General features: G+C 36.4%; 88 protein-coding genes and 6 long non-coding RNA genes across 154 annotated transcripts; 55 read left to right on the forward strand and 39 right to left on the reverse strand.

Annotated features, from left to right (window-relative positions):
• Positions 1 to 1,225: 1,225 nt before the first annotated feature.
• On the forward strand, positions 1,226 to 23,029 carry LOC106155241 (uncharacterized). Of its 7 annotated transcripts, XM_013529977.2 has the most exons (13): positions 2,185 to 2,313; positions 7,038 to 7,637; positions 8,193 to 9,605; positions 12,615 to 12,906; positions 16,894 to 16,935; positions 17,040 to 17,117; positions 17,439 to 17,528; positions 17,932 to 18,006; positions 18,405 to 18,490; positions 18,859 to 18,874; positions 19,386 to 19,415; positions 20,156 to 20,201; positions 20,451 to 20,621. In XM_013529977.2, the coding sequence occupies exons 2-12, from the start codon at positions 7,078 to 7,080 to the stop codon at positions 20,174 to 20,176; spliced, it is 2,703 nt and encodes a 900-aa protein (XP_013385431.2). In that variant the 5' UTR covers positions 2,185 to 2,313; positions 7,038 to 7,077; the 3' UTR covers positions 20,177 to 20,201; positions 20,451 to 20,621. The 7 variants fall into 7 exon arrangements, with proteins under 7 accessions (XP_013385428.2, XP_013385431.2, XP_013385432.2 ...); XM_013529978.2 differs by lacking the exon at positions 19,386 to 19,415; XM_013529974.3 differs by lacking the exons at positions 2,185 to 2,313; positions 18,859 to 18,874; positions 19,386 to 19,415 and adding an exon at positions 1,226 to 1,484 and having other exon boundaries at positions 20,451 to 23,029.
• A 1,643-nt stretch (positions 23,030 to 24,672) lies between these two features.
• Positions 24,673 to 30,910, forward strand: LOC106155220 (uncharacterized). 4 transcript variants are annotated; one of them, XM_013529946.2, is made up of 9 exons: positions 24,676 to 24,919; positions 25,847 to 26,035; positions 26,485 to 26,652; positions 27,019 to 27,207; positions 27,456 to 27,890; positions 28,290 to 28,430; positions 28,813 to 28,872; positions 29,188 to 29,361; positions 30,121 to 30,910. In XM_013529946.2, the coding sequence occupies exons 1-9, from the start codon at positions 24,875 to 24,877 to the stop codon at positions 30,280 to 30,282; spliced, it is 1,563 nt and encodes a 520-aa protein (XP_013385400.2). In that variant the 5' UTR covers positions 24,676 to 24,874; the 3' UTR covers positions 30,283 to 30,910. The 4 variants fall into 4 exon arrangements, with proteins under 4 accessions (XP_086861142.1, XP_086861141.1, XP_013385400.2 ...); XM_087005016.1 differs by lacking the exon at positions 27,019 to 27,207 and having other exon boundaries at positions 24,673 to 24,919; XM_087005015.1 differs by lacking the exon at positions 25,847 to 26,035 and having other exon boundaries at positions 24,675 to 24,919.
• A 1,972-nt stretch (positions 30,911 to 32,882) lies between these two features.
• Positions 32,883 to 50,757, reverse strand: LOC106155210 (hypoxia-inducible factor 1-alpha inhibitor-like). 2 transcript variants are annotated; one of them, XM_087005018.1, is made up of 8 exons: positions 50,558 to 50,757; positions 41,840 to 42,084; positions 39,859 to 40,007; positions 39,081 to 39,226; positions 38,648 to 38,754; positions 37,596 to 37,659; positions 35,450 to 35,557; positions 32,883 to 35,213 (listed from the first exon to the last, which is right to left on the reverse strand). In XM_087005018.1, the coding sequence occupies exons 1-8, from the start codon at positions 50,720 to 50,722 to the stop codon at positions 35,169 to 35,171; spliced, it is 1,029 nt and encodes a 342-aa protein (XP_086861144.1). In that variant the 5' UTR covers positions 50,723 to 50,757; the 3' UTR covers positions 32,883 to 35,168. The 2 variants fall into 2 exon arrangements, with proteins under 2 accessions (XP_086861144.1, XP_086861145.1); XM_087005019.1 differs by lacking the exon at positions 50,558 to 50,757 and adding an exon at positions 42,519 to 43,596.
• A 999-nt stretch (positions 50,758 to 51,756) lies between these two features.
• Positions 51,757 to 62,621, forward strand: LOC106165935 (opsin-5-like). The gene is made up of 6 exons (XM_087006654.1): positions 51,757 to 52,025; positions 58,827 to 59,009; positions 59,410 to 59,520; positions 59,797 to 60,110; positions 60,369 to 60,602; positions 60,742 to 62,621. The coding sequence occupies exons 1-6, from the start codon at positions 51,902 to 51,904 to the stop codon at positions 60,988 to 60,990; spliced, it is 1,215 nt and encodes a 404-aa protein (XP_086862780.1). The 5' UTR covers positions 51,757 to 51,901; the 3' UTR covers positions 60,991 to 62,621.
• A 782-nt stretch (positions 62,622 to 63,403) lies between these two features.
• Positions 63,404 to 69,253, forward strand: LOC147763729 (uncharacterized). Its single transcript, XM_087004954.1, has 10 exons — positions 63,404 to 63,473; positions 64,023 to 64,058; positions 64,297 to 64,348; positions 64,817 to 65,007; positions 65,533 to 65,681; positions 66,692 to 66,831; positions 67,252 to 67,336; positions 67,632 to 67,794; positions 68,441 to 68,657; positions 68,949 to 69,253. The coding sequence occupies exons 2-10, from the start codon at positions 64,035 to 64,037 to the stop codon at positions 69,161 to 69,163; spliced, it is 1,236 nt and encodes a 411-aa protein (XP_086861080.1). The 5' UTR covers positions 63,404 to 63,473; positions 64,023 to 64,034; the 3' UTR covers positions 69,164 to 69,253.
• Positions 69,254 to 79,970: 10,717 nt separating this feature from the next.
• On the forward strand, positions 79,971 to 86,006 carry LOC106168702 (uncharacterized). The gene is made up of 10 exons (XM_087004953.1): positions 79,971 to 80,087; positions 80,507 to 80,542; positions 80,780 to 80,831; positions 81,280 to 81,470; positions 82,300 to 82,448; positions 83,465 to 83,604; positions 84,034 to 84,118; positions 84,412 to 84,574; positions 85,197 to 85,416; positions 85,702 to 86,006. The coding sequence occupies exons 2-10, from the start codon at positions 80,519 to 80,521 to the stop codon at positions 85,914 to 85,916; spliced, it is 1,239 nt and encodes a 412-aa protein (XP_086861079.1). The 5' UTR covers positions 79,971 to 80,087; positions 80,507 to 80,518; the 3' UTR covers positions 85,917 to 86,006.
• A 2,410-nt stretch (positions 86,007 to 88,416) lies between these two features.
• LOC106165968 (uncharacterized) lies at positions 88,417 to 94,394 on the forward strand. Its single transcript, XM_087004956.1, has 10 exons — positions 88,417 to 88,569; positions 88,996 to 89,031; positions 89,269 to 89,320; positions 89,754 to 89,944; positions 90,766 to 90,914; positions 91,926 to 92,065; positions 92,495 to 92,579; positions 92,874 to 93,036; positions 93,374 to 93,566; positions 93,865 to 94,394. Exons 2-10 carry the CDS (start codon positions 89,008 to 89,010, stop codon positions 94,077 to 94,079), a joined length of 1,212 nt encoding a protein of 403 aa, XP_086861082.1. The 5' UTR covers positions 88,417 to 88,569; positions 88,996 to 89,007; the 3' UTR covers positions 94,080 to 94,394.
• Positions 94,395 to 95,923: 1,529 nt separating this feature from the next.
• Positions 95,924 to 109,936, forward strand: LOC106165944 (uncharacterized). 2 transcript variants are annotated; one of them, XM_013544312.3, is made up of 15 exons: positions 95,924 to 96,081; positions 96,922 to 96,968; positions 97,349 to 97,391; positions 97,678 to 97,851; positions 98,180 to 98,386; positions 100,784 to 100,966; positions 101,625 to 101,642; positions 102,042 to 102,235; positions 102,561 to 102,709; positions 103,583 to 103,630; positions 103,945 to 104,084; positions 104,394 to 104,484; positions 104,711 to 104,879; positions 108,813 to 108,945; positions 109,151 to 109,936. In XM_013544312.3, exons 2-15 carry the CDS (start codon positions 96,945 to 96,947, stop codon positions 109,336 to 109,338), a joined length of 1,761 nt encoding a protein of 586 aa, XP_013399766.2. In that variant the 5' UTR covers positions 95,924 to 96,081; positions 96,922 to 96,944; the 3' UTR covers positions 109,339 to 109,936. The 2 variants fall into 2 exon arrangements, with proteins under 2 accessions (XP_013399766.2, XP_013399767.2); XM_013544313.3 differs by lacking the exon at positions 103,583 to 103,630 and having other exon boundaries at positions 95,925 to 96,081.
• A 4,055-nt stretch (positions 109,937 to 113,991) lies between these two features.
• Positions 113,992 to 126,184, forward strand: LOC106165946 (uncharacterized). 2 transcript variants are annotated; one of them, XM_087004947.1, is made up of 15 exons: positions 113,992 to 114,138; positions 115,813 to 115,944; positions 116,150 to 116,200; positions 116,568 to 116,619; positions 116,825 to 116,998; positions 117,451 to 117,633; positions 118,284 to 118,301; positions 118,703 to 118,896; positions 119,244 to 119,392; positions 120,300 to 120,347; positions 120,664 to 120,803; positions 121,117 to 121,207; positions 124,554 to 124,722; positions 125,163 to 125,313; positions 125,510 to 126,184. In XM_087004947.1, the coding sequence occupies exons 2-15, from the start codon at positions 115,942 to 115,944 to the stop codon at positions 125,695 to 125,697; spliced, it is 1,611 nt and encodes a 536-aa protein (XP_086861073.1). In that variant the 5' UTR covers positions 113,992 to 114,138; positions 115,813 to 115,941; the 3' UTR covers positions 125,698 to 126,184. The 2 variants fall into 2 exon arrangements, with proteins under 2 accessions (XP_086861073.1, XP_086861074.1); XM_087004948.1 differs by lacking the exon at positions 118,284 to 118,301.
• Positions 126,185 to 129,222: 3,038 nt separating this feature from the next.
• Positions 129,223 to 140,523, forward strand: LOC106168630 (uncharacterized). Of its 2 annotated transcripts, XM_013547773.2 has the most exons (15): positions 129,223 to 129,386; positions 129,890 to 130,028; positions 130,233 to 130,279; positions 134,052 to 134,103; positions 134,305 to 134,478; positions 134,848 to 135,030; positions 135,688 to 135,705; positions 136,096 to 136,289; positions 136,615 to 136,763; positions 137,667 to 137,714; positions 138,028 to 138,167; positions 138,473 to 138,563; positions 138,820 to 138,988; positions 139,429 to 139,579; positions 139,772 to 140,523. In XM_013547773.2, the coding sequence occupies exons 3-15, from the start codon at positions 130,256 to 130,258 to the stop codon at positions 139,957 to 139,959; spliced, it is 1,581 nt and encodes a 526-aa protein (XP_013403227.1). In that variant the 5' UTR covers positions 129,223 to 129,386; positions 129,890 to 130,028; positions 130,233 to 130,255; the 3' UTR covers positions 139,960 to 140,523. The 2 variants fall into 2 exon arrangements, with proteins under 2 accessions (XP_013403227.1, XP_086861075.1); XM_087004949.1 differs by lacking the exon at positions 129,890 to 130,028 and having other exon boundaries at positions 129,265 to 129,386.
• Positions 140,451 to 147,221, reverse strand: LOC106165947 (ubiquitin-like modifier-activating enzyme 5). The gene is made up of 12 exons (XM_087004955.1): positions 146,963 to 147,221; positions 146,573 to 146,618; positions 145,756 to 145,845; positions 145,335 to 145,444; positions 144,789 to 144,875; positions 144,480 to 144,564; positions 144,135 to 144,239; positions 143,614 to 143,741; positions 142,889 to 143,024; positions 142,566 to 142,644; positions 142,208 to 142,323; positions 140,451 to 141,632 (listed from the first exon to the last, which is right to left on the reverse strand). Exons 1-12 carry the CDS (start codon positions 147,136 to 147,138, stop codon positions 141,561 to 141,563), a joined length of 1,230 nt encoding a protein of 409 aa, XP_086861081.1. The 5' UTR covers positions 147,139 to 147,221; the 3' UTR covers positions 140,451 to 141,560.
• Positions 147,222 to 147,383: 162 nt separating this feature from the next.
• Positions 147,384 to 152,060, reverse strand: LOC106165948 (caspase-3). The gene is made up of 6 exons (XM_013544320.2): positions 151,889 to 152,060; positions 151,554 to 151,584; positions 150,826 to 151,076; positions 150,470 to 150,645; positions 150,049 to 150,184; positions 147,384 to 149,741 (listed from the first exon to the last, which is right to left on the reverse strand). Exons 1-6 carry the CDS (start codon positions 151,911 to 151,913, stop codon positions 149,494 to 149,496), a joined length of 867 nt encoding a protein of 288 aa, XP_013399774.1. The 5' UTR covers positions 151,914 to 152,060; the 3' UTR covers positions 147,384 to 149,493.
• A 79-nt stretch (positions 152,061 to 152,139) lies between these two features.
• On the forward strand, positions 152,140 to 168,940 carry LOC106165942 (uncharacterized). Of its 2 annotated transcripts, none has more exons than XM_013544306.2 (12): positions 152,140 to 152,302; positions 153,424 to 155,097; positions 157,611 to 157,804; positions 158,554 to 158,612; positions 159,089 to 159,222; positions 159,557 to 159,644; positions 160,056 to 160,137; positions 160,392 to 160,620; positions 160,959 to 161,103; positions 161,502 to 161,645; positions 162,142 to 162,353; positions 165,398 to 168,940. In XM_013544306.2, exons 2-12 carry the CDS (start codon positions 153,560 to 153,562, stop codon positions 165,492 to 165,494), a joined length of 2,922 nt encoding a protein of 973 aa, XP_013399760.2. In that variant the 5' UTR covers positions 152,140 to 152,302; positions 153,424 to 153,559; the 3' UTR covers positions 165,495 to 168,940. The 2 variants fall into 2 exon arrangements, with proteins under 2 accessions (XP_013399760.2, XP_013399763.2); XM_013544309.3 differs by having other exon boundaries at positions 167,439 to 168,940.
• A 452-nt stretch (positions 168,941 to 169,392) lies between these two features.
• On the reverse strand, positions 169,393 to 180,704 carry LOC106165943 (dipeptidyl peptidase 9). 2 transcript variants are annotated; one of them, XM_087004943.1, is made up of 20 exons: positions 180,648 to 180,704; positions 179,627 to 180,118; positions 178,298 to 178,466; positions 177,885 to 177,992; positions 177,366 to 177,482; positions 176,965 to 177,026; positions 176,641 to 176,744; positions 175,972 to 176,140; positions 175,479 to 175,647; positions 174,967 to 175,037; positions 174,162 to 174,232; positions 173,695 to 173,776; positions 173,259 to 173,391; positions 172,938 to 173,115; positions 172,411 to 172,522; positions 171,868 to 171,970; positions 171,537 to 171,586; positions 171,044 to 171,186; positions 170,615 to 170,726; positions 169,393 to 170,387 (listed from the first exon to the last, which is right to left on the reverse strand). In XM_087004943.1, exons 2-20 carry the CDS (start codon positions 180,110 to 180,112, stop codon positions 170,295 to 170,297), a joined length of 2,532 nt encoding a protein of 843 aa, XP_086861069.1. In that variant the 5' UTR covers positions 180,113 to 180,118; positions 180,648 to 180,704; the 3' UTR covers positions 169,393 to 170,294. The 2 variants fall into 2 exon arrangements, with proteins under 2 accessions (XP_086861069.1, XP_086861068.1); XM_087004942.1 differs by lacking the exon at positions 180,648 to 180,704 and adding an exon at positions 180,514 to 180,640.
• Positions 180,705 to 180,878: 174 nt separating this feature from the next.
• Positions 180,879 to 186,424, forward strand: LOC106165934 (uncharacterized). 3 transcript variants are annotated; one of them, XM_013544295.2, is made up of 10 exons: positions 180,879 to 181,186; positions 181,533 to 181,598; positions 181,874 to 182,098; positions 182,448 to 182,553; positions 182,899 to 183,765; positions 184,253 to 184,370; positions 184,750 to 184,841; positions 185,117 to 185,221; positions 185,452 to 185,543; positions 185,916 to 186,424. In XM_013544295.2, exons 1-10 carry the CDS (start codon positions 180,989 to 180,991, stop codon positions 186,069 to 186,071), a joined length of 2,025 nt encoding a protein of 674 aa, XP_013399749.2. In that variant the 5' UTR covers positions 180,879 to 180,988; the 3' UTR covers positions 186,072 to 186,424. The 3 variants fall into 3 exon arrangements, with proteins under 3 accessions (XP_013399749.2, XP_086861071.1, XP_086861072.1); XM_087004945.1 differs by having other exon boundaries at positions 184,256 to 184,370; XM_087004946.1 differs by lacking the exon at positions 181,533 to 181,598.
• Positions 186,425 to 186,486: 62 nt separating this feature from the next.
• On the reverse strand, positions 186,487 to 189,400 carry LOC106165933 (sarcoplasmic calcium-binding protein-like). Its single transcript, XM_087004957.1, has 2 exons — positions 188,153 to 189,400; positions 186,487 to 187,652 (listed from the first exon to the last, which is right to left on the reverse strand). The coding sequence occupies exons 1-2, from the start codon at positions 188,300 to 188,302 to the stop codon at positions 187,104 to 187,106; spliced, it is 699 nt and encodes a 232-aa protein (XP_086861083.1). The 5' UTR covers positions 188,303 to 189,400; the 3' UTR covers positions 186,487 to 187,103.
• A 1,382-nt stretch (positions 189,401 to 190,782) lies between these two features.
• On the reverse strand, positions 190,783 to 224,942 carry LOC106165965 (synaptotagmin-15). 4 transcript variants are annotated; one of them, XM_087004950.1, is made up of 10 exons: positions 224,344 to 224,942; positions 215,909 to 216,122; positions 211,925 to 212,082; positions 210,720 to 210,782; positions 200,590 to 200,800; positions 200,144 to 200,237; positions 199,568 to 199,738; positions 193,068 to 193,188; positions 192,324 to 192,506; positions 190,783 to 191,887 (listed from the first exon to the last, which is right to left on the reverse strand). In XM_087004950.1, exons 1-10 carry the CDS (start codon positions 224,348 to 224,350, stop codon positions 191,763 to 191,765), a joined length of 1,347 nt encoding a protein of 448 aa, XP_086861076.1. In that variant the 5' UTR covers positions 224,351 to 224,942; the 3' UTR covers positions 190,783 to 191,762. The 4 variants fall into 4 exon arrangements, with proteins under 4 accessions (XP_086861076.1, XP_013399809.2, XP_013399810.2 ...); XM_013544355.3 differs by lacking the exon at positions 210,720 to 210,782 and adding an exon at positions 202,458 to 202,517 and having other exon boundaries at positions 224,344 to 224,941; XM_013544356.3 differs by lacking the exon at positions 210,720 to 210,782 and having other exon boundaries at positions 224,344 to 224,933.
• On the forward strand, positions 195,748 to 198,936 carry LOC147763730 (uncharacterized). Its single transcript, XR_015332911.1, has 2 exons — positions 195,748 to 196,149; positions 198,149 to 198,936. It is a non-coding gene; the product is annotated as an uncharacterized LOC147763730 (long non-coding RNA).
• An 8,431-nt stretch (positions 224,943 to 233,373) lies between the features above and the next one.
• Positions 233,374 to 237,408, forward strand: LOC106158790 (glutathione S-transferase 1). Of its 2 annotated transcripts, XM_013534888.2 has the most exons (6): positions 233,381 to 233,476; positions 233,938 to 234,114; positions 235,672 to 235,764; positions 236,247 to 236,362; positions 236,757 to 236,852; positions 237,047 to 237,408. In XM_013534888.2, exons 2-6 carry the CDS (start codon positions 233,979 to 233,981, stop codon positions 237,212 to 237,214), a joined length of 609 nt encoding a protein of 202 aa, XP_013390342.2. In that variant the 5' UTR covers positions 233,381 to 233,476; positions 233,938 to 233,978; the 3' UTR covers positions 237,215 to 237,408. The 2 variants fall into 2 exon arrangements, with proteins under 2 accessions (XP_086861477.1, XP_013390342.2); XM_087005351.1 differs by lacking the exon at positions 235,672 to 235,764 and having other exon boundaries at positions 233,374 to 233,476.
• Positions 237,409 to 237,860: 452 nt separating this feature from the next.
• On the forward strand, positions 237,861 to 243,040 carry LOC147763731 (hematopoietic prostaglandin D synthase-like). The gene is made up of 5 exons (XM_087005352.1): positions 237,861 to 239,704; positions 240,343 to 240,435; positions 241,379 to 241,494; positions 241,781 to 241,876; positions 242,071 to 243,040. Exons 1-5 carry the CDS (start codon positions 239,575 to 239,577, stop codon positions 242,236 to 242,238), a joined length of 603 nt encoding a protein of 200 aa, XP_086861478.1. The 5' UTR covers positions 237,861 to 239,574; the 3' UTR covers positions 242,239 to 243,040.
• Positions 243,041 to 244,135: 1,095 nt separating this feature from the next.
• On the reverse strand, positions 244,136 to 251,554 carry LOC106158794 (ovochymase-1-like). Its single transcript, XM_013534893.2, has 12 exons — positions 251,037 to 251,554; positions 249,791 to 249,982; positions 249,316 to 249,425; positions 248,738 to 248,853; positions 248,210 to 248,374; positions 247,935 to 248,052; positions 247,186 to 247,466; positions 246,614 to 246,797; positions 246,114 to 246,370; positions 245,376 to 245,521; positions 244,569 to 244,653; positions 244,136 to 244,363 (listed from the first exon to the last, which is right to left on the reverse strand). Exons 1-12 carry the CDS (start codon positions 251,322 to 251,324, stop codon positions 244,281 to 244,283), a joined length of 2,025 nt encoding a protein of 674 aa, XP_013390347.2. The 5' UTR covers positions 251,325 to 251,554; the 3' UTR covers positions 244,136 to 244,280.
• A 3,858-nt stretch (positions 251,555 to 255,412) lies between these two features.
• On the reverse strand, positions 255,413 to 266,517 carry LOC106158793 (ovochymase). Its single transcript, XM_013534892.2, has 17 exons — positions 266,337 to 266,517; positions 263,715 to 263,904; positions 263,192 to 263,388; positions 262,840 to 262,979; positions 262,296 to 262,410; positions 261,916 to 262,041; positions 261,495 to 261,679; positions 260,827 to 260,941; positions 260,470 to 260,601; positions 259,852 to 260,026; positions 259,073 to 259,353; positions 258,619 to 258,726; positions 258,167 to 258,359; positions 257,586 to 257,842; positions 256,498 to 256,637; positions 255,916 to 256,000; positions 255,413 to 255,640 (listed from the first exon to the last, which is right to left on the reverse strand). Exons 1-17 carry the CDS (start codon positions 266,377 to 266,379, stop codon positions 255,558 to 255,560), a joined length of 2,565 nt encoding a protein of 854 aa, XP_013390346.2. The 5' UTR covers positions 266,380 to 266,517; the 3' UTR covers positions 255,413 to 255,557.
• Positions 266,518 to 270,277: 3,760 nt separating this feature from the next.
• Positions 270,278 to 275,924, forward strand: LOC106177610 (calcyphosin-like protein). Its single transcript, XM_013560443.2, has 2 exons — positions 270,278 to 271,279; positions 275,077 to 275,924. The coding sequence occupies exons 1-2, from the start codon at positions 270,919 to 270,921 to the stop codon at positions 275,331 to 275,333; spliced, it is 618 nt and encodes a 205-aa protein (XP_013415897.2). The 5' UTR covers positions 270,278 to 270,918; the 3' UTR covers positions 275,334 to 275,924.
• Positions 275,925 to 276,134: 210 nt separating this feature from the next.
• On the reverse strand, positions 276,135 to 288,186 carry LOC106158791 (MAM and LDL-receptor class A domain-containing protein 2). The gene is made up of 18 exons (XM_087005278.1): positions 288,025 to 288,186; positions 286,524 to 286,619; positions 285,661 to 285,745; positions 285,366 to 285,483; positions 284,596 to 284,771; positions 283,923 to 284,150; positions 283,495 to 283,671; positions 282,569 to 282,730; positions 282,031 to 282,139; positions 281,480 to 281,633; positions 281,173 to 281,332; positions 280,733 to 280,888; positions 280,273 to 280,349; positions 279,758 to 279,937; positions 279,107 to 279,206; positions 278,721 to 278,876; positions 278,111 to 278,367; positions 276,135 to 277,055 (listed from the first exon to the last, which is right to left on the reverse strand). Exons 1-18 carry the CDS (start codon positions 288,091 to 288,093, stop codon positions 276,957 to 276,959), a joined length of 2,559 nt encoding a protein of 852 aa, XP_086861404.1. The 5' UTR covers positions 288,094 to 288,186; the 3' UTR covers positions 276,135 to 276,956.
• Positions 288,187 to 290,605: 2,419 nt separating this feature from the next.
• On the forward strand, positions 290,606 to 298,419 carry LOC106177609 (uncharacterized). The gene is made up of 7 exons (XM_013560442.3): positions 290,606 to 290,806; positions 293,695 to 293,842; positions 295,060 to 295,148; positions 295,482 to 295,583; positions 296,048 to 296,170; positions 297,369 to 297,451; positions 297,788 to 298,419. Exons 1-7 carry the CDS (start codon positions 290,726 to 290,728, stop codon positions 297,828 to 297,830), a joined length of 669 nt encoding a protein of 222 aa, XP_013415896.2. The 5' UTR covers positions 290,606 to 290,725; the 3' UTR covers positions 297,831 to 298,419.
• Positions 298,420 to 305,925: 7,506 nt separating this feature from the next.
• Positions 305,926 to 318,410, reverse strand: LOC106177608 (uncharacterized). Its single transcript, XM_013560441.3, has 3 exons — positions 317,321 to 318,410; positions 309,069 to 309,191; positions 305,926 to 307,071 (listed from the first exon to the last, which is right to left on the reverse strand). The coding sequence occupies exons 1-3, from the start codon at positions 317,628 to 317,630 to the stop codon at positions 306,944 to 306,946; spliced, it is 561 nt and encodes a 186-aa protein (XP_013415895.2). The 5' UTR covers positions 317,631 to 318,410; the 3' UTR covers positions 305,926 to 306,943.
• A 2,484-nt stretch (positions 318,411 to 320,894) lies between these two features.
• On the reverse strand, positions 320,895 to 324,869 carry LOC106177623 (Golgi apparatus membrane protein TVP23 homolog B). Of its 2 annotated transcripts, none has more exons than XM_087004681.1 (7): positions 324,745 to 324,869; positions 324,410 to 324,486; positions 323,784 to 323,938; positions 323,308 to 323,387; positions 322,800 to 322,925; positions 322,201 to 322,329; positions 320,895 to 321,702 (listed from the first exon to the last, which is right to left on the reverse strand). In XM_087004681.1, the coding sequence occupies exons 1-7, from the start codon at positions 324,850 to 324,852 to the stop codon at positions 321,661 to 321,663; spliced, it is 717 nt and encodes a 238-aa protein (XP_086860807.1). In that variant the 5' UTR covers positions 324,853 to 324,869; the 3' UTR covers positions 320,895 to 321,660. The 2 variants fall into 2 exon arrangements, with proteins under 2 accessions (XP_086860807.1, XP_013415914.1); XM_013560460.3 differs by lacking the exon at positions 324,745 to 324,869 and adding an exon at positions 324,581 to 324,623.
• Positions 324,870 to 325,112: 243 nt separating this feature from the next.
• Positions 325,113 to 326,599, forward strand: LOC106177620 (uncharacterized). The gene is made up of 2 exons (XM_013560458.3): positions 325,113 to 325,885; positions 326,330 to 326,599. The coding sequence occupies exons 1-2, from the start codon at positions 325,435 to 325,437 to the stop codon at positions 326,593 to 326,595; spliced, it is 717 nt and encodes a 238-aa protein (XP_013415912.2). The 5' UTR covers positions 325,113 to 325,434; the 3' UTR covers positions 326,596 to 326,599.
• A 532-nt stretch (positions 326,600 to 327,131) lies between these two features.
• Positions 327,132 to 329,597, forward strand: LOC106177619 (uncharacterized). The gene is made up of 5 exons (XM_013560457.3): positions 327,132 to 327,455; positions 327,867 to 327,954; positions 328,204 to 328,341; positions 328,489 to 328,664; positions 328,962 to 329,597. Exons 1-5 carry the CDS (start codon positions 327,132 to 327,134, stop codon positions 329,010 to 329,012), a joined length of 777 nt encoding a protein of 258 aa, XP_013415911.2. The 3' UTR covers positions 329,013 to 329,597.
• A 1,170-nt stretch (positions 329,598 to 330,767) lies between these two features.
• LOC106177618 (winged helix repair factor 1) lies at positions 330,768 to 335,597 on the reverse strand. Its single transcript, XM_013560456.2, has 8 exons — positions 335,501 to 335,597; positions 334,229 to 334,373; positions 333,553 to 333,704; positions 332,979 to 333,120; positions 332,530 to 332,626; positions 332,029 to 332,185; positions 331,505 to 331,593; positions 330,768 to 331,086 (listed from the first exon to the last, which is right to left on the reverse strand). The coding sequence occupies exons 2-8, from the start codon at positions 334,353 to 334,355 to the stop codon at positions 331,041 to 331,043; spliced, it is 810 nt and encodes a 269-aa protein (XP_013415910.1). The 5' UTR covers positions 334,356 to 334,373; positions 335,501 to 335,597; the 3' UTR covers positions 330,768 to 331,040.
• Positions 335,598 to 335,686: 89 nt separating this feature from the next.
• Positions 335,687 to 340,462, forward strand: LOC106177617 (decapping and exoribonuclease protein-like). Its single transcript, XM_013560455.2, has 7 exons — positions 335,687 to 336,098; positions 336,629 to 336,852; positions 337,410 to 337,505; positions 337,634 to 337,739; positions 337,930 to 338,065; positions 338,361 to 338,455; positions 338,940 to 340,462. The coding sequence occupies exons 1-7, from the start codon at positions 335,698 to 335,700 to the stop codon at positions 339,091 to 339,093; spliced, it is 1,212 nt and encodes a 403-aa protein (XP_013415909.2). The 5' UTR covers positions 335,687 to 335,697; the 3' UTR covers positions 339,094 to 340,462.
• A 14,391-nt stretch (positions 340,463 to 354,853) lies between these two features.
• LOC106177621 (galactokinase) lies at positions 354,854 to 365,828 on the reverse strand. Its single transcript, XM_013560459.2, has 7 exons — positions 365,518 to 365,828; positions 359,198 to 359,387; positions 358,343 to 358,601; positions 357,849 to 358,030; positions 357,040 to 357,190; positions 356,539 to 356,701; positions 354,854 to 356,089 (listed from the first exon to the last, which is right to left on the reverse strand). The coding sequence occupies exons 1-7, from the start codon at positions 365,689 to 365,691 to the stop codon at positions 356,018 to 356,020; spliced, it is 1,191 nt and encodes a 396-aa protein (XP_013415913.2). The 5' UTR covers positions 365,692 to 365,828; the 3' UTR covers positions 354,854 to 356,017.
• A 146-nt stretch (positions 365,829 to 365,974) lies between these two features.
• Positions 365,975 to 378,711, forward strand: LOC106177605 (uncharacterized). The gene is made up of 20 exons (XM_087004657.1): positions 365,975 to 366,173; positions 367,330 to 367,434; positions 367,842 to 367,920; positions 368,342 to 368,393; positions 368,785 to 368,892; positions 370,545 to 370,593; positions 370,842 to 370,900; positions 371,112 to 371,147; positions 371,461 to 371,513; positions 371,989 to 372,049; positions 372,591 to 372,662; positions 372,886 to 372,942; positions 373,515 to 373,714; positions 374,124 to 374,169; positions 374,534 to 374,599; positions 375,685 to 375,744; positions 376,805 to 376,887; positions 377,357 to 377,423; positions 377,704 to 377,728; positions 378,001 to 378,711. The coding sequence occupies exons 1-20, from the start codon at positions 366,137 to 366,139 to the stop codon at positions 378,033 to 378,035; spliced, it is 1,350 nt and encodes a 449-aa protein (XP_086860783.1). The 5' UTR covers positions 365,975 to 366,136; the 3' UTR covers positions 378,036 to 378,711.
• A 6,747-nt stretch (positions 378,712 to 385,458) lies between these two features.
• Positions 385,459 to 392,570, forward strand: LOC106177614 (uncharacterized). The gene is made up of 11 exons (XM_013560448.2): positions 385,459 to 386,236; positions 386,482 to 386,687; positions 386,985 to 387,092; positions 387,661 to 387,754; positions 388,057 to 388,188; positions 388,558 to 388,643; positions 389,365 to 389,559; positions 389,830 to 389,925; positions 390,387 to 390,650; positions 391,219 to 391,304; positions 391,649 to 392,570. Exons 1-11 carry the CDS (start codon positions 385,681 to 385,683, stop codon positions 391,941 to 391,943), a joined length of 2,118 nt encoding a protein of 705 aa, XP_013415902.2. The 5' UTR covers positions 385,459 to 385,680; the 3' UTR covers positions 391,944 to 392,570.
• Positions 392,571 to 393,413: 843 nt separating this feature from the next.
• Positions 393,414 to 397,669, forward strand: LOC106177604 (uncharacterized). Its single transcript, XM_087007006.1, has 6 exons — positions 393,414 to 393,933; positions 394,431 to 394,515; positions 395,030 to 395,186; positions 395,644 to 395,808; positions 396,537 to 396,583; positions 397,182 to 397,669. Exons 1-6 carry the CDS (start codon positions 393,884 to 393,886, stop codon positions 397,212 to 397,214), a joined length of 537 nt encoding a protein of 178 aa, XP_086863132.1. The 5' UTR covers positions 393,414 to 393,883; the 3' UTR covers positions 397,215 to 397,669.
• A 1,075-nt stretch (positions 397,670 to 398,744) lies between these two features.
• On the forward strand, positions 398,745 to 403,321 carry LOC106177616 (uncharacterized). Its single transcript, XM_087007256.1, has 6 exons — positions 398,745 to 398,905; positions 399,273 to 399,338; positions 401,279 to 401,442; positions 401,802 to 401,966; positions 402,230 to 402,276; positions 402,750 to 403,321. Exons 2-6 carry the CDS (start codon positions 399,289 to 399,291, stop codon positions 402,777 to 402,779), a joined length of 456 nt encoding a protein of 151 aa, XP_086863382.1. The 5' UTR covers positions 398,745 to 398,905; positions 399,273 to 399,288; the 3' UTR covers positions 402,780 to 403,321.
• An 847-nt stretch (positions 403,322 to 404,168) lies between these two features.
• Positions 404,169 to 420,804, reverse strand: LOC106177602 (kinesin-like protein KIF23). Of its 2 annotated transcripts, XM_087005081.1 has the most exons (23): positions 420,670 to 420,804; positions 419,805 to 419,865; positions 419,114 to 419,206; positions 417,655 to 417,690; positions 416,154 to 416,259; positions 415,771 to 415,907; positions 415,206 to 415,504; positions 414,626 to 414,738; positions 414,145 to 414,266; positions 413,736 to 413,838; positions 412,917 to 412,996; positions 412,432 to 412,551; positions 410,985 to 411,129; positions 409,647 to 409,702; positions 409,049 to 409,151; positions 408,490 to 408,698; positions 408,099 to 408,209; positions 407,562 to 407,882; positions 407,055 to 407,148; positions 406,707 to 406,846; positions 406,294 to 406,379; positions 405,760 to 405,858; positions 404,169 to 405,273 (listed from the first exon to the last, which is right to left on the reverse strand). In XM_087005081.1, exons 1-23 carry the CDS (start codon positions 420,678 to 420,680, stop codon positions 405,249 to 405,251), a joined length of 2,670 nt encoding a protein of 889 aa, XP_086861207.1. In that variant the 5' UTR covers positions 420,681 to 420,804; the 3' UTR covers positions 404,169 to 405,248. The 2 variants fall into 2 exon arrangements, with proteins under 2 accessions (XP_086861207.1, XP_086861208.1); XM_087005082.1 differs by lacking the exon at positions 417,655 to 417,690.
• On the forward strand, positions 417,454 to 421,246 carry LOC147763732 (uncharacterized). The gene is made up of 2 exons (XR_015332944.1): positions 417,454 to 417,801; positions 420,334 to 421,246. It is a non-coding gene; the product is annotated as an uncharacterized LOC147763732 (long non-coding RNA).
• Positions 421,247 to 422,003: 757 nt separating this feature from the next.
• Positions 422,004 to 425,671, forward strand: LOC106177615 (uncharacterized). Its single transcript, XR_015333253.1, has 2 exons — positions 422,004 to 423,627; positions 424,567 to 425,671. It is a non-coding gene; the product is annotated as an uncharacterized LOC106177615 (long non-coding RNA).
• Positions 425,672 to 431,323: 5,652 nt separating this feature from the next.
• LOC106177611 (disintegrin and metalloproteinase domain-containing protein 10-like) lies at positions 431,324 to 433,947 on the reverse strand. The gene is made up of 4 exons (XM_087004104.1): positions 433,846 to 433,947; positions 433,009 to 433,135; positions 432,384 to 432,500; positions 431,324 to 431,821 (listed from the first exon to the last, which is right to left on the reverse strand). Exons 2-4 carry the CDS (start codon positions 433,106 to 433,108, stop codon positions 431,733 to 431,735), a joined length of 306 nt encoding a protein of 101 aa, XP_086860230.1. The 5' UTR covers positions 433,109 to 433,135; positions 433,846 to 433,947; the 3' UTR covers positions 431,324 to 431,732.
• A 213-nt stretch (positions 433,948 to 434,160) lies between these two features.
• On the reverse strand, positions 434,161 to 444,415 carry LOC106177601 (disintegrin and metalloproteinase domain-containing protein 10 homolog). The gene is made up of 12 exons (XM_087004387.1): positions 444,337 to 444,415; positions 443,505 to 443,649; positions 442,123 to 442,244; positions 440,365 to 440,551; positions 439,409 to 439,511; positions 438,540 to 438,740; positions 437,972 to 438,118; positions 437,303 to 437,486; positions 436,751 to 436,944; positions 436,059 to 436,248; positions 434,766 to 434,931; positions 434,161 to 434,278 (listed from the first exon to the last, which is right to left on the reverse strand). Exons 1-12 carry the CDS (start codon positions 444,398 to 444,400, stop codon positions 434,161 to 434,163), a joined length of 1,821 nt encoding a protein of 606 aa, XP_086860513.1. The 5' UTR covers positions 444,401 to 444,415.
• A 1,534-nt stretch (positions 444,416 to 445,949) lies between these two features.
• On the forward strand, positions 445,950 to 467,298 carry LOC106168401 (disintegrin and metalloproteinase domain-containing protein 10 homolog). The gene is given in 13 exon segments (XM_087004388.1): positions 445,950 to 446,142; positions 453,998 to 454,139; positions 456,829 to 456,950; positions 459,918 to 460,104; positions 460,976 to 461,078; positions 461,723 to 461,923; positions 462,352 to 462,498; positions 462,999 to 463,185; positions 463,639 to 463,829; positions 464,472 to 464,515; positions 464,517 to 464,656; positions 466,541 to 466,678; positions 467,150 to 467,298. Coding segments are annotated over 13 exon segments (1,821 nt in total). The 5' UTR covers positions 445,950 to 446,072.
• On the forward strand, positions 466,543 to 476,175 carry LOC106177612 (disintegrin and metalloproteinase domain-containing protein 10 homolog). The gene is made up of 8 exons (XM_087004106.1): positions 466,543 to 466,706; positions 467,150 to 467,257; positions 469,824 to 469,908; positions 470,579 to 470,705; positions 471,139 to 471,255; positions 471,797 to 471,936; positions 472,293 to 472,475; positions 472,737 to 476,175. Exons 5-8 carry the CDS (start codon positions 471,210 to 471,212, stop codon positions 472,869 to 472,871), a joined length of 504 nt encoding a protein of 167 aa, XP_086860232.1. The 5' UTR covers positions 466,543 to 466,706; positions 467,150 to 467,257; positions 469,824 to 469,908; positions 470,579 to 470,705; positions 471,139 to 471,209; the 3' UTR covers positions 472,872 to 476,175.
• A 3,447-nt stretch (positions 476,176 to 479,622) lies between these two features.
• On the forward strand, positions 479,623 to 484,701 carry LOC106177598 (extracellular matrix organizing protein FRAS1). Its single transcript, XM_013560431.2, has 2 exons — positions 479,623 to 480,942; positions 483,497 to 484,701. Exons 1-2 carry the CDS (start codon positions 480,108 to 480,110, stop codon positions 483,763 to 483,765), a joined length of 1,104 nt encoding a protein of 367 aa, XP_013415885.2. The 5' UTR covers positions 479,623 to 480,107; the 3' UTR covers positions 483,766 to 484,701.
• Positions 484,702 to 486,219: 1,518 nt separating this feature from the next.
• On the forward strand, positions 486,220 to 490,741 carry LOC106172295 (basic phospholipase A2 caudoxin-like). 2 transcript variants are annotated; one of them, XM_087003014.1, is made up of 7 exons: positions 486,220 to 486,360; positions 486,753 to 486,894; positions 487,479 to 487,603; positions 487,870 to 488,760; positions 489,141 to 489,300; positions 489,769 to 489,905; positions 490,461 to 490,741. In XM_087003014.1, exons 4-7 carry the CDS (start codon positions 488,667 to 488,669, stop codon positions 490,589 to 490,591), a joined length of 522 nt encoding a protein of 173 aa, XP_086859140.1. In that variant the 5' UTR covers positions 486,220 to 486,360; positions 486,753 to 486,894; positions 487,479 to 487,603; positions 487,870 to 488,666; the 3' UTR covers positions 490,592 to 490,741. The 2 variants fall into 2 exon arrangements, with proteins under 2 accessions (XP_086859140.1, XP_086859141.1); XM_087003015.1 differs by having other exon boundaries at positions 489,144 to 489,300.
• Positions 490,742 to 498,369: 7,628 nt separating this feature from the next.
• LOC106163417 (high-affinity choline transporter 1) lies at positions 498,370 to 520,809 on the forward strand. Of its 4 annotated transcripts, none has more exons than XM_087005624.1 (10): positions 498,370 to 499,032; positions 502,000 to 502,205; positions 511,051 to 511,277; positions 515,061 to 515,168; positions 516,447 to 516,602; positions 517,394 to 517,542; positions 517,872 to 518,021; positions 518,355 to 518,484; positions 518,927 to 519,144; positions 519,507 to 520,809. In XM_087005624.1, the coding sequence occupies exons 3-10, from the start codon at positions 511,106 to 511,108 to the stop codon at positions 520,188 to 520,190; spliced, it is 1,767 nt and encodes a 588-aa protein (XP_086861750.1). In that variant the 5' UTR covers positions 498,370 to 499,032; positions 502,000 to 502,205; positions 511,051 to 511,105; the 3' UTR covers positions 520,191 to 520,809. The 4 variants fall into 4 exon arrangements, with proteins under 4 accessions (XP_086861750.1, XP_013396452.1, XP_013396454.1 ...); XM_013540998.2 differs by lacking the exon at positions 498,370 to 499,032 and adding an exon at positions 499,998 to 500,146; XM_013541000.2 differs by lacking the exons at positions 498,370 to 499,032; positions 502,000 to 502,205 and adding an exon at positions 508,767 to 509,021.
• Positions 520,810 to 524,914: 4,105 nt separating this feature from the next.
• Positions 524,915 to 535,331, reverse strand: LOC106168790 (vacuolar fusion protein CCZ1 homolog). The gene is made up of 12 exons (XM_087005625.1): positions 535,133 to 535,331; positions 534,775 to 534,872; positions 534,181 to 534,271; positions 533,587 to 533,709; positions 533,077 to 533,160; positions 532,527 to 532,702; positions 531,992 to 532,144; positions 531,478 to 531,623; positions 530,990 to 531,101; positions 530,649 to 530,807; positions 526,933 to 527,066; positions 524,915 to 525,696 (listed from the first exon to the last, which is right to left on the reverse strand). Exons 1-12 carry the CDS (start codon positions 535,217 to 535,219, stop codon positions 525,641 to 525,643), a joined length of 1,419 nt encoding a protein of 472 aa, XP_086861751.1. The 5' UTR covers positions 535,220 to 535,331; the 3' UTR covers positions 524,915 to 525,640.
• A 16-nt stretch (positions 535,332 to 535,347) lies between these two features.
• Positions 535,348 to 549,237, forward strand: LOC106163414 (MIF4G domain-containing protein-like). The gene is made up of 6 exons (XM_013540992.2): positions 535,348 to 535,368; positions 536,990 to 537,258; positions 538,131 to 538,280; positions 545,415 to 545,533; positions 546,113 to 546,379; positions 547,962 to 549,237. Exons 2-6 carry the CDS (start codon positions 537,018 to 537,020, stop codon positions 548,184 to 548,186), a joined length of 1,002 nt encoding a protein of 333 aa, XP_013396446.2. The 5' UTR covers positions 535,348 to 535,368; positions 536,990 to 537,017; the 3' UTR covers positions 548,187 to 549,237.
• LOC106163416 (tumor necrosis factor-inducible gene 6 protein) lies at positions 539,293 to 540,607 on the reverse strand. The gene is made up of 3 exons (XM_013540996.2): positions 540,382 to 540,607; positions 540,019 to 540,187; positions 539,293 to 539,657 (listed from the first exon to the last, which is right to left on the reverse strand). The coding sequence occupies exons 1-3, from the start codon at positions 540,463 to 540,465 to the stop codon at positions 539,362 to 539,364; spliced, it is 549 nt and encodes a 182-aa protein (XP_013396450.2). The 5' UTR covers positions 540,466 to 540,607; the 3' UTR covers positions 539,293 to 539,361.
• LOC106163415 (hyaluronan and proteoglycan link protein 3) lies at positions 543,170 to 544,859 on the reverse strand. Its single transcript, XM_013540995.2, has 3 exons — positions 544,494 to 544,859; positions 544,030 to 544,198; positions 543,170 to 543,520 (listed from the first exon to the last, which is right to left on the reverse strand). Exons 1-3 carry the CDS (start codon positions 544,575 to 544,577, stop codon positions 543,225 to 543,227), a joined length of 549 nt encoding a protein of 182 aa, XP_013396449.2. The 5' UTR covers positions 544,578 to 544,859; the 3' UTR covers positions 543,170 to 543,224.
• A 213-nt stretch (positions 549,238 to 549,450) lies between the features above and the next one.
• On the reverse strand, positions 549,451 to 564,341 carry LOC106172299 (uncharacterized). Its single transcript, XM_087005622.1, has 10 exons — positions 564,045 to 564,341; positions 563,419 to 563,588; positions 560,634 to 560,766; positions 559,794 to 559,981; positions 559,483 to 559,517; positions 551,955 to 559,136; positions 551,602 to 551,740; positions 551,157 to 551,346; positions 550,794 to 550,891; positions 549,451 to 550,594 (listed from the first exon to the last, which is right to left on the reverse strand). The coding sequence occupies exons 1-10, from the start codon at positions 564,114 to 564,116 to the stop codon at positions 550,438 to 550,440; spliced, it is 8,364 nt and encodes a 2,787-aa protein (XP_086861748.1). The 5' UTR covers positions 564,117 to 564,341; the 3' UTR covers positions 549,451 to 550,437.
• Positions 564,342 to 572,596: 8,255 nt separating this feature from the next.
• On the forward strand, positions 572,597 to 576,259 carry LOC147763733 (uncharacterized). The gene is made up of 5 exons (XM_087004389.1): positions 572,597 to 572,602; positions 572,805 to 572,977; positions 573,260 to 573,294; positions 574,102 to 575,811; positions 575,987 to 576,259. Exons 1-5 carry the CDS (start codon positions 572,597 to 572,599, stop codon positions 576,124 to 576,126), a joined length of 2,064 nt encoding a protein of 687 aa, XP_086860515.1. The 3' UTR covers positions 576,127 to 576,259.
• Positions 576,260 to 577,230: 971 nt separating this feature from the next.
• On the forward strand, positions 577,231 to 583,505 carry LOC106172300 (uncharacterized). Its single transcript, XM_087004390.1, has 6 exons — positions 577,231 to 577,614; positions 578,993 to 579,125; positions 579,883 to 580,070; positions 580,347 to 580,381; positions 580,710 to 582,869; positions 583,129 to 583,505. The coding sequence occupies exons 1-6, from the start codon at positions 577,430 to 577,432 to the stop codon at positions 583,266 to 583,268; spliced, it is 2,841 nt and encodes a 946-aa protein (XP_086860516.1). The 5' UTR covers positions 577,231 to 577,429; the 3' UTR covers positions 583,269 to 583,505.
• Positions 583,506 to 588,047: 4,542 nt separating this feature from the next.
• On the forward strand, positions 588,048 to 599,441 carry LOC106172328 (uncharacterized). The gene is made up of 12 exons (XM_087004391.1): positions 588,048 to 590,088; positions 592,274 to 592,454; positions 592,749 to 592,878; positions 593,244 to 593,413; positions 593,713 to 593,747; positions 594,010 to 594,687; positions 595,131 to 595,267; positions 596,817 to 596,986; positions 597,383 to 597,512; positions 597,831 to 598,000; positions 598,304 to 598,338; positions 598,500 to 599,441. Exons 1-12 carry the CDS (start codon positions 588,048 to 588,050, stop codon positions 599,093 to 599,095), a joined length of 4,473 nt encoding a protein of 1,490 aa, XP_086860517.1. The 3' UTR covers positions 599,096 to 599,441.
• A 1,022-nt stretch (positions 599,442 to 600,463) lies between these two features.
• LOC106172302 (uncharacterized) lies at positions 600,464 to 611,058 on the reverse strand. The gene is made up of 10 exons (XM_087005623.1): positions 610,688 to 611,058; positions 609,822 to 609,991; positions 608,944 to 609,073; positions 608,498 to 608,670; positions 608,190 to 608,224; positions 603,626 to 607,867; positions 603,251 to 603,401; positions 602,759 to 602,966; positions 602,508 to 602,605; positions 600,464 to 602,040 (listed from the first exon to the last, which is right to left on the reverse strand). Exons 1-10 carry the CDS (start codon positions 610,727 to 610,729, stop codon positions 601,887 to 601,889), a joined length of 5,403 nt encoding a protein of 1,800 aa, XP_086861749.1. The 5' UTR covers positions 610,730 to 611,058; the 3' UTR covers positions 600,464 to 601,886.
• Positions 611,059 to 617,154: 6,096 nt separating this feature from the next.
• LOC106172314 (pre-mRNA-splicing factor RBM22) lies at positions 617,155 to 626,905 on the forward strand. The gene is made up of 9 exons (XM_087005626.1): positions 617,155 to 617,237; positions 618,298 to 618,351; positions 618,630 to 618,792; positions 619,199 to 619,299; positions 619,798 to 619,970; positions 620,330 to 620,530; positions 620,864 to 621,111; positions 624,681 to 624,845; positions 625,976 to 626,905. Exons 1-9 carry the CDS (start codon positions 617,184 to 617,186, stop codon positions 626,194 to 626,196), a joined length of 1,380 nt encoding a protein of 459 aa, XP_086861752.1. The 5' UTR covers positions 617,155 to 617,183; the 3' UTR covers positions 626,197 to 626,905.
• A 435-nt stretch (positions 626,906 to 627,340) lies between these two features.
• Positions 627,341 to 638,250, reverse strand: LOC106172315 (MOB kinase activator 1B). Of its 2 annotated transcripts, none has more exons than XM_013552962.2 (4): positions 638,057 to 638,250; positions 631,653 to 631,819; positions 630,386 to 630,613; positions 627,341 to 629,845 (listed from the first exon to the last, which is right to left on the reverse strand). In XM_013552962.2, exons 1-4 carry the CDS (start codon positions 638,068 to 638,070, stop codon positions 629,601 to 629,603), a joined length of 654 nt encoding a protein of 217 aa, XP_013408416.1. In that variant the 5' UTR covers positions 638,071 to 638,250; the 3' UTR covers positions 627,341 to 629,600. The 2 variants fall into 2 exon arrangements, with proteins under 2 accessions (XP_013408416.1, XP_013408415.1); XM_013552961.2 differs by lacking the exon at positions 638,057 to 638,250 and adding an exon at positions 634,997 to 635,133.
• An 87-nt stretch (positions 638,251 to 638,337) lies between these two features.
• LOC106172322 (heterogeneous nuclear ribonucleoprotein F) lies at positions 638,338 to 645,041 on the forward strand. The gene is made up of 10 exons (XM_013552969.2): positions 638,338 to 638,481; positions 638,773 to 638,907; positions 639,158 to 639,313; positions 639,896 to 640,036; positions 640,542 to 640,680; positions 642,085 to 642,338; positions 642,669 to 642,955; positions 643,507 to 643,642; positions 643,939 to 644,079; positions 644,366 to 645,041. The coding sequence occupies exons 2-10, from the start codon at positions 638,805 to 638,807 to the stop codon at positions 644,479 to 644,481; spliced, it is 1,473 nt and encodes a 490-aa protein (XP_013408423.2). The 5' UTR covers positions 638,338 to 638,481; positions 638,773 to 638,804; the 3' UTR covers positions 644,482 to 645,041.
• Positions 645,042 to 646,092: 1,051 nt separating this feature from the next.
• LOC106172326 (uridylate-specific endoribonuclease C-like) lies at positions 646,093 to 650,102 on the forward strand. The gene is made up of 7 exons (XM_087003240.1): positions 646,093 to 646,256; positions 646,631 to 646,744; positions 647,170 to 647,329; positions 647,489 to 647,691; positions 647,938 to 648,167; positions 648,751 to 648,900; positions 649,479 to 650,102. Exons 1-7 carry the CDS (start codon positions 646,187 to 646,189, stop codon positions 649,557 to 649,559), a joined length of 1,008 nt encoding a protein of 335 aa, XP_086859366.1. The 5' UTR covers positions 646,093 to 646,186; the 3' UTR covers positions 649,560 to 650,102.
• Positions 650,103 to 651,707: 1,605 nt separating this feature from the next.
• On the forward strand, positions 651,708 to 658,130 carry LOC106172306 (uridylate-specific endoribonuclease C-like). Its single transcript, XM_087004392.1, has 8 exons — positions 651,708 to 651,777; positions 652,169 to 652,282; positions 655,243 to 655,356; positions 655,862 to 655,982; positions 656,173 to 656,375; positions 656,630 to 656,847; positions 657,283 to 657,432; positions 657,709 to 658,130. The coding sequence occupies exons 1-8, from the start codon at positions 651,708 to 651,710 to the stop codon at positions 657,787 to 657,789; spliced, it is 1,071 nt and encodes a 356-aa protein (XP_086860518.1). The 3' UTR covers positions 657,790 to 658,130.
• A 6,937-nt stretch (positions 658,131 to 665,067) lies between these two features.
• LOC106172304 (uridylate-specific endoribonuclease C-like) lies at positions 665,068 to 669,072 on the forward strand. The gene is made up of 6 exons (XM_087003371.1): positions 665,068 to 665,348; positions 665,664 to 665,799; positions 665,993 to 666,195; positions 666,798 to 667,027; positions 667,322 to 667,471; positions 668,098 to 669,072. Exons 1-6 carry the CDS (start codon positions 665,345 to 665,347, stop codon positions 668,176 to 668,178), a joined length of 804 nt encoding a protein of 267 aa, XP_086859497.1. The 5' UTR covers positions 665,068 to 665,344; the 3' UTR covers positions 668,179 to 669,072.
• Positions 669,073 to 670,936: 1,864 nt separating this feature from the next.
• On the forward strand, positions 670,937 to 677,099 carry LOC106172303 (uridylate-specific endoribonuclease C-like). The gene is made up of 8 exons (XM_087004393.1): positions 670,937 to 671,006; positions 671,398 to 671,511; positions 674,479 to 674,592; positions 675,099 to 675,219; positions 675,410 to 675,612; positions 675,868 to 676,097; positions 676,519 to 676,668; positions 676,924 to 677,099. The coding sequence occupies exons 1-8, from the start codon at positions 670,937 to 670,939 to the stop codon at positions 677,002 to 677,004; spliced, it is 1,083 nt and encodes a 360-aa protein (XP_086860519.1). The 3' UTR covers positions 677,005 to 677,099.
• A 71-nt stretch (positions 677,100 to 677,170) lies between these two features.
• Positions 677,171 to 686,615, reverse strand: LOC106172327 (pentatricopeptide repeat-containing protein 1, mitochondrial). The gene is made up of 11 exons (XM_087005576.1): positions 685,670 to 686,615; positions 685,057 to 685,437; positions 684,537 to 684,624; positions 683,960 to 684,083; positions 683,537 to 683,677; positions 682,871 to 683,108; positions 682,011 to 682,096; positions 681,032 to 681,772; positions 680,572 to 680,688; positions 679,920 to 680,102; positions 677,171 to 677,849 (listed from the first exon to the last, which is right to left on the reverse strand). Exons 1-11 carry the CDS (start codon positions 686,163 to 686,165, stop codon positions 677,592 to 677,594), a joined length of 2,853 nt encoding a protein of 950 aa, XP_086861702.1. The 5' UTR covers positions 686,166 to 686,615; the 3' UTR covers positions 677,171 to 677,591.
• A 774-nt stretch (positions 686,616 to 687,389) lies between these two features.
• LOC106172296 (uncharacterized) lies at positions 687,390 to 690,198 on the reverse strand. Its single transcript, XM_013552942.2, has 2 exons — positions 690,014 to 690,198; positions 687,390 to 689,682 (listed from the first exon to the last, which is right to left on the reverse strand). The coding sequence occupies exons 1-2, from the start codon at positions 690,064 to 690,066 to the stop codon at positions 689,202 to 689,204; spliced, it is 534 nt and encodes a 177-aa protein (XP_013408396.2). The 5' UTR covers positions 690,067 to 690,198; the 3' UTR covers positions 687,390 to 689,201.
• A 1,478-nt stretch (positions 690,199 to 691,676) lies between these two features.
• Positions 691,677 to 694,908, forward strand: LOC106172307 (uncharacterized). Its single transcript, XM_013552954.2, has 3 exons — positions 691,677 to 691,915; positions 692,706 to 692,806; positions 693,085 to 694,908. Exons 2-3 carry the CDS (start codon positions 692,757 to 692,759, stop codon positions 694,616 to 694,618), a joined length of 1,584 nt encoding a protein of 527 aa, XP_013408408.2. The 5' UTR covers positions 691,677 to 691,915; positions 692,706 to 692,756; the 3' UTR covers positions 694,619 to 694,908.
• On the reverse strand, positions 694,902 to 700,243 carry LOC106172320 (uncharacterized). The gene is made up of 9 exons (XM_013552967.2): positions 700,075 to 700,243; positions 699,294 to 699,475; positions 698,544 to 698,609; positions 697,742 to 697,847; positions 697,094 to 697,209; positions 696,358 to 696,461; positions 696,023 to 696,108; positions 695,709 to 695,745; positions 694,902 to 695,318 (listed from the first exon to the last, which is right to left on the reverse strand). Exons 1-9 carry the CDS (start codon positions 700,111 to 700,113, stop codon positions 695,224 to 695,226), a joined length of 831 nt encoding a protein of 276 aa, XP_013408421.2. The 5' UTR covers positions 700,114 to 700,243; the 3' UTR covers positions 694,902 to 695,223.
• Positions 700,212 to 715,888, forward strand: LOC106172317 (AP-4 complex accessory subunit tepsin). 2 transcript variants are annotated; one of them, XM_013552964.2, is made up of 13 exons: positions 700,212 to 700,387; positions 700,760 to 700,832; positions 710,303 to 710,394; positions 710,737 to 710,830; positions 711,177 to 711,244; positions 711,574 to 711,649; positions 711,870 to 711,935; positions 712,691 to 712,894; positions 713,529 to 713,685; positions 713,958 to 714,077; positions 714,422 to 714,500; positions 715,085 to 715,219; positions 715,478 to 715,888. In XM_013552964.2, the coding sequence occupies exons 1-13, from the start codon at positions 700,328 to 700,330 to the stop codon at positions 715,817 to 715,819; spliced, it is 1,566 nt and encodes a 521-aa protein (XP_013408418.2). In that variant the 5' UTR covers positions 700,212 to 700,327; the 3' UTR covers positions 715,820 to 715,888. The 2 variants fall into 2 exon arrangements, 1 of the variants encoding a protein (XP_013408418.2); XR_015332658.1 differs by lacking the exon at positions 714,422 to 714,500 and having other exon boundaries at positions 715,478 to 715,649.
• On the reverse strand, positions 701,521 to 702,732 carry LOC106172319 (lactadherin). Its single transcript, XM_013552966.2, has 2 exons — positions 702,124 to 702,732; positions 701,521 to 701,956 (listed from the first exon to the last, which is right to left on the reverse strand). Exons 1-2 carry the CDS (start codon positions 702,730 to 702,732, stop codon positions 701,819 to 701,821), a joined length of 747 nt encoding a protein of 248 aa, XP_013408420.2. The 3' UTR covers positions 701,521 to 701,818.
• LOC147763734 (lactadherin-like) lies at positions 708,246 to 709,946 on the reverse strand. Its single transcript, XM_087002987.1, has 2 exons — positions 708,787 to 709,946; positions 708,246 to 708,626 (listed from the first exon to the last, which is right to left on the reverse strand). Exons 1-2 carry the CDS (start codon positions 709,540 to 709,542, stop codon positions 708,489 to 708,491), a joined length of 894 nt encoding a protein of 297 aa, XP_086859113.1. The 5' UTR covers positions 709,543 to 709,946; the 3' UTR covers positions 708,246 to 708,488.
• A 239-nt stretch (positions 715,889 to 716,127) lies between the features above and the next one.
• On the reverse strand, positions 716,128 to 747,652 carry LOC106172321 (L-xylulose reductase). The gene is made up of 8 exons (XM_013552968.2): positions 747,570 to 747,652; positions 747,288 to 747,475; positions 743,014 to 743,111; positions 742,471 to 742,625; positions 742,075 to 742,117; positions 741,754 to 741,918; positions 719,578 to 719,698; positions 716,128 to 717,207 (listed from the first exon to the last, which is right to left on the reverse strand). Exons 2-8 carry the CDS (start codon positions 747,343 to 747,345, stop codon positions 717,107 to 717,109), a joined length of 741 nt encoding a protein of 246 aa, XP_013408422.2. The 5' UTR covers positions 747,346 to 747,475; positions 747,570 to 747,652; the 3' UTR covers positions 716,128 to 717,106.
• Positions 722,617 to 735,163, forward strand: LOC106172318 (uncharacterized). Its single transcript, XM_013552965.2, has 3 exons — positions 722,617 to 723,594; positions 729,724 to 730,500; positions 733,492 to 735,163. Exons 1-3 carry the CDS (start codon positions 723,456 to 723,458, stop codon positions 733,779 to 733,781), a joined length of 1,206 nt encoding a protein of 401 aa, XP_013408419.2. The 5' UTR covers positions 722,617 to 723,455; the 3' UTR covers positions 733,782 to 735,163.
• On the reverse strand, positions 743,777 to 745,720 carry LOC147763735 (uncharacterized). The gene is made up of 2 exons (XR_015332659.1): positions 745,248 to 745,720; positions 743,777 to 744,206 (listed from the first exon to the last, which is right to left on the reverse strand). It is a non-coding gene; the product is annotated as an uncharacterized LOC147763735 (long non-coding RNA).
• Positions 747,653 to 747,685: 33 nt separating the features above from the next.
• On the forward strand, positions 747,686 to 761,706 carry LOC106172316 (uncharacterized). 2 transcript variants are annotated; one of them, XM_013552963.2, is made up of 5 exons: positions 747,686 to 747,840; positions 752,806 to 754,614; positions 755,144 to 755,285; positions 756,084 to 756,258; positions 760,232 to 761,706. In XM_013552963.2, the coding sequence occupies exons 2-5, from the start codon at positions 753,485 to 753,487 to the stop codon at positions 760,363 to 760,365; spliced, it is 1,581 nt and encodes a 526-aa protein (XP_013408417.2). In that variant the 5' UTR covers positions 747,686 to 747,840; positions 752,806 to 753,484; the 3' UTR covers positions 760,366 to 761,706. The 2 variants fall into 2 exon arrangements, with proteins under 2 accessions (XP_013408417.2, XP_086859112.1); XM_087002986.1 differs by lacking the exon at positions 747,686 to 747,840 and adding an exon at positions 747,879 to 747,900.
• A 2,513-nt stretch (positions 761,707 to 764,219) lies between these two features.
• LOC106172311 (uncharacterized) lies at positions 764,220 to 769,489 on the forward strand. Of its 3 annotated transcripts, none has more exons than XM_087006776.1 (4): positions 764,220 to 764,365; positions 766,201 to 766,354; positions 767,337 to 767,456; positions 768,384 to 769,489. In XM_087006776.1, the coding sequence occupies exons 2-4, from the start codon at positions 766,208 to 766,210 to the stop codon at positions 768,492 to 768,494; spliced, it is 378 nt and encodes a 125-aa protein (XP_086862902.1). In that variant the 5' UTR covers positions 764,220 to 764,365; positions 766,201 to 766,207; the 3' UTR covers positions 768,495 to 769,489. The 3 variants fall into 3 exon arrangements, with proteins under 3 accessions (XP_086862902.1, XP_086862901.1, XP_013408412.1); XM_087006775.1 differs by lacking the exon at positions 764,220 to 764,365 and adding an exon at positions 764,925 to 765,596; XM_013552958.2 differs by lacking the exon at positions 764,220 to 764,365 and adding an exon at positions 765,747 to 766,096.
• Positions 769,490 to 774,807: 5,318 nt separating this feature from the next.
• LOC106173724 (uncharacterized) lies at positions 774,808 to 806,608 on the forward strand. The gene is made up of 24 exons (XM_087005247.1): positions 774,808 to 774,992; positions 775,819 to 775,934; positions 781,400 to 781,447; positions 786,212 to 786,346; positions 788,108 to 788,152; positions 789,260 to 789,385; positions 791,282 to 791,326; positions 791,770 to 791,832; positions 794,075 to 794,128; positions 798,007 to 798,024; positions 798,368 to 798,469; positions 798,574 to 798,709; positions 799,094 to 799,143; positions 799,255 to 799,432; positions 799,869 to 800,135; positions 800,328 to 800,492; positions 800,761 to 800,961; positions 801,210 to 801,362; positions 801,824 to 802,408; positions 802,619 to 803,419; positions 803,737 to 803,928; positions 804,116 to 804,262; positions 804,555 to 804,841; positions 805,056 to 806,608. Exons 1-24 carry the CDS (start codon positions 774,929 to 774,931, stop codon positions 805,383 to 805,385), a joined length of 4,308 nt encoding a protein of 1,435 aa, XP_086861373.1. The 5' UTR covers positions 774,808 to 774,928; the 3' UTR covers positions 805,386 to 806,608.
• Positions 806,609 to 808,834: 2,226 nt separating this feature from the next.
• Positions 808,835 to 837,057, reverse strand: LOC106173741 (carbamoyl-phosphate synthase [ammonia], mitochondrial-like). The gene is made up of 37 exons (XM_087003722.1): positions 836,840 to 837,057; positions 836,476 to 836,550; positions 835,462 to 835,590; positions 832,401 to 832,510; positions 831,813 to 831,957; positions 831,259 to 831,405; positions 830,941 to 831,033; positions 830,521 to 830,610; positions 829,938 to 830,066; positions 829,492 to 829,595; positions 829,005 to 829,146; positions 828,277 to 828,354; positions 827,869 to 827,964; positions 822,018 to 822,113; positions 821,524 to 821,713; positions 820,689 to 820,846; positions 820,302 to 820,430; positions 819,747 to 819,891; positions 819,295 to 819,371; positions 818,796 to 818,929; positions 818,298 to 818,496; positions 817,902 to 818,078; positions 817,409 to 817,527; positions 816,751 to 816,895; positions 816,439 to 816,504; positions 816,077 to 816,211; positions 815,549 to 815,659; positions 815,022 to 815,216; positions 814,671 to 814,892; positions 814,132 to 814,239; positions 813,633 to 813,722; positions 812,971 to 813,141; positions 812,479 to 812,553; positions 811,804 to 811,968; positions 811,380 to 811,492; positions 810,744 to 810,873; positions 808,835 to 810,514 (listed from the first exon to the last, which is right to left on the reverse strand). The coding sequence occupies exons 3-37, from the start codon at positions 835,573 to 835,575 to the stop codon at positions 810,410 to 810,412; spliced, it is 4,503 nt and encodes a 1,500-aa protein (XP_086859848.1). The 5' UTR covers positions 835,576 to 835,590; positions 836,476 to 836,550; positions 836,840 to 837,057; the 3' UTR covers positions 808,835 to 810,409.
• Positions 837,058 to 837,100: 43 nt separating this feature from the next.
• Positions 837,101 to 862,522, forward strand: LOC106173742 (DNA polymerase delta subunit 2). Its single transcript, XM_013554972.2, has 10 exons — positions 837,101 to 837,452; positions 838,086 to 838,207; positions 838,668 to 838,791; positions 839,038 to 839,158; positions 839,626 to 839,821; positions 840,415 to 840,495; positions 840,830 to 840,987; positions 841,747 to 841,874; positions 853,004 to 853,105; positions 860,557 to 862,522. Exons 1-10 carry the CDS (start codon positions 837,230 to 837,232, stop codon positions 860,712 to 860,714), a joined length of 1,413 nt encoding a protein of 470 aa, XP_013410426.2. The 5' UTR covers positions 837,101 to 837,229; the 3' UTR covers positions 860,715 to 862,522.
• A 12,502-nt stretch (positions 862,523 to 875,024) lies between these two features.
• Positions 875,025 to 894,525, reverse strand: LOC106173739 (uncharacterized). Of its 3 annotated transcripts, none has more exons than XM_013554969.2 (2): positions 894,335 to 894,525; positions 875,025 to 879,118 (listed from the first exon to the last, which is right to left on the reverse strand). In XM_013554969.2, exons 1-2 carry the CDS (start codon positions 894,500 to 894,502, stop codon positions 878,456 to 878,458), a joined length of 831 nt encoding a protein of 276 aa, XP_013410423.1. In that variant the 5' UTR covers positions 894,503 to 894,525; the 3' UTR covers positions 875,025 to 878,455. The 3 variants fall into 3 exon arrangements, with proteins under 3 accessions (XP_013410423.1, XP_086860264.1, XP_086860263.1); XM_087004138.1 differs by lacking the exon at positions 894,335 to 894,525 and adding an exon at positions 890,370 to 890,405; XM_087004137.1 differs by lacking the exon at positions 894,335 to 894,525 and adding an exon at positions 885,842 to 885,981.
• An 8,185-nt stretch (positions 894,526 to 902,710) lies between these two features.
• On the forward strand, positions 902,711 to 907,231 carry LOC106164071 (uncharacterized). Of its 2 annotated transcripts, XM_087006724.1 has the most exons (3): positions 902,711 to 903,265; positions 904,794 to 904,941; positions 905,103 to 907,231. In XM_087006724.1, the coding sequence occupies exon 3, from the start codon at positions 905,160 to 905,162 to the stop codon at positions 906,618 to 906,620; it is 1,461 nt and encodes a 486-aa protein (XP_086862850.1). In that variant the 5' UTR covers positions 902,711 to 903,265; positions 904,794 to 904,941; positions 905,103 to 905,159; the 3' UTR covers positions 906,621 to 907,231. The 2 variants fall into 2 exon arrangements, with proteins under 2 accessions (XP_086862850.1, XP_013397316.2); XM_013541862.2 differs by lacking the exon at positions 904,794 to 904,941 and having other exon boundaries at positions 902,713 to 903,265.
• Positions 907,232 to 918,492: 11,261 nt separating this feature from the next.
• On the forward strand, positions 918,493 to 921,409 carry LOC106164072 (actin, adductor muscle-like). The gene is made up of 2 exons (XM_013541863.2): positions 918,493 to 918,741; positions 919,934 to 921,409. The coding sequence occupies exons 1-2, from the start codon at positions 918,616 to 918,618 to the stop codon at positions 920,936 to 920,938; spliced, it is 1,131 nt and encodes a 376-aa protein (XP_013397317.1). The 5' UTR covers positions 918,493 to 918,615; the 3' UTR covers positions 920,939 to 921,409.
• A 2,625-nt stretch (positions 921,410 to 924,034) lies between these two features.
• On the forward strand, positions 924,035 to 937,215 carry LOC106173726 (uncharacterized). The gene is made up of 8 exons (XM_087004394.1): positions 924,035 to 925,000; positions 928,002 to 928,190; positions 928,659 to 928,742; positions 929,116 to 929,314; positions 930,994 to 931,532; positions 935,088 to 935,325; positions 935,885 to 936,043; positions 936,305 to 937,215. The coding sequence occupies exons 1-8, from the start codon at positions 924,556 to 924,558 to the stop codon at positions 936,462 to 936,464; spliced, it is 2,013 nt and encodes a 670-aa protein (XP_086860520.1). The 5' UTR covers positions 924,035 to 924,555; the 3' UTR covers positions 936,465 to 937,215.
• Positions 937,216 to 937,482: 267 nt separating this feature from the next.
• LOC106164074 (DNA sliding clamp PCNA) lies at positions 937,483 to 940,672 on the reverse strand. Its single transcript, XM_013541866.2, has 6 exons — positions 940,272 to 940,672; positions 939,449 to 939,546; positions 939,133 to 939,200; positions 938,790 to 938,934; positions 938,250 to 938,423; positions 937,483 to 937,911 (listed from the first exon to the last, which is right to left on the reverse strand). The coding sequence occupies exons 1-6, from the start codon at positions 940,490 to 940,492 to the stop codon at positions 937,832 to 937,834; spliced, it is 786 nt and encodes a 261-aa protein (XP_013397320.1). The 5' UTR covers positions 940,493 to 940,672; the 3' UTR covers positions 937,483 to 937,831.
• Positions 940,673 to 940,741: 69 nt separating this feature from the next.
• On the forward strand, positions 940,742 to 950,021 carry LOC106173734 (calcium uptake protein 1, mitochondrial). 2 transcript variants are annotated; one of them, XM_013554960.2, is made up of 13 exons: positions 940,742 to 940,877; positions 941,514 to 941,834; positions 942,066 to 942,222; positions 942,523 to 942,676; positions 943,000 to 943,037; positions 943,291 to 943,311; positions 944,302 to 944,410; positions 944,803 to 944,885; positions 945,093 to 945,281; positions 945,769 to 945,912; positions 946,246 to 946,354; positions 947,016 to 947,105; positions 947,706 to 950,021. In XM_013554960.2, exons 2-13 carry the CDS (start codon positions 941,527 to 941,529, stop codon positions 947,855 to 947,857), a joined length of 1,554 nt encoding a protein of 517 aa, XP_013410414.2. In that variant the 5' UTR covers positions 940,742 to 940,877; positions 941,514 to 941,526; the 3' UTR covers positions 947,858 to 950,021. The 2 variants fall into 2 exon arrangements, with proteins under 2 accessions (XP_013410414.2, XP_013410415.2); XM_013554961.2 differs by lacking the exon at positions 943,291 to 943,311.
• On the reverse strand, positions 948,805 to 954,244 carry LOC106173735 (beta-1,3-galactosyl-O-glycosyl-glycoprotein beta-1,6-N-acetylglucosaminyltransferase 4). The gene is made up of 4 exons (XM_013554962.2): positions 954,133 to 954,244; positions 952,008 to 953,019; positions 951,262 to 951,521; positions 948,805 to 950,737 (listed from the first exon to the last, which is right to left on the reverse strand). Exons 2-4 carry the CDS (start codon positions 952,898 to 952,900, stop codon positions 950,424 to 950,426), a joined length of 1,467 nt encoding a protein of 488 aa, XP_013410416.1. The 5' UTR covers positions 952,901 to 953,019; positions 954,133 to 954,244; the 3' UTR covers positions 948,805 to 950,423.
• An 883-nt stretch (positions 954,245 to 955,127) lies between these two features.
• On the reverse strand, positions 955,128 to 961,533 carry LOC106173738 (uncharacterized). Its single transcript, XM_013554968.3, has 4 exons — positions 961,351 to 961,533; positions 959,652 to 959,839; positions 958,970 to 959,047; positions 955,128 to 958,661 (listed from the first exon to the last, which is right to left on the reverse strand). Exons 1-4 carry the CDS (start codon positions 961,415 to 961,417, stop codon positions 958,416 to 958,418), a joined length of 579 nt encoding a protein of 192 aa, XP_013410422.2. The 5' UTR covers positions 961,418 to 961,533; the 3' UTR covers positions 955,128 to 958,415.
• Positions 961,534 to 963,088: 1,555 nt separating this feature from the next.
• LOC106173737 (uncharacterized) lies at positions 963,089 to 970,772 on the reverse strand. 3 transcript variants are annotated; one of them, XM_013554966.2, is made up of 4 exons: positions 970,604 to 970,772; positions 966,054 to 966,241; positions 965,320 to 965,397; positions 963,089 to 964,625 (listed from the first exon to the last, which is right to left on the reverse strand). In XM_013554966.2, exons 1-4 carry the CDS (start codon positions 970,656 to 970,658, stop codon positions 964,374 to 964,376), a joined length of 573 nt encoding a protein of 190 aa, XP_013410420.2. In that variant the 5' UTR covers positions 970,659 to 970,772; the 3' UTR covers positions 963,089 to 964,373. The 3 variants fall into 3 exon arrangements, with proteins under 3 accessions (XP_013410420.2, XP_013410418.2, XP_013410421.2); XM_013554964.2 differs by lacking the exon at positions 970,604 to 970,772 and adding an exon at positions 969,631 to 969,948; XM_013554967.3 differs by lacking the exon at positions 970,604 to 970,772 and adding an exon at positions 967,446 to 967,896.
• A 3,840-nt stretch (positions 970,773 to 974,612) lies between these two features.
• Positions 974,613 to 987,899, reverse strand: LOC106173733 (nuclear distribution protein nudE homolog 1). Of its 5 annotated transcripts, none has more exons than XM_013554954.2 (11): positions 987,443 to 987,899; positions 985,907 to 986,060; positions 982,562 to 982,710; positions 981,687 to 981,732; positions 981,229 to 981,319; positions 979,765 to 979,932; positions 979,546 to 979,643; positions 979,071 to 979,177; positions 978,314 to 978,343; positions 977,622 to 977,689; positions 974,613 to 976,481 (listed from the first exon to the last, which is right to left on the reverse strand). In XM_013554954.2, the coding sequence occupies exons 1-11, from the start codon at positions 987,523 to 987,525 to the stop codon at positions 976,432 to 976,434; spliced, it is 1,044 nt and encodes a 347-aa protein (XP_013410408.1). In that variant the 5' UTR covers positions 987,526 to 987,899; the 3' UTR covers positions 974,613 to 976,431. The 5 variants fall into 5 exon arrangements, with proteins under 5 accessions (XP_013410408.1, XP_013410411.1, XP_013410412.1 ...); XM_013554957.2 differs by having other exon boundaries at positions 977,569 to 977,689; XM_013554958.2 differs by lacking the exon at positions 978,314 to 978,343.
• A 180-nt stretch (positions 987,900 to 988,079) lies between these two features.
• LOC106173732 (meiosis regulator and mRNA stability factor 1) lies at positions 988,080 to 1,003,898 on the forward strand. 3 transcript variants are annotated; one of them, XM_013554951.2, is made up of 25 exons: positions 988,080 to 988,243; positions 989,052 to 989,188; positions 989,505 to 989,707; positions 989,820 to 989,937; positions 990,268 to 990,434; positions 990,675 to 990,758; positions 990,883 to 991,052; positions 991,915 to 992,024; positions 993,076 to 993,719; positions 993,974 to 994,149; positions 994,351 to 994,431; positions 994,746 to 994,890; positions 995,637 to 995,806; positions 996,225 to 996,388; positions 996,602 to 996,822; positions 997,178 to 997,316; positions 997,427 to 997,518; positions 997,693 to 997,738; positions 997,945 to 998,147; positions 998,492 to 998,722; positions 999,214 to 999,417; positions 999,864 to 1,000,131; positions 1,000,624 to 1,000,740; positions 1,001,068 to 1,001,268; positions 1,001,557 to 1,003,898. In XM_013554951.2, exons 2-25 carry the CDS (start codon positions 989,167 to 989,169, stop codon positions 1,002,168 to 1,002,170), a joined length of 4,590 nt encoding a protein of 1,529 aa, XP_013410405.2. In that variant the 5' UTR covers positions 988,080 to 988,243; positions 989,052 to 989,166; the 3' UTR covers positions 1,002,171 to 1,003,898. The 3 variants fall into 3 exon arrangements, with proteins under 3 accessions (XP_013410405.2, XP_013410406.2, XP_013410407.2); XM_013554952.2 differs by having other exon boundaries at positions 988,094 to 988,238; XM_013554953.2 differs by lacking the exons at positions 988,080 to 988,243; positions 989,052 to 989,188; positions 989,505 to 989,707; ... (2 more) ...; positions 990,675 to 990,758; positions 990,883 to 991,052 and adding an exon at positions 991,641 to 991,802.
• A 1,153-nt stretch (positions 1,003,899 to 1,005,051) lies between these two features.
• On the forward strand, positions 1,005,052 to 1,061,922 carry LOC106173727 (spectrin beta chain-like). Of its 14 annotated transcripts, XM_087007161.1 has the most exons (52): positions 1,005,052 to 1,005,231; positions 1,009,822 to 1,009,977; positions 1,018,614 to 1,018,765; positions 1,019,243 to 1,019,416; positions 1,028,016 to 1,028,188; positions 1,028,580 to 1,028,695; positions 1,028,864 to 1,028,976; positions 1,029,342 to 1,029,529; positions 1,029,720 to 1,029,902; positions 1,030,176 to 1,030,433; positions 1,030,607 to 1,030,745; positions 1,031,095 to 1,031,260; positions 1,031,610 to 1,031,854; positions 1,032,243 to 1,032,443; positions 1,032,883 to 1,032,999; positions 1,033,806 to 1,033,841; positions 1,035,484 to 1,035,561; positions 1,036,188 to 1,036,352; positions 1,036,620 to 1,036,825; positions 1,037,338 to 1,037,434; positions 1,037,795 to 1,037,923; positions 1,038,373 to 1,038,489; positions 1,038,694 to 1,038,972; positions 1,039,254 to 1,039,343; positions 1,039,620 to 1,039,697; positions 1,040,223 to 1,040,249; positions 1,041,804 to 1,041,979; positions 1,042,251 to 1,042,341; positions 1,042,608 to 1,042,754; positions 1,042,978 to 1,043,241; positions 1,043,577 to 1,043,894; positions 1,044,107 to 1,044,307; positions 1,044,723 to 1,044,931; positions 1,045,227 to 1,045,431; positions 1,045,664 to 1,045,927; positions 1,046,280 to 1,046,635; positions 1,046,829 to 1,046,967; positions 1,047,936 to 1,048,020; positions 1,048,189 to 1,048,280; positions 1,048,548 to 1,048,652; positions 1,048,900 to 1,049,064; positions 1,049,991 to 1,050,122; positions 1,051,150 to 1,051,274; positions 1,051,635 to 1,051,738; positions 1,052,877 to 1,052,930; positions 1,055,359 to 1,055,436; positions 1,057,133 to 1,057,210; positions 1,058,254 to 1,058,350; positions 1,058,746 to 1,058,821; positions 1,059,084 to 1,059,230; positions 1,059,509 to 1,059,666; positions 1,060,908 to 1,061,922. In XM_087007161.1, exons 2-52 carry the CDS (start codon positions 1,009,848 to 1,009,850, stop codon positions 1,060,912 to 1,060,914), a joined length of 7,530 nt encoding a protein of 2,509 aa, XP_086863287.1. In that variant the 5' UTR covers positions 1,005,052 to 1,005,231; positions 1,009,822 to 1,009,847; the 3' UTR covers positions 1,060,915 to 1,061,922. The 14 variants fall into 14 exon arrangements, with proteins under 14 accessions (XP_086863287.1, XP_086863293.1, XP_086863291.1 ...); XM_087007167.1 differs by lacking the exon at positions 1,057,133 to 1,057,210; XM_087007165.1 differs by lacking the exon at positions 1,052,877 to 1,052,930.
• A 1,340-nt stretch (positions 1,061,923 to 1,063,262) lies between these two features.
• Positions 1,063,263 to 1,065,486, forward strand: LOC147763736 (uncharacterized). Its single transcript, XR_015333283.1, has 2 exons — positions 1,063,263 to 1,063,781; positions 1,064,407 to 1,065,486. It is a non-coding gene; the product is annotated as an uncharacterized LOC147763736 (long non-coding RNA).
• Positions 1,065,487 to 1,066,332: 846 nt separating this feature from the next.
• LOC106173730 (uncharacterized) lies at positions 1,066,333 to 1,067,928 on the reverse strand. The gene is made up of 3 exons (XR_001239536.3): positions 1,067,808 to 1,067,928; positions 1,067,090 to 1,067,152; positions 1,066,333 to 1,066,790 (listed from the first exon to the last, which is right to left on the reverse strand). It is a non-coding gene; the product is annotated as an uncharacterized LOC106173730 (long non-coding RNA).
• A 4,111-nt stretch (positions 1,067,929 to 1,072,039) lies between these two features.
• Positions 1,072,040 to 1,073,711, reverse strand: LOC147763737 (anaphase-promoting complex subunit CDC26-like). Its single transcript, XM_087005176.1, has 2 exons — positions 1,073,542 to 1,073,711; positions 1,072,040 to 1,073,159 (listed from the first exon to the last, which is right to left on the reverse strand). Exon 2 carries the CDS (start codon positions 1,073,146 to 1,073,148, stop codon positions 1,072,906 to 1,072,908), a length of 243 nt encoding a protein of 80 aa, XP_086861302.1. The 5' UTR covers positions 1,073,149 to 1,073,159; positions 1,073,542 to 1,073,711; the 3' UTR covers positions 1,072,040 to 1,072,905.
• LOC106173728 (large ribosomal subunit protein mL49) lies at positions 1,073,706 to 1,076,064 on the forward strand. The gene is made up of 4 exons (XM_087005175.1): positions 1,073,706 to 1,073,872; positions 1,074,245 to 1,074,443; positions 1,074,795 to 1,074,922; positions 1,075,369 to 1,076,064. Exons 1-4 carry the CDS (start codon positions 1,073,801 to 1,073,803, stop codon positions 1,075,516 to 1,075,518), a joined length of 549 nt encoding a protein of 182 aa, XP_086861301.1. The 5' UTR covers positions 1,073,706 to 1,073,800; the 3' UTR covers positions 1,075,519 to 1,076,064.
• Positions 1,076,065 to 1,076,223: 159 nt separating this feature from the next.
• On the reverse strand, positions 1,076,224 to 1,088,431 carry LOC106162024 (uncharacterized). 4 transcript variants are annotated; one of them, XM_087005172.1, is made up of 17 exons: positions 1,088,027 to 1,088,431; positions 1,086,327 to 1,086,434; positions 1,085,639 to 1,085,897; positions 1,085,078 to 1,085,299; positions 1,084,776 to 1,084,850; positions 1,084,342 to 1,084,540; positions 1,083,932 to 1,084,065; positions 1,081,899 to 1,082,059; positions 1,080,594 to 1,081,485; positions 1,080,226 to 1,080,293; positions 1,079,959 to 1,080,045; positions 1,079,399 to 1,079,796; positions 1,079,036 to 1,079,086; positions 1,077,951 to 1,078,108; positions 1,077,337 to 1,077,588; positions 1,076,965 to 1,077,009; positions 1,076,224 to 1,076,747 (listed from the first exon to the last, which is right to left on the reverse strand). In XM_087005172.1, the coding sequence occupies exons 2-17, from the start codon at positions 1,086,429 to 1,086,431 to the stop codon at positions 1,076,569 to 1,076,571; spliced, it is 3,285 nt and encodes a 1,094-aa protein (XP_086861298.1). In that variant the 5' UTR covers positions 1,086,432 to 1,086,434; positions 1,088,027 to 1,088,431; the 3' UTR covers positions 1,076,224 to 1,076,568. The 4 variants fall into 4 exon arrangements, with proteins under 4 accessions (XP_086861298.1, XP_086861297.1, XP_086861299.1 ...); XM_087005171.1 differs by lacking the exon at positions 1,088,027 to 1,088,431 and adding an exon at positions 1,087,729 to 1,088,007; XM_087005173.1 differs by lacking the exon at positions 1,088,027 to 1,088,431 and adding an exon at positions 1,086,708 to 1,086,780.
• Between the last annotated feature and the right edge of the window lie 1,047 nt (positions 1,088,432 to 1,089,478).

Consider the following 1,089,478-nt stretch of genomic DNA (forward strand, 5'->3'; position numbering starts at 1 on the left):
TCAAATAAAATTTTTAAGGCTGAACCTTATACTAGTATAATAATATTATTATTTCAGTAGTTAAACGTAACCTCGTGCGACTGCTATTCTGTCTCAAGAAGAAACCCGACCAAACAAAAGTGACATAACACTAAAGTCAAAGACGGGTAAAGATAAGACGATCGAATGTGCCAGTATGCCAAATCAGTAGGCCCTATACCGATTGTAAACTGTCATTCCGGTCAATTTGTATGAAACCTGATGAAACTAGCATGACATCGGCGCTATCTTTTAATATCAATTCGTGCTACACCATACAGCGATTGTGACAACCGAGATAACATAAGATCAAGTTCTTTGCGTGAAATTTTAGATACGTTTATTTGATATTTTTATCATTTGTCTAAAGTGTTCTTAGAATAGAATCGATATCTAACTATAATTACCTTTGTAAACAAATAATTAGTTTTTTTACGGGGTAATTTTCTGCATATGATATAAAAACATAGTATACACGATTTACCCTTTACTCGTACTGGTTGCACAAGAACTGACGGAGAACTGGAACAAATGTAGAGAAATTTGAGGAAAAAAAATACACGTAAAATATGTGCTGAACGGGCGTTCCAGTTTTCTATTCTGAACTGGCTCGACTGGATCTTAGTCGTCGCCCAAGGACTCGACAACCGACTCTCGTTTGAGGAAAACGGATAGATCAGATATAAAGAGAAGGAAAAGAAATAAGGGCATAATTTAAAATAAAGCAAGACATTGATAAACAACTGTGAAACTCCTTGAAAAGCCCCATGCAACCCATGTTATAAATACTCCGAATACTGACCGAATGTCCCATCCTTTACACCCACTTATTTGCATTACCATTTTTAGTGAGTATCATTAAAAATTATTTCCTTTTTGCATGGAAAATAAGGAACTTTAAAATTTCGTATCATGTTAGCCAAAGTAGTTGCACTCATGATCAGCGATTTGGTTTTATTTCTTTTTATGCGGGTTACGCCGAATGTATGGTGAATGGGCGTTTTTATTTCTCTCGTGATTACCGCCAAATTGCTGAAAATTAGGAATTAGGACCAGTTATTAAAAGTGGATGTCAGGCTCACTGGTGGTTGTATAATAATATATCACATGATGTTGACTGTCCAAATAATCTTCAAGAGATACAGTGATGTGCAGGACACAATATGCCAGTAGTACTTGATATAGGTCACAGCTAGATAAGATGTTTTGATATAATGATGGACGCTTGAGGAAAAAAAAAAAAACCTGTGATGGATTACATTATAAAAAGCGCACAGATTGATGATGCTTTGTTTGTTCGTGGAACATGAAACTCCTCATCTGATTTCTGAAATTAACACTGCGTTTCCTCAGCCGTTTCCTGTGGCAACAAGCACGAGGGACTTTCAATTCACACTGAATTCAGTCAATTAGATGCTCAATTTAGGACATTTAGGCCTACAATGTAGGCCTTGTCATGCTAGCTGGTAAGAATAAGTTATGATTAGTCTGGTTAGTTAGAAGAAAGTGCTGAGGGTGGACTAACTGGAACAATTGGATTCCTAATAATTAGTTTGTTTTTGTTTTAATCGTTTTAACACGTTCAGCTGGTAACAGAGGTACGTGATACTGTATCATCAGACAGCTTTGGGCTTTACATGTAGTTGATGCACCATAGGCTACCTTGCGGACCTTGTTGTTTTGAAGCACAACCTTCACTACCATGATTAATTGTCTGAATATAATCGGATAGTAGGCGTGATTTTGACGCATCATGACGCACGCCTTCGTCTAGTTTTGATAATTATTTGTAGAAATTAGCAATTTCCATAGTAGGTTTAACAGTTTTGGTCATGGCCCTTCGTTAGTTGATGGCAAATGAAATTATGTGCAATTTTTTCACTTTGGGGTTTTCATAATTATTCTCCTTAATTCAGTTAATTCCACTCAGACCTGACAGCCAGACTTGATTAATTCCGTCTTTTCTTATCAATCCCTCCCTTCAAACCTTGCGTTTCATTTTTCATTTCCTCTTTCTTAATTATATGTTTTTCCTACTTGTTTTGATAATTCGGACAATTTTTGTCGTCATTTGAAGTCTGTTAAGTAACGGGCGTTATTTAGAGTTCTGATACCCGTTAATTCTCAACTTGGTGATAACCTTGAATAAATCTTATCTTGGTTGGCCCTCTAGCGGATGACGTCATATTTACATGGTGGAATGGTAAAAACAGCAGAAACCTGTTCACGGCAATATTTTTACTGATCATACCAATTAATAGAAGTAGAAGCCATGTCTTTAAGACAGTGACCATGGTAAGTTGCTCGCTGTTCTTCAGATCACTGAATTTGAACAGTTTTTCAGTGGGAACTTGGCAGCCACTCGAGGGCAAAATTTGACAGCTGCGAATATTGGCAGTGGCAGCCAGCCGAGTGTTTGCAGCAATGCTGGCACTTGGTGTGACTCACGGGTCGGCTCACAGATCACATATATATTGTGGACGTGGCTGTTGATTTGTATAATCGTGTCACTACTTAATTATTCAAACACGAATGACCTTATCCAGCTTGTATTTTGTTTCCTATTTCTGAAAGTGCAGTGAAGAAGCTGGGGTACATTTTGTGGCCAGTTGCAATTCTCGTTATGTAAGCGTGGTAAAAAAGAAAAAAAAATTCCTATTAGACTACCACCTAAGCTCTGTGGCTGATTATTCCTGTGTTTCTTAGTTATTGGTGAATGCATTCATACATATAAATCCAAGCTAGCTATCAAACAGTACAACCATACATCTTTACTCTTTATCAGATCACAGAACATACTGTACAGAGACCATGTTGACATAATTGGGAAGGTTGTGTCAATTGATAAACAAGAAATCTGTGAAAAAGTCCATTGTTTCATGTTTGTTTATGCCAGTGTACAACTGCTGAATAATGCATTGTTAAGCATGTACCTAACTCACTGATGTGTAACTACAATGTACATGTAGTTGATTTATGTGCCCAGTCCCAAGTAATTTAAATGCATAGAATATGCAGGTATGGACTGGAAGGACCAGCAGCACAAGGAGAACCTATTTCACATTGTTTAAGTTTACATCAAGGCAAACATAGTGAGTCATAATATGCAGCCACTATCATTTGTCTCAGCACATAAATATTAAGTATAGAGAATGTGTTGCTGTACTTCTTCGGAGTCCAGGTAAGTGGTATTATAATGGTCCATATTTAGTTAAATTGAAGTGCAGAATGATGAAGCCAGTTAAAAGTAAACTGCGGTGAACACTATTAGCTGAAAGTAATAAATAAGGAAAGCTCATGAACTTTCACAATCAAGTTGTTACCTTCTTCCCTATTATTAATTTTCCATAATTATTATTATAAATGCCATTAATGTCTCCCATTAACAGGTTACAGTTTACATGTTACCCAAAAGGCGTACATTATGAGTTTATAGGTCAATAGATACTTTGTATGATAAAATATCATTTTAGATATTTTGTACATATTTTCACTATCTTTAGGACTGGCAATACTGATAATACTTCTTTCTGATATTTCTTCACCAAAATGTTTACTGGTTAGTACTGGCATGAGGAAATGTAATAATGAAAGCAACCAATCTGGCTTTTGCCCCTGTCTTTTACCATTACAAGGTATGTGTGTAATAGAAATAAGCAAATGTGGACAAGTGTTTTTTTTCACCCTTTAAGTGCTATATGTGGTAACCCAGATTGTTACCAGCACGGTCTATTAGAACAATATTAAAGGGTTCCTAACCAAGAAAAGGTTATTGGGGATCAATAAAAAGGTCACATTTTGCTGATAAGCTGAATAATATGCTACTATTGATTTTGAGTGGCAGACATAGCATTAAGTCTACTTATCATAAGTGCTGTAGTTGTGAAATGCAATAAGTGTGCAGAATGTATGGATTTCTTTTTGTTTTGTTATTGGCATTCAGTTACAGGCAGATTTATAGCACTTATGCAGCCATTAATTTCTGTATTACAAGCTGCATTATTATGTCACATTGATATTTATATTGTACATTGAACCCATAATGTTTGAAATTTTATTTTGAGAACACAGTCATCATCCCATTTTTTCATCCAAATTACAGCATCAAATATGTTAATTTGCCATTTACACTATGATTTTCAGTACGAGTCCTTGTTTTTGATTATGTTTGAAGATATTTTGTCAGATCTTGGATATCAACATCCTGAGTTTCAATGTCTATAAGAAATGGCAGCAGCGTGCAGATATTAGAACTTTGATACTGGTAAACTTTGAAATCCAGGGTAAAAGTTTAAGCGGTTTTTTTAATTGATTCATTATGGGCTGATACTGTATAAAGATCTTGGTTGATATACATGTAGATTAAATTTGTTTTTTTCTTGGACATTGGTGACAAAAGTGGACCCTTAGCAAAATGAAAAGTTTGCACCTTCGAGTTTGCAAGAAAAGTTTTACTGCTGCTAATTTGCAGCCATATTGCAGAAAATTTGCTCAAATTTGCAAGAGGAAATTGCAGTTTGCAGCAATATTGCAGCAAATTTGCTGTAAATTTGCTGCGAATATGCAGCAGGCCTGATATTTTGCTAAGGGGAAACTTACTTTGTGTATAAATATGAGTGTGTATTATAAACAAGAGGTGTTATCTTGAGATCAGAATCAGACTCGGGGGCCATTCCTGGTACCTGATTCACATTAGAACTTTAGATAGAAAAAGCTGATGTTAACTTTCATATCAACTTTTTGGTGTTCTTTAATTCATAATAAATCTGTAGTATTGTAGTGAAATGAGTGAATATTGATTTAAAACATAAGCCGTTTCTTTCTTCTTAAAAAAAAAAAGAAAAAAAAGTGCAATGTTTCATTTAATGAACTGCTAATTTAATATTTATCATTGGTCAGATTTGACCAAACCTTTGGTCTCAAAGTTTGGACCAAATATCGATCAGTCTATTATAAAATAGTAAGATGCTATGGTATTCTGATGAGGCTGCTTTTTTTGTCAAAATTGACAATTTCCTTTGGTTTATTTCAAAATTTTTTAAGAACTATCATTCAAGAATTTTACCCCAGAGTGAGTGGTTTAAAAGACTATAAAGTTTTAAAGGGAAACTTGGTAATTTTTAAGATAACAAAATAACATGAACTTACATTAATCAGAAGTTTAACTTGTAACATAGTTGGATCTAAGCAGCTACTTAAAGTATGCTGTCCATCTCCCTTTTAAAACTGAAAGCAGACAGGAATTTGATTCAGAATGCTGTCTTACTAGTAATTTGATTCTTGACCCTCCCTTACTAGCATTTGAAATAAATCTGCTGTAACATATACTTTTCAATATTGACTTTTTTTGAAAATGTTCACAAAGACAGTCTTTTCTTTCTTTTTCAATTTTTTTTTTCTTTTTTGAATAAATGTGCACAGCAATATGTCATCTCATATACAGCTGTGCCATCATTATTCAACATCTGTTCAATGCCAAGTTAGTATGGGCGGCCGTCCAAGGTAGCTATATACTGTATTGCATGTAAGGTGTGCATCACTGGATGGCAATGACAGGTTGTGCTACAATTATTTCTTTAAAAAGGTTAAGGCCACACTTTTTTATTTTTATGGATGACATCCTGCGCGCGCACCGATTTTCGTCCGTTCTCCAAAAAAAAAAAAAAATCCCCCCCCCCAAACCCCCCCTACCCCCCCCCCCCCCCCCCCCCACACACACACACACACACACACACAAGGAAGGCGGTTGTCGCAAACATCGTTATTGAATTTGCCGGAAAATGCAATCGGCAATTCTCGGCTAATTCCGCAAGCTCCATACTGTCATTGACGACTGCGGAGACATCCGAGTAGTTCCGAGTGCGGAAAATGAGCTTTCTGCGCATGCGTATTATCACCACGTGGAAATATGGCCGTTTTGCCGTCAATTTCATATCTAGCATTAATTTCAAAATACACGACAATTAAAGTCATAAAGAGAACGGGGGCCGTCGTTTTGGATTGGTTTGCCATTGATATTGGACATGAAGATATCACCCTTTTACAATTATACGAAAGGCTGGCCGCGGCCAGCGATCATCGCCCGGAAAATTTCAGTGACATTCTGTCCAAAGCAGCACATACAAGGTTTTTTTTGTAGCGAAAAAAGGGTCGACAAGAGCGTCGTGGTATTTGGTGGACTGAAGGTCGGACAGGCCACCCGATAGTTGGCTGCTGCGTGTGAGTCGAAGTAGACAAAATGGCATCGACCGAAATTACCTTAGTAGTAGGAAGCATAGGCCTATCTTTGCTTCATTTTTTTTAACAATTCTGTGAAGTGTTTACAATGCTTTAATTTTCTGAGAGTACAAATAAAGACACGCTGTTTATTTGATATTTGTTTTATTGATTGCTATACCAACAGAATGCATGAAATAACCTTAAATAGATTTGGTAATATGCAGCATATATATTCATGACTATTAAGTAGGCCCTATTCACAATGCTTTAATATTTTGGTAGCATGGATAAAGACATGTTGTTAGTTTGATACGTGTTTCTGTGGCTAATTAGTGTTTCCAGCTGTGTACTGAAAACATAACTTTTCTTAAGCAGTTTTTTTTTTTTTTTTTGGACTGTTTTTTTTTTTTCGCCCGCTCGCACCGACTTTGGGGTCCCCAGAGGATGTCATCCATAAAAATAAAACAGTGTGGCCTAATCTATCCATGTGCCTAACTCATGCTTGCCAAGATATTCACAACATCAAAGAGCAGTTGACATTTTGGAGCTCACAGTCAGTCTTTGGTAAAAAAAGTTTGTAGTCATTTTTATGCTGTGAGATAGTAATGGGAGTCTGCAGCTGCATGTTGAAATCATTTTGCTTGCAATACAGGATGATGATATGATATTGTAAGTGTTCTTTTTGGAATAATCATGGCGGAAGAAATTGGATGTAGTTTTAAAATTTGTCACTGTTATGCACTTCCAAGTTCAAAGATTAACTTTGTTTTATCTGAAGAATTTTGTTCTTTTTATTTCAGGATCAGCCTACCAAGACCCCAGCCACTGTAACCCGTCCTAATGGGTGGTTGCTACTCCAGTAAGGGGGACCCCCATCCCGCAGAGTTCAACATGTCTAGTCATCAGCACAACGGCTCCAAGCTGCGTTATAAGTCCTACTACGCCAATGGCCCAGGGGGAGGTGGCGGGGGGTTCGGGTTCAGACCACCCCCTTCTATGGTGCACAAGCCCCAGGGAGTGGTCAATGGAGGAGAGGTAGTAGGAAAGAAACTTGCCATTGGGAATGGAGATTTAAGCTCGGAGTCTCCATACAGAGTCATTGCATCAGGACATCAACAACTGGGAAAACAAGCTGGCGATGAGAGTGATGTCATTACCCAGCGTTCTCAGAGTCCGAACAGCAGTTTAACCAGATCAAAGCCAGGCAGTGGGGCTGGCAGGGGAAGATTTGGCTTTGGATTCAAACCACCCCAAGGGAAGTTAAATGATTCCAGTAAGAGTGCTTCCTCTTCCACCCATAGTTTGAACAGCAAGGAGGGGGAGAACAGTGGAGGCTCCCAGGGAAGTTTGTCAGCACTGAAAAACTCTGTACAGCATGACAGAAGTGACAACAGACTAAGGTGAATCTAATTTTTTGAAAAAGGATTATTAATGTGATAAACACACCTTGTAGAGCAGAATTTTACTCCAACAATGGTACTGCTGTAGGATTTTTAAATTTGTAATTGCTACATTGGACCCAACTTAGGACCCCTGGCTATATGGGTCTTGCTCCCAGTGTTTTTTGCAAATTTCCTTTTATCTTTTAAGCTGCACTACAAGCATATGCTTTTCAAGGGTCGTAGTACTAGTATGATTATTTTTATTTATTTATTTATTTATTTATTTATTTATTTATTTATTTATTTATTAATTAATTAATTAATTAATTAATTTATTTATTTATTTATTTATTTTGGCATACTGACATGCCTTGCTCAGTATGTCAGGCAAAAAAAAAACTACCCCTGTGCCCCATATCTTATTGTAATTAAATGTATAAAATAAACATTGAAAACCTCCTATGAAAATATCAACATCTTAAAATGTTTTTATTAACAATAGTGTTTTGTGACATACCACTGTAAGAATATTGGGACAATAATGTCTTAATGTTTTGTTTGTCTCTGTTACAGATATAACAGCAAACTGCAGAAAAAGCATCAGCCTCATCAGACACAGTCGGTGTTAGAGAAATCTAGAACTCCAAATGGCAAACCTTCAAATATGTCTCCTACAAAACAGCGTGGTAATGGCAGCCCAGGAAAGCATGGTAGATATAATGCACAGCTCCATGTTCCCCAGACCATGAAGAAGAGTACTGAAAATGTATCTGAACTGTCTAGACCTTCAGGGATCGCCCAGTTTAAAATACCCACAATCACAGCACAGCATCCTGATAATAGGAGTAAGGCTACCAGTAACTCAGATACAGATTTACGCAAAATGAACACAAGGACCTTTGCATATCGACCACAACAGCAACAGACCAAGAAAGAAAAATCTGGAAAAAATGAATTCCTGATGGGAAGGAAAATGCAGTATCAGCCTTTATCATATCATAAAAGGGAAAACGTAGCAGGAGTGAACCCCTGTAAGGATAACAAGATTGAGGAATTGTTGGATAATAATAACAAAGAGAAAGTCAAGTTGCAAAGTCAAGAGGGACCTGTGTGTGAAAGTGAAGCAAAGATTGAGAGAGAAAATACTGAGAAGGATTCAGATGGGATGCTTTTGCCTCCAGAAGAGAGACATAAAGAAGATGACATAAATAAGGATGAAAATGATGAACCAAAATCTCTACAACATACAGATTGTTCTTACACATCACAGATTTTGAATGACACTTTTACAAAAGATGTTGTTGAAGATGAACCTGATGGAAATATTTTGAATGAAACTTTTACTAAAGTTGATGTTAAAACTGAGGAAGCTGTTGCTTGTAAGACAAATGCACCAAATGAGGATATTTGTCTCTTGATGCCAGAAAACACTGAACAACAGACTTTTGCAGAAGAATCTAAGACATATTCAAAACCAATCAGAAAAGATACATATGACATGGACAGTGATAAAGCAGACAGACACCATAATAGGCTGAGAACTAATTCTGCATCTAGGACTCGTAAAGATTCTGACCATTCTGCTCAGAATAGTCCTAGACCTAAGCATCAGGTGAAGTCTGCGCAGAACAGTCCTAGACCCAAGCAGAGTTCGGCAACATCTGCCCCGTTTAGAGCCCCCTTGGCCAGGTTTGACTCCGAGGAAACCAATCTGAACAGCATGTCATGTATCTCGTGCTCAAGTCTTGCCTCTGATGACTTAATGATAGATACCGACCTTCACTTGGACAGTGTGAGTCTGTCTCAGTCTGAAGGCAGGCTGTCACCTGATCGTACTCAGGGGCTACAGGAGTGTGTCCATGGGGCACAGCAAGGGCAAAGTGCAATAATTGTCGGTGAAAGTTCTGGAAAGCATAATTGCAGGGACAGATTGGACAGTGAGTCTCAAATCTTGGATGATGTGTTTGATGATGATGAAACTGAAAGGTAAATATTCAATTTGTAGTATAAGAAATATGCATAATAACTCTGATACTGGAACTTGCGTTAGCAACTGACCTGCCAGTATGTTGAAGTCTCGTTAGGTAAAAGTTGGATGGTCTGGTCATCTGATATATTGACATCCTAATATCCAGTATCAGAGTTATACATATTTCTCATTCCATTTCTACTGGATGATGGAAAACATTCATTCATTCTATCTGTATATAAGGTATTTGAAAAAAAAAAACAACAGATATTTGAGGATAAATTCTGATGAAAAAAAGGATAAGGGCAAGAAGTTGTACTCAAAAAGTTGACAATCATCTCAACCCATGCATCATTTTACTTTGTCTTTGCATTTTGTCAGTTTTATTCATAAACTGTGGCCACAAAAACCCTATTAGATGTCTATATATGAAAACCACACATTCACCCTAATGACAATTTACTTTGAAAATGTATTCTGATGCTTCTGTGGTTTGCTTTCTATTCTATTAATATTTTCCATGTTGCCAAAAGTTAAAGTTCACTTCTTAGGAAAAAGGCACATTATCTTTTGTTGTCATAAAATTGTTCTAAAATTTCCAGAAAAAAAAGAAATAATAAGAGGGACCAGCTTTGCATAGAATTACTCATTGAAAAATATTTATCAGCTCCAAATCTGTAACATGTTGTTATGCCCTTAGAAATCCTTATTTGCACTGTCATGACTCTCCCATATAATGCTTCCATTTACCTGTTGGCATCTTTTCTACTTTGGCATTTTGTTCTACACTTCCCTGTAATTATGTGGCACAGATATGGCAGCAGACGATAAAAAGGTATTTTGTCTTCATTTTATTGCATGCTTTTAGCTGATTGGTCAGACATGCTGCCAGTCTTGCGCACTTTGTAGATAGAATTTATCAGTTAGTTCCCCCAGTTGTGATCTTTGAGTGCTTTTAAACATACTGATAAAATACTTGATCAGCATTAAGTGGGAGTGATAAGAAAAGTTATGTGTTGATCTTTTTAGATTATTTTTTCTCCATGCATATTTTTGATGATTGGTTCACGTTGTTTTCATGTGTTATACATTGTTATGATAAGAACTTCCAAATTTCAAACATTTCCAATATTTTATTGTATCCAATTTATCATTTAAGTGGATAGTCATAAAAAAGAAGGAAAGAAAGAAAGAAAGAAAGAAAAAAACTATTAAGGACCCAACTTGCTGTTAGGGTTTTTATATTCTGCTTGATTTTCAAACAATTTTCAAAAAAGTGAATTAATTTTATTTGAATTTTGTGAGCAGTTACAGAAATAACATTAAAAAGAACATGGATGACTATCATAACACAAGCACCTGTCCCCCCCCCCCCCCCCCCCCCAACTACTTCCAGTTTCACTCCTCTGATCACCTGGTTGATTAGGTTAATAACATCTCCAAATACACCCACTGAGCTATGTCAAAGCCGTCATTAACCCAGCTAATGCATAGTGAACACCCCTGGACCAAATGATGATCAAGAGGAATGACCATATGACTCTATTGGCATGCCCAGTATGTGGCCTTTTAAATAGCCTGCGAGAGTCCCGTGTCTTGTCAGTATCACAAGGTACAGCAATAGGGAGGGTCGGCAATTGCCCCATATTCAGCGCTGATTGAATACAAAAGAACCGAGGAAGTGTACTGTATTGGACTCAGGCATCCTTTAGTGTGATGTACATGAATAAATCATGATTCATTCCAGTGTACTCCGTGGATGGAATACCACAGAGGTCTCTGGTGGATAGGATATGTGCTAATTTCCTTAATATTCCAGTATACACAGGAATATTTTCTAGTGTCATTCAGCCTATTAGTGACCATAGTCATAGGGATGTTATACATTGTTCTCTCCAGAAATATTTTGGATTGTTAGATGAGAAACTTGGACCCGAACACAATTATTAGGAGTTTGATGTTAGGGTCAGGCAGGTATGGTAAAATGTACATTAGATTCAATGTATAGCTCATCCAGGAAGAGTAGTCATAGAGATTGAATTAGAATTCACCTTAAACAGATACCAGATGTTTAAAAAAGAATAAACTAAATGAAGTTTGATTTTTAATGAAAAGTGAAATTTAAATTTGATGTACATAGTAAGATTACAATAAGTATGCCTACATGTATCAGAGGGTGATAGGAGTTAAATGAATGGTTATCTTTGTATCTGCAATTCTTATCTCATTGTGGTTATAGTTGGGGATATAACAGATAAAAACAGGATTATGTTCTTTATGGTCTGATGAGTGCCAGTTACATACACGTATGTTTTCCGTGCATGGCATGGTGCCCTGTCATTATTCAAGCTAGCAGAAGTAATATGGAATAACTACATGGGATTTGGTACATGGTGGTTAGATGGAATTCTTTATGAGGTTAAAAAATTTAAATACCATTTTGTGGAAAACCTATTATGGTCACTTAAGTAACTTCAGAGGCAAATTTTTTTTTCTGTTTGTATTTGATGTACTTTAAATTTCATTTTCATTTTCACTTTCAAAGGATGGTCCAAGTTTTCAGGGAGGGAGGGTGTTGATTTTGAAACATCCATGACACATGGGGAGTTGATTTTACTTGTAAAAATAGTTTATTTTATAGAAGCTCAGTAATGTACGTTCAACTGAACTTTCCACACCCCCTCTGAATCAGCTCCTGTACGAAACGCAATGAGGAGTTAAATGTGATTTGTGGTCTTGTCTCCTATTAACATGTGCCTTGTCTGATTTTGATGATCTATTTGTCTGACAGGAAATATCACAAGTTATTTGCATTTTAACAGGTGTAGACATGTTATGTTATCTTAAGATATGCATTGTAATGTGTGCTCGTTATATTTTTGTTTGATTCAGTATGCTATTTTTTGTTTTATTTATCTGCAGTTGATCATCCTGTTATTGTGTTCAGAACTGTGAAACATAGTATTTTGGATATTACCTTTAGCAAATTTTATAATAATTTAAATTTTTACTTTCTTTCCACTCAGCTCAAGAATTGCCCGGTTTGGTGGCAATGCAGGAAGAATTCCTGCACCAAAACAGATCAGGCCCAAATCACCACGCACTAGTAAAAATATCAATGAAAGTGGCAACGTGGGAATCTGTCTTACAAATGGCACAGAGACTTCAATTCCAACTAGAAGACGTTCCACCACTTTGCCATCCCAGTACAACCTGGAAGATGATGTAGTGTTGGATCATTCCACATATACCAACATGTTACAGGAGATGACGATGATGAAGACCATGCTTCTTCAGTTGAAGAGGGCACTACAAGATGTGAGTAGCCTTGGTCACCCAGAGGATTGACTTTTGTTGTTATTTATTTATATATATATTTATTTGACTTTATTGATTGGTTGATTGATTGATTAATTCTGCCATGAAAATAGATTCAGCTAGAAACTTGCAAATCAATTTTTTAACTAAGGCACTGGTGAATTAAGAAAAAATGTTTAAAATCTTGATGCTGTTTGTACTTGGTGAAAATGTTGCTAGCGTGAGCCTAGGGCAGTTTAAAAAAGAAAGGCAGGTTTCGTGAATTTTTGTAAGGCCATCATGAATTTCTGTAAAGACCATACAATGTAAGAGGACATGAAAAACAATTCTTTAGTTGCATTCTGCAAGAGACACATAAGTAACCTCAAAAATGCATGACGTGCCAGTTTTTAGAAGAATGAAAAAAGATTGCACTTTCAGTTCACCTCTGGAGTGCTTATACATGTACTAAAGTCCTGCGTGGGTTGATCTTATCAACTATCTAGTAACATCCTTATGAAACCTTTTGAATTGTGTTTCCCACACTGTGTAGCTGGGACACATTGCATGTGCTCTGTTAGATAATGGTAGTATGGAGTATGTCAGTAGTATCACCTGTATCTTGTCCAGTAGTCAGTGCTCATCTTTTTATTCTATTGAACCATTAAGAAGACCTAAAATGAAATGTTACACACACACAGAGAGAGAGAGAGAGAGAGTAGCATTAGTAGTGAGATCCACTTCTCTAAAATGCTGGTACCCCATCCAAGCTAAATTAGATGAGATTGGTGGTTTTTTTAACATCAAAAACCAATTTATCTAAATATTGCCATTATGCTATATGGCAAGGACCTGATCATGGTAATCTATCTATATATAACCATGTATGTAGGTGAACTCTTTCACTCTATTACAAAAAATTTAACCAGATGGTATTGATTGATTGTAAATATTCTTTGGTTTTGTGTGCTGTTAGTGAACTGACACATGTAGTGGCAGATTTGTAACTGAACCCCCTACTGCTTCACTTAAAATTATAGTCTATATGATAAATATAATTAATGTATCAACAATACAAAGAGTTATTATCAGTAAACTGAGTTCTCTTATGCCAGTGGAAAAGGGTTTAATATGAAATCCTCAGCTATTTAAGCCAAGTGTTTTTTTTTTTTTTTCTGATGAATAAGAAGCATTTTGGGTTATATAGATGAATTTATTGTATTTTTGTCGTGAATAACTTACATGCAAAGAATAATGATGAAAATTGCCTTTGACTGACTATTTAAACCAGCAGATGGGGCCATCTGTCAATTTAGAAAATAATTTATTTCCATGGTAATACTTCTTGTAATACTTCAATGCAGTAGCTCCATGAATTACTAGTACAGGTTTTATGGTGAAGTTTTGTAGAGGATGAAAATTTGTGGAATCATTTGTATGCATGTGTGCAGTGCACCTCCATGTTTCAGTACACATATTATCAGACAGTGTACTGAGTATGTGTACTATCTGTATGTAGGATACCGCATGCCTGACATTTCACAGATATATCTGTAACTTGCATTAATGTCCATTTTTATCAATATAGTCATCTTGACCATATTGTGACTTCAGTGGGTCAGTGGTTTATGTCTGACTGACTGACAGAAAACTGATAAAACATGTGAAAGAAGGAAGCAAATCTGTTTTTTATTATGTACAGACACAGATGTGTCTGTACATATTGCCATCACCTGCGTCTGTCGTCGCCGAAGCCGTCGCCGCCGTGCACTTTCCTTGTAAACATGATAAGTGGAAGGCAGTTTTACTTTTTGGCTTTATATTTACAGAGCTGATGAATATTCATAAAATGCAGGTCAAGTTCGAAAATCAGCATGACCAGGCCATTATTGTAGAAGTTATGCTGTTTTTTCACTTTTCAGCATATATGCAACACTGTAAACACATTTCAACCAAAACCGATAGGCCTGTTGTCATGCAACTCACAGGAAAAATTGATCTTACTAAAACGCAGGTCAAGTTCGAAAATCGGCATGATCGGGCCACTATTTTAGTAGTTATGCTTTTTTTCACTTTTCAGCATATATGCAACACTGTAAACACAATATAAGAAAAACAGATAGGCCAATTGTCATTAAATTCACAGGAGTGGTCAATCCTGCTAAAACGCAGGTTAAGTTCAAAAATCAGCATAATCGGGCCATTATTTTAGAAGTTATGCTGTTTTTTACATTTCCTTAGATTCAATTCTTAGGCATGTTAACAGTTTCATTATTTAATTAATAAGATATGTAAAAGTGTTTTTTTGACATTTCCTGCATCTTTACAACATTGTTAGTTGATTTTGTAAAAATGATGTTAAACTTGTTATTGTGTATTGTGTAATAAAGTTTCAAAAATGGAAATAAACTCATATCATTGCAGTTTGTCAGATTGAATCATTCACTATGTTCAGAATCTCAGAATGGAAGAAATTGGACATTTAACACTGCTCTATTGATATTTTTCCCATTTCATCAATTTTCTTAGTTGATCATATAAAAATGGCAGTAAACTGTTAATTTTCTTTTATGTTAAAAATTGTTAAAAATGGAAATAAACCCATTTCAGAACAGTGCTGTCTTGTTTACATTTTGGCATTTTCAAGTAGTGAGTTTGAAGTTCCATGGGCCTGAAGACCTTTGCTAGTCACATTTTCTGAATATCCATGATACTAATATTTTATTATTAAAAATTGATGGGCATTATGCTGTTAAAAATTATGTAATATTGCATCAAAATTTGAAAAAAAACTAATTTGGGCACTGCTCCCATGATGACCATTTAAGAAAAACCATTTCAATTACTGTTCTCAAACAGTACAGTAAATATATATAAATGTGTCTGTACATATTGCCATCACCTGCATCTGTCGTCGCCGTCATTGCCGTCGCCGGCGCCTTGCACTTTCATTGTAAACACGATAAGTGGAAGGCAGTTTTACTTTTGGGCTTTATATTTATAGAGCTGATGAATATTCATAAAACGCAGCTCAAGTTCGAAAAATCAGGATGATCGGGCCATTATTGTAGAAGTTATGCTCTTTTTTCACTTTTCAACATATATGCAACACTGTAAACACATTTCAAGGAAAACTGATAGGCCTGTTGTCGTGAAACTCTCAGGAGTAATCGATCTTACTAAAACGCAGGTCAAGTTCGAAAATCGGCATGCAGCCTGAGTTGGAAAAGCAGTCTAATTGGCTTCTTTTTCTGGAAGTTATACATTTTCAAAGTGTGAACTTGAACTCTCATGGGCCTGAAGCCTTATGCTTGTTACACATTTTACTTACATTGGTATTACCTGTTGAGCATAATTAAAATTTGATGTTGAATTTGCAGTTTAACATAATGTACTTTTGCATCAGAATTGACAGTAGCCTTTTTTGTGCATAGTTATTTCCTGCTTTTTGTCTGTACATTTGACAGCTTTGCTGCCTTGTTTATTTATTTATTTATTTATTTATTTATTTATTTATTTTTTGTTGTTGATGTTGTTGTTTTAGTTTTCTGATGTTCACTATAGTTGTAATAATTTGGTTCAAATTTTGGTTTTGGAGCTTTCATGAAAATTTCACAGTCAAACATAAAATACCACTAGAATATTAATATTTCCAAACAGTGATTGCATGTGCAGAAAAAAATGATGTGAGATTATCTGTATCTGATCTGTATACATGTGGCCAAAAAAATGTATCATCTTCAACCATCTATGTTCACAAAGGCACTTAGATGAAATTTCTCAGCTGAGTAAGTTTTCCAGTTCACTGACCTAGCTATAATAGTGACAGGAATGCAGGTGAAGAGAAACTTAATACGTAGAGTTTCATATTTGAAGTACTGTGTTAGATAGATATTCAACTGTTAACCAAAGAAAAACGTATTTAGCCAAATAAGTCCCAAAAATGTAAGGAAATGAATCATTTATATGGTAATTGATACTCATTCTTAATTTGTATTCAATTTTCAGACGGGTGAAGGAGGTCAGAATGAAATTAATCAGAATCTTAAGGTGAGTAGATAACCTCCCTCCCTCTCTCTCTCTCTCTCTCTCTCATTTACATTATGTAAAAAATATGATATCTTATAAGTACATTTATGTTTATATCCCAACAGAATGGCCTACGGCAGAGTATGGGCAGCATGCCTCATGATGATGGAATGTCAGCATCTCAGTTAGATACACTCAAACAGGTACGGGCAGGCACTGTGCGTGCATGTGTGTGTGCGTGTCCTATTTTTGAGATGGAGGAGTAAGGTTTGACACCATGTCTGGGGTCAGATTTTACTTTTTATCCAAGTAATTGTTTTTATTTATCAGATCAATAACAATGTAGGGAAAAAAACGTCTGAAATTCAAACGTACATGCAAGACTTAGATTATAATCTTAATTTGGATAAATTGTATTGCAAATATACATATGAAATGTTTTAAACCAATTAAAATTTTTAAAATTTAACAAGATTTTGTATATCTTATTATATTTCTGGTAATAATTTCAGTTATTTTTTCAGGAAAATGAGGATTTAAAAAGACAACTTCAACATTATAAACAGAAAGATGCTGAGAAAGACAAAACTATTAAGCAGTTACAGCAGAAAATAGTGAGAGTAGTTTAAATATATAATTTTAAAACTTTCAAACCCTATTACATTGACATAATTTTAACCTTTTGAGTCCATCTCTCCATTTATGTATAGATTAAGAATGTTTTGGTGTTTTCACTTTACATCTTTTTATTATGATTCTATTAGATTTATCTTGATTAAACTAAGTCCTTATTATACTCGTACTCGATCAAATGTTTGAAAAAAAATTAAAATCAAGTGTTTAAGAAAGAAACTTTAAGATTTAATTGGAGCGATAAAAAAAGTTCTTGTTTTGAAGAAATTATTTTAGAAACTTAAAAGACTTAATCAGACTTTATCAATCTTTTGTAGAAAAGTAAACCTTATGAAATTTTAAACTTCAGGAGTGATCATCTTAACATGTCTTGTCACATTTCAGAGTTCTAGTTTAGAGAGTGGCCATTCCAAAACTCCAGTTGCTAGTGTCAGTCATTCTTCAACACAGACAGACAGGGTAGGCTGGACTCAGTGTAGTTTAGAACAGGCCTTGTAAACGACAAGTGCTTTTTTGCTATCACAAGCCACAGATTTGTGATAAGGAACATCCAAATTAATGACTCGAACCACCATATTATGGCATGAACTTAAGATTAGGGCATTGCTGCTCACAAGGCAGGGTCGAGTTCTCAAACAACCAATTGGTTTATAAGGCCTTCTTTTATATCTTCTTTTGTCTTTTATCTTCTCCTGAAAAGCTTTGTGAAAAACTGCCTACGGTCCAATTATGCAGAATGTACAACAATGGGTAATATTTAAAGCTAGTATTTACAGTTAATCCTAGTCAAACTGTGGTGGAATAATATCTGAAATATGACTTTTATTTTATTTTATTTTACTTTATTTATCTTACAGCTGAGAATGTCTGTTGAGAAGAAAGTCAGAAAAACTTCCTCAGAAACATCAGAAACTGGTGCAGAGAAGGGGAAAAAAGTGATCAGGTAGATTTGATTCTATTTCAATTTTACATTGTCATTTCTTTTGTAAGAAGATCATCTTTCTTGCTTTTCTTTTGATACCTTAAACTGGAAATAAATTGATGTAGTATTTAAAAAAGGCTTCAGTCAGTATGAAATCAATTATAAAAAAATATTTTGTTGCTTATTTATTTATATAACTCGTCGCTCTGGTAACATTCTGTGTTTGGTGAAAAAGGGAAAGAAGTAAAGAAACGTAATATATTAACCTGTGCTTAGTTTAATTGACAATTTGGCATTCTTTTTCACCAACTTTGTCAAAGGTTTTCTAAAATCAAACTCAGTTGTTTGTTTTCTTACTATGACCTACTTTTATTTCCATGCTTACAAAGTTTCACAGTGGGCAAGGTAACTTGTTAAATGTTCTGCAACTGTTTGCTTGCCATGCCTCTATGTTATATATTGTACCAAAGCACTTGTTGTCCTGTGGCACTGCTGTTCATTATCTTCAGATTAACACTTACCAGTTTCTCTTTCTGCACTTGTTCACAAATAATGTTATAACTGGAGAAAATCAATTTTGATCAACTGTGGATGTAATCTTTCAGATTTCTTCAGGCTTGATTTCTGTACATATGATGATGTTCAGTGCAGTGATTTTTGACACCAGTGTGAGTGTATTGTAAATGCGTGCGGAGTACAACTGTGCAAGCATGTGTACACACACACATGTGCACGCACACACACACTGTTGTTTGCAGCTGTTGAATAGTTCACTTACACCAGTACAACCTGATTAGAGAACTTGGTGATGCACATTTGTAATTCAAAAACAATAACAAATTCATTTTTATTAATTATGTCCATTTAGTGTTTAGTTTAAAGTTCATAATTGTTACATTTTCTGCAAACTTCCAAGGTATGGGAAAGTAGGAGTATACACTTTCAGGTAGACAGACATCTTGTGTTCAGCATGGTTTATATTTGATGTGTTGATGCTTTGGATTTCCCTGGTTTCCTGAAAGCATACTTTTTAAGAAGATATCTATGCCAAGCTATTCAGGTCTCTTGAATATAAGAATAATGACACCCTTACTGAGAATGTTTTTTCCCAAATGTACATATTTATAGCATGTTGAATTAACAGCAAAAAGTATATCATCATAGTTTGAACTTTAGCATGAAAATATATGCAAGTTAGCTTGAAGTTTTGTACCAATACACGACCTGGTGCTGATGATTGAACACTGGAATGTTTTACCAACTTGGATTTACTTTCTGATATTTTTTAAACATGCATGGTGAATTTTGTTTCTGTTGATGGTACTTCTAGGCCAAGCAAAATAGATGTGGTATTATTTTGATTTCCTGAATTTATTCAACATTTTTTCACCCATTGGCTTGTACATTGTACTGGTGGTGGTATTTGTCACATCCCGCTCTTAATTGAGTTGTGATTGATATTGCGTTTGTGTCACATCTACTGCAATGGTATGCTTAAGTTTTTATTGTTTTAGAGACATTCTGTTTTTATTTGAATTATTTATTTATTTATTTATTTATTTTTTTATTATTATTTTATTTTTTTTGTTGTTGCCTTGGTTTAAAGTTAGTCTACCTGATTTATAGAGAAAAAGATGTGGTATATTTGCATATAGATTTAGTTTTATCTTTAAATTTGTGTTTCAGCTCTGTGACGGAGGCTCTTGATGTTCTGATGAAAAAATCAACTGAGGTAAATTATTAGAACCAAAGTGGAAATCTTGATCAATATCATAGTTTAAGAAACTATTTTTAAGTTGCAAACTCTTGTATTAAAATCAGAAAGAGAAACCTATGCAAGGTGTTATATCAGTTTTGTGGCAGATTTTAAGTTTTGTTAAAGTACTGTTTGTGCATTTTGTGCTCTTAAATTTTGTTCCCTTCAAAAAGGTATTTTCCCTTGTTTAAGATTAAAATGTATGGTACTTCTGCTTCATTACAGGAAGGAACAAGTTTAAGAAAGCGAATGTCTCAAGTGGAACACTCCCTCAGTCAAGTTAACAAAGACTTAAAATCAACCTCTTTGTACAGAGTGAAGTCTTCTTCAGACATTCAAGGAGGGAATTCTACAAGAAATAAGTCTAGAAAATCATCTTCGGGTTTATCCCATTCTTTTTCCATGGATAATGTTACAGCAGGTCTGGACTTCAGTTTACAAAATAGCCCAACTGCTAAAGAATCAGTGGTTTGATGTTTGCTGATTTATTTAGTAATATAAAAAGAATAATTGATTTGTGATATTCCAGTGGATTATTCTTGCATTTATCTTGTCATTGTAGCAAAAAATAGTTTTAAAAGCTATCATAAATTAAACTACATTCATCTATAGAAGAATTTCATGTGGAAGTGTTCAAGTAAAATCATTTTCAGTGAAGCTTTTTTTTTTTGCTACTTTTAAAACTAGAACAGTGGAATTCTGGGTAATTTCAAATTACCATGTAAACAGTGTGGTGTAACTTAAGTTTAAATGATCAGACAATATTGATATTGTCACTATGAAAGAGGATATCACGAAAAAAAGTAAGGCAGTTGGCAAATTCACATGGCATTTGATCTTATAACCCTAATACAAATAAATTGACAAACAGTATGGTGACCCCTAGTAATAAACAGTCTGAATTCTGAGAGTAACATTTGCAAGTGGACTTCTTCAAAAGTCCTACACAAGTACACAATATGTAAAATAATCAGCAATATGGTATTGGTGTTTAACTATAGGAGTTTTAAGTTCCTACATGAAATACAGTGCTGTTCAAGGATTAAAGAATTACAAAATATGTGAATTAGTCCATAATCTTACCTTCAAAATATGGCATTATGTACTAGTTGCTATTTCAACACAGTGTTGTTGGTATCTTTAAAGTTTGTAGCACGACTTTTCATCACATGGGGTCAGTGTAAAACAAAGGCCAGGTAGTACCTCAGAAATTGCATTTGCAACTTCAATGTATCAGATCTAAAAATTCCCTTATAACTTTTGGCACTGTAGTTGTTAACAAAAACACCTACAAAAAGATGCCGTTTTAACAGTGGTTATTAACATACGGATGTTAAATAGATCAGATGTAATAAAATGACCATATCTTCAGAATACATGTAAATGTTGCTGTGACCAATGAGCCTTATATAGCCCAAGGTCAGTATGTGTACTTATGACATTCACTTCGTACTCTTCATTTCCTAATATAATTAATTCACAAATGCTGAAGAATTGGTATTTCTTAATAACCAGAATGCTTCCAGGTGTCAGTTATCTACTTGCCCATAAAATATTTCAAATAAGCGCTAATTAAATACTGGAATAATTTAATTTGAACTCTTGACTACACATATACAAATTTGCACTTCTGTTGATGCTAATTTATAAGACTCAAACCATATTGGTGTACTCCTTGTAGGTGAAGTGAAAGTAGAAATGGTGTTTTTGAATTATTCAGAATTTGATTTTGATTAGATTGTGAAATATCTGATGTCAATTTATAAATGCAAATTCAAGAAGGAAGATAATTTACGCTTAATATTACATCTTGCAGTGCATGAAAGCTGCAGAGGGTGTTTTTTTTTTATTTTTTTTTTTTTTATTATTATTTTTTTTTTTTGTAGATCCTGTGTGAAAAGCTTTGATTCCCATTCTAATTCCAAAAATATGGTCGTGCATATAACTTGCCAAGACATCAAATTATATCCCCACAGCTTACAGTTGCATTCATTTGGTGCTAAAAGCAAATTGGGTTATAATTGAAGAAATTAAGTTGTTTGGTTTGAGGTTGTGCCACGTGCTGAAATAAACTTACACTGACAGGTAGAAAACATATATAAGAATTTTTTCAACAGCTTAAGACAGTAATGTAGGAAGGCAGTTTGCCAGTTACCATGAAATGGCCACGTGCAACATGCACGTCAATTAGTGTGTATTACATGTGGCAGACCGCCATTGTCCCCAAAGTGTGGCAGATATATGGATTTTGAGATTTGCTGGGATAAAATGAAGCTTGTTAAGACGGGATTATTATTATTATGATCGCCTTTGGTCTACAATGTCCAGAATTTTGTGGCTAGGGGAGCGTGTTTTTCTTGTGTGTGCTGCAAAATAAATTATCTTAATCCAGGAAAGTCATTTGTAAGGTGTTATACATAGCGTCTGTTTACGTGCTGCCTGAGATATGTTTCAAGGAGTGACAGGTTCGAAAAAGTATAAACTTTTACGCTTCTTTATAGTAGCTTATTTCAACAACTAATTCGCAGTTTTCCTTACAAGAATGCTAAGGGATTCACTATTGTTGTTAGTGTTGCACACACACAAACACACACTCTTGTCAAAAGTGAAACAATAGCTTTTGTATAGTTCTTAATTACTCTAACGAAGTCTGGTTGTCCATGTGCTTAGAATTTCGTTTAGTTAAAAAAAGGAAATTTACATTGTATTTGTGCCATTTTGTGTAAGATAGATATTAATTTATTGTTTCTAACAAATGGATGATGTTCTTCAAACAGCATATGTAATAAAATAAGAAGAAAATGTTTTTTGAGTTGTTTTTTCGTTTTAGATTTTGTTTTTCAAAATTTTCTTCTCAAACTGATGTATATAAGCTTTTGCTCTGGAACAATTTGTTATATGAAGTACAGCAAGATGAGGAAATGGGTGCAAAAACAGTGCTCCAAGGCACAGTTGAAGGTGTGAAGTGTAGAGGTGAACTAATTTAAATATAGAGTGGTACGACGTAATGCCCAAACTTGGGCATTGGCACATTGCCAAAAGGAAAGGAAAAGCGTGGTGCAAGGAGTGTCATCATAGCCCCTCCATGACCCATTATCACTGACTAAAAATATTCATAGACGGAAAAAACAGAGAGAAATGCACGTAATGCGTTTCACCTAAACGCTACTTTGTTCTGGACCACTTGTGCAATACACGACTTTCTTATCGAGATGTTTTACATATATGGCACTCTCAATACCGTTTATTGATGTTGTAAGTGAAAACTGTGCATAAAAGAAAATATCTTTAAGACAAATTCCTCAGGTCAAGGGATACTTTGAAAAAGTTAAAGGGATAACAACTCTTCGTATGAGAGATATATTTCACAATAAATACACTATAGTATACAACTCATAGATATACAACATATTCTATTTTACTACAAAAGCGGTCGCAATTAATCTAAAATCTGTGTTCGTTATCGGAGCTGTGCTCTTTAGAGATTATTACAAAAAAAAAAACTTAAGAAAAATAAACAGGGACTAACTTTGAATGTAGAAATGGATTCATTAACCATTGATTAGTATGGTAATATTGCCGTTTGCCCCTTTTTTGGCCAAAATGAACAGTTATTATCCTTTTAACATAAAAAGACCATCATCAAACCCAAGTGCAAAACACAGCTAATTGGTCAACATAGGTGTTTTTTGACACTTTTATATTCATCAAATTTAATTATATGTTTTAATCGTCATATTTTAATTTGTGTTAAAACAACAAGAGGAGGTTTTCGCATTCTTTTGGCCAGGTTCAATGTCCCTCCGTTTTATTTGAGCATTTTTAAAAAGAGATTTTACTTAAACGGCTTCTAAATATACTAGTAACTTAATTCTTGGGGGACCAGATTCACTTCTTATAGATGGGTCTGGGGGGATAACATTACAGATATAAAGGCAGGCATGCAAAATGAATTAATGCAAAAAGGTTTTCATCTCCTGTACGCCCCCTCCTATCCCCATCACAATAACTGGATTTAATATGGTAAGTTAACCTTTTAATTATTGTTGCCGGATGACATGCTACTAAAGTTGAAACAACTACAAATAATTTATGTTAAGTGGTTGTATAGGTCAACTTTGAAGAAAAGTTTCTCTTTCAATATGTGGAATACGCAACTTAAACTGTAAACGTTTTCCTGATCATGAAGAATGCGGTCAAAATCACTCCGCTGAACCTGTCGGTGACCCCAAACGTTTACAGACCCTCTACTGGACATCATAAAAGCCTCAAATTCCAACTTTTGATTTTCACCCAGATTAAAAAAGAAACGCAATTCCCTTGCCTGCCAAAAGCACCAAAATTTGTAAGTTTTCTGAAATGCGGTTAAAATCAACTTCACTGTGTACTATTTGTATTCTATGCAGAAACTGGTCCATTTGTGGTATATGTGGTAATTATGACGCATATCTTCCCAACAGATACGGGTTACATGTACCTTAGCGTGAAATAGGTTATTTACTTCTTATAAGCAACTTAAAGTGAAGGCGAAAGCGGATGCAAGCATCTTTCGGTAGTCCTCACGTGCCCGAGGTGATGTAGGAACTGACTAAACCAAGGCATAGAGAAATAGAGTATAAGCTTAGAGTTACATTGTACAAGTTTTGAAGATGATCCGAAAAGGACAACGTCTATTTCGGTTAGCCACCCAAGAGGTAAGTGACATGCATACATATATATTTTATAGTCTCTGTCGTGTCTGGGTACACTGTATCTTTTCCGTTCACTGCCTGTGATACTGACGATAGCGAATATAGAAACTAGTTTGCAGTGCTGGGGTTTCACGTCCTCTCACTGAGTTTTAGAAATAACTGGAAACTACATGTATGCTCTATTATCAGTATACCAACAGCATGCCTTATAATAGACACTCGGGTTGACAAAGGCTGGATCGTTGTACATGTCATTATAATTGTATTATGGGCTCGAAATGGCTGCCTTTAAAGATACCATTGAACTTATTGCTTTTTGTTTCTTATGTCGTTTATGCAGGTAACCATTCTTGTACGTAAAGATCAAAATTGCTAAAATTCTGACGGGGTTATGGCAGGGTCCTAGTTGTTATTATTGTATTAATTTAGTTGCTTAAAAGTGAAAACCACTGGTCTCTCGTGCAATCTAAATTGCATTATAACTGCTGAGAAAAAGGTGAAAAAAGTAGAAACACTGTCCCATAAAGATGCATTATATTCACTTATTATATATTGTCCCGAAGTCATGATCATTTATAAACACGCAAAAAAAAAAAAAAAAAAAAAAAAAAAAAAAAAAAATCAAAACTTGTCAACTTTTATGGGACATAGAAATCACTCTAGCGTCACGACATGAATACGGTTGTGTGTATTACCTTTGAATGTAAATAGATGTGTCCTCAAATTACACACTGCCTTTACAAAACGAGATGTAAGTGAAAGGAGATACGTATGTATATATGAAATCTTCAGCTGTCAAAATGAAAAACATCAAGGCGTTAATAAAACATAGTGCATGGTTCTTAGGAACGAAATCCTTTAAAAATTACTGTTAGTTTTGGACTGGAATTTTTTCGGAATGAATTACTACTGAATCATTTTTTTGTTCAGATTGCCGCTGTAGACAAGAAGTGTTTTGTCACTGGCCAAGGGGTTGTCATTCCGTATATCGTGCCTATGCGTCTTGGCGTCACCTACGATTTCTACAGGGATATCGTGTGCCCGTTGTGTATCTATGACGACGCTGACCTCAGTCGAGCTGACGTCATTCCTGGCGACGGACTCAAAACTAATTTTAAGGTCAAATTGTGTTTCTGAGGAGATACAACATGCTTTTTCAATTCCATACTGCCCTAATAGGCAATTACATTAATTTTTGCCTTTAAAACACAACAGAAATTGATACCGAGAACAAACCCTTTGCGTATACTTTTGTCAAATCTGAAGTATCCAGTGAAAGAGAAAAAAAAACACGAATCATAAAAGTGAGCCCCGTACAGATATTAACGGATGAGGAGGTATCGTGAATATTCTCGTGGAAAAAGCTTTGGTCTTGTTTCGATACTTTCTCGTTAAGAATTTCGGTCTGTGTCCCTCAGTGCTACATAATCATGTTTTATGATGTCTTTTTAACAATTATTCCCGTTTTAATGTTTTATATGAGACTTAACAAAATAAGTTAGATTAAAAATTAGCTTTTTTGGACCAAAAAAAAAAAAATGTTTTTGTTTAAAATGGTTTCATTACAGATTGTTGAAAAGAATGAAGACGTTTGCAGTTTTCTCAATATATCTCCCGCTATAAGTTTGAGGGCAAAGTTGGGGCTGGTCAAAATGGACGTGTCTGCAAACTTGCTTCAAGAGGTCAAAAAGGAGAGACATGCTGTGGTGGTCTTAGGAAGTATTGAATTTTCTACGGTCAGTAAACGCCCCCCCCCCCCCTCTCTCTCTCCCTCTCTCTCTCTCTCTCTCTCATTACAACTAAATAAAGTGAAATACGAAGTTTGCAGTAATGACAACATTAGTAACAATAATAATGATAATAGTTATATTTTAGCATTGATCATTTAAACAGATATTACTAAGGTGATTTTTAAAAATATTTTCATTTTATGTTATTAATATTACTAGGGTGATTTTTTTAAACATTTTCATTTTATGTTATTATTATCAACCTAAGTTTCAGTTTATAGAATGTTCAATAGACTTATCATGAACAAAATAATTTCAAGATGTGAGTTATGAAATTATCGAACGTATTACATGTAATACTCAACTGTACAGCTGACTGAAACCCTGCCAGTGAACGCTGTACCTCGCTCTAACTGGCAAAATAACCATGACTGTGGTCTGGGGACCCACTTCGTGGACAGTATCACCCATGGCGGACGCGTCGTCTTCTCCATGTGTCACACGCTCAAGTCAACTGCGTGTAAGCAAAGCATATCTACAAAATTAGGTGTGGATTTACCGGTAAGAACGATGACAGATTTTATTATCTTTTTTTTTCAACGAGAAATAAATGTAGGAATCTTTTCGTTACATGTATTCTTGGGAACGAAACTGAAAACATGGTTTGCCAAAGCTGTACGCCGTTAATTATATGTATTTTATTGTCATTTTGATGCTAGTTCTAAAAATAATTTTTTTTTCAGTTTGCTTTTTTTTTTTTTTTTTTTTTTTTTGCGTGCCAAAGAAATAAAAACTCGAATTGCTTTCAGAAACTGATGTCGTCATTCTTGGACGAGACAAACTCAAGCATTAAAACAATTTGGAAAGAAGAAATCGAAGATTCAATAGAAAAGACAGATATTAACTACTGGTCAAGTCCGGGCATTTCAGTTAAGTTACAAAAAATTGAGGATATAAGCCACGCCTTGCAGATTCTTAGGGAAGACATCAACGTGACACATTCTGGAAAAGGCGTGCCCATTAGCGCAAGAATCACGCCCCTTGGAATGATTGATGAATCTTTTCCTATCCCAGCTGCCCCTGCTGAGAGAACTCTTCAAAAGTTAGACGAAAGTTATGGTGAATTAAAAAATGTTCAGAAGCAAATAAAAAAATTCTACCGTCGAATTCCAGGACTTCATGTAGACCAAAGGACAAAAGACAGTGTGATCGAATTTGCGGCTAAAATTGAAGGCATCCTTGAGGTGAATGGGATTACTCGCTACATTTTCCACGCCTTTGAGTATTCTGAAATTTAGATCTTATGCAGCTCTCGAAAAACGCGTATGTAAAACCCAAAATTGACGTCAAATGGATTGGATCTTTTTTAAACAAGTAGTATCAAAGTGAATTGTATCCTGATTTGTGTTGGTTTTTTAATAGCCTACACCTTTTGTACTGATGTATAATAAAAAATTATTATAAACGATTAACAAAAACCTGCTCACCTGCAATATAATACGTACACGTGCATTTTACCTTACCCAACCTCTTCCTTTCTCGTAACTAATGCATACCACCCTGTACTAGCCCATTATGTTCAAGTAAATTTAGATAAATAGCCTTCTAACCTTATTATATGTGTCATATATGTTTTGCTGCAGGTATTCGACGATGTAATATTCAACTTGGACCTGCGCAACCTGCCCCTGTCGGCACAGTGTAAACCCGCCTTCCAGGCATACGGCGTGTACCTGCCAGACAAATATCTGACGGAATTCAATGAAATTCGAGACCGTGTCTTGGTACGTTTATTGATCACCCAAGAGGAAAACTCGAGAGATTATGCTTTCTCTGAGACCTAGTACTTTTGAGAGCAAAAAGTTGCACATACATTTCGGGACATTTTCAAATGTTTGTGAGAATCTGAAATTTTTTGGCCACGGATAATACTGGAAAAAAATGAAAGGAAAGAGCTTTTTAGGGTTGGGGAGGAGGCAAAAATAATATTTGATGTTTACATTAAATGAAAGAAAACTTTGGTAATTTTTTCTGATACCCGCTCTTTTACGTTATGTTAATCAAGTATTATATTCAATACGAAATAAACTTTTAAATTATTTTTTTATTATTTTTTAAAATTTGCTTTGTTTACTCAAAGTAATTAAATTATCTTTACAATTCCAGCTATTTTCGTCCTCGCAAGCAGGGAAAATACAGCTTTCTGTGAAGTTTGATGGACAAAAATTAAGATATACAAGATGGCATACGGGGACTGTGTGCGGATTCATACAGTCACACTTGGCATTCAAAGCTTAAATTTACATTAATTTACGTTTCATCTTCGGGGACAGAAAGGAATGTTTTGAAATGCAACTTAATGATGCTGGTGTCATAAGGCATAGTGTTTACAGATCCACGTACATGTAGATGTACCTTATCAAATTGCGTGTTCCTTACACAGATCAATATAAATGTAGTGGAGGTTGTTTTGTGTGTGAAATAAAAAGTCTGATTGTTTTCATAATCCATATAAATATTCTTTTAACCTTTATATTGCAGATAACAGGAAATATCTTGCGCGCGGTTGACCTCCCGGACGCGGACATTGAGGGTCATCTCAGTAAACCGGATCCTTACGTCCGGGTGCGACTCCTGCCGGATGGTGTGTTTGAGGAGAGCGCCAAACAAAGCAACACCTCACACCCAGTTTTTCACCAGTGCTTTGAGTTTGAGGTAGATCTCGTTTAATTTTAATAGATATGGGGGGTCTTTTTTGTGACATTGAGTCCAAGTTCAGGGATGAGTGGATTATTCGTTAGTAGGAGAAAAATTAATTTTCAAGCAATTTCTTTTTTCTTGAGAACAAAATTGATTTGGCGGGGAAATCCAGTATAGGATACCTTAAGTTAAAGCAACATTAATATAGCCACAAAAATTAATAATCCTCAGGAAATCTTGGTTGCAGCTCATGTGACCTTGAGTGGATATTAAGTGTTATAGCAATCAACAATATTCTTTCATTATACGTTCCAACAGAAAGATGCGTTAGATCGCCGTTTCCGTTTTGAAGCAGAATCTTAATAACCCCATTTCCAAAGTTTCATTTTCACATCTTAAGGCATCATATGGATAAACTTTCAATATGGTACTCTGCAGCATATCAGTTGGTCCTCTCCTGGTGCTCGTTTCTCTGCCTGAGATCAGTTGTTCAAGTTCTCTGTCACTGATTTTTGCTTTTTGTCTTTACCAATAGATACCAAGAAATGTTTTAATTAAATGATGCAAAACCCATAAATTTGATATTTCAGAGGCCCGAAGTTGACATTTATCTAAGTGGATTTACGCGTGCAGTCGGTTCACTTCATTTTTCCAAGAGAACTCTGTCAGATCACTAGTTAGTCTCTATCTTAACGTATTTATATAGTTCACTGAGTTTACCAAATAATTGTCGACTATAATGATGGCAATCCCCATATTTAATTTATATTTCAGTGCGAGGAGAAAGAATTGGATCAGAAGTCGTTACTTGTCCAGGTCTATGACATGGACCCTTTCTATAACGACCTGATAGGAGAGGTGCGGCTGAAAATGGCCACCCTGAAAAGTGGGGATGTACTCGAGGACTGGTACCATCTGGAACCAAGACTGGAATGACCAGGGAACAGGGAAGATGGGGGGTCATTCCCAATGAAGCTGTTGTAGTGGCGGATTTTCGTCCTGATCCCTACCTTTGGTTTCTTAAAACAAAATCACACCAATATTTCCCTCTTGAAATTAGAATTTTTGATTAGCCGAATCATAGTTCTAAACCGTATCAACTGACACCATTTGCCCATTACCACCAACGCCAAAAAATTTCGGCGCCCTTGAGCAGGCCAAGAACCCTACACCAAGCAGGCGAGAGACGGCTTTGCATCAGAGGTCTGTCATTCCTAAAACAACCGGACCCCCCTTCAAATAATTTTGGTACCGCCCCTTTATCGGTCTACGTAGATCATACCAACTACCCGGGAGCTCTCGCTGAATGCAACCAGTTCAACAGATTACTGGCGATAAATAAATTAAAGAAAAAACTGGTGATTACATGAGTAAGGCGGTTACATGTAATAAACGTGAATAAATGGTATTAAATATTGATATCTTCAACGCTAGCTTGTATTTTCTGTATCGCTAATCATGTTAGTTATGGTACCTGCAATGAAAATCACAATGTATAACAATCTTCTCCTGTGATGTGATCATTTCTAAATAAAAGCACATGATACTGAACGTGGGACAACCATTTTGACCAATGTTGTATATATATAAAGCATGGTTAGTAAGAATCTCTCATGCAGCCAAGAAGAGTACCTTATTTCAGTACCTTATTTATTGGAAATGAGCAACAGTTGCGTCTATACAGTCTGTACTTTTGTAAATGCTTTCGATGATATAATATGCCGCCAATTTCGTTCGGAACTTATTCTACACCCTCCTTACATCCCTGATCAAACTTCGTCTGTTTTTTTTTCCATAGCCGAAACACTTTAAGGGGAATTCGATTTCACTCCTTAGAACCAGGCTCTGACATGGTATGAAATATAATCCCCAGAATTCTACAAAGGGATTCTTCTGTTGTAATATCGCTTGAAGAAAAACATTGTACATTGTATTAAAGTATACACGAAGGGTATGAATAAAAAGAATTGTCTTCATTATCACGAATGAAGATATTTTCAATTTGCCGTCGAACTCCTTGACTTACCATAAATATCGTGTAATAATCTGTATAATGAGAACCAAAAAATAACTAATTGATGAGAAGCGAATAACGAAGGGGCTAATCAACAATTCTGTATTCTGCTTAGTACTGCTCATAATGAAGGTAATTTTAAGTGTGCTCATTAAAAGTGAGAAATCCTGCAAAATTAATTAACACTTGTTAAAACCTTGACGGGAAGACGTGTGCTATTTATAAACAGCCATCGCGTTCACTTACTTTCAAATAATCATTTTTTGCGGCTTTGTCATTTTTTTCTATACGAGGGTAATTTCAGGTCAGTATCCTTTCGTCTCTTTTACTTATTTCTTCAGGAATTTTTTAATGGAATTCAGATGAGACTTTATGTTGAGAATTTCCCCTTTAAAATGAAATACAGGCCCTTCGTATTTGAACAATAATAATCCTTCAGAAAGTATCACCAATTTTAAAGAAAAGGGTTGAAACACTTAGAAGACTGCTGGTAAAAAGCGTGGATTTTTGTTAATCGTTGGGAAGAAGCTACCCTTTGCCAGGACCACAGGTTGATTTTTCACTAGATATCCACAGGTTTGTCACTGGTTTATTCAAGATACTTTTCTGCACTTAGAGAAAAGTGTACATAATTTATCTGCGTCCTTGGCAGATGGTATGAAAAGGCTGTCTGTCACCAGTGGTGTTTTAATTAATGGACAAATATCGCTAATAGTACTGCGCTTCATAATAGGCTTCGTTAAGAATTGAGGGATTTTTGTATTATCAGCTACAGTACATTTTTATATTACATGTAGAATGAAAATTCGAAGGCCTGGATATATTTTATAACATTTAAGCCATACGTTTTCTGTAGCCAAGAGAAGAAAACGACCAAGTTTCTGAAGTCCGAACATACATTACAAAATTCATTGCAGAATGGAAAAACTAGTAACAATAAAGCCGTTTTTGAAAACCATACTTATTGATGATAAATAAAAATTAACCTTTGATGAAACGAGACTTTTCAGATACCTTAACAAATATAATATCAAACAAATGGGTCTTTACTTTCTACAAAGCTTTGCTTCTACACTGCTTGAATGCGACGCACTTACACACATAAAACCTAAGCACATTGGAACTTGATGTCAATAATTCTTTCTGTAAAATCCGCAATTTTCCCATTATCAAAGTAAACCCTTTCCAAAAACAGCTATGAAAATTACGATCTGTTCGCCCATTTTTTTCATTTTTTTACCATTTCACTGAAGTCTCAGCATACACCACGTATGCACTTTAATGAAAGCGACTCAAAAATTAGAAACTTGGAACTCAGCAACCAGTTTATTAATCCTAACTTTGGTTTAGATATGGCATACATGTGCCTTGTTGACTATTATAAGAAGTAGTGTTGAAACTTCTTAGTCTAACTCTCATTGTATGAATCTTAACATTTATATAAATGCACCTCTCATATATTAGATCTAACTTTCATAATTCGGAACTTTATTATTAACTGTTGTGGTAAAACATATCAGAATAACACTTGGGATGTTTATTTTATCATCGATGAATGTACAAATTACAAGATGTACACAACTATTGGTGTACTCTATTTAAAGGACTACATGGTACAAAAGTGCACTGGTACACGTATGTATGTATAAGCAAAGAATAAATTAACACATGAATTAAGAACATTTTCAACATACCATCATTAAAAGCGAATAAAGGCAATTGGTATTAAACATGTACTTTCAATCCGAAAATCTTAATTCTCGTTTGTTCCTTTCACATAAATTAAGAGATACAACTGCAATGTTTTTCATTTGTCATTTGTTCTCACTTCCTAAACTCCTAAACACTTGCTACCTCTTAATTCAAAAGCACAGTGATCAAACAGACAGCCTGAAAGACAGGCCAGACGGGCAGACAGAAAGACAGACAGGCAGACAGACAGGCAATACCCTGTAACAACAAGAAATATACATAATAACAGCAGCACCTTTAAGTATAAAAAGTCAAACTTAACTGAACTGCAATCTAGAGGAATTTATCAAATTAACCTTTTGTTTAGTGTCCCACATTTAAAAGGGGCAATTTAAATGAAGTGCTACACCTTCACAACTGTACGAATAATACTGATGTAAAAATTTACTTGACAGTTCACATTTTACAAAGATACTGAAACTTTGCATCACTTAAATGATCTCCTTTTGCTACTGTAATCACTAAATTTATAGCATCTCTCTATATCCTGTTACATCTAAGTACTTACGTCCAAAGTGTCATTTTCTAAAACCCAATCCACAAATGATCATGTTTGCATATCTTATACATGCACTAGTCTTCTGTCTAGGAAATATTCTTAGAAGTTTGCATAACCATACTGTCATCAGATGACGGACAAGTTTTGAATTACAGACTGCTCGTGACATAACAAGTCTTTTTAAATAACATGTTGTAAAGCTAAGCTAGGCTCCAACATAACTGCTTAATTTTAACTGTTTCTTGTTTGCTGGACACTGACAGCTTGCCCCTGGTGTACTAACTTTCATAATTTGGAACCTGCCTTTGCTTACTCCGTCTTCTGTATTTCTTGGAATTTTTCAACTAACACATTGAGGTCTTGAACATAGAAAATACTCCATGTCGCAAAGTTGGTCTTAGCATTGAAATGGCAAAGAAAACTTATGCAAAAGTATCATTTATTACATGTATATGTTATGGCTGAAGCCTTGTAGGCCTTATTTTTGTGTGTGACAACTTGCTTTTCACCATAACATTTCAGTGACAATCCTAATTTGCAATAAACACATTTTCAAAAAACCTCTTCCTGCTATGCAGCTTCATTTTTAATGATTCTCTGCAATTTTTAACATCAATAAATTTTTTACAAATTATTTCAAGTAAACAAACCTAAGAACCAATATGGCAAATGGACATAAAAAACTGTGAGAATATGTGCGCTAACCACAAATGGATTATTGTTGCAGGCTTCCCCACAGTGGCCTGACCACACTCTGTCTAACCTATTAAAACAGATTACAACAAGACAACAGGGGAATGTTAAGGTACATGTACTATGACTCAAAGGCGATATACATGTACTTCTTTCCAAACCCCATTATATTGGAACCTAGAGCTAAGGCATGATGACCTGTGGAAGGAATAAATATTAAAGCAGCATGTGTACTAAGCTTCATTATTGTTACAGTATTGCAGACTAAAATAGAATGAAGCCAATATCAAGCAGATGATGGATAGCCTTAATAAATGGATTCAAACAAACAAAGAGCTGCCTTAATAAATTGATTCAAACAAACAAGCAGCCAACAGTCTACAACATGACCTTTTTATTTTCATTGATGGATGACTGCTTTCAAAACAACCTCTGAATCTTGCTCCTTTTCCCCTTTCTCGTGAGCTTGATTCCATACATGAGCTCAAGCTAAACTGAGCGCAATGGGTTATTCTGAACACACAGAGCAGCACTCTTACTGTGTACACACTTCCGTAATACGAAAGTAATTATGTCATCTACGCACAGCATGTTTCCATCACCAGCTTCCAAAACAGCATGTATCAAAGATTAATGCTTTTAAAGCATAATTATGGGGATGTCTTCATTCTGTCGCCTAAATCCTCAAACACGATACAAAAGCATTATGGCACCTGTGATTCCATGACCATGACTCCATATCCAGTGTCCAATACTTTTTTTACCCAAAGAAAAAAGTTACTCTCAGAACAACAAGGCTGTCATCCAATGTGAAACTCACAAGGCAAATTCAGCACTGTTCAACAGAGTTATTGCAGTGGGCTGCTATGTGTACCTTCCTAATACCATGTTTTGCAAGAAAGGAGGAACCTGCAAAAAAAATGAATAAATAAATAATCAAAACATCTATCTAAAGTCAGGCCAACATCACACTATACATATTTATTTTTCAAAAATTATTTTTAGAAGTCATTTTTAAATAAGAGAATCATATAGAGGTATCAAAAAAAAAAAAAATAAATAAAAATTCAGGCAAATTCAGAAAGGTAGCACATGTGATGTCACTCTGTTGCTGCATATTTATTTTAAAAGCAAAAAACTCCAACCTCTTCTGAACTGTTCAAAGCTTCTGTTATCATTTTTTCAATATTCCGCATCATAGCCATCTTCTGCTGTGGTTTAAGTGGATATTCAATCTTGCCTGTAGGCCCTGACTGAAACAATACATTTATATTTCAGCTGATAAACCCTTCTTAGGGTGCATTCCCATAGATTTTAGATCGATCTATCCCCGTGGGGAGTCTCACTAGATTACTGTCAGATAATCCGGCTTAAATGCCCGTCCCGCCTACTACAATCTGTAAGGGGTAATTAACTTTCGTGCCCGCTCGGCTGACAGCTATTTAGCGTGAACCCCCAGGGAGTTAGGTCGATCTAGTTGGATCGATCTAATCTCTGGGAATGGGGTCTTAGTGAAGCCCTTTCTGATAAGCCTCCTTCCCCATGGGCAGCAAATTTAATACTTCAGAATCTGCTCTCCAATAACAGGTGGTCATAGGCTTAGTGTGATTATACATTTTTTTATTATTCATGGAATCATTATCATTACTCATATGGAGAGACAATCTGATGGCCTGGATCCAGTCTGTTTAACAAAGACCCCATTCTCATAAACGGATCGATCTAGCAGGATTGACCCATCTCCAAGGGTTTTCTTGCTAAATTGCTTTCAGCTAAAGTAACTCTGATGTCTGGCACACCTACTTAAGCTGTTAGGGGGTAATTACCTATCACTTAGCAGTTTCTACAGGTGTGCCAATATCTAAGCCAGTTTATCTGAATGCAATTTAGTGTCACAGGGGCAGATCCAGAGATTTTCTAACAGTCTTCCAAATTATCTTTGTTGATCCCTCTTCCATTTTTGACCGTCTTAATCTGAATGCAATTTAGTGTCACAGGGGTGGATACAGAGATAATTTTTAACAGTCTTCCAAATTATCTAATTTTTACTGTCGGAAGATGGGCAAAAATGGAAGAGGGATCAACAGAGATAATTTGACCGTCCGAGACCGAGAAAATCTGAACGTCTTCCGGAAGACCCAGAAGACGGCCTCAATCTGCCCCCAAGAGAGAATCCCAACAGCCATGGGTCAATCGTGCTAGATCGATCTAGGTATGGGAATGGGGTCTAAGATCCAAATTTTAGTCTACTTTGACCAAAGATAAATCAACAGAGTTCAGCAATTGTTTGCATGATCCAAGGTTGGCAACCCAGATTTCCTCGATTTTAGGGCACTGGCAAACGCGTCCAGTGAACCCACTTCAGTCAAAGCTAGAGATAGCCCTTTGTTAGCCAGAAATGATGAACTTTTTTGCCATAAGTTTAGTAGACATTTGCTAAATGCAGATTATAGTCAAACCAATGAAAAAGAAACAGTTATTAATCAAATATCACCAGACGTACATGTTCAGGTAGGAAAAATAAATGTGGATGCTGAATAGCATATCAGAACTGAAGGAAATGAAGATGAAGGGGTTCAAGCAATATGAACATTAATATATTTTCAATTTGATACCCAGTGTGTTAGTTAAGGATGTTACACTAACCAATATTTCACTGGGAGTGAAGACATCAGCTTCAATTAATGCTTTACTAAATTAATTTTCACTTATTATCACCATCAATATGTGTTTAACAAACATACCCCACTTCCTGTACAAACCCACTCTATTCAAAAAGTGTAAATTGATACCCTTTTCATAGAATCAGTGGCAGGATGGATAAGATTTACACAGTGTAATTAATATAGAGATGACGTACTTGCTACCACACCAGATCATGGATTCCTGTCAACTTTGGGCATTGCCAGAGAGGGAGGTTCTTTGTGTGGTGTGCCCCCCCCCCCCTCCCAAACCAAACCCAATAAAAATGCTTTGATTTATTTCAAGTAGTACCCAGGACTATGCCGTGTTGTCTTTTGTTAATACTGGGTTGCTATGATAACAATACATACAGATAATCTATTGTTCAACACGTTACTAACTTAATAATAATAATAATTGATGACAGGGACTCCAATCCTGTAATATTAGTGACCTACAGTAGCTTGCCTCCTATGGAAGAATTGAAACTTGGGTTCAATATCAAAACAATGTTAATGTGTGTGCTTGCATGTGCACTTTTTTAGTGAATGATGTACTTGTAAGAAACCACTGACAAAACTAGAGATATGGGTAAGTGAAGAGACCTACCTTGTACCAAAAGGTTATGGAAGTTGTGATACCACTTCCTACTATAGACTCTACATGATGGAACCTGTGGAATACAGATAATATACTTCACATATATAAAACGGCATACAAAAGATTCCACACAGCACATCACCTTGTAATTTGATAACCTTTTATCTTTGCTTGAACATGTCTTATGGAACAAATTTTTTCGTTGGCATTAGCAGAAACTTTTTGCTCATTTTCTATCTTCATTCTTCACCTAAAATGTAACTTAACAAGTTTTCTGGTCCCAAAGTATTGCAGTTACACAGCATCTACTGAATAACAAAATCATTTTCACGAATTTAAAATAACAATTTCACAGCACTCTTGCGTTCTGTCCAATTTTTATTTGAAGATCTTGTGAGCCATCTTTCCTTGAGACTTTTTTATTTGCTTATTTACTTATCCAAAACACCATTAAACATATACTTAATATTTGGAGGCACTTTTTACATTCTTTTAAACAACTGTAAGACTGCTCAAAGATTTCATTTTATATACATATATAGCACATAGATATGTGAACAGTAAGAAAAAGGGGTCAGGCTACATCATTTATATAGAATTTTGAATTTGAAACTAGCCAGAATGAAGATAGCCCAAACATGGTAATATTCTACTTTTTATCACCTAAAACCTCTAGGAATTCTTTTCAGCATGTCTTCAGACCATTGGGTTAGAATTTATTTCCAAAGTAATCTATCAAAATCTGCCTCATGCTAAACTATTCATAATTACATAGGCAGGGAGTAACTTATAACAGAATACGAATCACTCTTCTTCTTCCTTGGACACTCTGAACTCACTGTTGCATAGAAAATTTTACTAAAATGCCAAACTATTCCAATTTTGCTACATAAAATGTACAGTATTTACTTTTTATCTATTAATAAATGAAAAATTTTAAAAAAAGACATTTAACATATCCTTCATTTTTTTTTTTTTTTTTGCTACAGTAATCATAAACTTTGGGTTATAGACTTAAATTTAATGCTGAAATGAGCATTACAGACACTGCATCTTTTTACCAATACATGGGTATGTACAATACATCTCCAGGTTTGACTATCACTTCATATCCTTTCAGTCTCTTCAGCTTGGGAAAACGATCAAAATCTGGAGCCCTAAGGTCCACCTTTACAAAAAAAAGCGAAATAAGTGAAATAATATAAGTAGCCAACATTATTGACATAATGAACATTGGGATTTATCACTGATCTAAGACTAAGATTTAAGCCGCATAATTGCAGGCTCTAGAAGTATTACTGGTATATGATTTACAGGATCAGACCTCAATGCAACACGAAAAACTATATCCAGAGTGGAACTGAAAACAAGCTTTCTCTTTAAATCTATAACACACTTACTTTACAGCAAAGAACACAATCTTACCACAACATGTGACAACATATAATAAGAGAATTCAATACATTTGTGTAAACAGCCAGCCAAATGTTGTACCTGACATTGTCTGTCACATGGATGGTATACAGGGTATGGGTAAAGACACTCAAACTGGCTGGGTGGGAAAAGAAAGATACGTTTACAGCCCTGCACTTGTGCAAACAAGTTGTGTTGCTCATCATAATGGACTGGTGTGTAGTTTCCTGAAAATGACAAAACTAAAATCTTGAGCAAAAATATGTATTTTAGAATTATGAACAAATCAAACTGATGAACTTATTTCCAGTTGCAACGAATGCCAAAACCAAAAAAGACGGTAATAAACAATGCAAGTATATTTTATCATAAAATACCACAAAACCAACAACAATGTCTAACAGTTCATGTTGTGGTACAGGTAGTATTAACATTTTTTTGAAGACTGTTTTTTTCCAACTTGGTGTTTAAATTGTATTTGAATGCAGAAAGTAAGTTATGACAAGGTTTATATTATCAGTGAAGTACTGGTGGTTCTTTTTTTGCTTGCTGTTGGATGTTACAAAAATCCAGACAAAGCGGAAGGCCACACAGTATTGTGACCAGCCACAAAGTGTAAAATACTTATCCTTCAAAGAAAAAAGAATGATATTTTAAAAGAACTTTTAGGCACCGTTCACATGAAAAATCCAATCGAGATTTAAATACTGCTTTGGAAGTAACTCGCTCACTCTGCTAGTTAATTACGCTGCGGGGTATTCAGGGCACAGACTGTGATCACTAGATACTGCCAATGGATTTTTGGAATTTGGATTTTTCATGTGAACGGTGCCTTATTCACATATGGATGATCTCCAACCTTCTTGTCCAATAAGTAACAAGTTAGCTGTCAAAGGCCCCCAGTTGTTACCATTTTGCTGCTTGTTAATCCAGTCCCAGTTAAACCCCAAAAAATCTATCACAATCCTCTTGCCTACTGCATCATTCAGTGTCTGTTGCAGATAATTTCTGTAAGGAATCGTAATTGAGACATAAAGCAACCACACACAGGGCATACAATGTAATGCTTGTCGTCAACTCTAAAAAAATTATTACGCATCTCATCCAACTATAAATATTTTAGAATAGAGGCCGATAGATTTTAGCCCCTTTTATGTGAATGGTTACATAGTCATTAACCATTTCCACTTCTTGTAAAAAAAATAATAATTAAAACATGTATCAAATTTATTTTCATTTTAAAAAAATCTAACAATCAATTGGTTTCTGAGAAAAGGCTTTGGTAAATATCAATATAACTACAAAGGTTTCAGCAAACAAAAATCCTTCACATGCCCATCCAACCTATTTGTTAATAAAATCCTCTTAACAAAAAAAAAAAAAAAAAATAAATAAATAAATAAAAAAAAAAAGAGAAACTAAAAACTGCAAATGATTTCAAATATTAAACTTTCATGCTTTGAAAACAAATTTACATTTGTATATCAGAACAACATAATCATGGAACACTTTCATAATTTCTTAAAATAATTTAATGCCAAGTATTTCCCAACATCAATCTTTTACTAAGCAGTTGCCACAAAACCCAAAACTTCACCAGAAGTTAAAGCTATGGATTCCGCTATTAAGGCTTTAGATCTAATTAACTCCATTATTGTTCTTAAGCCAATGCTGCTTTCACTAACAAACACTTGTAATGATGGAACCAGGGCCAGTATTCTATTTGTCTTGACTACAGATTATAGATCATAAATCCAAGTAATACTTAAAAACGGCATGTGAAGGTCACCCCTGTATATATTATAGTATTGTGAATGCTTCCTGTACATGCAGCATTAGTTTCATATTTCATTTTGTTTGATTTGTGTCTGCTCCTTTTTTAATTTCCTTTTTCTAAATTAAGCCATCCCCAACATATAGTAAAGTCACTCTCTTCCAATAAGAAGACCTAATATAGACTGACATCTCCATCTTTAACATCAGCTCAGGCTCATGACTATAACAGAAATACAAGCATATGGGGTACTGGGGTATGTGGAGGAAAAATCTCTGGATGTGGGAATCAAGTCCATGTCCCTTCTCTCCTTTCTGGTGGTTATCCCTCCCCCTGCCCAAACACATGCAAGTACTCGCACACACATGCACTTGTGTACACGCTCCCATTCATGCATACAAACCAGGCCCGTAGCCAGGGGGGTTCGGGGGGTTCGAAAGAACGGCCCCTTTTGCTGGGAAAAGGTCCACTCTGGGTAAAATTTGACCTAGGTACATGAAGTTTTTTTGGAAAAAGGTCCACTTTTTCAGAAAAAGAACCCCCCTTTTGAAATTGCTGGCTACGGGCCTGCAAACATAGAGGGCATTCACAACAGATGATCCTTGGACCTACAGATCCGCAGATCAAATGTGGCAGACTCTACATGAAAGAAGAGCCCACTACTCCGCTGATGGTCTCCCCCACATGTGCCTCCACACACGCCATTCTTGCAGGGACCTAGCAATTAAACCTCGGAGCCATGATTTAAACCGTTTAATGTCGTATGCGGAGGTGGGGAGACCACCAGCAGATTAGTTGGCTCTTCTTTCATGTAGGGTCCTCCATATTTGATCCGTGGATCAGTAGATCCAAGGATCATCTGTTGTGAATGCTCTCCTAGACACACACACATTTCTCTGACCAATGGCTGTCTCTATGAACACCAAAACTAAAGCCATGTCTTCAAAACTCAGTTACTAGCAGACTATGCATAGGGCCACTGTATAGTGTATGTGAGCATAGGAAATAAAGGTACATGTAACAGAGGATTTCTTCTTGGGGGAAATGATTGGAAATTTTCACTTGCTTTTCGCTTCCCTTCTTCCAGCTTTTTATCTTGCTCACGAATTCTGGGAACTTCATTTCCCTCCTTTTTGTTGGTGGTTTGAAATTGGTCACAGCTTCCATTTTCTTCTCATCATGATACAGAAACTTATCATTGTCACTAGTATATACAGTAAAGTCTCCCTCCCCTAAATGTTGCTCCAGATAGTTAAGATCCCAATGCAGTGCTGTCTTTACCAGGTCTGTATTTGTCATTAATACTGGTCTCTGAAAAAATATAATAAATAATAAATAATATTTTATCTGCTTTAAATAATAAAAATGGCAATAAATGTATGATTTCATGGGCAAATCCAGACACCTTTTTTGTCAGTCTTCCAAAGTGAGTCACAGATATGCATATGTGAAAATTAAATAAATAAATAAATAAATAAATAAATAAATAAATAAATAAATAAACTGAAATTCAAATGCAGGCTTTTACCCCAAAAAGGGTTATAATAATATTATTATTATCTTCTACAATAATCAAATTTATACAAACTCACTTCATATGAACCTTAAACTACTAAAATATAAAACGGAAGATGAACAAGGCAGCAAAGCTGTCAAATGTACAGACAAAGAACAGAAAATAAAGATGCAAATAAGTGAAAAATTAAATTTTCACAAAAAACTGTTAAATTGCCAGAAAAATTTACCAAACAGACTGCATTGCCTACTGAAGCTGTATTTTAGTCCCATGTTTCTATCCTGTAAGTTTGAGAACAGTAAGTGACATGATTTTCCTTAAATGGTCATCATGGAAGCAGTGCCCAAAATGGGGGTTTCTTCAAATTTTGATGCAATATTACATAAGTTTAACAGCTTAATGACCATCAATTTTTAATTATAAAATATTTGTATCACAGATATTCAGAAAATGTGACTAGCAAAGGTCTTCAGGCCCATGGAACTTCAAAGTCAAGCCTTGATAATGCCAAAATGTAAACAAGACAGCACTGTTCTGAAATGGGTTTATTTCCATTTTTAACACTTTTTTAACATAAAACAAAATAAACATTTTACTGCCATTTTTATATGACCAACTAAGAAAATTGATGAGATGGGAAAAGTATCAATAGAACAGTGTTAAATGTCCAATTTCCTCCATTCTGAGATTCTGAACATAGTGGATGATTGAATCTGACAAACTGCAATGATATGAGTTTATTTCCATTTTTGACACTTTATTACACAATACATGATAACAAGTTTACCATGTTTTTTACATAATCAACTAACAATGTTGTAAAGATGCAGGAAATATCAAACAAACACTTTTAGGCATCTTATTAGTTAAATAATGAGACTGTTAACATGCCTAATAATTGAATCTGAGGAAATGTGAAAAAACAGTATAACTTCTTAAGTAATGGCCCGATTATGCTTATTTTCGAACTCAACCTGCGTTTTAGTAAGATTGACCACTCCTGTGAGTATAATTACAATTGGCCAATCCGTTTTTCTTATATTGTGTTATCAGTGTTGCATTTATATTGAAAATAGTGAAAAAAACAGCATAAATTACCTAAAAGTGACCCGATCATGCTGATTTTCGAACTTGACCTGTGTCTTATGAATATTCATCAGTTCTGTAAGTTTCAAGTCAAAAGGTAAAATGGTTTTCCACTTATCGTGTTATCGGTGCTGCATATATGCTGAAAAAAGTGAAAAAACAGCATAAATTCCCTAAAAGTGACCCGATCATGCTGATTTTCGAACTTGACCTGCGTATTATGAATATTCATTAGTTCTGTAAGTTTCAAGTCAAAAGGTAAAATGGTTTTCCACTTATCGTGTTATCAGTGCTGCATATATGCTGAAAAAAGTGAAAAAACAGCATAAATTCCCTAAAAGTGACCCGATCATGCTGATTTTCGAACTTGACCTGCGTATTATGAATATTCATCAGTTCTGTAAGTTTCAAGTCAAAAGGTAAAATTGTTTTCCACTTATCGTGTTATCGGTGCTGCATACATGCTGAAAAAGTGAAAAAACAGCATAAATTCCCTAAAAGTGACCCGATCATGCTGATTTTCGAACTTAACCTGCGTATTATGAATATTCATCAGTTCTGTAAGTTTCAAGTCAAAAGGTAAAATGGTTTTCCACTTATCGTGTTATCGGTGCTGCATATATGCTGAAAAAAGTGAAAAAACAGCATAAATTCCCTAAAAGTGACCCAATCATGCTGATTTTCAAACTTGACCTGCGTATTATGAATATTCATCAGTTCTGCAAGTTTCAAGTCAAAAGGTAAAATGGTTTTCCACTTATCGTGTTATCGGTAAAAGTGCACGACGACGGCGACGGCGACGACGGCGACGGCGACGACAGACGCAGATGATGGCTATATATACAGACACATCTGTGTCTGTACATAAAAACTAATAATAACAAGGCAGCAAAGCTGTCAAATGTACAGACAAAAAAACAGAAAATAAAGATGCAAAAAAAGGTCATTTTGTCAATTTTGATACAATAATAAATAATGCTTATAATAGCACTGTCAGTCAACACTGAATTTTAATCATGCACAACAGGTAACATGGTCAATAACAGGAGCGGACCCTGAGATATTTTCTGACAGTATTCCAAAGTATCTATGTTAATCCATCCTCCATTTTGATGGTCTTCCAACAGAAAAAAATAGATACCAGTCAATATAAACTTAATAACCTGTCTTCAAGAAGACCCAGAAGATGGTCTCAATCCATCCCTTCAATAAGATTACAGTTTCAGGACCATGAGAGACTATAGTCACATGATGAAAGTCTCAATATTTGAAAAATGATGACAGTGCATAAAATAATTTTATATAATGTTTAAAGACATAAAAAACAATACAATTGCTTATGTGGAAATACAGAAAATGTGCAGAGCCTCGAGCGGATGAGAGTTAAAAGTCACAAATGCAAGTGTTTGAGAAAAAATTGTAAAGGAAAACATAACAAAACTAGAAAACCACCGAGAGTGCAGACCTCTGCCAAGGCAGCAATTGTTGATTATTGTTGATTATTGATTGATTATTGAGCCAGACCACCACTAAAAACTAATCATTGTCCTCTTTGGCCCAATTCTGACAGTTCCTGAAAATTTCAGCAAAATCGGTCCATAACTTTTAGAGTTATGTTGATGACAGACAAACAGGGGTGAAAATATAACCTCCTAGGCAGAGCCTGAGGTAAATATAATTTCAATGAAGCTGCTATTCAAACTTTTAATCTTTGATTATATATATATATATATATATATATATATATATATATATATATATATATATAATAACCTGCATAATTATCACTGCTTCCTTATTATTAATCTAGCAGAGAGCTCAACTTTTGGGAGTTTACAAGGAAATATCAACAAGTGTGCTTTATGTAATCTCCTTTAATGGCCTATCAATTAGGCAAATGACTTTATAACTCAGAAATTAGCTAAGTGATACCCAAGGGATATTAACAGACTGACCCTCTCAAAGGTCTTTCAGGCCCATAAGTCACATCTTAAGAAAAGCACAAAACAATAATGCACAAAATAGGAGACTACCAATTCTGATGCAATAATACATTATGTTTTACTGCACAGTCAACATCAAATTTTAATTATGCACAACAGGTAACAACGACGAAAGTAAAAGCATAAGGCTTCAGGCCCATCAGAGTTCAAGTTTATACTTAGAAAGTGCCAGAATGAGAAAAATGAAAATTTCACACAAAATTGCATAAATTTAATAATAAATGATAACCCAATTGACCTGGCTTTCTAATTTGAACTGCATGCCAATCCTAAAAATCATACTTGTAAGTTAAAAATAATAATAAGTAACACAGTTTTCTTTTCATAATGTTTGCAGTAGCAATGCAAAAATATTGTTGTCAATTTTGATGTAACATTACATAATAAATTATAGAATAATTATCACCAATCTTTGATTATTGATAATAAATAGCATGGATATGTAGAAAATTGATTACCATTTGGCTTCATGTCCATGGGAGCTCCGAGTCCCACAATGAATATGCCAAAAAGATAATGAATATTTCACTCAAATGTATAACTTCCAGAAAAAGAAGCCAATTAGACTGCTTTTCCAACTCATTCTGCATTTTAGTCCTGTGTTTCTTTTTTAAAGGTTTGACAGTCATAACACGGTTTTCCCATAATGCTCATCATAGCAGCACCACCAAAAATTGTGTTTTCTTCTATTTTGATGCAATATTACATAATGCTTAACAGCATAATGACCATCAATTTTTAATAATAGAATATTAGTAACATGGACATTCAGAAAACGTGACAAGCAAAGGTCTTCAGGATCATGGAACTTCAAAGTCACACCTTGAAAATGCCAATAAGTGAAAAATTAAATTTTCACAAAAAACTGTTAAACTGCCAGAAAAAATTACCAAACAGACTGCATTGCCAACTGAAGCTGTATTTTAGACCCATGTTTCTTTCCTGTAAGTTTGAGAACGGTAATTGACATGATTTTTGTTAAATGGTCATTATGAGAGCAGTGCCCAAAATAGGGTTTCTTCAAATTTTGATGCAATATTACATAATGTTTAACAGCATAATGACCATCAATTTTTAATAATGGAATATTAGTCACATGAACATTCAGAAAACGTGACTAGCAAAGGTCTGCAGGCTCATGGAACTTCAAAGTCACACCTTGAAAATGCCAATATGTGAAAAATTAAATTTTCACAAAAAACTGTTTAACTGCCAGAAAAAATTACCAAACAGACTGCATTGCCTACTGAAGCTGTATTTTAGACCCATGTTTCTTTCCTGTAAGTTTGAAAACAGTAAGTGACATGGTTTTTCTTAAATGGTCATCATGGGAGCAGTGCCCAAAATAGGGGTTTCTTCAAATTTTGATGCAATATTACATAATGTTTAACAGCATAATGACCATCAATTTTTAATAATAGAATATTAGTAACATGAACATTCAGAAAACGTGACAAGCAAAGGTCTGCAGGCTCATGGAACTTCAAAGTCACACCTTGAAAATGCCAATATGTGAAAAATTAAATTTTCACAAAAAACTGTTAAACTGCCAGAAAAAATTACCAAACAGACTGCATTGCCTACTGAAGCTGTATTTTAGCCCTATGTTTCTTTCCTGTAAGTTTGAAAACAGTAAGTGACATGGTTTTTCTTAAATGGTCATCATGGGAGCAGTGCCCAAAATGGGGGTTTCTTCAAATTTTGATGCAATATTACATAATGTTTAACAGCATAATGACCATCACTTTTTAATCATAAAATATTAGTATCATGGATATTCAGAAAAAGTGATTAGCAAAGGTCTGCAGGCTCATGAAACTTCAAAGTCACATCTTAAAAATGCCAAAATGTAAACAAGACAGCACTGTTCTGAAATGGGTTTATTTCCATTTTTAACATTTTTTTAACATAAAACAAAATAAACAGTTTGTTGCCATTTTTATATGACCAACTAAGAAAATTGATGAGATGGGAAAAATATCAATAGAACAGTGTTTAATGTCCAATTTCCTCCATTCTGAGATTCTGAACATAGTGGATGATTGAATCTGACAAACTGCAATGATGAGTTTATTACCATTTTTGACACTTTATTACATAATACACGATAACAAGTTTACCATCATTTTTACATAATCAACTAACAATGTTGTAAAGATGCAGGAAATATCAAACAAACACTTTTATGTATCTTATTAGTTAAATAATGAGACTGTTAACATGCCTAATAATTGAATCTGAGGAAATGTGAAAAAACAGCATAACTTCTAAAATAAAGGCCCGATCATGCTGATTTTCGAACTTGACCTGCGGATTATGAATATTCATCAGTTTTGTAAGTTTCAAGCCAAAAAGTAAAATGGTTTTCCACTTATCGTGTTATCGGTGCTGCATATATGCTGAAAAAAGTGAAAAAACAGCATAACTTCCCTAAAAATGGCCCGATCATGCTGATTTTCGAACTTGACCTGCGTATTAGGAATATTCACCAGTTCTGTAAGTTTCAAGCCAAAAGCAAAAACGGTGTTCCACTTATCGTGTTATCGGTAAAAGTGCACGACGGCGACGACGGCGCCGACAGACGCAGATGATGGCTATATAAAAAAACATTAAAAAGGTGAGCACGTACTTTCACTTTGGGTTCTACTATAGAATCTAATAAATATAAAATATAGGTCATTCCACAGTTTTAGGGTTTAAGATTAAGAGTTATGTCTCCATTTTTCTAGCATTTTGGTAAAAGGAATCCCATCTAAGATTTCCTAGCAAATATAAATTTCCTTGGAAAGAATTTATTTTCTCCTTCCCATTGATCATTGCCCACAAAACAGTTACATTAAACATTACAGAAATATTTTTCTCATTACAAAATATAACTAAAAACATTACAAATGATGTTGGCTCATCAATGTAAGTTTTCTGTGCAGACAAAGAATAACGAAGCTGTAACTACATCAGGGGTTTCTCCTGGGTACATGGAGTCCAAAATGTTAATCTGTAATTTGGTTATCAATTTACAGGGAGTCAAACTTAAGCAAGCCCAAAAAAAAACTAACCCCAAAAAATTCTTTTGAGATATAGACCTTCTTTTGAGGCTAATGAATGTTGTCTATAGACAGGTGAACAGTATTGCATAACAAGCTAACTGTACCTCTCAGATGTCTGGCACCTGGCCAAGGTTTAACTGACAATTCAACTGCATTTATTAACAGCAAGCTGGAAACCTATCAAGCTATAATTTAAGACAACCAAGTTATAAGCCTGTCACCATGTTTAGGTTGTTTATTGTCTAACAACCAAGGTGATTACACAACATAAGCAGTTTGAAAGATGGTCAAATAATGTCATTAGTTTCACTGACATGCCTGTATTGACCCATTTGTCCACAACATATATGGCTGACAGTAGATAGTAAGATGACTAATCTATAATTTGAAACAGAACTCAAACTCAGAATAAAAGTCTGTTAGGGCATATGTACTGTGGGTATATTGAAAAAATTCTGATGGATGATGGAAGACAGGGTGGATTCCACACCTGTGTATGATAAACCTACTGTTGGTATAGGCTCAAAGTGTTGGAAGTATAATACATGTAAACCACAGGCAAATATTGCTAAGATAAGATTAAGATTGTTATAGTAGTATTTAGTGCAAAAGCTAAAATATATTGTTATGTGATATATAGTCATTGTAAAAAGGTATTTCAACTGGAAAAAATGTATAATATATTTAACTGGAATTGACAACCCAAACTAGTAGTGTAGTGCTCATGTACTTCCTGTACTGCACTGATTCTGGATGGATGACAAAATACTGAACCATGTCCAGTTAAGTTTGACCAGTTAAAACATTCTTATTCATCAAGAGTTGGATACAACTTGGCAACTCGACAGATATCTTGTGAAAAATCAATCTGTCGCCCTGGTAGAGAGTATTAATTTGCCAACTTGCGACGCGACTTAATTAACTTCGATGGACTCCAACTGAATGCAATCAGCTTAACGGAATAACACATCTCCTCTTGTTTTCAAAATACTCATATTATTACCTGCTTTTGTATATTCTACTCAACACCAGGAGCAGGCATGTTAATCTTTTAATCTGACTGCACTGTATTACTTGTAGGGACCATTCCCACATATATTTGGATCGATCTATCTCCCTGGGGAGTCTCATTAAATTGCTGTCAACTTGACCGGCTTACTATACAGTAAGTGTCTGTCACGCCTAGTAAAGCTGTTAGGGGGTAATTATTTTTACCCCTAGCTGATTCAGTAGGCGAGACAATACAGAAAATCGTTACTATATATACCCCTAGTAACTTGCTGCATATATACTTCACCATTTCGACCAGATCACATAGGCCCATATAATATACATTTAAGCTCGTTAGTTGACAGCAATCTAGTGGGACTCCCCAGGGAGTTAGATGGATCCAGATGGATCGATCTAGGCACGGGAACCCAGTCATAGTAACAGTTGCCACAGTTAAAGGACTAATGTCTAAGAGACCAGATTACACCCATACTTATTTATTTATATACATATTGTATATATTTATTTATCAGAATCATGTTTAAAGCATTTTTGTCCCCCCCCCCCCCCCCCCCCCCCCAATTTCCATGCACTGAAAGCCTTAGGTGCTAGTGCAGATGTGTCGTGCACTTTAATTGCCAAATCTTGGTAACAATGGAAAAGACTTAATTAGTGGACAAAAACTACAGTATAAATGTTTAGTCCACCATTATTTTCATAAGAACACATACTACCGTGGATTCTAGGAACATTTTTCTCAATATTACACTGTTAATTCTCATTTTGATATTTATTACAAGAGAGGGGAGGGGGTTGTCTGGGGGTTGGGTGTCCAAGGGGGGATGTAGGGTGGGGATTATCCCGTGTGGGGGAGGGGTTGTCCTGATACCACTACCGTGTATGTAGGAAGCTAATGAATTAATAATAATGTATAACTGTTAACAGTATTGTTTTTTACACGCGTTATATTCTAATTCACAACAGCATATTTTTAATCTTATCAAAATGGGGTGAGAGTCTTGAGGTGGGAAAAGTAAGAGGAAGGAAGAAAAATTTTTCTAGACTAAATTAAGCATAGTTGTTGCCCAATTCTACAGACGACAGAATTTGGAGGACCCCGTTTTCAATGTCCTTTGACTTACTTCTGATGCTATAAACTGGTCGACCTTGGAAGATTGAGTGCTTGCATTTAAGCATGGAATATCTTCCGTGTCAAAAAAATAATCAAACATTTGAGAAGTGTAATATCCACTTTCTTTCTTTTCGTGTGGTTTCCTTCCATCGCTAGGAACTTCAGCAGTGGCCATGTTATCATTATTGACGACCTTTACCTTGTACACCTATCCTCGCTAAAGCCTCGTTCGAGATCCTTTAAGGTAAAAAGATCTGCACGAGAGCATGTGCCAACGGAGGGTGTAGTGTTGGAGTAGTGTTGCCACTGATTTGGTGCCGCAAATTTAACTACCTGTTGCGATTCATTGTCATCTAATAAGAACGATCAAGTCTTCACGGCCTATTGCGCGATTAAAGGAATACTTGCCGAGCATTTGATTAAAATAAATATAATCCTTTTGCCACATACGGTCTCATACAGCCCTAGCGTTGTAAAACGTACGGCAGTAGTCTCAGACCGCCGTGCGGAAGCCCAAAGTAGCCGCGAAAAAAACCATCTCCAGATAATCGTTTATCTCATTTATTATTTTTTTTGAGCATTTGAATGTCACCTTTATTACTTTATTAATATCACATAAGCCTGCCAGTCATAAAGGTGACAATCAAATGCTTTTATGAAAAATATTTTAAAAGACAGCAACCGTCAAACTCAGCTATACATCGTCTGCTAATCGTCGTCATCCAAGTAAATGATATTTTGTACATGTATAAGTCTTATTATTTGAGCGAAAATGTTTTTTTTTAAATTACCAAAGAAGATATTTTCACGGCGGTTGCATGAACGACGCTCTGAAAATACAGAAAATCGCTACTACAGGGTAGGCCTATATATGCCCCTACCCGTAACTTGCTTCATATATACTTCACCATTTCGACCAGATCACATAGGCCCCTATAATATACAGGTACGTGTCGTCTTAAGAAACTTAGAGCTACGCAATATTCGACTAGGTCATTGTTGAACGTGGACACCAAGGGGAGTATTAATAGACTGTTGACGTGGTATCCATGCCTACACATTTTCTCCAATACCAGCGTTTTTCGCTTATGTGATAGGCCAACGATATTGGCTGAGAATTCAGTTGCTGTTGTTATTGCTACACATCAGTCTTCTTTAGTAAGAATAATCGCATTCATACTCACTTTGCTTTACTAACTGATACATAAAGCATGGCAGACAGCATAGATCAGATAGATCGAATTGTTCTGCAAAAGATTGATAGTGTTTCTATTGAAGAGACAACTGCCAGATATGAAGATCCCTATTTTATTTTATTTCACTTTATTCTAATTTTTACATTTTAAATCACGTAATGGCAGTGACAAACACATCACTTAACCTGTCTCAAGGGAATTCCTACTTAGAGGATGAGGACTTCGACTCAAAGCTTTCCCCGGAGGTGGATCTGATCATTGGTGTGATACTCGTTGTGATCGGTAAGTTGGCGGTTTGATGGCTGGGTTTGATCTACAATCCTCGGACGGGTTTGTATACGTTTCAAACTGGGCACAAAAGTAAGCACTTGTCTAGAATTGAAAATTATTTTATGATTTATGATTCAGTTGAGCGAATCGGAAGTCACCTGATTGAACGTGATTGCAGTACTACTATATCGGCCAACTACCTACATGTTTATATATCGCTTTTTATGGTATGGGTCTTTATGGGTCTTCACGGATGTATAGATAATTGGTTTGTGGACAGAGAGCAGGGGTAGATCCAGGATTTTTCTAGATGTGGGTTTGTTTTTATTGACCCCGCCCCCCCCTTAAAAAAAGAAAGAATGAAAAAAATCATTTTTGAAAATTAAATACGTGAGCGGAATGAATCAATTAAGCATACATTTATGTATTTAGAAATAATAAAGTCGTTAAATTAACGATGCAAAACAGAAATATTTTTGTAATGTAAGATTTTTGCTCCTTTACTTTGTCGCATAGGCCTACTCGATTGACTGGCCACATCACACGCCATAATCTGGTAGGGTGGTGTCGATAAAGGAACTTTTACAAGACAGTCAAAATGAAAGATGATAGTAAGTCGATGGCATTTAACGTCACAGGGCCCATTCTGGACACTTTTTCTAGAGACCATTCTCACAGATATTTAAATCGATCTATCCCCTTGGGGAGTCTCACTAAATTGCTGTGAATTTGGCCGGCTTAAATGTCTGTCATGCCTAGTAAAGCTGTTAGGGGGTAATTTTCTTCACCCCTAGCTGATTTTGGTAGGCGAGACAGACATGTTGAGCTGATAGCAATTTAGCGTGAACCCCCAGATGGATCGATCTAAATGTATGGGAATGCAGTCTTAGCATGGTTAACAGAGAATTGGTGATTAAACGTGAAATTTAGTTTACTACAAAATAGCATGTTATGTTTAAGTTGGTGTACTTGAAACCATATCGCTCTATCCGTCTTGGAAACGTTTATTTCAATCGTTATTTTCTCAATGCTCTGACAGCCCAATAAGAGAGATATCTCTGTTGGCCTTAGTACTGGTATACATGTATGTACCTAAGTGGTTAGGTAGATATTATGTTTAAAGTTAAAAGTAGTATACAGATTTTTAACAGAATAAGAAGTAGCTAAGGCATAAAAGGTTTACAAATGTGTCAAGCAGAGTTATAAATAATTACCATGAATAAAATAGCGTTAAGCTACAATTGACTTTAAAGTCATTTCAACAGCTTCACTAAACAGAAAAAAAACTAGGGGAGAGACAGGGTTGGGTTTGAGTAAAGTTTTCAAAAAATCACTTTCAAAAATTTCTATTTCTGAACACTATACTTCTGAATGGATCGAATTTTTCTGAACAACTGAGAAAGAACACTCTTTGCTTTCAGTGAAGCTGTACTCATATGCTTCTGATTGGCTGAGCATAATGAGGCCAAGTAGTATTGTCCAATCAGGTTGCAATAATATCTCTTTATCTTTTCTGCCACTTGGTGTTAATTAATACAAAGAGGAGGCATCCTGTCTATAATAAAGGAAAAAAATCTAGAGCTTATCTTTATATGATCCCAGCTCTGTCTCCGTCTCTTACAGCCCACTGACACTCTTTTCTCACGCAAATTCTTTTATTGTGGTCAATAAATTACATTTATGTGTGCATTAATTGAGAGGAGTCTCTTAGACTATCTGGAACTAGTTTATTATCAACATTCGGTTTTATAGCACAACAGAATCATCTACTTGTAGGTTGAAAATGTATTTTTATTGACATTCGTACTTTGATTATTACTCTAAGTACGAATTAAAAATAATGACAGTTAAATATACATCTGTTAATAATAATAATAATAATATTAATTATTTACATATGTATATTAATAATAATAATAATAATAATAATAATAATAATATTTATTGAGTACTGAAAGTGTACATGGCTTAACATTTGCTGGTTCACTAATCTACGAAGAGTAGTATACCTACGTATGTATACAATAAGGATAATAATGAATAATATAACATGACATACCGTATCGATACCAATCAGCATGTCTTCCCAGTATACAATTGTTACGTTACTTAACACAATTAAGTAATACACTTGTGACATTGTAATACACTTCCAAGGCTGCTGTGACTTGTACAAGGCTCATTTTCTACTTTGGCATAGTTGTATAAATGAACTTTGCAGCAGCCAGCGCGCTTGCAACACATTGTGGATTTAGGATATTAGATATTTTGATTTCATTGGTGTCTGATACCACCATGATAGACCTTGCAATCCACGCCAAGAATGAAACATTCATTTACGATCATTTTTATGTTTCTTATAGTAGGAGATAATGTTTCTCATCCCCAATAATTGATTTGCAATGGGGCAATATCTTTCTTCCATTGATATTTTGGGAGCGATATGTCTTCCCCTTTCAATTTGTAGATTATGGTCACTAAAGCCCCCTTTGCAATGATTATTATCGATAGACTACACAGATGTATTTTCATCAGATAATATCAAATGATATATGAAATGTTTAATTTTGAAATTTTTATGCATAATAAAAATGTTCATCAGTACTTCTTTTTGGCCCTTGATGAAATTATATTCTATGTATAGGCCTATACATTGCATTCTTCGCGTGAAAATTTACCACAAGTGATTTCTATCAAAGATACAGAGTGACTCAGTCTTTTATAAGCTTAGTTATGTGCTATTATGACTAGAATTCAAAACATGCTGCCATGTGTAATTACATTAAAGACACCATAAAATGACGAATTATGCATACGCAAATACGGGATTTACTCATCCCAAATAATAGCCTCGAAACATAGCGGTGATATCGCTACTAGCGCTTGGTCGCAAATTGCGATGCTTTCGAGTTAGGCAATAGCGACGAGAAGTCTTTTTAAGAGTGTATCGTTGTATTCTTCCTTTTTGTTTTTGATTAGTTTTTTTTTATACAGGGTTACCACTTAATATGGAATATTATTTTTTATCGAGAAAATGTTCTACAAAATATTTAATTTCTTTCCAACTATTTTAAATCCAAAACTGAGGTGTCACTTTATGTGTAGCCAGGTGTGTTACCTAATTACCATGCAACTTTCGAAACAATTAATGTAAGCAGTTGCATGTTCTGTGGTCAGAAATGTGAGGGGTGGTCTTTTCGGCAATTTCTGCCCTTGTATAAAAGCGCATGGGTTTGGTCAATCTTTGGAGTGTATTTAGAGAAGCAACAAAGTGATCGCTCTGAAACTTGTCAGTTACCTTAGAGAAGATATGGTTCGACAGCTAAGCAACGCAGCTTACTATGGGATTCTTGCTCTCAGAGAAAATGGCTAGAAACGGACAGCCATTGCCAGACAATTCAACATTTTTCAGGAACCGTTAATAAAGTCCTCCAAACAAATGCTACAACAGGGACACCTACCCCAATATTTCCATCAGGGTGTCCGCGTACCACACCAAGAAGACAGGATCGCCTTCTCCTTAGAGTGCGCCGTGCTGGTCGTACAAAGACAACCAGTGTCCTCAAGAAAGAGTGGCAGAATGCCTTTCAAACGCCCGTTTCAAGGTCCCTTGTGAACAAAAGATTACAGCAAACTGGTTACTTTGCACGAAGACCAGTACGTAAACCACTGTTAACAGCAGGCCATATACAGCTACGTCTGCAATGGGCTGGGGACCACGTGCTTTTGCAGCCAAAACACTGGAATCACGTCGTTTTCAGTGACGAGGTCAGATATGGAATTTTGGGGGTTTACTGTCGAATCCGTGTCCGCCGACGTGTACAAGAGGCATAAAACGATGATTGTGTACTACTTAGGGTGCAAGCAGGTGGTGGTAACGTCTCTGTTTGGGGAGCATTCCATGCCGGTGCCCAGAACCAGTTGGTTTTTCTGGTAGGCAACCTCAACCAGGGTTCCTACAGAGACATTCTACAGCAAACAATGCTTCGATTTGTAAGAGTCATCTTTAGGAACAGCTTTGTGTACCAAGACGACTCTGCAACCCCACATCGAGCTCGCAGAATCACTGTTTTTCTTCAAAAGCAGTGGGTTCAGCAACTGCCCTGGCCTGCAAACTCCCCAGTAATGAACCCAATTGAAAATCTGTGGGTGGAAGTAACTTAGAGAATTAATAGCTATGGTCATCGGCCGGTATATAGTGATGAAATGCGACAGGTAAATATCACTGCGTGGAATGATATCCGCATCCAAACTCTAAAAAACTTGTCACAGGGTATGGCATGTAGGATGAGGGCGCTGCAAGCGGCTGCTGGAGGTCATACCCGCTATTGATGACTTTTCATGATTTACTGTAATGATTTCTTTGACTGTGTAACATATCACTGTCCGGAGGCTATCATTTTCTTTAATATCTTAGCTTAAAGTTAATACTGACATCAAACTGTTGATATGGTTTTCTGGGGGTGTTCTTTTCTTTTGAATGACATCTTATGTCAGATTTGATATTATTGACCAAAATATCTCACAATGGAAGACTGGATATTTTTCTCACTCAATGATATACTTTTTTGATGAATCAAGCCAAAAAATATTTAATCAGCATTCAAAAATAACAATGATAAAAAATATTCCATATTAAGTAGCAACCCTGTATATCTTTATGGCTATATGGTTAGTATGTGAAATAAAGTTTTTTTGCGGGTAACTTTTGTAATAGTTTTCCCAGGTGTTTTATATTGCGTCCGATTTCTGTACAGGTCCAGTTAAACCATAGCCGTTTCTTTGCTCTAGCAAGGAGCTGTTATAACTCCTTGGTTCTAGTTGACTTTGTTTTTTCATCTCCTTGAGTCGCTTATATGGTACTAGTGGGGCGTTCGCAGCATTTTCAAGGATGTCTGATATTGCCTTACACGCATAATTTACTTCTTCTTTGGTAGTTGGAAAATTAGTGTGCAACAGTCTACTAATGACTGAAATGCTTTCATCTTTTTCAAGTGCTGCAAGAAATTTTTCAGTGGAGTCTTTTTCCAAAATATAGCCTACTGATCACTTAATTTGTGAATGTGCGTAGCAGTTTTCTCTTTCGTGATTCCTGCACCTTGGATTGTAAGGTGTATCAGACCAGGGTATTATATCGTTAACTCTACGATATAATTCCCTGATCAGACAATTATCAGAAATGTAATCTATTGGATGAACTGTGCAATATTTGACTTTGTTGAGGAGATTATCACTAACCATATATCACGTAGTCTACATCGATGTCTATTGTAGCAGGTAAAATAACCAAGTGAGTTGCCAAGTGACCTCCTTTTAACTATGTTTAGGCTGCTACCGACACACAGTTCAACGAGATTTCTTCCTTGCATAAACCACAGTGTCAAGATTATTTCTCTTTCTTGGTGTAAGGTAAGATTCACAGTCATCAGGTGATCATATATGGTAATTCATTTCCGAGTTTAAGGATGTAATTAAGGTTTCAGCAAAGATGGAGGGAAAATTTTGAAAAAAAATCATTTTTTTAAAATCTGGTAATCTGAAGTGACCGTTGACTCTGAAAAAATTATAAGTTTCAAATAGCGTTCCGAGACAGGCGAAATTGATGTCGAAAGACAAGTGCGCGACTTTAAACATTTTCAAGTGGCCTCAGTGCATGTGGTCCACTGATTATTTTGGGGCTGTAAGAGCGTCAGAAATAAACCGTTTTGCCGCTGCATACTGTGGTATACCTGTGAAAGTGGGAAAACAACTTGATCGATAGCTACGAGAGACAATAGCAAAAGATGTGCTTCTGTGACCAGTGAGATGATTAAATTATAAACTACGCAGGTTTATAACATGGTCTGCCTTTGCGTCACGGGCTGCCTTTGTACGTAAGTTCCATTATTGAAATGAATGTAGGTCAGGGCATGGCATAACAATCATGCAGTCACTGTTTATAAACTGACATTTTAGCCGAAAACATTTTTATGTCGAAGTAAGCCTAATGAAGGGGAATAGGAAAAAGACAAAGGTAAAGCCCCCTGTTACGTTGGGCTTGGAGAACGTTTTTTTTTTTTTTTTTTTTTTTTTTGCCTACTTGGAGTTTGACAATATTTGATGGTCGAAATCAAATTTATTTTATAAGTGTTATCGACCCTTAAAAATTGCAGCGTTTTCTTTAGTTAAATATTTCAATCGATTTTTGTGAAAGCGGGACGAATTTGCTCCCCAAATGGACGCAAGTTCGGTGTGTCAGTGGTTTTAAATCGTTCCATTATTGAGCAGCTTCTTAGAGACCAGATAATTGAAAAACCGACTCACCCCCTTTATAGGTTATAAAACTATACCTGCACTTCACCTTGGAGTTACGTACTTCCGATCAGCTGAAGGAGTGCATTAAAAAGCTAGAAAACTAGTTCACACGCTTTTAAAGTATACTATCCGTGTTAAAAATGCACTGTTTCTATATCTACATTTCCTGCAAAGATAATAATTTTTTTCACTACATACTTTTTTTAAGCTTAAAAAACGATAACAATTCTCTAATAAAATACTTAATGTCGATGTTTCCTTCTGAAAAATTCAGGAAGACATGGCGGTCAGTCATTTAGACCCTTTACCAGGATGACAGAGTGATTTTTCACAATTTATTTTTATTTACATTGAGTCCAAATGCAAGGACGGGTCGAGCAATGGTATGTAAAATCGCTTTAAAAAAAAAGAAAATTCGATTCGACGGGAAAGTCAGGGATTGGACATCTTTAAAGAGGCATTTACCTGAAAAAGTATATATACTGTATATAACCATCAAACACATTGCTTTTGTTTCAGAGATTCTGGCTGTTGCTTTGAATTTGTTGGTTATTGTGGTAGGAGTATGGAAGAGGAATTACTTGATCTCTCATGATTACATGATCATCGCCTTGTCCTCAATCGACTTGTCCGGTCCCATCCTTGGCTACCCGTTAGCCATATATTCCAGCTTCACACATCGTTGGCAGTTTGAAACCTCAGGTAAGTGAAATGGACAGAAAGAGTTTAACGAACTTATGATCTAAGACCTAAGACCTAAGACCTAATTTTGATTCGAAATTTTATCCAGGTTTTAATGTCAAAATATCCGCCAAAATTTGAAATACAATCTTATAGTATCAGATTTTCAGAATGTCTGCAAATGTATACAAAATTAGCATTAGAATGTGCGCTTTGCAATAATCTCCTCCTGCAGGCGGCGCTACATGCTTACAACAAGGATAGCAAGTCTTGTATTGTGGGATATCAAAACGGCTGTAAATGTTATGCAACGATACTTTAACAGAAATAAATGTTTTTGGAGGTGTGCCAGCCAACTTGATCAAAAGTATATATGATTTATTCTGATCATAATATCTGCACGTATATTTCTACATTTCAGGTTGTGTATATTATGCCTTTATCGTGTTCTTTTGTGGCTTGAGCAGCATCGGACTTCTGGTCTCTCTCAGCGTATTTCGATACATCAAAGTGTGCCTTGTCACTTCACCAGGTAAATTCCCAGGGTACAGGTCCGAAAAGCCTTAGTCCTTAAGTGAAACCAGCCCCGTTCGCAAAAGAACTTGAAGGACTGAGAACTCTTCCTATTAGATTCAAAATTCCACAAAATACATTGTAAGTTGTAACCAACACATTAAATTTAATAAATTGCATTTTTCCAACAAAACGGCATTTAATTGTAATATCCAGATATGGTGAGATAATGGACCGTCATTGATTTGACAAATATAAATTTGACATTTTGAAATAATTATAATATAATTTCTAGGTTTCAAGTTTAGTACCGGCCAAGTATTCTTTGCGATTGGATTCACCTTTCTCTACTCTATACTGTGGAGCGCGTTGCCACTTGTTGGGTTTGGAAAATATGGCCCGGAACTCCACGGGACATCATGCTCAGTGGACTGGTTGAGTCGCTCCAATCATATGGTGTCTTACACCATATGCCTAGCCATCTTCACCTTTGGACTGCCAGTAGCCTTAATTTTTTACTGTTACATCAATATCGTTCTCACCACGATGAAAACAAGGCGCAATGCAGATAATCCATTGCCCACACTTGCGGACTCGCACTTGACTAAGGTAAAGAAACACTCACGCCTCTCTCTCTCTCACTCGATGAAATACAATTTTTCCTTAATATTTGCAAAACCTCTACGCTTATTTATTTCAGTTAATCGATAATCAAATTTATAATTTATTACAAAATGTTAGCAATCAAACACCCTCACTCCCTTACGAAAGTTTTCGAGTTACTCACCTATTAAGGAGTTGTTAGTAAAATAAACATCGATCTTTCCTCAGAACTTCTCAGAAAAAAAAATAGAGATATATTTCCAGGTTGTCGTGTTAATGTGTACAGGATTTCTGATTGCCTGGACGCCTTATGCAGTGGTTAGCTTCTGGGCAGTGTTTGGGGACGCCTTGTCCATTCCGTACATTGTCAGTGCCCTGCCTGCTCTGCTGGCCAAGTCCAGCCATGCGTACAACCCCATCATTTACTGCGCCATGAACAGGAAGTTTCAACGAATGCTGTTTGAAAACTGGAACGCTAGAAGAGCATCCAGGCAGCAGGTAGGTACCCTGAATCTCAGAGCTCAGAGCAACTGTATGTCTCTTTCACGGAGGGTTTTCCGAAACAGCGTACTTTGCTAGCGCACATTGGTCTCAGTGATTCCAGTTCTACATAACACTCTCCCGTCATGTATTTCAGACCTTCGCTAATCAGACCCAAGGACCAAGAATCGTCCCCCTTTGTGCAGAGACTTCAACGGTCATGCACGCCATATCACAACAGGGAGAAACCTCAGCTTGGGATGGAGAACTACGCACACTCAGGCCCGTCAGTAGTCCCATCAGATTGCCAGGTGGACCTAACAACGCCATCGAGCTGCAACAATATGCATGGGAAAAACCGGTGCAGCCAAAGATGATCCCTCGTTCTGCAACTGTTTCATTGTAAGATGATTAATGCGCTAAAGATATATCACGATTTTTTTTTACATATTATTGAAAAACAGCTAACTTAGATTCCTTCGTGTTAAGAGAAAGAAAGAGAGAGAGAAAGATGAAAGTTGAATGACTGGGCGTACGTTGTTCAAATCGGAAACTAAATAATCATTTTAGATAAATAAATTTGCATCATAAAAGGTGAACGTACGATCAGCAGATTTTGCTGTGCTGACAGTCTGTCTGTTAACTTGCAAATAAATAAATATATTATAAATGTGTGTAAGTGTGGTCCGTGATGTTATAAAGTAGGGGTTTAGATTGTGGTAGTTATAGCCTGGGTTCGGGTTGGATGGTGTTTGTGCCCGTATGACACATGCAATGAATATGAGACCACGTAAATGTAGTGCTTCGGGTAATTTAGTATTTTATTTTTGCCAAAAAGGCCACGAGGAGGTTGAGATAGAGTAAGCTGATTGTGATTTGATTGGTTAGGTTTGGTGGACCTGGATTGTAAATGATTAAGCCACTGACTGTCCACGAAGTTGCCTTTACTGCAGCTAGAGAAATGTAGTGCCTAGTGGAGAAATTATTGGGGTGGGGTTGATGTCTTTGGCTATGGTACTCTTTTTAAGAGCTTGATCTTTTAATTGTTTAAAGGCAAACACGTTGTAAATACATGAGTATTGAGGGATGGTCGATGTAAATCTCTTTGTATATTATATACATGTAGTATGATATCTTGTTTTGTTGAAGGTATGACATCTCATTCATGGTTAAAAGGCGGGTAATGGAAGCAGATATTTTTCCAGTATTTTATATGGACGTGAACCTTGGATAAAAACTCGTAAATTTTTAGAAGTCACTTCCAGGTCATTAGTTATGTCTCTGCTTGGTGTAAGAGTGACAACGCCTAACAATTAATGTTTAGGCGAGCTTGGTTTATGAAGTGCAAAAGCCCGCGTGAAAATCGCTCGGCATAAATTCATGGTAAAGGCTCTTGAACAACGAGAGGAAGTAGTAGTACATGATAACCCATACCTGGACTACCTGCAAGCAGGCTAATACAAACGCATTCAAATACCTAAATGGTATTTTGCAGCACAATATATAAGGGGAAAATTGACTTATTGAACTGTAAAGAAAGGGTGCGTGTGTCTCAAAATTGTAAGGTTGTATTGTATAGAGAGATTAATCCGGATCAAACCGTCTCAGGCATTTCTGCTGACATGGACATCAAGGAGTTTGAAAGAATTATTGGAACTCGGTACAGGTTGTCATCACGCGACCTGACAGTGAAGAAGGGCCGCTGGTCCTGCGTCCCTTTAGAGGATCGGAAATGAATCCTTGGTACCGGTGAAATCTAGACAGTAGAACATGTTTTGTGTTTTTGTTCTGTCGCAATCTGTATACGAAAGGAAAATCCTGCGTGAGATTTTTTAGCTCAGTAGAAGGGGCTATGCACGACGTGTGTCGTTTGATATATTCTGTAAACTTCTTTTCCTAACATAATGCTAACATTGTGTTACCGTTTTATTGTATTAATTTGTACTTTCTGCTCACGTTGGAGTAAATTATCTCTCTATGCACCGTCACATTCAGTGTGCCCCACAACATTGTTCTCGTTATCTTGTGAAATAAACTATTTAAATACGTTTATGTGCATTTTTTGTACGCCACAATTGCTTTTAGATTGCTGGGATGGTGCATGGTTTTTCAATTATGAATTTAGTGGAAGGATTAAAGGTTGCTGTCATTGATCGCTGAATTCGAAATTTGTGCATAGGCCTAAAGCGTGCCTATTTTTACAATTATTCTCACCACTCTAAATGATTTTGGTTAAATTGATCAACACGGACTACTGTAACACTTCTGTACATCTTTAAAATCAAACAGCAAGTTAAAGGTAAACAATGCTCATTAGACTTTAATTGAGGAAAAATCTTGCTGAAAATTTAACTTCTTTTTCGCCACGCCCATAGCCGTCGTCAAATTTTAGATCTGATATTTCACTTTGAGTTCTCTGTTATTAATATTTGGGAATTAACCTCGTAACAGAGAAGGATGAATTGCACTCGTAAGGGTTAAAATAAGAATTTTAAGCTAAAAAACTGGTGTATATCAATGATTCTCTCAACGGTTTTGGATAGGGTAAGGAAATTATTTAAATTTCTAGGAAAATTATTATTCTATATATAATTCTAACGCGAGATGCATACCTTTATAATTAATAGGCATAAAACAGATGGATTGTTAGTCGCCATTAATTCTGATCTGACTTAATTTTACACAAACTGTGTTCATACATTTTGTATGGCATGACTAAACCGTCACCTGTAACGCCACGAAATGAACGCGGCTTCGATTGGCCAGTTTGTTGAATAGCTGTCACAAGTTGCTGCGTATAAATTCGTGCATCACATGACCACATGCTTGCACAGAGGAGGCGTCAGGACGCAGGGAGAAGGTGTATCCCTAGTAGGGCCTACTTCAACGGTTAGTAGATTTAAACTCTATTTGGAATATTTTATAAAAGCAGACTATGCACAGCATGATCAGATTTGCATGAATATTGCATTTTAGATTCATATGTCATCATATTCAATAAACCTGTAAGATGTAATAGCGGTGTGAGGCTTTACTCTGATAACTGTTAGAATAGTCGCTAGCGTTTCAAATGTATTTCTTGTATGAGGTTCATCCATCAAAGATTTTCATGGACACAAAAAATAAGTGTATGCCAGGGACCAATCACAATTAAATGGTGTTTACGTGGCACGCTTGAAATATTGAACATCAATTTTTATCAAAATAAAACTTCGAAACCACGAACAGAGGCAAAGAAAGGCCAAAACAGTCATTCATTACTATGTGGTCAGCAAAATAAAAAAGTTATATCTCCGATAAAAATATCTCCAAGTGCCTGTAAAAACAAAGTTTGAAAAGAAACATATGGTTGTAAATTTCTAAATGAAATTAAAAAACGCCCGATAGCAAATTAAACGCAGTTCCTTCCTAATAACATGAAATCGCGTTTCATTTCAGTTTCCAAGTACAATGAAGGTTTCTGCAGCTCTTTGGGTAATATGAATATTTTGTCTTTTTTTTTGCTCGTTATAAATATGCACAACACTTTGGTCAGCATCTGAAAAACAGACGTGGTTTATGGCAGCTATTATTAATTAAATGTAGGATCTATACGCTGTGTTAATTAACTTGCAAATATATTAAGATTATTGTTTAATGTTTAGTATGGCTATCAAATGTTGGCATCAGGTCATTTTTTAAACTTTGGATAACTGCTATTTTATTATTTTAGTGTCTCCACGTTTATTTGGCTGTCTTTATTCTTGACACGACCAACTCATCTGGTAAGTGTCTCTCTCTCCTCCCCTCTCCCCCCCCCCCCCCTCTCTCTCTTTCTCATACATCTATCCTAAAACTCAAAAATCATGCATGGAATTTTCATAACGCACTGACAGTCAGTGACTCATTCGGGAAATTAAGAATCTGTTCAAGTTATGATTCCCCTTAGGTTCTCCTCTCCACTCCATACACTTCTCTAGATGCGCAAATGAAGACTGTGCAGTGTTACGTTTTACCGATTTAAATAGGACGTCCTATTCCTTCTTTATCTTCATATCAAATTCTCACTGACAATAATATCTTTTTGGGAACCAATTTTCTCGACATGTGTGAGACGTGAAGAAAGTTTGATACAAATGAAGCATTCATTAAGTCTGAATTTCGGAGCATCTCATCTCTAGCTCTCCTTCATAGTGGACAGAAAATGCTTAAATCAATAGAAAAAAAAAAAATTTCTATTAAATCTACTTCAGCCACCTATCGCTGCGGAGTGAGCCCAAATGAAGTGATAATAGTCGTAGTAAACGACGCTAATTACGCGAACACGTACATCGCGGATTATAAAGATGACCACAACTGTCGACCAGCGTTTACTGGCTCACAACAAAACTGGACTCTTGCGACATTCACACTGGCAGAAAACTCCTGTGGAATGACATCATCGGTAAAGTGTTTCTCTTCTAGCATAGTCTTAGGCTGCATTCAAAACAGAAGTTGATCTGCGGACTAACAGATCTGCGGATCAAATATGGCCGATCCACTTGAAACCTTCCCGCCCAATCCCCGCCAAAAATCCATCACTGTCTATTAGGGAATAAAGCGGCAAGCTCTCACGTGGGTCGGCCATATTTTATCGGTGATTTGTAGAAGTAATTGCTGTAACTTTATGTAGCAATGTTACTCCAAACTTTCGACGGTATTTATCGCAAATCATATTACTGTGAAAAGGTTACGTTGACATAAGAGCAGGTTTTAGCCTACACAAAGAACGGGTGCTGTACAAGTCGTGGAGAATTTTTGAGTTACCGGTGGCTCTGTGTTGCCTGTAAAAGTGCGTGTTACAACTTGTTTCATTTACAAATGAAGTAGAGGTTATATCTTTTCTATCATTGTTGCTATGAGTACAAAACTACATATTTCCTTTTTGATAAAATAAAAAGGCTGATATATAATGCAAAATTCATTTCAGGGCGGACGCGACCTATGGACCGTTTTAGCGACAGAGAATTCCCGCATAGAACAACACACTGATGTTGAATTCACCACGACTCCGGGCTGCGACTTCACTGGAGACGAGACAGTTATTGTGGAAATAACCTCTGTTCGCGTGGAGAACATGTACGTAGATATTTTCTTTTTTGAAAATTAATGTTGTAATTGTGAATGCAAAATATTACGATTCATTTTCTTTTCAACATTCAAATTTTTATTAGGCAAATGCAAATATTTAGTTACAAACCCCAAAAGATGAATTTGAAATATAAGAAAAAGGGCGAATTATACTACAATTATGGTGGATGCAATGCTTTTAAATGATCCTTTTTCTCATGTGGTTTGAGAAATGCCTTCATAATAAGTGTGAATATCTAGCGACCGCTCAGATAACCGTTAGCAATGAACTGACCATGATGTATTAGTAAATGGTTTTGGGATTTGGGCTTGGCCGAGATCTTCAAATTTTTAGGGCTTAAAAAGCAACATACTGGTACTAAACACCTCCAAAGTCAGCTATTGCATAACATTATGACAGAAGTTTTAGTCCAACAGAACACGCATTTCTAAATAAAATGTTATTAGCTAAAAGCTTGGATTTGCCAAGATGGTCTGATAGTTTGGCAGATTGATACCGACGAGCATTCTGTATAATTTAAGTAAGATGTAATTTTAACATCTTATGAACTCGTCTCCATGAGGCTAAAATACAGTTAAACCATATTTACCATGATTACATGCTTGAGCAGCGGCTGATATATCGCATATTACTTCGTATTTAGATTTGTTTGTTTTTAATTGTGAAAGTTATAAAATCTTAGCTGTTTATCTTAAGTGCTTATCTGCAATGACCATGAATGCATATGTTTGGACATAGATAAATGTGGGGCACCATTATAATTCATCAGAATTATTTGCAAGCCAAGAAGATGCGGTATAACTCTTCATTAGGCCTACATCAATATGCAATTGCGTGCTTTGCAAAGGCAAATATTGAAAAATTGTTGCATAGTCGTGATGTTTATTTATGGGAAATAGTATGTCCTTTACAATAGCATTATTTGAGATTTTATTGTATTTTGTTGTTGTTTTTTATCGCATGAATTTGAAAACATTTTCTATCTTTTATTTGCCAGAACGCTTTCGCAAAGTGCTGCAAACCTTGCCGCTGAAACCGTTACCATGGTGATGAATCGAAATAGCGATGGCGCTGAGATCCCAAGCTGTTACTTAGGCGAACCCGTTTCCCTCTCGATGACTCTAGGAGAATCAAAAAGTAATTAATTGGCTCATTCGCAATGAAATAGTTTTTATTGGGGATCACGATCTCCGTTTTTAAAGAAAAATAAGTCAAAAGTAGCCCTCCACTTTAAAGCCTAAAATTTGTGTGGTAGACATTGGATTAAAATTAACTTGGGTCTGTAATCATAATAGAAGTGCTGGTCGACAGTTGACTTATTTAAATTGATCACTACAAAATTCTAGTGTGAAAGTGGTAATCATATTTCGGTCTTAAAGTAAATACCAAATTTGGTGCATATGTATGAGAAAAAAAGATGCTTCATTCTCTCTAATTGGAGATTTTTTGAGAATAGTTGAAAGAAAGATATTTCAAAATGTATTCTTATTTCTGAACATACAGATTGATTCATGAAGTGTTAGTTCTTATAAAAGTATCTCGTCTTTCTTTAATTAGCTGCAAAGGGTATAAAAGTGTTTGGATGTTATGCAAAACCTACGAAAAGTTCAAATGAAACGTTTGCTCTTCTGGGTGATAACGGGTAAGTACATTTCTTTGAAGTTTGATATAAAACAAAGCAATCCTAATGTTTTTCTGAGCTACTGTTACATCAATTAAAAGGTTTTTTAAATTAAGTTACTCGACTTGCCTGCACATAACATTTAATGCTGTTTTTTGTAAGTCATTACTATTCAAGTTTTTTTTTTCATTCTGGGAAGGGGTCACGTGGGTATTGAGTTTGTTGTCTCCGAACCCACAGTACACATTAATGTATGATTGGATCACTTACAGATACTTATAGGACTGATATCGATAACATTTTTTTTTCACATCAGGTGCCCCGAAGACAATCAATTCATTTCTGATCCATTCTCTGGCCAGGGGAATTATATTACATCTGGTGCATTCAATTGTTTCAAATTCCCAGAGTCGACCACCTTGTATTTCACCTGTGAGATAGGGTTTTGCACCACAAATGATGATTTAAGGTGTATATCGGTAAATATTTTATATACCTTTACGTGTATGTGTAGAAACCTTCGTTTATTCGAGAACTAGTAGCCATTCAAGAACTTCAACTACTGGGTTTAAAGCTATAGTTGTCCCATAAAGTTTTGCTTTGGTCAAATAAATTTCTTAATTTGTCAATCCCTACACGAATAACCCTCAGCTTGAGAGACTCGTGCAGACTCGATTTTATTCCTTTCGACTGCCTTGTTCATTTTGATACATGATTTTGTACACCGTTCGAGGTAGACGATAAAATATCGGCTGCAATGATCGTCTGCGAAAATTTGAAGCTCGGGGTGAGAGAAATTGGAGATAAACGACAAACCTAAGAAAACATTATGCTGGGCTATTAAAAGCTGTTGCCTATAAATGATCAAGAGAATGATATTTATAGTTCAAAATACATCGTGATCCATCTTCACGGTTAGTCGCTTAGATGAATGCGTATACCTGTAGGTCTTTATGGGCTACTGTAAATAAACTTTCTATTGGATAATAAAGACTTTATTCATGTATTTGGACCTGATGATTCGCACTTCCTTTAATGGTTATTGTCTTTCGCGTTATTGAGAGATACAGATGACTATTATTGATTGTTTAAGACTGTTTTAACAACATTTGATCTATTTCACAGGGTCCTACCTGTGCTTTTGCCGCACAAGCTGTTGCCGTAAAATCTGTTGTCGACAGAAATAAAAGACGGGTGACTGGTGAAGAGCAAAAATCACCAAAGACGCCTCGCGTTGACGTCAACTCCCCGTACCAGCCGGAGACAGAGGAGCACTACCCGATAAGTTTAGAAGTTTCAGTCATCACATTACCGGAGGAAAACCCGTTTAGCAATAACAAAGGTATCTATAATATGAATAAAAGACACTGGCGTTCAAATTTCGAAAAAAAAAAATCAAATTGATTTTTTGAAAAAAAAAAAAAACTACCGTCTTAAAAAGTTAATCTAAAACTTTTTGAGAAATATTGGAAGGTAGAACTTCGCTTCATTCGTAGTAATAACCTTATTCAAGATATCTAGTAAAATAAAGATATATATTTAATTTTAATGGTAAAATAATTTAAAATAAGCGGCGTATTTTTGTCCACGACAAATATAACTTTGTCATTTTATATATGCACTTTCGTTTCAGAAAAAATGGAGATGCCAAAAGCCACGAAATCAATAATTTTCACAGTGACGACTATTGCCCTGGCGTGTCTGTTTCTGGCTGCGGTCGCAGCTGTTATCATCGTACCTCTCCGAATGTTAAAATTGCGCCGTCAACTGAGAAACTCCACTCAGCTGCATCATGACGCCAGTTTCAACACTCCTGTTCACATTCCAGTCACTATTCTCAGACCTTAATAAGATTATATCGCAATTTGTAATGTAATCCAAATGTTTGAGTCACAAAAAAAGATATGTCTATATAAAATAAAGGAATGGCAGGTAAAATATTAAAACGTGTTCTTGTTAACATTGACTTTCATAGGATTAGATCGGGACCAAGGCGATTTTGAGTCGTGCTGCACACAACTATCTATTGAAGTGCTGGCGACATTCTCTCAAGTCGACTAAATGTTAATATTTCTGTGACTGTGACAAGTCACGGTCTGTATAGTGTTGAGTGCACTGCGGCACAACCCCCTCCCCACAAAATAAATAAATAAACTAAAAGGTCTAGACAGCGAATTTCTAAAACTACGCACTGCACGTATTTCAAACTAATTTACACCGGTTGTTTGGACCTGAGTGAAAATATTAAACAAGGCAGCAAAGCTGTCAAATGTACAGACAAAAAACAGAAAATAAAGATGCAAAATAGGTCATTTTGTCAATTTTGATGCAATAATAAATAATGCTTATAATAGCACTGTCAGTCAACACTGAATTTTAATCATGCACAACAGGTAAAATGGTCAATAACATGAGCGGACCCAGAGATATTTTCTGACAGTATTCCAAACTATCTATTTTGATCCATCCTCCATTTTGATGGTCTTCCAACAGAAGAAAAAATAGATACCAGGCAATATAAACTTAATAACCTGACTGTCTTCCGGAAGACCCAGAAGATGGTCTCAATCTACCCTTTCAATAAGATTACAGTTTCAGGACCATGAGTTTAAATTCACATGATGAAAGTCTCAATATTTGAAAAATGATGACAGTGCATAAAATAATATTACATAAGTAACATAATGTTTAAAAGACATAAAAAAAAACAATACAACTGCTTATGTGAAAATACAGAAATGTCAGAGCCTCAGGCGGATGAGAGTTAAAAGTCACAAATGCAAGTGTTTGAGAAAAAATTATAAAGGAAAACATAACAAAACTAGAAAAGCGCTCCGAGAGTGCAGACCTCTGCCAAGGTAGCAACTGTTGATTATTATTGATTATTGTCCTCTTTGGCCCACTTCTGACAGTTCCTGAAAATTTCAGCAAAATCGGTCCATAACTTTTTGAGTTATGTTGATGACAAACAAGGGTGAAAATATAACCTCCTTGGCAGAGGTAAATATAATTCCAATGAAGCTGCTATTCAAACTTTTAATCTTTGAGTTTGATATATATATATATATATATATATATATATTAAAAACTTATTTGCAATATTAAACAAAATTCACCTGCATAATTATCACTGCTTCCTTATTATTAATCTAGCAGAGAGCTTAACCTATGGGAGTTTACAGGGAAATATCAACAAGTGTGCTTTATGTAATCTCATTTAATGGCCGATTAATTAGGCAAATTACTTTATAACACTGAAATTAGCTAAGTGATACCCAAGGGAAATTTACAGACTGACCCTCTCAAAGGTCTTTCAGGCCCATAAGTCACAACTTAAGAAAAGCACAAAACAATAATGCACAAAATAGGAGACTACCAATTCTGATGCAATAATACATTATGTTTAACTGCACAGTCAACATCAAATTTTAATTTTGCACAACAGGTAACACCAACGAAAGTAAAAGCATAAGGCTTCAGGCCCATCAGAGTTCAAGTTTATACTTAGAAAGTGCCAGAATGAGAAAAATGAAATTTCACACAAAATAGCATAAAATTCAATAATAAATGATAACCCAATTGACCTGGCTTTCTAATTTGAACTGCATGCCAATCCTAAAAATCATACTCATAAATTAAATATAATAATAAATATCACAGTTTTCTTTTCATAATGTTTGCAGTAGCAGTGCAAAAAGATTATTCTCAATTTTGATGTAACATTACATAATACATTATAGAATAATTATCACCAATTTTTGATTATTGACTATAAATAGCATGAACATGTAGAAAATTTGATTACCATCCGGCTTCATGTCCATGGGAGCTCCGAGTCCCACAATGAATATGCCAAAAAGATAATGAATATTTCACTAAAATGTATAACTTCCAGAAAAAGAAGCCAATTAGACTGCTTTTCCAACTCGGGCTGCATTTTAGTCCTGTGTTTCTTTTTTGAAAGTTTGACAATCATAAGTAATACGGTTTTCCCATAATGGTCATCATGGCAGAAGCACCAAAAATTGTGTTTTCTTCTATTTTGATGCAACATTACATAATGCTTAACAGCATAATACATCAATTTTTAATAATAAAATATATGTGTCATGGATTTTCAGAAAATGTGACTAGCATGGGTCTTCAAGCCCGTGGAGGTTCTATGTCGCACCTTGAAAATGCCAAGAAGTGAAAAATTAAATTTTCACAAAAAACTGTTAAATTGCCAGAAAAATTTACCAAACAGGCTGCATTGCCTATTGAAGCTGTATGTTAGACCCATGTTTCTTTCCTGTACGTTTGAGAACAGTAAGTGACATGATTTCCCTTAAATGGTCATCATAGGAGCAGTGCCCAAAATAGTTTTTTTTTTCAAATTTTGATGCAACATTACATAATGTTTAACAGCATAATGACCATCAAATGTTATTAATAAAATATTAGTAACATGGACATTCAGAAAACATGACAAGCAAAGGTCTTCACGATCATGGAACTTCAAAGTCACACCTTAAAAATGCCAACATGTGAAAAATTAAATTTTCACAAAAAACTGTTTAACTGCCAGAAAAAGTTACCAAACAGACTGCATTGCCTACTGAAGCTGTATTTTAGTCCCATGTTTCTTTCCTGTAAGTTTGAGAACAGTAAGTGACATGATTTTCCTTAAATGGTCATCATGGGAGCAGTGCTCAAAATAGGGGTTTCTTCAAATTTTGATGCAATATTACATAATGTTTAACAGCATAATGACCATTAAATTTTAATTATAAAATATTAGTATCACAGATATTCAGAAAATGTGACTAGCAAAGGTCTTCAGGCCCATGGAACTTCAAAGTCACATCTTGAAAATGCCAAAATGTAAAGAAGACAGCACTGTTCTGAAATGGGTTTATTTCCGTTTTTAACACTTTTTCAACATAAAACAAAATAAACATTTTACTGCCATTTTTTATGACCAACCAAGAAAATTGATGAGATGAGAATTGTATCAATAGAACAGTGTTAAATGTCCAATTTCCTCCATTCTAAGATTCTGAACATAGTGGATGATTGAATCTGACAAACTGCAATGATATGAGTTTATTTCCGTTTTTGACACTTGATTACACAATACATGATAACAAGTTTACCATCATTTTTACATAATCAATAACAATGTTGTAAAGATGCAGGAAATGTCAAACAAACACTTTTACGTATCTTATTACTTAAATAATAAGGCTATTAACATGCCTAAGAATTAAATCTGAGGAAATCTGAGGAAATGTGAAAAAACAGCATAACTTCTAAAATAATGCCCCGATTATGCTGATTTTCGAACTCAACCTGCGTTTTAGTAAGACTGACCATTCCTGTGAGTTTAATGACAATTAGGCTTTCTGTTTTTCTTATATTGTGTTTACAAGGTTGCATATATGCTGAAAAGTGAAAAAAAAACAGCATAACTTCTACAATAATGGCCCGATCATGCTGATTTTCGAACTTGACCTGCGTTTTATGAATATTCATCAGCTCTGTAAATATAAAGCCAAAAAGTGAAACTACCTTCCACTTATCGTGTTTACAAGGAAAGTGCACGGCGCCGGCGACGGCATCGGCATCGGCATCGGCGACGGCGACGACAGACGCAGGTGATGGCAATATGTACAGACACATCTGTGTCTGTACATAAAAAACACGGTCTTTTTGGTACACGTGCCCACTAACGATGACAGAATAAAGTAAGACCGAAAGTTGGTACAAACTTGTTTATAGCACAAAAAAATTAGTCTATTTTAAAGCAAACATAAGTAGCCCCTGTTCAGCCATTAATGTGAAATGACCTGCCTTTGTTTTGAAAAGGGAAAAAACAGATTCTGTTTAGGTTATATTTGTAGACTGTCACAGAATTACAAAGAATTATCCTAAAGTAAAACTAAAATTGGCCTCGGTGTTGCACCTTTTGATATGTGTTTCTCAATGAAACCGATCTCCTAACTGCACTTCAGATAACCCTTCATAGTTATTGCCCAAGACGGTTTTCAAATAGCAAATGGTATTCATGTATGATGCTGTCCTAAAAGAAGATTAAAATGACACAAGTAACAGAGGACGCATAATAAACTAACAAGGCAGCAAAGCTGTCAAATGTACAGACAAAGAACAGAAAATAAAGATGCAAATAAGTGAAAAATTAAATTTTCACAAAAAACTGTTAAATTGCCAGAAAAATTGAAGCTGTATGTTAGACCCATGTTTCTTTCCTGTAAGTTTGAGAACAGTAAGTGACATGATTTACCTTAAATGGTCATCATAGGAGCAGTGCCCAAAATAGGGGTTTCTTCAAATTTTGATGCAACATTACATAATGTTTAACAGCATAATGACAATCAAATGTTATTAATAAAATATTAGTAACATGGACATTCAGAAAATGTGACAAGCAAAAGTCCTCAAGATCATGGAACTTTAAAGTCACACCTTGAAAATGCCAAAATGTGAAAAATTAAATTTTCACAAAAAACTGTTTAACTGCCAAAAAAAAAAAAAAAAAAAAAAAAAAAAAAAAAAAAAAAAAACAGACTGCATTGCCTACTGAAGCTGTATTTTAGTCCCATGTTTCTATCCTGTAAGTTTGAAAACAGTAAGTGACATGATTTTCCTTAAATGGTCATCATGGAAGCAGTGCCCAAAATGGGGGTTTCTTCAAATTTTGATGCAATATTACATAATGTTTAACAGCTTAATGACCATCAATTTTAAATTATAAAATATTTGTATCACAGATATTCAGAAAATGTGACTAGCAAAGGTCTTCAGGCCCATGGAACTTCAAAGTCACGCCTTGATAATGCCAAAATGTAAACAAGACAGCACTGTTCTGAAATGGGTTTATTTCCATTTTTAACACTTTTTTAACATAAAACAAAATAAACATTTTACTGCCATTTTTATATGTCCAACTAAGAAAATTGATGTGATGGGAAAAGTATCAATAGAACAGTGTTAAATGTCCAATTTCCTCCATTCTGAGATTCTGAACATAGTGGATGATTGAATCTGACAAACTGCAATGATATGAGTTTATTTCCATTTTTGACACTTGATTACACAATACATGATAACAAGTTTACCATGTTTTTTACATAATTAACTAACAATGTTGTAAAGATGCAGGAAATATCAAACAAACACTTTTAGGCATCTTATTAGTTAAATAATGAAACTGTTAACATGCCTAATAATTGAATCTGAGGAAATGTGAAAAAAAAACAGTATAACTTCTTAAGTAATGGCCCGATTATGCTTATTTTCGAACTCAACCTGCGTTTTAGTAAGATTGACCACTCCTGTGAGTATAATTACAATTGGCCAATCCGTTTTTCTTATATTGTGTTATCAGTGTTGCATTTATATTGAAAATAGTGAAAAAACAGCATAAATTACCTAAAAGTGACCCGATCATGCTGATTTTCGAACTTAACCTGCGTATTATGAATATTCATCAGTTCTGTAAGTTTCAAGTCAAAAGGTAAAATGGTTTTCCACTTATCGTGTTATCGGTGCTGCATATATGCTGAAAAAAGTGAAAAAACAGCATAAATTCCCTAAAAGTGACCCGATCATGCTGATTTTCGAACTTGACCTGCGTATTATGAATATTCATCAGTTCTGTAAGTTTCAAGTCAAAAGGTAAAATGATTTTCCACTAATCGTGTTATCGGTGCTGCATACATGCTGAAAATAGTGAAAAAACAGCATAAATTCCCTAAAAGTAACCCGATCATGCTGATTTTCGAACTTGACCTAAGTATTATGAATATTCATCAGTTCTGTAAGTTTCAAGTCAAAAGGTAAAATGATTTTCCACTAATCGTGTTATCGGTGCTGCATACATGCTGAAAATAGTGAAAAAACAGCATAAATTCCCTAAAAGTGACCCGATCATGCTGATTTTCGAACTTGACCTGCGTATTATGAATATTCATCAGTTCTGCAAGTTTCAAGTCAAAAGGTAAAATGGTTTTCCACTTATTGTGTTATCGGTAAAAGTGCACGGCGACGGCGACGGCGACGACAGCGACGACGGCGACGACGGCGACGACAGACGCAGATGATGGCTATATGTACAGACACATCTGTGTCTGTACATAAAAAGTGCAGATTTCAATGGGAATATAGCATTTACCCATAGGTACAGCTGCACATTTTTCAGCAGTAAAAAAAAAAAAAAATTAAACTGGCATTTCCAAAAAATTATTCTTGCTGGTGATCAAATATTGTACGGGGAGGGAGGGGGGGGGGGGGGCGGGGGCACGCCCCTTACATACTTTTGTAGTAACTCCTCCCTTCAAAAATAATGGCAAGCAAAAAAGAGACTAAAAAGCGTGATTGTAAAATCCCTGTTACATTGTTAAAGTAATCCTTACCTCTTTTTACTATGATTGTAGGGACAGAAATATAAGCTTTTAAACCTACATGATGTATTCAGCTTAATTTGACGTACTGTACTGTACTGTACTGTACTGTACTGAGAATGTACTCTAAGCGCAATCGGCAATCCTCGGCTCATTCCGCAAGCTCCATACTGACCTCGGATGTGATAGGCGGAGAAATATGCATCAAATCCATGCATTTTGTCCGCCGGAAATGCCTTCTCACTCAATCAATTATTCTGCTCATAAAGATGTCTGTCAACACCCCTGATTTTTATGATGCTTTACAGTTTGCCAAACAATGCACTTAGTTTGACTTTGATTTAAAAGATAAATAGATACAGGCGTTGAAAGAATTAGGTTTAAATTAGCGCGAGGTTGAAAGTAGTTCCTTCCCAACAATCAACAATCAAAATGGCTGCCTCCGTATTACGGCCGAGGTCATTGTCGAGTGCGGAGACATCCGAGTAGTTTCGAGTGCTCTAAGCGAAGAAGTGTTTTGCCCAAGCCGGTGTGACGAAACTGAGGGTCCGTGTAACAGAGAATCCATTCTCCCTTTCTTTATGGAAGTTGGTGTTAGCCTGACTTAAAAATATAAAATTCAAAATCTAAAGCTTTGTGCACGATTATTGATAAAAAATAAAAGCACCGATTCCAAGTCAACTATCTTCAAAATTCTGCCATAATCTACTTACATTATTTATCACCATAACGTACGATTAAGAATTTAGAAAAAAAATATAAGAATTTTAAGTATTTAAACGAGAAAAACACTCAAAGAAAACAGATCTCTATAGCAAGGCAGCTCAGTTCTCTCTTTTTTCTATTATTATTAGTAGTAGTAGTAATCATTTACTAATTACTTGATAAATCAAAAAATCAACTCAATTTTCAATATTGTTATTAATTTATTTATCCACTAATTGATAAGTTAAATTCTGAAAATTATTAATTTAATAAACAATTAAAATTAATAAACTAATCTAATGATTATTACATCCAGCCCATTTCTCTCTCATATTCCCTCCACAGCTTTTTGCATAATGTTGCTAACAGACAAAGATATTTAATTAATTAACTATAACTGTCAATCTACTCGTTTGTTACTTGATTTGCTCTCGATAGTTTGTGAAAAAAATTAGGAAAATCCTTCCTACCCACTTGAATACTTCCCCAAGGGAAATCTATTCATTGTCTATTAGCGGATTAGACGGTAAGCTTTGAAGAGGGTCGCCATATTTGATCCTCGGACTAGTTAGATCGCATTCACAACGATTTGAGCCAGGCTTTACAAATCCTGAGACTAAATATGGCGAACGGAGCCGAGATTTAATGACTGTACCCCGCAGGGACGACGTGTGGGGGGAGGCGTGTGAGAAGCGGAGAGACTATTAAAAGATTAGGCGGTTTTCCTTTCATGTACGTCCGCCATATTTAGTCTCAGGATTTGTAAAGCCTGGCTCAAATCGTTGTGAATGCGGTCGGAGTCCTATTCTGAATGGGGCCAATGACATACACGGTACTCGGGCAGTCTGCTATCCGAGCCAATTTTCACAAAACAACTTCAGTCTACGGTTGCATTTAGATGGGATTTTCACGGCAAAAGGCAAATATCCCGCACACACGAATTACTGTTTGACCCTCCTTACACTTGGGTTTGATGTTTTGTACATTTAAGTACAGTGAATCATTCATATTTCGCTATCTGCCTTGGGTTTGATCTTTTGTATAACTAATTTCCTTGAATCATTCCTATCCACTTGCCTTTCGATATCTCTTAAGGAAATATTGCCACCAGACACTTTTATTTTAGAGTTTTTTTTATTTGCTTCTTATATCTGAATCTGAAGTATAAAATATCAAAAACTCCGCCAGTATATTATGAAATATGCTTCTGCGTTTCGGACTTCGCAGCTGGAACTATATATATATGACAAAGGCCCGGACCAAATCTAGTCCTATGCATAAAAACCCTTGTTTATTACGCCCTGGCTGGGCCCATTCTTTATGGTGTCTTTGCATTGTTAACAGCATAATGGACTAGTTAATTGACCAAGTTAATTGGCCAAGCTGCCGGTTTGTTTGTATGGCATGTGCAGAGGATGTCTTAGATCAAGGCATATATTATGATACTTACAGGTGTGGCAAATGAGATATACTTGTATTTCATTACCTGTGATTTGTAAAATACATCTGAGGATGATACTTTTAAAGATGTTTAATGTTAAAAGGAAAGACATGTAGATTGATTTTGTAACATTTACTAAAGAAATGTTAAATTAAAGGTGGGGTTCATTTGTTAGTGTGTGAAAAAGGTCTTTGTATTATCTGCATTTTCTAAAGGATAAATTACAAAGACCTTTTTCAAACTTTTTTTTTTATGTTTAAAATAATAAGGATAAAGGATTAAATATAGGATAAGGAATAAATTGGTATCATGCTTATGTAACATACATTAGTTTTTATTAGTTTTAACAAATGTATCCTAATGAATCGACTTTATCAGTGTTCTAAACTGGCATAGATTATGATGTAAATAAAAATATATTATAACTTTAGGGAGTTTTTTATTGCTGTGCCTGCAAATAGAACAAAGTTTTTCTATTTATTCACACCTTTCTCTGTAATTTATCCTTAAGAAAATGCAGAGATTTTCCCAAAAGGTCAACAAAACAAAGGGCAGACTTTTTCCTATAATCTGTATAAAATCTAGATAACTAAAATCAGGCCTTCCCAACTACCAGACTCGGCACCTACGGGTCCAGAATAAACCGGTATATCTGACCACACGACCCGTTTTCAAGGTGTGTGTCAGATCGCATAAAAGAGTATCATACCCTATCACAAATTCTGTAAGCCTACCTGTCATCCGGGTATCGCGCCTCGTTTTCGTCAAGTAGGAGTCGCATGAATACAACAGACGACTCCCTCAATCAGGGGGTGGAAACGCGCTACTTATATGATTAAGACGAACCTAGCCGTCAGTACCGGTTATTGTTTTGTGACCTTGAGGAGCAATTAGGTTTGGTCGTTGCGGCACGCATCAACAGTAGTTGAACTACCACACCTGGGTCTTTTGTTTTTGACAACTGTTCACTCGTCATCGAGGCGCTTGTTCAAGACTACAGGCTGATATCTACTAGTAGTACTACCAGTGGCTTCATTAGTAACGTTCCCACAATACTTAAGTTTTCTGTCCGTGCGTACAAACCCTGAAAAAGGACAGCCTCGCTGACTAGAACAATGGAGGTTTCTCACCCCTCTCTAGGATTACCCCTGCCCTCAATCTCGTCCATCCCGGTAGTCACGAAAATATTTAACCCCCGACAGAATATGCTTCTGCTATCAAAATTAGGTCTACTTTTCTAAATTAATATAGAAGTTTGCAAGTTCTTATTTACAAAACATCATTGGCTATGTCCGAACCTAAATTTTATGTTAAAAATTGCGGTACTGTCAGATTTTAGCATAAACAGAAAATTGCAGCAGCGCATGAATCTAGATGAGATGCACTACTTTCCAACCCCGCTTAGGATCATTGCTATCACATTGCGCACCAGGCAAAATCGGTGTGGTGGCTGATACTCTTTTATGCGATCTGACACACACCTTGAAAACGGGTAGTGGGGTCTGATAAACCGGTTTATACTGGACCCGTAGGTGCCGAGTCTGGTAGTTGGGAAGGCCTGAAAATAACACACTAACAAATGGAGTCCACCTTTAATTTAACATTTCTTTGTATTGGTAAATGTTACAAAATCAATCTACATGTCTTTCCTTTGAACATTAAACATCTTTAAAAGTATCATCCTCAGATGTATTTTACAAATCACAGGTAATGAAATACAAGTATATCTCATTTGCCACACCTGTAAGTATCATAATATGTGCCTTGATCTAAGACATCCTCTGCACATGCCATACAAACAAACCGGCAGCTTGGCCAATTAACTTGGTCAATTAACTCGCCCATTATGCTGTTAACAATGCAAAGACACCATAAAGAATGGGCCCAGCCAGGGCGTAATAAACAAGGGGTCTGGGCTTTTCATGCATAGGACTAGATTTGGTCCGGGCCTTTGACATATATATAGCCATGCTAGATCTTCACTGACCCGGGGCAACATGTAAAACGGTTTCTTGGAAAACTGTAGATCTAAACTACCGTCTTCGGTGGCGTCGCTGTGATTGGTCAGTTTGTTGAGAAGCTATCACTCAGTGCTGTGTATAAATTCACACGCAGCTTCCTTTGCCGTGTTGGGCAAGGAAAGGAGTGGCTTTAATCTCTTTTTTTTTTTCGTATTTTGAGGATATTCGCAGATAATTCGAGTGTCAAACGGACCGGTAAAGAGGTAGGTTAAACTTGGGTTTGAGGACTACTGTTTCCAGGAGGCTTCCTGCTCAAATATATTTCTTATAAGGTGTATCCATCAAAGATTTTCATGGACACAAATAATAAGTGTATGCCAGGGACCACTCCCAATTAAATGGTTTTTATGTGACACGCTTGAAATATTGATTATTAATTTTTATAAAAATTAAACTTCGAAACCACGAACAAATGCAAAAACAGTCATTCATTACCATGTGGTCAGCAAAATAAAAAAAGTTATTTGGAGGAATCTCCGATAAAAATATGTCTAAGTGCCTGTAAAAACAAAGTTTGAAAAGAGACATATGGTTGTAAATTTCTAAATGAAATTTAAAAAAACGACCGTTAGCAAATTAAACGCAGTTCCTTCTTATAACATGAAATCGCGTTTCATTTCAGTTTCCAAGTACAATGAAGGTTGCTGCAGCTCTTTGGGTAATATGAATATTTTGTCTTTTTTTGCTCGTCATAAATCTGCACAACACTTTGGTCAGCATCTGGGAAACAGACGTGGTTTATGGCAGCTATTATTAATTAAATGTAGGATCTATACGCTGTGTTAATTAACTTGCAAATATATTAAAATAATTGCTTAATATTTAGTATGGCCATCACACGTTGGCATCAGGTCATTTTTTAAATATTGGTTAAACTATTATTTTATTATTTTAGTGTCTCCAAGTTTATTTGGCTGTCTTTATTCTTGACACGACCAACTCATCTGGTAAGTCTCTCTCTCTCTCTCTCTCTCTCTCTCTCATACGTCTATCCTAAAACTAAAAAATCATGCTTGGAATTTTCATAACGCACTGACAGTCAGTGGCTCATTCGGGAAATTAAGAATCTGTTCAAGTTATATGATCCCCCTTAGGTTCTCCTCTCCACTCCATACACTTCTCTAGATGCGCAAATGAAGACTGTGCAGTGCTACGTTTTACCGATTTAAATAGGACGTCCTATTCCTTCTTGATCTTCATATCAAATTCTCACTGACAATAATCTTTTTGGGAACCAATTTTCTCGACATGAGTGAGACGTGAAGAAAGTTTGACATAAATGAAGCATTCGGTCTAAATTTCAGAGCATCTCATCTCTAGCTCTTCTTCAGAGTGGACAGAAAATGTTTAAATCAATAGAAAAAAAAGCAATTATTTCTATTAAATCTACTTCAGCCACCTATCGCTGCGGAGTGAGCCCAAATGAAGTGATAATAGTCGTAGTAAACGACGCTAATTACGCGAACACGTACATCGCGGATTATAAAGATGACTCCAACTGTCAACCAAAGTTTATTGGCTCACAATCAAACTGGACTCATGCGACATTCACACTGGCAGAAAACTCCTGTGGAATGACATCATCGGTAAAGTGTTTCTCTTCTAGCAAAATCTAAGGGTGGATTCAGAATATAATATCCGAGTATCAACAGGTCCAAGGCTAAAATATGGCCTACCTTACTTGAAAGGAAGACCACTTAATCCTGCAATGGTTTTTCCGACTCTCACACGCCTCCCCACGCATTTGGTCGATTGGAACCGAGATTTAATTATTGTGCCCCTGCAGGGACGACGCGTGGGAAGGCGTGTGAGAGGTGGAATGACCATTAGAGGATTAAGTGCTCTTCCTTTCATGTAATGTCTGCCATATTTGAGTCTTGGAACAGTTGATACTCGGATCTTCTATTCTAAATGACCCCTTAGCCCGCATTCAAAACAGAAGTTGATCTGCGGACTAAAATATCTGTGGATCCAATATGGCCGAATGAAATAAAGCGGCAAGCTTTCAAGTGGGTCGGCCATATTATATTGGTGATGTGTTAGTCCGCGGGTCAACTTATCATGAATGCCCCCTTACTTTAGCTGCTGCTTGTAGAAGTAATTGTTGTAACTTTATGTAGCAATGTTACTCCAAACTTTCGACGGTATTTATCGCAAATCATATTGCTGTGACAAGGTTACGTTGACATAAGAGCAGGTTATACACAAAGAACGGGTGCTGTACAAGTCGTGGAGAATTTTTGAGTTAGCGGTGGCTCTGTGTTGCCTGTAAAAGTGCGTGTTACAACTTGTTTCATTTACAAATGAAGTAGAGGTTATATCGTTTCTATAATTGTAGCTATGAGTACAATACTACATTTTTTCCTTTTTGTTAAAGTAAAAAAAGACTGGTACATAATGCAAAATTCATTTCAGGGCGGACGCGACCTATGGACCGTTTTAGCGACAGAGAATTCCCGCATAGAACAACACACTGATGTTGAATTCGCCACGACTCCGGGCTGCGACTTCACTGGAGACGAGACAGTTTTTGTGGAAATAACTTCTGTTCGCGTGCAGAACATGTACGTACATATTGTTTTTTTCTTTTTGAAGATTAATGTTATAATTGTGAATGCAAAATATTACGATTCATTTTCTTTTCAACATTCAAATTTTTATTAGGCAACTGCAAATATTTAGTTACAAACCCCAAAAGATGAATTTGAAATATAGAAAAAAGGGGCCAATTATACTACAATTATGGTGGACGCAATGCTTTTAAATGATCCTTTTTCTCATGTGGTTTGAGAAATGCCTTCATAATAAGTGTGAATATCTAGCGACCGATCAGATAACCGTTAGCAATGAACTGACCATGATGTATTAGTAAATGGTTTTGGGATTTGGGCTTTGCCGAGATCTTCAAGTTTTTAGGGCTTAAAAGGCAACATACTGGTATTAAACACCTCCAAAGTCAACTATTGCATAACATTATGACAGAAGTTTTAGTCCAACAGAACACGCATTTCTAAATAAATTGTTATTAGCTAAAAGCTTGGATTTGCCAAGATGGTCTGATAGTTTGGCAGATTGATACCGACGAGAATTCTGTATAATTTAAGTAAGATGTAATTTTAACATCTTATGAACTCGTCTCCATGAGGCTAAAATACAGTTAAACCATATTTACCATGATTCCATGCTTGAGCAGCGGCTGATATATCGCATATTACTTCGTATTTAGATTTGTTTGTTTTTAATTGTGAAAGTTATAAAATCTTAGCTGTTTATCTTAAGTGCTTATCTGCAATGACCATGAATGCATATGTTTGGACATAGATAAATGTGGGTCACCAGTATAATTCATCAGAATTATTTGCAAGCCAAGAATATGCGGTATAACTCTTCATTAGGCCTACATCAATATGCAATTGCGTGCCTTGCTAAGGCAAATATTGAAAAATTGTTGCATAGTCATGATGTTTATTTATGGGGAATATTATGTCCTTTACAATAGCTATATTTGAGAATTTATTGTATTTTGTTTTTGTTTTTTATCGCATCAATTTGAAAACATTTTTTCTCTTTTATTTGCCAGAACGTTTTCACAAAGTGCTGCAAACCTTGCCGCGGAAACCGTTACCATGGTGATGAATCGAAATAGCGATGGCGCTGAGATCACAAGCTGTTACTTAGGCGAAAATGTTACGCTCTCGATGACTCTAGGAAAATCGAAAAGTAATTAATTGGTTCATTCACAATGAAATAGTTTTTATTGGGGATCACGATCTCCGTTTTTACAGAAAAATAAGTCAAAAGTAGCCCTCCACTTTAAAGCCTAAAATTTGTGTGGTAGACATTGGATTAAAATAAGAAATTGGGTCTGTAATCACCATAGAAGTGCTGGTCGACAGTTGACTTATTTAAATTGATCACTACAAAATTCTAGTGTGGAAGTGGTAAATATATTTCGGTCTTAAAGTAAATACGAAATTTGGTGCATATGTATGAGAAAAAAAGATGTTTCATTCTCTTTAATTGGAGATTTTTTGAGAATAGTAGACCGTTGAAAGAAAGATATTTCAAAATGCATTCTTATTTCTGAATATACAGATTGATTCATGAAGTGTTAGTTCTTATAAAAGTATCTCGTCTTTCTTTAATTAGCTGCAAAGGGTATAAAAGTGTTTGGATGTTATGCAAAACCTACGAAAAGTTCAAATGAAACGTTTGCTCTTCTGGGTGATAACGGGTAAGTACATTTCTTTGAAGTTTAATATGAAACAAAGCAATCCTAATGTTTTTCTGAGCTACTGTTACATCAATTAAAAGGTTTTTTAATTAAGTTACTCGACTTGCCTGCACATAACATTTAATGCTGTTTTTTGTAAGTCATTACTATTCAAGTTTTTTTTTCATTCTGGGAAGGGGTCACGTGGGTATTGAGTTTGTTGTCTCCGAACCCACAGTACACATTAATGTATGATTGGATCACTTACAGATACTTATAGGACTGATATCGATAACATTTTTTTTTCACATCAGGTGCCCCGAAGACAATCAATTCATTTCTGATCCATTCTCTGGCCAGGGGAATTATATTACATCTGGTGCATTCAATTGTTTCAAATTCCCAGAGTCGACCACCTTGTATTTCACCTGTGAGATAGGGTTTTGCACCACGAATGATGATTTAAGGTGTATATCGGTAAATATTTTATATACCTTTACGTGTATGTGTAGAAACCTTCGTTTATTCGAGAACTACTGGGTTTAAAGCTATAGTTGTCCCATAAAGTTTTGCTTTGGTCAAATAAATTTCTTAATTTGTCAATCCCTACACGAATAACCCTCAGCTTGAGAGACTCGTGCAGACTCGATTTTATTCCTTTCGACTGCCTTGTTCATTTTGATACATGATTTGGTACACCGTTCGAAGTAGACGATAAAATATCGGCTGCAATGATCGTCTGCGAAAATTTGAAGCTCGGGGTGAGAGAAATTGGAGATAAACGACAAACCTAAGAAAACATTATGCTGGGCTGTTAAAAGCTGTTGCCTATAAATGATCAAGAGAATGATATTTATAGTTCAAAATACATCGTGATCCATCTTCACGGTTAGTCGCTTAGATGAATGCGTATACCTGTAGGTCTTTATGGGCTACTGTAAATAAACTTTCTATTGGATAATAAAGACTTTATTCATGTATTTGGACCTGATGATTCACACTTCCTTTAATGGTTATTGTCTTTCGCGTTATTGAGAGATACAGATGACTTTTATTGATTGTTTAAGACTGTTTTAACAACATTTGATTTATTTCACAGGGTCCTACCTGTGCTTTTGCCGCACAAGCTGTTGCCGTAAAATCTGTTGTCGACAGAAATAAAAGACGGGTGACTGGTGAAGAGCAAAAATCACCAAAGACGCCTCGCGTTGACGTCATCAACTCCCCGTACCAGCCGGAGACAGAGGAGCACTACCCGATAAGTTTAGAAGTTTCAGTCATCACATTACCGGAGGAAAACCCGTTTAGCAATAACAAAGGTAACTATTATATGAATAAAAGACACTGGCGTTCAAATTTCGAAAAAAAAAATCAAATTGATTTTTTGAAAAAAAAACTACCGTCTTAAAAAGTTAATCTAAAACTTTTTTAGAAATATTGGAAGGTAGAACTTCGCTTCATTCGTAGTAATAACCTTATTCAAGATATCTAGTAAAATAAAGATATATATTTAATTTAAATGGTAAAATAATTTAAAATAAGCGGCGTATTTTTGTCCACGACAAATATAACTTTGTCATTTTATATATGCACTTTCGTTTCAGAAAAAATGGAGATGCCAAAAGCCACGAAATCAATAATTTTCACAGTGACGACTATTGCCCTGGCGTGTCTGTTTCTGGCTGCGGTCGCAGCTGTTATCATCGTACCTCTCCGAATGTTAAAATTGCGCCGTCAACTGAGAAACTCCACTCAGCTGCATCATGACGCCAGTTTCAACACTCCTGTTCACATTCCAGTCACTATTCTCAGACCTTAATAAGATTATATCGCAATTTGTAATGTAATCCAAATGTTTGAGTCACAAAAAAAGATATGTCTATATAAAATAAAGGAATGGCAGGTAAAATATTAAAACGTGTTCTTGTTAACATTGACTTTCACAGGATTAGATCGGGACCAAGGCGATTTTGAGTCGTGATGCACACAACTATCTATTTAAGTGCTGGCGACATTCTCTCAAGTCGACTGAATGTTAATATTTCTGTGACTGTGACAAGTCACGGTCTGTATAGTGTTGAGTGCACTGCGGCACAACCCCCTCCCCACAAAATAAATAAATAAACTAAAAGGTCTAGATAGCGAATTTCTAAAACTGCGCACTGCACGTATTTCAAACTAATTTACACGCCCCTTACATACTTTTGTAGTAACTCCTCCTCCCTCCAAAAATAATGACAAGCAAAAAAGAGACTAAAAAGAGTGATTGTAAAATCCCTGTTACAGTGTTAAAGTAAACCTTACCTCTTTTACTATGATTGTAGGGACAGAAATATAAGCTTTTAAACCTACACGATGTATTCAGCTTAATTTGACGTACTGTACTGTACTGAGAATGTACTCTAAGCGAAGAAGTGTTTTGCCCAAGCCGGTGTGACGAAACTGAGGGTCCGTGTAACAGAAAATCCATTCTCCCTTTCTTTATGGAAGTTGGGGTTAGCCTGACTTAAAAATATAAAATTCAAAATCTAAAGCTTTGTGCACGATTATTAATAAAAAATAAAAGCACAGATTCAAAGTCAACTATCTTCAAATTTCTGCCAAATCTACTTACATTATTTATCACCATAACGTACGATTAAGAATTTAGAAAAAATATAAGAATTTTAAGCATTTAAACGAGAAAAACACTCAAAGAAAACAGATCTCTATAGCAAGGCAGCTCAGTTCTCTCTTTTTTCTATTATTATTATTAGTAGTAGTAGTAATCATTTACTAATTACTTGATAAATCAATAAACTCAATTTTCAATATTGTTAATAATTTATTTATCCACTAATTGATAAGTTAAATTCTGAAAATTATTAATTTAATAAACAATTCAAATTAATAAACTAATCTAATGATTATTACATCTAGCAAATTTCTCTCTCAGGTTCCCTCCACAGCTTTTTGCATAATCTTGCTAACAGACAAAGAGATTTGATTAATTAACTTTAACTGCAAATCTACTCGTTTGTTACTTGATTTTCTCTCGATAGTTTGTGAAAAAAATTAGGAAAATCCTTCCTACCCACCTGAATACTTCCCCAAGGGAAATCTATTCATCGTCTATTAGCGGATTAGATGGTAAGCTTTGAAGTGGGTCGCCATATTTGATCCTCGGACTAGTTAGATCGCATTCACAACGATTTGAGCCAGGCTTTACAAATCCTGAGACTAAATATGGCGAACGGAGCCGAGATTTAATGACTGTACCCCGCAGGGACGACGTGTGGGGGGAGGCGTGTGAGAAGCGGAGAGACTATTAAAAGATTAGGCGGTTTTCCTTTCATGTACGTCCGCCATATTTAGTCTCAGGATTTGTAAAGCCTGGCTCAAATCGTTGTGAATGCGGTCGGAGTCCTATTCTGAATGGGGCCAATGACATACACGGTACTCGGGCAGTCTGCTATCCGAGCCAATTTTCACAAACTTCAGTCTACGGTTGCATTTAGATGGGATTTTCACGGCAAAAGGCAAATATCCCGCACACACGAATTACTGTTTGACCCTCCTTACACTTGGGTTTGATGTTTTGTACATTTAAGTACAGTGAATCATTCATATTTCGCTATCTGCCTTGGGTTTGATATTTTGTATAACTAATTTCCTTGAATCATTCCTATCCACTTGCCTTTCTTAAGGAAATATTGCCACCAGACACTTTTATTTTAGAGTTTTTTATTTGCTTCTTATATCTGAATCTGAAGTATAAAATATCAAAAACTCCGCCAGTATATTATGAAATATGCTTCTGCGTTTCGGACTACGCAGCTGGAACTAACAAATGGAGTCCACCTTTAATTTAACATTTCTTTGGTAAATGTTACTAAATCAATCTATATGTCATTTCTTTAAACATTAGACATCTTTAAAAGTATCATCCTCAGATGTATTTTACAAATCACAGGTAATGAAATACAAGTATATCACATTTGCCACACCTGTAAGTATCATAATATGTGCCTTGATCTAAGACATCCTCTGCACATGCCATACAAACAAACCGGCAGCTTAGCCAATTAACTTGGTCAATTAACTCGCCCATGATGCTGTTAACAATGCAAAGACACCATAAAGAATGGGCCCAGCCAGGGTGTAATAAACATGGGGTCTGGGCTTTTTATGCATAGGACTAGATTTGGTCCGGGCCTTTGACATACTGTATATATAGCCATGCTGGAGCTTCACTGACCCGGGGCAACATGTAAAACGGTTTCTTGGAAAACTGTAGATCTAAACTACCGTCTTCGGTGGCGTCGCTGTGATTGGTCAGTTTGTTGAGAAGCTATCACTCAGTGCTGTGTATAAATTCACACGCAGCTTCCTGTGCCGTGTTGGGCAAGGAAAGGAGTGGCTTTAATCTCTTTTTTTTTTGTATTTTGAGGATATTCGCAGATAATTCGAGTGTCAGACGGACCGGTAAAGAGGTAGGTTAAACTTGGTTTGAGGACTACTGTTGCCAGGAGGCTTCCTGCTCAAATATATTTCTTATAAGATGTATCCATCAAAGATTTTCATGGACACAAATAATAAGTGTATGCCAGGAACCACTCCCAATTAAATGGTTTTATGTGACACGCTTGAAATAGTGATTATTATTTTTTATAAAAATTAAACTTCGAAACCACGAACAAAGGCAAAAACAGTCATTCATTACCATGTGACCAGCAAAATAAAAAAGTTATTTGGAGGAATCTCCGATAAAAATATGTCTAAGTGCCTGTAAAAACAAAGTTTGAAAAGAGACATATGGTTGTAAATTTCTAAATGAAATTAAAAAAAAAAAAAAAAACGCCCGTTAGCAAATTAAACGCAGTTCCTTCCTAATAACATGAAATCGCGTTTCATTTCAGTTTCCAAGTACAATGAAGGTTGCTGCAGCTCTTTGGGTAATATGAATATTTTGTCTTTTTTTGCTCGTCATAAATCTGCACAACACTTTGGTCAGCATCTGGGAAACAGACGTGGTTTATGGCAGCTATTATTAATTAAATGTAGGATCTATACGCTGTGTTAATTAACTTACAAATATATTAAAATAATTGCTTAATATTTAGTATGGCTATCACACGTTGGCATCAGGTCATTTTTTAAACATTGGGTAAACTATTATTTTATTATTTTAGTGTCTCCAAGTTTATTTGGCTGTCTTTATTCTTGACACGACCAACTCATCTGGTAAGTCTCTCTCTCTCTCTCATACGTCTATCCTAAAACTAAAAAATCATGCTTGGAATTTTCATAACGCACTGACAGTCAGTGACTCATTCGGGAAATTAAGAATCTGTTCAAGTTATATGATCCCCCTTAGGTTCTCCTCTCCACTCCATACACTTCTCTAGATGCGCAAATGAAGACTGTGCAGTGCTACGTTTTACCGATTTAAATAGGACGTCCTATTCCTTCTTGATCTTCATATCAAATTCTCACTGACAATAATCTTTTTGGGAACCAATTTTCTCGACATGAGTGAGACGTGAAGAAAGTTTGACATAAATGAAGCATTCGGTCTAAATTTCAGAGCATCTCATCTCTAGCTCTTCTTCAGAGTGGACAGAAAATGTTTAAATCAATAGAAAAAAAGCAATTATTTCTATTAAATCTACTTCAGCCACCTATCGCTGCGGAGTGAGCCCAAATGAAGTGATAATAGTCGTAGTAAACGACGCTAATTACGCGAACACGTACATCGCGGATTATAAAGATGACCCCAACTGTCAACCAAAGTTTATTGGCTCACAATCAAACTGGACTCATGCGACATTCACACTGGCAGAAAACTCCTGTGGAATGACATCATCGGTAAAGTGTTTCTCTTCTAGCAAAATCTAAGGGTGGATTCAGAATATAATATCCGAGTATCAACAGGTCCAAGGCTAAAATATGGCCTACCTTACTTGAAAGGAAGACCACTGCAATGGTTTTTCCGACTCTCACACGCCTCCCCACGCATTTGGTCGATTGGAACCGAGATTTAATTATTGTGCCCCTGCAGGGACGACGCGTGGGAAGGCGTGTGAGAGGTGGAATGACCATAAGAGGATTAAGTGCTCTTCCTTTCATGTAATGTCTGCCATATTTGAGTCTTGGAACAGTTGATACTCGGATCTTCTATTCTAAATGACCCCTTAGCCCGCATTCAAAACAGAAGTTGATCTGCGGACTAAAATATCTGTGGATCCAATATGGCCGAATGAAATAAAGCGGCAAGCTTTCAAGTGGGTCGGCCATATTATATTGGTGATGTGTTAGTCCGCGGGTCAACTTATCATGAATGCCCCCTTACTTTAGCTGCTGCTTGTAGAAGTAATTGTTGTAACTTTATGTAGCAATGTTACTCCAAACTTTCGACGGTATTTATCGCAAATCATATTGCTGTGACAAGGTTACGTTGACATAAGAGCAGGTTATACACAAAGAACGGGTGCTGTACAAGTCTTGGAGAATTTTTGAGTTAGCGGTGGCTCTGTGTTGCCTGTAAAAGTGCGTGTTACAACTTGTTTCATTTACAAATGAAGTAGAGGTTATATCGTTTCTATAATTGTAGCTATGAGTACAATACTACATTTTTCCTTTTTGTTAAAGTAAAAAAAGACTGGTACATAATGCAAAATTCATTTCAGGGCGGACGCGACCTATGGACCGTTTTAGCGACAGAGAATTCCCGCATAGAACAACACACTGATGTTGAATTCGCCACGACTCCGGGCTGCGACTTCACTGGAGACGAGACAGTTTTTGTGGAAATAACTTCTGTTCGCGTGCAGAACATGTACGTACATATTGTTTTTTTCTTTTTGAAGATTAATGTTAAAATTGTGAATGCAAAATATTACGATTCATTTTCTTTTCAACATTCAAATTTTTATTAGGCAACTGCAAATATTTAGTTACAAACCCCAAAAGATGAATTTGAAATATAAAAAAAAGGGGCCAATTATACTACAATTATGGTGGACGCAATGCTTTTAAATGATCCTTTTTCTCATGTGGTTTGAGAAATGCCTTTATAATAAGTGTGAATATCTAGCGACCGATGATAACCGTTAGCAATGAACTGACCATGATGTATTAGTAAATGGTTTTGGGATTTGGGCTTTGCCGAGATCTTCAAGTTTTTAGGGCTTAAAAAGCAACATACTGGTATTAAACACCTCCAAAGTCAACTATTGCATAACATTATGACAGAAGTTTTAGTCCAACAGAACACGCATTTCTAAATAAATTATTAGCTAAAAGCTTGGATTTGCCAAGATGGTCTGATAGTTTGGCAGATTGATACCGACGAGAATTCTGTATAATTTAAGTAAGATGTAATTTTAACATCTTATGAACTCGTCTCCATGAGGCTAAAATACAGTTAAACCATATTTACCATGATTCCATGCTTGAGCAGCGGCTGATATATCGCATATTACTTCGTATTTAGATTTGTTTGTTTTTAATTGTGAAAGTTATAAAATCTTAGCTGTTTATCTTAAGTGCTTATCTGCAATGACCATGAATGCATATGTTTGGACATAGATAAATGTGGGTCACCAGTATAATTCATCAGAATTATTTGCAAGCCAAGAATATGCGGTATAACTCTTCATTAGGCCTACATCAATATGCAATTGCGTGCCTTGCTAAAGCAAATATTGAAAAATTGTTGCATAGTCATGATGTTTATTTATGGGAAATATTATGTCCTTTACAATAGCTATATTTGAGATTTTATTGTATTTTGTTTTTGTTTTTTATCGCATCAATTTGAAAACATTTTTTCTCTTTTATTTGCCAGAACGTTTTCACAAAGTGCTGCAAACCTTGTCGCGGAAACCGTTACCATGGTGATGAATCGAAATAGCGATGGCGCTGAGATCACAAGCTGTTACTTAGGCGAAAATGTTACGCTCTCGATGACTCTAGGAAAATCGAAAAGTAATTAATTGGTTCATTCGCAATGAAATAGTTTTTATTGGGGATCACGATCTCCGTTTTTACAGAAAAATAAGTCAAAAGTAGCCCTCCACTTTAAAGCCTAAAATCTGTGTGGTAGACATTGGATTAAAATAAGAAATTGGGTCTGTAATCACCATAGAAGTGCTGGTCGACAGTTGACTTATTTAAATTGATCACTACAAAATTCTAGTGTGGAAGTGGTAAATATATTTCGGTCTTAAAGTAAATACGAAATTTGGTGCATATGTATGAGAAAAAAAGATGTTTCATTCTCTTTAATTGGAGATTTTTTGAGAATAGTAGACCGTTGAAAGAAAGATATTTCAAAATGTATTCTTATTTCTGAATATACAGATTGATTCATGAAGTGTTAGTTCTTATAAAAGTATCTCGTCTTTCTTTAATTAGCTGCAAAGGGTATAAAAGTGTTTGGATGTTATGCAAAACCTACGAAAAGTTCAAATGAAACGTTTGCTCTTCTGGGTGATAACGGGTAAGTACATTTCTTTGAAGTTTAATATGAAACAAAGCAATCCTAATGTTTTTCTGAGCTACTGTTACATCAATTAAAAGGTTTTTTAATTAAGTTACTCGACTTGCCTGCACATAACATTTAATGCTGTTTTTTGTAAGTCATTACTATTCAAGTTTTTTTTTCATTCTGGGAAGGGGTCACGTGGGTATTGAGTTTGTTGTCTCCGAACCCACAGTACACATTAATGTATGATTGGATCACTTACAGATACTTATAGGACTGATATCGATAACATTTTTTTTTTCACACCAGGTGCCCCGAAGACAATCGGTTCATTTCTGATCCATTCCATGCCTATAGGGGTTATTTTACATCTGGTGGATTCCGTTGTTTCAAATTCCCAGAGTCGACCACCTTGTATTTCACCTGTGCGATAGGGTTTTGCAGCACGGATGATGATTCAAGGTGTATATCGGTAAATATTTTATATACCTTTACGTGTGTGTGTAGAAACCTTCACGTCTATTCAAAAACTAGTAGGTATTCAAGAACTCTAACTATTGGGTTTAATGCTATAGTTTCCCAAAATTTTTGCTATGGTCAAATAAATTTCTTAATTTGTCAATCCCTACACGAATAACCCTCACCTTGAGAGACTCGTGCAGACTCGATTTTATTCCTTTCGACTGCCTATTTGGACTTGATGATTAGCACTTTCTTTAATGGTTATTGTCTTTCGTGTTATTGAAAGATACAGATGACTATTATTGACTGTTTAAGACTGTTTTAACAACATTTGATCAATTTCACAGGGTCCTAGCAGGTGTTCTATTGACGGCAGAAATAAAAGATGGGTGACTGGCGAAGGGCAAAAATCGCCAAAGACGCCTCGCGTTGACGTCATCAACTCCCCGTACCAGCCGGAGACAGAGAACCACTACCCGATAAATTTAGAAGTTTCAGTCATCACATTACCGGAGGAAAACCCTTTTAGTAATAACAAAGGTAACTATTACACGAGTAAAATTTGAGTGGCGTTCAAATTACGAAAAAGAAAATCAAATTGATTTTTTGAAAAAAGAAAATACCGTTTTAAAAAGTTATTAAAAACTTTCCGAGAAATATCGGAAGGTCGAACTTCGCTTCATTCGTAGTAATAACCTTATTTAAGATATCTAGTTTAATAATGATATATATTTAGTTTTAGTTTTAATATCATTTAAAATAAGTGGCGTATTTTTGTCAAAAAGGCTCCTCACGACAAATGTAACTTAATCATTTTATATATGCACTTTCGTTTCAGAAAAAATGGAGGTGCCAAAAGCCATGAAATCAACAATTTTTACAGTGACGACTATTGCCCTGGCGTGTCTGTTTCTGGCTGCGGTCGCAACTGTTATCATCGTACCTCTCCGAATGTTAAAATTGCGCCGTCAACTGAGAAACTCCACTCAGCTGCATCCTGACGCCAGTTTCAACACTCCTGTTCACATTCCAGTCACTATTCTCAGACCTTAATAAGATTATACTGCAATTTGTAATGTAATCCATATATTTGAGTCACAAAAAAGATATATCTAAATAAATAAAGGAATGGCAGGTAAAATATTGAAACACGTTCTTGTTAACATTGACTTTCACGGGATTAGATCGGGACCAAGGTGATTTTGAGTCGTGATGCACACGAACTATCTATTAAAGTGCTGGCGACATTCTCTCAGTTCGACTGAATGTTAATATTTCTGTGACTGTGACAAGTCACGGTCTGTATAGTGTTGAGTGCACTGCGGCACAACCCCCTCCCCACAAAATAAATAAATAAATGAATAAAAAGGTGTAGATAGCAAATTTCTAAAACTGCGCACTGCACGTATTTCAAACTAATTTACACCGGTTGTTTGGACCTGAATGAAAATATTAAAAAAACGTGGTCTTTTTGGTACACGTGCCCACTAACGATGACAGAATAAAGTAAGACCGAAAGTTGGTACACACTTGTTTATAGCACAAAAAATTATTCTATTTTAAAGCAAACATAAGTAGCCCCTATTGAGCCATTGATGTGAAATGATCCGCCTTTGTTTTGAAAATGTACTTTAAGCGAAGAAGTGTTTTGCCCAAGCCGGTGTGACGAAACTGAGCAGGGTCCGTGTAACAGAGAATCCATTCTCCCTTTCTTTATGGAAGTTGGGGTTAGCCTGACTGAAAAATATAAAAATTTAAATCTAAAGCTTTGCACGATTATTAATAAAAAAAAAAAAATGATAATAAAAGCACCGATTCCAAGTCAACTATTCTTCGAATTTCTGCCATAATCTACTTACATTATACATCACCATATCTTACGATTAGGAATTTAAAAGAAAAATTAAAGAATTTAAAGTATTTAAACCAGAAAAACACTCAAAGAAAACAAATCTCTAGCAAGGCAGCTCAGTTCTTCTTTTTCTTCTTCTTCTTAGTAGTAGTAATCCTGGACTAATTAGTTGATAAATCAACTCAATTTTCAATATCATTAATAATTAATTTATCCACTAATTGATAAGTTAAACACTGATAATTATCAATCAAATAACTAATTAAAATTAATAAACTAATCTAATGATTAAAACATCTAGCCCATTTCTCTCCAGAAATTTTATCAAATTCCCTCCACAGCTTTTTGCATAATGTTGCTAACAGACAAAGAGATTTAATTAATTACCTAAAACTGCAAATCTACTCGTTTGTTACTTGATTTGCTCTCGATAGTGTGTGAAAAAAACTAGGAAAATCCTTCCACAACTTTTTTCTAAAATGTTGTTAAGAGACAAACGCAGGTAATGAAAGATTACTTAAAACTACAATCCAATTTTCTCACCGATCCAATTACGACGACGATCTGAGCTCATGACAATGGCCCCATTCAGAATAGGTGACTAAGGCTGTATTCCCAGAGCTTTTAGATCGATCTATCCCCGCGGGGAGTCTTACTAGATTACTGTCAGATAATCCGGCTTAAATGTCCGTCCCGCCTACTACAAGCTGTAAGGGGGTAGGCCTATATAACTTTCGTGTCCGCCCGGCTGACAGCTATATGGCGTGAACCCCCAGGGAGTTAGGTCGATCTAAAGTAGATCGATGTAATCTCTGGTAATGGGGTCTAACTAGTTCGAGGGCCAAATATGGCCGACCTACTTGAATACTTCCCCAAGAGAAATCGATTCATTGTCTGGCCCTATGATTCTTTTCAGGAAAGAGCTTTTCTAAACGCCTTTACCCTAGAGCCATGCTGGAGTTTCACTGACCCAGGGCAACATGTAAAACGGTTTCTTGGAAAACTGTAGATCTAAACTACCGTCTTCGGTGGCGTCGCTGTGATTGGTCAGTTTGTTGAGAAGCTATCACTCAGCGCTGTGTATAAATTCACACGCAGCTTCCTTTGCCGTGTTGGACAAGGAAGGGAGTGGCTTTAATCGCTTTTTTTCGTATTTTGAGGATATTCGCAGATAATTCGAGTGTCAAACGGATCGGTAAAGAGGTAGGTTAAATGTGGTTTGAGGATTACTGTTGCCAGGAGGCTTCCTGCTCCAAACAGCCTCGTACAATATTTGATCACCAAGTGCAGGTCAAACTTAGTGCCGTTCAGTGTTGTGCAAGTTTTTGAACGTCGGGGGGAGGGGGGAGCTCTTTTTGGGTCAATTTTGGACCATACTTGAAATAAGGACGCCGTTTTCATCTTATAAGGATGTGGTCGGCTCTTGGCCACAGGGACGGCACAGGGTCGGCAACATGGCTGCGGCTAATTTTGGTAAAATTCTGGAAGTAACGTCCGATGCCAGAATGGACCAGAAGAACAAACTCTGTGTACGGTTTGATTGTCATTGATATCTCAGTCTCTGCTATTCTAAACTAATTTATTTTAAATTTCATTCAGAGCTCAGAGGGACAATAGTTCCTTTGCAGCTAGATGACTAGACGCTGACTTCTTTTTGAAAAGCTTGCTTTCCAGATTTCTTTTGTTTACTGGAGAACAGGGTAGTCACCTGGCTTCAATAGGCCTACTGACAAAAAAGTTGTTAAAACGGATGATGGAATTAGAGGAAAAGGCAAAACTTAATAGAAAGATACACAAATTCAGAAAGCACTCAGATTATCTATCTGAACATGTGAGTGGTTTGCATCATTTCAACAAAATGAATGAGAGACTAAATACCAATTAGAAAGGCACTCAGAGAACACAAACCATTGCCCAGGGCACTCAATTCTCATTTCTTTTAACTATTTATCAATAAGTTAATCAATTAAGTTATTAATATCTAACTTTTCGTCATAATTGCTAATTTATTATTAGTTATTAGAATTTCACATTTTATTCCAGTTTCAAGTACTAAGTGGTCTTCAATGAAACCTTTGAAAGTTATTTTGGTAATGTGAATTTGTTTATTATTACCATCTTAATTAAATTTTTGATACCTACCTTCACAAATGAAGTTTACCATCTCCATCTCCATTATAAAATAAAAAATTCAGATCTCAGAAACTACTTTCTAGAAAATAATTTTATGAGCAGTTTTGGCAATGAAGTACCTTGGTGATTATGGGTAAATTATTCACAAAAAATTAATTTTATCTGTATAAAGGTAAAGGACTCATAGCATGATTTTAAAAAACATATAGATGTTGCTTCATACGTATATTCTAGAACAAAACTGTTCAACTTGATGTCGGTATAACAATTTGGAGTGTGTTGAAGTGCATAACTGTGTTTGTCATATATTGATTGTAAAGATTTTTCATTATTTTAGTCTCTTCTTTATTTTGCTGTTTTAATCCATGACGCAACGTGTGGTAAGTTTTGGTCTCTCTCTTTCTCTCTCTCTGTCCATTATGATAATTTAAACTATTATATTTATTTATCTATTTCCAAGGTAGCTAAATCTTAACATACAATGTATGGGAACATTTCGAGCATTTGTATATTGAAACGTTAATTTAAAACAACAACAACGCTAAATCAAAGTAAAAACGTAAAAGTTCAAGCTAGTAGCAGGTGAAGAGAGATCTAATTTAGCACTGCTTTGGTTCCTCTTATGACAAAACTGATGCTGTTGAATTTTTGTTTTATATCTTGCAGCTCGAGCTTGCATAGAGCCCACCTTAGAACATGGCCGAATCACTAACCCTGCAAACTATTATTTAAATGGATCAACAATACACATAGTGCCTAATGTTGGATACTTCTTGGATGGGGATTCTATTGCAACTTGCGATGTAGATCATGGTTGGATTAATCTTCCAACAATTAAAGGTACACACATATGCTTCAGTGCTTCTTGTGCATTGTTAACTGACATTATGATATTAATTTTATTATGCAAGACGATGTTACCCATGGAAGCACATGTTTTTATAAAAAGCATACTGTATGTATCAGAAAATTTGTCATAGTCATATTTTATCATACAAATCCTATATTTGTATATTGAAACATTAATTTAAAACAACAACAATGCTAAATCAAAGTAAAAAAAGTAAAGTCCAAGCTAGTAGCAGGTGAAGAAAGATCTAATTTAGCACTGCTATGGTTCCTCTTATTTATAACTGATGCTGTTGAATTTTTGTTTTATATCTTGCAGCTGCAGTTTGCCCAGAGCCCATCTTAGAAAATGGTCAAATCACTAACCCTGCAGATGAGTACATTAATGGCTATACAATACACATAGTTGCTAATGATGGATACTTCTTGGATGGGGAGGCTGTATCCTTCTTGGATGGGGAGTCTAGAGCAGACAGCACATGTGATGCAGTACATAATCAATGGATTAATCTACCAACAATTAAAGGTACACACATATGCTTCAGTGCTTCTTGTACATTGTTAACTGACATTATGACATTAATTTTATTATGCAAGATGATGTTACAGGTACCCATGGAAGCACATGTTTTTATAAAAAGTCTACTGTATATATCTGCAAATTTGGCATAGTTATATTTTTCATACAAATCCTATAAAGCTACTAATCTCTCTCAATTCAGACCTTGAAAACTATAAACCCCTCAGATAAAAGTACTTGGCATTGGTAGTTCCTTCTGGAATGTACACTAAGACATGACATTCTAAATGCCTGACAAGTCATTTAGAACTTTATCTTTAGTTAAAATTAAAATGGATTAAACAATAAAGGGAACCGGAGAAGATCAGCATTGGTCAGAATTGTGCCGGAAGTGACGTGCAGTGGTGTTAGAAACGAAGCTGAGTGATCATTTAACATAGAGGTGAACGGCAGTGAAGACGGGTTGTCGGAGGAAAAAGAAGTTTTCTAAACAACATGGTAAGATAACACTTTTTCTTTACGCATTTTGGGCAGAGAAAACTTGTAGATATAATAAATGCATGATATGAAAACGTGACACGGAACTTGAAGGTGCAAAATCGTGCTTAATTGGCGGTCAACTTGTTTAGAAATAAATGCTGCGTCGACCGCCAGCGCGACAAAAAGCGTAAAGGGGAAATAATTCCCGGGAGTCTATAAATCATTGTCATGTGGAAATTTGGCATTAATATAATCCGATATGTCCATATCTAAGTATTTTTGGGTGTTTTATGGTATGGGCTGCAATTACAACGATGTTTTAGAGGTCTTGAAGGACCTTGTGAAAACCAGGAAGTAGTTCGTAACTAACAAGCGGAATGTACCGATCTCCGACTGCTGTGCATAGCTGTATCTTTTTTTCAATATATTGACGAATTTTAGATCTTTATATGTCCATCTGGCATGAAATTCCACACACATGATCACACTGATATACCTTTTACACTGGGGAAGGCGCTAATCAGTGACAAATGCCAAGACAAAGGTGACATTCTGACAGCCTCTTATCTGAGTTATAGCTTAAAACAATTTCCTCTATTACCACTGACAAAAGAGACTGGCAATCAATTTCCTCAGGCTGGCAATCATTAGCCTATAGAAATTGGTCATGTTACATCTTATCTACCTGTGAGAATCGTTTTACCAACTGAGTATTGCATAATAATGTAAATTATTAGTACTTTGAGCTAGTCTTAATTACCTGTCAGCTCACCTGAATTCTCTTTTTGTCTTTTTGGGAAGATCTTGTCAGTGAAATGTTTTATTTGTCCTGTGACAAAAATTCGTCAATATATTGAAAAAAAGATACAGCTGTGCACAGCAGTCGGAGATCGGTACATTTCACTTGTTAGTTACGAACTACTTCCTTGTATTCACAAGGTCCTTCAAGACCTCTAAAACATCGTTGTAATTGCAGCCCATACCATAAAACACCCCAAAAATACTTAGATATGGACATATCGGATTATATTAATGCCAAATTTCCACATGGCAACGATTTACAGCCTCCCGGGAATTATTTCCCCTTTACGCTTTTTGTCGCGCTGGCGGTCGACGCAGCATTCATTTTAAAACAAGTTGACCGCCAATTAAGCACGATTTTGCACCTTCAAGTTCCGTGTCACGTTTTCATATCATGCATTTATTATTTCTACAAGTTTTCTCTGCCCAAAATGCGTAAAGAAAAAGTGTTATCTTACCATGTTGTTTAGAAAACTTCTTTTTCCTCCGACAACCCGTCTTCACTGCCGTTCACCTCTATGTTAAAATGACCACTCAGCTTTGTTTCTAACACCACTGCACGTCACTTCCGGCACAATTCTGAACAATGCTGATCTTCTCCGGTTCCCATTATTGAATTTAACAACATATGAAATTGTGTAAAGAAATGATTGGTGAGAAGGAGAAAATTGTTTTTTCCTTGAAGTAAAATTAATTTTAGTGGGCAAATCCAACATATCTGTTGAGTACCTTTAACTTTAAAAATGTTTAGAATAATTTGGTAAACAACCTAACACAGATACCAAAATCTCAGTTTAAATGATGATGATGAGTTAATTCGTTGTAGTTATAGGCCTCTGGCCTAAAATACATAACAATCTGTCCAAATACAAAAGACATATACAATCAATGTTTTACATGTACATACAGAAATGAATTATATGACTACACCATACATGTACAAGTATTTCATTTACCTATCCAGACAGTTAACGTTGTTATCTACAATATCACTTCTTAATGCAAAGGCGTACAATAATAATCTAGTCAGTGAGAAAAAGCTCTTTTCGTTCTTGTCAGACATTATACTTGTAAAGAAATGTTTATTTAAATGATGTTATATAATGATTATGTACTTTTCAGTACTACCATGTGACGAACCCCTGTCATTTGCTAATGGTGAGATAGTAACCCAAGAACCCTATGTTCGTAATCAAACTGTTCTGGCCCAGTGTGCACCTGGCTATGTGGCTGAGAATGGTCTGCAGAATGTTAATGTCACATGTTATATTAATGGAACCTGGGATCCCATGCCTATCTGTTCAGGTACTGTTGCTGAAAGTGCAAATCTTTGATTTTTATAATTTTGGAAGATGAAGTTTGGAAGTCCTTAAGAATGCTGTTGTTTATATTATAAAGATAGGTGTACCAACTTATAATGAACCCCTATCCCTCACGAACCAACCATCCTATTGCTCTGCTCCATTTTTGACTGCGATATGCAGGTATACACCCGATAACAGGCCTTTGACAGAAGCTACACCATCCTACATGGTACAAATGGAACATTCATACTTGTTTCAAAGCCATTACCTGCATGCGTCAATTGTTACCATAACAATGTATACACCTTCCTTTATAAAACTGTGCCATTCACATTAAAATGAATGTCCACAGTTATTATGGTACTAATTTAAAAACTGGTGGTGCTCTTAATATAACATAAATATAAAACATGTTGTGCACTATTTTTATTTATTTATTTATTGGTTGTTGCTCATTTAAGACTGCTTTTATGTTACTACATCTATACCAGTTTAAACACATTTTATATGTCTGTCCTAATGACAGTTTTGCTGCCTGGTTTCTGTTAAGAAATTTTGACACTGAGGCTTAGTGCTCCCTTCATTTTTTTTTTCAATTTAGGGTATTTCATACAAAAACCTCACTGTTATTTGACATCCCTATGTGTTTCTCTTTGTAGCACTACAAGATCTTTCCGGTAGGTATGCAATTCTCAGGTAAAGAGTCTATATTTTAAGGAGTATGTGTGACATCCTTGTGCCTGTCTGGCTGTCTGTCAGTGCCTGTTTGTCTTTCTGTACTAGCAAAACTATTAAGTTTCACTCATGTTGATATCTTTCATGACTGTAAGGATTAACACCCAGATGGTGCCAGAATTCTATGTTAAAGGAAAGACCTGGGTCGGAACAGTGTCAGTGATTTATACTTTGGTAATTCAGCAAGGTTCAACAATTAAAACCATGAATAAAGGTGTGTTTAATAAAGATGAGATATGTACAGGATTTAAAAGAAAGAGTACATATAATTTTTTCATCATAAATGATGTACTTCTTAGGATAGAAAAATAAATAATAAATAGAATGTTTGTCTACTTCAGCCACATATCGCTGTGGAGTGAACCCTAACGAAGTAATAATGATAGTAAAAAATAACAATAACTACCAGGATGCTTACATACCTGGCTATAAAGATGATGGGAGTTGTCAACCAGATTTTAGTATGATGCCAGGAGGCTGGACACATGTGGCATTTCGACTGGCAGAAGGAACATGTGGAATGGTGACAACACCAGTAAGTGATGCCTATTTTTCCATACAGGTTTTTTGTCCTCAAAATTTTGGGGGTCCCACTAGCTTTGATGACATGAATCCATCAGTGAATACATTCTTTCACCATATCCCTACTTAAATATCTCAATTTATTTCTGGTGTTCTTTATCAAGCTCAAAAATCATACATTAGAAAATCTACCTAAAACATAAGGAAAATTAGCAGTTTATATAACTGAAGTGTGAATATCAATTAAACCATAATTTCTCTGTTTAAATATGTGTAAAAAAACTACTGGTTTTTAAGGCTATGGCAGATGGAAACTACAAAGGATAATACATTTTCAGAATGGTTTAAAAACATGGAATGTTTTAGCCACATACAGCCTTGTCATAGAACAACACACTGATGTTGAATTCACCACAGATCCAGGGTGCAATTTCACTGCAGAAGAGACAGAATTTGTAGAACTAACATCAGTTCGTGTGCAGAACATGTATGTACAATTAAATATTCATGTTATAGATAAATTTTGTTTTAAGTGATACTCTTGATTATAAATGAATGTACAGATGTTTGTATATGGGCCAATATGCCACAGTTGAAATTCAAATTCCAGCAGATTTGTAGTCAGCCTAGGAAAGTAACATATATTTAATATTTTACGTCTGCCTATAGTAATATGTGTCACATTTGATAATTTTTCGTATGGTTATATACATTTGGTAGCTTTTGCTACACAGCGCTTACATGTTTTCTTGGCATTGGTTTTGAAGGGACTGTGGTTTTCAGTATATTTATTCTTTCCATTTGTCATTGCTCCTTGAAAAAATCAGAGGTTTAAAAGTGTAATTTCATTTTTATTTAGGATTTTTGCATGGACAAACTACACATCTCTTAATAAATTATTAAAGTTACTCTAATCAAGCTTCCTCCAACAAGAAACATACACTTTGAATTCTTCATGAATAAACCCAAAACATCCATAAGTATCTTACCCATTAATTTCATCTACTTTCACATTAATTACAACTGAGACCCCCAGATAGACACATTGTACTAGTTAGGTCAGTTCAGCTGTTTGGGAATTCTTGCTAAGTGCAATCATTGGAATCAGCTTAATTGTCTGACATGCTTCCTTGAGCAATTTGGGGGTAATTAAGCCGAGTACACATGGAAGAACTAGTAATTACCCCTGAGCTGCTCAAGGAGGCGTGTCATTAAGTAAAGCAGAATGCACTTATTGAGAGCACCCCCCCCCCCCAGGGCTGGACCACCCCAACTAGTACCCTATGTCTATCTGAATGCTCCCTGAGACAAGCTGTGGTTTTTGTTTTCAAATACCTTCCTGTATCTTAAATTATATCAGCTCTCGTGGTGGAGATACAATTATACAAGGAACGGGACCATCTCTTAGGTAATGATGTTTATTAGTGGTGATTTGCCTCTTCTAATGTTAATGGACACTGTTCTTGAGGTATTGTTGAAATTGTTTTATGAGAGTTTGAAAAATGAATAAGTGCATGTGTGTAAAATGTGTGTACCAGAGAATCACATCAGGAGTGTATGATGAGATAAAACCAAAACAGCAGGGAAAAATGACAATAAAATAGTATTCTCTAGTACGTATTCTGTAATTGGAAATGGCATATGCCCCTGGCATTCTATTTACCTGGTATTTTATCAGTTTTTTTCCATAACTTTGAAAAATTATTAAATTTTTTATAACAGCACCTTCCAACAAGGAGTTGCTAATATAGGAAGAGAAACTGTAACTATGGTAATGAAAAAAGCAAGTGGTGGGAGTGACACCAAAAGTTGCTACCTTGGCGAAGAAGTTCTGCTTGCCATGACCCTGACAGAATCAGACAGTAATCAAGCCCTTTCATAAAGACATTTTAAAAATAAAGCAATACATACATGTTTTATTTTATCCATTTCTGAATTTTTGTATTGTTTGATCTCAATGAAATCCATCCATAAGGCTATTATGAGCTTTGCTTGGTGACCTCAAATACTGAGTTTTTATTTGGAATAAATGCAGTTAAAATATTTAAACTTTTGCATGTTTAAGTTATAATATGCTAATAAATCACAAAAATACTGCTCTGCCATAAAGTGAAAGTGTCAAATGATATTATATGAAAATATTGCCTGAAATCTTTTTTTCTTTTTTGCAGCTGCCTGGGGGATCAAAGTTTATCGGTGTATTGTAAAACCAACAAGAGATTCACCAAATAATGAAACATTTGTTCTTTTGAATGATAAGGGGTAAGTTTATTTTACTGAATTTAAATAAATAAAATGAAGGGCAACTTTATAAAACAAGTAAAAGGGTTTTATTCTTTAAGCTTTTAAATATTCAACTTAGTGCAGTTCCATAAAATGTTTTTTAAAAAGTAATTTCTAATTGTTTAACAGGTATAGTTTCCCATTATTCACATTTCTATAAAAGTTTGTGTCTGAAATATAAACATTGTCTTATAATTTTCTGCAGGTGTCCTGATGACCGGCAATTCATAAATGCCCCATTTCATGGCCAACTGAGACAAGCACAAACTGTAAAAAGTGGTTCATTCAGGTGTTTCAAATTTCCAGAAAAAGAAACACTATATTTCAACTGTGAGATTGGGTTTTGCACCTCACAACATAAAAGGTGTTTTCAGGTAAATTCTCACTCTGATGCATTTATTACATTAAGCATTATTATTATTATTTATTAATCAATTTGGCAATCCATGAAGAATTGGATAAATGTTTCTAATGTTTAGAGGCTGCAATGGCACAGGTACACCTGTTTTATGATTTTCTTTGTTTACATTGACACAAGTATAATGGAAGAGGAAATAAGGCAAAATACAGCACAGCACAGAGCACTTGTGCCTTGAAAAAAAAAGAGCATGAGACCTTTGTAATTTAGGACAAGGCAGCAAAGCTGTCAAATGTACAGACAAAAAGCAGGAAATAACTATGCACAAAATAGGCTACTGTCAATTCTGATGCAAAAGTACATTATGTTAAACTGCAAATTCAACATCAAATTTTAATTATGCTCAACAGGTAATACCAATGTAAGTAAAACGTGTAACAAGCATAAGGCTTCAGGCCCATGGGAGTTCAAGTTCACACTTTGAAAATGTATAACTTCCAGAAAAAGAAGCCAATTAGACTACTTTTCCAACCCAGGCTGCATTTTAGTCCTGCATTTCTTTTTTGAACATTTGGCAATCATAAGCAACATGGTTTTCCCATAATGGTCATCATGGCAGCAGCACCCATAATTGTTTTCTTCTATTCTGATGCAATATTACATATTGGTTAACAGCATAATGACCGTCAATTTTTAATAATAAAATATACGTATCATGGATTTTCAGAAAATGTGACTAGCATGGGTCTTCAAGCATGTAGAACTTCAAAGTCACACCTTGAAAATGCCAATATGTGAAATATGCTGAAAAGTGAAAAAACAGCATAACTTCTACAATAATGGCCCCATCATGCTGATTTTCGAACTTGACCTGCGTTTTATGAATATTCATCGGCTCTGTAAATATAAAGCCCAAAAGTAAAACTGCCTTCCACTTATCGTGTTTACAATGAAAGTGCAAGGCGCCGCTGACGGCGGTGACAGCAAAGACAGACGCAGGTGATGGCAATATGTACAGACACATTTTTGACACATCTGTACATATTTACTGTACTGTTTGAGAACAGTAAGTGACATGGTTTTTCTTAAATGGTCATCATGGGAGCAGTGCCCAAAGTAGGTTTTTTTCAAATTTTGATGCAATATTACATAAATTGTAACAGCATAATGACCATCAATTTTTAATAATAAAATATTAGTATCATGGATATTCAGAAAATGTGACTAGCAAAGGTCTTCAGGCCCATGGAACTTCAAAGTCACAACTTGAAAATGCCAAAATGTAAACAAGACAGCACTGTTCTGAAATGTTTTTTTTTTTTTTCATTTTTAACAATTTTTAACATAAAACAAAATTAACAGCTTACTGCCATTTTTATATGATCAACTAAGAAAATTGATGAGATGGGAAAAATATCAATAGAGCAGTGTTAAATGTCCAATTTCTTCCATTCTGAGATTCTGAACATAGTGAATGATTGAATCTGACAAACTGCAATGATATGAGTTTATTTCCACTTTTGAAACTTTATTACACAATACACGATAACAAATTAACCATCATTTGTACAAAATCAACTAACAATGTTATAAAGATGCAGGAAATGTCAAACAAACACTTTTAATATCTCATTAATTAAATAATGAAACTGTTAACATGCCTAAGAATTGAATCTGAGGAAATGTGTAAAAACAACATAACTTCTAAAATAATGGCCTGATTATGCTAATTTTTTAACTCAACCTGCGTTTTAGCAGGATTGACCACTCCTGTGAGTTTAATGACAATTGGCCTATCTGTTTTTCGTATATTGTGTTTACAGTGTTGCATATATGCTGAAAAGTGAAAAAAAGCATAACTACTAAAATAGTGGCCTGATCATGCCGATTTTCGAACTTGACCTGCGTTTTAGTAAGATAGATTACTCCTGTGAGTTTCATGACAACAGGCCTATCGCTTTTCCTTGGAATGTGTTTACAGTGTTGCATATATGCTGAAGAGTGAAAAAAAACATAACTTCTACAATAATGGCCCGATCATGCTGATTTTTGAACTTGACCTGCATTTTATGAATATTCATCAGCTCTGTAAATATAAAGCCAAAAAGTAAAACTGCCTTCCACTTATCGTGTTTACAATGAAAGTGCACGGCGCCGGCGATGACGGCGACGACAGATGCAGGTGATGGCAATATGTACAGACACATCTATATATATATATTTACTGTACTGTTTGAGAACAGTAAGTGACATGGTTTTTCTTAAATGATCATCATGGGAGCAGTGCCCAAAATAGTTTTTTTTCAAATTTTGATGCAATATTACATAATGTTAAACAGCATAATGACCATCAATTTTTAATAATTAAATATTAGTATCATGGATATTCAGAAAATGTGACTAGCAAAGGTCTTCAGGCCCATGGAACTTCAAAGTCACAACTTGAAAATGCCAAAATGTAAACAAGACAGCACTGTTCTGAAATGTTTTTTTTCCCATTTTTAACAATTTTTAACATAAAACAAAATTAACAGTTTACTACCATTTTTATATGATCAACTAAGAAAATTGATGAGATGGGAAAAATATCAATAAAGCAGTGCTAAATGTCCAATTTCTTCCATTCTGAGATTCTGAACATAGTGAATGATTGAATCTGACAAACTGCAATGATATGAGTTTATTTCCATTTTTGAAACTTTATTACACAATACACGATAAAAAGTTTACCATCATTTTTACAAAATCAACTAACAATGTTGTAAAGATACAGGAAATGTCAAACAAAAACTTTTACGTATCTTATTAGTTTAATAATGAGACTGTTAACATGCCTAAGAATTGAATCTGAGGAAATGTGAAAAATATGCTGAAAAGTGAAAAACAGCATAACTTCTACAATAATGGCCTGATCATGCTGATTTTCGAACTTGACCTGCGTTTTATGAATATTCACCAGCTCTGTAAATATAAAGCCAAAAAGTAAAACTGCCCTCCACTTATCGTGTTTACAAAGAAAGTGCACGGCATCGGCATTGCCATCGGCATCGGCATCGGCGATGACAGACGCAGGTGATGGCAATATGTACAGACACATCTGTGTCTGTACATAATAATTATACAAAATTTCAACTACTCTCTATATGCTGCCTTCTAAAAGTTCTAAATAACAAATCTGTCATCGATATTCTTTTCATTCACGTAATCTATGGGGTCTCCTTGATTGGTGGAACCTTGACAGTTTCTGCTGCCCTCTGGCAGCCACCATGTGCATGCACGTTTCAAAACAAAGTACCTAATCAACTTTTGATTTCATTTATTTTGCATGTGTATGATAGAACTCCCAGTAAAGGTTTGCTGATCCACTTGCTAGAATAACCATGGATTCACCAAAGCAATAACAACCAAGAACTAGAAAAGCACTCTGAGAGCGCAGACCTCCGCCAAGGCAGTAAAGTCTCCATCCAATGCCGTTTCAACCCTATATTTTCATTCTATAATGATTTATTTTTTTGATTATTGATTGATTATTGATCTGGATCACCACAAAACTAATCATCTATTCCTTGGCCCACTTCTGACGGTTCCTAAAAATTTCATTAAAACCGGTCCATAATTTTTTGAGTTATGTTGATGACAGACAGACAGACAGACAGACAGGGCTGAAAACATAACCACCTTGGCGGAGGTAACTAACAATAAAATGGCATATACAACTGACAGGAGTATAATTATCAATCATTAGCTAACAAGAGCTTCCTGACATGGACTCAAAGCTTTTAGTTGCTTGTACTGTAGCCAAGGCAATTGCAAAAATTTAGACCCAGAAAATTTAATTTGTGAAAGTGACATTCGCATTGTTTTTCATAAGATATTAGAATGCTATGTCCTTAAATCATTATCAAATGTACGATAAGTGTATAAATAATACAGCAACCTTTTCTTTCAGGGTCCAGTTGACATCTGTCAAAGAGATGAGAGGACAAAGAGATGGGTGACCAAGGAAGACATGCATTTTGCTATAGGTTTACAAGTTTCTGTTACCCAAAATCCTGGCGGAAATGTTCTCAGTAACAATGAAGGTAAGAAGAGACTTATGAACACTAATAGGTGCCTTGGTTGTAACCTAATTTTGCCCAATTCTCAAGTATAAAAATTCAACAAGTTAAATGTGTCTTGTTTATAAATATTTAATAAATAAAATGTTACAAATTTTTCAGGGACCATATTTTAAAAGACAGATGGTATTCTGTGAAAATAACTAAAACAAGTATTTTTTTATTTCAGAAAAAATGACAGTTGGACCAAAATCCAGAATGTCAACAATTTTCACAGTGTCAACTATTGCCGTGGTGTGTCTCATTCTAACAGCAGGAATCATTATCATCATCGTCATACCTCTACGAAAGTGTAGAATTTTGCCAGCCATTAAAAACAGATGTTCCAATACAGCAATCTCAGGGTCATTGCTATAGCAAAACTGTTCACATTTAAGTCCTAGAACTCTCACAAAATATAATGTAAATTAATGGTCTTTGGAGAGAAAAATATTATTATTATTATTATTATTATTATTATTATTATTATTATCAAAATTATTATTTATCATCATTATTATCCACCATGGGCTCATTTAAAACGGGATGTTCCTTTTGTGCTAATCAAAATGCTGTACAAAGCACTTGCAGCATCAAGGACTACAAATGTATGCAGCACCAGTCCTGGGAGAAATTTTACAGTTCAAGTCAAAACTTTTCTGGTCTTCGTTTCTATAGCATACCTGACACATAATTGTGGGTTAAATGCTCAACTTGCATACACCAATGTATCAATTGTGACAACGTGACACAGCAGGAATATCGTTACAAACACAAAGTGACTGTACACTCCATCCATGTGCACCACCCTTGTTGACCCAGCGGTTTTATGAAGGAATGACCACCTATTGTTTACTTTTTTTCTTTTTAAACTGTTTGAAAAATGAGAACAAACACAAGAGTTAGTATGTAGCACCATCTATGATGTATTGCATTTTGTGGGATGTGTGAAAATAAAGAATTGCTCATGAAAGAACGTGGTCATATTCATTTCATTCTTGGGAAATGACAAGAAGGGGTAAAACTAAGGATATGATGACAAAAAATACAGCTTGTACTTCTGTAATTTTTTTCTATGCTATTTTGTACAAAATAACTTCTAGTAAGTTTATGATATTAAAGATTTAAAATTTTAAATCAAAGATTGACTGAATTAAATGTTTGTTCGGGGATATATCGTGTACTATTCCATCAAGCTGACAAGTTTTATAATTGGCAGCCATTAAGTATATACCAATTATACATATCCTGGCCAAATTTTTGCCACTTATGGGAGAGATTTGCAAACAAGGTACTATCAGACACATAATGCTACAAGTTCATAAGTATTATGAAATAAAGACGCATTTGTTTCTTTGATTGGCGGTGTGTATGCCACTGTGACGCCTGACACCGAGCTTGGCTTTTCTGTCTCTCATTCAATTCTCCGACACCAGCTCTATCCCAACCGAGTTTTAGAATATAGTAGTGGCATTTGTTTTTTCCATTCCATTCTATCCCTCTCTCATGTCTGTTCTTAAACTCAACTATCATGAATTATTGCATTTAAATCAAAGCACTGACAGTCTGTCAGTCATTCAAAGAATCTATTCACGCTGTCTGATTCCACTCAGGTTCTTCTCTCCACTCCCTAGCCGTACACTTTTCCATATGCCCAAATGAAGTCTGTGAAGTGCTGCAATTTACCGATTTAAGTAAGACGTATTATTCCTGCTTTGATCTCCATATTAAAATTTTACAGCCAAGAACTTTTTAGAAACTAATTTTCCCGACATGAATGGCGGTCAGAGCACCTCATCTCTAGTTTCCTATAGAGTGGACAGAAAATGTTTAAATTAATTACAAAACATCAATTATTTCTGCCACCTATCGCTGCGGAGTAAATATTCGTAGTAAACGACGCTAGTAATTACGCAGACACTTAGACCCCATTCCCATAAACACACGTACCTTTGGTCTACGTGGATTGACCCAACTCTGCGGGGTTTCCTGCTAAGTGCAATCAGTTTAATTGAATGCCACACATCTTGTTTTTACCTTGTTCTTATAATCACCAGCTTTTCTGTATTCTTCTTAACGCCAGCAGAGGGAGGGGATAATTTGTTAAGATGGTGAGACTTAGCGAGAGTTCCCGCAGAGTTGAACCGATCCACGTAGGCCGAAATGTCTATGGGAAAGGTCTCTTACATCCTGGATTATAAAAACTACTCCAACTGTCCACCAGCGTTTACTAGCTCACCATCAAACTGGACTTTAGCAACAGTCACGTTGGCAGAAAACTCCTGTGGAACTAACAGTTTCGCGGGTCATATATTGCCAACCCACTTGAAACCTTACCGTCTAATCCCCGCGAGGAATCCATAATTGTCTTTTAGGGAATTATGCAGCAAGCTTTCAAGTGGTTCGGTCATATTTTATCCGTGATCTGTTAGTCCGCGGATCAACTTGTTATGAATGCACCTTTACTTTAGCTGCTGCTTGTGGAAGTGATTGTTGAAACTTTATGTAGTAGGGGAGACCGGGGCTAGTTGGACCCCGGGGTAAGTTGGCCCCCCGTCATTTTCTGAAAAAGTAACTACGAGGTAAAAAAATTGGCCACATACTCTTATAAAGTGACCGTAGCCTACAATGCTACGGAAGTGTCGGCCGTTAAAAAGTTTTAATTAAGCGGTGAGTCCAAATAAACTATTTTTGCACCTAAAAGTAATTTTGTTTAAGAGATTTAAAAATCTATTTTCATAGGCTTTTGATCGAATATAAGATATGTTTAGGGCATCAAACTGAAGCTCATTGTTTCAAGTTTCAGAGAGATGTATCATCGTTGCTCATTCTAGCACTATAAATGGCTGCCATCCCTTAAAATAAATAATGTGCAACCGGGGCTAGTTGGCCCCCTTGACTCGGGGCAAGTTGGACCCTCATATTACCCACAATCCTTTGCGCAACGCTGTTTGAAATAAACGAGAAGTTGTAACTTCTAGCACAAGCTTCAAACAACTGCGCATGTGCGAAAAGTGCGCTGTTTGAATAAACAAGTTGGTGAAATTGACAAAGCTTGCCGGTGTTTACCGTCTGATTGATTTTTTTTTAATTTGCTCTCTGGTGTCTTTTCGAAAATTTATATTAGAAATGTTCTGTTGATTGTATGTGACGTACGGAAACCTCAATAAATCTGCCTCATTTGAACTATTTATTCATCAAAGACTCACAAAAATCAATTTAATAAATTAAAAATGTATAAAAATGTATTCTAAGGCGTTAACATGGGATATATACTTCATTTTCGTATAGGGGGGCCAACTTGCCCCGACCCTGGGGCCAACTTGCCCCGTGGCGGGGCAAGTTGGCCCCCTGACGTCAACTGCGTTTTTTGTCAAATTGTGAGCCGTCTGGCATTATATTTGAAAAATAATGGCGTTGCATACGTAGCTTAGGTCATGGGGCTTACTTTGAAACCGGTTTTGTGACTCTAACCCATTCCTAGTTGGCTCTACAAGGCCAAGAGTGTCTAACTGGGCCAACTAGCCCCGGTCTCCCCTAATGTTATTTTAAAATTTCGACGGCGTTCATCGTACATCATGTTGCTGTGGAAAGAATACGTTGACAAAAGAGCAGAGTATACACAAAGAACAGGGGCGCGTTTGCTTAGTTTACAAATGAAGTAGGTAAATCTTTTTTATCATTGAAGCTATATGAGCACAATACTACACAATACTCGGGGGCGGATCCAGGATTTGAAGAGGGACGCGAATGCAACCCCCCTTCCCCCCCTCCCCCCCCCCCTCCCCCGTTCGGCGTGTGGTTCAGGGGCCCGCTGAAGACCCCGAAAAATTTTGGAACTTTGATTCAGCTGGTCAATATTCTAATTTCAGGAGGAGACCATTGGTGTGATTTATTTTTCAGAAATCGAAAGGGGGGGGGGGGGTGGGGGGTGGTCAGGACCCCCCTAACCCCCTAAATCCGCCGTTGATACTACATATTTCCATTTTTATCAGGCAACTACAAATACTTATAGATATAACCTCAAAAGATGAATTTCAAATATAGAAAAAGGGGGCTTATTATACCACAGTCATTCACTAATAAGTTGATTAATCAATTTATTAACTCAATTCTCAAGATTATTAATCATTTATTTATCCACTTATTGCTAAATTTTGATAATTGTTAATTACATAGCCCAAAGCAATCAAAATTAAGTAACAAATCGATAGACTAAAACATCTAGCCCATTTCTATCCTGAAATTTCACTAAATTCCCTCCATAGCTTTTTGCGTAGTGTTGCTTACAGACGAAAAGATTAAATTAATGCAAATCTACTCGTTTGTTACTTGGTCTCCTCCGATCGAAAAAATTAGGAAATCAATCCACAACTTTTTCCATTTAGTGTTGCCAAGAGACGAACGGAACCAAACACATGACCTTTTGGGTGAAGGTAATAAAAGATAACTTAAAACTACAATCCAATTTTCTCACAATAATCCGATACACGGACCCTCATTTTTTTGTTACAATCGTACTCAGGCAGTCTGTTTTTCACAAAACAAATTCAGTTTTGTACAATTTCTAATAAGGAGAAGGAAGGGAATATCGCCATCAGAATCTTTTATTTCGAAGGTTTTATTTGATTTTTATGGAGTATGAAAAAAATCCTGCATCCGTCACTGCATGTTATGTTAAATATTTCTCTTCCTTTCGGACACTGCCGCTGAAACTTTTGCCATGCTGGTGCCCTCCCTGCGAAAATTTCTAATTTTAATGCTCACTTACGGATGTCAACCTGTTCTAGACCATAATGTTTTTCTCTCTTAATGAAAAATGTTCTAAATCTGTTCTATGACATTATGAAGGACTTCTCAAAAAACAGTTCTCGAACGTTAACATTCATCACAGAACGACATTAGAACTGTAAAAAAATGTTCAAGAATAGATTGAGAACCGTAAGTGAACGTTAAATGAGATACACGGTTTCTTGGAAAATTGTAAACGCCGTTGTCGCTGTGATTGGTCAGTTTCTTGAGAAGCTATCACTCAGCGCTGTGTATAAATTCACACGCAGCTTCCTTTGTCGTGTTGGGCAAGGAAAGGAGTGGCTTTAATCAATTTTTGTTGTATTTTGAGGATATATAGGATACTCGCAAACAATTCCCATATCAAAAAGACCAGTAAGGAGCTAGGTAGGTTGAACGTGACTTGAGGATTACTGTTACCAAGAGGCCTCCTTCACCAAAGCCTCGTACACTATTTGATCACTAAGGGCCCCTTTACACTGGACGGCGTCCTTTCTGCGTCCCTTCTGCGTTCAAAAATGTGGTCAGGACGCTCAACGGTCGCCAAAGCAATTAAATCGTGTCTCAGTGTAAAGGCGTCTGCGTCCCTTGTGCGTCCTTTGAACGACCGAATCTTGATTTTACCTGTAAAACTGCGAGCAACCTGCCTGCCTCCACTGTACGTCCCCTGTGCAACCCAAGGCATCCATTGCGATGTTTGAGCATTCTTGCTGCGTTCTCTGTACCTTCATCGGCGATCAGTGGCGTCTATTCTACGATCATTCTGCATCCTGCTTGACCGATGAGCGTTGTTTGGGCGTCCTTCTCTATATTCTAACTCATATTTTTTCATCGGTTCTAACCAGGTTATCCAATAAAGAACATTTCCAGCACACAAAACAAATAAATGGGAATAAACGCTTTAAACTATAGTGATGCAAGGTCTGCATGGACTGATAATCAGCCAGATGCTCATTGTTTTCCTTATAAGAAGGATGGACAGGCGCCGAAAACGAGAAAGTATGACTGACACAACATAGAATGTTTGAATCCGTTTTCAAATGAAGCATTCAGCAAAAAGTTCTGACAATTAATGCATCTTGTAAAAAAGGAAAAAAATATTCGTTTTATAATAACCTCAAAAAAAAAAAAAAAAAAAATGGATCGTTTCATGAATTTTAGGGGAAAAAACAATCGGAGGGTGATATGAGACCACTGTTGCCCTTAGAATTCCTGTCTGGTGAAAAATACCTCAGCACGGCCCCGTTTGAGAGTGAAAAAAAATAACGTTCTACGTGTCGAACACTGGACGATCTTTGAGTTTTCATTCTGCAACCAAAGCGATGCTTGTGCCTCCTTTCTACGACCGCGGCGATGCTTGTGCGTCCTCTCTGCGACCGCGGCGGTGCTTGTGCGTTCTCTCTGCGACCACGGCGATGCTTGTGCGTCCTTTCTGCGTCCATTGAGCGACCATCCTCCATCGCGTTCTCTCTGCGATTGTTTTGAACATGCTCAAAACTTCGCGGCGTCCATGGCGTCCTCGGCGATGCTTGAACGTTCTTTGTGCGACCTTGGCGATCACTGTGCGTTCTTTGAGCGTCCGACGGCGTCCTGGCCAGTTTCATGGTCGCACAAAGGACGCAGAAAGGACGCCGTCCAGTGTAAAGGGGGTTTAAGTACAGGTCAGATTTCTTGCCGTTCATAGTTGTCTTGTGTCAGTTTTTAAGGTTAGGAGGGCTCTTTTGGGTCAATTTTGAATCACCCTTGAAATTAGGAAGCCGTTTACATCTCATAAGGATGTAGTCGGCTCTTGGCCACGGGGAAATCCTGTCGGCAACGGACCTGCCGCTATTTTTGGTAAAATGTGATTGTCGGAAGTGAAGTCCGATGCCAGAATGGACTAGACGAACTAACTCTTTCATTGCAATTGATATCTCAGTCTGTGCCATTCGAAGCTGACGTTTTTGTAAAATTTCATTCAGAGCTCAGATGGACAATAGGGCTTTTGCAGCTAGATGACTAGATGCTGACTTCTTTGTTTACTGTAGAGCTTGCTTTCCAGAATTCTTTTTTTTTTTTTAGCTATTCACCTGGTTTCAATAGATCTACTGACAAAAATGTTGTTGAAGGGGATGATGGAATCGGAGGAAAAGGCAAAACTTAATTGAAAGATATTCAGGAAGCACTCAGATAATCTATCTGAACAAATACATGGTATGTCTCATTTTATTTCAACAAAATGAATGAGAGAATAAGTACCAATTAGAAAGGCACTCAGAGAGCACAGACCTGCCCAGGCCACTCAATTCTCATTTCTATTAACTGTTTATTAATTAGTTAATCAATTAAGTTAATATTTTACTTTTCATCATAATTAATAAGTTATTATTATTAATTAAATTTTCACATTTCATTCCAGCTTCAAGTACCAATTAAGTGGTCATCAATGAAGCCTTTGGAAATTATTTGGGTAATGTGAATTTGTCTATATATTAGCCATTTTCTTTAATTTTTGATTTTTTCCTTCACAAATGAAGTTCACCAATTTCCATCTCCATATTAAAATAAGAAACTCGGATCACATAAACTGGTTTATGAGCAGTTTTGGCAATGAAGTACCTTGGTGATAAATTGTTGACATTTTCCCCCCAATAAATTTCATCTATATAGAGGTAAAAGACTCATAGCATGGTTTTTAAAGCCTATAAATGTTGCTTCATGTATCTATTCTAGAACAAAGCTGTTCAACTTGATGTAAGTATAACAATTTGGAATGTGTCATGAGTGTGTAACTGTGTTTGTCATATATTGATTGCAAAGATTTTTTATTATTTCAGTGTCTACTATATAATTTCTATTTTGCTGTTTTAATCCATGACCCAGCATGTGGTAAGTAACAGTCTCTCTCTCTCCCTCTCCATTATTATTGTTTAACCTATTGTATTTGTTTATCTATTTCCAAGACAACATCAATGCTAAATCAATGTAAAAAAGTAAACCTTAAGGTAGTAAAAGTGAAGAAATGGGTAATTTAATGAGTACTCCCATGGTTCCTGGTATGAAAAAACTGAATATTTTCTTTTATATCTTGCAGCTGGAAATTGCCCAGAGCCCCATATAGAACATGGCCAAATCACGAACCCCAAGGAAGTTTACACTCGTGAGACAAGTATATACATAATAGCAAATGAAGGATACCGCTTGGTTGGAAACCCTGTTGTAGTCTGCGATAATTTTGATCTTTGGACTAGGCTACCAACCTTTACAGGTACCAAATATGCTACAATGCTTTTTATGCATTGTTTACAGACATAAATTTTCTATGCAAGATGACACTACCCATGGAAGCACACATTTTTATAAAAAGTATACTGTACGTATCTGAAAATGTCATAGTCATATTTTTCATACAAATCCTGCAAAGCTACTATCCTTTTGGAATTCAGACCTAGAAAACTACAAAACCCATCCTTCATTTAAATTTTAAATGACTGACAAGTCCTGTAGAACTTAATCTTTAGTTAAAATTAAAAATGGAATAAACCACTGAGTTTAAATACATACATGTATTCAATCGCATAGAGCAATGATTTATGAGAAGGAGAAAATTGCTTTTTTCCTGAAGTAAAATTCATTTTAGTTGGTAAATCCTGTAGATCTATTGAGTACCTTTAACTTAAAAATTATTTAAATGTTATATTATGATTATGTACTTTTCAGTACTGCCATGTGTCAAACCCCAGCCATTTGCTAATGGTGAGATAGTAACCCCAGAACCCTACGTTCGTAATCAAACTGTACTGGCTCAGTGTGCACCTGGCTATGTGGCTGAGAATGGTCTGCAGAATGTTTATGTCACATGTTATATTAATGGAACTTGGGATCCCATGCCTATCTGTTCAGGTACTTTGTGCTGTTGTTGAAAGTGCAAAACTTTGATTTTTATAATTTTGGAAATTGAAATTTGGAAGTCCTTAAGAATACTGTTTTTTTATTATAAAGGTAGGTGTACCAACTTATAATAAACCCCTATTCCTCAAGAACCAACCATCCTATTGCTCTGCTCCATTTTTGACTGCGATATGCAGGTATAGACCAGATAACAGGCCTTTGACAGAAGCTACACCATTCTACATGGTACAAATGGAACATTCATGCTTGTTTCAAAGCCATTACCTGCATGCGTCAATTGTTACCATAACTACGTATACACCTTCCTTTATAAAACTGTGCCATTCACATTAAAATGAATGTCCACAGTTATTATGGTTTTAATTGAAAAAGTGGTGGTGCTCTTAATAAAACAAATATAAAAAATTTTGTGCATTACTTTTATTTCTTAATTGATTGTTCCCCTTTTAAGACTGCTTTTATGTTATGTACTTTACTTTATGCCAGTTTAAACACATTTTGTATGTCTGTCCTAATGACAGTTTTGCTGCTGGTTTCTATTAAGAAATTTTGACACTCAGGCTTAGTGCTCCCTTCAATTTTTTTTTCAAATTGGGGTATTTCATACAAAAACCACACTGTTATTTGACTTCTCTTTGTAGCACCACCAGATCTTTCCGGTAGGTACTAGTATGCAATTCTCAGGTAAAGAGTCTATATTATAAGGAGTGGGTGACATCCATGAGCCTATCTGGCTGTCTGTCAGTGCCTGTTTGTCTGTCTGTTAACAAATTTGTTAAAAGTTTCACACGTTTATATCTTTCATGACTCTAAGGAGTATTGCACCCAGATGGAACCAGAAATTTGTGTTAAGGAAAGATTGAGCTGGGTCGTTGATTTACATTTTTGATACATGCAGTTCAGCAAGGGTCAACAATCAAAACCATGAATAAAAGTGTGTTTAATAAAGATGAGATATGTTCAGGATTTAAAAGAAAGAGTCATATAATTTTTTCATCATAAATGATGTACTTCTTAGGATAGAAAAATAAATAATAAATAGAATGTTTGTCTATTTCAGCCACATATCGCTGTGGAGTGAAGCCTAACGAAGTAATAATGCTAGTAAAAAATAACAATAACTACCAGGATGCTTACATACCTGGTTATAAAGATGATAACAGTTGTCAACCAGATATTAGTAGGACACCAGGAGGCTGGACGCATGTGACATTTAGACTGGCAGAAGGAACTTGTGGAATGGTGACAAAACCAGTAAGTGATGCCTATTTTTCCATACAGGTTATTTTTGAAAAAAACTACAGGCAGTTTGTCCTCAAACTTTTGGGGGTCCCACTAGCTTTGATGGCATAAATCCATCGGTGAATACATTCTTTCACCATATCCCTACTTTATCTCAATTTATTTCTGGTGTTCTTTATCAAGCTCAAAAATCATACATTAAAAAATCTAGCACCTAAAACTAAGGAAAATTAACAGTTTATATAACTGAAGTGTGAATATCAATTAAACCATACTTTCTCTGTTTAAATATGTGTAAAAAAACTGCTGGTTTTTAAGGCTATGACAGATGGAAACTACAAAGGGTAATACATTTTCAGAATGGTTTAAAAACATGGAGTGTTTTAGCCACATACAGCCTTCTTATAGAGCAACACACTGATGTTGAATTCACCACAAATCCAGGGTGTAATTTCACTGCAGAAGAGACAGAATTTGTAGAACTAACATCAGTTCGTGTGCAGAACATGTATGTACAATTAAATTTTCTTGTTATAGAAAATTTTGTTTTAATTAAGTGATACTCTTGATTATAAAAGAATGTACAGATGTTTGTATATGGGCCAATATGCCACAGTTGAAATTCAAATTCCAGCAGATTTGTAGTCAGCCTAGGAAAGTAACATATATTTAATATTTTACGTCTGCCTATAGTAATATTTGTTGCTTTATCACATTTGATAATTTTCTCATGGTTATGTACGTCGTACATTTAGTAGCTTTGCTGTAGTAAATTTTTTTGCTATACAGAGCTTACATCTTTTCTTGGCATTGGTTTCTTGGTACTGAAGGGACTCTGGTTTTCTGTATATTTATTCTTTCCATTTGTCATTGCTCCTTGAAAAGTTTAAAAGTGCGATTTCATTTTTATTTAGGATTCTTGCATGGACAAACTACACATCTCTTAATAAATAATTAAAGTAACTCAAATTAAGCTTCCTTCAACAAGAAACATACACTTTGAATTCTTCATGAATAAACCCAAAACATCCATAAGTATCTTACCCATTCATTTCATCTACTTTCACATTAATTACAACTGAGACCCTCAGATAGACACATTGTACTAGTTAGGTCAGTTCAACTGTTTGGGAATTCTTGCTAAGTGCATTCATTGGAATCAGCCTAATTGTCTGACATGCCTCTTTCAGCAATTTGGGGGTAATTAAGCCAGGAACACATGAAAGTAATTACCCCTGATCAAGCTGCTCAAGGAGGCGTGTCATTAAGTAAAGCAGAATGCACTTATTGAGAGCACCCCCCCCCCCCCCCGAGTTGGACCGCCCCAACTTGTACCCTGTGTCTATCTGAATGCTCCCTGAGACAAGCTGTGGTTTTTGTTTTCAAGTACTTTCCTGTATCTTAAATTATATCAGCTCTCGTGGTGGAGATAGATTTATACTGGAAACGGGACCATCTCTTAGGTAATTATGTTTACTAGTGGTAATTTAGTTGTCTCGTCTAGTATTAATGGACACTGTTCTTGAGGTATTGTTGAAAGTGTTTTATAAGAGTTTGAAAAATGAATAAGTGCATGTGTGTAAAATGTGTGTACAAGAGTGACATCAAGAGTGCATGATAAGATAAAAGCAAAACAGCAGGGAAAAATAACAATGAAATAGTATTCTCTAGTACATGTTCTATAATTGGAAATGGCATGATATCCCTGCCATTTGATTTACCTGGCATTTTATCAGTTTTTTCCATAACTTTGAAAAATTATTAAATTTTTTATAACAGCACCTTCCAACAAGGAGTTGCTAATATAGCAGGAGAAACTGTAACTATGGTAATGAAAAAAGCAAGCGATGGGAATGACACCAAAAGTTGCTACCTTGGCGAAGAGGTTCTGCTTGCCATGACCCTGACAGAATCAGACAGTAATCAAGCCCATTCATAAGGCCATTTAAAAAATAATGCAATACATACATTTTTTATTTAATATCCTTTTACAAATTTCTGTATTGTTTGATCTCAATGAAATCCATCCATAAGGCTATTATGAGCTTTCCTTGGATACCTCAAATACCGAGTTTTTATTTTGAATAAATGCAGTTTAAATATTTAAACCTTTGCATGTTTTATTCTTAATATGCAAATAAATCACAAAAATTACTGCTCTGCTGTAAAGTGAAAGTTCCATTACAAATGATATTATGTAAAAATATTGCCTGATATCTTTTTTTTTTGCAGCTGCCTGGGGGATCAAAGTTTATCAGTGTATTGTAAAAGCAACAGGAGATTCACCAAATAATGAAACATTTGTTCTTTTGAATGATGAAGGGTAAGTTTATTGTACCACCAGCGTTAGCGCTGGCGATACACATGGTTTTAGTCCCGTCCGGTCCGTTCCGCCGGCTCCTGCGGCTCCGCCGCCATGTCATCGTTACCGCTTCTCCTCCTAGACGGTAAGGCCCCCTATACCCATCTCTTGGATTTAGGTCACCTATAATCTCAACTCGTTCCACGTAAAATTTGGGCTTTGTCGGTATTGGGGTCTAGGTGTGGCATTCATTGCAATGCACCCTTGTCCAAAAATGGCAAAATTAAATGCTAATTATCTACCCTACGGAAGGAATTATGGGAAAAATTTCTACAGACGGCTTTCCAAAAGTCATATGTGTAGATTTCAAATATGCCCTTGGATTTGACCTTTGACCTTAATTTCAAGGTCAAACAGGCCAAATTTTTCAAAAAAATGAATTTTTTTACGAAAAAAAAATTATTTGCGCTGTTATTCAGACACCACACAGACTTAACCATTAATATTATTGGAAAATGATACCCTTCAGGTTATCTTTCATCTCCGTGAATTTGGGGTCAATCAGTGCATTTTAACGGGAGTAGTGGCCATAAGATACCGAAACTGAAAACTGTCTCTAATTCGGGAACCGTTAATGCTAGAGACCCATTCTTTTTTGCATTTTGTAGAGCATGTAAAGCCCAACACTGGAGGTGGTCTCCGTTTTTTTGTATTCCATACAGTTTTCGAGCTACGCTGTATCAAAAAGTACATATTGGTGGTGAAAGCAAAATGTGCAGTACGGTAATGGATAATAAATTTTGAACTCTGGAAAAATAAAACATAAGGCTTGGCAAAGCAGACAACTTGTGGTCAAAAATGACATTATTTCATCAAATTTGAACTTCTGGAACTTCAGAGCACCTGCCATTTCAATAATTTCGACCAAAATGACCTTTTCTTTATTTTAATTAATTTTTTCTGTAGGAAATTTATGGCACATTAAGGTAACTCCAAAATTATAACATTTAGTCCCTTATATCTCCAAAACTGGCAGAGATAGGTCCATAGTTACTATTGAACTTGAATAGGAAGTCATATACTGCCAATCTAAATGTGACCTTGAAATTGACCTTTGACCTACTTTTCACCATGAACTGAACTTTGCAAATTTTGCTTCCCTTTTATCTCCAAAACTGGCAGAGATAGGTCCATAGTTTCTATTAAACTTGAATATGAAGTCATATACTGGCAATCTAAATGTGACCTTGAAATTGACCTTTGACCTACTTTTCACCATGAACTGAACTTTGCAAATTTTGCTTCCCTTTTATCTCCAAAACTGGCAGAGATAGGTCCATAGTTACTATTGAAGTTGAATAGGAAGTCATATACTGGCAATCTAAATGTGACCTTGAAATTGACCTTTGACCTACTTTTCACCATGAACTGAACTCTGCTAATTTCTTTCTCTTTTAACTCCAAACCTGGCAGAGATAGGTCCATAGTTACTATTGAACTTGAATAGGAAGTCATATACTGGCAATCTAAATGTGACCTTGAAATTGACCTTTGACCTACTTTTCACCATGAATTAAACTTTGCAAATTTTGCTTCCCTTTTATCTCCAAAACTGGCAGAGATAGGTCCATAGTTTCTATTGAACTTGAATATGAAGTCATATACTGGCAATCTAAATGTGACCTTGAAATTGACCTTTGACCTACTTTTCACCATGAACTGAACTTTGCCAATTTTGCTTCCCTTTTATCTCCAAAACTGGCAGAGATAGGTCCATAGTTACTATTGAAGTTGAATAGGAAGTCATATACTGGCAATCTAAATGTGACCTTGAAATTGACCTTTGACCTACTTTTCACCATGAACTGAACTCTGCTAATTTCTTTCTCTTTTAACTCCAAACCTGGCAGAGATAGGTCCATAGTTACTATTGAAGTTGAATAGGAAGTCATATACTGGCAATCTAAATGTGACCTTGAAATTTACCTTTGACCTACTTTTTATCATGAATTGAACTTTGCAAATTTTGGTTCCCTTTTATCTCCAAAACTGGCAGAGATAGGTCCATAATTACTATTGAACTTGAATAGGAAGTCATATACTGGCAATCTATTACTGTGACCTTGAAATTGACCTTTGACCTACTTTTCACCATGAACTGAACTTTGCAAATTTTGCTTCCCTTTTATCTCCAAAACTGGATAGGACCATAGTTTTTATTGAACTTGAATAGGAAGTCATATACTGGCACATATTGGTGGTGAAAGCAAAATGTGCAGTACTGTAATGGATAATAAATTTTGAACTCCAGAAAAATAAAACATAAGGCTTGGCAAAGCAGACAACTTGTGGTCAAAAATGACATTATTTCATCAAATTTGAACATCCGGAACTTCAGAACACCTCTTATTTCAAGAATTTTGACCAAAATGACCTTTTCTTTATTTTAATTAATTTTTTAGGTAGGAAATTTATGGCACATTATGGTAACTCCAAAATTAAAACATTTAGTCCCTTATATCTCCAAAACTGGCAGAGATAGGTCCATAGTTACTATTGAAGTTGAATAGGAAGTCATATACTGGCAATTTTACTGTGACCTTGAAATTGACCTTTGACCTACTTTTCACCATGAACTGAACTTTGCATATTTTTCTTCCCTTTTATCTACAAAACTGGCAGAGATAGGTCCATAGTTACTATTGAACTTGCATGGAAAGTCATATACTGGCAATCTAAGTGTGACCTTGAAATTGACCTTTGACCTACTTTTCACTATGAACTGAATTTTGCAAATTTCTTTCTCTTTTATCTCCAAACCTGGCAGAGATAGGTCCATAGTTACCATTAAAGTTGAATAGGAAGTCATATACTGGCAATTTACTGTGACCTTGAAATTGACCTTTGACCTACCTTACGATGAACTTAACTTTGATTGTACCATTTTAAGTTATATATATTTTTTGCATATTTTGAAAATTCTTGTTGATTGCATTTTTACAGCTTGTCAAGCATAAGACTGGTGGCTGTGTCCCTTCTTTTGTGTATGTGGGGGTCTATACGAATGCGCTTGCTCCAGCTGGTGGTACAATATTCGGAGGCGGTATCGCCTCTCTGATCCTCTAGTTGAATTAAATTAACGGCAACTTTATGAAACTCTACAAGTAAAAATTGTAAAATGGTTTTATTCTTTAAGTTATTTTAATATTGAGAAATATTCAAAATTCTTTAAGTTATTAAATATTCAAATGTTTTCTTGGAAGTAATTTCAAGTTGTTTAGCAACAAGTAAACAAAGATTCCCATTTTTCATATTTCTGTAAAAGTTTGTGGCTGAAATATCAATGTTATGTCTAATATTTTTACAGCTGTCCTGATGATGGGCAATTCATAGATGCCCCATTTCACGGCCAGCTGGGCCAAGGAAAAACTATTGAAAGTGGTTCATTCAAGTGTTTCAAATTTCCAGAAAAAGAAACACTATATTTCAACTGTGAGATTGGATTTTGCACCTCACAACATCAAAGGTGTTATCTGGTAAATTCTTACTTGAATGCATTTGTAACATTAAGCGTTATTATCACCAAATAATTTGGCAACCCATGGAGAATTGTATATATTAAATACACATGTAAAGACATATTGGCATAGTCAGATAAAATTACTGAATGATGAAAATAAGATAAATTCTGACTTTATGACATTATACCAGTTGTCAAGAGTATAACCATTAATCATTAGCTTTCTGAAATGGACAGTTGTAGCCAATGGACAGTTGTAGCCTTGGCTACGAGTTATAGCCAAGGCAATTGGAAAAATTATCACAGAATAATTCACCCAGTTTTGCTCTAGTTTAAAGACTCAGAAATTTAATTTGTGAAAATGACATTTGCATTGTTTTACATAAGATATTTGAATGTCTGTCCTTAAATCATTATCAAATGCACGATATTGAGTTTATATGTAACTTTTTTCAGGGTCCTGACAGCTGTCCATTCCATGAGAAAAGGATTTCTTTAGCTGACAGGAAAAAGAGATGGGTGACCAAGGAAAACGTGCATTTTGCTATTAGCTTACAAGTTTCTGTCACCAAAAATCCTAGCATAAATGTTTTCAGTAACAATGAAGGTAATAAGAGACTTATGAACACTATCAGGTGCCTTGTAACCTAATTTTTCCCAATTCTCAAGTATAAAAATTAAGTTAAATGCGTCTTCTTTGTAACTATTTAATAAATGAAATGTTACAAATCTTTCAGGGACCATATTTTAAAAGACAGATGGTCTTCTGTGAAAATAACTAAAACGAGTATTTTTTATTACAGAAAAAATGACGGTTAGACCAAAATCCAGAATGTCAACAATTTTCACAGTCTCAACTATTGCCGTGGTGTGTCTCATTCTAACAGCAGGAATCATTATTGTCATCGCCATACCTCTACGAAAGTGTAGAATTTTGCCAGCCATTAGAAACAGATGTTCCAATACAGCAATCTCAGGGTCATTGCTATAGCAAAACTGTTCGCATTAAAGTCCTAGAACTCTCACAATAAATAATGTGAATTAATGGTCTTTGGAGAGAAAATAGTTTTATTATTATTATTATTATTATTATTATTATCAAGATATCCACCATGGGCTCATTTGAAATGGGATGTTCCCTTTGTGCTAATCCAAATTCTTGCAGGATCAAGGTCTTCATGTCTATAGCCTACCTGATACATAATTTTGGGTTAAATATTTGACTTGCATACACCAATGTTACATCATAAAGCACAAAGTGACTTTAAACTCCATCCATATGCTCCACCCTTGTTAACCCAACAGTTTTATACAGGGACGACCAACAATTGTTGACTTTTCTTTTCAGATCTTTAAATTACTTGAAAAATGAGAACAAACACAAGAGTCAGTATGTAGCACGGTCAGTATGTGCCACCTTCTATGATGTATTGCATTTTTGTGGGATGTGTGAAAATAAATAATTGCTTATGAAAGAACATGGTCATATTCATTTCATTCTTGGGAAATGTCAAGAAGAGGTAAAACTAAGGATATGATGACAAAAAATACAGCTTATACTTCTGTAATTTTTTCTATGCTATTTTGTACAAAATAACTTCTAGTAAGTTTATGATATTAAAGATGGAAATTTTAAATCAAAGATTGATTGAATTAAATGTTTGTTTGGGGATATATCTTGTACTATTCCATCAAGCTGACAAGTTTTATAATTGGCAGCCATTAAGTATATACCAATTATACATATCCTGGCCAAATTTTTGCCACTTATGGGAGAGATTTGCAAACAATTGAGGTACTATCAGACACATAATGCTACCAGTTCATAAGTATTATGAAATAAAGACGCATTTGTTTCTTTGATTGGCGGTGTGTATGCCACTGTGACGCCTGACACCGAGCTTGGCTTTTCTCTCTCTCATTCAATTCTCCGACACCAGCTCTATCCCTACCGAGTTTTAGAATATAGTAGTGGCATTAGTTTTTTCCATTCCATTCCATCCCTCTCTCATGCCTGTTCTTAAACTCAACTACCATGAATTATTGTATTTGAATTAAAGCACTGACAGTCTGTGAGTCATGCAAAGAATCTGTTCGCGCTATCTGATTCCACTCAGGTTCTTCTCTCCACTCCCTAGCCGTACACTTTTCCATATGCCCAAACGAAGTCTGTGAAATGCTGCAATTTACCGAATTAAGTAAGACGTATTATTCCTGCTTTGATCTCCATATTAAAATTTTACAGCCAAGAACTTTTTAGAAACTAATTTTCTCGACATGAATGGCGGTCAGAGCACCTCATCTCTAGTTTCCTATAGAGTGGACAGAAAATGTTTAAATTAATTACATCAATTATTTCTGCCACCTATCGCTGCGGAGTAAATATTCGTAGTAAACGACGCTAATAATTACGCAGACACTTAGACCCCATTCCCATAAACACACCTTTGGTCTACGTGGATTGACCCAACTCTGCGGGGTTTCCTGCTAAGTGCAATCAGTTTAATTGAATGCCACACCTCTTGCTTTTACCTTGTTCTTATAATCACCAGCTTTTCTGTATTCTTCTTAACGTCAGCAGAGGGAGAGGATAATTTGTTAAGATGATGAGACTTAGCGAGAGTTCCCGCAGAGTTGAACCGATCCACGTAGGCCGAATTGTCTATGGGAAAGGTCTCTTACATCCTGGATTATAAAAACGACTCCAACTGTCCACCAGCGTTTACTAGCTCACCATCAAACTGGACTTAAGCAACAGTCACGTTGGCAGAAAACTCCTGTGAACTAACAGATTCGCGGGTCATATATTGCCAACCCACTTGAAACCTTACCGTCTAATCCCCGCGAGGAATCCATAATTGTCTATTAGGGAATTATGCAGCAAGCTTTCAAGTGGTTCGGTCATATTTTATCCGTGATCTGTTAGTCCGCGGATCAACTTGTTATGAATGCACCTTTACTTTAGCTGCTGCTTGTGGAAGTGATTGTTGAAACTTTATGTAGCAATGTTATTTTAAAATTTCGACGGCGTTTATCGTACATCATATTGCTGTGGAAAGATTACGTTGACAAAAGAGCAGAGTATACACAAAGAACAGGGGCGCGTTTGCTTGGTTTACAAATGAAGTAGGTAAATCTTTTTTATTATTGTAGCTATATGAGCTATATGAGCACAATTTGAAGGGGGATTTGAAGGGGGGCGCGAATGCAAACCCGCTGAACGCGGGCGAACGGTGCTAACGAACGAGGGCGAACGGTGCTATTTAATTGGCACGGTTTAGAACTATGATTCAGCTAGACAAAATTCTAATTTCAGGAGGAGACCGTTGGTGTGGTTTTTTTTAGAAATCGGAGGGGAGGGGGTCAGGACCCCCCTAATCCCCTAAATCCGCCGTTGATACTACATATTTCCATTTTTTATCAGGCAACTACAAATATTTAGATATAATCTCACAAGATGAATTTGAAAAGGGGGCTTTATACCACAGTCATTCACTAATAAGTTGATTAATCAATTTATTAAATCAATTCTCAAAATTATTAATCATTTATTTATCCACTAATTGCTAAATTTTTGATAATTGTTAATTACATAACCCATTACAATCAAAATTAAGAAATAAATCGATAGACTTAAACATCTGGCCCATTTCTATCCCGAAATTTCACTAAATTCCCTCCTTAGCTCTTTGCGTAGTGTTGATTACAGTCGAAGAGATTTAATTACTGCAAATCTACTCGTTTGTTACTTGGTCTCCTCTGGATAGTTTCCGAAAAAATTAGGAAATCAATCCACAACTTTTCCAAAGTGTTGCCAAGAGACGAACGGAACCAAACACATGACCTTTTGGGTGAAGGTAATAAAAGATAACTTAAAACTAGGCTACAATCCAATTTTCTCACAGTGATCGAATACACGGACCCTCAGTTTTTGTTACAACCGTACTCGTGCAGTCTGTTTTTCACAAAACAAATTCAGTTTTTTACAATTTCTAAATAAGTAGGGTCTACCTTGAATCATTCACATCGTTTAATATTTGAGAAGGAAATATCGCCATCAGACTCTTTTATTTCAGAGGTCTTATTTGATTTTTATGGAGTATGAAATATCAAAAACCAAAATCCTGCATCCGCCACTACATTTTAATATTTCTCTTCCTTTCGGACACTGCCGATGCAACTTTTGCCATGCTGGGCGCCGGGGCTTCTCGCCTGCGAAAATGTTACATTTAACGCTCACTTACGGTTGTCAACCTGTCCTAGAACATAATGTTTTTCTCTCTTAATAAAAAATGTTCTAAATCTGTTATGGGACATTATGAAGGACTTCTCAAAAAACAGTTCTCGAACTGTAACATTCATCACAGAACAACATAGGAACTGTAAAAAAAAAAAAAAAAAAAAAAAAAAAAATACACCAAATGTTCTAGAATAGATTGAGAACCGTAAGTGAACGTTAAATGAGATAAACGGTTTCTTGGAAAATTGTAAACGCCGTTGTCGCTCTGATTGGTCAGTTTCTTGAGAAGCTATCACTCAGCGCTGTGTATAAATTCACACGCAGCTGCCTTTGCCGCGTTGGGCAAGGAAAGGAGTGGCTTTAATCAATTTTTGTTGTATTTTGAGGACATAAGATACTCGCAAACAATTCCCATATCAAAAAGGCCAGTAAGGAGCTAGGTAGGTTGAATGTGACTTGAGGATTACTGTTAGTGTTACCAAGAGGCCTCCTTCACCAAAGCCTCGTACAGTATTTGATCACTAAGTGCAGGTCAGATTTCTTGCCGTTCAAAGTTGTCTTTTGTCAGTTTTTACGTTAGGAGGGCTCTTTTGGGTCAATTTTGAATCAACCTTGAAATTAGGAAGCCGTTTACATCCCATAAGGATGTAGTTGGCTGTTGGCCACGGGGAAATCCTGTCGGCAACGGACCTGCCGCTATTTTTGGTAAAATGTGATTGTCGGAAGTGAAGTCTGATGCCGGAATGGACTAGACGAACTAACTCTATGTGCGGTTTCATTGCAATTGATATCTCAGTCTGTGGCATTCGAAGCTGACGTTTTTTAAAAATTTCATTCAGAGCTCAGATGGACAATAGGGCTTTTGCAGCTAGATGACTAGATGCTGACTTCTTTGTTTACTGTAGAGCTTGCTTTCCAGTATTCTTTTTTTTTTTTTTTTTAGCTATTCACCTGGTTTCAATAGATCTACTGACAAAAAAGTTGTTGAAGCGGATGATGGAATCGGAGGAAAAGGCAAAACTTAATTGAAAGATATTCAGGAAGCACTCAGATAATCTATCTGAACAAATTTTAAACACATGGTATGTCTCATTTTATTTCAACAAAATGAATGAGAGAATAAGTACCAATTAGAAAGGCACTCAGAGAGCACAGACCTGCCCTGGCCACTCAATATTCATTTATATTAACTGTTTATTAACTAGTTAATCAATAAAGTTAATATCTAACTTTTCATTATAATTATTATTTATCATTAGTTATTAAAATTACACATTTCATTCCAGCTTCAAGTACCAAGTGGTCATCAATGAAGCCTTTGGAAATTATTTGGGTAATGTGAATTTGTCTGTATAGTAGCCATTTTCTTTAATTTTTGATTTTTTCCTTCACAAATGAAGTTCACCAATTTCCATCTCCATATTAAAATGAGAAACTCGGATCACATAAACTGGTTTATTGATAATATTTTGAGCAGCTTTGGCTATGAAGTACCTTGGTGATTATGGGTAAATTGTTGACATTTCCCCCCAAAAAAATTCATCTATACAGAGGTAAAAGACTCCTAGTAGTCCAGGAATTTGGTGAAAAATTGTGCATTTTTTACCTACAAGCATGAAATATGGCACACTTATGGACAATGAAATTCTAACCATATTTGAATATATGGGCATGTCTGAAAATTCCAAAATGGCCGTCAAATCCAAGATGGCCGCCAAAATACCTTTTTAAAATTAAAACTTTAAGTACATAGTCTTCTAATAACTTAAAATATCATATAAAGGTTAAAATCCTTCAGGTGTAAATCCTTCATGGTATAAATCCTTCAGGTGTATAAAATCCAAAATGGCCGCCAAAAGTAAAAAAGCAGGCCATTTATTCAAGATACCCATTAGAATGGTGAATTAATCATGCACTTAAAACTACAAGCAAAACGTTTGGCACATTTGTGGAAAATGAAATTCTGAGCAAGTTTGGATGTATGGACATGTTCGAAAATTTAAAAATGGCCGCCAAATCCAAGATGGCCTACAAAAATACAGCTTCTACTTAAATCTTCAAGTATATAGTCTTTAAATGGCTTAAATATCATATAAAGGTTAAAAACACCACAGTATGAATTCAGCATCCATATCTGCTTCTTTAGGTGCATTAAATCCAAAATGGCCGCCAATAGTAAAAAGCACTCTACTAATCCAAGATATCCAGCATAGTGGTGAATTCATCAAAAACTACAAGCATGGCATTTGGCACAGTTGTAAAACGGGATTCCAAGCACTTTTGGATATATGGGCATGACTAAAAATTCCAATATATGGCCCCCAAATCCAATATGGCCGCCACACATACCCGTTTAAATTAAAACTTCAAGTATATAATCCTATAATAGCTTAAGATAACATTTTATGGTTAAACAAAACTATGGTATGCATGAAGCATCAATATTTGCTTCTTTAGGTGTATAGAAATCCAAAATGGCCCCCAAAAATTAGAAAACAGACAACTCACAGCAGCAGTATGGTGAATTCATCATGCATTTAAAACTACAAGCATGAAAATTGGCACAATTGTAGAGAACAGGATGTTAAGCAATTTTTTTATATAGGGACATGTCTGAAAATTCTAATATGGCCACTAAAACCCTTTGAAAGTATAAATTCTATGTCATAATCTGACTTATAACAATTTTTAATCTTTTTTCGTTTGAAAACAGAGCTCAGTTTAGATGAATTATCAAAAACCGCTCCTTTAGTTATATTAAGATCCAAATGACCATAAAAAGTGGAACAGGACTCCTTTTGGTCCAGTTGTGACACCACATGCAGCAATTATGTAAATGCCAAGGATATGAAAATGTCAAGGTATTTTCACAAATAAGTTTTCAAGTGGGTGTTGCACATTTTATGGGCGATCAACCTATTACTTTAGTAAATGGACAATATCTCAACAGAGGATAACAGCTAGCTACACCGAAATTTCTACTTATTTGGTTAAATAATTTTCATTCATTAATGTGTGCCTAGCTTTAGTTGTGTTTCCCTCTGCTTTCCTAGAATTTGCCTAAAGCTATAGCTTCTACATGTAATCCACTTTCCCCAACAAAATACCAAGAGGCATTGGTCATTTTTAACACCAGAAAGCATCAGTTTACATGCATGAGGGGCAATAGGAATATGAAAGTGTGGTAGGGCATATAAGTACATGTAGGCTACTAGTGTGAACCCATATAGGACCAGTCTTCCAGTGCTTCTGACTCCCCTCACCACAGTTAGCAATTGCACACATAATTACAAACAAATGTGGTAGGAGCTACCTGCAAAAGGTAAGTTTTGTTATCTGGGTAAGTGAATACTCCACATGGCTTCATTCTGGATTGTCCCACAGAGTCAATGATGCCGGAAATCTTGATGAATTTTTACCTTTCAAAGTCCATATTGCAGTAATTTCTTTATATGTATTAACTTTCTGAAACATTTTAATTCTTTTGTTATCATGTTCAGTTATTTGAAAGTATAAGTTTGTAACTAAACAAGTCGCCAAATGATCAAATGAAAACCAAAGTTTGGCGCCTACCAGTACTTCTTTTTAGTGCACGAAGTTTGAAGCCTGCAATGCAACTCTTGGATACAGCACGTATCAACACCTGCCCTCTGTTTGGGGTATTTCTTTGCTCATAAATTTTCACTAAATTCTCGGTAGCCATTACTGCAAATGTACTAAATCCATTTCTTGAAATTAGAAGCTTTTCTAATTTACTTTTGAAGCACAAGATAACATCATAAGATTACCAAGTGCAAATGTGCTCCTGCTTTTAGTACTTTACCAATGCACTACACCAAATTGTTGAGACCTGTATGTTTGATTAGCTGTCATTTTTGTTATATTTGTGAGCATTTGATGAAGCGCCATGCACTGAGCTAGCTGAAGAATCATAACCAACAGATAAAATTGGTACACATGTATACCCCAAGCTTTTTTTTTATATTTGCCTCTTTGAGGCTAAGTTATTTTTGTGTTTCTTTCACATTTTATGGATTTTGCACGATACTTTTTTTTCTTAGAAAGGGGGAGTTGCCCATGAATGCCATATAAGTAGATCACTAACTGGGAATTGATCTAAATGAGAATCTAAAGCAAAAAGCCAAACTACTTATTTTGGTTTAGCAAAAAAAGGACTGTTTTCAGTACATAATAAATGTATCATGCTTGATGCTTTTTTACAAACTCTGTAGAATAGCTCCTGCACAAGTAGGAATATGCTGATTATACAGGTAGTTGCAAAGCCCACGTGCCTTTTCACGATTGATTACAATTCAATACTTGTGGCCCACTGACTTTTGGAGGCCATTTTGGAATTTTAAAACCTAAAATGGCAGATACTGATGCTACATACATACTGTGGTATTTTCTAACCATTAGATGATATTTTCATCAAAGACTATACAAATAACTTTCACCTTGAAAGGGTATTTTGGGGGCCATATTGAAATTGACTGCCATATTGGAATTTTCAGACATGCCCCTATATCCAATGTTGCTTAGAATCATGTTCTCCAGAACTGTGCCAATTTTTATGCTTGTAATTGTAAGTGCTTGATGATTTCACAAAACTACTGCATACTTTGAGTAAGTAGACTGCTTATTTTACTTTTGGAGGCCATTTTGGAATTCTATACACCTGTAGAAGCAGATATTGATAATTCATTCATAGCATGATATTTTCCAGCTATAAAATAATATTTTAAACCATTATAGGACTATATATTAGAGGTTTTCATTGAAAAGAGTATTTGTGGTGGCCATATTGGATTTGGCGGCCATATTGGAATTTCCAGACATGCCCATATATCCAAAATTGCTTAGATTTCATTCTCTACCACTGTGCCAAATTTCATGCTTGTAGGTAAAAAATGCACAATTCAGCCTTTTTTCTGCACCAAATTCTTGGACTATAGCATGATTTTTAAAGCATATAAATGTTGCTTCATGCGTCTAATCTAGAACAAAACTGTTCAACTTGATGTCAGTATAACAATTTGGAGTGTGTCATGAGTGCATAACTGTGTTTGTCATATATTGATTGCAAAGATTTTTCATTATTTCAGTGTCTACTATATAATTTTTATTTTGCTGTTTTAATCCATGACACAGCATGTGGTAAGTAACAGTCTGTCTCTCTCTCCCTCTCCATTATTATTGTTTAACCTATTGTATTTGTTTATCTATTTCCAAGACAACAACAATGCTAAATCAAAGTAAAAAAGTAAACTTTAAAGTAGCAAGTGAAGAAATGTGTAATTTAGCACTACCATGGTTCCTGTTATGAAAAAACTGAATATATTCTTTTATAACTTGCAGCTGGAATTTGCCCAGAGCCCCGTTTAGAAAATGGCTACATCACTAACCCCCAATCCGTTTACCCTCATGGGACATATATAAACATAAGACCAAATCAAGGATACTGGTTGGCGGTTGGGAGACTTGCTTCATACTGCAATAATAATGTTTGGACTAGGCTACCAACCTTTACAGGTACCATATATATATGCTATTTGTCATATAGTCATATTTTTCATACAAATTCTGCAAAGCTACTAACCTTTTCCAATTCAGACCTACAAAACTATAAAACCCCTCCTTCATTTAAATTTTAAATGACTGACAAGTATTGTAGAACTTAGTCTGAATTTAAGTACAATAACATATTTAATTGTGGAGAGCAATGATTTGTGAGAAGGACAAAATTGCTTTTTTCCTGAAGTAAAATTCATTTTAGCAGGTAAATATATATTTGTTGAGTACCTTTATATTAAAAATTGTTGAGAATAAATTCGGTAAACAACCTAACACAGATACAAAATTCTTAGTTTAAATGTTATATAATGATTATGTACTTTTCAGTACTGCCATGTGTCACACCCCAGCCATTTGCTAATGGTGGCATAGTAACCCGAGGACCCTACGTTCGTAATCAAACTGTACTGGCTCGGTGTGCACCTGGCTATGTGGCTGAGAATGGTCTGCAGAATGTTAATGTCACATGTTATATTAATGGAACCTGGGATCCCATGCCTCTCTGTTCAGGTACTGTTGTTGAAAGTGCAAAACTTTGATTTTTATAATTTTGGAAATTGAAATTTGGAAGTCGTTAAGAATACTGTTTTTATATTATAAAGGTAGGTGTACCAGCTTATAATAAACCCCTATCCCTCAGGAATTACCAACCATCCTGTTGCTCTGCTCCATGTTTGACTGCAATATGCAGGTATGGACCCGATAACAGGCCTTTGACAGAAGCTACACCATCCTACACGGTACAAATGGAACATTCATGCCTGTTTCAAAGCCATTACCTGCATGTGTCAATTGTTACCATAACTACATATACCCCTTCCTTTATAAAACTCACATTAAAATGAATGTCCACAGTTATTATGGTACTAATTTAAAAACTGGTGGTGCTCTTAATATAACATAAATATAAAACATGTTGTGCACTATTTTTTATTTTTTTATTTATTGGTTGTTGCTCATTTAAGACTGCTTTTATGTTACTACATCTATACCAGTTTAAACACATTTTATATGTCTGTCCTAATGACAGTTTTGCTGCCTGGTTTCTATTAATTAAGAAATTCTGAAACTGAGGCTTAGTGCTCCCTTCAATTTTTTTTTCAAGTTAGGGTATTTCATACAAAAACCTCACTGTTATTTGACATCCCTATGTGTTTCTCTTTGTAGCACTACAAGATCTTTCCGGTAGGTACGCAATTCTCAGGTAAAGAGTCTATATTTTAAGGAGTATGTGTGACATCCATGTGCCTGTCTGTCAGTGCATATTTGTCTGTCTGTACTAGCAAAACTATTAAGTTTTACTCATGTTGATATCTTTCATGACTGTAAGGATTAACACCCAGATGGTGCCAGAATTCTATGTTAAAGGAAAGACCTGGGTCAGAACAGTGTCAGTGATTTATACTTCGGTAATTCAGCAAGGGTCAACAATCAAAACCATGAATAAAGGTGTGTTTAATAAAGATGAGATATGTTCAGGATTTAAAAGAAAGAGTCATATAATTTTTTCATCATAAATGATGTACTTCTTAGGATAGAAAAATAAATAATAAATAGAATGTTTGTCTATTTCAGCCACATATCGCTGTGGAGTGAACCCTAACGAAGTAATAATGATAGTAAAAAATAACAATAACTACCAGGATGCTTACATACCTGGCTATAAAGATGATGGGAGTTGCCAACCAGATTTTAGTATGACGCCAGGAGGCTGGACACATGTTGCATTTCGACTAGCAGAAGGAACATGTGGAATGGTGACAAAACCAGTAAGTGATGCCTATTTTTCCATACAGGTTTTTTGTCCTCAAAATTTTGGGGGTCCCACTAGCTTTGATGGCATGAATCCATCAGTGAATACATTCTTTCACCATATCCCTACTTTATCTCAATTTATTTCTGGTGTTCTTTATCAAGCTCAAAAATCATACATTAAAAAAATCTAGCACCTAAAACTAAGGAAAATTAACAGTTTATATAACTGAAGTGTGAATATCAGTTAAACCATACTTTCTCTGTTTAAATATGTGTAAAAAAATTGCTGGTTTTTAAGGCTATGACAGATGGAAACTACAAAGGGTAATACATTTTCAGAATGGTTTAAAAACATGGAGTGTTTTAGCCACATACAGCCTTGTCATAGAGCAACACACTGATGTTGAATTCACCACAGATCCAGGGTGCAATTTCACTGCAGAAGAGACAGAATTTGTAGAACTAACATCAGTTCGTGTGCAGAACATGTATGTACAATTAAATTTTATTGTTATAGATAAATTTTGTTTTAATTAAGTGATACTCTTGATTATAAAAGAATGTACAGATGTTTGTATATGGGCCAATATGCCAGTTGAAATTCAAATTCCAGCAGATTTGTAGTCAGCCTAGGAAAGTAACATATATTTAATATTTTACGTCTGCCTATAGTAATATATGTGTTGCTTTATCACATTTGATAATTTTCTCATGGTTATGTACGTCGTACATTTAGTAGCTTTGCTGTAGTTAATTTTTTTGCTAAACAGAGCTTACATGTTTTCTTGGCATTGGTTTCTTGGTACTGAAGGGACTCTGGTTTTCTGTATATTTATTCTTTCCATTTGTCATTGCTCCTTGAAAAGTTTAAAAGTGCGATTTCATTTTTATTTAGGATTCTTGCATGGACAAACTACACATCTCTTAATAAATAATTAAAGTAACTCAAATTAAGCTTCCTTCAACAAGAAACATACACTTTGAATTCTTCATGAATAAACCCAAAACATCCATAAGTATCTTACCCATTCATTTCATCTACTTTCACATTAATTACAACTGAGACCCTCAGATAGACACATTGTACTAGTTAGGTCAGTTCAACTGTTTGGGAATTCTTGCTAAGTGCATTCATTGGAATCAGCCTAATTGTCTGACATGCCTCTTTCAGCAATTTGGGGGTAATTAAGCCAGGAACACATGAAAGTAATTACCCCTGATCAAGCTGCTCAAGGAGGCGTGTCATTAAGTAAAGCAGAATGCACTTATTGAGAGTCCCCCCCCCCAGGGTTGGACCGCCCCAACTAGTACCCTATGTCTATCTGAATGCTCCCTGAGACAAGCTGTGGTTTTTGTTTTCAAGTACTTTCCTGTATCTTAAATTATATCAGCTCTCGTGGTGGAGATAGATTTATACTGGAAACGGGACCATCTCTTAGGTAATGATGTTTACTAGTGGTAATTTAGTTGTCTCGTCTAGTATTAATGGACACTGTTCTTGAGGTATTGTTGAAAGTGTTTTATAAGAGTTTGAAAAATGAATAAGTGCATGTGTGTAAAATGTGTGTACAAGAGTGACATCAAGAGTGCATGATAAGATAAAAGCAAAACAGCAGGGAAAAATAACAATGAAATAGTATTCTCTAGTACATGTTCTATAATTGGAAATGGCATGTCCCTGCCATTTGATTTACCTGGCATTTTATCAGTTTTTTCCATAACTTTGAAAAATTATTAATTTTTTTATAACAGCACCTTCCAACAAGGAGTTGCTAATATAGCAGGAGAAACTGTAACTATGGTAATGAAAAAAGCAAGCGATGGGAATGACACCAAAAGTTGCTACCTTGGCGAAGAGGTTCTGCTTGCCATGACCCTGACAGAATCAGACAGTAATCAAGCCCATTCATAAGGCCATTTAAAAAATAAAGCAATACATACATTTTTTATTTAACATCCTTTTACAAATTTCTGTATTGTTTGATCTCAATGAAATCCATCCATAAGGCTATTATGAGCTTTCCTTGGATACCTCAAATACTGAGTTTTTATTTTGAATAAATGCAGTTTAAATATTTAAACCTTTGCATGTTTTATTCTTAATATGCAAATAAATCACAAGAATTACCTGCTCTGCTGTAAAGTGAGAGTGCCATTACAAGTGAAAATGAAATTTTGCCTGATGTTTTTTTTGCAGCTGCCTGGGGGATCAAAGTTTATCAGTGTATTGTAAAACCAACAAGAGATTCACCAAATAATGAAACATTTGTTCTTTTGAATGATGAAGGGCAAGTTTATTGAATTAAATGAGCGGCAACTTTATGAAACTCTACAAGTAAAAATTGTAAAATGGTTTTATTCTTTAAGTTATTTTAATATTGAAAAATATTCAAAATTCTTTAAGTTATTACCGGTAAATATTCAAATGTTTTCTTGGAAGTAATTTCAAGTTGTTTAGCAACAGGTAAACAAATATTCCCATTTTTCATATTTCTGTAAAAGTTTGTGGCTGAAATATCAATGTTATGTCTAATATTTTTACAGCTGTCCTGATGATGGGCAATTCATAGATGCCCCATTTCACGGCCAGCTGGGCCAAGGAAAAACTATTGAAAGTGGTTCATTCAAGTGTTTCAAATTTCCAGAAAAAGAAACACTATATTTCAACTGTGAGATTGGATTTTGCACCTCACAACATCAAAGGTGTTATCTGGTAAATTCTTACTTGAATGCATTTATAACATTAAGCGTTATTATCATCAAATAATTTGGCAATCTGTGGAGAATTGGATATATTAAATACATATGTAAAGACATATTGGCATAGTCAGATAAAATTACTGAATGATGAAAATAAGATAAATTCTGACTATATGACATTATACCAGTTGTCAAGAGTATAACCATTAATCATTAGCTTTCTGAAATGGACAGTTGTAGCCAATGGACAGTTGTAGCCTTGGCTACGAGTTATAGCCAAGGCAAATGGAAAAATTATCACAGAATAATTCACCCAGTTTTGCTCTAGTTTAAAGACTCAGAAATTTAATTTGTGAAAATGACATTTGCATTGTTTTACATAAGATATTTGAATGTCTGTCCTTAAATCATTATCAAATGCACAATATTGAGTTTATATGTAACTTTTTTCAGGGTCCTGACAGCTGTCCATTCCATGAGAAAAGGATTTCTTTAGCTGACAGGAAAAAGAGATGGGTGACCAAGGAAAACGTGCATTTTGCTATTAGCTTACAAGTTTCTGTCACCAAAAATCCTAGCATAAATGTTTTCAGTAACAATGAAGGTAATAAGAGACTTATGCACACTATCAGGTGCCTTGTAATCTAATTTTTCCCAATTCTCAAGTATAAAAATTAAGTTAAATGCGTCTTCTTTGTAACTTTTTAATAAATGAAATGTTACAAATCTTTCAGGGACCATATTTTAAAAGACAGATGGTCTTCTGTGAAAATAACTAAAGTATTTTTTATTACAGAAAAAATGACGGTTAGACCAAAATCCAGAATGTCAACAATTTTCACAGTGTCAACTATTGCCGTGGTGTGTCTCATTCTAACAGCAGGAATCATTATCATCATCGTCATACCTCTACGAAAGTGTAGAATTTTGCCAGCCATTAAAAACAGATGTTCCAATACAGCAATCTCAGGGTCATTGCTATAGCAAAACTGTTCAAATTCAAGTCCTAGAACTCTCCCAATATATAATGTGAATTAATGGTCTTTCTAGAGAAAAATATTATTATTATGATTAAAGTTATTATTTATCATCATTATTATCAAGATATCCACCATGGGCTCATTTAAAATGGGACGTTCCCTTTGTGCTAATCAAAATGCTGTAGCATCCTTGAGGACTACGAATGTATTGTATGCAGCACCAGTCCTGGGAGAAATTTTCCAGTTCATGTCAAAACTTCTCTGGTCTTCATGTCTATAGTGTATCTGATACCGCACATAATTGTGAATTAAATGATTGACTTGCATACACCATTGTATAAATTGTGACACAGAAGCACAGACATGTTACAGAGCACAGAATGCACCCCCCCCCCCCCCCCTTGTTAACCTGGCAGTTTTATAAAGGGATGACCAACAATTGTTAATTTTTTTCCTATCTTTAAATTGCTTGAAAAATGAGAACAAACACAAAAGTTAGTATGTAGCACCATCTATGATGTATTGCATTTATGTGAGATGTTTGAAAATAAATAATCGCTTATGTTAAGTCTTGGCAAATGACAAGAACAAGTAAAACTGAGGATATGATGACATAAAATACAGCTTCCACTTAATAATAACATGTACTTTTTTATGTGCTATTTTCTAGAAAATAATTCCTAGTGAAATTATGATATTACTGATGAACTCTTTTGAAATAATATTATTTTACAACTTGCAAAATGACTGCCATAAACAAATGTGAACAATTTTATAGCATACATCACTGTCCAGCTGTGTGAAAAATGCCAAAGCAACTTGCTGATAACATGGTCACATAATTTCTATAAGAACAAGTACAAAACCATATGATTGAGCAAGAAAATGGCTTTGACTATAAGCCATAAACCTCAGACTGACTGAATTAAATATCTGTTCAGGGATGTATGTCAAACTTTTCCATCAAAATGGCAAGTTTTAGAATTGACAGCCAGTATGTACCAATTATACTTATCCCGAGCAGTTTTTGCCAGCTGTTAAAGGAAACATTTGCAAACAAGGTACTAATCAGACAAAGGCTGCTACAAGTTAATTATGTGATTAAGACACATTTGACTTCAAAATCACTCAATGTTAGACTTTTATGTAGCTAAAATGTACCCTCTCCTGGAAATTTCAGCACTTTAATCACCAATATATAGCCATATTCAGAACTACTGACAAAACATAAGCTTGTTATGGTGTTCCAATCTTCTAGATTTTGAGGCACTCTTGCTATGAAGATGGAGACTGGTAAATTTCACCCATTACAGCAAAAAGTAAGAATTAAAAAAAAAATCAAAAATGTATTCAAAGATTCTAATTTTCCAGGTATAGGATAGATTATATTTTGAAAATAAGGGAAAGCACCTTTTTTTTCTTTTGCTACATCAAGGCCTGACATGCATTGTCTTTGTTTTTTGGGGCACAAGTTGTATGGCATTTGGTTTAATAGTAGCTTAGCCATCCATTCAATTATTTAACATGGAACCTGTCACATGGGCTGAACTGATATACATTGGAATGAATGTATGTGACCTCCAACACTTAATCTTTGTTCTTCTGTCAGAGACTCTTCATCTGGGCCATGAGATCTTCTAGACTCTGCTCTGATGTTTCAACTGAAGCAGAATCATCCTAGAAAAATAATTCAATATCACGTTACGTATGAAAAAACAAATCATATCTTCTCCCTTATGCGTGTACACCATCTCTACTTGTTTCTTATACAACTCAAATAGAGTCGACATGCCAAAAGATAAACCACATCAATTACTTGGTCAGACAAAAAAAAAAAAAAAAAAGCTGTAAAACCCCATTTTTTTTCAAATTTCTGGTTGAGGCAGTCACGTAAGATGCATAACTATTCATATGAGTGGTGGAAACAACCAAGGGTTATATATAGCACAGAAGGAAACGGAAAATATCTGTTCATATACCGCTTTTTTGGGAAGTATGAGACAATGCCCTTTGGTATTTCTTTAAGTTTTGCTATTTGACACTATGGTTTACGGACAAAGATTTGACTTCATATGTAACATTAAAAATAATTTAAATCACAGTAAACTAATATCATGCTGATGATACTTCCAATCAGATAATGTAAACTCCACTAATTAAAGTGACGTGTTTATTTATATTAAAAAAATATTTAATTTTTTTTTTAATCCACTTCATGGTGTAATGAGGACTGAAAGGGGTTAAAACATTACCTTTGTTTCTTTGACTGGCTTTGTGTATGCCACTGTGACTCCTGATACCAAGCTTGGCTTTTCTCCCTCAGCAGCATTCAATTCCTCCTCTGTTGTCTCTGACACTAGCTCTATTCCTACAGAATTTTAGACAGCAGTGGCTAAAGATTTTTCCATTCCATACACAAAGCAAATAAATAAATAACAATAATCAATAATCAATAAATAATACACATGTGAAAAGTAATAAAAAGAAAAAAGTTTAAAATATTTAGTTTTTGCTGGAATCTGCTATTTACTTTGTTAAAATATTATTTGTAAAAATTAATATTTTTTATTACTTTATAAACTAAAATGTTTCAAAAAAAAAAAAAATTACCCCAATCATTTTCTTGATGCACTATTTTCTCCTCCTCTTGCTCTTTCACTTCAGGTTTCGGCTTTGCAGCTTCGCGTTTCTGAAAGAAGAGAAGCTGCACATTAATTACACTTCAACTTAGTACATCAGTTTATGAGAATGTGTGGGATGCCTAATTTATCAGAAAATTCATGAAAACAAAAAGGATGATCCTGCATAAATGCTACTAAAGTGGTCCTTAAATGGCCATACCCTGTCTTAATAGTGTCGTCAACAAAAAGGATTATGTTTTCATATAGAGTCTGTATAGGAAAAATATAATTGGCACTATCTGTACACCTCACCTGGTATTCTACTTGTTGCTTCCTGCAGTGGTTGTCATCACAGTTAGGGTTTGGCATCATGGACATGGTGGGAAAGAAGTCTTGGAGGGCATTATAGCCAAGGTAATGAGTTACATTGCCAAAACCCAGGAGATATCTGAAACATTTGATGTGTCAAGTAATTATAACATGTTACGGGTCTTGTGCTGAGCTGAAAAAGTGGGATGTATTAAACTTGAAACAATGATTTAATAAGTTTTTATGTTTCATAATTGTGGTATACCAACAAACGCAGAGGTTTGTTCTTTGCAAAATTTCATCATAATCAGGCAATACAATCTGTGTGAGAAATATTTTTTTTCTTCACAAGAGAAGGTACAAGGATGCAGAGGTTGGTTCTTTTTAAAAGTGGGAAAAATAACTTATTCAAGGGAAGGTCTACCACAAAAAGCACAAAGAATAAGTATCAATTCCCAGTGTGCTCTGCAAGGCTGGGTCACTAAGACATGATAAGAAACAGCTACTCAATCCTACAAGTTATATACTCCTATTATAATTTGCTCTGACTGTAAAAAAATCACTGCTACATGTACAATGGTGTATCTGGAAACAATAAAATATTACAGAACAAAAGCCTTGGTCTCTAAATCTTTACCAGCTATAATCCCTAGTAAAAAAATCTTGGCGTATTTAAATATAAAGTTTGAAGCTTGGCCACATGATAAGCATTACATTTTACTACTTACTTTAGAGTGTTTTGAACAAGGAATCCAGCTACAATGCCCATTGTTGTAGGCAGGCTTGCAGCACACACACCCTCACGCTTTAATGTTTTCTCGTCTTGGTTTGTAGCAACTATAAGGGGTGGGGCACACTGAAGACAAAACAAAAATTCTAAAATTAATTGTAAAATTGGCATGTGGTAACTATGTGGATTAACCTTATGTTGAATTATTTTAAAAGCTTGTGGCTCACAACAAGCAGTTAGATAGAAGGGCTTGCAGGTATCTAAAACTTTTTTACTTTTATAACAGTGTCTTAGTCAGCAAGTGCTTTAGCATTTCTTCCTACTTTACAACCAACAACATTCATACTCTTTCAATAACTTCAAACAAACCATGAAAATAAAATGTACATGGTAAATCATACACTGCAATAAACTTTATGCTTAATCATTAACAGATATCCTGTATGTGTTTTCAGTAAAGCCCATTCAATATGAAGCCTGAATTTCACTCATTCTATGTATTCAGTATTTCAGACTTACTGCAAAGCAGGCAGTGGCTCCTGGCTGTATAAACTGTATGTGCCCTGACACTGCATTCTCACTTACTCCTGACTCAAACCAATGCTGGCCAAGTTCATTACAAGCCTAAAAATACATAACCCCACACTGTATCTACTTATGTATTTGACCAGACAAATAACATAAAAAAATGAAATATCATCATAAAAGTTCTTTATTTACTTGCTATGTTACAACACAAGGCTTACATAATAAATTAATGAATGCAAGAATAAATGAGTAAATGAATGAACAAACCAAAAATAAAATAAAAAATTAATAAATAATCCGGTTAGGCAAGAATTCACAGTGTAAAAGAGTCCTTACTGTATTGATAGTCATCCTGGCTTCAAAATTGTCCACACAGCTAAGAACCAAGTCCACTGGCATTTTGTCCTTTAGCCCACCATACCTAATAACAGAGAGATTCATTCCAATTATTGATTAAATCTAACACTGTAAAATAATTATTGTAATATTCTTGTGGTAATCCTTTCGATGAACATTTTCAATTTGTTCAAATTTTGAATACCTTTTGAAACTCATTCTACTTGTTTACATGTATTTAATTACATTCAGACTTGGATCCATTTCACATAATTTGCAGAAGGTTTTACAAATATCTCAAATGCTTACTTGACTCTGTCCATGAAGTGTTGGAAATTTTCAACTGTTGTGATGTTATAATTATAAGTTTCAAATTCTACATCTGGATTTATGTCCCTGTAATATGAGAATGTATTTTTTCATCATTTCTTATGATAGAACTTAAAATATAACATTCATGGATAAAAATATCTAAAATTAAGAAAATGTAATAAGAATCAAGAGAAAAAAGTAAGAGCAGCAATGAAATATTATGCAAAAAGGAAAAGATTACATAAGCAAAAATCTTTACACTGGCAGATCTGATCCAAAGCAAATTTACACCTTTTCCCACTTTTAGTCAAATTTTTAAGTTTTAACTTATCATTTAAAAATGACAGAACAAAGCACATTACCTGTAACAGCATCATGCCAGATGATGAATTAATCATTCATCTGATCCAATGTTTACTTTTATTTCAATCTATCATTTAATCATGGATATTTAGGTGCTGGTATATCTGTTAGTTTTTTTTATCTACAAACTCTTGCTGTATGCTACATTTTAATCAAAACAAATCATTTAAGACTGATTACCTCAGAGTTTTCTCTGCAGCTTCCACTTTGCTCATTCCTGCCTGGTGAGGCTGGAAAAACAGTCTGTTCATGTTGGCCAGCTCAACTTTGTCATAATCAAACAGCAGCAACTATGAAAGAAATTGAAACTTTGCAAATGAAAATGTAAATATTAACTACAGAAAATTTTCACATTCAAATTACGACCTCAATAATACATAATATATGCATTTTGTCCAATACTGTGCCTCCAAAAAAACCTTAAAATAATAATAGTTCTAATAAAAAACAGAATTTTAAGTTTTGGACTTTGATGGTTAACAGATTTCAAAGTCAGTACAAACAAATTCTGCAAAATAATAATAAAAAGTATACTCTGAAATGTACATAATACTGAAAAAAAAAAAAAAAAAAAAAAAAACATTTTACATGTACAACTTACCTTTCCTATTCCACATCTTGTCAACATCTCAGCCGTGACACTCCCTACTCCACCAATACCAACTACAGCTACAGTGAACTCTCTTATGCGCTAAAACAAATTTAGATTAATATATATATATATATATATATATATATATATATATATATATATATATATATATATATATATATATATATATTCCTCAGTGTCATCTCTCCTGCTGCAAAGTGCAATGTTTACCAAAATTGTTACTTTAAAAAATGATCCTTAGCTTCAAGGACCAGTTTTAAATCAGAACTAAAATTAAAAATTGGATTTACCATTTTAATTTTTTACAAAACCAAATGTAAAAAGTTTACTCCTACTCAAGATACAGGAGTAATGGTCCATTCAAAGAAAATATTCCACCTGTGTGATGAGAAGTACAAAACTACTAATTTTTTAGAACAATATGCACTATAGTATTGGACTACATGTACTGGTACTGCAGATTTAGCCTGGACTGAGGGTAACTGAACATTTGATTCTTCTTTAGTTATATAAATTCTTTAGTTATATATATATGACTTGACTTTTGTGTAACTGTTACTGTGCTGAGACTTTTATGAAAATCCTTGGTGAATTAATGCTGTTGCCTAGTGCAAGACAAGGGCTCTGAATGGGTTTCACGGCAAATTTATCTAAATTAGTGCATTTTACTTCACAAACTGAAACGTGTGAATATCTAACAATGTTTTACATGGACCTAATTGTATCTTATTCTAATGTACTAGTAAGTAAAAAACGGTTTATTTATGATAAAGATTTTTTCATGATTGTCCACATGAGTACATACCTCATAATTGTCCACTATTCCCATTCTCTTCAATGCCATCAATCGACTAAGAGTATAAAAAGTGGTATTACTACACATACAGTATACTTGCCTCAGTTTTCAGCCTTACGTGCCATGTACTAAACACTTGCAGTTAGTACCTAGCAGTTATCTTTAAGGCCAAAAACTTGGGCAAAATATTTAAATATTTAAGCAAAAACAAACTTCATAAATTATTATAATAATAAAATTAATAATCATAAGTACCCCTCCCTTTGAAAGAATAAAGCATCTTTCACTTTTTCTAAAACTGAGACAAAATTACTTATAAGCACCTGCTAAAGATGCACTACATTGCAAATATAAAAGACTATGTTCGCCCAAAAAATTTTGCACACAAGTTCAGTTTACCTGTAGGGATTGGAGTCAACGACTTCGGAACTCATTTGCTGTATTTTACCTCTAGCACCAACTTTTCCTTTCACCTGTGCTAGTTCATGTTCAAGTTCCGCTATACGAGCCTTCAGCTCATCTGCACTGGCCATACTGTAAACTTTAGACTGCTTTCCGTGCAAATGTTGTGTCATAAAACAGTAAAATAAGTCTACAGCTGGTACTTTCTGTTGATGAAATGTTTGACCGGAAGCTGAACGTGTACGTGGGAAGCAACTGGCATCTGTTACCTTCTGCACGTACAATTCAAGACACGACCGTGCAAACCTTCAAATTTGATTATAATCAAACTTGTTAACGTTAAATATGTTTAACTTTCAATTACTCCGTTCACACAATTTAGCATATATCAAAACCTCTTGAATAACAAACTAAAATATGAAATCAATACATTTATTTAGCATTGAAATACATGGCCACTTTCAAGTAAAATTTTTAGATAAAAAACATAATTTGAAACATTCCTTTCTGATTTAAAACGCATTATGAGCAATGACACAGGCATGAACACATACTACAACCATTTCCTTGGTAATAATAACATTAGTCTTTAAATCAAAATGCACCTAGAAATGCAGCACTGTCATTTGTGATATGTCTGTAGATATACACGTATTTCAGTATTAGTTTCATTTTTCAAATGGCACAGGTAAGTTTAATGTTGTCCTAAAAGCTCCTAGCACCACTCGAAGCTAAATGCACTGAAATGAGACTGTCAAATTATTATTTTTTTTTAAATCAACCATGTGAATGAACAAAGGAAAATGCATCAAACACTGACCATTTTTAGGAAAACCTGCACAAGATAATAATTTAAAGCAATTTGGTCAAATAAATACTTCAGTATGCAAAGGCATTCCAATTATAATTCAACATAAAAACAGCTATGTTAACCATATCTTAAGTGACATCAGTGTCTGCACAAATTTGTGAATGGAAATCACTGATTGAATAATTTGATTAGGAAGATGACAGTAATCTTGCATGCACACATATTACCTTATCTATGTACATCAATTAAAAGATTTGAGATCGCACTCCATTATCAAGTTTCTAAGAAACAAAAGTAGGACATATGGGAGTACCTTTCAAACTACATTAAGCGTATGGGGAAACCATCAAGACTTAAAAGAATTCTCCAAGAATTTATATCCTAATATTTTTCAATTCAGACCTTAAAGACATTAAAACCCTTTGAATAAAACCGTATTTGATGCATACCGTGTGCTGTTATTTCATTCCATGTCTTTTCAGATAGTCATTAAAGCTCGCAACTTCGTATTATACACAGGGCAGCAAAAACTAAACAATGCCCATTTCGTGTTGTGAAGTGATAACCATGGCCATGCTCAATGAATGTCAGTGAAAGACAGACGTCATTCTAAATCAAATGACTGGCCAGTCATTTAAAGAATCTAATAAATTATATTTCAATTCAAAGTGCAGAGATAGGTCTAGCAATGATTTGTGAGTAGGAGAAAATGCCTTTTACCCCAGGAAAAACCATTTTGGCAAGTAAATTCTATGGAGAGCGCCTTCAACATGTCAACACTGCTTTCGTGCAGGTAAGGGTGGAAGAAGTAGTTCTGGCAAAATGCCCTTAATAAAACCTGCAACTTGCTACTTTATTTTTTTAGCTAGGAATTAACTATTTCAACATATCTCAGATAAAATATCTATTCACAAGTGACAATGTCAAGATATCTCAGATAAATATCCATTCACCCAGTGGCAATGAAATAAAAAGGATAACAAAACTGCTGGCAATATACACACAATCACTTCAATATACATGATCAATTACTGTCGACTAGGATAGAAATATAACCAATTGTACACTACAAAATCCCCAGCAAGTTAAACATATAAAGCATTCAAGCTGACATCACTCAAGTTACATGTACAAATACATACTCCTATTTCATTTCAACAAACTTTGAAAATATGATGTTGAAAAATATATCTGACAGTAGATTATCATTCAGAAATTAAACAAAATTGGAGATTACAGTATCATATGAACAATGTTATCAAAAACAATAAATCCTATTGATAGATTATAATCAGCAGGGCAGTTGAATGTCCTAGTTCCAAACATAGGAAAATAAGACAGATATTCATAAAATAAAAACAAAATAAATATGGTTATAAAGCAAAATTTTAAAAATATTGATAAAGAGTTGTACATTATCTAAGCTTCAATGGTTCTCAATGCCTTATCAAAGAAAAAGGGAAACTAACACAACATAGCTAGGATAACTATCACTTTTAGATATAAACAATTCACCAGGGTATCAGTAAAATCAGTGTATCTATTTATATTGTATATCATAATTTAAGTAAATATTGTGATCTTCAGTTAAAAAGGGAATCATTCATTAACAAAAATGGAAACTGCAAATGGTAAGAGAACAAGTTGAATTATAACTATGTGTGACCTTTTATAAAAAAGACCTAAGCACAGACTCCACCTATAAGTATTGTGTTATTCAGTGTCTACCGGGTAATTTAGGACGAAAATACAAGTCCTTAGTGAGCATGGAGGTGATACAAGGGATTTGCTTCTTTTTACTCATATATTCCTTGTTTGCATTGGACTCGTAGTCAAATGCTACCATCCTGTTCACTCGGGTCATCATGGTCATGATGTCCAGCGTATGACCAAACTTCTCTAAGACTTTACACAGAGACTGGATAAACCAGGAACCATTAGTGGAATTCCTCCATGAGAAATAGCCTGTGAGAAATATAGTGATATTTAGTTATTTCTTCCTTCATTATCAATCCCTCTCTATTTTTTATATATCTCTCTCCCTCTCTCACACCAAGGCAAAAACAAAGTACCTATTACACAAAACATGTAGTAAATGCACACCGATATGTATATGCTCTTTAAGCCCCCCCCCCCCAAAAAAAAAATCAAATTAGATAAAAACACACATAAAGAGAGATCAATGCACATTTCATATATGTCATCAAGTGATTAGTTGGAAGTAAAAGTCAGTTACTTTCACACTGATGTCTTAATAGCTGCTGACATTTACCTGGTACAACTGAGTAAGCCATGAGGAAGTCGGCTTCAGAAGGGACCCTGAACACCGTGGCAGCATCTGGTTCATCCTTGACAACTTCTGCATCACATACCTCTACACCATGGTCTAATTTATTACCACGACAGGCCTGAAGAATAATATATTGGCGGGATAACAAATAATCAAGCTTCAAATTAAAATTTCACCCAAATGGTCTGACATTTGAAAAAATTTTGAACTTCAAACTTATATTTCTAAAAGATATCAACTTTAATTCACTTGATACTGCTACATAGTATCAAATGTGTCTCTGTTAAGTTTAGACTGGGTTGTAATTAGAACTTTTGTGTGGCATTCAATATTTTACAATATGTTAACAGACTACTATTAATCAATTTATCCTCAGATTGCCCGGGAAATATCAAAACCCCACCTGGACAAAGAAAATCTTTGGTTTTCCAACTAGAGTTAAACATTTATCTCCCTTAAATGGTGCCACCAGCTTTTCCAGTTCGATCCATCCATCAACACCATAGACCACACCCTCTTCCCCATGAGTGAGGATAGCTACCACAACACAGTCATTATCTGAATGGTTACGCTTGGCAACTGAAATGATTGAAAGATTAAACACCACACCCTCTTTTCACTTTATTAAGATGGCTACTAATGATGGGCAGTAATTGTCAGAACGGTTATGCTCAGCTACAGAAATGACTGAGACTTTAATATGAGTTTCCTGGTACAATAACCTTTTTGCCACAGCATTTAAAATTTAAAAAGTTGTACCTTCTTCAAGTTTGCTCCGCATCTCTTCTCTTCTCAAATTATTGACCAATTCCACTTTAAAGTCAAGAGCAGATAGTCTTTGGTACAGAGCTGCAGCATCCAGGTCCGTTCCATTTCTCTCTGGCATTTCAGTGTGATGTTCAAATTTTCTGTTATTGATGATGATGGCATACCCTCTGTTGGGGTGGTTGAAGTTGTACTCATTTTCAACAATCTCTTCTGGAAGTCTTGCTCTTTGAGATCCTGGGTAACTGGAGGGAAAAGAATTAAGCAATTTATGAAAGTAACGATCTTTAACATGCAATTGTAGATGAGAGGGGTTGATTATTATTATTATTATTTATTGTGTGTGTGTGTGTGTGTGTGTGTGTGTGTGTGTGTGTGTGAGAGAGTAAAAAAGCAATTTTTACTATAATGTGGATCAACACAAGGACTTATAAATATCATGGTGTGAGATAGCAATAAATTTGGCAAAACAAACACAAGAAAAAATATTCTGATACATTGTGCTGAATGAATGGAATAGCTAAAATTGAGAAAAGTCACCTAAAATGATTGAAAAGTGATTCAAAATCAACATTTTACCCAAGAATTTGCTCTACATGTTTAAAGCTTGAAGAATAATAAAATGAGCTACATGTATGAGACCTACATTTAATGCTGAAGCTGCACAAATTGATAAAACTCAAATCTTGGAAATATTACTGTTTCAGTGATACTGAACTCACCCTCCTGCTGCATGAGCTAGGTTTGCATCCACTGTAAGTGATAAAAGTTAAAAGATAACCCTAAATTATAAAGCTAATATAATGGAAAAGTTTCTCATACTTTTTTGTTGTTATTAATTTACCTGTAAAGGCAATTTATCTACATGTTCATGAAAAACATCTTAGCACATTTGCAACACTCCCCAAACTGCTTTATCGCTTTCTCTCTCCCCCCCTCCAAAAAAAAAAAAAAAAATTAAAAAACAAATCTAAACCTTACATGTATGCCGTTATAATAAATCTGGGAAATATTACATAACGGTTTTGAATTACTCTTCATATTATCACTACTTTACCTAGGTCTGGCTCTGAATCATCCATACTTCTTCTAGGCGTAGCTTTGAACGATACACACAGAGCAGACAGACAGCGGCAGTCCAAATTTTGGAACTTAGACGAAACACTTGTCCTAACAATGTATTGCCGAGGCGTTTGACTGTTAGTGCATCAAGATTTTATGAATATCAGAACGTATTCTTGTCTTCCTTACACGCAAATAGACAAACATTCAATCGAAGAGAAGAAATAATATATCCCAACAAACGCTAGAGTGTATCTCTATTTACCATCAGTGCCTCTACTTCTCGAAAAATCTCGAGTGGTGCTCGAGATTTCGTTCTTTGACAATTTACATTCATCACCTGCGGAAGAAAACCTAAATATGTCAATGATGTGTTCTCTGATCAGCCGTGGAGCTGGTCCCTGCTGAGGTGAGTACTTGTAAATTCAACACAACGTTTTGAAATGATTAAAAGGGTATCAAAAACTGAATTATATGCCATTTTTATATTCATTCATTGTCGGCCTTCGTTGAGATTTGAGTGGCACGATTATCATGCACCTGCCATCTGCTGCTGTGTTTGTGTATTTTCAAACCGCTGCCTGCTTACAAAAGTCTGCTGTGTGCATCTGAGGTAGACGATGGTGTCTACGTGTTTTACAGCTTTCGAAAATCAAAACGGATGTTTTGGTTCAACTGTTCAAGACATCTTGTATTCATGTTTTAGACAAGCATTGAAACCAACGAACAAAAAATGCAGCGTAAACATGCATATATCTCATGGACTTGAAATGCGGTCAATGATGAATATGGTAGGAATTTTATTCATGTCACTCATCTCAACTGATGCAGTAGTAGTATGTCTGAATTATTTTTGTATGTCGTGGTCATGTGTATATTTCATATAATATTTGGATTCACAGCTCCAAAATTGATACTGTACTAACATGTATATGACTTTCTTTTGTGATGCAGAGAGTCGTTTAGATGTGAGTGGTTGAAGTATTGATTGGGCCATTTATGGAGAAGTATGCAGAGGTTTAACCACATAAATGTTGCTTATCAGTAGTTAGACATCTCCAAGTCAATGTAATGAGCACTGAAAGTGGCCACATAGTGGTTCATTATTCAGTGTTAATCACCTGTTTCCTTATTAATTCAGACTTTTTCCTTTTATTTATTTATTTTTGGGGTGATTTTATTTTATTTTTGCCAGTCCTTACATAATAACATTGAGTTATAGCATTTTAATGACTATAGTTTTTTTCTCAGGGCATTTCAGGTTGTTTTTCAATTACATGGCTTAAGTTCTCTTAGATTTAAGCCAAAAGGGCAAAAGTTGAGAATGTGTCAAAATAACAATTCATTCTCCTTGCTTTTATTGAGCAAATATCTTGTAGACACTTTTCATGCTCTGGTAAACATTGATTATTAATAATTGTAAGTGCACAATGATAAGAAAGACAATTTGTTTAATTCTTTTTCAAGAAGAAGGACAAAGGCATTTGTGTTTGATTTGTCATATATTTATTGCTTTCGCTATTCTTTCAGATTCTTCTTAATAAAGGTTTCTGGGCAAAGTTTAAGCAGTGAACAAACAAAAACAAAACACTTTAACAAGAAAGGCTGAAGGAAATGGAATGAAAGTGCTGTAATAAATTATGCTGCTTGCTTAAAGGCTGACAACATGTCTGCAAGTTCTCTGGATAAGAACGGCCATCTACATGGGTCCAATGGTTACTCTAACCCTAATCCCAGTGGACGCAATGAAGAACCTGTGCCTGTGAAACAACAGCGGTTTGAGACATTCGTCATGACTGGAGATATGATAATCCGCACGTCATCGAATGAAAAAGCGTCAAAACTGCCTGTGAGACAGACTCAGAAGAGAGAAGACTCGGCAGTTACAATACAGCGCTCCACAGTGACCAGATCCTCCGGTCAAGGGAGAAGGGTAGCAAAACAAAAGAGTGAAAAGATAGCACAGAACGACCTCCCTGCACCACTGCCAGCACCATCTGTCGTTAATTCGACAGATCAGAGTAGTTCTGATACTGGGTCTGTTGACACACTGCCCAGCCCAGCCCACCGCCACACAGACCACCTCACAGCATTAGAACCAGAACTGGGACAGTCGAAGATTCCAAGCCCTGCTCATGTACATATTGACAATCCAAAGACTATGGACCTTAAAATGACTGGTGAAGAACCAGTGGTGCAGCCTTTAGATTTGAGGACTAAGCCCTCTGGAATTCCTGTGTTTTCGGCCAGGAGTCCAGGTGATCAGAAGAGAACCCAGAGGTCACCGTCTGGTATCCCTGTCAAGAACACTGAGACTATTTCTCCTACAAAGCAGGTGAAGACTTCTCCATGTAAAGAGGCAGAGCCAGTAACGAAAGTGGACTCTGAAATCACTGATGCAGTCAAAGAGAGTCAGTCTAGTCCCAGCAGTGACAAAGGGTACTATAGTCCTAATGGTGCAAGAACTATCCCTGTGGTGCGGTCTACTCGCAGTCAGGAAAACTGTTTTGATAGTTCTGATTTGAGGCTAGTTGCTGTAGATATAGACGATAAAGCATCTTCTGTGGATGTCTTGAACTATGATGATAGGTCTGACAGTGTGCACCTTGCTAGCCCCACGTCTAGGAGTGTGGAGAGCTCTCCTGAACACAAACTCTATAGTCCACAAGCTAAACAGGATCATGATCGTGATCTTCCAGCATTCATCCCCTTGGGAGGAGGAGAACATGATAGGGACCAGGATGAGGAATCTAGTAGCCGGTCAACAGGGAGCAATGATGGGGACATGGACGGTGCAGGTGCTCTCATCTTGACTGAGCAAGATGACAATATGGACAATAATGTGGAGCAAGTGTTGGAACTTCAGAGGGAACTTACAGTGATAGAGCCGAAGAACGGAGATTACAATGAGATAGAGACTTCACGTGATGCTGTAGATGGGTGCGTACAAAGTACCCATGATAGTTCTCCCTCAAGGAGTCAAACTGGCCCTCCCACCGGTGCTAAAGGCAGTGACTTCCCAACAGACCGCCCCCTTAGTCCAGGGTCGGACTCTGTGGTATCCTCAGGCAGTGAGGACTCAGATAATGTGTACTTTCAACCAACAAAGAATGCAGATTACCCATCTGCGTACAGATTAGCCAAGAGACTCTATGATCTAGAGGGCTTCAAAAAGGCAGATGTGGCAAAACATTTAGGAAAGAAGTGAGTACTAGTAGCTGTCCATCTTGCTTTTTATACCTTCCATTTTCTTTCTATATCAAATAAACATCTTCAATTGTCTCTACTGCTGTAAACCACAATATACTCAATACCACAATAATGATTTTGCAAACTTGATTTTAAGATGTACTCCTCATTTGCATCCAAATAGAGTGGATATGGAATTAGAAAGAATTACATGGATTTAAGAAAGATTACGCATCTGTATTGATCATGTGCCCTTTGGTCCAGTAACTCCAGTCACATTATTTGATATTATATTTATCTATATAGAGATGATAAAGGTGCCCCCAGTAAGGGCATCTTATCACACATAAACTCAATGAACCATTTAAACCGCAAACCAATATTTTTGTTTACTCTTGTTGCATTGGAATGTCAGGTTTACATACATTCATTGTTTGAGCAAGAGCTCTAGTCTCACTCATCCAAGTTGAAGTGTAACTCACCATGGAAGATTGCATAAGCACAGTATAGCTTATTTGATTAAGGGCATGGGATTTATTGACTTCAAAATGGCCTGAGCTTGGTTATATAGATGGCATGAATAAACTGCAGGAAGTACTTAACAATAAACAAAACCAAAAAAATTCTGTTTAACAAAATTGAAACAAGGTCCCCTACCAAAGAAAACTTGTTTTGCTTTAAAGAGAAATGTGCATAAACCCCCTGCGAGATAATAGAGGTTTTACTAATTTACAGGACTGTAATTTAACATAGATCTGAACTTTTTTACAAGCACTGTGGAAGAAATAGTTGCTTCAAGTGACTTGAGCTTTGTAGAAAAAATATTAAGATTGTAATTGAAAACAATTTATTCATTGACTTAGTTCATATTCTTGATTCCGGATCAATGGAAGCAATCAGTATAATACTGTCACAGCATTTCATTGCCCCTGTATTTACAGTGTATACTGCTAACTAAAAGTCCATGACAGCCCACTTGAGAAGCCAGGCTCTAACTGGTGCATGATAACAAAAGGATAATATGGAGTGTCAGTGTAATGACACATAGAATTCACTTGTTCTGCTCTGTCACTTGACCATTATATGCTGGGAGGGGACCAGAACAATATCAGACAAATAAAACAATTATATGTCTGTTAGTAAATCGGGTTAAAAGTTGTATATTTTACAATTTTTGCATTTAAACTGTGCAGTGGGATTAATCTACCCTTTACTGTGACATTGCAGCAGCATTCCACCTATAGACTCTACACTGTCACGGTTTGATGGAAGCTATTATAGCTATACCATGTTGTACATGCACAGACAATTACATTAATAGAATAATATATAGGCTTTTTTGATGCTGTGGCAGAAATTATAGATCCTATAACAGGCCCGTAGCTTGGGGGGGGGGGGGGTGGGGGGGGTCAGAAAAAGGTCCATTCTGGGTACAATTTGATCTAGGTACACAAAGATTTCATTATAAAAGGTCCACTTTTTCAGAAAAAGAACCTCCCCCTTTTCAATTTGCTGGCTACGGGCCTGCCATAATGTTAAGTGTCTGAAGCAGATTAGAATATAACATGTAGGCCACCTTCTGGGTGTTATAAAAGATGTGTTAGTGGTATTTTTGAACCTATTGTAAAACAAGCCCAATTCTCATTTAAGTGGACTGATAACAACTTATTTTTGGACCAATACACTAAAATTTTGGTTTTAAATGTATCACCAACATATGACTTATTTAATTTTGTGCAACCTCTCACAAGATTACTGAAGAGATTACATGGTTGGTTGTTGCTTCTAAAACCAGTAATTCCTGAAGTTGGGACTACTAAAACATTAACCTACATGTAAATCTGAACCACGTCTAATATTTAGGCCATTATGAAATGGATATGTCTATAGCAGGTAAGGAGAACCATATGATATTCATAAAATTAATGTGCTACTTGTGGAGATTAAGTAGTATACAGTAAGTAGCCCAAGCAGAATCTTACAGTCGGAACTGCAGCTTTGATAAGCAGGAAGGAAAACAGGCAAGAAAAAAGATTAAACATAATGCAGCCTGCATAGTCTTAACAAAGTCAACACATTTGTATTGCCTAGCTTTTTTTAACGGTGTGAAACTCTGCAGTGTATTTGCAGTGTACCTGAATGACTAATGTCACCAGTACGTGACTCACCCTCCACTGTCAATATATTGGCCAGGTAGTAGTTGGTAAAGTGCTTCAGGGGGGTGCGATTAGAATGCCATGGTAAAGTGGATCGCAATAGCTAAAATATTAACATTATTTAAATGCCTTAAAGTAAGAATAATTTTGAATTTGGGGTAACAGCAAAAAGGTGGTTGATCTTATTAAATGTTAGCCCCCTTTCTCCCCTTCTGTTTGTTTTCATCAAGTTAAGCTTAGTGAACTTTAGATCCATGACTTGAAGAAAACAATTTTTCCTCAAATTGTTTAAATTTCGCACTTGAATTCATTAATTCCACTCTGGAAAAAAAGGACCCTGAAATATCTACAACTACATTTTTTCCATTACAGAAATGACTTTAGCCAGTTAGTTGCAGAGGAATATCTGAAATTCTTTGACTTTGTTGGCATCCCGTTAGATGTAGCCCTTCGCCAGTTCCTCCAGCAGTTTAGTCTGACTGGGGAGACCCAGGAGAGGGAGAGGGTCCTGGCCCACTTCACTAGGAGGTACATGGAGTGCAACCCAGACAGCTTTAACTCTGAAGGTGGGTACATGGAGTGTAACCCAGATAATCTGAATACAAAGGACAAAAGAGCGGATCATGCTTGCTGGCTTAATTTCAATACCTATTTAGCATTACTGCCACCAAAGCATTTATTATCCTAAATAATAGTCAGTTGATTAGAAAATTTTTTAAATATTTTATTTTGATAAAATGAGCTGATTTCAGTCAAGTTTTCTTGGGACCACGGAAGGTAATGGATATCAGTTATAAAACTCAACTGGTTCCACTGCCATATTGATTGTTCCCTAGTTGAGAGATGGGTTGATTTTATCTTCATTGTTGAATAATAACATCTCCACTGAATGTCTGGTCTAATGTCAAGAGGAGAAACTCAAATTAATGAAATGTGCATGAAGTTAGGGTTCAAACGTTCAGTGACATGTCCTGTGGCACTGTGGGGATCTTCACATACTTTTTCAGTAGGTTTCCACTTTGTATGTTGTAAAAGACATGATTGATTTAGTGCAGCTAAGTATTGTATTGGGAATTTTGCATTGTTTACAAAGGGAAATTTAAATGCATCTCTTATTGAAAAAATAAGCATGATTAAATATTAGTGATCAAAAAATTCAATCACCTTTCAGAATCGTTTACTACAAATTCTTCATGAATTTGAATTAAGCTTAAAATTATTTCTGAACTGATCTAATCTGATCTGATCTGATCAGGGGGATATGCATGCTACCAAATGGAATATTATCTTTAATAGCATGTTTTCTATTTTCCAGATGCCTGCCACACTCTTACCTGTGCAATAATGCTTTTAAATACTGATTTACATGGACAGGTAAGAAACATCTTCCTAACATCAGATGCAGAACAACAAAATTCAATAATGATATATCCGAGTTTTCTTACTCTCTTAATGATATCATACATGCGTAATTAGTGGGTTCAGGTTCCAGCCATTACTGGAGTGAGAACAGCTTAATTAGCAATTAATGAGCTTGTTTTGCATTTTATTAAGATGCATCTTTTTTGTTGGAAAGATGTGGTGTGAGTGTGAAATATCAATTTACATAATTAAAAAAGAAACTTTAGGTGGTACATTACACACAATGCAAGTACAAAACAAAACTGAATGCTTTCCCAATTAATCTACACACCCATTGCCTATAATGTGTGTGATCCATCATACCGAGGGGATCAATCATTAGCTTGTGTGAGACAAACGTCAATAAAGCTCCAAATACAAACTACTCACTTTCATCACAGGGATATTATGTGTGCCATTGTAATGGATCTCATTTCTCATGTTCACAGAATATCGGTAGACGGATGACTTGCGGTGAATTTATCGACAATCTGGCTGAGCTGAATGATGGAGAGAACTTCCCCAGAGACGTACTGAAGACGTTGTATCTGTCCATCAAGAGTCGACCCTTAGAATGGGCCCTGTAAGAGAAACTTCCAGTGTGATTAATTAGAACATTCAATGGTTAAAGATTATCTTTCAGTCTTACTTTTCAGTTTATCATTACAATTTTTCAACTTAAGTTGTCTGATTTTCCATTAAAAAATTTTTTGTGGCAAATAAAGATTTTGATGTAAAAATCACATAGCATGTGTACCTAAGGTGTATAAGACCTTACTGTAGACTATTATTTCTGGTCCTAGTTGTCTACTTAAAGTACTTAACAGCACAAAAAAATTAATAAATGAAATAATTTTCACTTTACTGAGAGACATGGAACACCATGTTAAGATAACTAAATTAAATTTTACTTTCAGTGACGAGGAAGGAGAAGCAACTTCAGAAACTGATCTGCTGCTGGAAGAGTCGAGGAGAGTGAATCTAGGACATAATCCCTTTTTAGATGTAAGTGAACCAACCTGATTACTGTGGTGAGAAATTCTTTATTTGTCATCATCATGATTGTTTTTCTTGGTCTGTGGGCTTTATTGGTTTATATGAATTGATTTAACAAGTAGGATATGGCCTCTATTAACCAAACCATTTCATCATTTCAAAATTTGTTGCAACCAAAAGCTAATTATTATAACCTCATTATATAAAGATTTGTGACAAAGCATACCTTAGCATGAAACTTGCAAGCACAGTAATTAATGACTTTGGTCACTCAGACTTGTGGATCTCAATTTTCTGTTAGTTCTTATTACATTAAATTCAATCTATAGATTATCGAGAAATTAACATAAGATAACTGCTGAAATTAAAAAGTGTTCTTTTGGTCTTGTATTTAATTATCAAATCTGTTTTGAAATCTAGGTTCCAGATCCCAGTCAGGCCACAGAGTACAAGCGTGGCTATGTGATGAGGAAGTGCTGCACAGAACCTGATGGGAAGAAAAGTAAGTTGTGTGTGTGTGTCTAAGAGTAATACATAAATATATCATATGATCATTTGGAATGTAGTGATGTTCACTTCACAAGCATGCAGTTTTGGTCAGTACATGTTAATGTTTTGAGATTATTTTGCAAATAATACTCAAATATTATTGTGATGAGAATTGTTTTTTTTTTTACCTTTGTTAAATACTCCCTATGATAACAGAATAATAACAAAGATTTAAAAAATGATCTTCTTACAATCTGTATGTTTTAGCTCCACTGGGCAAGCGTGGCTGGAAGATGTATTATGCTACCCTGAGAGACATGGTGCTCTACTTTCACAAAGATGAACATGGCTTCAAGAAGAACTCCCTGTACGAGAACCTGAACCATGCGGTGAGGATTCACCATTCTCTGGCCACTAAGGCAGTGGATTACACCAAGAAACAACATGTGCTCAGGCTGAGGACAGCAGAGTGGGCTGTCTATCTACTACAATCTAGGTACTCATCTTATTATCATGGCAATCTTCTATTTGAATTCTGATATTACATCTATTAAACCCCGAAGATGACCTTCTCTTTAGTTTTACAAATTGACAAATTTACTGTTATAAGAAGTATGCATGTATATGTTTTATTGTATAACTTAGCCTTTTAAGACCCACTGAAAAGGAAACGATTAAGAACAGATAAAAGATAAATATATTTTATTTATAAATATATAAATCTGTTTTTTATCATTAATTTTAACTAATGATGAAACCTCTACACTTTAATTACAACCTAAAGATATATTCACAAATATATGGTGATGATATTCTATGTGTTTCTCTCTACAGTGATCCCACAGAACTTCAGGGATGGATAGACACTATCAACTTTGTAGCTGCCAGTCTTTCCGCCCCTCCACTACCGGGAGGAGTAGGCTCACAAAAAAAGTTCCAAAGGCCACTTTTACCTTCATCATATACTAGACTTAACTTGGTATGATTTATGATGTGCTTTGTATTTGGTATAATGTGAAATATTTGGTATGACATTGTTTGCCTCTACATTTAGTTCCTGTTGTTAATGCTGGAAAATGGAGGGTATGTTTAGATTTGTGTATTTGATGTTTTTATAATATAAGAAAATTAAGAGCACTTTTAGGCAATCCATGAACTAGGCTCAAACTTTCGTCCAAATAGCTGGTTAAATTAATTTTTATTTTAATTTGAAAATTGAGCTAATAAGTCGGTGATAATTTCTGCATAAAATTGAAATATTTTCCTTTGTGTCAACATTTTTTGGCTTAAATAAACTATGCCCCCTTTAGCCCAGGAGAAAGTAACTAATTTCAGGAATGAAAGAATATAATTTCACTCTGTGCTCTATGTTTCCAGACCCAGCAGCTTCAGCATCATGAGTCTAAGGTGGTTGAACTGCAGGAGAGTCTGGAGGAACATAAGAGATACCCACCCAGCAAGGGGGCCAAGGAGAGAATCATCAGGGAGTATGAAGAAAAAGAACAATATTTACATTTTGAGGTAATGCCATTATGGTAGAAAAACGGCAAAGTTGAAAAAGAAGCTTTTACTGTAGACAGATATGCATTTTTTGTTGTATTTAGTGCATTTGTAGTTTAAGCTCAAGTTACTGCACCCTTAGTGTTGTCCAGGTGTTATAAAATTATGGGATATTTGTTAAAGAAATCCTAGTGGAGTACCAATAATTAAGAATTTTGTGCTGGGGATATTTTATGTGTTTATACAAATACACTCTTAATAAAGGATTAGTGACTGACTTTGTGTTTTGTGCCTGACTTGATATTAAATGTCTGTGTTGTTGGATTGCTAGATAAAAAAAAGCTTCCCAGTGGCTGAATATGTAGATTTTCTTTGTGAATTCCAGTCATTGGAGAAGTATGCTTATTATGCATTTTCTCTCTCTCAAAATACCTAAAGAACCAGATATTCACTAGTAAGACGGAAATGTTAAACATGTGATTCTAACCACATCTCTCTCTATCTCTCTTCATTCCAGCTGGAAAGGTTTCAAACCTATGCTCACCTCCTCAAGTCCAAGATGGCGTCATTCCCCGAGCTGGAGTCCTCCCTGGTTGACATGGCAATAGGGGAGATGGAGGAACCCACCCAGTCCCCCAGCCACAGTCTGTCGCCTCTGAAACTGGTGGCTTTGTCTGGCTCTCCCCTACACCCCACAGGGCATCCTGTACAGAGGAGTCTCTCTGATAGGTACAGTTATCGTGCTGCTATATATAGCAACGAAGTGGAGTTCTGAGGAATGCTTTTGGGGGAATTAGACACACACTAACTGACTGCCTGCCTGGGATAGGCCAGTAATTTCACATAATATTGATAATCATCATCATTATAATAATAATAATGATAACAGTTATAACAATAATTCAAAACTCATTCTATGTGATTATTTTTGTTAAGGCAATACATATAATCCATTGAAGCTTGGTCTGATAATAAGGGACGTCTTAAAATGGTGACTTATGTTACTCAAGATGGGGTGATTGTTGTCTAATTTATTATTAACTGCTTTGCTTATGGCATCAGTAATGGTAATTGCCTAAGCTTCCACTACTGCTGGCCCAGAACCCATTACTAAGTTCTGTTTCACTGTGGTTCACATTATCTACACAGATTTTTAATTTCATTTATTGTTGATCATGTCATCTGTAATTTTAGGTTCTGAATCTCTAGTTCTTATTAGCACCATCTGATTCAACTTCAATTATTTGCACATGTAATTCATCCTATGTTTTAGCCAACTGCTTTAAGATGATAATTGCACTGGGCTCCGTATCTCGAAAGGTTAGCTATGTTGCGCACGTGCGCAAGCGTCTCGATTCCATGGCCCCGTATCTGGAAAGAATCGCTTATAGAATCGAGACACTTCCGCACGAAATAGAATCAGTTATGGAATCGAGACACTTGCGCACGTGCGCAACATAGCAAACCTTTCGAGATACGGAGCCCTGGTCTCATACTAGACTTAGAGGTATGATGCATTCTGTGTTTTAGCCATCTTTTTGGCTGGAAAGCTTACAACACAGAACAAGTATGTTGCAAGTTGAGAGAAAGCGTTCTCTTTTTGACATCTTGTTTCAAAGCTGTTGAGGAGTCAAATTTTTTTAGATTGTTTATTTTCCATGTAATTATTTATACTATCATTCAAATTATCAAGTTGTTTTAATTAATTGGTAGTTAGGCATGTGTTTGCATTTGTTTTCCAAATTATTCTGGTTCATGTCGACCACAAGGGGACTTCTGTGGCTTTTAGTTAAAACAATGTCAACATTTATGCCATAGTTTTCCATATAGAAGCATGCTTTTTTTGTTTCAGACAATCAGTTGAGTAGGTGCACAATCCTAGTAATAATAACCTCTGTTAAAGTCTAGGACTTAATACTTACTATTACAAATATTTATGTCATTATTTTGAGACAAAACATGCTCAAATGTTATTGGTTTTCATTAGTTTTTTTATTTCCATTTTTTAACTTTAATAGAAGGAAAATATGCCATAAATTACTTTTGCAAAGTCTTACTGATTGATATCAGTAAGTAATTAACTCTGATGAAAACTAGTTTGCAAATGGTTATTTATTTATTTATTTATGTCTGGAAAGAAAAAGATTTGCAACAATTTCCCCATAGATAAAAAAGAAGCTAATTACGATTACCAAGTTCTTCTAAGCATTAAGATTATAAATCAATGAGTGTTTGTGTTACATGGCATATATTTTGATGAAAACCATACCTGTTATGATTTATTTGAATGCATTTTATTCTCAGAAACTACATATAATTGCCCCTTATGTATTTTGTGCAATTGTCTTATTTATTTTTTATTTGCTGATTTCTTAAAATATATTGAAGATTTTTGTTCTTGCTGATATTTCTAAACTATAACATCATTTGGACAGTTGTTGATAGATGCATCAATATTTTGCGATTGGAATTGTTGATAACATATCCTTTTTAAGTGAGACGTAACAGTTCATTTAAATTTGTGCATGAATTTGTTTTTTGTTAAGCTGCTAGTCCAGTCTTATAATTTGATATTTATGAATATGTATGCATGTATTTTGATGAATAAATGGCCTAGTCAGGTTTTCAAGTTAAGCCCAATGCCTAGTCAATGCTGCTGGTTTAAAAAACAATTTTGCAGTCTTCTGGAAGAAACAAGATGAATCTCCCAGCTAAATATGAAGATCTGTTCCTGGAAAGATACCCGAGATTAGTTCACTCATAGTGTAGCATTTATGATGAAATGTAATGGAATATAAAAGTTAACTAACTTGTTTCCATAGTATTTAGTTATTTCTGAATGTAGAAGCATGTTAACAATAGAATTAAAGCAGTATTGCCTGTCATATACGAAAGCTCATATATATATTGCTTAATTGACACTTGGATGATGTTAGTTTAACAGAGAGTGCAAATTTGTGGTGGGCTTGTCTTGCTTTTACCTTTCCCCTATCACTGATGTCTATTGTGGGAGTTGGTTACCAGAGCTAGTGTTAACATCTTATGGTACTTTTCTTAATCACTTAAAATCACTTTGTAGAGCTAGATTTAACCCTGTTTGGAACAGATGTTTATAAGAACATTTTGTTGTAACTAAGAAACCAGTTGAAAGCTATTGAAACGGAACCAAAATATGAACAGTTGAAATATGTCAAAGCCTTGTAGAAGGTGCTTTTTATTCTTAAAGATAATGAAATTCATTAAAATGAGCAGGAACTTTATTACAAACTAGAATTCTCATTTGGACTATATATTTCTTATTTCACATTGAATTATTAAACTAAAACTTCTTTGTAAATATCATTTAATTTATCTTGTTTGATATATTTTAAGTGGATAATGTAGAAATAATAGCTGAAAATTTCAAAAGACAGTAGGGCTTCCACTACATGAGCAGAGCAATAATTATGATTTATCAATTTATTAAAGAGGACAGTTGGGACTTTTCATGAAAAACATGATGGGAATTTTCCTTGAATTTTATACCTTAGTTCCCCTGCTTATGATACTCAATCATATTTGTTTAGATTTGTTTTGCAAACTAATTCATCCTATCATAGTCTAATATGCATAATTGGTCTTTTGGTTATCCATATTACACATATATATTTATAAATAGTTGTGCATGTGTTTAAATACTTTCCTTGTGTTGTAGCATACCTTTGTTTCCCCCCTGTGGCTTTGTTTGGGTTGCTCCTGTAGTTTGCTATTTGCCTTTTCTCTTTCTTTTTAAGGGAAAAGAATGCGGGATCAGCTGCTGCGCATTTGGTGTTTGAGAACTACCAGAGAAATCTTCATATCAATAGGAAAAACCATGATACTTACTTGTAGTTGACAACCATGGAATGCTATATCAGTGTATTTTGTTTGTTACCTTGACAGCGGCTTGTGATATGTTGCAAGTATTGTGATTTTGTATTGTGTTGGTTTTGAATGCATTTTCAGAGACCAGGAATGAAAAGGGGCAAAAATTATCAATTGGATTTTATTTTGAAATCAGTGCATTTTCTGTTTATTGATTTTATCTGCTGTGAAGAACTTTCATTAGCCATTTATTGTTTTTAGTTTTTGTTGTTTGTGAATGTACCTTTTTAATTTATAAATTTTGAATGTAGAATAATTGTATCTTTAAGTTAATAGTAGGTGCTGTGCTATAGAGTTTGTGGTAGCGATTATAATTACCGGTGCATAAGTCACATATGAAACATAGAACACCCTTTCTCCTGCATTTAAATGTTCAATGAGATTAAAAACTTTGGGCCTGTTTCACAAAATGACTAACGATAAAATTAGCTGGTAGAAAAACCACTAAATTAATCCATATACTTGTCTTGACAATGAATTTTACTCTCATTAGTGATGGCCCATTTTGGCCATTATGTAGAAAATGCTAAAATACATTATGTCAGCTTTCTGATGTTGGCAGTCTTATCTAACTCCCAAAACTAGAGACATTTTGTTAAACAGACCCCTGGCAAGAAATTTGCTCAATGTATTTTCAATGATCTGCTATCAGTTTCAATAAAGCAACAGATTTCTTACCTTCAGAGTATAACACAAAACAGACACCTGTAGTTTATTTGTCTCACATTATTCCTTTTGTTGGCGTCATTTTAAAAACTTTGTTTTGAGACTGCAGTCCCATGTTAATTTTGTATAGACACCTATAATTATAAGATATTGGGACACTTAAGCTTCTGCTGTGGAATGCATACATAGCCAAACTCTCAGCTTGGTTGGTGCTGGATTGCTAGTTGTACTGCAAACATATTCTTTCATGAAATATCTATAAAATGCTGTCATGGTAGAGCTTTCGTGAACTATATTCAGAGTGCATTTTTGAGAGCCATCCATTGGATGCTGGTGGGTGGGGGTACATTGGTGTATGCGGGTGTGGGTAAGAGGGTTGGTGGGTGGAAGGGAAGAGTATGGGGCCAGATTGAGGCTGTCTTCTGGGTCTTCAGGAAGATGGTCAGATTTTCAAGTTTACACTGACGGGGTATCTAATTTTTGTTGTCAGAAGACGGTCAAAAATGGAGCATGGATCAACAAATTTAATAATTTAGAAGTCTGTCAGAAAATATCTCTGGATCCACCCCTGGCAGTATCTGGATAGTGGGTGGGTGGTTGGTGGGTGGCTCAGTGAAATTGGTGGGGTACTTGATTGGGGGGGGGAAAGTAGGTGGGTTAACAGGTAAGTTGGTGGGAGGGGCATACATGCTGATGATTAACTGATCCTTAAATGATTTATAGTTCTTTAGTTTTGCATGACGGCATCAGCACGGATCTAGCAGCCCGCTATAGATATTTCATGAAAGTATTTTTATTTATTTATTATAACAAAGATGTAGCATAACATGCCATTAGACACACCATTACCGAATGCTGCATTTGACTAGACCTGGTTTGAACCTGCTTCTTAGACTAACAGTTTGTGCAAAAACATATTTTACAGTGCTTTTGTGTGATCAGATTGGGTTTTTTGCTAATGCATTATGTGATGACTAGTGGTACCATTTGAATAGTATAGTGTAACAGATATTCAAGATTTAAACAGTTGTCTTAATTTTTTTCTTGCTTATTTCAGAGAAAAAAATGCAGATATGACTTCTTTCCTATAGTTATCTTACTATATACAAATATTACCAAATATTTTTTGTGTCTAGTTTTCATAGCATTCATGTAGAAGTCCAATGTGTGTTTCTAAATTTGGCTTGTTGCACTGCTGTGCTATGTTAACGCTTCTCTTCAAAATCTTATATTTACCATTTTTAGGAGTAAGAAGCAATTAAAAGCAAAAGCAGCACCCCCATACCTGAGCAAACACTATGAATCGTGTGTGTGAAACATTTGGGAGTAGTCACTGTTATTTTAATAATTCAGTATGTAGTGGATATGGAAACTGCCTTTCAGTGTAGGAAACTTTGTAAATATGTTTTTGAATCCCTGATCCCATGAGATTAATTAGAGATCTGGATAGAAATGGGATCTGTTAACTAGTGTGTTTTATGTGGGATTCCAGATCCCTTGTATGGAGATGGTAAATTCATGACATCAGTATAAGATCCTTAAACCCAAGAGGTTTATTGTGAGGTCATTCTGAAAAACACTGGGATTACTCTATATGTGTACTTCTTCAGGAACTTACCTTTAAATTAGTTCACATCAAATTTATCCACAGTCCTCAGACAAGCTTAAATCATATAGTTTTGTTGAAAAATTATTATGAAAATTGGCACCAGCTTGATAGAAATGCGGACAGTAAATTTTGTGGAATCATTTACTTAAAAAGAAAGCACAAGGATTTCATAAACTGAAGGTCAGAACACTTGTCATCTGTTCATAGGTGTTCGAGAGATATATTTGAATTAAAATGAGCTTATGTGAAGTATTTAAAATGTAAAACTTTTTACAGCATTGTACAGGAAGATGTAGTTTGTCACTGAAGATGAAAGAACAGTTGAAGCAAAGTGACAGTTTGGCAACTTGCAATTATTCCGTGACATTTTAAAAGGTTTGTCCCACCTATCACTAAGAACCATTTGGAAGAGGAAGGCATGATCTTTATTAGTAAATTGCTTCTTAGATGCCTTATGTTAATATTTTAAACAATTCCTATGGACTTTTGTGGAATTGGTGCTTACAAGTGGTAGTGCACAAATAGTTTGGCATTGCTTGTTATAAAGCTTGATTGTGAAAAGTTGTGAAAGCAAGCTCGTCTTTTCACTGAATTAGGAAGCTTGAGGTACTGCAAAACAATCTTTAGAAATGACACTTACAGTAGTATGTGTATAGTACAGTTATATGAGACACAGACGCCGAAGGATAGCAATTAGAAAAAGGTCTATACTATACGTCTTGATCCAAGCATATATACTCCATGAGTGTGATATTGTAAATGGGAACCTTGGGAACTGAACCCAGAAGTAAATGTTAGATTACAGTCATAGGGAAGTCACTGTAAGTATTCAAATTACAGTGAAATGTTGTCACATCTAATGAATAATTTAGTGAAAAGCAATAGGAAACTGAACATAACTGATTAGCTGGGTAATTATAATGTACTTTTACTGTATTACAATGCAGTGGAGTTTGTTGCTTAAAGTTTTGTCATTTATGCAAAAGTTTTAACATTGTGAATAGTTAGTTTATTGTGATATTGTCAAAAGCCCCAACATTAATCATTCTTTTTCCATAATAATTGTTAACTCATTGTGCTGATAGATTCAGACACTAGTTTTATCTGGACTTTGATGCAATAAACATGACAAAATGTGTTTTTCCTCTTTGTCATTGTCTCTATACAGAATGACGCCAGTGCACAATTTTCTTATAATAGTATGCTTAGACTATCAAACATTTCAGGCCTGTAGCCAGCAATTTCAAAAGGGTTTTCTTTTTTTTTTTTTTTTTTTTTGAAAAATTAATGTGAACCTTTTACCATGAAACCTTCATGTACTTAGATAAAATTTTACCCAGAGGGGACCTTTTCCCAGCCAAAAAGGGGGTTCTTTTGGAAACTCCACCCATGGACCTGCATTTAATTATACAGGCACCGTAGTTGTCTGTACGTATTGTTACCACCTGTGTCTGTGCCTTAATTGTTGGAGTCAGAGTATTGACCATGCACATCTGTTATTGATTGGGAGACAATACTGCCAGGTGATTTCAAATTGCAGGCCAATAACTAGGGCAGTCTCAGGAAAAGAAAAGAAAACTGGACTGAACATACAATTTCTACAAATTCCGCATTTATTGTACAAAAAATTCATTCCTATTCCCGTAATGTTTGATTGATATGTTTGACGCATAGATCTGAAAATTTAAAAGTATTATAAGACAAAAGTGGTGAAATTGGCTGCTAAGATGCATGCCTTAAAATAATATCTCTTTGACACAATTTTTTTTCAAGTGAAACTAAAATGCCAGTAAATTTAAAAGTTTTTACATGAAAACATTTCAACCCATTACAAAATGCCTCATTTGTGAACATGGGAACTAGCAGAATAAAAGCTGCAACTTCAGTTGCAAGATGTCCTTTTTAAATAACTTGGCCTGAGTTTTCTGCTGTCCAGCTATGCTTATCAAAAGTACTGTGTTATGAAAACTAAGTCATTACAGCAATGGATGGTTCTGTTGAGGTGTAAGTGTATTAAGCAGGAAGCTTGGCTGCCTTCATATTTCCCATCACTTCCTTCACAAGTCATGTATATATTTATATATGTTTATATATACTTCATTAAAATCAATGAAATGGGTAAAATCAATATCATCTTCATGTAATTTAAGACCAACATTCCCTGGAAATTGTTCTTTTACTGATAGAATCCACACTTCCATAAAGGACAATCAAGTTCAAGATGTGCAGGGGCATCAATGTCCCAATAATCTCAGGGTGAGAACACAATTCTTCCTATATTGTGGCAATATAATGTGGCAAGCAACAAGTTATGGTTGCAATATTTTCAAAAATGCATGGAGAAAACGGCTGACTTCTACCAGGAAGTTTGCAGTAGTTTTCTTAATTGCACTTTTCACAATACCCGTTGTGCTAGAGGATAATTGTATTAGTGGCCAACTAGGAGCTTACATATATATATATGTATATATTTATATATATATGTGTATGTGTTATAAATGTTGCTGTAGAAAACTCAACACTAAAGTCTCATAGTGCTCACTGGCCTCAGGGTTTCTAATTCCATGCCTTTCATTTGGGTAGACCTGGAATAGAAGTTAAAAGCAGAATTTTACAAATCTGTGAAATTTTCTGATAATAAAAGTAAGAATTCACTTTACAAACTTCAAAATGGATTTGACTATCTTTGAGAAGTCCAAACATTTATAAAGTTGAGTCATTATGATTTAGATGACTTGATCATGGGAAAAAAAAAGCAAGTACAGCATACATTTGAAGTCTTGGCAAGTGAACAGCACATTAAGTAACTAACCTGTAACTGGTAGGGTTTACAGGCCTTGACCAGTGCATTAATCAACATTGTAGTGTGGTAAAAATGGACATTCTCATCTATCTGACCATGGACAATCAACAATCTGTTCTCCCTGTAAGAGAAAAAAATGTTTGTCACACTTCAGGTGATTTTCTCATATAAAAATGTGTAGCATTTATTATCACAGTAATTATGGTTTACATTCTGATACAAAAATTAAACACTTGCTGCCTTTAAATCCTATTAAAAGATGTATATGATTCAATACATTTAGTGCACTTATAATCCTGACTGATGAGAAAGCATTTATGCAACCAATTTGAAACTCAGCAAAATCTGCACTCAATGTTCATATCTATTAAAACAAAAATTCATATATAAGACTCGAGAGCAAATATCAGAGAATTAAAAAAAGTCAAGTATCCTTACTCAGAAGGTATTTTCTCTACATAGTTCAGAACACAGCCATCTTTGTACCCATCCTGGTTATTCTGTGGAGTATCGATGTACCTCTCAGTGTAGCCAGTGTCGTAAAGATTCCATGTGGTGACTGGAGCACCTGCTATAGCAACCTGTCAATGATAACATGTATGCGGTATTAATTTTTTTTTTTTTTTTTTTTTTGGGGGGGGGGGTATGCGTGTGTGTGCATGCGTGCGTGTATGTGTGTGTAATGCCTAAAGACTTGTGACAATGGCAATGATGTTATTTCTGAACCTCTGATTTTTCCTATTTGTTCTCCCACTCCTGTTTCTTTTTCTTTTTTGCCATTTGTAACAGTTCCAGTCAGGGCCATATTTCACCAAATTAATACTGTTGGCTGTGACTTCTTAGTGAAATGGATTGGAAAATAAAGTCACTTGAGCAGTACACATTATAGCCACATAATTTATTATGCACATGGATGAAAGATTATACCTACCCTGAACACATCTGGTCTTTGGGCCAGTCCCATTAGGGAAAGATATCCACCTAGAATACAATGACAGCTTATATCAGTAAGAAATCAAAAGATATTTTTATACTATATCAAATGGATTTGGCATTTTTTGGTTTTGTGAAGAAATTTTTATCAATTCACTTGTTTCAGTGAATTAAATCATTATTTATTTGTTAATTGTCTGTAATATGTGACAGATTGACATCTGCTGCCCCATCATCACACAGTATATAATGACATTATTAGACAATATTTCAAATAAATTGGCCCTTATCATAAAGAGAAAGAGAGAGAGAAATACAGCATAACTCACCATATGACCATCCATGTATTGCCACTCTGTTAAGATCTATGTAGTCTACTTGTGAAGCTATATGGTGGAGGCCTTCCACCTGGTCCTGTATCTCCACTATACCCTAGAACAAAATAGCTCACCACTTTTCAACAAAGCTACATGTATGAACTTCTTTAAAATCAAATGAATTATCAAACCTCTCTCCTTTTCAATTTTTTTAAGGAAAATTAACTGAGATATCATACTGTGTACCTTATCTTAGCATCACAGTTAATTGCACAGAAATCTTATCTTTCAGCTTTGCACAGCTGCAAAATGGTCTACTTTCCCCTGTGAAAAAAATAAACCCCACATTTTTGTGACTGATGTCAAGTGGAGGCAGGATTAACTTGTACATAAAATGTATATAAACACCAGCCAGATGAACTTTTTCATTCAAATAGAATATTTCTCTATTATATTTTTGAAGTGCCTCCCAAACTGAAAACATTATGATAACACATTAAAGTATCTATATCGAACCCCGAGTGCCCTGGTGGTGTCTTTAGGACAGAGCCTTACCATACAGTCTTTGATTGCACCCTCAAAAGCCAGCCCCCTCTGTGAAGATCCCCTGCCGTCCACCACAACCACAGCATACCCCATGGAAGCATACGTATGGAGACGTAAAAATCTAGAATCAAATTTGCAAAAACCATTAATCTAAAAAAACAATTTCAATATAACATCTTCTAATGGCCATTTCATGTAGAGCATATGGTGCTTTCAAAATATGTGAGAAAATGCACCAAATGGCAAATACAGTGCAACAAATTCCACATCTCTTTCAAAATTTGAATTGTAAGTTCATGTCTTTTTATCTACTATTTTATGAAGGTAGACCTTTTTACGTTTCAAATAATTCTTCCTGTGTTATTAACATGGAAGTGTTACAATCAACCGGGCAGACAGGTGATAGCTTAGCAATGAGTAGATTGGGTGCAACCTGATTCCTCTGCAAATTCAGACAATCAAGGCACACAAAAGTTGAGGGGTAAACATATATGAACATGTATTTTCACCTTGTTAATTTTAAACAAAAATCTTACCTTAACCCTTTAAATGCATTACTGACAAGCTGAACTTGTGGTCCTCCATAAACAAACAGCATGGTGGGGTACTTCTTGCCTGGCTCCAGATTATGAGGTTTGTACAGCATGCCATACATGGTGAAGCCACACTGACTGTCATAGCTAAAGATTTCTGGAGGTTTGTAACCTCTGCAAACTGAAAACAAACAAAATTCTATGGACTTAACATTTATTGATTTAATCTTCCATCAAACCAATAGAACTTTCCTAATCATTAATTTAGTAGATTTTTACCAAAGATCCCTATCTAATCCTGGTAGTTGAACATCTATAACTTACAAGGTGATTCTAGTATGCTCCCCAATGATACTGCTGTAATCTGGCCACTCATGTCATCATGGACAATGTTAAATAACTGGCCACAAGGGGGCATGTCAATACTGCTGTACACTGTCACAAACATTCCACTGCCCTGGAATAAACAGAATATTTTATCAATTTAAGAGTAAGCACCTTCAATTTTGAGAAATTCAGTTTTTGATATTCTCATGATTTCTAATGGCAATTCTTTATAGTCAATGTCTCTTTAATAGCTTTGAAAACCCATTTAAATATATGAAGATTTTTTACTGGTTCATAAGAAGAAAATTGGTAGCTGTGATGTAATTCTAATAATGTAAACCATCAGCAGAAATACAAGAAGTTCTCCTTTTTTACCCAGCCTTGATTTTTTAGATTTATTTCAGTTTTTTTAATGTATTTCAATAAAACTTACTGGACTTAGTCCCACGGCATGTGAGTGTCCTTTTTCAGTCAGTCTGCGTATAGAACCTGGAGCATTTATTGGCACAACATATCTGGAGAACAGAGAATTACTATTGTCAATAATTTCAAAGAAATTCTTGTGATTTATCACTCATTATATAAAGAAATAGATTAGGCATCTACTTCGTTATATATTAACTATGTAAGTACCTAATCTATTTCAGTTGTGAAACATGTAGGTAAGGAGTGTGCATGTGTTTGTGCACACAAGCATCCAAGTGATCAAAAAAAATTTTGTATTGCTAATTTTGAAATGTAGTAAAAATAGACCAGATGATCATTTACCATGTTTATAAATCATTAGAACTATCAAACTAAGAACTTTTGAAAGATACATACTGCTGAATAAAACAACATTTTACACATCAGGAAAAAAAAAAAGTAACACAATCACTAAATGAAAATTAATTTACTTACAAATGAGTTTCTAAAGGTGTATCCATCAATCCCATAAAATAAACCATTTGGTTAATTTCATCAACCCAGATCTGAAACCAGAAAAGTAAGAGAAAATAAACAAAGTTAGCATACTGCTGCTCCTAGAGAGAGTTGTATTTGTACTGTTGGATATAATTGTATGATGTCAACAAAACAATTTTATATGCCTTGGTCCAGAAGAACCTAACCTTGGCCAAAAGAACACCAAGCCAAGTTGGTCTTACCTTTAGGAAATATTATTACTACTTTCATCTCAGTACAGTACTTAACAGTCACTGCCTTGCTCTTTAAGTTTGTATTCTGTACAACAGTTTCCAGGTTCAGCAGTGCAGCATTAAAATCACTTGTTCACATAACCCATTACTTGCTTATCATGATAAAAAAGTGAACAATTGAGTAATGTCGGAGATGCACACATCTCATGCAGTATTTGCATTGACTGTACATGTTTTATATCACTTTCTCATTGCTGTTGATTTTTTCCATATTGGAGGGTTCAGTAGTATGAAGAAGAATAAATAATAAAAATGGTTAAAATTATGCAAATATTATACTGACATGACTCAATATTCACTTTTTTTTGTGGAATGACCATTAGATAATGTTGCATACCACCCATTTACATATCTGATCAAAAATCAATAGTTGTCAACATTCTCAGTGCATGATCAGCAATAATTCACATAAACACTCCTTCATTATATACACCAAGACCAGGTCATTAACATATTACCAGGTCTTTATCACATTATCAAGCCATTATCACATTATCACTGTACATTACCTGTTTCCCCATCACTTCCCAGTCTCCAGAGGTTAAGGCCACTGCACTTAAAACACATGGTTGTAAATAGCCTGGAGAAGGTAAGAAACAACTGATTGTAATCTTAAAGCCTTGTTTTTCAAAATAGATCACTATTTGGTTGTAAATAGCCTGGAAAAGGTAAGAAATGATTAATTAATATCTTTAAGGCTTGTTTTCCTAAATAGATAAGCATTACCTGATATGTAATTATAAAAAGATCCTATTCATAGAGCCAGTGTTGGTATAATGATTCCAGCATTGCACAAGTTTACAATAGTATAAGGAATAATCATGAAACAAATTGCAGATTCTGGTCCTTTGAAACATATCAATAAAATTAACAAGTGATTCCCAAACATTGTTTCACAGTGTTTTTTATCACTGTGTAACTTGCACTGAGATATTTGTGAAAGGCGTCATATAAAACATTTGTTATTAATTATCACATCACTTGTCACTGTGTCATTATACACAAGAAATAATCCCTGTACCTGAGTGATCATCCACCATACCATTGGCTCCCCTCTCCACACCATTCTCCTGCCCATGGTGTAGCTTTGACGTGACCAGGTACAGGTGTCTGTGTCCTGTCTTCTCACTGGCCCAGATGAAGGACACTTGGGACTTCTCTTCAGGGAAGAAGTGTAAAATATCGTGGACCTGGGTGTGAGAAATGCAAAATGAACAGTCAATCAAGCAAGCCCTTTGAATTATAATATCCACAAATTATGAAGAAAAACAAACAAGCCTTGATAAAAAATGAAAAAGATCGACCATTCTTAAGGTTACTGTGCCTTCACATTTAAGCTTAAATTCGCATCTGAAATCATCTGAGATCATCCACCAAAACCAGTCCTTACGAATTAAACCCAAAATCAAAGCTATCTGTATTGAAGCAATGGCAGAACTGAATAATGTCATATACTAAAACCACCTGGTTTTATTAATTCATTCAAAACAGCCTACCACTAACAAATCACTTACATTAACCCAAGTGTTAGACGTTTCTTGGTAAATCACTTGAACTGCAGATAAAGAACTTCCATCGAAGCATTTCATCTCAATATCACAGCCGATTTCCATAAAACAATCCACAGGGATTAACACCAGAGCCAACTGCTGCTGTCGTCTACTTAACAACTGGGCCCAGACACTGAAACACATCCAAATAAGGTTTGATATGACTTAGTATACCACTTGCCTTAAATGTTAAAAAATAATTAAAAATGCTGCTTGCTAAGCATGCATTTGCATAATGTATGGTACAGTCTGCATAACTCACCAACTTTCAACTAAAATTATCATTGATCTTGAAAAAATCTTGCGTAACAAATTTTATCATTGGTATTATCTTTGTGAACATTGCCCAACTCAAATCTTCTTATACCTTGACCAAATTTCCTGGCTCTAATAGATCCTGTTGTGCACAGTATACTTTATGTGCACATAGCATTACATAAATGTATGTATGGATCAATAGTTGCTTGTTATTGAAGTGTACATATACATACGGAGAATACATTTCTTTACCTGATAAGTGATATTCAAACTGTTGCTGCCATCTGGTGGACATGTATGGATACTGTCTTTTATTAAATGAACTGTTTTGAATGTGAACTTAATCTCATTTGAAAGAAGAAAACTTGGACTTACTATTTCCCTGTGGGGGTCCAGCCCACTCTGACTATGTACTCAGTCCAGGGAAACAACGAACACAGGGATTCTGCCATGTGCTTCTCCAGGATGCCGTCACAGATCTGAAAAGTGGAATATATAACATTGACATTATCCTTTTCACCTTAATACTGTCCATAGAATTCTCTTACTCATGTCACTTCTTAAATTATCAATTTTATGAAATATTCAAAGCTGTAGCAATATGTGATTGCATAAACAGAACATTATAGGTAATAGGATCCATTACAAGTAGCTCCAAAGGTAGATATTTTGTGTGGAGATACTCTTATCAGCACTCACGTTTCCCTCATCATCTAGTTTAAATTCAATGATTTTCAGAGAACACTTGGCATTTGCACTTCCTGGAAGTAGAAATGGGATTATTCATTAAACTATCTTAGTGGGACTTCTCAACATAAAGTAGTCACATCTGTGCACAAGATAGCTCACAAAGGTTCTTTAAATCGTTTTTTTATTCATTGTTTCTAATTGTTGTTTACATGGGACATACTGTAGAGATTAAAGCGGCATTTTTCACATAATGTAACTATTACATGTGCATATCATCTACATACACTGCTTTTACAGAAGAGAAATTCTTTTACATAAATTTTAATGCATATATCTTAACCATTTCTAATAACCTAAACCTATTTCTGCATATAAATCATATCAATATAAAAACATTATCAAACCCTTGCCTGCTTTAGGATACCGGTAATCATCCACCCCCTTTTCATCATTTGACACAATGTGCAGAATTTCCACCTCCGACTCGTCCACCTCCTCATATAAGATTCTATATGTGTTGGAAGACTCTGAAAACAGAAAACAGCAGTATGTGACTCAATGATTTATCATCAATCTGAACAAACCATTTTTTTATTCAGAAAGCTATTGCAGAGAGATATTGCTGAACGCAGCACTCACAACTCTCAGATTTGATCCTATTATACAATAACAAAAGTGTTAAATATTTTAGACAAAATAAATCTAAAATGTAATATGTATCAAATCTTTTAAACAAATTATTCACTTTTTCCTTTCCTTAATTGGGCTCTCTCAAGCACAACAAATTTTGTAAAATTTAAGCTTAATATCCAATATAATATATCATTTTATTTGTATATAACCATAATGCTACCGAGCTGAAAAAAAAAACTGACTTTTATCTTTAGGTAAAACCAGTTACAGTATTAGAATGTTCACTAATGAGGTACCTGAGTATTGTTTTGGTTCCCACCAGAAGCCTGTATACCTGTCAAACTCCTCCTGTACCACAAATGACGGCACCCCGGCACTCTTGGGATCCTCAGCCGTACTCAAACCTGGAGTGAAGTAGAAACTGAGGATTTGAACAGTGATTTATACTGATGCATAGCAATCAAACTTCTTTCATACACATATTTGTACATACGATTATTAGTAGAATTGACACACAAACAAATAAATGAAAATCAACAGGGTCCACCTTAGACCAATTACCAATTTACAAACATTTTTTGAAACCAAAATCTTTTAAATTATGACCTCTATCATGAAACACAATTTTGACCACAAACAAACAATGAGAAGAGAAATAGACTTGTGAATATTTTTTTTTTCATTTTTGCAAGAAATATGTAAATGTCACCTTTGTGAGCAAATGTCAACCTCCTCTCCACCCCGCTACCTTGGTGTGTGACCCAGATATCATTGTTGTTGATGAAGGCAATGAGCTCGGAGTTGTTAGGACAGATCTTAGGATCAAGTCTTGCACCACTGCAACAACTTTTCAACTCTGTGGGAAATACAGGTTTTGTCTGGAAATAAATTTATTCAGTCATGACTTTGACCCAGTACAATACTACAACTCTTGGATGAGTGAGCTAACAGCTTTTGTGTGTACTTGCAGCCACGAATTTACTTCAACAGTGAAGTTAACTTCATTATCTACTGCATAAATGTAAAATCAATGCACAACTCCTCCTGACTCACTCAAGCAGACATTTTGACTCAGGAAAATTGGTAAAAAAAATCCAACCACATCAATCATTTTTCTTGGCCAAAATAACAGTTTGTTGAAAAGATATAAACCTTATCTTACTTATTTAGGCCAAAATGAATCCTTCTTATACTAGACAGATATTGTATGGGATAGACCTATCCCATTCAGAGAGAGTTTGACAAATAATAGTATGACCCATTTTCGTGAGAAAAGCATCTACGTCAATATGAACTCCTTCTTATGATAGTTTGACCCCCAGCCTACAGGAGGTCTTAGTGAGTAAAAGCGCAAACAATTTTTTTGTCATATGGCATGTATGTATTAGCTAAAACTTTAGATATAAGATACAAGGGTAGGACAGATACTAGTGCAAGGGAAGAGCATAAACATCATGTGTGGACCTTTCAATGGGTATTTTTTTTCCTTCCTAGCACTTTTTCAACTCGAATCCAAAGAAAAAGAACAGAGAGAAAAAACAAGCTCTTGTACTTCGACTTTGCTCTCTTTAGGTAAATTGGAAGAAATGGAATGGCAAGATTTTCTCTATTCCAGGAAAGATGTTGTTGAAGTAAAATTCTACTGACTAGCCCAATTTTACATTAATCAATTATGTATGTGTAAATCCCATGGAACATGATACTGTATGTTTACAGCTATAAGATTAAAAGGGCCAGAAATTTTCATCTTTGTACACCTAAAACTTTTCTACTACCCTGAGATTCAAGTCAGAAGTGTTCTAGCTTCTTATTTTCAAACCTCCATTTGTGCACGCTTATCAATATGATTGTCAACTGTTAGTCCATTTAATTTTTACTGTGCCATGTAAAGACTTGCTCAGAGTCATTCACATTTTGCAGTTAAAGGCTATATGACACAGTTATGAGACCAGCCGAGTTCAATCAATAGCTACTGAAAAGTGGGTATGTAAGCATGGGAATATATAAAAGAAGCTGGCCAATTTCAAGAAATACCTACCATAAAACAATCATCTGTACATGTAAAAAGACTGTTACAAGCTGGGAAAACAAACTTTCCACAGTCTAAGTCTACATCAAAGGATGTAATTCCAAAAGATCCCAGTCTTTTTCTTTCCCTCAATAACTGCTCCTCTTTGGAGTAACCTCCTTGGTAAGGGGTTGCATGAAACTGATCTAACATTGGTTTCCAGCTTAGGTCCCCACCGCTGTCTGTATTCTGATCTATGTCAATATATAGCAAAGTATTTTCACGGCTTCCTTCGGGAACACCAAGAAAATATACCCTAGTTTTACTTCCACTTTCATCATGGAGAGTTCTGAAGGTGAAGTTATTGGGTACCCTGTTGATCAGTTGAGTTTGTAGCTTTCTCGCTTCCCTGACAACCTGTCTCAGCTCCTGCCATGACTTTTTGGTGCCAGATAACTCCTGAGGTAAAAGTGTGGACAATTCTTCAAAAGGCTGTGTGGTGACTTCTGATGCCATTTTAATCTGAAAATAAAACAGAAATATCACGTGTAAAAGGCATTGGTCTATGTTGGCTCATTTTATACAAATCATATATTGATAAAATGGGGCAGATACATTTCAAACAGGCATAACCACATAGCAGGATACTAACATCAGGTGAAAAACTGAGAATGAAGCCAGAGCTCAATTTAATGGAAGGACCAGCTTTGAAGTATCTCTGGCCTGTATAATTTACTGCACTGCCTGGTCTTTGTTTCTTAATTCTAAGCATGCCATCAGTCGTTCAACTGTCCTATCTCGATGATTAAAGTGTGGAACTTTCATGACGCTTTGGAACGCTTCATCCAAGGTGGAAATGGAAGTCAAGACTAACATTTAGACTAGATTTAACCAGGTATACGAGTAATGGAAACTACCATAATGCGGCGATCAATTCGATACAATCCATGTATATGTTAAGAACAGAACATAGCAAAGATCAACTGAAATTGTGAATACACTTTGAAAATGAATAACCAAGATTCAGGACTTAAATATGACAGTAACAAACCTGAATCTGCAAGAGTCACAGCTGAGAGTAGAATGACCTTACCTCAGTTCTTACAAGTACATTAGTCATGCCAATTTATTTTAAATTACCTAATTTACATGATTAGATTCTTTACAAACAGGCTCATATTTGAATGTAGTCAAGTTAATGTTATTTCTTTATCTTAATAACATGTTTCAAAGATAAAAATGCTTTTTGAAAATTTTCACATTTTTAAAGAGAAGACCGTGGTAAAAGGTTTGCTTCGCGGATTCAATATGTCTGCGCCCATGGAACACAAACGTAAACATGTAGTTTGGGCAAAATATTGACCGATTTGTGCAGGGCAAGGAGACTATGAAATGGATACTGCAGTGAATGATATTGCAAGGAAAGACTCTGCAGACTTGCATCACTTACTTCCCGTTTCATATAGGGCAATGGGCATTGGCGATTATTTGAGGGACGTTTTTGCCCTCGTGGAGCGTTATGAATGGGTTTATGACTTTCAACTAACCAGGTTCTTTGCAGACAGTGTATGGAAAAATATTCCGAAAGAGGCAAGACTAGATTCAGTTTTCCCTGGAAAAGGAATTAGTTTAGGAAGCGCTGCTTTGTTATTGGTAGATTGAGAGAAGACAGAATAATGTCTAGTGCACAAATGCAAGTAATGCAGTGTGCCCCCTCCCTTTAGGCCTTTTGATTCCAATATATTTTCTAAACCCAGTTATTAGGAGACTTTGATGAACATTTGTAATTTCGTGATAAATTAGTTTGGCACTTTATTTTTTATAGATTGTTTGTGCAACTTCATTTTCATTTTTAAAATTATCAGGACTCTCATTCATACCTGCAAACTTAAGGATTTTTTAAACAAATATTGAAACGGCTTATATTTCTTTACAGTGGCACGATGTATTGCTCAGTTTGAGCATAGAAAAGCTTAATCAGATGCCTACTGGTTACTTGCAGGTATATGTTATTTTGAAGTCAAAAAACTTTTTATACCAAAGATTAGCTTTCAAAAATTATTCTTCATTGTAGTTTGTTTAAGTTTATGTTATAGTCACTGATGCATGTTATTTGGTTAAAAGAATCTTGTCATTATCATTGAATGCTATATCAGACTTGGTTGACAAGGTCCTATAAACAATACCAGGAACATGGTTTTTAAGATACAATTGAATTTGATTTTTGCTCGTAAACTATTATTATAACAGTTTATACCCTTTTTGCATTTTTTCTAGGTGGACTGGCCTCAGTCTCTGAAATCTTTAATCCAACAATCAGTAAAGTTATCACTTCCCAGACAACAGTGCAACAGTAGACTTCAACCAATAAAAATTGACAGGCAAATGTGCCTGGGAATGTCGCCCAAGAAACAACACGAAGTATCCAATATGGCTGCCTATGTGAGTGGAGTGTGCCAGGAGACGCAGTGCAGTGCAGTGGTGGATGTGGGTTCTGGGCTGGTAAGGTGTGATGCAGGTGTTGTATAGTGAAGGCTACGTATTGTGAATTTCTTTAGGGTAGAAATTTGAAAATATATGTCATTAAAAAAATTCAGTGTTTTAAGAGGCATGATGAAGTTTTCAAAAAATGTGTTTCTCTGGTCTCTGAAAACAATAAAGTTTTCAAAATATCATTTTAACTAGAAGTGATTTTATTTTATTTCCACTGGCATATGTGAACAATTCAATCTATTATTGTTTATTGCACATCTTTATTTGACCTGGTGTATTGCTCATGATTTATGAAATCTGACACTGTTTGTGTATTATTGTGTCAAATGAAATGAGATTTAACATTCTTTAATTTCAGGGTTACATTGATGAAGTAATCCACTCTGTGACTGGACTCAAAGTAGTTGGTGTAGAATCAGAGGCATGTAGAAGCCATGCAGCAGAAAAAAGGCTGGCGTCTCAAAGTTAGTAGTTTTTCATGATTTGGAATAGGAATTTTTCAGTTTAAATGATGGTATGTAACATTTATTGAATGAGAAGTCAGAATGATAATTTTTCATAATAGTCCAAGTCCTATATATAATAATATGCAGTCTGTGCCAAATAAAAGCCTTTTAGCCTACTGCCCCTTTGATCAACCAGGGTCTAAGAATTTACTGGCCTAAAACAAACAAAATTGGTCATTAAATGAACAAAATAATAAAATTTAAAAACTGGCCCCATTTTATTTTTTACTGGTATTTACTATTTAATATTGCAGACTGCTGTATGAAACACTTAATTAATTTTTTTTCACATTTGATATTCAGATATTCCCCTTGGCGCTATTGAAGCTGTGACTTTAAACATGCAAGATGATGAGGAAACAGAAAGAAAGTTGCAAGAAATGTTAGATAATTTAGAATTTATGGATAAATCAGTGAAAGGTTTGACAGACAATGAATGTGATAATCAGTCAGAAAAAGACAACTGCCTTCAGAGATTATCAGCACATTATGAAAGGCCTTATTTGAAAGATGGTCACCATGGTAAAAATCTTGGTCAGTTTGATATGGGACATTTTATGTCTTTAAACAAAAGGAATGATGACAATGAAAAGCTAGAAACAAAGAGTGGTAAATGTCAGCATGATCAGGACAGAAATTGTACACATTTGAATGTATCATGTCTTGACAGTTATGGAATTACATCAGCTTGCGAGAGTCAACTTTATACGGTACCCTTTGATACAGCCCATACAGCATCCAGTGATACAGCCCATACAGCATCCTGTCATACAGCCCATACAGCATCCTGTCATACAGCCCATACAGCATCCAGTGATACAGCCCATACAGCATCCTGTCATACAGCCCATACAGCATCCTGTCATACAGCCCATACAGCATCCAGTGATACAGCCCATACAGCATCCTGTCATACAGCATCCTGTCATACAGCCCATACAGCATCCTGTCATACAGTCCATACAGCATCCTGTCATGCAGCCAATATAGCATCCTGTCATACAACATATGGTGACAAGAAAACGGTTTCCATGGAATCAAGAGTTTGTATGATAGGACTCCACTGCTGTGGGGACTTATCCCCAACAATGCTGAGACTGATGACAAAGTTGCCAGACATAAAAGCATTGGTTTGCATTAGCTGCTGTTATCACAATATGCAGTATCAAGGTATGTCTAGATGTCCTAGCCATTGATTAGCATAGTTTGTTGTTATGTACCAGAATAATAATTTGAATAATTCTGTCATGAGTTCATTTTATTTTCTAATGAAAAATATAAATTTCATTATCACATCATCAAACCTTTTTGCAGACAATTCACTAAATTTGTGAATATAAAATATTGATTCAAATTATTGTTTTTCTTTTTATCAAGAGCTTGTAAAATATGTGGGTATTACCTCCAATATTTCTGTGACTGTCAGTCACCATCATCAGGGAGTAAATGACTATTTACTGACAGTCACAGAAATATTGGAGGTAATACCAACATATTTTACAAGCTTTTGATGAAAAGAAAAACAATAATTTGAATTGATACATACAGAGCTAATGAAACTGTTCTCTCATAAAATATTGATTTAAAAATTGATCTCATACTAGGATTTGGGTCCTAGTCTCATATGATGTATTTACATGCAGTTGAATCATTTCAGAAGATGCTGGGTACCAGAATTTTCCAATGAGTCATACCATACAAACTTACCTTGAACAAAATTCCATCTCTTGGAAACTGAGTAAATTTGGTGCCAGGCTTGCAGCACAAGAGACTAGGTCAGTAAATTATGAACCATTCTTGAGAAGTGCATTTGTTTTACATTCAAAACTTTTTACATGGTTTTTGACAGCTACTAATTAATTTAAAAATATTACAGCCTACAAAGAAACATCTAGTTAAAGCTGCATTTTTGTGATTTTTGTGTGCAAAAAATAATAAAAAGCATTACATACGAAAATATACTGAAAAATTCTTGCTCCAGCCATGGCTTGCCAACTTTTTTTAAGACTTCTTTCATTTATATACAGCAAGTTACAATGAATAAGAAGTGATCTTCAGTTGACCATTCTCTAAAGACATGTTAAATGCAGTTAATAATACACTCAATATTAGTAAACAACACATGATGCATGTTCTTTGTTATAATATTTCTAGTGCAAGATGGAGAGCGCAAACCCACATTGGACATTCACAGCATGTGAAACATGTTGCATATCGTGCTATACTAGAGGAATATGTAGACAAAGGTACCTTACCCAGTCATACTTTACACAGCCATTCTATGAAGTTATTTTTTTTTTTTTTTTTTTTTTTTGTTTTGAGAAAAATTAATATAGAGATCGGCTTTTATTGTTTTGGCTTAACAGTTTATGTGTCACTTCAGACAGTTGCTTAATACCAGCCTATAGGATGCTTGTTTCTAAGCAGAAATGAATAGATTGCTCTAGTTATACATAATATGGATCACTGAAGACATACATAGGTATTTTTTATGATGAAGCCCTGCGTTGTTTTTTTCCAGGACCAAATGATGCAAAAAAGCTCAAAAGAAGAATTGCAAGAAAGAAGCATTTTGAGTCTTTTGATGTTTATATTCAAGCTGTATTGGACAGATGTTGCTTTGAAGGTATTCTGATGATTAGAGCTTTTTTAGTTTGGTTCAGGTAAAACCATAATTTAAAACAATCTGAAGCATCAAATATGTAACTTGATCACTGTTTATTTTATTGCTATCATATTCACAAAATCTTTTCTAGAAAATCAAAGACGTGAACCGTATATTTTTCAGTTACATTGACTTTCTGTCCTAAAAATGACTTCTAAAATGGTTATCTTTTGTTTTAATTTTCAACTTAGGTGAGGAATTTTGTGCAGAAAGTTGTGTCAGGTCTCTGAAGGAACTTTACAAAAGTCATGAGAATCACATGAAATTGATAGAACCTATTACAGTAAGTTGGTATATTTGCCATATACAAATTTATATTATATTATATTACTTGCCATTGGATACAAAAATGAAAATAACCAAAGATTTAATAATGCCACTAACCTCTATTTAAACTTTTTCAAATACTTTTGTTTTAACTTTAAAATTTATTCAGATTTTTCTTTAAATAATAAAGAGTAGCAATTGGAAGAAAAGAAGGATGAAGACGAAGAAAATTTCCTCAGAATTATCTATATCCATTGTTATCTTTTTAAATATACTGATACACTGAAAACGGTAAAAGGATGCAGAAAAGAAATACTTTTTTAATTATTTTGTAGCATTTATCAGAAAAAAGGAAATATAATGTGCTTCTTTCACTTTCATTTTCCAGTGTCTTCAGGTTCTACTACAGCCAGTGCTGGAGAGTTTGATATTGATTGACAGAGGGTTTTACCTAGCAGAGCATGGATTTGAAACTACCATTCTACCCATCTTTGATGATTTCTTGTCCCCAAGAAACATGGCTATTACCGCAATGCGCGCTTAAAAATGGATTGGATCGTGCACAAAAAAGATGCACAAAAACAGATGCCAGAGAACAAATGAAAACAATTGACAGAAGGGTTGCTTACGGGACAATCACAGAATCTTTGAAAGAAAAATAAATTGTTGCTAATACAAATAAACAAAACCGTGACATAACATGTTTTAAAGAATAGTCATAAATAGTAAAACGATTATGCATCCCTTATCTTTATGATTTAGGTTCATGACAGGATTATTGATAAGTTTAAATTAATGCAGGTGCTTTCAATTTTCGGTAAATTTGGGGCTCCATATATCCCCACAGGAACAATAAATAAATATTTATTTATTGCGACATTCGTTGCGAATACTTTCGCCGATGATCATTATTTTTTGCGTTGTGGTAGACTAGTATGGCAGCATAAGGTGGTTTTATGGGGTTTTTTTAGGTTTACGCAGCCGGATATCAAATCACATAGCGATTTTACGACAGTCGTTTTCTAACCAATCACGGTGACAGCGGAGCGTGGTGACGTGTTATAGTTTTAACTGTGCAGTGATGATAAACTTTGTATAATATGGAAACAGTGAACGTGTGTTTCATTTGGTGAGTGTACTTCTTATAACACTTCCCCAAAATTCTTATTTTCAAAACATCTCTGAGTGAAAGATCAAAATAATATCGCAGCACATATTACTATCAGTGTAAGTATCATTTCTTTACAGCAAGTTTTAACCACTCAGAAGAGGATTGCCAAAACAAGTTCGTAAATAAACTAAGTCAATGATTATAGTAATAGTAGTAGCTGTGATGTGTCCGTGAGAAGTCGACGATGACTATATTTTCCGTAATATCGGCAATCGATAGGATGCAGATCTATGTCACAGCGGCGAGTCGAGGAATAAGAATAATAAAAGGTGTACCGTATTCCCAACCCTGGTTCTGTCCAAGTTCTGAATAGAACATGAAAGAAATCGAAATGCTTTCAGCCCCAAATAAACAGGAAATGGATTCTCAAGATTTCGTACCGGCTGCTGCAGTGAGAGTGGTTGCCTAAGCCAACATTGGGCCCCAGAAATGATCACCCACTGTAGAATTAGACGCAGTGAAAAACAACCTTCCACCATTGATAAACTCCTCCTTACTGAGCAAATTGTCGTGGTTTGTGTCAAGGGAGTGAAAGGCAAATTTGGCCGACAACGGGTGAACATCGAAGCATTTCAGAAACAAACTGTACTCGTCCAAGGAGATCACCTCTTTCCCGCGAGCAAGAACTGTGTCAAAAGCTATGCGAAGCCATGTTGCCGCACTGTGAACGTAAAGACGACTGCTAAGAGCATATCGATGGTCCTTTATCATCTCATCGACGGTTTTACGACCTCTTGGGCCTCCATTATACCAAAAGCGCTGCCATGTATAAGTCCACATGGGTGCCAATATGCCTGCCATTTCCCTGTCCATGTACTGACATATTCTGTCGACAACAGCATCAACGTACTCTTGCTTGGTGACTTCCATGTCAAAGTCTTTGTCGAAACGTACGAAAAAAGAGGTCAATTTTCGGATCCACATTTCAGAATATCGCTCGGGAGGTATGCTCACCTACAAATTTTAAATACGAACTAATGTAATTAAACTATCCTGGTATGTTATTTAAACTATCCGATGGAACCTGGATATGAATATCAAATATTTTATTTCCTTTGAAAATCATTCTCAAGTATAAGGAACATATTTAAAAGAATTGAAACTGGTCATCTCGGGGCGAAGCCAGTGGAAAAGTTGTACACCCCATATTTTGCCAAGAATGGACATATTTCCATTTTACTTCACATAAGTTCATAGCTCCTTAGGGCACGTCTTCACATCAATTTTCATTAAAATCTGTCTACCCCCACCTTGCCGCCATTTGGTTGGGTCTCTCTTTAAATGGCAGTTAAAAACAATCTGGTGATCCACGGCATGAAGAGTAGCTTGAGGTTTGATATCATTTATTTTCTTTTAATCGATAATACTTCTAAGGGGTCACTATTCGTGATAAACACCTTTACTCAGATCATTTTGTAACAATATTCCTCTTGAAAGAACGCCTAATTACTTACAGAATTGTCGGCGTCGTCATCCTCGGTATACATCTTCAGATACTGATACTCTACTCGGCTGCTTTGAGATGCACATTCTCTCACAGGAGTGGCAACTCCACACCCGGTACGCCATAAGATGAGTGTGCAGATCAAATACAAACGCAACATTACGTTAATTGCTTCAAGTATGACAAAGGCAATTTTGGCTGATGTTCTGTTCTAATGGTAGTGTGTTTTCCTTTTATGCAACACGTGTCCTTATTTTTTCTGTACAATACAATCAATCGATCTAAATTTGGATCGGAGAATAAACATTTACCATAAGGTTGTCGCATAGTCATCATGAATAGAATAAAGAACACAATTTTGTAAAACATACATTCTGCTGGTACTGCTGTACATTTGGCTAAACACAATCCATTCTGGGAAAAACTTGTATCTATCGTTGTAAAGCAAATTAACTCAGACTAGCTACTGGCTGGTAAACGTGTGACGAGGGAAAATAACACTAAATCACCTGTATAAGTGTGTTGTTTTGGGCTGGTACCACATCTACAGCGTGTTTGAAATGATTACTGGTTAAGTGACGCGACGTAAGGCGTTATGAAATACCGATTAAAAATTATTTGGCGATGTCCAACTGGATGTATATAATTTTATACATTATTCTAGATCTGTCGCGGAAACCTTATAATCGAACATTGCAATTAAAGTAATATCTAATACAAATATAAATGTATTTTCCATGGGGCCATTCAGAATGAGAAGAGCCGAGTGCTAGTTGCTCCACGGCCTAAATATAGCAGACCTACATGAAAGGAAGACCGCTTAATCCTGTAATGGTCTCTCTCTAATTACTGTGCCCCTGCAGGGACGATGCGTGGGGAGGCGTGAAAGAATGATATGTAATCAAAATATCAAACAGGTTGCTATCGTATCGTGCTTGTCCCTTGAAAAGAGGGCAAAATACCAACGCGTAAATGTAGCATTCGCAATTTAACAAATTTGACCTAAGTACCGAATTTGAATAAAATGGGGCAATTGTTGCTTAATTTTTTATTTGTGCCATCTTTTTGCTTTAGTAGCTTTTACTGTTCACTTATTTTATCTTATAATTAATTAATTAATGCTTGTTGCACTCATTATCCTTCTTTAGGAATTATGTATTATGGTAGTAACATAATATGAGAGATGTATAGCCTATCTATCCCCCGTTCTTGTGACTTTGTATCATATTACCTTTTCGTTATTAATAACGACAATTTTCAATAAGGCCACACTTTTTTATTTTTATGGATGACATCCTGCGCGCGCACCGATTTTCGTCCGTTCTCCAAAAAAAAAAAAATAATAAAATAATCCCCCCCCCCCCCCAAGGAAGTCGGTTGTCGCAAACGTCGTTATTGAATTTGCCGGAAAATGCAATCGGCAATCCTCGGCTAATTCCGCAAGCTCCATACTGTCATTGTCGACTGCGGAGACATCCGAGTAGTTCCGAGTGCGGAAAATGAGCTTTCTGCGCATGCGTATTATCACCGCTTTGCCGTCAAATTCATCTCTAGCATTAATTTCAAAATACACGACAATTAAAGTCATAAAGAGAATGGGGGCCGTCGTTTTGGATTGGTTTGCCATTGATATTGGACATGGAGATATCACCCTTTTACAATTATACGAAAGGCTGGCCGCGGCCAGCGAGCATCGCCCGGAAAATTTCAGTGACATTCTGTCCAAAGCAACACATAGGCCTACCAGGTTTTTTTGTAGCGAAAAAAGGGTCGACAAGACCGTCGTGGTATTTGGTGGACTGAAGGTCGGACAGGCCACCCGATAGTTGGCTGCTACGTGTGAGTCGAAGTAGGCAAAATGGCATTGACCGAAATTACCTTTTTTAGATTTGGTAGTAGGAAGCATAGGCCTATCTTTGCTTCATTTTTTAACAATTCTGTGATGTGTTTACAATGCTTTAATTTTCTGAGAGTACAAATAAAGACACACTGTTTATTTGATATTTGTTTTATTGATTGCTATAGGGGCCTACCAACAGAATGCATGAAATAACCTTAAATAGATTTGGTAATATGCAGCATATATATTCATGACCTTTTACCTTTCTACCAAGTAGGCCCTATTCACATTGCTTTAATATTTTGAGAGAATGGATAAAGACATGTTGTTAGTTTGATACGTGTTTCTGTGGTAAATTAGTGTTTCCAGCTGTGTACTGAAAACATAACTTTTCTTAAGCATTTTTTTTTTTTGGACTGTTTTTTTTTTTTTTTCGCCCGCTCGCACCGATTTTGGGGTCCCCAGAGGATGTCATCCATAAAAATAAAAAAGTGTGGCCTAATGTAGACCTTGGTCTTGTTGAATTTTGAACAAAAAGAGAGATTCGTTGTGCTTGTAAGCATTTGGCTACAAAAAGTGTATTTCTATTCACAGTATACTACTAGCACTGCTCTCACTTACCATTTCAATTTAGAAAACGGTCCAGGTGTTGGGGATATGATATTAATTTTCTCCATTATCCACTGTGGATAATTGCGGATATATGGATATTTCAATACGTTCTAAAAAGATACAAGACAAATCAGTAGTAGTTTTCTTAAATGGACCTTGTCGTCTATAAAATAAAGAAAAGACTAATGTTTTGGACCAACTTGTTACTTTATTGAAGTGATTTGTGGTATATTAAAATTGTCAAAAGTTGTCATTAAGTTTGGACAAACTTTCGATCTGATGATATGCTTTAAAACCAACCGCAGATAATAAAATCTCAAATGCACTGGTAGTGTTCTATGTCGTATAAAATGGCGCCCATGGAGATCACTCCAACTGTGACAAACGCTATTGAACCTCAATATGAGCATTATAATCATTACGTTGCTCTTTTTCGTTACAGTAACAGGCCGGCGTTTAAGTACAGGCCATTTAATATGCCTGAATATCTGACTAGAAGATTATATATATAATGGTCACCGTAAACTGAGAGTATTATGCACGCAAGTCACGCTGTACACATTTTAATATACGTATATAGAATATAAATCTGCAACATTGTACGCATACTTCTTAAAAACAGTCCTTATACGGATATTTTGCATTAAAATACACAAATGTTCATAATAAGTATATTGTTCTGTTACTATATTATCCTCAAATCCGGATTGTCATGTAATAACAAACTGAAAAAATTTGACTAAAATGATGTTGTTTGTTTGAATTGTTTTCAAAACCTCAAAATGTAATTTTATCTAAAAGGCGCGAAAACATTTCACCGGACTTAGCATCTTCCTATGACACACATTTTCTCACCGGAATTTCCTTGCCCGAATGTCGGTGAACTTCCTTTTGATTCTGGATCTCGTGAAACTGACCACCGGTCGTCGATGTCCACTGTGCCCTTGACTTATGCAGGACTTTACAGGTCCCAAAACAACACTGCGGGATTAGAGATATCAAGATGACAAACATACACCGGCTACAAAGTGAGATCTTTTATCAACACCCACGCGTTTAGCACGAACGCCGCGGTCCCTTTAAATGTTCCAGGTGAAAAAGTCGCCAACTGTGCATGGCTAGTGTCCTGTATTTACATATAGCGTCTCCAGTCACCGCTGACCAGTGGTCAAGTTAATACATGCCACATGCTGATCTGTTCGCGTTTGTTGGCAATCATGGTGTTCCAGTGCTCGAGCTCTTTGCCCCTCGCAAACATGTACGGTCCGAGGACAACCCGGCCTATCACTTTATCTGAAATATAAAATATCTGTTAATGAGTGTAAAATGGTATCTGTTAATCGTACTAACTCCCTTGGTGTTAATAGTACAATTGTCTTGAATAATTCTGAACAAACAAAAGTTTGAAATACAAGATATATTATTAAATTACTCTCTTTGTAATATGAGACCAACTATCGTTTTACCAGACGCTGCAAATAATATAGCAGTTATAAATTTTAGAAAAAATTTCAATAATAATAAGTTAGACTGTCCAATAGTGAAATCAATTCCATTTTTTACACCGCACACTGAGTCTGACTGAGTACGTGATTTTGCTTGCGCTACATAAAAAGAGCACACTCAGTTTTGCAGACCGATCCTGTGTTTAAATATGACTCCATAAGTTAACCCTTCCATATATTTCTTAATACACTTACGTGCGCGCGTGCACGCGTGTTCCCCATACCTTTATGTCCTAGGACATGTTGCATAGCGTGAATGCTGAAACTTGTAGTGTCCTCCTGAGACGGGGAAACTTTGAATGAAAAAGATTCGTTGAACGCCGGGCAGTCCGTCCTCTTCAATACCTCCGTTTTCTTCGTCTTCACCATCTTATTCTGTAGCAGCAAACTGACCTTGACGTAGCAATCTTAATGGAATGAGAGACCATTATTCATTATTAAATGTAATGATATCAAGGGTCAGGTCCACAAAAGAACTTCATATTGAAAGTTTGTCTTAACTTTTAGACCAAATGTTTAGACGTCTCTGCCCAAAGGCTATACTAGTACATGTAGTATGCTTAAATGTAATGTTGAGCATTGCTTTATAAAAGAAAGCAACGGCAAATGTTTCAGACTAACGGAGTTCATTCTGAATTAAAGTAAACAATAAGTTTCGGACGAAAAGGTTAAGAAAAACTTCTTTTGGGAAAGCAGCCCCTGGGCAAAGGCTCTCTACGTCATCCAATTCATGTGCACCTAATTATTTTACTTAAAAAATAGTACTGCGTGCATTTGCTTTATATTGATTTTCTTTATGGCGATTTTATTCAACATGAATTACAGCTATTGACTATCGAACATCTAAATCTAAGGCTAAGTCAAGTCACCGAGGAATAAGTCACTCAGATTTAATCTGAAAGTCACGAATGTGTTAGTTGTGCCTCCAAGAACAATCATCACCACAGGGTACCCCAGTCTTTACTCACCTACTGAAGAACAGCCGTCAAGGAGTCGTAAATTCTTCCCTTCAAATATTCCAACAGTTAGTCTTTCCAGATTGTCGTTATACGTTAACGCTATATGGAGCTCCCCCTGATTCGTTGCAGACTGAAAAGAAGAAAAATGCTGTCATATTTGGTGTGTTACAGGGTGCCATACCCATTGTTACCTCTGCCAAGGAGGTTATGTTTTCACCCCTGTTTGTCTTTCTGTCTGTCTGTTTGTTTGTCATCAACATAACTCGAAAAGTTATGGATGAATTTCGATGGAAATTTCAGGGTAGGTCAGAAATGGGTTAACTTAGAAGTGATTAGTTTTTGGTGGTGATCCGGATCAATAATCAATCAATAATAATAAAATAATTAGGGGTGAAACGGCATTGGGTGGAGACTTTGCTGCCTTGGCGGAGGTCTGCGTTCTCGTTATACATGGTGTTTTATATATAGTGTAATACCCACACAGTGCCGGCATTTGGTTTATCGCTGGGTAACAATTGATACGTACTCCTGTACGTGGACTTACATTATTTTTTAGTATTGGATAACATTTAGTTTTGAGTTATATTGCATGTTATATTAGCCATTTTGAAGGCAGTGTACTTGATTTGATTGGCCACATTCGGGACCATCTTTGCGCGAAATTCAAACTTCCATTAATATATGACCATAAGACGTCAGTTTCTGAACGGACAGTGCGCGTGAATTCTGCATCAACGCCGTCACGCCATTCTGCAGTTGTTTTCTAGAGCGAAGTTGATTGCATGGCTGCCAGAATAGAACATACAAGGTGCTCAGATCATTGAACTGGCATGTTTAATAAGCTTCGGCGTTGTGAATTAAGATTACTTTAAATCATTCAGCACTATAAGAATCTGTTGATTCGACACGCTATAGGGACATTAGCCTCAAAGGTGTACAGTATAGTATTCCACGCAAAAAACTCGTACTTAACTAATTTTACAGGGGTAAACGGTAGTTTTCCACGACTGACCCTTTCCCGACACACGTGGGCAGCGTCATGACCACTGAACTGAATGAACGATCCTTTATGGTAAAATGGTAAAATCATTTGTAATCTTCCAATGTAGTCTATAACGTCCGTTTTCACTGCCCAACCTATTTCTCACATATGTGCAGGGTAAAAATCTATATCTTCTATATCCACCTGGCTTTATTTGATTCAATTAACTTATCACCCTGTTGCTGGTCAAGAAATCAGACATCTATTGACCCGTTCCCATACACCATTGGTCTACGTGGATCGACCCAACTGTTGGGACTTTCGCTGACTGCAATCAGCTTAACTGAAAGACAGACCTCTTCCTGGCGTTAAGTAGAATATGGAAAGCTGGTGATGATAAGAGTACGTTGGAAACGAGAGGAAGCGTGCCATTCAGTTAAGCTGATTGCACTTCACGAATTGAGTAGACCCACAAAGACCGATGACGTCTATGGGAACGGGGTCTACGAATCGCCATGTACTTTATTTCATATACGTCGTGCTCACTACAAATTGTTCTTTAGGTCAATGTGGTCTCCAGAGGGATGTTTATCTGAAGAGTTAATTTACCATAGAGACAGTTGGGTGTATTGAAATGGTACGTTAAGCAAGGATCAGAAGCCCGTTATGCTACGATTTTCTTTTTGTCCTCCAATGGCCAACCTGGTGTATTGCTTTAAATTTTATTCGCTAAATAAGCCTATTTTGTTTTGGAACGGAATGACTGTGTCTACATAAACTGTACAGTTGCGAATGTAGTTTGTAACCACCATAGATGTAAACTGACAGATTTTGCTAGTATTGAACGACTTAATTTTACACTGAGTGTATGCGTCCGTAAAAAACACTCCTACATGGAATGCAATATCAGTATCATATGGTTTCCTGTCATGTCGAAAGATGCTTTCAAAATTAGATTGTCAGAACGTTAAAATACCTGTACGTTTTATTTGCACTAAAGCGATGGCGTATCCGAGGAGAGAAAAGAACGGGCAGGTCCCTCTCCCTTAGCTTTTGAGGTAAAGCCACCTCCATCTTCTTTCTCCCAAACAACAAAACGACGAGTAGAACGAGGCTATATCTGACAATATGTTTCAGCCCTGTCTCCAACATATCTCTCGGAAAAAGGCCTTACGACAAAGGCCTAGTTGAGGCCAGGGAAACATAGGACGTCTTAGGGCTCATTTCAAGTGACACTATCATTTTATGTATATCGATCCAACTCCGCAGGGACTCTCGCTGAATGCAATCAGATAAACAGATGCGGTGACCGCATTGTTGGATCGATCTACATAGAACAATGGGTTCATTGGGAATGAGCCCTTAGGAGGAATCCTGGAAATAGACAGCTTGATTGATATCTCTGCCCACAGGCCGTATTTGCATAAAGGAGCATTTTTGAAACTCTAGGTAAGAGACGGCGAGTGTCCTCCTGTTATCCCTTAATTACCCATTGATCCCTATTAAAATGAATTTTGTATTTCCCTCCAATATCATAGGTCACATATAGGTTGCAATTTTGAGTGAAAAAAGTCACGCGGGTTATCGTCATCATTATCGTTGTTATTAAAATTTTTTCAACTTTTTTTATTTTATTATAATTTTTGACAGCGACCAAAATATTCCCCTTCCCAGAACCAATCGCTGGTTTTCTACTAGTTCCGTATACATTTTTCTCCTGTACTACTCCTGCAGATCTGTGAATAGTGAGAGCAAGGGAGCTTTCCAATGCATTATGCCAGGTTGGAAGATACGAGTCTCTATTTATAATTACTAACCTCGTGCATGTCTAACCTCCCCGCGAGTTCGCTACGATTATTACATGGCGAAGTCGCCGAATCAAGTGACGGCGGTGTTTGACGTGACCTGCCAACACTTGGCTCGCGCCGACAAACAGGGGAAGCAGGTCGTAGTCTGCGACGTTAAAGCCACCTTTTATGAACCGAAGAAGAACCCCACTACTTCTAAGAACCCCACTACTTCAACAGGCCAGCAGCAACAGCAACAAGAAGATCTACTTAAACAACAGAAGCCAAGAAGACCCAGGAGTATGTTTGAACCTACTGTGAGGTAGGCACGAGTATGCATGTATAGCAAAATTACTTTACATGGGTTAATCACCTTGCAAATGCATATATAATCCGTTAAGGGCGTAATGAGTTCTCATATGGCAACATTTCAGTCTAGTAATATATCCGTTATTTCCTGTCTACTACGTGGGCCCATCTTTTCTTTTGCGGTGGGTGTCAGTCGTGACCCTCCCCCCTTCGATTTCTGATGAAAAAATTGCAAATGTCTAACTGAATCATAGTTCTAAGCCGTACCAAATGGAGCCAATTGCCCTCAAAAAACACAAATTTTTTTCAGGACCATCGACGAGCCCCGAACCTAATGCCAAGGGGGTGAGGGTCGACCTCGCACTCCGAGGCCTGCCAATCGGTAAAAAACCGGACCCCCCTTCAAAAAATCCTGCATCCGCCCCTGTTTTGTATTTACTTTCCAAAGCGTACTGCCATTTGCACTGCATTATATCATTATCCCATTCTTTCCAAATATCTGTAGAAAAAAATTACAACAAATAGCGGCCAGTATTTGCTGATATATCTGATATTACCAAGAAACAATTTTGCACTATATCACTCCCTTTCTGCCAATCAAAAGTAATGTTCATTAGAACATTCGCCCAGACCTTCATTTGTTATCGTAATATACATGTATTAGGTGGTCGCGTATGCGAAGAGCATCAGGGTCTTCTTACACTCATTGCACGAACACAGCTCAGGCAAATGACCAATTTATTACACGGAACACCTGTGAAGCACCTTGCTGGCTGCAGAAACCCACCTGATGAGCTGAATTAACGGGACTAACGCACTGCCGTGCTGAAGCCAATAAAACTTGTCAGCTCAATTAAGAAAAAGGTCATAATTATCGATTCGCGGAAAATTTACTGAAAAACTGTTTTCACGAATACTTTCACACTGCCTTTTTCAATCATTAGAAGCCATTTGCATCACGTAATCAGATTCCTAACCCATTTACCTAAATTACATAAAACTACAGGGATGATTTTATCGATAATACAGTAGCTACCTGTCAGAGGGGGGGGGGGGGGGGGAGGGGCACAAAAGGCAGAATTTAAGAGAAATGTCTAAGACATATCCAGCATAATTTTTCTGTAATATGTACAGGGAAGAAAGAATTACATTGTTTAGTTTCTTTCGCTAGTTACACTGATTTTAGAGGAGGGGTGTGGGTACGAGAGGTGTACCACCAAAGCCCGGCAAAGTCACGAGGGGCTGCCTTCTGTGTCCCCCTCCCTGAACCGCTATTGCGTGTTGTGTATATCTTTTTCAGTAACAGAGACCATATGCAGAGAATCGCTGGAGAAATGTAGCATAGCATCCCCCAAGCCTGATGAACTCAGCAACCTTACAAAGCTAGCAATCAGACTGCCTTTCTAATCAAATTGATGATAAATGATAACATGTATTCAAAGACTCTTTAGTTTCCTTCTGGTTTGTCAAAATAAGTCTTCAGTCAGTGAATATTGAGTTAGTGGGGAATTTGTAACTAAAGCTCACTTTTGCGTTCATGTTATAAGAAAATATCTACCCGATACCACGCTGTATTCTGTTTTCTGGAAAAGGGCAGAAATTGGACAGACTTGCAAAACCATATACCCGCAAACAGTACATATACAGTACATATGGTGTTACTTTCTTTTGTTTCTAAGCTTTTCTTGAAAAAATTGCCATCCGTATTCCGTCAGGCCCAGACTTCAGATTTTGTCTCTCAAAATTTAGTAATTACAACTGTGATTAGATGGTATTAGGCTAATTAAGTATAGCGCACGTTATATTTTTATCATTCTCACCCCCCCCCCCCCAAAAAAAAAATTGTGTGTGTGTGCGCGCGCACTATATTGCACTTTAATTATAGGAAATTGATCTATTCAGTTTTTTATGGATGGTAATGTTCATTTGCTTATTTATCATTATGTGTCTTGTGTATTTTGTACAGATAAAACTATGAAATGATCAATACATTTACCGATCTTTACTTTCAGAAGTACCCTTTATTACGACCCGAGAGCACCACAGAGGCCCAAGGAAGTATGAAATTGTGGATAACCAGCAACAAGACTGTGCAAGGAGATGGAATAAATCATAGGAACCAAGCACCTGCTACGTCATCAATATACGTTACCCTGCTTTTAATTACCAGCAACACATCATTCCCATCAGAAAAGGTGTAGTGCACAGTTATGCCAATAAACAACGGCACACTTCATTCGGCCTCATTGGGGTTTGTATCTAAGAAAATCTCTCTCGAGCCGCTATTTAGTGGTTTCGCTAATTATGATTCGTTCTGTATAGTTAATCAACCCAAAGACGTAATGTTATTTGACACGACCTTTGAAACATGAATATCTTAAGATAAAATGGGTATATACAGATGCATGAAAACATTCGCCATATGCAGGTACATGTACGGCATCTGGAAGCGCTTGTAAACGACAATTAGCGTAATAATACAAACCAGAGCATGAAGTGGATGTGTAATTCGCCAGATGATATTCAATATTCAGTGATATTAAGGGACCTATTTTCTCTTTAAAATTCTTACCAGGAGCGATAAAGTGTTCACAATTCAATTCATAGATCAGATTCACGTTTGTGATTGACAAAAAGTTCGAAGTATGTCTACATGTTTGTTGATTCCTCTGCAGGGCACACGTCAGTTGATGTATAGTCCGTTTTGATATCGTCATTGTCAAGTCGCAAGAATTACATCTGTACAACGCTTAGAAAGAGATCAGATGAAGACCAATTAAGGAATTAAAATGTGTTCAAACATATTTGTTATTTCTTCTCTGATACTTTTGTATTGCTACAAGTTTTCGTCCGTGTTTCCGCATTTTCACAAATAACAGTGAATCATAGAATGAATGCATCCGGGCATTACCGACTTTCAAACCAGAAAGATAAATTAATGTCTGAATTTGCACTGAGGCGAATTTATAACTGCATCATTTTTTGATTCTAGACAAAGGAGGAGGAAACCCAGACAGCCCATTGATATTTTTGGCCTGCGTACATTTATGTTTTCCCCGTAATCTCACTATCAATCGCGTTGCAAACGCGCTCTTTTCTGGAAGAATGTTTTGCATATTTTTGGATAATGTACTGCTATAAAATATATATACTACATTTTACCTTAATGTGACAAACGATTTAGTCATATGTAACGTTTATACAAGTTAAATGCAATTTGTTTGTATATAAAGTGATATACTTCATTGAACATATGTGCAGCATTATATTAAGCAAGATTTTACCGAATAGGTTGTGACATTGTAAGCCTTTCACCCAAGACACTTGCCAGTAGGGCCTACGTATTAGAAATATCAAACCAATCACCCTTTCATATTTAATATCATAATAGCGAATCAATGAAACTAAACTCAAGAGCTGATTCAACTCACGCCTGTGACCTCCCGCTCCAAATCTCGCCAAATTACGACTTGTTCGTTACTCTCGCAGTCGTGCTCTTTGAGAGGATAGAGGGCGTGCCCGACGGACCTGTGTCGCTTGCTGCGATCGACATCAAACACTGTTAGCTTGAGAGTGCGATCTTGGATCGTTTTATACGAAACCTGGATAAAAATCATTATTTAAATTCTGTGCAAATTAAAAAGACTCGCCTCCAGCAGAGGGACACTGAATCATTTTTATCTTCCACAGATTCAAAAGGCAAAGTCGGAACAACGCATTTAATAAGAAAATGTAATTAGGAAGAGATTGTAAATAGTGCTTAGCCGACATAACCTTTTGAGAGTTGGAAGGTAGAAATGATTTACTCTCTCTCTCCTCACGTCAACATAATTCGTTACCTCCTTACAAGTGGATTTAATCAAAGGTATGAGCCGACCACCCCACACTTCGGCTTAAACTATAGTCTGGGTTTTTAATAAAATAAATCTTTTCTCATGCACAGCCACATACATACCTCATATGTAGGCCTACAATAATAACTACTTCTGACACTGAAGACGAATTACCTGAAACACGTAACTTTCTTCAAAGTTTGGGTTGCATGTCTTCCTTTTTGATTTTGATTGCATATATCGGCGCTCGTCTGGCATAAGGTATATTCTGAAGAAAAAAAAAACTTAAAACTTATAAACTTACTGAGTCTCTAGTTTCCTCTTACTTATGCATCCTACTGAGTAAGGTGAGCATACAGTATGCATTCAAAGAAGCGAAATCAAAAGGATCGAGGAAATTAAAAATTTTAACTTAAAAGTTGGCACATTATAATGGTTCCAAAATCCACGAGAAATTTTAGGATGGAATACAAATAGCCATACATAGCAAGCTACATATACTTGTAATGATTCATTTCCTTGTTGTCACTAATCTAGTACAATAATCCAGTACAAACGCCAGACAAATGCATATAGCAGAAAGGCGGCCAAAACCTTGAGATGAACAACGCAGCACCTACCTTACAAACGGGTCACAGCCATTGTTGTTTCCGGACACTCTGCTGGGCAGGTTCCTTGCCTTCATGAGGGTAACGCGAAGTTTCTCTGATTCCCTCTCATATTCCACAGCAAACCATATACGACCCCTGTGATCTTCAGGGTAAAGAGTGTTGTCCTCTTCGTCGATGGCTTTGTAGAGGCTCGGGTCTATGCTCCCCAGGGCGTAGGCGCCTTTAAGAGGGAAGGTTTTAATAAGAATTGCATACGTGGGCTATACTGGATGGACAAAATAAAGATTCAAAATTTAAACACATAAAATTCATAGAATACATGAATCATAGAAATCATGATCTAAAAAATACGGTATCCATTAAGTGAAATTTTGCCCCACATAGTATCGACTGAATAGTTTAAGTGACATCCTTGTGGCGCACAGTACTAAAGCATATACATATTAAAATGGAATCCAAGAATAAAGCATTTGCTACTCAGCTGTTAACAATATTTTGCAAAGATATTTTATCTCAATAAACAAACAAAAAAGCGGTACTGTGTAAATGTGATAAAGGAGATATTAAGTTAAACACTTCAGTTAACTCTACTAATTAAAGCGTGCTTTTCTTTAAGATTTTAATGTAAACGCGTGGCGTTCAAGTTTACATAATAACATATCAGAAGCAAAAGCCCTTTTCACATCGATCGGTTCAGTATTCTGCCCACACCTAAGATGTCATTACACTACAGAGTTGTGTGTGTGTGTTTGTGTGTGTGGATAGGTGGGTGGGTGTGTTACTACCTTTTGCAAGCCCCATTAAATTCAATCCGAATCACAATCAGTGGAGAGTGCGGAGGCCCTGTTTAGGTGTTTTTCATGTATAAAAGGCAGGCTTATTAATTCAGTTTTTAATCCTCTCGGACTGGTAAAAGACGTAAAAAGGGCCTTATAGCTCAATAAGCATATTATATATAGGCCTACCCTTACGCCTGATTGCTAAAACATTTTATGGGAGTACCATTTGTTAGTCATTTATGATTAGATATAACATATAATATATAAAAAGGTTAACGGTTAGTAATTAAGTAATAATATATAACTGTAACATAAAGATAGCAATATTTACATCAAAATAACCTGCATGTTATTTGATGAAATAAGCCAGTCGACTAATGAGTTTGCATGTTTCGAACTGCGATCGCGAAACCACTCGATTTCCGGCTAAACGCCGCGGCAAGTCACTGAGCCTCGTTTTGAAAATACAGATGTTATATAATTGTGTCTGGTAGACAAGAACTTATTGATGATACATGTATTTGAGATTTGTTCTCAGATAATATAAAAAATAATATTACATCACATTTTATCTTTAAATATTAAAATATTATATGCAGGTGGCAATTTTGAACCATGTTTGAATAATTTCTTACTTATTGGTTGCAATGACCAAAAAATACCAAATACGTGAATTATATATCAGGATGTTGTGTGGGCTGATAGATATGATACGGCACGCTGGTTGAGCGGGTTGAGTTTACCAATATGAAACGGTCCCAATTGTGTTTTTATCTCACTGTATTTAAATCATGTTTCTTTGACGACTGAGAGCTGAGACGTCATTTTTATTTATAAATTGCCATTGTGGTGGTTTTGAACTTTTGTCTTTGGAAAATCCTAAAAGGTAACTTTTGGGCTTTGGCTGAAGAAACATCAATAGTATCTAATCTATAATACACAATCTTATAGCATCTGTATTTTCAATAATAATAATAATAATAATAATCATAATAATAATAATAATAATAATAATAATAAAAGCATGTAAGCTAAAAAATTTCATACTGCCACCAGAGTAAGTATCTGCTTTGATATGAATTACTGTAGTAATCGTACCTCTATATATGAAGGCATCTTTGGACACGTGCGAGTGAAAAGCTTTGTCGGTCCTGGAACCTGACAAAAATACTGCAGAGTAAAAAAAAATCTTGGACTGTGGTCTACAATGACGCATACAAAGTATATCTAGCCCGTTCCCTGTAGGTTATAATCGTTAATTTCTTGTGAAACACAAGCTGTCTTTTGTTCAATGTCCAGGTTTTAAGTGTTTTTCTAACGCCGTTTTCTAGTGTAAATTTTCTCTCGTACAAGAGCAGGACAAACACCATTGAATTACGCCTGCGGACCATCCTTCCGAGAAATAATAAATTTAATTGCTGTTTAGAGACAGCACAGTGTATCTAACCACAAAAGCATATAGAAATCAATGATGTAGAAATGAAATCAATGATGCAGAAAGACGTATTGTCAATAACACGTTTACCGTATTACGGGATCAATTAATAACCAAAGCAGGTAATTAACATCGCTGTTATTTAGTTTAGGAAACGGGCGATTATTTGGATCATGTCTTAATTACACATCTACCCTTGCATTAACTCGGTCACCCCTTTTCTCGGGAACATCACCAATTCCAATAACAATTCCATATTGCGCGTTTCCCACATTTTGCCCGCCGTTAAGGCGACACAAAGCGCACTTGGCATCCCATCAAGTACAGAGGACTTCATTTAATTGCGGCAAATCTGCCGAAAGCAGCAAATAAAGTGAGAGCTTTTCAGATATCACTCTGAAATGAGTCAAAGTGTTCGAGAACAATTGGGATTTGTGAACCACACTTAGTATGCAATAGGGTGAGATCTGCACTCAGTCCTCCAGCCCTTTTCAGACATACATATACAAGCTGAGTATACCATTGCAAATGGTTATTGGGCAAAATGATGAAAAAAAATCAATAATTCTATTGTAGATATTAGCAGAAAAATGCGACAGAATATGAAAGGACATCTGAAAAACAAAAGTAAAATCGAGGCAAAAGTTTAGCATTTCGACTGCAACATCAATAACATGCATTGTTTGTTTGTTAATGTTGTTGTGACTCTTATATGATTTTTTTTATCAAAAGTCTCTTTGTGCTTAAAACTATCAAACATCATCCGTGAGGCAGTGATGAAGTCACACGTATTTCTAATTAGCCTAAGGGTATTAGGAGATAATACATGTTACAGCATTCATTTTTGTAGATACGATTGTGCAATAACAGCAAAAAATGTAGAGAATTTCACTTGCACCTACAGACAAAATTTTTCACAAGTTAGGTTTTTCGCACAGAAACGCGAGGTAAATATGCAATTGCACGGTTATGCTCTTGCAGACTTGTACCATATTATACATGCACGGCGCCAATATAAATGAGCGTTTAAATGCATTCCTTATCTTCCTCATTTCACCGCCTAAACAGACCTTGAAAAGAAAACGAGACTGTGTTACTAACGTGAGATAAAGTAACCTAGAGTGTGTTCGGTTTGATAAGATGGTAGGTCGAGATATACTTTTCAATGTCAATGTGAATGTATAAGTTTTTTCTTATCTCTTAATTTACTCTCAAGCTACACTTGATTTCTTATCCAGGCACGGTGGAGTTGGGACCTCCCTCAATTTGCATACCGGGTAACATAAAAGAAGGATTGGAGAAAGACTTTTGGGAGTGCAGAACCATGTCACATTGTAGTTGTCACATTGATATTTTTGAGAGGGACAAGGTTTGTTACAATGATGGCTCTTGGCTGTCCATGAATTTCCTGTCCCATATCCTGATTTGATAAAAGCAGTCAAAATGTTAACGTTTCCAGGGTGAGAACCCACTACTCGACATCTCTAGTCTACACGCAGGAATTAAGAAATCCGATCTATTTGGAACTTCGTATATTGGCAATTGATAAACGGAAAAGGGTTTAGTGATACCTGTCAATAATGCTATGGTTCTCCATTAGTGATCTCGCCATTGTGCCAACAGTCAATACCACACACTTTGTGCAAAAAGGTACTGGAATACAAAACAGGCTGAAGGAGATATACCTGCATGCATTCTGAAACTAGAATTGTACAAAATGGATATACATATGCCCCCCCCCCCCCCCCAAAAAAAAAAAAAAAAAAGACCAAGTTGCCTCTCGTTATTTTTGCACTGCGAAAACGAACTTGCCCATCTACTGCCGGCATTATTCGCCTAGGTCGACCAGGAACGAGTACAGGATTTAGGCGCATTTTATCGCTTCATTTATCCTTCCATTTCATGATGAGTTAAGCCAATGAAATTGACAAAAAAAGGGTGACAGTATTCTTTGTTTATTTTTCTTTTTTATTGCGTAATACAGTACCTTGAGGTCAACCAATTAGTTTCTGAAGTGAACAGCCGGGTTTTTGTTATCTGTGGCTTTCAATACTAATCTGAAACAATCATAAGTTAAGATCACGGCTGTTTTTCTGCGATAATAAGACCACATTCTCGAAGGACTGATGTGGCCTTTATACGTGAATGAAAACAAAATGTATACTCAGTGAATATAAGTAAGCCGCTTTCCCCAAAGGACCTCGTGGGCATATCGCACTTCATATGTATGCTATCTTATTCTCTATTTTTTGTTCTTATTCTTGGTGCGCTCTATGTTGTACTGAATAAGGGCCAATGGCTCTTTAATATTTCAGCCTGTTTATATTTTTCTATCTTTCCGCTCCAAGTTAGCAAAGACTTGCCAGGGCCTCAATAAAAGGACACGTAGAGCACTTACTTGTGAAGGCAGAACACGCATTTTAAGACCAGAATGTTATTTTTTTTCACTCATTCATCAAAAATGCCTGAACGGCATAGGAAGGCGGAACTTTAATGAGAAAGTTTTCCAAAACACCCAATATTTACATGGACTGAATGTGAGGCCAAAACAAATCAACAGACGCGCCACTCATCTTGTAAATGTACTCCCCCCCCCCCTCTGATAGCGCAAGCTTTGTACTTTATATATATTTTTAATAGGGTCTTAATTAAAACGCATGCATAAAGTATACGTTTAGTCAGGTACAAGTATCACATAACCAACAGACACGGATCATTTAAGGTACTAGTCCCACACGAACAAGTAGACCTATGCCTAATCAGTTTATATGGGTCTTAACGACGAATTCCTTCTTTGTAGATGTTATCTCATTCTTTAAAATCGAACGTGATATACTGATTAATGAATCCCTTTTTGGACTAATTTCGCGTAAGTCAGATCCCCTACTAATGCGCGAGAACGAAGGATTGACTGCATGTTGAGCTAAGTCATTAACCGCAAAAATGCTCCACTTCATTGCAACGCTTGACTTTATCAGCTTTATTCGAAAGCACTCTATGAAACACTCGACATGTAACTATCCGTCAATAGTTACACGCAATTTATTAAGTCATTGGCATAATTTGTTTCCTGCGGTGTAGCCTCTTGCACAAGATGTAGACCGGTTCTGCCACGGGGACATCCTCAGTATGTTTTATGGAGTTTTATGGTGTTTTACTTTAAAAGGTACCTTATGAAGCAACTTACTTAATGTACTTAAATTTTCTATTTATTTAATGTTTGTCTGTTAGTAAGAATGGTAATCAGACCTGTCAGCTCAGCACTCCCTATCTCGTTGGGAGTCTCCCTATTTGGGGACATAACTCCCGATCCCCCGATTCAGACTAAAAATCTCCTGATCGATAATCAGATTTTTCTCTCTTTCCAGCTGAGAAAGCGGATCTTCTTCAGAATCCCTGGCTACATGGACGTGCCAGCTTATCCATATTACTTTCCATTGTTTTCGTTTTTGGACAAGTTTTGGTTGCTGCATGAACATCAAAACAAAAGATTCGCGTTGCATTGTTGGTTCTTAACTGCAATAAACTGAAACCCCAGCGTTCCTAATGGTTTTTTTTTTTGAAGCTGATACCCCGATGAAAGCGACACGACAGACACTGAAATATCGGAGTGTAAAAATTGACTTGTTTTAATTATTGATAAAAACAGGCTGTTACTATGCTTAGGTTGTAAATCAGCTGATGGAATTCATGAAACATTGAAATCCTCGAACTGTAATGTAATAAATTACTTGCTTGTCGATTTGATTTTTTTCCATATTATTATTTTGTGTTATCAAAGTACTAGTATTTGATTATAGCAAACTGCTAACACTCTTCTAAAAAAGGACGAGGACTTACTTTCAAAAGCATTGTGTGAATGTGTGTGAGAGTGTGTGTGTGTGTGTGTGTGTGTGGCATTTGTTAAAGTTGACAGGTATGGGTTATTTGATTTCCTCCATCACTCCGTTCTTTATTTAAATTTGTTTTATTTTCCGTCTGTTAGCGTAAGCTTCGTAACAGACACAAGGCCACACACACGATTTCACTCACGCAAATTAACTAAACAGAAAAAAAAAATACAAACCGATACAGGCAGCTTAACCAGTACACACACACACACACACACACACACTCAGACAGAAAGGCCTGCACAAACAAACAAAAATACAAACAACGAAAATCGATACGTGTCCGATAACAAGAGGGAAGTTACCTTTCGATGGACTTTTCAACTCAAATTAGGTGTTGTGAACTGCCACCAACTGGTGGCCACCATAACCATTAGAAACTATCGTCTATTCAAGTAACGCTTCACTGCCCATAGAGACCAGATACCAATTTCACAAAATAACGTAAGACCGACCTTAATTAAATGTTGCATATATTAAATGAGGAAAGTAAGAAGTGGTCAGTGTTTTTTATCGAATAGTTGCCCTTTTTAGTGTGGACCGCCAATAATTCATCCTGTTATGAAGTACAAGTAAACAGAAAGTTTTGGTCTAACAGTCAGGAAAAAACGACCACCTGTTGGCTGAATTGTAAAACCTGTCACAGACAATTACACAACCAGTATTATTTGTCATTGAAAATACATTGAATTATGTAGGACGTTTCATATTTAGCATTGTCAATGGGTGACACTGATGTGTCTTTATACTAGCGGAGGGACAACGCTGTTTGGGAAAGGTGTACAGTTTCATATTAACGGTGAAATCATTACATTTGAGAGAAATTACCGGCACTTGTTGTACAATAATGAACGCTATCCGAACAGATTATCTGATAAATGTCAAATATACAATAGATGTGGTATGTAAAATTGGGCTATATTAAAGTTTATCTTATATATGTTTAATGCTTTGATTAAGCTGTCGTGAAAGAGGCTGTAGGTGAGACAGGTGAGAGCACCTTGTGTTGAGATATTTACCACTCGTGCAGTCCTGGCCCTATCGGCCAATGGACAACGATAAGGGAAATTGATAGCTATTGCGGCTTGACAAGGCTTAGAACTGAGTAAACATGCGTGCCGGGTTGTGATGGAAAGGGATAGAAAGGTCTCTAGTGCTTTTCTAACCTTGCTATGCATTTTTTCATCGTGGCTTAGTTGACTTTTCACACACACGAGGTCGACCAGGAACGAGTACAGGATTAAGGCGCATTTTATCGCTTCATTTATACTTCAATTTCATGATGAGTTAAGCCAATGAAATTGACAAAAAAGAAAAAAAAACAAGGTGATAGTATATCGTCATATTTATTTAGGACGTTGATACATATACCGCAAACTCACAACTGTATAAAGTCCTAAAATATTGATAATATATTTATATTTCTTTGTAATTCTTTGGGTGGGCGGAACTGTACTTTTGTTAATGTCAACAATGAAACATTTCAATATGGTGTAAATACCGCCGTTTAGTCAAATAGCTCCTCTGGCATTTTTAAAAGTGTAAAAATATTACATTTCCACCGACAGGCAGCATTTCATTTGTATTTCAAATCTTATAGATTTGTATTATTTGGGCAAGCCACCTTTGAAATCACCGATTTGTCAAAAAGCACCCGGTTTTGCGACCAGGGCTAAATAATTTTAATTTTTTTTTACATTTTGAACCCAATTTAAGCTTGTGTCATGCTCAGAAAAAGCAGACAAGTTACGGTTTAGTGCATTTCCATAAAAAGAACGGCTTGGTGCGTGCAGAGGGTTTTAATGTAGTCAGTGTGCTAAGTTAAGTTTCAGCTAGCCTTTATTTAATCAAAAATAAATCAGTTATAGTACTTTCAAATGAAATATTGCTCCCGTTTTATAAAAAGAAGGGAATTAAGGTAGTTACACAGTAATAACCACTTCATTTCGGTGAACTACTAATCCTTCGTCGCAAAATAGTAGCAGACAATTTTTTTCGGTTTTCAAGACAAGACCAACTGTCGGTCTTCGGTTCTCCCATGAAAACAGAGGTCCTTGCTGTTGACAACATCTGGGCCCAATACCTGGTAAGGGTGACACCACTCTGTGCTATTACTAGCAGGTATCAATAAACCACGAGCTGTCCCCCAAATTACAGAATCAGGATGTACTTAAAAATAGACCAATCATCGCTGTCAAAAAACACAGTCTTTTGAATGTGTCAAAAAATATAAATCCTTTTTTGTAACATTATAGAAACCGGTTTGCCAAAATACGTGACACTGTTGTTTACTGCTACCTCATTCTTTTTTATAAAAATATTAGCTTTAACAATGTACTAAAATTTCACAGACCGAAATTTCACATTTCAATTTTATTTGCACTTAATATTTACTAGTTTAATGATAATGATATCAAATATTTTGTCAAAGATTACGGCGTGAAGTGGTCATGTTAAATAAAACAGCATGTACAAATTGTGGTTTCCTTATTTTAGGTTCATTTCCTTGAGCTACAATCAAAGACAGCCAAAAAACATTTTTTATCGGAAAACATGACATCGCTTCGGGTGTATTACTCCTATTGTGTGGTTTCAAGAAAATATCACGCTTCGCATATCGCTTTCTGCCGACTAGGACGAAAACACGCTGATAAAATTTTCGTACTATTCACCTGCGTTGACGGCGTTACCCAGGCGAAACACCTTGATTTGGGGTGTTCATAACCACCCGTAGGCAAATTATCTGTGGTTGTAGCTCGATACTCAGGAAAACCATATAACGGTCCTCGAACGGATCCGGAATGATTTATGGCAATAAACACCGTTATCCAGTTGTTAATCTCACACCTAGTGTCTAGTATTTTGACAAGTGTGACAGTCACACCATATATAAGCGATAAACCATCATCTGATTATATTGTACTATTATGTGAAAAGATTCAACAGCATCCCCATCACGCCCCTTAGCCGGGTTTCGCACCTAAAAAACACATCGTGGCACTGTGTAAGATGGATTTCGCACCTGCATTTTACGGGCGTTACTTTTTAACGTAGCAAGGTTAATGATAACCGAGTTATGGGTCCGCTTATATAGACCAGGGGCCGATTTCACATTCAAAAGTTTTTTTCCCGAAAATTTTGCTCAACTTTAAGACGAAAATTTAAGTCTAATTCAGTTAAAGATAAATCAGTAGGAGTCCACGATGCATGTACCTATTTGTTTGGTGAGTACTAGAATAAAGTAGAACAACTTGCCTGAGAAATTGGCCATGTGCATGAAATTATCAACTATATTATTAGGGACGCGTATGGCATTGTTACACACTATTGGTGTTGTTTTATGCTGTGTCATGCCAAAATAGCGACCTCGGCCAAAATAGGTACGTCTGGTGATTAAGAAGTGAGAACCAGTGAATTCTGAGTTTGTCCAGCCTAGAGGTTTTTTAAAGAAAATTATATATGAATTTAATTAAAAAATAAACGTAGTGGGGTAGTAAACCATATAATAGTGCCACGAGAATGATTTGGATGTTACAACCGCCAAATACGCGGTCGTGCAAATAGCCGGTTCCACACTGAAAAAATGGCATTGTGTTTGTACCTTGTGTGTTTTCACATCTATGAAGTTTGTTTTGAACTTTAAAAAAAGCATTTCCCTTTTAAAAAAATAATTTTGAACTAGGTTAAATTTCATTTGACGGTTATCAATAGAATACATATCTGAGGCCTCTACTTTGGCAACGTGTACATGCACATGAATACTTTGGCAGGATACGAGTACATAAAACTAGTTACTGAAATGCTTGTGACGTTGTTATACAAATTAGTTTCGTTATACATGTATGCAGTTCATGCATTTAAAACTATCTATAGGACGCGTGCGTCGTTGTTATACAATATTCGAATTGCTGTACTGTACAGTACATGTAGGTCTATATATGCTGTACATGCTCATAAAACTAATCAACTAGTAGTCAATTAATAGGGATGCATTTGACGCTATTCGCTGTCACCCAATCTAGAGGATATATATACCTGTCACTGCACGCTGTATATGATTGTATTTAATTAAGTCAGCTGTATTCACATTTTGGCTTCCTGCAAGGGAATGTTAATACTAAGAAAAAGATAAATAATCAATGATGAAGATACACGCCATCTTATGATGGGAAATAAAATATAAGTGAACAACTGATAAAAACAAGAAAACTGGGAAATATCAGAGGTGTTATTTGACCAGACAGAAATGACCAGAATTATATAGTGGATGTACATTTGGTAGCTGGGTTATGTGAACGAATCTGGTTTTGACGGATTTGATCGAAATACAATATTGGCAAACATGTATACATTGTACATACACGAATCTAGACATAATTTGGCCGGCCTTGTGCACTTAAATCAAACGCAAGCTATGATTCCCCATACGGTAAATAAAAAATCAATGTTTAGAAGCCGTAGGTAAACAGCAGATGCCTACGTCTACAGCCGTCTGGCTTAACAAGGTGGTCGAATGATACATGTGTTTGAGGTACTGGCTTGAGGTACTGTATTACCTACTATATACCTGCCCATTGATGCTGTATGTTCTATGATAAAAACACGAAGGAAAACTTATCATCACAGATATACACATGTGTGTTCCTACAGTATATTGAAGCCACACCAGATCAATACTCGAAGGAATATCGCTTCATGCAATCTGTGTATGTGAAAATGGACACTGAGTAATAATTGTTATTTCATATTATCAAGAATGTAGTGCATTTCTCCACTTATATTTACACGTTCTTCAGTGATGTTAGATCATTTGTAGTTGTGATTCCCTCTCTCTCTCTCTCTCTCTCTCTGTCTGCTTGGTTTTTATTTGTCTTTGTATGCATGTCTCTAATATCCGTTTCATAGGTTTTCAAATCATTCATCCGTCTACCTCCTAGTTCTTCCGTCTGTCTGTCTGTCTGTCTGCCTGCCTGCCTGTCTGTCTGTCTGTCTATCACGTCAACCTCACGTAAATGTGAAAGCAAATAAATTCAGCCTGCTGTCCATGGGAGTTGGTTTCTCCCCTTCTCCATTCACTCTAACACACCTGCTCTGCATTTTGATAAACAGAAACTAAGCACAAACCACTTTACATCACAGTATTCACATTTTTATGCGTACACCACATTACACCAGCAAAGTACAAGTTAAACATTGTGTACTAAATGCCAACTACACTGAGCACCACCGTTTATTCTTACCTGGGATTTCAACCGACGCTTTCTTGATAGACATGGGAGAGCTTTGCTCCGAGCTGCTTGGGCTGTACTCATCTCTCGGCTGGGGAGCGTACGCCTCCCCTCCCCTTCTCGGGATCGGCGGCGTCGACGGAGGCACTGTGAAGGGGATGGGTTTCAGACTGCAGGGGAGCACCACCATGGAATGAAAACGGCGAAGGTTATTATCAGCAGAGTGTGGGACTTGTAATAATGTTTGGGCACCGTTTGTGCTACCGTTGTTCGTTGTAGTGTTAGTCGTCATACTGTTCCGATTTGTAACCGAGCACCGCTGTCATCATTCCATCTTTAAATTCGAGACTCTATCCACGTTGAGCACGGATGGTTTTGAGCCCACATCGCGGTAGCGTGGTATGGAATGATGCTGTAGCGGCTCAAAGCGACTTAAATGTGACTCATTGCGCGTGTACCCAAGTATGACCTGACTTCGCACAGCACCGTGCTTAACATCCCCGGGTTAAGATAGCAGCGAAGATAAAACGGTAGCGGGTTAACAACTCTATGTAAATGTGTATAGACAGTTCGACTCTTATGGCGAATCAATACTAATGAATATACACGCGAACGGCTGAAAGGTTTTTATACGTTCAGCATGTGCGCGTGTGAATTCAACTTGGATTGGGACAAAACGCACAGCACGAGAGTTACTGTATCTACATGCCGTTACTGGCGAGGAGGATTTAATTGTACACGGGCTTAGAAAAGAGCCCTGTTATCAAATGTTCAATGTAAATGTGTGTGTGTGTGTGTGTATGAGAGAGAGAGAGAGAGAGAGAGAGAGAGACGGGGATGTTAGGGTCTGCTGCTGATGAGATATCTAATCTGTGAAATAAACGATAAGTGGCTCTTAATGTGCACACAGAGGTAATGCTGGAGCTTTTGTAAGAAGGGTTAAGATGAAAGACACCACTCGAGATGCCTGCTACATGTATCAATACCAATTTCAAGTGCAACAATGGGAATGAGATAAAATGACACGCAATGAAAGAAATGAAAGAAAATGAAATAAAACACGGACATGAAGCAAAAACAAACTTGATAAAATGCCATAATAGAGATCACCCGAGATCGCCTTAAAAGAGGCTGTTGGCACTCTCTGACATCATAATTAAGCAACAAGACAACGCGCGAAAATCCGAAAAAGATGAAACCCTATGCGCCGCGAATGTCGTCTTAGAAAGCAACACTATCGTGTCACGCAAAACATGGTGAATTAATTTGTTACATTGTGTCTCCAATCAAATCAATACTGAACATCATACAGTACGGCCTGTTGTGAAATAATGCATTCATAACTAGGATTTTGTTAAGGAACATGTATCCAATGCAATATGTGCGTGTGTGAGTGCGTGCGTGTGTGTATGTGCATATGTTTGTGTGCGTGCGTGTGTTTGTGTGTGTATTCTTTGTGCGTGTGTGTGTGTGCATGCATGTGCATGTGTGTTCCGGTACAGACGTCCGTATCGTTAAAGTATACCGTTCAATGCAAAAAGCAACTTATTTTCTTGCTCCACATTTAACGACATATCCAATTAATGAAATTGTGGAGAACTGAAAAGAAAGTAAAACCTCCTGTAAAGTAATTACATATTACCACCTGTAAAAGTGTACCGGTAAAAGCTGCATCGCTTATGTATACCGATCGATGTGAAAAAAAGGGTTTTAAGGTTACTGAGAAGGAGTGGACAGCATACTAAAAGTTATCTTAGGATACTTAAATCTTTAAGGAATAGAGACTTAGTTAAATTAATAAATTGGACTGATCTCTTGACAATAAGGTTCTATTTCAATTTCTCTGCAAGATATATAAGATTTATGTACCGTACATAATACACCCTTCGTGGTCAAGATTACAAGTGTGAGAGACACAAGTATAGAACAACCAATTCACAGGTTGAATCGGGTGTGAATTTCCTCTCAAGACTTCCGCCGGATATTGGATAAGGACAGTGATAATCATTTCTGTTTTTAGCCGTCACCGGATCGGTTTCACTGAATAAATATATATATATATATATTACGTAAGGTGTCAAGGTAACACGGCCTTATAAATGCCTTCAGCCTCACAACCCTGGGCAAGTTGAAAGATCTGCGATTCCATGGTTTGTGGTATCTCTTCAGTTCTACAAACCATTTCAGTGACCAAGAACATGTGTTTTGGTTGCAAAATGCGTCGTGGTTGCAAACCGTGTGGTCTTTGATTGCAGAACAGCCGGATACCGCAACCGACCCTATTTTGGAACCGGTTCCATTATGTCATCTTATAAAGTTGGTTTTTACTTCATCTCCGTGTTTTTATTATAAATTGCCGTTCTACGCTTCTCTTTTTAAACAATATATGGGGGTGAACTTGTTTAGTAAGTTACATAATAAGGTATAAATTGGTGTTATACATATATATAAAAAGTATAATATTAACTAAATTAAAAACAAAAGCATAAAACAGGTTCCGTGTTTTGAAAGAAAATGAGCTTGTCTCTGACAGATATTAATGTTTCTTTTTATGGCCACTGCACAGTCATTTAATTTGAAAAAAAATTAATTATCCATCTACATTAATGCCAACTAAAAAAATAGTAAATATATATGTTTGCATTTAAGCAGACTGATGGGCACTTTTGAAAAGGCGTTTAGATTAATTGCCTTTAAAAACAAACGGGTTGTATAATTACATAGAGGTATTTAACAAACACATAAACGTCGTTTATTTTCATGTTTTGCCCTTAAAACAAAAACGAGCTAGTGAGTGTTCAAGGCGTAACCATACAAATAAATAAATAAGAAGAAACCATAGGAGTGGTTACCTCTTTGTGTTAGTAAATACAGCTGCTTTATTTCGACTACTAGTTTATTGTCTATCAAAAAAGGGTGGATCCGGGCGGTTCAGCCGACCCCCCCCCCCCCCCAAAGTCTTAGTCTTCTTCCGGTCCCCTTTTCCCCCACTCCCCCAAATACATATATAACAATGTAACAAGCGAAACGAGACACTACTGAGTCATTTTCCATCTTTGTGCTTTTCATATTAGAATAGAATTGTCAGTCCCACTGTTTTATTTTTATTCTATCTTCTTTTTTATCCTTGGGTCTCACATCCGAAGCACAACTCCGGATGAGAAAGAGTAAATACTTTTTACATCAAAATCCTTGCCAAATACTCCTTTCTTCTATCTCAGTTTGCGCCATTTCCACCTTTCTATAAACCAATCCATATAAACTAGCTATCTTCACCCCCCCCCCCCCCCCCATATTCATTTAATCAATCTACGCGTATACTTCCGAGTATTATCTGTAGATCCACCATCTAATTCGCCCGTTTTGTTTGAACCATGTTCTACATATCTTTGGTATATTCTATTAAAATTGCAGTGTTACTCCCATTCCAGTTTCCCTGAGTCGATAAGTATTGTAAAACGATAATAGTTTGAATCTGAGGCGATTGCATTTGTTGTGCGCAGCGGCAATCTTTGCACAATTTTACATTCGAACCTAAGACTGAAGTCGATCTTAAATAATTAGACCAAATTTTCTGGTCTATTTTGACCTAGGTCAAACCAGTAATAGGCGTTTGGAAAAAGTGTTGCATATAAGATTTTTTTTTGCTTTGTCAGATTGAGATTTCCACCACTGAAGTGTTATTTATATACCATACTTCATTCTGTTACCCCTTCGGGCTTTTGTTTCACTAATTATGGTATTTTAATCGACCTTTTTTATTTCTCCAATCAAGTTACCAGCAATTCTGGGATTTGATAATTTCTACCTTTTCCTTTGTTACTGTCGACAGCACCAACTAGTAAAGGTGACTGACAATATGTTATTGCGTTCTGGATAAAGTGCATATGCCTAGGTGCCACGTTGACATTTGTTGAAGCAACACCCAACACCTACGCTTTTGTAATTATCTGTATAACGGTTAAAACTAAAGTATGTGACTTGAAGTAGACGTACCTTGTTTTGGGCTTGGTAAAAGCAGCTCCGTTATCGACGATGATCTGAGGCAGATTATCTGCTTCCTTTTTCTCGCTCACCAGTCTCGCATAAGGGCTGTCTTGGGACTCCTGCCGACACAAAAAGTAGCGGCAAATCTTGCACAGCATGATGAACAATCCTACGCCAACGATTGCCCCGCTCACGGAACCGATGGCAATGGCAGCTGTTGGTACTGGAACATAAATTTAGAAATATATGATTAAGAATCAAATGGCATTAATCCCACAGTCGATGAAAAAAAATTTTTCAAGGCTGAATCAGTCTCAGTTAAGACATAATGTCAGATAATATATACGACTACTTGCTACGAGGCTTACTCAGTATGTGAGTCAACAGAAGGTGATTTGTCACTTCACCCGTCGAGAATAATGTGCAAAATGTATCACTACAAAGGCTTATATATAACAAGTGATAAAGCAAACGCGTCATAATAGTGACGTGAGAAATAATAATAATAATAATAATGAGACGCAAACACTCCATGTACGTACATGTATTTATCTTTATGAAGGTGCAATATCACTCAATAGGCCTGATTACATAAATCTATGTGCAGGTCACTTGTACGTCATGGCTATGCCTATTATCGTGTCTGAATAAGAACTTATGCATTGATTTGATAATGCCGATCACACTCTCTACCAGTAATCACTTTTGTTCCAAAATAAAAGTAATTTTCAGAAGAAGCTTCACGTTGCAATTCGGTTCGGTTCTAATGCTTTTACATTCAAGTTATTTAAAATTTAGCATTTAAAGCTTTTATTTACATAAACCATAGACTACCAGTGAGATATTGGCTGGAATAAATTTATAGTATCGGCAGTGACATTGGCGTAAAGAATTCAAATTCATTGTGACGAAGAGCCAAACTTCTATTGGTTTTAAACCATTTTTCTTTATCAGTTGGCAAGCGTTTATAACTTTCTGATTCTTTTCAATAAAAATGAAAAAAAAAAAACTCCATCTTAATATTGGACAAAGGGCAGGTCTTGATTATTGTACCAATTATCATTTCATTTAACTGCTGCGTTCTTTGTTTTCTTTCTTTCATTCTTTCTTTTTTTTACGTAAACTATATGCCAACGATGCTAATTAGTGAGTTAATTGTTTTTCTGGCATTGTTTTTCTTGGTTCCGAAACATGCCTCGTCCGGAGCGCTTAAAAGAAAAACCACAACTTTTGTCTGATTATATTTATTCACATATCTTTTTATTTGTTTGTTTATTCATTTACCTTTCTATTGATTTTTCTATTTATCTTACTATTTGTTTATTCCTTTGTCTATCTAAATTTAGGGATATGAAAGGAAGAGCTTTTAGAGGCGCTCATGTTAAGTCACGGATATACATGATATGGGCCTATATGCCTTCCCCCGACGGATTGTGCTCTGCAATATTTCGTTTTCTGGTTATATATCGCCTCTGCACCTCTTTTTCCTTATTTTCCATTGCATCCATAAAATGCATCTGTTAGTGAAGTATGCAATTTATAAAAACATAAATCTGCACCATGGCATATGGCATCCGCGATTCAGGGATTGACTTTTAAACAGCCAAAGCGTTCATTAGATACAAACGTGGAATGAAGATGAATGTAGGGCATTAATTCCAGTTTTGACGGGACAATTAGATTTTGCAGTGAGTAAAAAAGCAGTTCCCAGTCCTTTTTTAGTCTCGCACAACACGGCGTTCCATGTACCACACCAAAGAATGAGATACTAAATGGACAGGGGGGTTCATTAATTGCTTCGCAGTGTTGGGTATCTAAGCTCATCATGTTGATAGGGCTTGGTGAAGCACTTAACACTTTCCAAGAGATTTTCCTCTGGTCCTCCAGAGTCAAACAAGTAGTCTGGCGCTGCTTAGCACATTTGGTCGGGGCTGTATATCAATAGCCGAATCCAATAAATATCATTAACCAAGAACCAGTTTTGTCAACTTGTCTTGATTTTGGGCACAAGTGATTTGACGGCTGTTGACGTCGACATCAAATCGTTCCTTCAAAATGTGAGCATCTCTTTTTGTCATTCGGTCACTTGTTCCTACTCTAAGTAAACATTGATTTTTGTGGCCAAGAATAAAGATAATCATCTTTCGTGTTAATCGTGAATGAAATAGTCTTATCTATAAAACCATTAACAAGTCTTCCAGGTATAGTCTACAGGCCATCAAGTACTGTCTAAGTATTCAGAAACGCCTACCTCTTTGAATTAATATTTAAGTTATATCTGTAAAACAATGTGCTTGAGAAGTGAAAAGATGTCCTCAGATGATATTACAGCGAAATTGTCTACTTTTGTGAACTGATATCCAGTTTCCATACGCAAAAATACAAAACGAGAAGAGGAAACTGGCTCTTGATTCGTTCCGATGTTTTTTTTTTATTCACACGTGAATATTCCCCTAGGAAGTCCTCAAAATCCTAACGTGTAAAATAGACCTTATATATTGTAGTGGTTATAGGGTGAGGGTGTCGCTGATTTAACATGGCCGTTACATTGCATATTTGCAGAATGCAAGTGGAAAGTAGCACGGGATAAGGGTTTCACACTTTCACACTTCACGAGTACAGGTTTTCAAAAAGGACTATTATTACCCCCCCCTCGTCTGCCCATGTCCACGAAAGAGGTCTAGGGACATGAATTAAAAAGAAAAAATGTCTGAAAGCGGGTTTCGGTGCTATCAATGTAATACAAGGTTGGTAAGGTATATTTCTTTGATCGCGACACACATTGCTTGAAGCACCTACATGTACATCGATTGCCTGTCTTGACAGCATACAACATATAGAACAAAGTGATGGTGTCACGCAAACGAACAGTTACCTAGAGGTCCGAACAGAATTGAAAATTGACTAATGTTTTGCATTCCCACTCAGTTCTTAGGGGAAAATCTTAGGACTTTGTTCAAGGTGTCATCTGATAACTGTTTTGCCAAAGTAAACACAACGCTTTACACCTCGGTTGTCTGTTGTGATATTTTTCAGTTTAAAGGGATAACAACTGTTCATTTTGGCCAAAAATGGATTTTCCTTGGATAAAGGACAACCCATACCCACATTCAAAGTTAGTCCCTGTTTTTTTTCTAAAAAGTTTAGTTTTTTGTTATATTCTCTTTAGAAATTATTACAGAGTGTAGCCATCTATGGAGGTCACGTGACGTGATGGCAAGCAAAAATTCCAGAATAATTGCCTTAACCGCCGTTTTGGTGGTTAAATAGAATTTATTATAGTTCTATGAGTTGTTTAAAATGTATTTATTGTGAAATATGAATATATTACGAACAGCTGTTATCCCTTTAAGTACAATGAATATATTGTACAAAATAGGTGCTATTACATATAAAGTCTTGTGAAAATATTATTAGATATCATTGTCAACGCCAGCATAATATCTTTGGTCATTCATGCATCAGCCATCAGTCATAAAAGGGCTCTTAACTGCACCTTCTTTAAATTTTCGGTCGTAATTTGACCTTCATATATGACCAACTTATATGTCCTTGTTATGTTTATGCATAGAAAGCAAGCAGAAAAATCCGTTCAAATATCATTTTTCGGGTATTATGCAACGATGACATTTGGCATTTCTCTAGGTTGTACTTTCTGAAACTATGTGATGGGATATGGTCAGCTTTCATGGCAAAAATGACCCAAAATGCAAATGCAATTATTCAGTTAGAATGACAAGGGTAAATAGCATAACCAAAAATATTTGTTTTTGTGTGTTACCTCTTTCGCGCGCCTTCTCTAACTCTTATGAGTCAGAAAGCTCCGAGGACACTCACTGTAACTACATTTAATTTGGCAGTGCGCGGCGTTTTGCGTCTAAAATGTGGAGATTGATTGTTTACAAAAAAAAAAAAATCCATAAATTTATCAGTTCACGTGCAACAAAAACTTACACGATTCACTTACCCCGTCAGATACGGCGTCGTTTTCTATAATAAATACAAATACACTGACATCACCACTTTAAGCTGTGTTTTTGCTTTCTGGCAAATAATGCGTCCTCCTTGTTGGAAAATGGACCATAATTTATTATTGCATGGCTGCTTTGAAGGCAAGGCACTTACATTATATACCATTCTGTTCTTTGGTATATACAGGTAATAATAATGCATGTTGTGTCCTACATTTCGCTGCGGTTATGCAGTGCATAATCATGGTACTCTTGTGAAAGGCCACCGCTTAGAGTTATTTTCTGCACTTTCAGATTTTCTTGTCATCCTATACGTAAGCTCTCGTCGTGTGCTTCAACCCCCTTTTCATAGAGACGACTACATAGACGCAATATTATGAGAAACCTTTTATTCAGTGTCTGAGATGCGGTTCACGACTGCAATGCAACGTTTTGCCTTCAACGAACAAAGCCTATTAATCTCAATACAGATGTCTGATTGGAATCCATCTAACCACAAACCATCATCAAACGGATTCCCATATTGCCATGCTGATAAAGAATAAGATTTTAATCAACGGAAGGCATTGAGACGTTAGCGCCAGATATTGCTAACATTGTTCTGTACCTTCATACTCTTCCATCCCGGAAACCTGGTGAAAATTACCAAAATCAGCAGCCCATCACCACCATTAGACGTTAATTTGGTCATGTGCCTAGATTTAGATGATAATTATCTAAGTGCATGAACTAATGACTGCATAGCTGAGTTTTTTCCCCGCATTTTATTTATCTTAATATGCCTTGGTTTCGATCATTTCCAAACCGCGAAATCTAACTGAATAGAATATGTACAGGGGAGCGGCATAAATACTGCACCATATGTATGAGCTGTTTTTTGGTTTATCTGCCACGTAACAAATAATGTGATTTTTTCATGTGATCTACAAAGGTTGTAATCGAATATGTAACGTCTGGCTGTCAAGTTGCTACCGTGGTGAAGGTGCCGGAGCCCAAAAATGGCAATGCCAAAAGATTTCTTTTCTTAGGAAGGAGGGCTAGTCTCCCATAGATAGTTATCAGATATGGCGGCTTCAAGCTGTACGTAGGTCTTGCAAAAAAGGATGAAAGATACTGGCGATGCCTAAAAGTTACCACGAGGTGGACAAGCGAAGGTGACACGTCAGACGTCCTTTTTTAGTTATCAATGCTACGAAGATTGGTTGGCATTTCGTAACTTGCAGCTGTTGGTGTTGGAAAATAAGCAACCCAAAGCAGGCTCCGTACTTTAGGAATTTACAGCAGGGTTGCCACGAGAAAACCACTTATCACTTTTGTAAAGATGGGGAGAAGAGATGCGTAGGCTGGTGGAACTTTCAAGGACCGCAAGTCAATAGTGACGCCATTTTGTGTTTCCTGAAAAGTCCATACTCTCCCTTAACAACGTAAATGGACAAGTGAGGGTATGAAGAACATCAGCAACTGTCTACCTATCAATTTGCTAGGAATATCCTCACAAGACAGTCCCATTCAATTAGGGGTTTGCGGAGCTACGGCATTGGTGAACTGGCACTGGTTAAATGAACGGCTGAATAAATCTCATCCACAGGCGCTACATTGGAATCCTGGACCAACATCTAAAAATCTTTAGGGAAGGAATTACCAGTTTATTTTCCAGAATACCAACCCAACGCACATCTTGATTATAGAAAAACACATATCATATCTTGTACACTCACAAACAAAGAGTGGCATCATCAACAGGGCACCAACAGGGTACACAGGCATGCGCAATCATCAGACAAAAACCCCATTGAAAACCTGAGGTTTAAGTCGGAAATCGGAAATCAAGTGACAAATCTCTTATTTTCCAGAAACGCTCTTATCCAAAGTGTCTTTAGAGCCTGGGCCAGCATAGACCCCTGAATATAACTCCACCCGTAAGTCCATGCCCAGAAAGTCGACGGCCATTTTGAGGCCACGTGCTTATCTTACAAAATATCCTTCTTGAAAATACAAATACTGACATAATAACTTAATTCTTGTAAGAGTAAAGCAATAGTCTGTAAACCTGCAGTAAAGTAGTTCACCTAACATACCACAATGTTAATAAAATACACGAAAACCCTAACAGATTCAACTCTCATTCGCCTTAAAGCAACATGGTGCAATACTTTTGGCAACCCCTACACAACTAGTATGCATGAGTTAAAATATAGTTTTGCTTAATTTTCTCACACTTAGCGAAATACAATCGGCTCAGGGCTTCATTTAGATACACGTAAGTGCATGTCACAGTGACACAAAATTAAAAGAAAGCCCATATTTAATGAGAAGATAATATGAATACGCACAATCTAGAACGGCGCTCTCACAGAGAGAAAACATCCCTGTAAAACAAAAAAAATAAGGACAAGTACAACTTGGAGAGAGAGAGTGAGAGAGAGAGTGAGAAGCTCGTTCGTATTAATTCCACAAAAAGATATACATCTGTAAATGTACATGTAGGTGTTCAAGGCCTTACACACCTAAAGCTGAATTTCACAAAGCTCATTGGATATTGGAACTATCCCATTGACTTACGGTCCAATGCTTGGCGTGTTTTTCTCCCACGTCAAAACTACGCGAGGTTCTTAACAGATTTTGAACTAAATGTCAGCTAAAAAGAAAGTCCTATTAAAATATGATAGCGTGCACACCGTGTGGCATGTATTTTTCAGTAGCTAACATACAGATTTATCATACATGTAGATTGCATATCATCAGGGTCGATGCATGTTGTTTTCATTATTTAAAGTCTGTTTATGTTATTATTGCTTTTAAGCGGTAAAAATGGTACAGATCTATGAATGACGCTTTTAATTTCATACCGTAAGATTATTATGATTATTACTATTATTACTATGGTTATTATTATTATTATTAAAGTGGCTGTTGTTGTTCTCTACACCATTCTTATTGCCAATCTTTAAATAGCCACAATAGTTATTATAGAGGGATTTACTTTTGTATAATGTGCAATTTATTAACTATATCACATGACAATGTACAAGATTATTTAAAAGAATGCACCAGTGCAGGAAAAATTGCATTGATTGTTAAATGAGGCTTGAGAACGTTTACGCTTAGCAGATCTCAGCTTGTTGTTTTTGATGAATGAATCAGGAGTAATAGAGACAGACATGTGGTTTAAACACTTGATAAAAGCAAATGTTAATTTGCTTTTATCATTTTCCTAATGGGTGGGGGGGGGGGGGGGGGGGGAGATTCATATTTTCCAAAATATTGTTTTGAAAGCATTTTAATGGAAGTCGCTATTGATAATGGCACAAATGCTTTTATTTATCTTCACCGTGACATCTGCATAAATCATGATTGATGCAACAAAAAGCATTTTTTAACATATTGTTTGATATTATTTTAGTAGCGAATACGTTACCCCCTCCCCGACGTTCATTTATATGGAGATTTATCCTCAGACCAAACCTGTCACATGCAAGTCCGTGAAAATTTCCAAGTCGCGGTGGCCATTTCTATTTCAGATTCTAACATGTACTTATAAAAAACACAAAAAATATATAATAGAATGCGTAAATGGATAAATGAAACATCCATGCTTTTTTATTTAAGGAATGCATTGGTGACACTTCCCAATAGAGTTTTGAATAATTTTTAATATGCCGTAAAGCAAAATTTCCTACTACATATACATCTTTTTTAGTTTTAGAAAAATGTCTTGAGCCGAGCAATAAATGTGTTTATCGTTTATCGGGCAAAGCTCTAAATACTTATAATAAATGACTACAGTTAACTTTAAAGGTCTAGACAATAGTGGTAAACTAAAGAGAACCTACACAAATTCGCTTTGATAATATAGAACAGACTTAAGAGATCAATTGGCTATGAAATATTTAAGATTAGAAGTCCCACACTTGATTGCTGCTGATAGAAATGTGTTGTTGAACCCCACGCAGAGCATTCAATGTGTGTTGATTAAAATGAAAGCAAATTTCTATAACCTAACTGAATCACATGCAAAGCATGCTTTAGGTCTAATCCCCGATCTAATAAAACAAAGCGAAGCTAACTCAAAGGCTTTCAGCGTCTAATCAATAAATGAAGAATATGAGTGCAGTTTTGTCACAGGATACGCCACTGTGACCTAAAAACAGTGGAATTATTTATAAATCACATCACGAAATTTCGATTCTTGTCACGTTCGTGGTTGTCATATGTTCTATGTGGTAATTACATATCGGAAGTGAAACATGCATATGGCGAAATAGGTTCACCAAGCGAAGACGATATGTTACGATATATAAATCAATAAATAAATAAATAAACAAATAAAAATAGTCGGTCCCTAATCTTATTACGATATGTCCAGAAGACATTGCTTTATTTTAACTAGCTTACTTCTTTGTCAAAATCAAAATAGGTCATTACAACAGATACTGAAAAAAAAATGGATACTAGATGTAAACATAACATTACCTGCCATTTTTTTAAGCAGATGGTTGTTAGCTCCGTGAAGACTTCAAATATAATAGGCTTATTCTTTGAACACTGCTGCTTCTCTCAACACTCTAAATTCAGACAGAATGAACTCGTTGGTAACAGTTTGAAGCAGCTCGGCGGTTTCTTTTTGATGTTGAAAAAATGTCACCAAGCAGTCAGCATACCGCTAGCTTCCTGAGCTTCGTTCACTGTCGCTTTTTCTCGAGTGAACCTCTTCCATCTAAGATCTCATATGAACCCGAAGTATTTTTGAGTAAATCGACAAAAACAAACCTTTAAAATAATAGGATCTTGACGAAGAGGGTGTCATAAACGATCGAATTATCGCCTTAAATTGGCATTTAAAAAAATCAATGCTGCGAGGTTAACCAACGTGAGTGCCATCAATCTGAAAGCAGTAGGTTCTCTGCATCCCGCGCCGCTGGTCTCCGTGCTCTTTGAAATCCCAAATCACAGCGCGCACGGGTCGTGAAAATTACTGTCGCAACTTCAATCTGCACGCAATTAAGTTAAATTGCGACCCCGACCGTCAACATGTGATGACTACAAGTTGGCCGCATGGTGGCGCGACAAGCATCGCGTTTTCTCTGCCGAACGCTGTCTCTCTCTTTCGCTCTAAAGTAAGTGCTTCTAAATATCTCCCCGCAGCCGTTTATTCGCAGATGTAATCTCGTCGGGTTTATATTGGAATAACAGATGAAAAATAGCCCTAATTGGATAGGCATCCGTCTTTCTTAGTTAAGGCTCATACGTATTACTGTACAATTACTTTGGTTGCTGGCCTAGCACATTATCTGATTTCTATAACCCGCGACTTAATGGAAACTGACAGATTATCAGCGACCGCCAACGACAGTTATGTTTATCATATTTCGTATTTCGTCAGCTATACTTGTTTCCTTGACACGATCCAATGTCGGATTTTCAAATAATCAAAATGCACATCCGATATCAAGTCTCTTCTTCTTGTTTATCTCTTAATTAACATGGAACTTAAACAAGACGAAATTACCTTGCGACTTTGGACATGTGTGGTTTCCACGAGAAGAGAAATTTGAGAAATAAGGAATCACTAATTGGCGTGAAGTTTATTTTTAAGATTGATTTCTTATTAACAAAAATTACTTAGTTTTTCGTAAGGCTTTCTGTCAGTCCAATTTTCATGCCAACTATGAATACACAAGGCAACCTGCCAGCGATGAACTGCGGTGAATTATTGCAATGAGATCTAGTGACACGGAATGCCTGTTACATGGAGGAAAAATAGAAGGAATAATGCACACATTTATCCTCGTCAACCCTCAGTGCCATCATTCCGACTTGAAGATCAAATGACACCGGGATAAAGCAACACAGAAGTGTACTAGGAAAAAGGAATTTGAGCTGTAATTTCGGATTAAGTTGATGGTTATTAGTGACTCGAATGATATGCTCTAACTTAAATGTATGTCTACTCTGCTTTGCCCTAAAACGAGAAAGTAAAGCCTTGGGGATTTGCTTTGAAGTGTGCTTCAAAATAACTCCTCGGTCCTCGGTTTGGTGTCAAATGAGACAAAACCCTATCTATATCGTGTAACTACCGCCCGAACTGCAGTTCAAAAGACTCACAAGTATACCTGTTTGACTGTTTAGGATATCGTTTGATATTAAATTATATTGTCGTTAAGACGGAGATTGGAACGATGTGTAACCGAAATAAAATAGGATCTAAACATTATAACAACGACACTTTGCGATGCTTATAAAATTGGCCCCGCACGATGAAACATTGTCAAATAAATTCAGCGGAGATAGTATCACAAAAATTATTCTGAATATGGATCCACGGAGTAAGACATTTAAGAATTAGATGGACTTACTGACACCTGCAGTAGAATCAAAGGGTTGGATCTTCCCTCTCTGTTAAGTTTTTATTTAGAAAGAGTGGGATCCAAAACTGAAAAAAATAATGATTGAAACGACCCTCCCGGCCTATGGGCTTTTTTTGAAAATTTTTTCAAAGCAAAAGCAGGCTTTGAAGTTTAAGGGGAAGCTAAATATATCTTAAAGTTTTTATCCAACTGCTACGTATCTTTTTCAAAGTAAAACTGTTAACTTTTCTTTTTATTCTTAGCCAATCCTATTTCATTTATTTTTTAAGTTGAAGATGGCTATATAATTTCCGTTTTGTATTACAAATTTATACTGCATTTTCTTATGCTCCACGGCTAAGAAAATTCAACTATATCTAACGAAATACGCTTAATACCGTATTAGTAACCAACAATCTGACAAACGACCGCCGCTATAAAATCACATGCGTGGCCAATACAGAGTTTTGCTGTTAAATGTCAATCCCTATTTAATTCAGTGCGTTCAGGCCCCATGAGAACGCAGTAACTAACGTACAGCATATCTTCTCAATTTCGCTTAAATGACTGTAATTCCCGAATGCAACTTTCACTTTCGAGGATACGCAGAGCACAAACCTTGCCCATTTCATTTGTTTTATTTCCGTACAATAGTATAATTAGATATTCCTTAAGCTCCAATTATTATTTACTGAAATCTTGCCAAATATTACTGGAAGACAACCTATGCATTTGAACAGGCATACAATGCTTCCATTTTTGCTGAGGATAAAATGTTGGAAAAAATCCCTTGTAGTTGGTTCACATGTCTCTCGCTACACCGTTTTTTCTTCTGGTCATGAGGGAGAGGGGGATCAGAGGTGCCTCAGAAGTTAAAGAGGAACACTGCCATCTCCAGCAGCAGCATCATCTTGCTTCTGGTTCGAAAAACGTACACGCATGTCTACGTATTCACTGTCCTTTTAATGCCATGTCAAGAAGGGTATTAATACATAACCTGCATACCACAATTACACGTACCGGTATAGAGGAAAAATCTATATAGCGAAAGGATGCATCATATTTCCATCAAACACATGTTGGAATGAATTAATAACTTAAGGCATAATTTGAAGCTAAACACGAAGCTGACATCTAGCTTTTTCCATGACAATTATTTAGATCGATAAAATGACTATTTTCAAAATGGCCGTCAAAACCAAAATTTCATATGAGCGATTCTTCTTTGTAATTCACGCCCAGTAGGGGTTGAGTGACCTGTCCATTACTCATTTTTACTGAATATTAATATTTTCGTGTATTTGATAATGTGGGTCGATTATTCACTGTCGCCACTGACCTTGACCTTGAGATCGTTTTAAATTGCCACAGAAGACCAAATGTAAACACATGCTCTTGGTAGATTCAGTGGGCTTCAATTACATTTTTCGGTGGAAGTTATTTTGTTTAGGTGATATTATATAAATGTTATATAAGACATGTGTCAGTAGTTAAATTTACATCCAATGTTTGATGCAGAAAGAACAGCAGCATTTTAATAGCAACCATACAACTCTCAAAGTTCTGATGTGTGGTCTCTGGTTTTTCAGCAATTTTAAAAGATAACTCTACAAAATTCAAAATGACGTCAACTTCACCAAATTGTGAATAAAGTGATGGGAAAAATCGAAAAGATGCCTCCTAAAAGACAAAAAAAAAAAATAAAACAATAACTCAATTCATTGGGAATTGTACGTTTTCACAAGATTAGGTCCTGTCTTTTTGATTAGTCAAGGAGATTTGCTATACAACAAAATGGTTTATGCACAAAAGCACAAAGGCTGGCGCCAGTCACAACTTTCCTGAAGACATACACGACCAGTGGTGATATTAAGCAGCATTACAAACAAAGAACAAAGCGTTTTTTTCTCTTCGATGAAATTTCATTGATAAAGGACATGCGTATGTTAGCATCCTTTTCCATGCTGAAGAAGGCATACAAGTTGGCTATAAAAGCTACGCCAAAAAATCACCAATTAATTTGGACATCTTATCTGTATATTTTGAAACTTGGCAACAGTATATACATATTTGTGTGCGTGTCACTTTTCTGTCACATCGCTCTTAGCTGCTACATGTACAAATTTTCATTCGATAGCAAAGGGGGAAGCTGCAGCGGATCTGCCATTACCGTGCGACAGACTACTTATATAAAACACCACCCGAGGGGGCTATGAAAACATAATTGTTCAGCAAAATTATCTTAATGTTGAGAAAAATGGCTTGCCCGCAGGACCAGTGAATTCTCCATTAAAGGGATTAGATAGTGCAGCGTTATGAGCATCCTGTTTGTGGCAATCTAAAATCCCTTAGATCACGCACAAGGCCTATATTAGAAACTCCACAGGTTTAAGAAAAAGAAATTCCCTGATAAACAATCTACTTTTCTTGCAAGGCATGTGTATTATACTATACACATGTGCGCATGTAGGGGTACGCTTTTATCACGACATGCACGTGGTAATTATCATGTTCTACCTATGTGAACACGGCCAGACTGTAATTCTATAGGTTATAGGATGAAATGTTTTAAATGGGGCGAAATTGGCAAGTAATGAATGGCAGGCAAATGACAAATAGTTTATTTTGTTAGTACTAAATCACGAAGTAATATTGCAATACGGAGCAAATATACCAATTGAATAACCGAACTAAAATTTAAAATTTTGAATTCAGTTTCACTTGTCCTCGGTAACCTTGTAGCACAAATGCTCAACAGATAGTTTGTTTTATTAGCGGAAATTTTAATGACAAATAAAATCGAGCACAGCCCGAACAGTATCTCTCCAGTTTTAAACAGCTTTAACAGCCTTAGGATCAAGGTAAAAAAATTAACTTCAAATGTGTTAAGCAAAGGCTTTGTCCATTCTCCATAATACAGTTATATAGACTAATTAATTAGATGGAGAATATTCAAGGTCTTGATGCATTAGTTTTCTCTAAATATTTCATACATGCGGTAGGCTTATCCTATATTAAAGAAAACTCAGGAGAATTTCAGCCATTTACCGAGCGAAAAGCAAGACAATGAATACACTATTCATAGAGACATTTGCAACATAAAGGTATGATGGCAATATTCAGGCATACTAACCTATTTTGAAATCGATGTACTAAGCTTTCACCTAAAATCGTAATGAGGACGATAATGTAGTAAGAGAAACATGTGTTATTGATAGAAGGAATGAAAGGAAGAGATATTCTGAAATAACGGTTCATTCTAAAAGGAATAAAAAAAGGTATATATACCTGGGTTACACGGCAACAGACAATGAAAAATGTGAAAGAGAAATAAAAATAAGAATAGGCATTGAAAAATCAGCATTTGAAAGCTTAGCTAATGCTATAAGATAAATAAACATTAGCATTAGTCTAAGGCGACGTATCATTTAATGTTATATCTGGTCATTACTATTGTACCGCTCAGACGGATGAAAAAACTGGAAACGTTTGAAATGTCGATATACAGTATGAAAGGATGTTAAAAATATCATGGACTGAACATAAAAGTAATGAGAAACTAACTAAATAATCTAAAAATAAAAAAGATCATTACTGAACACCATTACGAAAAGAAAATTAACTTATTTTGGACATATAACAAGAAAAGATAATTTGCAGTGGTTGTTATTAGAAGGAAAATTAAATGGGAAACGAAGGAAAGATTAGGAAAACCAAGAATTACATGGATGGACAACATAAAACCAATCAAAATATAGCGAACGCATACGCATGGCACAAGATCGAAAGGCATGGCGACCTATGACAACCAAGCTGCTGAGAGTGGATGGCACCCAATTACGATGTTGAATTGTTGATGATAGAAAGAATAGCCTGAATCTTTCAAAATGTTTTAATCTCTCTCTCTCTCTCTCTCTGACACACAAACGACACAGACACACTTTTTAGTTTTCAAGGGTACATGTAGTAAACGATGTATATCTTTTATCCTTCAGCTGTATCCCTTTTTAGTACAAAGTCTTAATTTTTTATTCAAACAGATTTTACAGTTTTGTAATACATCGTCATTTTTATATCAATTTATTCCCGATATTGAGATTAAATTGGAATTTTTTTCCAAATTATTTTTCTTCGGCTTTTTCCTATTTCTTTACGCACCGTTAAACTGGCTACTTTATGCAAAATTTCAAAATCATCTGTACAGGTGTTATAGAAATATAGATAGTTTTAACAGAACTATGCTCTCTCCTAGTCATACTAGCACCAGCCCAAAGGGTACTACCCGATGGAATTGTCATATATTACTTAATGTAGACGTACTACAGACAGCGTAGTCAATTAATTTGAAGTGGTACACCTGACTACAGGTTTTCTATTCACGTATCTCATATCAGACAAAAGGGAAAAATGCGTTTTATCCCTAGGCATACCTGAAAAAAAGCTGAAATATTACATATTTAATGTTACATGTAGGTCTGTATTTATTGGCAGAACGGTATTCACTGTAAGAATCTGAGGTTCATTTTTTTTATTGCCTAAGTTGCTCAGGACTGAACAGAACTTATGGAGTCTATGAGAAACAGTATTCACAAGTACAGCTGCATTGAGCAAAGTGCTTCTGAAGTAGCGAATATGCGTAGTGATAATCAAGTATCTGACAAGCTACCTGCATGTAGGACGGAATGAGCTCAAGTCACAAACTCAACAGCAGACGGTGCTTTTTCATAGAGCTATAGAAGTGTTACTGACCCCAGCAAAAATTGATTTTTTTTCATATACAAATGTTATCAATTTATAAATTATATAAGCACGACTATTTGATTGCCAACTTTAAAGAAAAAAATGGTAAGAAAACAAAGATATAATCATTTAACTTTTTTTACATTTGGGCATTCGATTTAAGTTTTTCCTTTCTTGCTTGGGTTACTGGGGGTACTTGTCGATTTGTATCCAGGATTTTCGAAAAGTGCATCGAGCAGATGCATTCGATAGACCTTGCGATATAATTCTAGAACTCTCCTTCTGTATACTTTTATAATAAATATTCAAATAGAAAACGGTAACTGTATAGTGACAGAATTCAGGCCTTAGTATTGTTTATCCACAGCAATGTGGTAATTGTAACAGACAATTTTCTGATGTAGTGTGTTAGGTGTGACACAGCCTTAGTGCCAGGATTGTGTTTTCTTTTTTGACCGTTTTCTTCTCTGGGTGCGTTTACAACAATTTTTTTTCGATGATTAATACATAATTTTTACTTTTCAAATAATTTTTAAAAATTTTGTGACCAACTATTCCCAGCAATATTGTTGTAGAAAAGAAAGCAAAATAAAATGAAAAGAAAAGAGACAAATAATTCTTTAAAATTTCGGCTTGGGGGGGGGGGTGAAAGAAGTTCTGGTACAGTGTAATTCAGCATCAAGGCCAGTGTCTTCCTTCTACATGTAACTCTTGTCAATTCATTATTTCAGATAATGCGATAGATACAACATTCGTCACTGAGCTCTACATGTACGTGAAATAATACAAGTGTATTGTCGAGCTGCCGGCGAGAAAACACACGAGTGGTTTTCACGTTCAGCTCTGTGCCGGCTATTTTACATTTATTTAGCTTAAAACCATGGCCTCTTATTGGCGACCACTACGCTGATGTCTTACTCATGCGTGTTTAGTACTGCTCTATACCCGAGGCCAGCTGAGTGGGGAAAAATTAATTCAAAGCAAAAATAATTGCAGGACATAAGAAAAAATTGTCAAGAAAGTCCCAGGTGCATATCTTTGAACTTCAAGTGAAAAAAATCAGTCTTTGGACATTTACTCTTAAAAAGTGGTTTTAATATTTCACTTCTGTTCTTGAAGTAATGCGTTGCTCACATAAGAGACTGTGAACCACAATTTGAAGAAAAAAGTGAGTTTTCGGCTTATCAGTGTGTTTCAGTTTAAAAACTCCATATGTTTCATGTTTGCAAGATTCGCTGTAATAAGAGATAAGATTGGATTTAATACAGATACTGGGTCCCAAGTTGGAGTTACTGGAGTTACTACTGCTTAGAGTACAGCGAGGCGCGGAATGCATTCCTACATGACGTTCTTTTATATCGAATACACCACGGCCGAGTTCTTTGTATGCGCCAGCCGTGATTCAATAATGTCCCAGGCTGTTGTCAACTGGACTTGCTCACTTTAACCAAAGATGACAAAGGAGATCACATCCAAGTTAGAGGTTATCTGCAGTGTCACAGAGAGTAAATTAGTTTGCGAGACTGGCCAGTGTGACGGGAATAAGAGTCCCCTGTGACTGACGGCCCACGTTGAAAAAAGACAAGGAGACGTACAAGGTATCCGGACTCTGCGTTTCACTTTTTTGTTTCGGGCAGTCCGCTGGACCCTAGATGGTAGGACTCTCTGTTACGTCACCCCGGTCAGTATGCGGCTATTCTCGATAACAATTCAATTCACTGATAACTGAGGCAATGGGGATGACGATTTTCATCGAACGCGTCAATTTTTCATAACTATTACATTCTTTACATGAACCAATCTTTACCAATGCAAATATTCTATTAATCCCAATCCTATAAAAAGGCTTTCTCAGACGTAAATCGGTAGGTCATGTGACACGGCTTATCGGTGATATATAAATGGGGGCCCAGACACAATGACCTGTTGACTCAACAGAGAAAGGTATGTACATGTTCATATAGGTGGACTTTAGGCGTGGCATAGAGTTGTGTTTATTACGCGTTTGTTTTTGCATTTTGTGTCCATTTGTGACACCAGCCTCTTAATTTTCAGAGCGTATCGTACAGTATGTGTATATTAATATGTGCGTGCGTGCGTGCGTGCGTGAGTGAGTGAGTGAGTGAGTGCGTTTGTTTGTGTGTAGTCGCTCTTACATTTAGCCTATGAAAGTCACTTTCAGTTCGTATTACTGTATTTAGACGTTTTAAGGAAGAAATGTTCCTTTCAACTGAACACTTCTTCATTACATTATTCATTTTGATCAAACTCCACAATGCGGAGAACTAAAATGGGAGATTTTTATAAAATACGAAATAATAGCCCTATCCACAGTTAGTCCTGCCCTCAATATATAAGATAACCCTTAGGTTTACATATGTAGCAAATATGATAAGATCCAATAATAACAATCAGATTTAACAACTCAATGATTCAGCATTTTAGAGGTGCCATAAAAGGGTCCTCCTCAATAGGATTCACTCAACTGATATTAATACCCGCTTCCCTAGGAGAACGAGGTATGTGAATGCTTTTGCGTGTCGTACGTGCATGTGCGTGCGTGCGTATCAAGCGGGTGACAGTTTCATTTCAACGCGTCTACATAACAATTTAAGTAGGCCTACATATGAACCCTTTTTTCCTCAGACTGTGATACTTGTACATGTCTTGTACATGATACTTGTCTTGTACATGTAAAACGCAAGAGGCCGTTTATTAACATAACATTTTCGTGAAATCTCTGTCACCCAGGGTCAGTACTACATTTGAAATAGTTGTGATTTCATTAAATATAAAAGATAAGGCAAAATCCTATATGTTAACTTTATGTACTGCACCTTACATGGTTGCGCAACACTACCTCGCAACTAACAGGTGCAGCAACCGTACAAAAGAAAATTGTAATTACAACTAATAGGCCATGTAAACCACGAATTTTTATTGTTCTCTTTTACTAATCTCCAAGCTTATTTATTTACAGTTTTCCAGTCCGGATCAAGCGCTTAGTTTCAAACCACCAGAATGTCGAAAACTTTCAAATACACCTACTTTAATGCGGCCGCTCGCGGAGAGCTGGGCCGTCTAGTATTTGCCGAGGCCGGAGTAGCTTACACAGACAAAAGAGTAGAGTTTGCGGAGTGGGGCGAACTTAAACCAAGTAAGTTATATAATGATATTATTGATTTCCTAACTGCCCTCATTTATTGATTATTTTTTGTTCAAGATAGTTTGCATTCATGGACTGACATGAAATTACTCCCACCAATGTTTGAATGACTTGCATTTTGAATTTTATAGTGCGTTTGCACTAGGTCACTGCTGCGTTACATGCCTTAGCCGCTTTGACTGTAAATGAGTTCACAAATCAAACATTAATAACACCAGATATTTGCACATTGTGTCTATAAAGGAGGTGCGTAAAACTACATACATCATATTATAATTAGTTGTAATATCTGTTTTCCACCTCAAAACGACATGAGTATCGTATCACAAGCATCACTAAATGCGGTTTGTCATAAAGGTACAAATAGCACCTAAATATATACAATGAAGTTTTATTGTGGGACGCCTTCTTAAATGAAAGAAAGGGATCATCAGGAGACCCGCTGCGTTTCAGCAAACAAAGGCTACACAGTATACCTTCTGATATTAGGGGCTTCTAATATAGAATTCGAGATTAAATATGAGCCATACAATAATTTTGTAGCATACTAGTGGCGCACCCTGTGGCCAGAGAGTAACTCCACCGTATGGCATCTTTTTGAATGCAAAATTTCAGGGCGTGTGCCCCAGTACCTAGGGCTGTACAGGTGGGCTCGAAATGAGCGTCAAACCTTCATGTTTATGTACCCCAAAAAAGGCTGGAAATGTCAACACATTTCCATTACAAGGCACATCATAACCAAATAGTTGACACAATTACGATCTAAAACTTCGTTTTTTAGCGCTAGGTTTCTGATTCTTGAGTAACGCTCGGAATAGAGAGGGTAACGGTGAAATAGAAATCTAAAACTCCATACCAGGTTTACACCTAAATAATGAAGATAAATTATTGAGAAAAATTGACGATTTACCTATATTAAGTTCTACCGTGCAATGTACAGTATACCTATAACCCGTCAAACGACTTGCTACCAACAAATATTTGCACTGCTATACAAACTCTACGCACAGTATCTTAAGCCTACTTGTTGTGGTAACTACCTGTACATTATCCGCAGGGGCGATCCAAGATTATTTGAAGGGGGGGGGGGGCGGTTTTTAAGAGTGACAGGACATCCGATGCGTATCCGATTCTCGCCCCCTCCCCCATGGAGTGGGGTTCAGGGCCCGCTGAAGGGCCCCAAAAATATTGTTATTTTAGAGGACGAACGGTGCCATTTGGTACGGTTTAGAACTATGATTCCGCTAGTCAAAATTCTAATTTCAAGAGGGGACCATTGGTGTGTGTTTTTTTTTTCAGAAATCGAAGGGGGGGGGGGGGGGGGGTCAGGACGCCCCTGACCCCCCCCCCCCCCCCCCACAATCTGCCAATGACCCAGACTCTCTGACCAGAGGGTGCACTAGTAGTCTGTTACCAAATGTTACCCATAGTGCTGTTTTGTACAGTATTTTAGTAGGCCCATGATATCATAGGATAACAAGATTTAATTTAAAAAAAGGACATTTATTATATTCTGATGTTGATTACAGATGCATTCTTTATTCTCAGACACACCATGGGGAAGTCTTCCATATCTTGAGGTTAATGGGCAACCTATTGGCCAGAGTCTTGCCGTGGCAGAGTATCTCGCTAGGGAATTCAGTAAGTGTAAGAAATAAGATGTGCTTTCCCCCCCCCCCCCCAGGATTTGAAGGGGGTGCAAATGTAAATAAATGTCTCTGATTGGTCTTTTCATGAAAGACAAAATCAAGTACTGGACAGTTTTAATTAAATAGCACTTATGAGGTACTAATAGATTAATAATGAAATACAGATATTTCAAAAAGCCAACTTACTGTGTGGGTGGTGAGGACAAAACGGGTTTTACAGTGGAATGTGCACGTGCATATGTGTGGGAGGAAACGGATTAAAATAAGATCAAAACATTTAAAATACAGTACATACATACTTAAAGACACAATAAAATAACTTTTTATGCTCCCTTTGTTGAAGATACTGTACACATTTGCTCTACTGTGGCCGTAAATGAAACAAATGGCATCAGTTGCATATAAATATTTACCAACATTATTTGGGAGGAATTAATAGTGTGCGAACTTATGGATGTCTGATTACTTTTTTAGAACTTGCTGGAGACACAAGCGAGGAGCAGGCATTATCCACATCAGTGGTGCACGCTCTGACTGATATCCTGGAAGCTGGCTTCAAGGTCATGTTTGAAAAGGACGAAGCGGCAAAGGTAATTATCACAGGATCCACGCGTCGACCTCGTTTCTGTAAAATTTTAAAACTTTGATAAATAAATAAATAAATAATCGTATAAGTCTAGCAAGGTCAAAATGGCAAACTGAATCAAGTTTAATTAACAAACACAAACACACTTTTTGAAGTTGTAAATTACTTGTTGGTCTCATTGATTTGAAAATAGGCACCAAAATATGTAGGTAACTTAGAGTCATACTCTATTACAGAGTTTTAGAGAACTAAAGTGCCACATGTGTATTTTTAAGTAACGTTGTAGGCTGGGCTGTGGAAAAAGACGAAGCTACACAAGAATGTTATGTGCAGCCGGCATTCACTCCCAATTTTGTAGAAATGGATATACTCATTTTGCAATTTTCTAACTTTTAAAGGCTAAACTTGTAGAAAGTGGCAAAGAGACGGTCGAAAAGATCCTGGGAGGGGTGAACAAAATACTTGGCAATAAAGCATTCATCGTTGGGCAAAAGGTGAGTGATAACATTATCCAAATGTATATGGTACACAACATTGGTGGATTACATTTTCTGTGATACATTCTTATTCGATAATAGAAATAAGGCACTTGGCTACCACGTGGTAGGCATATTCATCGTTTCTTGAAAAAAAAAGATGTGCATTATGTAATAAAATGACCTTAACTCTTATGTTATTACTATTCTAGATGACGTACGCAGATTTGGCCCTTCTCAACGTGGCCCTGCAGTCCCCAAACCATGGGATTGGATTCTCCTTAGACAAATACCCAAACCTGAAAAAACTCGTGGAGAAAGTCAAGGAGTCCAAAAATATCAAAAAGTATCTGGCAGAAAGGCCCGTGACCCAGTTTTAGGCCCAAAGAGACTCTGTCGTCTAACACAGGGGAAATTTAGTTTACCAAAAGGAATATAAGTAACAATGACATAGGAAGATTATAGTATACGTGTACCAAAAAGGAGTGCCAGTTAATGCGAAAGGAATGACTGAATCGCGTATAAAAGATATGCTGTTTCAAAGGAATATGAATATATATAGTAGCATACGTAACAGGTGTTTTCTCTTTAGTGTCTCTTTCTCTAGTCTTAACCTCCCTGTTTCGGAAATCTGCTGAACACGGGGTAACAATCCTTGTCTTTACTTGTACAACTTAACGCACGTAAGAGATAACTGAAAACATAAGGCTCTTGCAGTGTAAAATCTGCGTATCCATTTATCTTTGGGCAGTTCACGTCAGTTAAAACGTGTAGGCCTAACTGTAGTGCCCTCGTTAATACCCCCTTTACACTGGACGGCGTCCTTTCTGCGTCCTTTCTGCGACCATGAAATTTGACATCGCTGTGGTTTTAATAAGGAGGCACGAGCATTGATTTTGTATCAGAATGAATGCTCAATGATCGGCCAGTTGTCGGCACGTAAAGCATTATAATTTTTTAACTCTCAAATAGGGCCTTACTGCTGGACGCAGAAAGGACGCCGTCCGGTGTAAAGGGGGCTTAATAAATTTTCAATTAGAACGTGAAATATGTATTTTGTTGGAAAATTTTACGTGACTTAAGCGCTATAGTTATGCTACTACACCTTACAAACGCAGAAATTTATCCTTAAGTGTACCTTGATCACAATGACAGAGAACACCAAAGTCAAACATGCACAATAACCATTTATATAGCAAATATACGCAAAGAGAAAGGAATACATATCGCGCGAGTATATTGATCAAAAGCGCTGCACTCCAAAATTTTGGATCAATAAACATGGGACGTCTATACACGTAACCATGAACCTCTTCTTAATGTTGGGACCGATTTTTATTTGAATTGTTCGAGAGGACTAAAGGCCTGAACCGTTAATAGCAATTATAACATCACAATGTTTGCTTGACAAACTTTTGAGCTTATGATATAACTTGTATTGGCATAAGGAGCCGAATACACATCAGTTGTAGATCAATATCGAAAAGCCAAGTGAATCGTTATGAAATGAGAATGCCTTTTTGACAAAAACATGCAACCATGCAATTAGTAACAATATAAACGAAAACATACATTAAAAGAAACAACAATAATACAGAATCAAGTAATCATGGATAATACCCGCACTTTTTTGTGCTGATCGCTATATAAATAATTTTTATACCATCATTTTATTCGACTGGGAAACCAATCGATATCCTTGGTGTCTGCAAACATCTTTGGTAAAAAATAAAATGTGCTTTTATTAGCAGATCGAATGTAAACTTAAGTATTATTTCGAGTTACAAAAGTGACAGACAGCATTTTTGACAACAATTTGAAACATGTCCTTTATATACTCAGGGTTTATAAGAGTCCGTAGAACATTTTCAAAGGGGGTTTCAAAATAATAATTCTAGATTTAAAACACAAAATTGAGAGCTCTTGTGACTTACAGGTTATCATTTAAATGACAGGCATACTCGTACATTTTTGGCAAATATACCTATTTTTCATGCAACACGTGCCAGTGCACATTAATTAGCGTGTGAACTGTATTCGCACACGCAATTGTGTGCAAGTACACATTCTTTGCCAGACTTACACTACAATTCTTACTCGTGCAAGCTTATACAATAGGGTGAGTGTCATTTAGGTAAAAAGTAAACACAACCCCTCATTTTCATATTACTATATCAACTAAACAATATTGGCACACGGATTTCGATCTTTTATTCACGCCCTGTTATATGACCACTGATCTGGTTCTATTTACACTTATTCTCTACGACGTTGGCAATATAGCTTAATATATAAGTTAATCCCTATTGCCATGGTGATTTTACATGTCAAATCGGTGGACAATTCAGCATTTCATTTATGTAAATGGAGGCATGATAATTATATATAGTTTAATTTTTTCCTAATATTAATTCAGCGATGGCTATTCTGATGAAAACAATTTGCATTGTCATATTTATCCTTGCGACATACTCTGGTGCGTGGGATGATTGTGCAATGTCATAATGACGCTGCAAGTTTTAGCTATATAAAAGAAGTCCACTTCATAAGAGGCCCCGTTTGTGACCTGTTGTCATAATAAAGCACGCGTTAAGTAGTACTGCACACACCTTCAAATATAGCAAAATTTTGTTCAATACCGGCCGTTAAACCATTCGCTGCGTCCACACTCCCCATTTCTAAAACTAATTATTTCAGATAGCGATAATTGCAATCAAGCTATCGTCCTCTAACCTTAAACATGCCGTACAAATTTACTTACTTCAACGGGGCAGCTCGTGGAGAGTTGAGCCGTCTGGTGCTTGTTGCTGGCGGTCAAGAATTCACAGATAACAGAATAGAGTTCTCGCAATGGCCAGCTCTTAAACCAAGTAAGTAATACAAATTGTTAAATGAGATAGTTTGTCCATATTGATGATGTTTGCTTGTTTAATGATGAATGTCTTGGGTTTCACTTACTTCTTGATGTAATATTACATAGTATTGTTGTTGTAAACAAATCTTTTGCAATAAAAATATAGATAGGAGCGATTTTGAAGCGAAATTTACGTCTGGTTATGTTCATATGGTTTATTGTGTTACATCTCGCAAATACCACAGTTCATTTGACTCTTTCATGTTTTGGTTAAACAAATTGTCAATATACAAACTAATTACTAAATTTGAGGCACAGAGGCATTAAAACACACAAAACAATGTGCTTGTGTAAGGAAAGAAAACAGTATTTAATCTTATCTATTTTTCCTAGTAGAATAATGTATCCTATAGACCATGCAAACTTAAAATATGTTTCCCTGTTATTATTTTACTAAATATTATTAGAAAAAACAACCCTGCTATTAAATAGAAATGCTGGAAATAGAATAAGTTTTGTGGTCAATTGGAGAGAAATCAGTGGCGTGCCATACATGGGACAATCTAGCTTCAAATACCGGTATGGGGTCATTACCGGGGACTAACGGCAGGGACTGTGTTAGGTGTACATTAACATTCCCATATACCTTTTCAGGCACGCCATGGGGAACTCTTCCGGTCCTGGAGGTTGATGGGAAGGTCATAGGTCAGAGTGGAGCAGTGGCAGGTTATCTCGCGAGAAAATTAGGTAAGTCTGACAAGGTGTGCGCTTCTGAGTTACATGTGCAATAAAATGTATAACATAAGTGTAGGGATAATAATGTATAGTGGGAGTTAAGTGGCTAGAATATGATTGTTCGCTGTGTGTCTATACTAGAACTGTGATGAGGGAACGGTTTCAAGGAAGACCTTAGGTGCGGAAAGCTGGTTTTAGCATTTAGAAATGGAGGTCCATTTCAATCGTAGTTAAATCCATTATTTTGAAATAATGAAGAAAGTATTTGTCAAAAGCACTGACACTTAATTTCTTTTAATCAAACAGGCGCAATGTTCAATTAAAGTGCGTGCGCCACTACCAACTAATCTTGGGTCAAAACAGAATAAATTCTTGGTCTTCTTTCGTTCTAAGTTCTTTAAAGAAAAAGAAAAAAAACAAGATAGACGCCCATAGTTGCCATGAGCATCGGTGCTCGAACGAAGGCCAGGCGACCATGTGCTCTTACGGTGCTGCATTTGACAGGAATAAATGTGTTTTTTTAAGAAAGTAGAGCTAAAATAGTCTGATGCTTCTATTGTTACAGTATGTAACACTTGTAAACGTACTGGTACATGCCAAATATAATAAATATAAAGAATTAATAGCTCAAAACATGTACTTGGCAATATATTACTGAAAACACGAACGGATGTTAAATCTGGGAATCGTACAAAATAAACTGGTTCAGCCCATTGTCATGGGCTGAACGATTGTAAGAAGTAGCGAGTAAAATTAGAAAATGACGGGAAACAGGCAAATATTAGGGAAGCGTTTGGACAACCTGCTCTTTCATCAAAGTGTTATAAATAAGGGAAAAAAGTTGGCAGTTAAATAAAACGTGTGTGTACCCCAGTACTGTGCTTGTGGAGAGAACTTGCGCCTTTATCATTTGATCATCTCAAATTAAAACATCCAAATGTTTTTGTCAATGTAGGTCTTGCTGGAGCGACTAACGAGGAGCAGGCATTATCCACATCAGTGGTACAAGCCCTGACTGATATCCTGGAAGCTGGTTTTAAGGTGGTGTTTGAAAAGGACGAGGCAGTAAAGGTGATTATGACAACATCTGCTAGGTGTCCTCTTTTCTAATTTACTTCACTGTGCAACGTAGAAGTATATTGGTAGCGGAATGCTGTTGTATTACTGTAAAAAGGGGAATGCATGCTTATCACATAAACTCATTTATGACTTAGCTGATTAATACCAAAAATGCAGCATATACAAACTGATTTTTTTATTAAAATGCCGTGCATTTTTCATACTTCTGCAGATAATAGGAACATCTATCTGCAGCAGTACTTAACTTTTTTTAAATATCTTGTTACAATTCTTTCAGGCCAAAGCTATCGAAAGTGCCGTTGAGACAACCGAAAAGATTTTGTCTGGAGTGGAGAAAATTCTCGGCGACAAGGAGTTCATTGTTGGGGATAAGGTAATGCTGACAACCTGACAACAGAATGTCATTCTACTGAAAACTTATCAAAATTGTAGATATGTGTGATTGTGTGTGTTATTTTACATCTTCATAAATTTAAAAAAGTAAATAAAAACATAATTCACCAGTACTGGTACTTGATTATTGTTCTTCTTATCACTTTATTATTATTATTATTATTATTATTTTAGATGACTTTTGCAGACCTGGCCCTTCTCAATATCTCCCTGCAGTGTCCCAAACATGGGATTAACTTCTCGCTGGACAAACACCCAAAACTCCAAGAGGTAGTGAAACGAGTCCAGAAAAATGGGAAAATCGCTCAATACCTGAAAACCAGACCTGTTACAGAGTTGTAGACAATAGGAGGCGCTGGTGTCGTATATTTGATGATTTAGTAGTACAATTATGGATATCAAAAGGACTATCACACAATCTGAAAAATTGATTGAACTGTCCGTGAATAAAAGTTCTCACTTTTAATTCATAAGGGTTCTACAATGTAGGGTTGACAATCTAAAACTACTAGTATAACTCTCGACTTATTTCATTGTAAAGCCCTTTCACATTCGTCCAAATAAGTACTTTGAAAGACAAACATCAATAACGTGAACTCATTTCCCACCACATACTGTTTACCTGTACCTGTGCATATCTATTTAGAAACATTTTCAAATGGATAGTTTTTTAATTTTCATTTTTTTCAACACAAACAAGCATACCGTTACGAATGTAATCACGTATATATTTGGTACTTATCCGTCAGTTACCACACAACTTGGAAGTTGAAAAGTGTATAAAAGAATGAAAAAACTATCAAATTTACTCTAAAATATATTGCATAGCCCGTGATAACAAGATAGATTTTGAATATTGTGTTCGCATTTTCGAGGATATCTTTAGGATGACTTAAATGTACATGTAAACAAACATATAACATTGATTTAAAATGCCTTCGATCTTCTAGATCTTGACTATGGTTTTGGAGGATGATTGAAAAATATGTCCTTTGCAATAAAGGTAAAGTTTCTTTGTCGTGTTTGGCGTTCAGAACGAACATCGAGATTCGCTTTGTTAGAATTTATTGGAATAAATATATTTGTAATACATGTATTCCTTAGACGAGAGAATAGTAATAAAAATGAAAACATGTGAGAGTGATTTGTTTAATTTGTTTTGTTGTGTCTATGCGTTCAGTTACATGTACCATGTGTCCACAGAGTTGAGATTTAAACTGTGAATATTATGCTTATAACTTCGGTTGAAATTGTAAGATAAATGAGGCGAGAAAAGTGCTTTGTTTACAAATACGTCCTGTTTTATCTTCAATAAAAATACATAATTTAGTTAATATTTGCTTGTGAAAACGTCAAGCAAAATAAGTCAATGGCGCCGAGAAAATTCAACATTCTATGCACGGTCGAAGTCTTGCCTGTTGTCATGTTGTTAATAGACCAAAGACCAGTTTTTGCATCACTGATTTAATTTCACTGGTTCACATAAGGTAATATTGCGAGTTAATTAAGCTACCGTTAGCTTATTCCTGGTCTAAAAAAACCCTGCAAAGATTCAATAGCCCAGGGAACTACTCGGTTGGTACATGACTGTTCCTTGTCTGACCGAGTTCGGGTGTCAGTTGGATTTTATTAATTTTTAAAAAAGGTTTCATTAAATTTCGGAAATAATAAACTTAAAATATATGAGGTTTGGTGGACACGAACCGGTAGGATAAAATAAAATAAGTGGATGTATTTTGAGTTTAGAATTTCTACTTCGGTAACCCTTATACATATTTTTGACATTATTAGAAGGTGATTATTATTATTATTATTATTATTATTATTATTATTATTGCAAGTTGATAAGGAAAATGTCAATTTCCCAAAGTCAATTCCCATAACAAAAACAATTAAAGGGATAATAACTCTCCGTTTCAGCCAAAAAATGAATTTTCCTGGAGTAAACAACAATTTTCCCATACTTACCAATGGTTAATGAATCCATTTTTACATTCAAAGTTAGTCCCTGGTTTTTTTCTAAAAAGGTTGGTTTTTTTGTTAAAATCTCTTAAGAGATTTTAACAGAGTATAGCCATCAATGGAGGTCACGTGGTCTAAATACAAGCTCAGATATCAGAAAAAATAGCTATAACTGCCGTTTTGTGGTAAAACAAAATATATTATATTTCTATGAGTTATTCACAATGTTTTTATTGTGAAATATAGATATCATACGAAGAGTTATTATTCCTTTAAATAGTCTCACTGGCATAGTATATGGCCTATTTATTTACAGATCCTTTTTAAAAGGTGCTACGCGAAGTCCACCATTATTCTATACGTTAATGTATCTTGTAGAGAAACATTGGTAATCAAAATTCTAGCGCTATCTGTCGTATGATTTATGCCCCATATTGCGTCATTTTCTGCTGGATCCAGTCCAAGTAGTTGACAACTTTAGTGTACACACCTGGCTTTCTGCGACCTAAATAATACAAATATTTATTTTGAAAAATACATTTATAATTACAAAATTATATATAATATGGTTAAATAGATAATATTATTTAAAAGACAAAAATAATATGTATATGTATGACTATTTATCCAATGCTATATATAATATAAATATATGCAAATTATCAAGCTCTCTCTATATAAACGGTATAAGTAACAGCTGGATCACCTACCTGCACAACCTTTGCCCCAAGACGTGATACCATGTAGCTCAAATTTCCCGCCTGACTTGCACACCAAGGGCCCACCACTGTCACCCTTTAAACATAAATTCAATGATCATGATTAAAAATTTGAAACTGAATTTAAGTTTTATGTTTTTTAGCTCTCTTTCTGTCTTTCTCTTTCGCGCGCACGCAATTTATTGTTTAGTGTTGATTTTTGCTTAATTTTTCAGTTAAATTTCAGTAATTGGTTTGTTTGCTATTCTGATGAAGTAAATTCCTCTCTTACAACCCCTCTTCAACCTTCAAAACGCAAATATGCGGTATCGTACTGGTATTTGTATTTATGAAGATGTAAGTTTGAATACGTCACTAATACGCACACTTCTTGGTGCAAATATGTTCTTTTATGCGTCCTTTCCAATATGTTGAAAATGACTTCGTTCGCCCAAAGTTATGCGTGAAATTGATTTCACATACGATATTCATTCGCTTCTTTATAAGCTAGAGTGTAACGTGCTTCTACAAATTTCCCGCCTGCTTTTGAGAAGCACTTTGGTAAGGTTAGTTTCCGGTGGCACCGTACATATCTAATATGTTTTTTCATCTGCATTCAGATCTGATATTCTAAAAACAGCCAGCCCATTCCTCAAAAAACACAAGCACATGTGATTCAGAACACGCATTTACACACTAACACACACATATAAACTTCATCTACAGCACACATCCACAAGCATGTACAACATGCGCTCATATTCACAAAAGCTCACACGGGTTGACGCACATGCACACACGCCAGCGCACATGACTTACCTGGCAAGCATCATGGCCGCCAGCCTCGTAACCAGCGCAGATCATATTGCCGGTGACGACACTGATATCCCTGTACCAGCTGTTACACGTTTGCCTTTTAACGATGGGCACCAATGCTTGCTTCAACACACCAGAGTTTCCAGTGCCTAAAGTACGCATACAGATATGAATAATTACACATGCGGGAAACTACGCATGTGGAAAAGACCACAAAAAGATTTGTGGATTTGTATGAGACGTATATGGGTAATTAGAAAGACTAATTTGGATGTTTATGCAGGCAGATAAATACGCAGAAGTATGTGGATAATTTATCAATCGCATAATCAAAGTATATACCTTCAGTATGTTATGATTTAAAAAACACATCTTAATAAAGGGCAGCATAATAGGAATATGAATCTACTAACACTAGATAGTAAACCCAAACTAGATGATTACTTGAATGAAAAGTTCCCGGACGTTTTAACAAAAGAACTTAAGCCCAAAACGTGTTGTTCACTTTTACAATCGAATATTTTGTCTTTGTCAAAACAGAACAAATCCACAGTACTCTACGTAAATAAAATAACCATGAGTCTAAATAGACGTTATTTCTTTCCCTTTATAAAACAGGAGCGATATCGCATTTTAGTATACTACTGGTTATCGTGGGTCAAAGTTAATAATACAAACTTTAGTCAATATGTTAAGACCAACTTTGAGTCTACTTTTCTTGATTTAATATAATTATATTACCGAGCACGATTCCCCAGCCTGACACGTAACAAAAAGTGTTATCAGCGGCCACGGTCGTGGGTAGGCAGACGGGATGGACACGGTCAGAGAGAGTGACCGGCTTGGCCAGCTTGAAGAGGGTGATGTCATTGTCCCAAATGGAGTGGTCGTAATTCTCATGACGGATCAGCGTCTGAACCTGGACAATCTCCTCGTCAGGGTCGTTGTACTTTCTGTGTTTTCCGGCAGAGATGGACCAGTACCTTGGACTCAAGTTCCTAAAATTTTACAATGAAATGATAACTACACTCAAGATATAACCCTTATTGATGATTATGGAACCGTATATAGATTGTAGTTGTGTTTTTATCCGTTGAAAATACTGTTTTGAAAATATTTTCCATCCGCGGGCAGCGATTGTTGTGTTTGTGCATGCAAGTGCGTCAAATGTATGTGTATCAGAATAAAAAAGAACTGCGTTGTGACAGACTGTTATACCAAAGAAAAAAATAAGTGCTTACCGCTCTTCCAAACAATGAGCGGCAGTAGCGACCCACTGGTCAGAGATCAGACTTCCACCACAGATGTGCGAGCCTCTGTAACGCACGGACACCTGCCATGGCCAACTGCCTGAAATGGCCTCGGTTCCACCCACAATACGGTTGTTTCCAAGCTTAGCGTCTATAGCAGGCGTGCCGCAGCTTCCTTTGTTTACCGTTAATGACGAAGAGCCCATATTTTGATGATGTTAACAATATGTTACCCAATGTTAAGTAACGCACAAATAGTCAAATGCCAACGCAATTTAATGAAAAGAAAATCCGAATGTTTAAATGATGTCTATCTGACGTCGAATTTGCATTACCGTGTAAATTTCCTTTTTCGTTTTTCAACGTCTAATGAGTTTTAAATTAAGTCAATGACTTTTAGTAAATTCAAATGAAGATCAAGGGGCAGCGAATGAAGCCGGGCACTAAATTTTGTATGGCGTTATAGGTGAAATGTTCCCGCCAAGCGGCCAAATTTCACTCTTCAAGTCGTTATAAAGTAATTTCATTTATACTTCCATTAGGAAGCTTATCTGTCTACTTACTTGGTGGATCCACGACAGTGTATCTGATAGAGAACCCACTTTCCACCTCCGAACGGTCACTGGTGAATGTCAGGTAGAGGGCGTTGCCTGTGGTCGAGATCTCGTTTGGAGTACCCTTCCCGCAGTAATTCTTGATGAGTCTGGCGCTGGTTGAACTGCCGTCGTAGACAGAGAGTTTGTCGAACCGGCAGCTGGTGCCACCCTCTTCTACAGCAAAGGCCAGGAAAGTGAGCTTGATGATCTTGCCGGCTGGGGCAGTGATTTTCCATTTACAGTTAGCACTGGTCAAAGAAGAAGCACGATATCAGCTGCCTGCATTTACTTTTATATAAGTCCAGGTATATATATCAGTTTCGCAACTATGGTTTCATAAAAATAACTTGTACTCATGAAAGAAATATACAAGCATGGAAATATGGAAGCATGGATCGCTATTCTGTTTTTATAGCCATAGTTCCATCTCATTTGATAGACTAGTTTCAGAACCAACCCGGGACAGCTTTTTAATTTTCAATTTTTCATACATCCCAACCTCCTGCGCATGAACGTTTGTCGCGCTACACACTTATGCTTTCTACGGAGCAACAAAATCTGGATGAGTGGATGCGCAGTAAATTTCATGCTAATTTGGCGCATAGGGTAAGAGTCCGATAAGCATGCATTTATGCAGATCTTAAAATAAACACGTAGACTAACGCCTGGACCATGCACCGGGTGTTCAGAGTACTCACTATCAACCTGATACTTACTTGTTGTTGTAATTACCAGTTCCGTAATTGAGAGATTTGATGAGTCCAGTTGTACCTGTGAGGTCACGGTTCCCGCCGCACCCAGACTGGATGGACGTGGGTCTGGCAGTAGTGATTACTAGTCAAGAAAATAGATAAACATTTTCATAAAATCAATATTTAATACCGATTTGGAGGCACATTTTTATTGTGTGAAATCCACATATTTCTATTCTGTAATCTATCTATCATCATTTCAATAAAATTTCCGCGTTTTTTACAGACTGATAACATACTGGCACATGTCATAACCTGTCCCTCTCGCTTGATGTGGTATCCATTGTTGCAAACACATATATATTCCTGTCCTCCGCGCGCATCACAGCTACAGTAGGCTCCGGTTCGACATTTGCTTCCACAACGGGTCGCCGGCGCTGGCTGGTATTCAAACTTTTGTTGGCCTGCGAAAGAAATGATAAGAACAGGACGTAAGTTTGGTTACTCAAACTTGTGAGTTGATCATCACCCGAAAACGTGAGTTAGTGCAAAACATCACACGTATCTGGCTAGATTTGGCTAATTGAGGATGTGTGCCAAGATTTCGACAGCTGTTTTGGAAAAAAATTAATAATTATTTTTATTCAAAACGCAATTAACGCAAATATTGTACAGAAAATATAAAAATTATGCGGTTGTTTTAACTACAAATATATTATGAGTTCTGAAGCAAATGCATCTATTATAATCATAAATCAGTAAATCCCATTATGCCCGTCTAGCAAACTGACAACGATATCATGTGTAAAAACGGCGTGAAAACTCACCCTTGTGAAAATATCGAGCTATGTCCCGAAATTGTTTGAATGTTTTAATGTCATATACTAACTTCTTCCCATTTTTGTCTGATGATGACAGGTCGTTTAAATTGCTTTTCTGCCACCTAGTGAAATACGCAAAAAAATCTTTCAAGACAAAATCAATAATAAATAGTATATTCTTCCTTCTCCAATCGAAGAATTACCGGAGTGTTGTGGCGAATTGATTTTAGGGGAAACATGACTCGGGTTGACTGGTAAAAGATAAATCAAATAATAATAATAATAATAATAATAATAATAATAATAATAATAGCAGGTTCTTTATGTCGCACGGAAGAGGAGAATCGGTTTGTGTCCGCCTTGAAGTCAAACCCTGTTGAAAACCTGCCGTTTTTCACAAATTTTATGGTAGCGTATTTTTCAAGATTTTCGACAAAAGAAAATGCTACAAACGGCCGATTTGGGCGCAAACTACTCCCTATTAGCAACGCGACTACCGTACTCAACCGAGTCATTAACACTGACTTAATCTCGCGTGAAAAGTGGAGAGTTATACTGATATATCAGGTAAAAATGACACTCACCGCCCCATTCCAACAGCAACAAACTCAACATTGCCCTTCTTCATATGATCCACAAGGAGTTTCGGGTCACCACCGATGTTCCAATGTCCATCGTTTAGTAGAAATACAACCTGAAATTTTCAAATAACTAGATTGTTAATTTAAACAGCATCTCAAAATATTGAAAGCATCTCATACGGGCATAATCTTCATTATTTACATTTGGAGTCGATGTAAGAAAGCTTGAGAGTGGTACAGGTGGATATTTTTGAGCCACTATGTCCAGGTAGTAATTGTACAAAGTGAATGTCGTTTTGGGCTTAGACATTTTTGTCTATGTTTTGGGGAAGTAACGCGAGGAATGGATTTTGTAAGTCGATGCAACTGTTTCACGAACAAGCCAAACCACGGAAGCAACACTGATAGGCGGATTGATCAACAACATTACTCTTTAATTAATTAAGCATAAAATATATGTCATTTTCTCAATACATACCTGTAGAGCACCACGGCCAGTATACCGCGCTCGGTCTAAATCCTGCTTTGCCAGGTAGAGCGCTTGATATATGTTGCTCATGCCTCCCCGATTGCGCACCTGGCCGAGCCTCGTTATGAACTCGCATTTGTCCGACATCTCGTTCAAACTAATGTGGACCCTGGCGTCGGTTCCAAATGTGATAATGCCGACCTAAGCAATAAAATTTATTTATTTATTTATTTATTTATTTATTTATTTGAAAAGAAACAGTGGGTCATACAACCTCCTCCCTCATAGCTTTGGATGTACCCATCCTTCTCTTTACTAAAACAGAATAAGGACCAGAACGAAGCAATAACATGCCAATTACTCGTTACTGCACCTTACATGGTAAAGCAGAATTGCCCTCCTCTCCAATTTTATATTTGCTGAGTCATGCCAGGCAAAAAATCTTTTTTTTTTTTTTTTTTTTTTTTGCCTTTCACCCTGGCAAAATCCTGGATCTCTGGTATCAAAAATAAATTTTCTGTTAACCGAAGTTCTGAGTACTCAAGGTTTACTTCACCTAACCTCTTTTAAATAGATAAAAAAAGATAAACACGCGCCTAACACGTTAGAAGGTGTGTTTTCCAACACTTTTAGCAAGTTTGAAGTCTAGCTATCCAATCAGTTGCCGTACCTGAATCTTTTTTATGGAATAAAGTAACTATCTTGAAGTAAAAGAAAAACCCACCTTTGTATATAGATATGCTTTGCTATGCTATGCTCCTTAATAAATAATTTATTTATGGATATCTTATCTAAACCGGACTAACACCCCCATTTTATGGAATGACATCAATCGTACTATATATTGAAAGTTTCGTATACTTTCTTCGCCCCCCCCCCCCGCGCCATCCCCTTTCTTCCAAACAGTATAATATGAAGACCAAAATAAAATCAATTTTGAAGTAAAAGAAAAACCCTCCTTTGTACCCATAGATATGTTTTGCTATGCTATGCTCCTAAATAAATTTATTTATTTATTTTTTCTCTTTTTCACAAACGCACATACACACATACCAAGCAATTTGCATCCATTTTCTCTTTCCCAGATGTCCCTGTCCTCAATCAACCATGCCATCCACCTACTGACAAACACACGCGCACACCCACACACACATTTCATACTATATATTTAAAGTTCCTTATTCTTTCTTCAACCCCCCCCCCCCCCCAACTCCACCTTTCTTCCACCTAGTATGATATAAAGGCCATACTCTACCTGCGTGTACTGTGGCGCCACACTGAAATGTTCCAATATGTTCCTGATAAACTCCAACTCCGACTTGAAATCTTCCTCGGAAACGCTGTTAGACTCGTCTACCAGAAATATAAGGTCCACCACCTCCCTCGCCCGCCTGGAGGCGTAGTTCATGCTTCCCAGCATCTGATTTCCAATACTCTGGACCGTGGATAGGCCATTGCACCTGCAGAGTGGCCGGTCTGAATAAAACAGGATGACTATTGCCGCTACCAAACGGAAACATTCGATGTTCATTTTAAGGGCCATCTTACGAATTGCCTTCCAAGTTTTCTATGGACAGACGAACGTCAAATAAATCAGTGTATTTGTCCTATATTCTAATAGCTGTCACGGGGCTCCAGTCTATTTCCCTCAAACAGCTTAAATGCAAGAAGAGAATTGAAACCTTTCAGTCAGTATATGTAGTAAACGCGATTTCAAATGGACTCGCAATATCAGCCGTCTCTTATAAAGACAGCCCATCCAGTATTGCGCAAAAATGTTGGGTTTAGCTTAAAAAATAGGTCCGGGTTTGGAGAACTGGCCCCGAGCAGTTGGCCAATCAAACAGAAGATGCAATTGCCCCCTGGAAGAAGGGGAGACGGTTGGTACAGGGGGCTCCAAAAAGTTGACTTGGCAATTAAACTTCGGGGAAGAGGTTTAATCCGCTTATTGGCGCGTGTGGAGACGGGGAATCCATCAGGGGATTAGTCGACATTGCTTTTAAGTGGGTCGGCCATATTTGACCTGTGGATCTGTCGACGTCCAATGGAGACAGCTGCATGACCGAGATTGACAGTGAAGTAGTGTACTGGCTGGTTCCGTGGCTCAGTTGGTAGAGTTCTCGCACGCGGCGTGAACGTTCTGTCCACCACCCCTATACGACCTGAGAGGCGAGCTTCCAACTTCTCACGGCCCCACATATAGGAGACACAAATGTAGAAATTATCAACAAAGAATATAAAAAGAATATATATTTTGCTTATCATTTTAAAATATGTCCTTTGCAATAAAGGTAAAGTTTCTTTGTCGTGTTTGGCGTTCAGAATGAACATCGAGATTCGCTTCGTTAGAATATATTGGAATAAATATAATTGTAATACATGTATTCCTTAGATGAGAGAATAGTAATAAAAAGGAAAACGTGAGAGTGATTTGTTTAATTTGTTTTGTTGTTTCTATGCGTTCAGTTACGTGTACCGTATGTCCACAGAGTTGAGATTTAAACTGTGAATATTATGCTTATAACTTCGGTTGAAATTGTAAGATAAATGAGGCGAGAAAAGTGCTTTGTTTACAAATACGTCCTGTTTTATCTTCAATAAAAATATGATTTAGTTAATATTTGCTTGTGAAAACGTCAAGCAAAATAAGTCAATGACGCCTAGAAAATTCAACATTCTATGCACGGTCGAAGTCTTGCCTGTTGTCATTCCGTTTAATAAACCAAAGACCAATTTTAGCATCACTGATTTACTTTCACTGGTTCACATAAGGTAATATTGCGAGTTAATTAAGCTACATTTAGCTTATATTTTGTTTATCATTTTAAGACGTTTGATAACGTTGAAGGGTTAAATAATTCACGTCAGCGTAATAAAACATTAAAACGAACTGAAAACAATCAATTCTGGCTATTTAGCTATATTTTAAATATCTTCAAGTGTTAATCTAAGCGACATTGTATTAAACAAAGCTTTAAACACATAAATCATAATTGCGTATTTACTGAAAAGCCAAATTATGTTTTCTGCTTTCGCTTTTGCTTGCGTTTAAATAAGCCAGCATGCTGGAATGAGATCCGCAAAATCCGGGTTTACAGTTTCACGTGTTGGAAACGGGTTTCATAGAAGAAACTACCGTAAGTCGTAAAATAATCTTGACTTTTCAACGGAGAGCGTGTGTATACATTGATTTAAGATAAGTTTACTTAAGTAAAGCTACAAGCGATTCTTAAGCCTGCTTTAAAAATATGAGAAATGAAAAATGAGTCAAAATAACCTTATTTTCGTGGAGTACTTTAGATACACATGTGATTAAAATAAACTATAATTTTCTGTTTTCTAGTCCTTATTTGAAGGCGGGTCCTGTTGATATTATAGGGGCTTGGAAACTTGATTCTGTAATTATAGCTGAGAAAGAAAAATAAAAAACGAAAGACATACACCAGAGACTTGACATGTGTTAGTGCTTATCGAACTCCTGTTTCCTGCAGACTTTTGGAGAATCGTGTTGTACTGGCAGTAAACAGGATGTGATCACTATGACTTAACTGCACCTTCACAGAGATACATGCATCGAAACAAGCAATTTGTGTATGTGTGTGTGTGTGATTGTGTGTGTGTTTAAGTATGAAGGCTGAAAAGCCGGAAGAAAAGAACAGAGCACATATCCCAGCGCAGACACAACAATAGTTTTTAAAAGTTACAAAGGAAATAAGTTTACATGTCCGGTGAAATAGTTGTCGTGGATGAAATGGAGCGTACCCTAAAATTCAGGGCTCAGTATGTTTTACTGTTTTAATAATAGATATCAAAGATGAGATTACATTGACCTCTGAAACTGGGGGTGGATGGTTGGGTGCACAGAATCCAGGCGCACGTCCAACAACATTATATTCAAAAACTCACGAAAAAGAAAACAGTAGGCCTAAGTCTTGCGAAAGAGTTCCCAAAATGCACTTTTAATATCTAACAGAAAAGATAAATAGGTAACCTAGTTTTGAGGCCACAATTAGTCAATAGTTTTAGGCGGATATTGCATAGTTACTTTTAATCAAGATCCCAATGCCATTTTAATTATTATTTTGGAAATTGATTCCTCAACTGCACGTTTCGCAGGCGGGGTTAATTTTTGTAGATCCGTTTTCGTTAAAACTTGGTCGATAAAACCGACAAACTTGCAAACTCCTGTAGGGATGAGATAATGCCCAAAAGATACTAAAATATTCGTCAATATATAAAAAATAAACTTTTCCTTGATAATACAAAGGACGGGGTGGTGTCATTTGTCTGACTATCACACAATCTGAAAAATGGATTGAACTCTCCGTGAATAAAAGTTCCCACTTTTAATTCATAAAGGTTCAACAATGTAGGGTTGACTATCTAAAACTGCAAGTATAACTATCGACTTATTTCAATGTAATACCCTTTCATTTTTCAACACAAACAAGCATACCGTTACCAGTGTAATCACGTATGTATTACTTATCTGTCAGTTACCCCTCGCTCCACACAACTTGGAAGTTCAAAAGTGTATAAAAAACTATGAAATTTACTCTAAAATATATTGCATAGCCCTTAAATACAAGATACATTTTGAATATGCTGTTCACATTGTCAAGGATAACTTAACTTAAGGAGGACTTAAACGTACAGGGGTACATGTCAACAAACATTTAACATTGATTTTTATGCCTTCGATCTTCTATTATTCTTAACTGTGGTTTTGGATGGTGATTGAAAAATGTGCCCTTTGCAATAAAGGTAATATTTCTTTGTCGTGCTTGGCGTTAAGAACTTGTGGAAAACGAACATTGGGCTTCACCTTAGTAGAATTTAGTGGAATAAATATATTTGTAATACATGTATTCCATAGATGAGAGAATAGTAATAAAAAGGAAAACTTGAGAGTGTTTTGCATTTGTTTTGTTATTTCTATGCGTTCAGTTACACGTAGCATAAGGCCGCAGAGCTGAGATTTAAACTGTGAATATTATGCTAATAACTTCGACTGAAATTGTAAGATAAATGAGGCGAGGAAAGTGCTTTGTTATATGCCCGTTAACTACGACACCTACATTACAAATACGTTCTGTATTACCTTCAATAAAATACATAATTTAGTTAATATTTACTTGTGAAAACGTCAAGCAAAATAAGTCAATGGCGACGAGAAAAGTCAATATTTATGCACGGCCTAGGCAACTAAGCCAGGGAACTTAGTCGAGTTTTTTTTGTTTTTTTTTGTGAAACCGGGACCTGGTCTAAAAAACTCACAATAGACCTCCCTGTAAAGACCCAATAGCTCAGGGAACTACTCGATTGGTACAGGACTGTTCCTTGTCTGACCGAGTTCGGGTGTCAGTTCGATTTTATTAATTTAAAAAGGTTGTTTTTAAATTTCGGAAATGATAAACTAAAAGATTTGAGGTTCAATGTACATGCACCGGTAGGAGAAATAAAGTGAGTGGATATATTTTGAGTTTGGAATTTCTGTTTCAGTAACCCTTAAAAATATGTTTGACATAAATTAGAAGGTGATTATTATTATTATGATCATATTATCATTGCAAGTTGATAAGAAAAAATGTCAATTTCCCAAAGTCAATTCACAAAACAAAAACAATTAAATAATCTCACTGGCATAGTGTATGGCCAATTTATTTACAGATCTTTTTTAAAAGGTGCTACGCGAAGTCCACCATTATTTTATACGTGAATGTATCCTGTAAACCAACATTGATAATCAAAATTCTAGTGCTATCTGTCGTATGATTTATGCCCCATATTGCGTCATTTTCTGCTGGATCCAGTCCAAGTAGTTGACAACTTTAGTGTACACACCTGGCTTTCTGCGACCTAAATAATACAAATATTTATTTTAAAAAATAAATTAATCCTAATAAAATGATATAAAATAAAACAAAATAAAATAAATAATATTATTTGAAAGACAAAAAATAATATGTACATGTATGAATATTTTTAATACCATATATATTATACAAAAATATATACTGTATATTTACAAATTATTCATCTCTCTCTCTCTCTCTCTCTCTCTCTCTCTCTATATATATATATATATATATATATATATATATATATATATATATAACAGTTCCATCACTTACCTGCACAACCTATGCCCCAAGACGTGATACCTTGTAGCTCAAATTTCTCGCCTGACTTGCACACCATGGGCCCACCACTGTCGCCCTTCAAATATAAATTCAATGATCATAAGTTTGGAACTGAATTCGAAATTATTTTTTCTTTTTGCTCGCTTTCTGTCTGTTTATCTCTCTCTCTCTCTCTTTCGCGCGCACGCGCTTGATTGTTGAGTGTTGATTTTTGCTTAATTTTTCAGTTAAATTTCAGTGAAAGGTGACTTAGTTCGCCCAAAGTTATAAGTGAAATCGATTTCACATACGGTATTCGCTTCTCTACAAGCTATCGTGTAACAGTGCCTCAACATAACTAATACTTTTTTTCATCCACAGTCAGCCTTGATATTCTAAAATCAGCCAGCCCATTCCTCAAACACACAAACACGTGCGATCCAAAACACGCATTTACACACAAACACACACACGTAAATTTCTTCTACGATACACATCCATATGTATATATGGCAACGCATGCGCTAATATTTCACAGAATCTCACACCGGCAAACGCACATTACATGCACACACGCTAGCGCAAACAACTTACCTGGCAAGCATCATGGCCGCCAGCTTCGTAACCAGCGCAGATCATATTGCCGGTGATGTCGCCGTAATACCAGCTGTTACACGTTTGCCTGTTAACAATGGGTACCGCTGCTTGCTTCAAGACACCAGAGTTTCCAGTACCTGAATTAAAGCACACAGATATGGATAATTACACATGCGGAAAACTATGCAGAGGGATGTGGATAAGAACACAGGCAGATGTGGATATGTGGCTCTAAGGCTCTATTCCCAGATTTTAGATCGATCTATCCCCGCGGGGAGTCTCACTAGATTACTGTCAGATAATCCGGCTTAAATGTCCGTCCCGCCTACTACAAGCTGTAAGGGGGTAATTAACTTTCGTGTCCGCCCGGGTGACAGCTATTTAGCGTGAACCCCCAGGGAGCTAGGCCGATCTAAAGTAGGTCGATCTAATCTATGGAAATGGGGTGTTAGGGTGCTTTCCCAGAGATTTAGATCGATCTAAAGATTAAGTTTTAGATCGACCTAACTCCCTGGGGGTTCACGCTAAATTGCAGTCAGCCGAGCGGGCACCATAGTTAATTACCCCCTTACAGCTTTTAGTAGGCAGGACAGACGCTTAAGCCGGCCAAGCTGACAGTAATCTAGTGAGACTCCCCACAGGGATAGATCGATCTAAAAATTTATGGAAATGGGGTGTAAGACGTATATGGGTACATTAGAAAGACGGATTTGGATGTTTATGCAGGCAGATACATTCGCAGAAGAAATTGAAAATCACGCACACGTGTATGGATAAATACGCAGACGTGTGTGGATAATGCACCACTCGCATAATCAAAGTAAATACCTTTAGTATGTTCTGGTTTTTAAAAAAATCTTAATTAATGGCAGCATAATAGGTATATGAACCTACTAAAACTAGATAGTAAACCCAAACTCGATGCATGACTTGCACGAAAAGTTTCTGGACATTTTAACAATTGTATTTTCAATTTTCAATTGTATTTGAGATTATCTTGGGCCAAAGTTAATAATACAAAATTTCGTCCATATGTTCAGACCAACTTTGTGTCTACTTTTCTTAATTTAATATAATTATATTACCTTGCACGGCTCCCCAGCCTGACACGTAACACACAGTGTTATCAGAGACCATGGTCGTGGGCAGACAGACGGGGTGGACACGGTCAGAGAGAGTGACCGGCTTGGCCAGCTTGAAGAGAGTGATGTCATTGTCCGTGGTGGCGTCGTCGTAATTCTCATGGGGGATCAGCGTCTGAACCTGGACAACCTCCTCGTCAGGGTCGTTGTACTTTCTGTGTTTTCCGGCGGAGATGGACCAGTACCTCGGACTCAAGCTCCTGAAACAATTCAATGATATGATGAACAACAGTCAGGATATAACCACAGAGAAGAAATGTCCAAGATTATACATGTACTGGTACATTTAGATGCAACTGTGTTTAGTATTGGTTTCGCTTCCCTTACTGATGATTAATGGGACCGTATTTAGATTGAAGTTGTGTTTTATTCGGTCAAAAAACTGTTTCGAAAATATTTTCCATCCGCGAGCAATGATTATTGTGTTCCTGCATGCATGTGTGTCAAATGTATGTGTAACAGAATATATAAAAAAAGAACCGCGTAGTGACCGACTGTTATACCAAAAAAAAATAAATGCTTACGAATCTTCCAAACAATGAGCGGCAGTAGCGACCCACTGGTCAGAGATCAGACTTCCACCACAGATGTGCGAGCCTCTATAACGCACGGACACTTGCCATGGCCAACTGCCTGAATTGGCCTCGGTTCCACCCACAATACGGTTGTTTCCAAGCTTAGCGTCTATAGCAGGAGTGCCGCAGCTTCCTTTGTTTACTATAAATGTCGAAGAGCCCACATTTTGATGACGCTGACAATATGTCACTCAAGGATAAGTAACACACAAATAGTCAAATACATGTACCAACGCATTTAAATGAAAAGAAAAACGGAATGTTTTGGTGTATACCCTAGCTTATGGTTAAACAGATTTTTCAAAGTTTGTACTTAATACGACTGATGACTACCCATCTTAAGGTTTATTCACTCACCACCTCTCTCTCTCTCTCTCTCACACACACACACACACACTTACCGCACACCTCGTCACTTCCGTCTCCGCAGTCGTCTTTGCCGTCACATTTGAGGGAGCTTGAGATGCAGTTCCCGTTAGTGCAGGTGAATTGGCTGGGTGAGCAAGTCTCTGAAAGACAATTACACAGCCATGTGCTTTCCATGAATAATCATAACGATGCTAATATCTTCTAAAATATTGCCTTCGCATAAAAATAAATTCTGACGTCGAATTTGCTTTACCGTGTGAATTTCCTTTTTCGTTTTTCAAAGTCTAATGAGTTAAGTTTACGGCTTTTAGTTTAAAATTCAAATGAAGATCAAGGGGCAGAGAATGAAGTCACGCACTCTTCTTAATTTTACATGGAGCTATAGGTGAAATATTCCCGCCAAGAGCTCAAGTTTCACTCTTCAAGTCGATTATAAAAAGTAATTTCATTTAGACTTACATCGGGACAGCTGATCTGTCTACTTACTTGGTGGATCCACAACAGTGTATCTGATAGAGAAGCCACTTTCCTCCACCGCCTCGTCACTGGTGAATGTCAGATAGAGGGCGTTGCCTGTGGACGAGATGTCGTTCTGAGTACCCTTCCCGCAGTAATTCTTGATGAGTCTGGCACTGGTTGAACTGCCGTCGTAGACAGACAGTTTGTCGTACTGGCAGCTGGTGCCTCCCTCTTCTACAGCAAAGGCCAGGAAAGTGAGCTTGATGATCTTGCCGGCTGGGGCAGTGATTTTCCATTGACAGTTAGCACTGGACAAATAAGAAGAACAATATAAACTGCCTGCATTTACTTCTATATACAGTGTAAGTCCAGATTTATATATATTATTTTCGCAACTATGGTTCATGAAAATTACTTGCACTCACGAACGAAATATAAACATGGAAATATGCAAGCATGGATCGCCATTCTCTTTTTTATAGCCATATTTCCATCTCATTTGTTAGAATGGTTTCAGAACCAGTGCGGGATGTACAGCTTCTTAATTTTCAATTTTTTATACATCCCAACCTCCTGCGTAGGAACGTTTGCGGCATTTTACTTAAAGTTTTTCGCGCTAAGCACTTATGCTAGATAGCCTTCTACGGAGCAACAAAATCTGGATGAGTGGATGCGCGGTAAATTTCATGCTAATTTGGCGCAAAGGGTAAGAGTCCGAGAAGTATGCATATAGGCAGATCTTAAAATATACACTCCTGTACCACGCACCGGGTGCTCAGAGTACTCACTATCAACCTGATACTTACTTGTTGTTGTAATTACCAGTTCCGTAATTGAGAGATTTGATGAGTCCAGTTGTACCTGTGAGGTCACGGTTCCCGCCACACCCAGACTGGATGGACGTGGGTCTGGCAGTAGTGATTACGCGTTGGGTGGTGGGTCTGCGGGTGGTAGGGGGGACTGTGGGGCGCGCAGTGCTGGCTGTTGTATGGATTATTTGAACAATACTTTAAAAAACGTGCATTGTACATTTTCTTTAAAATATTACATATTTCACGAATGTCAACTGTATAGTGATGAAAACAGTTATAAACAAACTTTTTAGACATGCGTAAAAGTTCTGTTCATCAAAATAATAATAATAATAATAATAATAATAATAATAATAATAATCCTTGGATTATTTTAAAATCTCCAAAGTATACCTATCGAAAACTATCCAGAAAATAGATAAACATATACATAAAATCAGAATCTTTAATACCGATTTAGAATTCCAATTTTATTGTCACGAGCGAATTTAAATCCACCAGTCTCCATCCGTATTTCTATTCTATCTATCATCATTTCAATGAAATTTTCGCGTTTTTTAACATTATATCATAGTCTTATCATCATTATCAACGTTACTGAGTTCCACTAACCTGATGCTCCTACTGCTGACCAAGTCATCTTGAAGCCGGTCTTCTTCACAGAGTCGTCGCTGTTGAAGACGACCACCACCTTATTACCGGAGGAGTACACTGGGGCGGGGGCAGTCTCACCACACAGACGTGCTGAAATACAGCGAATCAAATGGCAAGATATGAATACACAGAGTAATAATAAAACACAAACGTAATCTGTAATCTCATCACATTCGATTTTCTTTTGTGCAAATTCAAGACAAATAGATATTGTCAAGGCACACACATGCTTTCTTTATTTCCCCCAGTTGATGAACTAATATAAACGAGGTCATACTACGTGTCACTTATTTTCCCCAATACTGTCAGACTTACTTATCTGATTCGAAGGACTCTGTGGGTATTCGAAGATTGTGAGAGTGTCATAGTTACAATTACCGCCGGCGTAACCTTCTATGTTGAATGTGGAAGCGAATTCCATTTTGATTCTCTGAAATGAGTTCCAATATCGACTTCGATTTTTTAAAATATTGACAAAGTATGGAAATTGAAACGGTAATTGGACTTCTATCTTAACTTTTCTTGTAAATGTGATTTTCAATAAACAACTATACGAGCTTTTCAAGGAATGGGTTTTGCAATTAAATGTTGCCCAATACTTCCCACGTCTCTTTCTTGTACTGTAGTCAGCAAAAGAAATTCAATGTTTGCAGAACATTGTCTAACTATCACCTGCAGTTTTTTTTTATCAAAGCGTTTTTTCACATTTTCTGTAACATATTACTAACAGTTTTGTATTTCGAAGTACAGCATGGATGTATCACACTCAACCTGGAACTTTGTCATTGTCATATTTACTATTGTCACATTAGTAATATCACATGATTGCACACACGAACCGTAAAAGCAAAATACACTTCCACCAAACTGTGTATATGTATTGCAGTGTTTCATGTCTTATATGTACAGTACACAAGGAAAATTTAGAAATTAATGAAATTATTAAGAACGTTCACTGAAAAAAACAACCCCAAATGTCTTACCATTCCGCTGGGAACGGTGATGGTCCACCTGCAGTTGAGATCGTTAACGTAGCGGCTCGGGTAGTTAAGACTGTTGATGGACCCGGTGGTCCCACTCTGGTCGCGGGGACTTCCGCAACCTGAGTCAACGGCCAAAGGTCCTGCGGTAGGTTTGGTGGTTGTAACAACGGGAGCAGCAGTCGTAGCTGTGAAGAGATGTGATGCTTTTTTTAGACAATTACCGCCTTCGTGACTATGAAGAAACAGAAAGGGGGACCTCGTATGTGGATTTATGGTGTAACGGATGGTGTTCGCCATTTTCTTGAAATTACCAAACATCACTACATGTACTTAGTGCTCGTTTATCTACTTTCAAATATTGTGCACAGGAACTTTTATCGTATGAAAGCAATGCAACACCGATGCTTCACACACTACTTACTATCTCTTGCTCTCCAGGACAAGCTGAATCCAGCCTCGTGAACGCTCCTGTCAGACACAAATTTCACAATGACCTTGTTGTGGAGAATACCAATGGAGTTGGGGGCTGTCTCTCCGCAGTATCTGCCTAAAAAGTGGCACAGAATAACATCCCTCATACATTGTAGTTCAGTTTTACAAAATCTAACGTTACTTATTCAAACAGTGTGGAACATGTTTTCATACACTGTAGATTTTAAATATAAAGGTACATGTGCCGGTATATCGTTTGATAGAGTATGAGATTGTTGTTTTCACTACAAACAAACACATGATCTCAACGATAAAACGATGAAACACATCCGGTACGTGAACTTAATTCCGAGCACATGGTTAGCTTACCGATTTCTGTTCCAGTAGATACCGATCCAAGATAGATGGCCACATAATCGTACTTGCAGTCTCCGCCACTGTACCCCTCAATGTTGAATCGGGAATCAAAGGAAATTACCATTGTCTAAAAGAGCAACAGAAACAGATTGAAAGTAAATACCTTTTGTTACCTAAATGTATAACGCACCATTTTACGCAAGATGCTAAAATCAAAAAGTAGTGCCTACCAATTTGTCAATTTGCCTCTTTTAAAATTTGCCGTTTTAAAACCATCGTGATTCACGTTAAACAATCTGCTATTGGCAGTGAATTTAAAAATATGCAATTCCCAATTTTCTGGACGTAATTTATTTATTTATTTATTTATTTATTTATTTATTATTATTTTTTTGTAACAAGTATACAACATGTGGGCCTAGTCGCAGAGTCCTTAACTGTCCCTCCCAATCAGAGATTTCCAGTCACTATGAGCTGTTAGTCCTGATCCTCAGCTATCAGAATGCCATTAAACAAGGGGCAATGCCATTAAACAAGGGGCGGGTGGGGCGTATACCTTCCCAGCTGGCACTGTTATCTCCCACTGGCAGTCGGCGAGGTCGTCGTAGGCGTTAGGGTAGTTGGAACTGGTAATGGTTCCCGTGAGACCAGTCTGGTACTTGGCACTGCCGCATCCAGAGCTCACCACCGGGGAGGCTGAACACATTCACAAGTCAAAAATCAATTTAAAAAAGTTATTCCAGAATTAAGAGGAAACTACATGTAGGCCTACCGATCCTTTTTATGGTACAGACAAGATATTTTCTTTCTATAGGTTAATTTTTGCGCCAAATATTTTATGCATTATTACACCACATATTGCATGTATTGTTTTTGTATATTATTGTATACCAATGTTCTTTACTTACATGTAACACCTCCACCTACGTAAGTTATGGTCAACTTGAAGCCACTGGCCACGGTGTCGTAGTCAGAGTGAAACTTGATGAAGATGTCGCTCTGGGTGGTGTAGAAGGTGGGAATAGACCCGGTGCCGCAGTAAGTCCCCAGCTCCGTGGCCTTGTCGCTGTCTCCATCGTAGAACGACACGTAGTCGTAATCACAGCTGTAATATTTGACATCTGTTCAGACCCATTCTTTTCATATTTTTATGTTGTTATTGTCAAAATATTATTTATCCCATAGCTATGATAAAGGTTACATCTTCCAAATTTATTCTGGTATGTACCAGAGGCAATGCTATAATGCGGTATTAATTTTTATTATTATTTTTTTAATTTTTGAAAAATTTAAAGTTCAGTACGTTTTTTTATCCACCTGATCAAATAGGATGAGTGCATTAAAATTACCGAGTATTTACAAAACTAGTTTTAATGAATTCTTTTTTTTACATTTAAACATGTTGCCTTTCTTAAAAACCATAGCCCTCACTTTGAATCATCCTCAAGGTCAAAGTTGTTGACCTCGACCTTGATCAAGCCTCCCGAGTAACCTTGTAGATGCCACGTGCAGTCCATGTCGTTGAAGTAGTTTCCTGATCCATACCTAGTGTGTGACACTAAGATGGACTTACCGCCGCTAGAGGTGACACTGCCACACTGCGACGATTGGGCCTGAATACCTATGGAATACAGGTAGAAATAAAGAAGCGGTTTCAAAAAAAAGATACTTCATGGTATATATTACCACTTCATGGGATAAATGCCCTAATTTTACTGACAAGTCGACTTCATATAGAGACCTCTACCTTCAGTGGCAAGACATACATTCTTGCTACTGTGTACCCGCAACTACTATAAACCTGCTCCGTCAATAAAACCACACATGGTCAGCTATATGTCCTAGGCTTCGTTCACATGCAATGTCTATTTTCTAAATTCTATTTTCTATTCGCGCTATCTTATGATCACGGTCTGTGCACTGAATATCCCGCCGCGTAATTACTGGCAGCGCGAGCCAGTTACTTATAGTAACGTATAGTAACTGGCTCGCGCTGCCAGTAATTACGCCGGATATTCAGGGCACAGACCGTGATCATAAGACATACCGCGAATAGAAAATAGAATTTAGAAAATAGACATTGCATGTGAACGAAGCCCTAGTTTAAAGGCAGGCAATGTGTTTATTGATAGACTTTGTTTATCTTACTGTACAGGTTCCCGTTAGAGCCAATTTTGTGTGTCCCTGACGCTGTTTTATTAAAATTGACACCACCAGTTTAAAATATATTGCCTCCATTCGAGGCACATTTATCTCAGTCCTCAGTGTAACATCATCTACATGTACATATTTTTTGTAAATGTCAGTTAAGGTCAGAAAGTTCCATTAGTGACATTTTTTAAATGACTCTGGTCACCTACAGCTTTCACATACATGTATAACAGTTCCCAGCACATGTCAAAGCAAACACGTGTTCCTGATTCTTTGTACAATTAATATATATACAAGCCCAACACTTCAAAATAAACTTTCGTAGAAGACAGAAGCATTGTTGTTGTCTCTCCCTTGAATTCTACCTCAAACGTCAAGAACTCGAGAGTAACATGAGATGGGGAAGCCCAGCTGCTAGGCAGTGGTGATCCTAGCTATGCTATCCGTAAGACACAATTTCTTTCCTCTCTGTATTTTTTACACTTGTGTGTGGACACCCCTGGTCTCTGAGTCAGTTGCTTTCTTATTTATCTAGTTTTCTATATTGGATTATTATCCTCTTGTATTTTTTAAGTATCCTGTCTATTGTGCATTTTGGAGATTCTTTATTTAACTTCATGTGGACTGTAAACGACGTGTGAAATGGAGGAATCAGGAAAAAACCCAACAGGAGAGTAGAACAATTCTTCAGTGACTGGGATGAACGAATTAAACAGGACTTTTTGAGTAGCCTGCTTGAGAATGTTGAAAACAACAGCTTCAATAAACTCGAACGAGATAAAATACGCACTGTCATAAGAGTGATTAACGTTACTCCCCCCAACAGCAAATATACGTGTCTATCTCGACATTATTGTCTAGAATGAAACATGATATCGACCTTTTTTCCACACCCAACCAGAAATGAAACATGTTTTGCTACAAATGTCCCATGAAGTGGAAAATATCGCAAAGTCGCCTGAGGGTCCTTATTTTTTAACCAATGAAGTAGCCTTCTATCATGAAGTAGTAATGCTTATCTTATGAAGTGGTAATATACCATGAAGTACCTTAACAACCGTTTTTAACTGAATGCCATCTGTTTAATCTTTGTTTTTGTTGTCAGTGGGGGTATGGATAACTCTTGCATGCAAACATGACAACCAATACACGTGTCCTACATAATTAGGGCTTAATTTGTTGTTCTAATACACTAGCAAGTTATTCGACGTTTCACCTCATGCTGTGTGCGAAAACACGAAATGGTTCATTTGAGGGTTCCCTGCACTGAAGACGCAGTGGTACATCCTGGTGAATCTTTGTCAAGGAAGAGATCTACTTAAAAGATTTTTTGCAGACCAGATTTTTTTAACAATTAAAACGTACGAACAATCCATTCGGGTTCTTAAAACGTTTTTTCCATTAGATTTTGGTTATTCGGTGAAAGGCAAAATGACTAATTTGTAGAATAACTAGACTTTATCTTGAAGTGAGACCTAGATGACTCATTTGTCGTTTTTTCAAATAAGTGCATTCGCTAGCAGTGGCTTGAACCAGGAACTCTTGCTCTAAACAAACTTCAGACTTTAGACCCTGACATCATTTAATATATATTGAAATGTAAACTGTCTAATCTATAAAATATTTTTTGCTTTCAGTGCTTTTCTCCGTTTTTATTTAATTTATGTTTACAGTGTACATGGAAATAAAATCTCAGCAGAGATGTGAAAATTCATACTATGAAAATAACAAACATACTGACAGTTACCATCAGAATGTTTAACTGGCGCGTCTAATAAAAACTACATGTTGATTTGTGTCAGATTTAATCGAACCATTGTTAGCGAACGTGCATCAATCAGTGCATGAGTATTAATTTTTATTTTGAAACGCAACGGTCAATAATTTAAAACAATGCCCTACCTGCAAACAATCCAAGCAACCCTAGAACAAATAGAAGACCCATGTTGACGGCGATCGTCCTGTGGGCTCAAACTGAAGTGGTGTATATAACGTGGGGTTGTTTTCTTAACGGCGTAAGCGGCCTCGGCACGAGGGAGTGCCCCTGAAGAGACGCAGATGCCGTGACGTAACGATTGTCTCACGAGAGACTCATGTCATAAAGGTGTGGGTCTGGAATTAAAGGTTATAGGGAACATATCAGTGATCTGATCGATCGCCAAAATATGGCCCAGCAAGTGATATGACTATACTGTATTTCAAAGCTGTCAGCTAGCCCCGCTTTATCCAGTTTGCCATGCAGCTTTTGTTGATATCAAAACAGCCTATATTTTCCATGTGTAGGTAGCAAATGTCGGTATTTTGACAAGTGGTTTAAACAGATGTCAACATGACATAATCCACCTTTCAGTGGAAGTTATTGGTTTGTTTTCTTTAATGAAATCTAGCTTTTTAAACAGAAGAATGGTTAAACAAGGAAGTATAACACACTATTGGATTTATTGAAGTACAGTTCCCTGTAAGCTAGGTTCAAATTTAGCTGGTGTCGCAAATATCAACCATAATGAATGCGAATGGTGCGGAAACTGTAAAATTTCTCTCACGATAAATTCACGTCACACTCAAGGAAAGAAAATTTGCTTCCCGCTGGACACCGTGTAGCCCCCGTGTTATTGTAAGAACTAAAATATTATTTATCAAATTGTTATCGCAGTTTTAGTACAATAGTTATAGTTTGTTAGGTCATAGTCGTTCTAAAATGTACATGTACCAAGCAAATAAATAAATAAATAAATAAATAAATAAATAAATGGAGAAAACGTGTATGACAGTCCTCTTCTCCCATGTCTTGAGATAATTCTTAATGGTCACGCAAATGTCTGTGTAATTCTGTAAAAGTCACGAACCTAGACCACAGATAAACTGGACAGGTCAGAAAAGAGACTGGCCTGCCACTGGTCACTTGCGTGGGGTTTAAGGCTCATTCCACATGAAACATTCGTTCTACGTAGATCAATCCAACTCCGCGGGGACTCTCGCTGAATGCAATCAGACGAACACGCCTTCTTTTGTTTTCAACGCACTCGTATGATGACCATCTTTTCTGTATTCTACTCAACGTCAGAAGGATCGATTTACCTAGATAGTTTTTTGGGGAATGGGCCCTTAGAAACCATTAAATCGATGAACACAAACCTGGGGTCTGGTGGTTGCTAGGTAGCTGGAGTAATATTAGAATGTGGTGGTTTTCCTGATAGCCCCTGCGTATGTGTCACAGTGTATTATATATATTATACGTTTTCTCTTTGTCTAATGCGTGTAAGCCTTAGAATTTGGTTTAACTCTCTTTTTAGAACTTGACAATCCCCTCTATTAACGCCTCTACACGTATGTAATCCACCCTGAGCTGGACACAAGTTAATATAGTTAATATCTAATGTACCATTTTACTATTAATTATAAATAATTGTAAACCGCTTGTAAACAGTTAATGTATTTTTTGTTTTACCTCACAAAATAAGCAAACACCAACCAGGTAAATAATGAAAAAACGAAAATTAAAAACTGGGTCATTGTATCAATATATCCACGTGTCTTCAAACCATCACGTGCCACTTAATTATGATAAAATGTGGATGGAGGGATAGGAAATGAACAGACATCAATAGTACCTAACCAATATATGTATTACTCTTTTATCTTTTATAGTCAAATAACGCATTTTAGGAATGTTTTTCTGCACATTTTTATGCGATTCGTTGCCATCGACAAACGTGAGGAACGTTTAATTTCACCTTGGTCGCAAACCTGTCATACCGTATAGTATTCCAATACAGCTGAAGGTTTTAACAATGGGGAATTCTTGCACTTTCTGGCATTGCAAGGGTTTCGTTGCGTGTAATTTCTAGCTTTTTATATACTACCTAAATGTCCAGGAATCTCTCAGTTTAGAAAAAAATTCGCCCCTAAAATTGCTCCTTCGCAGTTGTCTCTTCCTGATAATCGTCGCCCATTCAATGCGTCGCATAGAGTAGTTATCTAATGTTTAAATATATCCATCATATCTAAATACGATAAAAGCTATTAGACCTGTGAACCCAAGTTCATGAGGCATCGTTTATCGTGATATGCTGCAAGATGGTAGAGCTCACACGCATCTTAGATTGTAACACGTACTGCCAAGCAAACTGGACACCTACAGCTACTATGGAGGACTAAATTAACCGTATGACATTAAAAGACATATATATAGGCCTACTTAACTTTTTACTTTACAGAGCATCCAAAACCCTTCCCAGGAGATGCTTAAGACATGGAGATTTTGTTTTATGAAAGAAATTATTAGAAATATAGAAATATCTGCACCGTTAATCTCTGTCTCCATTCTATTTCAGGTTTTCAAAGACAACTGTTCTTGGAGATCGGGTAATAAATCACACCTAACGCAATTCCGGCTGGAGAAGGCGGCGGAAGATGCGGCGCTGAGAGGTGTGAATTATGCGTAGTCATATGCATGGTGGGTGGTTGTATAATGAACTTCGCGCCGACAGAATTTTCCTACACCTAGAGTTATGAATTATTTATATAATAACTACATGTATACATTTGTTTCATGTGCATTTATTACAATATTGCTATGTAAGTAAACCTACTGTACTTGTAACCCTATGTGGATGCCATTTTACAGAAATTGAGTCTATTTGCATATTAACTTAACTTTAACACCCATCTTTTCTGATGAATCATCTGGCCATAAGTTATATGGTTTCTTATAATCGCTGTTTTCACCCGGGCATCACATAAATCGCCTGGTAAGTGTCAGGATTTCCTACGGCAACGCAAATCCTGAAAGTATGAAACTCATTTATTGGGTAATTGAAAAGTAAACCATAATTCTCTGAAACTTAGTTGACACGTAACACAGTTTCATTGATTTTTCGAGGAATTCATTTGTACAGAAACCTCGACACTATCGGCCATTGGCTTAGGTTTGGTTTCTTATTTTTTCTTTCCACAATGATCACGGAATGACCTAAATGCGACATTATTGAGTACAGCATGAATAGTTGTACAAGTGGTTGTACGACGTGAATAATTGTTCTGAAATTTACATTTTGCACATACACATATCTTTAAAACCTGTGATTTTTGTTTTTGTTCCCACACATTTCATTACAATCGACGAGTTTCAGTTTGATATTATCTAGACTTCGACATTTTTTTTACTTTATAACCTCAAACAAAAAAGGTAAACATTTGCATTAATCTCATTGACTCAAGGCAAATGACAACTCAGCCGTCAGTTGATTTATACAGTGTTTCAAGGCAGTGTGCCTCGTACATGATATATTGTACCACTTAAACCAGTAACTGATGCAATAGACCCATTCTGCCCAGATGACAAAGCTATTAAGCATAAAATTGCATAAGGTTTAAGTGTTTTGCGTTTGCTTTTAAGTAGAATCTATCTGAGCCGTAGATAGGGAGTACAAATGTCGGTAACATGGGGTGGACTTTTCAACATTTAAAAAGCCACTTAAACACATTTAGGATACAAAAGTACTTTTGCATCATTGCCTTAAGTCTTTATTATTAGCATGTAAATTCATTCTTAATTTAAGGAGCTAATTGTGCTATTGCAAAATCAAATATTATAGACTCAATCGACTACTTTTAATGGAAGGCATTCCGGAAGATAAATATATAAATTTTGAGAATGCAAACAAAGTTTAAACCATGTGAGTCTATCCGCGGCAACCAATTAAAACACACAACAATCTTAGTTTAGATGATTTTGCATTATATTGCCACAAGTACACGGTAACATGAATCACGGTTCACAAGTATGAGCTCTACAGTGAAACCTATGGCCTACAATTTGCAAATTACATTGTTGTTTGCTGTCTCAAATACCAATATTTGCTGGCGCAACTCTATTTTGCTTTTGAGTTTGAAAAACTAATGAAATGTACCATTAAAAAACTAGCAGGTTGTGTTTGTCCTGTTAATTAACATGCGAAAGGAAACAGCCTTTCAATTGATGTGGAGAACACAGCTCGGTGAAATGTATTGATCGTTAATGTAACAGCCGTTGGTTAGGAAGCGGATGCAAAACCCTCGTTCTTTGCTTGGTGAGAGTTTGGTGAGAGTTTGGATAGCTTCTAACCTAAGCTGTCATTGCATCAACATAAGTGCACTTGAGGACAGAACTCTTGAAGGTATAGCAGAAGCTGGTCTCGACTGGCTGGTCTGAAAGCGTACAAGAATATTGGTTCTTCGGTTTTGTTCGTGAGGACAAAAACGCTCTTAGCAAATTCATTATACCCGGTACGTCTTGCAGCAGCAGCTGTATAACAAACATAACGTAACCCCGCGTCATAATCGAGCTTCTTTGTTCGATACCTTGTAGTAGAAAGCTTCTGAGGCCACGGAAGAACCACCTTGGTGAACTCAGCGTGTTGCAAAAAATCAAAGTTTCTAAGGAAGAACCTGTCTGCTGCATATCACAACGATAATCACCACTATTCACAGACCTTGGATAAAGATGGAAGACAAAAAATGCAAATATGTCAAACTTGTGCGGGACCAGTGTCTACAAAAGGGTGTTGGTGGCATCAAAGCGCTGTCCGTTGCCTTCCGTCACATGGACGTTGACTATTCCAAAGCCATATGTCTGGAAGAACTTAAAAGAGGACTGCAGCGATACAGAATTAACCTGAAGGACGAGGAGATTGAGACGCTGTTCAGTACGCTAGACAAAGACCAAAGTGGACAGGTAGATTTTGCCGAATTTATGATTGCACTTCGACCCCCCATGCCCCAGGCCCGCATTGACGTCATCAACGAGGTTTTTGATATGCTGGACACTTCAAGAGACGGAAAACTTGAAGTCAGCGATCTCAAAGGTAGGCTAAACGGTGCAATTGGTATTATCTAGAAATCTAGTTGTTGTTTTAATCATATTATATTCTTTTTACGATCTCGTATCATGGATATAATATTTGTTTGCACCATTGCAATCTAAAAGTATCAGCAGTGCTGTTGTATTGCCCAAGGGATTTATTTTGGTCCGCTGTGAACAGAATCATGATGTATCTAAATCGAATTAGCGTTGATGTACATGTTTATCAGACATTAAGAATCACTTTCCGTCAAAGCCTCATTCACTCCCTTCTGGTCACCTTTGAGAGTCGGAGCCCGTGACATTTATACTGAACAATTTCGAACCTGGATCAATTCCGAACCTGCGGTATAACTTATCACACCTGGGCATTTCGAATTTCTCTCCAGAGAAAAAGCTTACATTGATTACCAGGTACATGTAACAGAAAACCATACGGACTTTCTCGAAGCTGATTCTGTTATGTCTACTTCATGTAGTAACCATCCATACAGAGAGGGATAACTAGGCGCATATGCACATCGTTTTAATCATGACGTTACGCAATGCAAATCCGCCGTGTTTGGTTTTCGCTGCGTTTTCACGTGTATTGTACTGTATGCTTTTTTTTTTTTTTTTTTTTTTTTTTTTTTTTTTTTTTTTTGACTGGAACTTCACTGCTTCAAAGTAATTGCCATAACAAGGGTTATAACGTTTTGCACTGTAAGCACCGATGGCATTCCCTATAAATGTACAAAACACGGTGTTGAAGAACAAGCCTACCAGTTTTGCCCGTATTTTTCACATAACCACACGCTGCAATAGCTTTCTTTTTGATAAATTCTACGGGAATATGAATCGATACCAAGAAATACCTGGCGAAAATATTCCCTGATTGTATTGACCAACTTGACTTCAAAACATTGTGGGGTGTTTAATTAAGTGACGTAACAACGTCAGATGCAATGGATTTTACAATTCATAACTGCATTAAAGCGCCCATTAAATTAACACATGACAATTAGTGTTGTAATATGATAATTTACTCGGCATTAGGTGTGACACAAGCTGAATCTAGTCCCATAATGTAAGTGCTCCATGAAGTCAAATATTGCTCTTAATTCCAAGACCAAATTTTGGTCTATTTTTTAAATTAAAAATTAGGTTTTTGGGTCTATGAAAAAAAAAACACAACACGGAGTGTCTCATCGATAGTTTCCAGATTTTTGAGGGCTAGACAGATTGATTCTAAATCGAAGTCGACTGTATTTTTTTTTATTTCATTTGTACTGTAAAAACAGCTTTTAATTTTAGTTCTTTTATAAACTGGACTTGGACAGCCCACATTTCTTTACTCTTCTTCAAAAACATGGTACCTTTCGTAGTATTATAGCTGGCAATATTGTTCTTGGCCAGTGTGTTGTCCTGCATTTACTTTCCTCGTTTAAAAAAATATGGACCCAGATAGAAAGACCAATTTTGATACCCACTGATAAAAATGTGTACTCCACATGAAGTTTACACGCACTAATTGTAGAATATGACTGCTATAGAATTTTGATTTTGTACCACCACTTACATGTACAAAGTATTATTGCGGATTATATTTCAATCTTTTGTGCAGTGATAAAAAATGCAAACTGCATCGATCTTTTTTACTTCAAGTCCGTGTAAAAGTTACTTGTTTGTGCAAACTGCATCTAGCAATCATAGATGTCTTTGTCATTAACATTTGCCTATTGACGTGCTTTGTTGGTAGTCTATTCTTATCCTTAATTAATTGATTTATCACCATTGGTCCGTCTACTGATGGAGGCTCGTCGTTCTGTTTATATGGCAACTACAAATTAATGTCAGAGATAAAAACGACGGTTAATGATGTTGATTGTTCAGATTGTTGTTCTAATTGGTGTTTCTTAAATTAGTGACCACGCTGAGGAAATTAATTGTATAAAATAATAATAACTTGTCTGGATCTTCGACCCTGTTTCCTATAGAGCCTAGTGAGTTAGGATACGAAGTTGCAGACTTATTTTCAAACAACACAACTGTATTGACGCGTAGAACCATGCAATAGCGCACTTGTTGATTTTCACAAAATCGTTTTAATTTGAGCACAGGGACGCAAATACGAAGACTAAAATTCCTAATATCTGTCTGTAATTCGTTTGTGATTTCGAAAATCAGTGCTAACGTCTTGACATCTAGAAACAGTTAGCTTAAAATTAGCAGAAAATGACTTTTTACATGGTATTCAGTAGGGCACAAAGATGGGGAAAAGATGGGGTTGTTTCTCCATGTGCTACTGCTGAGGGAAAAGGAAAGCGGTGGGTACACTGTTCCTCTGAATCTAAGGAAAGCTGTGCCTACACTTGGATCCACCATTTAAACATTTAAGCCTCTTTGCATTGTACACATTGTACATTGTACACCCTTTTTACAGCGCGTATGATGAACAAATTTACATAGCGAACAGTAAACTTGGCATTTTATACATTCTCCCCTACCATCTCTCTGAAAGGTCTTGCAGCGTACACGGTGGCGTGGGAAGGTTAATCTTTAAGGCGCTATGTCTTGGGTATATAAAAAATGTAACTGACATTTTCAGTGATGTACTAATACATCACGGACTCTTAAAGAGATAACCTCATCTCAAGACTTGCCAGGTACCAATTACATGTATATATACTCCCCTACCCAAAAGGGGTCACCCCTAACGCGATGCGTAAAGTGATTCAAAAAATCATGTTCTTTATTATTCAACTTCTAAAAAGAATTTTTTGTACAACCAATGAATAAAATAACAATGGTAAAAAAATCAAAGCCACATTTCAGTATTTTGTGCAACATCTTCTGTATTGGAGGACGCACCTGTCGCGTCTGTGAGAAGAGTCCAAATATTTTACGTTTGTGAAGTGATGGTGTTCCACATACGGAAAGATAGTATGAGATTTTTTTATGCAGATTTATCCTTCAGTTATCTTACACATTCTTTATGAGATTCTGATCTAGGGATCGGGCTGGCCATTGGAGGGGGGGGGGGGGGGGGGGTGCGGCTGCTGGATCTGGTTCGCATATAACCAGCCTATATATGATGTTCACTGTGTAGGCATATTATCTTGTACATACTGTTGGTTTTATTATTTATACATATACATTGCAGTATACAGCACATGTTCTAGTACAGTGTACGTGTATATGTAACAGTATGTGTACATACTGGTATACTGTCTACCATATGTATGTGAAATTTTGAACATAATATTTGTCTTGAATACTGAATACGACAGCGGTGAGTGGTCAGTTCCGAAGGTACATTTCATACTAAGCGTTAACTTGATCTAGTAGATTACGTCAGTCTTAAAAGACAAATGCAGGCATTATTATGGAAGAGGACATTTATGGCTTTAGTCTTTAGAATAATTTGTTATCTGTTGTACTCGACACACCGGTAGGATTATTACATAAGACCGAATGCGCATTTAAGTTGTATGTGTTACTTGGAAGTCCGATTATATGAGACAACACACTTGACACATGGACGGCAACTTTTAAAAACCACACTTAAAATAACACGTTTAGAGTACGTTAAGAGACAAACCAGAAAATAAAAATCCCAGAGGAGTAAATAGGAGACGTGTGTCTTCCTTTGCTGTCTTTATTATTATTCACTGTAAATTTTCTCATCACAGAATTGATATCTTAAAATAACGTGAAATTCCCATTACCGTGGCAAAAATAATCCACAGACAGGAAATGGTATTCTTATGTGCGATAACTTAATTTCCCATATGTAATAATCCGTTTTCTTGATTACTTCAGGTGTATATTCCCAGTACGCTCGCAAACACGAAAACTACATTAAGGGAGTATGGACAGAAGACCAGGTGTTACGTCACTTCCTGGATGCGTTTGATTCCCCGGATGAGCCAGACGGCATAGTAACCAGAGAAGAGTTCCTGAATTTTTACGCAGGGGTTTCGTCAACCATCGAGGATACATGTTATTTCGACTTCATGATGAGACAGACCTGGGGCCTGCCGATGCGGCGAAAATCAAGAGCAGGGAATACAACATAAATCATTCGTGTTAGATTCTCGAGCGAAAATTTAAAAAGATCCAAATCAGATCTAGAAGCGTTTTAACTATGAGCACAGGTTTTAAACATGTGCGTTTATATGCACATGTCATTTTATTCTTTAAGCCTTCCCTTCTTATCCACCATTAAATTGTTTATATTGCAAAACTTGGTTGGAAGTATGGGTACGTGAAAGAAAACGGGGGTACATTACGGTCGTTGCAGATTATCCTGCTAATGTGACAAATGCCCATAATTCTGTTGGTGATAAAGTTTATTTGATGCTGCTATAAATAACAATACGTCATGGCCCTCTTGTATTTAAGCAGCCTTAATGTCGTTTGGATTACTGTGAGCCCGATGATGTGAGCACTGTCTAAATTATTCAATTGTGCGCACGGTTCATTTTACTACTCGACAATTCTGAAACTCATTGTGATGAACCATTGGGTACGTTTTTATCTTTTCCAATTATCTGCAAGACAATGTCATATTAGTGTAGCACAAAATTATTTATATTCTCCTTTTCAGTCATTTTTATTGCAAAATAAGGCATCAGAGGAGCAATTTGTCACATATGCATGCTTGAATAAAACTATTGTGATGATAGCGTTTCGGTCTGTCATGTTTTAAAAGGAAAAAAAGAATATAATAACACTGTTGGGGATTCTAACAGCCCTCCATTAACCATGCACCGTAGAATTATTATAAGAGCAACTTTATTATCTATTTATGTCTTAATCTGAAAGTAAAAGTGCTACCCAAAATCACATTTCACATTTTATTTAATAAACAACCAAAATTGTTTGGATTAAGGTTATTATTATTTCAAATTTTTATCTGAAAAAATTGGACAATTTTCAAAAGTGCAAACATAGCAGGCTCAAAGGCTTACACATGAATGAAGGAAGTTTTGGGTGTTAAGAAAAAGTTGTTAGCACCCACCCACATGTATTTTAATCCAGAAAAGGAATCTCCTTATTAAAAGCACTGTAATAACACTAAGCTTCACCTTTCGTTACGTGGGCAATGGTGGGTAACAAGTGCCTAACAGTGTGTAACCTGGGTATTTTGAGAAAATTCATCATGGCCGCTCTACCTGCATTAAAACATACATGTACAATAACGGCTTTTACTTTTACTAATAACGGCGAGTCGCAATGTCCAATATCAAATGAAGTAATTTTCAAGGTTTTCCACATCCATGTTATTCCCATTATATATATATATCTGCTGGGTAAAAAGCGAGTTTCCATGTGCTTTTGGACAAATTCCAAGATGGCCGCTATTTTCCATATGGTAACATTGGAATAAACTACTTCCAGGGATTTACATTCCCCCTAATCAAATTACTTAAGAGGTATCTAAGGCTCCAGATTGAGTTAGTAAGTAATATTACAGGACGTCTGTCATATAAACTCATTTTCTCCTCATTGCTGTTAAACACTGTGCCTCGGTGCAAGGTCTAAATTATATTAATTAAATATCCCAGGTTGAGTCGTAAAAAAGCATATAAAGCTACCGTATTTAATATGACATATTATTTAGCATATATATATATATATATATATATATATATATATATATATATATATATATATATATATATATGCCTTGAAAAATCTTATCCAATCATTATCGCACATTGACCCTGCACTAGAGTGACGTCATCCACAGCAACCACGCCCTTTCCTGCCTTGCCGACTTCCACTGACAAACTTATCTGTAATATATGAAAGATATACATGTAAAAAAAGCATAATGAGCCCTTTTTCATCATTAAAAATAATTATCTTCAAATTATGTTAATTATCTACGCCCACACAGGTTGTATAGTTTAGAAAAAGAAGAAACAAATTTATCAAATGCATCATAAATAATGAAATATGGTAATGTGTAGAAAATCGTCTTAAAACGTATCCTTACTTCCTTTAAAACACTGGCTTTATTACATAAACAATGACAAAGAAGAAAGCCTACATAAGCCACTGACAGAATAACACAATACGATATCTGTCTGCTAGAACTGACGGTCTTCAATTCGATTACGGTTTATCTATTCAGCTACCTCCTTGTCACGAAAATAATCGATATACTGCACCAGTGGGTGTATGTTACACGGGCAATCATTAACAGTATCGGCTCTTTTCACTTCGGTGATTATAAACAGTTTCATTATATCGACAGTACCCATATCAGAGTATTGATGTGTCAAAGTAAAAATTGAAGTCTAGTATTTAAATATCGCACTCGAGTGTGGTTTACAGTGACAATATGCCGCCATATTTTTTGGTCTTGATTCAGACTATAACCTTTCATTCTCACCTCCCACGGGAGGATATGGGCTAACATACAAGCATTATCTTTCACTGCCAGACCAGGCACTTTACCCCTCGCTTCAACTTATAAGTGCAAAGTACCAAGCGCGGGAAGACAGCAGATACCGCATGTCCCCGGACGGGGTCGGACGCACGTCCCGCCGCAGTGCATCGCATATGCAATGTAATTGATTTGACTTTTATAATAAGACCTTTGAATAGTAAAACTGTTTCTGTAGCGCTCGTAAGCGAAACGTATTTTAATATTTCCCTCTTGTAGCGACAATGCGCAATCTATTGATCTTCCACATTTCTTTTTTCATTTCCTTTTTCGTCTTCATTCCATTCTATTAATCAATTTTTTAACTATTTGCGTTTCATTATCAACAGCACTCGTTACATTGAGAGACCGCCGTTCATTGCCCATGATCAATGCCAGCATAGCGACAATTTGGCTTACCTTAAAGGGTTCCTTGCTCGTCAACTGAACCCCTGCCTCTCGCCAGTTGGTCGATGATGTTCCCTTGGTCTTCCACAGCGTGGTCTCCGGACTGGTATTAGTATTCACCAGCACACTCAGGGCACCAACATTTGCGCCGTCCGTATAGTACCAGAAATGAAAGCAGAAATCGGTCTGGTTCACAGGCAGCATTGGGGAGGATATTCTTGCCAATGTGCTCGGTTTCATCCTGTGTGTGTTAACGCAAGCATAATACCCTGTAAAAAGACATGAATTTGGTGACGATTATCGCCACGTCTATTATAAAATAACCGATAAGAACTTTAAATATGAAATAAAACAATACTTCATATGCAATCAACATTGACTTATTAAAAACAATATAAGTGACGGCATTCCTTATTCAGAAAGAATGTTGTTATTTAAACGTAAGTAAAAAAATATAAGCAGATGAGACTCGCTATGATTGCTGTCTAACTGTCTTTTCACTTATTGTTAAGAACTTTACGTGGAAAAACATAAATGCAAGCAACGTTTTAGTCTTCAATTATACCATTCCTGCGACTTAAAACGACACTAAACAACGAAGAACATTCCATAATTCTCCTACCTTTCCCCGTAGTCTTGTCAATCATTGGACCGCCATATTTAATTCCTGTCAACGCGCCGCGCGTCCTGCTCCAATCCACAGTATTTTGGGAAGCCTGAACCCAGCTACAGAAGTCAGTCTCGAAATCGCAGTCCACTTTGGTCTGAGTGGCCTTTGCTATGTTCGTAAAAAAGTGTCTGCTATACTCTTAGTGTTATTCTACCGTATTACAAGCAATTTTTATCGTATGTGCTGATAGAAGAGTTCAAAAGAAGATCATTTCCCTACAAAACCAACACAGATACCAACGCTGTGATAATGGTTTTGTAAGAGGGCAAATTTGTTTTCAACCTTCTGAAAAAAGAACCAATTGCTTTTAGACAGTCTGGAAAGTGCATATGCATTACCTTGATTCGTGGAGTCTGAACACTCTCTGTCGGAGAGGGTGACGTCATCAACTGCAATATCTCCTCGGTAACTATCGCCGCGGACTCCTTCAAACACCAACTATCAAAGGATAATAGTACATGTAGTTGTAGATATATCATTTCTTTATTCGTCATAATTTACAAAATTCATCAACTAACAAGAGAGAACAAAATCAGCTCCTCTCCATTATACACGTACGGAAGGGGTATTCGATAAAATAAAATACGTACAATTACTTCAAATGTCATGTCAGGTATTTCCACAGAACAAGATTGAAATTTAATTTTGGTTTCCTGATTAACTTTATAAGCTGTTGCCAGAAATACCAGAAGTACTCAAAGGTATGTGAAGCTTTCTCTTTGAACAGAATGTATAAAATAAGGAGGAATAACACGACGTCACACAGTAGATAGCACCTACATGTGCGACTATACGTGACACATGTAGACAATTAAGTAATCAGTTATTTAATATAGAATATATCTCCGCAAACTAATAAGGCATTTATTTCAAATGATTGTGAGGTATAAAATATGCCAATCCATTCAGTCAAATGTATCATATGCGGTTTATATTTTGAAATTAATTTTCAGTGGACTCTTAATATAAATTCTCTAAACGTAATTTACCTGAAACACTTTAGCGGGCGTGAGTTGTAAGTTAGCCTTCTTCCAACCTTGACCTTGGTCACCTTTCTTTGACCAGACGATTCTCGGTTTCCCGCCGAATTCTTGTAAAATCAGGTTCAAGGAGCCCATGCCATCTCCATACATGTTGTAGTAAAAGCTGAAACACTTTTTGCTGGTTCCCTGCAAAAAAGTTTTGCTTTCTGAAAGTCGTGTTTTATTCCTTTTCTCCGTTAATATGAACATTTGATACATGTTTATTAGCAGAACAATAAGTTAGTATTCTAAGATGGTAGAGGCTTATAGAGGTTTAAGATATACAAATCAAAGACGAAAGCAACGTGCATAAAATCCCAAGGATGACAAACGCAGGATATGTGACGAACACCTTTAATGAATTGCACTGAGGTTATAATTGAACGATCCCCCTGACAATCACGTCATTGTAATTATCCAAGCTGTAATTAAGGTTCCAGATTAGGTAAGGTGGTATTATTGGAAAAAACTAAAAAACTCACTTCAAAGTACGGCGAGGCAACCTGGGCAGTGTCTCCACGGACACGAGGACTGGAGGTTTCGATATAGATGTATTGGCCTATGAATATTATATGAAACAGGAGTCAGTTTTGGCAAATATTTGTGACCAGAAGTTGGTCTTAATTAATTCTAACACCAGAAATTATTATCTATTTTCATCAGTGGTGTTCCAGTAGAATTAAATATTTCACATATTCTTAATTTAGATACAAAAAAAGCTTATGCCCGAGATCTATACGATTTGGCACTCAACGAGCTAAAGGTTTTTTTTTTTTTTTCATAGGTACATTTGGATGAAAAAACAATTTACAGTGGGATACGTCTTGTTCAATTCTTTACAATATGACTTGCTTCAGCAACCTGTCGAATTCACCTGAAAATACTAAATTTTAGTACAGCAATATAATTAAAACATGGATTATAATATATTCTGCGTCTTACCTTTCTTGCAATCTCTCCTGTCACACTGTGGACCTGTTGCTGAAGACCCCGTAGTTCCCCGGATCAGCGTCCAGTCAAATGTGTCGTCTGCTGCTTGGGTCCAGCCACACATGTCCTTATTGAAGTCACAAGTGTGGATCGTTTGTAGTATTATACCTTAGTAGGTAGGTAGGAAAATTATAAAGATGTGGAATCTAGGATTTGGGTTTAGGCAGACAGTTCTGTCCACATAAGTCATGAGAATTTGGGTTTTTTCTTTTTTTTTAATTTTTAAATCTGTTTTTTTCAGCAAATGTCAGTTGAGAAGAAGCTGAATTATAATACATGTGATTTGATTTGTGAGCCATAAAAACAACGACTGTTCGAATTATTGTATGAAAATATTTCAGTTACATGCAGGAGTGCGGTATGAGCATAGGGCAATTATTGGTATAACCTACCAGCGTTCCATTTGCCTTTGTTTCCAGTCAATGTTTTCGGGAAGAACAGCTGCTTTAGAACATCGGTTTCACTTTCGATATTGATACAGCTGGTCAATAACACATCGTCTAAGGCGATATCACTTTTAAAGCTCATACCCCGAACAGCTTCGAGGACAATCTGCAAACAAGAGAAACAGTTGAGTCCGTATGGCAAATCATATCAAACTGACCCCCCCTCCCTTCGATTTCTGAAATTAGAATTTTGAAAAGCTGAATCAAAGTTCTAAACCGTACCAAATGGCACCGTCCGCCCTCTTAAAAATACCTTGAACGTTTCCCGTGGTTTTAAGCGTATAATAGTCGTTTTCCAGCCTGGACCCTGGTCTCCAGTTATGGTCTGTAGTGTTTCGTTGCTGGCGCCCTCTATCATGTACGTGATCACTTCCCCAGCCTCGCTTCCGTACATGGAATACGCAAACCTGGAAAAACACGAGCGATGTCAATAAACCCTCCCAAAGTGTATAAAGATGATATTATTAATTGTTATACATGTAACACTGCAACAGCGAAGATCAGAATTATATGCGCTCCAATATCCATGTGTCTAGGATAATTTAAATTGTACTTTTTTCAATTTTTTCTAATCTTAAAATAGTTGCCAAGTTGCACATTAGTGTTTACTTATTTAATTTCGATTGTTTGATTACATGGGCTCTTTATACATGTATCAGTTACATGTATGACATTGGTCTACGTATATTTATGTATGTACGCACATGACAAAGTCATCAGCAAATGTAAGTCAACCCCTAAGATATGTTCCATATGAATTGCAAAACTCACCAAATTGACTTGCGCCACCCTAAATCTTATTACCTAAGACAAATGTCCTGGGCGCCCAGCGGCTTGTGAACCAGTGGCGAGGTCAGTCTGGCTCGATGACCACGTGCGGACGGCTCGGATGCCTCCAAGTACAGGTAGTGACCTAAACATATAGTACGTCAAGTTTCCGTGAAAAAATGTATGGAGCATACAAGTACGTTACGTATTGCAACCATGTGTAAAGCTATAATTAACTTAGATTTGTCATTTTATTTTGACTTGAAAGTGGTAGGACTTCATGTGTGTGTGTGTGTGTGTGTGTGTGTGTATGTGTGTGTTTGTGTGTGTAGTTAAAATTAGATACAAGGGCAGGTTTCAATATACAAAAGTATTTTCGGATGAAAATGTTATCTTTACTTCAACTGAGGATAAATCTGTAGTAGTCCTCTGACATAAATGAAATACTGGTCTAAAATCTCTTTCGCTTAATGATATTCCTCTTAATTCGATTACTACCGTATAAACTAGGATGAAATACGGTTACGAGTATATTGACATTTTCAGTGTGGTTTTAATAGGACCCCACATTTACCTTCTGATGTCTGCAGAGTATGGTCAAAGTCCGGGCCTGTGTTGGCGCTCGGTGTCGCCCCCTGTTGATATGTAAAGTTTTGTTGGTCGTCTGCTGTGTTTTGCTGCCAGCCGCAGAGGTCCGGAGTCTCAAAATTACAGTATGAGATGGTATTGAGAGCGACTGAAATGTAACACCTTGTTTCAAAATTGAACTGATATTGTCAGGCAAAATTTAGTCACAGTATGAAGACTGAGCAGCCACTTTATTGAATTTCGCACGCTATGATATAAAAGCGACGTTTTTACTTTCTGTTCTCATTTTTCTGCAAACGCTTTAACCTTTATTTTAATTTACACTTAAATTAGTTTGTAAAGTTATAAACGACCTCGTCTGGAAGCTTCCAAAACAATTACATAACTGATCAGAAACGACAAAACGGCAGGATACTTCAGGCGCCAGTACAGGCGCAGGGGAACCTGTACTGAAATGATTCAATAGGGCTTTGGTTAATTATAGTGGTAATGGAAAATATCATCTGAGATTGCTAAAAAACGAGGCCACTGACTTTGCGTGACCCTTGATATGAGAAAAGAAGACGTGAAACAGTCCGCCAGAGGTAGGGTTAACTTTTCAGTAATAAAAAGGGTACAACTCCTTGTGCTTGGAATATCGTCTTAGCAATCAGCTATACAAAAGTGTCACGCAAAGAGTGGTGAATTTGCGTTGTTGTTGTGCAGTGGACTTTAAGTCGACAGAATTTAAGAGAAAACAGCAATAAAAGTACCCATAAAAGGGTACTGTCAGTTTCATCCGAATCCAAACTGCATTCGAAAGCCATTGCCATAATTTCTGATCCCATTTTCCTCCACATCCCGCGAAATTTCGCTAGAATTTATACGAAAGCCCTCTGAGATGACTCCCATTGTATCTTTACTAATACTTACGTATACATTCCGGCACTTTGCCCGACCAGATTCCGGTATATGTGCACCAGCGCACGCGGCTGCCCACGAGGAGGTAACCAGGGGAGCAGGAATACGTGACGTTAGAACCGACGGTGAAGTCGTCCCCGTCCCAGCCGCCGTTAACTGGAATACCGGGATCACCGCAGCCCCGTATACCTGGAAGACGGCGTGAATTTTTTGGTTGTTTGCAATATCTGATTTATAAAATGTATGCCACCAATGTTGTTTTTAAGCCAGCTTCATGAATTTATCCCGTTTTATCATTAATATCATCAAGTTTTTTTAGTTAACATAAGCATTTTTATTATCAGTGGTAGTAGTAGAAATAGTACATGTAGTATCATCGATATAACATAAATCACTATTTATTTATACATGTGTATATATTTGTTTGTTTCATCACTTACTGCAGTTATACAGTGAGTTAATTTTGTAGATGTCTACTTGGCTGAGTTTTTCCCTCTGTCCCATGGACCTGACGGCTTCCGTCACGTTCACTTTGGGGAACAGCGTCGGCATTGAGGGGTCTATAGCAAATGTGTTGATTTTATAGTGCAGAATGGAGCCGAAATCATAGGGGGCACCCAAAGTATTCACCTGTTCGGGGTTGACTTTTTCGAAGTTCTGTTTGTGCTCTGAAATGTAAGTCACCATAATAAGAAACGATTGAGAAAAGATTACGCACCACCTCAGTTATATTCACACAAGAGGATAATTTGTTTCTCTTTTTGTCTGAGATGTGAAAAGTAATGGTAGAAAAAACAGCAGGTCGCGTGGTATTCGGTGTAGAATATTTAAAACGTGGCTTCATCAATCTAAATTCAAAAATCTAAGATAAGAAATAGATCATTTGTGCTCTTGTTCACTGAAATTATAAAAATTAATGAAATGACAATAAGTAAAAATTGAATGATAATGATAATTATTATTAACATAAGACCACTTATAAGTACTTATTACTTCATTGTGTATTATCCTTCAGTTGTTAAACTACAAGGCGCTGATAATGGAATAATTTGTAGTAGAAACATCATATTGCGGCGAAAAAGTATGCGCTAAACGAGTTTTTTTTAGTCCTACCTATTTGTATATTATCCCATAATACTGAAATGTAATCATCCCTGTCGGAGCGACTCTGCTCGTGCCAGAACCCCAGCGCGTGCATCAGCTCGTGCATGATCGTGCCTGGCTGAAAACACCCCTCTGTGAGGGAGACATTCTGGGTACCCCCTCTTTTGCCAACCTCACTGAAACACCTGGTAGATGTAAATAGAAGAACCATGAAGTACGTATAGTGAAAATTCATCCTATTACCAAAAGTCCCTCGTGTATTTAATTTATCAGCATGTTCAACATAGCTTCTTGGTAAAAATGTGAAACACGGAGTTTCGACCCTTCATCAAACGCTATGACTCACAAATACAAATTCGCCTCTTTTAAAAGATTTACTTTTGCGTCATCTTTACACAAGAATAAAATATAATATTATTATAAAATTAGCGTAGATTATGATCTTAAATCAGTGAATTTGAGGTCTGATGACACTTGGTCTAACCAGAAAAATGGAAACAAATCAACAACAATGTTGGATGAAAGCGATGTCTTGGAGGGCATTGACGTCTAGGCGTTAACTCATATAATAAAACAACCATTGACTTTTGCCCAGCACCGGTCGATATCACTTTTGTGAGGGCTGCAAAAATAATTGACTTCAACCAAAGTCAATACAGTGCATTAAATATTTATAAATAGAGATAATGAAATACCAATCTTACTGATGTACTCTATTTTCATATTTTTCAAGAAATATACACATCAGCGTATACGCAAATGTTTTTTCTGATATATACCCTGAAAGCTGTCTAATGTGTATGTAGTCAGATTCACTGGCTCGTGGTTTAAACCGCACACAGGTGAGTTGATGGAACTGGTCCATGGCCGCCTGGATAGATATTTTCACGTAGTCAGCTGAAAGGGTTTAAGACAAAACTCTTAACAATATAATATTGAATTATGGACACATAATGCTGAAAATTTTCGGCATTATTTTCGATGTATAACTTAAGGGAAACAGAGAAGAATGCAGAGCAGTAGGGAGAGCGCAGAGAGCAGAAAATTTTATCGGTGATGGTCTCATTAACTTACGGAAGGACTCCTCCACGATGTAGGGGACAATGCGAATATCCCACACCTTGTTCCTGTTGTTAACAGCATTTCTCTGACGCCAGGACTAGAAAAAAGTTTAAAAAATATTTAGTGCGTAAGACTGCTGTCAACAGAACAATTACAAAATTTATCTTACTTAATTTTTAATCTTTGTTGACAGAGTGTCAAGAGTTTTGAGAAGTGAGGAATCCAATATATAGTGCATTTATATTGTAGTGGTTGACAAAAAATCACTTAATTAAACTCCATTTTCTACCATAATCAATGATTTGGTTGGAAAATAACTGCTTAGTACATGCATTTATACATCGACTTGTGGAATTGTTTATTTTTACATTGTACTATATAAGGGACGAGCCTATGAACTGCATCAAGCTTAACTTAACACGTCAGTAAACTGCACTGACGTTTTCAATTTGTAAGTTAAAACTTTTGTACTCATTTACAATATAACCATTTCCTTCATTTGTGTATCATCATGAATAAGCACGTAATGATACTCAAAATATAACCCTTATTTATCGATGCCCTAGTAATACGATACAATCAGTAATCTTTGAAATAGAAAAGAATTAAAACACAGAATGTGTAACAAGGAAGTTGGGAACGCCATCTAAGGTTAAAAAAGAATGAAAAGTGGATAAAACTTAAAATTGCCCATATAACACCACTACTACTACTACTACTTCAAAGTATCCTGCCCACATCACCCCCAATTTATATGTATCTGAATAAAAAGTGATTAGTGGGAAGGAAAATTTTGCTTTTCTACCTCGGAAAATATGTTTTTGGGGGAAATCCCGAATGAAATACCTATGAGATAAAAGACACATTCTACTTACAGAGTCCACCAGTATGTCTCCCTCCACCAAGGTGACATCAGTTACGCCATTATTTTCTTCCGGGTTTTGCTCAATATCTTTGGGGCTTGGTCGCCACTGAAGAGAAAGATTCGAGACAAGTAAACATCAGTTCATTTCATTTCATGTCTTCCTTTACAATACCGGTACAGTAGGCCCGTCTTGTGGATCATGTCGCCCAATGTTTCAGGCTTTTAAGACAATTTTACAAATTATTCAGGTATACATGTATTTGCCTCATATCAACATTTAAATGCAAAATTTGTATATAAAACTTGGCTTAATGCCTTGTTAACATAATGTTTTCTGAAAAAAACATTTGTAATACAGCAGACCCTGTATAACTGGTGATACTTAAAATTTGATCTATCATTCATTTCGAGAAAAAACTTTTTACTAATTATTCTTTGGTTTTAGTTAGATTTTCTACTAAAAACTAAAACTGGTCCGTTCAAAATAACTTACTTGGGCCCAAAAAGTAAAAAAAATTATAAGCCCATCTTTTCCCATTTTCCAAGGGAAATTTCATCATCGGACTTTATGTTATCAAAAAATGTGTCAAAGGTCGGTTATTTCTAAAAATGCATTTTCTAAAAATTTCTTAAAATAAATCTATTTAATGAAAATAGTCGGACATATCTCACTCGAATCTGTTCAACAAGAACTGTTGACTAACCCTCCATCCCCGTGCATTATCTAAAATTCTCTGACATTTACATAGCAGTACACATAAGTATGCAAAAGTTGTTAGCCGGATTTTGCTAACCGAAGCAATATCTCACTATCAGTACCAAACAAACATGAGGTAAGATTTTTTAAAGTCACTAATGGGGTTTCAACCACCCACGCCAGACCTCCACTCGTATGACGAGGCGATGAAAGTCAACATTCATATTTTAACAGATGGCTGCAATTATCAGATATATGTGGAAGTAGCTCAGAAATCAAATTCTTTCTTTGTTTGCTCATGAATAGAATTTGCCCCCACCCCTCTGCGCTTCCAAAAAAGCACCTCTGGGCTACGGTAGTTAATTGCTCTTGTCCAAGCATATTTTATAAATATATTTCTGAGTACGGAAAAATATCAGTGTCCTAAGTCGTCTTCCAAGAGTGTTTCTTAAGATTCAACATCATGTACCTTTTGGTATTTTATTGTCTTATACAGCTTCGTTATTTTGTATAAGTGCCTGGCTCAATTTTGCAATCTCATCGTTGTTGAAACGTGTCAGGTATTTACCTGCACCACTATCGTAATCACCTTCAATATATAAAGGAATACATAGTGGATGACGCTAAGAATGGTTTTCTATAGCTTGCTGCACGTCTAATATCAAATTGTGAGCACATATAAACTCATAGAATTCAAGGATAAACAATGTGTTATTATCACGTGCCCAAACAAACAAAATTATAAACCGATACAGGAACAGACGGTGTAAATTTTAAGAAAACCGACATATCATGAAATGCTTATGCCACATACCTGTATTGGAAGACATTGGACTTCAAATGCCACGACTATAAGTATTAGCAATGTGATTTTTGTGCTCATTTCTGTATAGTTTCTGTTAAGTAACAGCGGAGAATGCTAGGTCGTGTCACTGGTCGGGATACCAGGTAAGTGTAATAAGAAAAGACGCGTAAACGGTGCCTAAAACAGGACAAGAGATAAAAGCGATATCAAAAATATTCGCACCTTTATGTTCCGCCATCCCCCTTTGGGGGATATCAATACGGAATGTTTGACTGAGATAAGTGAAAATTTTCAAGTGGTTTTGTTTTCAAATTGAAAAGTCGGTTCTTATCTCAGCGTTTACCTTTCAGTTAGATTTGAGTGTTTGTAAAGCAGAGGGAAACTACACCGGTGTTATGGGTTACAGCTGAATGAAATGGATGGCTGAAGCACTGCGCATGTCCTTATACAAGATAAAGCGTATTTCAAGGTGATATCTATAATAAAACAGGTTAATCCCTGATCATGCAATCACATTAAAACTAATTATTCCCATGAAACTGCAATAGTTTTTTCATGCCCTTTAACTGCCAAACTTGACAGGCACGTGGGGCAACTTAATGGCACTTTTTTTAAATGTTCAAAATACAACCTTACACCGGACTTCCTCTCATCCACGTCACAGGTATGCGCGTGGGAGGCGTGTGCCATGGACCCACACGTGCTAGCCTCGTGTGAATAGACATATGCCCCAAAGTAGGGGAAACCGATAAGATTGTGCGGCATGGGGCGCCGTGTGTATTTAACATGAGGATTAGTGACAGGATCTTTTGCTGGAGTTGGTCAGGAAGAACATTCACATGCAAAGGGTGGGGTAGGGGTGTTCAACATTACCCTGGACACTGATGCCAATACTACACAAATATAGGCCTACAATTAAGCCCGTTTCATAAAAAGGGAAGGATATGTTTAGCGGGTACATACTTTAATTGTGTGGACTATTGTACGAAATTATCATAAACAGAGGTAGGCTAAAATCTCGGTGTTTATGTTGAGGCCAAATTTTGTTAAACCTACCCTCTACCAGGGCCACAGATTGACTTTTCACAGGATATTCACAGATATGTCTTTAGATAAATAGAAGATCATTTTACTTTCTCTGATTTTCCCTATATAATCTACCACCCTGGTAGAGGGTATGTTAAACCTGCCCCAGAGATGAAGGTATGCAGCAGCTGGTTGCCTCAGTGTGATCCCGCTGGAGCACCTAACACACGGGTTGGTTGTCGCACAGCAAATGCATTACGTAGGTCTTGCCTTACCAGGAGCTGTCTAACACGGGATTTGTTAGCCCAATTATTGGATGTGTCAGGTTTGTTCCAGACATCGTAACAAGAATGTAAACCTATTGAGAAAAATAAAAAGTCATTAAAGCTCACATATGGCTCGTATACATCATAATTCAAACGAAAAGTCATAGCTATTTCGTTCTGCCAATTAGACGTCTGATGTCACGCTAAAACTACACTTAATGCTTTTGAATTACACTCTTAGTCCAATAAAGCTAAGATTTCTATGTGATGTTATTTTTGTTGACAATCAGTATCTTTTTTGCTTCTGGTTAAAAGGGAAACCATTTTTTCTTCTTGTAACCCGCTGCGTTCGAGGAATGTATGTAGGCTTACTATAGATACAACTAGACATGACATAGGAGACATTGTTTTCTGACATATTATCTCCCTTGGTCGCTTTATTTTGCCTTCCAAGTGCGTTCGTTTAACTTTGATGCTTGTAAAATTCAAATTGTGAGTATAGATTGAAAACTTATATATATATATATATATATATATATATATATATATATATATATATATATATATATATATATATATCACAAAAAAGATTAAAATACCTCCCCGGTTTTCTGTGGTTTTTACATGGTAACACTACCCTTTGGCCTCTGTTTTCCTATCTTATGCATTGATTGATAACACCACCAATAAATACACAAGGTTCAAAGTTCAAATGCTTTTATTTTCTACGCACTGTGCCATGTGTCAATGGGCGTTTGTTCCCACAGCAATGTGATGCACTGAGGAACCTTCAATCATTTGCAAAATGGATGTATCCCCTTGACCTCTGGTTCTTGCTCAATGGTAACGACTTTTCCAGTCGGCGTTTGCATTAAACAAGAATATTGAGACCAATAGAATGATTTCCATTGCAAAGTATTTCCTGGACGTTAAATGAAGCAGTCCTTCGTTTTTTAAATCGATTTTATGGCTCCAATCAAACAGACTAAGCGTTCTCAATTTGTTTGATTATAATAGCAATTGAAGTAAAAAGTAAAGTAAAATTATGACCTATGTAAATCAATCGTTGGAAGAGAAACTTCAGACATACATGTAGATGTCGAAACTATCTCTCAAATTTAGAAAGTGAAGCCCCTATAAAAGACCACCGAAGAGGAGACCAATGTATCTTATGTCTGCAAGTTTGCGGTCCCCCTTTTAAAATCAGCCTCCTTTTCGGGATACTGGGGTAAGCCACATAAGCTGCTGCAAAAACCAAATGGAGACCGTGATTTGGGGAGACAGCTAGCGTGAATTATGGGATAGTTCTCGCAACAAAGCTTTTGCCCTGTTGGCAGGAACCTCGGTCTGAGTAGGGACAAACTTTTTCCTGGGCGAATGCTGAAGAAATTTCACTGGCCAAGCAAATCTAAACAAACATGATGGAAGCTTGTCGACTTTTTCTGCTCCTGGCCTTTGTTTTGACAGCATCCGCCGTGAGTTTGGAAAGGCAAAAACGGGTGAGTTCTAGCAACACATCTTTTGTTTAAGTTTCAAATTGTATTGCAATTTATATGTGGCAAGTCACTGAGAAATGTTTTTTTTTTTAAGATTACATAATTTTGACAAAGAATAAATTTTCTTTGCTAATTGGGAGCAATATACCTGAATGTTTGCAAAGTTTGCTTCACAGTGAGAGTGGATGGACACATTACACCATATCATTCGCTCGGGCAATTTGGAAGGCAGGTTCCAGATGGTTATAAGTTAAATCAGTGTCTGGGTCATGGGATATTTTAACGCTACTTCAGAAGTGGGATATACAACAAGGAACTGTTGTATTATGTTTACCATTACTAGTGTAGAAAAAGCGCAGGGCTCTGGTTCTGGAGAATGGAATTTCCTGATTGGCGCGCACCCATACCAATGTTCACTTATTGTTGGAGGCAATTTTTCCTTAAAATAATTTACTTTTTTTGAATATCTAAGTAATTAATTCTATTTTCACGCTATAATAAATTTGAGCTTTTTGAATGAAACAGGCGCACGCATAAATAAAGCGAGCTCAGCGTGATTCGACTTCATGGAGTGTGTTTGGTAAGGTCTAGACTTTTTATCTCCGAAATTACCGCCGACTGCCCAAAAATTAAGGTACAAATTGGTATTTATACGAACAAATTGACAGCACGTCGTTCTGGCTAATCCAACTCAACCGACCTCATACGCCGCAAAGGGGACTTACAGCAGGAAACGATAGCTTCGCAGTTACACGGGCAACTTGACTTTTCTGTTTTTTGTTGACCTCGTAGAATTTAAAACACATGCATCGGAATTTTGGGAATGATTTTTAAGGTGTATGTACACAACAAAGCGGCACAGAGATCTTTGATATCCACGTGCATTCTCAATCAGCGCCGACGTAAAAGGATCAACATAAAATCAACCATTGTCTGAAAGCATTAGCGAGACTCAGAAGTTAGCATAACAGACAACGCACGTCTTAATGCCTGGCCTGTGTGCAGGAGACGTTACTTTTTCCTTTGAACCATGTTTACAAGATTAAAACGCCTTCGTTCACTAGCAGCTACTTTGTGTAATTTTGTTTAGCGTGATGTATGTGTGTCTCCTGCAGCTGTCTCTATCTCATTTTTACTCAAGCCTAAGATCTATGTAGCAAAAAGCCACTTTCAGAACACGATAGCAAGTCAGCACATGATTCGCAAATTAGGAAAAAATCTGAAAAAAAGTTAATAAGATTATGACTCTCCTCGAGGGCAAAAGTACTGTTAGTGGTAGGTAAGGCAATGCGTGAGCGTTTCAAATAATCTCATGTAGGAGAGAAAAAGCAATGAGGGCGGCGGGTAGGCAGGCTTTTCGATGAAAAGTAACATATCCATTGGCGTCTGTATTGTATTTCTCATTAACTGTAGAGAATTAAGCCACAGTAATTTCTGACATATGCTTACTGACTAACCTTTTCCATAAGTTTCACAGTTCAAAAGAATTTCAACAGGGTTCGAATTAAAGAAAGACTAATATAATACTTTTCATGTTACCAGCCTCTCTGTAACAATTCTAACTATCTGCATCTTAGTCTATGTATTGAAAGTTTTTTGTTTTTTTTTTGTTATTATTATTATTATTTTTTTTTTTTGTTATTATTATTTTTTTTTTTTTAGTTTTGTCAGAACAGACTGAATGAATGCGGAATTTTATGCTTAATACTCGTGCAAATGTACACGTACCTGAATTTTATCTTGCCTCGGAGGATTTGGTTGCTTTTAGATTGGAAACGGTGACGGATCGAAAACGGATCTCACTTAGGATATATATATGTGTGTCTGTTGAAACATATATAGCGAGGCCAGAGGTGTCACCGTTCTCTACATATCAATTTATCATATTTATTCACCATTCCAATAAAAATTTACTTGCGTACATGCGGGAGAAGTTGTATACATCATAAACTGGCTGCTTCTGATTCTTAACTTTGACCCCGTTATTTAAGTGACAAAAAATATCAGGTGATATTGAAGCAACCATGTTAAATTTAGATTTACGCATGTGGCACACGTGTCCGTTGTTCCAGAGGTGGAAGGCAGGGTGAGAAACTGGCGGCACAGACAACCATCTTACAACCAGAACTGCAGTAAATTTAAGCACGGTCACTACGTTTTTTCTTCCAAACGATTGACCTTCTGCCATTGGACCAGAAAATGTAAAAATTGAGCAAGATCTTTAGTTCATTTTGGTACTCTTTTAGTGCCTTAATTTCGACCCATTCCTTTGATTTTTTTCTTCTTTTTTCTTTAAAAGCCTTTTTTCGTAAAGAACTCCCGCTTTGACAGATTATAATATTTAACACGAGTAATCCGCTCGCAGCTTCTGTTTTGGGGTTTGGTAAAAGGAAAGCAATGGTCCAACTGCTTAAATGGATTTTTAAGCGTAAACCTGTCCGTTTGCATTAACTCCCAGTGCGGTGAATGGGTATTAACCCTAAAACTAGAACCCATTTCAAGCACTGTAGGCTATGTACGCGTCAACTTATAATATGTAATAAAAACTGAGATATTGCTGCAGATGGCGACCGAGATGGAACGTGTTTGCTCTTGAAGGGGCATTACGACGGATCCGAAGAGAGGAAATAATTTTGCAAATTTTCTGAGGTTTTCAGCAGTTTAGCACTCCTAATAACCACTCTTAGAAATAATGTATAATACTTTTCAATACTGTATGAAAGCATTCAGACAATTTGCAGTCACTTTCATACCTTGTATTCTCAAATTCGAGTAAGAAAAAGGAAAAGTAATTTTAACTAGGCAAGAACTTAAAAATTATTCTGAGTATGGAAAATAAAAGGTTGGAAGAAATTTTCGGTTTAAAAACTAATGGTCAGGTTCTTTTTTAGCAAGTGGGACTGGAAGGCCCGCGAAATGAGGTGGGAGAGGAACTCCCTCCACCTATATCTGTTGACCCGCCAGTGGACCCACCTGTCGAAGAAAAGGAGGACACGGATACAGAGGAAGAAGTGAGACCTGTTGAGGAATTAGAAGAAGGTGAGACAGTGAACTCAGAATAAAGGGGAAAAATTCACCTGTGTGTAAAGATGAAGAATCCTCCATGGTCGACTAGAGTTGACTAGGACCAACTTTTTTTTCCTTTTAACTTTTCTATTACATGTCCTCTTGTTGCGTCTCAACTTCGGCATCGTTTGATCGAAACCAACCGCGCCAATTACAAAGTTAAATGCTTCATACGCCTTACAACCCAGCCACGGAATCTGCATAGCTCAATACGAGTTTGTGATTGGCACGGTTAACTTAAAGCTATGCTTGACGCTTCATGAAAGAGTCCAATAAAGATGCACACATGGAGGTTTGAAAATCAAGTAGCTACCTCGCACTGCATCCGAAACTCAGAGTCGACACGACTTCCCTAGAGCAAATACGATTTTTTCAATTAAGTATTGTCGGACAGGGCGCCGCCAAAGCATTAATGGAACTTGATTTGACCAACAGAAATGAGGAAATGAAATTTTGGAAGGGCAGGCTTATTCGCGCCGAGTTTCATAGAAAACTGGAAACTAAGACCCCATTCCCACAGATTTTAGATCGATCTATCCCTGTGGGAAGTCTCCCTAGATTGCTGCAAGGACGTATATTCAATATACGTTCTTGAATACTGTCAGCTTAGCCGGCTTAAGCTTCTGTCCCGCCTACTATTAAAAGCTGTAAGGGGGTATAATTAACTGTCGTGCGCACTCGGCTGACTGCAATTTAGCGTCAACCCCCAGGGAGTTAGGTCGATCCGGATGGATCGATCTAAATCTGTGGGAATGCACTCTAACACCTGTTATCAACATGCCTCTGCCATTCCCAGCTGTACTGGAAACGGTCGAAGCGTGCTTGTTATATAGATTAGTTTCCAGTGATCTCTTAAACTCAGAGTGGACTTTTAAGTCTGATAGTGTTTGTGAATATATTATTGATGGCGTATCCAGCGGGTACTCCTTTGGAGGTACGACCCTGTCCTCCTCACCCCCCCCCCCTCCCCCTTCAAAATTGTAATATTAAAGGTAAAAAAACAGCAAAAACGAGCGAATGAAGACTTTTTAAATTACACATATGTATAACGGGAATAAATTGCCATGTATAAGCATTTATATTTGTGTTAAAAACCTTCAGAAATAAGCCCCTGGACAATGTGTCAGTCGCAATGGGTTATTAAGATAATAATATTATTATGTGTATTCAGGACTTGTTTTCGATTTTAGTTGTGCCAGGTGGCCTTAGTGAGGGTGAAATTACGTCACTAGTATCTGCTCACAACAAACTGCGAGATGCAAAAAGCTTGCAAGAATTGGTAAGGATACATCTCTTGTCAATAACGCCGTGACTTCATTTTATTCTACTTCAGATTTATGAATTTTTTCTGTTATGTTTTACCTTAATTCGTTATGGTATAGTAAATATGATAGTCATTAAATTGGGAAAGTCCCAACTTCACTTTTGCATTTAGCAAGTGTAGTTTTGCCGTTCCTTCCTTGAAAGCCCTATTCAGAGAGACCAAAAGTGGCGCATCGTCCAAACCTACACTGTAACGCGAATAAACGGAATACATTACTGTGTTTTTCTCATTTACAATAATCCTTTTACATAAGTAAATAAGTAAAAGGTCAGTATGCTTTAATTATAGACCTGGAGCAAGCCCATTGAGGTCAATGCTAAGATGCTGGTGGATTGCGATGTTGAGTGGCCTGGGCCTCCGCCAACGTATACTAACTTTGGAACCTTCAAGGTACGTGGATTTTTTAATTGCAAAGAAATTTTCCAGATTTGTTGGTCTGATCGTTGACTAGTTTGTGGTATCAAATTTTGGTCGGAGATAGAGGCTACAATCTGAGAGATTTTTGTTCCAAATTTTTTGTAGATTGACAATAGACCCAGGATGAACTGATTTTATTTTTTATCATTTTCTATTTACCTATTTTATTATTATTATTATTATTATTATTATTATTATTATTATTATTATGTTAACAGTGTTTGTTCTCATGCTTTAAACAGTCATAGCTAGGGTATGTGGGTTTGAACATGCAATCATAAGAATGTAATATGACAGCACAAGAAATAACATGTTCGCTTAGTTTCTGATATGCAGGATACATAGTGAAATCTCTTTAAATACAGTAAAAACGGTTAACTGTCTTGAAGTACAAGCAAGAGAAATTCTGTCTATTATTTTGTTCTTGCTTTTAACAGTCTGATGTTGCTGATTTGGTTGCCGGATGGGGAAAGGAAGACATTGACTTAACCAAAAGTGCTCTGGAGACCGGCTGTAGGCCAAGTGCTTACGGTGGCTTCAGTTGTAACCATAACACAAACGTAAGTATGGATTATTGAGAAAATTTTGTTTTTGAGAAAGTCAAATTTAAATTTTGGGACCCACCCAAAATATTCATTATGCCTAATCAATTTCTAATTTTCATCTGTTAAAATTATGACGGGAGCGACGTTTGTGTTGTCGTAAATAGAATTGCTGGTCACTGTAAGATGTAATCACTATAAGACTACAAAAAGGAGTCATCGTGTCATTTTCTCTTCTATCAATTACTATGTTGACATGTATTTTTAGATAAAGGCACTTAAAATGTGGGTGCATAGTATGTCTGCGATGCCCGTTTTCCATGTGTAGTCGAAATACATCCGTATTCCTGTGAACCATTTCTTTTTTTCTAATATCATTAAATCCAAATCCTTTAAGTAATTACGTTTCTTGTGCGTTTTTTTTTTCTTTCTGCAATGGTCTTATTATATTTGGCGGAATGACGGTCCTTAAGTTCAAACAAGCAGACCAGGTTCAAAAATTGAAATAATTGGATTCTTTTCGAAAAAAAAGGCCCCGTTTGGGCATAGTTATGTATACCGTGTGTTAGTTCATCATTTGCCCAGTGTCTGCTGGTCCAACTGTCCCCTCAAGCCTTGCCAATAGTTCTCCGCGCACGGTCTAAATGTTCTTGACATTTTAATTAAGCGAGGATTCCACACTTTATCTAGCACACCCACACTAAATTCGGTTTTTTGAAAAATTTTCACTGATGCTCTGACTAGATTCATGCATGTATCAAAGGCCATTACTGCATTTAAGGCATTAAAGCAACAGTTTAAAGTAGCGCGGTCAACAATGATTACGATTTCGGTACACGGGGAGTGGCTGAATTCCGGACAGGTTGTGTAGATTATGTTACAGTGAATTCTCTGCCCCCACAAGAAAACTTTGTACTTTCTTGGGGAGTATAAAGGCATTTCCACGTGCACCCCTGTGACAGGGTCACTTATGGTTAAGAAGAGAATACTGGCATTTGCGATCCTTTTCGTAGCTCTCACATTAATTTCGTGATCTAAGTTTTGTTTTTTTCCCAACAAGAAGCTAGGATATTATTCTCCTTGCAATTGATCAAAGTAATCTAATCCACTTTGTCTCTCACTGTATTGTTTGTCTTTGCTGAAATGCTACTGTGTGCTCTTTTTAATATCAATAGGGCAATTCTATATATTTAATACGTCTATATTTTTTACTTAGTTAATGCAGCCGCATATTCGCCGAATTGCCTGTGCAGCCAAGGAGTGTGACGGTGGCGACAGGCAGCTCGTTTGTGTCTATGTGTGAGTAGCCTATAGTTATACACATTCAGTGCTTATATGCCGTATATTTTTCTTTGTAAAAAAAAACAAATATGGTGTAAATATGTAATAGCGGATGACGTAAATTATGGTAATGAAAAAAAAAGTCGTAGAAAGATTTAGTATTTTACCCAGTGGTGGAATAAAATGACGCAACTTGCTCAGATTGACATCAAAAAGCAACCTTACCAGCATTCATAGAACCTTATTTCTTGTTAGTGAATGCCTGGATTAAGTGTATTAAAAGAAACATAAAACAAAAGAGATGTTAGCTTTTGTGATGAATATGACTCATGAAACAACCGTTTTATTTTGCAGGGACTACGAAGACATGTACTGGTATGGCCGTCGGCGCCGTTGAATGTGATAATTGAGATACGGCAGTCACAATTGCGGTAGTTGAGATTGTGACAGTTCAGTCACAATAGTAGACGCTATCATAGGGATGCTTACCGAATGCTGTGAGAAAGACGGTTCTTGTCCTAGCCAATGATTGTGTATAATTGTAAAATAACACTTATGTCAACTTTGATATTTACTCCATTCACTTATTGCCAGATCGAGGCTGAAGATTAAAAATCAAACGACAATAAGTTTGTAGGCTGCTCATACTCACGTTTACGAAACCAACAACTACAGCAAGTAGTTTTTTTACATGTACGCTTTATAATAACAAAGACAGTAGATTGTTTTCAGTATATCGAATTCATGCACACAGGTCAGAGAAGCATATTATATTGACTTGTATTATTTAAAAATCAATATATACAACGTTGTGATACCAGTCGCTGACATACCTGGAATTGGGAGGATTTATTGATCGAAAAAGCTTTTAAATGCACGCGCCATCGTCATAAAGTCACAATTAATAGAAGGATTAAGGTGCATTGTACTTGTAGAGAGGCGAGAACGGCCTGCCACCATTGTCAATAAAAGATACTTTTACCTTCCCCATTCTCACATTAGTCGCCTTTGATCAATCAGGATATTGTTAAATGACGTGTTAATTTTCCAGGTGTATCAATCCCGCTGTTGCCATCACACTTCAAATGTGTCGATCTCTTTTGATACATGTTACTAACAACCAAATGATACCTGCAAACAAAGGGGATCGATCCTCAACAATCTATAGTGTGCGCGTACATGTGCAGACCTGGCTACACGGAATCCCTTTTTTAAAAATCAACATTGTCTAGCGGGAATGGATAATGGCGGGTTTCTACAGCTGTGGAGGCAAGAGTGCAATGAAATACACCACATTCTTACTAAAGATAATCAAAAACGACCACCAAAAACTAAGGTTAAAAGTAAAGATGTGTACTGTTTATTACGTGCCTTTAAATACGCGTCAGATTTACTAAAAAGATGTTTCTTAAAAAGCAAACACCCCATTCTGGTCTATATTATAACGTCACGAGTGATTTCTCTCTCTCTCTCTCTCTCTCTCTCTCTCTCTCTCTCTCTCAGTTTGCATTTTATCCTGATATAATGTCGAGAAATGGACAATTCCAGATACTGCTTGTACATGTAGATCAATTCTGCGAGCCATAAGGAAAATGAACTGGTTCGTTAGCGATAAATTCGCATCTAATGAGCGAAATGGTTGCCCTTGACTTTGTTAATGAGCATATAAAGATGTATCAAATAAAATGTACACAATCAAATTACATAGCGACAACACGAGTAGAAACAACTCCCGTACTCTCTGTTGCGTGACGCCTGTTCGTTAGGATCAGATACAAATGAGGTTCAATGTTCGGGCAATGAATGTAATGCTACGATGAGTACACTTGAGAGTTTACTGGACTTTTTCATTAAGATATAAACCGTGTAATGCGCCCGAGTTCGCCTCATTGATAACGGGTTCAACGGACTGTAATACGGAAACATGATAACGTACTTGTACAGTGCATGTGGTACATATATGTAGATATCGCAGTGAAATGATACGAGGAGAAGTCAATACACTCACCCATTCAGTATGATCTACAACTTGTTTGTTTTAGTGTCGCACACACACACTAACATACAAAAAAAAAAAAAAAAAAAAATGCCGACGCACCCTGAGTTTCCGAGATATATGAAAGTACGCGTCTAGCAACTGCATGTCCATGAACGTTCGGTTGAACGTTGATACTAGGGGTGAGGTTGACCCCTATTCCCTTTAATTCAAAGATACCAACCAGTGTTGTGCCCAATATTGGTTTTCTGTACTGGAAATTGACTGCCCAAAATCTTCTCGACCGATTTAGAACTCCTTGTCTTGATTATATTCCGAATTGTGCAGTTATGCGTTGTTCAAAGCTCTCTTACTTTTATAGAAGACGAGTAAAATTAGGATGATATGCTTAGGCCCTACTATTCGTCATGAAATTATGCAACAGCTTACAGGTAAGTCGATGTGATATCATTTTTATTATACAATAAATTGGAAAAAGATTAAGTATGTGCATTTTAATAAAAGATAGTAAAATAACATCCACTACGTTATTATATCGATCAGTTATTTACACGTAGAAACCTCTTCAAAAATTACACTACAATTTTGTTAATTTATCATCATTTTTTGGATTTTTATTATGCAGTTAATTGGAAAAGAATTGGTATGTGTTTGCAGACAAAAGCCCATTCCAACCAACAGTGTGCCATGGAGACGAACCCTTTGATCTTGTGGACCAGTCCAATTATTTCAAAGGTCGCAGAATTCAAATGGCGACTCTGTCAAGGGAAATAACTCCTCCAAAGTGACATTTACAACGGTATTTTATCAAGCAGTAGGAAATTTGGAGCGAATATAAACTCTTGTTGTATTAAATGTATCACACGTCTGATTTAATTCGTATCTTTTCAAGTACGATTTTGATATACTTGGATATGATGTCCTGTAGTATCGTTTACAAACGTCCTTTTGTATTAACATATCTATTCATTCGTGTATTCATTGATTTACTCATCTAATCATTTTTACATCTGTATTTTTACATTTTTACATTCTATTCGTTGGATTTATTCCATCTCATTCATTCAATCCCATCTTATTTATCTTTCTTTCTATTGGAAGTTCGAGATTTTCTCAGCGTAGGTCGGTCCCCAGGGAGTCTTGTTTTGACTCACTTTCAGACAAAACAATTTTTAAGACAGCAGCAGGCAGTATATGCTGTCTGGTCCTCAGCTTGAAATCGCTGTTTCTGCACAGTCTGCATCTAATTGGATGGTAATTATACATAGCCATAACACAGGGGCAGACGGAAGCCGTTTTTTGAGTCTTCCCGAGATGGTCAGGGTTTTTTCAAGTTAACATTGATGGGCATTTAATTTTTTCTGTCGGAAGACGGTTAAAAATGGAGGATAGATCAACAAAGATAATTTGGAAGACTGTCAAAAAATATCTCTGGATCCTCATTTTTTCGTTTGGTGGAGCTAATTCATTGCTGACGACCAAGAGAAAACAGAATCAGGGGTACCTGTCGTTTCTTATCTGTCTTTGCTGTATCGTGCACAGTATAATATACTACATAATGTCACAGGAAGGGAGGTCACTTACCCCCGAATAATTAAGATACAGTAAGACCCCATTCCCATACCTAGATCGATCTAGCAGGATCGACCCATCTCCGAGGGCTTTCGCGCTAAATTACATTCAGCTTAAGCGGCTCTGATGTATGGCACGCCAACTGAAACTGCTAGGGGGTAATTAACTATCCTTTAGCAGCTTCAGTAGGCGTGCTAGACAGCTGAGCCGCTTAGCCTGAATGCAGTTTAGTGAGAATCCCCTCGGAGATGGGTCGATCCTGCTAGAGCGATCTACATGTAGGTATGGGAATGGGGTCTAAAAAATCAGCGAGAGAGAAAATACACTGACATTTAGGATATCATCTCATTTTGCAAACATTCGTCTTCTCAATATAATTCAGTTCATTGAAGTTTCTTCAAATGTCATTTTATAATCTCGTACAATTACCGAAAAATAAACGTAATGTGTAGGGCATATACAATAAATTCTTTCATATGATGCAAAATTAGGGACCAGACACCACTGCTGATTTCGTTTGAAAAATTTACCCATATTCAGTTTGAAGTCTCAATCTATATCCCCTCTGACCCCCCCCCCCATCCCCCCCCCCCCCCCCCCCCCCCCGTAAACTGCGTCACGAGATAAATAAAGTAAAAAGGATCAGTCGGTGCTGTATCTTTAATGTGGTAGGCTACCAGATTCCTCCTGATTGCTGCACGTTTCGAAATGTAATATTATTCTCCAGTGGTATAAACAGCATGTCTGATACCGTTATCTGCCAGACAGGATCAGCGTATAAGCTGGAACCGATTTCAATAAATAAACTTAAAACGGAAAGCTGGTCTTAACTTTTAGGCTGAAATGATTGGTCTACTTGAATTCAGAGTGAATTTGTGATAATCTATAAAAATCAAGTAACTACTTATAATAAATAATAAATAATAAATACCAGCCAATTTCTTTCTTTTAATGCATAAACTGACTGTTTTTCTAGGGTCAAAGTACACTAAAGTTAAAGCAAAGACCAACTCTCGGTCCCTAGTTTTTTGTGAAATCACCCCTGAAATGTTACATTATTCTCTTGTTGTACAGTCGGCATATCTGATTCTGCGGTGTCAAAGATAAGATCGTCATGTTCAGGCTGATCACAAATTTTAACATTACCAGGATCTCTGGCGGCTGTTAGTCGCAGAGTTGCTTACAAAGACGGGGTAATAACGCATCACAACCTACATGTAATAGTGAAAATGTGAATAAATGTGCAAAGAATTCTATTTATTTCGAACGATGTACCAAATTGCATTGATTTGCATTTGACGTGGAACATTACAGAACTCTGAAGGGCGTCCCAAATCATTGCAATAGTGCTTCAAACGAAGACACAGTTGCTGTAACTGAATATAACTCCTTGCTTCAATCGACTGAAGTTAACCAGTATGTCACCTTTCCTCATGTACGACTTCTGTCTTATCAAACGCCGTGAATCCTTATGAGTGTGACCGGTGGAAACTAAACTTATTTCAGTTCATATGGCACGGTTCTTGGTAAATAACCGAATTTAAATCAAACTTAAATAATTCTTATGCGGTTTCCGTCGATCGTATTAGATCATTATATGACACCTTAAATGACAAAAATCACAGAATAACCCCAAATTCATCCAATGACATTTAACCTTTAAACTTTCACGTTAAACATTTGATAGGAGTAATCTAGAAACTTTTAATTGTTGCAATTAGATTTTCACAAGCGTTGCCCAACACAAAATTATTATCCTTTGTTACTTTGCTTTTTAAATTAACGGGTCGGAGAGAACCAAAAACAGGAGGAAATTTTCCTTCTGCCTCTAATGCCCTACTGTGTAATGTTTACTTTATCATACAAGGATATTTGTTCTAGATGCCTTTAGGCAAATGTCAAACTTTCCTTTCTGACTCTCTGTTTTCAGTCATCGGCAAACACAAATAACCACGGCAAACATTCTACTACACAAACCACCTATAATTAAGCCTTTTTTTCTCTTAAAGCTTGCTCAAATGACTTACACATACAACGCATGAATTATTGCGAGGATAAAACAACACTGAAACTGCATATATAGGAAAATATTCTTTTAGCTTTAATATTTAATAGGATATGCGCTGCTTATTATGTGCCTTGGATGAGATGAGTGTCTAAAGTGAAAGGGATGTCGTTGACGGCTACGGAAAATAACGGATTTAGCACATTTTAATATATATAGTATGATGAACAGTGTATTGAAATTAATGGTCATTTGAATTAGAGTGGCGAAAAAATAAAACGTTTTGAAAGTGTGGAAACAGCAGTGGTATCGATACGTCACAAATAATAATGATAATAATAATAATAATAGCAATGACAATAATGAAAATAATAAGAAGCAGCTTAAAAAGGATTATACGCACGAAGCCACCTGCTCCCAGCGCCATCCTCTCATACTAAATCTGCTCACATATCCAGCTCAAGATATCCTGATTCTTTTTTAATGACCGATCAATAGCGCTGGCTGCCGTGGAACCGTGCTTCGGATAACTTTTCTATTATCTTAATTTTTTTACCGCCTGTTAATCAGCAGAGTATTCCCAAGACGCTGCGCGTCGAGCCTTAATTAGACGAACATCGACAGCGTGTGGCCCTTTAACGAATACGCTTAAAATCGGACGACGGGCGTACCGCAAAGACAAACATAATAACTAAACGTTGAAACAAGAGTTGAGGATGTCCACATTTTTACTCCCACGTATGTGTTAGTTTTTTGTATTTCAAAACTACCAGGCGTAAGCTCGTTTTAGCGGTATCACGTAAAAAATATTAAAATTTACATTAGCTGTTCATTAAAATGAAAAAACAGTACCGGTGTAAAGAGTGAACTTTATGCATCAATTTGGACGTTAAAAAGTTCGAATGCCATCAAAATAACTAGCGTGAAGTTTATCCGATCACCGAAACAAATGATATCTCCCACGCATTTTGCATGTCTTAAACGACCATCAGTCATTTTAACTGTTTGTAAGGAATACTCAAGCCTAGGTCGGTTGTCACAAGCCGACAGCACCTTGACAAAGATTGAACTAGCGTAGGACTACTTGAAATCATAAGCGTGACATGTAAATATAGTCCAGTCACGGAAGCGTCAATTAATGTACCGAGCATTGAGCACTTAGGCTGTTTCTTTTTGTACGTAATACAAATATATTCAAAATTATGTCAAACTTTGGTTTCTATGTTTATATTAGGCTCCATAGTATTGGGTTTTTTCATGCCAGGCATACTAGGAAAACGATTATTACCAATACCACTCGAAGATGACTTACTGAGTATATGGTGGCGCCATGGGAGAGCGTCGTTTTCCCGGTGTTCGTCTTCTTGTTGTACTCAAACTGTAGACAGGAAGTCGGGCAAATTCTCACAGTGGTAAGGGTTGGGGACAATTACTCCAATAAAACATGATCAATTTCTTGGATTTATTCCCATCGCTCTCATTTCATTTTATCAGTATCTCTTGTGAGATGAGTTTTGCTCGCACTCTGCGAAATCTTCTCTTAAATAAGTGACCAATTACCACAACTGATCGGAATAACAATGAGAAAGCTACATGCCTATCTGGCTGTGCGTACGTGTAATGCGTCTCGAAAGTCCGAAGGTTCACTGGTGGGAAAGTTTTGTTCAAATGTTAATTATTAGGATGGTTCAGGATGGTTATTAGGATGGTTTGAAACGTAATTTTCCGTAGGCTCATTGTTCTTAAACTCAAAAGCAATTGATATTGTAGATCAGATACAGTTTGACCTGGTGATCTTGTGTAAAACAAAATGTTTCTTAAAGCAGCTCTCGTTCCAATGAATCTTCGAAACACTGAACCGAAGCAGTATTTAAACCTCCTTATAAACCTCCGCTGTAATGAACCTTCGAAATGGTATCAGGCACCGGGACATAGTTAAAAGGACAACCTACACAATACTCAAATTTAAGAGAACCATGAGGGCGGGAAGGGGGGGGGGGCTTACCCACTTTTAGCTACTCAGAACGCGTTGATTCTTTTCTTTTTTATGCAAAGATACCGAAGGAAACAATGCCAAAAGCACATGCCAGCCTTGCGCCCCTCTTATGTGCCTGCCAGTAACTTTGAAGTATTCATACGTGTTACATGTGAAACTGGTCGTTTACATAAAAAAGGGGTATTATATAATCGGGTGCCTCCCTTTGAAACAAGAACCAGAAGTGTTATCAGTTACGATTTTCCCCGTGCAAGCCCATAGATGAATTAGGAGTGTTGGAATCGAATTATTCATATGATAATTGTAAAAAACTCAGCCACGGCACAGTGAGTTTCATAGAATCCTGTAAACTCACCCCAATTAGCAGCATATATCCGAAGTTACTGGGAACAGCGGAGTGAGTTCTAATATCTGAAACTCAAGGTAAGCCACGACAATTCTCCCATAAACCATCCTATTAACTATAGATGGATGGACTTGGAAGTTAAAAAATAGGCGTCTTCGGACGTGAATTGTAACCACGTAGTTCTACCTATAGTTAAGCTGCCTCAAAATTTTCTGGTACAAGTCTGCGCCACGAGCTACGCTTGAAGATTTCATTGAGAGAAAGGATGATAATAAGCAGCGGATGTATTTAGCCAAGGTACTTTGCAGAAAATGAGGATTTGGTAGTCTTATGTGGCTGTTTGTCTCATTTCATCAATGCTTGTGTTATACGAAATAATCATTCTCGGCACAAAGCAATTTTCTCAGTTAAATAATAAAACATAAACACAGTGCCCAATGCGACTACACAATAATCGCTATAAACCTTCAGTAATACAATGGACTACTCCTGCCCAGATTGCGGCTTCACGCGAAGAAAAATGCACTTAATGCCATATAATCGCTCGTTCAGCTAAGCGAAGAAAAGAAAAGCAGTCTTAAAAACATTCATTTATTTATTTTTGAATTTGGAAATCGATGTTGCAACGATCGATAAGAACAAGTAAATTGTATTCACACGTGCCAAATATCCGTGTACGGTCTTTCTAAGTTAGTCCATGTATGTAATCCATGTAGACTATCTGATTTATTTTTGAATATCCCATATGGATTGTCATGAGCTTTACGGAGTTATTGGGATCAGAATCGCAACAAAATCCTTAGATGGAAATGGTTTTTCCGTCGTTTTAAATAGTATTTTTTAAGATTTTGAAAGCTTGATGAAGGGGAGAAACGTCATAAATAAAAGAAGGTTAAGTCTCTTTAATACAATTTAATTTTTCGCCAGCATGATTTTTGTTTAACCTAACGATCTACCGACATTTGTTACTTATCATAAGCAACTTTGGCGTCCAGCAAACTCATTAACCCATAGGTTGTAGTAAGTCCTTCCTACGAGAGACATTAAGAATCCGATTAAAGGAACATCTGTAACGTTTATATATGCAAAGCACAATCAGGCTTCACATTAGAAAAATGAAAACCCATGTCCCTCTGCGCCAAGCCTTCTAGGCACCTCTGTAACCGCAGCTCTTTATCTCTGGTGGACAGTTTCCTGAAGTTAGTCATCTTACTTCTTATCTTAACGTTGAAAATAGCAAAGGATAGAACAGTCGTCTGCTGGCTGTCATGGTGCTTAATTGTCTAATGTGAACCTGCTTTTGACTTTATGAAATAATGTAAATAGCAAAAACCCGTTGTGCGTAGAGTATTTGCAGCGATGGCAGTGTACAGTACGATTGCCAATCCTTTTTTTATCTCCTCTTCCAGCGAGACATCTCTCAAACGCCAAAGTCCTGCTGAGGTACTACAATCCCAAATCCTCATTCTATAAAAACACTCCAGTGCATTTGATCTCTTTAATTGTTTTTTTTTTTTTTTTTTTTTTTTAGTAAGATTGGAATGAGGTCTAGGAAACAAAGTACTCTTATTTCTTTGTTGTCATTTAATGCCACTTTATAAAAGAGCCTCTCTTTCGTCGCCCGATGATCCTCCGTCGTCACGTTCGTCTTTGAAGTCCCGCTGTCTGTGTCTGTGTGTGCCGTAGTCACTGTCGCTGCTGGCCACGTAGTCATCACTCCAATCTGGGAAATCAAGTTTGATTAATCAGTCGATTGATTAAATAAACATTTAAGCACAAACTGGTCAGCATAAACTAAAAAGGACATGTTTAGGTCATATTAAAGTACATAGCTGAAAAATCTAAGATTTGGCATAATTTTTCTAAAAACTAGTATTCAGTTGTCATTTTAAAGGAATTTAACGCAGGGCTTGGAAGCGGCGAATAAATCCTCACAAATGTAACTTGTAAATCTGAAAAAATTAAATGTTGTTGCAACATAAATGGCAAATCATATGTATATGTCGTGCAACCTGTATCATTTTAATGATTTTAAATTTTAATCATTTTAAAAAATGATTCAGCTGACAAAAGAGGAACTAGATTTAAAAAATCAGCAATTTACCAAATTTGAAGGCACGTCAGTCAAGGCTATCAACTTCTGATAACCGTCAAGAACAGGAAATTGTAAGCTTTTGTAACGTGTATACATGTACTACTCAAAAGAAGTTAAGGAACACACGCCATTTAAGATGTAATAGTTTGATCCATGTCCATGTCCATGTCTACTATTATTAAATATCAGCACTTCTAAAACAGTCATTAGTCGGTGTTGGATGACATTTCTACTTTAATTTTTGTGCAATGAAAATAAATTTTGCACTCGTTAAAATTAATAATTATGACTATTTTGGGGGGATGAAATACGTGAAAAAAATGGAAAATCGTTCAGGAAGAGAAACGTCCGTTCAAGGCGGCAGGCAGTGCCAGTCCATTTAGCAAGACATAGAACAGCTTGTTTGGTGCGGGCAACACGTCAAGAGTGGTCACTTGTTCTCTTCTCTTACTGAAAAGTCCAAATTTACAATACTGAACAGCGATGGCAGAACTCGCGTGTGCAGAGGTTCAGGAGAGAGTTTCATCAGCTCCAGTTCTGTGGAGGCAGCGTATTAAAGGTTAAGTGAAGGTTTGGGGGGTGTTTTCATTTCACCACCATACACTCCTTTACATTAGCAACGGATTGCATAACAGGGATGAAATTCTGATACTTCTGTTCATGCCATCCATAGTATAGGTGAAGCAACCATGCTACATGTACAAGGCAACGCATGGCAACGCACGTCCTAGCCGTGCATGAGTTACCGGTGCCACGGATTTCTTAGAGCAAAGGAACGTCCACAGCATGGACAGGCCTGCCTTTTCGCCTGATAGGCCCCGACACAAAATCTATGGGACCAGTTGAAGCTACGAGTTAAGCAAAATCCACACCAGTAGATCTCATTCAGCTCGCTCAATGGCTCATCCAAGATTGGAAACCCATTCTACCCCAGTCGCTCCAGACATTAATAATCTCAATGAGGAGGCGTTGTGAAGCATTTGCGGTTTCTAGAGGCGGACACACGCGATACTGAAAAGCCTCTTGGAGCTGTGGATTTAATTTTCAACCTCGGTTCCTTCCTATTCTCGTTTATATTATGATAATTTATCATCATATGGAAATCAATGCACGATTCAATACAGCGATGGTTGGGGAGTATGTTTTTTTAAATTATTTATAAAACAATGAACTTTCTTTTTAGTATCTGCTTTTCTAGGCGTTCCCAAAATTCTTTTGAACAGTAGGGCATTTTACCGCCAGATCAAACCGATAACAATAATTGATCAATATGTATAAGTGTTTAGAAGGGGGTTACTTTTGACAAAGTTTTTAAAATATTCTTGAAAAATACGTTGTTAGTCAGTGACAGAGGCACAGATTTTGCAAGATTGGTCCTGGCATCTTTACTTGTTCAGGCTGTTTAAAATGCAGAAACGTAAATGACAGCATAAGGCAATTTGGGTGCCGATTAAAGATGGCGCCTGGTTTTCACATTATTTACAACTCCCCCCACCCCACCCCACCCAAAAATGTCTTTATGAGGTTTACTTTTTCTTTTTTTTTTTTTTGAAACATGAAACTTCGCAAAGATGTTTAAATCGCATACACCCGTGAAAATATAATCATCAGCATTTATCCTTTACCAGAGTCGCTTGTGTCTGTTGAATGGTCAGAAACATCCACGTTGTCCACATCGTCGTCTGAGTCTATCCCATGATGCTCCTCGGCAGGGGGAGACAACCGTCTGTATCCATTAGCCAGATGATCTGAAGAAAAACAAATTCATTATTAAAACAATCATTTTTGCTTAGTGACAAACACTTGATGCATAATCTCAAGATACTTGATTGAATAAAAAACGTGATATTAAATAAATCCACGGGGTGGTCCTTCTAGTTCCTCGGATTTGTTGATTGGTAATTTAATTGTGATCGAAAGTAATAAGCGTCACCTGGGAAGATTTCTTTTCTATCCGGGAGCATTGCCTTAATACAGTTGATAAGAATGATATAAGAATTTCCCCGTGGAATTATTTTCTTTTAGTGAAGTCGTGTGAGAAAAAAAAGATGAATATACAACCTGCCATGAAGCCGTTGATAGAATTATTTATCATACCAGGACAATTAATACATTTGTGCCTATCCTGCTTGAAAAGAACATGAGCACTCATACGCACACATTCGCAGAAAAAAGTTTACTCCGCGAACTTTTCCTTTTTACTACTGTTTATAGTTAGAACTCGCATCACCCACACACTGCATAAAAAATAGTCGACAGACTATATCGTGCAAGAGTTACATACTTTTGCCACATGTATAATGGAACACTACTTTTCATCGACCAAATTGTGACCTAAAATGATTGATGTCTTGATAAGTTTATATTATGATTCCAGAGAAATGTGTCGATATAATGTAGTGCACAATGCGCTGTGGATTAACTACTCAGTACAAATCATCATCGGTCGCATCTCTACCACGCGTCCCCGAGGCAGAGGCCACGAGGTCCGGAAAAACAATCATTTTAGCGCCTTTCTGTTTGATGACGACATTGTACGCAGTTTCTGTGTGTCGTGGGACTTTATGAATCGATCAGGAATCCATTTGCTAGCCCCGGGGATCGATTTGTTTGTATAGACCACTTTTCAAAATTAATTACAGTGCATAAATGAAGAAATTTGTTGCAGTACGCCGACGAATTAGTTGGTGTCATCATCATTAGCAGAATGTTTTGGTTTCACGCCTGTATCAAGCAACTCTCCTTTCCTTATTTCACGTTTCCCTGGACGACCCTCTACGTCCCGCTCCTTTTACAACCTTCTTCCCCCTTCTCTCTCTAACACACACAGACACACACACACACACACACACACACACACACACACGAGCAATACTGAATAATTCCCATATCGAACAGTGTATCTTGAAACGTGGGCGTGTATCTATATTCACTTTCTTCATAAAATATAATTCATTTGGTATAACATGTCAGACCCGTCATCAATCTTTATTGGCCAGACAGAGAGAATGATTGTACTGCTATTAGCTAGGATCTTATTGTAAACGCCCAGTCAGTGAAAGCAATAACGACACCCAAACGGCAATGGAATTTCTCCTTATGCTCATACTCGTATTTGTTTTTATTGTACAAAAAGCGTCGGGTCGGAGTCATACATTCGAGGTGAATTGGCCCTGTTTGCTGTATGCACCCGTTTTAATGAATTGGTTTTTGTTTTATCTATAGTCAATGGAAAAAACCAGACAGTCGTGTTCTAGGAATAACTTTTAAGGCTGCAGTCTACTGTAGGGCGATCTTATGCCAGTTGGATCGTCTACATGCCCTAGTATTTGTTGTTTCTCTGGTTTTTGCAAGTGAAACTACAATCTCCTCTTCAAAAATACAATCTAGTTGTGGCTGGGCTGTGTTCGAAATAGCTTTGACAAAAAAGCTTTACAATTTCCTTCAAAGAGAGGACTATTCTTTTGATTGTACCCTCACTATTTTTGTGTTTTACTGTTCTGGTTGTTGACTGTAAGCCCCTGTGCTCCACCTAAAGTAAATCGTACTGATCGCTTGATTGCAATTACCGTTATTCTACTTTACTCCATCCATCGCTCCTCGAGCTGAATGCTTTACTCAGAAGTTACAAAGGGTTTGTAAGGAGAGGAGTTGCAGTTAAGCGGCTACCCCGTAAAGGTTTTTAAAACTTGAAAGTGGACGTTTTTAACCGTCCTGAATTTGGTCTTTCTCGTAATAATTCTGGCAATTGTCCGATGGAGACTCTCAGGTTACAAGTACATGTATCTATATACTGCTTGTGATCTCTTTAATTTGAACTGCACAAAGCAGAAAATCAATTTTCATACCCTTTGTAGTCGGGGCAGTTCATATGTGGACTGCCATTCAACTACATGTTGGACAAAAATATCGTCCCCACAAACTATTGTTAGCAAGACTCCCTTTCCACTGGTGTGTGTGTGTGTGTGTGTGTGTGTGTGTGTGTGTGTGTGTGTGTCCGCTCGCGCGTGTGCGTATGTGCTATGTGGCACGCTGTCGTCTCTTGAGAAGTAGAATAGAAACCGTTAGCAATTTAACACACATAGTAAAAGAGAATACATACAAAAAGCAGTGTAAAATTACGTATACCGTGAATATGATTCCTTCAAGCAAGCTAGGCAGCGAGCCTCGCGTGAATTGAGACACTAAGTGCAGATTGATTCGGACGCCTGCCGAGCGCTTCGTGTGATTTTTGATTGAAACTTGGCGAAATGAGGATAAAAAAGACGGAAAATCGAAGAACGGTCGAAGGACCTTGTGGAACATGGCAAAACGAACAAAATAAACAGGATGTGTTTTAGTTGAATAGTGTGTATTAAAGTTGCCAATTTTGCTTTTTGCTGTCTCCTTCTGTCTACATTTTCACATTGATACTAGTATTTAGGTAAACATGTAAAACCATATCGCCTTTCCAGCACCTTTATTCAGCCACCTAAAATTACCCGCAATACAGGAGTGTCATGAGTGCAGTAGTAAGTTGACACCTCAATATCCTTGGTGCAAGGAAGACAGATCGACAGCATAATGCAAATTTTATTATTTCTTAAGTCTAGTCTCATATACTTCAGATTTCCTGCGCCGGTATACGGAGTACATGAGATAAGCCTCATTCTGCATCGGTGTCTCTGCACCGGCTTGCGTGACAGATTACTGAGTCATGGAAGGCCACAGGTGCGTATGCAAATCAAAACCCCTAGATATGCAATCTTAACGTTAAAAACTTCGGGGCCATTTTATTAATTTTCGAGCTGATGAATTCCTGTCGCACTCTTTTTCAGACTCAAAATCTACGTTCTGAAGTATACTTCAACCGTATTAGTTTATGGTGTTTGTTGTTTCTCCGGTGTTTTTCGCAATGCAAACAGACCTTCTATTAGTATACGCACCATTCATGGCCGATATGCGATTTGATGAAAAAAATACAAATCAATTATAGTTTGGAAAAGCATACGTACAAAAATAATAGCTGCATGTAACTTGGCTTCTATTGTAATCAATTTCCCGTTGGGTCTTACAAGAACGGTTGATTCAATAAGTGAAAAAAATCCTCTCCATATTTCAATGTTGTGCCTTCAATGAAATAAGGATTATGAAATGTCTGATACTGAAAAAGAAAAGGAAAAAGAAGAAGAAGAAGAGAAGGGGATGAAAAAGAAGAGAGAAAGAGAGAAAAAATCTTTAAAATCATTGGACCTGTTTCACCACACAATATATATGTCACTTATGTATCACAAAAGCATTTTATGTGTCGTAAAAAAAACTTGATGAGTTATGGAGGTAATAACTGCTTTGCTGGGGGCTAAAAAGGAAAATTATCAACCATATGAGGTCGTTTTTCAAAGGTCACACAACTCAGTGTCTGTGATGCACAAGCCGATGCCCTGTATATTTTTAATAACAACGGAGACAACACATTAAGGCTGTACATATCACAGAGGTCTCTGTAAGACACGGTAGAATAATTACCTTTTCTTCATCAGCAGATGAACATTTGCAGTGTTTGCTGTTGAAACTCGGTGACTCTACTTGCTCCTAATATTGATTGGTGAACTTTACAAGCAAAAACTGACGCGCACGTGCTTGGGATCATGGTAAAACAAACATCAAGGTACAAGTGCCATGGGTATTATTGTATTAATTGGAAACCCCATTCGCGTAGCAAAATTTGGACTAGACTGCTTAACCGAATCTTTACGTAGTTGTGCGCATATAACAGATGGAACCTTTTCTGAAAATAATTCCACGTAACTGTTTCTATATAATGGTCCAAAATAAACACATAATGACCCTAATTGACATTTTAAAATATAACAGGCACGCACTCAAACATCTTTAAAGGAAGGGGTGTGGGATATTTCACTCTGAAGACAAAACTACTTGCAATATTCACGTTTGTGGGAATCAGCGTGAAAAAAATCCCTATGAAAGCCCCTGTGTCTGAAATTTAATTAAAAAAATAGAGACTAGCCCAACCACATTTATACATAGAACACAGCTTTGAGCATACAATTCCTTAAAAATGGTGGATCTACCCCTCCCTTAGATTCGTCACCCCCCTCATAAAAATATAAATAAACAGTAGAATGAGCAAAACGAGAACGAGACAAGAAAAGTCCATCTGTATCCTCCAAATATGAAAGTGAAACTGTCCCTCTTTACTATTTTATATTCGTAAAGAGGGGCAAGCAATTTATTTTATTCTTGTAATTCGTCCCCCCCCCCCCAAGCAAAATCCTGGATTCACCAATTCCTTATGATTTCCCTCGACCATATTTTCCCTTGTTTGAATCGTGATACTTGATTTTTTTCCAATGCATTTGATCTGAAGTCGTGCTGTGGGTGTTATTTCATAGGAACTCACTCTGCAGCGAGAACTAGAATAGCAACCACTCGCAAATCAGATTAGTGAGATAATTGATGTTTCGCGGTATCTCTTCCTGGGAGGATTCTAGGGGAAAGAGAGTAATTAAAACTCTCTGCTTGTCTAATTTAGTTGTCATTTGCTTGATATGTAATCTAGAGGCTGGCCGTACTTAGTTTCCAGTATCAACCACTGAAAAAATCTGGGAATACGTATTGATCTATTTATAATCCTATGAAGAATAGAATCTGTAAATGTATCTGAACATTTGTTTATTATTATTATTATTATTATTATTATTATTATTATTATTATTATTATTATTATTAAAAAACATGAATGCAACCACGCGTATGCTCAAGCAAGCTCACATAAGCACACACTCGCAGCACAACCAAACCGTATATCAACACGTTGCGTATATGTGTCCGATGAGACCATGGCAGCTTTTTTTTTAAGCAAAGAATTTCATTTCACATTCAGACAGTCGATGTATGTATAATTTACGACCAATGTTTCCAATTATCGCATAAACATTGACCATAAGTTCTGATATAACAGAGAGCACCTTGGTATCCCTCCCCCATTCTCTCTCTCTCTCTCTCTCTCTCGTGCATGTGTGCATGAAGTTCACAAATGTAGTTTAGGCCTATGTGGGTCTTGACATGTGAACTGAACATGGCTTCCTTTTATACCAGAAAAAAAAAAAACAATTTTTTCATTAATCACGTTGGAGACATTCATTCTAGATACTATTTACAACATATAGGCTACAAAGCGTTAGAGCCCAATAAATTTGCTTAACTAAAATGATAAACTAGTAGCAGTTTTTTAAAGGTTTATCCTGTCTCACACACACAAAAAAAAAATGCAATCGGCAAACTGATTAAGATAAATAGAGACTTTATTCTTCCGGATTTGGAAAAGCCAAAGCTGACAGAAGACATCAGCTTACCTTCAACCGCCACTGTTGTCTTCTGTCGCTTATGTAATTTCGGTTATTTTAAACTCAGAATACCCTAACGTTAATCAGTTTCAATAATGAGATCGTTTTTCTAACAGTTCCCAATCCCATGCAAACTAACAAGCAAATAAAATAAAGACAAACATATAGGTATTCTCCATCCCCTTTTAAATTGGCTGTTGGGTGTCATTTCCCTCGGTTATTGAATTTTACAGTCAGCTCTTTTGTATGTTGTCATAATCTAAGAGAAATGCGAACTAGACTGTCTGGTCTGAGACGACCTCCAGCACAATTTAATCTATTTACCGATCTCAAAGACAGATGATGAGGAAACCAAATGATAAAATTGTTACATTAATGGCAACATCACCCATGGATAGTCTAGAAATGTTACAGAACAGGGAAAAAAAGAGGAAAGATTCAGTATTCCATAGAAATCCTATTGCATTAAATATTTTAGCAAGTAAATAAGACTTCTTACGCTTACTGTTATGCGGATCGTTGATGCTCAACCTCCACAATAATAGACATAATATATCAGCAATTCAACCCTGGGAAATCACACATTTGAGCCCTAGGAACTCGAATTATTTTGATTGGAATATTCCAATGGACGGAAAACAAATTGCTGCGGAAACTCCTTTGTTCCTAGAGAAGAGAACTCTGATCACGATGAAGAGACGGATCCATTAAAATGTGTCACTAGAGTAGCAATATGCTGCCTACGACAAAGGTTTTATAACTGTTTCAGTATTCATATCAGCATTTATGGGACACCAAGCAATACCTTTATTGCGTTTCAATACATTGAGGGTTTGTCTTCTCATGCATGCAAGAGGCTAGGTGTTTTTACATACACCGTGCATCTACCACATACCATATGTTCCAACTGCTTCAGTGATTTTATATTTAGTGTAACGCTGCATAATATGAGGGAGGTATATGCATCACATAAATTTTAATACAGGTCTTTGTCGATAATAACTACGTTTATTTGACACTGGCATTAATTATTAAGTTCTCGGAGGCTATGGCCTAATTCCATACATGTTTTTGGTGTAAAATATAAAGCACAGGTATGTTTGCATAAATAGGAATGATAAAACACCTCGAAGGCTGACATGTATATGCACGGTGTGAAAGTAGACTCAGATGAAGAGGTAGACTTCAACAGGTTCACATGACAACTGTGTCTACAGCAGTGACTGTGTACAATTATATCAAGGGCCGTGTGTATATTATAACTACGACCTGTCTACCCTAAAATAAAGTTTTTTTTCATCTGAAATATGTTTCCATTGGTTTATTATCCTTAATTTGTTATTTAAGTCTTTATAGTATTTTCTCTTCTTGTCGGCGTCGGAAGTTTATTGTAATTAAAAACGGAAAGTGGGATAACATATGATATTGGCAAAACAAGGAATGACTTTTAAAAATTAATATCACTTATAAGTGGCAGTGAAATATTGGGTATTCTTACTCGCATATCTGACAGATGCACGCAAAAACACAAGCGCACGCGCACAAGAACGCGCAAACACAGAGAGAGAGAGAGAGAGAGAGAGAGAGAGAGAGAGACGAGCAATTTGAATTTGGCAAAAAACCACCAGAAGCTTTTCATTGCGCATGAGAATCATATCGGCTGTCATACCTCACTGGCTTCACACTGATACCCTTAAGTACCTACTTGTTGGCCCACTCGTATTTAACAACTTTATAACAACTGGCGGTCATTTTTATGTGTGACATGAAATACTTTGGTACCAGTATAACAGAACATGCTGTCCCTCTATCTTTGTTGGGAATGGGAGGGGGGAGGGGGGGGCATAAAAAGAAAAGGATTTGTTTCTTGGATTGATTTGCATGTTGGCAGACGTGTAAATATGTGCTCAGAAATGTTTCAATGTATCAAAACTAATAAATAAAGCTCAAACATAGCTCATGTCCCTTAAAACATTTTGAGAAAACAAAATTGCAACGGCTTTATTAACATCTCAAAAGAATTTTTAATTTGTGTTTATTATTATTGTTAGCTTCGATACTTATTACGTACGTAGTTATCCGATACGCACACGTTTATGTATCGGTTTCCGTAGTGTGTGAAGATGACTTAGCAGTATTTAATGAAGAGCTCTCGAAAGCGCGAGACCCGTACCATATGCTACTTTTACTACTACATAATGACACTCATATCATATAAATTCATAATTACTAGTGTAAGCATGTCTTTATACATGTAACAATGTGCGAGTGGTTGGGTTATAGACCTATTTGGTGCGTTTTGGTCGCGGCCTATATATGTATTATATACAGAGAGAGAGAGAGAGAGAGAGAGATTTACATACAATGCTAGTGAGGCAAGAAAACCAATACAAAAATACACGAAAACTAAAACTTGAATATACCGGCTCTTGTCTGTTAGTGAAAATACTAAAGCAAACTCTTCCACTCTCCTGCTTCCGATTCTCACCCTATGGTTTCCTCGTCTTTCTAAATTCTCTATATTTTCTTACCTTTGACTAGCATGTTTTTTCGTACTTCCTCGGGGATCTCACTGAGCGGAATTATGTCCAGTTTCACCAAAGAACACTCGCCCTCGGCCTCGAGTTTGCGGAAAATCTGCAGGCGAGCGTCGTTAAGCGCAAATAAGAAGCCATTATTCTCTGCCACCTGTAAAACCAAAAAATCACCATTGGCCAGTGTCTTTTTGTAGCACTCTATGAGTTTTTGTTCCTGTTTGTTTTCCAGTGGATTACCCTCCGGTTGCTGCTCGTTGTTGTTTATGGTGAAGTGAATCGCTGACGGAGGGGCAAACTTCGCCATTTTGGCACTGGCAACTGGGCCAGGTATTCAGCGGACGGTATTCACCACGCACAGCTCACCTGAGGAACGCTGTCTCTCGGGGTTGTGTCTCGGTATACTTTAAGCAATTGCGCTGTTGACTTGCCACTCGAGAAAAAAAAATATGAAAAACAGTTTCCGTCGATGGTTTGACCGTCCTTTCTTCAAATAAAGGACGGTACTTAATACAACACCGTGTGTTCCTCCAGCACTGTCTCAACACATTACAAACCAAGCCGGTCAGCTTTAGTCAGTTTCGATATGTGTGTTTGCAATTATACGTGCAACACGAACCCAGAAGGAAATAAAAAATCGAAGAGTTATTCCACACGGCTGAAGATTGATTGTACTGGGCTCATAAGCATTATCCTCGTTGTCAATTTAGGTCTCTGGTGTGTTGGTTTAGCTAACACGTTACATTCCCCAAACGGTAAGACCTTTTCCCATAGCTGGTGTCAGTCGTTTAGTTATACAGTTATCTCATTGCGCCGGGAGATAGAAATGACGCATGTATCCATCAGTTGCGCCCCCTGTAATGAAAATATCCTGAATGACATAGGGAAGATCAGTGAATTCACAGGCATACGAAGTTAACCATACGAAATAGGTTTGCTTTGGTAAATTTAAAATAACGTGTCAATGAGAGGTTCGCGTGTCACCCGCGCACGGCATCTTCTCCCCAGATGACTCCATAATCCCTTTCTCTTTTGCTACTTATGAAATAAAGACGAAGTGATTAATTGGTGGCTCATATATGAGAGGCGTACTCGGAAGTCCACAATAAAACTGCGCTATACCCGAGTAAGTGTTTCATATCCACACTCTCGAGGGTGGCTCTCGGAATAATTTGGATTTTATGAGTTTTGTGTATCGATATCGGCCGTCAATTTTCATTGAACAAACGGCGTCATTGTGTACAGCAGCACACCGTGGTGGGACGCGGGTTTTTTTTAATGTTAAACCACAAGGGGTGTTTCTCTTTGCATCTAGATATCAGACACCTGCATATTTTTAATAAATCACTTTTGGGCGGTTCCCTCAACACTTGTGTTAATTGAGAGATAATCCACGCAAAAACATTGCCTGTATAAAACAGACGCTTATCGGAGACGTGACGGGTAAAGGATGTATTGGTTATATAAAACACGGACTGATATTGTAATATACTGGTATACCTAAGGAACGCAGCTATTTATCCTCACATTGAACCTTGTAATACACTTTTAATGATCTTGGAGCTAGGTAAATCGAAATCCTATCGTGACAACAGAAGATTCTTTTGCATTTCATTAATTATTTATTCTCTGTCAACATCATTAGACCATACACAACTGAGCCTGCATATGTACGGTTGTTTTTTTCACAATCAGTCTTAAGAGGAAAAAATGAAAAATTAATAAGAAATATCTAACCACATGCGTATACAGCTTTGATGAGCTTCGCACGAGGTGACATTACGAGAAAACGAGAAAAAAGAGGAACTGAGACAAATATGTGAAAATCACATTGGCTTGCACACCACAGTCCCATTATTTGATTTGTAATCGAATTCTCTCATTCAAATCCTGCTAACAGGCAACTTCAGCAACGTTTATTAACTTATATACAAGGGTTGGCTTGATGTCTGTTTTAAATTAGCTATTGCATAACCTATTTACTTAATAACAATCAATGAGAGTTAAAGTTCAAGCAGATGAGACCATTCTTTCATGTTTGCAGAAAGCCCACATTTCTCCTTAGACCCTGACTTCATAAATATACAACGCTATCCATTCCACTGCTGATGAAAAAGTACACAGCATGAGCAATAAATCATTCAACCCACCACATATCAATCGATTGAAAAAATAGATTGGGTAAAAAAGATTTGATATTGTAGTGCATATGTTTTCCGCTGCATTTTTTTCCCTAGTTTAGTCCTTGTCAAATGTTCACTTTTAGCATTATAGGCTACCCATTTCATATTGTACACAGTCGGCATGATATTGTACACTATTGATTTCAATAACCGTTGTGTTTGTTGTAATCAGTGTGCCGTATCCGCTTGACGACTTGTAACCCTGGCTCCTGCAAATAATTCAACGTAATTTCTAACGGTGATTCAAAGACTTTAGGCATTAAATTCTGCGTAATATTCTCACTTTGCTCTCTAATACCTTCAGTACATTTTTTACAGTCAACTTGTAATCTTGTTTAAAATTTTTCTTATTAGTAATTAACAAATCTTAGTTTGTATTTGAAAACCGATCATTTTGAACAGTGTACATGTATACATTATTTTGGGTGTAAATATAAAGGGGCTGGTACGTAGAATGCCTGAAAGGAGAGCAAGAACAATAATGTTTTTAATACTGGATATTTCTGTGTTTTTTTCTCTGAGCGACATTGAAAGGTATCCGATCCGGTATTTACCCACCAGTTCAAATTTCCTAAAAATCAAGAATTCGCCTATTCACATTGTCTGATATATCCCTGTACCTGGATTCAATGTCTTGTGTCATTTCTAATGAAATGATTTACTTCTGAATTTCCCATAACGTTAAGACTAATCCTGGAATCGTCAGATCGCATTATCAACATGGCAAAATTTGAACCCAAGTATATTTTAAGCCTAGATAAATTTAATGAGGTTCTGGAAGTCGTGAGGAAATAATTAAGTAATCAATATCAATAATCTGTGGGACTGTATCTGGATTTGGGCACATACAGGATAAAGAACATTACGCGTCTTTTGACAAGAATCATCATGACAACATTGTTAATTTATGAAGTACTCGGTATGACATTTCCAAATTAATTTACGAAATGTTAAGCTATGAAAGAATTAGGATCAGATTTTCAGCACAAAACCCAAAACCAGACTAATTGCAGCTGTAGGATGTTCGTAATGCTGCTAATTCAGAAGAACGCAGGGCATCATTATCATCATGCACGCAAAAGGTTTGTCCATACAATTTTTTTCGTTTATTTGCAAGATATATTCCTCTAAATGCTCTTTTACCAAATATATACTTATAGAAAAACATGGTTGGCATCGTTTTAGTCCATAAATTCTTAAAAGACATCATGGGATAATTGTACAGTAAACTAAAGAACGCCTATCAGAACATGTTTTTCACTTAAATTAGGACCATAAAAAGTTATGTAAAGCTGACACTTTTGTTTTAGACATATTCCCTGTTAGGACTGGCGCGCAAACAGTAACTTGGTCTTCTCTGTTGAAGATAATCACAATAACAAATCAACGAAGGTTTATACTCTTTTAATGTACGTCTTGTTAACTGAATACAACATAACATTCAATAATATGATCATTTTTTAACCTTATAATACCATATAAATAATAATAATAAATCCCTATATATATCCCCCATTCTTTAACACATATAGAGAACTGTGGTGCAAATTATTATTCCCAAAATATTTTGGAACTGTGAATTTAAATTGAAACCGATTAGACCTCAACAGTGGGTGAAACTTATAAGTTACTTACATCCTCTGACCAGCAGAGTGGGGAAGTAGATGAGAAATTATTTAAGAAAAGCACCGTTTAGTTTGAACCACACAAGATGTGTTAAAATTCTCTGAAAAAAATTAAGCAATAAGTAAGAAAAAGTAAATCTGCATAGGATAGTTTAATCCATGCCTATCTATTCACTTAATGTAAAATTGGTAAAGAGGGGTGGCACCAACATTCAACAACTTGAAAAATAATTTTAGTAATGTTCCAAAGACCTTAAGTCTCTTTGGCTTTAGAAGTAAAAAAACTGACTTGGTAGTAGCGAAAAATCAAGTTCTCTTCGAGTGTGACATGATAGAAAAAAATGAATCAAATATCTGATCCCACTTATCATTAACAAACTAAAACAACATCAACCAAAATTGTCCAGACAAGAAAACATTGGCCACCAACAAAAAAGGACCCTGCAACCTGGAGACAAGTCCATAAAACTCCCACGTGGACTATGTGTAAGTCTTTTTCTCAGCGCAGTTCTTTCATCAGCCTTTTTATTTACTCCTTTCCTGCAGCTGAGGCAGTGGCAGTTGCCAACATCTAGAAAAAGTAAATTATAATTTCATAACATATATTACCATATAATTACTATATTATTATCATTAAATAAGAGAATTATAACACTGATTAAAAACTAAAATTTACAATGTTGAATTATAATCTTATATTAAAAAATTAGAAATAACAAAAAATATCAGAAAATTGTAAAGTATACAGTTAGCATGCATATATCTCTCCCAAGTGTGGCACTGAGAACTATGAGATTATCAAAGCAAAAAATGAAGACTGAGTATTTGTTACACAAAATAACTAGTTGTCCATTTCGATGTAATAAAATTTTTTTTTTGACTAGTACAAAGAAATTATAAACATTGCAGCTCCTCAATGTCCAAATACTTTATCATAAAAGCTGATATATTAAGAATCTCTTGGTTAACATCTCTGCTAGGAGACCTCATGATCCCATGGAGTTAAAAAATTAAAAAAAAAAACACATCTGGAAATACATGGTTATGGTGCAAAAAAACTGGAACTTACAGATCTCCAGACTTGAGCACCCAAGAAGTTTGTTGCCACACCCGTCATTTTTTTCCTGGATCCCATTTTACATCTGATATATCCATAGAGATTAGCACCATTCAGAAGGCTACCAACTATTACTACCATCTGGAATTGTGTGTAAACTATTACAACTTCTGGCATCATGTTTAAATGCACCAAAAATCTAATTTTAGATCAGTGTCCATTGCAACTTCTTGCTGAATTAGACTTAAGTTCATAATGTAGTTCAAAATAAAAGCACTTTTCAGCATTCTCTTCAGATTTCATCAAATAGTTCGAAATCAGAAGACTATTGCTGAAAAATTTCTTTTTTTCTGCTACACTATGCATAGAAAAAGTTACTGATACACTCTATACTGCACAATGAATTGGAAATATAAGCAACTCAAACTTGTGGAATAACAAATTTTTTCGATCATCATTTGGAAAAAAAAGAACAGTGCACACTTCCTTGTTTGGCAACATTCTAAGAAATTCAATACTATGGAAAAAATATATACGGTTTCAAACATTTACAATCAACTTAAACTGAACAGTAAACAAAAGTTAGAAAAACCAACATCTCATATACTTACAAACCACTTAAATTTCAGAGTAAAGAGAGTTCCGAAGAAGAAGACCAGCCATATAACTTGGCACACCACCAATGAAAGCCAGAAGATACGAGACTCCGCTGCTGTAGTAAGACCTTTTAATTTACCCTAAAATAAGTAAAACAAATAGTATTTTCCATTGAATCTTGATAATATATTACAGATCATAAATGTATATTGTATATTCAGTGGCACACAGATATGCAGTAAAGCAATCAAAACATCCAAATATATTTCTTTGTTGGTAAAATAGTAAAATAGTTTAAGTTTCTCAATAACTTTACATGTAAGGTTTCCTTTGTGCCATAAAACAACTTATTCAGACCAATTTAAAGTAACATTAAACTAAACAATATTAAAATTAGGTTGTGTTTAAGGTCAAATACAGAATAAGAACAATATAACACACAGAAAATGCTAATTTAATGTTCAAGGTTTGCTTTTGAAAAAAAGAATCGCATTACCGTAAAGATAACATAGCACAACTCACTTTTCGAGATTCATATACCCAGTTACTTTTTCCATCCTCATCTACATAGTTCCACCATCTCAGGCCTACTAGTAACCTACCTGGAATGTGCAGTCATTACATTACATTAATATCTCTTGAGGTAGAAATAGTATTCTATTAGTATTTGTTCCATAAATTGGATGCTGTCATAAACTACACGGAATGCATTATCAAGAATTGAATCACACAATTATCTTTACAAGCTGTTTACAAGTTTGATTTTGGAGACAAGCCAAAGACTTGACTTATTTCAGTGTTACAGTGTATTCTATAAACCATTTAATGTACTAGTATAGGCATGGCTAATGTTTCACGTCAATATTTACTTGATTTAAATGGAGTGGTATGGATTTACCATGGACTGGAAATCAAGCAGCCCAAAATTTTGGTCTAAAGTTTTGACCTATTTTTTTAGCAATAAATCTTTAGTGGGCCAGCTCCAGGTGTATACATACCAGATATATTTTTGACTGTCCAAAAGTCCATAGATAAGAGGATAACTATTAGTACAAAGCTAGTGATAAAGCTATCCACAAACCAACCACACAGTAGATATACCAATATTGAGGCAACTCGAAAGGCAAGGTGAAAAAATACTGCTACAGGATGCCTGGAAACAAAATCATCAATTATACATATATAGCATTTGACTTGTTGAGGAAACTGAAGTAAATCTAAGTAAACATAACACACACACACAAAATAATAATAATAATAATAATAATAATAATAATAATAATAAACCAGACGGATGTGTGTGTGTGTGTGTGTGTGTGTGTTGGGGTGTATTGGATCGTGTATGGAGTATATTATAAATAGACGCCAGAAAAACAGTCACTGTTGCATATTAGCTCAGTTTTATAAACAAACGCCAGAAATGCAGACACTTGAAGTAATGTCCAATGCAACATTAACAATTCTATTACAATTTACGTTCACCATAAAAATAAAAAATATTGTACTGAAGTTACCAGTCTCCTCACAACAACCGCCAAGTGTTTGGGAACACAATATTGTGAATCTCGTTTAGCATGCACGACGTGGAAAATCTGTGACTGCTTCTGACAGACAGTATGCTTACCTAAATCTGCGCTGCCTGTCTAGTTCATCTTCGGCACCAAAGTCCAAGGCCACGTCTTCAGTATCGTCTAGCATCGGCTGAAAATTTAAATATATACATTTGAATGTTAGTTATACAATCACTTGAGTGAGATATTTAGTTTCTGATTCCTCACACACGTAGAATTTTTACCTTATCCGCCATTTTGAAACGTCACCAAGTAAGAAGCCTCGAGTTCACAAATTCGCGCACTGTGTAACGAGATTCAAAGAAACGGGTTTATGCAGCACTGTCGAAATGTCATAATCAGATTTGATTATTCATTTCATTAATATATATAAATTGAAAACACTTACACAGTACTTTAAAAACCATAATCCTAGATAAACAGTTCCACTCAAGACCGAGTCAGAACGTCGATCGTGTGCTTGATTGTTTGCGATTGTAATGGAAGGCAAATTCATAAAATTTTATCTTTCCGCTGCACAAGCATCACGTAGTCAATAATCACTCACAAACAGTAGAGGAGATGGCGAATAAAATTTGTTTTCTGATTGCAAAAAAAAAAAGGTTGGGGATGTGGCTGAAAAATTCAAATCAGAAATTAATGAAAATCGTCAAATTATCATTAATTTTGGTTTGCTAACAGAATTCTTGCTTTACACCCGAATTCTTAAAACCATACAAAAATGGACTTTCTCTTGCAAATTTCAATCTTCTTGCCTCTAGATTTGTGAGGTGCTGCCACCGCGCGATGGAGACAAGCACTAAAACCAATGCCGCAGAAGAGAGGGCCTGATCTCGAAAAGAAAAACATAGCTACCTCGGCAGGTAAACTGAAGAGCCGAATGAAAGCAAGGCCACCAAATTAATTCTTTAAAAATTACAGAATTGTCACATAATCCACAACCAAGTTAAAGCATTTTCTCTTGAAATGAATCTGAGAAGGCTTACCGGAAGTGAAGAATAAACTAACGTCAGGGTGCTAACGTTAAGTCTGTTTACAGTACTATCCATACATAAAATAGTGTAGCAGGCAAATTACAATGGCAAGCTGGAGCATTGGTAAACTTGTTATTTTGACAATAGTCGGTAGCGTTACACTGGAACTCTTATACTACACTTGGAATTATTTCAAACGGAACCACCGGCATAAACATGGAAAAACGAAACCAAAACAACAACAGAAGAACATATTTCACAACGTCCTGTTCTTTCCTGACCAGCACATAGCTTGCAAGGAGCATTTCAACAGCTCTGATGGCTGTCTGAGAAGTGGTTGCAAGTATGCACACTCAGAAACCTCACTAACTCACATGCTAAGTTACCTGAGAAGTGCTAGAAAGACATTAGATTTGTGTGTGTTTGTTATAACATGCCATGAGCTGTCGGATACAGTAATAGCTCTGCATGAAAGAGGTGTGACAGTGCGTGTGATTACTGACGATGAGCAGGTGGATATTACTGGATCCAAAATAGGAGCATTTCGTGCAGCTGGTAATTTACATGTATTTTTATGCCCATTATTTCAAACCTTTGGCCTTAAAACAGTGTTGAAAGCTACTGTATACAAATGTACAAGAAGTTTAATGTTACATGATTTTTATATGTTGATGTTATAATTGTAAGTTAGGGTTCAAATTAAACTATAAGATATCAATTGCTGTGTTTTTAACAGTTCATGTTATAGTTTCAGTTTGAACCCCATCTTTTACTGGTAACGATACAGGTGTACTATCATTTTCATTACTCAATGTACCCGGTAGCATATATCTGGTGAATGTGCCTGTATCTTAAAGTGTAGCACCAGTGGTATTCTGAATGATGAGTCTAATTAAGCATAATTCATAATTATCAATTCACAAATAGGTGGAAAGAATTTTAAAAATCATATGTTTGAGATATAAAATATTATTTATATCATTTATTTTACACTGACAGGTATTCAGGTTCGTCAAGATAGATCGTCATATTTGATGCATCACAAGTTTGCACTTATAGATGAAGATGTCCTCATAAATGGCTCTTTTAACTGGACCAGACAGGCGGTGACAGGGAACAATGAGAATCTGTTGATCACCAATAGTAGAGATATTGTACAGCCTTACATTGAGGAGTTTGAAAGACTCTGGGAGCAATTTGATCCAAGAAATTATAAATATTTACCTCATACAAATAGTGATCAAATTCACCAAGCTGTCAGTTGATGTGTGTAAGAAAAGGAGATTTTATGTTTTTAGGGGAATGATTTCATTCAAAGAATTATAAAACTTAACCTCAATTAATTATGATTATATTATACCATACAATGTACTTTAATTAACAAAGTGTATGAAAGACATTTTTGTGAGCTGATAAACTCATATTAGTACTGTAGATATAAGTTTACCATTTTAATATTACCTTTAAACATTTTAAATCAAGCAAATACTGAGCAAATGCGATTACCATTAATGATAGAAAAACGGGTCAAATAGCATCCCTAGAAGACAAGTGTGTTTGTTTTCTGAAGCACAGTACATGACTATAGGCTGGGTATCTGTTTAAGTCAATATAAAAGGTCATGGCTGCATAGATATGATTGTAATATTGCAATTTACTTATACATGTATCTGTTCGTCCTTGGTGGCTGGAGAGAGAAATTCCTGAGACTGGTACACTTCAGTAAGAATTCAGCTTAGAAGCATTTGGTATACATGGACTAAAAAAAGTACTAGTAAAAACCCAGTGGATTAGATTCATCATGGATGTCAGGATTTCCTTTGTGTTCATTTTAAACACTCTTCTGTGTGCGCAGGGTTTGCAATCGAGTGTGAAGGATGCTACATGCTGTGTGCCCACTCAGTTTGAGGCCAAAGTGTACATGGATGCAGAGTTGGTATTTCTGGATACAACATCATCTGTGTCAAGGCCACTGACAGCCTACAGCATGTTCAATTACACAGTGCACCTTGCCTATGACTATGACAGACAGCAGTTATACATGCATGCCAATGTTACTGAGTCGTCGCCATTGATCCCACATCCTGTGACAGACTCTGTTTTGTACTTGTTCGATCACAAACATGTAAGCTATTTCAGGGCGTTGATTTTATTGAAAGAGTTATTTGCGAAATGCAATTAAAGTTTCTAAAAGATTATAGTAAATTTGCAATTATAGTTTCTAATAGATTGTAGTAAATTTGTCTGACCGGTGCATTATAGGTACACTGTAACAAGGTTTAATTTTATAAACATATAAAAGTTCTGGCAGCTCTCTACTGTAACTGTGATTTGTTGACTTTATTATTTATCAGTGCAGTGGAAGTTATTAGTGAATATTTTAATGAATTAATTGTAATTGGTGCCAATGAATATTCACCTCTTTAATTATTTGATTCATGTTTTTCTATTTGTTGCCTACAATGATTTGTTTGTGTATGCAAAAATCTTTTTTGGTTGGTTCTTTACATACTGGGATGTTTCTTGTGACATTCAGGGTGTTATGTATACTGTCAATGGTGGACATGACGGGAAGTGTCAGAAAGACAATGCAACAGTTCCCATGTCACAGCAATGCATACCAGGTAATACTTTAAAAGCTTAAATTGAAAATTTATATTTAAAGTTGATTTAAAGTTAAAGACAGAAAATTTGGATTTCTTCGATTCAGGATGAAGCAACTTTAAGGCCATTACTTTTTCATCAAAATATTTTAAATAAGTGGATCACTAGGCTACTGTTGATCTAACTTGGGTCAAAATTAGGATAAAATTTTAATTTAAAAGTTGAAAAAGTTAAGTTTTTGTGTAACCAGTCTTTGAATTTATCTTCAGATGATGCCTTGCTGCAAAGAAACAGTGCCATAGGAAACCCCAGTCTGCAGCCATTAGCAGCCAAAGTTTACCAGTATGAAGTGAAAGGAGACCCCGATGCTTTCCCCTTCTATATTCAGGCTTTTGTCAAACAAAATGGTAAATGATGCATTTACTAGTAAGATAAAATTTCTTCAGGAGATAAGAGAGTCATGTCTGGATTCGTAGTTAATGTATTTTCTTTGAAACTGGTGTATATGTAGAACTTGGTGAAAAATATGTTATTTAATCATTTTGATTTTCAAGGAAAACACTGTCTTCCCATGAAGCTCCATGTAGTCACTGCAGGTGGTTCTGGCACCATGAATGCTTGGGTCATGAACTTTGTAAACTTAACCCAAGGAATTCAGGATCCTAGCATCTTCAGTGTGCCTGGTCCATGTAGAGGTGTCACACAGGTGACTAAGATTACAACTGCACAGGTGTGTATTTGTTAAGTCTTATTTATTAATTGTTTTTCACATATAATGACTTATACAATAATACTTATACGAGCATCGTTATTCTCAAGATTATACATTTTAGTACGTTTGACCTCCCAAGGAAATTGGCCTCCTCTTGTGGATGTGTTTTCTCCTCCCTATTTTCAAACTGGGAATGTGGATCACTCTCCATCTTTGTTTTCACATATTATCTGTGTCTTTTTCAAAGCAATTTAAAAGTTTACATTCATATGCAATTCAGTGGCAGAGGATAATACTATTTTGGTTCTCTTTTAGGAACCAAAATGGAAACAGGCATTGGCAGTGTTACTTGGGACAATCAATTAAAATAAGAATAATTTAGCATGATCCTCATCCAACAGGCACTCAGGCAGCGATTTAATACTTATTACTGAACCAAGATATTTTGCTAAATTGAACAGTTTCCTCATATAAAGTCTTTTCATTGTCTTTTGCAAATTTATTCATAGGAATTTGAAAAAAAATTATATAGCCTCTTCTGGATGGTCAGAGTAGCAGGTACTGATACAAAATAATTTGGAACCTTTATCTGGACTTAGTCTAAAAACTGATCAACACGGCTTTGAAACACCTCAACCTACTCTTAGGACCTTGGATGGTTACCAAGGACTTGTCTGATATGGAAGTTATGATTTAATTTAAAATAGTTGTATATTATCTCAGCTTGATATATTATGACTTTCGTAAACTTGGAAGGCACAGTTTTTGCTTCTTTTAAGATACAAATGCTACTAAACCACAGAACTGCTTTTCTCAGGGATTATAAATATTATGTATTAGCCACTTTTTACCATGAAGCAGTGGAAAGAGTAGTGATTACAAATGCAATGAAAGCTTTAATGACATTTATGAACTTTTATTTTAATAAATTTCTTAACATCCTTGAAAAAACTAATTAAATTTAACTCAACTGTTCTGTGCTGAGAGAGAAAAACTGGTTTTGTCTCGGTACTGACAAACATGCATTGCACAAAGTTATAAGACTATAAATGAATTTGCAATTTAATTTCTATTTAACAAATACAATTTAACAATTACACCTCTACAATCTTAACAAAAAGATAAAAGGAATGGACTACAACAACATTACGATAATCGCCTTCACTCCTGGTGAACAACTACTAGCTATTTAACGATTCTACAGTAAACTCTTGAAACAAAGCAAGGCTATTCATGATCAAGAATCGGGTTAGTCCAATAAATCTCTTCACCGATTTACAATGTGGACTCTTGGCATCTCTGATTGATTAATAACTGGACTCTAAATACTAAAGATGGCACTTCTGCTTGTTACTACAACACCTGATGATAACTAGATATAATATCTCTCAACTTTAACATGCTATTTTTATGCTAGGTATGTGAGATATTCTATGCCATTGTTGAGAAATTAATACTTTAAAGAGGACACCTGCCCCTTTACACAAAAAACTGAGAAAAACTTGTGTCCGAGTTAAAGAAAAACTAATACCATTTTGCCTCCTAAATACTTATGGCAGCTCATTTAAAATAAACTAAAGATATATACTAAAAATAAATATAAAACATAAATGCACATTTCTATATAAAATCTTTTCTTTGATGCCCTTTCCTCTTACAACACTAACTTTGCAGGATATCTTTCACTTATCACAGTAACTATAATTAAAAGGCATCACATTCAATTACAGGGTGCCTATGGCATTTCTGCAGCAGCCATGAACTCAGTTTAACTTAAACTGTATGAAGATCATAAAACAAATTTGAAATAAATTTGATTAAAATTCATCTTGTCAGACAAAAGGTACCCGGTACAGTATGTAGATATGTAAACTTTATAGTTCTACTTGGACAACAGATTCAATTACTGCAGCACTAATAAGTACTGTTAATACATATCAACAAATGAGTACATGTGCAAATTGTGACCTTCACAGCAGGTGCATAATAAGGTGTTATCGCTTTCTGAGTCACTGAAAGATATTTTAATAGCACAAAAGCTAAGAAACTAATACTCTGGAGCAATTGGTCCTCCTTAACAGAAATTGACCTCACAATGTCACTTTATCTTCACTGCTGCTGACAATGCTTTCATTCCTTTATGTTTACCATTGCATTTGTCCAAAGGGAAAATCATCACTTGGTCATGACAATGTCCCACATAATCACAGGTATATCATTCTTTGCATTTTTAATCCACAGCAATGGGTACTTTCATGGCATAATTTTTCAATTTTCTCCCTTTTTTTCCATGGCAGGTTTGTTACATGCATCTTTCCCCTTTCTTTTTCCTCTTGAAACAATGATGAACATGCGTGTATCACAGAAGCAACAAGACTATACTGCAAATTGCTTTTAACAAGCTGATTTTCTCAAAAGTGGACCTGATGATGTAGATATGCTACAAAAAAGAAAGAAAAAGATTGCCGTACACTTTTATATAAGTTATGTTTAGCACAAGGGGAGAACTGATAAGGCATATTTTGCAGAAATCTTAATGGTAAAAATGGAAGACAAAACGGAATTGGAAAAATTTGAAGGTTAACATTAACTTACCAATTCTCAGGCTGTGCTTCACAGTAATATTATCAATTGTACATGAAATAATACCTGGGCTCACTCCCAAGGTTAAAATTTCTTAAAACAAATCTGTTGAATAACTTTGGCCCAGTCAAAATTTTAACTGACTACATAAATAAATAAATCTTACATTTTCTTTAGACAAAATTTAAGGCATATTATTAACATTTGGCAAGGATTTACTATGCTAAAATTAACCAAACTTGTGATACAGTCTCTTTCTGGGGTTTTCTTCTTACCATTCTACTAAATCAGCTCCAATAATGTCATGAATGTGGTAGGCCATTCCTAGTTTGGCAACTTTTGGCAGCTTTCTGGTTTCCAGGTCCTGAGGATAAACATTGTTATAAAATACACAACTTATCAATTGTTATAACTTTAAATATCCAAGTCCAATAAATGATTATTATTCTCAAAGACACAGTACACTAACATTTCATTGCTAACATGTTTTTAAATTAAATACCAGGAAGGTATAGTGCCCATTATTAAATCATGTTTTATTTCCTCAGTATTTTTCACATCTTCATTACCCCTATGATAAATATTTGGTGGGTAACAAGTGTGTACCCTTGGACATTTTGAGAAAGTCCTTGACAGCCACCATTCTCAATAGTAATTGATTGATTTCAATGAGATAAAAACCACAGAGATACAGTTTTTGTTACCAAAGAAAGTTTGTTTTTTGGTGATTTCCACATCTTTATTACCCCATTGATATATATCAGGTGGGTGCATTGTTTGCCTCTAAACCAGCACTCACATTTTGTAGTGTCTCTTTGTATTTACTCTTTGTGATCATCATTAGGACAGCTTTTCTGCCTCTGGTAAAGCTCTTCATAAACAGTCCAGCATCAGGAATGGAGACCCACCAACTTCCTATGTCCCTCACTGTGAGAACACTGGCCTTTACCAGTTGACTAAAACACAGAGTATATCTAATTAATGAGCTAATTGTTCAATGTATTTAAAAGAAGGTAATTAACACAAAAAATTCCTACAAAACTGACTCTATGTATGCACTGATACACAAATGTAGTCTTTGTCTTCTTCAATGTGAATCTTGTACTTGATATTCCAGTGATCACTCAAAGCAAAGGTCCCAGAAATCTACCAGCTCATCCGAATAAAAATAAAAATAACTTAGAAGTTACAATACAGATGATACAAAATGTAAAATAACTTCTAAATATTCACTGATATCAGACCAGCAGCAGCCACTGCTATTGCCTCATACTACCATTGCAGCTCAATCTATACTCACGTAATTTCTTCATCTGTGTATCTGTACTGGTTGATCATAGTTTGTTTATTGACACTGACATCTGGGCAACCACAAGCTATTTCAGTCAGGAATCTGTCTGGAAGTTTATGCACAAAACTATGTACAAGAACACAAATGTCTAGACGGGTTCACCTTATTATTTTAAAGTCTTGAATATTTCAAAAGCGTTTTTATTAAGTTACATAAATTATTTTAAAACAGTGAGACAGATAATAAAGGTGAAATGCCAATGTTTTAAGCCTGATACCATCAATAAACCATACATCTTTAAAATGTACATGTACATCCAGGAACACATTTTCATCATTATTACAATTACTATCATCATTGTAACTGTGTGTCATCAGTTTTAATGTCTACCCGTATGTGATATAAATGGCAAACAACTGTTGTCTCTTGAAAACTACAAATTTCTTGCTCTTTCTTACTTATGAGTCCTCTGTGCACTGCAATCTCAGCAGTCGTCTTTAGGACATGTGATTTGTAGTCTGCAGTAAAAACAATACAGTATTCCTCCATCTCTCCACCTAGTCTGAAAAGTCTGATTTCTCCACTCAATCGAAGATCTTCCTATCATTACAAAGATAGTAAAATAACAAAAATAAATTGAAAATAAACATATGATAATAATTTTTTCAAATTTTTTATGAAAAGCGCAATTATGTGTGACAGCCATTTTCCTTTTTCCCTAGAGGGATACCAATGTAATAATCAACCTTTCCTATTTGACAATGTATATTTTGTTAAGGCAGAAGTCTACAAAATATACACCATTTCTAGTATAATTTCAGAATCAAAAGCATCTAACATACTAAATACTACCAAAGTTACGAAGAACATTGAGAAAAGGTCAAAAAGTTAGAAGTTAAGTTGATATTCGCACATAAGGTTGTGGTTTGGAAGTCCATTGCAAGTGTGTACGTGTGCATGCATGTGTGTGTACGTGTGTTCTTTCTTGTGAGAGAGAGAGAGAGAGAGAGAATAAATTTGTCATTAACATACCAATTGTTTGTCCACCACTGTTCTATTTTTCAAGATACTATACAACTGATGCTTGAGAATAATAGGCGGCAACCTTCCTTCAAACTTTTCAACAGGAAACAGGTTCTTAAGGTACAGCAAGGTGGCTTTGGTGTCATTTGGCACATTATTTTCTGAAAAAATACATAAGCTGAAATATTTAATCATCACTTTTTCACATTACATTTTCATTTTCCATATCGATATATCAAAGTGTTCCAGATACATTGATGCTTAATATTAGACTGAATTTATACCAGCTTCTTCATTTTCAAATCTCCATACGTTTCTTTATCTGAGTGCAACATGTTTACGTTTATTTCCTATTTATCACATTAAAGCTAAATCTATTTAGGGCCAAATGCTCATTACCAACTGTGGTCCAATTTTTCAAATGGAAAAAAAATCATTGGGTGTTGATGCGGTAAGTAGAAGAAATGAACTATTGAACCACAATATGCATTTTACATCAGCCCCCCTCTTCCCCTCCAAAAGCTTTTACGTTCATTAGTTTACAAAATTAAATCTTGTCAACCAACTCTGTTAACAGATAATCACTGCTTATTAACCAACTTATAAATTTTGGACTTTTTTTGTAAAACAGACCCCTGCATGTACATGTATCAACTTATACTATCTATCAGAATCTATACATTACCTAGTGGTTCTTGATTCCACAAACTGGATGAAGTTTCTACATTCAATGTAGTGCCATTCTTGGGGGCCAGACAGACCTTCTTCCTGTGTCTGTACACATCTGGGAGCAGAGAACGCTTCCTACTCATGATTCTACGAAAACCTACCTTAAATACATGAAGGGACATGGTTAAAATAAATTCACTTTTTCTTTCATGCACATAAATTTATAGTTGGTATAACAACTAGGAGCAAATGCAATATATCTAGTGAAAATGCATGTACATTATTATGTACATGATCTATTCAAGGAAGTCATTTTTATTTTATTTATATTATTACAACATAAACCAACAAGAAATATGTATCTTTTAACTGTCTCTTCTGAAACTTCAAACAAGATCAATGTAAATTCTATTTCATATCTACATATTATATTAAATTACTTATTTAGAAAGTAGGTAAAATACTAAACTAAAGTTCTGGGGCAGGCCGTGTGTGATTTAAGAAAAGGAACAATTTACTGTTTTATTTCTATGAAAATACAATTTAGCATTAAAATCCTGGATATTTTCAAATACCTTCAATCAGGAGGTCAAGTTCTACTGTGTACACTTTGGGAGAAATATTGTATCAATTTTGTTTTTTTCCCCAAAGTGTAAATTTGTGGACCAAAACACCCATGATTTGCCTATTTCACATACATATTACTCTGCTTGGAAAAATCCCAAAACCAAAATTCCAACCTAAACATGGACACCTATATCTTATTGTGTAACAAAAATCTAGTGTACGACAATTTTTAGGGGTTGAAAATCAAATTGGACAGCTTTTGATCATACTTAGATACATAACAATATGTGGGTAAAATTTACAATTGAAGGGGGAAAAAAAAACCCTAGCTGCCCTACAATTTGAGTCAGTTTTTGGTTTTACCACTAGTACTAGGACATGCTAGGTACATGTGCTTTATACCTAATTTTTCACATAATCTCAAATTCAAGACACAAAACAGCACAGCCAGTTAAGAAAATTATTGTACCTGAAGATAAAGGTAGTTTTGGTGCCGAAAACTTACACGCCCTGAATGTGTCATGCGCTTGCTACATTTGCGACGTAACTCGTTTTTCAGCCCAGATATTTTTACAGTGTATTTACCCTTTTAACATATTCAAATAAAATGGGAACTCTAAATCTAAATTGTCTTGATTTAAAAAGAAACCTGCCCCTGTGGTTTAATTTATCGTTAATCGGGTTCTTATCCTAACAAAAGTAAAATAGCGAAAAAGCTAACCTGTTTATGCAAAAATTGGGACCGACACCTCCATCTTGAAATGATTGATCACGTGTATAACTTGGGTGTTTTCATTGGACAAAGCGCCGACTTCCGGCAATATGCAGTGCAGCGCGAACTTGGACTCTGGCAGTCTTTAGTCTTATCGCTTTGATGCATTTTAGTTTCTGAATTCTCAATTTGTCTTATTATGTCCCATGAAGAGACACGCAGAAGAGCAAGATGAACATTTACATAAGGCCAGAAAGAGTGAAAATGCTTCAAGTCCACATGGACGACCAGCTGCCTTCAGAGTTCATCCTGCCACGAGATTCGAGGGAAAATTTCCATTTTACAGACAGCCAAAGGATATCGGTTGCTTCTCACTGGACGCAGACAGGGTTTTTTACAACGATAAGAGTCAGTTGAAATGGCTTCATATGCCAGAGAATGTAAATAATGTAAACTTCAATCTCAGGCATGGTTACAAAGTATTTCGGAAACGGGACGATAGTGTCAAAGATTACATTGACGACTTGTTGAGATGGATCCTGGTGAACAGAAAGAAATTTTTGTTGCCAGGTCAAGACGAAGTATCTGATGGAGCATTTCCTCCTAAGTAAGGATATTGAGCAAGGAATTTCGCAAAGTACATTGATTATATATATATCTCATGCAGTTGTAAAAATGAGATGTGATGCTCCAATTAAAATTTATAGTTTTCTTTTAGTTTGCATTTTTTTTCACATTTAGATTACTCAGTTTGATTAAGCAGTAATGTAACACTAATAATCCATATCTGAACATTTCCTATTTTTGCCCTTTGAGGAGCCTTTAGAAGGTATATCTTTTGACCGGATTTGTTATTTTTTCATTGTGTTTTTAATTCTGGTCATCTGAGCTATTATTGCTCCCTTATGGGCTAAATAATGTTACGTGAAATGCAAGTGTGTGTATTTCTTGGTGTATGTTTTTGGGTCCTCAAAGAAGCAAGAAATCCTTCTCAGTTATTGATTATAATAGCAGGGCTAGATGTATAGAAATATTTGTTTAAAGGATTGCTGTCTTATTCAGTGTTTATAAAAATGAAGACAAAGTTTTTAAAAAATGATTCAGTTTTGTTAGTTTTTTTTTCTTTTCCATTTTCAGCCTCCATACTGATTTTGTGTGTTGGAGGGGCTTGCTGACCAAGCTGCTTTGTACCCCATATGAGAACAAAGATGGATGGCTGATAGGTGTGACCAAGTTTAATGGGACATATTACATGTGTGAATATGACACGCCAGAGAAGATTGCCGAGAGGGAGACTATGTCAGAGAGGCAGGATGAAATGTGCTACTGGGGCTATAAGTTTGAGCAGCACATGGTAGTTGGTAGGTTTGAGATGGATCTAAAAGCCCTCTAACCATGTACAACTATGTTTGTTGACAATTTGTTTGGTCAAATGTATGTCTGTTACTATGTTTGTGTGTATGCGTGTGTGTGTTAAGTTTTTATTGCTTATAAGATTATTTCTTACCTCATGAGGTAACGTACATGTTTTTGAGGACCTATGCATATCTGCTCTGTTGAACCTCCTTATTCTGTTTTGCAACTTATTTTGCAATTTATTTTGTTTTTGGCAACAATGCTGTGACAATGACCTAGAGGTTTATAGCTGTCTTGAATTTTAAGTATAAGTTGTGTATGGTAGTAATATGGCCAAAATCAGATTTTATATATTGTTTGTATCTGCAAGACATGATTTGAAGTTACACTAAGTACACTAGAGTACAAAGGCTTATTAACATCAGTACAGTTAACACTAAGACTGCAGCACAGTATACTGTAACATTACAAAGCTGTATTTGTTACAATTAAAAACAATGGCCCAGTTGCACAAGTAAGAGCCTAATTGATGCCTATAAATGATTATATTTTGCATTTTCAGCCAAACCAGACAGTCAACCAGACACTCGTGTTCCTGTTAGCAATTATGAAGCATTTTGTCTTGTTGTAAGAGGAAGACTAAAAGAACATTCTCTTGGTGAGTAATCTGCAAATACCTGGCATAATAAACTTTAGGCAAGTACTATACATATTTTAATTTTGGCTCCATGTATTAATTATTAGAGTGATGTACAAAATGTATAATTTGATTGTACTGTTTTCCAGTGTTTGCTGGGGAGACCGACTGCTATGATGCCAAAGAAAAATGTTATGTAGAATTAAAGACATCAAGAGAGATATATCAGCCAAACCAGGATAGAAATTTCAAAAGGTATGTGGTCTTAATATATTTTGGTTGATATATCAAATCTTAACTCATAATAATAGAGATAAAAAAGCAAAAGTCAGTTTATTGGTTATATAATGATAATGATGATGATAAAGGCGAATTTCTGCTTAAAAATCAGTCTAGAACTTTTTTGTCACTTAGATTCATCACAGTCAGTTCCATATTCTTCCAGGTTTAAGTTAATCAAGTGGTGGGCCCAGTCATTCCTACCTGCTGTTCCTAAGGTTATCTGTGGTTTCCGTGACGATGATGGCGTGGTCAGACAGTTGAAGACTTACCACACTCTGGACATGCCCAACATTGCCAAGGTATATCAGTATAAAAGTATCAGCATTGTGAATTACATTTAAAAGTTGCCTTGTTACTTGAATGTAATAGCCTTTTTAGTAAGACTTTAAAGGTTCCAGTTTGTTTAATGTTGTAGATTTTTATCCATGTTTAAAGAAATTTTACTGCATATAAGTTGCATATATTTTGAACTATCAGTATACTTTCCTTGTAATGATTATTAGATTTAAATCTATTTTTGTAAAATTGTTTGTTGATAAATTTAAACTGGAATAATCAGTTTCGGATAAGTAAATTAGAAGATTATGAATTTAGGATATCCCCAACCCTTGGGATCCTGCAGTTTGTATGAACTTCTGTGATCAGTTCCTGACCTTTGTCAACCAAGTTGTTCGAAAAGATGACCCTAAGTAAGTAACAATAATAAATATTCTACAGCTTCTACTTTTAGCTGACATGGACCATTGTGTGAGTCTCTGTTCTGTCCCATTGATTTGATTATATTGTGTTTTTTAAAATATTTATTTGCATAATATAAAGATTTCAACTTCAGACTACAAAATCTTTATTCAAACTAGCCCCTTTTTTGATTTATTTAATTATTTGTGTGTGTAATAATTTGTAATGGATGGTCACCATTATAACATGGCTATGTCCTTTTAGAAAGTTCTATTTTGTGTAACATTTCCAAACATTTTTTCTGTGATAAAAATATAAATTTCATAATTTTTTTTCTGTAAAATTCATATCAGTATAACTTTGAAGGTCTCATTGGCCAAAACAAGCCCTAAAGGTTAAATAAAAGGTTGGCTGGAAACTCTATACCTCTCATCAGTGTCCCAATTACTAACTTATTTCCCACCCACAAAAATGATTTTTTTTTTGTTTTTACAGGATTGTTTACATGTTCAAATGGTATCCAAGACAAGACATCACTTGGACTGAGCACCCACAAGACTCCAAGTTTACCTTTTTACCAAGCTGGTTTACTGACCCAGACCAACAGGGAAACAGTGGCAGTAAGCTGGAAACAAGTGCATTTTCTTGATAGTTCAGTCTTAGCTGAGTTTTCAGTATAATCAGATTTTGAACTGTGACATATTTCTATTTATTAAGGATTGTATTTAATGGTACTTTATGCTTAAACTATAAAGTTGTTTGTCCCAGAAGACAAGGCAACAGGTTTAAGTGTGAAGGCAATTTTGCAAAATGGTTAAGATCAGGTACTGCTTACTTCATTTTACATAAATCTGCTTTTAGGATCTTTCTCCTTTACAACATCCATGTTATAACTTCTGATATCTGTTATCTCTGTTTTATAGTATGAAGTAATTGTTATACATGAACAGAAAACATCAACTGCAACACACCTGTTCAGACTGTCAACTCTCTGTGGTTGTTCTAAGGCTGTTAGAGTTGTATGGATACTATTTGTGAAGCATTAATTTTGATAATTGTACCTGTCCATACAGTGTAACAGTAATCTTTCTGAAAAGTCCTAAAATTTTTTTTCCACCCCAAACAAGATGTGGCATATTTATCGTCAAGCTTCCTTTTTCTCTCCTAATTTTTGTGCTGCACTTTCAAACATAGCTTGTGCTTCCTGAGCTGCTTTTCTTGCTTTCTTTGAAGATTCTTCTTTCTCTCTATCTTCTTCCAAACACCTTTTGTAGTTCTGAAAAGCTAATCTGGCTGATTCCACCAAAGGCTTGGTGATGGGAACAGTGGCTTGCCTTCATTTTTTGTAACCACATCATTGGTTAACCTCAGACCATTGACTGATTGGGTAGTTAGTAGGGCTCTGTCCTGAGTGACTGTCCTCTTGTTGACATATAGACTTCTTACAACATCTGCATTGCTGAGGATTAAGCAAAGGCATGCTTTCACAAATTTGAAGCCTGCCTGTTCCCAATTTTATGTTGAGGACATTCCTCCAGTAATGATCAGTGCGGACATTTGATGCCTTATTGTTGATGTACCAGTGTAAAGTCATAGTATTGGGAAGTCCTTTTCTGTTGGCCCTCACTATATCACAAGTGGGTGTGGACCTTCTCACACTTTTGTTAAAATTATCCTTGTATCTTGTGTAAAAATAATCCTTGTATAAATGGTGGCCTTTATCTAAAAAACAATTTGTGACAGACATAATGACATCATGTGTAGCACCATTGTTAGTTCCGTTTTCATCTTTTCTGGTGTAGACTTGTAAGTTACTGACATAGCCAAATATTGCCTTCTGGTTCCTTTGTCAGCCTTTTCAGCTGTGCGTATGTGCTTTTTGGGTTCTAGTCAACGTTTGGTTCGTTTCTCACAGTAACCAATATTGTATGTGGGATTGAACTAACTTCGTTGTTCAGTGGGTATGGTGGCAGTGCAGGTAGATCCTCATAAGTAAAGTAAACTACTTCTATGTGTAACTGGGCTTATTTGTTATTATGTTGCTACTTGGGTTAGATCTTCAGCCATAGAAACAAAACAGTGTGTAGTCCTCAAGGACTTCACACTTGTCAGGTGTTGTAACCCCTCAGAAAACTCATTCTTAAATTCACGACCTTTGATCAGGGTGGATTCTTTCTGGAAAGCCATACCAGAAAACATGGTCGTTAAAAATCTTGTCCGCAGCAGTCTGCCCCAATGAGTTTGTAGTGGCATAAGCGATTGCGAATCTAATGAAATGGTCCACCACAACCAGGAAGTACTGGTATCCACCCTTGAAGGTTTCCAGAGGAAGGAAGTCAATTGATATCATTTGGAATGGATACTTCGTCTCAGTAGGTTACAGTGGTGCCAAAGCTTTTTAGTTTGGTGGTTTGTCCTTTAAACACTTACACAAGTGCTTCACAAAGTGATCAATATCTCTTGCCATGTGGGGCCAGTAGAAGCAGTTTTGGGCAAGAGACAAGACTTTGTCTGTTCCCAAGTGCCTATGATTCACGTGTAACTCTTCCAGAACAATTGGATGGAACTCTTTTGGAAGTACAATCTGGTGACTTCTTGTTCCTGATGGGCACCGTGTTACCCGTCTCAAAACACCATCTTCACCAACTGTTAATATCTCCCATCTTTGGAGTAAAGTCTTACATTCAGAAGATAAATGTTTCACGGACCTGTGACTTGCTTTTGTGCCCAATTCTACCAGCTTTTTCACAAATAGATTTTGGATATTCTCTTGACCTTACCTCGGGGCTGGTGGTGCAGATACTGTGGTAACCAGTCTCCATCGATGTCCACCATGTTAACATTCACTGGGATTAAATGGAGAATCCTCCTGGCTATGAACGGCCACCATCTGTAACTGCCGTTCACCAAATTTCAAGTTGGCTAAGTACGAGATTGAAGAGATCAGTTACAGTGGACTCCATCTTGATGCAGAAGATGCAGCCTCATTATGTTACCTCTAAGTTCAGACATGCTGAAAACTTTTCAGAACTGCCGGACATTCGGACCGGCAGTGATGAAAAATTTGCCGGACCGAATGGATTTTTGCCGGACCGAAAATTTTCATTAAATATAGAAGCGTTTCACTTGCTCCTTCAAATCTATTCAGTATTTAATACTATCAACTTTTTAAACATGTTATACACCTTTCAATTAGGAACTGACAGTATTTTTCAATCGAAAAACAACAATAGAATCGAAAGTTTAAAACATTTTATTATTCCCATTGTAAATAACTTCAGGTTCTGTTACAGTTTTGTATGGATTATCTATTCTGACTCATAAACCTCTTAGGAACCCTTCCATCCTTAAAAAGGAACTATTCTCATCATCAGAATAAAAGTCAGATTCAGAATCAGAATCTGCATATTTATACTGATCTCCAACAGTTACATCATCTTCCTGATTTACAACTGTGTCTGTCACATTCTGCACTGCTACTGCCTTGTCATCTCCAACTCTCACATCATCCTCATCATCACTTGCAACTGTGACATCCTGATCTGCAACTGCCTTGTCATCTCCAACTGTCATATCATCATCATCATCACTTGCAACTGTGACTGTCACATCCTGATCTGTTTCAGCCTGATCCATTTGTGATTTTCTTTTCTTGTAATTAGATCTTCTACTTGGTGTCTGGGTGATAAAAAGTACAACTGCATTACTTCACAATTTGCCTTTAAAAAAAATATTATTCAGTTACACATATATTGGTTGAGTTAAAATAAACTATAAGAAAAAAAGCTGTAAGATGGTACTTACCCACCAAAGAGTAATAGCCCCCATGGGATCAAAAGTATCTGGAGTGGCACCCTCCAGTTTAATCTTCAAGAGATTGTTGAGGGTGGCATTACTCAGGCGCTGCCTTCTGTCTGTGAATAGTAGCTTCATATGAGAAAATGACACCTCACAGGAAACTGATGTGGGTGGAAGACTGTGAACAACATCAACCATCTTTAACACATTTGGGAAATCATTCCCCAATGTGTTGAACACCTTGTCCCATTGTAGGGTGGAAATACTATCAAATCTGAAAGAAAAGTTTATACAGTTCTTCAACAACCACATCTGTATAAGTGTAATTGGATCAACATGTGCACAAGAAGTTCTACTTGTCAAATCTAAAACAAAACAATAAGAATTCTTACATCAACTCTGTAAAAAATCATTTTGTGAATTAATTTGTTTTAGTAAAAGTACTTACGTCTTATAAATTACTCCTTTGAGGAACCGCCACTCGGATATTGCTGTGGAAGCAGAAAACGGGAGATAACTACTAAATCTCTCCAAGACACATGGAATTTCTTTGTTGCCAAAACCTGAGAATAGTAATATTGCATTATAACTCTTTGGATTAAATTGAACAATTTAACACTATTGTTATAAATTCTGCAATATCGTATAGTATATCTGTAAAATCCAAAAGATCAGAAGAATTTTCAGAGGACAGTGAAATTTAAATTTTTAATAGAAAGACTAAAAAAACATATCAAGTATTGTTTCTTAAATATTCAGAAATATTGTTCAGTATAATCAAGGCATGCTAGTATAATTAATTCACACATTATTTTTAAATTAGTAATAAAACAAATTGAGCTGAATCAAAAAAAAAAAATCATCAAATATGTAACTGAAAGCAAAAAATGTGAATTGGTAAAAGCAGCTGCATAACTTGACATGCAAAACTTTGAACAAACAAATATATAATATATAATGCTGACATGCAACAAGATAATTTCATCAAATATAAAACAGAAAAACTTAAAAATGCAACAAATAAAGTGAAAACTGAAAGAGAACAAAGTCAATAATCAAAGTTCCTAACTGGAAATGGCATTGGTGTCTTCCTTGTCTGGCCACTTCCTAAAATTGAAGACCTGCAGGTCTTTTACTATGGGATCCCCACTGCCAGCCATGCGATCCGTAATAGCTTGGCACAAGTGTGCCAACATTTTGGCTCTGTACTCCATCTTCGGAGCAGTTCCCATCAGGGCAACACCTCTAAAAGTCCCTGTTGAAAGCATTTCATCGAGCTCTTCCAACTGCCTGCATAAAATCAGTAGATAGTAAATATCATGCAAGCTGACTTTTGCTTTTAAAATTAATTGATTAATTAAAAACACAGCAGACTGAAATGTTCTTAAAGCTTGAACATACCTGGTCTTTAAATCCACCAACTCATCAAGGGTCACTTCAACCCAAATACAAATGTCTGGTATGGTGACATCCTCTCTCTGGAGTTTGAGAGAAAGCTTGCTTAAGACTTCTAAGATTTCCTGAAAAATATGAAGCAAAAGGAAAAACAACTATTTGGAAGTTTGTTAGAGGACAATTTTAAAAGAGCTTTGGGACAAGCCATGATGGTTAATGAGTGCTTTTTAATGCCTGACTGGCTCTATTTAATGTAATTTACTCATAGTATCAAATAGAATGTTAACTAAAGTACCTTCACCAAAAGTAAACATGCAACTACTTCCTTCGACTTCAAAAGCCTGCAGATGCCTTCAGCTTTACTGTTGTCTTGACTGCTGCTTGAGAGCTGTACATCTAAAGCAGAAAAAGATCTCACACATGCAGTGGTGGCCTTCCTCATGTGAGGTATCCATCTAAAAAAAATCATTTTAACTTAAATACCAGAACATGTTAAACATAAATACTTTTAATTCTGTGTTAAATTATATAATTTATAAATTTACATAAATTTCTTTGGCCACTCTTCATAAGAAGAAAAAATTAATTAACTTAATTAAATTAAGGCCAACTTAAACAATTCATTTGACTGTTCCAAGAAGTAGTTTACCTAGTACCACCTGCTCTTGGTGGTATAACCCCATCAATTTGTAGCTCCTTGAAAACCCTTAACAACTGGGCCTTCTGTTTGCCGGATTTATGGTAAAAGTAATAGAGGCAGGTGAGCAGGTTTTGGGTCTAAAAGAGAGGAAACATGTAAAATGAAGCATGTTAAAAATGCTAATTGAAACAAATATTACATACTACTGATAGTTATATAAAGGAGGTAGTATCTGAGGTCACCTTATCGACAATCTTGTAGTTCTTCATAGCATCCTTCAGGGCCAATTCCAGACGGTGAGCAAGACAGTGCCATGTAAATATTTGAGGATGGTCTTTTTTCAACAATGCAGCAACTCCCTTTCGCTTTCCAATCATGTTGCTTGCTCCGTCTGACGTCAGTCCAATAATATTCTCTGATGGCAAGTTGTTTTCATTCAAGACGGACATTGCATGTTCAAATATATGTTGTGAGCAGGTGCTCACAGGAGTGCCTATATGCAAAAAATGTGTCACAACAACCCCCCTGTGGCTGCATCTGACGTACATCGATTCCTGCAAGAATAATTACATATTTATTTCTGATTACATCCTATTGATTGACAAGATAATCAAGATACGACTTATATCTCTTTGCCTGTACATCTGACTGAATGTTTTATAATGCCATGAAAGCAACTTACAGTTGCCAAGTGTCTGAGAAAATCAAGTAACAAATGTTATATGAATACAAAAGGATTTTTAAAAAATAGTTCTGCATTTAGAAAACCTACATACCTGTTCTGTTCCACTCATATCTGTTGAGCCGTCCATCACAATACTATAAACTTTGTTCTCAAATTTGTTTTTGGTACTGTTTCTCATATCATCAGCAATACATTCAACAAACTTTGTGCAGGAGGTTCTATTTAGGTGAGATGTCCCCAGTTTTGTCCCTTTGGCAATATCTAAATTGCAAAGCCATCTGAAAGATAGTCAAAGGTATATTTGTTAAATTGTTTTTATCCTCACAACAAATGAGAATAAAAGCTTAAAAATAAACCATAATTAAGAACATATAAGACTGCCACAATCACCTGAACAAAACTATATTAACAATGGATCATTTAAAAATTAACTTCACCTGTAATCACTGAGGGGCCGACCCATTTTGGCAACAAAATGGGCATTCCTAAATAAGACTTGATACTTCTGCAGTGCACTCTGGTGTAACACCTGCAGAGTCTTGGCAGCAGTGGACTCAGAGGAAGCAAGGCACTTTGGTTGTGAATTGGACAACGATGCCTGTACATGAGCTGATGACTTCTCATGGTCGTCCAAGGCAGACTTACGAAAGTTGCTAGACCCTGAACATAAAAAGAAGATTTATAAGAATATTGTTTCATCAGGGATGAATGTGAATAACTTAGCACTAACTTTGCTGTGACTGCTCCTATTTAAAAAAGATAAATTATGAAGAGGTGTAAACATAATTCACTGTGGCTGTTTCTTTAAGCAAATATTTTGTTTTGTCAACAATGAAAACGAATGCAAATAACTGTCAACAAACTTAACTGTTATTACCTTGCACAAAGGGATTGTTACTCTGACTTCCTTGAGAGCGACAATACGTGCATACCATCTTTCCTGATTCTAACTGTAACCACGGTCTTCCCTCCTGTGAAAAGAACCAACTTTTAACACCGTAAGCTTGGAACTACCGCTGTGAGTTGCCTAAAGTTGAAAGGAGATTTAAAGCTTCCCAAAATTACACCGAATTTGATTAACTACGACTTCAAACCAAAATAAATAAATAAATAAAAACACGTGTTCAGTTCAGTTCATAAACCACCTCTTTCACTTATTTACTAGAAAATTGCAGAGCACTTACTTTCCATCTCTCCTCAAATTTCCTTTCTTTTCTATGTAATTCATATTTTTGGTGGGCTGAACTTAGCTTTGGGTTAACTTTCTTGCCGGGCCTCGCACCCTCCGACCACTTCAAGAATGCAGACATGTTTGACCGTAAATCATCCTCCAAGCAGTGGAGAGTTCCGTAGCTAGGGGAAAACCCCTACATTCGTTTGAAACGGATACTACGATTGGCTAGCGTACATTTGTATGTTATTTGTGACAAGGTGCGATCGACTTTTACCTTTTGTTTAATTAGTAAATGAAAGAAAAACGCTATGGCTTGGATAGAAATTTATTTGTGAGGTACGTCGAGCGCTGACTGTAAATTCAACATGGCGGCTCTTAAAAATCTTGCCGGTCCTTTGGACCGACCAAGTCCAATTTTTTACCGGTCCAGACAAATTTTGCCGGTCATGACCGATCGGACCGACAGTTTCAGCATGTCTGTAAGTTGAGGGTTCAAGTTATAAAAAATAAACTTGGACATTCTCAAACAAAAAAATGTGTGACCTTTCCAAGCCACTGCATTTATCACTTGCATCTAAAAACATTTGTGGTTCACTGTTATATATGTACAGTACTCATCCAAAAACCCAGGACTGTCCTTCCTACAAAAGCACCTTCGAAATAATCGTAAATACCAAACTGTTCTACAAATAATGCAGCATGTCAGAGTAAAATCTCTAAATAGAACTGCCACATATTTTACATAATGACAAAATTACCTTGCTTGGAATAATAATAATGTGAGATATAATAAATCATGTGAATTAAAAGTGAAAATCTTATATCCCGTTCACACTACAATCTGAAATATCCTAATATTTGCAATGCAAATTACAGGTGAAAAATCTGATTCGGTTGTCTGGCCACACACAGCAAAGGGAAACTGAATTGTGCACTGAAAATCCAGATGGAGGTTCCGGTTTGAAGAATCGCGCATGCGCAGAATCTATGAAAACCTTGGGCTATGTCATTGTAGACATGCTGATTCCTCTTCTTTGTTAGGCTTTTTTGGTGCTTATCCTACCTCCATATGTCAATCAAACAAGAAATTTCTTTGTGGGTCCACTGACCTGGCATGTTGCTTTTCTTTCCCGCGAGATTTGCTGGTGCATTCTCGATCAGCCTAAGCTGACCAGCCAAGGAATCAATACACGGTACTCATCACTAGAAATACTCCTTCCCAGCATCTACCCTTGACCAGGTCGTACCCCTCCTGGCCAGCAACATGGTGTTCTTACTCAACATTGGGCCCCAGCCGGTCTAAATACAACCAACGCCCATTCTCCACAGTGATCTTGAGGATGTCTTCCCAGTCACACCCACGAATTCTTGCCACGACTTCTGCTACTTTCCCCAGGAAAGCTGGAGTTGACTTATTCCTTGTTGGAAATCCGAAGTAGGGAGCATCAGTTTCCAGCAATAACCTTTGAGCAGGCATCCACTGTAACATCTCCATTGCTCTCCTACCCCTAGACATATCCATATACCTCCTAAAGATAGCAGTAGCTCCAAATTCGGTATTGGAAAAATATTGTACTCACTTCTCTGCCATCCTCCTGGACCCTGTGAAACATTGACAGTGAATTAATTGATCACTTTTCCCATTCTCAGCCAATCAGGGAATGTTTAAAACATGTCCCCAAACCAGGTTAGTAGCTGAGTCATCCTTGGGCCCTCGACAGTGGAGCACTAGTACCTGGTCTTCTCTTAGCAACGTAAGAGTTCTTTCCAGCACTTCACACTGCGCTTCCCACTGCCATGATGAGGTGGTGAAATCCACACCAATCTCACCCAGAACAGACACTTCCGGGTTGCTGGCTGCCTGTTCAAACTTTGTCCAGCCCTCTTGGTCAAACTCGTGTCTGGGGTGCCAACCCACCGACACCACGGCTCCCTCTGCCTTCAGAGAAGCCACCTCCTCAGCACTTGGATATGTTGCTGGGTCACAGAATATAACAGTAGCCCCGGGAACTGTTATTTCCTTGTCATCCACCTGTCTGGCCTCGATGACATCCTTCAACCCAGCTGTTGCTGATAATTCCAAGTGCTGGCGCACACGATCCACATGAGAATGACTGTCATATCCCACTGGAGGCTTAGGAATAGCCAGCTCTTCATCCTCTTTGTTGGAACATGTGCTCCTATACGCCTCCAGATCCGACGGCCATAACCGACGGCTATCAAGCTCAGCAAGGGTTTTCACAACAGCAGGGATCCAACTCTGAGGGCATACTCGCCTGATAACCCCAGGCCTTGGATAAATTTATCCACACCCTCCTTTCTACGCGGAGGAATCTCCTGATCCCTCTGCTCCATAAAATCACAGGCCTGGCATAACCTGTCCAACTTTGCCTGCATCCCAAACAGCCGAGTTGCGAGAAGGTGAAGAGCTCCAAATCTTCTTATCTCCATTCCCTTGCCGTCAAACACCGGATGAAACACAGGAGGGATGTGTTTAGTCCATGCATGTTTCTCCGTTAAAACGCTATTACATCCAAACATTGGACACATGTTAGGACTCAGCGCACTAGGTCCTGCGCCCACGGCACTGGTAACTCCCCCTTGACTGGAGCAACCACTCTGCCTTTGTCTCTTAGCGTGGGCCCATGTACCCAGCTCCTAGAGACCACTCTTTGAAGGTTTAGTTCCAACCTTGCTCGATGAACTTCCCTTGGAGTCATCCCGTCTGCTCGATGAACTCCCCCTGGAGTCATCCCGTCTCGCCTTGGACACATCTTTACGCTTTCCTTGAAAGTGGGCAATCCCTGACTATGTGCCCCAGTTCAGAACATCTGAAACACCAATCCTCCTCAGACAGAGTTGGACACTTTCGAGCCACATGCCCCACTTTTTTGCACCTGAAACACCTTTTCTCCTCATCCTTCTTGGGAACTTTAGAAGGTACCTTAGGAGGTGCTTCATGCCTTGTTGATTCCTTGGTTTTTTTAACAAACCCTGCCCGACTCTTAGGCCGTGGTTGGTAAGAGCCCTCAGTCTTAGCTGACTTTTCTCGACTCTGTAACGCTACCAAACCACCTGGACTTGGTTTCTTAACAGCCTCCGCGTACGTTAGCTTTTCCCGCAAGTCCATCTCATTACCCCAGCTGGTAAGGGTAGCCCTCGGTGACCTCCTCACCGGACTTGAAGGTGTATCCACCTCCATTGACTCAGTAGGAGTCCTCAGTATACTGTTTGATACTGACCCCGACTCCTCACTCTCCCCTCGCACTACTTCCTCTAACCACAGTGCTCGGAGTCACTATATCCACCCTGTGCTCCAAAGTAGGGTCCTCTTGAAGTCTGACATCTCGATATGTGGCATGCCACGCCTCTCGAGTAACCTTCCCTTTTCTGGGAGTGGCAACCCTGGCAACATGCTCACATACCCAACTGCAGGATTGAAAACCCACAGACAACAGGCCCTTAGCACAATCTTTGTGCCAAGCCTACGCATCTCTCTCCCTAGAGAGTGCCACCTGCTTCAGCAACAGTGCCTCAGCATCCCCCTGCAAGGCCATTCTAACAATACTGGATTGAATAATATTGATGGGCTAACCACTACATGTTTTGTTGAACAAATTGTAAGTTCAAAATTTATATTTCTTAAAATAACTTTATGATCATGCATGTTCTGTAACTACTTGACTAACTTTGATGCATTGATTTCCTCAAACATGTCATCTGACATTGTCTACTTTGGCACAGTTGTCCATTTACATTTCTTAACATTAACTTTTTTACATCAGGTGTATACATTGGGTGTAATGTCAATGTCACGAGTCATAATCATTGAAAACTTGTCCAAAATACAAAACTAATGCAATGAATCATCAACTTCTAAAAGAGCAATGAGGTGTGACATGAGCATTAATATCTTTAAGTGTTAAAAGAAACTGTGCAGAAGGTTTCCTCGTTGAAGTGGTTGCACAGCTTTAAATTAAGAGAAACCAAAGCCAATCATAATTAACATAACATCATATGTCGTCAGTATTTAACAATGAACATCACATGCTCAACAAAGTAACTCACATATAAGTCTCAAGTACCTAATTATCTGTTATGTATACTATACACCATGCATGACCTACTGAGTATGACTGGGATAGACCCACAGATCCATTTGGCATATGTTTGTTCATGAAAATGAGGGATCACCCTCCGATACGAAGCACTTGGGCGTGATATGTCCTGGTACGTTGCTGCAAATGCTCATGCTCCAAGTGCAGTTTCACACTGTGGTTGGAGTTTTTCACAGGTGGTAGCAGGCACTCGATATCGAAGGTTGCCTGATAAGGGCATTATCTATCTTCCTTGGGGATAACCAGACCGTAATCCGCCAGTTTGTCAAAAATTGTTGGAGGTGTATTGTACGCTTTACCTGGGAATCACTATTCCACACTAGTTTCACATGTCCATTCGTGACGATGAAGATCACCTTTATGCTTGAACATTTTGTCGCCTTTTGGGCTGGCTGAGAGGCAGGTATGGCATAAATGTGCAAAACGACAGTTCCTCATGCCACATCCCTGTCTTCCGTAGAAATTCAAGCGCACAGGACGGCCTGAGATGGGGTCTATTTTATTCTGTCTTGGCTGTCTTGTGCTCCTTTGATGTTGTGTAGGGGTTTGTCTGAGCGTAAAAAGTAGCTGCATCAGGAAGACGTTGTCTGTCCCCCATTGGAAACCCTGAACTGCCTGGAGCTTCTGATACTCTGCATCATATTTGAGCAGGGACGTCCAAGTAAAAGTCTGGGCCATACACGCTATTTTCATGACATATCCAATGTAGCTACTGTGTTTCTGACGGGGTCTCTTGTTGAGATGGACATGTTCTCTTAATAACACTGAAAGTAACATATAAAAAGGTAAAATAACTGCACTTGGACCAAATCTCGTATATAGTTCAATCAAGTATAGTACTAAGTAACTTTCTTTACTTTGACACACTTTAAGTGGAACCACTCAATCTCACAATTGTCACTGTCAAAGGCAATCGTGGCATCCAACTCCTCTGGTCCATTGCAAACACAAAATGACTGTGTTGAAGCTGTTTCTATAATCTTAGGTGATGAGTAATATTTACACAGCAATTCAGGGATTACTGCACTGGTGAAAAACTCCCTCGCCTTGCATACCATATTACTCTACATCAAACAGTTCCTTGTAATTCTTTCAATATGAATGTCTCCCTCTGTCCATACCACAAAATCGCAAAACTCAACACCACACGTGTAGCTGTGTTTGGACCTGGAACATATACTGGTGGTGGCGTATGAGATGCAGCCTTCCTCCACTGAGGTATACGCATGAATTGGGATTCTTGGCATATTCTTCAATGGTGTCGTGTCTTGCACAGAATGGGCACTTGATATCCAGAACACCAGCGCCACAGCAATCACACGATGTCTGTCCATCAGGAGATGCACCGATAATGGGATATTGGTATCAGTTCCGAAACCCTAATGATTTAAAACAAAATTCTCCTGACTTTCCTCCAATAATTTCAAGTACTCAGTTCTAGCCTGCTTCTCATGTGTGCAACCCCATCTTGTAGCTGGTGATGTGAAAGATGAAGACTGAAGATAGCAAATGTTCTGAATGAGTGACCAGGATGGAGAATCTGGATTTGAGTGACACACCTGTCTCATTCAGAGATATCTATAGCCTGACACTTGTAATTCTGCCAGCTCTAAAGTTGTGCCACAGTTTGCTGTCAGCTTGATCCTTAGTAGCCTGCTCTACAGCACTGACTTCAGCCGATGTGACAGAGATATCTATAGCCTGACATTTGTCCAACAGATCTGGAAATGAGATATCACCAAAGTCCTTGTTATAGAGTTCAGTCAGTTGAGCTGGTAACTGTTCCCTCAGTGTGGTGGGGATGAAGTCAGTGCTCTGTCCAGGAACAGTACGTAAGATGACAGCTTTTGAATTGATGGTTTTCGGTTTAGAAAAAAGGTCCACAAAGCAGGTGGTACCGTCCGACTTGACCTTTTTCAAAGTGTTTTATCGCCCTCATCTGTCATGAGAATCTTCCACTGCGCTTCACTGGAGGAACACATAACAATTTAGGCATGATACCCTGCCTGTGAAATACTCTTGCCTTAGAAGAAATATATATTCACAGTAAAAAATCTTTTCTAATTCTCTTGCAATGGAAAACATGAAGAGACCATACAAAAAAAAATTACAATAATCTAAATCTGACACTAACAGTTGCATTTGAACTTGATAATAATACGAACAGTCCTTCTTTATCTGAAGTTCCCCATCTACAGTTTCAAGCCTGAATGCAAGATGTATCTTGAAGAGAGGAAGGACATCTGATCTCCAAGAGACCCCAGCTTGCAGTATTCACAAAAGAAAGCCCATTAGGGCTGGCTCCAAACTCAGGGTAGTCTGGGTTGATTAATAGTCCACAGGCCTCCACTTTAAATTCAACATTTAAGGGTGACATATACTTCACATAATCTTTCCTTGGCACATTTCCCTTCTTTATTCCCCATTCTGTTGGTGCACTATGAAAAAACTGGGGATAACACACAGATTTCACAACAGAAATAGAAGGGTTAGTCAAATCAGTGTGCACAACAGAGCACAACTTTGACGCTGTGATGCGGCCGAGTCGATACTATCTCCAGTAAAGTGACTTTGTCTGTTCAACTGTACTCTCTGCTACATAACCTGCCTGAGCCTTAGTTATAGATATAGCAATACCTATTGTACATTGAAGAATGTCCTCTATATTAGCAAAGTCTGGGTTTCTGACTGTACTGAATTCCATGGGTCATTGTCCAAGGAGAGCTTTCGGCCTAAATTTGTGAGCAAACTGGGGATTTATTGCCAATACACTTGCATTACTCACATGAACCTGCAGTTCCTCAAAACAGTTACTCATTTCACTCTTTGTAGGGGACGAAAAATCATTCTTCAGCACCACATTACTGTTCATGTCTTCCATTTTTTTTATTCTTTTTGTCCCAGACTGGAAGTCCATGTCCTGGACATGCTTGTATGGCTCCTTTAGATTACTGGAGGATGAAGCCACAAAGTATGCAGGCACATCAGTAACTGACTTTTCCTTCCTGACTCTAGTCCAGGTTTCCAGTGCAAAAAGCATTGATAAAAACTAAGAGATTTGAAAAATGCCTACTCTTGTGAATGTAAATAAAAACAACATCAAATTGATTTTACAAAGTTATAATCTGAGTTTATTCAAAATGTTTTAATACCTTAAATTTCAACAAGTGAAGACCATTCACTTTTTTGTGTAGGATGTCTTTCGCCCATCCATCCTGGAACAGTTTATAAGCTTTCAGTGACTTATAGTTCCTCATTTCCTCCTTAGAGCATGGTGACTTTTGAAAGATCAGAAAGTGAATTATGTCTACAATGTTCACCTCTGGTCATGAGTCTTTGTTCCTGCTGTTGTGACTTTATTCACAATTATAGTGACTGGCTGTCTTTCCTTGGATATAACACCTCCTTTGAGAGCAGCCTTTGCTGGTATAGTTGCATCTTTATGCTTTTGTGTATCATAGTAAGTATTAACTGATGGTAAAATAACCTGCTCTTCTACCTTGCTCCCAGGCGTCATTATGTCATCATTAACAAAATCTACTTATGTCCTACTCAACTTTCAGCCAATTCTCTTCTATTTTCAACCTTTTCTTTTCCAGTGCTAACCGTTCCTCCTCTATTATAACCAAATGATTTTCTGTTTTGGCTTTCTCTGCCATCCAGCAAGATCTGTCCCCAACTCTTTTAGCCTTGACTTGGGTAGGACGTGCTTGTTTGGAGGCAGGCTGTTATACTCCCTCCTCTTTGTGCATTGAAGAATTCATTCTTTGTTTTTTGTTTTTTTTTTTGTTTTTTTTTTTGTTTTTTTTTCATTCCAAATACAAAGCCAGAAGATATGTCAGACACTTCAACCATGGACGTTTTTGCCCCCCCAATTTCCCACTCCCCCCTGACACACACTTTCAATTTCCATCAATATGCATATGATTTTTAGAAGTATAAGTAAAGACAATTAGTCAGTCTTTTATTATATAATATTCAGATCACCTTAATGTCAAGGTCCTCTCATGATTACATCAAAAGTTGCAACATCAGTGTTATCTGACATTGTTGTTGTCTGACTGATAAGGGTTTTCTTTTCTCTGATTGGTCAGGAATAGTGATGAAGTCTTTGGTCAATATTATGATTAGTGATTATGTCACAGGTCAACATTTACAGACCTTGGATTAACTGATATAAAATCATAGTCTATGCCAATATATAATATATGCAAAGTATATTGCACTTAGTTTATCAATATGTTACCTTCATGTTAACAATGCAAAGCACTAGTTGGTTCATCACTTGAACTCCATAAACAACACTAATAATAATAGAATTTAGCTGTTGATAGCTTAGTGATACCTAGCTTTGGGCAGAACCTCAGCAGCAAGAATATCACATCTCAGATACACTTTTCAGCTAATGTTGCTTTGAAATAATCTTAAATCTGGTGAAAATTTAGTTATAATGTCTAATTTTTAATTATTAATATAGATGTAAGTTAAAGCTGTATATTAAAACAAGCGAGTTTTGGTTTGGTCCATTAGACAAAAATGTGTGGGTTATGATATTTATTTTGTACCAAAAAAATAAAGAAAATAAAAACACTATTATAATCATCTGAACTGTCCCTTTTATTCTGTTAAATATAGGGCAGTGACATATGTCACATTGCATAAATGTCATTTTTATCACATCTATGATAATGGATAACACTTCCACAAAAAGTATCGGAATAGAAACTACTACTTGAAGGCACCTTCACCCACAACTACGAATGTACAAACAACAGAACTGTGCCAATGTAGAAACAAACAAAATGTACAAAGAAAAGTGAAAAAAAGAAAAGAAAAAAGCACATCATCTCCATACTTTTATACAAAAGTACTGGTCCTCTAATTCTTTGTAGTATATTAAACAAAAATATAACGGATATATTATTAAGTATCTACACTTGAAAACAAATATTACAGTAGTTACAAATAAGTAGTATAGGCAGAACACTTGTAGACTTAACACAAATCCCATATCCATAACAAAAAAATATTTATTTGTTAAAATTCTCTTGAACAATATTGTGTATATTTGTTTTAATTGTCTAAATGCATGTGGTGCAGTGCTTAAATATAATAAACTTAGTGACATACTATTAATAAAACAAAAAATAGAGATTTTAAGTGCATATTAAACTTATAATACAACATGAGATTTTTTAAATTATCATTTAATCAGACAAGTTATGAGATTATGAAAAAAGAAACGTGTCTGGCATAGATAAAAATTTCAGGCCCCATGATAAGCTCTTGTAATACCCTGCATTATTATATTGCTTCAAAATGCTCTGAGATTTTTAAAGAATTATTATTGCTACAATACATCACAACTCTCCTGAATACTGTTACTGAGGTGTGTTTTCCAAAAATTCTGAAACCAGATATTCCTCTGCATATATTCTTATAATGGACCCCTAAATAAGTAAAACTGCTATTCACCGGTATATGGGCAATAACCCCATAACTCTCAATTGTCCTAGAATCCAAATCACCAAATTCTGGCTTTTTACATACTTGCTTTAAGATCAGGAATTAAGTCTTGATTTAAAAAAAAAATGTACAAAGAATGTAAAGTAAATTGTAGATAAAGACAAATGCACCGTATGAGAGATGCACCATTTCACAGTTGCATTTGTCTACGAAAGAGCCCTGACCTCTTCTTCACTAATATGTGATCAATCTGTATAAGACTTCAGTTGAGTTGTAAGTCCACAGTAAATTTCTGTTCTACAGCTGCAAATCCCTGGCACCAGATGAAGGCTTGCACACGTAGAATGTCGGCTCCCCCTTGTATTTGCTCTGGGATAAAGAGATAGTGGGTAGTACACATGTAGGATTGTTAACAGATAGATTTGATTACAAAAGGCGAGACATGATTCAAATTCCCAATTCTAAACATCTTTGCATACTTTTAGTTCTGACGAATAACTATTATCATGACATTTATCCAACATTACCTACAAAGCTATTGTGAGAAATAATTCAAATTTAATGTATGCTGTGCAACATAAAGGCCACAGAAAGAGGTGATTTTAATTCTCATTTCTAATTATCTTTGCACACTCAAGCTCAAACTGATATGGAAATTTATATTATATAATCATATTATAAACCTTAACTAAATTTTTATCTCCTGATACCATTAGACTAAAATGGGTTTTGATTCACATTTTATCTGTTCCATACAGTATACAAGGCTACTGAAAGAATGAAAGTGATACAATTTTAATTCTCATTTCTACGCATACCTTTATATTCTGCATTGTTTTCTCTGCTGCATCAGACTTGACCAAGGTCACTGTGCAGCCTCCAAACCCACCCCCGGTCATCCGGGAACCATACACACCGTCCACTTCCAAGGCTGCTTCAACCAGCTGGTCCAGTTCTGGACATGAGACCTCATAATCATCTCTAAAATGTAAAACGTTGTGAGAAAACATTATTACAGACAAATGATAATAAACCACTGAAGAAGTAATTTGGTACATTTTTAGATATTTACATTATTTTCTTTTTACTTTTTGATTCCTGATTTAAAAACAAGTACAGTGTGTGTGTGTATTTCAGCCAATTATCAGACAAATCGGGGGACAAAACAAAGTATGAAACAATGAGATATAAATAGATAAAATGTGATAAAAAACGATGCAACTAATCAAAAGAAAATACCAGTTTTGTGGAAAGTATCATCAGGGTTACCAATACACCAAATACGATAGAATTCTGGTGAAGTTGCTAAAACAGCTAACCTCAGAGAAATGTGACTTTCAACCATCAGCTTGCCGAACAAAACAAAGTCTCCATTCTCCAATGCCTGGGCGCCCTCTTCAGTTCTGAGGTTCTCTTGGATCACGTGTCTGGCTCTACGGAAGACCACTTTGTCAAGCTCGTTCTTTGCAGCTATAAAGCATAATTATTAGAAATACTAGTAGCATGCTAAGTAAATTTTTGTCTCTTTATTCAGATTTGTCAAGAAATAATCCGTAACATTACTGAGATTAATTTCCATTTAAAGTATTTTCAATAACATTTTCCCTCGAGCCACAACTTCATACTTTTCCTGTGGTTAGTAATGACACAGGTCATGATGTAACTGAGATATCTAACCGTTTAAAGTATTTCCAAAAAGTTGAAATTTTCCAAGGCCACAGCTTATTAAAAGGATCAAATTAAATTATTTGACTGGTTTTCTAACTCGGATATCACACAAAACATATTATCCTTTTCAATATTTCTTCTTTTCAATGTTGTTTGGTTCAGTGGACTAGTGCTATTTCCTTTTTGGTAACCAAATATCTTGTAATTATCAGCCAAATCATTTATCTTGAGTTAAGGCAGTTACCATTTAGTAATGAGGTGACGTCAAGAATGTATTACCACTTCAGATGTTATCATGACTAAATGTTACACCAGTTGACTTAGTGATAATGAGTTGATAATTGAAAATGATGAAATTATTGGCAATAAATGAAAAATATCACCTTGAATGATTCACAAACACAAATCACAAACTAATTTTTCAATCAAAAAATGTATATCTCCAGTTTTTGATCCTCACATTCAAGATCTTCCATGGTGGCATCCCTGAGGCTCTTCTTCCCCATCTTCTCAGCTGCTACTCCACACTGAGTTTTCCTTGTGGAGTACTCGCTGCCTGTCAGCTCATGGCGAACATTGGAATTAGTCACCAGGACAGTCAGGTTGGAATCTTTTAGCGGAACCAACTTTGACTCCAAATGTCTTCATGCAGGAGAGACAAAAAATATTTTATTATGCATGGAGGTGTTTGGGAGAAAAAATGATTGAAATTGATTTCAAAGGATATTACATTGAGTATATAGTATCATATCCTGTAGATATTTCTCATATATATTCAAAACATGCATGTGTCAAATGTTTAGTACACACTCACTAAGCTTGAAGCTATTAGCAGATATTTCTTATTATAATATTCAAGGTCAATCAATTTTGGGTCACATAATATCAAACAACATAGTATTTTAATACGATTGACTTTAAACATGTAATACATTAAACATGTAACACGCATACCTACAATCTATCAACAAAGCATGCCCTTCCTTGGCCATCATAGACACAAACTGATCCATGATTCCACAGGGAAGGCCTGCAAAATCATTCTCAGCCTTCTGACATGCTAAGGCTTTGGCTTTTTGGTCCATGTGGTTTGTGGAGGGGGAGAGCTGGTCAAGGAAAATGTATGTGGAGACCAGGAGAGCTGCAGAGCTGGACACTCCTCCACCCAGAGGCACTGAGCTGTGGATTATGGCATCAAATCCACTGAGATTTCCTGTAAAAATATCGTTTTAGTTGTTTTTAGTTCTCAGTTGCAATTAATTTTAAATATATATATATATTCTCTACTGAATGTTAAGACTCCATTAATTAATTTACTACTAGTTTCTTTGAGACCAAATACTTTGACTTCAGTAGCTGAGATTTCCCCACGATATAAAATTTAATTTAAACACTATTACAACTATGTACATATATGATCATTGTAAGTTGATAAGAAGCTGTTCAGTATATTGTTTTACATGCAATATCTTTAATATGAAAGTACAGTCACTTCACCAAAGGTAGGTATAGTATATCATGCAGGTGCTTAACTATATAAATACACATTAAGAATAATAGCAACCTTCCTAGCCTATCACGTACAGATTTAAATATAGTTCAATCAATTAATCCAACAAATCTATTCACTTTCTGCATAATAAAATGCAGGAGTGGAAGCAGATTGCACTTCTTTGCCAATAAATTATATTCAGATATAACCAGTTTTTATTTCATAAAATTACAAAATGATTTTAAAAATTCTAACAAAACTAAGGTTGGTTTTATTTCTGCAATATGAAGGGGAGGGAATAATAAACAGAACTTTACCTTTAAAATGGGATATAACTCCTTTGACATAATTTGCCCATAAAGGTTTCCCCCTCTGTAGTGGGTTGTCCTTTGTGGGCACAGGGAATGATATAGACTTTGGCTCATCTGCATGTTCTTGTGTGGTCACAATATTTATAATGCCTTTCTCAGTTTTGCTGCCAACAAATAAGGTAACCAGAGGTAAGGCCTAAAAAGAAGTTGTGAATAAATAAATGTTAATATTAATAATTATGAGATGGCTTAAATGTTATTTTTACTTAAATTTGCTTTTAATTAACAGTAATTTTATTTACAGATACATAAAAAGCCAGCGTCAATTCCCACTTACACATATAAACACTTCAACTAGCTTCTTATGCAACCAAAATAAAATTGACATTCCAAGTCATAAACAAAATATCTAGTTCAGCCATAAAATAGCTTTAAAGCTGCACCTTCACATTTCTGGGCGTAAATTGACCCATTTATCTGTTCCTCCAGTTCATAAAGGTCAGCGAAATGATGAGTACTGCACGCCCATTGCATAAGTATTGCTCTTACTCCAATGTACTAGTAAATGTATGTGCCCACAACTGCATTTCTATTCAAATGAGACTACTGAGGGATATTTATAGTGCAGAGGACAACCAGAATATATATATATATCTCCATTCTACTATCATTTTACGGGAAATATGAAATAATGTCCTTTTGTATTTCTCTAGGCAATACAATATGAAACAATATGTTGGTGTTTGTTTGAGTTTCGCTGCAAACATTTGACTTAAGATGCATCTTTAATTTATTTGTTGCCATGCTTTACAAGTTTTTTTTTTCTAAATGTTTTAAATCTTTCTTTTTTCACAAGGAATAAAGATCACATTCTATTTAGGCAGCATGTTTTGTATCATGTGGCACATGTATATTTAGTTCTCTAATGCAAGGTAATGCATACTTCATAAAAAGATTAATGGTACGTCTGCCTTTTTATAGACTGGTAAAGTCGGTTATGTTAGAGCCATACGTATAATTCATTAATTTACTATACAGTATACATGCTTTCCTACATGTGTATTATAACCACCCTGGGTTTCAGTGGCTACTCTATAGCGGATGTCAGGGTCAATTCCTATTAAAACTTTTGTTCTTTGTAAAAAATAAAACTATTGTTCTACGTACATAGATCCAGCTCTGCAGGGACTCTAGCTGAATGCAATCAGATTAACAGATTAACAAACCCCTTCTTGTTTCCAACTTACTTGTCTAATCAGGGATCGATGACAGAGAAGAAATGTCAAAGTTTCAAGCCAAAAAGGGGGGGGGGGGTATATTTAAGGAGGAATTAAAGAAAGTGATAAAATCAATGAAGGATGCGAAGGCAACTGCACTAGATGAACTACCAGCAGAAGCGCTTAAAAGCCCTTGATGAGGATTATATTGATGTTAACATTATAACCTATTTGTGTAACACCATCTACAGCAGTGGAATAATCCTAACTGAAATGAAACACTCAATATTTGTGACTCTTGAAGAAACTAAAGCCCAACATTGTACTGAATTAAGAACAATAATTTTAATGAGTTATAATATTAAAAGTTTTTATTGAAAGTAATACAGCAAAGAATAGCAGACAAAATTAAATCTAAGAAAATTAACTATTTTTGACCACATCATAAGAAAAGATTATTTGCAGTGGTTGCTACTGAAAGGAAAGTTAAATTGGAAAAGACCAAGAACAACATGGATGGACAACATAAAAGAATGGACTTATCAAAAATAATAATAATAATAATAATAATATTTATTTCTTAAAACCGCACTACACTAGCGTCTCAGTGCTGTTTACAGGTAAAATTATTAGGATTACAACTTATTATATATATAATAAAAGCTAAGGTTAAAAAAAAAAAACAATTAAAATAATTAAAACTTTTTTCTGATAAAATGAGAAGATATTAATTAAAATACTGTGCAAATAAGAATGTTTTTAAATCTTTTTTAAAAACCTCAACACTGTCAATAGTCCGAATGTGTGAGGGTAATTGATTCCATAAAATTGGTGCTGAAATTGAAAATGCCCTGTGGCCGTAGGTTTTGGTTGTTTTTTATTATCATTTCTGATAAAACAAGGAGTGGAGGTGGATCTGGTAGACCTGGTGAGACTGGGTGTACTTGGATGTAGCATCGAGTTAAAATATGAGGGGCATTCACCTCTAGTGAATTTAAAAACAAACAACAGTAATTTAAAAACAATTCTCTGTCGTACAGGAAGCCAATATAGTTCGAATAAAATGGGTGAAATGTTTGATCTGAGAGGGATTTTGGTCAGTAGTCGTGCTGCAGCATTTTGGACAGATTGCAATTTTTCAATTTGATAGGTAGGAAGACCATACAGTAAACTGTTTCCGTAGTCAAGATGTGAAGTTATAAAGGCATGGACAAGCCTCTCCATTTGACTTTTATCAAGGATGTGGGATAGTTTGGAAATTTTTTTAAGACCATAGAAAGCGGCTTTGCATTTTTTGCTGATGTCGGCAGCCATATCGCACCTATTATCAAAAATTACTCCAAGGTTTTTAACCTCATCTTTTACCGTGACTGTACTGTTTCCAATTTCTAATAGTTCTAGTTTTTCCGCATCCTTAGAAAAACGAAATATAGTGAAAGTATACTAATGACACAAGATATTGTACACAGGCATGGCGATCCTCGACAGCCAACCTGCTGATCATGAGAGTCATATGGAGAATGGATGGCACCCAATGATGATGACATTATATTAATATATTAAAAAATAAATATAGCTAAAACATATAATACCAATACAGGCAAATACATCATCTGTCTTCCTTCATGTAGAAATACATTACTAATTATTTCATGTCATATTACATATGTGGGCATATCAACTAATCTTAATAAAATTTTCATTGCTGCCAATCTCTGGACTACTGCTGCAGGGAAATAACAACCCATATAAATTGAATTTACAACATATAGATATTTTTCATCATAATCTGATCTCATGAAGATTTAACATACATAGAGTTTCTCCACTACACTCTGAACCTACTCTCCCATTTTCTGGTTTCAAACCAGCACACTGAAGCATGTGGGTTGCAGCATTTGAACCAATAGATAGGGCAAGATTTAACAGCATGCTTTAAATATCCCCATGTGAATGTTGCAGTCAATTTTCACAACCATTATTGAAGATTTAAAACACTTGTAGCATGGGAACATTTGCCCAGAACTTTTTGATTACACAGGCCCGTAGCCAGGGGGGTTCGAAAGAACCCCCCTTTTGCAGGGAATAGGTCCCCTCTGGGTGAAGTTTAATTAAGGTACATGAAAGTTTCATGGTAAAAGGTCCACTTTTTCAGAAAAAGAACCCCCCCTTTTGAAATTTCTGGCTACGGGCCTGTTACAACTTGGTGCCCTTTTGAAATTTCTGGCTACGGGCCTGTTACAACTTGGTGAACCTCAGTTTTTAGGGCGTAAATGTATTTATAGTGGCCTGGGTGTGGATTACACATATGATATAATCAAATTACAGCTGGTTATTTAAGTGAGCAGCTGGGAATTCAATATACCTGTCTGACTGACCAGCAGTCTAGCACACTGAACTGGCCTAAATATAAAGGCTTGACCTGGTCACTGCTGTGATATTCTGCACAAATACAGTTGCCCAATGTTCACTGTCTGGTGAAAATCTGGTGCAAGTATCCAAAGTTTGTTGGTGTGTGTCATAATTAACATGTAACAATATAACTGTATTGCCTGTATTACAAGAAATTAAAAAGATTAATTAAATTTGTGCCTGGGTTTATTTAAGATATTATAATACCTAACTGTCTACTTATTCATGATGAATTGTTATGGTATCGAGCTCTTAACCTTTTGAAAATTGTTTTTTACTACGTACTGTGGAGACAATGGCAGACTCACATATGTCTGCAGTCCCTTAATTGTGCCAGAAGTAAAGGATATTAATGCAAACTAGAAAAGTACTCAGAAAGTGAAGACCTTCAAAGCAGCTCAATTCTCATTAATATTAATTAACTGTTAGTTATTTATCTTAACTATCATTACTGATTAGCTATTAATTATCTACTCCATTAGCTAAATTATCATTATTTATCTATTAAATCATCAGTTATTAATTATAAGTTTATGGATAATAATCTCCTATAAACACTGTGCACAATAGATTAACATTGTTTATTTTTTATTATTTATTAATTTAACAGACACTTCTTGATTTGCTAAAATCCTAATAAGATTCAAGTTTATTAACTGTAAAAATAAATATATTTTCTTCACTGGTGCTGTTTTTATATTCATTTAAAGTGTGACTGAAGTGGCAATGAAACTAACTGCTACTTAAACTAGAGGCCCTTCCAAAGGAGATGAGGTATAGAATTTGTTTAAATGTCATGCTTGCCCTACCTATATATATATATCAAGTATACATATAGAGACCGTCTATGACGGCAACATCTTGGAATACATTAGCATTTATCCTAGATTAATGAATGAATGCCTGTCTGAAAACAGCAAGAGGAGACAGATAAATGGTTATTTCTTTGACCTTTGAAATGTGCCTTTGAAATGTGTGGGTTGGCATGAATACCCTGTTCATTGATGACTTTCTTTGAAGCATGATAAACAAAATTCCATGTTAGAGGGCACTCAGAACAAGTTGGTCCCCAGACTAAATATGGCCGACTCACTTAAAAGCAGTGCCAACTAATTCCCTGCTGACATCTAACAGGATCGGTCCATCTCCATGGGGTTTCCTGCTGAATTGCTTTCAGCTTAGTGGCTAAGATGTCTGGGATGCCTACGTAAGCTGCTGTAGGATAGTTAATTACCCCCTAACAGCTTCAGTAGGCGTGACAGACATCTAGGCCGCTTAAGTTAATTGCAATGAAGCGAGAATCCCCAAGGATTTGATTTAAAGTTAGTACGATAACTCTGGGAATGGTCTCTTAGTCTGTTAGATCTGTTAGACCATCAGGGGTTTAAGCAGCTCTGCTTTCAAGTGGGGTCAGCCATATTTAGTCCGCAGATATGTCCGCATATCATCTGTTCTGAATGTGCTCTTATATAACATTTACTCCTAAAGGCAAATAGTGCCAGTACTGAGTAGGTAAGGTGCGTTAAGGGATATAAGTATGGCTTATCTAAAAGTTAAAGGAAGCAAATTGCATAAGGTGCACTAAGGGCTTAAACGTGGCTTATCTACAAGTTAAAGGCAGCTGATTAGATAACAATTTACTATACCGAAGCTACGCAATATATGTATCCCTTATTTCAGTCCAAAATTTCAAATTAAGGATTTGAACCAAAGTTTAAGAATATGGCTCTAAGTATGGCAAATATAAAAAACGCTTGTTAAGAAAACTGATACAGAATTTTCTTTTTAAAGATAATTTTAAAGACAAAAATTTGTGAAATAATCATAAATGTCGCTTTTATATTTGAATTCACCCACACTTGATGCTGGAATGTCAAAATGAAACCACAAGGATGTTATCAGTGTGGTTAATTATTTTGTTTGAGTACAAGTACTTGTCTAGACATTCCAGGCTCACACGCTGATGTCTAAAACATGTAGATCTAAAACTACATGTATTTACTCTTATTGGAGCAGAGGAAAATATTAAAAACCTTTCATGGCAATTGATACTAGATTTGTTTTTGATCACTTGCCAAGTTGGGTAGAGTCAATTTGTTTGTGTGTGTGTGTGTGTGTGTGAGGTATTACATTGGCAATGGTCAGGTTTGGCAATCAAAAAGTCAGTCATGTACTCTCGGAATGAAGTAGTCATTTCTCTTCATTCAACAGCTAGTATTGAAGAATTGTTGCCTTTAAAAAAACAGTGATGTTCAGCTTTTTCAACCGTTAATAAAACACTAACTGAATAATAAACAGAATTATCATTCATAATATTCATTTACCACTTGGCAACAAGGCCTCAGACTAGAGGCATTTATTTTATCCTTTGCGCTGTACACATGCCGATGGAAGCCCTAGTAAAGGACAGCCTTTTAAACCACTTTTTAAAAATTATTTTTGATGTATAAATTAATATTTGGGTATATATGACAAATAAATGAGAATTAGAGTACTTTGATTAAGACGGAACAATCTGACTTGGGAGCGACGGCTCAATTTTCGGACAAGACGAGGATGTACGTTTTAATTCCTTGATAATTTTTTTAATGCACAGTGGAAATACACTGTTGATGGTGTCTTCCATCGACATGACAGTTTTAACAATATTTCATGTCTATAACTAAATTTTAACTTAGCATTATTGGGGAAACCTACCATCGGAAAAACAAATCCCTCATTATAGTCGGTGTGTTCTCCTATCAGGTTTACTCTTCCAGGCGCACATGCAGCTAACGTTGGCTTGTATCCATAAAACCTCTCAAACTGACTCGTCGCATTTTTCAGTAATTCTTCCACTTTCGGAATCGGTTGTCCACTTCCACATGCCATAACGTTGCAAAAATCTGTTCTGTTCTGGTTTTCCAAGTTCTTTTCAGTTATGATTTTTTTCGAAATCTCTCCGTTTTTAGATGACACACCTCTTGGTTTCTCGATCCCTTTTGTTTATGTCTAGTATCGGATGTTGGAAAGTGTGGCGTAAATGCCGCGTGGCAAAAGATTTGATTTAATCACCATTCTATTAAAACTGTGTACACGTGAAAGGTTAAATGATTAAAATGTTAACATCATTTTAATTTATAACCGCCAAAATCTGTATGATTTTTTACTCTTTGCAAACGAAACCGAAACAGATTGCATTTTACGACTTTACAAAGTACCTACTTCAGAAGGCGGCATTGATTTAGTTTCCAAAGTACAATCAAGAATTATCGTTATATCGGCTGATGTCCACCGGACATGTACGGCGTGACAGAGGATTTGTCTGGAATTAACGATGTCTGTGAGTGATCCTTTATTAAAGAAGTTAAAAGGTTAGTAGAATTTATGTTCTGGACGTGTTTATATGGACAAGGAATAACTTAATAAAGATCCGCCCCCTGCGAATGTTATTCATTGTCGCTGACGATGCGGCAGCGATGTCGCTGGCCTACAACAGATGGAACATCAAATCTTATTGAGAGATTTTTTAATTTTAATCTTTCATTGGTTGATTTTTGTATCAGTATAGCTGTTTATATGTTTCTCAAATGCATCTCGACTTGCCATCTGTATACATGCAGTAATCTGTTGGTGCTTTGTTGAAAACTTATAAAAATGTCATATTTGATCAGTAAGCTTGGTATAGATTAATTATTGATACTGATTTATTTAAATGAAAGTTTGAATGTAAAGTGAAAAATTAAAAGTGATTAACACAAAAACAAAAACAAAAAAAAACTGTACAGGAAACTGTTCCAAACTAAACAGTATAGTATACAATTGTCAAATGCACACATACTACAGTAGTACTACTAGTATACATTCATTCATTCATGTACACAAGCACACACCTACTCACAATGGACAAAACAAGCTCCATTTAAGATCACACATATAGGTACTAGTAGATACCAGTGAGTTGAAAACAACTCAACTTTTTCTGGCAGCTGACAGCTGAATCAAATTTGGAACAATACTACAGTCTGTACTTGTCTACAAACAAACCTGGGGTAGCGCTAGCATTTTTTTTTTTTTTTTTTTTTTTTTTTTTTTTTTTTTTTTGCTTAGCCAAATCATCACTTTTTTGTCAATTTGTTATGAAAATGGTTTTAATTTGACTAAAATTTGTCAAATCAAGTCCTTTTTGTTCAGCCAATTTAAGTCAGTTTTAGCATTTGGCAAGTGCTAGCGCTACCCAAGCAAACACTAATAGTTCTATATATTGTTTTATACATTCTACTACTGGAAATAGTCATTTTATTTTCCCTTGAATTTAGAATATTATAAAAATGTTTAGCTCTCTTAGAATCTTTTTGTCAATTTTAGTAAGCATTGTAGTGTATTTGACACTATGGGGAGCTCAATTTTTCTTGCAAATTATCAATATCCATTTATTAAGTTTTTGTCATTGCGAATAGAAATATTACTACTACATGTAATTAAATCTAGTGAGATTCATACTTGGAAATATAACATATTCTTCCTCAGGTTTTATCTATGAGTTGAGAACAGGAGAAGGCCCAGTTGAAGATGAGAACACTTACTTGAAACCACTCTGTGAAACCATAGAGGAAATTCTCAGGAAAGGATTGAGTAAGTTTGCACGAATGTGTATTGAACTGCATTCATATCAGTTTTAAGACAAAATTGTTTCTCACTATACAAGAACCAGAAACCAGGGACCACCCCTTTTATAATTTCTCAAACCTATAGGAAGTGTTTATACAGTAAGAAACATGTAACTTGATAATTACTGTATAAATTTATTTTTGCTTTATGTAGAACACCTTACCCTGCGGCAGCTTGTTTCAGTGGATGTCCATTATACATATTGGACCCTGGGTTAGCATTAATTTTATAAAATGGGCTACCAATCCATAAATTGTGACAAGACAAATATTAGAAATGCTGACAATTTTAAGATTTTATCACCTTAATAGTACAATGTGAGTGATTTTAAAAAATTGTCATTTTTAAGAATATTATTAATCATTTTCTAGAAACAAGTGGGATGTTTCGGCTCAGTAAGAAAGATTATTGGCACTGGATAGATTCTCTACCTAACAATACAAACATCAGGTACAGTAAGGCTGAAAGAAGGAAAAACAGTGACATCTACCATTCTTATCTTGCCATTAGATGCTATAGGCATTTTAGTGTTTGGTGATGTACTAACAGACCTGGGATATTATGTTGGCAAATGTATTTTGTGATGCAGGGTAGCTTTATTTTAATCAGATTTGGGATGTATTTGGAAAATTTCAGCATTGATTATTTTGTCTTTCATGCAGTTAACCTTCAAATCACTGTCACAAGTAATCCCAATATTTACATGAAAAGTTGACTTGGGCAGATTAAGTGACATTATGTAGTATATAATACATCAGTTAACTTAATTTCCTCGGCCTGCATATGGCAAATTACTTTTTAAGTGAGAAAATTCTCATGTTATGGTTTGGTAGATTTAAGGAATGAGTGGTTAATCTGTTTCAAATTCCAGAGTGAATCCTATATTTTCTATGGCAGTGGAATATGTTCGCTCATCAAAAAAGGTACATTTGCATTAAGTCCTTCAAGTCTTTTGTGTGAGAGTTACTGGTTAGTTTGAAAGTAATTGTCATAAATTTATGAATGCCTTGATATAATGATTGGATGTAAATTGACCTTGACTTTTGACAATTTAGCAAAGCATTCAAGGACACACGTGAAATTTAAGAAAGTAATGTAGCATTTGATGAGTTGAGACTTACAGCCATTCTCTATAAAAGAACGAATTTCTTGTACATGTAGCCATTCTATAATGATGAGAGGCATAATTACATATAAGACATTGAAGGAAGATATAGTCATCAACAACCATGGGAGAGAAACATGTATCTGTAACTATTTCACAATCAAGGAAGAGATAATCATTCCAATTAAAGCATATCAATTGTTTTGCAGCTAAAAACAGCCCAAGGTAGAGGCAGGCTGTTTATCCGCAGTGCTCTACAGAAGAAAGTTCTGTCTGTGCCCCTGGAACAGATCTTGAAGAATCAAAAGTTACTAGAGGTATGTACTAGTACATGTGCATTGTGAAACCATGGATATGAAATGATCCCTCAGTTTGTCATAGTTATTCTGCCTCATTTTCCATGTGCAGCTTCTCACTCTCTGTCCAGATATTCAGTTCCATATATCATGACTTGAGGAGATTTTTTTTGCACCATTGCCCAAAGTTTCTATCAAAACAACATGGCATTGATCCCAGGGGACAGCAGATTGCAAGTGTTGCTGTAGAAAAGCGTTCAGGGGAAATGTATTGATTACAATTAGAAAGTGAATGTGTTTCATTGATTTGACGTTGAAAGCAGTTTAAAGACCACAGAACAATGAAGGCTTAGGTAAACTTGCAGCTGACAAAGATTGTCTAAGTTGTCAATAATTGATGGCTTTGTCCAGGGACTTGATGTGTTTATGATAGGGTGTTGAGAGTCCATTATTTCTGAAATGTCTTTTATTTTGGAGGCACACATTTTGATCTGATCTCTGCTGGGCTCATTCTAGGATAAAATTTCTTCTAGACAAAAAGTGGGGTAATTTTAGCCAGACCTGATATTGGAATTTAAGTAGTTGTAATTTGTAGATGTATTTGAATCAAGTTGACATGTCAATTAATTGCAACCTAACCCAACCAAATGCAATTATATAGTTTCTAATAGCATAATATAAAAAAATACCTATTTGAAAAGAGTATCATTTCCTCCCGCCCCCCCCCCCCCCCACCCCCACCCAAAATGATATTTTAACAGAGACTTCCTGCTTATTTCTGTGCGTGCTATATATGTAACTATCTCATTTAAGTAATTATGCTGTTGCGTGCACAGCAGGGATGCAAACTGGAGGGATGGATAAATAACTCAATTTTACGACCAGAAATCTGAAGAAGGTGAAGTTTGAAAGCTTCTTTTTTGGCTGACCAAATGATTGATCTGGTTTATCCTTTGGCATATGTCTTAATTTGAGTCATGTAAAAAACTGCTGGTAGTAGTAGTGATATATACAATGTATGTATTACAGCTAGTACAAGTAGTAGTGATGTATATGTGTTACAGGGAATCTATGCTCACTTCATATGTAACTTTAAATAAGTGAACTCATTTACATTATTCCAAACTTAATTAAAATGTGTTTAGCATGTGGTAAAAATTGACTGTGCTTGTATGAGCTCTGCTTGATGAGGCTAAATTTGCACCTGGTAAAAAACACCATTGCACTGATCATGCTGCCCTTATGTTCAGCATATGGCAGATACGTATACTTTATTGGTCACAATAAAAGGATTTATGTGGTATGATGTTATCAATATGTTTTAATATTCCCAGGGAACCAAATTATTACAGCCAACAAGCCTAATGATGAGAGACTCCCTTGAATTCAGGCACGCATAATGTACCTTCACAGCAAATACTAGTACCCAAGGCAAATTAACCTCATTCTGCCAATGAAATTCACTCTGTCATAGATTTTCCAACTGCCAAAACATGTACATGTACATGAGCATCCATATATTTCCTTACAGAAACAGTCAGGTTCCTTTTTTTCTTTTCATTATGAAATGTTTTTATCACATAAATTCAAAGCATGGGGGATTTTTAAGCACTTGGGTTTCTGAATCAGTCTTTTGAATTTATAGTAATTAGGTGTCTTTCTTTCTTTTCTAGCAATGGTATGATCCCACAGAGTCCATCCTACACAATGAAATATTGTCAGGTATGGGAGATTGATGATTGATAAATAATAGTAATACTTGCTTTTCAGTGACTTTTAATATATTAGTTTAAAAGCGTACAATGTACATTTACGTACATGTAGCAGATAAAGAAAAGTATCAGAATTTCTAAAATTATGATATAAACACTTTGGTGTAAATTTCTATTTATTTCCACTGATAACAACAACAATAATAATGATGATGATGATGATAATAATAATAATAATGATATTTATTTATTATTCAGAAATCTTAATGTCTTTGCTGTTTGAGGCCACTGAGATACAGTTTGACCTTAATACTAGGGTGAGTCCTGGAACTGGTTGGGAGTGAAGAAAGTGACATCATGTGATCATTTCAGTCTGTTTTTATTTATTTATTTATTTATTTTGCAAATGAAAAATACATTTAGAATAAATTATGGAATAATTTCAGTGTTTAATTCAGTATTTTTAGAATGAATTATAAATCTTGCATAATAACTAGTTTCATTAAAAGATTTGTCATTGATTTTCAGAATTCCAGTTTCCTTGATGAGACTTGGTATATTTCTGTAAGTTTGTTATACGAGAATTGAAGTATATAAATTAATTTTCTTTTTTTGCATTTTGTAAATAATTTCAATTTAATAAATATACACAAGTTTATCTTAATAGTCTGGAGATATTTTAAGATGAAAGTTTGTTAGATTATAATCTTGAGCAAAAGCTTTTATGGTTAGTGACAATTGAAAAGAAGTCATCTTAGTGACAAGGAAGTCAATAATTATTTAACAAAAACTCATCCTCTGTTTTTCTGCAGTGGTGAAGAGAATATAAATTTGTCCCAATGTGTATTTAACAAAAATGTATCTTCTGTTCTTGCAGCGATACAGAGACTATGAATTTGTCCCTTGTGATAACCTAGGTGTTCATGTAAAGTGAGTACAGTCAATGCCAGTCAGTCAGACCCAGCACAACACTACAAATTAATATATAATTTAGTCCAAAAATAAATTCTATAGACTATGATAAAATGATATAAAACAGACACCGAAATTTCCTTATGTCCAATCTGACTAGTCTCTTTGTAAAAGTTTCTTTTTTTGTTATGCCAAATCTGTCATTTATTGAAAGCTGACATGCTGAGTCTGTACTGAGAAGATTGGCATAAAAAGGCAACAAGACTGAAGAGCACAGAGTGCTTTATTAGTACAAATATTAGAACAAACATTAATAGCAGTAGAAGATGCTTAAAAAAGTAAATCATTAAAAGTGCAGCTGATCGGAGCAATATAGAGAGAGAAGGAGAGAAAAGTGCTTACATTGCTTGATATTTTTTATCACAGCTACAAACATGTTTTGGAATTAGTTACCTGTTTTACTGTACCATGATAAGTACTATTTTCACTTCAGTTATATCAGTAACAGAGCCTTTGTGATAGCTGTAGATGAGAACAGTGTAGCATCAGAATATGTGAGTATGAAATGCAAACCATGCAGTAGTTAAAACAAATATTTCATGTGTTGGGTGGATCCATTCACTATAATATACAGTACCTTGTGTTTAACAAGTTTGAAAAATGAGATTATTAATACTTTTATTATAATTATTATTTCTGTGTATAGTAAATTTTCCAAATTGTATCAGCTGCTTGTTATTTAAACTTTAATTTAACATTTCAAACCACAAGTATTTGCATTTTGAATACTGTAGTCCTAGATGTTGCATAACATGTGCATAAAGTCACCAGATGTGTAATTAAATGATCTTTTTATCCATGCATCCTTAGTATAATGTTAGGCCACATTCAGAACAAGTTGATCAGCTGACTAAAAGATCTGCCAATCAAATATGGCCAACCCACTTGAAAGCTTGCCTTGTAATCCCCATGGTGAATCTATTCAGTGTCTATTAGGGGATTATGCAGCAAGCTTTCAAGTGGGTAAGCCATATTTGATCTGCAGAACAACTAATTCTGAAGGTGCCCTTAGTTAACACAATATCAACTTTTCAGCATCGAATTCAGCCAGGAGACATACTTGATGAGTTATATGGAGAGGCGTTGAAAGGTGTCAAACAGGGAAGAGTAAGTTAATCTAGTTTCACTAGTTACTAATAACTAGTTAGGCATGATTTCAAAGGAATACAGTAGTATATATAAGGAGATTTTTTTATTCAAAGATTCAAAACAAGTGAGCTGATGACAGGACGTTTATTTAACATGTTTATAAGTCTAGAATGATCTGTGCCCTGTGTAATTAGTTCTACATGTATAATGTGTCTGCACAAGTGTTTTTATGTTGTTTCAGATTCCAAGTTTACTCAGGCAGAACAAAGGATGGCCAATCACTTTATCTGTTATCAAGGTAATGTGGCTCTGAGGCCTATTACCCAAAATAATTAAACAACTGAAATAATTCAGACTAAAACATTAACTTCATTTCAGGATAAATCCACAGTAGTCCACTAAATAAAGAAGTAACTAGACTTTGTAACCAAAGATACAGTTTTGACCTAACATTAATCAGTTAAATCCAGTATGATCAAACATTACAAATTTTTTTATGAAAACTGGTGAAAAACTAATGTTACATGTAGTTTAGAGCTCTTTTGATAAGCAGACCAGATATTAAAAAACTTGATCATTAATGCATTGCTGCTCACCTTATTGTCAGTGTCACACCCAAAACACAATCACAACTGGCACAATCTTGTCAAAGCGACCTTGGGTGTGGCTGTCATGAATAAGATGATACAATGAGTGCTTGAAAGTTCACAGAAGCAATAATTGCATCATTTATGAGGAAGTTTTGTTGATAAGACTCCAAACTCTTGAAAGCAGTGTAATAAACATGACATATATAAATAACCAGTAACAAACAATTTGAATGAAAAACATATATCGTATTGATTGGGTCAAAATATTTTTCATTTTTAGTGCAAATATAAAGATGGCCGCCTCTTCCCTCCTATAGCAGAAATGCTGCGATGCATGGATACTGATCTTCCCTCCCTGTCCTCCATCATCAAACATGCACGTGAAAACAAGGACGAGGTGGATTTGAACAAGAAACCTCCCCATGCAGTCCTTCCAGAGGATGGATACAAAGACGTCCCTATACAGACACCAGAAAGCAGGTGCTGAAATGTTTTTATTTGCAGACATATTGTTTCTTTTTTAATTTATTTAATCATTTTTTTTTTTTTGGTTATTTAGTAATTTAATTTATCAATATACTTTTAATTTTAGTTTTTAAAAGTTTTTAATTGAGAACACTTGAAGTGGGATTTTGTACCTGTGTCTTAATCATTGCAGACTGCCATAACAGGTTTTGCTGTAATAAAGCAAAAGACATAAAAGGATGGGACACTTTGAATGTTAAGAGGATATTTCTTGTTTATTTATTTATTTATTTATTTATTTTTAATTTATTTTTATATTTATTTATTTATTTTATTATTATTTTTGTATTTTTTTTTTTTGCGGGAGACTCTGAATGGTAAGAGTTCAAATGTATTTATACAAGCTACTTTTTATGTATTACAGAGCCAGGTACAGAGTGCAATATGTGGGAAAGACTCATGTAGGTCAGGTATGTACTCTTGAATCTAAAAACCTCAGTCACATTCAGTAAAGATAATCAACATCTTTTCAAGCAGCTGAAGGTTATATATTATACCATTAGGATTAAGATTATTTTCAGGATAATCAGTTATTGAATACATATGTTTATGCATAAATTTGCAATTCATTGAGACAACTATTTATTTAGTTAGTTAATTTTTGCTTTTGCATTAATTTTTTTTCATTTATTTACTTTCAGAGATAAGATAATTAATGTTCATCATATTTTATTGATTGATTGCTGAAAATTTTAATTATTATTGTATTTTTCACATTTCATTATTTGCTGAATGTCTGATGTACAATAACATATTTAATACCTATTTTATCAGGATGGCAGTATGTGCCAGATAGAAAATGCAGTGGCTACTGTACTTAGCAATAATCCTGACCACAGGGTAAGAACTTTAATTAATTAATTAATTTATTTATTTATTTATTTATTTATTTATTTATTTATTTATTTATCATTGTGGCTACTGTATAAATAATCACTGTGATCAGAATGAGTAAGAGAATTCCTATGTGAGAAAGATTTATGCAATAAATTTTTTTTGTTTTGTTAAATAAATTGAACAAACCAATTATTTTTTCATTCGACACATCATTTCACAGGGTTGTTTAAAATACAGCTAAAATGTTACAGATCAAAGTATTTAGAATACTTCTCTGTGAGTGTGTTATTCTTTGAACTTTATAAAAAAACATGAAAAATATTTTTTATTGTTTCATATCACACAGTTTTATCAGGTAACCTTGAATTTTGCACAAGTTGGAGAAAATTTTATGTTAAGTTTTCTGTACACTTTTAGGTTTGTGTGCGGTAGTGTTGGAAATTGCTGGTTTATTTTTGCAATTGATTTGTGTCATTAGATCTTTTTATTTGGTGTGGCCACACCCTTATGTGTACCTGTATAAAACACCTCCTATAGGTCTGTCAGGTGTGTGTATGGGTATGGTTACCCCCATGTATTAATTACTAAGTACACAGCACTCAGCACTTTTTGAATTTGTCAGTTTTACATAATATGTAAAAATAGCACAGTTTTTATGCAGTTTCTTCAGTTACTTTGTGTGAATGTGCACAGCTAGTTATTTGAAAACTGTGTTATCGGTAATTATGACATTTTTGTTTGCTTTCATCTTAGCCATAGATACAGTACTTAGATCTAAATTGAATTTGGCATGACAAGTGCAATGTTACCAACATTACTTTTTGTTCACAAAAACTACACCACAGTTCAAAGCATTTTACATTGATATATATGAATTAACTTTATTGTTTTCATATTTCATCACAAGAATTAAGATGTGTCTGCTCAGTATTATTTAGAAAATTTTACTGTCTTTGTAAATGCATATTTTCCCAAATTCACCACCAAATCACTCATTCAATTCGTTCAAGTTTGTGAAATAATACAAATCGTAGATAAGAAGGATATATTTTACTTAATATATTAGATGATTTTTTTTCTCAACTCAGGATGTTGATGTGGAGCTGGGGGAGACAGAGGTGATCACAACTATTGTGGAAACAAATCAGGTATCCACCAGCTCATGTTGTACTTCTTTTTCATTTCAGATTATTATTTCAACCAAAGTTGGGATTCTTTGAGTTCTTCTTTAAATTTTTGAACACAAAAAAATTGATAAAAAATATTGTACATAATAGTAAAGGATATTAAGTATTCCCTAGTTTCACCATTCTTTTCTTTTAATTCTTTTGGCCTGATATATGCATGCTGAGTTTAAAAAAAATTGACCCCACTTTAAAAAATCTCTCTCATCAAAATGTGTTTAAATCAGTTTTATCACAGCATTCTCACAGGGTTAATGACTCTTTGCCTTTACGTATGTTCTACATGTCATTTTAGGTGTTCTTCTTCTGTTAATAACATGTCAAACAATAGTGTGTATGCATTTTGTTCTGTTTTGTTGGCAACCCCGTGTTTGTCCCATTAGTAGCTAGTAGAGTACAACAACTTGCATTAATTTCCACTTCATTTACTTAAGTGCAGTATATCTATATGTTTAAAAGCCTAAGAAGATCAACCCACCCAATATAAGCACTAAATATAGCAGAGAGATATCCATTCACTATAATCATCATCACACTAAGGCATTAGATATAAGCTGATTGCTAATAACAATATACTGTGTTGTTAGTTCTGTATTACCAAAACAAGCACATTTTAGGAGTTTCTTATTCAGAGCACAAAAAATTTAATTGATCAAGTAAAAAACAAATCTTTTTAATGAGCAGTGTTGTGTTTACATAACTACATGAGTCACTGAAAGCATGTTTGCCTGCATTTTTTGTATCTGTAGAAACAATCTTATTTTTGAATTACTGATTTTTTTGCCATCAACATTTTCTTCATTTTTGCTTTCCACATAATGATTCATTATAAAATAATGGAACTATAACCACCTACCAATTCTGTTAATATCAATATTTAATTTTGAATAGTATTTTATGAAATAAAGTATGATTATGATATTTTAAAAGCAATTTTGAACCTAATACATAGTAAAAAAATAGAACAATATTTTAGCTATAACCATACTCTCTTACCCTTATTATTTCCACTTATATTTTTCAGGAAAAGTTGCGACATGCATACCCCTTGATCTCATCATGTGGCAGAAGAGAGGACAGTTCTCAGTACTTCGGCTATATAGCTGGGTAAGTGGACACTGGGGAAACTGTGGCACTGTTGATTCCTTAGGCATATCATTGTGCACAAACAGTAATTGTGATTATTAATAAAGCTGTAGGGGAGCATACAGCTGTTAGTGAGAGCATGTGCATGCCCCCCCCCCCCCCCCCCCCCCCCACACACACACACACACACACACACACACAAAGATCTACCTTTGCTATTTTGCAAGTAGACTGCAACTTTTAATATCACATCAATGCTAGATTTGGAACAACAGAAAGAGATTTTTGATATATCTTTCTTGTTTTTTTTTTCTCATGGAGGTTCACCACTATCAGACAAACCAGGAAGGGAGGGTACATATAACCCCAGTAATTCTATATGATGACACATCACAGTATGTTTACTGTTACTGTTCCTATTATTGTTATTATTGCAATTGCTATATTGTTGATATTGCTGATATTGCTTTCCCTATTGTTATTATTTCAGAGAGACAACCTGCACAATGTCCAAGGATTTTATCTGCTATGTTTTCAAAGCAAACTGTGATAATGAGGTACAATTACAAACAGTATATTTTGTCTCAGAAAAACATATTTTTTTATAAAGGAATTCCCTCAAAATATTTTGATATTCTTTTGATATTCAATAACAACTTATTGAATGTAAACTTAATTTGTATCATTTATACATGTTTTATGCTAAGTATAAAATAGTAAAAATTTGAAAATTATCTACTTTATAAGTAACACAGCCTTGTGTGCAAAAGTCTGTCAAAAAGTTGAATTGTTTTTATTACATTGTTTTTTTTAAACGTGTGTTGTACATCTTTGTAGGCGAGAATACTCTTATGTGGAATAGGTGAGTAGTGAAAAATAAGATGAGTTTCATGACTGCAGTATTTCTGTGCTGTAACACAGTAAAATAACCCAATATACTAGTATATATGATGGCTCCATGGGGGCTGAGAAATAATTGAGTGGAAGCAAATATATGTGAATGTATTGTTTAATTATTACAATACATCAGTTTGAATGACAATTGATTTCAATATCATTCAAGAAATGTTGTTGTATATTCAGATTCATATCTGTTTCAACTTGTATAGGGGAGTTCTTTGTTTTTTACAACAGCTCAAGGATTTGGAAGAACACATTGGTTTGTATAACAACTCTGGAAACACTAAAGAGGATACAGTAGTGACATTGCCATATTGGATCTTGTCTCTTTATCCATATGCTCACACCTAGTGGCCAAAGACCCCAATCTCATACAGCTATAATCTTTTGTTTTGTTTTGTGGAAAGTGGAATCGATATGTTTCTATTTTGGCAATGGAAGGGATGTGTTCCCATAGATGCTAGTCTTATAGGTAGAATTCTCAGTTTTTGGAAGTGGACGGAATAGAATGTGTGTTGCCACAGATCTCGCATTCTTAAATATTGACATTTCAGTTTACAGGAAGTGTAAACAATATGTTGCCATGGATACCAGTCTCTTGTAGACTGAGATATGAGTAGACATTTCAGTCCTTAGAAAGTGAAAGTGATATGGCCTGAAACCAACTAAATCTCCACATTTAACATTTGAAGAACTTTTTGAAGTTTGTCAACTAGAGTTATGCCAAAGATATTAATTTTGTATTTAACCAGAAAGAAGTGATATATCACAGTCTCTTGGAAAAATTATTAGTTTATAGGAGATGGAAATATCAATAATAGAATTAAGATTATGCCAAAGGTACTTGCAATTAAGCCGAAAGGAAACAAAGTTGTTCAACCTGTTCAACCCATTCATAGATATTGGGACAAAAAATACCAATTTTGGTTATCAAATTAGTGCTCCCATTTTTATGTACAGACACAGATGTGTCTGTACATATTGCCATCACCTGCGTCTGTCGTCGCCGATGCCGATGGCGATGCCGATGCCGATGCCGATGCCGTGCACTTTCCTTGTAAACACGATAAGTGGAGGGCAGTTTTACTTTTTCGATTAATATTTACAGAGCTGGTGAATATTCATAAAACGCAGGTCAAGTTCGAAAATCAGCATGATCGGGCCATTATTGTAGAAGTTATGCTGTTTTTTCACTTTTCAGCAAATTTTTCACATTTCCTCAGATTCAATTCTTAGGCATGTTAACAGTCTCATTATTAAACTAATAAGATACGTAAAAGTTTTTGTTTGACATTTCCTGCATCTTTACAACATTGTTAGTTGATTTTGTAAAAATGATGGTAAACTTGTTATCGTGTATTGTGTAATAAAGTTTCAAAAATGGAAATAAACTCATATCATTGCACTTTGTCAGATTCAATCATTCACTATGTTCTGAATCTCAGAATGGAAGAAATTGGACATTTAACACTGCTTTATTGATATTTTTCCCATCTCATCAATTGTCTTAGTTGATCATATAAAAATGGCAGTAAACTGTTAATTTTGTTTTATGTTAAAAATTGTTAAAAATGGGGAAAAAACATTTCAGAACAGTGCTGTCTTGTTTCCATTTGGCATTTTCAAGTTGTGACTTTGAAGTTCTATGGGCCTGAAGACCTTTGCTAGTCACATTTTCTGAATATCCATGATACTAATATTTTATTATTAAAAATTGATGGTCATTATGCTGTTAAACATTATGTAATATTGCATCAAAATTTGAAAAAAACCTATTTTGGGCACTGCTCCCATGATGACCATTTAAGAAAAACCATGTCACTTACTGTTCTCAAACAGTACAGTAAATATATATATATAGATGTGTCTGTACATATTGCCATCACCTGCGTCTGTCGTCGCCGTCACCGCCGTCACCGGCGCCTTGCACTTTCATTGTAAACACGATAAGTGGAAGACAGTTTTACTTTTTGGCTTTATATTTACAGAGCTGATGAATATTCATAAAACGCAGGTCAAGTTCGAAAATCAGCATGATCGGGCCATTATTGTAGAAGTTATGCTTTTTTATGTACAGACACAGATGTGTCTGTACATATTGCCATCACCTGCGTCTGTCGTCGCCGTCGCCGTCGCCGATGCCGGCGCCGATGCCGGCGCCGTGCACTTTCCTTGTAAACACGATAAGTGGAGGGCAGTTTTACTTTTTGGCTTAATATTTACAGAGCTGATGAATATTCATAAAACGCAGGTCAAGTTCGAAAACCAGCATGATCGGGCCATTATTGTAGAAGTTATGCTGTTTTTTCACTTTTCAGCATATATGCAACCCTGTAAACACATTTTAAGGAAAACCGTTAGGCCTGTTGTCATGAAACTCACAGGAGTAATTAATCTTACTAAAACGCAGGTCGAGTTCGAAAATCGGCATGATCGGGCCACTATTTTAGTAGTTATACTGTTTTTTTCATTTTTCAGCATATATACAACACTGTAAACACAATATTAGAAAAACAGATAGGCCAATTGTCATTTAACTCACAGGAGTGGTCAATCTTACTAAAACACAGGTTGAGTTCGAAAATCAGCATAATCGGGCCATTATTTTAGAAGTTATGCTGTTTTTTCAAATTTCCTCAGATTCAACTGTTAGGCATGTTAACAGTCTCATTAATGAACTAATAAGATACGTAAAAGTGTTTGTTTGACATTTCCTGCATCTTTACAACATTGTTAGTTGATTATGTAAAAATGATGGTAAACTTGTTATCGTGTATTATGTAATAAAGTTTCCAAAATGGAAATAAACTCATATCATTGCAGTTTGTCAGATTCAATCATTCACTATGTTCAGAAACTCAGAATGGAGGAAATTGGACATTTAACACTGTTGTATTGATATTTTTCCCATCTCATCAATTTTCTTAGTTGATCATATAAAAATGGCAGTAAACTGTTAATTTTGTTTTATGTTAAAAAAAGTGTTAAAAATGGAAAAAAAACATTTCAGAACAGTGCTGTCTTGTTTACATTCTGGCATTTTCAAGTTGTGACTTGGAAGTTCCATGGGCCTGAAGACCTTTGCTAGTCACATTTTCTGAATATCCATGATACTAATATTTTATTATTAAAAATTGATGGTCATTATGCTGTTAAACATTATGTAATATTGCATCAAAATTTGAAAAAAAACTATTTTGGGCACTGCTCCCATGATGACCATTTAAGAAAAACCATGTCACTTACTGTTCTCAAACAGTACAGTAAATATGTACAGATGTGTCTGTACATATTGCCATCACCTGCGTCTGTCGTCGCCGTCGCCGGTGCTGACACCGTGCACTTTCATTGTAAACATGATAAGTGGAAGGCAGTTTTACTTTTTGGCTGTATATTTACAGAGCTGATGAATATTCATAAAACGCAGGTCAAGTTAAAAAATCAGCATGATCGGGCCATTATTGTAGAAGTTTTGCTGTTTTTTCACTTTTCAGCATATATGCAACACTGTAAACACATTTTAAGGAAAACCGATAGGCCTGTTGTCATGAAAATCACAGGAGTAATTGATCTTACTATAACACAGGTCAAGTTCGAAAATCGGCATGTTCCACGGGCTTGAAGACCCATGCTAGTCACATTTTCTGAAAATCCATGATACGTGTATTTTATTATTAAAAATTAACGGTCATTTTGCTGTTAACCATTATGTAATATTGCATCAGAATAGAAGAAAACACAATTTTGGGTGCTGCTGCCAAGATGACCATTATGGGAAAACCATGTTACTTATGATTGTCAAACTTTCAAAAAAGAAATACAGGACTAAAATGCAGAGTAATTGATCTTACTAAAACGCAGGTCAAGTTCAAAAATCGGCATGATCGGGCCACTATTTTAGTAGTTATGCTGTTTTTTTCATTTTTCAGCATATATACAACACTGTAAACACAATATAAGAAAAACAGATAGGCCAATTGTCATTTAACTCACAGGAGTGGTCAATCTTACTAAAACACAGGTTGAGTTCAAAAATCAGCATAATAGGGCCATTATTTTAAAGAAATGCCGTTTTTATGTACAGACACAGATGTAATTTTACCTGTTGAGCATAATTAAAATTTGATGTTGAATTTGCAGTTTAACAAAATGTACTTTTGCATCAGAATTGACAGTAGCCTTTTTTGTTATTTCCTGCTTTTTGTCTGTACATTTGACAGCTTTGCTGCCTTGTGTTAATTTACTACCACATCAGTAGCATGTTGCTTCATAACTATAGCACATGTATTATGCATTTTTTTATTATATATAAAACACCAGTAAGATGTTAACCATTAAAATGTGTATCACATGAAAATCTGTTTACATTGTGAAGCACGTTCCTGTACTACTAGTTGTTCTGTCTTGCACATACATGTATATAGTATTAAATACAACACAATGCATTCCAATGTATTATGATACATCAAATCTGTATTTGTGTCTATGAAGGTTATTAAACACTCAGCAAAGATACTGTTCACACTTTTTCTACTCCTCTGGACTAGAAATATATTAAAACGTGTATTTCCAAAAAACAGGTATATATATATATCCATTGACTAAAATGAGACATGTACATAACCATTTGCCACCCATCCAATACAAAAAAGTATTCCTTTCTTTATTTTACTATCATTATCATGCTAAAATATAGAAAAATTACTTAGTATATATTCAAGCCAGTCACTGTAGTTTTTCATCTTACCTGTGTCATATAGAAACTGAAAGTGCATTTTTGTGAGAGTGTCCTATAGAATTATCTTAATTATATGGGACTATTATTTCTCTATGCTCCAACCAAACATTGTTTTATTCTATATGAGTGCAATACAACCTAGTTTACTGTACTGGTATAGTGCAATAGAGAATGATATTTTTCAAGTCTTTTCAGTTTGGATGGATTTGTCCTTTCAGAACAAACATTAGAGCAGTTCCTAAGAGATTTTTTAGTTGGGGTTTTCAGTCCGTGAGCTAAATTGTCTGAAAATTTCTTAATTCTATTTGCTCTGTGTTATTCAATGTACTGTATGTGAAAATTGTGTATTCTTATAGAATTTTGTTGACTAGGGAGTGTCCTGTCTGTGTTTGCTATTGGAAGGTGTACCTATGTATTATTTATTACAAGTTATGGAGCAATTATTTTGAAAATTGTTTAAATCTACCTCACCTCACATTGTAGATGCTGTCATTTATGCAGTTACACTGTACATGTGTTGCACATTGATTTGCACTGTATTATGTATAACATTAAACTCTCTCTGGTCATCCTGATTCAGATTTTGCTCATAGTTGCAACTTTTTAATAGCAACACTTATCAGTTTATTTCAGCAGAAAAGGGTGTGCCATAGTTCGTTTCTGTTCATTTTGTTGACATACTGTATTGTTAATTATCCTGTAGATGCTAATTTACTGTTATACTTTTTATGTTATTGAATTTATATAAAATATAAAGTTGCTATTATTCAGTTGGAAACATGCAGGTGCCGTGTGCAATACATATTTATATATTAAGTGTGGAGATAATTGAGAAATCTGTCTAAAGTCACCTGTCTGCACACTGACTATACAGATGTACTAGTTCTTGTTTTGAAATTCTCAAAGTTTGAAATAATTCCGATTTATCTATTTTTTAAATTGTTTGCACATTTTTGTATAATTTTGTTTATTTTGAAAAGATATATTTATGGAAAAATAGAAAAAAGTGCAATACATGTATATGTTGATGAAAGGGGACATGGTGTTTTGTATTGTAGTTTTTGTAGAAGAAAAATAAAGGAATTGAATTTGAAAATTTTCGTTTAAGGACAAGTTTTTCAAATTATCGTTGCATATGCTGGTGTATTGTAAAGAGCTAAGCGCGAATTTATTTTTAACTCGAACTTAAGGAGTTGAGAAAAAATTAAAGATTCCCAATATACTGAATCTCCTTCCGCCGCTTCCTTTATTTTTCATTATCTCATAAAATTCTTCATTTTCCGTAGTCGCAGACGCCCCTTGTTTTGAAACCATGGGTATTATATGGGCGTCTCTTCGAGGTGGGTGTCAAAATGAACATTAACATTTAATAACGAAATTGAGATGAAAATGTTATCGTTTCACCTTCGGTATCTTGCTGTCTCTTGCATTGTTCTTGGATTTTGGACGGGATTAGGGCAGCCCGAGATTAGGAGTTTTCAAGAAAATGAGCGTCACGCGCGACGTCAAAGAAGACAGTGAAATGATGGATATGTTTTCCCACAAGCTAATCAGACGTGCTGAGTGTTTGTGCAAACATGCGCGGACTCAAGTTTGTTGAGTGGACAGTTTGTGAGACGAGCTAATTATCATTCTTCGCTACCACCAGACCACCAGGCCTCTTTTGGGTGTTGAGTGCAGAAGTCACAGATATATGTGATAGGATTCACAATGAGATTTCTGTTCGGTGAGGGAACCAGTAAATCGTGACTTTGGAGGTTAAAAAATAATTCATGAAACTTTACCCTCCGTTTTGGACAAACTAACAAAAGCGTTGTCCCTTCATCAGACTGATCAAACGTATTAATCTGCAATGCCTATATTGATAATGTTTTGTTTAGGCTGTCCCAGTCAGAGCAATAGTCCATAATTGAGTGTTCTGCAAACTTGGAAATAGAACAAAATCTGTTTGTATTATATCGTTTCTCTTTCCCCGACTGGTACTAAGAAGATCATGAGATCGTAATATCAACTGTAGGGGCAGTAATATGAATACTTGTTGACACCTCCTAAAACACCAAGCTATCGGATTCGTTTTTCATAACCCAGGGTTCTAGTAGAGCTAAATTTGACTCACCGTCTATTCTATAAATTACCCTATATTAATATACATTATCCTATAATAATACACATTTTGCCTTATTTCAAGTGTGTGCACAGTATAAAGCACACAGACCTTCAAAAACTTCTGATTTTCAGTGGACTCCTGTATTAAACCTTGACCAACGCCTACAATGTAGACCTTAAAGTCATTTTCTTATGTAAAAATTAAGCTCGAAGCGAGATTCTGATAAATTTTGAGCTTGCTTGGAGACCAAGATAATGAAGTCAAAACTGGCAAGCCGTTATTTTTCTAATGGTAAGTGGTTTCTTTTGCATATCAACCTGAGTGGAACCTAAACAAGGGAAGTTTTAACATCGCCATGGGTTCGTGAATTTGATATAGTGGATACCGCAATTTTGATTTCAATTAAAGGCAACGGTTTCTGAATCTTAAAATTAAGAATTAATTGTAAAATGACAAATAAGTAAATGTCTTATGGTGCTTTGCACCCAGGGCACTTGGGGGAATATTTATATGAATTTATGAAGACCTAGATATGCAGATGCAAAGTGGCTATTTTCATAGCAAGTAAATATTCAGGGCTTATCTCTGGCGTTGCATCCTAATTGCCTTATCAGCGAGCAAATCCTTCTATTTTTTCTCATCTTACTATCCAAGTGCTAGCTCAAACAAAGTATATTTGAAAAAAATTAGCTGTGAAGATTTCACCTCAGCATTTCCAAATCTCTTCCAGATCCGTCACGTAGACACAAAACATGTTTATAATTAAATCAAAATCTGCTGTAAACCCTAGACTAACTCAGCAATCGATAAATTCTACTGATAAGGCTGATTTATACCTCCAATAACGGCGCTGATATTATAAAACAAAACTCGAGAGAATATCATTATTACTGCGAGACTTGTTCAACACAAGTGGGATTTTATTTTCTCTTCTTGGAGATATGTTGAGCACTTTTAACACAGTTTTGTAGCTCGGATAAAAGAAAGGAAGCGCGTTTATTAGGCCTAAAGGTTAGAAGTTCTAAGTTCTCAAAAAGCCATAGTCTGACTATGACGTACATTTTTCTCAATGATATTTTATAAAAAGAGGTCTGATAACGTTCTGTTTTCTTCTATGGGCATAACGAAGATTACCATGCAGCAGACACAACAGCCACCTGCTGACGAAGGAACACTATTCGTACGGAGACCAAAAACTAAAGGAGGCAAGCCAGCCATATTGTCTCAAAAGAAATTAATATGCAGGAAACATAGATGCCGTAAAAACGACACATCATTGGACAGGAACCTATTTTTAGAAAAGGATAACGTTGAATCAATGCAGAGCAACCAGAAGGAAGCAGGTGCTGCTCATTCCAAAAACGGAGAAGCAAAAAGCCTCGATGAAACGTTTACCTCTGTAGAAGATAATTTGACCAATGGGCAGTCTATGGATGATAAACGTGCCAATATTGCTTATATCAAAGACAATCTTGATAACGTCCCATGTTCCATCGATCAGGCTGTTAGAGCTAGATCACACAATTCACAGCCGACTACTAGAAAGCTTGATAGAGGAGATAGTCTCGAATATACCTCTGACGAAGAATCGGACATATCTAGTGATATTTTTGATGATATTTCAGGTAGGCAAACCAAGGAGTTATAACTCCTTGGGCAAACTACCAAGGTGATTTGAATCCTCTTTAAACGGTAATTTAAAATAGAACAGTGTTTATTTATTTATTTATTTTTATTATTTAAAAAACGCTTTAGTCATATGGGGAATGATGTGGTGCATAGTAAGATGATGCTAAGATAAAGCCACGTAAATGAAAAAAAAACTTTAATTTCACAGATAAAAGTGATCTTACATAATCACTTCATTTAGCGTACGATTCTCCACTTCCTTCGCATCTCTCCAACACGCCGCTGGCGGGAGAGACCCTAAACCAAAGAACGTACCTAGCGGCATGTCAGCGTGAGCAGGTAACCCCGTCCACCCTCGTGTACCGCCGCCTGACAACAACCACCCTCGACCTCAGCCACCATCCTTTGGGACCTCAGGGAGCCAAGGCCCTGGCCATTGCCTTAGTAGTGAGTACCCTCAGGAACGGTTCAGAACGAAATTATTATTATTATTATTATTATTATTATTATTATTATTATTATTATCTGTCCAGCGTTCGATGAACTATTCAACTTTCAGGTCTATTCTTAGATGTTCTCTAAAAACCGTGGTATGATTATTTTTCATTGGTAAAATACAAAATTAATTTTAAAAAACGTTGTTACTCATCTATTCTTCATATTTATTACATTTTTGTTAATTATTTGATCATAACTTTCATTACGTTAAATATAACCATGCCCATTGTTTTTCGCTCACGTTAGAATAATATTCACGTAACGGACCTCCGGCTCCGAGACGTAGGACTTGGACGTATTGGTGCGTTGTACATAACTGAGATGCTGCAGGAAAACTTATTTATCACTTCTCTGGTACGTACAGTGTATGTTGTTTTAGCAAATAATGAGGTTCTTAACCAAGCATTTATCGTGTCCAAGCGCTTACGCGTGTCTGTATCACTTGGATAACCCGAAGGTTCCAGTGTTTTTACGTCCTTTTTTATGTGTCTGTTAAATTGACGAGTGTGTGAGTGCGTGCTTGTCCGTGTGTGTGTGTGTGCGTGCGTGCTTACGTGTGTGTACTAGTTCTATATTCATGCAACTGGCTGCTTGTAGTAACCGGTGTGAATGTTTAAAGGTCAAAAATGTATATTACTAATACTGGAACCTATATAAATTCTATTCTGTTTGTAACTCCTATTTAAAAGACAAAACGAAACCACATTTTCGGTTTCAGCAAATCTGATTTAAATTGTTTTTTATCATTCGCCAATCTTATATTTTAATCTATCTACATGTAGTAAATGTCAACCTTATTCATATATTATGGAATTCGCTATAAAAGAAACCATTTATCACTACCTTTGTTATAAAAGAATTTTTGTACTAGAAATCTGTGCCTATAAAAATTTTGCCTGATGGATATCCTTTCTGTACACAGAATCTCGCTGAAAATGATATTGGTTCTGAGGCGACTGACGCCCTGTGCAATGTACTTCAAAATAACAAGTTAATAAGGACGCTTGATCTCTCAGGTATGTTGAAAACGAATCTTTGGGGTTTTCTCCGAATTTGACTTTAGAATTACTTTCTCAGGCGCTCGGTTTCAGTCTTTGCGTAAATTTATGAACATTAAAAAGGAGCGGTTTGTTGCCTACCCAGTTGCATATAATTTATAACTGTTGGAGTGCTATTTCAGTTTTTTCAAACTCTCAAGTCTCAAACGTAATGCTGAAATACTGTCGGGACTCTTCAAAAGAAAATATTAATAGATAATAAGACGAATAATTGCCATTATTTTTATTTGTCTGCTTCATTAGATGTAAAATTATTCCAGGGAATTTTCTAACAGACGTCAGTGCAGAGCGCCTTTGCGTTATGTTACACACGAACGAGACGGTGCGAGACCTGCGTGTAAGGCGTAACTGTTTCTGTGAGAAAGGCGGCATTGCGTTTGGTAAAGTTTTAGGTAATAATCACTACATTTTGTCATATGGGATGTCATGTGAAAGCATTTTTTATACAAGTTATACTGCTTCTTTTCGTTATGAGTTCTATCTCACTCAATGTCCATGTATTTTACGTATTTTGCGAGTTCGTTTATTCGCCCAACTTATTCCACATCTCTCACTGTTATTAATACCGCAATGTTAATTTTTTTGGTCTATTTTTAAATAAAGTAAAAACTCTATCCGTTCTCTCTTAGGCCTGCTTTACGCTGATCATGAGTATCTCGCTTAGGACTCAAGAACAGCTATAGCACTATGCCATTGATAGCTTCTGTTAGCAGTCTTCATAACTACCACAATGAGATGAAATCATTTTCTTCTTTTTTCAGTGGACAATGCGAGTCTTGTATGTCTAGATCTCAGTTGGAATCATATCAGAAGAAAGGGCGCGATAGCAATCTGCAAAGGTATACAGGTAAATCATTGAACTTAAATTATGTTTTTAAACCCTGAGTAAATTCTTTTCCTTGATTTTGATTGTGTGTCGTTATTTATGTCACAGTGTTGACAGTAGTTGTTATGTCATACCTTCATGGCAATAAGTTTGAAAGTGAGAGCTATTTTCAGTTGATTTAATTATTATTTATTATTACACAATCTGGCAACCCATGGGGAGTTTGATGAATGTATAATGACACAGTCAGATAAAATTATAATTGATAAAAATAAGAATATTGATAGCTGTAAAACAAAAACGAGATAAAATTCCATTTATTGATTGAAACCAGTTAAACAACCAAACTAATATGCTGCACTTGTTATATAATCAGCCATTGAGCGTGAAGTTCAGATTTTCCGTCTTTTGAATGTCTCAGCTATCCGTAGTGTACATTTAACATTTTCTCTTGTGCAGTCTAGTGCACTTTATGTGGGTTCTTTCTCTCCTAAAATTCCAGATATAGCCAAGAAACTGAATGACTTCATTGGACAAAATATAGTAGAATTATTCTATCTCTCCTGTAGGCAAATTAGAATATGCACAGCAATATTTAGGTAAAGTTTACTCTGATAGAGTAAGACCAGCGTAGGCCTACTGGTATATATGCCCGCTGCTTTAGAAATCATAAAAATACATTTGAAAATTAAGATAAGAATTTGCGTAAACCCTGAAAAATATGTCTTCGTGCCGTTTACAGGGGAACTCCACCCTTCAAAAGCTGAATCTGGCGTGGAACGGTCTAGAGTTAGACGGGTGCCGCGCCCTGGCCTTGTCTCTCTGCCAGAACGCCGCCCTGCTCGAGCTGGACATCCGGGCCAACAGAATCTCACTGGAGGCGCTCAGGGGCCTGCTGAAAGGAATCGCGAAGAACGAGACGCTCAAGGTTTTGAAAGTAGGTCTATAATTTCCATTTCCTACACTCCTTTTACTCGAAACTATCCTTCAACATGGGCACGTTAAATGTGGAGGTTGGTTTCAAGTAATCTCTGAAACTCAGGGTGACTGCTTAACAGAATTGACAAAGATTTTACCTATGGACATTGAATCACTTTTAAATTAAGTTTTACGTAATTAAATAACAATGCAAAGCGGATTGTTGAAACAGTTGTTTTAAAAATAATCCAGGATAGGTGAATATTATAAAGAGAGGAATATTTTTCAGATTGGTGTGAACCCGCTGACAACAGATGGAGCCACTGAGATATTGCGGGAACTGATGAGAGTGGGCACGAGTGGACTACGTCACCTTGATCTCACGGTAACAAAACACAACCACAACAGCAATTTTGACAATGATTATACCGGTATTTACATTCTCATGTTGTAGAAGTCATTTTCCCGAAGGACTGTGTGAGTGTGCATGTTTGGAGAGAAAGAGAGAGAGAGAGAGAGAGAGAGAGAGAGATCCTCGACTTTTCAAAAAAGAGTGGGGTTGAAAATAGATTGGGATATTTAGTTTCTTTGTGAATTTTGTACACTCTCAGTTTCTAAGAGGCCAAAATTACAGTTTGTATATCCTTAATAAACGAAAGTAAAATTTCAGAACTTAAGGGTCAATATACGATACGTTGTAATTGACTACGTCAAAATTCTACATTAATTTTTCACAACAAACGTATATACAACAAATGCTGATTATTTTAGAAATCTTTCACTCAGAAAACATTTCTTGTGTGTTATTTTTCGTAAGTCAGGTTCTGAGTTTTCCTCTTCTTACAGGATGTCTCTGTGGACGAAGAATTCGTTCTTCTGCTGCAGGAATTGCGAAACATTCGACCGCTTCATATCCAACATGGCGTCATGTTACGTCACGACGCGCTGGAGAAAGTCGAGGTGGATGACGTCGTTGACAGTGAGAATCCTGTCAGCATTCTCTTTGAGTACATGCGACAGGAAAATATGAGATTAATCGATTTGTTTCATGTCTTTGACAGAACAAACAGTGATAATATCACCAGAGCGGAGTTCAGGGATGGATTCACGGTGAGGGTTTAGTGCTTGTAACTATTTAAAAAAAAAACAGATAAAGATCGTGTACTAGCTGCCTTTCCCCCTTTTCCTCTATTCTGAGCACACGCACACGCACGTATACACACGCATGCACACACGCGGGCACACACAATGACACACATATTACAGCAACAACATTACACGCACACAAGTCTGTACATATTAGAAAATAAATTCAAGGTAGACTGAATCTATGAAGTATAGAAAAGTACAGGAGTGACCAACTGCCTTCTTGGTTGATAATTAAGACGGCATCAGCTTTGAATTAAAAAAAATAGAAATGTCAGTTTACTAAAGCAAATGCTCCCGCAAAGAGACGCTCTGAATGTTAGTGAACCAAAAACGCCTGACCCCGCAATAACCCCTAAACAAACCAGAGCACTCTTTGCCCATCCAGTTAATTTAAATACGCAAATTAAATTACTGCTTCTTTTTCAATCTCTCTCTCTCTCTCTCTCTCTCTCTCTCTCTCTCTCCTATTTGTATTTAAGAATTATTATTCGCATTAAATCTATTGCTAATTTGAATGGCTTTTTTTCAGAACATTAACATAACACTAAGTAGCCGAGCACTTGACGTGATGATGAAGCAACTTGATAAGAACGGGGATGGTGTTGTGAGTTTTGAGTACGTATTAAAGCATCTTCTAATACACCGACACGTATCCAGCCTGTGTCTCTTTATATCAAGTTACGAATAAAAATCTAGTCTTGCATGCCAGAGGAACTTCCTACACCTATTTCTCATCACTGCAAATTTTAATGCCCATTTTGATTTCTTTATCTCTGTCCATCATTTATTTATTTATTTATTTTGTCTGTGGTCTATAATAATTTTAAAGATACTTTTGAAAGCACTTAAAACATTTTGAATTCATTTTACGTCATTTTATGACAAAAACGTGGATAATGAATTAATTTAACATTAGAGCTTCCTTGTTAACAAAATTTTTAATAGGCCTACTTTTTCAGAGAATTCATGCGAGCTCATCGTGATTATAGTCGGAAGTTACGGAGAATTCAACAAAGATCTCGGACTCCGGAGAGCGCAGCGGATCAACCCCCGGATCAAATTACGCTACTGCGGGAAAAAATCAAGCGCTTGACTGCAAGGAAAGGGTCGATTGGCGGTCGTGGCAATGACGAGGGACAAAAGGCTCTACCTGGGGGACGCAGTTTTAAACTGCGGCAAAAAATACAAGAGATAGTTGCAAAGAGAGGGTCGTTGACAGCTGTCAGTAGTAACAGCAGCACCCAAGCACAGTAATGCATTTGTTAAACACGTGCATTAACTTTTTCTTTCCCTTTCTCTTTTCCTTTGACCCCCCCCCCCCCCCCCTTTGTTTTTTCTTTATTTCCCTCCTTTTTCTTTCTTGCGTTCTATTTATCTATCTATCTAATTGTATTTCTGTTCGGTGTTTACTTCAGCCTTTTTTTCTTTTGGTTTTTTTTTTCTCAATTCCAGGCTGTATACCTTACACATTTTTTTCGTGTGATTATTGAAACGAATCGAAGATGCCTGACTCTGGGATCACTCTGGATCAAACAATCTGCCATTCCGAGGTTTTTCCCCCCATCTCTGTTGCCATGGTAACACATCGTCTCTTTTGAACTGTTACTCAACAAGGTTACCGTCTCGGGCTCCAGTCCACGTGAAGAGCACAAAGTGGACATTAAACCGAGCCGGAAATGGACAACGAGTTTTGAGCCAAACTCCTGCGGGTCACTGAGAAACCAATTTTACTGAAAAAAGTTTTCTGTGCAGAGATCCCTTGATTATGTCACAGGCCTCTCGTGTTTATAATCAGTTACCGTGATGAAAACAATAGTTTTGTCAACAGCAACTTGTTGACCCTGGTAGCGAATAAAGATTTTCTGTTTTGGTGTTACTCAATCGGTGTTTTGGGTACTTTGGATTTCGTTCAAGAATGTGTTGGTTCATAAGAGTTTTTTTCTTTCCATTATTTCCAAGCAGATCATGAAAAGTACATGTTAAAACTTTTGCGAAGTCTGTTGATCAACTGAAAGCCATACTTGGTTTGTTCTGACTATACTATTATATAGAATTGCGAAAATTGGTATGATTGCACATAACCTTCTCTTCATTTTCATTTTATATTTTCCTGTTTGAAAAAAAAGAGTAAATTCAGAAAGTAATGATACAGGTTAAGGATGACGGTGAGCTCTTCTTTTCTTGCTTGATCTGGTGCTCTAAAGCGACTAATTAAGGAACTGATGGTATTTACGACAAAATACTTGATATATCTGGTATTTCAGTGAAAATTTGCAACGTGCGGTCATTTTAGATATCAGACGCTCAAAAATGAATCAAAAGACGCAGAGGCAAAAGTTAAGTTACACCTTCACTGATCAAACTTTCACCAGTCACAATTAGTTAGTAACACTACCGATAACACGATGACCAAGTTCTGGAGTATCTAATTGATTAAAAGCCACGTGTGCATGTAGATGACCGGCCAGTGACCGGCATTATGTAACCACCTCTGGTAGACTAGACAGAAAAAAAACTTTGGCCTCAGTGATAAAATAAGAGACGGCGCCAATTAAGTATACGTAGCACTCACTTTCTTTCTTTTACCAAAACTAATGAAAAACTTATTTTCATCTCACACGATCCCTCAAAAACTTTCTACAAAATGGGGGATAGCTGAAAGCAATGCTTACAGTTATTAAAAATAATAGAAATATACGAAAGTCTGGGTGTCTATGGTTGTTTGGGGATAAGGGTAAAAAGTCCAATTTAAAACCTACAGGTCATCAAAATTTAAATACAATGAATGACAGCCTTGACCACTCACTCTTTCCGTGGGCTGGAATTGCTCGTTCGTTAATTGACCCAGTTAAAGGAAAAAACAGCGCCCTGGCCATTGGTCAGTTTGCCAATATAAATAGATCGTCTGCCAGGGATTGGAAGCAGATCTTGCGTAGAAAGAGGTCACTTACACTTCAACCAGTTGACCAGACAGGTTTGTTCGATATTTTGTTTTTTATTACTGAAGTTCTTTTCATATCATTCTGTTGGCATTATTATTTGGTTGAGGTTGTAGTTTAGTTTTTTTTTACATTTGTATCTTTACTTTAGGGGGCTTACAGAGTTTTTTTGAAAGTATAATTTGAATTAACTCTTCTTACACTTTTTAATCGATTCAGTAGGTTTATGTTTAGTCTTTTTCTTTTTCAGACAAAATGAATCTTAGCGTCAGTTTTTCTGTGTCATTGGTTTGCGTCGTCTTGGCGTAAGTAATATTTTAACAAATATTTTGTCTACAGCGATGTTTTGTTTTGAGAAAATAACTGAAATGTGTGCACTCTTCCAAAATTGCATGAAATCGGTTCAAATGTAACATACGGTCAACCTCAGTCTTTGTTGACATCAGTGTGCGTTGAATAATTATCATTATGATTATTTTTACCTCCGCCAAGGAGGTGTTGGTTCTGTTTGTCTGGCCGTGTCTGTCTGTTTGTCGATCCGTCACTTAGAAAGATTATGCAAAAAGTTTTAGTGAAATTTTCAGGCTATGTCAGAAATGGTGTCACTTTTTTGAGGTGATCTATTAATTGATCAATAAGTAATGATGAGATCGGATCTGTCTTGACTGAGGTCTTCATTCTCTGAGCGATTTTGTCGTGAATGGTGCTCTCATAATTAGCATGTTTTAGACAAAATTTGGAATCATCCACAAACACTTAATAAAACTGCAAAATGAATAAATATTCGTTCATGTTTTTCTAGCGTGATTGAAGCCGGGAGCCTCTTGGGTAAGGAGAGAAGGCTTTTTGACTCACAGGCCGAAGACTATGCGTTCGGAGAGCGTGAGGTGGGTGCTCTCTTGCGATACTGACACTCTCACATTTTTCTTTGTTATTTATTTATTTATTTATTTATTTATTTATTTATTTATTTATTTATTTATCATTGTTGATTCATTAGTCTATGTATGATAAAGAAACATTATCGTAGAAAAAAGTCAAGATATTCAAGTGACAAATATATTTAACCTCATCAAATGCGTTATTTATTCATATGTTGAATAATCAGTTTATTGATTCGTTTGTTAAAGTTAAATTACAGATCAGACAAACTCAAGCTATTAAATTAGATAATAAATTGAGGGAAAAAAATCATTTCATGACTTTTAACAATTTAGGGGGGGGAGTTTTAACAATTACTGACACACTTTATTACTTTACATTGTTTACCAACTTGTGATGAAAAGAAGGAATCAACATGTGACGATATTTATTGTGGAATATCAAAGAGTAATATAAGATTGGTTAATGTATACTTGTATATACATGCAGTAACGTGTGAGGTTTGTTTTATTTCGTTAGCCCGGTGCAGCAATGCAAAAGCGCAGTGTCCGATGCCCTCGTCTCCGCGGTCCGCGCAAGTTCATCGACAGCATGTTCTTGGTTGCTGATAGAGACCAGGACGGCTATCTAGATGACGCCGAGTACGACAACCTCTTTGACGAGTTTGATAATGATCGTGAGTTTACCTGATGACTAATTTAATACTTGTAAATGTTTTCTAGTGTGAAACAAATGCCTGATGCATTTACCCATTAGGTAGAGCTCAGAACTAACAAAAACTTGTCCTTTGTATTCCTGGTCAAACGTTTTTGAGAAGCCTTCTGTCGAAACTTATCAGGTTTCCTTTTGAAGATGACCAAAACTTCCCACTTTTATAGTTTCAATATAGATCAAGAGAAGTGCTTTGGCAAATCTAGTAAAGAACTTAATTAACTGTTATACTTGCAGACATATAAATATTTTTTTTTTCAAAACGGCAGTCCAGACGTTTTTTGCACTCAAACATTTTGGTGTCTCTCAAAGCAATTTTTTACAGGGAATGGGGCTTCAGGTTTAAATTATCTCTCAATCTGATTTTAGTGCCTAACGTTCTCCTATTTTTACGCTGATATTGCATTTAACACTTTTTACAGACAACTCTGACGTCACTCTGGACGAGTACGTTGACCGCCTGGTTGATGTCCACCACGGTCAGCGTTCCAAAGCTGCCCTCTTGTTCCGCATGGGCGACTTCAACCAGAACCAGAGGCTGGACCTGGAGGACAAGCGCGTGGTCAAGCAGCGGCTTGATGAAAATGGTCAGTAATTTGCGTTTATGAAGATCGGTGGACCTCCGCATAATATGACATACTATAGCTCTATATGATATTTCTGGACTAAGAATTTCTGGCAATATATGACCACAAAGGCTATGATGCCACTGGGTCACCGCCAATAGAACTTAGCTAGTTATTGGTGGTCTACCTTTTGGTTCGCCTGTGCATTGACGCAATTAACTTATACTTCGTGTCTCATAAGACCATCTCTTTATGCGCTATTTGATAAATCTTCATTTCATTTGTGTCTTTGATTTAAAACATCAGTGAATTAATTCATTAATATATGTGCACCAATTGATTAATCAGCTTATTCATCAATCAGTCTTTAATTTCCTTGAATATTTGGTTTTTATGATTTTACCACATTGGCAGATATAATTATTTTTAATTTCATTTTGAGGGTTTTTTAGATTCAAACTCTTGTTTCAGGACTAAACGTTGAGTTATTTTTATGTGATGTAGTAAATGTGAATATTAAGACAAATACTGACATGCGTCAAACAACTGTTATGGAATTCTATTTGCATAATAACTGTGTCATACGTACATGTAGCAAGCGACTTCATAATTTTTATTTTTATAAACGTTTTTGGCTTTATATATATATATATATATATATATATATATATATATATATATATATATATATATATATATATATATATATATATACCATTTTCACATCTGGGGAATTTCTTTCGTTTTAGGTGACGGATTAATTCACCAGTGTGAATTCCGTAAGATCTGGATGCAGGTGGGTGGATTTTCAAGACCGATAATTTCATTGAAAATTTCATTTGCATTTCATAAAATTAATATGCTTAGTCAAAAAGATTTGTCAGTTCATTGTGCCTTATGTTGTCTTTCAACAATCGCTTTATATAGTGAATCTGGCGAGAAGAGATGTGCTCTGTACTATGTAGGGGAGACAGGGGCTAGTTGGACCCCGGGGTAAGTTGCCCCCCCCCCCCCCCCCATCAAGTCTCTTTAGGCCTAATAAAGTTACTTTAAGATGCTAAATTATTTCATTTGGACTCACTGCAGACGCTTTCTTTGCACTATTGGATACGGTCGCTTCACAAAATGATGTGAACAATTCTTTCACTCCATAGTTATTTTGTCGTAAATTGATGGGGGGGGGGGGGCAACTTACCCCGGGGTCCAACTAGCCCCAGTCTCCCCCAGTACATACCTACACATGTGTTTTATTTACATTACAGTTAGTAAGCTTTGAAAATAAAGTTAATTGTGCGCTTTTTATCTTAGCTGAATGCCAGTTTAATTCTTTATGATATTCTTCATTATAGAATTGTGAGATAACTTTTGTAAGAGGATCACATGTATATTTTCAGATTGCGGATCGTGCCGGAATTGCCCGAATGTAAAAACAGGTCCGTGCAACAATCGTGGACGGAGACCAGTCATTCGGTACATAATGCACATGGATATCTGGGTTATATATAACGGATATCTTAATTACACATGTGGATATCTAAATTTTATCCATATCTGCTGCGGCACCAGATCGGGGTCAATGATTTTGCTCAGTTTACAGCGAATAACAGCATTTTCTCAATAGTTAAATTTTCTTTATATAAGAACTTTCTGGAACATTCGTTTGATTTGGCTTTGGCATCGGTCAACAGTAAATAAAGACCAGAGATGTAACTGAAAAAAATGAAAATAGACATTGTCTTAACTCTAAAACTGTAACCAAATGTTTTTTTACTCGTGTTTAATCAAATTAGTTTGATGCGGAAGTTGATAAAGTGATTAGATGCAAACCGAGACTTGAGACATCGAATGTGAAAATATGTAAATAAAATGATTTCCAAGCGATCACACTGCTTTTTTTAGTTCTCTCTCGTAAGACTGTTTATATTTGTGCCCAGATTGGACAAAAAACACGTGTCCACTGTGCGATAAATATTAACTTTATGTAGTGAGAAAACATGTTGCGTAAAACTACAAATGACATTGGAACTTTAAAAGCTTGTACCTGTCTTAAAACAATAAGTTTACACATTTATTTAATTTGTCTTCAAGTAAAATCTCTTTCCGGGTGCAATGTAAAAGCAACCGAGACAGTGAAAAATACCGTTGAGAACAAAACGTTTAGTCAACGACTGGCAATGTTATCTATGCTGTTCTATTTATCCATTTCTTTCGGAGCTGGGACATCATTTATATCAGTTAGAATATCCAAGAAGTATAATATATATGCAAAAACAAGCAAAACATAGAGATACGAGATAATACTCAGCCTGGTTAGCTAGGGAACCTGCTCTTGGCTATAGATTAACTATGCTGTATTGACTTCTACAGATCAGAAAAATGTTTCACCTATTTTAGGGGTAGAGATAAACTAAAGGATTAGATTTTGAAAGTGAAAAGTGACAGAATATATAGAAGTAGAAATTACTTTTTTTAACTAAAAAGAAAATAATAATTACGTGTGTTTGTGTTTGCTTTTTCAATAAGGCATTCAAACAGCCAACTATTCACCGAATGGTTTATTCTGACCAGTTTGTAGGTCATTTGTTCATCTAATATTTTTAAAAGTTTTGACCCTAACGCGTGGCATTCTTAGGTGTTTTGCATTCTTAGCTGTTTTAAAATTTAAACCTTTGATTCCGATTTGATTGATTATAAGACTTTTTCACTACTATAACTACAAGAGAAGAAACCGGTACAAATGTAGCACGATGTTGCACTTTTTTTTAAAAATCTTGTAAGTGTTCCGAATCCATTACCCAAAACTGTCGCTGTGGTACAACACACATGGCACACACCATATGCCCTCAGCAAACTAGTTGGAGACCAAAGTTTTAGTAAACTCAGTTAATGTTTATGTAACCATTATTGTTGCAAAACCTGTGACCTTAGGAAACATGGTAATAAAACATGTTTAAAAAACATGGCTATAAATCCTGATATGAAATCACCACCGCAGCTATTAGCTGGCGTTTAAGGCGACTGCAAAGAACTCGATTTTCATTCGCGAAAATTTGACCAGACAGGCTTTTGCAGACTTTAACTGAAGATTCTACCATCAACCAGGTTCTATATTGAATTGGTAGGTATTAAGAAAAACTTAATTCAGATTGCATTGACTCTTTCTACTAGGTTTAGAAAATTATAGCAGTTCACAATTATTATTTTTTCCGTCTTAACCACCGAGCACAGTGGCAAAGAAACTTTTGCACAATAATCTATCACCCTTTAGTTATTTTTATTCCAATTATATAATTCTATATCATTAAATCTTATTCTCCTTGTAATTTTATAAAGTGGCAAAGTTAATCATCAGCTGCAAAGGCTGTCTGTAAATATTATATATTTTTCGTAATTTCCGGGCATTTTATGATTTTACACTGCGATTGCTTCAGGTGCCTTAAATTAAATTCAGTTTATATAATTATTTTATTTTCTATTTCCTCTAGTTACTTCAAGGACAAAATGAATTTTAGCCTTTCATTCCTTGCAGTTGTTGCATTTGGACTGTTTGCGTAAGTTGTACTATTTTTTCTCTTTAACTAATTTGTTCATATTACGTATTGTTTTAAACTGGCATAGTCACGTCAATGAAATCTCAGTTAATTTTCTGTAGCATAATGTAAAATATTCTATAATAAGCAAGTTTTCTAATGTGAAACACATGGCTTACACACACGTTCACGCACCTGCACACTCACTTAACATTTGCTTTGAAATTCAAATTGCAATATGTGCTCTATAGGATTGTTGCGTATAAAACTTCACCTTTTGTGTTGATTTGCTGCAGTGCCCAGTGACTAGCAATTTGTTACCAAGATACAACAGTTCCTCATACTGTAGATAGGGTTTTTACCAGCAATATAGAAAATATAGAAAAAGTCATAAGTTTTCTCTTAGTATACATGTATATTTTAAAATTGAAACTTGTAACAATCGTGAACACGAGGGAGGATGCGTGAACCAGTAATGGTATCACTTTCGAAATCTCTTTTAAGGCCGAACTAAATTATTGCGTCTTGCGAAATGGATAATATTATTAGTGTTTAGAATTATTTGCGCATGATGCGTTATCTTAGGCAGAGGTGTAATAGAGAGGAGAGGAGAGGTTCGTGTAATGTTGTTACATAGCTACACCTTACATATATATTGGATTAAGAATATGATATGTTATAACTATTCCAAATCGTTCCTCCTGTGTTGGACTTCATGATTAGGAAGTGCATTTGGACGTAAACGATAGCGGTTGAAAGCGATAAATTTCATTTTTTCAGTTATGTAGATATATCCGTCTATTAAGTAAAAACAGTTCTGTTCTTACCCAAATATTGCGCATCTTCACGCGAATTTCAAAAGTTGTATACAGTTTTCAATTTTCAATTTCACAGAACAATGGATTAATAGGAATGAATCACACCAGAAAAAAAGTTTTTTTTTCCGGACCGAAAACGCCTTTCAAAGCCTATTCATCAATTTCTCTCTTTTCACATTGGACGTATGTTGAAATGTGGATGGGTGGATTTTGTTTTTGAAGCCCAGGGTGTGGCTGTTTTCGAGGTTTTTAATTTTTTGTTTATGCTTTAGGCTGTTTTTAATTTTTTTGTTTATGTTTTACTGTTTGTAGCTACTGTAAGTAGCGTAGTACATACATGAACCCAGGAAAGAGGGGTCAGTTTTCCAAAATAACCTAAAACCGACAGCCGGTATTTGCATTCAGCCCCGAAATATTGGTCTGCTTCAATTTCTCTGTTGAAACACTAGAAAAAAATCCAGATTTTGACAATTTGCCAGACGATCGAGTAAATTCACACAGTTGGATATAACAGGACAGTGCCCTCGTTTACACTGGGCCAGTGAGCATTTCCAGATACGTCATAATGTATACACGACACAGGCCTTTGCTAAATTCCAGCGTATCGTCTGGGGCCACTGTTTTTAAACACGCAAACAGGTGCCCCAAAATAGGTATGTGTTTTTGCAATAAGCTATGGTCTAAGTATGTTTTGTTTTGGTCTAAGTATGCGCTTTACCGTATATCCAGAAATCAGATCATACGTGCAAACCTTAGTGGAAATTGAGAAGGGTGGTTTGAACCCTAGTTTTCGCTTGGGCACGCATACACACGCGCACACACACACACGTGCAGTCAAGAATATACATGTACAAATCTGTTAACATGTAACGGCATCTTTTCCTTTTTAAAACAATCAAACAAAAAAAACTAAAAAGCCCAAGGCTCCTTCAAGTTAAATGCTCGTTTGAACTTCAGTTGTGCTTCCATTCACTTCTGCGGGAGACACTGCACCCCCCCCCCTCCACCCTTCCCCTCCTGCAGAAACCGCTATCAAGCAAAAAGGTGCAGTAGATCAAAGCCGGGCAAAAAATCCAGATATTTTTCAATTTTTTCAAACCTTATATAGTAGTTCCCATGATATCGTGTATTCTTTTATTCTAGCCTTGGTGGAGCTGCCAGACACAGCGGAGAAATCCGTTGCCCCCGTCTACCGCATTCACACAGGTTTATTAAGAGAATCTTCACCTCGGCTGACGCCAACCAAGACGGCAACTTGGACGACACAGAATATCACAAGAATCTGTTTAGAGAGTTTGATTATGACGGTAAGTAGTAGATGTGAAAAATGGTTAAAAAATAGTGCCACACTTGGAACTTGAATTAACGTAAAAGTCATTACTTATTTTGCAGGTTTGTTATCAAATTTTTTTCGTACAATCTTCATTATTGGTTTTTCATAACTCCACATGCTTAGTGACTGGTATGCACTATTTTTTGTTTTGGTTCGTAATATTAAAATTATTCTGAAATAGCTTAAACATCGCTATTACCGAACAACCTTACTCTCAAAATATTGGAAAATCCTGTAGATCCTGTTGATATAACAAGAACGAAATTAAATTAAAATTTCACACAAGACTAGACGGTGCAGTATCAAGGCAATAAAAGAAGTATATTTTCTTAGCTGACGGACGAGTGACAAGGGATGAATTCCTCACAAAGTTCTTGGAATTGGACCAAGGTCATGAAAACGAGGCTTCGAAGCTGTTCGCAGCGGGAGATGTGAACCGCAACGGTTATCTGGACGATGATGACAAAACACTTGCTAAATACAGGATTGATTTAAATGGTACGAAATACCATTTACCTTACCTTTTTAAATGAGAGAAAGTTGATAGCTTTTGTTACAAAAGATTACTGTCGAACTTGGTTGGCGTACATTCTGCTTCGATCGCATTAACTTGTTTCTCTACCATACCGGTAGTTGGTTTCAGAAATGGATACGTGATTATGTTTTATATTTCTACATCGTTATTACAATGCACCGTGGCGCGAACCTTTCTCTCTCTCTTTCTTTCTCCCTCTCAATTGATAATTTTCCATATATTTTAGATGACGGAGAGATTGGAGAATGCGAATTTCAACTCATTTGGACAAAGGTAAGATTTTCTTGATACTTGCAATTTCAAGAAGTTTTAGCTACTCCCATACGTACGTTCTATTTACCTCAGTGTTTGGCCCTTCTGTGCTCCATGCAGCTGGGACAAATGCTGCGTCTGAAGTAAAACGCTCAAATCCGTTACCGGTATTCCTATGAAGGACACTCAAGTGAATATTCCAACAAATAGACTCGTTCTCAAAAATATAAATCTTTTTGGCATTGTTGTTATGTTAATTTTCAAATTAATACATTTTTTGGGGGGTGGGGGGGGGGTGATGATATTTTCCCTACACCATCTGGACTAGACAACTGAGAAAAACAAATTGCACAGTATAGTCGTGATTTTATCCGTTAATTGATATGTGTTATTTTATATGGATTGCCTGCTGATATGCTGCCCACGTCATTGGATTAATGGCACGTCATTGGATTAATCACAATGCCAAGACTCACAATATTTTCCTATTTCAGATTGCAGACAGTGTACAAATAGGCCTGTAAAGATAAGGAAACCGACAGTGAGTGCCACGTGCGAAACTGTCTGTGTTGCTCGTTCGGGATCTTTTTTCCATATCACCTAAACGTGAAAATATCTATTGAAGAGAATTCATACCATGCAAACTGTGTTTATCTTCAAAATTCAAATTTATGTCTTCGAGATCTCAATTTCTGCTTTACACTACAACAGCACGAGGAGGAATAAAACGTGATTTTACACACAAGTGGCAATCTACATATGATGATATAATTATACTTTCATTCAAGTGACAGGAAGACTTGCTAGAATTGAGAATACCAACATTCGAGACCGTATACCAGAGTCCTGTATCACTTTCTTTGAAAAAGCATTGGCCATCAGAAAAGTCAACAGAGAAGGCATCGTGTGTGACCCATTTAACAAAGATGACTGACTGTTGATGTATATTTTTTGTTTCAAGACAGTTAATGTTTTTTACATCTCTTCAGTCGGTTTTCACTCATTCGTTAGTTTCTATTAGAGCGACTTCCACAGATTACACCTCTTATTTTGTTGAAATCTCCGATTAAAAAAATGTTCCTAATAGGGTGAAAAGATCATTAATTTCATCTATTTTTACGTCCTTTAGGAAACTATTGCAAATATTTAACATGTATTTTAAGAAAAATGGAAATACAAGCAATATGACAAGTTTAAAAAGATATTGAATACGGGATTTTTTGTGCAGATGATACATCTTACCGTGCTGCATGATACACCTTACAATTTTGCCCTGTTTTCAATTTTCTGTTCTTATCAACCATCATTGTCCAGTTCAAACCCCAAATATACTCTGTAATATTTTCAACACAGACGCTGTAAGTGTCTGAGAATAGTCTGAAATCCTTGGTCTTCTTTAACAAAATCCTATTGTGATAAAACTGCTTCTCTAACGCAATAGGTATAGTGACGGTGGTTGTTATGTATGAAGTATTGTGGAGTTTGATCATAATTCTCATTTTGAACGGATTTTTCCAGAACTCCGGTTTCACAGCCTAACCTGAAACTTACAGGATTAAAAAAAAACAAAAAAACTTAAAGCTGGTATCCCTTATATGGGAATGTGAAATTTCAATCTTATTCCAGAAACTTTGAATCTTGGTGACCAACAATTATGGAGCACCAAACCAAACGTGAAGTCCCATAAAGTGTAATGATGAACGTTCAGATGAGTTTCAAAATTAATTTTTAAAAATGGGATCCAACAGGTTCACCAAAGAGAAAAAAATTAAGTGTCAATAAAAGAACTTATTTTGCACATTCTTCTCTCAAGTATAAAAGACAGAATGGTCTGAAGTACCTTTTGCCTGTTTAGTTTTAGCACAAAAATGCACTTGTTAATAGATCAGTAATAAAAAAGCTACAAAAACAAGTTTCATTGCACGACTTTATTTTTCTCAAATTTTTCAAAGACAACCACAATACCTTAAAACATACATGTAGCACATTCACAGAAATGACACGACTGCCAGCCCAACATAAAGATAATATTAAATAAACAAAACTAATCTCTGTATCACAGTTATTCTGTCTTTCTGATCAATAAACAAAGCTAGTAGTTATTCACAACTTTGACAAATGATAACAATCATAATAAACCAACTGGTCATATGCAATTGCCCTAACATAACCTTTTGTTTTAAACTATGAAGGATTTTTCAAATACTAGGGATGGTAAGTAAAAAGTAAATATTTCTCCATTAAAAAAGAAAAAAAAAATCTAGAAAAGGGCTGCAGTTAAAAGTTCACATTTACCCCGATCATACACACAAGAACACACACATACATCAAAATGCATTTGGAGATTTTTTTCCCCACCTCGAGATAACATTTCATGCTTTCTATTGTGAAAATATATCTAAAAAGTTTAACTAAATCCAATTAAGTCTACTGTACAGATGCTAATCAAAATTGTAGAGGTTTAATTTGTGTAATAAGATAATTTCAAAATGATATTAAAATAATGCTATGAAAGTATCTTTGAATTATTTCCTGCATCTTGGTAAAAGGTTATTCATTTAAAAGCAATATATCAAAACAAAAGATCCCCATCCTGTGGCACATTTTCTGATCGTACTTATTTTCCTTAAATGAAATTTCTTTTTTTTCTATTTCATATAACTAAAAGAACTGTGCATGATCACTTGGACTTTCGTAAACACATCTTTTTGATATTTGATGAAGCTTTAAATGTTTCTCTAAAATCCTTTGTTTATAAAACATGTCTAAGTCTTAAACCTGTCAAATTACAGCTGTTAAATATGATAAGTGACATGATTAAATAATATGTACAAAATTAGAAAAGCAGCATAAATGCCAACAACGGAGCTAAGTCCCATGTCCTGTATTGAAGTAGGTGCCATCTATGGTTGAAAACTGAGGTCCTCCATGAGTGGATTTCTAACAGTTGTTCCAAGTAGTGCACCCAAGGCAGTACGACTGTCAGAGAGATTTCACACACCAGAGAATTTGGACCTCCTGGAAATATTTACAGGAAAAGAATCATACAAGTTGCAAAAAATACTCTTCTGGAAATATTTTAAGTTAAACCTACTGAGAAAAAATAATTACTGCAGTGCAATATTAATTTTCAAGATAAACTTGAAAAGCAGAAAGTAGCAAATTATTAATGCTGAGAGTAACCATTATGAAGCTTTTACTGTTTAAAGAAGAGAACAAGGTGAATCATTCTCTTTTCTTTTTTAAAGCCTACTCTATATCAATGCCATCTGGCATTTTTTTTAAAGAATGCTGAATCCTCGATCATGTTGGACAGAGAAACAGATACCTGAATGGCAATGATTCCAGACACAACACACCACCACACTGAAAAAATTACGCAGCACTACTTGTTGACATGAACTGAGCAAAATACAGACTTCAACAGAAGCATACAGGGAAGGCTTCCTTCCAAAAGGAGTGATACAAGGCCTGGATATAGACCCACATTTGCTCAGCACTTACTTTGTGGCGTGGCCCTCCAAAGCTACTGCACACCGGTCTTCCGTGTCCGTCCACTGACCTTCAAAGTCCTCTGCCTTGGGCTGTGGGGACCTGCGCTTTCTGGAAACATTACACATATATAAATATCATTTTCAATAAATAAACAGGCATGAAATGAACAGCAAAAAAACCATAATATTTTTAGTCTTTAACATCAACATGTCATTCTTCAAGAACCTAATAATAAAAACTAATGTCTGGATAAGATTATCATCATAAGTAGATTGAAACAAGCGGATATGTTGAGTATTTTAACATTATACAGCCTAACTACAGTTTGGTGAAAGAAAAAAAACCTTTTGAAATTTGATTGAAAGCATTTTTCTGCTTTGAAGCTTGGCACAAAACACAAATCTCTAAGATTTTCTTTCATTGTCTGGGAATACAAAAAAGTTGAAATGGACACTATTCTCCTTATTTTTTACTTCCCAGTTATATATCTTGTAATCTTCGGCCTGGCCTCCCTACTACTAATATATGGGCACCTGTACATACCTGGTACCAGGAGATATTTGTCGCAGGGTCTCCACGTCATTGAAGACCACACTAGCACCGCCACCAGCAGTGGGGACTACATTGGCCTGGAACACATCACAGAGATAAGGGATGTCAAATTATGAACTTGGGGAACAAATTTTCATTTTCTTTTTCTTTTTTTTTTCACACCTATGAGGCTATAACTCATTTTGTCTGAGAGAGACAAACAATTTAAATATTGCCAAAAAAGTTTTCATTCAGTGATAAAAAATTATAAAAATATATACGCAAGAATCATTATCATTTGCATATTTTGTTCAGATTTCTTCTCAGAGACTCCAAGCTTTCTTTAATTGAATTTTTCCAAAAAAAAGGAAGCAACTAAAATATCATAATAATCAAATAATAGTAAATAAAAGACCAGCAGATACCTTATACAGTTTGGTCTGCATCTCCCCATCTGAAGCCTGCTCCTGGTGCTGAAGAATGTACTTGGAGGCGGTCATGGTGTCCTTCACCTCCAGCTTACTGACAGACTTCTTCTTACGCAGGTTGGGCTGCAGCACCGTATCTGAAACAGACAGGTCATGAAATTTGGCCTTGTGTCGTGAAATTTCAGTGTCAAGTCATGAAGTTTCTCTTGTAGATTACAACTTTGCTGTGAAATATATCAAGATACAGTAGAATTATACAACACTAGGAGAGAACAACGAGAGGATGATAATTCTGCACATGACTCAATAATTTCTTTGTGATAAATTGACAAGATGCTGACTTACCCAGCTCTATAGTCCCTGCAGGTTTGTGTTCTAGCCACACCTCATGGGAAGACTTGGAGCGTCTGTGAGCCTTAGGGTTGTACACTGGCTGGGACTGGATATCAAAGGTCAATACACATTGGTTATCACATCTTGTTTCAAATTGTTTTCAAATATACTTATATGTAATATTTTTTCCACTATGAAGCTAATAATGAACATTTTGATGCATTTTAAACAGGGGTTTTCCCAGGATTTTGGGTACAGGGGTGCAAAATCTCAATCTATAATATGGTCATCGATTTACAGGGAGTCCAACCCAAGCAAGCCCTACCCAAAAATTCCGTAAGCCATCCAGCCGTCTTTGGAAAAATAGGCTGTCTTTTGAGGCTAAAGGATGTTCAAATGACGGCTGGATGGTATTTTGGGGAAGGCCTTGCTTTTAAGCCTTTGGACCTACACAATATATGGTTAAGCCCAAAGGAACCCCTCTAAGGCAAGTTCATCAGGCTAAGTGAGGTAACTTACCCCTTTGGGTGGTGGAGATGGAGCCCTCCTCTCAGTGGCCTTAGGACCATACGTCCTTCCTGACCTGGTGGCAGGCTTGGGTGTTCTCCCCGTGTAGCGCAGGTCCTGGTCGGACTTGGTCTGCACCCTGGAGGCGATGGTGGAGGTCATGTAGCGTGGCTTAGGGGCCACAGCGGGGCCTCTCCTTGGTGCCTTGACTGGTGGTTGAGTCGGGGTATCAATTTCGTTAGAATCTATGATGGACTTCAAGGCTTGCAGTGTGCGCTCTCTCTGCAAGAGCTGGGCCTCTGCTTCTTCTTCAATTTTCCTCTTCTCTTTTTCCTAAATAATTGTAAATTCAAACTCAGCTCTAAGAGATTACTAGTTGCATGTATAACAGGAAGAAATTCAAGTAGGGGGAAAGCATTCAATCAAAGCAAGTATCAAACATGTAGTTTCCATTTAAATGTGGTGGTGCTGCAACATGAATCCAATGCTATGATGATGTTATTAATAGCTGAAAGCCTTCAAAGTGAGCCCCTTTAACAAAAAACTTACCAATTGATCCTCCATGTGCTGCTGGGTGAGTACCATCTTGCTCTTGAACTCACATTTCATCCTTTCCCTTTCTGACTTTTCTCTGAGGATTTTCCAGTCTTTTTCATTAAGCTAAAACAAAACAATAATAATAATAATAACAACACAAAAACAAATACAATTTTAGGCTAAAATTTTCAAAATTTGATTTTCTTGACTCAGTAATAACTGAGGCCCATTTATCATTCTTGTCTAGTCTGAATTAAGCAGCCTGAGTTTTGGCTAATCTGCACTTTTTTGTAAAATATAACTAATATAGAGCACAGGCAGGCCCACAGACTAAGCATCAGTGTAGAAAATAATTTAAAAAAAAAAAAAAAAAATAAATAAATAAATAAATTGCAAAGCATACCTCTGTCTCCAGCTCCCGTTTCATGTTCTCAAACTGAGTATTCTTCCTCTCAAGCTGATCGTGACTCTTCTGCAGGCTGCGCAGTTTCTTCTCCACCCGCTCAAAGCTGCTGTCGCGTTTTCCAAGCAGATTTTCAAGCTCATCATTGCGATGCCTCAGGTCCATGTTCTCCTTCTCTGTCTTCAACAACTGGGCACGGAACTGATCAACTAAAAACAGAAGACAGGTTTTAATTTCACTTTGTTCTAAAAACCTGAAAGTGTCAAAGACTAGAATAATGACATGCGACTTGTGGGGGGGAAAAAAAAACACAATTTGCAAGAGTACTCAGTTCCTTCTATGCACAATAATATTATTGTTTAAATTGTAAATATACAAATTGAAAAAAAAAATATATATATATATATATAATCTGACAACAAATTAAAACCACTCTTCAATATCAGGGAGCTTTCATGCATGAAGAGATTTCAATTGGAATGTGCTCGAAATATAATTTGAAAGGAATATAATAGAAACGATTACTACTTCTGGTCTCATCACAGATCACAATACTTACATTTACTGTTCAGATCTGTTATTAAAGTGTTCCTCCTCATTTCCCTCTCAGCCAAGAACTGTATCAGGGGTACTATGACGCCTTCATCACTAGGATCAAGCAACTGGAAAGAACAATCAAATATAAAATATTAAAAACATGAGGATTGGCCAGATATTTTCCTGACATACCTCAGTGTATCTTACAGTGCGGATGTTACAAGTGACTTGCGACTTCTCATCAAATGGAGCAAGATTTCACAGGGTTTGAAGAATGGTGGTGTCAGAAATAATGAACACTAGCCAGTGTGGGAATGAATAAAAGATGGCAAAAATCCATTCAAGTACAATTTTTTGCACATCAGTAAAAATTACCCATATTCTGCAGGCTCTTACATATTACTTTCTAAGACAACAGCTCGTAGCTTCACTCTTTGTGCATGTATTCTAGCATGTATTCATGCATGCATTCATATCATAATCATGACACAAATAAATGAAATTAATAAAATCATCACTCTACTATACTTTATCAACAGTACCTCACTGAAAATGATGGGTGAATGGATAAAAGAGAAAGGTCAATCAAGGCAAAGTAAGTCTTTCAGTTGTTTCCATACCTGTAATGCTGGAAATGATGGACCCATGCTGTAAGCCAGTGTCTTCTGGGAGGTGCCTAGAATTAACAACAGATAATCATCTCCTAGGAGTTAATCCTTTTTCAAGAACAATATTTTTTTCTAAGAATTTCATCTGCTGTGCTCTTTTACTATAATATTCTCTTTAATCAACACCTGTAGTCTCATTCCCCAAGAAGAAAATTGACAGACACCAAAAACAATTGGGGAGACAGTAACTCTAACATTAGCTGTTGATTGAAGAAAATATCACAGCAACTGTTGCCAATCTATGCTTTGTAGTGTGGGTTAAGTCCAGGTGCATTTTCTAGCTCTAATAGCTATGCACGTGCATGTAGCATACAGTTGGCATCTGACATCTTGAACATTAATAAAATAACACTTCAGATTAGAATATTCCACTCAATTTCTGATGATGAAAAAATTGGAACAACTGTGACAAACTGAAACAGCAACTGGCTACTGCTATCAAGGGTTCACTTTCACTGGGAAGATACTAGTAAGCTTTAATACTAGCAGAGGACTATTTTCTTGGCAGGTGATGATCTTGTAGAGTCATACAAAAGGATGAAAAATGGATACACACAAGAACACTGTACACCACCCACAATAATGAGGATTAAGTTTGGGTTAGTACAAAAGTAAAGCTTTTTTTTTAATGAGTAGCCCTGATAAGTCATTCTAGCAGAGAGAGGGAAAGAGAGAAAGATAGGGAGAGAGACAGAAGAATAAAAATATAAACAAATAAATAAATTAATTAATTAAATTTGGTATAAAAGCACTACTCTTTGACCTTAAATCAACACAAACAACCAAACAACACACTCATTACCATGCCCAAAGTTCCTGCATGCAAATTTCTGCCAAGCACTGTATGCCAGGCCTGCATTTCAGGGAGAGGAAGAAGAAAAAAAGTACATGGTTATTTATGCTTGAGAATTCTGCCAAAAGCACATAGTAAGGATGCTTCAGCACAGGTTGTTCTAAGCAAGTATTTGGAAAAAAAATGATAAAAATATAATTGAAAGCAGTAAATTCAAATAAAGGCTTAACAGGCACAAGGGCAAAAGGTTTGTCTCAAAATGAAGCAACTTCTGGGTTTGATTAGCATTTAATAATTCATGTTTATGAGGTGTAAATAACTTTGAAAAAGGTACAATTTATATAAAGTATTTAAGGGAAAAGTATCAAGTATCAATGTCAAATGCCCCCATTACCACCAAACAAAAATTCAAATTCCAACAAAAAATTTCACACTCTGAACTGTAACAAATAACATTTTTCAGATTTAAAATAAGATCTATAAAACTATTTTCTTACTTCCTTCTTCCCCCATCTTGGTCATGGCCTCCTTGTACTGCTGGTTCATCCTCCTGCGTCCCTTGGCCAGTCCATAGTCAAACTGGACCTGCTGTGGTCTGGCCACCTGGACCTCCTGGGTCACCTCTGCAAACCTCATCACTTGCTGGAACACAACACAGCACAGCATATCAGGGACCAATAAGGCTAAATTGCGATTGTCATTATTAATTATCTAGACAATAAGACATACAAGGACATATACACCTTCATATCACACTGCATATGAAAATGAAAAGATTGCCTACATGTAATTATTCAGAACATATGACACAGGTTGATAAAATAATAATAATAATAATAATAATAATAAAAATAAAAATAAAAAATTAACACATTTATTAGTTATAACTAACAATGCTTAAAGGGACAATAACTCTTCGTTTTGGCCAAAAAATGAATTTTCCTGGAGTAAACAACAATTTTCCCATACTTATCAATGGTTAATGAATCCATTTTTACATTTAAAGTTAGTCCCTGGTTTTTTTCTAAAAAGTTTGGTTTTTTGTTAAAATCTCTTAAGATCTCTTAAGAGATTTTAACAGAGTATAGCCATCAATGGAGGTCACATGGTCTGAAGACAAGCTCAGATATCAAAATAATAGCTATAACTGCTGTTTTTGTGGTAAAACAGAATATATTATATTTCTTTGAGTTATTCACAATGTTTCTATTGTGAAATATAGATCTCATATGAAGAGTTATTATCCCTTTAATATTCCCTAACAGCAAGCAAGCCGCACAATGTATGTTGACCTTAAAATAACAAAACTTGAATTTTCCAAGAAGTATCAGCTCTCAATTATTTATTTTTGCTATATAGGGGTATAGGATTTATGCTTTTAAACACGCAATTCAGATTCCAGCCTGTCAATCAAGCCAGTAGATTGTGTATTTTTATCAAAATAGTCAAGATATTCTACTAATGACTGACAGATGTAAACAAGCAGTCTGTGTGTCAATGATAAGGGAAAATACATTTACATGTAAAAAATGTTCAGATTTCATTCTCATCTGAAATTCCATAATTCGGTAGTAAATTTTGTGGATAGAAAAAAAAATTTAACTGAACCAGAATTTCTTTTCCCTTGATGTGAGATTAGCTGAACACCAAGTACATGTGGAAAAAAACAAATAAATAAAATAATAATAAAACTCCCAAGGTGATAAAAACCAGGGAGATAAGGATGAAAAAAATAAACTGTGGTCTACAGTCTGCAGAGGTAGACAGAGACATGCTTTTTTCACATTTATCTCAAAATATAACAGTCAGCTGCCAGCAACTAATCTGATAACTTATCAGATAAAACTTACCACCCATACACAGACATCAAAAGTGATTAACAAAAACAGAGATACACGAGTGCAATTTAACTCCTGTTACAATATGAGAACTACAACAACTAACCACTGTCTCGTCATACTCCTTGGCTGCTGGGTTAACGGTGACAATCATGCGGACTTTCCCTTCACCGTCAAAGTAGTTCTTGAAGAGATGGGTCAGTTTGGAGTCCCTGTATGGCACCATCTGGAACAAGAGAGGAACAAGGTTAGTAATATGAAAATTAGATGTATTTGAATGCACCTTGGCTGATACGCAAAAATAGAAATTGCTAATGTTTTAGACTGATTAGATAGCTACTTTCTTATAGTGAACTAACACGGCTTTATTCTGAACTGAAGTGGTCCAAAATTTTCAGTCATAAAATTAACACTTTCAGTCTTTTAATTCTTCTGTCAAAATAAGACCTGGGGTATTTTCCTAAGCATAGTTTTAAATTATCTCTGTATGAATCACCAAACAGCATGATAACCTAACAGCCATTAATTTCAAAAACACTTCAGTCTTCAGTCAATTTTTTGATACAAAAAGGCCATATTGCATCCACCTACCTTGTTAGCTCCTAGAAGCTGATTCTCTCTCAATGCATCCATGCATGCTCTAAGTGCCATTAAAGACTGGTTGATGTTACCTAAATATTGACAGAAGAAATAGCAAGACTAGTTTTAAAATTGGATTTAAAACCAATCCCCTTCGTCGTAAATTTACTTTGTAAATTAATTTCGCAATTTTTTTTTAGATTTCATGGAGTCATGTGTTATGTAGACTAATAGATAAAAACAATAAAAGCATAAATTCATTTAAAACAAGTTCACCACTTTAAAAAATTTAAAGGAATAATAACTCTTCGTATGAGATCTATATTTCACAATAAAAACCTTGTGAATAACTCATAGAAATATAATATATTCTGTTTTACCACAAAAACAGCAGTTATAGCTTTTATTCTGATATTTGAACTTGTCTTTAGACCACGTGACCTCCACTGATGTCTATACTCTGTTAAAATCTCTTAAGAGATTTTAACCAAAAACCAAACTTTTTAGAAAAAAACCAGGGACTAACTTTGAATGTAAAAATGGATTCATTAACCATTGGTAAGTATGGGAAAATTGTTGTTTACTCCAGGAAAATTCATTTTTTGGCCGAAACGAAGAGTTATTATTGCTTTAACCTAGAAGACAACAACTGGGTTCATCATAGTAAAATTAAAGCCAAATACTGTACACATTCTTATTTGACTAAGAAAAATATAAAACATGTCATTGTTTTTCATAAACTCAGTACTGATTAATAAATCTGACTTTGCAAAAATAAATTCTATCCAGAAGAAACCCTTAATTTTGTATTGAAGTAAAGTATCAGCTCACCAGCTTCTCTCAGCCTGTCCCCAACATTGTTTGTCCTCACTAATCTCTCACTTCCAGCAAGATCTACCAGGGCTAACTGACTGGAGCACACCCGAGACTTGTCCTGTATAATAATAACAACACAATAATAAATAACATTAAAAATAAAGGCAATCTCTTGACAGGAAATAAATATTTTTATGCAAACTGGGACAATTGCTGGTGTTATATTAAAAATCTTAGATATCCAAATGAATACAGGAAACTCTCTTCGTTTTGGTAAGTTTAAAAATATCAACAAACACAGACACAAACTGTACTTCTACTTCTCTATTCAACCAGAAAATATTTGAATACACCCAACTGATCTTGTTTAATTAACAACAATGATAAATTCTTGTTTATTAACAATGATAAACTGTCTGTGTACCTGTAAAACCTCCTCCCCAAGAGGATCCAGTGGAGCCTGCACCAGTCTGATGTTAAACACACTGTGACTACGACTGGACTCTGTATTTAGAGCAGTGTGAGCCACCTTCCTTCTTTTCTGACCTGAACATAAATACAAGAACATCTCAGCCTGTGCCTGGAACTATTTAATCCCATAAATCTGATTGCTGGAATCAGCAGTCATAGAAATACAAGTCTGAAGATGAATACTATAGATGATGGAAAAAATAACTTAAACCTTTATCAGTAGCTACATTTCCACCATTAAAAAAAAAAAAAAAAAAAAATTACAAACCATACATCATTCAGACTAGCGACTACTAGTAAGTGGTCCAAGATAACACACAGAGGATATATCTGCAGTAGAAAATAATTCCAATACATGTGACAGGAACCAAACATGAATATATCATAAGAGGCAACCCTCAGCATAAAGTATGTCCGAGCATTTTAAAAGTTACCTTTGAGAAGAACATCAAAGGCTTCCTCAGCACTCTTCACCTCAACCTCTGTGCAGTTGCTCACATACATGCTGCGGTCACCATCTTCCCTGAGGATCTTGGAGTTGGGCGCTCTACAACAAAAACATACACGTCCATGGAGACATCTGTCACTCTTTCCTGATCATCTATTTTTCTGCATGCTGACCATGTGGCATGATATACTTTAAAACATCTAATTTTGATATGTTATGATTCATCCCTTTGTCTCGACAGAGTAAACCTGTCACAGGTTCTAGTTATTTCCATAAATCAATTTCCAATGTGAACATCACAATCCCCAATCCTCCTTTACTTATGTTCTGTCGACTACTGTTCTTTACTAAGTTGTTACAGATGTGGTGGTTGTTAAGAGGAAGAGGGGTGAGACACTAATAAACTGTTTAAGACCTTAACTTACACAAAAAACATACATTTAGTGTTTTGATTCATATCACAAAATAGGTTTTTTAAAGTGGCTGTTTTTTTAATTGTAATTTTTTAAGTGCAAGTCTTTCTAAAACTATATAATTTTTGTTAGGAGCATTGTCTTTTTTATTACCTGTAGCCTGTAATTGGGTCATAAGGAAGCTCCTCCAGAAGGTCATAGATGTAGTTGTTATAAATCTCAATGTAGGACACGAACACTGCATAGTTGTTATCCTCCTCAATATCATTCACCCTGGATGGGTCTGTGATCCTGGGAGCATCGCCAAACTCCACAGTCTTCTTGCTGTTCTTTGGTGTGGCGGGGGTGCGTGGGGCATCGAACCTGGGCATGACGTCCCGCTTCTGTCTCTCCACCATGGCATCAGCCTCTGTCTGGACATCATAGCCATTCATTTTGTCTGGCATGAACACCTAATAAGGAGGTATGAAATCTTGCACTATTCTAATTTTTAATTATCGTATGCGATGGCTGAAGAAGTAAACAGCAAAATCAAGGACATTTCTTGGCTTTAATTAAAAAACTGCTGATGCACATAACTTCACATAAGATACACACACAGCTGAAACTATTTAAATATTTCCTGACATTCATTAATGTGATTATCCACATGGCACCACAACTAAATTGGATGTACCACCAATGGGCATTAACCCAGGGGAATACTCTATCTACTCACATATTTCTTGGCCTGTACTGAGGATATGCTGTTGAAGATCATATCCAGAGACCTGACCAGAGTACCTGGGTCTGAGGGTTTCCCTGTCATGGTGTACGTCTTGCCGGAGCCCGTCACGCCATAGGTAAACATCAAACCTGTGGATAGCAAACGGTGTGAAAATGTATTTACAAAGTATAAGTATAATATCAGAAGCTTAACCTCTAAACCTCACTTGTGTTCGCTTATTCAACAACAACAGCAAAATCCAACTCTAGTCAACAAGAAATGATTAAATTATTTAACCACATTTTAATTTCTTCAGATAATTCAAAACCTGGATCTTGTTTTTTAACCAACCAAAAAAATTTATGTAACAAAAACCACATATAATTCATACTAACCATTCTTCCCTCTGAGCAAGTCCTCCACAAGTGGAGAGGCCACAGTGTCAAACACGGCCTTCTGTGAAACATACTCGTCAAACACATACTTGAAGGCGTACTGGGTCTGGAAAAGAAGTTCAATGAGAGAAAATGAGATCTCCAGTCCTCCACAATTAGACAGCTCCATGTTAAAAACTGCCTTCTGTGAAACAAGGTTGTTGAACACATATCTGAAATTATTATGGGTCTGAAATAAAATGACAGTTCAATAAGAGAAAAGGAGACCTCAAGTCCACTATAACTGGAGAGATTAATGTTTATCACAAAGGACAAAATGAAAAATTTCTTGTGAATTATAAATATCACGTATATTCGACAAAGAAAATTCTATTTAGCAGCCAGGCTATTAGAGCAAGCTACAAACATAGCATAAACACACTTGCCTTAAAAAAAAAAAATAAATAAATAACATAAAACTGCCGTGCTAAAACTCTTAAGAGTTTCTGAGCTCCTTTATAAGTTGTCCTTATAAAATGGTTGGACGATCCCTTTTGGAGCAACCCTGTGTAACTGGTTGTAATCAACTGCTTCATGACACAGTTAAAACTAAAGTAAGTTGCTACATTTATGACTCAGGGTTTGTTTTATTTTACTCCAAAAAATCATCTAATCATTTTACTAAGTTTCAAACTGATACATGTTTACTATGAATGAAGTGTCATGTTTTATGGGTCTTCTTCAACAAGTGCATTGAACTACATTATTATGTAAAGAAATATTTCTTAACAATCTCCTTCGCATCTGTTAGATAGAAAGACAACCAAGTACTTTATTTAGGCCAGTCATATGGTTTCTCCTTGAAACAATGTTCATGAATCAAAGGTTCCCATTAGAATGACAACATCATAGTTGCTAAACCTACTACAACATCCTCATTCAAGTTTTAAAAAATGCAGTTCACTTTCTTCATGCATACATTTTTCACTACATGCAGATTTCTTGTTCACTTATTGACTATATACAGGCAGGGTGAACCAAGTTCACCATATCAAGAACAACAACTAATATAGTAATGACTTGACCTTTTCGATGAAGAAAAATTATCAAACTTCCAGATACATCATTTTATAATGATGAAATTATATTTCCATAAATCATTTGTTGTGCTTTTACTACACAGAACTATAAAGTAGCCTGCTTTTTTCAATAATGTTGCTACCACTCAATAACAAATGTTTTAATCCTAATAAATGATGACTTAAAATTTTAGAATAGATCTGTAAAAATCACAATTTTCCATCAATTAAAAAGATTAATTTCCAGACATGCTAGGTCATTTGTACTATAACATCAATGTACTTGCCAAGTTTAGCATATATTTCCACCCTTGCTGACCATGTCTGACTTGACAAGCATCAGTAGAAATATATAAATATATAGATAAGGTTCTCTTCTGCCCTCTACAGTAATAATCTAACATTTCCAAATTGGACAATGAATTAGTCTGACTCCACTTTACCTCTTTGTAGACACCATTCTTGTAAGCCTGGGAATTCTGAGAAAATAAAGCGACGACACAATTAGCAATTACCAAGCAGTCATCATCATCATCATGAAATAAGGAGAAGAAAAGGAAAGCCAAATATGGATAGAGAATTCAACAAAGGTAACCTCCACCTAGCATGCACTGATTAAGTGTGTGTCCCTTCAATCTAGACACATAAATAAAATGCTTATTAAAAACAAAGGAACAATGCATTAGTTGGAAATTGAAATATTAATAAATAATATCTCCAATGTGATTTCTACCATTTGCAATACAATGTTTGATGTACTTTGAAAGATTCACATAAAAAAATTGATATAGTTACTCACTTACTAGTAAGTATAAAATACTGCAATTTATTTAATATGTTGGAAAATTTGTCGTGGGGTCCAGGAGGCTGCCTGGGCCAATCGTTTTTTGACTGCCAAAAAGAAATCCGCAAATAGTCAGAAAAATCTCATCCCTGACTTGTGACTTGTCACTGTATTTATACTTCAAGGTTGCCTTTCACTATCGATAATGGGGTCATGATGAAGTTGCCACCATAGGAAATTGATGAATTTTCAACGGAATCAACAACACCATTGACCAACATGAAATATAAGTGCTGTGTAAGTAACTAGGTTAAGTCCAATCCTAGTTAATAAGGGGTGTGAAATATAGTTCAGTAGAAAGAAAAGAGACAGGGCAGGCAATTAAACATTCATCAAAATATTGACCCAAATAGGCTTGAATTAGAAAAGTAAAATTATTTTTAAAGCATATCATGTAATTTTTTCATTTAGATATCACAACTTTGACAAAATGGATATTCAGCTGCTTTTTGGCCTAATGACATAACTAATCAACTAATAAATTACTTACAGCCTTTGACGTAAAACTATCTCAACACAAGAATCTATCCATCATATTACTTCCGATCCAGGTTTAGGGATCATCCCTTTTTATCATTTTCACAAGTCTACAAAGAGTAGGGTAGCGTTTGAAGACTTGTGATAATGATGATAAAATTGGATGACCCCTTAGACAAAATTGAAAAATTAATAATCTAGACGTATTAAGGTATCAGAAGTTCCCTCTACTATAGTGCAAGAAACAACCCCTCCACCAAAAAGTGATCAGGACTCACTTATCTGCCATACAGTAATCATCAGTCAAATGCAAATGCTTAAGACATCAATTTGGCTACAGAAAATACCAAATGTTTTGTCACCCTCTTGGCTCACGTGAAATATCTTTTTTGATGCAAAATATGTTCTTTGGCCAAATTAAAATAAAGAAAATCCTTCCTACTTCCAAAGATAAATTGACTTCAACATTTCCATTTGACTGAAACTGGACTCACAAGAGAATGAGCACAGTTCAACAACTGCAGAAATAAGTTTCTTTCTCAAGGTGGCAAATGAAGCCGACTTTCTGACAGAACCCTCACCTCTGATGGGCTGATCTGGACAGTTCTTTCATCCAGTAGTTTCACACAGGTCTCTATATTTGGATCATCTGGTGGTCTGATGCGACAATAAACCTAAAATATAATTATAATAATAAGTAAATGAATAAAATAAAAAAAGTTAAAAATTAAAACACACGGTGACCCTTTTTAAATTAACTTTATATATATAATAAAGCTAAGCTCAACCTAGCAAAATACTTTAAAACAAATCTGAATTGGCTACAGCAAATGTTAAAATGCTTTCTTATAACATTTTTGTCACATTTATTAGCTTAAATTTGTATCAATTATCCATGTACTTGACCAAATAATGGTAAATCTACAGTGAGGCATGTAAAGCCTGTCGCTATAAGTTTGCTAGGCCAAGATGTTCCATCTTGTATACAAAGCACACCTTGCATGAGTGAATGAAAGATACAATCGTCTATTTCTTGGTCTTTTGTTCTAGACAGGTTGTGGTAGAAGTGAGCAAGGAGAATGTGAAATCCACCAGAGCTTTGGCCTTTGCAATTGTGGGTTTGACACAACCTTGCTGACATCAATTTTTGAAAATGAGAAAAAACAGTGATGAAGATTCAAAAGATGCCTGCTGTATGGCATAATTCAACTGAAGATGTTTCCCTATAAATGATATCACACTGACAGCTATGACCTAAGAAAATAATCTAACCTCCACTGGGTCCTTTGGCTGTGAATTCTGACGAGGGATTTTCCTGGGTGTCTTTCCTCTTCTGAAAAAGGAATAGTAAATAATTCAGTAAAAATGGACTTGACAGAGCATAAAATTATAGCAAAAGCTTTTTCTCTACATCTAATCAGATTGAATTTCCGTTAATGGTTAGATAGATAGATGAAGGTTGGTTTTTGGTTGTGCACAGTAGTCTCTGCTGCTACAGCCATTATACAATGGTCCTCTGAACACAGTTGCCAAGCTTTTGTAATGGAGCATCTTTCTTTTCTTTTTGCTTTGGACTTCCAGGTAGATTACCACTAAGATGTATGGGCAGCTGCACTTTGCTTCACTGTTGCCCGATCATTATTTCATTTTTGTACTGAATTTATATTGAGTGGGTTCTCAATCACCAAACTGTGTAAGGAAATCGTACAAAATCGTTAAAACACTTTACCAACTTTGTTCTAGGTTTTGTACTTTAATTATTAAATGTTTTAAACTAAGACCTTTTCATGCTTTTTTTTAGATTCACCAACTAATCACGTATATAGACGAGCGTGGATTCACAAGTGACTACTCCAAAGGTGACTTTACGCTGGATACAAAACAACTGGATGAGAAATTAGAGAAGGAATAGCTATTCAACGTATTTCAGACAACGAATAATTAACAGAGGCAACATTTTCTGTAACTGTAGAACTAGCAGACTTCAAGTCGATCAGTCCTGCCAGCCGCAATTTTCTTTCGAGTCTTGAACTGAATACACCTTCTGATGAAGGTTCTACTATTTCTGAGTTACACTCAGATGTGAGTTTTACAATTTCTAAGGACATGTCAACTACAAAACATAGAGTTTACTTACTGTGGCTTCATTATTTCTTTTCCTCTGAAGAATGTGCACTTATCTATTTCCTTTCTGCTGCTTTTCAAATAATTCGAACCGGGAAACTGACCAATCAGACTGCGCTATTTTACAACACGCGCGCGCCATCTGAGTCCAAGACAAGCCACCAGTACATCCTGTTGGAAACGCACAAACCCAACATAGAGGTGCATTACAGCAGATTATTATAATTTTTTACAGCGTTATACTTGTAGGAGATGACTGAATTTTTAAAATGAGTAAAACGTTTCACAGCTGGATGTTTTGCATTTGTGACAGTTACGTAGGCCTATGTTCCTGTTTGGGGCTAGACGATGAATTTTTTTTTATCAATCATGGTTTCAGGAGAGTACGTGAAACCAAGGAGTTATAACTCCTTGGTGAAACTTTGATAAAAACTTATTCATGTGGGACCCTAAAATAATCAAACAAAGTTTGCAATCAGGGCACTAAATATTTTCAAGAGTATGCCCATGACCTCAATTGCACATCTACTTTGGGTTTGGGTGAAAAATATCCTTGAGAATAAATACTTAATTGTAGCCTAAAATAGCGATACTGAATTTTGTGTATTTGCCTCTAACTTTACAATTTTATATTCAGTACAATTTAATATTAAATTAAACATTTCAATCGCAAGCTTGTATGCATCTGGTTTAAAGTAAAAGGAAACACCCACGGTGACCTTCCTGCTACATGTACGTAACAAATCTCGTTATTTGGGAGGGAGGATCTGGGCAATTTTAATGCAAATTAAATCAGCCGATAAATTGCCAAACTTCCGGAAAGTATAAGTGCCTTATGTGCCTAAAACAATCTGCAATCGAGCTTCATTTGACACTGGCTGAATGGATGGCAGTGAAATGTAGTTTGATAATTTTTATGACAACATTTAATTTATTTTTCGTCCGTTACACGATCTTTGCAAGTCAGTGGCGGATTAAGGGGGGGGGGGGGGTCCTGACACCCCTTCGATTTATGGAAAAATCACTGCAATGATCCCTCTTGAAATTAGAATTTTGACCCGAACCCCACGCCAATGGGGTTTCGCATCCCCGAACCCCCCCCCCCCCCCCCTTCAAATAATCCTGGATCCGCCCCTACAAGCTAGCGTCGGCTTTAGATGACTCCCCCCCCCCCTTCGATTTCTGAAAAATGTATCACACCAATATTCCCCTATTGAAATTAGAATTTTGACTAGCTAAATTACAGTTCTAAACCGTACCAAATGACACTGTCCGCCCTCTAAAATACCAAAATACCAGGCCAAGGAGGGTGGGGGTTGATATTATAACATAGGGACCATTCAGAATAGGGGACTAGCTAGTCCAAGGGTCAAATATGGCGACCAACTACAAGGCTTTCCGCCTAATCTGCTAATAGACACTGAATAGATATCCCGTGGGGAAGTATTCAAGTGGGTCCGCCATATTTGACCTGCGGACTAGCTATAGTCTCTTATTCTGAATGGGGCCATAGACTCCCCATCTTTGATCATATACTTCATTTCTTATAGACATCACACCTTCAAGGGCAAAACTTGCTTAATCTAGCAAGTTTTGCCCTTGAAAGATAAAAGGACATTTTTATCAGTTTTTAAAGTAGTGTGTGGATATTGTAGACATTTGTACAGACTTTGGAACCGCCAAATACCCTTGGCCTGTTTATACTGAAGACGGTTTTTACCCTGAGTTTCTAAGGGCATTGAAACTTAAAACGGCAAGATCCTATCGCATCCCATCCTATTATCTTTTCCTACCCTATCCTGTAGTACCCTATCTTATCTTATCCTATCCTTCCCTATCTTATATATTATCCTATCCCATCCCATCTCACCCAATCACATCCCACCCCTATCCTATCCTATGGCGTAGTCCGGTCGACCGTGAGGGCGCCACTTGAGGAAAAGGCAAATGCCTGTTGATAAAACTGATAAATGTAGTAGAGCGATGAGTTTGCTGTCCCTTGAACCCCAGGGTGGTTTCAGTAGACAAGTTAGGTAATGTTCTGTCTGGCTGCGTATTTGATATCATTTTAATGCTGACTTGTGAGGAAGACAGTTTGTTATCAAAGTGTTCCTTTACATTAGGCCTAAGTCTTTCGAGATGATGAAGCGACGGATTACAATGGCAAAACAATTTGGCATTTCGACGATATTGCTCCTGTTCTTTTGTCAAGGATACGCTGTAACAGTTTTCGAGCGTTACTGGGAAAATGTCCAGACGAATATTTATGGGTCATTACCAGAGCCTGAATTGGGCAACTGCACGCAAACAGATTATCTTAAGTGCACACAAGTAAGAAGAAAAGAATCCGTCACAACTGCAAGGATTCGCACTCATTATTCGGATTATTTCAACGTTAGCGGAACTGATTACGAACACGACGCTCAAATATCGGACTATATCCGTTACGTTGGCCGGCCGCTTATCAATTGCATTGGGTTGATTTGCAATACACTTACCATATGTGTTTTTGCCCGAAAAGAACTCCGCCGTGTAGCGACCTGTCAGTTCTTGATCGCTGTAGCGGTGGCGGACATATTGATATTGATAAATGGTATTTTTTACTGGATTGAATACGAGCTCTTAACCCCTGTGATGACGGCCAGTGAAGTGACATGTAGAATAACTGTATTCACGGTGTATTGCGGACCTCAAATTAGCGGGATTACTTTGATTGTCATGAGCATCGAGAGACTTATGAGAATTATTGACCCTTGTGCTCATGAGAGGTGCTTTTCTATTAAGATGACTCGTTTGTATATCGTGGTAATTGTCTTGGCCATGGTGCTCTTGAATATCTGCATATTCTTCACCAACATATACTTCAAGGAATGCAGTAAGTGGGTTTGTTGGAATATATACCATGATAGCAGGGATATACTGGAACTCCACTATGAAAGGTGCAGAAACTGTACTGACTGTGATGACTGTGGTAAGTATTTAGCTTCGAGTGCGTATAGGCAGGTTTATGTATACAGTAGATGCTATCTAGCAAAAAGGTTCACTGAGACGAATTATATACAACAATGACCAATAAATCTTGAATTATTCATGAATCTTAATTACATAAATGCAATAGCATCTTTGCTTCTTCAATTTATTCAATAATCTAGAGACCAACTCGTTTTCTCAATATCGTTTCCACTCCACCCCGTTTTTTCAGAGCAAATTTAAAAAGGATATTAACTGTCCGTATGAGATTAATATTTCATAATAAATACATTTTAAACAAATCAAAAATATACAATAAATTCCATTTTACCACCCAAACAGCAGTTACCGCAATTATTCTGGGATCTGTGCTTGCCATCAGACCACGTGGACCTTCATAGATAGCAATACGTCCGTAATATTATTTAATTTCTTAAGAAGTTATTGCGAAAAAAAAAAGACATTGGTAAGTACAGTGTATGGGATATCGTCGTTTACCCCAGGACAATCCGTTTTGTTTATCGCCAAAACGAACAGTTGTTATCCCTTTAAAATCATACCCTCCTCCGTCTTGAAATTAAGAAGAACCATTATCCATTGAAATAGCGATAAAAATGGCCAAATTGTAAAAATGATATTGTAAAGTAATTATCGGGAAATATGTCCTTGTCATCTTTTTTAAATAGCTAAAAAAATACATATTCCACCCAAAAAGAGTGGTAACTTTATTCACATTATGATATATGTATAATTGTTTTATGCCACTTTAATTGCTGTTGATTCTTTCCCATATATTGAAGGGTGGCCTGATATAGTAAATATAAGTTTCTAAAGCGAAAAACACTAGGGCAAGTCAAAACTATGCAAATATTGCACAAAGTGACTATGTCACTGACGTGACACAAATGTTCCCCTTTTTATGACCTCGATCTATTTTCAGGCGTTCCAGGGTTGTTGGAGTTGTTGGACTTCTATGATGTGTACAAGTGGGTAGCTTTTGCGATATACTGGGCCTTACCATGCCTTTTACTGCCTGTTATCAACGGTTGGTTACTGTACCAAATATATTTGGCAAGAAAACGATCGCGAGGAACTGAAGAAGAGATCAGCGTACCAAATCACTTCTACGGATCTAGTGATGATGGTGACTTAGAGGACGACGTGGAAAGGGAAAAAGCGGAAAAAGAAGTCACAATAATGTTGGTCCTGGTCACGGCATCGTATTGTATTTTGACCACGGGATTTAATTTTATACAGGTTGGAATCATTGACGTTTACGGCTCTGGCAGTGACCAAGATCTAATTAAGTTTTCTTACGTGTATTCCGTTTTCATTCTTCTTTTTTACTTGAATCATGCGTCTAATTTTTTTCTGTACTGTATTAGTGTTAGGCCATACCGCGATGAATTGAAATGTATGTTGATGTGTTTCTGTGAATGCATTGCAAGACCATTGCTTAAAATTAAATGGGCTTGTAAGGGCATCTGTAGGCGGAATGATGAAGATGAGAACGATACAGACGAAACCCCTCTTCAAATGAGCGGCAGAAGCAGAATTGCTTATGGATCGTGTGTTTAGGTTAAATAGTGATCGACTGTTGTAAAAGCTGAATAAGTTGTAAATATGAAGAGAGGTGGTGGGAATCGTTTCATTTAAGCGGATTTGAATCACGTACGTATTCGAATCACACACGACCAAAGTAACACATTGTCACATGGACTTAAAACTATGAAAAGCCTTCTCACAAAAAGCTGTATGACTGGGTTCCCATACCCTCTACCAGGGCGAGTGATAGATTTTTTACAGATATTCACAATATCTGTAAAAATCTATCACTCGCCCTGGTAGAGGGTAGGGTTCCCATAACCCTATCATACTATCAAGGTTGATATGACTCCGAGGGGATTCTAGCTAAATTGCATTCAGTTTAATTCACTTTAAGGATATCGTGTTTTATGGCACATTGATAATTGTTAGATTACAGTAACTATGACGTGATGTGTGATATGTGTGCAGCAACCAATAAATTTTATATGAAGCAGGTATGTTTTGGATCAACTCGTGATGCTGTCTCGGTTTTCTGCAGTTGCAGTCCATGAGTTAAGGGGGTCGTAACATTAGGATTTTTGTCTGCTTAGATAAAGCAGAGATAAACATTGTAATTTTATGAGGTAATGTTATCGCATTAAAAAAAACATCGGAATGAATTTGCTAGCTCGAGCTGATGACGCCACAGCGGCGTTTTTTTTTTTTTTTTTTAAATTTCTTTTGGGGGTGGGGGTAAACCAGAACAGCTATCAACGCCATTGAAAGCATATTCAACTACGACAATAATAATATTTACTACAATCCAGTGGATGGGATCAAACAGCGTAATTAGGGGCGCATATTTCCGAAAAACAATAAATAAATCCAAACGGTTGCATGCCTCGGATGCGAAGCCGACCATCGCCCTCTTGGTGTGGGGTTTGGGGCCTGCTGAAGAACCCTGAATTTTTTTTTTTTTTTTGTGTGTGTGTGTGTGTGTTTTGGAGAGCAAACAGTGCCTTTTGGTACGGTTTAGAACTATGATTTAACTAGTCAAAATTCTAATTACAAGAGGGGAATGTTGGTGTGATATATTTTTCAGAAACCGAAGGGGGGGATCAGGACCCCCTAACCCCCCCCTTGTCAGAAAGAGTTTTGTTATGTATACTGTCATTTTAAGCTGTAAATTTCAAATCATGTAGATGCTCCCCAAGTTGTTCTAAAACCTATTTTGTCTACAAAAGGGAGTTTGAAATCGAAAATTTACTTAAGCTACATGTACAACGGAAGTTTAACTCTAAAGATTGCATTATTAAAGAACAGGTTGGAATTTTGAGTTATCAGTAAGTTGTGGCAAATTTATTTAGCTTTCTGTCAATGTAAGCATGTAAGGAACTTTACCTTCATCCACATGCCAGGAATAGCACAAATCAAATCACAGTTGTGTAAAAACTCGCCATTACCGCATATCAGCCTCGTTTTGACTTCATGCACTTTCGTTTCCATATGCCGCGTGGAAGGTGACAATCACACGTAACTATTTACTCCCTTTGGAGCAGCTACTTGTAAGTTAATATTTCTGTCCATTTGTTCATTCTTGTTGCTTTCAACCATTTGGCTTTGTTATTTTAACTTTGTGTTATTCTTTTCCTCTGTCCTTTTTGCTCCTTTCGCTTGTCGTCAATTTTTCTTTACTATGCCCTTCAGTACCCGTTGTTTGCATCGCTGGCCACAGTTGCGTTACCCGTCTCAGTGTTTATTTGTGTCCCTCCTCACCGTGCTTCTGTTTCTCCGTCTTTTAACCTGTCGTCCTGCTGCTCTGTCGTTCTTCGTGGAAGAGGTGGCACCACTCTTTCACAGTTTCGTTCTCAGTATCTTCATTCTCTTCGCTCGTCACAACCCCAGGTTGTAATTCTCGAACTCGGTACGAAGGACAAACACCATCCATGGGATTGGTGTTAATCATATTGTTGTCTGTCAGGTCATACAGACAGGTCTGACAGACAGTTTAACGGGCAGGCAGATAAATACAACTCTCATCTGTCTGAACTTTCTGGTGGCATAAGGGACTAATCAACCTTAAACAGCCTGTTTATCTACCTGATGGCGTACACCTGAAACCTCTTGGCCAGTACAGGTTATATGAATGTTTTTAACAAAGGGCTGTTACTGAACAAAAATATATTTAATAATGACATGCTGTTCCATAATTACGCTGAACGCTTTATGGTGAGAAATAACTGGTTAGCATTTATGAATGGTTGTCAGCTGACCATAAAGCTATTTGTCTTGTATTTCTTTCTTTCTTTTTCTTTTTTTTTTTTTTTTTTTTTTTTTGGGGGGGGGGGGTCATCTGTGTGAGGCACTACATGTGTCAAAGACAGAAGCTTTGAACTGATTGTTGCTCTGTCACTGCCAGGATAAAAGTGCAGAGGTTCTTCAATCATTAACCTCACAAATATAGGCTATGATTTATGGCAGAAACTCCCATCCATCCCTTCTCCTCTGTGCAGACTTTATTTATAGGTGACTGTGCAATTGTGGTAGTGAGTAGATTGCCTTGGTGCATTCTTAAAAAAACCTCATGTTTGCAATATCTTTGTACGTCATCAGAAATCAAATATGGGTGGCATGAATATTGAGAAGGTTTTTTTTTCAGTTTGTGTATGTGTCATTTCATTTGTATCATCAGCATGAGCCTGGGGATACTCATTGTTTAAGCCTTGACCCGTCTTGTTATTACTTGTTTGTTGCTTGTTTCCAGTTATGTTTTATGTTTAAAGGGATAGCAACTCCATGTAAGAGATCCATATTTCACATGAAAAACATTGTAAACAACTAAAAAAAAAAATCCATTTTAGCACCAAAATGACAGTTGTTGCAATTAATTTGGAATATTTGGACTTAAGCATGTGGTTCCATTGGACCACATGAATCTTCATAGATGGCTGCCCTTTGTAATAATCTATCAAGAAAAAAAAGGAATTATTCTTAGACTAACTTTTGAGTGTCGTAATGAATTCACTAAACCACTGCTTAGTATGGGAAAATCCCCATTTACCCCAGCAAAATCAATTTTATGGCACTTCCTGCAAAAATTAGCGGTTGTTGCCCCATAATGTTTGTGTTGTTTTGTGGTATTGTGTGCTGGTGTGGCATATTATTAGTTGTAAAAAATATTAGCAAGTGTCTGTGGTAATATGCCATGCCTATGCACACCTGATGAGTTCAAATAAGAACGAAACATCACATTTAAATGTGTTATGTGCTATTATATTAAATGATAGTTAACTTAAGTTTTTTATAATTTATTTTCACTATAATAATGTAATAAATAATGTCTCTCATAAAATCCAAAACTATCCACAGGGTTATGTAAATGCACCTGAGCTAATTTTATAAAGATATGTATGTACTGTTTATTCGTGTTACAAGAAAGGGTAAGTTGAAATAAACCTCTATGATAAATATGCAATGATGTTCACATAAATCTAATGCCACTTTCTTCTTTTTGTAATTTTTATTATTGTTTTTTTTTTGCACGAGATTAAAGAGGTCACTGTAGCAACCTGACAGCATGCAGAAATAGATGTGTGTGTGCCTCTGTCAAGAGGTATAAATCATTAGTTAACTAAAGGAATTAGTGTATATGGTCCCACTCAAGTTAAATCACATCAAAAAAAGTTTTTAGTTACAGAGCATTACGTATATTTAAAAACAATCTCTGATTTAAAATAGACACAAACAATTTGAGCTTATTCTTTGGGTCTTAGTATCCCTTAACACAATATTTCTCAAACTTTGCAATAGTAAAATAACACTATTACTATAAAAAATTAAAAAAAAAAGTTCTAGACAATCAATTACCGCATGGTTTATTATTAAGGTTTTATTGAAAAGATCCCAGGTGCTGCTGACTTTCAAGTCACTGGCGTTTCGTTCTTATTAGAACTCTTCAGGTGTGCATAGGCTATGAAAGGAATGGTATTAATATGCTGAATATTAACAAACTACATGTATATTAATACACATGATTAATATTCCACACAAACTGTAACTATTCACCTCCATAGCCAGCAACACGACGCCACATTCAAAACACGGAAATCCAGCAAATTGGTCACATTCTTAATTAGTAGCAGTCAAATATCAACTAAAATATTACCAGAACTGCTTTTAATGATACTGCTAATATATTTCTGTCATGAATCATAACATTGAATGACAATCAGATAAATCTTGGACCATGTTACTGAATCTCTGTCTTGATAAACATAATATATGCTAACAAGGATTAGGAATGTTATATGAAACACATACACAAACTGTGAAGTTCTCCTCAACTACCATGCATGTATCTTGGTGTTTTATCAAGGAGTTATAACAGTCTGTTATAACTCCTTGGTTTTATCAAATGTGAAACACTGAGGAAACAACGAATTGCTCACAATCAGATGAAACTCTTTAAATAGTGCATGCTTAATTAACTATAAAGATGTATCTTTCAATCACAAACTCACATGCATGCTTGTGTGAGAATTCTCAACATTCTCAACACAAATTCTCAACATTCAGATTAAAAACAATGTAAACTTACAGAACAACTGAATGCAAACAACAAGAATTAACACACACAGATCAACAATAACAAACCAACTTCAAAACATATATCTACACAAGTACTTCTACTAATGCCCTCCCCTGGATTACTGCCAGTTGTACTGCACACAATATCCCGTGAACAGGAAAAGCACTTTGGACGCCTTAAAAAAATCATATTACCTACTATAGTGTCGGATACACAAGATAAATGGTAATGTTGATACTGTGGAGACAGTAGATTCTAATAAAAAACATGAAACTATGTCTTCAGGACTACCAAGACTTGTCCTGTTAACTTGATAACTAGAGGATTGCTGGCAAAAAGGTAACAGTTGCATTCACTTTGTTCAGGTTGATCATTCTCAAGGATTTTACTACTCCGCACTAAAGACTTTAAACAAGAATAACAAAAACAATCACTATCTTTGTAAGAACCACCTTGTCTTACGTACACTTCCGAAGCTACTGACTAGTTGCTAGATGCAGCCTCTTCACTGACATCAACATGCCAGTACCTTAAATCTACTTTCCCACACTTTGCACAGGGATCACACGGAACACCTGGGTGAATGTCTCTCGGGCATGATATAATATTCAATTTATGATGAAATAAAAAATATGTTCAAGTGATATATACCAACTTACTGTTAGCTACTCACTATATATATATATATATATATTCAGCTGTGTAACACTGATATCTTAATATAATACAAGTCTTTGTACTGTCAACACTTTAGGTCACTGAAAGTATAAAAAGATAGATAAACCTAATATTTGTACATTATAATAATAAATAACAGAAAAATATTTTTCAATAGTTTATACAAGGTGTTACAACTCCTTGGTTTATACAAGTTTAAGTCCTTTTCATGGATTATATTACATTTTTTGTGTTTTTTCATCTTACCTAAATCAAGATGCAAAGAAATAGCATGAAAAGGGATATGCAGAAAATTCAACATTCAATTTGACATTCATTCAAGATGTAACACAAGACTGCCCCTGTAGTTACTCGGAACATTGCAAAATATACTACCTGTCAGAAATGTAGAAAATCAAGGAGTTACAACTCCTTGGTTTATACAAGTTTAAGTCCTTTTCATGGATTATATTACATTTTTTGTGTTTTTTCATCTTACCTAAATCAAGATGCAAAGAAATAGCATCAAAAGGGATATGCAGAAAATTCAACATTCAATTTGACATTCATTCAAGATGTAACACAAGACTGCCCCTGTAGTTACTCGGAACATTGCAAAATATACTACCTGTCAGAAATGTAGAAAATCGTTAAGTTACACGTTATTTTGGTTCCTAAAATTTTTACATATTCAAAATCAAAAGTCAAACTTAAAAAAAAAAAAAACGAACAGATTAAGAAAAATCATCCTACCTGCGTTTGGCACAATTCAAAAGAACTATAATATACTATAGTATACTATCTGTGTGTTTGCTTAAAAAAAAAAAAACTGGGAAGAATGTTGTAATATGTGCCTGAAGCTTGGTGTGGCACGTCTTGGTCACGTGGGTTTAAAAAGCGGGAAATTGCAGTGTGTAATGCGCAATGTCAGGTGAAGGATATGATGCAACGTTTCTACCACTATAATCTTACATGAAGCTGTTGGTTTTATTCATGGTTTATCAAATTACATTGAATCACAACAAATGCAAGAAAGAATTAATTCACAATTTATATGACCAAACTTGTAACGTTCTCCTCCACTTTCTCACTGCTGACTAAAATTCTTACAGACTACTGTTTGTGGTTTTTATAAAGACAAGTCTGGAAATATCTTCTTATAAGACAGATTTAAAAGAATATTACATTTGGTAACCTTAAAGAACCACATATTTTCCTTTCTTTTTTTGTTCTTTCTTTCTTTTTAAAAAGTATTTACAATACCAGTCAACTTCTCAACTTACAATAATGCAATCAATGATTGTATTAAGTGTCTCCTGGTTAAAAAGTTAGTTCTAGAGTCTTGCCAAGGGTCCATCAGTGTCCACCTCTCGACACTTATTAAACGCATCACAGTAGCCAGCAAAATTGTTGCATGGCGCACCTGATACAAATACAGATGGAAGAAGAAGGTAAACATGGTATACTGACATTTCGCAAAAAAAGTAAGTGGTTTTTCTTTCTTTCTTTTTTTTTTTAACAAAATGTAGCCTACTGAACATTTAAAATAAATATCATACCCTTTACAAATAAATGTCATTATGATTGTTATCATCTTTATCAATATCATCTAACATTCATAACATTATTATGCTAGAGGTTTTCTGGTGAAAAAAAAAAAAAACATCTAGCCTTTCATAAATCTTCACCAATTAAATCCTTACACACAACTATTAACAAATAATAATTAAATTAATCTAAAGTCTCATATCTTTAAATGCTCAGTAGACTTTAAAACACTAAAATACTAAAGAATTAAAAACAAGTTGTAAAACCATAGTTAAGTCATCATACAAATCAAAACTACATGCCCAACAATGAAATTATTCTACCCCATCTATATAACACCTATCAATAAACTACACCTCCATCAAAATCCACTATTCCGTCCTAGACACCCATCCACTCCCACTCACAACTATACACACCCAATATACTATACTCACCAGGGGGCGCTTTGATAGCATCTCCATTGGTAACAGTTTTTAACATGGCCTTAAAAGTATCTGGAAAACCGCCATCCTTTTGATTCAAAGAGCTCCAGCATTTTGAATCATTCCCTTCTACAATTAGGAAAATATAGCACATATCTCAGTTGAATGTCAGAATTATTTCAGAAAATTATCCTGTTAAAAAAATTATACACGTAGAAACTGTGAGTTATATACTTATCCAACCACATTTTAAAATACATTTTATAACAACTACGACATTAACCACTGGCTTGACTGGCAATCTCAGTAAAAATCGGACTGGGCCAGTAGATTTTATTCAGCAGAAACATGTGCTCAATTTTTAATAATTTGTTTAATGTTCAGACTTAATGTCGATATACTTATTTTTAAACAACATTTTAAAAATCCCATATTTTTGTTCTTAATTTCAATAGAAAGTCTGTTTAATCTTAGTGTGTTAATTCAAGTATTTTTCTTTTTTTTTTGAAAACTGGACATGGGCCAGTGAATTTGTGTTTTGGCCAGTAAATTCTCAGACCCTAAAGGTCCTAATGGTCTGTAACTTGAAAAGTCTTTTGCACAGACTGTTATTATAACAGAAAGAAAACCAACATACCTCTACAAGATACATAACATAAGGATGTCTTGTCAACTTTTTTATCTTTAAGATCAGCTTTAATGAAGCACTCCTCCCAACGGACATTATTACTCTCCATTCTTTCACATATAGACCCAGTGCATTCCTAAAGAGAAAATGGAAAACGTCTTTAACCACTATAAAGTTGATTACCTGGTTAATATTGAAGTGAGTTATCTTTACCTGACAAAATTCCTTACACTAACTATCAAATTAACAGTGTGAAGGCTTACTGAAAAATCAAAAAAAGGCTATATATACACTATTCAAATTCTTTGCTATGTCAAAAGGGCAATAACTGCTCATATGAATGAGATATTTAAATCAATAAGTTTTATGCTACACAGGAAGCACAAGGTACCACTTGTTTATAGAAATAGAAGCTGAATACTGTGGTCAATTCATCGGTCAAAATTATTGAAGAGATATGTAAGTGTCAAAACATTATGTACTCCCCTACACAACAACAATATAATAATAATAATAATAGTAAATCATTGATGTTAGAATTTATTGTCATTTTGTTGTTTGTTGATCATTTGACTACCATTGTTAGGTATCAGGGGATTGAGAATTACCAGAGCATCTACTAATTAAATATCACATTACAACAATTTCAAAAAAACTATTCTAATAGTAATCCATTGGTGTAGTCTTTGTTTGGAAGGTCACATTGTGACCAAAATCTTTGTAATTTGTAGTTTAATTTTTTTAGAAAGTGAAAAGTTTAGTTTTATAACATGACAATCATATTGTTAATATCCTTATAGAAGAATCACTGAGATAAGATATACTGAACACAGCAGAAAAACTTACCCCTTGTTTGCATACTTTGGTATTATTTTTACAGGGTGAGTAGTCCGGCTTCAATGTTGAGTCTGGACAAGTGTAGTTTGTTCCCGTGAGATGGGAGTTAAGGCAAATATTTTACTGACATAAAAGAGTACTTCACCAATGATTTAAATTGCATGCAGTTAAAATCACCTAAAAAGTTATCATAGCATATGGTCATATATAAAAAAAGCTGGCAATGTGAAAATCTGACTTCTAAATCTCAATTTACTATAATTATTATCATAATTATCCATTAGGCAAACTGGTCTATAATGCAAAAGTTATATGTCCTGTAAATCAAGGATATCTACAAATCTGTTGTTCATTGCAATCTGCAGCAGCTCTGCATACAAGCTTCTTTGAATCTGGAACATAGTCACAGGTAGTTGCATTACAACATGGCCCTTGCGACGGACTGAAAGGAAAAATTATGAATAAAAAATTAACCAGTTGCCATACAATTCAACTGTAATGATTTCCCTCACAATTTATCTAGCTGAAGTTGATTCCATTCATTTATGGCAATTCACAGAACAACTTTACCCAAATTTTATGTACTTGGTTTATATGTCTATTACTGTGTAAAATGCACTAAAATGGTAAATATATTTTTTAGATCAGCTTTTCAATTACTAAATAATGAAACAAAGTCAAAATAAACAAAGCAAGATCAGAAAATGCCATATTAATGGCAGATCCAGGTGGCATGCACAGAGGGAATATATCCTTCCGTCTTCTAAAGAAAGTTAGCACCCATTCCCCTGCCCTAAAAATTACATAAAAGTTGTCCTTATGTACCATTTTGTATTTTCTAAGCGAAGCAAGGTGAAATTTTTCATGCTTGTTTTCCCCTTCAGTAAACTGCTGCATCTGGTACTGTAACAATCCATATTTCCCCTTACCTACACACTGTGCCAGGCTTTCTTTTACATGCATTACTGCTACTGCCACTTTCTACTGCTGGGTTGCAGCACTTGTCTGTACATTCCCCATTACTGTTGGCAAATCCACAGTCACATTCCTCTCCTTCTTCTACTATGTTGTTTCCACAGAAAGCAGCATCACTGCCTGTGGCACAGAAGATAATATCATTTAGTACTTATTCAACAGAAGATATAAAATTTACACTTCATGCAACACCTTATCTATGAGACTGTAGAGAAAAATCAAGATAGGTTTTAAAGTAATAAATATTAAATCAAATATACCAAATTTTTTATTAATATTCACTCAACAAGATACTGACTCAACCATTTTCTCTTACAAATGTGACTAAAAGGCACTTGTAAGGACAGCCAAACATTCTAGATTTGATATGAAAATCTATGAATTCTTTTAGTAACTTCTTACAGTGGAAAATATTTTTAACCACTATAAAGTCTATTACCTGGTTAATATAGAAGTGAGTTATCCTTACCTGACAAAATTCCTTATAGTAACTATCAAATTACCAGTGTGAAGGCTTACTGAAAGAATGAAAAAGGCTGGGGACTTTTATTTGTTTTATCTGATATTCAAATTCTTTGCTATGCCGAATGGGTAATAATTGCTCATAAGGATGAGATGTTTAAATCAAGTTTTACACTACACAAGGTTCCACATGTTAATAGAAATAGAAGCTGAATACTGTGGTCAATTTATTGGTCAAAAGAGATACTAGTATGCAAGTGTTAAAACATTGTGTACTCCCCATACACAACAACAACAAATAATAATAATAATAAGATTTTAATAAGATTTTTTTAGGTATATGAACCACCAGTACACTATTATGAATAAAATTCACCCATCTCCATAATTTTGTTTATGGGTGGTAAAAATCAGAAATTTTGAATTGGAGAATGGGTTTGTGGGTTGCAATTTCCTTTCAGTTTTGGTCAGGGTATACTTTGGTGAAAAGGTGTTCAAATAAGGGCACATTCCCATAGATTTTAGATCAATCTATCCCCGTGGGGAGTCTCACTAGATTACTGTCAGATAATCCGGCTTAAATGTCCGTCCCGCCTACTGCAAGCTGCAATGGGGTAATTAACTTTCGTGCCCACTCGGCTGACAGCTATTTAGCTTGAACCCGCAGGGATTTAGGTCGATCTAGTTGGATCAATCTAATCTCTGGAAATGGGGTCTAAGAAGGAAAATCAATATTTTGCTATGTAAAGGTCTAACACACATTGAATGCCAGTAGTAAATCTTACCAATAAGACAGTTCACTTTGTTGGCTCCCCTGTTCAGAGCATCAAGAACCAGAGTGATGTTGTCTTTACTGCAAGGGGAGAACAGCTTGTTGTTTGGTTTTTCTCCAGAGGTAGCACTTGCAAACATGATATAGTTCCCATTTCTGTCACCCATTGATGTGTAGGGTGTACACTTGCTTCCCTGGTCATGCTAAAATAATTATATTTTAGAACTTCAGTATTTATCTAATTATTTATTTATTTGTTTGTTTATTAACTTATTAACTTATCTATATAGTGGTATATATATTTTTTCTTTTTTTTTTTTACCACTTATCTTGTCATATTTCTTTATTCAGTTCTTAATTATTTTTTTCAACACAAAATGAGAGCATAAAGGATCCTATGGTCATAAGGTGATATCCCTTTTCTCTAATCTGATAAAAACATCTATTCATCTACAAGCAGTACAGTTTTATTTTGTAGATCACATTCCACATCTGAATATTTTATACTAAATCAGTGACAAATGTAGTTAAATGCAGTATTTTGAACATCTCTCTCTTTTGTTTCTTTTCTTTTCTTTCTCGTTTTCTTAAAATCACCAGCTTTTTGTATTCTACTAAACACCAAGAGAAGGCGTGCTATGTTAGACTGATCTATGTAGAATGACAGATTCATTGCGAATGTGCCTTAACACACTATGGACTCACCGGTGACCCAAAGTTATGACCGATTTCGTGGGCCAGCGTCAGTGAGGAAACCCTGGATGGAACAGTCTGCCCATAGTTAATGAAGGTCACAATGCCTGTGTTCAGACTCTTGTACACTTTGAGGGTGCTGGTGGCTTGGCCACGCCCATATTCCTTGTACTCCTTCCATTTTTCACATATGCCACCAAATGCCCCTTAAGAAGAAGTCACATTTTTATTTTGTGCGTGTGTGTATGTGTGTGTGCATGCATGCATGACTTCCATCGATGAATAATTACATAAACAATAACTAAATATTTATGTGATTTAATGTATGATTAAAAATTCATGTTTAAAAAGTTTCATCAGTTTGGTAGATAGTAAAAATCAAATACCCTTTTGAAGATGGCCAAATGTTGAAATACTTCACAAGAGTTTTCTTTTTCTAGGTTTGTGACAAAAGAACTTTTCATCTCAAATAAATAAATAAAGAAATATGATAACATATTGACCATGAATTACAAAATCTTTCTCCTGTCCACCACAAAAGGAAACAAAGATTGCACCACTTACTTTTTGATCCCTCCCACGCCAGTCCCAGGGTGCCTCCAGTGAAATCACGATACGTGAACATGTACGCCAGGCAGTACTTGTCGTGGTTCATTTTAGAGTTTAGGTTAAGGAAGTGGATGACAGATATATATCTAATGCAGAAGTCTTTAACAGCTGCTAGTGAGCAGTCACTACGCTTGAAAATCTGAAATGTAACATTAAATGGCAGTCTGAGATCATACTTCTGGTCCATGGCAATTAACCACAAAGTTGGGGATTTTGTAAAAAATCTATTAAACTATGTTAAAAGTTAAAATAGTAACTGTAAATTTTATACTGCAACTGCAGCCTTCACTCACTCTGACAACATGAGAGGTACTTCACAGAAAAGCCAACAGGCCTGTTTTCTGGTGCTTCTCATCATATCTGTTGAAACTGCCATAGTAACATGCGTAAGGCACAAACACATACAAAAAACATTTTACTGCTTTTGATGCCTAGAAAAAAGACCCATGTGTTGAGTTTCTCACATAAACAAACAAGCAACGAATGCAAGCTACATCATTTTTGGGTCCTTTTCTCTTGTCATATGCAGTGGTATTAGTCATTTACAACATTTGTCGACAAGGCCTATGTAATATGTGTATTTTAAAATACACCTTGCTGACTCATGGTATATCTAATACTTACCCTCACTCTTTGAACACGGAAACTATAACCAGTCAGTTTCTTGGATCCATCATATGTCTCAAATATTGTGTTCTGATATATGTCCTTGATGGCCGTGACATGGGTATGAAACATGGCTATAATGGCTTCTTCTGTACGCATGTCATCCTGTGGGTTGAATAAAAATGAAAACATAAAGAGAATATTTAAAATTTGATTAAAGCACTAGTTCACTTGACATCACGTCATAGAACCCATTCTATTAAAATCTAAAAACATAAAAGGCAAACAAAAAAATAAAATCCTTCCTTAGAAAACTTTTATACAAAAATTCTAAAAATATATAAACAAACAAATAGGAAATAAAATCAAGACTAAAAAAAAAATTATATAAATAATGCATAATATACAAACATTAATAAACAAGGACTGGAGTGGAAAAAATAGAGCAGGGTAAATACAGTAGAGTACAGCAGAGTAGAGCAAAGGAGAGTAGATTAGAGCAGAGAAGAGTACATACAATAGAACAGAGCAGAGTAGAACAAAATATTCAAGGTGCAGCAAGTTGGACGTCAACTATATAACATACACTATACATTTGTCTCATGTGATCCCACAGTGCAGGGTCTGACTGTAAGAGCAGACTGCAGGTGTTTTTTTGCGGAGTGAATAAAGTGACAGTCGCTCTCTTCTGCCAGTTTTCTTCCTCTCGTTTCACCCTGTTCAAAGCCTCAGAATAGATATTGTGCTCCCTCTGATGATCTTCCCTGGTAGCCGTCCTGTAACTTTTCTGGAAACATAAACATGGGTGTCAGGACAGCATACTCCAATGTTAAATATAGGTGTCAGCACTGAATATTTTCTTGCTTTACATCTATAGGTGTCAAGACTATTTACTTCTCAGGTTAAAAATTAAATACTCATTTTGACTGTCATTTGATAGTTTTCACTAAGATATTGGATTTATTTTGGTTTAAGACATGAAGATGCTCTCTATTGTGTACTTGTTAACATGCCATTTATATGGCAAAGAAATAGTTAACTGTCTAGATATAATATACATCACTTGGATCCAAGAGCTCCATTTATAACAAACCCTGCAGAAGCAAGAAGTCACATTTACTTCTTATAATCAAGGACCTTTTTACAAAGAACTTGAAACTCTTAAATTCTTCTTACTTCCAAAACTGTTCTAAATTCTTTAGTTCAAAATACAATAGACAGAAATCTTTTTTTAGTATGAATATTTAAGTACACAATGAGCAGTATTCAGAGAAAAATTTATCTCGTAATGTCAACACTAATTCAACAATCAGCATGGCATAACATATCCATACGGGTTGAAAAATTAATATCTAGGAAAATATACTCTCTTTGTCCTCCCTCCTTTTTAATTTAAAAAAAATTGCCATATAAAGGTGTAATACACATTGTATAATTAAATACAATTTTACCTACTTTCTTTACATCCACAGCAGAATTCTGAACTCTGCTCATCCAGTCTGCAATGTCACTATTGCTATTTCCACACTGAGCAGTACCAGCTGCACTGCGGATATGCCTGAAAAAATAAAAAATAATACAATTACCAGGATAACTTTAAAACAAGGGACCCATTTCACAACAATTCTAAAAGTTTTGGGTTGACCAAATACCACTCAGCTTGCATAGACTTCAAAATAAAATTCTCTGTGAGATATTGTTTTAGAGCATTTCATAAAAGATTGGCCCAGAATAAATCTAATGCAAAACTCAAAATGCAAAGATTTTTTTGCATATTAACAATGATAATATTGGCCCAAAAGTAATGCGAACAGATAACTGATAATTCTACTCAAAGCCATATCATGTGGAGTTATTTTGTTGGTACAGCAATGAAAATTGTGGTAGAGGAGACCTTGTACACAATAAAACAATGTGGCACAACAGTTTGTGAAATAGGCACACTGTCTCCTTTCCAGAAACATTAGGATGTTATTTGGTATGTACCATTACTGGACCAGTGTTTGTCCTGCTAAAGATCATGTGAATACTGTGCTTGCTCAACCACAAGAAAAATTTGAAATAATTAAAAATCAAGCAGAGCACTGATATTGGGAGTTAATTACTACTTTTGTCCAGTATCAATAATTAATGGTTTTTCTCAAAAAAGTGAAAAAAGGTTTAAGATAATTTTGATCAGCTTTCAACTGCAGTTTGTGTTATTGCTTGCAAATAATATTATATATTTGCAAATAAAGAAGTAAAAATTAGAAACATAAGGAATACATCAAAACCTTAACAGGCAAAAAAGAAATGCCATATTTCTCTAAATTCATGCCTTAATCTTCAGATTTTAAAATTATCTCTCAGTGGCATTAAAATAATAAATATAGATTACATTCATATATAACAATTCTAGAAGTGCTTCTCACCTGTATGGGTCCATATCCATATGATCCTCATGGTAGATGATGGAATGGAACTTTTTCTTCTCTGTGACTTCTTTAGGGAAGTACTTGTTGGCATGTTCTATGTGCCACCTTCCAGTCTCTGGAGACTCAATGGTTCCTGTGAATACTCCACCTAACACACTGCCATACACAGATGACCCGGGCTCACCTGGAAGGGGAGGGGCGCAAATATACAGATTAGCTACTATACTGTGGCCCCATTCAGAAAGGGAATTACCAGTCCGAGGATCAAATATGGCAACTCGCTACAAAGCTTGCCAACTAGAACCGAATAGATATCCTGTGGGGAAGTACGGATTCTAGTGGGTCAGTTAACATAATTCTGTGGGATAAAATACTAAAACTCAGTATCCACAGTTCAAATACATTCTTAACATCAAGTGGCCAGTGAAAGTCAAACATTTTACATTTGTCAGCTGCATTAACTCAATCTTGTTGTAAACAAAATCATCCTTATCAAGTACATGTATGAATTACCTTTTCCCACTGTACAGAAAAGAAAACTAACTAAACAAGATGATGGAATCTCTATAATGGCTGCCCCCCTGGACTAAATTACTGATATCAAAATGCATGAGGATCTGAGGCCAATATTACAGATGGCAGGCATCGTTACCTCTATCTGATAAAACCAAGAGTGAGGGTCAAGGAGGGCCTATCTAACTGGCTTATCATGTGACTAAGTAAAGACCAATCTTCTACACATAGTACACAAAACAACAAGTTTCTATCTTACTTAAATATCAAACTCAATAGTCATTAGGTATTTTAATAAAAGTGAAAGTGAAAGTTGATTATAATTTCATTTTTGATATATTCCATTTCATTCAGTGGTTGTAAAAAAATAATTTTAGGGTATGGTATGTGCATTATTTCTGTTGTTGTGTCCATTTTGTCAAAAAAAATGTGGTCGAAAAAAATTATGTTGCAGAAAAAAAAAAAAAATCATGCATCCACAAGTTTTCACGAGAAAAAAAGGAAAATAGCAACACATTAAAGCTAAGCAAATTGTGTCATAAACCAGCTTAATCAAAGGCATGTCATTTTTTAACCAATTTCTGATATGAAGAAATTGTGTACATATATGATGACAATTTTAATGACCAAAAAATATATGACCATTATACAAGACACTGTCATATTCAGCAGTGTATATAAGGAAAGTATTTCTATATATTTCTGTGGCTGATCTTAAACTTCAGTAGCAAGTATTCTCAATGATGATATGTGTGATTTGGCTGCCACCAAAGGCAATCATATAATAGACTTGGCAACACACTACTAAGGCGCATTCACAATAAAACTATCGTACTAGGTAGGTAGTTCAAACTTCATTGGGCCCTCGCCTTCTCTTGTATCCAATGTACTCGTATAATCACCAGCTAATCTGTATTCTATTCAAAACCAGGAGGAGGTATGTTACTCTGTTCATCTGATTACATTCAGCAAGAGTCCCCACAGAGTCAGTTCAAAACTACCTAAATCGTTAGTTTGATTGTGAACACAAACATTATAAACATAAAGCAGCATTAAACTGGAGAAAATTTAATGACGTGGTTTCTATTATTTTCGATCACCTCTTGATGTTAATTTTTAACTACTAGTACTTAATTTTGATTTCAACTAGTAAATATTTTAAAGTTTCTACTTATTAGCCAGAGTGACCAGTCAGTGAGCTGAACAGTAAAAGGTGCATCCAGCAATACTTTGTACACTTACCCCATAACTGCCCTCTGTATAGAAAACTGGTGTCCAATGGCTTTGTGCTTCCATCTCCATATTCGATATCTGCATTTTTACTGAAGATCTTGGAGTCTTTTTGGAGTTCCAAATTAAAATTTCTGGAAAAAAGGAATGTTTTGTATCCTTTTTAAGTATTAAAGGAAAACATCTCCGATAAGGACAATACTGGTTAACGTTTTAGTATCTTTTTGAAGTTTTTAATCAACAAATAAGAAAGAAATATGTTATTCAAAACACAAACTTACATCAGATTTAATAATGAAAATTGACATCTGAACATGATATCCAAATATGTAATTTGTAGGTGAGAACTTACCAATATAGTTACTTCTATCTAAGATCTAATAAACGTGTTTATTAGATCTTAGCTTCTATTAATACTGTCCAAAATATTTATGTGGAATGAACAAAGGATAATATGCCAAATATACCTAAATCTGTCAATCAAAGAAACACCAATAACTGACAAAAGAAAAGGTAAGATATGTATATTAAGATTTATTCTGTTTAAGATGTACTTATGAACACCTTGATTCATATCAACCAATTAAGTTGATCTACACCTCTGTAAATAAAATATTACTGCACTTCCATATCTTGAGATAATACTGGTTTATTGATTTTTCTTGTTAACAATGAGCAAACCTAACATGTACTCAAGATCTGTGTGTGACCTGGCATTTTTCATTTTTCTCCTTCTTCAGTTTTTCTTCTCTTAAACCTTTTACTTTCTCTTTGCCTTAGCTTCCACCTCTCTGTTTTTTTTTAAAGAAGAAATGACCAGACCAACAGTTTAATTTACTGATCCCATCAATATACCTTTACACAACAATTTTCTGGTTTGAAAGCTAAGGATAACTTTTATGATAACAGTCACTGGACTTCTCAATACAGGACTTTTAAAAGCCCATATAAACTGAAACTAATTCAATTTGCAATATACAGTACTAGTGTGCTTCTACCAGACATGCTGAAAACTTTTCAGAATGGCCAGACATTTGGACTGGCAGTAATGAAAAATTTGCCAAATAGATTGGATTTTTGTTGGACCGAAAATCACCCTATTCGTTTGAGACAGATATACCAGTACCATCAGGTAGCTTTAATTTGTTTGTGAATGTAATAGGTTTGAAATGGAAGGGAAAATACGTTTTGGGTTTTATATTATTTTATTAGTGAAGTATGTCGAATGATGACTGTAAATTCAAAATTGCGGTTCTTAAAACTCTTGTCGGTCCTTTGCACCAACCAAGTCCAATTCTTTGCCAGTCCAGATAAATTTTCCCGGTCATGACCAATCAGACCGACAGTTTCAGCATGTCTGTATTACATAAGGGACACCTGATATTTTACCTTACCTGCTGTGAGCTTTAAACATGAGATTAAGGGTCGACTGGTCAGACAGTGACCGTTTGGCTCGGAGATGAAGGTTGTGAAGGTCATCCGCATCGTAATTTAATTCCTCGTAATGGGAAATATAGTCATTCAGTTTGTTCTTTGTGCCTGAAATATAACACAAAACATTGTCAAAAAATTGTGGTTAAAGTGTTTGTTTTGTTCTACATATTAGGCTCACTTTCTGAGGACAAACCTCATTCAAATGCTAAACATGCATAAACTTGAATTAAGAATACTGTAAATTATTCTCGTATTTTAATTATTTGGTCATTTTCATCCTTGATTTGGCATGTATGCATGTTTTCGTGCACAAATACAAAAGAGAAGAAACAATGCTGCAGTGAAAAGCTTACAGTACTTACATAACTTTTATCCAGAATTTACAAGGTTTGTCATTGTGATTTCTGAGTCTGTAAGTATGTGTTTGCATCAGTTTACAATATTAAGACATCTTTATGGCATCTTTGTTGATTAAGCATAATTACATAAAATGCTTTTCCACAAACCCAAGGACAAGGTAATAAGTGCATTAAATATTAGGTAATGGTCCCAGGCTGTTGTATGAGGGGGAAGAATAAACATATCACTGTCAGTCTACTTCAAATAGCAACTCATCAGAGCTATAATACATATGCTGTTATTTGCTCATGTCATTTACCATACCTGTTGAATGCAGTCACACCTGCCTCCTCAGCTAAAAGCTATACTGCAATTTTATACCATAAATATATTATAGCATTGTAAAGAATAACCCCACGTTGTCACACAGTCACGACCAACCCCTAGACTCACCTGATCTGCATCGAAGCTGCAGACAGATCACCACCGTTACCCATGCTATCCTTCTGCACTTCATCTCCGTTTGTCAACTGTTGTGTTGTTAAGTTGTTTTTGAAAAGAGAAAAATGCAAAATTCCAGAGTACTATCGATACACGTTTAGCCTTTTATTTTCCTGCTTTGCGTTTCTGATGTCTACATATATTCTCTAACATAGTGCTTCAGCAAAACATTACATTCCTCCCCACCTTGAATAAAGAGGCATGCAACTATGTATGTTTTGTCTTGAACATAAATTTAAATCTGAAAAATGAATTCTGAAAATGATGCAAAGAGAAAAGAAAGATTGCATTTAAGAACTGAGCCTTACTCTGGCTATTGGCACAGTTACACTTACTGTGGCAATGAATCATAAAATGTTTGCTTGGCACAAGTGAATTATAACGTTTATAAAATTGAGCACAGTTTTTTTTAGGCTGTTATGAGTGTATAGCATCATATGAAAGTTGTTCATTCAGTCTTTGGCAATAAGTTAAGAGATATACTGGTAGTCAACTAAAATATAATAATACTGCAAACACTTAAGAAAATGTCATCAGTCTTTGGCAATAAGTAAAGAGATATACTGGTAGTCAATTAAAATCTAATAATACTGCAAGCACTTGAGAGAATGTCATCATATCTATCATAACTTGTTTCATGACATGGATAAAAATAAAAGATGTTTCAAATTATTAAGAGATTGATCCTAGGGTAAGGGTAGACTGTCCTTCCCTAGCTGTATGCTCAATAAGAACCGCAATTAGGCACTATTCTGGCCTTTTAGTGCGTGTTCATTATAAAATCCTTGGATTTTGAAGGCAGATTACATTCACGTCTGGGCCTTTCTGGTGGCATTAATGTTGCCCTATAGTGCCATCTGATGATTGGCTGGTTTGAGTTGCTGAAGTTGATAGGTTTGGTTCTTCTTCTTCATCATCAGATGATGGGACGTCTTCTGGGTACGCAGGAGAGGGCTCGATTCTCAGTGAATTCCTGGTAACCGTCTTCCCATTTCATGCAGCAGTTAACATTGACTCCTTCTGCTCACACACAACGAGGGGTTTTGGGTCAAAAGGTGGGTCAGCCTTCTTCCATCCTTCTTTCTTCAGTAGCACGGGATCACCAACCTTGATTGGAGATTCTTTAACATAGGGCTTTATTGTTATCTCCATAGTTTAAGGCGTTTAGAAATCAAAGATCAAACAAATTATTAATAAAAAACAAAGAAAAGCGAATTTTTTAAAAAAAATTTATTGTCTTCAAAACAAAAAAAAAATTTAAAGTGAACCTAAAAAATGTAAGAACGGTCTTAAATTGTTATTAATATATCTATCGTTCGTGCCTCAGCTAGTAGATGGCGATGTCCTGATCAGCTGGATACGTGAACACACATTCAAAGCGCGTGCAGACACAAAATGCACATATCTAATAAAAAATTAGATCAATTGCTGACATTGAACAATCATTTGTCCAAGCCTGAATTCACATTTAGAGACCATATGAACGACTAGTGTGAAAGACGCAATGACCGATCGCACCTACTGCATCAGTAAAGTAATCTCGCGATTATCTCATCGAGGAAGTAGATTCGCGCATGCGCAAACTCTAGGTGTGTCGACTAAACTTCCTGCTTTATTGTGTTGAGTCGTTTGTCGCCACAGGACCTTCATTTGGGCGAAAAAATAAGCTTAAACTAGCTAGTTGACAAATGGAGATGAAGTGCAGAAGGATAGCATGGGTAACGGTGGTGATCTGTCTGCAGCTTCGATACGGATCAGGTGAGTGTAGGGGGTTAAAAACTGGGGGGATATCGTTATCTTGTACAGGCCAGAGCCGAGGACAAAATTTAGATGAGTAATACGTTGGTCGTGACTGTGCGACAACATAAATAAACACTTAAGACACAGTTTTGTCGGAGGCACTTTTTCTTTGCAGTGTCATTTGACTGTTCTCTCTTGTATGTTCAATTTAACACCATTAAGTAGGTACAGTGTATGCGTAGTACCAAAACTCGTTTAACAAATAACCCTAAATTAAAGAATAAATATATCTAACACAAATGTGTACAAATTTTACTTACTCACAGATTTACAACCAACATAATTCTTCATGATTTCATACAGATGAAAAACAGGCAACGGGATATGTAGCTCGCATGAAATTCTTATAAGTAGTTTTAAGTGGTCATGAGACATTTTTAGGCAGTACAGGTATTCACCTCATCTGCTCAGCATCAAAGTATGAGTCAGTCAACACTGGTATTACTTTATAATCCTTTCAAATATATATCTAGCTTTGACATCATACCTAGAGTTATAGTGTTTACATTTGTGGCTATTGTTTTTCATTGTGACCCTTGTGCTTTTAAAGCTGATCAGAAGTGAAACCCAGATGTATTAAACATGGTGATTGAATAACCATAATAGATTCAAAAAGAATGCAAGCTTATTAAGAACCTAAAGTAGTCTGCTTTATAATCATTGAATCTAAACAAAAGCATGGAGAGAATGTGTGCATGTGTGCATGTGAAAATTAGAAAGCCTTGTCCCTTGAATAACAATTAGAGATAATCTGTGTGCAGTAAATGAAGTTAACAGTACCCTGTTAACTGTACACAAGTTTGAAGTTGTTGAAATACAAGTGGACTTATGTTAATAAGATAATGTTATTGTGTTTTAGTACACATCTATCTCTTATAACAGTATTAAGATTTTAACATTTTTATTTCATTAATTTCAAAAGTAAAAAAAGAGATTGACTTAGATTAAAGTCATAATACTAATTTTTATAAATTGTACCAAAAAATTAGCATCAAATAAAGCAAAGCTCATTATCCATACCTGCAAACTAGCCTAGAAAGCAAAACAATTTGGCTGAAAGATTTTGTAAAATGTCATCAAAACATTAATTGTTTAATATCTATAAGAAATATTGTTTTTGATGTGACAGTGTATTTTTTAATTAATATAATATATTTTTATTTATCTTATTAAATTGTCACAAAAACAAAATGCAATTTAGTTGATATGATAGATTTTATATTAGACATGAACCGTGTAAGAAGACGGCTTTGACAATGCACACATTGTTATTTCCTGTGTCTTAGTCACAGAGCAGATATTACGAGGAGACTGCAGATTTATGTGTATTATATCATAAATGACCTGTAGCTGTTGAAGTATACATAGCTATACATTCAGTGGTTGCACATTGCATGTTTATATAGATCCACATGATATATAGATGTGGTAGATATAGCATGTGAAGTAAATGAGGTGAAGGAAAGACATTTTGAAGTTGGAGAAGCACTAACCAGAACTTAATTATTTATGCAGGTGGAACTTGTTTGTTGCCAGGGGTGATCAACACCAGTATGTGTTATGATTTTGCATGATAACAAATGAATAAAAAATACAGTCATTAAAAGTTAATTAATTAAAATTATGAATAAAAAGGTCAACATTTTCCCATTTTATCAGTTGCTGATTTCATTTTCAAGGTATAGTCTGGTCTAACCATTTGTTAAAAAAAGTTTATAAAAAGTATTTGTGTCTTGTATGAAATTATGCAGTGCTTACAGCCTCATATTAATTAAAATGTCTTAGATGATTTCTCTCCTCAAATATCCAGCTTGAGAACACTTTCTTTAATATATATATATATATATATATATATATATATATATATATATATATATATATATATATATATATATATATATATATATCTCTTATCACATGCTGGGGCAGCGCTAACACTCGCCAATTTAGCCAAATGCTAAAACTGACTTAAATTGGCTAAACAAAAAGGGCTTGATTTGACAAATTTTAGTCAAATTAAAGCCATTTGGATAACTAAATGACAAAAAGTGGTGATTTGGCTAAGCGAAAAAAATTGCTGGTGCTACCCCAGACATGCCATTGTCAGTTGTTAGGCAATAGTGTCCACGCAAACAGTCTAGGTTGGTAAAATCTGGTTGTTTATTGATAGTAAGGGTGGAGAGGGGGGTATCCTCTTGAGAACAGTGTGGGAACCCTATCGTAAGATGATGACAAATAACAGGGAAAGAACTTTAATTTGTTTCTTTTGTCAATTATTGTAAACACAGAAGTTATAATTAATGATATTTTCTATATGTCTCACAACTCTCATATATGCATTTGGCCAGTTTATGGAGAAGACGGCACCAATTACATCTTACATGCAGTGGTTGACAGATACCACAGACTTGTTTGTCACTGTTAATAATGTGACAATCTTCTTAATTTTTGGTTGTCAAGATGGTATGCAGTTGCAACTTGCAAGTCATGCAATTTGGCATGCTAAATATTGCAGACTGTCATACTATATTCTTTCATTTAGCAATAATCGGGGCCTACTTTTTCAATAAATGTAAGTTGTCACAACTGCACCAAAATTTAGCTTACTAGTAGGTAGTTATAATGTCTAAAAAATGAAGAAAGTTATGATTTCATTCCCTATGGCTTGTCTCTTTATATAGTGCCCAAATGTCTCAAAATGTTCCTCAACAAATTATATTGAAATTTTAAGGCTAGATGATTATTTAGAAAAGAGGAGGGTGGGGCAACTAAGCCCTGGTTTTATAATATTTTTAGAAAAAAAATCACATTTTTAGTACCTTTCCGTATTTATCTTCTTCCTAAGCTTTGGTCTGGGTCCTTTGAGTGCTCTCCGGTTAGGTAATATGTTATGTAGTCTTGTTACTGTATGAAAATGGGAAGGCATACCTGTGACTTAGTTCATCAGGTATGGTATATGACATGAACAAATAACACTACTTCAAACATAAACATGCTGTCTATTTATACTTGATGATAAGAGTATATAGCAAATTTGTACACTCTCTAATAAGGCAATTTGTAATATGTTATATAAGAAACAAGACCAGGAATAGTATAAAATTATCAGAAATCCATAACTAGATCAATGACAGTTGCACCAAAGAAAGACAGGCTAGTTTGTAATGTTGTAAAGGGCAATCTTTTGATTAACTTTGCCAGAAGTGTGGGAGTAAGAGAGTATACTAGTATCCCTGGTCTCTCTCCTTAAACCCCCCCCCCCCCCCCCCAAACTACTTTGTTCTGTTTTACACTGCTAGTTAATGATACATGAGAGGCCAAAGGAAGTGGGGTTATTCCTTACAATGCTATAATATATATTTATGGTATAAATTGCACTATAGCTTTTAGCTGAGGAGGCAGGTGTGACTGCATTCAACAGGTATGGTAAATGACATGAGCAAATAACAGACAGTATATATGTATTATAGCTCTGATGAGTCACTATTTGAAATAGACTGACAGACAGAGACACATTTATTCTTCCCCCTCATACAACAGCCTGGGACCATTACCTAATGTTTAATGCACTTATTACCTTGTCCTTGAGAATGCGCAAAAGCATTTTATGTAGGCCATGCTTAATCAACAAAGATGCCATACACAATGTCTTAATGTTGTAAACTGATGCAAACACATACTTTCAGACTCCGAAATCACAATGATAAACCTTGTAAATTCTGTGTAAAAGTTTTTAAGTACTGTAAGCTTTGCACTGCAGCATTGTTTCATCTCTTTTGTGCTTGTGCACGAAAACATGCAGGCACGCATGCCAAATTTCCAGTGTGTAGATGGTGTTAACTGCAAAATTCTAGTCTGCCTTTATCCAGGATATATTCATAGTACTTAGCTAAAAAAAAACTTTTTGTATAAACTTTTACTTTTGCCCAGGCTAAATCTGTAGCAGTCCATACAAAGCTCAAGTCGGTCCTAAACATTGGCCATTTTTCAAAACTTTTTGTGGGACATTGGCCCAATGTTCTCTTGATAGCAGATAAGCACTGATACTGTATATACTGGGTCACAGTAGATAGAAAAAAGCAGTCATGAAGTTGAGAGTAACAGTTTACTTAGGATTTTTGGTGAAACTGAATTTAGGACAACCAATGATTTATTTGTGAAAGGATTGATAACTTGAGCCCTTGTTTGATTGCTGGCAACTCGCGTTTACTACTTCATTATACCAAATCTTACTCACAAGTTTTTATTAAATCTCTATTGGTGAATGTGTCTTCGAAAATCACTGAATTTTTTAAAATCGTTATAAATAAACTGAAGTTTCCGTTGAATCAGCCTTTTCTGTAAATTTCCCTGTGGTGCTTAGCCAGTGCCGATCTTTGAATCATTTATTGCAATCACATAGAAAAATACAAAACACTTTCATAATGAATTTAGTGGTTCGTCTTGAAGAATTACATACTGCAATTGTGCCAACCTATGTAAACATTTTGGCATATAAAATGTCATATAAATATATCACTGCACATATCGTGCTCATGGCGGGGAAATAAGCATGCCACTTTCATTGGTGGACACACCAGGGAAGTGTTGTGTGTTATGTAAACAGTTAATAAATGGGTCAAGAAGAGTTACAGCCAGAGTTGTCTTGACCACACCCTTATGTTTATGCATATGAATCATTTTATAGTCACGTTATGTTAGTTTCTCAAATCCAGTGGTGGAATGAATAAGAGACCCTTTGGTCCACATCTAGCACAGTCAGTTTTGTAACATTGAAAAGAGCTGACAGATATTGAAATGTGCCTTTGAGTAGCAGAAAATGAATGGCCCTGTGCCCATTTCATATATTAATAATTACTTGTAGTAAGTTGGCAAATAATGTTGCTTGGAATAACAAAAGAAATGAAAATAATTGAGAAAATAACTAACTGAAGAGTTGAAACCCCCATTTTTAATCAGACCTGTGAATCCTATCAAAGGTGGTTTTTATCAACCAGGAAGTAGGTACAAGGTAGATATCACTTGGGTAAGATGACTGAATGATATCATAATCAGGATGTGCAGGATATATAACTGGTTTAGGGAAGCAGGGGAGGAGGAGAGGAATCTCGCTGAATGCATTCAGCTTAACAAACTATCAAGCCTGCTATTGTTTCCAACATAATAGTACTATCACCAGCTTTTCTGTATTTTGCTCATCGTCAGGCGGGGTGTGCTAGTTTGTTAATCTGATTGCATTCAGCAATAGTCCCCATGGAGATAGTACACATTAGGTAGGTCAACATAATAAAATTGTGACAGGTCCCTTAGAGTGCTCTCATTTCCTTAAGTTTTAGGTCTTAATTGGGTTTCACGGTAAAACTTAAAACCAAAGTTAATTTTAACTTTAAAAAATTAGTCTGCTTGGATTAAAGGTAAATCAGTAGTAGCCCCCTTGAATGAAACATTGTCATGGCAGATCTCTTAGACCAGTTGCTAGTCCATTTATGTGGACTGTTACAGAATTCTGACTTGCAGAGACTTAAATTTTCATTCTTTAAGCATTTTACACAGAATGTGCACAAGAGTGGACTTCTGCAGTTTTAACAGGCATTTCCCATGGGTAACAGGTGGTTGAAGACACAAATCAATTTGCAATTCTTCCTTTTTGCCAAGCAAAACAGGCTGTTATGTATTATATGTACCAGGGTTTATGCAGCCTTTAAAAAAGTGTTTGAATTTAGTCCTGCACCTTGAATTTGGGTTGTGGCCCTGAAAAGTTCTTGAAATTGCTATCAGCCTTGAATAAATATTGTGTTCTATCATTTTTGCCCTTGAAAAGTACTTAAATTTGATCACTATTAGCACTAAGCACTTTGTCAAAGATTATTTCAAATCAACTATTTGCAGAAAACTAGGGGAGAAAACCCACTTGGACGTTATTTAATTTTATTCTTTTCACGCTTCATCATGAATGTGTTAAAATACAAAGTTTGTATCTAATATAACTGTAACTAAACAGTAACTTGTCTTTTTTTCTTTGGTCTGTATACTTAAAGAGTGTACATTGCCCTCAATTACATTCAAAAAGTTCCTGAAAATACTTGAATTAAATCCTCAAAAGTCCTTTAAAGCCCTTGGATTATATATATATATATATATGCCTGTATGAACCTTGTGTACAAGTTACAAATTGGTAATTGGCTTTAAACTGTCAACTGGTAATTAGTATTATACTGTCAAAATCATTAAATGTCACTGTCTCAGATATGTTGGAATTGTATTTTGTTAGATCTCAGCTGTGGTGGTTAATATCAAACAGGCAACATAACTCTTATCAGTTGTGGAATAGTACAAGGCATAAAGAACAAAACATAAACAGTCTCCAACCTTTTAGTCACTGTTCCAGGACAAATAATAAATAGGTTTAATATCTATCTAACTAGTATCAAAAATGTTTTAAGCTACTAGTCTGACTGGATTGGTGTAAATTTGAGCAGTTGGTTATATGTTTTATTTTCCAGTACATTGAAATTTCGTCTTCAGACTACTAGTGAATTTTGATATTTAAAATATTTTCTGAGGTCTACTTGTTTGAGTTACCAATGGGTTGAAAAAAGTGAGGCGCAGACTGATAAACAACAGAAAATATGATTTATTTCAGGTATCACATAACAGGTATCCCCTCCTTTCTCTCAACCATGAACTTGGAGCATAATTATGATGATAAAACCACCAGAGATTTTTTGGAGAGCCCTCTTATAATAATAACAGTGATTGAATGACAAGGAGTTGTCTGCTGCATATGGAACTGCAGTGTTGGAGGCATTTTATTAGTGCTCTAAGTCTCTTGCATGGCATAATGAAATCAGTTGCTTTGCTTTTGGTTTGATAAGTTTATTTTTGGTGGATTTTTGTCCATTGTCATGATTATTGCAAAGCTTTTTCATCAGTTTTTGTTGTTGAATTGTGCCAGAAAAGTGTGTCATTGAGGAGAATGAGGGCGCGTAAATCTTAAGGATCTGAAATGATGCCTTCTCTCAGATAAGTGCAGAGACATAGTAGAAGAGCAGTCAAAGTGCAGATGTCATAATGTCAAAATTTATTACTAGTTCAGGACATGTATTTCAGTCATGAAGGATAGAATACAAAAAAGTACAGCAGTAAGCATCATGAAAATGTCAGCTAGATTCTGTTGCTTTCATGACATGCAATATTCCAGTCCTTGTGGTGAGCAACACAGAATGTTATATCAAGCAAGGTGAAATTATCAATTGATCCAGTTAGAATATGAAAATGTTATCCGAAATGGTTTTTATGCTTCAGTTTTTTTATTGCCAAAATGAACAACAGATATTCTTAGCTCTATTTGCCTTCACTCCGGGTTAAAATTCACAACAAAACTAGTGGTTGATTACAGCCCTATCAAAATGTTGAACCAAACCAAGAATGAAAATGGCCTAAAATAGTAGAATAATTTACAGTATTCTTAATTCAGATTTCTGTATGTTCAGCATTTGAATAAAGTTTGTCCTCTTACACCCCATTTCCATAGATTAGATCGACCTACTTTAGATCGACCTAACTCCCTGGGGGTTCACGCTAAATAGCTGTCAGCCGGGCGGACACGAAAGTTAATTACCCCTTAGAGTTTGTAGTAGGCGGGGACGGACACTTAAGGGGGATTATCTGACAGTAATCTAGTGAGACTCCCCGCGGTGATAGATCGATCTAAAGTTGTGGGAATAGACCCTTAGAGTGAGCCTCATATGTAGAACAAAGCACTTTGACCACATTCTTTGTTACATTGACAATGTTTTGTGTTATATTTCAGGCACAAAGAACAAACTGAATGACTATATTTCCCATTACGAGGAATTAAATTATGATGCGGATGACCTTCACAACCTTCATCTCCGAGCCAAACGGTCAATTTCTGACCAGTCCCTTAATCTCAGGTTTAAAGCACACAGCAGGTAAGTGAAAATATACGGTGTCCCTTATGTAATAGCATACTATTACTGTATAATACAGATTGAATTGGTTTCAGTTTATATGGGCTTTTACAAGTCCTTTATTGAAGAAGTCCAGTGACAGTATCATAGAAGGTAGTCTTAGCTTTCAAACCAGAAAATTGTAGTGTATTTAAAGTAAAGGTATATTGGTAGGGGTCAGTAAATTAAACTGTTGGTCTGGTCATTTCTTCTTTTAATAAAACATCTGCAGTATGACATTGAAGTAGGTGGTCACTGATTTATCTGTGGTCAAAGTAGACTAAAATTTATGTCAAAGTTAAAAACTGTTGGCAATAAGGCTGTATTCCCAGAGCTTTTAGATTGATCTATCCCCGCGGGGAGTCTCACTAGATTACCGTCAGCTTAACCGGCTTAATCGTCTGTCCCGCCTACTTAAAGCTGTAAGGGGGTAATTAACTATGGTGCGCGCTCGGCTGACTGCAATTTAGCGTGAACCCCCAGGGAGTTAGGTCGATCTAAATCTTAATCTCTGGATCGATCTAAATCTCTGGGAATACACCCTTAAAGTAGATACTGGTCTGGAAAATGATATGATACAGAAATGGGATAGGACATTGAAGCCAGAAACTTACTATTCAGAGATTTTGAATGTGTCAGTCTTATTATTGTTTGTATAAGATCTCTGTTATTGAATTTCTGGGTTAAGGAGAGAAAGGATTGTGTGATTGTGGGCTGAATATGTCATGTAAGACATCATAGCTGAGAGGAAAATGACTGGAGACATTTTGCACTGATATTGATGTCATTATAATAACCCCAGATTGTGTGTAATAGCTCAAGGAATTTATATGCTTGAAATACATGTCACAGCTTTCATATCTGGGTAAAATATGGAAACTAAATTATGGAGAAGACGACCTTTTCTTGTAAACATCAAGTGTTATAAAATTTGTAGCATGAAGTGGTTCAGGAATAGATGTTTACTGTAATATTTTGGATAGATTTTAAACCTTTACTGCAACTGTCTTTTTTTACAATTTAAGTTTTTTAGGGTAATTTTTCCATCTTCTAATTTATTTATTACTTTATTATTTATTATTAATATTTATTTTTTTTTTAAGTACAAATGTAAAAATAAGATAAATTAAGTGAGTCCCTAGTAAAGTTGAAGCTACAGGAAGGCGGACCCAGTGGACAGGTCATTTTAAGTGGTTAGTTTTTAGCAGTCTGTCACGTCATCTTTGTGTCTTCAAGACACTGGTCATATGTCACAGAGTCATATATAGTGACCATGGGGCAGTGGCGGTCACTGAGTCATCATGTTTGAGGGGCCTGGTTCCTCATTAGTATTCACAGTCAGTGTTGAACTTGACTTGCACTGGGAGGAATTCAGCTTTATACAAATGGGACTCTTTATTTTACATACTATTTAAAGAGTAAAATATGTTGCTCTGTGCTGTGTTACAAATACATTAAATTCATCAGTCACAAGTCAGGGGCCTATCTTGTAGTTATACCTTCTTACCCAAAGGTATCTTAATAATGGTATAGTCAGAACAATATTTAAAATTAAACCTAAGGCAAATGTTTCTGTTATTGCCAAAATGAGAAAAACCTCAGTATTTATTTTATGTATTCTTAGATAATTTGGATATGATTAAATTTGAGTGTGAACAAGTCAGTATTATTTCATGATACTGACAGCAATCTTTTTCTAAGATAATATATTTTGTAAACAGTTTAAAAAAAGAAATGGACAATATTTAACAATGATATGTTGATATTATGTTAACAATGAACAACTATGGCAAACCCTTACATGACCACATAACCCAGTACTGGAGGTTGGTTTAATTTTAATCCCTGCACTGTGAAAAAAAAATCTGTATTCAGCATAAGAAATTAGCTGCATCAGTCATTGTCCAAACAGACGTCATCTATTCCTGATTAAATATTAAAGTGGGTGAAGACTCATGACTTCTTGGTAGATAATCAAGTGAAGATTTTTCTCTTTTAGATGTTATACCAATGGCAATAATTTTCAGAGAAGGACAGCCTGTTGTGCTGCTGTGTTAAATGTAATATTATGATTATAAGATCTGTCAGATTTTCATAGTACACATTTCTCCCTTCACTTTGTATTTGTCAGAAGTGATGCTTCTTTATCCCTGTGATTGCTGTATTAATGAAGTTAGCAGATGCCAGGGCCAAATATCTACAGAGAGAGGGGGGGGGGAAGCTAAAGCAAAGAGAAAGTAAAAGGATTGATAGAAGAATAACCGAAGAAGGAGAAAAATGAAAAATGCCAGGTCACACACAGATCTTGAGCACATGTTAGGTTTGCTCATTGTTAACAAGAGAAATCAATAAACCTGTATTATCTCTAGATTGGAAGTGTAGTGATGTTTTATTATTTACAGAGGTGTGGATCAACTTGGTTGATATGAATCAAGGTGTTCATAAGTAGATCTTAAACATAATAAATCTCGTTATACCTATTTTATCTTTTCTTTAGTCAGTTATTGATGTCTGATGTAAATATATATTTTGAATAACGTTTCTTTCTTATTTGTTGATTTAAAATTTCAAAAACAATACCAAAACATTAACCAGTATTTTTGTCCTTATCGGAGAAATTTTCATTTAATACTTAAAAAGGATACAAAGGATTCTTCACTTTGTTTTGCAGAAATTTTAATTTAGAACTTCAAAAAGACTCCAAGATCTTCAGTAAAAATGCAGATATCGAATATGGAGATGGAAGTACAAAGCCATTGGACACCAGTTTTCTTTACAGAGGGCAGTTACGGGGTAAGTGTTCAAAGTATTTGGATTCACCTTTAACTGGCCAGCCCACTGACTGGTCAATCTTGCTAGTAAATAGAAACTTTAAAATATTTACTAGGTCAAATCAAAATTTAGTACTAGTAGTTAAAAATTTACATCTAGAGGTGATAGAAAATAATGGAAAACAACTTCTTAAATTTAATGCTGCTGTATGGGTGTGTTCACAATCAGACTAATGATTTAGGTAGTTTGAACAAACTCTATCGGGACTCTTGCTGAATGTAATCAGATGAACGGAGTATCACACTTCCTCCTGGTTTTGAATAGAATACAGATGTAAGCTGGTGATTATACGAGTACGTTCAATGCAAGAGGAGGCGAGTCTCTACCGACTACCTAGTACATTACTTTTCTTGTGAATGTGCCTTATAAGTGTGATGCCAAGTCTATTATATTATTGCCTTTGGTGGCAGCCAAATCACACTTATCATCATTGAGAATACTTGCTGCTAAAGTTTAAGATCAGCCACAGTTCTTTATATATAGTAACACTGCCTTATATACACTGCTGAATATGACAGTGTCTTGTATAATGGTCATATATTTTGATCATTAAAATTGTCATCATATATGTACACAATTTCTTTATATCAGAAATTGGGACACAATGTACTTAGCTTTAATGTGTTGCTATTTTCCTTTTTTCTTGTGAAAACTTGTGGATAAATGATTTTTTCTGCAACACACTTTATTTCAACCACTTTTTTTCACAAAATTGACACAACAACAGAAATAATACACATACCATACCCAAAAAGTAGTTTTTTTTTGCTACCATTGTTAGAATGGAATATATCAAAAATGAATATTTTAATCAACTTTCAACTAATACCTAATGACTATTGACTTTGATATTTAAGAAAGGTGGAAACTTGTTGTTTTCCTCTCAGTTTTGTGTGGAAGATCGGTCTTTACTTAGTCACATGATAAGCCAGTTAGATAGGCCCTCCTTGACCCTCACTCTTGGTCTTATCAGATAGAAGCAACGATGCCTGCCCTCTGTAATATTGGCCTCAGATCCTCATGCATTTTGATATCAGTAATTTAGGCCAGGGGGCAGCCATTATAGAGATTCCATCAGATTCCATCATCTTGTTTAGTTAGTTTTCTTCTCTGTAAAGTTGAAAAAGGTTATTCATACTTGATAAGGACAATTTTGTTGACAACAAGATTGAGTTAATGCAGTTCACAAATATAAAATGTGAGACTTTCACTGGCCACTTAATGTTAGGAATATATTTGAAATGTGGATACTGAATAATAGTATTTTATCCCACAGAATTATGTTAAAGTGTAAAAATAAACTGCTCTAAACTTCCCATTGGTAATAGTAACAGTGGTCATATTACTTATGTTATATGTAATCTAATTTGCGTGTATTTAAGGCAGCTTATCTTTAGTAATGGTGAAACGCCTGTTGTAAGTAAGTTGTATGTTTATCTCTCTAGCAACGCGATAAGCTGTAGTTGGGATCAGATTTTGATTTGCGTAATTCAAAAATAACCTTTGATAAAACGAGATCTCAGTCAATGAAAAAAGAATATCTGTCCAATATAAGTGTGTCAGTCAATTTGGAAATTTTAAAGAACAATAAAATTTTAGTCCAGTTGATGAAGAGGGTGTATAGATGTCCAGTTGAGTAACAGATGTCTAGTAAAATTCAATATTAATATAATTAATATATTATATACAAGTCAAAAATCATTTTACATTTGATCAAAGTGACGTAATCTAGATTGATGTATACTTTACAAGACTATTAGATGGCGGTATAATTATAGCAAGCATGGTCCACCAGTTGCCTGGATTTGTTGCAATCTAAGCTCAAAGGGGAGGGGGGGAGGTCAAGTATGGCACAGAGCAAACCTTTTCGAGATGTTGCCCCCATCTACTTATCCTCATGATATATGTTGGACTTACCCTAGAGTTATAAGTTATAAATAGAAACACATGATGAATACATGGTTGGGGCTCTCTCCAAGATAACATTTCTTTTTGCCAAATATTTGGATTATTTTAGGCAGATCAGAAATGTAAACATTGTCACCATCATAGTCAGTGAAATGAATAACTGTTTTAACGGCCATCTTGGTCAAGTCACTGAACCCATGGTCCATCATGGTCTCTATTTAACTTTGCCAACAAAAATATTGCAGATCATTATGATAAAATGTGGGAGGCAATGTTCAAAGCTTCTCGTAGACGGATACAAGTTATTGACAGTGGTCTGGAATCATTGTCTTTCTGGGCTTACCACAGGGTAAAATTTCCATCAGCTAAACATCTGATAATTTTAGCCTAACATATTGAACTTAATCAGTCACTGTGTTGATTTTGGCAGAAAAAGAGTGTTTTCCATTTTCTTTTGCTAATTAGAATTTGAGTAGAATTTGGACAAGATTCACAATGCTCTAGTGAGCATATACTTAGATGTATGAAAGGCATACCATTTTGGAGAAATATTTTCTCATCAGTGTCATAGCTATGCATAATCCACAAATGAACTTAGGCAAGTATGGTGACCTTGTTTTTTTTACCAAAGATAAAAATCTAAGTCCATTACTCATGGAATGCCTTTCTTTTACTCATACCCAAATGTTACATTTACTACTTATTTTGACTGAAGCAATTAAATAATTGCCCTCTATTTTCTTTTGAAACAAAAAAATGGTGATTTGAATTCAAAATTAAAATATATCTTTTATCTCATAAAGTAAGGTTAAATGCATGTGTTAATACTGTTATCACCAAAGTCAGTAAAGTGCACTTTACATCATCTGTAGCCATGAAGATACATTCAAAATACTGGTGGTATATATATATATATATATATATATATATATATATATATATATATATATATATATATATATATATATATAGTAAAGACAGTAGTAGCTAATCTGTATATTTGCGCCCCTCCCCTTCCAGGTGAGCCCGGGTCATCTGTGTATGGCAGTGTGTTAGGTGGAGTATTCACAGGAACCATTGAGTCTCCAGAGACTGGAAGGTGGCACATAGAACATGCCAACAAGTACTTCCCTAAAGAAGTCACAGAGAAGAAAAAGTTCCATTCCATCATCTACCATGAGGATCATATGGATATGGACCCTTACAGGTGAGAAGCACTTCTAGAATTGTTATATGTGAATATTATCTTTATTTAATATTTAATGGCACTGAGAGATAATTAAAACTCCGAACATAAAGGCATGAACTTAGAGAAACATTGCATTTCTTTTTTGCCTCTCTGATCCTCTAGTTTTTTTATGTATTCCCTATGTCTCTATTCTTTACTAATTTATTTGCAATAATGCAAATTGCAGTTGAAAACTGATCAAAATGATCTTTAACCTTATTTCACTGGTTTGAGAAACAATGTTAATGATTGATACTGGACAAAAGCAGTAACCCCAAAGTCAGTGCTCTGCATGATTTTCAATCATTCCAAGGTTGTGAGCTCAAAACTTTTCTTGTGGTTGAGCAGGCAAAGTATTCACATGATCTTTAGCAGGACAAACGCTGATTCAGTGATGGAACATACCAAGTGCATCCTTATGTTTCTGGATAGGAGGCAGTGGGTCTATTTCACAAATGGCTGTGCCACATTGTTTTATTGTGTACAAGGTCACATCTACCACAATTTTCATTGCTGTACTAGCAGATTAACTCCACATGATATGGCTTTGAGTAGAATTATCAGTTATCTGTTGGCATTACTTTGGGCCAATATTATTATTATTATTAGTATTACTATTATTGATAATATGCCAAAAAAAAATATATCTTTGCATTTTGAGTTCTGTATTACGTTTATTCTGGGCCAATTTTTTGTGAAATGCTCAAATCAATATCTCACAGTGAATTTTATCTTGAAGTCTATGCAAGCTGAGTGGTATTTGCTCAACCCAAAACTTTCAGATTTGTTATGAAATGGGTCCTGTATATTAAAGTTATCCTGGTAACTGTATTATTTTTTATTTTTTCAGGCATATCCGCAGTGCAGCTGGTACTGCTCAGTGTGGAAGTAGCAATAGTGACATTGCAGACTGGATGAGCAGAGTTCAGAATTCTGCTGTGGATGTAAAGAAGGTAGGGAGAATTGTATTTAATTATAGCAGAAATATTAATTTAAAAAAAATAAAAAAGGAGGGAGGATGAAGAGAGAAAGTGTTCCTAGATATTAATATTTCAACCCTTGTGGATATGTAATGCCATGCTGATTGCTGATTAAGTGTAGAAATTACAAGATAAATTTTTAAAAAGTTGCCAGGAAAATTAATCTTTTCTCTGCATACTGCTCATTGTACACCTAAATATTCAAACTAAAAAAAGCATATTTTGTTCTGTTTTATTTTGAACTAATGAATTTGAAATAGCTTTGGATGTAAGAAAAATTTTTAAATTTCAAGTTCTTGGTAAAATGGTCCTTGATTATAAGAAGCAAATATGACTTTGCTTCTGCAGGGTTTGTTATAAATGGAGCTCTTGGATCCAAGTGATGTATATTATATGTAGACAGTTAACTATTTCTTTGCCATATATATGGCATGTTAACAAGTACACAATAGAGAGCATCTTCTTGACTTAAACCAAAATAAATCCAATATCTTTGTGAAAACTTTCAAATGACAATCAAAATGAGTGTTTAATAAGCAAATAAGTAAAGAGTCTTGACACCTATAGATGTAAAGCAAGAAAATATTCAGTCCTGACACCTATGTTTATGTTTCCAGAGAAGTTACAGGACGGCTGCCAGGGAAGATCATCAGAGGGAGCACAATATCTATTCTGAGGCTTTGAACAGGGAGAAGCGAGAGGAAGAAAACAGGCATAAGAGAGCGACTGTCACTGTAATCACTCCAGCAAATAATACCTGCAGTCTGCTTTTACAGTCAGACCCTGCACTGTGGGATCACATGATACAAATGCATAGTGTATGTTATATAGTTGACGTCCAACTTGCTGCACCTTGAATATTTTGCTCTACTCTGCTCTGCTTTGCTCTATTGTATGTACTCTACTGTGCTTTATCTACTATGCTCTGCTATATGTACTCCCTACTCTGCTGTATTTACCCTGTTCTATTTTGCTCCACTCCAGTCCTTGTTTATTAATGTTTGTATATTATGCATTATTTATATGATTGTTTTTTAGTGTTAATTTTATTTCCTATTTGTTTGTTTATATATATTTCAGAGAATTTTTATAGAAGGTTTCTAAGGGAAGATTTTACTTTTCTTTTACCTTTAATATGTTTTAAGACTTAAATAGAATGAGTTCTAAGTAGTGATGTCAAGTGAGTTAGTGGTTTAATCAAATTTCAAGAATTCTCTTTATGTTTTCATTTTTATTCAACTCACAGGATGAGATGCGTACAGAAGAAGCCATTATAGCCATGTTTCATACCCATGTCACGGCCATCAAGGACATATATAAGAAGACAATATTTGAGACATATGATGGATCCAAGAAACTGACTGGTTATAGTTTCCGTGTGCAAAGAGTGAGGGTAAGTATTAGATATACCATGAGTCAGCAAGGTGTATTTTAAAATACACATATTACATAGGCTTTATTGACAAATGTTGTAAACGACTAATGTCACTGTATATGAGGAGAGAAGAAGACTCAGACATGGTGTAGCTTGCATTCATTACTTGTTTGTTTATGTGAGAAACTCGACATATGGAGCTTTTTTCTCGGCATCAAAAATGGTATGTTTATTGTTCATGTATGCATGTTACTATATGGCAGTTTAACAGATATGAGAAGCACAGGAGAATAGGCCTGTTGGCTTTTCTCATTCTAGGTGGCATGTGAAGTAATTCTCAAGTCAAGTTGTCAGAGTGAACAAGGCTGCAGTCGCAGTAGAAGATTTAGTTACTATTTAACTTTTAACATAGTTTAATAAGTTCTTTTCTTTTTCAAAAAATCCCCAACTTTATGGTTAATTACCACCTACCAGAAGAATGATCTCAATCTATTTATACCATTAAATGTTACTTTCAGGTTTTCAAGCGTACTGACTGTTCACAAGCAAACGTGAAAGACTTCTGCATCGCACATATAGATGTCAGCAACTTCCTTAACCTAAACTCTAAAATGGACCACGACAAGTACTGCCTGGCGTACATGTTCACGTATCGTGATTTCACTGGAGGCACCCTGGGACTGGCGTGGGTGGGCTCCTCAGGAAGTAAGTGGTGCAAAGATTTTGTAATACATAGCCAATAGTTTATCATACAGCTTAATTAATTACTTAATTTATTTATTTGTTGATTGATTGATCGATTGATCGATTTGAGATGAAAAGCTCTTTTGTCACATACTTAGAAAAAAGTAAACTCACATGAAGTATTTCAACATGTCATTGGCCATCTTCAAAAGGGTATTTGATTTTTACTATCTACCAAACTGATGAAACTTTTTAAACATGAATTTTTAATCATATATTAAATCACATAAATATTTAGTTATTGTTTGTGTAATTATTCATAGATGGAAGTAATGCATACATGTGCACACACACACACACACACACACACACACACACACACACACACACACACACACACACACACACACACACACACACACACACACACACACACACACACACATATGATATCAATTATGACTTCTTCTTAAGGGGCATCTGGTGGCATATGTGAAAGATGGAAGGAGTACAGTGAGCAGGATAGCTCAGGCAGTAAGGTCACCAAAGTGTACAAGAGTCTGAACACAGGCATTGTGACCTTCATTAACTATGGGCAGACAGTTCCATCCAGGGTTTCCTCACTGACACTGGCCCACGAAATTGGTCATAACTTTGGGTCACCGGTGAGTCCATAGTGTGTTAGGGCACATTCCCAATGAATCTGCTCTACATAGATTGTTCCATCTCTGCAGGGACTCTCGTTGAATGCAATCAGATTAACAGATTAACACGCCTCCTCCTGATGTTGAGTAGAATACAGAAAAGTTTGTGATTTTAAGAGTGCATTAGAAACAAGAGGAGGTGTGTTAATCTGTGTATGTGAGTCTCTGCAGAGTTGGGAATGGGCCCTTAGACAAGAGAAAGTGCGCAGGGTGAAAGACTATATATATATATATATATATATATATATATATATATATCATATGTATGGATCTTTTCTTATGTGGCCAAAGGAGATATTCATAATACTGCATTTATTTAGTGTAAAATATTTATTCAGATGTGGAATGTAATCTATAAAATAAAACTGTACTGCTTAAGACAAAGAGATGTTTTTTTTTTTTTCGGATTAGAGAAAATGACCACAGAATCCTATTTGCACTTGCTTTATGTTGATAAATGAAAAAGGAATAAATAAGAATTGAATAAAGAAAAATTAACAAAATAAGTGAGCAAAGAAAAAATATACAAATATATACAAAAGTAAATAACTTAATAAATAGTCAAATAGATAAGTACTGAAAATTTAAATATAATTATTTCAGCATGACCAGGGAAGTGAGTGTACACCCTACACATCAATGGGTGACAAACGGGAACTATATCATGTTTGCGAGTGCTACCTCTGGCGACAAATCCAACAACAAGTTGTTCTCCCCTTGCAGTAAAGACAACATCACTCTGGTTCTTGATGCTCTGAACAGGGGAGCTAAAGCGAACTGCCTTATTGGTAAGATTTACTACTGGCAGTGTGCGTTAGATCTATACATAGCAAAATATTGATTTTTCTTCTTATTTGAACACCTTATCACCAATGTATACTATAACCAAAACTATAGAGAAAATTTCAACCCACAAACCCCAAAATAATTTTTACCACCCATGAACAAAATCATGGAGATGGAGATGGGTGAATTCCACTCAAAATAATGAAAACAGAAATTAAGAACTCAAAAACAAGCTTATTATGTATCCTAATTATCTCTAAGGCTTTGTATATACCTTGATTATGAAGAAAAATTGTTGAAATTTCCAGGAATGTTCACTTTTTGCTATGTTGTAGTCTAATCTGTTGAGTCGTTGTTAAGCTGGTGCGAGAGTAATGATCTTATCTTGAACGTAGCTAAAACCAAAGAAATGATAGTGGATTTTAGAAGGAATCAGAATGTAAAGGTACCACTCACCATTGGTAATGATGAAGTTAGTAGGGTAGAGGAATTTAAACTACTTGGTATACACCTTAACAGTAAATTGAATTGGAAAGATAACACCGTAAAGAGTGTAAAGAAGGCACGGCAAAGACTGTATTTTTTAAGATCATTGAGAACTTTTACTGATAGTGTGCCTATTTTAGTCAATTTTTATAGGTGTGTAATTGAAAGCATTCTAGCGTACGGAATTATAACATGGTATAGCGGAACAGCTGGGGAGGAAAGGAAGAAATTAGCAAACGTTGTAAAAACTGCAAGCAGGATTATCGGACAAGATCTCCCCAAGCTGGATGATATTTTTAAGGACAGGATGGAGAAAAGAATTGTCAACACCATGAAAGACGCTTTCCATCCTGCATCCTCTCTTTTTACTTTTTTACCAAGCAACAGTAGACTTTTAACTTTTAAAGGCAGGAAACGCTTTTTAAACAGCTTTTATCCAAGTGCAGTGACGCATTTTAATTTGATCTCAAAGCTAAATTCTTAATTAATTTATTTATTTATTATTTTATTATTTTACTCTGTATATTGCTCCAATGGAAAATGATTTCCGATTTTTATAATTGGCTAAATAAACTCTTATCTTATCTTATCTTAATGCCTGTTGTTTGCCTTTAAACAATGGTATGCAAACGTCATACCTTTCTACATACTAATTCATTGATTTGCATTTTAGCAAGAAATATTGGGATGAATTAGTTAAATTTTTAGAATTTTATTTACTATAGGAGGGACAGACACACCAAGTATTGGTAATGACCTAATGCTTTCCCTCTATTTATTGAATTATATAAATTATTATATTATGTAAACTTGTTTGTTACCATTCATTGTCATTTTAAGACTATTATTATTATTATCTCAGATACCCAGGGGCCATTAAATGAGTATTTTGGAATCACCCATAACCAGCTTAAATATTTTACGGTGTAATTGTATTTATCATGCATAGTTATGGTTCTTCCAATTGCCTTTATTACCTTTTGCTTCATGAAAACTGTTAATATTGACATGGATATTGCCTGTATTTTGATTCCAGACTCCCTTCCATTCACATTACAAGATCTTCCTTTGCATATGTACTGGTGGTTCATATATCTAAAAATCACCCTTATTAAAATCTTAATAATTTATCAACCTTTTTTTATGTAAAAAGTTACGAAAAGAATCCATAGATTTTCATATCAAATCTAGACTGTTTGGCTGTCCTTACAAGTGCCGGTTAGTCACATTTGTAAGAGAAAATGGCTGAGTCAGTATCTTGTTGGGTGAATTTTAATAAAAAAAAGTTGGTATATTTGATTTTATATTTATTACTTTAAAACCTATTTTGATTTTTCTCTACAGTCTATAACATAAGGCGTTGCATGATTATTATCTTTATATTATCTTTTGTACCACAGGCAGTGAAGCTGCTTTCTGTGGAAACAACATAGTAGAAGAAGGAGAGGAATGTGACTGTGGATTTGCCAACAGCAATGGGGAATGTACAGACAAGTGCTGCAACCCAGCAGTAGAAAGTGGCAGTAGCAGTAATGCATGTAAAAGAAAGCCTGGCAAAGTGTGTAGGTAAGGGGAAATATGGATTGTTACAGTGCCAGATGCCACATTTTGCTGAAGGGAAAAACGAGCATGAAAAAATTTTAGCCTTGCTTTGCTCAGTGAATATAAAATTGTAGAAGAGGACAATTTTATGTAATTTTTAGGGCAGGGGATTGGTTCTTTAGAAGATGAAAGGACATATTCCCTTTGTGCCACCTGGATCTGCCATTAAAATGGCATTTTCTTGAACTGCCTGTAATTATTCAGCAACTGAAAAGCTAATCTTAAAAGAAATGCTTATTTACCATTTTTAGGCATTTTAAGCAGTAATGGACACATAAACTAAAATTGGTAAAACTGTGATTGCTTATATATTATCTTGAATTTAAAATCAACGTCAGGGAGTGAAATCATTACGGTTGAATTGTAGGGCAACTGCTTAATTTTTTATTCATAAATTTTTCTTTCAGCCCATCGCAAGGGCCATGTTGTGATCCAGACACCTGTGAGTATGTTCCAGAGTCAAGGAATCTTGTATGCAGAGCTGCTGCAGATTGCAATGAAGAACAGATTTGTAAATATCCTTGGTCTACAGGAGCATTTCACTTTTGTATTATAGACCAGTTTGCCTAATGGAGAATTGTGATAATAATTATAGTTGTACCACCAGCGTAGGCGCTGGCGGTACACATGGTTTTAGTCCCTACCCGTATGTTCCGCCAGCTCTGCCGGCTCCTGCGGCTCCACCGCCAAGTCATCATTACCGCTTCTCCTCCTAGACTACTAGGGCCTACGTACCCAGCTCTTGGATTTAGGTCACCTATAATCTCAACTCGTTCCACGTAAAATTTGGGCTTTGTCGGTGTTGGGGTCTAGGTGTGGCACTCATTGCAATGCACCCTTGTCCAAAAATGGCAAAATTAAATGCTAATTATCTACCCTACGGAAGGAATTATGGGAAAAATTTCTACAGACAACTTTCCAAAAGTCATATGTGTAGATTTCAAATATACCCTTGGATTTGACCTTTAACCTTTATTTCAAGGTCAAACGGGCCAAAATTTTCCAAAAAACGAAATTTTTTACGAAAAAAAAATTGTTTGCGCTGTTATTCAGACACTACACAGACTTAACCAATAATATTGGAAAGAGTTACTCTTCAGTTCATCTTTCATCTCCGTGAATTTGGGGTCAATCGGTGCATTTTCACGGGAGTAGCGGCCATAAGATACCGAAACTGAAAACTGTCTCTAATTCGGGAACCGTTAATGGTAGAGATCCAATCTTTTTTGCATTTTGTAGAGCATGTAAAGCCCAACACTGGAGGTGGTCTCTGTTTTTTTGTATTCCATACGGTTTTCGAGTTACGCTGTATCAAAAAGTACATATTGGTGGTGAAAGCAAAATGTGCAGTACGGTAATGGATAATAAATTTTGAACCCCGGGAAAATAAAACATAAGGCTTGGCAAGGCAGACAACGTCTGGTCAAAAATGACATTATTTCATGAAATTTGAACATCTGGAACTTCTGAGCACTTCCCATTTCAAGAATTTTGACCAAAATGACCTTTTCTTTATTTTAATTAATTTTTTCTGTATGAAATTTATGGCACATTATTGTAACTCCAAAATTATAACATTTAGTCCCTTATATCTCCAAAACTGGCAGAGATAGGTCCATAGTTACTATTGAACTTGAATAGGAAGTCATATACTGGCAATCTAAATGTGACCTTGAAATTGACCTTTGACCTACTTTTCATCATGAATTGAACTTTGCAAATTTTTGTTCCCTTTTATCTACAAAACTGGCGGAGATAGGTCCATAGTTACTATTGAACTTGGATAGGAAGTCATATATTGGCAATCTAAATGTGACCTTGAAATTGACCTTTGACCTACTTTTCACCATGAACTGAACTTTGCAAATTTTTGTTCCCTTTTATCTACAAAACTGGCGGAGATAGGTCCATAGTTACTATTGAAATTGGATAGGAAGTCATATACTGGCAATCTAAGTGTGACCTTGAAATTGACCTTTGACCTACTTTTCATCATGAATTGAACTTTGCAAATCTTGGTTCCCTTTTATCTCCAAAACTGGCAGAGATAGGTCCATAGTTATTATTGAACTTGAAAAGGAAGTCGTATACTGGCAATCTTACTGTGACCTTGAAATTGACCTTTGACCTACTTTACACCATAAACTGAACTTTGCAAATTTTTGTTCCCTTTTATCTCCAAAACTGGCAGATATAGGTCCATAGCTACTATTGAACTTGGATAGGAAGTCATATACTGGCAATCTAAGTGTGACCTTGAAATTGACCTTTGACCTACTATTCACCATGCACTTAATTTTGCAAATTTAAGTTCCCTTTATCTCCAAAACTGGCAAAGATACGCCCATAGTTACTATTGAATTTGAATAGAAAGTCATTAGAGGCAATTTACTGTGACCTTAAAATTGATCTTTGACCTACTTTTCACCATGAACTGAACTTTGCTAATTTCTTTTCCTTTTAACTCCAAACCTGGCAGAGATACGTCCATAGTTACTATTGATGTTGAATAGGAAGTCGTATACTTGTTATCTTACTTTGACCTTGAAATTGACCTTTGACCTACTTTACACCATAAACTGAACTTTGCAACTTTTTTAATGCTTATACTTTCAAAACTGGCAGGGATAGGTCCATAGTTACTATTGAACTTGAATAGGAAGTCATATACTGGCAATGTAAGTGTGACCTTGAAATTGACCTTTGACCTACTTTGTACGATGAACTGAACTTTGATTGTACCACTTTAGTTTTATTTTTTTTGCACATTTTGAGAATTCTTGTTGATTGCATTTTTTACAGCTTGTCAAGCACAAGACTGGTAGTGGTGTCCCTTTTTTTTGGGGGGGGGGGGGTCCATACGAATGCGCTTACTCCAGCTGGTGGTACAATATCCGGAGGCGGATCTCTCTGATCCTCTAGTTAATCGAGATTTAGAAGTCACATTTTCACACTGCTAGCCTTTTTATATATGACCACATGCTCTGATAACTTTTAAGCTGATTTTAACTGCATGCGATTTAATCATAAATGAAGTACTCTTTTCTGTCAGTAAAATATTAGCCTTAACTCCTGTCTCACGGGAAGAAACTACACTTGTCCAGACTCAAGATTGAAGGCGGACTTTTCACCTTGTAAAAATAATACCAAAGTATGCAAACAAGGGGTAAGTTTTTTTTTCTGTTTTCAGTATATCTTATCACAGTGATTCTTTTATAAGGATATTGCTAGATTTACAATATGATTGTCATGTTATAAGACCTAACTTTTCACTTTCTACACAAAATTAAACTACACGTTACAAAGATTTTGATCACAAAGTGACCTTCCTACAAAGACTACACAGATGAATTTCTATCAGAATAGTTTTATTATTTGAAAGTGTTGTAACGTGATATTTAAACATGTGGATGACATAACCCTACTCAGCACTGGCAATTTGCAATCCCCTGATTCCTAACAATGGCAATAAATGGAGCAGTCAGTGTTTTTACACCAATGTATCTCTTCAGTAATTTTGACCGTTGAATTGACCACAGTATTTAGCTTCTATTTCTATAAACAAGTGGTACCTTGTGCTTCCTGTGTAGTGTAAAACTTATTAATTTAAATATCTCATTTATATCAGCAGTTATTGCCCTTTTGACATGGCATAGAATTTGAATATTGTATAAAACAAATAAAAGTTCCCAGCCTTTTTCATTCTTTCAGTAAGCCTTCACACTGGTAATTTGATAGTGAGTGTAAGGAATTTTGTCAGGCAAGGATAACTCACTTCAATATTAACCAGGTAATAGACTTTATGTGGTTAAAGATGTTTTCCACTTTCTTTTTAGGAATGCACTGGGTCTATATGTGAAAGAATAGAGAGTAATAATGTCCGCTGGGAGGAGTGCTTCATTAAAGCTGATCTTGCAGATAAAAAAGTTGACAAGACATCCTTATGTTATGTATCTTGTAGAGGTATGTTGGTGCTCTTAATATTTCTGTTATAATAACAGTCCTTTCAGACTTTTCAAGTTACAGGCCATCCGGGCCACCAGGGTCTGAGATTTTATTATTATTTTCAAAAGGTAATTTTAAAAAATGGTGTCGACATTTAGTCTGAACATTTATAAAAATGAATTTGAGTACATAACAGCTGAAAAAATCCACTGGCCCAAGTAGGTAACCCACTGGTTTTCAGAAATTTTACCTTTCCTGGCGTTGGCAGTCCGTCCAGTAGTTAGCATCACGGACTGTTATTAAATGTATTTTTAATAAGGGGTGGAGAGGCATATAATTTATGGTTCATGGTTTCATTTTTACATTTTTTTTTTGATAATTTGATAATTTTCTAAAATATTTTTGACATTTAAATTTAAATGTGAAAAACGATGTATTTTCCTAATTGTAGAAGGGAATGCTACAAAATGCTGGAGCTCTTTGAATCAAAAGGATAGCGGTTTTCCAGATACTTTTAAGGACATGTTACAAAATGTTACCAATGGAGCTGCTATCAAAGCGCCCCCTGGTGAGTAGAGAGTCCATGTAAAATGTTATACTGGTGTGTATAGTTGTGAGTGGGAGTGGATGGGTGTCTAGGATGGAATAGTGGATTTTGATGGTGGTGTAGTTTATTGATAGGTGTTATATAGATGGGGTAGAATAATTTCATTGTTGGGCATGTAGTTTTGATTTGTATGATGGTTTTACAACTTGTTTTTAATGTTGTAATATTTTAGTATTTTATCATTGTAAAGTCTACTGAACTTCTAACGATTTTGGACTTTAAATGAATTTTATTATAATAGTTGTGTGTAAGGATTGATGAAGGTTTATGAAAGGCTAGATGGGGTTTGTTTCACCAGGACACCTCTAGCATAATAATGTTAGGGATATTAGATGATATTGATAAAGATGATAACAATGATGGATGACATTTATTTGTTAAGAGTATATTTATTTTAAATGTTCAGTAGCCAACATTTTGTTGGAAAAAAGGAAAACCACTTAGTTCTTTGTGAAATGCCAGTATACCATGTTTACCTGCTTTCCATCTGTATTTGTACCAGGTGCGCCATGTAATAATTTTGCTGGCTACTGTGATGTGTTTTATAAATGTCGAGGGGTGGATGCTGATGGACCCTTGGCAAGACTCAAGAACTTACTTTTTAATGAGCAGACACTTAATTCAATTAAGGATTGGATTATTGTAAGTTGAGAACTAGAATGGTATTGTAAATACTTTTTTTTAAAAGAAAGAAAGAAAATAAGAAAGGAAAAAAGGCAGTTCTTTAAGGTTACCAAATGAAATATTTTTTTAAATCTGTCTTGTAAGAAGATATCTCTAGACTTGTCTTTATAAAAAATACTATCAGTAGTCTGTAGGAATTTTAGTCAGCATTGAGAAAGTGGAGATGAATGATACAAATTTGGTCATAGAAATTGTGAATTAATTCTTTCTTGCATTGTGTCCTATAGCAACAACAACAACAACAGAAAAAAGATAAAAATCATTTTGGACACATTTTTCTAAAAAATTTTCATTGATTAATGATTCAATTCCAGACTTATTGGTGGGCAGTGGTTCTTATGATCATAGGTCTGATCATCTTCATGGCTTTGTTTATTAAACTTTGTGCTGTGCACACTCCCAGCAGCAACCCTAATAAAAAACCTGCACGAAAGGTCAGCGAAACCATGAACACGCTGAGGCACCCGCGACAGAGTATTCGCCAATACCGAGAGGGGGTGAGTTAGAATGTGACACAGTATTTCTGTTTCTTTTTCTGTCCATCTCTTTATTGATACATGTAAATCATTCCTTATTCTAACAAAAAAATTTGCTACGCTTATTGATAAAATAGTATTTTGACATATATAACCTAATTACAAGTTTAAAAAAAAAAATGTTTGAATTCTAAAAAAAAAATAAACATTTGCCCATTAACACCCTAGCATTATGGGAATGTTTGTACTGAAAATGGTAACAATTTTTTTCTCTCTCCACAGCACCGCCACCCCCAGGAGCCGCCCCCTCCATACCCTGGCCCAAGCCAAGGTGCCCCGCCCCATGGCCGAGGCAAGAGAAGTGGAGGAAAGGGAGGAAGAAAAGAACAAGTGGAGATGAAGGGGCGTCGTGTATAACACAAGCTGCAGATAACAATATGATGATAACAATTGTGAAAAAATGTTGGCACAAATCAGGGAGTAGCAGATACTTTTTGTTGAATTATTCACTTTCCACCATTATTGAAGAGGATGAAAAAACATATCATGCACTTAAATGTTTTTTTTTTTTTTTTTCCATTTTCTTTTTGTAATATGGCGCACTATGGGATTGCTTTGTTGATCTAATGAAGATGGGAACTTTTTATATCTCTGAAGGTTGCAGTAAACATAGTGAATATAATTTGTATAATATTGGTAAATATCCCATTACCAGTACAGTGATGGAATTATCACGATGCATATGTGGTGTCATGATACTGGCCATTACACACTGTATTGGCATATGTTTATGTGTCACCTTCATAGGTAACACTGCTAACACAATAGACACACCACATTTTGCTGCGTGGGAAAACCTTCTAACAGTCAAGGATCATTCCTGATGTATATATACCATTTTAAAGGAAATTTGTACTAGTTTTAACAATGATGTTTTTCTTGGCCCATGCTTGTGTAAATTCAAATGCTGGAAATGATTTAATTTGGCTAGAGATGATGTATTATTTTAAAGTATTCGCCAGTTTAATTATTACTATTATTATTATTATTTGATCCAAAATCTGATTTGACTTAAGAAAAGTGCAGTTATTTGGCGTAAAGACAGAGAATGCCAGTGTTTGGCCGGGTATTGAAATGTTCTGTGAGGCACCATATGTTGATACTGTAATGTGATTGTGCAAACATGACAGCAGCGATAGAGAAATGACTACAATAACAACAGCAGGGAGTCAATATTCTTATATTTATACTTAATGAGTACTTTTGGGTTGTGAAAATTATCGTGCAAAAACAAACAAGACATGTATATGGCAACTTGCTCCCCATTAGCTGCGCTAAGGAGTGCCCATGATTTGCCTGACAGATAGACCTCGAGACAGACAAACAGACAGACACACAAACATACACACACACACAGGAAGACAGTTTTTCATCTAATTTCAACCTATATTAGACAATCATTGCCATCATCATTCATATTGCCCAGAGAGAAATGAAAATAGCCTGCTTGTCTGGTAATTACATTGTTGATCTTTATACAGTACATGAATTGGCTCATGAAGGCTTTTATCAGCTTATTACAGCATTTAGGCAAATGAAAAATTGTGATTTTACAACTGTGTCTGAAAAGCTGCAGCAAAAAAACTTGGTTAAATGATTTTCATCACCAAACTCATGCCCCGAGTTTGGTCAATATTGTCAAGGCTTAGCATTTATAAATATAATATATATACTTGAAAGTGAATATTAATATGAATATACAGTTATACATATAATACATGGAGACCAAGGGCCATCTGGTCAGACATATTTTATTAGGATGGTTGAAACTTGTATCATATAGATCAAATAGTTAATTTTTACTCAGGATAACGTTCCACTTGATGTCTAGTATAGATACTTTGCACGTGTATCACTTCTATTCAGAAAACCAAATGCACAATTTACCAATAACCACCTTTAAGATAAAATCTCATCTAGAATTTGTTTGAGTATGTATGTTAGGATATATACCTAGAGGGTCACTGTTGTCACCATTTAATGAGTAGTTATAAGACAATGGGAATTTCCAATTCACCTTTTTTTGTGTGTTGGGTGTTGTGTGTTATACTGTTATGGACACCTGGGCCTTTTCTGCAGGGCAGCTTGGTCGAGGTGATGTGTATCAAATCACGTGCAAGGCATCTATATGATGACATGGTATATGAAGATAACTTCATTTTTAGGCTGTCAATCAGTTTGATTATGCTCTGGCACTTGATCTGGCACAGAATGCTTATTCAAAATTATGCACATTTGATATATAGATTTACTTCCAAACAAATTCTTTTTCCCTTTTCTTGTCATGTGCTAAATACTGTGATAAATCTAGGCTTGAATGGAACATATTTGTGTGAATTTTGCATTTGTAGAATAAGCAAACTAGTAGTCAATGCTTCAAGAAGAATAAGTTTGTTTGCGATTAAAAGCGTAATAGTGAAAATAGTTCTGAATATTATTTTCTTATTGTGTGTGTCACTATTACTCGGTACTAAAAAGAAATCTGTCATTATTATTTTTTGTCTTAGAAAAAGGAACTGAGGTTTGTTCCAATTTTGTAATTAGACACTGTTAAATCTTCAGCTTATTTCATAATTACATTTCATGTGCAGAAATGAATCCCACTATTTTTATAGAGAAGGCATGCACACCAGTCAGACTGTCTGACACCATGATCATGTGACATACATCCATAACATCATGATCATGTGACTTCTGTCGGCTTATCCCATTTGTGGAAAGGATTGAGCTTAAAACAGCATCTTAACTAGAATTTCTGCTGCACCAATTTTCCTTTCTCAGCATAGTGATGTCTGTTAATATCTTAAATCTTATTTGATTGCAATACCTTTTTATATGTCTAGATATCTGCTTGGTGGTGCAGTCACTAGTTACAAGGATGGTTAAATATTTCAAAACTTGGATATGATGTCTCATTTAAAAGCCATGTTTGCCTTTCTGTGCATTAATTAATGCGACGGAAATGTTTTCTGGTAGTTGATGAATTTGGTGCGCTAGCCAAACCTTTGGCAAGAATGCATCTCTTTAAACAGGTGGCCAACTCTGCTTCTGAAGTCCAAAGGCTTGGTATGGTTAAGCATGAACTGGACAAAAATCATTGAACAAAAAACATAGCCAGGGGTCAGAAGCGCAATGCTGTTGGTGGAAAACTAAACAAAATGCATGCGGAAGTAGTGAACAATAGACAAATATGGCGAAAACTAGTCACATTCAAGTATTGAAAAAAAAAAGAGGATATATTAACTGTGTCCATCATTTTATTCCATTTGATCTTGCGCATGTAGACAAATATGTTGTTCTTTACAATGGGGGCATACATGAATTTAGCACCCCAAGATTAATCCTTATCAAGGCCCAGCTCTGAATTCTTTGTTAAGATATATTCAACGTTATGTAAATTAATCTTGAAGTGGGAGGTGGTCAAGTGTCCTCTGTGAGGTCCGTGCCGAGCATGTATGTCGTCACGAATTGGTCCCTGTGGTAACGGATCATGTGACTTTTTTACGTGACCATTGTTGTGAATAACATTTAAGTAGCGTAAAGTGACCTTATAACAAGCTAAACTGTTAGATATATAACCGTCGTCTCATCTCTCATCAATGCGGTCATGTGTAAACTTTTTCTTACTAATAGTGTTCAATAAAATTATGACATTTTATAAGTCGTTTGTGCTCTTCATTTTGTCTTTCAGACACATCTTGACGTTGGATAAGGCTAAAATATCTGATGCTCATTCTCACAAGAAACTTCTTTTGAAAGATCGTAAAGCGTACATTTCTATAGCCAGCCATACTTTCATTACGCAAACTGTCGGAGATAACTTGAAATAGGCATGTTGACGACAGAGGTTAGTTTTATTCCAGTAAAACTCAGGGTGACTATGAAAGTTTTTATTTTCGAAATGCATGTTTCAGTTTGACACAGAAGAGTAATTTGTTTAATAATATATCGTCTACTTTTAAAAAAAGAAATGAAGGGTAAATTTCCTTTTGAACTTTTAAATTGCGACTTTAACATATTTGTATGAGGTTAAGGACAAAAATACCTTTCATGCTGGCGGATCCAGGATTTAAAGAAATGGGGGGGGGGGGGGGGGGGGGGGCACATTTTGGTGCCCGTAATAATGCAAAAACAATGAGCAATGTCCTTAAAAATGACTTAAAGGCCCTTTCCTTATTTTCAAAGCATAAAAGCGCAAAAAGCTTTGTGTCCGCTTGTTTAATTTTGTCGGTCTTAAAAACTTAGTCCGTACAGCAGAGGATTATACTTTTATTGAGCACTAAAATGTTTCAGTACATTTTGCAGGCCCTCTAAACTACTTGTATATATATATATACATTAAGTACAATCTAGACCTATTATCACAATAAAAAATAAATAAATAAATAATAACAATAATAATAATAATAGTAATAATAATAATTATTGTAATAATAATAATTATTGACTTGATAATAATGAAGTTAAAGCCAAAAACTTTTTGGGAAAGCCCAGAAAAAATGCCATAGTACGCAGAGTGCAGACTCATTAATTGCACCGAATGACCTGAATATAGCCTGTCTGATTAACTGGATGTGCCATTCTCATCATCTTTTCACCAGTGCTAGCATTTCTTGCTTGTTGCGTAATTTGTATTCTTCATCCTACTTGTAAAGATGACAGTTTGCTTGTTTTCTAAACATGTCACCCGCCCACTCGCTCAGGGGTGGCAGGCTGGATCACGGTGGGCACGTGCATACACTGGACCATCTTAAACCGTGAAAAGAGACTTTCCATTTGACGTGAACAGTCCACATTTTGAGCCCATTGCGCTTCAGTTGTAACTCCATGTGAATCAATCTTTAGCTACCGATGGCGTGTGACGCTTTAAGGCTGTGTTACGCTCTTAGGTCGTCACGCGTGTGACCAAATCCTACGCCCTTATGTATGATGTGGAGTTTAAGGGACCATTACCAGACCCTATCGTACTAACTGTGGATCGATCTATCTCCAAATTGCAATTAACTTAAGCGGCCTAGATGTCGGTCACGCCTACTGAAGCTGCTAGGGGGTAATTAATTATCGTTTAGCAGCTTTAGTAGGTGTACCACACATCTAAGTTGCTTAAGCTGAAAGCAATTTAGCGAGAAACCCCATGGAGATGGATCGATCCTGTTAGATCGATCTAGGTATGGGAACCCAGTCTAAGACATTTGTCGCTAGTGCAGGTGGACGGAAATGATGAAATTGAAAACTGTTTTAATTAAAGTTTGTTTTTCAACTGGTAAAGCTACCATATTTCCAAGATATTCATCATGATCATTATTAATGTTGTTGTTATTGTTTTTGTTGTTGCTACTGAGAAAGTAGGTGAAAGAGCGCGAGATACTCTCTATCTTTAATCCATGATGTTTCATCTTTTCTTTCTCTTTCTGGCTCCCAAAAGAAATGGTTTATAATTAGGCGGGGGAGAAAGTGAAGGCACTGAGAAAAAATTGATTACACGAACAAATATTTTAAGATCATTAAAATGGCCCAGGAAACTAGCTTCAGTGCAAATTCCTTACGGCATGATGTCTTACAAACTCTGTGGTCATCCTAGGTTTGTTTCCCAGCGAGAGTCTTTGACAAACGGGATCCTTTAGTGTCACAGGATGCGTATCCTGTACAGGTTAAAAGGATGTCTTTGAATAGCTTGCGCTCACATTTGTATTTTAAACCCACATGCAACCCACCCCACGGTGAACTCCTTGGGTTTGGAGGACACCCCCCCCCCCCCCCCCCCCCCCCATTCGTGTGTATATGTATATATGGCAATTAAAAGATTTAAGATAACAGGACGTTGATATGTACCACATAGAGAATTTTAAGCTAAAGATGAACCATGGACAAAATTACGAAAATTCGTTATTATGTCCAAGGATGAGCATGTGATGATACGTTATATGTTCACTACATCCCACGTATTCTTTGTTTTTAAAATCTACATAATAATAATATTTATTTCTTGAAATCATGGCCAATATTGATTCGTACAAACTGAATTATACAATATAGAAAACTATTAAACAAGAAGATAAGTATTTACAGTTGCAGATGAAATTATAAAAAATAATGAAAGCAGCATATGATTAATATAAATAAATTAATATAAATATAAATATAATATATTAGGAGTAATCCCAACTTAATACATAAGGAGTAATCTCTCTCTCTTTTTCTCTCTCTCTCTCTCTCTCTCTCTCTCTCTCTCATGAATTCATTCTAAGTTCGCGTACTTCAGTTTAGTGTCTGTTATAGCCATCAAGTTAACCTCGACCGGTAAACCGCTGTAAGAGGGTTCACCTATCACAGGAAAAAGCTCTTTTCCTATGTTATTTTATCCAGCTAACGGAAAAATAAGCAGGTAAAATTGAACCTACACACGTCACTGGTGAAACATAAGAAAACTAAGGAAGACTGGAAAAGATGTTGCGGTAGCACGGAAATAGCTCCTTGGTGCCTTAAAATACACCTCAGTTGCTCCGGTCGTCCACTTAAACGTGAACGGCATGATGGAATTGTATTAACAGATAACTCCTTTTTTAATGATGACTTGTAAACGTGTCTCTTCTACTTCTTCTTTTTCTCTTTCCCTTCTACTTCTTCTTCTTCTCCCTCTCGCTACGCCTTGCCAGTGTTAAGACTTCCATTTTTTAATCTTTTTTATATTTATTTAAAAATTTTATTCATTCATTCCTTTATTCATTCATTCGTTCCTTCGTTTTTCTTCTTTCCTATTTGTGTCTTTGATCCACTGGAAACACAGAGCTTAATTCGTGATAAACTGATAAGAAAAAAAAACGACCGAGGAAAAAAAACTCCATGCAGGGGACCACGGCATCTAACCGCAGCATTAGTTTCGACATATTTTCCGAATTTTAATCAGTGAAACATATGCTACGCGAAATGCTTGGAGCATTTTTTTCCAGTGTGCTCTTGCATTTCCCTCAATGGCATAGAAAGAAGACAAATTTCTAATTACTCATGATCGAAACCGAAAAAATAGATAGATCTAACATAACACACTCTTAGAAACACTTCATATTAAAAAACTGCTTTCATTTTTAAAAGGCATATATGGAATCATCGTATTTAGGATGGACTGAGGTTCTATCGAGTTTACTTTTTGGCACGGTCTTATTGGCACGCTTGGTTACCTAAACCGACAACTCTGACGTGGTACCAATTCAAATCCAGTTGATCCTTACACCGAGGTATCTGCCCCAGCTGTTACCTCCTTTACATATTAATAATGCGCCAGAGGACGTTTAGTGGTCAGGAGAAAGAGGGGACAGGAATTTTTATTTGACCCAGAGAGAGTTTATAAAAGCGAGATGCCGTAAACAGTTTTTCTCAGAGTTGTTGAAAACGTTGTCACGACTTCTGTATACACAAGTATTCGATCCTTACGATATACGCACTTACAAGAGCATCGGTGAGGCTCAGATTGAAGGTGGATGCAAAGATATTTGTTGGGTGCTTTCGTCATATAGACACAACACGGACTGAGGTGAGAAGACGCGCGTGGACACATATTATTGTTGTTGTTTTATTTGTTTTGTCAGTGGTAACATGGCAACACGGTCATTAGTGAAATCAACACTTCTGGCGATTCTGTTTGTTTTGGTTACGAGCCCGCAGTTGTATTACTGCAAGCCGACAACGATGTTCGATAAAAAACTTAACAAAGACGCAGATTTGGAAAACTCGCCAAAGAGATTTCTCATACCCTCTGCGGCTAAGGGCTCGCAACAGCCACCGGAGACTTTGCAGTTGCTGCCGAAACTTAAATTCCGCGTTCCCCAGGAGAACGTCAGAGACTATCTTCCTCAATTACGTTTCAGCGTTCCTGGACAGCCGGGTTTTCTGGAGTTTGATCCACTGGAAGCTCTACGGGATCAGAAGGACTTCCAAGAAGCCGAGTACGTGTCACAACCCCAAGGAGATCAGCCCTACGTTAAACCTCCCGAGAAACATAAGCATCCCCATGCCGACCACCTGGCCCCGGAGGCCGAGCAAGCTAATAAGGTGTGCAAGTACGGGAATAAGACGTACACCCCCGGGGAGTTGTTCCAGGCCGACGCGTGCACCTCCTGCTACTGCCCACCCGGGGGTGGCACTCCCAAATGCGATAAGCGAGAGTGCCAGTGGGAACCTCACTGCCTTGAGTACGACAAGTCCGAAGATCAATGCTGCGGGGAGTGCATAGACTACGGTTGCCGCCACACGGACGGGAAGATCTACGTTCCCGGGGCTCGGATGCCCCATCGCACGGCCTGTGAGGAGTGCTTCTGCGACATCCACGGCCGCCAGATGATATGTGAAAGCACTACTACCGTGTGTGAGAGACCGCGGTGTGTTGACCCCGTGCAGGGAGAGAATGATTGCTGCCCGGTATGCCCAAGAGGTAATTACTGCACGTCTTTAATTTTACATTTAATTGTATAATAGTATAACATAATTAAGCATTTTATATATATGCACATATACTGCGGGCGGGGTGACCTAGCGTTGTTCTACCCCTTAGACAACTTGCAAAAGAATTAAATTGAGTTTTAGAGAAACTGTGTCAAACGTTTTCCTCCAAGTCTTGTTTACGGGTACTAACATACCGAATGCTATTTGCCTTGATGTAAAAAACACCAAAGTACAAGTAGCCCGGAATGTGAAGTATGTAGTAAGTAGACTTAGCACAGTAAAACGTGATCCCAGGTGAAATATTACTAAACGTTGACTTTGGGGGCACAGGCCGGGGAAGTGGTATACCGGACATGTGCGTTTCGACAAACAGGGTGGTGGCTTTATTGTGGTCAGTTAGTTAATGTCCACAGCAACGCCATGCTCATTTCTTAGCATTTAAACTGACAAGGACTATTACTGGTGTTGATATTTCTATAAAATCTGCCCAAGATGTATCATGTCACAATAAGAGCTAAAGATGTTTAACTAACTCAACTTTTGGACCTAGAAACGATTAGTTAGCGAAGCATTTTTTAAGAATTTTATGCACATTCTCTAAAGTGCATAATTTAGTTAATTTCAAAAACCTACCCGTGTTTCCTATAATATAACTACATTATTTATAACCATTGCACTAATGTCCACACTTGTTGATGCATGTGTTACAAAAGAACCATAAGTGAGATGTAATAGCATTTTCCATCCTCACAAAACGTTGTTATCTCAAACATCAAACCAGAGGATTTTACAAAATACTTAATCCACTGGGAAAGTTCGTACTGCTTTTTTTCTGTTTGTTTTGAGAAACGGTCAGTTGCAGTTTACTGACCTTTTGACATGAAAGACGGTATGACAAGAGTAGGTCAGGGGTGTCAGAGTACGCAGGGGATAAGTTGTAAACAAACGGCTGCTTACTATCTCAAGGCTGGTATCAAAATTTTTATCCATATTTTTCATTGTTTGCCAGTTGCCGTTTATGGCTTAGCATCTACGCTTCAAAATGTACAACAATTAACGTGGGGTGCTTACTCACGATTCCAAATAAGGATTCTATGCTATGAAAAGTTCGAGGTAAATTCCTACAGTTACGTTTACCTTATTCAATATGTTACGCACGATTCCAACATTTTGTACAGCATACCACCAAGCCCCTATCATCAATAGTAGGAACAAAGATCCAACTGTTAACATATCTTAGTTGGACTAAATGTAAATAACGTGGGATTCTCTTAATGGTACCTACCAGCGATTCCAAAACCACATGAACTGTGTTTAAGCTGCCAGGTTTTAATTAAGACTAGGGGGTAATGTAATCCAGTGGTATTCTTTTATGAGTTCTTTTCAGCCCTTCCTTGACATGCAACTGATACCGAAATGCCAAATATGTCTTTTCTTATTTTGCATATTTGTGCCGCTGTGAGTTTCTATTTATATAGGAGGCCGCTGCCAATCAAAATTGAATCTGACAGCTCGAGTTTTTGGCACGTGCTTGGCGCTCGTGGCAGTGCGTGTTTTGAACAACAAAGTTTAAGCAGGCTCCGTTGTAAGGCGAGAACTTCGCGGTGGCTACAGCTTTCCCCCCAGTTACTCCACCTCCCGTTTACTCATTTTTTAACAAAATAACATTCCTGTCAATTTTCCAATCGTGGAAAACCATGTGAGCAACAGCTGACGACAATACATAACGTGCCAAACATTGGGTTCAAACGCGCCGGCGAATTTGGAAAATATTTTCTTTAATTTATAGCCATTTTGGTTGATCTCCCCTAGGAAGGGGAAACAGGTTCACCGATTGTTGACAAGGCTGACAAAAGCAACCTGAAGCATTAGTTTCACCAAGGTTAAGACGGGTAACTTAGTGTGATTGCACTGTGCCTATACTGGGCATAGCATCCCCCCCCCCCCCCCCTCTCCTGTATGTTTCTCTCAGTAGGCTACTTACAGAACTGAAAAGTTATTTCAGTAGCATATCAAGGCGGGATGATACAAAAATCCTATTGTTCTTGGAATTAAAAACCAGTTTCAACGAAAGAAAGTCCCACTTGCAGTTTCTTTTCAACTCGGGAATAATCTTTTGATTTGAACATGCTTTATATTTTGATGCATGCAACGGGAGTATTACTAATCTTCATATTGCTTTCAGTTACCTTGTATTGCTAAAAAGAATGCAATAAGACACCATTCTAAGCATCAAATCACTAGATATTCTTTAGACGGTTAATTGAATTCATAATCTAACAACGCGAGGTGATGTGTTGCTGTTAAAGAAATGCTAAAGTAGATAACATAATTGCATTTTAAATTACTATTTTCGGTATTCAGTGTGTTACTGTATATATATATATATATGATAATTATTTGAAAGTTTTCTTTTTATATATATTTGCATAATTATATATATATATATATATATATATATATATATATATATATATATATATATATATATATATATTTGCAATGTGACTTATGTTCATACCATATCTTTATTCCTTTTCCAGGTCCAAACTGTTACCTTGGTAACGAAATTATCTCCTCTGAAATAGTTGTCCAGGTGGACGAATGCACCGCGTGCCGCTGCCCACGTGACCTCAACGAGTTTGAAAAGTACAGTGGCGGCAAAAACGAAATCCTTGCCATCTGCATGTACCGACCGTGCTCGCCGTGCCCAAAAGGAACAGCCCCGAAAATGATCAAAGGCAAATGCTGCCCCATCTGCGAACCAATTTTTGACAACTCTGTACGAACTATGCCGGAGGTACTGACCTAGAAAATAAAGAGCGACTCTTTAAGTAGCCGTTGGCGTCTTTTCAGATCAAATTTGACGCAGATGATCTCAATATTTCTAAACCGCAGATGGCTACGACCGAGGAAAGTTGTAACCACTGGCTGAGAAATTATTCCATACAGACAATAGTTGTGTGCACTTGCTTCTTTTCATGAGCTGTTTCTTGCTTTAAGGAAGGGCCAAGGGAATAAGAGCAATACTCTTGTCAAAACAGCGAAAAACTTCTTTTCTACTAATAGTATCTTGCAGCACCCTGTGTCGCCTTGACTCACGGATAAATGTGTTTTCGGAGACGCCTGGGCTCCTCAAAGATTTAACACAGAACACGTTGTTTGGTTCTAGAGTGAACCAGCAAAGTCCCTCACCTACATATAAAACTATTTAAGACATTGTGAGGATTTTGAGACACAGCTTACCGAAAAGCGAATGGCTTTATTTGTTATCTGTGATATTGCAATATATTGCACTGTGATTATTGGATATTATCTCTTAAAATGAAGATGATTTTTATGTTGTACATGCAGAGTTGAGAGTTGTTTGAGAAAAATGGAAAAGATTATTGTTGGTTCTGGTTATTTATTTATTTATTTATTTATTTATTTATTTATTTATTATTATCATTATTTTTATGTATCAAAACCAAGCTGCTACATGTATTTGGAGAACACATTTGAATAATTCACGTTAAGAAACAATCAATTTATGAACAAGGGTAAATAAATATAGTTAGTATACCCGTGATTTATATGCGATTAATGGTGATAGGTTCCGAAAAACTCTGAGATCAGGGTGAATTCTATTTTTCTTGAACTAAGTATACTGCACATTTTGACGCTGCTCCCTTTGTTTAGCGAGCTAAGATATTTGAGTCACAGTTTTTCTTTTGTAAATAATAAAGTTTATTGAATCTTTTTAAAAGGGCGTAATTCTGGTTTTATTTGAACTTTGAAGAAAATAAATGATTCGTAGAAAATATGGCCATATCAAGAATGTCTAAAAATGAAGTTTTTTCCGGGTTGTTAGATTTTTATAGCACATACCGCTACGTTGTCGTTGCGCTAAATCGTATCACCTTTGGATATTTCTAGTTGAAATTTATAACTGACTACGATGCTTCAGTCACGTTCACAAATTTGCAAAAAGAAAATTATTCCTAATTACCCAGAATACAAGACAGAGATCATCCAGTGTATTGAAACCAATATGAACATTTAATTGACATCTGCCAGATTCGAGAGCATTTTAAATCGCCAAATTCCAGTAACCAAATTCCTCAAATTCCAGTGACCGAAATGATTTGACGCTTCACACTTTCGTGTATGTAGAAAAATGAAATAAATGAATGAATAAACAAATGGATTTGGCATCTCGCGATGTATGAAATGTCAGACAGGGTCCATTCTGCGAAGGAGTCTCGTTTTTGGCGTATTCACTATTTAGTAGTGTTAGATGTAGGATTGAGTTCTTTATTGGGCCTTTTTTCTCACAAAACCCTAACAATTTCCACTAATGTCACCCGTTCTCTTCACCTTTGGCACAAATAACAAAAATTTTAGCAATGGAAATTGGAATGAATGTTGCAAATTGGGGATTATATCATTTGCGTTCCAGCGAGCGACATTAGCGAACATTACACTTGCACAACTTAACGAAAGGTTAATTGATATTGGGGCTACGGTGATGTGTACTTCGAAGAATATTCCAGTTTGTGGTGTAATAACATTACAAACTACACTGTTTACCATTTTTGAAGCAGTGGTGCGTATTTTATTCGAAAAAAACGGGGTTTCTTCAGTAGTAGACATGCTATCACGTCCACAGTCACAGTTCAAGAATCGAGCAGCGTTTTGAGAATTATAATGCTTTAACAGTTTTCGGACAAACAGAGCACAAGGTGTCTAGTCCTTTAAATGTATTATTTGTCTCCATAACAAAAAAGTGCACTGAACCTACTATATTTTTGGTGTCATCGAAACATTTTAGGCCTATAGCATCTTTAACTGACACATCAGTTTTATGGTTCCTTTACAAAACACTCTATATGTCGCAGAAGGAAGAATGCATGTATGCTAGTACTTGTATGCCCTATATTCTTTACGAACCTGTGATGAAACGAGGGAGAAGTATGAACAGGCTTACAGCTCACAATATTAACCATTAATTAAGTACTAGCTATTTTAACCTTTTAAAAAAGGCCACAGAAAACTTTTTCAAATTAACTTGTGCTCAGTGCAACATGATTCGTGAAATAAGCAGTAGACAAAAGAAATGAAGATGGCTTAGCATAAACAAGTTCTAATGCACGTTAATGTATACGGGGACTGTGTAGAAGAACGCCCCCATTATTGCTTCAATGCCATGACAAGCTTAAACCAAACACTGGTCTATGTGAAAAACCCATGTGTCGATGTCGTGATCAATATATATATTAGTACGTATACATAGTAAAACCTTATTCCGAGGACAATATCGTTTTGCTGTCATATCCAGCCTTCCACAGTATAATTTGGGGCTTCATACTCGCCATGCAGCTCTCCGTCGGTCTGTTGCTGATGGTTCTTTTAGTTGCTTCTTTAGGTACGTGCATTGTGCTATAGATTACCATCTATTTGATCTCTCTCTCTCTCTCTCTCTCTCAAATATTCTAATAATTTTGATTTACGTTTCCGTTAATCTTATTTTGATTATTAGGCCTATCTTTCATTTTGTTTTGCCTTACTCATTTATTTATTTTAATTCATTCCATTTATTTTTACTGGTAATTGTTATTATCGTTATTGTTATTTATTTATAAGGTTTAGTATATGTTCTAATCGTCAAATATCAGAATAAGAATAATGTAAATGTTCTGTGCGAATGAATGTATCTGCTTGGAATGTGGTAGCAGATCCAAGGATAATTTTCACTAGTTGGCATTTCACCAACTGAATGAAACAAACGTAGAACGTAGAACTTTTTTCGAAACTTAGAAGGAACTCCGATGCGAAGGCGACTGGACCAGTTTAGCAAAATGATATCGCATGAGACGGGCCGTTCCTCTCTTGACTACAGTAGCTATGGCAACTGGTGTGGACTTGGGGGAAGTGGGGATCCAGTGGACCCAACAGACGCGTAGGTAGTGTGTGTGTGTTTGTGTGTGTGTGTGTGTGTGTGTGTTTGTGTATGTGTATGCGTGCGTGGGTGTTAGTCCAGTATACATAAAACATATCAGTACACACGAATGGTACACTAGTGTTAACTGTTATACGTGTAGAGAATATGGCTTTTTGTAACTTAAAATCCACCAGCACACTCACAGGTCAGTATGTTCGTTAAAGAAAATTTTATGTACGTAGAAATACAAGAACAATTCTCGGAATTCTCGCTGCACAGATGCCAGATTTTCAAGTGAATTCTGCTTTGTTAAGTCGGAGTTTCAGAGCCGACGTTTATAACCAGCTTCTGCATTGTCGAATTTACAAACATGCCCGTGTGTAAGGTACTTCTAGGATAGAAGATATATTTTGGGTCCTAGGGTACATGTAGTTTGATAATGTGGCACACACTGGATCATAAAAATGTTAACGCATAACAAAATTTAGCAGTGACTCATCTATTAAAACATAGATAATTCATAATTTCCGTATAAACTCACTGTGCTTGTCTTAGTTTATTTTATTAAACCAAAATATCTCCTGACCTTTGTCATTGTCCAGGTGTTGTAAAATACACGATCGCTGCTACTACAACGCCAACCGTGCCGAGTGCAGCGCTTGGGTGAAAACAAAACCATATCTCAACAAGTATCAGTGGGAACTGGGGGCAGGCGGCATCGTTTGTTGTAAGTAGTGGTTAATGCAATTTTTTGGGATTAAATGTGTTTTTAATATATGCGTGTTTATGTGTGTGTTTGTGTGGAGAGAGAGAGAGAGAGAGAGAGAGAGAGAGGAGGATCTTTTTACAACAGATAATGATGCGCATTTGATATACCTTGAAATGTTCGAGATTCGTTTGACGGGATCAATCGCCCTCTTGCCTACATTTTTTTTCTAATGTATTGTTGTTATGCTAAGCTTATTGAGTTTAAAACGACAATTCTCATTGCAGTGGACACCCCGGCGACCTCCTGCATGCGGGTAGTGTGTGAGTGTGACAAGGCGGCCGCGGAGTGTTTTGGTAGACACGTGGCCACATACTCGAAGACGAACCAAGGGCTCTTGAGTAGCCTTTTTGGAAAATGAAAATGATCCCAGCCTTTTGCAGGTGATAGACTTTTAAATTGAAACTGAACTCTGTGATATTTAGAATGCTGTCAGTTTGGATAATGCATAATAAATAAATCTGTCAGGTACTCCTGCAAGTATGATTTTTTTCTTGATAGCGACATCAAAAACTTTCAAAAGCAAATATTCCATGAGGATGAAATCTGAATTGCACGATTTGCAGTGAATATGAAGATACGTTATAATAAAGGTGAAAGTAAAAAAAAAATTATACTCCTCTAAATTCGATTTTTAAGCGCATAATGATGAACTTTTTAAAAAGTTTATTCTCAAAAAACGTCAGAAAAACAAATAGGCCTATAAAACGCTGGCCTTGAACTACGCAAAGAACCCGACTAATAGAAGGTCATTCTATAGAATACATTGAAAAGGTCGTCACGACTTTTCTTACCTCATTCTCTGAGAACCGCCAGATGTCTGTACCTCAGCAGTGCAGTTATCTGCAGGTGCGTTCAAAATAGAGTAATTTCAGATTGAAGGTCGCCATCAGAAGACCGGATTCTGCAGGCGCAATTGACAATTTCTGTAGCCTGATGATCTGACGACGCGAGGTGGACCGATTTCTCGTCTTAAATAATTTGAAAGAGAGCGCTGCTTGTCGCGTGGGCGAGGTTAGCAGGGATGGTTTCACGAGCAGAGTTCATTACAGGGTCAGTATTCACAAGCATGCAGGCCAACAGATTAGGGCTAGTTTTTCTCGTCGTCCTAGGCAGCTGTAAGTACATGTATAGGTGGCTTTTTAAAAAAGATAAGAAATGGATTTGCTGAATTCAAGGGTGAGTATGATTTAGGAAAGGGGGGGGTGCGTGAAAGGGGTATTTTCTTCATTTTTTCTCACAGTGCTCTTATAATACATATTTAGCATAAGTTTGCCTTTTTCTTATTAGGCAATATGTTACCGTATTCTTGCTATACATCACTGCCTTTCAGTTAACATTTATATACTTTTTTATTGTATGTAGAAATAAGATGCATGTAATTGAAAAATGACATGTATCTTATTTCTACATGCAATTTTTTATTTTGTAATGTTTTACGCTTGTGTTTTATTAATATTGAAAAATATCAATTTGTTTATTTTATCCTTTCTTAAAGCAGCTTTGGCGCTTCCTGCAAACCGCCTACACAAGCGCCGCCTGGACGAGTTCGGAGTGATGATTACGCTATTGACCGGTAGAGGCGCTCTTGACTACGACGAGTACGGGAATTGGTGTGGGCCTGGTGGAGATGGAGAGACTGTGGACGACATAGACGAGTATGGCCGATTCATTTATATGCATGTTTTATCTTATTTTAAACAGCGAGTTCTTATTTCCATCCAACCCGCAGTTTTTTCATAATTAATCGATTTTGATGCAGAAATATATTTTATTCACGTTCAGAATGAGCCCAGGTCAATCTTCTGTGCAGTCATCTGTTAATGTTTTTAAAATTAACAGAAACGCCCAAAAATGAACAATTACCATACTGTCTTATAAACGTTTAACTAAACCCTTGTGCCTATTGTAGCTATTGCTGTTTGTAAGAATAGCCACCGGTCTAGCAGTTCACAACTGACTGATAGATTTAACTTCTACTTTTTTTTTTCAAAGTTATCTGTCTGAACGAATTGTTATCTGTCTGAACTACATGTACTCGTCCGAGTAACAAGTGGGCTTAAAAACTGATTAAAAAGAATTATATTATTCTTTCACCCAATTTGCGGTGACATCTTTTATGACAGGTGCTGCAAGTCACATGACAATTGTTACGAGCGCATCGGTCACAACGAGTGTCACATGCGTTTTGTACCCGAGGACTTCCGTACCTACCTGACGCATTACGGCTACAAAGTAGGCAGCAGCAACTCCATTATATGCAGTAAGCGCATACCTTCTTTATACTACTTCATTCTTCTCCAAAAGCTGAAACTTTTTCTCTCTACACTTTAACTACAACAACGATTTAATCCACATGTATGGTATTTATATAAATTTTGTCTTATTGACATTTTTGCAACAACGATTTGGTCTATACATTTAATTCTCAAATGAAAGATGATTTTATTTATAATGGGCAGTCCCATGCTTATCCCAAAATGTGGTCACATGCAACAGTGATAAAACATCTATGTTGATAAATAAGGTCTAATTTCAACCTGGCAGGTGTAAAGATATACATATAAATTATAGGTGCATTGTTTTAAAACGACGAAGAATATATAGAAATGAGTGCAAAGCATGATGGGCCGAGTTATTTTTCTATTCATTAAATTATATGCCCAACTTTGAGATCGTCTGTAGTCGTAGTTGTTGCAATGGTATTAGCTGTAGTAGTAGTAGTAGTAGTAGTAGTAGTAGTAGTAGTAGTAATAGTAATACATACGTAGTAGTATTAACTTCTATTTATTTATTCATTAATTTTCTCACATTCCAGCGGATGACCCTGTGAAGAACGCCTGTAAGCGTAGTCTGTGTGAGTGCGACAGAGAAGGCGCAATGTGCTTTGCTCGCTTCAAGGATGCGTACAACAGCGACAATCGTAAAGACAGCCTGATAGGAAAGTGAAGAAGATTAAACCCTTTTCATGTACTTTGAATGTTAAGTGATAAGGCTAATATATTTCTTGAATCTGGAAAAAACGTATACTTTTTTTTTAGTTTTTCTTTATTTTGAACTTTTAGACGGTAAACAAATAAAAATCTGCTTTAAAAATGACATGGCTTTCATGAACCGCATAGATACTTAATAATAATAATAATAACCGCATTATTTAAACCCAAATCAGCTGGATTCTGCTAGAAAGAGGTTGAGTCTAGAGCCCGATATCTTCGACAAACAAGATCAGTAAAATTGTTCACCAATAGATGACGCAGTCGCTATTCACGAATAAATCGGCTGTTTTGGACAATATGCTGATGTTGTGACTTGTCCGACTTTCTGTTAGTAATTTGCCTTATTTTACACAAACAAGGGACAGGCACGTGTAACGAAGACCCTTTTTGCCATTTCAGCAATATACCAGTTATTCGCTCTCAAAAGAACCTGTTCACGTTCCTTATAATGCAAAGGAGGGTTTTGATACGATGATTTTGTTTTCTGATTTTCTTCACAACTGCAAAAACACAACGGTTCCTCACAAGGCTTTCATAAAAAAATGAATTCGTTTGCTAAAAACTTCTCCAATAGTCTTTAACTCCTATAAGCTTGTAATTTCCGATGTGACTTATACCAGAAAACATTTGCAAATCGCATCTTCAAAGTTTCCATGAAATGGGACAAATAATTTTAGAGGATAGTTTTCATCGGTTTAATAGGAAGAAAATTGACATTATTTGTTTGGCTGAATTTGTTTAATTGCTGTCGATTGCAATTTGTTTCAGAATGCCCTGAAAATGTGTGTATCCGAAACCCTTTTTTCTTTCTTTCTTTCATTAAAATTTGCCTGTCGATGAGAAGAGCCACGACAGAGATATGCTGATACATGTACTTATTTCTGCCCTTTGTAACTATTCGTACAATAACCACTGGGACCAAATGACGCCCCGGTACTGGCCTCCCCCCCACCCCCCCTCCCCCCCGAAAAAAAAAACGCATACGAATTCGCCTTTGAAGAATTCTAGTTCGTATATCTTGATGGTATTTACTACTCTAATAGGACTTATTTAGTCTGGCACCCAAAAAAAGGACCCTAATTGCTGTATATTTCAGTATAGATGAGGTAAAACGAGACTCGGTGCAAAGATATTAAATGGAGATCGTCTTTGCCGGATTGTATCTTATTGCCATATCGACTACTGAATTGCGCAAATTCACCAATTTACAAATACAGACTAATTTATCAGACTATCCGAGCGTTAGAGCAAGGCACACATAGGGACCATATTGGGAGTTGTTCCCCAAGGGAAGAGCGTGTTGCGTTTCTTTGTTAAGGCAAACACCTACATTTTGTACCATCCCACAAAAAGTGATATATCGCTGATACCTATCCTGTGTCTAATACTTTTATCGCCAATATCTTCAAATTTCCTGACGCATTCCAATTACTTTAAAAAATGGATCAATATCCGCGATGTAGTCTTAAGCTTCAAGATATATTCCAACTTCACAAAGATGAATCACAAAGATGAATTTAAAAAAAAAGACGATTCACCCTAAAATAAAGTTATAAAAATTCGTGGTCTACTGTAAAATAAACTAGTAAGCAATTATTGTTTATATCCCAAACAGAAAAAAAAGATAATTTCATGAACGGAATAGGTCTATTGAACGGCTGTCCGAGAAGGGGTTATCAATTTCGTTGTCGTCTGCAGTGGGCCGGCTGTTGACGCACGCGGGTGAAGTGAAGGTCATCTTGATCTTGGCTTACGTCCTTCAGATCTCTCTCTGCCTTTGAGCTACTGTCGTGTTGTATTAGATAAATCGCTCACTAGAATTTTCCCTTAATTCCATATTCCATGACATGACATTTTTATATTCAGATATATAAACTTATTACTGAAAATTGATAACTGTGTAAGTGTGTGTGTGTGTGCGTGTGTGTGTGTGTGTGATAGAGAGTGAGAGACAGACAGAGAGGGAGAGAGAGAAATGGTGCGTGCGTATGCTCTAAAATGAAACATTTTTAATATGCATGCTTTTTAAATTTCCTTCTTAGTTTATTATATCAAAGTAAAGCTGTCCACAAGGCAAACGAGATTTTTTTAACCAGAACCTATAAAATTTAACAACATTTTAGTGCTATTTCTCTTGGCGTTGGATATTGATGATTTAAGACTGCGTATAACTGATAGGTCTGCAAATGGTCTCGAGGGAGAAATCGCGAGATCTAGCATTACCATTCCCCAGCAGAATCAATCAAATTATATGAAAAGATCACCATTATTTAATTTTTGTCTGATACAATTTTGTTCGCGGAGGCAGAGATGTAGAAAGCTGTAATCTGAGCTGCAGTTTTGTTAAGACGTTGGTTTAAATATTAGTTTCAAATTTCCATGAAAATGACATGAATACTTTTACACTCCTATCTTTCAAACTGAAGAGGGGGGCAGGGGGGAGGGGGGGTCAAACAGTCGTTAAAAAGGTGTGTGTATGTGTGTGCATGTGCGTGAGAGAGAGAAAAAGAGAGAACACTTTAGGAAAAGCGATAATGACAGGTTTACTAAGATCTTACGATCGAGATCTCGAGATTTTGTACAAGAAACCAGAATTTTCTGAGTTTATTTTTGCAGCGAAATAAGCTATTTCAGTAGTCAAAACGGCTGCCTTAATTTTTGTTTCATTTAGTGTTTAGTTATTGACAAGCTGGAGAAAGCGATAGCCAAGCCACCAGTTATGAATGATCTACACTTGACCAAAAAAGTTCGGAAACATGAAATCATTTTCAATAATTAAAACACTATGTAATGTAGTGAGGAAATATTTTGTGTATATGATAAAGTAACGGTGGGCGCATTATCCATCCTTATTTGGTGTAAACATTTACTTTAACTCATATGATAATTTTTTATCATTATTCAAAATAACGGTGTTTCTGAACTTTTTTAGTCTAAAGTGTAGTTGCTGACCAGTTCACGTGGTGGTCTTTGTGGCCAGTGGTCAGTCAGAGCGGTCAATTAGGAACATGAAGGGCAGATTTGATTTACTAGTGGATTAACTCGGGATAAAGCGGATTATTGAACATCTGTCTGTTCAGTGATTGCGGTACTTCACGACTGAATGAGCAGAAGATCGACTACAATTTGAAAAAATGAAAAATTCTTTGAAAGACCAAGAAGGGTGCTTTTAAGGAAGAAAAAAAAGATAATCAATTTTGCCTTGGACATAATAACGAATCATCTTTGAATCTTGCGAAGGAGTAAACTTGGTGGCCGCCACAGAGAGGTTCAATTTAGATAAAACGCTTCAAACGTCAAGTTAGTGCCGAATTTTTTTCGTTTGATCGAGAAATTCCCGTGATGGAAGTAAATGGACATATATGTGAGTTTATCTCTTTCAAACTGACAATTATTCGATGGAGCTTCCTCCTCCTCCTCCACCCGACGTCGATTTTTCCCGAAGTCTAGACTACAACCAAAGACACAATATCTGTCGAGTTGATCTTTTAAGAAGCCAAAATCCGCAATGTTTGCCGGCTCCATTGAATGTCTCTGATGTAATAAAACGTTCCCAAAGTCTCGATTTACACCTAGTTAATTGTGATTAATAACAGTGGAGGGTATTTTGAAGACAGATACCAATTCCCAACCAATTCCCGCCGTAACAATACAAGGGCCAACCAGTGCCTGTCTTCACAAGACTCATATTTCCAACATAACGGAGATGTTTTATATGAATTAATCTAATTAAAACTCAAAACAAAGTGAAGCTGTCTAGCAGTTTCCTGGATGCATTAACCCATGCAGATACATATACTTATCAGATAAATGTACATGACTCGCATCTCCGCATCTCAACTGACTGCGGGGAGGTGAATTCATTTTTTATTCCGACGGGAGAAAACACTTACACTTATACCAATCAGAAAAGGAATAAAGATAACAATTAGTTCTGTGTCCATATTTCTACTTCACTGTTTGACTTTCCTTCCTTCCTTCCTTGGGTTAAATGGCTCTCTGTCAATATTTTTTTCTGACGCGCTATGTCTGTTTGTCTGCCACACGTTTTTTCAATAATTGTAAAACAACTCTCTTGACCTGAGGTATGTATTCAAAATTTAGTTAGTTTCTATTCTGTAAAAGGAGCATCAGGGAATTAATATAACCAACATATTCAATTATTGAACATAACTGGATATTAGACTTAAATAAATAAATATTCTTTAAAATTATTATTATTATTATTATCATTATTATTATTATTATTATTATTATTATAGAAACTTTATAACCATTTAGAGTACTAAGGCTGTACAACCAAAGTCGTTTTGTGAATTACCAGTATACTCGTACCTGTCTAAATCAATTAAAACATGTTGAGAACTTTCAAATCAAAATATAACTTATTCCAGCACGATGCACGAACATCTAATTTCAGTATTTGATTGAGAAGTTGTTACAGTTGAAGAAAGCGGAATTATTCTATTTCACCGGAAAACAGACACATTATTTTTACAATAATATCATAACAGTGTAAATAGCATCATTATATCGCCGAGTGACCTTATCCCGACCCCCATTTCCGTAGATCAGGGGGAGGACAATACAAAGTGAAAAAGTCCCATCGATTTCAATGGTTTAAGGTTCAATACAAGCCGAACACCCTGAGTTTACACGGAAGTCTCAATCAATCGACTAGTTTTACTGCTGATGGTTGTATTCCAGGTGCAATAACGTGACAGAGAGTCCCCCACTCTAGAAAGATAGAAAGTTCGCTTTCCATTCATTTGCACAGGTAAGCCTCGTCCTAGATTTTGGCCCACTTAGGTCAGGCTAACCCTAACCATTATAACTAAATAGAGGGCGGACTTTCTGTTACGCGGACCCTCAGTTTCGTTACACCGGGTCCAGAATGTAGCAGGCAAAGTTTCAGAGATTGCTGGGAACTCTTTAATCTTTAATCAGCTTCCTGCTGTTGGTAGTAGTACGTAACATGCTTATGACATACTCTCCACCAGAGGTACTCCAGCTGCCACAGAATTGTAAGAAATTAAATATATAATAATTTTAATAATAATATTATAATTTCATGACAGCTAGAGATCCTTTAGCGGAGAGTACTGATGACAGAGTCCAGCATCTAAATAAAATGCAACTCGGGGTTAGTGTTTCCACAATTACTGGTACGTGGAATGACTTCGCTGTTTTCTCCATAATGACCACGGAATGTCAGGGTGCATTTCATTGATGGGCGCACTCGTTTTTGGATAGATATCCCACATTTAATGACAGGTGCTCAATTAACAATCTGCCTTTGGCTCATGGCGACATTTTTTTTTTTGCAACTTCGATTTTTATATTAATAACTTAGGCACAGACAAGGACAAATATAGCACCTGTCCGGAAATATCTGGCCGCCCACGCCCCACACACCTATTGTTGACTCTATTTGTATATTTTAGTTCTTTGTGTGTATACGGTTAAAATAGATACTGTTCGTGGAAGCAATTACGGGATGGAATAAACACGTTGTTTGAGAGTAAGCCGGTGTTTCAATCACGTCTTAGTGGAATAAAAGCCAAATTGCTTAGATTTGTGCCATATGCATGCGTGAATGGAAATAAACAGTTTAAGCTCTCACGGCTTCATTTAAATTAAGTTGCGGACAGCTTTATGAAAGGATTTAAGTCCAACTCAGGCCCCATTCCCATGGACACCATCGGTCTACGGAGATCGATCCAACTCTGTGGGGACTCTGGCATTTATTAAAGGTGACTGCACTCAGCAAGAGTCCCCGCAGAGTTGGATAGATGATGTTTATTTGGGTCTGAGAGTGGTCTTAACTAGAAGACCGACGCTTTTTGGTCTGTTTTTACCCATGTTAGACGTGAACTGGAACAGTTAGATAGTTTTACAAAAAAAGGGGGAAACGGTTATGAAATGGTGAGAAATGACAGTTGTATTATTTTAGTGGATTACTGCTGATTTAAATCCCTGGTCAAAGTTGACTAAATTCTTTGGTCTCGTAAATAAAACCCAGTTTCGGATAAAGCTCTTTCGTGAAACTGGTTCCAGCCTACCGCCTCTTTTAGAAACTGGCAATGAATTTTAAGTGCATAGCATTGCCCAGCCGTACATATATTTCTCTTAAAAATGCTTTATTTTTTTAACCAAACCCGATTTTATTTTCACAGTAGAGTGAGCAAGGTACTGAAATAATAGTTGATGAAATGCGAACGTTCGAGACACTTAGGAAGCAGCTTTAAAAGTGAGATATAATCGAGTTAGAGAAATTCGTCATTAACCATAGACAGACATAAAAAGGGAAACAATCTAACGCAGCAATTACTGATGACCGACATCGCCATGGGAAATAAAGGGAAAATATATCGCTTTCGTCAAAAATGTCAATCATCTCATTTTGTGATCTGTGTAATATACCAACGATTGAAAAGCGAGTCAATTTAAAACTCGAGACATATTTGCCAACTGGTTGAGACCAATTGATCGGGAAACTTTAACTACCCCCCCCCTTCCTGCTCCTTCACCCACTTTAAATCAAACATTGGTATGACGCGTGATATGGGAGATCCGCATGGCAGCGCAAACACAGCGCGGGTACTTCATTGATTTCAGCCTATAAATTACGCTGTTTAAAACGAGAAAATTTGACTTAACAGCGAGAGAGGAGAAAAGAGATCAATAACCGTTGATTTTCAGAATTTGGTTAAATACCAGGCTAAGCTGAGAGAAGTCAAGTATATTTGGTGCAGAATCTGTTGATTGAGCTTTTTTTTTTGGCTCAGCAAAACGGCGCACGTGCTTGGAGAGAAAATGTGATTTATGTCTTTATTAGAACTAAACGCACATATCTCTGGTACATGGGTATGTGAAAGAATACTTTCGCACGTTTAAATGAGTGCGCTCGGTTTCTTTTTTTTTAATGAAAAAATATGGCTTATAACACCTCTCAGAGGTAATCAATAGAAGAGCTGGCGTCAGTTTCACAAAATTCGCCACACAATTCCGTTTCTTTATGAAAACTATAAAAGAAAACTGAGCAATGATATGATTAATTAGACAGAAACAGGTGTCGCAGTCGTAGCGTGTTACATATGCTTTATTCATGCTTTCCACGCCAGACTGAGCTGGTGAAAATGTACAGAGTTAAATAGTAATAATACAAAAAAAGAGAAAGAAACTTTCACACTGATCTGCTACCACAAAGTGCCTAAATTTTGCTGCTGTAGGCGAGAGAGGGGGTGGGGTGGGGCACATGTCGAACCTAAACGAGTTGATAATTGCCCTTCCACCTCTGTTAATCTTACCCCTTCTCCTCCTTTTTTTAAACCCTGACACCATCTGTCATCTACCTTATGAAATAGTCTATCAAAGTATTAAACTCCTTTTTTTAAAAAAACGTTTCATAAAACATGAAGCAACTCCGCTTAAGAAGGAACGACATTTGTATGTGTATGAATCTTGTGGCGCACAGGAGACTATAGGGTAGATAAGCCAAATTGCACCTACGATTTGTCCAAAAAATAAGAACCTGAAATTTATGACTGGATTGCCCACACCCGAACCGCACATCGCATGTTTCCCAGAAACGAGGATATTCATAAAGCGAGCTCCAGCGAGAGGCGCATTGATTTTATTCTTATTCATTTAAAGCTGAAATCCCTTGGCACCACTATATTTGCCCATTTTCCAAGTTTTTCCCATGAAATGATTGTAAACCCGCCAATCAGTCATTTGATTGGAAGATACACATTGGCCGTGATGTAAATTAATTGACGAGCCAGGGACGCGTACAGACGTCAGTCTATAGGAGCGGAAGTTGTGGGCGGATGAAAAACTGTATGATATGTTACAGCAGTGACTGTTTAATTACATTACGTCACGCGTCACGCGGGGATTTTTATTTTCCACCATTGGAAAATCTATTGGATACTGTTATGATAAATTCCGGATCGTTACGAACAAACAGGGTTATTGAATTGATTTCCAGTCGCTAGAAAGGTCCACTGGACGACTTTCGGAAGTGAACAGACGGTGGATATACTCCTTGCTAGCCCCGTCTAAAGTTACTACCCCTACTTCGTCAGCTTCTCGTATGAGGTATCTTTGAAGCAGTGCTGTCAAAAATTAGCGATTTGAACGTCGATAAAAAGAAATCACCGGTTTTCGCGTCTTTGCCTTCTGGCTCGGTCAAAACAAAAAGCGGTTATTGCTTTTCCCCCCACTTTGAATTGCTACGATTGGATTTAGTGTCAAGCGGAATGAAGAAAGTTCCTGCGTTCCAAAACTTCGATGAATTCAGTATTTGAATATCAGGATGGCCCTTTGAGCGCTGCTGAAGTCGTATATTCGTTGTGAAAAGTTACTGGGAGATTTTTCTACGCTACCAAGGTAAATTGTGTCTCATACTTGCTAATTATCATTTTAAAATAGTTTTATATCAGCATCGAATCCGTGTTATTGTTTAAAGATCAGCAAATAAGTGTTGTAAAATCTTTTGTTACATGTGCTTACACTTACATTTGTACCCTTATGGAATTTATGTCGATGGGATGCGTCCAGTGGATTTATTGTCCATTTTTTTGTGTCTGTGTGTCTGTCTGTGCTCTTCTCAAAGAATGCGTATTTAAAGTTGGTGTTTATGAAACTGACTGATGACAACGTGAAATGATAAAACATTTGGAACTGTAAATGGCACTTTGTCTTCATTCTAAGCGGTGATCAAAGCTGGGCGAGAGGGTGTCATAAATAAAAAACGCAATACAAAAATCTCGAACACTCGAGCGTCAAATGCGGGACAATGGAGGTGAATTTGGGATAAAAACGGCTCTGTGGTATGGGACGTTTGACAAGAATACAATGTATAAATTGGGATGTTTGGGAAAGAAATCAAGTTCTTGTACGTATACATTAGCTAAGCTGATACGGCTTTAGACTGTATGTTACAAAAAGTTCCCTCGATGGGCAGGTTTTCTGTTATTTTGTAACGGCATTTTCTTTGTCGGATGCGGAATGAAATTACAATTAGACGTCGTGCATCATCGGCACCGAAAATACAAGTTTAGGCGGCTTGTACATCTACTATTGTAACTGAAACAGTCCACAATGCCGGTGAAAATTATTCAGCTTGCCATTAGTATTTTTAACCCTCCAAAGAAGAGCCCGTCATGTGTCGTTGCAACATCGATCTCCACTCATTTCTGAGCTAGTAAAAGCAGGAGCTCTTTTCCCTTTCCCTCACTGTCGCCCGCTAATCGATAGTGGACACAAAGCAAGTATAGAAACTACAACTGGTAAAATTAATACTACCCTTCTGAAGCCACGCGCTGGGGCAAGGAAAAGTGGCTATATAGATTTGTATTGTTCTTCAGGGGGAAAAGGTCTGGTCTCTCTTTCTTCGCGGCGAGATGCCGGACATTGCGTTGTTACTGAGTTCACCGATATGAGATTTCTTCTTCGGGCAAATTAACTCAACTACGGTGAAATTAACTGAAAGTGGAGAAAGGTCTGTAAATTGCACTTCTTGTCGCATTGTTAGCGCTTACTCCGGCGCACCTGTTATTACGGGCCATTGTATGTGCATCGATATTTTGTGTTCTTTGTAATTTACTGTTACATACACTGAGCAATGTAATCAATAGCGTCCATGTAAGACCTAAACTGGTTCGAAGGGTCAGGTGGGTAATGTTGTTGTAATTAATAAAGACGGTTGAGAGATGCCATTATTTGGAAAGTACAGGTACTTGTCTACCGACATCGGTTTGTGTAAACCCGCCTCCTCGTCCCCTCTCCCCCCCCCCCCTCCCCACTTCTCCCTCCACTTTCATTTTTGCCGTGTAGAAAACCGAATGTGAAGTCACGACCCGAATGGCAGGAGCGCACGTCCTGGTAATGCTAGTCCTATGGGACGCTCAGTCCTGGGAAAACAAATGGTACATGTACCTACCTGTATTACAATTATGAGACAGGAACCGAGATCTCATTAGGACAACCGTTTCTTAGTAATGGTGATCCGTAGGACATGGATTACTATTACACCAGCTACTGGGCAAGCAGAGAATCAAAAGCACTGTAAACATGAAAATTAACAGCAATTTTCGCTATGGTAAAAAGATCTCAGTTTTAGGTCAATTCGATCAGTAAATAGAAGGCTTCAATTAACCATGTCATTAACAGAGTAACTCCAGATAAATTTCACTGGAACTTTAAAGGAAGCGTTTGCACTGCCATATCGATGAGAGAAGTACATAATTACAGTCTCTATCATCAAAATAACTATTGATTTAAAAGGCTAAACTCTTTTTAGCGTCTTTTTTTCATAAAAAGTTGCTTCTGTGTACTTTTACTTCATACAAAGTAAGAAGATATCACTCTGCATGAAGTTGTTAGTCTAAAAAGTTATTTTGGGTTTAATTTAATGAACAGAACGGATTCTATGCTGTGGTAATTAATTAACCTAATTAAGATCAATGGAAAGACACCTGAAACTAATCCATAACATGCTGAGGTATTGGTTTATGTTGGAGAGCTGATAATACTGGGGAAAAATACACATTGGCCTTGTAAATTGCTGTAATGCCTGTCTTAATGTTGTGTTTTCCTAAGCTTGTCTTGATAAATGTCATTTTGTCCATATTTGTCAGTTTTGCACTACATTCTTAATTACTGATGCCAGGGTATTAATTTTCTCTACTGTACATAATCTAATAGCAATTTTGTTTTGGCCAGCTTGCATAGAATTTTTAGCCCAGACAAAAATTTGATCTAACACTTATTATTAGAAGAAAAGGTTATGAATATTTTTCTTTGACAAGAAGTACCCTTTGAGAACTTGGTAAATACAAATACAGACACAAAAATTCATGAAAAGTTTAAACTCTCTGCGTGTACATGTACATGTACATGCAAGTTAATTCAGTGCTTACTAGAGCTTGTCCACTAAGTCCTATGGATATGCACGTCTTATCACAGTGTATTTGCCGTGTGCTCAGACATGCTTATCTAATTAAGTACTGCTGAGTCTGCCTCAATACCTGGGCTCACTTTTATTGTATGAGTAAATTTATAGCCATGTACTTAACATATTCTATTGAATATGAAATATTTTAGTAAAATATTTTTTCTCCCAAATATTATCATTGATTTGCTTTTGCTAAAATTATTAAGCTGTATGGCTAAAAGAAATTTTCATTTAGAGCTTGGATGATTATAGGCATTCTACTTGTCCAAATTTTGAGCAAAACAAAATAACTATGAACAATTACAGGAAAAATGATACAACACAATTTTCAACTCATGTTGCAGAGAATGGCTAAATTGCAGTCATTATGCTATCACATGTACCGGTTAACATTTCAGCTTAAAGATAGAAGAAGAGAAAGACAGAGGAAAGAGACTTAAACCACAGTTCTAATTTGGAAACCTTACTCAAAGATTTATATGGTCTGAAAACTGTATGCTACACAGCGTCCACTGATTTTGCCCTACCTGTTAGTGGTGACCATATCGGACTGACCTGATTGAGGAGAAGCTTTATACTGGACAAAACAGTCCACGGGGGACAGGTGAGCATTTGGCTGCAATCACTTAAGTTTTCACAAAAATTGTTCTAGTCATTGCTTCTGTATTTATTGCACCCCCGGAGGATAAATTAAATTCAGGAAGGGGGGGGGGGGGTAGCTCAGAACCTGGTGATATCTGGCATTTAAGTGATGACAGTTTGACTGTTATTATAGGTTGAATTGTTTTGATCTGAACTCATTTCATTGTGTTATACAATGCAGTAATTGGTTCAAGTCAGGGCCAAATTATTTTATGTTAAGTCAACCTTAGAAAAATGTCAATGGCATGTTATAATTTATTAATAAGATTGATATTTATAGGACCCATAAGATATTGCTTTCATGTTAATTTTTAAAATTGTTTAAAGTATTAGTATATATGTAATAATTCATTTTTACCTTTTCTTTTTTTATTGGGAGGGGGTATTAAAACAATATAGTTGGCATTGGTTAAATTTTTCTGTTCAGATTTCATGGAAAAATTGATAAGTAATTCTCAGAACTAAATCAGTTCCATAGAATTACCAGTGCCCTGCAGTGCATCTGTGTTATTTTTCAAAGCAACAAGACCAATCCTATTGATACTGGGCTCACTTACAAATTTCTTGTTTGTTTGAAAAGATATTTGTGAAGATTAAACGTAATCATCCAGATTTTTACAGGCATATAACACCCCATTTCCACAGATTTTTAGATCGATCTATCCCTGTGGGGAGTCTCACTAGATTACTGTCAGCTTGGCCGGCTTTAGCGTCTGTCCCGCCTACTAACAGCTGTAAGGGGGTAATTAACTATGGTGCCCGCTTGGCTGACTGCAATTTAGCGTGAACCCCCAGGGAGTTAGGTCGATCTAAAACTTAATCTTTAGATCGATCTAAATCTCTGGGAAAGCACCCTTAAATCAGTGAAGAATTGGCAAAATGAGATAATATTCATTTCATTGAGCCAGAATGTTTGTAGCTATTGACAAAAAATATAAATAATGGGATGGGTGAATTGTTTAGTTCCTTTTTCAATTCTATATTGATCTATGGATCTCCTTACACTTTAATCTCTCAATTAAGATATTAGTTACATAGTTTTATAGTTTTGTCTTCTTTTTTCTTTCTAAATTTTTTTTATTGGAGTCAGACTGTTGAATATAATCAAAAGTTACATTTCATTTATCTCAGCAAAAATCTAGTCATCATATCCTCCATTACAGCCTAAACCAATTAGGGAAAAGTAATAAATTCTTTCCGCATCTACCTCTGCTCCTCTGTTTCTGATTAGGGTCAGACGTAATGGCTCCAAGTCTCTTCTCCATAATAAATGAAGAAAGCTTGATTGTAGACAAATACCCACTGAAGCTATGATGAAATACATTTACAGATATCTACACTATACACTATCTGTAATACTCTTAATGCAGCTTAGGGCTTTATTCTTGATTTCAAAACATGCACGTGCACTGTTACATGTACTAGTACAGTACATGTATGTACATTTTTGCGGCATGCATGTTCAAGTTTGCAGTGTGGAGTTTGCAGGAAAATTTTGAATTGCTGCTAATTTGCAGCAAATTTCCAAGAACATCTTGAGTTTGCAACAGGTTTGCAAAAGATCTTTATATTTTTGCAATTTTGCTGCAAATTTGCAAGAAGCCCTTTATTTGCAAAAAAGTTTGTAGTGAGTTTGCGAGAAAGTATTCATGTTCTTCCAAATTTGCAAAAGAGTTTGCGACAGGCCTGAAATTTTATAGATATGCCACAACGGGATTTGAATTAAAATTTCTACAGATAATGATGATGATTATATATTTATTTGTGTCAGATAAAAAGAGTAAAGACCATTACAAAATGGGTTTAAGGTTGGAAATGGGAAAAGGGAAATATAGAAAATTCTTAAAAATTCTGAGAATTTTGAAATTTTATAGATTTTTGATCTACTAGTACATTAACCATTTGAATAAATTCTCTTTTCACAGATGGGCAATTTTGATTTAGATAAGTATTTTACTGCCAGCTATCTTATTTAGTTAATCAATTTTGTTTTTGTTTTTTACATGAATTCTTATATAATTAATAGTCTCAAACCAATCATCAGTTAATCCAGCTCTGTGATTGTAATCAATTAAGGTAAAACCAGTGTTATGCAGTAAACCTATCTGTTAACTGCTGGCATGCTGTGATAAGCCTTGGATTTACTGTATAAGTCTGTGGAAAATCCTCTGAGACTCCAAGAGATGATCCCCTATTATTGCTCAACATTAATACACCTTAGTTGTTATTCCAAACACATTAAGCCTCACATCAAGACCACGTTAAGCTTTTTGTGATGTGGTACTCAGTACTTAGATTATGACTACATGTGCACCAGACTAAACATGTACATGTACCAGTACAATATCCTTCTATTTAAAAAACTTGAGATCATTATCCATGAATATGTAAGTAACGGAAATGAAAAGGGGACTGATATCAGATAAAGGAGATGGTCAATATTTTATCACTTATTCTTGTCCTTGGATAACAAAAATTAGAGTCATAAAGCTTTTTTCACATCTTAGGCTCCATTCAGAATAGTGGACTGACTAGTCCGAGGGTCAAATATGGCAACCCACTACAAAGCTTTCCGTCTAATCTGCTAATTCACCCCATTTCCATAGATTAGATCGACCTACTTTAGATCGACCTAAATCCCTGGGGGTTCACGCTAAATAGCTGTCAGCCGGGCGGACACGAAAGTTAATTACCCCCTTACAGCTTGTAGTAGGCGGGACGGACATTTAAGTCGGATTATCTGAAAGTAATCTAGTGAGACTCCCCGCGGGGATAGATCGATCTAAAATCTATGGGAATAGAGCAGTAGACACTGAACAGCTATCCCGTGAGGAAGTATTCAAGTTGATTGGCCATATTTGACCCTCGGACTAGTTAGTCCCCTATTCTGAATTGATTGAATTAGTGATACAGCTGTAAGGGAATGTTTTGAGATATTAATAGCCTGACTGTTATGTAAGAGTGTCATCTAAATAGATCCCCTACACACTTGATGGCCAATTAGTTATTTTTTTCTGCACAAACTGCAGCAAACACTTGCCAAAGGGAGTAAACTTCCCTGTAGCAAAAAAAAAAAAAAAAAAAAAAAAAAAAAAAAAAAAAAAAAAATTGCACAACCTCTCAAAACATATCAGTATAGCTGAATTATTATTTTCATGAATATTTAAAGGATTAGCATGGGGTTTAGTATTATGTAAATTTGGCCAATCCTCTCTATTTCCAGTTTTTTTAATCAATTTAAAAGAATCTCACAAATAGACCAAAATACATATTTTTATTCACCTGGGTTTATGAGCAATCTTCTCTTTAATTTTTTTTCATGCAAATTAATTGAGCTCTACAAGGGGGAAAAATTAACACAAAATTTATCTACCATAACAGTTCATTAGATTGTTTTATACTTATGTACATGTACATTACTACGGTGTGTAGGCTTCAATTATAACTTTCCACTGGGGCGTGTGTGCCACAAGGATTTATTGGTATTTGTGAAAAATTAATCAAGGTTCATGGGATATGGGAGTTAAATGAACAAGTGATGGATTGTTTGCTCATCATAAAATATTCATTGAACAGCCGTATTGTTTCCGACTGCCTCTTGTTAAATTGGGAGAGAATAGCGTGGATGCTATTCTAAGAGCGGACACCATTGCTGGGGGGGGTTTATATCTCATTCAAAGGAATACTATAGGAATGCTGCAGTAAAGTTTTCTTTGCCCTTGTCTCTAACATTTAAATGTATTGGATTGCAGAGGCCTGTTAAAAAGAACAACTCAAGTTGAAAATAGACCATACTCAAGAATGCAATATAGATCTTAAAACTAAATTGCCAGCCCATGTGCAGGAGGAGCTGTGTGTTTGGGGGGGGGGGGGGGAGGATAAAAGAATAACCCTTTTCCATGGAAAAGATCCACTCTGAATCAAATTTGATCTATAGGTTCTTTGCCAATTCTCAAGTTTGGTCAACTAAGGAGGGAAATATATCCTCTTTTACTGAGAAAATATTCTCCTAATTGAAATTGCTGGCTATGGGTCACAATGCCTGAGTTACTGTAGTGGGTATGGTGAGAAATGAAACATTTCTGAAACATCAAAAGGTCTAAATATTCATACCTATTCATATGCAACACTAGTATCTGAATACCAATTTATAAGCTTCATCAGGATCTACATAAAAGAAAAGCTGGTCCTCTTCATATTGCATAATTGACTCAGTGTGCCTATTTCAGGAAAAAAATTGGTATTAATTGGCAATATTTTGTCAAAATGTCCCCACAGATCAATGAGATGTCAAGGTATATTTTATCTCAATCTAATAAACATTGATTTTGGGGGGCCTTAATAAAAGTCATGCCCTGGGCTATTTGCAGGAAATGAACAATGGAATGTAAGAAATAAGTAATTTAGATGGAAACCAAAACTTTTTTTGGAAAATAGGAATAATTTTTAGTCCTGCAGTCACAACAACCCCCCTTTGAATAACTTTCTACTGAGGCTGATTGCATTAATTGGAATAAATAAGATGTTGATATGGAAGTTAGAAACAATTGAGAAAATTTTTGAAATTGCCAGAAAACTGATGTGACCTGCATTCTCAAAATCCGTACTTCAATATTATCATATTAAGGAATAGAAATTCAATGAACTGAGTATTTCAACATAGATATAGATAAGAATCTCTTGGAAAATTGAAACAATACTAAGCAGTTGTAAATATTTGAATAGGCAAAAGCTTATGATATAGGCCCAAACCCAGGGGACAGCCTTTAGGGTGGGGGTGGGAGGTTGAATGAACAGCCCTTTTAGGAAAAGGTCTGCTTTAATTATAATATATAGTTAAAATTTTATCTAGGTACATGAAGATTTTATGGTAAAAGATCCAATTTTTCAGGAAGAGACCCCCTCCCCTTTGAAATTGCTGGCTAAGGGCCTGTGGTGTTTTATATTACAATACAAGTGTTCTCATATTACACAATATCATAAAATTTTGAGTATCGTTACCCTCTGCATTGGTGGGTGCATGTAACTTGCTGCAACAATGAAAAAAATTAAAACAATAAACCATATTATTCCACAATTTATCATTTTATATACTGTAATAGAACAATGATAGAGCACTTTAAATTGTGTGCTCCAAATTTTCAGTGTTTTTCAATAGCCAATTTTTTATGTAAGGCCATGTAGTTTACAGAAGACGTTATGTGAGGTATTGGAAATCTTTAACTTAGTATTGACTGTTAAGCCAGACATGTGGAGTACAGGAATTAAATCTCTTCTGCTGTTTTAATACCATTATTCTAGGCCAACAGATTATAATTCTGCCATTTATGGCAACTTAAGATCGCATTTAAAAATAAGTTGAGCCAGGCTTTACAAATCCTGGGGACTAAATATGGCGGACGTACATGAAAGAAAAACTGCCTAATCTTTTAATAGTCTCTCCGCCTCTCACACGCCTCCCCACACGTCGTCCCTGCGGGGGGACAGTCATTAAATCTCGGCTCCATTGGGACGACACATGGGGAGGCGTGTGAGAGGCGGAGAGACTATTAAAAGATTAGGCGGTTTTTCTTTCATGTACGTCCGCCATATTTAGTCCCCAGGATTTGTAAAGCCTGGCTCAACTCGTTGTGAATGCGATCTAAGAAAACCAAATTGTGCTGACTACAAGTATATATAGTGTGTGGATACGTGCATGCATGTGTCTGTGTCTTTACACACATGAGCAATATGCACATGATGCAAAGTGCGTAGCCTTGCAAACTTTGTCGAAATGTGCAGATCTATTGTTTACATTATTTGTAGTTTACAATAAATAAAATCTATTTAAAACAAAGGGAAGGGTTGATAAAAATGGGTTACGTATATCTGCAAAAAACACTGGATGTAGATTTTGCAACACAGAATTTGTGTAAGCATGTGTGTATGATGTGTGTATGCAATACATGTTTTACATGTTAACAACAAGAAAAAAATAGTTCTGTATTTAATAAATCTAAGGTATACATTTTTAACTCCAGGAAAATATCAAGTGAATTAAGTTACATGTGTGAAAGATGCTGGAAGAAAGACGCATAAGAGCAGTCTATTTGATTTAAAATCTTAGAAAAGTTCAAAGGACCCAAAGGAAAAAGCTCAGATTTCAAATGAATTTTAGACATACACACATGTACATATGATTAAAGTCTGTGATCAAAAGTTTATTTTTATGTTATCCTATTTTTTTTAAAAGCTAAAAAACAACAGAAAAATGGGAAAATGTACTGGTGTTTTAGTAAGGGTTGTTGCAGAAGCTAAAAGTGGTTAAATGCCATTAACTTGGTTCTGACATGATAAGAAAAATTTACAGCAGTACAAATTAATTTCTTTTAAAGTTAGATAACTTGCATTGCAAGCAATGTTATATAGTTTTATTACTCGGGATATTGCATAGATTTTCCCACCGATAAACAACCAGGCATTTATGATATCTATAGCATTAGGTACTAGTATTGGTTGTTGTACAGTACTAGCATTTATGACACTTCCATTGCATATCCTCATAGTGTTCAAATCTCAGTCACTTCACAGCACTCAGGCCACTGTTGTATTGTGTGAAGCATGGAGAAGTACGTCATATCAACAAAGGACGCAATTGAGAGTCAGTCGGTTTCATAGGGCACCTGGGACCACTCCGAGAAAGTTAGCTTATCCCAAGGGAGCCACTGGTAAATGGAAAATCAATGAACAGAGTTTTGAACTGCTTGCAGGGATGGGAGTTAAGCACGTTGATGAAGTGGTATTTAACTTGTATAGTGGCCTATTTATGTGGTTATAAAACTGTGGTTATAGTCTTGAGCCTGGTGAATTAACACCTGTGTAAATCAATTTCTTAAAGAAAGCTGTAGGATGTTTTCATTTGTGTTAACTGATAAAGGGTGTTTGAATAAAATCGTGTATGGAGTGTAAATACTGTAAATTTCCTAAACTGTTATTGACTTTTTTTATATTTTCATTTTGTTCTTATGTGATTATACATGTAACAATTGCCATATGTGTGATATATATTACCTTATATGCACAAGTATGTATCTTGCAACTTTCTTTCATCAAACTGAAAAAAGAACTAAATTCAGTGTTTTTTCCAAGGATTTTAGTTGCAAAAATAAATATTTCAATTTAAATATTCAGAAACATCTGGAAACTTTATTCTAGCTTTATTTAGATGATGAGAACAAATTGATAGGATGTGTATATACTGTGTATCACTTATTAAAAAAATGGATGTAAATTTATATTAGCTGGAGTGCTGTGAATGCAATGGTACAAATGGCAATGGTGATCTGACAAAGTATATGTGAACTAGTTTGTAATCTGTCACTGCATGACCAGAAATACTGGTGCTTGTGGACATTGTCATTTCCATTACAACTTTATACATCTACAGGTATTGATATAATTAAACATTTTGCATGTAAATTGAAAAAGATTATCTTACCAGCTCCTGGACTATTTTTACCTACATGTATTTGTAATATTTTGTCGACCTGAATGAGTGGAATTAACACCTGTCTACTTCTTTATCTTCAAACCCAATGCACCTTTCACAGTAATTAATCAATGACTTTAAAAGAGAACACAAGCCATGTCATGAACTAATCGTGTATGAAGGAAACACAGAATAAATATTTGCCTCCATGTCTGTCTGTAATACCTGTCTGGCTTGATTCACAACAGAACTGGAGACCAAAGGGTTTTTTTCTTCACTTCAAATTAAAAAAGTATAGCCATTGGTCTGATAGTTTACATGTAGTTACATGTAGTAGCTATTTCTTTCCTTTTATTTTCAGTTTAATTTGTTTTTCAAGCCTATAGCCAGCAATTTAAAAGGAGAATTTTCTTTTTCTGAAAAATGGGTCTAAATTTACCATGAAACATTTGTGTTCCTAGGCCAAATTTTACCCATAATGGACATTTTTCCAACAAAAAGGGTGGTATGTTCAAATCTCCCAACCCCCCTTGCTACGGGTTTGTTTTAAAACAAGTGTTACTAATTTTCTGGGGTCAACATACTGGTAAGCTAAATACTACTAGTATTTAGTTATAAATTCAGACCAACTTCTAATCAAAAGTTCATTATTTTGTGAAACTGGCCACATAAAAATGGAAATAAAGTTGTAGTCCCCTACCACCATTAACATCAGAGCAGAAATTAAAAATCATTAAGTCTGATGAACTGCTCTGACAATTACGTGCTCATTCTGCATTTGCCACTTGCTTCTCAATTGATTTCATTATGGATAATAATGTGACATAAACCTGTTCAAATGGGTTTTTTATTATGTCATTATGGAGGATGGGCACTGGTGGTCATTTTACCAGAAAGCAATAAGGTTATGGGTACTTCCTGTTGTAAGTTGTGTTTAAAGAGATGGTTGTCATATGAGCTAAAGACCTTAGTCTTGATCGTCTTAGCATAACAGTGCAGACACAGACAAAGATTGACAGCACCCCAAATTAAATTAAGGTTACATATATTATGAGAATATGCAAATTTGATATTGTGACAGAAGGTAAAGCAATTCATTTTTTATAAAGTTTCTACCTGAGGGGTGCTTTATTTATATTTTTGGAGAGATGGTAGTTTTTGTTATTGTGTTCTTTATAATTGCAATTTGGTGTGCATGTATGATTAGTCTTATATAGCATATACCCTGTAGTTTTATGGGTGTATTGGCATATGTTACCTTTATTGCAATTAAAACCATATTTGTTCTTTTAAGTTACTAATTCATTTGTATGATTTTCCTTATTGTTTAAAATTTCAGAAAAACCACATATAGTATACAGCGCCGACATTGACGCACCAAGACAGTTGCCACCATGTTGAATATAGCTGGCCTCATCTCCATTATCGTCTTCTATGTTCTCATCCTGGCGGTGGGGATATGGGCGGGCAGGAAGACCAAGTCTACTGAAGCTAATGCTGACAGTGAAGAGGTTATGTTGGCAGGGCGGAATATAGGCTTGGTGGTGGGGATCTTCACAATGACAGGTAAGGAGGCAAGGAATGGTGCATATGGGCAAAATGCATAGTTTTGTTATTTTGTTCATAGTTTTGTATTTTGTTCAACTTATGGACTATCAGTTTCACCAGCTTTTTTTCATAAATGCAAAAACTTTGAAATTGCAGTAGAGGCATATAAAATTTGAGGAATATTTTTCATTTCAGTAGCACTCAACACGGGGGGAATAACACAGTGATTAGTACTTCATGCAAAACTCAATTATATCATCAAGTCATTGCTATTCATTACCCATTGTCCCTAGTCAATTTGCTGTGGTGACATACAGTCATAGAATTTTTACACGCACAGGCCTAATCACTAGGCCGCTAGCAGCTTAATATAAGCATGAAAAGATTTCTGTAAAAAATTTGTTGAAATGTGTCAATGAGTTCTCATAGTATTCCTCTACTAGATTTCTTACTCTGCATACATGGCATTTCCTTTATTTCTATATATTTCTTTACTTCTGTTTTTTTTTTTACCTTTTTCATTTCTCCTTTTCTGCATGTGTGATAGACTCTTTGATCAGGTTTACCTATCCCTATCTAATTGCATTTCTATAATGATATTACGATAAAATGTTTGACTTGCGCGTGTATATAGCGAAAGTGTGAAATAATATATATATATGATCTTATAGAAGTTTTTGTTTTTGAAATGAAACTTTTTTATTCAATCAAACATGCTCATTAAAGTCTCAGGGGTGCCTTTTGCCAGTTCTTCTTATTCCCCATTTTTTTTTTATCCAACATAATATTTCACAAGATTCAGAATGTTTCTGATGCTTCCATAATCGGCTGTCTGATAGGAAAATACCAATATAGGCACTGCTGTAATTTCATAATTTCAAAAGAAAACATTAAGTGCCCCCAGAGGCTCAAAGCTGGGAAGATTAATCTGAACGTCAATAAATTGAGGCTATAAGTAGACATCTCTTGAAAGGTTGACAGAGCAATACTTTTTGACCAATTGATGAGGCCCTCTCTTGTCCCATAGGAGAGAGAGACAGAATCTTGAGGCTAATCACCTAAAATGTGTGTTATTTCCACCAAATAGCAGGCTTTTTGAACAGATTGTTTCTTGTTATCTAGGATATTGTCCTGATTCTACTCACTAAACCATCAGTCAGTCTGACAATTGCAATTATAAATCTATAAATTCTATTTTATCATTTAACAGTACCCTGTTTTCAAGTAATCAATCCATATACCAGTATGTCTGACACATGTTCTACATAGAACAGTATGAGGTTAGATTTTGAAAGTTTTTTTTAAATTTTGATAAATTGGATAAGTCAGAAAACATGCAAGAAACTAGTAGTAAATATACTTATAATTACTAGTATGTCAGAACCATTGCACCAGAACACACACACACGCATTCAAATAAGTAAATGAATAAATTCAAAGAAAATAAAAGAAAATGAGAAATAATATGATTTGATGTTGCACGCCTACGTGCATTGGAAAAATCTATAGATCTAATTTGAAATTCATATAACAAAAATATTAGAGACCTGCACAGTCACTAGAGTACTAGATTGTGGTACCCCCAAGGGTTCTGCTGTTAATCAAAAAGTCAATTTTCATTGCAGTTAGCAAAAATTGATCCTGAAGTACGCAAATAAGACAGTTAAGATAGGCTCCAACATGCAATTCTCCGTGGCACCAAGGGCTTCACTTCACAGCGATTTAATTCATATTTCATGATGTAATTGAGTGCTGATTTACATGTAAGCACAGTGTTGTACCAGTATCTCACGATCTCTTGTATTTTTCCATAAATTTTATCCAGAGACAAGACATTAGGTATATGCACTGGAATAGAAGACTTTAACACCTTTATTACAAGTGGTACATATGCTATAAGATTACTGAGCATCAAGTGCAAATTTTGATTTCCTGTCAATTTTTTTAAAAGAATTTTAAGAAGATTCTCAAATATGCAGATGAACATGATGAAATTTTTAATAAAGAAGACACTATATACTAGTTTAACTGTGAATGAATATGTATAAGTGAACACAAAAAAATCTCAGAATTATCTGCATAGCAAATGACATATAATGCGTCCACTGGCATGAATGCACTCTTTTATTTTCAAAGAAATTATTTGGATCAGCACTTTTTTGTTATTTGTTTTTGATTTTTTTTTCTGTAACCTACTGAGGAAAAACAACTTTTTAAAACTCCTTTTCTGTTAGATATACAGTACATTTTAGTGCATATTGTAGGTATTTATTTATGCACTTATATGAACTTCTCGAGAGGATTTTTATTTACAACTAAGTTTCTTTTATTTATTGATTCATTTTCTTGCTGTAACCCACTGAGGAAAAACAAAGAATTTACAGCACTTGGCTGGTAACTAAGGAACATGAAGCAGAAAGAATGTTGGTAATTGTTGCTGGCAAGCACACACAAATCAGCAACAACCAGAAATCTACAATGATTGCAAATCTGGCCACCATTAGAATGCTAAATGGATTTCAGGCAGTTACAAGCTCTCTGTCATTAGCTTGGGCAAATTCTTTTATTGTTCTACTGAGCTAGCTAATCTTATTGCACCCGTTGTATGACAGGACTTCTGCAGAACCACAGTGTAGTGTAGTTCGCCTTTTATTAATGGAGCTTTTTTTAGCGTTGATCAATAAATGGTCAATAGAATCATGGGAAACTGAACAGCCATACTTCGGATAAGCTGAGAAATTCAAGAAATCTAACTGTTTAATTAATTTCAGATACTCTCTCTCTCTTTCTCTCTCTCTTTCTCTCAATTTTATATTTGAACCACACTTTTTTGCAGAAATGCCATTGAAAGTGTAGTCCTAATAAGTAATCACAACACAATTTTGAGCACTGCCAACCTTATTCCGACATATTGTAATGCCTTGTACCACTGTGAAATAAATATAATTTGGAAATCTATGTATCTCATTAAGGCTGACATTAAAATGGAGTGTTCTATGCATCGGCAGCACTTTAAATGGATTTAACTGTGAGCAATTAGTCGTAACACTGTCCTCTTTCTCCAGCACATGGCTTTGTGTCTTCAGAAATTCACTTTGAAGTTAATCAGAACAAGTTATTACTTTCAGAAACAAATGTGTCACCAATCAATATTATTTCTTACAATAGCTTTTTCTGCATTTCTTCAGTTATTGTTTGAGGCTAAAAATATTGAAGACAAGCAGAGATCAAAGGGGGAAATTATATTAATGTCTCCCAAGTTTGTCATAATTTCAGTTTGCAGTCTTTTGCGGCTATTTAAAAACATTACTCAACAAAATGCATTTTTTTTTCTGAATTATGCATTCAGAATGCTAAATCATATCTGATGTTATGGAGCATGATGTAAACAGACTTATCTTTGATGTTATTTACATATTTGATAAGATATTTATATATATATAATTGACATCTGCCTCTATATGTGACACAACATGCAAGCATGACTTAGTTTTCCTCCTTTCCTTAGGATTAAACCACATCACACATATACAGATGAAGAAAGAAAGTGTTGTTGGCATTAAAAAATCTATGTGCAATTTTCATGTTTTAAAAAATCAGATTTTTTTATATTTATAAGCTTCAGTTCTCTTTTTAATAAATCAAATATTGCATGCTTTTTTTGTAGAAAATAGCTTGTGTTTATATCTTGTATGATACATTCCTTCTGCAAAATGCTATATTAAAAAGTGATTGTAACCCTGGTCATTATTATTATTATTATTATTATTTTAATTATTATTATCATTTTTTATTTTCTAGCCACATGGGTTGGAGGAGGTTACATCAATGGTACAGCAGAGATCATTTTCTCCTCTGGTATGGTTTGGTGTCAGGCTCCATTTGGCTATGCCCTTAGCCTTGTTTTTGGTAAGCTGATTACGTTTTTGTTCTTCATATTCTGAAATATCACCTATCAAAATAACAACTGTTCTAGTCTAACATTACAACTCCAAGATGCTAAAATATTCAGTCTGAAAGTTTAAAATTGAAGTTAAAAAGTGCTTTGTAAAGTAATTGTTTATAGCTATTGAGGTGGGAAGTATTTTTTACTCATTCTTGCAGTCACTTATTTTAGAAAGATTTAAACTTTATTCATTTGAGCAGGGGTGCTTTCTTCTCTCTCTCCAACACTTCATGATTAATTGTGAATTTTACTTCTCATTTAAACAGATGAAAAAAATTACATTTACTTAGAACAGAAATGTGATTATAGAATCAAATCAAGGATATTACACTTATTTACGATCCCAGTTTTTCTGAATCTGAAGTCAGTTATGAAAGTCAAGATAAAACGGCTTGAAGAAATACAAAAATTGACCACCGAGCAAAACAACAGCAGAGGGCAGTCCTTGTTTCTCAGGATAATATGGGTGCTGTTTATCGTCTGACTTCATTAAGGCCAGACATAATAAATTTGGAGTTAATACCCGACAAAAAATCAATGTTAATATACTCTGAGGAGTTCTAAGTTGTAGGAATCCAATGACCCTTCTTCTTTTTTTTATGTATACATCAGAAAGATATGAATAAGAAACATTGAAGTATTGTGTATTAGGGTCATTCCCAATGAACCAATCGGTCTACATTGATCGATCCAACTCTGCAGGAACTCTCACTGAATGCATCAGATAAAGAGATTAACATGCTTGATGATTAAAAACCAAGACCCTTGGAAGTCACACATTGATGTTATTGCCTCACTCTTTATGTACAAGTTTGACGCATTGGATTTTATTGTAAATGGATCAGAGACTTAAATGAAATTGCACATTTAATTGTTCCCAAATGATCTTACTGAGTAATCTCTTGGGTGCATAACCTAAGATTTTTTGAAGAAACATAATTCATAATCCGTAGCAAATTGAAGGGAGAAAATGATAAATTTCATCTCCTTATGATCATCTTTTGCTGAAATCTATTATTACATCTTCAAATTGTGACAAACTTAGTGCTTATGAAATGAATGCTTTTGTTTGACTGAAATTCAAAAGGATAGAAGAAAAAAGAATGCTTTAATTTAAAAAAAAAAGAAAATGACAGCATTGAAGAAGTGGTTTCATGTACATGTATGTAGTGTATCATAGAAAGTGAAATGTAGTCCTTGAAAATTTTCAAAATGATTATCAAAATTAATTTTTTTGCCAGGTGGCCTCTTTTTTGCCAATAAAATGAGGACAGAAGGTTATGTCACCATGCTGGATCCATTCCAAAGGAAATATGGAGAGAGAATGGGTGGACTTCTGTTTATACCCGCCTTGCTTGGGGAAGTCTTCTGGTCGGCAGCCATTTTGTCTGCTTTGGGTTAGTTGGATTTTATCTGCTTACATACTTTGTTTGAAAGTTTATCAAAAAAGGTTAATTCAACAGTTAAATTATTTTGCTGTCCATGCTTGTGTTGTTATGGATCCCTGTTGAAAGAATATCAGAAAGTACAAAGTAGATTTCATTACCTGTTTGGGGGCCATCTTTTAATTGCAGTTGTTTTTCTTTTTTCTTTATCAGTCTTTTTTTTTTTTTTTTTTACAAAAGATTATTATTATTATTATGTTTGTATCAGTGCACTCAAATAAACCACATGTTGTATTTGAGAGGTTTTGAGGTTTTTCAAGACCTGACAGCACTGCAAATTAAAAGATCATGGATGTGCTTGGATGTGTGTTGAGTTGTGTTTGGTGTGCCAGCAACAATTACGACAAACACAGGGTCAGCTTTACATGAGAACTTCTAAGTCTTAAAAGACTGAATATTAGTCATTCAGTCTAATTGATCTGCAGTTATCCACACAGATGGAATATTGCTTATGTTTTATTTCCAAAAAACAAAAGAGAGAAAGAAAAAGAAATTGCCACAAGCTATCTTAGGGGACTACTATATGGATGGATTTTGTATTGAAGAGGAGCAGAATTCTTAAAACTAACACCAACTTTCTGTTTTCATTTTTTAAATTGTGTGTGTGTGTGTTTATGTGTGTGTGTGTATGTGTGTGCTTGTAAAACTGGCCCCTGGTCCATATTTTTACTTCATATTAGCTGGATATGTATTCTAACATATCAAAAATATAAAATATAATTGTTCCATATGTTTATTTTCAGGAGCCACTCTCTCTGTCATCATAGAGCTGGACAACACGACAGCTGTCATAGTGTCAGCCTGTGTCGCAGTGGTGTATACATTGTTTGGAGGGCTGTACTCAGTGGCATATACAGATGTCATACAGTTGATGTGCATAGTGATTGGTTTGGTGAGCATGTCACACTTGACCAAGGTCTTAAATTTACTTACAGACAAGTAAAAAAAGAGATAAAAAGTTACCTCATTTTAACTGATGAACTTTTGACTAGTGATAAGTGTTTAATTAGTGATTGACTCTTTAGGCCTCGACAACTTAATTTAAGCATAACACTGCAGCAGCTAGTCTGAACCAATTTATTTATTTCTTAATTTTTTAGTGATGTTTGCTTACAATGGCATGGCATTTTTTTTTAGTGTAAATTATTTTTTATTTAAAATATTTATGAAATCTTGCTGGAATCTTTCAAAAGTTTGAATTATTTTAAAATTTAATTACAGTGGCTGTCCATACCATTTGCTATGACCCACCCGTCAGTGGGCAATATAGTGGAGACTGCTCCCAAATGGATTGGAACACTCCCTGCCTCTCAGAGTGGCACCTACATAGATTCTGCTCTGCTTCTCACATTTGGTGGCATCCCATGGCAGGTGGGTCCTCTGTCACAACCAACACAATGTAGCATTTCTCAATTATGTGTCACAACCAACACAATGTAGCATTTCTCAATTATGAATGGAAATTTTTCAAGTAACACGAATTCCTCAAGTGATTGTTAATGTTTTGTCATATAGGTTATGATTTTGGTTTAAAACTTTTTAGATTAGCAGCTTTGACAAGGAAAGCCCATATCTTTAGTAGAAGGAGTTGAAAGATTTGTTTGTCACCAAATTATGACAAATTTAATAAAGTCTAATCCTTACCTGCCAGTGACTTATTTAACATATAGGCCTTTTGTCATCTCACTTATGTATGTGTTGTAGGTATATTTTCAAAGAGTTCTCTCGGCAAAGACAGCGTTCCGTGCCCAGATCCTGTCATATGTGGCCGCAGCTGGTGTGGTGGTCCTGGCTATCCCAGCAGTCCTAGTGGGAGCCATCGCCTCATCTACTGGTAGGGACGCAACAAAATAATGATATTGAATATAATGATACGTAATAATGTTATTACGGAATTATGTAAATGGATTTACATTAATATTGATAATGGTAATTTTAATTCAATTTACTCATTCTATACATTTGTATGGCTGCAAGATTTTGTTTCATTTTTGAGAAAGCCATCACAATTTGTTGCTGTTTTATTGATTTCAATATGTTAGTCTTAGAAATATAGAAGTGATGCACTATATATTTGTCGATAAGAGCTTTTTGATTTGCCTCCAGGTGTTCCAATGAATCACCAAAAATTTCATATTAATAATTTTGCATTGGCTGGTATTATTTATAATTTTTTATGACTTGTAACAGTTTGTGTAAATAACATTTTTTCATTTATGATTAGACATTTACATGTTTTAGGAAAAAGGTATTTCTCATAAAGGTGTATTTTCCAGACTGGAATTCAACAGAGTACGATGGTGAGCTCCCTATTCCTGCAGAAGAACAGAAGCTGGTGCTGCCCCTGGTGTTGCAGTACCTTTGCCCCACCGCTGTATCTTTTATTGGACTGGGCTCCATCTCTGCTGCTGTCATGTCGTCTGCAGATTCCTCCGTTCTATCTGCCAGCTCCATGTTTGCTCGGAATGTGTACAAGATGACATGCAGGCAAAATGTGAGATATTTGAGATTTATAGGCAATGTGTCCTAGTGGATTGATATACAGTTAAAATTCAAGATAGCTGATATATAAAAAGAAAAAGATTAAAAAAAATGGATGGTTATAAAATTGTGTATAATTTGCAGTCTGACAAAAAGTAAGATTGTATTTTCAAGTGAAATAGATATTCCATTAAATAATTAAAATCTGTTTAGCTATCTGTTTATAGCTATGAAGAACACCTGGACTCTCATAAAGAGATATATGTTCAACTCTCATTAGAAGATATATAAAAATACAATTGTCAAAATTGATATTCATGATTATTCAGTGGTTGTGTACAATATATTTTATCCTTTTTATTATTTTTTTTTCAGGCATCTGAGCGTGAAATCATTTGGGTCATGCGTTTTGCCATCTTTGGAGTTGGCGCCTTGGCTACAATAATGGGGATCACAATCTCTACAATCTATGGCTTATGGTTCTTATGCTCCGATCTCGTCTACGTCATTCTGTTCCCCCAACTCGTCTGCGTGATATACTTGAAAGCTGCCAACACTTACGGATCTTTAGCAGGGTTTATATTTGGTCTGTTCTTCCGTCTTGCTGGGGGTGAGATGTTGATTGGCTTACATCCATTGATCAAGTATCCATTTTACGACGAGAAAAATAATGCACAGTTATTCCCATACAAGACTCTCTCCATGCTGATAACATTATTTACTATATGGGCTGTGTCTTTGCCATTTAAGTATGTCTTTGAAAATGGGATGCTGCCCAAGCATTATGATGTTTTTCAATGTATAGTCAATATCCCAGAGGAGAAAACAGGGCTGAGAGCTGCCACCCCCTCAGAAGCAGAGATGACGAGCATTACTTTAGACCAAAAAACTTACGAAACCAACGGGAAGGTCAACCCTGCACTTAAGTTCTCAAAGAGCGACCTACTTAATGCGGAAAACTTGTCCCAGCCTCCTACCCCCAACTCTAATAATCACCGAACCAGTAAATCTTTCGACAAAGACGAGGGGGAGTCATCAGATGAATCAACTGGGCTTTAATGCTGTCTTTCCCTGTTAGGTTCTGTAGTATTAAATATTCACTTTACAACTTCCTGTTATTTTATGTCCTGTACATAGACAAATAGAGCAAAATTAAGGTACCAACCAGTATAAGTATGAAGAAACCTAAGAGCAAAATAATATAGTTTATATGTGTACTACTACAATCTGGTTAGATAAATCTGATGATGTTAGTACAATAATAATGTAATAGTAGTCTTGTCTTATCTGAAGAAGTGGTTTGCATTTACTGAAGCCCTGTAATTATATGTCCTGTAAATAAAACATTTACTATATACAAATGGATGGAGAAGCACAGCCAGGAAATGGCAAAATTATTCTATAAGCTGGTATCCAGTGAGATGTGAATGTGGAAGATTTGGGTTCTGTTTCATCTTAAGGAAATATATTGTGTTTAACACAAGGTAAAATATGGTATGCGTAACCTCAAAAAGGGAACAGTAAATCACTAAATGTTACCTATAATAATCAGCATTTAAAAAAATAATAAAATAAAATGTCTCATGTTTTATGAGTGTGGTAATGACTTGATCTTGTAAATGGCAAAATGTATCAATCCTTACATACATAATTTTGAAATCATAAAATAGTATTTCTATTTAGGCCACACTTTTTTAATTTTATGGATGACATCCTGCGCGCGCACCGATTTTCGTCCGTTCTCCAAAAAAAAAAAAAAAAAAAATCCCCCCCCCCCCCCCCCCCCCCCCCCAGGAAGTCGGTTGTCGCAAACGTCGTGATTGAATTTGCCGGAAAATGCAATCGGCAATCCTCGGCTAATTCCGCAAGCTCCATGCTGTCATTGTCGACTGCGGAGACATCCGAGTAGTTCCGAGTGCGGAAAATGAGCTTTCTGCGCATGCGTATTATCACCACGTGGAAGTAATGCCGCTTTGCCGTCAAATTCATCTCTAGCATTAATTTCAAAATACACGACAATTAAAGTCATAAAGAGAACGGGGGCCGTCGTTTTGGATTGGTTTGCCATTGATATTGGACATGGAGATATCACCTTTTTACAATTATACGAAAGGCTGGCCGCGGCCAGCGATCATCGCCCGGAAAATTTCAGTGACATTCTGTCCAAAGCAGCACATAGACTTACCAGGGTTTTTTTTGTAGCGAAAAAAGGGTCGACAAGAGCGTCGTGGTATTTGGTGGACTGAAGGTCGGACAGGCCACCCGATAGTTGGCTGTTACGTGTGAGTCGAAGTAGACAAAATGGCATCGACCGAAATTACCTTTTTTAGATTTGGTAGTAGGAAGCAAAGGCCTACTGGTACTCAGTATCTTTGCTTCATTTTTTAACAATTCTGTGAAGTGTTTACAATGCTTAAATTTGCTGAGAGTACAAATAAAGACGCTGTTTATTTGATATTTGTTTTATTGATTGCTATACCAACAGAATGCATGAAATAACCTTAAATACATTTGGTAATATGCAGCATATATATATTCATGACTTTTTACCTTTCTACGAAGTAGGCCCTATTCACAATGCTAAATAATATTTTGAGAGCATGGATAAAGACATGTTGTTAGTTTGATACGTGTTTCTGTGGTAAATTAGTGTTTCCAGCTGTGTACTGAAAACATAACTTTTCTTAAGGAATTTTTTTTTTTTTTTGGACTGTTTTTTTTTTTCGCCCGCTCGCACCGATTTTGGGGTCCCCAGAGGATGTCATCCATAAAAATAAAAAAGTGTGGCCTTAGCATTGGTGGTTCTTTTACTGCATAGATTATAACAACAGGGTAGCCTGCTTTTCAGTTTTATTGCTTACATCCAATTAGAATTAGTTTAAGAATTTATTATTTAAAAAATACAGTATCTGTATACTTCAGTTTTCCCTTGAAAAGGTCAAGCCATAACCACATATAAATTAATTCATAGTTATATGTACAGAGTCAAAAATTTTGTGTCAGGCAATATCATGAAAAAGTAAAAAGTAAATTTTTCTTTAAGAATAGAGGAAAGTTTTTAATCTTTGTAAGAATAAAGTTTGTGATTTCCCCCCACCTCATATATACTATTAACATGCACATTTGACCAAGATGCAATGATATTTTACAAAAAAAAAAATATTTCTTTTAATGAGTACATTTTTAAAAATCTGAGGTTTCCCAAAACACGTTTGAAGTAAACACACCCAGGTAATACCTCTATATAATCATTTATATTTGACAGGATTATTGATATAATTATAGTTTTACATGTACAATAAAACAATAATTTATAATATCAGTTTTGTGAAACTTGCATAAATAGATTAATTTGTACAAGCACCTTAGCTGTTTGAAAGGGAAATATTTGGTTGAGAAAGGAGATTTCCATTAAAGATTATGTACAATATGGACATTTGTCTTGGATCAATAACAGTGTTTGAACTACCAGTATAATACTTTGTATAGTTTCCCCAAAAAGATATCTAATTTAAAAAACAAAAAGCAGAAAAAAATGAAAAAAATTGTAATCTTAATTTTGAGAGGGGTGTAACATCTATAATGTTACGCAGTTAATTTATCCAAGATCAGCCTGGGTAAATGCTACATTTAATTTTGCTTATGTCATGGTTATTAGTCAAAAACAGTAATTGAGTTCATTTAGATGATAGCAATGTTTTAACCCTTCTAGTCTGTAAAATAGTAAAACAATACAGAGGTGAAGTGTACTCAGAGCACTTGTCAAGCTAGTTGGAAAAAATGCAGAATCTACCTATTAGAAATGTGATAAAATGTTGTGTTTTCCAAATTGTTCTATATAGTTTCAAAATAAGAGCTGAGGGCTGTAAATATCTTGGTGCTTTAAAAAATGAACAGTGAAAAATATTTGTTGGTGCTCAGCTAGAAATATGTATAATGACATATAAGAAAAAAAGCAATAGAAATTACTATTATAATTGTAAAAGTTTTAAAATGGGAAATGAGCTGCATGTGATTATTATTATTATTATTATTATTATATAAACCAATAACTATATGCCGGCCACTGTGCAATACATACATATTTGATTTTAAATTACTTGTGGTGCACAGTACTGAAAGAATATACCTTTCTTTAATCTTGTTTTAAACAATGCTACAGATGTTGTCATCCATGCACAAGTACAGATAGTTATCAGTTGGTTTTGAAACAACTTGATTGTAACTTACCTACAAATCATAAATGGACTGGAGTTTTAGTAACATTCCAATTTTTAGAGGATGCAAATTTCATGGTTTAAAGTTTACAGCAAAGTGTCCGTTTTATGGAATGATATTTGAAAATGTGGCTGAGAAGTGAAAGTGCTAATTGCCTTCCTATAAAAGGCAGACATCAGAAGTGATTGTATGTTTGTATGAAAAGATGTACTCAAAGTAAAAAAAATTAAACTCTGTCTGTAGTTCATTGCATGGCAAAGTTCTGCATTTAAATTTTTTTTTGAATCTCTAGTGAAGTTTATCCTTTTTTCTTGGTTTACCTATCTAAATTTTGGTTAATAAGTAGCCATCAGTCAAAAATAGTCGCTCATTTTATGAAAATATATTTATATTGTTGAGAGCACCACATGTTGTAAATCTTTCCAAATAGCAAAAGTCTATGTAAACATTCCTGTTGTTGTATTAATAATTGTATTAGTTAAGGAGTATTTCAAGAACCCAGGTCAACCGCCTCAATGCCAATGTGTACATATTGTTAGAAGTAATTGCAAAATGCAGTGCTCACTTGTTAGTTAAACTACGTAAGCACACACATGCACATGCTCGTACACATGCCAATGTGTGCAAACACACATGGATGATGTATTGTTTATTAAGAAGCCAATTGCTGTGTAAAATGTGATTTGATTTGAGAGAAATGAAATAAAGATCTGCCAAACTGATCAAATGGGTGTAAAGTAGTATTTTGCCATTATATCTTGAATTCCAGGTTTCTACTACATGTAGTTGTAGATACAAAAGTTCCATCAGATTTCCAAACTAATACCAATCAGATTTCCAATGAAAAATTATATGTAACTTAATTGGCTTAAGTCAAGTGTAACCATTACATGGACTGACTTTGTGTTCAAATCCAGTAAAAGATTTTTTCACAATTTAGAAACCAAGACAGGTGTTAGCCGTGGCAATAGACTCCTGTGATAGACCTCTGAGTATTCTGAGATAAAAGCTGCTGAGGTAAAAAGATATGTTTTTTTTTTTACTTTCCATAATTTAATACAGATATAGGCAGACAAGAAGTTTGATTTTACTGAAGAAAAATGAAGACTCAAAAAATGTGGCAAAACAGTCTTTCATCATACAAAATTTAACTTGGCAATTATCAAGCATGTGTTAAATTGATCAATTATTGCAATATCTTATGCTTTGGCCATAAGGTGACTTTAAATTAAAATCTGACTTCCTTTATGTTAGCCTTGGGGAACACTGCCACTGCGACACAAATTAATACAGTGGTTGATCAACTATGATGAATGAATTCAGATTTATATTTTCTTTGTCAGAGATATGAACTGACAATTATGAAACCGTTGTCTAAGGCACATACAAACAGGAAAATCAATACTGATGAAAGTACAACCTTCCCACTGGCATAGATAAAACGATACTGCTGGAAAAAATACTAAAATAGTACTATGATAAAAAGCAATATAACATCAAAAAATGTGCCATCAATTTGATGATTTTTTTCATTGTTTGTACCCATCCTTCATACAAAAAGTCTATTTAGACAAAACATAATTTATTATTAGGTGAGAAAGCATCCAATAAACACAAAAATCATTTTAAAAAAAGATCAAAGGTCATGAATCCCATTGTAATTACAATGTAACACAGAGCACAAGCATGTTCATCATATCAGTAATGTCCTCCTATTTAAAAAGATAATCACATCTTAGTGATCTGCCAAATCCAGTTTTTGATCTCTAGTATGTTCTCTTCCAGATGGATTAATTGAGCCTTCTGTCCAAAATATAAATGAGACCCTATTCACATAGATATCATCATTGGTACATGGGGATTGACCCAACTCTGCGGGGGATCTTGCTAACTGCAATCAGGCTGAACTGTATGGCACACCTCCTCTCGTCTCCAAGGTACTCCTATAATCACCAGATTTTCTGTATTCTACTTGACACCAGGAGGCGGCATGTCATTCAGTTAACCTGACTGCATTCAGCAAGAATCCCTGCAGAGTTCAGTTCCAGGTGGACCAATTGTGTCTATGGGAATGGGGCCTAAAAACTTTAATATAACTGAAGGATAAAGATTGTCATAGTGTGTAATTAATCCTAAGGAATATGTTATTCTTCTGACTGTTCTTTAAGAGATTTACTTGATATTTGTCCCTTGCCAACTGAATCATCCGATCAAAGTTCAATATTTTATGACAAATTTCTATCCTCATTTTTAACAAAAACATATTGCACTTGATTGCTGAAATTTTGATTTCAGTCCAGAAAGAATATATTGCTGAAATGAGACGTGCACAGCTTCTTCACTTCCTCTGGAAAAAAAAAATAAATAAAATAAAAAATAAAAATCATCATAAAATTAATATCTTAAAGGACAACTCAGTGGGTTAGATTAATGTATAGAAGCAGGTTCTATGTAAAACTTTGATCAGATTTGTGTTTTGGGAGATTGTTTATTATTATATGAATAAGTCTGGGTCACAAAAGTCCTGTTAAGACAACTAGAATAAAGAATTAGAAAACGAAAACTATTTATCATGATTTCGGAGCACAGCCAGAAGTACTTCGGGCCCAAGGTCACGACCTCGATTTTCCCACGCTTACGACCAATCACAGCAGGCTTCAGTCAGCATGAGATAGACGTCACGACTACACAGCGAAACTTGTCAGACATGTAAGTGCCGCCTGTCCATCTTTTCGGTACATGTACCGATCAAAAACAGAAAACGTAAAGCCCAAAACGCTCTTATACACGTAACCAACTTTGTATGAGCACAAATATTGTCATTTATTGTGAACAGGATAATATGATAATCAGACACACTTGAGACCTGTGAAGCGCATACTCACGTGTCGAGGAGTAGTTTCGCCATTGCCTCGTATGTGAGTCCTAACTCAGCTTTAAGTGTCCTTCACCGCCCCACCTCCCTCCCAACATACACAGTCTGAGTGCTTCTTCGTCTGTCTCTAATTTTCTTTCGTATCTTTCGAACTGGAGTGGCTATTTTCTTTCGCCCCCTTTTGTCTCTCTCCTGTTCAGACTTGACGCGCGTCTGAGCCATGTTTGCTGTTTTGGCGCCAAATAGTAACATCCGGGTCTCAGCCGTAGTACTTCATTCATAGTAAACCGCGAGACTTAGCGAGAAATTGCGCGTTCTGAAGCCGTACTGTGAGGTGGTAGCTGAGTATTTAAGACGAGTCGTCTTTTATTATTTAATGGAACTTAAAAACGGTATTAGGTAGCTTCATTTTCTGAACGGTTTTGGATAGGATATACCTTGGTCATTATGGGGAAATTGGTGAGTTTTCCAGGAAAATTCATTTTCGTGCTATTTTAAGGGTTAAACGCGCTGAGACTGTCTTTAAAAACTTCTTAACACATCATTACAATATTACTAAGTCTAAGTTTCAATTATCTTCATTCTGTTGCCAAATATTGAAAAAGTTAGTGTTGTATTTTTAAACTGCCCATCCACTTAACCAACTGAAATGTCTCCTAATTGCGATATATATAAATGATAAGTATACAGTCATAAAAAGATAATCACCATTAATTTCAATAAGGTTGGCATTTTTCTGATTGATGACAACATAGAATTCTCGCTGGTCTGACTTCTTGCCCACTACCCAGTAGTCTCCAGTCTGTGTTCTGGCTATTGTCTCATTATCATCATTGCTTGATCTGAAGAAACAAGGCAGCAAAGCTGTCAAATGTACAGACAAAAAAACAGAAAATAAAGATGCAAAATAGGTCATTTTGTCAATTTTGATGCAATAATAAATACTGCTTATAATAGCACTGTCAGTCAACACTGAATTCTAATCATGCACAACAGGTACCATGGTCAATAACAGGAGCGAACCCAGAGATATTTTCTGATAGTATTCCAAAGTATCTATGTTGATTCATCCCCCATTTTTATGGTCTTCCAACAGAAAAAAATAGATACCAGTCAATATAAACTTAATAACCTGACCGTCTTCCGGAAGACCCAGAAGATGGTCTCAATCCACCTCTTCAATAAGATTACAGTTTCAGGATCATGAGAGTTCAAATTCACATGATGAAAGTCTCAATTTTTGAAAAATGATGACAGTGCATAAAATAATATTACATAATGTTTAAAGACATAAAAAACAATACACTTGCTTACGTGGAAATAAAGACAAGACAGCACGGTTCTGAAATGTTTTTTTCCCCATTTTTAACAATTTTTTAACATAAAACAAAATTAACAGTTTACTGCCATTTTTATATGATCAACTAAGAAAATTGATGAGATGGGAAAAATATCAATAGAACAGTCTTAAATGTCCAATTTCCTCCATTCTGAGATTCTGAACATAGTGAATGATTAAATCTGACAAACTGCAATGATATGAGTTTATTTCCATTTTTGACACTTTTTTACACAATACATGATAACAAGTTTACCATCATTTTTACTAAATCAACTAACAATGTTGTAAAGATGCAGGAAATGTCAAACAAACGCTTTTACGTATCTTATTAGTTTAATAATGAGACTGTTAACATGCCTAAGAAATGAATCTGAGGAAATGCGAAAAAACAGAATACCTTCAAAAATATTGGCACGATTATGCTGGTTTACAAAATCAACATGAATTTTAGCAAAACTGACCACTCCTATGACTTTCATGACAATTGGCCCATCTGTTTTTCTTATATTGTGTTTACAGTGTTGCATATATGCTGAAAAGTGTAAAAAACAGCATAACTACTAAAATAAGAAGTTTACCATCATTTTTACATAATCAACTAACAATGTTGTAAAGATGCAGGAAATGTCAAACAAACACTTTTACGAATCTTATTAGTTAAATAATGAGACTGTTAACATGCCTAAGAATTGAATCTGAGGAAACGTGAAAAAACTGCACAACTTATAAAATAATGGCCCGATCATGCTTATTTTCGAACTTAACCTGCATTTTATGAATACTCATCAGCTCTGTAAATATAAAGCCAAAAAGTAAAACTATCTTCCACTTACGGTGTTAACGCTGAAAGTGCACAGCGACGGTGACGGCAACATGATTGGCGACGGCGACGACAGACGCAGGTGGCCTCATAATAAAATATACGTATCGTGGATTTTCAGAAAATATGACTAGCATGGGTCTTCAAGCCCGTGGAGGTTCTAAGTCACACCTTGAAAATGCCAATATGTGAAAAATTAAATTTTCACAAAAAACTGATTAACTGCCAAAAAAATTTACCAAATAGACTGCATTGCCCACTGAAGCTTTATTTAAGTCCCTTGTTTCTTCCTGTAAGTTTGAGAACAGTAAGTGACATGGTTTTCCTTAAATGGTCATCATGGGAGCAGTGTCCAAAATAGGGGTGTCTTCAAATTTTGTTGCAATATTACATAATGTTTAACAGGATAATTACCATCAATTTTTAATAATAAAATATTAGTATCATGGATATTCAGAAAATGTTCCTAGCAAAGGTCTTCAGGCCCAAGGAACTTCAAAGTCACACCTTGAATATGCCAAAATGTAGACAAGACAGCACTGTCCTGAAATGTGTTTTTTTTCCATTTTTAACAATTTTTTAACATATAACAAAATTAACAATTTACTGCCATTTATATATGATCAACTAAGAAAATTGATGAGATGGGAAAAATATTAATAGAATAGTGTTAAATGTCCAATTTCTTCCATTCTGAGTTTCTAAACATACTGAATAATTGAATCTGACAAACTGCAATGATATGAGTTTAATTCCATTTTTGACACTTTATTACACAATACACCAGAACAAGTTTAACATCATTTTTACGAAATCAACTAACAATGTTGTAAAGATGCAGAAAATGTCAAACAAACACTTTTACATTTCTTATTAATTAAATAATGAAACTGTTAACATGCCTTAGAACTGAATCTAAGGAAATGTGAAAAAACAGCATAACTTCTAAAATAATGGCCCAATTATGCTAATTTTCAAACTCAACCTGCATTTTAGTAAGATTAACCACTCCTGTGAGTTTAAATGACAATTGGCCTATCTGTTTTTCTTATATTGTGTTTACAGTGTTGCATATATGCTAAAAAGTGAAAAAACAGCATAACTACTAAAATAGTGGCCCGATCGTGCCGATTTTCGAACTTGAACTGCGTTTTAGTAAGATTGATTGCTCCTGTGAGTTTCATGACAACAGGCCTATCGGTTTTCCTTGAAATGTGTTAACAGTGTTGTATATATGCTGAAAAGTGAAAAAACAGCATAACTTCTACAATAATGGCTCGATCATGCTGATTTTCGAACTTGACCTGGGTTTTATGAATATTCATCAGCTCTGTAAATATAAAGCCAAAAAGTAAAACTTTCTTCCACTTATCGTGTTAACGCTGAAAGTGCACGGCGCCGGCATCGGCGACGGCATCGGCGACGGCATCGGCATCGGCGACGACGGCGACGACAGACGCAGGTGATGGCAATATGTACAGACACATCTGTGTCTGTACATAAAAAGGCTACAATTATCATCTCAAATCATGAGCCTCAGTAAGCATCCTCATCATCATCATTGTCATCACCCAAGACCATGTTAAAAAGAGGCTCTGCCACAGCAAAGTCTTCATTTTTGGGAATAACTTATGCAGCCAAACTTAAATAGCAGTCTATGTGGACTTTGTTAGATTGGTCTAAAAGCATCTCATGAATAATATTTGCAATAATATTGAAGTGGGCGCCTGTCTCAAATGATAGTAAAGACTGTTGTCAAGACAATTATTATTTGACCTAAAGGTACAGGTAAAAGACTGAAATATCAGTTAAATGGCCTTTTTAAGCATTTGTGAAACTCAACACTTGCACCTAAATATCCATTGCATACTTTGATAAGACCAATTCAAATCAGTCCTCTGCTAGGATCATCAGTTGTCTTAAATAGTTTAAGAATAGTAACTACACGCCCCATTGAAACAACGTCTTATAAGGTTGCTAAAATTCCCAAAATGCATAGATGTACTACATGTATTTGGTCTATTTTACCTTAGGACAATTGTCAACCAAATAAAATAAAAAAAAATCAGCCATGTCTATCTCCTTACAAAACAGGCACTATATATAATTCAAGTGGGCCACTTTTTATTCATCTATTGTCAAAACAAACTTTTAAGATTCTGTCACTAGGTTAATACCCCAGTTTTTGGCGTTTAAATTTATCTTGTGAAACTGGCCAAATAGACCAGGGAATTTATCAACCAGGGAATTTATTGATATTACCTGGAAATGTCAGCATTGATGTCCCCAATCAAACGCATTATGTCTGGCGGCACAGTGACACTACCAGCAGTCTTCTTGTTACTGTCGGCATGGATGGTGGTCTTCTGAGCAAGGTTCATATAGTTGAAATATACATATTTGAACAGGGGCTCTGCAGTGCTAAAATACAGAATAGGTATATAAGTTAAAACAGTGTTTTTAGATTGAACTCCAAGAAATAAATCTATAAAATGAGAAAATAATGAGCTTTGAACCTGTTTTCTTATTATGCTCAATTATCTATCAGTGGCACACTCTGCAATTTATTAGTTACAGTGTTAGTTTATTGTAAATACCCTCACCTTGGTGGCCTCCTTGCATACTGTTCCCCTATGTCAGATGCTAATGAACTCAACTGTGGACCCAAAAAACTGTCTAAACTCTTAAAAAAGTCGAAAGGTATCTGGAAAGAACCTGAAAGCAAATAAATAAATAAATATGAAAAATAATCCAATCTATGAAAATTAACAGAAAACTGATACGATGCACACTTATAATCCTCTTATTGAATAAGTTGTATTGACCCTATTTACATTTTTCATAAGCTTCTCAGTGCACAAGCTTGACAAACTTGTAAAATTAGCCTTTCTTTAAATTATTTCACATCTTATAATATAATAATGTATCAAACTGTCATAGCCTTAAAACACCAGGGGTCAGTTTCACAATATTTCATTTTAAGAAGACAACTACTAATTAATCTTAAGGCATGTAAGACTAAAAGTTGACAGTTTTAAAGTTAAAAAACCATTCTTTGATCTTAAGGACATTTATAAAATTAAACCCGTACCCTCTATAAGCATGCAGACGGTGGCACTCAATGCTCTGTAGACCAGAAGATGGCACTCCTCATCAGGACGACCCGTGTTGACAAATATCCTGGGGATTTTACCAAAGTTTTGGGGTTCAGTCAGGCTTGGAGGACCTGTAACAAACCTACAAAAAGGTGCAAAAGAGAAAAACTGTAAGTTGACTTTGATGTGTGCATCATAGAATATCTGACAAAAATGTGCAATGATAAATTAAATGCTTCTTTTTTAAATTCTGAATTACTTTATCAATCAAAAAAAAAAATGATTTGATTCTTACTAAAACAAATGTGTAAAAGACATACGATTTTAATTTAAAACAGACCTTTAGATAAAAAGTGTAGTAGGCTGAAAATTTGAAACTTTCATTTATAATGAAGTGATATTACTAGTAATTATATCAGATGGATTAAGAATGTGTCAGGTGGCTACACGCACGCACACACATGCACACACACACACGCACACACACACACACCTACATGTGCCACTTACTTCCCATAGTGGCTGGTACTTGGTCCTCCAGTCACATTAGTAGAAGAACTGTATGGACTGCCTCCTTGTAATTCTTGCTCCATATATGCTGGAAACAGACTTGTTGTCAGGTATTTGTACATGTACCTCATATCATCCTGCTCAAGACCACTCCTGTAATCAAACATTTTTCATCTAACTATTAGCAGCAAATATCTTTATGCAATATATTCATATGACATGATCTTTATTTTGACCAAAGAAGAAAGATGTTTTCATCTCTGCTGGTTTGATTGTTTGTAAGTGGGCAGGATATATCCAAAAGTTCTTCAAAAATCTTAGGCATTACAAATTTATTGTGGAGGGAAAATAGTGATTACTACCAAATTCAGGTCGCCAAATATTCTCATTATCCTTTCCTTGATAAAAAGCCTGGGTGCTCTCCTCTGAATCTTTATTTTATTTTATTTTTTAAAGCATTAGACATACACATTAATTTTATCTTTTGAAAAAAGACTGAAATTCACTCTCAGACATATTTCCTAAGCACACTTACCATACTAACTGGTCATTATAAAGGAATGCTGTGTACTTCACTTGTAAGAAAGTGGCTTCCAACAAGTTGATGAGGCATTGTATCTTGAGGTATGTGTTCTTGTCAAGAGGCAGGAAGTGAATGCCACAGTACACATCTAGGATATCACTTTGGTTCAGCTTCAGTGTTTGTAGATACTAAAATCAATATATTCATTAATGTCTTTTTAAAAGATACAGATGCAAACCCACCTTTACAGGTAGTAGGTATAAGATAAAGGAACTTGAACTTTGTAAACTCTGCATGCAAGTTATGTGTATTTTTTATGTTGTTATTGTTAATGCTAACATTCTTTTTGAAACTTTACATGCATACATAACTTTAATTACCTAGGTGTATATAAAACAAGCACAAATAAACATTTCTTGAAGTACAAATGATAAATACAATTTCTACAAAAAGTGACAGATACAAAATTGTGTCCTCTAAAAAAATCGATAATGCACTGCTGTGAACATAATATGTATCGTTGAAATGATGCCACAATCACATACACCTGTAATAAACAAACCCTTGAAAAAAAGTGGTCAAGCCTCTGTTTCAAGTTTTGAGCTGTCCCTTTTTCTAAAATGTGTTGAAAACTTCCCATAAATAACTGAAAAGGAAAAAAAAGAGACAAATATGCAACTAACAGATCTGATAAATGATTTCCAATCCAATTTTACAGAAAGGGTCCACTCAAAAAGTAAAGAAGTAATTTCTTATTACTGGCTGGTTTAAGTATTCTTCAAAATTTGACACACATCCAACAATACCTGTTAACTGTGGTTTCATACAGCAACAAAGAAAACACAATTCATCAATCCAAGCCAATTTTTATGATAAAGGTTCAACTATGTAAATGTTTGACACTTCAATCATTTTAAATATGCCCTTTCCGAGTCTGTAGGTTTATAACTAATAATGGCTGAAAGTAAAATTAATAATTAATAATTATATTCAGAGGTGGATCTCTAATAATATTCATAAAATGTCAGAGCTTACAAATTTGAAATTTGTCATTACATATCCGCACTGTTACCTTAAACATTCTATAAGCTTGTTTCAGTACAGCATCAAAGACCGAGTCCTGCACATCATCCTCATGGAACTCCATGTAACTCTGCCCATCTTTCTCTTTTTCACTGGATGGAATGCTGACTGTCTGTAATGTTAAGTTAAAATGTCAACAAGCTACATTATTACAATACTAGTGCATGTATAACCCAGTCTGTGACATTAGCTATGACAGATTTAGCATCAGACTCATTAAAACTGCAACTATTCCATCTATCTGTGTGAAATTTAAGCCACTTCAGCTTCATCAATCTAACAGTATTCTTGTCCTGAATCTATTTTACTCTGTGCTCAAAACTTCAAACTTTTGATGGCATAAAAAACCTAGATATAATGTCACTGTGCAAACAAAAGTTAAAGTAGTATTAATCTTATATTGAAATAATTTAAATATAATTAATCTAAGTAGCTGGTACACTGTACATACTTGCTTATTCTAAAGACATGTAAGTGCATTTTGTAATGTACTGTTTTATTTTGTGGTGTGTGGTTCATCAAATGCATTTTCTTAACTGTCACATAAGAAAAATTCTGATAATTATAAATATCTTTGTCTTACCAATACCATCCAGAAGTCTTTTTCTGGCTGGTGAAAGACCTGTCTAGTTTTCTGTGCATGCATAGCTTCACAGGGGTTATCTGAGAAGGTTCTGAAAGAAAACAAAAACAGTATTATTCGAAGTTGTTTAATAACAGTTTCAAACTTACTAGTAAGCTGGCACTTTAGTTTGCATTCAAGGTATGGAAAATTTAAGCAAAAGACTTCATAAATTCTTATCTGGCCAAAAAAGGTGTAAAATACTGTATCATTTCTTGTCACAAGTCTTAAGTTCAAAATATTCATTTGTCTCAAATCATCCAGATATATTCTAGCAAGAGTTACATCCAAAAGTGACTCCTGTTAGGGACAGCACTGAACAACATGATTGTATAATGCTTGTACACTTAAGTGGTAAGAAACAACAAGTATCATTATTATCATTATTTGCTTTCATAACCTATATTAATAAAGATAATTAAATAATGCTTGACAAGAATATGGGGCCATTCTGCAGACCTTAAAATTTAAAGTGATGTTCTGTAGTAATTGCACCAATGCATGAAAATATGTTGTTTCTTACCATCAAAATGATCAACACAGCTTGATACTTACTCTGTGAACTTGATGATTGCTTCACATAAACCCACATCTTTGATCTTCTTATCTAACTCAGTGTTTGGTGGATAATAGTACAATATCTTCTTTTCTTCCTGGGAAGATCAAAGATTGGTAAATCATGCAGTACTCAGGTAATATTATAATCAGATGGCTTAAATTGCTGGACAAAATAATTTACTTATCTTTTTATTGTGTTCAAAGTATACCACATCAAGGTTTCTTAAAATAAAATGCAGATATACGGCATAAACTAATTAAATTAAACTGAAGAGAGCATAAATTAAACTGAAGAGGAGGTGGAGTGAAACATCAACATGTAAAGGGTGTCAGATTACGCGTCTTGCTGGTTTACCTCTCCTTCTCTTGGTCCATACTCAGAATTAAAAACAAAGAAATTGACTAGAGACACTGGTGTCTTTTCTGGAGACTTCCCCGTCATGTCCAACTTGTTAGAAACAACGTAAACTTTACATCTATTTTTATCTTAATTTCGAAAAAATATTTGACTGGAAGCTGACATCTTGAATCTCGCGAGATCTCGTGCATATTAGGTTCCAAACTTCAAAGAGGAAGATCAAGTGAGGTTGGGTAAAACTTCATTATCTCTCTCGAAAAAAAGGTGCTTGAATGAAGTAATTGTAATTATAAGTAGGAAGATATTTCTCAAATGGTATCACGTGTGATGTAATGTGTGTGAATGTTACTTTTTTTTTGCGTTCTCTGACTGCTGTTTCCTAGAGAGCTCATCAAGTCTACATGTACAGACTACACGATATATCTTTTCACAATTTGTTTTCATGCCCTTGCACCTTTCATATTTGTATGGAATACCATACAAGGTGTTTATGTTAAACAGGGGTATATGAGAAGCCCCTGTACTTAAAAAAACGCTGTGTTACACTGTTTTATTTACACTTTTTCTTAGGTACTTTAGAAAAAAAAATCAGAATGTGCCAGACAAACACAAGTTACTAGTAGTAGTACATATATATCTTCTGAAAGGTCTTTTTAAGCAAAATGTTATGTTTTTGGAATTCAGAAATTATCTTACAAGCTTGTAAGGCAAAAAACTGAGGCAAGTGATCTGTATGCAAGCCATGCACTGCTGCTGCAGGACAGGATTGACAGTGATAATATACTGGTACTCCTTATTTGCTTGCCTTTTTACATTTGCCTTTTAAATTTTCAGAATGATGCCCCAGATCAGAAATTTCTTTGCTAAGTGAAAATTGCAGGGACTTTGTTATATGTAATGCAAAGCAAATTTAAGCAAAGACCCCCACCCCACCCCTTCCCCCAAAATCGATGGCATATAACAAAAAATTGCATTGAGATATATTTCAATATGGGTTAACAATACAGACTCTGTTCATAGCATTCACACACATATTTCTTGGGAGTTACCACACTCGGCTGTCACCTTGATTGGATAGTAAATGATTGTTGTAAAATTGCTATATGATTTTAAAACAGGGTGCGTAAATTTGAAAACCAAGAACAACCTTTGACTGCCACATTAAAGGGATAATAACTCTTCGTTTCGTCCAAAAAATGAATTTTCTTGGAGTAAACAACAATTTTCCCATACTTACCAATGGCTAATGAATCCATTTTTACATTCAAAGTTAGTCCCTTTTTTTTTTCTGAAAAGTTTGGTTTTTTGTTAAAATCTCAAGAGGTTTTAACAGAGTATAGCCATCAATGGAGGTCACGTGGTCAGACAAGCTCAGATATCAGAATAATAGCTATAACTGCCATTTTTGTGGTAAAACAGAATATATTATATTTGTATGAGTTATTCACAATGTTTTTATTGTGAAATATAGATCTCATACAAAGAGTTATTATCCCTTTAATCTAATACAGTCAAAAATACCCTATCAAAAGAGGCCAAAGCATTCAAACTGAATGCTGTAAAGTTCCCATATACCCCCACAGAGACAATAAAATAGTAAGCTTGTGAAACAAGATTCCAGAAATTTAAAGATAATAATCGAATTAAAATAGTGCCAGGCATCGGAGGCCTCTAATTTACTCAATAATTTCTTTTATTTAAAAGGGAAAAATAAAATAGTGAATGAATTTAGATTTTTTGTGAAACTGCCCAAGATAACCAAGATAGCAGTCTACTCTAAGAGCAGTGTGATTTTCTACTTAAGCCATTTTGTGAAATGGGTTCCAATACTAAAATTACCATTCCCTGCTTCAGCAGCCCAAGCACCATCTTCAATAATATAATGCCTATTGTCATGGACTCAACCTCTCCCGGTCTCAATATGGCCCATGGGTTTGTGAGGCACATTCAGCAGTGTCAGATGGAAAGAAAACTCTATGAACAGAGTCTGTCTGATAGAAAGTTGCAGGAACAAAATGCAGCACAGCAGCAGCAAAATGCGTATGGGAAGTCTGCACTGAAAAGATCTGCTACAGAGAACAAACAGAAACAAAGACCAGATCTCCCTTTGTATCAGCCTCCAGGTATTTGTATAGGCCCCATTCAGAATGAGAAGATGTAAGTGCTAACTGGTCCACGGCTTAAATATGGCAGACCTACATGAAAGGAAGACCGCTTAATCCTGTAATGGTCTCTCCGCCTCTTACAAGCCTCCCCGTGTGGCGTCCCTGTAGGGGCACAGTAATTAAATCTCGACTCCATTCGAGCAGATGCATGGAAAGGCATGTGAGAGGTGAAGAGACCATTACAGGATTAAGCGGTCTGTCATATTTGAGCCTTGGACCAGTTGATACTCAGATCTTCTATACTGAATGGTCCCACAGATGCTATGTTTTAAATAAAGTTTTAAGGAAAGGTTCCTTGTGAAAGCTGTAACAATGTTATTTCTGTGATATCCAAGTTTCTAAAATGTTTTTTTTTTTTAATCAAAGAAGGGAGGGTTGAGTCTAGTAGACAGTCTGCTGTGTTTGTTTTCTTCTAATTGTTCTTTTTTATTATCACAACTCGACATTATTGTAGAAGTCTGAAATGTAAAATGATTAAATGAATAACTTTTATGAATAAATCTGTTGCCTTTTTATTTAAAAGTTAAAAGTTAAAATTATATTAAATTTTATTAATTTTATACTTGTCAGTATTGTAAGTACTATGTTATTTCATTACATAGTGTTTTTTCCCCAAGTTGAAATTTTGCTTTTCTGCATATTATAAAATACTTGGTCCATGATATTCTCATTTTTGTAATTTTGTACTGCTATTAAGAAGTTCTGCTTCTTACAAACTTGTATATAAAATACGTTGAAAATGATAATTGACATTCAAATATTCCAGAAAAGTTTATAGTATTGCTCAGTGTACATACAGGGTAAGCTTTTAAAATGGTTATATTCTCCAGGTCTGCGTTTCCGTCTCAACAGTACCAGTAGTACTAGTACCTGCTGCACCAGTGACCTGCACATCATGAATGAGGAGGTGTCGTCAGAGGAGGTGGATTTACCAAGATATATTGAGGAAATGCAGGGAAACATAGCCAAAGCATTAAAAAGTAAGTTTGGGTTCAGTCTGTGAGAAATTACACACTTAGGATGGTTGACAGAAAGGTCTCCACAATCTGAAGATTTTTTATTGAATGGTTTAATTGGTCAGAATGTTTTTTTTTTTTCAAATACATTCTATTTTTGAAATCAAGTATCCATGTTCTCTGTCACTGAATGAAAAATTATATGCATGCGTAGGTAATCAACTAGAAAAGTTGATTCATTTTTGTCTGAAGAAACAAATGTTCAATTTTGACTTTCATTAATTTTTTATAAGTGGGGGAAATTACTGTAACAGTGGAATTCAAACATAAGGTCTGGCTGCTACTGTATGTTTTTTTTATCTTTCCATTAAAAAATTGAATTTCTTGAGTAAAATTTATTCAAGAAATTCAATATTAAATTAATAATTTATAAAAAGAATTAAATGTAAGGAAGCGCAAATAATTTAAATGGAAATGAAACTGAACTTTGAATTTACTGCATCTAGAAATAAAGCTAGTAAATTTTAAGGAGAAAGGACTTTCACAATGTATGTGCCCTAACTATGGAACAGCTTGCTAAAATTAGAGCAGCAGGTGGCATATAAATTTTCAAAAGACTTTTAAAGGCATATTTTTGTAACAGCTTATATTTAGTTATTGAGCATTTTTTATTCTTAGCTATATATCTTTAATTCTATAATTAAGTTTAAATTTGCCATTTTTAGCTCTCAACTTTGTCATTTTAAATCTTTATTGTAATATTAATTCTTCAAAATAGTAATATTTATCTCTTTCAAATTGTTATATTTAGCTCTTTCAAATTGTTATATTTAGCTCTTTTAATTAAAAACAACTGGTGCATTGAGATTTTTTATGGTATGTGCCATGTAATAATAGTATATTATTATTATTATGTTCTTAGTTTATTTGATAAGTGATAATCTCTGCATTATAACCGAAAAACCAAAATTTATACAATGTTGGTTTATCCAGAAGTGAGCCTAGGCTAGGCAAGATAAATATTTAAAAAATCAAATTTGTTTCGACATTTTATTCAGCAATTTTTGGCTGGCAAAAACAGAGTAGCTGTATTTTTGTGATAAAGTTAAAGCTTGAAACAATAAACATCTGCCTTCCCACCAGTATTTTGGTTGATCCAGTCCATGTATCCAGATGTCAGGGCTCTGCTATACCCACAGCCAGGTCTAGAGTAACGGATAGGAAGATAAACTTTCCCGTCAGATGCCCAACCAAATGCACAGACACCAAGTCCGTCTTCCCATGCAGCGCGCAGTTGGGCTGGTGTTGCGATTTTGGCACCGCGTTCAATGCATTCCTGTTTGGCTTGGTTAAATGAAAGCTTGTAATGACCTTCGGATGACTCAGCATGGAAAACTGGAACTTAAAAGAATAAAATTATAATTAGTAAATTCAATATAGGAAGATGTGTAAATAAATTCCTAATGTATAAGCAAATAGACGACCACGGCTCTAATATCTACATATATTGATTAAATCAAATTTTAATTTGAATTATTAGTTGAGGATTGATTTAATTTACTGCAAATGAACTCCAAAACTTGTAAAAACAAGCACAGAGTTTCTTAATGTAAAAGTTTAGCATTGAGAATACTGTTTTCAGAATAACTAAACATGATACTCAGCACAAGGAAAACTGTCAAAAAAGAGATCAAAACTGAATTTTTTTCCATATTAATTATTTTCATGTCCTTGATGAGTCCACTGCAGTGAAAATACCTACTGTGTTGTCTTCTTGCAATTTGATCCATCAGTGACTTCAAAGTCTGCATTTGATGTTGGAGGTTTTGGATTTCTTTTTGGGTCAAACCCTTGAGGTCATCAATACTCTGCTTTATATCTTTAAGCTCTTGGATTTTTACAATGCCAGCAATTCCAGCAACGCCAGTTATCTGTAACCAGAGTGAGAAAAGTTGAAAATAATTATGTAAATTTATTATTTATTTATTTATTTATTTATTTATTTATTTATACTTTATTGTATGTCTGTAATCTGATGGTAGGTTACGATTTTTGGCCTTTGAATATATTTTTCACTAGAAAAAAAATTAGAGATAAGTGGTAAGTTCTGTGCACAATGACTTACCTGGTTAGCACCACAAGTGAAAAAGAAAGTTGCACTTGTTAGGAAGGCAGTCATGATAGTGCAAAAGCTAAATTTCCACAACATCCCGGAGAGTTGAGTCCAACTGCTTATTCTGTGATAGCAAGTAGTATCTGTTTAATTTTACTATGTGGTACATGCCTTTATAAGCATTTCATGTGTAGTATTGGTTATATACCTAATGCTGGCAGACTGAAACCATTTCAATCTAAGTGACACCAAAGGAACTAATTTTAGTTATGTGTATGCCCTCTCAGTAATAATCCAAGCAAATTAAGTGGCTGAATATGGAAGTTGGATTTATTTAATGAGGTGTCACCTACTGCATGGGTGATTACAAAAATAACAGATACTGATACATATTTAATAGGTGTAGCACTTAAAGGGATCTCTCTGTGCTCGGTTTGAATTTTGTGTAAATGCACCTTTTTTGACTGCATCAAGTGGCATTGATTTTCACCAGCCAATGAAAAAACAAGTTGTGGCTTTATCATTTATTTTCTTCCTAGAACTCAATCTGAGATTTTTTCATAAATCTAATTTAGAACTTGATAAGGTCACGCATAATAATTATAGATAATAATGGGAACGCAGTCAACTTTAAGTGTAATAGTAGACACTTTAGGCTAAGATTAAAGTGAAAGAATTGGATATTTCTGTACCAAAGAATATATACTTTTCAAAAGAAGTTAGGGAACACTTCCAAAGGTAGACAATAAAAAAGAATGTTAACTGTTCAATAACTATGAAGGTAGTAATAATAGTTGTCAACCATCCCTTCATTGAATTGTGCATTGTGTTTGAAATTTCCCATCAGTTATTATAATACAATTGAGCATAAAAAGGAAGGGGGGAAATTAAATTCACAGCTGCAAGAGTCTTTTCATGTGTATCTGCCTCTGGAAGCCACATATTAATGTCTGGATCTGGAGTCACTGCCTGACTAGAATTCCCTTCTTGGATAAACCATTAAGCAAGCTTATTGAGATCTACTGGTGGAGGGTGGATTTCACTGAAATCATAGCTCTAAATGGTCCCATAAGGGTGTATATCGGGCAAACAGGCAGACCAGCCCTTTCTGTGGATGTTCCTCTGCAGACAGAAATCTTAGGAAACCCTTGCACAATGAGGATGCATGTTGTCAACTTGTAGAATATTGCTCCATATGACCTATCCTACAGTGGCATGGCATTACCAGGTGCATCAGGATTTTATTCCCAGTGTAGAATCTGGTGAAATTACCATTAATAATGTAAAGGGGGGTGGGGGGGGGGGGGGGATGAAAACCCACCCCATACCATTACACTGCCATGGCATGTACACTTGATGTGCTTGCTGAAGGTTGCAACTATATGGACTCACCTGTGCACATGAGTGCCACTGTTGCTGGTCTAGGTAATCTTAACTCAGTTAAGGCAACTATTCACCATTCTTGATGTGTCCAGTGTCTGTGATTTGTTGTCAGTGCTACACCAGCTGATCTGTGTCTTGTCAGTAGGACTAGCTAAAGCTGAACTGCTTCGAGACGTGAAGAGAGTATATACTCCCTTAGACAGCTTCTAACAGTTTGGTTTTGATAAGTGTGAGGACCCTTCTGGGTTTTTCCGGCAGTGACAGTAATGTTCCGTTTGTGAAACAAATAACAAAGGTCCTGAGCTGGGGTTGTGACACAAGGTCAAACTGACCTGTGTCTGTTGGCTTACTCCCTGTTACTTTCAACCCCTGATTACTGCTAATGGATTACTAGAGGATTTACACCTAGTCTTCTGGCAGTCTCTGGTCTTCCAAAACCTCTATTTAATAAACTAGTATCCCTCTTTCCTCCAGTGACATTAACCATGGCATTAAGGTATAGCCTTTTTTATGCCTTATGTCATATTTTACTTACATCTGTTTTACCTGTTGTGGATAATTAAAATTTTCGTGTTGACCTTGCTGTTAAGCAGAATGTTTTATTGCCTCAGAATTGAGAGAAGCCTATTTTGTGTATCATCATTTTCTGTTTTTTGTCTGTACATTTGACAGCTTTGCTGCTTATTTGTTTGTTTTTTTCAGCATACATTATTTTTAATACCAATAACACATTTCAAGGAAAACCACTTGCAGGAATGATTTTAATCTTTAGTAATATTAAAATATTACTAAAATTCAGGTTGAATTTGAAAATCAGTTTGACTATGCTGTTTTTTGTGTTTTTTTCAGCATATTTTGATAAGTGCTCAATAACCCTCAAAGGAACTACGGGAAAAGTGGCATGTGGAGATTTCTAATATGACTTTAGATTTAACCTTTGGCCAATTTTTCATGGTCAGAGGGGCCAAAATTTTGTAAAAAATGTGTGAAAAAATTTGTTTGTGCTGATTTGCTTTGATAGTATGGAGAGAAGTTACACTCTTTACAACTGAAACATATGCATCCATAGCTACCATTTAACATGAATAAGCTCAATCTCTAAAATTTGGTGTTGATTCTGTACTCATGTAAAATTGCATCAAAATTGACAAAATGAACTAATTTCTACATCATTATTTGCTTTTGTTAGTACATTTTACAGTTTTGCTGCTTGTTTTTTTACCATTTAAAACTGAAATACAGAGAAATAATTCAAATGAAAATGAAACTGCAGCACCTAAAATTTACCTCGCCAAGAATTTTGTGTTTTAAGTTTATCTGATTATGTCTACAGTAAAGCCAAAACTGTATATTATACAGTGTTGGTTTGTCCAGAAGTGAGCTTAGACTAAGCAAAAAAAAAATTTAAAAAATCATATCTGCTTCTAAAATTCATTCACCAATTTTTGGCTGGCAGTATTTTCATGATAAAGTTACAGCTTGAAACAATAAACATCTGCCTTCCCACCAGCATTTTGGTCAATCCAGCCCTTGTACCCAGATGTCAGGGATCTGCTACTCCCACAGCCAGGTCTAGGGAAACGGATAGGAAGGTAAATTTTCCCATCAGATGCCCAACCAAATGCACAGACATCCAGTCCGTCTTCCCATGCAGCCTGTAGTTGGGCTGGTGTTACGATTTTGGCGCCACGTTCAATACATGCCTGTTTGGCTTGGTTAAAGGACAATTTGTAACTACCTTCAGATGAATGAACATGGAAAACTGGAACTAAAAAGAATTAGTACTTTCAAGTTACTAGTAAAGAGAATTAGTAGATTCAGTAAAAGGAAGATATGTAAATAAAATCCTAGTGTATAAACAGATGTATTCACATTTTGTCAAGGATATTTAACCTCTACATTTCAGATTTAGTCTTGCTAGACACATACACTTTGTACATGCAAGTGTACCAATATGCGCAAGTTGAATTGATTTAGTCAAAATAATTTGAATGTATAGGTGAGGATTTATTTAGTTTACTGCAAATTAACTCTAAAAGTTGTAAAAAAGGGGAAAAATCAACTCCAAGCACAAAAAATCCAGCTCAAGAGTTTTTCAATGTTAAAGAAAACTTTTTTCAGGACAAAAATCCATTTCGATACAATTTTTGGAGCACAGTAACTGGCTCAAAGAAAGAAAAGTGTCAAAGAGGAGATCAGAACTCGGAATTTTTTTTTTTTTTTTTTGCATCAATAATATTATGTCCTTGATGTGTTAACTGCTGTAAAAATACCTACTGTGATGTCTTCTTGCATTTTGTTCCATCAGTGTCTTCAAAGCCTGCAGTTGTTCCCGAAGGTTTCGGACATCTTGTTGGGTCGAACCCTTGAGGTCATCAATACTCTGCTTTATATCTTGAAGCTCTTGGATTTCTACAATGCCAGCAATTCCAGCAACACCAGTAACCTGTAACCAGAGTGAGAAAAAGTTGCAAATTATGTTTAAGATGTATTTATTTCTTTATCTGTCTGTCTGTCTGTCTGTAAGTCTGTTTATCTATTTATTTACTTATTTTGTGTGAATTATTGAATTTTTGTTTTGTAACTGAGCAGAAGCTTCTTATGAACTAGATTTTAAAATCAGGATATGAACTGAAAAGGATCTTTATCTGACTGTTGTCTCATCCTACATAGAAATTTTTGGTTATTGAGTTTACTTTTAAGACTTAATAATTTTTAAAAATCTGTACACACTGACTAACCTGGTTAGCATCACAAGTGAAACCGAAATTGGCACTTGTCAGGAAGGCAGTCACTATAGTGCAAACACAAAATTTCAACAGCATCCTGCAGAGATTGTTTTGCTTATTCTGTGATTGCAAGTCGAATCTGATGAGCAGTTATTTTGATGTTAATGCTTTTATAAACACATTGTTGGTCGTAGTTACACTTGACACTGAAAGGTTGAAACCGATTCAATCTAAATGATGTCCCAAGAACTAATTGTAAATAGGCAGTTGCCCTCTTATCAATAATCCAAGAAATTAAATTGGTTGAATATAGAAATGAATGTAGTTCATGAGATGTGACTGTCCACTTGATTACTATCAGATACTGATAGCATTTAGGGGGAACCTTCAGCAGTCTGTTGGAACTGTGTATAAATGCACCCTTTTTACCAAATCAGTTGTCATTTAGTTTCACCGACTGATGTAATTGCAAATTGCGGTCTTATTTCCTCTCAGAGCTTAAACACGGATTTTTATTCTATGAACCTAATTTAGAACTTACTGTGGTCATGCTTATAGATAGTAACAGGAACACAGTCAACTTTGTTTCTAATAGCAGGCATTTCAGACAAAGATAACAGGAAGGGATTGGCTTTTTATGCCAAAGAATAGAATTTCTTTCTATACCAAAGAAAATATAATATTATATGAACCTCTAAAGAGCATATATTCCTAAAAATGCACTGTACAAATAAATAGCAACAAAATTTTAAAAATGTGATTTTCCCCAATTAGTTATTTCTATATAACAGCATCTGTTCAGAGGGCCCATGCAGGAACTCTTACCTGATGTACATATTTCGCTATTTATTTTTTATATATGAATAAATAATTATAAATAAATAATTTAAAAAAAATATCAATAATAACAACAACTTTTATTTCCCTTCACAGACCCAAAAAGTGTCACTGGCATTGTTTTAGATGAAGTGGCTCATGCTATAGTTAACAGGGCATATGAAGACACTGGTTATTATAAGACAGCTGCCAAGATGTGCAAGATAATTACACAGGTAACTAGTGGTGTGCACCTCATACTCTTCAGTTCACTAGTCACTTTAATGGTAGCCCTCTGACAAATTACTGTCCAAATCTAAATTTTCTTGTCTGAAGATGAAATTTACCATAATGAAAACAACCATTTTTTTCATTGGCCTATTTGGACTAGTCACTTTGAAAAAAAAAATTAATACTCCAATGTTATTTCTAGTGGTCAGTTGCCTCAGATCAGTAGCTGTTGTCACAGACTGTTTAGATTTGTGTGCTTGACACAACTAAAAGAGACAGACTTAGAAAAATATGACACCCATATGTTAAATTGTCTTTTGAGAAAAAGATTGACTTGGAAAGATAAGACACCCACAAGGTTATTTCTAATAAGAGACAGACTTGGAAAGATAAGACAGCTACATGCTTATTTTGAAACAAGGGAACAGACTTGGAAAAAATATGACACTCGCATGACATTTTCATAATTTTAGAAAGAGACAGGCTTGGAAAAATATGATACCCACATGTTTATTTCCATCATTTTTTGAAAGAGACAGAATGGGGAAAAATATGACACTCAAATTACATTTCCATAATTTTAGAAAGAGACAGAACTGGAAAAATATGACGTCATTCCCTGTAGCAGGTTCAGATATGCTGTGATAGACCACTGTCAAAGACTCTATGATGACCATGTCCAGATGAGAGAGACAAACAGAAGATTCTGGATGGAGTATGTCCATTTTCTGGCAGAACTGTACCACCAGATAAGGGATTCATGTGGACGTGGAATCAGGGGGATATTTGATGTCCTGTATAAAGCTCTGATGGTTCTGAGCAGACCTCCTTGTATTTTTGAGCCAGATGAGGTAAGGAATTTTGTGATGAGAAGAGAAGTGGGGTGTTTTGATAAATTACTGTACTTGTTTTTTTTTCTTGTTATTGTTGTTATTATAATTATTTCTGTTGCCATTTTAATCTGTTTATTTATTTACATATAATACTTATTTTGTTTATTTCAAGAAATTAGAAGGAAAAAAAGAGGAGCATTTCCTCAAAATTACTTTTAAATGTGATGTGTTAATTCTTATTATTGGTCCCTCTGCACCATAGAAAAGATTGGAAAAGTCACATAACTTGTATAATTTTGTTGCTGTTTATTTGTACTGAACATTTTCAGGAATATATATGTTTTTCAGAGATTTACATATATATTCTTTTGTACAGAAAAGTTCAATTTTTTCCCTTTAATCTTAGCCTAAAGCATGTGCTATTACTCACAAAGTTAATTGTGTTCCCATTATTATCTCTGATCGTGACATTATCAAGTTCTAACTTTAGTTTATGAAAAAAATCCGAGTTTAAGCTATGGAAGGAGATGATAAGCCCACGCTTTTACATATTGGCTGGTGAAAACTAAATACCACTTGATTTGGTAAAAAAAGACAGATTTATAGTTTATACACCATTCCAACAGACTGCTGAAGATGTCTTATATTTGCTGTCAGTATCTGTTTGTAATTTTAAAAGTAGACAGACAATCATCATAAACTACACCCATGTCTACATTAAACCAAAGAAATTTCATCCTAAAGTGACCAGTAACATATACTTATTCCTTTGCTTATTTCAAGAGTGTAGAGGGGGGAAAGGAAGAGACATTTCCTTAAATTACTTTGTTAAATTATTTATTTATTTATGAATTTACAATTATTATTGTTATTATTTTTCTTATTAGTTGTTGTTGTTGTAGTTGTAATATTTTTGGTAAATCTAGGATGAAATTTCTTTCAGAATAAAGGTTAGTATTAGCAGAATATAATATTTGGACTAAATCAACGACAAATCTGGTGTAATCTTGAAATATCTATTATTATCTATGTAATTTTTTAAAAATAAGATGCTTAACTACGTTTGGATAAACTGCACTACTAACTTCAGCCAATTATCAGCATACTATTGTTGCAACAGCTTGTTAAGAAATTTGTACAATTGGGCATGTCTCCTGTTTGTAATATGATTTGATATTCTTATTCTCTTAGTCTGAAAATATCTTGCATTTAAAAATACTGACACTGATTTGAATTTTCATGCATTTCAGTAAAACCATCACAAAGCAAAATGATCCAAACATTTTGATGGACCACATATGTAACATAAAAAGGGACCATTCTTACAGATATTTGAATTGATCTATCTCCCTGGGGAGTCTCACTAAATTGCTGTCAAATTGATCAGCTGAAATGTCTTTCATACCTAGTAAAGCTGTTTTGGTAGGCATGACAGACATTTAAGCCGGTTAGTTGACAGCAATTTAGTGAGACACCACCCAGGGAGTTAGATCGATCCAGATGGATCGATCTAGGCATGGGAACCCAGTTTAATGATTAAAAAAACCAAAAGCTCTGTTTCAGTTGCCAAAGCCCAAAATGAGTTAATTTGTATTTCCAGATGGACGTGCTATGCTCCATCTTGCACGAGGTGGGTCAGGACTTGGAGGTGGACGATGGTGACCAGATGGACACTTTGATATGTGGTGTGCGTGATGCGGCATTGGAACCGCACACTGAGCCCTGGTGCAGGGGGACACTGATGCAGATCTTAGAACTACGAGCAAGTCGCTGGGAGCTACCTCACCATGTGGCACAGTTTTATTATGAAAACTCTGCAGATTGATGATAGTAGCATATGGAGGAGGCAGGGGATGGGGAGGGGAGGGGGTAAAGGAGGAAGATCCTCTACAGAGCAAGTAATTTTATGTAACAACAGTGATGGAATCCCTTGGTTTATTTTAAAATGCAATATTAAGCTGTTTGAAGACCCAAATTGATTATTTCAGGAGGGAAGGAAAATGCCTTTTTTTTCTGTATTTACATTGACTGTTGGTCAGCAATTCACTATTTGATACTTTTAGTTTATTTTTGTACATTTTGATTATTCTTTATATTTTGTACACTGTTTTGCAGTACTAAGTTTGTTTCTTGAATTGTTTATGAATCACAAACCTCCTAGTCAAGTACTTCATAATGTCAGAAAAAAATGCCATGCTTTTATTTACTGCTTTTATTTTGTGTCCAATTTGCCGCCATGATGGAAATGATTTGTGTAGTGCATAAACTTTTTTTATCAGCTTGTAGAAGCAGCTTTTCATTAGTTTTCTGGAACATGTACATTTAGCTAAAAGTGCCAAAATCATATACTGTAAATGGTATGCTGCTCAAGTGTCCTGACCAGCACTTCCCGGGCACTTTTCAACTTTTATTAAAATATTTGTATACATTTACATGGTTTGTAAACCTACTAAAACTAATAACATTAATGGAGTACTTGGTAGTCTCTGATAATTACCATGATATTCAATAGTTCAGCGTGTTTATATTGGAATACGCAAGTTCCTTGTACTCCTTCAATGTAATTGTGATGTCAAGCATGTCAACAAGTTAATGGCTGCACTGGTTTATTTTGTTATATTTACCTTTGTTTTAAATACTGGGATAATTTCATGGGAAGATATATGGATTTTTTTTTGTGTGTTTTTGTCATAATTTCTTGTGACTGCTGCAATACACACTGTGCTACTTCAGACCCCAGATCAAGGCCCAGTGACAGTTTTAGCATTTCCTTGTTTATGTAGTGTAGGGTTAATCTAGTAGCGAGTCTAATGTTACACCTTATCCAGTGTTTTATGTGGGATTTCACCAGTGCAAATAAAAGCTTAATATAATAAGCAGGATTTCTCTCAGATACTTCTCAAATTGCTACTAAAGGTATGCAGGTCTAGTATGAAAGTAAAGCATTTTTGCTGAAATGCTGGTAGGAAAAATGTTTTTTATCTTTGAAAAATCTCAAATGTAGGTAACTTTAAGAGTTTGACTCCCAGAGTGAAATTTTTTAAGGCTTCATATTTTCTTCATACACCTTGCCTTCCATTGATGGTAGTTTCTGTCTTTTCATTTAATGTTTGAAGTTTTCTTTCGCAACCACCATAGGTAAATACCAGTAGACAAGATTTACATGAAAATAATTCAGGAAAAAAATTCAGAGTAAATATCGTTTACTTTATGTACCAGAGACTCTAATTATTTAGAATATACATTCTATTTTACATACATATCGAAAAGTAACAAAATGGTTTTGCATATGTACATGTACTTAAGTAAAACGTGTAGATAGAAAATTACTTACGTTTCATACTGTGTATAAACGAATGTCATTTCAGACACGTCTTTGCACTGTTAACTTTTACCTACTTCATATGTATTCCATAGTAATGAAAATAAGACATCATAATAAATATAAACTTTAATGAAATTCCAAAAAGATACATGATAAAGAGTATTTTGATAAAGATAGATTTAAAATTCCACCGTGGCATAATTTAAAACGGATTAAAATAATCCTGAACAGTATAAAGATGGTTGCTTATAATTACTGTATTAATTACTTAATGTACCACCATTATATTCATATCGCTTATGTTTTAGTATAGAAAAATAAGTGAATGCCAATTCAAATGCCCTTTAAAATGTGAAAAAGTCCATATGCTCGCCCAACGAAAAAGAAAGTATACGCACACGTACGTTAAAAATTTATGCGCACCCTTCCGCCCACCCCCCCAAAAAAAGAAAAAAAAACTTTGCCCTCAGACACGCATTCATACCTAAGTAGATCTAATCACATTTTCAACAAATCGATATTGATACTTAAAATAAGCTGACTTCATCTGACTCGTGCAATGACGGAACATTAAGCTTACAGTTTTTTTATGCTTGAAAAATTCAAGTGGAATTTTTAAAAAGAACACTGATGTCCATACTAGGCTCCAAAAGTGAGCATCTCCCTGCATTATACAGATCTAAAACTATTGACCTTTATATATATTTGTATATTTTCGAATGTTTTATATATATTGACATTTGTGTAACCGTTAATGCTCTATTGTTTTAGTAGATAATGTGTATATTGCTGATGGATCTTCGTCCTTAGTCATGAACATATTGCTGTCGTAGTACAGTTTACCCTCTGCGTCGTACTTGTTGGTTAATTCGTCCAAGTTGCGAACTGCGTCCATCTCGCCTCTTGTTCTAAATAAAACAAGTAGAAAACTAGTGAATATGTGGGCGTGTCTCTCTCCTAAGAAATATATGAGTAATATTCATACAGAGTGTCAAACAAATAGACAAAGTAGAAACTGTAACGTTCTGGTACTGTACACGCACAAAAGGCGATAAAAACGTCATTGACGGGAATTATATAGAAACGTGAATATTTATAGGCACGCACCTTGCTCTTTGGTAGAGTACTACTGAAACCACAATGACTGCAAGAACGAAACCTATACCAACAGCAAGAAGAATGGGCCAGTTTCTGTTCCACTGATCCTAGAATAAAGTATATTTCATTAACTAAGATTGCGACAGCTGTGTATTAATATGACAACCTTTCTGATAAGAAAATAACCATTTTGGGATTTTGAAGTAAAGTAAATATATAAACCGCGAACTTTCCAGGCACAAAAAGACATTAATCACACTTGCCAATCAGCATTTTATCGAATTCAAACTCTCAAATACACAGCAAACCTTTTTAAGGATGCAACCAACGGTAAAATCCACATTCTATTACGTTTAATTATAATAAACATACCTGTTGAGAGGTATTAGCAAGTGCCAGGGCCGTCAACTTGGAGGTGTCTCCAACATAGACATGCAGCTCTCTGGGTAACTCTGTGTCAATGGTCTCAATAAGTGTTCGGTTTATGACCGCTTGGACCCGGTCTGCGCTCACCTCAAGGCCACCGTCCAGAGCCCAGTACTGGACCTTGGTCACTATTTCTCTGGAACAAATACATGTGTAAAAGATAATTATTGAGCCAGCTGAGATATTTTTACAGCTGAGACATTTTTCTTTAAATTTATTTCTGGCCGTACAAATATGCCTAAATAGATTAACACTATTATCACAAAAATGTGAAATGTGTAGAAGCCCTAGTAAAGGAAGCGTGACGCTCTGATTATATATTTCTACATAAAGAACACGATTAGCAAAGTACCACTTCATACACTATAGTATGATGAAAATATCACCCTACCCAGTCGCTGTCACGAAGTCTTCTGTCTGGATTGTCACGGCCAAGTTTCCTAAAGATGGCGCAAGAAGTCGCTCTAGTGAATCTTGGACATCTGCTTTGTCTGTGTTCACGTAACCACCCGTAATGTATAATACATTACCTGCAAAATAACATAAAACAACACATTATAAAAATGGCAAAGAAGGAAACGGACATCGGGCTGAGACTTTATCATACAGATAGAAAGTATGATGCGTCCTTTGCACACTTATTGAAATCAAGTCACTTAATTATAGTTACAAGGAGATGTAAATACATATATCATAGAAATAACAAGATCGTTAACAATATACTCGTTCTTTAAAAGCACTTACCCGCAGACAACTGAATAGTTGTTGTTGTCGTAGTTGGTGTTGTTGCGGTTACGATATTCTCACATCGCGAGCCAGTGAAACCAGCAGGACACAGGCATACGAAGGCATTGACGCCATCTGTACAGTTTCCGCCATTTTGGCACGGGGAACCAGCACATTCGTCGATGTTAACCTGGCATTGGGGTCCAGTGTACCCAGCAAGGCATGTACATGAGTAACCTGCCACTAAGTCTCGGCAAACGGCGCCGTTAGCGCATGGGCTAGACGCACAGTCGTTGACATTCGCCTCGCAGTTTGTGCCCTCAAATCCAAGAGGGCATCGGCAACTGTAGCTGTTAAGTCCACTGGTACAAGTGGCGCCATTTTGGCACGGACTACTTCTGCACCTGTTTATGTCGTTTTCACACAAGGTCCCGTTGAAGCCAGGCCTACAGCGGCAAGTAAACCCGTTGACTTCATCCACACAGACACCTGTGTTGAGACAGGGGGTACTGGCACACTCGTCTATGTTCACATCACATACGGTGCCTGTAAAACCAGCAGCACACTGGCAGTTGAAAGACGCAACCCCGTCTAGGCAAACGGCGCCATTAAGACAGGGGCGACTCGCACATTCATCGATGTTGGTTTGGCAAAGAGGTCCAGTAAACCCTGTCGGGCATTGACATGTGTAATTGTTGACCCCATCAACGCACACAGCGTTGTTAAGACACACCACGCCGACGCAGTCGTCGATATTTGTCTCGCAATATGTTCCTGTGAATCCTAACTTGCAAAGGCATGTGAATGTATTGTTCCCATTTCTACATGCGGCGCCGTTTTCGCATAAACCTAGAGCGCAGGTTGTTATTCTGGTTTCGCATCGGGCTCCTGTGTATCCCGGTCTGCAGTCACAAACATATCCATTGACTCTGTCCCTGCACGTCGCTCCGTTGCTGCAAGGGTTGCTTGCGCATTCATCAATGATGTTTACCTCACACCTTGCGCCTGTGAACCCCGGAAGACACCTACAGGTGAATCCATTATTTCCATCCACGCAAGTGCCGCTGTTCTGGCAAGGGCTGTTAAAACAATCGTCCACGTTGGTCTCACATACCGAACCGGTGAACCCAGTGGGACAACGACATGTGAATCCATTGACTCGGTCCATACAGGTGCCTCCGTTATTACAGGGAAAGCTGCTGCATTCGTTTATGTCGGTCTCACATTGCATCCCGGTGTATCCAAGGAGACAGGTGCAGTAAAATGAGTTAATGCCGTCGACACAGGTCGCGCCGTTACGGCATGGGGTACTGGCACATTCATTAATGTCCACCTCACACTTTGCCCCAGTGTAACCAGCAGGGCACTGGCACGTGTACTTGCCAATGCCATCCAAGCACACGCCGCCGTTCTGGCAAGGGTTGCCGGCGCATTCATCTATATTTGTAGCACAGGTCGGCCCGGTAAACCCGGATTCACATATGCATATGAACATGTTGATTCCATCTGAGCAAGATGCACCGTTCTCACACGGGTTACTGGCACATTCGTTGATGTTGACCTCACAGTTTCTTCCTGTATAACCTGGAACGCACTGGCACGTGTAACCGTTAACGCCATCGGCACACTTGCCTCCGTTTTGGCACGGTGTGCTGAGGCACTCGCTCACCCTGTTCTCACAGTTGATGCCTCCGTATCCTGAAGGACACAGGCATGTGTAAGAATTAATATCATCTCTGCATCGACCACCGTTTTGACAAGGATTACTGGCACAGTCATCAAGGCTAGTCTGGCAGTCCGACCCGGTGAAACCAGCCAAGCACTGGCAGGTGTAGCTCGTGTTTCCTACAGCAGTGCAGAGCCCTTGGTTTTGGCAAGGGAACGAGCTGCAGCCGTTTCTGTTATCAAACTGACACCTGGGGCCGCTGATTCCCGTTGGACAGCGACAGGTGAATGAGTTTACACCCTGGGTACAGGTGCCCCCGTTGCTACACGGATTGGAGGCGCACTCATCGATGTCTACCTCACAAAACCTTCCATTGTACCCGGCCACACAGCGACATGTGTAGGAGTTGATACCATCGATACAAGTAGCCCCGTTTAGGCAAGGGTTGCTGGCACATTCATTGATGTTGGTCTCACAGTTTGTACCTGTAAAGCCAGTTACGCATTGGCAGATGTAGCTGTTGATATTGTTCATGCATATACCACGGTTCTGACAAGGGTTACTGGCACATTCGTTGATGTTGGTCTCACATGTTTGGCCAGTAAAGCCAGGCTGACACTGGCACGTAAAGCCGTTCACTCTATCTGTGCAGTTACCATTGTTTTGACACGGCGTGCTAGCACAGTCGTTAATGTTTGTTTCACAGTTCTTTCCTGTAAATCCCGTCTGACAGGCACACCTATACTCTGCTACACCATCCATACAGAATGCGCCATTCTGACAGGGATTACTGGCACATTCGTCAATGTTGAATTGGCAGTTTGCACCCGAGAAACCAGTTCGACACTGGCATGTATAGCCATTAATGCCGTCTGTGCATGTGCCACCATTTTCGCAAGGTCTAAGGGAGCACTCGTTGATGTTGGTCTCGCATTTTGAACCCGTGAAGCCAGCCAGGCACTGACACGTGTACCCATTGATAGCATCTGTACAAGAACCGCCATTTTGGCATGGCTGAACGGCACATTCGTTAAAATTCGTCTCACAGTTTTTGCCTGTAAACCCAGCCAAACAAATACAGGTATATCCATTGACACCGTCTAAACAAGTGCCGCCATTCTGACAAGGTCTTACGGCACATTCATTTATATCAGTTTCACAGTTTCGTCCAAAGAAACCAGGTTGGCATCGACAGGTATATCCATTCACGCCGTCCACACACACCCCACTGTTTTGGCATGGTGAGCTTGAGCATTCGTTGATGTTGGTTTGACATGTAGACCCTGTATATCCAAGTGGGCACTGACAGGCGTAGGAATTCACGAGATCGACGCAGGTGCCACCGTTCTGACACGGCGTGCTAGCACAGTCGTTAATGTTTGTTTCACAGTTCTTTCCCGTAAATCCCGTTTGACAGGCACACCTGTACTCTGCTACACCATCCACACAGAATGCGCCATTCTGACACGGATTGCTGGCACAATCGTTAATGTTGGTCTCACAGTTTGATCCCGTGAACCCTGTCGCACATACGCAACTGTATCTGTTCAGGTCGTTGACGCAGAATGCCCCGTTCTGACAAGGTCTGCTGGCACACTCGTCAATATCGTTTTCGCAATTTGTTCCTGTATAACCTGCAACACACTGGCAAGTGTACGAGTTGACTCCCTGTATACAACTGCCGCCATTTCTGCACGGATTGCTGGAACATTCTTGTATTTTCGACTCACAGTTTGTTCCCGTGAAACCGTTAACACACTGGCAAGAATATGAATTTGCACCGTCCAGACAAGTGGCGCCATTTTGGCAAGGGTTACTGGCGCATTCATTGATATTTGTCTCACAGTTTGTGCCGGTAAAGCCACCTGCGCATTGACAGATGTACCTGTTGATTTCGTTGATGCATATGCCGCGATTTTGACAAGGGTTGCTAGCACATTCATTGATATTGGTCTCACAGTTTGTGCCGGTAAACCCTCTTACACACTGACACGTGTAGGTAAGGCCACCTGTTGGCGTACATATCCCAGTATTTTGGCAAGGGAAGCTAGAGCAGCCATTGGCGATCCTTGTTTGACAATTTCGTCCAGTGTATTCAGAAGGACACTGGCATGAGTATGTGTTGATACCCTGTGTACAGGTTGCCCCGTTCTGACAAGGTCCACTAGCGCATTCATCAATATCAGTTTGGCAGTTGGTTCCAGTGAATCCTGGTCGGCATTGGCATGAGTAGGCATTGACCATATCTGTACATACACCACCGTTCTGACATGGAGCACTGGCACACTCGTTTATGTTGGTCTCACAGTTATTTCCTGTGAATCCTGCCGGGCACTGACAGCTGTATACATTCTTGCCGTGAGAGCAGGTGCCCCCATTACGACACGGACTGCTGGCACATTCATCGATGTCTGTTTCACAATTGGAACCAGTGAATCCAGTAACACACTGACAAGTGTAAACGTTGATGCCGTCCGTGCAACTTCCTCCATTTTGACAAGGAGTACTGGCACATTCATTGATGTTCATCTGACAGTTTGTTCCAGTATAACCTGCAACACACTGGCAAGTGTACGAGTTGACTCCCTGGATACAACTGCCACCATTTCTGCACGGATTGCTGGAACATTCTTGGATTTTCGACTCACAGTTTGTTCCCGTGAAACCGTTGACACACTGGCAAGAATATGAATTTACACCGTCCAAACAAGTGGCGCCATTTTGGCAAGGGTTACTGGCACATTCATTGATATTTGTCTCACAGTTTGTGCCGGTAAAGCCACCTGCGCATTGACAAATGTACCTATTGATGTCGTTGATGCATATACCACGGTTTTGACAAGGGTTGCTGGCGCATTCATTGATATTGGTCTCACAGTTTGTGCCGGTAAAGCCTCTTACACACTGACACGTGTAGGTAAGGCCACCTGTTGGCGTACATATCCCAGTATTTTGGCAAGGGAAGCTAGAGCAGCCATTGGCGATCCTTGTTTGACAATTTCGTCCGGTGTATTCAGAAGGACACTGGCACGTGTATGTGTTGATACCCTGTGTACAGGTTGCCCCGTTCTGACAAGGTCCACTAGCGCATTCATCAATGTCAGTTTGGCAGTTGGTTCCAGTAAATCCCGGGCGGCATTGGCATGAGTAGGCATTGACCATGTCTGTACATATACCACCGTTCTGACATGGGGCACTGGCACACTCGTTAATGTTGGTCTCACAGTTCTTTCCTGTAAATCCTGCTGGACACTGGCAATTGTATATGTTGATGCCATGAGAACAGGTGCCCCCATTACGGCACGGATTGCTGGCACATTCATTGATATCTACTTCACAGTTGGAACCATTAAATCCAGTAATACACCGGCAAGTATAACCGTTGATACCGTCCGTGCAAGTACCTCCATTTTGACAAGGAGTGCTGGCACATTCGTTGATATTCATTTGACAGTTTGTTCCAGTATAACCAGCAACACACTGGCAGGTGTACGAGTTGACTCCCTGTATACAACTGCCGCCATTTCTGCACGGATTGCTGGAACATTCTTGGATTTTCGACTCACAGTCTGTGCCCGTGAAACCGTTGACACACTGGCAAGAATATGAATTTACACCGTCCAAACAAGTGGCACCATTTTGGCAAGGGTTACTGGCGCATTCATTGATATTTGTCTCACAGTTTGTGCCGGTAAAGCCACCTGCGCATTGACAAATGTACCTATTGATGTCGTTGATGCATATACCACGGTTTTGACAAGGGTTGCTGGCACATTCATTGATATTGGTCTCACAGTTTGTGCCGGTAAAGCCTCTTACACACTGACACGTGTAGGTAAGGCCACCTGTTGGTGTACATATCCCAGTATTTTGGCAAGGGAAGCTAGAGCAGCCATTGGCGATCCTTGTTTGACAATTTCGTCCGGTGTATTCAGAAGGACACTGGCACGTGTATGTGTTGATACCCTGTGTACAGGTTGCCCCGTTCTGACATGGCCCACTAGCGCATTCATCAATGTCAGTTTGGCAGTTGGTTCCAGTGAATCCCGGTCGGCATTGGCATGAGTAGGCATTGACCATATCTGTACATACACCACCATTCTGGCATGGAGCACTGGCACACTCGTTAATGTTGGTTTCACAGTTTGTTCCAGTAAACCCAGCAGCACACTGGCATGTGTATGAATTTACCCACTGGATGCAATTGCCGCCATTTCTGCAAGGGTTGCTGGAGCATTCTTGAATTTTAGTTTCGCAGTTTCCTCCTGTGAAACCTGTAACACACTGGCAAGAATACAAATTGATGCCGTCTAAACAAGTTCCGCCATATTGGCAAGGGTTACTGGCGCATTCATTGATGTTTATCTCACAGTTTGTGCCCGTAAAACCAGCCGCACACTGACAGATGTACCTGTTTCTGTCATTGAAGCATGTGCCACGGTTTTGACAGGGGTTACTGGCACATGCATTAATGTCGGTTTCACAATTTGTTCCCGTAAATCCGCTAGCACACTGACACCTATAGCCAGTGCTACCAACAGGTATACAAACTCCCGTGTTCTGACAGGGAGAATTGGAACAGCCATTTGTGTTTCTAATTTCACAGTTCGTGCCAGAGAAACCGGACGGGCAACTGCAAACATAGCTGTTTATCATATCCCTGCACGTAGCCCCGTTTCTACATGGCCCGCTCGCGCATTCGTCGATGTTAATTTCGCAATCAGTTCCCGTAAATCCTGCCACACACTGACACGTGTAGGAGTTGACGAGATCTGAACATGTCCCGCCATTTTGACACGGCACTCTGGCGCATTCGTCGATGTTAACTCCGCAGGTAACTCCCGTGTACCCTGGTCGACACATGCACGTGAACGCATTTTGACGGTCCAAGCACAATGCGCCGTTTTGACAGGGATTGCTGGCACATTCGTTGACGTCGACCTGGCAGCGAGACCCTGCGAACCCCGGCACACAGCGGCACGTGTAGGAATTCACACCATCAACACAAGTACCGAAATTCAGGCATGGATCACTTGCACACTCGTTGACGTTTGTAGCGCATGTTGTTCCAGTATACCCAGCTGGACATACACAGGTGAAGGAGTTGACGCCATCTATGCACCGAGCGCCATTTTCACAAGGGTTGCTGCCACATTCATCAATATTAATCTCGCAGTTAGTCCCAGCAAACCCGGCGGTACATTGACAGCGGTACGAGTTGATGCCGTCAATGCATAACGCCCCGTTCTGGCACGGAGTACTGGCGCACTCGTTCACGTTCACTTGACAGTTTGTCCCTGAGAATCCCGCGGCGCACTGACAGGTATACGCGTTGTTTCCTTGAACACAGGTTCCACCATTTTGACAAGGGTTGCTAGAACATTCCAACACTTTCGACTGACAGTTCGTGCCAGCGTACCCAGGAGGACAAATACACGTGTACATGTTGTTACCGTCAAAACAACTCCCGCCGTTTACGCATGGATTGCTGGCGCACTCGTCCACATTGGTGCCGCAATCAAACCCGACCCAACCTGGTGAGAAAATGAAGAGATTGTGACAGAGATGCCTCATATTTCAAGAGGAAGTTACATTTTCTTATTTTTATTTTCATTTATATGTCCTGCCAGATCTTACAATTTACTTTTTGACCTTATTCACTGTATAATTACTAGTAAGTATATTCACTAATTGATCTACAAAATGAAAAAGTTAAATTAACCAAAACAAAAATCACGATAATTCCTTAGTTGCATCACCTTTACATAAGTTTTGGAATCACTCATTTCAAATGTAACGCGGTATATTCTATCCATTATTTCCACTATACCCTCTGGAATTATGCTTTCACTATTACAAGTACAATGACATTCATTTTACCTGGATCACAATATGCTTTGACGTTGAAGGTCAACCTGAATAAGAAGAGAAAGACGTTAAGTTAAATGTAACTGATTAAGCGAAATTGTATTTGTTTATCAGAGTATTCATTTACAAAATTATCTAAGCGTTATGTCTGTTAGTATCTGTACATCAGCCTTCTTTTCATTTATATCTAAGTTTAAAGTATGCCATAAATCAACATTGACAGGTCACACTATGGAGCAATCAAGCTTGTTTCAGACTTGAATCCAATATAAGAATCCTAGTTTCCTAGATAAACTAACATATGGAGACCACCGGCAACTTACGACGTTGGTTCTTGCTGTCTCTGCCCCGTGATGCTCTCAAAGTTCCACAAGTTGTCGCCAACGTTCTGTACTATCGCATTTACGGGAATGACGGCTTCAAATGTGTCCACTCTATCGTCTCCCGGGTTCCCGTCCAGCGTGGCTGCTACATCTTTGTCTATAACGTCCACTTTGATTTTAAATGACCCCTAAAAAGAGGATTCGTACGGCATTTAAAATGCGAACGTGGATGAGAGAGAGAGAGAGAGGGAGAGAGAGAGATGGATGGGGGTTTACCCCCAATTCAGGAACTAGGCAACGAGGATACAAATCTGGCGACACATCTAAGGCTGCGGCGAGGGACTATTGTTAATAATTATACCAAACTACCTTTAAGAGAAAATGTGCCAGCTACCAGCAAAGTAATTTATATACACGTAAAATGCTGCGTAACCCGATATGATATAAGTATTAATTATTGCAAGACGCGCATATTGTCACTTATTTGTTCGGTGACAATCACACGTATCCCAGATTAACAAAACTAAATATATCAATTGATTTTAATGCGTCATTAAAGATATGTAGTTCCAAAAAAGGTAAAAACCTTATTCTTTAACTTAATATCTAAGTAGATTAAGGGATTAATAAAAATCGTGAAGGCTTTTCAAAAGGAGACATCTTATGGTACATTTTAGAAAAAAATGCTGAGTAAAGTATTGATATATTAAAAAAAAAGAATTCATAACGGCCACGTGGTAAAGTTCGCCCAAAAGGGAACCTTACCTGCCACGGTGTAAAGTTTGCTTTAAAAGGATTAATACCGAACATGTATAACATTTGCCAAGAAAGGATTCTTACCGGCCACGTGGTAAAGTTCGCCAGAAAAGGATTCTTGGTTTCATCTGGTCCTGTTTGGAAGTTGATGTCATTGGACTGGATGGATCCAACATAGCCTGTGGACCCGTACGCACACGACTCTATGTCACTATTTCTGAAGGTAAAAAGTACAGCATAATGTTGATTTAACCTAATTATGAAAAATTATTTAAAGGCAACATTTCTTGGATTTTCCCTCCAAATAGAATCTTTCTTGAAAAAAAAAAGAATTTACCCAAGAATCATTGCTTGACCCGTCCCTACCCTTGGAACCGATTTTTGTACCATTTCTTATTAACTAAAAAAAATTCGGCCTATCATTTGTTTAGAGCGCCATGTCTTCCATTACATTTCAGAACATATCTCCGTCATTCAGTAAACTACTTTCTTATGTCCTCATTGGATCAGCTCTCCTCCACTACTAAATGGTTACCTTCTTTTAAGAGATTTTTAAAAAATTAACCTTACTGCAGGATCGCTTTTAACCACCTCTCTTGATGTGAACAGAAGTCAGGAAAAAATTAACAGAGCGAGGGTTGGGTGTTTGTTTATTATAAAGCTGAACAGTAGAGGCATAAGTGGAATACAGTCACTTCACTGCACCTGTGGCGCTAACGATACTCGGTATGAAAGCTACCCGCTCCTTTGCAAAAAATTATAGATGAAATATTGCAGAGAAATAAGGTGTTTTTTAGAACTCGAAAGGATAAACTTAAACCTCTTAATTATATATATAGAAAGTAACTGGAAATGGAGTACGGTTCTTAGCCGATTACCATTCCTGTCACACGGTACAAAAGTAAGTTACTAAATAACATGCTATCCATATCATATGCCCTCATATTTGTTATTATTTTCTTTGCATAGAAAGAAAAAAAAAGAAAAATAAACCAAAAAACATCAAATTAATTTTGTATCTCCATTCGTTTTCTTTAACTTTTGTGATGGACGCTATATATTATTGCAAAAAATAATCTAATACTACATGTAATAACAAACCTCCATATTGATTTACACGATGTTATATATGTTTATTAAGGGGGGGGGGTGCGCGTGCATGAGGGCGGGAGAAAGGCACGAGCAGAAATGTAGAATATGGGTGTGACCCAGAGAAAAAGCGTGCGTGTAGGGTATCACTACCAAAATACCCACATATTACTCCCTTATAACTATGCTGGTAGTTACATAATGTATACAAATTCTTATCACTTATCAAGAATTAATGAGCTTTCGGTTAAACGTAGTATTTAAACAGCCGGTCATCTATTTCGTAATTTAATCGTGGTTCTGCAAATAAGGTGTAAACCCTTTAATGCTTACGCAAGTACGTTTCACACACACCATAGTACAGGTGATATGAATGACTTTAGTCAAAAACGAACATCAGACATGATTTTAACCTTGAATATATCAGTAGCATGGAGAAAACGAAACGTAATTTTCAGACTCATTGCGAAAAAAGTCACTACAATGTAGAAACAGACATTGAAAAACTAGGTTACTATACCAGTTTGCAGATAAAAATTTACATTAACTGCGACCTATTGTGGTCACTGGGGACTGTAGAGATGCGATGCTTTTTTTAAATTTAAGAATCTAAACCTTTACACATACTGCTCTCACCCTATTACTCTGCTAATGCTCCGTGCAGCAACTAATTGGTTAAAAAAACCCTAAACCGCAGTATTTTATGTCATATTTGATACATAAATCCCCCACTTGTTACGTCATATACAAGTATTTTATTGAATTCAAATTGTTATTAGGAGCAGTTGATAACTCTACCATATAAGATAATTTGTTTAAAAAAAAAACACAGTTTAACTGACCTGAACGTATAAAATTTTCATTATGAAAACATTTACAACCATTTTATGTGTATAAATACATCTGTCTATATGAGTTACGACCGCAATTTTTAAATTAAAATTAAAATTAAAATTAATATGGTTCCACAAATAATAATTACTAGTATGCAACGTGTCAATCACCCTGGAATCAACTTTAATTGAACTGGGGGCGTGAAAATAATGATGTAAAACTTCAATAATATCATATAATATAAGGTTTGGTTCGCTTGAAAACGATCATTTGTCAACAGTGAGGATTTTGGAAGGCATTATCCCCATTCTTATACAAGTAGCACGTAAACTTTGGAAAATCCTCATGGGAAATTAACTAAAAGAAAAATAGAGTCGGGATTTTATTATGAGTATTTAAAAAGACACCACCCTAATTTGACCGTTGACCAAATGCCGCCTCAACTAGGCTGGTCCCATTTCTCTCAGGTTAAGTATACAGGCATAGTTGATAACACTGCAGCGTATGGCATGTTTTGATGCGACCCCAGAGACCAAGTTGAAGTCTCCAAAGATGGTAAATTAGCTGACAACGTTTATGGTCACTAAACTAATAAAGTTATGGACATTTATGTACTAAATATGGAAAAAGCAATAACTTGGTGGCTAAAATATTAAATTAGTTAAATTTAGAATATAAAATAATACACTGTATCGACTTATTTGACGCACCTTAGCAGGGCGTAGCTACCTTCTTCCGTCATTTTTATCATAAATATTACTCCTTTTGTTCTTGAAATTTGTTTGGTTTGAGGGCGACTGTTCTACTACTTGGGTTATTACTCATTTCAAACGTATCTACCACAGGTCTAGTATTCACGAAATAGTTCATTTTTATCTGGAACCTAGTTTACAAAAATAAAAAGAATAACAACATTAAAAATTATATCTAGATTAAATCAACTTACCCGCCAGGTGCATCAAAACACAGTTTGAAGGATGTGTCGCAAGGATCGAGATTACAGAAAAATGTTAAAGAGTTATCACAGCACTGGCCGCTGGCGCGTTTGTGGTTCTCATTTTTAAAACTAAGAAGCTGTACTGCTATCTTGCCGGTCGCATCAACTGCTACAAAAAACTGCAATGGTAAATTATAAGTGGTTAGGTTCTTGAACATAATCATCGATACACATCAATCATCGTGTTTTTTATATATTCAGCCTGGATAACCGTGCATATACTAGATAAAAACGTTGAAATACTACGTTTTGTTTAGTGTTATGGCATACAACTCATCTGCATATCAATTAGTATATATAAATTATCATATAGTATACTAAAGTAAACCATTTGCAGGCTCTGTTTGGACCGTGTCGGACGATAAGATTTACATGCATTTCTTTAACTAATGTCTTTTTCATTTAATTTTATCGTTCATGAAAGGTAAGGCTTTTTCATGCCTTTGTAATTTTTTAGGACAGAATCTATGTTATAATTAAGAGAGTCCAAAGGTTCAAGAAGAACAATTAACAAATTAAAACATTATAGAAAACATTTGAGGAATTTCATTTAGAAAGATAGTGATTATACTCACGAAGCACGACGTCCAAAGTATTAATATCCAAATCGAAGTCGCCTTTGAGGAGGCGTCCATTTTAAATGTCATCAAAAATCCCGTCAGCCTTGCGGCAGTATATCTCCTATGCTTCTTAACACTAGTAGGTAGTTAGCGTGATATTCAGGCTACGCAACAGCCAATTAAATGTTCAATATGTGCGTAGTTGGTTGACGCTATTTATATTTGAATCCTTATCGCTAGGAATTCTTCACGGAGATTACACGGGCAAGGCTCTGGCATGGCATTAGGAGACTTGCTCGCCTACACAAACACTTGCCGAACTGATAACGGGCGGTACCACGCCCTGAACGCAATAAGGACTAATACTTGAACAATGCGTTTAAACTGTGATTTGTTTAAGTCATTTTGACGGAACTTTTGTGCTGTGAGATTCTTTGCGAAGTTGATTTTGCATTCATTCTTTAAAAATATGACGTTTGATGTTAATGTTTTCTTTCTTACTCTAGATGTAAAAGAAACCAAGAAAATATCGTAATTTAATGAGTGTATGAGTGTTGGGCTTCAAATGTATGTCTATAAGTAACTATTTTGTTTCTTTTTATGTGCATTTCACTATCATACTTTCTTACTTCGCCATTATACTTGTCGATTGTTTCGCCTCATGACCAGCGGTAATTACACCGTGAAAGTAAAACTTCACTTGTAAAGGCATTAATGTTGTCATTGCAAACTCACTGAAACCTTAAGGACAACCACGTCAAATTTTATTAAAACCAAATCAAATAAATCAGAAGCAGAATATTAAGCTCCAATACCGTTCATGGAAAGTCACATAATCTCCTTACCAGTAATTTTTATAAGGCACCGTAGCAAGAAAAGATTAACGGGAAGTCGATTGCTTTATTTCCGTGCAAATAAAAATAAATAAGTTCGCTCAATAATAGAAAATGAATTGAAAGAAAAATGTAATAATAATGGAATACACAATCTAATCAGATACGGAGTAGGTGCAACTTTTATTTTTAAAATGATACACGCGGAAGTGGGCTCTTGAATAAAATAATTTCTTGGTTGAATGTAAGCGTCAACGAACGTAAGCAATTAGAAATTAAGGGGGAATTCCTTATTTATAAATAAATCGATCTTGCGCATGGGCAGTATGAATAATGTAGAATAATTATACTAAAAATACACAGTTGTTTTAAATGCGTCGAAGTTGGATATATTGTACCACACAGAGGCTCAAGGGGGAGGGAGATGACTGGGTTGCATTTTATTTGGAACACATCGGGCATGGATAAAGGAAGTGCGATTATCTAGTTGTTTTTAATTAATGGAAAAGCGATTTAGACTCTTAACAGCTATGACAATTAAAACGTGACCAATATCTACTATATTGTGAAAAGTTCGCCTTTTGTGCTTTTGAAAATTGTATTAACGCTTAGTGACATTTATCTTTTCGACTCATGTTAGAAACATTTATAACCTTGTCTTTTGTACATTAAAGCATGATGAAGAGGGTCGCCAAAATAGGAAGATTATCCAAATATGAATACTAGTCTAGAGAATAGGAATTAAATGCAGTCAAATTTGTAAAAAAATTGTTAATCAGAACTTGGACCTAAATAGAGAAGGTCTCTATTTAGGTCCAAGATCAGAAATTTGGTAGTAAGGTAGCGCTAAATTTTAAGATTTTCAAATGCTTATCAAAAGCCTCAGGCGTTTTTTATTTTGCGTTTTTTACTTTATCATTCAGACATGTCAAGACTAATTTCATTCTAGTTATTTCTATTAGTCACAAGGGTAGGGCACATTGAGCCATGAACCAATATGTTTCTACGCGAGGGTGACATCATTAATGGGTGCTACTACGTTTCAGACAAGTGTGAGTATCAAAGGCGTGTAACCACATTTGTTGTGCGTGTTTGTTTTGCTCATGGGAAGATAAGTGTAAATAAAGATTTTAATTGAGAATGATTTAGTGTGCGTAGAATTACATGTCTTACAAACAGTGGAGGTGTAGCAACATATGATTAAAAACCTTATATGTAGAATTTTTTTTGTTTCGCTTATATAGATAGAAATGAGCAATTTTCAAAATCTAAAAAAGATTATTTCAAATATCCGACGAATGATAACTACTGAGCACATAATTTAAACATAAACATAATTTAAAACCACTATAGATGCTGGCTTGGTCTTTTCTGTGACCATTTTCTCTAATGATATACACTTTATTACGCGTTGTTCGAGAGAAAAGGTTATCATGTTCCCACCATCAGTTGTACAGCTTATCATTGGTCGTAAATTGATGTTATGTTATTTACAGTTTATTTAAACTCAAGTGGACTTGAGAAATTGTTATCTCAAAAGCAATATATCCAACTGCTGGCATTCTCTTTCTCTCTTCTTTTTCTTGCTTTATTATGTTCTCTTTATTCGTCTACTCTGTTCCTCTTCTTTCCGCTTTCGCTCACTGATTTGAACAAGTTTGTTATAAGATGTATTCTGGCTAATAATATTCTCTCTCTCTCTTTTCTCCCCTCCCCCTATCTCTCTCAATATTCACACCTTCATTCATGAGTGCCATCGACCATATCACGTTCAACAGAGCAACATGAATACACAATAATTTATCTTGTCGAAATATTTATTCAAGATAATTGCTGTCAAATCGAACACTCTGATGATCTCTTCGTATGTACACTCTGCTGCTTTGTGTAGCTATGAAGTAGATGGTGTCAGTTGCCAAGGCAACCGCATCAAATCAGACTTATCGGTCATATTTGTCTGAAAATGTTAAGTGCATTACATGCTGTGATTACATGTATTTAGCGTTAATTGCCAGTGAAATAATCGTCCAGAGATCTTTCCTCTGGTGGTGCATTGCACGTGAGCGCGTACACGAACGCGTGTGCACAAACAAACACACCCATTGCATTTTGATCATTTATCTGTAAAGCATTTTATCAAGTTAACGATTTTGGAATTTAAATTCAGTTTAATCTGAATTAAAATTCCAAAATCGTCTCAATTTCAGCTTTCTTTTGTCACTGAAAGGACAAAAACGTGATTTGTATCCATGGTAATAGAAGTCATCATTAACTATTAAGTGAATTACCTGAAATCTTAACACTCTATTCTAAACCTCGTGTTCATTAATAGAATTGCACAACCATAAGCCCTAAGGCGTGGCATAGCCATGGAGAGGCTGTGAGACAACTCCTTGGGTTTTAATCCCGATATTTTGATCACAGATGACATGTTGAAGAATATGTCCACGTTACGCAAACAAATCTTCTGAACTACACATTCCAAACAGATTACAACCTGCCGCGTAGGCTGCATAGGGTATTACCGTTGTTCTGCCACATTATTATTTATCATTTTAAAAACCATTACATTTTGATTCACTAGACGTGAACCCAATTTCCGTTTATTAAATGAGATTTGAATGGATCAATGGATTTACGTTTTGGTTTATTTTATAATGTTTGTGTGATTTCAAACAGAATCTCATATTAGTCTTCTAGGCGTTTCACGGAAGTGGGGAGTTATTCCTTATTCCGGCAGCAGTGATTTATATTATTTTCATATTATTAACTATAAGGGGAAAATGCAACGAATTTTAGCGTTGCCGTATTTGTTATCTACGTTTGATTGAAATTTTGGTTGAGATATGGGGCAATATTCTTCGCTATAAAGACGATATTGTATTTTGATATTTCAACATCGTTTTTAGTACACCTAAAATCGTCGTATAAATCTTCCGTTCCTCTCCCGGACACCCTCACCCACATCTGAGAGAGAGAGAGAGAGAGAGAGAGAGAGAGAGAGAGGGAGAGAGAAGGAGGGGGGATGAAAATATTTACAATTAGAACTATCCCTAGTAATGCGCTACAAATAATAGTAAATAACTAGTGAAATAACAATTATGCCATTTCTATCCTTATCATGACTACTTTCATAAACCCCCATAATGATTACGACAAAGACTTATTTTCGCCTTTCCTTGTGTTTTCTTCTCTATGAATTCAAGATAATTCGAGATGCCAGACAGCAGTGACTACAGCGGGTCATGTGCACCCGATTCAAAGGTACCTACTTCTCACTAAAAAGGGTAAAAAAAGGAAAATATGCGTAACCAGCCAAAACCTGAAATGTTTCTATCCAGTTTTAAAATAAATTTTGTCCGGGTGAAAACTTTTTTGTCTGGACTATGTCATATAAAAAAATTATCTACGTCTATTTGTCGAGATCTTATATCCACGCAACCCCCTCACCCATTATGTATAAGAGGTTTGTAAACTATTTTTTTTATCAATAAAGTATCAAACCAATAACAAGGCGACTACCGTGCCCCTCTCAGCGTGACAGTGGTCAACTCATTACGTATTGACACAGGATGGGCCGGTCTATGAGAGGAGGATGCCCAGGCAAACACGTCTAGATAAGACCGTGCTTGAGGTGTGAATGCCTTTGTTGGCAGGCCCGTCATGATTGATGGCATTATTCAATAACGTAACCCTTAATCTTCAGTGTCAACTGATCGCCGTCATATACGGTATATGGAGGACATGGGTCGGAGACACAAAAGAACGGAACGACATCAGTTGGTCCTAACTTAATAAAAAAGAATTTCTAGTCTAATTTGACCCAGGTTAAATCAGTGACTATTTTTATGAAACGGGAAAACGGTTCATGCCTGAGACCAAAAGTTACTTTAATTAGGTAGACATTCATGTACAGATAGATCTGGGACTGATTAAAATATTTCAGTTACACTTACTGCACCTTGCTAAATCTTTAACTAGAAGGCTTGCAATCAGCAAACAAATCCCATTTAGCAATACGAAATCATTCACACAATCACCTAAGCAATAAAATCTGGTAAATAATTACACATAGAAGTTCTATAACTATAAAACGGAGACTTAATTTACAAAAATGAAATACGTATCTTAAATCTCAAAAAAGGAATAATTACATAATAAATAACATTTACTACAATCTGAGGCAAAGCATTGACGAAAGCATCTTCAGAAAACCTTAACGGTAGCCTTAATAGTAGTGCTTATCAAAACATAACTTAATACTTCAAATAAAATGTAAGATATTAAATCATGGATTTTTAATAATCATCACTGACATAACTTTCTTCAAAATATTTCGCATTAAGTGGCAAAGAAAAATTAAACAGAAGTCTTTTTGCTACTTAACCCTTTCTTGTAAGATAAAAAGTGACATCACCCCTCCCCAAAGTTATTTAAACAGCTGCGTAGGTGAGTCTAATTTGTTCTGGAATTAATGCAATTTTACATAATTGTATAATTTCTTTAAATCAAAATACAATTTAAGGTAGAATGTAATCACAGCTGCTACATGACCGATTCTAAGATAATGCTACGATTAGGTTATGTATATACGTTTTAAATAAAGAAAGAACATGTTTATTAATTTCTACTGGAATGTGAACATGATTATTCACTGAAACAATGCAGATGAGCAAATGTGTGTCTTACAACAGACAAGATCGACTTTTACTATGTGTTTACCGGAGGCCCGCAAGACGATGACGTCAATTCTGGCAAAACGTCTTTCGAGGTACAGAATTAGTCAGAGAACTGTCTGTGAAAATTCAGTGAAAACAATCTCTCTGTGACAAAAAAAAAAAAGAAAGAAAAAAAAAGAATTCCTTGTCTAATTTGGCTCAAGTTAAATCAGTTACTGTTTTATGAAGCGGAAGAAATGTTAATGTTTGATATCAATATTTATTTAATTGGGTGTAATTTCATGCAAACGTGTTTTTTTTTAATTAATTTTTTTAATATATAAAATAATTTGAATTCTCTTTTGAAATCGGCCCTATCGTTTGCAAGGGAAGGCTCTTGTTTTACACTGGCTGATTTGCCTATTTGTGGCGCATTTCGCATCTAAAACAATGGATTCTGGAAAAGAAATGGAAAAGAAAGCTGTTCATTCACTGACTTGATTAGAATTGATACATTTTTCATTAATTACATTGCGTTAAGTTCGAGTCACAATGATAGAAAAGCCAGATATTAACTTAACGGTCACTCGTGGCCTACTGAAGAGTTCAAATCAAACACTAATATTGATTTCAAAGAAAAAAATTATCTATTTTTCAATCATGCTGATTCCACCCCCCCCCCCCCCATTCCATGACATAATATTCTGTTCATGAATATCTTGTGAATATATGACTTTCTTGTTGTAACACAGACAATAGCTACCCTCTACCAGGGCGACAGATTAATTTTTCACAAGATATTCACAGATATGCCTTTAGATAAATAGACAGTCATTTCATTCCCTTACAATTTCAAAATTTCCCTATAATATCTGCCACCCTGGTAGAGGGTAGACATTATCCAGAGTCACTTTGTTGAAGCAAATCGTGCACTGTTATGTGAATTTACTGGCTGATGCCATTGTGTTAGTGAAGACATACATTGCGTCAAGTGATGTTCACAACTTTTTGTTTAGGTTCTCCAAAAAGTATTCGGTTTTGTTTACTTTAGATGTACATCACAGCTGTTATTATTTTTGTTGAGAAAACCTAAAAACGAACTAATCACAATGACAACGGTCTTCACTGCAATAAAAACTGACGGAATCAAAAACTAAAAATGTTTACAAAATACCGTAGGCGCACATGTTCATGTTCGGCCACTTTGGTTACCCATGAGCTCAGTTTTCCAGCTCTAGCGAAACTGCATTTTCAAAGTATCTCAAAGAACAAATGATGCACGTTGTGATGAGAAGATAGCTCATTATATCTTCATCGGGGCAGCGGCTAATACATGTTCACAGTAGAATTTAAATTGAGGTTTTTAGAATATATAATTTTTCATTTACATTCGATTCCACATTAACAACGAACACAGAAATATATTCCCCTCACTACATTTGCAGCTGTAAAACCACTCGTCAGTTACTACTTTACACGCTGTCAGAGGCCTTAATCTATATAACTTTAATATTATTATTTATGTGAATAATGGTTAAGTTATATTACTGTGGTCATTTTTCTTTAAGGATATTCATTACTCCTTTTTTGTCCCTTCTCCAAGGTCAGTATACAAATGGTTATTAATCTGCATCCAGGTCAATGTTTAATTTCGCAGAACTACGTTATCGGGGATATAGCAAAGGTTATCCACATGTTAAGTTAAGGTCTCATATGGATGTTTTCACATGAGTCCTTGCACGCTGTGCCGGTCAGTTGTTTTCAACCTGTCTTTCACCGATATCCATTATGAAACTGACGGGTGCTTCGCTGGTTTTGACTCTCATCATAATATTAATTAAGGTCAGTTTTTCATATCTCTCTTTCACACACACGTGCGCGACCACGCATGCACACCCACACATACGCACGCACGCACACAGTAACTTGAAATCTACTTCGTATCCTTCTTTAAAAATTAATCAGAGTTATGCAATTCAGATATTATGGCGTTTTGTGGCATTGCAACTTTCTTCAGAAATACAAATTTGCCACTGTGACTCCTCGAATGTATTTATTAGCGTTCAGATTTTAATCAATAGAATAAAGCAGATATTTAGATTAACACAATTTGAAGTACTTTTAAAAATTGTAGCTCCTAACAAAAGTGGATTCCACTGGGAAGATTGCAGTGCAGCTGCTTACCTTCAAGAATCAAAATTATAAAAGTGCAAATGGACAGTGCTGCGACACTTTTCTGACATTCTGGTGCAATACAGACAAATGTGATACGACGTTCAAATTGTGCTTTGACGGCAGCAGCGGGTAGGTGTAAAGGGCAAAAACTGTAAGATAGACGGTTCTTGTATAATCAGTCTAAAATCAGTAGGCCCCTACATGTACGTTAAAGTCCTGAATCAGTTAATATCATTTCGTTTTATTTGTAATGAACTTTCACTTTGAATACAATGAGTGATTGAAATATAAGCATTAGAAATCAAAATGTTACATTTTCACAATACATGTCAACTGAAATGAATTTTTTAAATGTGTAAATTTTTTAAATTGCAAAGCAGAACAGAACATTGAAAATTGCCTGATGAGCACATCTATGAAATTCGACACGTGCACCAGATATATATATATATATATATATATATATATATATATATATATATATATATATATATCTGAAGGTATTACCGAATCTTAGATTTCGATTTGTAACCTCTGAAAGATGATCCATATACTTCTTATTGTTCCTATGCGTTGTGAACACAATTCAATTTTACTGAAAGTTCTGTTTTTGTTTAGTAGGTTGGAAATAGGCTAAAATGTACATACTTTGTATTATATTCTAGGAGCAATTCCATGGATTCATTGGATATCTGGGGGACATAAAGAAAAATGACATAAATTTTAGAAATGAAAATGTATTTAAAGAGCCATTTGTTGCAAATCTTACCTCATGGCCGGTAAGTGTACTTACACACATGCCAAGAGATTTTATGTAACCGTGAATACATGCTCTTTATTCGCCTTTTTGGGATGCTTCTTGTAAGGCTGAATGTTCAGGAGTGATAGATAAAAAAACTGTATGGATGTATGTTTAGCAGATATTCGGTGGGGTTTTCATCCACTCGATTTAAACTGTTAAATCGTGCTAAATTCTGAATTTGCCTTTTAGCAATTTATTTAATATCATGCTTGCCGCTACAATTAATAGAAAAATCTTATGCGAAGTTTTATCTTCATATAATATACTTTTTCACTGTGAAAAATGTTAATGCGATGCGTCAATTTAGGGTTCCTTCAAATTAAAAGTGGATGTTAAGGATTTAGATGGAGGCCAATCAGGAGACGACGATCCTATTGACTTCCTTCAGACGACCATTACAACAGCCGCCGCCCCCAGTGAGAACGCTGCATCCTGGACCTCAGTGTCCTTGCAGGGAACTAGAGGGACAGAACCCACGTCGTATGTTGTATTAAATACCATCTGTTTAACTCGTTATATAGGTTATCTTATAATCTGTATATCTGTTTTCCCGATAGGTTTGCTAATATCACCTCTTAACATAAGGTCTAAACGATTTCTTAAATTGCTTTAAATCATTTAGTTAAAGTTAAACATGTTACAGTAGTCTACTTCCAATGAAGCTGGATTAATTCGTTTTAACTTAAAACAATGACACACTTCCTCTAAGACGTCTGTTTATTATTCAAATCTGTTATTCTAATACAATGTTGATATTTTTAGACTGACTCTTCAGATCAAAGTGTATTGCGACCCAGGTAAGTTTGTATTCGATCACCATAAATAACGGACTGTAAATTTCTTATGCACTGTCTTTTAGATTAGAAAAATATGGACACAGAAATAATAAAATAAAGGTACCCTGTAGTCGGTAGCGAGTTTAGAGTAAATAGTATTTACCCAGTAATGTGCAGAATTGCATCGTATATCGTCATGTATATCGCTTTCTGCGTAGTGCTGTCATCGTACTAACACACAAACAATACATAAATGAATGAATATAGCAAATCTTCAGATCACTTCTTATGCTTGTCCATTTTGCTGGTATGTACATGTATATCCACTCTGTCGCACTTTGCCTCCCTCGTTCCCTTGCCCTTCCACTTCTATTTATCATGTTTTCCCATCACTTTCCTGACTCAGCATTGCGACCTCTAGAAATGGCCAGTTTATAAGCAACCGATCATTATTATACCTACACCCATCTTTTTTTAGTTCTGCTCAGGTCTTTTTACTGGTGTAATTCACATTATATTGAACACGTGTTTACAATAACACATTTACTTTGATTCCATAAAAAATATTACAAACTGCTATACTACCTCCACCAATTCCTCTTTTTCATACCAAGCGAGAACACTTTGGCCCGGGAAGTAATAAAAAAGTCAGGGTGCCACTCTACTAAAGACATACCAATGTACACTTTGAGTTGGTATTGGCGGGGGGGACGGATCAGTTATGTAACTCTTTCCTCATAATTTGCTGAAACAGCAACTGATTAAAAATACGATATTTATTATGGATATTTATTTGTCATATATACATCACTCTTTTGTCTACTTTAGGTTTCACTGGGGCTGACTGTGCAATTAACATAAATGAGTGTGCTAGTAGTCCTTGCAGTACTAACCAAACTTGCCAGGATAATATCAATTCTTACACGTGCCTCTGCCCACCTGGGACTACAGGTAGTGTCTGCCAGACGGACCTGGACAGATGCGCCAACAGTCCTTGCAAGAACGGAGCCACGTGTCAGGACGGGGTGAATAACTACACTTGCCAATGTGCGGCTGGGTTTAAGGGGATCAACTGCGAAGTGAACATCGACGACTGTGCAAGTAGCCCTTGTCAGAACGGTGGTGTATGTACAGACATGGTCAATGCCTACTCATGCCAATGCCGACCGGGATTCACAGGAACCAACTGCCAAACTGACATTGATGAATGCGCTAGTGGGCCATGTCAGAACGGGGCAACCTGTACACAGGGTATCAACACATACACATGTCAGTGTCCTTCTGAATACACTGGACGAAATTGTCAAACAAGGATCGCCAATGGCTGCTCTAGCTTCCCTTGCCAAAATACTGGGATATGTACACCAACAGGTGGCCTTACCTACACGTGTCAGTGTGTAAGAGGCTTTACCGGAACAAACTGTGAGACAAATATCAGTGAATGCGCCAGCAACCCTTGTCAAAACCGCGGCATATGCATCAACGACATCAACAGGTATATCTGTCAATGCGCAGGTGGCTTTACCGGCACAGACTGTGAGATCAATATCAATGAATGCGACAGTAACCCTTGCCAACATGGCGCCACTTGTCTGGACGGTGCAAATTCATATTCTTGTCAGTGTGTTAACGGTTTCACGGGAACAAACTGTGAGACCAACATTAACGAGTGTGCCAGTGTTCCATGTCAGAACGGTGGTTTATGTACAGACACGGTCAATGCCTACTCACGCCAATGCCGCCCGGGATTTACTGGAACCAACTGCCAAACTGACATTGATGAATGCGCTAGTGGACCATGTCAGAACGGGGCAACCTGTACACAGGGTATCAACACATACACGTGTCAGTGTCCTTCTGAATACACTGGACGAAATTGTCAAACAAGGATCGCCAATGGCTGCTCTAGCTTCCCTTGCCAAAATACTGGGATATGTACACCAACAGGTGGCCTTACCTACACGTGTCAGTGTTTAAGAGGGTTTACCGGCACAAACTGTGAGACAAATATCAATGAATGCGCAAGTAACCCTTGCAAAAATGGCGCCACTTGTGTAAACGGCATGAATTCATATTCATGTGTGTGTGCTGAAGGTTTCAAGGGAGTTAATTGCGAAACAAACATTGACGAATGTGCAGACAAACCATGCCAGAATAATGCCAAGTGCCAGGACGGCATTAATGGATTCGCCTGCAATTGTCCCAGTGGGTTTACTGGTGCCAGATGCCAGAATAAAATCAGTTATTGTGACGGACAGCCATGTGGACAGTCGGGCACGTGTGTGGAAATGGCAGATGGATATCGCTGTAAATATCCTTCTGGACAGGCTAGTGATCGCTACCAGGTGCCGCTGATGTGCAAGAAAAACCCGTGTCAGAACCGAGGTATCTGCGTCATGGACAATACCACAGCTGTGTGTTTCTGCAGAGACGGATATTTTGGAAGCACCTGTCAGTTTTCTCTGCGCCAGGTGACTGGGTCTTTCTCTGGCAATTACGTGTGCTCCTTCAAGTGCAGATGCAAACACGGCATGAAAGGTGAGTATAAGTTCAGTAAGAAAAACTTAACGCCATTTTAATAACTTTTATTTTTATGTGTACCATTTGAAATAATAAACAATAATGAAATTCTTTTTGTTAATTCAGATTCAGTGTAGAAATTATTTTACCGCATCCAAATACTGATGTTTGATGAAAGAAAATAATTTTTCAGGTCCGAAGTGCGACGAGCGAGACCCATGTGCATATATCAGTTGTCATAATAAAGGTGTCTGCGTCTCTGAGTCCGAAATTTCGTTTACATGTCTCTGTCCTAAGGGGCATTGTGGTCGATTTTGTGAAACTCCATGCTAATTGGTTAATACTCCTGAGTCTACACATAGTACCGGTAGCGATTCCTTACGACGCAAAAAATTGATATCAAAATTTCCATCTTACCAAAAATGTAACTGTTTCATTGAAGGACAATAAAATCATTGTCTGAGCATGATTTTTTGTTCAAATATTTCTGTGTTAAGATATTATACATGCATTACACACAGGAAAACTAAGGTATATGACGAATACCTGTATGAATTTCACATTTCAAAACGAGCAATTTTAAAGAAAAATAATCTGCGGTCTGTTTCACAAGAAATAATAAGATAATAATTGATTTAAACGATAAATCCAGGCAATTTGGTCTAATTCAGGTACTGTCAACAAGGCTAAAATGCCTATTTTTCGCATCTTCCGCTGATTTTAGCGCCCTGTATCAGTGTCACGGCCCACTGGTTTTATAGAACTACCGCCCTGTAATGATTCATTATATATTTGTGTATCATTATGCGATATCAAAAAGAGTATAGACTGCCAAAGGAATAAAAGTTACTTTATATAAGCCTCTTTTCAGGATAAGCGTCTAGTCTAATAAGGCCGCATCCACATCATATAATTCAGCTTTGTCATTTGCTTGCGCTTTGCCTCACGCGACCTAAACATCACTACTCCGAGTCAGGTTAGCTAGCTACAGATTAAGTGAACCTGTTGCTCGTTTGGCGCTGTAAACTAAGGAATCTGTAGCGATAAGGAATCAAATATAAACAACATCAATCACCTGTGCGAAATGTCGTGCAATTGGCATTTGCGTAGCCTGAATATCACACCGACATCTAAGTGTTAAAATGGACGTCCCATTAAAGACATTATCGATTTGGATATTTAGTCTTCTTTCAGCGTGTTTTGTGAGTATATTCTTTGTTTTTGTAACGGAAAACGATAAAATGTATTTCTCTCTTTTTTTTCTTTTTTGAAAATTCAGTTTTTATTTAACCCCAGGACAGATAATCTACTGTAATTGCAGTTATTGACTTATTCGCAAAGAAATAACGAAAAGCGCGTCTAGTTGCATGGAAGACTGGGTACAGGTATAACTAAAAAGAAACCTAAGCATCAAAATTACAGAACTTTGATTGGCTCATTTCGCTCTGTCACGTCATACATCTGAAACTATGTTCAGAAATATTGCTGCATAAGACAATACAAAAACGGAATGACACGTGGTCTTTTTGAGCATGTTTGATCATGCGCGGAGGAGATATATATTAAAAACATTGAATAATTGAATGAAAACATTGAACAGTTGTGCTGTTGATAATACCCATCTACCTTACCACTTATGATTCAGGTACAGTTATTTGTACCAGTTGATGCGACCGGTAAGATAGCAGTACAGCTTCTCAGCTTCAAAAATGAGAACCACAAACGCGCCAGCGGTCAGTGCTGTGATAACTCTTTAACATTCTTCTGTAACCTCGACCCTTGCGACACATCCTTTAAACTGTGTTTTGATGCACCTGGTGGGTAAGTTGACTTAGTGTAGATATATGAAAATTAATCATATATATAGATGAACCTTTTTTTAAAGTTCTTCCCGAGTTTGGATGCAATGTTTAAAATGTAGGAAAGACAAAAATACATAGAAGTAATGGTAATACACACACACACATACACACACACTTTTGGAAGAACTACACATTGAAATGAAATTAATGTCATCTTGCGAAAAGCAATTTAGTCTTTAAGCCAAATAAAACACAGAAGAATACAGTCTATTATAAATAAATCCAGGCAGTACCATCCCGTCCTAGTAATAGTGTCAGGTAAGTCGAAAGAAAGACGCACTCCTTGTCTATAATTTTACTTAAATTTTTTACCACAGAATAGAATTTTTTTCGTTTCTTAATAAAATGAACATGAAACTATTAGTTTAATAACCATACATATTGTAACCTAGTTTGCTGTAATTGGCGAAATACATGCAGGCTTGGTCTCTTCGGTCATGTCTTAGTATGATACATGTCACACTGTTATCAACCAAGTCAGCACACATGACCTAAAACAGGTATTTTGCTTCTAGTAAAATGTGATGAGGGCTTTTTAACTTGACTCAACCGCCTTTATGAAATTGTAGAAAATGATACACAAAAGTATCCTTCTAGATGAAAACGATCAAATTTGTCATCTCAGTTATGTGAATATATTAGACTCACAAAATGTGGCATGTCTGGTGAGTGTAACAGGGTTATTTGTATTTAACCCCCTCTATGCTACCAAATTGAGTACCGAAATAATTCCTATCACTTATTTAAGTGTCAGGTGAGTATAAAGTCCAGGAAAAACATCCAAAATCCAACATGCTTAAAAAGGACATTGGTAGGGTTATTCCAGACGAAAGAAGCCCCCCCCCCAAATGCCTGGGCTTGGCAAAAGCTTGTGTCAGTCAAGTTGATCGATAAGGTTGATAAGTGTATCTTCGCTACCTGCTATTCCCTGAGATTACCGGGGACTTGCCTCCAGTACTGTTGATACCTGTATGTTCCTTAATAATTTAGTGTTTCGTTAATAATACTTTTAGAATACTTAGGCCTACTCCAATTCGAGAAAGACTGGGCGCATGTCTGGCATTGAATAGATTTTGTTTATTTAGAATTTTTGATGCTGTTAAAGTGAGATTTTTGTGTATAATTCCCTGCTATGGGGTATTCATAAGATGGGTGATGTTATACAGTGAAGTAGTCCACTCCCGGACGCTATTTCCAAAGTGCACTTACATTGTCCAAGCTTAGTCAGTAAAACGCCGTAGTTGTCTACGTGCCCTAGTTTCGTAGAAGTAACGAGGCGCAAAATCGTGATAGGTATTTTTGAATCATTCTGTTATATCTGTAATTTTTTCCTTCAGAAATAGCGACATTGAGTCGTGTGCCTACGGGTCCACAGGCTATGTCGGATCCATCCAGTCCAATGACATCAACTTTCAAACAGGACCAGATGAAACCAAGAATCCTTTCTTTGCAAACTTTACCACGTGGCCGGTATGGGTGTATTCCCAGATATTTAGATCGGTCCAGAGATTAAGATTTAGATCGACCTAACTCCCTGGGGGTTCACGCTAAATTACAGTCAGCCGAGCGCACACCATAGTTAATTACCCCCTTACAGCTTTCAGTAGACGGGACAGACGCCTAAGCCGGCTAAGCTGACAGTAATCTAGTGAGACTCCCTACAGGGATAGATCGATCTAAAATCTATGGAAATGGGGTCTATGATTCCTTTCTTGCCAAATGTAATACGTGGTCGTTTGAATCCTTTATTAGCAAACTTTACTGTGGTCAGGACGATTACTTTTTTATCCAAACTTAACCAAGTGGCCGGTATGGATTCTTACAATTTGTTTACATAATTTACAATATTAACGATGTTAACATGAGGTGCGTGATCTTGAAACGTATTTTTTATCATTGTTTTTATATATGTGTATATTACAGTTAAATTATGAGAAGTATATGTTCCGAGCATGGTGTACCAGTTTGTTGAATCTTTCATTTGTTGTTTTAACAGAATTAAAATACTCGCGTACTCGGTTTATGAGTCTTTTTGATTGACCAATGTAGAATTCAGGTTGGACAGATGGACAATATATGGCATTTGAGATTTAAAAGCCATATCCTCTTTGGTATTCATACTTTTTATATACTATTGTAGTATTGTCAACATGTTCTCTGTTTGTTCTAGTTTTGAGTTACAATAATTTAATGTCGTACATGCACTGGCTTCGTTCCTACTTCTCAGGGCTCGTTTAAAATCAAAGTGGACGTTATAGACAAAGATGTAGCAGCCACGCTGGACGGGAACCCGGGAGACGATAGAGTGGACACATTTGAAGCCGTAATTCCCGTAAATGCGATAGTACAGAACGTTGGCGACAACCTGTGGAACTTTGAGAGCATCACGGGGAAGAGACAGCAAGAACCAACGTCGTAAGTTGCCGGTATAATCTGTGTATACATGTTAGTTGATTTTAAACAAGTTTGGCTTCTCCATAGTGTAACATGCCAATGGTGGATTACTGCATACTTTAAGCTTAGGTGTAAATGTAAAGAAGGCTGATAGACTGTTACTAACAGACATTCTGCATACGGTAAATGATGAATGTTCTATAATATTTTATAAATGAGTACAAATAATATTTTGCTTAATAAGTAACATATAACTCGCTTAATTAGTAACATTAAGTTTTTTTCTTCTTTTTTCAGGTTGACCTTCAACGTTAAAGCGTATTGTGATCCAGGTAAAATTAAAAGTTATTGAACTTTTTACAGCGATTAGATAATTAAAATATACTTCACTGCATTTGAAATGAATGACACCAACATTTACGTAGAGATGATGCAGCTAAGGTACAGGCATGATCGCGATTTTTTCATTTGTAAAATTAACTTTGTCTCTTAACAGATTAAATAGGGTATTCATTAACTAGCATATGCCCGCAGAAAGTAAAGTCAAAGAGTAAATAATATGGTCTAACAAGACATGTAAATGAAAATAAAAATAAGAAGATGTATCTTCCTCTTGAAATATGAAGCATCTTTGTCACAATCTCTTCATTTTCTCACCAGGTTGGGTCGGGTTTGATTGCGGTACCAATGTGGACGAGTGCGCCAGCAATCCATGCGTAAACGGCGGGAGTTGTTTTGACGGTAACAACATGTACACGTGTATCTGTCCTCCTGGGTACGCTGGCACGAACTGTCAGTCGAAAGTGTTGGAATGTTCTAGCAACCCTTGTCAAAATGGTGGGACCTGTGTTCAAGGAAACAACGCGTATACCTGTCAGTGCGCCGCGGGATTCTCAGGGACAAACTGTCAAGTGAACGTGAACGAGTGCGCCAGTACTCCGTGCCTGAACGGGGCGTCATGCATTGATGGCATTAATTCGTACCGCTGTCAATGTTCCACCGGGTTTACTGGGACCAACTGCAAGATTAATATTGATGAATGTGGCAGCAACCCATGTAAAAATGGTGCTCGTTGCATAGATGGCGTCAACTCCTTCACCTGTGTATGTCCAGCTGGGTATACTGGAACAACGTGCGCTACAAACGTCAACGAGTGTGCAAGTGATCCATGCCTGAATTTCGGTACTTGTGTTGATTGTGTGAATTCCTACACGTGCCGCTGTGTGCCGGGGTTCGCAGGGTCTCGGTGCCAGGTCGACGTCAACGAATGTGCCAGTAATCCCTGTCAAAACGGCGCATTGTGCTTGGACCGCCAAAATGCGTACACGTGCATGTGTCGACCAGGGTACACGGGAGTTACCTGCGGAGTTAACATCGACGAATGCGCCAGAGTGCCATGTCAAAATGGCGGGACATGTTCAGATCTGATCAACTCCTACACGTGTCAGTGTGCGGCAGGATTTTCGGGAACTGATTGCGAAATTAACATCGACGAATGCGCGAGTGGGCCATGTAGAAACGGGGCCACGTGCAGAGACATGATAAACAGCTATGTTTGCAGTTGTCAATCCGGATTCTCTGGCACTACCTGTGAAATTAGAGACATAAATGGCTGTTCGAATTCTCCCTGTCAGGATATGGGAGTTTGTATACCTGTCGGCAGCACTGGCTATAGGTGTCAGTGTGCTAGCGGGTTTACAGGAACAAACTGTGAAACCAATATCAATGAATGCGCCAGCAACCCTTGTCGAAACCGCGGCATATGCATCAACGACATCAACAGGTACATCTGTCAATGCGCAGGTGGCTTTACCGGCACAAACTGTGAGACCAATATCAATGAATGCGCCAGCAACCCTTGTCGAAACCGCGGCATATGCATCAACGACATCAACAGGTATATCTGTCAATGCGCAGGTGGCTTTACCGGCACAAACTGTGAGACAAATATCAATGAATGCGCCAGCAACCCTTGTCGAAACCGCGGCATATGCATCAACGACATCAACAGGAACATCTGTCAATGCGCAGGTGGCTTTACCGGCACAAACTGTGAGACAAATATCAATGAATGCGCCAGCAACCCTTGTCAAAACCGCGGCATATGCATCAACGACATCAACAGGTATATCTGTCAATGCGCAGGTGGCTTTACCGGCACAAACTGTGAGACCAATATCAATGAATGCGCCAGCAACCCTTGTCAAAACCGCGGCATATGCATCAACGACATCAACAGGTATATTTGTCAGTGCGCGTCTGGTTTTACGGGCACGAACTGCGAGACCAATATCAATGAATGCGCAACCAACCCTTGCAAAAATGGCGCCACTTGTGTAGACGGCATGAATTCATATTCATGCGTGTGTGCTAAAGGTTTCAAGGGAGTTAATTGCGAAACAAACATTGACGAATGTGCAGACAAACCATGCCAGAATAATGCCAAATGCCAGGACGGCATTAATGGATTCACCTGTATTTGTCCCAGCGGGTTTACTGGAACCAGATGCCAGAATAAAGTCAGTTATTGTGACGGACAGCCATGTGGACAGTCAGGCACGTGCGTGGAAATGGCAGATGGGTATCGTTGTAAATATCCTTCTGGACAGGCTGGTGATCGCTACCAGGTGCCGCTGATGTGCAAGGAAAACCCGTGTCAGAACCGAGGTATCTGCGTCATGGACAATACCACAGCTGTGTGCTTCTGCAGAGACGGATATTTTGGAAGCACCTGTCAGTTTTCTCTGCACCAGGTGACTGGGTCTTTCTCCGGCAATTACGTGTGCTCCTTCAACTGCAGATGCAAACACGGCATGAAAGGTGAGTGTAAGTTGGATGTGATTGGCAAACTTCTTCAAGTCAGTAAACAACTTTATAAATTACCTTTTGTTCAGACCTTAACGTTTGACTAGTAAGAATTTTAGATACTCCATTTGCAAAATGTTTTTAATCTTTTGGAGTAAACAATGATAAAATCTTATTCTGTTGATTTAGACTCATTGTTATGTAGTTTCTTTAAAAACATTTCACCGCATCCAAATAATGATATTTGATAGAAAGGAAATAATTTTGTTTTCAGGTCCGAAATGTAACGAGCGAGACCCATGTGCATACATCAAGTGTCAGAACAAAGGTGTCTGCGTCTCCGAGTCCGAAATTTCGTTTACATGTCTCTGTCCCAATCGATATTGTGGTCGATTTTGTGAAACACGGTGCTAATTGGTTAACACTTATAGTGATACCGACATGGAATATAGTAGTGATGTCGGCATGAAATAACGTAGTGAAAATGGCATGGAATAAAGTTCGACGCAAGGACTTGAAATTTCCACTACCCAGGTGCACGTATAAATAAAACTGAGTGGAAGTATTGTATGAGCACAATTTACAAGTTCTGCCTTATGTTTTCATATTACACAGAAGAAACATAAAATGTATCATCTCTATTAACACGTTTTTCAGACTTCAGAGTTTTTTGTGATTGCGTTTTCACACAAAGACAAGCTGGTTTAAATGGTGAATCTAGAAAAATATTGTTCTACCTCAAGTATCCCGTTATAGAAACGTGTTAAGTATTTGTCTAAAGCACAGGCATATTTTCCTTCTTCTAACACATTTATTTAGGTGTACTTCTACCTAGTTCAAAGAAGACTTTCATTTGTATTTGGTCTAAAAGATAGGGCCAACTTTTGATTCTGTAAACCAAATGTGATCCTTTATAACTATGTGGTTCTTTTAAGCTATAACTTCAGGTATGTAATTTTTATACCAGGATTATTTTCACAAGTGCACCCGTGGCATCATAAGAAAATACAGGGTTACCACTTAATATGGAATATTTTTTATCAATGTTATTTTTGAGTGCTGATTAATTTTTTTTGGCTTGAGTCATTAAAAAAGTATGTCACTGAGTGATAATAACATCCAGTCTTCTGTTGTGAGATATTTTGGTCAATAATATTAAATCTGACATAAGATGCCATTCAAAAGAAAGGAACACCCCCAGAAAACCATATCAACAGTTTGATATCAGTATAAACTTTAAGATAAGATATTAAAGAAAATGATAGCCTCCGGACAGTGATATGTTACACAGTCAAAGAACTCACTACAGTAAATCATGAAAAGTCAGTAATTGCGGGTATGACCTCCAGCAGCCGCTTGCAGCGCCCTCATCCTACATGGCACATCCTGTGACACGTTTTTTAGAGTTTGGGTGGGGATATCATTCCCTAGCAGTGATATTTGCCTGTCGCAGTTCATCACTATTTACCGGCCGAGGACCATAGCTATTAATTCTGTGAGTTACTTCCACCCACAGATTTTCAATTGGGTTCATATCTGGAGAGTTTGCAGGCCAGGGCAGTTGCTGAACCCATTGGTTTTGAAGAAAAACAGTGATTCTGCGGCCTCGATGTGGGGTTGCGCAGTCGTCTTGGTACACAAAGTTGTTCCTGAAGATGAATCTTACCAATCGAAGCATTGTTTGCTGTAGATTGTCTCTGTAGGAATCCTGGATGAGGTTGCCTCCTAGAAAAACCAACTGGTTCTGGGCACCGACATGAAATACCCCCCAAACAGAGACGTTACCATCCCCTGCTTGCACCCTAGGCAGTACACAATCATTGTTTTATGCCCCTCGTACACGTCGGTGGACACGGATTCGACGATCAACCCTAAAAAATCCATATCTGGCCTTATCACTGAAAACAACGTGATTCCAGTGTTTTGGCTGCAAACGCACGTGGTCCCCAGCCCGTTGCAGACGTCGCTGTACATGACCTGCTGTTAACAGTGGTTTCCATACTGGCCTTCGTGCAAAATAACCGGCTTGCAGAAATCTCTTGTTCACGTGGGACCTTGAAACGGGCGTTTGAATGACATTCTGCCTCTCTTTTCTGAGAACACTGGTTGTCTTTGTACGACCAGCACCGCGTCCACTAAGGAGAAGGCGATCCTGTCTTCTTGATGTGATACGCGGACACCCTGGTCGAGGTATTGGAGTAGGTGCCCCTGTAGCAGCATTTCTTTGGAGGACTTCACAAACGGTTCCTGATAAATGTTGAATTACCTGGCAATGGCTGTCCGTTTCTGGCCATTTTCTCTGAGAGCAAGAATCCCCTAGTAAGCTGCGTTGCTTTGCTGTCGTACCATATCTTCACTAAGGTACCTGTCACGTTTCAGAGCGATCCCTTTGTTGCTTCTCTAAACACGCTCCAAAGATTGACCAAACCCATGCGTTTTTATACAAGGGCAGAAATTGCCGAAAAGACCACCCCTCACATTTATGACCACAGAACATGCAACTGCATGCATCAATTAATTCGAGAGTTGTGTGGTAATTAGGTAACATATCTGGCTACACATGGAGCGACACCCCAGCTTTGCATTTAAAGTAGTTAGAGAGAAATTAAATATTTTGTAGAAAATTTATTCGCCAAAAAATAATATTCCATATTAAGTGGTAACCCTGTATGTTATCTATACCCTTATCACTATAACCCTAAACGACAAAATGTCTTTAATGTAAACATTGTCAACTTGCTCGCCATAAAGGTAATAATAAAAATGATGATTTATTAATTTTAATTTTAATTCTCAGTAAAAGAAAAGAGTACCAGTTTCAGTAAAAAGATAAAAAAACACAAATTTCAAGATACTTAGTGTATATGCAATACGATATATAGGATATATATCTAAAATATTAAATAGATTAATTTAGATAAAAATTTAAGTAAGCTATAGAACAAAATCCTCACGGGGAAGTTCACAGGCAAGACTCATGGATGTGGTTTATGAACCAAAATGTACCAGCAGCCAAACCCATTATTCAACTCGCTGTGTTATCAAGGATGCTAAAGATTTTATAGTTACTAAGTTCAGGTATCATATGGATGTTTTCACATGCGTCCTTGCATGCTGTACCGGTCACTTATTTTAAACCTGTCTGTCACCAATGTTCATTATGGAACTGACGGGTGCTTCGCTGGTTTTGACTCTCATCATAATATTTATTCAGGTCAGTCGTTCATAACTCCTTTACACACACACACACACACACACAGTGATTTGAAATCTACTTTGTTATGTCTGATTTGCGACTGTGAATTTAATCCTCGAATGTATTTAGATTCAGATTTTATTCAATAAAATAAAACAGCAGATATTTGGCACACTTTGAAGCACTTTTAAAAATTGTAGCTCCTGACAAAGGTGGATTCTACTGGCAAGATAGCTGTGCAGCTGCTTACTTTTAAGAATAAAAATTATAAAAGTGCAAATGGACGGTGCTGCGACAGTAGCCTCACGTTTTGGTGCAATGTAGACGGATGTGATACAACTTTCAAGTTGTGCTTTGACAGCAGCATTGGGTAGGAAACCACAAGCTGGGTGGTATTTTTCAATTTATTTTTAAAAAAATACTACAATGTACGTTGAATTACCTTTGTTTTATTATGATTTACGTTTGCCCCTTCTCAATGACGGTGAGTCACGTTCTTGTTGCTGTGCATATGGGAAATGGCCCTACAATACTGCTGAATAACGTTGTTAATTGTAGCATCTTGTTAAAAAGCGACAAAATTATTCTATTTAAATACTTTTATTCATTTTATGTCAACTAAAATGAAATTAAGGATAAAAGAGGAACATAAGAATAAATATCGATTGATGAGCACAACCATGAGAATCAGCGACTTAGTATTACTAAATACATTTGGCTACTCGCAGGCTTCCAAATCAGGAGTAATTTTGCCTTGTTACACCAAACCATACTTCGTTTTCTTTCGGCGTGAACATAATTAAATCTGACTGAGATTGCACTTTTTTCCAAGTGGAAAACAGATTAGAATATACAAACTTTGTATTATATTAATTCTAGATCTAATTCCATGGATTCATGTGCTTACGGTTCCTTTGGGTATCTTGGGGATATAAAGAGCAATGACATAAATTTGAGAAATGAAAATGGATTCAAAGATCCATTTGTTGCAGATATTACTTCATGGCCGGTAAGTGTAAAATTGCATGTTTAGTAGTAGCGGACAACATGAGAGAAATATCTCTTGTAAAACAATCCCTTAGTTCAGTAAACACATGTATACAGAGGAAACCGTACAGCATATCTCTAAACGTTATGTATAAACTGTAATGATATACTCTGCAAGACGTAAAATAAAGAAGTTGCAATATTTGTAATCACATTAAGAAAGACATGGAGATACATTTGTCTATGAAATGCTATTTTTGCAAATGAAATGTGCCATTTTAGGGATCTTTCAAATTAAAAGTGGATGTAAAGGATTTAGATGGAGGCCCATCCGGAGGCGACGATCCTATTGACTTCTTGCAGACGACCATCACAACAGCCGCCGCCCCCAGTGAGAACGCTGCATCCTGGACCTCAGTGTCCTTGCAGGGAACTAGAGGGACAGAACCCACGTCGTAATGTCATAATTATTAAGATATACATGTACATGTGCCCTCACCAGGGACCTAGTCTTTGTTCTAAAACCTTTAAGCACAACTACGTATATATATATATCTGTCTTATGTTTTATGACTTCAGTTCAAAAATAAAAACCTTCAAATCGCATGCTTACCTTATCATCTAGTAAGAAGCAATTGATATGTGTCTATTAAGTAATCAGCTTTATTTTACCTTTTGTCGCCTTTTTGCAATGACATAATGATAATTTCTGCGTTCTTCTTTGCAATAGGGTTACACTGCGGGTCAAAGTTTACTGTGATCCAGGTGAGAATGTGAGAATGTGCGAATGCACCGAGGCGACAATGAGCCATTAGAAATATCACAACTTAGAAATACATTAACTTTAATTCAATATCTCTGTTGTAAAAAAGGTAAAAGAACAAAGTAAACATTCATTCAAATAACCATTTTGGTCATATTCTCTTAGAATTAAGTTATTTTTCAACAATTTACTAATATACACCTAATATTGAAAATGAAAACGATGTAGTAAAGATGTTAGAGCACATATGTTAGATCGAAAGCATGCTTTGAAGCTCCAGTATCAAGTATATTTAAAAATACCTAAAATAGTTTTGTTATACCTACTTATAGGATACACAGGGGCAGATTGTGCCACTAACATAAACGAATGTGCCAGCAACCCTTGTAATAATGGTGGAACATGTCAAGACAACATTAACTTCTACACGTGTCAGTGTCCCCCCGGATACACGGGAGTTAACTGCGAGACAGACATTAATGAATGTGCCAGCGGTCCCTGTCAGAACGGCGCCACGTGTCTGGATGGGGTGAATGCCTACACGTGCCAGTGTGCCCCTGGTTATACCGGAGTTCTCTGCCTGGTTAACATTGATGAATGTGCCAGCAGTCCGTGCCAGAATAATGCCACGTGTCAGGACGGCATCAATGGATTCACCTGTGACTGTCCCGGGGGATTCACAGGGACCCTGTGTGAGACTGATATCAATGAATGTGACAGCAACCCGTGTGTTAACAGTGGGACTTGTCAGAATGAAATAAACGCGTTTACATGTCAGTGTCCTAATGGTTTTACCGGGACAATTTGTGAGACGAACATTGATGACTGTGTTAACGCTTTTTGTTATAATAATGCCACGTGTGTGGACGGCGTTGAATCCTTTCAGTGTCAGTGTATGGCAGGATTCACAGGCACACAGTGCCAGACGGACATTGACGACTGTCTCAACGTAACATGCCAAAATAACGCCACATGCCAGGACGGCATAAATGGATTCACCTGCGTTTGTAGCGATGGATACACGGGGCAGCTGTGTGAGTCTGATATTGACGAATGTGGGAGTAGCCCATGTCAGAACAATGGAGCATGCCAGGATTTTATCAACATGTACACCTGTAATTGCTCAACCGGTTTTACAGGTACACATTGTGAAACCAACATCGATGATTGTGTTAATAATACCTGTCAAAATGGTGCCACTTGTTTAGACGGAATCACCGACTTCATCTGTCAGTGTCCACCAGGTTATACGGGACAGTCTTGTGAAACCAACATCGATGGTTGTGTTAATAATACCTGTCAAAATGGTGCCACTTGTATAGACGGTATCACCGACTTCATCTGTCATTGTCCACCAGGTTATACGGGACAGTCTTGTGAAATTGACATAGACGAGTGTTCAAGCATGCCTTGTACCAATGATGGCAGATGTCAAGACGCTGTGGATGGCTTTCAGTGTTTGTGCCGGTCTGGTTTTACAGGCAGGCAATGCGAAAACAACATTGACGAATGCGCTAGTGCTCCATGCTTTAACAACGCAACGTGTCTGGGTGAAATCGATTCATACCGCTGTTTGTGCCCGCGTGGTTTTGTAGGCGACAGATGCGAGAAAGCAAGTCCTTGTCAGCATCAATTATGTCAAAACGGAGGAAAATGCATCGACAACGGGGTCTCCTATACATGTCAGTGTAAATTAGGATATCGCGGACAACAGTGTGAAATCCTAGAAACAACAGATGTCAGCACCACCCCGACGAGCAGCGCCGCGTGTTTATCAAACCCCTGTAAAAACAATGGTCACTGTAAGAAAAAGGATGACCATTATGCATGCTTTTGCAGCAACGGCTTTTACGGCCCACAGTGCCAGTTTGAAATTTTTGAATGCTTCAGCAACCCTTGCCAAAATTCTGGAACTTGCCACGACATCGTTGGGGGCTTCTTTTGCAAGTGCCTACCTGACTTTGCCGGCAAGTTCTGCGAAATCCGCCTCAACCCCTGCTCTGCCCAACCATGTGAGAATCATGGAACTTGCATTCCAACTTCTGACGGACACCGATGTGATTGCCCGGCAGGATTCGCAGGAGACCGTTGCCAGATGGCCTTATTGTGCCAGAAAAGCCCATGTCAGAACGGTGGTGTGTGCATTCCACAGAACAACCAAGCCACTTGCTTTTGTAAAGATGGCTATTTTGGTACCTTCTGCCAGCATCCCCTCCACAAGTTGACCGGGTCCTCTACCGGGAACTACATTTGCTCCTATAATTGTAAATGCAATCACGGGATGAAAGGTACGTAAGCATTCTTATCTGTAAGAAGTCACTTATCCTTGCAATACGATGAACATCCACGAACAGTATGCTGAGCATACGCGTTGCTTCCCAGCTCTTTTTGCATAAATGCATCCTTCGTAATCAGTAAGAGTGAATCACAGTTAAGCCCTGCAACAGAGCCGAAAATTCGTACAGGGAGTTGCGCCACCCAATCCCCCCCCCCCCCCCCCGCCCCGCACACACACACACACACACACACACACACACATGCATACAAAATAAAAAAAAAATAATAATAATAAATAAAACACACGTAATCTATTTTGCAATATTAAATATTTGCAGATTTAATTATGCTTTTTCCTGCCAGTGGTAACTTTAAATGTTACCATATATTAAACATCACATAACTACATGATAATACTTTATAATAAAGTCAGTGAAATATATACCAGAGTACATGTACACTGATAAAGTATGGCTATATTTAAGTTACTTGTGTGAGACAAGCCAACAACAGAATTGTTCTGACAAAGCATTTTTCAGAAAAAGTACAGTTTTGTTATATGGTGAATTTTCCATTTAAGGTCAAAACTGCAACGAACGGGATCCTTGCGCTTACGTCGCGTGTCAGAATAAGGGAGTGTGTGTCTCCGAGTCCGAATTCGAATTCCAGTGTCTTTGCCGCCAGGGGCACTGCGGTCGCTTCTGCGAAGTCCAGTGCTGATAATTGAATGGATATGACACGAGTCACTTCGTAAAAACTTCGTAACAAAGGAAACTGATTGTTGAACTTCGGAAATATACTTCTTATTTTAGTTTTAAATGATAAAATTCAAATTTTTGATTAAGAAAAATATGATAATTTGTTTTTGATGGAAGTTACAATGATTAAAATCATATAATAATGCTCACGTTTTACCTTTACATATTCTCTTTTATCATCAAAGTATACCCTCTAAAATCGTTAAAAAACCGTTTATTATCTGTCATTCAGTTCTAGGTTTCTCATTTTCACCTTTCATCTTAATTATTTTAATAGATTAACAGGCTTATGTTCATAGTGTACAGGTTCGGTGCCATCTATGATTTTTTAATTTACCCGAGATAATTTGGATGCAATTAAGCCGTCCTAGTCGTCCGAAAGGAAAATAAGTTTTAAATATTTTTAACATGTAAAAAATTATCCACGTTACAGTTCGAATATCATGTGACCAGACGCAATGTTGAAAACATATGTCTTCTTCGTCGGCTATAGAACTATTAAATTTAATTGAAACTTAATGTAATTTGATAAAACCATGATTGTGGGAAACAAAATCTCTGAAAGAATGGTAATATTTTTTTCTTGTGCTCGATAATGAAACTAAATCATTTTATTCACAGAGATATAAGGTACAGTATGTGTGTGTGCGTGTGTAAAATCCCCGGTAATTTCCCGTATTCAACGCAAGAACAACTTCTTTTAAAATTCACTTTGATACTGCTAAAAGGGCAAACAAACCTGTCTTAATGGCAATCACAGTCACATCAGTGTCTTCACGGACATTTCTTTATTACTATTTACATATCAAGCATGTGTAGATATCAGAGGAAGAGATATCATTTCAATTACAGTTTGCTGGAATTATGATGTAACGGATCAGTGGAGGTTAATTGTATGAGGTACTATCCTATCTCCCGGTCTTACTGTGCAACTAAGGTACAATATTTGGAACAAGACCTGTGGTGTAAACTGTGGATCTAGGACCAGTTCATTGCAGTTCGCAGTTAACTTCAAAGTTTTGCCTATTTGTGGTGAAGATGCTATTTTATAATACATTTTCCAGTATACTTCATACTTAAATTAAGTGATCGACAGAATGAAGGTGAAATTTACCTCTTGTCTGTTATGCACGGTTATTTTACTCAAGGTGAGTTATTATTGCTGATTTAAACTTGAACTATTCCGTCATTAACCTATACATTCTAGTCGTTGGCTTCTCTCGCGTCTTCATCTTTCTCTCCCTCTCTCTCTCTCTCTCACTCTCTCTCTTACACACACACACGCGTGCGCGCGCGCTCGCGCGCACACACTTTTCCTCCACTCCGTCTCCCCGTTCATACCGGTTCTTCTACAGCTTTTTGGATAAATTTGATGTGTTTTTGAACAAGAACTGATACCAAAATATCTTCAAATTTTGATCTGTCTGGTAACTGGATTTTTATCACTGGGTTTTTACAACACTGGACGCCACTGGCAAGATTGCTGTACGATTGACCTCGTTCAGAAATGAAAACCATCTCGATTTTAACGGTTATTGCTGCGAAAGTCCTACGTGGACGACTTCGTGTACTCAGCCATGTGATAGTGCATTCAAACTGTGCTTTGACACCATTCTAGGGTAAGTTGTTACACGGTAATTGTGTCAATTCCCCGCTATTTCTCAATGTCGTACATGTAGCCAATCGGCTCAATATGCTCAACTGTTGCTATTATGTTATTGTGTTAGTAAGAGCATTTCAATTTCTGAAATATATCTATAAAAACACATTCATCAAAATGGTCACGTGATTGATACTTTTATTATATAGAGTTTCTGGCAATCTTTTAAGATATTTTTCTACTAAGTGATTCCACTAAAATCTGGTATTAAATCAATAAAAAATAAGATTGAAATGCAATGTGTACATTGTAGAAGCAATACACTTAGCCATTGTGTGTACGGATCCGTTGGTTATATAGGGAATATACAAGACAGGTACATCACCTTCCGTGATCATTCCTTATTTGCGAAACCCTTTCAAGCCAGTTTCACGACATGGCCGGTGAGTAACACAGAATTAAAAAATAAACGCACATGTTTGCCTTTTGTTTCTAATAACGTCTAACGAAAAAAAGGACGCTGCTTAATTTGATTTTTTAGAATAATTTAGACCTATCAATTTGCTGTCAGGTTAATATATTATAGGAGTATATAATATGCTGATTGCTAACAAAACTCGTCTTGCGAAAATAGGTTCTTCATTACAAATAACAGATATTGTCCTCTCTTCCCCTAAATAAAAATTAGTATTCATTTTAAAGAAAATGCATAAAAATACATTAAAATTAATATAACCAACAATTATACATATTTTAAATTTTTCAGACTATTTGTATTAATCGGTGTGTTCAATTTTCTTGCTTATAGGGCTCTTTCAAACTGAAAATAGGCGTTTTAGATAGAGACAGTACTTTTGCGGATAGTGAATTGGTTGACTTTTTGTGGACATCGATTATCACAAACGCTGCAGCAAGCGAAAGTACGGCTTCATGGACCAGACGATCAATGAAAGGGACCAGAAAAAGAGAACCTACTTCGTACGTTAGTGTTTCAAACTTTTTTCTATATAATTGGCTGTTTGTGTTTTTAACTATACAAATCTTTGTATCTGATATACTCGTTCTTTTCTTATTATCTGATGAGTACTTTCCCGAGAAAATAGGAAATTGCTCCACGATTCAAAGAAATATCTTCTTTCAGAGAATATGTTTTTCTTCAAAATATGTTTTGTTGTTGCTCCTTTTTAAATTAGAATCACTGCACGCAAGATTTTAACGTGTTTTCCCTCATTAAATGACAGATATGTTGTGATACTTTTCTTATTTTTTTATGTCAGATTGCTTCTGCAGTTTGCGGTGTATTGTGATCCAGGTGCGGTTTAAACGCTTTCTTTTCAATTTTAAAGTGTCCGGTTGCACATACCTTTTCCACTCATAAAACAATACATTTATTAACAAAGAATCCAAAATAACAAGATTGACAATCAATAAAATAAACAGATGTGATGTGGAATGTGCTTTTATACTTTCAATAGACTGTCAAGACGCGTATGATCAGTTTTGATAAAAATATACATGTTGTGATATTGAAAAGTAATAATACCATCATGTAATCACGAAATTGTATATTTTAGGTTGGAAAGGGGCTGACTGCAACGAGTGCGAGGTCAACCATTGCAAAAATGGAGGCAGCTGTGGCTATGATTCTGCCAAGGAGCAAAAGCAATGCACCTGCCCAGTCAGGTACACAGGGACTTCCTGCGAGGTTTCCATAGATGATTGTGCCAGCGGCCCATGCTTAAACGGTGGAAATTGCTTTGATAATGTGAACTCCTACACGTGCCAGTGCCCACTTGGGTTTAAGGGGACTAACTGTGAAATCAACATCGACGACTGCGCGAGCAGCCCGTGTAAATACGGCGCAACCTGCAAGGATGGGGTGCATTCCTACACGTGCAAATGTGCTCCTGGTTTTCTTAGCGGGCACTGTGAGAACTTCGATGTTTGTTATTTCAATCCATGCAAAAATGGCGCCAAATGCATCGACAATACCAACTCGTACTCTTGCCAGTGTAGGGAGGGGTTTCAAGGTAGCCGGTGCGAAACCGCCACGTGTACTCCAAATCCCTGCAAGAATAACAGTTACTGCCAACTCAAAGGTGGAACTTACGAATGCTTCTGTACCAATGGATACTACGGCACACAGTGTGAGTTTAAAATGACGGACCAATGCATGAGCGAACCGCCGACATCAACCGTCTCTGGAAACGACCTGTGTTCACAGAACTGCAGGTGCAAGCCAGGGTACACAGGTATGGATCTACGTCCATATCAATATGTACATGTTTGATAACTTATCTTAAGTATATATAAAGTACTTTCATTATACCTACAAAAATGCCTGTCAAATATTTTTAATGCACTGCAGTTTGACACAAAGCTTTGCAGCAAAATCATAATCTTGACTAAGAAATTTAGAATAGTTATTCGTCCGACCCCATGGTACAGTTGCCGTGGGTGCTGGCTTCTTTTTTTTTAAATACCCACATATGCCTGCATGTATACATTGGTAGATGTTGAAATAAAGAAGCTGAAATCCATCGTTCTGAAACTCATGGTAATTCTATGAAATTAATATTTGCCTGTACTGGATTTCAGGGCCAACCTAATTATCATATTATATCATTATTATCATTATTTAGCCTCTGAGGCTCTAGGTAAAAAAATATTCGTTTTCTTTTTTTTATCATTTTAGGGAAAAACTGCACCGAGCTACACCCTTGCACTAATGTCCAATGTCGCAACAGAGGAATCTGTGTTTCCGAAACTGGTTCCAGTTACGAGTGTCTCTGCCGTCGTGGGTACTGCGGTCAGTTTTGTGAGAACCGGTGCTGATAATGACCAATGGGCAGCGCAAGAACTTTAGGTCCTTCGTGGAATGGACGATCCATAAACATAAGTCCATAAACATAGGACCTACTCAATATAGAGATTTATGTAGTTTCAATGTTTTCTTTCTGTGTTAGAGACAAGCATCCTGACAACAGAAAGTTACTATCATTTCAGTCTTTTTAAAATAGTATTAAAATATGAATGTAAAAGCAATAAAGGCACTGCACGAAATTATATGAAACTAGCACGTCGAGCATGTAACCCACCAATGAAGAAAATATGTAATAGGCGTCTGTTTAATTGGAATGCTGTATTCTGAAGGGGCCTGAAGTTGATTGTTGCATTTTTGGATGGAAAATATTCAGTTCTTTTAGGAAATATAACCACCAGCGAATTTAACCAATTTTTGCTGACTTAATCGCACTATAGGAATAAGGCATTTGATTTTCAAGAAGAAATAAAAAAATCTTTGAGCCAGTACAATCAGGAGCTTCTTTGTTAGTTCTTGGCCTTCCATTCCCAGTCATGTCAACGTGTGAGACACAGTGGCCAGATTTTCGATGAATCCCATTTCAAATCGGGTTTAATTGGTATACCTGTACAAATGATTACTGATTTCTGCCAACTTCAGTCTTTATTTACTTTTTAAAACTGACCCTTGGACGCTGCCATGAAGGAAATACTTCTATTTCCGCCAAGCAATAGCCGCTACATGTACCACAATAAAGACCACAGCAATCGCCAGTTCGTCCCAATTTTCAGTGACTGAAATAAACATTAAGTCATATGGATACACGCTCCATCTTTAATCTTTTAGATAGTCTCAATAATCAAGAAATAACATTTGTGCATCAAACAATTTCATTAGATTGTCAAACTGACAACATCGATGATGTTTTTGTCACCGCACTTTCACAGATGTCACTTACTGGCGGTGATGTAGACGTGACATCAGGATTAACGGCATTAAGTGTGGAGTTGCCCCCCGTTATACACCTTTAAGCCGGCAGGCAGGTCGTTCCTTATCTCTGCGTGTATCTCTTCTGCTTACCTATCCTGCAAAGCAGGTCTGACCTCGCTCGAGGACAACTGTCGTCCATTTAAGGTCACTTTAAAGGAAAGCCCGGTCATTTTTTCTTTGCGAATTGGATAATACCGTGTCACTCTAGACGTAACGTAAAATACACATCGGACAATTTGGCGATGGAACTAGACCCGTAGTGCAAACGGTAAATCTAGATACAGTTCATCGCGGTTCGCGATATTTTTACTTCAAAACGTTGTCTGCGGGTGGGCGGCAAAATGAAGGGAAATGTTACCTACTGGCTGTTATCCATGGTGATTTTCATGAAGGTGAGTAATTTTTGGAGGGTTCAATCTGATAACTCTCTCTCATGCAAACATCCTATTTTTCTTTCCCCTCTCTCCCTGTATTTCATTTATTCTTGGGCTATTTCTATAAATTCGCTGTGTTCTTGAACAAGAATAGATACTTAAATCTGCTAATATATATATATACTTCTATCTGGTACCTGATTTTTATTACTAGATTTTTACAACACTCGACGCCACTGGCAAGATTGCTGTACGCTTAACTTCGTTCAAAAATGAAAACTATTTCGACTTTAACGGTTATTGTTGCGAAAGTACCAGGTGGACGACTTCGTGTACCCAGTCATGTGATAGCGCATTTAAATTGTGCTTTGACACCGCTCTGGGGTAAGTTTGATGGTTAATTAATAATTCGGCTATTACTAATGCCGTGCCCGATCGGCGTGCTTAACTGTTGCTATGATGTATTAGTAAGAGCACTTCAATTCCTGACATGAATCTATCTAGATGTACTCACCGAAATTATCACGTGGTTGGTACTTAAAAGTAAAAAGTTTCTGGCAATCTTTTAACCTGCGTTTTCTACTTAATGATTCCACTTACCAAGAAATACATTTGGACATAAACACAATCTTAATAGAAATTGATATGGGGATTCAAAACAGTAAATATCCTGCAAGTCTCTTATTCCCATCTTTATGTATTGGTCACCAACTCTTTATATCAAAATGTGGTATGATATGAATTAGAGACGAACCCTTAATGCTGTTTGAATATTTTTAGATTTGATACACTCAGCTATTGTGCGTATGGATCCGTTGGTTATATAGGGAATATACCAGACAGGTTCATCACCTTCCGTGACCATTCCTTATTTTCGAAACCCTTTAAAGCCAGTTTCACGACATGGCCGGTGAGTACATAACACAAGTAGATAAATAAACAGGAGTGATCTTTGTTTGTAACGTGGCTGATATAAGTTCGTGATGATAGTATATTTTTGGCCTGACAACTCGCTATCAAGCCGGTGAAATAACATTGCATAGTGCATAACGTTTACCGAACTTGCCTGGCATAAAGGGGCCCTTCTTTACAAAAGAGAAAAATTTTATCCTCTTCCCATGTATAGAATTTTTATAAATTCCATCAATGCATATAAACAACAATTACACTTACCTAAGACTTTGTAAATTATTTAGAATGAACTGTATTGCCAATTTCTTACTTATAGGGCTCTTCCAAACTGAAAATTGGTGTTATAGATAGAGACGGTTCTTTGGCGGATAGTGACATGGTTGACTACCTTTGGACATTCATTATCACAAAAGCCGCAGCAAGCGAAAGCTCGGCACCGTGGACCAGTCGATTAATTAAAGGAACCAGAAAAAGAGAACCCACGACGTGCGTTTTTGAGCTCTAATCTTTGTTCTTTAAATCAAATAAGCTGTATGTACGTTCAATTTTTAACGACACAAATCAAAATAGCCGATAAACCGTTCTTGTCATGCCTTTGATATGTATGTTACCGAGAGAGTTGTAAATTGTTTCGTTAGTCTTAAAACGCGATTCACATAACGTGTATCACCCTTTTTTAAAAGTTTTATTGTTGCTTATTTCTAATTAGAAGTGCTGTCAGAGTATAGCGTTTTTATCTCTAGGAATTAATAATATGTTGACATACTTTATTATCTTATTTTTCATAAGATTGCTTCTGGAGTTTGCCGTGTATTGTGATCCAGGTGCGGTATAAACGCTAACTTTTCAAGTTGAAAGTGTCTGGTTGCAATTAAAAAAAAATAGAGTATTAAACCACGTTTTATCCGTTTCGATAAAAATATGAGATTCTAAGATAATGAAAAATAGCAATACCATCATATAATCATGATATTGCATGTTTTAGGTTGGAAAGGGACTGACTGCAACGAATGCGCGGTCAACCATTGCAAAAATGGAGGCACATGTAGCTATAATTCTGCCAAGAGGCAAAAACATTGCACCTGCCCAGTCGGTTACACAGGGACGTTATGTGAGGTTTCCATAGATGATTGTGCCAGCCGCCCATGCTTAAACGGTGGAACCTGCTATGATAATGTGAACTCCTACACGTGCCAGTGCCCACGTGGGTTTAAGGGGACTAATTGTGAAATCAACATCGACGACTGCGCGAGCAGCCCGTGTAAATACGGCGCGACCTGCATTGATGGGGTGCATTCCTACACGTGCAAATGTGCTTCTGGTTTTCTTGGCAGGCACTGCGAGAATTTCGACCTTTGTTATTTCAATCCATGCAAGAATGGCGCTAAATGCATCGACAATACCAACTCGTACTCTTGCCAGTGTAGGGAGGGGTTCCAAGGTAGCCGGTGCGAAACCGCCACGTGTACTCCAAATCCCTGCAAGAATAACAGTTACTGCCAACTCAAAGGTGGAACTTACGAATGTTTCTGTACCAATGGATACTACGGCACACAGTGTGAGTTGAAAGTGACGACCTAAGGATGAGCGGTTCGCCGTCATCAACCTTCTTTGGAAAAAGCGGAAGAATCTTTCGTTGATGGACAATCCGTGAAAATTTCGGAATGAGGGAGAGTTTCACAAAGATGTTTTTGTTTTAGAAAGATATATCAGTGTAAGCAACATGAAGTTGTTATTATTTGAATTTTAAATATAAACGTATTTTGGACGGACCTAAGTTGATTATTGTAGTTCCTCTTGGTAGGCAACATTCAGTGCTAATGTGAAATACCATAACCAGGATAGTTAATGGATTGTTGTTGGCTCAACGGCCCTATGGAATTTTGGCATTTGCTTTTCGAGAAGAAATAAAATTAAGCCAACAACATTTTTTAATTCATGCACCTGCAGACCTTCCAACCAGATCAACCAGATAGTGTCCAAATTTTCGCCGAATTTAATTTCATTTCAAATTGGCGGTTTATATGCAATAATAATTGAAATGAGCGCTATATTTCACTTCTCACATTCGCACTTACATAAGCTCACGTGCTTGGCTATTATTTGTAATTAATTATGTAGTTTGTTTCGTTCAAACAGAGTCACTGCTGCTGCTGCTGCACATGCGTAAGCGCTTTATGCTTGCCCCACATCTAAGACAGTTACGACGACAGTACAAAAGGAAATATAAACATACAATGTTTTAGAAAAAAATTTGAGGTAAGCTGCAATGACTGCTGGATTTCTTTATTTCTGAAAAAGCATTAACAAACAATCCCCGACGACTTTGATTATGACAGTCACCATGTTGGCTTGCAACGCTGTTATTTTAGCATTAAGCAGTCCTAGCGTCATATTACTGAAACGGTTCTTAACAGGGGGTTGAAATCTCAAGACAGAAGTTCGTTGAGGAGATTGATAAATCTGACATTTTGTCTTTTTTTTAGTAGTTTGTGCACTGATAAACTAGATATGTTGGCACTGAGAATAAAATTGTCATTTGACTCTTTAGTCAGAGTCCAGCACCCCTTGACCCTCATGGAGTTAATTTGAATCCTATATAAGGGTCAAATTACCCCACTACTTTAGACTCTCTTATCAGAGTCAATCACCCCTGGCTCTCATGGAGTCAATCTGACTCTAAAATCAGAGTTAGTTTACCGGGGACCAGTGTCTGGCTGACCCCTTTCGCCGACTCTTTTCGCTCGCTAAACAGTAAACAGACCGATTTTATTTTCAGTGGGCCTTATTCGTCCCAAATGTGCCCATAAAATATTTTGCAGGTGCTTCCTTATGCCCCGATTTAAGAGTGCATCGGTACATTCAGTTTTTGCCATGAAGTAACCAAATAAAAGGTCGTTATCATTGTGCTTCAATAAGCGACACATAGAATAGAGAAAACAATTCAAATTTACGTGAATTATTTTAGTCTTTTTATTTCGCTTATAAATAATACTTATACTGTATAAATGTGTTACCCTTTGAAAGACTATGTATGGCAAGATAAAAAACAAAGATAAAATATCACCTATACATTAATATAACTTTGTATAATAACTCAAACTAACCAGATACAAATACACCCTGACGCGCGTTCACATACAAACATACGCGCACAGGAATGACCTATAATGACATCGGTAAGATCTAGGGAAATAAACACACTTTTGATTTTTCTACCATTAACTTGAGCTCTTTTATACAGCAACACGAACCTTTATCTTTTAAACATAAACCTATTTATATAAACCTTGAAATATATTATATACAAACGTCTACTTGCAGAAGTTAATGTAAAAAAAAAAGAAGGCGCAGGCATTCACATGCATACGCAAGTGGACAGACACAAACGAAAGAACACAAAGGCATAGAAAAGAGTATTAACATATGTTCCTGTTAAATAACTATAGTGAAAGCGAATGCATCGCCACTCTAAATGATATCTCGCTGGAAGGGCGTTTAAAAATAACCACGAATATAATTTTTATCTACTTTAATACCTAAATGATGCCCTTCCTCACGATTTAATCTTTTGATTTTTGCTTTCTTCATTTTTTCTTTCAATCGGTAGTTAAAAGTTTATTAGACATTGTATATTCCTTTTAGTGGTATATAATAAAAATATACTACGTCTTTAAAAAGCTTATTGCCAAATAAAAAAATACTGTAACTTTAGAAAGGGTCTGTGTATCAAAAGCTAAAGATTCGTTAGAACTGGCACATCGCTTAAGATCTCGACGTATTTTTAAGAAAATCACACAAACTGTATATTAAAGTGACACAGTTCTTCTACAGGCACATTAAACTAGAAAATTTTGCCTCATTACTCAACATGACCTTTTAAGTAAAAAATCAACGAAAGAATACTTTACATGTATTCGTGTTGTCTTTGTATTCGTTTTCCCATAGATTTTAGATCGATCTATCCCCGTGGGGAGCCTCACTAGATTACTGGTAGTAAATCCGGCTTAAATGTCCGTCCTGCCTATTACAAGCTGTAAGGGGGTAATTAACTTTCGTGCCGGCTCGGCTGACAGCTATTTAGCGTGAACCCCCAGGGAGTTAAGTCGATCTAGTTTGGATCGATCTCATCTCTGGGAATGGGGTCTTTGTCCCTTGATATGCAATTAGTATAACCTCAGGACGGAATATTTTTGTTTACGGCATCTTACATGTACTTGCCACATCGAGGCAGGAAATGAAAGCTATTTCTTGAAATATGACCAACATTATAGATGGAACAATTGCGTCTGATCATAATGGTTGATCAAGGCGAATGAGAATGGTATGATGAAAAATTGAAAATAATGACTATATAATTTTTCATAAGATGTTAACTTCTTACAGTTGGTCTTGGAATCTGTAATGTGTTTTCTTCATTTTCTATGAACACAGTGTTGTCGTATGCTTTCCCGTTGGGGCAATAATCTGAGGTGTCCGAAAAATCTCCCATGCGATGAAGATTATCTTTTTCGCTCTGTGGTCGTCTGAAATTGAAAGAAAAATTATGCTGCTAAAATTGAATTCTTGGTGAAAATTTCGCCATGTGTAATACCTGTGCTAAAAAGCGATAGTTTATTACTCTTGGATGTTCACCCCGTTCCGCAGCCAATCTAAAACTTAAAGAGTGCCTTATAAATGTTACCTTTTTTTAAAATAAAATAATATGGATATTTTTCCGCTAATTGGACAATTTACCTGATTACGATCATATTTGCACAATCTTGGGACGGTGTCATAAAATATCTTAAGACTTAAAAGTTGGTCCTGATCTCAAGACTTAAATTTTTGGTCTGCTTCAATGGAGGATAAATTCTTTGATATCCAGTGAAAAAACGTTACTTTCAGTCATTTTTCACCAATGAAACAGGCGAAATAAGTGCACATTTGCCGTTTTACACTGGATGTTATATAGCCGACTTTCAGTTATTTTGTAAAATCATAAATAAAATACCTCTGTTTCCGACAAGCAATAGCCACTACTGCGATAAGGACAAGGAGAGCACCGGCGGCAATGGCAGCAACTATTGGCCAATTTACCTCAATCCATGACTGAAATAAAGATCAAGACATATGGTTACACGTTCCATCTTCAATCCTCATTTAAAACTTTCAAAAGGTAAATAAACAAGAAATAACATTTATGCATCGAATCCTTTCATAAGATTTCTAAACTGTTACTGCACCTTCACAGATGTCACTTACTGGCGGTGATGTAGACGTGACATCAGGATTAACGGCATTAAGTGTGGAGTTGTCCCCGTTATACACAGTTAAGCCGGCAGGCAGGTCGTTGTTTATCTCTGCACGTATCTCTTCCGCTGACTTATCCTGCAAAGCAGCTCCGACCTCGCTCGAAGACACCTGTCGTCCGTTTATGGTCACTTGATAGGACAGTCTGGTCACTTTCTCTCTGTAAAATGGAAACATATCTCATGTCCCTCTTGTATTTTAGGAAAATATACACCAATTTGAATGATTCGACAAATTATTTCATATCAGGCAAATAAAATGTGAATTTAGCGTACCCGAGACGGTTAACACCATATCTGTAATTATCGTTTTTGTTTTACACAAGAAAGTCGTATAACTTTATGATATGTCATGCACATATACCTAAGAAAAATCTTCACGTAACGAAAACGAAACACAGACATTTAGCTTGGAATAAATAAAATAAATAAATAAGCGATTTACCCTGTGGCGGTGACAAAGGGGCTCGTCTCAAAAGTAACGTCCACGTTGGTGCCGTTGCCCAGCTGAGTGGAGGCAATAAGCTTCTTGATTGCATCTTGCACACCGGCACTGTTGGTATCTGTAACTTCCCCAGTAAGGAATATCACAGTACCTGCAATAAAAGCAACTATTGTTATTTCATCATGATAAAAAAGTGCGTAGGTATATCATGTACTTAACAAACATAATCTGCATTTAGCAAGAACAAAATGAAGCTATATAAAAAATCAGCACAATTAAGTGAGATTTCCAAATTTTGATACTTGGTGTTTTAAAGTAATTTTTTATCGGAGAAAAATGTAGAAGAAATATTCATGAGCATTTTAAAACACTTACTCGGAATTGCTTTGGTAGTTTCTTGGCTCTTTGGTGTCGTCACGATCACTGTGGAGGTGGGCATCGCTTTTGAAGTCCCCGGATCAGTGACCTTAAGTGATGTCGTTGTTGTTTGTGATTTGGCACTTGCAGTTGTTGAAGGACTTTCAGTGGTCATTCCGGCTGTCATTCCGGCAGTATTGTATGTTTTTGTTGGTTTGCCTGACGTCGTAGAACTGGTACTGATGACGGATGGCGATGTTGTTGTTTGTACACTAGCTGCCGTAGAGCTTTTTCCTTTTGTTGGTGTTTCTGACGTCCTAACATCTGTAATGGTTGGTGACGTGTTCAATGTTTGTGTTTTACCCGTTGTAATAGTGGTATCAGCGCCCTTTGGTATTTCTGTCGTCTCTCTTTCTGTTGTCAATGATTCCGTTGTCGCAATTGGTGTTTTTGTTGTTTGTCTCTTTGAAGATGTAGAAGTGGCAGATCCCGTGGTCATCGCTGCTGCAGATATGGTGCCAGTGGTTTCAGGTGGCGCAGCCGAAGTCGTCTGTGGCGATCCAGTTGCTTGTGATTTAGATGTGCGTTCTGTGGCATTAACTGACATAACTGCTGTCGTCTCTGTCATCCCTGTCGATGTCACTGTCTCCCTAGATAATGTCGGTGTTGGTGAAGTTGCTGTTGACACAGGTTCCGTTGGAACACTGGTTATGTAAACAGATTTGTCCGCTGTTACCGTGTCAGCAGAAAATGGTTCTGTAGTGACTACTGAGGTACGCTTTTCGGTTGTTGCCGGCGATTCTGTCGTTAAAGGCGTATGACAAAACTGCCCCGTATAACCTGGTGGACAATGACAGGTGAAGTTGGTGATTCCGTCTATACAGGTGGCACCATTTTGACAGGTATTATTAACACAATCATCGATGTTGGTTTCACAAGACTGTCCCGTATAACCTGGTGGACACTGACAGGTGAAGTTGGTGATTCCGTCTACACAGGTGGCACCATTTTTACAGGTATTATTAACACAATCATCGATGTTGGTTTCACAAGATTGTCCCGTAAAACCTGGTGGACACTGACAGGTGAAGTTGGTGATTCCGTCTACACAGGTGGCACCATTTTTACAGGTATTATTAACACAATCATCGATGTTGGTTTCACAAGACTGTCCCGTATAACCTGGTGAACATTGACAGGTGAAGTTGGTGATTCCGTCTACACAAGTGGCACCATTTTTACAGGTATTATTAACACAATCATCGATGTTGGTTTCACAAGATTGTCCCGTATAACCTGGTGGACACTGACAGGTGAAGTTGGTGATTCCGTCTACACAAGTGGCACCATTTTTACATGTATTATTAACACAATCATCGATGTTGGTTTCACAAGACTGTCCCGTATAACCTGGTGGACACTGACATGTGAAGTTGGTAATTCCGTCTACACAAGTGGCACCATTTTTACAAGTATTATTAACACAATCATCGATGTTGGTTTCACAAGATTGTCCCGTATAACCTGGTGGACACTGACAGGTGAAGTTGGTGATTCCGTCTACACAAGTGGCACCATTTTTACAGGTATTATTAACACAATCATCGATGTTGGTTTCACAAGACTGTCCCGTATAACCTGGTGGACACTGACAGGTGAAGATGGCGATTCCGTCTACGCAAGTGGCACCATTTTGACAGGTATTATTAACACAATCATCGATGTTGGTTTCACAAGACTGTCCCGTATAACCTGGTGAACATTGACAGGTGAAGTTGGTGATTCCGTCTACACAAGTGGCACCATTTTCACAGGTATTATTAACACAATCATCGATGTTGGTTTCACAAGACTGTCCCGTATAACCTGGTGGACACTGACAGGTGAAGTTGGTGATTCCGTCTACACAAGTGGCACCATTTTTACAAGTATTATTAAGACAATCATCGATGTTGGTTTCACAAGATTGTCCCGTATAACCTGGTGGACACTGACATGTGAAGTTGGTGATTCCGTCTACACAAGTGGCACCATTTTCACAGGTATTATTAACACAATCATCGATGTTGGTTTCACAAGACTGTCCCGTATAACCTGGTGGACACTGACAGGTGAAGATGGTGATTCCGTCTACACAAGTGGCACCATTTCGACAGGTATTATTAACACAATCATCGATGTTGGTTTCACAAGACTGTCCCGTATAACCTGGTGGACACTGACAGGTGAAGTTGGTGATTCCGTCTACACAAGTGGCACCATTTTTACAGGTATTATTAACACAATCATCGATGTTGGTTTCACAAGACTGTCCCGTATAACCTGGTGGACACTGACATGTGAAATTGGTGATTCCGTCTACACAAGTGGCACCATTTTTACAAGTATTATTAACACAATGATCGATGTTGGTTTCACAAGATTGTCCCGTAAAACCTGGTGAACATTGACAGGTGAAGTTGGTGATTCCGTCTACACAAGTGGCACCATTTTCACAGGTATTATTAACACAATCATCGATGTTGGTTTCACAAGACTGTCCCGTATAACCTGGTGGACACTGACAGGTGAAGTTGGTAATTCCGTCTACACAAGTGGCACCATTTTTACAAGTATTATTAACACAATCATCGATGTTGGTTTCACAAGACTGTCCCGTATAACCTGGTGGACACTGACAGGTGAAGTTGGTGATTCCGTCTACACAAGTGGCACCATTTCGACAGGTATTATTAACACAATCATCGATGTTGGTTTCACAAGACTGTCCCGTATAACCTGGTGGACACTGACAGGTGAAGTTGGTGATTCCGTCTACACAAGTGGCACCATTTTTACAGGTATTATTAACACAATCATCGATGTTGGTTTCACAAGATTGTCCCGTATAACCTGGTGGACACTGACATGTGAAATTGGTGATTCCGTCTACACAAGTGGCACCATTTTTACAAGTATTATTAACACAATGATCGATGTTGGTTTCACAAGATTGTCCCGTAAAACCTGGTGAACATTGACAGGTGAAGTTGGTGATTCCGTCTACACAAGTGGCACCATTTTCACAGGTATTATTAACACAATCATCGATGTTGGTTTCACAAGACTGTCCCGTATAACCTGGTGGACACTGACAGGTGAAGTTGGTAATTCCGTCTACACAAGTGGCACCATTTTCACAGGTATTATTAACACAATCATCGATGTTGGTTTCACAAGACTGTCCCGTATAACCTGGTGGACACTGACAGGTGAAGTTGGTGATTCCGTCTACACAAGTGGCACCATTTTCACAGGTATTATTAACACAATCATCGATGTTGGTTTCACAAGATTGTCCCGTATAACCTGGTGGACACTGACATGTGAAGTTGGTGATTCCGTCTACACAAGTGGCACCATTTTTACAGGTATTATTAACACAATCATCGATGTTGGTTTCACAATGTGTACCTGTAAATCCGGTTGAGCAATTACAGGTGTACATATTGATAAAATCCTGGCACGTTCCATTGTTCTGACATGGGTTACTGCCACATTCATCAATATCAGACTCACAGAGCTGCCCTGTGTATCCATCGCTACAAACGCAGCTGAACCCATTTATGCCATCCTGGCATGTGGCGTTATTTTGGCATGTGGCGTTGAGACAGTCGTCAATGTCCGTCTGGCACTGTGTGCCTGTGAATCCTGCCATACACTGACACTGATAGGAGTCAACGCCGTCCACACACGTGGCGTTATTATAGCAAAGATCGACAGCACAGTCGTCAATGTTCGTCTCACAAATTGTCCCGGTGAAACCACTGGGACACTGACATGTAAACGCGTTTATTTCATCCTGACAAGTCCCACTGTTAACACACGGGTTGCTGTCACATTCATTGATATCAGTTTCACACAGGGTCCCCGTGAATCCCCCGGGACAGTCACATGTGAATCCATTGATGCCGTCCTGACACGTGGCATTATTCTGACACGGACTGCTGGCACATTCATCAATGTTAACCTGGCAGAGAACTCCGGTATAACCAGGGGCACACTGGCACGTGTAGGCATTCACCCCATCCAGACAAGTGGCGCCGTTCTGACAGGGACCGCTGGCACATTCATTAATGTTGGTCTCGCAGTTAACTCCCGTGTATCCGGGGGGACACTGACACGTGTAGAAGTTAATGTTGTCTTGACATGTTCCACCATTATTACAAGGGTTGCTGGCACATTCGTTTATGTTAGTGGCACAATCTGCCCCTGTGTATCCTATAAGTAAATATAGCAAAAGATATTTTGGGTATTTTTAAATGTACTTGATACTGGAGTTTCAAAGCATGCTTTGATTTCGATGTAACATAAGTGCTCTAATATCTTTACTACATTGTTTTCATTCTCAGCATCAGGTGTATATAGTAAATAGTTGAAAAAGAACTTCTTTGAGAATATGGCCAAAATGGTTATTTAAATGAATGTTTACTTTCTTCTTTTACCTTTTTACAACATAGATATTGAATTTAAGTTAATATATTTCTAAGTTATGATATTTCTATTGGCACATTGTCGCCTCGGTGCATTCTCACATTCTCACCTGGATCACAGTAAACTTTGACCTGCAGTGTAACCCTATTGCAAAGAAGAACGCAGAAATTATCATTATACCATTGCAAAAATCGACAAAAGGTAATATAAAACTGATTACTTAACAGACACATATCAAATGCTTTTTACTAGATGATAAGGTAAGCATGCTATTTGAAGATTTTTATTTTTGACAGATATATATACGTAGTTGTGCTTAAAGGTTTTAGAACAAAGACTATGTCCCTGGTGAGGGTACAAGTATATCTTAGTAATTATGACATTAATTTAAAAATACCAAGAATTATATTGACATACGATGTGGGTTCCGTTCCTCTAGTTCCCTGCAAGGACGCTGAGGTCCAGGATGCAACGTTCTCACTGGGGGCGGCGGCTGTTGTGATGGTCGTCTGCAAGAAGTCAATAGGGTCGTCGCCTCCGGATGGGCCTCCATCTAAATCCTTTACATCCACTTTTAATTTGAAAGACCCCTAAAATGGCACATTTCATTTGCAAAAATGAATGTATTTATATTAAATAAAAAAGCAATATAGCTTTTCATAGACAAATGTAGCTCCGTGACTTTCTTAATGTCGTCTTGCAGAGTATATCATATCAGTTTATATGGCATTAATAGATATGCTGTATGGTTTCCTCTGTATACATGTTGTTTACTGAACTAAGGAACTGTTTTACAAGAGACATTTCTCTCAAGCTGTACTACTAAACATGCAATCTTTCAAGAATTAAGTGAGTACACTTACCGGCCATGAGGTAATATCTGCAACAAAAGGATCTTTGAATCCATTTTCATTTCTAAAATTTATGTCATTGCTCTTTAAATCTCCCCGATATCCAAAGGATCCGTAAGCACATGAATCCATGGAATTAGATCTAGAATTAATATAATACAAAATTTGTATATTCTAATCTGTTTTCCACTTGGAAAAAAACTGCAATCTCAGTCGGATTTAATTATGTTCACGCCGAAAGAAAACGAAGTATGGTTTGTTGCAACAAGGCAAAATTACTCCTGATTTGATAGCTTGCGAGCAGCCAAATGTATTTAGTAATACTAAGTCGCTGGTTTTCATGGTTGTGCTCATCAATCGATATTCATTCTTATGTCTCCGCTTTTATCCTTAATTTCAATTTAGTTGACATGAAATAAAAGTATTTAAACAATATAAGTTTGTCGCTTTTTAACAAGATGCTACATGTAACAACGTTATTCAGCAGTATTGTAGGGTCGTTACCCATACGCACAGCAACAAGAACGTGACTCATACGTATCGTAAATGAGAAGAGGCAATTAAACGTAAATTATAATAAAACAAACAAAACAAAGACGATTCAACCTTTTTCAGTCAGACCTATATATTCTATCTCGATGGTTAACCCCTAGAGTGGGCAGCTCTTTGGCAGCATTCATCAATATTCGTTCTTTTTTCCTGTTATTGTTAATTCTGTTTAACTTAATGTAAAATGTAAGTTATTGGTTCAGAAATCAACAATCAACTTTTAAAATTACTATCACTCTTTTTAGCTTATCAAAATCAATAAGCAATATATAATTATAGAATGGTAGGGAATGTAGACTTTTGTCAGAATAACTTATTTATCATTTTACTCCAAAACCTACCCACTGCTGCCGTCAAAGCACAACTTAAACGCCGTATCACAAGGGTCCACATTGCACCAGAATGTCAGAACACTGTCGCAGCACCGTCCATTCGCACCTTTATAATTTTGATTCTTGAAGGTAAGCAGCTGCACTGCTATCTTACCAGTAGCGCCAACAGTCGTTAACAACTAAAAAATTAAGAAGATATTTAAAGAATAAAGTGTATCTTTCTATACGGTTATGCCAAATAACTGAACAGGATACCATTCGATGTGTAATAATAGAGAAAAAAGTAATTATCTGCGTTTAGTTCCCAACAAGGACACCTGACTCACGATCAGCAATGCAAAGAATAATACTGTATTGAAAACAGTTGCACAATGCATCATCTTATTCTATACATTTAACTGGAAAATCAAAGGTAAGTACCATCGTTGAAAAAAGTAATTTTTGTTTTATTTAGCATCTACAATATAAGACTAAACTACCATTTCATCGATACAATGTGTATATTTATGAATAACACGTTTAAACAGTTAGAGTAAAAGATGAACATTTCTAAATGTCACACACATGAGTTTTGAAAGATCCATTCATGATTAACTTATTTAAATGCCTGCTTTCGCTCGAACGCACGCATGCATGCACATGCTGTGTGAGCTGCTGTTTGGGTTGGTGGAATTCCTTTCAAACATTATCTTGTTAGTAATATGGAAATCTACCAACACACTTATTTCCTGTAAACCCAAATCGAGACACGACTAAAGGCGACGTGAAAGAGAATCTTCTGCTTTGCACGATAATATGTACATGTAATTGAAAACACACATTCACATTTCAGTAATACTATTTTTAAAAGAAAAAAAATGGAAAAAATCACCTACCTCCAGCCAGCAAACGAAAAGTAACAACCATTTATATGTCATTTTTCCTAAAGTTCTGCAGCTAGATCGTTGGATATTTCCTTCTTTTTGTATGATAACGCCGTGCTTAGTGAGTCCTTATCACGTGCAATCCAGTTAGAAATGAAACAAAATATAGTTTCTTACTCCCTAAGTTTGTCACCGTATGTGTGTCTGAAGTTTGGATAAACAGGCTTCACTTAAACTCTTTTGCAACTGAGATCCATGTTAAAACCGACTTGTCTTATTTCAGGTAAAAATATATTATTTTTGGCAAAAAAAATTGCCTCACTGTCTCGCTGCTTTTTGTACCACTCTCGTAGAAGTCTTCTCAGAAGGGATCAGTTTGGCATATACCTGTTGCACTCACAATGACATTCCTACTATCTCACAGAGTGGATCAACTGAGTGCCCCCTTTATCAGTTCTCAATTCTATTTGTTGACCTATCTATGGCCAAGCCCGGTGACTACCAACCTCGCCTGACATCTGACGTTACTCATAAGACTAGCTCATTGCACCTCCCATTTCTCTTCCGATGTGATATTCCCACTTAATCCAGGGATAAAACAGTCAAGTGAATTGTTTTCTTATTTTATAAAGTACGTTGTAGCTAGTCGACCTCTACCTGTTCAACGTGTTGTCTTTGAACGATATTCATAACGTTAACGTCTCGCACGCAATAATGTTATTTATGCCCTGTAGCAGATAGAATGGTTCACTTTTAAGTCCTGCCCAAGTGCTCACATATCTATGTGATGATACTATTTACACTTCTGTTATTAGGCGGTTAATTTTTATCTTGCCAACATTAAGCAAAGAAGAGAGGATTTTTTTTTTGAAGAGAAAAGATTGTAAAATTTATTATCAAGCTTAAGGATGTCATATTTTATAACTTAAGCAAAATACGGTGATCAGGGGGAGTAAATTAAAGAAACTAGTAATAATAAGACAGCAATAAGCTGGATTGTTATATCATAAAATTAAGTTTATATCTAACTCTTCCTCAATTCCGGGCAACCGCAAAGCGTTCACTGATTAAATAGAGTAAATTGACCCCCAAACAATGTGTACTCTCCTTTTGTCCCAGTCTTCACTTTTTTCCCGAAATTAAAATAACAACATTAAGAAAATTTCTGAATAGTATCCTTTCTGTCTTAACCACGAATATAAAAAAAAATATTTCAGCCATTCCAATCAATATCAATACGCCCGACATTCGTCTCTTCATTGCTAGGGCAGGAACGGAAACCCGTCCTTCCTGTGTTTGTTTAAGGGTATGTTGATAGCGTTGCGACATCATGGGTCGTGTTGACACTGCAGTAATCGGCATGTTTGCGTTTGATGACAGCATTGCTTGAACAAAATAGGGGAGTGTGACTCGGGTGACGGTGCACTCAACCCCTTTTTCTTCGAAAACTGATAGTCAACTCTTATGTTCTAAGAAAATGGAGGCACACCGAAGAGAGAGAGAGAGAGAGAGAGAGAGAGAGAGAGAGAGAGAGAGATTATTTATCTACCAAATAATGTTTCTTACCAAACAATGTTTCTTTGAGTTACACATCTGTAATATTAGTAATAAATTCAACACATTTATCCTAGACATTCGTTTCTTATGTCTGAATTGAGATATTTTGTCATTGAACGAATACTGATTGAAATTCATCGCATGTGACATGCACGGTGTTGCCTCTCATTTCCATAAAACCAGAATAAAACATACACCCAGAATTAATGTCGTTTATGTATCTACATATACATAAAATAATATAAATGTCTTCACAAACTACTTAAATAATGGTTCTCTCTATGTGTCTTCTCTCAATAACAAACAACCCTTGTAAATGGGTTAAAAACAATCGCGATGTCTATCTGTAAGGTCATGCTAACTTTGCTCCCACTTGATTCATATTGCATACCGTTACGTTGTTATGAGGACCGATCATGCAAGCCACGGGGCGCTTTCATAAGAACTTTAGACCGAAAGTTGGCTAAACTTCAAGGCCGAAAAAATTTTCTACTGAAATAATGTTTTGTTGGTCTTAAATATTAGTAATTTCTTCCCTTTTTTCACAAGAGACATAATATTTCATCTATGTAGACTGCTACTGTCTTAACTTGGGTCAAATTTAATAAAATTAATAGTCTGAAATTTGAGATCAACTTTCGGTTTAAAGTTACTTTGTGGAATCGTGTTCAGAAGGTAATAATGTCGTGGCGCGCCTGCCACCACTCCCCTTGTATATTCAGAGATATACATGAAAATAATAATAAAACTACAGCCCCTTATATGTTTCTCTAAACATTCAAAAATGATGTACAAATGCAAATTTACACAACCAGTTCGTTTTCCTATAGATTCCATGTGTATTTCACACTTTATAGGGCTGTCTGAATACCGTATGTTCTGCTTGTGCAATTTAAATTATATACGAAGTTTTTCATGTTAAAGCATCGTATTTTATTTCTCCGTGACTTCACGATTTGCATTTACTTCTTAACGCAATTCATGTTTACGTAACTCAAGTTTATACTTAAACAACTTATGTGCATGTTAAAAGTCGTTCTTGAATATTGCATAATAAATGTTGTAAACAGCCAATTTGCCATTTTTCCTTTTTTTCGTCACAAACAAGAAAATAGGGGGGAAGTCATGGATACGTGTGAATTAAACAACGGAATAAATAACCTCCAAAACTGATCGTTTGTTTCAAATCTTAATTGTAACAAACAGTATCTAGTACTAATATATGTATTATTGGTGTGAAGTACCCCCCCCCCGGACCACCTCAACTATGGATTAATTAATACACCCTGAAATGTTCTGGAATAGGTGTAACAAGCCACAAGAATGCAAATTTGGTGATTAACGTGTAAATTAAACACGGTCCGCCAAAAGCAGAGCGTGAACCACGCCTCTGTTAATCTCTCTCTCTCTCTCTCTCTCTCTCTCTCTCGCATATCAGATGGTCATGATAAATTTATATAGCAACTTTTTGGTGTAATTGCTTTTAATCCATTTTTAAAAGAGTTCATCCACATTGTCCAAATAGATAGATAGATAGATAGACCCATATCAATGTCGTTTTGATAGTGCATGTCATTCTTGTCCGATATGCAAAGTACAGATTTTAAATTGGCCTCGTTGTGGATTTCAAGTCATTTTTAATTATGAAGACGTACAATTTTTTTTTATTTGGAGTGCTTGTTATCAAAACGACATATGTCATGCCATATAGTTATCTTTAAAAAAGTATATCACTCTGTCATCCATTCGAAATCAACGACCTTCTTGAAGTCGTTCAGGGTCACCTCTGACAATCACAATATTTAAAATTTAATCTCTGTTAAGATAATGGTCAGATACGAGGTGGCGTGATAGGGCAAACTGCAGTCTCTTCTTTGTTCGTTCCAAAGGGGACTCGGACTACAGAACAATTTGTATCAGCGGTGCAAGTTGTGGTGAATATGGCAGCGACTACATGTATTATAAAAATTACATTTTGTCGATTTGTTCCTCTAATCTTTTTTTTTTTTTTTGCTGGACTCATCAAAAGCTTTTTCTATTCTGAGGTGGGGGTAGGGTGGTTGACATTTTAGCGTAAACAAAAACAGGTCAAAACAACGAGATACTCTATTGCAGTTTGTGTTTAAGTAAAACGAATACATGCAGTCTTGTATGATTTTCCCACGGAAAAGCAAAGACGGATTATGGTGACATTAATTTAATTAATAAGACATTTCATCAAGAGGAAACTGTTTTCTTTATGGTTATATCTATCCATTTTGTTTTGGTTACCTTCAAAATGAAATCTTTTACTGGACATGTATAACTTTTTTTGATTACAAGACATCTGATAATTATAGTAAAAGTAACTATTTGTCGCTCATTTTTTCTTTGCATAAGACCTGCGCTAAATTAGCAGTGCCCTTGCCGAAAAAATAAAGGAGAGGTGCTTAGAATGGGGCTTACATGCAGAAAGACCTGCGAAATCACCAATATGAAACAAATACCGAATATTTCATTTCGTAATCATCATCATACGTGCCGACATGCACGACCCGCTACTTGATAATAGTGAAGAAATCCTCTCAGCCAATAAGTTGACAGGGTCCTTCGTGACAGGGTTCTTACACTAAGTTAACAGTCGCAGGGCAGGGCCGGGGGACAACGCTGTAATGTTCAAACAGCTTAAACAAGATAAGGGGATGAGACGGGCGTGTCCTTCTGACCAGGCGTGGCTGTTTACGTTAAAATAGCTGATGAGTTATAATTGAGTATCATATCAAACTAACACAGTTACAAATCAAAAGCTTGGTGTCTTGCGTATATTGATATTGATAAGTAAGAAGCAGTAAACAAAGTGATATGACATGGTCACAATTTTAAACATTACTAAACTGTCCCCAGTTGCGAAGGATTCACACGGGCGTGGTAATAATATACATGTCAGTCCTCGCCTATGAATGGAAACAATAATTATGTGCTCTCAGTGTAGAAAAACGCTATACTTTAAGGTCTCTTATTTCATACTTAAAGTTAATTTCTACAACAGTCTTCTTCCCTTTTCATTTCCGTTTAATTATCAAATAATAATAATATTAAATAGACTTGAGGTTCTTTGCAACCTATCTTATTCCATGGAGCATTTAATTATAAACTAAATGTACATGTGAATTACTGACAGCGACATTATCAGAGCCAGATCCTCCACCTCCCAAAAGACAATAGTAATCCGTTCCCATTAAAGAATTCGATCGAAGTAGGCCTACTGAGGAAGAACCAGCATATAAAGATTTGTGTTGTTTTCATTGTCTTTTCCCATTAAACATAAGAAGAAAGAAAGAAGGGGAGGGGAAACAATTTCTTTTTTTATGCAAAGTTTTATATCAAAGTATAATAATATATCAAATACCATCTCATTCAAGCTCTGATATTCGGGATTGACAACAGCAGTTTGTATATCGCTATATCGTGTAAATTAATACCCTGCCCATTGTTTTTCGGTCTATTTTATTGTGGATAAGAGGAGGTACAAAAAGGTACAAGGACTTTGAGAACTAAAATGTCGACAGCCCATTTTTCTAATGTTGAGACGCACCTATTAACCACTAAGCATAAGCAGATACAGATAACCTATTTGTCTCAAGTAAGACACCTGGATCCAGTGTTTATGGTTTACTAATTAATATCATAAACTGGCCAAAACACCGGGTCTTTAGGTCAACTGTATTTACACCACGGGTGTGCCAGTAAGAGCTGGAAAAGAAATTCGTTTTAGTGGAGGGGGGGGGGGGGGGAGAAAAAAAAAGAAAACAACGGAGAATTTTTTTACATTACGCTTTTGTGACCAATATTATCATCGCCGAGTGTACGGTTTGTCGCAAATTAAACCTACTTCAATCTCCAATCCCAGGTCCAATCTCAGACTTATTATATACGCACATCGTAAGCCTATACATCGTATGATAGGTCCAAAATCCAATATGTATCAAAGGAACCCCCTTAACTGACACATTTAAAAACTATTCTCTTTGTAAGATACCACCAACTGGTGCTGTGTGTTAATAGCTTCATGGGCGACACATATTATTTTTATCAAGTAATGGTTTCGCATACATTAAGCCTATTATTAAAATCATTCAGAACCCCCAACGTTCAATTGAGCATTCACCCCTCCACCCCCCCCACCCCCCCCCCCCCCCCCAACCAAGGAAATGGGGTAGGGTTCATTATTGTTATTATTGTTATTATTATTATTATTATTATTTGTTTATTTTCTTTTATTTCCTTATTTATTTTTTTGGTTCCGACTATAATTGTTTGCTTTATTTTTTTGAAAGCCCTATATTTTAGGGCCTATCTTTTTAAAAGTGACGTTTTAGAAATATTTTAAACGATCCCTAATATCCTATATTCTGCCATTTTCAAGTCTTTTATCAAAGTTGTTAACAAAGCTTACTAAAATTAAGATAAAAAAGAACAACAAAAAGACAATAATCGCATACACGTGAGAAATGCAAAACTGAACGAAGTTAGTGGGGTTGAATGTAAACACAATAGCTCTATGTTAATTGTAGATCCGGGAGAACGCGGCTAATGCATTGATAAGCGCCAAATTAATGGAAGGCAAATGACTCTTATATCAGTTGTAGTTCTGAAAAAAACTTGTGAATATGTACAAAGGTAATCCAAAATCAGCTAACTTAATACTTAAGAGATGCACTCCCTTTCTCCTATGTATTACATGCACACCTGTCGCACCTGTCTCTACTATCGCATCTTCCCCGTCCGTCGACTTGTTCGTCTTCGTTATCCGCGATGAATCATTGTTCGTTAAATCTTTTTTAATTGTCTTTTTCATTTATTATTTTATTTTTGTAAAAACACAATATTTTCGCTGAATGAATTTCGAACAATAAAATTAAATTTCTCGCCGGAATTATTCTCACCGGAAGTTCGTTCGTTCATAAACAAGATGGCGCTGTCGAAGAGTGCAAATACGTATAATAGACAAAATTGGGAAGAAGCGGTAAGTCTTAACTCACAGTTCTTAAGAAAATCACCCAACACAATTCTATATCTAAAGGAAGATATTTTGCCGTGTATTGTTCGTGATATTTTGATATTATTCACCTGTAATCAAACAAATTAGACTTCTTTTTTTCGAAAAATAATTGTAGTATACGAAATTGTGAATCATAATCAGCGTCACACTGGCCCGTGGTAAAGCACTGTTATGGCTGAAGATGTCTTATACTGTGTGGAGCACAATGTTCCGGTCTTTGAATAATGACTGGAAAACTAATTAATTTCCCAAGACGATAAAAAGATTTATACAAACAAGGTCGAGTTCTTGATCCACGTGTTGTGTGTTGAACTTTATTTAATACTTTTCCATTACATTAATTTAGACACACGGTATGCACTTAGTTGGCAGGGATGGTGAGAATGATCGTGATCTATACATAGCCAAAATATTGCTTAAAAAACCTTGAACACTGACTGTTTTCTCTGCCAATTTTGATGGGCCACTGCCATGGTTGAACTGCCAAATAAACAGTTGAATCCTAACTTCAGACAGTCTACTACGTCATTTTGTAGTGCCTGTTAATATGGGAAACATTAACACCATTTTCATGTTTCTCTATTATTTCTTCATTTGCACAGTGGTATATGTAGGCTTATACATACAAACATCACAAACATTTTTCACTTTTGGTATTATTAATTGCAGTACTTAATACGCACAAAAAATATGCAAAACACAAACGATATTCATGGTATGTATATGTGAACACTGCTCAATGCAATATGTGGCTGCTGTAAACAAGTTTATTAGTTCACTTGATCCTTTGAGCATTGATTGTACATAAATCTTGTTCTTAAGTTGGGTTGGTAAGTTTATAAATATAGAAGTGTTCATGGCCGTAGGTTGGACTTATAGTCTGATACTTTATGATGTAAAGCTTCCATATTAAGTGACTTAATGTAGAACAATATAGTCCTAATAAAAAATAACTGCCCAAAGACTTGTGTATCATGGGATTTTGCGTATTAGAAGTCATGTTTTGATTTTGTCTGTATTGCAGGATTTTCCTATTTTGTGTCAAACATGCCTAGGTGATAACCCGTACATTAGAATGGTGAGTATGGACTGATTTTATCTGAATATTCTTCTTGATTTAGAGTATAATTTTATTTTTACAGTGCAAATTAAGAATATCATATTGAAAGTGTACAACCCAGTCTTAGCTTAATATAAAAATTGTTCCAAATGCCTACCCCGTCCCTTACTCCGAGTGACCTTTATCCAAATATATTGTTTATTTTTGTCTCATTTACTTTCATGTATGACAACCTGCTGCATGATTGAATTTGTTTCCTTTCCTTCTTTTCATATAATATTTGTTTTCAATTATAGACCAAAGAAAAATATGGCAAAGAATGCAAGATCTGTGTGCGGCCATTCACAGTGTTCCGCTGGTGTCCAGGGAAAGGGGCCAGGTTTAAGAAGACAGAGGTTTGCCAAACTTGTAGTAAACTGAAGAACATATGTCAGACATGCCTACTGGATTTAGAATATGGTAAGATATCTCCTCATAAGATGCTTTGGCTTATTTGTTCAACAAGTAAATGCTTTAAGTGAAGGGTATTCCATTTTTATGTTCATTCTTTTATCCATTTATTTTTATTTGGGGTAGTTTGCCTTGAGGTGTTTTTGTGATTTTGTGTCTCGTAATTGCAGGATTGGTACAAGTTAAAAAAGTAAATCTGATGTAATAGAGTGCAAAGCATACAGTCGATGTCAGGTATACTTTGTTGATGAGTATTGTGTTTGACTAAAGCCAGGGCTCATTAATGTGTCATGCTTTTTTTTGCTAGATATGCTATGTCTGGGTCTTATTTTCTTGTCCTGGTAAAATGTGATGGATATACATCATATGTCTTATGTTATAGCAACATAATATGTTTCTATATTCTATGTTATAGGTCTCCCAGTCCAGGTTAGAGATGCAGCATTAAAATTGCAGGACAGCATGCCCAAGTCTGATGTCAACAAAGAATTCTTTGCACAAAATGCAGAAAGAGATGTAAGTTTTGGTTCATAAGATGTAAGTTCCCATCAGTAATGAAGAGCAGACCTCTTGTATTGGGGATGTTTGATTGCCAGCATGGCATATAGAATGACAGAGTTTATGTATATAAATTTATATATATATATTTTTTTAATTTTGAAAGTACAGTAATTATCAATGTCTTAGACCTACAGGACAAACATTGGCAGATTTTCTATGTCTCATTTAGTATAATTACTATGGATAACAAAAAGTGAATTAATAAAAAGAAAATATGAACATTTGTCACCATCCATAGTTCCATTATTCTGCCCTTCTTGTTTTTTAAGCAATATTAAATTTTTAAAACATTAAATCAATTCCTCTAGAGGAATCATGCTGTAATTATACATTTTTGATTAACAATTGAACTGATAAAAAATAAATCATAAAGGAACACCAAAATTCCTAATGCTATCATAATCTGCATCACAAACAATGATTTACACTTAGATCATCTCTTAATCCATACAGTTAGCAAACTCGGACAGTTCTGTGGCCTATGGTGCCCTGGGGAAGTCACAGAGTCCCAGTGACATGTTGCTCAAACTGGCCAGGACCACACCCTACTACAAACGTAACAGGCCTCATATCTGCTCCTTCTGGGTGAAAGGGGAGTGCAAGAGAGGAGAGGAGTGCCCATACAGGTGATAATGGATATTTTTTTTACTTGACTATATTGTGAATGAAAATAAATTTGAAGATCATTTTTTCTTGTTAATTTATTAGTTTTTACGTTCAAATGCAAGCATCCTTATAAATAGGTTAATATTTGATTGCTTATGTTTTTTATTTAAATTTTTTATAATTATATTCATTTTTTCTTTTTTTACATTTCCCTCTGAAGTGACAAAAGCAGCAGAAACAAAATAGCATTAACCATTCTGTGCCATCAACAATAACATTAGAGTTACTGTAATCAAAGCTATGTGTATTGGCGGAAAGTGCTTGAAAAAAATTTGTGTTGAACATCAGGTGTACTCATTTGAAATATGTACCATTCCAGACACGAGAAGCCGACTGACCCAGATGACCCTCTGGCTGACCAGAACATCAAGGACAGATTCTATGGTGTCAATGATCCGGTGGCTGACAAACTAATCAAGAGATATGCCACAATGCCTAAACTAGAGCCACCTGAGGACAAATCAGTGACCACACTATATGTGGGGAACTTGGGGGACAAAGTCACAGAGAAAGATTTGAGGTTTGGAAATAATTCTTGTGCTCTGTCGGTATAAGGGGGGTTTGACATTGCCAAGTACACAATTATTATTCAGTGCAATTTTACTTTCTTTGAAAGATCAAAAAGTAAGCTGTACATCCTTGCAGTCTAGTCTGTATGCAGTCCAGTCTGTTTTATCAGCATCATTTCTAAAATCCACTGTTGTGCTGGAATCTTTAAAAAAAAGTAGACATGGTTTAAATTATATTGAATTGCCAACATTCAGACTAATATCTAATTTCATATAATTATTTAATATCTGAGTTCAACATTTTCACTTAAGACCATAGTGACAATGTCTTATTCTGTTCTCAGGGACCACTTTTACCAGTTTGGTGAGATTCGCTCTGTCACAATGGTGAGCAGGCAGCAGTGTGCCTTTGTACAGTTCACGAAGCGCGAGTCCAGCGAGGCCGCAGCAGAGAGCACCTTTAACAAACTCATCATTAACGGCAGGCGGTTAACAATAAAGTGGGGGAAATCTCAGGGTCAACAGCTGGTGCCGAGGCAGGAGGGAGAGATGGGAGGACAGATGCTGGAGCCTGTACCAGGGCTACCTGGCGGTAGGTTGAAACGGGAAATTTGTCAAGTATTTATTTATTTATTTATTTATTTATTTATTTATTCTAAAAGTTTAAGGCTCATTTTATACATTGGTTACAACTTTTGACCAGCTTTATTTTCTTTAATTTTTTTGGCTTTAAATTTGAGGTTCATTTTTATGTACAGACACAGAAGTGTCTGTACATATTGCCATCACCTGCGTCTGTCGTCGCCGATGCCGTCGCCGATGCCGTCGCCGATGCCGATGCCGGCGCCGTGCACTTTCCTTGTTAACACGATAAGTGGAGGGCAGACTTACTTATTGGCTTTATATTTACAGAGCTGATGAATATTCATAAAACACAGGTCAAGTTCGAAAATCAGCATGATCGGGCCATTATTGTAGAAGTTATGCTGTTTTTTCACTTTTCAGCATATATGCAACCCTGTTAACACATTTTAAGGAAAACCGATAGGCCTGTTGTCATTAAACTCACAGGAGTAATCAATCTTACTAAAACGCAGGTCAAGTTCGAAAATCGGCATGATCGGGCCACTATTTTAGTAGTTATGCTGTTTTTTCACTTTTTAGCATATATGCAACATTGTTAACACATTTCAAGGAAAACCGATAGGCCTGTTGTCATGAAACTCACATTAGTAATCAATCTTACTAAAATGCAGGTCAAGTTCAAAAATCAGCATAATGGGGCCATTATTTTATAAGTTATGCTGTTTTTTCACATTTCCTCAAATTCAATTCTTAGGCATGTTAACAGTCTCATTATTTAACTAATAAGATATGTAAATGTGTTTGTTTGACATTTCCTGCAACTTTACAACATTTGTTAGTTGATTATGTAAAAATGATGGTAAACTTGTTATCATGTATTGTATAATAGAGTTTCAAAAATGGAAAAAAACTCATATCATTGCAGTTTGTCAGATTAATTCATTCACTATGTTCAGAAACTCGGAATGGAGGAAATTGGACATTAAACACTGTTCTATTGATATTTTTCCCATGTCATCAATTTTCTTAGTTGATCATATAAAAATGGCAGTAAACTGTTAATTTTGTTATATGTTAACAATTGTTAAAAATGGAAAAAAACACATTTCAGGACAGTGCTGTCTTGTTTACATTTTGGCATTTTCAAGGTGTGACTTTGAAGTTACATGGGCCTGAAGACCTTTGCTTGTCACATTTTCTGAATATCCATGATACTAATATTTTATTATTAAAAATTGATGGTCATTATGCTGTTAAACATTATGTAATATTGCATCAAAATTTGAAGAAACCCCTATTTTGGACACTGCTCCCATGATGACCATTTAAGGAAAACCATGTCACTTACTGTTCTCAAACTTACAGGAAAGAAACATGGGACTAAGATACAGTTTAATTAGGCAATGCAGTCTGTTTGGTAATTCTTTCTGGCAGTTAATCGGTTTTTTGTGAAAATTTAATTTTTCACATATTGGCATTTTCAAGGTGTGACTTAGAACCTCCACGGGCTTGAAGACCCATGCTAGTCACATTTTCTGAAAATCCACGATACATATATTTTATTATGTACATATTGCCATCACCTGCATCTGTCGTCGCAGTCCATGTTGCCGTCGCTGTGCACTTTTATCGTTAACACCATAAGTGGAAGACAGTTTTACTTTTTGGCTTTATATTTACAGAGCTGATGAATATTCATAAAATGCAGGTCAAGTTCGTAAATCAACATGATCAAGGCATTATTGTAGAAGTTATGCTGTTTTTTTTTTCACTTTTCAGCATATATGCAACACTGTTAATACAATATAAGAAAAACATATAGGCCAGTTGTCATGAAACTCACAGGAGTGGTTAATCTTACTAAAATGCAGGTCAAGTTCGAAAATCGGCATGATCGGGCCACTATTTTAGTAGTTATGCTGTTTTTTTCACTTTTCAGCATATATACAACACTGTTAACACAATATAAGAAAAACAGATAGGCCAATTGTCATGAAACTCACAGGAGTGGTTAATCTTACTAAAACTCAGGTTGAGTTTGAAAATCAGCATAATCGGGCCATTATTTTAGAAGTTATGCTGTTTTTTCACATTTCCTCAGATTCAATTCTTAGGCATGTTAACAGTTTCATTATTTAATTAATAAGATACGTAAAAGTGTTTGTTTGACATTTCCTGCATCTTTACAACATTGTTGGTTGATTTTGTAAAAATGATGGTAAACTTGTTATCGTGTATTGTGTAATAAAGTTTCAAAAATGGAAATAAACTCATATCATTGCAGTTTGTCAGATTCAATCATTCACTATGTTCAGAATCTCAGAATGGAAGAAATTGGACATTTAACACTGCTCTATTGATTTTTTTCCCATCTCATCAATTTTTTTAGTTGATCATATATAAATGGCAGTAAACTGTTAATTTTGTTTTATGTTAAAAATTGTTAAAAATGTGGAAAAAAACATTTCAGAACAGTGCTGTCTTGTTTACATTTTGGCATTTTCAAGTTGTGACTTTGAAGTTCCATGGGCCAGAAGACCTTTGCTAGTCACATTTTCTGAATATCCATGATACTAATATTTTATTATTAGAAATTGATGGTCATTATGCTGTTAAACATTATGTAATATTGCATCAAAATTTGAAAAAAAAAACTATTTTTGGGCACTGCTACTATGATGACCATTTAAGAAAAACCATGTCACTTACTGTTCTCAAACTTACAGGAAAGAAACATGGGACTAAAATATAGCTTCAGTAGGCAATGCAATCTGCCAGTTAAACATTTTTTTGTGAAAATTTAATTTTTCACATATTGGCATTTTCAATGTGTGACTTTGAAGTTCCACAGGCTTGAAGACCCATGATAGTCACATTTTCTGAAAATCTATGATAGGTATATTTTCTTATTAAAAATTGATTGTCATTATGCTGTAAACCATTATGTAATATTGCATCAGAATAGAAGAAAACACAATTTTGGGTGCTGCTGCCATGATGACCATTATGAGAAAACCATGTTACTTATGATTGCAAAACTTTCAAAAAAGAAATACAGGACTAAAATGCAGCCTGACGTTGGAAAAGCAGTCTAATTGACTTCTTTTTCTGGAAGTTTTAAATTTTCAAAGTGTGAACTTGAACTTCCATGGGCCTGAAGCCTTATGCTTGGTACACATTTTACTTACATTGGTATTACCTGTTGAGTATAATTAAAATTTGATGATGAATTTGCAGTTTAACATAATGTACTTTTGTATCAGAATTGACAGTAGCCTATTTTGTTATTTCCTGCTTTTTGTCTGTACATTTGACAGCTTTGCTGCCTTGTTAAGGTAAATTATTGTTGGATACATTTGAATACAAATGCCTAGGATGCAGGGATCTTTTACATGTAAAAGTGAATTTCTTAAACCATTTGTACAAAAGAATTTAATTTTAAAGTGAAAAATAAGTTTTGTGGAAAATCTTAATTATTTAGTTCATTCTACGATTGAAAAAAAAAAAAGTGAAAAATGATAAAATAAAAGATTTATGAAAAGGTTAATGAATATTTAAATATAAATTCCCTTTTAGCCCTGCCAATGCCTGGAGAGGAGTTGTCCAATAACTATTTTAATTTGAATCAACCACCCCCTATGTCTCTGCCAATGCCCCCAAGATCTATGGGACCCAGAGGTCCTCCACCAAGAGGACCCCCATCTGGTGGACCCCCCAGGGGAATGCCTCCACCCCCACCTGGTAAGTGAACATTGCTTTGATTTATTATATTATTTACCAGATAATTTGCCTAAGAAAGCTTTAGGTCAGATATTCGTATTTCCATGTCAGTACCACTTACTGTGGAATGTCTTTAAAGATGCATACAAAGTCAATTTTTTGTCACAAAAACCAACCAAATGCCAGCATATAGTTTCAAGTAGTATAACTAAGAGAATTACCAAAAGGCATTGTTTAATTTTACCCGAAAATGATGTTTGAACAGATTTTTCTGCTGGCATTCTAAGCTGTATGTCAATGGGGCAGGAAAGGAGGTCATGGAAGTAGGTTAAATTTACAACCAAAAATTTAAAGAAAGGAGCAGTCTAAAGGTCTTTTATGGCAGATCGAGTGATCTATTCAGTTTATCCCTTGGCATGTCGAATTTATTTGAGTCACATAAGAATCTAGTAGAAGTGGTTTACATGTGTTACTGGGAATCCACGCTCCACCGATGCTCGGTTTGTATGTACCTTTAAATTTCTTAGACATTCTTTATGGGTTTAAAAGGAGAAAGGTCCATCTCCACTGCCTTGGAAGAAAACTGATTTTTCTAGTGGACTTACGAAAACCACAAAGCATGAACTTCCAGCTCAAGGTTTTAAAGAAATATTTCTGCTAGTTCTATTGAACATCTCATTGCCTTTTGGACACTTTAACTTGAATTTGACTTCATTTTTTTTTTTTATGAACAAACATTGAAAAAACATTCTATGACACTGTATCCAGGGGCGGATTTAGGCCGTCTTCTGGGTCTTCCGGAAGACGGTCAGATTTCCAAGTTTACATTGACGGGTATCCAATTTTTCATGTTGGAAGACGGTCAAAATTGGAGAATGAATCAACAAAGATAATTTGGAAGACTGTCAGTAAATAGGTCTGGATCCGCCCCTGGTATCATTATGTGTTGTAGCCGCTACTGATACAATCGCCATCCATTTTTGTCTATCTTCAAATTGGCAGAGTGACTTCAGTTGGTAAAATACCAGTTTCTTTCAAAAATCTGGCATCTTGTTATATTCTCTTTGTGTAAATATTGTTGTAATGTTTTATTTTCAAATTTCTGTTTGGTGTCTGTATAATTGCCAGTTCACATGTAATTTTCCCTCCAGGTGTCCGCATGCCGCCCCCACCCCCAGGGATGTTACCTGTCAGACCCCCACCCATGATGAGGCCCCCAATGTTTATGCCCAGGCACCCGGCTCACATGCCACCCCCGGGGTTGGGACCACCCCCCGGGCAACTCCAGCAGGCCCCTGCCGTCTCCAGTGCTGTTATCCATTATCCTTCTCAAGATCCATCTAGGATGGGAGCCGTGCCCAAGACACAGTAGAGGAGCAGTATTAGTATGCACATTTCTAATGGCAGAGTGGAAGACACAACAGCCCAGCAGGATTATGAACTGTCTTTGAAGAAGATTTGAAGTGGTGCATGTCCAACTTTAAACTCTTGTTATTAGACATACTGCTGAATGGGGGGAAGGGATTTACCTGTAATATAGTCCTTGCTTTAAAATTATGTTTTCAAAATTTCAAACGGAAAACTGAAGACAGTTCCAAGTGGAAAATATGTAACTAAAAACCACTATCATCTGAATTATGGCTGGTAATACATGCAATAGAACTAGAATATTATGTGGTTCTTCTTTGTAATACATGTAAGTGTTTTAAGTTGGTGAGAGTTGTTCTTCTAATCATAAATTTTTTGTATTGAATCCAGAAATTGGGCTGTTTTTTGGTATATTACATCCTTTTCTTTTATGAATTTCCTTAAACAAGGCTATTATCTTAATTACAGAAAGTGTAGCCTTTCTACATACTTCTATACTTCATCCTGTAGAAGTTTTTAACTTGGAAATGTGTTGTAAATAGTAGACGAAGAACCACATGAAGTGTATTGTATTTTTTATACTAAAAGACTTCATAATTTAAAAGATTTGTAATGTATAATGGAAGCAGAGTTGTGGCTCCTTGTTTTCATGTGTATAGTGACTTTGAAATATACATGAAGACAGTGTATGATGAATAAAAGATCTTGAGATATTTAAGGGTTAAATTATATTATTTCATTTTGTGCACACTTTGAAAATAAGATGGAGGTATGGCATGACATAGTCTTACAGGTCATTTTAAGCTGAAAAATAATTAAAATTTAAATTAAAATTAAAACCATTGTACTTTTAATTTTTGTAAGATTAATTAATTAGAACTGCAGGGCACAGGATTCTGCAGAGGATACAAACAATTACTGAAGGCATAACACAAAAATTATTTGAAAACTTGAGGAGACTCAGAAACGGTTGAAGTTTTAATCTCTTCTTTTCATCCTACATAATTATTTTCCTGAAAATTTGTCTATAAAAATATAGCACAGGTAAGGTGCTGAGCTTTCTTAGGCCCCAATTTGGTGAGCTGTCCCATGGGTACTAATTCCGTATAATTTCCCCTGAAAAACTATAAAAAAACAAAAAGAAGCAGTCAATGTCCATAATAATTCATTTATTATGAAACATACCTAAAAGATGCATTGAATAACAACTAGTGACACACGTAACAATGCGGTTCACAAGACCACCTATAGTACCTCACATAATGAACATGAACAACCATGTTGTACGAAGACCCTGTCACCACAGATGTTATATTATTGCTCAGCAACCATTGCCACACCATATCTCTTCAAAACTTATTTCACATGTCAGACTCCTCATGCAATACTGAAACATAACGAAGCACATGCCTACATATATTTATAATAAATTAAGTTATGAATGTTGTGAAAATTGAATATTACCTCCTCCATAAAAAAGGAACATTAGACTTCGCATGATTTTTTGATCACAATCAAAGTTATGAAAGACTACATTTTCAATGTTTATAAAACACTGACTTGCACTTAAAAGGACATAACTCTTAGCAGACATAATGTATTTTTTAAACTATTATCCACTACTCAACTTCCAAACCATAGTAAGACTAGTAACATGCCAATTTTTAACATGGATGGTGACAATATCTTTGTGTAATTTATCCAAGTTTATAGACAATTTAAAGCCTTCATAAACAACTGGGCACCAAACTGTGTGAACAATGACAGCAGTTGCAGAAAAAAGCTTACGGAGCTTTTAAAATGTTTGTCCAGAGTTTATAACTTATCCTTGTTATTTATTCGAATTATGTCTGAGTTAACCCTGCTAGTTCCTCGTTCAATCTCACTTAAGCTGCTGTTCTTATAACTTTAAGGCTCTAACTTTTAGTCTACTTTAATTCAGGATAAACCCATACTGGTCCACTATAATAAACTATTGTTCTAACGTATCATTTACATAAAAACAGATGCCATAGTGCATACAAGTGGACTACTATCAGTTTACTTTTTTTTAAAGTAGACAGAAATTTTTGGTTTGAATATAAGCCATATTCCAGGTGAACAACTCTTCTGTGAAAATGGCCCCCAGTAATTTCAAGCTGTTGCATGTTAAACTAACGGTCATGTAACATTCTCAACAGGCATTTTATCTTCCACCACAACCCCATGTTAAATTTTAAAATTCCTGGTATGCAAACAACTTGGAAGTTATCCAAAGTACACTGTCAATTTTTTTAACAAACACGTGCTACATAGAGGTTGGTGTCTGTCAAAAGACTGAAAATAATAGTAGTAATTTCAGTTTGAGGCTTTTGCTTTTCTACTGGTTACTTGCACTAGTAAGTAACAGGAAAGGTAACAGTATAAATCAAAATTTACTGGTCTGAAAATGAAAATGGTAGATGGAAAACAATTCAAATGTTTTCACTTCTGATCAAGCACTTAAATTTAGAATAGCCAATTCTTTCATTGACTTGAAGCCATGTCTTCACCTTGATCTCAGATTTCCAGCTTACATGGCAAACCAAATTCATAAGAGAAATTTATCCCATCCTGGTCATGGGAAATATGCTTAAGTTGAATGTAAGTGACTCAATATTCCTTATGCACATTTAAAAATCTTACCAATATCTTTTGATCCTCTCAGGCAGCACTTTTTTGTCATTCTAAGCTCTGGTTATTAACATAATTATTGTGAGGAAAAAAATTAAAATCGCACCAGATGTACAATAAAAACAATAATATGTTACAATATCTGAAGCTTGTAGCAGTTTTACAAGCACTTTTCAAGAACTTTGGTATTGTGACAAGGTTACAAACATAAATACATACTCTACAATTGAAAAATGACTTCTACTTATTCAATGGAATGATTATATGAAATGAATTTGAAAACAAATAATGCTATACATGATTATGAGAATACAAAAAAAAAAGTCACAAAGATGATGAACAGAATTTATGCAAATTAGCAACGGCTGTTAAATGCACAGTAAGTGCAAGATTTTTTAAAAAATGCAGCAGTTCATAATGATGGCATAAATACAGTTAAATGAAAATAAAAGTCAAACACAAAAGGCTGGATGAAAGTGCATAAGCCATTCAAAACATCCGAATCAGTCTTAAAAACGAACAGTTCCGTTGCATTTCATCTTCATTTGATGCGAAATGAAGCATTTGATCTTGAGATTGCAATAGTATTACAGTTTAACTGTACTTGCACCAGTCAACACGATCTACACAACAAAGCAAACTTCTCTTCAACGTGCTATAAAAATTTATTGCTGTAGAACAGTGGACGCCTTTTTTCTCCCCTTCTTCTTTAACCACTTCCTCTCCATTTCATTCCATCTCAACACACAATCACGCCTACGGCCTATCCTTGCTCGTCAGCCGATCTATCAGCTCCTGCAGAGGGGCCAGTTCTCGCCTGTCAATCAGGTTAAACTCTTGCACAAAGAAAATGAAGTGTTTGAAGGAGGTGTTGAGGTGGGCCTCCTCGCTGAGCTGGACCACCTCCTTGAAGTGCTGGTGATAGATGTGGGCATATACCCTGAACAACCGTTTCAGTATAGTCTTTGCAATTGATAAGAAGTTCTTGGGGAATGGCACACCTGAAGGCGCAACAACAACAACAACAACATTAATAATAATAATAACAAATAACTTTCAGCGATGCCTTACATATGACCATCAGTTTAGATTTAATATGTTATAAATATTCAATTCCAATCATTAAACTCTATTAATGAACCTGTAAACTGACTTTTTTACTGTAGCTTTAAAATCTGCTATAAATTAATTAGAGCACTTCCCAATAAGGTACATGACATTTAATTACATTTAGCCTATTAACACTGCTTTCCACTGACTCATTAAGACACACTTCAACTGGTGGCAGTTGCACAAGACACTTCAGCCCAAAATTGGCCTTAACTTCTTGACCAAAAACTTGGTCTACTACAGTTTAAGATAAAAAAATAATTCAAAATTGACCTTAAATATCAGCCATGTCTTTCCTGTGCAATATTTAATTTCGAGTAGACTGCTACCAATTACCTTGCATGGGCAACAAAGTTTGGTTTGAAAGGTTAACACTGATTTTTGGGCTAATGTTCTTTTGTGTGTAACAGGCCTAGGATAATCATTCTCACCAATTTTTGAAGGAAACAGATGTTCATCATCGAGCTGATCTTGGACCCAGGTCATCAAATAGTCTATGTATTTGGGTGCAGAACACTTGATTGGCTTTTTGACTGTTTGGCCGTCGGCCCAATGATACTCATATTTTGGTCCCGCTGACATCACAGGGCAGGTTTCTTCTGTACAGAACTCTGTTATTGTTCCATACAGCATGTTTATTTGATTGAAGAAATCCACAGCTGGAAAAAAAAGGAAAAATATTACTTTTTATTGAAGAAATTCACAGCTCAATATAGAGAAATGTATTTATTTATTTTTCTCTCAATTATTCTATTGAAATAAACATAAGAGGTAAATTCTAAATCTTACTAAAATTTCTGATGTTATTTTTATTTATTTCTATTTCAAATTTTAAAATTAAGACAATGTGACAGCAATTTTCCCATCACAACCATTCAAGATGACCTGCTGCCTTCAACTTTCGAAATGAAACTTAATGATTGTAACATAAGACGACGAGGAATTAAAATGTTAATAGTAAAATGAATCAAAGTTGGCCTTGAACCATCTTGCTCCTTATTCAATCATCAATATGTTACCTAGACTGCAAACTTGTGTTGCGTCTCACCAACTCATCAAACATGCATGAAAAATCCCTGAATTATGTAGCATGTTATTATATAATCAATCATAAAATTTTGCTTTGCATGTAACTGAGGAAATGCATGCTTGTGTTTAACCAAATACATTGGTCACATGCCTAGTAAGCAACTGTGGAATTTCCACAAAGAATTTTCAAGTCTATAAAATTGATTCCTCTAAGCAAGCTGTTCAATTCAGATTCAAATCTAGATCAGGCCTCATAGTAGTTTATTCATATCCAGATGCTTTATTCCCAGCATCTGTTTCCTTTTTAATAGATTCATTAAAGACCATTAGAGCTAAATAACATAGCTGGACATTGTACTTTTCTTCAACCTGGCAGGATTTGACGTCATGCAGTCATTTGTATCTTTCTACATTAGCAGCCCATTTCCCCTTAATTACTATCCCTTTTTAAGTATAATTTAAACATCAATTTTAAGCACACCCCCCCCACACACACACACATACACACTTAACTGATACATACAATCCAACAGATTTAATGATACCCCCTCCATGCAGGCAAACATAAACAAACGCACACATCCATACAAACCAGCACTCACTCTCTCTCTCTCTCTCTCTCTCTCACACACACACAAACGCACGCACGCACACCAATCAGGTACTTACTGTTGACTGCCACCCACTCATTCAGATCCTCTCCCTCTGGTAACATCACCGCCAGCCGTAGGTTGCCACTCCCCAGGGTGGCGGCCGCATGCTTCATCAAGTCATACTGGTGGGTGCCTTCCGGAATGTTTTTCTTTGGCTTGAAGGTTTTGTTGTTGCGACTTCCACTAAAATGGAAAGATAAATGTGCTTTTGAATATTAAATGGCATTTTGTGTTAAAATTGAATATTAAATGGCATTTTTAATAAAATGTGACAGGACACAAGAGCGTAATGGCTCAGCAAAAAAAAAAAAAAAAATAAAAATAAAAAAAAAATAAAATAAAATAAATCAGGTCTATTAAATGTTAGAAAATCTCCAAACAGCGATCCTCTGGGTATTTTACTATGTGTAACAACAATGCTGCATAAAGGACAGGCAAAACATTTTAAAAACTTTCAAAAGTTTGGCATCTCTCAATTTGTGCATTGGTATAAAAGACATCACTTGGACTTAAAATTTTGCCAGGGGTGGGGCTTCCTATGGGTTATTCAAAACATTAAACAAGTTTTAAAAAGTCCATCAGTAATAGCAATTTATGTCATGTCAGGTTAATGGTCTATCCATGCCCTAGTCAAACATCCTGTGGTCAGTAGTCCTGGTCAGTGGATGTGGTCACTGCCTGTGTTCTAACATAAGTAATGGTTTCGGTTTCGAGTCACCTCCTTAACTGCAGCACAAGTCTCACACTTGAAAGACCAAAGCCAATGCTTCTGCTCAAACTCATGGTTTATCCTCATCTGCATACACAGGTTCCTACTAGTACTTTATTCCTTAGTCACAGATAGATCTCTCCTATACTAAATCAGTGGTATTAGTTCAGATTTTCTCAGTAATTCTATAGAGTATAACCATTCATTGTAAATACCACCCATTACCAAAACACCAGTCAGACTTCACTAGGTGTACATATATACATACATGGACCAAAAATATTCAAGCACCAAAACTCTCTAAGTTATGTACACATTGCAGACAAAATATCTACCATTTGAATATATTGCAAACATACATGCTATGCAGTACATCACCACAGATGACAACAAGATAAGAATGCCGAGGATGGGATTCCACAAAAATTTAACAGGTGGGCACTAAATAATATGACCTTTCATAGATATATACCTAAAAACACAAATTAGACTCACTAAGAAATTCCAAACAACTTAAAAATAATACTGCAGAATAGAATATTTACAATGCCCCACACTAAAAGCATCAAATGATGATAATAATCCCTTCAACAAATATGTCAGACACAAAGCAAATATTAAAACAACAACAAAAAACTATGTGACATGTGTTTTGTATACTGATGCTTGTCATATAAGCAACCCAGGCATTTAAAATTTCAGAACTCCTACCTCAATGATACAAGGATGCTGGTAAAGAAAGAGGCCATTTAAACCAGAGAGAAACAATACTGCATCCCGATGCAGTCTGCAAATAGTTTTATTCCTAATTCAGATCCAAACACAATAGTCCACAAACATCCACTGGTCCAGATATATCTAGTTATCCACAGCTTGAAAATCTTCTCTATTCCAGTAACTATCCACTTTATATTGCACGTATTACTGATGTTATTTTATATCTATATATTGTTATAGAAATTTTAAATGTATATCTATGATAAACTTTATGACCACTTCAGAGGTGTATTGTGTGGAAAATAAAGCCTCTTCCTTTTCTACTCCCTCAATTAAAGTTTGTTATGCCTTTTGCAGACAAGAATAAATTTGTTTGTCTACATTTATAACTTCCTTCCTATAATATCATCCATCCAGAGCTTGAAAGTCAAGTTATTTTCCATATAGTAATATCCATAAAATACACACGATTTCGCCAAGCACACAATATCCAAACTTCTCCCAAAGTGTGTTAGAAATACAGGACAACTTGGTTTCGATCAGTTAAGGATTGAAAAGTCATCGAACAAAGTCAAAGTCAAATACAGATCCAGATCCTTGGTCAGTTACAGTGCTATATCCTTTTAAAACCAGAAACCCTTTTCTCTGCTCTACTCTTTCTCTCCTGCCAGAGAGTCAGTTGGGGTCACAGCTGTTCCCAGTTCACAAGATGAAGTGCAGGGTCAAATCAAATGAACCATTAAAACCAATCAAGCGAATTCAACAACTTGTAGACCCTCTGTGCCAGATGTGTCTTAAAACAACAGCCTGCTCTGGCTCTGTGGCTGTTGCCAGTGCTCATCAGAACCAGAGATATCATGGAAAGTCGAGAGAAAAGGAGTACACTGGGGAGAAAAGCCCTGTATCTGGAGAAGAAACAATGTGGAAAATGTTGGCCCCTCTCCAATCCCCTGGCAACAAGGTATGAGAAGCCCCATGATCTTTGCCAGTGTTTAAATAAAGCTTACCTTTATGGCACCTTACCTGACCAGTTGAGGGCCTGTTTCAATGGAGCTTTTCAAATGAAAATTGGCCTTGACCTTAACACTAAATATTTCGATCTACTTTAAACTGGGATACATCAGTGCAGTGGAAGTTCACTTTTCAGAAATGTGGGTTTTTTATATTTAAACAGAAATTACTAGTGTTAGAGATTAATAGTTGTTTTATTTACAAGTAAGTGCACTAATATTATCCTAACTTATCCTAACTATTATCCTAACTTATCCTAAATTTCTAATCTGAAATTTAAGGCAAACTTTCAATTCTTAACTATTTTGTGAAACCAATTCCTTGAAGCTTTCAAACCTGGTGGTGGTAATGATAAACCAGTAAGTAGAGGAGGAAATACCACCCGACCATCACTTCCACTTCTGACATTTCCTCAGATGAAACTCAATCCAATTCTGGTTCAGACTGGGAAACCTCTTTTGTCCAGAGGTTAATTAAGAGGTCAATACCACGGCCGACTAAGCAGCAGATAAATGCCAATTCATTTGTTATTTCAACATTTATGCCCTCAATAGAGATAAACGAAAATAATTCTTTATATCTACCAAATAATCTAAAATAATACTAAGAATGCATTGTCACTACATGCAATTCTTGATAATCAAACTCCTGATAAGACACATGATCAAAATCAAAATAGGATGATTCTGAAATGATCACAACGACTGATCTGTGGTTTAATAAAATAAAAAAATACAAGTCTTTTTTACCCTCTATCACTTACAAGTGATTTTATTCTAATATGAATTTCATGGTGGACATTTAGTAATATTATTTCTACCAATTAAGGGTTAATGGACACCATTTTCTGTCTAAAAGTTGAAACCCAACTTTCCAGTTCTTCTATGAAACGGGTCCCAAGATTAAAAGTAAATATCCCATACCTGATTCCCAGACAGCTATACATCTGGTCCTGCTAAGCCACTTTTACACAGACAAATAGGATATGGAAAAATAACACAAGGATATATGAAATAGTCTTTCTCAAGCAAAGAAGGAATGTAGTATGTGTAATGGGGCACCAGCAGCAACACTCCCTGGGCCAAGATACCTGACGTCATTACCAGATATTATACACCTGATTTGAAAAGATAGAATAAATCATTTTATATCCTGTTGTATTTACTTCATAAAGGGCTACCTTTGGAAAAGTTACTTTCAGTCATATAGCTGGACATTTTTAGCGAATCAAATGTGTGAACCAAATCCAAGATGAATTTCTTTAAAAACGGCAAAATATTTCACATTTTCCATTGACAAATAGAAATATGTTTAGCATGTGGCAAAATTCCATTATGCCAGAGTGAGGCCAATTTATTTTCTGTATGAAATTAAGACTATGCTTGATGTCATCTGAGAGCTACAATTAATATGGCAGCAAACCCAATGAATCACCCAAAATTCTGACTCATTCCTCATGACATCTATATTAATTAATTTCAGCAAACAAGTGTTGTTGACCCTCCTCTTAGTCTTAATAAGACCTAACAAATTACAAATGGAAACCTCAGCTCAGCATTAACAGCTGATTTTGCCTTCTTCAGTCTACCAGTAATTCCTAACAAAAAATTATAAAAAGATATTTTTGATTGACAGCAATCACCTCATTTTTATCACCTACAAACCCAAAATAAACAATAGGCTGGAGGGAAAGGAGGGGGGGGGGGGGGAGGGGGCAGAGAGCACACAACTTTCTTTTCTAAACAAGACTTCCAAATAAGGCCTAAACAACTATTACATGCTTCAACAAAGATTAGTCATTTCTATAGTACAACTTCTCCACTTAGACAACAGACACATTCCTAAAGCATTTGAAAACCTCACATCCTAAAGAAGTAATAAAATGTGAAAAAAAAGAAAACTATTGCATATTTTGTCTGAAGGTTGTCACGCTCTAGAAAAGATCCATTTAACTTTACAAAGTTTTAGGAGGAGATAGGATCTCTCATAATGAAATTTCTTCAAGCAATTATCCTCAGTTTTTTTAGTACAAAAGGAAACCAACATATCAACCAAGCAGTGAGTCACAGGCACATTGTTATGTGAACAAAGTATAATGAAGTCTATACTGCTGTTTTCTTTCCAAAAAGGCCACAAATGTGTTCAACTCGATTTACCTGGACAAAATTATATCCGCAGCAGACCTAGACACTCTATGTTCGACCATAAGTAAAATAATGTACCTAGTAAAGGTTAAGGTATATTTCTGCACTTTTCTTCCTTTTAAACACAATGCATTTAATGGCTTGATTCTTTGAATCTACGGAAAAGTAGAAATTAGCTTAACTAATGCAAATAGAAAAGCATCTAGCTGAAACCACAAACATAAAACTTGATGCTGGATTTCAGAGTGACTTGGAGTTGCCAAAATGCTATGTTCCAAGAAGTTATTTGTCAGTCATATTGTTCATAAGTCTAACCTAAGCATGATACAATTTGCATTATGCATGATTGTATATTACAGGCATGCTACTTTTTATGATTTTTCCAAGTTCCCATGAGAAATGCTGTGCATAAAAATGCAATCATTATCAACTGGTAGAAGCCGACTTGCAAGTTACCACCATGCAGACCAATTTAAATTTTATCCACAACTTTCCAGCATTTTCTATACTTGTGTTAACAAGCTGGGATCACACCAGCTCTCACTATACTCACCAAATGCAAAAATAAATTGACTTAGGCAAAAAAATATATAAAATAAATAAATAAATAAATAAAAACAGCATACTTCTGACAATATGGCAAAAGCAAGGAGTAGGGATGGCCCCTTGGCTCAAAAGACAGCCTGTATTTCCGAAGATTCCTGGATGACTTACAAAATTTTGGGGAAATGAGGGGTTGGTTTCTCAGGATGGCTTATGGATGGCCTAGCAATATATAGCATGTAAATGGCTACTGGTAGCACTGATCTGTTAAAAACTTTGCAAAGACAATAACAATTGGCTGGAAGGCCCAGAAACACAAAATCTGATCTATCTTTAGTTTTACTAGTTTATTCTATGTTAAACACAAAATGAGTTTGGACTCAAAATATTTTGTGAAAAAGTCTCCAGTATCCCTCTTGTCTCAGTGTCCATCTTTGTTGGACTCAGCTGTTAGCAACATATCACATGTACCAGTATTTTGACATGTTAACATGACAAGATGAATACTTGTCCACTGATGTGTTATGTAGCCAAGTCCTTCTCAGCCTCTGTACTAGAATATTTGGCAATGATAAGACAAGCTGTTACACAGATAACTCTGAGAAAATTGGGTGAAATAGGAAAGTGTGGGAAATAACACTTTTTAACCCCTCACAAGTTATTCCATATATGGATAGATTCAAATAAGTACTGCTATCATGACCAAAGATTATTTAGGATCAGATACCATCAAAAATTATGAAAACGTCTGGTTATAAATTCATCCATGACCTGGGGGCTCTAACAATAATTGGGTTGAGTTCAGAAGCAATAACAATGACCCGCTAGTTCCTCTGTCTACTAAAACATATCCCACTTGCAACTCTCAAATATCATGTGAGTATATGAGAAAAAAAAAACACGACCATTACACAATTACTGCAAGGTGACAAACTCATTCATCTAACATCATCTTGATGTTAAGTACAGCTTCATTCTAAAATTTGATATAAACTAACAGAACGATCTTCTCTGAACTTCCTCGTAGTATTAGCACTGTGAGTGTGACAGATATGACGTATTGGCATAGCTACTGCTAGCTGTAACTAAGTTAGACTACTTCAAAAATAAGTACCAGGTGACACGGACTTAATATAATAAATTGTGTTCATGGATACAGACATGTAGTATCAAATCTAGCGGGGTTCTTTATCGTTAAGCAAAAACAATTCATATATGCAAATATTTCACAAACGTAAACAGTGTCAAACGTACAGGACGACTTATGTTTACAAACATGAACATCAAAACACTTACAATAGGAAGCTCATTTTCTCCAATATCCAAAAGCAAAGCACCAAAATAATGTCAACAGGCTCTGTTGAGATATATCTTCTTTCACTTCATGGAATAAACGTTCTCTCGCTGAGAAATAAAAGTAAGGATGGAATAGATTTCCGGATGATGTGTCAGCTATTTGTCAAAATGGAGGCCAATGTTTTGAAAGTATATAGACCGGAAGTACTCGAAGCGACCTTGACAAAAAACTGTTTGATTTAATTGAAAATATGTTGCTTACTACATCCAATTTTCGTTGTTATGTTGCTTTATGACAACAAAAAGAAACTATACTTACAAAAGAGCGACACATGTAGAAAATAAAAAAAAATTCAATTCTTTTGTGAACTCCCTGCATTCCCCACTCACGCTGTGGACGCCATTTTGGTAAATTGTTGATGTTGGTAAGTAATTAATCGTGCTTTTTGTAACATTAAGAAAGGCAAATCAACTTGAAAACAAGTGCAAGAGCTATCAGATTCACAAGTGAATGAAATCAGCTGTTGGGAATGTGGAAGAAGTGTAAACATTCTGTGCTATCTTCATTCGGCTTTTCACATGTTGCTTTCTCATTTTCCATTGATTAGCATTGTATTTTGGAAATCATTCTGTTTTATTTTCATTGCTCATAGAAATAACTTTTTATGTGAAAAATATATGTGCAGTTCCACTATTGATGTTACTTGCTATTTCAGTCAGATACTGTTCACTATCCAGTTAAAACATAATGAATCCAGATTGTAAAGAGGACGAGGAAGAAGGGTTCATTGTCCGTGTACGTGGTTTACCGTGGTCTGCAACTCCCGAGGAGATTGTCAAGTTTTTCAGTGGTATGTATTTTCATGGGATCTATCATTATTCTGCTGTAGGAATGCTATTTAACTTAATGTAATGTCTGTTGGACATCATATCACTGGACTCGAAATCTGATTGCATGATGGACTTTTCATAGATAGCTGCCCAAATTTTAGAGGAAGGTTAGCCTTAATACTTAAGACTATATGTGCAATCATCATGTTTTTTAAGCAGCTCTGTCAAAGTCTGACATCATAGATTCTATTTTGTTTGATGTGATTGCAGATTGCAATATACCTGATGGAGAGAATGGAGTTCATTTCACATTTTCTCGAGATGGCAGGCCAAGTGGAGAGGCGTATATCCAGCTATCATCTGAGGAAGACGTAGCCAATGCAGTGGCTAAACACAACCAACACATGGGCAGGAGGTATATTGAAGGTATGTCTATTTCTCTATTTAATTTTAATGCCGTGAAACATACAATAATATCTCAATCACATGTTTACTCATTTAAAGTGGCTAGTTTTAGCAAAGTGCACAAGATGAAGTAAGTATATTCCTCTTTTAATTACACAAATTAATTTCACCATGTAATAACAGAAATAATATTGAAGGTATGATGCCACTGGCCTAGCCAGCAAATTGAACAAGTGCACTGTTAAATGACATATTCGATCTGTGCTTAAGACTGTGACTCAGGGACTGGTAGAGCAATTGAAACTGCTTGGTCTAAATAAATTTTTATAGATACACAAATGTAGTCTGTAGATAATGGAGGAATAAATTTAAAACAGATGCTTAAATTTCTCTAATCAGTTATTTGATGATGTAACTAGTGGAATTTTCAGCAAGTTTTTTTCTAAGAATAAAAGATAGTTATAAAACCCCATAAAATGCAGCGGACGTGGGCTGGACACTGTAAACTTTTGTTTTAGCCCTTTATTTGATGAAATTATAAACAAAGCAGATTTGTAATTGTTACTTTGATTTGAGAAAGATGAAGAACCACTTTCATTGCAGTGTTCCGATCCAAACAGAGTGAGATGGAGTGGGTAGTGAAGAGGGCAGGTCCCAACCAAATGGTAGGAGGAGATGCCGTCATTAGGCTGAGAGGACTACCCTTTGGATGCTCAAAGGAAGAAATAGCACATTTTTTCACAGGTGCGAATCATGCCAACCATAAATGATATGATGTTTTTGGTTATGTTTTTGTATTTTTTTTATCAAATACATAATTGTTTTTAATATATTTTATTACTGATTTGAGAAGCTGTAATGGGTGAGCAATGAAAATAATTGAGGAGAATCTTTTCCTCATGGCAGATTATGTATATGAGGTGAAATCTATTCCTCCTTTTGCTGGTTAATTTCCATTGGTTGTAAGTGTTGAGATGTAAGTAGTAATGAATTATAATAACTTTAAAATAAGTACTCGTGCAGAAACCATAAATTGTTAGTGAGCAACAGCAAATGCTGTCACATTTAGTCAGTAGTAATAGAAATGGACAAGAAATGAGTCTCATTTGGAGAATAATTTCTGTTATTTGTTTTATTGATGTCGCTACTACATTGTTTATAAAGCTAGTGTATGTATATATTTATATATATAAATACATGTCCTTTGATTTGCTAAATGGCACTATTCTATTGGGTCTGGGTTACGCAGGGTTGGAGATAGTACCTAATGGTATAACGCTACCACAAGATGGCCAGGGGAGGACAACGGGGGATGCTTATGTCCAGTTTGCGTCACCAGATTTAGCAGAGCGGGCCTTAGAAAAACACAAGAAAACAATAGGGCACAGGTGGGAAGGAGGGGGACAGATGGGTCTCTCCAACGGTCATCATAGCAACAGTAGTTAAAATTGTGTCAAGTATCCCCAGGCCCCAGTAATGAAGTGGGAGGAAGGTGTGGGGAGATGGAGGTATCTTATGGTGGGTGATGTTGATTTAGAGGGACACCTGTGCCAGCCAGGGGGATGCCCACCACCACCACCTGGAGAGGGGGTTGCTCTCCCCACAACACACCCAGGGAGTTCCTTTTTTTCCACTTCACTTTTCAGCTTTGTTTATTTATTTATTTTTTCAATTTTTTTTTTGTCTGGAAGAAATATGAGTGGGGGTGTCTGTTTTGATAAATCTTGCAGTCATATTTTTGCTTTTATCAGAAAAAAAACAACTAAGGATTACATCTGCATAACATTTTTTTTTATTTCTTTTATTTTACACATTAGCATCTTGAAAGGCACACAACCTTGAAACTTGCACACTTAGCATTTTGCTGAATTCAAGACATTTGATACAAAGAACCTGATGTTTTCAGCACTGCAATCACCCGGTAGCTTTTTTTTTTTCTTTGAAAAAAAATTTATTGAAAGCTCATTCGTTAACACATGATTACTTCAGCCATTTTTTTTTTTCTTTTTGAAAAATGAAGAAAAAAATAAGAATTAAGATGTGGGCTATGAGAAAATGTGATTTGATTGTTTTGCAAATGATCTTTTGGTTGAATGTTTGACTGGAGTTATTCAAATAAGACCGACTGTTGACAAAAAGCAGTGAAATTTTGAAGTGCTCAGTGTAATAACATAAAGTCTAGAGAAGCATTTACCGCTTTGTTGGTGACACAGAATGATGAATGGAGTGCTTTTGGGAAGAGTGATAACTGTATTAGAGCTTTTTTGGTTGTAAAAAATTGGCTTATGGGATGCACGTGAGGATAAGTATCCGGTGTTGATGTTGAGAGAGATTGATATATACGAAAGTTAAATTACATGTCTTTGCTATCAATTGTCAAAGTAGCTTTCCCTGTCTGAAAGACCAAAGATAATTCCATTTTTACTCTTTCCAAATAATGTCAATCATTGATTTAATTTTCTGATGTTATTTTGTTTACCCACGAAACTCCAAAATCCAAAGCATACCTCAGGGTTGTATTTTTTCAACTTTTCATTTAAAAACGGGGAAATTTATAATATCCAGGGGATATATTCTAGGAAGTGGCCTTAAGTTGCAAGGATATTCAGTAAGATGTGCAATAATAAAAAAAGCTCTGGTGTCAAGCAATGAATTCATCCATCCGAAAAGTCAATAGTTATCCTCCTTGCTCATAGTTGATTAAATCGGGTCAAAGAATATGTCCCCAGTAGCTGAGTACAGATTTTATTCCGAATGCCCTTTTTCACCTCCTTCTGTCATGTATGTTTCAGGTACATAGAGATATTTAAGAGCAGCTTACAGGAAGCCAAAAATGCCATGAACATGATGCAGAGAATGGAGATGATGTCACGGATGGGTGGCGGCGGTGGAGGCCGCATGGGCAGTGGTATGGGGAGACCTGGACCATACGACAGGGTGGAACGATTTGGAGGAGGCATGGGAGGCGGCATGGGCGGTGGAATGGGGAGCGGCATGGGTGGAATGGGTTCCTATGGAAACCGAGGAAGAGGAAGGAACATCAAAGGTATTTCACTATTTATGTTTTCAGTATATGTTGAATTAGTGAATAAAAAGCATTTGACATAGTGATCGGACTTGATGAAAGGGTTTAGTTTTGATTACAGAGGTTAAAGTACACTTATATCCTTAAGTTTTATTTTCTCTCTTTGAGAATCTGCATTTAACTTCTTTAAAAGGAAGTCCTTTACCATTATAATTATGATTATGATAAATGTGCTTATTGACTTATATTCAGTGTCTCTTTTTAAAAATGAAAATGGCATATTTTGAATTCTTTAAAAGGAACTGAAGCTATACATTTTTGTGGTACTTATTATTATTACTGTTATTACAGGCTTTTTTGACGATGACTATGATGATTACGGCAATGGTTTTGGTGGAGGTGGCGGATATGGAGGTGGAAATTTTGGTGGAAATTTCCGCAATAGGCGAGGAGGTGGCATGGGAGGAGGCATGGGAGGCATGAGTGGGGGGATGAACAGAGGATCCAAAGGTTTTGGTGGAAAAGGAGGAGGTGGCTTTGGTGCAGGGACACCGGGCAGCAACTTCAACAGTCAGACTGGTCACTCTGTCCACTGCAGAGGCCTGCCATTCCAAGCTACAGAGCAAGATATTCTGGACGTGAGTAGCTGAAAACATTAACAGTCACGTTTGCACCCTTAAAAGTATTCTAAATTTCAGTACACTTCCAGGTGTATTTCAGAAAGATGAATTTAGATAAAACTAATAGAAGCCTGGTCTCTGTGCTATTCTCAATTGTCTTTGACTAAATATCCTATCCACAGCACCTTGAGACATTAACATTATCATTTTCCTGTCATGTCTCTGAAATTTGAGGTGTTAGTGTAAGAAACTGCAATTACTATGCTGTATGCAACTTTAGCCATTGATCTGAGACAAAAGACTGGTATATTTGGTGTTCGACTTAAAAGGCATAAATTTTTCAAAATAATTTGTCAGATTGGATTTAAGAAAGTTTTAGTGATTGTTAGGATTAGTTTCTCACTGTCTGCAAATTTTGTTGTTGGACTTATGAATTTTTAATCGAACTCATTGTTTTCAGGGATGTATTTTTTCTTTCATTATATACTTTTTGAAAGAAGTTATTAAAGGGCGTTTACTTATTTCTTATCTGTGTATACTGTAGGTATAGAATTATTGGTTAATTTCAGTTTTTCCGCCCATTAAACCCAGTGAATGTGGTCATTCATTTCCAACCCAATGGAAAGGCCACAGGGGAGGCAGATGTGGACTTTGCCACCCATGAAGAAAGTCAAGAGGCCATGAAAAAGGATAAAACTAACATGCGTAAGCTTTTATTTTCAAGTTATCAGTTTTTTTAATTTATGGATGTAAATGTAATGAATGTGGTTCATAACTTCATTTTAACCCTAAATATGAAAGTGAAAGATAAAACTAAGAAAATTAGTTACTTTTTAAATAAAATCTGAAGTGATGCAAAGGTAATAAATGTGGTACATAAATTCATTGCAATTCCCAAAATGATAATGATTTTTAAAAAACTTGATCATAAGCAGTGTCTAGGTCTTTAATGCTTCAGTCAGACTAGCAGGTCTGATGTGCTTTAAACTTAAATATTTCAGAGCATCGGTACATAGAGCTCTTCCTGAACTCCACGCCCCAGGGTCGCCAAGGAGGGGGTGGCGGAGGGGGAAACATGGGAATGAGTAATATGGGCAACAACATGGGGATGAACAATATGGGAGGAGGCTTTGGAGATGGAGGTAGGAGAGATTAACTCTTTCTGGTTATGAAATCTGAAAAAAATTTGGAAATACCATGTTTATGTGTGTTTTTAATGTAAAATGTGTTTTGATTGAAATTAGATGGTACTTTATGTAGATAAGTGTGGCATTCAACACGGAAGTGTGCATAATACGATGATTTGTTTTTGTAAAATCTCCAATTCTGCCTTTGAAATATATTTCGTGAATGTATATTTCATTTTATGTAATAATTAATTTATTTATAACTTAATTAATTTATTATTTTGTTTACTTTTATTTCAAGGTATGAGCAGCTACAGTACCAGTATGGGCAGTGGCCTAGGTGGCATGAACAACATGGGCAGCAGTATGGGCATGGGGAACAGTATGATGGGGAATCCCAACTATACAGCTTTTTAAGAACATGGCTGCCCCAAGCGGGCTGGTTGTACATGTGCCCACATAAACTGAGAAAGGAGCTTCTCAAAGACAATATAAACTTCATATGAGGCATTCTCAGAGCCGGGAGGATATGGCGATTATTTCAACATTTGATGGGGATTGCGATGGATGCCCAAATAAAAAGAACGTTTCTTTCCCTGTTGTAGCATTTATAAAATCGTTTTGTCATATTCTTTTCTTTTTTTTTCTTTTTCTGTTTTTTTATTATATGACATACATTTTGTACTTTCTCATAAGTAATATATAGAATTTTTTTATAGGAGAAAGGAACATCATACACTTGTGGCTATCAGAGAAGTATAAAGGGTGACAAAGGTCTTGTAAGAGCTTCAAGATTATCCAAAAACGTCACATTTCTCTATTATTTAGCAGTATCAGTTGTGTTGGGACAGTCTTTATTGCACTTAAAAGCAATGTCTGTCTAAATGAAGTTATATAGAAAAGTATATTTTATTGTGGACGTTGTAAAATTTCATCCCAATATGCCTTTGTAATAAAATCAAATGTTTTAGCTTTTAGTTACTTGCTCGTGTTCTTTTAAGATGTTGGCTATACTTTGAATATTGGATAGGTTAAAAATCGCGAATTACAGGCTAGTGTTTCTCAGAACGGGAACATAACGAGTTTGTTTTAGGATTATCCGATTTTAAGGGCCCTTGATTTAACTCGGTCACAAAGTAATTTGTTCAAAGTCACCATAATTATATTGTAATTCTTGCCTGCCATATGGCACGGATCGCAAGCCATATGTGTTAGCACTTTAATTAAAGGTACAGGGGACGGATGTCATTTATTTACCATCAATTACAGTAAATAATTGTTTTTGTGACTATTTTGATTCAAGAAAAACGAGGTTTGTAAATGGCCATCGTTGCTCGGTATAAATGTTCCAAGAAATGGTATGGTCAAAAATTTAAAAACGCTACTTAAAAACTCCAAAATTATTATTACGCAGAGTCACATACTTAAGAGGTACCACAACTATAGTTGGGAGACTCGAGAATACACCATGATAGAGAATTAATTCAGTTTTGATTTTGAGTAAAGATCGAATGAGATTGAGAAGAGACATTACGAAAAGGGTTCAAAACTTTTTTACGGTGCATTTTGTGCCATTTATTCGCCCCCTATGTCCTTCGCTTTTGAGCGTGTGGAAACGACATACGCTGCTACAATAAATTAAGTTATGAGGGTGTATTTCTCCTAAAACCTATTGAAGTGAGTACATGAGCGTGTCTCGGTTCAAGTATTCGTTAATAGCACGGGCTTCATTAAGGCAGATGGAATGGTAAACACTGGTTTACAAAAAAAAAAAAAAATAATAATAATAATAATAAAATTTAAAAAAATAATAATAATAACTGAAGAAGTAAAAAAATTGCTTAGATAACGAAACACAGCAGCACAAAAAACTCATAAAGGATCTAAAAATAAAATCTAACAGAACACAAAATGCGTCCTGAAATAATAAATAGATAAATTAATAAAATAAATAGAAAATTTATTCAACGTCGTTCATTTTTCACTGAGAATTAAGAAATTATAAGACAGAATTATTCTAGACTAAAAGGTCCGCAAACCTCATATTTACCAAGAATGCCCTTATATTAATCAATATGGTTCACGGAATGCGTAGTTTTTGTCACACAGAAACTGATCCAGCATGGGAACTTTGAGAAGACTTGTTTCTCTCATATTACTGTCGTTGCTTATAAACGCATGTGCTAACGAAGGTGAGGTTTATTTTATTATTTTTTTCTTGTATTTTAAACGAGTTCTAACCAACTTTTAAGTCTTCGTTTTTATTTAATGTCTATGGTATTCCCCATGAAATGATTTTAAAAACAATTTTTACAAAAATTAAAAATATACTGCAAGCATTTCTCAACCAAAATACCTCTTAAATTCATGTGCAATGGCAATCATTTTTAGCGATACAACTATGTTATTGTACATTTTCGAACAAAATAAAAACGACCTGTAGACTTGTTCAGCTGCGCCGCAGGTTTGAATTTTAAATAAATATTGTTATTTTGAGCGTGTAGTGGACTCTTTTGTTTTCATCCATGACACATTTTAGGGAATTGTATATGTTTTTTGGTTCCAGAGTTCTGTGACGGCCGCTGCGGTGCATCACTAGACCGTGCCCGCTCCTGTCAGTGTAACAGTGCCTGTCTGAGATACGGTGACTGCTGCGAAGATTATGTGGACTGCTGCCTGGGTGGGTGCAATTGAACCGGGAGTGTGTGTGTGTGTGTGTGTGTGTGTGTGTGTGTGTTGGAGGGGGTGGGGGAGTTTCGGGTAGCACAACTTCCATACGGTGCAATGGGAGAGGTGAACGCATTAACACGTTTGGTTAAACTAAGACTATTTTTTCTTTTAAATTAAATGACCATATAAAGTGGTAATTTTGTCTGCTGAACACATAAAAGAATGCCATTTCGTCTTCTCCTGTTAATGGCGGGACCACTTTTATCTAAAATTGCAATTGAATAGGCCTACAATGATTTGACTGAATATGTAAACAAGGTCAAATTTACATTGGGAAAAGGGGAAAAACTGACGAAAGTCATATCGTGTAGTATATTTAGCGCCCATAATATACTTCTTTGCTTGAAATGTAGTCTATAAATTGGTTCCCTTCAGATGGGAATTGCAGTCCTCAAACTGGGACCGACCCCCCGCCGGTTTCTGGCCCTGTCCCAATCACAGATGACGAGCTGTCACAACTTGCCGAGGAACTGTATGACGTAGACACCAACAAAGCTGCTCCAAGTGACGTCATTGTGGAGGAAGACGGAGCACGGTAATTTCACACACACACACACACACACACACTTGTAAACTACTCTGTCTCTCCCCCCCTTACCCCACTCTTTCCTCTTCTCCCTGTTATTTCTTTAGACGCAGGTGCGAAAAAAGAACGAACGAGCTACAAAAACATTGCCATCTCTTTTTGACACAGGTTGTTCAACTATGTGAACGAGGCGTCGCTACTGCAGAGCCCATCTTACTCGCTGTTCCTTTCCCTTCTTGACAACTACAACCCGTATACTGGTCAGTCAGAGACTCTTAGCGGTGACGAGCTGGCCGAGATTGGCCAGTATCTGGATTATATTTTGACCACGCCCGTTATGGTGGCACTGAAAACTTTCCTGAAGCAAAAAGGTAAATACATACACATATTTAGCGACAAAATATCAACGACCATTCTACATTACAATCCCTGTAAAGCGTACGATACAAACTTCGCTTTTTACATAAACAATCACAGAACAAGTCTTTTCAAAATTGCAAATGTGAAAATAATACAGAAAAAGCATCTGAACAGATCTCTAGAACGACTTCTATTGGATAACCGAAAATTTCGACTAAAAAATCCTCTATTTAAGAACAAGTTTACTTATTTCTAAGGATACACTAGTTCCGATTCTGCGTTCCGTGGTCTTCTCGATGACCTGTGGTTCCAGCTATACCCGCGGTCATCCTCCGGCCCCGTGGACAGTAGCGGCTTCGAGCACGTGATGGTCGGGGAGTTAAAGCCCTCGTCGGTCACCGGGTTTCACAACTGGTTCCAGTTTTATCAGTTGGAGAAAGCGGGAAGCTTAACGTACAGTGGATTCCGTTCGTCAGTGGAAACAACGGTAGGGTACTAAGCAGTACGGATCCTTGTTCTTGTGTTGAAGGCCAGAAATTTCCACATTTCCGACAATTTCTGTTCAATCGTAATGTTAAGCCCCATTCAAAATAGGGAACTAACTTGTCCGAGGGTCAAATATGGCGACTCACTACAAAGCTTATTGTCTAATCCGCTAATAGACACTGTGTAGATATCCTGTGGGGGAGTATTCAAGTGGGTCGGCCATATTTGACCCTAGGACTAGTTAGTCCCCTATTCTGAATATTAATGGAGCCTTAGTTAGTTTACTACTGTACAAGAGGGCTTATTGTGTTCATAAAGGGCTAATTGTATATGTCTCGTGTTTTCGGACTGCTACCATACAAGAATATACCATGTGAATGAAACGATTTCAGTTGAAACGGGCAGATAACGAAACCTAGGGTGTGGTTATATTAACATTTACTACTCTTCTCCACTGCACAACTTTTGATAGTGTATAATGTGATATTTACAAACAAGAGAGATAGATGGATCACTGAGTGAACGAAAAAAGCATGAATAACAAATAACCGGGTATAACACATCTGTTTGATTTCATTTTCCAGCCCCGAGTTCTCAATGTCCGCCTGATGTGGTCCGGGAAGAGCAAGCCCCAGGCCAGTTTCTTTCTAGGGACCTCTCCTGAGTACGACATGGCTGTATACACTGTGTGCGCGCTGGCCCGGACTAACAGCCGCTGTCCTATCATACTAGCCGTAAGTGGACCTAATGGACAACAGATTTTCACGAATCCCAGTGTATTAATTACTCAGTTATTTTTATGAAGCTCAATTTGATTCTTTTGTCATTTCAATTGAAGTTATTTTTATTTTATTTTCATTTACTTTTTTTTATAAAACAGCGGTTAGGGATGCGATATAAGCTCTTTTCCACTGTTGGTCTCAGAGCGCTGAAGTTAGTGTCTAGTTTCTAGTTTCCAGTTTCGTTTTTCAAAAACGAACCTGGCAACCAGAAACTAGTGTCGTTTTTCAAAAACGATTCTTGCAACCAGAAACTAGTGTCGTTTTTCAAAAACGATTCTGGCATCCAGAAACTAGTGTGGTTTTTCGAAAAACGATTCTGGCATCCAGAAACTAGTGTCGTTTTTCAAAACAGGGGTGGGCAGAGGGAGAGGCACTAGTTTCTTGAAAAACGAAACTGGAAACTAGAAACTAGACACTAACTTCATCGCTCTGTTGGTCTCAGCAATTTAAAAATAACGGCAAGTCATACCATGTATTGTCGGCACCTACGTGTTATATACAGTTATCTTATTATTTTTTTTTTATTTCAGGGGAAGTCTGTACCCATCCAAACCTATGACGTTGGACACAAATCAGGCCTCCAGATTGCCACCTCCTACCCCGCTATATAATAGAATCGTGAAGATTTGTCGATTTTTGGTCCGTTTGATTTCGTTAGACTGTATCTAAATCAGTAAATCAGAAATATTATTAATCGCCTTCACTGTGAAAGATTTCAATCTTTATTTTAGACTTTTATCTGTCTTAAAACACAACAACACAACACCAAAAATTAAACACCATTCAAATTTCAGTACATAGTTAAAAGTTATATTTATAATATGTAAACTGATTCGTGGTCAATAACAATCACAAATATTGAAATCTAACTGAATTATAGCACCATAAATGTTATGGCAATTCCAGTGTTCACTTGTATCTAGTTGCAATCTTCACGCGTACATTTTATGAAACAAACTACGCCCAAGTAGGCCTAAATTTGGTTCCTGCAGACATTTGCTGTTATTAACAAATTTGGCACAAACTTTGAATTTTGCAGGTTTTGGAGTACCTTACAGGAAATCATTTTACTTTTTACTTTTCTAAATCATGAAGCAATGGCACTAGATAGAAGATACTACACCTCTCTACACTGTTCATGATCAGTATTGAGTAGAACGTGAAATCAGAGAGAGGTCAATGACTTGTCAAATTTAGACATCCAGACTTTCAATCGTACACCTCATCCTTCAAAAGACTGGTATATTTAGTGTTCGACTTGCGAAAAGAGTAAATTTTAGTACATCTTCTTGGATTTGAGAATCAAAATGGCTATCAGTTGACTCCAAAGCACCAAGTATGTGTTTTTTATCCTCAATTAAGCCATTTTGGTCTCTTACAATTGTTTCAAGGTCTTTCAGATGTTATGAAACATATTGTACTAATTAGACTACTTGACGCATGCAAGTCTTTGTGACAACTGTAGCCTACATGTATATTGATTTTGGAGGCTTAAAATACTTTGCACTCATATTTTACGAAACAGATGATATCAAAATGTATTCTGCTCTAGAAAATAATATAAACGGCGTATTGCTCATGTTAAAACAAAGATGTAATAATAGTTTCAAAATAGCGAATTATGCCCAATTTCAGAATGTTATCTGGCGGCCATCTTGGATTTTAGGGATAAAATGGCCACCGATGGCCTCCATAATGGTAAAAATGAGTATTTTGCTCATAATTTAGTCCAATATCGATGGTACATAACGAAAAATTGCATTTAGTTATACTTGAATACGGGTTATCAATAGCCATGGTTTTGCAGCGTTCACACACATATATCTTGGAAGTCACCTAAAACACCCTCTCACCCTCTTTGTCCCTTCAAATCACCTTCTATCACCAAAACAAGATCAAAATGACTTTTGCACACCCAAAATAGTAGGAATCGATATATATCATGTATATGTAGGTCAAACGCTTCAAACAAGCCTTTTTTATAGCTTGGAGGATAAATTAAAGCAGAAAACTAAAAATCATTTTCACAAACTCTTAATAAAAAAATTATATATTTTTCTTTTAAGCCTAAAAATTGTAAGTAACTGATCAATAATAATAAGAAGAAGAATAACAGCAAAGAATAACAGCAACAATAATAAATGTAATGTTTTCACAGCATTATTTAAAAATATAAATCTGTTCATTCAGTCCTTTTTTATAGCTTGGAGGATAAATTAAAGCAGAAAACTAAAAATCATTTTGACAAACTCTTAATAAAAAAAATTATATATTTTTCTTTTAAGCCTAAAAATTGTAAGTAACTGATCGATATATAAGCACATGTGCTTCTCAGTTGTGAACAGAAACACTTTAATTAACTATTGGGTTGTTTATTGCAGTTATGTTACGCATAAAATGATGTGGTTGGGCCAACGTTGGGCCAACGTATTACTGCCAACACCAACTACGTGCCAACAAACCAACCATTCCCCTACGTTGGCCCAACGTATGCATGCAATCTGGGTAGTGGTTAGAAAAACATTCACTTAAATGCGTCCCGGAATAATAAATTATATAATAAATAAATTAATTAATAAAATGAATAGAAAATTTAATTATTCAACGCCATTCATTTTTCATTGAGGATTAAGAAATTATAAGATAGAATTATTCCAGTCTGAAAGACCCGCAAACCTCATATTTACCAAGAATGCCCTTATATTAATTAATATTGTTCACGGGATGCGTAGTTATTGACACACAGAAACCGATCCAGCATGGGACCTTTGAGAAGACTTGTTTCTCTCATATTACTGTCGTTGCTTATAAACGCAAGTGCTAACGAAGGTGAGGTTTATTAATTAACGGTGACTTTTTTATACGATTGTGCTAACCAATGTAAATGCTTTTTAGTCTTCGTTTTTATTTAATGTCTATGGTATTCACGATGACATGATTTTAAAAACAATATTTACAAAAATTAAAAATATACTGCAAGTATCTCTCAACAAAAACACCTCTTAAATTCACGTGCAATGGCAATTATTTTAGCGATACAACTATGTTATTGTTCATTTGCAAAAAATAAACCTTGCATAAAATCAACGACCTGTAGACTTGTTCAGCTGCGCCGCAGGTTTGAATTATAAATAAACATTGTTCTTTTGAGACTGCAGTGGACTCTCTTGTTTCCATCCATGATATATTTTAGGGAATTGTTTAAGTTTGTTGGTTCCAGAGCTCTGTGACGGCCGCTGCGGTGCTTTACTAGACCGTGCCCGCTCCTGTCAGTGTAACAGTGCCTGTCAGAGATACGGTGACTGCTGCGAAGATTATGAGGACTGCTGCCTGGGTGGGTGCAATTGAACCGGGAGTGTGTGTGTGTGTGTGTGTGTGTGTGTGTTGGAGGGGTGGGGAGGGGGAAGTTTCGGGTAGCACAACTTCTATACGGTGCAATGGGAGAGGTGAACACATTAACGCGTTTGGTTAAACAAAGGACGACTATATTTTCTTGAAAATAAAATGACCATATAAAGTGGTAATTTTGTCTGCTGAACACATAAAAGAATGCCATATTCTGATCTTCAAAATTTTAGACGGTAATCACTGTGTGACTTTTTTATTCAATTGTGGCTCTTTTTCAACAAGGAACATTTCATCATGCTTTTAAGTCTTCGTTTTTATTTATTGCCAATGGGATTCGAGGGGCGGATCCAGGAATATTTGAAGGGGGGAGGGGGTCCACAGATGCAAAGCCGATCCGACCCCCTCCCCCCCCCCCCCCCCCATATTGAGGATACCATGATGTTGCAGCGCGTCTTGCTTCATTGATGGGCGCATTGTCCTGCTCTAAAGAAGTGTTTGTGGCTGGATTTGCCTAAATATATGCGCCCCAACAGGAATTCTTCTCTGTATCGTTCACTAATGAAACATCCCTTGAATGACGTACAGTGGTGATTTTTCATCATGTGAGACACCGACCCAGACAAACCTTACGGCACCCTACACACGTGGGAGAACAAAATCGTCCTGAAACGCTTTCAATTGGTTTGGACCTCTCCGAACTCATAACTGACCATCTGCAAACAACTGCTCTGTACATAATTTGCCACAATAAAATGCTTGGTTGCCGAGAAAATTAAGAAATAAGAAAGTGTTGCTTAACTTATTAGATGAGTGAATATGGGTCAATGCAATCATCAATTTATTTTTAACCTCCTTAACTCTCAAGATGAATTTGATTGAGGTGATATTGACAGGAAACGATAATATGAAAATAGATATTTGGGACAAGTGTGGGACAATACATACCTTTTTTGGTGAGTTTGTCTGTTGTCTTTATTTGTATATTATGCTCGTACATATACTTTAAAAATCAACGTCTGTCTAATTTTCATACGGTAGGCAATTGCAGTTAAAAGATTGTGCTTTTTTTAATGCAATACAATTAATTTCCTGCAATATGGTGGTTATGCTAAAACTCCGCCGCATAATATTAAAGTACCAGTACCAATATCCAAAACGGCTGGAGTATATTTATTTTTCACTAGGAACTTAAACGCTATCCGGGTATGCTTTTAACAGTAGATATGATAGATAGCGGCTTAAAGAACCTTGGGTCACATCCATGTTTTAGGGGATAACAATTGTCTGCATGAGGTTCATATATGTATTTCACAACAATAATTGTAAACAACTAATAAAAAAAAATTCAACTTTGCCACCAAAGCCTCGGTTATTGCAATTATCTGTATTCCTTACTTGACATCAGACACTATAGACCTTCATAGATGGCTGTACCTCCGTAATGATCTCTTAAAGGACTATTACAAAAACCAAACTTTTTAGGAAATACGTGGACTTACTTTGAATGTTAGCAAGGATTCATGAACGATTGGTCAGTATTGGAAATTCGTCATTTACCTCAGAAAACCCTTTTTTGTTTCAAAAAGGAACAGTTGCTATCCTTTTAAACAGAATATATAGCGCCTAAATTTTCTTTGATGAAATTTGATTAAGAAGGTTTGATGTTTTTTTTTTTCAAGAAGGTTTTAATTTTGCTGGATACTTGGGCAACGGCAGCCATATTCGTCCATGGAAATTTACCACAGATTCCATTTGAACACCAGACTGTTACTTTGGCAAAAGCTACCTAAATCCACCAAATCAGTGCAACATCTGTATTTATACGAACAGAAGTTTTTAAAAATGACAATGGTATCAACCATGTTTATCCTTTTAAACTGTCAAAATGAACGAAACGTTAGAATGAACAAAGGAATTGAATACGTTATTGGAATGGTTACTACATTTAGATTGTAGGTTATCAGTAGAAATATTATTCTTCATTCCCATTTTCCTTTGCACTGTAGCATCAACATACCCTGTCTACACCTGTGAAAAGGATACTTTTTGCTGGTCGATATGGCTGATTCGGTAGCCCAGGTTATCAAATACATGTTCACTTAGACCCCATTTCCAGAGATTAGATCGATCTACTTTAGATCGACCTAACTCCCTGGGGGTTCACGCTAAATAGCTGTCAGCCGAGCGGACACGAAAGTTAATTACCCCCTTACAGCTTGTAGTAGGCGGGACGGACATTTAAGCCGGATTATCTGACAGTAATCTAGTGAGACTCCCCGCAGGGATAGATCGATCTAAAAGCTCTGGGAATACAGCCATAGAAACTAATTATAAATTTCCCCCAATTCTGCGCAGAAACGCAGGGTCTGGAAAGGGGGCACAGAGGGCACGTCACCCTCCTCCCGTTCTACTTACTCTCCCTTTTCCCTGAAAAATGTGCAGAGGCGGATACAGGATTATTCGGGACCTGCTGAACGGTGCCATTTGGTACGGTTTAGAACTATGATTCAGCTAGTCAAAATTCTAATTACAAGAGGGGACCTGAAATCGAAGGGGGTCAGGACCCCCTGACCTCCCCCTCCAAATCCGCCACTGAGATTCCCGGTGAAATGATTTTAAAGACAATTTTAAAAAAAATTAAAAATCTACTCATTCATGTGCAATCGCAATCATTTTTAGCGATACAACTATGTTATTGTACATTTGCGAGAATTAAACCCGTATTAAACAAGCTTAAGAATAGGAAAAAAAAACTGCGGCGTAATGGTTCCGGTTTCCAAAATGTTAGAAGAAGATGAAAACAGCGACCTATAGACCTGCTCAGCTGCTCGGCAGGTAAAAATGAAAAAAAAAAATAATAAATGTTGTTATTTTGAGACTCTGTAGTGGACTCTTCTGTTTTCATTCACGACATATTTTAGGATTTTGTATGTTTTTTTGTTTCAGAGCGCTGTAACGGCCGCTGCGGTGCTCTGCTAGACCGTACCCGCTCCTGTCAGTGTAACGACGAATGCTGTGAAGACTATGTGGAGTGCTGCCTGTGTGGGTGCAATATTGAGTGTAACAGGAATGGAAGTCCGCTTCCCATTACTTTGTACGGGTGACATTCCTCCTATAAACTAATCCCAATATTCCAGCTAACCCTAACCTGTACTAATCATACGGGAGCCTGGACTTGCATTCATGTTACACCGGGAGTGAGGGGGGATAGTTTTGGGTAGCACATCTTCTATGGGGTACAATGGGTGTAATGGGGGTGAACGCATTTAGTAAAACATAGGAGGACTATTTGAAAAAATATAATGTAAGTACAACGTGGTAATTTTGTCTGCTGAACGCAAAAAGGAATGCAATTTCGTCTTCTCCTGTTAATGGCGGGACCATTATAATTCATACTTTTATCTAAAACTGCAATTGAATACAGTGTTGTGACTGAATATGTAAACAAAGTAAAATATACAATGGGAAAAGAGGGAAACTGTCGAAAATCGTATCGTGAAGTTTATTTAGCGCCCATAATATACCTCTTTGCTTGAAATGTAGTCTATTAATTGTTTCCCTTCAGACCGGCATTGTCCTGTCTTAATCACTGATGACGAGCTGTCACAACTTGCCGAGGAACTGTATGACGTAGACTCCAACAAAGCTGCTTCAAGTGACGTCATTCTGGAGGACCTCGGAGTACAGTAATTTCACTTACACATTATTTCTCATACACACATGCACACACACATACACTTGTAACGTTCTCTCTCTCTCTCTCTTTCTCTCTCTCTCTAACCCCCCTCTTTTTCTCTCTCCCTGTTGTTTTTTTAGACGAAAGTACAAACAAGAATGGACGAACTACTAAAACATTACCATCTCTTTTTGACACAGGTTGTTCTACTATGTGAACGAGGCGTCGCTACTGCAGAACCCATCTTACTCACTGTTTCTTTCCCTTCTTGACAACTACAACCCGTATACTGGTCAGTTAGAAACCCTCAGCAGTGACGAGCTCTCCGAGATTGACCAGTATCTGGATTATATTTTGACCACGCCCGTTATGGTGACACTGAAAACTTTCCTGAAGCAAAAAGGTAAATACATACAGATATTTAGGGACAAAATACCAACGAATACGATCATTCTGCATTACAATCCCTGTTAAGCGTACGATACAAACTCCACTCTTCATCAAAACAATCACAGAACAACAGTCTCTTTAAAACTGCAAATGTAAAAATAAAACAAAAAAGCATTTGAACAGATCTCTATAACGACCTCTATTGAAGAACAGAAATTTTCGACTAAAAAAATCCTCTATTTAAGAACAAGTTTTTACCTATCAAAGGATACGCCAGTTCTGATTCTGCGTACCGTGGTCTTCTCGATGACCTGTGGTTCCAGCTATACCCGCGGTCATCCTTCGGCCCCGTGGACAGTAGCGGCTTCGAGCACGTGATGGTCGGGGAGTTAAAGACCTCGTCGGTCACCGGGTTTCACAACTGGTTCCGGTTTTATCAGCTGGAGAAAGCGGGTAGCTTAACGTACAAAGGATTCCGTTCGTCAGTGCAAACATCGGTAGGGTATTAAGCAATACGGGTTCTTGCTCGTGTGTTGAAGGCCAGTTTATTCTTTCTGGTAAACCAAATGTTTTCACAATTCCGACAACTTCTGCGCAATCGTCACATTTTGTTTACTACTGTACAAGAGGGCTTATTGTATTCAATGGGGGTTAATTGTGAATGTCTCTTTTTTTCGGACTGTTTCCACACAAGAATAAACCATATGGATGAGATTTTCGGTTGAAACAGGCAGTTAACGAAACCTAGGGTGTGGTTAAATTAACATTTACTACTTCTCTTCTCCACTGTATTACCTTTGTTAGTGTATAATGTGATAATTTTGAAACAAGAGAGATAGATGGATCGCTGAGTGAACGACAATAAAGCATGAATAACAAATAGCCGGGTATAACTCCATCTGTTTGATTTCATTTTCCAGCCCCAAGTTCTCAAAGTCCGCCTGGAGTGGTTCGGGAAGAGTAAGCCCCAGTCTAGTTTCTTTCTAGGGACCTCTCCTGAGTACGACATGGCTGTATACACTGTGTGCGCGCTGGCCAGGACTAACAGCCGCTGTCCTATCAAACTAGCCGTAAGCGGACCTCATGGACGACAGATTTTCCCGAATAGCAGTGTATTAATTGCTCAGCTATTTTTTATGTAGCTTAATTTGATTCTTTTGTCATTTCAATTGAAGTTCTTTTTATTTTATTTTCATACATTTTTTTATAAAGCAGCGGTTAGGGATGCGATATAAGCTCTTTTCCATTGTTGGTCTCAGCAATTTAAAATTAACGGCAAGTCATACCGTGTATTGTCGGCACCTGCGTGTTATATACAGTTATCTTATTTTTTTTTTTCATTTCAGGGGAAGTCTGTACCCATTCAAACCTATGACGTTGCACACAAATCAGGCCTCCAGATTGCCACCTCCTACCCCGTTATATAATAGAATCGTGAAGATTTGTCTATTTTTGGTCCTTTTGATTTCAACTGTTTGTGTGTAAATTGGCTGGAAATTTTATCAACCGCCTTCACTGTGAAAGTTTTCAATCTGTATTTTAGACATTTATCTGTGTTAAAACACAACACGGCACCAAATATTAAATACCATTCAAATTTGAGTTCATAGTTAATAGTTATATTTATAATATGTAAACTGATTCATGGTCAATAACAATCACACATGTTGAAATCTAACTGAATTATAGCACCATAAATGTTATGGCAATTCTAATGTTCACTTGTATCTGGTTGCAATCTTCACACGTATATTTTATGAAACAGACCAGGCCCGTAGCCAGCAATTTCAAAAGGGGGGTTCTTTATCTGAAAAAGTGGACCTTTTCCCATAAAAACGCCATGTACCTAGATCAAATTTTACCCAAAGTGGACCTTTTCCCAGCAAAAGGGGAGGTTCTATCGAACCCCCCGAACCCCCCCTGGCTACGGGCCTGCAGACTAAGGCCAAGTATATTTGGTTCCTGCAGACATTTGCTGTTATTAAAAAAATTGGCACAAACTTTGAATTTTGCAGTTTTTGGAGTACCTTACAGGAAATCATTTTACTTTTTACTTTTCTAAATCATGAAGCAATGGCACTGGATAGAAGATACTACATCTCTCAGCACTGTTCATGATCAGTAAAACGTGAAATGAGAGAGAGAGGGCAATCCACTTGGCTGACTTGTCAAATTTAGACAGCGAGACTTTCAATCGTACACCTCATTCTTGAAAAGACTGGTATATTTGGTGTTCGACTTGCAAAAAGAGTAAATTTTAGTACATCTTCTTGGATTTGAGGATCAAACGGCTACCAAATGACTCCAAAGCACCAAGTATGTGTTCTTTGCCTTTAATTTAGCCATTTTGGTCTCTTACACTTGTTTCAAGGTCTTTAAGATGTGAAACATATTGTACTAATTAGATGCATGTAAGTCTATGTGACAACTTAAGCCTACATGTATATTGATATTGGAGGCTTAAAATAGTTTGCACTCACATTTTACGAAACAGATAATATCAAAATGTATTCTGCACTAGAAAATAATATAAAACGGAGTATTGCTCATTTACAAAGATGCAATACATATAGTTTCCAAATGGCGAATTATGCCCAATTTCAGAATGGTATCTGACGGCCAACTTGGATTTGAGGGATGAAATGGCCACCGATGGCCTCCATAATGGTAAAAATGAGTATTTTGCTCATAATCTAGTCCAATATCGATGGTACATAACAAAAAATTGCATTTTAATAGTTATATTTGAATACGGGTTATCAATATCCATGGTTTTGCAGCGTTCACACACATATATCTTGAGAAGTCACTTAAAACACCCTCTTTGTCCCTTCAAATCACCTTCTATCACCAAAACAATATCAAAATGACCCCCAAAATAGTAGGAATCTATATATATCATGTATATGTAGGTCAAACGCTTCAAAAATCAACATGTCTCTTTATCTCTTTATTTTTCTTCCTTATTTTACAAAAGATATATTCTTTTTCAATCCAAAAATCAATGTTTTCAGATTTCTTGCCTCTCCCTTAGACTGGGTTCTCACAGATTTAGATCGATCCATCTGGGTCGACCTAACTCCCTGGGGGTTCACGCAAAATTGCCGTTAGCTTCCTGGAGCCGAGCGTGCACAAAAGTTAATTACCATCTTACAGCTTTTAGTAGGCGGGTCAGACATTTAAGACGACAGCAATCTAGTGAGACTCCCCAGGGGGATAAATCGATCTAAATATTTGTGGGAATGGTCTTTTAGAACATTCTTGACCTTCTGGCTTAGATTTTTGAAACGGAAATGTGTAATGCCCGCTTAAACTGTGCTTTGTATAGTTATTTGACCTGATTGAGCAAGATGTAAGCAAACTGTTAATACCAAACTGACAGTAAAGATAAACATCTGCCTTGAAATGAATTTGGTCTATTGAAAGTTACAAGTTTATTTTAATCACAAGTCCGGCTACAATTGATGCTATCTATAAAATTTTAAATTTATATATTATGCAGTTGTACATTATAATAAGAATTCAATCATTTGTCTAATTTCAATAATAATAATAATAATAATAATAATAATAATGTATAATAAATAAATAATAAATATAATGTTTTCACAGCTTTATTTAAAAATATAAATCTGTTCATTCAGTTCTTTTTTATAGGTGAAGTACTTGTACTATATATGAGTGTTTATAGCTTGGAGGATAAATTAAAGCAGAAAACTTATTTAAACTCAATGAATTTAAAAGTCATTTTGAAAACTCTTCATATAAAAAAATATATATATTTCTTTAAGCCTAATAATCGTATGTGACTGATCAATAGATAAACACGTGTGCTTCTCAGTTGTAAACAGAAACAATTTAATTAATTATTGGGTTGTTTATTGCATATTTTGGCCCAACACGTTACGTTATGCATATAATGATGTGGTTGGGCCAACTTTGGGCCAGCGTATTACTGCCAACACCAACTATGTGCCAATAAACCAATCATTCCCCTACGCTGGCCCAACGCATGCATGCTATCTGGGTGGTGGTTAGAAAAACCTGCACTTAAATGCGTCCCGAAATAATAAGTTAAATAATAAATAGATAAATTAATAAAATAAATAGAAAATTTAAATATTCAACGTCATTCATTTTTCATTGAGAATTAATAAATTATAAGATTTATAAGAATTATTCCGGTCTAAAAGGTACGCAAACCTCATATTTACCACGAATGCTCTTATATTAATCAATATCGTTCACGGGATGCGTAGTTTTTGACACACAGAAACTGATCGAACATGGGAACTTTGAGAAGACATGTTTCACTCATATTACTGTCATTGCTTATAAACGCAAGTGCTAACGAAGGTGAGGTTTATATTTTTCTTGTATTTTCAACGAGTTCCAGCTGATTTTCAAAATTGTAGACGGTAATTAACGGATTGACTTTTTTATACGATTGTGCTTACCAATGCAAAAGACTTTTTCAACAAGGAACATTTCATCATGCTTTTAAGTCTTTGTTTTTATTTATTGTCAATGGGATTCCAGGGGCGGATCCAGGAATATTTGAAGGGGGGGGGGGGGTCCGCAGATGCAAAGCCAACACGGTCCCTTGGTATTTTAGAGGGCAAACGAAGCCATTTGGTACGGTTTAGAACTATAAATCAGCTAGTCAAAATTGTAATTCCAAGAGGGGACAATTAGTGTGATTTCTTTTCAGAAGCAGAAAGGGGGGGACCCCCCTGACCCCCCCCCCCCCCTCTAAATCCGCCACTGTATAACGTGCCTATTTCACATATTATAATTGCTCGTTTGAAAAAAACTCTGTGGTCCGTCATCACTAAAGTAATTGCAGCCAAGCATACAGCACACCATATTTAAAAATTTAAAAATTGATAAAATAAAACATTTTTCTTGATTCACCGTCCAACTTACTCTGTCTCCTTGCCTGTAATTGATTTTGCATTATAAAAGAAGAATGTGGATAACAGAAGAGTAATCGTCTAATTATGCAGGATATCAAGCGCGTCCTCCCTGGTTTTGACTGGTTTTGAATGATGGCTTGACATTGTGTATTGCAACTTGCCACCAAATTCTGTAAATCTTGCATTGGGAGTCTTTTCCATTCCTCAATTACTGCCTGCTAGAGCTCTCATATCCTACTGGAGGTTGTCTCTCATTTACTGCTCTGCCAATAATATCCCAAGCATGTTCTAATACACTGAGATCTGGCGTAAAATGTGTATGCAGGACAATCCATATTGGGGATACCATGATGTTGCAGCACGTCTTGCTTCATGGACGGGCGCATTGTCCTGCACTACAGAAGTGTTTCTGGCTGGATTTGCCTCATTGTATGCGCCCCAACAGGATTTCTTCTCTGTATCATTCACTGATGAAACCTCCTATGAATAACGTACAATGGTAATTTTTCATCATGTGAGACACCGACCCAGACAAACCTTCCGGCACCCTACACACGTGGGAGAACAAAATCGTCCTGAAACACTTGCATTTGGTTTGGACCTCTCCGGGCTCATAACTGACCATCTGCAAACATCTGCTCTGTACAAAGTTTGCCACAATAAAATGTTTGGTTGCCGAGAAAATTAAGAAATAAGAAAGTGTTGCTTAACTTATTAGCATCAATGCATATTGAGAATGAGTGAATATGGGTCAATGCAGTCATCAATTTATTTTTAACCTCTTTAACTCTCAAGATGAATTTGATTGAGGTGATATTGACAGGAAACGATAATAGGTAAATAGATACCATATTTTGGGACAAGTGTGGGACAATACATACCTTTTTGGGTGAGTTTGTCTGTTGTCTTTATTTGTATATTCTGCTCGTACATATGCTTTAAAAATCAACGTCTGTCTAACTTTCATACAGTAGGCAATTGCAGTTAAAAAGAGTGCATTACGCATTATGGTGGTTATGCGAAAGCACCGCCACATAATATTAAAGTAGCAGTATCAATATCCAAAACGGCTGGAGTATATTTATTTTTCACTAGGAACTTAAACGCTATCCGGGTATGCTATTAACAGTAGATATGATAGATTGGGGCTTAAAGAACCTTGGGTCACATCCATGTTTTAGGGATAAAAATAGTCTGCATGAGGTTCATATATGTATTTCACAACAAAAATTGTAAACAACTAATATAAATATAACAATTCCATTTTGCCACCAAAACCTCAGTTATTGCAATTATCTGTCATCTGTTCTTGCCATCGGACACTATGGACCTTCATAGATGGCTATACTTCCGTAATGATCTCTTAAAGGACTATTACGAAAACCAAACTTTTTAGGAAATACGTGGACTTACTTTGAATGTTAGCAAGGATTCATGAACCATCACTGAGAATAAAATCCAAGTGACTCCAAATTGGAGTCCAGCAGTGGTGCCTAAAATTACTCCCAATAATAGTCAAGTTGACGCCATCCCAGACTCCACAGGAGAGTTACAATTGACTCCATTCACACATCCCTTCATTCCTTGGTTTATCTCTACAAAAGAGTCACCATGACACCATATTAAGGAATTTTTGACTCCTTGGCACATTATGAGAAAAAACAACAACAACAGCGTTAAGAGGGGAGACCGATTATTTAAGACTGGCATGTTCAAGGAGGGGTTTGTACCCACATCCTCCCTCTCCGGAGACGGACACTCTAACTACAAGGCCATCCGGTCGCATAGGATGTATGGTGCTGATATAGCAATAACAAAGAGTTTGTAAATCTGGTAATAAACAGCATGACACACACACACACACACACACACACACATATCACAAATATACCAATGAGTGAGCATACCTCCCCAGTGACATGCATTGGCGGGTCAAACCTACAACCTGGAAACAAAACTTGCTGACCTGTATACCAACATTTCACATAAAGGGTGTGGTCAACTGAAAGCCCGGGCCAGTAATAAGTGCATGAGTTCTGCATGCAGAAACACACAGAAAACCACTTGTTCATGCATAACTATGGCCAATAAAGTAATGTTTATACTGACAAAGGATGATGAAAACTGTTCTCTCCACGCCGTCTGCTCACTGCCATCACAAGTACTGAAACGAGGCTTACTGTCCAGCGAGCGAAAAGAGTCGGTGGAAGGGGTCAGCCAGACACTGGCCCCCGGTAATTTGACCCTGATTTTAGAGTCAGATTGACTCAATGAGAGCCAGGGGGTGATTGACTCTGATAAGAGAGTCTAAAGACTCTGGTAGTGGAGTAATTAGACCTTATATAGAAGTCAAATTAACTCCATGAGGGTCAAGGGGTGCTGGACTCTGACTAGAGAGTCAATTAACTCCAATTTTATTCTCAGTGATTGGTCAGTATGGGAAAATCGTCATTTACCCCAGAAAACCCTTTTTTGTTTTGTTTTTTCAAATAGGAACAGTTGCTATCCTTTTAAACAGAATATATATAGCGCCTTAATGTTCTTTGATGAAATTTGATTAAGAAGGTTTGATGCAATATGGTCAATTTTTTCAAGACGTTTTTAATTTTGCTGGATACTTGGGCAACGGCAGCCATATTCGTCCATGAAAATTTACCAGAGATTCCATTTGAACACCAGGCTGTTACTAAGTCAAAAGCTACCCAAATCCACCAAATCAATGCAACATCTGTAGGCTTTTTATACGAACAGAAGATTTAAAAAATGACAAAGGTATAAACCATGCTTATCCTTTTAAGCTGTCAAAATGGACGAAACGTTAGAATGAACAAAGGGTTTGGATACGTTACTGGAATGGTTACTACATTTAAATTGTAGGTTATCAGTAAATATATTATTCTTTATTCCCATTTTCCTTTGCACTGTAGCGTCAACATAAACTGTCTACACCTGTGAAAAGGACACTTTTTGTACTGGTCGATAAGGCTGATTCGGTAGCCCAGGTTATCACATACATGTACACATAGAAACTAAATGCTTAATTTCCCCCAATTCAGCGAAGAAACGCAGGGTCTGGAAAGGAGGCACAGAGGGCACGTCACCCTCCTCCCGTAGCTCCCAACGTACTCCCTACTCTCCCTTTTCCCTGAAAATGCAGCTTAACATGCGCAGGGGCGGATACAGGATTATTTGGAGGGGGCGCGGATGCGAAACCGACCCTCTTCTCCCCCCCCCCCTGCAACTTGGCGTGGGGTTCGGGACCTGCTGAACGGTGCCATTGGTACGGTTTAGAACTATGATTCAGCCAGTCAAAATTCTAATTACAAGAGGGGACCAGAAATCGAAGGGGGGGGGGGGGCGGGGGGGGGGGGGGGGTCAGGAACCCCTGACCCCCCCCCTCTAAATCCGCCACTGGGATTCCCGGTGAAATGATTTTAAAGACAATTTTTTTAAAAAAATTAAAAATCTACTCATTCATGTGCAATGGCTATCATTTTTAGCGATACAACTATGTTATTGTACATTTGCGAGCAATAAACCCGTATTAAACAAGCGTAAGAATAGGAAAAAAAACTGCGGCGTAATGGTTCCGGTTTGTAAAATGTTAGAAGAAGATGAAAGGAGCTACCTATAGACCTGCTCAGCTGCTCCGCAGGTAAAAATTAAAAATTGTTATTTTGAGACTATGTGGTGGACTCTCCTGTTTTCATCCATGACATATTTTAGGATTTTGTATGTTCTTGTATTTTTTTTTGTTTGTTTGTTTCAGAGCTCTGTTCCGGCCGCTGCGGTGCTTCACTAGACCGTGCCCGCTCCTGTCAGTGTGACAGTGCCTGTCACAGATACGACGATTGCTGTGAAGACTATGTGGAATGCTGCCTGTGGTGTGGGTGCACTATTGAGTGTAACAGGAAAGGAAGTGCGCTAGGAACCGTAGTCCGCTTCTCATTACTTTTTACGGGTGACATTCCTCCCATAAACTAATCCCAATACTCCAGCTAACCCTAACCTGTACTAATCATACGGGAGCCCGGACTTTCGGGTAGCACATCTTCTATGGGGTGCAATGGGTGAGGTGAACGCATTTGGTTAAACAAAGGACGACTAATTTTTAAAAATATAATGGACGTATAACGTGGTAATTTTGTCTGCTGAGCGTAAAAAGAAATGCTATTTCGTCTTCTCCAGTTAATTGCAGGACCATTAAAATTCATGCTTTTATCTAAAACTGCAATTGAATACAGTGTTGTGACTGAATATGTAAACAAAGTAAAATATATATTAGGAAAAGAGTGAAACTGTCGAAAATCGTATTATGAAGTATATTTAGCGCCCATAATATACCTCTTTGCTTGAAATATAGTCTACTAATTGTTTCCCTTCAGATGGGAATTGCAGTCCTCCAACTGACCCTGTCCCAATCACTGATGACGAGTTGTCACAACTTGCCGAGGGACTGTATGTCGTGGACTCCAACAAAGCTGCTTCAAGTGACGTCATTGTGGACGAAGGCGGAGCACGGTAATTTCACACACACATTATACTTCAAAGACACATGCACACACACACACACACACAGACACACACATAAACTTGTAAGGTTCTCTCTCCCCCCCTAACCCCCCTCTTTCTCCCTCTCCCTGTTGTTTTTGAGACGCAAGAACAAACAAGAATGGACGAGCTACGAAAACATTGCCATCTCTTTTTGACACAGGTTGTTCTACTATGTGAACGAGGCGTCGCTACTGCAGAGCCCATCTTACTCACTGTTCCTTTCTCTTCTTGACAACTACAACCCGTATATTGGTCAGCTAGAGACCCTCAGCAGTGACGAGCTCTCCGAGATTGATCAGTATCTGGATTATATTTTGACCACGCCCGTTATGGTGGCACTGAAAACATGCCTGAAGCAAAAAGGTAAATAGATACAGATATTTAGGGACAAAATATCAACGAATACGATCATTCTACAAACCCTGAAAAGCATACGATGCAAACTCCACTCTTCATCAAAACAATCACAGAACAACAGTCTCTTTAAAATTGTAATTGTAAAAAAAAAATAAATAAAAAAAATAAAAAAAAATTTTTTGAACATATCTCTATAACGACCTCTATTGGATAACCGAAGTTTTCGACTAAAAAATCCTCTATATTTAAAGGGATAATAACTCTTCGTATGAGATCTATATTTCACAATGAAAACGTGAATAACTCATAGAAATATATTGTATTCTGTTTTATCAAAAAACGGCAGTTATAGATATTATTCTGATATCTGAGCTTGTCTTTAGACCACGTGACCTCCATTGATGGCTATACTCTGTTAAAATCTCTTAAGAGATTTTAACAAAAAACCAAACTTTTTAGAAAAAAACCAGGGACTAACTTTGAATGTAAAAATGGATTCATTAACCATTGGTAAGTATGGGAAAATTGTTGTTTGCTCCAGGAAAACTTTTTTTTGACCGAAACGAAGAGTTATTATCCCTTTAAGAACAAGTTTTTTCATATCAAAGGATACACTAGTTCCGATTCTGCGTTCCGTGGTTTTCTCGATGACCTGTGGTTCCAGCTGTACCCGCGGTCATCCTCCGGCCCCGTGGACAGTAGCGGCTTCGAGCACGTGATGGTCGGGGAGCTAAAGCCCTCGTCGGTCACCGGGTTTCACAACTGGTTCCGGTTTTATCAGCTGGAGAAAGTGGGAAGCTTAACGTACAAAGGATTCCGTTCGTCAGTGGAAACATCGGTAGGTTACTAAGCAGTACGGATCCTTATTCTGGTGTTGAAGGCCAGTTTATTCTTTCTGGGAAACCAAATGTTTTCACAATTTGGACAATTTCTGCTCAACCGTCATTTGTAGTTAACTACTGTACAAGAGGCCTTACTGTATTCAATAAAGGTTAATTGTTTTTTCGGACTGTTACCACACAAGAATAAACCATATGGATGAGATGATTTTCGTTTGAAACAGACAGATAACAAAACCTAGGGTGTGGTTAAATTAACATTTACTACTTCTCTTCTCCACCGTATTTTCCAGCCCCAAGTTCTCAAAGTCCGCCTGGAGTGGTTCGGGAAGAGTAAGTCCCAGTCCAGTTTCTTTCTAGGGACCTCTCCTGAGTACGACATGGCTGTATACACTGTGTGCGCACTGGCCAGGAATAACAGCCGCTGTCCTATCGTACTAGCCGTAAGTGGTCCTTATGGACGACAGATTTTCCCGAATCCCAGTGTATTAATAAGGGGTACTGGAGGAGACGAGAATTGATCAGAATTGTGCCGGAATTGTGTGGAATTTCATGTCAGGTGGACATATAAACGTCTAAAAATTGTCACAATATTTTTATAAAGATACATCTTTGCACAGCAGTTGTGGATCGGTACTGTTCAGTTGTCAGTTGCGAACTACTTCCTGGTTTTCACAAGGTCCTTCAAAGACTCTAAAACATCGTTTTAATTGCAGCACATACCATAAAACACCCCAAAATACTTAGATATGGGAATAACAGATTGCATACATGCAAAATTTCATTCAAATTAATAGCCTCCCGGGAATCGGGAATTCTTTCCCCTTGACGCTCTTTGTCGCGCTGGCGGTTGATGCAGCATATATTTCAAAACAAATTGAGTGCAAATTAAGCACGATTTTTCACCCTTAAAATCTGTGACACGTTTCCATATCATGCCCCAATTATTTCTATAAGTATTTCTTTTCCATTGTTGGTCTCAGCAATTTAAAATTAACGGCAAGTCATTCCATGTATTGTTAGCGCCTACGTGTTATATACAGTTATCTTAATTTTTTTTTCATTTCAGGGGAAGTCTGTATCCATCCAAACCTATGACGTTGGACACAAATCAGGCCTCCAGATTGCCACCTCCTACCCCGCTATATAATAGAATCGTGAAGATTTGTCGATTTTTGGTCCTTTTGATTTCATTTGTTTGTGTCTAAATTGGTTGGAAATTTTATCAATCGCCTTCACTGTGAAAGATTTCAATCTGTATTTTAGACTTTTATCTGTCTTAAAACACAACAACACAACACCAAAATTTAAGCACCATTCAAATTTCAGTACATAGTTAAAAGTTATATTTATAATATGTGAACTGGTTCGTGGTCAATAACAATCACAAATATTGAAATCTAACTGAATTATAGCACCATAAATGTTATGGCAATTCCAGTGTTCACTTGTATCTGGTTGCAATCTTCACACGTACATTTTATGAAACAAACAAGTAGGCCTTAATTTGGTTCCTGCAGACATTTGCTGTTATTAACAAATTTGGCACAAACTTTGAATTTTGCAGGTTTTGGAGTACCTTACAGGAAATCGTTTTACTTTTTACTTTTCTAAATCATGAAGCAATGGCACTAGATAGAAGATACTACATCTCTCTACACTGTTCATGATCAGTATTGAGTAGAACGTGAAATCAGAGAGAGGGCAATGCACTTGGCTGACTTGTCAAATTTAGACATCCAGACTTTCAATCGTACACCACATCCTTCAAAAGACTGGTATATTTAGTGTTCGACTTGCGAAAAGAGTAAATTTTAGTACATCTTCTTGGATTTGAGAATCAGAATGGCTATCAGTTGACTCCAAAGCACCAAGTATGTCTTTTTTATCCTTAATTAAGCCATTTTGGTCTCTTACACTTGTTTCAAGGTCTTTCAGATGTTATGAAACATATTGTACTAATTAGACTACTTGACGCATGTAAGTCTTTGTGACAACTGTAGCCTACATGTATATTGATTTTGGAGGCTTAAAATACTTTGCACTCATACGAAACAGATAATATCAAAATGTATCTGCACTAGAAAATAATATAAACGGCGTATTGCTCATGTTAAAACAAAGATGTAATAATAGTTTCAAAATAGCGAATTATGCCCAATTTCAGAATGTTATCTGGCGGCCATCTTGGATTTAAGGGATAAAATGGCCACCGATGGCCTCCATAATGGTAAAAATGAGTATTTTGCTCATAATTTAGTCCAATATCGATGGTACATAACGAAAAATTGCATTAAGTTATACTTGAATACGGGTTATCAATATCCATGGTTTTGCAGCGTTCACACACATATATCTTGAGTAGTCACTTAAAACACCCTCTTTGTCCCTTCAAATCACCTTCTATCACCAAAACCAGATCAAAATGACTTTTGCACACTCAAAATAGTAGGAATCGATATATATCATGTATATGTAGGTCAAACGCTTCAAAACTCAACATAAAATAGCAAAATTATGTCCACTTTCAAAATGGCGGATGGCGGCCATCTTGGATTTGAGGCACAAAATGGCCTCCAATTGCTTCCATAACATCAAACATGGGTTCCTTGTCCGTAATTTAGTCAGTTTTGGTAATCTATACACGTTTTTATCGAAAATTGATCGAAATATGAAATATTGTTTATTTTGGCACCTAATTTTCATAATCTATGCTCATTTATGCATCGATGGAGCGTGTCTCTCCGGATAAAAAAATTCTTTTGGTCCAAGGAACATTGATGCCAAGTTAGACATTTGTATCCCTTAACAAGCCTACTATATGGGGAAATACAAAATTGAAAGACTTACATGCTTACTTTTTTATCCTGTCTCATTATCTCTTCATTTTTCTTTCTTATTTTCCATAAGTTTTATTCTTTCTCAGTCCAGAAATCAATGTTTTCAGATTTCTTGCCTCTTCCTTAGAACATTCTTGACTTTCTGGCTTAGATTTTTGAAACAGCTCAACGGAAATGTGTACTGCCCGATTAAACTGTGCTATGTATAGTTATTTGACCTGATTGAGCAAGCTGTATGCAAACTGTTTATACCAAACTGACAGTTAAGATAAACATCTGGCTTGAAATGAATTTAGTCTATTGAAAGTTACAAGTTTATTTTAAACACAAGTCCGGCTTAAATTAATCTTAACATTGAGGTTTAAAATTTATATTTTATGCAGTTGTACATTATAATTAGATTTCAATCATTTGTCTAATTTCAATAATAATAAGAAGAAGAATAACAGCAACAATAATAAATGTAATGTTTTCACAGCATTATTTAAAAATATAAATCTGTTCATTCAGTCCTTTTTTATAGCTTTGAGGATAAATTAAAGCAGAAAACTAAAAATCATTTTGACAAACTCTTAATAAAAAAAAATATATATTTTTCTTTTAAGCCTAAAAATTGTAAGTAACTGATCGATAGATAAGCACATGTGCTTCTCAGTTGTGAACAGAAACACTTTAATTAACTATTGGGTTGTTTATTGCAGTTATGTTACGCATAAAATGATGTGGTTGGGCCAACGTATTACTGCCAACACCAACTACGTGCCAACACACCAACCATTGCTCTACGTTGGCCCAACGTATGCATGCAATCTGGGTAGTGGTTAGAAAAACATGCACTTAAATGCGTCCCGGAATAATAAATTATATAATAAATAGATAAATTAATAAAATGAATAGAAAATTTAAATATTCAACGCCATTCATTTTTCATTGAGGATTAAGAAATTATAAGATAGAATTATTCCAGTCTAAAAGACCCGCAAATCTCATATTTACCAAGAATGGCCTTATATTAATTAATATGGTTCACGGGATGCGTAGTTATTGACACACAGAAACTGATCCAGCATGGGACCTTTGAGAAGACTTGTTTCTCTCATATTACTGTCGTTGATTATAAACGCAAGTGCTAACGAAGGTGAGGTTTATTAATTAACGGTGTGACTTTTTTATACGATTGTGCTAACCAATGTAAATGCTTTTAAGTCTTCGTTTTTATTTAATGTCTATGGTATTCCCGATGAAATGATTTTAAAAACAATTTTTACAAAAATTAAAAATATACTGCAAGTATCTTTCAACAAAAACACCTCTTAAATTCATGTGCAATGGCAATTATTTTAGCGATACAACTATGTTATTGTACATTTGCAAAAAATAAACCTCGCATAAAATCAACGACCTGTAGACTTGCTCTGCTGCGCCGCAGGTTTGAATTATAAATAAATATTGTTATTTTGAGACTGTAGTGGACTCTCGTTTCCATCCATGACATATTTTAGGGAATTGTATATGTTTGTTGGTTTCAGAGCTCTGTGACAGCCGCTGCGGTGCTTCACTAGACCGTGCCCGCTCCTGTCAGTGTAACAGTGCCTGTCAGAGATACGGTGACTGCTGTGAAGATTATGTGGACTGCTGCCTGGGTGGGTGCAATTGAACCGTGTGTGTGTGTGTGTGTGTGTGTGTGTGTGTGTGTGTGTTGGAGGGGTGGGGAGGGGGAAGTTTCGGGTAGCACAACTTCTATACGGTGCAATGGGAGAGGTGAACACATTAACGCGTTTGGTTAAACAAAGGACGACTATATTTTCTTGAAAATAAAATGACCATATAAAGTGGTAATTTTGTCTGCTGAACACATAAAAGAATGCCATATTCTGATCTTCAAAATTTTAGACGGTAATCACTGTGTGACTTTTTTTATTCAATTGTGTCTCTTTTTCAACAAGGAACATTTCATCATGTTTTTAAGTCTTCGTTTTTATTTATTGTCAATGGGATTCGAGGGGCGGATCCAGGAATATTTGAAGGGGGGAGGGGGTCCACAGATGCAAAGCCGATCCGACCCCCCCCCCCCCCCACCCCCATATTGAGGATACCATGATGTTGCAGCGCGTCTTGCTTCATTGATGGGCGCATTGTCCTGCTCTAAAGAAGTGTTTGTGGCTGGATTTGCCTAAATATATGCGCCCCAACAGGAATTCTTCTCTGTATCGTTCACTAATGAAACATCCCTTGAATGACGTACAGTGGTGATTTTTCATCATGTGAGACACCGACCCAGACAAACCTTCCGGCACCCTACACACGTGGGAGAACAAAATCGTCCTGAAACGCTTTCAATTGGTTTGGACCTTTCCGAACTCATAACTGACCATCTGCAAACATCTGCTCTGTACATAATTTGCCACAATAAAATGCTTGGTTGCCGAGAAAATTAAGAAATAAGAAAGTGTTGCTTAACTTATTAGATGAGTGAATATGGGTCAATGCAATCATCAATTTATTTTTAACCTCCTTAACTCTCAAGATGAATTTGATTGAGGCGATATTGACAGGAAACGATAATAGGAGAATAGAAATTTGGGACAAGTGTAGTCAACAATACATACCTTTATGGGTGAGTTTGTTTGTTGTCTTTATTTGTATATTTTGCTCGTACATATACTTTAAAAATCAACGTCTGTCTAATTTTCATACGGTAGGCAATTGCAGTTAAAAGATTGTGCTTTTTTTAATGCAATACAATTAATTTCCTGCAATATGGTGGTTATGCTAAAACTCCGCCGCATAATATTAAAGTACCAGTACCAATATCCAAAACGGCTGGAGTATATTTATTTTTCACTAGGAACTTAAACGCTATCCGGGTATGCTTTTAACAGTAGATATGATAGATAGCGGCTTAAAGAACCTTGGGTCACATCCATGTTTTAGGGGATAACAATTGTCTGCATGAGGTTCATATATGTATTTCACAACAAAAATTGTAAACAACTAATGAAAAAAAATTCCACTTTGCCACCAAAGCCTCGGTTATTGCAATTATCTGTATTCCTTACTTGCCATCAGACACTATGGACCTTCATAGATGGCTATACCTCCGTAATGATCTCTTAAAGGACTATTACAAAAACCAAACTTTTTAGGAAATCCGTGGACTTACTTTGAATGTTAGCAAGGATTCATGAACGATTGGTCAGTATTGGAAATTCGTCATTTACCTCAGAAAACCCTTTTTTGTTTCAAAAAGGAACAGTTGCTATCCTTTTAAACAGAATATATAGCGCCTAAATTTTCTTTGATGAAATTTGATTAAGAAGGTTTGATGTTTTTTTTTTCAAGAAGGTTTTAATTTTGCTGGATACTTGGGCAACGGCAGCCATATTCGTCCATGGAAATTTACCACAGATTCCATTTGAACACCAGACTGTTACTTTGGCAGAAGCTACCTAAATCCACCAAATCAGTGCAACATCTGTATTTATACGAACAGAAGTTTTTAAAAATGACAATGGTATCAACCATGTTTATCCTTTTAAACTGTCAAAATGGACGAAACGTTAGAATGAACAAAGGAATTGAATACGTTATTGGAATGGTTACTACATTTAGATTGTAGGTTATCAGTAGAAATATTATTCTTCATTCCCATTTTCCTTTGCACTGTAGCATCAACATACCCTGTCTACACCTGTGAAAAGGATACTTTTTGCTGGTCGATATGGCTGATTCGGTAGCCCAGGTTATCACATACATGTACACTTAGACCCCATTTCCAGAGATTAGATCGATCTACTTTAGATCGACCTAACTCCCTGGGGGTTCACGCTAAATAGCTGTCAGCCGAGCGGACACGAAACTTAATTACCCCCTTACAGCTTGTAGTAGGCGGGACGGACATTTAAGCCGGATTATCTGACAGTAATCTAGTGAGACTCCCCGCAGGGATAGATCGATCTAAAAGCTCTGGGAATACAGCCATAGAAACTAATTATAAATGCTTAATTTCCCCCAATTCTGCGCAGAAACGCAGGGTCTGGAAAGGGGGCACAGAGGGCACGTCACCCTCCTCCCGTTCTCCCTTTTCCCAGAAATATGTGCAGAGGCGGATACAGGATTATTCGGGACCTGCTGAACGGTGCCATTTGGTACGGTTTAGAACTATGATTCAGCTAGTCAAAATTCTAATTACAAGAGGGGACCTGAAATCGAAGGGGGGTCAGGACCCTCTGACCTCCCCCTCCAAATCCGCCACTGAGATTCCCGGTGAAATGATTTTAAAGACAATTTAAAAAAAATTAAAAACCTACTCATTCATGTGCAATCGCAATCATTTTTAGCGATACAACTATGTTATTGTACATTTGCGAGAATTAAACCCGTATTAAACAAGCTTAAGAATAGGGAAAAAAACTGCAGCGTAATGGTTCCGGTTTCCAAAATGTTAAAAGAAGATGAAAACAGCGACCTATAGACCTGCTCAGCTGCTCGGCAGGTAAAAATGAAAAAAAAAATAAATAAATAAATGTTGTTATTTTGAGACTCTGTAGTGGACTCTTCTGTTTTCATTCACGACATATTTTAGGATTTTGTATGTTTTTTTGTTTCAGAGCGCTGTAACGGTCGCTGCGGTGCTCTGCTAGACCGTACCCGCTCCTGTCAGTGTAACGACGAATGCTGTGAAGACTATTTGGAGTGCTGCCTGTGTGGGTGCAATATTGAGTGTAACAGGAATGGAAGTCCGCTTCCCATTACTTTGTACGGGTGACATTCCTCCTATAAACTAATCCCAATATTCCAGCTAACCCTAATCTGTACTAATCATACGGGAGCCTGGACTTGCATTCATGTTACACCGGGAGTAAGGGGGGGATAGTTTTGGGTAGCACATCTTCTATGAGGTACAATGGGTGTAATGGGGGTGAACGCATTTAGTAAAACATAGGAGGACTATTTGAAAATATCTAATGTAAGTACAACGTGGTAATTTTGTCTGCTGAACGCAAAAAGGAATGCAATTTCGTCTTCTCCTGTTAATGGCGGGACCATTAAAATTCATACTTTTATCTAAAACTGCAATTGAATACAGTGTTGTGACTGAATATGTAAACAAAGTAAAATATACAATGGGAAAAGAGGGAAACTGTCGAAAATCGTATCGTGAAGTTTATTTAGCGCCCATAATATACCTCTTTGCTTGAAATGTAGTCTATTAATAGTTTCCCTTCAGACCGGCATTGTCCTGTCTTAATCACTGATGACGAGCTGTCACAACTTGCCGAGGAACTGTATGACGTAGACTCCAACAAAGCTGCTTCAAGTGACGTCATTGTGGAGGACCTCGGAGTACAGTAATTTCACTTACACATTATTTCTCATACACACATGCACACACACATACACTTGTAAGGTTCTCTCTCTCTCTCTCTCTCTCTCTCTCTCTAACCCCCCTCTTTTTCTCTCTCCCTGTTGTTTTTTTAGACGAAAGTACAAACAAGAATGGACGAACTACTAAAACATTGCCATCTCTTTTTGACACAGGTTGTTCTACTATGTGAACGAGGCGTCGCTACTGCAGAAGCCATCTTACTCGCTGTTTTTTTCCCTTCTTGACAACTACAACCCGTATACTGGTCAGTTAGAGACCCTCAGCAGTGACGAGCTCTACGAGATTGACCAGTATCTGGATTATGTTTTGACCACTCCCGTTATGGTGACACTGATAACTTTCCTGAAGCAAAAAGGTAAATACATACAGATATTTAGCGACAAAATACCAACGAATACGATCATTCTGCATTACAATCCCTGTAAAGCGTACGATAGAAACTCCACTCTTCATCAAAACAATCACAGAACAACAGTCTCTTAAAAACTGCAAATGTAAAAATAAAACAAAAATGCATTTGAATAGATCCCTATAACGACCTATATTGAAAAAATGACATTTTCGTCTAAAAAAAATCCTCTATTTAAGAACAAGTTTTTTCATATCAAAGGATACACTAGTTCCGATTCTGTGTTCCGTGATCTTCTCGATGAACTGTGGTTCCAGCTGTACCCGCGGTCATCCTCAGGCCCCGTGGACAGTAGCGGCTTCGAGCACGTGATGGTCGGGGAGTTAGAGCCCTCGTCGGTCACCGGGTTTCACAACTGGTTCCGGTTTTATCAGCTGGAGAAAGCGGGCAGCTTAACGTACACTGGATTCATTTTGTCAGTGGATACATCGGTAGGGTACTAAGCAGTAGGGATCCTTGTTCTTGTGTTGAAGGCCAGTTTATCCTTTTTGGGAAACCAAATGTTTTCACAATTTCGACAACTTCTGCTCAATCGTCATATTTAGTTTACTACTGTACAAGAGGGCTTATTGTATTCAATAAAGGTTAATTGTGAATGTCTCGTTTTTTCGGACTGTTACCACACAAGAATAAACGATATGGATGAGATGATTTTCGGTTGAAACATAACAAAACCCAAGGTGTGGTTAAATTAACATTTACTACTTCTCTTCTCCACTGTATAACTTTTGTTAGTGTATAATGTGATATTTTGAAACAAGAGAGGTAGATGGATCGCTCAGTGAACGGCAATAAAGCATGAATAACAAATAACAGAGTATAACTCCATCTGTTTGGTTTTTATTTTTCCAGCCTAAAGTTCTCAAAGTCCGCATGGAGTGGTCCGGAAAGAGCAAGTCCCAGTCCAGTTTCTTTCTAGGGACCTCTCCTGAGTACGACATGGCTGTATACACTATGTGCGCGCTGGCCAGGACTAACAGCCGCTGTCCTATCAAACTAGCCGTAAGTGGACCTCATGGACGACAGATTTTCCCGAATCCCAGTGTATTAATTACTCAGTTATTTGTATGAAGCTTAATTTGATTATTTTGTCATTTCAATTGAAGTTTTTTAAATTTTATTTTCATTTACTTTTTTTATAAAGCAGCGGTTAGGGATGCAATATAAGATCTTTTCCATTGTTGGTCTCAGCAATTTAAAATTAACGGCAAGTCATTCCATGTATTGTCCATGTATTTTTTTTTTTTTTCATTTCAGGGGAAGTCTGTACACATCCAAACCTATGACGTTGGACACAAATCAGGCCTCCAGATTGCCACCTCCTACCCCGCTATATAATAGAATCGTGAAGATTTTGTCTATTTTTGGTCCTTTTGATTTCAACTGTTTGTGTCTAACTGTTTGTGGCTTGAAATTTTATCAATCTCCTTCACTGTGAAAGATTTCAATCTGTATTAAATTTTTAGATTTTTGTGTTAAAACACAACAACACAACACCCAAAAATTAAATACCATTCAAACAGTACATAGTTTATAGTTATATTTATAATATGTAAACTGATTCATGGTCAATAACAATGACAAATATTGAAATCTAACTGAATTATAGCACCATAAATGTTATGGCAATTCCGATTTTCACTAGTATCTGGTTGCAATCTTCACACGTATATTTTATGAAACAGACTAAGTTCAAGTATATTTTGTTCCTGCAGACATTTGCTGCTATTAACAATTTTTGTACAAAGTTTGAATATTGCAGTTTTTGGAGTAAATCATTTTACTCTTTACTTTTATAAATCATGAAACAATGGGACAAGATAGAAGATACTACATCTCTCTACACTGTTCATGGTCAGTAAAACGTGAAATGAGAGAGAGGGGGAAATGCACTTGGCTGACTTGTCAAATTTAGACTTTCAATCTTACACCTCTTCCTTCATTCTTTCCAGCTCACTAAGATATTCTTCTCTTTTCTTTTTCCTCTTTTCATGCTTCTCAGCCAGAATCTGAACTTGTTTCTCGTGTCCAAATCTTGACCAGGGGTGCTCAGGCTTCTGATACATGGTCCGTTTAAGCCATGGAGTCCACTCCTGTATGAAGGTTTTATAATACTCGTACCACTGGTCATCACAAAATTTAGGCACTGGCTTGAACTTGGCCTGCTTTCCTGGGGGTAACTCCTGCAAGTGATTGAAATCAGAATAGATTGGTGGGTAGCCAGGGATTACACTTAATCACAGCTTACAGTTGTGTGGTAGATTTTGTTTTTTTGGTTTGACTGTTGACATCAATTCATAAAACAAGGCAGCAAAGCTGTCAAATGTACAGACAAAAAACAGGAAATAACTATGCACAAAATAGGCTACTGTCAATTCTGATGCAAAAGTACATTCCTTAAAATGTGTTTACAGTGTTGCATATATGCTGAAAAGTGAAAAAACAGCATAACTTCTACAATAATGGCCCGATCATGCTGATTTTCGAACTTGACCTGCGTTTTATGAATATTCATCAGGTGTAAATATTAAGCCAAAAAGTAAAACTGCCCTCCACTTATCGTGTTTACAATGAAAGTGCACGGCGACAGCGACAGTGACGGCGACTACAGACACAGGTGATGGCAATATGTACAGACACATCTGTACATATTTACTGTACTGTTTGAGAACAGTAAGTGACATGGTTTCTCTTAAATGGTCATCATGGGAACACTGCCCAAAATAGGTTTTTTTCAAATTTTGATGCAACATTACATAATGTTTAACAGCATAATGACCATCAATTTTTAATAATTAAATATAAGTATCATGGATATTCAGAAAATGTGACTAGCAAAGGTCTTCAGACCCATGGAACTTCAAAGTCACAACTTGAAAATGCCAAAATGTAAACAAGACAGCACTGTTCTGAAATGTTTTTTTTTTTTCATTTTTAACAATTTTTTTTAACATAAAACAAAATTAACAGGTTACTGCCATTTTTATACGATCAACTGAGAAAATTGATGAGATGGGAAAAATATCAATAGAATAGTGTTTAATGTCCAATTTCCTCCATTCTAAGATTCTGAACATAGTGAATGATTGAATCTGACAAACTGCAATGATATGAGTTTATTTCCATTTTTGACACTTTATTACACAATACACGATAACAAGTTTACCATCATTTTTACATAATCAACTAACAATGTTGTAAAGATGCAGGAAATGTCAAACAAACACTTTTACATGTCTTATTAGTTAAATAATGAAACTGTTAACATGCCTAAGAATTGAATCTGAGGAAATGTGAAACAAGACAGCTCTGTTCTGACATGGGTTTATTTCCATTTTTAACACTTTTTTTAACATAAAACAAAATAAACAGTTTACTGCAATTTTTATATGATCAACTAAGAAAATTGATGAGATGGGAAAAATATCAATAGAATAGTGTTTAATGTCCAATTTAATGTAACAAGTTTACCATCATTTTTACATAATCAACTAACAATATTGTAAAGATGCAGGAAATGTCAAACAAACACTTTTACGTATCTTATTAGTTCAGTAATGAGACTGTTAACATTGCCTAAGAGTTGAATCTGAGGCAATGTGAAAAAACAGTTTAACTTCTAAAATAATGCCCCGATTATGCTGATTTTCGAACTCAACCTGCATTTTAGTAAGATTGACCACTCCTGTGAGTTTAATGACAATTGGCCCATCTGTTTTTCTTATATTGTGTTTACGGTGTTGCATAAATGCTGAAAAATGAAAAAACAGCATAACTACTAAAATAGTGGCCTGATCATGCCGATTTTCGAACTTGACCTGCGTTTTAGTAAGATTGATTACTTCTGTGAGTTTCATGACAACAGGCCTAACGGTTTGCCTTAAAATGTGTTTACAGGGTTGCATATATGCTGAAAAGTGAAAAAACAGCATAACTTCTACAATAATGGCCCGATCATGCTGATTTTCGAACTTGACCTGCGTTTTATGAATATTCATCAGCTCTGTAAATATAAAGCCAAAAAGTAAAACTGCCCTCCACTTATCGTGTTTACAAGGAAAGTGCACGGCGCCGGCGACGGCGACGGCGACGACAGACGCAGGTGATGGCAATATGTACAGACACATCTGTGTCTGTACATAAAAAGAAGTGATACATATCAATTCACATGTGCCACATTCAACTCACATTTACAATATACTTCTCAACCAAGCAGAAAACCTGACCTGAAAGTTTAATCTTCTAGCACTTACTTTTATTTTTATGATTCTCTTCGCTTTTGCAATAGAGTCCTCTATGTACATGATAAACTTATCATTTGGTTGTATGTCCAGGGACTCCATCTTTTTGAGGAGATCTAGTTTGTACAAGAAGTTGTCTCCAGATTGCTTTGCAAATATGGCAAAAATCACACTATTGGGATAAAAGGCTGCACTCTGAAAGTGAAAATTAAAGGAGAAAGTAATTTTATCCATCTGATAAGAGACAGACTTATTCTCAGTAACTTGAATTTAAGGACTAGCAGAAATTTACACATAACAAGCGTTTGTAGACCTTGCAAACTATCTATATTTCAAATTATTTATCTTGCTAACTTAGAATATAACTTCATTAGGATGGTTTCTTTTACTATGAACATAAACTGTATTTTAATTAAAATTGAATTAAAAATTATGTTTAGGGAATTTAAAATTCCAAAAATGATCCATCAATTGAGCTTCTTATATAATTTCAACTCAAAAGACTCTTAAGAGGATTAACAGGGTAAGTGAAGAAAAAAAATTACATTCATCCACGTTGGTCAAAGCACTTACATGATTCTGTAAACGGGTATATCGGTATGCAACAAAGACCTAGGTCCGTTTCATAAAAAGTATCACCAACCAATCATTATTTCATACTTACATCCATTGTCTCTAAGAGCTGGTTGGCCAAGTGTCTGTTTGTACATCCCATTGCCAGGCAACCAAATGTGTTCATATTGGGAAATATACCTTTCTCAGACATCAGCACTAAAACTTCCTAAAAACAAAAAAGCAAAACTGTAAAGATTGTTACTTAATTTTGTCCAAAGAACAATAAGTCCTGAAGAAAGTTGTCAAAATATTAAGCAAACAAACTGGTGTTTATAGCACTTGTTAAGCTTACTTGTATTTATTTTTAAATCCTTACAAAACCTCATATGCCAGCCTGTCAACAATCCAATAATACAATTATGAGCAACTTATAAAGTGCTTTTTTGGATGCCAGCGTTGAACTACCACTAAAACATCACATGTAATTGTAGTAATATTCTAGCAGCAAATAAAAAGCTACTTTTAAAACAAAAATTGCAACCCGAGTACCTTTCTTCCAGATTCCCTACCTTGGCATCCTCATAATCTTGCCTCATGTTCCGCCTTCTGATCAGTCTACTATAAAAACCTACATCACCAACCACCCCGGTCTTGTCCATTTGCGCCAGCACCTCCACCTCCGCGTCTTTGTTCTGTTCCACGGAGTCCAGCAACTGGGTGAAAAACCTCACGTCTGGTTGTATTTGATGCATCGCCAGGATTTCCAGGATGCCTGCTGTTCCACCAATCAGAGCCAGCCTGTCACTGGCAGTTGCTATGGGGCCTATGGAAATCACCTGATCAAGGGTGTTCATCCTGAGCAAATTTGGTACATGTGTCTCTTGAACCTGAGAGGGCCCTTTTTCCACCAGGGACAGTCTATTCTTGGTTATACCTTCAATTTGTTCTAGTTTATTTTCTGGTAGGACGTCTAGTCCACTTTCTGTGGTGGTTAATTCTACAGGAAGATTCACTGATGAATTGACAATCTCCGCCTTCATGCTATCTCCATTCTCCGTTTCACTGGATTGATGTTTCTTTGCCTCTTTCTTCTTTTTCTTTTTCATTTCCCTCATTTTTCTCATTTCCATCCTCTTCATGGTTTGGAGTGTCTCCATCTCATCCTGCTTTTGAATCATGATCTGAGCTTTCCTTCCCGATTCCACCACAGCATTGACATCCTGAACTCCACAGAGTCTGACTGCTTCCATTAGAAGGTTGAATATATAGATATCTGGAGGAATCCTCATCTGCTGCATGGTGTGGTACACCTAGATGTGAATAAAAATAGATCAAAAAAATAATTGATTTCAACCATTACACTTAAGACTTACGAACAACTAGTCTGACTGGCTGACTGACTGAATGGGTGATTTGCAGATGTAGGGAATATATAATATACAGTTAAAGAGCCAAAAAAGGAGAATAACATAACACAGTCTTGGGCATGTTTGCAATCAAATCCTTAATCCTTTGTAGTTTAATCCTTCGAAAAAAGTTTTTTCCTACCTTGATTGCATGCTGGAACCCTGCAGTTTTGTCTGAAATAGCAGCCATCAGAAGGAAACTGAAAACTTCAACGTCAATCTGGTGACCTGCCCATGAAAATATCCAAAGTTAATGATTGCCTTATAATAAACATGTAACATGCAACTAACCACTCAGAAAGCATTATATAATTCTGATCATACCAAATTGATCCTTTTTGTCTTTCTGTGAAAATGTGAGCAAAAGCTGACAAATGTGCAGACAACCTATATAAGTTTTAATAAACAAAAGAGAAAAAAATGCGTGCACACACACACACACATACACACAACCCTGAAAGGTTTTAGCTCAAACCAATTTACAGCCTGGATGATACAATGCTCAATCAAGTGTCCAAAAACCATTTAAATAATAATAATAAACTGAGACTTAAATTTTAGAAAAATTATGGTAAAAATGTAAGCAATAATCCAATTTTGGGCTCATTTTTGGTTTCAGATGTCCCTGGCCTCTCTATTAGTTCACTGTATCAGCATGTGCCTGCAGTTACTAGAAATGACAGAAGCATACTGTAAGTGGAGAAGTGATTTCAGGGATATAGAAGTGCTCATGTATATTGATCTAACTCAACGGGACTCTCACTGAATGCAATCAGTTTAACAGGTTATACACCCCCTCCTGTCATTGAATAGAATTTAGAGAAGCTGGTGATTATACGAATATGTTGGAAACAAGAGAAACATTGTAAATCAGTTTAACTAATTGCATTCAGCCACAGTCCCCAGGGAGTTATATCAATCTACATTTGCAGGACATTTGTTTTATTGGAAATAAGCCCCAAAACTCTTGGTGCTTATCAAAGGAAGAGAAACAAATTTTACCTTTTTCAGCCATCTCATCCACTAACAAAAAAGCTGTCTGAATGTCTCCACAAATCCCAAAGGCTTTAATCATGGCTTTGTATGTGATAAATGCCGTCTCTACGCCCTTTAGGAACATCATTTCTCGGAGATTCCTGGCTCTACTTAGGCCATCTCGCTTGTCATAGGCATTTGAGCAGGCATTGAAGAGAGAGGTGTAAGTTTTGGGGTGGACATAAGTCATTCCTCTTTTTTTCATCTGTAAAATGTAATATTATTTAAGATAGAAAAGTTCCCCCTAAATAACAACTGATTAATAAGTGCTTTCAAAGATATAGCTTGAGCACAAGTTTATGGATACATGAGTAATTGGAATAATATTTAGCTAAAGAGCAAATTTTTTAAATACACACATTTATATTCAAATGGCTTAACTTGGTTTAAACTGACAGTGCACACTACAATATAATCAGTAACATCCATTCCTTCAGTTGTTTGGAAGTAAACCATTCTATTTATTGACTCAGTGACTGCATCTGCCATGAGCAATGTGTAGACCTGTTCATGAAAATATCAGCCTTAGTCTACCTCAGGAAAATTGATTTACCATAACTCAGACCACATAATACATATTGCATTATATCTCTTCAACTTCTCAGCTATCCTCCACAGAGACAAACAGCATACCTGATTGAACAGTTTGAATGCCTTCCAAGTGTAGCCAACCTTCCCCAGTCCAGTGATAAGCAATGTATATATGTATGTGTCTGGAAGTACACGGTCCTTCTCCAACATGTCTTCCTCAAGCACTGCAAGTGCTTCTTCAATCTGAAATTGAAAGATTTTTTTCAATGATAAAAGAAGAGCTAAATGTGGCAGCAGACTTTTTGAATGAGTCAAAGCTAAACATTGCTTAATGTGGTTACACTACACATTGTCAAGTAAATGCTACTAGAAACTATATGTACTATTTTCAAATCATCTACTGCAAAATAAATACCACCAACAAGTCACCTTCTTCATGTTTATTTTTATATTTATTGTATATATCATTTCTCTTCATATTTTGCTTGACATTTGAAATTGTGCAAAAAAGATTTACAAACATACTTTGCCTTCTTCAATTTTTCTCTTGATTTTCATATGGTAGAAATGAAGATCATGTTTTCGGTCAAATTGAGACAAACGTCTGAAAGGTTTTTCCTCTTCGGCATGATTTACAATATCTTTGTACCTTAAAAAACAAAGCTTTGAAGTCAAACGAAAAGTAATATAAGTGACACTTAAGCAGATCTTTATTTTCTTTTCAACTCAACATGTACACTTTCAGAAGAGCTTTAACACTTTTTTAAATTTAGGTAATCTCCTACATCATTGTAATTAGGCAAACACAGTAAAATCAACTAATACAATTTATTTAAAAATGTATTTTTTATAAATAAGAGCCAGTTTTCCAAACATTAAATAAAACACTTCTATCATAGATACCTTGCTGGAATAATTTACGACTCATGTTGGTTTTTATTAAAGATGAATTACTTAATACTGAGGGAACATTTATTGCAAGCCAGTCATTCAAAATTTGTGCTCTTCAACTAATGTCACAGTCTATTTTAGATAATATCCAATTTTATATCTCTAAATCTAGTTCTTTTTACTAAGCCCAAAAATCCAGAACCTTTCTTACTTTTCATTAAAAGTGTACAATTGTCCTTGACCAATGGGAATGCTTTCTTCTGACAAAGTGCCAAAAGTGTCTTCCCATTCAGGAGAATCTAAAAACACAAAATTCAAATTAGAGACATGTACGATAAAAGAACAGCTGTATACCAGCAATGCAATCAAAAGTCTTCCTCCCCATTAAAAGCAAGTTTCTGCAATACTCTACTGTAGAGAGGCCACTTCTGTAGGCCAGGTTTTTATTGATAAAATACACAGTATCTAAAGGTAAGCTATCACAACAAGTTTCAAAATAAGCTTACATTATCACTAGAATCTTTTAAAATTAAGACATTTTTTTTTCTTTTTACAAAAATCAGCCAAAGAATTGAACAAAAAAGATGACTTTATTCATATGCTACTAAATAATAAACAATAACCTAAAAAATGGTTTGGTTGAGTGGGAATAAGTGTAAAAGGATGAGCACAATAAATAAATAAATAAAGAAAGAAATAAAACAAACTCAAAAAATTATTAATTTACAAACCCTCTTCCTCCCTGGTGTGGTCAGTGTCCACTGACCTTGACCCCCAGCTATCAGCTTTCTCCACCACGTTATGGTCCACCTCTGGCATGCGTCTCAACTCTTCGTGGTCATCCACTATGACCATTTTCTTCTCTCTGGTCAGTCCTCTGTACTCTCCTCTATCCTTCAGCATGCCATGGGTCTTCAGGTATGAACGAGATGCCCGAAATGTGGGGTCAAACTGTCCAAAGGATTCCTCATATGTTGTTCGTTTTTTCTTGGAAAATTTTCGTGGATTTTTAGTATTGTAATTGTCGACTTCAGTTCGCTGAGAAAACTTTCTCCGCCTTTGTTTTGCTGATTTTGGCAAGTGAAATGCTATCTCTTTAGTTTTTAGATGACCTAAAAATGTCAACCACCTGCCATGTTAAGGTGTTATTTTATCTTTAAAAAATTCCATAACTACAAGTACATAAAATACAGTTTTAATCACTTTACTTGACAAATATGAAATAGGAAACTAAGACAATTTCACTATAATATGTAACAGATAAGGAAAAGGGTGGAACCCCAACGGTTGAAGCTGTCCCCTTTCGGGATCCACTAATGTGTTATTCACTTTAAAATACTGTACCTCTTTCTCTTAGGTGATCTTCAAGATTTTCACTTATTTTTCCAAATACAACTTCTTCATCCTCTTCCTGTTTTTTTAGTCTCCTGTCCACAGTGTCCAGTGGTGTCACACCTGAAGGGGCATCTTGTCTATTAACTCTGATTTTGTATTTACTCATCAGTGACTGATCATCCATTTGACTCTCCTTCTGCAACATTTCTTGCAGCTCAAAGACATCTACTTCATAATCTTGCTGCCTGTCTGGATTCCTTTTTACTATCTTTTTAGGCTTTTTACCCTTTTGAGAAACTTTCTCAAGATAGTCTTTGATACCATTATCCTCCAGATTAGTAGACAGCTTAGCAAACTGGACACTGGTCACACTTATAGACCGTACATTTGGCCAGTGTTTTGAACTATTGATAGTCCTAAGCAGTAGTCCATTCATTTTGTGCAATGTCCTGCCCTCCACATGGCCCCACCTGTAGGCAACTCTTAAAAGCATGCTCTGGCTCATTTTGATTAGCGACAAAATATGTAAACTTTTTTGGTTCAAATTGTTGAAGCTGAGAATTTCATCACCTTCAAAACACAATAATGTATGAGCCGGCAGAGGTCTAATCCCCCACTTCTATTCTATTCTATCTTCACCAAGGCGAATCACTTTAAAATATCTTTCTTTCTATGCACAATGGTCAAGTGGAATGGTCTTCCAACAAACCTAAAAACGTGCCCCCACATAAAGTTTAAAAACCTGACTTAATTTGCTTCTGAAGTTCTGGTACTACTTGCATACATCTGCATAAAGTGCCATTTCATTGCTTCGAAACTTTAAAGCTGTTCTGTTCAGCAGAAATCACTTTCCGTCAAAAATGATAAAATATTACCCCAATCCTACATAAAAAGCACGCCTAACCCCGCATTTGTGGGCGCAGCCATCTTAAACCACGTGATCCAAGATGCTACCAATCCAGAGCTTAGATCGCATTCAACACAAGTTAATCCGGATACTACATATAAGAGCGTGGATTGTGCGTACAATATTCTACTAAGGATACGGTTAGTTCTACAATGGTCCGTGCACAGTCGATCAAAAAGAATGAAGTTATCCACTTGTTGTTGGGGTGCTTTTTTAATGACCATACCACGTACCTTTAAAGAACGTTTCATCTGTCCTGTGGTCATTGACAACTACATGCTATATAAAATGTTTGGTAATACTTGTACTTCAATTACGTCTAAAGTTGCTAGAAACATAGGCCAATGAGCTCATTTTCCCAAGCTAGATTTCCAAAGGAGTGTCCTATGGGAAAGGTGGGGAGTGATCAGGGATGGAAAGTTGTGTAGCACTATAGTTAGGCCTACTAAAAAATCCTTTACGCTAGACGTCCTTTCTGCGTCCTTTTTGCGAACATGAAAGTGGCATCGCTGTGGTCGTAGAAAGGAGGCACAAGCATAGTTTTGGTTGCAAAAAAGTGCCGACAAGTGCTCAATTATCGCCCAGTTGTCGGCACGTAAAGTATTAATATTATATATATATATATATATATATATATATATATATATATATATATATATATATATATATATATATTTTTTTTTTTTTTTTTTTTTTTTTTTTACTCTCAAACGGAGCCGTACTACGGGACGCAGAAAGGACGCCGTCCAGTGAAAAGGGGGCTTAACTAGTTACGGGAATGTAAATTTACTATGTAGCAGCAGGCAGAAAGGACATACACACTTTTGGTGTACAAAATGTTTATTTGTGTATTCATAATCTTACAATCATTAAACTCTACATTTTATCTTCTCGTGTCACATTCCATTAGCATATTATATAACACAGATACTCTGGTTTTTTCACAACTTTGCATTCTAAACAATTCGATCTATAAACATTTCCTTATTTTTCATTTATTTGGTGATGGTGTGATGATTGACCTACGTTCACAAATTCTATTTGAATACAGATTTTCCATCATCTCATTATAAAGGAATGACAACTAATACAGATTTTCCATCTTCTCATCATAAATTAAAAGAATGATAACCTAATATTTCTTGTTGCTATCTGTTACTTTCTGTTCATTGTACTCTTTGACTCTTTCCTCTGCACTCTCTGGCTTATTGACATGAAGGATCCACATTTTTTTACCGTAAAATCATATCATTACATTAACAAAATGATATCAGTCAATTTTCATTACGATAAAAACCTCTTAATCAAATAAATTCGTCCTCAAATTTAACATTACAATAGTCAAATGTACATTTTAACATTATATGATTTTCTTTTTCTGCGTTTTATTATTCACTAAGATACTGGCGTATGTCCCATTTTTGCGGCGAAGCGCATGTAATGAGTGTTTCAAATCGTTACATGTACCATTTGTTTATCGACTTCACTCAAAAGTCCTAGCGCTTTGTTATACTGGTCTTTGAAATAAAAACATCAATGTGACAAAAAAAATCAAGCTATAACAACATCCAGCTGCTACAACGAGTTTACTCAGTTCCTTTATTATAAAAATAACACTCCATCACGTTCTGAACCCCGCGTAAAAGCATCGCCCATCAATGCTACATTTAACGCCAAACTGTATTAATGCTGATTGAAGCAATGATTGTCATTACGATACACGGTATTTTTTCGGATTTCTCTTAAAAATCTTAAAGGGAAAATCTTAAAGGGATAACAACTGTTCGTATGAGATTCAAAATTCCACAATAAATACATTGGAAACAACAAATAGAAATATGATAAATTCCATTTTACCACCAAAACGGCGGTCAATGCAAATATTCTGAAATCTGTGCTTCCCATCGGACCTATGAACCTTCATAGATTTCTACCTTCTGTAAGAATCTCTTAAGATTATAAAAGCACACTTAAAACAACAATCGATTAATTTTGAATGTCAGAACGGATATATTTACCATTGGTAAGTATGGGAACACCGTTGTTTACCCCCGGGAAAATCCGTTTTATGGCACTTTTCCCGCCAAAATGAAGTGTTGCTATCCCTTTAAATTGCATAAACGATGTTTCTTTGGCATAGCTTTAAGGCACATAATAATGGAGGGTCAGAGGTTATTTGCAAAATTAATTGGTATACATATAAAAAAAATGAATAAAAATAATGATAAAACTTTCCTGAAAATTTCAACAAATTTCCTTTACTACCAAAATAGGCATATCCTATCCAAAACTGTTGAGAAAATCACTATTAACCACATTTTGAAATCTTTTAACATTCACGTGAGAGAAGAACCAGTCTTCATCTCCATTACAAAATCAGAAACGGGTTTATGTTGTGACTTTGGCAACGGTTCTGGATATGGTGTAATTTGGCGATAAAGGAAAACGTTCAGTGATTGACAGGAAAGTGTATTTTTGGCTGTGTAAAGGTCTTATGCGTACTGCATGCCTTAAACAATGTCATCTGCGACAACTGTGTGAGGTACATCCTTTTTCAATCCTTCTACCCGTTCTTCCACACCTTCTCCAAATATGCGCTGACGTCAGATATAACTACAGCAGTCGTCAAGTTTTTCATTCCACAACTTTCAACGTGGAGTCTGGTTTAGAAATGATTCTCCCCCTCTCACACAAGTCCTTTGTGGTGTCGTACAGGAGACCACGGCAGCAACCCTTGTTTTCTTTCAGTCTATACTTGTTTCCCGCGCAGCAAGATTCTGTGTTCGCATTCACGACCTCTCCGCCACAGCAAAACGTGTTGTCGTCTATTGCGTGCACGCCTCCTCCACAGCACATGTGAGTACTGGGGTCGTAACTTTCCTCCCCGCATAGACCACGCGAGGGCGAACCATCACCGCCATCAGTTTGCCAGCGTCTGCCCCATCCTGGACCCATCATCTCGTCCCAGCCAAAGCGTCGACCCATCATCATTCCCCAGCGTCCACACCCAGGACAACCCCCTCCGTTTCCCATCCCCCTATGTCCATCCCATCGGTCATGCCAGCGTCCACCGTGACTTCGACCCCAGCCATGGTACATGCCGTGGCCGATGCAGCTAAAAGAGAGAGAGAGGGAAATATTCTCAGTAGAATGATGTGAAACGGATAATCAAGAGACGTAAACGACGTCTAGATCTGGATATCTCACTATGATTCCCCAACTTAAAACTTCAACAGTCAATACCTCATTAAATGTGCTTACAAAATTTCACCACCCATATAAATGTGATATGGGGAAATATTAGAAAATGAGAGAGCATGACGAAAATACGACCAAAATTATTTCATGGATTATTTCACGCCAAAAGTTCATCCCCTTTGTCTTTATTTTTTCCAGGATTTGAACACTCTTTTAATGTAAAATGTATATTAATTAGCAGTACGTACCCGAAAATGAGCAGCAGCAAAATGGAGACCGTCAGCACCAAGGACCTTGTCATTATTACGTTGGAAACGACAGTAATGCAATGAAGCCTACTCACTCTCTTTTAGACTCAAACTATGATGCCAAAATAAAGCGGTCACCAGCATAACTAGGAGAAAACGTGCTTTTTAGGGTCAAGGACATTTGTAACACGAATAATACGTAAAAGAAACCTGAACTTTGTCGCGTATCGCGGATACGTGTTATTCATCAAGTAAGCGATCAATAAGGACATGCTGTCCAAAAATAGTGCCTATGTTCTAACGGATTGAGTCATATTTGTTTTTTTTTTCTTTTGTGTGTGTGTGTGTGTGGGGGGGGGGGGGGGGAGGGGGGGAGGGAGAGGGATCAGTAAGTTTTCTTTCTAATTACAAATTATGCCGTTTACGAGTGTTCTTCAAAGATGAACTTTGCAACGTTGAGAAAAAAAATCCGGATCGATGGAGTAAACAATAACAATACTTTGGATGATAACCGAGCATAGAAATTGTTGCAGTGTATTAATCTCGAATCTTAAGTCCCAAATTAAAGTTACCATGGTGATTGATGTTTGTCCATTTCTTTTTTTTCTTAGACTTTCATCCAGTTTGATAAACTTCGTTTCGATTATTCTTCCACATCATGTTCAAGATATTAAGCCCCTGATTATTGGCGCAGCTATGTTGCAAATGACTGATCAACGTTTATCGAAATAGAAATTTGACTGTGATTGGCCACCAACTGTGAGGATTTTGAATTGTTCACGACGTCAGTGTCACTTGATGTCATTCAGTACGATTCATACTTGGCTTTTCTATAATTCGGAATTAATAACAAACATGTAATGGTTGTTTAGTTCTTGCAACAAAAACAGCTGGATCTTACATTTAAATGATCATAAAAGACTATCAAAATAACTAAAACAAGAAGAAAAGTGCATATGCAGTTGTATAAACTTGCAAAATCAATGCAGACCGACGGCGACCAAAACAATTCACCAAAACGTGACTTAACAGGTTGTAAACAAAAGTCTAACCCCTCATTTGTTCATTTTTGCAATTGTTCTGATTAATCACGTTTTAATTCAATGCGCACCCAAACGTGTTTACATAGTTCGCTGAAGATGGGTTCAGTTACACAAGAAAAAAAAAAGAACTTAACTAAGCTTAGCTAAGCATTGTTTTATGATAAATTAGGCGTACTATAATCACTTGCTAAAGGAAATTTTGTTTTATAGACAGTTTGCGTTTTGCAAACTGAAATTAGCAGTTTTCAAAGCACAGGGTCATAGATTGAAAAAATGCGGGTTGGGTGGGGTACTGAAGGCCTAGTGTTAGACGGATATAATTTTTACCGCTCGTAGTACTCATTTAGATGAATATGAATAGGAGGACGGGCTAAATTCCCTTTTCTTAATTAGATTAAGGCCGATGTGAAGTATTGTCACGCACGTTATTCCAGATCATTATTCCAGTCTTTCCAGATCGCCAAACACAACACACCAGAAACTCTGTATCAAAATCAAATAAATAAAACCAGCCTCACGCGTGCACCACGAAAATGGATATTTGAACATGGGCTTACCTGTTGGTTAAATACTGTATTAATGGATAAGTCAGCGTCTGCCCAGTCTTGCATACCAAAGCAAGTCATCCCTGCCTAAATTGCCATAACCCCTGTGCAAGCGTCACGAGAACCCTTATTAAAAAGGTATTTAACACGACTTGACGATTATGTTATGATTAATGAGTCACGCTGAACGTTATAATAGCAGTCTGGAGATGCTTCAGATTGTCTGGAATTCTCTATAAAAGAAGACGCTAGTTAAGGGTAATCCAGATTTGGAGCTGAAGAAAAGCTGTACCTGATATCCAGGAGAAAGAAAGGTAAGTGAAAAATATTTGCATGGTTATAACGTCTTAGTTTAAGAAATCTTCAGCATTTATGCTATCAGTGATTCTCAATATAGGCTATAGGTCAATTTCACATTTTTTTAGTTTATAAAAAGTAAGCGAACAGAAAATTGTTTTTCCAGGTGGAACTTTACTTACATGTCATCAGTCTAGCAAATTAAATCACTGAAAAAAATTACCAGATTTATCTGTATTGACATAAAAAATACATGAACGGACTAAATTTTAAACCTTCGTTACTGGCTCTCGCAGCACAATTTTACATTCTCCAATAGGTTTAGTTTATTTTTACCTAAGAAGAAAATTTGCAACTTGATGTCTAACGTCGCAGAAAATATGTAGACTGTTCATTTCAAATAACGCAATAAACAGCTTGCGGCTACTTTCGCGGTGTCGCCCGTCTTAAAAAAAATAAACCTTCGTGACGTCTCTCTTTTGCTACAGGTTATTATTTTTTATTTGTTTGATGTTTTTTGTAATATTTTAGCCAGTAATTATATATTCAATTCAGTTACATCCATGATAACATAGACGATATGGTGACAGGGCACAGTCAAATGAAATAGATATTTTCTTTGGAATTCGTTTCTTTCACAGTGTTTTCGGTTGGTACATTCGTGTAAAATTAATTTAAATTTGAATAAAATAAATTGTGTTTACCTGTTGCAGAACGTTTTTGACAAAGAAAATGAATCAAGTTATTGTGTGAAGCACGACATAAATTTAATAGTTTTAACCATACATCTTTCAATCACTTTTACAGAAAAAATACCTGAGCCGACTTTGCAGTGAAGATCTGAAGCTTCATTGAAGAATGAAAAGAGTGATGCTATTGGCCGTCAGTTTGCTGGCGCTAGCGACAGGGTAAATTAATATGCATTTTCAAATTTATAATTTTGCTCACTGTTTATCATTGGTTGCTTTTCTTTTTTTTTAAATCATTCATTCATTAGGGCTATTCAATAAATTAATTAATTCTTCATTTCAAATTATAAAATATTTTCTGTGTTTAAATGTACATTTTTGTGAATCTGCAGAGGTTTTTAAAATCGTTTTTTTTTTTTTTTTTAGAAAAGATAAAATCATTTTAGCAATAGTCAAAATAATAAAACGGATTAAAAACGCTTTGCGTTTTGATTTAGGGTCCTCAGTAACTGCCGTGGTAGCTGGCCTTGCTGTGCTTCCAACGAATTCAACCCGGCGTCTCACGAGTGCTGCAGAGGGGTTATAAGGCCCAAGAATTCATCGTCACCATGCCCTGTAGACCCCGTGCAACCTTCACAGCAGCCCCAGGGGCAGCAAGGAAAGCCTTGCATGGGACCACGATGCCAGAGACCTAGCGGACCCAACATGCCTGCTGGTCCTTCCGGAGGACCTCAAGGACCAAACCGCCGTCCATCACAACCACAGGGACCGCCTTGCCAGGGACCACGATGTCAAAGACCAGGGGCACCTAACAAGCCAGTTGCTCCTTCCGGAGGACCTCAAGGACCAAACCGCCGTCCATCACAACCACAGGGACCGCCTTGCCAGGGACCACGATGTCAAAGACCAGGGGCACCTAACAAGCCAGTTGCTCCTTCCGGAGGACCTCAAGGACCAAACCGCCGTCCATCACAACCACAGGGACCGCCTTGCCAGGGACCACGATGTCAAAGACCAGGGGCACCTAACAAGCCAGTTGCTCCTTCCGGAGGACCTCAAGGACCAAACCGCCGTCCATCACAACCACAGGGACCGCCTTGCCAGGGACCACGATGTCAAAGACCAGGAGCACCTAACAAGCCAGTTGCTCCTTCCGGAGGACCTCAAGGACCAAACCGCCGTCCATCACAACCACAGGGACTGTCTTGCCAGGGACCACGATGTCAGAGACCAGGTGTACAACAGTCAGGGCAGCAACGAAGACCTTGTACAGGTAATAACTGTAGGCAAGGGGCGGGTAGAGAAGACAGTAGTCGTGGACCCAACAGAGGGCCCAGCACTCCGAGCAACCGTTTTAGAGGTCCCAACACACCTGGCGAGCGTTTTAGAAGGCCCAGCAAACCCAGCGCCCGTTCCAGAGGGCCTAAGTCACCTGAAAGTCGTTCCAGAGGGCAGAACAGATACAGGTTTGGTGACCGTGATGATGATCGTTATGGCTCAAAGAAAAGAGGTGATTACGATCGCCGATTCAATGCAAATCGGGCTATGCGCTTTAGAAATGGTACAAGATTGAGTTGGAATGTAACATCAGGCTGCAAGGGAAGTTACAATTGCTGTCTTGGCCTCTCCTTTGACCAAGCCACTCAGTTTTGCTGTGCTGGAGTGGTGCACAATATGGGAACCAACAATGCCTGTTGTCGTGGTCAACCTTTCCAAACTGCCACCCATAAATGCTGTTCTGGTGCCATCAGACTCATCACCGACCCCGCCCCCTGCTTTCAACGAAGGCAACCCCAGAACCAACCAGGAAATCAAAAATGGAGTTCTTTTCAAAATACAATGAAACCGAGCAGCAGGGCACCTCCCAAACCTCCACTTTGCGCAGGACAAGCCTTTGATGCTGCCACCCAGTTCTGTTGTGCAGGCATTGTGAGAGGCACTGCAGAAAACAATGCCTGTTGTCGAGGAATTCCATACAACTCGGCTTCAAGCAACTGCATCTTTGGAGAAGTTCAACCAAAACAGCAATAAGCTGTGCATTCATTTTCCTCACATCACCCTCAATGCATAAAATCTGCAACACTTAATTTTAGATAATTATATCCATGAAGCTGGTCTTTCATGGTAAATATATCTACAACTTTCTACATTAATACAATATGCTTGTTTTTTGAGTTTACTTTTGATAGTCATAAAAATGAATATGTAACTGATTTGCATTCTTTAGAAAATGAGAGACGCAAAATTATTTTAATTTGACTAGTTGGACCCATAAAAATGAATATATATAAATATATATACATCTGTTAGACCATAAATTTTCAAACCTTTATTGCTGCAAATGAATTACAGAAAGATTTTGTTCAAACATTTTGATGCTTTCATGGAAAACTAAAATGAGATGGAATATGATCATTATACAAATGTTATAATGAGAATAAAATAGTGTGCTGTTAATGCAACATGTCTTGAAGTTTTGTTTTCAAAGACATAATCTAAGGTTTTAAATATTGCACATACAAACATGTTAAATAAACATGTTCCTACTAAAAGTTGAACCTTGTATGATGATGGCGTAGGCTCAGTGATCAAAAGGACTTTTATTAATTGTCAGTCTTTAGGAACTTTGAATACAGTCAATGTCTCCAACCAACTTCATGTCCATTTTCCATCATAGGTTCCACAAATCCACGGAAGTTCAGTCCATCATGAGACCAACGTGCTCCATAACCTGAAAATAAAATAGAATACTGTCATCCTGACAATTGTATAATATTGCACTAGTCTATAAGAAAATATAATAAAAATGTCGGTATGAAAATTAAAGATTCTATTTATATTTTGATTGTCATACACAGCAAAAGATAAACAAATAAGTCTACTGAATATAAAAGCACCTAAAAGTATTAATTTTATTCATTTGTATTTTGTCTTGAAATGTGAAAGAAATGCAAAAGCCATTCAAGTATGTGCATATACTAGTAACTGTTGCCAGCACACAAATATGAGCAAGGTTTAATACACTATTGACACCATTTTCCATCAAACTATACAAACAAATGAATACTAGTAAATATAAGTGAATTCCAATTAACATATTTTCAGAAAAATATTTATTTACCATCCTGTTGTCTAATTTCTAATATAAGTACTTCATTCTGAAAATCAAAAGAATACAAGTATTTTTATTCTTTGTGTGAAAAAAATATAATTCTTTTGAAATACTTTTTTTATATTTCAACTGTATATTCATAAACAAATAGCGAATTTTTTGATAGCTCACATCTAATGCATTAAGTATCAATACTAATACAGTAACTGAATGCATGCACAATAATTTTGAAGAGCAAACTTGGGACTAAATTGATAACCGGTGGACTGCATGCTTATTTAAAAAATAAACAATAAGAATTCTGAATCAGATTTTCTACTTACTGGCAAACTATGGATATTAATCCAGGTGGCTTCATCTAATATTCTTGTCACAACTTTAAAGGCATGATCATTTTGTTTGGCAACGGCTGGAACAGATTTAGGAAACAACAATTGTGGACTCATTCTAACTATGAAACATTCATATATGAAAGAATGTACCTCTTAATTCCTTTCATTTTGTTTTTCATCCTTATCTTTTCTATCCCAAATCTACCACAAACAAGTTCATCTTCATTGTGTGGGATATACGGATATATGAATAAAATAAATGATTCAGTAAGTCAGTGAATGACTAAATGATAGAATGGATATAGAAAGAAAGAAAGTAAACTTACGCCCCTTAGCAGTTCCCCACCAGCTGACCATGACGTCCCTGTGGCAATGTTTAGACAGAGCTCGGGCCCCTGTGGTCAGGTCACACGGTTTTATGCTGTCAGGTCTACGGACATAAAAGAATAACACTTTTCAACATTTTTCAACATTATTTAATGTTTACTAAATGTCTAACTAAGTAACATACCACACAATGTTCGAAAGACAAATGTTTTTTAACTGTCAGGCCCTGAGGGACACATATTAATTGAACAGACATTGTTTTTGAAACATTATATGTCAATTAAAAGAATATTTAATTCTTTTTTTTTATTATTTTTTTGGAAGCCAAATGGTTTTTGGAGACAGTTTCCAGCAAAAATATATCAAAATCATCAAAAATGCCAAGAAACGATCTTCACCAATCCAAAGATTTCAACTCTAGAGCTTATTTTTAAATGCTTACGATGACTCTTTAACCTTTATACAGCAAAAAAAAAAAAAAAAAAAAAAAAAAAAAAAAAAATACTGTTGTGGAGATTCACTAGTCTCCATCAATATTATGAGAAGGACTAAAAACAGAGAAACTAAGTTTAAACAAAAATCAGATTGAAAAATTAAAATATTCTCAGCAGTTTTAAAAATGGTGTACCTTAGTAATTAAGGGAAAAGTGCTGAAATATATATATCTAAGAGAATAGATCTTTTACTATATGCTGATCTATAGTGCACTGAATATTTGCCACTTGGTATCATCACCTGTGTTTAGAGTTGAAAGTATTCTCCAGGGTTGACCTTGGGGGTGGCCAGAGATCTTTTGAGCCCACAGTTCTCCTCATTCCTAACAAGTCCATTAAACCCCTACGACCCAATAACTGAAACAAAAATTCACAAAAGTTGAAACCTTTTTGATAATTTTTTACATTTTGTTATCAGGTCAAGTAAATTTTAGTTTAAGATTTATTTCTATCCATCAAGCTATATTTTATTTTTCCCACATTCGAAAACTTCATTGTTCATTTTCTCTGTTATTTTTTTCAGGGTAATTAACAAATATTAACTCTGAAAACAAACTGATAAATCTAAAGAATATTCTTATTTTACATCAGTTCTTAAAAAGGCTACTTGCATAAGGCTACTTTTTTGTCATTTCTGTTATCTTTGAAACAGACTTCAAAGTTTTTTTTACATAATCCTCCTCATTATGCAATTATCTAGAGATAATTAAGCCCCAGTTACCAACAATTTGCATCAGTTATTGTGAGCGAGTTTTTTCAAACTTCGATGTTTCTGTGGCCGTCAAATCACTTTAGGCTAGAAGGACAACTGATATCATATCTGATTGATTGAAGAAACTATCACAGTAACCAATTCTGAAGACAGTCTTTAATGAAGAAGCTTTATCACCTTCAGTATGCCCTCCAGCTTGTCTATCCTCTCACTACCACTAAACCTTGTCCAGCCAATGTACAGGTCTTTTAGTCTGTCACCAGTCTGTGTTCTGACAACAGTGCTGCATATGGAATAACCAAATCACATCTCATATTTGATTTTTATTTGATGATGCATAAAGTTAATTCATTCAATATTCTACAATACTGAACCACAATCAGAATCTGAGTTTGCTTTAAACAAATATTTTTTCCAGACATAATATTATAATAAAGAACTCTTTCTAAATGATTCTTTATAGGTTAAACTTTATACACTTGAAAAATTGCATTGTATATTTACAAAAAATACTGTTAGCTTCACATCAATCTATGGTTCTTTTTGTCTTCATTTATAAGTGTTTGTCACCACATCTTTATTAACAGATATTATTTCAACCAGCAGCAGCTTAATTGTTTCTAATTGTAGTGTACCACAAGTGTAATTGCCCCTTGCCCTTGTTACTATCCCTTGAGTTTAGGGACATCATGTTCAAAAAAATCTAAATGGTGGCTAAAATATGTTTTTTTCCCCTGTGGCAGAGTGCCATGATAGAGTTGATAAACCAGGGCACTGAAAAAAATGAAACAAGCAGCTGGCAACCTTCAATGGAACCCCAGTAACTCTAGTTAAAAAAATAAACTTGATAACATGCTTATAGAAGTAAAGAAGACTAAGTGTAAGTATGGGGATAAGCTCAACCTCACTATGAATGAAACTAAATTATAAAGACTTGTTTATAAGAGGCATAAATGCCAAATATTTCTACCTGCATTACCTGGTCAATGTTGAGTTGGTTTCCTCTAAAAGGTTGTGTTTGGGTAATTTGTCCACTGGACAATTCCTTAAATAAATGAATAAATAAAAAATGAGTGAGGAATCGAAAACACATGCTTCACACATTCTTTGCTTCCATGTCTTTATCTATATCGTCAATAAAAAAGATCAACATTACTCATCTAGCTGTAACCAGAGTTTCAGAGTCCAAGCTAGCTGGCTTCTTTATTTTCAAATTTCAATACATTTCTGACTGTTGTGCCTGACCTTAAGCTGGCACTTCAAACTATCAAGTAGGTCCAATTAGCATGCACATGTGGAGATTTGAAAATGAAGACGCTGCTACCAGTATCTAAGAGTGATATAAACTAATGTTGTCTGTATAATCATCCTCTAGTCCAACTATCTATGGTTTATCAGTGCAGAAAGTGCTAGGGTGCTATTATTTAGACTATAGTTACAACCTTGCTGTGATCACTTTGGGAGTGCGTTCACAATGAAACTATTGTTACGGTACTAGGTAGTTTGAAACCAACTCCGTGGAGACTCTTGCTGAATGCAATCAGATTTATAGATTAACATACCTCCTCCTTACACTGATTAGAATACAGAAAAAGCTGGTGATTATACATGTACAAGTACATTGAAAACAAGAAGAGGCAGGTTAATCTGTAAATCTGTCCCCACATAGTTATTTAGAACGACCTAGCTAGTATGATACTCTCATTGTGAATGCGACCTTATCACTGACCCAGTCTCCATCCACTGACACAGTCTGGCAGATATTGCCAAGTAAAGTGGGTGGCTTGGATATCCCACCACCTTCAGGTCAGGCTCCTTGTCTTGGTCAACTACTGGTAAGTCTTCTTGTAGTAAAGCATCCACATCCTCTTTAGTTATATCACTGTCCTCTAATGGACAGGAATGCAACACCTGCAAGATGACAATGATTGAAAATAAAATTATATATGAATTGTAACAACTAACAGGTATATAAAGTGCAAGCATATATATAAGGCACATGTACCATGCAGATCAGACACCATACAGGACTTTGAAACAAACATGTCAAATGAATCAGACACATTTGATAATTGGGGCTTAGACAATAGACTTATTACAATTAAATGTATAAATTAAAATATATAAAACATTTCAAAATTTTCATCTCAACAATAGGGTATGGCCTGTCTAAGAGAAGTAAATATTTTAACGGTTCTCAGTCGTGTTTTTTCTTATCAAATAAATTCATAAATCCCTACAACATTGACATGATACATGTATATCCAATATGAATAGACACGAGCAACCTTGCAACAAATATTGAACAAAATATAAATGAGAGATAAAACCATATTTCACTTTCAATTATAACCTCCTAGCAAATCTACAGTAAAAAATCCAAGTCCCTTACAGCGTTGTCCTATCAATTTCTACATCAAGTAGCTAACTGCATATTTACCAGAAAAAAATTACCAGGCTTTTAATCAATTGTTAAATAATGACTGCATGTACACAATAAATTAAGTCACCTGCAAAAATAATGTAGAAACTTCCTCTTGCAGGGACATTGCCCTCCAGGGATTTGGAAAGCATCACCAAAGGCGTCTCAGTTTAAATGATGTAACCATTTAAAAAAACCTGTCAAATGAAAGTTGAATAAGGTATGTTAAGAGCTTTGTTTATGAGGCTCTACGAAAGGAACTTGCATGAGACGACTCTTTAATGTTGTGAGGCGTATTTTACCCTACACTCTTGGTGATTTGGAGGCGAGAAAGTACCAAGATGGTGGAAGAGGGAAAACAAATTTCATCTTTCCTTGATAAAATTTCGTTTCTTAAAGAGGTATGTAGTTTTATTTTCTCAGTTTTACTATAAATATCAGCCAAATATACATATTGATTCAAACTTTTAGCAAAATTATTTTTGGCGTTTGCTTACGCATTTTAGACATTAAAAACTAATCTCACATCCGTGATACTGATTCTAATAATCTAATTTATTTTAATCGAAAGGTCCAATCATGAATTAGATTATACAAACTTTTGTCGGGAATTAGAAAAATTGGAACCTAATTCTAGCCCTGAACTGAAGCTACGAAATTGAATAAGATGTTTAACTTGCTTTGATATATCCTTTTTTGTGACAATAGCAATGATATTATCATGATAGTTACTTGACTAGTTATTTACAGTGTCATCTTTGTTAAAATTACAGTATCCCCTCCTGGAAAAGGCAACTGGAGATAATGAACAACCCACAGCTGGTTATATGTTTAAGGAAATAAACAGTATCCTTGTCACAGTCAAATATTCAAAGAAAATTTTATTTTAAATTCAGAGATTATCATTAATGTGGATGAAAGTCAGTGCTGCTTGAATTTGCAGTGAAAGAGCAGTCTGTACAATGTACAATGTGTTGCAATGAAGCACAACACAACACAATACACCTGAAAAAAAAAGTCCAGTTGCAAGTTTACACAGGAAACAGTCATTTATTTAAAAAAAACGGGGTAATAAAAAGCTAAATATATTACTGGGTTATTTTAAACTCAACCCAACTGAACAAATAGTTACTTGCTGCTGGACTGTTTAATTTTTCACATGTATTGCATGGTTGTGCATTATTGGGCATTTTAGGTAGACCCATGTAAGAGTGATAAAATAATGGTATATCATCTCTGCTGGTAACATCATGGGGCAAAAGTGGCAAAATGTATTATGTGCATTTAATCCTTGAAGTAATTTTTGGTAAAGCAGAAATATTGATAAGTACAGTTTATTGCCAGCATATTCTGTTAAAAGGATGTACATGATATAAAAAAACTTGACCCACCAGATAAAACCAAATCTTGAAAGTGAATTGAAATAATGAAGTTTATTTAACTCCTGCTACTATGATGTACAGAAGGCTCTGCATATCTAATTTAAGGAGTCTGATATAATAAAAATAAATACTAGTAACTATACTTAACAGCAATAGCTTTGACCATGTTTTTATTTAACCAAAAAAAGAATGCTAAGTAGGTGCTGGTATGAGCTTAGTACCAGTAATTTAAGATTTTTTTATATATTAACTTAAGTTAAATAAAGATAACATTATTAACCCAGTGGTAGCATATCGGAAGATGGTTGACAGCAATCACTAGCACATTATTTCTTGATGCTATTCAAAAGTACTTGCTCTCATGTCAGACAACAATGATAATTACTGGTATTGCCTCTCTCCTTTGGGGAATATTTCAAAAGTTATCCTTTTCAAATTATCACAAGACTGTTAACATCCCCGGACATCTGCTCTCATATTTATGTAGCCTTTCCATAAAACTGGATTGATGCGAAGATATCTTGCATGTATTGGACTGGGAAGGACATTCTCTTGAACAGTATCCTGGTCAAAATTGCCTGGGAATGTCTGAAAAGATTATTTTCAGGTTAATGATGATCCTTTGTGGATGATTAAATAATGTAAATTTAGTTTTTGACAAGTTATGAATGTTTTAATCATGGACCAAGTGCTGTATTTCATTATCAAAAAAAGGCTAAATGAATCTAAATGTGGATCTTTGTTGGATTTGATACCTGAATATGACCTTTGACATCTTGGTATGCTCTCATTAACTGTGTGTTGTTACCATAATGGAGCTGATATTCTTGGACAAATTGTGGACCTTTATTTCCTCCTGTGCCTATTGCTATATTTCTCCCCTTTGTTAAAATTGCAGTGATTTTTCTAACCCTCCCAAAGTCAAACTGCAGCCACTGGTATCTGTTAGAAACTTTGGGAACCCAACTCCCTGCAAGTTTACCATCTTGTATTGAGTATATTCTTGTGGCTTCCTCATATGGATAGAGATATGAGGAAACTGTAATCTGGGCACCTGGGAGTGGATTTTTTCCAGACACCAGTAGAGTTTTACAGTCCTCTGGAGGAAAATGGGATTTTTGAAGTTCTAACTGCTGCTTTTGCTGATTAAGCAACTGCATTTGTTGCATAAGTAACAATGACTGTGAGTTGAGTAACTTGGCTTGGTCTTCAACCTTTAGCTGGAGCTTAGAAACAGCAGAGTATAGGTCTCCTGTGCTCACTGCTGTAGAGGTTAGACTGGGTGCTGGTATAACAGGAACACAGTAGAGTGTGATACACAATGTCAACAACAGCAGAGCTGACTTGGATGATAGTGGAGACATCCTGCTCTATGTGATGTTCACTGTCAAGTAATTTAGTACTTTTTGGCTTAACACAATCATGTAAGCAGTTGATACAGCATACTGTATCAGTCTAAAGATCAATTGCTGTAGTTTGTTATTAATTTAATTAAATTTTATGTTATCTGTTCAAAGGTTATACATGTCAAGAAAGCCTTAACTTTCAAGTTCAATTCTCTGGTATTGATTTATGTGGCAGAAAAAGGTTTACTTATTAAAAGCTTACAATTGAAATTAGAGTATTTTAGATGTTCTGAACAAAGTACAAGACCTAATGATATATTTAATGGAGAATAGACTAATAAAAATCTATTTCTCGAATTCTGAAGATTCAGCACTCAATCTATACACTAGAGGTATATTTTAATCGATCCCCACCATTTAAAAATTATAAAAAACAATTAATTAGTGGAAAAAAGCGTTTTAGTAAACCTCACCTCAATACTAGTATGCATAAATGAAGCAACAGATCTGGGTCACGTGGTACTGTGACGACAATCACGATAAAGGTCTATGAGACTCAACTGAGCTGCATGGTGCATACAGACGGAGAAGTTAAGGAAAGTTGTGTTGAACAGAGTTGAGGAATTTTCGTTATGCCTCGGTATGTTGCCGTGGGATTCACCAAAATTGCAGCTCTCGTTGACAATCTTTCTTTGTCTGTGACGGTCTTCCGTGACTTACTTACTAACTTCGGTGACAATAGTTGCGATGCTCTAGATCATGGTCACCTCAGGTGGTTTAGATCATATCAAGAGCTGGTAGTCTTTCAGATTAACTGTCATCAGTTGGCAAACTTACTGATTGCTGATGCATTTTAAATGCATTGTAGTTGACCAAAAGCTCGTTTACAACAAACCTGTTAATTATGCACCGCTGCACTTCCCAACCCAGGTATTAACAGGTATCAAAATTGTCTTGGTGGGCTTTCATGTTTTTCAAAATATCTCATTTATTTCATGGGGTGATTTTATTGGTATTTGTAAATGACGTTTAATATCAATATTTAAACAATTGAGTTCAAACACCGTCGCGAACATTAATAAAAGTAATTGCTCTCAGGGTAACTTGAAGCATGCGTATGCCCAGGCATTATTTCCGTGGAAGAAAACGTGTTGAAGAACAAACAGAAAAAAAGAGCGGTATATTAAAGAAAAAAATAGGAACTTATGTACTAAAATGGTTCATAATCATAATTCGTTTATGCTTTGAGGATTTGTTTCTGAATGTTATTTCATCTGAAGTATAAAATAATTTAAAAGATTTATCATTTTATACCTTGAAATACAAGTTCTGCGTCTGTACACAAAACTTTTTGCAAATTTGTATGCTTTGTCAAACCCAAAAACATGTAGCAGATCAAGGTAAAAGAGCATTGTTTGCTATAAGTAGCAGGGGAAAAATCGTTACTTGAATGTTTACTAAATGTGCAGTTTTACATACGTGAGTATAAAAAATTAAAAAATTCCAAGCACGCACAGCAAAATGTAGACTAACGCAAAACATCAAGAACAGCGTAATCTCAGCAAATGTGCCCCATATAGTAGCTTAATTTCCATTAATAATAAAATCATCATTTTAGTCAAAAATTTTCTGTCGATTTAATAAATGTTCTAATTTATCCAGAACTGTATATTTATTTAAGAGGAGGCTTACTGAAATATAGTTTTATTATTTGTTTATTTTGTATTTGAAAATTGCCCATGTCACCCTGTTAATTAGAAGGTCTAAGCTGGATCAAGTCCGTGCTAAAATTCCTATGAAGCTGTGCAGGAAAAATTCTTCCTTTGTTTCTCTAGCTCCTCAATAAACCCGGTGTTCAGATTTTATCTAGTACCCCCAGGTCTGCGGGAGCTGCTCTTTGAAACTAAAGCACAGGTAGATTTTTACCTGAGATAAATATCGCCAGCCATTTAACCCTCTATTTAAGAGGTAAAGGAAGTTCCAGTTAGATGGATTATTAAGATAGGACTTGTAAAGGTAACAGGCATTGTTTACCTCAGTTTAAGAAAAGTATGCAAGACGGAGTGTCAGCGGTTTAATAAAATTAATTGAATTTCACATGGCCCTCATATGCAATAATCCACAGTACCCTTTACTCATTCAAATGCAGTGTTTCATACAACTTGGGATAACCATAATTAAATGCTCGTTAAAGAATTGACTAGACGGGAATGGTTTTACACAGTTTCATGAGGATTTAGATCCCTCGGGTAAGAGATTTGAATGAGTATTAACTTTTATCAGAAGCCAGAGAAGTCATCTTACAGGTAGACAATGCAGCTCAGTTTGACAGCTAAGCACGCTCTGTTCTCCAGTGGCTCGATTGTCGTCATTGGACCACGTGACCACATAGCTCATTAACTCCCAGGCCGAGCAAATAGGACGTTTTTTAAAGCCAAAAATTTACAAAATGAGCTTTTAATTTGTGTATTTGGATAAAGATATCGTTAGTTGGGCATGTTTTCTGAAGAATATGTTCCGCTCAGGCCATTCTGACGGCAAGACGCAAATCCTTTAATGGTTTTTAAATGCAATAAAAAGTCTCATATAATATATACAATGCCATCTTCTGAATCTCTGTCAATTATTGGAAACAGTGTAAGTTATAAAATACAGAACAAACAATGAATTAGTAAATAGAATATTAGTTCAAGTAATTGGTGCCTGACTGGGTGTTTTATTTTATTTTTTACGTTTAAGATTATCCTTAAAAGTCTTGTGACTTTGCATAGATATCAGTCAAGTAGTCAAACAAGGGCATCTTTTGTCAGTTATATGTGGAACATGAACCTTGACGCCTGAATTTTTGTCACCCATTGTTCTACCTTTTGCGTCATTAAATGACTGATATTGAAATAATTTTTTTTTTTATTGACAAATAATTCTTTGCATCAGCAAATCTTTATGTGATCTAATTAAACAACCACCATATGTCGGTGCACTTAATAATAATTTAATAACATTCAATACCCAATTAAATCACAATACTATAAAACATATGCATGTTGTTTGAAGGCTGCATGTCAAGGAGAAATACATGACAGCCACAGTGGCTGTATTTTATTATAATTAGTACCACCAGCATGTACGCTGGCGGTACTCATGGTTTTAGTCCCGACCCGTTGGCTCCGCCGGCTCCGTGTACTGGCGCCGGATACAAGTCACCGTTACCGCTTCTCCTCCTAGACCGCAAGGACCCCTGTCCCCATCTCTTGGATTTAGGTCACATATAACCTCAACTTGAACCCCCAGGTTTTTTTGTCTCAGTCAGTGCATTAACCTGGGCGTGACGCTCGTTGAAATGCACCCTTGTCAAAATTTTTGAAAATACAATGCCAATTATCTACCGTACGGAAGGAATTATAGGAAAAATTTCTACAGACGGCTTTCCAAAAGTCATGTGTGTAGATTTCAAATATGCCCTTGGATTTGACCTTTGACCTTTATTTCAAGGTCAAATGGGCCAAAATTTTCAAAAAAATGAAATTTTTTACAAAAAAAATATTATTTGCGCTGTTATTCAGACACTACACAGCCTTAACCAATAATATTATTGGAAAGTGTTACCCTTTGGGTCATCTTTCATCTCCGTGAATTTGGGATCAATCGGTGCATTTTCACGGGAGAAGCAGCCATAAGATACCGAAACTGAAAACTGTCTCTAATTCGGGAACCGTTAATGCTAGCGACCCGTTCTTTTTTGCATTTTGTAGAGCATGTAAAGCCCAACATTGCATATGGTCTCCGTTTTTTTGTATTTCCTACGGTTTTCGTGTTATGCTGTATTAAAAAGTACATTGTGGTGGCACATTATTGTAACTCAGAATTGTAACATTATATCTCCAAAACTGGCAGAGATAGGTCAATAGTTACTATTAAAGTTGAATAGGAAGTCACATACTGGCAATTTAACAGTGACCATAAAATTGACCTTTGACCTACTTTTCACCATGAATTGAACTTTGCAAATTTTCGTTCCCTTTTATCTCCAAAACTGGCAGAGATAGGTTCATAGTTACTATTGAACTTGAATAGGAAGTCATATACTGGCAATTTACTGTGACCTTAAACTTGACCTTTGACCTACTTTTTACCATGAACTGAACTTTGCAAATTTTTGTTCCCTTTTATCTCCAAAACTGGCAAAGATACGCCCATAGTTACTACTGAATTTGAATAGAAAGTCATTAGAGGCAATTTACTGTGACCTTTAAATTGACCTTTGGCCTACTTTTCACCATGAACTGAACTTTGCAAATTTTTGTTCCCTTTTATCTCCAAAACTGGCAGAGATAGGTTCATAGTTACTATTGAACTTGAATAGGAAGTCATATACTGGCAATTTACTGTGACCTTAAATTTGACCTTTGACCTACTTTTTACCATGAACTGAACTTTGCAAATTTTTGTTCCCTTTTATCTCCAAAACTGGCAAAGATACGCCCATATTTACTATTGAATTTGAATAGAAATTCATTAGAGGCAATTTACTGTGACCTTTAAATTGACCTTTGACCTACTTTTCACCATGAACTGAACTTTGCAAATTTTCATTCCCTTTTATCTCCAAAACTGGCAGAGATAGGTCCATAGTTACTATTGAACTTGAATAGGAAGCCATATACTGGCAATCTAAGTTTGACCTTGAAATTGACCTTTGACCTACTTTTCATCATGAATTGAACTTTTCAAATTTTCTTTCCGTTTTATCATCAAAACTGGCAGATATAGGTCCATAGTTACTATTGAACTTAAGTAGTAAGTCATATACTGGCAATTTACTGTGACCTTAAAATTGACCTTTGACTGTCTTTTTACTATGAACTGAACTTTGCAAATTTTCTTTCTCCTTTATCTCCAAAACTGACAGAGATAGGTCCATAGTTACTATTGAACTTGAATAGGAAGTAATACACTAGCAATCTGTGACCTTGAAATTGACCTTTGACCTACTTTTTATGATGAACTGCTTTTTGCATGTTTTCAGGCCTTTAAATCTGCAAAATTGGCAAAGAAATGCCCATGGTTGCTATTGAACTTGAATAGAAATTCATATACTATGATATTGAAATTGACCTTTGACCTACTTTTTCACCATGAACTGAGCTTTGCATATTTTCTTGCCTCTCATATCTTTAAAACTAGCAGAGATGTGCCCCTTGTTGCCCCTAGGTTTTCTCTTTTGTCAGCATATATGCACCATTGACAACACTTTTCAAGGAAAACCAATAGGCCTTTTGTCTAGAGAATACAGGAGTGATCAAGGGTAGAAAAATGCAAGTCAATTCGAAAATCTGCTTGATTGTACCATTTTTAGTTATATTTTTTTGCATATTTTGAGAACTCTTATTGATTGCATCTTATAGAGCTTGTCAAGCACAAGACTGGTGATGGTGTCCCTTTTTGGAGGGGGGGGGGTCCATACGAATGTGCTTACTCCAGCTGGTGGTACAATATCCGGAGGCGGTATCACCTCTCTGATCCTCTAGTTGCAACTTATAAAAGGCTTAATGGAAAGATTTTGACCATGTTTTTATCCAGTTAGGTCCACTTATGTAAATGCAGCAGTTTGTCATTAATGGAATGATTGGACCTGCACGTTTAAGAAAAGATTATCTGACATCAAGTTGAAAGATTTGTTCATCCTGAGGAGGCATAGCAATTTTAATTATAATAATTGTCTTTTTTGTGATGGGAATATTTCAAAAGTTTCCCTCTTCAGTATTATAAAATTGTTAACATCCACGGACATCTGCTCTCATATCTATTGAACCTCTCCATAACACTGGATTTATGCGGAGATATCGTGCATATATTGGACTGGGAAGGACATTCTCTTGAATGGTATCCTGGTCAAAATTGCCTGGGAATGTCTGAAAAGATATTTAAAGTTTAACAATTAAACTTTGTGGACGATTTATGTAAATTGAGTTATTGACAGGTTATCATTGTTTTAATTGCAACTCAAGTGCTGTATTTCATTATCAAAAAGGCTAAATGAATCACAGTATGGAGCTTTATTGGATTTTTTACCTGAATTTGACCTTTGACATCTTGGTACGCTCTCATTAACATTGTGTTGTTACCATAATGGAGCTGATATTCTTGGACAAACTGTGGACCTTTATTTCCTCCAGTGCCTATTGCTATGTTTCTCCCCTTTGTTAAAACTGCTGTTATTTTTCTAACCCTCCCAAAGTCAAACTGAAGCCACTGGTATTTGTTACGTATTTGTGGTGCCCAGCTCCCTGAGAGTTTACCATCTTGTATTGAGTATATTCTTGCAGCTTCCTCATATGGATATACATATGAGGAAACTTTAATCTGGGCACCTGGGAGTGGATTTTTTCCAGACACCAGCAGACTTTTACAGTCCTCTGGAGGAAAATGTGATTTGAGACCAAAAATTGACAACCGCATGGCTTGGATTTTCTGACTATGCAGATCATACTGCTGCTTCTGCTGAACAATCTGTTGTCTCTGTTGATCCATTTGCAGCTTTTGTTGTTCTATTTGCTGCTTTTGAAGTTCATGCTCTTGTTTTTGAAGTTCTAACTGCTGCTTTTGCTGATTAAGCAACTGCATTTGTTGCATAAGTAACAATGACTGTGAGTTGAGTAGCATGGCTTGGTGTTCAACCTTTTGCTGGAGCTTAGAGACAGCAGAGTACAGGTCTCCTGTGCTTACTGCAGTAGAGGTTAGACTGGGTGCTGGTATAGCAGGAACACAGTAGAGTGTGATACACAATGTCAACAACAGCAGAGCTGACTTGGATGATAGTGGAGACATCCTGCTCTATGTGATGTTCACTGTCAAATGAACTACTGTTTAGTTAAACACATGTGAGCAGTCAATACTGTATCAGTCAAAAGATAAATTGCTATTGTTGATTTGTTATTAATTTTATCAGTTTTGTGTTATCTTTTCAAAGGTTATATTTAAAGAAGGAATTTGTCCTAACTTTCAAGTTCAGTTTTGGTATGGATTTATTTGATAGAAATGTTACTTATTAAAAACTTACAATTAAAATGAAAGTATTTTAGATGTTTTGATCAATGCGCCGGACCTTAGATTGATTGGTTTTTAATGCAATAAAATGCCTTATACACACATTGTCATCTTCTGAATCAACTGTCATTTACTAGATAAGTTATAAAATACAGAACAAACAATGAGTTACTAATAAAGGGACATATACATGTAAGTTCAAGTACTAGCTGCCTGACTGGGTGTATTAATTTTTTTTTCTGTTTAAGATAATGTTTTATAGTCTTGTGACCTTGCACGAAAATCAGCCAAGCATATTCAGTTACATGAACTAGGATGCCTTAATTTTTTGTGTCACCCACCTTTTGCATCATTATATAACTGACATAAATAAATAATAATTTTGTTCATTGACAAATAATTCCTTGCATCAGCACAGCAAATCTTTGTTATCTTAATGTAATCTAATTAAACAAGAAATAGCTTGAAAAGAAATTGTAATATAAAGACCTGTGTGTTTAGATTATTTTCAAAGTGTTATATTCCATGATGATATAAAAAGATATTTCATATGAATCGGGATCCCACTGCCAGTCATTGCTGAATTATTTGGTTGATAAACTGGATTCCAAATCTTACCATGTTAAACTTAAGGTAGGTGTGTTATGTGTGTGCATGGTACATATGTGTTATTAACATATATGTATACACACACACACATATATGCAGAATTAATGTGTGTGTGTGTGTGTGCGTGCGTGTTCATGCATGCATTTGTATTTTTCTGCCTATTTTATACCAAATCCATAGTTTATACCAAAGAAAGATGCATATGCAGGTGCATGAAATGCTTAAATTGTAGCACTGAATGAAATTCAGAATAATTTTGTGTAAAAGGAAACAAAAAAATCCTAATATGATACCAAGTTTTGAAAATGAAAGTGCACTATGTTATTCAAAATAATATAATGATTTTAAATTCCTTTGAATTTTCAGGTGATAAAGATAATGAGATACCTTGTGGACAATGGCCACCATGAATTTGTGGAGGGACTGAGAAAAAAGTCCAGGGGCATCAAAGAAGCAGAAAGTGAGATTTTCAAACTTGAGTATACTTTCAAAAAATGACAAGATAAAGTTATCATGCTATTTTCATTATTGAATACACTCAGTCAGCTACAACAAAGCCACTGTAGTTAATTGTTTATCCTGGTATAGGTTCTTGGTGTTATCTCGTTTAATCTTGTATCACTGTATTGTTCATATTACAATTGTATAGTCACCATAATATGCACTGGTAATTGAAATGAAATAATTTCTTTTTAACAGCACATGATTTGCATTTTATTTTGGTGACCAGACTTTTTTAAATAAGTCAAACTTCGAAGGTGTTTTATATGCAAAGTCAAACATAGTAAATATTTATTCGTGTGTAGGTTTTGGGGGTCCCCCAGATCCTCTCCATGGCAACACACCTTATGAGACAGTAAGAAAGGCAGCCAAAGTAAGGGCACTATCGCTTTATATGTCTAACAACCCTACATAATATATATGAAAAGATTATTTTCTGGATCATTCAGAAATTTATGAATCATTCTTCCTACAAACTCCAGTTACTCAAAGAAAAAAGAAAATTTCTGCCATGAAAAAAAATTGATACGTAAGTAAACATGTAAAAGCAAAATAAATAAATGACAGAAATAATAATGATGACAATAAAGTTGATGGCACTACATGTACATGTATACACTGTTTTTATAACTACACATGGTGTACTATTAGAGTTTTGAATAGTTAATGTTGTTTTACTAGTCTGTGATATTTTCATCCCAGGAGCTGTCCCAGCAGTTGTACAATGAGACTGGCATGCAGCACAGAACAACGCCACCAGAGGGCAGGATTGAGGCTGGTTAGTGGAAAGATTTATTGTTGTATGATCACTCTCGTGTGGTATTCACATTACACTGTACTGGAAAGTTTCACTGTATATTTAGCTCATGGCTTATAAGAATAAAGGAAGGTTATACTTGCAACTTTGGCAACAAGAAAGAAGATGACAAACATAAGCAGAACACATTTACTGCGTTTGAGTTTTTTTATTGTTTTTTATTGTAAACTTTCCATTTCAGTTGGGATTAGTGGTTCTACTTCGTCTGGTTTGGAAGGCTTTGGTAACAGCCCCAACAAAACAACAAGTAAGTTTGCTACTGTAGCACTAACTGTAAGAGTTTTCTTTTGTAAAGTCAATGAAGTGAAAATTATAATGTTGTGAGTACATGTAAATTGCAGATCATGATTATAATTTACATGTATATATAGTTAATTGAAATATAGATCTATAACAGTTACCATAGATCTTGTAACAATAAGGCTTGATTAGAATAAAATCAAAATTCTGTTCAAGCAGTTGGTTTTAGTATTTTATGATTGAATGATAGATGCTTCAAATTACTGTTTTTCTTTTTATCAAGAGCTTGTAAAATATGTGGGTATTACCTCCAATATTTCTGTGACTGTCAGTCACCATCATCAGGGAGTAAATGACTAGGGTCATTTCACCTGGAATGAAAATCCAGGTCAATTGCCCCTAATCACTGTCATTTACTCCCTGATGATGGTGACTGACAGTCACAGAAATATTGGAGGTAATACCCACATATTTTACAAGCTCTTGATAAAAAGAAAAACAGTTATTTGAATTTATACATACAGAGCTAATGAAACTGTTCTCTCATGAATGATAGATGGTTTGTATTTTAATACAAAAAAGATATTATCAGCACCCAATGATTTTGGCACAGTAAATACTGAAATTAACAAGACAGAGACTAAGCTTTTTGTATATATTATTCAGTTGAATTATGCATAAAATGAATAAAGTAATACATGTTTTTAAGAACTGAATGTACTTTGTCTTGTTAGTCTCAGTCCTTTTTTTTTTTACATGCAGAAAGCCTTGGCTCCACAGTGGTCAGTGGCCTGAGAAGTCTTGCGGACAGTCTTTCTGACCACAGTGAGACCACAGCCAGGACAAAAGCTGCAGATTTCAAGCGTCCATTTGACCAGTACACCAGAGTTAGACTCCAGGAGGCAATTTCTCCTGGAAAATCTCAAGAGAACAGCATTACTGATACACATAGAGGAACACAGAAAGGTACTGTAATTGTTTAATATAAGAATGTATATAATCAGATATGTATTTATATCTACCCAGCCAATGTGGCATTATGAATTTGCATCAAACCATGATATGTACAATTTTGAATTCAAACCATGGCGTGCAACTTTCTCACAGCATAAATTATTGTCCTGAAGATATCCTAATTTCTTTCACAACTTCTATGACCACCTGGACTGTTTTTACTGTCGTAAGTATTGATTGAACACAGAGTATTCAAACTACACCCAGGCTTATAGTTTGCTATTTCTCCTCTTTGCTCACTGGTACATTTTAATGTACAATCTTTAACGAGATTGAACGGTAACACTGATAATAAAAGTATTTCTGGACCTTGGTTTCTCTGTTATAATACATGCACTCCTCTGGGTATATATCATGAAATATGTACCAAATGGAAATAACATGTCAGGCAAAGTTTCAGCATACATGTTATATGTTTTTGTAACAATATGTCTTTCAGATTTTGATTTATTTTATTTTTGGAAAGTTATAGTCATTTTGACATGCAATACTTAATGAATAAATAAATGGATAAATAAATAAATAAAAGAGCAGGAAGGAGAGACAATCTTGAATTATTGAGTTCAGTTTTTACTTTTCTTTTTAGCTCGGGTAAAAGGACGACCAGGAGGAGGTTGGGATGATGATGAGGAGGAGGAGGTAGTAAGTAGTGGTTCTGGAAGTCAACTGGGAACCAGTTCTAGCTGGAACCTGCATGACAGATCAACTGGACACAGTGCTGGTAGTAATGAGTTGTCTGACAGGTAATTGTTATCTTTACCTTTAAGCTTGCCTTTGTAAAGCTAGTTTTTCTCCCAAATGCTTGAAGCAGGGATGAGAGTTTTCCACATATTTGCGAATTTCATTCTTTTGGGGAGCCAAATTATCATTGGCCTAGGCAGCACTTAGACCCAACACTGTATTTTTTGCACTAAATAGCAGACTCAACCCTATTGAAGGTGCATATTAAGCAAGCACTTATGTCCAATTATTATTGCCAGTTAAATGAATCTATTTCCTATTATTCGCTGACCAGGATGAATTCCTTGACTGTGAGTGATGACTGGTCATCTGAGGTCCAGGCAGTCAACCAGTTTACCTCAAAGAGTGCCAAACTACTCCCTTCTCGGAGAGAAATCCAGGAGTTCCTTAAAAGGTATACTTGGAAAATTGTGTTATGTGCAGTTATGTCACTTTTCAGTGATCTCTAAAACTAAAGGTGCTTGTTGTATTTTTAAAAAATATTATTTGACTTGGTTTAATAAGCTTGACTTTAACAAGCTTGGTTTTATCTTGCTTGCCTCAGAGGTCATTTCAAATGAAATACATGTTGACCTAAAGAGCTTGGTTTAATTTTTATTAGCCATTTTTAAAAACTTGACTGATAGATTATGTAAAGATGTTATATGCAGCTCTGTTTTTTTTTTTTTTTTTTTTTTGTTTAATTTTTCATCAGCAAATACACTCTGCAGCATTCTTTTCATAAAAGTTTTTTTTTAGGTGCCAAATATTGAACTGTGAAAAAATAACAGACTTGTTAAATGATGCTCTCACTTCTACAAATGATGTGATGCTCATGGTAGGTGGTATTGGAGACTAAAGCAATTATCCAGGCCATCTCTAATGAATTTCTTCAGAAAACTAAGAGCATGATAAGCATCAGACTGCAATTGAATATTTTTTTAGATACTTTTAGTATCCAACAAATACAATTGTCAGTGATTCTTAGTCACAGCTTTTTCAGGTGTCTGTTTCTCAAAAAAATTATAATATTTCAGTCTTATAGTCTTAAACCGATTAATATACATTGTGAACTACTCTAATTTTAAAAACTGACCTGAAATCTCCTATGAAACGATTTACCCATGTTAATGTTAACACTGAGAGTGACAGTCAATATGAAGATTATCACAATTTGCTGTAGGGATGTAGTTAAGGACTAAAATAAAAGAGGCAAATGGTCATTAAGATTCTTTGTGAAACACAGCATAGTCAGCTAAAATTCTTAGCAGTTAAGTCTTTGCTTTGAAAAATATATAGACCCTAGTTTAGCAAAAGTGTAGTTGACACAACCCATGTTTTGGGATGTAGCAACTCCAGACTTCCCTCTCCAGACGAATAGATTGCAGTTATGTGATTACTATTGAATGCTACCTTTTTCAGCGGTGCTTACTTCTGTTGGAAGCAATGATGCGGTCAGATCTTTTCACCGTGGACCAGTTGACTTTGGTGTTCAGCAAGAACCTTATTATGTTTTATCAACATAAAGAAGGGGCAGTCCAGGCCAAGGCCAGAAAGGTCAGTTTTACTGTATGAGAGCATATTTGTTGTATGGATGCTAGGAGGGGATGGGGGGTAATAAAAATCTTCTGCGACACAGTCACTGTGGTCAATTTGTAATGCATACATGATAGATTTAAATCCTTAGGAATTGTTTTTATTTTATAAAATGGAATTATGCTTGATGCTATGATGGTGTTATTACATAAGTTTTTATATAAAAGAGAAGTACAAATATTATCTGATATCATGTTAGAGATTAATTTTGTATTCCAGATAATTCGACAGATGGAAAAACTTTCCAAACACTCAGAAGTCTTTTCAGTCATACCTGCAACTAGTTCAACCAACACAATCCCCATGTCTTCAAGCTCAACTAACACAATGAATAAGTCTTCCACTGGTACTTCCATTGATGGACTTGCACAAAGTTCAGATACAAGCTTAGTGGCACCATTTTATGTTAGTACAGATACACTGTTGATAAATAATTCTGGCGAGGAGGTAGATAGTGGACTGGATAATGGCAGTGAAACCAATACCGATAGCTTTGCTGACCTGCTGGATAATGTACCATCTTTACTAGAAACTGAGGGAGAAAGAGGCGAGGATAGCTGATGAGAGAGGAAACTTAAAAACACAAAAGAGCATTAGACTTTTCAGTAATAAAATTTTAATTTTCATGGATATTTCAGCATTTTCCCTTTAATCATCGAAGTATACAATATCCAAATCTTACACAGAAATAAGATCCGTGTGCCTATTTTTTGAGTTTTTAGTTCTCAAGTTCTTGAGCATAATGGAGATAGAGACCAAAATGTTTTATACAGGGTGGTAAAAACTGGAAACAGAGAACCAGAAAAACAGTTTGGATACAGATACATTGTCGGACTTAAAATTAAAGTCAAAATTAATGAAATTTCCAGTTTTTAAGGTCTAGTACTCATTGTGCATCTGTAAAAATGGCTTTAGGACTTGAGCAAAGGGACGTATTTATTTCAAACTTATGTGGGACACATTCATGAGTTAATTTGTGTCACTAGGAGACAGTTGCTGCAGTGATAACAGTACAGAATTCATCAATAATTTTATGATTCTAGCAATGATTTCTGTGGAACTCCTCACTTACCTTAGACTATGTAATAATTGATTATTACAAATTAAACAGGATTTTGTTGGACACAATTTGTCATTGTGAAAATTAACAAAAATGCTCATTGCCAATGCAAGGAAAGATTGCTTTACTAAAAAATGCACAATTCATTGGCAGTGAAAAGCTACATTAATGAAATTAACAAACACTTTATATATGAATATCTTAAGAATCAATAAGTATATGAAATAAATTCTCTGACCACGTAGTAATTATATTTAATAACATAATTATTTTTAATAACACAGGCCCCAGAGTATTGGACCCTGTAATGAGCACCATAATCTGATCTGCCTTGGACAAATGATAATAATGGCTACTTATATTACTATTATTATTATTAATGTGGTATAGACTGATGGCACCTAATCGTATCTTCTAACATTGTCTTGGAAATACAATTCCTGTCATTTATACTCCAATAATCTAATTTAAATGAGATATAACGCTAACAGCAAGTACAACCTTCTACCATGCTAAGGAATGATGATAAAAAGTAAATTGTGCTTTATAAAATCACAGGACAATTTTCAAAAAAAGGCACTGCTTTTACAATTATGCATGCATAAATGCAAGAAAGATCCATATATATTTTTAATGTCAAGATGGCACAATTAATTAAATGTAAACAATGTTCAATGATTTTTTTTAATTGATTTTTTTTATTGGCATCAGTGAGTAGCTGTCACTGAGAAGAGAGGAATGATGTAAAATTACAATATGCTTATACAGCAGACTGGACTCCATGGAAGTTAAATGGAAAACCCGCCATCCACAGACATGTTATGGCCGTTGACCATGGCTGCTTTGTCACTGAGCAGGAAAAGTATGACCCCTGTAACATCTTCTATTTCTGAAAGGAGAAGAGTTATTATGAATAAAACAGATTTTTAAGCAATGAGCAATTACATATCGAAAAAAGTATTGATTATTGAGAGAAATGACAGCATTTTGTAAAGCAAATGTGTGGAGCCAAAATTAAATCTGGGAATCACTTGGTACATTTTTCTGTGAAATGCTAAAAATATGAATAAAACATATCTGAAAACCTAATTACTATTTCCATATAATCACATAATCTTCACCAAATGCAAAAAGAAAAAAACTTAAGGGATGCATTTTCATTTATGTGACTTGATGACTTATTTTATGATTGTGTATACAGCCTAGAAAAACTTAAATCCTGGGAGAATGTCAGAGAAATGCTAATAAGTATGAATAAAACAATTTTCCAAAACTTAATCACTCTTTCCACACAATTCTGACAAAATGCTAAAAAAACAGAACAACCCTAGAGATGCTTTTTAAGGAAATGTCAATATTGTCAATAGTGATTACCATCCACAATGTGAATATTTTACTTTACAACTAAACCTCCAGTCATTTTTCAATTGGATTTTTAATACAGCATGTAAATTTATACAAAGCAATCTTCCTAGCTTTATTTATTTTGCAATTCAACACTCTAAAGAATGGGTGAGTTCATTAGCAATTGGAACATGAAGATTGTTTTTTTTTTATGTTATCATTAACTGTCAGTGGAGGGACATATGAAGTTATAGGGATATTTCACCTACCACATTGTAAGACTTGATCACAGAACAATAACTGAAATATTTTAAAGTAAATACTTAATTTTCAAATTGGGTCAACTAAGGAGGTAAAAAGGTTGAATTTTTCAAGAAAGACCCCCCTCCCCTTTAAAATTGCTGTCAACAGACCATTTTAACTGTTTTAATGTCAGTTTTATATTGTCATATATGAACATAAAACGTGTGCTCTGTTCAACAATTACATAGGATGACTTTAAGATGAATGACTCTCCTTAAAAACAAAGTGTTTTAAACACCTGTGTATATACTGCACTAACTGTTAAAAGTGAGGCCATTTTTTTCATGTCATGTAAATTTGGACTGACAGGTAAATGAATGCTTTTCAATTTGTTCAATCTAGCAAACTTAAAGGAAAGCCCAATTGGGTCCATTAGGCATAAAAAACGACTTTACCCTGAAGATAAGTTTACCACTTTACTTGCTGAGTATCCTCTGAAAGGTGACTTGTTCATAACTTGCCAGATCGAAGCAATTAAACTGCTGTACTTATTTGAAGCAGTGTATAGATGACAGCTGAGAAACTGACAAGTGAAGGGAGAGACAAACAACTTACTTGCATGAGGAGAAATGAATAAGTTTAGGAGAAATTCTACAGAGATGTATTCAAAATAAAATGTCTTTTTTTTCTTTCAACTTTAAATTACTGTTTCTATATCTTACTACAAGGAGGTCTGTAGGAGCAGTAATCAGTTATAACATGAACCTTTCTTGTACTAGAATTAGAAGTTGCACAACTTGCATTTCATTGAGAATAAACTGGAAAAATCAATACCCGACTTAATGTCCTGCATATGCACACACCAAAATCAACACAGTTGTTAACTCACTAATCAAAATTCCAAAGTGTTTTTGTTTTCATTACACAGATAAAACATGTTTGATAAAATATAAAATAAACATCTGGATGCTCAGTAAATCTAATATTTGAGAATATTAAGTCATTACAGGTACAAAAAGTCTACAAAATTAAGATGGGTATGCCAACTCTCTTAAAGAAATAAGCAGCATTGGCAATAAGTTTTTATTTTACTTAGGTTCATGAAGATTGCTAACCAGAGATATCTAGTTGAGATAATACACAAAAAAAATTTTGTTCCTGTTCTTGAACTAACCACAAAATGTTATTCAGATCCACATGTAACCAGTAGAAGTTATCATCATTATAATATCTTCATAATAACAGATATAATGGAGAAACTTCATATATATCTCAGTACAAAATTAAAGGGATAATAACTCTTCGTATGATATCTTTATTTCACAATAAAAACATTGTGAACAACTCATAGAAATGTAATGTATTCTGTTTTACCACAAAAACAGCAGTTATAGCTATTATTCTGATATCTGAGCTTGTCTTCAGATCACGTGACTTCCATTGATGGCTGTACTCTGTTATAATCTCTCAAGAGATTTTAACAAAAAACCAAACTTTTTAGAAAAAAACCAGGGACTAACTTTGAATGCAAAAATGGACTCATTAACCACTGGTAAGCATGGGAAAACTGTTGTTTACTCCAGGAAAATTCATTTTCTGGCCAAAACAAAGAGTTATTATCCCTTTAATCAGGAATGTACCAATTTTCCAAGGTAAAATGTTTCCTCCTCACCTGCAAATCTCCCTGTAGGTATTCTGTCCAGCAGTGGTTTACTCTTGACTGGGTCATCCCCCCAAACTCTCTGCCCCATTGGAGTTAAGATAACAGTGGGATTGACTGAGTTCACACGGATCTGGGGAATATATGCATCACAGATTATTGGTTTAGTAGGAGAAGAAATATAAATGTATCATTTAATGAGTGCTTCTGGAGCACACGCACATGCACACACACACACACACACACACACTTACACAGAAAGAGAGAGATGTTTACGGCACACAAGTACATGCAAACATAAATAAAACATATGCATTCACTCACACAGGTAAATTAACTCACACACATACTTGTTATATTTGGCATACACTACCAAATATACTATAGTCAAACAATAACACTAGCTTATGCACTGCATCAGTACACACTAAATTAAAACAGTTAGTATTTTCAACTTAATCAAATTCTAAGACAAAGTTTATGTCAATTACTTCTGAATTAAAGCTGTTCTGTGCAACAATACTGTATCAAATTTCCACAACTGGAGTTAAAAAATCACATAAAACAATTTTAATGTAATTACAAACATTAGTTGCAAGAGGTAAAAGGCCTGAAATTATCAGAAAATTGACACAGCATGCACTACAAGCACATTGCACAGAAACATTTCTCCTGCCATCCAAAAATCTAATGAATTCTAAGACTTGGCCTTCTGAAAATCTAACATGGCCATTTTTATGACACCGAGTAAAAATCAATAAAAACAAACAAATAGACACTGCTAGTCAAAAAGTATCTGTGAGGCCAATAAAATGGCTTGTCTTCATAGGAAATATCAGAATCAATAGAAAAGTCCCCAAGTACAGCATTTTTATGTAGGTCTTTGGCCTCCAAATGAAAGCCACTAGTGAGGGTTTATATTTATGTATGAGGACATAATGTTTTTGGGTGCTTTTAAGGTGATTTCAGTGAAACTGCACAGCAGCAAATATGACTTGTACAAGTTTTTAACTGGTACCCTGCAGACCTAGGCTACTTCTTAACCTTATAAAATTATATAAACAAAAGAACCCCAAACATCATTATTCTTCCCCAGTGACTGCATGAAAGAATGATGGTCTCTCCATCAGGTGTGCCAGACAACAGATATAGATATTGTCCGGGCCGTAGCAATAGTCCGAAGGTTCATTGGCCCGAATGTTCAGACCAATGAACTCTTGATTTAAAAAATGATGAAAATTTTACCATTTTCGGACCAATAAACCTTCTGACCAGTAAACCTTTGGACTATCGAGACAAGATATTGTCTACTAATCTCTATCAATAGACTACATGTAAGTATGCATGTGGCAGCATGGAATGGCACATACTTATTCTAAGAACACACACTAGTATTCCATTTACGTATTCTAAGGATGTAGACTATTAGTATTCCACTTATTCTAAGGACATAGGCTACTACAGGTACTACTTTGGCTTAATATGTAATCTATTAAAAAATAAACTAAGAGAAAAAAAATGCTTAGGCTACTGATTACCATTCATTTCTTACAAATACCAGATAGCTGTTTTTTTTATAATAATTTACAATGAAGAAAAATAGCATGACCTTTGTTGAATAATCAGTGCATTTCTTATTACATAACAATCATCCAACACAACATCAGCCACAGCCATATTCACACCATATTCATTATCCAATTTTCCTATATATATTCAAAATATTATTTTTGAATGAAAAGACATGAAATGTCTCTAAATAATAAAAGGTACAGTGTACTGCTCCAGCAGCTACAGTATAAATCAACATCATTTAGTTAATTGGCATTGTTACCATGGTAACTACCGAGTGACTGAGTATCAAATTTAAATATTGTGAACAGGTTTATAAAGGTGGCAAAATGACAGATTCTGAGAAGAAAGTGTTTTTTTATGAAACATAACTAGGAGCACATCCAGAACAAGTTGATCTGCAGACTAAGGCCGCATTCACATCGAGTTGAGCCATGGCTCTACAAAGCCACGACCTAAATATGGCGGACGTACATGAAAGGAAAACCGTCTAATCTTTAAATAGTGTCTCCTCCTCTCACATGCCTCCCCATGCGTCGTCCCTGCGGGGGTACAGTCATTAAATCGGTACCATTGGGACGACACATGGGGATGCGTGTGAGAGGCAGAGAAACTATTAAAAGATTAGGCGGTTTTCCTTTCATGTGAGTTCGCCATGTGAAGGTCGTGGCTTTATAGAGCCATGGCTCAACTCGATGTGAATACGGCCTAACAGATCTGCGGATCATATATGGTTGACCCACTTAAAAGCAATGCCAATTAATCTCCTGATGGTCTCCCCACCTCCACATGTGCCGTCTCAGGGGCCTAACAATTAAACCTCGGAACCAAGATTTAATATCCTGTAGCATAACGCAGATTTAATCTTTATATAATCCATTTAATCTTTTCATGTAATTTATTTATGCATAATGGCACAAAAATGAATCAAGCTTCTTTCTATAAGCCTTAACCTGAAATAAGTTACTTCTAGCATGACCTCAGCAAAGCATTTCTAAGAGCTCAGTAACTATATCTAATCTTGTGCAGCAAACTAAACAGATGAGCCATTACTCTGAATCAAGATAAGGAACCATTCATAATTCAATTTTTTAAAACTGCACCGCTGCTACCATGGAATAATGGAAACTATGGAGCTTGTGTAGAGGTGTATTGATCAGGACATTCAGTCTTAGTTTCTTCAAGGCAAATATCAGCTACAAATCACGAAAGCCCCCAGGACAGGCAGATCTCAGGGACTGGGCAGATCTCTGGTCACAGGAGAAATGAAAAACAAAATTTGGTCTAATCTTTAAAGATCAAAACTGAAGTCTATTTTTATTAAGGAAGAATCTGTAGACTAGTAAGTAGTCCAATTAAATATTACAATTAAAAAATTATAGGGCTGTTTAATGAAAAAAGGAAATAATTCAAATTTCCTCCAATAGTAATTATTATTCTTAAGTGGTATGCTATATAAATTTATCCCAAACTGAAGTAGACCGGAATTCTTTGGGCTTAAATCTAAGACCAATTTTCAATATTGCTTTCTTTAGTAGAACTAAAATATGGGACAGGCAGCTCCATGTTCACACCGTGGAGGTTCCCCAGCAGGAACTACCTAGCACCCCCTAACAAACCACTCAAATGGACCCATCCATTGTTCCGCTCTGTCCATGTGGAGTTACGTCTGCTAGAGTAATGTCATGCTGCTATGGGGCTTACCACACAGAACCAGTGTAGTCTTTGAAAAAGACAGTGACTAGTTAGCCTGCACTCAGTTAGTCCAATGCAGAGGTAAAAAATAACATTTCTCCAAAAAAAGACGGAAAAAAACCTTTTATAAGAGCCTACCTGGATATTTGATACAACTTAAGAAAAAAAAACACGAAGCTAGTTGGTCTGTGAAGGTTTTGATTTTCTCAAAAGGGAGAAAAAACATCTGTCCTCGGCTGCTCCAGTACCTTTCCCATCTCCGCAGCATTTCCTGGTTTTACCAAGTGAAGTGGAAACCTTCAGTAGGTCAAGAAGGGGAATCCTTTATAGAAATTGCTGTTTAATTCTATGGGATGAATGGATCACAAATCTATCACAGCACAAATGACTCAGAGCACAGCCAGCAGCAAGCCTGGAATGATCAATGAATTGACATGAGAAAATCCTGGCCGTTTACTACTTCAGTCTGTCATGATGCACTCTTCGGTAACTCACCAGTCATAACACCAAACATGCTGCCTTTGATTATTGACATGAAACTTCAAAGCCAGAAAGACAGAATGAGAAAGGAGTAAGATAGAGACAAGGATTAAGATACAGGTAGATGACGATTAAGTGCCATCATGTCTTCCTGGTATTTGCATTCTAGAAGATATCCAAACCTTCAGGATTGGAGACGAATTAACATAGCAATAACGGTGCATAATGGGGCCTTGGGCAACCTACACAGTACCAAACTTGTGTGTAAATGGCTTAAAATAGGTAAGGCGATAGCAAATTAAAAGTAAACATTTCTGAAATTAAATTGCAAAGATATTTTTTTACTCTTCAATTAAGTTACAAAAATGAAGTTCTTGTTACAAAATTGTGACTGTATGTAGTATACATGACTTCATATTTTAAGACAGTTTATTGTGTTACACATGAGTTAAACAAATGGCACATTCAAGTTGATTATATGGGTAAATTTTTGCTGGATTAAAATGTCTTTCTGAGTGTCATTCAAGCTTGCTGGGCATTTCAATATTGTGCAATAATAAATTCCAATCTTCCTTCACAATAAATGACATAATGGTTAAAAGTAGTGCCTTTGAGAGCTTGAGAGCTCCCACACAGATGACAGCAGAGAAAGGATTAATGGAAATCTTGTAAGAAAGTGAAAGGCTAAATACATATTTAAAATATAAAAGGGGAGAAAAAAAGAGAGACATCTCCAATTTCCTTCTTGCAACAGAAAATCAATAATAGTTCAGCATCTGCCTATCATATTTCTTAGCTATTATCAAAACAACTTGAGGGTTTTGGTCATGATTGGCAGGTTAAAGAAGACTGACCTGTGAAAATGCGAAAAGCCTGGCTTCCTTCCTTCTACATTTACCTTCCCTTTCCTAATAGCAACTTATTGACTTCTTACCGCTTGTTAGTCCAAATCCTTTCTCCTTGTTTGTCTTCTAATGAAGAGGCATTTACACTTTCTTAAGTCATTGATCTCTTAAATGAGCCAAATATTTAACATAAAATATCTAGAATTTGCTGACCAAAAAAAAGTGAGTGATTTAGGCTACCATTGTGATTTTGATAAGTGCAAACACAGGATTTTGAAATGATGAGGGCAGAACTGATGCATTTCTCTCTCTCTCTCTCTCTCTCTCTCTCTCTCTCTCACACACACACACATACACACACACACACACACACACACACACATGCACCTTTAAACACCTTACATGCGAGCACAAAAAGAAAATAAATGCAGTAATGATTAAAAAAACTGCACGGTCAGTTACTGCTTCATTGAACATGGTCCATAAGACAATATTTGATAAGTGAGCTGAACACTGCTAATGCTACAATTCAATTATTGCCAAGTAATGATAATGGGAATGGGGGAAATTGAAAGATTGCAACATTATGCTTTTCTCTCTAACAGCTCTCTACAGTTATATATATATATATCAAGAGGCCTGTTTCAAAAGGATTCAAAACATCAAAATTGTAACCATTTTATTTGCACATATTGCATGAAGTAAGGCAACAAAAACAATAATTAAAAATAAAGTCCACTGTCTTTTAAGCTAAACAACATGACCCATGATTTCCAATGTTGGCCATTTTTCATGAGGCCATGGCGGCAAATCAACATCCATTATGCAGGCTTCAAAACAAAGGAGATCACAGTCTCCAGAAGATCGACTACAAATTACATCATTCCAAAACAGCAAATAATGAAATCACAAATTCGGAAGAATTATTGCCTTTTCACGCCGACCATGTTTCAGTGGGTAGACTAATGGACCGTGGGCTAAGTATTGGAATCTATTTACAAAGTAAACCAATGTACTGACTCTCTAAGCCCCCGTGGTCATTCCGCCTGGCCAGTTGACCACAGGCATTTTGGAGTGGACTAAGCACTGGACAATGCAGATCTATTACCTGATAAATATTATTTCAGAAATGGGTGAGTTATGAAAATTCACCCAATCTTTGATCTTATGCCCACGGGGGGACGCAGGCACCCCAAGCCACCTGGATTGAGTTCTCAACAAAAAAGTTTCTTGAAACTTTTAGCACGAAAAGACGTAACGAAGCTCACCCAAGGGAAATCTGACAAATAAACTACTTACAGCCCTTTTAGACATTGTTTGTACAGAGAAAAGAAAAGAGTAAATCTAAAGGAAAAGTGTGACATCTGATCAATCACTGAACCGTACAGACATTAACAATTAGGGGTACAAACACCTGACAATGCACACTGGTGGTCCTTACTTAGACCCCATGTTCTAGGAGGCAGAATTTGGTTACAATTAGAAACAATAAGGATTTAGTGTTCATGTATATACTAAAACGTCTTAGGCTAGAACACATTTTAAGGATTAGAGTTTACAAGTGCAAAAAAAAAAAAAAATCACTCAAGTCAATTGAGATTTAGAATATTTTAAAGTACAACTTGAGTGAGTATGCACTAAAATATTTATTTAGTGTGAAAATAATCTTAAATATTCAGTGTAAAATTAACTATTCATTTACAAGAATTAAAAGTTGTCTGCTTGTTTAAGAAATGGCGCCTGCAGCACGTTAGTTTAAGTGATCTAACAATGAAACATTTCTGCTGTATTTTTCTAGTAACAGAGTCATTTTCAGCTGCACGATAAGAGTTAGAGGCTATGTTGAAGTTTTCATAGTAATTATTTTCAGAGCAAACAAAAGTTTTATCAAAGGCAGGAGTTAGGTGCCTGTCTATTAAACCATGTGTGAGTCTAACTATGCACAGTATGACTAACAAAAAAATTAAAACCTTTTAAAACAACAGAAGTTCTCCAAATAAAATATTCAATCAATTCCAACAATATGGAAAAATTCTGAAAAAGAAATGAAAAACATATCACAAAAATCACCGATCTCACGTTTCTGAGTAATCTGGCTCGGTTCTGAGGACAAACACTAAATCAATTTATTGTGAGAAATGTGCTGTTCAAAACATGGTATTTCATTCCAAATATCTCACAAAACTGCTCTACCTTCTGACAGAAATAAGATAAACCTCTCTCTCTGAATGGTAAACATCAAACCTAATTCTGATACCAAGCCAAATATATGGCTGATATTAGTGGTGTAGCTATAACTTCATATTAATAGATTGTACCCTGTTGGTACAATGAAATTTTATTTTGTTGATCTGTGAAGATGCAAATCTTCCTTACTACCCCCAGTACTAGTATTTTCATCAAAATTTAAAGCCGAAATGAAATGAAAAAAAGAATACTGGCACATTAATTTCTTATTCCCTAAACATTATAGTACAAAACTCATTAAAATAATAAGCAGAGATTCTGAGATATATCTGGTCATTTTTATTTTCATCAAAATGTGTGATCAACCCCTGTCTCTAGCTCTCTCTCTTTCTCTCTCTTGCACTACACCACAGCTGATCACCTGAAGGGCACTGTAGGTGGACAAATGTTACACCTGTCCCCCTTATGTAAACATTAATCTGCTGACCATTTGATTGCAGCTAACAGCAATATTTTTCCAGTCATCCATGCATGTTGACACGGTTAAGCAGAACATTCAGAGTTCACAAGTTCCAGAAAAAAGGCTCTGGTAATATCGTGGCTCAACTATTTTGTATCAATGAGTAAAGAACAACAATAATATCCTGAAGGACACCAATACTAATTTCGTAATGTTATTGACTCAAGAGCAAGGTATTTCAACAGTATGTGAATAAATCTGTACTTGGATATGGTGGACATTGAATACTTGTATTGATTGTAACATAATATCATAAAAGTAGTTTGTAAGACACTAGACTCAACACAGACTACATCTTGTCAATAATGTATACTGGCATGGATTACATAAACAAAATAAATTACTGCAATACAAATATTTATTACTGTAAGAGTGATATATGCTATAACAAGAAATAGGGTGTTTACAATGCAATACAAATGTTGAAAATATACTTTGTTTTACTATGAAAAAAAAATTCAAATGCAACTTAGTAAATTCGACCCTTGAGCAATAAGTTACCATAATATGTAAGTTCTTGGAGAGAGGTGCAGCAGCAAGAAACCAATCACTGTGATTATATACATTTCAAACTGCACCCTCATCTGTACAAGTTGGTGGCAGGTACAAAAATCCATAGGTGATTTCATTCAATTACCAGAGTTAAGTCTCCCAAGTATGCTTTATGTGTACGTATATCAAAGACATATGCTGGAAAAATGATTATAGACATTGCCTCTATCATAAACAATGTTGGCCTCTAAATAGATTTCATAATTGGATTTCTCAATGGGCAATAACGGGAAATGATTTCTGAAGTAAAAACCTGATATACTTATTAGACGTAGATGAGGATTCATCATAAATGTCAGCCAAAATGATGGATAGTTTTAAAGATCAAAAATTCTTCTTGGAGTAAACTACGTTATTATACGTACCTCATACCTTTCATCCCACTGATTCTGTCCAGTAGAGCCCAGAAGTCTACTCATTCAAATCCAGATTTCCTGGTATGATGCTAAGGGAATTCTATGGATGGGATATCAGCCAAATACAATTAAATTTCATTTCAATGTGCCAACTTATAAAATCATTAACTTTGTAAAAATAATGAATACGGTAACTGCAATATTTTTGCAATTCAGTATTATTACTTATAAATAGGTTTCTGGGTCATAAAACACTCTGAAAGAGTAGATATCTTAAAAAAAATAAAATAAAATAAAAATCAAATCCTGCACTCATACTATTGTTGTCAGGCATGATTTTTCACATATAGAGATTTTTTTGCAAGTACTTCTGGATATTCACCTAAAACGTTACTCACTTCCACCTTGAAAAAAAGGAGAAGAAAAAGTGAAATACAAAAAGCCTTTTGTTAAATGCTGGAAACACACATACAGCGAGAAAACTGTTTTCGTGCACCTACAAGCATTTACATATTACCATTAATACAAACTGACTGTTGGGGAGATCCTAATTACCCCCAACTTACTTTGTCTAAATGCAAACCTAACTTGATTACACCATAACATGTTCTTTCCATTTCTATAATAATGCGGCCCCAGCCACTGGAGGCTGGGTTTACTTACTAAATGTTCTCTCAGTGCATTATGTTACAAGGCCAAAGCATACGGTAATCACTTATCAAATTTGAACAAAATACACTGATATCATTTTCCGAAAATATGTTTTGATGGTTACAGAAGAAAGATGTTGATATGGAAATTGTGAAAAGGGAGCTATCTACTTGTCAATTAGTTAATCTTTATGAAAAACTGAAAATGATAAATCTTGAAAAAGCAAAATATTGTAATGTGAAAGATGTTTGAAAATTTCTAGAAATTACAGTAACGGCGGTTACTAATAAAATTAGCTAGCTTGCTTCGAGATAAAGATTTAACACTTGTACTAAGATGACCTTTCCTAACTGGATTGCCGAGTCCTTAAACTTAGTTTTACTGGATAGTCTCTCAAATTTCAATGAATTGTATAGATCTACACCCAAAGGATGTTTTTGTTTTTCATCAACGACATGAAAACACTTCATTTCCCACTTTGTTCAAGGAAAAAAGTCCCTATTCTGGAATAAGCTGGTTTATTAATCCATTTACTGAAAGGTACATCAAGGCATTTTGTTCATTGCCTGTAATCAAACAGTCTGTACGTTGTCTCAAAAGGTCGTAATATTATTTTCAAATAATCAAGTTAGTGTCTGGTATTTTTTTCACAAAGAGGGGTGGATAAGGGATCTGCCAATAAATTTATCTATCTATCTACTTATCTATCTCCTTCACTTCTGTTTCAAAATACCAATCTGCTTCCCTAAGCCAGAGTATAATCACTTGTTTTTACCTCTGCCAAGCTTTTGAGTAATGTTATCAATGTTGTTCATCTGTCTCAGTCTCTGTCTCTTCATAGCCTACTTCTTCAACAATAACCTATGTCGTCACAGACCTACATAAGTTGCATATTGTAACATTATGAAAACATGTCACACGAGTTGATAGAGTTTGAGAAACGTGCCTTATGCTTGTTTGACTACTTGAACAATTGTTGTACAGCTAATCCCTTTCCAACCAATCTAAGACTGCATTCCCATAGATTAAGATCGCTCCATCTAGAACGACATAACTCCCTGGGGGTTCACGCATAATTGCTGTCAGCCGAGCGTGCATGGTAGTTAATTATCCCCTTACAGCTTTTAGTAGGCGGGACAGACCCTTAAGCTGGCTAAGCTGACAGTAATCTAGTGAGACTCCCCACAGGGATAGATCGATCTAAAATCTGTGGGAATGGGGTCTAATCAATGAGAGGCTTCATTTGGTGCTATTTTAGTCTTCTTATCATATAACCAACATATATATTTTTTCTTTTTAGGTCTTTTGAACCTTTGTCTCCTGTTTCTCTTCTTGCACCTGATGGGCAAGTACAGAAGTATTCACCTCCGAGCAGAAAATGTGAGAGAAGAAACTGACTCAAAATTTATTCTTGCAAAAAGAAACTTTGTTCAACTTCCATCCAACATTCAATTGTCTCGTATGAGCATTCCACGCCATTTTCTCCTTCCAAGTGCAAATACTCCAACAGATTTATACAATTTATACAATGAAGTTCCTGAAACCCATAATAGTGACATTGCATGCATACTGACAAAAACCACACCCAAATTTCCAATATGTGTCTATGAATCAGATGAGGACAAATTCATCTCCGCAGCCCTTCGTTCTGGAGGATTCTGGGAACCTCACATAACAGATGTCTATCAAAGAGCATTGGCAGCTGTCCCAGAGGCATTTGTAATTGACATTGGTGCTAATATTGGCTATTACACACTCTTGGCCATCAAAATGGGTCACATGGTTATTGCAGTAGAGCCATATTGGGAGAGTGTGCGCCGCTTTCACAAGAGTATCCGTCTCAACAACTGTACCAGCCAAGTTCTCCTAGCAGTAAATGCAGTCTCTGATATGCACGAAAATGTGACATTCATTGACAATGTAGACAACCAAGGTGGTGTGAGCGTGCGACAACTGGACGCCATCGACCGTGAGATTTTAAGTAAGGGTCACCCTCTCCCAACTGCAAGGACCATTTTCATCGATGATATTTTGGACCTAACAGATACCCCTGTTGCAATAATAAAACTGGATATAGGTTGGTATACTTTTAATATTAGAAATATTAGTGTATACTTAACTTTGAATTGGGAAAGAGTGGGAAAGATCAAAAAAGGGTTTATTCTGTTCTTCACTGTATAAATTGCTGCAAGTTCCAGTTACTCTTGTATCATACATGCATCTGACAAAAATTTCTTTGTCCATGCTCATTGAAATACAAAATGAAAGGTAAAAAATACTCAGATTTTGTTTCAAGTATTTATTATTTATTTTCATTTATTTATTTTTTAAAGCAATTCAAAACCATTTATCCAATACAAAGTGGTCACTAAATACTAACTTGTCACAATGATTTAAGTTATTATATTCTTTAAATGATTTTTAGATAATTTGATTTAACTAATAAGCTTTCAGGGAACAAATTACAAACATAAACATTATTTTCATATATGCATGCACAATACAACTTCAGTTGTCTTAGGATAGCACTTAGCACTCTTGAAATATAAACTTTCGTACCACAGTTTCTGTGCTGTCAATCAAAGGAACCCCATATTACAAAAAAAACCAGAAATCTGCAGTGAAGAGAAAAAAATCCAAACCGGACCTTCACTGCACTTGAAACAACACCTTCTTGACACTTACATCTGAGAATATTTTCAATGAGATTAACCCCCTGATCTATGCAACCTTTAAGTTGAAAAAAAAAAACATGCTTCACAGCCCTTAGGTACTCTTCTGCAGAGGTTAATAATATATAGTTATCATTTTCATATGGTTAATCATACAATGTAATGGGGATCAGGCTTGATTCCACTGAAGTATCAGATATAAACTAATTATCAAATTATGGCAAAGGGAAAACTTATGTTACCATGCACATTAGACCTCAATACAGGGGGGAAATCCTGGAAATTTCAGCAATATTTCTATCATCACCAAGCTATAACTTAATTATCAGAAACTGTCTCAAAAAAGAGCATAATCTTGTCAACAGTTTAATGACAGTGATGAATTCAAAGGGAAAATGTTAAAATTTCAAAAAAAAAAAAAAATTAATCTTTGCTATACCAAGGCCTTCACTTACAGGGAGTATGACTTTATTGCAGTGTGACTTTATGCACTTAATTCACTGATGGATAATTGATGTATTATAATGATAGAATCAAAACATGTCCAGTTTACTTTCTCAGTGTTCCTAAAATGACAAACAGGTCTACTTTCCTCAAGATAAAAGTGAAAATTAGTTATCTTTAATCAAATCAATTTCAGATCAATTTCATCTAATCACTTTCATTTTCTGAATTGTTTATCTTAAAAATTGGAAACATGACATAGGGTTATAAACAATATATATCAGTATGTCCAAACATTTCAATATTAAGACACCTTGTTTAGTTCATATATATAAAAATTGGAATGGGAGTGAACACTACCAGTATTTGTAACCTTTCTTATGCAGTGTGTAATCATTATTTCCCAGAATTCAGAAGTAACTGAGAAAACTAGACCTAATTAAAAGTATTGTATCAGGATTAGCAAAACTAAATTCTGTGTATATTTTCAGTAGTCAAGACAACTTTTCAGTTTGTCCTTCAGATTTAAACATCAAATGTAACATAAGTAGCCAAACAGAGAAAGTAGTGAGCTGCATCTGCATGGCCATTAGCAGACTCAGATATCTATTAAGATCAAAATTATATTGCTACTAATTAGGGCAAGCATTGCCTATAGACCTCTGGTCACTAAAAAAACGATGAAAAAATATATTTCTAATTTTAAGTGGTCCAACTAAAAACAACTTTAACTGCCAAAGGTATATTTTGTCTCTGGTGAAAAAAAGAAAGAAAAAAGTGCCTGTACCACCCATTAAAAAATTCAATTACATGCTGTTTTCTCATCATTAAGTGTGCACTGATATCTACGCTGTGTCAAAAAAAATTCACTACATATAGATCTTTTCTGAAAACAACTCATCATACACCCACCCCAAGCTTATTTACTCAGCCTAACTACCTACTTCCCTTCAATTAACCTAACAGTTGTTCTACACTCACAATAACAGAGCACCAAATTGATGTCCATGTTTCACACAAGGTATCCACAGATAGCCGTATTCTAAAACACCACGGTATATTAGCACCTTAGCTGTAACAGCACCTGCCTAGGGGAAGAATTGCCACATTGTTTGGCTTCAAAATTTACGCCATCGTCCATCTATTGCTGCCACTACAATATATATTTGCCTCACCTCCTCTGAAAGGTTTGACATTTCCTAGTCAATTACGAAACAGTCACGGCATCTTTTGAAGATATTGAACCTAAACAATGTGAAAAAGTTGAATAAATCTATCTTCATCAAGCGTAACAAGAAAATAAATGACACCAGGCGTGATAATGTTTAGAAAAGGCAACTTGATCAGGAAGTCTAATATTTTTTCTCATTGACTAGTATATTTACCATTCCTCTCCTTGTTATGGAGGTTTTCACAGCATGGTATAGCATTATGTAATATCAACAGTCTTATATTTACTTACATCATATCCAGTACAACTTCACTTATACCTGCCACTTCAATCCCAATCACTTTCATATGATTTCAGAATCTGTTTACATTTGCCCATACTAAAATACTTCTTATAATTTTACTCTCTCTTATAGAGTAGTAGTAGACCACAAACCAAACTTATTTTTCTCATCTATTTACATCATACAAATGTATTCATTATATCACCTTAAAAAATATAAAGGAGAAATCTAACTTGCTCTTACAACTGGGAGAAGTGCCTTATCTTTCTGAGCTAGGCTACAATGTAAGACATGCTTTCAAATACATAACTTCAGACATACAGTATTAAATTATTTCTTCTATTTGATTGTTACCAAGTAGACCCTAGAAGACTTGGTAACAATCAAATATTCATTGTCATATTCATGCACTGGTCAAATAAGATACACATTACATGATTACTGCATATATATGTCTAACTACATGTTTTAATTCATCAACCTGATTTGAACTTCCAGAGGGATATGAATGTAAAGCCATGGGGAAGGCCACCACATTCCTGGACACTGTCTATGTCCCTTACATCTTCATGGAATGGAAAAAGATGTTTGTTGACCAATTAAAACCAGATTCACCATGTCCCACCAAAAGCCTGCAAAGACTGTGTCAGCTGTTGACCAGCAGGGGGTATGCCCCCTATGAAGTTCGGACACATATAAAGTTAAACCCGGAGCGCAGTACCAAAATTTGGAGGGTTGGAGACATATACTGGAGACACAAGTCTGCTAAAGTACTCTTCCCTCCTTGAACCATGCAACAGCGACTAAATTGTGGTCACAGCAAAGAAAGATGAAAAAGATGGATTTCATGGAATCTTAGATGAATTGCCAGTAAATTGAAGTGAAAGTTTGCACCATACTGTGGGCTGCATGAGGTAGACAAGACAGTTTTGGAGTGGTACAATTTATCTAGGCAACAGAGCTACATAGGATTTCTGCAAGCCTGAATAAACTAGCCTAGCTTTCATAACAGTTGGCATTACATGATGTGAAAAGCCAAACAATTATTAGAATGGCTGAGGTAGAGAAGTAGTGTCACAGAGCTTTGGCATCAAAATTAACTTGTTTCCAGTATATGCTATAGACTGTACAAGGCATGAGTTGTGCATTTATATGTCATCATTTTTTTTTTTTACTTTAGTAATTTGTTGACATACATGTCAGTCTGTTAAGTAACTGACTGCAATATGAATTTCCATATCATCATATTAATTGAAATAATGTTTATAGCTAGATCTATATAACTTATTCAGATTAATATTTTATAACATACTTTTTTGTACGACTGATAGAGCAAGACAATGTGCAAGACTTGTTAAATATTTGCATTTCAAGTTGAAGACCACATCAAATCACCAAGGAAGTATATATGCCTCCTTGGACTCACTAAAGATTGGCTATACAATAATAACAGAGTAGAAAAAAAATACTTTTTAGCCAAACACTTGCAAAAATGGTGATATATTATAAATATCCCAGATGCTTAGAAAATCTTTAAAATTTCCTCTACAATTATGTCACTCTAGTGTATACTTAAATATTGGCAATGCTATTGTACTAAGTAAATGCACACACACACACACACACACAAATACACACACACACACATGGAAAGATAGAGAAAGAGAGAGATTGTTTGTTTCATTCGTTTTTTATTGCTACCGAGGATGTAGATTGATAACATACATGTACCTGTGTTACAAGTAACATACATGCCTATGGAACACATGAACCTGGCAGTAGCAATGCTGTATTTAGCTTTACTGGTGCAGATTGGCACACATACTAAATATGCTTGAAAGCTTGTTAGACTGCTATATATATAATGTATGTATTACACTTAAGGACCACTTATATCTATTCACACAGAAAATCTTATTTAGTCCAAATGAATTCAACTCATTACTGAGCTGGCAAGTTCTCAAACCAACGACGGATCCCTTCCCAGTATCCACAGAACATTTCTCCATAATTCACTTTTCAAGCCAGGCTCTTGATTGAGAAATATATACATGCTAGCATCCCTGTATGTACAAATACAAAGATATATTCTTGAAAAAAGTGTATGTCTTTATATAAAAATCAAGTATTGGATGATTTCATCCTTAATAAAATGTTTTTCTTCTCAATATTTCTACAAGAAATGGTGTTCATTATACTGACAACTTATTTACAAAAGAGCTGAGGGATGGAATGCAAGCACATCTGTTGCAGTCTATTCTACATTTGGTTTGCTTATTTTTCTTATTCTAATTCATTTCAATCACTAATTGAAATGAAATTGTTCTGAAACATGCAATAAATGCCATCCATTTGGTGAATAATAATAATTGTTCTAAACTTCAAATTTTGATTTTTCAAATATGTCTACTTTTATAATAAAAAATTCAATACTTAGTATCTGCTTATACTTCTTTGTCCAGTCTGTTTAAAATTTGACTCAATAGATTTTGGTAAAAAATTGTATCTTACTCTGTATATAAATCTAAAAATTTCACTGCCAGAATTCATCATTCCATTATTCCTTGATTGAAAGCATTCCTCATAAAAGTTTCAGTTTTTATCAAAGTGATCAACTTTGATAAAGCTCATATGCCCAATCAATGTTTACTTTTGGTTAAAATCTGCTTCAATCAAGGGACGAAAATACCAGACTTATTTAATGTGTGAATGTGCCTTAAAGAGTGTGAATGTTATGTGATAGACTAATGGGAAATCAATAACATTACATTTAAGAATTGATTATATTCAGTAGAATCTGTTCCCCTGCCAAATGTTCCAAAATGAAAATACAGGGCGGTTTAGTTAATTTTGGAGTAATATTCAAACAAGCATGAGCAGCACATTCTCTCTGACTTTGTACCTGGTCATCAAAATAACATATTTATCGTTCTCAGAGAGTTTCTGAAGTGAAGTATTTTTTATTATATTTGAAAATTGAATTATACAGATGAGCACTAACAACTAATCAATATTCCACATAACATCATCATGTAAGACATCAAAAAGGAATTTTTTTGTATTTTGAAAAATCTGTTTCATCAATTTCAGGGTTAAATACCACCTCTCCTTTTTTTCTTATTTTTATCAATTCTTAAATCTAAATGTCACACTCTGACTGAAACACATGGAAACTGTGAAAAATAAAGTTCCCACACTTCACTGAAATCGTAGCTTTCAAGTGCTTCTTGTACATGTTACTGTAATGTAAAGAAGAATGTGAAAATTTAATAAGACTCATTAAAGGCTATGATTTCACATTTCAAATGTCAGGTGTTGCCCCTAGCAATCAGAGGAGATCTGCACATTCACTTTTCAGCCAAGTTCTTCAAAAACATCGTTGGAACAAATTCAGAATTTTGACTTCGTTAATGATGTGCTTAACCCTGGGTGCTTATGAGTCAGACTGTCTAGCTGAGATGAAGAAGCTACATGGACACTTTTTCATACTTGTGATAATTATGTACATGGGTTATGCACATCAAACAAGAAAAATCTTCACATCATACAAATTTGGATATGGATGAATTGAGTTAACCATCCTGATATGTTTTTTTCGCTCCATCTCGTCGTGCCCTCAACCAATATCATGAAGTTATTGTTTCTTCATTGTAAAGCTGATCTATACTGGCTTATATTATATTATTTGTGGCTGGCCTATGCTGTATTATATCATGTTATTGATATACACTCAAAATTATATGAAATGCAGATGATCTCTAAAAAATTATCACACAGAAACAAAAAAGAATTTAAAAAAAAACATAAAAGTACATAGCTAGTAGCTTTTAGAATTCTAATTTACATTATCAATACTGATCTTGTTCCTAGTGAAGATAAGTTTTTTTTCTATTTTAATCTCATCTATAATTGCCATTCTTAAGTACAAATGCATGTTATTGAAAACAGAAATAAATTCACCTTTGTGTAGCAGCCAAGTTTCCACTGCCTTTCGACTTAGAAGTACTGCCAACCTAGCAAGGGTTACATCCTTTAAAATAAACACCATCTGTCGGCTTGATCTGTTTGCTTGAATTGCTGATATAGTATTTATCTTTTTCTTTTCATCCCCTGCTGTTGTATTCAGCCTAATGCACATCACCACTGGCAAGAAAAGGTTGATTTAGCCTTGTGTTAAAGATGCTAAATGTCAGTATATATAAAATCAAGATATAAGAGTATCTGGGATCCTGGGTCTTTAATCATTTATTTATTATTATTATTATTTTTTTGTTTTTTAGTTTTTCTTTTTAGTAAAATTGGTAAAAACACTATGTTTGAACTGAATAACTGGACGGTCTGAAACCTGACCTCAGGAAAAATACTGCAGCAGTGTCCTATTTGATCAATGAAAATTAATTGTCTTCACACTGCATAAACAGTTTTAAGTACCAAATTACCAGTTTATTAGTTCTTATAATATTACCATAGTTTACATATATGTAGCTCCAGAAAAATATGCCTAAACCAAAAAATATATGATTTAAAATATTATGTAACACTTAAATGAAACACAGCTGTGGATAAATCTTCATTCATTTGAAATATGGCACAGCATTTTATTTAGCAGTAATAACTGGCCATGTTATTGCAGTCTAACCACCCTCCTCACTTCAGGCAAGAAACAGAGAACATAATATATGTCAGGCAAATAACATGAAGCAGATTCCTATCCTCAAGCAGATTCATCTGACACCTGGTTTTTAGTGATAAAACCCTTTTTTCTACTTGAACAAAGCCCACAAGTGGAAAGCTGTGTAGTTATTCATTTTTAGAGCAAGAGTAATTTATATCGGTTTAGGCTACATAAATGTAGCTGCTACCTTTTAAAAGGAACAAGAGTGGATTAAGTTGTGTTAATTGTCTCCTGGATATCCAACACATTTACCATCTGAGGCACACCAAGCACAATCAACAACAAACCACCTACATTTGTAAAATGAACCTGATAATAAAAGATTTTTCCAAATGCTAAAACTTTAATTACTAATTGCAATGCCCTTTTAGCAATTTACAGCAGTTTCATCTTAATGCTTAGTTGCATTAAAAATTAGGCTATTGGCTTATTCAAAACAAAAAATCCCACAATTGGTTTCATTTTAAGATCTTAAATGTTTGTCTTTTAAAATTTTAAGACTATACATGTACAATTCCAGGGTGTAGGGGTGTTCATGCGCTTGGCTTCACATCCAGTGTTGTTAAGGCCGGCTAGTCCACAAGGGCGAAAGGTGAAATTTAAGTAGCTTGCCGGTGACCCGTAGATCACTCAAGTCAACCTCTCCTCCCCGTGGTACACCCTGGAAACTAGGTCCTAGCGGGCCTAGGCTAACGAGGCTCTGGCTATGGGAAGGAAAACCCTGACATAAAACCTACCGCGGGGGGCCAACAACCCTCCCGGTTCAAATTAATTGTTACAGAAACCACAAAAACTTCTACTTCAACTAGGTCCTCAGTGTATTCGAGTCAAGACCACGACACTATGACCATTTCTGATGAAAGCCCACCACCGGAAGTCAGGAGTGCGAAGTCGGATGCACTGGGGCCCAAATCCATCCTTCGTGTTGGGGCATGGAATGTCCGCACCATGTTTGAGACCTCCAAAACAGCTCAAGTTATCAATGAGATGAAGAGATACCGACTAGACATCCTGGGTATCAGCGAATGCCGTTGGATAGGATCAGGACGTCTCACGACAAACGATGGCTCACTTATCCTGTACTCTGGACACGAGAGCACACACAGTCATGGGGTAGCCATCATTCTCTCGAGAGAGAAGGCCAGAACTCTCATGGAATGGGAGCCTATCAGTGAGCGGATTGTTAGAGCGCGTTTTGACTCAAAGTACTGTAAGCTCACTATCATTCAGTGCTACGCACCAACTAACGACGCTGAGGCTGATGTGAAAGATGACTGGTATGAGCAACTACAAGTGGCAGTATCAAGAGTCCCACAGCACGACCTACTCCTAGTCATTGGTGACCTTAATGCAAAAGTGGGAGCTGACAATTCTAACTCTGAGAGAGTGATGGGGCCCCACGGATGTGGGGTGATGAATGAGAACGGTGAACACCTGGTTGACTTCTGTATGAACAACAGGCTGGTCATTGGAGGAACCATTTTCCCGCACAAGACCATTCATAAGCTCACTTGGACATCACCTGATGGAACCACAACAAACCAGATCAACCACATCATTATCAATGGCAAGTGGCGAAAGTCCCTTAAAGATGTTCGAGTTTACCGGGGAGCTGATGCCAACAGTGACCACTTCCTTGTCGCCTCCTCCATCAGGCTGAAACTCCGGAAGGTCATTCCACAGAGTCAACAACGGAAGCGGAAACAACTGGACATCTCCAAACTCAAGTGTCCTCGTACCAAGACTGCATTTGTTCTCGAGCTGAAGAACCGTTTCAGCGCTCTAGCAGGAGAAGATAGGATTGAAGCAGTCAATGTCAGCCAGAAATGGGATACCATCAAGAGTACTTACTGCACCACAGCAGAAGCAGTCCTTGGTTTCAAGAAGAAGAAGAACAAGGAATGGTTAACACCAGAAACATGGAAGCTTATTGATGAAAGGAGAATCCTGAAAGAGAAGCTGTTGAATACCAAATCACCTAGGCTCGTAGAACAAGACAGAGCAGCCTACAAGAGCAAGGATAAGGAGGTGAAGAAAAGTGCTAGGAGTGACAAGAGAGCCTTTGTGGAAAAGCTAGCTAGTGAGGCTGAACAGGCAGCAGCACAAGGTGACATGGGTACTGTCTACAAGATCACCAAACAGCTTAGCGGAAGCCACAACAACAACCATTCTGCTCCGGTGAAAGACAGGAACGGTAACACTCTGTCCACAGAGCGCGAGCAAGCAGCACGGTGGGTTCAGCACTTCAGGGAGGTCCTTAACCACCCTGACCCCAGTGAACCAGCTAATCTCACACCCACAGATGGTATCCTGGACATCAACAAAGATCCGCCCACCAGGGAGGAAGTCAGGAATGCTATCATTGCTATGAAAAATGGCAAAGCTTCTGGCATTGACAACATCCATGCAGAAATGCTGAAAGCTGATGTTGGCATGGCCACAAACTTGCTGACTGACCTCTTCAGTACCATCTGGGAGAAGGACACGATACCAGACGATTGGACAAAGGGTCTCATTGTAAAGCTCCCCAAGAAAGGCAACCTCCATGAATGTGACAACTGGCGTGGGATCACTCTCCTATCCATCCCCAGCAAGATCTTCTGTCGAGTTCTGCTGAAGCGTATTGACCGAGCCATTGACTCCAGACTCAGAGAGGAGCAAGCAGGTTTCTGGAAAGGCAGGGGATGCATTGACCAGATCTTCGCCCTGCGCAACATCATCGAGCAGTGCCTGGAGTGGAACACACCTCTTTACATCAACTTTGTCGACTTCAAGAAAGCCTTTGACAGTGTGCACCGGGAGACATTGTGGAAAATACTGCTGTCATATGGTGTACCACCTAAGATTACCACTCTAATCAGCGTGTTTTACAACCACTTCCAATGTAGTGTTATCTTGGACAATACCCTGACGGAGTGGTTCCCAATGGATTCAGGTTTACGTCAAGGCTGTATCTTGTCCCCAATTCTCTTCCTTGTAACCATCGACTGGGTCATGAGAAAAACAACATCCGACAAACCCAGAGGCATCCAATGGACCCTTCTATCCCAGCTAGAAGACCTTGACTTTGCTGATGACCTTGCCCTCCTGTCCTCCAAACACAGCCATCTCCAGGAGAAGACTGACCGTCTGAGTAGCTTTGCTGCACAAGCGGGACTTGCCATCAGCACCACCAAAACCCAGGTCATGTGCATTAACAACAGTACGACAGCACCTATCACCGTCAGTGGGAAACCACTTGAGTCTGTCGATGACTTCACATATCTGGGCAGTCTAATCAGCAAAGACAACGGGGCTCAGAAGGACATCAGGGCAAGACTTGGCAAGGCCCAGAGTTCATTCGCTAGACTCCGCACAATCTGGAAGTCAGAGCAGTACAGCTTACACACCAAAGTCCATCTTTACAACAGCAATGTGAAGTCTGTTCTGCTCTACGGGTCTGAATGTTGGAGAGTTACAAAGTCTGACATGAGCAGAGTAGAGTCCTTCCATAACAGGTGTCTCCGCAGGATCTGCTGCATATTCTGGCCAAATAAGATCTCCAATCATGACCTGTACATACTGACAGGGAGCCAGAGTATTGTAGGGCAGATCAAGCGACGGCGATTTAAATGGCTCGGCCATGTACTTAGGATGGACGAGAACAGAGTACCAAAGGTAGCTCTGAGATGGACACCACCCGGAAAAAGAAAGAGAGGAAGGCCCAAGACCACCTGGTGCCGAACAATGATGGCAGAGCTGAGGGAGGGGGACCTTACATGGGGACAGGCCCAGCACGTAGCCAGAGACAGGGCCAAGTGGAAAGAAGTGACTGTGGCCTTATGTCCCACGCGGGACGAAGAGCAATGATGATGATGATGTACAATTCCATAAACATTCATCAAAACTAATTGAGGATATATTGGGTTTTTTATTACTTAAAATCAGAAACGAAAAATGTTTTAGGCCAATCGATACTATACTCTAAAACTTAAACTTCCACCGTTTCAATAAAGATTAAAAAACACCCAATTTTCTGGTCTTAAGGTTTTGGAGTTCTTTTGTGAAATTGGACCTCAATGGAACAAGAAACAAGCTCCCCTTACCTTGTACTTCCCCAGTTCTAAACACATACATTTGGTCAGCATGTCCACTGCAGCCTTAATGGAGCAATAGACACTGTGGTCAAGCAAGGCACAATGTGAGGCCACACTGGACACATTCACTATGGACCCTCCTGTACCCTTATCTATCATACTCTTGGCAACCACCTGTTGAAGAGACTCATGCTCTACCAATCATGTCAATAAATGTATGTTTAAATAAATTTAATTCGATAAGTCTTTTTCTTTTATCAAAAATAATGCACTTTTGTATTCAATAATCAACAGAAATAAACTTAATGTACACATATTGCCAGCATTTACCTGAGAAATGTTAAACATTGCCTTCAAGTTAACGTCTAAATGCCTGAAAAACATCAACAAAAAATTCTTTCGAGTCCCTGTTCCAAAATCTTTTTAAAAAGATCTCTGATCAATTTCTTGAAAATGTAACTGAAAATTGAACTGCTTCCTGTTCCTGATTGTTGTAGTTATGAAATTCTGAAATTTTCATCAAAATCTGTCTACAGTTTTAGTTTCCCATAACCATGTTGCTAACAGTCAAACACACAAAAGGAAATACAGACAAATGGAACCAAAAAACAACCTTGTTTGCCAGAGTAACAATTACTTTAACATTAGGTACCTGTTAAGACATACAAATATAGACTAAGGATGAAAACAAAAAAAATGGGAAATTTTAAACCAATAAGGTCTTACATGCTAAGGTTTTCCTCTGTAACCTCCAAGAATGGCAGAACAAAACTGACGGCTGCATTATTGATAAGGAGATCAAAGTGTCCTGCCTCCTGGACTGCTTTCCTGGTGGCCTTCCAGTCAGATATGTCAACACATACTGTGCGCACTCCTGGAACCTGAAACATAGGAGATACCAAGAATGAATGAACCCATTTCCATGAAACAGAGTCCCTGTTGATATCTGGGTAATCTGAATGTGCTGTTGACAATAATGCAATACATCACTTAATGGTATTCAGATGCCTGCACAAAAATTGATCAGATATAAGAGTTACTATAAACTCATCATACCAAGTATTTTATTTATATTAAATAATGATTAAAGCAATAAAAAAGGAGCATATTGTACTTGAAATATGGCAGTAATATGATACATGTACCGGTACATGACAATAAGACCTTCCATGTTAGTGATGTTTATCTTGTTTGGCCACAACTGTACATCTCTGACCTCCTCTCTCTCTAGCGTCTAAAAGCAAGGGTGGCTGATAATGAAGTAATTACCTCTTCTTTAAGGGAATCCAAATCAGCCTGTGTCCTGCTCAAAGCGCAGACTTCAGCACCACATTTAGCAAGGACTTTCACTAAATCTCTTCCAAGACCTGAAGAACCAAAACAAAATGGCCATGCAAATTAATTAACACACATATAATGGAGACAAGAGCTGTGAAATCAAAATGAATGAAAGACATTGATGTAAAGGATGATGCCCAGAGAAAGAATAAATGTTGATATGGAATCTGGTATCTAAAAAGTTCTCATTACCCTTATGAAAATTTCCTATAGGATTTCCTATAGGATTTCCTATAGGATCCTATAAGATTTCCTATAGGATATCCTATAGGATCCTATAGGAATTCCTATAGGATCCTATAGGAAATTGTCCCTTTTTCTTATAGGATCCTATAGGAAATCTTATAGGATCCTATAGGAAATCCTATAGGATCCTATAGGAAATCTTATAGGATCCTATAGGAAATCCTATAGGATCCTATAGGAAATCTTATAGGATCCTATAGGAAATCCTATAGGATCCTATAGGACATCTTATAGGATCCTATAGGAATTCCTATAGGATCCTATAGGAAATCTTATAGGATCCTATAGGAAATCTTATAGGAAATCCTATAGGATCCTATAGGAAATCTTATAGGAACCTATAGAAATTCATATTAACTGCTTTGAATATTTTTACAGATTTTTATATATTGTTGGATCTTTGGCAAAATTGGTAATAGGCACTGGTCCCTCAAAACAAAAGAGAATATCATGTTTACATTCTTTATTCAATATGTATAAATGTATGTACATATTCCACAGTATGGTATGCAACCAGCTTACTAGAGAACTGTTTTATAGATTTTTGCAAATTTAATGGTGTTGCTACTGCTTTTTAATTATAAGTTCTATAAGTTATCACAAGTATCCAATATGTCTTGTCAAGCTGTGGCGTCACTGTCTGTTTCTTGTGTGAGTTTGAACTCCTGCCAGAATGAGTGGCTAAAACCTCCCTTGGCCAGACCATGTCCATTGTCAGCATACTGCTTTAGTCACTTAATAATTGAAGAATTTCAGACAAAAGTCTTTTGCACATTGTTCAACTTTACTGTGATAAGTCTTTTGCACATTGTTCAACTTTACTGTGATGGCCTTCTTAACCTCTGCCTGAGTTGTGTTGAACCATTTGCAGATGTATTCTGAAAGATAGACATTGTGAATTTCAATTAATTGTACATATCTGCAAAAATGCAAAATGATGAAGGAAAAATTTTCTAATGAGATCAATAATAATCATTGCACCAATTCTATTTTGAGCAATTCATAGCCTTTATTAGTTTACTGAATTTTTTTCAAAGACAAGGTATTAAAGCTGGATAATTTGTAAAAAAAAAATATATATATATATATAAAGAACATGAACATATTTCATAGGACCAAGTCCACAGGAACAATCAGAAATGCATTTTAAAATGCAGAAATTTGCATTGGAGAAAACTCTACTCTGGTTAAATATGCATTTGGGCCATTACAGAGCTGCCAGGGCCAAAAAAGTCCCAAAAACTATAAGAAAACTCATTTCCAAGGGTAAACAGTAATTCCCTATTTTCACCAGTCTTTGCTTGACCCAAATCATCAGTCCAAACCACAAAAAAGCAATCCCCAAGTTAAAATTTATAGCTTTTGTGTAAGCAAAATGGTCAGATTTTCACAATGCACATTTCATTTCCGTTATGTATAGGTTAGCAAAAAATATTTTTAAACAAACTATGGTGTTTACCTCACATTAAGGGTTGAAAAGAAACATGTTAATTGTATGTTAATTATTAGCATGGGTCTTCCTCAGTTATATATCATGATGGTCCCTTGGAGGCAGTTGTGGATAACATTAAATAGATAATTTTTAATAAATCACAAACCAAAAGTTAAATGAAATGTCATTTTTTTTAGATTCAACTGCATTTAAAGAAATATGAACAATTGATCACAGTTTTTATCCTATAAGAAATAAAGATCAGCAATGATTGCATTATGAATCCTTTTTTCTTCATTATAATATATAACTTGTTTAATGTAATATTTATATATATATATATATATATATATATATATATATATATATATATATATATATATATATATATATATATAATGTTTACAAGGTACACTACAAATTAGATCAATTAATTATCTCATTTTCAATTTGATTAGATGATCCAATGCATTACTGTAATACATACCTTCCTCAATCCGATTTTTCTACACTCTGTACCCTTCCACTATGCTCCTGAATTTAAACTGTCTTGATAGCTGTATACTCATTTGCTGCTTGTCTCAAAGCAAACAAAGACTTAGACAGGATACCACACATCTGATAACACCTAATAGGCGGTAACTGTTACTAGTGTAACAATAGCTACAGGAGTAGTGACCTAATAATAGGTGCCAGGCTAACAAAAGAAATTCACAGTTGTTGAATATGTGGTTATGGCTGGTGGAGTAGGGCATTCTCTAGCTAACATCAGTTGACTGTTAAACCTTACAAATGATTGAGCATGGTTTATAATGTATCTTTATATTATTTTAATTTGTCCCCATTTCCCATCCTTTATGAGGGACATTACTATACCCATAATGTTCACTTATACTTTTACATTATATTTTATATATTAGGCAGGATTGCATTTTCACTTTTTAAAACAGCCAAGGTCAAGTAAAATCCAATTAGTTAAGGTTGACGTTCAGTGTAATAGAAAAAATATGAAGTAAGTGAATATGATCACACAAAAAGTAAAAATACATTATATACTGATATTAAAACCAGTTTCATTATTTTTCATTCAACCCGGCTTTATAAAAAATCACTATATGAATTAGCATAGGTTCCTATAGAAATTCCTATAAGATTTCGTATAGGATCCTATAGGAATTTTTGTAATGGTCTGAAAATATATTTAAAATTATATACTGATATTTAGACCAGTTTCATTATTTATCATATAACCTGGCCTTATAAAAATTTCCTATATGAATTAGCATAGGATTTCCTATACGTTCCTATAGAAATTCCTATTAGATTTCCTATAGGATCCTATAGGAATTTTTGTAATGGTATGAACATAAATAAAAAATAAAAATTATATACTAATATTTAGACTAGATTCATTATTTTAATTCAAGCCGCCCTTATAAAAATTCCCTGTATGAATTAGCATAGGATTTCCTATAGGTTCCTATAGAAATTCCTATAAGATTTCCTATAGGATCCTATAGGAATTTTTGTAATGGTCTGAACATAAATTAAAAATTAAAATTATATACTGATATTTAGACCAGATTCATTTTTTTTTTCCATTCAACCCGGCCTTATAAAAATTTCCTATATGAATAAGCATAGGATTTCCTATAGGTTCCTATAAGATTTCCTATAGGATCCTATAAGATTTCCTATAGGATCCTATAGGATTTCCTATAGGATCCTATTAGATTTCCTATAGGATCCTATAAGATTTTCTATAGGATTTCCTATAGGATCCTATAAGATTTCCTATAGGATCCTATAGGAATTATTGTAAAGGTCTGAACATAAATTTTAAAAAATAATTTCAGCTTCAATGATTTGGTACAAAAACATTCATAATGATAAAATATTTCTCCATAAAAGATTACTTTACAAATGATCAATTTTTCAAGATTTCTTTAAAATAGAAATTAAAGAATTTCTATAGAATCCTATAGATGACTATAAGATTGTGCATTATAAACAATAAAAAGCATTTTTGCTTTAACAGTGATATATAATTGACAATTCCACTGATAAAATTGACCTATATCAAATATCTTTTGTTTAGAATGATATTTGTTTATAAGATATGTATTTTTCTCAAGATTTTAACTTACAACAATTTCCTATAGGATCCTATAGGAAATCCTATAGGAAAGGTGCCCTATAGGATCCTATAAGATTTCCTAAAGGATCCTATAGGAATCCTATAGGATCCTATAGGAAATTTTCGTAAGGGTACAGATGCTATTACAGCTGTCCTTTTGCGGTACTGTGACCAGAACTGTCATGCAGCTCTTGTAAATGTTTCACTTCAAACAGAATCATCAAGCCAAGGAGAAGCCAAGGCACCCAACGCCTGTGCCCACTAGTCACCAGTGACACTACTCCACCTCTATACCTGTATTTAGCTTTATCTACGTTTTGCTAACTCGATCTTGAAGTTGATGGCCAATGCAATGATGCATTTGCCTCGTTTTACCCTCATCCTACAAACCTTTCCCAGCCCCTGTGACGAGTGCCTTCTTCCCATTAAACTGTATTGAAGTGTCCATCCTCGTAGGTGCTGTGTAAACAAACTAAAGTAGGGCTTGCATTCTAACGAGCGAACTTTACGAAGCCCCTTGTTGTGAGAGATGGCCCGCCTCTACAAACTAACAGGGAGCCCACTAATAGCTACGTTGCCTAAAATAAATTAGAAGAAGTAGAAATCTTTGTATATCGAAAGTGAAAATTTGTATAAGTATCTTTTGAGAGATTAATCTTGCCGGGCGAGTACCATGTTAGGCCTTCTGAGCCATACAATGAGATCCTAAAACGTCTGCATGTTCTAGGGATTTAACCCTCTACATCAGCTGGAAACATACACAGTGATTTTATTGGTCAATTTATCGTTTAATTTAACCAATCAAACTAGCAGGTTACAATCTCTTCTCCGTAACAACATGGAGTCTTAAAAATACAAACTAAGTTCGATCTGTAAAAGTTTGAAGAGAAAAAGACCTATTGCTTTATTTGTTTTCAACTAGTACACCCCGAAAGAACTGAAGGTAGGACATGTCAGCATTCCTGTCTCATAGTGACCATTTTGGTTTATACGTACTTGACAAGTCAGTGTAAAGTATTTAGATTGTTTGCGTTTGGATTCTCGCTTTATCATCTTAGGAATGTTTTTCCCCAATGATGCTGGTTGCTTGAATTAAACAGAAAGCCACATATCTATCTTGAATTTTTACACTTTCTCGTTTAAACTTGGGTAATTACGTAATATTGCCCATGGTTTAGGGAAAAATATTTTCATGTTTTAGTGATGTCATATTTGCCAATTTTTCAAGACAGCCTCTTCAAAAAATGAGACAAAAGTTGATCCAACTTAATTTTGAGACTCTTAATATTGTCACAGGCACAAAAAATGTTACACAGTCAATATGGGAGGTGGGCATGAATGCATAGTCAAATTTTTGGTTCACAGATTTTCCCAAGCAGAGAAATCAACTTGTACAATATATGAAATATGGTCATACTGTTATTAGCGAGCGCAGACGTCCCTAGGTGGCGTTAGTTGTTCTATTTCGCGAAGCGCCATTAAAACTGTCCCCAGAGTATCAGATTTCAACCCGCTCTTACAATGCACGGCGTGTCTCAACTACTGCATCGGGAACAACCCTACCTTAACACGTGATAGAGAACAGCTGTTACTTCCTTTTGGGTATTGTTTTCGCGATCTACGAGAGGTCAGAAGTGAAAATTTTTAAGGGCAAACTTTTAAACTGATTTATTTTTTGAAGTCGGCAAAGGGCGGCAAGACAAAATATATGCCATGTAGAAGAACAAGGACTAAGGTTTCTAACCAACATTTCAGATTTTTGGGCAAATTTGGGCAAATATTTTTTTTGTAATTTATTTCAACGCCCCCCCCCCCCTCTCGCACACGCTTGTTGACCGCAGCCAGTCGAGGTCAATTTTTACTGCGTACGCTTAACAAAAATTTTACATCGCTTGCATACATCAGTTAGAAGTGATAATAACAGAGAAAATCCTGATTGTGATGAGTTTGTTGGGAATCATGGTGAAATGCACTAAAAAGTTAAAGCCTGAGTGGACTTTGACAAGCTACTTTGACATAATTATTTAACTCTGAGCAGGTGTTTTCATCCGTTTTGCGGCATCAATACATTGAATAATCCTGACTCTTCTTCTTGGTTGTCTGGTTTGGCAAGGAGTTGTAACTTCTTGGGTTTAGCGTCTCTGACTGATTATAAAGGTCTTAATGGGGCCTTGACAGATTTATTATTGATTAATTTTTTTTTTTTTTTTTTTTTTTTTTTTGGTGTGTGTGTGTGTGATTTACGTATGCTGTTTACACATCTTTGCCAAAGACTTCAAATGACCTGGAAGGTGTGAATATTAAGTCCCTTTTGGAAATTTCTATGTACATGTAGGTATTTGTGTGAAGAACTTTAGATTTAAGTATATGTATATAATTATATTTATATCTAGAACTTTAGGAGATGGACGTACATCGAAATAAAATTTAAAAAAATTTTTTGAGGAAGCCAACAAGAGACAATAGGTTATCCATTTTTTTTTTTTTTGATTTACTAATGTTGTTTTTATATATCTCCGTGCCAAAGACTTAAAACAGCTCAAGTTCCCTTTTAAAACTTACTGTCATTTGTATTGATATATTATATTTACTTTTTATATATGTAGACTTCTGTAGTATAGTTGAACCAACAGCTTTTTAAAACTAAAATAATCAGTTTTGTGGTGCAAGAATTCCCTATAACAGAGGTTAAATCACATTTGTGTATTCTTTACTTAAATTGGTAGACAAATTGGAAGCACAAATATTGTTACAGATAATTCTTATACTTTTTCAATATAATCTTGGATCAGAAAACTCTGTTAAGTCACATGAATTTAAAAAATTAAGTCTATCATTCATACGTGGCAAGTTAATTTTCAATGATATTTAAGCTTTAAAACATTTATGCATTACTAGTAGGTTTAAATAGTAGTATCACAGGTGCTACATGTATATAGCTTGATTTATTTTCTTTCAAGCTCACCAGATATTGTTTTCTGACATGAAATATATAATTAAATTTTGGTTTATACTAATATCAAGACAACTGCTGGAGAGAGAGAATTTTATTACAAACTGCCTTATCAGCATTTATAAGCAGGGGTGATGGAAATATGCATGGGGGTAACATCCTCAGAAGTGGGGGCATTTTTATTTTTTGCAGGAAGTTTATCATAAAAGAAAATTATGTGCCATGTACATACTATACATATGTGTTCGATACTAAGGAGTAAGAGTATATATGCAAGAATAACCTTATGATCCCCAGGGTGTGGGTTGTTCCTAAGTTTGAATGATTGTTTTTTTTCACAATGACAATTTGCCACTTATACTATTGATTTTGTACTAATACTCATATGTAAGACAACTATTCTGCCAAGAGTTTTAGTCTTGTTGATTAATAAAACCTAAGAAATGTGTATTTTCTAGCATTTACCGTCAAAAAATCCTTCATTTTGCTTAATTCACATGCACATAACTCTGCTTAGGAAAATGCTAGAACCAAAATTTAAACTTTGGGTTAATGCCCAACTTCTGTACTTAATGTGTGCCAAATTTCAAATGTCTGTGACAATATTAAGGGGATGAAAAATGATGGGGGCAACTTTTGTCTCATTTTTGAAAATGGCGCCTGAAAAAAAGAACAAACATGGTGTTACTAAAACTTGAATAACTTTTGATCTAAATGAGATAGATTAAAAATTCAAATTGATTATTCATACTCAAATGTGTGGCTATCTGTGCACCAAATTTCAAGTCTCTAGCTCACTTAGAAAAATATCATGTGTGCACCCTACTGTTATACAATGTATTGCTAGGTAATTTATATTGTTGACCTAACGTTACAAACTGTTACGATTTGTTTATGTTTGTTATCAGATCTTCCACCATATTGTAAACTCAAAAAGAGTTCCCAATATAGGCAAGAATGTATTACCAAGAATGTTCAACCAAAATGGTCAACATCAGCTTGGAAAAATAGGTCCTAAAGTCAATTATTCTCACATTTAAGTTTCATGTTTGGTATTTGTTTACTCCCAAAGGTTTAATCTTTCAATTCCATAGAATTGCAATAAATTATTTAACATGGCTTCAAAAAGAAGTCCGCACAAATACAGCTCAGAAACAGAAAACAACTAAAATGCAAATTGTACTATACCACTTACTGGTAAGGGTTTCTAATGTCCACTGACCACAGAAGCAAATTATAGTTACTATAGCTTTAGCTGTAAACACCTGTCTGGGGTAGCGCTAACACTCGCCAATTTAGCCAAGTGCTAAAACTGACTTATATTGGCTAAACAAAAAGGGCTCGATTTGACTTGTTTTAGTCAAATTATGACCATTTGGATTTATAACAAATTGACAAAAATGTGGTGATTTGGCTAAGCGAAAAAAATTGCTAGCGCTACCCCAGCATGTATCTAGCACGGTGTCTAACTATAGCAGCTATATAGTAGTTTACTAGTACTGTAATTGCTCTATTAGACACTTTGCTATAAATTTGGCTTCTGGGGTCAGCACCCTTTTGAGACCATATTGCATTTTTGGTAATTAATTCTTGATATATGCTAGTACTTTGCAGTGAGTTTCCAATGTGGTGGATGACTCATAATTTATAAACATATTACAGCAGTTTGTAAAGTCACATGTATGTCACCAGTAGAAATTACCTGGCAATATATTTCATTTTATATCACCCTTATACCTAGCAAATGACCTTTCCCTGTGTTTACCATGTCTGGAGTTGTATTTTTTCCATTTTATTGCACTGTTTTGCACATTATAGTATGACCCTATAAAAGAGGCAAATAAAACAATAAAAAGATATAAAACAAATTGATACAATGTTTATTAATATTCTCCTAACATTGGCTTAATGGGGAACAAAAGGAAGATGCCAAAAAACAAACAAACAAAAAATTGTTCATAGTTAACTCTTACAGAATATTGCTGAATGACCTTGCTGGTTATGTTATGTACATGCAACGAGTCAGCAAGGTTTATGAGATATACAACAGTGTATAGACAGTAAATCACATGTAGATATCACATAAAGCTTGTCGACAAAAGGTGTAGAGTTAAACCAGGGCAAAGATGGTGGATCTGGCATTCGTGCATGATGTATGTGCAACAATCACAATGTTTGGGTCTTTTTCACAGCATCCACCATTGGCATAAGTCAGGGTAGTAAACATGATCGAAATTCAAGACAAACATATTGACAGACAATACAGAAAATTAGTACGATATTCTGGATATAATTATATCTAAGGTGTATGCAGTTCAGATGTACTGTTAATGATAAAAAATATGCTGTGAAAACATATGTTAACCATGCATTAGTATCTGTAATGCATACGTCTTTCTTTCATCAAATCTTTGAAAATTATGGTTTTCATTATTTGAACAGGTGCCTGGTCAGATATCAGTGCCTTATTACAGTTTTGTTTCTCTAATTAGCTGTCCTGGTTGTTTTCTTAAATGGCACTTGAACAAAATAGAAACAGAAAATGAAGTTATCAGATTGGACCGTGCTGTTTCTACACACTGCTTAATATTTTTGTTGCTGCTAGAACTTGCCCACAGATGTTATGTGTAAGATGTTAAAGTTTAGTATGGGTATGATGAAAAACTTGCAATATGCTACAAAAAGGTTTCTTTTGAAGAACAAGTGCATATAGTTGTAATAGCTTATATTTTTAAGATCTTTTTGCTAATTGTCATTTATCGGCTTTCCGTAAGTCAGAAATGCAAACATAAGATATGTAGTCTTATCTGGACATTAATCTTTTCTTTAAAAATACAACATGTATTCAGTATATTAACATGGAAAAATTGGAAGTAGTTTTATATTGAAATAGATTCAATGAACTGAATGAACTATGTAATATTTAAAATAATAGAGGACTATCTTTCATTTCAGGCACTGGAAAATGCTGGAGAACTACATCCCCCAGCGTATGGGACCGAGCACACTGTCAGACGTGTGCATGTTTTTCTTCAAACTCGCCTGGCAATCCAGAATACGCCTCCCAGTCATCCTCACTGTGGTTTTTATGATCCTCGACACTCGTCTGCAGCTCGAGATCAACATCAACATCAACTAAACTTGCTTAAACATCAGTGCAATATTTCATATAACTGGACTACAACAGATTCATCTGTGGCCAAAGTAGAATTTTGTAAAAGTTTGGTCTAAAGCTTAAAGACCAGCTTTTGGTATAAAGTTCTTGTTTGAAACAAGTCCCTATTGCTTCCACGGTTATCCATGCCAACTCCCAAATTATTGGCATCTCTATTGCTCATGTATTCTTACAAATGTATTCTATCAAAGTCCTTGATATTTTTCTTTCGGTTGGCTTGGAATGTGAGATTTGAATTTCCCTGCTCTGTCATTTTTGCTACATTTACTATGATTATTGGGAGTTATTTGAATTGACCAGGAAAACTCCACAGACAAGCAAAATGTAGCTGTTAAAAGTAACTAGATATTCAATACATTCCGTCCATATTATTATATAATTATATAGCAGATAGCATATATTAGCAGTGAATTACCTAAAGCTTTGTAAATATAAGCATAGATTGTATGATTAATCAACATGAGTCGAGGTATTAAAGATTTACGGGAACTGATTTGTGTCTCTCGCCTAACGGTGAGACACAGCGACGATGAAATGGATTTCAGTGACGAAGATGGCAGACTGTCCACGGCATTTGATGCTTTGTCACTGGGCAGCGGCAGTGTGAGCAGTAGCAGAGAGAGCTCCGCCACATCTGAGAGACGCGCAAGCTCTGGAACAGTCAGTCCTGACTCTGGCTTCAACACAAATGGTTTATCCCCAGAAATGGGCACAAAAGGGAACGGAGAGAATGCCCCGGGACATTACAGCAGTAGTCACACCAGTGGAGGTGCAAGACCTAAATCTAGGAAGAAGAAGAAAAAGAAGACAAAGGCCCTGGATACTTTACCCAGCAGACACGAACTTCCTAAGGCACAGCCTCTTCCACCTGTCAGTGCTAAAAGAGAAACAAACACAGAACCAGGCTCAGTTGGTAATGTTAGTGATGAGGATATGGAAATAGATGAAGAGTCTACAGAAATAAATGGGGCTAGGAATAAAGACCCCCAGCCAGTTAACTTTGATGGGATGCTGGTGTTCATGGATGCAACCGTGGTGGCCGATTGGCTGCATCGCTCAAATGAGGCCGTCACAGAACTAACAAATTGGGTCCACAAGGGAGAAAACTTTGTCCAGTTTGCTCACTTCTGGCTGACAGATTTTGATCCTCTTCAGCGACAGAGAATTATGGACATGGAGTATGGGGTGTTGCTGGATGAACTGACTGTGGCGTTTGCTGCCGGGAAGAAGAACAGGAAGCTCCGTCACTCTGACATAGTGCAGCTCCTTGAGGGAATTTTCAGAGAGTATCCCAAGAAGCTAATGAGTTCCAAAGGACCTCACATGTTTCTCGACCATTTAGATGTGCTGACTTCGGAGAGACGGGGCGACTATAAAGTGCTTCTTGCTGATGTGAAATGTTCAACCAAAAATAAGCAGTTTGCTCAGTGGTTGCTGGCTACAAGGGCATTCTGCTTGGTGAATGTCTGGTCTGCCATTGTGTTGTTCTACAGGACCCTGCAGGGCAGGAATGTTAGCCTTCCATTGCCTCCAAACCTTGTCAAACCAAAGGGAGATGTGCATGAAAGGCGCATGTACCAGGCAATAAGGTAATGTCTTCCATACTCCAAGGCTGCCAATATTACAGCACTGTAGACCGCTTGTGCAACATGTTACAGTATTATCAATAAAATAACCCCTGAAACCAAACAAATAGATGTTGAAAAAAATATAGAATAATATGCATAGGAATTTAAACATTTAAGGACTCATTTCCATCAAAACTTTCAGTGTAGAATGCCAGCTCCACAGGGACTCTTGCTGAATGCAGTCAGTTTAGCAGATTCTCTTGTTTCCACATACTTGTATAATCACCAGTTTTTCTGTGTTCTATTCACTGCCAGGAGGCATGTTAATCTGTTAACTTGATTGCATTCAGTGGTCCCTGCAGATTTGGAATGATCTACATATAAACTGATAGGCTTTTATAATGGCTTATGGTCATATTATTATATTGAAATTTAGAACTGAGGCACTGTGCAGTAGTTGAACCTCTGTAATATGCTAACAATAATGCATTTTGCTTGAATTCCATTTTAATTTTCCCTCACTGAAATGACTTTTTTATTTTTGTCACAGGCATGGCTTCCTAGATGTGGTTCACTACCACATCAGGTCTAAGAAGGTGAACCCCCACTACAGGGATGAGCATGACCGCACCTGGCTTTTTATTTCTGTGATATGTAACAAACCCAAGATTCTACAATACTTTATAACTAAGGTAAGGATCATGTTCCTAGCAGCATAATATGGCTTTAACTATTGTCCTTATCATGTAACAAACTATTAGTTATACATTTAAGCTGGGTTCATGCTAAAATTTTTGAGTCAAAAACAGTCTAATCTTGCTATATAATCTACTATTTTTCATCAAATTATCCCTTTATTATTATTCCATATGTTGGTCCAAGTAGAATAATTCATATCTCTGATGTGCTGCTATTCCTCATGGAAGCAATACTTCATTAACTCTGCACAGAAACACCGTCAGCTTGCAGAAATGCTACCAATTTTCACAGTGTGTTTGGCTATTTTTAATGATATATCTAGAGTATGTAACAATTTAAAAAGTAAAATTGTATTAGTCCTTTGTGCCAAAGAGATACACTTTGACAAGTTTGGCTGTCAAGATCTAGGAGCAGTTTTGATTTCTAATACCCAACATGTGATTTGTCCTGCAATCCCATGATTACACATGGCTGTGTTAGAGGCTGAGGACAGACTCTGAACACAGCTAACACATTATCACCCAGAAAAAAACTGATGGAATAACGTTGTCCTCAGTTTGTACAAATACTAAATAACAATACCCATACCCATATATCTAGCAATAAGATACACCAATGTGTACCGCCAAAGTATACCAATATTTGTCAGTAATATATAACCATATCAATTCATACCAATAAAAAATCATCTGTAGCCAATTCCTTATGAAATGTTACATAAGAATTGTTTTGCATGAAATTGCAATAGTAAAAAAAGTGTAATAAATGAAAACTTGTTTGGGTCACTTCAGGTCAAGCTTGACCCCAACCTCCCATGTGATACTGGCAACACCCCTCTGCATGCTGCAGCCAACTGTGGCAATGTGGACCTAGTGGACCTGCTGCTGAGAGTGCCCACTGTGGAGGTCAACCCCATCAATGTCCAGTGTGATCAGTCCACCCCACTGCATCTGGCTGTGATGCACGGTAAGAAGGAGATTGAGATGAGGGGTGTGGGTAGGGGTGGGGGGGTCAGGAACCCAAGCTCAAGTTGATGTAGTTTAGTTTAATTGAATGCTTATCATGTTTTATTTTGGCTGAGGAAAAAAAAATTTATTCTGGTTTTGCTAAAATTATCAAGCTTTTTTTCTAAATAATTGCCTAGAGTGAGTGTTGAGTACAATATTGAGGGGGGGGGGAGGCTTAAAAAAAAAAAACAGGAAAGCAGACTTGAAAATTATTTGTGGAACACAATCTAGGTGGTAAACTCTTAGAAGGATAAGATTTTAGGCCCAAAAGCTGACTTTAGACAATTTCTTTATAACTGTTCCACAGGTCTTTAACCTGGGTGTCTGTGGTCATCAATCCAAAGTATTGATTTTTTTTATATAGATTTAGGGCTAAAGCCAAACTTCCATTATCTTAGTCACCTTATTGGTGATTTAAATGAATAAGAGAAAAATGTGAAGAAAACTTTTGTTTTAATTAGATACAGACCAGAAATGACATGAAATGCTGTGGGTGTGGCATTAGATCAGTACAAGATTACAATAAAATTTACATCTATTTAAGTCACTAAAGTTTACAATAGATTCTTTAAAGGTGGATTTTAAGTATTGTTTATCAATTTGATACCTTATCTTTACAAGTTAACATGACCAGGTCCCTGTATTTAAATAAAAGTATCTGCTAATGGTTAAGGAGATGCACTTGAATTAGGATTTATCTTCCTTTATTAAGAGCACCCTTAGTTTTATGATTTACTGTAAATGAGAATTGCATTCTGAGAGTGGAAGTTTGTTTCCAGGAATCTCTGAAACATGGTGTGTGTAGATTACACCCCAGAAATTTTGTACTTAACACTTTGAGCAATGTTTGCCTTCCCCATATTCTTGTTAATGAATAATTAGAACTATAACTAACACAGGCTGTTCCTGTCTGATAGAATCATCTGCCATCAGCTGGCTGAATTGATATATAAGTTATTTCTCAAGGGTATTGTTTTTCAGTTCTTCTGTGGTTATTAGATGGTCTAAACAATATCCTGCCTTCATAAACAAATGGTTATGTAAAAGTTGAAAATATCAGGCAGTAGGAAGCAGAGGGGAGGAAATTAAATTCTTCTTAGACTGTAAACATAATATCAGATGATACATCCTTATGCCAAGTTCTGTGTGTTCATATTTGATTCTTGTGGATCTGTCCGAAATTCTTACTGCACCACCAGCTTGCATAGCTGAGGCCCCCATGAGATAAAATGGAATGAGTGTTAATTTGTACAGAATTTTTTAACTACTCTTTAATGAGCACTGCTGTTAAAGTTTTATTTTTAAATAACAGATTTAAGGAAGCCAACAACAGTTTGGGGTGCAGAGGATGTTCACTGCATCACTTGATGAGGACAGGAAGGAAGGGAAAGTGTCAGTTATAGAATGGAGAGATCATTTTGTAATGATCGATAGCAGAGCATTCCCTTTGTCACTGGCAAGGCAGGATTGGGAGCTTGTTCTTTAAGCTTAATTTAGTGGCCTCAGTATTTTTAACTGAGCTTCACAAGACGTGATTTTATGTTGCATCCTCTCTGTGAGTCTTACACTTCCTTTGCTTGCACAGTAACAATGAATGATACAGCAATTATCAAAGCTGAGTATCTTTGTCCAAGGAAGCAAGTGATCAGATTACGTAAATGATTAAACGATGATTCTTAAATACACTGAAGGAGAATGAGATATCATTGTCTGATTTTACTGCTATTCTTGGAAAGTGTCATGTAGTTTGGCAAGTAATAAAAGTATTTGCTTTAACTGTTAAAGCATTGATGTTCTCATACGGTTACTCATCTGATGTCAAAATGATCCCAGTTATTTATGGAAGTGAATAAAGGTCACATGGACACCAAAGTGACCAACGTGTGGCCTACGTGGGACCTATGGTCTCTCCATATAAATTGATATTAAAAATAAAAAAAGCATTGAATGAAATACCAGTCAATAGCACTCGAGGTCTCATGTGTCACAGTTGTGCAAATTTTAATTTAATTTTGTTTATAAAGGCCATTTGATTTGTCATATAAGACACTGAAATTTTCCTATGTCATCTTTTTATTTTTGAACATATGCTCTACTTACCAAATGTGCTAAAAAGCCTTGGTAGTAGTTTTTTCAATACACAATATACAAATTTCATCAATAAGCAGAGCAGAAAAATAAAACAGTAACTAAAATAAATAAAACATTTTTTTTTTTTATTGAATATATTAATTGCAGAGATATGTTCATCAGTCTGCTACTGCTGTCTACATTTTGATTGCAGTTAGATTCCTTCCTATTGAAATGAATGGAATATAAAGTTTATTTATTTATTTATTTATTTATATATTTATTTATATATTTGTTTATTTGTGGAACAGACCTATTTTCAAGCATCTTATTTATTTCATCATTGGTTAATATAAACAAAAACAGGAAACTGATCAGCATTTCCCTCTGATCAAATTGTGAGTTGGGCAAGTGCTTGCTTCACAGGTTTTAACAGTATAGGAACCAGTTCTGGCTTTTTTTTCTTCAATCAAAACATCCTAGGTAAAAAGATGGAATAAAAATGATAACTTGACAAGTGATACACACATTACTGTTCATGTTTTACATCTTCCATACTTTTGTCCTTCACTGACGATTGAGAACAGCTGTGGTTATTTTTATGGACCAGCAGGTTGTTTACGGAATTTAATGTTTTCAAAGGAAAATTTCTCCAATTTGACTAAACTTGAGAAATATATTTACTATAGTTATGAACAGTGTGGGCGGAAGGAGCAACTTCTTTCCGAAAGAAAGGAAATGGTGTGAAATTCTATCCCTATGGCAGATTAATTTGACAAATTTTTTGCAAGCCAAATGCTAGAAACGTGTATATGCATTATAATGAAAATAGAAGCATTATTTTTCCATAGTTGTCTTTAATAAGGTGTAAGTACACTGAAGTTGGCAAAAAGGGGAAAAAAGATACAGAAATTCACCAAACCAACTTTGTTTACTGTATCTGAAGAGTGCTATTTGTAGTCTTATTTCTGTGATTAGTTGACACAGAAACAAGCAAAAAAAAAGTTGTCCTATCTACTATAATTGAACAGCACTTCTCATAGGTCTATTTGATACTCCAGTCCACATAGAGATTGAATTAACAGGTCACTACAGGACATAACATGACCAGTCCAGCCACTGACCCTGACAGCAGGGGTTTCTTTTAAAACCAGTCTTAAACAGCACGTGGGGTCATTTAGGTTTATTCCAGTTTTTAATAGAAAAGGACCATGTAGTAATGTATTTTAATCAAATGTTTCACTTCCTATCACAGGATAAGTTGAGGCTTATTTATATTTTTTCAAAAATAACCATTTTATATTTCCTTGTATTTCCATCAGTATAATACTAGAAGATTTTACAATGTATACCCACCAAGTATAAAAGTACATACGTGCCAAGAACAACATTATCAATAAGAGATTATACTAGTAAGCTTACTTAAGCCGAGAATCAGGACTTGGATATAGCTTAGTTATAAAATCTAATTGGTGGCTGACTGAGGGTAATATTGTCTGGTAAGCCCTCATTAGAGAACTAGTCCAAGGAGGAGTGAGATTCCCACCTTTTTGATTGAAGATTTATTCAATGGCATTTTCTTCTTAGATATCTGGTATTTGTTTTTACTTCAGCATGAACTTTTTTAGATTTTTTAACTACATTTATTATTATTATTATTATTATTATTATTATTATTATTATTATTATTATTATTAGGACATTTAACATGGTTAATTTTAATTGGCACATTGGGTCTTGTAACCCCCCTTAACATTATTACATATTACCCTGCAATGTTAGGCAGTATTTTTGATCAAACACACACTATTGCACTATAATGCAGTATAAGTGGAGTAATATAATCTGTGTCTGTGTTTCAGGGCACTTCAGGGTGGTGGAGAGACTGCTGGAGGCCGGGGCAGACAGGAAAGCCAGTATGGGAGGACTGACCCCACTGGACATTGCCACAGATTTTGGACACGATGCCATAGTGAGATTACTGAAATCGACATAACACATGGCACCATGAGACGTAATCATTAAAATCAATCACATTCACAGTGGCCTAAATTGATCAGAATGACAGTGCTGCCAGCCAGACTATGAGCATAAGGGCATAGTGAATAAGGACAGTGGAATAAATGAACAAATTTGCTCAAAAAGATGACACACTTTGAAGGTATTGTGTTAAACGATAGGGACAAAACGATGCGAGACGGTTCTAATTACATCAAAACTAGTACAGCAAAATAAGGTGAAACTGCTTAGATTAAATCTGTGTCTTGACTTCTTGTGCCTCTCACCACGTTGTCGCACAGGGCATCAGAAAGATGCAAGTGGCTTTTTATAGTTGTTATCTCACGATGTGCTGACATGCAGAAAGCTATGAGCAAAGTACAGTTTTTTAATGTGAAATGCAAGGTAAACCCGATCAGAGGTGGAGTCATTCAAATTGGAGTACATTTTCACTCGTACTTTTAAATAATTTTACCCCGAGTTTCTCATTTGCTGCCTGTTGGCTTCTTCGTTTTCAAATCTCGATGTAGTACATGCCCACTTTAATGATCTGGAGATTTGAAAATGAGGATGCTACAGAGCACGCGAGATCTGAACCCCAGGGTAGTTACTGCATGCACTCGGGAACTCCGTGATGGCAGAGAAAGGAGTAAAGTTCACTAAGGATGGGTGAGACGTTTTCACTGAAGTTTGAGCATAAACGTCTGCCTTAAATGAGGTGTAGCGTCTGAGGCGGTGCGGAGGAAGGCCGCCGTAACCCTACAGGTTGACTAGTCAGACGACACTGGTTTTCCGTAATGATGATACCGCCCGGGAATTCTTGGAAGTCCTTAAATAGAATGTGCTTTAGTACGTGGAACAACAGTTAGGCCATGATGTGTTAATTTTTTCTCTTTTTTTTAACAGTCTCACACACTCTCTCACACACACACGCACATATGCAACATAGGAAAAGTTTTCCAGGATTTTCGAATACTTTGATCTCAACATTAAAATCCAAAATACCGTTTTGTTCTTTCTTGAAAACTGTCGTTATTGGGATTTGAGTAATTTGTGGATTAGCTCTAAAATTAAATGCTATAAATTGTGGCTATTTTAACGACATGAGCGTTGTACGTACAGTGTGTGCAGTTTTATGACATTGATAGCTTTTTTTCCAAACTTGTGTTGTTTTTGCTCCAATGCAGTAAGAACTCAATTTGGGAGTTGGCCAACACAAGGAGCACCCAAACAGTTATTATTTTGTCTACATGTACCGTTTGTGTAGAGGATTGTTTATCTTTTGCTGATTTATGCTGTATATTATATTTCAGAATAAACGGATGATTTTAAAACCACATTTAAGCATAGTCTGTGTTGAGACTGTTTTGTTTAAATTAAGGACCCTTCGTACTCGTTGGATTGCTACTGGATACAATTGTTTCTGCTCTTTGTGTACGACTGCTCTTTTGGTCTTTGAGGAGAGGTGCAAGCTGTCTCCCCCTTCACTGTTTTCCCGCCAGTGCTTTCGTCAATGAAAATTTTTGTACTACGGTTCCTTGGCCAAGAGCCAAAGAATGCAAGGCCAAAATGTCAAGTGCGGAGCGAAAAGAGAGTACCGTGTTTGCTTTTACGTTTAAGAGCACGGGACCCTACAGGAAGCTTACAGGAAGGTCTGTTGGACCATGCTTTTAACTGGACGCACCCTTTGATATTTTGTTAAATGTCACGTTTTTAACTGGATACAAGGTTAATGGTGATACGGAAACATTTTAAAGAGGGTTTTTGATGATTTTAAACGGCAAGGCTCTTGAAAAACTAATTTGAGAGATATAAGATGCGTAATGGTATAATCGTTACCTTGCAGATGTAGACATTGAAAAGAGCCTGTATATATCGTTTATGTTAGACTTCTGTACCATTGGTCTCGCTTATAGCTTAAAAGTAGGGGGCATTGATATCATATTCTGTTCATATCTTGTCGGCCACAAGTGGCAATCGCCTGGAAAATGCTTGAAAGAAGTGAACTCAGAAGTCATAAAATCGATCTGTTTTCAGTTCGGGCACCTTTCCCTAAACACCAGAATACTGAAAGGCTTAAGTACTGTGAATTATCCGATGAACGGATGCAGAAACGATTTATTACGGCGTGTTAAAGAGCTCTTCAGTGTATTAGATGTGAAGGCCCTCCTCTGTCACTCCCTCCCCTCCTCAATCTCACTCGCTCTCATAATTCAACTCACAATTAGTTATTCATTGCTGACGTGATATGCCACGACTTCACAAAATAAAAAAATTGAAAAAAGAACCCATGTCGATAAGCTGGTCATGTCGATAGGCTGGCCTCTCTGAGGACGAGCAGGTCTGCTTCAAATCCGCGATAAATGAGATACCATTTGCTATAATTAATGAACTAGTTTACAGCATCAGTCACCCCCCCCCCCCTCCTCGATTCTTAAATTAAACGGGGCTACAGTTACTGATTTATCATGGATCATATCATGAAGTGTTAGTTTTAAAGTTTAGACTAACTTTCCGTTCTATGTTTTTTTGTTAAATTCATTTCTGTAACCAAAGGTGTGAAATTTCGAAATGCAAGGAGCAATGCCTGTAGACCTGTAGACCCCGCCCGGTGGCTCTTGGGTACATAGCTATGATCTTTTACATGCTTACACGCAAAACGAAAATAACGCGAGTATTTCATTTTTGTTATTTGTTTATTTGCGAATCTTGTAAATTGTGGTGAATGAATTTTCTGATCATTAATCGAGAGTTTCCAATCGGTATGAGCATTTTTCTGATTTTTGTAATACTTGGTAAAACTGAATTTAAAAAAAATCGCGGAAATGCAAATGTGCTGCCTGGAAGTGGTGTTATAGACCCCATTCCCAGAGATTAGATCGATCCAAACTAGATCGACCTAACTTCCTGGGGGTTCACGCTAAATAGCTGTCAGCCGAGCGGGCACGAAAGTTAATTACCCCCTTACTGCTTGTAGTAGGCGGGACGGACATTTAAGCCGGATTATCTGACAGTAATCTAGTGAGACTCCCCACGGGGATAGATCGATCTAAAAGTATGGGAATACGCCCTTAGTCTCCTGACCATCTGTGTAAAGACTGGATGCATGCAATTCAACAAATCAATATATAATGTTTTTTTTTTTTTTTTTGGCGGCTATATTAGTTGAATTACGTATATAGTAAATGTGATACTGTCATATTGTAATTAACAAAACATTGATTATATTGTGATCATGTCTTGCATCTGAAACTATGGAATGGTACGTTATGTTACGACAGTTGAGTCAAATTTCAATAACATTACATGAGCACCTGTTATCTGTAATAATGCAGCCGTTTATACATAAACGGATAGGTATACCTCTATCTCTAATATCATTCATGATATCTAACTATTCAACTTTGCCAAGCTTGGGTCTTTTACGTTGATACTGAACTAAAATAAGGCCAATTTAACGAGCACATGTCGTTGTTTTTACTTTGTGGACTTAGCTGTTTTTGAGTGCTGGTTAGGGCGCCGCTAGACGCGCAGTTTTGACCTCCTAAGAACCCCTCCCAATCACTTTTTTCTAAGCCCCTCCTTCCTTCAACGGAAAATCATTACTTACCTGGCTGGTGCTTTGAAATCAGAAATTCCCATAAATTTGGGTGTCGAATTCTATAATACATACATAATATTGACATTTAAACTTTGGAAAAAAACTGGTTATACCCACCAAGTCCCCCCCCCACCCCTCACTCCCCCCCCCCCCCCCCCCCCAGTACTCGTGCAAAGCTATTCAAAAAGTAGGTTTGTTGTACAACACGTAATTAAGGCAAGAATCCCGATGTTTCAAACGCCGATTTCTGCTTCTGTTGATGTTAGCTAAGACCAAAAGTGCACCAGAACATATGATGTGGCAGCTATTTTCGTGCACGCAAACCTCAGACAGAATATAAATACAACGACAGCGTCTCCTTCCCTTTCAATTTGCTGTACTAAGTTCTAAACCACAGGTAAGAAACCGATGCGATTCGTTATTTCTTTATTTTTTATTATTATTTTTTTTTTCTCAATTCATTTTCCCTGATTGGTGTTGCTTTAAATATTACGTATGAGTGATAATTTCTTTATACGTTTGTTTTTTTACTGGTTTTATTGTATTTTTACTGACTTGTTTATTTTGCTAAAGATCAGAGTTCTAAGACAAGAGATGAGAAACCTTCAGGGCTGCACCCATTGTGTATCCCTCTTGTATTTATCGGGGTCGCTTCCCATTTGAAGAATTTCGGGAGCGCTTGCTTACATTTCATCTGATATCTGCATGACTGTTTTCGCTGCCGTCAAAGGCCCTGTAGTGCCCACCCATAGGGCAGGCACACTGATCAGATTTTTTTCTTCAGACGAAACAATTCGCTTAAGTTCGTCAGCTTTCTCACGCTTTGTGTGCGATCATAGCGCGTGTTACGTCGATACTCCTAAACACAGGAAGCAGTGCATTCTTCGCCGCTGATCCGGAAAAAAATTTGCACTCCCTCTGCGCTCAGTACCCTGTGTTTCAGAGGCCACTATTAATGGCAGATGCATGCCGATAATAGAGAAGTGAGTTTCCAGTGAGCTCTGAAATTCAGGTTGCCGAAAGGATGGCCAGCGCTAGTGACATCCATGGGTTGATATTCAATGAGGAAATCACTCTGTTGATGCACAGAGCACCCTTCGTAAGCCGTATAGATAAATCGTGTTTTTCCGAACTTGATAGTTACTGCAAATTTAGAATATTTTCTATTGAAGATAAAGTAAGATCGATAAAGTAAGCAAAATAAATCTTTTTACGTTTTTTTTAAGCAGGATGAATGAGGACATATTACTGTAAGAAGGGATAATATATTAGGGTCGAGTAATGCAAGGGGAAAATGTTTCTGACCGTAAATTCCTTACAATTTTGTCGTCAAATTTGACTAATGGAAAACCGGGTAAACGAATCGGGCTAGCTGTCCTAAAGTATCAGCCAATCAAAATTGACGCTTATCACTGACAGATATAAAACAATATCTCAGCGCGTTCAAATAAATACTTCCAAATCTTACTGGACCTCGGCCAAAGAAAACAAAACTCTTAATTGCCTTAGCGGCTACTGATTCGTTTCTGGATAAAGTAGGAGGCCTTCGAGAAATATAAGCAGAACTGTACGGGCGGACAGAGACAGACCTTCAGTACAGCTAAGAACGAGTCAGATCGATTTTTACGGTAAGCTGAATTGATGTTCTCGCGGTATGTGTGAGGTTATGGAGTACGCAGAAGAGAAAAAGGAAATCGTGCCTTAAATTTCTTTTTTTTCCTCCTCAGTGCTTAAATCACTAATTCTTTCTAAACACCAGGTGCGTTTGGGGATAATATGTAACATTTCCCTTTCGAGATTTGTTCGGTTACGAAATGCAAGTTCGGTTTCTTCACGTTTTGACCAAACGATTTTGAATATCACATTCAACCTGATCTATGCGTTTATCCATCTCTAAGAAAACTTTTCCCTTGGGAGATCGACAAAATAGAGTTTGTGGGCGCTAAAGTTATCGATTTTTTCGGGTACATACCAAAAACAATCAAATCTGAATTAAACGTTGGCAAGGCTTTATAAAGAAATTTTACCGCGATCATGTGTCATTGGATTCGATCATCTTTAGCGCGGATAGGAGAAGGTGCTTGTTAACTTGGGCATCTGTACTAAGGCGGTACCGGGAAACTTTGAGGTCAGTTGTTTGCGTCCTTTTTAGACCACGCGCGCGCGTGCACACACACACTCACAGACACCTGTCATCGGTGTAAAAATAACACTGTTCCTATCTATTTTCAGGGTAACAATGAGGCAGCAGGCTTTTTTGATCGGGGTTGCGTTCATGAGCCTCGTTATTCTTTTCCTGGGAGTTGACGGTGCGGAAATACTTCACCAGGAAAAGTTGAACGAGGAAGACCATAGTGCAGGACTGAAATCTCGATCCAAACGCAGTGTAAGTCTCCTTTATAGTTTATCACTGATTTTTGTTACCGATGAATAACTAATTTGTTGCACTTTCTTAAAGAATCGAAGTGGCTTTTTATACTTCATCGGAAACAAACCAGTTATGAAATTTGTGTATAAAGTAAAATGAATCAATAGAAATTTGGGAAAATCAGGCTTGCGAAAAATGGCGTGTAAATGTAGATCTTTCAAGATTGCTAATTTCAAAAGCAGGAGTGACGTCAAGATAGCTGGGTGTGATCTGTTGACTAATTATATCACTGCTGGTTTCTCAAAAAAGTCTTTGGGCTTAGTTTAGACAGTTCAACTTCAGTAGCAAATTACCTGGTAATGGCGTTTATTAAAACCTTTTTTCAGATATATAAAGGGATCTGCAAAATTCTAAGGCAAAACGTGTTTTTGTATCAAAATTGAAAGTTTTCTGATAGATGGATTGGTATTGGTAAAATATGCCTTAAGTCCTTGTATTTACAAAAAAAAAAAAAAAAAAAAAAAAAAAAAAAAGAAAGAAAGAAAAAACACTGAAATTAGAGATGACGCACGGTGTGTGATAATCGTGAGGATGGCAAAAGTATGGCGATGGCAATCTTTTGTGATGTTCACCCAGTGTTTTCATTTGTATCATGAAAGATTGTTGCAATAGATGTCAAAAATGATCTAAATGTTAAAATTCTTCTCGTGCAGTGTTTTTGTGCTGTGCCTTGAAAAGTGAAAATGCCATTGATTAGATTTTAGTGTATGCTTCGTAATGCCGTGATCTTTAAAGTACTAATGATTAATTACGCAAAAAGATCTCTACATCTATAAAAATTAAATTATTAACTTCAAAAACTATTAGGGATTATTCTCAATATCCTGAGTGCTTTTCGTAGCGAGTCCACTTTAGTTCAAATTCAGTATATCACTAAAGGATGGAAACATGATTATGCTTTAACACGCCCATTTCATACTTCATATTTTTACTTTCACAGGGCCTTTCCCACAGTGACGATATGTCAAGCTTTTTTGCCACTGCCGGGGAGCGCGATCTTCGCCGGTTCACGTCCCCTCCACGCAGCGGCAAAGTGGACTGCACTGTGGAAGTCCAACAGGTGAGTTCTCAGGCGCAAACGGGTCTGCTTCGGCATTTTCCGTGCAGTTAGTCGCAACTAAACTCCCGTTTTTAGGATACTAAGTTTTAGCAAGCCGATCAAAGTGCAATACGTCTTTAAATTGGGTGAGTATTCCAAGTAAATCTAATCCGAAAGGATCAAATATGTCGTTATTTGGCAGGACGACTGTAAAATTAATCTGGATTCAAGGAACTTAATCTAGAATTGTTCCGCTTAACTTCGTAGAACATGGTGAAACTGTCACGAACGATGTATAATCTGTCTCATTCCAAGTCTGGGTTTCTTCCTCTTGTGAACTTTTAGCTCCGAGAATGTCGAGCAAATGTCTAGGATGCTTATATAAAAATTGATTAACGTCTGATTTGAATAAAAAAGAGTCAACCCTGTTTTTTTTTTCAACCTCGCTCTTATTGACGTATTTGCAAATTCATACTGGGGGATCTATAACGGTGTACTAGCGGCCGTCAGTCCTTTGTTGTTTTTGAAGATTTTTAAAAGTTTTTGTTCAGCTGTGTGGCAAACCTTTGAACTAAACCTTACGATATATGTTGACAATGATTTAAAAGCAAAGATTTAACTTATTATCATGTTTTTTGTTAGTTTTGTCGTAAGCTGCATTCCAGACTTTAAAAATGGCCAAAGTCATTTAGCGTGGCTACAAAGAGGTTATTTTCTCCTATTCTTGTACCAAATTGCAATTTAATTTGTCGGGAATTTTAATTTTTATTAAGAGAGTATTTAGCTCTGTATTTCACACATAATGCTAGAAGTAGATTAGTAAGATAAACGTAAATAATGTAAATAAAAAAAAATACATGGATGTGTAAATAACATTTAATCTTATTAAGAAGGAGTAAATAAATGGTAAATCCTATAAGATCTTAACCTAAACTTTTTTCCTTTCAGACCCGTCAGATTGGCGGCCACTGTATTCGGGTGGGAAGGTTAAGACAGACTGTTTGCGTTGCTGAGGGGAAATTGTTTGTAAACAACCCCGACTGCCTTGCCCTCCACTGAGGTCAACGCGAATTCTTCGGTTTTTCTTCACTACTGTTTAGTTAACTATTTTGTTGGCAGCGATACTGAGATAATACTCAGTGAACATTGGCAGTATTGCTAATTCATTTTAGACAGACAGAATGCCGTATTAGTGACAGAGCCCGGCTGTAGAAGATTTAGGACGGATGAACTATGTGGCAGTATGTTTGACTTTCGTGATACCACCCACCTTGTCAACTGATTCATTCCCTGTAAAGAGACTAATGCATTTAGATATTGTTTCATTGTAGTATGGATACAACGACATACAATACAAAAATTTAATATTTATCAGCCGACTGCACTTTACCTCATTTTTGAAGATAATTATAATAATATACAATACTATTTACATCCGTTGAATTGAGTCAAACTAGGAGTCCAACTTTGGTAGAATGGCTTGCTCTTTATAATAATTAATGCCCGATAATTATTTCTTTGAATCAGATTGAGCTTTTTGTTGCTTTTAAATTATTTCTCTATTTATTCTCGGCGCAGCGTTTTAATCAGTAGGTTGCTTGTTGTGAATTGTAGCATGCCAAGAGAGGGATAAATGTTCTATTTGCCCTTCTCTGTACATAACTATATCTACGTATGCTTTATCGAATCACAAATATTTGCGTGTTATACCACTTTGTGAATGAAAACTTAGTACTTTGGACGGTAGCTTTTGGTGGATTTTACATGTCCAGCGCACTTAAACCTATATTTCAGCTCTTATTTATTTAGAATTTTGAGTAGAAGCCATCCAGTGGCGCCACTGGTCAAGAGTGTGTATTTATTTTTGTGGTAGAAAACATCTAGTGACGCCACTGGAGGCGGCTTCATTCATCTTATTTGCAGTGTGTTTCTCAAGATATTGTGTATTTTGCTGACCTCTGCTTTAATGCTCTTGTGTTTCTGTGTAAATTTAGAAATTTAGCAAAAGAAAAAATGAAGGACTTATGTGTGAATAAAATGTTTTTGTCCTCAAATTGTGCTTTTTTTATTCAGTCGCGTCTCAAAGTATTTTCTGGGGTCGTTGTCTGTCTATGAAATATCAGATGATCAAACGCGTTGAATGTTAAATTCTTGACCTCGTGCAATGACGCGGTAGGGAATTGTAAAGCTCATTAAGGCTGAGGTTTCAAAACAATATTTGCAGTTAGTAAACAGAACGCGTTAAACCCGCCCGTCAACTTCCACTATACCACGTTCACGTGTTCAATAATGTTTTTCTCCGTAACAGGCATTGTTTTCGTTGCATCAGATGCCTACTCTTTGCCTCTACTATAAGGTGAGTCTCTCCCAAGAACCAGCTCGGCCTAAACAAGCCTTAAATAAACGTCCTGACGCACTTTGGTGAGGAAATTGCGTGCAGAAATATCACAAGTGACTGAGGTATCTATTTCTCTTAGAACAGAAAGTAAGTGGCGAACCCTTTGATCTTCTGCGACCCGAGCGTCTCAAATGATACGAAATGCGTTTGTTGTGCAAGAAGAAACTTTGTGGCACTTAAAATTGAGGTAGCATTTTCATGGTGTAGTCATAACAATTAAAAGTGAAGATCGGCTCGTATGTCTCGGAAGGCCGTATTAAGTGCATCGAAAGCGAGTGTAAGAGCAAAGTGAGGTCAAGCTGAGGGTTCTCTTTTATTCTGGTTTCCCTGAGGTTCACCAAGTGCCGCGCTGCAATTCGACCGCCAGAAGTAGTGGACTCCAGCATACTTACGCCTCAGGCTGTTACACAATTGTTACTCGTTTCGAAATTCATAAAAATGATTACAAAAACCACAGTGCCCTGTAACTCAATTCTGTTAATTTTTTAAATGGGCCTATGTCACATATCTTAGTTAACGGTAAGTGAAGTTTTATCAAATTAAAACAGTGACGTACAACTACGCAGGAACAATAGCGACAAAAAGTATCTACTAAGTAGCTTTTGGTTAAGCTGACTGGTCTTGAAGTAGTCTTAGTCTTTTCCCTGATAACTTAATTAATAGCCCTGAAAGAAAGAGCTTGGCTTTACGTCGAACGTGTGCAAGAGGCCGTTTGCAAGTCGTAGTCTACGTAGGCAAAGGGGTAAAGGCAAAGGGGTTGAACTCCCAAGCCGGAAGTACGCTGAATATATTGATAATTCTTTCATTTAGTCTCTTTTACATACAGCATACTTATAATAATAGGAGCATAATAGAAACTATATCTTGTCTTTTTTCGTCCAAAATTTGCCCATAAAATATAGCACAAGTGCTAACATGGAAAGCCCTCCGATGCACAGTAGAGAATCATGTCATGAATAAGACAGCCACATACATGTGAAAACCTAGTTTAATAAAAACAATCTGTGGTCCTGGTAGAGGGTAGGATTTTTGGGCCTTTGCTCCAAACCGAATGTGTCAGTAAAGCTACTGCAATTGTGAAGCGCAACCTTTCATCTCACCTAACACATTAGCAAAAGGCATATGTCAATGCATTCTTCCAACAACAATTTGCACAATATGTTTCAGAAACCCTTTGTGCATTATTCTTATTGGGAGCACATAACATTTAAACAATACGAGGACGTGTGTGTGTGTGTGTGTGTGTGTGTGTGTGTGTATGCGTGTGTGTTATAGCGAGAGAGAGAGAGAGAGATACGTAAACTAAGAACACTGATCTTTTTTGTCTGCAAGTTTTGTAACATGCCATCGGCAAAGGCACTTGTAGAGGTTTAACTTTTTTCGCTAAAATTAGCTGCGCTAGAGAAGATGTTATTGTGACTTCTGTATCATTGCAAAAAAGTCCGAGATTATAATTAGTTCATTATAAACAGAAATTATTGGGCAATACTGTAAAAGTACGACACAAAAGGAAAGGCCATACACAATTCCTGGTGTAATTTTAAGATAAAAAATTACCCTCTGGCATATAAATGATGGAACATCCTAATATGGTATCAATTCTGTGATTCAGTAAGAAAAAAAAAAAAAAAAACAATCAATCAGCTTCTCCTTTGGATATACGAGGAGACATTGTCATCCTTAAATTTCGCCATACAAACTTTTGACTGCAGCAGCACACGTAGACGTTGTGGTAAAATGGACTCGTAAACTTTCAATCTGCTCTGCAGCTTTGTCACACAGGGTGTACAGCTCAAATCACATTATTTTAGGATTATCTTAGAGACTTGTTCCACATCTCTAACTTGGAAATTGTTACACAGTCATTGCTACTGCCCGGCACACCAACAGTTTTGTGAAAAACAACAGTGGCATTGAAGGGAAATAAATATTTCTCTAGTTGTAGAAATGTACTATATAATTATTTTTATCAAAGTGAGTTGCCATGGCCTGTGATGAAAAAAAATTCAACAAAAAGTTACCTGGTTTGTTATAGGAACATCAACTGGAGGGACAGTCATTTTAAATTTGGCAAGGCGAAGCAGCCGATTTTCGTTTAATGGCGATTTAGCTTGTATCCGCTTGTTGAATAACGTTAAAAAGGTAAAAAGTAGAATACATTTGAGCGTGAATGAGATAAGAAGCAATAGAAGAGGTATGAAAACAGATGTGGGTTACATAAAATAAGGTAAGACTAACAGACATTGAACGGACCGTTAGACCTACAGAAAGTCTGACAACAGATCTGACAGACAGATGTGATTTTAAACTTGATTAAACTTCCCACAAGGGATCTTTTAACACTAATGTGCACAAACAAAATGGAATGTGATGAAATATCAACTAATTATATAAAGATTTTAATGTAACTACATTATTACATCACTAGTAAAATCAGTCAGCCATTCTACATGGGAAATGGTACTGCACGCGGGAAGACACCGCTCCCGTGGAAAACCGTTCTGGAGCGCACACGAATGAAAGTGACATGAGTATACTTTTGTCAGTAGGCCCACAAAACACACGAACCGAAAATAATGGTCAAGTGACGGTCAGTTGACCTAGACACCTTTTTCTGACCGCCTGGTTGATCAAAAGTTAATCTCCACACAGACTGCGTTTGGGTCCGATTTCTCCATCTTTAGTCGGACTTATGAAGAAATGTATATGAAAGTTTTAAAGTCCCCGCATTGTTGAAAACTTCATATGGGATCCAGCCATTGTTTTGTCAGTTGCAAATCTTCTATTTTAAGCCAGTGGCAAATGTTTAATCTTGGAAGGGTCCTTGGTGGAAGGGGGGGGGGTGAAAAAAATTGACACCAACGTAATGTATTTGTTTAATATAGAGAGACTTATCGTTTGCTGATAATCAAGAACAAGTGTGGTTTCTTTCGGATCACTCTAGCAGAATGCTTTTGAGGCATGCTATTGTTGACTATTCATTCCCACGCAAATGATGTGGGTAGACCACTTCTCTTTTATGTCCGCTTTGGGTACAAACAGTGCTAGGTGGATTTCCTCTCTCCTTTGTCGACTGTGGCAGTCTTAAATCTACAAAGATTATGAATTTATTACACATATTATATGCTAAGGAATCTCGATTTTAGAATTAATCACAGAAAACTGCGAACAGAGATGATTTAACTGACTTTTTTTTTTTTTTTTTTTTTTTTTTTTTTTTTTTTTTTTTGCTGAAGTTCAGTGACGCTGCACTGGGTTACCTTTTTTGATAGAAGAGCTGAAAGACAAGCGATTTCCGTCTGGAATTGCGTGTAAGAAGGCCTATGGTCCTGTGAAGGGGTCATTTGGAATTGCACCTGGTCAACCTGAACCCAGTGGTAGTATTACTCTATAATAAAGAAATGTCAGATCAAAAGAATTTAAAAACTTAAACGTTTATGATGAATACTATATTAAATTACTTTAAGGTTTGAAGATAAAGTTTTGTTTTTTTTAAACAAACATATAAAGAATGGAATGGAGCTAAGAGGAAGTTACCTGAATATGACTCTACGTCAATGGGAGGAATACGAGATACCGCAGTTAATTAGTTATAATATACAGCACAAACATATCATGCTGAAAACATTTAAACTGCATTAGATGCGAAGGAAAGAAAGAAAAAAGAAATCGAAATTTGAGATCGAGCGTGAACGTTTTATAATGGCGAGAGATGGTATTTGTTTCGTTCGCAACGAGTGAAATAAGAAAAACTCTCAAAATGAAGTTGGATGTATAGTGTTTGTCGGAATAAGGAAATGGAATAAAACCCCGCTTTGGTTGAGTGTTTATTTGGAAAAGGCGTTATCACTCACCATTTCGTAGTATTCCTTTATTTTTGGCAGGTGTTGCGGCACATCACCTCTGGAGATAAGCTCCTTGATTGGATTGTCATGATAAGCATAAAACACCATAAGGATGTACGATGCGTATCTGTCTTATCCAAATTCGTCCATAGCTTCTTAAACAATTATTTTTCCAAAAATAATCTATGATTGCTGACGGTCAACGACGTAAGTTCGCCAGTGTATTTCACTGAGGCATAGGGTAATTGTGGGAAACATTTACGATTTCAACCGAAAGGCGACGATAGGTTTTCTGTTTGCATTCAGTACAAAGTTTATATACGGTGGCTTTTAGTCAGCCACCCTTGAAAACGGATTACACTGGTTTTCGTCAACGAGAGGACGGTTTCATTCATGTTACATGTACTGGTACAAGAACAGCATTTTAGAGCTGTCGTCAGGGTAAAATGTCAATGCAGCTATAGGACTGAAGGACAAGCCAAAAGATGGTGTGCTGGTACAAGAAGAACTTTAAAACTGTTGTAAGGACAGAATGTCGCCTTCGTACACTGTATGACGAACACTGATTTAAGAACGACAAATATTTTGTGTTTCTTTGAAGTATCGACTCAAAACCTTTAACTTACTGTAACCTCTCCAGTTTTGACTTGTCGCAATTATCTGATTCAAAATAAATAAAATTGGGAAATGTAGACGTCAGATGACATTAAACAAGAAGTATTTAAAAGAATTAAAATAGTGAACTCAGTAAGCATCCTTTTAACCCAAATAATAAGCTCAAGGCCCGCTGAGAAATGTCGTTGGTCTCATAAATTTTCTAGCGGCTCCCAGCAGTTGAGTGTTAAGGTGACGCAAGGATGGAACGAACCTGGGTATATTTGTCAATGCGCTTGGGAACGTGCCCATTGAAAATTGCCCTTTTTTACTCTCCAAACAAACCTTATTTCAATGACTGCGGCACGTGGAGCATAAAACCAAATGGGTCTTTTTTCTCCACCCCCGGTTTTTATTTTCGTCCCGGCAATTCCCATTCGTCAACCGCCGTTGCAATATAGGGAGTAATCAAATTAGTGCATTATGTTGTGGTTTGGACCGGAGACGCTTTCCTGCCACAGAGTTTTAACCTCTGAGGGTCAGAGGTCACAAAGTTGGGCCGTCTGGGTTTCAGACTGTTCTGTGGCAGCCTGCCTTATGAACGTGAGCCGAGACGGTCGACACTCACTCCCGATATAGGCCCTCGTGCGTCAAGTATGCATGGGACAAGACAAGAGATTGGCTATCTGGCCCTTGGTTGGTGTCTGCTGAGTGTGGCGGGTAAGAAATTGTCTGTAATTTCCAGTCATGTATTTTCGTACCTGGTTTTACTCAGTCATCCTCTGCGAAGTTTTGTGTTTCTTATTTACGAACTTTTTGCTATGATGCACGCGTTTTTGTGGCATCTGTGTTCAATTTATGTGGGCACACATTTTATTAGCCTTCAAATGAAAAAGCAATGCCATATGTTGTTTTCCTTTTTCTTGTATATATAAGATATTCAGAGTTACTACTACCAGGTTCGACCATTTAAGTTGTATTTTTATGGACTTTTTTTAAAGAAGAAAAAAGTTTGGAATTGTTTTTATTTTGTTTTATACTCACTTGGTCTAACGAGTTTGTCATATTTCACGTCTGTCAGCGCCCCAAGCAATCTCGAAACTTTGTTGTTATTAAAGGGAGATGACCAATCAAGATAAAGATCGCGAACCGGAGATTCCTTCCCATCCACTTCAAAGAAACACTAGTTACTTTATGTTTCGTTAAGAAGCATATTCTAACGCGTTTTTTTCCTGACTGTATACAAACTGCACACCCAGATATAACAGGCCTTCTTTAATTATAGAAGAAAAGTAAACGAAGTTGTGTTTATTATTCTTTTGCATTCAATGGCGTCTTGTACTAGATTAAGAAGTCACACCGAGAAGCGTGGGTACCGAATTAAGCCGTCAATTGGAATCGTTACTCCTACTTAATTGGAATCGCTACTCCTACAACTCTCGCTCACGTTTGACCGACCCCTTCGCCTTGATCTGAATGTCCACCATGTTGTGTTTCAATTAATACATCATTAACACATATGTACTCTTATTTCCCACGCATGTAGCCGCCGCAAGATTCCCCAACGACACCGACGCCGCAGTAAACCCGGTGCAGCACGAAGATAACGGTCTGGGAAGAGAGTCTGGAAGTATTGATATTGGCTTCCCACCTATTCCCCAGGTAAGAGCACGCCATACGGATCTATGTTCTTCAAACGGCAATTAAATAGAAATTAAAAACATGGGGATACTGTTTTGTGGAACTTTAAAAATGGAAGCTTTTTAAAGTAGCGCATGCTTCTGTTCACATCATTCTACATTAGTAAATTTTAAACAGAAACACAAAAAGCAATTTTTTTCATGCGCTCTTTGTTATTCCTGGGCAAACAAAAAGAAAATTGCTCATAGAAGGAATAATTGATAGGTTTTTGCAATTTGGTAAATCGTTTAAGTTGCAAAGAGCAAGTCTCCGTTTGTTTGCCAAGCTGACCGGACTGTTTGTGTAGACTACAGCCATTGGCGGCAGAAATGTTCTCTTGATGTTAACTGAATAAGTTTTCCAACTACGACTCTCAGTAGGATTAGCGACAGGGTGATGTTTTATTATATAATTCAATTGAAGTCATGTAGGTAATGAGTGAGCTTGTGTCATTAACTTGACAGCATTACGCATGCGCAAGCAGTCCCACGGTGAACTCAAAACGTTTTTCGTAAATTGCATAGATTCTTAAATTTCTGAGGTAACAGGGCTACATATTACAAAGGACTTGTCCTTATTTGATGCCTCATATCTAGTTGCTGGGAGGGATAAGTGTTTCTGGTCTTGAATTTGTGCGTTAATTTTGAGTCCAGTCGCCTTTGTGTGTCTAGATTTTTAGACAAGTTTATAAGGGCGAGCTCTTTTTCTGTATGACACCCAGTTTAAAAAAAAACGATTTTTCTGCAACTTTGTTAGACCGAGTACCCCGGATACATTACATCATCGCTTTGGTCTTTTAAGCAAGTTAGGGGTTACTTTAACTACAGCATATAGTTATTAATTACAAGGTGTTAAAGTGTAGTTTAGGCATTTGTTCCCTTTTCAATTCACATTAGGGAAGGGAAGTTGATTAGTTGATTATTTAGTTACGGTTCACTACAAGCGATGTTCCTGTTCAGCAAATTGATGTCTTGACTAGATAGCAGCGCCACGTAGCGTGCACTTTGGACCTATTCATAACCAAAGCTTTTTTTCTTGATCTTCCTGCACCAGGTACATGTATAACAACATACCCAATAATTACAAGGCGTCAAAGTGTAGAACAAGAGAGGACAATCATGGACAATGGCGTTCAGTTTGTCTGTTGTGCGAGCTTGCCCAAAATCTTATCACACCGTGATCAAATCTGCTTGTAATCAACAGATTATTTTCTCATCATGTTCTTTTTCATTAGTTAAATTAATAAAGTTACACATGCTGTACAATTCCTGCAAGATACACTAGTCTCCAAACACATTACATTTGGAAGGGTCGGGTTTGTTTTGCACGCACCACGAAACAGCAAATAAAGCCAATACACGCACAGAGTAATCACAGCGGTCAACACACCGTGTCGATGATGATTTAAACCGTGCCTACACTTTGCAGATACAATTTCCACCCGGAGTCTCAGTCTAATAGAGATACATTTTAAGCACTGACGGAGCACTGGTGTGTTTTCCGTGGTTTGTTTCAAACATGAAAACTTCACGAGGCACATGGCCAGGACGACTGGGCATACAAGCGTAAAAACTATTTTCGCAGATTGTAAAATCAATTTGGCGGGTCCAGTCGAAATCCTGCTGACTTTTTATTTTCAACTGAGCTTAAATACGGAGGATTTACGACGTGTGCCATGTCAAGTCTTCACTCTAGAACGAGGGAAGCTACATATTGCAGTCAGTCGCAGTCTTGCAACTTTCAATGTTTCCTTCGCGTTGGCAAGCGGTTAGCAGCTTTGACCCAACATGAGGTAAATCACACCGAGCCCGAATTAACCCGGCTACGTCGCGAGCATAACGAAGAAAGTGCAATATGTTCTCATTAAATTTGTGGCGTTTGGGTTCAGTCACATGTTTGACCCCCTTTTTCCCATTTTAACGACAATTTCGTCTCCTGTGTCACATTCCATACGTGTAAATTAAATCAGGTTGAGAGGAATATTTGCCGAACCACCAATGCCCATAACGATAGGATTTTGATGCTTTGGACGGTGCCTTATCACATATCAATACCTGCTGATAATATGCTTAAAATTGCCGTGGGCCCTCCGCCAGTCGAATTTATATCATAAAATGAGTGCCCCCTATTGTTGTCTCTAAGTGTTCCAGCAGGCTCGGCAGAACTTTCACATATGGGACAACGTTTGCGTGTGACCATTATCCTAAGTTTCAGAGCAGGTTACACATACGTGCTTCCTGCCTGAGTGATTAGGTTTACCTCATCTGGAATGTCTCCATTTAAATATGGTGAAAACCCAAATACAGCGCTTAAAATGTGAGAAAATAGAGCTGACTGTATACCAACTTGTCTGACTTGCGAATTTGCCGCCTTAGCAATTTCTTGTGTGAAGCCATTTGTGGAGGATTTTGAAATTAACTGTAGGTTCAGTTTCCTAATAGGAATTTTATATCAAGTACAGCAACGGATAACATAACTAAAACCCACAAAGAAGAATTGGGCATCTGCACGAAAGTAGCACAAAGTGCCATTTTAATAGAGTTTTAAGCGTCGACATTTTAGTGAATGATTGAAATTCTCCAGCCTCGGAAAAAGTTTAAGGTAGCACTTGCATACGGTTTCTTGAAAGACTTCTTTGTTAGTCGCCTATTTGTGAATGTACATCCAATAATATGAAGAAGAAACCAAGTGCGATTAACAGTCATTGCAACTAGTTGTCAACTTTACTCAAATATTAAGGGAAAAAGATATCATTAGGAAAAAAAGATCATTTAAATACTGATGGAGCGAATTAGTTCCCCATTAAACAAAATAGATGTTAATCTTTCCGCTAAGTCAACAGCTGGAGGCGACGTACTAGGGCCCTAGAAGGGAGGTAAATTCCATGAAAGCGTGTCTCGTTTGTAATTGTATATTTTTGAGAACCTTAGCAGGCATTACCTACAGATCTACCTGTCATCCTGCATTTCGTGACTCGGCTCTTTGCGGTATTTGTTCAGTTGTGGAGGAAAGCTTGCTAGCTATCACGACAGAGAGCAACCAGCATGCCAGCCATTGTTTGACCAACATGGCAGTCAAATTTCAATCCATGCAAATGACGGAAACGTTTGTCGCCTGTTGGTGGTTTTTCTGGGGCCTTTTTATTAGTTCATTAATCGTTTACATTCCTATTATTGCATTTAAAGCGACAGGTTGTAGTAGTTTATAGCTGCTGTTAAAAATAGCCGTGTTTGGTATTGAGTGTCACGTTATCAGGTATCGACTAAAATGCCTGTTGTTTTCTAATCACCTACAGTGTGTTCACATCTCTATCGTGATAAAAAACTATTGCCTGTTTCGAATAACATCAGCAAGAACTCGCAGGCAATGGTTTATAATTTGCTGGTTGTCATACTAATATCTTTTCCATTGTGTTTTCTTGCTTTGTTTTTCCAATTGATAGTTTGCGAAATAATTTCTGTTACGTGTTTTTTTTTTAATGTTTAAGCTGAACACGAACACTAAGTTTGTTCTAACGCATCTACAAGCGCTTACCCAGTTTATGAATTGGTGCTTAATATCTAATACGAAAAGTGATTTTTGGTTCCTACACTTGGCCCATTTTGTTCTTTCTAAAACCGTTATGAAAATATCAAATGGGCCAAAACAATGACAATTGACGGTTGAAAACCTTGGACATACTTTTTCTTGAGTTTTAACAAGTCTAAGGGAATGTTTATAATTCCAAAGACACACCAAAAATGCACATCTGCCATAAGTAGAATTTAACATTAAGTGTTAATCTGATCTTCATAGAATTTGACTGACCTGATCACACAGGCAAAAAGGTCGTTGTTAAATTTATTGCTTTCAAAATAGTTGATTGTACATGTCACAAGAATGGCCTGGCATACCATACATGTACCCCGGTACAAGCGATATACGCTACGGCATGTTACACATACAATTGTAGATTGTACATCGTTTGGGGTACGTTGTTATCTGTCCCCTCAAGCTCTGAATAATACACAGGATAAGTAAGACGCTGTTGTACGTCATTTGATAGTTCCTTGGAAAGTCTCTTTGCTGGAACACAAATGGGCGACGTACATGTATCTTACCTTACTGCTCACGGTAGATAATCTCATATTTAAAACCCTTTGTTCGAAAACCAAGAATTCTAATTTAGGGCATGCCCGTAGTTGAAGTGAGTTCAAATTTGATTGAGTTTATCTGAAATTAAGAAACCACAAACCAGCCCTTCGGAATTTCATCAAACAGTCACTTTTCCCTACCCTGAACGTGTTAACAAGATGGAAACCAACACCAAGCGTTTAGTTGCGTTAGTCAACAAGGTTTCAGTCTGCGGCAAAAGATTTTGTCGCGATTGTACTTGTTGCTTGATTTACTTCAGACATCGCTCTCAGCCATTTGTCTATATCCAGTCTGGTGGATTTATTAATCTTACCGCAGATTGCGACATTTAACGTAATTGGGTCGTGCCGCAATGACGCCCAGTGTACAGCCTGATGAGTGAAATTCAATAGAAACGTCTGAGCAATATATATACTAATTGGTTCTGTAGAGTGTGTTTTATTTGTTTATGTTAAACCGTAAAAAGTGTTTATAAAAAAATTACCGATCTGTAATAAAAAAAAGGAATATCCTCAGGACCACCCCGTCTTCACATAAAACGTCTTCATAGTATTTCCTTTGCTTCATTGTAAACAGGCCTAGTAAGTCTAGTTTCACAATGGAAAGTGACATAACTTTTAATCATATTAGCAAGACCCCTGCGATTGCTTGGAACCGAACACCAAGAACAATGTGTGAACGTGCTTGCGTGTTGAAAGCTAAGAACATTTCAAATCCAACGAGGCGTGATAAACTGTATGTCAAAGCTAGCAATGGAACCGAGCTGATTGAGGAAGCCTTGTAGTTGAAATTATGCTCCAGCCAAAGGAACACCCGAAACAAGGCAGGCGTGTAAGCTCCGGAAACCGATAACGTTAGGCAATAGACTCATGTGGCATTTTATCCTAATACAGAACTGACGAATGCTTTTCTAAGTACCGAATATCTGGAGAATGCGAGCTTTTGCCTTGGAGAATGAATGTCAGGTTTTCAGAGGCCATATTCTACTGAAAAAAGTAAATAAATAAACAAAAACGAGGGTCGATTGCATTAATGACAACAATAACAAATACAAAGGAACAATGCTTGCTTTTGATGTATGCGTCGTTTTTGTACGTTTTTGTACTTCACTGAACATTAAGGTACATGGTAAATAAGGGATGTGATTTGCATATATTGTAGAAACAGATGCCAAGTCTTCAGAACCTGTGATAAATATCCGTTAAAAATCTAAGGATTGTGTTTTGTGTAAATATATGACCAAAGGTAAACGGTCATTTGCTCGTTATTTATTGACCTTTATACGTTGAAACCGTGTGTTTTTGTACTTTCAGAAATGCAACCGAGGTCAGTGTTCTTGTGTTGGATCCAAGGGAGCCATGGTAAGTAAATATCTTCAAATATACAATTTGGTAGAAACGTGAGTTTTAATCTTTACCAAACTGTTAGAATTGACAAGAAACTGTTATTTGAGAGAATAAATGGTGTCATAATGCACCTAAAACACAAATTCAGAAAAAAATCATCTCACATTCGCTTTCTAAACTTAGTCCGTCGAATGTGCAGAAATCTAGTATATCAGCTCTTTGGTTTGTTCTAGGCTTCTAGCCGTTGTTTTAATGGACAGGCATTATGTCTTTGAACATATAGCCATTACTTGTGTCTGTTGTCGCCGTCGCCGTTCACTTTCCTCGTTATCAACATCTCTCAAGCCGACAAGAATGATTTTAAAACACGAGTTCGAAAACTGATTGAACTATATAGTAATATCTGTTTTTCTTAATTTTGTCTTTGAATTGGCGTGAGTCTGAAGCCCTGTGCTTGTTACATTTTCTAAATGTCCACAGTACAATAGTGGTAATTGAAAATTGATGATGATAGCTGCTAATCGTTATGTGATATTGCATCAACTTGCCAAATGCTTCTTTTAGTTTTGTCATTTCATTTAAGCTTCTTTCAGTTTTGTCATTTCATGTCTGTCTATTTGATAGTTTTGCTTCCTTACTTAACTTTTCAATTATCCGACTGAAAATCATTTCATTGCATTGGAAATAGTTGGACTACTAGAATACACATAGCACAGTGCCAGTGATTTTCTGAAACTTCTCCTCAGGGTGGGATTGGGAAATCTAAGTGAACATTCCGTGTACTATTGGAATGAGTTTGTCTGATTTAAATAAGATTGGAGTGACAGAGTGTAATGAAGCATAAAATTGAAAAATATGACAACAGTAGTTTGGTCGCAGTCTTTAAGGTCAATTCTATTGACCTTCATCTCGTTTAGACGATTGTGTAATAGGTCCAACGTATTGCAATTAACCTTGTCAATCTGTTTGGTTGACACGCTTAGAAATTAATGTCACAGCTACGATTTTTACTCATCTGACTTGCAAAGCCGTTGACTTTGAATCAAACACGTAGCCAATGTGAATTGGGCAGACCCCAATTTAAGAAACAAGAAAAAGTCGTGCGTGAGCATTTAGGATTGAGTTAAATATGATTTAATGAAATAGACAGAAGCAATTTCCCACACTAGATGCTGCTTCTTGGTACCGTAAGGGTGGCCACACTCATTCTGCACCCCAAAATGATTAAAACAAAGTGCTCATGCCAGTTGCAAATCCTCTGACGACATGCTTTGTGTCGTTGCTATTCTTTATGGCTTTTTGTGACTTTTCTGTATCACTGGTGGGCCGATATTTGATAAATGCCACAGGTAAGGCCCACTCAGCCTGAGACTAAGTTTCAGAGGCCACAGGAAGCTCACAAAACAGATTTGATATCCAGGGTGGACCCACAGTGTACCTAACCAATGTTAAATCTGTGTCAACGCCGAGGTTCGGTGGAGGTGGGCATGGGCTGTCCCTACCTGACCCGAAGGGAAACTTGCAGATTTCCTTTGGACTTGTCATTACTACAAGTACTCTTAAGGTGACGAGTTGAAACATAAACAGATAGTAAACACAGTTTAGAAGTTTGATTGATGATTTACCCGGTGTACTATTTTGAATGTTTTTAAAAGGAATGTCTCCATCGAGATTGGGTTACAAATTTTTCAGTGCTCCAATAATTTAATTTACGTCCTTGAAGTCCTTAACCACTTGTTAAACAATCCGTGTATTTAAACTGCGGCTTTATTCGGCATGCTTTTGGTCAGAAAACAGGGTCTGTAATGGACGTAATTGGCTCTGTGTTCGACAATTTGTAAATGGACACAACAGATGCAGTAGAAGTGACCTCGACTGCCCCTAAACGTAGTCAACTAGGTACGATCAGCAAGACACCAATTACGCTAATAAAGACGTTTCAGACCTGTATGTATCTTTCTCGACCTCGTGGGGATTGTTTCTTTTCTTTTCCTGAATTCCTTGGGTAAAGAAAATCTGCTTCTCTTCCATTTATTTGCCTTTGTGATATCACTTTCTTAAAAGTTATGTATAGGGAAATCTGTGTATCCCCGACATGTAAATTGTAAAACGGCTGCAATGTCAGCTGGCAATGTGCCCTAAACGTAAAAGAAATGATATTATTGAATTTCCTACAACATATCACGTAGTGATCACACTGGTTGCAATATTATTTTGTCTCTCGGGACTACAAACGGTACAAATAACGCTATTATGTTTTACATAACGTCTCAGATGGAGTCATACATGTAGTAGATGGTATTTTTACAACATCACAACGCAGTTCTACCATAAAACAAACCGAATGGTGTCACAATTCCTTTGTAGCGATAATTATGGTTGTCACTGCACATCAAAGTTCTTCTCTCCAAGGTGCAGTTGAAGCACGTGGGCAGAAACACAACGTACGCCTACCTCCCCAGTGCAGGAAATGTTTGGTTGTGAACCATGATTAATTCTGTATTACTTAAAGTGAAAAAGGAAGATGGAAGATGTGCAGCCACCCATTGCATTTCCTCACTAGTATGCTGCTGTCAGTGCGTTAGTGATTTAGTGTGTTAATTAAACTGGGATACACCCCTAGCATTGTGTGTCACTCGCGGGAAGAAACAGTATTCGGATTGGACTTGTGAATCAGCGTCACGTTGTTCTGGCCTCACGTACACTATTAAGTTGGTTACCTCTGTAATTTTGCCGTTTTACTGCTTCTTAGAAAAACTAAATCATTTGAAATATGACACGTTAAAATCGTCTATGCTGTCATGTCGCCATACTATGATACTCTACAGAAAGTTTAATGCAACTTAAACTGTTTAAAAGGACCTGCTGGGCGAGGCATTTAGAATACCAACTCTAATAAATTGCACATGTAACGTTAATAGGAGAAACAACTTTACAACTCGTCAAAATAACTTTTAAATGTTTTTGGCGACCATAACTTGGGGCAGTTTTAGCGCTTAATATAACATCGAAACTCTGCCTATGTTTAGCCTTACTAGAAGGGCCATTCCGTGTACAGCACTCGTTCTATTGCATTTTTTATTCCTTTTACCATTACACTATAGCAAGGTTGCGTAACGCGCAGCTCTCCAGTGACGTATAAACAAAAGCGGAAACAGTGCGTGTGGTAAGACAAACTAATTGGGTTTCACCGCAGTCGGATTATGATAACGGAATTCTGCTCATATCGGCAAGACTTTCGTCACTTTAACCGGAAAAATTTTTGTCAAACATTTGTGCAAGGCCTATTAAGACGTGATTTGAAATTAAAGAGTTACTTTAAAAGGTGATTGCCACAATGCAGAGATCTAAGCATGTTTGACCCTACGATCTCTCTTCACACAAAACTTGTATACCGCCAGAAACAACGATTTCGTCTTGTGTGAAAGGACGTATTAGTTATATCAAAGACACATGAAGACAATTACAAACCAATCCTCTTCCCTTGATATAAGCTCCTTGATCTTAATAATAAAAAGAAACGCTGTCACCACATTCAGTGGTGATATAATTTTCCGGCCGAGAAATTCACTTCAAAACCAAGAAAAAAGTAACGCAACGGCCTGTCAGACCCATTCTATCAGCAATTACATCGTCTGTGAAGAAAGGAAATGGGTTTCAAATGCGTTTTAAGTAGAAGCAACTGTCATTTCTCTTGAACACGATTGAGACGAAAACGGTTTCCTCTTGTTTATTGCGAATATGTGATTTAGTATGACATCAACTAGTTTATCTTCAATGATACCAGACGTTCACCATTTATTTGCTTGCCATAAAATGTTGTATGTCAAATACTGGAGTATATTAGACCTGTGTCAATCGTGGGTGTGAGGAGATCAAACAGCATGTTTCCCTCGTAGCGCCATTGTTATACAGTCCAGTCGGTAGCTGTATCTCCTGTTTCCATTTTTCGACATCGGGTTTTCGATAATCGAAGACGTAGGTCTATTATCTGTTATCGAGTCATCAGCTTTTGTGGGCTCGCTATTATGCGGTTTAAGGTTGCCATTTGTCCTTCTCTAGGTCCGACCGGAGAGTTGACTGAGAAATAAGCGTGTTAGGAACGCCACATATGTCAATATAAGTGTCAAAATGATTTAACTTGAGAGAAAATTTATGAAAGAATGCGGTACAACCTACAGGGTCACATAGGCGCAGTTTTAATTTGTTTGATGTTGAGAATTTGCCACATATATGCACTCATTTGTTTACAGTTTTCGGAACAAGCGAGGTCAACCGCAGTTTCAAAATCGCACCTTGTCCGTACATGTAGCGTCGTTGTTTATCACTACACTGCGATTGCAGCTTTTATAGCCTCCTGCAATTAGGCCCTACTGCAAGCTTTATATTGTTTATGATGCAGTTTTTTCTTCCCTGTCTTTAAATCCTCTCTGGTCCTTGAACCTGGGAGAATTAGCTCCAGTCCAACAACCTTCAAGTATTCACAAAAACCATTTCTTTTGGGTACGACGAAAGTGAAATGCACTCAAAAACATATTTTGACCTATCACATGGCCAAGGAGTAGATATTTCTAAGCCTTTCATCTTAAGTAGTATACACTACTACCGGCATATGCAGTATGTAATGCTGTCTAATGTTGAAATTTTTAAGCCAGAACCATCATACTTTATTGAATAGTTATATTTCTGCTTATTTTACTACATCTGGGGTTTAACCATATTAGATCTTTGTATTTTTTACCTTGAATAATCACATTTTGCTCTTTTGACTGATTTCAGGGTTTACCCGGGCCAAAAGGAGAGCAGGGCCTAAGGGGACCGCCTGGGTATGTGGGGGCGGATGGTCCACAGGGGCCCAAGGGAGAGCAGGGACAGATCGGATTGGTTGGCCCCGAGGGGTCAAAAGGTGAAAGAGTAAGTTTGTGGCAGTTCTCTTGTTGATCACTAACTTTGACATGGTCCATATATATATAGAAGGAAAAAACTGATGTTTATTCACATATAGGCTTATATTGTACTGTGTAACAGGTGGCCTATTTAAAAGCGGGGCACGTAAATTGTTGTTTATTTTGTTGTTTTGCATGTAACCACCCCAAAATGGACAAGAACACAGAAATCGAGGTCTAAATTTGCTGGAAAGACCTTAAAGATTACGATAAGTGTTAGCAGTAGCTTAGTATAAACCCGACAGAGATTTATAGCAGGGTTTTAGCTCGACGGTGATTCTTCTTTTTTTTTTCGTTTTCCATTTACATCTTGTCGAAATTCAGTCCACGTGGTGGGGTGGAGAAAACGTACCACAAAATTGGCTTACCACCTCTGGAAACAAACCGAAACAGTTGTGATAACGTTATCACTACATTCCTCTGCGGGGGGCGACTCTAAAACTTTGATATACTAAGATATGAGAAGAAAGGGCGAAAAAGGTTACATGGGGTAAAAACTATTGCAATTAACAGGTGAAAGTATCACGATAACTGTAAAAATACACTTTAGTATATCAAATTATATAAGTAATGGGTTGTCTTTTTTTTTTACTTTTTCATGCTAACGATGTTATTTTCTCTCGAAACAAAATTAGAAACACCCCAAGGGTGTTAATCCAGTTATCACCTAATCCTAACCCAAGGATCATCAGAATCTTGTTTGGCAGTTGAAAATACTTCTTATCGCAAAGCCAAAAAGTAACAGCATTTTGTCGAATTAGTTACGTAATGAAGTGACGTCATTCACGGCACTCCAAGTTGGATGTATGCTGCTTGCGGAGTTCCTGTTAGTGCTCTGCGATTAAGAACACATAGTAATACTGTATTCTTCTTCTAAAATGATTTTTTCAATAAACTATCATTACAAAACGTAAAAACCATCAGTAACATGTATGTGTGCTTTTGAAGTTCGCAATTTTATTTTCATTCATTTTCCTTTATCCATGCATTACTATGGGTTTTGCCACAAAGTTCAGTAGATCATCTTGCACACATCTGTACAATATGACATAACGTCTATTCCAGGTTCTACGAGCAAAATTCGGATAAAAAACAATCTTGTGTATAAATCAGAAATCATCCATTAAAGAAATTTCGTTTCCAATCCGTAAAAATTTTGTTGAGTTACATTTATATCCCTGTTTGTCACTACTCTTTCTATATCTTTTTTTTTTTATCTATCTAGTATATGTATCGATTTGGGTATCAGTTGTAATGACATCTAGTCACCTTACCTTCTATTGTGACTTGAATTTTGTCCCTTTAGCAGAACGACCAATTCAAGTTTTATCAAGAATTCAAGTCTTATTTCACATTTCAAATTATGTTAGCAGATTTCAACACCCAAAATCCATGCTGTTTATCTATTAATGGCAAAGTCAGTTACCGTTTGAACATTACAGCATAAAGAAATAGTAACTGGCGGTAGATTAAATAACCACTTACTCACTATCCACTTTACTATGTTACTTTACATTTAAATGTATGTATACAATTTCGATTTTATAACACCTGCGCACTTAAGGCAATTACTGTAATAGTTTTTCGGCTAATGTTTGAAGAGAGCAGAACAATCATTTTATTATATTATATATATATATATATATATATATATATATATATATATATATATATATATATATATATATATATATATGATACATGTACAACCGTTATCTTTACCTTGCAGGGGGCTGGCGGAGAGCCTGGGTCACCCGGACCACGTGGTCTAACGGTAAGCGTATGCACATGGAAAGTAAAGGGCAGGTATACGTTAACAGTTTCGCGAGAGGAATTTAGACACCTTTTAATCTACTCGGCATAAATACGCAGTAGTGCAAAAAGTATTAAAGTAACAGTTGGTATAAAACATAGCCAATCCTTGTACACAACAAGCATAATGTTTCATTAACCAAATTAGGACCATGTTTTGGTAATTTCTTTTTACTTTTTAGTGAACCGGTTCAAAAAAAAATTGCCATAAAGTGTAGTCACTTTCATATCCCAAGTTTGAATCTTTTAAATTAACTTATACAGTCTTTCTGGACGACTGCTTTTATCGTCTTAATTCGAGTACTTAGAACAAACGTAGTGCATGTATATTTGGGAGAGTAACAAATATCCTATAAATTATTTCTATAATTAATGTGAGTGTTCTTAAATTTCAGCAATTGGTGAAAATTTGGCAAATATTTCGTGACATATAATCCTAGGTTGATTAACGTCATTTCAAATTCGTCTTGCAATACGTCTCTTTTATTGAAACAATTTCAGCCCAGCATTTTAAAGAGTTAGGTTGACACGGGGCGTGGACAGGGTTATATATCAAATCTAAGTACTTGCTTCTGTGATGTCACGGCCCAAGGAACAAAGTGTAGAGAGAGCGACTGCCCAAGTGTATTGTCAAGGAAATTGCTCACAAGTTTTATAGATATTTTGAATTAAGTAGTATTTTCCACACGTATGACGTTTATCAGGATGCTTACAAAACGCTTTAACCGTTCTTCATGAGTAGCCACGCTACTAACGAATTAAGATTGAAAGCTTGACACCTTTGGGGATAAACGAAATGGCTTAAATTAAGAGAAAAAGAGAAACACTTTGCATTTTGACAAAGAATCCTTTTACATCAATTTACAGCCGTGAGTATTTAACACAGAGCAGCTTGTATCACAGGCCTCCAGACACAAACAAAAACGATATATTTAGGGGCATTCACTCTTAGCTTTCTTGACTTTGTTCTTTAGTGTGCCACAGTTGAATTACCTAATTAGTTTCAGAAGTCGCAAAAACGTCTTCTTAAATGTGAATAAAAAAAATCAAATCATATTTTTTATTTTAGGGCGAGGTTGGCCCTGAAGGTCCACAGGGTTTACCCGGGCCAGCGGGGCCAATAGGCCCCCCGGGTATGATGGGTGCGAAGGGGGAGATTGGTGTACCGGGAGCAGTGGGTCCTAAGGGAGACAGGGTGAGTATCTTTTTACAAGGAAGTACTGTTTATTTGTACATTGAAGGTAGTCGTGTTGGTGAAACTGGCTGAAACAGGAATAGGGAAAGTGGTTAGTATAAAGTTTCCATATCATTCAATAAGTCACACATTTACTATTATTTCCCTTGCAATTGCCTTTGGTGACCTCTGTTAGACTGAAAGTATTTGGCGACAGTTTCACAAAAAATGTGAAGGATCCCTACGGTATGGAAAATTGCTTTTCACAGCAGGATTTTTGGCAGCTAAACTACTTAATCTAAATGCTAGAAAACCGTGAAAACGTACGCCATTGCCTTGATATCTGATGCCTAAAGTTGTGGCTGTACTTAAGACAACTTTGCATATTTGCATCGCTCAATGGTGGCTTTAGAATATTTAAGCGTACGCATTGCGCTTAAAGAGAATGTCGAGGACATGAAAATTTTGAAAATAGGTCATCTTGATGGTTAAAATTTATATGTCCATAAATCATTAAACAACACACTGTGAGTTTTCCATTGGTATTAGTCATAAGTAGCAATCAACGTATAGCTATTTCAAAGTAGCTCTTTTTGCATATCTATAGATGAAATCATTTCGAGTAGTTGGTCATTTCGAGCTGCAAGACTCGCAATTTAGTTGGAATTTACCATAATCAAAATCAATTTCTCGAGGGTTAAAAGTTTGATTCTTGACCTACAATTCATTTTACATATGTCAAAATTATAATTTTTATTAAGAAAATTAAAGTTGAATTACGACGCAGTCACAAAGTACTTAACCTTTGGATCCTACTAAACGACTACCTTGTGACATTCACATAGCTGTAAGAGCAGTGACGACCTTGACCTTGGGCTCAGCACGTGCCGTCACAGTCCCATCACAGCCAATAAGGGAAAATAATAAATTTATTTATAAAAGTGACCATAGCATGTGGCGAGCTTGTGGAGACGTGATTCAATGCACAGCGTGTTTTCGCCACACGCCTATTTTTTTCTATGACCTTAAATTCTGGTCACAGCGAGCCAAACGTCGAGCAGTTACATTGTAAAATCAGGAAGCGTATTTCTGACAAGGAGATTTTATCTTTAAAATGTGGAAACTAGTTGCGCGGTACTTTGATTTTGAGCACATTCTACAACTGTGGAAGTAACTGAAACTTTTTTTTTTTTTTTTTTTTTGCAGTTAAGTTTGACAATATTTGGAATTATAGTGCATTTACAGTGTGTAATGTCCAATCGGTGTATTTGTTATATATATATATATATATATATATATATATATATATATATATATATATATATATACTGTGTTTTTTTAATCTTGTTTTAAAAAAACCTAAAATTAAAGTTGAATTGCCACTGCAGTCACAAAGCACTTAACATTTTGAAATTTACTGTCTTTTTGGTTAAAAAAACCATTTCTTGTCCAATCCAAACTGAAATTTCCCAAAAACATTTATAACATTGTAAGCTGTCATTGCATTAAGACAAAATGCTGGTGACGTCAGTTGCCTAATTGAACCGAATCCACCCAACATCTGCCTAACGCAGAAGGCCTACGTGTTAAATGGTATACATGCACATGTATATGGGATGCATGAACGCGTAATTGTCTGTTTTCAAAAAGAGATTTAATGAACTATTTAAAGAACTATCCCATCATTTGATATGGTTGACTGTAGTAATGAGAGGGGTTTAGTTTTCTAAACTGAAACACACGACTTTTCAATTGGATATAAAAGAAATTCTATTTCAAAGCATCTCAATGAATGAAGATGATGTTTTAAATCGAAAAATCCTGTTAATAGTGAAATTAGTGTGCGTGCGTGCGTGAATGCGTGCGTGCGCACATATACAATGTATATAGAAACGTTACATTTTAATATGCTTCCAGGGGCCACGAGGACTACCAGGATTCAATGGCAGAGATGGAACCCCGGTAAGAAATATACAGCTAGACATTCCAATAATGTATATTTGACCATTTTTGATGTTACGTTGTTTTTGAACGATGTTGGCAGCATTGGTGTAAACAAAATGAGATGAGAATATCAGTCAAGGACATACTTAAATTAAACATTACCTGGTTGAGGTCGATATGCAAGCCAATGTTTATAAGTCATGCGTGTGTAGTATGTCAGATCTAAAATGTTTACAGTTAAGTTTTTGTAATATACTGTTTTAGTAATATACCAGAGTATTTTTAGTAGTCACTTCACTTTTGGCCTGCGTGACTGTTATGTTATTTCTATGCCGTGTTTTTATGTAGTAACGAAACTTCTTTCCTAAGATTATTTGATTTCGTACCCGTTTTTAATACACTCCTAATTTTCGTTGTTGGACTTCATTTATTTATTTATCTGACTATTTATGATTTATTAGGGCGCAAGAGGAATTCAAGGACCACCAGGGGAACGAGGATTGGATGGTTGTCCTGGGAAAGATGTATGTATTAGCTTTATAACGTTATTATAGCGTTCATATAACCAAAAAATTAACGTTATAAAACTTTCTGTTTGCTGGGGGTTAAGGCTGGTTTATTGACCTGGGGCTGTTTCACAGAGGACTGCAAGACAAAAGGTTGATCTAAAGATTAGAAATATACTTTCTTGTCTACATTCACTTTTGACGTCTACTTTGACGTGTTTCATACAACTCCTTAAACCAGTAGTGATCCTCTAAAATTAGATATTGTGCATGGTTTGTAATGGAAACTGGAAATGCTTAGGACCAATGTATTGTAATTTTATTTTACGGCACTACCACGGGGTAATTTTGAAGCTGGTTGATATTCGACTAATTTTTTTTTTTTTTTTTTTGCTCTTTTTATTAAGATCAATGAAGGAAACCATAGGTTCTTTTTGTGACACCGATCCTTGGTTTCACCCAGTTTGCCCTATTGATAGTGGAGCTTGTAACAAATACCATCACATTTCAAATTAACCAAAAAAAAGTTAGAAAGGTTAGAAAAAAATCATACATTTTTTCCCGTATTTGATCCTCCCCGAGCCATTCTTTTATTACAATGTAAAAGTTAAAATCAAGTCTGAGAGTAGCGCTTTGTTTTATATGGTTAATCACAGACCATTGTCTGTCTACGATTGTGTAACAGTAAGTATTTTGGGCGTTGGAATTTACAATAATACCCGCCTCTATAATGTTTTGGGCTGTTTTTACGTGGAAGTGACGTAAAACACAATCATACTGCTGATTTACTGGTCCATTGTAATCGATGTTATAGACAGGTCTGTTGGATATTATTTTGTTAAGTTTGGAACCTCATTATTAGCTTTAATTTCCCTTGTTTAAACTGATGGTTTTCCCTTGCTTTATTGGTTTATTCCAATAGCATTCTTCAAACAAGCTCATAGCGCAAATGCTTGCATAAGTGCAGTGTTAAACTGCACTGAAAGGTTTCCTGAAATATTCAAAAATTATTTCCAAAAGGAGAAGTAAATATTGAATAAAAGTAAATGGGCATGATTGCCAATATTGTAGCCAAATGCTACGGCATGATATGTGTTGCAATATTCAATAAATATTGAATGAAAAAAAATATTGCATAAAAAAAATGAAACAACATTGAAAGAAAAAGAGAATATTGCATAAAATTTGAAACATTGAATAACAAAACTTTAAACTGAATGAAATACATATTCATTGACTATTGCAACACATATCATGCCATAAAATCCCTCCATTGAGAACCGATGACCGAAATATTGCTCAGATTACCAGCAAAGGTTAACACGGTTGTCAGCTGTCACCTGGAGAGGTGACACATGTATACACACGTGACCTTCTTGACACGGTTACCACAGACGTGACGAAGACCTCCTGGTAGATTAGCGTGAGGTGGCGCACACGCTGAGACAGTAATGGCCGACTTCCTGCGCCTATGACATTCCAATATGATGAATGGCGGTTAGGAACAGTCCTGTCTTGATTCGCTCATTGTTGTACAATGTATGTTGGTTTACCCGTTGAAATAATTTTGGTTTCTTGTGCCCAGATAAGAAATGCAAATGGATGTTGGTAAATCTTTTGAAGATCTTCCTTTAATTCTAGCCCATGGAATGACTTGGATCTTTAACATGTAATGATATCCCATTATTTTTCCTTTGTTCTAGCAGTACCAGTAACGAAAGAAAAGACAGCATGTTACACTCTTATCATCATCTGAAATAAATCATTTTCAGATTCAGTTTAGATAGCAAATGGTGGTAACATTTAGAAGTCGAAAAAATGTGTCATCTGCTCAAAGGAAATGTTTAAGGAAATGTTGCAAGTAATGATAAGAAAATTGCAGCTTCCGAAATTTGTTATCATGGCAAATTGATTAAGTTGTATAGAGGTTATTATAAAAGGCGCTTTATCTACTTTACCCTTTTCGTAGTAAGCTACGAAAAAAACACATCTCTCTCTCTCTCTCTCTCTCTCTCTCTCTCTCTCTCTCTCTCAAACACACACACACACACACACTTACACGCACACACAGAAAGAGAGAGAGAGATTTTTTATCTCTCAAACAACACACACACACACACACACACACACACACACAGAGAGAGAGAGAGAGAGAGAGAGAGAGAGAGAGAGACGTTTACTATACATTTTATTATCTACAAGTACCTGGGTATGTTTCGTTATCACCATACGCTTCTTCACTTCCGCTATTATTTTACAGGGAACTTCTGGCGAACCTGGTACTCCGGGAGACCCGGGACCGGTGGGACCTAGGGTAAGTTTATAGCATAAACTTCATCAGGTTGTAAACCAGTCTTCGTATTTGTTTGTCATATGTTTGTTCGGCTTTGGTGTGTGTGTTCACTGGCATGATGTTTGCACTCATCGATGTAGACAGAAACAGAACACGTGAATCAGAATAGTGGAAATATTCGTACTGGTAAATGATCAGCACAGTAGGTCCATCATGTTTACGAGTTTTTTCCCCCTTTTAACCACTTCATGAATAATGAGAATTGTGATTCTGGAAATGTATAACATATAGACATTTCCGGACATGACAGCACACTCATGAAATCATGTGACTTTTGATGCGTCTGTCGGGAGATTTCAAGCTTTGACTGGCATTAAAATTTGTTCTCAACGAGAATGGAGAAGAACCTCCCAACATCTGGTCGGGTTTCGGTGCCAAAAGACTGATAAATGGAATTTTAAGTTAGGGGAAAGGCATCAGTATTATACGCTGAATGGAGATATTTCATTAAATTGTGATGGTGTCTGATTTTTCGAAAAAGTTTGTTGAACAAGAGTACCCTGTAGGCTAGCTGCCTACGATTCAGTACGCGAGAGCAGCTAGAACTTTTTCAACAATTTATTTAACTCCTATCTAAGATGAAAAGCAAACAGTATCACATAACTCTCAGTTTGAATACTCAACATTATTTCCTTCAGATTAAGTCGTAGATCAGTTTGGGGTCAGTTCCACAATAAAAGTCTTAAGTTCCTGGGTTTAGCTTAGACTGCTAAAATTGCTGTAGATACCTATGTGACTATGCAAAGCCAGCTTTGTGATACTTGGCTAAGAAGTAAGAGCCCTTAAGCACTGTCTACCTGCGGTATATGCATTTGAGACACCTGAACGCAACATTGTATTCTCTGAAAGTAAACACTTTTGTCAACATAATTACAAATTAGTCGTTCCTGGTCACTTTGAATGTACGGCAAGTTAGGTCAACTCTGAGGCCTGTTGAACAACAGAACTGTAGCCCGAAATTTTGTCTTATATGTAAGATAAAAAATTTCACCTGTTTAGACTTTACATGTACATAATGATTAATGTTCAAATAAAATGAAACATTACGCCTGTTTTATAGGATGACATTACTAAAGTTTCAGTCAGACCAATATCCTCTGGTACTTTATTTGAGTGCATAATATTTATGAATTTATTATGAGTATAATAAAAGACAGGTTTATTTGTTTAAGAGTTAAAATGGATTATTGGACTTTTGCGAAACCGCGGTCCCTGGTTATATTGACTACGGGTGTGGTCACAATCCAAGTATCGTAATAGATAACACGTCCATTCCTGGCGCTGAGTAGAATACAGAAAAGCTGGTTATACGAGTTCGTTGGAGCCAGAAGGAGGCATGTTAGTTTGTTATTCTGATTACATACAGCGAGAGTCCCCGCGGAGCTAGTTCGAACTACCTTATACGATAGTTACATAGTGAACACACCCTTTAGAACAGGTAAAGTCGACCTTAAGTTATAAAAAATGTGCGATCTTTGGTTCAGAACTATAGTTGCCTTAGGGAAAAGTAGTCTTTTAAATGTTTTGAAAGTGTACACTCTGATTCGCTTTTTATGTCCCTTTTTCGATTAGTGCTATTTTTTATATTATTTAGAAGAATAAAACTATAAATGGACTATGGTGCAATTTTATGATGATCTATTAGTAACATTTGAGCTATTGCACGTGGCGCGTAGACGTAATAGGAACGAAAAGGGTTGTGGTTTCAGTTTAAAAAAAGGATGCATTGCATTTATTCGGTAAAAAGCAAATCTGTGTACAGTTAATTCGTGTACACAAATTGACCTTACATGGGGGTACATGTAATAATAGAAAAAGATTCGCTTTTATATTTGTAAATACAGAAAACAGTTTACACAATCTAACTCACTTCTTCTGTGTGTGGCATTTTGCGTTAAACACCCAATTGCTACAACCCTATATTCAGGCACGACAGCGGTATCATAAATGTCGTCTTTCTTATGAATGGTTAAAGGTTTGACCCAAAGTTGTTAGTGCCTTTTTAATTTAATTGTCAAATTTGCTTAGTATTGTAATTAACGATGCAGATGTTACACTCATAGTTTGTGGAGTTTTTGCTTAGTAGCCACAGACGTACAAAATTATCACACGCCCTGTAACTACTAGAGTGCATGGCATAAGCGATGTTTTGAGTTTAAAGTTGATCTTTTTATGGCTGTCGACCGCTTGCGTTTTTTGCTTTAGTGAGGTTACATTATTGCTTCATCCTCAACTTTCAGCTGTTCTCTTCGCCAAGTGTGTCTTTCTATTACTTTCACCTAATTTGGTGTCATAGCATATATCACTACTTAGTATTTCTGTGTGTGACGAACGCAGTGAACGAGCGAACTTATGGACTCCTTTCTTAGTGCACTCCTGCGCCATCTATCGGTATTACGGTACGCATTCCAGCTTCAGAGCCTCCCCTCCTTCCAATAACGTCCCTGCCTAGCGCCGAGTACAGATGCACCGAGTTTTATCTTTCTGCACTGAAACTGCCGATTTTGGTTTCGAAACCTGCACCCGCTTTCCGTTCTCCGCACGCATGCGAACACCCTTACTACAGTTTGTCTCATTTCTAAACTGAGTGCTTTCAAAGCTCCGGAAACCAGACTGACTTCTTGATCATTCAGATGTTTCCAGGAAGTTTAAAAGTTTATTTCATATTTCTCCTAATTTTGTTTATGTGCTGCTGACTCACGTTTACTTTGTAAATTTGCTGACAGCATAAAAAAAAAGAAAGAAAAAGAAAAAAAAAAAAAGAAGCCGAACATGGTACTAAAAATGTTATTTCAAAAGTTGATATAATACGCCCGTTTGCGTCTCACGGCCTACCCTTATTATGATTACATGAGTGAATGACTCTTACTAGACCCGCAAGGACGTTTGTTATGGGCGCAAGCAACCGAAATTACCAGGCATAGTCGTTTCAGTTTGTTAAAACAGCACATGCCTATGGGGTCCGTTGGACTCTGCTGATACATGCAGGATATGTATGTTTTTCAACATTTGTACCTGTCTTGGCCGAATGAAACATGCGAAGAGAAAAATCTATACAAATGAATAAAAAAAGCGCTCCGTCATTCTATGAGCGAGACAAACTGTACGAACCCAAACCTGCTTTGCATCCCAGAGGTGACCACACCACCACATGAGACACTCTGCTCGCTTTTCAGGCGTCTGGCAATCGTGGGCATGTCGGCAGGAGGGGCAGGCGCGTAAGTCACCTGGGGTAGCACTCCACATATATCTCCATACACTGATGCTCCATTCAAAATCTACATATTTTTTATATGTTTTGAAATACAATGTTATTTAGGCTAAAAGTAGCCCGCGCCGGGCTATGAATGGAAGTCGTTTTTAGCATTTATATGTGAAAAGGACACGATTGATCGAGTTTAAAAAAACGGTGTGTGAACTCCAAATCTTTGTTTCGTAAAAATTGTTTTTATAAACATAACAATATTTTGTTCACGAGTTTCTTCAATATATGCAAAATTTCCGTGCATGTAGGCACTTGCCGTGAATGATACAAAGTATCAAAAAGCAATCGATGACGGTGCATTCCTGCAAAAGTGAAAGTGAAAGTTGAACCCATGCCGTTGTGCAGAGCTATCCTTCGAACTTGTATAGTTTAAATTTAACCGTAGAGCATCTCCGTATGGACCGGGTGGAGGCGACCCTTGTGGTAAGTGATCGTATGCAAATCAGAATAAAAATACATGTATATAAGCTAAGCTAACGTAGTGCAGGTTCACCGTACGTGCCTTCGTCACATGTAGCATCTTCATGAATATTTATTGATATTGTGACGTTAAATTATTTATTATGTCTTTCAGGGTTTGCCTGGCGCAAGGGTGAGCATTTTTGTCATATAATGTAAAATAAGAGTGTAGCATATCAATCATATAAACATTATCGAAGTTAAAAAGCATAAACAAAACGGGCTGAAAAAAGAGAAGTTGGTTTTTATGTATGTCAGTGTACATTAGTCACGACCCACCGCTACCATAAACTACTTTTATTTCTTATTAAACCAGTTGTAGGCAAAGGAGAACATAGGGATTTCAAACATTATACATATTTGTAAAAATAACAAGATAAAGAAAAAAGAACGAACGAAATAAATGATAAATAAATATCTGCTTCCACTTTTTTAAAAACTTCAATACTTAAAAGAATGTTTTAAATGTATTTTAGGGTGAACCTGGTATCCGAGGCCCCCCAGGAGATTTCAATTCTTCCGAAAGCAGGTACAACATGACAGTTTTTATCAAGGAAATTGTCAACAAAACGGTAAAGGTATGTACAACTGGATCTTTACTTACCTTTATGACAATACTGGAAAGTGAAGCGCTGGCCACTTTTAAGAACCTTGTAACCTTATCCCCGTTTTCATTATCTAGGGCGGAAGAGGGGAGAAGGGAGACAAGGGGATGGACGGATTGCCAGGGCCCCCCGGACCTATCGGACCCCTCGGCCCAATCGGAGAGCCAGGGATGAAGGGAGAACGTGGAGACAAGGGAGAGAAAGGAGACGCTGGTAAATAACCCGTAGATACATGTATATAGACTACTTTAAAGGCTGGTTCCACCTAAAAAAAATAGGCCGCATTCCCATAGGCAGCATTGGTCTAAGTAGATCAACCTAACTCCTGATTAGAATTAGATTTGATCTTAAAGTTACGACCAACTATCGGTCAATTGTGAAACTGGTCCTTGTTTAAAACTTACTGATGCCGATTTGGCAGGCACATTAACGCGTCTCTCTCTCTCTCTCTGTACCTGTGTGTGTGTGTGTGCATTGTCTGTTTCATAACCATACGTGTTTTCTAACCTTTCCATTCTTGAAAAATGTGTCGCTGCACGATGCGTTCGCTTTCATTACGTTGAAATGATTTATAAATTCCTAATTGCTATTTTTCAGGTCCCATCGGTATTCCTGGGTTTGGCCAACCTGGTATGAAAGGAGAACCGGTAAGTGTTTCTATTATATACTTTAAAAATTAAATGCACCGAAATTAAGATTTTGGTAAAACAAAAAAAAAAGAGTATAGAATTATATGCTAAATTTGGTTTCTATACTAGGGAATACCTGGTAGCCGAGGAAAGCAAGGGAAAATAGGGCTTCCTGGACCCCCCGGTCCTGAAGGTGCCCCCGGTCCCCAGGGTCCTCCAGGCGTGGGTGAACCCGGACCCCCTGGACAGACAGGCCTACCGGGAGAACCAGGGATACCCGGACCTCAGGGAGAACCTGGAATGAAAGGTTGGTGAATAGGTTACTAGTAATACACTTAGTTTATAAAGGTTATCAAACATCCAGTCCAAGGGGGTAAAGTAGCCTCTGTATCAAGGGCCTCTAAAATAGTAAAAAAGATAAAGGATTCAATACTAGACTACTAGTATGTGGTCAGGGTGTAGGGGTACAGCAGGCACGTAGTTTTATGTCTATGTAATATAAACGATTTTTTCGTCCTAAAAAAATAACATATACTACGAGCGCTACACGTACTTCAAGAACCATTACAAGTCTGTGAAGTCAAAACAAAAAAGGCAGAATGCTGTTTCACTTATTAGATTTTACCTCACAGAAGGATGAAATAAGTATTTTTTTTTCAGTTGCTTCAGTTGTTCATTGTAAAGAGATATCAGACCAAAGTTATTAACCATGCTTATAGTAATTCCCCATTTTTTTGCTTCAGGAGAACCTGGTCCAGAGGGTCCAGCGGGTCAACCGGGAGAGGCTGGCCCCCCTGGGGTGGGGGAGCCGGGTCCAGCAGGCCCCGCAGGGGCAGATGGCCCACCCGGCCCACAAGGGCTACCGGGAGCTGATGGCCCTCCTGGTGAGAGGGGGTTGCCCGGAGTGCAAGGTTTGCCCGGCGAGCCAGGAGCGCAGGGGCCACAGGGAGAACCAGGGGTCGGTGAGAAAGGTGAAAAGGGTGAACCCGGCGAACCATCAACCGTTCCAGGTAAAAAGAAGTGTCAATTAATTGATGTATTGAATAATCCATTAATAAACTAAATCATCACATAGATATAAGTTGATAACCTCTTGTATTTCAACATCTTCAGTAGTTTTGCCTTGTTATAAAAACTGATTTCTGTTTGTTGAAAATGAATAAATGTATCGTAAAATAGTTTTTTATTTAATGCATTTTAAGGACCTAGGGGTGAACCCGGGTTACCCGGCGTAGGAGAGCCCGGTCCACCAGGCCCTCCAGGACCAGAGGGCCCTGCGGGTGTGGGGCTCCCAGGAGAACCAGGACCAGCCGGGCCAAGCGGAGAACCAGGACCACAGGGGCCAGCCGGGCCACAGGGTCCGCCAGGTATGCCACGCTGTTTTAATATAATTTCTTTTTTATCATTTCTTTAAGTCATTCATATCTTGCTTATCTCGATTTTTAAAGTTCACATTCTCAATTACGCTATGTAGTTTACCTTTTTTTTTACTGATCCACTGGTTTGGCGTGTATCTGTTTGTTTCTATCTCCTTTGCAAGGATGGTTACAAATTTCAAAATCACTCATAAGTAACCGTGCTCGTCCAAATTTTTATCCGTATCGCAGCTACTAATATACAGTTTAATCGTTGTAGGTGTTGGAGAGAGGGGACCAGCAGGACCAAAGGGTGACCCGGGGGTGGGTCTGCCAGGACCAAAGGGTGACCGCGGTGAACCTGGAGAGGCTAAAGTGGTTGACGGGAAGCCTGGGCCAAAGGGAGAGCCAGGCGTGGGCCTCCCTGGGCCAGCGGGACTCCAAGGTCCACCGGGCCCTGCAGGAGAACCAGGAGAACCAGGTCACTACGTGTTTGGACAATGAAATCAACCTTAAGAAAATAATGTAGTTTTTACACTTTCACTTTACAGAACTTATGGTCAACTAACAGTTTGGCGTTTTTATCTTTGGTGATTTCTAATGTAAATCCTAAAACACTAAATTGATTAAAAAAATTGTAATTTTACTGATGTTATCTTGAGTTCCAATTACACGTGATTCATGCATATCTACCAAATCAAATTATCACTCCGTATTTTTCCTACACAGGCCCTGCCGGGCCCCCAGGGCAGGTTGGCCAACCGGGCGAGGCAGGCAAGGACGGTGCCCCCGGTAAACCGGGTGAGCCAGGTGATAGGGGCCTTGACGGATTACCAGGGCCTGCAGGTCCTGAGGGATCTCCCGGACCACAAGGAGAGCCTGGTTAGTAGTGTAATTTATCTTTTTTATTTTCTTAAACTTTTGTTACTGCTATTATTATTAAGTTCAGCAGCCTTATGCACTTATGCATGTATTATGACAATTACTTACATGTAGGGTTTAAGGAATGACACGCATGACACAGGATGTACGTAATTACTTCGTTTTTACAGTGGATCGTTTAGGGGTTGTATTTAGGAATTTCCCATGTGCTGCCTGAGTTACCGGTCAATGAGTACAGTTTTACGGATGTGCTAGCCATAATAGACACCTTTTAGTTATTTATGGGTTTCCTTGTCCCTCTTCTTCCAGCTTGTGGTACATACTCAGAAAGCGGTGTATATCTTCTATCTTCTTGTTTATTTATATATTTATTTTGTGCACTGTATTAAATATATTGTTTTTCTTACTTAATCGTGCACCGTTGTCTGTAGTTATTCTCTAGTATATGTCTTCCTTTCCAGGCGTTGGAGTGCCGGGTACACCAGGAGAACAAGGTCCAATTGGTCTTCCGGGAAAAGATGGCGCATCAGGTCCACCAGGGCCACAAGGACCACCCGGACCAACAGGGGAGCCAGGCCCAAAAGCGGATCCAGGGAAACCAGGGGAAGTCGGCCCACCAGGTTCACCGGGCGAGGGCCTACCTGGTCCTATTGGTCCACCAGGTCCGCAAGGAGACCCCGGTGAGCCAGGTGTTGGAAAGGATGGTCCACCGGGACCCCCGGGCAAGGATGGTGCACCTGGACCTCAAGGAGAAATAGGGCAACCCGGAGAGCCAGGTCCAGCAGGCCCGACAGGAGAACCAGGGCCGGCAGGACCGCCAGGTGAGAAAGGCGACACAGGGGAAGGACTCCCGGGGCCGGCGGGAGAACCTGGTGCACCGGGACCACAAGGTCCACCCGGAGTTGGTACCCCAGGAGAACAAGGACTCCCTGGGCCAGCTGGGCCTCCAGGAAAAGACGGGCTTCCAGGACCACAAGGAGAGATTGGACAGCCTGGAGAACCTGGAGCACCCGGGCCAGCAGGACAACCAGGGGAGTCTGTGACAGGTATGATCATAACATCTTCTCGACATTGATCTTATCCTGGTAGGAGTTGGATTTAAGTGCTATTTTAAAATCATGCTAGCACCACCTAATCTTACAAGTATGAAAATTGTAACACGCTGTCACGTTGAGTTTACCAACTATTGTTAATTTTCTTTCGCATGATATACGAATATATTGTGAAACATCACTTGCCGTTATTTTACCAAATAGGACCACCGGGGCCTCCGGGACCAGCGGGAGCGGATGGGCAGCCAGGGCCTGCTGGACCCCAGGGCCCACCTGGTGAGAGCGTTCCGGGTCTACAGGGGGAGCCTGGTCCGGCAGGTGCCCCAGGTGAACGTGGACCACCAGGAGCAGATGGGGCACCTGGACCTGCAGGAATGAAAGGCGAACCAGGCGAGCCAGGCACCGCAGGGAAAGACGGCCTGAATGGGCTGCCTGGTCCTGCTGGTGAACCTGGACCCGCGGGTCCTGAGGGTGTTGGATTACCCGGACCCCAGGGTCCACCCGGTGAGCCCGGCGTTGGGTTACCAGGGCCAAGCGGACCACCTGGGCCAGCTGGTGAACCCGGAGCACCTGGTGAGAGTGGTGTTCCAGGAAAGGACGGACTTCCAGGGCCTCAAGGAGAGCCAGGTGTCGGAGAACCTGGGCCAAAGGGAGAGAAGGGTGACACAGGGATAGGAGAGCCTGGTCCACCGGGAGAGCCTGGCTTGATTGGGCTCCCAGGACCTCAGGGACCAGAAGGAGCACGCGGTCCTCCGGGCGTAGGACTACCAGGACCGAAAGGAGAGCCGGGTGTTGGGGTCCCTGGACCAGCAGGACCTCAGGGTGAACCGGGAGTTGGTCTGCCAGGGCCAAAAGGAGAACCGGGGCCTTTGGGACGCCCAGGTGTGCAGGGGGAGCCTGGCCTACCCGGACCGGCAGGGGAGCCAGGACCCCCGGGTGCAGATGGTTTACCTGGTCCTCAAGGTCCAGCTGGTGAGAGTATACGTGGAGAAACCGGACCTGCAGGTATGAAACAAATTGTTTCAAATGGAAAAAACACATACCAGTTATTACAACAGCACTAATTTTGACTAAATGTTTTCGGCCATAGAGAGATTTCAGAGTGAAAGTAATTAAATCTGTGCGTAGTGATGTTAACTTTTTATTATTTGATGCTGATAAAATAGTGACACGTCTGTGTAAGAATTAAACTAGAAATACGAAGTAGATTGGGTTTTATTCGCAGTCTGCTCGAAAAGTATAGAACCTTCTGTCATTTGGTGGTATGAATCGTCCCCTGTACTATAGCCTTACACTTGTTGTCCTCTCCATGTCCACAACAGGTCCACAAGGTCCACCGGGTAGGGACGGCGCACCAGGACCTCCTGGTCCAATAGGTATCGGACAGAAGGGTCAGAAGGGTGACCCAGGGGTGGGTCTGCCTGGACCAAGAGGCCCCGCGGGCCCCAGGGGTCTTCAGGGATACCCTGGAGTGGCTGGAAACCCAGGACGTCAAGGACCAAGTGGAGCACAAGGTGCGTTGTTTGTAGGGAGAGTATAAAGTTGTGTTTACATTGAAACCGATACAGTTTAAGTATGACAAGGAAAACTAACAGTGCACCAGGTAAGTATGCAGCAATAAGAATTTGTGAATAACATTTTTTTTCTTAGTGAAAATTTTATTTATTCTTTAAATCCATGCGTCAAACTGTCGTATTTCAGGTATTCCCGGGCCCTCTGCTTACGTCATTACTCGCCACAGTCAGAGCGCTCTATATCCTGAGTGTCCCATTGGTCACATCAAACTATGGGAGGGGTACAGTTTGCTTCATACTGAGGACGACGGCCGTGCGCATGTGCAAGACCTGGGTAAGCTACCTTATAAAGGTGATGAACTAAATAAATATGAAAAGACCGCTTTTAAAATATCTTGTCACAATGATACATGTTGATTTAATCCTTAAGCCATTTTATAAACAAATTAAACACGGTAAGTAAAAATGGTGGCGGTGTCCTTACACGTATGACCTGAAGAAAAAAAACCCTCAAAAGTAAGATTTAAAAAAATAAGTTCAAATTAACAAAGTGAATACTATACTCGTACATCTACCAGTATACCTGCACTGAACCAGCACCAACCCATTATTTTGCCATATTCCAGGTACGGCAGGCTCTTGTCTCAAACAATTCAGCGCCATGCCCTTCATGTTCTGTAACATCCGCAACGTGTGCACGTTCTCCAGCAGAACGGCGACTAGTTATTGGCTGGCGACGGAGCGCGCCATACCCATGATGCCAGTGGGTGGCGACCAGGTGTTACCGTTCATTAGTCGCTGTGCCGTGTGCCAGGCACCCGCACCGGTCATGGCTGTGCACAGTCAATCCACTGGAGAGGCCGAATGTCCATACGGGTGGAACAATCTTTGGTCTGGGTACAGTTTTGTTATGGTTAGTATAATATTTCTCATGTTAATAAACCTATTATAATGTTGTAGACTGGTGCATTAATCACCTTTCAGACGTGGAAGACTTTTAATGTGGAAAACTTTTAATATAGAATATGTTTTCTACATAGACAGTTTCTACTTTTCCGTTAAGGCCTACATTCAGTTCACGATTTTATCCGAGGAATCTGCCTGCAATTGTCCTTTATTTGTTTCAGCACGCTGTTGGCGCAATGGGCGGCGGCCAGTCACTGTCCAGCCCAGGGAGCTGCCTAGAATCCTTTAGGTCGAACCCGTATATAGAGTGCAATAGCCGTGGAGAGTGTCACTTCTTCTCAGACAAATACAGCTTCTGGCTCGTGACTATAGCCGGTCAGCAGACCCCAGTCTCAGCCACCCTCAAGGCAGGTCAACTTCTGACGCGCGTTAGTAGGTGTAAAGTATGTATGTTGAACGTATCCGAACCTCCTCCTCCGGTCGTAGTGTCACCTGGTCGACCCGAGGTCATCGCCAAACCTGCTGAAGGCTCCGGCGATGTCGATCAATAATGTTATAACAAGATGAATTACTAAAACTATAAAGATGTTCTCATAAATCTCTCAAACGGGAGCGACTTGATTTGCAGGCGACAGTAGAGATCACAACAAAAATGTCAAGTAGGGAATCCAGAATGATTAGGTTTTTTAATTCGTCCCCAAGCATTAGCAACTATTCCAGTGTGTATTAAGGTCTCTTGCGTGATACTTGTCGTGTAAAAAAAAAAAACGAACGTCTAATCTCAAAGAGAAAAGTTGATAGTGGTAGCAGTGAGGGTCACGACCCAGGTCAACAAAGGTCAAGGTTATCCACACATTTTCTTGTAAAAAGAAGCTGTACATAATTTGTTAGCCCCCAAACACAGACCATAATCTTGGTTTTATTGATAATAATAAGAGCTAGACAGAGTTCTCTGCTACAAACATAACCTTTAACTCAAAATGATAATGCATATACAAGTTTTCAAATCAATAGTATATACCAGTAGCTCAGAAGGGCCAAATGATTATAAGCCATTAGGTTTTGGCCATTTGTAATTTCCGTGCAGTTTAAAGGCAAAACTTGTGCTTAAGAGAATAAAAGCATTCGTTTCCAATATAAGATAAGTATATTTATGAGTGGTTCAAAACCAAGTTGAACGAATGTTATTTACATCTATAACTTTGTCAAAGTATCTGTAATCAAACAAAATTTTATTATAAACAATATGTGCTACGCATATAATGTGGGCCACAAATGTACTCTGTTAAGATGTGAAATAATTTTTTCACTTTATAACTCTACGATCACTCCCGGCTATGTTAATATACTGTACTATCCATTGTATGGCTCGCGCTTCACAGGCGAAACTCTCACATGTGCGCGCGCATAAGATCATATAAGCAGATGCGAAAAAACATGAAAGTTGTTTGATGCGATTGGTGCGCATTCTGCTGAAAATTTCGCCCCACTATTCTACGATAACCGTGAAATTTTTGGGTTATTTTGCTACCCGAAATGCGCTACGTATCACTGCCAATTTTAATGTATTTTTACGTGTCGTTGTAATATTTACCCAGCTATTAATGCCATTAGGTGTATTGTTACAAATATATATTTAAGATAGTTATATTTAGTTAGAAAATTTTGTCTTTTATTAGTGCTATGCGATACTCGTAATGTGTTCATTTTTTTGCATTTTCATGTTACCGATTCTGTGATATTACGAGGAGAATAATAAATTGCTTTAAACCGATAGATTTGTTTGATTCAATGATTGCCAAGTGAGAGAAAAAATATTGCTTGTTGATAAAAATAATACCACTGGCAGGTGTGGGAGGGGGTAGCAGTGGACCACGCCCCCTTCGCCCCTTCACCATCAAGTACAAAGACAACAAGCAAAATGGGAACAAAACCAATCATATTGATATATTATATTAAAATTGCCAAAGTAGAATTTTCATCTTGTGGCACCTCCATAGCAAATATGGGCCTAGGTCATTTTCGGCAGATAAATAGACAAATGAACTAAGGTAATAGACATAATATAGAATTGCCTACCAGACTAATCTGTCAATCAGATTCCTGAAGACATGCTCTGTATCCAGTGGCAGATTTAGAGGGAGATCAAGGGGGGTTCTGCCCCCCCCCCCCCTTCGATTTCTGGTCACCTCTTGAAATTAGAATTTTAACTAGTTGATTCATATTTCTAAACCGTACCAAATGGCACCATTCGCCCTCTAAAATACTAACATTTTTCGGGGCCCTTTAGCGAACCCCATGCCAAGTGTGTGTGTGTGTGTGGGGGGGGGGGGGGGGGGGGGGGGGGGGAGCGTCGGCTTCGCATCCGCGGACCCCTCCTTCAAATAATACTGAATCTGTCCCTGTTATATGTGTAGATGATGGTGCCTTGGAGAATTTTTCTTCTAGTTTCTGCTCTAGTTGGCAATTCAGTCCAAAGTGGGTGTTTAAACAAATAGACTTGAATTATTACATTATGTTCTCCAAAACATTATACTACCCTGTACTGCCCGGTACTAATGTGAGTGAAAGCCCATTGTGATTTTTACGTAACTTTGCTTGCAAAAGAAATATTCCTATATTTTTCCCTATATTCTGATTTTCCTGTTCAAACGACTCTCATTTCATTTTGTCTTTTTGGTCTAACGTTTTCTGACTGATTTTTTCACACGAATTGCAATTTATGAATCATGCACATAAATGTATACTAGGGCGTCTTACCTTCCCTCATAATTCGAACATGACACCCAAGGCGTAGTAATCTGCTCTCCACCAGGCGGCGCTGGGGTCATGTTCTTGTAGAGGGTGTAGTTCATTAACTGAACACCATGGATACTCTCCCCGGCCGAATTTAAAAGGGTGGACGGATCCCAGATCACACTGAGAGCAAAAAAAATCTTCAGACTGAATAAAAAAAAGGAATATTAACCCTACTCTTAGCAAAAAGTGTTGAACATATCCAAAGTTTTCAGTAATCAATTTTTAAGACAGCAAACTAATATATATTAGTAGTCTTGATTACCCTATTTCCCAAATAAGAATAATAAGAAAAATAAATATTAATTTCACAGTTATTTCAGCTACGCAAAATATAACCTAGGCGAAGAGCAAGTTAGCATCTGAAAACCTGATCTGACTTCACGGACCTCAGAGCGTTTTAATGAGTTCAGAAAAAAAATCTGGATTTGCTACAATTGGGAAATTGAGTCACAACAAAGTGAAAATCTTACCAGTTTGGGGATCCCGTGCAAACTGATCAATACGTTGTTACTTTTGATATCAAAGTGAGCTGAATTAATGGTCAATTGCCATACAGACGCACGTGGCAATATACTTTTTCATGTTAAGGGGAACTGAGTTTTTGCCTTAAAAGGAGATATCAATCCTGGGAATTATGAATGCGCTGCAAAAAAAAGGTTGGCTTATTTTTGGTTATATGAATGAAAGGAAATTCTTAAAATGCTAAAAGCGACACATGATTTTACTAGTTGCCTGGATGAGAGCCATACGTTCAATTTGAAGAAACGTTGACATCGTCTATTTTCAAAATTTGGGGTTTAGCGGGGCTAAAGTAAGAATTTATGAAAAATGAAAAGTTACCCATGTTCAAAGCTTTTTTACAAAAAATGTGTAAATTAAGGATTGGTAAACCGTGAAAATATAGCGTTCTACATCATATTTCAGGTCTCTATCTCACTCTCTCTGCGTATGTAGGTCTTTTTACAAAGATGCAAATTATTGTGGCGAGAGAGAGAGGTTAAAATCCACATTTTTTTGAAAAAAAAATGCTAGTTTTGGGATGAGCGGTCAATGCTACCAATTACAGTAGGCCTATGTAGTTCTGCATCAACATATTAACGTCATCTAATAACACATGTAAAGTATGCAGTTACAAGAATTAACTGATTATTAAATGTTTCTTTTTAATTTGAAATAACAAAATGAATGGAGAAATGCCAAGTAAACCCACTAGAATTTATTAGCAAATATAACCTTTTCCATGGTGTCAGGACACATTTACACTGAAAGTTTACACCTTCAACTTCAACCAAATGTAATTTATGCTAAATGGATAAAATTGCAATATTTTAAGAAAAAATATTACCCATAACTCTGCAAAAAATTGTTATCTATGATGACTTTAAAATAGTCAAATGCCCCATTTCTGTGAGATCCACCAGTGCTTGCATTATGCAGAGTCTAAGATATACAAAACATTGTATATACTTCATGTACTAGATCATATTTTTTGAGATTCATCTTTACTGCAGATCTAATTATTACACAATAAATTGAATAGCAAGCATACAACATCAGCGTTATACTATGTTAGTGCAAGAACCCCTGTACATGCATTATATGTTGTACCCGTTAGAGTAAGCAATAATCAAACCATGTCTTGGCCAAAAGACTACAAGGTGAAAAACTGGAGAAAATATGCTCACTTAGTCCACTATCTATCTATCTATATATAACATTTCACACTATTTTTTCTTCAAAATGATATCTGAATTTGACATCGATCTTACACATTAATCCATCATTCTTACATTGCACAATCTTTTCTTTAAATGATATGGACAAGAAAATTCTGGAAATTCAAAGCACAAAATTTGATTCGATTTGCTGCCATCAAAATGAATATCAAATACCTTTCAATTTCTGCATTAAATACATTCAAAATAGCTGGCAAATATGAATTTTATCATGATTTTTACTTTTAATAGTTTAAAACATAATGAAACCACATGTTTCAATACATTGCAAATGTAAAAAAACAATACTGAAAACATTTGAGCTGCCTATTACATCAGAAAGAAAACTGAGATTGAACATCTCAGAAATAAAGGTTATAATATCATTATACATTCCTAAAATGGAGAGCAAATATAAAAAGTCTGACAAAAAAAATTCATGTTTTTGCTTAAGGGAATAATTTGGCAACAAAGATTTTTCCTTTGAAAATATTAACTTTGGAATTCATTTGTGCAATGAGAAGGATGAGATTCAAAGTTGCAAGTAATCCTAAATATCTTTTTGATTTTTTCTGCATGTTCTTTTCTGAAATGATTTTTCAGTTATCTGCATTATAGAAATTCCTCTAAGACATCACATACAGGATTTCAAGATAAAAAATTTAACATTTTTTTGGGAGTCAACAAAGATTATCTAGTTCTAACCAACCATACCTCATTCCACAAATTCTCTATAAAAGAAAAAAACTTAAAGGGCATTAATACTGTAACTTACATGCATGAGTACAGCTAATCATGAGGACAACATGGCACATGTAGATTAGCCACCCTCCACAAGATGAAATATCCGACGATCAGCTTTCTTCAAGTTATTGTGCACTTTAAAATCAGTTCTCATGACTTGAGGCAGCAGACAGATCAATGTCAACCATTAAATGTTTATATAAAAAAGCAATGTCCTTTAAATTGCTTATAAGAATGTAATAGATAATTTTCAGTAATAACAAGGCATAGAACCCCTGTGTGTGGTCCCTGTAACAATGGAGACAACTGTCCAAAATTTATGCAGATCTGGCAGATTTCTTTCTTGGTTTCAGGTAATGGAACAAACTGGTGGCTTCCACATTGCCTGTGTGGTCAAATGCTTCAGCTAATAAGCGAACAATCTGAAATGAAAAAAAAAGTATGAGAAGTGAGGAAAATTTCTCAGCATGTTTTGGGTTGGTGAGAGAGAAAAGAAAACAAAATTCAGTATCGTAACATATTTCACCATCTATCTACACCCAGCATTTTTAATTCAGCAAATCAATCTTTAAATTTCAAAGTGTGTGTGTACATGCACGAGAGAGAGAGAGAGAGAGAGAGAGAGAGAGAGGGGGGGGGGAGGGGGCTTACCTCAAAATTAGTAAGCAGAGGTACCCCAAAATCAATTGCACTGCGGCGAATTAAGTAGTTGTCCTTGACGTATTTAGTGTTGTGGTTTGGAAGATTAATAACCAGGTCAACTTTACGATCCTGTATCAGCCTGGAAAATAATAAATAAAGAAAAAATAAATAAGTAGAAAAATCTGTCTTTGTGTGCACTTAACCTAAAATCAAACCAAGAAACAATTCTGCATTCAGCTAAAATAGTTTCATGAACTCACATAATAGACTTTATTGTACCCAAATACACCACAGTTATGCCTATGGTGACAAGAATCAGTTGATATAAATAAAGGTAAATATACCAAAGAGTTATAAATAAGTTTATTAAAGAATAAATACAAAAGTCATACATATAAACGTCAATTTTTAAAGCAAATGGCAGATTTTTTATCGTCAGATATTAGATTTTCAAATACGTACTCAGTTATTCACAATCAAATACAGCAGATAGGTTATTATCTGTATGATGCACAACATGTGCAAAGATACAATTATATCAATAAAAAAAAATGCATACAAATAATATTAAAATGATATACAAGTTATAACAAATATACGAAAAAAAGAACCTAAAATACAGAACCTCATAAAATGATGACTTACGTGGTGGCATGGGGTAAACTCTGGTCCTTGTTTTCAGACAAAGTCCATCCTACAGCCTGGGCAGGGATGTGATGAGTGTTCAGGTACGCTGCTGTGCCTTCAGTGGCGCACAACTAAAATAAAAAATAAACATTGTTTATCTTGAGCCAAGCTGGACTAAATTTTTAACTGAAAATCTGAAAAATTTAGACAAACTTTTGTGACAGTGGGGTTCAGATCTAATTGAGCCAACTTCCTTACTGTCAAATATCCATGACAAAGATGGAGCATGCATTAACAATCATATGTGGAAACCTGAAAATGAAGAAGCTGGACAGCATCAGATCCGTAACTTGTGCCACTTAGGTTCATGTAAACAATTAAAACATTTTTCTTTTTTCTTTTTTTTTTTTTTTTTGTATATCTTACTAACCACCCTCCTTACCTGGTAGCCTAAATCAGACAGTTTCTTGGCTGTGGGTAGAAACTTGGGCTGGAAGGACTGCTGGATACCAATTAACACACTGCCATTCTTCTTGGGTATTCTGAACCCAGCGGACATCAGAGCCTTCAGGAATGCAGTATACACATCCGGTCCAAAACATGCCACCTTTTAAAACATGTTCAAGACATGATTATGTACGTTTTTTCAAATATATATATTTTTTGGACTTTCAATTTCTATCAACAGATATAATTGCAACAACTATATGAGCAAACTGCCTCCTCCTCATATGGACTTCAATTATGCTGAAGCTTGGGGCCAATTTCACAAAAGAACTTCAGTTTAGGATAAAATTGCAGTAGTCCTCTAAAACAGGTCTACATCAACTAAATTTCACTTAACATGGACTACTATTCATTTTACACAAACTATCAGCTTAGGGTGGAGACGTACTACCCAGTGAATGATGCACTAGTATAACTGGAGTGCATGGTGGAGACAGTACTAATTGTTGTTTAAAATTATTTCCTAACTATCTTTATACATATTGTTTCTGGCCAGTTTATTTTGACTGGACTTAAAGTTTTCTTAGGCTCACTGGCCAGAATGAGTGAAAAGTACAAGGGGTGGGTGGGGTGGGGGGTGGGGGAATCAGATCAGACCCATCATCCTCACCTCTCCCGTGGATGCCATTTCACATCTCAGCAATGGGTCTGCGTCTCTCAGTCGGGGCCAGGAAAACATGGGAGCCTGGAAATATTTCCAGAAATGAGTATATTTATCTCAGCTGAGTTCCTCATGACACTTGAATTGTTGTTTTTTTCCACATTAGACCCAAACACACGACAATGGCTGGAATAGGCAATTATGATAATAATAAACTATTTAAAGTAAACAACAAAAGAACAATTCATAAAAGTGATAACACTGAAGCACTTATATTCTGTGATAAGAAAGCCAAAAGTGAAATATATATGAATGCTCATCTTTAAAATTCATGTCATTATAAGTTATAAGCCTTAATATACAGCCGCATCAATAACTAAAGATAAATGCCTCAACTATTCTCTCATAGGTTTTTGTACACACACTGTTAAGACCTTTTCAAATCCCCTGACCTTTCTCTCATGGCATGCACACACACATACATCCCAACAAAGTAAATACCTTTATTCCCACGTATCCCACAGGATTATGAGGAGTTTCCAGGGTCGGCATGTCCTCAATGTCAATGTGTTCATGCAGCATAACCTTCGTTGCCACGGAGATCAGGTCTGTGCCAATGGTTTTAGAGATGAATGGGAAAGAGCGCGAGGCTCTCAGATTGCATTCAATGACCTGAAAAGCAGTAATTGGTAAAATCAGGGAAATCAGTGCCCACAGAAAAGCAGTGCTTTCTTAAATACATGCAAAATTTGGTGGGTTTCAAAAACAATTGCAAAGTATTTGTCTCCAGATTTTTTTGAAGTGCAAAAAGCTTTCATTTCTTAAAAAGTCACACTACACTAGCATCTTAGAGTTCCATATTAATATAAAACCATCCAGACATCAAGAACCATTCTCAACATTTCACATCAATTAAAAAAAGTTCATTTATGAAGTAAAAAAATATATATATAAATTAGAATGTTCTCAGAAAAAAAATTTCAATACCATACAGGTTGTTTAAAGTTCAGGAGCCAAGTTTCCACCTAGCAGTGCTTTAATCTTAAAAAGGTTCTGTGACCATAACTTATCAGTACACACCTGTTGTACACCAAATGACTAATTTTCTAACTGAAAACAAATCCTCAAATGTGATCAGAAATATGGTCGTGAGAAATTCTTACCATGACCTGGTCATCCTTGGCTAAAAACTGGATGTTACAGGGTCCCGAGATGTTAAACTCCTTAGCTATCTTCCTGGTGGCATCCTTGATCTAAACAAAAACCATCAACAAGTTTAAAACAAGGAAGATGTACATTAATTATTTAAAAGATAAACCTCAAACGTTTTAGTGTTGGTATGGTGCCAAGTGGTATTGTGCAGTACTGTGTGGTATGGTGTATTAACGTTCCTTGTGTTTCAAAAGAAAATGAACAAAATACTGTTTTATTTCTATAAAATTAACATTTACATTACATATCGTCATCAATAAAACTTATCATACACAACTGTATACAATACAACATAAAGATACAATAACTGAAAACAACAGTTGATAAGCCCAAACAGCACACTGACAGTGTGCATAGTTTAACACAAACAAAAACTAAAAATACTTAAATATTCAATTCACAAGTATACAATGGAAAGTATACATATATATACAAAGTATAATATCTCACCAAGTCCAGGCAGTGTTGGCTGATGGTCTGTGATGGCAGGATGAGGGTGGCATCTCCACTGTGAACACCAGCATTCTCCACATGTTCTGAGATAGCATGGGCAACAACCTATTGATAATAATAATAATAATAATAATAATAATAATAATAATAATAATAATAATAATGATGATGATGATGATGACCAGAAGGAATAGTCAACAGAATAGTATCATGTAGCCATGAAGGAAGTGAATAATTATGGTTTGTGATACCAAAATTAACCTTATAAACAATCCCTCTGAATCAAAGAAAATAATAATAAAATAAATAAAAATAAATTAAAAACTGCTCATGTATCAGTAGGTGTGTTTTTTAATTAAATATTTGACCAATCAGATATTATTATACAATATGTATATATAACATATACCATGCAAGCCATGACAATATTCAAGTTACTCATCTGGACTGATATGAAGTGTTCTAAATTGCATTGGTCAAAAGAAATGATACTGCCTTCAATTTTTAAAATCATATCTAAATGACAAAAGACTCACCACTCCATTTCTGGCAACGGCATCCATCTCGATCTCCCGAGCTCCATCAACAAACTTCGTTATGACCACCGGGTGTTCCTGTGAGACCTCAGACGCTTGCTCCAAGAACTTCTTGAGTTCTACTGGTCCATAGGCAACATTCATGGCAGAGCCACTGAGAACGAAGGATGGTCGAAGCAGACATGGGTAGCCAACACTTGCAGCAAAGTCCAGAGCTTCATCCTAAACAGATAAAAAAATGAGAATGAAAAAAGTTCTAAGCATGAAATGAAACTACAGCAGTAACATGTTAAAATTTTAGAAACACACACTGGAAACAATGCCAAAAAGTAATATCTTTAAAAATTTTACCAGCGAAGTGAGTGCCTTCCAAGGAGCCTGTCCTACACCTATCTTGTCCAAAATGGCTGAAAACACAGATCTCTCCTCAGCAGCATCAATCATAGTGGGGTTAGTGCCAAAAATGTTCACACCATTCTTATACAGAGGCAGGGCCAAGTTATTTGGAATCTGGCCTCCAACTGAGACAACTATTCCCTTGGAAACCTGTTTAAAAAACAGTGGGATTAGTAATCTACAAATAAATTCATTTTTACTTATAAAGGTGTCTATCACGTTTCTTTTAATAACATATGCTAAATGATTTATCAAGATAAATAAGAGATATTCAATATTCAAAAAAGAGGAAAACTGTTCCTCAGCACTTTTCTACGAAACTTGGATTTGTTAGTAAAAAGTGAACTCATTGGCTTCAATATAATTGCATCATTAAAGATATTTTCCGTAAAAAACAAATGAATAAATAATTATAATAATAATTTCAAACAAAAAGATGGTCAATTACATTAAATAAATTTGATGTCAAATTGAGTAATCACCTCTTGTTGGTATATATCCAGCACTCTCTCCAAAGAAAGCTCCTCAAAGTAGAGGCGGTCACATTCATCAAAATCAGTACTGACAGTCTCTGGGTTGTGGTTGATAACAATCTGAAGAGACAAAATAACCAAATTTGTAACAAAATATAAAGCTTTAAAAGGGCAAATCTAATCATTGAGTAAGATAAAAGTTGTAAACAGATGTTTACTTTTGTTGAGCTTCAGATCTGCTAAAGGACAACCTATTGCACAATATTACCAGTTTATCATGTCATAATCATTTTATTTTTTAAAGACGTTTTTAGGCATCTCAACCAACATATAATTATTTTTATTGAATATGTCTTAATAAACACAAAGATAAAAAATTATCGGAAAGATAAAAAATCTTATCCAGAAAAATGGTTGAACTATGAACTTTACAATTCACCACAACTAATTAAATTGATCATATTTTTGTGCAACTGTGCCAATTTTCAAGCTAGTAAATGATAGAGAAGACCACATTAGTCTTCATGGAGCAATTACCGTCTTCTTCCCCATGTCTCTGAGTGATCTGATACAAGAGACTGCACACCAGTCAAACTCCACACTGCTGCCGATGTGATAGGGTCCACAGCCCAGCACTGTTATTCCGTTATCATTGAAGGTAAGATCATGCTCCTACAACATGAATACATTTACAATGTATCTATTCTTTCATTCCATCAAAATGAAATGATCACTTAAAAGGCTTTAAGAAAAAAGCAGTATATATAGTTACATGTACCCCTTAAGGGTTTAGCTAGCAAGCTGTCCAGACATCATTTCAAGAGCCTGTTCTTACAGGGACTACATTCTGTCAAGCTCAATCAGGACATTTTCATAATTCAAGTTTAAAGATTACTCACCATGCCATTGTAGGACACATAAAGATAGTTGGTGCGGGCAGGATACTCGGCTGCCATTGTGTCAATCTGCAAAACGGAGTCTGACGCTTTATTTTAGACACATTTTAAATATCTGTATATGCTTTAGACATTGACTTTTACTATTTACACTCTTAATACTGTCAGGGCTTCATTCTTTTTGCAGTTTACCAATCTAAATGTAACTTTTAATATATACAGTTTGATTGTAATGTGTAATAATGAAACATGGTTCATATATATATATATATATATATATATATATATATATATATATATATATATCCTACTGACCTGCTTCACCCATGGTCTGATGTTTTTACTAAGTCTCATATCTCTGGCCTCTGATTCAGTGATCCCGAGTGCCTGCCCAATTTGGCGGTCAGCAAACCCATCCTGTTTGGCCTGTGCTAGGAGGTGGGTGGGGACAGTCAGAGCTCTGTGGGAGGAGAGTAAAGAGAGGGATGCAATTAACAAAGAATATGCCTGGATAAATTTATGAAGGTGTTAAGATTTTCAGGTGAGACAATATATGTTTATACAATTTTAAACACATATATTTCTGGGATAGTTACAATGTATGTCAATTGTTGATTATAGTAGCACTTCTGTATGAGTTGGTAAAATCATAAGCATAGTGATAATCTATTGGCACAGAAACTTAAGAAATAAATTACTTCTTGAGATGTTTACCATTTAGGTATCCTAGGATCAATACAAACAATTTTTGTAGCTTCATTCAACTTATTAATCTTAATTGGAGTTACTTTCAGTTTTAGGATATCTAAGACATAAAAATCTATAGCCACTGACATCAAATATGATGTGTTTATGTTTTAAAGCAATTTTAATACAAATTTTTACTACAGATCTTGTGTGAAACCCCTCCGTCTTCTAAATAAACCCACTAGTTTTTTTTTCTCACTTATTTTGTCCGTGTGGACTATCTTACCCCTTGTAGGACTTCAAAGTGTTTTCCATGTGGACTATCTTGTCCAGTTTGTACAGGAACCACTTGTCAATAGCAGTCAGTTTATGAATATCATCCACGGTGTAACCCTCATGGAAAGCCTGGCATTAATATAAAAAAAAATCATCAATTTTGACGTAACTTTTTTTACCTGTTATTAAAGTGAAGACCCAGATAAATCAATGACAACCTGTGCAAAAGCAGATTCTTCAACATACGCCATGGGATTAAATAAGTGCAAAACATAAATTTCTCATTTCTGTCTTATTATTAAACAGGCACAGCATTTCAAAGTTTATTATTATTGAGTTATTTCTACTGAGTAATCTTGGGTCTAAGTAAACTTAAATTTTTATAATTAATTTAGAGTTCTTTTAAAGTTCTTTCATGAAACTGGTACTGGTTCTTAACATATGGCATTAATTGCTAACATGTTTTGCAAAAACAGACCCAGAGCATGTAACTATATATATACCTTAGTAATGCAGTGTATCCGAGAATTATGAGGAACTTTCAGCAGGGCTTCCAAGTCCATATCAGGGGCGTAGCTCTTTCCCGCAGGAAGTGCCGGTGTCAAGCCAGGTACAGTGGGGTGAGTCATCCTCAGTGCTTTCTGAAGACTCTCCTCAAATGTACGTCCAATTGCCATCACCTACATGAGATTATAATTGAAATATTTGAATACATTATATTATATGAATATTTGAGATTTTCTTAGACATTAAAAATTAAGTCGTACTGATTCAAATCTATTTAAGTGAAATCTGAACATATAATACACATATATTGCAAAGAAATGCATGATAAAATAAAACATAAATAAACTAAATAATTATTTGCATGTGTTTGGAATCAAGAAAGTACCACACACCTCTCCAACACTTTTCATGGAGCTTCCAATTTCTTTGGATGTCTGGTGGAATCTATCCAGATCCCAGCGTGGAATCTTGGTGACAATGTAGTCCAAACTGGGCTCAAAGCAGGCCGTCGTCTGCTCGGTGGTGGCATTTTGAATGCTGGGAAGGTCTATCCCCAATGCCAACTTTGCCGCAATGAATGCCAGAGGATAGCTGAATATAACATTTGTCAATCAAAATAAAATAATAGGACTTAAAAACTCTTGGTTCTATCAAAAGTACATTTACTGAACAGGGAAGAAAACTTCATATTAAACGTAAGTAAATCAATCTGAAAATTTGCCAAGGAAAAGCTGAATGCAAAATTCATTTGACTTACTTCTTCCCAATATCACTTGTCCTATTTACAGCCTTCAGCACAACTTCATACTAAAGATCTTATGACGTTTCTTTCTAATCTATTGATAAACATTGTAAACAGCTAACTTTTTTTACAGATTTTATCTACTCACCCTGTGGCTTTAGAGGCCAGAGCAGAACTACGGGACAGTCTAGCATTAATCTCAATGATACAGTACTCCAGAGACTCAGGGTGCAGGGCATACTGGATGTTACACTCCCCAACAATGCCAAAATGTTTCACCACCTGGAAACAGAGGTAGTAATCACTGGTTTAAAATGTGGAAACAGATTGCTTAATTATTATAAAAAGTAACAAGAAATTCATTATTTTCAAGATGCTGTCCTGGTCATTTTCTGGGGTCATGTTTGCACAGAGACAAAAGTCCACTTTTCATTCTGATAAATAATAATATTAATAACTATAGTATTCCCTTAAAAAAAACAGCATAATAATTGCACTTCAGGACTGTTTCAGTTCTAAATTGAATAAGTGAAAAAATGAATTCAAAGGCACTTAAAAGTACTTTAAAATGTAAAAAAAAAATCATGTAAATTGGTTATAAACAGAGATATTGGTGGAATAAAATGTTTCCAAATTCTTTTCCAGACCTTAATGGCGGTCTCTCTCAGCATGTGGTACTCGTAATTTGACAGAGTCTGACTGGGAGCAACAACTATGGAGTCGCCTGTAATACATTACATATTTGAAAAGTTAAAAGAGAGACCATGAACTAATCTTCACAAATAATATAAACAAAACATTTTTAAACATTTAAAAATGGCTAAGTAACCTGACAAAAATGACCTGGTGAACAGGAATGAACAGTATTTAGTTTCAGTCATTGATGTAAGTTTAAACTTAAAAGATCAACATTTTTTTCAATGTTTTGGATAGGGTATGCCTTGGTGATACATAGAAAAGGTGTAACAACAATCAAAACCTTTAAGTTGTTCACTTTATGTCGGTTTTTATCTTCAGCTGAGCTGTAGATTTTTTGATAAATTGTTGTTACAGTTAGAGGATGTATGATAATTTAGCATATATATGTATATATTCATACCTGTATGAACCCCCAATGGATCAAAGTTCTCCATATTGCAGACGGTAATACAGTTGTCTGCTGAATCCCTGACAACCTCATATTCCACCTCCTTCCAGCCAAGCAGTGACTTTTCCACAAGAATCTGATTAGACAGTGCAAGTGCCTAAAATAGAAAATGAGATCCCATCTGCAAAACTTTTCAAATTTCACACAAAAAGTTCTGGCGCTACAGCTTAAGAAGGAAAAAATATATAAATATATGTATTTAAGTCTTATTTGTGAAGCATGTCCCATACTCAAACATTTCTATTCTAGTTAAAAAAAATTCAGGTCATAAGTCAAACTCTATTGAGAAACCAAAACCCTGACAAAAATACTGTGATTTTTTGCTGTCAATTTAAGAATTTATCACAATAATTTAGCGTTCACACTTCACAGAATTGATGTAATTCTTTAATGAACTCAAAATTCCAAAACAACATATCTTGATAATATGCAAACTTCTTAGGGGGTGGGAGGGGGATTCTTTCTTTAGAAATGTGTCAAATAAACTTGAAACCCTCTGTCACTTACCCTGGTTGCTATGTCCTTCAGTTTCTCCTTATCTGGTGCCCATCCTGACCCCAGACCTCCCAGGGCATAGGCAGCTCTCACCATAACAGGGTACCCGATCTCCTCAGCTGCTGCCAAGGCATCAGGCACCTAGAAAACATTATATACATCATACTAAATAAAACATATATTACACAATATACATAGCAGGTGCCTTCACCATCAATGGGTACCTAATCTCTTCAGGCCTCAGACAACTAGAAAATATTGTATTATTAATTTTCATGTAACGCCTATATCCTTAAACCTTTAAATAAATGTAAAAACTAAAAGATTTATTAGTGTTTAAGTTAAGATAAACTTTGTCTCGAGTTCTTTTGTGAGGCCAGCCTGTAAGCTTTAACTTACTGTTTCCACAGCAATACTAGGAGCCAGTCTCTCGTTAATGTCCTTCAACATGTCAGCAAACACCTGTCTGTCCTCAGTGGCCTTAATACTGCTGATCTGTGTCCCCAACACCTGGACTCCATGCTTCTGGAACACTCCTGCATCATGTAGCTGCACACCTGGATGTACAGATATGTCACATTATGGCAGTCTTTTTACATGTGTGTGTGTGTGTGTGTGTGTGTGTGTGTGTGTGTTTGTGTGTGTGTGAGAGAGAGAGAGAGAGAGAGAAAGAGAGAGAGATTAAAGAAAGTCATAAAGGACAAAAAAAAAATAATAAATTGACTTCTATACTTAAGGATGTAATTTGTGATAAGTGGGACCTGAAAATTGGCGATGTTGTCCAATTATTCCCGAAAAAGTTTAAAAAGCAGTTAAAAAAACTGAAATAAGGGATATGCCTGAAAATAACATCCCTGTATAATGGTTACTAACACCCCATTTCCATAGATTAGATCGACCTACTTTAGATCGACCTAACTCCCTGGGGGTTCACGCTAAATAGCTGTCAGCCGGGCGGACACGAAAGTTAATTACCCCTTATAGCTTGTAGTAGGCGGGGACGGACACTTAAGGGGGATTATCTGACAGTAATCTAGTGAGACTCCCCGCAGTGATAGATCGATCTAAAGTTGTGGGAATAGACCCTAAGTTACTACATGTGCAACTTAAACAAATCTGTCACTTCTACACATTGTTCATACAAAAAACAAAATAATAATAATAAAATAATTTTTTTTTAATCTTGAAAAGACAGTGCAAATTACAGTAGGAACAAAATGAAAATGTCCCTTACCACAATTGAGTGCTGTCTGTCCTCCCATTGAAAGCAGAATTCCATCGGGTTTCTCTTTCTTGATGACCTCAGTGACAAACTCTGCCGTGATGGGTAAGTAGTAGACAGTATTCGCCTGCTTTTCCCCTTCAGCATTGGTTTGGACCGAGGCTATATTAGGGTTCATTAAAACTACATCAATGTTCTCTTCCTGTGGAAAAAAATTAAACAATCAAGTATCAAAATGCTGACTTTTACCTTGCGGATGTTCTATTGTTGAGAAATTGCATAATGCATTAAAAGACGTTATAAAAGTTTTGAATTGTAGAACTTTGTTCAAGCCAAAAATTGGCAGACTAGAAAGTTGTCTTAGGCAAACAAAAATTTAAGGAAGTCTTGCAGTAACAGTCATTAAATTGTCTTTCCATATTATTAAACTGCAAAGCAGAAATTGCAAAGACTTCTACATATACACAAAAACACCGATAAACTAAAATATGAAATATCTGCCTCACCTTTAATGCTTTGATGGCCTGAGAGCCACTGTAATCAAATTCTCCAGCCTGACCAATGGACAGCCCTCCACTGCCCAGGACAAGAACTTTGGATACCTGATTGATAAAAAATTATTTAATGAGATCAAAGTAATGAGAATACATACACTTAGTGTCTGTACATAGTCCAAGAAATTGGTGCAGAAAAAAGGGTGAATTGTGCATTTTTTACCTACAAGCATGAAATTTGCCACAGTTGTAGATAATGGAATTCTAAGCTTTTTTGGATATATGGGCATGTCTGAAAATTCCAGTATGGCCGCCAAATCCAATATGGCTGCCACAAATACTCTTTTAAATTAAAACATCTAATATATAGTCCTAAAATGGTTTAGAATATCATTTTATAGCTGGAAAATATCATGCTATGAATGAATTATCAATATCCGCTTCTACAGGTGTATAGAATTCCAAAATGGCCTCCAAAAGTAAAATAAGCAGTTTACTTACGCAAAATATGCAGCAGTTTTGTAAAATCATCAAGCACTTACAATTACAAGCATAAAAATTGGCACAGTTATGTAGAACATGATTCTAAGCAACGTTGGATATAGGGTCATGTCTGAAAATTCCAATATGGCAGCCAATTTCAATATTGCCCCCAAAATACCCTTTCAAGGTGAAAGTTATTTGTATAGTCTTTTATAAAAATATCATTTAATGGTTAGAAAATTCCATTGTATGTATGAAGTATCAGTATCTGCCACTTAAGGTTTTAAAATTCCAAAATGGCCTCCAAAAGTCAGCAGACCACAACTATTGAATTGTAATCACTCGGGAATAGGCATGTGGGCTTTGCAAACTACCTGTATAATCAGCATATTCCTACCTGTGCAGGAGCTATTCTACAGAGTTTTTAAAAAACCATCAAGCATGATACATTTATTATGTACTGAAAAAAGTCCTTCTTTTGATAAACCAACATAAGTAGTTTGACTTTTTGCTCTGGATTCTCATTTAGATCAATTCCCAGTTAGCAATCTTCTTATATGGCACTCATGAGTGACTCCCCCTTTCTAAGAAAAAAAGTATCGTGCAAAATCCATAAAATGTGAAAGAAACACCAGAATAACTTAGCCTTAAAGAGGCAAATATAAAAAACTTGGGGTGTACCAATTTTGTCTGTTGGTTATGATTCTTCAGCTAGATCAGTGCATGGCGCTTCATCAAATGCTCATAAATATAACAAAAATGGCAGCTAATCAAACATACATGTCTCAACAATTTGGTGTTTTTCATTGGTAAAATATTAAAAGCGGGGCACATTTGCACTCGATAATGTTATGATGTTATCTTGTGCTTCAAAAGTAAATTAGAAAAGCTTTTTATTTAAAAAATTGGCTTTAGTACATTCGCAGTAATGGCTACCGAGAATTTAGTGAAAATTTATGAGCAAAGAAATACCTGTACCCCAAACAGAGGGCAGGTGTTGATACGTGCTGTATCCAAGAGTTGCATTGCAGACTTCACACTTCGTGCACTAAAAAAGAAGCACTGATCTATAGGCGCCAAACTTTGGTTTTCATTTGGTCATTTGGCAACTTGTTTAGTTACAAACTTATGCTTTCAAAAAACTGAACATGAAAATAAAAGAATTAAAATCCTCCAGACAGTTAATACATACAAAACTTCAAAAAACGATGTATTCTGAGGATTACACCAAGAAATTAGTGCAATATGGACTTTGAAAGGTAAAAATTCATGAGATTTCCGGCATCATTGTCTCTGTGGGACAATCCAGAATGAAGCCATGAGGAGTATTCACTTAACCAGCTTACAAAATCTACCAGGTGGCTCCTACCACATCTGTTTGTAGTTATTTGTGCAGTTGCTAACTGTGGTGAGGGGAGTCAGAAGCATTGGAAGACTGGTGCTATAAGGGTTCACACTAGTAACCTACATCTACTAATATGCCCTTCCACACTTTCATGTTCCTATGGACCGTCATGCATGTAAACTGAGTCAGAAGCATTGGAAGACTGGTCCTATAAGGCTTCACACTAGTAACCTACATCTACTACTATGCCCTACCACACTTTCATATTCCTATTGACCCTCATGCATGTAAACTGATGCTTTCTGGTGTTAAAAACGACCAATGCCTCTTGGTATATTGTTGGGGAAAGTGGATTACATGTAGAAGCTTTAGCTTTAAGGAAATACTGGGAAAGCTGAGGGAAACACAACTACTAGTAAAGCTAGGCACACATAAATGAATGAAAATTATTTAACCAAATAAGTAGAAATTTCGGTGTAGCTAGCTGTTATCCTCTGTTGAGATATTGTCCATTTACTAAAGTAAAAGGTTGACCGCCCATAAAATGTGCAACACTTACTTGATAAAATAACTTTCGTTAATTTGAAACTTATTTGTGAAAATACCTTGACATTTTCATATCCTTGACATTTATAGAATTGCTGCATGTGGTGTCACAACTAGACCAAAAGGAGTCCTGTTCCATTTTTTATGGTCATTTGGGTCTAAATGTAACTAAAGGAGCGAAAAACCAAAAAAGAGTAAAGACTGTTGTCAGTCAGATTATATAGTAGTCTTTTTTACTTTAAAAGGGTTTTAGTGGCCATATTAGAATATTCAGACATGTCCCTATATAACAAATTGCTTAGAATCCTGTTCTGTACAATTGAGACAATTTTCATGCTTGTAGTTTTAAGTGCATGATGAATTCACCATACTGCTGCTGTGAGTGGCCTGATTTTCTTATTTTTGGAGGCCATTTTGGATTTCTATACACTTAAAGAATCAAATATTGATACTTCATGCATACCATAGTCTTGTCTAACCATAAAATGTTATCTTAAGTTATTATAGGATTATATATACTTGAAGTTTTAATTTGAACGGGTATTTGTGTCGGCTATATTGGATTTGGGGGCCATATATTGAAATTTTTAGACATGCTCATACATCCAAAAGTGCTTGGAATCCTGTTTTACAACTGTACCAAATGCCATGCTTGTAGTTTTTGATGAATTAACCACTCTGCTGGATATCTTGGATTAGTAGAGTGCTTTTTATGTACAGACACAGATGTGTCTGTACATATAGCCATCATCTGCGTCTGTCGTCGCCGTCGTCGCCGTGCACTTTTACCGATAACACGATAAGTGGAAAACCATTTTACCTTTTGACTTGAAACTTGCAGAACAGATGAATATTCATAATATGCAGGTCAAGTTCGAAAATCAGCATGATCGGGTCACTTTTAGGGAATTTATGCTGTTTTTTCACTTTTTTCAGCATATATGCAGCACCGATAACACGATAAGTGGAAAACCATTTTACCTTTTGACTTGAAACTTACATAACTGATGAATATTCATAATACGCAGGTCGAGTTTGGAAATCAGCATGATTGGGTCACTTTTAGGGAATTTATGCTGTTTTTTCACTTTTTTCAGCATATATGCAGCACCGATAACACGATAAGTAGAAAACCATTTTACCTTTTGACTTGAAACTTACATAACTGATGAATATTCATAATACGCAGGTCAAGTTCGAAAATCAGCATGATTGGGCCATTTTTAGGGAATTTATGCTGTTTTTTCACTATTTTCAATATAAATGCAACACTGATAACACAATATAAGAAAAACGGATTGGCCAATTGTAATTATACTCACAGGAGTGGTCAATCTTACTAAAACGCAGGATGAGTTCGAAAATCAGCATAATCGGGCCATTATTTTAGAAGTTATACTGTTTTTTCACATGTCTTCAGATTCAATTATTAGGCATGTTAACAGTCTCATTATTTAACTAATAAGATGCCTAAAAGTGTTTGTTTGATATTTCCTGCATCTTTACAACATTGTTAGTTGATTATGTAAAAAACATGGTAAACTTGTTATCATGTATTGTGTAATAAAGTGTCAAAAATGGAAATAAACTCATATCATTGCAGTTTGTCAGATTCAATCATCCACTATGTTCAGAATCTCAGAATGGAGGAAATTGGACATTTAACACTGTTCTATTGATAGTTTTCCCATCTCATCAATTTTCTTAGTTGGTCATATAAAAATGGCAGTAAAATGTTTATTTTGTTTTATGTTAAAAAAGTGTTAAAAATGGAAAGAAACCCATTTCAGAACAGTGCTGTCTTGTTTACATTTTGGCATTTTCAAGGTGTGACTTTGATGTTCCATGGGCCTGAAGACCTTTGCTAGTCACATTTTCTGAATATCTGTGATACAAATATTTTATAATTAAAAATTGATGGTCATTAAGCTGTTAAACATTATGTAATATTGCATCAAAATTTGAAGAAACCCCTATTTTGGGCACTGCTTCCATGATGACCATTTAAGGAAAATCATGTCACTTACTGTTCTCAAACTTACAGGAAAGAAACCTGGGACTAAAATACAGCTTCAGTAGGCAATGCAGTCTGTTTGGTATTTTTTTTTCTTTTTTTTTTTTTTTTTTTTTTTTGGCAGTTAAACAGTTTTTTTGTGAAAATTTAATTTTTCACATATTGGCATTTACAAGGGGTGACTTTAAAGTTCCATGATCCTGAAGACTTTTGCTTGTCACATTTTCTGAATGTCCATGTTACTAATATTTTATTAATAACATTTGATTGTCATCATGCTGTTCAACATTATGTAATGTTGCATCAAAATTTGAAGAAACTCCTATTTTGGGCACTGCTCCTATGATGACCATTTAAGGGAAATCATGTCACTTACTGTTCTCAAACTTACAGGAAAGAAACATGGGTCTAACATACAGCTTCAATAGGCAATGCAGTCTGTTTGGTAAATTTTTCTGGCAATTTAACAGTTTGTTGTGAAAATTTAATTTTTCACTTATTTGCATCTTTATTTTCTGTTTTTTTTGTCTGTACATTTGACAGCTTTGCTGCCTTGTTACTATTGGCGGCCATTTTGGATTTAATACACCTTAAAAAGCAAATATTGATTCTGAATTCATACCGTGGTGTTTTTTAACCTTTGTATGATATTTACGCCCTTAAAAGACTATATACTTGTAGTTTTAATTAGAAGCCGTATTGTTGGAGGCCATCTTGGATTTGAAGGCCATTTTTAAATTTTCGGATATGCCCATACATCCAAACTTGCTCAGAATTTCATTTTTCACAAACCTGCCAAATTTTATGCTTGTAGTTTTAAGTGCTTGATGAATTCCCCATTCAAATGGATATCTTGAATAAATGGTCTGCTTTTTTTACTTTTGGCGGCCATTTTGGATTTAATACACCTTAAGGATTCATACCATGGTGTTTTCTAACCTTTATATGATATTTTAAGTCATTAGAAGACTATGTACTTGAAGTTTTAATTTGAAAAGGTATTTTGGTGGCCATATTGGATTTGACGGCCATTTTGGAATTTTCAGACATGCCCATATATCCAAATTTGCTTAGAATTTTATTGTCCATAAGTGTGACAAATTTCATGCTTGTAGGTAAAAAATGCACAATTTTTCACCAATTTCCTGGACTAACATAAAAATTCAGTTTCATTTATTGGCCAAAAGATACACAACTTATTATGTATTGTATGCAATACAAAAGACATGATATCTCATAAATATTTATTCATTATTTATTCATATAAGAACCTTTACAAAATGAACAATAACAAATAAAATAAAGTAAAATAAAAAATTAATTAAATATATGAAATCACATAGTGTTTAAAAGAGAATTATTAAATAAGCTTTTAAAAATGGCCACATGAGCATATAATGAAAATACCTCATGAAATATTACATAAATACATGTTAAATCACTGCACACAAAAAACACTGTCATTATATACTTACTGGCTTTAAGTCTGGCTTAGGTGGCATTGGTTTCACAATCTTCGCCACTTTTTGCTCCCCAGATTTTATCATGTCGAGAAACATGTCGAACAGAAACTTGAATTAAAAAAAGAGAAAGAAACTTTAAAAATTTATGCTAGAGTTTGTGGATTTTACTTCTGCCACAGTTGTGTTAAGATCCAGTTCAACCGTTTACCAGAATCAATGGAGCAGGGAAGATACACATCTCATTTACATAATTTGCTCACATTACTTTCTATTCTAACAATTAAATGTCTGGAAAGTTTACCACATCAATTATGACAAATATCTTTCATTTACCATTTTATGCAGTATGTATATGAGATACTGATGTCAAGAGTAATATTTACATTTTTAAATTAATAGCACTACCCTCTAATTGTTTACCTCAGAGTCAGTAGGACCTCCTCTGGCTTCTGGGTGAAACTGTGCAGTAAATATAGGGCGATTTTCATGATAGATACCCTGAAATAAAGAGCTGTGCAGTAAATATAGGGTGGTTTTCATGATAGATACCCTGAAATAAGGAAGTGTGCAGTAAATATAGGGGGGTTTTCATGATAGATACCCTGAAATAAGGAAGTGTGCAGTAAATATAGGGTGGTTTTCATGACAGATACCCTGAAATAACGAACTGTGCAGTAAATATAGGGCGGTTTTCATGACAGATACCCTGAAATAAGGAAGTGTGCAGTAAATATAGGGTGGTTTTCATGAAAGATACCCTGAAATAACGAACTGTGCAGTAAATATAGGGCGGTTTTCATGATAGATACCCTGAAATAAGAAACTGTGCAGTAAATATAGGGCGATTTTCATGATAGATACCCCGACATAAAGAACTGTGCTGTACATATAGGCCAATTTTTAAAAAATTCAAACATGTCATTTCTGCATAGTTTAATAATGTTACCACTACTGCCAAAATTCTACCCAAGTTTAATACTCAGTTCTTGATAGTTAGAAAAACTAAAAAAAAAAAAAAAAAGGTTTGAAAATCCAGGGCCTTCAAAAATCTGCAATCTTTCAAACAGGATTTTTGTCTGGCTGAACAAGAATTTCAAAATATTCACCTTAAAATTGTTTAGATTTTTTTCTGGCTAATCCAGACTAACCTCATTTGTTCCATCATTGGCATTGATGAAGAGTGGCAGCCAGCCTGTGGGAAGAGTTTTGTTGTCTATAGCAAAGCCATGGTTCTGGGAGGTGATGAAAGCCTGTCCACTCAGGAGGTTGATCACTGGCTGGTTGTGACCTCTGGATGAATTTTAAAAAATACATCAATTAATTAATTAATTAAATGATATTTTTACTGTAAACTATGAAAAGAGACTTGGAACATACATTTCATTGCAGCTTCAATTATTCAAGATATGTAGTCAGAAAGATATCAAACATCTGATGCTTCAAACTCTTTATAATGCTTTTTTGTTTCAAAAATATGAGTCACAAATCCAAAAAGCATTCCTAATAATAACAAAATTTCAATAACAATAAACAAAAATACTGTTAATTTCAAAAAAAAAATTGAAATAAAATATAATTTTAAAAAAAGAAACCGATTCCTTTTATTTTCATTAATTATTTTTCACCTGCACCCACCTGTTTCCCAAAGGTAACTTATAAGACTGTGCCCCAGCTGCCAGACAGGTGATCTGGTTCCCCATACATATACCAAATATTGGCTCTGGTCTGTTGTCCAAAACCTGTAAAAAATAAGCGTTCAAATCAAACTAGGCTTACAAAGTTAAAAAATTAAAATTGCTGATGGATGGTTTAGATTTCAAATAGAAGGCATTAATATCACAGCTAGAAGGGATAATTCAATTACTTTAATCTCCTTCTGTGGAAGAAAAAAACTTGACCAAAAGTGAACAAAGTTTACCAAAAGTGGGCCTTTTACCAAGAAACCTTCATGTACATTTATCAAATTTTACCCAGAGGGGAAATTTGCAACTGCAAAAAGGGCTGTTCGTTCAAACTACAGGCCTGCAATGATTTTTCAGACACACAGTTCTCTATGTAGAAGAAATCTTCCTGTGTTTTACCTTCTTCACATTGGCCACCAATTCCCCGGCCACAGCAGGGTCACCTGGTCCATTAGAAATAAACAGTCCATCAAATTTATCTTGGGTGAAGTCATAATTCCACGGGACAAGAGTCACCTCTGCTCCTTTCTGAAAAAAAAAACAAAAAAACAAAATTGAGGGCATAAGTTATAAATAAACATTATAAATAGGTGTGTCCATTCTCTATTATCTGAGTCTTTCTCTCCATCTTCCTTTTTTTTTTCTTTGCCATTCATATTAATTTCATATTAGCAATTTTCCAGCTACATGGTGTTATTTCTTCTCAAAACATAACCAAGGAAACATTCATATTTTGGGCATCTTACAAAGCTTAAAATGTGTCTCACACATAGTCTACGTAAATCTGTCTCAGTGATGGCCACTTATATTACATTTTAGCCAGAGTGGTGCCTTACCTTCACCAGCATTTTAGCCAGTATTTTAGCCATTGATGTCTAACATTCACCAGCACTTTAGCCAGAGTGGTGTCTTACCTTCACCAGCATTTTAGCCAGAGTGATGTCTTACCTTCACCAGCATTTTAGCCAGAGTGGTGCCTTACCTTCACCAGCATTCTGATCATGTTGTGTTTTATACCACAGTCCACTGCCACCACTTTGAGGGGATTCCCTTTCCCATACACTATGATATCCTGCAATACAATAGTGCACAGCAGTTTCAAACATGTGCTTATTCAAAAAGTCATATTATATACTGAAATAAGTATATAAATTTTCTCATTATTTTGATATTGTGTATTACTCCCTGCATTTGATCTTTTGGCTATCTTTCTGCATTAAATCTTTTTCCAAATGGTTCCAAACAATAGTTGCAACATCAAGAAGAAACACAAAGGTTGACTATGTTTGTATACCTTAAGGAACTACTACAAATTTATCCTGAAGAAGGTCAAATTTTTAAAGCTTAAAGTTAACTCTCAGACAGTCTAAAATTCTTTTATAAATCCCCTAAGAGTGCGTACCTTAGTGGCCACTTTATCAATCAGGTTCATTGTGTTGGGGTCCATAAATTCTATTGGTTGCTCATCAAATTCAATTTTTCCCAACACTGTGCCCTATGGAATAGAAAAAAAAATAATAATAAAAATATTAGTAATAATAAAATAATAATGATATTTATGATATCAGTAATAATCAGTCCTTGATTTAGCCAAACATTTTTTTTTAAATGTAGAATCATCATTTAACACTTACATTCCAGAACAAAATCAATTCAAATCAAAAACTCTTTTGAAAACTTATAGTGGTTAACATTGCCAGATTAAAAAATCCCACAATACCTTATCTCTGATCATCTTGGTGATCATCCTAGTATCTATACCATAGAGACCAGGTACCTTCTCCTCCTTCAGCCACTGAGAGAGAGACTTGACTGAGTTCCAGTGACTGTATCCATGAGAATAGTCCTGGACCAGCAATCCAGAGGCCTGGGGAAATTTAAATAGAATTAAAACAAATAAATATGAAATAGAAATAATAATAATAATGGATTTATTAAAGTTTTATTAAAAAATAATATCTAAAAAATTTTAGTCCTTTTAATGTGACAATAAATAAATTCCATCACATCTGGGTTTACAACCAAATTTTTTTAAACTTCTGAATCAAGGGCAGTCCAAAGAAGTTCACTATAATGAATTTTTCTATTGGTGCGAAATATTAGACATTTTATCTTTTTATAAAACATGCAAAATATTTCAGATAAATGGACTTATGATAGTTTATCTAAGGTCAAAGTAGACTAAAATTTTGATCTTAAAGTTAAGACCTACTTTCAGTTTCAAGTCCTTTTAAAATATGTAAAACCAGTCACAGGACTAAATTGTACACTCACGTGTATTCTGTCAGACTCCACATTCAGCATGAGTCCATATTCATCTCTGGCCTGCGTGTCCGGCACGCCATAGTTACCAACTATGGGATAGGTCAAGGTCAGTATCTGGCCGTGGTAGCTTGGGTCAGTCAGGGCTTCAGGGTACCTTAAAGGATTTTTGGTCATCTCAATCTTATGTCTCAATGACTTTATATTTTATTGCATTTAAATTTATTGCCATTGTTGATTGACCATGTACTAATAATTGTACTAATTCAGACGAAAAGGCTAATCTAAGTATGCTTACAAGGAGTTAATACATGTAGGTATTTATCTTTAAAATGAAAATGATCACTGACAACAAACCACATCATTCTATTACCATAAGTTACAATCAGTCATCTTGATTTTATAATTCTGTAAAGGGAGTGATGTAGTGAACAGACCCATAAAACATTGTGCTTGGGGCATAAACTTCAATTAAATGCCACTGAAGTTCAGATACAACAAGTTGCAATTGGTGTGTGTGTGGAAAGCTGAACATGAAGCTGAAAGTTTATTTCTAAATTAAATTGGCCTTCTGCTGCTAAAATGCTATGTATTTCTTACCCCACCAGTCCAGTGTTAAAGACTACCTCTCCAGCAATGGAGGCCTCATGTCCAAACGAGTATCCGCGAAACTCACTACCATCTTCCAGAACAAGGTGTGCTCTTCTTGGCTGGAGGGATGAAAAGGAAAGAAGTAGATGACTTTATTTGGTAAATTTTACATTTCAGTTTTATCCAACTTGCAAAGTGACATTTCTGGACACCATCAAGATGCTGCGTAATTTTTTCTCAAAGTATGAAGAAATTTCTCAAGGTGAACAGTCAGCAAAAACCCTGTCTAATGCAGAATGTCACAATAATGTTGACTGTCCTCTTTATGACACACAAATTTAAATTAGACTAAAATCCCTATTTTGGGTCAGAAATACTTTATTTTCCCTGCATAATGCTGAGGTGTGTTCTGCATTCTGGGATTGGGGAATACATTATGGCAAGTTGAATAGATTAAAGCTACTGAGGACTAGAAGTTATCAACAGATTTAGTGTTCACTATATATCTCACAAAATTTGAGTCCAACACTGCCGCTCTGTCATTCTTCTACACATTTGTTAATTCACATCCTAACCCCCCCCCAAAAAAAATATATATTATATTGATTAATTTGAATCAATAATTAATCAATGAATAAATAATTTTCAAACAAACTTTTTGAAATGACTTTCAAAATGTTTTCCCTTTTTTTCTTATTTATTTATTTTGAGAGGGAGGGGGTACCTACCCACTCATCCAGAAGCATTATATTACAAAATTATGGCTCCAACATGACATGTGAACAGACATTATAATTCTTAACCCAAGAGCTATACACTGTTCTCTTAAACAAACATCCAATTATCTGTTTTGAATCGTTGAAAATAAATTGACCCATTGACATTATGATAAGCAATTACACACAATGACCCTTTGTCATTTCTTTATGATTTTTCTCAATAACATATTAATTATTTTTTTCAAATTACTGACAAGTTCACTCTGGTCAGGCAAGAGAGTGAAAGATTACTATCATTGCCATTATTTACTGTGTACATAAATCAAACGAAGTATTTGTGATAGGCTTGAGATAACACCTTGTCTGATATTGACAGGAGAATGAAGCATATGTCTGCAGATGAGCTTATATACACACACACACATTGACACAGTTGAGTTTTTTTAATGTAGAGAGTACGTAGTATCAAAATATACATGGTCAAGACTAGAACCCAGCTACAAGGTTAAATAAAAAAATCAATATTTAAATATATGCAGCAGAGGAAACACCATACATGTCAAGTCAAATAAATCAATTAATTACGTACTAAACATATGAAAATGCAGGAATTCTTTAGTGACCTCCCTTCTTTTCTATACTTTGAATCTTTTGAACTGCTAAGTTTCTAACAGAACACTAACATTGATCAACAAAATGAAAATAGTGATATTACTCCCAACCTCACACACACACACACACACACACACACACACACACACACAGTGACACCCATGCAGCATTTTTATTTAAGCTGGGACTTCCTTAAAAACCAACATTCAAAATTGGCCATTTCGACTCCCTGTACTCCAACTAGGGGAAAGCCCTGCTGCTGACCATCAATATTATCACCAGACTGGGCACATTAACCTTCCTTGCTCACCTGAGACAGGTAGTTAAACTGCCAGACTGATTAAATAGCAGAGGTAGTTATTCCATGTTAACTATCCATTAACATGTTCAATGCCATTGTACTTTTGACCTGCCCTGTACTAATATATTTGCAATTTTGATACATCTTTTTTTTTCGTTGAAGTACTTTAAGACTATATATCTGTATCTCTTCTGGACAGGTTTTTAATTCTTTTGTTATATCATCAAGTGTGTGCGAATATGTGCATGCACATGCATACACGCAGCAATCTGATGTCGAGTTACCTTTCAGAGGTAATATGCATATGATGTATTTGTGTGACCATAAAAATGGAATTCCTTGAAATCAAACATGTGCAAAATAAGTTGCTGAAAGTCTAAAAGACTTCTAAGTGGCCATCCAAACCATTTTTAAAATGGATGTATAGAAGGTTTTTCTAATTGTACTGTGAAAAAAAATGAACCACATGTACTGTACATTTTTTAAAAGATTGTTCTACCATAACACAAAGACATATATCCACTTTTTGTTATCCTAAACAGTACATAGAATATATCTTTAATATAGGACAATTACATCCCAGGCAAAGTACACAGAATGCTTTGACTATATTGTAAATGCTATATTTATGCAGATCACTAGTAATAATAAAGGCAAGGCTAAACTAAAGGCCAATTTTCCGAAATTAACATTTGACATTTTCTTGCCATAAACTTCAATATGGTGAAGGAAATGCATACTTAAATTGTACTCATTGAAAGTTCACAAGAGGAAAGTCATAAGAATTTTACAACATAAAATCTCAATTTGTAACCATGCGTGCCTGTAATTTTATCACTTTTTTGGTATAGAACATTTTATGTGATGAGTGTACATTACATGGGACTTGTTTTTCATTCTCTCTCTAGGTTTTAGTACTAAACCCACTTTCATAAACATTGCACACTGATACAGCATACCTGATGGTTATATTAATACACATACCTAATAGTTGCATCAGGCACGCTTGCCAAATACTTACTAGAAAGAATTACATTTCCTTCATTACTAGCTTAATATATAAAGACAAGTGTGGGTGTGCATTTGGTTTATCTCCTAGTCAACATATTTTGTTTACATCATAAATGTTTAAGAAATACAATCAAAATGTTCAAAAAGTGAAAACTAATGAATAAATACCTGGCTTTTATTATAATATACCAATTAATATCAGGTTATTCTTAATTCAATATTTATTTGAGCTTTTTTCTTCTATTTTTTTAAAGCATAAATAATATTTCAGGACCAGTTCTTAAACAAGTTGCTCTTTGTATTCTTCAAATTCTATGCAGAAATGGACTTAACATCACTTGATTTGATATCATTTTATCAAAAATCAAATTCAACAAATCAATTTATATTTTATTCATTAATCTTATGTACTAATTCGATTATTCACCTTGTCGAGAGTGCTCTTGGAGGCTCCATGGACAGAAGACATATACCTGGCCCCAGCCACTCCATTTAGGTAGGCATGCTTCTTTATCAGACAGACAGCACGGAGGAAATGCATGATTATAGCTCTTGTCTACAACAATAAAATAAAATAAAGGTATTTAATATACTGTGTAATATGGTCCAATTATGAAATATCTTAATTAACTTTCATTTTCTTCACAAAAATTAAAGCAAAAAATGGCAAATAATCAGAGTTGGGGGGGGGGGGGGGGGGGGGGATTGAGGTTGTTAAGGGCAAGATAAGAAGACCACCAAAAGATTTGGGCTAAATACAAAGACAACCACAACCAGGGCTGAGGGCTGAGCAGCATGGTTCTAGGATCACCGTTGCTATGGGCAACGTATGAGGATTACTGAGGCTGAGGGCACCATAAAAGGATCAATGGTGATTTCAAAATTCAAGTTAAGTGGATCACAAAGGGTGTATCTCAGTAGCCTGAAGGTTCATTGGTCCATATGGTTAAAAAAAATCATAATATTTGATCAGTTTTTAAAGAAAAGGGTTTGTTGGTCCAAAGATTTTATAATGGACATTCCAACCATTGAACCTTCAGACAATTGTCTGGCACACATCACAAAGACCAAGGTCTATGTAAGAGATAACACAGGGCCAATTTAGGTTTGCCGCTGATATTAACGGATCATTGGGACCACATGAGCAATACGGACGAATAAAGTTCTAATCAGATGCTTTAGTAAATATCTATTTTTTTTTTTCACAATTTACCTGTTTATTGATAATGACCAATGCTGAAAGCAATTTAAGCCATGTTATGACAATTTTTTTTATCAAATCATCAACCCTGTTGCTATATGGTAAGTGGAACATCTTTCAGATAAAACAAAATGATAAAAAGGCGTGTGAACACGTGCACGCTCATATGAATACATACATATAATAATTATTATATAACACGAGATGCAAAAGAAAAAGAAACGTGTACTGGGTACTTACCTTCAGTGCTATTTCATGTGTTGCCCCGCACTCTCGGGGTAAATGCTCTGGTCTCCACAAGCGACTGACTGCTATCTAAATATGCAAAAAATATCCGCCTTTTCACAAAAGTTATCTGATGCAATGTATGTTTAGTGAAGAAAAAATAGATGTAGGTCACACTTAAACAGATGACGCAAGACCCAAGCCCACATCTGGGTTGATTGGGAGCCTCTTCAACGATCAGCCTTCGCCCACGTGGCTTTTTACTAGAAGTTCTTAACATTTTTTCAAATTAACTATTATATGAAGTTCTTTATAATTGCGACACGAGATTACGATACAAAAAAAGGAAGTAATATTTTCCAATAACAGAAAATCATACTTCCCGCACTAGTTGCTGTTGCGACCACCTGGCAAGTTGACCCGGAGTGACCTGATAAGTGCACTTTTCTTGACTAGTTCCTTCAGAGGGGTGCTTGATTAAAAAACTAGGCTGAGATTTTGTGATAAAACTGCGATTTTTCCAGAAATATGAATGGAATTGATAGATAAAAAGTTCAAAAAATGTTTTTGTGTCATTTAGTGCACAATTTTTGACAAAAATTTAGCGATCGATTTTTGTGATGTGAAGTTGTACTTGGGACTAATCAGATTCATTTCCCCGCCATTTTTGCCAAGGAAAAACATGGCAGAGGGTATGAACAGTGCTAGTACAAACAATTGATATTTTCATAACGTTTCGGACAGGCAAAGACTTAATTAGTTATACAATATGCTGATCAACGTGTCCAAGGCGGAACAAAAAGCGGGAATGTTACTCTCAGACCCTTCTGCCGAGTCTGCTGTGTTCCCACGATTGTCAACAGCGTATGAAAACCATTCCGAAAGGTTCTTGCTGAAAGAAAAGAACTTCACCAGACAATTTGCTCATTTATACGCCGAGAGGTTGAGTACACTCAGAACACAGCTTGAACAAAGAGCATTAAGAAAATGGGGTAAGTCAGTGGAGACTTTATCTTGGTGTTTTTTTTCTTTATCCAATAGATCAAGCGCTCCTCTCTAGTTAAAAACACTAATGGTATTGTCTTATCACCTTAAAGATAACTGGTGGCTATATTAACCTGCTAACTGATAATATTAATTCATTTATTGATCAGTAATTCATGTCAATGTTTTACATTTTATATATGTATGTATTATCTTCAATGTATCGAGGAATGATATAGGAATGTTTTGCTATTGAATTGAATTGTCAGGTCAGGAATAAAAACTATATCAGTCTTATTTACAATTTGTGATGCAATATGTGCTTATGTATGAGAGATATATGTGCACACTGCTGTTAAATGATGATCTTTAATAGAGTGGTAAAGCATGAAACTGAATGGACAGCTGGATCATCTTCAGTACTTTTTCAGTAACCCCCCCCCCCCCCCCCCCCCCCCCCACACACACACAGGCACATATGCAGCCCTCATATCCCTTTGATTTTCAGTGACTTGGGGGGGGGGGGTCTGCAAAAGTGCCAAACCTTTTGCTTGCCTCTTACCTCCTTAAAGTCTGTCTATGTAAGGTACATTGTTTTTTATGTATCGCCCATTGTTTCATTTGAATGTACATTTTCTCAGGTAAGGACACACCAATTAAACAACTTTATCAACTCCAAGCTGATGAGAAGGTCGCTGTCATAGGAACGCTCTTCAAACACATGGAACTAAGACCAAGTATACTCAAAGAGATCAGTGAGGAGGTAAGAACTGGCGTAACAGAAGTAGTGCATGTGCATGCGTGCCTGTGTGCATGTTTGTGTGTTGACAACTCGAGTAAATTGTTGACTCTTGCCTATTTTATGATGAAATTAATTGCTGACTTTTGTCATCAATGTATTTTATGATGAAAACATTAATGTAACTTTAATATTTGTTTTGGATTTGGGAGGAAAAGATTCATAGATATGATTGCACAACCCCTTTTAAACTAATTAACCGTGCCAAATATAAAGATATAAGAAGATTTACTAAGATGTATGACTAAGAATTAACATAACATAAACTAAACAAATAATTATCCACTATGATGCATATGTTTTTTGACTTACAGTATATGTATCAACCTTGTTCAACATATCACAAGACAAATTCCATGTTGACTTTTTGTTTAGGAAGACAAAGGGATTGAATTGAGATTTCATTGTCAGTTTTCATTTCCAGAATGCCATGCTACCTCAGCCAGCTCGTAGTAGATATACTGATGATAAAGATGAGTTGATCCTTGAGGATGAGTTACAAAGGATACAGTTAAAGGGCTCTATTGATGTCCAGACCATGGTCACAGGTCTGTGTCCACTACAGAATAAGTGAAAAACCAAAAAAAAAAAAGATTTGATATTAACCTTACTGCTTTATGAGTCTGTAGAGAATGTTAGGCGCATGCTTTTGTGGGGGGGGATTGCAAAAAATTGCTAAGTGTCAGTTTGGTATTTGAATATTCATGCATTAATTAATTTTGTATATTGTGTATAAGAATATTTAATGAAATTTGAATGTAAATAACAAGTTGATTTTGTTGCGTACAATCTAGGTATAGTCATAGCTGTGTATGGCGTGGAACCTGATGAAGATCGTGGAAAGTTTCTGGTGGAGGACTATTGTTTCCTCGACATGGCTAGTTCTGTACCAAGGCCTGTGGTGGAACATCCTGTGTAAGTCAAGCTTAGTCTTGATCTACTCTCCAACTCCGAGAAAGATCAGGGGCTTGTGTCCATTGATGTTAATTTTTAGATCAAAATTTTGGTCTACATAAACTTAAGGTAGCTCTGTGGAAGTCATCTGAAATAAGTTTTTTTTTTTTTTTTTTTGCTTCTCTAGATATAATGCTAGAATGAATATATATTAATAAAAAATATAAAGGCCCCACACAATACTTTATCCACATTTTGGAGTTACCCATTACATGTTACATATGTAATTCACGTTATATTTTTGCTTGGTGTATACTGACATGAACAGATAGACCACAATGGTTTAAAGCCTAATATACCATGTTCTATGTATGCTCTACTACACTGCACTGCACAACACATTTTGCCTCTGTCCCCTAATGATTTCCTATTTCTCACTCATTCACTCACTCACTCATCATTTCATCAGTGCTTTTTATTTAAATTAGGTATGTTGCCATGGTATCAGGGTTGGACATTGGTGGCAAGTCCAGCAATTTGCTGAGTGTCCAGATGTTAGTGGACGTACTGACTGGTCAGTTGGGGGACGAGGGAGAACAGGAGACTTGTGCCAGTATCAGCAGACTTATTATAGCGGGGAATTCTCTCAGTCAAGAAACACAAGATAAGGAACAAGTAAAACAAGTAAGTCTGTCTGTCTGTGTTTATTTATTTATTTATTTATTTATTTATTTATTTATTTATTTATTTATTTATTTATTTATTAAAATCTATATTCCATTTTTTTTACAGTTGAGATTTCAGATCGACCTTGTTTTAGAGTAGATGGAGCCATTTTCACAAAAGAGTTTTTTGTCTGAAAGGTAGCTTAACTTTGAGACCAAAATATGTAGCCTACTTTGACCCTAGGATGATTAGTACATGTCAGATGAAATGAAATATCAGACCTCTTTTTACAAAAAAAAAAAAAAATGCAGCAAATGTAAAAGAGAATACTTAATTTGATTCATTGGACTACAACAAATTTACCCTGAATTGAAGTCGTCCAAGATTTTTGGTGTACATGTTTAAGACAATTATTTCTCTTACGTTCTTCTGAAAATACCCAAAATCCTTATTTATGTCTTCAAAGTATGTCAACCTTCTAAGACTAAAATTTAACATGTTTAACTCTTCCTGTCAAGCTGATTTTGAGTTTTTTTCTCAAAATATATCGTTATGTTTATAGCTTTGTTATAGTGCTGCATCGTACCTTTATTCTAATCTCAAAATTTCAGGCGAAATATCTGACCAAGAAAACAACTGCTGGTAGTGTTGATGCCGTTAAGAGTCTAGATGACATTCTGGTGCAATTAGCGGTGAGTCTATTTGATGTAATTCTTGGAATTTGCCTCTGGAACCTACATCACAAAAGAACAGTCTAAAGTTTTTCAGCTTAACAGACTACTGTAAAAAGCAAAATTTGCAACATTGGTCCACTGGCATATTTCATTTTTATTATCCCATCATAAATGTGGTTGACATACCTAAATACCCAATTCACAAGTTGGGCAAAATTGCTTTTTTTTTCCAAAGAAAACTCATTTGGCAGAAAATCCAGGATTAAATGCCTCTAATCTGAGCAATGGCTAGTACACCTGTCAAATGATCAGTTCTTGCCAGATCTTTCCTAATCAGCCTTTATTTTTTCAGTGCTCCATGAGCATTGACATTATGCCAGGGGAATTTGATCCGGCTAACCACATCCTACCACAACAACCACTACATCGCTGTATGTTCCCCCAGGCGGCCATGTTTCCATCTACACACTGCGTCACCAACCCATATGATTGCACCATAGAAGGAATAAGGTACTTAACCAATCCAAACAGTCTTTATTTTTGAAATTAGAAGAAATGAATGAATAACCAAACAGCTTTCTTAGCAATGAACTTGCTATTGATGCACACCCTTTTCATTTGACTTTGATTTGATTTGAATTTATTGATTAATTAATTAATTTATACATTTCTTTATTATTCCTATTCTGTGTAATTTGAAGCAGGATCCAAAAAAAAACCATAGCTGATAGCTCTATGGCATTCTTGCTACTGTGCTGCCATCTACTAGTTACCACAAACATTACAGTCATTTCTCTTGGAATTTTCTGGCTCATAAACTGCTTTCTTCAGACATTGTTTATAGTGTGTAGATAGAAAAGCCCACAACAAAGTTTTTGTCAGAATTTCTTCCAAAATCTGATAAATTGGTCTATGGCACAAGGTAATTATATTATGGAAAAGAAAAAAATTGTCTGTCCAGCATTATAGAAGACTATATATGTACTTACATCTATACAGACAAACATGTTTCAAGTGTGATATTGCTACCACCATGTTGTTCAACACGATATTGGACACACATTTCTAGCTCTGTTGTCGGGAGTACATTTACAAAATTAAACACGTATCTTATAACTAACAATAAAAATAGTACATTTTGGAAAGATGTAAGAGATTCTAATTGCACATTTTTGTGAATTTTTAAAAATTAATATGAGGATTTTTTTTTGAAAGATTCTTGGGCATGACCCCATCAAAATGTTACCCATTTGTTTCATCTTTTTATAGATTCCTCGGCACATCTGGTCAGAATGTTATGGACATCCATCGCTACAGCACTCTGGATGACCACTTGCAGATAATGGAGAATTGTTTGACCTGGGGTCACCTGGCCCCCACCGCTCCGGACACATTAGGTAAGCTGACACGTTGACAGCACTAATATTGGATGGGGAAATGGCAATTTATGGAACATTTAGTTTAATTGGTGGTTGGTTGTCACAAATACTGGGGGTGTATTAATTCCTGCTGTTGCAGTAAGTTATTGATTTCTTATTTGACTTAATACACTGTATTTAATGGTTTGTTAAAAATTTGTGATTATTTAGATCTATTTTACCCTTCTTTCTTTCTTTTTCTTTCTTTCTTTCTTTCTTTCTTTCTTAAAGGAGTGATTGAATGTGTTAGGATAATAAGATTGCCAAGCAACAGATTTTATTCTGTTTGTGTTATATAGGTCAGGCATGCATGGGATTATATACAATTTTAATGATGGTTTTTTTTTCTTTAATTTAAGTTGTAATATAACAGTGTGTCAGATGTAGATGATACTTCTGTCCAGGCTTTGAACAAAGATGATTATTGAAGGGATAATTTGTAATCTTGATGGTGATGATGATGAAAATAATAATGAATTATGATAGAATGATAATGATGCATAATACCCTGCTAGAGGAAGGGGGACAGTATGCCCCAAAATGCTGCAGGTGTACCTTATACCAATGAAGTATGGAAGGAGTAAAATATGATGATGATGATATTATTATAATATTTTCAAAATTTATTATTATTATCACGATCATTGTCATCATGATTATAAAAGAAGTGATACATGTGTTGAATAAAATCATGATGACTTTTCCAAATATAAGCATGATAAAAACTCAAAGCAACAGTTATGAAATAACTGATGATAAATTTTTTGGCATGTGATGAAAACAAACAAAAAAATAAACGGACGGAGAATGGTATGTGAGTCCTTTAATCGGTAAAAAACCAATGCTGGTGATTTGAATATTGCATGTCTTCAATCCTTGTAATTTTATCATTGGGCAGAATTCTGGAAATCCTGCTCAATTACTAAAAGATACAAGCTTGTTTATGGATTAAATTGAGGTTGTTAATTTGTTTTTTTGTGAGAAGCAGATGTTATGTCTTTTTGTCATGATTAAAGTTCCTGGAGATTTCTGATGTTATTTATTCATTTTATTTATTTATTTATTTTTTTATTGTTTTACTATTATTATTATTATTTTTTGTAATTATTTTGTATAATCAATATCTTTTCTGCCTTGAAATAAGTCTCAAGACTTCTCAAAAATGAAGGCCTCTTTTGCTGTCAGTATATTTCACATCAGTTATCCTTCTCGTATTTCATTTCTTGGCAACAAGTGTTATTTTTTAAATGTTTTCGAAGAATTTAGATAGCAGGGATGGAACTTTGTGGTTAAATGCATATTGAAAGACAAGCATTTCAATTGAAATGTGAAATATTAAGCTATTTGTCTGTAATTAGACCAGTATTGATTTAATTATTCACACAGATGTTTCTGTTAAGGTTTATACATTATTTATTGTGAGATGTGGTGTTTTTCAATAATTCTTTATTCCATTCTATTTACAAAGAATGCATTTTATAAGGCGATCATCAAAATTGCATGTAAATTTAACCATTTCATGTTAGAAAGTCAAAAGCTTGTTGAATATATTAAATTTAATTAAGAGTTTTTGAGGTGGATATATTTTTAAAATAGTGATGCACTGATATCGCAAACATGTCTTAATTAAGGGATGAGAGACATGATTTTCTATCTGAAGGTTTAGTTATTTGGCTTAATAGATTATACGATGGTCTAACATGAAAATCATTCTTGCATGAAATCACTTTAAAACATCTGCAATGAACCAAGTGTTTTTTGTAGGACACAATTCGTATCATCAATCAACAGTGCATCATTATTTAATTATTATTGATGTCAGTGGCCATTTCTAACTGCAATAAGCTGTAATTACACTACTACATGTATCAACTTGTTCTGGGCAGGACACATGAGCACAAATTATAAAATGTAAAAACACTAATTGTTCTTTTTAAAATAAATTGTATCTTTTAAATTGTTTGAACTATTTAAATGGTGCCACAGACATTTAAGCTTGGTGTGTAGATTAGGAGAACTTTGGCTTTGGTCACCCTTAGCAAAATATCAGGCCTGCCTTAACCTCTTGTTGCAATTTGCGACAAATTTGCCAGAAGGGATTTTATTCTTTGATTTGAACTTTGATATATTTTTAGTGTTAGTTGGTATGGTCTGAAAAATTGGCATAAAATGTTTCTGCTGATTTGGAAAAACATATATATATACCTATGCAATTATATTACAGTGAATACTTACATGTGGGGTTCCCCTTTAGTTGCTTGAAATTTTCACAAGGATGGCAGCTATTTAGACTGATTTTTATATATTTTTTTTATTTATTTATGATTATTATTATTTTTTATTATTATTTATTTTTTGCATACTAATGGCTAGAGGCCCATTGTTTGTAGTTTTGTAGAGCAGTCTTCAACCCAATTTTGCAGGAGGTATCATCTCTTTAATTACTTTTTTGTATGGTTTCTTTACTGCTCGTCCACTGATCAAGAGAGAGGAGTATAGAACACTGCACTTAAATTAGGGATAAACCATTGAAAAAATAGGGTTAATCAGATAATCTGGAAATCACACAATGAGAGGAAAACCAGGAAATCTGTTTAAAGAAATAAAAAGATATAAAACCCATTTGAACTGTACACTATGACCATTTCCCTTGTACTCTTTACTGTGAATATTGATCACTCCTTAGTGAGGCTTGAACTTCAATTTATTTCCTGCTATCTGAGGAATGCAACTGTAACACGCAGACAATTTGCAAGCACTAAAATCTTTTGATCAAGAATTCAATCAAGGTGGCTTCAGGATGCTTCCATCATTCAAAAAAGGCTGAAATATCTTATGGCAGTGATAACTTATAAGAACCTAATAATCCTATCTCTGTAGAAAACATGCCCTAAAATATTAACAGCTTTTATCTGTTTTAGAGACCAATGTTTGTTTAGCTTATTCTGTTAGATTGAGAAAATTGACTCTTTTAGACACCCTGAGCTTCAGAGATAACTTGACACTAACCTCTTCACTATTAGCCTATCTTCATCGTGTCAAGTAACCTCTGACGAAAATAGTTTGACCTAGTTTATATAAGCCAATCGAATCCATGTTTCAAAAATTTTCACCAAAGTTTGGTGAAAACGCTGATTGGTTGACCGTCAATCGGCAATCCTCGGCTGATTCCGCAAGCTCCATACTAACAACATAGTTATTGTCGAGTGCGGAGACATCCGAGTAGTTCCGAGTGCATAACCGTACACAAAGAAAGCATGGAGTATATCGGAATTGAAACCAGAGCAGTTTGATGCCCTGCATAATTATCTACTGAGGGATGATGTATTTTGCGTGCTGCCCACAGGTTACGGCAAGTCCCTGATATTCAGCCTTATCTTTGATTGGTCCGGATTTGAACAAAGCGCGCTTTGACTCGTTCGCGTTCATTGGCTAGATCGTTCAATGAGTCATTGAGTGCGGGCTTTAAATTTGATTGGCGGGCGGCGGAGGCAATCGAATGTGGTCAGAGGTAACTTGACACGATGAAGATAGGCTATAGTGAAGAGGTTAGTGTCAAGTTATCTCTGAAGCTCAGGGTGCTTTTAGATAGCTTGAATGGATTTTATGGTTCACTGACATGCAGATCAAGTTTTCAAGTTTTTGTACGGCTGGGATGAACCTTGTATCTCAAGTTTGACACAAGTCATCGTGCCATTATGACCTGACAGGTCTAAACTGGTTGACTGCATTACCCAGTTTGGAGCTTTGTCAGATTAAATAATTAATTATCAGTTCTCATTTTAATGTCTAAAAAATGTCATTTCTGTTGTGTGATACTTTTATTTAGGGCGACTTGTTGTGACAAGTTCTTTGCATCTTAATCACAAATATCACAATTGATTTATTATGTACAGACACAGATGTGTCTGTACATATAGCCATCATCTGCGTCTGTCGGCGCCGTCGCCGTCGCCGTCGGCGCCGTCGCCGTGCACTTTTACCGATAACACGATAAGTGGAAAACTGTTTTTTCTTTTGGCTTGAAACTTACAGAACTGATGAATATTCGTAATACGCAGGTCAAGTTCAAAAATCAGCATGATCGGGTCACTTATAGGGAATTTATGCTGTTTTTTCACTTTTTTCAGCATATATGCAGCACCGATAACACAATAAGTGGAAAACCATTTTACCTTTTGGCTTGAAACTTATAGAACTGATGAATATTCATAATACGCAGGTCAAGTTCGAAAATCAGCGTGATTGGGTCATTTCTAGTGAATTTAGGCTATTTTTTCTCTTTTTTCAGCATATATGCAGCACCGATAACACCATAAATGGAAAACCATTTTACCTTTTGGCTTGAAACTTACAAAACTGATGAATATTCGAAATACGCAGGTCAAGTTTGAAAATCAGCATGATCGGGCCATTTTTAGGGATGTTATGCTGTTTTTTCACTTCTTTCAACATATATGTAACGCTAATAACACAATATAAGAAAAACAAATAGGCCAATTGTCATTATACTCACAGGAGTAGTCAAACTAACCAAAACGCAGGTTGAGTTCCAAAATCAGCATAATCGTGCCATTCTTTTAGAAGTTATGCTGTTTTTTCACATTTCCTCAGATTCAATTGTTAGGCATATTAACAGTCTCATTATTGAACTAATAAGATACGTAAAAGTGTTTGTTTGACATTTCCTGCATCTCAATAACATTGTTAGTTGATTATGTAAAAATGATGGTAAACTTGTTATTGTGTATTATGTTATAAAGCGTCAAAAATGGAAATAAACAAATATCATTGCAGTTTGTCAGATTCAATCATTTACTATATTCATTATCTCAGAATGGAGGAAATTGGACATTTAACACTGTTCTATTGATATTTTTCCCATCTCATCAATTTTCTTACTTGATCATATACAAATGGTAGAAAACTGTTTATTTTGTTTTATGTTAAAAAAGTGTTCTAAAAATGGAAGTAAACCCATTGCAGAACAGTGCTGTCTTGTTTCAGCATATATGCAGCACCGATAACACGATAAGTGGAAAATCATTTTACCTTTTGGTTTCAAACTTACAGAACTGATGAATATTCATAATACGCAGGTCAAGTTTGAAAATCAGTATGATTGGGTCATTTTTAGGGAAGTTATGCTGTTTTTCACTTTTTTCAGCATATATGCAACACTGATAACATGATAAGTGGAAAACCATTTTACCTTTTGGTTTGAAACTTGCAGAACTAATGAATATTCATAATACGCAGGTCAAGTTTGAAAATCAGCATCATCGGGTCATTTTTAGGGAAGTAATGCTGTTTTTTCACTTTTTTCAGCATGTACGCAACACCTTTGTGCTATATGATGGTACTGTATGGATGACAGTCTATAAAATTGTCCCTTGGGTGATCACTAATTAAATTAAGGTCTATAAAGTCACTTGCCTACTCATTAATTTTCAATTGGCTATTAAATGAGATTACATAAAACACTCCTTGAGATTTCCCTGTAAAGTCCCATAGGTTTAGCTCTCTTAACTGTGTCACAAAATTAGGATTTGGTGATAATTGTGCAGATAAATGGTGTTTAACATTGCAAATAAATTTACAACAAAAAGAATGTGTTATGCCAACATGCTATAGATGAATAACAGTGCTTTATTTTTCTCAAACTTGGTGGGGTTATTAATATCAAGTTAATACAGCTAGATTAAAAGTTTGAATAGCAGCTTTATTGGAATTTTTTACGTTTTATTTAAAATTTTTTTTAAAATTATTTTTCAAACACAAGCATCTTCAAGATGTGATTTTATACTCCCATCCACCAGAAGTGCTGTGCATTTTCTGTATTTTTGTATATAATTGTTATTTCTTCAGATTTAATTCTTAGGCATGTTAACAGTCTCATTATGGAACTAATAAGATATGTAAAAGTGTTGTTTTGACATTTTCTGCTTCTTAACAATATTGTTTGTTGATTATATAAAAATGACGGTAAACCTGTTATAATAATGTGCATTGTGTAATAAAGTATCATAAATGGAAAGGAACTCATCATTGCAGTTTGTCAGATTTAATCATTCACTATGTTCAGCATCTGCAAATGGAGCAAATTGGACATTGAAAATTGTTCTATTGCTATTTTTCCTATGTCAGCAATTTTCCTAGTTGAACATTTAAAAATGACAGTTTATTGATCATTTTGTTTTAAAAAAGGTGTTGAAAATGGAAAGAAAATCATTTCAGTACAGTTATCTCTTGTTTACATTTTGGCATTTTGAAAGTGTGACTCTGAACTTCCATGGCCTTGAAGACCTTCCCAAATCACATTTTCTGAATATTCATGATACTTTTATTTTTTTATAAAAAATTTGATGGTCATTATGCTGTTAAGTATTATGTTTTATTGCATGAAAGTTGAAGAAAACCCTATTTTGGACACTGCTGCCAGGATAGCAATTAAGGTAAAACCATGTTACTTACGATACTGAAACTTAGTGAAAAGTTTCATAAGACAGAAGTGCGCAGCTTGTGTTTGAAAACCAGTGTGATTGTTTTCTGTTTTGGAGGCAATGCAGGTTTATAGAGTGCTATACTGGCATTTTCAAGTTGTGACTTATCACTCCCATCTGCCAGGAGCCCTGTACTCTTACTTTGTAACATTTTCTGTATTTTGTTAAGTTACAAGAATGATTCTTAGGATTGACATACAGCCCAAAAAAAAAAAAATTAATAATATATAGTGATTATATATATATATATATATATATATATTAATGAGTTTAAGCATTTTTTTTTTTGTGTGTAATTTTCACTGTACCTCATTCTGGCATTTCCAAAGTTTAACTCTTATCAGCCTGACACCTTAGGGACTATTTCCAGACCCTATCACGCTAACTGTGGATCGATCTATCTCCATGGGAATTCTCGCTAAATTGCAATCAATGTTAGTGGCTTAGTTGTCTGTCACGCCTACTGAAACTGGCATGCCAGAATCCTAAGACTCTCAAACTGAAAGCAATTTAGTGAGAAACCCCTTGGAGTTGCATTGATCCTGTTAGATTGATCTAGGTATGGGAACTTAGTCTAATGCTTGATACACATTTTACTTTCATCCTATTCCAATGTTATGCAGAATAAGAATTTGATGTTGGCTATGCAGTTACAGTAAGCATAATACATTAGTTCATCAGAATTGACAGTATCCTATTTCCTGCGTTTTTATTTTCTGGTTTTTGTCTGTACATTTGACAGCTTTGCTGCCTTGTTTTTCTCATTGACACTGGGTTGACTGTTTGTCAGTGGATATTGTCCAGTAAACACACGGCTTAGGTTGGAAAAATGTTAACAAAGGTTTCTCAACAGAATCCAGTCCAGTTATGGGCCAATATTACCCAGATAATTTCCCCTCAAATCCATCCATGGCAAAGTACAAAAAATCCAAAATGGCTGCCAATGCATAGGGGTGTATATTTTAGTGAGCATATATCACGGTAACTTGCAAACTTGTGAGAGGTATCATTTCCAATGTTTAAAAGCATGGCCATTCATTTTAAAAAGTTTGGAAGTCATCAGAGGTCAAGGTCTCAAAAAAGGACCAAAATAACTTTAAATACAACATCAACTTTCTTTTTTTCAAAAACTTTTTTTTTTTGTTTTTCTGGCTCGTGTTGATAACTTCATACAAGGGACCCCCTATTTTAACTGAAATTTTGTCTATATATTGGACTAATATCTCAAATTTTGATGAAAATTTCAGGATAAGTAGCATGTTATTCAGGTAATCACAAATTATAACTTAATCTGGGTTGCCTGATATCTGTTGTCTCTTACTAGTATAGTAATTTCCAATCTTCCTAGTGTAGGTCTGTGCTCTTGGAGTGCTCTATACATTGCTGAAAAGTTTAGCCAAATCAAATTGTCTAAGACAAAGCAACATGAAAATGATGAGATTTTTAAATCTAAATGTATTTTTTACTTTCTTTCACTGGAATAGATAACCTGTTCAGGGCAAGTTTAAATTCAGATAAATCATGTACATGGATGTGGAAGTATTCTGTTTATTGGGTTCTCGTTAGCACATCATATTATATTTTTCAAGAAATCTTTAGCATAAACATCATTATGGGATGCCCTACAAGTATTTGAACCCAAACAAGTGATAACTTTCTAAGAAGTCCTGTCTTTCTTGGAAAAGATGAAGATATTGTGTTCTTTAATAGTTCTTTTTGAAGAAATGCCAAAAAGTAACACCTAAGGCAATCTATAGCTGAATATTGAATTTTTGACTCCACCACATATTAGACAATTAATTTCTATTTTGAGAATGATTGATGGGGGGGGGACTGATGTTGGGTTGCCCTAAGGCGAACCCTCTTCTATCAGTCCGTTACAGAGTTCAATCATATACGAGGATTTTGACACTTATGGCTGTGTATCTGGGCTTAGTTTGAACAAAATTACTGCTAAAATCATATGGCACATGCCAAGGTTATATACCAGCACAGAGAGAAAGATGGAGTAAATAGCACCAGTATCTAACAAGATTGCTGTGTAATATTGCTAACCCTGGTGGTCTGGTTGATCTGAGTGCAGATGGTTTATACTGATAATGGCCCGGACTTCATTCAGGATGGTGAGGTGATGGATTGTAATATATATCGTCAGTAGCTTGTTCTTCCTAGAGAACTTGAGATATAAAAACTTGAGATAGAACTTTAAGACTTTTACAGATTGACCATGAAATACTATAGTTTACTAAACCAGACAAACTTTTGGGTCTAAAAGTGTAAGACCAATATTCAGTTTAAAATTAGTTTGTGAAATGAGCCCCAGGGAGACTGTAAGATGATTCTCTCTCTCTCTCTCTCTCTCTCTCTCTCTCTCTCTCTCTCTCTCTCTCTCTCTCTCTCTCTCTCTCTCTCTCTCTCTCTCAAAATGATCATAATGCTATATGTAATTATTGCCATGATGGAAGGTTTGTGCTGATGATGTGGGAGGATAAAAGTAAAATACAAATGAAGAAATGATAGGGAACGGCAGTGAGTGCAAGGATACATTTGTCATGGATGTGTGTTATTAACTCTTATGGAAAAAAGTACTAGTATATTAATTAAATGAAGATGATAGCCTAGATAATGTATTTAAATTTCAGCATAGTCAGTCAGTCAGTATGACTTTGTGTTTCATTTAGAAAACACATGCTTTGGTCAACAGAGTAATTCTCTCTCTCTCTCTCTCTCTCTCTCTCTCTCATGTTGTCTTTTGCATCATTCCATGCTTGTCTATAGCTGTATATAACTTGTGAGCTGGTATTTGAGCCAACTAGCAATAGCCTAACTCTTTTGAGCAATTTGAAGAGATATATGAATATAGAAAACAATGATTGATGATGAGCATCCCAGGAGTGCTAGCTAAATGCTTTCCAATAACTTTAACTTTGTGACCTATTTAAGGAGCATATTGAAATGTCAACCAAGATTACTTGGCTTAAGTGTTTATATTTTTCACCAAAGAAAAAAAATTCTGTGATGAAAGTCACAAAATATTATTATTTGTCAAACAGCTCAGACTTAACAGAAATATCTTATGAAAAAAAAAAAGAAAAAAAATGTATATATATTGTGATGTGCTTGGTGTGAAATTAGCATGTGCCACAATTGTATGCATTTTTATTAGAAATCTCAGTACTAGTTACTCCTTTTATTGCACCCAACTTTGTGTACACTCACACCTGAATGAGATACGCTCAGTTGGCCAAATATATATATTGATGGTGGACAATGTCTTGTCTTGATTAAAGTCAAGTCTCATAGCACCTGTTGTATCTCCCCGGACACCTGCACACAATTTGCTATTGCAGTAGGGGGAGTTTCAATGAACAAGGGTAAATTATATCTTAAATTATGGTTTCATATTATGAGGGAGAGACTGCATCCACATCTGATTAAGCAATTTCATTGCAAATGGTGGATCATTTTAGTTCATGATTATACGACAGCAATTGCAAACTCGTTAATGGGCAGAAGCTGTCTGTGATCTTCTGTTTTCACTGGACTGGTAATGTGGATTGATAATTGATTGAGCTTTGAGAAATGAGACGATGACAATTAGGACATCAAATAGGCATCTGGATACTTATTGTACATTTTTTCCTCGTTTTGTGGTTTGCTAGTTTGAAATTGTGTAGAATTTATCCACCATAATTTCTCTTTCATTCTAGACCTGGCAGATTAGTACTGAATTGAACTTGTAGAAATGATTGTGAACGCTACAGGAGGAGTTATTTCCATTGATTTAAGGCCTTATTCAAAAGCAATAGGAATCTTCAGTGTAACTTTTCTCTCTAGGTCTTTTAGTCTAAAAAGCTCCGTTTCTGATTTTGGGAAGTGCTTGTGAATATTTTAACTAATAAAAATCTGTAAACAGGAAAAGTGAACTTCAAATTAAAGTGTGTGTGGGTGTGTCTTACAGCAGGCTTATTCAAATAAAAAAAGATAAAGATCAGCAACCAGAGTGCAAGTTGTTAAATTCCAGAAAACTTCAGCAGTATGATCGAATGATGTAGCTATGTTGAACTTTATACATGTATTATGGGAGGTAAACCATAATAAGACTCCTGACGTTTGCTACTGGTAATTGAATAATAAAAATGGCTTAAAACTAGTTAAAGATTTTTCAAAGTTACTAGTCTGTTCCATTAAGCTAAAATTTTAGCAAATTTAGATGACTTAACCCTTTTATTATCTTCATCCCAGGACTAGTACATTTTGGTTTAGATTTATAGTTTTCTGGAGCTATTAGTCCAAATGACCATTGAGCTGAAAAGTTAAAGGGGCATACTCTCGCTTGGGCCTCATTTATAAAGAAAATTTCCAGTTTTGACTTGGAGTCATGGATTAGAGACTAGACTGCCCAATTAATGACTTGGAACCACAATTTAGGATTTTGGTAGTATCACCACTGACTCTGCACAATCTTGTCAATAGCTGTATTTTAATATTCCTTCTTAAAGTGTGCTACTTCTCTCTAGTAAATGTATACATATATACATTTACTAGAGAGAAGTAAATGTATACATATATATGCGTATATTTATATAATTTCTTGTTTTTCAGGTTGTTACCCCTATTATTCTAATGACCCCTTCATCATAACGCAAAGCCCTCATGTTTACTTCACCGGAAATATGCCCAAGTTTGATACCAAGGTTGTCAAAGGTATGGTTGCAATTTGATTTTTTTGGGTATTTTAAAATTCTGTATTGATTATTTGATGGTTTGATCTTTAGTTTTTGTGTTTGATGATTTATTTATACATTCAGTCATTAATATATTGTTAGATTCGTTTCTTAGCACACACAAGCACACACGTACATACAAAATACAGAAATGCTATTTCAAATTCTCTATACAGCCCTCTTTAGCATACATCGAGTGTAAAATTGTGAAGTCACCTCTGCAACAAAATGTGTTCTGTAACCCATTGAATATTGAAATAGAAACACTTTGTATATTTTTTTTTTTTTATTTGATAAAGCAGATAGTTCTATCATTTTGAATTGCTTTTGGGTATTGCAGCTGTTATTATGCAGATCATATGTTTTATTTCCAATTTTGAGAATTTGTATAGTAATTACAGACCGGATTGGAACAAAATTGACTAATATTTTTCTGAGAACAATCTTTTTTTGTTAATGCACAGAAAGAAATAATTATATAAATTCTGTAAAGCAATCACGGACTATGGTAGATTGATGAATCTTTCAAAAGAAGAAAAAAACAAGGTAATGTAATAAGAGGGATTTTTAATTTATAAGTTAACACCTTGAAGTACCAATGGTTTGTTTGGATATTGTGTCTGTTCTCCACATAAAGCATATATTACAGGTATTGATTCATTACCTTGGCTTCTCTCTACAAGTCCAGTGATGCTTTGCATTTCTATGATTTGTTTCATTTCTCCCTAATTCAGCACAGATAAAAATTTTCTGGTATCTTATGTATCTGGTGGCACAAAATTGGTATCCTATAATGACTTTTAGCATCTGAAATGTAGTATGGGCATGTACAGTCAGTATTAATATCTTAATGGAATGCTGCTGCCCTTTTAAGCTAACTCAGTGATTTACTGTATTATTCCCCTGATCAAAAAGTAGCACTATCATCTTCCATGAAAATGCGAGGAATGAGACCATTTCTTTGGTCTTAGTCAAATTCTGAAAAAAATATACATGGTTACTCAAAGTTATGGGTGATGGCCTTTAAAAAGGGCATTTTGTCCAAGTACTGTCCAGAGAATTCCCAATAGTAGTCCCTATAATAGTATGCTGTTCTCATAAAAATGGTTACTTTGCCTCTCACTGCTAAGCTTTTCTGAAAATGGCTACAAAAAGAAGCCTAATTGCATAGAATTGCTACATGATCTACTTTAATGTCCGTAATTTCCTTTCCATCAGCCCACCCTTTAGATCTTGCGGTCAAGTGTAATGTTTTGAAGCTCTGGGAATTCCTGTCATCTCTTTCCCCTATGGAACCCCTCAGGTTAGCGAAACATGAAAGATTTTTCAGTAATATTGTGTAGCGTTTTTTTTTTTTTTTTTTCTAGGCTATATGTCTTTGTCACAATCCTCAAGGTTATTATTGAAGGCCATTTTTAGGGACTTGTTGAGATCAGACATTGAGGAGATTGTATGGTGTTGGAAGTTTGTCATATCTTTCTTTTGTTCTTGAAAGATCAATAATCATCTTTTTTTTTTTTAAAAAATATGTACTTTCATCTGCAAAAGTTCTTGATCTAAGGAGGTTAAATGATTTTTTTTTTTTTTTTTTTTGACAATATGCCAGCTCTATCGCCAGAAATGCTTATCTGAATATTTCCAGGAAAACTACCATTAAAGACTCATGAATCTTTTTAAAAATGGTTTAGTCCAGGATTAGGTGCACAAGAGCATGAAGGTTTTAATTTCTGTGATCTGTTTTGCATAGATTCTTCTCAGATATAATTGGTTTAATATTAATTATGGAGTTCACTTTTTTATGGCATTTTTTTGATAAATTTTTCTGACATCTGTGGTTGTTGCCAAGTACATGGCACGCACACATACACCTACTCATTTACACCATTTTTTCTACTTCACCTATGCTGAGTGAACAGTTACAAAAATACCCATGTAATTTTTAGCAGGGGGCATAAATTGTAATATTTAAAAAATGATTGATGGTTGCCTGTCTCTTTACACAGTAGCACTAATAAAAAAAAAGAATAAGAAGATTTAAACCACATGACCTGCTCTGATAAGGTATCGATGAAGAACTGCAAAATGAAACCATTCATCAAAGATAGCATCATAATTTTATGATTGAACCTATCGTTTTTCAGATATGTTCATTCGATGCAAAATGAATTGAAATAACAAAGAAAATCATTTCTAGTTATCAAGTTATATCATATAACTGGGTGCTATTTGCACAATCCAGTTTCTGACCTTCATTCAAACGTAGGGATCAAATATGCCCATAATTTCATATTACGCAGAAAATGGGGGAATTGCTTCTGTACAGTGAAACTTACTGCATACTAAAGATCTATGTTTGAATGTGTTATTGACAGTAGTATAAGGGTTCATTCCCAATGAATCTATTGTTCTATGTAGATCAATCCAACTCTGCAGGGACTCTCACTGAATGCAATCCGAAAAACCCATGATTATACAAGTGTATTGGAGACAAGAAAAGACGTTTCATTGCATTAATCTGAATGCATTCAGTGAGAGTTCCTACCAGGCTGGAATGATCCACGTAGAGTGATACCTTCATTGAGAATGGGACCTAAATCCTGAAACATGATGTTTTATGACTGTGGTGATATATGCTTTATTCAGCTTCAGGGGTGTTTTTCAGTGAAATGTGAGTACTTTCTCTCTGAACGTACTACACTGCCAGCCTCTCACAATATATATGCCTCGAACACCTCTAGCTGACACTCGCAATGTTCTGGCACATATCGCTCGGGTTAAAATGTACAAATACAAAATATTTGTCACTTTATAAAATGTAGAATGTGTGTAAATGCGTTGGCGCCCATGGTGTTGTCAGCACGCGGAGCCTTGAATGGGATTGTAGAGGTTTTACAAAGGGGGGATAGCAATCAAGTGTTCACTTCCTGACTTTACAAATTAATGTGTGTCATTAAAGACTATCTAAACACAGCTTGATACACAAATCACAAGCTCTAGAATTCTTGTTAGACCAGCCTATAATATTAAAGCTGGACAAAGACACTAACTTTTAATAGACATTTTAATGGATTGAATTAGATTAAAGAAATCAATTAATAGAAGGTTTTGCAGAATGCTTATTCTGATTTTCCGAGATATTCCGAGTCCCTTTTTTTGTCATGAAAGCTAACAATGCAATTATGCTGTCACAAAATCAATAATGTTGTTTAACACTTGATTTTGGAGTTTATTAACCTTCACCTGTCAACATATAGGGGAAAGTGTGGGTGTAAAACACTCCGTTCAATTATGAAACCATCTGTTATAAGGATTTCCCTCTGTGCACTTAAAATACACTGGGGAAAAGCAACACGCTGGAATACATGGCAACATGGACTAATTTTCAACAGCACATTTGAGTAAATGCTTGACTATCACCGAGTCTGTGATGGAAAAAAAATGGAAAATGAACCAGATCACAAAAGTCTAAATCTACTTGATTGCCATCTGTCTTGTTTATACAAGGTTCAATATATCACACTCTATACAAACCGGGGCAACAACAGAGAATTTCCTTAAGCCCCTTTTATACTGGTTAATGTCCTTTCTGCGTCCTGGAGTACAGCCCTGTTTGAGAATAAAAAAATAATAATACCATGAGTGTGGACAACTGGCCTGTCATTTGGCATTCATTCTTGGTCACTTTGGGTCATTAAAAATGAGAAATTAAATGTTTTCTTCACTAGTAGGTTACATTGAAATGAAAATTACGCACAAGTAGGTTACATTGAAATGAAAATTACATCTCAAACTTCTGAGTTAAAATAAAATAAAATAAAATACCCAGCAGTCAGCTGTTTTGATGACAGTGGCAGTGCACATGAGCACATCTGATATCAGTCCATTCAGATCAACGTTAGCTACTATGGGATTGAATCTACTTATTAATAAGCATATATATTGTGTGATATGGGTCAGATTGAATTCAAAATATTATGCAGGTATGAGATTTTTCCAGCTCTGGGCAGATTTCCGTCTCTTTTGGACCCAAAAATATCATGGTCTATGTGTCCCCCTGGACCCCACGCTATAAAGTACAACTTTTTTAACAAATGGGATTCTCATCCCTGATTCTAATTGACAGTAAGAAATGTCTTTTTTCTCCATGCTTTTTTTTTTTTATAATATATCAGTTCACCCAAAAGTTACATAAGATGTATATTTGTTCTTTTTGTTTACCCTCATAAAGTAAAACCTACTTCTAAGAGATGTTGGGCTGTTTTTTGTGTTAGTCTCCCTTTTATGCAACCAGAAAAGCAATAAAAAAATTGTCATTATGAGAATATAAGGGCCACATGTTTCAATATCATGTTTCAATATCTGCTGAATAGGCTAAGTTTGCAAGAATAGGACTGCTTTCTTTTTTTAGGCTTGTCCATTGCTAAATGAGTGGTACTGTAATAAGAAAATCAGGTCAGCTTTTTTTATTTCTTGAAAAAGAATTGCACAGTTTCTTGGTTGCATAGATAGAAACTTCATGCTGCTTAATCAGAATAGTGAAATTGACATAACACAAAAGGAAAAAAATAATGAATCAGATGAAGTTTTCTCCCACCTTAAACCATGTGCTGTTGATATTAAGAAATTGTATTCAAGAGAAATTATGGTATGATTTCAGGAGATATTAATTTTCTGCAATCTTTTCTTGTTCATACAGTCAAAAAGTACATAGGCATTATTCAGGAGACGTCAGGCGTCAGTTAAGATAATAAAAGCCTACTCCGTCTAGCTTTGTTCCTGACATTCTAACCAGTGCTGGTATCATGTCAGATGAGGTAAATGTCAGCGAGGTTTATGTGAATCGTTTGTTAGTTTAATGCGGTTGAAAAGCCATCAAATATAATGGCGCTTGTTGTTGTAAACATTGAATGAGTTTCTCAGAAACACTATTATTAAAGAATGCGGTTTGTCGTGAGTGGATATTGATATCTAGATTATATGTTCTTCCTCTTGGCTTCTTGTCAAGGAAATTGTTGATACATATTCTTCATACAACATATTTAATACTTTGGTTATGATAAAAACACTCAAATCTATAACAAAGAAATGCATATGATGTGGTTTGTGTGTCCACATGTGCCGGTGATCCCCACCCCCCAACACAGCCCACCCACCCTCCACCCCACACCTTGCGTCTTTAAACCAGTGAAGCTTTAGTCTCTATATACCTGGTCTGTTTTTTTTTTTTTTTTCTTCTTCTTTTAACACCACATCTACAAATTTTTTATTATAATGCTTTTTTGTTGAATACTGGTACTTAACACTGTAAGTTATTATGATACCACTGTCTTTTATAAATTAACTAAATTTGTAAAAATGAACTGATACCCATGTTGTGTAGATTATGTAAAGGTTTGCTTTGATGATTTATGTCCTATACAATTATTTGCATCATTAGACAATTCTTTTCATCATCAAAGCTATTAAACATTAAAAGATTTCATTGCACTCTCACCTTTTCACTGTACAAAATGAATGCCAGGGAGATAACTGTCCAAATTAATTGCTGTAATGTTTTTCAAAGAAACAGGTGGTTTAACTTTTTCCCAGAATGCTGGCTGCCAGTCTCTTTACCTAGACAGTGTTCAAGTGCAATCACCTGTAATGGGTTTAGATTTGACTTTTTTTTAAATATTGGTATAATGAAATATGTATACTCACTCTCTCTCTCCCTCCCTCCCTTCCACACACACACCCACCCACCAGGCAGGCATCTCTCCCACTCACACTCTATGCCGATTCCATGTTTTGTCTGATGTTTATTAAGATCATTAGAAATTATACTTTCATAGCAAGCTATTTCAAGGTACTGTTTGAATAGAAACTCAGGAAGCCTAACAGTATTTTTAATCAAAAGAAAGGAAATGTGCAGTCACCTAGCTAGGGTAAGAAGCAGTTTTCCTGTTCTGGGAATATTCTGTATTTCCTGGATTTTTTTAAAGATGAAAGGCACCAGTTTAAGATGTTATGGTCAGACCAATGTGAAAAAGGGGGGGGGGGGGGGGGGGGAACTGACACTTGTGTGGTTTTCTGTTTTTGGTAACATTTTTCCTAATGCACACCAGAGAAAGGTGATATCAGTTTGAATAATATGTATAAATTTGTTATCCTCCTCCAAATCAAGATAAAACGGTTGTGTATAAGTAATCTATTAATTCCAATTTTGGATTTAATTTATTTCTTTTGATGCAACCATAAGGTATGAGAATCTTTGTCCCTTTTAAAGGTCATGTAGGTCTTTCCAGGAATTGGTAAAAATCAGGGTAGAAAAGGGCGAGATGAGAAGTAATAGCAGACTAAGCTGACAATTTGTCCATAGATAATTTTCTGGTTCTGTCGAATTGCAGTCTTTTTGCACAGCTGTACAAATGGCACTGTTTTGCACGCCAACTTTTTTTATTCAGTAGAGTGGTTATTGACCCAGATAAATTGGCCAATTGTTCCTTTTTTGTGATAGTTTTGTCTTTTTTGTACCACCAGCATGTAAACTCATGGGCGAAAGTTTTCACTTTCAGGGTTATGCCCATTTTCAGGATTTTTCATTAGTCATTTAGATTTTTTTTCATATGGTATAAATATGGTCATATGGTTTAAGATGTTTTTTAAGGAATCAGTTTTTACATCTTTTAGCCTTGTAAACTGGAGATACCTTGTTTTAGAAAGACACAACATGCCCATTTTTATGTCATAGAAAAAGATTTGATTGCTAATGCTATTCATACATACTGTAAACGATATACTGTATACAATCCTTAAGCCTAGATGACATTTGAAGTGTGATGCCCGTACGGTGCACATATACTGCCCATAATACCCTTTTTCGTGGTCTTCTGAGCGGAGGTAGATGGTGGCCGTGCGAAATTGCACGGAATCATACTGATTTAAGGCCATGTAATGTAGACATAGTGGACGTAGCCGGTAGCTCCTTATGATTTCAAAAAAAAATTATGCAGACAATTTCATCGCACGGCGCCCGTGTAAATGTAATCTAGGCTATAATGCAGCAAATGCAAAACCAAGACATTTATTTCCTGTATTAACTTATCAGACTGGTTCATGATACTGATGTACGAGTCAATATTAACTAACTGAAGTGATTTGTAACACTTAAATGTAATCAATCGGGGATATATTGTCTTATTTCAAGAACTCATAAACAGGAGAAGATAAAAAAACAGCTGTGATAAATGATTTTCCATTGCCAATTAGTTTATGCACCACACAGTTTATTTCAATTCACAGGATGTCAATATGTCACCTGATATCACCACTGGATATTTAAACAATTATTTTACTGATATGATTTGTACATTTGACAGCTTTTCTGCTTTGTATTTCTGCTTTGAATATATATATATATAAATAAAACAACATATCTTATATTCTTTGTAGGTCCAGCAGGACAGGAAATCACCCTGGTTACAATCCCTCGTTTTAGCACCACAAACACCTGCGTCCTTTTAAATCTCCGAACATTGGAGTGTCAGCCAATCAAATTTGAAGCCTCGTTTCCAACAGCCAGTCAAGAAAGCCCCGATGTTGACAAATGAATGTCCAAGCCATAGCAGAATTTCATGGAAAAAAGGTCATGGTTGTTAACAGTACAAGGTCAACGCTACATTTAGGTCCATTGTCAAGGTTGAATGTAGCCGTTCATCAGAAAAGCTGTGCTGTTGTTGAAGTGTTTTGGCAAACAGGGATGGAATCCTGTATGGTCTTCTAGAATTTCTATCAAAAACTCTTCTATATACTACAAGATAACAAATGAATGGTAGAAAATGAAAGGAGTTCATGATATTAAAGGTGTTTGTACTGGTCATTTTGAAGATTGGAAATGAACAAGAAATGAAAAAGATCTGTAATGGCTTCACCCTAAAGAAGATATGTACCAGAAAGCTAAATTATGTAAATGATGAATTGAATGAATCGATATATTCACTTTCTTCTAGTTATTTACTAACATTTTAGTGATAATGATCAGTTACTTTGGAACAAATTATACATGAAATACTGTTTCACTCTTGTCACAAGACTAGCAACAGACTGACTGTTGTTTCATAAATATTTTGTTCCTATTTAAGTGATTATTATCACTTTAAAACATTAATAAACAGAACTCTTTGGGACCAGGAAACATGTAACGTATAATGACTTATACTTGATTTCTTGGTTCAGTTTTATTATTATTATTATTATTATTATTATTATTATTATTATTATTTTAATGTTATGTATGCTCATCTCTACAGCCAAAGCACACCACTGCAGGTTCTGCAAAGGATATGAAGATGTAAATTTATTGCGTGGGTAGAGAGGTGTCGGATTATTGATAAAAATGTAGAAATATCTTGTTACTTTTGTAAGATTTTGCACCAGTATGTTATTTTACAATCCTAATGTATGTTAGAACTTAATGTAATGTTGCAGTGCACAAGGGATATATATATATATATATATATATATATATATATATATATATATATATATATATATATATATATATAGTTATTACCACTTCTGCCAGGAATATTTTTGTTAGTTTGTCTGATAGCTAAAGTATGCAAACAGTAACAGACAGTTTTTGACGAAATTTTCAGGATAAGTCAGAAATTGGCAGACATAAATGTGATTACATTTTGATGATGACCCTTTAATTGTTTAATTAATTAATGGTAAATTATTAGTTAATTATTTGTCTTGGTTGAGGTCTCCACTCTTTTAATGCCTTTCTAGTTATTACCAATCTTATTACAACGCTTTCAGCGAGTCGATGTTACATGGCTTTCTCACCCTGACAGACATAAAAACCAAATCAACTGTATTACGGACAGAGTGCAGCCTGCACGACTAGACACTTTGGAAAATTGGCTATACATTTGTTCTACATTGCTCTGTTTATTCATTCACATTTATGCTCGTCTTCTGCTTCTGGTGACGATAATAGCCCATTATTGCCGCCAAATCCTCTGGGAATTGGTTGGGTTCGGGCAATTCGCGTTTATGTATGGACTCATTAATCTATGCGGTAGAGATCGAGGTAGATAAAAAATGTACTTATATTGACTGGTTATAAGACTGAGAATGTTGTGCAGATGCTGAATACTGATAATACGTAATTCTTCTGGTTTTCTCGCCCGAGATGAGAAACTGTTGCTATGTCAACTAATACAGAATCGACGCAGTTGTTTCCCGATGTTAAAAGATGGGATCTCTTCCTTGGACTGTAACATTTCTCCACTGTTAGTGATATATTACAATGAGCAACTCGAAGAAAGATTGAAGCATATGTGCAAAATCTCTGATAGAGGGCACGTGCGTCTGCACGAGGGCGGGTTTAATAAAAAGTGTATGTTACAAATTGGTTCTTTTGTTATTCATTCGGTACCGAACAATCTTAACTGACAAAACAATTGTCTAAAAACTAAGTATCCATAACAACCATATTGTAGACTATTTTCACTTGATCAAATATCAGATCCGAAGTAATTTTCTTTACTAAAGTGAATATTTCGAGACGGCTATACGAGGTGAATAATGAGAGATGAGACTGATTGATCTTGAATGTGTCTGCCGATAGTTTTTAACAGATGGAAAAATGTAAAATTGCCTTGATCTGTAATTACTTAGGTATTTCAACTGATTCATTGTCAAACACACCCAGTTGCCCCTTCCATTTAAAGGAAAAATTGTTCGATTTTACTTTGATTTAAAAGATTTATTTTGAAAAAGGAAGCGGTTAAACACTGCTTTAAGGCTGTTTAAGTTGATGTGGGAATGACGCAAAATTAAAAAGCAGACGACTTTTGGATAAACGGTCGCTTCCCCTGAATGTTCCAACAATGGGACAAATGGCGTGAGTACAAGAATATCATAAAATTTACGTAAGACGCTTTCTCTTTATCGTGCTATAGAAGTAATAAAACATACCTAAAGATGTTATGTGACCGTAGCGATATGAGCTTTATTCACTTTCAGGGGTGCTTTTCGGTGCAACGCAAGTACTCTCGTCATAAAATACGCTGTCACCCTTGTCGCGGAATGTATGCCTTGATCACCTTGCTGACGCTCAAAGTGTTCTGGCACGTATCGCTTAGGTGACAGTGTATTATCTCAAACTAAGAAAAATTTGTATGGCACGTCTTTGAAAACGCAGTTAAAGGTCTTTCCGTACGTCATTGCCATCTTCGTTCAAAGCCCATTATTTGAAACCTTTAAAACAGGTTCCAAAGGACTTATGTGAACTCCTGTTTAGTCTGTATATATTTACGATTGTTGCGTAAGTCGGTTAATGTATATACATTTTAAGTTCTGAAATCCAATTCTAGATAGTGCTCATAAATCACTCAGTTGCGTAATCTGACATAATTTGTTATAAGCTATTGATACCGAGATTATTTTGCCAAGAATTTATAAATCAGACAGTTAATACAGCACTAAGGGCCCGCTCTGAAAACAACTTCGGCCCAAATATTGACCCTAAAGTTAACACCAAAAATATCGGTCCATTTACATTCTGATTAGATCTGTAGCAAACCACTAAAATTAAACAACCGTTTCTTTATTATTATTATCATTATTAAGCTGGCACAATGTTAAATTAATTTACACTATTATTGCCAACATTATGGAATTTTTAAAGAATTTTAATTAATAAAAGACTTTTGAGAAACGTGCCTCGGGACTTACTTACGTCATCATTATATTTATAATCATTGCTTCATTACGTGTACGTAGAGGCGATTCCAGTTCAGAGTTGGCTGGAGGTGAGTGTGGGTGGGAAAACATAACCCACTTCGACGATATTTATTGCCAGATTTCAATACAGTCATATCAAACAGACAACGAGAACTTGTAACCTGTACAAGTGAATATGGATAAGCAGATAGCTAACTGCACATAACTACAGCGCAACCCCCCACCCCCCAAACAAAAAAGAGGAAATCAACGCACCACGTGCTCAGCAGTTTTGCGCGTGGAAAGCACATTACAGCTCTGGAAAATGAACTTATTATTACAGCAAATCATATGACTTCTTTTGACACGATAAAAGTAATGTATTGTTATTGTGGTAAGCACGTGTTTGACACACAGGTGTCTATGAATGGGAATCCCATTATTAGAAATATTACGAGTTGTTCGCTGCAAAGGTGTTATTTTGATGGGAGAGTGGTTTCCGTGGAAGTGTGTTTGTGCGTGCGTGCGTGCGTGCGTGGGCATGTGCGTTTAGAGAGAGAGGGGGGTAAATTGTTCGTAATAATTTGAATATGCTTTTAGTCAGTTTATTTCGTCTAGACGTTAACGCAATGCATATTTCCTAACAATATTTCAAGTGGTATTTTAAAAGGGATTATTTTAACTCAAAACATTGGGAAGGTCTCCTATCGATAATCCATAATTATTTATTTATTTTCTGAGGTGGCACATAAGCCCACCCCCTCCCCCACAGATTCTCTTATACACAGTCGTAATATCTCTACATTGAGTTACCATTGATTAGTGCGGATAACGTACGATAGTATGATCGTCCGTTATAAAATCAATTTGCTACTAAAAGGGGCGCGGCATGACTTAATGGCACTTTAATACTGACATATATACCTTCACTAAGTAACGGCTGAAAAGAGAGATATTGACAGGTTAATGTGAAATATTTTAAATCAAATTTGGAGTGTTTTTATATTTTTCACCTCCGCCCCCACCCTGAGTTTCAGAGGTTTCTGTATCTGTGGGCTCACTCCCAATGAAACTGTCGTTCCACGTAGTTCGATCCAACATCGCAGGGACTCTCGCTGAATGCAGTCAGATAAAGAAAACAGAAAAGCTGGTGATTAAACTAGTACGTTGAAAACAAAGGAGAGCATGTTAATCTATTAATCTGATTGCATTCAGCTAGAGTCCCCACGGAATTGGATCGATCCACGTCGAACGATAGTATAATTGGGAATGAGCCCTATTTGAGTGGAAACGGCTGAAGCCTGCAGGCGTCAGAGAAGTGTGTTTCCAGTGACCTCTGAAACTTGGGTAGCTCCGCCCCGGAAGGTCACAGACTTTTGGAAAGCTAATGCTTAAATAAAATTGCTGGAAGAAAAAATATCGGGTCTAGTGGAACCATTTGGGATAGGTAGTGGGGAGGGGACTATATCAACAGTGATTATAGACGCCAGTTTGGGATTGTAGTGTTAAAACACTCGGTCGAGTGAAGCCGATATCTTGCCCACTTCAGTTACCCGGTATATGCCGTTATTTGCCAACATTACGGTAGCCGTATCAAGCCACGCAGTCGGCACACAAGACAATGGGGGATTCAATTTCCACTTGCGTTATTGGACCTGGCGTTTTTCACACAGGCTAATGAGATCACAATTCATATTCGCACAAAAATAATGAGATGGCAAATCATGCGTTATGTCACAAATGATAGTTGTTTCGTGTGAGCGGGCTCAATTATATACTGGTAGAATTGTTTATGATACAGCGGGCTTAAAAAGACTATTTAAAACAAAAGACCGTAGAAACATGAAATAAAATTAACCATTGTATATCATCACACACACACACACACACACACGCCGCACGCACGCGCACACACGCACGCACGCACGCGCACACACACACAAACACACATTGTTTTCTATAATTATATAAGCGACCCCTACTTCATGTGCCCCCCCTCCCCCTCTCCGCCACTAACCACTGAACATCCGAGTCAGCTATCCTTTGATATTGTTGCCGACGAGAGTTTCTGTTTAAATCATTGAAAAAATGTAGAGGATACCGGACACAATTATCTTAGTAAAAGGTGGTTCTTCTTCTGATACACGCAGAATTTAGATCAGATCGGCATAAATAACTGCAGATAAAAACGTAGTTACCCCCTCCCCCCCCCCCCCCCCCCCTATTGACGGCACCTTGCTACAGATTGTGGAATGAATAATAACGCTTATTTAAATAAAGATCTTATTATTTCCTTCAATAGGGACAGGCGGAGGTCACACTGAGATATCTGGAGCCTTGTAGCAGATAGTCCACCCTCCATTAGGTTCCTACATGTCAGGGTCAGTGAGACGTAAATGGGTCAAAATCTAGGACGGGGCTTACCTGAACAAATCAATGGGATCCGGTGTTTGTATCCCAGGAAACTCTCTCCTTACATGACACAGGTGTCACCAAAGGACTGTAGACAGAAAAGTATAGTGTTAACTGTGAGACAAATTTTGAGCATTTCACTTCAGAACAAGCCCATAGAAGTCCACGAAAACAGAACTATTAAGTAAAACAGTACTGTTCATACATATAAAGCAGATGCAGTATTTCAATTGATCAGGCTATCGGCAGTCAAAGTAGACCAGGATTTGGTCACGATTCTCAGTAGTTTACCTGATATTGAAAGATCGGCTCTTGGAAATAACTAGATGCGGCTTACCCATGGCTCTTGTAAAATATATTGTGTATTTGTGCAACAATGATACATATCTTTAAAGTACAACAAATATCTCTGTCAAGCAGTGTCAGACACAGACTTTGCCAAGTCTTGGGAAGAAAGAAAAGGCAGTGTGTCTGGAAGTGTGCGTGCGTGTCCGAAGTCATGCGTGTATAGGAAGACGAGTATAGACCATTTACATATGTATATTGGTATGGCTTTTATTTTTTGGGAGTGGGCCTGGCCGGAACTGCCTCTCTCCAATTTCACGTGTCCTTGCATCATGTATTTATTTGTTTTCTTTTAATTATACTTACCGGAGGATATATTGATTTGGAAGCTGATCCTCCGGTATCAGGTAAATTACTGAGAATCGTTAGCGGGAGAACAAACACGCCTACACGTGGTTTTAACAAGAGGACAGAAATGGCGTCTCGGCGTCAGATCAGTTTGCATTTACGTCTGGGACTCAGGTTTCTCACCAAGCCTAGGTAGTGCTCTAGTCAGATTCACGTCAGGTCCAGCTTAGAACGGTCTAGACCCCGTTTTGCAAAGCGACTAAAATCGGAGATTGGTCTTAGCAAGGACGGCTGACAATTCTTTAATTAATTAAAAACAACTCGTTGTTTTTGGTCGGAACGGAGCCCATAAGGCAAATTTCTATTATATTGAGAATGAATGTTAGTATCATTGATGACAATAACCAAGTCAGGTTTGTTAACTACATTCATTGTAGCTAGGCCAGGTGGGAGTCAACCTGATGAGAGTGCGCCTACATTATAGAATTATAGATGATATTTGATATTTCCGACGTAACGATGAAGGAGCGTCATTTGAGGTTCAAAATTGCGTGTCAGGGTATGAACAATATTGCCGTATGCTTTTAATGGTTTGGTTCTGTATCCTGGTAATCGGACTCTATTACTGTCCATAGATAAATACTATATTATCCATCAAGATATTCGAGCTTTGTGGTCGCACATCTTTTGGTCATTGTTCATTTCGCTTAATGAACGGACAAGATAAGTCGTTACTGGTAATACTTCGGGTGCGTTTGAAGACCCGTTGTAATTAATGGTTTTGCTGTTATTGACAGTACTGTCATCGATCATCAGGTGTATTTTTACAACGAATCTTCTTCGCTTAATATAGCGCCCTAACATTTGACCTCTTTCAAGGACAATCTGCTTTTAGGTCCAATATCGTATTCATGATTTTTAATGGGTCTAATGATGTTTTCACGTTCAACGAACAACCAGCTTTATGTTGATTGTAAAGGACCATGTTCGACTGAAGGTAAAGAACATCACAAACATATTTCCTAAACACATCTCGAGCTGTTGCCGTTCGAGCATGGTAACCTTAAATGTGTGATCTCAAAAAGAATCGACTTCTATCCCAAAGCGACTTGTTCAATTATTTCATTTTTAAATGTTTCAGCTTTCCCCTAGGCATCTTGATAATACTTGTAGAGGCGGTTCTAGCAATCCCCAGACCCCGGATGTTAGCCACTTACGGGTAACACGATGATAATGTTTTCGAGATCACGATTGTCAGGCTCGCGGCACTAAAAATAAATGCAAAATAGTCCCTACTTTATTACATCTTTGATCAGGTTAAATATGACGGGTGTTTTATCTGAAAAAAAAAAAACGTTTTGCTAAAACGTTTATTACTTGACAAGAGTGACATGTGAGTGATAAGACTTTCATTTAATTACAGTAACATTGCAAATAGTTTAAAAAGAGTAAGAGAAACAATATGAATGTTGAAATAAAAATAAGGATACTTTTTCAACTTACTTATAACAAGAAATATAGTTCATTATATATTTCTCAAACGCCGTTGTCCCGTTTTGGCACCAAAAGAGCGCCTGACCTAGTCTTATGTTGTTCTCATGGCAACAAGTCGATTTGAAGCTGGGGAATTCTCTCATATTGTAATTCGCACTTGAGATTAGTGTTAGTGAAAGCTCAGTCAAACGATGTAATCTCCGTGATTGGATATATGGGCATTTTCTCCCTGCTGCAGCTTATAATTGGAGGTGATTTTTGTGTATAGCGATTACAAAATAAGCTGACGAGCAAGGCTGCTGTTCTCTTAATTAAAAATTGTTAATAAAGGAAGTAAAAATCCACGCTTATGCACTCGAGTGCAAAGGCCTGAAAACTAGAATGCTGTTTTTATAGGCATACACTTTAAGTGCCTGCATATATTGCGAACTCTGTGTCGGTTTATGTCGTTCTTTACACTATAACTGCCAAGGCCTTTTTTGTTTCACTTTAAGTTTGCTGAGTGGTCTGCATTGATAAAAAAGAGCAGACTCTTTACAAAATCAGCATGATTGGATTATTTTTACGAATATTGATATTTTCCATGTATTCTGACGATCATTGCTTCATAAGTATCTAATCGTATTATTGTTTATTTCAAATTTATTGAGTGCCTTTATTTGGTTAAAAAATGACTGCTCCTTTCAAAAATTAGCATGTTCGAATTGCTTTTGCGAGATATTGATTTTTTAAATGTGTTTGGTGATGTTCTCCCTCCAAGTGCCAAACCGTATATTTTGCATTGTTTGGTGTAGGGCAGATTAATTTTGAAATTCAGCAGCATAGATTAATTTTCGCAACTGTTATACAGGTTTGTGGTGTCGTGCAATTCTGCAGTCCGGTCCGATGTTTCTTTAACCCAATATATTGGGGCTGTTACTAGAGTTGTATTAAAACCGTGTCTTGTTTTATTTTATTTTGTTTTGTTTTATTTTATGTTAGCAAAAGTAACCTTTCTGAACTGTTTGGATATTTGAAAGCGATGAACATGTAATTTTTAGTTTAGCAATTGACTGATTATATTTAGGTTTGAAAGTTGCTGTTCTCTCTCTCTTTCACACACACACACACACAAACAAACAAACAACGCACACACGCGCGCGCGCACACACACACACATACACACACACACACACATACACACAAACACACACACAATTGAGCCAACTATTAGCCCCATCTGTCACCCTCTACCACCCTCTTCTCCCGTCACCATCCCTCATCCTCCTTCCGCAAAGAGACATCTCCCTGCAACAACTCACGTAGGCTAATGCCTTGACCCCCAGTCTCCGTGACGCTTGGATTTACCATGAACTTTCCGCAACATCATCATCATCATTTTATCTAACATTGTTGCCGACGATTTCGAGAAACATATGGATCTGATCGATTTGTCAGGGCGCGAGCACCATCTAATCAGGCGGAGAGCGTTTGGGATTATTAGCTGCAGAATCGAGCCAGATATGCCGAGTTGTCAAAATCATTATACACGTAATTACTTTCCAACAGATGTATCTTTTGTGCATTTGAGGGAGTACCATATCAAATCGGAGCAGTGGTTAATACGTGTAATCCGCATAACAGATGATGGAGTCTACTACGGGGACTGAAGTACACTTTGATTGAATTTACATTACGTATTCTTCAACTACGAAATAGCATGTTCACACGATTCCCGCTTCCTATTGCTTACGACCCTAGCTAGATAGAATGAACGTGCTTTGTTTTGGGAGGTAAATACACTCTCAGTAATAAATTAAACTACCATTATTTCTTTTCAACTTGCACTTGACTAGCATTTAGGATTTTTATATTTTATTCACCAATTGGATATCCAGTGTGGCACCCTCCATCTATGTCAAGTGATAATCAAAGTTGAACTTATATAATTGATTACACTGAATTTACAGAATAGATGATACAACGCCGGCATTATATCATGTTATAAATTAAATAAAAATCTTCATGTTCTATAATAGTTGTAATATTCACCTATACGATCCTATCCAATCGTTAGTATTGGTAACAGCTATTGTATTTGATTTTACCCAGATATTATTACCTCCAACAAGGAGGTTATATTTTTGCATTTGTTGGTTTGTAAGCGTTAAAACAATCTAACTCGAAAAGTCATTGACGGACTTTAATTGATTTTAATTAATTTTAATAAATAAATCAGTAATAATGATAATTGAACTGACTTGGCGAAGGTTTTCTAGAGTGTTTATGCGTGCATGCGTGAGAACAAGTGTGTGTGTGTGTAAGCGGTATTCCTTGTATCGAAGCCTGCTCAAACAGACATCCAATCTGAACACGAAAGACCCAGACCCTCTGTTCTAAGGCTGGAAACTTCACTCCGTGACAAACATGCCTCTCTTGTTCCCAGTATCCGGGCAAGCTGACAAAAGAGGAGAGTTCACAGTGATCTCTGGAAATCAGGGTCCAAACCGGATGGTCGAAAATAAATGTGTCAAGCCGTCAGCGTAGCCGCAATTCCGCCTCTGTTCACATTCTCAGCTAGCCTGCAACGAAACCAATCAATATTTTATCTAAACGAAGTCGTGATCCAAATAACAAATTAGTTGTCCCACCCGCGATATGACGTCTAAAACAACACACAATCATGAATACAAACAGTTTGACAGCAGAGATTGCCTCACGACGTCGTGATCATGTAGACTTGTATTAATTCACACTTTGGATATGATTTCGATCTCTGCAATGACGACAAATTAATTATATCCAAGAATGGTATACATGCAGTTCTATAATAAACAGTTTTAAATGTTCAGAATCCTCGACTGAAAGAATTTTTTGGATTTGCCAGGGATTTTAGTGAATCTTTCATTTGTTAATTTCATTTGTTCAGTTCCTTTTTCAGAAATTAATAATCTCAGAATCTCGCCGCGCATGAGTGGATAATAAGCATGCCGAGTTTCATAAAACATACCTCTGTTATCAGCAAGCCTCTGTCGTTCAGTTTCAGAAATAACTGGAAATAACTTCCACTGACGGTAGATTCGAGGTAATAGTAAATATCTGAAACTCAGGTTAAGTATAAGAGAATCTGTATTATTCAGATAGACCAAGTATATTTGCTGTAATCTACTCCCTTCGTACTTAAAATCTATGTGATATCCAGGAAAACGACTATACAGCGATCTTTATTATCTCCGCCAAGGAGGTCGTTTCTTGTTCCGTTTGTCTGTTTGTCTGTTTGCCCCTTTGACTGTTTGTCTCTTTGTCCGTTTGTCTGTTTGTCTGTTTGCCCGTTTGTCCGTTTGTCTGTTAGCAAAGGGTCTCTCTCTCTCTCTCTCTCTCTCTCTCTCTCTCTCTCTCGTACTTGACAACAAAACTCATAAACTAGAAGACTTTATGGTTTTTCTCATCATTCCCTTTTTTATTTTTAAATTCTTTACGGATATCTTCTTATTTATGGGGGGGGGGGTACATATACTACAAGTCTATCCACGTTTTTACTTCGCCTTATATTATGTTCAAGGTAAAACGCTGGTGAAACTCAGGGTTTGAGAATCGTGGTCACTTCACTGATTACTCAGATTAGCAAGACTGTTCTAGCAGTCGAAATTCATTAAGCAATGTATTCAGTCCTTTGACTGAGATCTTGATTGTCTTCGAATACCAATGTTACAAATCAACGGCCAGTGGGATCAAATAGGGTTCAAAGGAAGGATGTGTTGAGAGTCTTCTTCATGCAGGCGACCGCATGCACACGCTCCCTCTCTCTCTCTCTGAAATGTGCACGCACACACACACACACACACACACACACACACACACACACGGCCTTTCAAATCCCGTAGAGTATGATAAATGTATCAAAAACTTGCATGATCAAAGCAGCCCGTTCTCCGCTGGGAATATGTTAAACAACCATATGATACTCTCTGGATGAACATAAAATATTAACCAAGGGTGGATTTACTTCTAATAGCCATTATTTGAACCGTGTTATATGCTATTCGTAAGCGGTTTTGAATTGCCGTCGTGGCACACGCACGCACACGCACGCACACGCACAACCACACGCAGTGAACCACTAGGTGGGGTTAGCCCACCCTCCTTAGGACAAATTCACGAAATCGGCTGAGAGATCTGAAAAACCGTAATTAGGTATTTAACTTGTTAGAATAATGAAAGAACATAACACAATGTGGTGGCCTGACAATTGTATAATACATCTACCATTGCAAAACTTAATGTAAATGAAGACTATGCGTTAAGAATATGGTAATTGATGTCTACATTGTTATCAACTTAGTTCATTTTTTAATCATTTTTCACAGTCACGATTAACTACAGTGAGTTTTCAATTCTGGTGAACGAATCTCGACAATCTAGAGAAAGGTGAATATGGTCACCTTCAAAAGGACCAAATGTTTAAGAATCGTGTGGTTCGGACCCTGAAACTCAAGGTTCTCGCAGTAGAAGAAGCAGATGAGCAGAGATATACTTAAGTTGTTTTAGACTGCATTTGTCTGGGTTAAACGTGAGACCATATATTGGACCCCATATGAGCTGTTTTTACTTAATAACATAACGTCAGCCTGCCAAATAATGCATCTTTTTGCCTTCGTTAAAACAAAACGCAATACGGCTATAAAAAAACAGTGGTGATTTTTTCTACAAGTCATGACGTATTCTTCGGTTATGGAAATTCCGGCTTGTGGTCAGACAGGCAGACAATGTTTCCGTTATAGCACTTCTGCGGATTTTGTTGCACTGACGCAAATGTTGCGAAAATAACTCACTTAAAGTGAATACCGTTAGGATATAGACATAGAAGAAATGAAATTAGTTCACTGAACTTTCTTTACGCACTCTATCCACAGTTCACATTAATTCGTAGACGATAATGGCCATACGATATTGATATTAAAGTGAACAGTATCAAAAGGTGATTCTCAGATAAACTGCTGACTTCATTGCGGGTACGCACAGTATCGTGCGTGAATTCTGAGCTTAAGGAACGACAAGGCACATACTGGGTCAGCCAAATGTTCGTAAATCTTGACAGATTGTCATGATTGGTGACAGCTTTACACGTTTGGTAAATGGTCATTTATTCCATCAGTTTAAGAGTTGCAGTTTATGTAACCAGTCTTCAAGCACCAAGGATGTAAGGAACTCCGAAGCATTAAAGAAAATGTGCTACATTATACAAAAAAAGGAGAAAAAGGTGTCTGCAACAACATTTTGTTTTCTCTTTTCCAGTTGGAAAAAACTAGACTGGACTAAGAAACTATGTCTAATCCAACATTAAGGTTTTTCGCTTTCAGATGGAAAAACTGGACGGTACTGTTTTCAGGGTACCTTCAATATGGCAATGTCGTTTAAGATATGTTTTTTTTTTAACTGCTTTGTGATCATACTTAGCATGGAACAAAATAGCCGAAATTTTAATTCAAGTTGAAATTAAACTAAGCAATTCTTTAGCTGTTTATTTTTTTGTATATATATTTGATATGTTTTTAGTCGTTCAGTGTATTTATCATTCAGTTTGTATTCAAGCGTAGGGGTAAGTTATTAACTTTGATGCTGCTGACATAAATACGGGCTTTAATAAAAAGCGTAATATGGCATAAAAAATTATTTATGTAATGTACAGAGGTAGTACAAATGGTGAATGGCGACAGCTTTTTGCTAGTAGTTAAGTCACAATGATCGGCGATGCTGGTAATTCTCTTGAAATTTTCGGAAGTTACCATTATAGTGAGCCGATGGGTCAAACGTTGATCTCGTATCGGTAAACAAAATCGTTAAATTGTCAAAATATTGTGTAAACAGTTGCAAGATGCATATGGCATCCGAGAATTTTAGGCCGAGGGACACGTCTATATTTTCAAAATAAATTCAAATCGAAATTAAAATGGCTGGCAGACTTGGGAGATTGGGTTTTCCTTTGGGTCCAGGGGCGGCGCCATTTTGGTTTCGAACCATGAAATCACCTGTTCAGTCGGTCGTCCGGTAACGCCGACAGGACCTAAACTGGTTTATATTCTTAATCGGTGTAGAAACGCTTATGTATCGTCCTGTATTTTATAGTTACGTGGATAACCAACCCTATGTTGGCCGCAGCATGCTATGCTTTATCCCATCAAGTATGTCTATCCCTATCAACCTCGATAACATCTTCCACATTGATGCCCTTTTGACGACAATATTATACATGAATGTATTTCAAAGCAAGTTTCGATGTTCAGCATGCAAGACCTTTTCATCAAGTTACACCCTTCCAAATTGAGGTTCACAGACAATCCTCCCCCTTCATTATAAGACTATATTTGGCCATTATTTGACAGAGTCTAGATTGTCTCCTTTTTAATGACAGTGAACTGCAGAACGAGAGATTAATATATTTTTTGCTTAGTATGGAGATTTTTTAGACTCCGGGTGAGACAGACACGATGTGAAAACACAGAAAACACATATGTTGTTATCGAATGCATCTTCTGCATGTGCATGCCTGTTTGCGTGCATGTTTATGCGTGCATGTGTTTGGGTCTGTGCGTGTCGGGGTTAGCGGGGAGGGGGCGGGATAGGGACGGTATCGCATCGTATGAAAAAGTAAAACAATTTCACACAGGTTTCATGTTCTATTTAAATATTTTTATTCGGTATTTTACATTTACATTTGGATGAAAAATGATCAAATGATATCTGAGTTAAAATGTGCTCAGATGCTTGCTTCCGTTTGGCAGTTAGTTTCAAAAAATGATACTTAAATAAATGATATTTGTGTGTTATTACTGAAACTAGACTACAGAAACGTAGGCATACATAATTGCCCAGAATTATTTTCGCCAATACAGGATTTCTGATGACGCAAATAGCTACACTAGACAAACAAAAGATTTATTGAACTAATAATAAGAAAATATACTAGAAGTAATAGAGCACTCAATTGATGTCCACGATTTGGCTAATTTAAAATCAAACCACCATTGGTTTCAGATAACGACTTCCATTTATCACTGGGAGTAGTTTTATCTCGATGGCATGAGTATGCCACAGCTAACAAACCTCTTAAAGAAACATGAAATACGCACATTTAAAGTTGAAGCCAGCCTAATGCACTGAAACCCAGTAAGTTTTTAAACACTGAGATTCAGTTTACTTAAGGCGTTTTTTCTTTCTTTCTTGGTCTAAATCAGTATAACTTAACCAAGTGCCCCCCGATCCTCAGGGTGCTGGGGGAATTCGAATACTTGTACGTCACACATGCGATGGAGAGTTTGTCTGAGTTTGTCTGGAGGAAGTGGAGGCGATAGTTCATCAAAGATGGCGTGCTGGCAGGCAATCTAACGCTATCATGACCAAATAACTGCTATGATTCCATTGCTAGGTCTATGGTTAATATGAGCGCAAGTTGGGACGCTCTCTCTCTCTCTCTCTCTCTCTCTTTCTCTCTCTCTCATTTTCTTGTCACACTGTCCCAACATTGTATGTAAGGTCTACAGGAAACGTTATCCACATAGAAATGTCATCCAGTATTTTTACAGGATGAGTTGAAATGGGCTTGTCATTTTAAAATATACTCGTATGTACGATTTCCCGTTGTGAAAATGAAGACTCTAAAAATATCAAAGAGTGAAGGCAATGATTTTGCTAGCACGCCATCTTCAAAATAACATATTTATTCTATCGTCTCGAAACGTTTTGCATAATATGGCATTAACATTTTGGCTCCCAATAGTATACTGTACAACCCATCTTCTAGTGCTGACATGTTGAAGGAAACAGATACTAACAGAATTTTGTAAACACCCCTTTGCTAGCTCTGAATACTCCAAAAATACGTTTAATTCACTTAACTAATTAATTACTACACCGGAAAAAAAGTAGTACTCAAATAAAAATGCCATCTGATTAACTAAGTTTGGATTTTAAAAAGTGCTTGCACGTCTAAATTACAAAGGCTATAGCGCGGTATCTAATAACCCAGGGACTTATCGCAAATCCTGCGACAATTGTTGTAATGTGCACGCTTAAAAGAATAACTGGTCGTGCTGTAATGTGAGCTAATGTGATCAGGGCTTTAGTCACTGGGGCCATACATATGTTGCATGTACTTGACAAAGTGGATCGAGATAGCCGGCTAAAGTACTCGGCTTGGCGTCGGCATTATGCAGATGTTCGATTCACGGGGGAATAAGGCTCGTGGGTAGTCTTACTTCGATTGCTTGCTTTTTTTTCACTTCTGTGTTGATAACGTTGTTTCGTGTTTGTTTAAAAAGCTTGGTTTGTCACGCTGTCTGTCCGTCCGTCCGACTGTCTGTCTCTGCATATCAAAGTAAGACAACCACGTGTTTGTGACGAGTCCTGTCTCGTTGGACCATACAACCCCTGACCATGCAGAGCTGAAATCACAACACATGACGGTCCAGTCTTATCTTATCTAAAAGCGTGCACCATTTTGATCTAAATAATATCTTTCTATATATATATACACACAATCCATATATACAAAGAGCTGTGACTGTTTTGCGCCGAGCGCGCAAACAATTTCAAAATTGAAAATATAAACGCAGTCCGCAATATAAATGCAATCTTCTCTTTTTGAATCTTATGGAAGTCCATTACATAAATGAAAAATAAATAATGCTAACAAATTCTCTATACTGTTTCGGTATTCACCCCCAAAACACAGTGTGGCAGACATTTTTTTTAATATCACATGCTAGCACCATGTATCCATGAGTTGCCGTCACGACACTGGTCTTGAAAAGTCTGACCGCCTTACGACATTGGAAACTATCCAAAAAAGGTACTACCCTTGGTCCTCACCTGATTCATTAAACGACTGTTCTTACATGATTCGTGCGTGAAAAATTCTGGTATTAATTTTCTCTTGTAGTTTGGAAGAATGAGAGTAATGAATGTGACGATGATGACAATGGCAACAGTCTTGATAGGCGATAATAATGGCGGTAATAACGATAGCGATCATGGGCTTTTAATTCGGAGTTGCACAAAAAATGCTCATCTGGGCATGACATGAGTTTTTCAAAGGGACTCTAATAACCAGAAAGCACGAGCTCAGTATACATTAAACATGCGGCATCATGTAGAACTAGGGCGATCATTACCGAAATACAATGCACGACATTATCGCATTATCAAACATCACAGGGCTGGGCACAGTGCCTTTAATTTGTGATCTCCTTTCACCCCTTTAAATCCTATCTTTGAGTTTGCCCCCATATCAGTTTCGGATGATCTGGAAGAACTCACATAATTTGATATGCGCAGTGTATGAAAAATATAATAGAAAAAAATAATGCGAGCGTTAAGAGCACTTTGTACAAAAGTCTTTGATTGAATTAATATGTAAAAACAACGCGTATCCGTAGGTCCTACGTGACCTACAGCGATGTAGGCAGGTTATTACTTTGGAAAACGTGCTCGCTTGAATATCATTATCTGTACAACTATGGTAGTAATGCTGTCGGTGACAATCCAGCAGTTTACACAGAAAAATAGGCTAGCTACTCTCTCAGTCACTTTTCTCTTTTTATAACGCCTTGTTGTTAAGGTCTTCATTTTTTTGTTTTTTTATAACAAAAATATAGCTCTTATTCTCGTATGGTATCGCATAGACGAACGGAGTAACAATATGACCCATTGATGGGGCGCTCATTTAGTTTGCATTGCAAATTTCCCGTATAAAAATAACGTGTAACAACAAGCAACATTAAAGTCTAGTGATGGATCTATAACTAGCACTCACGTTATAACGATGGAATGTCATGATGTTGTTGATGTCGAGGAGGGGATCTTATATCGTCCCCATTCCCTTCCTCTGTACTCGGTGGGCAGAGTTCCCGACGGCTTACTATTGATCAGAGCAATCCCTATAGCCGTCCGTTTCTTCATTTGTGCAAAGACTTGAGACGATTGCTTGACACTTTTCATAAACACTGACTTGTGGTGGAATGTCAGTTTTTGAACAAAACAATAAGATATTAATCCACGTTTGAAAGAGTTCATGAAAATAATTCAGATCCCCTTTTTTATTTTAGTCTACTAGCTCCTGTAGCACTTCAAGGTTGATCGTTTCTTCGGCTGACACCGACAAGCAGTCCTCAATCATGGCGTCTTCATCATCGTCTTCATCTTCCTCCTCATCTTTGAAATCCCTATCTTTTAAATCCACAGTTTCATTCATATTCTCCTCGTCCCCATTATTGTTCACCTCCATCTCTCCATAAATGAGTTCTTCCCCTCTTAGTCCACATATCACGTTCGTGAGGGCTTTAATGTAGTTCTTGGCTAAGGTCAGTGTCTCGATTTTTGATAGCTTCCGATCGAGTTTGACATGGGGTATGACTTGCCGAAGGCCTTCAAAAGCGTCATTTAAAGAATGCATTCGCATCCGCTCTCGTTCATTGCTTTCCAAGCGGCGGAGATTGCGCTCGCGGGCATTCGAGCCCTTTTTGCGCCGTGAAGATTTCTTTGGTGATTTTGATTTCCGGGGTTCGGCGGACTCGTCTGTCGTTGAATTCCCGCTGGAGTCCGTCGGAGAACCTGGCGATTCTCTTTTGCCGCGCTTGCGCATGGCGTAATCTGTGGCCCTTTCTACTTGTTGCATGTCCCTCAGAAGATTGTTGAGAGCCTCATTCCCGTGGCTTGTATCGAAGTCGAAAGATGACATCATGGACCGTACCTTGTGTTTCATTGACTGAAATTAGAAGCAATAGGAAAATTGTAAAAACAAAACAAAGCTCGAATGGAAACCTATGTCTTCTCAATGGGGAAAAAAGATAGAGATATCCCCTTTGTTTTGTTTGACTGGATTCGAAAACAAAGGTGATGAAAAATGAAAACAAAATCACGCTTGAAAATGTGGTTGCTTATTAAACATAACGACAAATACTACTTGTATAGAAACGAAAAGTAGGTCAATATACACGCAGTATAATTTGCGCTTCGTGGTCTGTATTCTCCGCTACACTGACTTTATTTTGTTCCATTGTTTTCAATAAGTCACTGTAAAAAACAAAAATCCGAAACCCCAGGCCTAACACTATAAGCAGCAAAAAAATGAAGATATAAGTAATAGTGAAATCGAGAACTGCTTTTCAGCTGATTTTCTGCACTGCAGAAAAAAAAACGTGACGACGAAACAGGAATTACGTCTGTCTCAGGGAAATATACATTCCCAGAGGAAATTTAACCATATTCTCCGTTCAATAAACGAGTTTCTCTATTGTTAGAGAATTATTTTCAGACCAACCTCATTGATAATGTAATGAAACCACGATTTATGTCACATCATTTTTAGAACCATATTCGAAAAACATTTTATCTCATTTCTTGTCATATAACCCATCGTTCTCTTCGAATCTACGGCATGTACATATAAATACACTCTCAGCTGTAGTAGTGACAACACGATTTATATGTCTCGACAGCCGACTGAGATACATGGGAAGATATAAATAAGTATTTTGTTGGTGGGTCTTTAAGTATTCCTTACTCATGTCTATAAAAACAAAACAACCCCTGTTATCGATGTGCAACAGATGAAAATAAGAATAGATGGGAGGAGCATTTAATGTTGTACAGTGCAGATCGGGGCGGGAGGGGGGGGCGGAGAAGGGGGGGGGGAGGGTAAACCAGAGGGAAAGCTCGGGGCTGTCGACAGTGTTATCGCATAGCGTAACCTATCACCCACGTGCTCTGCAAGCATCATTTATTACACAAATCGATTCGATTTAGCTAAAGACGCTTTAAGCTGATACAGGGCACACTCCCCTTAATCCATGACTTGGGACGGCCACGACTTAATTCTACGCCGATTAACTGTTCACACGCCACTGTAAAATCAATCAGGCTCGCTTTCAATTACCTCCCAGCATATCTATTTTGTGGCCAAGGAATATAATTGACAGACAAAACGCAGTTCATGTCATGAGCCTGCTTGACTAACAGATAACAGAAAGGGACAATCCTCTTTCCGAGGCCTCTCTATCATATTATCTCGCCGACTGATATGCCTTTGTAAGTGTGTGATTTATAATTAGGATTGATTTTAAGTGATCTCTCAATGCATCGTCTTTCTCGTGGCTCTTATTAATGAAGATCAGCACATAGTGCTGTGGGTGTCGGAAGAACTAACTTTGTCGGTTGCCCTGGTAACGGTGAGGCAAATTCAAAGCAACGGTTTACGCACATAGGCCGGGGACGAGAATGCCGTGTGGCCGGCATCAAAGTCGATCGCCGAGCGTGGGTGATTCGTCTTCGAAGAAGAAGCCATAAATAATTCTCTGCCCGGAAATTGTTCTTCCCTTCTCACTTAAGTGGCACGATGCTTCTATTTTGGTTGGTGTTTTGGGTGTTACGTGGTGTTATCGGAAACTACACACACACACACACTCACACACATGGCGTCGTTCACACAAAGCGCCAAGCTCCATTCTTACAGGTTTGATCAGGCCCTCCTCACGCGCGCCTTGGGAGCAACAGGTGCCTGTTCCGCGTTATCGGTCTTCAAACACGCGTGCAATTAGAGAGCTCATCATCGGACTGATATACCCCAATATGGCCGCCCGAACAGGTGATTAATTTCACGATTTTCTCACCGTGTACTATTAACATCAACCACCGAGAACCATTTTCTTTAAATTAACAGATACGTGCGACATTAGCTTACACGCTATTTTCACTCTGTTCTAAATATTTTCTGCAATACTAGTTTTTTTTCCTGGGCCCATTAGATAGAGATGAAGCGTTCAAAAAACAGACCTTCATTATTTCTACACGGATAGACTGATAAATGTTTGGAGTCTCTATTATTATTGATCCAGTGTGCTGACCTGTCATTGTTTACAGAGCACTGCGCATCCTGCATTAAATATTACTCAAATCTCTCGACCGAATGAACATCATGAGTCTTAGTGTTAAAATATTACATCAATCGTTCATGCTGAGGCGCTCTAGATAATATGCATGGGCATATAATTGTGTATGTATCTAATAGCATACATAAAAATAAATGCATCGACATAGTGCACTAATGCTGGCGACTAACGAGAATCTATTATGCCAGTTTATTGTGTATATCAGTATTAACCTTACTACTATTTCTGACACTGGTAGATTCATTTCATAGTTAAGTAACCCTGTAGATGAAATAGACAGTTACATCATTAACGACGAGAAGGAAAATAGGGAGAAAAGTGGAAGAGACAGGGGAGTGGGAGGGAGAGAATTCGCGCGCGTGCACGTGCGTGTGTGTGTGTTTGTGTGTGTGTGTGTGTGTGTGTGTGAGAGAGAGAGAGAGAGAGAGAGAGAGAGAGAGGAAAAGTGGCTACAAGGTTCAAGACTTGCCTCTGACAGCCGGCGTTTTACACTGTATCAGTAGCAATGAATGCTTATCACTAACATCACTCACGATGATAAAGATAGCATTAGAATGACAACTAAAGCTGCTCTGTATTTGCATGATGAGGTTGCCTATCGTGCCTGCAGCATAGCCGATTTCTACCTTCATCCTGTAAACGATTCATTATCATTCACAACTCAGACGCACGCCGGCAATATAAAACAATGTCTCGATCATAAACTCCCTGAATTATCCTACTTAACCTGCCTCGGACAACGCGCTGGGATGGGTAAAAGAAGTTATATTAATTTAAAAGCTATAGCCTTAGTGTAAATGCGAATATGAATTATTATCTCTGAGGCGGAGATGCCGATCAAAGTGGCCATACCATCAAAAACCTTCTTGTCCTTCCATGAGCCAGGGGGAAGGGGTCAGGCCAGGGTTTATCCCATCATATACATACCCACTGGCATCGCCTCGAATCGCTATTAGTACCAGAAAAAACTATTTTCAAAGGAAACCCGATGTAACAATTCTATATCTCAGGCAGAGCACACTAAGGCTACCTGGAGTAGGGGTCGCTGGCGAGTTATAATAAAAGACACACAACCCAATCACTTCCCATAAAAGCAACGATAAGACTTACGTGTTTCAGCTGAATGTACTTTAAATATTCAGCCTGAACCAAACACTGTGGAATGAACTTGGAATCAGGCCGATCAAACCCACGCCTTGTTTGAACAGTAACCCGACAGCTGGAAGGACTATGCGGTGGCCGAACTAATACCGACAGCGTGAACAGCTGATCGTTTTCAACACGTCGACTCCAGGTAAAAAATAGATTCTCTCCTGTAATAAATAGATCGCCCCATGCAGAATGCTGCTGCAGCTCTCCTTATTCAACCCGCAGTATGTTGCCCCTACCAATCCATGCTGATAATACCTGATAATTCATTTGCTTGTCGTCAAACAGACCAGCAGGAGGCGATTGTTTTTCTAGCAGTGAAAGCGGTAATGCCCCCGCTGGGGAAAATCACGTACCTGATTTTTTTAGCTTTCTCTCTGTATATATCCACTGCCACCGTGATAAGGTGAATTTTATATAGAGCTATAAAATAGTGGAGACTCCAAGCTCTAGCACACGTCAGTCCGTCAGACAAAAACTGGTGAACATTCTCCGTGGCAGCAGTGTTATTATTATCGCCGTGTTCGTGGGCCGTGGTTTACAAAATGGGAAGTCGACGCCGGAATACCCACATGTGCTCCAGCGTAATTATGTGTCGTGTTTCGACCACGTTCGGGCAGCACGAACCAATCGCATCCTCCACAACAAGTCGACGTCACCCGCGTCAACCAATTACCGATGAGTAGCAGTCCATTGACAAAGTAGAATGTCACTTTCGTTGCTAATTTACTCCGGTGTGCCGAGAGATGCTTGATTGACGCAACCGAGCAAATTTACTGGAAATATCGGAAAATGCTTAGCCTACGTAGGGAGACAGTTGAATTGCGCATGGAACGACCCAATCTATCTGTCTGTCGCCTCTTTTCTGATAATGTGATACTGGTTATTTCTCGTTTTTGTAAATGATTAGAGATTTATGTACTGAATGATTCGGGAGATCGATAGACATTAATAATTCATCCTTCGCCTACTTAACGTCCACACATTCATTCAATTATCCCAAACGACTACAAGGGCAGGTGATAAATCTCTATCTAAAATTGGTAATGTTAGACTCTCAGAGATTCTCCGTCGTTTGCAGGTGTTTACATATTTCAGGAGCTGTCCCTGCGCTAAATCAAAGACTTCACAAATAAAATCTCGCTCAATACAAATTGCGGAAAGTGGGAAGCCCTTATACTGATGAACAAACATTTTCTGTTCTAATATCGATCGATTGGATAGAAATAATTAATTCCCTCGGCTTGACCCGTCGTCCGCGTTACGCTTTAATATCCACATTGGATAAATTTCACCGATAGCGTGTAGGTAAATATAACTAGCGTGGGTTTTTAGACTCAAAGGGAATAATGGCCGGCTTGGTTTTTTCCTTTTATTTTCCCCTAAGAGTGAAACGCGAACGGGTGAGACACACGGACAGAAAATGGATACGGCCGGTGGCCTTGGTTTTAGAGATGACGTTAAATGAGAAAATTATAATTAATTAGAATAGCGGCAAAATTGCCTGAAGATTATCAGTGATGTGATCTTTTGAAATTGTCCTGCCATTTATACACAGTGATAATACGGCACGGTCGCTTTCATGTCATTTATATTCCATTTATGCAGAGTAATATTTCAGTGAAGCAATTTCCTTCGCTCTCTATTACAGCCAATTACTACATGCCCACAAGGAACATAAGTGCCACCTATCGTATATCAGTCCATATAAAAACAAGGAGGCGCCGGTGTCACAAAAAAAACTTAAAGCCAAAAATTGGTTTTAAAACTTTTAGACCAAAATTTTAGCCTACTTTCAACCCAGATAAATAAGTTTTAGTCCACTCACTACGTAGATAAAATATTTTGCCTGGTTTATAACACTAACAATCACTATTTTTAGACCAATGGTTACCCTATTTTGGTGTATACTGTAGATTTAGACTTTTATGTTTTTCTAAAAGTTAGGACCGCCTTTCGATCTAAAATTCCCTCGTAAAACCAGAGCTAGGCACTTTGTTTCTTAGCAACTGAGTCAATGACAGAGCAGGGAGGACAGAATTAAATTCGTCAGCGGGTCAAGCTTAGGCCAAATCTGCAGTTTTCGGGTTATCATAACCTCTCTCCCTCATTTATATATCTTGGCTTTCTTTTCTCTGCCTCCTTCACATGTCTCCCTCTCTCTCTCTCTCTCTCTTTGAAAGTTGCAGTTCTCTCTCTCTCTCTCTTTCTTTGAAAGTTGCAGTTCTCTCTCTCTCACACACACACACACACACGCACACAATCAACTCTCACCCACATACTGAGTACACATTGTATTTGGAACGAACCGTTGTCATCAAGATATACAAGCATTTATACGGAAACGTTGGTTCCCTCTCACCCAGCATACTATACCAGATTGTCCTTACCACGAGTACCTATCTCTTACTTCCCCATGCGTAACAGCATCATTTCGGACCCACTTTTAACAGTAAATTGGCAGGTATCGGACAGCTTCTTGAAATGTCGCTTTACAAGCTTCAATTAAGGTATCATTGGCATGTCTAGCTACCCGTGACCGTCGTGACTTGCTTTGGGCAATAACAATTACAATGACGGAAATCTTGGGGCCCACACATTATTCTATATGTACACATACAAAAAAAGCAGGTATTGAGTTATTTTTTTCTGTCGATTTTACCTCTTTTTCTATTTATATTACGAAAAAGGCTTGTCTAGGGTAAGTCAGGAAGTGTTGGTACCAGAAATATAACAAGCGGCACATCAGGGGCTGGTTTCACGGCAGACTTTAGACTGACAGTTGGTTGAAACTCTTAGCCCAATATTTTAGGTCTACTTCGACCCTAGATGTACCAGTAACAGTCCACTTGCGCATATTTATTTTGAAAAATGGCTAATGTTCTAAACCAATACCTACTAGAATTCAGTGGCCTAATTCGGATTTACACTAACGGGCCAATTCCCAATGAAGCTATCGGGCTACGTGTATCGATCCAGCTCCGCAGGGTCACTCACTGAATGCAATCAGATTTACTTCTCTTGTTTCCAACGTACTCGTATAACTACAAGCTTCTCTGTATTCTACTCAATACTCAGCGCCAGGAGGAGGCGTGCTAATCTGTTAATCTTATTGCATTCAGCTAGGGTCCCCCCGGAGTTGTGATGAAAAACCGGTCCCAGATAGGCTAGCTTGACAAGGCAAGCGTGTCATGCCAGGATAACAAGTGGGTATGGAAAGCGGTAGATACAATAGGGGCGTTCGCTTCAGGAAATTGACCATGGTTGTAACACTGAGGCTTGATGGTCGGTTGTTCATGTGTATATATGTGTGTGTTTTGTGCCTTATAATGATGCGTGTTGCAGAAAATGACAAGCATATTCCTCATTTCAGATGACCATTTGTAACATGCCTTGCCTTGTTGAATCCACCCCGTCGTTAATCTCTGAGGATAGTTGACAAAAAGGGTGATATGAGGCCGACAGGAACCGCGCATTCAGCACAGTCGAACTGATGCGTATGGCCTCATTTGGTTCAACCTGTCACTAGAAACTCAGCATAGTCCCAGAATTACTTGGCCACTTGTGCTGGGAACTGCAGAGGTGTGCTGATAATAGAGATGAGCTCCAGGAGACCTCTGAACTCAGGGTGCTACTGGCTCGGTGACAGCCACAATAAATCGAGACCGGAATAAACAGAAAAATTGTAGCTCTTAAAATTAGACCTTGTAATTGTCGTGGGAAAAGTCGTGCATGGTATAACAATCAAAATAAAGCATCAGCCTACGCCTGGTTTATGCAGTAGCCGCCCACTTCACAAATCCTTAACACGCCCACCCACCCTCTCTCTCTCTCTCTCTCTCTCTCCCCCCCCCCTCCCCAACACTCCGCCCAACTACTTTGGATGTTGGTCGTTTTTTAAAAAATCTGACGTTTTTGTCTTAGTTTGTTACGAGTATCCTCACTGTGTTCCGTGTCGCTTTGCCTCTCCCACATTCTATATATAAACGTAAATATTAATTTCGGCGTGCACTCTTTTGATCATATCATCCTTTGCAAATACTAGTAACAATCCAGTAGATGTTTTTGTAAGCGAAATAAAGGTCACAGATTGTCCCTCTTGACACGGGTGTAAGACCTTTATACAAGATAAGCAGTCCGGGGCAAATAATTGCACCCGGCGACAGTCACATCTATGTAAATATCTATATAATACTAGAGGATAAGGTTAGGAGCGTTTGAATAGACACCAAATAGTCGGTGCTGTTGTGGTGACTTGGCGAGTATATGTGGAACTTACCCCAGCGATTTTGGCTTAATTCTTTCACGATTTGGAAATACACGCCGCTTGGTTATTGTCTTTTACCATGCCAAATGCGGCAGCCTGATTCGTAGTGTACTTCCATGTACGTTGTGTATAAGGATACAGCATACCAGGATGTAGGCATACATCCAGGACTCGTTCAAGGGGACCGAAATGTTGTTTTTGTTGTTGTTTTAACCATTAAGTGTGAAAAGGAAACGCATCATTGATGCCTTATTTATGTCGTTAAATACGCAACTTTTTTGAGAATATATTTTTCTTTATTGGTAATTACAGCGTCGTAAGTGATTTTTTTTCTTTGGAAAACTGTGCTGGTTTTCGCCCTTCCCGCCCAATCTACGCCCCAAATGGAACCCTCGGGACCCTTTCTCTCCTTCCTCCCACATTGCAAGAACAACGTCAACAAAAATGCCGCTCATTTAGAATAATCGTCAGTCGTTATTGTGATATGATGCTATAATAACGTCAATCTCGGTAATATCATAACTCCCTCAAGTAATACAAGCGGCCAATGAACATTATTCCAATATTGTATCACTAATGACACTTGGCTTTCAGAATAATATCACCATAATGTGATCTTTCACGTCCGCGTCCGGAGGTGACTTTTGGGACAATGGCCTTTGCTTGGTGGATTTTGCTTTTAGATCACGCACACGCCTGCCCACCTTCCAAACACACAAACGCATTTACGTGTAGGAAAAACAAACATTTTCACACCACAGTATGTAAATGACAAGACTACCAGCATATTTGCTTTTCATTGAAAAAACCGCCTGCCAACCAGACAATGCTGTGTTATATGTTGAACACTGCGCTTTCAAGATGGAACTGTTAAATTCATAGAGTTCATACGGTGACGTTTTTAAGGCGTAATGATATGTAACGGTTAGGATTATCTTTATCTCCTTAAGTACTAGAAAGAAAATGACTTCTGACATGCGACCATCAAATTAGGACTATAGGCATTTGACAAGTGGTTCTAAAATGCTAATATCGGCTTGAATATTGGATAACATGCATAGTCTTCCTATGGATGGAACGATTCAAAATCTACACAAAAGAAAACCATCGGAACTTGTGTTTCTATTTATAAAAAAATGAACGAAATGGAGAACCACCCCTTTTTATAAACAAGTTTCAAATATTTTCAAATATACTCCCATGTTTCTGGTTACGCATGTCAACCAATGCTCACACCTCTACTGTATGCCGTGAAGTGACATGCTCACCTGACAACTTCAACAGTTTTTCCAATCAAAGCCTTACCTTATCTTTTCCAAGAACGACCAGCAGTTGCTCTGTTAATATTACAAGGTTAATATTGCGCTGTTCATTGAATCTTGAAGTGCATTTTGACACAACTAGTTAAAGTGCTTTCCGCTGCTACAGCCACTTTGCGTCTTCACGCTCCGCAGCCACGTGGCTAGAAACCAAGATAGTTTATTTACATCGTTCACGTCAAGAAGTTCCGTGTACGTCACTGTGGAGCATATTTCATGGCTCAGTACTGGGGACTTAGATATTTAGCTCTCACGTCGCGGCAACAATAGCCTACAAGCTTTCAACGAAGCGTATGGAACTGACGGAAATTGCGCTTGAGAATCTTTTCACTTGATTGATGTACAAACAGAAGACAAAGACTCGCAGATTGCAGGTTATTTGGCTTTTCGGGATATTGTAGGGTTTTTATCTTGATGGGCTGTTGGAGAGAATCCACCAAGCTTCTCATGTTAGTGCGGTGTTCGTGTCTATAACGGTCTCGCTTCCTAGTAATGGGACTGTTCTCTATCAACTGATTGCTCTTTCTCGGTATTCCTTTCAAAACAATAACGGGTAAATTTACAATTTCAGCTATGCACGATGAAAAGTATATTTCCTCCTACATTTGAAAAAGTAGTTACGAAAGAAAAATGTTCTTCCTCCCTGAGGCCTAAGTATAGCGTGGATACAGGCCAATTTGCGGTTTCAGAAAATATATTACTGAAATTAGATGCAATTGCTCTCTCTATAGTCAGCATGACAAAGGATGATGTAGGGCCCACTTGAAAAAATATGTGAGAGTGTCACGGGAGGGTATTCATACAAGATTTTTTTCCTTTTTTCCTTCTTTTTTTTCTTCTTTTCTTTCTTTCTGTTTGGGGGCGGAGGCAATGAAAATAACGAGGAGGTATGAAAGAAAAAAATGCTTTCAAACGACAAAAAAGGGTAAAAGAAAAGAAAAGGCAAACTATTTTTGCTTGGAAGCTACAAATAATAGTCCATTTACAAGATAGCACAACGCAGTAAATTTTTGGGGAAAAAACGGGTCATATGTAAATAGTTACCCGGACAAGTGTGACGAGAAGTAAAAAGACCCTTAGATGCAATGTCTTCTCACGCGGAGCATGAAATTTCGTCATTGTCCGATTCGCGGATTCGTGACTAGGGTTTCTGTAGGCCCCCGCGTGGGCTCATATTCATGATCCAGCGAATGTGTTATCTGTGACGTAAAGATGAAATTTGAAACCGTGTCCATTCCACCGATAGACCCTCCCACGCGTCCCAATGTTATGTGCTTGTTGAATAAAAAATAGGGGGGAATGGAAGGAGGGAAAATGGCTGTCAATCCCCCTCACAGGATGTTATTTAAAACATTTGAAACAGTAGACCTATAACAATAATTGCCTCACGCACTTCGACCACTTAATATATACCGTATAGATAGTGTACAAACATGTAGAGCTTACATTACTCACACTCACACACAAAACGAAAAGAAATAAAACTTTCTTTTCATTTGATAATTTATGAAAAACTGGCGTGATGAGAGGCAATCCTTTGCAAAGTCTGACACCTTTAATGCATACGAGTAACTATGCAGTTTTTTTTATAGGCCTATGTGTGATTAAGTCAACTACAAGTTTATATGCGCTTCTGTTCTATAATACACTTCACTGTCTTCAACAAACCCCTTTCTCCGTATGCTCCTGTGACTAATTTTCGGATCGCATGCTTGTTAATATTTCACTGGTCATTTACACACAATTGCAATAAGACGTGTCATTGAGACGATGGATGGTCACCTCGACCAAAATTGACCCCTAGATGACCCGGGACTGACCTCTGCTCACTAGTTTTGTGTAACACCTAGGGTATGGATTACATGCATCTGATGGCCTTAAATGAAACGCACAAATGACAATTGATATTCAATTGTCCATATTTTTTTTCATTTTCACACTCTCCCCCGTCAATAGCACCTTTAGCTTTAGAGATTACTGGAAAGTCACCTTTATTATCGATATGTCTTTGTTGTTCCCAGTAATCCCTAAGGGTGGTCGATACGTCTACGGATAAATCACTCCGATTTCTTTTTCAGTTCGTAATGCTTTTAACAATGCCCTATTGAGTCTGGTTAAGAGGCAGGGTTCATATTGCGAGGGTAATCCCAGTAAAATTGATTTCGTCACACAAACAATAGAGAAATAGGGAAAAAGTACGAATGATGTCAACTGGTACAGGAATTTAAATCAAAATCGGTTTAAGGGAAAAGATGGCATGGAAAGGATTATATAGAATTGTTAGATGAAATGATCATAAAATGACGGCAGTTGTTTTACTTCAAGGTTACTTACTTGTGATAGGACGTGATGCATCAGATACCAACTGCAAATAATACGAGACGCTGTCGATTGAAATAAGGAAGAGAATTTAACGAAACGGGGAGCCTCACCAGCACGTGGATCTGCATTCTAAAGAAACAACAAAAATCCTTACGTGCTGTTTGTATTGTTGTGCAGTAAACCCACCGATCTATGCGTGACTTGCAAGCAAGGAACTACACGCGGTATTTAAATTTTAAACCATTTTTCAAACTTATGGCTGTGCACTACAAGGAAACATGTAAAACGCCAGCGATTAATGTGTTTTTAAAATGAAAACAAAATTACGTTGGCCAAACCAAAAAAATATTATCAAGCGATAGCCTTTACAATTGGAAACTGGACATTTTTGTCACTAAGTAAATCACTCTCTCCGCTCTCTCCCCATTCCCCTTCTCTCTCTCTCTCTCTCTCTCTCTCACACACACTCACTCACTCACTCAGTTAATATTGTCAGGTATCTCTCCCACTAGCACCGCCCTTCTCTTCACGTTGCATTCGAATAGGTAAAAAATAGTGTATACACACACGAGTGCATAAAACAGATTCACACAAACATATACACGAAAGAATACGCACAGGCGCAAACAGAAGTATGCACATGTAAATATAAGCACACAAAAACACGCACACGAACACACGCAAGAGCACGCACACGCATACACCCTCTTCATATTCAAAAACAGCAAATGCCATTGAAGAAAACATGCCTCCAGCCATTCGATAGTCTGAATGTGCTATTTTATTCCTCTGTCTGGACGATATTATGATATAAATAAGTAAATTTAAGTAATTACGAACTGAATGCACTATAGAGCGCAATATTCTTTCCATTCCACCATTTATCTTCTCTCTTGATGTTTCCATTTTCTGGCCTTTTTTCGTATCATTCCCCCGTCGGTGTCATTTTAATATGAACTTCTCCTTTTAAAGAGTGTCATTATTGCCACACAGAATACATCATGCACAATCATTTATACATCATCGATGCACTTCCATTACCGCGCTTCACCTAAATCTTTTCACCCAGTTTCCTTTATTCCCAGGTAACGTGATGTAGATAAATTCATTTTCCCCTAGCATACTTGAAATGTCATTCTTACCTGTCTGGGAGAGAGAGAGAGAGAGATGTACTATGTGTATCTCACATTATTTGTCTAGCCCTCCATAAAGTGTTGCATTTTATCTCGGTCAGAAATCTATGTTACCAGTCGTCCGGGTGCTGGATATCTTGATACAATATCTGTTCGGTAAATGAGGTAATTATATCTACGGAAAACCATCATGCGAACCTTCCTAAGACAATGGCACGGACGCCGAGAGAACCTGTATCTTAGCACCACTTATGTACCTGTATCGCGACAGGAGCCACTGGGAGTTAATTGTTGGAGTTAATTGTTTCCACACTTAAATGAAAATCAAGCAACCAAATAATCGCGTCATTGCTTCGGGAATGCATTTTTGCAGTTTTGAAACAGACAAGAAGACGCGTGTTTTTCAAAGTCGTCCTTGCATTTAATAAAAAAACAACTCATATACGCACTATATAGATACAATATATCACACAACCTTATTATACTAGTATATGTATAACATACATATATGCATACACATGCATATATGATATATTATCTAGACACAAAAGAAGTACTATATCTTTCCTACCTACAGTATCTCCTTCACGCCACCACTGCAGCATGGACCCTGTACTGTATACCTTGGCCTATTCCTTGATATACCTCTAGCTTACACCATGCAAGCCAAAATTCCGTATTTGATACACATAACACACATACAGCCTTTCCTGTGTATACCAGCCAACGACTATAATATATTAGAAAATGAAAAGGAAATAAACTGTGGAAAAGGAACTTATGCTGCACTACCAGGAAAGGATGTTTTTGTAATGTATGATACCGGTCGATGTGAGTGCCTAATGTCATTAAAGCCTAACTCTTTCCTTCTAACCGCCGCATTAATCTATTCGGTGGCATGCGACTGTCGGTTTTAACTTCGGTTGTTTACCGAATACTTATTTACAAGTTAAACTGCATATTAGCTCGATCCCTTTCACATTTAAGGGCCACGTAATTAGGACATTTGGAGCTGCGTTTATTTCCGTGTGTTAGTTTATTTATGAGAGTAGGTGTCCTGTTGTTTGCTACGCGATCATTGGCAGGCGCGGCGAGGTAGCTTGCAGGCTCAGGTGTAAAGAGACAAACAAACAAGCAAATATATAAACAAATAGATAAATTTGATATTTAGCTCTATTATATAATGCTTTTAATGAATGACTGTCACAGTCAAAGTATATTTGCAAAGGAGGCATGCGATCGTAAAATGCAGAGTGGAAAAGATACAGATATACATGCACCAGACCAATGTGTTTTTGTACGGGAAAAAAGTCATATGTTCGTGTCATGGAATGAGAGGGACAAGGGTTACTGTAAACAACTGATTAGCGAAGTTAAAATAAAAGCGGCAAAATAGATGCACATATCATATACGAGTACACCCAGCCAGTTTAACAGAGTTAAAACCGTCTATCTTAGTGGCGTGGTGTCATTGAAGATGCTAGAGCCCGATTCTGACCAACGCATAACTACAATCTGACCAATAAACTGCACCACCGTGCATAATTTGCCATGATTTTAAAGTCAAGATAACTCCTGGCCCCTTTTTTGATCAGGACACGACGTTCTCTTTAAGTCCACCGCGAGCACGGTGCAAAGACTATCTACCTGATCTCAATCAAACCATTTATCCACAGTATTGTTTATCTATTCTGAAATCACCCCTGGACCCTATCAGAATAGAGGACAGACTGCACTTCGGCAATTTGGGTGCAATTATGCAAATGACGATGTCCTGATTGTCAATATTCATAATTCATCTAATGTCGGCACGATTTTAACCCCTTTTTAAAGCTCTTTGCATTATGCTCTTTACAGTCTCTCTAAGTTAAACCCAGCTTATCATTTATTTTGTTCAAAGGCACATTTCACCTACCCCTTTTTTGCACTTCGCTTCTTTCTCTTCCCTGTCTCTAAATTTAATCTCGTCTGTCTTTCATCCCTTCCCTTCAAAGTGAAAGTTCTACTACCCTCTCGTCGTGTGGCAGTCAAACAGGAGACAATCATAAGCAAGCAATCACATTAAATGAATGTCGGCAAGATTCGTGTCGTAGGTAACCTCAATATATTGCACACAGTTAAAGTTGCAGTCAATTCGAAGAAATGACAGCAGCAGCAATGTGATCATCGTGTTTTCCGTACGTTACAAGGAACACGCCGCGGTGAATGGTCCGTCGCTGCGGTTTTTTGCATGGAAGCCGACGTGCGGTTAGGCTTTAACGAGTGACATAGCGACCCACGCAGCCGTGACACGTGTTAAGAGGAGGACTGACGCTGTTTGATATATAGCCCAGTTGGAAATTCATTTCTTCTCTCTCTCTCTCTCTCTCTCTCTCTCTCTCTCTCTCTCTCTCTCTCATTCTCCACCCGCTAACACATGTACAAAAGCCATTTGATATATAGCCCAGTTGGAAGTTCATTTGGTCTCTCTCTCTCTCGCTTTGAAATTTTATGGACATTTTTTGCATCATCTCAACAGTGCATTCCGTTTTCGTCTTCGTAAATGAAGACGCGGTTAATAATTTTACAATTTCCCACGAGTCGATTATGATGTTTCAACTAAAACCAGAATAATAATCGTCAACTATGGGAAAGCGTGCTATTGTAATAGACGCAGTGTCATCGACTTTTGACTGGATAAGATATGACAAACCAACACGGAAATTACTAAAAAATTCAACTCACAAAACTCTGCACCAAACCAATGGGAAAAAAGCAAAAATCAACATAATTGGAACGCAAATAACAGAATATAATAATCAGGTATAAAACAATTCATATACAAAGAAACAACACGTTACTCACGTAAAAATCAACGCTGTGTGAAAGACCGGCAGCTACACCGTCCTGAGTGGTGACATTTCTCTGTATGCGACCGACGAGTACTGACAAGAAGATGGGGGAATACTCGGAGATTCTCGCCTGATACCAACCATAATCACTGCTCTCTGTTCTTTGTCCGCACACGATCATACACACGCCCAGGCACAATTAAAGCGACTGGTGGCCCCGGAACAGGGACAAAACCGATGATTGATAAATAATTCATGATTCTGGCAAAGGTGATTAGGTAAAGAAGGGACTGAGTGTGAATTAAACAATGCCACTGTATTTATGCTAATGTTTTTTTTTCTTTCGAGGGGGGGGGGGGGGGGGGCGGCCGGTTAAAAGATTGGGTAAAGGCGATGGCGGTTTTAGTCCGCTGTTGCTTATCTTACCTGTTGTCTTTTATACTATTCTATGAATTTATGATGTGATTTCTTGACATTTGAGTGATAATTGTTTCAAAAATCTTTTCTAAAGGAAAACAAAAGAGCAGGATAAAAGCCTGTTTACAAGTGTTCGGTATTGGCAATACTTCATCGGTTCAAAGGAGACTGTAGGCGCGAGTGGGGAAGCATTATTTTCCTAGACCCTCATTTATTTTTCAGGGCAGATATTCTCGAAAGGACAATCGAACGATTATTTAAGAAAATTCTCTTATCTCCAGGATCGCGTCTCTAAATAGAAAGTTCCACAGAATACTATCATTATAAACGCTGGCATGTTACGTGCAATAACACGTCTGCTGCAGAATGCAGAGAACAGACGAGCGAACAGGAGACAGGACTTCATAAGTGCGGCTTTCTTGTCACGTATTTTTAATAAATGCTTCTATCAGTGTAATTTAAGTCATTTGTTTGGTGCCACCCCATCTGAGTGGTATTGACTCTATCAGATCTTTTATCATACAACATTTTCCCTATACTTTTTATAAATGGCTTTAGACAAGAGGTAATATAGATAAATGGCTACATGAACCAGTATGTATGCTCTCAGATACCCCTGCGTCACGCCCTCAGAGCGTTGTGGTGCTAACTCAGAGCGTCTTACATTTGGAATGTATTTTAAAGCCATCTTTAAGGCTAAATGTCTTAATCGTAGAGTATTTAGTGAGCTAATCAATTCAATACCTGTTTTTTTAGAGGAAAGTAATGAATAATACTAGTAGAAGACTGCTTTTGCATGTATAAAATGTTTAAAAAAAGCAGAGAACAATCCTGGTGCGAAGGTCTGGTCCCAGTGTGACAGGAATGGTGGTCCAGGAGACACTCGTCCCATATACTAACCCCAATACTCCGGCTAACCCTGACCTGTACTGTCATATGGGACCGTCACCTGGACTTCCATCCCTAGGAGCACCTTTCCGGAACGTTCCAGTCTCGCACCATCGGCTTCTGGCGACACGGCGCACATAAAGGTCGGTTTCACAAAAAGCATTTCATTTCATTTTGGGATAAATCCCTATTAGTTCTCTAAATATGAGTAATTATGTTGGTATAAAACATAATTAAGTAAGCCATTTATTTCTTTTTATATAAAGGTCATTTAAGGGAACAGCAGCGTGCACTGAGTCAAAGCAGACGAGATTTAAAAAAAATGGGTGCAAAGTGATGACCAGCTTTACATTTCGGTCTTAAGTTCTGTTGTGTCATCCAGGACAGGTGTGGAGACTGCAGGGGCAGTGATGCTGTGAAGATACTGAAGCGTGTACCCTGTAATTTGTCAATCTGCACTCGAGATTTTAGGCTAGTATGCGATGGTCAAGCTGAAATAATATTCATCTTATCGCGATGTCCAGGTCTTTTACAGCGATAACTATGATAGGAACGCGATACAGAACTTCGCAGACGACATTAAACGCACCGGCTAGAAATAACCTCTATTGTTTAGATGTATGCATTTTTAACAATTTTGATGTAAACTTTGAAAATATCGAAGCAGATAGACGGTTGGATAGATAATCACAGTCAATAGTTAATAATGAAATGCTACAGACTTGGGTTGGTAAGGGGGAACCTAGTTGGGAGGGGTTGGATAGTTTAAGCCGGGTTGCCAAATGTAGGCCAGAAATAAATGACCTTTTTTTTCATGTTCACGGCTAGGCCTTGCAACTTGAGGAAGTTTACTTCACGACTGTGGCTTTTTGTCACATAGGACTTTTCCCCGTCTTTGATGAAATGTATTTCCATTTTTTTTTTGCTTAACCACTAATACCACTAATACCCCCCCACCCCAAACCCCCCAAAAAACCCTAAGTTCCCTTCCCATAAACAAAAAAATAAGCCCATGCCATCACGCCACCAGCCCCAAACACCAAACCTGTTTTTCCATGTAGTGAAATTACTTTTTGTGTGCCAACTTCAATTAAAAGTAACATACATGCAAAACGGCATCTTTGATTATTAGTTATTATCTTATTATTGTCGCGTAGACAATTGTATGCACGCGTTTCTGCGTGCGCGTTGTGATGAAGAACATGAATTTGACAATGTGGAAATTGTTTTCGGTTGTTTTAGCGTTGTAACTGCGGCTGTAATCCATGGCACGCTGATGACTCTACGTCATGCATGTGCACCACACCGTCCACAACCGTACTGTATTAAAAACAAATTTATTAGTGCCCTGTTGTTACACGCTCTCTTATATTCATCATGCATTAGCGCTTAAAATCAGCTGAGTCTAACCGTCAAGTTTGTGTAGCCGGTCAGCTGTGCAACTGACTGATAGCCTGTCTGCACGTCTTGGTGTGTTTTGTCCCGTGTGGCGCAACCATTTGGGAGCAATTGCGTTGAACATCTCAACTAACACAATGGGAGCTTCCTTTTAGAAAAAAAAATATTCCCATACCCTTTTCCTTTGCAATGACTCATACGGAGCATTAATAAAAAAGTATATATCTAGGAGCTTTCCCAAGTGTGCTCGATTAACCTGTGGAGTGGATAACCACATCTGAGTTAATCATCTGTACACGTTACATGTATTTCTCGTTTTATTTTCTGCAAACGGTCAAAAAAGACGTCCGAGCAGTTTCTAATAATCGGAGACAGGGAACACCTGGGTCACGTGTCTAATGGCTCCGAGTGTTACTTACTGAAAAACCCCAAATTAAGACACAAAACAACGACTACTTGCTGGAACAGAAACACAACTGTGACTCAACCATAACTATGGACCACCCAAATTACGTCTAACGAAACTGCATTAAAAGTGCACCGAATAGACACCTCAGTATCAGTTTCTTAGGGGTAAAAAAAAGGGCCGCTTAATAGCTGAATATCAAATTTAAACAAACCACTTTAAATGTGCTGCCGGAGGACCTTAGTGAGGTCATACACTTAAAGGTCGTTTTTACTGGACAGGTCTTAAAGCAAAACTTGGACATGGAACGTGTTTCAAACATGGGCCCTCAAACATACCCCCTTTTCTTTAATATACCTCTGTACATTCAAGAGACAGAATACGGAATTTTCCAGTGAGACAGGGACAAGACTTAAATATTTTACTGGGCCCTAACACATTTTCATAATTTCCAAAAATGAGAGCTTCAAACTTAAAACATCCTCTTAAGGTTTATGCTATGAAACACCAGTTTTATTCATTTGCCTAAACCCTAATGGCTTGGTTAATTTTCACTCCGTGTGTTATTATTTAATTCTTCAACAGGGCACAGTAATTCCATTAGTTGTAACGGATGCAATATGCCAATGGACATTACTACAGGCTATGTACAATGGAAAGAGGAAGTTGGCTTAGGCGATGGCAATACACTATATTGGCAATTGCGACGGAAATACACTTAAAAAAGCAAGTCCACAACGTAATTGAGATATAAATATTACTTATGACTGGTTTTATCCCATGGTGATATCGAAAAGATCATTGTGTGAAGAAATTACATCATATGACAGATATAGCAAAGCTACTCGGTCACTAACCGAAAATGTTCCTCTTTCCTCTCTTGTTTTGATTAGCTTTGTTTTGTACAGAATTTTTCCTACAGTTTTCCTTTTACCCAAGCGTCAGATCAAGGTGATTCCCCCTCGTACCCCACAGGGTAGAAGAAGTTGACTACAGTCAACCTAAGTTCTAACGCTATACAATAATATAACTTTTCACCACAGCCAAGGCAAATTTGCCGGTTAATCAATGTTGGATAGCATAAATTCGCAGCAAGCTGTGTCAGCGCAACGTAATACAGACTACTTGTACTTTAGGCACTAAGTTAAGAATTGGACACCGTGGAGCGCAGTGTATTATGTCTACGAAGAGACTTAACTGAAGTCATTAAACGTCAATTTTTACGTAGTTACTAAGACAATCATTGCACGGGTGGGTAGTGGCTATTTTTACGTACTGGGTATCTTTTAAAACTAACAAGCACCTCCCCTCTTCCCCTCAAACATTCAACAGTGACTGATTCCGTGAAAACAGACATACGGAAACCATACATATTGAGTGTATGTTAAATTTGCATCTCGTGTCGGTTATGTGGTGCCATTTTTAAAACGACCCTTGAATTTTTGGGTGCTGAAGAACGAAAATTAATTTCTATCCGTTGCCTTATTGGAGCGCGACCCTCTTCGCTTTTTTCACGGCGACTCGGGGCATACAGCGTACTCAACCTAAAGGTTTCAGATTAGCTCTTAGTATCGGTGTTTTTAAATTTACACAAATATAAGATTCCATATCCTTAGAAACATTCCTACGCGCCCTCTCAACGTGAGTTTATACACAAGCAAGTGAACCGAATGTTAATAGAGCTCAGTGCGCTGCGTCTGCAGTTTCACTCGATTTTTTTTCACTCGGAAATACACAAGACTATGTAATGACTTCCACGACCACGTAAAAGACTGCTACTGAGCGATAAGTTTTCTCATTTACATTTACATTTACAGACGTTGAAGACAAAACAAACAAACAAAAAAATCCAGTGAGTTAAATCATAGAGCCCCTACCTTCAGCAGAGTCCGTGTCTTCTCTCTAAGGGAGAGCGATGGTTATAATACATGAGTTCTCTCTTCCTCGTTGTCTTATCAAATCCACAACTTGTTCTGTTTGTATCAAGGACACGACACGAAATAAAAAAGTTATTTCTGATCAACGGACCGGTAAACATCCGTAAGTAAAAAGAACGAATGAAATTCTATACGCTGCAAAACCAGGAACTTGAAACCGATTATTTTCCAGGACATCAACAACCAACTTGCTTCCAGAGTATATAAAATGTATACAGTTTTCCACGGCAGAGTACTTATTACTCAATTCTCGCATGCTGTTTCACATCTCACAGCTTCGAGTTTAGTTTTCTCTAAAGTATGTTCGCTTTAAGTGAAACCAGCTGATTCCGAATTAGTCAGGAAAACTACGACTGGCTGGGTTAGAGAACCGAAGCCTGAGAAAGGAACTCGCCCAACTTTGGGGAAAAGCACTCCTATGTATTTGTTCAGTACGCAATACGTGTATGGGCCGCGGCAAGTGGGATCGACTACTTGTGTATAATTTTAAGTAAACATGACCTAGAAAACTGCCCGAAATGTTCCGCTTTCTATTCCAATTTTCCACGCTTTGTGTTGTTTCCTTTTTTGATAACCACTTTTCCCACAGTTTTTGTGTTGTCATTTATAACGTCATATTTTTATTATATCAATCGAAATAGACGTGTTTTCATTTTTGCCTCCTGTTTCGGTGCTGCTTATGTGTGTCTCGACCTTTCCGCTCGTCAGTCAACTTGTCTGTCTGGTCCTCCCGTCTCTCTCTCTCTCTCTCCATAAAGGCATGTGTGTTTGCGCGTGTGCACACACACACACACACTCCCATCGCCGCTCGAATTATCTTCAGTTCACATGTTCACAAAGGAAACGCACAGAAAAAATCAAAAGGGGAGGGGGGATTTCAATTAATTGTTGCCCTCCATCTTTTCATTTTTAAGTTAAAACCATGGCCCTCCCCCGCCAGTATCTAAACTATGTTTTAGGGGTCATCTCAAAATAAGAGTTCTTAACAGTACCGACAAATCGGTTGTATACAATTTAACTTTTTAGGTCAGTTTGAGGCACAAAGATCCGGTTTATATCTGTTTTTTTCTTTCGTTCGATGACTCCCCTTATAGTGATTATAGGGCATGTTTTTCACAAAATAGATTCAGTTTGATCCCATGAGAACCCGGATTGAAGCGTTAAACGTCATCCCGTTAACGATCCTGGTTCCACGAAATCACGGCGTCCCGTGTCCAAGAACAGTTTCACAGGGTCAGGATTCAAAACAATGGCCTGCACGTTCGAACATGCACTGTCACTTTGAAAACGAGCACGTTTTCACCGGTCGACAGTTCTGTGACCCCCCCCCCCCCCCCCCCCTTCAACATGCTCGGAAATTTAACTTCATTGGTAACTTAACTGAAGATCTTTCATCCAAAATCGGAATAATTTCTTCTACTTCACGAAAACCAAAAACGGATTGGGGGGGGGGGGGGGGGGGGGGGGGCAGAGCGATCACGTCAATCCCCCCCATATACAGATATTGCAAAACAACATAAGGATTTCAAATTCAAAACTTGGGAATTTGTTGTATATGGTAAGTGATAAAATTGAAAAAGAAATCTTCTTTGTTAAGCAACGATACAAGAAAGAGATTACTTTTATATTTTAAAAGTTTTCACAAACGCCGTTTTCGTCTACACTACTTTAAGCCAGCGCACATCAATGTATACTGAAAGCTGAACTCACGTGAGTGAGTTCTGGAAGATAAACTTTATTCATTGTAGCGCATGCATCTACATGGGTAGATGAAGATACACAATAGAAATGTAATTTTAAATTAGTATTTTATCAAACAATGACATAATATGACAACTGAACTTTCTTGTCCACAATGAAGCACAAGAGTACGATGCATATTTTGAAACAGATATATATTTTTGGATTGAAAAGTGCACTTTTATAATGAAAAATTCAAAAGAGGATTGTAAAATCTCTGGATAAACGTTTGAACCAGACCCTTGAGAAAAGACATGGCAGCTATGCTGCAACCTGTCATTTTATCAAGGAATTAACAAGTAAGATGATGACTGTGTACGTTGTTATGGACTATACTGTTCTTTTATTATATGTGCAATGTCACAATCTATTGTGTGTTGATGTATGTGACATATACTGCTTTTATATTAATTATGGAAATCACACTGGGTAACAAGGAAGCCGAGTCATTAATCACGCTCTGTGCTTCACTCGTGATAGCCATGCTATTCTTAATTTTTTCAGGTCAGTGTTCGTCTTTAAACTCCGTGCATTGATGAAAGCTTATGTTACACACTTTAAAGAAACAAAAAACATCTTAGCTTGTTTTTCTATAAAATGAAAACAAAACAAGGAGTACTTACATAGAAATCAAATGTCACGTAGGATATGATACACCCGTGGTATATTCAGTGATTTTGTCAGTTCTGTGTTCTCTACAGTTGAAGCGAGGGATGTCCATTTAAAAGGGAGGGCAATGTATTATGAGTGGCTTTGTAGACAATAACTAGCCCATCATTCTGAAGATTTTCCATAATTATCATAATTGCTTCTTTTACAGTAGTAATTTCTTTCGAAAATTGATCCATAAATTAAATGGCTCTTTCCGTGCATTTTTCACTTAGCATGCATTGTACACTGTTACTCAAAAAGATAGGTACATCTATGGATATTTGTGAACTTGGCTTACAAAAATGACTTTTAACGTACTGATGTATGACTTAATACAATACAAATGTGATAAAAAAAGTCACTGAAGATGCAAATGATACAAATTGTAATTTCTGTGGGCCACGTGTTTGCAGTTTGTGAAGGACAGTTTGAGAGCTTCAAATAAATTATGGTGGACACCATGACAGTTATGCAAATTAATCGCTTCTTTTCTCCTGAAATTGTTTTCGCTAGTTGCGACACCTGGTCATTGCAGTGTGCATGTGTGTGTGTGAGAGAGAGAGAGAGAGAGAGAGAGAGAGAGAGAGATTCATTTACCTGGTACTTGGTAAAAACTAGTTTGTGTGCGATTTCTAGTGTGTGTTAGAGTTCGCGTGTGGACGTTCGTGTACATGTTTGTGTGTGCACGTTTGCATACGAGAGTGTCTCCTTCAGCGTCATCAACAACCTCTCTGATAAGACAGCAGAAATCAGAACTATTATCAATCTTATTCACTCAATATGGAAACAAATAAAGGGCCTGGTTACACAAAATAAAAACTTAAATTGAAACTGAAAGGTGGACTTGTTTTTTAGACTTCTTTAATTCAGGGTAAAGCCGTAGAACTCCACTAGAATAAAGTAACTATTGGTTTTAAGTGTGTTTTTGCTTTTTTGTGTTTAATTTGTATTATGTATTGCATAATGTACTTATTTACAAGTCTAATAAAACTTTCTGAAAAAAAACTATTGACTTCAAGCCCAGACCATTTCTTTCCTGTTACAATTAAATGCACGACTACTGATTTATTTTGAGTCAAAGTGGATTTTGTCTTTAGTGTATTTGTTTTAAAACTTCTTCATGAAACCGACCCCAATATACATGTATAAGGGTGAGGTTAGGGTTAACAACTAATATCCAGATGTGTTAGCTGAGCTTCAGTCGAACACAATGCGCACCTGTGTCACTGAACGTTCTCTTTAACCCTAAACGATATGATTTATGCAGACGCTTTATAAATCTTCCCAGCAGAGATCGCCTTCTGAAAAAAAAAAAAAAAATGCCGAACAGTTAGAAGGAAGGAGGTAGCTCAACGCAAGACCGGTAGCGAGGCTTGTGAAAGGAAAGGAGAATGACCTCAACCAACGCAGCAGGTAGATCTATTATAGCAGTCCGTCACTGTGACAGGAGAAACTCTTATTTATTGCTCCGCGTTAGTTTTGCCCCGATCAAGCAGCCAACAACAAGGTAAATGTGTGGTATTCTATTCTTTTATATTTAAATCATTGGTAATGCAGTTGTATATTTTCTCTCACATCAAGATACGTGTTGTGTAAGTTTTGAATTTATTCATATTAAACCGAGCTCATTCAGAGTTTTGTAACGGCGTTCTTCTGAGTTAGGTCGAGGTCAGGGAATAATTTTTGGCGATATATGGTTCACAGGATACTTATAACGTGATTAGAATAGAGAAATTATGAAGGAAAATTCCCTCGTGACGCCCTTTCCCTCGTTAAAACGCATGACATAATAACACAGAAAACTTCACTTCCGATAACAAAAAACGTTTTTTAAACCACGAAACAATAAATTTTCTGGCAAATTAGATTACTTTTAGATGGTTTGGTTGGAACTATTGGTCCCTGAAACTGAAATACGGTTATTAGCTGGTAAGTGTGGTGTGGGTGATGGCCTATGGTGTAATGGCAGCTTCTTGGGGTCAAACAGTAGCGGTGCACGGTACGGCAGCTGCTCAAGAACTCAGTGTATAGGAACTGAGGCCGTTAAACGTTTCTAATGCTGTGACGATTACACAGAACCTAACGTTAAAAACGTGTTTAACTGCTGTAAGTTTTAGAGTACATCAAAGATAAAGTTATACTGCCTGAATCAGAAATTTCATATAAATTAAAAATAATAATATAATTTAATTTAGATATAAATACACCATTGGACTTTAAAGGGACCTGGTTAATATGCCGGGAATTTCGATACAAATAAACGTACAGATAGTGCATTTATCTGAAAGACAAAATCAGGATTAGATATTCATATACTGAACCGAGGCATTTAACTGTACTGGTAACTCTAGCAGAGTTATTTCTTCAAGTGACATGAGATAAAAAATGCTCATATCAGTCAAAATCAGAAAAATATTTGAGGGGAAAATGTATTAGAAAAACGAAAAGTCATACATATAAAAGACGCATAAACAGAAAAGATTTTTAATCCTATGTTTTTGAAAATAATGCATAGAAGCTGGAAAATGGTCTTAGATGGCTTTGCAAAATCCATTGACCAAAGGCTTGCTGCAGCGTTGCCAGGCGTTTCAGGAAACGCGGGGCACAGAAAGAGTGCGTTATCATTACTCATCAGTGCACTTGCCTACTCCCACGTACCTCATTAAGGCGTACCCAAACGGCATTTTCTATCAAAAGATCGATATAACATTCTGTACATTTTGGATATTTGAAGCCAGTCTTCGGCGTCAGGGCCTTTTGCCTGGGTCATTTCATGGACAATATATTATGATGGCCCTAGTTTTGTATCGTTTCTGTACGTGGCTTTTGAAGTAAATACACGTATGGTTGTTTTTGTGAAATATGACATTTTTCATAGTTGTAATCGTTTTGACAGTGATGGGTAAATTACTTTTTCTTTCTTTTATCTATTTTTTATTTATTTTTTTTTCATTCATTGATTTTAATATCACATTGTTGACTGTGGGTGCGTTCCTTTCGGAAATTCACAAGGGTTTTTTCTTATTATTCTCTAGATTATATTGGCGCCTTGTGAGATGAGAAAACTCAATTGATAATCTAGACAGCTTGTCAGTAGTGCCTTAGCCTTATATCGATTTCTCAAAAAAGACTAAAGGACAAATCAGTTCACAGTTCCTCATTTTTCTGGCACTTGAAGCACAGGTGAGAACCACGAGACCGTCAATTTTCGGTTCGAAAAACGAACATAACAAATCATTGTTTAAACACAAGACCTTTTCTAAAATAACACAGAGGTGATATAGAGTTGATTTGTTCAGTGTGACTATATGTAGTAACTAGGACAGTACATTTATATTTTTCAGAAGGAGCTATTCGTCAGAACTAAGTAGCTGAATTTTATTTTCTGAAGAGCGGCCTCCATGATGTCAAGGTTGGTTGCCGTGTTCTGTGTTCTTGTCAACGGCGTGAATCTCGCGAGAGCCACGTGCAGTTTCCCAGAGACTCTTCTCACAGACAATTGGCAAGGGCATTACATACCAAGTGCAAGTCAAGGAAATAAAGTACTTCAAGCAAATTTTACAACTGATCAGATGGACGTTCAGCTCCGTTCTTCTGTTGTTTGTTCGCGGCGTTGTATAAGCGCTATTGGCGATGTGTCCAATAGGTATGTGAACGGACAAACCTACGTCGTGAGAGAAACTTGTGGATCCGATGCCGTGACATTCCGCTGTGTTCATTTTCTGAACCGTAGCACGACTGTTATACAACTGAAATCTTCCAAATTTCCGTTGCAAAATCTTCCGCTGAACACTGAAGGGTTTTGCACAGACGACAATCTTGGGATCGAGTCATGGCCACTCGCTCGTCCCCTTCGAGATGAGACAGAGTTTGAAGACTGTCCTCTAACTGGAGGCTTTGAAATGACCCTTGGGACCAACACGAAATACTTGTTGCCTAATTTCCCCCGCGATGTGTGCTCTCCCCTCGCCCTAGACGGTAGCTGCCTTCCAGGGGAGAAGTTATCTTTTGATTTCAAAGACAGGTTCTGCGTCCCGGCAAAAGTTCGTTTAACTTGGAAAAGCAGTTTGCAAGGGAGTTGCACGGCCTCTTGGCAAGATGGTAATTACACGCTGATGCTGTTTGCAGCGGAGGGACAATACAAAACTATATCTCGCTACACGTTACGTTTTCCAGCAAATAATAGAAACATTATGAACGCGACGCTCTTTGCATCTCCAGCACTTGGGTCACCGGAACCGGAAGATTCGGGGCTTGACGTCGGTGCACCAGCAGTTGAACTTCATTTAAAGCGGCCAAAATTGCGAGGTTGGTCGGACGTTTGTCAGGACAACCAGGATGACTGTGACTGGGCAATATGTGACGGACGCTACGGACCCTATGGTCACCGTTGTTTGAGGTCCTGTGGTCACTGCAATGACACTTATAACAGAATTGCTACACGGTGTGAGTTCCCGTCGAACTACAGTGGCTCATGGAGAACTGCCTCCAACAGCGTTTTCACTGTGATAAGTGGGACGATAGTTGTCCCAGAATACGGCGACATGACTTGTATAGACTTTCAGTCTCCCGATCTACCAAACCGTTTTGTCGTTCTGTCAATGCCGACTAACGGTTGCCGACCGAGGTACAAATGTCTTGATCTCGAAAAAACCGACGGGAAATTAAGGTGGCGGATTAACAACGGGTTCGAACCATGGCCTGGATACGGCGTGAGACTGCCCTCGTTCACGTCGGTATGTAACGAGACTTTACGAGATTGGACCGAGTGGGAGACGTTAAGTCGAGGAATTCAAGTTACCCCTTCTATCTTAATTCTCGTGTTATTTGTATTGGCGGAACTTTTCCAAGCAATCTTTTAAGGTTGATGCAGTTATTGCAGAAAGTCGGGGTTTGGAGTTATCTACTTTGCTTGAATAAAGGCTATTTTTGTAATGACTTCACGCAGCTAGGCCGAGGTGACTGAAGGTTTGGTACTTAAAGGGTTAAGTTACTTAAAAAGTGGATGTTTTTGTTAAAAAGAAAAAAGTTTGGCAAATTTTGTGGTCTGAAAGTGAAATGGGTCAAAAGCAAGATGTGAATAACCGATCAAGTGTCGAATTTTAAGACATTTTTGAAGTTGTGAACAAGACCTACAATCCCACCCCCACCACTCCCGAAAGAAGGAACACATACATTTACAAGGATACTTTAGCGAACGCCGGGGTTAACCTGTTTAAACTGCGATACATTTGGGCGTAAACATGATTAGTCACATTTAAAGCACATACTTGGGGCCAAACAAAACCATCCACTGTATGCGTCATCCGAAATCTTATTTATCTGATATTCAAGATTGTCACTTTCAAGCAAAGTATAACATTTTTATAACATTGCAACAGATATGAGTTAATGTTTGATTTATTTTTCTATGTATTGCAATTGACAATGGATTTACTTGAGTAAAAACAAGTGAAGATAATAACAATGGACTTTTAAATTGTTTTGATTGTTTTCTTTTTTGAACATTTCATGGATTTATCTTACTGGTTAAAAGTTTTTTTACCAGTAGTATGTACATACGCGCGCTCGCTCGCGCGAGATGTATCAGTGCGGAGATTTAAGGTGAATGGATGTTTGCAAACATTTAAAATATCCTGGCGATCTCTAAACTTTCCAAAATTACGATATAAGTTGATTTCGGTATACAGTTTTGGTATAAACACAACTTGAGAAACATCGTAATCTGGAACCGTTATCTTTCAAAAAAATCTGTCAGTCTTCTAGTAAAAGAAAAATTATGTCAAAATTCAATTACTGGCTGACGAAGCTTGGTTTTGGAAAAAGGGTGGCGCACGTAGACTTTATAGATAAAATGTTTTGCGAACTTTTTGAATACCAGTATAAGCCTTGTGAAATATACAATGGAAATCAAATCACTGCAGTAAGTTGATATTGCAGTGGATAGAAAATCCGCTGATAAATGATTTCTGATCGGAAATTACTGATGCCATAAGGATATATTTTAGGGTCCCTGCTGTATGTAATTAAGAACCCCTTGCCGTACATGTAGGCAGTAGACTTTACCTTATCCTTGTCACTTCGATCGATTCATTTTGAGACGAACCTAAAAATATCAACAGGAGAAAATAACAACTATAAAGAACGCCCATTTATCTCTTCAAGATTCGGGGGCGTTTCAGGTCATTTGGTCGTGAGAGTAGCTACAGCGTTTGCACTACCTTCTAACTGGGAGTCTCAGGGGACCCTTGTAAATGCTGTTTCTGTCGTTTTTGTCACATCAGCTTAGCCACATTGCAGATATTTTTTTCTGCGTAGGTAGTATGCTTGATCGAAAATCATTAACTCTGAAACCCAAGCTTGTAATGACGTCTGCTTCAAAATAGAAGAAAAGAGTTGAGAGTAGATGGCCTTGGCAAATGTGAGGAGATTTTTTACTTACCATTTAGTGGTGTCAATGTAGATTAGAGTAGAGATGTAATGTTCATATACCCTAAAGGAGAAGATCAACGATGACATCAATAAAGACGACAGAAAGTAAGAAGGAGAAAAAGAAAAAAAAACAAGTACGAGAGGGAAACAGAGAAAGAAATAGTAGTAGAAAAGAGAACAATAACAACAATTACGGTGGAGAGAGAGAGAGATAGAGAATATGTCTACTTGTCTTTTTTTTCATTTTACTCATAATAGTGATGCATAATCGCTACCTTAGTGCAAATCCAAAGTGCGCCATGGATTCTACATAATTTCATCTGGATCCACATTGTGAAATTTTCAAACCCGTCAGCCGTTCGTGGTGTTTTCTGAAGAAATCACTTATGCCAATAATAGTCTTCGTTGCGTATTTCCTTTTTCAATTTTTTTCCTTTTCATCTTTTCATCTTCTGTGCCATGTGAGACACCCATCAAAGGCCGCCTGTTGATTAAAGTCGACGATATAATAGTGTTTTGTAAAACGCAATTACTAATTATCACAAGAGAACACGGCGACATGCCAAAATAATTATAGGCGCCGTTCTCTGTTCATAACACTGTGTTGAACACCTATTGTGGGTGTTTTCGTGAATTTAGCCTAAAATGTTTGATTCTCGTTTATTTTATTTTTTTTTTTTTCTACATTTGGTGAAATACTAGCCGGTTATATTTATTAGGCACATTACACCGAAGCACCACTCTGGAAGGATGGGAGATAAGACCAAGAATGTTAATGCCCTACTAGAGCTTCTTTATAAAACACAATGCACCTTATACATGTAGATTATTGGTAACACAGTTAAAATCTCAATTACCGCAATTGACGCCCACCTTCAGTTCAGTGCCTTGGCATGCAACAGTTGCTTTGGAAAACAATTTGAAAAATCATGTAGCACATTTTAGAGACGACAGGATACGCTAAATAATCAGTGTAAACCCCTGTTTCACAGGGCTTGCGGCCACCTGGAGAACAAATTATGGCCCATTCTACCAATGATGAGAATGGACCGAAATTCGTTTTCCAAGCGGTGTTAGATTCAAGGGTTGCCTTAGATTTTTGTGCTGTCTAGATTTTACGCCAACTACAAGAATAGAATATTGTAATCAGATCATTTAATTATTATTTCTTAACAGACAGTGCACAACCCTAGTGTACTCCGAAAAATACGACTCAGTGAGAAGAAATTGGACCCCGTGGAACAGGTAAGCTTTTTTTATCTCTACTTTGGCCTACTTTTTCTTTTTTACCGTTTTATTTATGATTATCCCTGTGGGGTCCACCACTGGCAACGTTATTGGGTTCTTAAAGCTGTATTGTAAAACGAGAGGAGTGAGAGATCAGTTGGAGATCAGGTGGAATTCATGGCTTTTCCCCGATATCGTCACCTCTCACCATCCCCAGGAACATCCAATCTTCCTAGAGATGATAAGTTTGATTCAATTGTTATTTCTCTAAACAGGTCAGACGGGACACCATTTGAGTTTGGACTAAGGTCAGCTGAAAATGAGACAGCTTCTGAGCGGAGACATGCCGATTTTCACAAGTCATTAAAGTTAACTCACATCATACCATTTTCCTAGATTTTTGTGAAATTCCGACCATGAAAAAAGTTAATTTCTATTTCTTGTTATTGTGGACCCTTTTACTCATTTTACAACTACTGATTCACATTCATTTGAAAGTTTTTAAATTTCTTGAGAAATTTGGTATAGACCAAAATACTAAGTCAAAACTTATTTCATTTTGTACATTTTATTTCAAGCTAATTTGAGTTTAACGAAAATAAATTTAAGATACGCAGTTAAAGATCTATATCCATATTTAGTTTATTTTTACCTTCGTTCATTGTTTTGTTATATCTTTGCTTTCAGTTACTGAAAAACAGTATTGATAGGCACTGATAGGCATTTACAATGTTAGTTTTTTTTTTTTCGGTAATATTTATGTATTTTCGCGTGCTTTAATACGAAATGAATCTATCTGCACAGAAGTTGCGTGATGTAAATAGCTTTTTGGCAAAAATGTGAAAGGACACTCTCAAAAAAAAAAAAAAAAAAAAAAAAAAAAAAAAAAAAAAAAAAAAAAAAAAAACATAGGAATAGATGATAATTACACTGTTATTGGCGGGACCGGACTGTTTCAGCCAAATGATATTTTTCAAATCGACACAAATAACCTTAGATTGACTTTTAATCTGTGTCATGATTTGTGCAAAATGAGTATATTCAAAATGAAACGTGTTGGTAGTAATGTCATGGTTGGTTTACAGTTTTTAACTTTGCTTGATTTCCGAATCGATTTTTTTCGAAGCACTTCGACTTGTAGATTTAGTTTTTTTTTCATAGTTTTGTAACTTATTGTTTTTCTTGAAACTGTTAAAGATGTAGACTATCAATAATAATTATTTGATGATGTTCGCAAATTTGCAAAATGCTATGCCCCACACGGACTTGCTGCTTTCTGGTCTCGAGTCTTGCTCACTGAGCTACCGACTTGATTTAATATTTCCTTGTAATATCCTTATTATGTCCTCATATAGTGAACAAAATTATTCCCAAGTTTGTTGTAACATACGTATTACTTGGACACAGGAGCACCCGTGTGGGAACCCACGATCTTCTGACTCGAGGTTTAACGCGATACCTACTCCTCTAAGTAATCCCACCCACCCACCCGTACGTGATCAACTTCGAGGGAGTTCATCGGAGGAACCCTGGGTGGTAGGTAAATTCACTTTTTTTTACATAAACACAAGAATACACACCAAATTAAATAATCACAGAATAACCATTTCTTCGTCCTAAATGTGCCCATAAAATATACTCAGCACCTTACAGTAACCAAAATAGTAGTTATTTTTTAATTCTGCGGTTCCCCAAACTAGGCCACACAACCGACGTTAGAAATAACAAGACCATATATCTAAGTCAATTCAAATGTACTTTATTTTCATACTAATACATGCTTATGCATGATTATTTACAAAGGGTACAAAAATGGTCTCTTTTATTTAATTCTTTTATTATTTTGCTCAGTATGCGATGTCCTAATAAATGTAATTGCAAAACATTTTTTACTTATCCTACTTGTAAAAACTTTGACATCAATCTAATTTCGGGTTAAATTCTGATATCGTTTACAATTACTGATATTAGAAAGGCAGGGACCATTTTCTTAAGTTTTTCTTTTTGTTTTGTTTTTTATAAAAGCAATTGCAGTTGACAGGCGTACCAGTTACCTGAAACTCAACAGATCATCATATTCTCTCCTTTCACCTTTTTTTATCAAATACAATTTCCTTCGAGTTGACAGAGCTCAGTTATCAAATCTACTTAAATATATATTCTTTATAACCTAAAACAACTGGGTGTGGATATACTGAACGAATAAACAACGCATTTTTGAAGTATTTTATAATAATTTATAACACCATATATGACCAATCCAGTTTTTCAATTAAAATCAATATTCATATATTTCATAGAGAATTAACAATAGAAGGTAGAACTTGATATTAAACTATACAAAAATCATGCAAGTACTTACTAACATGCGTTTTTTAGTATTCTGTTCAGTTAACATTTTTCAATGCTAACATTTTATATAAATTGAGTCCACTGAATTTGTTTTAGTTTAAACTTAACATACCTGACCAAAAAATCAGCGATACGAAAAAACTCTCGATAATATATCATAAACAGACTTCAAAATATTTTACGTTTTTACAGAAGTGCTAAAAATGAAGCCAGGCTTAAGGCTGTGGGTTTTCTTTTCGTCAATGTTACACTAGCGGATTCAGTACGAATATATATCTTATGAGATCTCCTAAATGTGGTAATAATTTTAGTTAATAATTTTACTGAAAGCAACATCACTATTATCCCTTTAAGCATTAACTAGACTCCTACATGTAGTATCACAAATCTTGAAGAGGCCTATTATGTCATTGTTGTCTTGCTATGATAAAAACTATAGCAGGATTTTAATCATTTTTGTTTGTGGTGGGAGAGAGAGAGCGAGAAAAACATGGAAAGAGATTGACTTACGGTTTACTCTTTTAGAACAAATCCTTAGGTAAGGCATCCTGCTCCGACGGTCAATACCGCAGCTAGTGTGATTCCACAAAGAATGATAATGTAAAGAGTAAAAAGTAAAGAGTAAATAGTAAAAATATAATGCACAAAACAGACATGGAGGTTAGGCGCAGTGTATTCAGCCATGTATTTGGGTCACCGGCTGTCCCTAATTATATATACTACTGTTCTTTCTGACCAAACGGTTTTCACCTGACAAGACCGTACTGCAGCGCCATCTGGGGGCAACAGAGGTTCAGGAACTCCTGTTTATTATTCCTGGTAACCAGCAAAAGGATATATGGATCGATATCTTTATGTATATACCTATATATGGTGTTAACTAAGTTTAACCTTAATGGAAATAAACCCGGATCAAGGAAGTAGTTGGTAGACATCTACTTCCTTAATTGAATAAACAAAGCTTCTTTCGGTTCTTAGGAAAGATTGTTTTATTTCTATGACAGCAAAATGAACTAGATTTACGTGATGTAATAAAAAACGAGAATAGAATATTTACAGACACTTAACAAAAAATTAATCTGCCTATATACAGGTACCAGTGAATTGAGTCTACGCATGATAGATAATTATAGAGATGAAACGTAAAATAACTTGAAATTTCAGCAATTTTCATATCAGCATTGATTGTCTAACTTAGAAGAGTAACTTATAAATATAAGTGTGTGGGTGTGTGTAAAATACAAAAAGGAAACACTATATGGTTTTGTAAAGAAATGTTAAGCTCGACCTTGTGCCCTCATATAACTAGTAAGAATTGATCTGGGTTGGACAAATGTGTGAGACGAATAGGTCAATATATTGAAAGAAAATAACAAAGCTTATCTTTAAAAAACATTGGTTTTCACGGTGAAACGCTGTAATTGCTCTATGTAATATTACATAATCGACTTCTTTACCTCACGCATCTTTTATTTGTCCTCCAGGTAGCGTAAAAGGACTTTCGGTGAAACTGTGCGGTTACTCCACCGTAAATTTGTAAATGTGTAATATTACTCTATTACATTCACTTGCTGACGGTTTGGAATCAAACGGTGCTAAAAGAAGCTTACGTATTATATATTAAAATGTGTTTTTTTTTGTCCAGTGACACAGTAGTAACCATTATAATAAATAGTGTTGGAACATCGATAATTTATAGGTGTGCTTTCAATTCGCCGAACTTGACCAAATATGGTCTCGATAATGAACCGAGTTAAAACAGTGCGAGATATCTGAGAGAGAGAGAGAGAGAGAGAGAGAGAGAGATTAGTGGACAAAAAGATGAAAAACAGAGAGAACGCAAAAGGATGAATGAGCAGAAAAACAGAGAAAGACGGGTTGATATGGGGTACATGCATGTATCAATATTATCAGCCCATATGAAGGAGATAAAGAACAGCTACTAGTACCTGTGGTCGCACTCCAAAATAGCATCTGTGCACCCTGAGTAGAAAGGATCACGTCAAAACCCAAGGTGCTGTATGTTTCATATTCCATTAAGAGTGCTGTTAATTGCACCGCTTGCACTTTTCCAGGTAAATAAACGCATAAACACTACGTTGATTCTCACACGAGGTGCAGGGACTACATATTTGAAGATTTTTCTCTTACATGATTCAGCTACAGCAGCACATCTGATACATCTGTTCCTTTTCCTCACGAACAAAACTATGAGGATTCTCTACGCAATAAACAATTCCCATGATAGAACACAGATTGCCCAATGTCATTGGCCCTGAAAACATTGGCAACCTTGGCAGAACTGAAACTTTTCCAATTTGGAAATTTCATCAATTTTCTTAAACGCTTATATTAGTAACTATGTCTGTTTAAAATATTGAAGAACAATAACAGGCCTTATAAAATTATACGGCGTTTTCGAACTCGAGCCTAAGAAGTGTGACCAAATAATCCTGGGTTTAACTGCTGAGTGGAGAAATTATTTAATTTTACACAGGTATGTTCATGGTGCGGGGCTACCTCTTGTTCTTAATGTTTATGAGACTTATAACACCCGCTCTGGCGGTCTTCGTAGTCTCTCAAAAACCCTTCTGCAGAACGCCTGTACAGATCGAAGCCTCTTTTGGCAGCCTCACTACTGAGTAGTGATAAACATCCTAAAAACTCCTTTTCTGATCTGTGCAAATCTTCGTTTCTGTAACATTTTCAAGTATATGGTTAAAACCCTAGCACATGCGTTTATGCCAGTCAATTGGGCGTGGGCAAATCAGATTAATCATATTGATATTTTAAGTGTTGATTGATATAAACACTTTTCTAATAATAGCTCAAACGGGATTCCTTCTTCAGCTTGAGAGAAAACTCCTGCTGCAGCATCATGGGAATCGCTATGGTCCATACTCATACATGTAGAACATAGTGTAAATTTCTAATTCTATCTACCTTTTTTCAACAAGAACGAAGGTGGCAGAAAAAAATTATTTTAATAGCTGAATACATGCACTTTTCGAACACCGTATCCTCGCGGACAAAGGTGCGTTGAAAAAAATTCCCAGTCAATGAAGCAGTTTAAATAAAGAGTAATAATCAGCACATCTGAACACCCAGAGCTTCAGTATCCCAGTGTCAAAACAAAGAAAAGCAAACCCATGCTGTAATCCTGGTAATACAGTACTTCCAGGAAACACGCTGTCGTCCTATGCTATATTACAGCAGGTGCGTGAAATCCACGTATTTCCGGCAGCTAGACAGTGCGTGTCTGAATAGCCGCGTTGTTCACCGAGGTTATCAGCCTCTGGTTCTTATTTTGTCTCTTTAAGGCAATTTAGTGTGCTGACTTATTATAGAAAACTATGCAACTTCGTTAAAACGCAGGTCACACTATTTCAAAACGTACGGTAGTACATGTAAGTGATTTGATCACCTGTCCTCTAGTCTAACAATAATTTATTTGAGCTGCTAATTGAAGAAGGTATCAATATAAAAAAACACCGGCTCTTTTCCAAACTCGATGAATTCTTTATTCACTTACTTCTAAGTCATGATGCTGATCATTGGCAAGGCAGCGTAAATCTCAAACAAAGATCACTCAAGATAGCTAATAATACAGATAATACTATATACATTTAATTACATTGAATACCGCGCTGTCAGATGTGCATTGCTTATTTTCAAAACACCACAATCCGGAAATCTTTACAAATATGAAGCATTATGTGTTGCTGCATTCTTGTTTATATTGAAATGGGTCTTTTAGCGTGCTTACATTACCCTATTAGTGATGAAAATGATTGATACATGTACAGACTTATGTTCTGGCCTCATCACAAGCTTAGTTCATCGGTGTTTTAGTTGGAGAACATTTTCAAGGCGAAATTCTGATAATAATGAATAGACTGAATGTGAGGGGTCCAGACAGCTTCATGGCTGCATTTTAGGGAAATATGCCATACGGTAGTAGTGTGACCTGGTGTACCCCTTTATTGATAGAAACAAAGAAATATTTCGTAAAATTTGAAGACACGCAGTTACTGAGACGCGGACTAGTTAGCTGTTAATAAACAAACATCATGATGGCATCTTATACTCTCTCAAGTGACGATATGGAAAAAGCGAAAAAAAATCTTACTCGAGGAGAGTAAAGAAGGATGAAAGAGATCCCACATAACTACATACCAGATCATGCATGCAACAAGAATTGTAAGTTTTCCTTCAATGCGATGCACTATGCTGGTGTATTTATTTACAAATTCATGACAAAATTGGACATTTTTATAAATAAGATATCCTTCGCTAAACCCTAGGATTCAAGATAGCTTAACCTTAATTTTAAGAATAACCACCACACAATAAAATACCTTCATTTCTTATACAGCAGTCTATGAAAATTATCCATTTAGTTTCCAGAGAATGATTCTAAGATCACTAAAACGCATCTAGCCCAGGTGAATCAAATTCTATAGCCTTTTATGGTATGGTCATCATTTCATGGAATGAGGTTCAGTACCTGTAGGCAGATATTCGATGGACATAGTTAGAACCTAAAATAAATGAATGTATTCTTTATTGATTTTATATATAACGAGCAATCAATCATAACACCAGCAAGCTTCACTCCTCAGGATCTGTATTAATATAAAAAAGCATCTGAACCCCCCCGCCCCCCCCATCCCCGCCCCCTATATCAGAGGTCACTGGAAGTGACTGGAAGTGATCTCTATCATAAGAGGCGTGCTGATTAGAAAGACTAATTTCCAGTATTCCTTGACTTTCCTCCATCCATTCCAAAATATTCTAATACAGGACGATACATTTTATCTAAAGGTATATATTATAATTTAAAGCTCATAGCTAGGCTTTCAATTAAATTTAGTCCAACAAGTGAAAAGCTGTAATATTAAAATTAACACCATTTGAAAAATTATCTCTTGTGAAATATCAGCTAAACTGAGATTGATCGTCATTATTTTAGATCTTACTTGTCAGTTACTAACTACGCTTTAATAGCTTCAGTATACCGTAAATATCATACACTTATTACAGTGTAACATTCTGCAAGATCAACCAAATAAACAAAACCGTACCTTAATGCACCGGGGTCGGTCATGTCGGCACTAAGCGTCTTAAACAAGTGTGATGTCTGAGAAATTAAACCACGATGAAGGAGAAATAAGGAAAAGAATGAGTTTTCTCAATGACCTATTTCCATGAAACGTCACCATGGTAACGGCTTATGCGTTACCATAGCGCCCGAGTAGCCTAGGAGCTTGCCTTATTGGAGAGGTTTGAACGTCCGAAATAGGTGATCTACTCGTCTGCTACCCAGGTAACTTTGCGCGCGCCGTACCTTGCCCTCCGTGAGCGGCGGTTACCTGTCGGGAATGTAAAGCGTCCAAAGCGTCTGTATTTGGTGAAATTAGTAATTCGGCACCCTGCTAATCCGCTGGTGAAATAGCTACTCTTACCACAGTCATATTTTATTCACTGCTTGAATAGTAAAACCATGATGTAATCTTTATCTGATTCTTCACAACGACTACTATTTCAACCTCTACTGCGTTTAACCCTTGCCGGATGAAGATATAGAGTGAATGTTCGTCACTGTCGTTGCATACACATTTCCCTGGTATTTTTCAGCAATTCAATTCAACATGAAATAAATAAAATGCATTCTTTACATGAATTAAAGCAGAAATAATAGATTCACGACAGAGAATAAAGTTCTGCGGAGTTTTAAGATGCGGAAATATTTTATACTTCTTGCCCATTAAGTCATATCTTTTGAATTTACTGAGCCGCAATTGGAAGTAGTAAAACATCACTAAAAAGTCGGAGTGGAATAGTTTAGAAATAAGGGGGATAGAACCTATGCAGCTTTTATAACATAAAGCTGTCTGCACATTCTAACTCAAGCATATTCTTCCGAAATATTCCAACTGCGATCGCTTGAAAATGTTATCACACTTGAATAAAATTTCAAACGCCAATTCAAAGATGGGTAAAATGACTGGCATTCAATTACGTAATCATTTTCTGTTAGGGCATGAGAGAGCATATTTTTAAAATATGAAATTTTATTAGGAAAGTCCCTACTTCAAAACTCCATTTTCTGGCTGGAGTGTTTGCATAATCAGACAAAGGTGTATAAACAAAAACAATATGGCTGATGATACAATTTGATTCCCAGTGATCGAATGCACAACTTGCCTATTATCCTCTTCTGATTGTCAGACATCAAGTGATACATAGTACATAAAGGAGAATGAGCAAATAATGACCATTAACAATAGCATGTAAGCATCGTTAAATGAATAAGTTCAATACACGTGAATCTCTGGGGATTTCTAATGGTAAGAGGTTAACATTATTCCAATGCCTAAAAGGGTACTCGTACGGAAACACGCATGTTAAGCCTTAAGCTTGAGCTTAACACTGAGAATGTTGACATAATTACCATGGTAACGAAACCCGCTGCGTTTCCGTCCGTCTCTCCCGGCAAGAAAACGGCCCGTCTTGCAGGACCAGATATGGTTTTGATGAGGTGCGCAAATGCTCCTGGGTAGAGGGAAGAACCTGGCTGCAGAAAATTAGGACACTCCTCGCCGGCTTAACACAGGGAACTAATGGGGCCTTCCATATTTGGCACACAGGGATCCATATATGGGGCGTAGTTGTACGAATTTGCCAGCTTTTTCCAGGAAGAAGTGAGCCAGCGAGAGTAAAAAGCCGGGTGCCAGAGGAGCAGTACATAAGGGGCGTCCAGTCAGGTAGACGTGAGCACACATCCCGTGAAAAGCACAGCTTCATTTTATTTCTTGATCTTCATCATCAAACACAACAGTCAACATGTGCGACGAAGAAGTTACCGCTTTGGTTGTTGATAATGGCTCCGGCATGTGCAAGGCCGGTTTCGCCGGAGACGATGCCCCCAGGGCTGTGTTCCCCTCAATCGTCGGACGCCCAAGACATCAGGTACGTACACACAGTAGCTGGGATATAGACCTGGGACCCACAGCAGCTTATTCTCATGGATCCTATAAAATAATATGAGATTGAAATAATAGGAAAAGACCTAATTCGGTAGACAAAATTGTTTAAAAGCTTGAAAGTTCTTGCAACATGTTTCTCGGTGTTCTGAACATTGAAATTATGCTGTTTCTTCGATGTAAAATTTTATTGGTATTCATTTGACAGTGAGACAGATTACTAGTGTCGGAAATTGGGCTGAATTGTTGAAGCATTTTGAAACTTCTCTGAAACCGTGTTGTATTAAACAAGGTCTATTGCAAATTTAACAGAACACAGCTTTCAACAATGCATTCAAAATATTTGATTGGGGGGCAACCCTTAGACCTATGCCTAGTGTGATCTAATCCACGTGCTCGGAGATGGGTCAGTGTATCCCTAAAATGGAATTGTTAGAACTATGGAATCATTTGATTGGCCTGCTACAAATAGTTTACACATATAAGGTAACAGGTGTAGGGGAAATTCCTCTTAACTCAAAACGAGGCAGCAGTAAATTAAAAACAACTTGAGATCGATGACTCAACGAAAGGGTCTTTCTTCAATTCTGTCAGTTAGATATAAACACATCTCAAGCGATTATGATTAACTAAAACATTTTTCTTCAAGTTTATTGATTTCTGCGGCCGTTTTTCTAGTAAAAACCTTACCACCACGCAGATATTTAACTTATTTAATTTATAACTTCTTCAAATGATAACCTAATATGGCCCCGAATTCCTTGGGTCTACAATTTCATCATTTCACCCATATCCCCAGCACGTGGCTTCTTTATTTGGCTACATTTACTGAAATGTTATCTGTCAGTACAACAACATACCACGCGCTTGCCCTGCACGTGTGTGGCGGGAAATTAAACCGCAGTGCCTTATGAATTGTTTTGATTATAATGAAGAAAAAGAAAAAAGGTACCCCTGTTTTGAAATAACTTTTTATAAGAAATTTAGTACATCGTATTTTTGTATATTTGCCCACCAAATCTTTCTGTAGACCTACTTAGGTACACAACAAAATGTGCACATATGTAAGCCGTAAACACAGGGTACAAAAATAGATTACTTTTGCCAGAGAGATCTGTTTCTTTTAAACTACACCGCTTTTATCTTACTCATTATAATGTGTTTTGTAATTGTTTTAGGGTGTCATGGTGGGTATGGGTCAGAAGGACAGCTACGTCGGCGATGAGGCCCAGAGCAAGAGAGGTATCCTCACCCTGAAGTACCCCATTGAACACGGTATCGTCACCAACTGGGACGATATGGAGAAGATCTGGCATCACACCTTCTACAACGAGTTGCGTGTGGCTCCAGAGGAACACCCAGTCCTGTTGACAGAGGCTCCACTGAACCCCAAGGCCAACAGGGAAAAGATGACCCAGATCATGTTTGAGACCTTCAACGCTCCAGCCATGTACGTCGCCATCCAGGCTGTATTGTCCCTGTACGCCTCCGGTCGTACCACGGGTATTGTGCTCGACACTGGTGATGGTGTCACCCACGCTGTCCCCATTTATGAAGGTTACGCCCTCCCCCACGCCATCCTCCGTTTGGACTTGGCTGGCCGTGACCTCACAGATTACCTGATGAAGATCCTCACTGAGCGTGGTTATTCATTCACAACCACAGCTGAGAGAGAAATCGTGCGTGACATTAAGGAGAAGCTGTGCTATGTTGCTCTTGACTTTGAACAGGAGATGGCCACCGCCGCCTCCTCCAGCTCCCTGGAGAAGAGCTACGAGTTGCCTGATGGTCAGGTCATCACCATCGGTAACGAGCGTTTCAGGTGCCCAGAGTCCCTCTTCCAGCCATCCTTCTTGGGTATGGAGTCCGCTGGTATCCATGAGAGCACCTTCAACTCCATCATGAAGTGCGACGTTGACATCAGGAAGGATCTGTACGCCAACACTGTCCTGTCCGGAGGCACCAGCATGTTCCCAGGTATTGCTGACCGTATGCAGAAGGAGATCACCGCTCTCGCCCCAAGCAGCATGAAGATCAAGATCATCGCTCCACCAGAGAGGAAATACTCCGTATGGATCGGTGGCTCCATCTTGGCCTCTCTGTCCACCTTCCAACAGATGTGGATCAGCAAACAGGAATACGACGAGTCCGGCCCAAGCATTGTCCATCGCAAGTGCTTCTAAACTAACTCTGTCTCTAGCTTTTTTAATCAAAATCATCTTTCTTCTTTCTCTGAACTACAGCCCTTTGTGATAATTGGTATGTGCTTCAGTGACTCTCGACGTCGCATCTTTCTCTTCAACATGTGTCTACTCTTTAACGGTAGACTGTGACTTTCTCGGGACAAATGTTAGGTTAGAATCCGCTGGACTGGTGTGTCAAATGTGGACGTAGTATCAATTGTAGATTTCCTTGTCAAAGTGGACTAGATCTGGATAAAAAGGGCAGGTTTTTTATTTTCAAAAAGGAAATCGGCGTAACAAAAAGTAAGTTAAAGAAATGCGTGCGGTAACCTTAAGGTCAAGAAACACAATAACCAAAAAACTTTGAGACCACTGCCGTATCTGTGAAGAAAAAACAAGGATCACAAAACTTTTGTACGATGTTGTAAGTGCAATCTCAAGTTTTTAATAAAATGTACACCTATAACTGTTTGTGCTCTCTTTGTTATTTGTTTCATATGGATATCAGTATAATATTGAACACATAACACTATGGTAAAATAATGGTAATGAATAGCGCGAGTCTATCAATTTTATCAAAATTCGTGAAATTGGAAATTCCTTTATACCAATGCAATATGCACGTTTATATAGAACTACATGCGTTTATAATTAACCATATTTTTAACGTTAATGTTATTCTTCAATATTTTCATTCTACACAGCTAATATTGCAAACTACAACAAGAATAAATTTAAGCGCAGGAAAAGACCACAAAAATAGAGTTTACGCGCTAATATAGCAGACAATACTAGAGTGCCGTTAGACACTGATACATCGTGAATTCTGGTAACGTTCGCTCTCAGACGATCATTGAAACGTGGCCCTTAAAAGGCCTCTTTATTGAAAAACGATCTCTCACAAGGTGAACAAAATCAAGGTGGGGTTCGGGTATTTTTGGAAATATATACCTCTGAATATTTCACATGCTATCTTTATCTAGAGCCACTTATGGCATCTTTCGTAGCACCTGGTAAATCGATCTGAGGGGCGCCACCGTGCTCGTCCTTACAAGATAAGCTAACAAGCAAACTTTTATGCTGAATGAGCAGATTATCAGATGAATCGACAAGTCGCTTAGTCATGAACGATTAATTACGTAGTTTTGAAATTGATAGCGTTTATGTAGAGCGTCTGAAACATGCACCGAAACATGCACTGTAGCCCACATAACAAACAAATAAGGTTGTTTCTCGTAATGATACCAGCTCTTTTGACTATCTTTTCGTCAAAGATACAAACAGTATTTAAATCAACGATATTAACATTGCTAATTGAGAGGTTATAGGTCCGTTTCCTTTTCAAACCCCTCCACTCGCGCAGCACCCGCGAAGACAATATATAGCAATATCATTAATGGCTGATACTGATACCCAGTGATATCAATGAAATCTGTAGTTAAGAACAGTTGTAAGAATTAATTCTTATTACTTGCGCGTCCTCACAAAAGAATATAAAACGGGAGTTAATCTTTACTTTGAGACCTTTTTTGGGTTATTTTAACCCAAGATAGCAGTAGCACTCGTACTCGGCTTAAACAGAGCATTGCACCTGCTTCATGGAAATAAATAGCTTAAATTTTAGATTAACAGTTGCTTTATTTTAGCCAACTTTTATGGCTTAATCCTGAATTTAAGAAGACCACAATTCTCGGTCTTAAGTTTGCTTGTGAAACCCGCCCCTGGGTTCAACGCATCCGCTATGAACAAACGCGGCGGAGTTTCCAAAAAAGGTGAGAAGCCGGTGGCGCCCAGGTGTACGTGTGCATGCCAGACCAATCACTTCATCCACCTCGCCTGCTCCTCAAACCGCCATCTATCACTGCTGAATTCTCAAAATGCTGTAATAAATTCAGACAAACTTGAGATCAGTGCACACGGTGAGACGTTTGCGGCTTGCATTGCTCAATGCGACTCAATGTACTTGGATTATAATTTTTAGTTCTCAGTAAATGTTGTTATTTTGCGCCTTGGCATTCCCTGTATTCCCTGTATTCCCACTATTATAGGGCTAATGGTCGGTACTGGTCATACTGCCCGGTAGTGAGCAATGTATCAATGATCTTCGGGCTCGGGTGTAAATTAAGAGAGTCGTTATAAAGCCAACCTTCAGTTTATGAATAATTTCCAACGGGACTCTTATGTCTTGTAAACTTAGCAAAATCTAAGAAGACAAAAGAGTGAAGGATATGATTAACTTAGCCAGACAAAAATGAAAAGCTCTCAAGAGAGACAGGTGAACTTGAAACCATGGACATAATAACGTTATTATGTCCAAGTTGAAACCAACGTCTCGTCAACGCCGCGACATCGAACTTTCTTTTAAAAATATGCTGCTTGGTTATTTGCAGTCACTCATTTCCTTTAGTGTTGTTGCAATATATCAAACGGCCAATTATTTGATAAACCCTGCTCAACTGTTCTTTGGCAACGGTAGATGTATGGACGCTTTAATGTGATTGCGATTGCTGTGAAAAAATGCAATGCCAGACTAAACCCTTCACGTGTAATGTGATTCCTTTCACACCCAGTAATCGAAATTGGCCATTGCAAGGTGAGTCGAAAAGGCAATATTTAAATTCCATATTTATACAGCAAATAATCGTGCGAGGACACTTAAAGAATAAAGGACCCCAAACAGAGACCGTGCTTTCTATTAAAAGTAACGACCTAGTAAATAATGGAGTCAAAGAGGAACAACAAAAAACCTTTTCAGCACCTCGGTAATAAGTCTGCAATGTTAATTAAGAAAAATACGTCCTTTTGCTTCTAACAACGTAATTTGAGTTGGGGAGATCTGCAGGATTATAGACTTACCAAATTGAAAATGGCATTGAAGTGTGCTGCGTGCCGTGGGGACGGTATCCACGTGTCACGAGTCTAGCGCGAGATGTCAGCGGTTGACGCAGTAATGCATCTTTTTCGGTCTATTATACATGGAGAAAAATGTGAACTCAGGTTTCACTCCCCGAGGGCCTATCTGGTGACGCTGTCTGAGATATGAAGGAGGCCGGGTTGCCATTTTCAAGTGTCTTTACTGCGCACACGTACTGGGCACAGGGAATGTTGAAAAAAAGATAAATGCAGTCGACGACCGTTTTGTGCTGGTCCCGCTCACGCATTTTAGTGTGTTCGTCACATTGACTTCAAAGCCAGTTACGTCAGTCCTAAAATTTTCAGTTGTTTAAAAATATTTCACTTCCCCTGTTAACATACATGGGCCAAATCATGCCCTTTTTTTCGTCGAAAACTTATGATCCCATTTGTCAACAGTGATCGAAAAAACGTGAGCGAATTTGTCATTTTCACTACTTCTAACCGATTGGCCATGTACAAACAATTTTCTGGTCAGCGCCTTCTGGTGATATACATTGAAGTCAAATAGTTTGTTTTATGCGGTGAATGCGGTTCTGTATGACGAATGTGGTGAGGTCTGGTGGCGATAGGAAACCCATTAATTCGATGCGGTCACTGGCGACCGGACTGGGGCCACTGTAAAAACCGTTATAGAAACAAAGGCGAGGTTGTCGCGGACAATAGCTACACGTAGAAGCTGCCAAGGCGTACAGAAAACGGAGATGAGCAACAGACGGCTTTCTATTATTCTTCTGAAGTTGCTGTGTATTCTACACATCGTTCCTTGTTCTTTTGCGAACGGAGGCTTTTACAAGTGCCACCCTAACAAAATTGCAAGCTGCAAACAATGGAGCAACGGGACTTATCTCCCCAACTTGTTCGGTGAGGTGAAACAGGAGGCGATATCGGAGAAGTTGGCTACATTCCTGCCAAAAATCAAGCCACATTGTTCCATGTTGCTGGAGCATTTCGTGTGTTCTATCTACGCCCCGCCGTGCATCGACGGGCTGGAATTTCCCGTTCCTCCATGTAAGAGTTTGTGTATGTTCGCCAAGGCAGGCTGTGAGCCGCTGGTGTCAGCCTTAGACCCGAGCGTGTCCCTTATGATGGAGTGCGACAACTATAGAGATGACACGTTGTGTCTCTCGTCCATGATACAACTAAGACGTAAGTTGGTAAAGAAACATAGTTAAAAAGGTTTTTTTCTTTAGAACAAAGGCGGAGTAGTTGACAAAATTGTCTGTGTAAAATTCTTTTTATCATCTGTCTTCTTTTGCGTGGCGCGTTAACTCCATTACTCTGTATGAATATGTCAGATTATTTCATAAATTCTTTGTTGGTAGTTACTCATGGCTGGCTGACTGGTAGTATGAATCTAAATAATTGGTATGTAATAGAGAGAGAGAGAAACTAGCACAGCATTTATTTTGCTTTCTTCGTTAAGATGCATGGCAGAAGGCGGCAGACGGAGTAAACACAAAACCAGAATTTCAAAATATGTCGGCATATCGACTCAAAAGTAAAAAAAAAACACCTTTTGCAGACCTGAAGTTGTCCTTAAACTGAATGACAGAGAAAGCGAACCGTGATCTGCGTTTCACGTGGTTCCATTAAGCGTCACTTTTTTTAAATCCTTAAACCCGATAACGCTGTACTTCACACAAAAAACACTCTATATACGCCTTAGAGATATTCTACGCTGGTCCTACTTGTTGATGAAGATATTGGACGAGACAGCTAGTGAGTCACTGAAGGATGTCGTTGTCTCAGGAATCAAATCCCAACCTTAACATTAAATCACTGCTATTAGATGGCCTCGGATAATAATTCAAGTTTAGAATTCAGAGTGACAAGTTGACACGTTATAATGAAGTGCACCGCAATATCACATATCCACACGGCATGTCACGCCACTAAGTTAAGTTCATCATATTTTATAACTTTTGGCTATTTTTTCCGTTTCACATTAATAGAGACATTTAAAGAATAGCATTTTTATTACCAAAGTATTTCGAATCGTTTTTTTCTATTTTAAGTCTCAAAACAGAATTACTTAATTAATGATGGTACCATCAGTTCGAAAAGACACCCCCCCCCCCAGGTTCATGCAAAGACTTTAATGGATATGTTTTCCGCAAGGTTGAGAATTTCGGTAACCCTAGAAAATAGGGGTAGGATCCTTATTTAAGATGAATAGGAAGTGGCATGCGAAACATTCAAGTTGAACTTCAACACTGATAATCTTTTAAGGTCAAATTGAGATATCAGTCAGTTTTGTAGTCTGAAAATCTCCTTACAGCTACTATTCATGAACGGTAACTTCATACATGTGCATTTATATTAAAATAGTGAGTGACACTGGGGGTAACCTGAAGTGTCCTATTGATTCATTTTACTATTTTAAAGACGTATATTAGGTCTTATTTCATAGGCCAATTCTTAAAACCCCATTTTTAGTTCTAAGTTTCATGGTTTTAACTCAATCTCGTAATGGAGACAGAGACTGATAGAAATTTAGATATCGTCATTTTCTCAACGGTTTTGAATGATAAAGGAGAAGTGCCTGAAACTTCCACGGTTTTTATCTATATAGAGGTTTAAGGAGCATCGTGTGTTTGTCAGCCAAAATCTCAACCGCCTGGGGCACATGTCTGGTGAGCAGTCAAACTTCCACCGCAAGATTGTAGGGGATGAGAGAATATTAACTAAAGCTGGCGATCACAATGCCTTGCTTGTAGTACTACTCCCGTATGAAAAATGAAACTGACTGCATTCAACTTTAGACTGCTTGAGTTTAATAAACAATAGTTCACAATGCTGCTCTTTGAGTGCGAGTCAAAAGGGTGCTCGCTCGTTGCGACTGCTGTGACGGAAGCACCCATAACGCATTCATACAGACGCAGCTGACCAGAAGAATAATATTAGCAGAGAGAGGAGGGAGGAGGGGTCAAAGAAATGACCAAAAGTTAAGCAAACAGTAAATGTTTTTACCCTTGGAATCTGATCTTGACTTCCAGTTTGGACCCAACTGTCTGCTTTTATTTTCATACACAAAATTTAAACTCGCGGACAGCGTTCTAATCGATGAACGGGGCACAGTCGACACCCTGGGGCGAGTAAACTGAGTTTTAGATCCGATTTCACGCTCTCTGCTGAACGGCTTCGACTCGCTCTATCAGGCAAATGCCTTATTGCACGGCTTATGATATGTTTAATGGCCTTTTTCTTTCTTTCTTTCTTTCTTTCTTTGAAAATTGAGGAATCCTATATGCATATGGTCTGTTAACTCATCTTGACGCCAGGTGTGCGCGTATATATATTTCCCTAAGAAATTCTAAGGACCCCTCAAGCTCACGCTCATTATAATGTAGCATTTTTTGTACTAATACATTTAAGGGTACAGCTTAGGCGTTTTCTTCATCTGACCACCTCAGAAAGGTTTAAAATAGACTCTCATGAAACATCAATGCCTTGTCCGGGTTTTTCTTTTCGACTATTTTTCGTACAGAAAATGGAGTTGTTTCAAATGACAACCGATTTAAATTGAACCAGTAATGGGCTACATTTTCCTATGGAGTTACTATTAGAAAAAAGCAAAATTGCTTGTCGCTACCAATGACTGACACGGTGCGAATACATGTAGGGGTTAAGAACAACAGGATTGATTTCTAGAATTTCAAGAATAACACGTTTCTTCTCTCCTCTCCTCTCTCTCTCTCATCTTTAAAAATCAGATATTTTGTTTAGTAAATATAAAGACATGGAGAGTTTTGCTGTAATACGTGTATGTAGGGCACAGAGATGGAAAAATTTGCTTGGTTTTGTCTCGTGGTGTTTTTTAAACTGTTTTTTCCTTTGGAATATGAGATGGGAGAGAAGGGACTACCTCTGTTTACGAAACCGTTGCATAGCCCCCCCCCCCTTCCCCTCCTCACAAACAAACACACACACACACACACACACACACACACACACACACTCCATTGGCTGTATTTGAGTCTCAGTTCAGCATGCATTTGGATATGATGTAAATTATATTCACAATCGATTGCTATTCATTACAGTAGCATATATATCATTCATTATCCTCTCTTTGTGCACGTAGATAGTCCAAGCGCAAACAGTCGTAAATGCATTTTGTTTTTCTTTACTTTTCCGGACCCTATAGGACCCCACACTGCACCGAGTCCCCCAGGGCCACTTACTCTAAAACCTATAGATTCTCGGACTCTGTTCATATCATGGGAACCTCATAGAGAGCCGGTGACGGGCTATCATCTCTGGACCAAAGGCAAGAAGGGGAACAAGGACCTCATGTTAGGACCCGAGGCTCGAAACTACACGTTGAAGGGGCTAAGTACGCATTGTCAAAATAATAATAATAATAATAATAATAATAATTACAATAATAATAATTTACATGACAGTGAGGTTTGTTCAACCTGAATTTTAGAGATAATTGGAAAATACGAAGGCGTGCTGACAAGAGAAATAAGTTATCTGCATTCTCTGAAACTCAAGGTGGATTTATGTTACTTTTAAAGTATTTTCTCCTCCCCCGCCTTTTTTTTCAATTGATTTTTGTTCCGTTTGACTTATTTTCTGAAGAATCCTTTGTCAAATTTGGATAATCGCTAATGCATCTGTAATTACAGTTTGCCTCAAATATATTTTTAGAAACGCACCAAGTAACCGGGAATCTTTGGCAATTATGAGGACAAATTCTTCAAAGATGAATTTCAATTGCTGTAGACATCTAACAAGAGTCTAAAACAAAAAGAAAGTTTCTAGACTATTATAGATAAGACTTCTTGTTGTTTTTCAGGGCCTAATGCAAAGTATCGAGTGAAGTTGTCTGTTTTTAATGGAGCCGGCGAGAGCGATTTTACTTACAAGAAAATCGTGCTACGTGAGTATTTGTCAACTCCAAAAACACCTATCACGCGTGATTAAGTATTGATCTAAGGATATTTGCACATAGGTCGATTTTGCAAAAAAAAAACTTTGGAACCTTTTAACCAAAATTTAGGTCCACTTCAGTTGAGGATGGTTTAAGAGTTGTGACGGTTTTTCAGCCTTAAGTTCTTTTGTTAAAGCGACACTGCGACTTTTTTGGTTTCCCAACATTTCATCTGTTGAAGACATAGGATACGAGACAAGGAAAGGCACGTGATAAGGCGAATTTTTCTGGTTTTTCAAGACGATAGTTGGATCCAAATTATCCAGTTATTGTGCTTGTGCTTTAGGGCAATAAAAATTGGCACACTTTGTTGTCACCCTAGATCACTGCAGATCCACAGGGCAGGAAAAGCCCAGGTATGGCTTGGATCCATCTAAGGATATGGTGAGGAGGTCAGCAGGATATTCCTTCTTTATTCCAGTTGCCCTGTATTTCTGTTTAAAACCGTTTTTCGCTTTCATTGCCCTCCCAGGTTTATTTGATAAAAAACAAGTGCACAGTTTGCTTACGAGTTCGGAAAGGTTAGTAATGCAATTGCAATGTTATTCATTCGTCACTAGAAGTTTCCTGGGAGGAAACCACATTGCATTTGAATTTTTCACTTTTCCAGACATTTCCATGAGCAACCTGTGCGCTGGGTATTTATCGAAAAAATAACGGGGCTGAGTCATATACTGACCTTTATTCTGGGGCAAACTTCTCACAGACAATATTTTTATAGATGAGGTCCACGACGTGCTATCAATATAACTGGCAATAATAAAACCTGGTGTTCATAGACTTGGGCATACGTACATGCACCTGGCTCTACTGTGAGCGCTAATGTTGAAATACAAAGGGCAAAACAGTTCACGGACATACGCCGTTTGAATTAGCAATACTTCCCAATTGCACGCATTACCAAAATAATTGGCAGTGCCATCAAAGCAAATAATCTAGAAAATTTCCTAATATCAAAGCAAAACGGAAACTGCATAAAACTGAGTTGAAACAAAAGGAAAACAGCTATACTAAACAGAAACGTTATATGGTAAAATCTTGGTCCCAGAATGAGACAACTATAATATTTGTTTGTTTCTTTCTCATAATGGGAAAGTATTGTGGTGAAATCTTGAAACGGTATATAAAGACTGATCCTTCTTTCTCGTTGCATTAAAAGATATCTTTTTAAAAACAACAGAAAAGCCCTTTTCTCTCATAACAGCACGCGAGAGACATTTAAAAATAAGAATGAAAAAAAATTCGAAAATTTACTTATCTGATGCATTTGTTTCGCCCATTATTTTCTTGTGTGGTTACACAGTCTGATTGTGTACCCTTAATCGCAGATGCATTACGATTGTGTTGTAGTTTATTATGTGATTATGTGATTCTTTCTTCATCCAGCATTGATGCGAGTAAAGGTGGCGTGGTTAAACAGCTATTGTAGCTTTTCCTATATTCAGTATCAGTGCCTTACGTAGAAATTCCCTTATGTTTGTCAGTGCGTGCGCGCAAGCGTGTGCAAGAGGATTTTTGCATCGACGAATATGTGTATTCGTATACATGTACAGCTATTGCGAATGCAATTATATGCGAAATGTGAAAGGGTGTGTGTCAACAAACATTACTGAGTGCGCATGTCGGGTAACATGTTTGTTGTTGACCATAACAAATAAAAACACGTGGCGTAACAGTTGGTAAAGTGTTGGAAATAGTTCTTTTTTGAGACCCAATTCCTTTAATTTGATAAATATCGGCGGCCCAATGCGTGACTCACCTTCTGTTAGTAAAATCTTGGGAACACTTACACAACTAACAAGTCCAGTTGGTACGTGTTTTTGCACCAGTGCATCGTAAAAGTCATTTGCTGTCGAAAAAAAATTACCCACGGAGAAACTGCTCTGTAACTCAATATTTCAATGGTTTTACAATTGTACTTTGTGCTTGTTGTCTGTCTATGCAGCAACGTGAGATCATCTGCACTGATTTAGGGCGCTATTTATTCAGTAATAATAGCTCAGTAAGATTCTGGCCGGGAGCAAATCGGAACCGCGTGTATCAGAAAGAAGCAGTCGATCTAGAACCCTAGAAGGTATATAAATACGAGCTGCATGGACAAACCCGCGTTCTATTCTTAACCGCTACGTGGTGAGTTTATTTGGCTAGTCTTCTTAAAGAGAAGAGAGCCCGGCTAAAATCAACTTTCGCTTTAAATAAGTAAAAAAAAACTGAGAAAGATGTCGAAGAAAATATTCTGCTGTGCGGTTCTCTGGTGCGGTTTGACAATAGCTGCAGTGTCGGCTGTCAGCTACCAGTGCGAGGAGACGAAAATCCCAATGTGTATGTCCTACACCAACAAGACTATTGTGCCGAACGTGCTGGGTTACACTAGGCAGGACTATGCGGCTTTAGAGCTCATCTTTTTCGAACCTCTTGTGAAGATGAAATGTTCGCCCTACCTCCACCGCTTTTTGTGCGGCATGTACACACCGATGTGCGACCGTTACGGCCTGGCCGATAAACCGACGCCTCCCTGTCGGAGCATCTGCCGTGCGGCCAAAACCGCGTGCGAGCGAGACATGTACAAGTACGGGATCGTGTGGCCGGAGAACTTTAACTGCGAGAGTCTCCCGGACGATATAGCGGACCCTATTGGTACTCGCTGCGTTGGCAAGCTGGCCCTGATGATCCCTGGGTTGGGGTTAGGTATCATGTCACGCCAGGGGAACGGCAATGTCCAACTAGAAGAAAAAGAGGGTGAGTTTTAACCCCCCCTCCCCCAGCTTCAGCGGGCCTGAGGTGGTAGCATGTTAAACTGGTATCCTGGTGCTTAAAAATGCGTTGTCAAAACTACAGGTGATGTGACTTGCATCTCCCATCCCAAATTTCGACTGAGTGTACTATCATATTATATCGATGTAAGTCATAGTCTGTTGTTGTTGTTTATTCATTTGTTTGCAAAAAAGGTTATGTTAAAGAAACATTTAGTTAATCTTTAGCGACGTATAGAAAAACGTCTGGAAAGGAAAAATAATGTAAAAGAAATCTTAATAAAAAATAATAGTGAAGACCGATTGGGAGATTATAGGCCTATTATTCACCTATCGAGGTCAGGTCTTATTTCTCCCGTGCACCTTTGACAGTGGTTCGGCTAGGGTCTCTGTGGTGACCTATGTTTCTTTTACATTACATCTTAATTGAAATAAAACTATGGTTAATTTGTATGAGAAATAGCCTGGGCCATAGCGTGCTAACCGCAGTGTTTTTGCTTTTAAAAGGTTACACGTGATCGTGCGAATTCACAACAACTCGCTGGAGACATAAGTTAATACCCTGTAAATTTAATCATTAGATTTTAAATCAAAACGTATGTACTCTGGTAAACCTCTAATTTGACGAACAGAAACTTGGCATAGAAAGAGAAAAGGCAGTGAGGTAATGCAAAGTCAGCTGAAACATTTGTGATTCATAAATATTTTGGTTATGTTCGACCTATATTTTACAATTAGTGTTTCGAAAAGCTTATTTTCGATTATTTGATCATAACGATTGAACTACGCAGAAACCAGGTTAGATTTCTGTCACTTAAGACGATGAACATTGATTTTTTACTGGTCACCATTTTAGGAAAGGGTGCACTTTTTTTATCAGAATGCCCAATCAATATTATACATGTAATTTGCTTCATAGGTCTTAGGTGGAAAATATCTCCATTAAGATTTTTCCAGTCGCTTTCAGTATAATCTTACAAAATTTTATAAAGAAACATGGCGTAAGTATTTATGCTCTCTTCTAGTAACAGTGAACAGTAGTACTGTTTCTATTTTAAAAGACATTTGACTTTTCAACCAGGGACAGACTTCCGTTCCTATAAACTTGATTATCTGGAATAGTTTAGTATAATCTCTTGCAGACAATTTGCAAACGAGATTGTACACCGGAAGAGTAATGTTACTACAGCGAGTTCCAATATATTCTTTCTGTTAGTGTGCTGTATTTAGAGAAATAAGGCACATGGGCCGTGGAACTACGCAGGATTTCTACTTAACACAGCGAATAACTCATTTATGTAATTTTCTACTTAAAGTGTAAACCTGTGTAAAGTTTTATTTTTGGTAGCATTGCCACTGTGATGCTGCACGACCCTTGTTAGTAAAACTAGTACTTAAAATTAAGTCTTTTAAATAGAAAATTGATGGCACAAAGCTCGAATTCACAAATAGCATCTGTAAGAGATACTCTTGTACATGCACTGCTGTTAGTTACTCCGCAAGATTCACAGTGAATGATACAGAAAAGAAATAAATGTTTTTGGCATATTAACAAAGTCTGTAATTTTAAAGATTATTATCCATTCATTTTAGGTTAGAAAGGACAATTGAAGGATTGATTAAAGAATTGCTTCTAACACTCTAAACACCGAGTGCAACTACCGCCCTGTGAATGTACGTCCCGCGTGTCACAGAGTGCTTTTAATCCAGAACACAGATCAGGCGGTGCGTTAAAAGTGAACAAAAAGACAACTGTAATGCGCAAGAAAAAGAAAAGTTTAACTACCTATTGGGTATTTCAATCAGAGAGAAACTTGCTAAGCCTCGCCCCCGCCACAAATCTTGACCAGAAAGTCTTTGTGCTGTGTCAAATCTCTTAAGGTGCTTTCCCAGAGATTTAGATCGATCTAAAGATTAAGTTTTAGATCGACCTAACTCCCTGGGGGTTCAGGCTAAATTGCAGTCAGCCGAGCGGACACCATAGTTAATTACCCCCTTACAGCTTTTAGTAGGCGGGACAGACGCTTAAGCCGGCCAAGCTGACAGTAATCTAGTGAGACTCCCCACAGGGATAGATCGATCTAAAAATCTATGGAAATGGGGTGTTAGGCGAAGGTCCAGTAGTCATACAATCGCCAGAGGTCAGCGTGCAGAAGGAAAACATTTTCCGTAGACAAATAAACTTAGTCTGGTTTCTGATTTTCCTGATATCAAGTCCAGTGACCCATCGTCTAGTCTTGATTAAAAGTTTACCTTTGCAGAGACTTTTTTGCTTTTCACGTGTGAACCACCACGTGTATTTGGCCTCATAGGCTCTATTCAGAATAGGGGACTGACTGTATGGCGACCCACTACAAAGCTTGCTGTCTAATCCGCAAATAGACATGAATAGACATTCCGTGGGGAAGTATTCAAGTGGGTCGGCCATATTTGACCCTGGGACTAGTTAGTCCCCTATTCTGAGTGGGGCCATAGGACCATACTCACACAACTACAGGGTGTTGATGGGACGTGAAATTTAAAAAATTAATTTACATGCCTGGTCGAATGTTTCGCCAACCGAAAATTGGTCTTAGCCGAGACTTCTCTGATCATAGCCGACTAAGTTGAAAAAAATTGAAGGCCATCCTACCTCCATTTTCGATGTTTTACTTTCGCCACGGGGGCTAATTTTGACTGTTCTGACATTGATTTTTTACTGACGGTAGTAACAATACTTCAATAAGTACTTCAACTTCATTTTTTGTGCGCCAATTTTTAGCAAAACTCTAACAGAACAATATGACAAAGCCGACTTAACGTAGTCGGCTGTCCACGTCTAGTAGTCTCCGCTAAAGCCTGTAAATTCAGATTGTTTAAAACAGTTCCCAGGTAATACTACCTCTTTATCACATGCACTCAGGTGGTAATGCAACTAACGTACTACAACACATCGTCTGCAGCAGCTCGACAAATTTGACACCAGAGACGAGAGAAATCAGTGTAAACCAGCAAAACATTTCCCAACCTATTGTATTGTGATTAGTAATACCCAAGCGATACTAATCTAATAAAAACTTTAATTGTATTGCAGCCAGATTCAGCGCTGGTGTTCACGTCGATAACATGCACCGGTACTCTCTACGCGTGTGTACGTTCTTTGAACAAAGCGTCTGGAACTTTATCCCAGCTGCTGCTAAAAAATTACGAAACATTGCATCAAATCGCGATTGTTTTTAAACATTAGGTAAAATTTGAATTGATTGTCTTCATTTCATACACGGCTGAGTGAACTTGGAGTTGTTCAACAAGGCGTAAGGTCGGCGAGAGTATATAACAACTAATCTGGAGTAAAGATGCTGTAGATCTAGCCCCTTTCTAGAAGTTAATAATCATTTCACAATGTTCTGATGTAGGCCTATGTCTCTCCTAGATGGTTGGGAAAATGGTGTTCTCAATGCAATGTGACTATCTTGCTGACTTCTTTAGGAGAAAGAGAGAAAAAATCAAAATGATAAAAGTAACAGACATTATTTACACCGATATTTAATCTCTTCCCCAGCCGAGAGCGAAAAGAAAGAAGAGCAGACGATAACCAGCCGTGACGACCCCTTGACGGCAACGTCGCAAGGGCACAACCACCTTACTCACGATACACACGATCCCAGACCGCATAATACTCTCGACAAAAAGAACGGCATCTCCCCGCGCCGCTACGATATCAAGGAATATGGAGAACCGTACTACTTTAGTGGCTGGGTGGATGTACAGGGTCAAGGAGCGGCCAACGACTACTGCAGGTATACAGGGGTGAAACTAGTACTTTGATATATGAAAATAGCTAACACTGCTTTAATGATGCACTGATGAAAATATTTCCACATCTTTCTCTGTGATGTGCCCAATGAATTATAACTGCTTATTTCATTACCCTTTTTAGTACAAAAAAATTTAAAAAAAAAAAAAAAAAAGAAGAGACTGAAATCAATTAAGAAGCGGCAAAATTGTTACGAAGGGAAAAATCTACTCTAAAAACTATAAAATGTTCTAGCCATAAAACTTACTCAAAAACATGACAGCGTCGTGTATATATAACGGTACTCTTAGCCTGCCCTCTGATATCATGCCCCCCCCCCCCCCCCCAAATACTTTACAAAGTCACCCTGGTTTTCAACATATTTGTACATGTAACAGACTACTAACACACGCTGTGGTCAGAGAGCACTCTTTGCTTTATAATCATACTAAACAAATATTTCCCGTTAAACAAAAATTATGTCCGACATCGAATTTGGTTTGGGATTAACTTCTCATAAGTGAAAACAAATTAAACTGAACTGCCTTTTTTTTCTTTTTCAGAGTCATCGGGCGTGGCCGCTCCAGCTTTCTGTCATGCGCACTGGCGGGCACCCACAGTGAAAGACATTTCTACGTCTCGGAGAAAGGGTTCAACGTCGGTTGGAGGGATACCTGGTTTATGAGGGACATGGACGACGATGGGAGAGACGATTACTGCAGGTTTAAATATTTTGATGTTTTTTATCTTGTTTAGTTTTGATCACAGAAAATGGTTAACAAGTTATATGTACTCCTTCGATTTTTAGTCAAAAACATGCTATACTTTATTGCAATCACTCATACATTGGCGGCATAAGATGGGTTGTTTAAGAGATCCAGGCACGGGGCTCTTTGCCTTCTGGTACTTTGATAATACATATCACAATCAGTTGTCCAAAGCAATTGCGTTTTCGCAGCTAATGCATTCTATTTTTCTTTCAGATGTGTTGGGTCAAAAACCCATTCGAGGGTTTCCTGTATGAAGGCAGGCGACAGAGGTTTCTACGGTAGTATTACTCAGCGAGGCAGTCAATACACCTTTGACGTTCCAGGAACCGATAACTGTCACCGCAAGCGAGTCAATCCCTATTTTGGGTTATAAATTTAGATTTGTAACGCCAGAAACATGTCACAGTCAGGGAGAATTTTATTTTTTAAATCAAAGGTTCAAAAATTTCTGTTCTCGGCTTCTATACCCAAGTGCTGTGCACTTTTTTAAAAGGCCGTCTCAGGCTCGATTTGTAAATATCAAGAGCTCATATCTGTCAACACACAAGTTGATTCAAATGTAGCTAATTTTGTCGATTGAGATCCGAGGATAACAGGATTGTGAGCCATTGCAGTGACAAACACTGCACACTTCGTGTTGGTAGAAAACGGACACTTAGGACGTTGGAGGCCTCACGGTTGGTCAGGAAGCAAAGACGAGTTTCCCCTTCAAAGGACCATGGTGCAAGCTTCACCAAAGAACTCTAGACCAAAATTTTGTCTCGACTTTTAGAGTACAAGTTTTGGTCTTTTTCAATTCTAGATAAATGCGAAGTAGTCCACTAGAAGTAACTATTGGCCTTAATTATGTGCCGTTTGTCTTTTAAAACCATCTTATATCTTTTTTTCCTTCAAGCTAAAACGAACTTTTGGACTAATTCTTTGGTAAAACAAGCACATCATTTTTTGTACAAGCAAATGTCTGTATGGACACTGTGAAAAGAAATCTGTCCTGTGAAACTCACATTGGATGACAGCTGAGCAAGTGTCAATCACTTTACAATCTTGACATGGTAGCTATTAGTATATTCAATTTCTATACAAATTGGAAATTTTTGGATATGAATTAAAAGGCATGAAACAGACGTATTTTTAGTTGTGCAATTAATGCAACAATCCAACGATGGGCAAATGAAATTATTGTAGTTGGTCTAAACAGGTCTAATTACTCAGCTCATCATTTTAAAGGATTCCAACCCCAGTGTCTTCAACTCCCCTCACCTCCCGTTCATACCTCATATATTAGTTGTTTTTTTTTTTTTTTGGATAGAAACAAAATTCTACATTCATGAATTCTAGTGAAGCTCACCAGATATATAATGACAAATAATTCACATAGAAAACTATTTAAATATGAGTATATATAAATGTATATTTGCAACTCAATTCCAAGTATTCACTGTCCATAATGTATCCCACAAACTGCCCAGTAAGATCATCCAAACAAGTCCAGCTTCTTGGAAAAATTGTTGCTTCAGTTATGAAATGATTAAATTCTACACTGTACAAAAATTTACATCTAAGACAACATCGGATGACACCAGAAATTACACATAAAATGACGTCCTCATTCAAGGGTATTATGTTATATAATATACTGCATTCACAATATAAATCCTTTCAGTCAGACAGACTGTTACAGACTGTAATAAAATTATTACACTGGTGAGTCATCAAGTCTTCCTTTCTTTCTGGAAGGCTTTAACTTTCTTCTTGATCTTCAATCTTTGGTGCCAAGTAATAGCGGACATGGCCCATATCAGCAATCTTGTATTCCACCACTGAAATCAGAACAAAAAAACGTCACCAATGTTGACCCCTTTCTCAACATAAAGGCCCTACAAGCGAACTGATTGAAAAATGATCAATTTGGTCAAAAAAATTAATTAACAGTTTAACTGTTCACATTTTTATAAATATTTTAAGCATCTTGCTACAATTTATTTACTTTAGAGTGGAACCTTTAAGAACTCAAATTATTCTTAGCTTTCAACATAAAATTTGGTCTATTTTGACAGATTTATCAGTTACACTTCATTAAAAAGAAATATTGTGTGCGCTGTATAAGGACGGGTACCCACTGCCCAGCCCATAGATCTGCCATTTCAAATCAACTTACCTAATGGAATCTCTGGAGACATTGACAGGGTCACTTGATTGGAAAGAGGCGTGGCCTTTGTGAAAAAGTTCAGGTAACGAAGAGCAAAGGTCAAGGTAACTGGCTCCTGCATCTCAATTGTCACAGCTTCCTCTTCCTTGTCAACATTGGAATTCTGCACCAATTTTATGTTACCTTCAAATAAAAATGGATTTTTTAACATCTCCAGTCATACAGACCAAGATGGTAAAATGTACATTTCTCACAAAAAAATAATAATAATAATGAAATTCATCAATTATGTATTTGGTAATACTTATCTTTAACTAAGAACAAGTTTTAGTTATACCTCACCCAAATGACAAACTAACACAGAACAAAAACATCTATTGTTACAGGATGAAAACAAAAGCTCAGGTGGAACATGGTAAAAAATTACCATGACTATGTAATAAATTCCATGCTCATGACTTAGCATCTTGTGATGCTAAATTTACTAACCTCGATCTGCAAAATATTATGAAATTATAATTTTCATTGCTGTGTGTATATTCATATTACCTGTGCCCATATCTCCTGACGCTGAGAATCTCACTCCTTCCTTGGTGCAGCAGATCACTACAGACTCGCTGATTTGGCTGAGGTCGCGGCATATACGCTGGAATTCTGCCGAGGGGAGCTTGATCACACAACTGTAGTCTGTTTCCTAGAACCAATTTTCCTCAATTAGTCCAACAGATACAATTCATAGAGAAGTACAATACACCAAGAAATGCACAAAACATTTCTGCATCAAGTAATATTAAATTTCATTAAACTTGTCATATTTTAAGAGTGTAAGTTAATCTCAAAAGCACCTAAACATTTGGAAAATGGGCTACTGAACAAAATAAAGTTTACTTACTGGAATTCCCAGGTGGTCTCCATCCAAGTCTACCAGTTTCATTTCATAGTCAGACACTTTGTCTTGGTCTGGAACAGAAAAGTACATCATTTGATTGCCAAGGCCTTCCCATCAAATTGACATTTGAAATGCCGTGGAATTTCAATCTGTCTAAGTTCAATGTTTTTCAAATTGTTGATTTATTAACTAAAATATGCATCAAAGTATTAAAGCAAATATATCTATCCAACATGGAGAGATGAATGGACAGTTCAAAGAAAGAAAGAAAAGTGAGCCAGTTTGAAAAACCATGCCTACTACATTTGTAACAACATACTTGGGGATTCAAACATGTATGTGACTGTGTCTGGATTGTCAACAGCTTTGATGGTGACTACATCGTCATTGCCTGCACACTTGAGAATCTTGGCCATGCTGAAAAAGTAAGAATTCAAAACGTCTGAGATTATTTTTAAATATATATTGACAAATAAATTGTGCATTTCTCTTTTTCTTTCTTCTTTTTACACCAGCTGACTATATGTTTTGAGTATTTTTACTGGATAGACTATGCATTGCAAAACACAATGGCCTCTCTATCAAGCAGCCATTATCTGAACTTTGTATTTAGGGCATGTTGATACATATGTTTCACTGCTGACATCAGAAATAAAGGCATTTAATGTTCACTCTTCAATAAAGTTGCTAAGAAAATAACAGGCTTATTTAGCAAAATCAAAACTCAACATTAACTGATGATGGACTTGGCAGAAACGCAGAAAAATTATTTACTAGTACATTGATCTTCATAAGCCAAATAAGATGTCTAGCAGTTAACTGAAATATACAGGGAACCCTGTCACTGTTATATGATATAAACTTTTAATATTTAAGCAGTCTTTCAAGTTTCACATTATTCATGAAATTTCACTTCAAAGGGAAAAGAATAAAGAACTGTATATGTGCATTTGCAAATGATGTCTAATTCTGGTACTAGAAATCAGAAAATGCAGGAATCCTATGATTTTTAACTTTGGTTAAGTTGGACAAATGTACACTTTAGGAGGTATCTGATACTTCCTAGTTATTTCAAACCCCGCCAATAATGTTGTTTACACAAATGTCAAACAATCAGTCTCGAATTAAGGAATTCACAGTACCTTGCTAGGTTGATTCCCAGTGACATATTCCTGTCACATCTGAAAGTGTCGAACCCTTCACTCCTGAGGAGTAAAGACACAAGACTAACGTGAGAACTGTCCATAGCTTGTAGGCTAATGCCATTATCGCTGCATTCAAAAGAGCCATCAGTCAACAAATCTTTGACTGCCTCCAAAACCTTCTTCAGCAAAGAACCTTGTACTAATCTTGCCTCAAACATCTTGTTCTGTTGATATCACTAACAAATAAAAACTTTTATAAGATAATCGGAGTTTCGCAAACTGCTTTAAGTCGAAAATCTTAATTTAACGTCTTGCAGTATCTCGAGATGGCTCCGATGACAAAGGTGCTCTAAAATTCCGCGGGAGACGGCTTCTTCGCGCCAAATCACTTAAAATGGCGGGAACTATTTATAGCCTTTGTTTTGATTGGTTTGATTGGACAAGTTCTGACTTGCCTTGGAGTTCCCGGAAGTCTCGCGAACGCAAGTAACAAATCTCGCGATAACCAACATGGTGGTAAGGTGGACAAAATAATATCAACAAAAAGTATTTTCTTCCACGATCTTGTCTACATCAATGACAGATTAAAATTAGCACTCTCTGGTAAGAACAACTCAGCTGTTAGATGGAAGAAGTGAAATTAATGTTATTGAAGTCCTAACATTTATTGAGAACATTAAAGCATTATTACTGCTGCATGCGCAGCAGGTAGTGGGTAGTCCAGTGTCTAAACATTCGACTTTCTCTCATTTCATAATATGGCAAAGTATAGTCAACTCTTACGCGTCATAAACTAAATAAATGCATTTTCCACTATCCAGTTTAATACAGTTATAACATTATATATTTTGTATACCTCTCTTGTGAGGGGCTAGCGCATGCTACTCAACTCGTGTTATCCCCATACGGTACATGAGTTTACAGATTTACTTCAAATTTGACTAAACAGATAAAATATTTAAACTACTATTTAAACTACAACTTTTTTTCTTTTATGGCTAAAATCGAGTGTTGTATAAGTATCTTTTACTGTATGTTTATTAGGCAATAACAAGCACTGTGCATTATTTTGTTTAGCACAGTACAGGTAAATATTGTTATAATTAAATAGCTCAAGACAAACCGAGGGAACTACACGTACCTTCAAGAAAGTATATGTGGGTATACATCATTGATGTAATTAATTAGTCTATGAAAATGAATATTCATTGCTTTAACATTATTTTATTTGTGATTTAGGTAAAAAACAACCATGTTTTTCCTCCGCACTTCTTCGGCAGCCATTGTGCTCTGCAGAGTCTCCAGGACCTGTGTGCTACTGCCTAATGCCAGACGCCTCAGTTCAAAAGAGACACAGCAGGCTATCGCTAAGGAACTGGCTGCCATGGAGAAAAGGGCATCACTACAGGCAAGCAACTCTTTGAAAAGGAAACGCAAACCTACCGATCCAAAGGTCTTGTATTCAAACTTTGGACACCAAAGACCAAGAGATAGCAAGACACAGATTATATGTCTTTTTTCTTTAGGATGTGCAGTTATATATTATATTTTTTTCAATGGGTGAGTTGTTATTCTTGTTTATTATTATTATTATTATTATTATTATTATTATTATTATTATTATTATTATAGCAGTTGAATGTAGCCTTACCCAGGATAAAATAGGAAAAATTTAAGATTTTTTTCTAGTAAGTATTCTAAATTTACAAGTATAATTTTAGCACTATTTGTTGAACGTCCACTTTGATGGTCCTGCATATATTGATGCATTGGAATATGTTTTCATTTAAGACCTGACGAAGTAAAGGATTGGGTTGACTCCAAGACATCAAGTAAGGCTAAAGAGGTGGAGGGAGAACAACCACAGGTGGTCGAACAGCCTGAGGGAGAGGAGGAGGAGGGAGATAAGAAGAAAAAGAAAAAGAAAGTTGGATTTAGAGACCGAAAAGTGATTATCATCTTTGACAATTTGTCCTCTGTGTGAATGTTTGTATTTCATGTATTCACTAAGGAGAAAAATATATTGAGATGAAATCTGAAATACTTATGATCTGTTGGATTTGTCTTTTTTTTTTTTTTTTCGTGTTTAACCACCCACCCACCCATCTCTTTTCTCCTCTTATACTCTGTACATGATGAAAACTAAATTTGATCATATTGATTCAGTGCACCCCTTAGATCACTTCACAATTCACAATTAAAACATACCCTTATTTTATTTCATTCCAATGATTTATTTATCTTTCAGATCATTGCCTATGAGGACCGCATACGAGCCTATTCTACCCCAGATAAGATATTCCGCTACTTTGCCACCTTGCAGGAGCAGGATTCAGGGGAAATCTATATGACTCCTGAAGATTTTGTGAGATCTCTTACTCCAGGAATGAAACAGCCAGAAGGTAAAAAATATGGGGTGGATAAATAATGCACCAAATTCTCATGTTTTGTTTCTTCAAAACAATCCATTATAGCTCAACAAAATGAATAGGATTAGAATACCTTATTGATATGATATTCTTAAACTATTAATAAAATTAATAAATGATATTTGTTTGTCCTATATGTAAAACAGGAAGAAATTATTTCTTTAATTGGACATATTGTGGGATTTTCCAATATTAATACTTGTAAAACATGAGTCTTTGGTTTTAAGATGAGTTATGAATACTGGTTGGGATAAAGGTGTATAACTATGAGTGAATGTTTGGATTTTATTTTACAGGGCTTGGGCTTGATCAGTTTAAAAAGTTTGATATTAAGGTAAGTTGGCTGTTAAAAGCTTTGAAATTGCTGCAATATGTATGGTGACTAGGATGATTAAAGACCTACATGTGTATCGGTAAATTCAAGAACTTGTGCTCATAAACCATTTAATAATGTTTGTTTTTTTGTGTCACGGGAGTACTTGTTCAAGTTTGAATGATAGATAATTAAAGCAGGTATTATGATTGTAGCAGCGTATATTTTATTTCATAATGGAGATTGAGAACAAAATTAAAATCTTTATTTAAAGGAATATGAACACCTTTATTTGGTGAGTGAATTGAATTGTTTTCGTTTCCATGTTTTCTTCCTTGAAATGTTCTTCAGGAGCACCTTTTTATATATTTCACTGTTTATTTATTTTTTGGGAAAATATTTTTAAAACAAAACTTCAGACCTGTGAATGAAGGTTCCCTCCCCACCTTGATAACAGAGGTTGTTTTTTGACTATTTCAATAATGAAATAAGTATGATAAGGGAATTTGAACTGAAACCCAATACCAGAGCTAGGTTTGAATACTCCCAAGAATCCTGATATAAGGCATGTCTGTTTTGAAAAGGTATAATAACTTTCTGCTATGGTTGATATCTTTTTGTGCAATATAGTCTCCCATTTCTACCCTACCGTCCTACGTCATGGTTATGTAAATACTTGAAAAATCCACAGTAACTTTGCACCTGTACTTTAAACCTGTATTCCATGTGTTTCATTTTACATTCCTGGTTGTGATTTTAATTGTTATAACTCCTGAAACTTGTTGTAAGTTCACTGTTGCTATTTTAGTAAATAGTTAACACATTCTCATTAAATTTATTTTGTATTTTCTTTTCATCTCATTGATTTACAGTTCATTTTTATGTCATTGAATAACAGTTAATTTAAAGCTTATTTTGTAAAGGTGTACCTGACCCTTTTGGCTTACAGTTTAACTGGTTAACATTACAAGTAGACTTAAACAAAGTAAATTCCTTTGTGTGTGTGCTTACGTGGGTGCGTGCTTACATGTGCTTACTAGTTTTCTTACTGTCCAAGTGAGACATGACAGTTTTCCCAGTATTTCCGCCCTCCTCTTGCAGCAGGCGTACAACATGACAAAAGCAGAGTTTGTTAAATGAAAGAGCTGGAATGTAAATTATCTGGGTTCAGACTGCATGTCTCAGTTTTTGACAGATGAAGTTGTCACTCAGTTGACAGGAACTGAGTGACTGTTCAGGAGGGAAGCTCTCAAATAAGATATATTTTTGTTTTTGTTTGTTTCAGAAGGACAGTGTTGCGCGTAATGTATCGCAAGACAGTGTGTTTAATGCACTTGGGGAACATGCCCTTGTAGCATTTAACGATTATATTTTTCTCCTAACTTTATTGTCCGGTAAGCTTGTTTGAAGGTCACCCTCATTTTTTGTGCTTTGTATAATACAATCCATATCTTTTATTCTTTCAACATTAAAATGAAATAAAGAAATGAAAATTGTGTAGTACATGCATTGAAATTGGTGAAAAATGTCACTAGACATTGTAAAGTTAGTTTCCTGTGTTAGAGCCATAGAATGGTAGACATTGCTTTGTACTCATAGCCTATTGATGTTTCTCAGTTTCTCATTAAATAGTAATTGGAAATTTTAGCAATTGTATTAGCAAAATTTCTCATTAAATATATCTCATCTATGGAAATTTGGGTTGGAAATGTAGTCTCAGTAACCAATTAACTAGAACTCTGTAAAAGTAACTGTTGTGTATCACTTAAATAACTCAACCTTGCAGCTCCACAAAAGCAGTTTGAACTGGCCTTTAAAATGTTTGATCTGAACGGAGACGGAGAGTTGGATTTTGGAGAGTTTGAAAAGGTACCCATTTATTGAATCCTCTTGATTTGGATAGATTATTGATATAATACTTAATTTCCAGTTTTGTGTAATGTCACCTACTTTTACGCAGTGCAGTTATCATTTGTGGCTGGGTAGTTTTTAATGTATCTAACATAAGTTCTTTAAAATTCAAATTGAAAAAATGGAAGCCTTACATGTGATTTGACACCCAAATTACATCCCCAGGTTCAGGGTGTGATCCGTGCTCAAACCAGTGTGGGTCAAAGACACCGCGATACAGGAGACAGTGTGATAAAGCACACCAACACAGCTCTGGCTTGTTATTTCTTTGGACCCAAATGTGACGGCAAACTGACCGTTGAGGAGTTCCTCAAGTTCCAGGGCAAGCTGCAAATGGAGGTCATGAGACTGGAGGTAGGTGTGGAATTCTTCTGAAGTCAGTGTTAACAGTTCTGAACAAAGGTGTATGTAGATTATTTGACATCCTGTTAAGGTTATATACACATTTTTTTTTCTTATTTTGAATCTATTTTTGCACTTACAATATTTGTCAGTCTTGGGTTACATCTTTACTCTGGTGGATCTTAGTCACCATCTCTGATGGGAACGTCAGCATTTTTGTGATGATTTATTTAAAGGAATTTTAAGGCCAGGAATACAATTTTAACAGCAAACAAAATAATTTGTATATTACATAAGAAAACACTTATGCAAGCTGTATCTATTTTATTGTCCATTTTTGAATCAGTTGATCCACTATCTTTAATTTTATAGAATTTAATACAGAAAATTAATCTACAGTTGTGAAAATATGACATCATGATCTGATAGAGGTGTACTTATCACCATTTGGTTGATTGATTGATTTTATCACAATCTCGTCTAATCAAATATTTTTTAGTTTGAAAAATGTGAACCAGAAGATGGAAAGATAACAGAAAGAGATTTTGCAATGAGTCTCATCATGTACGCAGGCATGTCAGATGTCAGAAGGACCAAGATGCTGAAGAGGATAAAGAAGAAATTCAAAGGAGAGGCTTCACAGGTGTGTATTACACAGTAACACTTTTGACATATTAATAAATTAATACCCATCTCTGCACCATTTTATTTATGTATTATAGTATATTATTTATTATAATAAATCTAATTTATTAGAAAGACCAATTTAAGTCCAATTCTATAATAAGTAGAGCAAAGTTAGCCCAAATTTGGACTGAAATTGCAGTTGGGCCATTTTCAGTAGCACTTGTATCAGCTGACTTAAGCTTGGTTCAAAATGTGGTATGTACTGAGAACATGGGATAACATAATTGTTTGCATTTACAGTGTTTCATGGTCTGAAATGTATTGATGTAAACAATCTTTTTGGTTGCAGGGCATCACCTTTGAGGACTATGTAAAGTTCTATCACTTCTTGAAGAACATTGGAGATGTGGATACTGCTTTGACTTTCTACCATATAGCAGGGGCCTCTATTGATCAAGGTATGGGAGTATTTTCATTAATATTTAATTAAGTTCATTGGACAACAACAACAAGGCTAATAATTATATTTATGATAATAATATTTATATTTATTAATTCATTATAAAATAGGAGATATACAGCTTTTTTAAATATAAGCTGCTGCTTGGAGAGAAATTACTCCTTCATTCTTAGTGCATAACATATCTGATGGATTTCATTAATTTTATTTTTTAATTATCTTGTGGTTAGTTCACTGTGGGGACTATATCTAATCTCTCCTTGTCCTCCCCCATGCCATACTTGTATGTCATTAAATGAGTTCTCTTTGGTGAGCTAAGTGTCATTTACACCAACTAATTTGGCCAGTTACACCAAAAATCTTTTAGCTTAAAATTGGTCTTAACATTCAGACTAAATTAATTTGTCTATATCAAAATAACTGTGCAGTGGTCCACTTAAATAGAATAACTCTTGGTCTAAAACAATAGCCATGTTTTCTTGTTATAAAACAGGTATATTTTTGTAATTTCATACATTTGGCCTACTGCTGATGTAACTTGAGTCAAAGTAGACTAAAATTTTGATCTTAAAGTTTAGACCACCAACTTTCAGTCAAAAGTTCTTTTTTGAAACTGTCTCTGGATCCTTAATAATTGGATTGTTGTGAATCTATTTCAGAAACATTAAAGCATGTAGCAAAGACAGTGGCTGGAGTTGACTTAGGTGACCACATAGTAGAAACAGTCTTCACACTCTTTGATGAGAATGGTATGTTTTGGCAGTTTGTGAATATACCTATGACAATTGATAAACTGGCTATAGCATTTGTGCCACCAGACCCTGTCATTTAGTTAATAGATTAATCATATTTAACTGTATGTATCGTTCTAGGCAAATGTAATACAAAAGCAACAGATTTGTCCATGAATGCTTTAAAATATATGTTTGGGGAGGGGGAGTATTTATTCAACTTTTTATATAGGATTTTTGTGCAAGAAACTTAAGGGAGATTTTTAGAGAACAAATATCACATTATGATGAAATGTATGACAGAAATTCAAGGGAGGAATAATGATGATATAGTGACCATAGACCAGTTTCACAAAACCATTTCAGATTGAAATTTTGCCAGAACTAAAGACCAACATTTTAATTCTTTAACCCAACATAAAAATGAAATATTGCATTTCTTTCATAAAACATATGATGTGCTTACTATTTTACACTGTTAGTGACTGGTTTATTAGACTACTACAGATTTATTTCCCTGAGTTGAAGTAAAACAATAGTTTCAGTCTAAAGTTACAACCAACTTTCACTTTTAACTTATTTTATTTGTAAAACCCACTTGCATATTGTTTTCTTCAGAGGATGGTGAACTAAGCAACAAGGAGTTTGTGTCTGTGATGAAGCAGCGGATGATGAGAGGGCTGGAGAAACCAAAGGACACTGGGTTCTTCAAGCTGCTGAATGCAGTGTACAAATGTGCCAAACACCAGTCCACGCACATATTTGAGTGAAACTGTGGTCATCAACAACATCAGTGGCTGATTAATTAAGGCTACATGCTCTATATCTACAATTATTGGAGTTAAGATCTCACTCCCCACAAAAAGAAAAAAAATGAACAGAATTGCTGGCAAGTTAAACTGCAAGGTGTTTTCTGCTAAGTGTTTTGTCATATCTAGCATCAGTGGCTGGAGATCTTTGACTACTATCTCTCTCTCTCTCTTTATATATATAGATATATATATATATTTATATATACCATTTGCAGATCCCCCCTCCCCCTTCAAAAAAGGGAGGACCGACTAGTTCCACTGCTAGATATGTTTGCCATATTGAGGTAATATAAATATATCTAGTTACAATGTCAAGATTCCCAAAGTAGCTATGTTAATGGTGATGTAAGCTGCATGAATAAGTGAGTGCCTTACACAGCATGAATAAGACCAGAACAAATAGTGCAACAGAAATCAGGGGCGGATTTAGGACGTCTTCTGGGTCTTCCAGAAGACGGTCAGATTTTCAAGATTACATTGACGGGTATCTAAATTTTTCTGTCGGAAGACGGTCAAAAGATAATTTGGAAGACTGTCAGAAAATAACTCTGGATCCGCCCCTGGAAATGTTCATGGTGATCATCTGCAGGTAGCCTAGAAAGACCTTCAAATATTTTACATTGAAGTTAGGATAATATTCTGATACAGATATTTCTTTTATCAAATTTTTGTAATTTCTAATCAATATTTTCCAAGAATCAGTTGTTATTGATCATTTGCTGCAACTTTTTATGCAGTAGTAACAGTGTTGTCATTTCTTTGCAATTGCAAAACTTCAAAGTGATGTATCTGAAGGTTTTTCTAAACTTAAAAATTTTGTGGCCAGTTTTTCATATTTTCAATGCATATTTTATTAAGAATGAAATCCAAAGGTCATGATATCTTTATTTCCTGCAGGTTTTGTAGATTTGCTATACACTGGAATTTTACTTATTTTTAGTAATTTATTTGTGAAAATTTCATGGACTACACATTTTTTTGAGTTTCAAGAGTAAAAGTTCTTGGATGAATGAGTCTTAAACTTAATTAAGTAAACCTGATGTCATATTAAATGCATGGTTTGGTAATAATAATAATAGCTTTAAAAAAAACCTACTTTATATGTGAACAAGTTTTTTTTTTAATTTATTTTTCTTTGAAATTAAAATATTTGTGTCCCACATGTATTTTCATTTTTGACTTCATGTCATGTAGTCTTGTCACAAGAATTGTACTCAAAATTCTCTTTGGGGTTGTTATATGTATTAATAGAGTTGTCTTTGACTTTCAGAACATTTACTATATTGTCAATTATTGTAGGGTTACTTGTTTAAAGGTACATTTGAACCAAGTGATGATGGGGCATGTATTCCCAGTAACGCATATAAACCACTTTACTGTTTTCTTATACAACTCATGAAGTCAACTTGCCAAGGGATAAACTGAATCTCTCACTCAGCCATAAAAGAGCTTTTTAACTGCACCTACTTCAAATTTTTGGTTATAAATTTGACTACTTATCTGACCTACTTTTCTGCCTCTTTTTTTATATAGCACAGGCAGCTAGCAGAAGAAAAATTTTAGATATCATTTTTTCAGGTAATATGAAATGATGTCTTTTGGTAATTCTCCAAGTTACACTGTCTGAAACTATATGGTGGCATTTGGTTCGCTTTTGTGGCAAAAATAGACTTCAGATGCATCTTTAAAAGAACTTCTAGGTTCTCAATCTGTCTTTAATTTGTCATACGCAAACAAAAATGGAAATCATTGTTTATTAATCATATTTTCTCATGACAGATTATCATGTGTAACTTTAATGTTGGCATTGTTAAATATTTAGAAAGCTGCTTTGGGAAGTAGTGGATCCCATGAAACAAATGCAGGTGTTAAATGTTTAGTGAATTGTTAAAATATGTTTACAGCAAAGTGGTAAATTGCATCAAGAATTCATTATTAATGACTTTGATGATCTGCAAAGTTGCCATGTGAACAGCCAGTGATATATTGGGTCACTGTAAACACGTAGATATAAGTTAAAATATTTATTTTCCCAGTTTGTGTGGATTTAGTTTTAAGTCATACAAATTATATCAGTGCATGTTTGCAATATGAAATGCAATACATTGTTGTTTAAAAGAGACATCCTTGCTTTATTTCATTTTTTCTTTTCACTTTTCTGCTATTTATGACCAATTCAAAAGACACCTCCATAAAATAATTAAATGAAGTCCAATATCCTGTATTTATAAGACAATATGATAAAAAGGTCCACTTTATTAAAAACCAAAAGTAAAGATACTTTCTACAGCATATCGTCTCTTTTAAAGAATTATTCTTGATAAAATATATCTGAACTATTCGTAAATGTGTGTGTGTGTGTGTGTGTGTTGGGGGGGGGGGGGGCTCTCCATTCAAAAGACAATTCAAAATGATAAAATCCCAGGAAGCCCTTTCTCTCTCTCTTCAGCCTTCGAGGAAAACATTTCTTGTTGTAGATAGAATTAAAGTTAATCAACCTCTCTGAAATCAGCACAGTACACGTTCATAGTATGACATTTTTATAAAATGGCAAATTTTCATAGTAGCTAATATTGATTTTCTGTGGTCTGTACCGATGTTCCCTGGCAAGGTTAAATATGTACTCTTCCATGCAGTCAAAAGCCACATATTCATAATCCAGTTCAAATTTATTTGCAAAGAATTCTTTACGAGATATCAGATGTCTGAGATCGGAGAGTCCATAGACACATATGCTCCTTTGCCAGTATCCCCCACAGCGCCAACTGTCCCTCTCATACCGCCATAGTTTGTAGCGGGCCAGGAAAGGGTAAATTTTAGGATTCGTCTCAGGCTCACCTAAAATTTGAAAAAAAAAAAGCAAACATAAAAATAAGTCTGTAAAGTGTATTCAGGATACATATACATCTAAAATCATCTTTTTACAGAAACTCAATCCGGAAACAGAATATTAAAAATGTGTTTAAATCCTAATAGTTTTAAACACCCCACAAATAAAATTTGTTTAATATACCCCTTTTTTGGGTGGGGGAGACTGTTTCAAAGGTTGTATCAGAACAGTGTGGATAATATAGAGAACCCAAGTTGGACTGAGAACAGAGATATTCACTACAATAAGATATAAATTCACTGATGAACCATCTAGGCCAACATTAAAAGCAAACAAGTACACCTTTTCATAGTAATTTGGAGATACAGTGAAAAGCACAGTTTACTTATAACATGTAATTCTTAAATGAAGTGCGCACATTTTTTGATAAAAATTGAATTTGATAAAAAAAAGAAAGAAAAAACTATCAATTTTTAAAAGAACTACATGTACAAAATCCTGATTACTTATATGCCTCCCAATCCAGTCTCACCTAGATAAGATCCTGGGACCTTGAGATGAGGATTGTGATTCATTGTGGAGAAAAAAGTCTCATCCGGGTACCCAGTGTCTTTCACCCACTCCAGGAAATCGTTAGCTATTTTACTGTTAATGATGTAGTCCACATAACCTCTTGAGGCAAGAATGTGTACAGAACCTTTCACTGCTGTGATGTTATGAGGTGGAGGACTCTTCCTAACGGTTGTTCTTTCTATCCCATCATAGTGGTAATTGATTCGGGACATGTCCCGCCTTAAATTAACAACAATATTGGTTTAAGTTATGTTATTTATTGTCTTTATCTTTTGTCATGTAGTTTTTTATATTCATAGCTGTAATATTATGATAATTTATCATTAAACAAATGTTTCAACATATTTGAAATTTACATCACAAATGGAGCTGACAAAAAGCAAGAAAAAGAAACATTTACGTGCAGCAATTGTACTGAACGAAGCTAAAGAATAAATATAAAGGCAGAGTAAATTTAAAGGAAGAAACTGTGAGTAATTTTTTAAAAATTAAAACTCTTATATAATGTTTCCAAATATCCAAAATATCGTGAGACAAGCATAAATTTTGATTCATTTTCATTTTATCAATATTAAAATATTGATAGGGATCAGGTACCGTTCCCTTTCAAAGAAAACCAGTGAGAAATATCACACTGATCCAATGAATATGTGGGACATTAATTGGCAATCTTTCAAAGCTCACTACATAAGAAATAATATTTACTTTCTAACTGTGGCTTCCAAATTATTTGCACCATTGAATACTTTCAGAATCTTCACCATCTCAGCATTGGTCTTCAGTGGGAACTCCTGCCCTGTGAGGTTGATAATATATTTCCATTTTGTGTACGTCAATAAATCTCTCATACACACGAGGTCTCCCTCCAAAACTGTGTACTCCCCCCAGGCCACGTCTACACGCTTAGATGCCACAAATACATTACTGAAGCAGCTTGCAATCCCCAACAGTGCCCTGTAGAATGTGTACGAGGACTTCATGTCGACGTGAATGCAGTAGTAGTTCTGCGGCCTGTATAGCATTCTCAGCAGCCTCTCCACTTGCTCAATGTCTTTATATGTCATGATACTGAAAGCCAGGGGGAAATCCTTCTCTTCTTGTGTTGAAAGAGTAGCCATGCCATTGTAGCCCATTTCTTTTCTAAATATTTGACAGTTTTCTGTAGCTTTAATATAGAAGTATGGAGTCGCTGCTCTTTTGTGATTGGACATCATGTAGGATTTGATCTGTCCCATCAGCCCTGCATCACGATTAAAGAGTGGCTCGCAATCAATCATGGCAGTCGATGATACTGGAATGCGTAAATCGACCATCTCATGTTTAATCATGGATGTGATCACCCAGTCACAGGTCACGGACACTAGAACATGGCTATCACAGCCATGGTAGGCAAGATAGTAGACCAATACAAAGGAAAATACAGAGAAGATACAGAGGCATGCAAATAAAGCTTGGAGTTTTCTCAAGTTGGTATGACGGGCAGCTTCCAACATCTGTCTGGCTTCAGAAAAAAATTCCGATGGATGTGAAATAAGTCTACAAACTGATAAGATTGAACGTCCCAGATGGTTCCGTACCATGTAACACAAACGCCTCATAGTCAGTGGAAGCTTGGGTTTTCATCATGACTGGAAGATATCACAAGTCTTTCAAAGTACCCATGATTAATATACTCCAAGACCTACATCATGGCTTCCTCTTGTGTGAGCAATGGACACTATAATAATTAGAAAAATCAACATTAGAAAAGTCATAAATCATGACATTAGAAAATTAAAAGGCAGGAATATTGAATATAACTTATATTTTTTGAGTGAAAATTATCAATATTTTTTTAAATGTCAAAAAAAAAAAAAAAATCTATCCAAAATGCTGCAGCCGGCCTACACAGATAAATTTCCAATCTGGGCAGAAATATTACCTATATATTAAACTGATCCAGGCATTGCTCAGTACATTAATTATTTCTCATCAAAGGCCTAGTTAATTTATTCATTAGCTATATGGAGATCTTGTGTGCATTGATTTTTGTATGCCTTTTATATAAAACACAACTGACTCTGAGGGTAAGTCAATATAAGCTTTAAGACGTACAAAATGAAACAAAATCTTCTCTCATGAAAATAAAAAGTATACCTTCTACATCACTTTTATCTTAGTCTAAACGCTTCCCTCCGCGATGTCTTTCTCACCAGGTACACTATAGATATCCAGGTATATTATATACTAGTATATACTTGTAACCTGGTTCTAGCATGAAAAATCATGTATTGGGAATTCACGTTTTTTACATGTTCTACTAATATATGTGCTTAAAGTTAAAGCTGCCATTAGTGCACAGTATACAGGTAGGTACTTTAATTACCTGTGTGATAAAATACAGTGTATATACAGCGATACAGATATATATAGCGATTTATTGTATTCGTTTAAAAACGCTCAAACCGATTTTGATAGCTTTTTATTAGGAATGGACAATGGTAGGCTAGTACTAGTTAGGTATTCTGAAGTCGATATATGTAGTTTTCACGACGACAGCCGAGCTTGCATGTGTACTTTATCTAAGTTGAACTACTCACTGACCACAGGGTGGGTGCACTGCCAGGGTCTGTTACAAAATTATTGTATCACATACTTAAAATGTGTATTCTATTTTAGCAGCCCCCAGACCGATCAGATTTAGAGGGCAATGTAACTGCGTTTCATCGAATTGAGGTTGAGACAGGTGTGTTAATGCGATCAGATGCTAGCTGATGGAGCCAACAGCATTGACATCATTTCCAAAATATGCTTAATTCATATAAAATTCATTTCAATCTGATAAGCTCACCTGCTTTGCAACTTGAACCGATTCGACACATCCAGTGTTCACATTTGGCACACCTGAGCCTCGATTTCAGTCTACCTGTATTTCCAGCCAAGACACGCTCAATATGTGGTCTACAAAACGTAGGCTAGCAGGCTAGCTAGGCTAGCTCCTGCACTTTTCATGTCTGTGCCGATTAATTTAGACTTTGGGTAGAATTTTAGTATTCAATATGCTAATTTATACGTAGAATTTAGTTGTTTTTTTTTTCGGAAAAACACTAAACAAATTTTAAAGCGTTAACGTGGCCTAATAAGTAAAGTCAGAAAAATATAGGCCCTATTGAACATCATACGGCTGATCATACGTGTCACATCCGCTTTATCTCTTCTAATAAAGTTTACATTAAGAAAAAATACCCACCCCCTTCTTCTCCGACCTCTGAGGAAAATGAAATTGTTTGGGAAATAAACTTGTGTTGTTTTATTCATGATTTCCCTTTTTTTGTGCAAAAACGCGATTTTGACATTTTCAACGGTTGAAATAAGTACAATGTCTATGGGGCTTAAATTTCAGTGTTTTTAAATTTGCTCCCTTCTTTCATATGCTTTTTAAAACTTTCAGCGTTTTTCAGAGTTAAAACCATTTTTAAATGCCGTTTTTCTTCTCCCGTTACAAGTACAAAAACTAATGCTTTGTCCAACTTCCCGCATTAATAAATCGAATCCAAATGTAGGGAAGTGTGCTTCGTGACCAAGAAAAAATTCCTTTTGTTTTTCGAGGAAAATTCGATTCGTTTAAAATATATCGGACAGGAAACCTTAAACGATGTGCTTTTGATTTATAACATAGGCCTACAACTTGACGCTAGAATTAAAACATAAAACTTGATGGTTTGAATTAAGGGATTATTTTATTCTTTATATGAAAATTGTCGAAGTTTCCAGGAAATCTTTATATATATATATATATATATATATATATATATATATATATATATATATATATATATATATATATATATATACAGCAGGCTGATGCACATTGAAAAAAGATTCTACCGCCCATTTTATCCCAAATTCAGACCTTCTAGTGCAGTTAAATTTGTACAAAAGTAATATATCCTTTTTATTAAATATATTTTATCACAAATGTAAATATTTATATACTCATTCCTTTAAAAAATGTATTCCTGATTATACACATATTACATACATATGAAGTATAGATAATAGATGCAATAAGTAGAAATGTATTTAATATATGGTTGTAGTATCATCCTAATGTGGTGAACAATGTCGATGACACCCACTTATTTTGTATTTACATATAGGTCTAATAAGAAAAAAATCAAGACAGTCTAGTGAAATAAATAGTATTGATGTAAAAGATCATTTTTATACAATAGATCTTAAAATAAATAAGAGTACAAATGCCAGTGTATGAAATGGCCGCCTGCCCGCCAGCCCGAGGCTGGTAACTTTCAGGCCGGGCGGGTAAGATTTGCAAATTACCCGCCCGACGGGCTGGCTATTTTTACAGCCTATTTTCACCTTTTATTTTGTCTATGTTCACAAGCGATTTCAACAAAATATCAAATAAACTCACTGTTTTCACCCACTTTCATAGAAGCAAAGAACTAACCATAGCTTGCAATCGAACGCTCGTATCGAAATGTAACTAACAGTCTCCCTCTCAGTGGCCTCGTTTTCGAAGTTCCGTCTGTGTGATATGAAGTTGAAAGACAATTTGAAACGAGGCACATTGTTCTTAACCAGCTTCAGTGCACAGTAGGATTCATGTTGATTCACCGTATAGATCTTGGTAATAATAGAAGTATAAATATTTTGATGCATCTAGAAAGATCTAAATATTTATACTTATATTAGTGCACAGCAGATAACGTTATGTCATTGTTTTGTGTAGAGGAGATACCGCGAGTAGCAATTTGAAGGCTGAGAGTAAAAAAATTTGAAAGTATGAAAAATTATGATATTGATAAAAATAGACTTAATCAACAGTAATAAAGGCAACGGAGGCAAATTAAAGGAGAATTTTACAAAAAATTTGAATCCCAAAATTATGAGTGAACGTACGAGTTTACGCCGTGCGTCAGATGTAGTTCTTTTCCCACATGCTTTCATCTTGGGCTGTCAAAAATGAAAAAATTCTATCAAGTCCGATAGAAAACTTCACAAAAGAAAAACAATTGAAGAAAGAAATAAAAATAACAAAGATTACGACAGAACCAAACGAAAAAAGAACAAATTGGGACCCATGGATAGGTGACTTCGATTTGCAATTAGTCGAGCGGCAACATTTTTTGTAAAACCGTAACTCGAAAGTATCATGCATTGCAACCGAGCGCAAGCATCTCGATCCAATAACTCGCCCATACTCGCCCCATATGTGATAGATACAATACGAGTCGCTGAGCTGTACGTGAAACATTACGAGTGTATTGGCGAGCCGCAGGCGAGACAATACACGAGTAATTTTCACGTACAGCTCGGCGACGAGTGTTGTATCTGGCTTAAACCACGGCCTCTGATTGGCTACTACACTAGTAGTGCAACAGAACGTGGAACGCACTTGTACATGACGTGCTTGTATGTCGAATGTGGTTTAAAATATATTGTAGCCTCTATGTGATATATATATAGCTATTCTCAATAAGCAATGCTTTCGAGATACGGGGCCCTGCAGGACCGTTCCCGACCGCTTTTTAAAGCTTAAAAGCGATATTCAAAGGGACCATACGTGCTGAATTCTTTCTTCTTTATTGTAAGCACAGAGATCGATTTATTTGACAACAATATATATATTTGGTCATACTTGTTGCTATACAGAAAAGCAAAAATTATGATCAAATGATATCACGAAATCGGAATAAAAGTTATGAATAAATTATTGAAGAAGAAATGAGACAGCCTGCAAGATGAACATAAACTGAATTGACTACCCCCGCCCTCCCCCGCCCTCCCCCGCCCGCTAAAGGGCCCTGAAAATTTTTGGTAGGCCTATTTTAGATGGTGAATGGTGCCATTTGGTATGGTTTAGAACTATGATTCAACTAGTGAAAGTCTTATTTCAAGAGGTGAGTTTTTTTTACAGGAATTAAAAGGGGGGCGTCAGGAGCCCCCTGACCCCCTCTAAATCCAACACTGACAAGGTATCATTCAGTAGAAATTCCAACCAATTTCTAAATTTCCATGCATAAGGCATGATATTGCCCTTTCATTTCCAAATTACTCTCCCAAGAATGCATTCTAGACCCCCTCAGCATACCTCTCTTAACTCTAGGGGTTATCATAACCAGGGCAGGTAACTACATGGCCGGGCTGGTAACTTTTCAGAGTTACCTGCCCGGCGGTCTGGCTAGTAATTTCCTTGAATTTCATACACTGCAAATGCTCCTTTTGTATTAAGTACAAAGTTCCTGATTTCACTAATCATCTAATCAGATTCTCACAGGAGTAGGGACAGGAACTTTCAGTTTGACTGCCCGACTGCTCTTTTTGTGGCAATGTTTTGTTAACAATTTTAAATTAAGTAGTAAAAAATTCTTCCAATCTGTTTGTAACAAATAAAAAATATTTGCAACGAAGCACCTTTTCATAATTTCAGTTGATTTAGCTTTGGTTTTTCAATGAGATGAACTTTCCGTTTTGCAAATAAACATCTTACCGGAGAATTGGTTTTAACCAATAAATGTTAAAAACTAAAATTAATATTCATACATTGTATATATGTAAACACATTGATGTTCAATAATTACAACAATACGTAAGACTTTTTTTGTGAACAATTTGATTTGGCACGAAAATCCTCAAATTAAGGATAATTATAATCCCTCTTTTATAATTACATTTACCCTTGACGCCCTGCACATAGAGTATAAAACATGATATTTTTAAGTGTGTATACGAAAATCGTCCCTGTTCAGCTTTCAACATATAATATAATAATATATGCAGGTCCTACAAATTTTTTCATTTCTTTTTCTGTAGTTGGTTTGATACATAAGCGATAAAACAAATTCTTGTAAAAGAAACAGTTTTGACTATATTAGTAGTCAAAATCTTGACACAAAAGCATTTTTGAACCATTTGAAAATATTTAAATGTAACAATCCGAATAAATGTTATACGTTTACAACATTCTGCCAATTTTAAACTAATAAGCAAAAAAATCTGGATAAAATTTGTTTTTCTTTTCATATCAATTCAAGTCTGCAAGCATGTTGCTCCATAAATGTTAATAAAGGATTTCAAAAATAATGCATAACTATCCATATAACTATTATTTCAATATGGACGACAACAGTTATTGCTTATTCCGTACGTTAACCGATAACAGTAAAACACAATGAAATTGGTCACATTCACAACAGCTTGCAAACCGGCAGCCACAGAGGCCGCTATAATGGCTGCTTGAGCTGCTGAAGTGCAGCCGATCTCATTCCCACACCTAAATATCCCTGAAATTGCATATCCCAGGCACATCAAAGACATGCCCATGCTGATATTACTCTGAATCTGATGGTTAAAAACCTGAAAAGATAAATTTATCACAGTTACACAGAGACATCTATAAATGGTGCTTCAGAAAATATGCTGTGTGCATCCTAACTGCTTTAGTTGTCTTCATACAGAAGTTAATAAATACATCACAAAACTGCGATCCCATGTTTTATCTTTTGATGCAGGATTCTATCTCTATTAGAATTTTAATCTACAAATTGATACAGGAAATGCTGGTTTTGACCGTTAATGAAAAGGTTTGGAATTTAACAAATCGTTACCATTATTAATAATGTAACCATGTATATCCTACACTGACTGTTACACTCTCAACTTACCCAGCGTTTCATATATATGTTGTTGATAAGGGGCGTTTGACGGGAAGCATACATTCCAATAAATCCAGCAGAGATAGTCTATAAAATTGAAAAAAAAGTTCAAAATTGAATATACTTTCATATTAATACAGATGTACCAGAAGCTTTGGGTCTTCATATTCATGAGGTGATAATACGTGTGAAAATTAAAAATATGAAGAGTCTGGATCTGAAATTCAACCTACATTTATTTAAAAACATCACAGTTGACAAATATTTGACCATTCAATTTCATCCTAGACGTTCGTTTTGCAAGACATTGTTGGCATAGCCATTAATGGTGAAATATATTAATTTTCAAAAGCTTGCATACAAGAATACTTCCATTTGCTGTGCTAAATTCTTTACTATATATATCAATACATCGTCCACTATCTAAACACACTTTAAAACTTCTTGACACTACCTAAGGTTGAGCATGTGTTCTTTCTTTTATACGTAGAAAACACGAAAAAATGAGACATAATAGTTACTTGTTTTACAAGTTGCATTTGATAGAATTAAGAGAAATTTTATCAAATTGTGTCTGCAGTACAGTAGAAAAGAAAGGAAAAACTGCTCTGATTCTCACCTTCCTTCCTCATATTTGAATATTACATCACGTATACTGATAAATTATAAATTAATAAAACGATAAACTTACCATACCTCCAGTCCAAAAAGGAGCCCAAGAACTAAACGGAAAGATTCTCAGACCTCTTATGTCGGAGAGCGAAAGGAACACATACTCTACACTTGCAACCACAATGTGTATACACCCAGCTAACACTTGGAACATTGCCAAAAAGAACAACCTCTTGAGTGCGACGACCAGGCGCTTGGTGGATTCATCTGAAAAGACAGAATATAGATCCTCGCACACTCGTCAAACTATAGAGGATTATATAGAGGCCTCTTATCATGCACGAAAGTCCACGTTAGTGTATTTTAAAGCTTGAAATCTGTTTCACATCTTTGGCCCCTATCCATTTCTCCAACTATAAATACAAATACTACAGAATAAACCAAACTCCATGTAGACTGCATGGACAGAAGGATTAATAAACTTCTCAATTACTTCTGATGGAAAATTTATACAGGTAATGAGATATCTACATCGCCTTTTATATAAACATCTAGATTAAGCAAGAGGGCTAAGTTTTACTCTCTAAGCTGGGTCATGAGGTATGCAAGATAATGCTGTTCAAACTGGGTCTTAGTAAGTAAGAAGGCCTATCTCCATCGAAAAGAGTCCTAATGTTAAAAAAAACATAACGCTAATGACTGGTGTTGAAAACTTAGGTCCCAGGCGCTCAACCATCAACGATAGTTAGGCCACAACTACAGTTTTACCTAATTATTAGAAAAAATACCTCACCTGCTTCCAAACATACCCAATTTTATATAACACAAAAATATCGATGACCTATTGATTCAGAAATGAATTTTTGCAAAATGCTTAAGGACTTATCGAAGTGCACGGATTCATCCATCTCAAAAGTCAATTCTCATATATTCTGTATATATTTAGACCAGAAAATAGAATAAAATGAATATAGGGTACCTTTGTAGAGGGTACCTCTGGTCGAATCATATTTTAATGGGCTTGAAGGTTCTTGTTTAAAACATCTTAAAACAGGGGCGGATCCAGAGATTCTGGAGTTTTCCTAATTATATTTGTTTATTCATCCTCTATTTTTTACGTCTTCCGAGAGGAAAAAATAGATTCCCGTCAATGTAAACTTGAAAGTTTTTGACCGTTTTCTGGAAGACCAAGAAGTCGGTTTTTGTCCACCACTGTAAAACCCTTGTTATTGTAATTGTTAAACTAATTAATCTGAACAACAATGACATTGATCAAAGATTCATCTTAACAGAACTGAAAAAAAAAAAACGCTGAATAGAAATCAAAGAGCGAGAAGGTCGGGAGGCATAGAACATAAGTACCGAACATAACATAGAGCTTCAAAAGATGTGTATGATGTTGTATGTAATTCTAACATTACAGGAAATGGGCCGGTCGAGGACCAAAGGAAAGGTTGCTTCAGTGTAAGACCTTACACTGACTTCCCCACACTAAAGCAAGCAGGTAGAGGTTCGAGGCAAGTAACCTGCCCCCAACACACCCCATATAAGCATACAATAAATTAATAAATTAATTTCTATATTATCCAGCAAACATAGAACGTTGTTATAACGTTACCGTAACGTTTTTTTTATTATATAAACGTTATGGTAAAACTATAATAACGTTCTGTAAAGCTGGGTAGCTCTCCTTCTTTGCCCTACTGACCAAACAAAGACCACAGACTCAGCGTAGCAACCACTGTCTTCAAATTGTCTCCGATCAAACATTTCCCTACCTTGTTGTTGTTCATCTATCTGGAAAGTCGAAGAGATAGGCTGGACCTTGGTTTGTGGAGGTTCCATGGAGATATATAATAGTTTCAGATTGGTATGAGATCTAGCTCCACACACTGTTACCTTCGGGTTCTAAAATGCTTACTAACCCTAGTCGCCCAGAGTGTAAACGCTGATTGCGAAATCAATGCTTTGTGCGCACAAAACTTCTTTGTTTGTCTTCTTTGCGCAAATATACAATACATAAATGAATCGTTTTTGCCTTTATTCATTTACATAAAACCCCGTGACGGAAGAATGGACTCGGATGCTATTAAAGCAAAAAGTTGCAAGACTTTCAAGAATATCAACTTAAAAAAGGCCTTTTAAGGCGAAATATTACAAGAAGGTGTAATCTTCAAAACTTGTTATACAGCGCATTTTATATAAATTCTCAATGTGCCTTTCAAATTGTCAGAATTGTGACAACAGAATTTAAACAATTCATGTATATGCTAGGTCCAGGGTTTTACAGTGTATCGGCATTTATAGACGAGCATAACGCTTATTCCGTATGACCAAAGGTAAATTTGCAGGGTTTACTGTTTGTCAACATTTATAGCAACGTAGCTGCCATTTGTTTACAATTCAGATCAAGTAACTGCATCGCACTTGTTAGCAGTTACCTTGGCAACTATGTTTCTTGGCGACTGTATTTGATTTCCATCGATTAATACGCCTATATTTGGACGTGGAACCCAACCAAGCGATAATAGCGTGCGACAACAGCACATCGGTGAAGTGGATGACAGACTTTTAGTAAAGTGCCCATTTAGAACTTGGTCTGTTGAAATAGGTCGTGCAGTCGTCAAGTATAACGGATTAGTCTTATGTTCGACAATTCGATTGTAGCTGCCACTCTTAGTGGCCTCAGGATTGTTCCCTGACCACAGCGTCCGGTACTAGTCAGTTACACAATTATTGTATCGGACCCTGTGGGATTTGGTGGTCAAGAGGAACGCGTTCTTCGCCAGACGCACCCTTTATATTTGTCACTGGGGGCGATTTCACACATAGGTGTTGAGATGGGAACTTCACCATCTATTTCACGTATTACAAGTCTAGCATGGCCTCAGACTTTGATTGCACACAACCACACAACTATCCTCCACTGCTCCTGAGCCACCGTTTTACGGGGGAGGGGGGGGGGAGGAGTTACATTAGGGTAGATATCTGCATTGGATGAGATCCCACAGTAGCGATAGTCTGAAGGTTTAACAGTCCGAAGATTCATTGGTCCAAATGTTCACTATAAAACTTTCGGACTATCGAGACACTCTCGATCCCACAGGGACCCATACTTAAATTTCATATACTATTTTAGAGGCAGTTATCAGATATCAGAGGGTACCTCAGGATTACTGTTGGGGTTCAGAAATGACAGAAATCTGATGTTTTTCTGATTCATTTTACATGTGTGATTAGAAGTATGCACCTACATGTATATGACAGAGGAATCACAGGAGAACGCGTTTATTTTAGACAAAGTTATCCTCTGTTTATGTATAAGTAGTAGTGGTAGTAAAAAGTGTGCTCCTCATCTCTCTATCAACGTTAACTTAATTAAATTTTCATCTTTGGGGTGAAATAACTCTACTGTTGATATTTTGGCGGGGCCATGATTAAATAGGCCTATAGTAGGCCTAATTCTGAGAAAAAAGGACGTAATCAATGTAATGAACAGTTTTAAAGTGAACAACATAATTTTAATAATAGTTTATTTCTACATTAACATTATGTATATATAACAGTATAATAAAATGTGTACATATTAAAAATCCTTTCTATAATATATATCTTATCATAAATATGCTTATTCATCAAAACTGTTCCTCTTTACTTATTGTGCTCCTATTTATTTTGATATCATTTCAGTTGAAGACCAATGTACAGTGTCATAAAAAAATACATCAAAGTTAAAAAATGAAAAGCTCAAATAATTCTTTTGCTAATTGTAAAAAACATGATGAAGATATAATCGGTCGTTAGTTATGTAAGACGAAAGATATGTTTACAAGAAGTCATTGTGCGTTAATCCTGGTACAGTAATAGTTTTCCTGAAAATTCCAATAATTTCCTCTTTATCTCTACGGTTCACCCTGTCCATAACTCCTGAGTTATCACAATATATAAAATCGTTTCGATTCCTAATTTCTATTTATAGCGTTACTAGAGAAATTTACCCCTTTCTATTACCATGACGACAGTGATGAAAACAAATATGAACAAATATGCCTTAAATGAGAGAAATATGCCTTTGTTCAAAGACGCCACTTGGTGATGATAAAAGTTTACTATGCAAACGTATAAATTAACCAATAGGCCTACAAACGAGAATGAATAAAAACTTGTGAACACCTTTGTAAACATTTATATATATCTAACAAGATATTCCTCTTAAATAACCCTGTAGTATAATTTATTTATTATTGTCAGAATTTATATAAATGGAGAAATACATATTCACTCATATATGATACATGTACAATGTACATGCATGTGTTCTGGTATTTTTAGATCTACGTGTTTTTTCGGTTTCTAAACTCAGACAACATTGGTAAAGGGGAGATGTTGTCACATCATGGAATGAAAATGAATCATCGGATACCTTCAATGCGTTACCCTGAAATCTCTGAATTTGGGTTATTTAACATGAAATATCACTTTTGAGGCACAAAAAATCATTTTTACCCAGTTATATTTCCCTATGCCATTCCCAATTATTGATTTGATGTTATTAACTAAGTAGCTGACTCTCATCAAAATAGAATTTCTTTGACAGGTAATATGAAATTATTTCTTTAACGTCCGAAGAATTAAAAAGGTGCGATAACTGACAAATGACATATATATATATAATAGTTTAAACATCCTTTCTATATATCTCTGTACATTTCCTTGTAATAGTTCACGCGACTATTGGCATTGGCAACTATTGGCGACTATTGTCATTGCCGATTATTGGCGACCATTGGCATTGACCACATCAGTTTTCATAGGGTTTGCACCAGCTTTTGCTCATTCCGTAGGTTTGTCGATTGCAGAAGTAGACAGCGTAACTGGTGGAATTCACGATCGCTTGAAAAGTGGCCATCACAAGGGTCATTGCAATGGCCACGGTGGTCGCCGTGTTGCAGGTCAATCCATTGCCGCATTTCGTCATCCCAACGATTGCCCAAATCAAAGCCATCACTGACATAGAATTGCAGATACTACTCTGGATATTATGGTTAAACACCTGAAGAAAAAAAAAGAAAAAAGTTGCACAACCACTTATTGGCCTTTGTTTTCGGACTATCGTGTCCTGCACTGGCCCCGGTTTCACAAAAAAATCTTAAGTCAGGTTCCCTGACTAAGAATTTAATTACCAAGGTTACAAGGTCACATGGCACATCTCACCCTATCAGGAGTAGTGTAACAGCAGTCTCACGAGGATCGTAGTCAACTTAGCCAGGGAACTGACTTCAGATTTTTTTAACTGGGGCCTGCTCACCCTGGATAAATAACTCATTTAACAGCTACATAATACTACTTGTAAGTGACCTCTAGTGGTCAGGAAAAGCATAGTTTTACAAACAAGTTTTATAAACAGCAGAAATTAAAATGACTCTGTTCGGCAAGGTCAACCGTCACCAGGAAAAGAAAAATGTAATAATTTTTAATGTCAGTCCATGCGCCAATGTGAAGCCATCACTACGGTGATATGAATCGACCAGAATATGGATCATCATTTTTATTATTTTTCAAAAGCGTACAGAGGGCACCTTTCACTTTAAATTGCTATTATATCACACTTTTCAAGTCGATAAACAGTTGTCTTTCCAACCAATAAATGTTAAAAATTCACACATAGTTTCTGGCAATGCAACTCTACTATCAAACTTGTCTTTGCCGTTTCCAGTAATCTCAAGCCCAGGGGTGTTAAAACTTACCCAGCGTTTCATGCAAACATTTGTTATGAGAGGCGTTTGTCGAGACGCGTAAATTCCAATGAAACCAGCACTTATACTCTGAAACATTAAAAAAAAAACACATTAAATATTGTATTCAAAGTCGAGTAGATATATAGATAGATAGATAGATAGATAGATAGATATTAAACGTTTTAAAGACATATAATGCACCTTTCGACAATTTCCCTTAAATCACTAAGGCCTGTTCTATTCAAAACTGGTGAAAAAAATTACGATTTTTCCATCTGTTTCTAAATTTCTATCTTTACTCTTGGTGATTAAAAGAGAAACGGATTCAGAAAAGTTGGATGTTTACAGGATGAAAACTTTACGGTTTTTCTGGCATTACTGATCCTACACAGCATTTTTACCATTAACTACTGCTAAAAATTACACTACATTTTCAATAAACATGCGTGTTTAAAAAAATTTTCATTTTAGAATAAAATTTTCGATTTCCGATAGTGTTAATAGACGAAATTGGGAAGATGATAACATTTGTAGATGATTCCAAGGAATTAGATAAGATGCGTCTTTGGTTAACCTCAATGTAATTATTTGACAGTGAATTGGCAGTGTATGTACATGTACCAAGATGAAGGGAAACGAATGACTTTTCCATATTAGATAGTGGATATAGGTCCTGTTGGGACAATATATAATTACAGTATAGTACATAACATCATATTAAATAAAATTAACCATTTCCTTACCATAACCCCACTCCAAAAAGGAATCCAAGAGCTAAATGGAAACAAGCTCAAGCCTCTAATGTCGGTAGACGAAATAAATACAGACATTACACTTCCCGCCAGAATGTGCGCAAACCCAGCCAGCACTTGGAACATGGCCAGAAAGAACAGCGTCTTGAGGGCCTTAGCGATACGTCTCGTAGACTCATCTGAAACGACAAAAAAGTTATATACCCTTACATACTACAAAATACTATGAGAAAACTATAAGGAAAAAACTTTGATTTCAGAGATTTCTTGAAACTCATCCCCACGATCAGATTACACCTCGTTTCCAGTAATGGCAGATGGATCTTGAGTGTGGAGAGTCTGAAACTCAGGGTGCTTCTCCTACATGAAAAATCCATGTTTTTTCTAGTATCTGATTATTTATATACAGTGCTTACATTTAGGTTTCTCCTCCTCCCACTAATATCCACATAACATAAACTTGTAATCATTGTTTCAAAACCTTAAACCGTTCCAGGAATATCGAGAATGGATTACAAAATGTTAATTTATTATGCTTGTGTTAAAGATTAATTAGCCCGTTGTTCACTTATTCTGGGTGCAAACATATTTTGGAATATACTTGGAAACTGTTTATCTTATTATCGTATGAATTGATAAAGCTTGGGTAAGTATTAAGTGCGAATACCACAGCTTCACGCGAAAGAGTCTCCCCAATGAAGATTATTTAAGCCTATACGAGGTTGTCGGCATTTAGTGACGTCATACGAGCCCAGCAATCCGCTTAAGGTGCACCTAAATTTGCAGCGATAGTAGTGAAACTCTCTCAGCCTGGAATGTACTCTTGCAAAGCAATAAAAAAGAACGCACATAACGCAAATTCACAATACAAATCTTCCAGTCATACAGAGTATTATTCAGTCAACCACCTACTGTAATTATGTAATAGGTTGTCGCATTCAAAGCATTTTTTACTTTTTATAGTGCAATACTCAGTGTGCCTTTCTATCCTTTACTAAAGGAGCTTATTAAATTTCTAATAACAAACGGACTCGCTTGGTCATAATCTAGGACTGTGTACGGTGTCCTAGTCACAATCTCTCTGTCACATGTAAATCGATGAAGAATGGTATAAAACAAGGATTATAAGAAGTCAGAATATATATATATATATATATATATATATATATATATATATATATATATATATATATATATAAGACAGAATATTGATCTTTTCTAATAATGGTGGAAGATAATAAAGCACGATCAAGCACATGTACACATAAAAGTACGTAGACCTACATGACCTCCACCTGTAGAAATGCCCTTCGTTAAGGCTACTGCAAGCAAGCCTCACCTGTCACCACCCAACATTAACATACAGTGTTAAACTTCTACTACCTGGGTTGCTTTCAATGGTCTGCAACTGTTGAGTTGATTTGGTTTGATCCATGGCAGAACCTGTACACCGTAGACCGTATTTCTCGTCAGGTATGTCGTAAGATTGGCTTTTAATACCAAACAATCCGTCTGCTATATATATCCTCCCTAACTACCTGCCGTTCCTCAATGACGCGAGGCGCAATGGCCTTTTGTGTATTGACTCGGAAGGAGTTGCGAAATCCCAGTTCTGTATTTGTTGTCGGATTTGTAGGGACAATAAGTGATCTGATATTTGCTCAATCGCTAGGTAGCATTGTGGCGAGTGAAAGTTTAGTAAGGTGATTGTATTAAAGCCAGGGCAGGGCGAGTGAGCGAATATTCAGGTGGATTACAAATTTAGGACGGAAAAATGTATGTTCCTTGCATTGTAATAGACAAAGAGACTGAGAACTGCATGCAAGTGCGCAGAAGATCACCAATTGTACTCTGCGATCTCAAATCTACGAAATCACAAATGTTACTAAAACAGTTCATTTCGGCATTGCGTTTTTGAGCTTTAGTTTCTTGATTGATCGTCAAGGGTATGTAAAAAATATAAATATATGCGCCAAAAGCAATACCACGAAGTAACAATGAGTGTTATGTCATTGAATATTCATGGTCAGTTGATGAGTTAAAACTTCGAAACCATTTTTAAACTGGTACATGCATAATTTAGATGAATAAGATATTACTAAGTGTGTTGAATGAACAGATTATCTGACGGATAGATATGGGTCGTCATAAGTAAGTTTGACCTATTTTCATTGTCAACGATTACATGTTCTCAGATGCAAAACAAAAAGTCAATATATTATCAATACATGTCTATCTTCTCACCACAAGCTGAGTTTCGTACATGGCCCTTGTTAGCTATCTTGTATAATTTATATCAACAGTCAATCCTACAAACCTGAGGGACTAAAAGCATTTAAGGGTTTGTATTAATGGATTAACATAAGGGAAGCGTCTACAGTATGTTCCACTCTAAAATACCTGTAATAAGCGAATAAACATTCCTAGATTCGATATCTTCTTCATGTGGTCTTGCCCCATATGCCCCCCCCCCCCCCCCCCCCCCAGGTTAAGGGGACTCGTTTTGAAGCTCTGCAGGGTATCAAAACGCCATAATATTTGGAGAGGATTATGGGCGTCGTCATCGCCATAAGTTCAGAAAGATACGCTGACTTGAGACACACCTTTGGTTTTCGACAAAAATTATTTGTGCGGGAATCTATCATAAACTTGTTTTGATGTTTGCTCAGTGACCCTGCATAGGCTACATAGTAGAATGAATATTTTAAACAGGATATATCCCGATGCGTTCGAAAAAAAGTCTTGTTTTGATATTTTTTGTGAAAATATAATGTATCATTAAACAAACAACTTATCACTTTTAACTTTATAAACGTTTTATATGTATATAAGATAAATATTTGAATGTTAAATTTTGCTCGCTTATTACAAAGTCTTTGTTTGTGAACATAATTTCCATTTTGAATGCAATATTTAATGTGTTTTTTAATTTTCCAGACAATACGTGCTGGTTTCATTGGAATTTACGCTTTGATGCATATCTATAGAGATCTATAGAGATATTAGTTGTAGTCTCATATGATTAGCAAATACTCCCCTCTACAGACGGAAGGCTACTTCTTATCGTTGTCCACTAAAACGGCCTCGCATCTTGGCATCTTTTATTGCTTCGGTGGTTAGAATTTGTAACGACATCGCAGGATCCTTACCCTGAGCCTCAGATCTGATGCTTCCCAGCTTTTTGAGTTAGTTGAATTTACGTGTGTGTATACGCAGAGAAAAATATAAAAGCCCCATGTGAATTATTTATGTTACGTATAATCAGCTACGGACAGTAATCTGTAGCTACGGACAGTATGGACAGTAATCCCCATCTGTTGAACAACAAAATCCACCTTGTACGATCTGATATAGGCCTATATATACATGTTTAACCCATAATGCTGATAAAACTTTTAAGGTATTGCGTGGGGCATTTCTATTTTTGCTCAGTGCTTATACACAATTATCAAACACGTATGGCAAAATAAAGCTGGTCCACATCTGATCTAAAGGATATAGAACTTGGGCTACGGCTCAGTGTCCTATTAGTGAAGTTTTCAGACATAGTTGTCATTAATGGGCCTACCTGCGTCTCTGTTGTCACCATGCTCCATCTGAAGCTGAACCTGGCTTGATTTTGATCCCATCTCCATGGCCATGATGTCGCCGTGCAAAATAAGACACTTCGCCTAACTATCAGCCGGTCAACTTTTATATTAATTCTCCGCTTCTTTTCCCGTGCTCTCTGTTTTGAAATGCCTCACCTGCCTCGCTTCAGCCGTGGTCATTTATAGGGACCTCGCATGTTTGACCATGTCAAACAAACACACGTGACTCAAAAGTACTGCTAATTTTCATTGTGTGTGTGTGTGTGTGTGTGTATGTGTGTGTGTGTGTGTGGATGTAGATAAGAATTTTTTCTTCGTCATGTCAAATATCTCATTAAATGTCTCTTCAAAATATAAATAAGGTATTGCACAAGTTTTGTATCTTTGTGTCTGTGTAACTAGATTAGGCAAAAGGCAGTTTTGCAATATCATAAACCTTTGTTTTGTTTGCGTATTGCGTAATTTGCAGTTAGTCGGTTCCCACACATGCTATTGTCCAGTATCTTGTCAACGACTCCCACTCATGGTTTATGTTGCTACGTAAAATTAAGCAACTGATGAAAATGTATAACTGCTAACAAGCCAATTGTATTTATTTTTCTTTTTGATAGAGCTGCTTGTCCACCTACTTGCATTGAAAAAGACATGTGATAAAACCCCAAACTCAACCTCCCTTTCACACTACCAACCTCAGGACCACCATAGGTCCAGCTACCTCCTTATATCACAAGGGCCTCTAAAATAGTAGGCCTATACAAAATTTTAAACAATGATTTTGTAGCAGACTATAAGCGGACCCTGTGGTCAGTGTAAAGTCCATTAAAGTTAACATAAAAAATGAGAAAATAGATCAAAAAGAGAAAAAATTCCCCCCGTTTCATTCCTTTATCCCCACGACTACTGTATGTTCAGCAGAGTAACCAATATTATTTGGCAGAAACGTACGCCTACCTTGTTCTTCCATCTCGTGGAAGCTAGGCTTCACCTTGTTCTGATAAGGCTCCATGGTGTATCCGAGAGTTTCAGTTGTGAGTGATATGTGCCTGTACGCAAGCTTTATAATTGCGTTCCAAATTTAGACGGTATTAAACTGCCTGTCGATCTGATTTGTTAATTCTTAGCGATTGCGAAATCAATCGTGTTTAAAGGCGTCTATTTCTGAATCTGATTCAATAATTGCAGCTAAGTTTTCATATGTTGTACCTGACGTGCATAATGTACGTTTGATTATTTTTATATGTACTTTTGTTTGGCTTGCATAGACTTCGTACGAAGGTGTTGTTGGTTCAAATACTTCGTTAATACAAAACACAATAAACCAAATAATAGTTGACTAACTTTCTTTTGAATGAACTCATGAAATCCACTTCTTTTCCTTTCTTTTTTTTAATGTAGAAATCACTGGGTTGTTATTATTACTATTATTCTTGATGTGGTTTTATTATTATTATTATTATTATTATTATTATTATTATTATTATTATTATTATATTTGAACTTCTTGTTTTCTGTCTAATTCTTGCTCTCTTCTTCGTGAAGAGCATCAAGTCATCAACATAAGCACAGGAAATCGTTAAAATTTTTAATGAATAAGGGGTGAATATCGGCGCTTAATACTCCATGCTTTCAATTATTTTCCATTTATTTACCAATGTCAGTTGTGCCTTAATCTTTCAGTCATTGCTACGTTGCAATATTTCTTGAAATTTCATTTCTTTTCTCAAAATCACCAAAATTAAATACTTAAAATCCAGTGTGGTTTGCAAAACTAATTAAATAGCGTTCTTAGTTTCTAATATTTGAGTCGCTATTTTAATGAGACTGGGGCATCTGTATTTCACTTCAAAACAAAACGACAAAAATTGAAAATCAAGAGCTCGAAAAAGGGTTAAAACATTGTGTTTTCAGTGGCATTGGATAAGATATATCTTGCAAAGGTAAATTGTTGTAAGGAACAAGGCAAATAATGATGTATGAAATCTGAATGAAACAAAAAGTCAAACGAGTCAGATGTTCGTTTATATAAAAAATGACACTGAAATAAAAGATACACAGCAAAACTGGCAAAAAGACAGGCACGTACATTTAGTTATTAGTAGGCGAAGCGGGGAGATAGCTTTGTATATTATACAGACTATGTATAAAAAATTAATCGTGCGTGCGTTAGTTTTTCATATTACAAGATTTACAGCAATTTTTTACTCTGACCGTGAAGGAAAACGTGCCAGTAATAATTTGTTTGCTCATTGAAGCGATCAATTGTCGTTTAATTGATAGTTTTCTAGATTCTGTTATGCATTCGTGGGTATATACAGCTAGTAGACACATTAAATATCGTCAAATTTTGTCCTGATCTTGGAAAATGTGATTGGGTTGTGGAGCGTATATATGGGATGTTTGAAATGTAAACTATGTAAGCGGAGTGACGTTTATAACAAAATGTTAGAAGCCTGGACCTTAACTGTAGCACACTATAAAACAGTGGTTCCTATCGTTTTGTTTTGTTCCTATCGTGTTTTAACGACGGTAATGAATTGTCTACCGCATAAATACATTTCCGTATTTCCTCGTTAGTAGTTTTCGCTCTTCCTTTTAGCACGCTCTTAAAAAGAGTGGCGCCTTCTTTGAACACTCGAGACTAAAGGATTAATATCTCCTTGTTGGACATGTTTCCACTTTTTATGCCAAACAATGTCCATCAACTTTTGGTGTTTGAAGACGTACAGGTGACTGTGGAACGCCAGGCCGATGGCAAAAAGCGCCCCGCACAAACTTTCCCACTCCTCGTCTCCAGGGTTATGAATGGTCGCTGCGCCCACCAAGTGCAGGAGAACCATCGGTAGCGCAGTGAACATGTAACACAGAGTCAGCATAATGGAGTTCTTTACTGCCGTTTTAAGGTATTTGATTGACTTCATGGCAATCGCGTTTTGGATTTCTGTATGATTCAATTTTCTGGGGAACGCTGGGAGATGCACTGAATAGATTGATGAAGCGAGATCGCTTGCACTCCACAGGGCTGGAACGCTGACTGCCTGCTTAATAGACTCATCGCGCACAGCTGCAGCAGGTGTGCTTGATTGGGAAAAACTGGACAATTCATACTGCGAATGTTTTCCAATCTTGTGAAGAAATCTTGGAAGTTGTATAATGGCTCTGAATCGCCTACCTGGTGCCGTTTGATCTGAGCTCTTAATATCACCACCAATCTTCGCCCACGTGGTCTTCTGAAGTCTGGACGGATCGCTTCCTTTTGGCGTTGTTTCCGTTTCGTCAGCGATGCTGTAACATACGGGACTCGCCATGGCAGAGGATGTGATTGTATCGCGCTTATAAGATAGCTCATATCTTTCTGGATGAACAACGTGAAAAATATCCAAAAGACCCACGTCATGGCTTTCAACCTGGTGCAAATTTCTCTTCAAAACCACGCAGATGCGGATGTACACCGTGCTTACAATAAAGAAGGTTGTAATGAAGATTCCTAAATAGAAATGTTGCAGGAACCCCCGACCTGTAGTTATCAATATCACGACGTAAAATAAAGGACTTCCCACCCACGCGAGAAGGCCGGAGACCAAGCTGCAGTGTGTTTGTGGGTTTTTTCTAGCTTGTGTCGCCGAATAGTGCATGAGACGTCCTCTAAATATAGCTATCGCACAAATAGTGATGGACAAGTTAGTGAATCCTACAAAGAAGGCTGCGTCTTCTATGTGCTCCCATGTGCCCAACATGTGAATATCCATTTTGAATTTCCTGCTGAAAATTTCGACTAAAACTACAGTAGACAATGCAAGAGAACCAAGGCATGTTAGTGCTAGCATGTTGACGTAGATTCCATAACCTTCGATCAAAATCGGTCTCAGTGTCAAGACCATTTTGCAAAAGTGATAAAAGTTTTTGGGAAACACGTACAATATTGACACCCCAACTAGGACACAGGTCATCGTGTCAACGCCCTCTAAGGTGGTGTCCGTCTTTTGAGCTTCGTGGTTACTCGCACGAGTAAACATTATACGTGTATTTTGGCTCTTCCGGGCGGTGTTAAGAACTGTTGCTGAAAATAAAATTTAAAAATATTCGATTTCTGGTTTTGACTTTTTTTCTGAAAAAGTAAACGAATACCAGAGGCTGATAGAAGAATATAGATGCGTTATCATAAAATTAATAAAGGAAGCATCGACTACTTACCGTGTCAGTTTCTCATCTCACGTCCGTTTTCGCCTTGACCCCCTAGCGCTACACTGCAATAACCTGAGGAATGCATGCATCCTGGCTTTCACAGATAAACTGGGAATTCATTCTAATAATTGCAAACCTCTGCTATTTCTATTTATTGGTACTGGAAACGTACTCGGAAGCGTGCTAATGTTAGTTTCCAGAAAGCTCTAAACCTCAGCAGATTAACTGATGCGGTTTCAGGACACCCTAAACAGTGTGTTCGTGTCCAGAGAAGGGGAGGGGTGGGGGAGGGTCCGGGCAGTTAAGTTTCGTCTTATATTCGATATTTTCTTAAATTTTGTAACCTACTAGACTACAGCGACCCCTGTGGAAGGCGAATAGAGCAAATATACCAAGAGTTTCAGAGATAATTATCTCATCTCTCACTTTTATTAACGACAGATCTCTGGGAACGACAGACACCTTTTGATGAGAGACAAGTTCGCAATGAACTTTGGAAATTGGGATGGCTAGACATCGCCTTCGACCTTAAAAATTAATAAACAAAAATAAAGCGATGAAATACGACCCCAAATTTCGTTATATTCATATGGTGCTAAATAAGAAAGAATAGAGAACCAGATAGGAGCAATAGAAAATTATGTGTAAACCGTACGAAATACTGTAGTTCATTTTGAGGAAACAAAATGTGAAGCGTTTTTCTTTTATCCGATCGGTATATCTTACGTAATCACGATTACCAGGGACCATCACAAACCAGAATAAAAACACCAAACGATGCGTGGACTAAAAATTTATTAATGTAGTTTGAAGTCGCATTTAAAAAGTAACCGTTTCAGCTACAAGTTAACGGTTCAGTCTGTATTTTTTAAAAAGTATACTTTACACTTAATCTTTCTTCCGATAACATTCTTACTTTGTCATTTCGGCAAGTTTTAAAACGTATAATTGTGGCCACGTTAAATTTACATTAAAGATCCGAAGTCAAGAAATATATCGCCTCTAAAAATTTCAATGAAAGCGAAAGAAAACGAATCATATATAGCAGCACAATTGAGCAAAACCACTGCTTTAACATTCATTCTATGTATTACATCTGAAAGGCTGACGTATTATTAAATAACAGGAATATACACTTTTGTAGGGAGAGATAGGCGTCGTACTCCAATCGTCATACTATGTTTATCCTATGCCAAAAGTAAATAATAATGATAATAATATCCACAATAAAGTTTCTGGCCAGAACAAAACACGACTGACATTTATATCGTCTTCATTCAGAAGAAAACTGACATTGGCTATTAGGATTCTCAGAAACTGGAAATAAGGCTCTATTTTTGCCACTTCTTACTGGTCAATATCCCCTAGTTGGTCAGTCAGAAAATTAAAAACTGCCCAAATGTATAAAGCTTATCTTAAACCTTCCAAATCGAAATTGCGTTTTTATCATTACAATATCATGTAAAAGGTAAAGAAGTTCAGGTAACCACTGAAATGAATACCGTTACCAATATAAATTCTGTGTAATATTATTATTCATTCCAGAGCCATGTTTCGTTTTATCCAAATACTAGATATATAAGGAACACTTGACAAGGTCAACAAATTTCATGAGGATATGCTTGTCGAAATAATTTAATTTAAATCATCAAATAAAAAATCTAAATCAATCAAATGATATTCAGATTTACCTCAATCAATCTCTTAAGAAACCACCTAAACTAAGTTATATTTATGTATATAGATGTATTCTACCCACTGAAACCTGTGTTACATATAATAAAACAGGTAATAAAATGTGAACCGTGCTCTGAAAGAGCGATTCATAAATAAGGATATCTTGAAATGAGGTATGATACAGTGTGTGTATGTGAAATATACAATGAAACAGAAAACAAGTTGTGAGTTGAAGAACACAATGATTCCTAAGGCAGCAGGGACAGGGACAGACCGCCGCAAGTAGCTGAAGTCTGGCCTTATGAAACGAATCTATACAAAGCAGCAATAGCAGTGTGGGCATTGAAATGTGTACCAATATGATTTAAAAAAAAAAAAAAAACTGAAAATGAAGAGGAATAGTTAAACAAGGGGTAAGTTTTGCACAGGGAGCTTTTTTTTTTCTTTATTTCATATCCATGCTATCCTCTGATGACTCTATAACCCTGAGGTACATACCATATTTGAGTGAAGAATGTTTGCAAGATTTAATCAGCAGCTGTTAACAACCTGCACAAATTAAATCATTTTCACTCCTAAGTGCCAGGTAGCCCAATGGGTAGCACTTTTTAAACAAAGACCCATGTAAGGCATCAACTCGTTATGTTATCCAAATTTCACTCCACGAATGTCCAAACTTCCATACACATCTGAAGGATCTGTGGTCATTCTTTCAAGGAAAGTTATCATCACAGCTGTTAGATATGCTTCACAACATACACTGGTTGTACGATCTACATGAAAAGTTGAGTAAGACACGCCTCCTTGTGCAAAAACCTATGCATGAATCCCACAGAAAGATTTCCACAAAAGTCTGGGAAAGGCCGTGTGGGACTCGTCTGTGCCCAGATCTCTGCTGCTGAACTACACTGTGATCTTGACTAAACCACTCTGAGCCGGGGTGGCGGACCCTCGGTTGAGTTTCTTACTCCTGGAAGACAAAGAACAAGAAATCTTATAATTTTATAATTAGGTTCTACAACATCTCAGCACTGATAATAAAAGTCCAATGTTAAGAAAAATTTAGAAAGACAAAAATCACTGACAATTTTTTCTCTTAATTATCTCAGCCAGGTAGTGAGAAGTTACTGAAATTATTCATCATTCATATCTTAAAGTTGGAAACTGTACATTGCGTTTAAGTAAACGCCAATGCTGTAACACACTTGTAAGTTTGATGGATAATGTGTGTAATGCACATGCTGCCTCACAAGCTTGTTGAAGATAAGGCAGCCTAACAGCAGAACATGCTATAAGTAATAATCTTATCACTGAAATTAGCCTTCCTAATTCAAAAGTCAAACAATAAATTCAGTAAAAACTCTAATGAAATCTTGTCTACCTGTAACATTCATTCAGCATTAATGTGCACAGCAAATATATGTATAGGAATAAAATTTTTTAAATGCATGTTAATACTGTAAATGAGGACAGAACCCATATCAAACTAATGGAAATAAGAGAAGTGCCAACCAAGTAAGGATCATTGCTGAAGAGTACGCTTTTCTTAGATCACAAAGAATATTTCACAGGAGCCAATTTTAAGGATAGTTATCAGAGGAGTAAAACTTTTTTTCAAACATGCTCCAAAGGGAAAAATAATATTTTGGAACTAAAAACCTGTCCCTTTCACCCTACCCTACCCCACCCCACCCAAATTCCCAATGCACATGCACAATAAAATTTTCATACCATAGGAAAATTGCAATTGAAAGAAGGCATTGCACTGAGCAAACACTGAACACATGCCTTAGGATAAGATACAATAGGGTAAGATATGAAGGACATAACATTGCCACTACTCTAAAGTGGACTGTTAAAAAGGTGAAGAGAACAAATACCATGCCTGATGAAGAACACAAGAGCAGTGTAAAGAAGGCAGGTAAAGGTCTTATTTCGTACAACAACAACAACAGCAGCAATAAACATGCTGTAGACTATTAGCAACCATCCTTGCTGTTTATAAAATCCAAATCTCCAAATTCCCTAATTTTCCTTTTTTTTTTGAAAATATTTACAAGGTTTCCCTAGGTTCCACCTCTCCCAAGTTTTTCAAGTATATAACTGGCACCTTTTTGATAGCCGCGAAACCCGAAATCAAAAATAGATGCTGAAGAGGACGGTGAGGCACTGGAGACACTGAAATAAAACACAAGCACTGCTCAAAAGGAAGTGTACTTTACTTACAACACATCAGTGTACTAGACAGAAATATACACACTCGAAAATGTGACAAAAAAAGAAAATAAATAAAAATCCATTTCATCATTCAACTCCATCTACTTTTGCTTGCTGAATCTCTGGTAAAAATGAAGTATCCCAACGTTATAAATTGCCAGTTTATTTTGAAAAAAGTTTTTTCTCTTACTTCTGCCCAATAATATGGAGATTGACTTGTAACACAGCCAGTAAATCCCGTGAACTATTAAGTCAACTTTTATCAGCTTATATATGGTCTTTTATCCCAAGAAAGCAGGAGGAAGTAGAAAGGGGAAGAGTGAGAATATCAAAAACAACAGTAAACACCTATTACAGTGATTGAGATTTACTATGGAAAATAAAAAAAAGGCACTGATGAAAAACAAGTTTGTTGCAACATTCATTAACACCTGTGCTAAATACTTATTAAGTAGGTCAATTACTTATTCACATAAAAAATGAGGTAGAGGCCTGCCATCAATTACATACAAGCATATACTAGTACAACATTTATTCATTCCTTGAAACCAAGACGAAAGGTTATAGTTGTGACAAATAAATGACCTGTTTTTTCTTCCTCCACTTTGCCCAGACCTGGCACATTGTTGAATAAAACAAAATGAGGTTAATGATACAAAAAATAATGCACACTTTCCTTTTGTACTTGGTGAAAAATGAACAGTATAAGCCAAACTTTTTTCAGAAAAACTGAAGAGCAAATAAATAAATCGAATAACAACCCGTACAAAAATGAGCAGATAACAAAGTAGTTTTCTCTAAAACTGGTTGAACAGCTGTAAATGCCTGTGTTTGCATAATGCCAATAATAGAAAGAACAAATATGTATAAAAAGATAAGGTTGGAAGAAGACAGTGAACTGACATTGTTCATATTTGTATGTAATTACAGCAAGGAGGTAACCCACAGACATCTCTTCCTAATGAAGTCAAGATATTGTTTAACAGTTAAAGCCTGTTCTGTATTAGAACTAAGTCAGTATAGAGTGAAAAAAGTTCTGGGGCCAGTTTCACAACAGAACTTCTGGATGGAAGTTGGGCTAAACTTTAAAACAAAAACTTCAGTCATTTGTGACTAGTGCAGTCAACTTGAATGAAATACTGAGTCTGTTTTATGAAAGGAAAAATAAAAGATATGGCTTAAGTTTCGGGCCAACTTATCTTGCAAATTATCACAGATTTACCTGAATTGAAGTAAGTTCCTCTAAATACAGACTAAGGTTCTTGTGTGAGACTGGCATGAGATATATATGTATATCAAACCAGGTGAGAACAAATCTTTCAACACATGCTAGCGCCCTTACCTTGGGGTATTAACAGGGCTTGGTGCTGACCCTGCTTTTGGTGTGTTACCCTTGGTAGGCTGATCTTTCACATAATTCCTACAGGATGCCAATTTGGATTCTAAGGCCTGAAATAACACAGAAAGAATTATTTAAAAAATTATCATTTTACTCAATGTTTTCATATTTACATGATTGGGAATAAGCAATAATCATCACTTGGGTATAACATTATTTCTGTAAAGCCTTTTCTTTTACATCTATAAAAATACTGCAAAAATGGAGAATAATTAAGCTGCTATATTACACCATCAAGATAAATATGATGCATATTTGGTTAAAATGTTTTCTGTATAAACAGTAGACCAATTTATCCTGATTCTAAAAAAAAAAAACAAAAATTTTAATAATCAAGCTCAGACCAAGTTATGGTCCACAGCTCTTATATTCCACTGTCCCCAGGGGTCCAGGCATCTAACATTGCCAGGGTACTCACCCCTACTTTACGTAGTAGATCTCCTACTATATTGAGCGCTGATATCCTAGCTGTGGGAGTGAGTGGGGTGGAGCTGCCATTGGCACCAATAGGGAGAGCTGAAAAACAAGAGACTTCTTAATTGAGTAAATAGTAATAATCATGATGGAAGCCATTTAAAAAGAACAGATGTCCTAGGTGTACTGGGAGCTGACTCTTCAACCAGCTTATAACACTCACCTTTACCAGTCTGTGCTGGTGTCCTAGGTGTACTGGGAGCTGACTCCTCGGCCAGCTTGTTAGAGTCAATGCGGTCAGTCTGGACCACCATGTCGGACTTCTCTGTGTCAGAGGACTGAGGCTCCTCTGGAGCCTGCCGTGTCCTCACTCCCAACTCCTGCCTCAGATCTGGAATTGAATGAATTTAACATAAGAGTTATTTGAAAAATTACTTTCATAATTTAATCATTAATTTTTTGTCACAGTCAATAAAATATGCAGTTGTCATTATAATACTTCCTTATTTTTCATATGAACCTAACTACTTATTTCTGTCAAAACATATTCAATTTTGTAAAGGTAATTTATCAAAACTTTATATATGCTCCTTTTTCATTTTGTCTGGAATCTTTTTATCTTTTTCTTTATGTTCTGTCTTCTCTGATGTTGGTACAAGAGTGTCATGAACATTTAAATGCTGATTTTCAATAGGACATGCTTCACATAAACTGTCCTTTCCTTGTTGAACCTTTTAGGCTAACATTTTTAATCTATTGGGGTCAGACAAAATAATTCACGACAAATAGCTGGTCTTTCCTTAAAATATGAAGATTTTGTCAATATAAATTCCATATAAATCCATAGTAATCCATAAGAACAACCTATTAGTCAAAAAGATATAAAATTCCTTTCTTGCAATAAAATTTGCAGAGTATTTCACTCAATAATATTTATCTGTGTCACAGTAGAGTGAAAGTTTTGGTCTTAAACTCTGGTTTGAGAGTATCTTGGTTGATAACACCTTTGACCCAAGTATATGCTGATAATATCACAGCACCCCTCACCTGCATACCTTCACATAGAACACCTTATCCTCTCCACTGATACCACACACATATCTACCATAAATACCAGCACCTAAAGGCACTTAGTTAACCTTTTTTAAAGTTTTTTTTTTAATCAGATAACCATTGTTCTAAAATCTAAACAATTCATGATATTCTTGCCTTAAAAGATTTACAAACAAACTAAAAGTACAAATAACGAGACCTAGTTTGCCTCAAGACTTAATTTTTTTCTACACAGATCACTGCAGGTCTTCTTGTTAAATGAATAGATATGGCTGACCCCATTTCAGGTCATAATGCATAAAACGCCCTGTGTGAGGACCTGACCTAAATGTCAACTAGATGAAGACTAAGACGACTGCCCCCAAAACTGGAACTTTCACCTGTTGCTACAATTTTGAAATTACTGCAGCTAAAACTTGTTATAAAACATGCATGTTTTTTCACAATTATCAAGAATGTTAGAAGACATCCCAAATGTACTGTTATTATTACTATTTTTTATAACCAATCAAACCCAACAAAATGACAGCAATATATCTGTTGCCTTAGGCTCACATCAGCATGTACATACGTGTGTGTATTTAGACTCCACAAATGCTGAATCTCAGAAGTCAAACTATTTCTAACCCATTACCTCTTGCCTCATCTTTCAACCTTTGCACAGTCTCTGCCAGTGATTCCTTCTCATCCAATTCACTCTCAAGGAATGCATTCCTCTCTATTGCCTGTGGAGAAAGAGAAATGGACATAAACATGTTGAGTGATAGGCTTTTACCTGTTTATATTTGAGATACAAGTCCATCAACAGTTATTACAATTTGAACATTTTTCAATCAGCAAGAGGTATACATTGCACATCCTATATATGTGACACAGAGACTGTACAAAATAAAAATAAATATTACTAAATAAACAAAAACAAATAAATAAAATAATAAAAATAAAAAAATTGCTACATATCATTCTATCATATATCACAGACCTCATGTTTAATGAATTCCCAATTCCTATTCTGGTTATTGTGCAGCCCACATAATCCATTCATAAATCAACACCAATTACCACATAAGCCATGAGTCACCATGCACTTACCAAATTTAGCCTCTGTTCAAAATCTTCTAGCGATACTACTGTTGCTCTACAAAACAATATAAAATAAGTTGCTCACTTCATGTAAAAGAAACTACAACAAGTCTTTATATGTTATGTGCTGGGTTTTCTTTTTAATTTGCTGTTCAAATATTAAATCTTTGACTCAGTATATATATCTTGTTTTTCTTCTACTCTTGGAACACTAAATAATTTTTAATTACAAGCAATGTATTATAATTTTATGAATAAATATAATTTTTATAATCATCTTTTTTATACCTACTAGTATAGTAGTCAACAAGAAAAGAGGCAAATATACCCCTAACTAAGATATTGTATCTGAAAATGTTTCAAAGTTTAGGAAATTCAGATGCTGTATCTATCTATAAACCAAAAAACGGAGAGATTTCTCAGCCATAAACAGACTGCTGTGAAAGGCAGCACTGCCTTTTAATCATGGGCACCTGTAAGTGAATCACACCCCTCTAAATAAAGTCAGTATATATTCTGCACTGAAGCTAATATGTAGGGGTTAATTTCTAAGTATACCTTTAGACCAAATATTGGTATTAAAAATTTCAGACAAAAGCTTCAGCCTTCTTGAACCCAAGACAAATAAAATACTGTAATATGTCTTTAACAAATGGCTATTGTTTTAGAACACTAGCTACTGTACTGCGTTTCTGTTTTGTCTTTGGTGTCAAGATCAACTTTCAATCTTCAATTCCTTTGTGAAATCTGCCTCTGCTGTACAATGCTCATGACATACATAGCTGTATTCTTAGGAAACCTTTTTCTCTTCTTCAAAAGAACATAACAACTATATACTGCTCCAAATGTATTTCTAAATCTACCAAGTTTACACCATTTCATACCTTTTAGCTCGCTCTAAGTCATCATTAGTCTGTTCTAGTTCCCTGATATACTTCTGAAGTTCATCTTTAAATGCCTTGACTTGTGCTAGATCATCTTGCAGCTCTGTTAACTGCTTGTGGTAAGTTTCTTGGGTCTGTTCTAGCTTTTCCTGAAACATATAAGTCAAATAGAATTATTTGTACTGCTCAGACAATCCCCTGCACAGTTAACCAATATTTCTGATTATTTTTGCATTCGCACACACACACACACTTTCTAAAATTTGCTGTAAGTATGTATCATCCATCTGATATTTAAGATACTGATTGGTAAATACCATTAGAATTTCAGCTTTTTCAAATAAAATGACACTTTTAATCAACATATTCCCTAATATAAATCTACAGAATAATTTGTGTAAAACTGACCTTGAAAATTATGTCACGTTTTTTGTTGTGCAACATTTAATTTCTGGCATGGAAATGAGTGAAACAAACATTGTGTATCATTCTTTAACATCTGGGATTTTTACAAGTGTAATTTTCCTTGAGGAAAGTGCAATTTTCTCCTACTCAGTACTGATTGCTCAACCCATCTATGCTCTTGGATTTTTATTAAATAATTTAGCTCTTAATATCTGGCCAGGCATTTAGACCACCATAATTTTCCTATCATTTCAGAAGGAAATGTGAATATAAGGTGCTTTTATATGTGGGGTCTTATCATTTTTTAGGTCTGAGTATGGAAAGTGTAGTAGCTTTGCAGGGTATTTAGCCAAAAAAAGTATGACTTAGGGATTTTCAAACATGCATAACATTTACGACCTTTAAACTTGCTACTATTTAGACAAGCCTTTGATATTGGTCCATATAAATAAAAGACATCAAAACCCAAGGGTTGCTGGTAGTACAGAGGAAAAAATAATTTACATAACATTAACCCAATTATCACCGGGTATAAAAAATTGCTTTCCGCTAAAGAAAGATTAAGATGGGAGAACAAATATCAGTGACACTGGAAAGCTTGATTCCTGCCTTTGATCTGCAGTGCAGTGTGCCAAAGTGAAAAAAATGCAATTGTACGGCCTCACCTCTAAAACCCACATCTCGAATTATTCTGCAGCCATTTTCAATAATAACTAGGACATAGCTATTCCTTTTACAATCTTTGATCAAAAGAAAAATCACGCAGGTGCATATCATAGCTATTCCTTTTTTTTCTAAACCAGTCTGCTAAGCGGAAAGAGATTACATCTGCATACAAGTCGTTTCCTTATCAACCACACATGTCCGTTACATCTGCCTTTTATATAATGTATCACATCCAGGGGGAAAAAAGTTTCCTGATTTAGAAGACCTCATTGTACACTCATATTCATAACATTCAAATAGGTTTAAATAAAGTTGATAAATTAAATAACTAAATTAGAATAAATAACTGGTAAAACGCAGTCTGTCTCTTAAACTGAAACTTACACCTGATTGGAGCCAATCTCTAAGAAGGCCTGATAACATTTCCGTACACCAGCTACTATGCAAGGTTTGTGTCTGCATTTGTGAATAAACACGTCTTTAATACAAATTCAATAATTAAACTGTTGAAAATCATCAAAAACAGGAAAAAAAAAAAACACAGATGCTATTTATACACAAACTATGTTTTCAACACACCTGTTGACCTCCTCCCCATTCTCTAGATAATATTCATTAGGTAAGCTGGTTAAGACTTAGAGCGCATTCTCAACGAATTAAGCCAGGCTTTACAAAGCCGGTGACCTAAAAATGGCGGACGTACATGAAAGAAAAACCGCCTAATCTTTTAATAGTCTCTCCGCCTCCCCACACGTCGTCCCTGCTGGGTACAGTAATTAAATCGCGTCTCCGTTCGCCATGCGGAAGCTACCTGAGAAATATTAAGTGCGCATGCTCATCAGTTAAACTCGTGGTGAAAAAAAGCATGGCGGCTGAAGGCAATCGAAGGAAAAAGCTCTTCTGTTCTATTATCTTTGAAAACAGAGACGAAAAAGGAATAATTTGGCCCGTAGAGCAGCAATGAATCGACTATCTACGGAGATAATATCACCAGAGATATTCACGGAAATATTAATGTTCGGAGCCGAGATTTAATTACTGTACCCCGCAGGGACGACGTGTAGGGAGGCGTGTGAGAGGCGGAGAGACTATTAAAAGATTAGGCGGTTTTTCTTTCATGTACGTCCGCCATTTTTAGGTCACCGGCTTTGTAAAGCCTGGCTTAATTCGTTGAGAATCCGCTCTTAGGTCATAACTGAGACTAATTGGAACTATTCCATCAGAATGTTTTAAAGGTATGGACCCAACCCATAATGAACTTATCTATTAAACTAATACAGGTACTTCTAACTACATCAATTCATGCAGTAATTTGCAGCAGGAATTAATCCCCTTTATCAACATATAACTCAGTGGTAAAAGGAGTGTAGCCAATGGATCTTCATGTAAGGGCAAGTCCAAGATATACATGTACTGACAAATTTACATTGTCAAAACTGCCTTAGGAGTTTGCATCATATATATCTGTTCTTTAGGATATTTTAGAAGACAAAAATATGACATGAGAGTAACAAGCTTGACTTACTCATTTTTGGAAAGTTATAGTTTAAACTATTCAATGCATTACTTATTTGGTTTTCCTCCGCACCTGTTTAAAATGAAACAGGAAAATCTTGGTCACTATAAATACACATCAAATTCATCATCAGGACGACTTCCTAGATGCAGATGTATTTTTCTATATGGCTCAGTGCCAGCCACAGCGACAAACGCCACAGACATTGATCAACTACTAGTAAAAGCACAAGCTGAACTTTCATGCCAGTGTCTATTGATTCAATATTGCCATCACAAAATAGATTAACACATGACAGCCTATGCAGTTTCTATTAGGCCACTGCTCTTACAGAGTATGTGTCTGCTAAAATGTGAGTCAATGGTTTATTTTCATATCTGTAAAGCTTAAAATATGAAATAGATCCTATTCAATATTTTCATAAACTCACAGCTCAAACATAATGTCATTACAGGTTTTAACACTTTTTCTGGTGAGCTTTCAAATTGACATTACAAGAGAAAAAGTTTAGATGTCATAGTAAATAACTGGGTCACAATCTCTCACACTCAAAATAAATAACTTATTAAAAGAAAAAAAAAACAATAATAATCATATCAGGAAAATTTGGCATTGACCATCTATGCCAATTCTCTTTCTAAGTACATCTGAATTCCATCTTTGATTGCAATCTTCCTTGGCAGTACTCCCACAGATAAATGCAATGTCCTGTTAGATAAATGTAAACCTACTGCCTTATCATAATGAATTCACTTTACCTTAATGGAGTCCAATTCCATCTGCAACCGTTCATTGGCCGCATGGAGCTCCCGGTTTTTATTATCTGACTGTTCTAGCTGCGTCTCCAGCTCCGCCTCAAGCTCCCTGCTGCTGATCTGGAACTCTTCAAGCTCCTCACGAGTATCCTCCAGGCTAAAATAAACCAAGAAATATATGAAAAACAATCAACTGACTGTCACTGTACCAGAATTGATTTCACAGTAGTTAAAACTAAATGAATTGTTCGGATCAGACTTGTCGAATTTTTTTAGATCTTGCTTTAGATTATATTGCAATTACCTGTGTATTGTCTTTGATTTTGGAATCATTTTTTAATTTTGGACAAATATTTTTGATGCCTAATAATCCAGGTAACCATAAGCTTAGAGAAAGAAGATGGACTGATAAGCCAAACTGAGAAAAAAAAAAAAAAAAAACACACACACACACACACACACACACACACACACACACACACACACACACACACACACAAACAACAATTTTTATAGTATAAGAAAATTCTGCTATCCATGTTTCATTACCAACTTTTGAGTAGTAGACCTATCAAACTGAATATCTACACATAAACTTCCCAAAATAAAGACTAAGACCAACATGCTCATATTATCAGACTTAGAAAGTAATGTGCACATGGTGTTTTCCCCCATAGATAAACTAGGTCGCAATGTGTGCCAGTTTCTCTGCTGAACATTACACTCAAATGAAATCAAAACCCCACTTAACTCTTATTCACTGTATACCTATAACATGAATCACAACACTCCTACTAAGTATTATGGCATGGAATCATAATCAGTGATATCACTGGTGACACAGGGTGCAAAGTAAGCATTCCTATACATCGTTATGCTAATTTATGTATTCGTGTTTTACCTATTGTTAATTGCCATACATTGCCTATTCTTTTATCCTATCATGCTCATATCAGCATTTCTTAGATAATGGTAAAAACATATTTGAAAAACTGAATGAATGAAGTGACAGATTGCTTATAACACAGTCAACGAAATATATGACATACTGTACTATTTGACATTTAGAGTCATTTTCCAATGTACTGCGCATTAAAGTATGATCCCAAAATACTAGTATTTCACTAAGGGTATGTACACAATAAAACTTGATAGGTTGATCCAACTGTTGGGACTCTTGCTGAATGCAATCAGATTAACACGCCTCCTCTTGTTGCCAACATGTTCGTATCATCAGCTTTCCTGTATTCTTTTCAATGCCAGAGGGAGGAGTATTAATCTGTTGATCTGATTGGATTCAGCAAGGGTCCCCGAGGATTTGGATTGATCTACATACAATGATAGTTTCATTGTGAACACATCTTAAGACCAGATATTAAGATACCAAAGTTTGGTCTTTCCACACCATACATATGAAAGACAATTTTCAGAGAACAGTCAACATGCCTTACGTGCTGGTCTACACTTAACACTGACAACATAAAATCACAAACGATGAACCATTCTTTTACAACTAGAAAAGAATATTACAAGTCTTACCTAAGTTTAAATTCCTCTGCTTTCCGCCTCCAATGGGCGATCTCTTCTTGTGGTGAGCTAAACTTTTTGTCACTATCATCCATTGTCTTAGCAATGTCACTTATAGAAAAACCAATAGTTAGAACATTCAGGAGATCTTTTAAAACACACAAATGGCAGCGTGTTACGATTCCCAGAGAAGTCCTTTCATATGAGAGTATTTTACCATGATAATGTTCGCACGAAATGTGTAGGCGGCCTTCGTCCAAAGAAAAGACCGATAATCTTGCGAAAATGAATCGAATATGACAACTCAGTTAACAGATTCTATTGCCTGAATATCCCTGACACAAAATTACAATTCACAACGAAACATATTCTTAGATAGTCAATAAAAGTACGAAATCACAGGCACTCCTACGACCACAGACTGTTGTGACGGAAGCTCTCCTTCAAAATGGCTGCCATATGTAGTCCTAAAAATAAATGCGCAATTAAAATATGTGGCATATTTTAGCTTTATTTCAAGTGTCAAAGTTATTTTTCCAATTAAACATTAATACCATTAATTTTTTGAAATAGTCACATTTTTAAAAATCAGGCCATCTATGGCGATGTTATTTAGATATATTGATGCACTATAATATCCGCCGGAAATAAGAGCGCAACATCGCGCTCGTGGGTGTTGTTCGGCTTTATCAACAATCATGAACGTGAAGTTTTGAATGTCGACGCTTTCTTTCCCCCTTCTCTCCTTCCTTCGTTGCTGGAACGCAGAAGAAAGCGGAATGATGTAGCTTCACCGTCGGAGGAGGAGGTCAGGTAATAGAATATACTTTAAATCGACTGGAACGGTGTTAGATTATGAATTGGATTGAAAGCGAAACTGTCCGTATGTAAGGTATAAATGAACGTTATGTAATATGTTTCATAATTGCTGTTTTGTAATGGTTTCCATTTGTGCAAATGGAAACATCAAGCACTGACCTTTTGGATTGCTTTCAATAGTCTAAAAGAATTTTGAAAAGATCAATGTACTTTAGATTTCAATTTGTATAAGGGCACTGTAGCTCTGTAGTGTAATTTACGTATGTTAATAATTACCATACTCTTATCACCCAAACCCAACATATAGTTTATTATTATACAGGTGCAAATAAGAAAAAAGACATACTCTTAAAAACGTTAAGTGTACAGATTGCAAACTATATTTCATTACTTTAGGGTCTCACATGAATAAATTTGTTTCTAAGTTTCACTCTCCTGGAATCATGAATAATAAAATAAAATTAATTTTTTAACCCCAAAAAGGGACGTACTTTACTGTCACAAATGCAAAACGTCTAGCTGTGGTAAAGTTTTAACTTTGAAAATTCAATCATCAATGGTTTTGTTCTTTAATTTATCTGGTATTCATATAATGTTGTAAAAAATTATAATCTTGTGTATAGGGCAGTTTTTAGTGACTTTAGTTTGTTTGTCACTGAATATTTTAAAAGGGAGGAAAGTACACCCTACTGACAGTAAAATAAACATTTAATAAACTATTGATCAGAAATGTCAAACTATCATGGAATCACAATATATCAGAAATGATCTTAATTTAATGGAATGTTTTAATTGTTTTCAGGAGGAGGATGAGGAAAGGAAAAAAGAAAAGAAACTGAAAGTGCCCTGAGTAGTTTAGCTCTTCAACTCTGTAGTTCCTTCGCTTTTCCTTCTAATCGCTAAGTGAATGATAAATAATGACAACATATGCTGAAGCAGGTATTTGCTTGTATATTTCCTTGTTCAGTGAAATGATATTGTACAGATCTTTTTTACCAAGTCTGCTGCTGATTGGAGAACAGTAAAAAAAAGAAAAAATATATAACTCAGTAAAAAAAAGGAAAAACATATTTCAAGCTTTGTGGTATAGACTAATACAACTTCCAATTTCTAAACTATTGAATGGAAGTAAATGTGATTGAATGAGTGACTAGACAGAAGAATTTGGAAATGTTAATGAACTAGCATAGTTGAAAACAGAAAAAGTTTAAGCATTATTAAAGTGTGTTAATTGTTTTGTTCCATTCCTCTTTAGTTAAAAACCAAGGGGTGTTGCCCCCGATTGGAGTGTTTTGGGACATAGAAAACTGCTGTGTCCCTAGATCCAAATCTGCATTGGCAGTGGCCCAGTGCATACGGGAGAAGTTCTTTGTTGGGCACAAGGAGGCCGAGTTCATGGTGGTGTGTGATGCTAGCAAGGAAAACCCTGTGATTATAGAGGAATTGCATAATGCCCAGGTGAGCGTGCAGTAAGATCAACTTTTGAGCAACAGAGACACCATTTCTAAAAGATATGACTGTCTGCTGTGCACTGCATGCATTTCATTAAAAAGGGCCTGTGTGTTTTCAGGTAACAGTTGTCCATGTCAGATCCTCATCTAAAAATGCTGCAGATGACAAACTTCGCCAGAAACTCCGACGCTTTGGCAGCACTCACTCTCCCCCTGCTACTGTAGTGCTTATTTCAAGTCAGTATATCTTACTTTGTTCTTTGGACAATATACTGTTTTAGGGCTAAAGACACCATTTGAAAGGCTTTAATATACCTCTTGTAAAATTACAGGCCACTGACTGGTCAGTTACCATGTATTATTTTGAATAAATAGTTGAGGGTTACTATTAGTTTTAGTGGCTGTGCAATGTTATAAGATCCTATGCCTAGGTTAAGGTAGTTTCTGGCCCTCGATTTGGTCAGTTACCACAGTCTGTTTTGAATATTTCCAATTTTACATGTCAGAAATACTTGACTGGTTGAATGCATCTATTGGAAATTATTTCTTCATTTTGCCATTAATCAGGTGACATTAACTTTGCTGAAGAGTTGAGGTATTTGCGACACAACTGTGCTTTTCATGTGGTTTTGGTCCACAGCAGACAAGTTTCCAATGGACTCCTTGCTTTTGCACATGAACACTGTTGTTTTGATGATCTGGTAGCAAATGTATCTTCACGATTCGAACTACTTGTAAGTACTTGATTTTTTTTAATCTTCAAAATTCTTGTCTTGTTTTATCAGTTGATTTTTAATAATTGTTTTTGAAAACTATAATGGACTGAGTGACTTTTCTTCTTAAATTTACCATGATAACTGTGAACTTATTTAATGATTTGCACTTATTGTTTCCTTTAAGTGGGAAATATTAAAATTTGATTTTTTTTACAATTTCTTTTTGACTATATTGAAATATTTATTATTTTTAAAAAGGAATCCAAGAGAGAACGGGAATCATTATCAAAAAGCTCAAATTATGCTGAAAGTCCAACTTTCTCTGATGCTGGATCAACTGAGGTATATAGAATTTTGTTATATGAATAATTCATTTTCTTCACAAACTAACTGAATCACTTGCAGTACAAAATGATTAAATTCGTGTGGCCTCCTCCTCTAACTATTTTATGTCTTCATATTTCAGACAGCCAATTCTAAGAATGAGCTTGTTGTTACTAATTTACCCTTGAACAAGGAGACACATTATCTTCGCCAGAAGTTGAGATTTCTCTCTGATAACTGCGGTGGAAAAGTGAAGAATATTTCTCACGGATCTGCTTTAATCCGCTTTGCTAATGCAGATGATGCTGCCAGGTATGTCCTTTTTTTAAAAGATAAAGTTGAGTATGCATTACACCTGAACATAACAAAAAAAAAAAATTCTGGAATTTTCCACAATTTTCTCTTTGTCAAGTTTATACCCTCTCTTAAAATATGAAAAAAATGTGCAATGTGTTTTTTTGTATTTTTTTTCATTTTGACAAATTGAAGTTTTTGAAAATTGTAGTAAATTTTAAATACAAAAAAGTTGAAGGATTGATACAACCCAGTCGAAAATACAAGAGAAGATATTATCCTTTTTACACAAACTAACTAGTCCCTTTGAAATACATTCATGGACTACCTGTGAATATACTTGTGACATTATTGCTGATGTGACATGTTGTCAAGAGAAGTTCATTCCCAGTAGTGTAATTAAGTGGGAATACTGTTCACTGAATGAACTGGGATATTGGACCATCAACTGACAGGGGGTTTTGTTAGGGGAGGAGTGTTACATTTGTCTTTTTCATCTTCCAATATAAATTTTGTCAATTAACTTATAATAATTTTACGCCTCATTTTAGAGATAATCCAGTTGATACAAATTTTATCCATTTTTTGTATGAAAACTTTATAATGTAATAATAGAAGAAATAGATAAGGCCTGTAAATATCACCCCTTGAAGATGGCCTTTTCCATAGGCCATATTATGTAACATCTGTGGTGGAAAAGAAAGTACAGCACAGTGCACTGTCAGTGGAGCATTAGCAGGTATGCTGAAGACAGTGAAAGGCCATAAGGTAAACTGACATTTCACATCTCTTTGTAGTGTGGCATTGCTTGAGTCTTCTGAAAAAAATATTTGACTTATTTGGAATGTTCCATGGTTTATTTATGTGTTTGTTTTTTCAGAGCTTATACGCGCATGCAGGGTGAAAGTATATATGGCTCGAAAATAGAGGTGAATTTTGCTTCTAACTCCAACAGAACAGTCACTGAAATCTTGAGAAGAAGGATGAAAGGTAAGCTATTTTTCCTTCCCCCTCAATCTGCCCTTAAATATTATGCGGTATGCAAATATTAGCCAAATCCAGTAACCAAATGATCTTTTAAAGGCTGTCACTTTTCTGAGAAAATGGTATATTCTACTCTTATTACATGTTATTAAGATTCCATGCATGAGAACAGTTACAGTAGCAATACTCTTATTTAAAGGCATACTACATTTATACAACATGACTGCAAGGGGTTTGTGGCATATTTCTGTATAAGAAGAAAGACCCCCCCATTGTCTTAAACCCCGTCAGTCTACTTATATTCTTTGCAGAGACTCTCCCTGAATGACACATCTCATTTTCAACGTACGCGTATGATCGCCTGCTTTTGTGTATTCTACTTTAAAAGGAAACATAGTAATCTGTATTCTACTTAAAGAAACATAGTTATCTGTTAAACTGATTGCATTCAGGAAGAGCCATGTGGATTTGGACTGATCTACGTAGACCAATGGTGTCTACTGTTGGGTCATGTCGTTACTCCCCCCACACCAATACGCCCCCGCACCATTACTCCCCTGCACCGATACTCACCCGTACCAATACCCCCCTTAGTAAATTTTTGTGTATTATGCGCATCGATACAACCCCACACCATTAAATCCCCGCATCGATACATCCCCAGGAAAATTGCTGAGGTTGGTGCACTATTACTCCCCCACACAGATACTCCCCCACATCACTGCTTCCCTGCATCGATCTTGCAGGGGAGTAACGGTGCGGGGACGTATAGGGATGTACTGTCTATGGGAATGGGGTCTAACGCATTAATTCATGTTGGATCCAAAATGACCCACAAGTTTAAAATCCTATGTCAATTTTGAAACATAACAGTGGGAATTTTAAATTCTGAATGTTAATATCTATCTCCTTTTTAGTTGTAGACCTACATGTGGTTTGTAAATGTATTTCCTGAATGATGTTTTATTGTACAACATGTGGTTTTAGCCACATAGGGTTGTATATCGTAGTAAGATTTGTAAATATTTATTTGAGAAAAAAATTTTCTTTTTTTCAGCTTCATGCGTACAAGAGCCTCCTCGCTTACCTCGACCTATTCGTGCCAAAAAAGAGTCCCCCTGTCGCAGCAGAACTGCGGATAAAGTCTCTGACAGTGCAGATGGCAGCAGCACAGAAACCGAGCAAGTTGCAGCCAGGCAGAGTTACTACAGACCTTCAGAGAGGACAGATCAAGTGCATGATAATGATAATGATAATAACCCAGGGAACCCACAAAAGCCCAACACAAAGACCTTCTTGGTACTTCAGCAGCAGCTATTTCAGGATGAGCAGCAGTATAAACTGAACAAAGAGAAAGATGGCACCAGCGTCCAAGAGATGCCATTTCTGAAACCACAGGAAGTTCCACGTCCAGCCTCTGCTCCAACACTTGGTGATATGACCTTCCATGGCTCTGGGTATGTGAGGAGGAGTCCATCACCGATGATGATGATGAATCGTCAGAATAGTGACAGCTATGTACAGTCTTATCGGGTTGCCCCTCGGCCTATCCTTTCAGCTTCTTATGATGGTGGTAGTCAGACCTCTCTGTGTTCATTAGGGGAGCCATTTGTTGAGCTTTTGGTTTCCAACTTGGATTACAACATCAGTGCTAGGGAATGGAAGAAAATATTGTGGAGCACATTTGCACAACAGATTACTGTAAGTATAAAGATTTAAGAGAGTTAAGTGTCTATACGGGAATTCAAAGTCCACACTTTACCAGTTGCTGTTGTAAAAAGTTTGAAAGTGTTTGTTATTTATTCTGCAGACTAGGAAACTAGGAGTTTTATTGCTAATTAGATGATAATTAGATGATTCTTTGGCATTGTATGAATTATATATCTGAAACCAATAACAAAGCTGTTTTATGTTGTTTTAGTCGATAACAGTGAATCATTTTGCAATTTTTTCAGGTCTTGGGGGTCCACATCCAGACCCAGATGGACAACAACAATGTTGGCTTGATAAGAGTTCCCTCCCTGGATGAGGCCCGTTATGCCATCTCTATATTTCACAGAAAGAAGATTGGATATAAAAGGATCCATGTGACTGTGAGAGAGAACGACAGCAGAGTGGCATCTACAATCAAGTAAGTGATTTTTGTGATTTTTTTTTCTTTTTGCTTAAATTCTGCATCATTTCTTTACTTCTGTGTGTGAAAAGATTTTAAAAATGATATTCACTTGCCTACTAAGGAATGCACTTAATAATGTTCGATTTATTTGAATTAATGTTGATTAGAATCTTTTAATATTTTGCTTTTGCTACTGATATAAATCTTTTCATTTAGGTCAGAAATCATTGCTTTACTGAAAGAAGTTCCTGGTCAAGCCTTACCCTTGTTCAAGTTTGTGGAAGTGTTTGAAAAGCGGTCAGTCCCTTAACCAAATTCAATTCAAATGAATTCCTACTTCAATTTAATAATTTTTCCAATTAAATGTATATTTTACAGGATTACCTTTATACATTTGAAAATAAAAAGCATACCTCTTAGGCAACAAATACGATAGATTATTGTGGGTCAGCGTTTTAAATTTGATTTTTCTGAGATTTTGTGAAACTAGTCCCAGAAGGAGGGGTGTGTATGGGGGTGGGGACTGTGAAAAGCCTGCTGGAAGCTGTCACCAAACTCGAAAGGTGTATGTCTTACACAAGTATCTTAGATCCTATTCTACCAATTGCCAGGTACCACCGTGCCATCAGTGTGTCTGAGCTGTTCAAGTTGAAGGATGTGGTGGAGATCCAGGACCAGGATGGGCCAGGAAGGAGGGTGAAACTGTTGCCAGGCTTGCTGCACAGCCCTACACTGCAGGATCCTGAGGATGCTGAGGTACAAACACATGCACATATACAAACATGTATACATATACAAATACATATACATTTATATAGGTGTGTGTGAAAAGAAAGGAGACTGGTGTTACAAGCTGTACAATTCAATTCCAATCAACATTATTTAGACAGACGGGTAACAAAAGAGAATGCTGGCGGGTGTACTATGTTCTTTATTCTTTCTAGAAGCAACAAATAATCGTGAAACATATACTCCCTATTTATTTAATAAGTTGGCTGTGTATACTCAGTCTCATTAACTTTAAGTGTTAAAACTTTTTTTGCTATCTTCTAAGGTCTCCTAAGCTAAGGTCCTGCCTGTCTCAGTACTTTCAAATGTCTGCCAAATTCAGCACAGAAAAGGCTAGCAGGTCACGTGGACTACTTCTCACTTATGCAAATCATAAGTGGAGAGACTGAGATTGTGCTAGTTGTGCCTCTAGTACTGCCAGTGCAATCATTGCACCTATAAATTACATGGGTCATTCAAAGTAATCCCCTGTAAGTTTAATGCAGTTTTTCATCCTGCTATGCTATGCACTGCTGGAAGGATTCTTCTATGATGTTCCTCATTGTATTAAATTGCCTCCAGGTCTTTTAAATAGGTATTAGGGAGAAGAGATTACTCCAATACAGTGCTGTTCTTATTTACCTTATTTTCTTTGATGTTCTTAGAGTTTAAGACATAATTGAAAAGTGAGTTTGTGAAATTCTTCACTTCACTGATTTTCTTTGGAATTTCAGGTTCAAGAGATTTTCGAAGTGCCAGTGTGTGAGATTCACTGTGGCAATCAGAACTACGTAGACATGCTGGATGCTGTGGTGCTGCCCAACGTGGTGCTGTCTCTCAGGAGTTTTGCACCACATGTTCACACTTTGTTACAGACTCACAATGGAAGTCTGCCCCTCATCAGGTATGCTCTCTGTACTGGTCTGTGTGGAAGGCGAGGGTGCTTACATGCTGTCTGCACCTTAGATATTTCAGTTTTCTGACCTTGTATTTTAGATAATTCCACTCTGTATAAATCAAATTTTGGAGCTTGCATTTTGCAGCTAACCTGCTAGGAATAGTATCTAGCATTTGTCTGTCACACATAGCAGATGTGGCACTCGAGACTGTTCCAAGCCATAAGTCAATAAATCAGGTGAGGAGTCCATTCAGGGCATTACGTAGTAAAAGATGTCAGGCTGAGACTGTAAAGCGGGTTAGTTGCTAAACGTAACTTCCCAAATTTGATTAATATGCATTTCTCATTCTAATTTTACTGGATGACTAAAAACATTCATTCAATTTCACTGTGTGTTCAAAGGGTATTGTTTTGAACATTGCAGCTTTCCCCAGTGCTATGAGACAGAGTTTGGCCCCCTCCCCATGCTGGAGCAGGACGGGGTGCCCCTGGAGCACCTGATAAGCTGTGTCCCCGGGGTGCAGATCAAGCTGTCCAAGTCTGGTATCAAGAAAGTTCACTGGGCAGAGAACAAGTCAGCATGTGATGGTAATATTTGTTCTTTAAATACTTTAATTTCTTGGTCCTTCCAAATTTGCTAGATTTCATTAATTTTGATATGGTTTGATTGTTTAAAATGTAACCTATGTATAGCTTAAGTTGCAAGAAACATGCAGACAGGTTGAAAGATCTAAAGTGTAAAAGCTATCATGTTATCAGCTTGAGATAACCATCCAATGACATAATCCATAAATATTTCAGCTGATGATGACCGTCCATGTCCATCCCTGGTGATGGGTCAGCAGTTGAACCAGTTTAGCCGTGAGGTTGTGGACCTGCTGAAGATGAGCCCCCACTCACAGATTCCCTTCATGAAGTTCATACCAGCCTACCACCACCACTTTGGCCGCCAGTGCAGGGTGGCAGACTATGGCTATACCAAGCTGATGGAGTTATTTGAGGCTGTACCACACGTGCTGCAGGTGATGGAATGAATCTCCTTTGTTGTATCATGGACACTGAAGTGTTTTCATATATTTGGTGTAGCACATAATTTTTTATTGTCAGGCAGAGAAGAGGAAAGAGAGAGAGAATAAATCGAAAAATATAGGCATGGTGTACCTTGTCTCCTTGCATCCTACTCATGACTGAAGTTACACTAACTTGGTATTTTGTTTTTGGCATTTCCTGTGCTATAAGCCAAATGTGCCATTTGTCAGCTTAATTTATGTGATATCCACATTTTCTTGGCATCCATGTATATCACACACCCACACCCAACTGACTTTTGTGTATATATGGCATAATATCTAAACATATATGTATATACCTCTTCAGGTGATGGGCTTTGGTCAGCGTGTGGTGTTGACGCTGACCCATCGTGTCCAGGTGAGGCGGTTCACGGCTGACCTCCTTAGGGTTCTGAAGGCACAGCCTACCAAGTCCATTCCTGTTCATGAATTTGCAGATGCATATTGTAAGTATATGTGTTATTCACTTTATTTACTTAAAGGCACAACTAAGTAAAGAATATCCTCAAAATTTATTTCGCATTCATGTTTACCTTTTAAATTTTTTTTTCATCAGCTAAATATGTCCTGAAGCCATTTGATATTGTTGACTATGGTGTGTGCTTCCTGGAAGACATGCTGGTGGAACTGCCAGAAACTACGGTCACTGTAAGTTGAGCCTTGGCATTTTTAAAAGAATTATTTTAATTTTTTATTTATTATTGTTATTTATTTATCACAAGTTTTAGCTAATATTCAGAGCAAAAGTCATTAATGTCATTTTGAGTTGTTATAACTATTAACTTAAATTTTCATTATAATGGATTTACCATCTTTATGTAGGTATGCGGCCTTGGTGAAGAGATGATCATCACTATTCCAAGAAGAGGTGAGGATGGCCATCGGATCAATTTATATCATTTACAGCTAAGGAATGAAGTATAAGAGTAGCCTTAGTTATTTAAAACATATGCCATTTTTCATATTCTTTTAAAAGAAATTGTTTGGTATCATCCAGGATGTTTAAAATGAAATGAGAATAATAATGATAAATGAAAACTATGAAATGCCTTATCTGTTTTATATGTACTGCAGACCAAACTGAGGAGGAGATGGAGCGGACCAGGCAGTTTGCCCTTGAGGTCGTTGACCTCTTAAAGCACAGTCCCCAGTGTGACATGCCCTTCAACAAATTCATCCCGGCCTACCACCATCACTTTGGCAAACAGTGCAAGGTCTCCGACTATGGATTTACCAAACTTTTGGAACTCTTTGAGGCCATTCCAGACACAGTAGAGGTATAGATGAATACTTTTACTTCATTAAAGATTAAATTATATGCTTTAGTTTTCACAAAGGTACTTGCACTGTATTTATTATTCAGATCATATTCTTACAATTCAGACCATATTCTTTAGTATATACAAAGGCACTGATTTGATTAGTAAGTATTTTAATATTCTGTACTATTTACAAGTTTTAACAATGTAACTCAGCATTATTCAGGATTACTGTTCACAGTTAACTGTTCTACTGCACAGTTCACAAAGATGTGATGGATGCTGCTAAAGGCAGGTTTGTTGGGCAACTGTCAACCACCTTGAAAAGAAAAAATATATTAACCAGCCCGTATTTGTTTTAGATTGTTGAAGAACCTGGAGATGACAAAATCATTCGGCTGACAGAGAAGGAACTGTTAAAGGTGCTATCACAGCAGATGGTGGAGATGCTTAGGTCGGAGCACAGTCAGTGCATCCCTCTGGCACAGCTGGGGTCAAAGTTTATGAGTTGCCATGGACACGCACTCCGACTTGAAGACTATAAGGTGGAGACATCTACCGAGTTGCTAGGGAAACTGAAACACATTGTCAGAGTAAGTCAATATTGACTTTCTACAAAACAAATATTGTTCTGTCACTAATTCGAAAGTTATTTTTTGATTTTTCTCTACTTTATAGATAAGCCTATAAGTTTATCCTGTAAGACCATATCATATGTAAACCCTGAAAATTAAATGATTATCTCTTTCAAGTTATCATAGTTCATTTGGATTTCAGTATTGGTTTACAAATTGGGATTTTCAGTTACTTACACAATTTCATCTAAAAACTAATCTTTCCCACTGTTTTTGCATATATGAGTGCATACACCTGATATGCAAGAGAGAGAATATGAATTAATGTCACATGCTTCCCGCAATCTGGTGTTGTTATTGCACAGCATGTTTATGTGCATGCTACATGAGCATGCGTGTGAGGTCCATCCTTTTTTTTTTTTTTTTTTTTTTTTTTTTTTTTTTTTTTTGTTCAAGACATTCTTTAAGGTATAAACTCATATGCATACATATTACATGTACACATATAGGTGGAGATGAATGATGGAATAGAGTGGGTCACCTTGACTAACAGAGCCCCCATGTCTCAGCAAGCCTACCGTGTCCTCCTGCTGTTAATGGACCACAACAGAGGCACCATGACCTGCAGTGATCTCTGGGATACATACAAGACCACCTTCAATACAAGTCTCAATGTGGATACTGCATTGAAGGAGCTCAAGTATTACATTGAGGTTAGCATGGTACATATGAACAGTGCCTTTACAACTGTTAAGAGTATAATGATGAATTGTGAAGATGTTTACATTTTCCTTCTTTTTAGCAGTTGTTAAGTAGAAAAAGAATAAACATCATGATGCAAAAAGGTACATTGTTGGACAGCTGTTGTCATAGAATCATTAACTATCAGGTATTACCCCTGTTGAAAGGTATTAAAACTGAATTGCCCCCACCCCAACCCCTATTTTGAGGGGATGGGGTAGGAGAAGAGGTACTGGGTTAAAACCTTGTCGTAGATCACAGAGATGTGATACATTCAGGACCCTGCCATCATGCCAACAAGTGTCAAATGCCTTTTGATCTCCCAAATCTTACTTTCTCATGGCTCATATGAAAGTCAAGAATACCTTTCTTATTTTAAACACCAAATATTGCATGCCACTTGTATATTTCTAAACAGGTAACAGGGGAAGGCAACAGACGGGTAGTGAAGCTCCAGCCTCTACAGATGTTTGCTCGTGAGGTTCGTCTGCTTCTACGTAGCAACCAAGGCAAGATAGGACTGCAGCAGTTTGAATCTGCCTACGAGGGCCAGTTCATGGTTCAGCTGAAACCTGTGCGTTATGGCTTTGCCAGTCTGATGGCTCTCCTCCAAGCCATACCTCATGTGGCTACCATCCGTGGAAAAGGATATAGAAAGACAGTGCTTTTGTCCCAGGACTTCATCGGTAAGAAGAAAGAAAAGAAAAAAAAGATCTCGAGTTTTCCATTCTTAAGTTAATTAGAATAGAAAGAAAAAATAATTTTGGATCACAGCCTCTTGGTAGAAAGAAAAGCAAGAAATATTTCCACATCTCCACCTCTGTATGAAAATGCAAAATTATATCCAGATCTTCACCTTTTTATGGAAAAGAAAAAAAAAAAAAAAGAATTTCATGTTTCCACCTCTTTATATGAAGAATATATTCAGGTGTTTTAGAAATAGGCTTTTGTTTCAGGACTCGTTTTGTAAATGTGGAAGTGGCAAGATTTATTTCAAATTATTAACAAAACAGAAGAAAAAATAACTATAATTTGTAAAGCAGTGAAGTAAAAAAAATCAGAGTAAAAAAGTATACGTGATGTGGGTATCAGAAATGAGGTCAAGAGCCATGGCAAAGTACTCTGTTCTTTTTTTCTTGGCAATTTGAACTTTGAACAAATGGTAACTCTCTTTCTAGGCAAGTTGTCCCAGTATATCCCGCCCTCTCAGATCCAAGGCTTAGATGGCAGCACTGTTGGGAAGTCTAACCAAGATGGGAAGCCTGCAAGTCCTTCCTATGACTCTGGAATCACAGGTAGGTGTCCTTCTATATAAAGTGAGATTAAAGTGATTAAGATATCATTTATTGTTTCAGTAGGGCAAATAGGGCATATTTGATTTAAGTTCAGATTTTTTTTCTTTAATTTCTATAGGTGGCATTAAAATCTGATAGAGCAGAGGGGGTGGATTGAAATCTGTCAACTGTAAAATGAACAAATATTCAGAGGAAAGTTACTGAGTCAAAGACCTTAAGAAATATGGCCATGCAATGATGTGCCATTAATGTTAGTGATTTTGGCTTTTTATAGCAATTTCAGAAGATTTTTCATAGACTTCTAATCCCTTGTAATTTTTTTGACAGATGATGAGGATAAGGACCTAATGCATTTAGCAGTCAGCAGGGGGACCAGTCCTGTTGACTTTCTGGCTGACCCTGTGCCATCCTCTGTTCCATCTCCTGACTTAAAACCCAGCAGCACTTCACTGGATGAAAAGGATCTCATAGTTCTTGATGGTGCAATAAAATCCTACAGTATGCAAAAGCCCCAGAATGTGTTAGAAGGTGAGAATGTTATACCTCAGTATACCTCAGTAGGTGTTTCCCATTGAAGCATAGTTTATTGATCTCACAAAGTGAATAAAATTAAAAAGTAATTTAATTAACAAACATCAAAAATCTTCCTTAGATCAGGTATTGTTAGTTGAAGTGGAGTGAAGATGGCAGTTATGTTGAATCAAAAAGACATATTTAGAGATTTTGTTGATATTTTTTTAAGCAAATGTGACATATATACAGCAAATTTGAGACTGATTGATCATAGTTGTATTTTTTTTCATCTCTCATCTCTAGGAGTGTTGGGCAGTCTAACAGCTGACGAGAAGAAGGGGCAGAAGACACCACTTTGTCAAACCCCAGTCTCCAGCATGCTACAGTTTGCAGCCCAGTATCTGCCCTCCTCCCTTCCAAAGCCCTTGCCAGTGCTACCACACCAGTCTGGTTCTTCTATGCCTCCCGGACAGATCATACATAGATGGCAACATTGGCAAGACAGGACACACCCACACCAACAGGAAATGCAGCAGCAGCAGTTGCAGCAAAATGAACAGCAACAGGAAGCAGAGATGATAAAGCATCAGCACCAGTTAGAGCAGGCACTACACATACAGCAACTGGCATTGCAACAGATGCTGAAAACACCACAAAAAGAGAAACAGCAACAGGAAAAGACAATGTCTTCAGCTGCCTCTCTTTCAGCAAACAGTACTGCTGAACCAGCAAGAGAGATGGTTACTCAGGGCACCCCCAGCAGGAATGCCCCTTCAGCAGTTGCCAGCCCTAACAGCAAGAGTGGCAGTGGGGGTTCCGAGCACAGTGCCAGTCCTTCCTCCAATAGAGGGACACCCAAGAAGTGCCGAATAGCTGCTAGATTTAATACACCTATCAAACCACCGAGGGAAGCTTAGATAAAAAGGACTATTTGCTGTGTAGACAGTTAATATGCTCTCATATTCTGTATTAGTAAAATTTGTCATTGACTGTTATCACTTTTTGATATGAATGAGGCAATTAATTATAGTAGAAGTTGTAATTCTATGAGGATTAAATTTGATGTCCTTTTCAGTGATGACTTTCTTCCTGCTGTAGATTGATCTTTTCTTAAGATGGGATTCATTTGCTTGTGATTGATTACCACTTGGTAGTCAAATTATTTAGGCTTTCATACAATATATAGTATGAATATGAAATCATTTACCAATATCCAAAATTAATTTGGAAATGATAACTTTATTATAGTGTTTGCAATTATAATGCAATTTTATTTATCCTAGGTTTAAATTTTAATATTAGTTAGATTTTGTATATTTGGTACACAGCTCTGTAAGAACTTCTTTTTGTAGTTTCTGGATTTTTTATTTGGTTGTGGGATAATTCTGAGTTTGGAACTGGTATAATAGAGAATTATTTAACTGAATGTAGCACTCTACTAAATATATATTGAAAAGCTTTCTTTTTAGTGTCTATATCTATATATAAACACGTACGAGTCAAGTGCCAGTAGGTGTCACCCCTAGTAGGGAAATGCTGAAGTTAAAGTAAATATGACATGCTATGTTTTGGTGAAATATTTACCATATATCTGTTGATATGTTGTACTTTGATATGAATTATACTTAATACTGATAAGGCAAAAGTGTATTTCATGGGTATATCTTTTTTTTTTTTTATTTCAGTCAATTTATAGTTATTATATACTTGCTTAGTTTTGTGGTATGAGTCAGATTCTGATAGTGCAGGTTCCAAGTTCATGGTGGTTGTCTTTCCTGTACACACAGGAATTTCACTGCTGGCAAATGTTTAATATGTGCAAGAAACCCATAATTACTGATTGCATCATGAGTATCCCCCACCATCATTATTGGTATAAGTGTCCAATAAATGAGACTTGGGGAGAAAACATGAGAACAAATGATGTTGGAAATGTGAGTTTTAAATCCTTTACAAATGTAAAGAAGAGAGCAAGGAAGCTATCACCAAGGCAAGCTGCTAAAGACTGAAAGCTGAAAAAAAAAGAACATCATAAGAAACTGATGTTCCATGCCTCCCAACATGGATAATCAATACATCCATGGGAGGTTACCTATTTTTCAGTTTTCTAGCCTTCTTTGCAACTTTGCAAGACTTGCTTGGGAGATGTCCCACATAAGTTGTGAAAAAAAGTCAACCTTGGAAGCACTGTATGAAAGAATGAGTTTTAAAGACTGACATCAGTATTGTATGGGTTCCAATGGCATTAATGTTCTAAGGAAGATACATAGACCATCTATGTAGTGTGAATATTATGCCATGTACATGTTAATTGATATGAACTGTTATTATTTCAGGAAAGGCTGTCAGTTTCCAGAGATCTAAGTTGCCTTTACATTTAGAGCAAGCTTTGACCAGAGAGTGGAATTAAGATGCTGCTTTGATTACAAATTCCTCTTTTCACATTTGACTCTATATTCCATTTGTTTAGCTATATGGCATACAATTAACAGATGTATGTGTTCTGAGAATGCAAACAATATTGTCAAAGGCAAAAGTGGCTCTGAATTCTGGATATTTCAATTAATTTAGTGTTATATATCGAAGTTTTGATTAATGTTGCTTCCATGCGCAGTATAAATGAAATAAACTAGTTGCTGAATCGATTTTTCATTTGTTCCATTTTGGCTGTGTGTGTGTGTATTGCCTTTTAGAGATATTACAATGTCTTTCACTTGAGAATACTTGTAGTTCAACAACTCTTCTAAGCAAGCATCAACTTTACAAATAAGCTTACAGTTAAAATTATTTGAAGATATAACTAGTCTAGCTGGTTTTAGCAGGTTTCACCAAAAAACATGTAGAAGAATGTTTATGAGAGAAGAGTTTCATTAGCTCTGTATGTATCAATTTAAATTTGTTTTTCTTTTTATCAAGAGCTTATAAAATATGTAGGTTTTACTTCCAATATTTCTGTGACTGTCCGTCACCCTCATCAGGGAGTAAATGTAACAGTTACAACACAAGGCCAGTGATTAGGGGCAATTGACCTGGATTTTCATTCCAGGTGAAATGACCCTAGTCATTTACTCCCTGATAATGGTGACTGACAGTCACAGGAATATTGCAGGTAAAACCTACATATTTTATAAGCTCTTGATAAAAAGAAAAACAATAATTTAAAAAGAAGAATGTTTACTCTTACCTCTCCATGGAGTCTACAAAATAATACAAAAGTGCAATTTTCTTTCACTTTGCAACAAGGCTTGAACATTTTAATTAAAATTTCAATCAAAACGGCTTGGCAATTAAATTGATAGAGTGAAAATGTTGTGTAATTTGTCCACGGATGTTGCTGCACACATTAGTCTTTCACAAGAGCCAAAGCCAAAAATTAAACAAGACTTTTCCAAGTGTTTGTTGTTACAAATAATGCTAATACTTCTACAAGAACAAATCTTTCCCCCAAATTCCACCTAAACTCCTAACGAAGACTTCAGGCCAACTATTTTAATATAGCATATTGTGTTTGGTGTCCTGATTGTGATTTCAGCTTCGCCACCCATGTGGGCGGCTTGTTTGTGAAAGTGAATGATTGGCGGCCTCCTTGGCTCATAAATATGTAATAAGGTCATAGTGCTAAATGGATGACATCATTTACTCACACTTATATTGATTATATTCATACGCCACTTAATGCAAAATGTTGTCTATCTAAGCACACAAACATGAATAAAACGAAGTTATACTATAGCTTTATATATGATCAAAATTTAGAGCACTGCTTAAGTTCCTTCGGAAAAAGTCCACTGTGCATGTTTAATATTCAGCGGAAGTAAATTTCCCGGCTGAGTGCAGCGGCTTGCGTCGGTTCCCGCAATCTTCTGCAGCAACGTACGAGAAATCCCCAAAACAAGCCGGGTGGATTTACAATTCTTGGTACGTGGGATAGCGACATTACAGCAGGCGTGGGGAAAAAGGATCCAAGATTGTTCTTAGGTAAGGAAAGGCACGATCGGTTTGTAATTTTACCCAAGCTCTGGCAGATTCTAGGAGCAACCCATTCAACAGGGCTGGGCTTCCGAAGCAGGCAACATGGCGCGTAGGGTTCTATGTTTGGAATGTGGGAAACATAGTACATATCTTTGCTATCAGAATAAGAGCAACGTCCATGATTAGATGTCATTTAAAATGCAGGGTACTGAATACTGTTTATCTCTTGTCTAGGTTTTTTATGTCTCCAATGGTACGCTTCTTGGCCCAGACGTAATCGTTAAGTTGGGTTACACCCACCCATATTTGATGTTTTTTTTTTTAATTTCTGGTGTAGAGCACGAGACAAGGTTAGCTTTTAAACGTGCATCTGTACACATTTGATCTAGTGACAGTCTAACGTGGAGTTGACCTGTGATAATTTTGAGCTTAAGATTCGCCGGTAGCAGTAATGGACGGGTCATACTGATAAGGGAGGCCACGATGTTAGATAGTAGATGTGATGAAAGTTAAGTCGAGGGAAAGGTCACATTGATCTGGAGTTCGGAAGGGAGACATATTTTCAAAATTTAATGCTGTTAGTGTGTGAGTTAAAACAAGTTAAAAATCTAGTAAATAATGTTCCATTATAGAGGGCATATATAAAGAATTTTAAAACATATATATATATATAGAAAATAAAAATTTGAACAAGGTTGCTTAGAATTAGTGTATATCACAGCCAAATTTTATTCAGTTTTTTAAGCATTGTCTATGAAATTTACTGCTTATAGCATTAATAAAGATTACAGACAAGTAGCTCGTTAAATGTTTGACTCATCAGATATATTGATTTACCAAATTACCAGGAAGACCTTACGTACATATTATTTGAAAAAAAAATGATAGATTTATATCTGTATAGCAAAAAGGAGCAAAAGATCAGATTCATAAGCATTCTTTGCTTTGTTAGACAGTACAGCATGGCAGCTTTTGTTGATACATCTTTAGAACTGTTAAGGGCAAAAATATCTTCATGTCATGCTTCAGGAAAGTGGCCCAAGATTTTAAGTATGAGAATCAGCTGTTTTACCTTATCCAAACACCACTGCCTAGGTTTAATAGCATTTAAGTGGAAAAAAGTATTTTCAGGCACTCCCCTTCACCTGTTTAGAGGGTTATGGTGGCTGACCCTGACAAACTGCAGTGCTCCCCCCCCCCCCCCCCCCCCCCCCCCCCAATCTTCCTCAGGTGTGAGAAGGTGAAATTAAGGCAAATGTGGTGTTTAATCCAATAATGTCCCTTGTGGAATTATGGATTCTTAACAGTGATGTTTGCTTAAGCCATGGGGTATAATGTGAGAACTTACAACCTGAGTACTGGTACCCACCCTGAGGTTCATCAGGTGGGAAAAGCGATTTATTTTCCACATGTGCACTGAAGCACATATCATGGTAACAGCATATCTATAATGAGTCTGGATCACTTACTGTGAGTGGCTGGGTAATATACACTCATCTTCCACATTCCATTACCATGATATTATTATTATAGAAGATGAGTCTGTGGAACCCAGGGTGCCCTGACCTGGCATGCTGCACACATCTGGTGTTGTACTGTAGATCTCCCTTGCTCACCACATCAGTGCATAGCTGGCATGGTCTGCATTGCTACTCTCTCAGTGCCCGCCACAACTGACCATAGGCGGACTTCACAAGAGAACTATATTTGGTCTTTAAGTTCAGACCAAATTTTAAAATTTGGTCTTGGATTAATTTTAATTATTTTTTTCAATTGGCTCCAAGACCATATGGTGTTACATACATGATACTGCTTGCATATATATATGTTATTGAAGTGAACACAACAAATGTTTAACTGCAATGAAGTCCTTAAGGCAGATTTAATTAAATGGTGTGATATACTTGTCAGTTGATACAAGGAATATTTTGAATGAAATTATTAGATAAGACCAGTTTATTGAATTTTCGTGAATCGTGGCAATGTTTTTATTGATTTCACGTCCAGGCAATGGAAATTCCTAGAATATACTGTTCTACTTTTGGTCCATGATCCTTCAGTTTGACTAAAGAATCTTTTGCTCTGCTGTCAGCATTAACATGTGATGAGCTGTATTAAGTGTATTACTGCTGGCATGATTAGATAAACCTTGAAGAAGTAGTCTCAACTAACTTGCTAATTTAGAATCAGGATCTCCAGGGACTTGGAAGATAAAAGATCAGTGGTAGTTTTTGTTTCAGTTCTTTTTCCATTAGTTCAGAGATACCAGTTGATGCACTTGTAGATTTAATTGTTTTTTTTTGTGTGTGTGTGTGTGTGTGTATACATTTTAGTGGTATAATTTTAGGTAAAAGTCAGTTTATTGAACACTAAACATATCTTTTAGTTACATGCAATCTTTCTATTCAACACCCAATTTGTAAAATTAACAAGATTTATACAAGTGAGATCATTGACATTGGAGAGCATTATGTAAAGATTATTTTTAAAAAGCATCTTTTGTCAGATTGAATCTTTTTCCTGTTATCAATGATTAAATCTGTAGACATTTCAAGGAAAGCGGTAATGTGCAATACTTATCTGGAAGAGATTAACACCAGGCCATGAACATCATCCAGCTGTCATTAATCTTGTCCATGACAGAAGTTAGTAAATGTCTACTTACAACATAACGCCTTCCTTTAAAATATGAATGAATGGGAATCACCATTCATAATATGTATTTTATCATATCATTATTGTTCTGAGGAAACTAAGGAAATTATGGATTCCTGCATTTAATGTTGACCTCTTGAGGCAAAATACAATTTTTGCAATGGAGAAAAGGTTGAAATAAAAGAGTTTTCAGTCCTTGTAGGATTCCTTTGCAACTACTTCCTTGATATGAAGTGAAATACAAAATGAAACTAAGAGAAAAATAAATAGGAAATTTGCATCAGGCATTTGCATTTACAGGGTATAACTGGACGTCCTTTAAGGTCAGCAGTCATTACCATGACACTACAAAGCATTCGGTCTCTTTGATCAAATTTAGTATCACAGTACAGTGAAGTAAGGCCCTATCTTTATGCCTTCCTCCTGCTGATTAGGCGTCAGCACGAAATCTACCAGCAGATCATAGGGGAACGATGACTCACTGGGCCAGCTCTTCATATCTAGGTCACTGCAGAAACGGACCAGCTACTAATGTTTACTCTCTCATAGCTTCATTGATTTTTCATGGGGTTACTTATGACAGTGTGCATGCAGCCAGCAGAAAACCTGCAGTGTGCCGACTTAGAAATGGATATATGAATTAAAATTACCCCTCTGCATTGTGGTCACATTAATACTTCGACCATCCCATCCTGCCTTAAAATTCAGAATCGATGTAAGTGCACAGACTCCAGTAAAGATATATAAGGGTGGCACTAGGTATTTTGACGTAACATTGATGTTAGTATTTTGTTTGCTATTAAGCCTGGTTTAACAATGCATATATTATCGATTGCTTAAACTAACAGGCCTTGCTGGTTTTATTGATCTGATTCACAGACTCCATGCACATGCAATCTTTATCTGCTTGATTTCAATGTTTTTTCAGACACAAACTCAGCTAGTTATTTATTTCTCATATTCCTTAACCCAAGGAACAAACATTTTTCTTACATTAACTGATGTAGGTGGAATGTAGCCTGGTGTTCCAGATCCGAATGTTCCCCGTGTCTTGACTTATGTCTGAGCTTATCAAGGCATGTTTGTAATAGCAGACACTGGAGGTCTTGTGTGGCCATTTGGCCAATTCTGGAATCTCTGTGGGTGTGTTTACACTGGGCCATGTGGCACTGTATCAGTTCATACCAGGGTCAGACTGTGTTGAGTAGCATTAAAACAATGGCCTTACACAAATTTATGTGTATGTCTTATATTTCTACAAAATTTCAATGTGAGTTATAAATCTTAAAAGGCATTGTAACCCTGGCTTCCTGTTGTAGTTGACTGCTATTTGCCCTCCCACCTAAAAGTCAAACAGAGATAGTGACACACACTCACACACTTGCTATCTACTAGCAGTAATAAATTATCCACTGTTAAGTTTCTTTGCCAGATTTTATGGACAGGTTCTTTATAGCGTGGGTTCAAAGTTGGTGCAGATTTAATTCAGGATCTTGTATGTAAACAAGTAGTTGGCATTATCTGTGGCACATACATTGTTAGGTGATGTCAGTGAAAATTTCATTTGTACTCTGTATGAAAAAGAAGATATTTCCAACAAGTTTCTGCTTAAAGTGACTGAGTGCAGATTACCAAGCTTTCTTTGAAGTTCAGTTAATGGCCGTTTAAGTTTGAAGAGTTATGTGCTGATGCGTCTTTAGATGGATTCTGGGCCTAACTAAATTATACAGTACTTGATATTTTATCTGAACTGCAGGCAGTAAATTGATTGTTTGAGTTTTACAGCAGGAGAACAGCTTTTTTAACCTGTGTGGGTCTGTGTGTGTGTTTTATACAGATTTATGTAAAATATAAATACTTGTTGCCATTATCTGAGGCACATTAATTGTGGAATAACGTGTCAGTGAAAAATTCATGATTGCTTTCCTCTTCTGTGTTTAGGTTTGCTGGCGTGAGCCATTAGCATTATGACGGAGGTCCAGCAGGTGCACGCGGGCATCCGCTGGGAGCCTGGCCAGGTACAAATGGAAGAAGAATGGGATGGAGGAAATAATTCATCAAAGCTATTTGAACGCTCCAGAATCAAAGCCCTTGCAGGTAAGCATACAGTTCTTCTATACATATTTTTAACGAATCTATTGTTTTTATGTACAGACACAGATGTGTCTGTACATATAGCCATCATCTGCGTCTGTCGTCGCCGTCGTCGCCGTCGGCGCCGTCGTCGCCGTCGTGCACTTTTACCGATAACACGATAAGTGGAACACCGTTTTTGCTTTTGGCTTGAAACTTACAGAACTGGTGAATATTCATAATACGCAGGTCAAGTTCGAAAATCAGCATGATCGGGTCACTTTTAGGGGATTTATGCTGTTTTTTCACTTTTTTCAGCATATATGCAGCACCGATAACACTATAAGTGGAAAACCATTTTACCTTTTGACTTGAAACTTACAGAACTGATGAATATTCATAATACGCAGGTCAAGTTCGAAAATCAGCATGATCGGGTCACTTATAGGTAATTTATGCTGTTTTTTCACTTTTTTCAGCATATATGCAGCACCGATAACACGATAAGTGGAAAACCGTTTTACTTTTTGACTTGAAACTTACAGAACTGATGAATATTCATAATACGCAGGTCAAGTTCGAAAATCAGCATGATTGGGCTATTTTGAGGGAATTTATGCTGTTTTTTCACTATTTTCAATATAAATGCAACACTGATAACACAATATAAGAAAAACGGATTGGCCAATTGTAATTATACTCACAGGAGTGGTCAATCTTACTAAAACGCAGGTTGAGTTCGAAAATCAGCATAATCGGGCCATTATTTTAGAAGTTATACTGTTTTTTTCACATTTCCTCAGATTCAATTCTTAAGCATGTTAACAGTCTCATTATTGAACTAATAAGATACGTAAAAGTGTTTGTTTGACATTTCCTGCATCTTTACAACATTGTTAGTTGATTTTGTAAAAATGATGGTAAACTTGTTATCATGTATTGTGTAATAAAGTGTCAAAAATGGAAATAAACTCATATCATTGCAGTTTTTCAGATGCATTCATCCACTATGTTCAGAATCTCAGAATGGAGGAAGTTGGACATTTAACACTGTTCTATTGATACTTTTCCCATCTCATCAATTTTCTTCATTGGTCATATAAAAATGGCAGTAAACTGTTTATTTTGTTTTATGTTAAAAAAGTGTTAAAAATGGAAATAAACCCATTTCAGAACAGTGCTGTCTTGTTTACATTTTGGCATTTTCAATATGTGACTTTGAAGTTCCATGGGCCTGAAGACTTTTGCTAGTTACATTTTCTGAATAACCATGATACTAATATTTTATAATTAAAAATTGATGGTCATTATGCTGTAAAACATTATGTAATATTGCATCAAAATTTGAAGAAACCCCTATTTTGGGCAGTGCTCCCATGATGACCATTTAAGGAAAATCATGTCACTTACTGTTCTCAAACTTACAGGAAAGAAACATGGGACTAAAATACAGCTTCAGTAGGCAATGCAGTCTGTTTGGTAAATTTTTCTGGCAATTAAACAGTTTTTTGTGAAAATTTAATTTTTCACATATTGGCATTTCCAAGGTGTGACTTAGAACCTCCATGGGCTTGAAGACCCATGCTAGTCACATTTTGTGAAAATCCATGACACTTATATTTAATTATTAAAAATCGATGGTCAGTATGCTGTTAAGCATTATGTAATGTTGCATCAAAATAGAAGAAAACACAATTTTTGGTGCTGCTGCCTTGATGACCATTATGGGAAAACCGTGTTACTTATGACTGTCAAACTTTCAAAAAAGAAACACAGGACTTAAATGCAGCCTGAGTTAGAAAAGCAGTCTAATTGGCTTCTTTTTCTGGAAGTTATACATTTTAGTGTAATATTCATTATCTTTTTGGCATATTCATTGTGGGACTCGGAGCTCCCATGGACATGAAGCCAAATGGTAATCATATTTTCTACATGTCCATCCTATTTATAGTCAATAAACAAAAATTGGTGATAATAATTCTCTAATTTATTATGTAATGTTACATCAAAATTGACAACAATCTTTTTGCACTGCTACTGCAAACATTATGAAAAGAAAACTGTGCTACTTATTATAATTTTAAACTTACAAGTACGATTTTTAGGATTGGCCTTCAGCTCATGAGAAAACCAGCTCTATTGGATTATCATGTTTATTGTATTTATGCATTTTTTGTGAAATTTTCATTTTTCTCATTCTGGCACTTTCTAAGTATAAACTTGAACTCTGATGGGCCTGGAGCCTTATGCTTTTACTTTCGTCTGTGTTACCTGTTGTGCATAAGTTGATGTTGACTGTGCAGTTAAACATAATGTATTATTGCATCAGGATTGGTAGTCTCCTATTTTGGGCATTATGGTTTTGTGCTTTTCTTAAGGTGTGACTTATGGGCCTGAAGACCTTTGAGTGGGTCAGTCTGTAAATTACCCTTGGGTATCACTAGATTAATTTCAGAGTTATAAAGTCATTTGCTTTAATAGGCCATTAAATGAGATTACGTAAAGCACACTTGTTGATATTTCCCTGTAAACTCCCAAAGGTAAAGCTCTCTGCTAGATTAATAATAAGGAAGCAGTGATAATTATGCAGGTAAATTTTGTTTAATATTGCAAATAAGTTAGTTATATATATATATATATATATATATATATATATATATATATATATATATATATATATATATATATATATATATATCAAACTGGAAGATTAAATGTTTGAATAGCATCTTCATTGGAATTATATTTACCTCAAGCTCTGCCAAGGGGGTTATATTTTCACCCCTGTTTGTCTGTCATCCACATAACACAAAAAGTTATGGACCAATTTTGCAGAAATTTTCAGGAACTGTCGGAAGTGGGCCAAAGAGGACAATGATTAATTTTTGGTGGTGGTCCGGATCAATAATCAATCAATTATCAATAATAATCAACAATTGCTGCCTTGGCAGAGGTCTGCACTCTCAAAGTGCTTTTCTAGTTTTGTTGTTTTCCTTTATATTTTTTTCTCAAACACTTGCATTTGTGACTTTTAACTCTCATCTGCCTGGGGCTCTGCACATTTTCTGTATTTCTACATAAGCAGTTGTATTGTTTTTTATGTCTTTAAACATTATGTAATATTATTTTATGCACTGTCATCATTTTTCAAATATTGAGACTTTCATAATGTGAATTTGAACTCTCATGGTCCTGAAACTGTAATCTTATTGAAGGGGTGGATTGAGACCATCTTCTGGGTCTTCCGGAAGACAGTCAGGTTATTAACTTTATATTGACTGGTATCTATTTTTTTCTGTTGGAAGACCATCAAAATGGAGGATGGATCAACATAGATACTTTGTAATACTGTCAGAAAATACCTCTGGGTCTGCTCCTGTTATTGACCATGTTACCCGTTGTGCAAGATTAAAATTCAGTGTTGACTGACAGTGCTATTATAAGCATTATTTATTATTGCATCAAAATTGACAAAATGACCTTTTTTGCATCTTTATTTTCTGTTTTTTGTCTGTACATTTGACAGCTTTGCTGCCTTGTTTTAATTTCTTTTAGTCAGTTATTTTATTCTATATAAAATGCTAAAAAGAAACTATTCTGTGAATCTGTTTGAATATGTATCATTTTATCCATATGCCTTGCATTGCAGCAGAGCCTAAGAAATTTCTGTTTTTCAGAGTATTAGAAGGTTGAGGGACAATCTTAAGTTACTTTTCAGTTTTGACTGAAAGAGCATGCTTTTGTTGTTTCCCATTGGATGGATAGGCTCTGAAAGATTGATCAATAAATTTTAGTGCAATATATTGTGGCGATTTTGGAAGAAATTTGTGAAGCTTTGTTATTTTTGGGTCAAAGATGGATAACAAATTCAGAAAGGAAGTCTCACTGTTTATAAAGGCAGTACCACAATTATCATTTAGATTAGTCAGAATGCGCATACAAATGGCACCAAAATGGTGCACGAGCAAAAGATCCATTTTCAATACAGGCTACTGTGTCCACCTATTCTGTTTCCACACAGGTCTTGAAGGTCAGGGAAGTAAGCGTCTGAACAATATCAGGTGCAGCCTTTGGTCTTGTGATGTTGGTTGACCATATGTATGAAAATTAATGGGACTCTGTGGCCTGAAAGGGAATGTTTTGCATAGCATTGGTTTGTATTTGAAATGCTATTTGTCCTCATCTGTCTGCAATCAGTTGTTTGCACAGAAATTCCCATTGAGTAGATGGCAACATTCTTTAAATGTTACAGAGTATACAAGGAGTTAAGTTAATGATTTGAAATTCTTAAATGTATAAAGATCTGCTGTCTATATCCTGCCCTTTACCTTGACAGCCATTTTTCTTGCACACATCTTGTGCCCATTGCTGCTGTGCTGTTTTATGTTGAAGTAGCTTCTAGCTGTTAGTGTGGAGGCTGTTGTCAAGTGGCATTCATGATTCATGAGAAACTTGCACACTCATTATGGTTCCCCTGGCAACTTATTGAAAAACCAAGAGTCTTTCGTCTCTTTCCCATATAGCAGATTTACTTTTGAGTCGGGCCAACATTAATACACCCACTGCAAGGCAAAAAAAAATAAACCGGTTGCTGGAACAGAAGCTGATTACTGTGTGCAGAAATACATTTAGAAAGAGAATAAAGGTGGAATAATAGAAGCAAAGCTATGGTTTCATTTATTATTAAATTTTATAGTTACACTCAAGTGCACTTTTATTGAGAAGATGCACCTTTTCTATTTAGCTCATTATGCTTCAAACTTTTTCTCAAATTGAATTTTGAATCCCTGAAATTGTTAATTGTCACTGTTTTAGTGTCTGGATATTCAGGTCATTTGTCTGGGAGTTTGTGCGAGGTAACAGAATGCATTTTGATTAATGGCTGGCAGCAGGTTCTTAGCTGCAAGCTCTCTCGGGGAAATCTTTAGCAGCAGGTATCATCATAATGATCATTATATTCCCAACCTGGTCTTGGTCTTAGCATGAATTCAGATAAGTTTCCAATTTTGGATCCTGCCATTTGTCTGTACCAAGTAAGACAGAAAAAATAAAACATTTTCTGTCAGATTATATTTTTAATTAATTTTTTTTTTTTATTTATTTATTTATTATTGCAGCAGCAGCAGACTGAACAGTTTGCAAATAATTTATTGAGTATATTTAGATGTGTACTTGAACAGTAGCTTAAATATTGAAGTAGAAAGGTAGTCAAAGTATTGAGGCTTATGTTTGTGCAGGTTTGCACCTGTAAACTGTGGATAAACTGCTTTTGTAAACAAGGTGCTTTGGTTTAATTGTTTGCCTTCAAAGTTTTGTCAATACAATCAAGAGTATTACAGTACATTAATTTCAGTGAAACATATGAAAGCATGGAGCACCCTCATATCAACAAAGCGTCTTGCCCCCTAAGGAAAAGGCTAACAAAGTTCAATAGTCAAGTGCAGTATTTATCATGTAGTTATCAGACAGATGACTTGGTCAGATATTGATTACTGCTACATCTTTCTATTATGCTGGCAAACTTGTTTAATTGTCGATAGTGCATTTGTCAGATGTTACAATACCCATGGTGGCAGAAGGTAAAGTTACAGTACTTATTCATTTTGCTGCTAAGAATATCACCTATTTGTATGTTCCATGGAGAAACGGTATGAACACAGCTTGGTATTCTGTATGCTTAAGGCCATTTGATATATTGCCCTAGTTGTATAAATTAATTTATGAAAACTCATATCCATAACAAACAAGAAAAAAAGAAAGAAAATTGAAATACATGATTCACTTCCAATTTCCAATTGTAAGTATATTTGAGTCATGTAAAAGTCACCAAAAGGTCACAGACAGCTGGGATACTGGTGAGGCTCAAAGTGTTTTCTTTTGCATTTTGTCAGTTCACATGAACATGATACACTGCCCAGGGATTCAGGTATCCCATTAGGTAGAGCTACATCTTTTGAAACCCCATCGTTAAAGTGGTAATAAGAGACATAAAAAAAGTGATGACAGCTGAAACCTGGAGACCATGTAGCCATACTGTGAGAATGCACACAGCCCTTTACATTAGTGTATTAGATATTCAGTAACAACAAATATAGTGCAAGTTAGGCTGCTGGCCTGCTGAAAGGATCAATAATATGCCATTACTTTACATAGAGCAGAGCAAGAGAAGCTGGAGTATTGATTTTGACAAAATGGCTAGTGTCTGTGCACTGGTATAATATCATACATACTGGACATCATTCCACTCATAATATGAGTGGAATGATGTCCAGTATTTGTAAGGTCTAGTTCATTGGGATGTTCATCAGGACCAATGGGTGATTGGGTACAGTTGGGTTAACAAGGGACTTTTTTAACACATGAAAGTTGTAAATTTTATATCCAATGTTAAAGAAGTATTTTGAACTATCAGAGATAGAAATATATATGTTGTCACTTTTAAGGCAAAAAAGTTCCTACTTGAACATGCCCCCATCCAGGAATATTTTCTCCCTAGACACATAGATGCTAATGTACCTGAATTATGTCCAATCTTCCTATATTTGATATAGCATGTGCATTCTTAATTAATTTACCTGTCTGCTTGCTCAGTTAATACAATATAATATATGGGACAAAAATATCTGATTGAAGAAAACATAGAAATGTGAGAATAGGTTATGATAATTTAGCATATAACTGGACCATGATATGTATATAAAACTTTGCATCCCCGAAAAAAAAAGAGGGAAAAGGAGAAGTAGAATGACATCTTGTACTTGGGAACATCTATGATTTTAAAACATTTGACCTTTAGTAGTAACTGATAGACACTAAAGTTTTCACTATCAGTTGAAGATTTTGATAAGACTAGTATATCATTCAAAGACCTATAATTTGCTTGGCAAACTGCTGCATTTTAAAGACTGTCATCTTGAAATTTTACAATGCTTCTTGACATTTTTGTTTCTTCCATTAACCTGATATTAACCACTTACATAATGTTTGTTGTATGTGTGACCAAACATGGTGATTGGAAGTCTTTTCACGCTGTTGTCAACTAGTTGAATATTGATTGGTGAAAAAAAAGGGTAGGACTTTCATGTGAGACAGAATATAAATTAAGCATAAGGGATCATATAAACAGATGTTTATTAATTTGATGTATCTCTAAATCTGTAATATTGCCTTTACTGCTGGATACTTTGTTAATTAAATTGACTGTGAGCACAGTTGCATTGCTTCTGTGCTTGCTCCATGCACATTCTAGCCCATAAGCGACCTGTCTATATTTGCCTGCTTCACTTGGTATTACATATATGTGATATATTTAGACCAATATTTGCTCTTCCCCAAAATAGACAGCAGCATGAGTTCATGAAATGGTATACTACTGTGTTGGTATTTAACCACATTACTTGACACTTGATCACTATGCAATGTCTGGTAGTATTGTCAAACTGACCATGTGCATGATGTCCAGCAATTTGCCCTGTCTGGCCATTTATCAGTTTCAAATGTCTTGTCAAATAGCCATTAAATGAGTAGTGGTTGGTATAATGACCACTGCCACTGGGCTATTATAACACCTCTCTTGCATAACGATGGTGTGCTGTCTGGCCTAATGGTCAGTTCGGATGGTCAATGTCGATCCTTCAGAGGCCCCCTTACATTGGAGGATTTGATCTCCCCCCCCCCCCCCCCCCCATGAAAATTATGGCAGATTTGCAGTAATAGTAAATGTTATTTTTAATCAGAAACGGATAGATGTGCACAAAATTTTGACCAACTTGAATTGCCTGTCAGTCACATCTACGTATAGGCATTGCTATCATAATCATATTTTCTGAATGAATCACTGTCTATGAGTAATGTCTTAGGTTTGTTTGATATCCCAGCAAACCATATTGTTTAATAGCTTAGTGCTGAAATGCTTTCTTTTTACATACTCTGGTGTGGAGTTCAGAATATTTGTATGAGGGATTTACTTCTATACCAACAAATATCAAATGAAGTGTTTAAATGAAATAAAGAATTACTTAAAAGGACTGGGATAGTCAAAACTAATTGTTTAACATTTAATTGAAGAGTTATAGAAGGTTGAAGTGCAGTTTGAGAGAGATGGTACATTTCTCAACTCCATCATAGAGTTTCAGACTTATTGAAAGATAGAAATCAAAACATTCTAAACAGTTTTACCAAGGGTCAAGTCATGCCCCTCACCCATTACAAAAGCATATATTTTTACTTTACAAGGTCACATATTCCTTTTATGTATTGTTCATGGTTCCAGAAGACAGCATTCACATGTAACTTTTTACCAGAGAACGTCATGATAATGCTACATCTTATGTAATTTATATCTATCTTATTCATTTAGAATGAAACAGTCCAGAAAAATCACACTCAAGTCATCACAAACAACCAGCCTTGTATCTTTTATCAGCTATGGACTGCTATCAACTTTCTATAATTTTCTTCAGATGGGCTTAAAGCATATCAAAAGATAAGATTCTCAATAAAGATATTTATTTCACGCTTTAAAGCAGCCAAATATTGATGCAACGATTTCTTCCTCAGATGAGCATGAAACATATCAAAAGATAAGCTTCACAAACACATTCTGTCTTATTATGCATTACACCAACCAAATATTAAATAATAATTTTTTTCTTCCATAGATGAGCGTGAAACAGTCCAGAAGAAAACATTCACAAAATGGGTCAACTCACACCTCGCCCGTGTGGGCTGCCGCATCAGCGATCTCTACATGGACCTCCGCGATGGCAAAATGTTGATGAAGCTGCTGGAAGTTCTCTCAGGGGAAAGACTGGTGAGGAACATTTTCGGAAAGAAATTAATTCCTGTCCCCTTTAATTGTTTCTTCTCTGCTCTTTATGTCAGATGAGAACTCGCACTTCTTGCAGTGTTCTTCACTATCCATCATTTTCCTACCTTGTCTGAATCACCTTGTAAAATTGACTTGTTTCAGTCGTGCATCATGTAAAAATATACTCAAAACACGAACATTTATTTAGTTTGAAATGACGCAGGTATTGATTTAATATTTACGTGAAATAAGATTCCCACTGATGTATCCAAATACATGTGGGAAATAGAAAAGTTGTTCTGAATATTGCTGTTGTTGATTCAACCATTTGAGAGTTAATAGAATATTGCTGAAAACAATGCTGTTGTTAATTCAGATGTTTTTAGAGTAAATATGTAGAAGTTGCTGGAAAAAATTGCAGTCATTATTAGTAATTTTGTTGTAGAATATTTGCTGAAAATATTGCTATCCCTTATTCAGCCAAGACCAACCAAAGGCAAGATGCGTATTCACTGTCTGGAGAATGTGGACAAGGCATTGACATTCTTGAATGAGCAGCGTGTCCACCTGGAGAACATGGGCGCCCATGACATAGTGGACGGGAACCAGAGACTGACCCTGGGCCTCATATGGACCATTATCCTGAGATTCCAGGTGAGATTTCAAGATGAATGTTGTTCTGAAGATGAAAATCTGTCCGAGCAAAGCCTGTTTTGAATTTTAACCAACTGAATTGCATTTTCTCAGAGAATGTAAAACACTGCTTCCTTTTTTTTTTGTCTTTTAACTAAGCCCTTATTGATGGTATTAACTACCTCTTTTACTCTCTTTTATATTTTCAGCCAATCATTGTTTATATATATTATTACTTTTGGCTTTTGTGAAGCAAGTTGCAAGATTGAAGTAAATATATATTAAATATTACTCAGTGTTAGCTTTGGAATTGCTTTTGAAAAATCTAAGAAGTAAAGTGAAATCGGCCACCTGCATACAAACAGCAAGAAGAAAGCAGCTTCCAGCAGATACACAGATATGCTTTTATCAATGCTTTTTGCACAAGAGATCAATTTTTGTATTCAGGATATTTTGGTAATTAGGAATAACATGTTGGCATTTATTGATTATCAAACACATTCTGGACTGCTGGTGCATCAACATTAATTTTACCAAGAATATTATTCTCTGATGATAAAATTATTTTGGTTATTTAACATTGTATATAAATGAAACAATTGATGTACTATTGATCTAAAATGTGAAAACATTGATTATGTTCTGTGGTGATATCCCAGAACTAGGATAAAAGTCCATGTTTAAAAAAAAAGAATTAAAAGCTGGAAAAAAATTAGAAAATGTACATTTTAGTGACAGTACGATATATATGATGAAAGCAGTGTTAAATTTTGAAAAAAAAAATAATTCTAAGCTATTTCAAAGCAACTCTTTTCCCTTGCTATTTAGATGCTTCAAGGAATTTTGGACAAGATGGCTGTATCAGATTCGAACATATCATGCTTGTTCATCTCTTGAACAGAAATTCTTATCAGATTTTGGGGGGAAATGCTCCCATTTAACAAGTTTAAGAGACAAATTTGTAGTTGGGAATGGTTTTAAAAAAGTACGAAGACTAGCCATAGATTTCTTTATATAATGAAATGGACAACTTTACTGCTGATTTATCTTGAGTCAAAATTGACAAAAAATTTTGATCTTAAAAGCTATGACCAATATTTTGGTGAAACAGCCCTTGGTATTCTAGAAAGGAGATTGAATAGGATTATGGTGTGGTGATGGAATGATGTGAGATTCCTGAGAGGGCATGCTATTACAGGGCTTGTGTTTTACATGTAGGTTGTATGAAATCCAAGCATAACTCACCATTTTAAATACTTTGTTAAATATGATGTTGGTTCACCAAAGGATGATCAGTGTTTTATTATTTATCTATTAATATACTTTTCGTTTGGTTAAATTTAGTTAAATAGTTCATGTTACATGTTTAACAAAGAACAAAGTTTGAAAAGCCAAGAAAATATAACTAAAAGCTTCAAACATTTACAGTTTGTTGCAAACTTTCACTTTAGGTTGGATTAATCTCTCCATTTCCAGTTCAGGTTTATAATATGTATTCTGCAGCATGGAATTTGGCATTGTTAGTGGTGGGGTGGGGCTTTATAACAAAACTGGGTCAACTGCTGCTTTTGGTCAGAAATGAAAGCATATGTTTCAGTCCAGCCCTGCCCCTGTTCCTCTTGTGCTGACTAAGGCGAACTTATGAATGGCATGCAAGTGCTGCAGCTGTCATTTTGAAGGATCAAATTTATACATTGAAACACATATATATATATTATACAGTGTGTTTCGGTATGTTTTTAATTTAAAGAATTAACATTTGCCAATGTTTGTGGATTTATCCAAGTGTAACTCTATCCCTAAATATCAAAGTGCTGAAAACATTAAATGTCACACTGTGTTATGGGATATGTAGCATAGCACATAACACATCTATAGGTCTATAAGAGAGTAACACTGAACTTCCAAGTGCTGCCCTTCACTGCGTGCACACACCCACTTCTCCTCGCTTCAATTGCCTTAATAGTAGTAGCCAATGGAGAACTGCAGGAATTTATTGACATTGGCTTTGTGAGCTGTCTGCTCGACTTATTCTGTTACAATAGACACAACTCCTACTTGTATTTATTTTGAAAGCTCAGGAATGTAATAGTCTTTTGCACTGGAGACTTAGTTTAGTTCCGGAGAAATGACTTTCGCATCATCTTGAATGGGGTGGGGTGTTTGTTGTTGTAAATAAAGACGATTGGTGTGTTAAACTCATTCATTTGGCATTCTTAAGAATACACATTTTCTCTTTTGGTCATTTTTATAGAATCAGATATAAGAAAAAAAATTAGGTAGTGAGGAGACAAATAAACAGACATTTTTATACTGCATTGCGTTCCTTTCGGCAGTTTGAATCTCCCATCAGATGTTTTTAGAGAAATGTTGATGGAATAGATACAATGGAAACAGCAGGATATAATGTTTTCCACAGTCCTTAACCTTTCACATTTTGCTGTTAGCTAAAAGCAGATAGATGTTTGTTGATAATGCTGAAGGTCTATGGTGAACTCCAGCTGTTATGTGAACTGTTTTAGTAGTTGCCATTCCAGTACACATTATGCAACTCGGTACACATTACGCAGTATTTTAAAGACAGCAGTGTAAAGATATTGGCTACGTAATATCATATGCATGGCATTTATTTTAGAAGTTAAGATCATCTTTTAAAAGTTAACAGGCACTAAAACATTATTGATACCCACTCTATCCAAGTAGTACTTAGCTGCCCCCCATCCCCCCCCCCCCCCCCCTCAAAAAAAAAAAAAGAAAAAAGAAAAACTTAACAGTGTCTGACTCATGAAAGCGTAGCATTTGTTCACATGCTAAGGCCACTGACTTTTCAAAATGGGTCACATCATTGTACATGTGCAGCATTTGATATAGTCATTTTGCCCTAAATATCTTAATTATTTTGGCATTTCATGGAGTGACAGAAATTTTAACGGGCCTGACTTGCAGTCCTGTTTAATAAGAAAAATGTTGCTCAAATTTTGCCACTAGTTTTTTTTTTTCTTTCTTTCTTTGAAAATCTAGTTTAATAGGCATTATTTGAATTTGTAGTTACCAAATAAGAGCCCTATGCCCCCCCCCCCCCCGCCCCCCAAATGTGGTATTGTATATTACAAGTTGTTTTCTCTCTCTTTGCCTAAGTTCTGTATGTAGAGAATGTTGTTTGCTTCCTATATACAGTTAGAACATGTGCATATATGCTGAAGTACACATATGAATCATCCAGGTGATGGTTCTCCGAAGGCAAGTTTAAAAAAAGAGAAAACATGGTTGATCCCGGTGTACCCAAGGCTAAATTATGCAAAAGTATTTTTATTTTTTATCTTTGTTGTTGTTTAAACAGACTGCAGGTTGCATAATCAATTAATGCCTTGGTTGTCTGTATAAACTTGCCTGATCTAGATGCAAACTAGCATCGCAGTTCCCACAGTGTAAACTGTACTAACCACACCTGAAGCCAGGTTTTGCTTCCTGCTGCAGACACAGCAAGTGCCAGCCAGTCATAAGTTAAGAACTTCAAGCTGGTGTATCTCAGCTTGGGTTCTAGTACTTAGTATTCTAGAGGTTATATGTTTTATCAAAAAAAAAAAAAAAGTAATTTCAATATGGTGTCAGGTGAACTGGCAATCCAAGTAAACAATATTAAGAATAATAGTAGTGGTATATTTTTAAGGCTTCACATTCTGTCTGTTAAATTATTTATTTCTGACTCTGAAGCTCAGTAGATCATTTTTTTTTTTACCTTGATAAAAAATGTTTGCATCCATCATAGTAGAACACTTCCCTATTGATCTTCCCTTGCCAAACATATTTTGCATCTAGATAGCTTTGGGATGTCCCTTTGGAACTTGGCAGTAGATCTCAGGAAATGTCTGTGTTTCTCTGCCACAGGTGATCAGGTAGAAAACTGATTCTGGCAAGTTTCTCGTACTTTTTGGCATGAGACTGCTTTTGATTATCACAGCCCTCCAAGGTATATAAGCTGATTTGGGGAACTGCTTATGATATTGGATGGTGTGGACTGGGAGGAACTGAAACATACCAAGACATTTGATTTATTGTACCACCAGCGTTAGCGCTGGCGGTACACATGGTTTCGGTCCCGTCCAGATCGTTCCGCCGGCTCCGCCGGCTCCGCCGGACGGCTACCGTTACCGCTTCTCCTCCTAGACGGTAAGGGCCCCCGTACCCATCTCATGGATTTAGGTCACCTATAATCTCAACTCGTTCCACGTAAAATTTGGGCTTTGTCGGTATTGGGGTCTGGGTGTGGCACTCATTACAATGCACCCTTGTCTAAAAATGGCAAAATTAAATGCTAATTATCTACCCTACTGAAGGAGTTATGCGAAAAATTTCTATAGACGGCTTTCCAAAAGTCATATGTGTAGATTTCAAATATACCCTTGGATTTGACCTTTGACCTTTACTTCAAGGTCAAATGGGCCAAAATTTTCAAAAAAATGAAATTTTTTACGAAAAAAAATTTTTTTGCCCTGTTATTCAGACACTAAACAGACTTAACCAATAATATTATTGGAAAGTGTTACCCTTCAGGTCATCTTTCATCTCCATGAATTTGGGGTCAATCGGTGCATTTTCACGGGAGTAGCGGCCATAAGATACCGAAACTGAAAACTGTCTCTAATTCGGGAACCGTTAATGCTAGAGACCCATTCTTTTTTGCATTTTGTAGAGCATGTAAAGCCCAACACTGGAAGTGGTCTCGGTTTTTTTGTATTCCATACGGTTTTTGAGTTACGCTGTATCAAAAAGTACATATTGGTGGTAAAAGCAAAATGTGCAGTACGGTAATGGATAATAAATTTTGAACTCTGGAAAAATAAAACATAAGGCTTGGAAAAGCAGACAACTTGTGTTCAAAAATGACATTATTTCATCAAATTTGAACTTCTGAAACTTCAGAGCACCTCCTATTTCAAGAATTTTGACCAAAATGACATTTTCTTTATTTTAATTAATTTTTTCTGTACGAAATTTAAGGCACATTATGGTAACTCCAAAATTATAACATTTAGTCCCTTATATCTCCAAAACTGGCAGAGATAGGTCCATAGTTACTATTGAAGTTGAATAGGAAGTCATATACTGGCTATCTTTCTGTGACCTTAAAATTGACCTTTGACCTACTTTTCACCATGAACTGAACTTTGCAAATTTTGCTTCCCTTTTATCTCCAAAACTGGCAGAGATAGGTCCATAGTTACTATTGAAGTTGAATAGGAAGTCATATACTGGCAATCTAAATGTGATCTTAAAATTGACCTTTGACCTACTTTTTACCATGAACTGAACTTTGCAAATTTTGCTTCCCTTTTATCTCCAAAACTGGCAGAGATAGGTCCGTAGTTACTTTTGAACTTGAATAGGAAGTCATATACTGGCAATCTTAATGTGACCTTGAAATTGACCTTTGACCTACTTTTCACCATGAATTGAACTTTGCAAATTTTGCTTTCCTTTTATCTCCAAAACTGGCAGAGATAGGTCCGTAGTTACTATTGAACTTGAATAGGAAGTCATATACTGGCAATCTAAATGTGACCTTTAAATTGACCTTTGACCTACTTTACACCATGAACTGAATTTTGCAAATTTTGATTTTCTTTTATCTCCAAAACTGGCAGAGATAGGTCCGTAGTTACTATTGAACTTGAATAGAAAGTCATATACTGGCAATCTAAATGTGACCTTGAAATTGACCTTTGACCTACTTTTCACCATGAATTGAACTTTGCAAATTTTGCTTTCCTTTTATCTCCAAAACTGGCAGAGATAGGTCCGTAGTTACTATTGAACTTGAATAGGAAGTCATATACTGGCAATCTATATGTGACCTTAAAATTGACCTTTGACCTACTTTTCACCATGAACTGAATTTTGCAAATTTTGCTTTTCTTTTATCTCCAAAACTGGCTGAGATAGGTCCGTAGTTACTATTGAACTTGAATAGGAAGTCATATACTGGCAATCTAAATGTGACCTTGAAATTGACCTTTGACCTACTTTTCACCATGAATTGAACTTTGCAAATTTTGCTTTCCTTTTATCTCCAAAACTGGCAGAGATAGGTCCGTAGTTACTATTGAACTTGAATAGGAAGTCATATACTGGCAATCTATGTGACCTTAAAATTGACCTTTGACCTACTTTTCACCATGAACTGAATTTTGCAAATTTTTTTCCCTTTTATCTCCAAAACTGGCAGAGATAGGTCCATAGTTACTATTGAACTTGAATAGGAAGTCATATACTGGCAATCTAAATGTGACCTTAAAATTGACCTTTGACCTACTTTTCACCATGAACTGAACTTTGCAAATTTTGCTTTCCTTTTGTCTCCAAAACTGGCAGAGATAGGTCCATAGTTACTATTGAACTTGAATAGGAAGTCATATACTGGCAATCTAAATGTGACCTTAAAATTGACCTTTGACTTACTTTTCACCATGAACTGAACTTTGCAAATTTTGCTTTCCTTTTGTCTCCAAAACTGGCAGAGATAGGTCCATAGTTACTCTTGAACTTGAATAGGAAGTCATATACTGGCAATTTACTGTGACCTTGAAATTGACCCTTGACCTATCTTACATCTTACGAAGAACTTAAATTTGATTGTACCATATATATTTTTTGCAAAAGTTTAAAAATTCTTGTTGATTGCATTTTTACAGCTTGTCAAGCACAAAACTGGTGGCTGTGTCCCTTATTTTGTGTATGTGGGGGTCTATACGAATGCGCTTGCTCCAGCTGGTGGTACAATATTCGGAGGCGGTATCGCCTCTCTGATCCTCTAGTTAATATTCTGGGTTCTCCTAGACCTGAGTTACCTTAAAAAAAAAATAATAAAGCAGCATTGAACAGAATAAGATATTAGATATGTAGTGTAATGAATGAATTGCTGAAATCAGACCTACCCAACTACCAGACTCGGCACCGAATGATCCTGAATTCACCGGTAGATCGGACCACACTACCCGTTTTCAAGGTGTGTATCACTACGCATTTCACAGTATCAGACGCGACTCCGCTCTTGCCTAGTACGCGATGTGATAGTGACGATTCTCAGCTGGGTTGAAAAGTATTGTATCACCACTCAAAATTTGTTCGGGTATGATACTGTGAAATGCGTACTGATACACACCTTGAAAAGGGGTAGTGTGGTCTGTTCTGTCGGTGAATTCAGGATCATTCGGTGCCGAGTCTGGTAGTTGGGTAGGCCTGTGAAATGGTGGTCTACACATTTTCAAACTCACCACCTCCCATCCCACAAACTTGTCTTTGGTGAAATATTATAATTCTTTCATTTTTCAGAATGCTGTTGAATTACTCATAGAATATTGAGAATACAATTCCGTAATATTTTGTTGGGAAAGGGTTCTGGGAGGGTTAAGCTTTTGTCAGATTTCTTTATGGATTTGCTCTGACAAATTTCCTATTGGCATTAAACATAACATTTAACTGGCCACAAGGGATTAAAATGTGGAACTTGAAATTGACGTTTTATGTCAGACACATTCACTGCAGTGATAATTTCTCTCCAGTTTCTTTGCTATCAACTCCCCATTTTGCATTAGCCCGGCGGTTATTTTGATCGATGCAGGAGAATGCACATAAATCTTTGTGAAGGTCACCTCTGCTTCTTCTATAGACTTCCAACTATACTGCAGCCGTGACTCACTCACTCACCCAGTCAGTCTAGCAGCAGAGTATATATTTATAATTTGTCTATACAACAATATTATAACCACCATTATGGTTGTGCCATAATAGACCCCATCTTCCCAATCACTCGTGAGATGAATATTAAATGAGGCACAGCTGGGGCACCTCTCAAAAAGAAGTTGGTCTAAACTTGAAAACCCCAAAAGCGTCTTTAGTCCGGGGTGTTAAATGAAGTCGTCAACTAAAATGCATGAAATATTGGTCTGGAACAGCTATTTATTTTTGTTAATAAAACAGGAACGATTTTTATTGAAGTGTACTGATTCCACCGATTCCTTTTGAGTCAAAGTAGAACTAGAATTTTGGTCTATAAGTAAGGGCCAACTTTCAGTCTGAAATTCTTTTGTGAAGGTGGTCACTGCTCAGGAAGAACTAGTTTGTCAAGTGCATTGGCACAATGTGTGTTGAAAATGAAACAGGTATTGTATGCAGGTGATAAGCCCTTATTTTGCACTTGAGGAATTTTCTAAAGGTCCTAATCAAGAGTTGGGTTACTGCACAAGGAAGGGTGGCCCCTCCTCTTTTTGACAACCTAAACAACCTCTTTTTACTAACATGAATGTGGAGGGTATGATAAAGATACATTTCAGTACTCCTGCTATAGAGAAGAATTACACGAATAATTTACTGGAAAAATAAGTCATGGAATAAATAAGTAAGAAATAAAATGGATATAAGCAATTGACAAGGAAGTGAATGGAGATCTAGGATATCATCTAATGCTTGTGTTTGTATGGCTAAAAATGATTCAATACCTGATGAATAATTTAAAATTTAGGTGGTTTTTAAAGAAAGGAACCATTTTACTTCTTTAGAAAAACAAATATCTGGCATTTACATATTATTTATGTCCTTGTTTTGAATCTCTTCCCTATAGATCCAGGACATCACTATAGAGGATGCAGACAGCAGTGAGACCAGATCTGCCAAGGATGCTCTGCTATTGTGGTGCCAGATGAAGACAGCAGGCTATGCCAATGTCAACGTCAGGAACTTCACCACCAGCTGGAGAGATGGGCTGGCTTTTAACGCCCTCATACACAAACACAGGTACAGAAATATGCAGTGGTTTCTTTAAGATGTATTCTTTGAAAATTGTTAAAATTTGAAATTAAGTTATTTATTTATTTATTTATTTATTTATTTATTTATTTATTTATTTATTTATTTATTTATATTTTTGGAGGGTGTTGATCACCAGGCGTGAGGAATAAAATTATCCTGTGTACAAGAGTTAAAGATAAAAAACATGTATATTGGCTTTCTTAATAAATGTCAAAATCCACCATTTTATTTTTATCTTGAGATATATGCTAAATGGGAAAACCATTATTTACGTGAAGTCTTTTAAAGAAACCTTTTGAAATGTAAGTTTTTGTTACTATTTGAATTTGTCACTTTTATATTTTTGTAAGATTTGAATTTTTTATTTATATTTCAGACCCGACTTGATCGCTTATGACCGCTTGTCCAAGAACAACCCCATGTTCAACCTGAACAATGCTTTCAATGTGGCAGAAGACAAGCTGGGGCTTACAAAGCTTTTAGATGCAGAAGGTAGTTTTTTGTAACAATTTAAATCAATAAATAAAGGAAGAAAAATACTGAGAGAGGTTTCTAAGAAGAGTTGGCGATGTTGTAGTTTATAGATTGTATAAACCATCGAGTTTCAATTTGTGGATTTTCTAATGATCCAATTATACATAGATAACTATTGAATTTCAGATGTTGCTGTTGAGGTTCCTGATGAGAAGTCCATCATTACCTATGTGGTCACATACTACCACTACTTCTCCAAGATGAAGGCAGAATCTGTGCAGAGCAAGCGTATTGGAAAGGTAGGCCAATTTTCAAAGTATTTTTTAATATGAAAAGATTTCTTGGAATTCTTCAGAGAAAATATCTAGTGCAGTGGTGTAAAGTAGTTTCATGATTGTTAGCCCTCTGGCTGAGGCAATTGACTAATAGATTTTGCATCGGACTTGTAAAAAAAATGGGCTTTTCAATTTCATAATCAGAATAAACTAGTAGGTGTGTTAGTCATTGATTTATATTATTCTCCCATTGTCTGTGCATTTTATCTTTAGACTAGAACTTGTTTGTTTTGGACTAGCTCTTTTATGAGGCATAATCTGTAATTGACACAATAATGTATCTTGAGTTTGCATTTTATGTTAATCAACTCAACATTTTGCTTTACTAGGTCTTGAACAGTGCAATGGAAAATGATAACATGGTCAACGAATACGAAACTTTGACCTCTGACCTCCTGCAGTGGATCGAGCAGACGATCACTTTACTCAATGACCGCCATTTTGAAAACTCACTGCAAGGTGTTCAGCAGCAGCTGGGAGCTTTTAACACCTACAGAACAGTGGAGAAACCACCAAAGTAAGGACACACTCATGAGAAATTAATGAATATGATTTAGAGTTGAGATGATATACTCCCATAACTCATATTCTTTTGGTTTAGAAATTTGTTCAGGATATGCAGAGATTCTGGTTTTAGGCAATGTTTATATAGAATTTAGGTAATACCAAAAAATTGAGGTATAACCATAAAATATTAATTATTTCAGGTTTGTGGAGAAGGGCAATCTGGAGATCCTCTTGTTTACCTTACAAAGTAAAATGAGGGCCAACAACCAGCACCCTTACTTCCCCAAAGAAGGGAAAATGATCTCAGACATCAACAAGGCCTGGGAGAAACTGGAAAAAGCAGAACATGAAAGGGAGCTTGCTCTTAGAGAGGAACTGATCAGGTGGGCAAAATAACTCAGTCATGGAGTTATGTGCTTGCTTATGATACAGAGGCCTGTTCAAAAAAGCCTTTATTTTTTAGGCTGAGCATTGTAGACGACTAACTTAAGTCCACTTTAGGATACTAGTCTAATAATAAATAACTTAGTTGACATACTCAATGCATGGGTTATTGTCACCACCCCAAAGACATTTTTCTGTTACTTTTTGTACACATTGTATATAGGATTCGCAAGACTTTTTAAAATTGATCGAATTATATTTTTGTTCTTCAGACAAGAAAAACTTGAACAACTGGCAGCCAGATTTGACAGGAAAGCTGGTATGAGAGAAACATGGCTGAGTGAGAACCAGCGCCTGGTTTCACAAGATAACTTTGGCTTTGACCTGCCTGCAGTCGAAGCTGCCACCAAGAAACATGAGGCCATAGAAACTGATATCAATGCATATGAAGAAAGAGTCCAGGCAGTTGTTGCAGTTGCATATGAATTGGAACAAGAAAGCTATCATGATATCAGCAGAATCAATGCCAGGTATATTTTGGGTCATAGAAATGATAAATATTGCTTTTATTTGCTTCAAAAACACTAACTTTCAGAATGTTTAAGTAATACACTTACTAATTAGATTGATTGTTTTCAAACTAACCAGTTATATTGCAAAAAAGTATTTGCACCCTGACATTTCTCCCCTCTCCCTGTTGTAGGAAAGATAATGTTCTTCGCCTGTGGAACTACCTGCTCGAGTTGTTGCGTGCACGCCGCATGCGACTGGAACTGTCGCTATCCCTGCAGAAGGTCTTCCAGGAGATGATGTACATACTGGACTGGATGGAAGAGATCAAGGTAAGTGGGGGTTCTGTGATGCATTGAGCTTTTTAATGTGATAAAATCCATATATTTAGATTACTGACTATTGCATCCAAATTATGTGAGAATATTGATTAGAACACTGCTAAAATTATCAAAGCAGTGATGCCCATCATTTAGTGACTTTTATGAAAATTGGATGCAACAGATACATCCTATTATCATCTTTTATCTTAATTCTCTATTTTATATGTTTATTTTGTGTTTTCAAGGAAATTAAAATATGAAGAAATTAAATCCAAACCCATATTTGCACATGTGTGTTTATGTACATACACATATGTATTTTTTTACCCAAGTGTGTAATACGTATGTACTTTGCCAGGCACGTCTGCTGTCAGAAGATTATGGTAAACATCTGATGGGGGTGGAGGACCTGCTGCAGAAACACATGCTGCTGGAGGCAGATATCAATGTTGTTGGAGAGAGAGTAAAGAACGTGAACTCACAAGCCGAGAAATTTGTTGAAGGAGAGTTTGCAGAAGTTGGAGGTTGGTGGCAGTCTTTATTCAAGATATAAAGATTAATCATTCAGTCTAGTCGTCAGTCACTTGCGGAAACAATGAACAGTTTTTGCAGAAAATTAAAAAAGAGAAAATATTTTCAAATTTACTAATCAATTTAGACATGCACACATGTAAAGGTTGTTTAGACAACTATTATCTCTTATATCTCATCTTCAGACACCTTGGTTTCTTCTAGAGTGAACAGGAGGCAAAGAAGATATAGGCATAAATACTTTTTAATAGAAAAAAGTGTTTTGGGGAAGAAAGGCAATTTATGTGGTGCATTCCTTCCCTCACAGGATGAAAGTTTACATGTTGATAATTCTGTTGCCAGGTTACAAACCATGTGACCCTCAGATAGTACAAGAGCGTATGGACAGTCTGGATGCTGCATATGAAGAACTCCAGCAGCTGGCCGCAGACCGCCGTGCCAGGCTGGAGGAATCCCGCAAACTGTGGCAGTTCTACTGGGACATGGCTGACGAGGAGGGCTGGATCAAGGAGAAGGAGCAGCTCATGTCCAGTCCAGATCTTGGCCACGACTTGACCAGTGTCCATCTGCTGCTGAACAAACATAAGGTATGTGGAAAGAAAACTCGGAATGACATTAGTGGTGTGTTTCAGTTACCAGGGAGAGCAGAGTAGCATAACAAATTGTTGGAATCTTAATTTAAAATCAATATTATGCAACAACAGTTGAGACAGCAAGATAAAGAGCACATTGGGGCCTGTACACCCCAATGCAAGGAGGTAATTTAAATGATTTCATAATTGGTTCCTTTTTTATCTAAATTCTGATTAAGCTAAATATCTAAGAAATTATTACCAATTAAGTACAAACAGTAAACAGTCAAAGAAATCTTTTAAAAAATAGTAACTTTTCTTAGGCATTTTGTATACCAGTGTGAGTCTAAGAGCATTATTTGTTAAACCTCTGTACATAACACAGTCATTCTTTTGTTTTTAGTCTTTGGAAGATGAGATGACAGCCCGTCACTCCCACCTGCAGTCTGTCATCCAGGTAGGCAATGACTTGATCCAAGCTGGCAACTTTGGTGCAGACAAGATCCAGTCCAGAATTGACGAAATCAACCAGCAGTGGGACAACCTCATTGATCTGGCTGGATATCGCAAGAAGAGGCTGTTGGAGGCTGTAGACTATTACCAGGTAAGTCTTGGGGTCTTCTCATGACTTTAATACTAATACTTATGTAATATTTCTAGATTTTATTTTTGGAGTGGACTTCTGCTGATAACTCCTTGCTCGCTTGATCTAGTAGATGTTGACAAATATTGTCAGATTGGAAATAGTTTTTAAAGAAATGTATATGTATCATAATTTAACCTCCGGTCACTCTATGGGAAACACAGGCCCCTTAATGTACAATGAAATGGCTTCAGACTTTATATCACTGTGCATTAAGGCCCTTTGGGAATTAAGAAGTAAGGCTTTTTCTTTTCCTCTTTTAAATCAGTAGGAAAAGCATGGAGATAAAGTGAGGATGGATCAAATGGATATCTTTAAGTGATGCCTTATTTATAATTCTTTGGCTTCCACTGTCTTATACTCTCCCTCATGAATGATCCATTCATGCTTTGTCTTTCAGTTCTTCGCCGATGCTGATGATGTAGATACCTGGATGTTGGACACTCTGCGTCTTGTGTCCAGTGAGGACGTAGGAAGGGATGAGGCCAGTGTCCAGTCACTCATTAAGAAACATAAGGTAAGGTAGAATGACCATCGTCCACTAGGTGAATGGACAAAAATGAGTGGTTATAATGTATTTGTTGTATACTATTACCTCTGTTTATGTTAAATTGGGAATGTTGACACAGAAGATATAGTGCAGATCAGTTATGGATTACTAATGGCATGAAGTCTCAGTTTTCTACTTGTTAAATAAACTTTGCAGAAAAAGTTCACAATTTTTATGTTGGTACTAATTGTTTGAAAAAAATCTATATCATGTACATTGTTTCAACTTCAATATTTATTCATCTTATTTGATCTTTGTTCTCTTTTGGACCTGGCACCTGCAGTATAATAGTTTCTATATATAGTTATGGATTTCTGTTGGTGTTGGGTAGATAGTATTGAGGACTGGTGCATTTATATATTTACATATATAGTTTTAGTATTGTTTGCCTGGTTATGGAATGATACTTATTAGGTAGAGAAGAGTTAGTATAATCCATTGTGAAGATTTGTTGATTTGTATGGAAGCACCACCTTTCTTCCTAGGCAGAGTGGCTGCCCTGTCCTCACAGACTGACTCAGACTGACCCAATCTTAGATATCTAGTCCTACTAACACACTATTTGATAGATCTTCTACATCTGAAACGGTTCTCTTGTGTCCAACCCTCCATGCACCTTCTCTCTTAATTTCCAACATCTTTTCAAACTCTAACCACTCTACAGTAGGTATAATAGGCACCAGATCCCTCCCTACTCCACCAATACTACCACTACTACTACTACTATTGTTACTACTACTAAATGCATGATATCACTACTCTGTTCATTGTAGGAGATTATGGATGAGATTGAGAGGCAACGGCCAACAGTGAGTGCATGCAACTGTTCAGTGCAACACTGCTTTGGTTGCAGAGCTATGAGTGGCCATTATTTTGTGTTTGTTTCTGATCTGTCTTTTTATTCTAACAGATTAAACCTTAGTGGTAACTGTGCACAGACAATGGGAGAGATTTTTAAGATAAATGTTTACATTGTCAAACCTCAAAAAATCTCATTTTTTTAAAAAAAATGTATTAAAAAGAATTTACCAATTTCTGTTTATAAACTCTACCCACGTGAACTTGACATTCACTTGTATTTGGGGATTGTTAACTGTTTAATTTACATTTAACAACCCAAGTTATTTGAGAAAATAAAAAATAAATTTCATCAGTTGGATAGTAATAGTAATGATGAAGGTTTGGGGATATTATTTGGTTGAATGAAATATTTACATAATAATAATCATGATGGTGAGGAGGGGAGTTATGATTTTACTATTGGGAGGGTGTTGATCTCTCCCATGTCTGCTGTCAGTACCCATGTCAGTATTTTACCCTTGTTTGCATCCAACTGTTAGTTGTTTTTATAGTTTTTGGAGACACAGAAGCAGTCTGTCCAAATGGGGAATGTGACAGAAACATAGCCTTGTTTTTTCCCCTTTGTCAACATTAATCCATTCTTCCATTTTTGCAGTGAACCATTTCAATAATAACATACCAGTTGGCTTTCTTTGTACTTTTTGTTTGACTTTATGTTCACATTGTTACAATCCTTGTGTGTCCAGCCAGCTACAGTTAGCCAGCACTTCACAGCCAGATTTGACCTAGAAGGCAGGTGGTCAGTGTGACAACTGACCGCTCAAACTGACCATTGCTAGGGCAGCATAGATGGACTAATCTCCCTTGTAGACCTTTGCAAGCCCTAGTTGACTTTTTGTCCATGTTTTGTTAGCATTGCTACTCTACCAGTGTATTAAGTCACCACAGAGCACCCCCCACCCACCAGCCTAGGACCCACTGGTGCTGGGGAAGTCATAAACCATGGCCGCAACCTATTAATTAAGTGATTATAATTTAGGCTGCATACTACCAGATGTTATACATTATTATTAGTATTATCATATGTACGCACAGCTTTTGTTGTTAAAGGTGTAGGGGGTGAATTAATGTCATGATATCATTTACCCCAAGCAGGATATTTTCCAAGGTCACTGTTTTCAATTATCCATTCAAAAATGTGTGACTTGACATAATTTCCTGGTATTTTATTATTATTTATCCCCTAAACCATAATATATAATATAATCTATCATAATTCTAAACTTCCCTGCTTAATGTAATTTTTTTTACAGCCGTTAAAATGAAATCATTTAAAAGATTACATATTTAATTCCCCCCCCCCCCCCCAGCTTAATCTCAATACTACAGTTAAGGAATTCACCCCCTATGCCTTTACGCATGATTTGTTTCAATCTTCTTTTCTAAAGCAAGTTAGTATTTGATACATAGGTTTTTAATCCAAATGGTTACATATCTTGAATGTTGTAATGGGATTTGATAAGTTAATGTAGCATATCTGACTATATGAATATATTAAAAGGCTTTGCCCTTGTTAATGTGTAGTTTGAGCAAAAAATGTAGCCATTTTGAGCTTGGATTAAACTTACTGGTATTTTGTTGATATTTTAGGATGTGACAGATGAATTGAAGAACTATCAGAGTGTCATCACAGCACTGCATGAACAAGCTGGCAGTTTGGGAGAACAGGTAAGATATGGAGGCTGTTGGAAAGGAAATATGGAGGTAAAATGTCTCTTATAATTGATAGATTGCAATGGCATCCTTTGATAAATAGAAAATGCCCTTTTGAAACATTTTTAGATGTGCACTGGCAGTCTGCACCTTAAGCTTTTCAACCAGCTGGTAGCTCTGACTAGACTTTAGAAGAATACACCAGTGTTAATCAATGTGAAGCCTTAGACTAGTGACTTATGCCACAGACTGCTAAATATTCCTATTTCAGAATAACATGTAAACTCAGGTGCAGACTAAACACAATTTCAATAATTGGATTATTGACAGACTTTAAAGCAGATTCAGTGTAGGCAGCATAGCTATTTTCAGAGCAAAGTTTACATAGATATTCCTGGAAGAAGGGTCCAATTTCAAAATGGGAGACGTAAAAAAATAAAATTCACAACATAGAGCAATCTTTATATTTTCCACTAGAATTATCTACTTTCACATTCTCCTGTTCAGTATAACTGTTATATCTTAGATGTGTGGTTGTCTGCACTGCCAATTTATTTATCACTAGGCCTAGATTATTTCTCTTGCCCAATTTTTTACATTTTCAAAAATATTTTTATTTATTTGTATAAATTTATTTGTAGGACCGAGACTCCCCCGAGGTCCAGGGAAGACTGGGCAGTATTGACCGTCGTTACCAAGAACTTGTGGAGCTGGCCAAGCTGAGAAAACAACGCCTGCTGGACGCACTGGCACTGTACACCCTGTTCAATGACGCTGACAGTGTGGAGGCCTGGATTGAAGAGAAGGTAAAAAGTTATCACTGGATATTCAAACCCAGTTAGTTATGAATAATGGTTGACAGTTTACTACATTGTTGGTAACTTGGCATTCCTGGAGTCTGCATTTTCACGTGTGTAGTGGAAATGGATTGTAAGATATTGTTGATTTTATAGAGTAAAATTGTTATGTAATGTGTGAAATCTTTTTCAGAGGCAGTCATTATCAAAGATATATATATGACATAATAGTGATGTCCTTTAACCTAAAAGAATCTAATATTTTGTATTTGATAGGAGAAATTCCTGGCCAAGATGGTGCCTGCCAGTGATGACATTGAAGATGTAGAAATCATGAAGCACAGATTCGAGGGCTTTGAGCATGAAGTGAATGCCACAGCATCCAAGGTGGCAGTCGTCAACCAGATCGCCAGACAACTGCTCCATAATGAACATCCCAACTCAGACGAGATTGTGGCCAGACAGAACCAGCTGAACACCAGGTCAGTGAGCTATAGCCTTGCTCTAGGATAACATTTCTCTTAATCAAATAGCTGGATAATTTTAGCCAAATCAAATTTTGAATTTTTCAATGAAAACTTTGGCTGAAAACAGGACATTTTATATACTGAGATATTTTAGATACTCTTTTTGAGTTAGTATTTGCTTAGCGGGCAGTTAAAATTCATTGTGTGATATAAGTACAGTGCAGAAGATAAGGCCTCAAAAAAAGTCTACAGATGAAATGTATTGATAATAGAAAAATGGTCTAGAACAACAACTGATAGTTATTTTGAAAGAACCTATTTTAGTAATTTTATGGTAAGTGTATCAGTCAATTCCATCAAACTTACAGAGTAAGACCAAACCTTGAACAAAAGCTAGCCTGATATTTTGTTGTGTATTGTATTTATGAATATATGAGTATTGAGTTGTGCATTAATGCTTCCCAAAATAACAGTTATTATAAGTATCCTATTTCTATTACTTCTATGCCTTTTACATCATTTACCAGGTGGGCTCGCCTACGTGACATAGTGGATGCTAAGAGAGAGGAGCTCAATACCTCACATGGCATACAGACATTCAAGATTGAAATTGTTGAAACTATTGTAAGTGTAATTGTCCACATTACCAATTTAGTGGTACTTTGCGCAAGCAGTTCTTGTCTAATTTTATAAATACTGCTTACTTCCAGATGTTATGTATATTCTTGTTTGAAGTACATTACGTGTCATATATCGATATTTTTTGATTGTGGCTTTTTAAAAATATATAATTATATGTTATTGAATTGTGTTAAAATATTTGTGTGTGTGTGCAAGGACGTTTGTGTCTGTGTATGTGTGATTAGTTAAAGTACATCATATAGTATCAGACTTGTGAATATTGCAGTGTATGTAAGTCTGAAGTAGTTTAAAGGTGCAGTACATGTCAAGAAGTGCCTGACTTGTTCTGTTCTCTTCCTGTAGTCTTGGATTCGTGACAAGGCCAAGCTGATTGAGTCCACAGATGAACTGGGCAATGACCTGGCTGGAGTGATGGCCTTACAGAGGAGACTCAGTGGCATGGAGAGAGACCTGGCAGCCATACAAGCAAAGGTATAGCACACACACTTGGGTATTCTAAATTCTATATAAAACTTTTTTGCAGTTATTTTACATACATAAAGATATATTGTACTTAAAATTATGTTGACACTGAATTGTGATCTTTGAATTATTCATATACCACGTTTTTATTGTATTTTAGAGAAATTTAACATCATCTGGTGATCAGAATTTCTTTTACATGTTGATATATTGTTTATGAAATTCTATAGACATAAAATTGTGATCTCTGAATTATTCATTTCTTATGTTATTTAACATAGAAGCTTGCAGTACACATCTTTAGAAACATATCTTTTTTTAAGAACAAATATTTATCTTCCAAATGTTGCAACTGTTTCCTAAAAATGTGTTTTGTACTACTATTACGAATAACAAAAAAGTTTATAGTTGATTCAGATATGTCAATTTTATATTGAACCTTATATTGAACCTTGCAGCTTGATTCCTTGCAAACTGAGGCTGAGAAGTTGTGTGAAGAGAAACCAGAGGAGGCAGATGAAATTAAAGAGAAGCTGGGACAGATTCAGGATGTCTGGCAGGAGCTTAAGATTATGGTGAGAGATAGCTGTAGGGTTAAAATTCTTAATGTTCCTTATGTATAATTCAAACAGTTGCAATGTTAGAATCTGTATAAAGGAAATATTTTATGTCATTGAAATGGATTATTGTATACATTTGTCAGAAGTATAGATACACATAATAACGGCTTACAAGTATTGTTTTTATTTATATATTATATATTGATCTATTGCTTTCAGCTTAAAGACCGTGATGAGAAGCTTGGTGAAGCCGGAGAGCTTCAGCGTTTCCTGCAGAACCTTGACCACTTCCAGCAGTGGCTGTCCCACACCCAGGTGACCATCGCCTCTGAGGACATCCCCAACAGTCTGTCCGAGGCCGAGAAACTTTTGAACCAGCATCAACAGATCAAGGAGGAGATCGACCGCTATGCTCCTGACTATGCCCAGATGAAGGAGTATGGTGCCAAAGTGTGTGAGGGCCAAACTGATGACCCACAGTATCTGTTCTTAAGAGAGGTAGGACAATGATTAGAGATGCTTTTGTTTGAGAAGAATGTCAACCAGCATTTAAACCACTATTGCTTTTAAGTGGACTTGAGGATTGTTAGAAGATTGGATTGAAAGTTTTCTGTTATTTCAGCATCATTGTAATCACATGGACTTTTTGGTTGTAAGTTCAGAGTTTTCCCTTTTTTTGTCATATTGCTTGTGAAGACATTTGCCTTAAAGTAAATGAATCAGTTGTGAATAGACAGGTATGTATAAAGACAGAAGCCTGACCTTTCATTGTTTTGTAGCGTCTTAATGCTCTGGATGATGGTTGGGAAGAGCTGCACCAGATGTGGGAGAACAGACAGAACCTGCTGTCACAGAGCCTCAACCTACAGGTATAGAACTGTGTTCTCTACTGGCACTCAGAGCAGATGCATAATCAATTGTTTCAAGCTTTGTAACTTTCTTAGTCTGTGAAAGGTGTTTAAGTACCAAAGAATTGAGGGTACAGATATTTGATGCAGTGTACTCTCGGTAATGTCAGTTAGTCTTTTCTTTACTTGTTGTAAGTTCTTAAATTCAAGTATTTCATTACTTTTATTCAAACATCAACACATCTTAAATGTTATAAGTATAATGTGCATATTTGTTTACAAATGTCACTGTTTTAGGTCTTCTTAAGAGACGCCAAACAGGCAGAAGTCCTGCTGAACCAACAAGAAAATTTCTTGTCCAAGGAGGAAGTCCCAGTAAGTACAATTTTATGGACTTAGAATTTGCACTAGCAGCTATTTAAAAAAGAAAATAGAAAATCACACAGACCAATTCTTTATTTTGTGTGTTACAGCAAACTTTGCACAAACTTTGCATTGTATTTTGTAGATTTTATTTCATTTCTGAAATATCAGTATTTTTGTACTGCAGATTGAAAGGCTTCGGCTGTTATTGATTGAACACATAATTTAAGTTATATTAAGAGTGCATTTGCTTTCTTGCAATGGAAATAGAAATGCAAAAGATTTTCTAACAATGTAAAAAGTTTATAAGAGAAGAGAATGAAGGAAAATTATATCAAAAATGGATAAAAGAATGAAAACCTGACAATTAAATCCAGATGTCACATTTACCTGAAGTCTGTTTTGGATTTAAGATCTTTGACAGACTCCTCTATAATAATTATCAAATCTATCAGAGAAATTATGACAAACGAGTGTGTCATTTTTGCCTTGTGTGTTTCTTCTTTCTGTTCACTTCTCCCTATTTTAATCACACAGACTACAATTGGGACACTTGACAAGCAGGTAATGTTCAAAGGCATTAACCAGGCAATGCCTGCTGCATGTCCACCTTGTGTTATCTTGTACCTCTATTTTGTTAGCAGTATTATCATTATCATAGCTTTTTGTTGTGATTTTTTATACAATGCATGATGCCATTGATCTGACCTATAAGATGTTGAATTATTAAAAAAAAACTTCATAGTTGCTTCCTGTACCCTTCAAAAAGATCAGACCTGTGCTTTAAGCAACTTAACCAGTGATTGAAATCCTCTTGTAAATGTATAGGCTTGTTAACTTGCAGTCAAGTACAACCTTCTAGTCACTGAAAATGCAAGTGAAAAACAAGACATGAAGTATCTTTTAAATTTTCAATTATTTATTTATCTATTTATAGTCTTTATTAACTCCTAACTATGTGATAAATGTGAACAGATGTTTAAGAATTCAACTGATAATTGATAGTGTATTGGAAGTCTTAAAATCCTTGATCAGTTGATTGATCCATTGCCTGAATATGGTTGTGTAGTGTTGTTGTAATAACTATCTGTATTATTGTTCAGTGACATTCTAATGTGAATGGATACCTGTATTAGTGTTATGACAGTTACTGTAACAAAATAGAATGTCTGTGGTTTGGAGTATTATTGTCCTTTTAAAAAATGTTTCATTTCAACATTTACCCTTCTCCCTTGTCACTACATTCTATTTAAAAGGAAAAGAAAAAAGGTCTTACAATTGTGGTTGATATGCATGTCCCCCTTCTCTCCCCTCTTTAAAGTCATCAAGTAAAAAACCTCTAAAATAACTCTGGCTTTTTTATTTGAGTTTTACACAGTACATGATCATGCGATAGAATTCCCCATATCTGTTGAAAACATAAAAATCAGATACCCAATGCTTATAAACAGTGAAGTAGTGCATTCCCTGCTGTAGTGCAATAAGAGTGTTTGGCGTGTGTCAACTCACATATGGCATGAATGTTGTGACTTTGCCTGCTTAAGTAGGCAGTTTCCTCATCTTTATTTAGGGATGATTTACTAACCACACAGTTAGAGCACACTTTATTGTACATTTTAAGAAAAATATGGTTTCAGTTGTTGACAAGGAAAAGATGTTTCACTAGAAGTAGGCTTTTATATCATCATCATAATGCATGTGTTGCATGTTATACAAGGGAGGGTGGGTGGGTGGGTAAAAAGAACAAAACTTGAAGGAAAGGTCTCGAGGGAGTTTCGAGCAACTAAAATAATTGCAGGACTGGAAATTAGAGCTGAAGGAAAGGTATCTTCTGCAGTTATGAGTTTTGAGTTTATCTACTTTATTTTTCATTTTAGAAAATCATTGTCATAATAGGTGATAAATAAGGATTATAAAAACATGTATTTAACAGTTGGGATATACCTGTTTAATTTAGCAGTTGATGAAAGATCCAACAAAATATAATAAAAGGTAGGTATAAGTTTAGATTTTCAATGATAAAACTCGACATGAACACATTCAGGCTGCAGTTCATCTTAAAATATATTCTGTGTTGTGATATCGTCTCATTGTTTGACTTCATTTACTCAACTATAGACATCATTGGAAGCAGCAGAGAACCTGATCAAACAGCATGAAGCCTTCATCACCACCATGGATGCCAATGATGAGAAGATCAACCTGGTCCTGCAGTTTGCTGAGAGGCTGGTGGATGATGAGAACCACTATGCAGCAGACAAGATATCTAAGAAGGCAGAGAATATTGATGAAAGGTGGGCATCACAGTGTGTGTGCGTTTGTGTGTGTTTCTTTGTGTGCGCACAGCTGATAATATAACCAAGAGGACAGAGAACACTGATTTGATAGTGGTACTAGGGTGTGTATGAGTGGGTGTTTGAATGTGAGTTTGTGTGTATGATTGCATTTGTGCTTGTGATAGGCATACTATTGCTGTTTTGTGTGAAATATTGTCGAAGGGGGTTTCATTGATAACATTTCTTATTATAAAATCTTTTTACCAGCAATATGTTTTGTCCACTTCAGACGCAATGCCAATCGTCAGCGTGCATATGAAGGTCTGGAGAGACTGAAGGACTCACTTCAACTACAGCAGTTCCTGCAGGACTGTGATGAGGTAAGCCACTTCATATCAGTTCTGTGTCCTGGGGCCTGCTGCATTACAGCACTAAAGATTGAAAGTTGGTCTTATATTTAAGACGTTTTTGATTCTGGATAGTAATGACTCATCTAAAAACCTTACTTTAGTAGTATTTTTTAGTGTTGAAGACTGATACAGCAACCACCTCTGTTAGGGAGGCAAACCATCTGTGATAAGGAAGTAGTGAACTTAACTGAATCTTACCAGCTGAATAGTATAGTTTTAATGTATATTTGTTTCAGCTTGGAGAGTGGCTTGAGGAGAAGATGATTGCAGCACAGGATGAGACCTACCGTGATGCCAAGAACATTCACAGCAAATACATGAGGCATCAGGCCTTTGAAGCAGAGATTGCTGCCAACAAGGATAGGCTTCACAAATTACAACAGGTAGAATACTTCTTCCATTTTCTTTCTGGGCAGCATAACTTTATACTCCTTTAGTGTGCAGATATGCATGCTTGTTCTGGAGCATTATGTACATACCTTTTGTTACCTGAAATTTATATAATTATAAAATAAAGCAAACATTTAAATGACATAAGCCTTAGTAGTTATTATAAGTCTAAAATATATATTAGGGCTATGATTAACTCTGATTTGTCCCTGTTAGGCTGGCGGTGAGCTAATCAGAGACAAGCCAGACACTGCAGAGCAGATAGAGCCTCGTCTCCAGAGCTTGGCTGCTCAGTGGGAAGAACTGGAGAAGACCACACAGGAGAAAGGAGAGAAACTTTTCGACGCCAACCGCCAAGTCCTGTATGAACAGAGCTGCGATGATATTGATGGCTACCTCAATACCCTGGAGTCTCAGATCATCACGGCCGATTTCGGGCAAGATCTAACCACGGTTAACTTGCTGATGCAGAAGCAAAATGTAAGTGACGCTGAACTTATATTGGTAGTTTAGAAATTTAGTGTTCATTGGGATCCAAAGATGTTATAAAATTTATGATCTGCAAGTTGTGAAATGATTTTCAAGGAGTTACTAAAATGCCAGTGCACACATCATTTGTATACACATTATGTACTTCTTATCATCTCTTTCTTTCTTAACAGTGTTTGAAAAAGAAAACTTTTCATTGAATGTGATTGATTTCCTTCGAGGTTCCTAAGAAATATGAGAAAAAAGTGTTAAGCTTATCAGTTTTTTCAATAATTTAATTAAAATAGCGCACCTATAAAGTTTGTTATAAATCTTTACTTTATCAGCTGCTAGAAGGTCAAATGAAAATCAAGGAAGAACAGATGTCAGAGCTGGACAAACAAGCAGAGATCCTGAGAAGTAAAGATCCAGCAAAAGTGGAAGAGATTGAGATGAAGAAAGCCCTCGTTCAAGAGCGTTTTGTACAGCTGCAGGCTCCACTGCTGGAGAGGCGATCTCAGCTGGAGAAACAGAAGGCAGTACATCAGTTCCTGCGTGACGTCGAGGACGAAATGTTGTGGATAGACGAACGCATGCCACTGGCAACATCAGAAAACTATGGCAACAGCTTGCTCAGTGTACAGACACTGATGAAGAAAAATCAGGTATGAAGTCATTCTTATATCCATTATGAACAACATTGTTCAAAGTATACTAAATATGAAAAGCGGTAAAAAATAAGAAATGAAAATTTTCTATCAAATGCTATGAAATATAATAATGTTGACTGAATAAACTATCATTATAACTATCTAGTACACACTAAGTCTACTGCTACTTCTAATTCTGTCATGTCTACTACTATTTCTACTTACAGACTCTGAGATCAGACCTAGAGCGTCATGAGCACACAATCAACGCAGTTTGTGACGCTGGCCAGGAGATGATCAATGAAGGACACCCACAATCAGAACTCTTCCAAGAAAAGATTGATATGCTGTTACGACGCTGGGGAGAGCTGAAGGAAGCTGTAGATGAGAGGCAAAACAGGCTACTTCTGTCACAGGTTGCACAGCAGGTAGGCTTTTAATGTTATGAATGTCATGACTAGAAAAGGATGGGTATTTTTCTTGGCTTTGTTACAGTATAATGTTGCAAAGATGGGTAAACAAGACGCAAAATTTGATGTGTCTATGTTGTAAAACATGTTCTGTGTGACATATTTATGTGGAGATAGTATCTAGTATAGTATCAGTGCAGTGATGAAAAAAATTATTTCCTGGAGGACCTCCTCAAATGGGTTTAAGACACAGATTGACTTTTTTGTTGTCTGTGGCCTTTCAGGTACTTTTCACTTTGTATTATACAGCAGTAATTGTATAAATATACACCTTGTTACAGTTACTGAATGTGAGTATCATTACTTTAAAAGAATGGAGGTTTTTGGTCACTTACACAGCTATGAGCTCACCAGTCTTCCTATCTATTTACAGTACTACTTCGATGCTGCAGAGGCTGAGGCCTGGATGGGAGAGCAGGAGCTGTACATGATGTCTGAGGACCGTGCCAAGGATGAGGTGGGGGCCCAGAACATGATGAAGAAACACCAGCACACTGAGCATGTTGTAGAGGACTATGCTGAGACTGTCAGGCAGCTTGGGGAGAGAGCCAGGAATCTCATGGATGAGAATCATCCAGAGTGGTACGTACCTACTACATGAGGCATCATGCATATGTTAATAATGATGATAATAATAGACATTAAGATAATGAAAAAAGAGTAATAAAATATAACAGATAATAGTGACAGTAATTATAATTGTTATCATAATTATGGCATAATTAGTGATATTAATTTCTTGCTATTAGAGCATTTGTATTGTATAATATCATTGTACAAAAGAATATTAAAACAATATTGAAAGGTTATAGATGAAGTTATATATAGTTTAAGTGAGGTGGATTTTTAAAGGTGTGTTCTTGTTGTCTCTGTATAGTGACCAGATAGCCCGCCGCCAGGCCCAGGTGGACAAACTGTATGCTGGACTGAAGGACCTTGCCCAGGAGAGGAGAGGCAAGCTGGACGAGTGCCTGAAACTGTACATGTTGAATAGAGAAGTAGATGATCTAGAGCAGTGGATAGAGGAGAGGAGAGTGGTCGCTGGGTCGCATGAACTTGGACAGGATTACGAACACGTCACTGTAAGTGGCTGCCATGGTTTACCAGACATGATTTGTGTTGGATTGGTACAAATTTGCAGTTAAGATATCAGGATAGAACATGCTTTGGCAAGATAACATACATGTCGCAATAAGCTTCTGGCTGGGTATACTAGGCAGAATGTTTTCATTTGTGTTAAGTGAAAGAGTAGCTACTGTTTTTCTTTCTACTGCTTTTAATATTAACTGTTTTGATTTCTCCCACATCTTACAGATGTTACGTGACCGGTTCAAGGAGTTTGCCAGAGACACCCAGAGCATTGGTGAGGAACGCGTGGCCGCAGCCAATGACATGGCAGACAAACTGATAGCCCTTGGCCACTCTGACGCTGCTACAATAGCTGAGTGGAAGGATGGCCTGAACGAGGCTTGGGCAGATCTTCTGGAGCTCATTGACACCAGGACACAGATGTTACAGGCTTCTTGGGAGCTGTGGAAGTTCTTCAATGACTGCAAGGAAACCTTGGAGAGAATCTATGTAAGTGAAGAAATGTTATGAGACATATCAGCTGAAATGATTTATACATTGAAATCTTAATCCAGTTCTGGACTTCTTTCTGTAAGGTAGATGACTAATTCTATTTGACAGACATTGTAAGTCCAGAAATAAATAACTATAATATTTGCTTTCTCTCCTATATATTCTATATACTTGTATGCTAGTTTAGATGAGGATTTCCTTAATATACAAATTAACACCAATGATTGCTTGCTGACCAAAATATTTGCCAAGTTACTGGTATTGCAAAGAACTTTTGTGGACATAAACTTGTCAAATTACTAGAATTACAAGGGATAGTTGTTGACTTTTATATTTTCCAACCTTTTAGGAGAAACAGAACTCTATCCCAGACGAGTTGGGTCGTGATGCCCAGAGTGTGGCTGCCCTGCAGAGAAAGCATGCCAACTTTGAGCATGACCTCATCACCCTGGGGACACAGGTGCAACAAGTGCAGGAGGAGGCAGCAAGGCTGTTTGCCGCCTACGCAGGGGACAGGGCCAGAGAGATCCAAGACCGCGAGGCAGAGGTGGTGAACGCCTGGAGGAATCTACAGGTGATGGTGGAGGCACGCAAGAATAAGTTGATTGATATCAGTGATCTGTTCCGCTTCTTTAACATGGTCCGCGATCTCATGTTGTGGATGGATGACATTAACAGACAGATGAATACACAGGAGAAACCAAGGTATGTTGGGGTTTATAACAGTATTTGGCACAAAATGAATTATAATATATAAGTTAGCAGCAGTTGTGTAAAGAGTAAAGTTGAGATGGATGAATTGTTTAGAATTAGTTTAAATATAAAGGAAAGTGATTATTATGTTCTTCTTTAAAATTATTGATTGTTTGATTAAAATCATTATTTATTTAACCCGTAGGGATGTGTCAGGAGTGGAACTGTTGATGAACAATCACCAGAGTCTAAAAGCTGAAGTAGATGCCAGGGATGAGAACTTCACCATCTGTGTCAACCTGGGCAAAGATCTGCTGGCCAGGAGACATTTTAGATCAGAAGAGGTAGGAGAAATAGTTTCTTTAATCTCAGTTTAACCCAATACACATTGACAGCTCTATAATAAAAATGAGAAACTAAACAAAATGAAAAAAAATGTCTAGTTTAGTATGTACAAAAGGTACAAGAACTCGATAAAAAAACACCTCACTGCTGGGTCGCTTTCAACAACAACACTAAACTTGAACAGAAATCATGAAAAAATTCTTAACAGAGCGAGGGTCGGTTGTTTATTTAGAGCAGAATTGTTTAGGCATAACTGGACTACTATTGATACACCACACTGCACCTGTGGTGCCCTTGAAACCCCTCTTCACTTTTTCTTCAGATGCCCTTTACTCAATTCAAAGTACCCTCCCCTTTACCAAAAAATAAATGAAACTCTACATGCAAGCAAGACCTCTTTCAAAACACAAAAAGAAAAGCTGTCGTTATTTCTCTACGGTCATAAATCCTTATCACCCACCCAAAATGAAATTATCTTCGACACTGTTGCAAATTTTCTTCTCGTAAACTTTGTTATCACTTAATAGGTATTATCTCTTTTCCTCTTCTTTCTTTCTGTACTTAACTTGTGCTCCTGATATATATGAAGTTTTACATTTACTCTGTTGTATATATGTATATACCTATCCATTTGTTTTATTTACTTATTTAATTTAATTTTGTGGAGAGCATATAATGCTTCCAGCGCCTTGCCTCCACTTCATTCTTTTGAATAAACGTTGTTTATGTACAAAAGGTAGAATGACTTGTTGCCAAAAACAAGATCTTTTGCATATAATACTTTGAAATGACATTAATACTACAGGTAACAATATGATATTCCCATGTTAAGGGTAACTGCTGATAAAAAATTTAGCATACCTTATTGAGTAAATTTTAGCTATACTTTGTTCACTTCTCTTGGGATTGGAAAAGTATTCTCATTATTTTGCTTAAATATTAAACCATTTTGTTCTTTTTTTGCAAGGTGCGTGACAAACTTATCCAGCTGACCACACAGAGAGGCATGATGATGGAGAAGTGGGAGGAGAGATGGGAATACCTACAACTTAGTAAGTGAATAATTCTACTTGATTATACTCATTTTTATTTCATAGTTAAGACACAAGTAAGCCATTTTCACATGGATATTTTGCATAATGGATTGTATACAATTTCAATTTCTGGAAAGATTTACATTGTATTTAAACTATTACTTACTGAACTGTGTCCTATTTCAGTCCTTGAGGTGTACCAGTTTGCCAGAGATGCTGCTGTGGCTGAGGCCTGGCTTGTTGCTCAAGAGCCATATCTACAGACTACAGACCTTGGTGTAAGTATTTCTCACATACCATGTATTTGCAGAGTGCTGCTGAACTGTGGTTACAGGGGAATGAGAAAAACTATTATATTTAAGGGATATACTGCTTTTATTAAAATGTCAGCAACAAATTATGAAGATGATGTTGTTCAAATTGTTACTCAGAACAAATGCTGAAGTGATGATAGAAGAAAATACATGTGAATTTTAGAACATAAACTGACCAAATGAAACATTATTCAGAGAACAATGTTCTGAATGGCTGTGTTTCTGTTCCAGAGCACCATAGATGAGGTGGAGAAGTTGATTAAGAAGCACGAAGCCTTTGAGAAATCTGCTGCTGCCCAGGAAGATCGCTTCACAGCACTGGAGAGGCTCACAACAGTACGTCTTGTTTGAATTGTGATATTTGTTTTACATTTGAAGTGGAAATTGCTTTGCTTGTAAATCAGAGAGTGCAGTAGATAAAAAAGGATCATTTTGGTGTGTTTTTGCTTGTCACAGGATGTGCACCTCTGCTTTTTTTTTATTGATACTAGCCATTCTCATGTTGTCAGTCTGCCCCTATCAAGTCTTCAGCACTTGCAATGTTGAGTGTCTTCAGTATGTCTTAATGGCACTTGTTTTCTAGCTCGAGCGCAGGCAGCTTGAGAAGGAGGAAAGAGCCTCTGTGGAGGATGGCGACCAGTCAGTGTCATTAGAAGAACAACTGAGAGCACAGGCTGCAGCTGAATTCACTATCCCTGCAGTCCAGCTCCAAGAACCCTATGAAACCAATCTGGACGAGCCAGATGATGTAATAATCTACTTTCTTTCTAGCTTCAATTGCAGGTGGCGGGGAGATACTAACCAGCCCACTACCTTAACGTCAATATTATCAATGTCAATCTTAATGATAATCCTTAGCACTAATGGCAGAGGGATTACTCTTATATAACACTACTACTACTACTGTCATCAATAGCTGCTTCTAGCCTTTTGTCAATTTCAGAATATTTGCTTTAGTTTCTGTCCAAAAAGTAAGCATTTTAAAAATGTATACCTAAGTTGCTAATGCTGTGTCCTTCTCTCTCTCTCTCTCTCTCTCTCTCTCTCTCTCTCTCTCTCTCTTCAGCTAACTTTTCTTTCTCTAATGACAATGTTAAAAAGTGGCAAATGCCTCCCTGTAGCTTTCCTGGCAGCTGTATTTTCCCTACTCACCTCCTTGTGTGTTACCTCAATGCACCCTCCAAGTCTACTGTTAGATTCCAGAGATTCTAATCCTGTCCTCTATACATTAAATACATTATACATTTATATCCCTCTCTGTTTTTAAAAAAAAGATCAAGACATTTTGTTACAGCTGTCAAACTTTACAATCCATGTATTTAGCTTATCCCTGGCATGGCCCCAGCTTTTTATTTCTCTCCCTGGTTGGATCTTTCAGACAGGCATGCCACCTATAGGGATTGGGAGGGGTGGGCTGAAAATACAGCTTTGTGGTGTGGCTCATCCATTTAATCCATATAAATCTTTTCTCTAAATAACATAAACATAATAGTTTTAAAAGATTATTCATGAAAATGATTATTTGTGGACATTACCATTCTGAAAATATTAATTTTTTTCTTGGTTTCTATAAATTTTATTGATTGACAAGCATGACTATTTCACCTAAAGTGCCCCTTTCTCTGCATGATCAGCATGATTGATATATTCCTCTCTTCCCTGTGTTTCACGTAGCTTGAAAGGCGTCAGGAAGAGGTAGGGGGAGCCACTGAGGCAGAGGCTCCAGCACTACAGCAGCTGGCCAGCAAGTATAAAGACATCTTCCGTGACTTGGATAGTAGTCGCGAATCATTACAAGACAACTCGGTGAATTTCTTTTGCATCATACACAAGGCATATTCACAATTCTTCCTACTTCTTTTCTGTTCAGGGGCATAACTGCCTCTGTTTTTTCATCTGTTTTCAATGTTTCACTGCCTTTATATATTCTACTGTTGATGCTGCTGATGATGGTGGTAGAGGATTGGGAAATGTATTCACTTATATATACCATAACATACTAATGCTTCTATAGCTTTTCTTACTATTACAGGAACTGATTATTTCAATGTATATTGTCACTCAAAATTATTCATAATGCCAAAAATATGCTTTCATTTTTCTTGCTTATTTATTTTTCCATTTATTTATTTATTTAGTTTAAAAATGGGCCAACATTTTTTTGTCTATAAACCATTTTATGTGCCTTATAATGATGTACCTGTATATTCATTGTAATTTTTTTTGTAAGTGCTACAAGGTGTGGCTTTGACTATCTTAAAATATTAGATTATGTTATATTATATATTAATACTTATATATATAATATATTAACATTGTCTTCATTTCTCAGAAAGGTACGACCACCAAATGATTTTAATTTATCAGGGTTTTTTTTAGAATCCCAACAGATTTTTTCTTAAATATGTAGATGAACTTTATATTTCTGTAGGTGACATTAGTAAATAGTAGAATTACATAACAGAATCTTTATTTTAACTACATCTACTTTTTTAATAAAAACTGGTATTGTATTTTAATAACTGGTAGAATTTGGGAGTCGTAGCTGTGTGCTAGACACTGCCTCTTGAATGTCTTGTTATAAGTTTGATATTTTCAATAATTGTGCAATTATCTATAAAATAATAACTTAAAAACAATAAATCTTACATTTATTAAAATTATTTAGATCATTTAATATGTTGTTGACAATACACATTTGTGGACAATATTTTAACAGTATTTGCTAAGATTGTCATAAAGTTGAATTGCTGGCATTTGTTGACATTTGAATGAGAGTTTGTTAACCTTTATATGAAGATTCCTCATTATTGAGTTGTTTTTATCATTACAGTTTGAAATCAAAGAAAGGCAAAGGCGAGAAGAGGAGGAATATCGCCGCCAACATCCTGAAGAAGTACCTCCGGAGAAACCATCAATTCGGCAGAAATATATGGAGGAATTTGCACCTCCTCCAGAGTGAGTCTTTGTTTCGGATCACTGCTAGTGTCTTTTTAAAATGTGTCACCACGTAAAGTCAAGATGTCATTGTCATTATTGAACTTTTTTTTGTATGTTAATTTTTTTAATAAATCTTTTTTTCTTACTATTTATGTTGAAACTCAAATATGCAAACTGTCAACTTTTGAATCAAAGCACTTAATATTCATTGTCACTTTGTGCCAGAGTCACATTTTATTGCTGTTGCATTTTATTGTGTTTAAGACCAGAACCTGAGGTCGAAATTAAAGCTGTTGATATAGATTATCACTGTGTCTCAGAATAGCATCAAATGGTAGTGTCTACTATTATCTTTATTGTAATCATCCTGTGTTATAGACCAGAACCTGAGGTCCAGATTGAGGTTGCGCCAGTTGTAGAGAAAGAACCTGCCTCTGGGGATGCCCAGCCAGTGATCAATGGAGAGAAAGAACCAGAGCCAGGTTGGTCCTTTGTGTGGAGAAGTGTTGTGGTGTTTTAAGTAATGTGCACTAGATATCGATGTCTCACACACTTCACAGTATATTTTAGATTAGAGAGCAAGTTCACAATTTTTTTATCAAGTAGAATAAATGTATACTTGTACTTGTCATGTTGCTATTGTTTGATTTTTTTCTTTTTTACACTTATCCAGTGGTGTTATTTGGATTATTTGGAGATCAACTCAGTGTTGATAGTGTTTATCTTTATTTTATTTCTAATGATCACTTGCCATTGTTTGCCATTATGTATTCATGTACTCAGAATTCAAGCTGCTTTCAAGAATGTGCAATGCATCCTGTCTGCTCTTCTCAGATCTTTCCCCACTCTGCTGAAAGGGGCTTCTGGTCACTGTATACAGTCTACATACAAGTAGCAGATATTATGGTTTAGGTCTTAATAGCTGCATTGAATGTCTTTATGTAGTGACGGAATAGTATACACATATGTATGCTACGCAAATATATTTAGACATCTTGCACTAATAGCATGTCAAATCAAGGTAAGACTGATAAATTATGATTATCTATATGGTGATGTTTCCAATCTTTTCTCAAAATCTGGCATGCATCCTAGGAGCAATTCTGTGCTGAATTTCATTAAATCTTCCACAGTAGCATGTAATCTGTTTAAAAAAACTTATAAAAAAGTGATCTGATATAGACTTTGCATCAAACAGTATTCTATGGATACCTACCCCTCTCTCATTTTACCTACAGATTTTGTGTTAGGACAAAAAATGAGCATTAAAAATTGAGTATAGAATAGCTCCACGGGTACATGCCAGGAATACTAGAGCATCTTCATAGCCTAGTTCCCAGCAGCCAAGTAGTTTCTTGTGAGGAAAATTGTGAGTATAGTGTGAGCATGACCTCCACGAAGCCCTTCAGTTCTGTATCTCTACACACACCTGCCATGGTGGGTGGGTCACAGTTGGTAACCATAGCAATGACCCAGTTCTGTTCATAGCACGGCAACGACCTGCTTTTACTAACTGTGGTTATAGAGACTGCCACCTGTATGAGTATGGTAAATGAATTAACCCAGAACCTGTTAAGTGGCTGTGCAAGCAATGATGAAACACTCTTTGTTACTACATAGGATCCCCTGGCAAGCCTGCAGTGTATATCAAAGGCCTCACAAGAACACCACCAGGTGATAATGATAAAAACACTTCTAGTAGATTTCATTATAATCGATATATCTTAATTTTTGTGACAAAAAACTTTAGTAGAATATCTCTGACGTAGGGAAATGTTCCAACAACTACCTCTCCATACATTGTATGTTATATTTCTGTCATTGAAAACACATTTCATTGAGATTTGTTCTTAATATTTTATTTTAAAAATTAAAAGGGTTTTAAAGAAATCTGCTAGACTGCAAGTGAGAAATGGATTTTCAGAATGCCTTGGTCATGTTTTGATTTTTTTTTTTTTTTTTTTTTTTTTTTTTTTCAAAATGATGTTTGATTTCTTTTATTTTATGCCACTGCATATATTTAATACTGACCCTGTTATTTTGTCACAACTGTTTGAAACTGGACAGTGCATTAATTTGGGATTTATCAGGTTTTTATCTTTTCACTATCTGGGGCTTGTTTTTCCCTTATTAACAGACTTTCTATACTTGTTCCCCCATTCCCTAACCTACTTCTTGTTTTCTTAGTTAATATCATTATACCCTAAATAAAACTGGCTATAAAAAGAACAACATTTCCATTTCTGTGCTCGGGGACAAGGACTTTGACTTGCATTTTGGTTTGGGTAAATCTTTCAGAGTGTCATTAATTATAGATCTGAAGTATTTGATACAATGATATGCATATAGCAAGGTGTGTGTTCATTACCAATATGACAGCTTTTAGTCTACTGGTATGCTGGTGGTTTATATTGATATAGTGATGATGGTTGTACCGATACTGATGATGATGATGATGATGTTGATGATGAATGAGAGTGTATAATGGATCAGTTATGTTAGTATTTTTATTTATTCTGGAGACTGCTTTTGGCCCAAGGCTTAAGCTTATCATCAAAGCATGGGGCATATATATGCCAGATAGCTTTGCAAGGTATGTATCAATACAGCTGCATGGTGGACGCACAAGAAGCATGTTCAGATACACCAACTGTGACTGGGGTTACCATATAGGGGAGATGAAAATATTTTGATATATCAAAGAATTGGCATTCATAAACTGGGAATATGAAAGTAAAGTTTACGTTGATATGCAAAGTTTTCTGAACAAGTTTTTGAAATATGTCCTGAAACTAAAATTTAAAAACAGTAACTCTAAAACCAAATTATCTTGCAAAAGATAAATTGGTGTCAATATACAAAACCGGATGGGAGCTTTTTCCACAGAATCGCAGAATTCTGCATTGTTCAAGTGACTTTAAAGTACATAAAACTCCAAAATTTATTTGGGTTAGGTGTTTGGTCCCATAATAAATGTATTGAGGTTTTTTGTAAAAACTAGGCTCATGTCTGCAGAATGTTCCATAACAGACAATAGTTTTACAGAGCAATCTTGATTAATATAGCGTCCTTGTAGCATATTCACATTTTTGATGCTATGCCTGTACTTACAACAATGATGTTTGACAATCTTCATAAACTTAGTACCATCTTTACATAGTGAGATATTTTAGTAAAATATTTCTTTAGTGGGGAAGGGAAGGGCTTACTCAGTATAGTAAGATGGAAGATCCTTTTTTTCTTGATTAGGGCTAGGCCACAAGTGTATCTGAAAAGCTTTGCATTATGCTTTTTCCTCAGCTTCCTCCTGTCTTTTTTGCTTCTTTTTCTTACCAAGAGCCTGTTGCTGATATGTTGGGGCACTGTCCTAAACTGCCTGTTGACTTCTCTTTGTCTGCATATCACCATGATACATTTGACATCATTTGCTTGGAAAAGACTGACGAAAGTTTCTTCCAAGAAAATTCCAAATTTTGCATAGATAATAACTGCCAACATTTGGTAGTAACTGAACATCACCTTATATTCTTGTATACAATTTGGTTATGGATGTACAGGCACCATGTGAGACAAATAAAAATTTTGGATAAGTTGAACATATTCTACTTGTTTTATGCTAAAATTATGCTAACATTAGAGCTACATTAGGCTGAATGCATTTCAACATTTGGCTGATGGTATGTGGAATTTATGCCAACACATGATGACAGTACACTGAAATTATGCTTTTGTTTTACTGACAAATGGCTGAAATTATACCAAAATTTGTCTGATAATAGTCTCAAGTTATGCCAGCATTTGACTGACAGCAGGTTGAAATTGGACCTATTTTTTGACTTAACAGTGGGCTGAAAAATATGCCAGCAACTGGCTGAAATATATCTGCATTAAAACAAGATACAGACAGCAGCTAAATGTCCTCATGGTGGTATCAACAACCCTTTCTCTGTTTTTTTCTGCTATGTCTTCTACTTGTACTACTACTACTACTAGAACTTTTATTACTACATCTACCATTACCTGTGTCGCTATTTCTTGAGACCTATTTCTTGATCCTTGAGACCTATGTGTTAAATGTTTTCTTGGTGTATTATTGTGATAGAACAACGCCAACAGCTGACTGTTTTGGAAACCACGCCACCAGAGGGCGAGGTGGGCGAACCTTCTAAGGAGGAACAAAGTGAGTGATCATGATTTATACATGTGTATATATATAAATGTATATTATATTATTGTTGTTTTCCCTGGTGATAGAATGTTGTGTTTTGATGTTGTTGACTTGGAAAGGGCACTATGATTTTTATTTATGTAAATAGGTTAAATGATTCTTCTGAGGTTCTGTCAGAGTTAGATGGACATAAAAGTTAAAGATGTTTAAGTTAAAATCACAAAACATTTTTGTGTAGATGTATCTCAAAGTGTAGAAATAACTTTGCTGCAATTGGAAATAGCAAATATTGAGCACTACAATCACTATTGTTTTAAGAAACATTTTGCACAAGCTAAATGTATATAGCTTTCCTTGATCATTAACTGCTACAAGCTCTGCTTCGTATATGAAACGTGGGCTCTGAATGATTAGGAGCATCAGTTGATTACTGAAGCTTGGTTACAAAGTGATAGGGAGCACCAAATATTATATAGCACAAGCGGGTACATGGCAGCTTTAATATATATGGGTATATATTATCAATTGATTTTGAGGAGTTATCCTTAAAGAGATTTGGGGAAAGCTTTGATCCTTGATTACGATCAGAAGTCTAATCAGTGAACTGCATGCTTTGCCGTCTGGGACATAAGCCATTTCAGATTCTTTTTTTTTTTTTTTTTTTTTATTCTGGGTGATTCAGGTGGATTTGGCCCTTAGCTCACAGGTTTATTCTTATATGTGTGTTGTAACTTCTTTCTCTTCACATCTTTGAGATGGAGCTACTTTTGAAATTTGCAAATCAAAGTTAAGATCAGATTATGCAATCTTCCAAACCTAAGTATCATCTTCATCTGTGCATTGCTGAGGATTTTGTGTTAAAAAAGGCAAGTTGGTAAAACTGCTTTAAGGACAACAAAGGACAAGGGTGTATGGGCTCTCTTTACACAGTAGGAGGCACTTGCAGCCTTTGATCATGAACTCAATCAGATGGCCTTTGAAATAGAATTTTAAGATACTCTTGATTTTGCTTTGATCAAAATGGCAAAATTTAGACTGCTTGGCTGTGGGTGGCTTTGCTTGGTAGAAGGTAAGTGATGGTGCTGGACACCAGGGACTTCAGATCTGCTGGAAATAGGGTACACAGTGCTTTTCATTGATTCTGAAGATTGGGAAGCTTTATATCCTGATGGATTAAGACTACTCATAGACACATTCTCAATTTTAAAAGAATTGGGTAAATATATTGTTTCCATTAAAATATTATGATTTTCATCAAGTGCGAGATAAAGTTGGTATTTAAGAATTTTATTGAATTTGAGGTTGTGTCAAGCTGTCTTTAATCCATTCAGTATCAAGCTTATTCTATTAGTGTGGCTATTAGGAAACTTGGGTGACACTCTTACTTTTACATTCATTGAAGAATACTTTGCTATATAAAAAATAAACATGTTATAAACTGTAACTTTTTCTTTTCAAGAAAAGAAAAGAATGTATGTACCTTAATTTCATATCATCTAAACTTACGGGAAACTTTTTTTTTTTTTTTTTTTTTTTTTTTTTTTTTTTTTTTGTACTTTTTGTTCTTGTTTGGAGAAAACACCCAAGTTTTTCAATAAATACATTTATAAAAAAAAATTGCTTACTGGCGCACTGGTTTCCTGCAAGGGGGTGGTAGATAGTTATGTGCACACACAGAAGATTTACAAATAGATTTGATATCTCTTAGAACCTAGTAAAGGCAAGAAGCGCTCCAAGTCGGAAGAAAGGGCAAAGCAGAAGGCTGCCACTTTGCAGCCAAGAACAGGTATGATGTATTAATACAGACTGAAACAAGCTTCATCGTGTCAGGAGATGGGGGAAAGCCATGGGCTAATTTCATAGAACTATTTAAGTTCTAAAAAAGTCTTACTGAAAACTACTATGGATAACTGGCTAAGTTGCATTTCACAAATAATCTCCATGTCAGCTTGTCTCTTTCTTTCGACCCTTTGACTATACTTTTTGTTTTTGTAATTGTCTTAAAATGATGTATACAAAGGTGACAATGGCTCAGAATGGTTTGTCAGCTACATTTATACTGACATCTCTTCAGTAACAAAGTTGACTACATAGTTGGCCAACATACACATGATCACATGCTCTTATAAAGAAAAAGGTTATTGATGGCAGAACACATATAAGATGGATGGCTTAAGGCCTAAGTTCTCTGAAAGAAAAGCGTTTGGTTTGTGTTTGGAATTGCCTGTTTAGGTTTAAGTTAAAGAGAACAATTGGGTTTTCTTTTCTCGTCACTGTTTCAAGATTATCTTTTACAGGTGGTAATTAGAAAAGCATGGATAGTTTCCCATTATTTAGCAACCTGAACCACTCCCGATGTGATTTTTTTCTGACCTTGAAAGAGCTCATCAAATATTGGCATTGGAAATGTTTCTTCATAGATATATCCTCATATTGTACTTTTTTTCAGCATTTGAAGGAATGTTAATGGAGCTGAGGACTGTTTCACAACAGTGCTTCACACAGAATGTTGTCTTCACTTTAAGGCCAAACTTTTGTATTGCTTTGGGCCAATACATATTGGGAACAGTATCAGTCCATAAAAATGAAATATTGTCTGTTTTATAAAAGGAAAGACATGGTTTTTGTTGTAGACCAACTGTTACTGTATTTTAGTGGACTGTGGAGTACTTGGCCTGGATTGACATAGATTAATATCTATTACAAATGAAGACCAACTAATGGTCTTTGGTTCCTTTGTGAAACTGGTACTTGATTTGATTTCAAAGATTAGAGAGAGAGAGAGAGAGAGAAAGTATGTCCACTAATACACAGTGTGATATATTACAGAGCCAGCACCAGAAGGCCAAGAACAAAAAGAACACCTGGAAGGAGTCCTGACTAGAAAACATGAATGGGAAAGTGCCACAAAGAAAGCTTCTAATAGGTAAATAGCTCTCGTAGAAATTCAAAATGCGGTATGCAGGAGGCCAAGTATGTTTGGTTTTTCATAATTTTGCCACTTTTATCTGTTAACACACCAAGCACTTTGTATTATCTGTCAACATAGATTATAACTTTTATTTTAATCCAGAGTTTCTCAAAGTCCAACCTTGCCATTCATTGTAATATTATAATTTAATACCTAATGGAATAAAACTGTTATCATTATCTGTGAGATCACCACGCATACTTTTAATAAATGATGTTTTCACTGGTTTTATGGTCAAATAGAGAAAAAGGAAACCTCTTATCTGTGTGTCAATCTGCATCACTCTTCTTCTGTCTGCAAAACATGTCAGCTTCCACCAAGTCTATATAATTGTATATGGTCTACTTCAGGTCATGGGACAAGGTATACTGTGTACTGGACGGGCAGGCCCTAGCCTTCTACAAGGACCAGAAACACTATCAAGCAGTGAGTGTGACATGTCTTATTGTACAGGAGTTACTGGACCCTCTGTTCTTTGAATATCCCCACTTTTAACCATATAATTAAGTTAGTAAAGTAATAATGTGTGTATGATAAAACTTTTACATATGAAATTATTGCTGAATGCAAATTATGAATATTACATTCTTTAGATGTGAAATTAAAAAAAAGTTAAATATGATATGAATTTTACCTGGTTTCAGAATTTTACTCCAACACCTCAAATCTATATCTTTTCACATTTCAGAACCCAACTGCTTATATCCACCATGAACAACCCCTTTCCCTAGAGGGCTCCATTGCTGAGGTGGCCTCTGATTACCACAAACGTTCCCATGTGTTTAGGATGAAGATGGGCAATGGAGGAATTTACTTGTTCCAGTGCCATAATGATGTAAGTTGATGAGAAAGAGAGAGAGAGAGAGAGAGGAAATACATAGATATAATTCAATAGAGGAATCTATACCAGCTGTTCTAGTTAATACTCTAAATGCTATGAGCGGAATATATCTGTTCCACTGTCATAATGGGGTAAGGTGTATGAGTGAGAGGGGAGGGATACAAAAACACTCTTGAAGAAAACACATCCATGCTGTGTGTGTTAAAAGACTTAACAGTTTAGGCTGTGGTACAATACTAGCACATCTGACCCCAGAGATTTCTACATTTCAGGATGAGCTAAACACATGGGTCCAGAAGCTGTGTGCAGTGACAGGAACACAACCCTCAGAGGCTCGGTCTCAAACCTTGCCAGCCAAAGGCAGTCAGTCTCCAGGCAGAGAAAAGAAGGACGAATCCAAACGTCGCAGTCTCTTCACACTGAAGAAAAAGTAATAGAAAAAAAAATTAACTGTACACACACATCACACTTGTTGATAAACATTCTTGAGTGTGTGTCTTTGCTGCGACTCATCAATTCTGCCTTGATTGACAGACTATTCTGCCTTAGAAATTAGCTTTGTGTGTGCAAATGATTTGAACCCATGCTTGACAAGAAGAAGAAAGTAATGTGTTCAATCATGCAGTGTGCTTCTTTTTTTTTTTTTTTTTTTTTTTTTTTTATATCTCAGTTCAGTGCAATTTGTGTAATGCACTGGTGAAAAAAGGGGAAAAAAGATTTCTATGGAGCTGGGAGTCAATTGACCATATATCTTGGGTGTTCCAGTACCACCGAAGCTCAAGGAATTAGAGCACTCAAATGCTAAGAAGAAGGACAAGAAAGGAATTGAAACTAAACACTGTGTGTCCTGTTCTTCACTTTTCTCATCACAGTGGCTGAGATAGACTGCTCACCACCTTGTCTAACTCTGAGAGCGGCCACTTCACAATGACTCACTGCCATTGATTTTTACAAACTGCAGTTTTGAAGCTGAGTGTGTTGTGTCTATCTCTTTGATGTTGCAGTCTTCAAGCACCTGTATGGAGACATTCCTGGTCTATCTTTTCAGATTTAACAGCTTCATTATAGTAATAGAAAGTTAGTTATAACGATACCTTGCCATATTTACAGTGGATTCTAGAATTAAGGCTACGTTGAAGTTGACGACTGTGAAGAGTGCACCACTTTTTTTATCACTTCATAGAAAATGAGCTAGCACTAGCGTCACACTCCAAATGTATATAACACATATATATGTAACCAAAGATATGTATGAATGTGTGGTGTAATTATATCACGGAGACAGCACCCATTATTTCTTGTAAACCCAGGAAAAGAATAGAAAAAGTGGAGGACTCTTCTCAGTCTTTAAGTATGAAACTCTGAAATTAAGAATTTCAAAAAGTTTTATGTAGAACACACAATCAACCAGTTTTTTTGCATTTTGGTAGATTCAGGGAGATCTATTCAATTTAGCATTTTTTTGGATCGTCTTTTGACTTTAATCTTATATTCTTATTAATGACAGCTTCTTTTTTATGTTGAAAATTATATTTTATCCAAAGAGTTAACTTGCCTAAAAGATTTTATTGGAATAGTCTTTATATCATTTAGTACTTGGGATTTGTAGAACTTGTCTCGTTTATTATTATTATTGTGTTTTTAGTGTATTTTTGTTGCTTATGATTGCAGCGTGTAAATAGAGCTAGTGCTAGCTGCCTGCAGAGACAGAGAATGGAAGAGTGTGCCCTTTTCAAGACCCTCATATCATCTTACAGCAACTTTTAACAGCTGAGAGAGACTTCCACCATTTAATACAGAGGAATGTACTTGGTTACTTGGCCAGGCTTAGCCTTTCGCTTGTACAGTCATATTTGAATGGAGTAGAAGTTATTAATTCAAACAGATCATATATCCATATTGAATGGCATTGTGCAAAATTTTGAAGTGCTTATCCAAAACTTTAAGATTTATTAACTTGTGTAGGGTATGAAATTAGTTTAATGAGTATAGATGTATGTATGTAGATTTTTTTAAATGTATTGTTATCATCTGTGCTAAAGCTTGAAATATTAGTCTTAAGACTTTGCTGTCATTTGCCAATGGAAAAGATGGCATCTTAAAAGACTTACAAATGAAAGAATGAAGCTTAGATGAACAGGCTAAAAGCTTTAAATTTGTGGTTTCTGGGGCTTCAGTGTGTTATGTATTATATATATATGAATATATCAACCGTTGTATGTTGCCAAATGTTACATGTTTTCTCCCTCTGAGAAATGGTCAGATCATTTCATTATCATAGGTTTGAAGATTCCCAATACTCCAGATGCCCAGGGAGAAGGGGAAGATGTGAACAAGATTTCTTAATGTATCTTGTGTACATTAAATTTTGTTGTAGATCCAGTGTCTTAATAAGATGTGTCATATATGAACAATTTCCCTATGTAGACATAGTTTTGAATTCAATCTATTGTGTAAGTCAGCTGAGGTAATGTTGACCATGATTCCCAAAATCTGCTTGTGTTAATCTATTTGGAAGATTTTTCTTCTTTTTTTATCTTTTAATTATGTCGAGTATCACAGCCCATGACAGTCTTTAGTTGCTGCTGTTTAGTTTTTGTAATGTAAGGCATCCATTTAATAAAAAGCCTTTACCATTTTGTACATTGCTTGGAGGAGCTTCAGTAAATATTTTGAAGTTCAAAAACTGCCTTTTGTTGTCTGTAGGTCTCTCCCCCCACTTTTCCTGTTTCCATTACAGAAAACATACCTAAAACTTCATCATTCAGGAATAAAACTCTAAAAGATAAACTTATGCTCCTATTTTGTTAGCTTTACGATGCACACCAAATTGGGACATAAATACGTTCAACAGCTGTGCTATGTTTTATGGACACATTTAGGACGAAAAAAAAGAGCCAAGATATGCAGTTACTACGTGCACACATATAATCTTAGTGGAGACGGTATAAAAGAGAAAATGTCAGAATTCTCAATCTACTCGACAAATTCTTTCGAGGTCGGTCCCCTTGAAGCCCCTTGAGCTGTGAAAATTAAGCTTATTTGCATTTATACATTAAATGGGGTAAATACTGTAACGGCACGAAGTAGATTTTAAAACAAGCTATTTTCCCTAAATAAAAAAAAGAATTGAGGAGATGCCTCCAGGTAGCGTTAAAGTGTGGTCTTGTTAAAAAAAAGACGAGAAGCGTGCAGTAGACCATAAGGTTACAGGTACCAAAATTTACAAAGTTCGGTGACTTGTAGGCCCATGAGGCCGGGTGATTTGTATATCTATATCACATGTCACGTTAATAAGTAAATACTACTACTGGCCCTTTTCGCGATATTTTTCTCTTGCATATTTTATTCAGGAAAAACACGTTTTCCCCGAAGCGTGTTTTAGAAGATACAGTAGATTTGTAATATTTTTAAAACAAAGGTGCATAACTGTAAATAGAATTGTTCATGAATAGAATAACTTCTGATTATTACAGAATATCTTGAAATGCTTTCGTTTTATTTAGTATATGCACAACAAGATGTTTTTTGTCAAACGAGATAGGTTTGAAAATTCTATCACGCTTATGGTGATGGAGTAATTTAGTTATTAAAGCCCCTTGAAATCAAAGCAAATAAAATTTTGTAAGATAAAACATTTGAAAGTAGAGGAAATCATTTCTGTTCTGAATGATGTTCCTTTTAAAATAACCCGATGAAATTGTTTCTAAATCAACAGTTAAGAAAAACAATCCATACATTTCCTATAACATCATAATACATTTCCTGTCATGTCAAATAGTTGTAATACAATATCAAAGACTATTTCGTAGTTACAGGTAGCTTATTAGTAGATAACTCCATATATTTAGATAGGTAATTAGACATTGAATATCAATAAGTTTGTAAACCAAAAAAGGACAAAACCAACAGATCAAGTAGGCCCCAGAGGCCGGCAGGGTGATCACATTATCTTTGTGCAAAAAATCTCCCAGTAAAAAAACGCGCACTCTATATTTGTGAATCTATAAGTGAAACAATCTCTGTCTCTTGTTAGTGAACATTGCTTTGCTTGATGTCCTTCAGCCTTGTACATCTCAGTGCTGCAGTGGCGGATTTAGAGGGGGGCAGGGGGTCCTGACACCAATACCAATATTCTCCTCTTGAAATTAGAATTTTGACTAGATAAATCATAGTTCTAAACCGTAGCAAAGGGCACTGTTTGCTCTCCAAATCACCACAACTTGGGCAGGCCCCGAACCCCACACCAAGGGATGGATGGTCGGCTTCGCATCCGAGGTCTGTCGTTCCGGACCTCACCCCTTCAAATAAACCAGACTATAATTCAAATGAAAATGATTTCAACAGCAACCCCTCAATCAGAATGTGCCGAACCCGCTGTAATTTGCATAACAGTAAGTCGCTCAGCGTAGTGCGCACTACTCGTGTCTTCTTGGCTGGTCACTTGACAGCTGCACACTGTGAGGACAAGACGTTGATATGTGTGATGAAGTCGCAGAGCCGGAATTTTTTATTCAGCTTCGTAAATTGTAACAAATTTGTCATGTGAGTAAAAGCTTTTCATGTTTTTTACGAGTTCAAACTACCAGATAATACTTTCTTATTATTTTACTCGTTCTAAACTTTAAATTGGGCTGAGTAGTTGACTGGATTTGAGAAAAGTTCCATAGTGAAATCTTTAAATATCTTGAAAAGCACGTACTGCCAGTAAAAATACAAATATAATAGTTATATTAGATTGTTTTATTTTTAGTGCCCAATGTCACTTCAGTGTCACTCACTGTATGTAATTAGGCCACCTGAACATATTTCGTATTTTAAACACTTCCATAGTACATGTACTTGATATATTAGTGTGAACCTTCTCAGATATAGATCGATCCACAGTTAGTACGGTAGGGTCTGGGAATGGTCCCTTTACCTGGTAAAAGCTTTTCAAAAGTATTGGCCGTATTATTTCTTGTGATTCTTCTCATCGTGAATCAGAAATATCAACTTTTTAAAAATTTAGCATACAAACCCCGTTTAGTCAACTTTTCAAGTTGTTTAGTTAGCCTAAATGTGATTTTTTGGGGGGCATGAGCAGTTTTTCCATTTTCTAATCTTTATTCGGATTCTCTTCTTTCGAAGATTGAAATATCATCATCTTATTGTTATTTTGATATTTCAGAACTGCAAACGCCTTTGCCGAGATCCTGCAGAGTGCATGTGCACCTGACTAAAGCTTTCCTGGTCTCCGAGATGTATTTTAAAACCTGCCGCAGATCCAGATCCATTCGCACCGCAGCTGCTATATGTTGAAAATTGTACATAGTCTCTCTCCCTCTCTCTCTCCCTCTCTCTCTCTCTCTCTCTCTCTCTCTCTGATTTTTAAACACTTTTTAACATATTGAAACGGAGCATTGTGATCGATTGTGTTCCCTTTAGAACTTATACTTAGAAATCGATCCTTTTTGTTTTATATATATTCCCAAGGGACTGATCATGATATGTTTAAAATTATACCTTAGGGCATGCTATGTACATTATTTTATTTAGAACCAATCCAGCTTTTTTTTAAATTTATCTCGTTATGCAATAGTGCAATTATTTAAGTGTTTAAAATGACATGTTATTTTCAGAGAGTATGCAAAGTTGAGAGTAAAACGCAATTTTCACGATGTTGAAGCTTGGGTAAGATTGTTTATTAGCCAATCAACTACCCTATATAATTATAATTTGCATTGTATAAGTCATTTTTTATTGTTAATATTTACATTTGTGAACGGCAAACAATTTATGAAAATAAATGCGCTTTTTGGGGGTAGTTTTTGATTCAATCTAAAATACACAGTATTAAAGTTAAATTGACATGTACCAGATTTTAGAACCTATACTATACTCTATTTGGAATCCATTTTTTGTTCTTCAGATTAAATCTAAAAGTGCTTTCAAATTTTGTAAATGAAAAATTTGAAATTAACACAAAGTAGTTTCATTAAAATGGCGCGAATTATTAATATGAGTAAATTCTGCAGCTGCCAATTTTCAGATTTATTATTTCCGTCAAATTTAAACGGTTAATATCGCCTGTCGGCCTATTTTTTGTCCAATGAGTCCAGTCCTGTTCTTTTCTATTTCCTCATTATCTTTTATTATTTGAGCACACGAGTCCCCCAGTAAATATTTAATTTGTTCTTCGTGGTTTTCTGTTATTAAAGATGTCATATAATTATATAATATAAAAATAGAATAAATACATTGAAAATTTGGTCCTTACTTGTAGATTGAAATGAATGATACTCGTATGACTGCTCTGATATGAGTGAGAGAAAAAAAAACGCATCGTCTTTGGGCGATTCTATCAAATTTGAGGAGTGAAAGGTGGGGACAATTCCATTCTATTTGAGGGGCGACAGGTGGGACAATTCTATTCTATTTTAGGGATGACAGGTGGGCCGATTCCATTCCATTTGAGGGGTGACAGGTAGGACGAGTTCATTCCATTTAAGGGGTGTCAGGTGGGGCGAGTTCACTTCATTTAAGGGGTGACAGGTGTGGCGAGTTCATTCCAGGTGAAGGGAGGCAGGTGGGGCGATTCCATTCCATTTGAGGGGTGACAGGTAAGACGAGTTCATTCCATTTAAGGGGTGTCAGGTGGGGCGAGTTCACATCATTTGAGGGGTGACAGGTGGGGCGAATTCATTCCAGGTGAGGGGTGTCAGGTGGGGCCAGTTCACTTCATTTGAGGGGTGACAGGTAGGCCGATTCCATTCCATTTGAGGGGTGACAGGTAGGACGAGTTCATTCCATTTAAGGGGTGTCAGGTGGGGCGAGTTCACTTCATTTGAGAGGTGACAGGTGGGGCGAGTTCATTCCAGGTGAGGGGAGCAGGTGGGGCGATTCCATTCCATTGCAGGGGTGACAGGTGGGGCAAGTTCATTCCATTTAAGGGGTGTCAAGTGGGGCGAGTTCACTTCATTTGAGGGGTGACAGGTAGGCTGATTTCATTCCATTTGAGGGGTGACAGGTGGGACGATTTCACTTCACTCAAGGGGAGACAGGTGGGGCGATTCCATTACATTCGAGTTGTGACAGATGGGATGATCCCATTCCATTTGAGGGGTGACATGCATGTTGCTACAAACAAATCAAAAGCTTATGAATAGATAGCAAGATTGTAAATTTATACTTCATATTGAAATTTAGATATTCTTTCAGCGGGTTAGAGCTTTAATGTCCAAGTTTTTGTTTACAAAATACTGTGCATCATTACAAAGCTTTAAACCATTTCAATTTTAAATACCCCAGGTTTTATGGAAAACCATCATTCCCAAGATAAAATTACACAATGTTTCCAGATTGAATTTGAGACAGTTGTCACATCTATGTAATCTTTCCCTTTCCCATATTAATATTGCTGAACTGTGTATTTTATATCAATATGAAAAAATAACGAGGAATTATAGAAATATTTATTCGGATTTGATATAAGAGATGGAATTGAGCATGATATATGTCAACCAAAGACCTTGTTGCTTGCAGACCCATGTTGCACAGTTTCTCCGTGGGCGTCTGAAATGACAAAATAACGCATACAAATTTTGATTCAACTGACAGACTGAGATCATTTTTGACTTATTCTAGAGAAGCGCAAAACATCTTATTTGAACATTTTCTTTTAAGGATATATGAAATAAATTACACGTAACTAGATTGAAGTACAATCAAGTTTTAATATACATGTAGTTGGTCGTGTAATGGAGGGACAGAATACGGTACACTGGAGACAGTAGTCGACCTGCGCAAAACTCACTTGTAAACAATCGCTTTATGAGCGTGGACGTGTGTTGTATTATATTAAAAACACTTACCTTACAAAAAGATCTTTGACAGCATGGCAATCTTAAGCATAAATGGATTTACCCAAGTGTAATCTGAAACAAGTAAGAGAACTTTAATAGTTATGTGGACCCTTATTCTTGTAGTAGTAATAATGATGATCAAATGATGTATTTTAAAAATTGTTAATTTTTCCCAGGTGAAATAATCAATCCATTACAGTACATAAATGTAACCCAAAAGAAATCGCTGAAAATCATCGTAATTGTCTTCAAAAGCGACGTTGTTGATTAAACGTTGATTAAATTTGACTTTAAATTTATGTTCACCTTGCTAGAGCAGACTTCTTGTATCAAAAACTCAGAACTATGACAAGTAATATTATCTAAATTAATCAGTATTTTTGTGCAGTTATGTTTATATTTACACGAATACACACATGCGCTCTTAATTGTCAGGGGTCATACAGAAAATTCCACACGTGCAGAACTAAATATAGCTAGTTTGAAAGATTTCAACGAACTTATTGTTTCATCAACGGTCAGCTGATAGCACCATTTCTCCTGTACGTTTGTTGTTCCAAAGCATTGTAACCAATATATTCTTACATTGTGAGTGACACACGGTACAAGTAACGATGGGCATAATATTACAACAAATTGCACTGCTAATATCTAAAATAAATTTTCTCTCATTCGGTTGCATTTGTGTTTTATTGAGGGAGGTTATTGAAGAAGTAGCGCTACTTACCATATACTTGCTTCTGCGTCTTATAAAAGCTGAAACTTGTGAATTCACCACACATAATGTTGCGTCTTCACTCAACTGTGCCCAACTGCAGAGTGAGTATTCAGCTTGCACTACGACGGGCAACTTTTGTTATGCAAATTTTAACAGATTTGGCCCATTTTGGGTGAGATGTTTTGGCTAAAACTGTTCACAAATGTTCACTGTCAAAATATTTACAGTACATTTAGATACAACTGAGGTCCACTTTTTGTTGAAATATACTACTTCTTCCAAAGGAGACAACAACGATTACATGGCCATTTTAACACCTTTTCCCGAAAATGATATATTGGAAAATGGTCTTTGCCTACTGTTTATTCTGTTTTTTAAGTACGAAAGCCTGCAATCAGTGGTGGATTTGGGGGGGGGGGGAGAGGGATCCTGACCCTCCCCTTTGATTTCTGGAAAAAAAATCACACCAATGTTCTAATCTTGAAAATTGAATTTAGACTAGCTGAATCATAGTTCTAAACCGTACCAAATAGCACCGTTCGTCCACTACCAAAAATTTACCTTTACCAAACGCCAAAGGGGGGGTGCTTCTTATCCGCGGACTCCCCCTTCAAATAATCCTGGATCCGCCCCTGTGCTGCTGGTTATATTCCAGCTACGACCACAAATAAAGAACTTTTATTTGTGGTCGTAGCTGGTTATATTCCAGCTACGACCACAAATAAAAGTTCTTTTAATCATTTATTTATTTATCTATCTATTTAGGCATTCACAGGCGTTTACGTCAATTTGAATAGCCTACTTGCCGAAGCATCAACATTATTCGAATCGCCTATTTTGTATCGATATCTAATTGTAGTGTTTTTAACTTTAAAAAAATTGGAATTAAATCAAACTACAAAAGAGCGACAACCTTCCCCACTTGAGACAATTGACGAAACGACAGTAAATAGTTTGATGGCCGCTGTTGTGAGAAATACTACTTGACGGTATGTCAGATACACTTCGCTGAGTCGTGGTGCATCTATTACTTTCATTGTATTTGTGTATGATGCCTTGTGAGCAATAACAAAAAGAGAAGTAATGAAAAAAGGGGAGGTTAGTTGAGGTGAAACTAGGACCCACCAACCTGGACATGCGGCCACCCTGCTTCATTGTCATTTTCTTTAGTTTCACGTGACGCAATATTTCATTTAAGTAAACCAGGAAGACAACATTTGTCTTGGTTCAAAACTAGACCAATCATTTCGACCATCAAGCTAAGAAAACTTAAGGGTTAATAAGACATGTTGACAAACAAGCCTCTGGTGACCCCCTGGCCACGCCCCTTGGCCTCGACATACACGGGTACAAAACCGGTTCCTTCAAGAAGGTCAATATTAACCGTGGACAGGCCAATAAAAGACTCTAAATTCTGTGGAAATACATTATTGCCATCGATCTTCCGACACCACAGTTTTATTTCCTGCATAACAGAAAACTTGGGCGTGGCAATTATGAAGACCAGAACAGGAATTGTCGCGCTTTTGTTGGTGACACTGCTTCTTGTGCAGATGTTTGCAGATTCTGACGGTACGTACATGAATTTGGGACACATTTTTCGGTTTTTAAGTGGTTCCCTGGAGGTCGCTACAAGAAAACCCATCTACAACTCGGGGAAGAGCTGTATTTTTGTCCTCTTAATTAATCCATCTATTAATCGGTACATTAAGCTTTACACATTTGACAAAGATGTTATTAAAACATTTCAGTTTAGCATTCTCTGTGTGTGTATTCTCTTTTTGGTTCTCTTCAAAATGTAAATAAGGTACAATCCCGATAAAGTCAAAATCTTTGTTTGACTGAAATACTGAAACACAAAATACCGAATAAGTTAATTGCATATTAAAGGTTATTTAGATGGATACCTTTAAGTTGTTAAAATGTTTTATATGTTGCAATGTATCCAGCTACCTTTACTAGAAGAAGAAGAAGAAACTTGATTGTAGCAGACGGTCGCAATAAAAGAAGCTATGACGACAACCTTCAGGTACATACGTTATGATATGATTTCTTCGTTTAATTTTTTCCTTAAGAAACAGCACAAAGAATTCGGTTTTTATTTTCTTTTATCATATTTCTTTTCAAATATCTGTAAATAAACCACTAATTTTTTTCATTTAATTTATGTTTTTGTCTGAAATTAATGCATCTTGTAAAGCAATCTGAATATATTTCACCAGTTCGCTGTCATACTTCGTGCACTGCAAACCTAAAGCATAAAAAGGTTCAATCCAGGGAATTTTTTTTCATTTTCAAATCCTTTTCCCTTTTCACTTATGAAATATAAGAAAAGCTAGAACGCTAGGTCTATCAGGAAATAACGGGTGAAAAATTCTGGATGAATTTCAATTACAATGGTTTGCAATAAGTTTATTTCTAAGAGATTTCACATTTACTCCTTTTTTTGTATCTCTTTTTAATGCCTTACTCCTCGTGTAATTTTTTTTTCAGTTGCCTGACGAAATGAAATTGCTTCAACGTCTTAAGGAGAAGTTAATGGATATCCAAGATGATTTGGATGAATAGGACCAGAGAGAGAATTAAGATAAAACGTGAACAGAGACCGGCACTGCGAGGATGCGAGGACACGCTTTGAATATTTGTGTATTCAAAGACTTTTTCACTTTTCATGTTAACTCAGCACAGTCTTTATGATATACTGACAGTTTACTATCACTCGATCACAAGAAACGAGAGACATATTCCGATTCTTTATACTTAAGTTAATAAAAATGTGGTTATTTTTGAGATAGAAATTTAGCAATAAATATTAAAGGGTTATCAGTTTGTCCCTCCTTTTTTAAAGTAATGAATCTGATGTTTTATTTCATAACTGATTTGATAGAGAATTGAAAACCCCAAATTATCAATACCCGTTGTGACAGGAACGGTAGTCCGCTAGGAACCGTAGTCCGTTCTCTGTTACTTAGTACAGGTACCTCTCGCCCCATGTACAACCTTAAACACTCCAGACTAACCCTACACTGTGCTAATCATATGGAATCCCAGACTTCCATTCCTAGGACTATTATTCCTGTCACACCTTGGTACAGATAATCACCTAGTAACATATCAACATAATAACTTCCTCTGTATTTGCTGCAAACAGCTGAAAATTAGACGGAAAAACTAGCAAACATACGGACACCTAACAGAAAAAGGCTATTTCCATTGGTCCGTTTTAACATTAATAGGCACATTCCAGTAAACAATAAAATTTGAAAAAAAAAAAAAAAAATCCGAATACTCTGATTTTCAAAAAGAATCTGCCTTTTAACGCAACAAAGCCATTCAGCAATTCTGAAGTAAAACAAAAGCACAGTAGGCCTATAATACTTTAATACTGGGCAAACGGCACTAAGGGACCATTCCCACAGATATTTGGATCGGTCTGTCTCCCTGGGGATTCTCACTAAATTGCTATCGACGTAACCGGCTTAAATGTCTGTCACACCTATTAAAGCTGTTAGGGGGTAATTATCTTTCACCCAAGCTGATTCGGTAGGCGTGGCAGACATGTAAGCCTCTTGAGCTGATAGCAATTTAGCGTGAACCCCCAGGGAGTTAAGTCGATCCAGATGGATCGATCTAAGTATGGGAACCCAGTCTAAAAAATATATGCGAAAAATCATTACTGTTACGTTGCAAAAAAGGTCTGACCATGGCCATTTTTCATGATTCACACATCTTTTTACCGAACAAAGCCACCTAGCAAATTACAAATAAAAGTTTTGGCACTAGTGGGCCAAATGTCTAAAAGACGAGCGCAAAAAATAAATAAATAAAGTCTTAGACATATATTATGTCCAAGATTAAAAGGACGTCAGGGGAAAATGGCTTTGGTAATGGCTAGTACACTACCCTGAGCTTCAGAGATGAATTCATATCTAAGGGCCCATAGCCCAATGTAACTATCATTTTACATAGATTAATCCAACTCTGCAGGACTCTCACTGAATGCAATAAAATTAAATAACATGCCTCCTCTTGTTTCGAATGTACTTGTTAATCACCATGAACTATTCTGAATTCTGCTCAATCCCAGGAAGGTATGTCAATCTGATTGCACTCAGTGAGACCCCCCCCCCCCCCCCCCCCCCCCCCCCTTGGCAAGTGAATAACATTTTAAAACGGTTAAAAATGTCAAATTGGACTTCAGCCACAAAGGTGCTCCAAAAAAATAAAATAAGTATTTCAAATTTTTACTTAAAACTTCAATTTTTATTTCACAAAACCATTGGGGTTTTTTTTTTTTAGACTATGATTTTTTTATTGTCACCCCATGGATGTTACAAAAGCAGTAAATAAATAATAAATGTGCCCGAGGCACATGAGATAGTAATAGGTGATATTCCCTTGTATTATCATAAATACAAATGAAAGAAAAGTCTCAAGGCAGTTTAGAGGACAGGTAATACTGTATAAGCCTATCAACCTCCTCATTCCTTTGCCACTGTCATGACCAGCAAATGTGGCAAAAATAATCAAGTTGGCAGGCACGTCTAAAGGGAACATCTGCCTTCAATCCTCTAGATCATTTGTACCTACTGCTTTTCACAAACTTCTCACTGAAACAACCCCACAGCTTCTACCATTTGAACAATTAATGGCACCTGCGGATTGTTTGGGATATAAACAAACACATACATCAACTGATGTGTCTCCTTTTGAATGGAGTCGCACACAGTCCCCGGCAGAAAACAGGTAATACTTTGGGACATTAGCTACTGGTCCAAGTCAGTTAAAAATCTTGACTCCAGGCAGGTAAAAATACTGAATTGAATCATCAAAGTTTATAGTCTGATCAGACTTAGGCTGGTGAAAATTTATGTGGTTGCTTTAGATTCCATTATCTGTAGATGTCATATTCAGACAAATAGCTTTTGATTCAGATAAGTATTTTCTGAGGTCTACAAGTCTGAAAGACCAGTGATTTGAAAAGTTTAAGGCAACGGACTGGTTCTCAATGTGCCTTTAAACACAAAACCTGTTCCCTCCATACCAGTGCTTCTATTTTGGAATGGTTCTCCCAGCACATCACTCGATGATGATAAGTCAAAGCCATTCAATGCAGAGGACGTATGGTGTTTCCTGTATTTGCACCCTGTGGCCTGTATCCTATCCTCTCATGGATCAATTCCCTTTTGGGTTTCTGTGGCGACTCGGGAACAATAGGACTGAGCTCTGATGACATGCCTGTCCTCTCAAGGGCAGCTTTCTTTAACCTTTCTCTCTCCTTCTTCACTATCTCATACTCCTCCAAGTCATCCAGCTTTAACTCGATTCGTGTTGGTTTTCTTCGTAACATAGTGGAATGACCTGCATAACAATATTAATATTTAAGGCCTAAAACTGAGGCAAGTGTGGTTTGTGAAAAAAAAGGAGTTTGTGCTTCAGAATTGCTTATTTTTATTGCACTTAAGAAAAGTATTTCTCAAAGAAGAAACGAAGAAAAGCTATATGTAGCCTGTATAACGTATCAAATCCCCTAAGGCTTAAGACATGAAGCAATGCATTTTTTTTTCGTCCACGCTCAAAATGTGAAGATACGGGGGACAGATAAAAAATTAACGTTGATCTGCTTAAACTGCCATGCATTGTTAAGTTTCATTTTCTGTTTTTAGTGTCATTTTATATTTAAATATATACAACTTATGATTTGGTACGTATTCACACAAAACAATTTTGGGGTCGAATTTACCTGCACTGCGCCTTGATTAAAACCTGCCGTCGAGTTCAATTTTGGCGAACGGAAGTGAGTTCTAAAGCTTTGCGAGATCTTATCATGTGACCAAAAGTAATGCTTTTGTTCAAGGATATCTGAGTTTACCACAGATTTTGAAATGATGTATGAATAGAAAATATTCCTTGTTTTTAGTACAAATTAAAATTGGACAACTCTCAGTCCACCAGTTTTAAATGAACAATGCTTGGTTTCGCGAGAAATTGCGATAATCAACATGGCTGCCGCCATCAAGTCGTGTGTTAGAAGTGGATCTCTTCAAAAATGTCTTAATTTGACGTTCAGACGGGTAAGTTTGTCCTGAAAATAAATATATTTATCAATAAACCTCCCCCCCCCCCAAATAAAAGCACTACATTATTTTGGTTAGCTTTAAAAAGCTAGACTCGAGAGTGACGGGGGGGGGGGGGGGGGGGCACTTCAACAGTACCAATTATATATTAAGATATGTTATGGCTTTGATCAGTTTTGAGCAGTGCCTTGCATGCAAACTATTTTGCCGGGATGGGCATATTTATAACCTTCACTGTTTTAAACATTGGGTGGAATGAGACCTTACCTGTGGTAAGTGTAAGGCCACACAGGCAACTCAACTCTACATCTCATGCCAAAGTTGTAGAGGCTCTAATATATAAACACTATAAACACTAATCGATTGCAGGCTTGTAGCATTCTTGGCACCGGCAATGTCATTTATGGAGAAGAAGTGGACAAAAAAGTGAGGGTAAAAGGCACTCTAACCGATGTAGAGGTATCCACAGACCCAGAAGAATGGAAATATGTTGAGCGTCTGCTTCCAAAAAACACCATTCCAGATCCACCAGATCATCGGACACCATCTGGCTGGGTGCCACCTGCAGGTGAGAAATAAGTGGCCAAAATTTTGTTACAACTGCCAAAAAATTGACCAGATTGATTATTTATCTCGCAGACTAATCAGCAATTCTTATTCTTAATGAATATGGTATTATTATCTTTCATTTTCCTCCTTTAAAACATATATGGCTTATGATAATCATTTATGTTATATGATTTATTATATGGTTTATTGTTATGCTAACATCTGACATACAAGTCTAACTGAGCGGGAAAAATTGTCCAAATTCGTAGTGACCCTTTTGTTTGTGCACCATTAAAAATGATTTTGAAGCATCTTTTTTTAGGGATGTAAATTTAAACTGATCATAAAGTACAAAACATCTTCTTTTCAGAAAATATTGCAGGGAAGTATCCCTACTGTATCAGAAGAACAAAGAACCATATGTATCCAGTTTATTATCAGGAGGATAAAGATAAAAGACATTTAACAAAAATAAGATATATCACAGGAGATGTATGGGTAAGCTTACTGAATTTAATATAGGCAGAGATTTCAGTTGAATCAGTATTTTGAATCAAATCAAAGATATATATATATATATATATATATATATATATATATATATATATTTTTTTTTTTTTTTTTTTTTACATGTACTTTTTTTTGACCAAATTGGAATGTTTAGCATTAAGCTAAAATTTTCTATTTAGGGTGAGGCTAGCAAACTAATTTTTTTGTACACATTTTCATTTTCTTCCTGAATTAATTGCAATAATGCAATAATTTTGTTCTTTGAAATAATCAGGTTATCCAAAGTAATGATGTTTACTGGTACAAAACCAAAATAAAATTCTATTTTTTTTTTTAAGTGATCATTCAAAACTTCTCAGAATTATTTGTCAAACAGCACAATTTCAAATTTCATTTATTATTATTATTATTATTATTATTATTATTATTTTCAGGCCTTTGAAGCTGACCTTAGGGCTCACCTGGAAAAAATGAATCCAGGGAAAATTATATTGACACGAGTCTTTGAGACTGCTGGTATAGTTCACGTCAAGGGTATATATTTGGAACATGTGACAAAATTCCTCCTGGATAGGGGGTTCTGAAGCATGGAAACAGTCAGGTTTTCCACCCATTTTGCATATAAGTATATCCATGGGCAGCACAGATACAGAGTTTTGAAATTACTTATGTTCTGAAGAGAGTGTTTTAAAAAGTCGTGTTCATATCTGATGTCATATGATGATTAAGTTAGGCTGATCAGAGGCAGAGAAATGAATTTCAACACCAACATGCTGTTAATTATCTGAGAGAACAAGGATTTTGTTTGCTGATGGAATTTCACCTGCTCAGCTGTTAGCAAATTCAGGGCCCAGATGATTACATAGTGGAATATCTTGAAAAGTATAATACTTCATACAGCAAATTTCAGGGGTCTTTATTATGACCCAGTTACATCCCTGATTGTATCAGTAGTTTTGACAGATTGTGTAATATAATGCTGCGTTAAATGTGTTTTGAACCACAAAATTTACAACTACAATGCCTTTGGTTGTATTACAGGGCTTTTCATTGATGCCTTGTCATGAGCAAGTTTCTTTTGTAAGCAATTAATAAAGAGAAATGTTATAAATAAAAAAAGTAGTAACATTTTTAATTTGTTAAAAATTCCTTGGGTCATTGCTAATAGAAAATGAATTTGTCTTAAGTAATTCACAAAAGGACATATAAAATGTTATGTTACTGTTCATACAGAGTTTAGTGCTTTGAAACATTTAGTGTGTGTATGTGCCCTTTTAAATATGATTTACTGAATCAAATTTTTTAGGTATTACCCAAAATACAAAATGATGGCATGGTACATTTCATAATTTTATATTAAAATATGACAATATATATATATATATATATATATATATATATATATATATATATATATCTGTTCAATATCCTGTTTTGGTACTGATAGTGCGTCAGCTGTGTGAAAAAAACTTCATGGACAATAAATAAAAGCAGTGGATGCAGATAAAAGTTCGTGAACTCGCACCCTCTATAGGAACTGTGAACTTGGATAAAGTGTTACCTATCAAATAGCAAGGTTTAATTCATAGCCAACATGCTTTAATTGTTAGTATTCTGGAATATATTGTAGTGTTTTAGGATTCTGCTGCCACTTCTGCTGGTACTTCTTGTGTCTCAGAAGAATCTGCATCAGTTTTGTTCTTGTTTTTATTTTTCTGCTCCTGTTTTTTTTTCTCCTCATATGTATCTGGATCCATGAAGACCAGAGAACTCCTTGGCCTCAAACGTCCATCATAGCGTGGAGAAAAATTACCTATAAAGCAAAACAAATTGAGTAGCCTTGTAACATTATTATTTAAAAATCTGTTTATATTAATGATTTAATTCAAAATTTGTCAAAGTTTCTGTGTAAAATATGAATTGAATGATTATTGTTCTGACTGAAACTTCACATCTTTCCCTTTAAAGTCAATAGTTCAGTTACAGTGCTCAATAATTGGTCAAATGATATAATAAAAAATAATTGGTACCATGTGCTGGGGTGGATGCTCTGGATAAACTGGATGGGTCTTTTCCTGCAATAAGATTTTTCTCAATAATGACCTGAATGACATTTCTTGGTATTTTCTGCCTTACATTTTGTTTTAAATGTACCATATGCAAGTAATTGCCAAGTTCAAATGTCTCATTATGTAAAATCAGATGATAAATTTACTGCCTCTGTTGAAAAGTTGCCCCAAACTAAGAGCAATAAGTAGTTTAATATCCATTTTTTTCTAAAGAGGCAAAGAAACATATGATGAACTTGGACTCAATTGCATCAAAATGCTTAATTTTTCAAAAGTTTTTTCTTTTAATTTTAAAGTGAAATCTAAATGACAATGTCAACAATTTGTTACTACCTTGAGAGTCCAACTTCTTTTTCACTATTCCATTTGGTGTCATGATCATCTCTGTTTGAAGATCTTCACAGTCTGGTGTAGAGCTGGGCGTCCTGGAGCGGTGGTGACCCACAGAGGTCGACGGACGGGAAGGATAGGTGGAGACACTGGGCAGAGCATGATCCATTTGGTCCAGTTCGTGTTTTTCAGCCATGTTATCAAAGTTTAGTGAAGACCTTGGAGGGGCACTTTTGGTTCTAAGCTTCTTTTTGCCTGAGAATGAAACACATTTTTAGCATTTATACATATATATGTGTTATAATTATAACTTTCAGTATTTCTTGTATTGTTCTATTTTTGAAAAGTGTATCATCAGAAAATAAACAAGTCCAAATTCATACAAATTCATCACTTTACCAGATAAGAATGCAGTGTACTATAAATTAAATAGATAAGATGATACAGTGCTCTTCTTTTAGATTATTATTATTATTATTATTATTATTATTATTATTATTATTATTATTCAGTTATAAAAATATTAGATTAGGCAGCTAAGTACTTCCCTTGAAATTATTATCATCCTTGATTTTTTCACTCTATACATTTATCAATGGTTTTGTTATTTCACCTACCCCCAGGCGTCCCTGCATCTTCTTTTGGAATACATAATGGTGCGTATGCTGAGAAAAGACTCTTTTCCCTTCTGCTGAGTTGTGTATTTCTCCACTCCTCATGCACTCTTCTCCTTTCCTCCATGATGGCTTTTCTACTTTTGCGAGACCCTTCTTGGCTGCATGGTAGAAAATGGCACAATTTTAGTTTCTCCAATATTTTTAGACAAATTCATAGTGAACATCTTTTTCATGCTTTTATAAATGATAAATAAAACCATGTTAGTGTTATCTTAAGAATATGGAAAGTCATTCAGTATAATCTTTTGATTAAAAAAATCATAACTTACCACTGGACAATTATTTGAAATTTTTCAATCTCTGACATTTACTTACTATGGCCATAATTTACACCCAAATGTGAATGCTTAAATCTGATGCTGCCCTATTTTCAATTAATATCTAAAACAGAACCGTGTGTCATACCAACCTTTTTGTCTGCAAAGTGTTTTTTCCTTTCATTTCAAAGAATAAGCAAGAACATTTCAACCCTCACACAATACACATGCAAATCATTGAAAATGTTGCAAAAATGTTATTTCCTCATGATTTCTTTTTAGGGAAAATAAAGGTTTTCAGTAAAGATTGGCATTTTATTAGGGAAACACATAAATAAAGAAATATGGTATAAAAAGCATACACATGCATATAAACAACAAGGTGGATAGTAAAACTAAAGCTGATTTCATAACTAAGATAAGGTACTTGGTAACTTCTTTGTATTCAATTTATTATTTGTCAGAGGACAGGAAAACATTTATAATGGTCCCTTTAATTTCTAAGGAGGGGAAAGGAGGGACATCATCATTTCATCAACTTCAAATTAAAAATGCTCAGGAACTGTAAGCAAAAAGGTCTTCCAAATATTGGTAAGATTTGGGTTAAACACATGTAATGCTAAATTCTTTATGCTGATCAAAGAAAGGTTATGTTCACATTTGCAATAGCAGGATATAGTTGAATATGTATGAACTCAAGCACATTCACAGTTGGGATGCATTCTGAACGGGGAAACACAACAATCATGCAGTGCAGAGAGAACTTACTTTATAATTGGCAGAGAAAACTTTTGAGAATTACAAGGACAAGGAAGTGGTCTAAAATAAAGAAGTGTGTGTCAAATAGAAAATAATGGATTTTGCACGAAAGAAAATTGTGTCAAAAATTTAAAGCAAAAGTAGTTGTTAGTATTCCTTACTTGATAAGTTACTGGCATAAATTAAAGAGAAAGAAAAGTGTTGCTAAGCACCAGCTGCAGCACAAAATATCTTTTGTAGATTACTGAATTTCTATGACATGAAATTTTCTACTTCATCCATAAGCAATTGTCCCAAGATTCCACTTATTTTTTGGCCAACTCCCCCTCCCCTTTTCACTATATTTTCTTATCATTTTTGTTATCTACTCACTCTTCATAGATGAATTCCTTGTTCTCTTTATTCTCCCTTGGAGACCTTCCAGGGTGTCCTATCTCATTACTATTTCCCCCTTCCTTAACCTCACAATGAGTGGCAGCACTTTCACTTTCATTTTCCAGTGGTGTTCCATTCTCTGCTCTTGTTGCCTCAGTCTTGTTCTTGCCCCTCTGATCTCTATCTCTGGGACTGTCATTATCACTTCTTGGTGACTTTGACAATCGTTCAGCACGTCTTATCTTCATGTTTTCATTTAGGTGGAAATTGCTTTCACGTGCCCTCTGAAGGGCAGAGCTTGCCCTGGAATTGACGCGTTCGTACATGCTGTTGGTTCTCTCCAGTGCCTGAGAAAGTGCAGTCTCAGCAATCTGCTTGTCCATTTCATCTTGTGCCTGAAACCAATAAAATTGCCAGTAAACCAACTGATGACAAGTATTTGTCAATTATGAATCTTTCATTAATGAATACATTTTAAAATATAAAAAATATATAACATTTTGTGGATTTGAAGATAATTTTTTTAAAAAATCATTCAATCAAACATTCTTATTAACCTCTATTTTTTGTTGATGTTCTTCATGTTTTTTCATCTCATCATCAGCTTTCATTTTGGATTTAATGGCCTCTTGCTCAAACTCTTTCTGAAAATAACAAATCATAGAAAAAATGTTTTAATAATTAGTATTGATATTTGTTTTAAGTCCGAATTTGAAGTAGACCAACATTTTAGGTATTGAAGTTAGGACAAACTTCTGACCTTTGTTTTTTCTTAATTAAATCTGCACCTAGACTGAATGAAATTGAATCATTTTAATCTTTACCTCTAATGATGCACTTAAGTTCTGTATCTTCTTATTCTTAGTTGTGACTGATAATGCCTTGATTTGCTCTGGAAAAAATAATTGTAGAAACAGTGAAAAAAATTAAAATCTCAAATGAATATGGTGGAGAGATTACATTAACTTCAAACAGTGTTTCCTTATCAGAAATATTATTTAACCTTCATTCTGAAATTAAAAAAAAAGTTGGTTTTAAAACATTTCAAATCATATGTATCTAAAGGTACCAACTGGTTTCTACCAACTGCTCAGTAAAGAGTTATTTCCACTATATCAAATGGTTTATATAACTTTTAAAATATTAAATATCAACAAATTTCAAATATTGAAACTGGTATTATTAAGCTTACCTTTCAGATATGCATCCCAGTTGGCTATGGCTTCTACGTCTATTTCTCCATCAGCCGTCTCTTGTAGCTTCATCAACTTGTTGACCAGTACCCCTTCATCTTGTGACGGAGTCCCAGACATCATCTGAAGACGTTTAAACTTTACCAAGTTGTGTGATGCTTGTCGTTTAAACTCGTATATTTTGACACTTTTCCAAACTTTTTCCCCTATACTGCTCTTTGGTTGGTAATATTTTTCTCCGATTTTTGGAGTCTGTGCTTGTTGTACAGGCTTCGGTGCTGTGTTGTTTTTATGTTGTGTTAGAGTTTTGTCTTTGGTCGATTTAGGACCAGTTTTAACAGCATCCCCTGCTGCTGACTTTGGTTTAGGGGTTGTTCTTGCATGCTGGCTGTACTGGTCATTGGGCTGAGTTTGACCACCTAGTGTGTTCTTAAAGTGGACTTGTTCTTTTCTTTGTTTGCTGTTAATGTTGTTGGCACGTGAATTATTATCTGCTAGTAATCTAGGAGATTTTATCTCTGTGTCCGACCTTGGTGACATTTTGTTGGACTTTTGATGATTCAATCTATTCTGCTGATTTTTCTCTTTTTTCCCTTCTTTATTTTCAATGGCATCTTTTGTTTTTTCTTTGCTCAATGGTGAGGGAGATGAGAGTTTAGATTTCTTGGAAACCTGTTTCTCTGGAGGAAGGCTTTCCATTTTTCCAGGTGGGTGTGCAGTGGACCTTTTCTGCATTATCTTTTCTTTGTGAAAATTCCAGTTTTTCTGAATACTTCTAGCTGCACAGTTGATGACTTTGTCCCCTGTTGCAGCCCCACGTGATCGCAGATAGGTGGCGCATTCGGTGCTATCTCTGGCGAGAGCAGCATCAAGAGGAGATACATGTTTATTCTGTAAATATAAATATTTAAACTTCTCAGTGTCATACACAAAACACAATTGTCTGAAAAAAAAATCTAAGCACTACAATATGGCTAGCGATTATTGTGAATAAATAACTTCTGCATAAACACAACTTCAAATATCCTAAACCTTAATCCAACTCAACCGATTTCTATATATATATAATTGTTTTTCCAGTAAGTTACACAAAATTTCCACATTCTGACCTCGAAGTCTTTCAACAAACTGTAGATCCAAATATGAAAGCTATATATTATAAAAACTGATATTATAAAAACTGATCAACAACCTCTAAAATTCCCACATATTGTTTTACCAGTCCTTACACCAAAACTACTGGGCAGTTACCTCAGACCATTGGTGAACACCACAGACTGACAGCAGTGGTGGTGTGGTCTTACCTTGTGTTTCATAGTAATATTCACATTAGCACCATGCTGTATGAGGGTCTTGCACATCTGAAGGTCATTGTTGGTGGCAGCAATGTGGAGACAGGTTCGGCCATCTTTGTTGGCCAGATTGGCCTGCCCTTCCATCAACTTCAGAAGGTACAGAACTGTGTCTGGAATTGTCAGTGTACAAGAAAATTAAAAAACTATTATTTTACTTGACAATCCCTGTGCCCCACCCTAATATAAGGGCTTGTTCCCAATGAAACTATCGTTCTAAGACCCAACTCTGTGGGGATTTGCAGGGTCTCTCGCTGACTGCAATCACATAAACTGAATGACAGGCATTTGAGTGAGATCAATGTACATAGAACAATAGTTGTCTTGGGAATGCGCCCTAAGCTTTAAAAGGCAGCTGGAAATGGTGGAGACTTGCTAATAATAAGTGCTTTACCTTTTATTCAAAGATTATCATAAAATGATGGCTGAGTTTGAAATAATTCTTTTCAGTGGAATAATTTAATGTTATACATAAAAATGATAATATAAGAATAATACATTGTAAAATATAAGCCCCACTTTTTACAGATTTGACATTTATGAGAATTATTGCATACATGTCAATTAAATGATGTAGATGTATTGACATGGAAGTGCTAATACAAAAGAGTATAATCAATACTGTTTCATTGTGAACATGCATACAAAAAAAAAATGAATGAGGTGGGTGACAGACTTTGGTAAAATAATAGACAACAGAGAATATATTATGTGATATGACAATTTGAACAATTTGAGACAAAAACTGTAATAAATTAAAACAGGAAAAAGTATCCATTTGGGTAAATAGATATATCTATACATCTAAAATGAAAGCAATTGATATAAAAGATGAACAATGAAATTCACTTGGGGATAAATAAATTAAAGCACACGAATGCCAAGCACAGACTTGTATTTCTTTTAATCATCCTAATGGACTTTGCTTATTACACAAATTACGGAGGATGAAGGGGTTTTCAGTTGTGTATTCAGAGAGTAAAATAAATGACCAAATGCATCAAAAGTATGGATTAATGTCATCTGTTAAAAGCTCCTGATTGAAATCCTAATGTGAAGTGCTTATTACAGAAGATGAAGAGCTTTCAGTTGTTTCTCAAAGAATAAAATACAATACAAAATATATGGATGAATAGCTGGCACAAAGCATGGTTCCATCAATAATTAATTTGTGTTACACTCAATAAGTGGATATAAGCAGGAACAGACCAAAAAAAAAAAAATGAATGTGACAATGAATTACGTCCAATCTAAATACAAAAACAGTCTGAAGTTTAAGCTCTAATGGCAAAATGTTTTGATGGGGTAACTTGAGATTCTATTCTAATCAAATACATCATACATGGTTATTAGAAAATGCATTGTTATTCTGTATTGCAAACTTGCAAACCTGGGGTTATGATGGATTATGGTACATTTATGTTAAAGTAATTTATGTCTGTATCACAGGAAATTATTCTTGGGATCACTTAAATCCATTTCTGTTCCTTCGTATTTTGTGTTTTATCCTTTTGAAAGTTTGTTTATGACTTGCAGCCTGGTATTATTTTAAATGAAGTAATTGTTTTAACCATTTAAAGCATGACAAACAGTATGTGTATTATGAAATGCAAATCAATAACAAAATTGCTTCAAAGATGCATTTATCTGCCACAAGAGAGCAATATCTAGAAGGGAGATTTATGTGAGCAACAAATGAAAGGCCCCATTTGCAATGGACACTGTTGGTCTACGTGAATCGACCCAACTCTGCAGGGACTCTTGCTGATTGCAATCAGCTTAACTGAATGACACGCCTCCTCCTGGCGTTAAGTGGAATACAGAAAAGCTGGTGATTATTCGAGAACTTTGGAAACAAAAGGAGGTATGTCTTTCAGGTAAGCTGATTGCACTCAGCGAGAGTCCCCGCAGAGTTGGATCAATCCACACAATCTGATGGTGTCTATCAGAATGGAGTCTAAAATTCTCTTTGGTTTTTAACTCACCGACATGCTGCCCCTGGGCTGCTTCATGTATAGGACAGTCTCCCTTAATGTTCCTCAGCCACAGGTCACCATGCTGGGTGGACAGCAACTCAAGGCCAGGAATGGACCCTTTGGCAGCAGAGCAGTGGGCAGGGCTGATAGAAAAACATATTTGCAGATGTTTTGTGTTGCCTTTCATATACTGCATATAATGTGCATGTTTATTGTGTAATTTTGTTTGCTTTAAAATACACTTTTTAAAATTCTTCAATTATAGTGTTTTGTACGAGCTAGGTGTTTCTACTTCAAGTTAATGAAGCTTAACTTGAAAGTTTTTTAAATAGCAAATTCATGTCAAACAATACTAATCTATCACAAAAAATTACTTATATTAGTTAAAGAATTAGCCCCTTATTTTTTTGTTTCTCTACCTTCTTCCCTTCTTATCCTGATGGTTGGGGTCAGCCCCCAGCTCCAGCAGAATGTTTGCACAGTGCAGGTGGAGCATGGTCAATGAGTAGAACAGCGGCGTACACCCATTCTTGTCCAGAGAGTCAACTTTGGCAGAACACTCCGTTACCAAGGTGAAGATGGTGTCGGCATGACCCCGACTTGAGGCACAGTGAAGGGCTAGAAGAAAATTTTAAACATTCAAATACACATAAGCCTCTTCAAAATAAGAATAACGTTAATAGTACGTAGGAATAAAAGGAAAATGCATCTAATGTATCAAAAGAGTATCTCATTTGCGGGGTTTTAAAACTTTCTGATACAAGCACCGAAGCATTGCAGAGAATTTCTAGACTATTATTTTTATAATATTATTTTTTCTACTTTTATCACTTTTCTACAACCAAGTATTTACCTGTGAGCCCATCTTTATCCGACGATTCCACTTTAGCGCCTGCCTCGATAAGAATTTTGCATGCCTTACAACTACCTGAAAAATAATTAAAAATTCGCTTTAAAATACAAACATTTCACTTAAATAAACATGTCGTTTTTGCTCGTCATGAGAAATTCTGTTATAAAAATAGCATTATCATCAAAATCTTCTGCTACCTTTAAGAACAAGGTTAGAAATTTATGATAGTACGTATATAAGCGTGCTTTAGATAAGTTGATTGATTGAGAGAGAGAGAGAGAGAGAGAGAGGGTTTCTTTCACCTCCACTTGCGGCCCAAAGCAAGGGCTGTCTCTCATCCTGATCAATGCAGTCAACGGGCACTCCCTTGGAAAGAAGTTTGCCCATGATCTTTATCCCGACCGCCTCGTCACTACCGCACATCTGGGCTGCGTAGTGGATGGGGTATGCTGTGTGAGAGTCGGGGGTGGACGGGTTGGCCTTCTGGGCGATCAGAAGCTCCAGCATTTCTGCATTGCCACAAACTGAAGAGAAAACAGAACATACAGAACTGGTTTTTAGAAAAATGGTGAAAGTGAATAAAAATTATCCAGTAGAAATATTTTCACATCATCTGATGAGACTGAGTTTCAGAGAGTACTGGCACTGGAAACGTTATTTCTGAAACATAAGGTGCTGGTGGGATGAACAGTTGCTATTCTGGGAAATCTCTATGATTAAGTTGAACCCAAATAACTTGTTTGTTTTTCTCTCTCTTTTTTAAAGTAAAAATTTCCTAAAATGTTACTTTCTCTTATTTTTATTGCTAAAGCTGATGTGTTCATACAAATGCGAAATTAAAATATGAAGTTCTATGGACAAACCTGCCGCCCAATGAACCGCAGTATGTTTCTCGTTGTCCACAGCGTTCACGTTGGCTCCTCTCTGAATCAGCAGCTGAAAAAGCGGCTTGTTGCTGATCTGTACGGCCAGATGTAAGGTGCTGTACCCGTCTGCGTCCTTCTCGTTCAACAATTCTGGGGCTGCCGCTAGTAGGAGCTCCGCGCACCGAACGTTCTCGGTCTCGGCGCAGTAGTGGAGGGCCGTGCGTCCCATTGCCTCCTTCTGTGTCACCATTTCTGGCTGAGTGAAATGAGGTGTAATCGAAATATTACAAATTGGCAAAAAGTGTAAAATTAAGCTTGAATTATAAATGTTGATAAAGCACGGAAAAGTTAATGGTAAATTTAGAAGTCCATTGGTGTATTGGTTTTCGTGTTACGTTGCTCGTACGGTGGTGGATTGAATTGCAATAGATTAAAGCCAGTTAAAATGCCGAGACAAGGCCCACTGTCACTGCCACAGGCTTATCTTAGTTCTCACTGAAATGGTCGTAAGCCCAGGTACTTATCAAAAACCATAGGATAATAAACTTTACATATCAATTTACAAAAGTATTTACATCTTTACTGGGTAGATCTACAGTTTTAAGAAATGGGGCAAAATTATCAAACTGCCCGATATAAAATCATTCCGTAAACCTGATACCGTTAAACGATGCCGATATTTTACCTTATTTTTGATGCAGTTTTTTACTTGGGCGTCGTCCCCGGCCTGACAAGCCATCATCAGGGGTGTGGCCCCTGCAGGGGGTCCTTCGCCATCGGAACTAGACATTTCCTGCAACGGCAATGAAGTGATTGTCAGGTCTTGATTGGCAACGTATCTCTCTCTCTCTCTCTCTCTCTCTCTCTCTCTCTATGTGTGTGTGAGAGAGAGAGAGAGAGAGAGAGAGAGAGAGAGCAAAGAAAGAATACTGAGGGCAGCATCAGCAAAATATGATTTTTTCGAACACCCGCATCATATTTGATTTACAAGTTATGGGCACAAAACTTAGATTTTTAGATAAACAGTCTCTAGCCTGGTAACATATTCTATAATTTGAGATTATACCTTCTGTCCTTGAAGTAAATCTCCTCAACCGAAGAGTCAAATCACGAGGGTTTCAGCTATTATCTCCCCTCTTTTAGAATGCAAATATTGCTTGACTACTTGGGGATTTTCTGTCGTTACATACCTGGACACTGTACATTCTACTCGACATGTGAAAATAACTTTACACAGTACAAATAACACTATTTAACTATGTCAACAGTTGACTTTTACCATAGTAGATAACATTGCATGTCAAATCTATGGAATATCCAAGGCAACGGTCTGATTGTAGTCTATAAGCCTGATTATCAGCAGTGGCACATAGCACAGAGGAGAAACATTGTAAGGTACCGAAGTGTAACAGTCATAGGCTTCGTTTGCCGGAGATAAACTATAGATTTGAAACCAAGAGATAAATGTTAGATTCCGGATGCAGTGTTGAAACAAAAAGCATACAAGATTAAGCCCAGTAAATCTACGTTTTGACATAGACTAGATACGTTGTAAGTTATCCGCCGACGTGTTGCGACTAGCAATGAAATCCCCGAGAAAAGTCAGAAAACGTGTGATAATTTTTAGTATGAAACAAGGCTTACGGTTTTTTGCTGTGCACATGCTTGGTATGTTCTGATTAAAAGAAAAATTGATTGTACTTCTATAAAAATCTATACAGATTGTCACGTCTTTTATGAAGTGTTGCGATATGTGTGTCTTTTCCACATGTGGTTCACATTGTATATACGCAGTAGTTTACAGAGCCTACAAATGTTACCTTATTTAATGCCCAATAAATTATCATTAAAGTCATTCATGGAACTTGCTTTCTTTAATGAAATTACTATGGTTGTTTACTCCTACTATTGAAATTAAAACTTCCAGTCACAGGCTTTTGACATTTGGGCAGCTGCCATCTAAATTCTATATCCTCAAGACCTTCCTTGATAATGACTTTTTGGAAAGTTGAATAATGTTACCTGTCCTTTGGCCGCTTTATTTCTTATAGCACAAATCTCAGAGGGAACTAAATATATGAAATTACCTTAAATTTCGTAGACGTTCAGAGCTGTCATCCGCCTCCTTCTACCTGCAGAACTCCATCGATATCACTAAGGCAGCCTGCATTGACACCGGCCAGAGCAAACAAAGCTGGTATGGATTAATACCTAGTGTCTTACTTAGTCCCTTACTGACGGCACGCCATTGATTGGAATGTTCAGGCCCTAGCGGATCAAGCGCGGAGGCTAGGGACGTATGGTATATATACATACACAAGGATACTAAAAATTGAAGTTATTTCGCAAAAAAAAATGCTTCACTATAGTGTGCGGAAGACTTACCGGCCGATCTATTCCGCTGTCACGGGTGTTGTTCAACTATGTGCGGTAATGTTATGTTATGTCAGCCTTCGCGTATTTAACATAACACAACTGTTTGTGGCGGCACAACACTCTGAAGCATAGCATCAGCCCTTGCTATGTATATATGTGTGTAATTATTCCTGCTTTCAATCACGTTCCATACTAAAAGCCACACATATTGATACGATCTGCACTGGAAATTTCTGTGGAACACAGGTGTATCGCAAAAGCCAGTCAATCAGCGATCATTAACACAGGTTGAATAGGAGCTAGAAGAATAGATTTTCACTACTGTGCTTCTGTCGTACAAGCTCGCGTGTGTGGACTGAAACACGTCAGTAAACATGAGGCTGAATTCTGCATGCTTTCACTGATTTTCAGTGTCAGAGGCCAATGTGTCAACATTAAACAGGCCATTGTGTGGGAAACATTCACAGCCATATTATGTACATTACCGTCGCTAGGTGTTTGTTTTTCGAGCAAATATATTGCTATAACGGGCGCATTGTAGTGAGGACTTAAATTCCTTAATGGGACACCGTTTTAGTAGCTTTCATTACAAGAGCTTTGCGTCTTTTTGTGCATTGAAGGGTTTTGTCAATAATATTATATATAGTTACCCGTCGTTATTTATAAACTGTATGCGGAGCTAGCACGCTTCTCATGTTTTTTATAAGGTGTTAAGACTTTTAGTACGATAACATAAACATTATGCATGTTTGGGCATAAACTCTAAGACAACGCAAATTGCCGTTGCTCTAAAAACATTCTTGGGAGCAACCAAATGCGTTTTGATCTTCTCTGTCGCAATTATAACTGGGTAACTCGAAAAATTTACAAGAACATATCACGTCAAACAAATCCAAATTTTGATATCACCAAAATTATCGTCGATAATACAAATTAATTTGTGTCTTCATAATAAGATATGCTAACATATAAGAATATTGATCTAATAGCTTTTACACCATTAATGAATCGCTCAATACAGAATTTGTAGTAAATAACGTCGGAATTCAGTTTTTTTTTAGTGCTACAAGTATTTGTAACATCATTAAAATATGATCAATTGGTAGCTTGCGTTCTTGCATACCGTCTCAAGCGTCCTTTTTTTAATTAGCATACAAGCCCAAGCCTCTTCAAGGGGTAGATACTTTTTAATACAGTTATACAAAACTGGAATAATCTGCATGAAAGAGGTTTCGGAGGTCTGGAAAAAGGTTATTATGCAAGAAGCTACAAAATGTTTATGTCCGCCATCACTGGTATTTTCCTTATTATCATTATATCATATATATCGTGGAGGGGGGGGGGGGGGCGGATGACAATTTTATATCGTGAAAATCATGACCGGTAGACATGCATAACAATATGACGAGGCCTATTGTAGATTCAAGAATGGTGGAGATATCTTTGTGTGGATGCATATCT

This window comes from Lingula anatina, chromosome 2, assembly GCF_051362555.1.
Source record: "Lingula anatina isolate TDL-2025a chromosome 2, LinAna3.0, whole genome shotgun sequence".
NCBI classification, from domain to species: Eukaryota; Metazoa; Brachiopoda; class Lingulata; order Lingulida; family Lingulidae; genus Lingula; species Lingula anatina.

Bases quoted from the DNA above. Each gene is read 5' to 3' on its own strand.
- LOC106173728 (XM_087005175.1), top strand. From the start codon at position 1,073,801: ATGGCTGCCGCCATCAAGTCGTGTGTTAGAAGTGGATCTCTTCAAAAA. The intron at 1,073,873-1,074,244 runs GTAAGTTTGTCC...AATCGATTGCAG, and splicing joins TTAATTTGACGTTCAGACGG to GCTTGTAGCATTCTTGGCAC. The intron at 1,074,444-1,074,794 runs GTGAGAAATAAG...TCTTCTTTTCAG, and splicing joins TGGCTGGGTGCCACCTGCAG to AAAATATTGCAGGGAAGTAT.
- LOC106177617 (XM_013560455.2), top strand. From the start codon at position 335,698: ATGAAGAGACACGCAGAAGAGCAAGATGAACATTTACATAAGGCCAGA. The intron at 336,853-337,409 runs GTAGGTTTGAGA...TTGCATTTTCAG, and splicing joins TGAGCAGCACATGGTAGTTG to CCAAACCAGACAGTCAACCA. The intron at 338,456-338,939 runs GTAAGTAACAAT...TTGTTTTTACAG, and splicing joins GTTCGAAAAGATGACCCTAA to GATTGTTTACATGTTCAAAT.
- LOC147763733 (XM_087004389.1), top strand. The intron at 572,978-573,259 runs GTATGTTGTATT...TGATATTTTTAG, and splicing joins AGAGGGACAGAACCCACGTC to ACTGACTCTTCAGATCAAAG. The intron at 573,295-574,101 runs GTAAGTTTGTAT...TGTCTACTTTAG, and splicing joins CAAAGTGTATTGCGACCCAG to GTTTCACTGGGGCTGACTGT.
- LOC106173733 (XM_013554954.2), bottom strand. From the start codon at position 987,525: ATGGATGATAGTGACAAAAAGTTTAGCTCACCACAAGAAGAGATCGCC. The intron at 986,061-987,442 runs GTAAGACTTGTA...GGTTTATTTTAG, and splicing joins GCAGAGGAATTTAAACTTAG to CCTGGAGGATACTCGTGAGG. The intron at 979,644-979,764 runs GTGAGTGTTATA...CTTGTTTTTCAG, and splicing joins ACCAGCACAGACTGGTAAAG to CTCTCCCTATTGGTGCCAAT.
- LOC106173741 (XM_087003722.1), bottom strand. From the start codon at position 835,575: ATGCATTTCCTCCGTGCTGTCTGTCTGATAAAGAAGCATGCCTACCTA. The intron at 816,896-817,408 runs GTAAGATAGTCC...CTCCTCCCACAG, and splicing joins ACTTTGAAGTCCTACAAGGG to AGCTCTGACTGTCCCCACCC. The intron at 812,554-812,970 runs GTATTTACTTTG...AAATATTTCCAG, and splicing joins TGGGATACGTGGGAATAAAG to GCTCCCATGTTTTCCTGGCC.
- LOC106177614 (XM_013560448.2), top strand. From the start codon at position 385,681: ATGATATTTTATAAAAAGAGGTCTGATAACGTTCTGTTTTCTTCTATG. The intron at 390,651-391,218 runs GTGAGGGTTTAG...GCTTTTTTTCAG, and splicing joins AGTTCAGGGATGGATTCACG to AACATTAACATAACACTAAG. The intron at 391,305-391,648 runs GTACGTATTAAA...CTACTTTTTCAG, and splicing joins GATGGTGTTGTGAGTTTTGA to AGAATTCATGCGAGCTCATC.
- LOC106172296 (XM_013552942.2), bottom strand. From the start codon at position 690,066: ATGACAAGGTCCTTGGTGCTGACGGTCTCCATTTTGCTGCTGCTCATT. The intron at 689,683-690,013 runs GTACGTACTGCT...TCTCTCTTTTAG, and splicing joins TTGCTGCTGCTCATTTTCGG to CTGCATCGGCCACGGCATGT.
- LOC106173727 (XM_087007161.1), top strand. From the start codon at position 1,009,848: ATGACGGAGGTCCAGCAGGTGCACGCGGGCATCCGCTGGGAGCCTGGC. The intron at 1,029,903-1,030,175 runs GTGGGCAAAATA...TTTGTTCTTCAG, and splicing joins CTTAGAGAGGAACTGATCAG to ACAAGAAAAACTTGAACAAC. The intron at 1,042,342-1,042,607 runs GTAAGCCACTTC...TATTTGTTTCAG, and splicing joins TCCTGCAGGACTGTGATGAG to CTTGGAGAGTGGCTTGAGGA.
- LOC106172299 (XM_087005622.1), bottom strand. From the start codon at position 564,116: ATGACATTTAAAATGGACGCCTCCTCAAAGGCGACTTCGATTTGGATA. The intron at 559,137-559,482 runs GTAAAATGAATG...TTTTCTCACCAG, and splicing joins CAAAGCATATTGTGATCCAG to GTTGGGTCGGGTTTGATTGC. The intron at 550,595-550,793 runs GTGCGTGCCTAT...TGTTTTATTTAG, and splicing joins GTACTCTACCAAAGAGCAAG to AACAAGAGGCGAGATGGACG.
- LOC106172300 (XM_087004390.1), top strand. From the start codon at position 577,430: ATGATTCAGGTACAGTTATTTGTACCAGTTGATGCGACCGGTAAGATA. The intron at 577,615-578,992 runs GTAAGTTGACTT...TTTTTCCTTCAG, and splicing joins TGTTTTGATGCACCTGGTGG to AAATAGCGACATTGAGTCGT. The intron at 580,071-580,346 runs GTAAGTTGCCGG...TTCTTTTTTCAG, and splicing joins AGACAGCAAGAACCAACGTC to GTTGACCTTCAACGTTAAAG.
- LOC106172306 (XM_087004392.1), top strand. From the start codon at position 651,708: ATGGGACCTTTGAGAAGACTTGTTTCTCTCATATTACTGTCGTTGCTT. The intron at 651,778-652,168 runs GTGAGGTTTATT...TGTTGGTTCCAG, and splicing joins AAACGCAAGTGCTAACGAAG to AGCTCTGTGACGGCCGCTGC. The intron at 656,848-657,282 runs GTGCAAACATCG...TTCATTTTCCAG, and splicing joins ACAAAGGATTCCGTTCGTCA to CCCCAAGTTCTCAAAGTCCG.
- LOC106172326 (XM_087003240.1), top strand. From the start codon at position 646,187: ATGGGAACTTTGAGAAGACTTGTTTCTCTCATATTACTGTCGTTGCTT. The intron at 647,692-647,937 runs GTAAATACATAC...CTTATTTCTAAG, and splicing joins AACTTTCCTGAAGCAAAAAG to GATACACTAGTTCCGATTCT. The intron at 648,901-649,478 runs GTAAGTGGACCT...TTTTTATTTCAG, and splicing joins GCTGTCCTATCATACTAGCC to GGGAAGTCTGTACCCATCCA.
- LOC106173726 (XM_087004394.1), top strand. From the start codon at position 924,556: ATGAGCAACAGACGGCTTTCTATTATTCTTCTGAAGTTGCTGTGTATT. The intron at 928,743-929,115 runs GTGAGTATTTGT...TTGTCACCCTAG, and splicing joins TTACAAGAAAATCGTGCTAC to ATCACTGCAGATCCACAGGG. The intron at 935,326-935,884 runs GTATACAGGGGT...TTTCTTTTTCAG, and splicing joins GCGGCCAACGACTACTGCAG to AGTCATCGGGCGTGGCCGCT.
- LOC106172319 (XM_013552966.2), bottom strand. From the start codon at position 702,732: ATGTCTCCACTATCATCCAAGTCAGCTCTGCTGTTGTTGACATTGTGT. The intron at 701,957-702,123 runs GTATCAAATCCA...TAATCTTTTCAG, and splicing joins ATGTCAAAGGTCATATTCAG to ACATTCCCAGGCAATTTTGA.
- LOC106172316 (XM_013552963.2), top strand. From the start codon at position 753,485: ATGAGTCGAGGTATTAAAGATTTACGGGAACTGATTTGTGTCTCTCGC. The intron at 755,286-756,083 runs GTAAGGATCATG...GGGTCACTTCAG, and splicing joins TACAATACTTTATAACTAAG to GTCAAGCTTGACCCCAACCT. The intron at 756,259-760,231 runs GTAAGAAGGAGA...TCTGTGTTTCAG, and splicing joins GCATCTGGCTGTGATGCACG to GGCACTTCAGGGTGGTGGAG.
- LOC106164074 (XM_013541866.2), bottom strand. From the start codon at position 940,492: ATGTTTGAGGCAAGATTAGTACAAGGTTCTTTGCTGAAGAAGGTTTTG. The intron at 939,201-939,448 runs GTATGTTGTTAC...TTTCTGTTCCAG, and splicing joins ATACATGTTTGAATCCCCAA to ACCAAGACAAAGTGTCTGAC. The intron at 938,424-938,789 runs GTAATATGAATA...TTTTATTTGAAG, and splicing joins GTCAGGAGATATGGGCACAG to GTAACATAAAATTGGTGCAG.
- LOC106165942 (XM_013544306.2), top strand. From the start codon at position 153,560: ATGTCTGCAAGTTCTCTGGATAAGAACGGCCATCTACATGGGTCCAAT. The intron at 155,098-157,610 runs GTGAGTACTAGT...TTTCCATTACAG, and splicing joins GCAAAACATTTAGGAAAGAA to AAATGACTTTAGCCAGTTAG. The intron at 162,354-165,397 runs GTACAGTTATCG...TTTCTTTTTAAG, and splicing joins CAGAGGAGTCTCTCTGATAG to GGAAAAGAATGCGGGATCAG.
- LOC106172321 (XM_013552968.2), bottom strand. From the start codon at position 747,345: ATGGACACTTCAATACAGTTTAATGGGAAGAAGGCACTCGTCACAGGG. The intron at 741,919-742,074 runs GTAAATGCTGGC...TCTCTTCAACAG, and splicing joins CAATGTTTAACATTTCTCAG to GTGGTTGCCAAGAGTATGAT. The intron at 717,208-719,577 runs GTGAGGAGGAAA...TTCTCCTTTCAG, and splicing joins ACCTACAGGGAGATTTGCAG to AAATAGAAGATGTTACAGGG.
- LOC106177611 (XM_087004104.1), bottom strand. From the start codon at position 433,108: ATGGAGAGTAATAATGTCCGTTGGGAGGAGTGCTTCATTAAAGCTGAT. The intron at 432,501-433,008 runs GTATGTTGGTTT...TCCTAATTGTAG, and splicing joins ATGTTATGTATCTTGTAGAG to AAGGGAATGATTCAAAATGC. The intron at 431,822-432,383 runs GTGAGTATAGTA...TATTTGTATCAG, and splicing joins TGCTATCAAAGCGCCCCCTG to GTGCGCCATGCAACAATTTT.
- LOC106173739 (XM_013554969.2), bottom strand. From the start codon at position 894,502: ATGATCGTGTGCGGACAAAGAACAGAGAGCAGTGATTATGGTTGGTAT. The intron at 879,119-894,334 runs GTGAGTAACGTG...TTCTAATTTCAG, and splicing joins CACACAGCGTTGATTTTTAC to TCAATGAAACACAAGGTACG.
- LOC106165965 (XM_087004950.1), bottom strand. The intron at 212,083-215,908 runs GTACGTCTACTT...GCTCCCCTGCAG, and splicing joins TTTACCAAGCCCAAAACAAG to TCTGAAACCCATCCCCTTCA. The intron at 200,238-200,589 runs GTAGGTGCTGCG...TTTTTTCTTCAG, and splicing joins GGCTGTGACCCGTTTGTAAG to AATATACCTTATGCCAGACG.
- LOC147763729 (XM_087004954.1), top strand. From the start codon at position 64,035: ATGAAGGTTTCTGCAGCTCTTTGG. The intron at 64,059-64,296 runs GTAATATGAATA...TTATTATTTTAG, and splicing joins AGGTTTCTGCAGCTCTTTGG to TGTCTCCACGTTTATTTGGC. The intron at 64,349-64,816 runs GTAAGTGTCTCT...AATCTACTTCAG, and splicing joins TGACACGACCAACTCATCTG to CCACCTATCGCTGCGGAGTG.
- LOC106177621 (XM_013560459.2), bottom strand. From the start codon at position 365,691: ATGGCATGTGGAAGTGGACAACCGATTCCGAAAGTGGAAGAATTACTG. The intron at 356,702-357,039 runs GTTAGCTGTTTT...TTTACATTTTAG, and splicing joins GAAAGTCACATTTCTCTGAG to AGATGATTATGAGGTCTCAT. The intron at 356,090-356,538 runs GTATGCGTAGAA...TCTTTATCCCAG, and splicing joins AAACAATGCAGAATATAAAG to AGCAAATACAAGGGGGAGCC.
- LOC106165944 (XM_013544312.3), top strand. From the start codon at position 96,945: ATGAAACCTTTGAAAGTTATTTTG. The intron at 102,236-102,560 runs GTAAGTGATGCC...ATACATTTTCAG, and splicing joins GTGGAATGGTGACAACACCA to AATGGTTTAAAAACATGGAA. The intron at 103,631-103,944 runs GTAATGATGTTT...TTTTTATAACAG, and splicing joins GGAACGGGACCATCTCTTAG to CACCTTCCAACAAGGAGTTG.
- LOC106172317 (XM_013552964.2), top strand. From the start codon at position 700,328: ATGGTGGAAGAGGGAAAACAAATTTCATCTTTCCTTGATAAAATTTCG. The intron at 713,686-713,957 runs GTAATTGTTATC...TTCGCTGACCAG, and splicing joins AGTAATGAGTTGTCTGACAG to GATGAATTCCTTGACTGTGA. The intron at 715,220-715,477 runs GTCAGTTTTACT...TTTGTATTCCAG, and splicing joins TCCAGGCCAAGGCCAGAAAG to ATAATTCGACAGATGGAAAA.
- LOC106164071 (XM_087006724.1), top strand. From the start codon at position 905,160: ATGATGTCAAGGTTGGTTGCCGTGTTCTGTGTTCTTGTCAACGGCGTG.
- LOC106172295 (XM_087003014.1), top strand. From the start codon at position 488,667: ATGGTTTCACGAGCAGAGTTCATTACAGGGTCAGTATTCACAAGCATG. The intron at 488,761-489,140 runs GTAAGTACATGT...CCTTTCTTAAAG, and splicing joins TCTCGTCGTCCTAGGCAGCT to CAGCTTTGGCGCTTCCTGCA. The intron at 489,906-490,460 runs GTAAGCGCATAC...CTCACATTCCAG, and splicing joins CAGCAACTCCATTATATGCA to CGGATGACCCTGTGAAGAAC.
- LOC106177616 (XM_087007256.1), top strand. From the start codon at position 399,289: ATGAATTTTAGCCTTTCATTCCTTGCAGTTGTTGCATTTGGACTGTTT. The intron at 401,443-401,801 runs GTAAGTAGTAGA...ATATTTTCTTAG, and splicing joins TAGAGAGTTTGATTATGACG to CTGACGGACGAGTGACAAGG. The intron at 402,277-402,749 runs GTAAGATTTTCT...TTCCTATTTCAG, and splicing joins TTCAACTCATTTGGACAAAG to ATTGCAGACAGTGTACAAAT.
- LOC106172328 (XM_087004391.1), top strand. From the start codon at position 588,048: ATGTTAGATCGAAAGCATGCTTTGAAGCTCCAGTATCAAGTATATTTA. The intron at 593,414-593,712 runs GTACGTTAGTGT...TTTTTATGTCAG, and splicing joins AGAAAAAGAGAACCTACTTC to ATTGCTTCTGCAGTTTGCGG. The intron at 596,987-597,382 runs GTAAGTTTGATG...GAATATTTTTAG, and splicing joins TGCTTTGACACCGCTCTGGG to ATTTGATACACTCAGCTATT.
- LOC106158791 (XM_087005278.1), bottom strand. From the start codon at position 288,093: ATGAGCACAAAAATCACATTGCTAATACTTATAGTCGTGGCATTTGAA. The intron at 284,772-285,365 runs GTATATATCAGA...TACATCTACCAG, and splicing joins CACATTAGACAGCTTTCAGG to GTGTTTCAGTGAGGTTGGCA. The intron at 283,672-283,922 runs GTAAGTGATGAA...GCCGTCTTCCAG, and splicing joins TAACTCACTGTATAACTGCA to GTATACGGGGCTGCGGTGAT.
- LOC106173724 (XM_087005247.1), top strand. From the start codon at position 774,929: ATGCATGGGACAAGACAAGAGATTGGCTATCTGGCCCTTGGTTGGTGT. The intron at 799,433-799,868 runs GTTGGTGAATAG...TTTTTGCTTCAG, and splicing joins GGGAGAACCTGGAATGAAAG to GAGAACCTGGTCCAGAGGGT. The intron at 800,136-800,327 runs GTAAAAAGAAGT...ATGCATTTTAAG, and splicing joins CGAACCATCAACCGTTCCAG to GACCTAGGGGTGAACCCGGG.
- LOC106177612 (XM_087004106.1), top strand. From the start codon at position 471,210: ATGTTACAAAATGTTACCAATGGAGCTGCTATCAAAGCGCCCCCTG. The intron at 471,256-471,796 runs GTGAGTAGAGAG...TATTTGTACCAG, and splicing joins TGCTATCAAAGCGCCCCCTG to GTGCGCCATGTAATAATTTT. The intron at 471,937-472,292 runs GTAAGTTGAGAA...ATTCAATTCCAG, and splicing joins CAATTAAGGATTGGATTATT to ACTTATTGGTGGGCAGTGGT.
- LOC106177604 (XM_087007006.1), top strand. From the start codon at position 393,884: ATGAATCTTAGCGTCAGTTTTTCTGTGTCATTGGTTTGCGTCGTCTTG. The intron at 394,516-395,029 runs GTGGGTGCTCTC...TTATTTCGTTAG, and splicing joins ATGCGTTCGGAGAGCGTGAG to CCCGGTGCAGCAATGCAAAA. The intron at 395,187-395,643 runs GTGAGTTTACCT...CACTTTTTACAG, and splicing joins TGACGAGTTTGATAATGATC to ACAACTCTGACGTCACTCTG.
- LOC106177609 (XM_013560442.3), top strand. From the start codon at position 290,726: ATGATGGAAGCTTGTCGACTTTTTCTGCTCCTGGCCTTTGTTTTGACA. The intron at 293,843-295,059 runs GTGAGACAGTGA...TTTCGATTTTAG, and splicing joins TGTTGAGGAATTAGAAGAAG to TTGTGCCAGGTGGCCTTAGT. The intron at 297,452-297,787 runs GTGAGTAGCCTA...TTTATTTTGCAG, and splicing joins CAGCTCGTTTGTGTCTATGT to GGACTACGAAGACATGTACT.
- LOC106172304 (XM_087003371.1), top strand. The intron at 666,196-666,797 runs GTAAATAGATAC...TTCATATCAAAG, and splicing joins AACATGCCTGAAGCAAAAAG to GATACACTAGTTCCGATTCT. The intron at 667,028-667,321 runs GTAGGTTACTAA...CGTATTTTCCAG, and splicing joins GTTCGTCAGTGGAAACATCG to CCCCAAGTTCTCAAAGTCCG.
- LOC106177605 (XM_087004657.1), top strand. From the start codon at position 366,137: ATGTCTGTGAGTGATCCTTTATTAAAGAAGTTAAAAG. The intron at 371,148-371,460 runs GTAAGTTTGTTA...CTGTTCTTGCAG, and splicing joins ATGAGACTTGGTATATTTCT to CGATACAGAGACTATGAATT. The intron at 377,424-377,703 runs GTACAATTACAA...ACATCTTTGTAG, and splicing joins AAGCAAACTGTGATAATGAG to GCGAGAATACTCTTATGTGG.
- LOC106165947 (XM_087004955.1), bottom strand. From the start codon at position 147,138: ATGACACAACATTTGCACGGAAAGCAGTCTAAAGTTTACAGTATGGCC. The intron at 143,742-144,134 runs GTAAGTCTGAAA...TTTTGTCTTCAG, and splicing joins GAGCCACTGCCTGCTTTGCA to TGTGCCCCACCCCTTATAGT. The intron at 141,633-142,207 runs GTAATGTTTTAA...TTATTTTTCTAG, and splicing joins AGCCAGTCAAAGAAACAAAG to GATGATTCTGCTTCAGTTGA.
- LOC106172302 (XM_087005623.1), bottom strand. From the start codon at position 610,729: ATGACATATAAATGGTTGTTACTTTTCGTTTGCTGGCTGGAG. The intron at 602,606-602,758 runs GTAAGTGACATC...TCTTTATTTCAG, and splicing joins TCACGTCTACATCACCGCCA to TCATGGATTGAGGTAAATTG. The intron at 602,041-602,507 runs GTATTTTATTTA...TTTCAATTTCAG, and splicing joins ATTGCTTGTCGGAAACAGAG to ACGACCACAGAGCGAAAAAG.
- LOC106163417 (XM_087005624.1), top strand. From the start codon at position 511,106: ATGTTGAATATAGCTGGCCTCATCTCCATTATCGTCTTCTATGTTCTC. The intron at 515,169-516,446 runs GTAAGCTGATTA...TTTTTTTGCCAG, and splicing joins TGCCCTTAGCCTTGTTTTTG to GTGGCCTCTTTTTTGCCAAT. The intron at 518,485-518,926 runs GTAGGGACGCAA...TGTATTTTCCAG, and splicing joins AGCCATCGCCTCATCTACTG to ACTGGAATTCAACAGAGTAC.
- LOC106177623 (XM_087004681.1), bottom strand. From the start codon at position 324,852: ATGAATTTGCCTTCCATTACAATCGCAAACAATCAAGCACACGATCGA. The intron at 323,939-324,409 runs GTAAGCATACTG...TTTTGTTTCCAG, and splicing joins GACAGGCAGCGCAGATTTAG to GCATCCTGTAGCAGTATTTT. The intron at 322,926-323,307 runs GTGAGTTGTGCT...TACTTATTTTAG, and splicing joins GGGTATATGAATCTCGAAAA to GGTAAATTAAAAGGTCTTAC.
- LOC106172311 (XM_087006776.1), top strand. From the start codon at position 766,208: ATGAGGCAGCAGGCTTTTTTGATCGGGGTTGCGTTCATGAGCCTCGTT. The intron at 766,355-767,336 runs GTAAGTCTCCTT...TTACTTTCACAG, and splicing joins AATCTCGATCCAAACGCAGT to GGCCTTTCCCACAGTGACGA. The intron at 767,457-768,383 runs GTGAGTTCTCAG...TTTTCCTTTCAG, and splicing joins GCACTGTGGAAGTCCAACAG to ACCCGTCAGATTGGCGGCCA.
- LOC147763737 (XM_087005176.1), bottom strand. From the start codon at position 1,073,148: ATGTTACGAAGAAAACCAACACGAATCGAGTTAAAGCTGGATGACTTG.
- LOC106158793 (XM_013534892.2), bottom strand. From the start codon at position 266,379: ATGGGTCTTCTATTTGTTCTAGGGTTGCTTGGATTGTTTGCAG. The intron at 263,389-263,714 runs GTGAGGGCTATG...CAAATATTACAG, and splicing joins GACCTTGAGGATGATTCAAA to CTGTGATTACGACTACGTGT. The intron at 255,641-255,915 runs GTAAGTGATGGA...TGTATTATTTAG, and splicing joins TTGGGGCATAGGTTGTGCAG to GTCGCAGAAAGCCAGGTGTG.
- LOC106173732 (XM_013554951.2), top strand. From the start codon at position 989,167: ATGACAACATATGCTGAAGCAG. The intron at 990,759-990,882 runs GTATATAGAATT...TTCATATTTCAG, and splicing joins CTGATGCTGGATCAACTGAG to ACAGCCAATTCTAAGAATGA. The intron at 994,432-994,745 runs GTCAGTCCCTTA...ACCAATTGCCAG, and splicing joins GTGGAAGTGTTTGAAAAGCG to GTACCACCGTGCCATCAGTG.
- LOC106165948 (XM_013544320.2), bottom strand. From the start codon at position 151,913: ATGGATGATTCAGAGCCAGACCTAG. The intron at 150,646-150,825 runs GTACAACTTTTT...CAATCATTTCAG, and splicing joins GCGGAGCAAACTTGAAGAAG to TTGCCAAGCGTAACCATTCA. The intron at 150,185-150,469 runs GTGGGGTTTTGA...ATTATTCTTCAG, and splicing joins CAAAGATTTTCTTTGTCCAG to GCCTGTCGTGGTAATAAATT.
- LOC106163414 (XM_013540992.2), top strand. From the start codon at position 537,018: ATGCCTATTGTCATGGACTCAACCTCTCCCGGTCTCAATATGGCCCAT. The intron at 538,281-545,414 runs GTAAGTTTGGGT...TTCCCTTCACAG, and splicing joins CATAGCCAAAGCATTAAAAA to ACCCAAAAAGTGTCACTGGC. The intron at 546,380-547,961 runs GTAAGGAATTTT...TTGTATTTCCAG, and splicing joins GTATTTTTGAGCCAGATGAG to ATGGACGTGCTATGCTCCAT.
- LOC106155210 (XM_087005018.1), bottom strand. From the start codon at position 50,722: ATGGCCACTGCTGAAGTTCCTAGCGATGGAAGGAAACCACACGAAAAG. The intron at 38,755-39,080 runs GTACAACATTTG...TTTTTTGTAAAG, and splicing joins CATGTGACAGACAATGTCAG to GTGGACCTTAGGGCTCCAGA. The intron at 35,558-37,595 runs GTAGGTCTCTTC...GTATTGTTTCAG, and splicing joins CCATAACCTTTTGGTACAAG to TCAGGGCCTACAGGCAAGAT.
- LOC106173734 (XM_013554960.2), top strand. From the start codon at position 941,527: ATGTTTTTCCTCCGCACTTCTTCGGCAGCCATTGTGCTCTGCAGAGTC. The intron at 942,223-942,522 runs GTGATTATCATC...TTTATCTTTCAG, and splicing joins TTGGATTTAGAGACCGAAAA to ATCATTGCCTATGAGGACCG. The intron at 944,411-944,802 runs GTAAGCTTGTTT...TCAACCTTGCAG, and splicing joins TCTCCTAACTTTATTGTCCG to CTCCACAAAAGCAGTTTGAA.
- LOC106172315 (XM_013552961.2), bottom strand. From the start codon at position 635,019: ATGTATAGCTGTCTGGGAATCAG. The intron at 630,614-631,652 runs GTAAGTACCTGA...TTTTTTTTCCAG, and splicing joins TGAGTGGGTGGCAGTCAACA to CTGTGGATTTCTTCAATCAA. The intron at 629,846-630,385 runs GTGAGAATGATT...TTGCGCCTTCAG, and splicing joins TCTGTTTCCTTCAAAAATTG to GTGTGCCATTCCCCAAGAAC.
- LOC106168630 (XM_013547773.2), top strand. From the start codon at position 130,256: ATGAAGCCTTTGGAAATTATTTGG. The intron at 137,715-138,027 runs GTAATGATGTTT...TTTTTATAACAG, and splicing joins GAAACGGGACCATCTCTTAG to CACCTTCCAACAAGGAGTTG. The intron at 138,564-138,819 runs GCAAGTTTATTG...ATATTTTTACAG, and splicing joins GTTCTTTTGAATGATGAAGG to CTGTCCTGATGATGGGCAAT.
- LOC106172314 (XM_087005626.1), top strand. From the start codon at position 617,184: ATGGCGCTGTCGAAGAGTGCAAATACGTATAATAGACAAAATTGGGAA. The intron at 620,531-620,863 runs GTTTGGAAATAA...TTCTGTTCTCAG, and splicing joins GTCACAGAGAAAGATTTGAG to GGACCACTTTTACCAGTTTG. The intron at 624,846-625,975 runs GTAAGTGAACAT...TTTTCCCTCCAG, and splicing joins AATGCCTCCACCCCCACCTG to GTGTCCGCATGCCGCCCCCA.
- LOC106172318 (XM_013552965.2), top strand. From the start codon at position 723,456: ATGTCTTCCTGGTATTTGCATTCTAGAAGATATCCAAACCTTCAGGAT. The intron at 723,595-729,723 runs GTAAGGCGATAG...TTTTCTTTTTAG, and splicing joins GTGTAAATGGCTTAAAATAG to GTCTTTTGAACCTTTGTCTC. The intron at 730,501-733,491 runs GTTGGTATACTT...TTGAACTTCCAG, and splicing joins AATAATAAAACTGGATATAG to AGGGATATGAATGTAAAGCC.
- LOC106172303 (XM_087004393.1), top strand. From the start codon at position 670,937: ATGGGACCTTTGAGAAGACTTGTTTCTCTCATATTACTGTCGTTGATT. The intron at 671,007-671,397 runs GTGAGGTTTATT...TGTTGGTTTCAG, and splicing joins AAACGCAAGTGCTAACGAAG to AGCTCTGTGACAGCCGCTGC. The intron at 676,669-676,923 runs GTAAGTGGACCT...TTTTCATTTCAG, and splicing joins GCTGTCCTATCAAACTAGCC to GGGAAGTCTGTACACATCCA.
- LOC106177610 (XM_013560443.2), top strand. From the start codon at position 270,919: ATGGAAGACAAAAAATGCAAATATGTCAAACTTGTGCGGGACCAGTGT. The intron at 271,280-275,076 runs GTAGGCTAAACG...TGATTACTTCAG, and splicing joins TGAAGTCAGCGATCTCAAAG to GTGTATATTCCCAGTACGCT.
- LOC106173742 (XM_013554972.2), top strand. From the start codon at position 837,230: ATGCTGATCAACGTGTCCAAGGCGGAACAAAAAGCGGGAATGTTACTC. The intron at 839,159-839,625 runs GTAAGTCAAGCT...TATTTAAATTAG, and splicing joins CCTGTGGTGGAACATCCTGT to GTATGTTGCCATGGTATCAG. The intron at 840,988-841,746 runs GTACTTAACCAA...ATCTTTTTATAG, and splicing joins TGCACCATAGAAGGAATAAG to ATTCCTCGGCACATCTGGTC.
- LOC106164072 (XM_013541863.2), top strand. From the start codon at position 918,616: ATGTGCGACGAAGAAGTTACCGCTTTGGTTGTTGATAATGGCTCCGGC. The intron at 918,742-919,933 runs GTACGTACACAC...TAATTGTTTTAG, and splicing joins TCGGACGCCCAAGACATCAG to GGTGTCATGGTGGGTATGGG.
- LOC106165933 (XM_087004957.1), bottom strand. From the start codon at position 188,302: ATGTTGCGTTTGTATTTGATCTGCACACTCATCTTATGGCGTACCGGG. The intron at 187,653-188,152 runs GTAAGTAATTAG...TAAAATTTGTAG, and splicing joins ATGACGACGCCGACAATTCT to GTGAGCATACCTCCCGAGCG.
- LOC106173737 (XM_013554964.2), bottom strand. From the start codon at position 969,703: ATGGCCATGGAGATGGGATCAAAATCAAGCCAGGTTCAGCTTCAGATG. The intron at 965,398-966,053 runs GTAAGGAAATGG...TTAATGTTTCAG, and splicing joins CTTTTTGGAGTGGGGTTATG to AGTATAAGTGCTGGTTTCAT. The intron at 964,626-965,319 runs GTAAGTTTTAAC...TTTTTTCTTCAG, and splicing joins ATGTTTGCATGAAACGCTGG to GTGTTTAACCATAATATCCA.
- LOC106172307 (XM_013552954.2), top strand. From the start codon at position 692,757: ATGAAAAGAGTGATGCTATTGGCCGTCAGTTTGCTGGCGCTAGCGACA. The intron at 692,807-693,084 runs GTAAATTAATAT...GTTTTGATTTAG, and splicing joins TTGCTGGCGCTAGCGACAGG to GGTCCTCAGTAACTGCCGTG.
- LOC106165934 (XM_013544295.2), top strand. From the start codon at position 180,989: ATGGATACTGCAGTGAATGATATTGCAAGGAAAGACTCTGCAGACTTG. The intron at 182,099-182,447 runs GTAAGGTGTGAT...CTTTAATTTCAG, and splicing joins TGGATGTGGGTTCTGGGCTG to GGTTACATTGATGAAGTAAT. The intron at 182,554-182,898 runs GTTAGTAGTTTT...TTTGATATTCAG, and splicing joins AAAAAGGCTGGCGTCTCAAA to ATATTCCCCTTGGCGCTATT.
- LOC106158794 (XM_013534893.2), bottom strand. From the start codon at position 251,324: ATGGCCCTTAAAATGAACATCGAATGTTTCCGTTTGGTAGCGGCAATA. The intron at 248,854-249,315 runs GTGAGTGTCATT...GTATTTCACTAG, and splicing joins GTTGCTGTTGGAATGGGGCG to GTGGCAGAAAAGCAATTTAA. The intron at 248,375-248,737 runs GTGAGTTTTCAC...TTTCTTTCGCAG, and splicing joins AGCTCGATATTTTCACAAGG to GCCAACAAAAGTTTGAATAC.
- LOC106177608 (XM_013560441.3), bottom strand. From the start codon at position 317,630: ATGGCGAAGTTTGCCCCTCCGTCAGCGATTCACTTCACCATAAACAAC. The intron at 309,192-317,320 runs GTAAGAAAATAT...GTTTTTCTTCAG, and splicing joins AAAAAACATGCTAGTCAAAG to ATCATCTGGCTAATGGATAC. The intron at 307,072-309,068 runs GTAAAGGATAAA...TTGATTTCCCAG, and splicing joins AACAGACACAAGCGACTCTG to ATTGGAGTGATGACTACGTG.
- LOC106168702 (XM_087004953.1), top strand. From the start codon at position 80,519: ATGAAGGTTGCTGCAGCTCTTTGG. The intron at 80,832-81,279 runs GTAAGTCTCTCT...AATCTACTTCAG, and splicing joins TGACACGACCAACTCATCTG to CCACCTATCGCTGCGGAGTG. The intron at 81,471-82,299 runs GTAAAGTGTTTC...AATTCATTTCAG, and splicing joins CCTGTGGAATGACATCATCG to GGCGGACGCGACCTATGGAC.
- LOC106163416 (XM_013540996.2), bottom strand. From the start codon at position 540,465: ATGTTGTGGAAATTTAGCTTTTGCACTATCATGACTGCCTTCCTAACA. The intron at 540,188-540,381 runs GTAAGTCATTGT...CTCTGGTTACAG, and splicing joins TCACTTGTGGTGCTAACCAG to ATAACTGGCGTTGCTGGAAT. The intron at 539,658-540,018 runs GTAGGTATTTTC...TATTCTTTTAAG, and splicing joins AATTGCAAGAAGACAACACA to TTCCAGTTTTCCATGCTGAG.
- LOC147763731 (XM_087005352.1), top strand. From the start codon at position 239,575: ATGCCGTACAAATTTACTTACTTCAACGGGGCAGCTCGTGGAGAGTTG. The intron at 239,705-240,342 runs GTAAGTAATACA...ATACCTTTTCAG, and splicing joins ATGGCCAGCTCTTAAACCAA to GCACGCCATGGGGAACTCTT. The intron at 241,877-242,070 runs GTAATGCTGACA...TTATTATTTTAG, and splicing joins AGTTCATTGTTGGGGATAAG to ATGACTTTTGCAGACCTGGC.
- LOC106177618 (XM_013560456.2), bottom strand. From the start codon at position 334,355: ATGAGTAGGAAGCGTTCTCTGCTCCCAGATGTGTACAGACACAGGAAG. The intron at 333,121-333,552 runs GTATGTTAATGA...TTGTAATGATAG, and splicing joins CAGTGGTGGACAAACAATTG to GAAGATCTTCGATTGAGTGG. The intron at 332,186-332,529 runs GTGAGTATAGAT...TCTGTGTTTTAG, and splicing joins TACACAGATGAAGAAATTAC to TCAACTGGTAAAGGCCAGTG.
- LOC106172322 (XM_013552969.2), top strand. From the start codon at position 638,805: ATGAATCCAGATTGTAAAGAGGACGAGGAAGAAGGGTTCATTGTCCGT. The intron at 642,956-643,506 runs GTGAGTAGCTGA...GGTTAATTTCAG, and splicing joins CAGAGCAAGATATTCTGGAC to TTTTTCCGCCCATTAAACCC. The intron at 643,643-643,938 runs GTAAGCTTTTAT...TAAATATTTCAG, and splicing joins AAAGGATAAAACTAACATGC to AGCATCGGTACATAGAGCTC.
- LOC106177598 (XM_013560431.2), top strand. From the start codon at position 480,108: ATGGCAACACGGTCATTAGTGAAATCAACACTTCTGGCGATTCTGTTT. The intron at 480,943-483,496 runs GTAATTACTGCA...TTCCTTTTCCAG, and splicing joins CTGCCCGGTATGCCCAAGAG to GTCCAAACTGTTACCTTGGT.
- LOC106177620 (XM_013560458.3), top strand. From the start codon at position 325,435: ATGGCAAGCTGGAGCATTGGTAAACTTGTTATTTTGACAATAGTCGGT. The intron at 325,886-326,329 runs GTAATTTACATG...TTACACTGACAG, and splicing joins AGGAGCATTTCGTGCAGCTG to GTATTCAGGTTCGTCAAGAT.
- LOC106155241 (XM_013529974.3), top strand. From the start codon at position 7,078: ATGGGTGGTTGCTACTCCAGTAAGGGGGACCCCCATCCCGCAGAGTTC. The intron at 7,638-8,192 runs GTGAATCTAATT...TCTCTGTTACAG, and splicing joins AGAAGTGACAACAGACTAAG to ATATAACAGCAAACTGCAGA. The intron at 18,491-20,155 runs GTAGATTTGATT...TTTGTGTTTCAG, and splicing joins AAGGGGAAAAAAGTGATCAG to CTCTGTGACGGAGGCTCTTG.
- LOC106173735 (XM_013554962.2), bottom strand. From the start codon at position 952,900: ATGAGGCGTTTGTGTTACATGGTACGGAACCATCTGGGACGTTCAATC. The intron at 951,522-952,007 runs GTAAATATTATT...TGTTAATTTAAG, and splicing joins TTGGAAGCCACAGTTAGAAA to GCGGGACATGTCCCGAATCA. The intron at 950,738-951,261 runs GTGAGACTGGAT...TTCAAATTTTAG, and splicing joins GGTCCCAGGATCTTATCTAG to GTGAGCCTGAGACGAATCCT.
- LOC106165968 (XM_087004956.1), top strand. From the start codon at position 89,008: ATGAAGGTTGCTGCAGCTCTTTGG. The intron at 90,915-91,925 runs GTACGTACATAT...TTTATTTGCCAG, and splicing joins TCTGTTCGCGTGCAGAACAT to AACGTTTTCACAAAGTGCTG. The intron at 93,567-93,864 runs GTAACTATTACA...CTTTCGTTTCAG, and splicing joins CCCTTTTAGTAATAACAAAG to AAAAAATGGAGGTGCCAAAA.
- LOC106168790 (XM_087005625.1), bottom strand. From the start codon at position 535,219: ATGACGGGGAAGTCTCCAGAAAAGACACCAGTGTCTCTAGTCAATTTC. The intron at 534,873-535,132 runs GTAAACCAGCAA...TGATCTTCCCAG, and splicing joins ATGGACCAAGAGAAGGAGAG to GAAGAAAAGAAGATATTGTA. The intron at 532,703-533,076 runs GTTTGTTTATTA...TATTGATTTTAG, and splicing joins TTGACCACTTTTTTTCAAGG to TATCTACAAACACTGAAGCT.
- LOC106163415 (XM_013540995.2), bottom strand. From the start codon at position 544,577: ATGCTGTTGAAATTTTGTGTTTGCACTATAGTGACTGCCTTCCTGACA. The intron at 544,199-544,493 runs GTTAGTCAGTGT...CTCTGGTTACAG, and splicing joins TCACTTGTGATGCTAACCAG to GTTACTGGTGTTGCTGGAAT. The intron at 543,521-544,029 runs GTAGGTATTTTT...AATTCTTTTTAG, and splicing joins AAATGCAAGAAGACATCACA to TTCCAGTTTTCCATGTTCAT.
- LOC106177602 (XM_087005081.1), bottom strand. The intron at 409,152-409,646 runs GTATGGAAACAA...TGTTCTTTCCAG, and splicing joins CATCATTTCCAGCATTACAG to TTGCTTGATCCTAGTGATGA. The intron at 406,380-406,706 runs GTATCTGCTGGT...GATGTGTTCCAG, and splicing joins TGCAGACCAAACTGTATAAG to GCCAATGTAGTCCCCACTGC.
- LOC106173738 (XM_013554968.3), bottom strand. From the start codon at position 961,417: ATGGAACCTCCACAAACCAAGGTCCAGCCTATCTCTTCGACTTTCCAG. The intron at 959,048-959,651 runs GTAAGTTTATCG...TCAATTTTATAG, and splicing joins CTTTTTGGACTGGAGGTATG to ACTATCTCTGCTGGATTTAT. The intron at 958,662-958,969 runs GTAAGTTGAGAG...TTATCTTTTCAG, and splicing joins ACATATATATGAAACGCTGG to GTTTTTAACCATCAGATTCA.
- LOC106165935 (XM_087006654.1), top strand. From the start codon at position 51,902: ATGGCAGTGACAAACACATCACTTAACCTGTCTCAAGGGAATTCCTAC. The intron at 59,521-59,796 runs GTAAATTCCCAG...TATAATTTCTAG, and splicing joins GTGCCTTGTCACTTCACCAG to GTTTCAAGTTTAGTACCGGC. The intron at 60,603-60,741 runs GTAGGTACCCTG...CATGTATTTCAG, and splicing joins GAAGAGCATCCAGGCAGCAG to ACCTTCGCTAATCAGACCCA.
- LOC106158790 (XM_013534888.2), top strand. From the start codon at position 233,979: ATGTCGAAAACTTTCAAATACACCTACTTTAATGCGGCCGCTCGCGGA. The intron at 235,765-236,246 runs GTAAGTGTAAGA...TTACTTTTTTAG, and splicing joins GTATCTCGCTAGGGAATTCA to AACTTGCTGGAGACACAAGC. The intron at 236,853-237,046 runs GTGAGTGATAAC...TTACTATTCTAG, and splicing joins CATTCATCGTTGGGCAAAAG to ATGACGTACGCAGATTTGGC.
- LOC106165943 (XM_087004942.1), bottom strand. The intron at 178,467-179,626 runs GTAGGTATTTCT...ATTTATTTCCAG, and splicing joins GTACAGATGATTGTTTTATG to ACAAAACCTGTATTTCCCAC. The intron at 171,971-172,410 runs GTAAGGCTCTGT...ATTTTGTTCTAG, and splicing joins GTGCAATCAAAGACTGTATG to GGTATAGTGGAGATACAGGA.
- LOC106177601 (XM_087004387.1), bottom strand. From the start codon at position 444,400: ATGAAGTGCAGAAGGATAGCATGGGTAACGGTGGTGATCTGTCTGCAG. The intron at 436,945-437,302 runs GTAAGTGGTGCA...CTTCTTCTTAAG, and splicing joins GGCGTGGGAGGGATCAAAAA to GGGCATTTGGTGGCATATGT. The intron at 434,279-434,765 runs GTAAGGGGAAAT...TTTTCCTTTCAG, and splicing joins AAGCCTGGCACAGTGTGTAG to TCCGTCGCAAGGGCCATGTT.
- LOC106165946 (XM_087004947.1), top strand. The intron at 116,201-116,567 runs GTAATGTGAATT...TTATTATTTCAG, and splicing joins AGCCTTTGGAAATTATTTGG to TGTCTACTATATAATTTCTA. The intron at 121,208-124,553 runs GTAAGTTTATTG...ATATTTTTACAG, and splicing joins GTTCTTTTGAATGATGAAGG to CTGTCCTGATGATGGGCAAT.
- LOC106172320 (XM_013552967.2), bottom strand. From the start codon at position 700,113: ATGTCCCTGCAAGAGGAAGTTTCTACATTATTTTTGCAG. The intron at 697,848-698,543 runs GTAATGCAGGTA...TTCCATATGCAG, and splicing joins ACCAACTCAACATTGACCAG to CACTGTTGTCAGAACACAGA. The intron at 696,462-697,093 runs GTGATGATACCA...TTATGTCCGTAG, and splicing joins ACTTTCAACTCTAAACACAG to ACCTGACAGCATAAAACCGT.
- LOC106162024 (XM_087005172.1), bottom strand. From the start codon at position 1,086,431: ATGTCTAGTTCCGATGGCGAAGGACCCCCTGCAGGGGCCACACCCCTG. The intron at 1,079,797-1,079,958 runs GTTAATAAGAAT...TATTGGTTTCAG, and splicing joins AACATCAACAAAAAATAGAG to GCACAAGATGAAATGGACAA. The intron at 1,078,109-1,079,035 runs GTAAGTTCTCTC...TCTACCATGCAG, and splicing joins TTTTCTCTGCCAATTATAAA to CCAAGAAGGGTCTCGCAAAA.
- LOC106155220 (XM_013529946.2), top strand. From the start codon at position 24,875: ATGATCCGAAAAGGACAACGTCTATTTCGGTTAGCCACCCAAGAG. The intron at 27,891-28,289 runs GTGAATGGGATT...GTTTTGCTGCAG, and splicing joins AAATTGAAGGCATCCTTGAG to GTATTCGACGATGTAATATT. The intron at 28,873-29,187 runs TTAAGATATACA...TTTATATTGCAG, and splicing joins TGAAGTTTGATGGACAAAAA to ATAACAGGAAATATCTTGCG.
- LOC147763734 (XM_087002987.1), bottom strand. From the start codon at position 709,542: ATGTCTCCACTATCATCCAAGTCAGCTCTGCTGTTGTTGACATTGTGT. The intron at 708,627-708,786 runs GTAAAAAATCCA...ATATCTTTTCAG, and splicing joins ATGTCAAAGGTCAAATTCAG to ACATTCCCAGGCAATTTTGA.
- LOC106172327 (XM_087005576.1), bottom strand. From the start codon at position 686,165: ATGAGCCAGAGCATGCTTTTAAGAGTTGCCTACAGGTGGGGCCATGTG. The intron at 681,773-682,010 runs GTAGGAAAAAAC...ATTCACATCTAG, and splicing joins GGTTCCAGCATGCAATCAAG to GTGTACCACACCATGCAGCA. The intron at 677,850-679,919 runs GTAAGTGCTAGA...AATCACTTGCAG, and splicing joins AGAGAATCATAAAAATAAAA to GAGTTACCCCCAGGAAAGCA.
- LOC106177619 (XM_013560457.3), top strand. From the start codon at position 327,132: ATGGATGTCAGGATTTCCTTTGTGTTCATTTTAAACACTCTTCTGTGT. The intron at 327,955-328,203 runs GTAATACTTTAA...ATTTATCTTCAG, and splicing joins GTCACAGCAATGCATACCAG to ATGATGCCTTGCTGCAAAGA. The intron at 328,665-328,961 runs GTGTGTATTTGT...GTTCTCTTTTAG, and splicing joins CTAAGATTACAACTGCACAG to GAACCAAAATGGAAACAGGC.